The following is a 1153433-nucleotide window of genomic DNA, read 5'->3' as shown; positions in this document are numbered from 1 at the left end:
GATGAGGGGATTCCACGTCCCTCCAGAAGGGAGAATCGGAACATCTTCCGAAACTCCCGGCCCGTGGTCCTCCAGTGCGTCCACTTAGACCGCGTCGGGCACTACCTTAATTCCAGAAATGAGCTCACACAGAAAAGACAGAACAAACAGACACTAACTGTGGCCAGTCAGGCTCTCCGGGTCGGGGGTCCCTCGGGGGTCTTGGGTATCCCGGACGAGCCCCCAAATGTTATGCCCAGAATTTGTGATCCCCAAAGACCACTAGGGAGCCGAGTCCAATGCAAAAGCAAAAGAGCCTTTATTCGAGCTAGCTCGAGCTCAATCCCCTACCTGCACTGACGCAGCGGTGAGATACCAGGGAGAGAGAGCAAGTTTCAAAAGCACAAAGGTTTTATAGGGGTCTAGGGGCAGTTGGTGAGGTAATGGCTGTGGCCTCCGCCGATTGGCTGGGGAAGGGTCATGGCCTCGGCCGACTGGCTGGGGAAGGGTCGGAGTCTTGTTACGCAGGTCACTGGGCGTGTTTTGATCAGGAAGTTTGAACGGGTGAGTGGGAGGTTACTCAAGGGGAGGAGGCGCGGTCTGAGGTTTCTGCGATTTTCCCGGAAAAGGGGTCATGTTGGGGACATAGTCACTCAAGGTGGAGAACACAGAACAAGATGGAGTCGACCGGCGTAGGCCCGCCCTTTCAGTTGCAAATGGCAAGATTTCATTCTTTGTGATCCTTTAGTAATAGTCATGTACATATGAATATATGTATTGTATGTATGTATATATTTATATGTATGTATATTCACCACTTTATCTTTATCCATTCATCAGCCGATGGACATTTGGGCTCTTTCCATAGTTTGGCTATTGTTGATAGCACTGCTATAAACATTGGGGTGCATGTGCCCCTTCAATTCAACATTTTTGTATACTTTGGATAAGTACCTAGTAGTGCAATTGCTGGGTCATAGGGTAGTTCTATTTTATTTTTAACTTTTTTAGGAGCCTCAATACTGTTTTCCAGAGTGGATGCATCAGTTTACATTCCCACCAACAGTGCAAAAGAGTTCCCCTTTCTCCACATCCTTGCCAACATCTGTTGTTTCCTGAGTTGTTAATTTTAGCCATCTGACAAGTGTGAGGTGGTATCTCATTGTAGTTTTGATTTGTAGTTCTCTGATGACAAGTGATGTTGAGCATCTTGAAAAGACTTTTCTTTTGCCATTCAGTTGTCCTGGCACCCTTGCTGAAAATCAATTGACCATACATGTGAATATTTATTTTATCATATCCCATTTATCTGTATGTTTATTCTTGTGCCCATATGATACCGTCTTGATTACTATAGCTTTGTAGTAAGTTTTGAAGTTGGAAAGCATGAATCGTCTAACTTTGTTTCTCTCTTTCAATATTGTTTTGCTTATTCAGGGTCCATAGCATTTCATATAGATTTTAGGATCTGCTTGTCAAATCTGCAAAACAAAGCCAGCTGGGATTTTCATAGGGATTCCACTGAAACTGTACATCAATTTAAGAATTAACTTTACAATATTAAGTTTTCCATTAAGTTATAAACACAGAGTATGACTTTCCACCTATTTAGGTCTTCTTTAATTTCTGACAATAACACTTTGTGGTTTTCAGACTATAAGTCTTTCACTTCTTTTGTTAACTTTACTAGTATTTTATTCTTTTGATGTTATCATAAATGAGATTATTTTTTAAATTTTATTTCAGATTTCTCATTGATGGTATATAGAAATACACATTTTTGTACATCGATCTTGTATCCTGCAACTTTGTTTAATTCATTTGTTACTTTTATAGGGTTTCAGTAGATTTGTTATGCTTTTTTATACATAAGATTATGTACTCTGTAAATAGAGATAAATATTTACTTTTTCTTTTGTTATCTAGATATCTTTTATTTATTTTTCTTTCCATATTTCCTTGGCTAGAGCTTCCAGTAAAATGTTGAAAAGAAGTGGCAAAAGCAGACATCCTTGTCTTTTTTCTGAACTTCGGGAAGAATTCAATCTTTCACCATTAAATAGGATGTTAATTGTGAGTTTTTTTGGTAGATGCCCTTTATCTGGTTGAAAATAGTTCCCTTCTCATCCTAGTTTATTGAGTTCTGTGTATTTTATTTATTATGAAAGGATAATAAATTTTATCAAGCACTTCTTGTGTATCTATGGAAAAGATCATGTAGTTTTTGTCCTTAATGTGGGTGTTAAATAAACCTTTTATTCCAGGAGGAAATTCCACTGGTTTATACTGCTTAATCATTTTTATTTATATGTTACTGGATATGGTTTGGTCCATTGTTTTCTTATGATGTCTTTGTCTAGTTCTAATATCAGTAACATTTATTTCATTGGGTGAGTTGAAAAGTATTCCCTTCTTGGGGCGCCTGGGTGGCGCAGTCGGTTAAGCATCCGACTTCAGCCAGGTCACGATCTCGCGGTCCGTGAGTTCGAGCCCCGCGTCGGGCTCTGAGCTGATGGCTCGGAGCCTGGAGCCTGTTTCTGATTCTGTGTCTCCCTCTCTCTCTGCCCCTCCCCCGTTCATGCTCTGTCTCTCTCTGTCCCAAAAATAAATAAACGTTGAAAAAAAAATTAAAAAAAAAAGAAAAGTATTCCCTTCTTGTATTAGGATTCTACAAAGAAATAGAACCAATATTGTATATTTACTAATTGACTTATTCACTTATGCAGTCATGAAGGCTGGCATGCCCAAAATCTGCAGAGCTGGTGTCCCAATTCAAAAGCCTTCAAGAAGGAAGAGATGATGTTCTAGTTTGAAGGCTGGCAGGTAGGAAAATTCTTTTATTGGGGATAAAATCAAGTAATATTGGGGAGATAAGCCCTTTATTCTATTTAGGCCTTCAAGTGATTAGATGAGGTCCACCCACATTATGGAAGGCAATCTGCTTTACTCAGTCTAATGATTTAAATGTTAATCTCATCCAGAAACACCTTCACAGACATTCCCAGAATAATGTTTGACCAAATATCTAGGCACTCCATGACCCAATAAAGCTGGCACATAAAACTATCTGTCACAAGCCTACCCTTTATCAGTTTGGCACCCATATTCATCTTCTTAAACCATATTTAAACTCCAAATAAAGACAACAATGAGGTTATTGACAATTCCACCAGCACAATAAAATTATTCTGCTACAACCAAAAGCACACTAACACCTTTCCCAGATGAAAGGGTGAAGTCCTTGAGTGATATTTACTCTCACCATGATATCCTCATAACTTAAATAATATGATGTAAATTTATAATACTGATACTAAAATCTTCCTCTACCTTTCTCTTGTCATTGAATTTAGAATGCACCCAGATAATCCAACATGCTCTCTTCATCTCAAGCTCATTAACTTACTCACACTTGCAGAGATAGATTCTTTTTCCAAATAAGGTAACATTTGTAGTTTACATAGTCTTAGGGCATGGACATATATTTTTGGTGGCTACCATTCAGGCCAGTACAGTGGATAAAGGGATGGAGGGAATGGGGTGAAGAGCAAGGTTCAGAGAAGGTATAAGGAGGGACTGTCCTGTTGTGTTTGACTCAGGGACCTTCATCACCATCACAAACATTTATTGTGTGATTACATGTACCAAGCTCCATGCTAAGTCCTTTATGTACATTATATCATTAAAGTGGTCCAACCCTCTGAGTTGTTACTTTTACTATCCCCATTTGCCAAGGAGGAAGCTGTGGTACAAACAAGTTAAGCAACTTGACCATGCTCACATAGCCAGGAAATGGTGAGCCTGCTTACTAGCCGTCTGGCTTCAAATCCAGTATCCCTAATCACAATGCTGAGCTTCCCCCTCAGCCAGGCCTGGTAATTAGGATTCAAGGCACTTGCCATGGTTTTATAAGCATCTTCATATGATTTTTGGGAGCCTGGGCTCTGAGATTGAGTAGGCTTGAGTTTCCATTCTTTCTCTGTCCCTTATTACTTATGTGATCTCCCTGAGCTTCTGTTGGCCCTATGATAAACTGGAGAAATCGTTTACTCATGCCCACAATGTGCCAAGAAAATACACAATTTACACATTGCCCACAATGTGCCAAGGAAATAACACTTACCTATCAGGAAGCTGTGCAGATCGAAGAGTTCATGTGTATAAATATTCTGGCACATACTATAGGTTTAGCAAATAGTGGCTATTATTATTGTTGTATAGTTACAGTTTTTTGAGAAAGAGAGAAAGACATAGGGGGAAATGACCAAGAGGTCTTACATTTGGAGTGAGACCAGATGGAGTTCCCAAGACCTAGGCTGATTCAAATGCCAGGAAGGCAATAGTACAGTCAGGCAGAGAAAAGCTAGGATCCTTGGCTGGGCTCTGGAGACTGACAGGAGGGCTACAGAATGTCATATCAGCTTGAATTTACATTAGGTGAACACATGAGGGCGTGTGCTCCTCACAACAGGCGGGCTCAGAGACTCCCAGAGAAGCCCCAGGCTCTGGCTCCCTTGTTTCCATCTCTAGGGCAACAAGCCCAGGCCCTGTGACTGAGAAGGAGGCTGATGGAGGGAGAGTGGAGGCATAGGAGTTTAACAGGGTCTTCTCTGGTGCACAAAAGACACCTTATATTGACCCACTGAAAGGAATAAAAAGGAAAGTAGAACTGGTTCAGCATGTTTGGGGGTTGAGTGGAGAGGGAAGAGGTCACAATACAGAGGGTTGAAATTACCTCTTGGCCTCCAGGCTAGGCAGGTAAACAACATCAGTCTATTACACACACACACACACACACACACACACACATGCACATACACACACGTATGCACACACACAGAAATTATGAGGGAGTCCCAGATTTAGGGAGGGGAGCATGAGTGAGGCATGAGAATGACCAGCCAGGAGCGTTTTGAGTTACACTAGATCTCAGTCTTCATGTTATAATTTTGAAAAATAAAGACAGTAAAGCTTCATGTCTCTATAAGGTTAGCATGTGGACAAAGCTAAGCTGATAGTTGTAGTGAGAAAGATCTGATGAAATTAAGCCTGTTCTGAGGTTAGGAATCTCAAAGAAGTTCTAGCCTGAATAATATGGTTTAAACTTCAGAATTAGGGAAGCAAGGAATGGTAGCAATATGCACCAGCTTTAGAGTTAGGCACATTCACTGCACACTTGCTAGCACTGTGGCCTTGGGCAAGTTTATAAACTCTTTAATTTGTTCCATCTTTCAAATAGGCATAATAATAATAGTACTACTAGATAAGAGTTAAGTAAGATACTGGGTATAGAAGTATCTGGCACACAGCACATGCCTAGAAAATGCTGGTTCGGCAGCTATCCATAAGGGGTCTTGAAAAATAACTTCAATATGAAGTTTTGGGGACCTTGAGGCAGGTTGTTCTACTTGGGATCAGTAACCTACTGTTGGAAGATAAAACCTATGTAGGATGGACCTTGTCTAGATAACTTTAGGAACCTTCCACCCCTGAGCAAGGCATTGTGGGAGGTACAAAAAGATCTAGATCTCATCAGTCAAGTCCCAGCTCAATTGCCACCTCCTTGGAGAAATTTCTCTAACCATCCAGACTAAATTAGTGCCACTCCCCCAACCCTAGTCATTGCCTAGGCCTCTGTCTTGTTTTATTTTCTTTATAACAGTTATCACAGTATGAAATTACCATTTTCCTTATGTGCTTACTTTCTGGCACGCACACACACAAAAACTCAGTAAAATTTGTTGCTGTGATGTATAAGAAATGGACCCTAGCATCAAAGACCTTATGATACAGCTGTAAGAGTAACTGAGGGCTCATGTGCCAAGGTCAGGAGCTTACTTCCCCCCAAGAGGTATGAGTTCTAGGAATTGTTGGGTCTTGAGTGAGGCTTTGAAGGATGAATAACATTTGAAAAAGTGGAGATAAATAAGGAGAGAGGAGTTAATGAATGACAACAGCAACAGCAGTTCTCATTTTCTGAACACCACCATGTTAACATACCTGGTTCTCAGACCTGCAGCAGAGCAGTGAGTAAGCCAGAAGAGACTCTGGCTCTGAAATGGCACTCACATCACAGTGAGAGGAGACAGGATCCTTTCAGATAGTAATCAATACTATGGAAAGGAAAATGGAGACAGAGGTGGGTGGGTTTCCTTTAGAGGTAGCCATCAGGGGGACTTTGAAAAGGCCATGTCTGAGCTAAGATCAGAATGGCTTAAAAAAATCAGGCACACAAATTCCAGTCCACTGTTCTATGCACAAGGCTCATGTCTCCTGCATTCACCTCTTCTCTTTCTCTGTCATCCTCTGATCTTTCCCCAGAGCTTTTTTTTTTTTTTTTTTTTTTTTTTGCTTCTTCTGGCCATTCTCTACTCCTTTTATTATAAATCAGTCCAGGCTTTCAAAGCCTCTTTCAATTTTCCTTTATTTAGTACCAATTAAACAACACAAAAAGCTCCAAATCAATCCAGAAAACTCAAGCCTCTTAGAAGGAGGAAGAGAATGGGGAAAGACAGTGAATCCTCATGCCTGATTTTTCCCTGTCACACTAGTGATATCAAAATAAAAATAGCAATCTCTCAGGGATGCTGCAGGGATTGTCTTACCTAGTACATAGTAGGTACTTAGAACACGTTAATTCTCTTCTCTTCCATCCTCCTTGATATTTTCAAGCACTAAGTGTCTATTTTTGTTATATGTTCATCATAGGATAAGTGAAAGACCTTGTAAAGTAGAGGAAAAGGAAAGAATAGCAATCACTTTCACAAATTGCCCATAGCTCAAGGTTAACAACTATTTAAATTTTTGGTGTATTTTTTGTAGGATTTTTCCAGGTTTCCTTCTTTAAAAAAACAGATTTACTGAGATATACTTTGGCTACCATGAAGTCCACCTTTTTGAAGTGTGCAATATAATTTCTTAGCATATTCCCAAAGTTGTGTGATAATCATCACTATCTAATTTTAGAACATTTCACCACCCCACAAAGAAACTTTGCACTCATTAACAGTCACTTCCATTTACCCCAACCTCCTGGCCAGTCCTAACTAACCATTAATTTACTTTCTGTCTTTATAGACCTACGTATTCTGAAATTTTTATAAAAATGAAGTCTCTTGTGTCTGGCTTTACTTAGCATGATTTCAAGGTTCATCCATGTTGTAGTATATATTGATAATTCGTTCCTCTGTATGGCCCAATAATATTTTGTTGCATGGATCGCACATTTTGTTTATACATTCTGCAGTTGATAGACACTTGGGTTATTTCCATTTTTGACTGTTATGAATAATGCTACTGTTCAGTTTTTATGCAGGTACATATTTTCATTTTTCTTGAATATTGGATATACCTAGAATTGAACTTTCTGGGTCATGTGGTACCTGTTTAACATTTTGAGGAACTACCAGACTATCAGTGTTTCTTCATAGTTACGGTAATGCTGTAACACAACCACGTGTACTAGCTTTCTGAGACGTTCTTATTCTTTTCCCCTAGTTTCTTAGTAAAATTTATTTTTTCAAGTGTCCTTTAAAAAATGCATTTGAGAACCATATTATCCTCTCAAAAGATGCAGAGAAAGCATTTAACAAAATACAGCATTCTTTTTTTTTTTTTGATAAAAACCCTCAAGAAAGTAGGGATAGAAGGATCATACCTCAAGATCATAAAAGCCATATATGAATGACCCAACGCTACTATCATCCTCAATGGGGAAAAACTGAGACCTTTCTCCCTAAGGTCAGGAACAAAACAGGGATGTCCACTCTCGACACTGTTATTCAACATAGTATTGGAAGTCTTAGCCTCTGCAATCAGACAACACAAAGAAGTAAAAGGCATCCAAATTGGCCAGGAGGAGGTCAAACTTTCACTCTTCACAGATGACATGATACTCTATATGGAAAACCCAAACGATTCCACCAAAAAACTGCTAGAACCGATCCATGAATTCTGCAAAGTTGCAGGATATAAAATCAACGCACAGAAATCGGTTGCATTCCTATACACCAACAGTGAAGCAACAGAAAGAGAAATCAAGGAATCGACCCCATTTACAATTGCACAAAAAAACATAAAATACCTAAGAATAAATCTAACCAAAGACGTGAAAAATCTATACACTTAAAACTATAGAAAGCTTATGAAAGAGATTGAAGAAGATGCCAAAAAATGGAAAAAGATTCCATGCTCCTGGGTAGGAAGAACAAATATTGTTAAAATGTCGATACTACCCAAAGCAATCTACATATTCAATGCAATCCTTATCAAAGTAACACCAGCATTCTTCACAGAGCTAGAACAAATAATCTTAAAATTTGTATGGAACCAGAAAATACCCCGAATAGCCAAAGCAATCTGAAAAAGAAAACCAGGGAGCCTGGGTGGCTCAGTCGGTTGAGCGTCCAACTTCAATTCAGGTCATGATCTCACAGTCTGTGATTTTGAGTCCCTCATCAGGCTCTGTGCTGACAGCTCGGAGCCTGGAGCCTGCTTTGGATTCTGTGTCTCCCTCTCTCTCTGCCCCTCCCCCACTCATGCTCTGTCTCTCTGTCTCTGTCAAAAATAAACATTAAAAATTTTTTTTAAAAAAGAAAAGAAAACCAAAGCAGGAGGCATCACAATCCCAGACTTCAAGCTATACTACAAAGCTGTAATCATCAAGACAGTATGGTACTGGCACAAGAGCAGACACTCAGATCAATGGAACAGAATAGAGAACCCAGAAATGGACCCACAAACGTATGGCCAACTAATCTTTGACAAAGCAGGAAAGAATATCCAATGAAATAAAGACAGTCTCTTTAGCAAGTGGTGCTGGGAAAACTGGACAGTGACATGCAGAAGAATGAACCTGGACCACTTTCTTACACCATACACAAAAATAAATTCAAAATGGATGAAAGACCTCAATGTAAGACAAGAAGCCATCAAAATCTTCGAGGAGAAAGCAGGCAAAAACCTCTTTGATCTTGGCCACAGAAACTTCTTACTCAACACGTCTCTGGAGGCAAGGGAAACAAAAGCAAAAATGAACTACTGGGACCTCATCAAAATAAAAAGCTTCTGCACAGCAAAGGAAACAATCAGCAAAACTAAAAGGCAACCGACAGAATGGGAGAAGATATTTGAAAACGACATATCAGATAAAAGGTTAGTGTCCAAACTCTATACAGAACTTATCAAACTCAACGCCCAAAAAACAAATAATCCAGTGAAGAAATGGGCAAAAGACATGAATAGACACTTCTCCAAGGAAGACATCCAGATGGCCAACTGACACATGAAAAAATGCTCAACATCACTCATCATCAGATACAAATCAAAACCACAATGAGATACCACCTCACACCTGTGAGAATGGCTAACATTAACAACTCAGGCAACAACAGATGTTGGCAAGGATGCGGAGAAAGAGGATCTCTTTTGCATTGTTGGTGGGAGTGCAAGGTGGTGCAGCCACTCTGGAAAACAGTATGGAGGTTCCTCAAAAAACGAAAAATAGAACTACCCTATGACCCAGCAATTGCACTACTAGGTATTTATCCAAGGGATACAGGTGTACTGTTTTGAAGGGACACATGCACCCCCATGTTTATAGCAGCACTATCAACAATAGCCAAAATATGGAAGGACCCCAAATGTCCATCGATGGATGAATGGATAAAGAAAATGTGGTATATATATACAATGGAGTATTACTTAGCAATCAATAAGAATGAAATCTTGTCATTTGCAGCTACGTGGATGGAACTGGAGGGTATTATGTTAAGTGAAATTAGTCAGAGAAAGACAAAAATCATATGACTTCACTCATATGAGGACTTTAAGAGACAAAACAGATGAACATAAGGGAAAGGAAACAAAAATAATATAAAAACAGGGAGGGGGACAAAACAGAAGAGACTCATAAATATGGAGAACAAACTGAAGGTGGCTGGAGGGGTTTAGAGAGGGGGGATGGGCTAAATGGGTAAAGGGCATTAAGGAATCTATTCCAGAAATCATTGTTTCACTATATGCTAACTAATTTGGACGTAAATTTTAAAAAATAAAATAATAAAATTTAAAAAATGCATTTGAGTCAATAAGGCATGGGCTAAGCCCTAGGAATACAAACATAAATAAAAGCTAGTCATTCCTGTCAATTAACCTACATTCCAGTGGGGAAAGCAAACACATCAAGTTCAATCCCATGTGGTCTGTACTATAGTAAAGAAAGATTTACAAACTATTGAAAGAGCTCAGAGTAAAGGGAGAAAAACTTCCTGTGGGGTGGTAGGGAAGTCTTCCTGGGGGAGGTGACATTTGCAGAGTCTGAAAAGATGAATATGGGTTCATCAGGTCGATGAGGCAGAAGGGGAGGAGGAGGAGAAGAATGCCAAGCAGAGGCAACAAAGTGTGAAAAAAGCATAAAAACATGAAAGGAAATGGCACCCAAGATGCTACAAATAGATTGGTGTGATCAGAATCCCAAGGCAGTTATGATGCTGATAATGTAGGTCAGGGCCAGATTTTGAAGGGCTTTGAATGACATGTAAAGAATGCATAATATAACCTGTATCATTGGAGAGACTCAGAAAAATTTAAGGCCAACAGTAGGCATGGTTAAAATTACAGAGTTTAAAAAATATTTTTAAATCAAAATATTACACATGTATATGGTTAAAAATCAAGGAGCAGAAGTGTTTATTATAACGACCAGCATTCCCTTGCTCCCTTTTTCCTATGTCAGACTCTCTCCTCTTTTGTTTCTCCTGGTAATTAGTTCCTTCATTTATTCCTAATGATAATATACATAAACTGCTATTTCTTGATCTATCAATTTTAGATACAACCTCCCTACTTTTGTTTTTGTGGTATACATGTTATTTTTGTATATTGTACTCCTATCTATATACTCCCATCTTTCAATGGACACTATGCCATTTTACATTTCTATCAGCAATGTTTAAGAGTTTCAATCACTCCTTTACTTTTCTGTGTAGCTTTAGACAATATACTTGTACCTGTATTTCTTGTTTATCAAGTCTAGATAGTATCTCTTGACTCTTCATTCTGTGAGATAAGGATATTAGTGGCCCTGCTTTTCCCTACTGCTTTTCTTTCTACAACCCATTTTCTATCACCTGTATTTTTAATTTTGCATTTTCAAGATTGATATTTGCATTCTGCTCTATAAGCATAATTAAATCTTCCATGATTTCTCTATACATTGATTCAAAATGTTGAAAATAAACAATGGTTGCCCTAATTATTGTGACTTCATATATTTTGTTCCTTTTGCAGCCAAGTAGTTTAGTATGCTCCCATTTCCCTTTCTTTTACAGCTTTTTGTATATTCTGCTGTAGTTCGATTGAGGATTCTGTATATGTCTGTTGGGTCTAATTGGTTTATAATATTAAGTTTTCTATCCCCTTATTTATCTTTTATCTGGTGGTTCTATCCATTATTGAAAGTGGGATATTAGAGTTTCCAAAAATTACTGTAGAAACATTTATTCCTCTCTTTAATTCTGTCCATTTTTGTTTCATATATTTGGGGATCTGAGTTCACTCACATATGCCATTCAGATGGTCTCAACACCACATCACTATCTCAAGGCTATGTCCTTGGGACACCTTATAGGGGCACTAAAGGCAAGCAGAATGCACATTCAAGGTCAGAGGAGTGGGTGAGGAGCCCTGGTTCAGCTCATGGTTCAACCGCTGGTCATGTCTTATCCATGACATCCCCTAACAATAACCTTAGATTTGGCAGTGAATCCTTGTGGAAGACACAAAAACACAAGAAAAACAATTAAAATAGATAAATTTGAAGTTATCAAAATGAAAATATTTTATGATATAAAAGACATCAAGAGAGTGAAAAAACAATCCCAGGATGGAGGAAATATTTGCAGATCACAGGGGACTTATATATAGTATATATAAACAACTCTTAAAACCTGATAATAAATAGGCAATTCAATTTTTAAAAATGGGCAAAATATCTGAGTAGACATTTCTCCAAAGAAAATATACAAATATCTAATAATTACATGAAAAGTTTCTCAAAATCATTAGTCAACAGTCCAAACCACAATGAGATACCACTTCACAACTACTAGGATGGCTATAATCAAAAAGTCAGATAATAACAAGTGTTGCTGAAGATGTGGAGAAATCAGAACCCTCATATATTGATTGATGGAATGTAAAATGGTGCAGCCACTTTGGAAAACAGTCTGGCAGTTCCTTGAATGGTTAAACATTGAGCTACCACATGACCCAGCAATTCCAATCCTAGGCATATACTCAAAAGAAATAAAAACACATATTCACACAAAAACTTGTTTATGAATGTTTATAGCAGCATTATTAATAATAGCCAAAACGTAGAAACAACCCAAATATCTATCAACTGATGAATAGGTAAATTAAATATGCTATATCTATACAGTGAAAATTTATTTCACAATAAAAAGAAATAAAATTCAGACACATACTACAACACAGATTCACCTTGAAAACATTACATTAAATGAAAGAAGCCAGTCATACAAGGCCATGTATTATAGGAGTCCAATTATATGCAACGTCTGTAGTAGGCAAAAATACAGATACTCCTGGTTTCCAGGAGTTGGAGAAAAGGAGGAAGGGGGAATGACTGGTAATACACATGCAAGATTTCTTTTTGAGGTTGTGAAAATGTTTTATCACCACAGTCAATAGTTGCACATACACTAAAAACCATTGCATTGTATACTCACTAATGGATGAATTGTACAGTATATGAAGTATATCTCAATAAAGCTATTCATTTAAAAAAGCTCCACTTAGACAATTTTAAAAAGAAGCTGTGATCCACTCAGTCCAACTCAATTAGTGGAAGTTTCATGTATAGAGCAATAAGAAAATAAATATGGGACTTGAAGAGACAGAACCTTTGAATAATCTGGCCTCATGGAGGCTGGAACTGGATTCCAAGCTACTTCAGAGACCTCTGCAGCAGGAGTTTAAATTTTCACTCTTAGCTTCTCTTTTCATTCTTTCTGATCCAATTTTCAGTGTTGGGTGCTTGATGATTTTTCTCCAGTTCTCATATCAGAATTCCTTTTGCATAGAATTTTCTGCCAGACCACCTTTATTTTTTTTTCTGAAATTTATTGACAAATTGGTTTCCATACAACACCCAGTGCTCATCCCAAAAGGTGCCCTCCTCAATACCCATCACCCACCCTCCCCTCCCTCCCACCCCCCATCAACCCTCAGTTTGTTCTCAGTTTTTAACAGTCTCTTATGCTTTGGCTCTCTCCCATTCTAACCTCTTTTTTTTTTTTTTCCTTCCCCTCCCCCATGGGTTCCTGTTAAGTTTCTCAGGATCCACATAAGAGTGAAACCATATGGTATCTGTCTTTCTCTGTATGGCTTATTTCACTTAGCATCACACTCTCCAGTTCCATCCACGTTGCTACAAAAGGCCATATTTCATTTTTTCTCATTGCCACGTAATATTCCATTGTGTATATAAACCACAATTTCTTTATCCATTCATCAGTTGATGGACATTTAGGCTCTTTCCATAATTGGGCTATTGTTGAGAGTGCTGCTATGAACATTGGGGTACAAGTGCCCCTATGCATCAGCACTCCTGCATCCCTTGGATAAATTCCTAGCAGTGCTATTGCTGGGTCATAGGGTAGGTCTATTTTTAATGTTCTGAGGAACCTCCACACTGCTTTCCAGAGCGGCTGCACCAATTTGCATTCCCGCCAACAGTGCAAGAGGGTTCCCGTTTCTCCACATCCTCTCCAGCATCTATAGTCTCCTGATTTGTTCATTTTGGCCACTCTGACTGGCGTGAGGTGATACCTGAGTGTGGTTTTGATTTGTATTTCCCTGATAAGGAGCGACGCTGAACATCTTTTCATGTGCCTGTTGGCCATCCGGATGTCTTCTTTATTTTTTTTTTTATTTTTTTATTTTTTTTTTAAATTTTTTTTTTCAACGTTTATTTATTTTTGGGACAGAGAGAGACAGAGCATGAACGGGGGAGGGGCAGAGAGAGAGGGAGACACAGAATCGGAAACAGGCTCCAGGCTCTGAGCCATCAGCCCAGAGCCTGATGCGGGGCTCGAACTCCCGGACCGCGAGATCGTGACCTGGCTGAAGTCGGACGCTTAACCGACTGTGCCACCCAGGCGCCCCCGGATGTCTTCTTTAGAGAAGTGTCTATTCATGTTTTCTGCCCATTTCTTCACTGGGTTATTTGTTTTTCGGGTGTGGAGTTTGGTGAGCTCTTTATAGATTTTGGATACTAGCCCTTTGTCTGATATGTCATTTGCGAATATCTTTTCCCATTCCGTTGGTTGCCTTTTAGTTTTGTTGGTTGTTTCCTTTGCTGTGCAGAAGCTTTTTATCTTCATAAGGTCCCAGTAATTCACTTTTGCTTTTAATTCCCTTGCCTTTGGGGATGTGTCGAGTAAGAGATTGCTACGGCTGAGGTCAGAGAGGTCTTTTCCTGCTTTCTCCTCTAAGGTTTTGATGGTTTCCTGTCTCACATTTAGGTCCTTTATCCATTTTGAGTTTATTTTTGTGAATGGTGTGAGAAAGTGGTCTAGTTTCAACCTTCTGCATGTTGCTGTCCAGTTCTCCCAGCACCATTTGTTAAAGAGGCTGTCTTTATTCCATTGGATGTTCTTTCCTGCTTTGTCAAAGATGAGTTGGCCATACGTTTGTGGGTCTAGTTCTGGGGTTTCTATTCTATTCCATTGGTCTATGTGTCTGTTTTGGTGCCAATACCATGCTGTCTTGATGATGACAGCTTTGTAGTAGAGGCTAAAGTCTGGGATTGGGATGCCTCCTGCTTTGGTCTTCTTCTTCAAAATTACTTTGGCTATTCGGGGCCTTTTGTGGTTCCATATGAATTTTAGGATTGCTTGTTCTAGTTTCGAGAAGAATGCTGGTGCAATTTTGATTGGGATTGCATTGAATGTGTAGATAGCTTTGGGTAGTATTGACATTTTGACAATATTTATTTTTCCAATCCATGAGCAGGGAATGTCTTTCCATTTCTTTAAATCTTCTTCAATTTCCTTCATAAGCTTTCTATAGTTTTCAGCATACAGATCCTTTACATCTTTGGTTAGATTTATTCCTAGGTATTTTATGCTTCTTGGTGCAATTGTGAATGGGATCAGTTTCTTTATTTGTCTTTCTGTTGATTCATTGTTAGTGTATAAGAATGCAACTGATTTCTGTACATTGATTTTGTATCCTGCAACTTTGCTGAATTCATGTATCAGTTCTAGCAGACTTTTGGTGGAGTCTATCGGATTTTCCATGTATAATATCATGTCATCTGCAAAAAGCGAAAGCTTGACTTCATCTTTGCCAATTTTGATGCCTTTGATTTCCTTTTGTTGTCTGATTGCTGATGCTAGAACTTCCAGCACTATGTTAAACAGCAGCAGTGAGAGTGGGCATCCTTGTCGTGTTCCTGATCTCAGGGAAAAAGCTTTCAGTTTTTCCCCGTTGAGGATGATGTTAGCTGTGGGCTTTTCAGAAATGGCTTTGATGATGTTTAAGTATGTTCCTTCTATCCCGACTTTCTCAAGGGTTTTTATTAAGAAAGGGTGCTGGATTTTGTCGAAGGCCTTTTCTGCATCGATTGACAGGATCATATGGTTCTTCTCTCTTTTTTTGTTAATGTGATGTATCACGTTGATTGATTTGCGAATGTTGAACCAGCCCTGCATCCCAGGAATGAATCCCACTTGATCATGGTGAATAATTCTTTTTATATGCCGTTGAATTCGATTTGCTAGTATCTTATTGAGAATTTTTGCATCCATATTCATCAGGGATATTGGCCTGTAGTTCTCTTTTTTTACTGGGTCTCTGTCTGGTTTAGGAATCAAAGTAATACTGGCTTCATAGAATGAGTCTGGAAGTTTTCCTTCCCTTTCTATTTCTTGGAATAGCTTGAGTAGGATAGGTATTATCTCTGCTTTAAACGTCTGGTAGAACTCCCCTGGGAAGCCATCTGGTCCTGGACTCTTATTTGTTGGGAGATTTTTGATAACCGATTCAATTTCTTCGCTGGTTATGGGTCTGTTCAAGCTTTCTATTTCCTCCTGATTGAGTTTTGGAAGAGTGTGGGTGTTCAGGAATTTGTCCATTTCTTCCAGGTTGTCCAATTTGTTGGCATATAAGTTTTCATAGTATTCCCTGATAATTGTTTGTATCTCTGAGGGATTGGTTGTAATAATTCCATTTTCATTCATGATTTTATCTATTTGGGTCATCTCCCTTTTCTTTTTGAGAAGCCTGGCTAGAGGTTTGTCAATTTTCTTTATTTTTTCAAAAAACCAACTCTTGGTTTCGTTGATCTGCTCTACAGTGTTTTTAGTTTCTATATTGTTTATTTCTGCTCTGATCTTTATTATTTCTCTTCTTCTGCTGGGCTTAGGCTGCCTTTGCTGTTCTGCTTCTAGTTCCTTTAGGTGTGCTGTTAGATTTTGTATTTGGGATTTTTCTTGTTTCTTGAGATAGGCCTGGATGGCAATGTATTTTCCTCTCAGGACTGCCTTTGCTGCGTCCCAAAGCGTTTGGATTGTTGTATTTTCATTTTCGTTTGTTTCCATATATTTTTTAATTTCTTCTCTAATTGCCTGGTTGACCCACTCATTCGTTAGTAGGGTGTTCTTTAACCTCCATGCTTTTGGAGGTTTTCCAGACTTTTTCCTGTGGTTGATTTCAAGCTTCATAGCATTGTGGTCTGAAAGTAAGCATGGTATAATTTCAATTCTTGTCAACTTATGAAGGGCTGTTTTGTGACCCAGTATATGATCTATCTTGGAGAATGTTCCATGTGCACTCGAGAAGAAAGTATATTCTGTTGCTTTGGGATGCAGAGTTCTAAATAGATCTGTCAAGTCCATCTGATCCAATGTGTCATTCAGGGCCCTTGTTTATTTATTGACCGTGTGTCTAGATGATCTATCCATTTCTGTAAGTGGTGTATTAAAGTCCCCTGCAATTACCACATTCTTATCAATAAGGTTGCTTATGTTTATGAGTAATTGTTTTATATATTTGGGGGCTCCGGTATTCGGTGCATAGACATTTATAATTGTTAGCTCTTCCTGATGGATAGACCCTGTAACTATTATATAATGTCCTTCTTCATCTCTTGTTACAGCCTTTAATTTAAAGTCTAGTTTGTCTGATATAAGTATGGCTACTCCAGCTTTCTTTTGGCTTCCAGTCGCATGATAAATAGTTCTCCATCCCCTCACTCTCAATCTAAAGGTGTCCTCAGGTCTAAAATGAGTCTCTTGTAGACAGCAAATAGATGGATCTTGTTTTTTTATCCATTCTGATACCCTATGTCTTTTGGTTGGCGCATTTAATCCATTTACATTCAGTGTTATTATAGAAAGATACGGGTTTAGAGTCATTGTGATGTCTGTATGTTTTATGCTTATAGTGATGTCTCTGGGACTTTGTCTCACAGGGTCCCCCTTAGGATCTCTTGTAGGGCTGGTTTAGTGGTGACAAATTCCTTCAGTTTTTGTTTGTTTGGGAAGACCTTTATCTCTCCTTCTATTCTAAATGACAGACTTGCTGGATAAAGGATTCTCGGCTGCATATTTTTTCTGTCTAGCACCCTGAAAATCTCGTGCCAATTCTTTCTGGCCTGCCAAGTTTCAAAAGAGAGATCAGTCACGAGTCTTATAGGTCTCCCTTTATATGTGAGGGCACGTTTACCCCTTGCTGCTTTCAGAATTTTCTCTTTATCCTTGTATTTTGCCAGTTTCACTATGATATGTCGTGCAGAAGATCGATTCAAGTTACGTCTGAAGGGAGTTCTCTGTGCCTCTTGGATTTCAATGCCTTTTTCCTTCCCCAGTTCAGGGAAGTTCTCAGCTATTATTTCTTCAAGTACCCCTTCAGCACCTTTCCCTCTCTCTTCCTCCTCTGGGATACCAATTATGTGTATATTATTTCTTTTTAGTGTATCACTTAATTCTCTAATTTTCCCCTCATACTCCTGGATTTTTTTATCTCTCTTTTTCTAAGCTTCCTCTTTTTCCATAACTTTATCTTCTAGTTCACCTATTCTCTCCTCTGCCTCTTCAAGCTGAGCTGTGGTGGTTTCCATTTTGTTATGCATTTCGTTTAAAGCGTTTTTCAGCTCCTCATGACTCTTCCTTAGTCCCTTGATCTCTGTAGCAAGAGATTCTCTGCTGTCCTGTATACTCTTTTCAAGCCCAGCCATTAATTTTATGACTATTATTCTAAATTCACTTTCTGTTATATTATTTAAATCCTTTTTGATCAGCTCATTAGCTGTTGTTATTTCCTGGAGATTCTTCTGAGGGTAGTTCTTCCGCTTGGTCATTTTGGATAGTCCCTGGCGTGGTGAGGACCTGCAGGGCACTTCCCCTGTGCTGTGGTGTATAACTGGACTTGGTGGGCGGGGCTCCAGTCAGACCTGATGTCTGCCCCCAGCCCACCGCTGGGGCCACAGTCAGACTGGTGTGTGCCTTCTCTTCCCCTCTCCTAGGGGCGGGATTCACTGTGGGGTGGTGTGGCTCGTCTGGGCTACTTGCACCCTGCCAGGCTTGTGATGCTGGGGATCTGGCGTATTAGCTGGGGTGGGTAGGCAAGGTGCTCGGGGGCAGGAGGGGCAGGCTTAGATCGCTTCTCCTAGGTGATCCACTTCAGGAGGGGCCCTGTGGCAGTGGGAGGGAGTCAGATCCGCTGCTGGAGGTTTGGCTCCGCCGAAGCGCAGAGTTGGGTGTTTGCGCGGAGCGAGCAAGTTCCCTGGCAGGAACCGGTTCCCTTTGGGATTTCGGCTGGGGGATGGGCGGGGGAGATGGCGCTGGCGAGCGCCTTTGTTCCCACCAAACTGAGCTCTGTTGTCAGGGGGCTCAGCAGCTCTCCCTCCCTTTGTCCTCCAGCCTTCCCGCTTTCCAAGCAGAGCTGTTAACTTATGACCTCCCAGATGCTAAGTCGCGCTTGCTGTCGGAACACAGTCCGCCCGGCCCCTCCGCTTTTGCAAGCCAGACTCGGGGGCTCTGCTTGGCCGGCGAGCCGCCCCTCCGCCCCGGCTCCCTCCCGCCAGTCCGTGGAGCGCGCACCGCCTCGCCGCCCTTCCTACCCTCTTCCGTGGGCCTCTCGTCTGCGCTTGGCTCCGGCGACTCTGTTCTGCTAATCCTCTGGCGGTTTTCTGGGTTATTTAGGCAGGTGTAGATGGAATCTAAGTGATCAGCAGGATGTGCGGTGAGCCCAGCGTCCTCCTAAGCCGCCATCTTGCCTGCCAAGAATCAGCCAGACCACCTTTAAAGCAGCACCAAGTGGACTGCCCTCTGGTTAGATAGCTAACTTGATTCAACTAATCATGCTCACCTCTTCTCCACCTCACTAAATTCAATTACTTGCTCTTCTCTCCTTTGCTCTCACAGTACTCTGAGCCTCTCTCTATTATAGTCCTAAGCCTCTTGGATTCTGGCCAGTAAGTATGCATTTCTCTCTCAGGAACCTGGTCCAATTCTTCCCTGCTTCTCCCAGGGCATCTAGCACAATCAGGCACAATATGCACACTAAGTCAAAATGCATTCAACACTAATGATAATAGCATTTATCAAGTGTTTACAATATGGCAGGCATTGAGATATTTTCATACATCAACTCATTTAATTTTCACATCAACTTTATAGGGTAAATACTATTATTATCCCCATAATACTGTTGAGGAAATTGTGACTTTAGAGAAGTTAAGTATCTTACCCAAGATCAGACATCTAGTAAGTGGTAGAGCTAAGAATTCTCAAGCCTAAGTCTTGAGAATTTTCAAATTACATGAAATCCAGAGGACTAATAGTGATGACAGTGAACCAAGCATCAGAGAGTTCTTTGCAGGCTGGAATAATGAGTTGAGATGGACAAGGTAAAAAATTATAGCACCAAATGTAACCTGCAACTAGCTCCACACCTCACCCCCTAATTCAACTACAGAAGTCTAAGAAAGGGAAGATGGATCTTAGCAGCAGTGAATTTGGAAGCTTTTTGAATTTGCCCCCTTCCCTTTATTCCCTTTATTTTTTTATATTTATTTTTATTTTTTTTTATTTTTTTCAATATATGAAATTTATTGTCAAATTGGTTTCCATACAACACCCAGTGCTCATCCCAAAAGGTGCCCTCCTCAATACCCATCACCCACCCTCCCCTCCCTCCTACCCCCCATCAACCCTCAGTTTGTTCTCAGTTTTTAACAATCTCTTATGCTTTGGCTCTCTCCCACTCTAACCTCTTTTTTTTTTTCCTTCCCCTCCCCCATGGGTTTCTGTTAAGTTTCTCAGGATCCACATAAGAGTGAAACCATATGGTATCTGTCTTTCTCTGTATGGCTTATTTCACTTAGCCCTTTATTCCCTTTAATCCACCATTTGCCAGGTAAGGCTGCAGTCACTTCCACATATGCCCTCCTCTCCATTCTCACTGACTGTCTTAGTCTGAGATACTAACATCCCTTCCTTAGCCCACAGCAAAAGTCTCTTAGATGACCTTGCCTCAAGCCACCACTTTCTCCACACCTAGGGTGAATCTAAAACCCTATCTGGAAGACTTCCCCTTCAAGACTCCCTATCTCTCCCTTTACTAAAATGTAAGCCCTTGAGGTAAAGGCCAGATCTTGTTTATCTTTTTGTTTCTCCCCACCATAACCAAAACATACACACAGGCACACACACACACACACACACACACACACACACATGCACTGTGCTCAGTGCCGTGCCTGGTGTGATGAATACTTCTTAAATATCCTGGGTCTACCAAAGAGATATTTAAGTTTCTTCACTAAGGATGGTACACAAATGAGGAGAAAGGGCACCTCTTACTATCTGATGAGGCAATATCCTTTCCCTCCTTGCCATGGGTCATCAGCCGCGTTCTCTGGCACATGTAAACCCATCTGATAACCAATTACTGAAATCATCCAAAGGTTCATCCAAGATCCAGGCATATGTGGATGGCTAGAGAAGTTTGGATGTTTCTACCTCTCAGCAAAAGAGTGAATGAAGATGGCATCCACCAAAAATTTTTATATTCCCCTTTAAGCTTTTCACATTTTCATCCTTAAGTATCCTGCAAAGTAAGTAGGGCAGGAGCTTCATATTTCAAATGGGGAAACTGAGGCACAGAGAAAGAACAGAAACTTCCCAGAGTCAGTGAGGCTGCACATGGAATCCCAACTCCAACACGCACACATAGTACCCAGAGCACATTTTCTATACATTAGTGGTGATGTCTTACATTCATTCATGCCATCCTGATAAATTCAGGGACCTGAGATAGCAGATACAATCTGCACTGGTTAACCAGATTTGTTAGTCACACTCCCAATGATCACCAGTTTCAGCTGAGAGGAAGTAGCCACCAAGAAGCAGTTCTGGACTGTGAGGGTTGATGTGCTATTACTATGTGTATATGTGGTGAGGGCAGGGACCGGAGTGGGAAATGAGAATAGATGAGAATGCAGGCACCGTGAAATTTCAGGCTCACACCAATCTCCAGGGTGCCCACTTAGGTCCCTGGTACCTCACTGTGGCTTCCACTCACAGGCCCAGTGGGGAGCTCACCTCACCCTGGCCTTGCCCCTCCTCTGGGCTTCTTACCTTCTACAGGTCTGAAACATACACCCCCTCTAGCAACTTCTTAGTTCCCTTTGATCCTTACTTTTTATTCATAGATTTATAACCATTTAGCATTCTATAAATTTTATTTATTTTGTTTATTGTCTGTCTCCTGTCACAAATGGGAGCTCCATGAGGGAAGGGGTTTTTATATGTTTTTGCCTCATAGTCACTGCTGTGTTCCTCAGTGTCAAGAACAGTGCCTGGCACATCATGGGTGCTCAGTAAAGATTCATGGTATGGATGGAGTCTCACAGACGAAATCTTCCACTATCAGCTATCCAACCTACAAAACATCACAGTGTGCACAACATCCCACATGCCCATGAAGTATGGAATGGGCACTGTGATTGCAGAGAACTCCTTTTCCCCTTAAAGGGCTAAAGCTGGTATCTTTCCTTCTGGTTTCCATGTTGTGGCATGCACCTCACATTCACCCACCTAGCCCTGCAGCCTGGATAGGCTTCCCCTTCTCTCAACTTACCTAGTCCTTACTAGCAGAAACTTCAGCTTTCAGCTGAAACTCTGCCTACCTCAAACTCTTTCCCAGTCATATTCACTCATTGACATCCACACCTACCACCTCTTCTATGGATAGTAATTCAATCCAATAAAAATTGGCTTACTGTGCACAAGATACCAGACTGTTTCCAGAACGTTCATTCAACACACAATTATTAAGCATCTACAAGATGCTATACAAAGACAAATAAGACATGGTTTATGTCCTCAAGTTGATCCTAGTTGAGTAAAGGAGTCCAAAATATAACTAGATTCATACTAGTTAGTGTGATTAGGTCTGTGACAAAGAGAAGCCAGGGATTGTGGGAACCCAGAAGAGAAACCTCCAACCCAGACTGGCTTTCAAAACAGAAGTTGTGTAAGCTGAGGCTCAAAAGATGAAGAGTTTGCCAAGTGATGAAGTAGAAAGGAAGATGTTTCAGGCAGAGGAAGCAGTGTGTGCCAAAGTCTGAGATACAAAGTTTGTAAGATAAGAGTGTTGCCATCTACCAGGAAGTGGAAGAAGTGAAGCTGGGAAGAAAGTATGTGTCAGACCATGGGAGGGTAGTTGTAGGCCATGATGAGGAGTTTGGATTTTACCTAAAGAACAATGGGGAACCACAGAAAAGTATTTCAGAGATGTGGAGCATGGGCTGGAGATGCAAGAGTGAACTCAGGGAAATCAGTTAGGAGGCACTATGGTGTTCCAGGTGAGTAGTGAAAGATGATGATGACTTTGTGGTACCAGTGCAGACATGGAGGAAGGGACAGATTCAAACTTGCGATGTAGGGAAGAGAAAAAAAAACCCACTGGACTTGGAGACTAGTTTGTTGGAGGATCTGGTTCAGAAGGAGAGAGATGCTGAGTTGGGTTGGAGCCAACCAAAGCCATGGTGGCTTTAAGTTGCTGGTGGCACTTCTGAAGGGAGATGTCCAGTAAGCAAATAGACTTATGAGTGCCAACATTTTTCTCAAGTAGCTCAGTTTCATCCATCTTGGGGTTCTCCATTCTCTTCATTATTCTAATCCCTTTGCCTTGTCATTTCTACTAGATCTCCATGTTTGTACCTCTCATCCTTCTTTCTGAGGCCATCAGCTTGTCTGCCCACCTCCATCCCATTATGTTCTGTTCTGTTCCATCCCAACTAAATATCCCTAAGTACATCTGAGTACAACCACATATTTCCAATTAATACATTATTATCTTTTCCATCAGTCAATTTCTTCTCCATAGTGAATCTTTAATTGCAGATATGTACATTAACTCTTGACATAGCATCATCTGATCAGAGGCTTTTGAACTACTAAATGGAAATACCCTTAGAATGTGAAGCCCAGAGAGAGAAAGTGTGTTGTTAAGAAGCTCACACAGTGAGTTCATAGCTGAAAGGGGACCAGAACCTAGTACTTTTGCACCCAGGCTTGTGCTTGAGTGCACACAGTGGATTATTTCTAGCACAAAAAGGGATAATTTATATATTGACCAATCAGAGAGGGTTCTTACTTGCCATGAAGACATAAAGAGGAGCTAGGAAATTTCCTCTTCCAAATTGTCTCAGCAGAGTTCTATTCAATTGACTCTGGCTTTTCTACTTTAAAATAAGGGTTTCACTAGGCCAACTTGTGCCCCATTTACATTCTCACTGGGTTGAATGTCACCTAGCAGGTAAGCTATTGGGATCAGCCCATGGGGGGATAATGGAGACTTGTATTTCTACTCCAAAAGTACCCCACTGCAGCAGAGATGTACGTGCCTTATTGGCCAGTTCAGAGATCATCCAGGGATGACACACTTGTTCAAACAGTGGCTTCTGAGAGCTGGGAGCCCAATGGAAAACAATTTCAGGCATGTAATTACCCAAGATTAATTACCCACAAGGACTGGGGTCCATCTCTTTCAGACCTTCCCTAAGGAGAAGGAAGACATCACAATGGGCTTAAGGGACACTGTGAGGCCTCCAACCTACTTGATGGCCTCTCTGAGACCTGAAATCTGTGCCAGCATCCATCCAGCTGACACAGAATGACCTATAATCATCACTGAGGGGCAGAAGACCTAAAATTGAATCTCTCCTCTACTACTTAGTAACTATGTGATCTTAAGCAAGTGACTTAATCTCTCTGAGATCCGACTGCCAATTCTGTAAAATAGAAATAATTAGTATCCACATCACAGTGCTATGAGATGCTTAAAGAAGAGTGTGAATATGAAAGAACTCAATAAACTGTAAACCAGTGCACAAATAGGAGGAAGTCTTATTGCCAGGAATTCTTTGTGCTGTCTGACCACAATTCCACCTCGAGCATGGACGCCTCTTGCTGTGTTTCAGCCTATGCTTCTTATTAGTCCTTATTCTCCAAAGTGGCAAGTACTACAACTGCTTTCCTAAATCTTGTGGAGCCCCCACTCTCATTTTACTTAAAAGTAGAGTGGATACTCAAGGGCACAATGGTATCTGACTTCAGACCTCAGAGGTATTGTCACAAGCAGAGGTTGTAGATGGGTTCTGGGTGGGAGCAATAAGGACCGATGCTCAAAATTTGCTCCTTCCCTTCCCCTAGCAGCCCTTCTTCCAATAGCAGACAAAAAGCCCCATGAAACCACTTCAGAAATCTGCATCTATAACATGCACCTCAGATGATTCCAATGAAGAATTCCTCAGACCAGATAACTACCTTAATTAATCTACATGAACAGGACCAGTAGCTCTCCTCGGTTCTTTGCAAGGCAATACCTTATCCTAAATGATGGCAGTGAGACATTGTGAGTGATGGGTAGGAGTGACTTTTGGGGTCCAGCCTCTCCACATCACTCAGATGGTACCTCATGAGTGTGACCACAGGGTCTCATAAGGTGCAAATATATTTTTTTATCTTCCCACACTTGAGCCAAACAAGCTTAGTTCCCAGCCTCTGCTAAAATTCAGCCTGGGGGCGGGGGTGTGAACACCACAGGAAGCATGGATAATGGAGAGGCACAAAGCCAATTTTTGTGAGTCTGGGAAGAATACACCAGTGGTTTGATGGAGGAAGACAGTAGGAAGCCCCTTTCAAAAAGGACATAAGAGGTTAGGAGATAGAGCAACCGAGGAATTTGGTCAGAGCCCAGGACACATGTTTAGGGAGATGTCTTTGAGGGAAGTCCAATGACAGCATGGGGCAGATGACTGTGGGGGGTAGGGTGGGGATTATATGATTTCCAAGCAGCTTGAGAGGAAAGTCCCTTAGCTCCTTTCCCCCATAACTATATCAGTGACAGCAGAAACTAGTGCCCTGCATTTTGTCAGTGTCAAAAAAACACATACCAGACAAGGAGGAAGGAATCCCAGGTCTGAGTGCCACCCCTAATATAGATGCACTAGGGGTGAAGAGAGGGAAGGTATCTGTGAACATGTTGCACCTCTGTCTTTATAACCAGTACTAGGACCTCCAGAAGAGCCAGATAGCACTTGGCAAGGATGCTTCGCAGAAGGATCCAACGCAAAATGATTGTCTGTTTCTTTATCTCTGCTTAATCAGATCAAGATGAAGAAGATTTTCCAGGTAAGAGACAATAGTAATAAATCCAACATTGATGATATGCTTTATCATATATCTCAGACTATTCTAAGCCCATTATGTATGACCCACTTAATCTTTACAGGAGATTGGGACTTTTATGACTCTAATTTTACAGATGAGGAAACTGGGGCATAGAAAGGGTAAGTAACTTGCCCATAATTTCCCATTTGGGGCAGTACAGGCCAGATTATGCTGCAGTAGTAAACATCACCTAAATCTCAGGGATTTAAAAAGAAAGTTTACTGTCACTCGTATTATATGTTCATCATGGGTCAGCAGGAGAATCCAGGCTGAGGGAGAAGCCACCATTTTAAAACAGTAACACCACCATCTAAATCTGGGCTTCCACCATTACCGAAACTATGGAAGACAAATGTAGAGAGTTGAAAACCTGCCATTAAATGTTTAGATCCAGATGTGACCCCTGTCACTTTTGTCCTCACTTCTTTGGCCAGAACTAGTCACATGGTCACATATAACTTCAAGCAAATGGGGACATCTAATACTCTGTGTACCTAGAAATGCAAAGAAAGACTGCTATTGGTGAATGTTGGTGATACCTATCACAACCCCACAGCTTACACAGATTCAACCTCTAGCTGCCTGTTTCTCAAGCCTCCACTATCACTAAGATTGACTGCTCTCCTCTTGTGCCCCCCAGGAAGAATGGCTGACACTCCTATGGTGACACAGCTAGCAATTGACATGGCTTGGGGTAGGAGGGGTAGGAGACTGGGGCCTCTCCTTGTCCAGTGTCTCTATGACTCTTGTCGCCAAATCCCTCAGGATCCCAGGGTGCTTTCTACTCCCGGGGTAAGTCTAGGAGAACTTCTGGAATAAGTTGAAGTCCACTGTCCCCTTCCATTCTCTGATTCTCAGAGAGGTAGGAATTCATAGGCTTCTGATGAAGCTCACCTCACCCCACCCCTACCACTAGCTCAGGCTCACATAAATACTTTTCTGTTGAGTTCTGGGTGTTGGGAGACAGAGCAGTGGAGACATAAAAGCCAGAGGAAAATTGGAAGTCTTCACTCCTGGTGACCAGAGAACAGTAGCAGAAGTTCAGCTTGATGGCTGAAGCTTCTACTGTAGCCTACCAAGGTGATGTCAGGAAACTGAGGGAGGACTTATATAAAAGAATCTGGCATGACATCATCCCAGAATGCAGCAGGAGAGATTAAAGTTAGATACTGAAGACTTCCTGATGATAAATGTAATTGTTTCTTTATGCCTGTCTCCCCATTCATTGAGGGAGAAACTGTCAAATTCATCTTTAGATCCTCAGCACCCAGCATAGGCCTGGCACAGAATAGGCAATCAGAAAATATTTGGGGTGGGGGCACTAGAAGCAGATTTTTTTAATATATTAAATTTATTGTCAAATTGGTTTCCATACAACACCCAGTGCTCATCCCAAAAGGTGCCCCCCTCAATACCCATCACCCGCCCTCCCCTCCCTCCCACCCCCCATCAACCCTCAGTTTGTTCTCAGTTTTCAAGAGTCTCTTATGCTTTGGCTCTCTCCCACTCTAACCTCTTTTTTTTTTCCTTCCCCTCCCCCATGGGTTTCTGTTAAGTTTCTCAGGATCCACATAAGAGTGAAACCATATGGTATCTGTCTTTCTCTGTATGGCTTATTTCACTTAGCATCACACTCTCCAGTTCCATCCACATTGCTACAAAAGGCCATATTTCATTCTTTCTCATTGCCACGTAGTACTCCATTGTGTATATAAACCACAATTTATTTATCCATTCATCAGTTGATGGACATTTAGGCTCTTTCCATAATTTGGCTATTGTTGACAGTGCTAGAAGCAGATTTTTAAGAACAAGGTGAGGATAGCCAGGCTGGCTTACAGTTTCAAGAATGCCCCACTAAGCCTTCCTGTACCATGCTGGGTTGCTTGATGAAAGGCAGAGCTGGGCTCAGGACTAGGGAGGCTTGACAGGTTACTGTTTTCACAGGAACTGAGCAGCTGGTTTCCTTCACAGGCCTCATTCCTCCTTTCAAGTGGAGCCTACAGTCCCTGACACTTGGATACCTGGAAAGGGATTAGGAAGGAACAAATCCCGCAGGGTGGCTCAACCTCTTTGCCCCACTAATAACACTCTCCTTCCAATTCTTCATGCACTCTGATCTCTTCCCCATCTTGAAGCCCTAGCTTAAAGTAGTCCCTCTATGTGAAACATTCTTCCTTTGGCTCTTGATTTAACAATTATTACTCAACCTTTAGGTCTCATTTTAGGGCTTTTCTTCATAGGGGATTTCTTTGACACTCCCCTCCCCACCATCTGAATTGTGCTCCCCTTGCTATATACTCTCAAAGCTTTTCTATTTTTTTTTTCAGAGCATTTATCACACTTTGTAATTTGGAATCAAATTGGGGGAATGATTTGCTTTATGTCTGTTTCTCCCAGCAGACTGTAGTTTCATGAGATCAGAGGTCATGGTTTTTCACTGTATATCCCCAGTATCTAGCACAATGCCTGATGCATAGTGAGTTCAATAAACATTTGTTATATAAATCGATAAAATTGTGAATGAATGAATGAACATCTGACTCTAAAGTCTTTGCTCTTTCCAGTAAACCATGCTTCCTTTGGGGTTTAATATGGGGCATGGCACATAGGTGAAGTTTGATAAAAGTTTCCTCTATCCCTCCTCCCTCCCTTCCTCCTCCTCTCCTTCCTTCCCTTCTTCCTTTCTTTCTTCCTTCCTTCTCTCACTATTCCATTCCCTGGGAAACTCTTGCCCAGTTATGTATCTTATACTGAGGACTTCAGACACTAAGACTCCAGATGGGTCAGCAGGAGCAAGGGGCATGGCTGGGCTACACAATGCTCAGAGTAGACCTGCATTATGAGGCATAAAACATGCTACCTGATCCCCAGCATCTCCTACCTCCTCCAGGCAGATGCCAAACCACAGTGGGTTTGGTGTCCAAGGCTCATCTGTCACCTAGCAACAAAGGATACATTGAGGATGGGGACTAGAGTTCTTGAGGCATAAGGAGAATGGCAGGGATATCAAGAGGTCTCTTGGAGACAACTTACTAGCCAAAGGGGAACTTTGTTGACCTGGCTGGGGGACTGTGTCCCACTATCTGTCTATGGCGGAACTCTCTGGGTTCATCTCTGGAAAACAACTGGGAAGAATCTCTAAATTTCAACTTCCAAACCAGGAAAAGATATGGAAATCCACCTGGTTCCACTCCATGCCCACTGCCACTGGCTCCTGATGCCCCATAACTCTCTATAGCATCCCCAGCAGGTGTTCTCACAGCCTCCACTTGCACATCCCCAGCCACAGGGAGCCTACTACTCCTGAAGGAAGAAAAACCTGAAACCTCTGCTATATCATTTGAATTGTGCACTCATGGCTCAGATCCCTCCTCAAGGGAATGGTATTGGTCCAGGGGAATGATATGCCACTCAGTCCACAAACATAGAGGTATGGAAGGCTACAATCCTCTGTCCAGCCTCCAAAAGTCCTAGGGACCCTGCTTAGCACCCTAGTATACAGTCCATGCCAGAGACTGGACAGAGAAGCCTGTGCAAGTAACCAACCTGATAGTCAAAAGAGCTTCTTCATGGTGGGGACCACATCTCTCTTGTTTGCCATTTCTGTTACTTGGCTATTGCCCAGTAAAGGATAAGGATTGAGCTGTATTCATCTTTGTGACCAGCATAGTGCCTGACTTTGTTCATCTAGTGAATGGATGGATAGGTTTTCCTCCCTGGGTAAGTAACTTCTCTTCTCTGGGCTTCATTTACCTTATGCTTCAAATGAGAACCATAACCCTTGACCCATCTAGTTCCTAAGGATAGAGGGGGAAGGCAATGCCAGCTGGTATACTTCAGAAAGGGTGTGAGAAATCATTGGTATTCTTGTCTTTGTTTCATTTTTTTTCTCCACCAGAAACTCAGGAGTCCCCTGGTCATGAACAGAAGACTCCACAGGTTAGGTCACCCATCTTGCAGGCACCCTTCAGACATTCTTGCCACCATAGTCCCTGGCTTCAGCTGTCCCTACATTCCTCCCATGCCAACTCTAGAAGGATCTTGGCTGCTCTGGTTGGCCACTTGGCTCTGGAAGGTACCCCTAAAGTTAATTTTGTGGGCCATGGCAAAGACTGCTTCTTGGCAGCTACCACAGTGAGTGGGTGGATAAGCCAGGAATGGGGATTTATCACCAAGAAGGCCAAAACTATAAGCAGCTTGGATTTAGTTGAAGAGCCACTTGAGAACTTGGAGGAATAGAGGAATAGTGTGTCAGCTCAGAGAGCAGACAAAAATAATCCCAACCATTACTGAAATAAATTTCCCAGGCAGAACAGAAAAGAAGATATTCCATTGGAGAGGGTATTTAGCACAAGAGGAGATTTAAGAGTACATCTCAGCCATTCCCCTGCCCTGTGCTGAAGCCATTTTGCACTAAGAAGACTCTCTGCGCTGTTTAAAACTTGGCAGCTTAAGATAAATTGGAAACACCCTAAAAACCCAACAATAGGAGATTGTTTTAAATAAATTACAGCTCGCCCACAAGATAGAACACTGGACAGCTATTTCTTTAAATCACAATTTTGGAGGCTCCTTAATAGCATTATATATATGTATATATATACACATATATATACGTATATATATGTATATATGTGTGTATATATATGTATATATCTATATATATGTACATGTATATATATATGTATATATATGTATATATATAATGTTATTAATGCTAAATATATATTTGCTATATAATGCTAAATATATATATATTTAAATGTTATACATTTTTATATATTTATTTTATGTACTCATACAATTTTTGAATACTTTTAAAATATACATATATAATATATACATTCATATTATATATATATTTATATGTACATATAAAAGACTACAAAGAAGTACACCAAAATGTGTACACCGATGACCCTGGGTGGCAAAGTTACATATGATTTTTATTTTCTTCACTTTACTGTCAGTTCTTACCAAATTTTATCCATTAAATGCATGTAATATTAAAGTACTGATCAAGACTAAAACATGAGTTTACCTTGAAAACAACATTTGGAGAAGTAGCTTTCCCCAAGCTACAAAACAAATACTTGGAAAATCTCAATTTGGCACCTAGGACTTAAGTAAATTATTAATTCAGTGCCCCAGTGGAGCTTGGAAGGGGAGATGAAAAGCCTATGAAGTAGAGAAATGGGTCTAGACACAGCTCTGCCTTCAGCTCATTGAGTAGCCTCTGGGGCAAAGCACTTGAGAACCCAAAACCCTCAGAACTGAATGGGCTCTTAAATACCGCCTAATCCAAAGAAGGTAAAAGGGTGGTATGCTATTGCTTCTCTCTCCCTCATCCATGGCAGATATTGCTGATTCATTCACTCCTTCTCCTTTAACCTAGATGTCTTCAGAATCTACCTCCAGGTAGTGATCCAGGTAGCCACTGCCTATTGTGTAAACTTATGTACCTGAACTGATCCAATCCCATTTTATAGTTAGGGGAAAAGTATCTTAAGGTCACAGAATGAGTAAGTAGCCATGGCAGGACTTGCACCTGGGAGTCCTGCATCCCTGTCCAGTGTGCATTCCACTTACCATCTCTCTCTCATGGTACCTCTTTGCACATTTGGTGGGGGGCGGGGGTCAAATAAGATAATGTATGTGCAAGCACTTCCCCAACTGTTAAATGCAGTACATATATGTGGGTGAAGGATGACTGTTATAGGCATTGGGTGATTTATCAGTCCATATATATTTCAAGCACTGAGGCTGTGTGAGGCTCTCTGGAGGACAAGAGAGAAGCACACAGAATAACACATTATTCTAGGAAAGAAGCTAGTGAGAAGAGGTGGCCAGTGAGAACAGATTCCAGACATGCAAATACATACCAGCCCACAGTTCCAGGATCTGAAAGAAATCAGGTAGTAGGTGGGAATTTGCTTTTTCCCTATTTGGTTTCTTCTTTGCATTCTGTCGCAGTTTTTCATAGTCACAGATGCCACAGGCTGGAGTTCTAGAAATATTTGCTACAGGAAGTAAAAATTTATGAATTATATACAAATTAGAAGTTGGAGTACAGGGCCAGAGAGATGAATACATAGCCCGACTCTGCTGCCAGATTTGTAGTGGCTCACACTTTGGGCCCTATACCCAAGGCCAACCCCATTTATCCTGAGCTGGATGTAATATTCTTTTATAAATTGTTTTAAAACATCGTTATGGTTTGTGAATATCTGTCTGCATGGAGAGCTTTGGTGATATCATGGGTGGTTTACTCTAGGGAGTGTTTGATAAGTGGCTCAATCCCAGAGGATGCCTCAAAGGCATGTGCAGTCTATAGAGTAAAGCTCACCAAACACAGTGGGTACCACCATCCATGGCTGGCAGAAGGTGGCTCTTCTATACAAAGACTCTGGAAAGTAGGAAGGACTGGGCCTTTCTTTGGCAATAGAACAGCTTTTCCCACAATGCACTGGGGCCTGCTTTTCAGAGCAGGGGCCTGAGCCTCAGGCTGGCCTGTTTTCTATTCTCACTTCTTTTTATAAGGCCTTGGCATTCTTATCTGTGACATGAGGATAATGACACTGCCTCAAGGGGAGCCATCAAAGTGCAGAAGAGAAGGTAAATAGAGCACAGAACACAGAGCTGAATGTGGAGGGGCCATAGTAATTGACCACTTCATTTCTTTTCTTCAGGGACACAGCCATTCAGGGAAGGGCCTTTGCCTCCCCAACTTGTAGCTTAATTCTCTGAGAGAGAATACCAATGAACATGATAAGGAAACCAGCAAGGCAAGAGATGCTACTTCCACTGTCAGAGACCTCATTTTTATTCACTGCCTCACTTAATGTCTCTGGCCACCTTGGAGGCTCTAAATTATCATTAGCTCCATACTAGGGATGAGGAAACTGAGGCTACTTAGCAAGGTTAAATGACTTGCCTAAGGTCACAACTTTCACACTGAGATCTGTCTGTCTTGGAAGACTAGGCTTGGTTTATAATGCCACATAAGAGTTAAGAGAGTTTCTGCTCACAGAATTGCTATGTTCAAAGCACTATGAATGGGTAGGATCGAGAGAGCCTTCCCAAAAGACACTGGATCCCATAGAATTTCATCTAGGACAAACAAAGGAAAGGAAGCAAAAAAGAATCCAAAGATGCGTGGCATGGTGGGTACAAACTGAGTAAAGCATCAGTTATGGATAGAGGCTACAACTCTGGCTCTTACAGTTGTGTAACCATGGAAATTTTACCTTACTTCTTTGGGCTTCAGTTTCCTCATCTGCAAAGTGAGGATAGTTATAAGACCTTCTGTATAGGGATATTATAAGAATTTGATGAGATAATACATGTAGAGCTCTTAAAATAACATCCAGCACATGGTAGACATCTCAATAAATAGCAATTAGTACTACTATTTAATAGAAGGGGGAGATCAAGTTAGGGAAGTAGATTGGAGCCAGTTCCTAGACAATCACAGATGTCCACAAGCTAAATTTTGACTTTCTCCTACAGGTAATGGGGAGCCATTGATAGTTCTCAAGTCAAGGAGTGTCATGAGCCAAAGCTGTGTTCTAAGAAGATGAGATTAGCAAAGTCATAGGACAGACTCTCTTAGAAAGGACTGAGAATTCTGGAATTTTCCTGATGTCCAGAAGATATGGGAACAATTAGTACTTTGGAGATTTGGTGAGAAGGAAGCAGTGGTAGCCTGAGTACTTGAAACCTCTGCTCAGGGATTTGGCCTCCTAGAAATGTGACAGCCTGTGACTGGAGCCTCCTTTGTGCTCTATGCCTCAACCCTATCACACTTTCCCTGACCATAAGATACTCAAGAAGGCTTATTCTTGGGATGGGCTGCTGGAAATGTCATGATGTTTGGGTGCAGGGAATAGCAAAGCTACTGAATGAGTTAGTCCACCTAGCTCAGGCCACCAGCATTCGTTACCTGGATGGTGACACCAGCCTTTTGTGTTTGTCATTTGTGAGTTTATATTCAGATCTTGTCTCTGGCCCTTCCCTCCCTCTGTTCTATGTTGGGTCTGGCCAATGGGAGGCACTGGTGGAAGATTAGATAGCAAGAGGAAGTAAATCTTTCTCTACCTCTGGTTCTGCTTTGTGCGCTGGCTATGGCAGCCGCTATGTCCCCTCTGTGCTCCATCTGTCACTAGGCAACTCTGTGTGGTTCTAGTTCCCACTTAATTAGCCAGCTTCTGGGATCCAGTAACATGACACCACTTCCCATTGTTCCTCCAGCTTAAGGATGACAGTGGCCTCCTGCTGCTGTTAAACTGTGGGCTGCTTCACCATCTTCTATTTGGCTTCTCAGCTCTTCTGTTCACTGTGTAACCCTGTTCACATGTTAAATTCCTTCTGTTTGAAGGATGAATATCATATGATTTCACTCATACGTAGAAGTTAAGAAATAAAGCAGATGAATATAGGGGAAGGGAGAGAAAAATGAGATAAAAAGAGAGAGGAAGGCAAATGATAAGAGACTCTAAAAGATAGAGAACAAACTGAGGGTTGTGGGAGGGGTGTTGGGTGGGGGAATGGGCTAAATGCATGATGGCCACTAAGGAGGCCACTTGTTGGGATGAACACTGGGTGTTATATATAAGTCATGAGTCACTAAGTTCTATCCCTGACATCATTATTACGCTATATGTTAACTAATTTGGACTTATATTTAAGTAAAATAAATAATATTAAAAATTAAAAATTAAAAATTAAAAAAAGAAAGATACAGCATGGGTTGTTTCCTTAATTGGACTTTCCCTGATATACCTTCATTTTGGTCTCTCTGAGTTGGCTCTTGCCTTCTTCCAATCCATCCTTCCCACCAAAGCCTGAATGACCTTTCTAAAATGCAAATCAAGAGATTTTAAGATGGCGGCGTAGGAAGACGCTGGGCTCACTGCGCATCCTGCTGATCACTTAGATTCCACCTACACCTGCCTAAATAACCCAGAAAACCGCCAGAGGATTAGCAGAACAGAGTCGCTGGAGCCAAGCGCAGACGAGAGGCCCACGGAAGAGGGTAGGAAGGGTGGCGAGGCGGTGCGTGCTCCACGGACTGGCGGGAGAGAGCCGGGGCGGAGGGGCGGCTCGCCAGCCAAGCAGAGCCCCTGAGTCTGGCTTGCAAAAGTGGAGGGGCCTGATGGACTGTGTTCCGACAGCAAGCACGACTTAGCGTCTGGGAGGTCATAAATTAACAGCTCTGCTCAGAAAGCAGGAAGGCTGGAGGACAAAGGGAGGGAGAGCTGCTGAGCCCCCAGACGACAGAGCTCAGTTTGGTGGGGAACAAAGGCGCTCGCAAGCGCCATCTCCCCCACCCATCCCCCAGCGAAAATCCCAAAGGGAACCAGTTCCTGCCAGGGAAATTGCTCGCTCTGCGCAAACACCCAACTCTGTGCTTCTGCGGAGCCAAACCTCCCGCAGCGGATCTGACACCCTCCCGCTGCCACAGGGCCCCTCCTGAAGTGGATCACCTAAGGAGAAGTGAGCTAAGCCAGCCCCTCCTGCCACTGTGCACCTTGCCTACCCACCCCAGCTAATACACCAGATCCTCAGCATCACAAGCCTGGCAGTGTGCAGGTAGCCCAGATGGGCCACGCCACCCCACAGGGAATCCCACCCCTAGGAGAGGGGAAGAGAAGGCACACACCAGTCTGACTGTGGCCCCAGCGGTGGGCTGGGGGCAGACATCAGGTCGGACTGCGGCCCCGCCCACCAACTCCAGTTAAACACCACAGCACAGGGGAAGTGCCCTGCAGGTTCTCACCACTCCAGGGACTATCCAAAATGACCAAGCAGAAGAATTCCCCTCAGAAGAATCTCCAAGAAATAACAACAGCTAATGAGCTGATCAAAAAGGATTTAAATAATATAACAGAAAGTGAATTTAGAATAATAGTCATAAAATTAATCGCTGGGCTTGAAAACGGTATAGAGGACAGCAGAGAGTCTCTTGCTACAGAGATCAAGGGACTAAGGAACAGTCACAAGGAGCTGAAAAACGCTTTAAATGAAATGCAAAACAAAATGGAAATCACCACGGCTCGGATTGAAGAGGCAGAGGAGAGAATAGGTGAACTAGAAGATAAAGTTATGGAAAAAGAGGAAGCTGAGAAAAAGAGAGATAAAAAAAATCCAGGAGTATGAGCGGAAAATTAGAGAATTAAGTGATACACTAAAAAGAAATAATATACGCATAATTGGTATCCCAGAGGAGGAAGAGAGAGGGAAAGGTGCTGAAGGGGTACTTGAAGAAATAATAGCTGAGAACTTCCCTGAACTGGGGAAGGAAAAAGGCATTGAAATCCAAGAGGTACAGAGAACTCCCTTCAGACGTAACTTGAATCGATCTTCTGCACGACATACCATAGTGAAACTGGAAAAATACAAGGATAAAGAGAAAATTCTGAAAGCAGCAAGGGGTAAACTTGCCCTCACATATAAAGGGAGACCTATAAGACTCGTGACTGATCTCTCTTTTGAAACTTGGCAGGCCAGAAAAGATTGGCAAGAGATCTTTAATTTGCTGAACAGGAAAAATATGCAGCCGAGAATCCTTTATCCAGCAAGTCTGTCATTTAGAATAGAAGGAGAGATAAAGGTCTTCCCAAACAAACAAAAACTGAAGGAATTTGTCACCACTAAACCAGCCCTACAAGAGATCCTAAGGGGGACCCTGTGAGACAAAGTCCCAGAGACATCACTACAAGCATAAAACATACAGACATCACAATGACTCTAAACCCTTATCTTTCTATAATAACACTGAATGTAAATGGATTAAATGCGCCAACCAAAAGACAGAGGGTATCAGAATGGATAAAAAAAACAAGACCCATCTATTTGCTGTCTACAAGAGACTCGTTTTAGACTTGAGGACACCTTTAGATTGAGAGTGAGGGGATGGAGAACTATTTATCATGCGACTGGAAGCCAAAAGAAAGCTGGAGTAGCCATACTTATATCAGACAAACTAGACTTTAAATTAAAGGCTGTAACAAGAGATGAAGAAGGACATTATATAATAATTACAGGGTCTATCCATCAGGAAGAGCTAACAATTATAAATGTCTATGCGCTGAATACCAGAGCCCCCAAGTATATAAAACAACTACTCATAAACATAAGCAACCTTATTGATAAGAATGTGGTCATTGCAGGGGACTTTAACACCCCACTTACAGAAATGGATAGATCATCTAGACACACGGTCAATAAAGAAATCGGGGCGCCTGGGTGGCGCAGTCGGTTAAGCGTCCGACTTCAGCCAGGTCACGATCTCGCGGTCCGTGAGTTCGAGCCCCGCGTCAGGCTCTGGGCTGATGGCTCAGAGCCTGGAGCCTGTTTCCGATTCTGTGTCTCCCTCTCTCTCTGCCCCTCCCCCGTTCATGCTCTGTCTCTCTCTGTCCCCAAAATAAATAAAAAATAAACATTAAAAAAAAGAAAAAAAAAAAAGAAAAAAAAAAAAAAAAAAAAAAGAAACAAGGGCCCTGAATGACACATTGGATCAGATGGACTTGACAGATCTATTTAGAACTCTGCATCCCAAAGCAACAGAATATACTTTCTTCTCGAGTGCACATGGAACATTCTCCAAGATAGATCATATACTGGGTCACAAAACAGCCCTTCATAAGTATACAAGAATTGAAATTATACCATGCATACTTTCAGACCACAATGCTATGAATCTTGAAATCAACCACAGGAAAAAGTCTGGAAAACCTCCAAAAGCATGGAGGTTAAAGAACACCCTACTAACGAATGAGTGGGTCAACCAGGCAATTAGAGAAGAAATTCAAAAATATATGGAAACAAACGAAAATGAAAATACAACAATCCAAACACTTTGGGACGCAGCAAAGGCAGTCCTGAGAGGAAAATACATTGCAATCCGGGCCTATCTCAAGAAACAAGAAAAATCCCAAATACAAAATCTAACAGCACACCTAAAGGAAATAGAAGCAGAACAGCAAAGGCAGCCTAAACCCAGCAGAAGAAGAGAAATAATAAAGATCAGAGCAGAAATAAACAATATAGAATCTAAAAAAACTGTAGAGCAGATTGACGAAACCAAGAGTTGGTTTTTTGAAAAAGTAAACAAAATTGACAAACCTCTAGCCAGGCTTCTCAAAAAGAAAAGGGAGATGGCCCAAATACATAAAATCATGAATGAAAATGGAATTATCACAACCAATCTGTCAGAGATACAAATAATTATCAGGGAATACTATGAAAAATTATATGCCAACAAATTGGACAACCTGGAAGAAATGGACAAATTCCTGAACACCCACACTCTTCCAAAACTCAATCAGGAGGAAATAGAAAGCTTGAACAGACCCATAACCAGCGAAGAAATTGAATCAGTTATCAAAAATCTCCCAACAAATAAGAGTCCAGGACCAGATGGCTTCCCAGGGTAGTTCTACCAGACGTTTAAAGCAGAGATAATACCTATCTTTCTCAAACTATTCCAAGAAATAGAAAGGGAAGGAAAACTTCCAGACTCATTCTATGAAGCCAGTATTCCTTTGATTCCTAAACCAGACAGAGACCCAGTAAAAAAAGAGAACTACAGGCCAATATCCCTGATGAATATGGATGCAAAAATTCTCAATAAGATACTAGCAAATTGAATTCAACGGCATATAAAAAGAATGATTCACCATGATCAAGTGGGATTCATTCCTGGGATGCAGGGCTGGTTCAACATTCGCAAATCAATCAACGTGATACATCACATTAACAAAAAAAAAAAAAAGAGAAGAACCATATGATCCTGTCAATCGATGCAGAAAAGGCCTTTGACAAAATCCAGCACCCTTTCTTAATAAAAACCCTTGAGAAAGTCGGGATAGAAGGAACATACTTAAACATCATCAAAGCCATTTCTGAAAAGCCCACAGCTAACATCATCCTCAACGGGGAAAAACTGAGAGCTTTTTCCCTGAGATCAGGAACACGACAGGGATGCCCACTCTCACCGCTGTTGTTTAACATAGTGCTGGAAGTTCTATCATCAGCAATCAGACGACAAAAGGAAATCAAAGGCATCAAAATTGGCAAAGATGAAGTCAAGCTTTCGCTTTTTGCAGATGACATGATATTATACATGGAAAATCCGGTAGACTCCACCAAAAGTCTGCTAGAACTGATACATGAATTCAGCAAAGTTGCAGGATACAAAATCAATGTACAGAAATCAGTTGCATTCTTATACACTAACAATGAAGCAACAGAAAGACAAATAAAGAAACTGATCCTATTCACAATTGCACCAAGAAGCATAAAATACCTAGGAATAAATCTAACCAAAGATGTAAAGGATCTGTATGCTGAAAACTATAGAAAGCTTATGAAGGTAATTGAAGAAGATTTAAAGAAATGGAAAGACATTCCCTGCTCATGGATTGGAAAAATAAATATTGTCAAAATGTCAATACTACCCAAAGCTATCTACACATTCAATGCAATCCCAATCAAAATTGCACCAGCATTCTTCTCGAAACTAGAACAAGCAATCCTAAAATTCATATGGAACCACAAAAGGCCCCGAATAGCCAAAGGAATTTTGAAGAAGAAGACCAAAGCAGGAGGCATCCCAATCCCAGACTTTAGCCTCTACTACAAAGCTGTCATCATCAAGACAGCATGGTATTGGCACCAAAACAGACACATAGACCAATGGAATAGAATAGAAACCCCAGAACTAGTCCCACAAACGTATGGCCAACTCATCTTTGACAAAGCAGGAAAGAACATCCAATGGAATAAAGACAGCCTTTTTAACAAATGGTGCTGGGAGAACTTGACAGCAACATGCAGAAGATTGAAACTAGACCACTTTCTCACACCATTCACAAAAATAAACTCAAAATGGATAAAGGACCTGAATGTGAGACAGGAAACCATCAAAACCCTAGAGGAGAAAGCAGGAAAAGACCTCTCTGACCTCAGCCGTAGCAATCTCTTACTCGACACATCCCCAAAGGCAAGGGAATTAAAAGCAAAAGTGAATTACTGGGACCTTATGAAGATCAAAAGCTTCTGCACAGCAAAGGAAACAACCAACAAAACTAAAAGGCAACCTACGGAATGGGAAAAGATATTTGCAAATGACATATCAGACAAAGGGCTAGTATCCAAAATCTATAAAGAGCTCACCAAACTCCACACCCGAAAAACAAATAACCCAGTGAAGAAATGGGCAGAAGACATGAATAGACACTTCTCTAAAGAAGACATCCGGATGGCCAACAGGCACATGAAAAGATGTTCAGCGTCGCTCCTTATCAGGGAAATACAAATCAAAACCACACTCAGGTATCACCTCACGCCAGTCAGAGTGGCCAAAATGAACAAACCAGGAGACTATGGATGCTGGAGAGGATGTGGAGAAATGGGAACCCTCTTGCACTGTTGGTGGGAATGCAAATTGGTGCAGCCGCTCTGGAAAGCAGTGTGGAGGTTCCTCAGAAAATTAAAAATAGACCTACCCTATGACCCAGCAATAGCACTGCTAGGAATTTATCCAAGGGATACAGGAGTACTGATGCATAGGGCCACTTGTACCCCAATGTTCATAGCAGCACTCTCAACAATAGCCAAATTATGGAAAGAGCCTAAATGTCCATCAACTGATGAATGGATAAAGAAATTGTGGTTTATATACACAATGGAATACTACGTGGTAATGAGAAAAAATGAAATATGGCCTTTTGTAGCAACGTGGATGGAACTGGAGAGTGTGATGCTAAGTGAAATAAGCCATACAGAGAAAGACAGATACCATATGGTTTCACTCTTATGTGGATCCTGAGAAACTTAACAGGAACCCATGGGGGAGGGGAAGGAAAAAAAAAAAAGAGGTTAGAGTGGGAGAGAGCCAAAGCATAAGGGACTTTTAAAAACAGAACAAACTGAGGGTTGATGGGGGGTGGGAGGGAGGGGAGGGTGGGTGATGGGTATTGAGGAGGGCACATTTTGGGATGAACACTGGGTGTTGTATGGAAACCAATTTGACAATAAATTTCATATATTAAAAAAAATAAAAATAAATAAATAAAATGCAAATTATGGTGCCTGGATGACTCAGTCAGTTAAGTGTCCAACTTCAGCTCAGGCCGTGATCTTGTGGTTTGTGTGTTCAAGCTCTGCTTCCGGCTCTGTGCTGACAGCTCAGAGCCTGGGGCCTGCTTTGGATTCTGTGTCTCCCTCTCTCTCTCTGCCCCTCCCCTGCTCATACTCTGTCTCTGTCTCTCTCTCTCTCAAAAAAAACAAACATTAAAAAAATTAAAAAAAAATAAAATGAAAATCAAACCATGCTACTCCCATGCACGGAACCCTCCAATAGTTTCCTATTATCCTTAGAATCAAGTCCAATCTTTAGCATGCCTCTCCTTACCTCTCCCATGTCATTCTCTACCACTCTCTCCTGCTTTCACTACACTCTAACTCCACTGGGCTTCTCAAACACTCCCAAATGTTTCCAGCCTCAAGGCCTTTGTCCATGCTGTTTCCACATCCTGAAATACTCTTCCTCTGCCCGACCACACTATTGCCTAGTTTATTTATTTTTTTTAAATTTTTTTTCAACGTTTATTTATTTTTAGGACAGAGACAGAGCATGAATGGGGGAGGGGCAGAGAGAGAGGGAGACACAGAATCGGAAACAGGCTCCAGGCTCTGAGCCGTTAGCCCAGAGCCTGACGCGGGGCTCGAACTCACGGACTGCGAGATCGTGACCTGGCTGAAGTCGGACGCTTAACCGACTGCGCCACCCAGGCGCCCCTCTATTGCCTAGTTTAAATCCTTTTCATTCTTCAGGGCTCAGTTTGTCAATTCCTCAAGGAAATCTATCTGGCCCTCCAAGATAGATACTTTCCCATCATAGAGCTCACCACAAATCATGGGAATTAATTATTTGACAGATTTACAACCTGTTTCTCCCTCTACTTTCATAAGGAAGAAGGATCAAATATCTTGTTCATCACTGTATCCTCTGTGCGTAGCACATAATAGATGTTCAAAACAATTTGTTGGATGAAAAACTTACCTCTTAACTCCAACTACCCTAGTGAGGTCAGGCTGAGGAGGGAAGGGCCAGGGGATAGCTGGGCCAGCCAGGCCCTTTCCAGCTATTTGACTTTGCCTTGCCTGCTGAGCCCTGGGGAAGACAGGGTGAGTGCCTGGCACCTTAGAGCAGGAAAGGCCTCTGATACCTCCCTTCTCCCTCTCAGGAATAAGTATTTCCTGACTTTCCAGGGAACAAATAAGCTAGTAAGCAGTATTCTGCTGCTCAGATGAGACTATGGGGTCATAGCCAGGCCTGAGTTCCCAAGTTCTTCTCCAAAGCTGGAGAGGTAGATGGGAGTAGCTGTGGAGCCGGGGAGGACAAAGGAAGAAAGCTAGGCTTTTAAAGCAATTCAGACAGGGCCGTTGTGTGTGTGTGTGCGTGTGTGTGTGTGTGTGTGTGAGAGAGAGAGAGAGAGAGAGAGAGAGATTATCATTGTGAGTCTGTGTGTGAGTCCCTGCATGTCTCTGAAGGACATGGATGAGGCTGAAGGGAAAGGGAGTCTGTACCACATGATGCTGACAACTGCATGTAAATGTGTGTACATGAGTTCCAGTGCATGGGGGAGCCAGTTTCTGTGTGTACGTGTGTGTGTGTATTACTATGTCAATGAATACATGTGTGACTATGGTGACAGCAAGGGGGTTGGGAAGGAGGGAGGCAGGTAAGGGGGTAACAGAGAAAGGAAGGAAGGCACGAAGCAAAGAGATAGCAGAGTCTACCCCAGCCAGTCAAGGGCCCTCAGAGATGAGCCAAGTTCTGCCAGAGATTTCCTTCTCCCTGTGCTTGCACTCCTAGTCACAACAACCTAAAGAACACCTCCTGTCTGCTCATAGCCCTCTTTAAAGTACCTGCTGGTTCCCTTCTGTTTTTCTCCCATCCAGGGGAGAAGAAGAAGGGTGGTTTCCCTAGTCCATAACCCCAGAGAGGTGGTCCCCAGTGGGTAGATGGCTGAGTGAGGGGCTGGCCTGTTAGCTGTTCCAGAGAGTTTGAGTCAGAGAATGGTGGCCACCAACAGGAGGGGTAATTCTATCAGAAGAAGGTGCTACCCCAGGTAGATAGGTGAGAAGTAGAAACATCTTGACTTCACTCTACTCCTCTCCTAACCCTTGCAGGTGCTTCCCATTGACTGAACCCAATGGGAAGCCAGAGGGCAAGGGAGACCAAGTGATACTGTCCCTAAGGATCAGCTGCCTCCTGCCCACCTAGGATAAAGAGCAGGGTAGAGAGCAGGAAAGAATGAAGCTGGGGGAGGGGTTGTGGGGAAAAATCAAGTTAATTAAGGAAGGTTCTCTGGAAAAAGTGAACTTCAAGGGAGAGGTTAGGGAATCCAGCCTCTGAGGCCTAGCAGCCAGGTTCAGATTGGGTGGGCTGAAGAGAAACTAAAGGATGTGGGCCTCAGCTTTATCCCTGGGCAAGGTTTCCTAGAGGTCAATAAATGAGACAATGAAGTTATAGTTTTCCTGAAGAAAGTTCTGGTCACTTTGCAGAGTGGGGGACATCCAGCAAGGTAGGTGGCACTGTGAAATTGGGTGGGAAGCTCCTTCCATCAGGGTAGGCTGTGCCTTGACTTTTCCTGAGATACAAACATTCTGGAGTCATTGAATCAGATCATCCAAGTGGGGACTGCTGGGCTCCATAGGGATTGCTCTCTCTCTCTCTCTCTCTCTCTCTGTGAATAAGAACATCTTCTAGAGGTCTTAGCAAAACCCTGCAATGCCAGCCAGAGAGTGGACCACATGGTGGGGATACAGATGCAGCAAGTACATTCAGTTTCTCTTTACTGCCCTGGCACTAAAGTCATTTCTGAGCCACTCCATTCTCCTCCTCACTGACTTCTTCCCTCTATACCTTCAGGGGAAATTCAGGGCCTCTCTTGGCAAAACACTCTGTGAAGTCTCAGATGTTACATAGTGACAGAAGAAGAGGAGCTGGACTGCATATGCCAGCTGCATAGATTGGGGTAGGACATTAAAGAAAAGTGAGGGATATTCAAATACTAAAACAGTTGCCCATGAGAGAGTGTAGGAGCATATGCCTGGAGGACGTGGCCTGGTGCTATGGAGTTAGCACAGAAAAAGGACTCAGGAAACTTGAGTTCTAGTACTGGGTTTGCCACTAACTCTGATCTTCAGAAAGTACATCCTGGTCTTTGAGCCTCAGTTTTCCCATTTATAACGGTGAAATCACCAGGTGGGCCTCAAATGGGTTTTATAAAGAAGAAAGCATAAAGTGAATCAGGAAGTATTTCTAAAATTATAAATCACCAGGTGAACCTGAAGTATGGCTAAAAAAAAAAACAGTTATAATGCTGACAGAAGCTCCCAGTGTCTCTCTTGGTAGGGAAACATGTTTGTTGACTACATGAATGAATGTCTCTATATGGAAACACATTTCCATGTATAACTAAACCTGAAATATGCAGAAACTTGAACATTGCGTAGGGCACCTTTGGATCCAGAACATATACACAGGTCTGAATGCTTGGGTGAAATGGTCTATGAGGGCTGCAGTGTCTGGGCAGAAAACAGCCTGGAGAAGTGGTATGCAGCCTGCTTAGAGCCAGCCCTAAAGATACACACTTGTCTTCACTTCTAGTGAAAACTTAGTTCCTCTAGACGAAGCCAAGCTTTGGCTTCACAACAAATGCCATCTTGCCTAACCCACTCTTCTTTCAGCTTGTCTTTGAGTCTGTCTGAGAAACGCATTACTCACTATGATTTGAGGCTTTGCCTGGGTTTGGGGGAAAGAGTTTAGATGGTAAAAAGAAAGAGATCTCATAATCAAAAGAACATTGGAATAGGAAGTCAAAATTCCCTTCTGTTCCTGGTCCACCATGGGACCCAATGTAAGTTCCTTGCCCTCTTTGGGCACTTGCATCTGAAGCTAGTAGAAGTGTCTAAAGGTTGCATGAGCTGGGACTGCCCTTTCTATCCTGGCATAGAATATTTTGGAGAAAGAGATGCCAGGGGAAAACCAGGAGCTCTAACAAACTGTCTTAAAAACTACAGACAGTCTGCTTGAGATATGTACTTTAGAAGCAGTGGTTGGGGAACAGCACTGTACACAATATGCTCTTCTTTTTCAGAGGGTTGAAAGATATCAGAGACCTCCAAAGAGAAGGTATGAGTAAGAGCAGGGAGCTGATTGCAGGATGAGTCCCAGGCTATATGAGCCCACTGGCCCCCCATGAGAGGAATGGCAAGGTTCAGCTCCTTGCTCTGGCTACCGCTAGGCCAGAACTGGGGTTTTGTCTATTTTAGAGATGGGGATACTGAAGCACAGTAAGGTGAGAAAAATTGCCTGATAGCCTTCAGCTACTAGGCAACAGAATCAGAATACACACTCAGGTAGTGAAATTCCAGAGCCTGTGTGCTTGCTTCCACACCTCTTGCCATCATACTGGACAGTATGCTAAGGGCTCTCAGAAAATAAGTAATCAAGCTTCTACTCTGTGCCAGGCATTGCTTTAAGCACTTAACAAGACAAAATCCCTTCCCTGATGGACTTCAAATCTAGTGCAGGTAGATGGACAGTAAACCAGTGAATGGTTAATGCGGTGCTAAGTTGTGGTAAGTGCTTTCATGAAAGGTGAAGCAGGGTCATGTGCTGGAGAGTGATGCATGTGCTGTTTTAAACAGGATGGTCCCAGGGGCGTCTGGGTGGCTCAGTCAGTTGGGCGTCTGACTCTTGATTTCAGCTCAGGTCATGATCCCAGGGTTGTGGGATCGAGCCCTGGGTTGGGCTCCATGCTGAGCATGGAGCCTGCTTGGGATTCTCTCTCTTTCTCTCTGTCTCTCTCTCTGCCCCTCTTCCCCATTCACCATCTCTCTTCAATAAACAAGCAAACAAACAAGATGGTCCCAGATGGCCTCATGAATAGCTAACACTTTTATCTTTTTTCTATGAAGTATGATTTACATAGAATACAGTACACTAATCCCACATATGGACAGTCAATTGCTCCAACATCATTTACTGAAAAGGCTGCCCTTTCCTCCATTGAATCACAATGAGGGCCTTTTTTTGTAAGTCAGTGACCATATGTGTGAGTCCATTTCTGGCTTGAGGTGATCTTTGAGCTGAAACATGAATGAAATAAGAAAGTCAGCCACAGTGCTAAGGGAGACAGAATATCCCAGGGCCTGAACTAGGGTGAGGCAGTTGCCTTTGGCTAAAATTTACAGGATCACACACACACACACACACACACACACACACACAAACCCTCAGAAATTTTGATGTATTTTAGCCTAACATTTTAAAAATATTTTTAAAAATGTTTTTTTAATTTATTTTGAGGGGGGAGAGAGGGAGAGAGAGAGAGAGAGAGAAAATCCCAAGTAGGCTCTGCATTGTCAGCACAACCCTGCTGCATATAGTGCTGAAGGACCAGAGAGGGAGCAGCCAGGACAAAAGGCCTAAGCAGTTGGGCCTGAATTAAGGGAGGTGCATATCAGAGGTGCATAAGGGAGGTGCATATCAGAGAAAGCATCCCATAAGAGGTGACATTTGACCTAGTCTTGAAGGAAAGCTAGGAGCTTCCTTGCAGTCTGGGGTGGAGTACAGCATGGGCAGAGCACAGTGTGAGCAAAGGAATGCTGGCCTGAAAGAGCCTGGAATTTGAGAGAAATCAAGGGTAATCTGGTGTGGCTGGGTCCTGCCCAAAGTAGGGAAGGAGAGAGGGTGAGAGAGGCAGCTGGAAAGATATTCTGAGACCAGATGGTGAATGGTTTGTAACTCCAGCCTAGTTATGGGTTTGGTTTCGAAGGTAAGCAAAGGACATAGGTGCATTTTCTTAGTGGGGGGTAGTTAGGACATGCAGTGCTTTGGAAGATGTTACAATCTCTATGCCATGGAATTTAGGGCTGGAAGAGAGTTAATGGACCATCTAGGATAGTGGTTCTCAGCTCTGCCTACACATTGGAATCACGTGGGAAACACTTCACAGTTGGACTGCGAGAGTTAGCCAAATAACCCAGGTTGTTTAGAGAGTCTAGGTGTTCCTGGGCTTGAATAACAGATGTGATGCTAAAAACCAGCATTCAAATCAAACATGGGCACACCCAGTTATGCTTCAAGTGCAGGAGTGAGAGGGGTGAAGTGGCATTTGACTTCAAGGAATCCCACAGTAAGCCCTTTCCTGGAACAAAGTTACCTCCTAAGTGTATTTTATAGGTGGCAATGAGGAGAGGGACAAAGGAGGGAGAGAAAGGAAAGAAATGTAAGGACATCTCATCCATCCTCCAAATGGATATTCCTGTGGGTATGAATGGTTGGTTTTTGTGTTGTACTTTGGCACTCCATGTGTGGGTATGCTTTTTCTTAGAGAGAAGACATTTCTGGGGTCATTGACTTGGGGAAGAAGCAGATCCGGATACAGAAACCTGAACTGTGGGGGAACCTGGGTGGCTCTTTCGGTTAAGTGGCCAATTTCTGCTCAGGTTATGATCTCACTGTTCATGAGTTCAAGCCCCACATCGGGCACTGCACTGACAGTGGAAGCCTGTTTGGTATTCCCTCTCTCTCCCTTTCTATCTGCCCCTCCCCCACTTGTGCTCTCCCTCTCTCAAAATAAGTAAATAAACTTAAAAAAAAGGAAACCCAAACTGTGAGAAGTGGCCATTTGGCAGGACAGAACCTCTTCAGCCTGCTGGAGCACTGGACTACATACAGGTTTCTGGGTGGTATCTACACTGTGGTAGCAGATCAGAAGCTGAGGTGGGACTGGCATGGGCCTCATGGATAGGTTCTGTTGTAAGCTTGATAATGTACTTTTATGTCATTTCCCTGCTATTATCCATGCGCCTATAGGAAAGCTTTGGCTGTATAATTCCACACTGAAGGCAAGGAATGAAGGGAAATGACCTAGGTCCTTCCCCAGGCCAGAGCATTAAATGGGTCCTGCCTGTGTTTGTATGGAGTCCCAGAAGAGGGGAGATAGCAGAAATTACTGAGAGACCACCAAGGTGGGTCTCCCTTCACTTTAGTTAACCATGAGCCAGTTAAGCTGTCTTTTGTTAAGAATGCCAAGGATGCAGCAGTGGGGGACAGGTCTCATTTTGCAAACACACCACCACATACTTTGTTAAAATGCACCCCGCCCCCACTGGAGACCAAACACTGCTCACAATAAGCAAGGAAAGCCTCTGCAAACAACTGGGCTGAAGGAAAAAGAGGCCAAGTGTCAACAGCAAAGCATACACAACACACATTACAGACACCCCCAAAAGAGCCAGGCTCTGGAGAACAGAGGATACTGCACTTCGGGACACTACAGAACCTCTTCTTGCTCTTTAAGAACAAGAGAGGTAGCTGACTTTCCTAACACGAAGAAGACACAGAAAGTCAGTCAAAGTGAGGAGACGGAGAAATATTTCCCAAATGAAAGAACAGGACCAAATCACAGCATGAAATCAAAGCAAAATGGATATTAGTAATATTCCTGATAGAGAAATTAAAGTAATGATCAAAAAGGTGCTCACTGGACTTGAGAAGAGTGGAGAACAGCAGTGAGACCCTTAACATGGAGATAAAAAGAAAAAGAACCAACTAGAAATCAAGAACACAGTAAATGAAATACTACTTTTTAAAAAATGCTTATTATTTCTTTTGAGAGAGAGAGAGAGAGAGAGAGAGAGAATCCCAAGCAGGCTTTGCACTGTCTGTGCAGAGCTCAATCCCATGAACCATGAGATCGTGACCTGAGCTGAAATCAAGAGTCAGACGCTTAACTGACTGAGCCACCCAGGTGACCCAAGGCTCCATTTTCACATCAGGCCTTCAAAGCTCTGGAAAAGATCCCTGCCCCTGGAAATAAAATTATATCCAGCTCTGTGAAAGGGCTACTATGAAGCCACAGATAAAGTAAGGCTTCATACAGTAAGAAAAGGGGAGGCAAGAAAGAGATCACTGGTCATTTTTAAATTAATAAACAAGGATACATTTCAAAGTCAAAATCAAAGCTCGTGTAAATTCACTAAGAAAGAACCCAGCACCTCAGAGCAGTTCTGAATCGTGAGCATGTAGTGGTCATTCTCAGATTTCCAGGGCTACCTCTGCACTTTCCTCGGCATTAAAGCCTTGTGGTCGCACAGGGACCAGGTACCTTATGGAATACTACACTTGTACCAGAAAAACACACAAGAGTCTCCCACTCTAGAGTGTTACTCAGCCACTGAACCACAGGACCACTTCTCTCCTCAATATCCACTTTGTTTCTTTGTTTTGCACCTTCTATCCACAAGCACAGCATCATTTCTACTTCTGCCTTCTGGTGGCCTGTCCAATGCTGTGGTGGCAAAGCTTTCCCTAGTGTCTTTTCCTGCCCTCAATGGGTGATCCAGGTAAAATGGTTGGTTTGCACCTCTTCCTTCAGATGATATTCCCAGTCATCTGCTCAAAAGCATAGGCCAAGCTCCACTGAGGCCATACCCAAGCAAAGTGCTGGAGACTCTGAGGAACTGAGTCATAGTTCTTGCCTTCCAATGTTCCACAGTTAATTGAGAACAGAGCACACCAAAAGGTGATGAAAATGCAGTATTGTCAGTGCCATTTAAAGTAAATACAGGGGGGATTCTAGGGAAGATGGCGCCTTAGGAGGACGCTGGGCTCACCGCGCATCCTGCTGATCACTTAGATTCCACCTACACCTGCCTAAATAACCCAGAAAACCGCCAGAATACTAGCAGAATGGAGTCTCCGGAGCCAAGCGCAGACGAAAGGCCCACGGAAGAGGGTAGGAAGCGTGGCAAGGCGGTGCGTGCTCCACAGACTGGTGGGAGGGAGCCCGGGCGGAGGGGCAGCCCACCGGTCAAGCAGAGCCCTGGAGTCTGGCTTGCAAAAGCAGAGGGGCCGGACGGAGTGTGTTCTGACAGCAAGCGGGACTTGACATCTGGAAGGTTATAAGCTAACAGCTCTGCTCAGAGAACGGAGAACGGGAGAGCTGGAGGACAACGGGAGGGAGAGTTGCTGAGCCCCCAGAAGACAGAGCTCAGTTTGGCTTAGATTCCACCTACACCTGCCTAAATAACCTAGAAAACCGCCAGAAAACTAGCAGAATGGAGTCTCCATAGTCCAGAGACTACGACAGGCCTCAGTTTGGGAACAAAGGCACTCGCCAGCACCATCTTCCTTGCCCATCCCCCAGTCAAAATCCCAAAGGGAACCAGTTCCTGCCAGGGAACTTGCTTGCTCCACTCAAACACCCAATGCTGTGCTTCTGCAGAGCCACCCCTCCGGCGGTGGGTCTGACTCCCTCCCGCTGCCACAGGGCCCCTCCTGAAGTGGATCACCAAAGGAGAAGCGAGCTAAGCCAGCCCCTCCTGCCCCTGTGCACCTTGCCTACCCACCCCAGCTAATATGCCAGATCCCCAGCATCACAAGCCTGGCAGTGTGCCATTAGCCCAGACGGGCCACGCCACCCCACAGTGAATCCCGCCCCTAGGAGAGGGGAAGAGAAGGCACACACCAGTCTGACTGTGGCCCCAGCGGTGGGCTGGGGGCAGACATCAGGTCTGACTGCAGCCCTGCCCACCAACTCCAGTTATACACCACAGCACAGGGGAAGTGCCCTGCAGGTCCGCACCACGCCAGGGGCTATCCAAAATGACCAAACAGAAGAATTCCCCTCAAAAGAATCTCCAGGAAATAACAACAGCTAATGAACTGCTCAAAAAGGATTTAAATAATATAACAGAAAGTGAATTTAGAATAATAGTCATAAAATTAATGGCTGGGCTTGAAAACAGTATAGAGGACAGCAGAGAATCTATTGCTACAGAGATCAAGGGACTAACGAATAGTCAGGAGGAGCTGAAAAACGCTATAAACGAGATGCAAAATAAAATGGAAACGACCACGGCTCGGATTGAAGAGGCGGAGGAGAGAATAGGTGAACTAGAAGATAAAATTATGGAAAAAGAGGAAGCTGAGAAAAAAAAGAGATAAAAAAATCCAGGAGTATGAGGGAAAAAATAGAGAACTAAGTGATGCACTAAATAGAAATAATATACGCATAATTGGTATTCCAGAGGAGGAAGAAAGAGGGAAAGGTGCTGAAGGGGTACTTGAAGAAATAATAGCTGAGAACTTCCCTGAATTGGGGAAGGAAAAAGGCATTGAAATCCAAGAGGCACAGAGAACTCCCTTCAGACGTAACTTGAGTCGATCTTCTGCATGACATATCATAGTGAAACTGGCAAAATACAAGGATAAAGAGAAAATTCTGAAAGCAGCAAGGGGTAAACGTGCTCTAACATATAAAGGGAGACCTATAAGACTCGTGACCGATCTCTCTTCTGAAACTTGGCAGGCCAGAAAGGAATGGCAGGAGATCTTCAATGTGATGAACAGAAAAATATGCAGCCGAGAATCCTTTATCCAGCAAGTCTGTCATTTAGAATAGAAGGAGAGATAAAGGTCTTCCCAAACAAACAAAAACTGAAGGAATTCATCACCACCAAACCAGCCCTACAAGAGATCCTAAGGGGGATCCTGTGAGACAAAGTACCAGAGACATCGCTACAAGCATAAAACATACAGACATCACAATGACTCTAAACCCATATCTTTCTATAATAACACTGAATGTAAAGTAAATACAGGGACACTTACTCCACACTGGGATTGAGGAGGAAGACCAAGGAAGATTTGCAGGAAGAAGTGAAATCTGGCTTAAGATCTGAAGAAGAAATTATAGTTAACTAAGGAAAACAAATGGCATTCCAGGCAAAAGGACCTGCATGTTCAAAGTCTAGGAAGAAAATGAAAGCATGACATGTTCCAGGAACTGCAAGAGGATGAATGTGGCCAGAGCAAAGAACGTAAGGGAATGTAGTGATGGGCGATAAGGTACATGGGCAGGGATATGTTGTGGAGAGCCTGGTATATCATGCCAGGAATCTGTGATTTTATTCTGAAGGCCTGAGGGAGATATTGAAGAAATAACCTCATGGACCCTCCTGTGGCAGAGAGGGTCAGTTGTCTAACTAGCCCTGTGCCCTTGAGAGTTGCACACCCAGCTCACTTGGCAGAATGGCCTAGAGATGAAACACCTGGGCTCTGGAGCCAAACTCCCTGGGTTGGAAATCCTGTTCTGCCTTGGACAAGTTCCTAAACCTCTCTAGATCTCAGTTTCTTTATCTGTAAAATGGGGATAATTATAGTACCAATCTTGGAGTGCAGTTATGAGGATTAAATGAAATAATACATATAACGTATCAGGCGCCTAGAAAGTACTTAATACATAGTAGCTATTATGCCTTATTACACACAAAACTCTCACTATATGCTAGGCACTGTTCTAATAAGTAACTAAGTATTAACTCGTTTAACCCTCACAACAACTCTATGATGGCTGGCTAGAAAGAGCTACAAAAACCTCTTAAATAAGACTGACAAGGCCAGTAATCAGCTCAACCTGGACAGAGTTCCCATAAACACAGTGGGACTGGGGCAGTGTGACACTCCACTCAAAACACAAGTTTCTGGCTGGACTGGAGTGATTGATACGTGTGTGTGTGTGTGTGTGTGTGTGTATGTGTGTGTGTTGGGGGGAGTGACAGTGAGAGACTGTGCCCTGTATCAGGCCAATCCCCTCCAGCTGCGGAGCCAGCTTGGCCTGTGGGTAGAAGAGTGGCTGTGGAAGGGTCTTGTATGAAGACTTGCCTCCAGCAAGAGACCCCTCCTCACATGGGCCCGGCCTGAATGAGGGGTAAATGTGTACCCCTAGCCCTGTCCCCTGCCAATGTGGTCTGTTTAGAATGCCTGGCCTGGGAGCTGTCTGGACCAACACCTCATTTCAGCCTGGAGATCACTGCCCTCCCAACTCTTTCCTCTCCACAGCCCCCAGATGGTTAGAGGACCAGGTCCGGTCCCTTCTTTCTCCCAAACGGTCTGTCATCTTTCCTTATAGGGAAAGTACCTGAGGACAGACATTCCCATGACCCTGCAAGGGGCATACAGAGCAGCACCCCACATATGCCCTATCACCACTTGACGGGGCTGACCATGTGTGTGATTCACCCCTGGGGGAGGACTATAGGGTGGTCAATGGGTGAGACCAGTCTTGGGTCTCCAGCATTCCTTCAGCCCCACAAGCTTTGGGACAAGCAGTTCATCTAGTACTCATGTTTTGAAGGGCGGCAAGTGCCTGCATGCCTCTACCCTTGCCCTGTGACTGGTGTGCCCATCACACACCCTGATTCCAGCAGAGGCTGTGTCACTAAGACACACTACAACCCAGAGTTGCATAAACAAGTAAATGATAAGGGGAAATGATGTGTGTTAGAGACTCCTATATGTTTGTGCAGGAGCCTGTGTGTCTTTGTGCCTAGAATTGTTTTTCTGTGCCACTGTGTGGACACATGCCTGTGTGCCCTGCATCTCCATGCACCACCATAACCAGCACATGCTAACACAGAGCAATTTAAAGCCCATTCTACTGGAGCCATTAACACACTATACCCAGATGACTGGGTTACAATATATAATCATCATGATTTTATTACCAGGTAATGGACTTCTCCCTGAGCCTCCCTTCACCTGTGAATGCCTCTACAAGTCCCCACCATAGCCAGTGTCACTAATAGAGTGAGGTGAAGTAGTAAGTTGAAGATGTCCTTTTCTTTTTCTTTTTAAATAAACCATTAATGTGTATTTATTTCTTATTTATTTATTGCAGGGCCAAAAATTTTGCATCATCTGCATAAAATACAGCCATAATGCATCTTTTATGATTTTCAGTTTTGGTTTGTTTTCTTCTTTTCCCAGTTTTAATGAGAAAAAAAAATTGACATATATCACTCTATAAGTTTAAGATGTACAGCATGATGGTTTGATTTACATATATTGTGAAATGATTACCACAATAGGTCAGTTAACATCCATCAAATCATATAGATACAATAAAAAGAATAAAAAACAAAAAAAAGTTTTTCCTTCAATTAGAACTCTTAGGATTGGGGCGCCTGGGTGGCGCAGTCGGTTAAGCGTCCGACTTCAGTCAGGTCACGATCTCGCGGTCCGTGAGTTCGAGCCCCGCGTCAGGCTCTGGGCTGATGGCTCAGAGCCTGGAGCCCGTTTCTGATTCTGTGTCTCTCTCTCTCTCTCTGCCCCTCCCCGTTCATGCTCTGTCTCTCTCTGTCCCAAAAATAAATAAATGTTGAAAAAAAAAATTAAAAAAAAAAAAGAACTCTTAGGATTAACTCTCTTAACAACTTTTCTATGTATCATAGAGCAGTGTTAGCTATAGCCAGTGTGTTGTACATTACAAATTTGTACAATACAAACTTCTTGCAACTGGAAGTTTGTACATTTTGACCACCTTCTTTCATTTCCCCCTCCCCCCCCACCCCCACCTCTGGTAACTGCAAGTCTGATCTCTTTTTCTGAGTTTGTTTTTGTTTTTTGTTTTTGTTTGTTTGTTTGTTTAGATTCCATGTATAAAGGAGATCATACAATATTTGTCTTTCTGGCTGACATGCTTCACTTAGGATAATTTCTTCAAGGTTCATTCATGTTTTCTCAAGTGATAGGATTTCTTCATTTTTTTATGGCTAAATGATGTTCTATTCTGGCTATATATGCCACAACTTCTTTATCCATTCATCCATTGATGGACTCTTAGGTTGTTTCCATGTCCTTGTAAACAAGGCTACTATGAACATGGGGGTGCAGGTACCTTTTTGATTTACTGTTTTTATTTCATTTAGATCTATTCCCAGAAATGGAATTGATGGATGATATGGCAGTTCTATTTTTAATTTTTGAGGCACTTCCATACTATTTTCCATAGTGGTGGCACCAATTTGCATTCCCATGAATAGTGCACAAGTGTTCCCTTTACTCAATATCCATGCCAGTATTTCTTGTCTTGCATTTTTGACAATGGCCATTCTAACAATCATGAGGTGATATGTCACTGTTGTTTTAATTTGCATTTCTCTAATGACTAGTGATGTTGAGCACTGGTTCATGTACCTGCTAGCCTTCCTTATCTCTTTGAAAAAATGTGTTCAGGTCCATTGTTTAATTGGCTTGTTTGTTTTAGCAACTGAGTTCTACGAGTTCTTTATTTTCTTATTTAATTTTAAAATTTTAATTACAGGATAGTTAACATACAGTTTTATATTATTTTCAGGTGTACAATATAGTGATTCAACAAATCTATACTCGTGCTTTGTGTGAGTTTATATACTTTGCATATTAACCCCTTATCAGATATATGGTTTGCAAATATTTTTTTGCCATTCCATACGTTGTCTTCACTTTGTTGATGGTTTCTTTTGCTTGCAGAAGCTTTTTAGTTTGATGTAGTCCCATATGTTTATTTTTTGTTGTTTGTGTTTTAGGTGTAATCACCAAAATATCATCACCAAGACCCATGTCACAGAGTTTTGTTTTCTTCTAGGACTTTCATGGTTTCAGATTTTACATTTACTTTTCTTATTTTTTATTTTTTTGGATTCTTTAATTTATTTTTTTAAATTTACATCCAAGTTAGTTAGCATATAGTGCAACAATGATTTCAGGAGTAGGTTCCTTAATGCCCCTTACCCATTTAGTCCATCCCCCCTCCCACAACCACTCCAATAACCCTCTATTTGTTCTCCATATTTAAGAGTCTCTTATGTTTTGTCCCCCTCCCTGTTTTTACATTATTTTTGCTTCCATTCCTTTATGTTCATCTGTTTTGTCTCTTAAAGTCCTCATATGAGTGAAGTCATATAATATTTGTCTTTCTCTGACTGACTAATTTCACTTAGTGTAATACCCTCTAGTTCCATCCACGTAGTTGCAAATGGCAAGATTTCATTCTTTTTGATTGCCAAGTAGTACTCCATTGTGTGTGTGTTTGTGTGTGTGTGTGTGTGTGTGTGTGTGTGTGTGTGTATATATATATATATATCACATCTTCTTTATCCATTTGTCCAATGATGGACATTTGGGCTGTTTCCATACTTTGTATATTGTTGACAGTGCTGCTATAAAATACAGGAGTGCATGTGTCCCTTTGAAACAGCAAACCTGTATCCCTTGGATAAATACCTAGCAGTGAAATTGCTGGGTTGTAGGGTAGTTCTATTTTAAATTTTTTGAGGAACCTCCATACTGTTTTCCAGAGTGGCTGCATCAGCTTGCATTCCCACAAGCAATGCCAAAGAGATCCTCTTTCTCTGCATCCTCACTGACACTATTCTTGCCTGAGTTGTTAATGTTAGCCATTCTCACAGGTGTAAGGTGATATCTCATTGTGGTTTTGATTTGTATTTTCCTGATGATGGGTGATGTTGAGCATTTTTTCATGTGTCGATTGGCCATCTGGATGTCTTCTTTGGAGAAGTGTCTATTCATGTCTTTTGCCCATTTCTTCACTGGATTATTTGTTTTTTGGGTGTTGAGTTTGATAAGTTCTTTATATATTTTGGATACTAACCCTTTATCTGATATGTCGTTTTCAAATATCTTCTCCCATTCTGTCGGTTGCCTTTTAGTTTTGCTGATTGTTTCCTTTGCTGTGCAGAAGCTTTTTATTTTGATGAGGTTCCAGTAGTTCATTTTTGCTTTTGTTTCCCTTGCCTCCAGAGACGTGTTGAGCAAGAAGTTGCTGTGGCCAAGATCAAAGAGGTTTTTGCCTGCTTTCTCCTCAAGGATTTTGATGGCTTCCTGTATTACATTGAGGTCTTTCAGCCATTTTGAGTTTATTTTTGAGTATGGTGTAAGAAAGCAGTCCAGGTTCGTTTTTCTGCATGTCGCTGTCCAGTTTTCCTAGCACCATTTGCTGAAGAGACTGTCTTTATTTCATTGGATATTCTTTCCTGCTTTGTCAAAGAGTAGTTGGCCATATGTTTGTGGGTCTATTTCTGGGTTCTCTATTCTGTTCCATTGATCTGAGTGTCTGTCTTTGTGCCAGTACCATACTGTCTTGATGATTACAGATTTGTAATCAGCTTGAAGTCTGGGATTGTGATGCCTCCTGCTTTGGTTTTCTTTTTCAAGATTTCTTTGGCTGTTCAGGGTCTTTTCTGGATTCATACAAATTTTAGAATTATTTGTTTTAGCTCTGTGAAGGATGCTGGTATTCTTTCGATAGGTATTGTATTGAGTATGTAGGTGGGTTTGGGTAGTATTGACATTTTAGCAATACTTGTTCTTCCTATCCAGGACCATGGACTATTTTTCCAGTTTTTCATGTCTTCTTCCATTTTTTTTATAAGCTTTCTATAGTTTTCAGTGTATAGATTTTTTTCCTTCTTTGGTTAGATTTATTCCTAGGTATTTTATGGTTTTTGGTGCAATTGTAAATGGGATAGATTCCTGGATTTCTCTTTCTGTTGCTCCATGATTGGTGTATAGGAATGTAACTGATTTCTGTGCGTTGATTTTATATCCTGCCACTTTGCTGAATTCATGGATCAGTTCTAGCAGTTTTTTGGTGGAGTCTTTTGGGTTTTCCATATAGAGTATCTCCTGTGAAGAGTGAAAGTTTGACCTCTTCCTTGCTGATTTGGATGCCTTCTACTTCTTTGTGTTGTCTGATTGCTGAGGCTAAGACTTCCGATACTATGTTGAGTAACAGTGGCTAGAGTGGACTTCCCTGTCTTCTTCCTGACCTTAGGGGGAAAGCTCTCAGTTTTTCCCCATTGAGGATGATATTAGCAGTGGGTCTTTCATATATGGCTTTTATGATCTGGAGGTATGATCCTTCTATCCCTAGTTTCTTGAGGGTTTTTTTTTTATCAAGAAAGGATGCTGTATTCTGTCAAATGCTTTCTCTGCATCTATTGAGAGGATCATGTGGCTCTTGTCCCTTCTTTTATTGATGTGATGGATCATGGTAATTGTTCTGTGGATATTGAACCAGTCCTGCATCCCAGGTATAAATCCCACTTGGTTGTGTTGAATAATTTTCTTAATGCATTGTTATTTCTGACTGGCTAATATCTTATTGAGGATTTGCATCCATGTTCATCAGGGAAATTGGTCTATGGTTCTCCTTTTTAGTGAGGTCTTTGTCTGGTTTTGGAATCAAGAAAATGCTGGCTTCATAGAAAGAGTTTGGAAGTTTTCCTTCCATTTATATGTTTTGGAACAGCTTTAAGAGAATAGGTATCGGGGCGCCTGGGTGGCGCAGTCGGTTAAGCGTCCGACTTCAGCCAGGTCATGATCTTGCGGTCCGGGAGTTCGAGCCCCGCGTCGGGCTCTGGGCTGATGGCTCAGAGCCTGGAGCCTGTTTCCGATACTGTGTCTCCCTCTCTCTTTGCCCCTCCCCCGTTCATGCTCTGTCTCTCTCTGTCCCAAAAATAAATAAACGTTGAAAAAAAAAAAAGAGAATAGGTATCAACTTCCTTAAATGTTTGGTAGAATCTCCCTGGAAAGCCATCTGGCCCTGGACTCTTGTTTCTTGGGAGATTTTTGATTATTATTTTGATTTCTTTACTGGTTATGGGTCTGTTCAAACTTTCTATTTCTTTCTGTTTCAGTTTTGGTAGTTTATATGTTTCTAAGAATTTGTCCATTTCTTCCAGATTGCCCATTTTATTGGCATATAATTGCTCATAATATTCTCTTATTTTTGTTTTTATGTCTGTTGTGTCGGTTGTGATCTCTACTCTTTCATTCTTGACTTTATATATTTGGGCCCTTTCCTTTTTATTTATTTATTTTATTTATTTATTTTTTAAAATTTTTTTTCAATGTTTATTTATTTTTGGGACAGAGAGAGACAGAGCATGAACGGGCGAGGGGCAGAGAGAGAGGGAGACACAGAATCGGAAACAGGCTCCAGGCTCCGGGCCATCATCCCAGAGCCCGATGCGGGGCTCGAACTCACGGACCGCGAGATCGTGACCTGGCTGAAGCCGGACGCTTAACCAACTGCGCCACCCAGGCCCCCCTCCTTTTTATTTTTGATCAAACTGGCTAGTGGTTTATCATTTTTTTTTAATTCTTTCAAAGAACCAGCTTCTGGTTTCATTGATCTGTTCTACTGTTTAGTTTTGTTTTTTCTTTTCTTTCTTTTCTTTTCTTTTCTTTCTTTCTTTCTTTTTTTTTTTTTTTGGTTTTGATAGCATTGATTTCTGCTCTAGTCTTTATTATTTCCTGTCTTCTGTTGGTTTGGAGTTTTATTTGCTGTTCTTTTTCCAGGTCTTTAAGGTGTAAGGTTAGGTTGTGTATCTGAGACCTTTCTTCCTGCTTTCGGAAGGACTGGCTTGCTATATACTTCCCTCTTATGACCACCTTTGCTACGTCCCAGAGGTTTTGGGTTGTGGTGCTATCATTTTCATTGGCTTCCATATACTTTTTAATTTCTTCTTTAACTTCTTGGTTAGCCCATTCATTCTTTAGTAGGATGTTCTTTAGTATCCAAGTATCTGTTATCTTTCCAATTTTGTTCTTGTGGTTGATTTCAAGTTTCATAGCGTTGTGGTCTGAAAATATGCATGGTATGATCTCAATCTTTTTGTACTTGTTGAGGGCTGATTTGTGTCCCAGTATGTGATTTTTCTGGAGAATGTTCCATGTGCACTGGAGAAGAATGTAAATTCTGTTGCTTTAGGATGAAATGTTCTGAATATATCTGTTAAGTCCATCTCGCCCAGTGTGTCATTCAAAGCCATTGTTTCTTTTTGATTTTCTGTTTAGATGATCTGTCCATTGTTGTAAGTGGGGTGTTGAAGTCCTTTACCATTATGGTATTATAATAAATGAGTTTCTTTATTTTTGTGCTATATATATATATATATATATATATATATATATGGGTACTCTCACATTTGGAGCATAAGTGTTTACAGTTGTTAGGTCTTCTTAGTGGATAGACCCCTTAATTATTATATAATGCCCTTCCTCATCTCTTGATAGTCTTTACTTTAAATTCTAGATTGTCTGATATAAGTATGGCTACTCCGGCTTTCTTTTGTTGGCCATTAGCATGGTAGATGGTTCTCCATCCCCTTACTTTCAATTTGAAGGTGTCTTTAGGTCTAAAGTGGGTCTTTTGTAAACAGCATATAGATGGATCTTGTTTTCTTATCCATTCTGTTACCCTATGTCTTTTGATTGGACCATTTAGCCATTGACGTTTAGAGTGAGTACTGAAAGATATGAATTTATTGCCATTATTGTACAGTTTGAGTTTCTGGTGACGTTCTCTGGTCCTTTCTAGTGTTTGTTGCTTTTAGTCTTTTTTTTTTTTATCATCTTTTCTCCCCTCAGAGAGTCCCTGTTAAAATGTCTTGCAGGGCTGGTTTCGTCATCATGAACTCCTTTCATTTTTGTTTGTCTGGGAAACTTTTAATCTCTCATTCTATAATCTATCCAGCCTTGCTGGAGAATTCTTGGCTACATATTTTTTTTCTGATTCAGCACATTGAATATATCCTGCCACTCCTTTCTGGCCTGCCACATTTCTGTGGATAGGTCTGCTGCAAACCTGATCTGTCTTCCCTTGTAGGTTAAGGACTTTTTTTTCCCTTGCTGCTTTCATGATTCTTTCCTTGCCTGAGTATCTTGTGAATTTGACTATGATATGCCTTGTCGATGTTTGGTTTTTGTTTAATCTAATGGGAGTCCTCTGTGCTTCCTGGATTTAGATGTCTGTGTCTTTCCCTTGGTTATGAAAGTTTTCCACTATGATTTGCTCACATAACCCTTCTACCTCTTTTTCTCTCTCTTCATCTTCTAGGACCCCTATGATTCTGATGTTGTTCCTTTTTAATGCGTCACTAATTTCTCTAATTCTTAAATCGTGCTCTTTCGCCTTAGTCTCCCTCTTTTTTCTGCTTCATCTTCTCTTTACATTTGTCTTCTATATCGCTGATTCGATGCTCTGCTTCATCCATTCTTGCCGAAATGGCATCCATTTGAGATTGCAGCTCAGTTATAACATTTTTTATTTCATCCTGACTAGATTTTACTTCTTTTATCTCCACAGAAAGGATTCTAATCTATTTTCGACCCCAGCTAGTATTTGTACTATCGTGATTCTAAATTCTGGTTCAGACATCTTGCTTGTATCTGTGTTGATTATGTCCCTGGCTGTCGTTTCTTCCTGCTCTTTCTTTTGGGGTGAGTTCCTTTGTTTTGTCATTTTGAAGGAAGAAAAGGAATTAACAAGGTAAAAAAGATTTAAATTAAAAAATTAAAAACACCACACACACACACACACACACACACACAGACAAATCAAATAAATGATGTTAGATCTTAGGTGTGTTTTGATCTGGTTGTTGAAAGGAGCTTGATAGATTAGAGAAAAAAGGAGGGGAGAAAGGAAAACGTTTGAAAATTTGAAAAAATGGATACAATGAAATAGGATAAAATGAAATAATGGAAGTAAAATAGAATCTGAGAAAAAATTACAAGAAATTAAAAATATGTAGTAGAAAAACATTAAAGAAAAATATTTTAAAAATTTTTAATGTTTCTTATTTATTTTTGAAAGAGACAGAGTGTGAGTGGGGGAGGGGCAGAGAGAGAGGAGGACACAGAATCTGAATCAGGCTCTAGTCTCTGAGCTGTTAGCACAGAGCCTGATGTGGGGCTTGAACTCACATGCTGTGAGATCATGACCTGAGCTGAAGCTGGGAAGCTCAACCAACTGAGCCACCCAGGCACCCCAGAGAAATATTTTTAACAAAAAAATACATTTTTTTCTCTTTCTGTATTCAAGAAAAAGAAAAGAAATGAAAAAGGAAAAAAGGGGGGAAAAAGAAAATTTAATAGATGGATCAGCAAACATACTGAAATACAATTGAAATTACATCGTTTTCCCATAGAAGTCAAACTATGATGCATTTTATAGCCCGTGAACTAAGCAGAGGGAGAGACTTGTGGTGTTCCTGAAGAGCAAAGTTGGCCCAGTTGGGCAGGGCTTAGTGTAACGGCTCCATTCTCTACTAGATGGTGCTGCTTAGCTTACTGGGGTGGATTGTTGTGGCTCTTGTAGGTGTGTATGGGCATGCGTGGGAGTGGTGAAAATGGTGTCACCCATCTACCCAGTGTCTAGTATTGGAACTCTGTTCTCCCTGATCAGCAATCACACACCTGTCTCTGGCTTCCATCCACTCCCCGTTTTTACACTGTCCATGACCAAGCCATCAGGTTACCAAGTGGCACCTCCCTCCTGAGTTTTATCTCAGATGTAGCTGTGTATGTCCAAGGTTACTTTTCAGCTATACAATCAAATCTTAGAGATGCCTGGGTAGCTCAGTCGGTTAAATGTCTGACTCTTGGTTTCAGCTCAGGTCATGATTTCACAGTTCATGAGATCGAGCCCCATGTCTGCAGCTTTGATCCACTCATTTCTGAGGGACTGCGGCTTTGATCCACTCAGACAATGACCTCACCAAACAATGACTGGGTCCTGGATGCACCCAAGAATGTTCATGGGACCATGCTACTTCCGATGCCCAGAGACTGTGGCTGGGTGCCCGCCAACACCAGAAAAAGTTCACACGATCGTGTAGTGGCAGTGTTTCAGGGATTATGGAAAGTCACAACACCCATCTGGCACCAAGCATCACCCTTAACAATTTTGTTCCAGCACCAGCGAATGTGGTTGTTCTCTGGGGTCTGCTGGGACTGGGTGGCTGCATAGCCTCTACCAAATGTCCTTCCAGTAGGGGAACCACCTCTTCCCAAGTGGTCCTAGGATCCCCAGACCTACTTTGCTGCTGGGTATTCGCCCTTCCCACCAGAGCACCACCAGGTATCGAGCTCTGGGGTTTCAGACCCTGCACTCTCCCTGTTTATAGAGTCTTAATGGAATTTAAACCCTCTCCTTTCTCCCTTTTTAGTTCAGTCCCTGTGGCTGTTTCCACTTTTCCACTTTCTCTCCAGCTGCTTTTGGGGGAGTGCTTTTCCAGAACTCCCCCCATCTCTGTCCTCTCTCTGCAAGCAAAAACATCTCCCTGCTCTCCGCAGCTTCTTTCTCCCCCAGTTCACCTCTCCGATGCCATGTACCTGCTGAGTTCTGTGGTTCAGGTTGTACAGATTATTGTGTTAACCATTGAATACTTTTTCTAGGTGTGCAAGATGGTTTAGTGTTTATCTGGCTGTATTTCATGGGCATGAGACACAAAAAAAATTTCCTTGTTGTTCTGCCATCTTGGCTCCTCCCCTCAGATTTTACATTTAAGTCTTTAATCCATTTCAATTTAATTTTTGTGAGTGGTGTGAGATAAGGATACAGTTTTATTTTTTTACATATGAATAGTCAATTATCCCAGCACCATTTATTGAAAAGACTTGCTTTTCTCCACTGAGTACTCTTGGTTCCCTTGTCAAATATTAGTTGACTGTACATGCTTGGGCTTATTTCTGGGATCTTGATTCTGTTTCATTGGTCCATTTGTATGTTTTTATGCCAGTACCACACTGTTTTGATGACTATAGCTTTAAATCAGGAAATGTGATGCCTATGACTTTTTTCTTCCTTTCAGGATTTGTTTGGTGTGGTTGTCTTTTGTGGTTCCATATAAATTTTAGGAATGTTGTTCTACCTATGTAAAAAAATGCCGTTGAAATCTTGCCAGGAATTACATTGAATGAATAGATGGATTTTGGTAGTATTAATATTTTAACAATATTAATTCTTCCATTCCATAAACACAAGATATATTTTCATTTATTTGTATCTTCTTTGATTTCTTTTATCAGTGTCTTGTAGTTTTCAAGTACAGATCTTTCACCTCCTTGCTTTAATTTATTTCTAAGGATTTTATGGTTTTTATGCTATTATAAATGGGGTCAATTTCTTTCATTTTTAGGAATTTTGTTGTTAGTGTGTAGAAATCTACTGGGGTTTTTTTTGTAGTTAATTTTGTATCCTGTAACTGCACTGTGTTCATTGATTAGATCTAACAGTTTGGTTTTATTTTTGGTTAAGCATTTAAGGATTTTCTATATATAAAAGCATGTCATCTGCAAATAGAGACAATGTTACTTATTCCTTTCCTATTCTGATATTTTTATTTATTTTTCTTGGCTGATTGCTCTAGGTAGAACTTCCAGAACTATATTGAATAAGAGTGGTGAGAGTGAGTTCTTTTGTCTTATACTTGATCTTGGAGGAAAAGCTTTCAAACTTTCACCATGGAGTATGATGTTAGCTATGGGCTTGTCACATATGGCCTTTATTATGTTGAGATATGTTCCTTCCGTGCCAAATTTGTGAAGTTTTTATATGAATTAGTTTATATGAGTTTTTATATGAATATGTTTAATTTTGTCAAATGCTTTATCTGTATCTACTGAGATGATCCTATGATTCATTTATTCTATTTATGTGATTGATTGACTTGCATAGGTTGCATCCCAGGGATAAATCCAAGTTGATCATGGTGAATGATTCTTTTAAGGTGTGTTGAATTCAGTTTGAAAGTATTTTGTTGAGAATTTTTGCATCTATATTCATTAGGGATATTGGCCTATAGTTATTTTCTTTGTTTTGTCTCTTGTTGTTTCTTCTAGTAGTTTTTCTGGGTTTGGAATCAGGGTTATGCTAGCCTTGTAAAATGTTTTGGGGAGAGTTTCCTCCTCTTTGAATTTTTGAAAGAATTTGAGAAGATTTGGCAATTATTCTTTAAATGTTTGTAAAATCCACCATTAAAGCCATCTGGTCCTGGGCTTTTCTTTGTTGGGAAGTTTTTGATTACTGATTCAATATCCTTACTAGTAATTGCCCTATTCAGATTTTCTATTTCTTCCTGATTCAGTGGCAGTAAGTTTTAAGTTTCTAAGAATTTTTTCATTTCTTTCAGGTTTTCCAGTGTGTTGGTATAATATTCTTTTATGACCCATTGTATTTCTGTGGTATCAGTTGTAATATTTTCTTCTTCATTTATAATTTTGCAGATTTGAGGTTATTCTTCCCTTGCTTAGTCTAGCTAAGGGTTTGTCAATTTGTTTATCTTTTGAAAGAACCAACTCTTAGTTTGTTTAATCTTCTCTGTTGTTTTTCTGTTCTTTATTTTATTTATTTCTGCTCTAATATTTATTATTTCCATTCTCCTGTTAACTTTGGGCTCAGTTTATTCTTTTTTGACTTCCTTAACGTATAAATTTCAGTTGTTTTGGGGGATCTTTCTTGCTTTTTCTTAACATAGGCATTTAATGCTCTGAATCTCCCTCTTGGAACTGCTTTTGCTGCATCCCATAAGTTCTGGTATGTTGTATCTCCATTTTCATTTGTCTCAAGAAATTTTATTATTTCCCCTTTAATTTCTGTTTTTGCTCCATTGGTTATTCAGGAGAGTGTTGTTTAATTTTCATGTGTTCATAGATTTTCTAATTTTCCTCTTGTTATTGATTCCTAGTTTCATGCCATTCTGGTCAGAGAAGATACTTGGTATGATTCTAATCTTGAATTTACTAAGGCTTGTTTTATGGCCTAACATATGGTCTCTCCTAGTAATGTTCCATGGCACTTGAGAAGACTGTATATTCTGCTGTTGCTGTATAGAATATTTTGTAGAGATCTGTTAAGCCCATTTGGTCTATGGTGTTATTCAAATCCACTGTTTCCTTATTAATTCTCTGTCTGGATTATCTATCCGTTGTTGGGAGTGTGGTATTAATGTCTCCAACTGTTATTCTTTTAGTGTTTATTTCTGCTTTTATTCCTGTCAGTTTTTGCTTTATATGTTGGGTGCATAAATATTTATAATTGTTTTATGTTCTTGATGTATTGATCCCTCCATTAATATATAATGGCCTTTCCCCCTCTTTTTATCATTTTTAGTTTAACGTTTATTTTTTATATAAGTATATCTACCTCTGTTTTGTTATTGTTGTTGTTGCCACCATTTCCTTGAAATGACTTTTCCTGTCCCCTCACTTTCAGTCTATGTTCATCTTTAAGGCTAAAATGAGTTTCTTGTAGGCAGTATTTCTTTAAATCTTGTTTTTTTTAAATCCATTCAGCCTTTCTATGTCTTTCAACTGGAGAATCTCCAGTCTTTTTTCATGTTTTGATGTATTTTGGTATCAGTATGCTTGAGTTCTTTATCATGCTCTTTTCTGTAATTGCTACAGGTTTTTCCTTTGTGGTTACCATGAAGCTTACATAAAATATCTTAAAATTATAATACCTTATTTTAAGCTGATAACAACTTTTTTTAAATTTAATTTTATTTTTGAGAAAAACAGAAAGCACAAGCAGGGAAGGGGCAGAGAGAGAGGGGAGAGAGAATCCCAAGCAGGCTCTGCACTGCCAGTGCAGAGCCCAACAAAGGGCTCAATCTCATGAATAGTGAGATCATGACCTGAGCCAAAATCAAGATTTGGATGCTCAACCAACCAACTGAGACACCCAGACACCCCAAAGTCATAACAACTTAACTTTAATAGAACTTGTAAACTTTACACTTTTATTTCTCTTCTCCTTACATTTCAGGTTATTGTTATTAAAAGTTACATGTTTTTATATTTTGTAACTAATAACACTTATAGTTATTTTTACTACACTCATTTTTTAACCTTTATACTATAGTTTAAGTGAATTATTCACCACCATTAACAAATTACAGAATATACCTTGAGATGCCTTTTTCAAATAGCACTTGACAATAATAATAATTTTTTAAAGTAAAAGTTTATTGGTATAGGGGTGCCTGGGTAGTTCAGTCAGTTAAGCACCCGACTCTCAGTTTTGGCTCAAGTCATGATCTCATGGTTTGTGAGAATGAGTACCACATCAGGCTCTGTGCTGACAATGCAGAGCCTGCTTGGGATTCTCTCTCTCCCTCTCTACCCCCCCCCCCACTCATGCTTTCTCTATATCTAAATAAATAAATAAATGAAAACTTAAAAAAATTAAAAAAGAAAAAGTTTATTGGTTTAATTTTAGGCCTCGTAAAAAGATATTTATATCAAATTCACCCCATTAAAGCACTCAGAACAAAATATTCCAGGTGTCCAAATGTATGCATCAAAACAACCAGCTCAAAATATCATGTACCTGCGTGTGTGTGAGAGAGAGAGACAGAGACAGAGAGACAGACAGAGACAGAGACAGAGAGAGAAAGAGAGAGAGCCTCATGTGAGTAAAATAAGGGTCAGTGGATAAATGCTCCCTTTATGAACACTTTGGTCATCCCAAGTACCCATAGACCTGAGGGCCTTGTTTGGTGTATGTAGTGTGTGTCCATGAGTGCAAAGGTGCTTATCACCATTGCCCACAGAAATAGTCTGCCAGAGCGTTTTTATCTGTGCCCTTGACTTTACATTTGGCTGGGGTGAGGAAGTAAGGCTGATCCACGGGGAGAAGAGCTGCTATTTGCACCCCCTCCTCACCTTTTCATTGCTAGCCTGTCTAGCTAGCCTTTCTAACACAGTGCCTCCAGTGGAAAGTCATAAAATGCTTCATAAAAGATAAGGGAGCCTGATGCCACATCTGCTCAGGCTGCAAACCCCAATAGGGTGAAATGAAATTGAAGAGTATGGGCCTTGTGAGATGCCAGACTTTTAAAATTTTACTGAAGGAGGAACCTAGCCTCCTTCAGTGCAAGCACACTGGCATTCTTGGCAGTATGGAGGAGTAAGGGCTGGGAGGGTGGAATAGAACTGGGTGGGGAGAGTGCAGACAGGCCTACAGTGGGACTAGGCTGACTGAGTGGGCTTAGTCTTGGTCTGTGGGCAAGCTTCAGGACGCATGGACTGGGTACAATTCAAACATGATATGTGCTCCAATGCCATCCATCATCCCTGCTGCACCCTTGCTATGGGTGGGACTCTGAATTCTCTTGCCTGGGTGATTGCATTGGTCTCTTCTGATCTTCCTGTGGCTCTTCTCTCCCTCTCCAGTCCATGATCCACACAGTGTCCAGAGTGAGCCTTCTAAAACAGGCTCAATCTCATCACTCCCAGACTGAAACCCTTTGCTGGTTCCCTAGTGTCTATGACAGCATTTCTCAAACTCTGTGGCCTGGGATAATAACTGGGATCTGGTGACAAAAGAGGCTTTAAGGATAATACGTTAAAAGAATGCTGGGCTCAACAAAGTAAAGCAGGCATCTTTATTGCAGGATGGATCAGCACTTCTATTATAATAATGTGTACTGAGGCTCAAGGCTCACTAAAACCCTCCTCTACTTCATCTTTCTCATAGGACACTGTGTTCAACAGAACCCATTTCAGGAAACACTGGCTCAGCAGGTCTCTGGGACCTGGTCCCTGCTTGCACCTCCAGCCCCTGTGTCCACTAATGCTTTCCCCTCAACTGAAATGCCTTCCTCGACCCTTCATTTTCCTAATTCCTACTTATCTGTGAGGACTTTTAGACTGTACCTCCCCCAGGAAAGCTATCATGGCTATGCCCACCCACTACACATCACTCAGTCTCCAGGATGTGCTTATCTCCGACTTCTCAGTAATGGCCATGTATTAAAATGATTTCTATATTTGTCTCCTGAATGAGATTTTTAGCTCCTTGTAGGTGGGGTCTCAGCTTTATTTAACTCTGGGCCCAGAGCCCAGCACAGGGCCTGCAAGTTCTCAGTAAATGCTGGATGGAGAGATGGGACAAAAAGAGCAGCAGGGAAAAAAGAAGAGAAAGAAAGCTTAAGAAAGAGAAGGATAAATGAGGCGCCTAGGTTGCTCAGTCAGTGAGCGTCCAACTCTTGATTTCAGCTCAGGTCATGATCTCAGGGTTATGGAATTGAGCCCAACATCAGGCTCCATGCTGAACGTGGAGCCTGCTTAAGATTCTCTCTCTCCCTCCCTCTTCCCTTCTCCCCACCCCTCTCTGTCTTTCTAAAATAAAATAAATAAATAAATAAATAACAAAGCGAAGGATAGAAAGAGAAAATGAGGGAGCAAAAGCAAGTACATTTGACCCTTGAACAATGTGGGTTTGAAATGCATGGGCCCACTAATATGTGGATTTTTTATAGTACAGGATGGTGAATGTATTTTCTTTTCCTTGTGATTTTCTTAATAACATTTTATTTTTACTAGCTTACTTTATTGTAAGAATACAGTTATAGTATATAATAAATATAACATTCAAAATATGTGTTATGTTATCAGTAAGGCTTCCACTCAACAGTAGGCTATTAGTAAAGTTTTGAGGAGTCAAAAGTTATACATGATTTTTTTTTACTATATGGGGTGTCAACATGTTCAATTCCTACATGTTCAAATGTCAACTATATGGAAGCTTTTGTTAGGAAGCCCTCAGAATGCTCCAGGTTCTATGTGTCAAGTTAATAGACTTGAAATTGAACAGTAGTACATTATATAAGATACTCTATTCAGCTTTAGTAAGAATCACCGATTATTCTTAGCTTATTGACATCCAGTGATGCTTTAGCCCACAAACAACAACAGGGAGGCCAGTACATTGGGCCAGTCCAGCCTACTAGTTCAGCAGTGTTCACTAATTTGAAAAAACAATGTCTGCTAAAAAGCTTAGGTGGGCCATCCCCCTGGTCAGGTGACCCTCATTTGGCCCTCATGCAGCACGTCAGTGTCAGGTTCCACTCCACTGGGGCCTTTCCCATAAACTGCTGTAGTGCTTCTATGGGAGGATTAGACCTGAGGACACACCCATATCTATAGAAGGACACTAGGGCATCCTAGCATCCATGCAGGTGATACACCTTTTTTTTCTGAGGCTCAGAGTTTGGAAGTGGGGAAAAGAGATACTAGAAAGCAAGGCCAAGGTTAGAGTTTGGATGGGCTTCCTTGTTGACAAAGGACTAGCCTTCCTAGAACCTGGCATAAAATAAGTACTCAAGGAATATTTGTTAAATAAGTGAGCCTGGGTAAGGGGATATGAGTTTGGGGCTAGAGTGAAATTCAAGGAGTACCTCAAGGAGTACTCACTTTTCCCGAGTGGCTGATGTGGCTACAGGGCCTGAGTTTCTACCACTGCTGGTCATCCTTGGGGTTGAAGCATTGTGTTTTGAGAGGACTCCTTTGAAATGCAAACATTTTACCAAAGAGGAGAAACCAGTACTTAGTCAATTCACATTTGTCTATCAACTTGCCCTAATATCTGTTGATTGAACAAACACTGGGTACCTATAAAGTGCCAGATCCTGCATCAGGTGGACATAGTACTTGCTCTGTTGAACTCGTAATCCTATGTTCAAGATGCTTCCATGTGGGCACTAGCCCATTTGAAGAAGGGTAGGGTTTCCCAGCTTGATCTGAAAGGTTTCACTGCTAACTCATTTAATGCTTATTCATTGAGTGTGTACTACCTATTGTCCTTATTCTGGTGATAAAGCAGAGACCAAACCTATTGAACATCTCTGCCCTTAGTGGGACTTCTGCTGAGTGCAAAGGACAGACAATATATGAAATACATAAGTGACGCAGTATTTCACATGGTGATAAAACAGGAAAATGACATAGGGTGAATTGGGCCCAGGATGGGGGTATGCATTGCCATCTCAAATAAGTGATCACAGAAAGCCTCACTGACTTTTGAGTAAGAAGTCCAAGGAGATAAGAGACAAAGCTTTCCTGATATCTGGAGAAACAGGCAATATAAGGACACCAAGGCAGGAGTATGCCTGATAAGGTAGAGCAAGGAGGTCATTGTGGCCAATGCAAATAAAATGAGGGGCAAGTAGTAGAAGATGTGGTTAGAGAGGTGACAAGGGGCAAAGTTGGTTAGGGTCTTGTAGACCAACACAAAGAGTAGAGCAAAGTCAGAAACCACTGGAGCGCTTTGAGCAAAAGGTCTTTCTGGTTTCTGTATTGAGAGTGGATTGTAGGAGTCTAGGGTGGAAATAGGAAGGCCAATTTAGAGGTTCCTGCAATCACCCATGTGAAAGATGATGTTAGCAAGGACTAGGGTGGTATCAGTGGATTTGGTAGGGAATGGGGAGTTTCTGGATGGATTTTGAAAGGAGAACTAACAGAACTTGGATTAAATTTGGGGTATACAAGAAAGATAGGAGTCAAGGATGATTCCAAGGATTTTGGCCTGAGCAACTGAAAAGATGGAGTTGCCATTTATTGCTAGTTGCTTCAGATAATCAAACCAATTTGCAGGGCATGGTGAAGGTAACCCAAGTTCCTGCAAAGCCCATTTATCCCCCTCAGTGACTGCCCCCAGTACAGGTCCTGCTTGACTTGACGAAGCCCCATGTGTTTTGCTGGAAGGAGGAGAATGAGATCTTTGGCAGGCCCAGGTAGAAACACTGGAATCTGGGAAAGTCAATGAAGCCAGAGAGAACACATGAGGATCTGTTTCTTCCCTTGAGTCCTGGACTTCTCTAGGGCATGAGAGCATTGGTTACTATAAAGAACCCCAGCACCTTTCTTTCCTTAACAGCTTCCTTTTTTCAACTCAATCCACTCTATCACTTCCAAGGTTTTCAAAGGTTTGTCAGAACTAAGAAAGCTCTGAGTGCCAGGTTTCTTTGTTGGATCCCGGGGCTGGTGGTTAGAGAGCAGAGACTGAGGCTTTGGGAGCTAAAGATGGAAAGGTTTAGCTGTTGGGCTGGGGAAGAGGTAAGATTGGACCACTTACCAAAGACCCATTAGCTATTGGTAGAATGGGTACCCAGCCCAGAAAGAAACGAGATTGAGGTGACCTTGGTATTGTTTGGAACCCATTTCTATGGGCCACTAGTAATCAGTCTTTAGCAGAGGCCATAGGAAAAGGAAGCGTGTTCAGCCCCCAGTTGTAAGTGACTATGTACCCAGGAGTTACACTTGTCTCTGATCCTAGGGATCACTGGTCAGGCTTTGGAGGGACATCTGTCACCTCTTTCTGTCCCAGATCTTAAAGATGACTAAGGCTTTTGTCCTCACTCTTGCCTAAAGACCAGGACCATGAATTATGTGTCCAGCAAGTGGATGTGCTACACAGAACCATCCCTGCTCTCACTTCCTCCCTTGGCAACCCTGGGCACTTGGTGAGTTTGGCCCCTTTGGATAAACTATTGTTCTAAGGAAGCAATAGTACACTTCTTAGTAACCTTAGTAACATTTAGAAAAATTAATCTTCCATAGGAAGACTCAGCTGAGAAAAGGTCTGTGCCTTTCATGGCCAACTAGGAATTTACTACATATTTCTCTCTTAAAGCAGATTCACTCTTCAGTGCTTGCTTTTTTCACTCAAACCAGTCCTCCTGGGCCCTTCGGCACACCTACTGCTCAGGTAAGCCCCATGTCCAGCCCTGCCCTTGTTCCTGACTCTTCTCTGTCCTTTAGGGTCCTTGTGGTGCCCCCTCCTTGACACTTTCAGGACCTTTACCTGGAGTGTAGATTCTTTCCAAGGAAGAAGATGGAAAGGAGTCCAGAAAAGGCTCAGTGAGAGTTGGGAAGGGCAGTCTCATGCAGTCTTCCACCCATACCCTCCATTTCCCTCCCCTCCCCATTGGGCTTTGGACCTAGAACCTTGACTTGTGAAGGACTATCTCTCCCTCTTCTGGGATTGATCCATACTCATGTGTTCTGCTTCAGTTCCCATGTCAGTGGCCATGAGGCATGCCCCAGATTTCTATATTTCAGACCCTGCATGGGGGAAAGATCAAGTCCTTCCACTGAAGCATGAAATTGGGTGCCTGCAGTCACACTGCCAGTTGTAATACAGATCCTCTGGCATGGGAGAACCTCTTCAAGGGGCTGGATCTTGTGCACTGTCTCATCCCTTGCTTGTAAGTAAGAGCTATGCCACTTGAGCCCGGTATGTGTGCTGTTTATTCTCAGTGACCTTGAATCATGTATTTGTCTCTTCCCTGGGTGGCACTTTTCACCTTGACTGCACAGCCTCAGCACCCTATGAATAGTAAAACAGTGAGACCAGTTTGTGCCTTGGCTACTGGCAGCCACCCCTTGTGTTTGGATAACAAGGAAAAAGCAAGACTGAGGGCCTGGTAAGGCCCACCCTCAGAAGGAGACTTCACCTCATATGTTCAAAAACTTCTTGCCCCCACTGTCAGGGCAAATCTGTGATGTTTTCTTGTACACTATCCAGAATAAGGACAGCAAATCAGGGAAAAGCTGACTGGGGACCACACCTCTGGTTGTACCCCACCTTGGAGCTAGGCCCCCTGCCTGGGCAATGCCCACCTGCTGTACCCCCTTGCTGAGGCTTGCCTGCTGCAGGATTTTGGACAGCAATAACCTCATCCAGGTGCTCCTGGATAATTTTCTGGGCTGAGTTCCTTGTGAATAACTGAACTTTCTGTAAATTCTTGATCCTGTCATCCATTTTCCCCACATTTACTCCAGCCAGGGATCAAAGAATCTGGTGACTGTGTGTATATTTTTGTGACTTTGTGCACATAAGCATGTGTGTATAGTACACGTCTGTGAGCGTGTGTGTGTATGCATAGAACTATATGCAACCAGGAGAGGCACAAGGGCTTCTTCCTAGAGAACAGGGACCCACAGGTCCCCAAGTCTATCCCCTGGAAGTGGTGGGGGTGTGGAAGGCAGACCCTGGCTTAACTCCCTAGACCATGTCCCCAGTTACACTGGGTGGGTTTGGAGGAAATGCTAAGTGGGGTGTCTTGCTCAAGGTAACATAGTTCAGAAGTAACAGAGCTGTGACAGACTCCATGGCTCTTGATTCTCAGAGCAGTGTTTTTCCTACCACCCCAGAGCAGAGAGAAGAATCTTCATCCTGCCAATCCCATGGAGCACGTGTGAAGCCTGCAGGAGCCAGTGGACAGAGCAATGCTTGGTTAGGTGTAAAGGGCCATATGGCTGTAAGAGGTGACTCTTAGGCATTGTGTCTCCCTAGGTGTCTGGGAGACTACTGAATCCCTGGAGGGTACTCAGTCATGCTTACTTGCTTGTCACCTTTTAGGATCCTGCTGAACAATTCTCTCAGCTACATGCCCACTTCATGTATCTGCACCCAGAGACCCAAGCTGAAATGGCTGGGAAGGCTCCTCCTTCAGAACTCTGGAAATAAGACTGGGGGATTCACAGTCGGCTCCCTGCAGCCCTTCTTTTCTTCTCCCTTTATCTTCTCAACTTTTATTTTCTGGATTTATGGACTTCAGTCCCAATGGCCTTGGCCAGTTAATCCCAATTGCAGCTGGAAGGATTTGGGTTAGACCAGAATTTCTCAATAGTTAGCACTATTGACATTTTGGGTAGGGGAGTTCTTTGTTGTGGAGCCTGTCCTATATCCTGAGCAGCAGCATCCTTAGCCTCTACGTGGCATTTGGTGTGCCACTGCCACATTTCTCCTCACTGTCCCCAAGTTGTGACACAAAAAGCATTTCCAGAAATTTTGCCCCTGGGAGGCAAAATTGCTTTCCATTGAGAACCACTGGGTTAGGCTGAAGGCAACTACTCTGGTTCTGCCTCCTTTTTCCTGGGAACACTGTGGTGTTGGTGGCGAGCTAGACCAGCTCCAAAGCTCCCAGTACCTCTCTGAGGCCTTTTCCCTGCCAGACCCCTTGCCTGCTTGGCAGTAAAATCCAGAATTCCGGGAGCCAACATTTGGCAGCTAGGCCTGAGCACTCCCATCCAAACAAATTGTGAGGACTTGGAAGTGGATTGGGATGAGATCTAATAGTGTGGGAAGGGGAAAGGGCTGGGGGAGGACAGTGGGACTTGCCAGTGTATTAGTAGCAAATGGCCCTTATTTGCAAGGCCAAGTCCTAGGACAAAGTGCCACTTTCATTTCAGAGCCCAGCTGGGTCTTTTAAAGACCTTACCTGTCCTGCTAGGTGCTCATCATGGCTGAGGCTTATAATCTGAGCCTCATAACTCCTTGTTTTTCTCCTCTCTAGGCAATCTGCCATCACCATGGGGTGCCTGGGAAAAGTGCCTCCAGAGTGTCCCTGGGCTCAACCCTCTAACTGCTCTACCCTGAGGGACCTGGAGTGTGACAATATCAGTGGTCTGAGCACCTCCATGTTTCAGGGCTATAGGGCCTTCATTGTGTTGTAAGCAAGTCTTTTCTCAGCACACTTGCCCATACTGCCAACCCCACTTTACCACCTTTCAGGCACCTTCACCTTTTCAATCCTCTGGCCCATGTGGCAGGAGTAGCCAAGGTTTTGAGTTGGTTTCTCCAGGAACTCTTGGAGGGACCTTGGCAAATTAGAGCTACAGGATGTGTTGGCTGTAGGACCCTTGGAGAACCAAAGCCCAAATCACTGTGAAGATCAGAAAACTGAGGCCATGAGAAGAAGACAAACAATGACTCAGTGGCTGTATGGGGTCTAGAACTGACCCCTCTTGGTTCCAAGTCCATGATCTTTACCTACTCTTTATAGGAGTCTTGGAAACAGCTTTCTCATTGGGGTTCCTACTCCCAGAACTTCCTCCCTTCTAACCTTGCTGTACTATGCTGCCAGATTTATCTTCCTTAAGCATGGTTTTCATCATACTCCTCTCCTGCTCAAAAACCTTCAATGGCTCCCTGTGGCCTAGGCCATAGGGAATTCAATTCAAAGTCTCCCTGTGAGGAGCCTCTTCTCCAGACTCATCCTCCTTCTCTCCCTGCCTCTACTGTGGTCACCTGCCAACCCAGTTCCTCAAGTTCACTAGGTGGGACCTGTGCTCTCCAAGCTGCCAATCCTAGCTCACACTTATCTCTTCCACAGTATCTCCTCCCATCCTCCCCAAATTGTCTCACTCAAATGTTTCTCTCAAATGAATCTTTAAATTGATGCTCCCCCTACATTACCCAATTAGGATGAAACCTTTGCCATGTGACACATCTCCCAAGTTTCCTGTCACATTCTAGTCCTCTCTGAATCTGTTTCCCTGTCCTGTAAAATGGGTCTAATAAGCTTTCAGCACATGGGCCTGCTGTGGAATTCAGATGAAAATAGCCTATGTAGCATGAAGGTGTTTGACAGTGCTCTCCTGTTGCCCTTCTTCATCATGCTATCCCCAGTGAACCGAGGCCTCAGCTAGTGGTGCACCTAGTTCAGTAGTAATGTGGTAGCACTCTGCACTGTCCTTTTGCTCCTCATCTTGTGGGAGGACAGGGGGTGCAAAGCATTCTGAGAGGCTGGGTCTCTAAACCTCAGGGTAGGAAGTAAGTTTGCCACTCAGGTGTAAATAATCAAATACACAGCCAGAATAGACCTGGCCTAGGAAGGGGCAGGTGGTGGGAAATCTCGTTCTTGAGGGCTCAGGCCCTCTGAGGCTGAGGCCTCAGACCTGAGGGCTCAGGTCCCTGTGAGCTGGTCTCCAAAAAGGAACTCAGTCCTGCTCTTTTCCAGACAATCTGAGTCCTTACATGTCCTCCCTGAATTCTGGCTCAACCTCCAGACCCCATGGGAGTCATTTTAGACAGCCCCTGTCTCCAAGTAAGGTGCTGCCAGGTAAGGGGTGTTTTAGTGATACATAGAATGAGGAAGTGTTCCCAACCTCTCAAGCTGTTCCCTAGACCTACTTCCTCTCTTTCCTCCATAGACAAGGAAACCACTTCTTACCATATCTGGATAAAGAATGTCTCAGTCATGTGTTGCTTCTTCTCTGGCTGGGCTCCATTTTCTGCCCCCTCACTCTGCCAAGCTTATCCCACTGGATCTAATGCCCACCACGCTGCCGAAGCACAGCCTTCCTTTGGTCTTTAGAGTCTGACAGCCCAAGCTTCAAATTCAGGATCCCTCACTTGCTAGCTCTGTGACCTCAGGTAGGCCCCTTTACCTCTCTGGGTTGCAGTTGTTCTCATCCATAAAATGGTTCTACTAATCATAAGATTGTTGTGAAAAGTGAATGAGCGAATGCATATAAAGTGTGCAGCACTGCCTGGCATGATAAATGCACACTAAACATTAAAGGAGGAAAGGCATGCAAACTGTGTAAAGCAGTGCTTGGCATATGGGAGGCACTGAATAAATGTTAGCTACTATTATGCTGATACCCAAGGGAAGATCTTTTGGAAACAAATCAAGTGTACTTTATGGGAGGCAGTAGAGAGACTGACTTGGCTTTCCAGACAAGTGAAACCACCAGAAAAGGCACTCCTGCCTCACTCGTTCTCCCCACCCACCTCAACCAATACTGAGTCGCACAGGCCAAATTTGTTTAAATCTAGCTCCAGTAGTACTGGAGTACTGTTAACTAGCTTAGTATAACACTGGGCAAGTACCTTCTCTCACCTCTCTGAGCCTTAGTTTCTGCACCTTTAAAATGGGGACCAAAAGTATACCTATCTTCAGGGTTTTGTGAGTATCTAATGAGAAAACAGGTATGTGAGCTGTGTCAACCACACTGGAGAGAGGCTGGATTTTATTTCTGTGGTTCCTCCTCCTTTCCCTAGGCCCTGGGCCCTGCCTCCATTCTCAGCACTCTGCCCCTTTACCCCCCATCTCACTCTGTCCCCCACCTCCTCTTCTTCTCCTCATAAAGCTGTCATAAGCCAGGGCATGGCCATTTACTCCATACAAGCAGCACTTGTTTATGCTGGCATTATTTTGTGACCTGCACAATGTGTCCCACTACATGGACAAGCTGGAGTCACCGATTTAGCTGCTGACTCAGAGGAGAGAAGGCTGGGAACCCCGAGGGCTCTGCCTCCCAGTCATGAGCCCTGGGCTATATTGCTTTCACTTGGCAGCAAGGAACTTGTCCAGGGACATAGAAGTCAGTTTGAGGCCCTGACGGAAACCTGCTTGCCTCTCTAGACTAAGAAGCATAGCTAGGGTGGAGTTAGTAAATGAGAAGAGGTGTCTACAGTCCAACAAGGGAGGCAAGAAGTGTCCCTACGGTTGCACACGCTAGATCACCTGAAGTATAGAGTCAGGCATCCAGCTGCCCATGCCTAAGTACCTTTCTCCCTAAGCTGTAATGTTTTTACTTTAACACAGGTTCTGTGCTTCCTTCTGACAGGCCCAACTTATCATTAGGCATTATCAGTAGGCACAGCTTCTAGGGCACAGGAAATTGTTTTAATCTTAATTTATTTTAACCTCAGAGGAAAAAATGAGTATAATAACACCAAATATATAACGAATAGTGCAACCCAAATAATATTTACCTTTATACCAATGCAGTTGTAAAATATATTTTTAAATGTTGCTTATAGAGGAATGGCCCATGAAAGTCCAGATGCAGCCTTCGTCTCTGCTCAGTCCTCAGCCGTCCCCATTGATTGAAACACCATCTGCTTGTGTTAGAGGTGTGGCGGCAGGCCAAGGCCACTCTATGTGCCTTTGGATCACTGCTGGAATCCAGGAGGCAAGGCAGGGCAGAGAAGGCTGACTCCCAGCAGGCTGTGAGGATGGGCTGGGGCCAGAGAAGAGCAGCCTCTATTTCACTGTTCATCCTAGCATCCCTGGCCCTCTTCCCTCTCTCCTGGCCAGACTGCTCTTCAGCCAGCATTCCTCAAACACATTTCCTACTTTGTTCAACAGCTGTCATACCTAGCACTCCCAGTTCACTCCCCACTGCCCCTCACACACACACACACACACACACACACACTGAAGCCAGCAGCAGGAAGTAAGAGTGTCCTATCCCTTTGCACTGGGCTCCAGTGGAATGAAGGCTGGCTTAGGATGAGGTGCCTGGGTGGCTCAGTTGGTTAAGCTTCAGACTTCAGCTCAAGTCATAATCTCACAGCTCGTGGGTTCGAGCCCTACGCTGGGCTCTGTACTGATAGCTAAGAGCCTGGAACCTGCTTTATATTCTGTGTCTCCATCACTCTCTGCCCCTCCCTCACTCAAGCTCTGTCTCTCTCTCCCTCAAAAATAAACATTAAAAAAAAATTTTTTTTAAAAGACAGGCTTAGGAGTCTGGGCAGAAGTCCCCATTCAGCCCCTTACTTGCTGTGTACTCCAGGGAAAGTCACCTTATTTCTCAGACTCCAAGATCCCCAACCAGAAAAAGGGGGTCCTAACACCTCACAGGAGACTTTTGAGGTTGAAAGGACATCTTGTATTGGAAAATGCATGGCATGGTGCCTGCTATACAGTAGGCGCTCAGTATTCATGTGTTCCCTCTTAGGCAGTAGAAGGGTTTGATGCTGTTCTCACCCACTCTACCAGGTTCCTCAGGTTCCAGTGCACCCACCCTCACACTCCCCACCTCGTGCTCTCTCATGTCTCCCTGATCCTACACACAAACATGAAACCACATTCAGCATACATTCCCCGACACTGGCTCTTCTAGACCAGACATTGTACTGGACACTGGGGCCACAGAGATGACTCTCACTTGGTCCCTGTCCTTGATGTCATAGTGTAGGCAAAGAGACAGGTTTGTCCATTTGAAGTTACTTTTGTGTGATAAAAAGTGCTTTTTGAGTGTCCATTCAAAAAGTGCTTAAGGAGCTCAGGGGTAGGTTGGTTAGAAAAGGCTGGTTGAGTCTTGAAGGGTGTGAATAGCTAGAGGAGATACAGGAGGGCAAGCCAAGCAGAGGGAAGCTTGTAGAGCAAGGGCTTGAGGTGAACAAGCTAACATAATCAATGGTGATGAAACACTCCCTTTATGTCCATTAATGTACTGGGCACTGTTCTAGGTGCACGGGCTCCTGTCAACACCCATTTTACACATGAGAAAACTGAGGCTCAGAGAGCAAAGTAGCTTGCTCACAATCACACTGCTAACAAGTGGCAGAGCCAGGACTTAAACCCACCTCTGTGTGTCTCCAGATGCTTTCCACCAGGCCTTCCTGCCTCTCTGAGGTGGGAATTATAAAGGACTCAGAGTTGAGCCTCTCTATGATCCTGATCCCAGGTGCTCCCATGCCAATGGGGGTCATGTGACTGGTACCCAAAGAACCCAAAGAGGAGACATAAGCAAGATGGAAGCCTTGAAACAGATGCAAAAGACAATGATGTCTCAGAAGACGGGAGTCAACAAATCTTGCCAGAAGCTTCAGGGACAGCTTCATAGTGGGGATATATTGGAATTGGGCTTTGCCAGACTGATAAGGTTTGAGGGTAATAGCACTTTGTCATAAGTAATCCGCACATCTTTCCAAGCCTCATTTTACATATGGGGAAACTGGGCTTCCAAAAGCTTAAATAACTTGCGCACAGGCTCACAGATAAGAACTGACAGAACTGAGACTTGAGCCTGGGTCCTCTAAATCCAAGACAGTCCTATGTCTGCTTATGGCAAAGGTAACTAAAGGAGCATGTCAGGCACATGGCTGAAGAAGGTAAGTGAAAAGAAAGTTGGTGGACAGGTTAAGGCCACATTGTGGGGTCCTGAATGCCACAGTCTGAAAAACATAGGAAGACATTGGATTTTTGAAAGACTCACCTAGTAGTAAGTATAGGTGGAAATGGGTGGGAGAAGAGAGAAAGGAGGTGAAAGCTTCTAATACCTGGGTGGAAAGGCATGCAATATGAATTGAGTGCTTCAGACACTGGGTAGAAGCTAGATACAGGAGACATGGTGGAGGTAGATCAGATAGCATGTAGCTAGCTCCCCTTTAGGCCCACACGATCTAGGCTTCTATTTACCTCTGCAACACCATCTCCTTCTCCTCTCTCCTTGCTCCCTGCATTCCAGCATGCTACCCAGCTACTCAGCCCCAGAAATGCCAACTTTGTCTTCACCCCAGGTCCATTGTACTTGCTATTTTCTCTGCTTAGAACTCCTCCCCATAGATCTTTGCATTGCTGATTTCTTCTCCTCTCTTAAGGTCTGACTTACATGTCACTTCCTCAGGCCTTCCCTGATCAGTCACCACTGCCTTACCCTGCTTGATTGCCTTCATAACCCTTATCATAGCTGAAGTTAGCTTGTGTATGTGTTTATTGTCGACCTCCTTCTACTCATGCATCCACTAGGATGTGTGCTAAAGGCAGGTGGGAACTTTTTCAGTCTTTGTCATTGCTCTATTCTCTGTGCCTCAAGTCTGGCATATGGCAGACATTCTGCAACTACTTGTTGAATGGCAGAATGGATGAGTGTTTGGATTGATGGATGGATACCTGTATGCATTGGTTATGGGGGGAAGTGAGAGAGAGGGAGGAGTTCTCACTGATTTGGGGATCTGAGTTTAGCAGCCAGGAAGATAACAGTGCTAACAGAGATAGAGCGGGCAGCGGGGAGCTATGTGTGAGAAGATGTTGAATTTGGCTTGTGCCTGGTGAGTCTGATATGCAGATAGGGCCTCCAGGTAGAGAGGTCCACTTATACAGCAGGAAATACTGGCCTGAGCTCAAAGAAGTGATGGGGTTCTGGGAGTGATGGGGGTCATCTGCACAAAAGTATAAAATGAAACCATGGATGCCAGTGAGGTCCTTTATGAGCAAGGTGATGCAGGAAGAGGAAAAGGAAAAACTTGAGAGGAATGATTGAAGTTGAGGTGGGACTGAGGGAGAAGAGAAGTGGAAGGGGCAAGGAAAGAGGACCAAGAGCTGCAAAGAATTGAGAAGAGCTCTCCTTGTGTGGAGGAAGGAGAGCTTTGAGAGGGAAGATAAAGTCACAGAGCCAAATTCTCAAAGAGGACATGGAGTGGAAACCAAAAGATGCAAAAAGGCCACTGGGATTTTTTGAGCCTAATGAGGAGGTAGGTGTGTCCAGAATGGTAGCTGAGGCTATGGGGGTTTGAGAGCCAAGGAGGTAGGTAGGGCCCTGATGCCAAGCAGAACATAATGTGCATATCCACTCATCCACCCAAGCCTAAGCCCTCTTCCAGAACCTGACTGGCAAGGAGGAGGCAGGTAGGAGGAAGGACAGGGGAGACTACCATTTATTCATGTCCACCATGTGCTAGGCACTGTGCAGCCATGTTCACAGCTATTGGCTCATTTAACCCTAATGACAACATTGCAGTATATAAACAATTATTAGCCCTATCTTCTGTGAGGAAAAAGAAATTAAAAAGGTTAAGTGTCATTTAAGATCACAGCCAGGAAATGATACAGCTAGATTTGAACTTGAGTCTATCTACCATCTACCCTCAGCCACTCTAGCTAGGAACAGGGCACTGGAGACTAAAAGCTCCAGGTAGATTAATTCCTATGTGAGATTCTCTCACTGCCTGGTTTCTTTGAGGTGCTGGGTCAGGGGAAATATAGGAAGAGAAAATATAGGCAACAGGATTGGGAATTTGAAGATGAGAGTTGTCTAGCATAAGGGAAAGGAAGAGATCAAGTCAGGGTAGGCCAAGGTAATGACTGAGGGTTAAAAATGGTCATAGGCAGTGCTTGCCATGTGTGTGGAATTGAGAGGCCCCATAATCATGACACCCAGTCCCACATCTATAGGCCATGGTGGTCAATTCATTGACTTCACAGTGGGCCACGCAGAGAGGCAGAAATGGGAGCCTCTGCTTTATGCAGGGGAACTACACTAAGGCCCAGAGAAGCTCCCTAACTTGGCACTAGATCTCCCAGAATGCCAGAGATGTAGAACTACACTGGGCAGCTGGTTCTGGGCAAAAGTCCAGAGCTGAAAGTTTGGAGGAATTCTCTGGCTCTTCCAAGAATCTCCACCATACACAGTTCTTTATCTGTCTCCTAGAGACCATCACCTGGGTGGTCATTTTCATATTACTCATTAACAGCATTCTCAACCTCATCCTCTGTATTATCACTACAGCCTCCTTCCATGACCAGGTCAGGCAGTGTTTGTGCCATAAGGTGTCCCTGGCTGCTGGCCTCAAGCTATTGGTTGGAGCTTCACACTAGTGTCCCTTAACACCAACACTGCTTGAGCCATCTCCCATCACCCATACCCACATGTGGGGTGCCTTCATTGTTTTCCCAAAGGCAAGAGGCTGACAAGACCTCTGTTTCATCTTGCTCCCAAGGCTATCTGAGATCCCCAGGCAGCAGCAGTGAAGAAAGGCCAAAGGGATGTAGGGACAGCTGAGCCCAAAAGAAGAGAATGAAAGGTGAGAGAGAAGTGTGACTTGACAGGGACCCCAACCTGTTCAGGCTGAGTGGGGCAGAGCAAAGTGAACACTTACTGAGCCAGGCTTGTGCCCAGGTTTCACTAGCCTGTTTGGCTTACGAGGAGGCTGAGGTTCCGGTAGAGGGAGAGCAGCAGGATGTTTACCCCAGGCTAGTCAATACCACTCTATGGGTGGAAATAGAGATTGAATTGCAAAGCCTATACTCCCTCTCTAGCTGCCATTAGGAGCTTAGAAACTTTATGGCTACAGAAGTGTGTCAAAGAAAGCCTTTTCCTATGAAGAAGACAAGGGGGGGGGGAGAGAGAGAGAGAGAGAGAGAGAGAGAGACTTTCTAGCCCCCTGGGATTTGCAGGCTACTAGAGCCAGACCAGAGGTTGCCTTCAGGCACTCTAACCTCTCTTAGGCTGGCTTATGGAGAAAACGGTCTTGTAGCCATCCAGGGCTGGGTTTCCACTCTTCATCCTTAAGCTTAGACTGTGTGTACCAGGTGAAGGAAGGACAACATAGCCAGGGACATCTCTCACCAGGGCCACTGTCAGCATGCCTGAGATCATGCTTCTGGGCCACTCAGACTGGGAACCCTGGCCAGATCAGGGGATGGGATCTGCAGCTTCTGCCCAGGCCCTTGGTTCTTGGAGTCCCACCTCCCCCACCCCCAAATTGCCTCCCAAAGAGAAGCGCTGAGGCCTTCCCCATTCCTCCTATGGCCTTCCCTTGAGTCCTAGAGTGTTTCTGATCCTAACATTAAGCCCACATTGTAACCCGCCCTCAGTTCCTAACCCATCATCTCAGTGAAGACAGCCACACAGCCAGAGTGGATCTCTAGTAATGCTTTATTGTTCTGCTGAGGGGTCACATGGTTCCTGGTCTCCACCTCCCTCATCTTAAATGCCTTGCCCCCTTAGGCTTTCAAGACCCCTGCTCATACCCACAGATTATAATATAGTCTGAACAGAATATGTGTGCATATATAGATGTGCATGTATATATGTATACATGTATACATGTATGTGCATGTATACATGTATACATATATACATATATTATTCTGACTGTACAGTATTTATAGGTAGAAATAAAAATGGCTTAAAAAGTTACAATATTGCCTGGGATCCATCTCACTCCAGTTTATTTTGCTGAAAGAAAAATAAAGCACTAGTTGGCATTTGAATGTCATTGGAAATTCCACATAAGCCAAGATAGCTGCTGGGTAGGATGAATCAGGTTTGGATCAAGCCCCAGCTGGCTGAGATGAAACTAGGCCCTTCCATCTGGCTGGCTGGCTGCCTCAGGCAGGGGCCTGGTCCCTGCTTGAGGAAGGGGCTGTTATGTCAGCCAGCTACCACAGGCAGGAAGATCAGGAGAAGAGACACAGATACAGATGTGTGTTTCTTTTTACCACCATCTGTTTTTGCTTGGCCTGTGTGGTGGGAGTGAGCTTGTTTGCTCTCCAGACAAAAGAGTGTGTGACCACAGGCCGCACAGGACACCAGAGAGTGGCAAAGTATGGGGCCCAAACTGGGGAGACTGGTTCATTGATCTCCTGAGACCTGAGAAAGGAAGCCACCTCCCCCCACTACCATATCCCAAGCTAGCCGAAATTGTCATGTCACCTACTAGGAACCTGTCAGTGCTCACTATTTAAATCAGCCTCATAAAAATCAGCATTGTATTTACACAAATAAAACAGCTCATAGTGCTTGTAGCTGCCCTGTGCTCATCTTGTCTAATTTCTGTGGAAAAACCAGTTCAGGGCCAATATTAGGCCCCAAGGCAGGACCAGAGCCTCCTGCCAACCTCAAGGGGATGCTAGCACCAGACAGGATGGCTTGCCCTCTCAGAGAGGCAAGGAGTTGGAAGCAAATATTGCTCTCTACCTCCTTCCCCTGAAGGTGGGGGAGCTGGTAAGGCTTCAGATTGATGGTGGCTCTGTGGGCCTGGAGAGCAGCAGCAGTCTTCTTGTTCCTAAAACGACTCCTCTCTCTTGGGACGACAGACCACAGGCTTGGGGGTGGAGGTGGACTGGAGATGGGGCACTGAAAATCTCTTTTCCTCCCCTGAATGTGTGGAGGAGCTTCAGGAAGTAAAGGGGACAGTCAGTGGGAGCTTCAAGAGCCTGGCTCCGCCCCTGGAAGCAACATCTGGGGGCTGCTCTGCTCTCTTTATCCCCTTACTCCCTTGGTGCCAGGGGGCCTGGATGGCGCCACCTTTGGACCAAGCTGAGGCTCACAGTTTTGTCTCAGGGCCAGCTGCCTGCAGGGTGGGGAAGGAGTCCCGGATCTTTGCCACTTCCATGGCACACAGGTGCCCAAAGACTTTGTTGTACCAGTCAGGAGAACGGCCCCTGGGGAGGTAGAAGCAGGCAGGCATGAGCTATGGGTTCTTCCCTGGAGCCCTTCCCAGGAGGAAGAAAGGGCTTTCCCCCAGCCTCCCGGGATCAATGGCATGGGGCAGAGGTGGGGAAAGGGCCAGGGCTAAAGGGGCCTGGTACCTGAGATCAGCACGGCAGATGTGAGTGAGCCGGGAGCGGCCCAAGCCATAAGGCTCCATGAGGTACTGGGAAGTGAGCATCATGGCCCTCACCCCTGACTCTGGCACAGGTTGCTCGGGATCCAGGGACTGGGAGACAAGCAGACAGCCACCACGGGGCAAGTCGGAGCGCCACATCCTGTGGGGAAGAGACACGTTCACATTCCTGGTGTCTGCTCCCACTCCACCTCCCTGGTTCCCCAAGCGCATCAGGATGACAACCAGAAGCCCTCACCGGAGCACCACAAAGTCGCGGCAAGGATGGGGTGCCATGCTGTCAGTGACATAGTGGTACAGCTCCACACCCGGCATCAGGGCTTCCAACACCTGGGCCCGCAGCAGGTCCTCATCCCAGAGGGCCCGTTCCCGCAGAACACGGTGCAGCACTACAGCCGGAGGGGCTGCTACCTCTGTGGACACCTTCCACACACGCAGGGGATGCCCATCGGACGCCTGGGAGCCACAGGAGTGGGGACAGGGGACAACTGTCAGAGCTGGAGAACAGCCACTCCACCCCCCAGTTTCAGCCTGCCCTCACTTTAGCCCCTGAAAAAGGAAGGTTGCAGAGCTACTGTGCTAACCCCAGCCAGATCCAGACAGGCCTTCCCTGTGTTCCCTGTCCTCTCTCTCCTCTTTGGACATCTGCTTCTCCACCTAGTCAAAAGCACAAAGAGATGACAAGACACAAGTTCTCTGGGGCCTAGGAGGCTCTACCATGAAATGGACTCAGAGCTTGGAATTTCTAGAAGTGAACAGGAAGAGAAGATGGTGATCATCCTCAAGGAACTCACCATCTAGTGCAGGAAGTAGAACATGGGCACAGCAATCAAAGCTGCCACTTAGTGAGTCTTTTGTATGTGTCAGGCACTGCACGAGCTTCTCATCCTGATCCCGTAAGGGAGATTTTAGACGGGTTTATACATGGCAAACCTCAGGCTTGCAGTCTTACTTGTAATCAGAATCCAAGAAAGAAGATGGCTAGTGCCAAGAGGAGGACAGAGAGAAGTCATCTCCAGTTTGGGACATGACAGGAGGCTCTGAATGAAGGAGAGTGCATATCAAGTCAAGGCTAAAAGTGGCTTGGGAAATTTAATGCTTGGGGAAGGTTAGTCCAGACAGCAGGAAAGCAGGGGCAGAAGCACAAAGGTGGAAGTGTAAGGAGCTCAGCATGACCATGGCGCAGAAAGATACTGGAGGTGAGGCTCTGCAAATAGTGACCTGTCTGGAATGGAGATTTGGTATAGGAATTCTGTCAGGCAATGCTCAAATGAGGGCCCCTGGTCTCATTTGGTTCTTGACTCCTTAAGGAACTTGCTTTGCTGGCTTACACCTTCCAGGATCAAGCTGAGGCACAGTGACACTGGCTGTGGAGCTCCTTCTTTTGGGATTCTTGGCCTCCCCTGCATGCACCACGCCCTCTCCCAGCCCCATGACAGCCATTGGCAGCGTGCTACTCACTTTCCGGCAAGCCAGCTCCGTGTGCTGGGGCCCTGGCATACTCATCCAGCCCTTGAAGCGCTCAGCAGCATCACGCAGCAGCTCTTGGACACTTTCTTCCATGTAGAGGCTCAGGCTCATGCCTGCAGCTTGGGCCTGCCGCAGTTCAGCCAGAGCTGGGCCAGGAGAGCTGAGCTCAGCTGCACTGTAGGAACCACACAGTTGCAGCACCATGTCCTGGGGAACCTGGGAGAACACACATACACTAGGGCCATGGGGAGAAACAGGGGGTGAGAGACCATCATTCCCAGAGCCCATGGGATCTTTCAGGTCCATGTTATGGGGGTAGAGAAGCCTGACTACTGCAGTGAGATAGATGAGAAACCTTGTAGGAAAAGAGTTGGAAGTTGAGGGGCATGCATCAAGTTGGGCCCTTACCCCTGACTTGGGGTAAAAATCTCTGGCCTGATAGTTCCTCCAGGTGTGAGCCTAGAGTTACTCACTTGGAAAAGTTTCTTGCAGTCATTGATCATGTGTGATAGGCCCTGAGTAGCAGCCATGTTCTCACTCAGGTCCTTAGGGCCTGGCCGGCCAACGATGCTGCGTTTGTTCCTGATCCTAGAGGGAAGGGCAGGGAGGAGAGGATGGCACATGGGCACAAGACAAGATGGGTGACTGGTTGGCTTCTAGCTCCCCTAAACACAAAACAACCTGCTGCTCTTTAGAAGGCTCTGCTTCAAAACATCCAACCAGTTTCAGGCCCCTGAACTGTCAGGCTGACCCCTTGTGGTGATGCTGGGGAACTGTAGGACCAGCCATCAAGGACCAACAGTCCAAGGAGGCCCAAACCCTCCCTGCCTGGCCCTGCCACACACTGCCATGTTTCACCTGGGTGAGGTGCCATCCTTCTTGGAGACATTGAGATGGAAGATGGAAGGTGCCAGGCACACTGCTAGGTTGCCAGCTGTCATCTGGTTTTCTTCAGCAGAGGCAATGTCACTTAGGAAATAGAGCAGGGTCTGTAGGACCTCTCGGTTCTCATCAGGGAGCAACAAGGTGGCGGCTTGTGCTGCTGCCAACCATTGATCCTTGGGGAGGACTGTGAGGAAGGAATGGTAGAACAGCTTTCTTATTCCCCTAGAGCTTCTGGCAGCAAGTCTCCTGCTTCTAGGAATTCAGAGAGCACAGCAGTCCCAAGGGAAGTCAGTCAGTGAGAGGAAAGGGTAAAGATGGGCTCTGGGTAAAAGAGGGGATAAAGCCCCACTCTAATATACAATGTCACCTTAGGTAAGCCCCTGCCTTTCCTCAAGGCCTCAGTCTATCTTTCGAACATGATCTTCCAAGGGCCTTTCCAACTCTGGATAGCAAATCTTCCAATGAGCTCATGGATGTGGCTAGATTTTCTCACACTAGGTTTAGCTTTCACAAGCCCCAGGATTCGGAGAGATTGAGAATGGGGCAGGTTTCTGGGGACAGGTGCAGGTGACTCACGCTGGTAGATCTGCAGGAAAGTGGTGGTGAGCTTGCTGGTGAAGATAGGCTCTGGTAGGTCCCGGAAATACTGCTTCAGCAGGTCAGCCACATCATAGGCCGACTGGCCCTCATAGCAAACATTGTCAGGGGAGGTCTCATTCATTTGGCGCAGGTTCTGGATCCTGGACTTCACCCCAGACTTGCGGAAGATGCCCACCTGGCCCATGCAGGGAAGGGAGGGAGGGAGAAATGCAGGACAAGGGTGAGGTGGGGAGGAAGATTATGAGGCCAGCCCTGGATCAGGTGTCAGGAGAGTAGGCCACCCTAGAGACTTCCAAGCCTGGAAGGTTTCCTGCTGGGCAGGGTAGGAGAAAAATGGCAAAACCAAAGAGAAGCATTTTTATAGCCTTAGGGTCAAGAAGAAATATGGTTTTAGTGGGAATGAGCAGGAAGAGAGGGACCTAAAGCAGGCTCCTAAAGATGGGCCCTACGGTGCCCGGGCTGGAAATAAGCTGGCAGAGAGCTTGGCTGAGAGGAGCTTCAGCTCCATCCTTGCTGGGCCTTCCTAAGGCTCAGAAAGGTCTCTAGTGGGCCAGAAAGGCCATAGCAGCTCCCCACCAAATTCCTCAGTCTTGGATTTCTTCCCCAGTGTCATTTCTCTGTAGGTTCCCTGGCAGGGCTCACCTGGTCCAGGCACTGGCTGCGCAAGTAGCGCATGGCTTGCTGAATGCTCTGTGGCAGTGGCTGGCCTGTGCGCTGCACGTGGATGAGGGGTGGCACCCCAAACACCTGCTGGCCCCGGTAGTCTGGGGTCTTATTCCTTTTCATGAACTTGGGCACTGACCTGTTTGGGGGAATGACAAGAGATCTGTGAGGGGTGTGGGGTAGGCCCAGACACAGCTTGGAGACTCTGTAGTCTCAGGGGGCTCAGGCAGGGGTGAGGGGAGTAAAAAACACACCACATCCCCAGAGTCAACATTCACTGAGCACCTGCTGTGGGCCTGGCGCAAGGGAGTCACAGAGGAATACAAGGAGCTCTCTGTCTGGTTAAGGAGATAACTGTGTCGACAGGCAATGACAATATATGTGGCCAGGAGTGGACCAAGAACTTAGGGGAAGACCCATGAGGAAGGGGAACTATACCTACTGGATCAGAGAAGGCTTCAGGGAGGATGTGGAAATTCAGCAGGCTCATGAGGGATAGGTAGGTGTTGTCCCAGAGGAGAAATGGGGAAAAGGCATCCCAGGCAGAGAGAACAGCATGGACAAAGGCAAAGAGGTAGGAAAAAAGAGTATAGCACATTCAGGGAAGGGCAACAACTTTAGTGGCCTATATGGTGGTAGTGCTTGAGAGTGGCAGGCTAGAGAACCCAACAGCAAGGGCAGGGCTGGAACATGAAAGGATCATCATGGGAAGGAAGCTAGGCCCTATTCTTTGGCAGTTGAGGGGCAGTGGGGTGGGGGGACAGAAGGGTGTTTATCAGGAGAGCAGCAACCAAAGATGTATTTTAGAACAATCTCACTGGTAACAGCCTGGAAGTTGGGATGGAGGAGGTTACAGCTCAAGGACCTAAGGTCCACTACCCCCACTCCTCCTCACACATGGCACACACTCATGCATGTCCCATGAGCATCCCCCACAGACATATGCAAGCCATGCTGACCTCTCAGGCCATGGCCCCTCCAGCTTCCCAACACTATTGGCTTCTGGGCTCCACCTTCTCACACCCACCTTCAGGGGATGACCCTTCCAGGGTCCTGGAGTGGGGACAGGGAGGGGGCCAGCACCTGGATAAGAAGCTCCCCACACACCATGGCCCAGGAGCACTCACCAGACCCAACCTGGTTTGTGGGGCACAGTGTACTTCTCCATGAAGGCAGTGAGCCACAGCAGTGAGCCCTTGTGCAGGAGGTGGATCTGGCCAGCAAACTGCCGGTTGATCTCCAGTGACTCTGAGTTGAGGCTAGGCCGGTGGGAGTTCTGGAAGCTGTGCCAACGGAGCTTCCTGGTGAAAGATGAGGAAGTGCAGAAGGGCCAGAGGAGCAGGTTTGGATAAGCCTTAGGAAATGGTGACTTCTTCTGATCCCTTTATTCTCCCCAAAGAAAACAAATGCAGGGAGGGAGATGTGACTACTGTCAGCATTGCTACTGGGTCCCAGGGTGGTAAACCTTAATTTTAGTTTCCAGGGCTGCCAAGTGGCCAAGAAGCTATCAGGGAGGGTGGCACAGAGCTGAGGCCCATCTAGTGCCAGCAAGCAGTACCAGCCCCTTATCCCTCCAAGACTGCAGTGTAGGGGCTGTTCTGAGAGCCCAGAATGGTAAAGCTGGGGACCAGAGACCATGTCCTCTAACACCTATGATTTACTCATGGGGAAAAAAATGCCCAAAGTGGAGCTAGAATTTGTTCAAGGCCATGGCAGAGGTAAGCCCTGAACTTAACCTGGAGGCAATCAAGAACCTGTCCCTGGGCCTGGGCACTTCTTAGTGCCTTGAAAAAGAGTTGTGCAGAGGAGAGAGGGAGGTATGGGAGAGAGGGGAAAGAAGAAAGGGAGGATGAAGGATGGGGAGCAGGACAAAGAGACACAACAGAGTCCTCTGTCCCCACCCTTACTCAAAACTCCCACCTGCACGGTCTAGTCAGTGAGGCCCCAACGCCTGAATCTCGTCGTTCACGTGGTGCTGATGCCTGAAGTCCAGCTGGTGAGCCTGCAGCCTCAGCCTCATTCACAGAGTTTCCGCTACTGTCCAGTTCACTGGAGGAGGCCACAGTGTCATAAATGGAGTGTCCTTCTTCCACAGACAGGCTGGAGGCAGAGGTTGGTTCCCCACCTGAATTTGCCTCCTGCTCATTATCCTGGGCTGGGTGTGGGGCCTCGGCCTGTGCCTGTTCCAGGGGCTCAACCTGAGCCTGAGCCTGAACCTGAGCTGGGACTACTGGATGAACATCATCCTGGCCCAGAGCTGAGGACTCTCTATGGGTCAGAGCCTCTAATTGGGCCAGAGACTCAGCCTGCCTTTCAACGTCAACTGTGGCTACTTTTACTGAAGTGACATCCTCCTCTTCTTCCTCTTCCTTATCTCTAGTCCCCAGGTCTGGGCAGATGGCCTGAGACCAGAGCTCTACCCGTTGCTGCAGCCCCCACACATGCTGGAGAATGTCATCTAGGTGGGCATAGTTGCCCCCACCCTCCTCATCTTCAGCTTTAGCCCCAGCCAGTACAGGCTCAGCTGGGTATAGCTCAGGCATGTTGTCATAGGTGCTGGCATGGCTGCCTGTGGAGCCACAGGAGCCCCGGCGCCCTTCATAGCCCCAGGGCCTACCTGGCTGCCAATCTGCCAGGCGGTGTCCATCCTCAGGAAATAGGCTCTCAATGGACAGGGAGCGAGGGAATGTGCCTGGTTTGTGGTCCCTGGGCACATGCACGAGGCAGTCACCCCGGTGCACCTGCTGAGGATGCCGAAACATGGCCACAGGCCAGGCTTCCCAAGCCCTCTGAGCCTTAGTGCCACTGTCACCAGCTGAGGTGGCTGTCCTATTCTTGGCCCTATAGAATCCAGCTGAGAGGAAGCCACGGCGACTGCAGAAAGAGGAGGCTTTGGTGGTCTTTGAGGTGGCTGGGCTACGCTCAGGCTCTGTTTGCTGGCTGCCACCCTTTTCCTTCCGCCTCAGAGAATCAAGGTGCTTAAGGAAGCTATGAGAACGGCGCTTCTTGGTTTTGTCCTGGAGACCCTCTTGGCCCTGGGTGGGGCTGAGGAATGGCTGGTCATTTGGTCTGGGGGCACAGCTTAGCAAGGGCAGGTCTGCTGGCTCGGGCAATAGGCTCACGGTGATGGCTGGCAGGGAAGTGGCACTAAGCTCAGTGAGGACGCTCTCACAGCTGGAGGTCACTGGCAGGCCAGGGCTTGGTGGGGCCAGTAGGTCAGAGGAGCCTACACGAGACCAACATTTACTTTCACGCTTGAAAGCCCAGTGGTTGCTGATGGTACACTGCTCTTCCTCTTCTGAGTCTTCATTCTGGGGAGGGAGCCACAGGGTCAGGTCAGAATAGTCCTCAAGTGCTTGTTTGTACTCCACTCCCTGCCTCCAAACTCTTAGAGGACCTTGAGATAAAGGGCGCCACTTTCTGACTCAAGACATGTCGTAGATGTGGAGCTGGCTCTGGAGTACCAGAGTAAGCCAGGAGTCAGAGACAGAGCCCAGATGGATGGTAATGGTCATCGAATTAATCTAATCCCTCCTCATTTTACAGATAGGGAAACTAAGACCCACAAATGAGAAGTCATTTGCCTAAGGTCATCCAATGTCATGTAGTAAGTCAGTGACAGAGCCAGGGTTAGAATCCAGGTGTCTTGACCTGTCCTCAGCAGCCTCCCAAGTCTCTAGGCTATAGTCTTAGATTGGAATCACAGAATTCCAGAACTAAAAGGAGATTTTAGATTTTCTAATTTTCTATTTTGCAATATGGGGAAATCAAGGCCCAGAGAGGGGAAGAGGCTTGCTCAAGGCCACTGAGTAGTCAGTGGCAGAGGTGGGATCAGGCCCCAGGGGTTTCCTGCTTCCCAGGCCAGGGCTCTGGCTGCTTAGCTGACCCTCCTGGCTCCAGACCTCTGGTGGAGAAAGCTCCAGAGGAAACTAACAAAGCCTGACCCCATGGAAAGATGAGGTCATCAGGCCAGCATTCCAGGGCTACATGTGGACTAAGAGTCCTCTCGGTTTTTGCAATCCCACATTGGCAGAGTCAGAAAGGCCTCTTGAGTTTAGAGATGGGAAAAACGAGGCTCAGGGGTGTAAGACCTCCTGTGGACACAGTTGGGGATCTTGACTTCTAAGATCATATAGGCCATGATTTTTCCACCACATTATTCTGTCTCTGCTGTCTAGTGAAGGAATTCTCACCATCACAAAGCAAGTAGTGGAGGCAGATAGATTTCCCTGAGGAAGGGCAATCACTAGGTCAAGTTATTAGCAAACTCAGTGTGGAGAGGTGTGCTGAGGGGGGTGGGTGTGGCCATGGTACTTATTTTCACACTCTAAACTCTAGACCAGGCTTGCCAAAACCCATCAGGCTCACTCTCAGGTTGGGGCAAGGCACTGCTCTTTACATCCCAGACACCCAGGACACTGGATCTAGTTTTGCAAGTGGTCTATGTATATCCTGGGTTCCCCACGGTGCCACAAGACCCCAGACCCCACCCTTGCCATGACTCACCTGCTTGCATTGAAAATTAACTTCCAGTTTCATCGAGGCACAATTGTTCAAGGTCATCAGCTTTCTATAAGGAAATGAAGCAGTGTTCACCCAAGGGTCCCAACCCAAGTTTTCAGGGCATAACCTATTGAAACAGTCCCATGATGCCATCCACTACTTTACATGCTCAAGATATCAAAACCTCTCCCAAGATCCAGTGCTCATGAAGGTTTCAGTGCCAGACACAATGCTAGGAAAATTATGGCTTCTGTCCTCTGGAAGCTTACATATGTGGAATAAACCACTAGAGAGACAGCACAGGTTCAGGAACTTAGACAGAAGACACAGCAGGCACACAGAGAGTAGGGCAAGGAACTTCCATGAAGATGGGGTGGGCAGTCAGAGAAGGTTTCCTGGTGGTCAGAAATGGGTTTCTGGAGGGAAAAAAAAACAGGGACTCTTATCCTGGGCTTCCACAAGAGGCTGTGACAAGGTAGAGAGGGAAAGAGTAAACTGACCAGTACTGGTGTGACAGAGGAGACTGAGGCTGATAAGGTCGGTCAAAGCCATACTGCAAAGGTGCCTCATGCTAAAAAAGTTTCACTTTTCTCTGCAGGCAGTTACACACTCTAAGCAGAGGAGTTTCTGCTTGGAAACTGAATCTAGTGGCTGTAAAGAGGCTGGATCAAGGCGCGGAGGGACATGGCAGGAAGGCCAGTGAGTTGGATACTGTAATGGATCCAAAAAGCCATGGTTTGGCCTCAAACAAGGCCCAAACCAGTGTAAGCAGAGAAGGGGAAAATCAGAAGAATGTCTCAGGAATCTAACTGAAGGGAGAAAAGAGTCAACACCAGATTTTGACTTTCCAGCTAGAGTGCCTGGGTGGTGAGGTGTCACAGACACAGAAGACAGAGTGAGCAGTGTGACTGTACCAGATGAGCTTTGTTACAGGTTGGGCTCCTCCTCTGTTAGAGGGGACAGGGATTGTTTCTTTCCATGAAGAAGCTCCAAGCAAGGCCCTGACCTCCCAGGCCTGGCTCTTGGTGCTCCCTACCTGCACAGGGCCCCCAAAGAGTCCTCGTCCAGAAAACCGTGGTCCTTCTTCACAGAGCCAATATCCAGGGGAAACAGACCTTCTGTACAGCAGAGAAAAGCCAAGATGAGTTGAGAGTGGTATGGTCAGAAACTCAGTGCCAATAGCCCTTGAGTTGCAAAGGGGGGGGCAGGGAAGGGAGGAGGCAGGAAAGCAAAAGCTGAGCAAAAGGAGCAAGCCTGGAGTAAAGAAGGGGCCCAGGGAACTCAGGCTGACCATTGGGGACAAGTTCAGGGTTGAAGGAAAGGAGGGTTGAGCTGGATAAGAGGACCCAGCAATAATACAAGTCCATGGGAGATGGCAAGCCTGAGGCCTTGGGTGGCTGCCAGGAGCCAAGCTGGGCTCGCCCAGTCCTCTTTGAATCCTGGGTACTAAGACAAGGAAACTCCTCCCTGCCCCAAGATGAACTGGGGGGATCAGGAAGAGAGTGAGGACAGAAAGGACAGTGTGCAGCTAAACCCCACCTCATTTCCTCCTACTGCTCAAAGCAGGGGAGCCCACTCCTTGGGATTTAAGAAGGAGAGGAGAGAGAGGATGGTGCAGTAAGAGGACAGAGCATCCAGGAAATCCCATACCTCTCTCTGTCTTACTGGTAAAGCAAGCCCATTTATTCATTTAACTAATATTAATCATGCATCTACTTGGTGACAGATGCTAGGGCTACAACAGCGAACGAGATAAAAATGATCCTTGCCTTCACAGAGTTTACACTCTAATGGGGACAACAGACAATAAGCAATGTGTGAAACAAGATAATACAGTTCTGAATGCCATGAAAGACATTAGACAGGGTGATGGGGTAAAGAGAGGCTGGAGAGGTGGGGGCTACTCATAGAGAGGTGGTCAAAAGAGGCCTTTCTGAGGTGGTGACCTCTGAACTGAATCCTGAAGAACAAGAGGAGGCTGGCTATGCCAAGAGCCTGGGAAGACGGCTCCAGGCAGGACCAACATTAAGGTGTTGAGTGAGGAAAAAACATGGTGAGCAAGTGAGCAAGAAAGGAGCCTGGAATGTAGTGAGCAAAGGGAAGAGGAGTAAACAGCAGTTGAGTGATGTAGTCTTGTCAGTCATAATAAAACATGTAAGCTTGCCTCATTCTGAGTGTGCTGGGAAACCATCAGAGGAGTGACAGAGCACAGAAGTGACAAAGTGAGTCCCAAGGCTCACAAGGTCCTTCTGGCTGGTGTGCATTGCAGAGAAGAGAAAGGGGACGCCTGAGTGGCTCAGTAGGTTAAGCTGCCAACTCTTGGTTTCGTCTCAGGTCATGATTTCACAGTTCATGTGTTAAAGCCCCATGTTGGGCTCTGTGCCGACAGTGCAGAGCCTGCTTAGGATTCTCTCTCTTCCCCTCCCTTGCTCTTGCTCTCTCTGTCTCTAAACAAACAAACAAAATTTTTTCTCAAAAGGAATAGAGGAGGTAGCAAAGGAAGGAGGCTGGTGCACTTTGGCAGGTGAGCAGTGGTGGCAGGTCACACAGGATGCCGCAGTAAAGATGGCAGGATCTAGACTGATCCGAGACATACCGTGGAGGGAGGAGGGACTTGCTGAAGGATTAGATATAGAAGATGAAAGAAAAGAGGAATCAAGGGTGATTCCTGGATGCAGGGCTTGAGTGGACAGCGGTGCTCTCAGGAGTTGGAATTTAGACCTGCTACATTTGAGATGTCTGTCAGACATCCAAGGAGATACTTAACTGCTGGCTGAAAAGATGAATCTTGAGCTTGGGAATGAGGTCTGACAGAAATATTTGAGAGTCACCAGAATATAGATGGTACTTGGAGAAAGATCTCCTGGGAAAGAAATGTTGAGAGGGAAGAGGGACCAAGACTGAGCTTTGGGACACTCCAACATTTAGATATCAGTTACAGAAAGCAGAGTCCTCTATAAGAAGACTAAGAGCAGCATCTAGAGAGACAGCAAAGACAGGTGAGTGTTCTAGAAGCCGAAGTGAGTGGCCAGCGGCACTGAATGCTATTGAGAGATTAAGGACTGGGAAGTGACTAGTGAACTTGATCACATGGAGGTCAATGGTGACCTGGACAAGGATTGTTTTATTGGCAAGGTGGGGTTGAAGGCAGAGTACAGTGGGGAATGTGAGAAGAAGAAGGAAAGCAGAAATAGAAAGTATAGACAACACTAAAGAAAAACAGAAAAATGAAGGAAACAGAGAAATGAGGCCATGGGGAAGTGGAGATGAGGTCGGGGACACCAGGATGCACCCTCCACATTGCATCTATGCCAGTGGCATCCTCAGAACTGGTACAGTGCAGGGGCCCTGGTCAAGACATGGGTGACACCAGAGCTTATGAGAGCCAATCAAAGTGACCCAGTAGACATGACGATGTAACTATAGGAGGAGGGCCAAGGTCCACAACTACCTGTGTGGTTGGCGAAAGGATCTGATTGGCACCATTTTACAGATGAAAAACAGAGGGATATGGCAAGTTTTGGGGTAGAGGAGGGGGAGCAGCTGAGTATCCTTACCTTCAAAAAGCTGAGCATATTGAGGGAATCCTGTTGCTCGGAGCCACTTGCATGCTCTTTTGGCCTCAACTTCTAAAACGGAACAGAAGGAGAGAAATGGGTCTAGGTGGGTGTTGGCACTGAGCCATCCTGGGTGTATGCTGCCTCATTTCCAGCAGACAAGCACCTCTAGTTCCCATGATCTGGAAATGGCAAGAAAAGCATGGAGGGAGCTGGATTATTTGTTTCATATCACAGCCAGCAAGAGTTTACCCTGTTCTCCATACCCTACCCTCTGTATGTCCTGCGAGGCCATTCTTGAGCCTCATTCCCCTGCTTGTCTCAATACCCCTCTCGCTCTCCTGCCCCTGCCCAAGAACAGAACCCACCAGCAGGAGCAACTCTCAGGAAAGTCTGAAGTCAAGGAGTACTGCTGGGGGAGGAAGCCATAGCTGTGTCTTCACCTTCCCCGTCTTCAGGGAGACATCCCCTTCCATGACCCTGGGTAGACCATCCTAGTCCAGCTAGGGATACAAAATGTTCAACGATTATCATTCTTTTTCCCACCATCATACCTCACATTCCCTAGCACTTTGATAACAAAATCTCACTTAACACACACAATAAGCTGTGAAAGAGGTTTTACTATCTACATTTTATAGATCTCCAGACAGGCTCAGAAAGGAAGAAGTCATCCACAGTCTCACCGCTGACCAAGGTAGCAGTGCTGGGGCCAGAGTTAAAGCTCAGTCTCCCTCCCACTCAGGGCCCCTACCTTTCTGACATGGCAGCTTCCCCAGTGCTTACTCTTCCCCATCACTCATGGATTTACAGCCCTCCCTTCCCAGGGAACCTCCCAAGACTGCTCCAGCTCTCCCTTGTGGCTAGATCTATGTGGCATAATCCAGTGCTGACTGTCATGATGACACAGTGGTACCTGTGGGAATCTTGGAGGGCATTGGCTGGGTTAGCCTCCCACCTCTGCTCTGGGAGTGCCCAGCACCTCTGCCAGCCTCAGTGAAGACATGCAGCTGGAGTAAAGGAGGCCCTCCTGGCAAGGATAGGCTGAGTGCCAGCAGCATTGCCCTGGGACTACCCAGGCAGCCATCTGTTTCCTACCCCAAGCACTTCCAGGGAGCAGTGGGGCTGGGACTATAGGACAAGGCACTGTGGGGTTGGAGGGTGGGGTAGGCTGGTGGCTCAGCAGAGCTACTCTGGCCACAGAGTCATACTCCCAACATCTCCTTGATTTCCTTAGCGCCTGTGACCAGGCAACTCCAAGGAGACTGGTGGGATTTTTCCGAGACAGGAAGAGCTCTTTATTTCCAGTGCTCTTCTACAGGAAAATCCAGGATGAGATCCTGGCAGCTGAGACTGAGAAGTTAAAAGACAAAACAACATTTCAGAGGATGCGGGTAGGTAGATAACAGAGGGAAGAATACAGGAAGATCGAAGTTGATGAGAAAAAACAATAGGCTTCTCAAGGGCCACAAACTGATGAGGATTTGAGGGGGGAGAAGAGAAGGTTCTGGAGCCCCTGGAGCTCCTGAAGGCTTTTGGGGCAAACAGGAGTGGGGCGGAGATGAACATCTGGGCATTTCCCAGAGTGAGTGCATCAGGTCAGTGCCACCCTAGCATCTGCCTCAGCACATAGCAGTAGCCAAGTTTGCTCATGTCCGTGATCCGTGAAGATTGGTATGAGATGGTGCACCTGTACACACACCCCCTATAGGCCCCCTTAGTCTGTGCAGCACTTGAATGGTGTGTGTATGTGCCCATGTTTCTTGTTACTGCAACTTTCTAACCTATGATAAAGATCTAGGAATCATCCGGACTTCAGAGAGGTTCTGGAAAGTGTTTGTTCCCACAGAGCTTAGCTAACAGTACCTCAGACCCTCTGACAGGGGGCAATGCAGGCCTAGCAGAGGATACAGGTCTCTAGGCAATTGGTGGTGTGGGGGAACTGTGGTAAGAGCTGTTGGAAGGGACCTCACACCAGCCCAGGAAGCATCTGAGGTACCTGGTTTTGCTGCTAAAACAGCTTAGCTAGCTGCCACTACCACCTCCCTGTCTCCTGATCCTACCACACCCCCAGGAGAAGGCCCTTCTCCATCCTCAGAGCCCCTCCTAGCAGCCAGCTCTGCTTTCCCATTATTAGGATGAAGAGAAGGTACCAAAGAAAGGACCTGATAGTTCCTAGAAAGGCAGGAACAGGCACAGAAAGAAATAGTGACCCTTAAAGGGCCATGAGTCTGCTATGGCCACCCCAGGTAGGAAAGCTAATCCCCAGGGTTAGGCCTGCATGCCAAGAACACACCCTTGAAGTCCACTGCAGCCCTTAGCCATTTATGGCTACAGGCAGAACAAAGAGGAAAGGGAAGGAGAGAGGCACCTGCCTGCCCATTAGTCCTGAGGTCCTTCTTAAGCCTGAAGAAGTTGAGAGAGTGTAGTAAGAAAGTCCCGCATCTTACACATCTGCACCATCTACCAGAGCCACAGAGGCAGAGCTCACAGGAGAGTGGTGAGCCGCCTGCTCCTCTAACGCTAGGCATTGGCCCTAGCCAGGGTTGGTGGGAAGGAAACCAGTGCACCTGAGTGGGCACCAAGTTCTTTTGCTTTTACCTAGAGCTCTCTAGCCCGCTACTACTTTAACTGTGATCTCTGGACCAGCAGCATCAGCATCACCAGGGAGCTTGTTAGAAATGCAGAATTCCAGACCTACTGAATCAGAATCTATATTTAACTACATCCTGAGTTTATTTGCATGCACATTAAAGTTTGAGAAGCACTGGCCTATATCCCTAGCTGAAGGATTTTCACCCTGGGATGCACGTTAAAATCAGCTAGGAAGCTTTAAAAAGACCAATTCCCTGGGATCCCATCCTCAGAGGCTGATTTAATTGGTCTCTGGTGGGGCTTTCCATGTCAGCACTTTTAAAAAGCTATAGTATGGGGCATATTGAGTCCCAAGGAACTTTCCCAATTCCCACAGAGTTACATGTCACAGCTGAGACTATGATCCTAATCTTTAATTTTTTTTAAGTTTTTGTTTTAATTCCAGTTACTTAACATACAGTGTTATTTTATGTTCAGGTGGACAATATGATGAGTCAACAATTCCATACATCACCTGGTGCTCATCACAAGTACACTCCTTAATCCCCACCACTTATTTCACCCATCCCCTGACCAACTCCCCTCTGGTAACCATCAGTTTGTTCTCTGTATTTTAAGAGTCTATTTCTTGTGTGCATGCTCTCTTGCACTTTCTCTCTCTTTCTCTTTGCTCCTTTGTTGTTTCCTAACTTCCACATATGAGTGAAATCATATGGTATTTGTTGTTATCTGACTTATTTTGTTTAGCATAATGCTCTCCAGCTCCATCCATGTCATTGCAAATGGTAAGATTTCATTCTTTTTGATCACTAATATTCCATTGTGTGTGTGTGTGTACACTATACACACACACACACACACACACACACACACACCACATCTTTACCCATTCATCAATTGATGGACATGGGCTACTTCCATAACTTGGCTATTATAAACAATGCTGCCATAAACAGAGGGGTGCACATATTCCTTTGAATTAGTGTTTTTGTATTCTTTGGGTAAATAGTAGTGCATTTGCTGGATCATGGGGTAGTTCTATTTTTAACTTTTTGAGGAAACTTCATACTGTTTTCCAGAGTGGCTGCACCAGTGGCTGCATTCCAACACTGCACGAGGGTCCTTCTTTCTCCACATCCTCACCAACACCTGTTGTTTCTGATATTGTTGATTTTAGCCATTCTGACCAGTGTGAGGTGATGTCTCATTATAGTTTTGATTTGTATTTCCCTGATAGTAAGTGATGATGAGCATATTTTCATGCATCTGTTGGCCATCTGTATGTCTTCTTTGGAGAAATGTCTTTTCATGTGAGACCCTGACCTTTTAATTTCCTTTACAGCTCTCTCTTTCCCATTTCATTATGCCACTTGCCCTCAGAGGCCAGGTAAACAAAGGGCTTAGACTCAAAGGAACAAACTCCAGGTCCCCAAACTTTTTTTTGACCTCCTGATGTAGTGGAGTAACAAGCTTGAGTTGAAATCCTAGTGCTGTCAGTCACTAGCTCTCAGACCTTGGCAAGTTGTTTAACCTCTGTAAGACTCAGTTTCACCCACTGTAAAATGGATGGAATTGTGTCTACCTGTAATAGCTACTGAGAGCATTAAATAAAATACTGGAGAGTGGAAAAATACCCTGACACATAGTACAAGTACTCCCAACTAACTGAAGGGTTCCAAGAAAGAACGACAAACAGGAGAAGGAGGCCCAGCTAGCATTCCCTTCTGGGTCTAGAAAGTGGCTGCATCCCAGCGAAGGCAGTCCTGAGAGGAAAATACATTGCCATCCAGGCCTATCTCAAGAAACAAGAAAAATCCCAAATATAAAATCTAACAGCACACCTAAAGGAAATAGAAGCAGAACAGCAAAGGCACCCCAAACCCAGCAGTAGAAGAGAAATAATACAGATCAGAGCAGAAATAAAACATATAGAATCTAAAAAAACTGTAGAGCAGATCAACGAAACCAAGAGTGGGTTTTTTGAAAAAATATACAAAATTGATAAACCTCTAGCCAGGCTTCTCAAGAAGAAAAGAGAGATGGCCCAAATACATAAGATCATGAATGAAAATGGAATTATTACAACCAATCCCTCAGAAATACAAGCAATTATCAGGGAATACTATGAAAAATTATATGCCAACAATCTGGACAACCTGGAAGAAATGGACAAATTCCTAAACACCCACACACTCCCAAAACTCAAACAGGAAGAAATAGAAAGCTTGAACAGACCCATAACCAGCAAAGAAATTGAATGAGTTATCAAAAATCTCCCAACAAATAAGAGTCCAGGACCAGATGGCTTCCCAGGGAAATTCTACCAGACATTTAAAGCAGAAATAATACCTATCCTTCTCAAGCTATTCCAAAAAATAGAAAGGGAGGGAAAACTTCCAGACTCATTCTATGAAGCCAGCATTACTTTGATTCCTAAACCAGACAGAGACCCAGTAAAAAAAGAGAACTACAGGCCAATATCCCTGATGAATATGGATGCAAAAATTCTCAATAAGATACTAGCAAATTGAATTCAACAGCATATAAAAAGAATTATTCACCATGATCAAGTGGGATTCATTCGTGGGCTGCAGGGTTGGTTCGACATTCGCAAATCAATCAATGTGATACATCACATTAATAAAAGAAAAGAACCATATGATCCTGTCAATCGATGCAGAGAAAGCATTTGACAAAATCAGTATCCTTTCTTAACAAAAACCCTCAAGAAAGTTGGGATAGAAGGAACTTACTTAAACATCATAAAAGCCATTTATGAAAAGCCCACAGCTAATATCATCCTCAATGGGGAAAAACTGAGAGCTTTTTCCCTGAGATCAGGAACATGACAGGGATGTCCACTCTCACCGCTGTTGTTTCACATAGTGTTGGAAGTTCTAGCATCAGCAATCACACAACAAAAGGAAATCAAAGGCATCAAAATTGGCAAAGATGATTTCAAGCTTTCACTCTTTGCAGATGACATGATATTATACATGGAAAATCCAATAGACTCCACCAAAAGTCTGCTAGAACTGATACATGAATTTAGCAAAGTCGCAGGGTACAAAATCAATGTACAGAAATCAGTTGCCTTCTTATACACTAATAATGAAGCAACAGAAAGACAAAGAAACTGATCCCATTCACAATTGCACCAAGAATCATAAAATACCTACGATAAACCTAACCAAAGATGTAAAAGATCTGTATACTGAAAACTATAGAAAGCTTAGGAAGGAAATTGAAGAAGATATAAAGAAATGGAAAAACATTCCATGCTCATGGATTGGAAGAATAAATATTGTTAAAATGTCAATACTACCCAAAGTTATCTACAAATTCAATGCAATCCCAATCAAGATTGCAATAGCATTCTTCTCAAAGCTAGAACAAGCAATCCTAAAATTTTTATGGAACCACAAAAGGCCCCGAATAGCCAAAGTAATTTTGAAGAAGACCAAAGCAGGAGGCATCACAATCCCAGACTTTAGCCTCTACTACAAAGCTGTAATCATCAAGACAGCATGGAATTGGCACAAAAACAGACACATAGACCAATGGAATAGAATAGAAACCCCAGAACTAGACTCACAAAAGTATGGCCAACTAATCTTTGACAAAGCAGGAAAGAATATCCAATGGAAAAAAGACAGTCTCTTTAACAAATGGTGCTGGGAGAACTGGACAGCAACATGCAGAAGGATGAAACTAGACCACTTTCTTACACCATTCACAAAAACAAACTCAAAATGGATAAAGGACCTGAATGTGAGACAGGAAACCATCAAAACCCTAGAGGAGAAAGCAGGCAAAAACCTCTCTGACCTCAGCTGTATCAATCTCTTACTTGACACATCTCCAAAGGCAAGGGAATTAAAAGCAAAAATGAACAATTGGGACCTCATGGAGATAAAAAGCTTCTGCACAGCAAAGGAAACAATCAACAAAACTAGAAGGCAACCAACGGAATGGGAAAAGATATTTGCAAATGACATATTGGACAAAGGGCTAGTATCCAAAATCTATAAAGAGCTCACCAAACTCCACACCCGGAAAACAAATAATCCGGTGAAGAAATGGGCAGAAAACATGAATAGACACTTCTCTAAAGATGACATCCACATGGCCAACAGACACATGAAAAGATGCTCAACGTCGCTCCTCATCAGGGAAATACAAATCAAAACCACACTCAGATATCACCTCACGCCAGAGTGGCTAAAATGAACAAATCAGGAGCCTATAGATGCTGGTGAGGATGTGGATAAACAGGAACCCTCTTGCACTGTTGGTGGGAATGCAAACTGGTGCAGCCACTCTGGAAAACAGTGTGGAGGTTCCTCAAAAAATTAAAAATAGATCTACCCTATGACCCAGCAATAGCACTGCTAGGAATTTACCCAAGGGATACAGGAGTACTGATGCATAGGGACACTTGTACCCCAATGTTTATAGCAGCACTCTCAGCAATAGCCAAGTTATGGAAAGAGCCTAAATGTCCATCAACTTATGAATGGATAAAGAAATTGTGGTTTGTATATGCAATGGAATACTACATGGCAATGAGAAAGAATGAAATCTGGCCTTTTGTAGCAACATGGATGGAACTGGAGAGTGTGATGCTAAGTGAATAAGTCATACAGAGAAAGACAGATACCATATGTTTTCACTCTTATGTGGATCCTGAGAAACTTAACAGAAGTCCAGGGGGGAGGGGAAGGAAAGAAAAAAAAAGGTTAGAGAGGGAGAGAGCCAAAGCATAAGAGACTCTTAAAAACTGAGAACAAACTGAGGGTAGATGGGGAGGTGGGAGGGAGGGGAGGGTGGGTGATGGGTACTGAGGAGGGCACCTTTTGGGGATGAGCACTGAGTGTTGTATGGAAACCAATTTAACAATAAATTTGATATTAAAAAAATAAAAACAAAACAAAACAAAACAAAAAGAAAGTGGCTGCATCCACATCACTGTCAAAATTGCAGCCAAATGGCTCCAGGAAGTGACGTTAGTTAGGAGACAGAAGTTTCAAAGAGGCCACAATAGCTCCAAAAGACAGAGGATCCAAGTAGTTTGAAGCAGGGTTATGGGATGAATCCCCAGAAAGTACTCCCTGGCAGGAATCTGGAGAATGTAATGGGTTATTACCCAACAGGATGTCAGGGACACTGGCTCCTAACAATATACCACCTCATGGAGGGCTGGGAGGCCCTGAGGCTCCCTCCCAAATGGAGCAAAGATATATGTCTTGGTGATTAAGGGCTGAGCTAAAGTGCTTTGCTTTCATCCCTCCCACACATCCCAGCCTGTAGAGGCTGGGGCCAGGAGTGACCACTTACCCCCAGTAGAGTCCACTCACCTGAGGTTGGGGCCCAGGTGTCCTGGACTGAGGACTGCCTTACATGCCTCGTGGGGAGAGTTACACCAGGCAGGCTGAGGCGAGTGATGTGGGAATGTCTGTGACCCCTAGTCCTGTTTCTATGTCCAGATGTGCAGATTTCAGCAGTTTCACTATATTCTGCAGGCCATGCTCTGGTCAAGGCTAGGTTGATATGCTGGGACAGGTCAGGGATGTCACTCATCTGGCACAAGCTCGATTTCACTGAGATTAAAAAAAATTTTTTTTAATGTTTCTTTATTTTTGAGAGACAGAGACAGAGACAGAGCATGATCAGGCGAGGGGCAGAGAGAGAAGGAGACACAAAATCCGAAGCAGCCTGAGATGTCAGCACAGAGCCCGATCCAGGGCTCAAGCTCAGGAACTGTGAGATAATGACCTGAGCCGAAATTGGACGCTTAACCAACTGAGCCACCCAGGCACCCCAGGTTTCCACTGAGATTTAAGCCCAGACTCTTTCCCTGGGGAGGGTCCCAGCTGATCTGAGCCATAAAAGTTTGGGAAAAGGGCATACTCGAAAGCTCCAACATCAAATCGGGCCTCAAGGCCATACCCACGAGTCTCCTGGAGGGAGTGTCAAAGAAACATTGCTGAGCAGCAATGGATGACTTCAGACGCCAATGACAGGATGTGCACCTACTAATATAGGCCATGCACCAGGGATCCTCTTAGCACAGCGTTTTTTTTTTTTCTATTCAGAGAAGGATGGAATGAGGAGAAAAGCAGGGCTTTTCTTCTTGAGAAATGCTATATGAACAAGAGTAGAGTTTATGCGCTCAGGAAAGGGGCAGCAACATCCCCACTGAGGAAATGCAATAATGTTCAAAGATGATAACTGAGTTGAAGAAAGAGCTTTTTACAATCAAGCTGGCTCCCCTACCTGCTGCCTAAGTCATTTTAGGCAACTTGCTTCATTCCATAAGCTTTGGATTTTGATCTATACAGCAAGGACTAACAACTTTCCTGCTTACTTCCACAGCTATTGTGTGGATTTGGTCAGCTTTTTCCTGGTTTTGAAAGTGACTATATGAAAGCTATCATTAGTGCTACTTTTGTTAAGGCTACTTGAACTTGGCCTCTCTCTCCTGAAACTAATATTACACTATATGTTAACTAACTGGAATTTAAATAAAAACTTAAAATAAGACTACTTGAACTTAGTATTCACAAATTCAGTCTCTAAGGCTCAGTTCAGATTGTGTCCTAGTTTTAAAACAGTAAGAATGAGCTAGGAGAAAAAGAAAAGGCAACTGGCAACTAAGCTGAGGGAGGTCAGGCTGCACCCAGCCGATATCACCAACCTGACCCTCTTCATGCCACACTTGGGGGACTTTCGCATTGTGGTCACTCTGGGCCGTGAGAGAGCCACTTGAACCCCACTTCTGCCTGTGCTTCCCCAACCCAAAAGCCAGCTCAGACATAGGTACCAGGTAAGACTCAGGGCCCAGGATAAGCAATGGGTGGATGTCACAGAGGCCCCACATCAAAGGATCCTTGTCCTGCTGAAGCAGTACTCTCTCAACTCGGACTGCACATTATAATCTGGGATCTTTTAAAAATTCCAGTGCCTGGGCCCCCATCATGACCAAATTAAATTAGAATCTCTGGGAACAGGGGTGGTTAGTTTTCATTTGTTTTTGAGAGCTTTCCAGATGATTCTAAAGTGTAGGCAATATAAAGTGTAGGCCTTAAACAAACATGGCCAGCTAAAAAGCCACAGCATAGGTCTCTGGAAAGATTCTAGCCAGAGGCCAGACTCAGGCCCATTCTAATCACTGGTCCATGTTCTCTCAGCCAGAGTGAAGGAGCAAGAAAGCAATGAGCTTATGGTAAGACAGGGGAGGGCATACCTATGGGTATATGTGAAGGTAATTTATTCAAACAGAGGACCAGCAATTGTGTTGATTTCCTTTACCTTACTTTGTTTCCTATTTGGAAAGGCATCTCCTTCACGGCCCTCACCGTAGGAGGAGTGTCTCCAAAATAAGGTCTGGCATCATCATGGTCTTTCTCACCTTTAGTGAGCACAGGAGGAAAAGCCACCATTGTGAAGGAGTGGAGAAAGATCTGGGATGCCACTGTGTGGACTTTGTGAGATCAAGCTGGTATTCAAGGTAGGCAGAGGGGCCCCCTACCACTCCAGGCCCTGCTGCTAGGTCCTGGCAAAAGGCTTCTCAGATTGTTTCTCTTGGTTGATGCAAGGCCCTTTTTCTTTGCCCATCTCCATTACTAGAGAGGGATCCTCCTTAAGGAAGAGATGTTGGCTTTGTGGCAGATGGCTCGGATCTCACTTGGCCCCAGGCAGCTATTACCAGCTCTTTTCACCCTCTCATAAGGATACATCTAAGGAGCCCAGGCCACAAGAAGTATGCCCACCCAGTCTTGATCCTTGGATCCCTCAGAAGTGGATCTTCATTCAAATTTTCACAAATGCTGCAACAGGTGACTGTCTGGCTATGCCCCCTCTCTCCCTGAGGGACAGTGGGAAGGGAGCCTTCACAAGGGCTCATAATAACAGCTATCATGAATTTGAAGACTGCCAAGATTTCCCCCTTCCTGACCTTGGAAGGGAGATTCAGGGGAGTCTGAAATACTCTGTCCACTAGGAGACTGGGTACACTCGTTGTCTCCCTGCTACTACTGCTCTTAGCTGTAATTACAATTCTTACTAGATTCTTACAGGGGAGGGACACAAATGGAGGAAAAGAGACAAGACCAAAATAGCTCTCATCCCACATTCTAAACCTCACAGGAGGGGTGCCATGGTAAGGGCTGTTGGATTTCAAGCAACTAGTTTGGCTGTGCTAGTCACTGGCTGGCCTCTGGCTTGTTAGGTCACAGGCAGAACTCGGGGCCCCTACTACACCTGTTTGGATGCCAGCCTCAATCTCAGCCAGATCTACAGCTGGATGCCAAGCTCCTGCGCCCACACATGCAACACTTTTGGAGTCTCCCTGTCAGAACTGAGGCACCACCAAGGCACACAGCCCAGGAAGGGACAATACCATGGGACTGGGTGGCAACATTAGTGAAGCCACTGAATCTTGCTGGCTAGTGGCAAGCTCACATGTGTGGCTCTCCATTCTAATACCCCTTTCTCCTTAACACTCCATGTCCACACCAAAGCCATTAGGCCTCAGGGATTCTCAACCAGAGACAATGTTATGCCCCAGGGGACCTATGGAAATATCTAGAAACATTTTTGGCCATCACAACTGGGGAGGGATGTTATTAGCATCTACTGAGTAGAGGCCAGGAATGCCGCTAAACATGCTACACCACACAGGACAGTCCCCACAACAAAAGAACGGTTGACCCCAGACCTGAAATGTGAAACTATGAGGGTCAGCTCCACCTTACCTGGGATCCTCTAGCACTTCCAGGTATTCCCATCCTTCCTTGGGGATATCCTGAGGGATGAGGCAAATAATGGATACATGATTCAGTGGCGTCCCTGGTCTGTGGACCCTGTTAATCCTTCATAGGCAGAGCTGGGTCAGCCACAGACAGGTGGCAGTTCTAGTTTGAAGTTTTTATAAATATGGAAGTCATGCATGAAACCCCCAACCATACACCTCTTCCCATAGAAGCTGTAGCCAGAGATCTGGTATGCAGCTTTAAGCAAGGGAGGCTCACGAGGGCCTTGTGGCTAAATCAGACCTCTGGCCTGCTGGGGCTGCTTGAAAATTTGGGTCCAGTCTGTGGTCTCCTGAACTGGCACTTGATACAGCAGGGTTAAAGCAGGCAGCTGACATTCTTGCTTAGCCCAGGGCTTCTCTGTGACAGTGAAGGTCAAAGCTGTCACCTGCTTTGTTGCAGTCACTCCATTAGCTTTCTTGCCTCCAGGGGATCCTGCCCCCAACCCAGTCCCCAAGTGCTCTGACAAGGTCATGGTGACAAGGAAAGACATGTGTTTTAATAAGTCATGTACTACTCCATCACCTCCAGTTCCCAGCCTGGAGGCAAGAGATGCCAGCCTAACTGGTCTGGGGCAGATGTTAGACCAGTGGAAACTGCTCTCCATTATGGTATGGGTGGAAAGATTATTGGATTTAAGGCCAGAAGATCTACATTCTAGCCCCAACTGTACTAGGAACTTGTTGGGTGACCTTGGGCAAGCCACCAACACTCTCTGGGCTACAGTTTCCTCATCTTCTAATAGCCACTCACCAAATCTAGACCCAGAGCAAGGGTGTGTGTGATTAGCAGTGTCTGGTTCAGTATAGGGAGCTTTCCTCCTCCTGCACATTCTCTTCTGGGAGACTCCAGTGAGGGTCTTCGGTGAAGACCAAGACCAAACTCATCTTCCCCTCCCAACCTGGCTTTCTCTCCAGATTTTCTACCTCCAAAGGCACCAAACACCCAGGTTTGAAACACTAGTCATCCTATTCTGTCCTTTCTTGGCTCATGTATTTAGTCACCAAGTTCTATAAACTTTTCCATCAGGTGGTCACGGTTTCCCACGCCCAACCGTGCTCTAGGTTCTCATGTCTAGATTACTTAAGCCCTCCAAGTTCCCAGGCTCTAGTCCCTCCTTTCAACAGGTTGTCCTGCCAGCTTCTTCTTACAAGAGCCAAGCTTTGACCTGGCCACTCTCCTACTCTGCAACCTAGCAGGCTTCCCACTGCCCACAGCCCAGGGTAGACACCAGACTGTCTTCCACCTAGCACTTGAGGCCTTCTACACTCTAGACCCAGCCTGACTTGAAGCTGAAAATTCCTATTATGCATCAGGATGGATGCATCCTATGAAATCTTCCTTCCCTGACCTCTCACTAACCCCCTACCACCCAATGGCTCATTTAAATTAAATGACTTTCTACACATTTCCATTACCTTCTCAGCAGTACATGAGACTATCTCCCCCATTCAACTGGAGTTCAACTGGGTCTTATTGGTCTCAGTATCTCCACTGCAGTGTAATCAGAGCTACAGAATGTTCAGGCAACATCCAGACAGGAAGTCCTGCTTTCCAACTAAACAGTGTGCGAACCTATGACTCCACCCATTCCTCTGGCATCACTATAGCAGAGACACAGAACTGAGGACACACCTGCAACTCAGCCAAATAGATGACTAGCAGAACACCTTGCTCCAGTGCAGAAGCCACAGGAACAGGAACCAAGGCCCAGAGGTATAAAAATGGAAAATAACCTCTATGTGAGGGTGAAGGCATTCTGACCTCAAGGAATACTCAGCTCTTCCATCCCAAGCTCCTATGAAGGCATCCAAGCCCACTTAAGAAGGGACATGCGCCATCTCCTGCTTCCTCTCTTGGCCTGCAAAGTCTTGGCATGCACCCATTTTGACCTTGTGCCACCACTTCTACATCCCAACCCCACCCCCCTTGCCTACTTCCTTTTCCTTTTGCTGGGGCCAAATATAAACTCCTGGGCAGGAAATGCCTTGAAGGAGCCTGGCCCCACCCTAAGATCCAGAGAAAATTGTCTCTTATAGGAAGAAAAAATGGGCCTAAGAGAAGTAGCCTCTTCAAGAGGGGTTTGTTCTCCCTCTGGAAGCCAGGGGACACAGGCCTTCCTGGAGACCTGAAGCCAAAGGGAGAGCTGTGATTCTGAACATAAAGGAGAAGGCAGGGGCCTTGGCTTTGTGGGCAGGGGGTGACAACACGCATATTTAGGTCATATGGGGTGAAGGGAAGGAGAATCCACAATGGTGGCCTAACAGCTTTGTAAAGTCTAGAAACATAGAGGTTTTGGGTTACAGAGGGAAGACTAACAGGCTAGCAATCTGAGAATGTGGCTTTTAGTCTTGACTCTGATACTTCTTAATTGTGGTTGTGTTCATTATTGATAACAATATTTACAATAGTGAATGTAATTATTAATAATAATTAATATGAAACACTAATATTTACTGAGCACCTACTATGTGCCAGGTCCTGAGCTAAGGACTTTACACAGATCACATTGGGCAAGACTTAACTTCCTTGTGCTTCAGTGTTCTCATCTGTAAAATAGGGATATGATTATAGCACTGACAACATGAGGTTTCTGCAAGTATAAAATGAGATAATAATAACAACAGCCAAATGGTACAGAGTCATCATTATGTTCCAGGCCTAGGTACTTTTTATATGGTTTATATCAATGAATCTTCACAACACCCCTGTGGGGTAAGTGCTATATTTCTACTTGACAGATTGAGAAAACTGAGGCCCAGAGATAGCTAGTGACTTGCCCAAAGTCAGCAGCTAGGAAGTGGTGTGTCAAGATGCAAATCCAGGCAGTCTAGTTACAGAGTCCTCCAAGTCCACCAAGTGGACTTGTTTATTCTTCATTAAACAGGAGAAATCATGTTGGTCATAGATACAAAAAACATATACTAGGATTTTTGTAGTATGAACCCTTGGCCTGAAGTAACTTCCCATCAGCAGAGAAGACATTTGACCATCCCACATCTCATTTGGTCCCCATGACAGCCCTGTCCAAAGCAGGCTTACTGCACAAATGGGGGATCTGAGGCTACAATAGGTCAACTGGCTTCTATTGTACTACAGATGGGGGCCAGGAGCCTGCCTAGATGACCATAGCCATCCTATTAATCTGTTCCCATGTCAGTCTCCCTAGGCTCTCCCCTCCAAATTCACTCCTACTTGGCTGTGCACTTATTCAATCAGTATTACCTGAATAGTTAGTTGGTGCTAACCACTATGCTAGGCACCAAGGTCTAAAACCGAACAAAAGCCAAACTCTCCTGGAGTACCTGGCCAGAGCTGCTACCAGGCCCATACTTCCCAAGGAGGCAGAAACTAAGATGGGCTGTCCTTTGAAGCATTCCCTGGAGCTGGTTGGGTGGTAAGATAGCATAGAATAAGCTCAAAAGCAATGGAGCTGACAGCAACAGTTACAGCCTGGGGGATGGAAGTCTGTAGCACCCAAGGGCCCTGAGGTAGGAACACTGTGGGGGGCGGCTAGAACTTCTGGGCAAAAGCTTACCCCTCCACATTCCCAATACCAGCATGGGCCACACCAGCTGGAGGGGGTCAAAAAGTTAATCCAGCCAGGCTCCTGCTTGCCTCTAACTACCCACACCTTCTAAAAATATTTTTTCTAATGTTTATTTTTGAGAGAGAGAGGTAGAGCATGAACAGGGGAGGGGCACAGAGAGAGGGAGACACAGAATCAGAAGCAGGCCCCAGGCTCCCAACTGCCAGCACAGAGCCTGATGCATGGCTGAAACCCATGAACCATGAGATCATGACCTGAGCCAGAGTCAGACACCCAACCAACTGAGCCACCCAGGTGCCCCAACCACCCACACCTTCTAAATAATGAAATCTGGTTGTCAAGAGGGCTCATTATAATGTCTCTTTTGTCCTGGGGCGCCTGGGTGGCTCAGTCGGTTGAGCATCTGACTTCAGCTCAGGTCATGATCTCGCGGTCTGTAAGTTCATGCCCTACGTCGGGTGCTGAGCTGACAGCTCAGAGCCTGGAGCCTGCTTCGGATTGTGTCTCCCTCTCTCTCTGCTTTTCCCTTGCTCACACTCTATCTCTCTCCCTCTCTCAAAAATAAATAAACATTAAAAAAATTTAATGTTCCCCCAGTGCTGGAAGGTGCTAATCAGGCAGACCTACTGCTCTCAGAACCACCTCCCCAACCTTCTCCTGCACACCCTCCCCCAACTGTGCAGCTCTGCTATAGAGCATCAATACCCAGCCCTTTGATTTTCTCTCCTCTCCATCTGTCCACCTTGGTGGGGAGGGGGCAGGCAAGGACCTAGGGACTGTCTGCCCAGGAGTGACTGATCACTGGTGGGTACAATAAGCTGTCAGGGGCAGAAGGAAGGCCCAAGTCTCAGCTCTCACCTCCTGGCCAGGCACCTGGGAAACGGAGAAGAAGCATGGCACTGTCGCTAAGGGTGTGAGTGGTAGAGTCAGCCTGCTTGGATCCTGATCTCAGCTCCATCATTCCCTAGCTACGGGACCTTGAGTAACTTCTTCATTTAACCTCTTCTTGCCTCTGTTTCTTCATACGTAAAGTGGGGATGATGATAGCAGGACCTACCTTACAGAATTATCCTGAGAGCTAAATAAGGTCAAATGTGCCAAGACCTCAGAAGAATTTACTATTATTATTGGTTGTATCAGGGTTACTAAAACCTGTTGCAGTGCCACAAATGCCACTAAAGGAGGCCAGAGGGAGGGATCCCTAAGCGTGCGCTCTACCACTGAGCTACACCCCCTTCTAAGGGAGGGATCCCTATAGGTGGGTATGGCCAAGGAATGCTTTTCTGGGGAAGGTGGAATCTGAAGTGACAGAAAAATCCAGACGTAATGCCTAGGGGGCAGCATGTTTGAGCACCGCACTTCCCCAGGTCATTGAAAAACAGCAAAGTTGGGGCGCCTGGGTGGCTTAGTCGGTTAAGCATCTGACTTCGGCTCAGGTCATGATCTCACTGTCTGTGAGTTCAAGCCTCGCGTCGGGCTCTGTGCTGACCGCTCAGACCCTGCAGCCTGTTTCAGATTCTGTGTCTCCCTCTCTCTCTGCCCCTCCCCTGTTCATGCTCTGTCTCTCCCTGTCTCAAAAATAAATAAACGATAAAAAAAAAACAGCAAAGTGACGAGGTGGCACAAAGTACTACTAAACAATAATAGTGAGATTTCTTTTTGTATTATGGGATTTAATACTCAGCAACCCCATGAGGTAGGTACATATCTCCATTTCATAGCTGACAAAATGGAGGCTCACAGAGGTTAAGTAATTTGCCCAAAGTCACCCAGTGCTGTTTATACCAGAGCCCCTGCTCCCCACCATGACACTTTCCTTCCTCAAGCTCCATGTATACAAATCAGCATGAGTTTTGCTTCATCTCCAGTCTGGCCCCTTTCCCACAAGCCCCTCTACAAATGTTGTTCCGATTTAGAAAGCCCTGCTCAGGTAGGGGCTGCTCAGGCCAGATGTCTGGGGCCAAGCTCTTCCCAAGCTCCATGCTCCTAGCCCCAGCCTGACTTGACCTCAGCCTGGAGCAGAAAAGCTGGCTGCAAGTGCATGTCTCACACCTCAGACAGGCCAGCCTTTGGCCAGCCCAGATAAAGGACAGGAAATCCTTGGCCACCTCCCCTGGAGATTGTTCCCTCTACCATGGGAACAGAGTTGCAGCCTGGGCAGAGGTTCCTCTGTGGTGAGGAAGCTGTTGAGTCAGCCCCAGATGCCTTGGCTGCCGGGTGTGGTTTAGGGGAAACAGGGACGGCTGAATATGAGGAGACCTGGGTTCTAAATCCTCTCTCCTTGGAGACCATGCCCTTCCCCTTTCTGGGCCACAGGCACATATCAACAAGGATCACACTGCTTATCTTACTGGGCTGCTCTAAGAACAGAATGGAATCACAGAAGTGAAAGTGCCTTGGAAATGGAAAGAAATGGGAAGAATTGTTGTTGTCATAATCATCAATTGCAGAAGAGGAATGGCTGAGTTGGTATTTCTCCCTGTCCGATTCACCTTTCTAGGCCCTACTGTGGGCATGGCTCATACTCATTTCCGGGTTCAGTGCTCCTTAAAATATCCCCTTCCCCCCACCTCCACCAGCTCAAGGGAAGAAAGCAAGTGGCAGGAAAACAGGATACACTGGCAGCCCCCACAGAGTACACTGCAGTCAACTGGTCAGAGGTAAGTACCTCCTCTCACTAGGCTTTCCCTCTGCTACGAGGACAACAAGAAGAAAGCTCTAGCCTCCAATGGCTCCCCAGTCATGAGAACTGGCTGGACCTGACCAACAAACAAATCAGAGAGCTGTATGAAGTGCTCAGACCCAGGACTCTGGGGATTCACCTGTTAGTCACCAGAAAAAGATGATAGAGAAATCTTATAGAAAAGTTCAGGCTAGAAATAGAAAGAGGAGAGTGGCCATTTTCCATTCCCAGGGCCACAAATAGTAGCATGTGCAGAAGGCAGTAACGAGGCTGGGAAGGGGACTTGCCCCAAGTACCTGGAGGAGTACTTGGAGGAACTGAGGCTGTTTGTCCTAGAGAAGATGCAGGAGGACTTGGATTCCAACCTCAGACCCCTGAAAGTCAGAGAGGACAGTGGCTAGGTGGTCCCAGGGGGCAGAGCTGGGATCCAGCATTATAGAAGCCACAGAGATACAGAGTTCAATCCAACATAAGCAAACACTTTTGGATAGTCCATGAATGAAAGCAACTGCTTTAAACATTGTGCTCCCATGTACTGAAAATGGGGGAACAAGAGCTGCACAAATACTTGGCGGGAAGATCTAGGTTCATAAGGAGAGGTGGACCTCTAAAGGCCCTTGTCCCCTGAGCTCTGTCTGCTTCCTACCTCTGGGGTATTATGGGAGAAAGCATAAAAGTGACTGGGGCCGGCTAAGCCCTTGGCCACTTGCCATAGAGACCCGGGATCCCAGGAACACCTTAGGTTGGCACTACCCAGGGAGAGCAGGTCATTCATTAACTTGTGGCAGAATGGGTCAGAGGGTAACCACTTGGAACAGACACAAACATGGGGAGGGGGCTCGAGAGCAAACTGTACAAAAGCCCATGCTCAAGGAAAACCCAAGCTCTGGCAGTTCAAGGCCTGGTCAGCCCAAAGTGACCAGCCAACTGGGAATATTTAGTGACCAGGCCTGGAAGAATTTAAAGCCAACTGACTTTTGCCTTGTGGATAAGCAAAAGGTTTTGACTGGGCATGCATAATTTTACAGGTGGAATGGACCCTGAGAGACCATTGAGTCCACGCCACTTGCCCTGATGATTCTAAAGATGTGGAAACTGAGGCACAGAGAAAGCAATGTCTTCTCTAAAGTCACTCATGTAGAGGTAGCTACAGAGAGGCACAACCAGAAGCCAGGTTTCCTGACTCTATAGTAGGCTTACATGGTTCACTAAATGTCGGTTCCTTTTCTTCTCACTGAAACTGCAGAAAACTGCTTGTGGTCCAGAGCTTTCCAAACTGGACCTGGCCTGAGCCTTCCCAATTCCCATTGCTTGTCAAGATACAGGCTCTTGAAGGAAGGTCTCCTCCTCCACTATGGAGGCCTCAGCCTTACAGCAGCAGCGTGGCTGACAGTTCATGTCCTTGCCTTGTGCGCGGGGACCCACAGCTATACTCAAAAGAAACACATGCACATAGCCCCACTAACGGGGAAGATCCTTTGGGTGGACATTTCTCGCTCTTTCAAATTGACATTAGGGGCTCAGGTGCTCCTGGAAACATCCCCAGCCCCTTCTGACTCTGATGCCTAAAAATCCCCCTTACCCCAACTGCCCATCTGAATCCCTATCAACTCAACTCCCTGACTCTCTCAGTACCACCCAAATGAATGTGTGTCCTTCAGCAATGTGAATAACAGCTTCTGTTTGCCCAAACGAAAACAGAGGGGCAGATGTTTAATTGGCCCTGGAAGTTCCTGTGAAGGAATGTTTGTTAATGTCCTCTTGGGGGAAGTGAGGGTTAAGATGGGATCCCCTCAAGGCCTGGGGTGGACAGGGAGTTAGTTAATGGCCATCCCCAGAGGTGACTTTTCAAGGTGGTTATTATGTGGCTCAATCATTAACCAAGCAGTGGCAGGACCCCAGGCTTGTTGGAAAGGAGCCACTCCTTTCCCAAGGACAGCCCAAGAGCAGGAGGCTGCAGCCAGGGAGAGCACTCATAGGGTCTTTCTGTCCCTTTCACAGCCTGCTCTGGGGCATTAGGAAGAGAGACCTGGATGAGGGAAGCTGTCCCTCAGCTCCACATGGGGTGGAGGAGGGCTGGTCCGGATGTGGAGGAAGTCAGCACACCCTTACTGGGGTGGAGGGAAAAAGGAGACAGTGAGGGTTTTTATCATGAATGAGAGAGGAAGCTCCAAGCTGGGCCTTGGTGATTAGATGACAAGCTGGGAAAGACGCTCATCCTGAATGTATCCTGTTTTGCTCCAAAGTGGCCTCAGGGGAGAGGGGAGGGGCCAGGAGGAAAGAAGCCTCCCAGGAATTCTCCCAGGCCTGCTGACCTCAAGTTCCTGGGTGGCCCTGGAACTGGGGAAGCAAGTGGGAGAGTTTATCCCATTTACTGCTAGAGAAGCAAGGCACAAAGTTTCCACAAGAAGATTCCACAAGTCAGCCTCTGTAGCTGCAGCCCCAGAGACTGTGGCCAAGTGCTATAAAATGAGGAGCTAGGGCTCCCTAATTGACTTTCCCTGGGCCTCTCTTCAAAGGTTCAGCTCAAATGTCACTGCCTTGCCTCGTCAGCCACCTTCCCCTCAGTCAAAACCAATGGCTCCCTAGTCAGGCCCGCCAGGGCAAAACAGTCCCCTCAACAATTGGAAATATGAACACTGTCAGGATATTTGACGATATTAAGGGGCTGTTTTAGATGTGCTAATGGTACAGTGGCTATTTTTTATGAATCCTTATCTTTTAGAGATATATACTAGACTACTTACATATAAATTGATAAGATGCTTTGGATTTGTTTCAAAATAACAAGAAAGAAGGTAAGGAGGTGGAAGTGTTAATAGGCAAGATTGGTGATGGGCTAATGGCTGTTGCAGTTGAGTGATGAGTACATGGGGCCTCATTACACTAATCATCTCTACTTTTATATATGTTTGAAAGTCTTTGTAATAGTCTTTTAAAAAGTTCTCACTGAAGTAAAGACTTAGTATGACATACTCATTATTTATGCCAGTAACCCCCAAACTAGATGGTAATTCCCTGAAGGTGAAGGTTACATTCTTTGTCCTCTACAAGACCAAGCCAAGACTGAACTTAATGACTAATAATTTGTATAGCACTTGGTAGTTTACAAAGCACTTAGCCATGGATCCCCTCACTTAATCCAGTGAAGTGCAAAGAGTGGGGAGAACCCAAGAGTCTGACAGGCCACGAATGGAACAGCAGAGCTTGTTTAAACCTCATTTAAACCTCATATATTCAGGAGCACCTGGGTGGCTCAGTCAGTTGAGCGTCTGACTTCAGCTCAGGTCATGATTTCATGGTTGGTGAGTTTGAGCCCCGCATCTAGCTCTGTGCTGACAGCTCAGAGCCTGGAGCCTGGTTTGGATTCTGTGTCTCCCTCTCTCTCTGCCCTCCCCCACTTACACTCTGTCTCTCTCTCAAAAAAATAAATACATAAACACTAAAAAAAATGTAAACTTCACACATCCAGCTCTCAGTCCCCTGTGTTTTGCCCCATACCTGCCTGGACCCCTGAGGGTCTGAGGAACTTAACATCCAGTTCTACAGTCCCTGAGAGTTGGGGTAAACAGGGACAGCAATTGTCCACAGGGACAATTGTGTACATGTGAGTTCCCAAGGTGGAAGGCTGGAAAAGAGGAGACTCAACACACAAACACAGCATTTCAGACTTGTGACAGACTGATTCAAGGACTGGTCCTCACTCCTCATATACACACAAACCAAAATTTCAAGTCACAGGTGAGAAAAGCCTTAATAAACACTTGACACCAGCAACTGTGTGCCCAGCCCTGTGCCCAACTACTTTGTTTAGGGTTGCAGGATAGGGGAGTTCACACTTCTTATCCTAGAGCCCTTGCATTTTTGAGATCTCTTATCTCTATTTTATCTGAAAACAGATTTGAGATCTCTTATCTCTATTTTATCTGATAACAGCCCCCCAGGAGCCCAGGGCCCTGACACTTGATCTTACCCAAACTTGAGGCCCAAAGAATAAGTTCTACTTTATTCAAGACAGAGGCAATTCCTTCTTCCAGCCAGAGACCCCTTGCCCCACCTTCTTGAGAAAAGTGGGGGCACAGTCTGCTTTTGTTAGGACTGCCATCCATTGAACCTGAACTTTTTCCATGGCTAGAACAGGAAGCTCCAAGAGAGTCCTAGCAAAAAAGCACAGGCAGCTGCAACAGCACCCAGATTAGAGACTCCATCCTCTCCTCCCTTTGGAATCTTCTTGCTTTTGTATTGTTGCTGGTATTCCTATACCAGGCTCCAGGGGCCCTCTGCTCCCTCTCCAATCCCTATCCCTAAGAATAGAATTTTAAAACTTCAAGAAGGCAGAGTGGGTCAAAGTTCGGGCCTCTTTGTGCCACTTTCTTTGCTCCTATGCTCAAACTCTGGAGGTGTGCTTTAATAAGGAAGGCCCTTCCATTGGCCCTGCCCAACTCATGCTCCACTCTGCAGCAGTCACTCAAGATACACAGCTTCTTTGTGCACCTTCTGCCCCTCTTCATGCTCTAAACACCTCCAGATATCTCTCAACAATGTCTCCCCCCACCAGATGGGGGAGGGGAGCTGCAGATGCACAGGGAGGTTTAGCATACTTCCTGAAGAGTTGCTTAAGAGGTGAACAGAAGGCAAGCGAAGAGGGGAAACAGGACTCTATCTATGTGGTGTTTTCTAGACCTGGTTACAGGGGTCCAGGGAGCAAAAATTCTAAACCCTAACCCTGGAACAAAACTGGACAAAGACTAAACCCTGAAAATGAGGATCAAGCCCAGAATGTCCACTGATATGGTAGCTGTAGTTTTAGGGTAAAAGGACCACCAACACCCAACACCATCATAACCATCACACTCTTACCCACTTGCTCTGTCAACCATTCATAAACCACCTGCAGCCATGACTCCTTCCTTATGCCCTTGGACACTCTGCCTTCCCATACCCAGATAGAAACTGTCTCTTCTTTATTCCAGACAGATGGAAGTGTGGAGAAAATTCAGAGAGCAATAAGACAAGATGGTGGGTGGTGACAGCAACCCCTAGAATGGAGACGGGAACAGGTCTCACAGTAGGAGTCAGGGTTTGAAAATAGCCCTGGTGTGATTCATCACCCTCTCCTCCTGGGTGGGCAGACCTGGGTGCTCCAAGTGGGATAGAAACAAGCCAGGCTTCTCCAGCCCAACTTCTGTAGTTCTGGCTCTGAGTTGGCCCTACATTCAGTCTGGCTGTTGTCCTGCTCACCCTTCCCACCACTACTAGTTACAGGGTGCTTGGCTGCATATCACCACAAAGATTTCCATCTGAATAGTTCCCGTCACCCCAAGCATCTCAAAGACAACCTTTCACCATGTGACAAGTCACCAAATGTCATGGAAGAGACTGGCCCTTGCAATACTAAAATGCAGCCCACCACCTGAAGTGCAGTTGAAAACACTGTGGCCCCCAGAAGTAGCATGACTCACCTAAGGTCACATGAATTAGTGGATGAACCCCAGTTTCCTGAGTTCTAATTCAGTGCTTAAGTTTACAGAGTCTTGGTGGAAGAGAAATGGAGAACACCCCAGCCTAACTAATTTGAAAATCCCAAAAACTTCCATTAAAAGACCTTTCGTGAGAGCATCTGCAATCCAAACCCATTTTGGATTTCATGGGGAAACTCGGCCCTGAAAGATGCGACTTCTCCAAAGGTTTTCACTTGATCCCCACAGCTACCTTAACTACCAGGAAAGTCTGGAGCATTTCTCAGAAGGGAGGACAGTGGCCAAGGGGAAAGCCCATAGGGCCGGACTGGGGCTTTCTGGAAATGCCCTCAAAAGCAGAGGAAGGAAAAGGGTAGGCGAAGTGGCGCAGAGCCCAAAGGCCTGCCACCCCTGATTGGTTCCAGTTCCCCTCCAAAGCCCCACAGCTACGCCTTCGGACTCTGGCTAGGCCCTGGATAACAGGCAGAAAACCTCCTTCTACTACCAGACTTCCCTGGGGAGAAGCGCTGCCAGCCGGCTCAGCGGGTCCCGCAGTTTCGGCGACTCCAACCCCAAATCCCAGGGCGGAAGGTGGCTGGGCTTGCTTCCTCCGCCCCTCCTGTGTGTGCCGCCCAGCCGAACCGCTAGGAGCGGGGGCCGGGCCAGAGCGCTCCCGAGACTAGGCCGGGCAAGGGGTCCCAGGAGGCCCTGCTGGTCCAGATTTCTCCCTGCCGTCGCCCCAGCTCCTACCTGGAGGCCGCGTCCACCGCTTTGGTTCAAGACCCTGCCAGTGCGCAGGACGTGAGTGCAGGAGGGACTGCTCTGTCCGGGGCACGCGCGGAGCCTCGGGTCGGGCGTGGGTAATGGTGCCAGCCAGAAAGAGCGGCTGCCGCAGCTGCTTAGCTGTTGTCAATCCGAGGCCACTTTCAGCGCAGGTGGGGAGGGAACGGCAGCGAGTGGGGCAGCAGGGACGCCCCGCCCACCTACACGACCTTCGACCAATGAGGCCGCAGTCCGGCCCACCGGACTCCCCCGAAAGTCGCCCAAATTGTGGTGGGCGGGGCTCTGCCTTCTAGCTCCTCCAATATCCTCGCCGCTGCCTCTTCCTCAGGTCACACCGCTAGTGAGGAGAGGGTAGGCGGGGAGCAGTCAAGCCAGAGCTAGCGACTGAAGGTGAAAGACAGAGTTGGCTAGGCGCACAGATTATTTATTGGGCTCTGAATGTGCCTGGTACCATATGGGGGATTTAAATACATGTGCCATGTAGACGTGAAGATTCAGTGGCTTGCTGAGGATAATTTATGGGGATTTCAGAAGACAACTTCAATGAGATGTCTGATTAGTACGGACAATCAAGAGAGAATCTTGGACATTAAATATGTGAGCAGGAAGTTGCCATTCCCACCTTGCTCAGGCCCCAGCATTCTGCAACTTTCCCACTACCCCAGCTCTCTGCCTTAAGTCCAAACACTACCCCCGTGGGGAAATGCATGGAAAACTTGGAGCATATGCATTAATCATGGCAGACGAGGGCTCCCAAGAGTGTATCAGCAAGTACCATCAGAGTTGGTTTAAATTCAGTAAGAAACAGAGTGTTAAGATTTGATCTCTCTCTTTCCTTTCCTCACAAAGGTCCAATACATGTTCACAACCATGATTTCACTGTTGAATTGAGGACTCCTATTAGCTGGGATCTGGAGTACTCAAGGTGCCATGCCATCCAACTACCATCCTCCACATTTACAAATACAGAAACTGGGAAGAGAATACTCGCTCATCTTGACCAACTAAATCCATAGCAGGGATAATACCTGCACATGGGTTATTTTCTCCATACCTAACAGGTAGAAAGCAGGCTCCACATCCATCTAATTTGTTTGCCAAAGTACCCAACACAGATGAAAGCAAAAATTCATGTTTCTTGGGACAGCAACTTTCTTAAGGTCACCCAGGCAATGGCAAAGACAGACATAGCCCCAGGTGTCCCCCTCCTGTCTGGTCTTCAGACTCATTAGAATTCTCCCACCTTACTTACCTACTGGCCTTGATGAGAATCAGAGGAGAAATAATGAAGCAAGGCTACCTCCAGTGTGCACCTCTCCTTTCCTCTCAATGGCAAGACTGGAGCTGGCACTTTGTTTAAGATGAGTCATGTACCTGTGGGTCTTGGAGTTCTGTACAACAGAACTCACTTCTTGAAACAAAATCCCATCCAGAGTCAGGAACCACTATGATGGGTGGGAAGGTAGAAGACCTCCTTTCTGAGGCTGTGCTGTTAAAGCTCTGAGTTGGAGCCAAACTTATCTTGCCTCTGGAAAATGCTAAAAGGATATCCTATAGCTTCCCTAAGGGCAGGAAACCACGTCAGAGCCAATTCCATCCACCTCATGGCACCAAGCACAGTGTCTACAGTAGTTTCTCAGTAATGTTTGCTAATGGATGAATGAATGTTGAAAGATATTCAAGGGACAACCATGAAGAAATTACATTCATATAGATAATGACCAAACCCCACTTACCTTTTAGTAGATTCATTTAACTAAATCAGATATGATGGGTCCTGAGACATCCAGTTCTTTTTTTTTTTTTAAGGTAATCAAACCAGAAAACTAAAAAAGGGAAAACTACAGAAAGTACAAAAACTACAAAAAGAGCAAGTGCTACAAATAAGTAGAACAAGAGCTTCACATGCCTGGCATAGAGCATGTGTGTACTCAATAAAAATATCTGTCAAATGACTTAGTGAACACAATAGCCAGAGAAAGCTATAATCCTAATATTTGCCATGTACCTTGTGACATTGTAGAATGGCCCAAGCAATAAATAAATAGAAATGCATTTTTTAATGTTTATTTATTTTTGAAAGACAGAGACAGAGCACAAGCAGGGGAGGGGCAGATAGAGGCACACACACACAGAATCTGAAGCAGGCTCCACACTCTGAACTGTCAGCACAGAGCCTGACATGGGGCTCAAACTCATTAACTGTGAGATCATGAACTGAGCAGAAGTCAGATGCTCAACCGACTGAGCCACCCAGGTGCCCCCCCCCCCGCAATCAATCAATCAATCAATAGTCCAAACAATGTCTAGACTGTTTCTTTGGGTCTTTCTTGATCTCCTTCTCTTAACCCATGAGCTTCAGAAAGACAAGAACTCAACCTCTTTAGAAGGAGATAGCTCACTCTCTTCAATTTTTGCTCCCTGATCTACTCCCATGCTCTGACCTAAACCAGAGTCTTACATGGAACAAATATACAATAATGGTGCCTGGAACAGATGAAGAAATAGTAACTTTCGATAATCTCCTTTCTGGGTTGCATCTGGAGTGGCTCTGGTGATAACTGGAGCCTTTAGGTCCTGGGTGTCCCTTTCCCACACACCCCCACTATTTACTGACTGTGTGTCATATAGTGCTGCTGCTGCTGCTGCTGCTGCTGCTGCTACCTTGGATGCCAGCTCAGGCATTAAGCAGGGAAATGTAGAGTGCATGAGGGCAGGCTGAGAGCAGGTGGAAAAGCCGTGGGTACATGTATGCATATCCATGCCCTATACGTGGGGTTTCCATATTTCTACCACTACGAAAGCCAAGCTATGCCATACAAAGAGCAGTATGATGGATTCTGGAGCCATACAGCCTAAGAACAAAGCCCGGTTCTGGTAGGTATTTTCCAACTTTCTGTGCTTCAGTTTCCTCACCTGTAAAGTGTGGATGATAATCATAGTCCTGACCTTATGTGGCTGTTGAGTGGATCCACTGGGCTAAAGCACACTTAGAATGGTGGCTAGTACATAATAAGTGATCCTAAGTGTTAGATTAGTGGTGACAGAGGCACTGAGAAATGGAAAAAGCCCTGGATCAGAAAGTAGGAGAGTTGGGTCTACTCCCAGTTCTACCATTTTCTTGCTGTCACTGAGGGGGAAGCCATTGCACCACTAACCATCAGTTTCTTGGCCTGTAAAATGAGAGTAGAGCATAATCCCTAGCAGGCAAAATTAAGACAATGGATGTGAGGATGTACTGTAAAGGGCAGGTGACAGGATATCACTGAAGGTGTTAGACAGCTCAGCTTTTTTCCAAGGCCAATCATTCCTTTTCTTCCAGGAGATGGCAGAGATAAACTCCATATGCTGTTACTGTGGGCCTCACTCCAAGATACTTAGGTCCCAATAAGTGCCTATCTGGACTTATAACAGCCCCCATACTCCTCCCTGCCTAGAAATGGGGATTTCTCAAGCTGTTGCAGCCACTCTGGAATGGCTGAGGGCAATGAAACAGGCCCTTCCACTACTCTCTTCCATGGAGCTAAAGGAGCAGCAGCAAATCCAGGGACCTGAGCTGAGAAGAAAAAAGGGGAGTAGGAACCATGGGGGGAAAATGAATTACACTTGGACCAGCCCCGCACAGCACATGACCATGGATGTCCTCACACTTGCACACACATTCCTGCATGCCTCATCAAAAGCCCACCAGTCAATCCTGGGAGGGTCAAGGCCTGCTTTCCAAAGATTTGGGGGTCCCCACCCAATTTCATGAAAGGGGGATACTGATCAGACTCCCACAACATGAGATAGTTACAGCTCATTAAAAAAAATCCTCAGGAGCCATGCCATGGCAGAGGGGTTTGTACTAAGAGGGGCAGCCAGAGCAGAGCCAATGTGGGGAGAAGGGGATTTGGTAGTGGGAGGGGATTGAAAAGGTGAGGAGCACACAGGCACCTCACTGTGCATTGCCAAGTGGGAGTGAAGGCACAGAGCTATGTCCAGAAGAGCACAAAGACTCCCTCTCAGCCCACAGCCCAGGAGACCACTCTGGCTGTGCCCACCCCACAGATGGAGCAGATGGAGCGCACCCACCATTCCCTCAGGGAATGCCTCAGTTCAAAAGAATAGACGGGGGTCACCCTGGGCTGAGCAGTTGGTGAATCTGGCACAGACACCCAGAGCAGGATGTCCACTCCCACCCTCCCACTTCATTCCTGCCCTTCAGAGAACAGTCATAGTGTGGTGAGGAGAGATGAGCAAAAGCAAGTCAACTTCTAACACAAATCCCCTCGCCTTGCCTCAATCCCATGCACCTACAAACACCTGAGGCCAGAGGAACCTTCCTTGTACCCCTCAATAGTCCCCCCTACCTGACTTTGTTTCAGCCCTTGAGCTTTCTCCTTCCTGGCTAGGCTCAGTTTCCTCATCTGGAAAACAGGACTGGTTTCTTGAGTACCCTCTTTCCGTAGCATTATCTTCTTCTGTAAGCTTTTCTGTGTGTTCCTATAGGGGTGAGGTTCATGCAGCTTCTGAAGAAGAAGGGAGTGTTGGGGGTGTGACAGCCCTCTGAGGATGAGGAGAAAGAGCAGAGGAAAGTGAGAAAAAGGAAGGAGGAACGCTGATGTGAAAGGCAGAGAAAGAAGGGAGCAGGTGCTGAGACCAAACAAGCCCAGAAGTCTAGAAACCTGGCCCCCACCTCCAGCACTGCCTCCAGCTCACCTAGTGGCAGTGGACACACAGAGCCTCTGAAAAGAATTCAGGATCCTGCCTCCTTTCCTGGGACTTTTCCACATGTCCCTCAGGGGAAGCAGCTCTCAAGACAAAACTGAAAGGGTAAAGAGGAGATGGAGTAGGATGAAAGGCAAGGGCTCTTCCTTCCTACCCACAGGCTACCCCATCAGTCCACCATGGCCTGACCTCATGCTGCCACCAGATATAGTGTCCACAAAGTGGGACAGCTGCTGGTGGGAGGTGGGGGATGGGGATTAGCTTTCACAGGCCTGCCCAGAGCCTGGCCCAGTCCAACCCTGTGATTATGAGTCTCTAGGACTTGGTAATTTCAATTCAAGCAGACAGAGCCATCCTCTGGCCACCCACCCTATTTTCCGTGAAGAATACCCTCAGAGGCTCCTGGATGGCATCAGAGAGGATACAGGATATATGGTGAGGCTCGAGGGCCACTCAGCTAAGGGTCTGGGCTCTTGTAACCCCTCTCAGTGTGCTCTTCTCCAAACACAGCTTCCCCCTTCTGCAATCCTACACACACACACACACACACACACACACACATACACACACACATGCACACACGCACACACATTCTAACTAAATAAAAACTCTGAGCTGATCTTCAACCAGGGCCAGGGCTTCCCTACACATACACAGCAACCCATCAGTCAACATGGGCACCCAGGCACTGATGGGGGGGCTGGAGCAGAGAACAGAGAAAGTAGGCCCAACAGCCAGGGTGCCTGTCTTCTGCTCCCATGCCAATGGAAGAGGCAACAGCAGCCCCCAGATAGAGAATACCCAACTCAGGCAGGTGGGCAGCCAGGTCACATCCCAGAGATCAAGGAGAGAGGGGACAACCAGGCTCCCAGGTTGGACACCTGATATCTCTGGATCAACAGACCTCCAGGAAACACCAGGGAAGTAGCTTCTGGGCCCCACCCCCACCGAGGTTCCTGCATCAGGGTCCAGGACACTGCAACTCTGGCTTCTACCCTGCTTTTACCACTGAGGAGCTGTGTAACTTGGCTGAGAGCTTTGACCTCTCTGGGCCTCAGAGTCCACATATGTACAATCAGAGAGTTTGCTCTGAGGATTTATGTGGGCCCTGTCCTGTAAATGTGTTCATGTTCCATGACAAACCCATTTCAAGAAACTCGACCCAGTTTGCTATTTCCACCCTACCATTTGGGCAGGAGCAAGGGAGGACTTATTGGAGAAAAGGAAGGAGCACAGCCTGTAAAGTGTTTTAAGAGAAATATATACTTTTTCAATTTTTAAAAAGACAAAGTGCCAGGTAGTCTGGAAGACCCGCTGGAGTGGAAACAGGCCTTAGGGTGGAGCTTTAAGCAATTCAAGATGACTAACAAGGTGCTTCCAGGGTGGCTGGGCTGTGTCATGCAACAAGGGGACAGAGTGAGGCAATAAGGGTACCTTGGAGTGATGGAGGGGGGTATGGAGCTACCAGCTAGGTAAGTAAGACCCAAGGGTAGGAGACAAAAAGAGGGACAGAAGGACAGACAGTGGGATAAAGTAAAAATATAAGCAGAGTGTCAGACATATAGTGGGACAGGAAGACAGACAGGAGGGTGGAAGGCAGAAGCAGAGGCAAAGAAAGTACTGGGGGAATAGGGGGTAAGGGACCTGCCGTTTATTAAATGCCTACTGAGTGTTAACAACCAAAATGTTGCTCTTCTTTGAGTGGAGGATGAAGACAGAGGGAGAGAGGTGGGTGGGGACAAAGCCAGATGGACAGTTGGGATAAAAGGATGGGGCACCTTGAGAAAGAACAGCTGGCTAAGAATTAGAGGAAAGCCAGCGGGCGGAGATGGAAGGTCTGAAAAACGGAGTCTGCCAGCCAGAGGTGAGGTTCAGACAGACTGACATAGGGCTAGTAGATCAAAACGGGACTGGAATCAAAGATGAGGAGGCGAGGGCGACTCAAGTTTTACCTAGCAGAGGGCAGCGCAGCGCCCAGGTTCTCAGCGAAGTGCAAGCCTAGCCCTGACCTCCCACCCGGGTCCGCCCGGGTCCGCCCAGCTCTCTTCTTCACCTGGTTTCCAGCGCGGCGGGTCCCACCGGGTGCTCTTCACACCCCACGGCTTCCAGGACATCCGCGCCCGGGGCTTTGGGAGCCGCAAGGCTGGCCCCCAGTCCCTCGCCTCAGCCTTGTATCCACAGGCCGGCCACTCCCAAGCGGAGCGCTGCGCCTCTGGTGGTCACACCCGGACTGAGCCTACAGCCAGGGCTGCATCGGAGGGAGGGAGGGAGGGAGGGCTGAGGGAATGAAGGCCCGGATTGCCCCACCCCCTCAGTAACGACTAGAAAGTTCCATGCCCACACTTTAAGCAGGACACTACCCTTCTCTATCTTACACTGGCCTCAAGTCATTTAGCTTAGCTACGCTGCCTCTTCCATTGCCATCCAGCCTCCTTTCCTGGGTTGGAGTCACCCTTTGGCTTTTTCTACACTAGCCCCCGATTTGAGGGGTGTCTCACCACTGATCTCACTCCTTTTTGCTGTACTATGCCAGTGCGAGATAATGGGGGTCTTAGCCACTAAGTCAGCCCCTCTACCTCCTGTCTCCCCCAAATTTTACCAACCACGTTACAGGGCAGAAGACCTTATGCAACAGCCAGATGGAGAGGGGAACAATGGCTCCAGCCAGCTTGGCAGACTGACTCACTGACTCCTCAGCCTCCTACAGACCTTGCTTTTCACCACCCTTCCAGCCCCGTTTAATGTGTCTCTGACCAGAACAAGAAGACCCTGAGTTCCAATGACACCTTGAAATCCTTCTAGTACCAAGAGTATTCTAGACCTTATGAGCAGAAGCATTCTTTTCTTATAGACTCTCTCTAGAGAAGCAAAAATGAGGCCCAAGGATGCAAATTACTTGGTCACCATGTCAGCAGGATAATGATCTCTGTTGCAGAGCTGTTTTGAAGATCTAAAGTTACTGAACATGGTGCCTAGCACAGAGTAGTCTCCATGAAGAAAGATTAACTTTTATTCTCAAAGAAGAGGATCTATCATGAAAAAAGCCTGGAACAGGACCCTAAATTACATGACCCTTTCCCTTACCCCTAACTTCCATCCACAACAAGGGAACTTGTATTCCCTATTCAGCGATGGTGGGGAGTCTCTATCTGCCTTTGTTTACAATGGAGGGAAGGCAGAAAGTTGCCATCTCTCAGACCTGGTCATTTCCACTCCACTTGTGGCAGTGGCCAGTAAGGAGGGAAGATTCTAATAGTGGTTCTGCACTAACTGGGAAAAGCCCAGGCCATTTTCCTTCTCTGAGCCTCCATTTCTTCATCTGTAACATGAGCATAATCCCATGACTCAATCAGAATAATGATAAGGGGATACACAGGTAAAGGTCACAGCTCCTTCTTCTACTATCTCCCTACCTTGTGCCACTAGACAAGGGCAGAATAGCACCATTTGTGAGGGACAGGCTAAGAAAAGGAAGAGGAGTTTGTGAATTGATATGTGCTTTTTGAATGAGATTTGCACTCGCTTTTCATAGACTCAGTGTCAGAACTGGAAAGGAATGAGAGATTAACATGTTGATCTCCATGTCATTCACCCTTTTCCCCAGGGTAGTGTTGGCACACAGTAGGTGTTCACAAAATATGGAATGAGTATATTCTTCACATGGGGAAGAGAACTTGCCCAAAGCCACACAGTGAGTCTGTTTCACAATCAAGTCAGATCTCCTGTCCATTCCTCCTTCTATCAGGCCATGCTACTTAATGGAATCCCCCCCCCCATATGATCATAAATCATTGGGGAGCTCATTCCTCTCCCCCAGCACCCTCTGGTCTATCAGCAATCCTCATTCTGGATGAGCTAAGCCAGGGTAAACAGCCACTGGGAGTCTGCTGTCTGTGTCCAGCTTGGTACTGCCAAACCTTTGACTTCTGAGTTTCCAGCAGCCTCTGCCTCAGGGGCAGGTTCCTCTCTGAGGAAAAGGAGGCCCCAGTCAGCTTCCTCCAAGCACAGGAGTTTCCCTTTTGCTCTCTGGTGGGGTGGGAGTGCAGGACACAGGCTCTCAGACCAGCAGCCTAGAAGGAAGGGTGGCAGCAGCCATTTCCTACCCTCCTAAGGCATCTCCCTTAAGTCCCTCCCATTTCCTGAGCTCTGCTGCTTCAGCCCCAGCCAGAACAGTGATATGAAAGGGCTCCTGAGTTTAACTTGAATCACAGAAGCTTGGAACTGGAAAGGACCTCAGAGCTTATTTATTCCCACCTCCTCCCCACTGCAGGAATGCCCTCTGTTAGCAAAGAGGAAGGGGGCATGTGATCTAACCTCATACAGCTTCAGTTTCCTCCTTCATACAATGGACATGATGACACCTACCTGACAATGTTGTTGTGGGAGGAAATGTGAGAATGGATTTGATAAAAGCTAATATGCATTGAGCACTAACTCTATGCCCAGCATTGTTCCGAGTGCTTTTTGGGGATTCATCTATGTAATTTTTACCACAGCCCTCTAAAGTAGGTACTGTTATTATTGTCATCATCATCCTTATCACCCCCCTTTTACAGATGGAGAAACTGAGCAATGACAAAGATAATGTGACTTGCTAAGTTCACACAGCTAATGAGTGACAATGGCAGAATTTGACCGCTGAACCTCAGGTTTCACACATATAACGGCAGTGATCACCCTTACCCCAGAGAACAATCCATCGATGAAGTTTCATGAGCTCACATGTGTCCCTGTGGCTGGAACTTTTGAACCCAAAAGTACCCCACCCCAACCTAAGGGCTGAGGGGAAGAATGTGTAGGAACCTTGGGGGAGCTGAAGATATAACCAGAAGACTTCACTCCCTGCAGAGAATGCCTTTGAAGTCCCCACTCTTATCTTAAACACCTACTTGAATTTCCTGGTTAACTCTGGTATACATCCATGTTGTCTTATAAAAATGGGTGTTTTTCTCCTTTAAGCCTTTGAGGAAAGTTGACACTCCAGGAAATGGGCTACATTAGTCCTGTGCCTGTGTATGTTCCAGGCCACTGCCTTTTACCCCAGAAGTACCACATACCTGGCACACGGTAGACCATTACTCACTGGGAAGAGCTAATGTTAATGAAGTGCTTATTATATGAACCAACATTCTAAACACTTTCCACATATGATTTAATCAACGTGACAATTCTATGACGAGGTATAATTATTATCATTGCCCGTATTTTCTAGTGGGAAAACTGTAGCACAGAGAGGTTAAGCAATTTGTCCAAGGCCGCATAGTTTGCAAGTGACCACTAGGCTTTGAATCCCTACAGCCTTTGGGATGCCTGGGTGGTTCAGTCAGTTAAGCATCCAACTTCAGCTTAGGTCATGATCTCATGGTTTGTGAGTTCGAGCCCTGCATTAGGCTCTGTGCTGAAGGCTCAAAGCGTGGAGCCTACTTTGGATTCTGTGTCTTTCTCTCTTTCTGCCCCTACCCTGCTCATGCTCTGTCTCTCAAAAGTAAATAAAAACATTTAAAAAAATTAAACCCTGTTAGCCTTGGCTGGTAACCACTATACGTACTGCCTCTCAGGCCACAACAGAGTCTTTCTTACCCACCCATCTCCACTACTTACCACCAGGATGGTTGAGTTCATTCTTGGCAAAAGCAGGACATATTCCAATTAGATGAGCAGCTCCTTGAGGGCAAATACGTAGTGTCTCTCCCACCAACCCAGCATTTCCCAAATGATGTTAAGCCAGGCTATGCACAGAGAAGGTCCTCCATTCATATTTGCCAACTGACGGCTCCCTGGCTTGTGGCAGTCTCTTGGACCTAGCACCTACTGGGCACTATCATTTCACACAGGAGTCCTCTGCTACTCCCTGTGGCAAAGATCCAGCTTCAGAAATGGCTGCACATCATCTACAGGGACAAGTCCATGCCTCTAGCCCTGACATTCAAAGTGCTGCACAAGCTTACCCAGCCAAATCAGCTGGCAATCCCAGAACACCCTATACTTCATTAACCCTTCAAATGTGCTACGTTTAATCTTCTATCTCACAAAAATGCTCGTTCTTACTTCTCTTGACTTATTTTACAAACACTTATATGGTGCTTTCTGTGTGCCTGGCACTGTTCTAAGCTGTTACCACATTTTAACTCATGGACTCCTTATGGAAACACTGCAGGTATCATTACCATCCCATTTTACAATGAGACAACTGACATACAGAGAGGCTAAGCTATTTGCCCTATCTCCTGGATCTGGCAAAGCCCCACATATTCCTTTAGTCCTCCCTATGAATACCATAAGCCATTCCAGTTCTGTGTGTTCCCACAGCTCAGTTATACCAGCAATCCTTCTACATTGAGTTTAGTTATCTACATGTCTTCCTGCCCAATAAAAGTGTGAGTTCCCTGAGGGCAAGGACTGTGTTTTATTATTTACAACATGCCCATTGCTCAGGAAGGAGTTTGGCATTGAGTTGGCACTGAGGGGATATTTAGTAAAGGACTGATGACAATTGAGAGAATGAATGAGTGTGTGACCCAAAAGTAGCCTTGACCCAACCAAACTGTGGCTCAGAAATTTTAGGTTTTCTTTCCCCAATGGCATTGGGATAGAGAAACATAAAGATGGCCGAATGACCTAGTATGAAATGCATCCACAGGTAGTGAGAGCAGCAGAGAGACAACCCCCTCCTCCACCATCCTGCTACTTGTGTAGCTGGACCAAACCTGGCACCCTGATCACAGAGTTGGTGGGGCATCTAGCAAACCACAGAAGCTGCCAGCTCTGGGGTCTGTGTGAAACTGAGCTCACTGGATTCTGTATTTCTTCCTCAAAGGCCTCAGGACTGCCCTTGCAATTCAGAGGTTCATATGGAAAAGAGCAAAGGGCTTAAATGTCATTCCAGGGGGTCAGAGTTTGCCTCTTTTGGTCTCAAACAGTATGCTTCAATGAACTTTCTCTGTCCATCTCTGACCAGCCAAATGCACTTTGTGGGAAAGTAGAAGGGAATTTGGGCACAACTCTGGTCTCAAGTCCTGCTTCTATTATTCAGTATCTGCGCAACCTTTGGCAAGGTAACTGAACCTAGAAAATGGAAATAATTTTAAAAAATAAAATAAAATGGAAATAATTTTTCCTGCCCTGCAAACAAACACTGAGATAATGGATCTGAGAGAGAGCCTTTGTAAGTGGAAAATGACCAGATGCAGAGAAAATGGCAGTGGGAGTGCTACTTTAGCAGTGTTTTGCAGCTTTCCAATTGAAGGCAGACAGGTGAGAAACCTGAGCCTCAGCCTCTCCCCTCTCTCACTCTGCCTGAGTATAATTCTGAAACAATCATCAGCCTTTCCTGTGCCTTTGTAAAATTGGAAGGATAATTCTTATGCCCTTGCAGCCAAGTCTTAGAAGGGTTGCTGGATGAAAAGCAACAGTGTATACGTGTATGGATTGGATCAGCTCCAGAGAAAGGGATCCCTGAGCACTGTAACTCTCAAAGCAGCCTTGGGTTTGAACACCGGCTTTAACTTGATGGCATGTCACGTCACCTCTCTGGGCCTCAGTTTCCTCATTTACTAATGGAGACAATAACACCTACCTCCCTAAAATATTACGTGGATCAAAAGTGCAGGTGTCAATGAGATGCCTTTATCAGTGGCAAGATTGCCCCTTAGCCCTTTATCCTGCTTCATTGCTTTCTTCTTACCCTTGAATCATGTAGGTGGCATAGTTCAAACCTTCACTGATTCTTTCTGCCTTTATCTGGGTCTCTCTCCAGCCACCCTCTACCCCCAACTCCTCAGCATTAGTGCATACACCTTTAACCTGGTGAAAACTTGCAGAAGCTCCTCCCATCATCTGGTGGGGTATAGCACCAACCCTACAGTAACACATATCTCACACTATGGCTCAGGGGTTTAGGGCTCTGTGCATTTGAGCAAGTGGCCCTGCCATGAGGAAAAGCTGCTTTTATGTCAGAGGAGTAGTTTGCAAGTTAAGGGTCATTAATCTGCCTCCTGCATCCCTTCCTTCTTGTGACTAGTCCAAAGGTCCAGCAAACCATGGAAGTGGGCAAGCTTTGTTTGCATCCACCACTTGGTGTGTTCCCCTGGGATTCTAGGCCAGCACATGAGAGAGTACCCAAGTGGTGGGAGCCTCCACAGAAGCCCAGCCTGGAGCTGGTGGGCCCTCAGAGAGAATCTACTCCACTCCTTCATGGTCCAGATGAAGATCTTGAGGCTTACCAAAGGAGGGTCAAGCAACTCAGGGCCTGCACCCAGGCTTTGCCCTCCAGTATTTGCCTCAGGATGATATAGTCTTCTAGAGCTCTCATGTGGCCTGAGTGCTCAAATGATTAGGTCAGAAGAAGGGATTCCAGAGAAATCCCAAAGTTCTCTGGGAAGAAGTTCTCCTATAATTTCTCCTCCATGTGGTGTTCTCAGGTAACCCACGTTGAAGTCTGGAAATAAAAGTTGGCAACACACACGTTCTTAGATAGAAAGTAGCACACCTTGAACATATAGGGGCACCCACATGTGTAAATGTACAAGGGGCAGAACTTCAGGTCATTCCCCTGCACTTCCCTGACAACCATAAGTTGGAAGCCCAACTGCCATCCCAGAACCTGGGGGAAAAGAAGCCTTATAAAAATGCCCAGTTAGGGCCAAGAGTCCAGTAAGTCCAGTAAGAAGGCCAGAATGGTAAGATTTAGCCCCAGGTCTGCTGAGTCCCACAGACTGAAAACCTCAGAGACAGGTGGCAACATCCCTTGTCAAAACAGAACCCCAAACCCTGTACAGTGAGAGGTCCCATGATGGTAAGGCTTGTCTTATTCTCTTGAAGTCTAGGGTGGCTCTAGTAGGCTATAAGTGTTCACAGGGGTCTGCTCATATCCAGGGCTCAGGGGCAGGGCGTCTGGCTCAGCTTCCTTTTCCCTCTTGCTCTCTTTCCTTACCTAGCTGTTCTCTGCCCAAGCCTGGCATATTTTGTGTTCTAGTTTAACCAAGGAGGCTTTTCTCTTCGACTAAGTATTACTGTCCATAACTAGTCGTACCACCTGTGCCCTCCTCTGCCTTTGACTAGCTATGCAACCTTGGGGATGTTACTTGCCCTTTCAGGGTTAATACTTTCATCTGAGCATAACAAGGTTGGATAGACTACATCAGCAGGCTTGCAAATTATTTCTCCTAGTGAGCAGCAAAGACCCTCAAGGCCTACCTTGGGGATCTTGGAAGCGGGGAGATCAGGGGAAGTCTGAGCCTGGAGGCTCTAGGCCCCACCCTTACCCAATTTTGCTTCCATAAAAGCCATGCTGCTTTTTATCTGTTCTATAGATTGGAGTTCTACATAGAATTCAGTTTGGGGGTGGGGAGAAAAGAGTTATGCATCTAAGAAACATTTTCTTTTTAATTTTTATTTATTTTTGAGAGAGACAGAGTGCAAGCAGGGGAGGGGCAGACAGAGAGTGAGACACAGAGTCTAAAGCAGGCTCCAGGCTCTGAGCTGTCAGGACAGAGCCCAGTGAGGGTTTTGAACCCACGAACCGTGAGATGATGACCGGAGCTGAAGTTGGACGCTTAACCAACTGAGCCACCCAGGCTTCTCTGCACTTAGGAAAACTTTAAAGGCTAATGGACTTGATATGTTCTTGCACCTGGGCTTCAGTTACCTTCTGAGTGATAATTGTATACCACAATACAAATAAAACATTTAGAGTTGTGCCCAGCACATAATGATGGTATCAATAGTAGCTACTATTTATTGAGCACTATGTGCCAGGAATTGTTCAAAGGCCATCAACTCATTTGATCCTTACAAATATTCTCAAGAAGGTATTATTATCTTCACTTTACAGATAAGGACACTGAGGCACAGAGAGGTTAATCAACTTGTCCAAGATCACACCACTGATGAGAGGAACAACTGGGGTTTGAGTCCAGGCAGTTTGGCTCTGGGGCCTCATTCTTCATCAGTACAACAATTGTTTTTCAATACATATGTAGCTATTTCTATTATTCTTGTGTTGTTATTATTTTCATTGGCAAATTATATTACCCCTCCTCTGTAAAATGGGCTAAGTTTACCTCGGAATGTGACTGTGTGCCTAAAATCAGATCGTGGCTGTACAGCGAGTGCATTTCCACTCTGACAACCAGCCCAGGCTGTATGGTGCCCTCGTGTGCCAAATCGGAGACAAAACCTACAGTCTGGGGCCACTTTTCCAAACAACACAGTGGAAAAATTTTGCATCTGCTAAAAAAAATAAGGACTGGCTTGCATGTTCAGAGTCTGAAAGGAACCAGGCAGCAGACCTGGTGGGAACTTAGAAAGTTCTAGATGTCTTGCATGCAACAAGACCCTACTGACTTGCTATGCTCAGTCCTTACTGAGCCCACCACTTTAAATATTCTCCATCTGCCTGGTTTAGATTTCATTCTCTCCTGTTTTCTCCTTTTCTGGCCCCCTCTATTTTTCTCTTCCTCTCTCCTCCCTCTCCTTGCTCATCAAGACTCATAATAACTTGCTAAACCACAGCCCTCATGTTTCTTATATTTTTACTTTCCAGGGGAATTTTGCAGTTGGTCCCAACTTCTTCTCCTGATAGATCCCCCCTCTCTGCTCATATTCATCTCTTTTTGGGCCCCACACACTTTCCCCAGGTTAGTTACCTCAACTTGAGTTCCCTCAGCCCAGAGGCTTGCCTTTTCCCTCCCTTAATTTGGCTGTCAGAGCCACTAGTTCCCTGGGAAAATCCCTTCCCTTTTCTGGGTCTCAGGTTCCCTAGCTCTTAAAGGTTGGATAGTGATTGGACTAAATGATACCTGAGGTGCTTTCCAGCTCTCATTTTCTACCATTCTACAGCTTGTCCATTTAAAAAATGGAGTCTTCTCGAGCATCTGGGTGACTCAGTTGATTGAGTGTCTCTTGATTTCTGCTCAGGTCATGATCCCAGGGTCAGGTTCCAAGCTGAGTGAGGAGTCTGCTTAAGATTCTCTCTCTCTCTCTCTCTCTCTCTCCCACTGCTCCTGTCCTCTGCTCACACTCTCCCTCCAAAATTTAAAAAAAATGAAATCTCTCTCTTTCTGTCTCTTTCACCTACATTTGTATCTATACCTACATCCACTGTCTCTTTCACCTGTATTTGTATCTATATCTACATCCACACACTCACACATGAGGAACTCCAAAAACATTAGCTGGGCCAGAATCTGAGGAACTGGAAGCTGAGAGAGGTAGAGACTGGAAATAGCACTTGTAGGATTTTCAAAGTAAAGCATGGTTTTGAAAGGCAAGTAACTTTATAAAAATGGTCCCTCCACAAAAGTATGGCCAACTAATCTTTGACAAAGCATGAAAGAATATCCAATGGAAAAAAGACAATCTCTTTAACAAACGGTGCTGGGAGAACTGGACAGCAACATGCAGAAGAATGAAACTAGACCACTTTTTTACACCATTCACAAAAATAAACTCAAAATGGATGAAGGACCTGAATGTGAGACAGGAAACCATCAAAACCCTAGAGGAGAAAGCAGGCAAAAACCTCTTTGACCTCAGCCACAGCAATTCTTACTTGACACATCTCCAAAGGCAAGGGAATTAAAAGCAAAAATGAACAATTGGGACCTCATGAAGATAAAAAGCTTCTGCACAGCAAAGGAAACAATCAACAAAACTAAAAGGCAATCAACGGAATGGGAAAAGATATTTGCAAATGACATATTGGACAAAGGGCTAGTATCCAAAATCTATAAAGAGCTCACCAAACTCCACACCTGGAAAACAAATAATCCGGTGAAGAAATGGGCAGAAAACATGAATAGACACTTCTCTAAAGATGACATCCACATGGCCAACAGACACATGAAAAGATGCTCAATGTCGCTCCTCATCAGGGAAATACAAATCAAAACCACACTCAGATATCACCTCACGCCAGTCAGAGTGTTTAAAATGAACAAATCAGGAAACTATAGATGCTGGTGAGGATGTGGAGAAATGGGAACCCTCTTGCACTGTTGGTGGGAATGCAAATTGGTGCAGCCGCTCTGGAAAGCAGTGTGGAGGTTCCTCAAAAAATTAAAAATAGATCTACCCTATGATCCAGCAATAGCACTGCTAGGAATTTATCCAAGGGATACAGGAGTGCTGATGCATAGGGGCACTTTTACCCCAATGTTTATAGCAGCACTCTCAACAATAGCTAAATTATTGAAAGACCCTAAATGTCCATCAACTGACAAATGGATAAAGAAATTGTGGTTTATATACACAATGGAATACTACGTGGCAATGAGAAAGAATGAAATATGGCCTTTTGTAGCAACATGGATGGAACTGGAGTGTTATGCTGAGTGAAATAAGTCATACAGAGAAGGACAGATTCCATATGTTTTCACTCCTATGTGGATTCTGAGAAACTTAACAGAGGACCATGGGGGAGGGGAAGGAAAAAAAAAAAGTTAGAGAGGGAGGGAACCAAAAGATAAGAGACTCTTAAAACACTGAGAATAAACTGAGGGCTGATGGGGGGTGGGAGGGAGGGGAGGGTGGGTGATGGGTATTGAGGAGGGTACTGGGTGTTGTATGGAAACCAATTTGACAATAAATTTCATATTAAAAAGAAAAGAGAAAAATGGTCTTCTCAGCTGGGCTTGTCTCCAAAGGAAAGTCAAGGAACTATGTTCCCAGAAGCAGGAAAGGAGCAAAGCACCAACCTCTGGGATTCAGTTCCATATCTCCCATTATTCACCACCTTCTTGTTCTAGACATGTTATTGGAGCTAAGGGTAATGGGAACTTCAGCCCCAGTGGACCAAGGTTTCTGTTGTCAAGGTGCTTGCATTCAAGTTGTAGACACAGGCATGGAGATAAATAGAGTACCATTTACAGTTGCAAAAAGGCTTTTATTTCTTTTGTCTCACTTGGTCTTTACAATAATCCAGTGAGATAGCAGGAGAGGGATTGTTATCCCATTTTACAGAGCAGAGGACCAAGAATCAAAGAGGACACATAATTCACACAAGATGATCTGACCAGCAAATGGAGAGCTGAGCCACAAACCCAACTGTTTGGTCTGCAGAGCCATCACTCTATCCAAATAACATGCTCCTGCATTTTCAATAGCTTTGACAATAGAAGCTTTCTGGGAAGCTGCAAAGAAATCTCCAAACAGTGGTTAATTATGGAAAGTGGGAATGAGCGACTATAGGACTTTGACTCTCTATTTTATATTCAGATATACAGGTTTAAATTTTTCCTTGGAGAATGTATTTTATTTCTAATCCATATGTGAAAGGAAATAGTTCCAACATGAGACAGAATTAGATCCATACTATTAGACAGATACACAGTATGCTGGGGACTTGAAGGGGGAGGCAATAGTATTTGAAATAAGCTCTGAAAAATGGCAAAGGTCTAAAGATGTTGAGATGGGGGCAGGGAGCCCTAGAATCCCAGAGACTGCAGCAGTCAGCTTTCCATCTCAGCAGCTGTTGCTGACCTCTGAGACAGAGAGCTGGCCTAGAAGGAATTCTTCCTGAAAAATTAGGTGTATATTGTGGACAGCATTTCCTGTTTTCTTCCCTTTCCTCATTTTATATTGTGAAGTACCTGGGCCAGAGCCCAGGGCTCGGGAAACACCTGCTTTATCCATACATCCCTTATCTGGACTGTGATCCCATATTGCCAGTCCAGCAAGACACAGCAGACTTACAAAGAGAAGAGGATTCCAGTCAGTCATCCCCACAACGCCTGGGGTCCAGTATCAAACTATCAGATGATCAGATTGATCACTTATTTTTTTGGGGGGGGAGGAATCAAGGTCAAATGCCTTTTCAGTTAAGGGTCACATAACCATAGTGTGTAGGAGATCAATGGCCTTAGAGTCTACCCTTTACAATCTCATCATTTTAATGATGAGGAAGTCAGGGCCCAGAAGGAGAAGATACTTGCCCAAGGTGACATAGCTTGTTAGCAGCCAAGTCATCATTCCTGGTTGTACTTGAGCCCCTACTGATGAATGATCCTTGCTATGAGCCAGGCCACCAAGGAGCTCATTGGCAGACATGAGAAAGCAAGCATGTCTGGTCTTTGGAGACCTGAGGTATATCAGGCTCATCTGATACTTCCATCATTCCACCAGAAGAAGTTGCCCTCTGGCCTGGGAAGTGCTTCTCTGAAGTGGGGGTGGGGCTCTAGAGTCATGATTCAACATTGACCCTCCACATCCCAGAGGCCCAGTGGCTCATTGCTGAGGCCTCAGCTCCTGCCTTCTTAATCCGAAATCAGACTTCCGGGTTGCAGAAAATCTCTCTCCCTTCCCTCACCCTACTGCCAGGGCTAGTCATGGCAGTCATTTTATAATCTTAATAACTATTATTTGCATATTGCCTAAGAGATTATAAAGCACTCTTTTTTAACATTTAAGAAAATTATTCTTTTTCAAATTTTTATTTAAGTTGTAGTTAGTTAACATATAGTGTAATACTGGTTTCAGGAGTAGAATTTAGTGATTCATCACTTAACATATAACACCAGTGCTCATTGTAGCAAATGCCCTCCTTAATGCCCATCATCCATTTAGCCCATCCCCCACTACCACACTTAGTTCCTGCAACAACCCAGGAGATGAGTATTGCATCCACATTTTTAAACTGAGAAAACTGAGGCTCAGAGAGATAGTCACACAACTAATAAGTGACACAGTTATACTTCAGACCCAGAGATGTCTGAAATCTCCAGAAACTGAGTTCTTTCCACCACTCACTTCAAGGCTGCCTTTTTTGCTTGTTCCTTGACAAGGACAAATGGGCAGATAGGTGGATGGAAAGGTGCAACAAATAGTTCTTGAGCACAATCTCTCTGTGGCTTGCTCTGTATTGGGCATGAAGATACAGAAAGGAGTGAGACAAAGTTTCTACCCTCAGGGTGCCCACCATTTCAGTGAGTGCTTCTCAAACTTTTGCACCAAAGTACCAAATGGCTGAACGGAATGAACTCATTCCCCACACAGCCCCCCAAAAGCTGGAGAAGCCCAGGTAGTCAGCTACAAGTGTGAAATTTCTTTGAAGTCTCCACTTTTATCTCACAAATTCATGTGAATTTTGCATGCTATTCCATAACATATATCTGTGCTTGTTTTAATATAAAAATAATGCTCCCTCCACCCAGATCTTTTAAGAAGAATGAGCCATTCCAAGCAGATGCTCTTGAAAGCATGTTCCAGGAAGAGGTTCTGCATACCTCTGGCCAAAGGGGACACATAATCCCCTTTGAGAAGCAAGAGACAGTGGTTCATTTTTGTGTTTTGAAGGAGCTGTTACTCTGCAGAACTAGTACTTTGGTAAAGATATTATGTGTGTGTATGTGTGTATGCGTGCATACATGCATGTAACACGTGTTTGTGTGTGCCTGTAGAAGCTCCAGAGATGGCCAGAACTGTTTCTTTGCAGGACTATGTTTCTTTGGCACACAAATGATCCACATTTTTACCCTGCCAATTACCTGTCAACTGGCCATGTTCCTCAATGCAAAAACCAGAATTGGAAAGGACCCAAGGGGTTCTGGGGTTTTTTTTCTTTCTTTCTTTTTTTAAGATGGCTTTAGTTTTATTATTTATTTATTTATTTATTTATTTATTTATTTATTTTGTGTGAGAGAGAGAGAAAGCGTGAGAGCAGGGGAGGGTAGGGGCAGAGAGACGGCAAGAGAGAATCCCAAGGGGTTCTGGGTTTTTTTTTCTTTCTTTCTCTTTTTTAAAAAGATGGCTTTAGTTTTTTATGTTTATTTATTTATTTATTTTGTGTGTGAGAGAGAGAAAGTGTGAAAGCAGGGGAGGGTAGGGGCAGAGAGATGGCAAGAGAGAATCCCAAGGAAGTTCTGTGTTGTCAGCACAGAGCCCTATGTGGTTCTCGATCTCACCAACTGTGAGATCATGACCTGAGCCAATAATAAGAGTTGGATGCTTAACTGACTGATCCACCCAGGTACCCCTGGAATATTTTTATTTTTCTAAAAGACCTTTTGCATTGGCTCTTTTGGTAACTGTGGTTGGGAAATAAGATGACACTAGCCTCCCAGCAACAGAGAGCTAAGTGGGGAGAAAGCCAGGCAAACTTACAGCAGCTCATGTGCAGCAATAAAGTAGCTATCCTGAGGGATGTTTGGGGACTGGCAAAGTGCGTTCTACCTTTTGCTGGCTTTAAGATAAGAGGCATTTACTTTGTAAAGCCTGAATGTTGTTCTGCTGTTTGTAGGTTCTGTAATTAATCTATGTCTGTTTTTTTCTTGGTTTTAAAGTAAGGTTCTGAGTGACAGCCTGTTTTGATGAGCTTCAGAGAAACAAGAAAAGAGGCTTGGACCTTCTTCTGGGCCATAGGTTGAAGGGAGCAGGGCATCTCTGGGGGCCAGATGTGGTGATAACAGCAGTGAGATCAAAGTACAACAGCTCAAAGTGGTGGATGGGGGAGAAGAGTTGGAGACTCTGAAAGAGCTGCCCTTCCCCTCCTTAAGAGTCTCCTTTTGGCCTTTTTCTCTTTCCAAACCTTGACAGGCTTTGTGTTTTGTTTTTAATAAGGAGGCTGTTCCCTTCTCTTGTGGAATGTATTCTCTGAAATATCCTGTTCCAGGGGCACATGCACACAGAGTTGGAATCCTCTGTTCTCAGGCGCCCCACTTCCTATGTTTTCATTTTTCTTTTCAAAATGTAAACCAAACCAACTCTTCCTGTTTCTGGGTTTGGGATGTGGAAGGTCACACAGCAGGACCCTCCAGCAGACAGGTCAGAAGAGACCTCTGAAAGCTGCCCTTTGGCTGCCCTGCCATGGGAGGAGCACTGTTTGAATGGAATTTAGTCCTATGGAGAGCAGCATCCAGGCTGTGGTGAGGGAACAGCTCTGTTTCTGATGCCAGTTTGCTTTCCTTTTCCTTTGCCCTTACCCTAGGCCAACCAAAGCCTAGGTGCCATAGAATATCCACCAGCTGAGCTGCGGATCTTCAGCCATTGGTTACTGTTAATTGGGAGTAAGTTTAGGGAATAGTCATCAGGACTGTGAGAAATAATTTTAGGAGTTGGAGCTATTTACTCAGGGGAAAGACAGATTCAGGGGAGGACATTATAGATGAGTGGGAATTTGGCTTCTAGTCTCAGTTTTACCACCAATGAGTTGTCTGCTGTTGTGCAGATCACTCAGCTTTGAGCTCCCCAAATACAATGAAGACATTGGACTGTATGAACTACAAAGTCACTTCCATCTAAGACTTTGGGAAATTCTAAACACCAGTAGATTGGTCTTATTGAAGAAGGAACAACTTCCATGAGACTCCAAGGAGTGAAAATGGGAAAGCTGGGTGGAAGTTATAAGGCAGATTCTGGTTGTATATAAAGAAGAACTTTCAACTGAGTACAGAATGAAAAGGGATACTTGACCATATCTGGAGAATTTGGTCCAAGCCTGAGTGAACACATTAGCAGGAATGGTATAAAATGGAGGCTGTTAGCAATTGAGCACTGGGCTAGAGCAGTGGTCTGCAACGTCTACTTTTATGTGCCCAACTCCAGTCTCCAAATGAAATCTTCATGAAATCTCCAAAATGTTTACATTTGGTTGAACCAAATGAGATTTGGTTGAATGAAGCACCCCTCAACTCTTTGACATTCCCCAATGAATTTCTGGGGACTCTAGGGTTCCTCAGTGTTTGGTTTGAAAACCACTGGTTAATAAGGTCCTTTAAGTGCCCTTCCTGCCTTGAGATTAAGGCAATCTTGAAGTTTCAAGAGTTTGGTGGAAATGTGCTTTACATGGATCTGCACCATTAACTGGAACTACAGGACCTTAAAGACCCTGTCTTAAGAATTTGTCATCTGGAGACAGTGGGGGCTGTGTGTCAATTTGTAATAGCTAGTTCAGAGATGAAACGATAGGGAAGAAAGTCTGCTGAGATGAAGAAGGCACTAGCCTGATTACCAGCAGTTCTTTTGTTATGTTATCAAAAATAAAAAGACAATCTTTGGTAGATTCATTGTTTATGTGAGATCCTGTGCTTAGTTCTGGGAATATAGAAGTCAGTGAGACGTCACCCTCATACACTAATTGTCTGTAAGAGATACAGGAAAGAAAAGAAGAAAATGAAGATCAGTATGATGTGTTATAATAGAGATATAGACACAATGGAAAGGGAGTCCAGAGGATGGCTTAACAAACCAAATGTTTGTGGCGGTGGGAGCTGGCAAAGACATACCCAGTAGAGAGCCCAATATAAGGGTTCATTGTATGTATAGGAAATAAGGAGTTGTCCCATGGAGCTCAGAAATGTAAGGAGGTGGTGGGAGATGAAAGAAAGATAGTTGTTTAAGTTGTGAAGGACCTTGAATGCCAATGCAAAGAATTTGGACTTTGGCCAAAGGTAGGGAACAATCAAAATTTTTGAGCAACCAAATTATTTTCTTAAAGACAGAACTATGGCAGTGTATGGGAAATGGAATAGAAGGAAAAGCATGGTGACAGGGATACCAGTTAAGAAGCCAAGCAACCATCCATGCCAGAGATGCTAAGGACTGAGATGGAGGGCTATCCTAGTGTGAATGGAAAAGAAGGGGCAGAAGTAGGAAACATTACAGATAAGTTTCATGGCCATGGTTTGGTGACTGGATGACAACAAATGAGAGAGATGGAGGCGTCCAAATGGTTCTCATGATTTTTACTTGACTGACTGGTGGATGATGGTGCATTAACCAAGAAAGAGAGTCTTACAGAAGGAGGGGTTTCCAGGAGAATGATGATGAATAATTATTTTTAATGCTGAGTTTCAATAATTTATGGGATCTTGTGGTAGAAGTGTCCAAAATAATACTTCCAAGGTCTTTTCCATACCTGCCCCTCCTCCTACAATTCTTGCTCCCTTTCTAGCCCCTGGGTAGCTACACCAGGTCATCCAGCCCTGGCTCTGATATTCTGGATTGATCCAGGCTATAAAAAATGTTTCATTATCCTGTGCCTCAGGACATTTGCCTGGCCTGTATCTGTAAGCCTGGGCCTGGCTTTCTGTCTTACACTCCTGAAAACAGGCATTGGGAACCTGAGCTTCCCAGCCCCTTTCCACACAAAAGGAAGCTGTTATACTCCTCTCACAGGTCTGGAAATCCTTCTCCCATTGCAAAGAACATCTTGAAATTGCCCTTTCCACTGACCCTATCTCCATCTTTCCCTCCTTTCAGACTGACTCTGGTAGGGATGGAGGGCAGAGGATGACAGAGTGCAAAGAACTTTGGGACCTTCAATTTCAACTTCCAGGCAGGAAAATTAGGGTCCAGGGAAAGGAAACAACTAAGTCAAGGTCACAGAAGTTTAAGTCAGATCTGGGACTAGATCTTAGAAATCTCAACTCATAGGACAGTGTTTTTGACTTGGCTGAATTCATTGTAGATCACAGTCGAAAGATTTCCTGTCTCAAATGATAATCACTTCCAGATACCCCCTAACTAAGTAAATTTTTATACTATTCCAAGTTGCTGAATAAACTATTTGTCAAATGCTAGATAAGCTATACCCTGCAAATATTCTTCATGAAATAGCAAATGTTAAGTGACCAAATCTATCAAGAAATAGTTACAGGAATGATTTGTTATTTTAAAAGTAAACGAAGTTAATTATTATCATTATTATTACTATTATTATGCTGATTTTCTTAGGCTCAGTATTTTAGTCTTCTGCCCCCTTGAGCCTTGGAAGTAATATCCAATAGCAGCTTAAATAAATGCACTTATATTATGTATTTGTTTCTATTTTTTCCCTTTAAAACTGGTCTCCCTGCCCACTTCAGAGCTGGAGGAGGGGGTCTGGGGCAGCTGATAGACAGAATCCGGTGCTAAGGCCAAGCTTGCAGCCAGGCCAAAGCAAGTTGGATTAGGGAACCAGGCTCTTGTTACAGGCCAACTATTACCCCACAGGTTGCCTTAGCCACGTCAGCAGGAGCCTGAAGAGAAGCTCTGAATGGCTTCAGGCAACAAAAGGAGCTTTGTGCACTGGGAGCAAGGGGACTTAGGGAGGATTTGGTACAACGTTGGTGGGAGGTCAGGTAAGCAGCCTCCTTACCTCTGCAAGCTACTGGGAGCCAATGGGTTAAGCAGAAGTGTGAGGTCTACAAGTGAAGGAGTCATTGATTTTCAGAGCAATCATTGAATTTCGAGGTCATTAGACCAAATTATTCATTTTTAAAAGTTTATTTATTTTTGAGAGAGAGAGAGAGAGAGCAAGTGGGGGAGGGGCAGAGAGAGAGGGAGAGAGAGAATCTTAAGCAGACTTTACACCATCAGTGTGGAGCCTGATGCGGGGCTTGAGCCCACGAACTGCAAGATCATGACTTGAGTCAAAGTCGGACACCTAACACACTGAGCCACCCAGGCACCCTCCAAATTACTTTATTGTTGGGGACACTAAGGCCCAGAGAGAGAATGGGACAAGCCTAAGGTCTTAAAGTTGGCAAATGGCAGAGCCAAAACTGGAGCCTAGAACTTCTGGTTTCCTAGTCAAGTGTTCTCGCTTTAGTTCTTGTGATGCCATTCAGAATTGTCGATTTTGTTTGGAGGGAAGTATTTCCTTTTAGGCTCCAGAAACTACTTCCATTTCAGGCTCAATTTGTGCTGCATAACAGGATATAAGGACTTGGAAGGAGTGTGAAGTGTTGCAGGGAGCCCAAGAGCACCTAGTAAGTCTTGGAGTGAGCCCTGAAGGCCTGAGCCTCCTTCTGACCTGCTGGTTTGTGTTACTGCTACCTCTGTGTTTTCCAATGCTTGTTTATACACATGGGATGATTTGGAGTGATACATTGACATTTTGAATCATGATAGATATATACTGAATTCAATATGTATTAGGAAACATGTAACTAGTACTTCAAACACTAATTTCATAGATATTATGGTAAGGCTATTGTTTAAAATCAGATTTATATAAATAAAAAAATAAGTATAAACTTTTGGCACAGGATGAAGTGATGGTTAAAATTGTGAAGTTGATTCACAAATATGTAAATTTGGGAAACATTATGCTAGTGGATTCTTGGACCATTATAGCAGGACTGCCAAAGTCCCATCAGGCCATCCTCTTGGGCCTGGGCAGAACTACATATATTGAATCAAGTTAGACATTCCTAACATTCTCCAGTGAAAACTGTACCAAAGGTTTGCTCTGTCAGTGAGACCACTGACAAAGGACAAAAGCAGTAGCATGTCAGAAAAGCCTTTGATTGATCTTAACATGAAAAAGATTACATATGCAAATCACATTCGATTGTCAGCTTTGAATCAGTGTCTTGGCTTTTTCTTCTCTAATATGTCCCTGGTTGGTCCTCTCCTCTACCACATCTGTTCAACTCTGGAGGAACTTGTAAGAATGGCATGTGAAAACATAATAGTTTTAATGTGCAGATGCAACATTGAGGATCAGAGAGGCAAAAGTTCTTAAGATCATTCAACCATGAGTGGAGCTGTCAATACTGGATCCTAGGCCTCTTGTCACCCAGACTAGTGCTTATTCCACCACTGCCCACATTTCCCTCCCCACAATTCCTTCTCCATTGCCTTTTCCGCACATTCTGGTCAGCCATTCCCCCACACCAAATCAGGCAGCCACAGCCTCCACTGATGTCCTGTCTAGCAAACTCACTTTAGACCTTCTAAACTCATCAAGGGCCGAAGAAGGTGGTAACATTGGTCACCTCCAAGGGGATTTCTGGGTGGTTGAGAGACAAGGGTGGGAAAACTTTTTATTTTCATATCTCTTTATGTTTGAGACATGTGAGGGTATTCCATATTCCAAAAATAAATGAATAAAAAAAAACCCAAAGATTTCTGCTCCTTACATTAGCTAGATCTCAGAAATAATCACATTTGTTAAGTACTTTAACATTTTAATGCACTATCTTGTATGACTCATGCAAGAGCCCCATGCAATAAGCTCCATTTTGTAGATGTGAACTATGGTCTAGAGATAGAAGTTCCTTAGCTGGGCTGACAGAGTGAATTGGTAATGAAATTTGGGAAAAAATCTAGGTCCCCTGGTTCCCAGTGCCTTGCTGCTTCCATTGCCAAATCCACATAAAATCATAATTTGTGCCAGATAGTCCTCGGATTGGCCTGAGACAATGTATTCACATTTGCTCTTAAATAGACATTTTCAAACTTTAACCTAAAGAAGTAGCACAAAAATTAGTCCCGGCTCAGCTTTGTAGGTGGCAATCTCTTCTGCCTGGCCACATCCCCTAAAAGACATTCCTCTTTCCTCTGGAAGTCACAGACCTCTCAGGCACGTAGTGCCCACCCTTCCAGGATTCAGCACTGTTTCTGGGCTTGGCACAGACATTCTAATGAGGTAACTTGGAAGCTGCAAGTGCATTCATATGAGGGAGTCACTATTTCAGGGTATGAGGGGTTTCCTTTTAGCCTCTGCAGCTGGTGTCTCTGAAATGTAGAAGTTTGTCCTTCTCCCAGAACTGGGCAGACCACAGGTCTTGTGCCCCCAGAAGTCTCTTTTGCAAAGCAGGAACTGTGCTTAGCCAGAAGTCCTGGAATGGTGATGGGGGAAGAGGTGGGCAGTGGAGGAGCAGATGTATGCTGTATGCTGATCACTGCAGTGTTCCCACCTCAAAATAAGTCCCTCTTGTCTGCTGTCACGGCAATGCAAATAAACACCTCACCCGGCCAACTCTTCTTTTCTAGCAGCTGCCACCCAAGAACTCAAAATCCGAAGGTGGAAAAGTACTTAGGAAGTCACCAGATCCCCTCTCTGCTTCCAGGTAAAACTGTGCCCAAACTGGCTCCAACTACTTGGAGTAGTCTTCAGGAGCAAGAGCTCAGGACATCTCTTCCAACATCTCCCCAAGATGCCTCACATAGGCCTTTAGCATGCCACGTGTTCATTGGTGCCTTTCAGTTTCTGTTACCTTCCTAGAAAGTCATGCTCATTCCAGCTAGTGGATGATCTCATGCTCATTCCATTCAAGTGATGACCTCATCTTAATGAAAAACTGTAGCCAATGGGAATAGCTGAGGCCAAGCTAGAGCCAAGGATGGCCTAAATGACCTCAGCAAAGCCCAGCCAATGCTAGGAGTTCAGACTGTGAAATCCTGGCTAGTATCCTTCTTTCTTTTCTTCCCCAAACCAGGCATCCCCTTCTAGACAACTGTTTACTCCTCAATGAAAGGGAGCTGTTCCCAGAATGCCACTAACTTGCCCACCCAAGTAGGACACCAGAGACTGAAGGCAAATATGCAGCAAGGTGCAAAGAAACTTGTTAGAGAGAAAAAGGAGGGAGTTTTCTCCCTCAAAGCTATATATATTCCCTCAGTCCTAACTAACTCTCTTAGAAGCCTTCTAGATAAAGAAAGTGTTGGTTATATCACATTGAATTCTAAATGTCATGTTTATTTTTTTTAATTTTTTAAATGCTTATTTTTTGAGAAAAAGACAGAGTGTGAGCTGGAGAAGGGCAGAGAGAAAGAGAGAGGGAGACACCGAATCTGAAGCAGGGTCCAGGCTCCGAGCTGTCAGCACAGAGCCTGATGTGGGGCTCGAACTCACAAGCTATGAAATCATGACCTGAGCCAAAGTCAGACGCTGAACCAACTGAGCCACCCAGGGGCCTGAACTTCAAGTCTATTTATAGGATAAATTCTAAGCAGCAAGTGACTTCTAGTCACCATCTGTGACAAGGCTGGATGTGGTAAGGATTGGTATTTACCTGATAGTATTTTAAAGGAGTTATAGGAGCATGGTCCACAGGAATTATTTCTTCATTGGGACCTAAGTGGTTCTGACAGGTGGCCACTACAGGCTGAACGTTAGTTACCATCTCTCTTCTCTCATTTTTCCTTCCCTGTAGACAAACCTACCTATCTTCAAGTTGAAGGAGTCCTGTGTACGGCAGTGCTATAGTGACTTTGAGTGGCTAAAAAAGGAATTGGAATGAGATAGTAAGGTATGACCCCATTCCCTGTGAGGGATCTTTGGAGGAGGAGATCTACATAGGCTCAGAAGGAATAAGAACCTAGTGTATAAAATCTTTAAAAAAATTTTTTTTAATATGAAATTTATTGTCAAATTGGTTTCCTAAAAAAATTAACATTTATTTATTTGTGAGAGACAGAGAGAGAGCAAGAGCAGGGGAGGGGCAGAGAGAGAGGGAGACACAGAATCCAAAGCAGGCTCCAGGCTCTGAGCTGTCAACACAGAGCCTGATGCAGGGCTCGAACTCACAAGCTGTGAGATCATGACCTGAGCCGAAGTCAGACGCTTAACTGACTGAGCCACCTAGGTGCCCCCTCATGTTTCTTTTTTTTAATGTTTATTTATTTTGAGGGAGGAGGGGCAGAGAGAGAGAATCCCAAGCGGGCTCTGCTCTGTCAGCACAGAGCCAGATGCAGATGCAGGACTCAATCTCAGGAACCATGAGATCATGGCCTGAGACAAAATCAAGAGTCTGATACTTAACCAACTGAGCCACCCAGACACCCCCTAAATGTCATGTTTCCTTCCTTTACCTTCCACTTATTTATTCCTTTTCTCAACAAACCTCCCACCCCTAATATATTTTCTGGTGGAAAGAAAGCATCTGAGAACAAGGGAAGCATATGGGTGGCTGCCACTTCCTGATAGTTCTTCAGGGAAATTCTCCCTGGCTCCCTGACCAGAGAAAACCTATCTGAGAAATAAAGAAGTTCTGCATACTCACTCTCTTTCAAAAAGAAAGGCTGGAAGAGCTCAGGAAATGCCCACTGGAGGGTGACAGAGAGGATGTTGCCAGATTTTACATCTAGGCCACTGGTCAGGAACCAGATCAGCCAGCCCATGAGAACCATTGAGAAGCTCAGCCATATTGCATGCCACTTGTGATCCTCACTTCACACACTTACCTTTAGTCTTCCTCCTCTGCAGCAATGGGAAGCACTGCAAAGGAAACAAAAAAATCAACACGTTGAAATCAACCCACACAATGTCAGAACTGGAAGGGAACTTTGAAGTCAGCAAGTTCAATCTACTCATTTCACGGAAATACACACTGAAGCTTACAGAAAAGGAAAGTGGAATACAATAGGGAGCAAAGTAGAGTCTAGAAGTCCAGACTCCTGACTACTTGATGCACAATACTTTCTCCCACTCCACTGGCTGATTCCTCTGTTTCACTTCACTCTCATCAACTGGGGAAGTCAGGAGACTGGAGACCAAGTCAGGAGACTGGAGACAGTCTGCACAGCTCACAGTGCTGTTCCAAGAACTGACAATAAGGATTACCAAAGAATCAGTCAACATTTTCTTGGCACATGCCATCCTTGGTTAGAAGTAAGGCATATTGGTGGGAAGAGCAGTATTTAGAATTGGAAAACTCAAGTTCAGGGCTACCTTATGTAACATTGGACTTCCTTCTCGAGCCTCATTTTTTGCATCTATAAGTCTAGGATGGTAATGATCCCCACCTCACAGGCTTTGTGAGAAATTAAATTACATGAAATCACTTTTAAAAATTATAAAACACATTATAAATTCATTCATTCAATAAATATTTATAGAGCACCAGTGCCCTATGGAGCACTATGCAGTATGCTAAAGCTGTAGCAGTCATCTAGACAGATAAGGTCTCTTCTCACAGAACAGGGACAATCAATAGGTAAACAGATAAACAAAAGGAAATTTCAGACATAATTAAGAACCAAGAAGCAGAAACTAAAAAACAGGATGAGGTAGGGAGTGATAGGGTAGGATAAATAAGGATAATTGCTTTAGAAAATATGGTCAGAGATGGTGTCTCAGAGGAGCTGAGCTTTGTGGGTTTTTTTAAGCTTTTATTTTCATCTAAATTAGTTAACATATTAGTTTCAGGTGTACAATATAGTGATTCAACAATGCCATACATCACCCTGTGCTCATCAACACAAGTGCACTCTTTAATCCCCATCACCTATTTAACCCATCCTCCCATCCCCTCTCTTCTGGTAACCATCAGTTTGTTCTCTATAATTAAGAGTCTATTGGTCTCTCTTTCTCTCTTTCCCCCCCTTTGTTCATTTGTTTTGTTTCTTAAATTCCACATATGAGTGAAATCATATGGTATTTGTCTTTCTCTGACTGACTTATTTCATTTAACATAATAGTCTCTGGCTCCGCCCATGTCATTTCAAATAGCAAGATTTCATTCTTATTTATGACTAAGTAATATTCCAGTGTGTGTGTGTGTGTGTGTGTGTGTGTGTGTGTGTGTGTATGGTATATTCTTTATCCATTCATCAGTCATTGGACATTTGGGCTATTTCCATAATTTAGCTATTGTTGATAGTGCTGCTATAAACATTGGGGTTATGTATCCCTTTGAATTAGTATTTTTGTTTTCCTTGGGTAAATACCTAGTACTGCAATTGTTAGATCATAGGGTAGTTCTGTTTTTCAATTTTTGAGTAATCTTCACACTGTTTTCCACAGTGGACGCACCAGTTTACATTCCCACCAATAGTGCATGATGGTTCCTCTTTCTTCATATCCTCATCAACAACTGTTGTTTCTTATGTTGTTGATTTTAGCCATTCTGACAGGTGTGAGGTGATATCTCATTGTAGTTTTGATTTGCATTTTGCATTTCCCTGATGATAAGTTATGATGAACATGTTTTGATATGTCTGGTGGCCATTTGGATGTCTTTTTTAGAGAAATGTCTGTTCATGTCTTCTGCCCATTTTTAATTGGATTGATTTTTTGGGTGTTGAGTTTTATAAGTTCTTTATATATTTTAGATACTAACCCTTTGTTGGATATGTCATTTGCAAATATCTTTTCCAATTCTGTAAGTTGCCTTTTAGTTTTGTTGATTGTTTGCTTTTCTGTGCAGAAACGTTTTATTTTGATTTAGTCTCAATAGTTTATTTTTGCTTTTGTTTCCCTTATCTCAGGAGACATATCTGGAAAAAATTTGCTACAGCCCGTGTCAAAGAGGTTACTTCCTGTGTTCTTTTCTAGGATTTTTATGGTTTCAGGACTCACATTAGGTCTTTAATCCATTTAGAGTTTATTTTTATTTATGGTGTAAGAAAGTGGTCAAGTTTCATTCTTTTGCAAGTTGATATCCAGTTTTCCCAACACTGTTTGGTTTTGGGGGGGAGTTCTTTGTTTTTTGTTTTTTTGCACTTCTTTCTAAGATTTTATTTAAATTCCAGTTAATTAACATATGGTGTACTATTGGTTTCAGGAGTAGAATTTAGTGATTCATCATTTCCATATAACACCTGGAACTCATCCCAACAAGTGCCCTCTACATCTATTTAACTCATCGCTCCACCCACCTCCCCTCCAAAACCCCTCCGTTTGTTCTCTATAGTTAAGAGTCTTTTATGGTTTGCCTCTCTGTTTTTGTTTTATTTTTCCTTCCCTTCTCCTATATTCATCTGTTTTGTTTCTTAAATTCCACATATGACTGAAATCACGTGATATTTGTCTTCTCTGACTGACTTATCTCACTTAGCATAGTACACTCTAGTTCCATCACTACAGCTTTGTAATATAACTTGAAGTCCAGAATTGTGATACCTTCAGCTTTGCTTTGCTTTTTCATGATTGCTTTGGCTAGTTGGGGTCTTTGTGGTTCCATACAAATTTTAGGGTTGTTTATTCTAGTTCTGTGAAAAATGCTGTGGGTATTTTTGTAGGGATTACATGAAATGTGTAGCTTGTTTTGGGCAGTATAAACATTTCAACAAATATTTATTCTTCCAATCTATGAGCATGGAATTTATATCCATTTCTTTGTTTCATCTTCAATTTCTTTCATCAGTGTTTTATAGTTTTCAGAGTACAGCTCTTTTATCTCTTCAGTTAGGTTTATTCCTAGATATCTTACTATGTTGGGTGCCACTGCAATTCAGATTGTTTTATTAATTTCCTCCTCTGCTGCTTCATTTTTTGTGTATAGATATGCAACAAATTTCTGTACATTGACTTTGTATCCTGAAACTTTACTGAATTCGTGTATCAGTTCTAGCAGTTTTAGGGTGGAGTCTTTTGGGTTTTCTATATAGAGTATCATGTCATGTGCAAATAGTGAAAGTTTTATTTCCTCATTACCTATTTATAAGACTTTATTTCTTTTTGTTGTCTGATTGCTGTGCTTAGGGCTTCCAGTACTATGTTGAATAAGTATGGTGAGAAGGGACATTCTTGTCTTGTTCATGACCTTAGGGGTAAAGTTCAGTTTTTCCCCATTTAAGGATGATGCTAGCTGTGGCTTTTTCATATATGGGCTTTATTAGGTTGAGATATGCTTCCTGTTACCCTACTTTCTTGAGGGTTTTTATCATAAATGGTTGTTGTACTTTGTCAAATGCTTTTTCTGCATCTATTGGAATGATTGTACGGTACTTATCCTTTCCCTTATCTATGTAATGTATCACATTGATTGATTTGCAAATATTGAACCACTCTTACAACCCAGGAATAAATCCCACTTGATCATGGTGAACTATTTTTTTTTTTTAATTTTTTTTTTCAACGTTTTATGTATTTTTGGGACAGAGAGAGACAGAGCATGAACGGGGGAGGGGCAGAGAGAGAGGGAGACACAGAATCGGAAACAGGCTCCAGGCTCTGAGCCATCAGCCCAGAGCCCCACGCGGGGCTCGAACTCACGGACCGCGAGATCGTGACCTGGCTGAAGTCGGACGCTTAACCGACTGCGCCACCCAGGCGCCCCTGAACTATTTTTTTTAATGTATTGTTGGATTAAATTTGCTAGCATTTTATTGAGAATTTTTGCATGCATGTTCATCAGGGATATTGGCCTGTATTTCTCTCTTTTAGTGGGGTCTTTATCTGGTTTTGGTGTCAGGATAATGCCTCATAGATGAGGTCTCATAGAATGAATTTGGAAATTACCCTTCTTTTTCTATTTTTTGGAATCGTTTTAGAAGAATAGGTATAGCTCTTCTTTAAACGTTTGGTAGAATTGGGCTGTGAAGCCATCTGGCCCTGGACTGTGGTTTGTTGGGAGTTTTTTGATTACTGATTCAATTTCTTTACTGATTATTGGTCTGTTCAAGTTTTCTATTTTTTCCTGTTTAAGTCTTAGTAGTTTATATCCTTCCAGGAAGTCTTGGTAGTTTATATGCTTCCAGGAATTTGTCAATTTCTTCTTGATTGACCAACTTGTTGGCATATAGTTTTTCATGATATTCTCTTATAATTGTTTGTATTTCCATGGTGTTAGTTGTTATTTCTCCTCTCTTATTTGTGATTTTGTTTATTTGAATATTTTACCTTTTTTTCTTTATATGTCTGGGGAGAGATTTATTAATTTTACTGATATTTTCAATGAGCCAGTTCCTGGTTTCATTGATATGTTCTACTATTTTTTTAGTTTCTCTAGCATTTATTTCTGCTCTAGTCTTTATTGTTTCCTTCCTTCTACTGGTTTTATATTTTGTTTGTTGTTCTTTCTCCATCTCTTGTAGGTGTATGGTTAGATTGTTTGAGGTTTTTCTTGCTTCTTGTTGTAGTCCTTTATTGCTATATCCTTCCCTCTTAGAACCACTTTTTCTACATCCCAAAATTTTGGACCTTTGTGTTTTCATTTTCATTTCCTTCCATGTACTTTTATTTCTTCTTTTATTTCCTGGTTGACCCATTCATTGTTTAGTAGCATGCTATTTAACCTGCATGTATTTGTGCTCTTTCCAGATTTTTTTCTTGTGGTTGACTTCTACTTTCATAGCATTCTGGTCAGAAAAGATGCATGGTATGAATTCAATCATCTTGAATTTGTTGAGGCTTGTTTTGTAGGCTAATATGTGGTCTATATTGGAGAATTATCCATGTGCACTTGAAAAGAATGTGTATTCTTCTGTTTTAGGATGGAATGTTCTGAATACATCTGTTAAATCCATATGTTCCAGTGTGTCATTCAAAGCCACTGTTTCCTTGTTGATTTTCTGTTTAGATTATCTGTCCATTGATGTAAGTGGGGTGTTCAAGTCCTCTACTATTATTGTATTATTATTGATTAGTTCATTTATGTTTGTTTTTAACTGTTTTATGTATTTTGGTGACCCTATGTATAAATATTCACAATTGTTATATCTTCTTGTTGGATTGTCCCCATTATTATTATGTAGTGGAGCAGAACTTTGAATAGAGGCATGTATGAAAAGAAGGAACCAGTAATGTGACAATCTTGGTGCAGAATATTCAAGCAGAGATGGAAGAGAGAGGTAAGGTGCTTTAAGGGCCAGGGGGAGAATTTGGACTTTTATTTAAATTACATTAGGAAACCATTGGAGTGTGTAGAGGAGAATGACTATCTGATTTTCACCTTAAAAAGATCATTTTATGGCTGCTGTGTGAGGAATGCATTGTGGAGCTAGAGTGGAAGCAGGCAGACCTTTTAGGAGGCTTTTACAGGATATCAATATCAAGATTGTAATTTGAAAGTTAGGAAGAAAAGAAAGAAGGGTTTCTCTTATGCAGTCAACCAAAAGCTTATCAGTAACGGAGTTGCCATAGTATTTGTCATCTCTCTTATCCCTTGAATAATGATTGCCTCACTAGGTGCAGACACTTGACTACAATGATATCTAGTCCTAGGAGATTACTCTCAGCCCTAGATCATTTTAAATGGCTAAAGTTCAGCTCCACCCTTGTAGACCACAAGACAACCTGGTGAATCTTCAACCCACAATTGGCCACAGGAGAGAGGAGGGATAATAAGTGTCCCCGGGGTTGTTCACTGACAAGGTCCTTGAGGGTTGTTAGTATGAGAGAGGTGGCAAAGTATAGAATGAGATAGGTGTAAAAAGAGGAGAAGATCAATCAAGAGGGACAGATATGAAATTACCCTACAAGCTACAAAAGAACCTATGATTAACCTAGTCAATATAATTATTAGTGGTGGACAAAAGGAGAGTAAAAGAAAAAGATAAGGGAGTGGGAGGGAAAGAGGAAACAGCCTCCTGTGAGGTCCTAAATGTGACCATTTTGGGAAATTAGGAGATGAACTGATGGGTAGGACAGTCTGTTACTCTGAAGCCCTGTTCTATTCACATTAAATTTCCTCTTCTCCCACCCTATCCCCCAACCCATCATGGGTATAACAGAAGTAAAGAATTAAAGAATTAAACATCAAGAGCTAACTAAGCTTTAATTTTACACAGGGATTTACAGGTCACAAGTAAGTGATCTTGTTTGTCACAAACATTCCACATGGTAAGTTTTATTATCTTCATGTAACACATGAGGAAAACGAAGCCCAGAGAAGTAACATGACTTACCCAAGGTAACATAGCTAGCAAATGTCAGAGCCAAATTTACACTTTAGGCCTATGGAGCTCCCAATTTTATTGCATCTTTTTCTTTTTTCCCTGGGGTTCAGGATAACCGTGACTAGGCCAAGACTATGAGTCCCACTCTGCTTTGGATCCTGATCATAGTAGCTGAGAAACTTACAGGGAAAGGTGAGGCATAAACTTCTACATCAGAGAGTTCTGCTGCAGAGTGGAGGCTCTTTTTTCCCTGTTGTAGAGCATATTCCTTACACTTGGGGGTGTTTTGAACCCAGGAATCCAGCAGTTACAGAGACAGCCACTCTTGGAGAGCACCAGGATTAGTGGTTACAGTCTTCCCATCATTAATTTATTCATTAATTCACTCACTGCAAGCCTCTTCAGGGCCAGGCCCTGTGGTAGGTATTCATGGATTCAGACAAATTGGTCATGTCCCCTGCCCTTGAGTAATTCACAGCCAAGCAGGTGACTGGGGAAACTGCATGTGCAAATCATCACAATTCCATGTAAGTGCTACTGGGAAGTATAAAACTTTGTGGAACTTAGCAAATGGAGTAATTGTTTGCTGGGAATGTAGGTGCATTGTCATGATGATCTTCATGAAGTAAGCAGCATTTTGAACAGGTCTTAAAGGCTGAATCGTTAGTTGTTCATGAGGCAGACAAGATGGCAGGCAAAAGGAAGAACATAGAAAAGGGCAAGGAGGTATAGAAGCACATGGTTTGTGGAAGTGTGTAGTCTGGCTGAAGAGTAGAGTGATGGAATAGTGGATAGGGGCCAGATTATGAAGTACATTGTAGGTCACGTGAAGGAATTTGAACTTTATCCAGAACCCAGGGGGAAGCCATTGAAAGGACAGAAGAGTACCATTGTCAGATTTATATTTCAAAATGTTATTTTATCTGTTGAGTGAAGAATAGATTGGGAAAAGGACTGGGAGAGGTTAAGCAAAACTAGAGACAGAGAGGCCAGAGCAGATCTGAGCAGTGGCCTTTGGGACCTAAAAGAGGACCAATATATGAACTGTCTATATGGTGGAACCAAAAGTCAATGACAGGATGTGGGAGCATAAAAATGGAGTCAAAGATGAATCCAAACTTTCTGGCCTGTGGAACTGGGTAGATAATGGGGCTATTAACTGAGGGCAGGAACAGAGGAAAATACATGGTTGGGGGTAGGGAGAACAGGGATCTTCTTTTTGTAATGAATCACAGTTTTGAAACTGTTGAATTTGAGGAGTCTGTGGAGAATCCATTCAGAGCTATCCAGAAGGCACTGTGGTAGACCTACAAATGCAAAATTGCACAGAAGCAGATGTGGTCCTTGCCCTTGAGGAGGTTGTAGTCCAGTGGGTGATAGAGTGGCCGGCATAAAAAGAAAAAATCAGGAGTTTTTGAGAAAAACAGGGAATCATGTTGAAAGAGTGAAAAAGAAAGAACCCAAAAAGGGAATGGGAGCAGAAGGGAGATGGGATGGGAGAAGAAAGCTGGTTGCTATGTGAGAAAGTGAGAGGTCTGAGAAGGTTAGTTTGGAGACAAGCTGCAAAAGCCACTGACAAGCCTTGTCAAAACCCAAAGAATCTTCAGCCATAAGTGGCCAGGATGGACCTCACTCTCTCCAGCAACCTCTCTGCTGGGTCTGCAAGCTGTATGACCAGTCCTTGCCTTGAGACTTGAAAAAGGCCTGGTTTTCTTTGCCTTGTTTTCAAGCTTTCTTTGCCTGGTTTCTCTGCTCCCCCTCATCCCCTGGCCAGCCCTGTGCCACAGGCTCAAGCCTGGGGCCAGTCATGGGAGCACATTCTTCACATTCCAGCCTCCTCCAGCCCTATCCTCTAGGCCACACAGAGTCCTATTCACAGCCTGACCCTCCTGCTCTCCAGAGTGGGCCTTCACCACCTCCAGGCCCAGCCCCAGCCAGTGTTCTGCCAACACAGACTATGGCCACTGTGGGAAACAGGGTCCCCTGATTCCTCAAGAGCTGACTTCTCTATATCTTAGGGTTTCTCAGCTGGGACGAGGTACAGTGGGTTTGGCTACTAGTATGAGCATGAGTATGTGTATATGTCTTATACACTCAGTCAACTTCCTCTAGACTAGACCTAGAATAGGAGCTGTGTTGGGCTGGACACAAGGGTGGATAAAACACAGTCTGGGTCCTTAGAAGAGCTCACAGTCCAGTATGGAGATATCCGGGTTCATGGAGGGCATTATGCAAGCTGAGTCTGGAATCATCCTTCCACCAGGTCCTAAATTGGAGTATTGGTGTCACGGTGCTACTTTTAAACCCCATCCTGGAGGCCTGAGAACATGTGCTCATGTTTGGGGCATGACATCTGCTGGGATGGGGTGCTGCAGCCTTGAGGGATGCCAATATCTTCCCTGGAAGGGGCAAGGAGACCTAATTTAGAGTAAGACTGATCAAAACAGGCATTCTGGGCCTGACCATGTGCCTTTGATCAATTCTTTTCTGGGCTTCAGATTATTTGTTGCCTATAATGATATGCAAGTCCTTGACAATTCTCATCCTTTCAACACAGGGAAGAGGGTAAGGGGCAATCCCAACTGGGAAAAGACAATGGAAGACATGCATTCTAGAAGGTCTTTGCAGAATTCAGAGTCTGGAACAGCCTTCTGAGGAATCCCTAGAGGGTCTACTTCCCCTTGTCCCCTCTTTGAGGATACAAGCTGTCCCATGCAAGCTTGGAGTGTGGGGCCTCCCAGAAAACCTAAATGTCCTTTCTGACCCATCAGGACCATGGTGGTCTCATATCTACTCACACATACACCTCAAAAGAGTACCTGACCTGTAGCCTCAAGAAGGCTGATCTGCATATCATTTTGTAATTCCTCCCATGACAGAAACTCCTGCTGCCTTGGACTCTTTTTACTTTGATTTCTTCCTGCCAGTTGCAGAAGGGCCTCCTTTCCTCCTTTCCCAGTCCCCACTCGTCACCTGGCCAGAAGGGCTGTTCCAGGCCTAGCTTTTGCCTTTGGTCCTGTTTTCTTTGGCTTTCTGTCCTTCCTTACTGTCCTTCCACCTCCACAGCAGGCGAGAGTGGGCCAAAGAGTGAGCTTGCAGCTGCAATGCCCAAGGGTTCTCTGGATAATCTCAGGAATGTCATATCCTAAAGACTTGGCTTTCCCACCAGCCAACAGTGACCCTCCTTCCTGCCCAGAGCTTGGGAGTCCTTCTGGGAGAGGGATCTTGGGTGGGGTGAGTGCAGGAAGGGACTGGAGGAAAGAGACACAGTGGTTCCAGGGTGGAGCCACGCCTCTTTTTCAGACTCTGAACTAGTTCAACAATGGATGGGAGTAAGGGTGGAGAGAGGAGAAAAGGGGGAAATCACCTAAACAACCCACTTCCTGAGCCTCAGTGTTTCCTACTGTCTTTTTACTTCCAAGATCTTCCGAATTCTAGGCTCTCCTCAAGCAGGTAAATCTTATTTTATAGATGAGGAAACTGAAAGTACAAGCCATGAGCCCAGGATCACTTAGAGCAACCAATCAACTATCTTCAAATTTAACTCAGATTTACTGAGCATCTACAATGTAGTAGGCCCTTTCACATATGTCATCATTCACATACTTCAATTATGAAGTAGGGCATATTCTCCCCATGTTGTATATGTGGAAACTGGGGATCAGAGAGGAGAAGTAGAGGCTGACCTTGGGCTAGCAGATTGGTGTCCTGTTTATGGTAGCTATGGGATTATATCATCATACCATTTTTTCCTCTCAAGCTCTCAGCATGACCCAGCCCAGGGTAGAGGAGAGTCCAGGGAAAGTCAATTCACACCCATTTCCAGGGCCTCAGGCCCCATTCCCCAAGTGCAGGACTTCCTTTATTCTGCCCCTTGGCAGCCTCAGCCTTGGAACTGCCAGTTGAACTGGACTTCAAGGTCTCTAGTTTCAGCAGCAGCAGTTTGAGGGGTGGGCCAGAGAAGTGGGGTCAAGGTGCTCCACTCCTCTTCCCCACTGTGAAATCTCTGGCCCCCCATCCCAGCATAGGCTACTTGAGCTGCTGCTCCTTGTTATTGTTACTAGTAACTTGGAAGCCAGGCCCTGGCTTACAGAGCTTTTGCCAAGACTGCAGCTGTTCTCAGGCCTTGCTGGCTGCTGGGAAGATGAAACTCCAGGGCAGGCTCATTTTCCTGAGCCTGGGCTCCCTTCCCCTTCCCCTTCCCCAGGGACCTTGAGTAGAAATCACTGACCTTTGGAGAGCACTTTTTTTTCACTTTGCTTGGAAGTTCAAAGAAGCATATATGAAATATGATGAGAGTGCCAGAGCTGGAAGGACTCTCAGAGATAAACCAGTCTAACATTGTCATTTTATAGGTGGAGAAACAGAGCAGAGATCACATAAACACAGTGGATAGAACATGAACTTTGGACCTGGCTTACCTGGGTTGAAACTCCCAATAATAGCTGTGTGACTTTGGGTAAGTCTCCTAGCTTTTCCATGTTTCAATAAAATGAGGATGATGATAATAATAGCACTTGCCTTGTAGTTATTGTGATGATAAAATGAGTTAGTATATGTGTAGGGCCTAGAACAGTGTCTACCACAAATACGTGCTCTATAAATGTTAGATAATATTACTTTTAACTTTTTATAGTGCTTTGGAGGGAAAAGCAAACCTGGCATCACCAATCCGCAAACGTTCCCAGTTACTTCTGTCTTCACCAGCCATATTGTCAGATATGTCCTTCACCCTCCAGCAGTCCCCACTCATATTCCTTTTGGCACCAATGAAACTAAAGGTAAAGTAAGAATTCATGTCCAAGATAGAGGTCAGAGTCAAAGAAAGCTTTGCTTTCCACTCCTCATCTTACTTCTTCAGTGCCCATCTCCATCTCTCCCACTTCCCAGAACAAATATTGTCCCATCTCTTGATCAATCTTGTTCAAACAGTATCAATTGTGTTGAAATGGGGCAACTGGGAAAGAGGGGCAAGGTAACTCCTAATGGAGTTCAGATCAGGCAAATTCTGGAGGTCCCCATCTCCATCTGCAGGCTGGGCCTATGATTAAAATTGTTCTGGCTCTGCTGTTGTAAGAAGTACCTGGGACTCCAGTTTAGCCATCCCTTTGCCTTGAACACTAGGTGGGATTGCCATGCACTGGTGTTAGATAGACTAAAATTGTTAAGTGAACACTTTATACCCTGGAATTTTCTGGACTCAACCAGTTATACCCACCAACAGGCCACTTTGTGGTGTGAGTATGAAAAAAATCTCATTTTATATCCACTGGAGAGTAAGTTCCATGAGGTTAGGGACCCACAGCTATTTTGTTAACCATTATCTATCTCCTTATGGCCTGACACAGTGTCTGGCACATAGTAGGCCTTGAATAAATATTGCTTGGTAATGAGTGAAAGAATGATTCCCTCAAGGCTATTCCCAGCATAAGGAAGCCTCCCATTTTCTTCAAGATAACAAATAATTATGTCAACGGGCCTTGCCATCATTATTTCGTGTGATCCTCACTACAACCTTATGAGGTAGGAATTATAATTTTCCCCAGTGTACAAATAATAAAAAAAGTTAATGCTCACTAACCATGTGCCAAGTGCTTTTCTAAGTGCTTTGTACGTATTCACTCAGTTAAACCTCATAACAATTATATGAAGTGGGTACTGTTATTAGTTCCATTTTATAGAGCAAGAAACTAAAGCTCAAAGAGGTGAAGTAATTTTCTCAAGGTCACACAGCTAGCAGTTTGTGGCTCAGAGAATGAATGGCTTGACTCCATGTTTTCTTACTCTAGAGACCTTGGATTTTTCACTGCATCAAGAACACCCTCTCAAAATCTAACTCCCACATACAAATTTGCAAGTCTCTCCTTTTGGCCCCTTCTCCCATAACCATTTAAACCTAATTTCTACATCCGGGGCAAGTCCCCTGCCTTTCTGTGTCTCTTCCTTCTCCTGTCTTCAGTCTTACTTCTCCTTGAAGAAGCCTCCCTACTCTTTCTCTCCATAGATAATCCCTTCAGATTTTGATCCAATTGTGCATCTATCATGTGTTGGGCTTGTATATACACCATTTCATTGGCAATTCCATTAAGTCATATCCACTGAGGAGAGACGGCTTGACCAAGACCACTCAGCTTAGATGTGGCAGAGGTGGGCATTACCTCCAAGCCAGTCTGACTCCATGTCCAGTGCTCTTTCTGCCACACCAAGCTGCCTTCTGTTCTGAGCCAGGAAACTTCTCCAAGAAAGTTTCTTAAATGACTCAAAAACCAACTCCCAAATCTCTTTAAATCCATGTGTGCCAATAACCTTAGCACAATCTATTCTTTTACTTCAGCTTATTGACATAGGCCCCACAGATTTATAACATATATCAGCATCTAGGTAATTAATAATTTAGCCACACAGGGACAATCCATAGTGTGGGTTTTTCACCCATGTCAGGAACTAGTACCCACCATTCAAGCTGAGCTGTAAAACTGCAAAGAGAGGTCCTGAGAGTGAAGACTCCTTCTATCAGGCATAAGGCCTTGCCCTGCCCTTACTAAGTGGTTTTCCCATGACATGACAGTCTATGTAATAATTCCTTTCTTTGGATCCAGTAACTGAGAGGTGACCATATGTACAAGTCTCAGATGTACATGTTTACATTTAACCACTTACACACAAGAACACACACACACACACAATCAAGTTGATGAAGGGACCTGTGGCAGTGTCCTCAGATGAAGCAGGCTATTTGAGGAGGTGGTGAGCTCTACATCAGTGGGGGTATGCAACAATGTCTGGCCATCCTTTTGACAAAATGTGATAGGACTCCTACATGGAATGTGCAAATGGCATCCAGAACCATTTGAAATTTTCTATGCATTCATACGCTCTCCTGAATTCTCTACACTCCTTCTGGCCCCTCCCACAGCAAACACACAGTGCATGTGGCAAATTGGTCTTGCTTGGGACAATAAGAGCAAAGGTCTAGAAAAGTAGAGACATCCTGGAGACTGAGAGTAAAACTGCTGAATCATGCAGCTACTGTCACACTTTCACCCCATATCCTGCCAGCCAAAGACTGGGAATTTATGAGCTGGCCTGGGGACAGAAAGAGCCCCAGGTGTGAAGAAGCACACGTGAGTATGTGTGCTTACATGAGTGTATATATGTATATAAATTTAAGCAGGCAAAGGGAGTGTGAAAGCATACACCCATATGAGCAGGTACCTAGGAGCCAGGTATAAGAAGCTAGAGTGAGAGACTCATATGCATGCTTGGTTGTGCTGAGAGGCCATTTATACCTTTCTGGCCCCTGCTGGCCTCCAGGGAAGACACATCAGACACATATGGAACTATTTATATTGGGTTCGTCTCACATCCAAACATCTTGTCCCTTGGCTGCCTCTAACCCCAGTGCAGCTCAAAGCAGTCCTGGGCCCTGCCCTGGCCTCTTGCTACCTTTCCAGTATCCCTGGCTTCTGAGGTGTCATTCTTCAGCTCCCAAATGGGTTGTTTCTGGTCCTAGATTCAGGCAGGGCCAGAGTGCTGTAGGGAAGTTCTTCCTAAGGAGCAAGTAAGACCTGAGATCTTAACCTTGGAGTTTCCAAATACAGAATAACCCTTGTTCTTTGCTCTGGTGCTCCTGGTGTGCAGTTTGGAATTCTGCTTCTAACAGGTCATGTGTTGACCACCTTGTCTATGCCAAGCACATTAAAGGTGCAACCTCCCCCAAATCTTCATGGCATCTCTGTGAGGCAAGCGCTTATTAGTATCATTTTTCAGATAAGAAAACTGAGGTTAAGAGAGGACTTGCTCAAAGGCACACATCCAGTGTGTGTGTGCGTGCGTGTGTGTGTGTGTGTGTGTGTGTGTCAGAGGGGTGGAATTCAGGCTTAAGTTTCTCTGCATCCCTCTTCTCATACTTCTTCAGTTGATGGAGAGCTCCATATGGTGTGGGATGGTAGGCAGCTTCATTTCTCCATTAGGACTACAAGAAGGTTGAATGAGATGATCTGAAAGACCCTTTTCAGCTATGACAGACTCTGCCACAGCCATGCCCTTCTCTGCCATCAGCTTTCCCACAGCCATGCAATTGCTTACAAGGGGGCCTGGCTCAGAAAGGGAGGGTGGCTCATAGCAGCGCGTACCCTTGCCTGGGTTTATAAGCTCAGAAGCCCTGCTTATCTGACTGGGGCCTCAAAGCAGCAGCATTGGAAAAGTAGCATGTATGTGAGTTTGGCAAGCTGCCTTTTAGCCCTTAGATATAGCCACATGTTGATTCACATCTGCGACAGCCCTGTGTGTGTGCATGCATGCACATGTGCCTTTGTGCCATGTGCATACTTTTGTATGTCTACACAATTTTGTGTATATGCCTAGGTTTGTGTGTGCCTGCCTGCTTGTGCATGGGAGGGTATTTATTTGTGTACACGTGTGCCTATCTCTGTATGTGCATGCAGGCATGTGTGTGTGAGTTTACATGATTGTGGATATGCACTATCTGTGTGTGTGTGTGTGTGCATTTGAATGTGTTTGTCTTGATATTTGTGTGTGTGCACTTGAATGGTGTGTCTATGCATATGTGCATGTAACTATAAACACATACAAGTGTACATCCTGTGTTTGTGGACATGCATGAGTGAATGTGTCTGTGTGTGCTAGTGTCAGGGACCTGGGATAGAGGTGTCCAAGCCTTTTAGGGGGGTGTCCTACTCACAAAATGTCTAAAAGGCTGACATGGGTAGGGAGTGTTTGCTGGGAGTCTGAAAGACTGAGGTAATAAGTGCAAAGTGATTTAAATCCTTGCCAAGTACCCAGAGTGGTTAGCCAGAGTAGTAAACAGTGGTGCCAATCGGGTGTCAAATTTCACAGGTGCTTTTGCTTCCACCCTGCTTTGTCTTTATCATTAGACCCATCTCTCATCATCTCTTCCCTATCCACCCTCACTTCCATCTCGGCCACCTTCATGATGCTGTGTCACCACTTGGGCTCTTCCACACTGGAATTGAAGGCTGCTGGAGTAGGTTTCTTAAAATTGCCCACTTAAATGTATCCCTACTTTACTGAAATCCTCCTTATCCCTTAAAACAACTGTCTCTAGACTTTGGAATTTCATAGATGAGAAAGACAATGTTTTAAATAAATAAATAAATAAATAAATAAATAAATAAATAAAGGAACAGAGTGCTACAAACTTTTTATGTTGCTAAGGGCAGATATTTTAAAAATCTCTCACTCCTGGACACCACCCCATTAGAAGGACATAATAATCTCCAAATAAAGAATAGTCTTTTGAGGTGAATTAATTTAGCTTTCTGAAAACTGCATTACATTATCCATACTTTTATCCCATTTCACCACATATGGGTGAAAATCTCATTTAGGTACCCCTGTAGGTAAAGACCATGGACCCATGGATCTATTCCAAACCCTATGGGAGGCAGCCTAATTTCCCCTCTCCAGTTCCTCTCCACTCAAACCCTGTACATGAGACACATCACAAAACCAGCCCTCCCCCCAATTCACCACCACTTGACTGCCTCCAGACTCTTGCTCACAAAGTTCCCTCTGCCAGGCATGCCTGGAATGCCCTTCCCCCCTTTTTGGACTGACAAAATCTTCTCTTCCTTCAAGCCTCAGGCTCAGCCCAAATGTAACCTCCTGTGAAACCTTTCCAAGTTGCTCCTGGTGGAAGTGATCTTTCCTTCCAAGGGTCCCAGGCCTCCCTTCACCATATTTAATAGTCAGGCTAGTTATTTAAAAGTTTCCCTACTGAATTAAACTGTGGAATGCCACATAGTATCAAGAGAAGTATGGACTTAGGAGTTCAGATCCCAGCTCTACCAGTCATATCTGAGTGACCTTCCTTAATTGTTTATAGTGTCCCTTCCTCATCTATAAAAACAGGAAACAATGGGTTTTGGTAAAGATTACCACCACAGTTAATGTATTGAAAGTGCCTATGTCTGGTGCATAACAGATAGTAAATAAGTATCAGTCCCTAGGATGTTGAGAGCAGAAATCATGCCCTGCACATCCTTGTGGGTCCTGTTGTGCTCATGTATCCCCCATGTCCAGGATATAGTAGGCACTTAACAAATATTTATTGACCGACTATCTAGCATAGTGTCTAGCATATAGTAGGTGCTTGATAAAGATCAGTCACTTTTCTTACCTCCTCTTTGAGAACAGAATCCATGTCCTTTTTGTATTTGTGTAACTCCTACAGTGCCTAGTACAGAGTAGGTGCTTGATATATGTGATGGCAATTAGTAATAATAATCATAATAATAGTACCACTAATAATCATAATAAATACCATTACTAATAGTAATAGTATGGATGTTATATATGAGGCATCACGCTAGGATCTTCACACACATATCTCTTTTATTCACATACATTTAGTATATAAACAATAACACCAACCTCATCACCCTATAAGGTTATTGCCACTATTATCTTCATTTTAAATCTGAGGAAACTGAGGCTAATAGAGGTTAAGAATATTTCCTTTGTGGCAAGGTCTGGGATGCAACACAGGCAAGTTTTATGATAAAGAGCCAGCTAGCCTACTTATTTTTATGGGAAAACAGCAGATATTTATAGAGCTGGTTAAGTGACAAAAGTAAGACTTGAATCCAATTCTTTCTAGCTCCAAGGTAGTCTCAGAAGTCCATCTGCCTTCCAGTGGCACACAGTGGTCCCCAGCTCCCTCCTTCCCCTCTAAGCAGTGGAGCAGGCTGGGTCTGGGCAGCCACTTACCTTCACTTTCCTGAAGCAAGCCCAGAAAACGTCCAGTAGAGTCATGGTGGGGTGTGGGGAGCTGGCAGGGTCCAGCAGAGCTCTGCTGGGCACGGGCCTCTTTCTCTCTAGGGACTAGACGAGAAGGCATTTCGGCCTCTGTGAGAATCAGCCCTGGCCCTGTACTCCATCAGCCATACCAGCGAAGGGAGAGACAGAAAGCAGTGGCTGGCCTGAGCTCAGCTTGCCTCCTCTTCAGGAGCCTCCTGCCTCCCGAGGGCCCCAGGGAGGGAAGTAGAGAGGGAGGGAGAGAGAGGCTAGCTAAGGAGGAGGGACCAGGAGGCGGGTCACTGATTCAAACTCGGCACCGTTAACCAGTTGGCTGGGAGACCAATGCCAGTTGAAATTCCTTGAACATTACAGTTCCCAAGCCGGGCATGTCCAGCCTGCCTGCCAGCTCACCCGTCACTCCTGCCACCTGCACGCTGGTGTGCATGCCTACTTGTCTTCTGCTGAATGACACACAACCTCTCCCTGGGGGTCTCTAGGTGCAACCAAGACCACATAGGAGTTGTGGAAAGAGTTCCGGGCAAAGAGCCCAGGAAGGGGAGCCTTCAACCTGGGCAAGACCCAGGCAAGTATGAAGGCATTTGATGGAAGGGGAAAAGGTGTGAGCCTAGGAAACTCTCAGACAGGAGACTCTGGGCCCTTGATCAATAGGTCATTCTCCATCCCCACTTTAAAGTTAAGGATCATGAATCACTCTGGCACTTTGAGGTGGCACCTTCCTTTCTGGACTTCAGTTTTCCTGGCTGTGCAATGAAAGGCAGAGTCACAGTTATCTAAGCCTCAAGTCTTTTGTGTGACTTCTGTTTGGGGTTAGGTACAGGGTGACTCAAGAAGAAATTGCATTCTGAACAACAATTACAAGCTCCCCTCAGAACTCCCATGTTGCCCATAAGAAATCAGGTAACGTTCCAAAGAGAATCTGAGCCCAAAAGGGCCATTTCTTGATCTGCTTGCCTCAGGGCATCATAGTTCTCTCTCTCCCAGCTCGATAACCTAGGTGTAAGCCCTTTTCTGAACATCTGAGGAGATGGTGGCTTTCCTCCTTTATCTACTCCCACGCTCAGAAACCTCCAGATTCATATGTTTAGCCTGGAATCTGAACTTGAACCTCCTGAATACACTGAAGTCAGTTCTTTCAGTAAAAATAAAGTTAGCACTAGGCAGTTCTAGAGGCTTTATGGGCAGGAAGCCATTAAGAAGTGGTTATTCTCCCCTCCCCCAAACCTCAGCAGGCAGGGTGCTATGGCTGGCAGCCAGAAGGCTCCTAGGAACTCGATGGCAAAGGGCCAGGCGTGGGTCTCTGGAGGCATGTGTCATCACAAGGCCCAGAATAACTTATTCCCCTTGGCTTCACTTCCCTTTCAGAGACCCCAGCTGGTTAGGCAAAGGACCAAATCCTGGGACCCTTTGAGGATGCCTCTGCCTATCTTTGAGGACTTTCCTCATTAATGGTTTGGTTCAGAGGTTCGTCCCAAGAGTCTATGAGAATCTCTCCAGCTCTTGATACAATTTACTCTGTGGCTCTCAGTTTCCCCATTTGTCCCCTAGGGAGGTTGCGATAACTGATCTCTCATCTTCTCTTATCATTTACAGTATCCCTTCCCCACCTATAAAAATGAGTTAAAGCATTTAGTATATATTTAGTATAGTGCCTGGCATAAAGTAAATTCTCAATAAATGTTATTTGTTATTATTAAAGAAGTCCAGGCTTTGGGACCAGACAGACTTAGATTTGAATACTGGTTTGTTACCTTCTAGCAGTGCTCCCTTACGAAAACTTCACTTCTCAAAACATGTTGCTTCATGTGTAAACTCCGGATTCACTGTTTATGTAAGGCGACTACTGCTGGGAGTCAGTGAGATAACATTCACTTATACTTAGCATGCTCAGCACATCATAAGTGTTTAATAGATATTAGTTCCCTTGCTCTCTCTGCCTGTCCTGGATGTTCCTGACTCTCCCTCCTTCTGGTAAAACAGGAGGTACATTGATTTGGCATCATCCAGACCTGAATTCAAATCCAAGCCCAGCTACTTTTCTGTTGTGTGACTACCCGAGGCAAGTTACTTCTCTCTAGGACCCTGTTTCCCTGGCTGTAATATGAGGATGAGGATAAAGATCCCTACTCACCTCTCAGCCTTGTCATTAAGGAAGAAGGGACATGAAGAACCTGACACGTAGTGGGTTCTCTCAGTTAACATGAATCCTCCCTCCTCTCTTTCCTCCCTCTGCCTCCCACATCCCATAGAGGCTCTGAATCAGGCAGAGCCTCCCTTACCTCACATCCAATACTTCCCAGGAACAGCATACCAGGCACAAAGCCTGCTTTTTTTGGTGGTGGGGGAGGCGGGGAGAATTGGGAGAAAGTAGGGGAAGGTGGTGGTGGGGGAGTATAGAAAGTGCAACAATCAGGGCAGGCAGACAAGCAGGGAGGCTATCTATCACATTAACACTCACTGGGCCAGCTGCTTTATTTTCTTACCCAGGAGCTGGCACTGCCTATTATGGGGTGCTTTGTTTAAGGCCTAAGTCACCAGTCCATGCCAAGGAACCAAGATGAAGGAGAAGAGAAGCTTTGTATGGTTGAGACCTGTAAGTTAGGAAGAATGGCATACCTCTCGAGGTAATTGTGTCCATCTTTCTGCTGGATATTGAGCAGATCACAGTTGGAACCATTGGAGGGAGAAGGCTATACCAAATGAAGACAGGAAGTCAGAAACATACTAGAACAGTGACTTTCAAACTTGCTGCTCTCCAGACCCCTCTCCACTATTAAGTTACTAAAGACCAGAAATTTTATTTGTGTGGGTTATATCTATGGATATCTACCACATTAGAAACCAAAACTGAGATATTTAATGTTCATTGATTTACTCATTCATTTCAAAAAACATGCTTAAGGGTGCCGGGGTAGCTCAGTAGGTTGAACATCTGGCTCTTGATTTTGGCTCAGGGCATGATCTCACAGTCCTGGGATGGAGCTCCGCCTCAGGCTCCATACTGAGTGTGGAGCCTCCATGGGATTCTCTCTGTCCTTCTTTCGCAGCCCCTCCCCTGCCCATGTTCTCTCTCTCTCTCAAAGTAAAAATTTTTTAAAGTTTTTTTAAAAACATGCTTAAAATCAGACACATTAACATAAATGACATATTTTAGAGCATATTTTTATTTTATTTTAATTCTGACATAATTAACATACAGTGTTATATTAGTTTCAAGTGTATGAATTATTCAATACTTCCATATATCACTTAGTGCTCATCACAGCAAGTGCACTCCTTAATCACCATCATCTATTTAACCCACCCCCCCCAACAATCCCCCTTGAATAACCATCAGTTTATTCCTTATAGTTTTGAGTTTTCTCGGTTTCTCTCTTGTGCATGCACGTGCTTTCTCTCTTGCTTTCTTTTCTTTCTCTTTGCTTATTTGTTTCATTTCTTAAATTCCACATATAAGTGAATTCATATGGTATTTTTCTTACTCTGACTTATTTTTCTTAGCATTATACTCTAACTCTATCCACGTCCTTGCAAATGGCAAGATTTCATTTTTTTAATGGCTGAATAATATTCCATTGTATATATATATACCACTTTTTCTTTATCCATTCATTTATCAATAGGCACTTGAGCTGCTTCCACATTTTGCCTCTTGCAAACAATGCTGCTACAAACATAAGGGTTCAGGTATCTCTTTGAATTAGTATTTTTGTATTCTTTGGGTAAATATCCAGTAGTGTGATTGCTGGGGCATAGGGTAGTTCTATTTCTCACTTTTTGAGGGACCTCCATACTGTTTTCCACAGTGGCTGCACCACTTTGCATTCTCACCAACAGTACAAGAGGATCCCCCTTTCTCCACATCCTCACCAACACGTGTTGTTTCTTGTGTTGTTGATATTGGCCATTCTGACAGGTGTGAGGTGATATTGCATTGTAGTTTTGATTTACATTTGCCTGATAATGAGTGATGTTGAGAATCCTTTCATGTGGCTGTTGGCCATCTGGATGTCTTCTTTGAGGAATGTCTGTTCATTTCTTCTGCCCATTTTTCATGGGATTATTTGTTTTTTGGATATTGATTTGTATACATTCCTTATACATTTTGGATGCTAACCCTTTGTTGGATATATCATTTACAAATATCGTCTCTCAATCCATAGATTGCCTTTTAGTTTTGTTGATTGTTTTCTTCACTGTGCAGTTTATTTTTGCTTTTATTTCCCTGGCTCAGGAGACATATCTTTAAAAAAATGTTGATACGGCTGATGTCAGGAATCTTACTGCCCATGCTCTCTCTAGGATTTTTATGGTTTCAGGTTTCACATTTAGATCTTTAGTCCACTTTGAATTTATTTTTTATGGTGTAAGAAAGTCATCCAGTTTCATTCTTTTGCATGAACATGTCCAGTTTCCCAACACCATTTGTTGAAGAGAATGTCTTTTCCTGTTGGATATTCTTTCTTGCTTTGTCGAAGATTAGTTAACCATATAAAAGAAAACCACTTCTGGGTTTTCTATCCTGTTCTGTTGATCCGCGTGTCTATTTTTGTGCCAGTACCATACTGTTTTGATTATTATAGCTTTGTAATATAACTTGAAATCCAGAATTGTCATACTTCAAGCTTTTCTTTTATCTTTGAAGATTGCTTTGGCTATTCAGGGTCTTTTGTGGTCCCACAAAAATTTTAGGATTGTTTGTTCTAGCTCTCTGAAAAACGCTGCTGGTGTTTTGATAAGGACTGAATTAAACATGTAGATTGCTTTAGGTGGGAGACATTTTAACCATATTTGCTCTTCCAAATCATAAGCATGGAATGTCATTCCATTTCTTTGTGTCATCTTCAATTTCTTTCAGCAGTGTTTTATAATTCCCAGAATACAGGTCTTTCAATTCTTTGGTTAGGTTTATTCCTAGGTATCTTATTGCTTTTGGTGTAATTGTAGATGGGATTGATTCTTTAATGGCGCTTTCTGCTGCTTTATTATAGGTGTATGGAAATGCAACAGATTTCTATCCGTTGATATTGTATCCTGGGACATTACTGAATTTGTATATTAGTTCTAGCAATTTTTTGATGGAGTCTTTTGGGTTTTATATATGTACTATCATGTCATCTGCAGATAGTGAGAGTTTTACTTCTTTGCCAATTTGGATGCCTTTTATTTCTTTTTGTTGTCTGATTGCTGTGGCTAGAATTTGCAATACTATGTTGAATAAATGTGGTGAGTGGACATCCTTGTCTTATTCATAACTTTAAGGGAAAAGCTCTCAGTTTTTCCCCATTAAGGATGATGTTAGCTGTGGTTTTTTCATATATGACCTTTATTATGTTGTGATATGTTCCCTCTAAACCTACTTTGTTGAGGGTTATTTTTTTTATCATGAATGCATGTCATACTTTATCAAGTGCTTTTTATGCAAATATTGAAATGATCATATAGTTCTTACCCTTTCTCTTATTAATGTGATGTATCACACTGATTGATTTGTGAACATTAAAGGAACTTTGCAACCCAGGAATAAATCCCACTTGATTCTGATGAATTATTTTTTTAATGTATTGTTGGATTTGGTTTGTTAGTATTCTGTTGAGGATTTTTTGCATCTATGTTCACAGAGATACTGGCCTGTAGACTCTTTTTTTTTTTTCTGGTGTCTTTATCTGATTTTGGTATCAAGGTAATGGTGGCCTTATAGAATGATGTTGGAAGTTTTCTTTACTTTTTAAATTTTTGGAATAGTTTTAGAAGAATAAGTATTAAATCTTCTTTAAATGTTTGGTAGAATTGGCCTATGAAGCCATCTGGCCCTGGACTTTGGTTTGTCGGGAGTTTTTTGATTACTGATTCAATTTCTTTGCAGGTCTGCTCAAATGTTCTGCTTCTTCCTGTTTCAGTTTTGGTAGTTTATATGTTTCTAGGAATTTATCCCATTCTTCTAGATTGTCCATTTTGTTGGCATATAGTTTTTCATAATTTTCTCTTAGAATTGTGTGTATTTCTGTGCCATTCGTTGTTATTTCTCCTCTCTTGTTTGTGATAAACTTCTGGCTAGAAGTTTATCAATTTTATTAATTTTTTCAAAGAACCAGCTCTTGGTTTCATTGATCTGTTCCACTGTTTTTTTAGTTTCAATATCATTTATTTCTGCTCTAATCTTTAATATTTCCTTCTTTCTGCTGGTTTTAGGCTTCATTTCTTGTTCTTTTTCTCCTTTAGGTATAAGGTTAGGTTGTTTGGGATTTGTCTTGCTTTGTGTGGTAGGCCTATATTGCTATATCCTTCCCTATTAGGACTGTTTTTGTTGTATCTCAAAAGTTTTGGACCATTGTGTTATCATTTTCATTTATTTCAATGTATTTTTTTATTTATTCCTTTGTTTCCTGGTTAACCCATTCAGTGTTTAGTAGCATGTTATTTAACCTTCATGTATTTGTGGCCTTTCCAGATTTTTCCTCGTGATTGACTTCTAGTTTTATACCGTTGAGGTCAGAAAGGATGCATGGTATGACTTCAATATTTTTCTGTTTGTTGAGGCCTATTTCCTGGCCTAATGTGATCTATTCTGGAGAAAGTTCCTTGTGCTCTTGAAAAGAATGTGTATTCTGTTGTTTTAGGATGGAATCTTCTGAATATATTTGTTAAGTCCATCTGTTCCAGTGTGTCATTCAAAGACTGTTTCCTTTCTGATTTTCTATTTGAATGATCTGTCCATTGATTTGAGTGGGGTGTTAAAGTCTCCTACTATTATTGTATTGTTATCTATTAGTTACTTTATGTTTCTTATTAATGGTGTTTTATATTTAAGTGTTCCCATATTGCATGCATAAATATTTACAATTGTTGTATCTTCTTCTTGGATTGTCCCCTTTATTATTATATATTGCTCTTCTTTGTCTTTTCTTACAGTCTTTGTTTTAATGTCTAGTTTATCCAATATAAGTATTGCTACTCTGGCTTTCTTTTAACATCCATTTGCATGGTAAATATTTCTCCATGTCTCACTTTCAATCTGCAGGTGTCTTTTTGTCTAAAATGAGTTTCCTTTAAGCTTGTTTATTTTATGATTCTGCTGCCCTATGTCTTTTTAAAAATAATTTTTATTATTTTTTAAAATGTTTTTTAACATTTATGTATTTTTGAGACAGAGAGAGACAGAGCATGAACGGGGGACGGGCAGAGAGAGAGAGAGACACAGAATTGGAAGCAGGTGCCAGGCTCTGAGCCATCAGCCCAGAGCCCGACGTGGGGCTCGAACTCACGGACCGTGAGATTGTGACCTGAGCTGAAGTCGGACGTGCAACTGACTGAGCCACCCAGGTGCCCCTTAAAAATAATTTTTAGAGAGAGAGAGCACCAACAAGCAGGGAAGAGGGGGAGAGAAAGAGACAGAGGAAGAGACAGAGGGAGAGAATCTTAAGCAGGCTCCATGCTCAATGTGGAGCCTGATGCAGGGCTTGATCCCATGACCCTGGGATCATGACTTGACTAAAATGAAGAGTTGGATGATCAACCAACTGAGCCACCCAGGAACCCCTCATCCTATGTCTTTTGATTGGAGTATTTAGTCCATTTACATTCAAAGTAACTATTGACAGATATGTATTTATTGCCATTTTATTACTTGTTTTGTGGTTGTTTCTGTAGATTTTCTCTGGTCTTTGCTTGTCTCTCTCTTTCATGTTTTGCTGACTTTCTTTAGTGATATATTTGGATTTCTTTCTCTTTATTCATTTCATGCTTATTAGTGATTTTTGATATGTGGTTACCATTAGGTTTGTATTTAACCTCTTCTGCAAATAGTAGTCTATATTAAGTTGATGATCATTTAAGTTTGGACCCATTCTTTACTCCTGTCCTCCCCATGTTTTAGGTATCTGTTATTAAAGTTTATATTCTTTTTTGCGAGTTCCTTGACTGATTTTTTTATAGAAATATTCACTTTTGCTGCTTTTGTGTTTTCTGCCTTTGTATTCTCACTTTTCATTTCTCCTTTCCACTTAAAGTGTCCCCTTGAATATTTATTACAGGTCTGATTTTGTGGTCATGAACTCTTTTAGTTTGTCTAGGAAACTCTTCATCTCTATTCATCTCTATTGTGAATGCTAGCCTAGCAGATAGAATATTCTTGGTTGCAGATTTTTTCCATTCAGTACTTAGAATATATCATGCCACTCCTTTCCGACTTGGAAAGTTTTGGCTAGAAAATCCCCTGCTAGTCTTCTGGGGCTTCCCTTGTAAGTTAATCACTTTTTTGGTCTTGTTGCTTTTAAGATTTTTTTCTGTATCACTATATTTTTCCAATTTAATTAAAATATGTCTTGGTGTGGGTCTGCCTTTGTTGATTTTGAACAGAATTTTCTGTGCCCTCTGTATCTGAATGTCTATTCACTCCCCCCAAATTAGGGAAGTTTTCAGCTATTTTTTCCCAAATAATTTTTCTGTCCCCTTTTCTTTCTGTTCTTCTGGGACTCCTATAATACAAATGTTACTACATTTGATGGAGTCACCAAATTCCCTAAGTCTATTCTAATGTTTCATATTTCTTCTCTTTCATTCAGCTTCATTGCTTTTCATTAGTTTGTCTTCTAGGTCATTAATTTGTTTCTCTACTTCTTCCCACCTGCTGTTGAGTCCATAAAGCATGTTTCTAATCTTGTTAACTGAATTCATCTCTGATTCTTTTTTAACTCTTTTATTTCTGTGGTGTCTCACTGATGTTTTCAATGTTTTTGTCAAGCACAATGAGTATCCTTTTGATTGTTGCTTTAAATAGTTCATCAGGCATGTTACTTATATTTATTTTGTTTCTATATCTGGCTGTTGCCTTATCTTTTTCTTTCATTTGGAATAAATCCTTCCATCTTCACATTTTGTATAAGTCTCTGCCTTCTCTGTGCTACAAAAATCAGTTATATCTCCTTCTCCTGAACATAATGGGCTAAGAAGAAAGGTCATGTAGTGCCCAAGACTTGGTGATTCAGTGAGTGCCTCCAATGTGGCTCTGCTCTTGTGTTTTGGCTGTTCTGTCTTTCAGGCCAGTCATCTGCAGAGTGTCTCCTTGCCTGCAGTGCACAGTGTTTGGTACCTGGCCTAAATATGGCTTATTTTTAACTAGGTGTGCTCAGGTTTGCTTTTGAAATAAGACTGGTCACCACCTCCACTGGAACTAGTCCCTGCAAACCCCTATGTTCAGGAGGCATGGTATGGGCAGAGCTTTGTGCTGGTCTTTATGGGTGGAGCATCACTGAGACTGAGGCAAGCTTGACTGAGAGGGGCAGACCTTTCAGAGATCAGGGGGGTGGGGCTTGGTGCAAGCAAGTTAGGCAGCCATTGTCCACACTGAGCTGCTCCCTGCAGGTGGCTCTGTGTTTATGCTGAAGGTTGGAAAAGGGAAATGTTGCCAGCTAGCTACTTTGTTCCCAGGGAGGTGTATCCAAAAATGCTGACTCTCATGGACACACTCTGAGAGGAGTGAATAATCCCCCTGTGTACCCCAGGCACTCTTCAGATTGCTGTTTCCACACTGTCCCTGGTTTGTTTGCCTGCCTTCTCTCCAAGAACAGTGCTGTGACCTCTGGGATCTATCCCAGCCAAGCCTGCTGACTTTTAAAACTCCAGGATTTAAGCCCTACCGACTGCAAGAACTTATGAAATTCAGCCACTTTCATTTTCCAAGTTGGTGGCTATGGGAAAACATTCTCTTTGTAGGATCCCCTGTGTGCTCCTCTCTTTCACTTGCCCTTCTCCACCATCATGGGTCCTTCTCCTCTGAAAGAACCAGGTTCCATTTCTCCCTTTAAACCATGTCTCCACACTTCCTACTTTCTTAGAAGTGGCTTGTTCTCCCTCTTTAGTTGTGGAATTTGTTCTGTCTGTCTTCAGGTTGATTTCTGGGGTATTTAGGATGACTTATAGTTACCTAGTTGCATCTGTGGGACAAGGTGAGCCTAGGTTCCTCCTACTCTGCCACCATCCTACTCCTTCTCTCTAGAACATGTTTTTAATATAGTTTATAAATAATAACAATATTTTCTGGAGCAAAAATGAATTTACTGAGAAAAGGAGCATGGTTTTACCTTTTTTGCCATTCTCTTTACTGTCTGTCTTAATAGAAGAGAACTGAGTTGTTATAGATATTTTCACATTCAGTCTGCTGTGATATGCTGTTTTTTGTTGAAGTATATGAAGAGAATCCTGCCTCCCACAGATATAGAGTTTGAAAGTGAAGACCTCATTGATGCTTGGAAAGGGTCTCAGTTATCCCTGGGGATTCTTGGGCCACACTTTGAGAATGACTGTATTATGAGATCTTGATTAGACTGCATTAGAGGATGCTAGAACATACGAACTGAGTCTTGCAGACCATCCAGTTTGAAAACCCTTATTGTGCAAAAAGAGAATCTGAGGGCCAAGTAAGAAAAGGGATTACTGAATTTTACACAGCAAGTCAATGCAAGAGCACCTTGCAGAGTTGGAACTAGGTCACCTGCTCCATAAGAAAGTTATTTTCCCAACACCTTTGAGTAAATATAGCTTTATAATTCCAAGGATAGTACAGTGGAGAATACCATAGTCTTGGTTATAGTGAGGTTTAGGTTCTAGTACCAGATCTGTCATTGATACAACAGTCAGAGCTTTTCAGAGCATTCAAAGATTATAGCATAGATTAAAAGTATAGCAAATATTATAAAGTAGTGAGCTCCCTGTCACTAGATGTATACAAGGGAAAAGTTGGCCCAACTAACCTCTCAGGTTCCTATCAGCCTCAAGAGCCTAACAAAGGTGACTACAAATGACACTTGCACCAAAGTTCAGGCAGGGTTCCTGAGGCCTAATCAGTCACTTTTTTGGTTCAGCTAAGAACATGGTATGCAGAAAGAAGCAGTAGAAGAATTATTCCACATTTACTTTATTTAACACACTATGTATTTATTTATTTCTACTATATCTTTAATTCAACAATATTCAGTCATTTGTTCAACAAATATTTATTTGGCACCTATTATATATCAGGCAATATGCTGAGTTCTTGTTCCAACAAAAGCCATAAGTGATTTCAGATAATAATCCCACTGCACTAGAAAACCACCTGTTTCATCTCCTTTTATTTCAATCTCTACCTGTTCATTTTATGCTCATTTTAATAAATGCCAAGGACTCAATGAACCCTCAAATACTGCATTTGTTGGGAACAGTAATGGTGAGGAATCAGAAAAGTAATGAACAGAACACGGCATTTTTTTCTAAATGTTTGTTTGTCTGTTTACATATTTATGTATGTTTGAATTTATGTTGAGAGAGAGAGAGAGAGAGAGAGAGAGAGAATGCAAGTGGAAGAGAGGCAGAGAGAGAGAGAGGGAGAGACAGAATCTTAAGCAGGCTCCATGCTCATCTCAGGGCCCAACGTGGGGCTTGATCCCACAACTGTGAGATTATGACCTAAACTGAAATCAAGAGTCAGATGCTTAACTGATGAGCCACCCAAGCACCCAAGAACATGACATTTCTATCTCATCCTTTTCTCCCTTGATTTCCAAGTATTTGTCAATCTTTCAATCAATGAATTTCACTGTAACAGAGGGAAAGAACAAAGCCCAATGGAAATGAAGTTTCTTGTCAGTCCATTGGAAGGTAGGGTCAGAGTGAAAGGCACAGTCTAGATTTTCATTTCCAATAATTACTGTAGAGAATAGAAGCATAGAAGAGACAAACATTTGTGTAACAATCTCCAAACAACAATTTATTCTCCCAGATAGGAATATGGTATTATATGCAGCTCCTTGAGGGCAGAAACTTTCTCCTGAGGAAACATAGTTTTCTAATGCACATGTATTTTCAGTGCAAAACTGCCCACATTGGCATTTACCACTGTCAGTAGGGTACAGGACCTTATATCCAGGCTTTTTACTTTTAATCATATATTCATGTATTCATTCATTTATTTAGTAGACTACTGATCACTACTCTGCACTTGATCCTGAGGTTACAGAGACAGTGATTTATAATAATAGCTAACATAGATTCAGCGCTTTCTGTATACTAGCTCTGTTCTAAGTACTTACATAGTTTCATCTTATTTAGATTTCACAGCAACCCTATGTAAAAATTACTCTTAAAATTCCCATTTTACTGATGGGGAAACGGGGTCCCAAAAATATGAACAATCTTGCCCAAGGTCACACAGGTGGTAAGTGGCAGAGCTGAAATTCAAGAAAAACCCTTCTGACTCCAGAGCTTATGTGTTTATACATTGCTCTCTACTCAAATATGGTTCCTGCTATGGCAGAGGGCTGGTTCATGATCCACAGGAGTGCTAAACCAAGTAGATAAAGAACTCTCATTCATGATAGAACATGATGAGGTGGAAGTAGAGAAAGAAGGAGGCTAGATGAACACCAGCTCAAAAACTAAGGAAATCTGAGAGATGTGGCATTAGGTTGAAAAATGGGTGGTATTTGAGGAAATAATGGAGTGAGTATTCCAGACATAGAGAACAGCATAAGAAAAGGCTTAGAAGTAGGAATTCAGAAATTACATCTGACACATATGACAAAGTTCATTCAGGTGGTCTGTGGTGTAGGGTGCTTAGAGTTGCCAGATTGAACTAATATGAGTACAGGATACTCAGTTAAATTTAAATTTCAGATAAACAGTGAATAATTACTTTAGTATAAGTATGTCTGAAATTAAAATGTAACTAGCATTCTGTATTTTATATAGCAACCATAAGGGTGAAAAAATATAGATTAAAACTGATCATAGAGGGCCTTCAATATCAAGTTAAGTAGTTGCCATATGACCTTGAAAATATGCCGATCTAAGCCTCAATTCCCTCATCTGTAATGTGAGCACACTGGACTATATCAGTACTTCCTAAATCTGGCTGCACATCTATATTTAAAAATATAGATTGGGGCACCTGGGTGCTCAGTCGGTTAAGCCCCTTGGTCTCAGCTCAGGTCTTGATCTCAGGGTTGTGATTTCAAGCCCACGTTGGGCTCTGCATTGGGCTCTGTGCTGGGCTCCGTGCTGGGCATGAGGCCTACATAAAAAATAGAAAGAGAGATTGTCAAGCCCTTCCCCAGATATTCTGAATCAGAAATTTAAGGGATAGAGTCTTCACTTCTGGTGATTCTGATGAATAGCTTGGTTTGAATACCAATGGGTCAGGTGGTTCTAAGGGTCCTTCTAGCTCCCACATTCTTTGTGACCAACCCAAGATTTGATTATGTTGGAGAAGCAGGATATACCTTAATGATTTTAAAATCCCTGAGCCCCTTCTGTCCCCAGGTTTTCTCACCAGGGAGGCCCAACACAAAAGTCTTCAGAATTCTCCTATTCCTCTCCCAGTGGCAGAAGACTACCATTTTATCTATCATTATTTTTTTTAAGTTTACTTATTTTGAGAGAGACAGAGAGAGGGAGAGAGCATGAGCAGGGGAGGGGCAGAGAAAGAGAGAGAGAGAGAGAGAGAGAGAGAGAGAGAATCCCAGTGTGGAGACTGATGTGGTGCTTGAACACATGAACTTCGAGATCATGACCTGAGCCGAAACCAAGAGTCAGTTGGCTAAGCCACCCAGGAGCTCCTGAAGACTATTTTAAAATGTCCACAGTATGGGGAATTCTAGCAGATGGGAGGCAGCTAAACATTTCTTTGCTGAAAAATGACCCTTCTCTTGAACAGGAATTTCTTCTTCCTGTGCAAGGCAGCAGACCAGAGGTGGCTGGAAGATGGGATGCAGACTGGAATTCTGTATGTCACAGGACCATCAAGGTAAGCATCCAGAGACTGAAGCAGGCCTAAATGAGATGTCCAGAAAAATCATTAGATGCCTCTTGGAGAAGTGAAACCCTGGGGTGGGAAATACAGATTTTCCATCTCAGGAAAACAGTGTCCCTGCATACCGCCACAGTGGGTCTGCCCATAAGTAGTTCAGCTCAGCACCTTCTAGCTCCTGTTGCCCCTACTTCAACCAGCTTGGTATGCTGAGAGTTGAAAGAAAGGTAGAAGACATGATCCCTAAGGACCAAGCTCTGCTATGTTTCCTAGTCAGACCCAGCAGCCCACACCTTGGGCTACTCCACCTCTCTGGGGAGGCCTTGGGTTCCTTCTTTTTCAAGTATAATTAACATACAGTGTTACATTAGTTTCAGGCATACAATATGATTCAAAAATTCTATGCATTTCTCAGTGCTCATCAAGATAAATGTACTCTTAATTTCCTTTATCTATTTCATCCATCCCCCCACCCATCTCCCCTCTGGCAACTACCAGCTTGTTTTCTGTATTTAAGAGTTTTCTTTTCTGTCTCGTTTTTTTTTCTTTGTGTATTCATTTATTTTACTTCTTAAATTCCACATGAATGAAATCATATGGTATTTGTCTTTCTCTTACTGACTTATTTCACTTAACATTATACCCTCTAAGTCCATCCATGTTGTTGCAAATGGCAAGATCTCATTCTTTTTCATATATATATATATATATATATCACATCTTTCTCATCCATTCATCAATTGATGGACACTTGGATTGCTTCCATATATTGGCTATTGTAAATAATGCTGCAGTAAACATAGGAGTGTATGCATATTTTTGAATTGCTGTTTCTGTTTTCTCTGGGTAAACACCCAGTAGTGGAATTACTAGATGATATGGTAATTTTATTTTCAATTTTCTGAGGAACCGCCATCCTGCTTTCCATGGTGACTACACCAACAATTTGCACTCCCATCAACAGTACACAAGGATTCCTTTTTCTCCACATTATTGCCAACACTTAATTTGTGTTTTTTATTTTAGCCATTCTAATAAGTATAAAGTGATATCTCATTACGGTTTTAATTTGCATTTCCCTGATGATTAGTGATGTTGAGCATATTTTCATGTTCCTGTTGGTCACCTGTATGCCTTCTTTGGAAAAATGTTCTTTCATGTCTTCCACCCATTTTTAATCAGATTATTTGTTTTTTTGGTGCTGAGTCGCATAAGTTTTTTTTATATATTTTGGATACTAACCCTTTATCAGATATATCATTTGAAAATATCTTCTCCCATTCATTAGGTTGTTTTATTAATGGTTTCCTTCACTGTGCAGGAGCTTTTTATTTTGGTGTAGTACCAATAGGTTTGCTTTTGTTTCCCTTGTCTCAGGAGACATATCTAGAAAAATGTTACTACAGCTTATGTCAAAGAATTATTGGCTATATTTTTTCTATAAATTTTATGATTTCAGATCTCACATTTAGGTCTTTTGTCCACTTAATCTATTTTGTGTATGGTGTAATAACATGGTCTAGTTTCATGCTTTTGCATGTAGCTGTCCAGTTTTCCCAGCACCTTTTGTTGAAGAGACTATCTTTTCCCCATTCTATATTCTTGCCTCCTTTGTCATAGACTAATTGACCATATAAGCATGGGTTTATTTCTGGGCTTTCTATTCTGTTCCATTGATCTGTATGTTTATTTTTTGCCAGCACCATCCTGTTTTGATTACTACAATTTTGTGGTATATTTTCAAATCTGAGGTTGTGATACTTCCAGCTTTCTTCTTCTTTCTCAAGATTGTTTTTACTATTTGGAGTTTTTTGTGGTTTCATACAAATTTTAGTATTATTTGTTCTAGTTCTGTGAAATATGTTGTTGGTATTTTGATAGGGATTGCATTGCAAGTTTCTTTGTGTAGTATGTACATTTTAACAATATTCATTCTTCTAATCCATGAGCATGGAGTATCTTTCCATTTGTTTGTGTCATTTTCAAATTATTTCATCAGAGTTTTATAGTTTTCAGAGTGTAGGTTTTTCACCTCCTTGCTTAAGTTTATTCCTAGGCTTTTTCTTATTTTTGGTCTTAGACGCCATTCTTAAGGGTGAGGGCCTTTCCAGGCCACAGCTGGCTTGGCAGCGCCTCACAAGAAGTGATGACAACTGAGGGCTGAATCCCATGAGCATCAATTATCAGGATTGTCAATCATTAACAGTCCAGCACATGAACAATTTTCTGCATGAAGTTCTGGCAAAAGGGCTGCTGCCTTTGTTCTCACAGAGTCAGATAAAGACTGGCAGAGCTAAGTGCAAGATGGGAACACTGGCCAGCAAGGGAAGAGAACAAGGTGTAGTCCAATGATACAGCAGAGGATTTATCCTTAGAACAAAGTTGGCTTAGAGCTCTATTGGCATGTCTCAGGGGCTCAGGGAGACCCTGGGTTAGTAGCATCTAATGCTTGAGAACTTCTTTGTCAAACTTAGTGGGTGGAGTCAAATTCCTTGGCATGGAACCATGGCCTCAGCTTTCTGAAGGAAACATGGATGCCCCAAGATATGACAAGACCTGGGCAGGCAGTATGGAACAGGCCTTGATACTCCTATAGTAAGGCAGGCAGAAAAGGCTCTCTGGAGAGCTGAGATGACAGCCATAAATGGGACTCCTAGAGGGACAGTGGAGGTCTTCAGTCTCACATAATCTCAGCAGAGAACATGGTAACTGACAAGGAGTCTGGGGGCAGGTGATGCCACTCTAGGGGCAGCTGGGATGTCACAGCTGGAGGGTGTATACAGACAGCAGGATTCAAGCAGAAATAAAGGATAGGACCCCAGTCTTCGACAGGACCATCAAAGGCAAGGCAGCGTTCAGCTTTCAAGTCACCAAGGATGGAACCAGGGATCAGAGCTGGGGTGGGAAAAGTTGAGACTTGGTCACAGTTACCAGTCAGAGCCTAGTGACTCAAACCAGGGTACAGGTCCAGTACCAAGCCTCATAGCAAGACTCTGATGCTGAGGCCAGTAGGTGGGCCTGGGGTTGCCCATTGTCAGGATGGGTGCCAAGGACTGGGTTGGGTCTGCAGTGGGATCAAAAGGTCTCAGCTATGGGAGCTGGCTCTCAGGCAACATTAGATAATAGACAACCCACGGTGCAAGTCCAGCCCAGAAGTGTCCACCTCCCTATGCTTAATACCATTCAGCTTGCACAGTGTGACTCAGACCCTATTATAGTGGGAAGGAAACTTCCCAAGAGGCCCAAGCTCAGCAAAATCAAGCCCTCAGCTGGAGATGCTTTGGCCTTATTGGTGACTTGGTAAACTATGAAACCTGGGACAAGCCACTGCTGGGATTCTGTGCTTCCATTTTCCCATCTATGATCAATCATTAGGGCTGGGAAAGAAAAGTGCATAGAATGTATGGAACAAAAAAAGCAAAATAATAGAAATAATAACAATGATAAGGATGGTGAAATAAAATAAATAACAATAGAACAATAACAAGAATAAAGTATAATAATAGGTTCTAGCAAAATAACCACAATCATGGGGCACCTGGGTGGCTCAGTCAAGCATCTGACTTCGTTTCAGGTCATGATTTCGAAGTTCATGAATTAAAGCCCTGTGTTGGACTCTCTGCTGTCAGCACAGAGCCCACTTCAAATCCTCTGTCTCCCTCTCTCTCTGCCCCTCCTCCATTCTCTGTCTCTAAAATAAAAATAAACCATAAAAATCTTTTAAAAATAACCACAATCATGACCAACATGCATCAAGCACTTATTTTGTGCCAGACACCCTCCAAACACTTTTCATGGATTGCCTCATTTAACCCCCACAGTAACTCCATGTGGTAGGCAGAGATGAGGAAATGGAGGTGGTTAGGAGTTTGCCTGAAGTCATACAGTTGGTAATTGATAGAGACAGCTTCCTAATCCTGGCAGGCTGGCTAGTAACTATCATGTACAACTAACTTTCATGCTCAACAGCCTTCCACAACAAATAATAATAATAATAATAATAATAAACCCAGCTGCCCCTGCTAGATCATCTACAGTTAGTAAGAGTCCCTACACCAGTGAGCATTGGGCATGGTCATTCACACTCTCACCCAGTCCCCTGGACCACTGGGGGATGCTGTCTGGCCAGGCCTAGGGGCTCAGCTTATGGCCAATGCCAGAGCTTTCCTCTGTATAAGGCAAATAGCCCTTCTCAAGACTGCAGTGATTATCATCGGCCCTAACCACCAAGTCCAATGTCCCTTTTCTAGTGTCCTAGCCACCAAATCAACAGAGTGGTTTTAGAACTAAGCACTGTGCAGCAGTTATGACTCCATGGGAGTGGAGAGAGCACTGTCTTGAGAGTCAGGAAAAAGAGGGACATAGGGTCTTGTCCTGTCTGAAACAGTGATGAACTGTATGATTTGGGACAAAGCTGTTCTTCTTTGTGGAACTTGATTTCCCCGTTTATTGATTAAACAAATATTTACTTAGTTCTCATCATAGGCCAGACACTCTTCTGATCACTGGAACTTCAATAATGAATGAGATGGCCATAGTCCCTGCCCTTCTGAAGCTTACATTCCAGTGGGGAAGAAAACAATAAATAAATTAACAAGTAAATATACAATAAAAGTAAAATAAAATGTCAGGTAGTGATAAGGGCTATAAAATATAGCAGAGGAAGAATATGAAAAATGATGAAGTTAGAGAGTGCTATTTTAGCTAGGATGGTCAGGAAAGTAGGGCCTTAAGACCTGGGGATAATGGCTCTTACCTCCAAGGGCTATTATTGAGGCTGAAAATAGATGGGTGATGGATATTAAGGAGGGCACTTGTGTTGAGCACTAGGTGTACGTAACTGATGAATCACTGAATTCTACTCTTGAAATCAATATTGCACTCTATTTTAACTAAAATTTAAATTTAAAAATATATGAAGTGGTCATTGACTCTGAAAGTATTTTGGAAATTGTAAAAATGCCCAAATGGGAGAAATTATTCCTACTCATATCCTTAGTGACAGGAAGGTCTATTTATTGCCTTTCACTTTTTTTTTCAAAAGATATCCCTTTCTCCAAGCTCCTGTTTCATGGATGTTTCCCTTCCCCCTGCTAGTCCTGTGACTGTTCCTTCCAAAATGCTTCTAAGGGTCTCCATTGTACAAAGTACATTTCCCAAGGAAGAAGGTAGAGTAGATACCAGGGGACTGGAGTGTGCTGCCCATGTGTAAGGGAAGTGGCACTTCTGGAGCCCTGTGGCTTCCACCCATCAAGGTTTAGAGAGCCAGGGAGTGAGAAGGGAGGGCAGTGGGGGACGAACCTTCTCCAGATAGCCATTGTGACTCCTGGGAGCAAAAAAGGAGAACAACTTAGAAGTATGGATGTTCAGGAGGTGTCCTGTGAGCCCCCTTGCCTAGGACTGCTTGTGAAGAGGTAGGGGCCACATATTGGTAGAGCTCTTAGTAACAATGCAGCCCAGAAATTCTAAAACTGGGGGTAAGTAGAATCATCTGAGAAGCTATTTTCAAAAACACATAGATCCTACCTCCTGGAGATTCTGCTTCAGTAGATTTGGAGTGAGGTCTTGGGACTTGAGCATTTTGAAAAAAAAAGCTCTTCAGATTATGCTGATAAGCAGATCTGGTTATGAAATAACACTCTGGTTTAACCTCCCATGTCACAGGGAAACTGAAGATCAGAGGGTAAAATGTGTATGCTTGAAGTCACACAGAAGTGAAAGCATCTGGACTAGAAATGGAGCCTCAGTGTCTCTATGCCCACCCAGGCTTCCTTCCACTGCTCGACTTTGTCTCTTTATCCTCCAACCCACATCTCACCAACCCCCACCAAAAGCCCTGGATTCTGTCACATCCTACCAAGGCCAGGGATCAATGCATGTGGTAGTCTTGTTCTTCCCATGGTCAATGGGAATCCCTTCACTAGCCATTAGGAACAGAAGCTCAAGGTTGCCTCTATCTTTCCTCTTTCTTGGCTTCCTGCTGCCCTGGACTCAGGGCCCATGAGCACTAGTGCTGACCCCTGGTGGCAAGACCAAACAATAGATGGAGAAGTTAGTTTTCTCATTAATTCTGGAACTCAATAGCAGTGAGCACCTCAGCTTTCACATGGGGGTTAATCTGGGACTCATTTGATACGTCAGGCGGTCACCAATTTTTTTGAACATCAAACATTGTGGGTTTATCCAAAATAAACAAGACACAATCCTGCCCTCAAAGAGCTTGCAATCTAACCTCAGGCACAGAACAGACATTTGTATTGGAAGGTAAGGGGCCCCAGGCTGAGAAGCAGTAGATATACCTTGTAGTCCCAGCTCAGTATTTTATAGCTGACTGAACTTGGAAAAACCTCTGCATGACTCCATACTTTGGTTTCCCCTTATGGAAAATCTGGATAATAATCTGTCTTATCAACCTGCTAGAAATATTTTAAAAATCAAATGATATATGTATGTGAAAGTATTGGAGATCTATAAAGTGTCATGTAAACGGAGGAAGATATTTATCCTGGCCTAAACAGCTAAGCTGGCTATGGCATAGGTTAACTGAGACAAGGACAGGGTTGTGCTTTTCAAAGCGTTTATACTTTTTTCCATAAAAATGAAACTCTTTATGAAAACAGCTTGGCTTCAACATCAACCTCTACTAAGTTTAAACATTTAAATCAAATGCAAAACTCACATATGATTTTAATAGATACAGTTAGATACAATTCTGTTACGCATGAGCAATGTTTATTTTTATTTTTATTTTTTTGAGCAATGTGTTTTTTAAATAAATTGGAAAATATTATGGAAATATGTCATTACTATAAAATGTAGACGCCATCACATTTCCTTCTAGAATCCTCCAATTTGGAATTAGGCATTCCAGTAAGGCCTAATTGTTTGGCAGTTCAGATCACTTTGGCATCAAAGGTAAGTGCACCTTGTCACAGTGTTAGAATGAGATGGGTTCCGTGGACCCAGCTGAGGTCCACAGAGAAGGAGACCAAGCTGCAGTAGGTTGGACCACAGTGGGGAGGGGGACTGATTGCTTCCCTACAGAGAGTGAAGCCCTCGGGAGGAGAGAGACTTTATCTGGCAGCATATAAAAATACAAGCCATTTAGTCCCTTTCCTTGGAATTTGGAGTATAGAGACCAAGGGATACAGGGATTAGGACAGGACTATCAGGATTTATAGATAATACATGGCCTTGAGTGTCCATGTCTGTGTGCATACTTGGTTCCACTGGAAAAAAGAAAAGATGGAGGTAAACATGTGAAATCTCAGGAACTGAAAGATTTCAGGGACCCCTGATTAATCTCTCATGCTCAGTTGCTTTGTATGCTCAGCAATTTCCCCTCTTCTTCTGAGAAATATTCCACCCTCCATTTTTTAATGAAACCTGTCATAGTCTTAGATACCCAGCACTACCATTACCTTCCAAAACATACTTCCTGAAAATAATTTATTGATCCAGAGATAAGTCTAAGGATGGCTGGCTGACCTAAGTATGGACCATTGAATTCCACCCTTTGGTTTTTCTAACTGGAGCATGGGAAAGGGATTCAGTCATTCTCTGGTTACAAAGCACAAAGGCCATGCTATCATGTGAAGAGAGTCAGTCTGCATTCAAAGATAGTAATGGTGGGGCGCCTGGGTGGCGCAGTCGGTTAAGAGTCCGACTTCAGCCAGGTCACGATCTCGCGGTCCGTGAGTTTGAGCCCCGCGTCAGGCTCTGGGCTGATGGCTCAGAGCCTGGAGCCTGTTTCCGATTCTGGGTCTCCCTCTCTCTCTGCCCCTCCCCCGTTCATGCTCTGTCTCTCTCTGTCCCAAAAATAAATAAACGTTGAAAAAAAAATTAAAAAAAAAAAAGATAGTAATGGTGACATGTAGAAATAAACTTACTAGTGAGAAACAGCTAGATTTAAGGACTTGGTTCCAATTGTTCCTGAGGCCCAGCTGTATCCCTGCCTCTCCTGAGTTTGGTTGTTCAACCCTACATTACACTTTGGGTTTTTTTGGCCTACACTACTTTTAACTGAAATTTTTGGGTCAATTTCTAACAAAATGAGTGCTGAAAATTCTCTATCCTTGGTTTTTCATCTTCAAATCATTCACAACCAGCATTGTCAAAAGGCCCTAAGAGAGAAACCAAGGAAACTGGCTTTTATTCATTTTCTTTTTTAAAAAATTTTTAAAAATGTTTATTTATTTATTTTGAGAAAGAAAGAGCAAGAGAGCATGCATGATTAGGTGAGGGGCAGAGAGAGAGGGAGAGAGAGAGAACCCTAAGCAGGTTCTACACTCAGCACAGAGCCGAATGCAGGGCTTGATCCCATTATGACCACGAGATCATGATCTGAGCTGAAATCAAAAGTTGAACGCTTAACCAACTGAGCCACCCAGGCGTCCCTATTCATTTTATGTGACATCTCTATTGAATTTGACTATTAATTACTTTCATTTTCTTGAAACACTTCTCTTCCATTAAAGACTCTGCATTTTCCTTCTTCTCCTCATATGCTTCTGGTTCATCTTTTCCCTATCTCCTTCACGGAGACATTATTTTCTGAATATTCCTTAACTATTGTTTTTCTCTAAAGTTCTATCATAGGCTCATTCTATTCTCCCTGGATAATCTCACTTATTTTCAAGGTTTTAATCACCATTTATATCCTGATGATGCCCAATCCTTGTTTTCAGATCAGACCTCTCTCTGTATTGAGATCAGATCTATGTATTAAGTTGCCTACTCAATATGTGTGCCTGAATTTGTCACAAGCACCTCCAATGCAACACATACAATGTTTAACTCATCATTTTTACTTTTCTGTAGTCCTCACCTTAATGAGTATCACCCCCAAAAACTCAGTAACATAAACTGGAAACCTGGGAATCCTCCAAGCTTCCTCTTTCTCTTATTCTAATATTTAATCACCATGTTTCATCAGTTCTACCTGCTAAATATCTCCCTTGGTTTGTCATTTATTTCTCCTTTACTTGATGTTAAATGGTAAGAGAGTTATTTGTAGCAAATTAGAAATTATAAATGGTCCAAAATATGCCACTTTATATTGACAAAATGATAATAAACAGTTTGTAATTAGCTATCTGAGTTATTACCGTGACTGGTATGACAAACATACCACACACACCTAATTATTTAGTCTTCTCAGTCTCCTTATCCCTACCATCCTTGGCCTAGGTCAGGTCTCAGCTTCTACTTGGGGGCATTCAAAGTATTCCCTGGAAGTATATCAAGCCACCATAAAAAGAGACGGAGGGCACAAGAAACTAGGGCTCTAGACCCCACTCCTGCTTCAAACAGAGAAGTGATGATTGATTTATTGATTGATTCCTAGATTCCTTGAAAATTTCATTGAAATTTTCATTGAAATAAAGGGTTACTACTGCCAAAATAAAGAAAACAAGAGAAAGAGGAAAGGAAGGAAGGCGGTGAGAGTGAGAAAGGAAGGGAAAAGAAAGAAAATGCAAACCATTGAATTAAATATTGCAATAGCTTCCTAATTGGTCTCCTTGCCTCTAGTCTCCACCCTTCCAATTTGCTTTCCAACAAATGCTTATGAATTCTGATTTATGGAATAAAGTTTTAAACATTTTTAAAACATAAATACTACATGAATATAAGTTTGCAGTAAAAATCCCAACAAAAGAGGTCTAAAGAAGTCTATGACCATAGTCTTTCAGCTTTGGCACTTTCAGCTTTTGGACTGGATTCTTCTTTGTTGTGGGAGCTGTCCCATGCCCTGTAGAATGTTTAGCTATATCCCTGGCCTCTGTCCACTAATTTCCCTTAGCACTTTCCCACTTGTGACTACAAAAAAATGTGGAGACATTGGTATATATCACTTGAGGAAAAAAATCTTCCCCTGTTGAGAACCACTGCTAAAGAGTAAAATGTGCATGACCCCCTTCACATCTGCCGATCCCACTCCCCTCTTCAGAGATAGCCATTTGTATCAGATGACATTTATCATTCCAGGCCTTTTCTATGTCCTTACATAGCAATATGATCTTTCAAAATGCAGATTTTATTATATTACTTTTCTGATCCAATTTATCCCAAATAGTCTGTGGGAGAAAATGCAAAATCCTTAGACATATGAGGCCTTCAAGACCTGGCTTCTTCAGGCTCTTTTCCTGCCATCCTTTCCTTGTTGTAGAGCTTCTCATTATAAAAAATGCCATATACTCATTTTCCCAGCCTCCTTTGCATTGAGGTCAAGGGCAGGGGACTGGAAGAGATGTCTAATGGGGAAATTCTGTGAAAGGTTTTCCTGCCTAATAAAAGGGCACATGTGGCATGAAGTGGTCTTCTTGTTCTTCACTGGATGTGGTTGTGCCTCCATGTGACACAATAACCATCTTGCAATCCAGAAGACATCGAAAACACAAAGATAGAGCAGAAGGATAAGAAAGGCTCTGGGACATTTATGACAACATTGAATCACTGAACCTGCCTGGGAACCACCTTCCTTTGGACTTCTTGTCATGTGAGATAACTAACTACTGTTCATGTGTTCATGATACTTTTAGTTGGATATCCACTTAGCTGCAACTGAAAACATCCTAACTAATACATACCATATTCAGCAATTTATAACTGCTTGAATACACCAGTGTATGGCGTTGTGCATGTTGGTTCTTCTGCCTGGAGTTCATTCACCACCATATCTGCATGACAAATACTCATACATCAAGTCCTGTTTTTAAGTGCCACCATCTTCTCTATTAAGACTTTCTAACCATCATCCTACACCCAGAACATCCTTTCTTCATGAATCTATTTCATCTTTCTCACATTTTATTATAAAATGTATCACACTAAATTGCAATCTTTTTATGTGTCTATCTTTCCTGTTAGACTGTGAGCCCTTTTTGGGATGAGGCTGTATCTGATTCACTTCTGAATGATTATGCTCATCACAAGGCTTGGCACAGAGCAGGGAGTTAGTAAATATTTGAGTGAATTGATCATTAGATGGATTAGTGAATTAATGAGGACATGAATGAACTAACTGAGCTAGCTGGATAGATGAAATTGTAATTAGTCTATTTCTCTGAATGCCCTGCTTCAGTCCATGCTGTTTGGGACCCTCAAAATGTGGAATGGGGAGGGTTATATGGATAGGAAATGTTCTTATATGACCTCAGTCCATTTATACTTCAGCTCTGCCACCACTTCCTGGCCAGGGTAGGGCCCTGTGCCCTTTCTTTTTACTACCAGGCTCTGACTTTGAATTGAAGTAAAGAAACAAAGTATACAGTCAACCCCTTGTTCCAGAAAAGAGTAATCATCTTAGAGAATGTGATCCCAAAGAGGTTATATAGCCACTTGTTCTTTGAAGTGTCTAGGGACTTAGAGTCTTAGGCCCCAACTCAGACCTTTGAATCCGAATCTGCATTTTAACAACATCCAAGGTAATTCCTATGCTTGAGTTTGGGAAGCATGGAAGTCCAGCTCTCCATGGAAGTAATATGGCATTTGCTCAAGACTAGGCCAGCCTAATGTGGAGATCTTTAGTGGGGGACAGATGGCCCAGGGGTGTCTCCTCATCTCAGATACCAAATGGAAGAACTGGAAGAAACATTCAAGGTAAGGTGGCCCTATGCTCCCATTTTGTAGCAAGGAAACTATACTCTTAAAAGAAGAGAGACAGACTAAGCATGGTCCACAGAACCAGAAACTACTTTAAAAAAATCATTTAGTTTAACATCTTCCTTTGTCACTTGCATTTTATAAATTAAGAAACAATGGCCTAGAGAGAATTGACCTGGATGACAAAGCAGGTTAATAGCAGAGCTGAGGAGCATCCAGGTCTCTTTATGGATTTGAGACATTTACAATTCCATTCTGGTTTCTTAGACATTCCTTTCACATAATAAAACAGGCAATTCCATCTATATTATAAGAAATACCTTTAACAATATTCTTTCTAAGAGGAGGAATTAAGACGGTGAAGAACTAGGAGGACCCTGAGCTTTCCTTGTCCCTCAAACACAGCTGTGTTGAGGTCAGATCACTTGGAACACCCAGGAAATAGACCTGTGGACTGGCATAAGGATCTCCACAGTTGGGGGGAGACAGCTTGGCAGGTGCAAGGTGCATGGAAGTGAATTGGAGGAGAGAAAAAATGACGTAATCTCAGAGGAGAGGGAACCCTTTCCATGGAGAGACAAAAGGGAGAGAAAAAGAGGGGGGTTGAGAAAGTGCAGCATTCAGTTTCACAAGAGGAAAACCTCTCTGGACCACAGACTGGGGAGGGAGAAGTATTGAGTGTCCCATTCCTTTATTGAAAACAGTGTTTGGAGCTGAAACTCTGAGGTTTTGGAAGTGCATGACTTTCTCCAGAGCCTTGGTGAGCACTCCTGGGAAGGAGGGAGCTGGCCCTGGAGTGCATAGCATATGTAGAGATCTCTGGGGTGCACTGGGAGAGAACATTCTCCTTCCTGCAATAATTTTGGAAGAAGGTTTATTGCCTTCCCAAGGACAAAAGACCTTGTAGGTGCCAGCCAAAAGCCTTTCATCAGCAGGGTGGACAGACTCTACTCTGGAAGAGGGGTGGGATCCATGTAGTGCTGGGCCTTTTAAGACTTTGGATTTTGATCATCATCAGGGAAATACAAATCAAAACCACAATGAGATACCACCTCACACCAGTCAGAATGGCTAAAATTAACAACTCAGGAAACAACAGATGTTGGCAAGGATGTGGGGAAAGGGGAACCCTTTTGCCCTGTTGGTGGGAATGTGAACTAGTGCATCCATTCTGCAGAGCAGTATGGAGGTTCCTCAAAAAATTAAAAATAGAACTACCTACAATGTAGCAATTGCACTACTAGGTATTTATTCAAGGGATATATGTGTGCTGTTTCAAAGGGATACATGAACACCAATGTTTATAGCAGCACTATCAACAATAGCCAAAGTATGGAAAGAGCCCAAATGTCCATCAACTGATGAATGGAAAAAGAAGATGTGAAATATATATACAATGGAATACTACTTGGTGATCAAAAAAAAATCTTGCCATTTACAACAACATGGATGGAACTGGAGGTATTATGCCAAGCAAAATAAGTCAGTCAGAGAAAAAAATATATCATATTATTTCACTAATACGTGGAATTTGAGAAACTCAACATATGTAAGAGATGAATCGTTGGGTTCTACTTCTGAAGCCAAGACTACACTGTATGTTAACTAACTTGATTAAAAAAAAAAAGACTTTGGATTTTGAATCCCATCCATGCACCAAGAAGAAAAAGATACAGGAGAGTGTGGCACAGGGAGAGCTGACTGTCCTCTCTATTCTGTGACAGCTTCCTGAACATCAGGAATTGTGAGACCCCTGGTCTGCAGACAAGAGATTGGGGTGGTGCCATTTCCCCCCCAACACCAACAAGGTGGGACTTCAGAGAGCAACACAGTGGCCACCAGTGGAGGCAGAACCCACGTACACCAAACCCCATGTCCCCCCTGCCTAGCAATTGCTTATTAACTAGGGAAAGACTGAATCTGAGTCAATTCAAGGGGGCTGTCCTGCAGAAAACCAGCACAGCCAGCAAACCCATGCACCAAGTGCACTGAAAATTGTGCCTCAAAACAACACTGAAAGGTTTTTTTTTCACTTTTTTCTTCTATCTTTTTTTTCTTTTGGAATCAGGCTCATTGTTTCTTGTTTGTTTTCTTTATTTCATTTCTCTCCTTTTTTTTGGATCAAGCTTTTTAATTCTTTTTCTTTCTTTTTTCCTTTTCTTATTTTCCTTTCTTTTTCTTTGGAGTCAGCCTTATAGATTTTGATTATGTTTCCTTTGTTCTCTTTCCTTTTCTCTTTTTTTTGGGGGGGGCATTAGGCTTCCTTTCTTTTTTTTCCAGGGTTATTTCAACAAACAAATCAATTAATTAAAAAAATCATCTAATTAAAGTCCAAACACTCCACCACAACAACCAAGGAGGAACTCTGCAGAGGACTGACCAGTGGGAAAGAGCAGCCAAAATGCAACAGCAGAGTGAACACAGCATACACCAGAAACACTTCCTGAAGTTCCAGGCCCTGGACACTGTATGACCCCTTTTTAATATAGCAGTACTCTCAGGAGCAGGAAACATACAAGCTTTTAAAACATTCAAAAGATAGAAACATAACAAAAATGACAAGACAGAGGAATTCCCCCCAAAAGAAAGGTCAAGAAGGAATCACAGCCACGGACTTGCTCAAAAGAGATATAAGCAATATATCTGAACAAGAATTTAGAATAACAGTCATGAGACTGGTAGCTGAGCTTCAAAAGGCATAGAAGACATGAGAGAAAACCTTGCTGCAGAGAATAAAGACCTAAGAATTAGTCAGGATGAAATAAAAAATGCTATAAATTAGATGCAAAAATGAGATACAGTGACAATGAAAATTAAAGAAGCAGAGGAGAGAAAAGGTGGAATAGAAGATAAAAATACAGAAAATAATGAATATGAAAAGAAGAGGGAAAGGAAATTAGTAGGTCATGAGGGGACACTTAGAGAACTAAGTGATTCCATGAAACAAAATAATGTCCATATCATAGGAGTCCCAGGAGAACAGCGGGAAACGGGGACAGGAGGTTTATTTGAACAAATTATAGCTGAGGACTTCCCTAATCTGGGGAAGGAAACAGTCATTCAAGTCCAAGCAGCAGAGGGAACTCCCCTCAAAATCAACAAAAACACATCAATACCATGACACATCATAGTGAAATGCAAAGAATTCTGAAAGTAGCTATAGACAAAATGTCCTTAACCTACAAAGGTAGACCATAAGGTTTCTAGCAGAACTGTCCACTGAAACTTGGTAGACCAGAACGGAGTAGCAGGAAATATTCAATGTGGTAAATGGGGAAAAATATACGGCCAAGAATTTTTATCCAGCAAGACTGGCATTCAGAATAGGAGAGATAAAGAGTTTCCAAGACAAACTAAAGGAGTTCGTGACAACTAAACCACTCTTGTAAGAAATTTTAAGGGAGACTCTCTGAGAGGAGGAAAAAAAAAAGACCAAAGCAATAAAGACTACAAAGGACCAGAGAACCTCACCAGAAACACCAGTTCTACAGATAACACAATGGCACTAAATTCATATCTTTTGATAATCACTCTGAATGTAAACAGATTAAATGCTCCTATAAAAAGACATAGGGTATCAGAATGAATAAAAAATAAGATCCATCTATATGCTATCTACAAGAGACTCATTTCAGACCTAAAGACACCTCCAGATTTAAAGTGAGGGAATGGAGAATCATCTATAATTCTAGTAGACGTCAAAAGCAAGCCAAAGTAGCCACACTTATATCAGACAAACTGGATTTTAAAACAAATGTTGTAATAAGAGATGAAGAAGGGAATTATTATATCATAATTAAGGGGTCTATCCATCAAGAAGATCTAACAGTTGTAAATATTTGTACCCCCAACTTTAAAGAACACAAGTATATAAATCACTCAATCACAAACATAAAGAAACTCTTTGATAATAATACCATAATAGTAGGAGATTTTAATAACCCACTTATAACAATGAACAGATCATATAAGCAGAAAATCAACAAGGAAACAATGGCTTTGACTGACACACTGGACCTGATTGACCTAACAATTATATTCAGACAATTTCATCCTAAAGCAGAAGAGAATACACATTCTTTTCGAGTGTACATGGAACATTCTCCAGAATAAATTACATACTGGGTCACAAATCATACATCCACAGGTACGAAAAGATTGAGATCATACCATGCATATTTTCAGATTGCAACACTGTGACACTTGAAATCAACCACAAGAAAAAATTTGGAAAGCCCCCAAATACATGGAGGTTAATGAACATCCTACTAAAGAATGAATGGGTTAACCAGGAGATTAAAGAAAAGATTAAAAAATACATGGAAGCAAATGAAAATGAAAAAAAAAAACAGTCCAATCCCTTTGGGATGTAGCAAAGACAGTCTTAAGAGGAAAGTAAGTTGCAATGTAAGACTATCTCAAGAAGCATAATGGTCCCAAATAAACAACCTAACCTTACATCTACAGGAGCAAAAAGTAAGGCTGCTCTTAGAAAAGGAACAGCAAATAAAGCCCAAAGCCAGCAGAAGAAGAGAAATAATAAAGATTAGAGCAGAAATAAACTATAAAGAAACCAACAACCAAACAACCAAAAAAAAAAAACCAGGAGAACAGATGAATGAAACTAAAATCTGGTTTATTGAATGAATAAACAAAACTGATAAACCCCTAGCCAGACTTCTTAAAAAGAAAATAGAGGACCTAAATAGATAAAATCACAATGAAAGAGGAGAGATCACAACCAGCACAATAAAAATACAAACAATTATAAGAGAATATAATGAAAAATTACATGCCAAAAAACTAGACAATCTGGAAGAAATGGACAAATTCCTATACACCCACCCACTAACAAAACTCAAACAGGAAGAAATAGAAAATTTGAACAGGCACATAACTAGCAAATATTTTGAATCAGTTATCAAAAATCTCCCAACAAGTAAGAATCCTGGGACAGATGGCTTCCCAGGGGAATTCTACCAAACATTTCAATAAGAGTTAATGCCTATTCTCCTCAAACTGTTCCAAAAACATTAGAAATATAAGGAAAGATTCCAAACTCATTCTATGAAGCCAGTATTACTTTGATTCCAAAACCAAAAACTCCAATGAAATGGAGAATTACAAGCCAATATGCTTGATGAAACTGGATGCAAAAATTCTCAACAAGATACTAGCAAATCAAATTCAACAGTACATTAAAATAATTGTTGACCACAATCAAGTGAAATTTATTCCTCGGCTGCAGTGCTGGTTCAATGTTCACAGACCAATCAGTGTGATATATCACATTAATAAAGGAAAGGATAAGAAGCATGATCCTTTCAACAGATGCAGAAAAAGTATTTGACAAAATACAGCACCATATCTTGATGAAAAACCCTCAAGAAAGTATAGATAGAAGAAACATACCTCAACATCATAAAAACCATATAAGGAAGGCCCACAGCTAATATCATCCTCAATGGGGAAAAACTGAGAACATTCCCCCTAAGTCAGGAACATGATAGGGATGTCCATTCTCACCACTGTTGTTCAACTTAGTACTGGAAGTCCTAGCCTCAGCAATAAGACAATGAAAAGAAATAAAAGGCATACAAATTGGCAAGAAATAAGTCAAACTTTCACTTTGCAGATGACATGATACTCTACTTGGAAAACCCAAAAGACTCCACCAAAAAAAAAACTGTTGGAAGAGATACATGAATTCATCAAAGCCGCAGGATATAAAATCAACATACAGAAATTGGTTGTGTTTCTATACACAAATAATGAAACAGCAGAAAGAGAAAACCAAAGCTGAAAACATCACAATTCTGGACTTCAAACCATATTGCAAAGCTCTAATCACCAAGAAAGTATGGTACACATAGACCAATGGAACGGAATAGAGAACCCAGAAAATAAATCAAGGAATTAATCCCATTTACAATTGCACCAAAAGCCATAAGATAGGAATAACCCTACCCAAAGAGGTAAATGATGTGCATGCTGAAAACTATAGAAAGCTTATGAAAGAAATTGAAGAAGACACAAAGAATATGATCATTTGATATTTGTAAATACTGTGAAATGATCACCACAATATCAATCACCATACAAATTTATAGAATGTTTTTTATGTGATGGGAACATTTGAATTTACTCTCTTAGCAACTTTCACATATGCCATGCTGAATTATTAACTATAGTTAATAGGCTGTACACTTCCTATCCAAGACTTACGTACTTAATAACTGGATTTTTGTACCTTTTGACACCTTTCACACATGTGGACCTTCCCCAACTCCCCAACTCTGGCAACCACCAACTTCTTCTGTGTATCTGTGAGTTTTTATTTTTTATTTTTCATTCTTATTGAGTTTTATTAAATTACAGTATAGTTAACATACAATGTTATATTAGTTTCAGGTATACAATATAGTGATTCAACAATTCTCTCAGTGCTCATCATGATAAGTGAACTCTTTAATCCACATCACCTATTTCACCCATACCCCTACCCACCTCACTTCTGGTAGACATCAGTTTGTTCTCTATAGTTGAGTCTGTTTTTTTGGTTTCTCTCTCTCTCTCTTTCTTTTCCTATTGCCAATTTGTTTCATAAATTCCAAATATGAATGAAATCATGGTATTTGTCTATCTTTGACTTATTTGCTTAGAATTATGCTCTCTAGCTCTATCCATGTTGTAGCAAATAGCAAGATTTCAACTCTGTATACTCCATTATGTATATATGAAATGTATACATATATAATATCTTCTTTATTCATTCATCTATTGATGGATACTTGAGCTGCTTCCATAATTTGGCTATTGTAAATAATGCTGCTATAAGCATAGGGGTGCAGCATATATCCCTTTGATTTAGTATTTTTGTATTTTGGGGGGAAATACCCAGTAGGGCAATTACTGGAATGTAGGGTAGTTCTATATTTAACTTTCTGAGGAAATTCCATACTGTTTTCCAGAGGGGCTGCACAACTTTGCGTTCCCACAAACAGTGAAGGAGGGTTCCATTTTGTCCACATCCTTGCCAATACCAACTGTTCCTTGTGGTTTTAATTTTAGCCATTCTGACAGGTGTGAATTGATATCAAATAGTGGTTTTGATTTGTATTTCCATGAAAATGAGTGGTGTTAAGCATCTTTTCATGTGTCTGTCGGTCAGCCATATATCTTCTTTAGAAAAATGTCTATGTCTTCTGCCCATTTTGTAATTAGATTATTTGTTTTTTTGGGTGTTGAGTTTTATAATTTCTTTATAGATTTTGGATACTAACCCTTTATCCAATATGTCATTTGCAAATTTCTTTTCCATTCTGTAGATTGCCTTTTAGCTTTGTTGATTGTTTCCTTTGCTGTGCCGAGGTTTTTATTTTGATGTATTCCCAATAATTTATTGTTTTTGTTTCCCTGGCCTCAGGAGACATATCTAGAAAAATGTTGCTAGGGTTGATTTCAGAGAAATTGCTGCCTATGCTCTCTTTTAGGATTTTTATGGTTTCAGGCCTCACATTTAGGTCTTTAATTTATTTTGAGTTCTTTTTTGTGTGTGGTGGAAGTGGTCCAGTTTCATTCTTTTGCATGTTGCCGTCCAGTTTTCCCAATACCATTTGTTAAAGAGACTGTATTTCTTCCATTGCATATTCTTTCCTCCTTTGTTGTAGATTAATTGACCATATAATTGTGGGTTAATTTCTTCGTTTTCTATTCTTCTTACTGCTGTATGTGTCTATTTTCATGCCACTGTTTTGATTACTATAGTTTTGTAATATAACAAAGTCTGGAATTGTGATCCTTCCAGTTTCGTTCTTCTTTTCAAGATTGCTTTGGTTATTCAGAGTATTTTTTGTAGTTTCTTACAAATTTTAAGATTATTTGTTCAGGTTCTGTGAAAAATGCTGATAGCATCTTGATGAGAATTGCATTAAATGTATAGATTTCATTGGGTAATACAGACATTTTTAACAATATTTTCTTTTCCAATCCATGAGCATGGAATGTCTTACCATTTCTTTGTGTCATCTTCAATTTCTTTTATCCCTGTTTTGTAGTTTTCAGAATACAGGTCTTTCACCTGTTTGGTTAGGTTCATTCCTAGATATCTTATTGTTTTTTTGTGCAATTATAAATGTAACTGATTACTTAATTTCTCTTTCTGCTGCTTCATTATTGGTGTATAGAAATGCAACAGATTTCTGTACATTGATTTTGTATTCCGCAACTTTACTGAATTTGTCTATCAGTTCTAGCAATTTTTTGGAGTCTTTCAGGTATTCTATATATAGTATTATACCATATGAAAATAGTGAAAGTGTTACTTCTTCCTTACCTATTTGGATGTCTTCTATTTTTGATTGCTGTGAGTAGGACTTCCAGTACTCTGTTGAATAAAAGTAGTGAGAGTGGACATCCTTGTCTTGTTCCTGACCTTAAGGGAAAAGTTCTCAGTTTTTCTCCATTAAGGATGGTGTTACCTGTGGGTTTTTCACATACAGGCTTGATTATGTTGAGGTATGTTCCCTCTAAACCTACATTGGTAAGGGTTTTTATCATTAATGGATGCTGTGCTTTGTCGAATGCTTTTTCTGGGTCTATTGAAATGATCACAAGGTTCTTATCCTTTCTCTTATTGATGTGATGTATCATGAGGATTGTTTTGCCAATATTGCAACACACTTGCAAACAAGGAATAAACCCACTTGATTATGGTGAATGATCTTTTCAAAGTATTGTTGGAACAGTTTGCTAGTATTTTATTGAGAAATTTTGCATACGTGTTCATCGGGGATATTGGCCTGAAGTTCTCTTTTTTAGTGGAGTCTTTATCAGTTTCGTATAAGGGTAATGCTGGCTTCATAGGATGAATTTGGAAGTATTCCTTCCACTTCTATTTTTTAGAGTAGTTTGAAATAAATAGGTATTAACCCTTCTTTAAATGTTTGGTAGATTTCACCTGTAAAGCCATCTGGTCCTGGACTTTAATTCGTTGGAAGTTTTTTGATTACTGATTAAATTTCTTTGCTGATTATTGGTCTGTTAAAGTTTTCTATATCTTTCTGTTTCAGTTGTGGTAGTTTATATATTTCTAGGAATTTATCCAGTTCTTCTAGGTTGTCTAGTATGCCAATATTGGTTGGCATATAGTTTTTTTGTAATATTCTCTTAGAATTGTTTATATTTCTGTGGTGTTGGTTGATATTTCTCCTCTCTCATTTGTAATTTTATTTATTTGAGTCATTTCATTTTTTTTCTTGATAAGTTTGGTTACAGGTTTATCAATTTTATTGATTTTTGCAAAGAACAAGCTCCTGGTTTCATTGATCTGTTCTATTGTTTTTTAGTTTCTGTATCACTAATTTCTGCACTAATCTTTATTATTTTCTTTCTTCTGCTACTTTTAGGTTTTTCTTCTTATTATCTTTGTAGATCCTTTAGGTGTAAAGTTAGGTTGTATATTTGAGATATTTCTTCCTTCTTGAGGTGAGCTTTTCCACTTAAGACTGCTTTTGCTGCATCCTCAAAATTTTGGACCATTGTGTTTTCATTTTCATTTGTTTCCATGTACTTTTTAATTTCTTCTTTTGTTTCCTGGTTAACCCATTCATTGCTTAGTATCATGTTATTTAACCTCCATATATTTGTGTTCTTAGATTTCTTCTTATGGTTGACTTCTAGCTTCATAGCGTTATGGTCTGAAAAGATGCATGGTATCACTTTGATCTTCTTCCCTTTTATTATTATATAGTGTCCATTTTTGTTTCTTGTTACAGACTTTGTTTTGAAGTCTATTTTGTCCAATATATTTAATGCTACTCCAGGCTTCTTTGACATTCATTTGCATGATAAATGTTTCTCCACCCCCCTACTTTCAGTCTACAGGTATTTAGGTCTGAAATGAGTCTCTTGTAGGCAGCATATACTTGGAACTAGTTTTTTTTTAATCCATTCTGTCACCTTATGTCTTTTGATTGGAGTATTTAGTCCATTTACATTCAAAGTAATTATTGATAGATATGTATTTGTTGTAATTTATTATTTGCTTTATGATTATTTCTAAAGATTTTCTCTGGTCTTTCTTGCTTTTCTCTCTTTCATGGCTTGCTGATTTTCCTTAGTGATATATATGGATTTCTTTCTCTTTATTCTTTGCATTAGGGGTTTTTCACATATGGTTACTATCAGGTTTGTATATAACCTCTTCTGCATATAGCAGTGTATATTAAGTTGATGGTCATTTAAGTTTGAACCCATTCTTTATTACTCTTCTCCCCCACATTTTAGGTATATGTTGTCATTTTTTACATACTTTTATTTTGTGAGTTCCTTGAATGATTTTTTACATAAATATTTATTTGTACTGCTTTTTTGTTTCCTACTTTCATACTGTCACTTTTTATCTCTTCTTTCTACTCAGAGTTGCTTTTAATATTTTTGCAGGGTTGGTTTAGTGGTCACAAACTCCTTTAGTTCTTCTTTGTCTGAGAAACTCTTTATCTCTCCTATTTTGAATGATAGCCATGCTGGATAAAGCATTCTTGGCTGCAGATTTTTCCCATTCAGCACTTTGAATATATCACTCCACTCCTTTCTTGCTTGGAAAGTTTGTGCTGAAAAATCCCCTGCTAGTCTTATGGTGCTCTCCTTGTATATTATTGTCTTATTTTTCTTGCTGCTTAAAAACTTTTTCTTTATCATTATATTTTTCCAATTTAATTATGTCTTCGTGTCGGCCTGCTTTTGTTCATTTTGTTGGGGGTTCTCTGTGGCTTCTGAATCTGGATATCTGTTTCCTTCCCCAGATTAGGGAAATTTTCATCTAGTATTTTTTCAAATAAATTTTCTGCCCTCTTTTCTCTCTCTTCTTTTGGGACTCCTACAATACAAATGTTATTGCACTTTATGGAGTCACTGAGTTCCCTAAGTCTATTCTCATTTTGCCCAATTCTTTTTTGCTTTTTTTATTCAACTTAATTACTTTCCATTACTGTGTCTTCTAGGTCATTAAATCATTCCTCTGCTTCTTCCATCCTGCTATTTTTTCCATCAAGCATTCCATTCCATTCATTCATTCCGGTTCATTTAATGAACCTTTATTTCTGCTGTTATTCCTTATCTCTGTGTTAAGGGTCTTACTCATGTCTTCCACTGTTTCAAGTCCAGTGAGTATCATTATGAACATTGCTTTAAATAGCCTACCAGGCACATTACTTATATCTGTTTTGATTAGATCTCTGGCCATGGCCTTGCCCTGTTCTTTCTTTTGGGATATTTTTCTCTTTCATTTTGTCTAAGTCTCTGTGCTTTGTCTCTGTGTTAGAAAAGTCACCTACATCTCCTGTTCTTGAGGTTAATGGCCTAATGAAGAAGAGGTCCTGATGTGCCCTGCTGTGTGCTGTACACTGTTCCCCAGGGCCTGGCTCTTCTAATAGTTTCCAATGTGTGCTTTATATGCTCTGTTCTTTTGTCCTGGATGCTTTATCCTTCAGACCAGTCATCTGCAGAGGATCTTTTTGCCTGTTGTGGGCAGTGTTTGGTTCCTGACCTGAATGTGTATGCTCTGGTTTGCTTGTGAAATGGGACCTGTTGCCACTGCCACTGCAGTTTTGTGGAGGCTCCACAAAACTGCCATGTTGGGAGACATGGTGTGATCAAGGGTTTGGGCCAGCCTTCTGTACGAGAGGCCCCACAGCACTGGGACTGAGGCAACTGAGACTAGAAAGGGTGGTTCCACCAGAGTGCAGTGCGGGGTGGGGGGAGTGGAGATTGTTGTAAGCAAGTTAGGTAGCAAGTGTTGGTGCTGTACTGGTTCCAGCAGGTGGCCCTGTGCTTTTGCTGAGTGACAGGGATGGAAATGGCAGTAGCCAGTTCCTTTGCTCCAAGAAGGGTCTCTCTGTGAATGAATGGTGCCTATATGAGATGCACTCCAAAATGAGCATATAACCTCCCCACTGTGTGCCCCAGGCACTCACAGATCACTGTTTCCATGCTTTATGTCTGCAGGTTGTTTGCCTGCCTTCTTTCCAAGAGCAGCACAATGCTCTCCTAGCTCTATCCCAGACAAGCCCACTGACCTTTAAAACTCCAGGCTCTAAACTTTGCTGGTTGCCAGAAGTCATGAAATTGGGTCTCTCTCGCTTTGCAAGCCATTTGCTATGGGGATTCATTTTCCCTGAGTGCTCCCTTGGATTAGTCAATCTCTTGCTCTTCTCTGCAACCACAGCTCCTCCACCGCTACAGTGACCACATTCCATTTTTCTCAGAGTATTTCTCTGTATTTCCTACCTTCTTTGATGTGGACTCTTCTCTACCTGTAGTTGTGGAGTTTGTTCTGTCAGTCTTCAGGTCAATTTCTGTGGGTATTTAGGTTGATTTAATAGTTATCTTGTTCTATTGGTGGGACAAGGTGAGCCTAGGGTTCTCCTACCCCACTGCCATTTTCAATGGTCCATACCTTCACTTTCAATCTTCAGATGTCTTTAGGTCTGAGATGAGTCTCTTCTAAGCAGCATATAGATGCGTTTTATTTATTAATCCACTCTGTCACTCTATGTCCTTTGATTGGAGTGTTTAGTCCATTTGCGTTCAAGGTAATCACTGATAGATAAGTATTTATTGCCATTTTGTTACTTGTTTTGTAGTTTTTATCTGATCCCTTCTTCTCTTGCTCTCTTTCATGCTTTGTTTGCTCTATTTAACTATATACTTGGGTTTCTTTCTGTTTATTCTTTGCAAATCTACTACTGGTTTTTGATTTGTGGCTATCTGTAGGTTTGTATATCATCTCTTCTGCTTATAGCAGTCCATATTAAGTTTATGGTCACGTAAGTTTTAACCCATCCTTTACTCCTGTACCCTGCCCCTGTATGTTTTTAGATATATGGTGTTGTATTTTACATTCTTTTATTTTATAAATCTCTTGATTGATTTTTAAAGATTTAGTTATTTTTACTGCTTTTGTGTTTTTTGCTTTTCATACTCTCACTTATGTTTCTTCCTTTCCACTCAAAGATTCCCCTTTAATATTTCTTGGTGTAGTGACCATGAAATCTTTTAGTTTTGGTTTATCTGAGAACACTATCTCTCTTTCTATTCTGAATGATAGCCTTGCTGGATAGAGTATTCTTGCCTGTATAATTTTCATTTTCAGCACTTTGATCTATCATGCCATTTCTTTCTGGCCTGCAAAGTTTGTGCTAGAAAATCTGCTGATAGCTTAAAGGAGTTTTGGTTGTATGTAACTCTCTTCTCTTACTGTCTTAATTTCTTTTTTATCATTACTTTTCCCATTTTAATTACTATGTGTCTTGGTGTGGACCTCCTTGGATTGATTTTGGGGGGTAATTTCTGTTTCCTGGACCTCAAAATTTGTTTCCTTCCTCATCCATGTATTTGGGAAGTTTTCAGCTAGTATTTTTTCAAATAAATTTTCTGCTCTCTTTTCTCTTCTTCTTCTGAGATCCCTGTAATGTGAATGTTATTACACTTGATGGAGTCACTGAGTTCCCTAAGACTATTCTCATTTTGCATATTTGTTTTTCTTTAATTTGCTCAGCTTGGTTACTTTCCATTACCTGTCATCCAGGTCCCTCTGATTCATCTAGCCTGCTATTTATTCTATCAAATGTATTTTTAATTTCATTTACTGTGTTTCTCATCTCTTATTCATTCTTTATCTCTTTGTTAAGGGTCTCACTGATATTCTTCACTCTTTTATCAAGTCCAGTGAGTATCTCTACTATCATTTCTTTAAATTCTCTATCAGGCATATTACTTATATCCCTTTCACTTAGATCTTTTGCGGTGGTTTGGTCCTGTTCTTTCATTTAGGACATATTTCTCTGTCTCCTCATTTTGTCTATTTCTCTGTGTTAGGAAAGTCAGCTTTATCTATTGCTCTTGAACATAATGTTCTTATGAAGAAGAGGTCCTGTAATGCTCTTAAGTGCAGGGTCCCCTGCTCCCTAGGGCCTGGCCCTTCAGACAATGACCCCATGTGTGTTGTGTGTGCTCTCCTATTGAGTCCTGGTCTTTTTTCCCTTCAGTCCAATTGCCTACAGAGGCTCTCTTTGCCTGTTATGGACAGGGTTTGGCCCTTCAGCAGGGGTGGGTCTCATTTCAACAAAGTGTGCACAGGTCTGCTTGTGAAATAAGACCTGTTGCTACTGCTGCTGGAATTTAGGTCCTGCAAAATGCAGGAGTCAGGAGATGTGTTGGTGGGATTTGTACTGGTCTTCTGGAGGAGGGAGCTTGCAGTAACCAGAATGAGAATAGCGTGACTTGGAAGGGCTGATCAGCCAAAGAGTTGGGGGGGGGGTGGGGGTTTGAGCTTGGTGTAACCAAGTTAGATAGCAAGTGTTGGTGCTGCATTGGTACCTTCAGGTGACCCTGTGTTTCTGTTAGGGGGCAGAAGAGGGAAATGGTGCCTGCCAGCACCTTTGTTCCTGGAGAGGTCTCACCATGATCTCCACCTCTCTGGGCCTTATTCTGAGATAAGTAAATCACTCTTCCTCCTTTCTGCCCTCTAGCATTTTTCAAACTTCTGCTTTCAAACTCTATCTCTGCTGGCTGTTTGTGGTGCTGTCTCTGTAAGGGTGGGGACTCTGCTTCCTAAGACCCTCTGAGTTCTCCCAGAGCTGAACCCATCAATTTTTTTTTAATTTCAAGTTTAAGTCCTACGGGCTATAAGAACTTATGAAATTCAGCCTCTCTCACTTTCAAAGCTACATGTTATGGGGATTCATCTTCCTCATGTGGGCTTCCTGCTGGGAAAGTCTGTTTTTTGCCCTTCTCTATGCCACCAGCTCCCTCCCCATGGTCTTTTTTGCTCCCAAACCTCATCTTTGCCCTTCCAACATTCTTTGCTGTGGATTCTTCTCTATTATTCCTTGTGGAGTTTGTTCTACCAGTCTTCAGATCATTTTCTATGTCATTTATGCTGATATGTCATCTAGTTGTATCTGTTATGCCCAGAATTCATGATCCCCAAAGACCACCAGGGAGCCGAGTCCGATGCAAAAGCAAAGAGCCTTTATTCGAACTAGCTTGAGCTCAATCCCCTACCTGCACCAACGCAGCAGTGAGATACCAGAGAGAGAGAGAGAGAGAGAGTTTCAAAGCACAAAGGTTTTATAGGGGTCTAGGGGTAGTTGGTGAAGAAATGGTCCTGGCCTTAGCCGATTGGCTGGGGAAGGGTCAGAGTCCCATTATGCAGGTTGCTGGGCATGGTTTGATCGGGAAGTTACTGAAGAGGAGGAGGCGTGGTCTGAGGTTTGAGCAGGAATTTCTTTCTGCAGCCATGTCGGGGACATAGTCACTCAAGATGGAGGATACAGAACAAGATGGAGGACACAGAACAAGATGGAGGGCACAGAACAAAATGGAGTCGGTCGGCCTAGGTCTGCTTTTTCAGTATCCATGGGAAGAGGCAAGCTTAGAGTCCTTCTACTTTGCCATCTTCCCCAGTTTGTTTTTCTTTTTCTAGTTCCTTAAGGTGTAGAGCTAGATTGTTCATTGGGGATCTTTCTCACTTCTTAATGTAGGACTTTGTTGCTCTTAGAGCTCTTTTTGCTGCATTCTACAAGTTCTTGTATATTGTGTTTCCATTTTTGTTTCTCTCAACATACATCATTATTCCCACTTTAATTTCTCCTTTGTCTGTTGATAAACTTCAGAAGAGTGTTGTTTAATTTCCATGTATTTGTAAATATTCCTTTTTTCATCTTGCTGTTGATTTCTAGTATCAAGACTTTGTGGTCAGAGAAGATACTTGGTATCTTTAAGATACTTATTGAATTAAGAGTTATTTTGAGACCTAACGAAGGTCTATCATAAAAATATTCCATGTGTGCTTGAGAAGAATGTGCATTCTGCTGTTGACAGAATATTCAGTATATGTCTGTATAGGTCTATAGTGTTCTTCAAATCCATTGTTTCCTTATTGATTCTCTGTTTGGATGATCTATCTTTTATTGAGAGGGGGGTATTAAATTCCCCAACTACTATTGCATTACTGTTTATATCACCTTTTAACTCTGTCAGTATTTTGATTTATAAATTAGGTGCTCCAATGATATATATATTATATATATATAATTGTTACATACTGATGTATTTTAATATTTTTAGTTTAAATTCCATTTTGTCTGTGTAAGTATAGCTACCACTGCTTTTTTGTTATTTTTGCCATTTGCTTGAAATATCCCTTTTTATCCTTTCACTCTCAGTCTAATTGTGTCTTTAAGACTAAAGTGAATCTCTGTGGGCAGCATATTGTTGGATCTTCTTTTTAATCCATTCAGCCATTCTATGTCTGTTAATGGGAGAATTTAAGCCATTTATATTTAAAGTAATTATTGATAGGTGAGTACATACTATTGCCATTATGTCAATTGTTTTCTGGTTGCTTTGAAGATCTTTGTTTCTTATCCTTATCTCTTATTTTGTTTTGTTTTGTTTTGACATCTTTTGGCACCACTATGCACTAACCTCTTTATTGTGTTCCTTTGTATCATTAATACAGGATTTTCCCTTGTCATTACTATGATTCATACATAAAATATCTTGAACTTATACCATCCTGTTTTAATCTCATAACATCAATAGAAGTAGTTCTTTTCCCCTTCATATTTTAGATTGTTATTCTTACAATTTCCATGTTTTTGTTGTTTGTTTAAGTTAATATATAGTGCAGTATTGGTTTCAGGAGTAGAATTTAGTGATTTGTCGCTTAGATAGAACACCCACTGCTCATCCCAACAAGTGCTTTCCTTAATGCCCATAACCCATTTAGCCCATCCCCCCACCCAGTGCCCCTTCCAGCAACCCTCAGTTTGTTCTCCATATTTAAGAGTCTCCTATGGTTTGCCTCCTTCTCTGTTTTTATCTTATCTTATTTTTCCTTCCCTTTCCCTATGTCCATCTGTTGTGTTTCTTAAATCCCACATATGAGTGAAATCATATATTTGACTATCTCTGACTAACTTATTTCACTTAGCATAATATACTCTAGTTCCATCCACTTCATTGCAAATGGCAATATTTCATTATTTTTGACCACCATTGTATATACCACATCTTCTTTATCCATTCATCAGCTGATGGACATTTGGGCTCTTTCCATAATTTACCTATTGTTGATATGCTGCTATAAACACTGGGTGTATTGCTACTTCAAATCAGCATTTTTGTGTCTTTGCAAAAATAACTAGTAGTCCAATTGCTGGTTTGTAGGATAGTTCTATTTTTAAATTTTTGAGGAACCTCCATACTGTTTTATGGTGTGGCTACACCAATTTGCATCCCCACCAACAGGGCAAAAAGGATTCCCCTTCCACCACATCCTCACTAACATCTGCCGTTTCCCGAGGTGTTCATTTTAGCCTTCTGACCTATGTGAAGTGGTATCTCATTGTGATTTTGATTTGTATTTCCCTGATGATGAGTGATGTTGAGAATCATTTCATGTGCTTCTTAGCCATCTGATGTCTTCTTGGGAAAAGTGTTTATTCGGGTCTTCTGCCCATTTCTTCACTGGATTATGTACTTTCTGGGTGTTGAATTTGTTAAGTTCTTTATAGATCTCAGATACTAAACCTTTATCCAATATGTCATTTGCAAATATCTTCTCCAATTTTGTAGGCTGCCTTTTAGTTGTGTTAATTGTCTCCTTCACTGTGCATAAGGGTTTTATCTTGATGAGGTCACAATAGTTCATTTTTGCTTTTGTTTCCCTTACCTCTGGAGACATGTCTAATAAGAAGTTGCTGTGGCCAAGGTCAAACACATTGCTGCCTGTTTTCTCCTGTAGGATTTTGATGTTTCCTGTCTCACATTTAGGTCTTTCATCCATTTTGAATTTATTTTTATGTATGGTGTCAGAAAGCGGTCCAATTTCATTCTTCTGCATGTTGCTGTCCAGTTTTCCCAACACTATTTGCTACAGAGAATTTTTTTCTATTGGATACTCCTTCCTGCTTTGTCAAAGATTAGTTGGCTATACATTTGTGGCTCCATTTCTGGATTCTCTATTCCATTCCATTGGTCTATGTATACCATACTGTCTTGGTGATTAGAGCTTTGCAATATGGTTTGAAGTCCAGAATTGTGATGTTTCCAGGTTTAGTTTTCTCTTTAAACATAACTTTGGGTCTTTTCTGGTACCATACAAATTTTAGGATTGTTTGCTCTAGCTCTGTGAAGAATTCTGGTGTTGCTTTGATAGGGATTGCATTGAATGCGTAGATTGCTATGGGTGGTAGCAACATTTTAACAATATTTGTTCTTCCAATCCATGACCATGGAATGTTTTTCCATTTCTTTGTGTCTTCTTCAAGTTCTTTCATAAGCTTTCTATAGTTTTCAGCATGCACATGATTTACCTCTTTGGTTAGGGTTGTTCCTAGGCATCTTTTGGTTTTTGGTGCAATTTTAAATGGGATCAATTCCTTGACTTCTCTTTCTGCTGCTTCGTTATTGGTGTATAGAAATGCAACCAATTTCTGTATGTTGATTTTATATCCAGTGGTTTTGTTGAATTCATGTATCAGTTCCAACAGTTTTTTGGTGGAGTCTTTTGGGTTTTCCAAGTAAAGTATCATGTCATCTGTGAAGAGTGAAAATTTGACTTCTTCCTTGCCAATTTGTATGCCTTTTATCTCTTTTTGTCATATTATTGTTGAGGCTAAGACTTCTAGTGCTAACCTGAACAACAGGCGTGAGAGTGGACATCCCTCTCATGTTCCTGACCTTAGGGGGAACGCTCTCAGTTTTTCCCCATTGAGGATGATATTAGCTGTGGGTCTTTTGTATATGACCTTCATGATGTTTAGGTAAATTCTTTTAATCTATACTTTCTTGAGGGTTTTTCATCAAGATAAGATGCTGCATTTTGTCATATTCTTTTTCTGTATCTACTGAGAGGATCATGTGGTTTCATCAGGATCATTATCCTTTCTTTTATTAATAATGTTGTGTATCACATTGATTGATCTGTGGATATCAAACCACCCCTGCAGCTGAGGAATAAATTCCACTTGATCATGATCAATACTTCTTTTAATGTATTGTTGGATTTGACTTGCTAGTAATTTGTTGAGATTTTGCATCCATGTTCATCAGGGAAATTGGTCTATAATTCTTTTTTTTTTTGTGGGGTCTCTGTCTGGATTTGGAATCAAGGTACTGTTGGTCTCATAGGTTGAGTTAGCAAATTCTCCTTCCATTTCTATTTTTTGTAACAGCTTCCAAAGAATAGGTATTAACTCTTCTTTAAATGTTTTCTAGAATTCCCCTAGGAATCCATCTGGTCCTGGACTCTTGTCTGTTGGAGATTTTTGATAACTGATTCAATTTCTTTACTGGTTATGGGTCTGTTCAAATTTTATATTTCTTCCTGTTTCAGTTTTGGTAGTTTACATGTTCTAGAAATTTATCCATTTCTTCCAGCTTGCCCAATTTGCTGGCATGTAATAGCTCATAATATTCTCTTATTATTGTTTGCATTTCTGTGGTGTTGGTTGTGTTCTCTCATTTCTCATTCATGATTTTTTATTTGGGTCATCTTTCTTACTTACTTACTTACTTTCTTTTTTCTTTTATTTATTTTTTTTGTTGTTGTTAAATCTGGAAAGGGGTTTATCAATTTTGTTAATTCTTTCAAAAAACCAGATCCTAGTTTCATCTATCTGTTCTAATGTTTTTTTTTTTTTAATATCAATGATTTCTGCTCTGTTTATTGTTTCCCTTCTGCTGGTTTGAGCTTTATCTGCTGTTCTTTTTCTAGCACCTTTAGGTTTAAGGTTAGGTTGTGTATTTGAGACATTTCTTCCTTCTTTAGGAAGGCATGGATTGCTATCCCTCTTATGACACCTTGACTGCATCCCAAAGGTTTTGGACTGTCGTGTATTCATTTTAATTGGTTTCCATGTACTTTTTAATGTGTTCTTTAATTTCCTGGTTAGCCCATTCATTCTTTAGTAGAATGTTATTTATCCTCCAAGTATTTGTGATCTTTCCAAGTTTTTGCTTGTGGTTGACTTCAAGTTTTAGGCATTGTGGTCTGCAAATACACATGGTAGAATCTCGAAGGCTGATTTGTGACCCAGTATGTGATCTATTATGGAAAATGTTGCACATGCCCTTGAGAATGTTTATTCTGCTGCTTTAGAATAAAATGTTCTGAATAGATCTGTTAAGTCCATCTGGTCCACTGTGTCATTCAAAGCCATTATTTCCTTACTGATTTTCTTCTTAGATGATGTGTCCACTGTTGTAAATGGGATGGTAAATCCACCTACTATTATTGTATTATTACCAATGAGTTTGTTTATATTTGATATTAACTGATTTACATATTTGTTTTCCTTCAAGTTGGGGGCATAAATATTTACAGTTGTTAGATCTTGATGTATAGACCCCTTGATTATGACATGATGCCCTTCTTAATCTCTTATTACAATATTTGTTTTAAACATTTTTATGTTTATTTATTTTTTTATTATTTTTTTATATGAAATTTATTGACAAATTGGTTTCCATACAACACCCAGTGCTCATCTCAAAAGGTGCCCTCCTCAATACCCATCACCCACCCTCTCCTCCCTCCCACCCCCATCAACCCCCAGTTTGTTCTCAGTTTTCAACAGTCTCTTATGCTTTGGCTCTCTCGCACTCTAACCTCTTTTTTTTTTCCTTCCCCTCCCCCATGGGTTCCTGTTTAAGTTTCTCAGGATCCACAGAAGAGTGAAACCATATGGTATCTGTCTTTCTCTGTATGGCTTATTTCACTTAGCATCACACTCTCCAGTTCCATCCACGTTGCTACAAAAGGCCATATTTCATTTTTTCTCATTGCCACATAATATTCCATTGTGTATATAAACCACAAGTTCTTTATCCATTCATCAGTTGATGGACATTTAGGCTCTTTCCATAATTTAGCTATTGTTGAGAGTGCTGCTATGAACATTGGGGTACAAGTGGCCCTATGCATCAGTACTCCTGTATCCCTTGGATAAATTCCTAGCAGTGCTATTGCTGGGTCATAGGGTAGGTCTATTTTTAATTTTCTGAGGAACCTCCACACTGCTTTCCAGAGTGGCTGCACCAATTTGCATTCCCACCAACAGTGCAAGAGGGTTCCCGTTTCTCCACATCCTCTCCAGCATCTATAGTCTCCTGATTTGTTCATTTTGGCCACTCTGACTGGCGTGAGGTGATACCTGAGTGTGGTTTTGATTTGTATTTCCCTGATAAGGAGCGACGCTGAACATCTTTTCATGTGCCTGTTGGCCATCTGGATGTCTTCTTTAGAGAAGTGTCTATTCATGTTTTCTGCCCATTTCTTCACTGGGTTCTTTGTTTTTCGGGTGTGGAGTTTGGTGAGCTCTTTATAGATTTTGGATACTAGCCCTTTGTCTGATATGTCATTTGCAAATATCTTTTCCCATTCCGTTGGTTGCCTTTTAGTTTTGTTGGTTGTTTCCTTTGCTGTGCAGAAGCTTTTTATCTTCATAAGGTCCCAGTAATTCACTTTTGCTTTTAATTCACTTGCCTTTGGGGATTTGTCGAGTAAGAGATTGCTACGGCTGAGGTCAGAGAGGTCTTTTCCTGCTTTCTCCTCTAAGGTTTTGATGGTTTCCTGTCTCAAATTTAGGTCCTTTATCCATTTTGAGTTTATTTTGGTGAATGGCGTGAGAAAGTGGTCTAGTTTCAACCTTCTGCATGTTGCTGTCCAGTTCTCCCAGCACCATTTGTTAAAGAGGCTGTCTTTTTTCCATTGGATGTTCTTTCCTGCTTTGTCAAAGATGAGTTGGCCATACGTTTGTGAGTCTAGTTCTGGAGTTTCTATTCTATTCCATTGGTCTATGTGTCTGTTTTTGTGCCAATACCATGCTGTCTTGATGATGACAGCTTTGTAGTAGAGGCTAAAGTCTGGGATGGTGATGCCTCCTGCTTTGGTCTTCTTCTTCAAAATTACTTTGGCTATTCGGGGTCTTTTGTGGTTCCATATGAATTTTAGGATTGCTTGTTCTAGTTTCGAGAAGAATGCTGGTGCAATTTTGATTGGGATTGCATTGAATGTGTAGATAGCTTTGGGTAGTATTGACATTTTGACAATATTTATTCTTCCAATCCATGAGCAGGGAATGTCTTTCCATTTCTTTCTATCTTCTTCAATTTCCTTCATAAGCTTTCTATAGTTTTCAGCATACAGATCCTTTACATCTTTGGTTAGATTTATTCCTAGGTATTTTATGCTTCTTGGTGCAATTGTGAATGGGATCAGTTTCTTTATTTGTCTTTCTGTTGTTTCATTGTTAGTGTATAAGAATGCAACTGATTTCTGTACATTGATTTTGTATCCTGCAACTTTGCTGAATTCCTGTATCAGTTCTAGCAGACTTTTGGTGGAGTCTATCGGATTTTCCATGTATAATATCATGTCATCTGCAAAAAGCGAAAGCTTGACTTCATCTTTGCCAATTTTGATGCCTTTGATTTCCTTTTGTTGTCTGATTGCTGATGCTAGCACTTCCAGCACTATGTTAAACAACAGCGGTGAGAGTGGGCATCCCTGTCGTGTTCCTGATCTCAGGGAAAAAGCTCTCAGTTTTTCCCCATTGAGGATGATGTTAGCTGTGGGCTTTTCATAAATGGCTTTTATGATCTTTAAGTATGTTCCTTCTATCCCGACTTTCTCAAGGGTTTTTAAGAAAGGGTGCTGGATTTTGTCAAAGGCCTTTTCTGCATCGATTGACAGGATCTTATGGTTCTTATCTTTTTTTTTGTTAATGTGATGTATCACGTTGATTGATTTGCGAATGTTGAACCAGCCCTGCATCCCAGGAATGAATCCCACTTGATCATGGTGAATAATTCTTTTTATATGCCGTTGAATTCGATTTGCTAGTATCTTATTGAGAATTTTTGCATCCATATTCATCAGGGATATTGGCCTGTAGTTCTCTTTTTTTACTGGGTCTCTGTCTGGTTTAGGAATCAAAGTAATACTGGCTTCATAGAATGAGTCTGGAAGTTTTCCTTCCCTTGTTTATTTTTGATAGGGAGAGAGACAGAGCATGAGTGGAAAGGGGCAGAGATAGAGTGAGACACAGAATCTGAAGCAGGCTTCAGTCTGAGCTGTAGGCAGAGCCCAACACAGGGTTCAAACTCATGAACTGTAAGATCATGACCTGAGCCAAAGTTGGACACTTTGGTGGACTGAGCCACCCAGGCACCCCTATAATATTTGTTTTAAAATCTAGTTTTTCTGATATTAGTATGGCTACTCTGGCTTTATTTTCACATCCACTAGCATGATGATACTTCTCCATCCCCTGACTTTCAATCTGGAAGTGTCTTTGGGTCTAAAATGAGTCTCTTGTAGGCAAAATATAGATGGATCTTGTTTTTTATTAATTGTGTTACCCTATGTCTTTTTATAGGAGCATTTAGTCTATTTGCTTTCAGAGTGATTATTGAAAGTTATGAATTTAGTGTCATTGTGTTGCCTGTAGAGCTGATGCTTTTGGTAATATTCTCTGGCCGTTTCTAGTCTTTGTTGTTTTGGTCTTTTTTTTTTTTTCTCCACTCAGTGTCCCCTTACCATTTCTTGCGGGGTTGATTTAGTGGTCATTAACTCCTTTATTTTTTGTTTGTCTTGGAAACTCTTTATCTCTCCTTCCATTCTGAATGACAGCTTTGTGGGATAAGAATTCTTGGCTACATATTTTTCCCATTCAACATGTTGAATACATCCTGCCACTTCTTTCTGGCCTGACAATTTTCTGTGGACAGATCTACTGCAAAGCTGATCTGTCTTTCTTGTCAGTTAAGGACTTTTTATCCTTGCTGATTTCATGATTCTTTCCTTGTCTGTGTATTTTGTGAAATTAATTATAGTATGCCTTGGTAATAGACAGTTTTTTATTGAATTTAATGGGAATTTCTTGTGTTTCTTGGATTTTGATGTCTGTGTCCTTCCTCAGATTAGGGAAGTTTTCAGCTATAATTTGCTCGTATAAGCATTGTCTCCCTTTTTCTCACTCTAATCTTCTGGGACTCTTATGATACAAATATTATTTACCTTTGATAAATCGCTGAGGTCTCTATGTCTTGTATTGTAATCATTTGCCTTTGTTTCTTGTTTTGTTTTTAAGCTTCATTATTTTCCATAATTGTATCTTCTTCTTTTTTTAATGTTTCTTTATTTTTGAGAGAGAGAGAGCACAAGCAGGGAAAGGGTGGGAGGAGGGCAGAGGATCCAAAGTAGGCTCTGTGCTGACAGCAGAGAGCCTGATGCCAGGCTCGAACTCATTAACCATGAAATCATGACCTGAGCCGAAATTCACCCACTTAACCAACTGAGCCACCTAGATGGCCCTTATAAATTTATCTTCTATATCACTGATTTGCTGCTCTCCTTTGTTCGATCCTCACCACCATGGCATCCACTTGAGATTGCATCTTGGTTATAGCATTTTTAATTTCAGCCTGAGTAGATTTTAGTTCTTTTTAAAATGTTTATTTCTTTATTTTGAGACAGAGAGAGAGCGCAGAGGACAGGCAGAGAGAGATGAAGAGTGGGAGAAAGAATACCAAGCAGACTCTGTGCTGCCACCACAGAGCTCAATGCAGGGCTCAAACTCCTGAACCCCAAGATCATGACCTGTGCCAAAATCAAGTGTCAGATGCTTAACTGATTGAGCCTCCCAGGCATCCTTTTAGGTCTTTTATTTCTGCAGAAAGGGATTCTCTGGTGTCTTCCATGTTTTTTTTCAACCCATTTAGTATTCTTACAACTGTGGTTTTAAATTCTATTCAGACATCTTATTTATATCTGTGTTGATTAAATCCCTGGCTGTCATTTCTTTCTGTTCTTTCTTCTTAGCTAAATTCCCCTGTCTCGTCATTTTGGAGTAAGACAAAATAATAACAAAATGAAATAAAAAAGAAAAATTAAAAAATTAATACCAAAAGAAAAAAATCAAATAAAGGAAGCTAGATCCTAGACGTTTTGGTCTGCTTGTTGAGAGAATCTTGATAGAAAGGAGGAAACATTTTTTCCTTTAATTTTTTATTTTTTAAAATTTACATCCAAATTAGTTAGCATATAGTGAAACAATGATTTCAGGAGTAGATTCCTTAATGCCCTTTGCCCATTTAGCCCATTTCCCCTCCCACACCCCCTCCAGCAACCCTCAGTTTGTTCTCCATATTTATGAGTCTCTTCTGTTTTGTCCCCCTCTCTGTTTTTATATTATTTTTGTTTCCCTTCCCTTATGTTCATGTTTTGTCTCTTAAAGTCCTCATATGAGTGAAGTCATATGATTTTTGTCTTTCTCTGACTGACTAATTTCACTTAACATAATACCCTCCAGTTCCATCCATGTAGTTGCAAATGGCAAGATTTCATTCTTTTTGATTGTCGAGTAATACTCCATTGTATATATATATATATACCACATCTTCTTTATCCATTCAAAAATCAATGGACATTTGGGCTCTTTCCATACTTTGGCTATTGTTGATAGTGCTGCTATAATCATTGGGGTGCATGTGTCCCTTCAAAACAGCATACCTGTATCCCTCAGATAAATAGTAGTGCAATTGCTGGGTCAGAGTGTAGTTCTAGTTTTAATTTTTTGAGGAACCTCCATACTGTTTTCCAGAGTTGGCTGTACCAGTTTGCATTCCCACCAGCAGTGCAAAAGAGATCCTCTTTCTCCAAATCCTCACCAACATCTGTTGTTGCCTGAGTTGTTAATGTTAGCCATTCTGACAGATGTGAGATGGTATCTCAATGTGGTTTCCTGGATGATGAGTGATGCTGAGCATTTTTTCATGTGTCGGTTGGCCATCTGGATGTCTTCCTTGGAGAAGTGTCTATTCATGTCTTTGGCCCATTTCTTCACTGGATTATTTGTTGAAAGGAGAAAAAATTTTAAACTAAGAATTTTTAAACTAAAAAATATTTTTTAAGTAATAAAATAGAATAAAAGAGGGGCACCTGGGTGGCTCAGTCGGTTGAGCATCCAACTTGGGCTTAGGTCATAATCTCACACTCTTGGGTTAGAGCCTTGCATCGGGCTCTGTGCTGATAGTTCAGAGCCTGGAGCCTGCTTTGGATTCTGTCTCCCTCTCTCTCTGCCCCTCCCCCACTCGCACTCTCTCTCAAAATAAATAAACATAATACTAAAAAATAAAAAAAGAAAAGAAAGAAAAGAAAATAGAATAAAAATTGCTATTTCTGTATCTAGAAAGAAAAAGAAAATAAAGGGAAAGCAACATAAAAACAGAAGCAAAGAAAATGAACAAACGAAGAAGCAAATAAAATGAAACCCAAATAAAGCTAGATCCAGTTTCTCCCAGACCTGAAAGTTTGCAGCACACTACACTCCATAGACTACGTGGGTGAAAGAGATTGGTCTTGGTGGGGGGGCAGTGCCTAAGGGCATAGTTAAGCAGGGCATGTTGTAATGGCTCTTTTCTCCACTTGGTGGCACTACTTAGTTCTCTGGGGATGATCTGTGTGGGTGGGGTAGAAGTGAAAATGGCTTCACCCTAACACCCTCACAGTCATATGATCAATCACCCCTCCTTTGTCTCAAGCTTCTGTCCACTCTCCACCTTTACCCTCCCAGTGTCCAAGCTGCCTTGGTGGAAGGTCTCCCCGAGCAATGACCAGGTACCAATTTGTCCCACAAGACATTTCTGCATTCCCACTGTGACAAAGGCTCAGAGTTTAATCGTAGCACACAGCTGACACCAGGTTTTGTTGCACTCAGCTGGTGTCTTTGTTCCAGTATCAATAAATGTGGCAGCTCTCTGGTGTCTGTCAAGACTTTTGCGGGCAGAGAGGCTATACTGCCTCTTACCAAATGCAACTCCAATCAGGGGAACTGCTTCTCCCCATGTGGCTGCCTGCTCCCAGGGATTAGCCTCACCAGAGCACTGCCAGACACTAAGGTCCAAAACTTCAGACTCTGAGCTCCACTGTTATAGAAAACTGGTGGTATTGAAACCCTCTCATTTTTCCCTGTCCCATGGTTTGGGGAACAAATTTCTGGTCCAGTTCCCTGTGAGTGTTTCACCCTTTCTATCTCTCTTTCTCTCCAACTACTTTCAGGGGGAGTGCTTTTCTTGTGCAATCCCGATGTGCTACACTCTCTCCCCCTTTCTCTTCCTCTCTCTGTCCTCTCTGAAAATGACTTCCTACCTTCTGTGGCACTGCCACTTTCTTTTCCCCAAGCCACCTCTCTGCACTGTGTACCTGCCAAGATCTGTGGCTTAAATTATGCAAGTTGTTGCGTTAATCTTCAGATCAATTTCCTAGATGTTCAAAATGGTTTAATGCTGATCTAATTGTGTTTCAGGGACAGGTCCCCATACTATCCCTCCATCTTAACTCCTCTTTACATGTTTTTTATACTGTGTAACTAATAATTATTGTAGTTATGATTATTTTTATACATTCATTTTTAATTTTCAAACTAGAATTGTAAGTGAATTATGCAATACTATTGCCATATTGCAGAATTTAACTATGACTATATATTTACTATTACCAGTAAGATTTACACTAATTTTTAATTTAAAAAAAATTTTAATGTTTATTTATTTTTGAGAGAAAACAGAGCGTGAGTGAAGAAGGGGCAGAGAGAGAAGGGAGACACAGAATATGAAGCAGGTTCCAGGCTCTGAGCTGTCAGCACAGAACACGATGCAGGATTTGAACCCACAAACCTCAATCATGACCTGAGCTGAAGTTGGACACTTAACCAACTGAGCCACCCAGGCACCTCTGTTTTTCATAATGTTAATTAGCATGCTTTAATTCCATTCTGATAACAACCTTTAGCATTTCTTTAAAGGTAGGAGTGGTGGTAATGAGCTCCCTCAGCTTTTGTTTGTTTGAAAAAGTCATTATCCTTCCTTTGTTTCTGAAGAACAGCTTTGTCAGGTATAGAATTATTGGTTGTCAGGCATTTTCTTTAAATACTTTAAATATGTTATACCATTCTGTCCCGGCCTGTAAAGTTTGAAAAATCCAATGGTTACCTCATCTAATTTTCTTTGTATACAATCTCTCTTTTCTTTGCTGTTCTTAAAATTCCTTCTTTGTATTTGACTTTTTAAGTTAGTGCTTCTTGGTGTCATCCTATTCAGATTCAATCTATTTGGGGTCTTCTGGGCCTCATGTTTTTGGATTTTTATTTCTCACTCCAGGTTCAGGAAACTTTCAGCCATTATTACTTTAAATATACTTTGTCTCTTTCTCTTCTCCTTCTGGAAATTTCATAATGAGAACATTGTTTCTATTCATTGTGTCCCATAACCGAGACTTTCTTTTTTTTAATGTTTATTTATTTTTAGAAACAGAGAGCATGAATCGGGGGAGGGGAAGAGGGAGAGGGAGAGAGGAAATCCCAAGCAGGCTCTGCACTGACAGCCTGATGCTGGACTAGATCTCACAAACCTTGAGATCATGACCTGAGCTGAAATCAAGAGTCAGACGCTAAACTGAGCCACCCAGGCACCCAACACATAGACTTTCCTTTTGTCATTCTTTTTTCCTTTTGCTCCTCAGATTCAGAAATTTCCAATATCTTCTTGTCTAGGTAATTGACTTTTTCTTCTGCATGTTTGAGTCTTCTTATGAAACTATTGAATTCTTCAGTTTATTTATTATAGTTTTCAACTTTGGGATTTCTGGGGTTTCTTTTTCTGAAGGTTAGTATTTTCTTGTCAAACTTGTTTTATTTATGCATTGTTTTCCTAATTTTATTTACTTATCTGTGTTTTCTTGTTGTTTACTAAAATTTCTTAGGAGGTTTACTCTGAATTTTTTGCCTGACAGTTCATTGATCTCCATTTCGTTAGGGCCAGTTATTAGATCTTCATTAGTTTCCTTTGGTGGTGTCACATTTACCTGATTTTTTTGTGATCCTTAATTTATTTCATTAGTATCTGCATTTCAGTAATCAGGTTCCTCTTCCAGATTTTATAGGTTTATATTGGCAGAGACAGTACTTTATCAGGCAGCTCAGATTTGACTTCTGGGTATGTCTGCTGGTAATGTCCTTGGGCAGGTAGAAGCTGCTATTATGATGTGGTTTTTGTTGTTTTTTAAGCGAGGCAACAGTTTGATCTCTGAGGAGGGGAGTGGGAGGGGAGCCATGGCCTAAGAACAGTTTGATAGGACTTGTGACTTGGCTACCTGTGTAAGTGATTCTGCAGGATGGGCCCGGATTCTCTGCTTAGGCTTACTAGATAGTCAGGACTTGGTAATATATTCAGTGGTTAGTGGGGCTATGAATTAGCTTGCCTGACCTGGAAGGACAGTAGGACAGGTACCAGAGACTGTGCAGCATGATGTCTGGGGATCAGAATCAGGCCAGACTGTGCACTGAATTTCCTGGTTAGCTGAACCCACTAGTTTTTTCTTTTTTCTTTAAATTCCAGACAGTTAACAGTGTAATATTAGTTTTATTTGCACAATATAGTGACTCAGCACTTCCACACAACACCAGGTGCTCATCATGACAAATGCACTCCTTAATCCCAATCACCCACTTAACCCATTTCCCTACCCACCTGTCCTCTGGTAACCGTCAGTTTGTTGTCTATAGTTAAGAGTCTGTTTCATGGTTCCCATCTCTCCCTCTTTATTTTCCCTTTGCTCATTTCTTTTGTTTCTTAAATTCAAAATTAGTGAAATCATGTGGTATTTGTATTTCTCTGACTGATGTATTTTGTCTAACAAAATACTTTCTAGCTCCATCCATATCGTTGCAAGTGGCAAGATTTCATTCCTTTTTATGTCTGAGTAATATTCCATTACATATATATATATATGACATATTTTTTATCCATTCATCAGTCAATGGACATTTGGGCTTTTTCTGTAATTTGGTTGTTGCTGAAGGTACTGCTATAAATATCAGAGCTCATGTATCATTTTTAATTAGCATTTTTGTATTCTGTGGGTAACCACCTAGTACTGCAATTGCTGGATTGTAGGGTAGTTCTATTTTTAACTTTTTGAGTAGCTTCCATATTGTTTTACAGAGTGACTACACGGCTTTCATTCTCACCAACAGTGTAAGAGGGTTCCCCTTTCTTCACATCCTCACCAGCACCTGTTGTTTCTTGTGTTGATTTTAACCATTCAGACTGGTGTGACGTGATATCTCATTGTACTTTTGATTTGTATTTCCCTGATGTTGAGCATCTTTTCATTTGTCTATTGGCCATCTAGATATCTTCTTTGGGGAATGTCCATTCATTTCTTCTGCCTATTTTTAATTGGATTATTTGCTTTTAGGGTATTGAGTTTTATAAGTTCTTTATATATTTTGGGTACTATTCCTTTATCAGATATGTCATTTGCAAATATCTCCTCCCATTTTGTAGGTTGCCTTTTAGTTTTGTTGATTATTTCCTTTGCTGTGCAGAAATGTTTTATTTTGATGTGGTCCCCATAGTTTATTTTTATTTTTGTTTTCCTTGCCTCAGGAGACATATCTAGAATGAAGTTGCTATAGTCAATGTCAAGAAGGTTACTGACTGTGCTGTCCTCTAAGATTATTATGGTTCATGTCTCCAATATAGGTCTTTAATTCATTTTGAATTTATTTTTGTGTATGGTGTAAGAAAGTGGTCCAGTTTTATTCTTTTGCAAGTTGCTGTCCAGTTTTTCCCACACTATTTGTTGAAGAGACTGTCTTTTTTTGCATTGGATATTCTTTCCCTGTTTGTTGAAGATTAATTGACCATATATTTGTGGGTTCATTTCTGATTTTTTTACTCTGTTCTATTGATCTATGTGTGTATTTTTGTGTCAGTACCTTACTGATTTGATCACTACATCTTTGTAATATAACTTAAAGTTCAGAATTATGATACCTTCAGCTTTGCTTTTCTTTTCACAATTCCTTTGGCTATTTGGGGTCTTTTGTGGTTCCATACAAATTTTGGGATTGTTTGTTCTAGCTCCGTGAAAAATGCTATTGGTATTTCGATATTAAATGTGTAGATTGCTTTTGGTAATGTAGATATTTTAATGATATTTGTTCTTCCAATCTGTGAGTATGAAATGTCTTTCCATTTCTTTCTGTCATCTTGAATTTTTTCCTCAATGTTTTGTAGTTTTCAGAGTATAGTTCTTTCACCTCTTTGGTTAGGTTTATTCCTATATATCTTATTGTTTCTAGTGTAATTGTAATGGGATTGATTCCTTAAATTCTCATTCTACTGCTTCATTATTGGTGTATAGAAATGCAACCGATTTCTGTATGTTGATTTTGTATTCTGGGACATTACTGAATTCGTGTTTCATTTCTAGCAATTTTTTGGTAGTCTTCGGGTTTTCTATATAGAATATCATGTCATGCGCAAATTGTGAAAACTTTACTTCCTCCTTGTCTATTTGGATGCTTTTTATTTATTTTTGTTTTCTGATTGGTATGGCTAGGACTTCCAATACTATGTTAAATAACAGTGGTGACATTGGACATCCATGCCTTGTTCCTGACTGTAGAGGAAGAGCTCTCCATTTTTCCCCACTGATGATATTAGCTGTGGGTTTTTTTGTATATGGGCTTTATTATGTTGAGGTATGCTCCCTCTAAACATACTTTGTTGAGGGTTTTTTTTTTTATCATGGATGGATGTTGTATTTTGTCAAATGCTTTTTCTGCATCAATTGAAATGATCATATGGTTCTTATCCTTTCTTTTTTATGTGGTATATCACATTGATTCATTTGCAAATATCGAACCACCCTTGCAACTCAGGAATAAATCTCATTTGATCATGGTGCATAAATTTTTGATGTATTGTTGGATTCGTTTTGCTAGCATTTTCTTGAGATTTTTTGCATCCATGTTCATTAGGGCTATTTGGCCCATAGTACTCTTTTTCAGTGGACTTTTTATCTGGTTTTGGCATCAGGGTAATGCTGACCTCATAAAATGAACTTGGAAGTATTACTTCCTTTTCTATTTTTTGGAGTACTTTGAGAATAGGTATTAACTCTTTTTTAAATATTTGGTGGAATTGGCCTTATGAAGCCATCTGGCCTGGGACTTTGGTTTGTTGGAAGTTTTTGATTATTGTTTCAATTTTTTTGTTTTTTTGCTGGTGATTAGTCTGTTCAAGTTTTGTATTTCTTCCTGTTTTAGCAGTTTATGTGTTTCTAGGAATTTATCCATTTGTTTTAGGTTGTCCAGTTTGTTGTTATATAGTTTTTCATAATATTCTTTTAGAATTATTTGCATTTCTGTACTGTTTGTTGTTTCTTGTCACTCATTTGTGATTTTACCTATTTGGGTCCTTTCTCTTTTCTTTTCGATAAGTCTGGCTAGAGGATTACCAATTTTATCATTTTTTTTTCCAAAAAACTAGCTCCTGATTTTATTAATTTGTTTCTTTTAGTTTCTATTCTTTTATTTCTTCTCTAATCTCTATTATTTCTTTATTTCTGTTATATTTTGGCCTCATTTATTGTTCTTTTTCTAGCTCCTTTAGGTGTAAGGTTAGGTTATTTATTTGAGATTTTTCTTGCTTCTTAAGGTAGGCCTATAGTGCTGTATACTTCCATCTTATTGCTTTTGCTGCATACAAAATTTTTGAACCATTTTGTTTTTATTTTCATTTGTTTCCATGTATTTTCTTATTTTTTTATTTCAGATTTTTATTTCTGTTCCAGTTAGTTAACACATAATTAGTTTCAGGAGTAGAATTTAGCGATTTGTCACTGATATATAACACCCAGTGTTCATCACAAGTGCTCTCCTAAATGACTATTACCCATTTAACCCATCCTCCCACCCACCTCCCCTCCAGCAGCCCTAAATTTGCTCTTTAAGAGTCTGTTATTTTCTTATTTCTTATTTTTCAGCTTCATTGTTTTTCATTATTTTGTCTTCTAGGTCACTGTTTTTCCTTTGCTTCTTCCAGCCTGCTTTTCATTGCATCAAGCATGTTTCCAATCTCCTTTATTGCATTCTTCATCTCTGACTCTTTTTCAACTCTTTTATCTCTGTGGTAAGGATCTCACTGATGTCTTTTATTCATTTCTCAAGCCTAGGGAGCACCCTTATGATTGTTGCTTTAAATTACCCATTACCTGGGTGGCGCAGTCGGTTGAGCGTCTGACTTCAGCCAGGTCATGATCTCGTGGTCTGTGAGTTCGAGCCCCGCGTCAGGCTCTGGGCTGATGGCTCAGAGCCTGGAGCCTGTTTCCAATTCTGTGTCTCCCTCTCTCTCTGCCCCTCGCCCGCTCATGCTCTGTCTCTCTCTGTCCCAAAAATAAATAAATAAACGTTGAAAAAAAATTAAAAAAATAAATTACCCATTAGACATGTTACTTATATTGGTTTTGCTTAGATCTCTGTCCAAGGCCTTATCTTGTTCTTTCATTTAGGCTAAATTCCTCTATCTTTGCATTTTGTCTAAGTATCTGCCAGTTAGAAAAGCCAGTTATGTTTCCTGCTTCTGAAAGTAGTGGCTTTATGAAGAAGAGGTCATGTAGTGCCCAGGGCTGGTGCTTCATGGAGTGTCTGTTGTGTGTGTTGCATGCTCTCTATTGTTGTGTTTTAGCTGCTCTATCCTTCAGGTGTCTTTCCTTGCCTATAGTAGACAGTGTTTAGTCCTTGGTGTGAATGTGGTTTTAACTATGTGTGCTCTGCTCTGCTTGTGAAATGAGACCCCAAACTTCTTCCAGTAGAACTGAGACCCTGAAGAAATCTCTGGTTGGAAAATGTGTGAACAGGGGTTTGTGCTGGTGTTCTGGGCAAGGGCCCCACTTAGGCTAGCATGACTAAAAAGGGCAGTTCCACCAGAGTGAAGGGATTTGGGGCCTGTGTCTGCAGTGTCCTGCATCGAGCAGGTGGCTCTGTGTTTATGCTGAGGGATGAAGGAGGGAAATGGCGCCCGCCAACTCCTTTTTTTTCCTAGAGGTATCTTGGTGAAAACTGCCTCTCAGTGACAGGTCCCAGAGCAAATAATCTCTCCCTGTGTGCCCCAGGCATTGTTCAGATTTCTGTTTCCATGCTGTCTGCCCCTGGGTTGTTTGCCCATCTTCTCTCTAGGAGCAGGGCAGTGTCCAGTGGGCACTATCTTAGTCAAGCCTATTGACCTTTAAAACTCTTGGCTTGAAGCCCTGCTTGTTGCAAGAACTCAAGAAATTCACCCCTCTTGTTTTCCCAGCCAGTGGCTTTGGGGAAACTTTCTTCTTGTGTGTGTTTCCCTGTGTGCCCTTCTGTTTCTGTTCCTTCTCTGTGACCATGGCTCTCTCCTCTCTCAGCACTCATAATCAGTTTCTCCCCTAACCATGTCTTCACACATCCTACCTTCTCCAATGTGGCCTCTTTCCCCCTTAGTTGTGTATTTTTCTCTGTCAGTCTTCAAGTAAATTTGTGGTGTATTTAGGATGATTTAATAATTATATAGTTGTGTTTGTGGGACCTTCATCAGGTAGAGTCCTCCTACTCTGCCACGGTCTTCCAAGGCCACTACTTTGCTTTGCAGATGGGGTGAGCCATCAGCTGTGGTCTCTTTTCAAGTGCTACTATATATAGGGTTGTTGAATGGGCTATGCAACTGTGTGCTCTGGTTAGGTCCTCTGGTTGGATGGACTGAGGGCTGTATTAAGTGATAAGCAGGGCTATGAATTAGAGTCCTTGCCTTGGCACAGCAGAAGCACCTCTAAAGGCAATAAAGCTCTTTGTTGCCTTAAACCAACTTATACCCCAATTCTCCGATAGAACATGGCCACTGTCTTTCCTCTGAAAACTATTGGCTTTGCCGACCTTTTGGCTCAAGTACTGCTGAGCAACACAGCTTCCAGGAGTTGTCCCAGCTTTTCTGGTCAGATGAGACCAGAAGACACTCTTCACAGCAAGTGGGGCGCTAGGTCTCAGCTCTCTTACCTGGCTGGGAGTAGGGGAACTCCAGTCTACTCTCAATTTCCCAGTCTCTTTGGTTGGAAGGAGCTAGGAGCTACCCTGAGCTTTGGCTATGAATTAATCCATGAATGCTCCATGCCCAGTACTGGATTTGCTCTGGGGGTGATCAGTTCTACTTGACTCTCAGCTCAATCACCACTGAGCCAGCACAGCTTCCAGGGATTGTTGCCAGCCCTTTTGGTTGGATGGGGCTGAGAGACCTTCCATAGTAGGTGGACCTGTGATTCAGTTACTTGCCTCGGTATAGGCAACATGGGTTCTATGTCCAGTATATCTCATTTGAGGATCTGAATCAGGAACATCTGCACCCCATCAAGTTCCCTAGTCAGAGTCTATCCCCAACTTGGTTTTGCAGATGAGCAAATCTGCTAGTTGGGACTACATGGGCATTGTAGGTATGAATTTGGTCTGCCAAGATCCATGTGCTGGTTGTTGCAAGCTTCTCCCTTCTCCATCAGATTCGCAGTGGTTGAGCCCCATAAATTTCCTTACAATCCCCTTGGTGTGAGAACAGAGCAGGGGCTCCTGCAGAGCAACCTACCATGCTGGATGGGATGATTGCCTCCCCTGGGTTATCTTGTCCCACTGGAGTAACTAGAAGCTTAGGAGAGATGTCTCCACATGGTATTGTGCTGGAATGGAGGAGGAGAGATGTCGTCAACATGTAGCTACTTCTCTTGCCCTTCTAATTCCATCTGTCTTGGTCTTTGTGGTACAGTGGGGTGCTTCAGCCTCACCCCTATGTTTTAGGATTCTCTCAGTGGTGTCTTGTTCTTGAATAGTTGTTAGTTGTTCTTCTTGTGAAGGGCAGCGAAGTTAGGAGTAACCTCTGCCACCATCTTGGTGCTATCACTCCCCTGAGGCAGTTTTGAATCTTCAATATCTAGCATAATGTAACAGTCAACAAACTTGTTGAGGTGTAACATTTAATCATTAATGTATCTATCTAACCACTCAGTCTTCATTTTCACCTCACAAGAGGTTTCTCTACTTTCTTCAAAGCTAATCTACCAACTATGTTCAGAATCACAGTCCTTTTCATCTTCTTTGGGTAGTTACTCCCTTAATAAACCCTATTCCTTGCAGCCTATCACTCTTATAAGCATCTCCTTTTTACACTGTTACATATGTGCAGTGACAAAGTGATTTTTTTTTTTTTGCATTAGGTTATGACCCTTTCAGCTACTCTACTGTGTTATGTCATATAAAGAGCAGTGGACTTGAAGTGAAGAAAACTAAGTTTTATTCTGGTTCCTTCCATTAGCATTGGATAAGTAATCTTCCCTCTCTGACCCTCAGCTTTTCACTGGTAAAATGAGTAAATGGGATCAACTATCTCTAAGATTCCTTTCATCTCTTATATTCTGTGCTTGATATGACTCTACAAATAAGAAACAAATACTCAGTGCCTCAAGCTTCTAATAACTTTGGAAACCTAAAAAGAAAATTAAGAATGGCTTTTGTATCCAGTTATCTACCACCACTATAATGCTGCATATCTAACCACTAGAAATTTAGGAGATTAAAACAATAAGTATTTATTTAGTTCTTGAATCTGCAGATTGACAACTTATGTTGGCTACAGCTGGGCAGTTCTTCTACTCTTAGAAGGCTCACTTATTTGTCTGACAGTCAGTTGGTGTTGGGCTAATCTGGAATAGCTAAGGCTGGGATGACTGGGCTATGTTCTGTATGTCCAGCAGGATAATTCAGGCATGTTCTCACAGATATGGCAGAGAAATGAGAGATAAATAAAAATACACAAAGCCTCAGGTTGCAGGGTCACACCATTACTTTTGCCAGATTTTATTAGGCAAAGCAAGCTATAAGGACCACCGAGAAAGAAGAGGTGGGGAATAGGTTCTGCCTTTTACTGAGAAGAACTTCAAAGTCACATGGCAAAGGGCAGGGCTTCAGAGAGGGGTAAAATATTGAGACACTAATGCAATCGAATTACCACAGCCTTCTAGCCAAATATATTCTTTCAATTCTTATTTCTCATCATGCCCCCACACTCAGCATGTAATACCTATTTACTTTTTTCTTTTAACTAATTCAACACATTTCCTGAACACCTACTTTGTGCAAGACACTCATTCTTAGGCTTTCAGAGTATAAAACTTTCTGTAAGGGTAGCAGAGCATAGCAGGAAGTGCATACACTTTTGAGTTAAGATGGAGCTGTGTTCACATTCCAACTTTGCCACTTACTGAATCCAAACTGCTTCTTCCTCTGTAAAAATGAAATTCTCTCAAAAGGCTAGTGTAATACGAAGGTAGCATGTAGAAATCTGTGGCACATAAGTAATAGTTCCATTTCTTCCTTCTCATCTTTCTGATTCTTAATCAGGCCTTCCCTTCAGCAACTACACTTGTCAACAAGACTGAAACAATACATTCTCTCAACATGCATCACATCTACAAGATCAAATTTACATTCCTAGCTATGATTTTTACAATTCACTTGTATTTCCAGTTGTCTTTAGGATATGATCGCTTTGATGGTCAAACTCAGTACCTATTCTCAAACACATACCACTCTTCAAGGCCCGTGGTTAGAAATATATTGGCATTCCTTTCTTCTCTGCCCTACTCACAATCCAAGTTTTCAAGGTCCTCATTTATTCCATTAAAGTAACTTTCTTCAAAAAACTCCCCTGCTCCAGAACTTTTGAAAACATCCTATTTCCTACCACAGTATGACCTACTCATGACTTTTCAGTATCTACTCTCAATAATTTGGTCTCATCTTATCCAACCAACTTTATTTTCCAAAGTCAGTTGAATTCACTTCAGTATGTGAGTTATCATTAGAAAAGGATCAATATTAACATGAAGAACAACTTTCCAATTGTGTTCTTGAGACTGGCTTTATCATTCAAGGCCTATCACTTCACTTATCTGAGCCTATTTCCTTAGGTATAAGCTTAGAAGCTTTATCTACCTTGCAAAGTGAAATAAAGGCAGCTAGAAAAATTTCACAAAGCATGGTGATTATGTACAGGACAATGTGACACACTTGCACATGTGCACACAGATGGCTTTAGACTTGCCTGCTCTCTCACCTTTGTTCATAAGTATTCTCTATCATCTGCAATGCCACACCCCACCCCCATCTTGGATGATACAAATTCTCCCAATATGTCACAGATGTATTCCTGTTCTTACTGCTCATTCTGAGATCTTATGTGGCACCAAAATTAAGAACCACAATGCATTTCAACTATTAGTGTGTAGGGATGGTGAGTTCAGTTTATCCAAGTAGATTGCAAACTGAAAGCAGAAACAGGTATAGTTCCCAGAAGATGTGTGAAAACCCAGTTTCTCACCATGTTATTAAGGTACCTGATTGATGCGGCTTAAGTGGGTAGGTATGATGGCAAAGAACCAATATAGAAGACTATGGAGTCATAAAACCAGAGTTTGAACCCTGGTTGTGCTGTGACTTTAGGCAATTTATTTAACCTTCCCAAGTTCCCAGGTTCCAAAATGTTGAGATAAGGATAATACCACCAACCTCAAAAGGCTGTTGTAATTAGAGACACTGTTTATAAAGTAGCTAATATTAACACTTGGTATATATTATTTGCTCAATAATTGTGATTTCTCTTACTAACTTGCTGCCTGTGCAATCCTACACAGCATTCAATATTGTCTGATGACAATATATTACACCTGAAAATAGTATGCAGCAAATATCTCTGCATCTTTCAGTACAAGAAGAGGCACATACAAAATCTCCTTTTCCAATGTTTTTATTTGCACATTTAACATTCACAAATCATTTTACAGATTTATTATTTCCACAGGTTCATTATTTATAGGAAAGATCAGGATTGAAATGGAGTACTAAAGAGGACCAAGAAATTACCAGCAGTGATGGCATAGTTTAAAAAGTTCTGAAATAAAGAGAACAGAGTGAGCAATAGCAGCATGTGGCCACGTCCTACCAGGCAGAACCACTGACTTCATTAAGGCAATGCCCTTACTATTATTTTCCCCACCTAGTTTAACCAAAATAAAAAAGGATTTTATTCTCACAGTACTGCTTTCTGAAGTCTTAGAAATATAAATGGTACTATAGGTGACTAGATGCATCTGAGGACTATAAACACCTGAATAAACAGGTTAAATTTTGATGCATTAAACATCCCTATGGAAGATTTAAAATGAAAGAGGCAGAAGTCCGTTTGACTCTTAAGACTTTGGGAATTTGGGGGAGGGGTGTGTGTGCTGGTGGGGAGAAGGGAGAGAAAAGGGATTCAAGGTGCAGGGGGCAGCAAACCTAACTCCAATGTACACCTCCTCTTGTGTTTTTCTCAGATGCTAACATAGTGTTCTATTACTCAGGGGAAAAAAAGAATGAGTTATCTATCTCTAGTCAGTTGTATGGTATAATGGTTAATGACAGGGAGCATACCCTGGGAAAGGGGTACATTCATTTCATGTACATAACAATGCAATTCAAAACTGTGTCCTACTATGCTCCCATCTATGGTGTTTTCCTACTTTATTTTTTAAAATTTTATAATGTTGATTTAGTTTTTGAGAGACAGAGAGACAGAGCGTGAAGAGGGGAGGGGCAGAGAGAGAGAAGGACACAGAATCCATAGCCGGCTCCAGACTCTGAGCTGTCAGCACTGAGCCTAAGATAGAGCTCGAACTCATGAGCTATGAGATCATGACCTGAGCAGTAGTCAGACGCTTAACCGACTGAGCCACCCAGGCACGCCACGTTTTCCTATTTTAAATCAATTTATTGCGTGCCCTTGGGAAATTTACTTAACTTTTCTGTGACTCAATTTTCTATTTGTAAAATAAGAACTGTAGCATTTTATGTTAAGGATTAAAGGAGATATATAAAATGCACTTAACGATAGTGCCTGGCCAAATCCACAGAGACAGAACGCATACTGGTGATTGCCAGAGGCTGGGGAGAAGTGGGAGAGGAAGTGACTGCTACTGGATATGGGATTTTACTGTGAAGTGATGAAAATGTTCTAAGATGAGAGTGGTGATAATTACACAATTATGTGAAAATACTGAAAAATCACTGAATTGTATAACACTTTAAAAGGGTGAATTTTATGGTAAAGTATATCTCAATAAAGCTGTTATAAAAAAATTCTTAAAAAAATAGAATATTGCCTGGCACAATGTAAGTGCCCAATAAATGTTAACCATTATTAGTAGTAATATTACTGTTATTATTATTATTTGGCCATCCTATGGCCTGAGTAAATCACTAGAAATTCTTTATTTTCAATAAAAGCCCACAGAATCTAGAAAAGTATTTCTAATTTACATATATTAACATTCACACATTTATTTCTATCCAAATTGTCTCAGAAATTAACAGTCTAATAAAGAATAACAATGTCAGTATTTTACCTGGAATAAAACAGCTGCATGCAATGGATGTCTGATCATATCATGATAGCATTCAGATAAATTTCAATGATTTGATGTTACCCAAAGATTTCAAATGACAGGAGATTTTCATTTTCATCTCCAGGAATAAACAGGAAGTCCAGGTACAGTAAGTAGTTAGCTTATAAGAAGTATACAATTAAATCTTCAAATACAGGCTTGCTAACCTTCTCACCACATCTGGGGAATACTTTATAAAAAGACAAATATAGTAAACAGTTAAATGCTTACCAGTCCCATGCTCTGTGACAAGCCCACCTTGCCCAACAAAACAAAACCCCCATCACAATAAAAAGATCCAATTGAATTCATGTAATAAGCCTTTTAAGATGCAAAAGACTTGAAAATTAATGGTAATGCTGACATTTACGACTACATGGCACAAATACATTTGCATCAGTTGAGTTTTTATAATCTGAACAGCGATTAAATCCAGTCTTTACCCTTCCTATTGCTAAAGAATATGACAGTGGAGGCTCAATCTCAGAAGCAAGAGCAGCAAATGATAAGCCACGACAGTAGTGATGCACCACACTTGGCAATGATCCACCACATTTGGTAATGATGCTCACACACTTGAGTTTCATCTAAAGCATGAAGCTTCCCAATTCTTGGAACAGGGTTTCCTTTGTTAAAATCCCCTTCTATTCTAGTCTTTCTTTCTATAATTAGCCATGTGCCTTTGCAGCAAATCAGGGAAAGCTGTGTTGAGGGTTACAACTTCCAGATAATCAGGTCTTCTGCCACAGAAAGCAATGCACTTTTTTTTCATATATTAAGAAAATATTATTTATGCCACAAAACTGATCATTCATCTTAAGATAATCTCCATTTTACCCACTTTCATTTAAATCAAATAAAACCATTCTTCAAGTCACCAAAGAGCAACAGGTTACTAGACAGAACAAGCAGCCTTAACACCCAATATGTATAACCCCCCCCCACACACACACACAACCCCTACTCCAGTTGTGGCCCTAAAAATTTCTGACCAAAATATTTAGCCTGAATAAAATCCAGCAGATAATTCCTTTTTGAGAAACAGGATTATTTTTTTAATTTTACATTATAACCATTGGGACAGAGTATGAAATAACTTTGGAAGAGATGTTTTTGGTAAGAAGTTAGAAAATTTCAGACAATGGAAATGGATGATATTTTTGGACCAGTCAGAACCAGTTTCAAAATATTTTCTTTACCACTTCAAGCCTGAAACATTGGCTTTGTGCTCACAAGATTTATTTTAAAATTTAGAAGGGAAGCTGAAATAAAGATATAAACAAAAACTCTGGACAAGGCTGGGACAGAGGGAACCAACTTTGTAATGCTCTGTAATTTAATATCACTCCAAGAACACATTTGTCCTAGTATTGTTCTTAGTTAAGCTGAGAATGGAGAAAATACGTTTTAAAATTATATATCTATGTGTAGATAGTCTTTAGATACAAAATGAATAAATATTTAAATTCCATGCTAAAGAAAAAATGTGGAATAAATTCCTATCTTTAAAAGTAACTGTATATACAGTGGATGGTGTCTGCCTGACTCCTAATCTTTTGTCTATTAAGAGTTCTTCAATGTGCAATTTATAGAAGGCAGTAGCTCATATTACCTGAAAGGAGCCCAGTTTAGCTTAGAAATCAGCCTTTCCAGACACTCTGCTTCCTGAAAAGCCCTCACACTTGTGTGTATAAATAGTTGAGAATACAAGCAGGTGCACACATGCAAAAAAAGTACTTGTCTAAAGAAGAATTAATTAGCTTTACAAATAAAGTCTAAAACCAAGAAAATAAATTGCTATTCCCCAATCCGAGAAGCACATCTAATGAAAAAACTGCTAAGCCCGCTATGAAAAGGTGGCAGCTGTAAACCCAACTCATCCTATGTCATGCTCTAAGCATCTAGCTGTTTTGTGAATCAGCCATCAGAACACCAAATCCCTCCATGTTCACATGGTTAACTGCAGGCTTCTGATTTAGCTTTACTTTCTAGTTAGAGGTCAGACTCTGCAGAATAATTGTTTAGAGCTATGCTGTATCCAAACTACCTCCTACTATTAAGAAGAAAGTGCCCACGTGATAATATGCATGAAGGACCTATCAATCTAAATTTCTGAGGTCTTCCACCTGGATAAGTTCGAGCACTGGTCCACAGAGAGCTTTAATCAAAGGAAAATTATATGGTAACTGTGAACAGTTTGCATATTCAGAGCTAGGGGGGTAAGATTAAAAATTAGAGTAATTATATGGTAACTGTGAACAGTTTGCATATTCAGAGCTAGGGGGGTAAGATTAAAAATTAGAGTGTCACTGAGGTGCTGTTAAGCATGGGAGAAAGGTGACTATATGGAAAGACTAAAGAAGCCAATTCTTTAGCTGTCCTTTGCTTTTTAAAAAAGCAACAAGTGTAGAATTTTCCCCTGTCAAAATCTGAACACTGGTTAATGCATGATGCATATTTTCTCCTACCCAGTTATGAACCCCCTTCCCAACCTCTGTCATTGCCTTTTTAAGCCTAAGAGAGAAATAAAAGGAAATGGATACAGACTATCGATTCTTATTTATGAAGAGAGAGGCATATTCTAATAGTCATAAGGCAATGTATTTAAGAGCTGCACCTGAACTGGTATTCTCCAAACTGAAAATACAGTTACTAATTCTACTCAACTTGCAGGATGTATACATGTGCTTTCCAAATCATTGGTTGTCACTCAAATGGACCACAGTGACCCTATCATGCCTTAAGGCAGCACTATACTGTGTATACTATGTATTTTCAAGAAATGACATTAAGAGGAAAAGGACAATCTTTCAAACATCAGTTCCTTACATAAATGGTGATGGTGCTTTATGGCTCCCCTTTCATCTCAAAATATCTCCAAAATTAGACAAAAGAGGGCCAGAGGCAAAGCTCAATGGTAAATTGCATCTTTCAGACGAGCTTTCAATTCACTGGTTTTTAATTTCCATTTCCTGATTTACTGAGGAGTGAAGGTGAGAATCATCCAACTGATGACAAAATAGAACAAGAAAACAGGATAAATGGCGAGGGCTTTGCGGTTTGGAGGCTGGCTATCGGCAAGAAAAGCTGTAGAGGCTAAACAAAACAAACAAAACAAAATGGAACCTTTAATATAAAAAGATTGTCACAACCACTAACATCTACTAAACTTGAATGTGCTTGGCATAGTCTGGAACATAGAATTATACTAAAAGTTCAGTTATATTTGATATCCTCAGAGAAAAAGGCATTCTGCAGCATAGTTTCCCAGACAGTTGAGAGCTACTAGTTTCTAGTATTAAGATTTCAACCATTTTACATGAAAATCTTTCTAAAGGGGTTTCCTACTCTTTTCTCAGAAGTTACTGAACTGTGATGAGTAGGCTTATTACAAAGATGCCTAAGGTTAGTTGCTCCTGTGGCAAATGACTTCATACTGCTGTGCTGGGTTATCAGCTCTTTATGATGCTGTCCCTCTTGTCCACCCAGGAAAGGAGACTCATCTTTTTACTTATTAATGACCACCTTTCATGGAAATCTTTCCTGAACAACCATCTGTTATCCTGCCACCCCAGGCAGATCTGCCCACATACCTCCTCTGTGTCATCCCATCCCCTGCACAGACTTCCATCTTGCACCTTGGATGCCTATTGCCCTTAAGTGTTTACATGTCTGGCTGCTCCACTAAGTTATGAACTCTGAGGATGGAGACCATGGTTAGCACAATGCCTGACACAGAGTTTGTGCTTAAGAAATACTTGCTGAATTAAAAAATGGAATGTTTACAGGAGCCTCTCTCCCTTCTAAGATTCTACTTTCTGAACTGCTATGAGCCTGGATACTGGGTATTTAGAACTACATATAGGGTAAATTATCAGACTCTATGTGAGGGAATGAGGAGTTCTCCCATGGGTAAAGCACTCGACTTAATATACAGTCTGCAGTATCAATTCTATCACTCTTGGACCTTACTTTTGGATTACTTCTTGGATTTTAATCATGGTCCAGAACAAAGACATGATAATGCACTTAAAAATATTAAGCAGTCTGTCTATCCCATGAAACAAGAAGCTACCTTGTAGCTGAAGGTAGAATTTTAAGAGAATTTTAGGAAGGCAAAACTAATGAGCACTTGGCATTCACTGCCACTGCTACAGGCTCTTCCTAATCTTTAGCAGAATGTTCTACTGAAGCATAAAAGTACTATATAATGATACCTAACAACCTATACTGGGAGATCGTATAGTACACTTCTAAAGAGGTGTGAGATCTGCTTGGGTTTTAAACTTAATTCCCTTATTCACTAGTTATGTGTTCTAGGGCATGTTGTTTAACCTCGCTGTGTCCGTTCCTCATCTGTAAAAATAGGACTAATATATATAGTTTTTATTTATTAGGGCTGTTGTGAGGGTTAAGTGAGATAATACATACATAGCACTCACAACAGTGCTTGGTCTGTAATAAGCAATCTGTATATGCAAGCTACTATTTTTATTATGACGAATTTCACAGGAAAAGTCCCAAGTCATTTCTCAAGTCACCTATGCCTCCTACATGCCAGGAACTGAGCTAGGTCTAGTGTAATCTCCATTCCCAATCCTATATATTATTTAATAATTTTAAAAAAAGGATGTGACTATCCACATCTCAAAACTCTAGATACCCAATCTGCATAAGGTGGACATCACCCCTATCAAATGCCTACTCAGGGAAGAGGGTTCCATGGATGACACTGGCAAGAATCATATCACCCATGTATGACTTAGGAGTTACATTGCTCCTCATCTGGTCTTCATCTCTTAACTCCTGTCCTTGTATGTTTTGCCATTGTAGAGATAAATACATTCTTACCTACTATAGACCATGTAAACATCACGATCACCACAAAAAGCCGGACCATGAAGTTTATTGGTCCTTGCTCAGCCAAAAGCACCAACCGACAAACCAGCATTGCCACTGTCAAGGGAAGTATACAGTAACCCAGCACACAGAGGCTCTGGAAAAAAGATCTAAAAAAATAATATACAACCATAAAGATCATAAATATAGTTGATCTGTATCATGAGATAGTTTATTACACAGATTTCTATGTAGCCTGGATTGCTACAGTCCTCAAAATACATAATACCTATACTTTAACATTGATTTTAGGAAGATAGGTTTCTGTATTAATCATATGCTTTAATTTTTCTCTCCCCATACTCTTCCTCCTTTCTTCTCACACTCCTTAAGAGTCAATCATCTAGGATACCAGATGATCTACTCTAATTCGTAAAGACTTCCTTTTCCCACTGAACCTCTAAGACAGTGATTCTTAATCTTTTCTAGTTTAAAAACCTATTTAAGAATTTGTTGAAAGCTAAGGACCATTTCTTCCACAAAATGGACATAATATCCTTTTTTTTAAATATTAAATTTATTGTCAAATTGGTTTCCATACAACACCCAGTGCTCATCCCAACAGGTGCCCTCCTCAATACCCATCCCCCACCCTACCCTCCCTCCCAGGCCCCATCAAACCTCAGTTTGTTCTCAGTTCTTAAGAGTCTCCTATGTTTTGGCTCCCTCCCTCTCTAACCTCTTTTTATTTTCCTTCCCTTCCTCCATGGTCTTCTATTAAGTTTCTCAGGATCCACATAAGAGTGAAAACATATGGTATCTTTCCCTGTATGACTTATTTCACTTAGCGTAACACTCTCCAGTTCCATCCACGTTGCTACAGAAGGCCATATTTCATTCTTTCTCATTGCCAGGTAGTATTCCATTGTGTATATAAACCACAATTTCTTTATCCATTCATCAGTTGATACACATTTAGGCTCCTTCCATAATTTGGCTCTTGTTGAAATTGCTACTATAAACATTGGGGTACAAGTGTCCCTATGCAGCAGTACTCCTGTATCCCTTGGGTAAATTCCTAGCAGTGCTATTGCTGGGTCATAGAGTACATCTATTTTTAATTTTTTGAGGAACCTCCGCACTGTTTTCCAGAGCGGCTGCACCAGTTTGCATTCCCACCAACAGTGCAAGAGGGTTCCTGTTTCTCCACATCTTCTCCAGCATCTATAGTCTCCTGATTTGTTCATTTTAGCCACTCTGACTTGGGTGAGGTGGTATCTGAGTGTGGTTTGGATTTGTATTTCCCTGATGAGGAGCGACGTTGAGCATCTTTTCATGTGCCTCTTGGCCATCTGGATGTCTTCTGTAGAGAAGTGTCTATTCATGTTTTCTGCCCATTTCTTCACTGGATTATTTGTTTTTCGGGTGTGGAGTATGGTGAGCTCTTTATAGATTTTGGATACTAGCCCTTTGTCCAATATGTCATTTGCAAATATCTTTTCCCATTCCGTTGGTTGCCATTTACTTTTGTTGATTGTTTCCTTTGTAATGCAGAAGCTTTTTATCTTCATGAGGTCCCAATAGTTCATTTTTGCTTTTAATTCCCTTGCCTTTGGGGATGTGTCAAGTAAGAAATTGCTATGGCTGAGGTAAGAGAGGTTTTTCCCTGCTTTCTCCCCTAGGGTTTTGATGGTTTCCTGTCTCACATTCAGGTCGTTTATCCATTTTGAGCTTGTTTTTGTGAATGGTGTAAGAAAGTGGTTTAGTTTCATCCTTCTGCATGTTGCTGTCTAGTTCTCCCAGCACCATTTGTTAAAGACACTGTCTTTTTTCCATTGGATGTTCTTTCCTGCTTTGTCAAAGATGAGTTGGCCATACTTTTGTGGGTCTAATTTTGGGGTTTCTATTCTCTTCCATTGGACTATGTGTCTGTTTTTGTGCCAATACCATGCTGTCTTGATGATGACAGCTTTGTAGTAGAGGCTAAAGTCTGGGATTGTGATGCCTCCTGCTTTGGTCTTCTTCTTCAAAATTACTTTGGCTATTCGGGGTCTTTTGTGGTTCCACACCAATTTTAGGATTGGTTCTTCTAGCTTCGAGAAGAATGCTATTGCAATTTTGATTGGGATTGCATTGAATGTGTAGATAGCTTTGGGTCGTATTGACATTTTAACAATATTTATTCTTCCAATCCACAAGCACGGTATGTTTTTCCATTTCTTTCTATCTTCTTCAATTTCCTTCATAAGCTTTCTATAGTTTTCAGCATACAGATCTTTTACATCTTTGGTCAGGTTTATTCCTAGGTATTTTATGCTTCTTGGTGCAATTGTGAATGGGATCAGTTTCTTTATTTGTCTTTCTGTTGCTTCATTATTAGTGTATAAGAATGCGACTGATTTCTGTACACTGATTTTGTATCCTGTGACTTTGCTGAATTCATGTATCAGTTCTAGCAGACTTTTGGTGGAGTCTATTGGATTTTCCATGTATAATATCATGTCATGTGCAAAAGTGAAAGCTTAACTTCATCTTTGCCAATTTTGATGCCTTTGATTTCCTTTTGTTGTCTGATTGCTGATGCTAGAACTTCCAACACTATGTTACAGAACAGCGGTGAGAGTGGATATCCCTGTCGTGTTCCTGATCTCAGGGAGAACGCTCTCAATTTTTCCCCATTGAGGATGATATTAGCTGTGGGCTTTTCATAAATGGCTTTTATGATGTTTAAGTACGTTCCTTCTATCCCGACTTTCTCGAGGGTTTTTATTAAGAAAGGATGCTGACTTTTGTCAAATGCTTTTTCTGCACCGATTGACAGGATCATATGGTTCTTTTCTTTCCTTTTATTAATGTGATATATCACCTTGATTGATCTGCAAATGTTGAACCAGCCCTGCATCCCAGGAATGAATCCCACTTGATCATGGTGAATAATTCTTTTTATATGCTGTTGAATTCGATTTGCTAGTATCTTATTGAGAATTTTTGCATCCATATTCATCAGGGATATTGGCCTGTCGTTCTTTTTTTACTGAGTCTCTGTCTGGTTTAGGAATCAAAGTAACACTGGCTTCATAGAATGAGTCTGGAAGTTTTCCTTCCCTTTCTATTTTTTGGAATAGCTTGAGAAGGATAGGTATTATTTCTGCTTTAAATGTCTGGTAGAATTCTCCTCGGAAGCCATCTGGTCCTGAACTCTTATTTGTTGGGAGATTTTTGATAACTCATTCAATTTCTTCGCTGGTTATGGGTCTGCTCAAGCTTTCTATTTCTTCCTGTTTGCGTTTTGGGAGTGTGTGGGTGTTTAGGAATTTGTCCATTGCTTCCAGCTTGTCCAGTTTGATGGCATATAATTTTTCATAGTATTCCCTGATAATTGCTTATATTTCTGAGGGCTTGGTTGTTATAATTCCATTTTCATTCATGATTTTATCTCCCTTTTCTTCTTGAGAAGCCTGGCTAGAGGTTTATCAATTTTGTTTATTTTTTCAAAAAACCAACTCTTGGTTTCATTGATCTGCTCTACAGTTTTTTTAGATTCTATATTGTTTATTTCTGCTCTGATTTTTATTATTTCTCTTCTTCTGCTGGGTTTCGGGTGTCTTTGCTGTTCTGCTTCTATTTCCTTTAGGTTTGCTGTTAGATTTTGTATTTGGGATTTTTCTTGTTTCTTGAGATAGCCCTGGATTGCAATGTATTTTCCTCTCAGGACTGCCTTCGCTGCATCCCAAAGCGTTTGGATTGTTGTCTTTTCAATTTCATTTGTTTCCATATATTTCTTAATTTCTTCTCTAATTGCCTGGTTGACCCACTCATTCTCTGGTAGGGTGTTCTTTAACCTCCATGCTTATGGAGGTTTTCCAGACTTTTTCCTGTGGTTGATTTCAAGCTTCATAGCATTGTGGTCTGAAAGTGTGCATGGTATGATTTCAATTCTTGTATACTTATGAAGGGCTGTTTTGTGACCCAGTATGTGATCTATCTTGGAGAAGGTTCCATGTACACTTGAGAAGAAAGTATATTCTGTTGCTTTGGGATGCAGAGTTCTAAATATATCTGTCAAGTCCATCTGATCCAATGTATCATTCAGGGCCCTTGTTTCTTTACTGATCCTATTTCTAGATGATCTATCCATTGTTGTAAGTGGAGTATTAAAGTCCCTGCAGTTACCACATTCTAATCAATAAGGTTGCTTATGTTTGTGATTGTTTTATATATTTGGGGGCTTCCATATTCAGCGCATAGACATTTATAATTGTTAGTTCTTCCTGAAGGATAGACCCTGTAATTATTATATAATGCCCTTCTTCATCTTTTGTTACAGCCTTTAATTTAAAGTCTACTTTTTCTGATAGAAGTATGGCTATTCCAGCTTTGAGTTCCAGTAGCATGATAGATAGTTCTCCATCCCCTCACTTTCAATCTGAAGGTGTCCTCAGGTCTACAATGAGTCTCTTATAGACAGCAAATAGATGGGTCTTGTTTTTTTATCCATTCTGATACCCTATGTCTTTTGGTTGGAACATTTAGTCCATTTACATTCAGTGTTATTATTGAGAGATATGGGTTTAGAGTCATTGTGATATCTGTAAGGTTTCATGCTTGTAGTGATGTCTCTGGTACTTTGTGGTCCTTGCAACATTTCACTCACAGAATCCCCCTTAGGATCGCTCGTAGGGATGGTTTAGTGGTGATGAATTCCTTCAGTTTTTGTTTGTTTGGGAAGACCTTTATCTCTCCTTCTATTCTAAATGACAGACTTGCTGGATAAAGGATTCTCGGCTGCATTTTTTTTTCTGCTCGTCACATTGAAGATCTCCTGACATTCCTCTGGCCTGCCAAGTTTCAGTAGATAGATCCGTCACTAGTCTTATCAGTCTCCCTTTATATGTTAGAGCACATTTATCCTTAGCTGTTTTCAGAATTTTCTCTTTATCCTTGTATTTTGCCAGTTTCACTATGATATGTCATGTAGAAGATCGATTCAGGTTACATCTGAAGGGAGTTCTCTGTGCCTCTTGGATTTCAATGCCTTTTTCCTTCCCCAGATCAGGGAAGTTCTCAGCTATGATATGTTCATGTACACCTTCAGCCCCTTTCTCTCTCTCTCTTCCTCCTCTGGATACCGTATTATACAGATATTTTTCTGTTTGACTGCATCACTTAGTTATCTAATTCTCCCCTCATACTCCTGGATTTTTTTACCTCTCTTTTTCTCAGGTTCCTTTTTTTCCCTAATTTTAGTTTCCAATTCACCTATTCTCTCCTCTGCCTCTTCAATACGAGCTGTGGTCGCCTCTATTTTATTTTGCAATTCATTTATAGCATTTTTTAGCTCCACCTGTTTCTGAGTCCCTTGATCTCTGTAGCAATAGATTCTCTGCTGTCTTCTACACTTTTTTCAAGCCAAGCAATGAATTTTATGACTATTATTTTAAATAAGAGTCTGTTACATTGCTTAAATCATTTTTGATCAATTCGTTAGCTGTCGCTACTTCCTGGAGTTTCTTTTGAGGAGAATTCTTCCATTTCATCATTTTGGATAGTCAGTCCCTGGAGTGGAGCCGAACTGCAGGGCACCTCCTCTGTGCTGTCTCGGGTAACTTGTGTTAGTGGGCAGAGCCACAGTCAGACTGGTGTGTACTTTATTTTCCCCTCTCCCGGGGCAGGACTCACTGTGGAGTGGTGTGGCCCCGGTCTGGGCTACTTGCACACTGCCAGGCTTGTGGTGCTGCTTCTATGGGATCTGGTGTATTAGCCGGGTGGATCCACAAGGTGCACAGGGGTGGGAGGGGCAGGCTTAGCTCACCTTGCCGTCACTGGTCCCCTGTGGGAGGGGACCTGCAGCACCGGGAGGGAGGCAGCCATACCAATGGGAGGGATGGATCCACAGAAGCACAGCATTGGGCGTTTGCGCAGTACAAGCAACTTTGGTGACAGAAACTGGTTCCCTTTGGGGTTTTCGTTGGGGGGTGGGCGAAGGAGATGGCACTGGCCAGCACCTTTGTTCCCTGCTGAGTTGAGCTGTCTTCCAGGGCTCAATACTTCTCCCTCCCGGTGTCCTCTCTGCTCTCCGAAAAGAGCTGCTGACTTTTAACATTCCAGATGTTAAGTCCCACTGGCTGTCATAACTCATGCAGTCCAGCCCCTCTGCTTTTGCAAATCAGACTCAGGGGCTCTGCCTTGCTGGGCAGGCTGCTCCTACGCCACCCTGGCTCCCTCCCACCAGTCCATGTAGCGTGCACCGCCTCTCTGCCCTTCCTACCCTCTTCCGTGGGCCTCTTGTCTATGCTTGGCTCTGGAGAGTCTGTTCTGCTAGTCTTCTGTTAGTTTTCTGGGTTATTTAGTCAGGTGTGGGTGGAATCTAAGTGATCAGCATGATGCGGTGCGCCCAGCATCCTCCTACACTGCCATCTTCCCCCCCCCCCCAAAAACTGGACATAATATTCTAACACAAAATATTCTCCATATGATTTCATGAGCTGGGCATAGGATCTGAAGCTTATCAAAGGACTGTAGATAATTTAAGGTAAGGTAACTAAACTAAGTTATCTCTGTTCAATTTTTTAAAAATTTATTTTTATTTTTTCTATTATTTATTTCTTATAACTTACATCCAAGTTAGTTAGCACATGGGGTAATGATGATTTCAGGAGTAGATTCCTTAAGCCCCTTACCCATTTAGCCCATCCCCCCTCCCGCAACCTCTCCAGCAACCGTCTGTTTGTTCTCTATATTTAAGAGTCTCTTATGTTTTGTACCCCTCCCTGTTTTTATATTATGTTTGCTTCCCTTCCCTTATGGTCACCTGTTTTCTATCTTACAGAGCTCATATGAATGAAGTTATATGATATTTGTTTTTCTCTAATTTCACTTACCATAATACACTCGAATTCTATCCACATAGTTGCAAATGGTAAGATTTCATTCTTTTTGATTGCCGAGTAATACTCCATTGTTTATGTATGTGTATGTATATATGTATATATATATGTGTGTATGTGTATGTATGTGTGTGTATATATATACATATATATATATATATATATATGTATATATATATATACACACACACACACACATACATACCACATCTTCTTTATCCATTCATTCATTGATGGACATTTGGGATCTTTCTATACTTTGGCTATTGTCCATAGTGCTGCTATAAACATTGGGGTGCTTGTGTTCCTTTGAAATAGCACACCTGTATCCCTTGGATAAATTCCTAGTAGTGCAATTGCTGGGTCGGAGGGTAGTTCTAGCTTTAATTTTTTGAGGAACCTCCATACTGTTTCCCAGAGTGGCTGCACCAGTTTGCATTCCCACCAGTAGTGCAAAAGAGATCCTCTTTCTCCAAATCCTCGCCAACATCTGTTGTTGTCTGAGTTGTTCATGTTAGCCATTCTGACAGGTGTGAGGTGGTATCTCAATGTGGTTTCCTGGATGATGAGTGATACTGAGCAATTTTTCATGTGTCGGTTGGTCATCTGGATGTCTTCTTTGGAGAAGTGTCTATTCATGTCTTTTGCCCATTTCTTCATGGGATTATTTGGTTTTGGGGTGTTGACTTTGAAAAGTTCTCTATAGATTTTGGATACTAAACCTTTATTCTGATATGTCTTTTGCAAATATCTACTCCCATTCCATAGGTTGCCTTTTAGTTTTGCTAATTGTTTCCTTTGCTGTGCAGAAGCTTTTTATTTTGATGAGGTCCCAATAGTTCATTTTTGCTTTTGTTTCCCTTGGCTCCGGAGACCTGTCGAGTAAAAACTTTCCATTGGTAAGGTCAAAGAGGCTTTTGTTTGCTTTCTCCTTTAGGATTTTGATGGCTTCCTGTATTACGTTTCAGTCTTTCATCCATTGTGAGTTTATTTTTTTGTACAGTGTAAGAGCGGTCCAGATTCATTTTTCTGCATGTTGGTGTCCAGTTTTCCCAGCACCATTTGCTGAAGAGACTGTCTTCATTCCATTAGATATTCTTTCCTGCTTTGTCAACAATTAGTCGGCCATATGTTTCTTGGTCCATTTCTGGGTTCTCTATTCTGTTTCGTTGATCTGAGTGTCTGTTTTTGTGCCAGTACCATACTGTCTTGATGATTACAACCTTGTAATACATCTTGAAGTCTGGGATTGTGATGCCTCCTGCTTTGGTTTTCTTTTTCCAGATTGCTTTGGCTATTCAGGGTCTTTTCTGGTTCCATACAAATTTTAGGATTGTTTGTTCTAGCTCTGTTAAGAATGCTGATGTTGCTTTGATATGGATTGCATTCAATATGTAGATTGCTTTGGCTAGTATTGACATTTCAACAGTATTTTTTTCCTATCCAGGAGCATGGAACATTTTTCCATTTTTTTGTGTGTCTTCTTCAATTTCTTTCATAAGCTTTCTATAGTTTTCATCACATAGATTTTCATCTCTGGTTAGATTTATTCCTAGGTATTTTATGGGTTTTGGTGCAATTGTAAATGGGATAGATTCCTTGATTTCTCCTTCTGTTTCTTCATTATTTGTGTATAGGAATGCAACCGATTTCTATGCATTGATTTTATATCCTGCCACTTTGTTGAATTCATGGATCAACCCTAGAAGTTTTTTGGTGGAATCTTTTGGGTTTTACACATAGAATATCATGTCACCTGTTAAGAGTGAAAGTTTGACCTCCTCATGGCTGATATGGATGCCTTTTATTTCTTTCTGTTGTCTGATTGCTGAAGCTAAGGCTTCCAATACTATGTTGAGTAACAGTGGTGAGAGTAGACATCCCTTTCTTGTTCCTGCCCTTAGGGGGAAAGCTCTCAGTTTTTCCCCATTGAGGATGACATTGGCAGTGGGTCTTTCATATATGGCTTGTATGATCTTGAGGTAAAAGCCCTTCTATCCCTACTTTCTTGAGGGTTTTTATCAAGAAATGATGCTGTATTTTGTCAAATGCTTTGTCTGCATCTATTGAGAGGATCATGTGGTTCTTGTCCTTTATTTTATTTATGTGATGTATCACATTGATTGTTTTGCAGATAGTGAACCAGCCCTGCAACCCAGGTATAAATCCCACTTGGTCCTGGTGAATAATTTTAATGTATTGTTGGATATGGTTGGCTAATATCTTGTTGAGGATTTTTGCATCCATGTTCATCAGGGAAATTGGTCTATAGTTCTCCTGTTTATTGGGGTCTCTGGTTTTGGAATCAAGGTAATGCTGGCTTCATAGGAAGAGTTTGGAAGTTTTCCTCCCATTTCTATTTTTTGGAACAGCTTCAAGAGAATAGGTGTCAACTCTTCCTTAAATGTTTGGTAGAATTTCCCTGGAAAGCCATCTGGCCCTGGTCTCTTGTTTTTTGGCAGATTTTTGATTACTAATTTGATTTCTTTACTGGTTATGGGTCTGTTCAAATTTTCTATTTTTTCCTGTTTCAGTTTTGATAGTGTATATGTTTCTAGAAATTTGTCCATTTCTTCCAGCTTTCCCATTTCATTGGTGTATAATTGCTCATAATATTCTCTTATTTATTTATTTCTGCTATCTTGGTTGTTATCTCTCCTCCCTCATTCTTGATTTTATTTATTTGGGTCCTTTCCTTTTCTTTTTGATCAAACTTGATAGGGGTTTATCAATTTTGTTAATTCTTTCAAGGTACCAACTTCTGGTTTCATTGATCTGTTCTACTGGTTTTTTTGGTTTTGATAACATTGATTTCTGCTCTCATCTTTATTATTTCCTCTCTTCTGCTGTTTTTGGGTTTTACTTGCCGTTCTTTTTCCAGCTCTTCAAGGTGTAAGGTTAGGTTGTGTCTCTGTGACCTTTCTTCATTCTTTAGGAAGGCCTGAACTACTATATACTTCCCTCTTATGACCGCCTTTGCTGTGTCCCAGAAGGTTTGGGCTGTGTTGTTTTCATTTTCACTGGCTTCCATTTTAACTTCCTCTTAACTTCTTGGTTAGCCCATTCATTCTTTAGTAGGATGGTCTTTAGTCTCCAATTATTTATCTTTCCACATTTTTTCTTGTGGTTGATTTCGAGTTTCATAGCTTTGTGGTCTGAAAATATGCACGGAATAATCTCAATTTTTTTTTTACTTGTTGAGGGCTGATCTGTGTCCAGTATGTGGTCTATTCTGGAGAACGTTCCACATGTACTGGAGAGGAATGTGTATTCCAATGATTTAGGATGAAATCTTCTGTATATATCTGTTAAGTCCATCTCGTCCAGTGTGTCATTCAAAGCCATTGTTTCCTTGTTGATTTTCTGTTTAGATGGTCTGTCCATTGCTGTAAGTGGGGTGTTGAAGTCCCTGACTATTATGGTATTATAATCAATGAGTTTCTTTATGTTTGTGATTAAGTGATTTATATATTTGGGTTCTTCCACATTTGGAACATAAATGTTTCCAACTGTTAGGTCTTCTTGGTGGATAGACCCCTTAATTATCACATAATGCCCTTCTTCATCTCTTGTTACAGTCTTTACTTTAAACTCTAGATTGTCTGATATAAGTTTGGCTACTCCAGCTTTCTTTTGGAGACCATTAGCATGATAGATAGTTCTCCATTCCCTTACTTTTAATCTGAAAGTGTGTTTAGGTCTTAAGTGGGTCTCTTGTAAACAGCATCTAGATGGATCTTGTTTTCTTATCCATTCTGTTGCCTTATGTCATTTGATTGGGGCATTTAGTCCACTGACATTTAGAGTGAGTACTGAAAGATATGAATTCATTGACATTATGTTGCCTGTACAGTTTGAGTTTCTGGTGGTGTTCTCTGGTCCTTTCTAATCTTTGTTGCTTTTGGTCGTTTTTCTTCCATCTTTTCTCTTCTCAGAGTCCCCCATAAAAGTTCTTGCAGGGCTGGTTTAGTGGTCACAAACTCCTTTAATTTTGTTTCTCAGGGAAACTTTAATCTCTCCTTCTGTTTTGAATGAAAGCCTTGTTGAATAAAGAATTAGTGGCTGCATATTTTTCCAATTCAACACATTGAATATATCCTGCCACTCTTTTCTGGTCTGCCAAGTTTCTGTGGCTAGGTCGGCTGCAAACCTGATGTGTCTTCCCTTGTAGGTTAAGGACTTTTTTCCTCTTGCTGCTTTCAGATTCTTTACTTGCCTGAGTATTTTGTGAATTTGACTATGATATGCCTTGATGAAGGTCGGTTTTGTTGAATCTAACGACAGTCCTCTGTGCTTCCTGGATTTTGATGTCTGTGTCTTTCCCCAGGCTAGGAAAGTTTTCCACTATGATTTGTTCACATAACCCTTCTACCCCTTTTTCTCTGTCTTCATCTTCTGAGATTCCTGTGATTCTGACGTTGTTCCTTTTTAATGAGTCACTGATTTCTCTAATTCTTAAATCATGCTCTTTGCCTTAGTCTCCTGTAGGGAATAAGCTTACAAATCCCCTGGGCTTACATCAATGGGTTAACAAGGCATAAAGAAGTGCAAAACCATTGGATGCTCACATCTGAGTTTGGGTAAAAAAGACAAGGCAACCAAGAATGGGGAGGTACAAAGGAACCCAATACATAGGTATATGAAATAAACAAGATTAAATATTCAGGGTGGAAGCACCCCACAATTTAGTACTATAACAGAATGCTGCTTTCACAGGAAGGAAGGACCAAGTTAGGTAAACAGGTAAATTGGGCTATAGACCGCTGCGCTACAGGTGAAGTAGACCAGAGCAGAGATGATTAACAGAAGAAAAGGTGCCTTGTTAACTCTGAGGTCACGTGTCCTACCTGTCTCATTCCCCTAGGCTAGCTAAGATAAACAGAGGTGGTGCCTCATGTTCGCTATAAACAACCTTCCACCTGACTCCCTGGCATCAGCATTTTGCTTTGTATTAGCCCAAACCCCAACCCCAAATGTCTTCAGGACCCCCTTTCCCTCACAACCACAAGTTAAAGTTCACAGATTTATTGTCTCTTTGCGCATGTCCATCACCATGTTTGTAAGCCTTCTTATCCTAATAAAAACAGGGCAGAGACTCTTATTTGGGGCTCTTGTCTTTTCCCAGACATTAGCAATCTTGTTTTTTCATCCTGTGTCCTGCTCTCTTGCTAGACAAGAGAGAACATTAGACACAGAGTCTACGACAGTCTCCCTCTTTTTTTCTGCTCCATTGTTCTCCATAAGTTTGTCTTCTATATTGCTTATTTGCTGCTCTGCCTCATCTGTCCTTGACACTGTGCCATCCATTCAAGACTAAGGCTCAGTTACAACATTTTTATTTTCATCCTGACTACCTTTAATCTCCGTGGAAAGGGATTCTAATCTGTTTTCAACCTCAGCTAGTATTATTATTGTGATTCTAAATTCTGGTTCAGACATCTTTCTTGTATCTGTGTTGATTAAGTCCCTGGCTGTCATTTCTCCCTGTTCTTTCTTTTGGGGTGAAGTCCTTCGTTTCATCATTTTGAAGGAAGAAAAGGAATTAAAAAGGTAAAAAAAGTTAAAATTAAAAAATTAAAAACACACAAAAAATCAAATAAAGGATGCTAGATCCTAGGTGTGTTCTGGTCTGGTTGTTGAAAGGAGCTTGATAGGTTAGAGAATAAAGGAAAGAAAAGGAAAATGCTTGAAAATTTGAAAAAAAATGAATACAATGAAATAGAATAAAATGAAATGATGAAATTAAAAAAGAACTTGAAAAATTTACAAAAAGGTAAAAAAAAGTAGAAAAAATTAAATAATGTTTTTAATAGAAATGGAAAATAAAAATAAACTTTTTCTCTTTCTGTATTCAAGGATAAAAAAAGAAAGAAAAGAAATTGGATAGATGGACCAGTAGACTTAAGTACGATTGAAATTATATCAGGTTCCCCTAGAAATCAAACTATGAAGCACTTTATAGTCTGTAAACTAAGCAGCCAAAGGGACTTGTGTTGTTCCTGAAGAGTGAGGTTGGCCCAGTTGGGCAGGGCTTAGTGCAATGGCTCTGTTCTCCACTAGATGGTGCTGCTTAGCTTACTGGGGTTGATTGTTGTGTCCTGTAGGTGTGTATGCAAAGATGCATTAGGAGTGAAAATCGTGTCACCCAGCTACCCAGTCTGTAGTATCAGAACTCTGTGCTCTCCAAGACCAGAAATCAGGCACCCCTCCTTTGTCTCCGGCTTCCATCCACTCCCCACTTTTACACTGTCTGTGACCAAGCCATCAGGTTGCCAGGTGGCACCTCCCTTCTGAGTTTTATCTCAGATGTAGCTGTGTTTCCCAACCCCTCACTTCTGAGGGACTGTGGCTTTGACTTGCTCAGACCCTCTGGGGGAGAGTCTCACTGAGCAATGGCTGGGTGCTGGCCCACCCCCAGGAACATTCAGGAGACCGTGCTGCTGCTGATGCCCAGAGACTGTGGCCACGTGCCAGCCTGCCCCGGAAAAAGTTTGCACTATCTTGTAGCAGCAGCATTTCAGGAAATATGGAAAATTGCAACACACATCTGCACCAGTCTACCCCCTTAACATCCTTGTTCCAGCACCAGTGAATGTGGTTGCTCTCCAGGGTCCACTGGGGCCTTTGCCTGTGGGGAGGCTGCACAGCCTCTACCAAATGTCCTCCCAGCAGGGGAACCGCCTCTCCCCACATGGCCTGAGGACCCTAAGGACCTCGCTCTCTGTTCCTGGGGATTTGCCCTTCCCACCAGAGCACCACCAGGTATCAAGGTGCAGAGTTTCAGACCCTGAACTCTCCCTGTTTATAAAGTCTTAATGGAATTTAAACCCTCTCCTTTCTCCTTTCTCCCTGTTTTGTTCAGTCCCTTGAGTAATCTTTCTTTTCTCTCCAGCTGCTTTTGGGCGGGGGGGGGGATGTTTTCTGTACTCTCCCCCCATCTCTGTCTTCTCTCTCCAAAGAAAAACAGCTCCCTGCCCTCCGTGGGCTTCTCCCCCAGTTCACCTCTTTGTGCTGCATATCTGCTGAGTTCTCTGGTTTAGGTTGTACAGATTGTTGTGTTAATCCTCAAATCAGTTTTCTAGGTGTGCAAGATGGTTTAGTGTTGATCTGGCTGTATTTCAGGGATGAGAGATGCAAAAAAAACTTCCATGCTGTTCTGTCATCTTGGCCCCCTCCTAGAAATCCTCTGTTCAGCAGTTTTAAGAGACTTTTCTCTTTAGCCCTCATATATATATATATATATATATATATATATACACACACACACACACACACACATATATATATATATTTTTTTAAATACCTAACAGTCAGACTTCCTAAGAAATCTAAGAGACGCTACTTGCCAAGGGAAAAAAAATGCATTTTAATAATACTCACATGTTTCCTCCAAGAAGTTTTGAGTTGAGGGTGATGGTAACTGCACCAAACCAAACAATGACAAAGACTTCTGCAAACTGGGGCCCTCCATCCTTTTCACTATCTACAGAGCTTCTTTGAAGCATTCTGTGACAAGGAAATGGCATGAGAAATGCTTCATCTTTTATTTAGAGCAATGAAGTTAAGGCATGGGTTGTCCAACATTAAATCAGAGAGCTGTCTGAAACCTCACCTAGAGATCTGTAATATGTAGGCTGTATAAAAGGAAGATGTCAGAAATATTTAGCAAGGCTCCTTTATTTCAAATTCCAAATGCCTCAGGACTACAAGGGTTGCCTCATATGGCCTTGTTAAGATGTTTACATGCATTACTGAAGACCGTTTTGGTTAAGCACAGGTTATAAACTGAAGGGCCAAATGTGGCTCACCGACATGAGGTTGTTGGTCTGTACATGGCTTAACATGGGTTTAAATCCAAGATGACATTATTTTAAAGTTGGGAGGTTTCACATAAAAACATGTATTTCTGGGGGCATCTGGGTGACTTGGTTGAGCATCCAATTTTGGCTCAGGTCATGATCTCGTGGTTCATGGGTTCGAGCCCTGCATTGGGCTCTGTGCTGACAGCACAGAGCCTGGAGCCTGTTTTAGATTCTGTGTCTCCCTCTCTCTCTGCCTCTCTCCTGCTCACACTCTGTCTCTCTCTCAAAAAATAAACATTAAAGAAATATGTATTTCTGGATTTTCTTAAAAAACCAGAAGAATTTCTAACACATTGCTACACAGCAACAATTGGGAGCAGGTGACACAGCAGCAGCTCCCTTCACAAGGGGCTTCAGGTCACCAATTCCCAACGAATACATTTAGGTTACTTTTCTAGCCCTTAGACACATTTGGATTTATAATCCTGGGGTTAAGTCTTTAGTTCTTACATTCAAAAATGGAAACGTTCTATAAACCTATTTAGCTGTGGATTTTTAAAAATAAAAACATACAGATTATTACTAAGAGACTTTGCTTTAAAATAGAGTAGTTGAACTGTCACTTAAATATCCTCTCTTTGTCTAAGAATTTTACAGACATAAACTGTTTTGAACTTTGGACAAGAACACTTGGATTCAGTGTCATTTTTTTCAGAAAAATAATAAATAACACCAAGCTCACAACCTCTTTTCATTACATAGTATAGACAAGTCACATAGTAAGTCTCGCCCTGCTATGCTGTTTGCCAGTACAGGCTTTTGTATTCTACAGTTGTACATAGTCCATCCTGAGTCCTGACAATCCAATGCAAGGAATGCTGGCATTCATCACTTGTCTGGAATCTCTATTGCTTCAGCATGGTATGATAGAAGAACATTAACTGGCCTCAAAGGAAGGAGATCCAGAAAGTGATCCTAGTTCTGTCACTAGATACATACACTAGAGTAATCATTTCATGTCTTGGGACTCCAGTTTTCCTCTCTGCAAATAAATTGAGTTAAACTACATAATCTCTAATGTTAACCTTTTAAAACTAAAAAAGTACATGCTCAGAGATTCTAATATAAACCTGTGCATCAAGGCACCAGGTTATTGTCCTTGATGTGGTTATTAAAGGGCTAAGAAAAAGCACTCTATGTTATTACCTAAATCACCACATGATCAATTTACATTAAAAAAATGGGTATGGGAGCCTGGGTGGTTCAGTCAGTTAAGCATCCAACTTGATTTCAGTTCAGGTCATGATTTCATAGTTGGTGAGATCAAGCCCCATGGAGCCTGCTTGAGATTCTCTCTCTCTCTCTCTCTCTCTCTCTCTCTCTCTCTGCCCCTTCCTCTCTCATGCTCTCTTTCCCTTCCTCCCTCTCTCTCAAAATAAACTTTAAAGTAAAAAAGTGGGTAGAAAAGCCAGTAAGAAACTTGCTGAATTTAGAATCATAAAACATCAAGCCTGGAAAGGATCCTCAGCCATCTCCTTTTACAGATATGGAAGAGGAGACCCAGAGGGGTTAGGTGGGAAGAGAGGTATAATAATCATAGAGATAGAGAACGGGCAGTGAAGGAAACCTGAGGTTGAATCCCAGGTCTACCACTGACTGTGTGATCTTGGTTCAGTCCTCAATCTCTCTGAACCTTAGCTTGTTTGTCAAAAAAAGAAAATAATATTCTTGTTATGATGTTAAAATAAGAGAAGGTATTTAAAAGTTTTCTGTAGGGGCGCCTGGGTGGCTCAGTCGGTTAAGCGTCCGACTTCAGCTCAGGTCGTGATCTCGCGGTCTGTGAGTTCGAGCCCTGCGTCGGGCTCTGTGCTGACAGCTCAGAGCCTGGAGCCTGCTTCTGATTCTGTGTCTCCCTCTCTCTCTGACCCTCCCCCCATTCATGTTCTGTCTCTCTCTATCTCAAAAATAAATAAACGTTAAAAAAAATTAAAAAAAAAGTTTTCTGTAAACTGGGAAAAATTATTATATACATTTTGGTTCTAAGTAGCCCAAAATCGCTTTGCTGATAGCACAGTCAGGATGAGAACCCAGAACTGAATCCTAATGCAGTACTTTTTTTCCTCGCTACCAATGGTTATATTCCCCTCTCCAATGGAACTTCGCTCTTCCTGTCCTCTCCCTTTATGTACTATGTGTATAGAAAGCCTAACACTTTGAAACATGATCTTGCTTTGAACTGTACCACTTCTACTCTAATTTATTCTCATTTGTATTATTGTTAAGATTTAAAAACAATATGTTTGCAAATAAACATTGCTTAAACCTACAGATATTTAATTCACTTAGTTTAATGATAGGGAGGTGCATGAGAGTAAACAAATATCTATTCAACAAAAATGGCTAAAGCAGGCTAAGAAATTGGTAAACAGGTGAGCATAATTTTCCCATCTCTAATTCCATCATTTTTTGAATTGATCTGGAAACCTACTTGACTTTTTAGATTTAAATCATAAGGAGCATAATGTGTCAAAGAAGTCCTAACTGAAATATTCAATATTCCCCTCAATTTTGAAACTCCACACAAAAAAGTACAGTCTATCTCAAATGACAAAGGATGGAAATGTAAGTACTTACAATGCAAGTGTCACACAAAGGATCAAAGGGCCCCATAAATCCCCTACAAGGCAAGCAAAAAACAGAAGATTGTTAGGAAACAACTATGTAGAATTTCCTATCTTTATTCCAATATCTGCCTCTCCCACTCTTGGAATTCAGACATCAAGGCTCTCCCTGCCCAACCCTTCCAACCTCTTACCCCTCTAGCTGCCCTCCCTGCTCCCCGATTCTGAATGCCCTTCTTCATATATCCTTTAAATTCTGTTTACTCCATATCCCACAAATCACCCTTCTTCCACCTACTAAGCCACATTCCAGCATGCTATAAAGACCAATGGGCCGGGAGTCAAGAGACTTAGGTGCTCCACCCTCAGAAACACTAGAGTTAACTCATTCCACCAAACTGACACTATAGGAGACAGGGCAAATATAATCAGGATCACCTCAAGAATATGAAAATTGAAGCTGAGAAGTGACTTACCCAAGTTTATATAAATATTTATTAGGTATGGAGGTGGGACCACAACCTAGATCTTCTGATTCCTACTCCAAAGTTCTTTCCACTCTGCCACACTGCTTCCCTTTTATAATCATTAAATTGAACTAGTATGGAATCGCTGTTCTTATAAGTGAAAAAACAGCCCAATATTGGTAATTTTATAAAGTTAAACCTTAGCAAATAACATGAAAGCTTTTTGAAAGGTATAAATCGCTCTACCAACATCAGGTGTAAGCACAGTGGTTCTCAATTAATAGCTGTTAGGTAATTAATATGCCAACAGATGAGTAACATACAGCTTAGAGCAAAATTACCTTCCTCAACAAATATGAAAAAAGATACATATACCATTTCTAACTTTACCCTCATATGTACATAACTTTAAATAAGTATGCATATGTACATACTTACGTTGTTTTTTTTTCATATTATATAAGTAATTTTGATATCACTGTGGCAAGTTAGGAAGATGTAAAAACAAATCATAATCCTACCACTCTGATTAAATATTGTTCTTGTTAAATTTTTGAACTTATCAATTGAAAAGTGAATTCAAGTACAACTGACATTAATATACTGGCTTTTAAAAAATACACTGAGGTTTTTTAATAAAATTCTGTAACTGTATTTAAAAATCTTTATTTTAGGGGCGCCTGGGTGGCACAGTCGGTTAAGCGTCCGACTTCAGCCAGGTCACGATCTCGCGGTCTGCGAGTTCGAGCCCCATGTCGGGCTCTGGGCTGATGGCTCAGAGCCTGGAGCCTGTTTCTGATTCTGTGTCTCCCTCTCTCTCTGCCCCTCCCCCGTTCATGCTCTGTCTCTCTCTGTCCCAAAAATAAATAAATGTTGAAAAAAAAATTTTTTTTAAATAAAAATCTTTATTTTAGTAGAATATATATATAGAATATATTATAAACACACATATATAGAATATATTATATATATATACATACATGTATATATATGTATATATATAAACACAAAATTTACCATTTGAGTCACTTCTAAGTGTACAGGCTTTGAGTACAGTCATCATTGTACAACCTTCATATCACCCATCTCCAGAACTTTTTCATCTTCCCAAACTAAAACTCCAACCCATGAAATAATAACTCTCCACTTAGCCTCCAGCAATCATCATTTTACTTTATTTCTAGAAATTCAACTATTCTAGGTATCTAATATAAGTGAAAAAATATAATATACGTCCTCTTGCGACTGGCTTATTTTACTCAGCAAAATGTCTTCATGGTTCATCCACGTCATAGCCTGTGTCAGAATTTCACTCCTTTTTAAAACTAAGTAATATTCCATTAATACATAGTATATGACATGGTGTATACACCACAATTTGTTTATCTATCCATCCATTGATGCCATTGAAATTGTTTTCACCTTTTGGCTATTGTGAATAATGCTGCTATGAACATGGGTGTACAAATATCTGTTTGAGTTCCTGCTTTCAATTTTTGGGTATATACTCAGAAGTGGAATTGCTGGATCATATAGTCATTCTATGCTTAGTTTTCTAAGGAGTCACCATGTCGTTTTGCACAGCAGCTGCACCATTTTACATTTCCACTAGCAATGCACGAGGGTTACAATTTCTCCATATTCTCACCAGTAGTTGTTATTTTCTGTTTCTTTGATAATGACCATCCTAATGGGTGCAAAGTCCTATTGCATTGTGGTTTTTTTTTTTTTAAGATTTTTAAGTCGTGAATTTTTTCCTTGCCACTTTGCCCAGGACTGTGCTAACACAGCAGGGCAGAAGTGCAAATCTGGGCCATGACTTACTCACCCTTTGTGCCAGCCCATCTGTGTATCCCAAGGTCTGAGAATGGACCTTAACATATGACACGGCTAATCATCATCACTAATCTGCAAAGTTAACACACTGGTTCTGCATTGTCACTGAAGCAACCTTGCCCTGAACTGAGCCACAGCAGCAGTTGAAAGGATATCTTCACATCTGGGATAACAGTGGTAGAATGGAAAGGGCACTGAACTTGAAAACTGGGTTCTAATTTTGCCTGTGTCATCCTGACACTCACCTTCGTGGAAACTCGTTTTCTTCACCTGTAAAACAGGAGCCATAACTTTTCATAAGGTTGTTGTAAGGATTAAAAAAGAGGTATGTGTGTGTAGGCAGAGGCAAGGCACTAGAATGATAGCTATCATTTACGGAGTGCCTAATAAATGTCAGATGCTGTGCAAGGTGGCTGGTATGCATGATCTCTAATCCTCACCAGCAGGTATGTTATTATCTCCACTTTAACAGGGGAAGAAAGTTGAGCCTCAGAAAAGTTAACTGTCTTATCCAAGATAACACAGGTAGGGATGGAACTGCTATTCAAACCCAGATCTGTCCATGCTCTTTCCATCACATACCAGCGGTAGCAAATCATGTCAGCTCCAACCCATAGTGTACTATGTTGAAAAAGATTCTGACGCTGCATCCTGTCTCCACAGAGTGACGGCATATATGCCACATATTTGACATCCCTACATTATAGCTGAAATGCCGCCAAAATAGAAGGTACACTCATGTATAACATCATTGTTACTATTCTCACACAACTGATTCAATTTTTCTAATAAAGGGTACTATGAAAATAACACTAAAAGGTCTAAAAATTTTAATAATAAATTCTAAATAAGAGCATAATGTACTGCAAGCACTGTTTTGATAGAACTCTTGAACAAAAAAAAATGCAGTCATCAGACTAATAGTTCTGAAAATAGAAATGTCAATAAAGGTATTAATAATTTTGTTAATCCTTAATGGGTATTAGCTGTTATTCTAATTTAATATTTAAACATTTTGCCTTTCCTTTGGAGACTGTCAGCTCTTTGATTGAACAAAAGTCCTTATGTGTTTACAATTTCCAGAGATATTTTTTGCAGTGTCCACTATAGCAGTTGAGGATATACAAACTATATTTGTTGATGAAGATAATATATTAAGCAAAATCTTCCAGTCTCTGAAATTCCATTCTAATTTTTTTATTTCTTCCCAAATTTTCATTTGTATATTCATTTATATATTTTTTCATCCAGTTTTCTTACCACAGAAATTTAGCCATATAGGGGCGCTTGGGTGGCTCAGTCGGTTGAGCATCCAACTTCAACTCAGGTCATGATCTCACACTCATGGGTTTGAGCCCCGTATTGGGCTCTGTGCTGACAGCTCAGAGCCTGGAACCTGCTTTGGATTCTGTAGCTCCCTCTCACTCTGCCCCTCCCCCACTTGCGCTCGCGCTCTCTCTCTCTCTCTCAAAATAAATAAACATAATAATAAAATTTTTTTAATTACAAAAAAGAAATTTAGCCATATAAAGTACTTATGATAAGATAAAGCGAAAAACAGAAAATTCTCAAAAGCCTCATATACTTACAATCTCTCAAAAGAGTATTACTTTTTCTTGGATACAAAACATGCATGAATTTTTTCCCAACAGCTTTTAGATCACGCATCTGAAAGACATAAACAACTTGCTGCATTGTCATGACCAAAGTTGCCAAGTAGTTCCCTTACTTAATTTGCTAAGATTTATTTTAATTTCCTGGGAATCCTTCATGTGGAATTTTAGAACTACAATTCCAGTTTAACTCCTTCACAATACAAACAAACCAGAGAGGTAGGGCTTTTCTATTAACTTTTTTATTAACTCCTTAGGCCAATGTTTAACTCTTTACCATACCCACCAGTTCTATTTTGATTTTTAAAGCTCTGTAAAAGAGAACTATAGCCGTTCTGATACCTTAAAGAAATTAAAGTAATAATAGCACTACTAAAGTCTGCTCTGCAAAACATGGCATCTGACATTCAGTTCACAAGTGATGAAGTCCCAAGGGCCAATCAGCCTGCTCCCCAGCTACCACATTATTCACAATATAAAACAAATTAGTTTCCAACATTCCCAATTTAAATGGTAAATGAAGCCTAGAAGCCATATTTTTAAGAATCAAGACATTTGAGGAAGAATATAGTAATACAAACATAACCACTCAAAATATAGTTGAGATAATTCTGTCCTAATTTTTTCACCTAGAAATTTCTTCATGTCGGGGCGCCTGGGTGGCTCAGTTGGTTAAGCGTCTGACTTCAGCTCAGGTCATGATCTCACAGTTCGTGAGTTCAAGCCCCGCATCAGGCTCTGTGCTGACAGCACAAAACCTGGAGCCCACTGCGAGTTCCATGTCTCTCCCTCTCTCTCTGTTTCTCCCCTGCCCCTGCTCTCTCACTCACTCTCTCTATTTCTCTCTCTCTCTCTCAAAAATAAATGAACATTAAAAAAAATTTCTTCGTGTTATTAACAGTGCTTTGTAAATACATTTTTAATGGCTGTTCGGTATTCCACCACATAGATGTAACATTATTTAATTGATATCCCCTCTGGTGTTCAATTTTTCCCTATTATAACGAATGCTGGGATGAACATTTTTGTACATTAATATTTTTCTGTATTTTAAAAACATATTTTTAAAAAAATTTCCGTATACTCTAGGTGGAGCAGAATTATCAGCTTAAAAATATTTTAACATCTGAAGATTCTTAATACTCATTATAGCCAAACTGCTTTCCAAAAAGGCTATACCAAATTATTCTCTAGAGTAAAATCTTAAAATTTCAATAAATTATATTGAAAGTCAGTGAACCAAACAAAAGAAATATTACAAAGTGCTATTAGTTATTTAGTCCCATGATACTGAACAGAAGTTCTTTCAACTAGTCTCACTTACAATAGTATTCTGAACAGATTCATTTAACGTGGAGCTGTCAAATTCCCGAATGTGAGATCTCATAGGAATGGTGATTTCTCCTTCCACAGGGATGTCTTGTGAGATGGATATATCAGAAAGGCCTGCAAACTGAGAAGAGTTGGGAAAAAAAATTAAAGCCTGTAATCAACTACAGCATTCCTCAAAGACATCATTTCCTAGTGAGTATGTCTTTTTTTTTAAATTTTTTTATTCTTTCTTTAGTTTTGAGAGAGAGACAGCGAGACAGAGTGTGAGTGGGGGAGGAGCAGAGAGAGAGTGAGACATAGAATCCGAAGCGGGATCCAAGCTCTGAACTGTCAGCACAGAGCCCGACGCAGGGCTTGAATTCACAAACCACGATATCATGACCTGAGCTGAAGCTGGATGCTTAACCAAGGGAGTCACCCAGGTGCCCCGGGACTATGTCTTTAGCAAGGCATTAATTTATCAGACATTAAACAATGTGGTTAACTAAAATTCTCAAATGCTTATTTCTTTTAAAGGAGATAGCATTTGATGGAAAAAATATGAAGTAAATTTCACAGACACTTTATTGCCCTTAAATATTTGGTTTCTTTCAAGCATGAAATCTTCACAGGACATACACAAGCTAGCAAGAGTGCAAAGCTATTTAAAAAGACCTTTCAGCAATGACATCTTCACATAGTCACAATTCTGTAGCTCTTCTGTTCTTTGATAGGCTCTGGTGGCCTCTGCTGGCTAGAAAAAAGCATTATGTGAAGCCTAAAGCGAAACTGGGAAGAACAGGGAAATAGCAAAATAAATCTTAATCTATACTCTTTTTACCAGGTTATCTGGCAAACCAGATCAAATAACATTTCCAAAATGAATTATGAGACTAAAAGCTTTTAAACTCTTATGTTCATCTGCCAAATTTGATTACTGTAACTAAAACTCAGGAGTCTTCTAGTTCCTAAGAAAACAAATACGACGATCACTTCTCCCATGACTTTTGGCCCAATGGGCACAATATTTAGAGGGTAGCAGCTGCAGGTAAATGAAGTGTAAGACAGTATACTGAAATTCTAGGAAGAATAAAGTTGTTCAAAGAACTTCTGAAAAATAAATTCTCAAACACACTTTTTAATAAGAAACGAAAATTAGGGGTGCCTGGGTGGCTCAGTCGGTTGAGTGTCCGACTTCGGCTCCCGTCATGATTTCACAGTCTGCGAGTTTGAGCCTTGCGTTGGGCTCTGTGCTGACAGCTCAGAGCCTGGAGCCTGCTTTGGATTCTGTGTCTCCCTCTCTCTCTGCCCCTCCCCCACTTGCTCTCTCTCTTTCAAAAATAAATACCTAATTAAAAAATAAAAAAAAGAAATGCAAATTAAAACTGCTTGTAATAAAAATGTTTACGTGTTGGGGCGCCTGGGTGGCGCAGTCGGTTAAGAGTCCGACTTCAGCCAGGTCGCGATCTCTCGGTCCGTGAGTTCGAGCCCTGCGTCAGGCTCTGGGCTGTTGGCTCAGAGCCTGGAGCCTGTTTCCGATTCTGTGTCTCCCTCTCTCTCTGCCCCTCCCCCGTTCATTCTCTGTCTCTCTCTGTCCCAAAAATAAATAAAAACGTTAAAAAAAATGTTTACGTGTTAAGACTGGCAAAAATCCAACAGTTTGACAACATACTCTGCAGGTGAAACTGTGGGGAAAGAGTATTTACACGCTTCTGGTGGAAATGCAAAGTAGCACTACATTCCACTGAGGATGAATCTGGCCATACCTAGCAAATTTATATATGGATCATCCACTGAAAGCAATGCCACTTTTAGGAGTCTAAAGATAGAGTAGCAAAAATACTACTCCATTGTTCCAAAAGGAACATATACACAAAGCTGTTTATTATAACGTTACTTGTAAAAGCAAAAACCTGAGAATAACCTAAACATCCATCAACACAGAACTAGCTGAACAAAGTATGATGTATTCACATAATGGAGCACTGTGCATCTATAAGAAGGAATGGGAGTATCTCTAAAGAACTATTTATGGAGTATTGAATAAAAAAACAATGTGGAGAAAAGTTTTTATAATATGCTGCCATTCATTTAAGAAAGTAGAGGCTATAAAGGCGCTCAATGCACACACACGCACACACACTCACATGTGAATGTTACTTTTAAATGTAAGAAATGTATAAGAAATAAATCATGCAGTATAATTTAAGTCATAATGTAAGAAATAAGTCATATGATTTTTTTTAAAAGAGGCTTCCATTAAGGAAAGGAGAGAATAAGGTAGAGGAGATAGAGAAGCTAGGCTTCTGCAAATACAAGTAGTTCTATATATAGGACTTGAAGTCATATAAATAGTTCACACAATCATGAAACAAAATTAAAATTTAGAAGTCCGGGGCACCTGGGTAGCTCAGTCTGTTAAGCGTCTGACTTTGGCTCACAGCTCGTGAGTTCGAACCCTGTGTTGGGCTCTGTGCTGACAGCTCAGAACCTGGAGCCTGCTTCGGATTCTGTGTCTCCCTCTCTCTCTGCCCCTCCCCTGCTTGCACTTTGTCTCTCTGTCTCCGTCTCTCTCAAAAATAAATAAACGTTTAAAATTTTTTAAAAAAATTTAAAAGAAGTCCTTAAAACTGAAAGAAAAATGAAACAAATGAATCTACTGTACGTTGAATTAAATGCACAACTACACAGAGAGCCAACTATTTCAAGTGACTTTAGAACACTGAATTTGACTTGTGAGTAGGATACAGAGAGCTAGAAAGAATACGCCTACCACTAGAACAATGAGGAAAAGTTAAACTACAAAATCATAACTTTTCTTAAACCCATCAGATAGTTGAGGTTGTAGGGCAACCAAGTAGCCTGAATAAAATCTAAGGAAGGAGAGATGCTTCTAGGAAAAGATGGGACATGAGCACTACATTGCACAGTGCAGCAAAATATAAGACAATGACACTAGATATCACACAGATGCTTAAGAATTCAGCGAAAACTTAAAAGGAATTGCCAAAGGCCAAGCATGGACTAGTATGTGAGTACAGGGCCCCTGGATGCATCAGACACGAGGGGAGTTCACACCCACTTGTGGGCTCTACACCAGAGATTTCCACTGGGTCTTGGTGCTGGGGAAGGGAGCAGCTGCCAATTCTGAGAAAAGCAAAGAGCCCCTGCTCAGGCCCTTCTCCCCTACAGAACAGGAGCCTTAGAGCTACTAAGAGAACCCTGCTGTCTCCAGGGCACAGGTGAAGGCCTACTGTGTATGGTGAAAGGGAAAGACAAATGTCTCTACTTCTGGGAGAGGGATAGGAAAACATCCTGAAGCCAGACCACTACAGTGTCCTTCAGCTGGGGGAGAAACAGGGACATATGAACTACCTAAGGCTGAGGCTGGACCAAGACAGCAAATAATCCCTTCTCCCAGGCTAGCAAGTGTGGAGTCAAAACCAATAGCAGTCTACTGCTAGGGGAGGGGCTAGAGGTTAGAGAAAGACCCACTATTTTATGCAAGGGCAAAGGGAAAATGCACAGATCTGAGCATAGAACAGGGACATTAAGAAAAACACCAGGACGATCTAGCACCCACCCTAAGCACAATGTAGTGGAAGAGGAATTTGAAGCTGGTGACAGATTGAAGGTTCCCATTGCAAGGATAAAATCCAAACACCATTCAACTCCTGACTAGACTGACTTAATCCCCACAGTAAAAACTTGGAAGAAAAGATGCACTACTTCCAGGCCATCTCTACTGTTCTATACACAATGGCCAGCATTCAATAAAAAATATTACACCCCCACAATGAAAAAACAACCCACTATGACAAGACAGACTCTGAGATGACCTAGATGTTATAATTATCAGAAAAAAATTAAGAGGACTATGATTAATATGTTAAATGCTCTAGTAGAAAAGGTATATGCACAAATAAATGATGGTGAACTTCTGCAAAGAGATGGAAACTGTTAGATTCAAATGGTAATGCCAGAAATAAATGAACACAGTAATAGATGAAGAATGCCTTTGACAACTTTATCCATAGACTCGACACAGCCAAAGAAAATCAGTAATAGGTCAGTGAAAATTATCCAGACTAAAACAAAAACAGAAGATTAAAAAAAAACATATGAATCATTGTTGTACACCTTGAACTTATACAATGTTACTATGTCAATTATATCTCAATAAGAATGGAAAAAGCAAACAAAACCCAAAACAGAATAAGCATCCAAGAGCTGTGGGTCAATAGTAACGGTCTAATATGTATATAATTGGAATCCTAGAACAAGAGAGAGAAAATGTGCCTGAAGAAATATTTGAAAAGATAATGGGTGAACATTTTCCAAAAATAATAAAAGACATCAACTGATAGATCCAAGCCCAGAGAACCCCACTCAAGATAAATACTTAAAGACAAAACAAAACCCAAAATCTACAAACCTAAACACATCCAAACTACTAAAAACAAAACAAAACAAAAAATCCTGAAGCCAGCCAGAGACAAAAAGACATTGCATTCAGAGGAAAAATTTCAGTAACAGACATCTCACCCAAAACTACACAAGCCAGAAAAAAAATGGAGACACCCTTAAAATGCTGAAAAAACTGTCAACCCAGAAAACCCAGCAAAAACAGCTATCAAAAATGAAGGAAAATAAAGACTTTTTTCAGATAAGCAAAAGTTGCACAAGAAATGTTAAAAAAAAGATCTTCAGGAATATGGTATATATGTACAATGGAATACTATTCAGCCATCAAAATGAATGAAATCTTGCCACTTGCAATGATGTGGATGGAGCTACAGTGTATTATGCTAAGCAAAATAAGTCAGTCAGAGAAAGACAAATACCATATTATTTCACTCATATGTGGAACTTAAGAAACAACACAAATGAGCAAAGGGAAAAAGAGAGAGAGAGAGGCAAACCATGAGAGACTCTTAAAAGTAGAGAACAAACTGAGGGTTAATGGAGGGAGGTGGGTGGGAGATGGGCTAGGTGGGTGATGGGTATTAAGGAGGGTACTTGTTGGGGTGCCTGGGTGGCTCAGTTGGTTGGGCGCCCGACTTCAACTCAGGTCATGATCTCACAGCTCGTGAGTTCAAGCCCTGCATCAGGCTCTGTGCTGACAGCTCAGGGCCTGGAGCCTGCTTCGGATTCCATGTCTCCCTCTCTCTATGCCCCTCCCTTGCTTGTGCGGTCTGTCTCTCTCAAAAGTAAATAAACATTAATTTTTTTTTCTTTCTAAAAAGGAGGGCACTTGTTGTGATGAGCACTGGGTATTATGTAAGCAATGAATCACTGAATTCTACTCCTGAAAAAAAAAGATCTTCAGGAATATATCAGAAGGAAACTTGGATTTACACAGGAAATGAAGATCTGCAGAAGTGGTTAAAATGAAGATAAATATAAAAAATATTTTTTTTATTTTTAATTATTCTAAAAGATGATTGCTTAAAGCAGGGGTCCCCAAACTTTTTCTATAAAGGGCCCCAAAAGTAAATATTTTAGACTTTGAGAGTCATGTAGATTCTGTCACAACTACTCAACTCTGCTGTTACAGCATGAAAGCAGTCCGAGATGATACATAAACAATTAAGTGTGGCTATATTCCAATAAAACCTTATTAATAAAATAGGTATTGGGCCAGATTAAAATTTTTAATGTTTATTTATTTTTGGGGAGAGAGAGAGAGAGAGAGAGAGAGAGAGAGAGAGAGAGAGACATTGTGAGTGGGGGAGGAGCAGAGAGAGAGAGGGAGACAGAATCTGAAGCAGACTCTAGGCTCTGAGCTGTCAGCACAGAGCCCGATGCAGGGCTCGAACTCACGGACCATGAGATCATGACCTGAGCTGAAGCTGGACACTCAACCGACTCAGCCACCCAGGCGCCCCTAGGCCAGATTTTAAATTCTAAAAATACGACATTTAGGAGATAATTGGAAATTTGAATACTGACAGGATATTTGATATTAGAAGTTTACTAATTTTTTAGATGTACCAATGATATTATAGTTATGTTCTTTAAAAACAGAATCCTTTTCTTTTAGAGACATGTATTAAATATTTACTAATGTAATGATGCCTGAGATTTGCTTCCAAATAGTATAGATAGGAAATGGATAGATAGGCCATAAATTGATAAGTATTGAAGGTTGGGTACATGAAGGTATATTTTACTATTGTACTCTGGTATATTTTGAAACTTAATGAATAGTTAAAAAACAAACATTCCTAATTTTAGGGGCCACCTAAGTTTTTTTATTCTTGCCCCATCTCCAGCCAAAATGAACCTGAATATAATCTTAGAGTTTACAGAAAATCTGTGGCTAGAGGAACATACTAAAAACACTATGAGGATATAATCAGCCAAATACAGAAAGTGGAGAATTCCAGAAGTCAAATGACTAAATTTAAACAAATAAATTGCATTAAAAACAGGAGAACATTTACATATTAAGAAAGACTTAAGAGACTTATTAACTGAATGCAATTTGCTGACCTTTGGGTCCTGATTCGGACAAACTGTAAAAACACATTTTTTTTTTTGGAAAACTGTGAGATGATGAGTACAGATTAGATGATATTGAGGAATTATTAGTTTTGTTACTGTGATAACAAAGAAAACGTCCTTACCTGTTAGAGAAACATACTTAAGTATTTACAGGTAAAGTCATATGTCTATAATTTGCTTTAAAACACTCAGAAAAGATCATGAAAGACAACAAAAGACCATTAAAGATCTAAGGGAACCAGGGAAAAATAGTAACTCAATGAAATGCGAGATTCTGGATAAGATCCTGGAACAAAAAAGGACATTAGTAGAAAACTGATAAAATTCAAATAAGATCTGTAACTTAGTTTATAGCATTATGCCAATGTTAATTTACTGGTTGTCATCACTTTACTATGGTTATATACAATGTTAACACTAGAGAAGGCATATAGGAAACTCTCTGTGTTTTCTATAGGTATAAAATTAGTTAAAAATAACAAGGTTAAAAATCATACTCCAACAAAAAAGGAACCCTCATGCACTGTTGGTGGGAATGCAAGCTGGTGCAGACACTGTGGACAACAATACACAGGTTCCTCAAAAAAATAAAAATAGTGATCCAGTAATTGCCATATGATCCAGTAATTCCACTACTGGGTATTTACCCAATGAAAACAAAACACTAATTTGAAAAGATATTTGTACCCCTGTGTTTATTGCAGCACTGTTTATAAGAGCCAAGACATGGAAGCAACCCAAATGTCCATCAACTGATGAATGGATAAAGAAGATGTGGTATATATGTACAATGGAATATTATTCAGCTATAAAAAAAGAATGAGACCTTGCCATCTGCAACAACATGGGTTGATCTAGAGGGTAAGTAATGCTACTAAGTAAAATAAGTCAAAGAAAGACAAGTACCATATGATTTCACTCATATGTGGAATTTAGGAAACAAAAACAAATGAACAAAGAAAAAAAGAGCCAAAAAAAAAAACCCAGACTCTTAAATATAGAGAACAAATCTGTGGTGGCCAGAGAGGAGGTTGGTTGAGGGGATGGGTGAAAAAGACAAAAGGGATTAAGAGTACACTTACAGTGATGAGCACTGAGATGTATATACAATGGTTGAATCATTATACTGTACACCTGAAACTATTATAACACTGTATGTTAATTATACTTGAACTTAAAAAATAAATTTAAAAAAGATTAAATTGAAAAAATCATACTCCAGTAAAAAATGTGGTGGGGAATATGAAATAAGAATAGCAGAATTTGGTTAAGTACATGGGGTTCATTATACCACTCTTTATTTTGTTTATATACTGAAAGCTCCTGTAATAGAATTTTTAAATACATCACTTCTTTGTTTTTGCCATTCCCTCAAACTGTTCTTCCTCTCCTCTTTCCTGATTAAATGGCTCTACACTCGCCCACTCCCTTAATCCTTTGTAATTTGGTACTGGCCTCCCCATAACTTTACTGACTCGGCTCATCATCAAGAAGTACAGGGATCCTTTTACCCTCTGAATACTCTTCAGCATTTAACATGTAAACCACCCCTTTCAAAGCTGTATTCTCTCACTACTATGACATTGACATTTCAAGGTCCAGGACAACTGTTTGAGCTTTCTCACTGCCTGCAAGTGCTAGGGTAAGGCAAGGCAGTACAGAAGGAATGAGCTTCGAAGCCAAATTGGGCTCTGCTCTCACTTGAAGACAAAGTGCCGTAAGAATTAGGTAACACCAGCATTGCACCTAACACATAGTTGGTCAATGCTCAACATACAGATTTGGAGAGTATGGGTTAAGAGTGCAGAGTGAAGACTGCTGAAGCCAGACAGCCTGGGTTCAAATCCCAGCTCTATCATTTACTACCTACGTGACACTGAGCAGGTTCCTTACTCTGCGCACCTCAGTAAAATTGAGATAACAGTATCATCACTCAGGGTTGTTGTGAGGAAGAAACGTATTACTATGTGTATAGCACTTAGTAGTAGGCTCACAGCAGGAGCTAGATAAATGTTAGCTCTATTTCAAGATTCCCAGGGAGTCTATTGTAGTTCTGTCACTATTGGATAATAAAGAATTTGGCTGGGTTTTGTCTCCCATTCCTCTAAACCCTGGGAATTTCCCAAATGAGAGTGGTATTTTTGTTATTCATGGTGTGCCATAACAGTTTAGCTAACAAATAAGTCATGGTAGGCCCCTAGACAGTTTTTGCTAATGAGATGGCTCAGCATGGAGGTTAACCATTCCAGAAAGACCAAACACAAGATTAGAGGGCTGAAGCTTTGAGTCGTGTGATATAAACCTGGCTTCTGAGGAGGAGAGGAGTCAATGACCCAGTCAATCATGCCTACATAAAGAAACACCAATAAAGACTCTGGATACATGAGTGCACTTCCCTGATTGGCAATATTCTGCATATTGTCACACACTGATATCTCAGGGGGTTAACAGGGTCCTGATTCCACAGGGAGAAGACAAGGAAGCTTTGTGTTAGGGACCCTCCCAGACTTCACCCTACACATCTCTCCCTTTCACTGGTTTGGATTGCATCCTTTTGCTATAATGAAACTGTAATTTTAAGTATAGTGCTGTCCTGAATTTTGTGAATCATTCTAGTTAAGTATGGAGTTTGAGGGGGAACACAGGAACCCCTCTGTAGCCAGTAGGTCAGAATTAAGAGTGGTCCTGGGAACAGCAAAACCTGTGGCTGGTGTCTGAAATAAGGGCAGCCTTGTAGAAGACTGTGTCCTTAACCTGTGGCCTAACTCCAGGTAATTGATTTTGGAAGTCACTACAGTCATTAAAGGCCATGTGATTCCCACCCTATTCCCCATCCCAACATTTCCTCAATATCTCTTCTCAGGAGAATGAGTGACATTGTTCAGTGAGCTGAGCCAGGATCTGTGGCCTTCCAGCCTCACATAAGACAGACAGGACTTCCAGGCCCTCAGCTAGTGGACCTTGCTCTCTGACTAGCCTCTCAGTGGGGATAGAAGGTGAGTTTGGATCCCATGTCCCTTCTTCTTGTGCAGGTGGGTTCATGCACATATGTGCACATGTGTGCACAGAAACCCACATGCACTTCACTGCCTGGCTTGGGCCAACGAGGGGAGTGGGTAGAGGCAAGGCCAAAAACAAACAGTAAAACCAGGGACTGCAGCCTTAAGAAAGCAGCTGGGACCAGACGAATTATACTATTGACCAAAACCCTGGAGCAAAGAGTCAACGAGTAGAGGAGCATCAAGCAGAAACCAGCTCAGTCAAACAGGCTTGGCTTCAAGAAGTAGGGAGGGTGGCTAGTGGCATGGCCTCCAACCGGCCCCTTTACCTGGGACCAACATGCTTCCAGACCTCAGGCTAAAGCCATTATTATAACTCTTTTTCCTGTTCCCCAAACAGACAAGCAATAGATAGGCATTACCAAAGACTGTCTTTCCAACTCTATGCAAATGACTCCGAAATAAACATCTCTAGGGGCTCCTGGGTGGCTCAATCTGTTAAGCCAGTCTGTTAAGTCTGACTTCGGTTCAGGTGATGATCTCATTGTTCCTGAGTTCGAGCCCCACGTTGGGCTCTGTGCTGACAGCTCAGAGCCTGGAGCCTGCTACGCTTCAGATTGTGTCTCCCTCTCTCTCTCTCTGCCCCTCTCCGGCTCGCTCGCTCTCTCTCTCTCTCTCTCTCTCTCTCTCTCTCTCTCAAAAATAAATAAACATTAAAAAAATTTAATAATAAACAAACAAACAAACATCTCTAATCCTGACATCTTCTGAGCCCTGAAATTCAGGGTTTAGACAAACTGCCTGCTGGGTATCTATTGCATGGCTTGCCAATATCTCAAACTGAACCTGTCCGAAAGTGAATTAATCAACTTTTAGGGTCTTCATCCTCCTCTTACATATATCTGTTCAGGGTATCACTATCCCACCATTTGTCTACAGCCTTGTTTTTCAACATGTGGTACTGGGACTCACAGCAGCATCAACACCTGGAAGCATGTTAGAAATGCAGAATCTCAGGTCTCATCTCAGACCTACCAAATCAAAATCTGCAATCTAAAAAAATTCCCCAGATGGTTGCTATGCACATTAAAGTTTGAAAAACACTGATGTAAGACACATTCTCCCTAGCACTACAAACCCTTAAGGATCCTGCCTCTCTAAACTTCATGACCCCACCACTGCTATAGTCCAGGTAGCAATCACCTGTTCTTAGAACTACTGGTTTCACTGGTCTAGATTCCAGACATGGTAACCCTTCTATTATTTTGTCAAAGTCATGATTTTAAGCCCTTCCCTTCTTAAAACTTTCCACTGGCACCTCATTGCCTATTACACCTCCAAGCTCAGTAGTCAATAAGAATAAATAATACTTATTGCATGATTATTACGTGCCAGGCACACTACCAAGTGTTTTACATGCGTTAACTCATTGAATCCACCTAACAACCCTATGAGCGTATTATTGCTGTATCTTCATTCTACAGATGGGGAAACTGAGGCATGGGGAGATTAAATGACAGAGCTTAAAATCAAATCTAGGCAATTTGACCCCAGCACACAAATTCCTAACCACTGTTCCATACTGCCTCCCTAATTCAGTAGCCTTATTTTTTAAGGCTTACCTTCTAATACTTCCCTGTGCTTTAGCCAAAATGATCTGTTATCCTATAAACACATTAACAATTCCCAACTTCTGTACATTTGCCTATGAGAGGTTGTGCAGTATTAATGGAAATAATCTGGGCTTTAGACGCAGACCCAGCTTCAAATTTCAGGCCTGGCCACTAACTGGTTCTAAGACCCTAGGGAAATCGTCAAACTTCTCTGAGTCTCATCTCCTCATCTGCAAGTAAAACAGTTTAAAAACCAACTAACTGAAATGGTTGCTGTGAAGTTTAGAAAGTGTGTGGAGGATGTCTAATACAATCCTGGCATATAGCAGGTTCTCAATCACTGATAGCTCTTATGGTAACCTGAAATTTCAAATCCTACCCATCCTTTGAGGCCCTCTCGAATATAACTTCTACTATGTAGCTTGCTTTGTCATCCCAACTAGACATGATAGCATCTTCCTTTAAATTTTGTTAATATTTTATATGTAACTCTCTCTGATTTACTATCTTATCTTAGCATCGTACATTTGTCTTACTAGGCTGTAAGTACCAAAAAGGGCAGGCCATCTGTATTTCCTAAAGCAGATAGCACAGTGCACTGCACATTGTGGGACTTAAATAAGCATTACTGAATAGAAGTCGATCAGACATTGAGCAATGAATGACCAGAACCACTAAATTTAATTGTGGAGAACTTCATAAGAGAGGTGGAACAGCAACTACAAAAACAGCTAAACACCTGTAAACTATGTCTTATCCAGGCACTGTGTGTATATTAGCTCATTAGTACTCTCATTAGTTCTGTGATGAGTTACTATCCTCATTTTCCAAATGAGGAAACTGGTGTTGAGAGTGATTTCCTCAAGGTCACAATTGTTCCATGAGAACTTGGACCTACCCAACTCTCCTTCATTGCTGTATCCCCAGTGCCTAAAGGAGTGCCTGGGACACAGATGTTCAAGAAATATTTGTTGAATGAATGAAGAGATGAACAAATAGTGCTAGTAAGTAGTAGTAAGTAACTTATCAGTAAGTAATAAGTAAGTACTCAGTAAGTAAGTAAGCAGGACTAGAAGCAATTTCACCTGACTCCCAGTTCAGTACTCTGCTATGTTAAGTTGCCAATTTAAAACAGAGGAAAGGGATGTACCATTAAACAACTGCTATAGAACTAAACACTGTTTGGAAGAGGGATCTTGGGGCAGAATGCTGAATTAATTACAATCCTTAGTTCATGACGCTGATTGTGTTCTGCACTTCACATAAATCATATCATTTCATCTTCCTAAAAGCTCTCTGAGGCACGTATTTATATATCCATTTTACAGATGAAGAAAACATTCTCCATGAAATAATTTGCCCAAACTCTCATAGGAGGCAGAGTGGGGTGATTCCAGTCCAGGTAAGTTTAACTCCAAAACCTCTGCTCTTAAATACCTGTCCAGGCTTTGGGCTTGTACTTGCAATAGAAATCATATCCCCTGTAACAACAGGAGCAAGACAGCATCATGAAGAGAATTACAAGGAGCTGCAACAGTGAGGGCAGGGATGAAACCAAAACTACTGGGGTCACTGAACAAATCAATAATCAAGTTATAACGTTCTATGGGAAGTAATATCATTAATCCAAGAATGCTACTCCAACAAGAACAGGTTCTTGATAACATGAAGGACAGCAGAAACATCTAAATTCTTAAGATACTTAAGAAATCACCTAAAGCTTGGCATTTAACACAATGTACGGGATGAGGACTTTCCCTCAGAGTATGGGAAAGCAAAGTGAATCGGAGTTTCCCAAGAAGGCGTTGAAGGAACGAGGAGAGCAGGGGGAAAGCGGTGAGCCCAAAGAGCAGGTGCAGTGTTGGGGCTGGTTCTGGCATAGGATACAGGACAGGCCTACCGGGAGAAAGGAGTTCCGGCCTTCTCAGGCCAGGAGCCCGTCACCCGACTTCCATAAGGGCGCTCTGCCTCACCCTCAGTCCCTTTCGTCGCAGAACCCAAGCTCACCAGGGGCCTGGGCGACGTTGTCCCCGGCTCTCCCGAAGACTCTGCCGCTTTCGCCATCTTGGCCCTCCTTCTCCCGGGTCGCTCCCACAGGCCTTTGCGGAACCTAAGACGTGGAGGCCGCGGCTCATCAGCGCGTCAACGCACTGCTGTCGCGTCACTGTAAAGCGTCTGGCAACTGCAGGCGGCGCCTGCCCTTTGCTCTCCCTGTCCTCCAGCTTTTGGCGAGAGGTCTGAGTTGCCGCGCCTCGCCTCGCTTCTTTGAGGCCACTCCCTCTTTAATACTCAACGCCGATCTTCAGATCGCTTCACTGCTGCCTGTGTGTGTGTGTGTGTGTGTGTGTGTGTGTGTGTGTGTGTGTGTGTTTTAATCCACCGCACCCACGCACCCGTTTCTTGCTCTTGTTGCCGGTTTCCGGAGCCAGCACTTCACGGAAAAAGCCTGCGCCTCCCCGGGGCCGCAGAGAAATTTCAAGATTCCGTGTTGCCGAATAAAGCAGTCAAGCCCTCCAGACCAACTGCTCCCTCTGCCCTGGTCCCTGCCTGAATGATTCCTTGCGATCCCCCGTCCTGCCCCGCCCCGCTACCAGCCAGTTACCACTTCTCAACTTTATTATAAACTATACAAGATGACTTTTCTCCCTTTCCCCCTTGGAGGAGGGGCGAAGCCAGCTTCTCTATATACATTGGCCAAAATGCTAATACCAGTACAACTTCCAAAATTGCTAAGCGATTTGGAGCAAATACTAAAAAAGTTTAAGGTCTTAAAGAGAGTGATGATTGTAAGAATAACTTTAAAAAAAAAAAAGAAAAAGAAAGAAAGAAAAAAACCCTACATGTGCCAACCTCTTTTTCCCTATTTAATTCCGGGTGTTTCTCAGTGTTTCTCACTCCACTTTACCACGGCCCCAGGTTATAATGAGATCAGGTAATACATTTTTGATGCACGCTGTAGACCTAAGTGTTTTGGGGGATGGGAATACCAGGTTTCCGCTTTTAACAAACAGGGTAGGGATGGGTGTGAAATGAAGTGCTTTATATTTTTGGGTAAGCAATCCAGAAAGGCATCAAATCTTAAATTTAAGGAGAAAGAATGTGGAATGTGGTGGGACGAAATTCCCAAATGAATGGTGGTGGTGATGGTGGTGGTGGTGTGTGTACAGTGCTAGTTGTATGGTTTTGTTTTGTTTAAATACTGTCATAGCTCTTCATATCAAGCATATTTTCAATATTTGCTCAGGTACTGATGGTAATGATATTAAAACTGAGGCTAGTGAATATGAAACATTTTTATTACAAGAGAATACGTACAATTTCCCAGCCCCAACTTCGTCACCCATTGTACCCCTCCCACTTCGACCCCAGTCCAGATTTCCGGCCAGTTTCTTGTGGCCATTGATAATCTCTTCAATTTCCTGCAAAACCTCCAAAATTAGTTATCTTTCCCTAACCCCACGCTCCAACTTCTGCCATCTAACCTCATCCCTTTGCCTCTTTGCTAGTGGTTTCAAGATGGCCTTGGCACTGGGTTAAGAAGAGGACAGACCATAAAATAATTGTTGAGGTAGTCCGTGTTCAGGTTACCCAGGCATTATTTCAGAATAAAATGTCAGTTTTCCTCATTTAATAGGGTACAGGTTGAATAGGAGGTAATATGCTGTGAAGAAAAAAGTCAGAGGGAAAAGTTGTAGAGAAAGGGGGTGGAATAGGGACAATCTCTTAAAATGGGAAATATTTTGTGTTTTTAGTTGCAAATATATCTTGCAAAATTGCAAAACTCAGTATTCTTTAATACACTTAGAGTCATTACCCTCCGTTAGATTATGAAAATTTACAGTGCTGCAAGACTCACATGACATGCCCAAAGTTGCTTAGAAACTTTGTAAGTGGTGGAAGTGAGATCAACATTTAGGCCAATAGGTATGGAGAACTTTTTTAGTTGTTCTAAATTACAGGACAATATAATGCACAACTCTAAGAAAACAACTAGAAAATATTGGGAAAACAGTTTCCTAGAAAAATGGTCAAAATTAATTCAGAAAGGAAGTAAGGAATTTCATTAGGACAAAATTTGGGAAATAAAAAACATCAGGGCGCCTGGGTGGCTTAATCAATTGAGCATTCGACTCTTGATTCATGAAATTGAACCCCTCGTTGGGCTACACGCTGTTAGCTCAAAGCCTGCTTGGGATGCTCTCTCTCTCTCTCTCTCTCTCTCTCTCTCTGCCCCTCCCCTGCTCTTTCTCTCTCTCTGTCTCAAAATAAATAAAATAAACTTAAAACAATCAAATATATAAAAAGGAAGGTACAGAACAATTTGTATGGTATGCTATCATCTGGGTAAAAATACAAGGGGAAGGGAATGTATATTCATATGCTTGAATATTCACAGACTATGTCCTAATGGCTACACAAGAACTTGGTAACAGTGGTTGCCTCAGGAGAAAAACTGAAGAACTGGCAATAAGAGGTGGGAGAACTACTTCTTGTTTTAAGAGAGGGCTATTTGTTACATGACCTTTCGTGCAATTTGAAATTTTTGCCATATACATATATTACCTCAAAAAAAAACTTGCAAAGATCTATCCTTCCATCCCACCCCCAACGTGCTAGATGATTTCACAGGCTATTCATTCAAGCCTTCAAGGAGCAGACCATTTCTACATTATATAAATTTTTCCAGAGAGAGGAAAAAGGAAAATTTACCAATTTATTCTAGTGATTCAGTGTAAACTTGGTATCAAAGCTGACAAAGATAGCAGTAAAAACAAAAATTTTGTACCAGTCTCACTTATTAATATAGGTAATATAGGTAAACATCTTAAACTATTAGCAAATAAAACCTGGCAAATAATACAATAATAATATTGCATGATCAATTAAAGTTTTTTCTCAGAAATATAAAGTTCATGGAGATGCAGGAAATGCAGGGGCACCTGGGTGGCTCTGTCTGTTGAGCGACCTGACTTCAGCTCAGGTCATGATCTCCCAGTTTGTGGGAGCGTTGAGCTCTGTGCTGACAGCTCAGAGCCTGGGGTCTGCTTCAGATTCTGTGTCTCCCTCTCTCTCTGCCCCTACCTCACTCATACTCTGTCTCTCTCTGTCTCTCAAAAATGAATAAACGTTTAAAAAAAAAGAAGCAGGAAATGCAATGATGATAAAGAGAAATCCATCATCTTAATGCTGAAAATTCAACTTCATTCCTGAAAGTAAATACATTAATAATAATATCTACCTAATAACTACATAATAAAGTAGTAGGATACCTAACATTATACTGAAATTTGTCTCAGGACACCAGGGTGGCTCAGTTGGTTAAGCGTCCAACTCTTGTTTTCAGCTCAGGTCATGATCTCATTGTCCTGAGATCAAGCCCCAAGTGGGGCTCCTCTGCACTGGGTGTGAAGCCTGCTTAGGATTCTCTCCTTTTTCCTCTCTTCCCCTCACCTCCCCACTCTCTCCAGTGATTGTGCTCTCTCACTCTGTCTCTCACTCTCTCTCTCTCTCTCTCTCTCTCTCTCTCAACAAGAAAAGAAAAGAAAAGAAAAGAAAAGAAAAGAAAAGAAAAGATATCTGTCTCAAACCAAAAGTCAATATCTTGCTATACCTGGCATTCCCATTTAAACCAAGAACAGTAGAAAAATGCTTATTATCACCACCATCATTTGACACTGTTCTGGAAGTACTAGACAGTGCAATTAGACTCTTCCTTCTCTGGGGCCAGGGGTAGCCTGCTCATTCTCTCTGAGTCCATTGTTTCCCCTGAATACTCTCAGCCATAAACCCCACGTTAACCCTTTCTAACACACAAGCAACCTTTCAGCCCTATAAACTCCAGGCATGTTTTCTACTTTTAGTATTTTCTTTTCTTGTCACTTGCCTCTCCCAAAGTATAGTACTTCTCTTCATAAACACTCCACCCTTCCCAGTGTAAACATAGTTTTTCCTCTCTCCTGTTGTGAAGAATTACTAATAAACCCCTCTCTAATCTCTCTGTTTGCCTCAATCTCTTTCCCGGTTGCTGCCCTGGCCCAGCTCTTCCTTACCCCATTGTCTGTTCTTTTCCCACTTTCCTGAAGCTTTTTTTTAACTTTTATTTCCACACCTAACTCCAAACTAAGTTATCTAACTCCAAACTAAGTTATCTAACTCCTCTAACCTATACCTCATTCCTGTGCTTTCTCAGCACTTCTGACTCAGGATTGCCTTGCTCCTGGGCTAGGAGGAGGTCAGATTATAAAGAAGTTACAGATTCAGTCAGTATTAAGGTTACCTGGGTGCCCTTTCAGACTACACATACCTATTCCCTGTTTAACAAACAAGGTAGGAAATTCATATGAGATGAAGTAGAGTGCTCTGTATTTTTGGTTAAGCACTCCACAAAATTCCAGAGTACCTCTTAAGGTAAAACGATGTAAAGGGCATAAATAACTCACAGAATAAGAATCGCCATGATATATATATTTTTTTCAGTTATAATCATAATCCAGCAACATTTATAATTGTGTATACCAACATGAATTATTCTCTTTCAAACCATGGATCCTTTGACATTTGATTGTTTTAATAATAAAACTACATTCACACACTTAGCATGTGTCCTAACTGTAATTTTATGAAAAAAGAAATAATTTTACAATTTATTTTTATTTTTTTCTTTTCTTTTTTTAAAATGTTTATTTTTTGAAGAGAGCAAGAGTGGGGGAGGGACAGAGAGAGAGGGAGACAGAGGATCTGAAGCAGGCTCTGTACTGACAGTAGAGAGGAATTCAGGGCTCAAACTCACAAACCATGAGATCTTGACCTGAGCTGAAGTCAGAGATTAACCAGCTGAGCCACCCAGGTGCCCCTACGATTTATTTTGTAATACCTGTACATTTGTACTATTCAATTAGGTTAATATTTTCCCCAAAATTTTGCTATGAAAATGTTCAAATATATTTTTAAAAGTTGAAATAATAGTACAGTGACCACCCATATACACACCACCTAGATTTCTACAATTCACATTTTGCTATTTCTGCCTTATTACATCTCTGTCCATCTGTCCATCCAACAAACCTCTTCATGCATCATTTACTTCATTCTTTATACATTTCAAAGTAAAGACATTAGTATACTTCATGCCTAAACATTTCAGCAGGTATTGTTTAGAAAAGAAAAGATAGATCTTTGTGTATTGACATATAAAGATGTTCATGATATATTAAATGAAAAAAAAAGTAGCCACTACTTGTGTTAAATATAAATATTAATGAAGGCAAGATTCAATTGCCTCAACAATATCCATTTTTCCCTTATTCCTTCTTTTTTTTAAAAAAAATTTAACGTTTATTTATTTTTCAGAGAGAAAGAGACAGAGGGAGAGCACGAGTAGGGGAGGGGAAGAGAGAGTGGGAGACACAGAATCCAAAGCAGGCTCCAGGCCCCGAGCAGTCAGCACAGAGCCCGGCACAGGGCTCAAACCCATGAACCGTGAGATCATGACCTGAGCTGAAGTCAGATGCCCAACCTACTGAGCCACCAAGGAGCCCCCCCCCCTTATTCCTTCTTGATAGACTCCACTTATATTCAGTTTGGCAATGTGTCCAGACCCAAGTATTGAAGCATGATCATTTCAAGTCAATCATGGCAATCTTGTTCTCCAATTTTCCAACTTCCTTTGTAGACAGGGATGGCCATATCCAGTTTGGGCTGAGAAAAAAACAAAAGTCATTTAGGGAGGCTTCTGGAAAAACATTTGCTTTATTAGATAGAAAAGACAGATTCAGCTTGCATGGCTTGCCACCCCCCCAACCCCTGCCAATTTTCTTTCCTTGAATGCAGATGTGATGTCTGGAGGTGCAGCAATCATCTTGCAATGAAGAAAACACAAAGACAAAGACCAAAGCTCATGTGTTAAAGATGGTCTTTTCATTTTTTGTGTAATTTTTAAAAAAGAACCATCATATATATTATTGTAATATATGAATAATATTATTGTAAAATATGAATAAGTATATCTCTATTAAAATGGAGACATACTATCAACACTAAATTCAAAGTAGATTTTGGAGGCTTAAATGAGAAAGTGTATGAGAAACTAGCAGTGTGGGAAAAAAAGGTTAAATATTTCTTATCGGAAGAGTGGTCTCTCTTTCTCTGCATTTCCTTCAGAAAGCAGAGTCTGAGACAAGGACTTTTATATATATGTTGATGTTGGAAGTGATCCCCAACATTAGTAGGGAGCTGGGAAGAGTGAAGCAGAAATGGAAGGAAAGTCTAATGACTTAGATATGTTTTCAAGCTGCAAAACTGGGGGGAGATCCTACTGGGGAGCCATGTAGAATGGGCTTCAGAATTGTCTGCTGGAGAGATAGAAGAGGCAAACATGTCTCTAGCGCTCCCAAATCCCATTGTCAAGGGTCACTATGTAGAGTGTTAACTCTTTTGCATCTCCAAACTTGTGCACATTCAGAATGACAGAAGAGATTCCCCCAGGCCTATGACAGATCATGAGATACAGCACAGCATAGACAAGTGCTTCCAGGTTCAACCTGGCAGAATGGATGGCTAAGAGGATGTGAGGCAGGCAGGGCAAGAGAGGGGTTGATGCCTAGTCTAAACACAAGATAATAGACATCTGAAAAGCAGTGGTGGCAGTAGGAGTGCCAAGGAAACAATTTTGCTTTCATTTTTTCTTTATTTTTTATATTTACATTTATAAAAAGAGAGGCAATTTAGTGAATTGAATAAGAATACAAACTGTGGAACCAGAACACTTGGGTATGAAGCTAAACTCCACCATGTACTTTTTACTTGACTTTTGACAAGTTACTAAACGTCTCTGTGCCTCAATCTCACCATCTGTAAAATAGAAATAATAACAATAACTACCTTATAGAATTGTAAGGACTATGAGTCAAAAATTAGCTGTCAACACTTACAATAGAAATGTTTGTTGTAAAGAATCAAAATACATAAGTATATAAAACACAAAGTGTCCTGTATCTGTTAGAATGCTTTTGTTTTCAAATGAAAGAAAATCGAACCACACTGCCAGTGAGGGATTGGAGAGAACAAGGGCCATGGATGGGATATTGAGATGGGAAGTTTTGGGATTAGGCCATTGTAAGGTGACATAAAACTACTCTGTCAGCAAATGTCAGGTCAAGGAGTTGGGGGAAACTGAGAAGTGGAATGTAAAGCAGATAAATTAAGTGATGAGTGTTAGTATCTCATTAGCCAAGGAGAGGTGTTTCTTCCATTACCTCCTTTGGTTATTCCTTCTTTCTCTTTTTCTTGTCCTTCACTGTCTTCTTAGCAGCAATGTGCTCCTCTTTTGTTGCTAGGAAGAAAGAGGACATGGGGCTACTGTGGGAGAATTTCTAGGCTCAGTGGACAAAAAGAACTAAAAATGTAGAATGTCTAGTCAGTGTTTTTTCTGAGTAAGTTCATCTGAAAAGTGTAATTCTCTCTTTTATTAAGATTTTATTTTCAAGTAATTTCTACGCCCAACGTGGGACTTGAACTCACAACCCTAAGATCAAGAACCACATGCTCCAGCCAGGCACCCCATGAAAACTGTATTTTTCAAAAACGAACAAAACCTTTGCAACTAGACTTTCCTTAAAATTACACACAGAGCAAAGAGAAGTGTGTCTGCTGGACTAAATATTTCTTTTTCCACCCTTCCCCAACGTCTCTTTTTCAAAAAGAAAGATTGCAAAGAAGGAAAGGAGGAGGAAGCATAGGAAAGGAAAGAACGCTCTGAGGAGTATGGAGCAGCATCACTTCCGTTCTTTACATAAACTGCCACATGAGAAACACCACTTGGAATAATTTTAAAGTAGGCTTCCTCTATAATAAGGTTGGGAAAGGAAAATGGTGGGAGTGGGCATGACAAAGTGGGGCAGAGGTCACTGATTTTCCTAGATCTTACAGTCCATAAGGATGCATACGTAATCCACTAATATTTGAGCTACTTGTATGAGAACTTAAAATATAGTAAATTCTTCAGTTCAGCTTTCCAAATTATTTCCTACCTCTGTTTATGTGTGAATTCTTAGAAAAACCCGCTGCTTTAATGTATATGAGACGAGCAAGAAACAAGCTCAGGGAAAAACAAAACCACTTCACACTTGCTACTCTTTGCTTTGTTGGGACTTAGAATTCATTAATCTACAAATATTTCACTGTCTCACATCCCACTGATGTTCTCTCTTCCCTACTTATTCAGTTTAAACTCCATTGATGATCGCTACACTCACGTCTTTGGAAACTCTAAACTCCCTTGCCCCTGTTTTGCTTCATCATACTTATGTGGCAAAAGTCTAGCCCTATCTACTTGGTGTCTGCCACAGTTGGCTAAGTGTGCTTGGAGTAAAGAATGCAACTATGCTGACTGGTCTCACTTAAAATGACCACAAAGCTTTTATAGACTGGTTAATGCTGCTGGGTGATCACACACATTTTGTAAGTCCATTCACTCACCCCACTGCCTAGAAGAAGATTATATTATACGTTCTGTCTCCTCAACATTTTCTCTCTAGTCCTGAATTTCACATGACAACTTTGCGATTAAAAGAGAACATCTACAGACTTTCACCACCACATCTACCCACTTATAAACATCTGTAACCACATTCTATGCCCTTGCTCCTGATAAATGTCATTACTATATAAGGCTAACCCCTTCACTTGTGTACTAGATCCAATCCCCTATCTTCCCACTCAAAGATAACATGTAAACATTAAAAGGAAAAGTCCACATAAATGAAATGAGTTTATTAAAATAGTCTAGCAGGTTAAAAAAGCAACTAGCCTCTGCTTGGGCTCTACTATTTTAGAAATCAATTTCACATACATTATTGCATCTGATCCTCATAAAAAGTCTGTGAAGTAGTTGTATTATTCTTCCCATTTATGAGAAGAAGACTAAAACAAGAGACTAAACAAGTGATTTGTTCCAAACTACTCTGAAATTTTGTTAGTGATGAAAGTGGGATTAAAATTAAGGTCAAGAGTAATAATGAAGAAGTTTTTTTTTAATTTGTATAAGGGTATTATGTACTTTCCATGCAAACAAGTTTAAAAATATCAGAGATGGCTGGAAAACAGCCATCTGTTTTTCAAAAAACTAAAAATAGAACTACCCTACGACCCAGCAATTCCACTACTAGGCATTTATCCATGGGATACAGGTGTGCTGTTTTGAAGAGACACATGCACCCCCATGTTTATAGCAGCACTATCAACAATAGCCAAAGTATGGAAAGAGCCCAAATGTCCATCGATGGATGAATGGATAAAGAAGATGTGGTATATATATACAATGGAGTATTACTCAGCAATCAAAAAGAATGACATCTTGCCATTTGTAACTACGTGGATGGAACTGGAGGGTATTATGCTAAGTGAAATTAGTCGGTCAGAGAAAGACAAAAATCATATGACTTCACTCATATATGAGGACTTTAAGAGACAAAACAAATGAACATAAGGGAAGGGCAATATAAAAACAGGGAGGGGGACAAAACAGAAGAGACTCATAAATATGGAGAACAACCTGAGGGTTACAGGAGGGGTTGTGGAAGGGGGGAATGGGCTAAATGGGTAAGGGGCACTAAGGAATCTACTCCTGAAATCATTGTTTCACTATATGCTAACTAATTTGGATGTAAACTTAAAAAAATAAAAAATAAAACAAGTTTAAAAAAAGTATCAGAGATGGATAGATTCTTAGGAAAATATGAATCAAAACTGCCCCAGAAGGATTCAGAAAACCTTATCAGAACAATAGCTATGTAATGACATATTTTATTTTATTTAAAAAAAAATATTTTACTTGAGTATAGTTGACACACAGTGTTACATTTGTTTCAGGTATACAATATAGTGATTCAACAAATCTATACACTAGGCTATACTCACAACAAGTGCAGCTACTGTCACTGTACAATGGTGTTGCAATGTCATTGATTATATATCTTATGGTGTGCCTTTTATTCCCGTGACTTATTCATTCCATAACATGAAACCTATATCTGCCACTCTCCTTCACCTATTTTGTACACCTCCCCCTCCCCCTTCCCTCTGGCAACCACCAATACTCTGTATTTGTAGGTCTGATTCTACTTTCTTGACTCCTTTGTCATAGATTGAAAATATAAGCCTGATTTTATTTCTGGACTCTCTATTCTGTTTATTGATATATGTATCTATTTTTGTACCAGTACCATACTGTTTTGATTACTATAGCTTTTCTGTGTATCTTGAATCTAGGATTATGATACCTTCATCTTTATTCTTCTTTTTCAAGATTGCTTTGTGATTCCACACAAATATTAGGATTATTTGTTGTACTTCTGTGAAAGCTATTGTTGGTATTTTGATAGGAATTACATTAAATCTGTAGATTGTTTAGGGTAGTATGAACATATTAACAATATTAATTCTTCTAATCCATAAGCATGGACTATCTTTCCATTTGTTTGTGTCATCTCAGTTTCTTTCATTAGTACTTTATACTTTTCATAGTGTAAGGCTTTCGCCTCCTGGGTTAAGTTTTATTCCTAGCTATTTTGTCCTGTTTGGTGCAATTGCAAATGGAATTGTTTTCTTAATTTCCCTTCCTGCTACCTCATTATTAGTGCATAGAAATTTCTGGGTATCAATTTTGTATCCTGCAACTTTACTGTATTTATTCATTACTTCTAATTTGTGTGTGTGTGTGTGTGTGTGTGTGTGTGTGTGTGTGATTTAGGGTTTTCTATGTATAGTGTCATGTCATCTGCAAATAGTAACAATTTAACTTCTTCCTTACCAATATGGATGCTTCATTTATTTTTCTTGTTTGATTACTGAGTCTGTGATTTCTAGTAATGTGTTGAATAAAAGTGGTGAGAGTGAACATCCTTGTCTTGTTCCTGATTTTAGAGAAAAAGCTCTCAGTTTTTCACCATTGAATATGATGTTAACTGTGGGTTTTTCACATATGGTCTTTATGATGCTGATGTTGACGTATCTTTCCTCTAAACCCTTTTTTGTTGAGAGTTTTTTATCATGAACATCTCTTTATTACTGAGATGACCTTATGATGTTTATCCTTTGCTTTGTTGATGTGGTGTATCACATTGACTGATATGCAGGTTTTGAACCATCCTTGCATCCTTAGGATAAAACCCATTTGTGATGTTTTTTGTTTGGGTATCTGAGTACTGCTGCCCTTGTAGAATGCGTTTGGAGATTTCCTTCCCTTTCTCTTTTTTTTGGAATAATTTGAGGAAAATAAGTATTAATTGTTCTTTAAATGTGTGGTAGAATTCATCTGTGAATCCATCTAGTCCTGGACTTTTAAGTTTTTGGTAGTGTTTTATTACTGATTCAATTTTGTCATTACTAATTGGTCTGTTCAGAAATTATATTTCTTCCTGATTCCATTTTGGAAGATTATATGTTTCTAGCAATTTATTCATTTCTTCTAGGTTGTCCAATATACTGGCATATAATTTTTTGTAGTATTCTTTTATAATCCTTTGCATTTCTGTGGTATCAGTTGTTAGTTATTCTCTTCCTTTTTTGATTTTATTTATTTGGGTCCTTTCTTTTTTTTTCTTGATCATTTTGGCTAAGGTTTTATCCATTTTATTTACCTTTTCAAGGAGCCAGCTCGTGGGACACCTGGGTAGCTCAGTCAGTTAAGCATCCAACTCTTGATTTGGGCTCAGGTCATGATCTCATGGTTCATGAGGCTAAGCACTGCCAGACTCCATGCTGACAGCTCAGAACCTGCTTTGGATTCTCTCTCTGCCTCTCTCTCTCTGCTTCTCTCCCATTCATGCTCTCTCTCTCTCTCATACACACACACTCAAAATGAATAAATAAACATTTTTTTAAAAAAGAATCAGCTCTTGGTTTCATTGTTTTTTTCCCTATTTTTTTGGGGGGGGGATCTATTTGATTTATTTCTGCTCTGATCTTTATTATTTCTTTCCTTTTACTCACCTTGGGCTTTATTTGTTCTTCTTTTTCTATTTCCTTAAGGTGGAAAATTAGATGATTGATTTTAGATTTTTCTTGTTTCTTGAGGTAGACCTGTATTGCTATTTATTTTCTTCTTAGAACTGCTTTCATCCACCCCAAAGACTTAAAATATTTGTGTTCTTTCATTTGTCTCTATGTATTTTTATTTCTTCTTTGATTTCTTCATTGACCCATTGGGTTTTTTTTTTTTTTAGTAATATGTTGCTTCCTGTCCATGTGTTTGTGTTTTTTCCAGTTTTTTTTCCTTGTGATTGATTTATACTTTCATATCATTGTGGTCAAAAAAGATACATGGTATAATTTCAGTCTCAAATTTAATGAAAATTGTTTTGTTGCTTAACATATGATATATTCTGGAGAATGTTCCATGTGTACTTAAAAAGAATGTGTGTTCTGGGGCACCTGGGTGGCTCAGTCGGTTAAGTGTCCAACTTCGGCTCAGGTCATGATCTTGCGTTTTGTGAGTTTGAACCCCGTGTCTGTCTCTATGCTGACAGCTCAGAGCCTGGAGTCTGCTTCAAATTCTGTGTCTCCCTCTCTCTCTGCCCCTCCCCTGCACTCTCTCTGTCAAAAATAAATACGCATTAAAAATATTTTTATAAAAAGAATGTGCATTCTGTTGTTTTGGGATGGAATGTTTTATATAAATCTGTTATGTCCATCTGGTTTAATGTGTCATTTATTTTTTTTTTTTAATTTTTTTTTCCTTTTTTTTTCTGAAATTTATTGACAAATTGGTTTCCATACAACACCCAGTGCTCATCCCAAAAGGTGCCCTCCTCAATACCCATCACCCACCCTCTCCTCCCTCCCACCCCCCATCAACCCTCAGTTTGTTCTCAGTTTTTAACAGTCTCTTATGCTTTGGCTCTCTCCCATTCTAACCTCTTTTTTTTTTTTCCTTCCCCTCCCCCATGGGTTCCTGTTAAGTTTCTCAGGATCCACATAAGAGTGAAACCATATGGTATCTGTCTTTCTCTGTATGGCTTATTTCACTTAGCATCACACTCTCCAGTTCCATCCACGTTGCTACAAAAGGCCATATTTCATTTTTTCTCATTGCCACGTAATATTCTATTGTGTATATAAACCACAATTTCTTTATCCATTCATCAGTTGATGGACATTTAGGCTCTTTCCATAATTTGGCTATTGTTGAGAGTGCTGCTATGAACATTGGGGTACAAGTGGCCCTATGCATCAGTGCTCCTGTATCCCTTGGATAAATTCCTAGCAGTGCTATTGCTGGGTCATAGGGTAGGTCTATTTTTAATTTTCTGAGGAACCTCCACACTGCTTTCCAGAGCGGCTGCACCAATTTGCATTCCCACCAAGAGTGCAAGAGGGTTCCCGTTTCTCCACATCCTCTCCAGCATCTATAGTCTCCTGATTTGTTCATTTTGGCCACTCTGACTGGCGTGAGGTGATACCTGAGTGTGGTTTGGATTTGTATTTCCCTGATAAGGAGCGACGCTGAACATCTTTTCATGTGCCTGTTGGCCATCCGGATGTCTTCTTTAGAGAAGTGTCTATTCATGTTTTCTGCCCATTTCTTCACTGGGTTATTTGTTTTTTGGGTGTGGAGTTTGGTGAGCTCTTTATAGATTTTGGATACTAGCCCTTTGTCCGATATGTCATTTGCGAATATCTTTTCCCATTCCGTTGGTTGCCTTTTAGTTTTGTTGGTTGTTTCCTTTGCTGTGCAGAAGCTTTTTATCTTCATAAGGTCCCAGTAATTCACTTTTGCTTTTAATTCCCTTGCCTTTGGGGATGTGTCGAGTAAGAGATTGCTACGGCTGAGGTCAGAGAGGTCTTTTCCTGCTTTCTCCTCTAAGGTTTTGATGGTTTCCTGTCTCACATTTAGGTCCTTTATCCATTTTGAGTTTATTTTTGTGAATGGTGTGAGAAAGTGGTCTAGTTTCAACCTTCTGCATGTTGCTGTCCAGTTCTCCCAGCACCATTTGTGAAAGAGGCTGTCTTTTTTCCATTGGATGTTCTTTCCTGCTTTGTCAAAGATGAGTTGGCCATACGTTTGTGGGTCTAGTTCTGGGGTTTCTATTCTATTCCATTGGTCTATGTGTCTGTTTTTGTGCCAATACCATGCTGTCTTGATGATGACAGCTTTGTAGTAGAGGCTAAAGTCTGGGATGGTGATGCCTCCTGCTTTGGTCTTCTTCTTCAAAATTCCTTTGGCTATTCGGGGCCTTTTGTGGTTCCATATGAATTTTAGGATTGCTTGTTCTAGTTTCGAGAAGAATGCTGGTGCCATTTTGATTGGGATTGCATTGAATGTGTAGATAGCTTTGGGTAGTATTGACATTTTGACAATATTTATTTTTCCAATCCATGAGCAGGGAATGTCTTTCCATTTCTTTAAATCTTCTTCAATTTCCTTCATAAGCTTTCTATAGTTTTCAGCATACAGATCCTTTACATCTTTGGTTAGATTTATTCCTAGGTATTTTATGCTTCTTGGTGCAATTGTGAATGGGATCAGTTTCTTTATTTGTCTTTCTGTTGCTTCATTGTTAGTGTATAAGAATGCAACTGATTTCTGTACATTGATTTTGTATCCTGCAACTTTGCTGAATTCCTGTATCAGTTCTAGCAGACTTTTGGTGGAGTCTATCGGATTTTCCATGTATAATATCATGTCATCTGCAAAAAGCGAAAGCTTGACTTGATCTTTGCCAATTTTGATGCCTTTGATTTCCTTTTGTTGTCTGATTGCTGATGCTAGAACTTCCAGCACTATGTTAAACAGCAGCGGTGAGAGTGGGCATCCTTGTCGTGTTCCTGACCTCAGGGAAAAAGCTCTCAGTTTTTCCCCGTTGAGGATGATGTTAGCTGTGGGCTTTTCATAAATGGCTTTTATGATCTTTAAGTATGTTCCTTCTATCCCGACTTTCTCAAGGGTTTTTATTAAGAAAGGGTGCTGGATTTTGTCGAAGGCCTTTTCTGCATCGATTGACAGGATCATACGGTTCTTCTCTTTTTTTTTTGTTAATGTGATGTATCACGTTGATTGATTTGCGAATGTTGAAACAGCCCTGCATCCCAGGAATGAATCCCACTTGATCATGGTGAATCATTCTTTTTATATGCCGTTGAATTCGATTTGCTAGTATCTTATTGAGAATTTTTGCATCCATATTCATCAGGGATATTGGCCTGTAGTTCTCTTTTTTTACTGGGTCTCTGTCTGGTTTAGGAATCAAAGGAATACTGGCTTCATAGAATGAGTCTGGAAGTTTTCCTTCCCTTTCTATTTCTTGGAATAGCTTGAGAAGGATAGGTATTATCTCTGCTTTAAATGTCTGGTAGAACTCCCCTGGGAAGCCATCTGGTCCTGGACTCTTATTTGTTGGGAGATTTTTGATAACCGATTCAATTTCTTCACTGGTTATGGGTCTGTTCAAGCTTTCTATTTCCTCCTGATTGAGTTTTGGAAGAGTGTGGGTGTTCAGGAATTTGTCCATTTCTTCCAGGTTGTCCAATTTGTTGGCATATAATTTTTCATAGTATTCCCTGATAATTGTTTGTATCTCTGAGGGATTGGTTGTAATCATTCCATTTTCATTTGTGATTTTATCTATTTGGGTCATCTCCCTTATCTTTTTGAGAATCCTGGCTAGAGGTTTGTCAATTTTGTTTATTTTTTCAAAAAACCAACTCTTGGTTTCGTTGATCTGCTCTACAGTTTTTTTAGTTTCTATATTGTTTATTTCTGCTCTGATATTTATTATTTCTCTTCTTCTGCTGGGCTTAGGCTGCCTTTGCTGTTCTGCTTCTAGTTCCTTTAGGTGTGCTGTTAGATTTTGTATTTGGGATTTTTCTTGTTTCTTGAGATAGGCCTGGATTGCAATGTATTTTCCTCTCAGGACTGCCTTCGCTGCATTCCAAAGCGTTTGGATTGTTGTATTTTCATTTTCGTTTGTTTCCATATATTTTTTAATTTCTTCTCTAATTGTCTGGTTGACCCACTCATTCGTTAGTATGGTGGTCTTTAACCTCCATGCTTTTGGAGGTTTTCCAGACTTTTTTCTGTGGTTGATTTCAAGCTTCATAGCATTGTGGTCTGAAAGTAAGCATGGTATAATTTCAATTCTTGTAAACTTATGAAGGGCTGTTTTGTGACCCAGTATATGATCTATCTTGGAGAATGTTCCATGTGCATTCGAGAAGAAAGTATATTCTGTTGCTTTGGGATGCAGAGTTCTAAATATATCTGTCAAGTCCATCTGATCCAATGTCTCATTCAGGGCCCTTGTTTCTTTATTGACCGTGTGTCTAGATGATCTATCCATTTCTGTAAGTGGTGTATTAAAGTCCCCTGCAATTACCACATTCTTATCAATAAGGTTGCTTATGTTTATGAGTAATTGTTTTATATATTTGGGGGCTCCGGTATTCGGTGCATAGACATTTATAATTGTTAGCTCTTCCTGATGGATAGACCCTGTAACTATTATATAATGTCCTTCTTCATCTCTTGTTACAGCCTTTAATTTAAAGTCTAGTTTGTCTGATATAAGTATGGCTACTCCAGCTTTCTTTTGGCTTCCAGTCACATGATAAATAGTTCTCCATCCCCTCACTCTCAATCTAAAGGTGTCCTCAGGTCTAAAATGAGTCTCTTGTAGACAGCAAATAGATGGGTCTTGTTTTTTTATCCATTCTGATACCCTATGTCTTTTGGTTGGCGCATTTAATCCATTTACATTCAGTGTTATTATAGAAAGATACGGGTTTAGAGTCATTGTGATGTCTGTATGTTTTATGCTTGTAGTGATGTCTCTGGGACTTTGTCTCACAGGGTCCCCCTTAGGATCTCTTGTAGGGCTGGTTTAGTGGTGACAAATTCCTTCAGTTTTTGTTTATTTGGGAAGACCTTTATCTCTCCTTCTATTCTAAATGACAGACTTGCTGGATAAAGGATTCTTGGCTGCATATTTTTTTCTGTCTAGCACCCTGAAAATCTCGTGCCAATTCTTTCTGGCCTGCCAAGTTTCAAAAGAGAGATCAGTCATGAGCCTTATAGGTCTCCCTTTATATGTGAGGGCACGTTTACCCCTTGCTGCTTTCAGAATTTTCTCTTTATCCTTGTATTTTGCCAGTTTCACTATGATATGTCGTGCAGAAGATCGATTCAAGTTACGTCTGAAGGGAGTTCTCTGTGCCTCTTGGATTTCAATGCCTTTTTCCTTCCCCAGTTCAGGGAAGTTCTCAGCTATTATTTCTTCAAGTACCCCTTCAGCACCTTTCCCTCTCTCTTCCTCCTCTGGGATACCAATGATGCGTATATTATTTCTTTTTAGTGTATCACTTAATTCTCTAATTTTCCCCTCATACTCCTGGATTTTTTTCTCTCTCTTTTTCTCAGCTTCCTCTTTTTCCATAACTTTATCTTCTAGTTCACCTATTCTCTCCTCTGCCTCTTCAATCCTATCCGTCGTGGTTCCATTTTGTTATGCATTTCGTTTAAAGCGTTTTTCAGCTCCTCGTGACTGTTCCTTAGTCCCTTGATCTCTGTAGCAAGAGATTCTCTGCTGTCCTGTATACTGTTTTCAAGCCCAGCGATTGATTTTATGACTATTATTCTAAATTCACTTTCTGTTATATTATTTAAATCCTTTTTGATCAGCTCATTAGCTGTTGTTATTTCCTGGAGATTCTTCTGAGGGGAGTTCTTCCACTTGGTCATTTTGGATAGTCCCTGGCGTGGTGAGGACCTGCAGGGCACTTCCCCTGTGCTGTGGTGTATAACTGGAGTTGGTGGGCGGGGCCGCAGTCAGACCTGATGTCTGCCCCCAGCCCACCGCTGGGGCCACAGTCAGACTGGTGTGTGCCTTCTCTTCCCCTCTCCTAGGGGTGTGATTCACTGTGGGGTGGTGTGGCTCGTCTGGGCTACTTGCACCCTGCCAGGCTTGTGATGCTGGGGATCTGGCGTATTAGCTGGGGTGGGTAGGCAAGGTGCTCGGGGGCAGGAGGGGCAGGCTTAGATAGCTTCTCCTTAGGTGATCCACTTCAGGAGGGGCCCTGTGGCAGCGGGAGGGAGTCAGATCCGCTGCCGGAGGTTTGGCTCCGCAGAAGCGCAGAGTTGGGTGTTTGCGTGGAGCGTGCAAGTTCCCTGGCAGGAACCGGTTCCCTTTGGGATTTCGGCTGGGGGATGGGCGGGGGAGATGGCGCTGGCGAGCGCCTTTGTTCCCCACCAAACTGAGCTCTGTTGTCAGGGGGCTCAGCAGCTCTCCCTCCCTTTGTCTTCCAGCCTTCCCGCTTTCCGAGCAGAGCTGTTAACTTATGACCTCCCAGACGCTAAGTCGCACTTGTTGTGGGAACACAGTCCGCCCGGCCCCTCCGCTTTTGCAAGCCAGACTCGGGGGCTCTGCTTGGCCGGCGAGCTGCCCCTCTGCCCCGGCTCCCTCCCGCCAGTCCATGGAGCGCGCACCGCCTCGCGCCCTTCCTACCCTCTTCCGTGGGCCTCTTGTCTGCGTTTGGCTCCGGCGACTCTGTTCTGCTAATCCTCTGGCGGTTTTCTGGGTTATTTAGGCAGGTGTAGATGGAATCTAAGTGATCAGCAGGACGTGCGGTGAGCCCAGCGTCCTCCTAAGCCGCCATCTTGCCGCAACTCCCCCTAATGTGTCATTTAAAGGCACGTTACTTACTGAAAAATCTGTCTGAATGATCTATCCATTGACTTAGGTAGAGTACTAAAGTGCTCTACTATTATTTTATTACCATTCATTTCTCTTTATGTCCTTTAGTATTTGCTTTATGTATTCACACTTTCCAATGTTGGGTGCATAGATATTTACAGTTATTATATCCTGTTGTTGGATTGTTGGATTAATCCCTTTATCTTTATGTAATGCTCTTCTTTATATCTTGTTATAGTATTTTTAACTGCTCACTTTATGTATTTTGTGCACACATGTATGTAACATGCTCTTTTGAGTGATGGGATGACAGACCATTTTTTACTCTGAATCCAACCAAACCCTATTTTAAGTAGGCGCCATACCCAGCACAGAGCCCAGTGCAGGGCTTGATCTCATGACACTGAGGTGGAGATCTGAGCTGAGATCAGGAGTCAGAAGCTTAGCCAACTGAGCCACCGAGGTGCTCCCCAGCCAAATCCTATTTTAATCCCATGAATATTGTGAACTTAAACTGATGACACTTTATCAAATTTAAATATTTGGAAATTTTAAAATATTCTTTTTGTTTAGTTTTTGACTTTATTTTCTAACAGGCATCTTTAAAATTGATTTTTTAAGAAATAAATTTGGGGGTTTTTTTTGTTTTTATTTTTAAATGATTGTAGACTTGAAGAAAGCTGCAAAGTATGAAGAGTCCCAGGTAATTTTGATCCTAGAGTGAATTCTTACTTTGAATTTGACATTACTTGTAATATGTCAAAACCAGATAATTCTCAGTGAAGAACTAGACTACTAAGAACTAGAGAACCAGACTACATATCTTAGTAAATTTTCACCTTTCTAAAACCTACGTGTGCGTGTGTGTGTGTGTGTGTGTGTGTGTGTAGTTCACTATAGTCTTTGTTTTAAAGTCTATTTTGTCTGATAAAAGTATTGGTCCCCAACTTTTCAAAAAAATGTATTTTAAATAGTCAGAGAATCAGTTCTCTAAATCAGAGATTGAAAAACATTATTTGTAAAAAGACAGTAAATATTTTAGGCTTTGAAGACCTATTGGTTCTGTTGCGTATTCTTTTTGTTTTGTTTTGAATTTTACAGCTCCTTTTTTTTTTAAGTAGGCTTCATGACCAGCATAGAGCCCAGCCTGGGGTTTGAACTTACAACCCTGAGATCAAGACCTGTGCTGAGATCAAGAGTTGTATGCTTAGCTAACTGAACCACCCAGGTGCCCCAGATTTCTACAGATCTTTAAAAATGTGTCTTAGCCTGTTTGGACTGCTATAACAAAATACCAGAGAGTGGGGTACTTACAAACAATAGAAATTTGTTTTTTCACAGTTCTGGAAACTAGAAGTCCAAGCTCTAGGCACCAGCACCAAGGCCCTCTTTCTGGTTCAAAGCTGGCACCTTTTCACTATGTCCTCATATAGTGGAATGGGCTAGAAGGCTCTGTGGGCTCTCTTTTATAAAAGTGAATCCCATTCATGAGGGCTCTACCTTCATGACATAATAACCTCCCCAAAGAGCCACCTATTAACACCATCACCTTCGGGGTCAGAATTTCAACATATGAATTGGGAGGAGGGAACACAAACTTACAGACCATAGCACACAAAAACCATTTTTAACTTATGGGGCAGCACAAAAACAGGCTGCAGCCAGGATTTTGCTTGTAGGCTGTAGTTTTCCAATTCTAGCTACCTCTTTACAAGGTATACACAGGGTAGAGTAGATCTAGCTACCTCTTTACAAGATATACACAAGGTAGAGGAACATATTCAGTGATACCACAGGGATGCAATCAGCAAAATCCAAACTGAGGGAAACTAATCTACAAACAACTTGTTTCGTATCCTCAACAGTTCAGCATCTCTTCAGTCTTGACTTTGAATATAAATTGCAAGAGCAAAAGTCAATTGCTATGTATGAATTTTATTTGAATCATAATTCAAAAAAGCAAACAGTTTAAAAAACACTTTTGAGACAATCTGGATAATTTAAATACTGATGATAATTTTGATGACATTAAGGATTGGTTTTGTTTTATTTGATTTTGTTTAGTTTTGGTATAATAACAGCTTGTCTATGTCTACCAAAAATTCTGTTGGAATTTTGATTGGAATTGCAATTAATCCATACATAAACTTGGGAGGACTGACATTTTAACAACATTGAGTCTTCAAACACATGAATATAGAATATATCTCTCTATTTATATCTTAGATTTCTTTCATCAGTATTTTGTTGTCTTCAGCAAAATGTATACATGTTTTTGTTAGATTTATACTTAAGCATTTCGCTTTATTTACAGCATTATTGTAAATGATATTTTTAAAATATCAAATTCTACCTGTTCATTGCCAGTGTGTATATTGACTTTTTAACCTGCGATCTTGCTAAACACATTATTAGTTTTAGGAGATTTTTCATGGATTTATTGGGATTTGGGGGTGAACAATCATGTTATCTGAGAATAAGGGCAATTTTATTTCTTTCTTTCCAATCTGGATGCTTCATATCATTTTCTTGTCTTCTTACACAGTAGGATTTCCAGTATGATACTGAACAGGAATGGTGAGAGAGGACATCCTTGCTTGGTTCTTAATATAATTAAATATTACATTGTAGTAGATGTTTCACTGACTTTTTTTTATTATATTAAGGAAGTTTCTGTCTATTTCTAGTTTGCTGAGAGTTTTTATCAGTAATGGGCATTGAATTTTGTTGAATATTTTTTCTGCATCAATCCCAGAAAATACATACTATATGACATGATCATATGGTTTTTCTCAGTCTGTTAAAATGGTGAATTAAATTGATTTATTTCCAAATGTTGAACCAGTCTTGCTATCCTAGGATGAAACCTACTGGTGGTATTGTATTTTCCACTCTATATATGGCTGGATTTAATGTTAATGTTTTATTGAAGATTTTGTTAAAGAAAGGATTTTGAAGGGGAAAATTAGTTACAAACAGAGAGGGAGGGAGGCAAACTATAAGAGATTCCTAAATACAGAAAACAAACTAAGAGTTGATGGGGGGATGGGGGAGAGGGGAAAATGGGTGATGGTCATTGAGGAGGGCACTTGTTGGGATGAGCACTGGGTGTTGTATATAAGTGGTGAATCACGGGAATCTACGCCCAAAACCAAGAGACACTGTATACACTGTATGTATACAGTATTGTATATATAAATATATATATATATATATATATACACACACAAGTATGTATACAACTTGACAATAAATTATATTAAAAAAAGAATGGTAAATTTTACTATGTAATTTTGCAAGAAAAGAAAAGAAAGGATTTGGATCTGTAGTTTTAATATCTTTGTTTTTTGTATTAGAGGAATGATGGCCTCATGAAATGAGATAGGGAGTGTGCAATCTTCTATTTTCTGTAGGTAAGTGTTGAGAATTGGTATAATTTCTATGTCAATATTTGGTGGAATTCATCAGTGAAACTATTTAGGCCTGATTTTTCTTTTATGGAAGTTTTTTTTAACTGTAAATTCAATTTCTTTAATAGACACAGGACTATTCGGGTTATCTATTTCTTCTTCAGTGATTTTTGATAGCTTGTATCTTCTAAGGAATCGGTCCATTTTATCTAAGTTTTTAAATTATGGGCATAGAGTTGTTTGTTAGCAATCCTTTTTTTTTGTTTTTTTTTTAAATTTTTTTAATGTTTTTATTTATTTTTGAGAGAAAGAGACAGTGCATGAGCATGGGAGGGGCAGAGAGAGAGGGAGACACAGAATCTAAAGCAGGCTCCAGGCTCTGAGCTGTCAGCACAGAGCCTGATGCAGCTGGAACTCATGAGCCTTGAGATCATGACCTGAGCCGAAGTCAGACTCCTAACCCACTGAGCGACCCAGGCGCCCCCTGTAGCAATTCTTTATTATCCTTTTAATGTCTGGGCTAGTAGTAGAGATCTCTTTCCTTTCTGATGTTGGTAATTTGTGTATTTTATCATTTTTTCTTCTTCAGACTTGCTTCAGGTCTGTAAGTTCAATTTTGAACTTTTGAAAAATCCACCTATTGGTTTCATTTATTTCTACTACCATTTTTCCACTTTTGATTTTATTCATTTCTCCTCCAAATATTCTTCCTTTTGCTTGCTTTAGGTTCAATTCTTTTTTGCTCTTTTTTCTCTAATTTCTTTTTTTTAATTTTTTAATGTTTATTTATTTTTGAGAGAGAGAGACAGAAAGAGAGAGAGTAAGTGAGGGAGGGGCAGAAAGAGAGAGGGAGGCACAGAATCCAAAGCAGGCTCCAGGCTGTCAGCACAGAGCCTGATGTGGGGCTGGAACTCATGGACCACGAGATCATGACCTGAGCTGAAGTCAGATGCTCAACCGACTGAGCCACCCAGGTCCTCCTCTAATTTCTTAATTTGGAGGCTTAAGTTACCAACTTGCGATCTTTTTTCTTTTCTAATGTAAGAATTTAATGCTATAATTTTCTTTCCAAGCAGTTTGTAACTGCATCTTACAACATTTGATATGTTTTATTTTCATTTTCATTTAGTTCAAAATATTTTCAATTTCCCTGCCTCTTCCTTTTGATGCACAGGATATTTAGAAGTGTGTTGTTTAATTTACAAATACTTAGGAATTTCTCAAGCTATTTTGTTATCAATCTCTAATTTAATTCCATTATAGTTTAAGAACATTTTTTGTATGATTTGTATCCTTTTAAATTTGCTAAGGTTTGTTTTATGGCTTAGATTATGGTGTATGTTGGGTGATCATTTCAAGTGTACTGGGAAAGAATGTCTATTCTGCTGTTTTTGAATGGGGTGCTCTATAGATATCAGTTAGGTCAAGTTGATTGATTGTGGTTTTTAGGTTATCTGTATTCTTTACACATTTTCTGCCTACTTTTTCTATAAATTACTAAGAAAGGAGTGCTGAAGTCTTCAACCATACTTGTGAATTGCTTCTTTCAGATTTATCAGTTTTTGCATCATATAATTGCAAGGTGCATACACATTTAGGATTTTTATGTCTTCCTGAAGAACTGACACTTTTATCATTATGTAATATCTCTCTTTATTCCTGATAATATTCCTGGTTCTGAAGTCTAGTTTTTCTGAAGTTAATAAAGATACTCCAGCTCTCTTTTGGTTACAGTTTTCATGGTATTTGTTGCTATCTTTTTACTTTTAACATAATAGCTTTTTATATGTAAAGTATGTTTCTTATAAACAGCATACAGTTGGATCTTACTTTTTTACCCAATCTTTGTATTGTAATGGATATATTTAGATCACTTACATTTAAAGTGATTATTGATATAGTTGGCTTTATATATACCATCTTAAAATTTGTTTTTTGTTTGTTCCATCTGATTTTTGTTTCTTTTCTTTTTCTGATTTCTTTCTGATTGTTTTTTACCATTCTATTTTTTTAAATTTTTATTAACATTTATTCATTTTTGAGAGTGAAAGAGACAGAGGGTGAGCAGGGGAGGGGCAGAGAGAGAGGGAGGCACAGAACACGAAGCAGGCTCGATGCTCTGAGCTGTCAGCACAGAGCCCGACGCAGGGCATGAACTCACAGACCATGAGATCATGACCTAAGCTGACGTCGGACGCTTAACTGACTGAGCCACCCAAGCGCCCCTATCATTCCATTTTTTAATCCTTTTTTTGGATTATTAGCTATAATTCTTTGCTGTGTTAGTTTAATGGTTGCTTTAGGGTTTATATTAAATATCTTTAATATATCACAGTCAAGTGACATATTCAAGTAATTTACGCTGTTTCTTTTATAGTATGGGAAACTTATTAACAGCATACTTCCACTTCTCTCTTCCTGGCCTTTGTGCCCTTGCTTTCATATATTTTACTGCTATAATACTATAAGCTCTGTAATACATGGTTGTTTTTCTTTAAACAACCAATAATCTTTTAAACATTTAAATGATAAGAAAGGAAAGTCTTTATATTCGTACATATGGTTACTCTTTCTGCTTTTCTGATGCTTTTCATTTATTTGTATAGCCCAAGGTTTCCCACTGGTATCATTTACCTACCATTTGAAACAATTACTTTAATATTTCTTGTAGTGTAGGTCTATTTTATGTTTGAAATCATCTTTATTAAAACTTCAAGTCTTTTTGTAACAACTTATTGAGATATAATTCACATATCATATAATTCACCCATTTAAGGTACATAATTCAATGACTTTTAGTATATTCAGAGTTATGCATCCATCATCACAATCAATTTTACAAATTTTCATCACCCCAAACAGTAACCCTGTATCCTGTAGCCATTACCTATCAATCTTCCATTCCCCATTCTCAGCCCTAAGCAACCACAAATCTAATTTCTCTACATATAGATTCTCCTATTCTGGGCATTTCATATAAATGGGATCACACAACATGTGGGCTTCTTTCACTTAACATATGCTTTCAAGGTTTATTCGTTTTGTGGTATGAATCAATATTTTATTCTTTTTTACAGATGAATAATATTACATTGTACAGACAAGCCACATTTGGTTTATCCATTCATCAGTTAATGGACATTGGGATTATTTCCATTTCTTTTGGCTATTATGAATAATGCTGCTTGAAATTTTGTATGAAAGCGTGTATGTGGACATAAGTTTTTCTTTCTTTAATGTTTATTTATTATTTTTGAGACAGAGAGAGAGAGAGAGAGAGAGAGAATGAGTGGAGGAGGGGTAGAGAGACAGGGAGACACAATTTGAAGCAGGCTCCAGGCTCTTGGCTGTCAACACGGAACCCAATACAGGGCTTCATCTCATGAACCAGGAGATCATGACCTGAGCCAAAGTAGGACACTTAACCGACTGAGCCACCCAGGTACCCTCTAAGTTTTCATTTCTTTTGGATATATATTTAAGAGTAGAATTTCTGGGTCATATGGTAACTTTATGTTTAACCTGTTAAGGAACTACCACCCTGTTTGCCAAAATGGATGCACGATTTTACCTTTCCACAAGCAAATTATGAGGGTTTAAATTTTATCACATTTTTGCAGACCCTTGTTATTTCATATACTTTTTATATTTGGATTATAGCCATCACAGCAGGTGTGAAGTGATATTTAATTGTGGATTTTATTTGCATTTTCATAATGACTACTGGTGTTGAACATCTTTCATATCCTTACTGTCATTTTACCTGTCTTCTTTGAAGTAGTATCTATTCAAACTTTTTGCCGATTTAAAAATTATTGTCTTTTTTACTGTTGATTCATTAAGAGTAATTTACATATTACATACACATGTTTATTGTCAGATATATAATTTGAAAATATTTTCTCCCATTCTACAGGTTTTCTTTTTTAATTTGATAGGTGTTTTTTGATGAAAGGTAGTTTTAAATTTTGATAAAATCCAATCTTTTTGCTGTGCTTTTGGTGTCATAGCTAACTCAAAGTCACAAAGATTTGCTTCTATATTTTCTTCTAACAATTTTATAGTTTTCAGCTCTTTTATATCTATAATCTATTTTCAGTTAATTGTGCATGGTATAGATACTCATTTTTCCCACATTTAATTCTCATTTGTCAAAAACCATTTGTTAAGTTATGCATTTACCCACTGAATCACCTTGCACTTTGTAAAAATTCATTGATAAAAAGATGTTTAGATCTATTTCTGTGCTGTCTGTGCTTCATTTTATTTATCTGTGTACCCACTTTTTGTCACCAATAACAACTGTCTTTATTACTGTAGCTTTACATTCAATCTTGAAATCAGATAAGGGTAAGTCCTTCAATTTGTCTCTTTTAAAAATGTTTTCTGGGGCGCCTGGGTGGCGCAGTCGGCTAAGCGTCTGACTTCAGCCAGGTCACGATCTCGCGGTCCGGGAGTTCGAGCCCCGTGTCAGGCTCTGGGCTGATGGCTCAGAGCCTGGAGCCTGTTTCCGATTCTGTGTCTCCCTCTCTCTCTGCCCCTCCCCCGTTCATGCGCTGTCTCTCTCTGTCCCAAATAAATAAAAAATAAACGTTGAAAAAAAATTAAAAAAAATGTTTTCAGTTATTGTAGGTTCTAGAATTCTCATAAAAATTTTATTTCTATGTTTTTATCATTTTATTTTATTTGTTTCATCATAATAAGTGTACTCTTTAATCCTTGTCACCTATTTCACCCATTCTCAATATAAATTTTAGAATTGGTCTTTTAACTTATTTTTTTAAAGCCAGTGGAAAATTTTAATGGGTTTGTATTAAATCTATAGATCAATTTGGGGAGAATACCATCTTAACCATATTAAATCTTCCAATCCATTAATATGGCATAGCTTTTAAATTAGACTTTCTTTATCTTTGCAATATTTTGAAGATTCTTTTTTTAAGATTATTTATTTATTTTGAGAGAGAGCACAAGCAGGAGACAGGCAGAGAGAGAGGAGAGAGAGAGAGAATCCCAAGTAGGCTCTTCACTGTCAGCACAGAGCCCGATGCAGGGCTCTAACCCACAAGCCCATGAGATCATGACTTGTGCCAAAACCAAGAGTTGGACGTTTAACTGACTGAGCCACCCAGGCACCCCTTGAAGATTCTAATGTATAGATATTGGATATCTTTTTAATGTTTTGTTTTGTTTATTTTTGAGAGAGAGAGACAGACAGAGTGTGAGCAGGGGAGGGGCAGAGAGAGAGGAAGACACAGAATCCGAAGCAGGTTCCAGGATCTGAGCTGCCAGCACAGACCCCAATGCGGGGCTTGAACCCACAAACAGTGAGATCATGATCTGAGCCAAAGTTGGAAACCCAACCAACTGAGTCACCAAGGCGCCCCTCGGATATCTTTTTAAACATTTATTCCTTGCCACTTAATATTCAGTGTTTTTGGATGTGCAAAATAATTTTACATTTCATTTGTTAGTATGTAAGCATACAATCAATTTTCTTGGTGTTCTATGTGTTGTGTTCTATGACCTTGTTAAACTCATTGACTGTAAATTATTATTCTAATCATTGTTTTGTTTTTGCTATACCTTTTCATTTTAACCCTTCTTGTGAGTGTGTATCAGTATGTCACTGAAATTTTAATGTGCATTTTTTGATAATTAATGGCATTCTACATTATTTTGAGGTTGATTTGCCTTTCCAAAAATTGAAATTTTCTTGGTATACAATATTATATTACTTTCAGGTGTATAACATAGTGATTCATCAACTGTATATGCTATGCTATGCTCACCACAAGTGGACATACCATCTGTCACCATACAACACTATTATACCATTGACAATATGCTGTACCATCCATTCTTGGGATTTTTTGTTCCATTACTAGAAGCCTGTACTTCCCACTTCCTTTCACCCATTTTGCCCTGCCACTGGAAAGCACCAGTTTCTTCGCTGTGTTTATGGGTGTGCTTCTGCTTTGTTTGCTTAATCATATGTTTTGTTTCTTAACTTCCACAAGTGAGTGAAATTATATTGTATTTGTCTTTCTCTGACTGGTTTATTTCACTTAGCATTATACCATCTAGATCAATCCATGTTGTTGTGAATGGCAAGATCTCATTCTTTTTATGGCTGAGTAATATTCCATGGTGTGTGTGTGTGTGTGTGTGTGTGTGTGTGTGTGTTCTACATCTTCTTATCCATCCATCTGTTAATGGGCACTTGGGTTGCTTCCATAATTTGGTTATTGTAAATAAATACTGCAATATACGTAGGGGTGCATATATCTTTTCAAATTAGCATTTCCATTTTCTGTGGGTAAATACCCAGTAGTGGAATTACTGGATCATATGGTAATTCTATTTTTAATTTTCTGTGTAAAGTTCATACAGTTTTCCACAGTGGCTGCATGAGTGTGCATACCCACTAACAGTGCATGAAAATTTATTTTCCTCCACATCCTCACCCAACACTTGTTATTTCTTGTGGTTTTGATTTAGCCATTCTGACAGGTGTTAGGTGATATCTCACTGTAGTTTTGATTTGCATTTCCCTGATAATCAGTGATGTTAAGCATGATCTTGTCCATCTGTATGTCTTTGGAAAAATGTTCATGTCTTCTGCCAATTTTTTAATTGTATTATTTGGGAATTTTGGTGTTGAGTTGCATAAGTTCTTTATATATTGTGCATACTAAATCCTTAGATATGTCATTTGCAGATATCTTCTCCCATTCAGTAGGTTGTCCTTTAGATTTGTTAATTGTCCCCTTTGTTGTGCAGAAGTTTTTTATTTTGAGTGAGTCCCATTAGTTTCTTCACGCTTTTGTTTCCCTTGCCTTAGTAGACATAACTAGAAAAATTTTGCCATAGCCAATGTCAAGGAGATTACTGCCTGTGTTCTCTTCTAGGATTTTTATAGTTTCAAGTCTCACACTTAGGAATTTAATCTCTTTTTTGACTTCAAGTTTTTGTTTAAATTCTAGTTAGTTAACAAATACAGTAAAGTTGGTTTCAGGTGTAGAATTTAGTGATTCATCACTTACATATAACACCCAGTGCTCATCACAATAATTACCCTCCTTAATACCATCACCCATTTAGCCCATCACCTGCCCACCTGCCTCCATCAACCACCAGTTGTTTCTATAGTCTTTTATGGTTTGCTTCCTTCTCAGTTTTTTCCCTTCCCCTATGTTCATATGTTTTGTTTCTTAAATTCCACATATGAATGAAATCATATGGCATTTGTCTTACTCTGAATGACTTATTGTACTTAGCATAATACACTCTAGCTCCATCTACATCATTGCCAAAGGCAAGGTTTCATTCTTTTTGATGGCTGAGTAATATTCTGTTGTATATGTATATATATGCCCCATATTCTTTGTCCATTCATCAATCAGTGGACACTTGGGCTGCTTCCATATCTTGGCTATTGTAACTAATCCTGCTATAAACATAGGGATGCATATATCCTTTTGAATTCATGGTTTTGAATTTTTTGGGTAAATACTCAGTAGTGCAATTGCTAGATCATAGGGTAGCTCTATTTTTACCTTTCTGAAGAACCTCCGTACTGTCTTCTGGAGTGCACCAGCTTGCATTCTCACCAACAGTGCATAAATGGTCCTTTTTCTCCATATTATCACCAACATTTGTTTCTTGCATTTTTATTTTAGCCATTCTGACAGGCGTGAGGTAGTATCTCATTGTAGTTTTGATTTACATTTCCCTGATGATGAGTGATATCAAGAATCTTTTCATGTGCCTGTTTGCCATCTGGATGTCTTCTTTGGAGAAAGGTCTTTAAACAAACAGTTTTGCCAAAGCTCTATGTTACTCATCTCTTTAAGGAAACAATTTGTTTTGTAAATCTTCTATGTTGTTTTTTCTCTTCTCTATTTCATTATTTATTTTATGCTTATTATTCCCTATTTATATTTTCTCTATGCATTTTTTCCAAACTTATGACTTGAATGTTCAACTTTCGTTTTGTTTTTTGATATTTCTTTTTTACTGTTAAACTTATCTAGTGTCATAAATTTTGGCCTATATACCTATATAACTTTTTCAGGTATGGTCACCAAATTTTGACATGTATAGTTTTATTATTCTATTCAGGCATTTCTTAATTTTTATACTTCCTTTTTTTAACTAAAATGTTATTTATTAATATGTAATTTTTCCCAAACATATGTGATCTGTTAGTTGTCCTTTGTTATCAATGTCTCTTGTTATTGTATGAACGTTTATACTAACATTATTTATAATAGTTCCAAAGTGGAAACAATCAAAATGACAATCAACTGATGAAGGTCTAAACAAAATGTGATATATTTCTTTTTTTTTCAATATATGAAATTTATTGTCAAAATGGTTTCCATACAACACCCAGTGCTCATCCAAAAAGGTGCCCTCCTCAATACTCATCACCCACCCTCCCCTCCCTCCCACCCCCCATCAACCCTCAGTTTTTTCTCAGTTTTTAAGAGTCTCTTATGCATTGGCTCTCTCCCACTCTAACCTCTTTCTTTTTTCCTTCCCCTCCCCCATTGGTTTCTGTTAAGTTTCTCAGGATCCACATAAGAGTGAAACCATATGGTATCTGTCTTTCTCTGTATAGCTTATTTCACTTAGCATCACACTCTCCAGTTCCATCCACGTTGCTACAAAGGACCATATTTCGTTCTTTCTCATTGCCATGTAGTACTCCATTGTGTATATAAACCACAATTTCTTTATCCATTCATCACTTGATGGACATTTAGGCTCTTTCCATAATTTGACTATTGTTGAGAGTGCTGCTATAAACATTGGGGTACAAGTGTCCCTATGCATCAGCACTCCTGTATCCCTTGGGTAAATTCCTAGCAGTGCTATTGCTGGGTCATAGGGTAGGTCTATTTTTAATTTTCTGAGGAACCTCCACACTGCTTTCCAGAGTGGCTGCACCAATTTGCATTCCCACCAACAGTGCAAGAGGGTTCCCGTTTCTCCACATCCTCTCCAGCATCTATAGTCTCCTGATTTGTTCATTTTGGCCACTCTGACTGGCGTGAGGTGATACCTGAGTGTGGTTTTGATTTGTATTTCCCTGATGAGGAGCGACGTTGAGCATCTTTTCATGTGCCTGTTGGCCATCAGAATGTCTTCTGTAGAGAAGTGTCTATTCATGTTTTCTGCCCATTTCTTCACTGGGTTATTTGTTTTTCGGGTGTGGAGTTTGGTGAGCTCTTTATAGATTTTAGATACTAGCCCTTTGTCCGATATGTCATTTGCAAATATCTTTTCCCATTCCGTTGGTTGCCTTCTGGTTTTGTTGGTTGTTTCCTTTGCTGTGCAGAAGCTTTTTATCTTCATAAGGTCCCAGTAATTCATTTTTGCTTTTAATTCCCTTGCCTTTGGGGATGTGTCGAGTAAGAGATTGCTACGGCTGAGGTCAGAGAGGTCTTTTCCTGCTTTCTCCTCCAGGGTTTTGATGGTTTCCTGTCTCATATTCGGGTCCTTTATCCACTATGAGTTTGTTTTTGTGAATGGTGTGAGAAAGTGATCTAGTTTCAGTCTTTTTCATGTTGCTGTCTAGTTCTCCCAGCACCATTTGTTGAAGAGACTGTCTTTTTTCCATTGGATGTTCTTTCCTGCTTTGTCAAAGATGAGTTGGCCATATGTTTGTGGGTCAAGTTCTGGGGTTTCTATTCTATTCCATTGATCTATGTGTCTGTTTTTGTGCCAATACCATGCTGTCTTGATGATGACAGCTTTGTAGTAGAGGCTAAAGTCTGGGATGGTGATGCCTCCTGCTTTGGTCTTCTTCTTCAAAATTACTTTGGCTATTCGGGGCCTTTTGTGGTTCCATATGAATTTTAGAATTGCTTGTTCTAGTTTCGAGAAGAATGCTGGTGCAATTTTGATTGGGATTGCATTGAATGTGTAGATAGCTTTGGGCAGTATTGACATTTTGACAATATTTATTCTTCCAATCCATGAGCAGGGAATGTCTTTCCATTTCTTTCTATCTTCTTCAATTTCCTTCATAAGCTTTCTATAGTTTTCAGCATATAGATCTTTCACATCTTTGGTTAGATTTATTCCTAGGTATTTTATGCTTCTTGGTGCAATTGTGAATGGGATCAGTTTCTTTATTTGTCTTTCTGTTGCTTCATTGTTAGTGTATAAGAATGCAACTGATTTCTGTACATTGATTTTGTATCCTGCAACTTTGCTGAATTCATGTATCAGTTCTAGCAGACTTTTGGTGAGGTCTATCGGATTTTCCATGTATAGTATCATGTCATCTGCAAAAAGTGAAAGCCTGACTTCATCTTTGCCAACTTTGATGCCTTTGATTTCCTTTTGTTGTCTGATTGCTGATGCTAGCACTTCCAACACTATGTTAAACAGCAGCGGCGAGAGTGGGCATCCCTGTCGTGTTCCTGATCTCAGGGAAAAAGCTCTCAGTTTTTCCCCATTGAGGATGATGTTAGCTGTGGGCTTTTCATAAATGGCTTTTATGATCTTTAAGTATGTTCTTTCTATCCCGACTTTCTCAAGGGTTTTTATTAAGAAAGGGTGCTGGATTTTGTCGAAGGCCTTTTCTGCATCGATTGACAGGATCATATGGTTCTTATCTTTTCTTTTATTAATGTGATGTATCACATTGATTGATTTGTGAATGTTGAACCAGCCCTGCATCACAGGAATGAATCCCACTAGATCATGCTGAATCATTCTTTTTATATGCTGTTGAATTCGATTTGCTAGTATCTTATTGAGAATTTTTGCATCCATATTCATCAGGGATATTGGCCTGTAGTTCTCTTTTTTTACTGGGTCTCTGTCTGGTTTAGGAATCAAAGGAATACTGGCTTCATAGAATGAGTCTGGCAGTTTTCCTTCCCTTTCTATTTCTTGGAATAGCTTGAGAAGGATAGGTATTATCTCTGCTTTAAACGTCTGGTAGAACTCCCCTGGGAAGCCATCTGGTCCTGGACTCTTATTTGTTGGGAGATTTTTGATAACTGATTCAATTTCTTCGCTGGTTATGGGTCTGTTCAAGCTTTCTATTTCCTCCTGATTGAGTTTTGGAAGAGTGTGGGTGTTTAGGAATTTGTCCATTTCTTCCAGGTTGTCCAATTGGTTGGCATATAATTTTTCATAGTATTCCCTGATAATTGTTTGTATCTCTGAGGGATTGGTTGTAATCATTCCATTTTCATTCAGGATTTTATCTATTTGGGTCATCTCCCTTTTCTTTTTGAGAAGCCTGGCTAGAGGTTTGTCAATTTTGTTTATTTTTTCAAAAAACCAACTCTTGGTTTTGTTGATCTGCTCTACAGTTTATTTTAGGTTCTATATCGTTTATTTCTGCTCTGATCTTTATTATTTCTCTTCTTCTGCTGGGTTTAGGCTGCCTTTGCTGTTCTGCTTCTATTTCCTTTAGGTGTGCTGTTCGATTTTGTATTTGGGATTTTTCTTGTTTCTTGAGATAGGCCTGGATTCCGATCTATTTTCCTCTCAGGACTGCCTTCGCTGCATTCCAAAGCGTTTGGATTGTTGTATTTTCATTTTCGTTTGTTTCCATATATTTTTTAATTTCTTCTCTAATTGCCTGGTTGACCCACTCATTCTTCAGTAAGGTGTTCTTTAACCTCCATGCTTTTGGAGGTTTTCCAGACTTTTTCCTGTGGTTAATTTCAAGCTTCATAGCATTGTAGTCTGAAAGTATGCATGGTATAATTTCAATTCTTGTATACTTATGAAGGGCTTTTTTGTGACCCAGTATATGATCTATCTTGGAGAATGTTCCATGTGCACTCGAGAAGAAAGTATATTCTGTTGCTTTGGGATGCAGAGTTCTAAATATATCTGTCAAGTCCATCTGATCCAATGTATCATTCAAGGCCCTTGTTTCTTTATTGACCGTGTGTCTAGATGATCTATCCATTTCTGTGGGAGTGTTAAAGTCCCCTGCAATTACCACATTCTTTTCAATAAGGTTGCTTATGTTTATGAGTAATTGTTTTATATATTTGGGGGCTCCCGTATTCAGGCATAGGCATTTATAACTGTTTGCTCTTCCTGATGGAGAGACCCTGTAATTATTATATAATGCCCTTCTTCATCTCTTGTTACAGCCTTTAATTTAACGTGTATTTTGTCTGATATAAGTATGGCTACTCCAGCTTTCTTTTGGCTTCCAGTAACATGATAAATAGTTCTCCATCCCCTCACTCTCAATCTAAAGGTGTCCTCAGGTCTAAAATGAGTCTCTTGTAGACAGCAAATAGATGGGTCTTGTTTTTTTATCCATTCTGGTACCCTATGTCTTTTGGTTGGCACATTTAGTCCATTTACATTCAGTGTTATTATAGAAAGATACGGGTTTAGAGTCATTGTGATGTCTGTATGTTTTATGCTTGTAGCGATGTCTCTGGTACTTTGTCTCACAGGATTCCTCTTAGGATCTCTTGTAGGGCTGGTTTAGTGGTGACGAATTCCTTCAGTTTTGTTTGTTTGGGAAGACCTTTATCTCTCCTTCTGTTATAAATGACAGACTTCCTGCATAAAGGATTCTCGGCTGCATATTTTTTCTGTTCACCACATTGAAGATCTCCTGCCATGACTTTCTGGCCTGCCAAGTTTCAAAAGAGAGATCAGTCACGAGTCTTATAGGTCTCCCTTTATATGTGAGGGCACGTTTACCCCTTGCTGCTTTCAGAATTTTCTCTTTATCCTTGTATTTTGCCAGTTTCACTATGATATGTCATGCAGAAGATCGATTCAAATTACGTCTGAAGGGAGTTCTCTGTGCCTCTTGGATTTCAATGCCTTTTTCCTTCCCCAGTTCAGGGAAGTTCTCAGCTATTATATCTTCAAGTACACCTTCAGCACCTTTCCCTCTCTCTTCCTCCTCTGGGATACCAATTATGCGTATTCTTTTTAGTGTATCACTTAGTTCTCTAATTTTCCCCTCATACTCCTGGATTTTTTTTTATCCCTCTTTTTCTCAGTTTCCTCTTTTTCCATAATTTTATCTTCTAGTTCACCTATTCTCTCCTCTGCCTCTTCAATCCGAGCCGTGGACATTTCCATTTCATTTTGCATCTCGTTTAATGTGGTTTTCAGCTCCTCCTGACTGTTCCTCAGTCCCTTGATCTCTGTAGCAAGAGATTCTCTGCTGTCCTTTGTACTGTTCAAGCCCAGTGATTAATTTTATGACCATTGTTCTAAATTCACTTTCTGTTATTTCATTTAAATCCTTTTTGATCAGTTCATTAGCTGTTGTTATTTCCTGGAGATTCTTTTGAGGGCAATTCTTCCGTTTGGTCATTTTGGATAGTCCCTGTAGTGGTGTGGACCTGCAGAGCACTTCCCCTGTGCTGTGGTGTATAACTGGAGTTGGTGGGCAGGGCCGCAGTCAGACCTGATGTCTGCCCCCAGCCCACCGCTGGGGCCACAGTCAGACTGGTGTGTGCTTTCTCTTCCCCTCTCCTAGGAGAGGATTCACTGTGGGGTGGCGTGGCCCGTCTGGGCTACTTGCACACTGCCAGGCTTGTGGTGCTGGGGATCTGGCGTATTAGCTGGGGTGGGTAGGCAAGGTGCATGGGGGCAGGAGGGGCAGGCTTAGCTTGTTTCTCCTTAGGTGATCCACTTCAGGAGGGGCCCTGTGGCAGCGGGAGGGAGTCAGACCCACCGCCGGAGGGGTGGCTCCGCAGAAGCGCAGAGTTGTGTGTTTGCGCGGAGCGGGCAAGTTTCCTGGCAGGAACTGGTTCCCTTTGGGAATTTGGCTGGGGGATGGGTGAGGGAGATGGCACTGGCTAGCGCCTTTGTTCCCCGCCAAACTGAGCTCTGACGTCCCGGGGCTCAGCAACTCTCCCTTCCTTTGTCTTCCAGCCTTCCCGGTTTCCGAGCAGAGCTGTTAACTTGTGACCTCCCAGATGCTAAGTCCCGCTAGCTGTCGGAACATACTCTGTCTGGCCTCTCCACTTTTGCAAGCCTGACTCGGGGGCTCTGCTTGACTGGCAGGCCGACCCTCTGCCCTGGCTCCCTCTCGCCAGTCCGTGGATCGTGCACCGCCTTGCCGCCCTTCCTACCCTCTTCCGTGGGCCTCTCGTCTGCGCTTGGCTCTGGAGACTCCGTTCTGCTAATCCTCTGGCGGTTTTCTGGGTTATTTAGGCAGGTGTAGGTGGAATCTAAGTGTTCAGCAGGACGCGCGCTGAGCCCAGCATCCTCCTATGCTGCCATCTTCCTAGTCTCAAATGTGATATATTTCTAAAATGGATTTTTATTCATCAATTAAAAAGAATGAAGCACTAATTTACTCTATAAAATTAACAAGTGAAAGAAGCCAGACAGTAGAAGTCACATATTATATAATTCTTTTCATATGCAATGTACAGAATAGGCAAATCTATAGAGACAGAAGGTAGAATAATGGTACAGCCTGGTTGCTAGAGACAGGTTTCTGGGGAAATGGGGAGTGACTGCTAATGAGCATAGGCTTATTTTTTTGAGGTGATGAAAATATTCTAAAATTTATTGTGGTGATCATTGCTCAATTTTGTGAATATGCAAAAAAGCATTAAAAGTGTACATTTTAAATGTGTGGATTATATAGTATATGAACTATGTATCAATAAAATTGTTAAAAAAAAAGGATAGGTCTGTTGCAGTAAGTGTTGGTTAGATACAAGAGTGACTGTAGTTTTCAGTTCTTCCAAAATAGTTATTTAAAGAACTGAAGAGTGTACTGTTTAATATTTGTTTAAAGTTTAAGTGGTTCCAATTTACTGTTTACTGATAAAGGCAGGATAAAAATGTAAAATAGTTCATATTTTCTCCTTTATTTTTGATTCACTTATTTAGTTTAACAAGGTAGTTTTACATAAGCTCACATCAACCACAGAAAGTAAGCATTTTTTAAACCACATGATGTACAATTTTAAATTGGGTTCCACATTAAATAGTCTAATGCCTCTCTTAAATTTTTTGGTCAACCAAACTCTCCCCATATCTTTGGGCTCCGTGTTTTTTTTTTAATGTGTTAGTTCTGGCTACATGTAAGCTTGGCTTTGCTTTGCACAATCTCAGAATAAGTAAATCAGGAATATGTAAAACGTTATATGAATAGGGCAAATAAAAATTTGAGTATATGAACTGGTAGTACAATGTGAAGAAAACAGAAGAATAGAGTTAAAACAAATGAGCAGCAGAACCAACTTTTTTTTGTTCCTTGGTGAATTAGATAAAATCAAATTACAGGTTACTGAGTTAAAAATGTTACTACTAAACAAGGATTACTGCTAAACCCAATTCAGTAGAGTCTAAGTAGGTTTTGGAATATGAGACTGGGAATAGGAGGAATGGGATAAATTCTTTAAAGTGAAAAGATTTGAGACCACATCTGTCCTATTTTAAGAAAGCATTCTCTTGTGTTAATTGTGTTGGGAATATCTGAGTTTGTGGGTTAGGTAAACACTGGGATGGCTAGAGATGGTCCATTGTAAATTAGGGCTACCTCCACATATTTATTGGTTATATCAGCAGGACAAGTCAAGATTTACTTTGGGATATGAAATCATTTTAGTGGGTAGTAACGAAAGTTTAAAACAAATGGATAGAATTAAGTTAAGATGGTAGAGTAATAAGAGGACCTTATGCTTGCCTTGTCCCTCAAACACAGATAGTTAAATATCAAATTATTCAGAACACCCTGGAAATCGATCTGAGGAATGAGAGAACAAACTGCACAACTAGAAGGAGAGAAGAAGCCATATTGTGGAAGGTAGGAGGTACAGAGATGTGATTTGGGGAGAAAGAATCATGAATGCTGGAGAGGACAGGGAGCCCTGATCATGGGGAGAGAGAGAGGGAGAGAGAGAGAGACAGAGACAGAGACAGAGAGACAGAGAGAGACAGAGAGAGAAGTACACAAAGGATTGCATAAGAAAAACACATCCCCCAAACCATTGACTGGGAAACAAGAGGGGCTTATTATCACAAGTTTTTCACAAAGTCAGAAGTTTTAGAAGTCTGCACCATCACCAGGGTTGAGCCTGGTGGACATAGCAGTGTTCCTGTGGAGGAGGCAGAGGCCTGGAAGCAGACTGCATGCTTTGAAGATCCAATGGGAGAGATAGTTCCCCTTCTGGTATTGCATTAAGGAGAGGCAATATTGCATCTCAGGGGTCAAAAGAGCCAGCAGGGTCCAGTGAGCTGCCCTGTTCATTAGCACAGGAACAAAAGCAGCTGCTCAGGGCAGCTAACAGGGATGCTGGATGCTGGATTTTTGTTACACTTTACAATAAATTCCAAGGCTTTCTGTGGTCCTTTGACTATTTTTGGGGGGGGACAACTAGCACCACCCACAGCATGGTGAGACCCTCCTCGAGAGGACCAACACAGGTCCTTAACACACCAAGTCCCTAAAATTTGGGGTTTTGAAACCCAGCTCCATGCCTGAGATAAAATACAAGAGCACTACCCTGCAGGGCAGGTAGATGGCTCAGACACAGATAAGGTGAAGGCAAGGATCTGGCAGAAGCCTAAGACACAAGAAAGGAGATTGCTCTTTTGTGAGGGCTCCCTGCACAGCAGCTAGCATGAACTCTCCACTCCATGGAAGAGAGTGGGCTGTCACCATTTTTCACCCTTCCCATCAGCATTGAAAGACTTCAGCAAGCTCACAATGCATACATGGAGGCTTGAACTGCTTAAACCAAGCTCCCAGCCCCTGCAATCTGCAAGTGCCTTTTTAAGTAGGGCAAATGTGATTGAGAACCAGAGCAGCAGGACCCTGCTCCAGAAAACCAGCACAAACCCCCTGCACACACCAGGTCTACTGAACATAGAGTCCTGAACATATTTCAGCTCTAGTGGAAATAGACCCAAGCACAGGTGTTCCTAACACAAAAAGACTGAGGCCTAGAAAAAATGCATGGATGGAAGAATTCATCCCAAAAGAAAGAACAAGAACAGGCTACAAAAAGGGAGGCAATCAAAACAGATATAAGTAATATACCTGAACCAGAATTTAAAACAGCAAGCATAAGGATACTAGCTGGGTTTGAGAAAAGCATAGAAGACACCAGGGAGTCCCTCACTACGGAGATAAAAGACCTAAAAACTAGACCGGTTGAAATAGAAAATGTAATAACAGATGCAAAACCGACTGTGTGTAATGACCACAAGGATGGAAGAAACATATGAATGAATAAGTGATATAGAAGGTAAAATTATGAAAAATAATGAAGTTGAAATGAGGAAGGGAAGAAAAAATACTGGATCACAAATGTAGACTTAGGGAACTCAGTGACTCCATAAAGCGTAATACCATTCTTATCATAGGAGTCCCAGAAAAAGAGAGGGAAAAAAAGGAAGAAGGCTTATTGAAGTAAATTATACTGAAAACTTCCCTAATATTGAGAAGGAACTAGACATCCAAATTCAGGAGGCCCAGAGAACTCCCATCAAAATAAACAAAAGCTGGTCAATATCAAGACATATAGTAATAAAATTTGCAAAATACAGAGGTATGGAAAGAATCCTGAAAGCAACAAGGGAACAGAAATCCATAAGCTACAAGGGAAGAAAATTAGGTTAGAAGCAGATCTTTCCACAGGAACCTGGCAGGTCAGAAGGGAGTGGCATGATGTATTCAACATGCTGAATGGGAAAACTATGCAGCCAAGAATACTTTATCCAGCAAGGCTATCAATCAGAATAGAAGGAGAGATAGCTTCCCAGACAAACAAAAACTAAAGGAGCACGTGACCACTATATCACCCCTACAAGAAATATTAAAGGAGACTCTTTGGTTGAGAGCAAAAGACTGTAAGCAACAAAGACTAGAAAGGAATAGAGAAAATCTCCAGAAACAATAACTTTACAGGTAATAGAATGGCAGAAATTCATCTCTATCAATAATCACTTTGAAAAAATTTTGTAACGTTTATTTATTTTTGAGAGAGACAGAGACAGACTGAAAGCTGGGGAGGGGCAGAGAGAGAGGGAGACACACAGTCCAAAGCGGGATCCAGGATCTGAGCTAGCAGTTCAGAGCCCGACATAGGCCTTGAACTCATGGACTGCAAGATCATGACCTGAGCTGAAGTCAGCTGCTTAACTGACTGAGCCACCAGGCGCCCTATCAATAGTCACTTTGAATATAAATGGACTAAGTGCTTCAATTGAAAGACATCAGGTACGAGAATGGATTAAAAAAAAAAAAGATTCATGTATATGCTGCCTACAAGACAGTCATTTTATTTTATTTTACTTTATTTTATTTAATTTAATTTATTTTTTTGCTATTTTATTCACCTCCACATTCAGTTCTATCTCATTTTATTTATTTATTATTTTTTTTATTATTGTATGCATTTTTTTCCAATATATGAAATTTATTGTCAAATTGGTTTCCATACAACACCTAGTGCTCATCCCAAAATGTGCCCTCCTCAATACCCATCACCCACCCTCCACTCCCTCCCACCCCCCATTAACCCTCAGTTTGTTCTCAGTTTTTAAGAGTCTCTTATGCTTTGGCTCCCTCCCACTCTAACCTCTTTTGTTTTCCTTCCCCTCCCCCATGGGTTTTTGTTAAGTTTCTCAGGATCCACATAAGAGTGAAAACATATGGTATCTGCAAGACAGTCATTTTAGACCTAAAGACACTTCCAGATTGAAAGTGAGGGTATAGAGAACCGTCTGTCATGCTAATGGACATCAAAAGAAAGCCAGAGTAGCCATACTTACATCAGGCAAGCTAGGTTTTAAGCCAAAGACTGTACAGATATTAAGAAGGACATTATATAAAATTAGAGACCTATCCATCAAGAAGATCTAACAATTGTAACTATTTATGCTCCTAACTGGAAAGCACCCAAATGCATAAATCAATTAATAACAAACATAAAGAAACTCCTTGATAATAACTCAATAATGGTAGGAGACTTTAACAACTTTTTTAAATGTTTATTTATTTTCGGGAGAGAGAGAGAGAGAGAGAGAGAGAGAGCACAAGTGGGGAAGGGGCAGAGAGAGAGGGAGACAGAATCTGAAGCAGACTCCAGGCTCCGAGCTGTCAGCACAGAGCCCAATGCTGGACTCGAATTTATGAACTGTGAGATCATGTCCTGAGCCAAAGTTGGACAATCAACCAACTGAGCCACCCAGGTGCCCCCAATAATGGTAGGAGACTTTAACACCCCACTTACAACAATGGGCAGACCATCTAAGGAGAAAATCAACAGGGAAACAATGGCTTTGAATGACACGCTGACCTGATAGATTTAATAGATATATTCAGAACATTTCATCCTAAAGCAGCGGAGTACACATTCTTTCTCGAGTGCACATGAAACATTCTCCAGAATAGATCACTTACTGGGTCAAAATTCGGGCTTCAACAAGTAGAAAAATGTTGAGATGATATCATGCATGTTTTCTGACCACATCACTATGAAACTTGAAGTTAACCACAAGAAACAATTTGGAAGACCACAAAAGTCAATTGAGCTTGATTTCAAGAGTCAATTGACTCTTGATTTCAGCTCTGGTCATGATCTCATGGTCGTGAGATTGAGGCCTGCCTTTGGTTCTGTGCTGTGGACGCTGCTTAAGATTATCTCTCTCCCTTTTCCTTCGGCCCTCTTCTACTTGTACTCTTAATCACTCTCTCAAAAAAAAAATACATAGAAGCCAATGAAAATGAAAACACAACAGGTCAATACCATTGGGATGAAGCAAAGGCAGTTATAAGAGGGAGATATAAAGTAATACAGGCCTACCTAAGGAAACAAAACGTCTCAAATACACAACCTAACCTTACACCTAATGGAGCTAGGAAAGGAGGAGCAAATAAAGTCTAAAGCCATCAGAAGAAGGGATGGAATAAAGGCTAGAACAGAAATAAATGAGATAGAAACAAAAAAAGCATTCCAACATATCAATGAAACTAAGACCTGATTCCTTGAAAGAATTTACAAAATTTATAAACCCTTAGCCAGACTTATCAAAAAGAAAAGAGAAAGGACCCAAATAAATATAATCATAGACTAAATAGGAGAGATCACAACCAACACCACAGAAATACAAACAATTATAAGAGAGTATTATAAAAAATATATGCCAACAAACTGGGAAAACTGGAAGAAATGGATAAATTCCTAGAAACATATAAACTGAAAAATGGAGGCAGGAAGAAATAGAAAATTTGAACAGACCCATAACCAGCAAAGAAAAAAAACCCCTCAATAGAATAGGGGTAGGGGGAACATACCTCAAATCATTAAGGCCATATACGAAAGACCCACAGCTAATATCATCCTCAATGGGGAAAAACTGAGAGGTTTTCCTCTACAGTCAGGAACAAGACAGGGATGTCCAGTCTCACCATTGTTATTTAATATAGTACTGTAAGTCCTAGCCTCAGCAATCAGACAACAAAAATAAATAAAAGGCATCCAAATCAGCAAAGAACTCAAACTGTTATTTGCAGACAACATGATACTCTATGTAGAATATCTGAAAGACTCTACCTAAAAAATTGCTAGGACTAATATATGTATTCAGCAAAATAGCAGGAAATAAAATCAACATACAGAAATCGGTTGCATTTCTATATACCAATAATGAAGCAGCAAAAGGGGAAATCAAGGAATAGATCCCATTTACAATTGCACCAAGACCCATAAGATACCTAGGGATAAATCTAACTAAAGAGGTAAAAGATCTGTACTCTGAAAACTATGGAGCACTTATGAAAGAAGTTGAAGATTACATGAAGAAAGGGAAAGGCATTCCTTGCTCGTGGATTGGAAGAACAAATATTGTTAAAATGCCTATACTATCAAAAGCAATCTACACATTTAATGAAATCCCTATCAAAATACCACCAGCAGTTTTCACAAAGCTAGAACAAATAATCCTAAAATTTGTATGGAATCACAAAAGACCCTGAGTAGCAAAAGCAATCTTGAAATAAAACAAAACAAAACAGCAGGGCTGGAGGTATCACAATTTTGGACCTTAAGCTGTATTACAAAGCTGTTGTCATCAAGACAGTACGGCACTGGCACAAAAACAGACACATAGATCAATGGAACAGAATAGAAAATCCAGGATTGGACCCACAACTCTATGGTCAACTCTTCTTCAATGAAGCAGGAAAGAATATCGAAAGGAAAGAAGATAGTCTCTTCAACAAACGATGTTGTGAAAACTGTACAGGAACATGTAGGATAATGAATCTGGACCACTTTCTACACCATACACAAAAATAAATTCAAAATGGATAAAAGACCTAAATGTGAGACAGAAAACCATCAAAATCATGGAAGAAAACACAGGCAGTAAACTGTTTGACCTCAGCCAAAGCAACTTCTTATGAGACATGTTGTTCGAGGCAAGGGAAACACAAGTCAGCTTGAAGTATTGGGACTTCATCAAGTTAAAAAGATTCTGCACAGTGAAGGAAATAATCAACAAAACTAACAGGCATCCTTAGGAATGGGAGAAAATATTTGCAAATGACCTATTTGATAAAGAGGGGGCACGTGGGTGGCTCATTTGGTTGATCATCTGACTCTTGATTTCAGCTCAGCTCATGATCCCAGGGTTGTGGGGTCAACCCCCAAGTCAGGCTCTGTGCTGAGTGTGGGGCCTGTTGAAGATTCTCTTTTTCTCTCCCTCTGCCCCTCTCCCCCACTTTTGTGTACTCTCTCGCTCTCTAAAATAAACAAAAAAGTGTTTGTATCCAAATCTCTAAAGAACTTACAAAATTCAACACCCACCAAAAACAAATAATACAGTAAAAAAAATTGGCAGAAGAAATGAATAGACATTTTTACAAAGAAGACATCCAGATTGTCAACAGATACATGAAAACATGGTCAACATTCCTCATCACCAGGGAAATACAAATCAAAACCACAATGGGATACCTCTTCACACCTGTCAGAAAGACTAAAATTAACAATATAGGAAACAAAAGATGCTGTTGAGGATGTGGAGAAAGTGGAACCCTCTTACTCTGTTTATGAGCATGCAAAGTGGTGCAGTGGCTCTGGAAAATAGTACAGAGGTTTCTCAAAAAGTTAAAAATAGAACTACCCTATTATATAGCCATTGTACTGCTAGGTATCTACCCAAAGGATACAAAAAATACTGATTTGAAGGGGCACATGAACTGCAATATTTATAACAGCATTATCAACAATAACCACATTATGGAAAGAGCCCAAATATCCATTGATTGATGAGTGGATAAAGAATATGGGGTATACATATTCAATGGAATATTACTCAGCCATTAAAAAGAATGAAATCTTGCCACTTGCAACAGTATGAATGGAGCTAGTGTGTATTATGCTAAGCAAAATAAGTCAATTAGAGAAAAACAAATACCATATGATCTCACTCATGTGTGGAATATAAGAAACAAAACATATGAACATAGGGGAAGGGGAAAAATTGAGAGGGAAGCAAACCATAAGAGACTCTTAATTATAGAGAACAAACTGAGGGTTGATGGAAGGAATGTGGGTAGGGGATGGGATAAATGGGCGATGGGCATTAAGGAAGGCACTTGTTATGATTAGCACTGGATGTTGTATGTAAGTGATGAATCACTAAATTCCACTCCTGAACCCAATATTACAGTATATGTAAACTAACTAGAATTTAATTGAAACTTTGAAAGAAAAAAGTTTTTAAAAAGTGAAATAGACCACAATTTCTTTATCCATTCATTAGTTGATGGACATTTAGGCTCCTTCCATAATTTGGCTATTGTTGAAAGTATATACAATGGAATACTACTTGGCAATGAGAAAGAATGAAATATGGCCTTTTGTAGCAATGTGGATGGAACTGGAGAGTGTTATGCTAAGTGAAATAAGTCATACAGAGTAATACAGATACCATATGTTTTCACTCTTATGTGGATCTTGAGAAACTTAACAGAAGACCATGGGGGAGGGGAAGGGAAAAAAAAAGTTAGAGAGGGAGGGAGCCAAACCATAAGAGACCCTTAAAAACTGAGAATAAACTGAGGGTCAATGGGGGTGGGAGGGAGGGGAAAGTGGGTGATGGGCATTGAGGAGGGCACCTGTTGGGATGAGCACTGGGTGTTTTATGGTAACGAATTTGACAACAAATTTCATATTAAAAAAAAAAAGAGTTGGATGCTTAGCTGACTGAGCCAACCAGGCACCCGTAGCCTGGAAGGCATTGTAATGCAATGGCAAAAAGTGGCTTCAGATTCATACATGGATTTAAATCTCTAGTACATCATTTAATTTCTGGGTGATCTTGGCCAAGTAGCTTAAATTCTCTGAGTTTCGGTTTCTTCATCTGTAAAATGAAGGTGACAATAGAACGTTTCTCACAGAGTTGTCATGCAAAGTAAAGGAGACCATTTATGTAAAGTACCTGGCATAAGAGAAGTCATCAACCTATGCTATCCCCTAGTCCTCTACTTCTTTTTTTTTTTATCTAAAAATTTTTAAATGTTTATTTATTTTTGAGAAAGGGAGAGACAGACAGAGTGTGAGCAGGGGAGGGGCAGAGAGAGAGGGAGACACATAATCCGAAGCAGGCTTCAGGCTCTGAGCTGTCAGCCCAGAGTCTGATGTGGGGCTTGAACTCATGAACCTTGAGATCATGACCTGAGCCGAAGTTGGGTGGGACGCTCAACCGACTGAGCTGCCCAGGTGCCCCTATAGCCTTCTATTTCTTAATCTTACTTCCCATCTGGTTTCTCTTCTTGTTACTGATATATCCCAGTTAACTTATGCATCTTTTCTCCCATTTTGTGAAAGAAGAACTGTAACATTTTAGGACAAACACACTTAAGATTTTTTACAAGAAACACAAGGGTTATAAAATATTACTTTATATCATCAATATAAAACTCTCTTAAAACCTATCTCACAAATTACAGAAGCTTAAGAAACACCTTTTGGAAAATTACCTTTCTTTCCAGGCTCCCAGAGCATTTAAAAAAACCCTCCTGGGGCGCCTGAGTGGCAAAGCCTGCTTCAGATCCTCTGTCTCCTTCTCTCTCTCTGCCTCTCTGTCTCTCAAAAATAAATAAATATTTAAAAAAACCCTCTCCACACATTCCACATGTGTATAAGAGCAAATTACAAACAAGTACTGTAATGAAATATTTTAATGAAGCCAGCTGTGGTCCCAGATGGGAGAGATGAAGCAGAAGCTGGCATATTAAATTAATATTGGATATTTATTTTATTTTCTTGGGGACGTATATTGCCTTTCCTAAAAATCTATCACATATGGTTTCTTTACTTTCCTTCTATTTATACCTTGCAAATTGTGAAAACAATTTGAAATTTATAAGAGGCTGATCTGCTTATTTGGGTTAACGGTTATGGTTCTGATTCCAGCATGAAGGACAGAGAGACACATCAAGCTGATAAGCTCCTATCCTGGATGAACCTAAGCTGATGAGACTTATAGCTGTCCTGCAACTCCACATTAGAGTAATCCACTAAAATGATTAACTCCAGGATTTCAGGTTTTGGTTCTTAAAACCTGAAAGGGAGTCTTGGCTGTGTTGTTATGCTGCGGACTCTTTGAATGTCCTAAAAGTTGAGAAAGCATATTTAACCAGACCACAAATCAGGATAGAGTTTCTGTGTTAGGTGAAGTGTAAATTTCCTCTGAGAATGTTTTTGTTTTTGTTTTCCTATAATGATGATGAACAGGGATCAAGTTGTGGTTTTATATAAATAGTAATGTTTCTCTAGGAATATCATTGTGAGCAATCTCACTCCTTTCTGCCTCTGATGCTGTTCATTGGAACAAGAGCAATGAAAAAGCTTTGAACTCAACCAACATTTATTGAGGGGTTATTATATTCCAGGCACTTTCACATACATTACTATAGTTAATTCTTAGAAAAATTTTTTACGAATATATTATTTCAAGGAGAGTATACATGACTTACTCAGGTCACAGAGATTCTAAGGGGTGGAGCTAGACCATATTTCATCTCTGTATTACCTATATTGTTCGAAGCTCTGTGTTCTTCCCACAGCATCACAGCTAAAATAGAGTGATTCCTCATCTCTGCCCTGTATTAAGACTCTGTCCTGTATTAGAGGTGGTGTTATCTTTACATACAAGAAATAGGGAAAATGGGATTTGTATTCCCCAATATTTTTTTTCAACGTTTATTTATTTTTGGGACAGAGAGAGACAGAGCATGAACGGGGGAGGGGCAGAGAGAGAGGGCGACACAGAATCGGAAACAGGCTCCAGGCTCTGAGCCATCAGCCCAGAGCCCGACGCGGGGCTCGAACTCGTGGACCGCGAGATCGTGACCTGGCTGAAGTCGGACGCTTAACCGACTGCGCCACCCAGGCGCCCCCCCAATATTTTTTACAAAGTTTATTTTTAGATCAGTTTTAAGGTCATAGCAAAATTGAGAGAGAGGTACAGAGATTTCCCATAAAGCCCTCCACCAACACATGTACAGCCTCCCTCATAATCAACATCTCCCACCAGAGTGGCACATTTGTTACAGTTAATGAACCTACATTAACACATCATAATCACCCAAAGTCCACAGTTTACATTAGGGTTCACTCTTGGTGTTGTACATTCTATGAGTTTGGACAAATGTATAATGGCATTATACATTATATGTATGCCATTATAGCAGCATACATAGTATTTTCACTGCCCTAAAAATCCTCTTTTACTCCATCTATTCATCTCTCTTCTCCCTTTCCACACCCTCTGGCCCAAACCATCTTTTTACTGTCTTCATAGTTGTGTCTTTTCCAGAATGTCATAATGTTGGCTTCATACAGTAGGTAGCCTTTTCAGATTGGTTTCTTTAACTAATATGCATTTAAGTTTCCTTCATATTTTTTTTGTCTTGATAGCTCCTTTCTTATTAGCAATGAATGAAATTCCATTGTACAGATATAACACAGCTTATTTGTACATTTACCTACAGAAGGACCTCTTGGGTCCTCCCAAGTTTTGGTAATCCTGAATTACCAAAGCTGAGACAGCCGAAAGAGGACCAATTTCTAAATACTCAACATCCTTTAGTACTGTTTCCTAAAAAAAACTATTTGCCTGAGAACTCATCTTCTCTTTGTCTTTCCCACTTGCTTTTCCAAGTTTCTCAAAATGAAAGCATACTTTTCAAAGGTCAAGAATTTTACTATGGTATATTGACCCAGGGTGTAAATAACTCTTGGTGCTAAGCAAAGCAACAATTTCACAAATTGATGTCCAGGAATCTTCTTTAAGTTGAGGCCCTATAATTACCCCTTCCCCATCCACCTCACTAAGACCTGCATTTCCAATAAAGTTTATGTTTTATGTTTAATAATGACAAATACCATAGGGTTTCACTCATGTGGAATTTAAGAAACAAAATAAATAAGCAAATGGAAAAAAAGAGAGAGAGATGCAAACCAAGAAATAGACTCTTAATTACAGAGAAAAAAAAAATGATGGTTATCAGAGGGGAGGTGGGTTGGATGATGGGTTAAATAGGTGATAGGCATTAAGGAGGGCACTTGTTATGAGGAGCACCGGGTGTTGTATGGAAGTGTTCAATCACCATATTGTATACCCGAAACCAAATATTACACTGTATGGTAACTAACTGAAATTTAAATAAAAAACTTAAAAAAAAAAACTGAATGACCAAACTTACCCAGTCAAATAATGTAAGGTAATTAATTGACTCAAATCTTTGATCCATGAAACAAGATATCCTAAGGATAGCAGCACAATCCTATTCTATGGTTCATATTGACAGAAGGGTTTATGACCTTGATGTTGGTTTTCAGGATACCCTAATTGTATAATGGCTATTTGAGGTTTGTTGCTACAAATAAAATTTATGAGATCTGAAAAAAATTTCATGCTATTTTTATGTATTGTGTATGAATAACAATAGCAATTGTAACTCAGTCTAGAAAATTTTTTATACTTGGAGCCTATGATCACAAGGAAATAAAAATAATTCAATATCTATTTATGGACATGTCTGTTTTGCAGAGAAATTCAATATGGTGATCAATAGGAGACTTTCAAGTATAAAAATATATTGTAATACAATTCTGTGCGGAGAATGCAATGGACATTTGATTTCAAGAAGAAAAAGAAACAATGTAAGTTTTCTGAAGGTTAAAGGAAAGTTTACACTTTCCTGTTTAATGTTTGATAGTAGGCATCAAATTGCTCTGGTATTTAGAAACCAATGAAAACCTTTAATTTTTTTTAATGTTTATTTATTTCTGAGACACAGAGAGACAGAGCATGAGTCGGGGAGGGGCAGAGAGAGAGGGAGACACAGAATCAGAAGCAGGTTCCAGGCTCTGAGCTGTCACCACAGAGCCCGACGCGGGGCTCAAACTCACAAACCATGAGATCATGACCTGAGTCGACGTTGGCCGCTCAACCGACTGAGCCACCCAGATGCCCCCCAATGAAAGTGTAATATAACAGTTTTATTTTAAGTTGTCCATATGTATAGTATGCTAGATATTATACCTTTTGCAACTATTTAAACATGATGAAAAAATTTAGATGTCAACCTAAAAATATGTGAGGTAGTACATAGCTTCTCAACATTCTTCTAAGGGTTATGTGGATAAAAGTTTGAAGATCCCAATTCTTTAGGGTTGTTGTGAGGGTGAGTTATAATCTGTGAAAAGCTTCTAGGATAATGCTCAATTAATGCACCTAATATTTGAAGGACTGAATTCTAATTTTAACCCTCTTTCTTATCTGGTATTTGATACAGGGCATTTGTTTTCCTCTGCACTTTAGCCTCATTGTCTGGATAAAGGATAAAACAGAAGACTATACCAACACTTTGAATATAGGAAGTTAGACAAGCATGAGTGTACCTAACATCAGTAATATCAATGGTATTGATTATAGTGATGAAACCAGGTACAGACTTTGTTATAGCAGATATGCAATAAATGCTTGTCAAATTAGTGAATGAATGCTATAAGGAACCTTGGTAGAATGAGAGATCATATACTCTTTAGTGGGCACCTTCTTTAGTATGTGCATTGGTGTTTTTAAAGCCCATTTCTGGCATTTTCTCATGAAGGTAAAAGGAGTAGGAAATAAAATCCTTCGCTGGGATGTGGCTACTCCTTAATTTTCTGAAGGTGTTTCTTCATTGGACTCTATTATACTGTGGTATAGTACAGTGGTTAAAAGTAGTGCCTCTAGAACCAGCCAGGTTAAGCTCAAGTTCAAAAACTGTCACTTAACTAGCTGTGTGTCTTTGGGCAAGTCAGTTAACTTCTCTTCAACTCAGGTATCTTTAAATGGGTATAATAATAATAATACTAACCTCATAGGATTGTTTTGAGGATTAATGAAGTGGGTTTAAAGGATTATAGGTTTGCTGACAGAAGAATGTTCCTGCCAAATATGCCCGTGTCCTAATCTTTGGAACTTGTGAATATGTTACCTTACAGGGTAAGGACAACAACAACAACAACTTTATGGATGTGATTAAGTTAAGGATCTTGAGATGGGGAGATAATCCTGTGTTATTTGGTTGGTTCTTATAAGTGAAAGAGGGAGGCAGGAGAGTCAGTTTCAGAGCAATGCAGTGGGAGAAAGGCTTGATCAGCCATTACTGCCTTTGAAGATGGAGGAAGGAGGCTATGAGCCCAGGAATGTGGACAGCTTCTAGAAGCTGGAAAAGGCAAGGAAGTGAATTCTTTCCTAGAGCCTCCAGAAGGGAAAACAGCCCTCTGACATCTTGGTTTTGACCCAGTGAGGTCCATTTCTGATTTCTGGCTTCCGGAACCATAAGATAAGATAGAACTATAAGAAATAGAACAGCAATACAGGTGGCTTGGTCATTATTACTCTATTTACAGCTCTCTTCAGTTCTGGCTTTTCCTGGCTTTCATCACAGGGCAATGTAATCTAAACACTTCTTCAAAATAAAAATGGATCCTTTTGCCCATGTACACATGATTTTCCAACCCGTAACTACTTTTGATCTCAAGGCATTGGCCTGTAACAGTGGCCTCAGTTCTACCTTGGACAATGAACAAGAGATCTCTTGGGTAAGCTGTAAGACAATTTATAACAACCTCTTCTTAGATTTTCCACTTACACATTGAAAATCATGTGCTTTAATGAAAAACCTATACAGTGAGTTGAGTCACAAAACCATATTCTGAGGTCCTATTCAGAAAACAGTGAACTCCTAAGTATGGTCTTTCCTTTGGCAGGGGATTTCTGAGCGTAACAATGAGATGCTAGAGTAACACTCAACCCTTCAGGTTGTTCAGGTCTAAGGCTCATGGGGATTAGAACACTAGAACCAGGAAAAATGGGCAAGGGAAGAGGAAAAGAACTTGCTTCCTCAGAGGGAGGGTGTAAAGAGCAAGGGAAAAAAAATACAGCCAAGTAATGGGAAGTGAGAGATGGCCTCCCACCATTGATGCCTCCCTGTTCTCTCGCTCTTTTTGGAAACTTTCCACTTAGAAGCTCCAGAGCAGCGCACTTGCCCCTCGAGGCTGGGCTTGAAGAATGAACCTGGGGCAGGCTGGGAAAGTCTTGCTTTGAGAGCCGCCGCCCTGGCTGAGTGGTGCGGAGATCGCAGGGAGGAGTCATGGGACGAGAAACGGAAAGACTACATCTCCCAGGCCGCCACGCTTTCCAGCTGGAGTCCCAGGGCGCCGGCGGCTCCCCAGTTTCCGTAGGGAAGCTCCGGGCTACTGCAGCTATTGTGCGTAGTGATATCGCCCTCCTCTTCCCTCTCGGGTGTCTAGGGTGGAAGGCTACGTTTTATTGCCTCCTAGGCTTAACCGGTCCGGAGACTAACAGGACAGCAGGCCGGCTCCCTTGGACCAGGAAGAACTCTTGGGAGCAAGAACACTTTGGTAACGCAATCCCAGGGTGCGTGGAGAACAGTTGGAGAAGGAGCCGGAGTGCTGAGGCTCGGCACAAGGGTTCGCTGGGGTTGGGCGGCAGCTCTGGCTTTAAGAAGGGGGAGGGGACAGTACAATCAGGGCTGCCCGCGGAGTTCGGCAAAGGAAATCTTCAGCTAGCTCGGGAACAAGGAGCGAGGAGAGGAGAGTTCCAGCCCCAGCGCTCACCACAGCCTACACCCTGGGCGGGCAGAAGTGTCACGTTTGCAGTTGCTCTGGAAGGATCCCGCTGCTCTCCGGGGGCAAGCTGGGCCGCCTGTCTGGGGAGGCAATGCCTTGGGGGCATGCTGCTTGCTAGGCAGAAGAACCCAGCCCGGGTCGGACCTCATTAGTTTGCTTTGCGTGTCACCTGAAGCAATTGCTGGCCTCCCGCTTCCGGTACAGGCCAGCCGACTCTACCCGGGAATCTCAACCGAACAGGTACCTGTCGTCCAAAGGGAGGGAGGCTAAGAATTTCCCAGGCGGGACCCACACTCAATCCTTCCCATCTACTCCCCTCTACTGTGTCGCTGATGCTCTTGGTCTTTGTGTCTTTCTTCTCTTTCAACCCTCGCCATCAGAACCATGGGGCATCCCCCGCTGGAGTTCAGCGACTGCTACTTGGACAGCCCTGATTTCCGCGAGAGGCTCAAGTGTTATGAGCTGGAGCTGGAGAGGACCAATAAATTCATTAAGGACGTGATCAAAGATGGCAACGCGCTTATCAGCGCAATGAGAAGTAAGTGGAAGGCTTCGATGGATGAGCCGTTTCCTTGAGCCAGTGACTCTGGCCTTTAAGCTCTTCGACACTGCAGGGAAAGGGAAGATTCAGGGTGATTCCCAATCCTGTTCTCTTAGGCGAATGGGTTTCTGAACACTTCGGCAGTGGGGTCAGTAGAAGTGGAAGGTGGTGGCTGTAACTAGAACTTTGGGCCTTTCCCTTTAGTGGCCTTGACCTTATAAGACAGGATCTGTACCTGTGCCAAGGCATCTCTTACTCTGCACCTATTCTTACTTGGCAGGTTGTTCCGAGGGGGCAATTTGCCTGTACTGTCAGACATGTTTAGTGCTCATGTTTGGGTAAGGAGACATCCAAGCTGACCAAGGAACTGCCCCTAGCACCTCCTAGAGAGGAGGGGATTGAGGCCGGCAGCTTGAGTAATGATTTGTCCCAGCCCGTAGTCGCTACAGATACAGATGGGGGCAGAAAAAAATTCCCTATCTCAACTTGTTTTCTAAGGAAAGCACCTTTGCCCCAGTGATTTTTTTTTTTTAAGTTACTGAGCTAAGGTTTTGGTCAAAGTCAGTCTAAGGTCAGAATTATTGGATGGCCTCACATTCCACTGCATTTTGCTTGGGGGTGAAATAAAGACCTGCCTAGCACCTGACACAAGGATCCCAGCCCCCCCCCAGGGAGCATATTATAGGGCCAGAGTTAAGAGCCACTGGTCTGCAGGAATCTCACCTAACTTAGCTTTCCCAGTGGTCACAGCTGACAGCTGTGGGACCCTACCCCCTTTCCCTACTTGTGGAGTTTTTATTTCTGCTAGTTGGCAGAAGACTTAGAGTAAGAGAAAGAATAATAAACATTCCTGACAGGAGTGCAAGCAAGCTAGCCTTTTGTGCCAGAGTGTACCCAGAAGAATGGGGGGCAGTGATTGGGTGGAGTGATCATTTTTTTCCCTTCTTGGCTGAAAAATGACTGCGAAAAATAAAGTCACTGGTCAGAGTTACTTGTAAATATGTCCTATATATTTATAACTTTTTTCTGAATGGATTTATCCCCAAAAGACTGTGTCTAAGTCCAGTGTGGTGACCTCCTTTGAGGCAAATACAGCCAATGAAGAACAGGGAGAAAGGCAGTGGTAACTGCTTTTTTATGCAGCTCTTACTGATTTGCTCCTGGGAGTCCACTTTCACTGCTAGTGTTGTCTGCACATTTGGTCAGAATATATGAATTGTCCAAGTTCCTGCCAGTCACTTGATTGAGCTTGATTATTTAACGCTTTGTACTATTGTGGTCTAAATAAGAGCACACTCTTGGCAGCACCTTAAAGGTGGGGTATTTTGAAATACTGATCCTTAGAGACTTCTAGCCCAGCTTTTGGAGTATGTTGCCACTTAATCAAATTTATTGAGAGGTTAAAGGTATGCAGGTTATACCACAAAAGTAGTTAGAAAGGTTGAGGGCTCATTAAAAAGGAAAGAGGAGAATATGTGGATTAAAAACAATTACTTACTGTGATAAACTGGTGTAGCCTCTGCAGTCAAATATAGCTTGTCATAAGCCCCAGGAAGGGGATGGTTTTGAGAAGTGTATGCTAAGCAGAAAGTGTTTGTGCTAAAAAGTGACCTGCTAAGGCACAGCAGAGAGATTCAGATTTTTAAGAAAAAATAAACAGTGCAGTAAAACATTTGAGGAAGGGCAAATTTTTGTAAGCTACGGGCAAGTCATGGTTTTTATTCCTTCCTTCTTTTCTGAGACTAAGAGTGGTAAGAGTCAATAATTATGCAGGCCTAAACTTTTGCAGATGGGTAGAAGATCCAAGAAATCATTTTGGCCCATGGGGCTTCTGGATATTCAGGGTGGTTTTCTGTTTGTGAATATACATAGAAAGCCAAAATAGGACAGGTAGGAAATAAAACAAAGCAGCTAACCCACACTCCATTTCTTTCCTTTAAGTTGCACGATTCTAAAAACATGATTAGGTAGAGGCACAAGCGGGATGTTTCCTGCTGTCTTGACCACAGTAATGTTGATACTCCCACTCTACTTCCTCACACTGTGCTAGCTTTCTGAGAAGAAGTGGGGAAGCAAAACAAAGGTATGCTTTTGCTTTGTGTGGAGGAAATAGGAAAAGAGAACACCGGAGCTGGAGTTAGAAGACCTGGCTTCACCATCTTGGGATAAGATGGTACAAATTGCTGAGTTTATCTGTTAAATGGGGGGAATTATACCCACCTCACAGGGTTGTGGTGAGACTCAAGGGAGTAAATAGATTATGAAAGTGTTTTGTAAATGGAAACAGCTAAGCATTGGAAGTTGTTGATAACATGTCTTTAGGCCAATAATGTATCTGCTGGTGAATGTGTATTTTTAATGAGGTTTCTGAAGGGAAATGCATAAGCAGAAGTAGTTGGAAGCATATTTTTTGCTGTCATCTTATTGGAAAATGTCACTCCCTTCATTGATTGGCATATGTCAGCAGTTAATTTTGTTTTCATATGTGGGGATTTGTTTTGGCAGTTGGAGTCTGGCATTAAAGTCATGAAGAATTATAGACACCTTTATATTTAACTTACTAAACTGACTATCAAATCAAATGGCTAGTGTTCCTAGGAACCAATGAAACTTGGTGCATTGTGCTGCAAAAACTAGTTGCAGTTTTTGTTAGAGTTGTTAACCTGGGTGGAACTTGATTTCTATGTTTATTCTGCTTGTGTCTGATTTTGTACAGAGCTCCAGATGAGGTTTTAGTCACAACTGTTTGTGATGATTTATTCATTAAATGTAGGTCCCTTTTGAATATTTACATTTACTTTTGTACTCATAGGTCATTGATGTTATGAATAATACCGTTTCTCCCTTGGGGAAGTGGTTTATTTCCCCCCCTTAAATGTGATCCATTTATAATTGTTGGAGTACAAGATGATGATTATAACATAAACTAATGGAAAATAAAAACATCATCACTGAAAGGTGAATGTATTTCCTGCTTTTCTGTTTGTCCTTTGTTTTTCTGTTGGGAGTTTGGTCCCTGATGTTTGAATATTTTCTAAGCACTCACACTAGGTATTATTCAGAACAAGTGATGTGGCTCCTTCTTATATCACAGTGCAATATAATACACTTAATAAATGCTATATATAGTTCACTGAACACATACCATTCATTCAGTAAATACTTGTGCCCATACTGTATTCAAGCCAGTGTTCTCAGGGCTATCACAGGTGTGGCAGAGTAAGTCATAGATGGATCCTGCCATGAGAGAGTTCCTAGACTAGTAGGAGAGACAAGACATGGGTAGAGTTCACTATCATGTATATCATAGATATGGATCAGAGTCATAAGAGTGGAACAGGTGGCTACTGTGGCACATGACACTAGCAGGAGAGCTTATTTCTTGGTGGGAGGACAAGGAAAAGTAAAGGAGGAAGTAGCATTGGAATTGGGCAGAATTAATAACACTTATTGCTTGTTTAACTGTTCCCATGTTCCAGGCATTAAAATATCATAACAGCTTATGAGGTAAGGATTATATTCCCATTTTATAGATGAGAAAACTGAAGTTCTGAGGTATTAAGTAACTTTCTCAACTAAAAGGGGCAAAAGTCTGAATTAGAATCCAGACCTGACTCTAAAGGCCCTGCTTATTTTGCTGTGTTGGACTGTATTCAGGGCAAGGATTTCTTGTAGTAGGAATGATATAAAGAATGTAAAGGGCCAGCAGATAATTCAAGTCATCTGCAATATGTAGGGTGCAGGAAGGAGTTTTGGGAGATGAGGTTGGAATAGAAGGTTGAGGACTTGACTGTGCAGGAACCTATTAAGTACTTCAGATTTTCCTTTGTAGATAGCATAAAGATGTTTTTGGTAGGAGAGAGGCATGGTTTGAGCTGTGCTTTAGGAAGATTCATCTGAGCGTGACATGTAGGGTGCGAGCAACTCCACACAAATATTTGTGACTTTTAGAAGTTAATTGGCAGCTTTAAATTCTCTTTGATATAGCTCAGGGGTCAGAAGACCTCTTCTGTAAAGGGCCATATTTGAAAAAAAATTATTTAAAATTTTTTTTAATGTTCATTATTTTTGAGAGAGAGACAGAGTGAGAGTGGGGGAGGGGCTGAGAGAGAGGGAGACACAGATTCTGAAGCAGACTCCAGGCTCTGAGTTGTCAGCACAAAGCCTGGTGTGGGGCTCGAACTCAGGAACTGTGAGATCATGACTTGAGCTGAAGTCGGACGCCCAACCAACTGAGGCACCCAGCGCCCCTAAAAATTTTTTTAATGCTTATTTATTTTTGAGAGAGAGACGGAGAGAGAAGAGAGAGAGAGAAAGAGAGAGAGAGAGATCATGAGTGGGGTAGGACAGAGAGAGGGAGAGACACGGAATCCAAAGCAGGCTCCAGGCTCCGAGCAGTCAGCACAGAGCCCAATGCGGGGCTCAAACCCCCAACCCTCGAGATGATGACCTGAGGACACTCAGCTGACTGAGCCACCCACGCACCCCATGTAAAGGGTCATATTTTAGGCTTTGCAGGCCATACAGTTTCTGTGGAAATTACTTAACTGCCATTGTCATGAAAAAGCAACCATAGATAATATGTACATGAAATGAAAGTGGTTGTGGTCTAATACAACTTTATTTATTGACATTGATACATGAGTTTCAGTTAATTTTCATATGTCATGAAATATTCTTCTTTTGAATTTTTCAACTATTTAAAAATAGAAAAAATCATTCTCAGCTCAGCTGGGGTGGGGGCAAACAAAAATAGGCAGCAGGTTGGGTTTGTCTCACTGATGGTAGTTGGCAGACCTTTGATATAACTAGTTAACCTAAAAACCCCAAATGGATTTTTATTGGTAAGGCACTGAAAATAGCTAATGGTAGAACATAATGCCCTATTTCACATTTCCATCAACTAGGTTTACCTTGGTGTGCTGTTAATTATGCCCGATCTGGATTCAGGGATCATAGGCTCAAATGTGGTCAGAGGCCAAGGAGAAAACAGAACGGTATAAAGCTGTTGGACATGGGTTAATAGGACTGGAGTGATTGGGGTAAAATATCACCCCTTTTAAATGGACTTTACCTTCTTTTAAAAAAAATGTGATAAAATACATCCACAGCCTATATTTAATCAGGTTGCAACTCCAGAGCTAGATGATCTAACTCTATTAGTCTATGAGTCTTGGACACTAATGGGCTAGGGAAATGAAAGACAATAGTCTCCAGATAGAGACTTCTCTGGGGAAGTACTACTGGCCACTGTTTGCAAATGAGCAGAGGCAGAATGATAGTATAATGGGAAAAAACTCTAGACATGATGACTAGATAGTTGGGTATGGTTCTCTTACCAATGGGGTCTGTGACCTTGGGAAGTCATTTTGCTGGGGCCCCAGGTCTTCAGCTTTACAAAGGTAGGGGTAGGCAGGAGATCTATAAGCTCACTTTCAGCTCTAACATTCCATGACTTTTTTTTTTTTATATCGCATATTATAGTTTAATCATTTGGGAAAGGAATGACTAACCCAATTATAGGAAGTTATTTTATCCCTATGTAAATTTTCACATTATTTTAATGTACATGTCAGTATTTAAATAGAAAAAAATTAAACAATATTAGTCTTTCAAAAACCAAGGATAACATACTTTATGTATGTTTGTATATATAAAACAGATGTCAGAAAAAAAAATAATTTCCCTAAGCCCACCCATATACATGTACAACCACACATACATAGGCTGTCTAGGACTAATGAAAACTTATGTTTTAAAAGAATGCAAAAGATGCATTCTGTACTAAAAATGTACATTAGGTTGATAAATATAAATAATATAATTTGTATAGGTTTTATAACCTAGTCTTAAATTAAAAAAAATATTACTTTCTTATATCCTATACTTTTAAAGACAGGAGTTTTAGATGTTTATAGTAAGGTAAACCTTTTGGGGGTGCTTGTTCAGCTCTTGCTTTGACAACTGGGGCACCTATGTGATAAGTGCTTTCCTGGAAGGATGGGTTGATTCCATCTTTGAGGCAAATTTGATCTTGAATATCCTTAGTGGAGCCATCTCTACCTTGACACAGAAATAACCTGGTTGCTAGTTCCAACTCTGTCACTAGTTTGCTGTATGGCATTGAATACATCTTTAGCTTTGTGAGCCAGAGTTTTCCCATTTTTAAAATTGGAGTTTGGGTCAGTAAGCTTTAGAGTTCCTCTTGGTTTTATCGTTCTCTATTTTCTGGGCTGTACCTATCTTGCTCAAATAGTCAAGCAACCTAAATTGGTTCTGTTATAAACTTTAGAGCCAAATAATCTTTATTCTGGATGAGCAGGCAAGGGGAAAATCAAACTGGTATGTCCAGTATGCATAGATGACTTGAATCATGTTAACTTATCTGATTATCTTCTTTTTTTAAATATTTATTTTTGAAGTAGAGACTGTGTGAGTGGGGGAGGGGCAGAGAGAGAGGGAGACACAGAATTCAAAGCAGGCTCCAGCCTCTGAGCTTTCAGCACAGAGCACGATGCGGGGCTCAAACTCATGAACCATGAGATCATGACCTGAGCTAAGTCAGATGTTTAACCTATTGAGCCACCCAGGTGCCCTCTGATTATCTTCTTGATGAATGCTTCTTGAAAGATGTCAACCTGATGCTCTTTAGTTCTGTCCCGAATAGCTCTGTAGTGATAGTGACCAAAGCTTTTAATCCCTTTGGGGTGGGTGTAGTGTAATGGTGTGCAGGGAGGAGTTGGTGATGTAATATACATTCTCAGCAGATATCTTGTCATTATGCTGGTGGTATTTGTACTTTGGAACACATGGGGTTATGTTAGATATTCTCCGAAGTCAGATCAATGTAATGGGTATGTCATATGATATTACTGTTAGTAGATATTAACCAGTGTCAAAGGGAATTTGGTGGAGGCATTATTGTCATGTTCACTGAGGGTCCTCAGAAGACTAGATTCCAATGTCTAAAATAGTTGGACTAGTAGTGCTATAGGGAGTAGGGTGGAAAAATTAACCAAACCAGCCTTGCAGGTTGACCATTTATAAGATTTTTTGTGCTGGGGAGGGGGAATGGTACTGTCATGGGGTAGGGAACATTATGGCTTGACTTGCTTGTTAAGGAAGGGTTTTCAATCAAAGTTAATAGTGATGAAGGGAAGTTACTTTTCAGCTTCATTTTTATAGCCTCACTTTTTATTTTTATTTTTAAAAAATTTTAAATGTTTATTTGAGAGAGAGAGAAAGAGCACACAAGTAGGGGAGGGGCAGAGAGAGAGAGGGAGACAGACGATCCAATAGCAGAGAGCTCGAACTCATGACCCATGATATCATGACCTGAGCTGAAGTCGGATGCTTAACCAACTGAGCCACCCAGGCGCCCCCAATGTAGCCTTACTTTTTAAAGCATAGCCTCAAACTCGTTTAATATAGCATCTGTTTCTCTAATAAGTTACTACAAAAGTTTCTAGAGTTTTTTTTTAAGTTTATTTTCAGAGATAGAGTGAGCTGGAGAGGGGTTGGGGCAGAGAGGGAGAGAGAATTCCAAGCAGGCTGTGTGTTGTAAGTGCAGAGCCTGGCGTGGGGCACAAACCCAAAACTGCGAGATCATGACTGAATTGAGATCAAGAATTGGACACTTAACTGACTGAACCACCCAGGCTCCCCACTACAGAAAATTTCTAAAGCCTACGAAGACCTAGAAAGAAATATGGTTTATCAGGAAAGCACCCTGGAAATCTTGAGTCAATTTTTTTTTTTCCTAGTGGGGTAGAGTATCCTCATGATGCTTTGTTGGGCTTGCATCAAGTGCTAAAGCCTTGCACAATATAAAGCCAATTCAATTTAATTCAACATGGATTTACTAAGCACCTATATGTGTCAGGTACTATCTTGGGAATTGGGAATATAATGGTCGATAAGGCTGCTATGGGCTCTCCCTCTTGGAGCATACATTAAACATCTGATTACTCACTTAAATAATTTAATTACAATTGTGAGAAGAGCTATGAAGAAGTTCAGGGTATGAAGAATATTCTTTCACGTTAAAAAGAGGGGCTTTGTGGGGGGAAAAAAGGGAGCTAGATCATAGGGATGTAACTGTCCATAGGAAAAAGAATAAACTGAAAAGGAAGAGCTCCGAAGTCAAAGCTACCTGTTTTACTCTCTTGGTAGTTAATAGTTCTGATAATGAGCTAGATCTTCAAGTTAATGGAGATTTTCTCAGAAACAGACAGGGTATGTATATCTCATGTGGACTTTAGGGAAAATTTAAAGTACCTACTATTTCCTTTTTCTTTTATAAGTATATATTTTTTTGATAGATAACACATGAACATGGTACAAAATTCAAAAGGTATAAAAGGCTAAACGTTCTCCCTCCTCTTATGTCTCAATTCCCCCATTCTCCACCCTAGAGGCAACAACAGGTAGCTGTTTATCCTTTAAAAAGACTTTACCCCATTGCTTCTTTTAACTTCTGCTTCCTCAGGAGTGTGTTTCATTGTAGGCACATTTCTAGCCACACTGGGGTAAGATTTCATAAAGATTGTGTTTGGAGGGAATGGTAGATTAAAGACATCAGAGGGGAACCTAGGTGGCTCAGTCAGTTAAGTGTCTGACTTTAGCTCAGATCATGATCTCAGTTTGTGGGTTCAGGCCCTGCGTTGGGCTCTGTGCTGTCAGAAAAGACTGGGTTTGTAGCTCCTCAAAAACTGACACACCCAGAGTCTTGTCACTATTTAACCTGTCTCAAAGCTACCTAGAAAAAACACATTTGCAGGGCTTCTCCTTACTTTACCTGACTTATAGCTAGCTCGGTGTGCAAAGTTCTATCCCCAGAGTGTTTTATGTTACAGCTGCCTGAGACTGCAATACCAGTAGGGTAAGCAAGAGTCTGGCCAGAAACATGAAAAGAAGAAATGGGGAATGAGATACCCATCGGGGACTTTGGAAAACTCTGACATATTCCTGGAAATCTAGAATGCCACATGCATGCTCAGGGCTGTGCATGTGCCTAGAAAAGACCTGAGAAGGCTCCAATTTCTTCCCAATGGCTGAACTTGAAGCAGAGATGTAAACTGCCTGGCTGAGTATTGAAGGAATGCCCCAAAATATACATAGAGCCCCTTGGCAAAAGGTGGAAGACATAATGGTTCAAGACATTTAAGATCTCTGAAAAATCACTAGCTGGCCACTAAGCTAACTAAGCAGAGATGTCAGTGGCAAGGAATACAAACATTACATAATCAGTCCAAGAAAGACACCAAACAAAGCAGCAGCAACAACAAGGATAACAAAACAACAATAGCAACTTTTGCTATCCTAGGGGTCAGGATCTGATTTCTAGAGGTACCATAGTAGATTGTGTTAAATGCCCAATTTTCAACAAAAAAATTATTAGGCATGCAAAACAAAAATGTATGGCTTATATGCAGGAAAGAAGCAATCAGTATAGACTGTCCCTAATATGGCCTAAATGTTAAAATTTAGACAAAAATATTAAATCAGCTAATATAAACATAGTCAAAGAACTAAAGGGAACCATGTCTAAGGATTAAAGAAATGCATGAGAACAATGTATCACCAAAGAGTTATTTTAAAGAGATAAAAATTATTAAAAAAAACAAGTGAGATTCTGGAATTGAAAAGTAAAATAGATGAAAAATTCACTAGAGAGGCTTTATAGCAGATTTGAGCTATAATAATCATAATCATAATAATAAAAAATAGGATAGTAGAACTTGAATATATGTCAATTGAGATTCTCCAGTTTGAGCAAAAGATGGGAACAAATGAAGAAAAATGACCAGAACCCCAGAAACTGTGGGACACGATCAGGTGTACAACATATGCATAATGGAAGTCCCAGGAAAAGATAGATTGAAAGGAGCAGAAAGAATACTTGAAAAAATAATCGCCCAAACCTTCATAAATTTGATGAACAACGCTAATCTCCAGATTCAGGAAGCTCAAAAAACTCCAAGTAGGATAAACTCAAAGAGAGCCATACCTAGATGCATTATATTCAAACAGATGAAAACCAGAGACCAAATCTTGAAAGAAGCAAGGGAAAAATAACTCATCAGATAAATGGGATCCTTAATAATATTAAAAGTTAACTTATAAATAATCATGGGGACCAGAAGGCAGTGGGCTGACATATTCAACGTGCTGAAAGAAAAATAATGGCAACCAGGCATTCTGTATTCATGAAAACTATCCTTTGTCCTTCAAAACACAAGGGAGAAATTAAGACATTCTGGGATAAACAAAAACAAAAACTGAGAATTTGTCACTAGCACCTGCCCTATAAGATATACTAATGGGAGTCTTTTGGGATGAAATGAAATAATGATGAATGATAACTCAAATCTGTAATAAATATGAAGAGTACCAGTAAATTAATGATATATGTAGATATAAAAGACAGTATCACTGTCTGTTAGTAACTCTTTTTCTTCCCTACCTGATTTAAATGGCAACTGCATAATGCAATAGTTATAAAACTATGTCAATGAGCTAATGATATATAAAGATGTAACACATATGACAATACAGCAGAGAGGAAACATTTATACTGGCAGCATGTTTCTGCATACTTTCTAATTAAGTTAAAACTAATCTGAACTAGATTGTTTTAAATTAAGATGGTAATTGTAATCCTGAGGTCAGCCACTAACAAAATAACTAAAAGAATATAGTGAAAGAAACAACAAGAGAATTAAAGTAGTACAATAGACAATATCTATTTAACACAGAAGAAGGTAGTAATGGAAGAATAGAGGAATCAAGATAAGACATACAGAAAATAAAATAAATGGTAGACATAAATCCTGCCTATCAGCAATTATATTGTGAATGGAATGCACTGCAATAGAAAGGCAGGGATTAGCAAAATGGATAAATTGATTAAAATATATACTGTCTTGGGTGTCTGGGTGACTCGGTTGAAAATCCAACTCTTGATTTTGGCTTAGGTCAAGATCCCTGAGTTGTGGGATTGCACCCCGCTTTGGGCTCCACACTGAGCATGGAGCCCACTTCAGATTCTATCTCTCCTTCTGTGCCTCTCCCCCACTAGTGCATGTACTCTCTCTCATATGTATGTATATTTATGTGTATATATATGTACGTATATATATGTGTGTATATGTGTGTATATATGTGCATATATATGTACATATATATTTATATATACATATACATACATATACATACATACATACAGTCTTTAAGAGACACATTTTGGATTGAAAGACACAAATGGTGAGAATAAAAAGATGCAAAAATGTGCCAAGCAAACAGTAACCAAAGAGAGTTGTGGTGGCTATACTAATATCAGACAACATAGATTTTAAGACAAAATATTTTTGATATACAAAGAAAAAAATTATGGTAAACACAGCCAATATATCAGGAAGATATAAAATTGTAAACATATGCATCTAACAACAGAGCTCCAAAATACATGAAGCAAAAGTGGACAGAATTGAAGGGAGAAATAGATACTCGAGCAATAGTAGCAGGAGACCTCAATATACCACTTACAATAAGGGATAGATTATTTATTTATTTATTTATTTATTTATTTATTTATTTATTTAAATATATGAAATTTATTGTCAAATTGGTTTCCATACAACACCCAGTGCTCATCCAAAAAGGTGCCCTCCTCAATACCCATCACCCACCCTCCCCTCCCTCCCACCCCCCATCAACCCTCAGTTTGTTCTCAGTTTTTAAGAGTCTCTTATGCTTTGGCTCTCTCCCACTCTAACCTCTTTTTTTTTTTTCTTCCCCTCCCCCATGGGTTTCTGTTAAGTTTCTCAGGATCCATATAAGAGTGAAACCATATGGTATCTGTCTTTCTCTGTATGGCTTATTTCACTTAGCATCACACTCTCCAGTTCCATCCACGTTGCTACAAAGGGCCATATTTCGTTCTTTCTCATTGCCATGTAGTACTCCATTGTGTATATAAACCACAATTTCTTTATCCATTCATCACTTGATGGACATTTAGGCTCTTTCCATAATTTGACTATTGTTGAGAGTGCTGATATAAACATTGGGGTACAAGTGCCCCTATGCATCAGTACTCCTGTATCCCTTGGGTAAATTCCTAGCAGTGCTATTGCTGGGTCATAGGGTAGGTCTATTTTTAATTTTCTGAGGAACCTCCACACTGCTTTCCAGAGTGGCTGCACCAATTTGCATTCCCACCAACAGTGCAAGAGGGTTCCCATTTCTCCACATCCTCTCCAGCATCTATAGTCTCCTGATTTGTTCATTTTGGCCACTCTGACTGGCGTGAGGTGATATCTCAGTGTGGTTTTGATTTGTATTTCCCTGATAAGGAGCGACGTTGAGCATCTTTTCATGTGCCTGTTGGCCATACGGATGTCTTCTTTAGAGAAGTGTCTATTCATGTTTTCTGCCCATTTCTTCACTGGGTTATTTGTTTTTCGGGTGTGGAGTTTAGTGAGCTCTTTATAGATTTTGGATACTAGCCCTTTGTCCGATATGTCATTTGCAAATATCTTTTCCCATTCCGTTGGTTGCCTTTTAGTTTTGTTGGTTGTTTCCTTTGCTGTACAGAAGCTTTTTATCTTCATAAGTCCCAGTAATTCATTTTTGCTTTTAATTCCCTTGCCTTTGGGGATGTGTCGAGTAAGAGATTGCTACGGCTGAGGTCAGAGAGGTCTTTTCCTGCTTTCTTCTCTAGGGTTTTGATGGTTTCCTGTCTCACATTCAGGTCCTTTATCCATTTTCAGTTTATTTATGTGAATGGTGTGAGAAAGTGGTCTAGTTTCAACCTTCTGCATGTTGCTGTCCAGTTCTCCCAGCACCATTTGTTGAAGAGACTTTTTTCCATTGGATGTTCTTTCCTGCTTTGTCAAAGATTAGTTGGCCATATGTTTGTGGGTCAAGTTCTGGGGTTTCTATTCTATTCCATTGGTCTATGTGTCTGTTTTTGTGCCAATACCATGCTGTCTTGATGATGACAGCTTTGTAGTAGAGGCTAAAGTCTGGGATGGTGATGCCTCCTGCTTTGGTCTTCTTCTTCAAAATTCCTTTGGCTATTCGGGGCCTTTTGTGGTTCCATATGAATTTTAGGATTGCTTGTTCTAGTTTCGAGAAGAATGCTGGTGCAATTTTGATTGGGATTGCATTGAATGTGTAGATAGCTTTGGGTAGTATTGACATTTTGACAATATTTATTTTTCCAATCCATGAGCAGGGAATGTCTTTCCATTTCTTTAAATCTTCTTCAATTTCCTTCATAAGCTTTCTATAGTTTTCAGCATACAGATCCTTTACATCTTTGGTTAGATTTATTCCTAGGTATTTTATGCTTCTTGGTGCAATTGTGAATGGGATCAGTTTCTTTATTTGTCTTTCTGTTGCTTCATTGTTAGTGTATAAGAATGCAACTGATTTCTGTACATTGATTTTGTATCCTGCAACTTTGCTGAATTCATGTATCAGTTCTAGCAGACTTTTGGTGGAGTCTATCGGATTTTCCATGTATAATATCATGTCATCTGCAAAAAGCGAAAGCTTGACTTCATCTTTGCCAATTTTGATGCCTTTGATTTCCTTTTGTTGTCTGATTGCTGATGCTAGCACTTCCAACACTATGTTAAACAACAGCGGTGAGAGTGGGCATCCCTGTCGTGTTCCTGATCTCAGGGAAAAAGCTCTCAGTTTTTCCCCATTGAGGATGATGTTAGCTGTGGGCTTTTCATAAATGGCTTTTATGATCTTTAAGTATGTTCTTTCTATCCCGACTTTCTCAAGGATTTTTATTAAGAAAGGGTGCTGGATTTTGTCAAAGGCCTTTTCTGCATCAATTGACAGGATCATATGGTTCTTATCTTTTCTGTTATTAATGTTATGTATCACGTTGATTGATTTGCGAATGTTGAAGCAGCCTTGCATCCCAGGAATGAATCCCACTTGATCATGCTGAATCATTCTTTTTATATGCTGTTGAATTCGATTTGCTAGTATCTTATTGATAATTTTTGCATCCATATTCATCAGGGATATTGGCCTGTAGTTCTCTTTTTTTACTGGGTCTCTGTCTGGTTTAGGAATCAAAGGAATACTGGCTTCATAGAATGAGTCTGGAAGTTTTCCTTCCCTTTCAATTTCTTGGAATAGCTTGAGAAGGATAGGTATTATCTCTGCTTTAAACATCTGGTAGAACTCCCCTGGGAAGCCATCTGGTCCTGGACTCTTATTTGTTGGGAGATTTTTGATAACCGATTCAATTTCTTCGCTGGTTGTGGGTCTGTTCAAGCTTTCTATTTCCTCCTGATTGAGTTTTGGACGAGTATGGGTGTTTAGGAATTTGTCCATTTCTTCCAGGTTGTCCAATTTGTTGGCATATAATTTTTCATAGTATTCCCTGATACTTGCTTGTATCTCTGAGGGATTGGTTGTAATAATTCCATTTTCATTCATGATTTTATCTATTTGGGTCATCTCCTTTTTCTTTTTGAGAAGCCCGGCTAGAGGTTTGTCAATTTTGTTTATTTTTTCAAAAAACCAACTCTTGGTTTTGTTGATCTGCTCTACAGTTTTTTTAGATCCTATATTGTTTATTTCTGCTCTCATCTTTATTATTTCTCTTCTGCTGGGTTTAGGCTGCCTTTGCTGTTCTGCTTCTATTTCCTTTAGGTGTGCTGTTAGATTTTGTATTTGGGATTTTTCTTGTTTCTTGAGATAGGCCTGGATTCCGATGTATTTTCTTCTCAGGACTGCCTTCGCTGCATCCCAAAGCGTTTGGATTGTTGTATTTTCATTTTCGTTTGTTTCCATATATTTTTTAATTTCTTCTCTAATTGCCTGGTTGACCCACTCATTCGTTAGTAGGGTGTTCTTTAACCTCCATGCTTTTGGAGGTTTTCCAGACTTTTTCCTGTGGTTGATTTCCAGCTTCATAGCATTGTGGTCTGAAAGTATGCATGGTATAATTTCAATTCTTGTATACTTATGAAGGGCTGTTTTGTGACCCAGTATATGATCTATCTTGGAGAATGTTCCATGTGCACTCGGGAAGAAAGTATATTCTGTTGCTTTGGGATGCAGAGTTCTAAATATATCTGTCAAGTCCATCTGATCCAATGTCTCATTCAGGGCCCTTGTTTCTTTATTGACCGTGTGTCTAGATGATCTATCCATTTCTGTAAGTGGGGTGTTAAAGTCCCCTGCAATGACCACATTCTTATCAATAAGGTTGCTTATGTTTATGAGTAATTGTTTTATATATTTGGGGGCTCCGGTATTTGGCGCATAGACATTTATAATTGTTAGCTCTTCCTGGTGGATAGACCCTGTAATTATTATATAATGCCCTTCTTCATCTCTTGTTACAGCCTTTAATTTAACGTGTATTTTGTCTGATATAAGTATGGCTACTCCAGCTTTCTTTTGGCTTCCAGTAACATGATAAATAGTTCTCCATCCCCTCACTCTCAATCTAAAGGTGTCCTCAGATCTAAAATGAGTCTCTTGTAGACAGCAAATAGATGGGTCTTGTTTTTTTATCCATTCTGATACCCTATGTCTTTTGGTTGGCGCATTTAATCCATTTACATTCAGTGTTATTATAGAAAGATATGGGTTTAGAGTCATTGTGATGTCTGTATGTTTTATGCTTGTAGTGATGTCTCTGGTACTTTGTCTCACAGGGTCCCCCTTAGGATCTCTTGTAGGGCTGGTTTAGTGGTGACAAATTCCTTCAGTTTTTGTTTATTTGGGAAGACCTTTATCTCTCCTTCTATTCTAAGTGACAGGCTTGCTGGATAAAGGATTCTCGGCTGCATATTTTTCCTGTTCAGCAAATTAAAGATCTCTTGCCAGTCCTTTCTGGCCTGCCAAGTTTCAAAAGAGAGATCAGTCAGGAGTCTTACAGGTCTCCCTTTATATGTGAGGGCACGTTTACCCCTTGCTGCTTTCAGAATTTTCTCTTTATCCTTGTATTTTGCCAGTTTCACTATGGTATGTCATGCAGAAGATCGATTCAAGTTACGTCTGAAGGGAGTTCTCTGAGCCTCTTGGATTTCAATGCTTTTTTCCTTCCCCAGTTCAGGGAGGTTCTCAGCTATAATTTCTTCAAGTACCCCTTCAGCACCTTTCCCTCTCTCTTCCTCCTCTGGGACACCAATTATGCGTATATTATTTCTTTTTAGTGTATCACTTAGTTCTCTAATTTTCCCCTCATACTCCTGGATTTTTTTATCTCTCTTTTTCTCAGCTTCCTCTTTTTCCATAACTTTATCTTCTAGTTCACCTATTCTCTCCTCTGCCTCTTCAATCCTATCCGTCGTGGTTCCATTTTGTTTTGCATTTCATTTAAAGCGTTTTTCAGCTCCTTGTGACTGCTCCTTAGTCCCTTGATCTCTGTAGCAAGAGATTCTCTGCTGTCCTCTATACTGTTTTCAAGCCCAGCGATTAATTTTATGACTATTATTCTAAATTCACTTTCTGTTATATTATTTAAATCCTTTTTGATCAGTTCATTAGCTCTTGTTATTTCCTGGAGATTCTTCTGAGGGGAATTCTTCCGTTTGGTCATTTTGGATAGTCCCTGGAGTGGTGCGGACCTGCAGGGCACTTCCCCTGTGCTGTGGTGTATAACTGGAGTTGGTGGGCGGGGCCGCAGTCCGACCTGATGTCTGCCCCCAGCCCACTGCTGGGGCCACAGTCAGACTGGTTTGTGCCTTCTCTTCCCCTTTCCTAGGGGTGGGATTCACTGTGGGGTGGCGTGGCCCATCTGGGTTACTTGCACACTGCCAGGCTTGTGGTGCTGGGGACCTGGCGTATTAGCTGGGGTGGGTAGGCCAGGTGCATGGGGGCAGGAGGGGCAGGCTTAGCTCGCTTGTCCTTAGGTGATCCACTTCAGGAGGGGCCCTATGGCAGCGGGAGGGAGTCAGACCCGCCGCCGCCAGAGGGGTGGCTCCGCAGAAGCACAGAATTGGGTGTTTGCGTGGAGTGAGCAAGTTCCCTGGCAGGAACTGGTTCCCTTTGGGATTTTGGCTGGGGGATGGGCGAGGGAGATGGCGCTGGCGAGGGCCTTTGTTTTCTGCCAAACTGAGCTCTGTTGTCGTGGGGCTCAGCAACTCTCCCTCCCTTTGTCCTCCAGCCTCCCCGATTTCTGAGCAGAGCTGTTCACTTATGACCTCCCAGACGCTAAGTCGCGCTTGCTGTCGGAACACACTCAGTCCATCCCCTCTGCTTTTGCAAGCCAGACTAGGGGGCTCTGCTTGGCCGGCAGGCTGCCCCTCTGCCCCGGCTCCCTCCCGCCAGTCCGTGCAGCGCGCACTGCCTCTGCCAATAAGGGATAGATTAACTAGACAGAGATCAACAAGGAAATAGAAGATTTTTACTATAATGTAAACCAACTAGACCTTTTACAGACATTTGTAGAACACTCTACATGACAACAGCAGGTGCACATTCTTCTCAAGTGCAACATGGAACACTTTTCAGGATAGCTCTCTGGTAAGTCACAAAACATGACTGAATATATTTATTCATATGAAGTATATTCTCTAGCTACAGTGTAATGAAATTATAAATCAGTAACAAAAGGATATTTAGGTAATTCACAAATATATGGAAATTAAATATCACACTCCTAAGTGTCTTGTGAGCCAAAGAAATCATAAGGGAAATTAGAAAATACTTTGGAATGAATAAAAATGAAAAAAAAGTGCCAGAAATTGTGGGATGCAGGAAAAGCAGTGCCCCTCCTTTGCTCATGCTCTCTCTCAAAAATAAATAAACTTTAAAAAAATTAAAGAAAAATTAATACTCATGTTTTGGAAACTCTTCCAAAATTCAGAAGGGGAGAAAACACTTCTTACCACATTGTCTGAGGCCAGTAGTATCCTGATAGCAAAACCAGACATCACAAGAAAATAAAACTATAGACCAAATTCCTTTAATAATACAGATGCAAATATCCTCAACAAAATGCTAGGAAATCAAATCCAGCAACATGTAAAAACGATTATATACCATAATCAAATGGAATTTATTTCAAGAATATAAAATTAGTTTAACATATGAAAATTAATTAAGTAATACACCAAATAAGTAGGATAAAGAAGAAATTGCATATTATTATCTTAATAGATACAGATATTTTAAAAAGCTTATTACTTTATTATGTTAAAAGAACACTAGACAAACTAGGTATATCAGGTTAGTAGTTGTTTAAGGCTGGAGGAGAGGGTTAGGACATATTATGACTGCTGATAAGTAAAATATTTCTTTTTGGGATTGTGAAAATTTTCTAAAACTAGATTGTGATGATAGTTGCATAACTCTGACTATACTAAAACCTATTTAATTGTACACTTTAATGAGTGATATGTGAGTTATATGTTAAAGTCAATTTTTTTTTAACATTGTGCATGGAAACAGGTGCTTGGGTTATATACCTACATTTTCCTTTGGTTCTTATGGAATAACAGACCTGGAAGGTTGTTTAGGAAACTTTACATCCACTCTGTGGGGTTTATATCCAGGGAAAAGGAAGCCAAGAGAGAAATGGCTTCTCCAGGGACCTAGAGCTGGAGTTCAGGTTGGGATCAGAATCAGATTTCCTGGTTTTCCATTCTAAGGTTCTTTCTGTGCCGTACTTTAAGAAGGTATCTTTCATCAAAACTGCCTGGATATTCTTTATTGGGGCTGACAGTGCTTTTATTTGAAATGACCCCATTAGCAGTAAAGAACTGTACTTGTAGTTTCCTTTCATTCCCTCCCCCACCCCACCTTTGTGGCTGGAATTTTCCCTGTTGACAAGGGGTTTTCCCTGTTGAGAAGTCTAGCCTCAATTTAATTAGGATCTGGTTGTGTTTTCTTTCCTTTGTCCTAGAAGAATGGCTATACCTTTTGATGGTGTGACACCCGTCCTCTTTGTTTCCTTCACTGAGAGTCTATACCAGCTGGTTGGGCAGTTCTAGACGGCTTCCCTCTTCTCTGCTCATTTGTTGATGTCTTTTAGCAAATGTAGCTGCTTTTCATCTAGTGTAGTGTATAATTGGGAAATGTGTGGCATTACAAAAGGGTGACAAAGTCCTCCCCCCATATTATTTTTATCATAAAGCAGTGTGAAATTTCCCATAAGTGGCAAGCATTAGGCCCTGCACTTTAGTACCATATTAGGAATTTCAAGGGAGTTATTTGCAAAAGGTTTTCATTAATGACTTCCCAGAAATAGGAGGGCCACATTTCAGCTTCCAGTTCTCTTTCCAGAGCCAGGCTATTATGGAAGAGCCTTTCCATGTGATTGGAAAAATATGTATTATGCATGTGGCAGTTGACAGCTGGAGCCTAATCCTGAATTCATCCATCCTGAATTGATTAGGTGGGGGAAGGTTGATGGGTAACAAGCCATCAAGGTGTTTTTATAGCTGCCCCTTACAACTCTTGATTAGAGCATAAAAAAAAATGGAAAGGGAGTTTTATTTTTTTTTATACTTCTGTCTGATCTTTTTTTTTTATGAAATTTATTGACAAATTGGTTTCCATACAACACCCAGTGCTCATCCCAAAAGGTGCCCTCCTCAATACCCATCACCCACCCTCTCCTCCCTCCCACCCCCCATCAACCCTCAGTTTGTTCTCAGTTTTTAACAGTCTCTTATGCTTTGGCTCTCTCCCATTCTAACCTCTTTTTTTTTTTTCCTTCCCCTCCCCCATGGGTTCCTGTTCAGTTTCTCAGGATCCACATAAGAGTGAAACCATATGGTATCTGTCTTTCTCTGTATGGCTTATTTCACTTAGCATCACACTCTCCAGTTCCATCCACGTTGCTACAAAAGGCCATATTTCATTTTTTCTCATTGCCACGTAATATTCCATTGTGTATATAAACCACAATTTCTTTATCCATTCATCAGTTGATGGACATTTAGGCTCTTGGAAAGGGAATTTTAAAGAGAATGTCCCTGCTACCATTGTCACCATGCTGAATTTCTCTTGCTCTTAATATGGGAAATATTGATATATCTTCAAATTTGGTTTGTCTGGAGAGATTTGTCTTCTACAATCCATGCCCATGCTCAATATTTCATGGCTTATGGGAATGATTATTCTGTTATAGTACCAAATGGGAAAGCAAAAGGTTATCAGTGTGCTAATTTAGTAACAGCTCAGCCAGGGATTGTATGGCTGCACTAGCAGAAAGGGGAAGGAAAGCTGGGGCTTCTTGGCATTTTGTTTGATTTTCCTTTGTGAAAAGCAGATGCTGTTTAACTGTTTCCTTTCCTTTTTGACTAATGGCACTGTCTTGCTGGAAATGAACTTATAGAGTTCTAAGGGCCTTTAAGAGAACATTTAACTCTTTCATATTTCAGATGAGGAAACAAACTTAAAAGGGAATGTTCTTGTCCAAGATCATGGAGCCAGTTAATCACAGTCAGTACTAGAACCCAATAACTAGTTCCAGTCCTGGGCTCTGTGCAGTATCACTGTGCCTCACAAAGCAGTCTCTACTCTTTACAACCTCCTTTTGCTAAGCCTGTGATTTTTTTTTCAGAATCACTTTCAGATTGTGAAAGAAAAGAATTGTTTTTTCTTTACAGCCTCTTGCCAAGAATGCACCTCCAGTGTTGGCCTGAAGACAGACATGCATTTCACAGACCTGCAGGAATGGAGTAGGGGAAAGAAAGTTCAGGGAGTCTGAAGTTACTGCTGTACTTTTTCTAGTTGGCTCTTGCCCAGTAGGAGCTTGGTGAAATAGAAGATCAAGAGCTTTCTCTTTTGTAATAGAATTCCCCTTCAGAAATGTGGAGTTTAGAGAATCCAATTATGAATGAGGAAGAAGTAATTCTAATACAAATTGGGTTGTTTTAGGTATGGTAATGCTTGTACTGGACAACAGCAAGGCTAGGTTCTATGAATGTGATCTTAGGCTGATCAAGTACTTGGATGTGGATATAGATATGGATAGAAGTTAACATTTGTGAAGCACTTTATAGTATACAAGACATTTCCACATATCTTATATAACTTAATCTGAGAAGGAAAATGTTATTATCTCCATTTTGTAGATGAGGAAACCAAGGCTTAAAGAGCTTAAGTCCTTTCCCACTGCTAAGTCAGTAGTAGAGCTAAGACTTAGATTTTCTGAATATTCTTTCCACTGTTCCACATTGCTTTTATTCTTTTTAGTGATGAAAGAGGGTATAAGTGTTATTCAGATGAACAGATAGTTTAGAAAGAATAGATGTGAAAAAGAGATATGGAGCCTTTTGTAGAGAAACAGGAGCAACCACCTGTATGCATGTACAGGGAAAGTGGCCATTAACAAAGGTTTGAAAGCTGGAGAACAGCAGTAAAGAAATGGGTAGCTGGCAGGGCTGATAGCCCAGAGCTTGTGGTAGAGTTTTTGGCATCATCAACTAACTGTGTGCTATTCTGGGAAGGCTGCCGTGAAGACAGTTCAGACCAAGGTAGAGAGGTCTTTAAGGGAGAATTCTCTGAAGCCAATGGAGGTGGTTAAAAAGAATTGAAGAAGCGTCATATTGATGATAGGGGAGGGGGTGATCCTGGGCAATATTCATTACATCTTTGGGATATAAAATAAAGCTTAAAATTATAAATTAGTTAATAAGGAAGAAAAATAGGGGCATATTTTAATAGGCCACTTAGTTTTCTGTTCTAGAGGTTGCATAGGTGGTGCAGGCATTATTTCATCCCAAGTTATGTGAATGTTGACTTTTAGGGCTAATACCCATCTTGTTTGAAACCATTGTGATCCTTAGATGGAGTTGTGTGTTTGCACTGATATCGTACATAATAATGCTTCATAAAAATAATGGGAGTATAACATCTTCATTTTTTTTTTAATTTATTTTTGGGACAGAGAGAGACAGAGCATGAATGGGGGAGGGGCAGAGAGAGAGGGAGACACAGAATCGGAAACAGGCTCCAGGCTCTGAGCCATCAGCCCAGAGCCCGACGCGGGGCTCGAACTCACGGACCGCGAGATCGTGACCTGGCTGAAGTCGGACGCTTAACCGACTGCGCCACCCAGGCGCCCCACATCTTCATATTTTTTAGTTCACCTGTTTTACCTTTGATTTCAACTTGATCTTTACAACTCGATGAGCTAATCAGGCAGGGTATTATTAGTGTTCCTCTTATTCAGGTGAAGTAACCAAGGGCAGATAATGGTCTCCCAGTTTTACAGATGAGGAAATTGAAATTCAGGGAAGTTAGGTGATTTGCTCAGTTATTTGGCTGAATGTGTGGCAAATTGAGGTCCAAACCCAGATTTTCTGGTTTCCAAGGGCTGCAAATTTTCTTCTGTATTCTAATGTATTCTCTGTAGAATGAGGTCAGTGGTTATACCTTTCAGGATGGGTTTGAGAAATCTGTGTCTCTGGGCTTTCTTACAGAGTTTCTCGCCATGGTAGTTACCCGATTCTCCTTGATGTATGTCCCAGCTCTGGCCTGGCTTTGTACTCAACCCTTTCTGCTCCTTGAGCCTGTCCTTCTAACACCATTTCCTTATGTATCTCACTATCTGTAAAACTCTTACTATTCACTCTCCTCAGCATTGCCCATTGCTACCTGCCAGACCCTAGGAAGCCTTCTCAGAAACCTTGCCTTACTGTGCCTTGTTTTTATGCCTAGCCATCTGTCCCTGCCCTGATGACTCACCTGCCACCCTCCAAATTTTCTTTTGGGCCCTTCACTCATGCCTCATGTTAGGCAGCCCCCATTCAATAATAAATATAGGTGTGCCATAGTGAAATTTTGGACCAATCCTTTTGCCTCTCTCTTACCCCTGTGCCTTTAATCAGTTTCTGCTTTCCTGGTAATATGGGAAGAATTGGCATGTTTCCTAGGCAAAGCCCATTAGATAGATTTCCTTTACAGGAGGCAATTTTGTCCTTGCCCATGTCTGGAATTAATTACCAAAGCTACTGCTGTTGTTTTGTTATGTCTAACAAGTCCTGCATGATCTGGATGAGTAAAGCATTGAACCAGTCACTGGGCAAGGAGGCACTTGTTTGACAAGTCTTTCTAGGGAGAATTCTTCTCAGTAGCACTCTCACTCTCAAGGAGTTAGTAGTCCCTTTTGGGACTGGTTTTCCCAAAATTTGGCCCTCCAGGAGCTTCTGTGTGTTCTGAAGGCTGCTGGGCAATTGTGCCTTTGATGTTTCTTATGAGATACTGTCTGAGTTTCTGCATCAGGCAAGAGTTAATAACATACATGTATGTATGACACTGGCCAGACAGAGAAGGTCACTCTGGTCCCTTCATTGGACCAGCAAAGACTTTTCTTTTAAATGTTTATTTATTTTGAGAGAGAGAGAGAGAGAGAGAGAGAGAGAGAGAGAGAGAGAAAGAGTAGGGGAGGGTCAGGGAGGGGGTAGAGAGAGAGAGGCGGGGGGTGAGGTGGGGAGAATCCCAAGCAGACACTGCACTGTCAGTGTAGATCTTGATGTTGGGCTTGAACCCATGAACTGCGGGATCTGACCTGAGCCGAAACCAAGAGTCAGATGCTTAACTGACTGAGCCACCCAGGTGCCCCAAAGAGTTTTATTTTCTAATGGAGACAAGTAGAAGTAGGTATAATGGATACTCACAGGCATTGTTTACTTTGAAGTGATTTCTAGGCTTTAACCTTAAGAATAAGTGGTTGAGGGAAACTTTCTAGCCTTGTACCTTTGCTCTTTGCTCCTTCCTGGGAAGAAGGGAGAGGGGATATGGAATTACAGCAAAACCTTGGTTTGTGAGCATAATTTGTCCTGGAAACATGCTTGTAATCAAAAGCACTTGTGTATTGAAGCACATTTCCCCGTAAGAGATAATGGAAATTCATTCAGGTGATTCATTCCACAACCCAGAAATGTTCACCTAAAAATGATTACAATACTGTAATATAATATAAGGTAATAAAATATAAAATATAAAGAAAAATAAATTAACATGCACATACCTTTGAAAACCTTCATAGCTGGTGTGAGGGAGACAAGAAAGAGCAGGGTTATTGTGTAGGACGACTTTCACTATCACTAACAGAATTACTGCTATCTATTGGCTCAATGGAATCTTTTTATTTTCATGCAACTTTAACAAGGAACCTATCCAATGACCTAGAATGAAGCAAAGCATTCCTAAGCTTACTCTTGTCTGGAAAATCAAAGGACTGTCAATAGGTGCTTTGAAGTGACAAAAAATACACAAGTGCCAGTTGTGGGCATCTTCCAATGTTCTGAAAAATCACTGATTTCTGCCAAACACTGTGGCCTGAGACCAAGCATCTGAGCATGAGAGGATTACCCACAATTCTTCAGAAAGAGAGAGAGAGAAGAACCATTGGTTCAGTTGTGATTATGTGATATTCGGTGCCACATACTACTAGTATTCCAAGACATTGCTTGTTTATCAAGTTAAAATTTATTAGAAATGTTTGCTAATCTTGTGGAACACTTGCAGAACAAGTTACTTGAAACCCAAGGTTTTACTGTACTTGATCTCTCAAAGAGGTCTCAGTGCTTTGTTTGCAACAAAGCAAGGGTCAGCCTACTATGGCTCATGGACCAAATCTTGCCTACCACCTGCTTTTGTAAACAATATCTAGTTTTGTGAATAACATTTTATTGGCACAGAAGCACACCTACTTGTTTACATATTGCCTAAGGCTGCTTTTGTGCTAAAATGGCAGAATCGAGTAGTTTCAGCAGAGACAATATAGCCTTGAGGACTAAAATAGCCTGTGTAACTTTAATTGGCTATTCTTGGATAGGGCAAGATAGTTCCTCCAGTATTCTTGGACCTTTTTGTTTAGCTTCAGCTCAGTTTGTGTAGAGAGGTATGCAAGGAAGTGGTTTTAGAAATAGCCTCCTTCCTAACACACAATGAAGATTTAGAATCCATATGGTGCCACTACGTGTTTGTTTGAATGGGTAAAAATCTCCATCATCAGTGATGCATCCCTAGTGCCTAGCCCAGGGCCTGAGGCAATCTCAGCTCTGGTCTCAAGAAGCTATCATCCATGGGTGTTGCTTTCTCCAGTGACCAATCAGAAACACTTTGCATCTCCAGTATAGAAATTGATTTCCTTTCAGTATTTGGCCATGAACCCCTGTTTCCTCCTTCCCATTATAGACCATCATTGGGTTCTTTTACAAAGAATAGTTTAATGGTTTGTATGTATTTGAATAGTTTGTATGTATTTGTTGATTTTGAATTTTGAACTGGCATATGAAGCCCTATGGTGTAATCTATGGCTTTGCTGGAAGGGAAACCCATGATTTCTGATGTATTATTTGTCATAAGATAACAGGAATCTTTTCTTCTCTATGACAGATTTTGGAACTTCTGGTTCATTAAAAGGTCCAGACAGCAGTTCCCTTGATAGTTAGTAATGAAGGTGACAGGACAGGAACCACAAAAGTCACAACTGGGCGTGCCGCCCAGTCAGGCTTTGTCCAACTGGTAAGATATTATTTCATGGAGGTCCAAAGAAATGAAACGAACAGGCATACCTCTCAGCTTTCCTGGTTCTTATTTATTCCTTGTGACTAATTGGTATGATTTTGGCATTTTGGTATGATTTTATGTGAGTTTTAAAAAGCATGGCAATTACTAGATGCAATTTCATGTTATTTGTGGTACCTTTACTAAAATTGAACAGTCTGGCCTCTAAAATGTAGTTTTAGAGAATAGCCACAAATTCCCCCTATGTAAGTAGGGCAAAGAGAATCAGAATTCTAGTGTTAGAAGGGGTCTGGGAGGTCATGGAGTCAACAACTCCTCTGTTTTCCAGGCACCTAAACCAGCCAAGAGAGATGAGAGCTAGAGAAAGACTGGAATTAGACTGTTGCCTTGGGGATGTTTTCCATCATTTATTTATGTCCTTTTGGGAATAATGGATACTAGTTTGTTAGGGAAAATATAACTTTTGGATCCCAGGGCTTTAATTAAGTCTTCTATGTTTTTTTTCATTCTTCCCTAAAGGACACTTGGGACTAAAGTTGTTAAAGATATGCTCTTGGTTGAAGTTAGGTTATTAAGCTTAGGTTTCAGCATATCCTCTATCTAGGAAATAGAGTTCATCAGCAAAGAATGACATGGCAATGCTTAGCACAGTGGTGTGATGTTTTGGGAATGGGCATTGGAATTCCAGGCACATAGACCTGGGTTCAAATTCCATATATGCCTTTGTCTAGTTGGGTGGCATTTGGCAAGCTACCAGCCTCTCAAGTCTGTTTCCTCAACTATAAATGGAGATAGTAATGCCAACCTTAGTCACTGAGTGTGTTAATGAAGTAAGTTATTTAAAAGTAACATGTTCTTAATAAATGTTAGGATCTGCTATCCAAGTATATTTTTTAAAAACATATTTGTGGCAATGCTTGTGCCATAAATTTCAATTGTAGTAATCAAAGGTTTGGTTGGAGTTTGGATATGGGCCACTAATTGAGAATTCAAGAATATATTTTACAAAGAGAAGACAGACAGCCTTGAAGATGCCCCAATGTGAGTAAAGCCCCTGATCAGACTGATCAGAAAGCCCCCTGAGATAGGATATAAAAGTAATTCCACTAACAAAGTATCAATGTGACCTATCATGGTCTCCTTTTCTATAATAATCATTTGAAAAATATTAGCATTGTTTGCAGTGCCATTGAATGTCATATTTTTGCTGTAGTTCTACTGGCTCTGAGAAAGGGGACACTCTTTACGTCTGGTCAAAATGCTTAATAAAGTGCCTGGCCCTCTGTATTCTCTAAGTATTTTATTTGAATGAATGATGAGAGCCATTTTAACATCAGGTAAATTGAGACAAGGAACAGTTAAGTGGCTTCTCCAAGAATCAACGCAGAGGTTGTGGCCTTGTCCCTAAGGGAACCTGGTCTCCTGTCTTGGTATATTAACACAAATTCTTCCCTTTCCAGTGTGTCTTTCCTCTTGCTCCGTGTATATCATGCAGTGTAATGTAAAGGGACTTCCTTCCTCCTCACCAGCGGGTGATTAGCTTCTACCTAAATTAGGAGAGTGGGTTAAAAATTCAATGAGAGTGTTATATGGCAACTCAAAGTACAGTTTTTTTATCCAGGATTTCATACTTGTTGAAATTGCAAAAAATTAGGGAGAACCTTTTTTTTTTTGTCTACTTAATTGGAGAAGAGGTTGAACAAAAGGGCTGAGGTGGGAGATTGGAGAAGGATAGGTGTCATGACATGGATTTTATAGGGAGATGGTGTTGGCTTTCAAGAAAAGCACAGTAACAGTGATGTGTGGATATAGGTATAGGGGGTATGTCTCATTCTACAGCTTCGAATCCTTGAATCTGACTATATTCTTCAGGGATGTGGCATTGATTAAAATCAGTTACTTTGATAGAGCCACATGGTAGGGCTAATGTACATTAATAAAACTATGTATAGAAATCCTCTCCCTGAATGTATAGAGATTCTCTGTTGTGGGAAATAAGCTTAGGAATTCCCTGAGCTTGCACTGATGGGTTAACAAGGCATAGAGGAGGAAGCCACAGGATGAAAGCATCCAAGATTAGGTAATCAAGGCTAGGCAATCATGGCAGAAGCGCCTGAGCTTAGTACAATAGCAGAAAGCTGCTTTCACGGGAGGGAAGGACCAAAATAGGTGTACTGATAAATAGGGCTATAGACCACAGCAAAGTTGCCCAGAGCAGAGCTAATTAGCAAAAGAAAGGTGCCTTGTTGACCCTGAGATAGCATGCTCTGTCTTACCTCCTAGGCAAGCTAGGAAAAACAGACACCATGCTTTGTGCCTTGTGTCTTGTGCCTGCTGTAAACAACCATCTGCCCAGTGCAGGAATTTTGTTTTGTATTTATCCAAACCCCTAACACTGCATATGTTCGAAACCCTCTTTCTCGCGCGCACACACACAGGTTAATGTTCATGGTTTCATTGTTCCTTTGCGCATGTCCATCACACTTGTAAGCCTTCTGATCTTAATAAAAACAGAGCAAGGACCCTTACTTGGGGCTCTTGTCTCCTCCCAGACATTAGCCTCTCTTGCATTTAAATTCTGCATCCATTCACTTGCTGGACAAGAGACAATTCCAGACCAAGAGTTTATGACACTCTAGAAAGCTGGCCCCTTTTTGAACTCCTCACTGTGCCCCAGTTGTTGTTGAAGTAATTTGGAAACCCCACTGGAAATACATAAACAGGTTCTGTTACACTGGGCCTAGACAAGTTGGAGAGAAATAATTTCATATTTGATAGCGGGTTATTTGACCAGTTTGCCTTTCCTCTTTGCTTCCTGTCTGCTTTTGAGTCACTGCAGCAGCTCATTTCTTCCTTGTTTTTTTCCTTTAAAACATTTTTAAAGTATAGTTGACACACAATGTTACATGAGTTTTAGCTGTATGACATAGTGATTCAATTTCTGTTTGTTATGCTATGCTCATCACAAGTGTAGCTACCGTCTGTTACCATACAGTGCTATTACAATATCATTGACTGTATTCTCTAATGCTGTACTATCCATCCCCATGACTTATTCATTTTATAACTAGAAGTCTATACCTCCCACTAGCCCTCACCCATTTTGACCATGCACACATGCACACACACACCATATCTTTATCCATCATTGGACCCTTAGGTTATTTCCATTTCTTGACTGTTGTAAATAATGCTGCAGAGAACATGGGGGTACATATATCGTTTTGAATTAGTGTTTTAATTTTCTTCTGGTAAATATGCAGAAATGGAATTGCTGGATAATATGGTACTTCTATTTTTAGTTTCTTGAGGTACCTCCATTTGTTTTACATAGTAGCTGCACAAAATTACATTTCTACCAACAGTATATGTGGATTCCTTTTTTCCTTGCCAACACTTGTTATTTCTGATATTTTTGATAGTAGCCACTCTGCCAGGTGTGAGGTGATATCTCACTGTGGCTTTTATTTGCATTTCCCTGATGATTAGTGTGATGTTGAGCATCTTTTAATATGCCTGTTGGCTATCTATATGTCTTCTTTGGAAAAATGTCTGTTCTGGTCTTCTGCCTATTATTTAATCAGATTATTTGTTTTTTGGTGTTGGCTTATAGAAGTTCTTTATATATTTTGGGGGCACCTGGGTGGCTCAGTCAGTTAAGCCTCCAACTTTGGCTCAGGTCACAATCTCACGGTTTGTGACTTTGAGCCCCACATCGGCCTCTCTGCTGTCAGCATGGAGCCCATTTGTGATCTTCTGTTTCCCTCTCTCTCTTCCCCTCCCCTGCTTTCTCTCTATCACTCTCAAAAACGAATAAACATTAAATTTGTTTTAAAAAGTTCTTTATATATTTTGGATATTAATCCCTTATCAAATATATCATTTGCAATTATCTTCTCCCATTCAGTAGGTTGCTTTTTTTTGTTTTGTTGATGATTTTATTTGCTGTGCAAAAGCTTTTTATTTTCATGTAGTCCTAGTAATTTCTTTTTGCTTTTGTTTCCCTTGCCTTAGGAGACACATCTAGAAAAATGTTGCCAAAGCTGATGTCAGAGAAATTACTGTCTGTGTTCTCTTTTAGGATTTTTATGGTTTTGGGTTTCACATTTAGGTCTTTAACCCATTGTGAGTTTATTTTAACCCATTGTGAGTTTATTATGTAAAAGACGGTCTAGTTTCATTCTTTTACATGTAGCTATTCAGTTTTCACAGCACCATTTATTGAAGAGACTGTCTTTTCTCATTGTTTATTTTTGCCTTCTTTGTCATAGATTAATTGGCCATATAATCATGACTTATTTCTGGGCTTGCTGTTTTGTTCTGTTGATCTATGTGTCAGTTTTTTATGCCTTTACCATACTGTTTTGATTACTATAGCTTTGTGATGTATCTTGAAGTCTGGGATTGTGATAGCTGCAGTTTATTTTTCTTTTTCAAGATTGTTTTGGCTATTGGGGTCTTTTGTGGTTCCATACAAATTTTAGTATTATTTGTTCTAGTTCTGTGAAAAATGTTAGTATTTTGATAGTGATTGCCTTAAATCTGTAGATTGCTTTCAGTAGTATGGAAATTTTAACACTATTGATTCTTCTAATCCATTAGCATGGAATATCTTTCCATTTGTTTGTGTCATGTTCAATTTCTTTCATCAGTGTTGTATAGTTTTTAGTGTAGGTCTTTCACCTCTTTGGTTAAGATTTTTTGTAGGTATTTTACTCCTTTTGGCATAATTGTAAATTGTACTGTCTTCTTAATTTATCTTTCTGCTACTTTGTTATTAGTGTATAGAAATGCTATAGATTTCTGGGTATTAATTTTTTATCCTGCAACTTTACTGTATTAATTCATTGCATCTAGTAGTTTTAGGTGGAGTCTTCAGGATTTTCTATGTATAGTAAGTCATCTGCAAGTAGTTAAAGTTTTATTTCTTCTTTACCAAGTTGGATGCCTCTTATGTCTTTTTCTTATGTGATTGCTGTGGCTAGAACTTCCAGTGCTATGTTGAATATAAGTGGTAAGAGTAGGCATCCTTGTCTTATTCTTTTTTTTTTAATGTTTATTATTTATTTTTGAGAGAGAGAGAGAGAGAGGGAGAGAGAGACCGAGTGCGAGTGGGGATGGGGCAGAGAGAGAGGGAGACACAGAATCCAAAACAGGCTCCAGGCTCTGAGCTGTCAGCACAGAGCCCGATGTGGGGCTCGAACTCATGGACCACGAGATCATGACCTGAGCCGAAGTTGGACGCTCAACTGACTGAGCTACCCAGGTGCCCCTATCTTGTTCTTGAACTTAGGAGAAAAGCTCTCAGTTTTTCACCATCGTGTATGATGTTAGCTGTGGGCTTTTCTCACGTGGCCTTTACTATGTTGAGGTATTTTCACTCTACACATACTTTGTTGAGAGATTTTATTATGAATGGATGTTTTACTTTCTCAGATGCTTTTTCTGCATTTATTGGGATGATCATATGATTTTTATCCTTTGTCTTTTTAGTATGGTGTATCACGTGTGTTGATTTGTGAATATGGAACATATTGTTGGGTTAAGTTTGCAAATACTGTGTTGAGGATTCTTACACCAATGTTTATCAGAGGTATTAGCTTGTAGTTTTCTCTTTTTGTAGTGTGTTTATCTGGTTGTTATGAGGGTAATGCTGGCCTTGTACAATGTATTCGGAAGCTTTTCTTCCTCTTCTGTTTTTTGGAATAGTTTGAGAAAAATTGGAATTAACTATTTAAATGTTTGGTAGAATTCACCTGTGAAGCCATGTGGTCCTAGACTTTTGTTTGTTGGGAATTTTTTGTTTATTGATTCAATTTCATTGCTAGTAATTGGTCTGTTCATTTTTTAAAAATTTCTTCCTGATTCAGTTTTGGAAGGTTAGATGTGTTTAGGAATTTACCCATTTCTTCTAGGTCTTCTAATTTGTTTGCATATAATTTTTCATTGTATTCTTTTATAATCCTTTGTATTTCTGTAGTATTGGTTATTATTTTTCCTCTTGAATTTCTGATTTTATTTACTTGAGTCATTTTTTTTTTCCTTGATGAGTCTGGATAAAGGTTAATCAATTCTGTTGATCTTTTCAAAGAACCAGCCCCTGGTTTCATTGATCTGGTGTATTGTTATTTTTAGTCTCTATTTCATTTATTTCTGCTCTAATCTTTAAAAAAAATTTTTAATGTTTGTTTTTGAGAGAGAGAGAGACAGAGTACGAGTTGGGGAGGGGCAGAGAGAGAGGGATACACAGAATCCAAAGCAGGCTCCAGGCTCTGAGCTGTTAGCAGAGAGCCCGATGGAGGGCTCAAACTCATGGAGTGCAAGATCATGACCTGAGCCAAAGTTGGGACGAAAAACAAAACAAAACAAGTATTAACATCTCCTTACCTTGTATGTCTATGCTGGTTTCTATTTTCAGTTATCAGTCTTCATCTTTTCAGATAAAATAATTTTAATTTTTCTATTAGCATTTCAGTTTAAAACACATCATTTGCTTGGAAATACTTTGTCCTCTGTTTCTGGATCATCTCCAGGTTTCATATGATATTCTGAACATTATGCTCAGCATTCCAGGGCAATACTGAAGCCTAGGGAGGAGATTTTAGTATGCAAGATGTGTAATTACCTGCCTAGTGATACACCATTTTTGGGGGCTCATATATTTTGGAAATAGTCCACACCTCCTCCCTTTTAGGATAGTAGCTGATAAAATGTTCTTCAGAGTTTCTATACTTACAGAGATGCTTCAGTGTGTTCATGAGTGTCACTGTGGTCTAGCACAATGAACACTGGCCTAGCATTCCTAGAACCAGGAGTCAAGTCCTAAATCTTTGCTAACCAGATATTAAGTATAGTTTATCTTTTAGACCTTAGTTTCTGTTTATGTGAGATGGAATCAACAACATCTGCCCTGTCCACCCCACAAGATTATTCTGACAATCAAGTGAAATAATAGAAGTTAGAGTACTTTTTCATTAAGTGGTATGCACTGGTGGGAAATGTTGATTAATTGAAACTTAACCATAGGGTTTATCAAATAGTTTTGCTTCCCTGACTTAATTTCCTCTTATTTATAAGCCATTGGATCAGTTGCTAATTAGAGTAATATGTATAAAACTGCTCTCATTTCCTAATTGCAATAATAGCACTACATATTTGAAGATCAGTTGTCTAATCTCAATATCCAGAATAAAACTGGGAGTCTAGAGGTTGGCAAAAAATGGTTTTAAATAGCTAATGTGGTTTTCACTGGGCGTTCTACTCCATGAGAGAGCATGTGGTTTCCTACTCCTCAGGAATTTCGAGGCAGAAACTAGGGATGTGATGGTGAAGTACGAAGGTGTCTAGAAACAGAACTTTGATATGAAGAATAAGTGATAATCAAATTTCATTGAGTTGAGGTTAGGGAGGAAACTGAAAATATCTGAAAAACAGATACAAAGTCTATAAAACATTGTGTTTGGGCTGATTTTGTGTAGGGGTAAACAGTTCTACATACCTGAGCATTCTTTGAGTATATGACAATCTCAGATTAATTGGTGGTATTAAGGAAGTAGTACTCAATTTTTTGAGTATATGACAATCTCAGATTAATTGGTGGTAATGATGAAGTTGAGTCATCCAGAATCTCCTTAGAAGGAAGTAAAGTGTTAAATGTTAGCTTTCCATAAAAGTGGTTAAAATAAAAAAAAATAATTAGTGCTTAAAGAGTTAAGCCATTTTCAAATTGAAAATTAACTTTATTTAATGATGCATTATCTAATAATGTTGAACAAATAGGGCATTATTAATATTTTGTGGATCATTATATTATAAAATTATTTTTATTTTTCCAAGTTGGATACTTCAGTATTGTTATACCTAATTTATAGATAGAGGACCTTGACAGGGTACTGGTATGCCAAATTTGTGGCATCATCTGGAGAGGAACACATGGTTATTATCTCTTCTGATATGTTACCAACCGCTATAAATAAAGGGTTTTCCTATAGGCATTGCCTCATTTTACAAACTCCACAGTGATTCATTGAGGTACATATTGTTACTCCCATTTTATAGCCTCAGGAATACTGAGGCTTAAGATTCATGAAATCTGCTCATATAAGTGTTAGAGCACTGGATTTACATCTTGTCTTTAGAGTATAAAGCTTTTGTTTTTTTCAAGTCTTCCTCATGGAAGCATCATTATGCTCTGCATTTTAGAACAATCATTGCCCCCATTTTATCATCTGAAGAAATTGAACTGAAAGGTACCAAGTAACTTTCCTAAGGGTCACATGATGACTAGAACCCAGGCTTATTAAATTTTGGACCATTAACTATTTTTAAAAATATTTCCAAATCTACAGGGAAGTTTCAAAAATAGTACAAAGAACTTTAGTGTATCTTTTAGTCAGATTCACTGATTATTAACAGTTTGCTGCATTTGCCTTATTCTGCCTCTGAATATTTACATGGTATTCTTTTTTTTTGGAATCATTTGAGAGCAGGTTGCATACATCAGGACCCTTTTCCTTGAATCCTTCAGTGTGTATTTCCCAATAACAAGGATATTTATTACATACCTCTAGTACACCTATTACAATCAAGACATTTTAACATTGATTGATACTGTTATCTAAAGTCCAGATCAAAGTTTGTCAGGTTGTCCTAATAATGCCCTTTATAGCTATTTGTTTTCTGGTTCAGGAACCAGTCCAAGATTATGAATTGCATTTAGTTATCATTGGATCGTTACTCTTTATATAATATCTTATTGCTTCCCTTAGCCCACTATGTCATAAAATTAGGAAACATCTCTTGGATGAAATGTACATACAATGAATTAAAGGACAAAAATGGGAACATGGGCACCCTCTTTCCTTGGCACTCACCTCAGGTTGCTTGCACACTTTGTGAAACCTCACCTACCACCTGGACCTGATGAAGATAGAGATCATTTATTCTGCAGCAGCTTCTGCTTTCAACAAGGCAAGGATTTGGGCATCTTCCAGCTCTCCTGTTGACACCTAGGAAATCCCAGTCATGTACGGGTCTGATGTCAGTTGTATTACAGGAATGTGGCTATTTAAAGATAGAAGAAAAAGGGGTGCCTGGGTGTCTCAGTCCATTGAGCGTCTGACTTCAGCTCAGTTCATGACCTGCATCAGACTCTGTGCTCACAGCTCAGAGCCTGGAGCCTGTTTCAGATTCTGTGTCTCCCTCTCTGTCTCTGCCCCTCCCCCACTCGTGCTCAAAAATAAACAAACATTTAAAAAAAAAACAAAGAAAAAGAAAATAATTTAAGGGACTATAATGAGTGGAATAGGGGAATGCATGATGGACAAGAACTGTTGTACGTTTATATAGGACTTTATTATTTCAAAGTAAATAATGTGCATTACTTTTATGATCCTGTTTGCATCTTGTATGAATTATTTGAAATAAGGTTGTTGTCATTAACCCTGTAATACAGAGAAAGAAGCAAAATAATTTAAATATACAAAGTTACACAGTGGTAAAGCTGAGACTTGCATCCACATCATCTTACTCTGCATTCAGTATCTTATTTCCTCCTTTATTACTTTCCTGTGCCTTCCTTCCCTTCCTCGTGTCATTCCTCCAGAGCTCTTCAGACGTGATTGTGGCACTTCTGTTTTAGAATTTTCTGTGTGGTGCAGCTGTCCCCTTTGCTCAAGAAATGTCCCACCATCAAACAGTGTGTCTGGTGCAGTATCTAACTTCTTGGAGTTCAGAATGCTGCCTCAGTTAGGCTTCATCACTGCTCCTTTGCCTTGTACTCTTGAGCTTGGGATCACACACAAGAAAGCAGCCAACTGGCACAGCTCTGAAAGTCTCTATGGCACTAGCTCAGTGATAGGGAATTTTCCTTTATAAAGTTGAAAGGCACAATTACTCTTTGATTTAGTTGCTGAGCACTGACCCCGCCCCTTTAGGTTTCTGCTGATTTAAAATAGGTATTATTTCAATAGCAACACCTTCAAAAATAACATGGCTGCACACATGCAAAAAGGTTGCTCATCTGTAGGGAAGACAGGCAGTTGTATAAAAAAGGCATATGATTTTTATATTTCAGTTGTAGCAAACATTACCCCTCTCTCTATGAATGCTTCCTACCACAGTTGAGTCTCCCTGATTTGAGCTTTTTAGATTTTGTTTTCAATTTATTTGATGACTTTTTCTTCTTCCATAAGGATCATCTTAGTATTCTCTTTTGCTAAAGTGAAAGGCATTTGATATTGGTTCTGTATCTGGTCTCTGAGGTTAGTGGTGTGAAAGCTTCTAAGACAAGCTCCCTAAGCCATAGATTCCTAAATAAACAGTGTTCTTCTGGAGTCTGCAGACTGAACAGACATTTTGTGTCTGTGCTCCTATTTCTTTTTTTTTCAACGTTTATTTGTTTTTTGGGGGACAGAGAGAGACAGAGCATGAACGGGGAAGGGGCAGAGAGAGAGGGAGACACAGAATCGGAAACAGGCTCCAGGCTCTGAGCCATCAGCCCAGAGCCCGACGCGGGGCTTGAACTCACGGACCGCAAGATCGTGACCTGGCTGAAGTCGGACGCTTAACCGACTGCGCCACCCAGGCGCCCCTGTGCTCCTATTTCTATAGCACATAGGGACAGTTGGCACCTGGGACCATATCATAATTCTCTGTTCTTGGCTTTGTTTTTTCCTCATCTTTCCACCTTACCTGGTTGTGATTTGGTGCTGGCTTGTTGAAGTTCCAGTCTTCAAGGACACCATCATTCTTTCTATGTGGCTATCAAAATGTTGAATATTTACTTCAACTACTCCTATATAATCATAGCTCTCTATTAGGAGTTTTGTGGAAACACCCCCTACTTTTATTTATTTTTCCTTTTCATTGAAGTATAGTTGACATACAGTGTTATATCTGTTTTAGTTATACAATATAATGATTCAACAGTTCTATACATTACTCAGTGCTCATCACAATAAGTGTATTTTTAATCCCCTTTATTTATGTCACCCATCCTCGTATCCACCGCCTCTCTGGCAACAGCCACTTTGTTCTCTGTATTTAAGAGTCTGTTTTTTTTTGTCTCTTTTTTCTTTGTTCATTTGTTTTGTTTCTTAAATTGCATGTGTGACTGACATCATAAGGTATGGTCTTTCTCTGAGTTATTTCACTTAGGATAATAACCTGCAGATCCATCCAATGTCTCCATCCCTTCAATTTTATATTTTAATGTGTGAGTATGTTCTAATGCATGTTTTTCTCAGGGAGCAAACCCAGAGTGTTCAGTTTCCAAAGATTAAAAACTACTGGCCATATGTGGGACCTATCTTAACCCTTCTCATTATGGAAATTTTGCAAATCTGATCTTATAAGCACTCCTCTGAATATCTTACCAGGTCTTATGTCTGGTTTCTAGTTCTTGGTATAGCACTACCTATAACTCTTACTGAACTGTTTGAAGAGAACATATGCCTGTCAACATAAGGTATGCAACAGGGTTTATTTATACCTGGGGCTTAATGATTTGATTTATTTTGTCTTTGTTTTGAGTCAAAACCCAGCTAAGCATTTTCCCCAAGTCCTGCTGACTTCCTTATTTTGGTTCATGGTATCCCCAGCTTGCCAGTTGGCCAGACTTGGAACCTCAAAGACAGCTTTTCTTTCTATTTTTATCCCATCGCCCTCACATCCAATAAATGGCCAAGTCTGGTAGGTTTATCTCTGGCAGTGTCTTTTGCATTTAACTCTGTCTTTCTCTTACTCTTCTTCTGGCTGCATTTCAAACCGTTCTTACTTTTTGCCTGAGCAAAAACTGGTCCTAAAATGTTTATCTTTTCTTCCCTTTAGTTCATCCTATACAGATTCCAGTTGAACTGTTCCAAACCAAAGCATCCATCATGCCACTTCCTGTTTAGAAATATTAAATAGCTTCTCATACTGTGAACTTCTTTTAAAAAATGTTCAGTCTGACCTTCAAGTTTTTCCAGATTAGGTACCCAACTATCTTCTCCAGCCTCATTTCCTGTTATGTCACTTTTTACCCTTTGTTTTCAAGCTAAGTTGGATTTCATACTGTTCTCCAAACCTATGCTCAGCTCTGATCCACCTTAGTCCTTTTTGCTCCAGGCATTCTTTTGATTTTGCCTCCATCATCTCTCTTTGTGATCCTTCTATCTTGCAAGGCTCATGTCAAATCTCACCTTCTTCCTCCTTCCGAGATCCTTCCAATTGAATGTGATTTCTTCCTCATTTGAACTCTCATGGGACTATCTATGTCCCATGATGCTTGTATGATTCTTGATATTATACATATTTATGTACTCATCTTCACTGCTTCATTGTATGCTGTCATTGGAAGACAAAAGTTGTTTCTTAATAATCTTTATATTACTGAATAATATGAGGCCTAGGGCCTTGTGTATATCTGGCTTTCTAAAATTATTTGTGATATTGAATAGAGTTCTCTTTGGTTGTCTTTATTGTTCCAGTAGTCTATCTGAAATCTTTCTAGGCCAGGCCCAAATGCTACCTTCTCAATTAGAACTAGCACTACTTGCACTGGTGATCATTTATATGTTTTTTTTTTTTAAATTTTTTTTTTCGACATTTATTTATTTTTGGGACAGAGAGAGACAGAGCATGAACGGGGGAGGGGCAGAGAGAGAGGGAGACACAGAATCGGAAACAGGCTCCAGGCTCTGAGCCGTCAGCCCAGAGCCTGACGCGGGGCTCGAACTCACGGACCGCGAGATCGTGACCTGGCTGAAGTCGGACGCTTAACCGACTGCGCCACCCAGGTGCCCCTTTATGTTTTTTAAAAAATTTAATGTGTATTTATTTTTGAAGGAGAGATACAGAGTATGAGCAGGGAGGGGGGACAAACAGAGAGAGGGAGACACATGATGCAAAGCAGGCTCCAGGCTCTGAGTTGTCAGCACAGAGCCTGACACAGGGCTCAAACCCACAAACCATGAGATCATGACCTGAGCTAAAGTCAGACACTTAACTGACTAAGCCATCAGGTGCTCCTATATGTTGTTTATATTTTATTTAAAGCCATCTATCTTGTTGTTAAGTTAGCCATATTTGTGAATATCTTCCCTCCCTTTCTGGGAGAGGGATTGGTTCTGATTCACCTGTGTAAATCTCATGACATTAAGTACAGTGCTTGGCTCATAGAAAGATATTCAGTGACTATTAGTTGAATTGAGTAACTATGTATTCTAAAGTTTACATTTATTTCACCTTCTTTTCGAGAAAGTTATTCTTAGGATCAATCTACCACATTCATAGGGAGATTAGTATATAGAACAACTTTTCTCCCAATTATTTGAGACCCATTGTAAGAACCTTTTCTTGTCATGGTCAGGAATGATGATGTTCTAATATCCACTGTAAAGTAGAAGCTGTATAAACATATCTGGGGTTGATGTTGTGTGCAAGAGTGAAAGGTTATGACATTAAAAAATCTGTGAGTATCATATTAACAATCAGTGAAATATATATCAGTGAGGATGGTCTGCTTCATGCTGCAGTACCAAACAATCTACAAAAAACACAATGGCTTATAATAACAAAGGTTTATTTCTTTATTCTGATCCATATCCATGGAAGCTTGTCTGGGTGCCCTGTTTATCATAGATATTCATGGACTGAGGCTGAAGGACTTCCATTTTCATATATGCTTTTCATAATCACTGGGGCAGGGGAAAAATGAGGGTTTGCTTCATCTCTTACAGCTTCTGCGTGAAATGGTATGCGTCACTTCTGCTTATATTACATTGGCCAAAGTAAGTCATGTGGTCAAAGCTGCCTTTAGAAAAGGTGGGAAAGTGCAACGCTACCAGCTACTTTGAAGGAGGAACCAGCAATATTTGGTGAGCATCACTAATATCTACCATACATAATAAAGACTTCATGAAAAAATAATATTATAAAAACTTAATCCAGGATACTTAGGGAGGGCAGAGAAAAAGGATAAAGAAGTATTTAGCTCAGTTAGAATGTCAGTCCTTCAGAGGTACATACTGAGTACCTTTTATGTACTGGGCACTGGGATAGAGTGCAAGACTAATATGTCTCTAAACAAAGGATGAGAGAATAATGGAGGGAAACTTTATTTTGGCAGCATGGTCAGGGAAGTCTTCTTAGACGAGGTGGCATTTAATTTGGAACTGAAAGATAAGAAGGTACCAACCACACAAAGATCTGGGAAAGGGGTTAGGAGAACATTACAGGCAGAGGGAACGGTGCATGCAAAGACTCTGAGGTTGCAAAGAGCTTCCTTTTTTCACCTTCAAGATACTAAAAGAAGCACAATGTGGTTAGAAGGTATTGAGTAGTTGCCTGTTCACTGAGGGCCTGTAGAAAAGGTAGGGTTATAAAGTGTAAACCCATTAGAGAGTTTAAAACAGGAAGATTCAAGTGATGTGATTTTTATTTTCAGCTTACTCTGGTTGCATTGTGGATAATGAATTCAAGATGGGCAAGAGTGGACAAAGGGAGACTGGTTAGGTGGTAGGTGCAGTAATTAGTACACATGAGATGACGATGGCTTAGATTACGGTTAGAGATAGAGAAAAGTATATTAGAGAGATATTTAGAACTTTAAATCAATGGGTTTGGTGATGGATTAGATATGGAAAGTGAGGAAGAGGGAAATTTCACAGATATCTGCTTTCTAAATGGATGTTGTGGCCATTCTCTGACATGGGGAATCCTACAGAGGACCAGTTTTGTGGAAAATACTGGGCATTAGACTAATATATTGAGGAGCCTTCCTGACACATAGTATAGGCATACTGCCTCTAGGTTAGGGCTTCAGCTCTCTGGTACTGTGTAAATGTGATCTTCATTCAAGGCAGGGCGACCAGGGCAACTGACTTCTTTATAAGCCTGACAGCCATATGTGGTTTCCTTTTCACCATTAAATGCATCATTACTGCAGGAATGGAACACGTAGAAGGGGCTGGAGAACATTTTTGTGGGCTTGAAAATTTCAAGTGAAAAATATGTTGGCTTGAAATTTTGGCAACTGTTCCATCGGGTTATTATAGCTGCAGCTGAAATCAATTAATGGAGCAGCAGATGAAAATCCAAAACATCCATAGATCATTCAAGTATTTGGGCACTATAGAAGATGGTGGACCTTTCTCTTGTTGGATAGAAAATAAGTTGAAGAAAATGCACACAGATGCACCCAGGCGCAACTATATAAGTGTCTCCTAAAAATACTGGCAAGTCAAAGTTAGTAAATGAAGGCAGAGAAAAGGCAGGAGGCAACATAAGATTGAAGTCAGCTCCAGTTTCTTTTCAGTCCTTTGTGCTCCAATCTGTTAGTTTTCCTGGAGATATTTTGGTCTGGAATATCCTCTTTGTCTTTCTTTGATTCAATTCCCAACCCCAAGCAAGATGATTAAATTATCTTTTTATAAATGTTAGAGGACAGAAGTAGCCTCATTCGAGAAGAAAAAGTAGCAAGCAAGAGCAGTGTGAGATATGCCAGTGCCAAAAGGAAGATGGTGGTGATAAAAACAAAAGACAAAAACAAAACCCAAGCATCTCAGGGAATTAAGAAGAGGTTAACTGGTTAATCTAACAGAGAAAAAAAAAGCCAAAGGAAATACACTCTCAGGCTATGTTGAGGCCACAGTGTGGAAGTGAATTCAGCTACCTGAGAAGCTGCAGGCTTGTACTGAAAGGCACTGGGGGAGGCCTGTTTTGTAAATTTGAGGGGATTCCTGTAGCAAATGCATGTGGTCCCTGGTTCACAGCAAATTATATATTAGAAATAAAAAAAAGAGGAAAAGGTTGTTAACCTTGTTATGATTTTATCTAAATGGAACTTCCATTATAGGCTTAGAGAAGATGAAAAGAAATCTGAGTGAACTGTGCTGGAGGCTGTTTCAACATAGCTCTTGTAAAACAGCCCTGGGATTGCTCCCAAGACAAGATTTGCTCACAGTTGGGACATAATTTTCACTAGCCACCCAGAAAGATTAACAACAGGATCCAGTTATTTGCAGTTTCTTCGAGCTCCCATAGTTCAGACAGAGTCACATGCCTCTGAGAGCAAGTTCTCCTAGGAAGGCAGGGAGTGTTGGGTAAACTTATAGCTAGTTACTATTGTCCAGGGGCTCAACCTCCAAGACAAGTATTCAGAGTCAGTAACTCCCAGGTAGTCCTTCATATAAGTCCTTAAACCATAGACATAGGGTGAGGCATGGATATTCACCTAGCCTTCACATCCTTGATTCTTACTGCCTGTACAGGGAAGTCCTGCCTTGTTCTGTCTCAGGGAGGAATGGTTGAAGGTCCTACCAGCCAGCCTCCACCCTCAGTAATAATCTGTTGATCTGAATCTTTGATACAAATTCAAAGAAAGGATCCTAGACACCTTTCCTGCAGTCATCCTGAAATTACCTTCATGTAAAGTAGTAACCATCAGAATATATAAGGGAAGGAAAAACCCTATCTATCTACCTACCTACCTACCTATCTACCTACCTACCTACCTACCTACGTACCTATGTTTTATTTTAAATTCCAGTATAGTTAACATACAGTGTTATATTAGTTTCAGGTATGCTGTATAGTGATTAAACAATTCTATACATTACTCAGTGCTCATCAGGATAAGGGTACTCTTAGTCCCCTTTGTCTTTTTCATCCATTCGCCCCCACCTCTCCTCTGGCAACCCTCAGTTTCCTATATTTAAGTATCTGTTAAAGGGGATCACTTATCATGATGATCACTGAATAATGTACAAAACTGTTGAATTGCTATATTGTACACCTGAAACTAATATGACACAGTATGTTAACTATTCTTGAATTAAAAGAAAAGAGTTTTTTTTGTCTCTTTTTGTTCTTTGTTCACTTGTTTTGTTTTCTAAATTCTACATATGGGTGAAATCATATGGTATTTGTCCTTCTCTGAATGACTTATTTTCACTTAGCATAATATCCCCTAGGTCCATCCATGTTGTTACAAGATTTCATTCTATTTTAAGGCTGGATAATATTCCATTGTGTGTATATATAGATGTATATGTATAAACAATGTTTCTTTATTCATTTAACTATGGATAGCCACATGGGTTGATTCTATATCTTGGCTGTTATAAATAATGCTTCAAGAAACATAAGGTTGCACATATCTTTTTGGGTAAATATGCAGCAATGGAATTATTGGATCATATAGTAATTCTATTTTAAATATTTGAGGAAAATCCATATTGTTTCCTACAGTGGCTCTACCAATTTGCATTCCTGCCAGCAGTGCATAAGGTTTCATTTTTAATGACATCCTTGTCAACACTTGATGTTTCTTGTGTTTTTGATTTTAGTCATTCTGACAGGTGTAAAATGGTATATCATTTTGCCTTTAATTTACATTTCCCTGATGATTAGTGTGATGTTGAGCATCTTTTAATGTGCCTGTTGGCCTCTGTATGTCTTCCTTGAAAAAATGTCTGTTGTGGTTTTTGCCTATTATTTAATCACATTATTTGTTTTTTTTGTGTGTGTGTTGGCTTATAGAAGTTCTTTATATATTTTGAATATTAATCTCTTATTGGATATATCATTTGCAAATATCTTCTCCCATTCAGTAGGTTGCTTTTTTTGTTTTGTTGATGGTTTTATTTGCTGTGCAAAAGCTTTTTATTTTCATGTAGTCCTAATAGTTTCTTTTTGCTTTTGTTTCCTTTATCTTAGACATATACAAAAAATGTTGCCAGGGCTGATGTCAGAGAAATTATTTCCTATGTTCTTCTCTAGTATTTTTATGGTTTTTGGTTTCACATTTAAGTTTTTAATGCATTGTGGTTTTTTTTTTTTCATTTATGGTGTTAAAAGATGGTCCAGTTTCATTCTTTTTACATGTAGCTGCCCAGTTTTCCCAGCACCATTTATTGAGGAGAATGTCTTTTCCCCTTTGTTTATTCTTGCCTCCTGCTTTATTTCTTGCCTCCTTGCCTCATAGTTTATTTCTGGGCTCTCTATTCTGTTGTGTTGATCTATGTGTCTGTTTTTGTGCCTGTACCATACTGTTTGGATTACTACAGCTTTGTAATATAACTTGAAGTCTGGAATTGTGATACCTACAGCTTTGTTTTCCTTTTTCAAGATTGCTTTGGCTATTTGGGGTCTTTTGTGGTTCCATACAAATTTTAGTATTATTTGTTCTAATTCTGTTAAAAATGTTGTTATTTTGATAGGGATTGTATTAAAAGTGTAGCAGGTTTTGGTCTTTGTTGTTTTACTAGCTTCTTTATAGGTAAGGTAAGGTGAGGTTGCTTATTTGAGGTTTTTCTTGCCTCTTAAGGCAGGCTTGTATCGGTATAATCCCTCTTACAGCTTTTGCTGTACCCCAGAGATTTTGGAATGTTGTGTTTTCATTTTCAATTGTCTTCATGTATTTTTTGATTTTCTCTTTGATTTTTTTTGGTTGACCCATTCATTGTTCATTAGCATGCTATTTAGCCTCCATGTATTTGTCTTCTTTCCATATTTTTTCTACTAATTGATTTTTTAGTTACCTATCATTATGGTCAGAAAGGATGCATAATATGATTTTAATTTATTTGCATTTTTTGAGGCTTGTTTTGTGTCCTAACATGTAACGTACTCTGGAGAACGTTTCATGTACACTTGAAAAGAATGTGTATTCTGCTGTTTTTATTTTTACTTTTTAATTTTTTAATGTTTATTTTTGAGAGACAGAGATAAAAAGAGAGACAGAGCACAAGTGGGAGAGGGGCAGAGAGAGGGAGACACAGAATCCGAAACAGGCTCCAGGCTCTGAGCTGTCCGCACAGAGCTCGATGCGGGGCTTGAACTCAGACCACAAGATCATGACCTGAACCGCAGTTGGACGCTCAACTGACTGAGCCACCCAGGTGCTTTTGTTCTGCTGTTTTTAGATGAAATGTTCTGAATATATTTGTTAGGCCCATCTGTTCCAATATGTCATTTGAAGCCTCTGTTTCCTTGTTGATTTTCTGTCTGGATGATCTGTCCATTGATGTAAGTGGTGTGTTGAAGTCTGCTACTATTATTATATTACTGCCAATTTCTTCCTTTATGTCTGTAATAGTTGCTTTATGTGTTTAGGTGCTTCTATGTTGGGTGCATAAATATTTATAATTGTTATATTCATTTTTCGGATTATTCCCTTGATGATTATGTAGTGACCTTCTTTTTCACTGTTACAGTCTCTGTTGTGAGGTCTAGTTTGTCTGATACAAGTATTGGTACCTGAGCTTTCTTCTTGCTTCCATTTGAATGGTAAATATTTTTTCCATCCCTTTATATTTTCAATTTGCATGTGTGTTTAGGGCTGAAGTGAATCTCTTTTAGGCAGCACATACATGGGTCCTCCTTTTTTATCCATTCCATCACCCTATTTCTTTTGATTGGGGCATTTAGTCCATTTAAATTAAAAGTAGTTATTGATAGGGTGCCTGGCTCAGTTGGTTAAGCATCCAACTCTTGGTTTTGACTCAGGTTATGATCTTGCAGTTTGTAAGTTCGAGCCCCACAATAGGCTTCATGCTGACAGTGTGGAGCCTGCTTGGGATTCTCTCTCCTCTCTGTCCCTCCACTGCTAGTGTGCTTGCTCTCTCTCTCTCTCTCTTTCAAAATAAAGAAATGAACTTTAAAATGTAGTTATTGATAGGTAAGTACTTATTGCCATTTTGTTGCTTCTTTTATGATTGTTTTTGAAGTTCTTCTCTGTTCCTTTCTTCTTTTGCTCTCTTCCCTGTGGTTTAATGGCTTTTTTCAGCAGTCCAACCAGATGCTTGTCCCCAGTCTGTTTGTTGGGGCTGCATAGCACTGGCTTGCAGAGTGCTCTCCCTACCTTCTCCTCTGAGAGGATTTTGTAGGTGGGTGGGGGTGGCAGTCAGAGCAGGTGCTGGTCCCCAGTCTGTCTGCTGTTGCCACAGTGACCTCAAACTTCTTGGCTCTTTCCCTGTGCTGCCCCCTGAGAGGTTTTTGTTGGTGGGCAGAACCAGCAGTCAGATTAGATATCTGCCCTTAATCTGTCTGCTGGGGCTGCAGTCGAACTGGTGTATGTGGTTATTTTTCCCTCTCTCCAAAGTAGGAGTCACTTTGGAGTGGCTTCAGTCCCTGTTGGTACTGCTTATAGTATGAGACATGGAACCACTTTAGAGGGACTCTTGCTGAGTGTAGTGGGTTTGATGAGGTGGACCTTTAGGAAAACCTGGAGGTGGTGGAGTAGAGGGTGTGAGTAAGTTAGGTGATGGGTATTAGTGCTGGTTCCTGCAAGTGTCCAGCCATCTAGGCTGGTAGAGAGGGTGGTGACAAATGGTGCTGCTAGATCTTTTGTTCTTGAAGTCTCCTAAAGATCCCTGCCCTTCCAGGACATGTTCTGAGATTAGTAAATAAATTTATTTCATGTATACCCCAGGAACTATTCCAACTGTTGCTTCTATGCTGTATCTCAGCTGGGTTGTTTGTTATGCTGTCTCCTTTAGGGCTCCGACTGTTTCCTTCACCCTCTAGCTTTGCCAGAGTTTAAAGTACTGGGAGTTAAGCACCACTGATTGTAAAAACTCCCAAAGTTAAGCCCCACTGGTTTTCAAAGCCAAATGTTATTGGGACTAGTCTTTCCACTGCAGGTCCCCCATGTCTAGAGTAACTGGTATGGGGTCTGTTCCTCTCCCTTTGCTGTGTTTCTGGTGTCCCTCTCATTTGTTAGTCTTGCTGGGAGTTTAGTTCTTGACTGCATGTCCACCCCTATTATCCTTTTTGATGTGGCCTCCTCTCTATGATTAACTTTGGAAAGTTAGTTCTGCCAGTCTTTGGGTCATTTTCTGGATTTGTTGCCATGATGTGGCTGCTGACTAGGTGTGTTCATGGGATGAGTTGAGTACAGGATTCTTTTAGTCACCATCTTCCCAGAAATCTTCAAAGAAAAGAGGAAATATCGAAAAATAAACTTTTTTTGTTAACTTTATTTTTTATTTTTAAAAATTTACATCCAAATTAGTTAGCATATAGTGCAACAATCATTTCAGGAGTAGATTCCTTAGTGCCCCTTATCCATTTAGCCCACGCCCCCATACCACACCCCCTCCAGTAATCCTCTGTTTGTTCTCCATATTTATGAGTCTCTTATGTTTTGTCCCCCTCGTTTTTTAATTTTTTTTTAACGTTTATTCATTTTTTAAGAGACAGAGACAGAGCGCGCAATAGAGGGGGGAGACAGATCCGAAGCAGGCTCCAGGCTCTGAGCTGTCAGCACAGAGCCTTACACGGGGCTCGGACTCACAAACCATGAGATCATGACCTGAGCTGAAGTCGGATGCTTAACTGACTAAGCCACCCAGGTGCCCCTGTCCCCCTCCCTGTTTTTATATTATTTTTGTTTCCATTCCCTTATGTTCATCTATTTTGTCTCTTAAAGTCCTCATATGAGTGAAGTCATATGATTTTTCTCTTTCTCTGATTGACTAATTTCACTTAGCATAATACCCTCCAGTTCCATCCACATAGTTGCAAATGGCAAGATTTCATTCTTTTCGACTGCCGAGTGATACTCCATTGTATATATATACCACATCTTCTTTATCCATTCATCAATCGATGGACATTTGGGTTTTTCCATACTTTGGCTATTGTTGAAAGTGCTGCTATAAATATTGGGGTGCATGTGTTCCTTTGAAACAGCACACCTGTATCCCTTGGATAAATACCTAGTAGTGCAGTTGCTGGGTCGTAGGGTAGTTCTATTTTTAGTTTTTTTGAGGAACATCCATACTGTTTTCCAGAGTGGCTGCACCCACTTGCATTCCCACCAACAATGCAAAAGAGATGCTCTTTATCCACATCCTCGCCAACATCTGTTGTTGCCTGAGTTGTTCATGTTCACTATTCTGACAGGTGTAAGGTGGTATCTCATTGTGATTTTGATTTGTCTTTCCCTGATGATGAGTGATGTTGATCATTTTTTCATGTGTCAGTTGGCCATCTGGGTGTCTTCTTTGGAGAAGTGTCTATTCATGTCTTTTGCCCTTGTCTTCACTGGATTATTTGTTTTTTGAGTGTTGAGTTTGATAAGTTCTTTATAGATTTTGGAAACTAACCCTTTATCTGATATGTCATTTCCAGATATCTTATCCCACCCTGTTGGTTGCCTTTTAGTTTTGCTGATTGTTTCCTTTGCTGTGCAGAAGCTTTTTATTTTGATGAGGTCCCAGTAGTTCATTTTTGCTTTTGTTTCCCTTGCCTCCAGAGACGTGTTGAGTAAGAAGTTGCTGTGGCCAAGATCAAAGAGGTTTTTGCCACTTTCTCCTCGAGGATTTTGATGGCTTCCTGTCTTACATTTAGGTCTTTCATCCATTTTGAGTTTATTTTTGTGTATGATGTAAGAAAGTGGTCCAGGTTCATTCTTCTGCATGTCGCCGTCCAGTTTTCCCAGCACCACTTGTTGAAGAGACTGTCTTTATTCCATTGGATATTCTTTCCTGCTTTGTCAAAGATTAGTTGGCCATATGTTTGTAGGTCCATTTCTGGGTTCTCTATTCTGTTCCATTGATCTGAGTGTCTGTTCTTGTGCCAGTACCATACTGTCTTGATGATTACAGCTTTGTAGGATAGCTTGAAGTCTGGGACCGTGATGCCTCCTGCTTTGGTTTTCTTTTCAAGATTGCTTTGGCTATTCGGGGTCTTTCTGGTTCCATACAATTTTAGGATTATTTGTTTTAGCTCTGTGAAGAATGCTGGTGTTATTTTGATAGGGATTGCATTGAATATGTAGATTTCTCTGGGTAGTATTGATATTTTAACTATATTTGTTCTTCCCATCCAGGAGCATGGAATCTTTCTCCATTTTTTTTTCTGTCTTCTTCAATTTTTTTCATAGGCTTTCTATAGTTTTCATTGTATAGATTTTTCATCTCTTTGATTAGATTTATTACTAGGTATTTTATGGTTTTTGGTGCAACTGTAAATGGGATAGATTATTTGATTTCTCTATAGCTTCATTGTTGGTGTATAGGAATGCAACCAATTTCTGTGCGTTGATTTTATATCCTGCAACTTTGCTGAATTCATGAATCAATTCTTGCAGTCTTTTGGTGGAATCTTTTGGGTTTTCCATATAAAGTATCATGTCATCTGCGAAGAGTGAAAGTTTGACCTCCTCCTGGCCGATTTGGATGCCTTTTATTCCTTTGTGTTGTCTGATTGCAGAGGCTAAGACTTCCAATACTATGTTGAATAACAGTGGTGAGAGTGGACATCCCTGTTTTGTTCCTGACTTTTGGGGGAAAGCTCTCAGTTTTTCCCCATTGAGGATGATACTAGCATTGGGTCGTTCATATATGGCTTTTATGATCTCAAGGTATGCTCCTTCTATCCCTACTTTCCTGAGGGGTTTTATCAAGAAAGGATGCTGTATTTTGTCAAATGCTTTCTCTGCATCTATTGAGATGATCATATGGTTCTTGTCCTTTCTTTTATTGATGTGATTAATCAAGTTAATTGTTTTGTGGATATTGAACCAGGTATAAATCCCAGGTATAAATCCCACTTGGTCATGGTGAATAATTTTTTTAATGTATTGTTGGATCTGGTTGGATAATGTCTTGTTGAGGATTTTTGAATCCATGTTCAACAGGGAAATTGGTTTATAGTTCTCCTTTTTAGTGGGGTCTCTGTCTGGTTTTGGAATCAAGGTAATGCTGGCTTCATAGAAAGAGTTTGGAAGTTTTCCTTCCATTTCTATTTTTTGGAACAGCGTCAAGAGAATAGGTGTCAGCTCTTCCTTAAATGTTTGGTAGAATTCCCCTGGAAAGCCATCTGGCCCTGGACTCTGGTTTTTTTTTTTTTTTTTTTGGCAGATTTTTGATTACTAATTCGATTTCCTTACTGGTTATGGGTCTGATCAAATTTTCTATTTCTTCCTGTTTCAGTTTTGGTAGTGTATATGTTTCTAGGAATTTGTCCATTTCTTCCAGATTGCCCATATTATTGGCATATAATTGCTTATAATTTTCTCTTATTATTGTTTTAATTTCTACTGTGTTGGTTGTGATCTCTTCTCTATCATTCTTGATTTTATTTATTTGGGTCCCTTCCTTTTTCTTTTTGATCAAACTGGCTAGTGCTTTATCAATGTTGTTAACTCTTTTTTTTTTTAATTTTTTTTTCAACTTTTATTTATTTTTGGGACAGAGAGAGACAGAGCATGAACGGGGGAGGGGCAGAGAGAGAGGGAGACACAGAATCGGAAACAGGCTCCAGGCTCTGAGCCATCAGCCCAGAGCCTGACGCGGGGCTCAAACCCACGGACCGCGAGATCGTGACCTGGCTGAAGTCGGACGCTTAACCGACTGTGCCACCCAGGCGCCCCATCAATGTTGTTAATTCTTTCAATGAACCAGCTTCTCATTTCATTGATCCGTTCTACTGTTTTTGTTTTTTTGTTTTTTTTTGTTTTTGGTTTCAATAGCATTGATTTCTGCTCTAATCTTTATTATTTCCTGTCTTCTGCTGGTTTTGGGTTTTATTTGCTGTTCTTTTTCCAGCTCCTTAAGGCATACGGTTAGGTTGTGTATCTGAGACCTTTCTGCCTTCTTTAGGAAGGCCTGGATTTGCTATATACTTTCCTCTTATGACCGCCTTTTCTGTTTCCCAGAGGTTTTGGGTTGTGGTGTTATCATTTTCATTGACTTCCATATACTTTTTAATTTCCTCTTGGGGTGCCTGGGTGGCTCAGCTGGTTGGGCGTCCAACTTCAGCTCAGGTCATGATCTCACAGTCCGTGAGTTCGAGCCCCACATCGGGCTCTGTGCAGACAGCTCAGAGCCTGGAGCCTGCTTCGGATTCTGTGTCTCCCTCTCTCTCTGCCCCTCCCCTGCTCATGCTCTGTCTCCCTCTGCCTCAAAAATAAATAAAAACATTTAAAAAAATTAAAAAAAAATTTCCTCTTTAACTTCTTGGTTAGCCCATTCATTCTTTAGTAGGATATTCTTCAGTCTCCAAGTAGTTGTTACCTTTCCAAATTGTTTTCTTGTGGTTGATTTCAAGTTTCATAGTGTTGTGGTCTGAAAATATGCACGGAATAATCTTGATCTTTTTGTACTTGTTGAGGGCTGATCTGTGTCCCAGTATGTGGTCTATTCTGGAGAATATCCATGTGCACTGGTGAAGAATGTATATTGCGCTGCTTTAGGATGAAATGTTCTCAATATATCTGTTAAGTCCATCTGGTCCAGTGTGTAATTCAAAGCCATTGTTTCCTTGTTGATTTTTTGATTAGATGATCTGTCCATTGCTGTGAGTGGGGTGTTGAAGTCTCACTATTATGGTATTACTATCAATGAGTTTCTTTATGTTTGTGATTAATTGGTTTATATATTTGGGTGTGCTCACATTTGATGTATAAATGTTTACAATTGTTAGGTCTTCTTCGTGGATAGACCCCTTGATTATGATATAATGCCCTTCTGCATCTCTTGATACAGCCTTTATTTTAAAGTCTGGATTGTCTGATATAAGTATGGCTACTCTGACTTTCTTTTGTTGACCATTAGCATGGTAGATTGTTCTCAGTCCCCTTATTTTCAATCTGAAAGTTTCTTTAGGTCTAAAGTGGGTCTCTTGTAAATAGCATATAGATGGATCTTGTTTTCTTATCCATTCTGTTACCCTATGTCTTTTGATTGGACCATTGAGTCCATTGACACTTAGAGTGAGTACTGAAAGACATGAATTTATCGCCATTATGATGCTTGTAGAGTTGGAGTTTCTGGTGGTGTTCTCTGGTCCTTTTTTTTTTCTTAAGGAAATATTTATTTATTTATTTTTAATTTTTGATTGAACTTTAATGCATGCAGGTTATACATAAATATGTGTAACAAGGCTTTTATATTTTTCTTTTTTTAATTTAATTTTTTATTTTTTAAAATTTATATCCAAATTAGTTAGCATATAGTGAAACAATGGTTTCAGGAGTAGATTCCTTAATGCCCCTTACCCATTTAGCCCATCCCCTCTCCCACAACCCCTCCAGCAACCCTAACTTTGTTCTCCATATTGATGAGTCTCTTATGTTTTGTTCCCCTCCCTGTTTTTATATTATTTTTGTTTCCCTTCCCTTATGTTCAGGTTCCTCAAAAAACTAAAAATAGAACTACCTATGACACAGCAATTACACTACTAGGCATTTATCCATGGGATACAGATGTGCTGTTTCGAAGGGACACATGCACCCCCATGTTTATAGCAGCACTATCAATAATAGCCAAAGTATGGAAAGAGCCCAAATGTCCACTGATGGATGAATGGATAAAGAAGATGTGGTATATATATACAATGGAGTATTACTCGGCAATCAAAAAAGAATGAAATCTTGCCATTTGCAACTATGTGGTTGGAGCTGGAGGGTATTAAGCTAAGTGAAATTAGTCAGTCAGAGAAAGAGAAAAATCATATGACTTCACTCATATGAGGTCTCTGGTCCTTTCTAATCTTTGTATTTATTTGGTATGTATGTATGTATTTATTTATATTTTCATCTTTTCTCCCCTCAGAGAGTCCCCCTTAAAATTTCTTGCAGGGCTGGTTTAGTGGTCACACCAAAAAATAAACTCAATAAACAATATGCAAGTTCTACCTGAATGAAAAAATAAATATTATTGAGGAACATAAAAGAAGACTTAGAGTAATAGAAAGGCATAGCATATTCTTAAATGGAAAAATAATATGAAATATATTCATTCACTTAAGTAAATAGTAGGGTAAATTAAAGTCAGTTCAAGTAAAGGTACATTTTTTGTGTGTGAAGCTGGATGTAAAATTCATATGTGAAAACAAGCAAGCATGAAAACCCAGATAGTTTTGGAAAAGGGGAGTAGTTAGTGGAGATTAGTTTTATCAGTTTAGAAAAGGGAAGTGGTTAGGGTAGATTAGTTTTATCAGAGATTAAAAATGACATCTTAAGTTACAGTAGTTAAAACAGTGTGGTACTGCTACAGGATTTTATAGACAAATCAATGAAACAGACCAGAAAGTCTAGGAATAGATTGAAGTCATATAGAAATTTCACATCTGATAAAGATGCCACTTAAGAACAGTGAGAAAAAGATGCATTACTTAACAAATATTGTTGGATCACCTTGGTAGCCACTTGGGAAAATGAGTAGCATCCATACTTCATAGTTAACCACTGAATAAATTGCAGTTAGTAAAATATTGGGCCATAAAACCAATAGGAGAAAATGGGAGTGCTTAAAAATTAAGTTTAGAGTGGCTATTTCTAAAATATACAAAATTAGGAATCAGTAAGAGGAAAAAATGGTATCTTTAAGAGCATGAAACGCAAACCTCTGTGTGGAAAAAGAGCATCATGATAAAGTCAAAAGTCACATGAATTACACTCCTACATCATTGCAGTAGAATTGGTGCAACCTGCATGTAGGAAGTTTGGCAGTTTAAATCAAAATGAAAAATTACATACTTTAACCCAGGAATTCTCATTCTTTGAGTTTATTGTATAGATATATCCAGTATATGCATACATGTACAAAAAGATATATGTATAAAGATGATCTACATTGCTACTGTAACACATGACCACAAATTTAGTGGCTTAAAACAACAGAAATTTATTCTCTTACAGTTCTGGGTGTCCTAGGTTTAAAATAAGTTTCGCTGGGCTAAAGTCAAGGCATAAGTAGGGCTGGTTCCTTCTGGAGGCTCTAAGGGGAAATTTTGTCTTCTTGCCTTTTTCAGCTTCTCGTGACCTCTTTTTTTTGGCTTGTGGCCTCCCTCCATTTTGAAAGTGTATCACTCCAGTCTCTACTTCTGTTAATCTTTTGCTCTTGCCTTTTCTTATAAGGATCTCTGTCATTATATGGGGCCTATCCAGACAAATGGTGATAATCAACCCATCTCAAAATCCTTAACTTAATCATATCTGTGAAGTCCCTTTTTTCCAGTAAGGTAATACATTAACAGGTTCTGGGGATTAGGACATGAACATCTTTGAGGGACCATTAATTAGCGTACCATGGACATGTTCTTGCATATCCTATCTCTGGAAGAGTAAGAAACTGTTAATGATAATTGCCTTTGGAGAGAGGAACCTGGGGCCTGAGGGACAAGGGTGAGACAAAGACAGTTTACTGTATGCCCCTTTGTACTTTTTGTGTTTGTTTGTCTGTATTCACTCTTTTTTAAAAAAGTGAAATATGCTCATTGTTAGAGCTTTTATAAGTTGTAAAAGAGAAAAACATAAAAATATAAATCATAATCCAACCATCCAGATCAGTACTGTTAATATTTTTTCTATATTTCCTTCTATTTTTTTAGATTCAAAGTTATGTCTGTAGTAGACAGAGTAAATAACTCCCAAGATGTCCAAGCCCTAATCCACAGAACCTGTGGATATGCTACCACATATGGCCAAAGAAATTTTATAGATGTGATTAAACATTTTGAGATAAGGAGATCATCCTGGATTATCTGGGGGGCACTCAATGTAGTCACAAATACCCTTATATGAGGGAGACAACAAGGTCAGAGAGAGAGAGAGAGAGAGAGAGAGAGAAGGTGATATAAAAATGGAAACAGTGGTTGAGTAATGCATTCAGGAGCCAAGGAATGTGCACAGCTGGAAAAGGGAAGGACCGAATTCCTGGACTTCTGACCTCTAGAACTATAAGAGGATAAATTTATGTCGTTTAACAATACTGACTGTGTTGTTTTTTGTGACATTGGCATTAGGAAACTAGTGCAGGGTCTTTAAATGATAAGCATTTCCCCATGCGCTTTTAACTTTTTTTGTGTGAACACTGTATGGCCCTTTACTTTAATATTATCACTTGTTTGTCTTATTTTCTATACTGTAAGTTGTACAAGGGCAGGAACATTGATGTATTTTTAACACAGTTTTATTGAGATGTTGACATATATGCACATTTAAGGTGTACAATGTGATGATTTTGATACACATATATATTGTGCAATAATTGCCACAATAAAGTTAGTTAGCACCTCTATCTCCTTACATATTTGCCTTCTTTTTGGTGTGTGGTGATAACATTTTAGGTCTATTCTCTAAACAACTTTCAAGTATATAATACAGTACTGTCTTATAGTTACCATGCAGTATAGTATATCTTCAGAACTTACTCAACCTTTATTTTTTGAGAGCGAGAGCATGATCAAGGGAGGGGCAGAGGGAAAGGGAGAGAGAGGATCCCAAGCAGGCTCTATGCCCAGTTCAGAGCCTGATACAGGGCTTGATGTCATGACCACGAGATCATGACCTGAGCCCAAATCGAGTTGGATGCTTAACTGACTGAGCCACCCAGGCACCCCCAGAACTTATTCACCTTAAAGCTGGAAGTTTATAGCCTTCAGCCAACATCTCCTTATTTCCTACAATTCCTACCCGCTGGCGACCACCAGTCGCTCTCTGAGTTCATCTTTTTTAGATAGTGAAATCATACAGTTTTTGTCTTTCTGTGCCTGACTTACTTTACTTAACACAGTGCCCTCAAGATCCATCCATGTTGTTGCAAAAGGCTGGATTTCCTTCTTTTTTATGGCTGAATAATATTTCATATTAATATTCTCTCTCTCTCTTTACACACACACACGTGCGCACACACACACACACACATACCGTACTTATATTTATACCACATTTTCTTTATCCATGCAACACTTAGGTTTTTTCCATGTCTTAGCTATTTTGAATGCAACAAACTTGGGGATACAGATATCCCTTTGAGATAGTGATTTCATTTGTTTTGGATATATACCAAGAAGTGGGCTGCTAGATCATATGGTAGTTCTACTTTTAATTTTTTGAGGAACCTCCATCCTGTTTTCCATAGTGGCTATACCAATTTATGTTCCCGCCAACTGTGCACAAGGGTTCCCTTTTCTCCACATCCTTGTCAACACTTGTCCTTTTTCTTTTTGATAATAACCATCTTAACAGGTGTGAGGTGATATCCTATTGTGGTTTTCATTTGCATTTCCATGATGGTTACTGATATTGACAACATTTTTCATAAACATGTTAGGCATTTGTTTATCTTTGGTAAAATATCTGTTTGGGTTCTTTGCCTATGTTTCAATCAGGTTTTTGTTTGTTTGTTTGTTTGTTTTTTGCTATTGAGTTGTTTGAATCCCTTATATATTTTGGATATTAACTTATCAGATATATGGATTGCAAACATTTTCTCACATTCTGTAGTTGTCTCTTCACTCTTTTGATTATTGTCCTTGCTGTGCAGAAGCTTTTTAGTTTGATGCAATTACATTTGTCTATTTTTCTTTTGTTGCTTGTACTTTTGGTGTCATATCCAAAATTGTTGCCAAGACAAATGTCAAAGAGCTTTTCTCCTATGTTTTCTTCTGGTGATTTTAGTTTTGCATCTTACATTTAAGTGTTTAATCCATTTTGAGTTAATTTCTGTGAATGGTATCAGGTAGGGGTGCAGTTTCATTCCTTTGGATGTATATATCCAGTTTCTCCAAAACCATTTATTGAGGAGACTATTGTTTTCCTATTGAGTATTCTAGGCTCCCTTGTTCAAATATTAGTTGACCATAAATATGTGTGGGTTTATTTATGGGCTTTCACTTATGTTCCATTGGTCTATGTGTTTGTTTTTATGCCCATACCATATTATTTTGATTACTATAGCTTTGTAATAAAGTTTGAAATTAGTATTGTGATGCCTCCAGCTTTGTTCTTCTATCTCGGGATTGCTTTGGCTATTGGTCTTTTGTTGTTTCATATGAATTTTATAATTGCTTTTTCTATATCTATAAAATGCCATTAAAATTTTGATAGAGATTTCATTGATTCTATAAATGGCTTTGGGTAGTATGGGTATTTTAGCACTATTAATTCTTCCAATCCATGAACACAAGATATCTTTCTATTTATTTATATGTTCCTCAATTTTTAATCAATGCATATGATTTTCAGTGTGCAGATCTTTTATCTTTTTAGTTAAATTTATTCCTAAGTATTTTATTATTTTTGATGCTATTGTAAATGGGATTGTTTTCTTTATTTCTTTTTCAGATAGTTTATTGGCAATTTTATAGGAACAGCTGATTTTTGTATAGTGGTGAGCATTGCTGTCTTCTATATATGTCTTGAACACCATTATATTTCTAAAGTCTTTTTCACAGTGGCCCCTTAATAACTATTTATTTAGTAAATCAATGAATATGCTATAATTTATGTTACCTTTATTTCATTTTATATATTAAGTTTTTCCCAATGTTATGCTTTTTTAAAAGTAGCTCTTGCCATAGATAGCTGATAATAATAATAATAATAACTATATGGTAAATTGATCTTTGACAAAGCCAGGAATAATATCCAATGGGGAAAAACAGTCTTCAACAAATGGGGTTGGGAAAAGTGGACAGCAGCATGCAAAAGAATGAAACTGGGTCACTTTCTTACACCATACACAAAAAATAAATTCCAAATGGATCAGAGGCCTAAATGTCAGACCTGAAACCATAAAAATCATGGAGTAGAACACAGGCAGTAACGTCTTTTGTATTGTCTGCCACAACTTCTTTCTAGAAAGGTCTCTTGAGGCAAGGAAATAAAAGCAAAAAGAAACTGTTGGGACTACATGAAAATAAAACACTTCTGTACACTTAGGAAACAACGAAACTTAGAGGCAGTTTACTGAATGGCAGAAGGTATCTCAAATGACATATCCCATAAAGGGTTAGTATCCAAAATATATATAGAGCTTATAAAAAAAAACTTAACACCCAGAAAATGAGTAATCCGATTAAAAAGGGGCAGAAAACATAAATAGACATTTTTCCAAAGAAGACGTCCAGGTGGCCAACAGACACATGACAAGATGCTCAACATCACTGATTATCAGGGAAACAACAAATCAAAACTACAATGATATATCACCTCCCACCTTTAAGATGGCTAAAATTAACAAGAAACAACAGGTGTTGGTGAGGATGTGGAGAGAGGGGGACCCTCTTTATTTATTTATTTACTTATTTACTTATTTACTTATTTAATATAATTTATTGTCAAATTGGCTAACATACAGTGTGTAAAGTGTGCTCTCGGTTTTGGGGGTAGATTCCCATGGTTCATCACTTACATACAACAAAGATGTGGTTTATATATACAATGGAATACTACTTGGCAATGAGAAAGAATGAAATCATGCCATTTGCAGCAACGTGGATGGAACTGGAGGGTATTATGCCGAGTGAAATAAGTCAGAGAAAGACAGATATCATATGTTTTCACTCATAAATGGATCTTGAGAAACTTAGCAGAAGACCATGGGGAAAGGAAAGGAGAGAAAAATAGTTACAAACAGAGAGGGAAGGAGGCAAACCATAAGGGGAACCCTCTTGAACTGTTTGTGGGAATATCAACTGGTGCACCATTGTGGAAAACAGCATGGAATTTCCTTAAAAAGTTAAAATAGAACTAACTACCCTGGGATCCAGTGATTGCAGTACTATGTATTTACCCTACAAGAATACAAAACTACTAATTCAAAGGGATACATGCACTCTGATGTTTACAGAAGCATTATCCACAAGAGCCAAATTATAAAAAGAGCCCAAATGTCCATCAACTGATGAATGGATGAGGAGGATGTAGTGTGTATGTGTGTACACACACACACACACATACACACACACGCACGCACGCACACACACACACACACACACACACACACACACACTCAATGGAATATTACTCAGCTATAAAAAGGGGGAAATCTTGCCATTTGCAACATCATAGATATAGCTAGAGTATATAATGATAAGTAAAAAAAAGTCATAGAAAGACAAATACCATATGATCTCACTCATATGTGAAGTTTAAGAAACAAAACAAGTGAACAAAGGGAGAAAAAAGAAAGATTCTTAACTATAGAGTACAAACTGATGGTTACCAGAGAGAAGGTGGTGGGTGGTAGGTTAAATAGGTGATGAGTATTAAGGAGTACACTTGTGATGGGCATTGGGTGTTGTATGGAACTGTTGAATCACTATATTGTACATCTGAAACTAATATTACTCTCTATGTTAACTAACTGGAATTTGAAGACAACATTTTTAAAAAATAAAGAGAGAAGATATACTGCAAAGCTGTAGTAATCAAAACAGTATGGTATTGGTAGCACCTCTCTAAATTTTTTGCCTCCCTTTAGTTTATTCTCAACTTTGGTGCACTTTTGCCCTTATTACCTGGGTTATCTTCTTTAAAAACAAATTTGTTCAGACCGTCAATAAATATATGTTGAATGGATGAATTCCTTTCACTCTTTACTTGCATTTGATTCCTCCCTGTGTACAAGAATGAATACCACACTTTTTAAATTTTTTTAATTTTTTAAATTTTATTTTGAGGGAGGGAGGGAGAGAGAGGGGGAGAGGGAGAGAGGGACAGGGAGAGAGAGAGAGAGAGAGAGAGAGAGAGAGAGAGAGAGAAAGCAGGGGAGAGGGGCAGAGTGGGGGGGGGGGGAGAGAGAGAATCCCAAGCTGAGCATGGAGCCTGACAAGGGCCTTGATCTCATGACCCTGGGATCATGACCTGAGATGAGATCAAGAGTTGGACGTTCAACTGACTGAGCCACCCAGGTACCCCTAATACCACCGTTCTTAAAGTATGGAAGATCGTTCATATTCTGACAGCTGCCCATCTTTTCAAGATTCCATTCCTAGATTTTCCTCCCATATATATCCTCCACTCCAGTCACCAAACTACTTCATTTTTTCTGAATGTAGCTGTCATTTTTATGCCCCATATCCTTGCCTACAACTGCATTCTCAGCCTGTGTTGTTCCCTTTACCTGTCATACACATTGCACGTTTTCTAAGTCTGGGGAATGTATGCATCCTTCAAGTTACAGCTCAAATTTATTCTCTTCTGTGACACTTTCTGAGTCTCACCCAAACATAGTCAGATGGCCCCCAGTTCTATTTTTTCCAGTGCCTCTGGTTTATATTTTAAGTATTATATTCGTGACATTGTTTTGTAATTATTTAATGTCTGTGTCCCTCATGTGAGCTCTTTTAGGTCAGGGACCATGTCTTCTTTCTCTCCATCACCCATAGCACCTAGAATCATTTTTTGAGGTAAGTGCTCACTAAAAGTTAATTGGATAATTATTTATTCATTAATTCTGCAAGTATTTAGTGAACATTTCCTGTATGCCATGAAATGTTCTAGGTATTGTAGATACAGGGGTGAAAGAGACAGACCAAACCCTTTCTCTTATGGAGCTTGTATTTTAATGAGGAGAAACATAAAATATAGTAGTAAATAATTAAGTAAGATATTTTTTTAAGTTTTTAAGTTTTTAATTCCAGTTAGGTAACATATCACATTTTATTAGTTTCAGGTGTACAGTACAGTTCCATACATCACCTGGTGGTCATCAGGACAAGTGCACTCCTTAATCTGAATCACTCATTTCATCCATCCCCCCACCCCTCCCCTCTGGTAACCATAGATTTGTTCTCCATAATAAGATATTTATTGATAGTTATTAGTTGTATAAAGAATACAAGAGGATAATGGGATAGAAAATATAGTTTTAAAAGTTACTTATAGCTTCTGTAAGTTTAATGAATTATAGGAGTAAGAGTGGAAGAAGGAAAATCAGTTGAAGGTCTATTGCAATAATATGACTAAGAGATGAAGGTGGCCTGGACTTAAGTCATGTTGGAGGCAGTGAGACATGCACAGGAATTCATGATATGCTTAGAAACTGGAGCCATCATTATTTATTACTTGCCAGTGAATTGGATGAGAGAGAGGGGAAGGGAGAGGGAGAGAGAGGGAAGGAAAGGGAGGAATAGAGAGATCAAGGATGAGTCACAAAGTGTTTTTGCCTTGAGCATCTGGATGGTGTGTGTGTGTGTGTGTGTGTGTGTGTGTGTCAGAGAGAGAGAGAGAGAGAGAGAGAGAGAGAGAGAGAGAGAGAAAGGAGAGGAAAGAAAGTGAGAGCAAGAGCGAGTGAGTGAGAGAAGATACTGAGAGTTTTGTTTGGACATAATAAAACTTGAGATGCCTATTTGAAATGGATAAAACAAGGGTAGCTTTTGTCAGTCTAGAATTTTTATCAGCTGTGTAGCAGAAGCAAAACTTCATTCCCCTATGCATATTTCTCTGATGTGTGAGAGCAGAAGTGAGGTAAGGGAAGCATTTTGACAATTAAAATTTAGTTTCCTTATGCATTAAAATTGCTGGAGTTTACCTAGGTTTTTCTTCTGTTTTACCTTTTGCAAATGTTAGATGGAGACAAGATGTTTGCCCCTCCCGTTCCTCATTCAGTTTTAAAAATAAACTGACCCACACAACTGGCCCTTAACAAGAGCCATGATGGTCTTTGAACGTTAATAACAGCTGTGGATAGATTGGCTAGAAGTCAATGGTGGGTGGCAGGGGAAAGGACTGATTAGTCAGAACCAAATACAGATATTAGTTTCCCAGTATAGATGAGAAGTTGTTGGTATCAAAATATTCTTAGAAGACACTGCTAAACAGTAAGGATGATGGTTCAGTATTGTGTTTGGCTTTTTTTGAAACATTAGACCCTAGAGTTTGGATATCAGCCCAGGAAGGCCACTGGCAAAAACTGCTAGTGCAGATTCAGGATTTTTAAATTTCTGGAACTCTCAGCTATATTCTAGGAGACTGCTGCCAAGGTGGGGCTTGCCACAGAGATCTGCTTTTTCTGCCCCAGGAAATAACTACTTTTTGAAATATATCCTTAAAAGGAAAGGGTTTGCTTGCTATAATCTCTTGGCTGGTATCAGGAAGGGTTAAATTTGGCTTTGATGGGTAATGGGTATGGATGGAGTTGTTATAGTTTGTGTACAGAAAAATCGGAAAAGCTATTTTTTCTCAAAGCTATTTTCTCAAAAGATCATATTTATCTGTTGGCCCTTCTTCTGTTGGCATTCTGGAGGCTTTGATATTCTCACCCTTGCTGCTGGTATTGTTATCAGTTTGTTAATTATCATCTTATAACAGTTTGTGGTTAAGACTCTGGAATTAGAATTTTTATCCCAACCCATTTACCTTCAGATTGATAAGTAAAAGATATGAAATAGCTCATTGTTTCTGATGCATAAGGCAGAGTACATCATGAAGATTTGTGGGAAGAATTTCAGAGCAGGCATTAAAAATAGTGAATTATATTAATAAGTAAAGCCTCTTCAACTCCACCCTCTTGACTCTTGGGATACAGCCGATAAACAGCCACCCATGTTTTTTTTATTGGCCTGAAACACAAGGATCCAGCAGAGTAAACATTTTGCTGTTCTGTGAACACTTTTCCAACCCCTTTTCTTACTTGCTCCTAACTGAGTTTCACTTGGATTTCAAATGTGAACAACAAAGTCTAATGGAATTTATTGTTTGTGTTTTTTTAAACAAATGGTTGTTAAGGAACATCTGGTTGTAGTTAATGGTTATGTGTGTGTGTGTGTGTCTAATATGTCTTCACTTACAAAGTTCATTTCCAGATTCAGATCTTTCCTAGAAGAGATTTTGTTAATTACACATTTTAGAGTGTGAAGTGCAAAGTAACTTATTTAGTTTTCATTTCTCCTCATTTACCAAGCAAAAGATGACTGAAATTTCTCCACTGTTCATTTTCAATAGCATAAACACAGTGTTGCAGTATTCTTTGTTACATTTGTATATAGCAAAGGATTTTAGGGGTTGACAAGATCTTAATTATTTTGCCCCGTTATTTCTGGGAAGGGGAAATTAATATGCTCTTGACATTTTGGACATTTGGATAGTTCTTCATTGTGTTTGTCCTGGGCATTGCTAGTTGTCCAATATCTTAGCTGTCCCTCCCAGCATGTAATAAATGACAGCAGTTATCCCCGAGTCATTATTCCAAACAAAATCACCTCCACACATTTCCAAGTCTACCCTGCATACAGTACTGCCTTGAGATTGAGAACTACTGATGTATTTTAAACTCCCCATATTTTAGAGCAGGAGACTGGACTAGAGAGATTTGCTGAAAATTATACAACTGGTGGCAAAACTAGACTAAAATTCAGCTCTCCTGAATTTTGCCTAGTGTCCTTTCTTGCCATATATTTCGAAGGCTCATTTAAATACTTTAGGCTGATGTCTTTGGTACTTTTAGGGGTTTTGACTGGTGGGAAGGTATTCCATGGCATACATATGGTCCAAAGGTAGTAGAATCTGGAATTTAATTAAAGAATAATATATTCTAATTTTTATTCATCTATGAAATTTTGTTCATGTTTGCTGTATGGAGCTTGGAAAATTGGTAACTCTCATGGGCCTCTACGTTGGAAATAATATAAATGGGAAGGGTGGTGATACGAAGAAAATTATCTGAAGATCTTAAAAGGGGGCTTTTTAAAAGTTGAATGCAATGAAATATTTGCAATCCATTCTCTCTTTTTCTCTCCATAGCTTCTTCCCGGTATTCACTAGGAATCAGGTATAATCACCAGCTTCTGTATTTTTTCTTCAGTCACCTCTTCCCCCATAAGTTGTAGATGATATATAAACCTCTCATTTTCTAGTTATTTAGCCCAGGTCAGAGTGTGGACTCATAAGGTGCCTGGCAAATGTTCCTGCTTGGGGAAATGATTCTGAACTTACTACCAGGTCAAGTGGTGGCATCTAGGTCTTGCCTTTGTCACTGGTGACATTGAGGCAAACAAACAAACAAACAAACAAACAAACACACACAGAACAGCCTTCTCTGCCATGAGGTTTCTGCTTGAGATTACCAAATGTGATTAGATCTCTGATGGATAAGAGAAAGAATTGAAAGAATAAGTTGGAGCTTTCTGAGGATCCCTGAGGACTTGTCCTCTTCTGGACAGACTGTTGTTTTCCCTATATTTTCCTGTTGTTTTCCATGTTGAGCTTTGTTTTGGAGGATTTTCCTTCATCTGCCTGTTTAATTCCGTTTTAATGATGCCAAAATGTTTCCTGAGTACATTTAGGCAGTCTGCATTTGGTCTGAGATGAGAAGTGATGTTTTTCTATCCCTTTATCTCTGATTCCATTCAGTAGCATTTTTAATGTAATCTTTAAGTTTAACATGGTGACCCTCATCCCTCCTCCTAGGTGGGCCACAACTACAAAGATCAGAAAAGAAAGTGAACCTCCTAGATTCTACATGGTTTGGGCAAATAGAGTTAATAATTTGCTTTTGGGCAGAGACCTTTTTAGGTTCTACCATCTGTTCCAATTCATGAATAGATCCAAGGCCTATTTTGTTTTGGGGGTTATTTTAAAAATATTTTTATTGAGGTATAATTAACATACCATACAATTCACCCATTCATACCATTCAGTGATTTTTAGTATATTCATAGAGTTGTGCAACCATTACCACAGTCAATTTCAAAATGTTTTCAATATTCCAAAAAGAAACCTTGTACCCTTACAAAGGCCTACTCTTAAGCCTGGTTTGTTGCCAATAATTATAGCTAATGTTTGTTGAGAGCTTATTCTGTGCACTGGACTGAATATTTGCATGTATTATCTCAATTAAAATTTGTCACAATCCTATAAGGTATGGGCTAATACTATCCCCATTTTGTAAATGAGGAAACTGAGGCATGGAGACATTTAAAACTTGTTCAGAATCAAACAGGATTTATTTTTATTTTTTTAAATTTATTTATTTATTTTGAGAAAGAGAGAGAGAGAGAGGGAGAGAAAGAGAGAGAGAGAATCCCAAGTTGGCTCCGCACTGTCAGTGCAGAACCCAATGCAGGGCTCGAACTCACAAACTGTGAGATCATACCCTGAGCTGAGATCAGGAGTCAGATGCGTAACCCACTGAACCACCCAGGTGCCCAGAATCAAACAGGTTTTAAGTAGTAAAGCCTGGATTCAAATGCAGGCTATCTGACTTCATAGCATTTTTTAAAGTTTTTATTTAAATTCCAGTTAGTTAACATATGGTGTAATATTAGTTTCAGGTGTACAATATAGTGATTCAACACTTCCTGGTGCTCATCACTACAAGCACACTCCTTAATCCCAATCACTTATTTAACCCATTCCCCACCTTGCTCTCTGGTAACCATCAGTTTGTTCTCTATAGTTAAGAGTCTCTTTCTTGCTTTATCTTTCTCTCTCTGTCCCTCCCTTCCTCTTTTTCCCTGTGCTCATTTGTTTTGTATCTTAAATTGCACATATGAGTGAAATCATATGGTATTTGTTTTTCTCTGACAGACTTCACTTAGCATTACGCCCTCTAGCTCCATCCATGTCGTTGTAAATGTCAAGATTTCATTCCTTTTTATGGCCGAATATGATTGCATTGTATGTGTGTGTGTATATATGTGTGTGTGTGTGTGTGTGTGTGTATATACATACATATATATGTGTGTATATATATATACATACATATACATTTGTGTATGTATTATATACACATACATCATACACACACACACACACACACACACACACACCACATCTTTGTCATTTCATCAATAGGTGGACACTTGGGCTGCTTCCATATCTTGGCTATTGTAAATAATGCCACTGTAAATATAGGGGTGCATGTATCCCTAGTATTTTTGTATTCTTTGGGTAAAGTGCCAGTAGTGAAATTGCTGGATTGTAGGGTAATTCTATTTTTAACTTTTTGAGGAACCTCCATATTGTTTCCACAGTGGCCACAAAAGTTTGCATTACCATTCTGCATGAGTGTTCCTTTCTTTCCACATGGCTTGCCAACAGCTGTTGTTCCTGGTGTTGTGAATTTCAGCTATTCTGACAGATGTAAGGTGATATTTCACTGTAGTTTTGATTTACATTTCCCTGATGGTAAGTGATGCCAGGTATCTTTTCATGTTGGCCATCTGTATGTCTTCTCTGGAAAAATGTCTACTCTTGTCTTCTGCCCATTTTAAAGTGGATTATCTGTTTTTTGGGTGTTGAGTTTTATGTTTCTGAAATATATTTTGGATATAAACCATTTATTGGATATATAATTCACAAATGTCTTCTCCCATTCCTTAAGTTGCCTTTCAGTTTTGTTGATTGTTTCCATCACTCTGCAGAAGCATTTTATCTGGATGTAGGCCCAATAGTTTATTTTTGCTTTCATTTCCATTGCCTCAGGAGACCTATCTAGAAAAAAGTTGTTATGGCCAATGTCAGAAAGGTTACTGCCTGTTTTCTTCTGGATTTTTATGGGTTTTGGGTCTCACATTTAGGACAGCTGATCCATTTTGAATTTATTTTGTGTGTGGTGTAAGAAAGTGGTCCGGTTTCATTCTTTTTTATGTTGCTGCCCAGTTTTCCCAACACCATTTGTTGAAGAGACTTTTTTCCCATTGGATATTCTTTCCTGCTTTGTCAAAGATTAATCGACCATATAATTGTGGATTTGTTTCTGGGTTTTCTATTCTGTTCTAATGGTCTATGTTTTTATTTTTTTTCACATACCATACTGTTTTAATTACTAAAATTAAATTATATTGCTTTGCAATATAACTTGAAGTCTGGAGTTGTGATGGTTCCGGTTTTGCTTTTTTTTTTTCCAAGGTTACCTTGACTATTCAGGGTCCTTTGTGGTTCCATACACATTTTAGGATTGTTTGTTCTTGTTCTGTGAAAAATGCTGGTGGTATTTTGACAGAGATTGCATTAAATGTGTAGATTGCTTTGCATAATATAGACATTTTAACAATATTCATTCTTCCTGTTCATGAGTATGACATACCTTTCCATTTCTTTGTGTCATCCTGAATTTCTTTCATCAGTATTTTATAGTTTTTAGAGTACAGGTTTTTCACCTCTTTGGCTAGGTTTATTCCTAGGTATCTTACTTCTGTTGCAGTTGTAAATGAGATTGTTTTCCTAATTTCTCTTTCTGCTGCTTCATTATTGTTATATAGAAATGCAATAGGTTTATGTATGTTGGTTTTGTATCCTGCACGTTGAGTGAATTCGTTGATCAGTTGTAGCAGTTTTTTTTGGTAAAATCTTTAGGGTTTTCTGTATACAGTGTCATATCCTATGCAAATTGAGAAAGATTTACTCCTTCCTTCCCACGTTGGATTCCTTTTATTTATTTTTGTTGTCTGATTACTGTGGCTAGGACCTCCAGTACTATTTTTTTTTTTTTAATTTTTTTTTCAACGTTTATTTATTTTTAGGACAGAGAGAGACAGAGCATGAACGGGGGAGGGGCAGAGAGAGAGGGAGACACAGAATCGGAAACAGGCTCCAGGCTCTGAGCCATCAGCCCAGAGCCCGACGCGGGGCTCGAACTCACGGACCGCAAGATCGTGACCTGACTGAAGTCGGACGCTTAACCGACTGCACCACCCAGGCGCCCCCCTCCAGTACTATTTTGAATAGAAGTGTTGAGTAGAAGTGAGTAGAGAGTGGACATCCTTGTCTTGTTCCTGACCTTAGAGAAACAACTGTTAGTTTTTCCCCATTAAGGATGATATTAACTATGGGTTTTTCATAAATGGCCTTTATTAGGCTTAGATATATATCCTCTAAACTTAATATTTTTTTGTCTTTATCACTGTATTTGGCGATTTCATTACAATATGTCTTGGTATGGATATCCTTTTGTTGATTTTGTTGGAGGTTCTCCATGCCTCCTGGATCTGGCTATCTGTATCTTTTTTCAGATTAGGGAAAATTTTCAGCTCTTTCTTAAAATAACTTTTCTTCCCCCCTTTCTCTGTTCTCTGTTTGATGGAGTCACTGAGTTCCCTAAATCTATTTTTGTTTTATGTAATTCTGTTTTCTCTCTTCTTTGTTCAATTTGGTTACTTTTCGTTACTCTATCTTCTAGATCATTAATTCAGTTTTCTGCTTGTTTCATCCTGCTGTTCTTTGCACCAAGCATGTTTCTAATCTCATTTATTCCACTCTTCATCTCTGATTGGTTCTTTTTTATTTCTGTGTTAAGGGTCTTTCTGATGTCTTCCACTCTTTTTTCAAGTCTAAGGAGTATCCTCATGATCATTGCTTTAAATACCCCATCAAGCAAGTTACTTATATTTGTTGTGCTTAGATCTCTAGCCATGGCCTTGTCCTATTCTTTGATCTGAGACAAATTTCTCTGTCTTCTCATTTTGTCTAAGTCTCTGTGCCTGTTTCTCTGTGTTAGGAAAGTCAGCTATATTTCCTGTTCTTGAAGGTAAGAACAGTCAGCTATATTTCCTGTTCTTTCTTGTTATGAAGAAGAGGTCTTTGCTGTCTGTTCCTTGTAGTGTCCTCTGTTCTACAGGGCTTGGTGCTTCTAGAAGTGTCTCCAATGTGTGCTCTATGTGCCCTGCAGTTGTGTCCTGGCTGCTTTATCCTTCAGGCAAGTTGTCTGCAGAGGCTCTCTTTGTCTGTTGTGGGCAGTGTTTGGTCCCTGGCCTGAATATAGCAAGTGTTTACTAGGTATGCCCTGGTCTGCTTGTTAAATGAGATCTGTTGTCACCACCACCAGAACGGAGGCTCTGCAAAACTCCCTGGTCAGCAGACATGGTGTGAGCTGGGGTTTGGGCCGGTCTTCTAGGGGAGGGGGCTTGCCACTCTGGGACTGAGAAGAGTATGACTGGGAATGGTGGTTTCACCACAGCATGGGTAGGCAGGGTTTGATATAAGCAAGTTAGGTAGCAAGTGTCAATGTTGCATTAGTTCCCAAAGGTGGCTCTGTGTTTATGCTGAGAGACAGCAGAGGGACATAGTGACTGCCAGTTTCTTTGTTCCCAGAGAGGTCTTTCCATGAATGCTGCCTCTCTGGGACATACTCCAAAATGAGCAAATACCCCCTCCACTGTGTGTACATGTGCTCTTCAGATTACTGTTTCAATGCTGAATGTCCAGGCATTGTTTGCCTTTCTTCTTAACAAGAGCAGCACAATACGTTTCAGGCTCTATCCAAGCCCATTGACCTTTAAAACTCTAGGTTTTAAACTCTTCTGGTTGCAAGAACTCACAAAAAATTGGCCCCTCTGACTTTACAAATCAATTGCTATAGAGATTTATTTTTCCCGTGTTGAGCTCCCCTGTGTGCTGGTCTATCACCTTTCTCCATGCTGCAGCTACCTCCCCACTGCAGTGGCCCTGGTCTTTTTTTCTCCCAAGACAAAAGGTACTTTCTACCTTCTTTGATTTGGCCTCTTGTCTTTCTTTAGTTGTGGAGTGTGTTCTGCCAGTCTTAAGGTTGATGTAGGGCTATTTAGGATGATTTGATAGTAATTTGTGTTCATGGGATGAGGAGTATCTAGGGTGCTCCTACACTGCCACCATCTTCTCCTTCTCTTCCCTGACTCCATAGCTTTTAACACTTTAGTCATGTGATAGGATCAAGTATAGTCTTCCCTCCTTTTTGTCGATGTGACCCATGATTTGAGATGTTCTATCATAAACTGGTAAGTGAACCACTGAGTTGCCAGAGGGAAGGGGGTTGGGAGGATAGGCAAAATGGGTGAAGAGCAGTGGGAGATACAGGATTCCAGTTATGGAATGAATAAGTCATGGGATAAAAGGCACACCGTAAGGAACATAGTCAATAATCATGTAATAGCATTGTATGGTAAGAAGTGGTAGCAACAATTGTGGTGAGCATAGCATAATGTTTAAACTTATCAAATCACTATGTTATACATGTGAAACTAATTTAACATTGTGTCTCAACTATACTCAAAGTTGTGAGTAAATTAGTATTTATTGATTACTTACTATATATCAGGTACTGGTACAGAAGCAAAGTGGCATGCAGAGAAGACTGAAACAGAAATCATATCCTCAAGAAGTTCCCAATCTAGTTGATTGCTGGTTTATAATATAGCACCACACTTTAGAGAATGCCATACACATGTCACAGATGGTTGATACTGTTAAGCTTAGTAGAAAGTGAGATTAATGTGGGCTGGTGTGATTAAAGGAGGCTTATAGAAAGAAGTAGGTTCTACCTAAATGTAGATGAGAACAACAAACAAGCATAGGGGTAGGAAGGCCTGGAAGCATGTCAGGAGAATCTTTAGATAGGTTGGAGATTGGAAAATGGTGAGGGAGACCGTTGTGCAAGTCAAACTGTGAAAGGCCTTGAATATTAGCCAAAGAGTAAATTCATTCATTTAACGCATCTTTTTAAAAATATTTATTTTTGAGAGAGAAGGTGAGAGAGAAATAGAATGAGTGGGGGAGGGGCAGAGAGAGAGGGAGACACAGAATCCAAAGCAGACTCCAGGCTCTGAGCTGTCAGCACAAGCCCGATGTGGGGCTTGAACTCGGGACCGGTGAGATCATGACCTGAGCCTAAGTCGGATGCTTAACCGACTAAGCCACCCAGGCACTCCCATTTAATGGATCTTTATTGAAAAATTACTATGCACCAAGCACTTACGTAGACACTGGGGTAGAGCTGAAGGCAGAAGACAAAAATCCTAGTCTTCAAAGAACTTAAATTCTGTTTGAGAAAGTAGATGACAAGTAAGTCAGTTATATAATCCGATGGTATGATCAGTCAAGGGGTTGGGACAGGGTTTGTCAGATGTAAGAGGTAGTGGCTGCAAATTTATAGTTTTAACTTTTCATTTAGATAAGTTAACAAACTTTCATATTATGTTTTGGCAAAGCATTTATCCTAGGGATTGCAAGGGAAGAAATGATTTAGAAGTGAGAAGTTAGGTGTGGAGAGGCATAGAGGCAGGCAGGAAGGGCAAGGGCAAGTTGGAGCTGGGTCTGGCTTGTTACTCTGAGTCTAGTTGTGGTATTGTGGAAAAAACCACTGGATTTGAATCCATATGGTTTGGACTCTGCCAGTAACCTAATGTCACTTCAATTCTCTAAGCTTTGTTTCTTCTTCTGTATAGTAGCGTTAGAAATACCAAACTAATGAGTGTTTGATGGATTACTTGGCATAATATGAATAAAAATTTTATTAGTTGTGTAACACTGTACAATGTGAAAAGTTACAGACAGTGCCTGTGAAAATTGAATTTTCATTCTTTTCAGTCCATCTACAGTTCTGATAGTAGCATTTAATTTTTTGTGACAACAAAGTCCTAAGTTAAATTCTAAATCACAAAGTATAATTAATATAAGATACCCTGTAAGATGTACTATCCTAGGCACTGGGAGTGCAGTGGTGACCAATACTATTCTTACCCCAGGAAGTTTTCTTTCTTCCTTGTTGAAGGCTGCCAGCATGAAAGATGGGAAACTCGGTTGTGGAGTAGGTAGTATAAATATACAGTGCTGGCCATACTCCTGCAACCTTGCCCTGTCTAGCAACCAGCCCTTCACTGAACCATGTTATCACTGAACCCTGATATTTCTCTTTGTCTTTCTCTTTGTCTGTCTCTATCATTTATTCCTTTGCAGCTGTATTACCTTCTGCCGAAGCACCCTTCCCTGCCATTTTTTTTAACAACCTCTAATTTCACATCCTCAACTAACATTTCCCCTCCTCCAGGAAGCCTTCCCTGATATTTTTCCCACTGTCAGAGTTACTGGACTGAATTGCATTTGATCCTTGTGAATCACCTTCACCAGAATGAGATCCTTGAAGATAGGATTATATTTTGTGTCTCTTTGGGTCCTGGTGCTTAGCGCTGAAATAAGTATTAAATAAATGCTTGCTGACTGAAGAAATCATAACTATATGATTTATCTAAGAAAATATGTCTTATTTGTCTTGTCTAAGAAAGTTTTCAACAGTGCTATATTTATGCATCTTTAATGAACTTAAACATAATCAAAGGCCTAGTGACTGAAGGGTGTATCAGAGACAGACTGTAGAAGATAGTAATAAGGTTATATAATAATTATGAGAATATAATTCTAGATCCAGATTACATTGTAGCTCCTTCTATTCTTAGTGATTGGACATGGAAGCAAGTACTTTAATTTCTTTGTGACTCATTTTTCTCATCTGTAAAATGAGGATCATAATCATCCCTACACCTCATTGGGTTATTTTGAGAATTACATGAAATAATATATACAAAATATTTGACATTTCTTAGTACATAATAAATGCTCTTTAAATGTTAGCTTTTCTTCCTGAAATCAAATAGACTAGCCCAGCATATCTATGGACAAGGCAGTTTGGGAGAAGTCTAGTGATCTCTTTAACTTCAACACTACTGAAAACAGACATTTCCTAAGTGCCTGCTATGAGCAAGGTACTGAGACAGTTGGATAAAACTTGGTGTCTGCTGTCTTTAGGAGTCTTTCCTTCTTGTTTTGAAAGTTTTTTCCTGCTGAAAGTCCTTGATATTCTAAGATTTTGGTCACACATCATATTAGCATCTCTCATAAGAGTTTCTTGTAAAAGTTTCAGTAGTTCACTATGTGATTACTCAACAAAGAGTTTTTTCTTCTGCATACAGCTATAGCTACTGATGTATTTCTCGAAGATGTCTGCAGGCTTTCCTAAGATCTCAATTTCAAGTTCTTTTACCTCAGGAAACCACTGATCTGTTTCTATAATTTCGTCATTTTGAGAATATTCATTAAATGGAATCATATAGTATGTGAACTTTTAAGATTGGCTTTTTTCACTCAGCATGATGCCCTTATGATCCCTCCAAGTGTATCAATAGTTTATTCCTTTTTTTTTTTTTTCTGAGTAGTGTTACACTGTATGGATGTACCAGTTTGTTTATCCACTCTCCAGTTGAGAGACATTTGGATTGTTTGTACAGTTCGGTGATTACAAATATAGCTGCTTTAATCATTGTCATATAGGTTTTCATGTGAATGCAAGTTTTCATTTCTATAGTGTAAATGCCCAGGGATGGGATTGTGGGCTCATATATGTACATGTTTAATTTTATAAGGAAATTACTAGCCATTTTCCAGAGTGGCTATACCAATTTATATTCTCTTGAGCAATGTATGATAATTCCGTTTTCTCTGTATCTTTGCCAGCACTTGGTATTGTCACTATATTTGAGTGTAGCCATGCTAATAGGTGGGTAGTATATCTTATCTGGGCCTTAATTTGCTTTTCCTTAGTGGCTAATGATGTTAATATCTTTTTATTTTGAGAGAGAGAGAGAGAGACAGAGAGACAGAGAGACAGAGAGAGAGAGGGTCTCAAGCAGGCCCCACACTCAGTGTGGAGCCTGATGTTGGGCTCAATCCCCCAACCCTGGGATCATGACCTGAGCCAAGATCAAGAGTTGGATGCTCAACTGACTGAGCCACTCAGGTGCCCCTGATTATCTTTTCATGTACTTGTTTGCCATCTGTATATTTTCTTTCATCAGGTGTCTGTTCAACTGTTTTGCCAATATCTAATTGGGTTGTTTGTTTTCTTACTTTTTTATTATTATTTTTTTTAATGTTTATTTATTTTTGAGAGAGACAGAGAGAGCACAAGTTGGGGAGGAGCAGAGAGTGATGGAGACACAGAATCTGAAGCAGGCTCCAGGCTCTGAGCTGTCAGCACAGAGCTCAACATGGGACTTGAACTCCTGAACTGTGAGATCATGACCTGAGCTGAAGTCAGACGCTTAACCTACCGAGCCACCCAGGTGGCCCTGTTTTCTAACTTTTGGTTTAGTAAATTCTTCATGTATTCTGGATATGAGTCCTTTATCAGATACGTAATTTGAAAATACTTTCTTCTACTCTGTGGCTTAATATTGAAAATTTTCTCATTAGAGTCTTCAACAGAGCAATAGTTTTTAGTTTTGGTGAAGCCCAATGTATTTACTTCCCTATGTATTGTGCTTATGGTGTCCAAGAACATGTCACATAACCCTGGATTACTAAAATTTTTATCTTATGTTTTCTTGTAGAAGTGTCATAGTTTTAGGGTATTTATTTATTTAGTAGACATCACACCCAGCATGAGCCCAGTGTAGGGCTTGAACCCACAACCCTGAGATCAAGACTTGAGTTGAGATCGAGAGTCAGACACCCGACTGAGCTACCCAGGCACCCCCAGGTTTTACATTTAGATCTATGGTCTACTTTGAGTTCATTTTTGTATAAGGTGCAAGGTTTAGGTTAAAGTGGTTTGTTTGTTTTTGTCTATGGTATCTAATTGCTCCACAACATTTGTTGAAAAATCCCTGCTACTTATTAATTGTGACACCTTGGGAAATCATCTAACCTCTCATGGCCTCACTTTTCTTTCCTCAAAAATGGAGATGATAATAGGACCTAACCTCTAAGGATGAAGTGAGGATTCCAGACTCTATGTATAAACACCTAGCACACAGTAGATAGTAGTAGCCATTATTATTACTTGCAGAGTTTCAAATTTTGGTATCTTACATTATGATTTACAAAATTTGATAACATATAATACACTGTCTCTTTTTAATCCCTTCCATGGATGTTGGAGAACATGGATCAGTGCTAAGGTAGATTCTGGCAGATGGGTTCTACTGAGATGATGGCTGAAAGTACTTGTAGTGAGGAAATGACAGCAATTCCCAGTTGGGAGGGGCGCTGAGGCCAAGGCCAGTTCAGTACAAGTCAAAAGTGTGTAGCCAAAAACAGGAAATAAGAAATGAAGTTAGATATTATGGAAATCAGAAAGAATTCAAGAATTTTCTTCTGAATAGGTAAGGGCAAATGGGGTTCTGGACTTTGAGTGTGTATAAAGCAGAATACTGAGATACACTGTTACTGAGTTGTGGCCTCACAGCCTTGTTAAAGGTCTTGGCCTTGGCTTTTCACTTCAGGATGCTCTTTACTAGCTGTGTGGGGAGTCTTTTGCCTTCTCTTCTCTAAGCGAATTTAGTCCAAGACCGTGTTTTTCTGTGAACTCTCTTACTTTGGTGCCAACAGTGGGGTGATGTGCCAGGTACCCTCTGGGAAGTCTTTCTAAAACATTCTGCTTAGCAGATCTGAAAAGGCTGAAGAACCTTCTCAGTAAGCTGATTGTGCCTGTGGTAGGTCTTGGTCTGGAAGCTGTTTCGAAAGCTCGATACCACTGCCACTTTGTTGATTCCCACTATGCTCTCTGGCACTGCATACCTTGTTGGCTCCCCAGGAACTCTCCTTAGTATCCCTGAGAAAGAGCTGGAAGCTTCAATGTTTTTGTTTGTTTGTTTGTTTGCTTTTTACTTCCTCTTTGATCTGTGTTCTGAGATCCTACATGAATTAATCTTTTGTGATAGGCATGTGTAAGATACCTTGAAAGAAGTATACTGTTATTAGAAAAGTTATAATCACAATCAGTCAGACCAGAGATTCCTATCAGTCTGGTCAAGTGTGAAGGTTTATGGGCTAGGGGTGGTGTCATTGGAAACTGATAGTGTAATTGAAATTGCTTCTGAGTTGCAAGATATAGCAAAACAAATATGTTTTATAGCACAGTACTGAGTATCAACTTATTGTGGTGGTTTATGTGTAAGCCTCCAAGATAATAATGGCACCTGACTTCAGTCAGTCCTTTGCAAGTTTAGAAATCCTTGTGTTGTTTCCTATTTAAATTGATTCTTACAACAAGGATGAGAGAGGCAGTGCAGGGATTATTATTCATATTTTACAGATATGGAAGCTGTCAGGGACTTGGAGCTGCAGGGGGCTGGGATATCATCCATAGTGATCAAAAGCAGAGGCTCTGTGGCAGATTGCCTACTTCTTTTTAAGTTTTTGTATTTTGGTAAAATATATATAACATAAAATTTGTGACTTTGAACATTTATAAGTGTACAATTCAGTGGCATTACATGCATAATGTTGTATAAACATCACCACTGTTTCTAAAATATTTTTATCATCCCAAACAAAAACTCTATAGCTATTAAACAACTCCCCATTAGCCCTACCCTCAGTCTCAGTCCCTAGTAACCTCTAATACCTCTAATCTACTGTCTGTATGAATTTGTCTATTCTAGATATTTCATATAAGTGGTATAATGTAGTATTTGTCCTTTTATAGATAACATTTCATTCAGCATAATGTTTTCAAGGTTCATTCATTTTGTAGCATGTATCAATCACTATGTCATTTCTTCCTATTGCCAAGTAATGAATATTCCATGTGGGGTGTGTGTGTATGTGTATATGTGTATATATATATATATATATATATATATATATATATACACACAGATTATATATATATATACAGATTATATATATATATATATAATCTGTATATATATATATCACATATTGTTTATCCATTCATCTGTTGATAGGCATTTAGGTTGCTTCCACATGTTGACTACTGTGGAACATTTGTGAACAAGTTTTTGTTTGAATACCTGTTTTCATTCTTTTGGTTATATACCTAGGAATAGATTTGCTGGATCATATGGTAATTCTATGTTTAGCTTTTTGAGGAGTTTCAAACTTTTCTACATCAGCGGTACCATTTTACATTCCCACTGGCAATATACAAGGGTTCCAACTTCTCCATATCTTCACCAACACTTGCTAGTTATTCTTTTGTTAAAACCACATCCTAGTAGGTGTGAATAAAATATATTATTACAGATTTTATTTTCATTTCTCTAATGACTAAGACTGAGCATCTTTTCATATGCTTATTAGCCATTTGTAGATCTTCTTTGGAGAAATGTCTATTCAAGTCCTTTGCCCATTTTTAAATTGGGTTATTTATCTTTCTGTTATTGAGCTATAGGAGTTTTCTATGTTCTGGCTATTAACCTTTATCAGCTATATGATTTCCAAATATGTTCTCCCATTCTGTAGGCCGTCTTTCACTTTCTTGATGATGTTCTTTGGTACACAAAAGTTTTAAATTTTAATGAAATCCAATTTATCTTTTTTTCTTTGTTGCTCATGATTTTGTTGTTATATCTAAGAATTCATTGTCAAGTCCAAGATCATGAAGATTTACCCCCATATTTTCTTCTAAGAGTTTTATTATTTTAGCTCTTATTTCAGGTTTTATTCATTTGGAGTAAATTTTGGATGTGACACGATATAAAGGTCCAAATGCATTATTTTGCCTGTGGAAATAAACTTGTTGCAGCCCCATTTGTTGAACAGACTGTTCTTTTTCCACTGAATGGATTTGGCATCTTTGTCAGTTCCTGAATTAAAGTTAATTTTGTGTGTTAGTATATCTACCTCACCTCCCTTTTGGTTACTGTGTATATACATACATATATATATACACACACCATCTTTATTCATCCATCAATGGACACTTAGGTTGTTTCCATATCTTAGCTCTTTTAAGTAATGCTGCAATGAACATAAGGGTGCAGATTTCTTTTTGAGTTATATTTTTCATTTTTTTTCAGATAAATACCCAGAATGGGAATTGCTAGAGTATATGGTAGTTCTATTTTTAATCTTTTGAGAAACCTCCATGTTGTTTTCCATAGTGGCTGTACCATTTTATGGCCCCACAAACACTGCATAAGACTTTCCATTTTCTTCACATCCTTGCCATCATTTATTTCTTGTCTTTTTGATACTAGCATTCTAACAGTTATGAGGTGATATCTCATTGTAGTTTTGATTTGCATTTCCCTAATGACTAGTGATGTTGAACATGTTTTCATGTGTCTGTTGGCCATCTGTAGGTCTTCTTTGGAAAAGAGTCTATTCAGATTCTCTGCCCATTTTTTAATCAGATGTTTGGCTTTTTGTTTGTTAGTTTGCTATTTAGTTGTATGAGTTCTTAATTTTTTTGGATATTAAACTCTTATCAGATATATGATTGGCAATTATTTCCTCCCATTCAGTAGGTTGCCTTTTCATTTTGTTGATTTCTTTTGCTGTTCAGAAGCTTTTTGTCTGATGTAGTTGCATTTGTTTATTTTTCTTTTGTTGCCTTTGTTTTTGGAGTTAGATCCCCAAAAAAAGTCATTGCCAAGACTGATGTCAAGGAGCTTATAAGTCTATATTTTCTTCAAGGGGTTTAATGGTTTTAGGTCTTACATTCAAGTCTTTCATCCATTTTGAGTTAATTTTTGCGTATGATGTTAAGATAGTAGTAGTCTTGTTCCATTCTTTTGCATGTGGCTGTCCAGTTTTCCCAGTACCATTTATTGAAGAGATTTTCCTTTCCCTATTATATATTATTGCCTCCTTTGTTGTAAATTAATTTGACCGTATATATGGGTTTATTTCTGGGCTCTCTATTCAGTACCATTGATTTGTGTGTCTTTTTTTATTCCAATACCATACTGTTTTGATTACTATTTGCATGGAATAGCTTTTTCTATCTTTTATTTCTTTGGATGTGTTGGAGAAGTGAATAAAGTATGCCAAATATGGCCGACAGGTCTAAAACAGACTCTGGTCTCTAGCTTAGAGACCCCTCCTCTGGGTTCTTCTTCCTTTGTTTGCTGTATGTGCGAAAACCTCCACAGATATGGAAGCTGATGACTATAAATTACCCTCCTCACTTGCATTCCGCACTCAGACCTTTGGAGAAACAGTCTTCTCTGAGCTCGCCATTGTTAAATGAATCTCCCATCCACCAAGATCTCCGAGTGCTGCTTGGTTTTTCCGCCGGTGTTCCAGCCTGGTTCCGTAACATACTTGGTTCCCTGACCGGGAAACCCAACCGCACTGGCCCATTGTTGCCACCAGTTTGGGAGAACGGTGAGGTGGTGACGGAGCAAGGGATCGCAAGGGAGAAGGCACGCCCTGCCTGAATTTCTGCAGTCTTCTCGGTTGCCTCGGGCCGGCCTGCTCCGTGGTTTCCGCAGGACTCAAAGAGACCTGGTAGGTGAGGACCTGGACCCGACGTCGGAACCGGTAAGGCCAGGACCCCAAAGAAGTCAGGCCCACCCAAAAGGGTGGAAGGGAGACCTGATCAATCCCCAGAGGCCTTAATAGGTCTCACAGGTAGAAAATTTTGTGGGAGGGAATGTAATAGACTCTGGTGTGTGTGTGTGTGTGTGTGTGTGTGTGTGTGTGTGTGTGAGAGAGAGAGAGAGAGAGAGAGAGAGAGAGAGAGAGAGAATGTGCGGCTTGGCCAGGCTTGCCAGTCAAGTTCGAGTTTGTGGCTCCATAGACAGGCACCCTTAAGGTCCCCAAAAGTCGTGTGTTGTGGTGAGAGTATAAGGTCTAGGGTGGTATCGGATCAGATTCTGATTGCAAGTCACAAAGCTGAGTCCACTATGGCCAAACCTCACCTAAAGTTTCCCTCGAGAATGCGACCAGAGGAGTATCTGATTGGTCCTCTCATCCAAGGGGATACCCTCCCTTTGTCTGTCTTTGTGACACTGAACACAAGAAAGAAATTAATAATGGGATCAAAACAGAGTAAGCCTATGATTTTACAAGTCATGCTCAGAAATTTTAAAAAGGGATTTTCAGGCAATTACAGGGTGAAAATGATACCCAGGAAGTTAAGGACCTTTTGTGAACTAAAATGGCCCATATTTAATGTAGGATGGCCCCCAGAAGGGATATTAGATCCTCAAATAGTGCAGCGGGTTTGGCTAATAGTCACTAGGAACCCAGGCCACCCTGATCAATTTCCATACATTGACTCCTGGCTTGAAATTGCCCAAAATTCCCCTCTTTGGGTGCAATTCATTGTTAGCAAACTGAGCCAGGTTTTAGCCACTTTATCTGGAGGCTTACCCAAGGAGCCAAAGAAGCGACCCACTGCTCCTCTAATATTTAAAGGAGACACAGAGGAAGATATTGTCTTTCCACCTCATTATGACTCGCCAAGCTCCCTCCCAGCTCCCCCTGAGCTTGAAACTCCTGCCCCATCTGTCTCTCTGCTGCCGCCACCTCAGTTGCTGAGGTGGCCACTGCAGTCGGCGCCACCCATCTTCCAGCCCCTCTCTCACCCGGAGACCCTCCCCAACAGGAGCCAGCCACCAGACTGTGCCCCAGACCCAGACCTAACGCTCTACAAATGCCTGTAAGGGAGACGAGGGAGCCTGAAAGGTAGAATGAGGACAGAATAGTCCAGCCCACCTGTTCCATGATGTATTATCAACCTTTCTCTACAACTGACCTCAACTGGAAACAGAACACTTCAGAATACTCTGAAAAGCCATAAGCAATGGTCGACTGGATGGAGTCCCTCTTCCAGACCCACTGACTGACTTGGGAAGATTGTCAACAGTTACTCCATACTCTGTTTAATACAGAAGAAAGAAGAGGAATGAGAGAAATACAACAGTATCTAGAAGATCATGCACCTCCAGGGATCAATGACCCTGCTGTCTGGGCTCAAGCTGCCGCGCCTGTAGAATGCCCAACATAGGATTTCACCACAGAAGGACAGGCCCACATCCAATGATACCAGGAAGCCCTCCTTCGGGGAGTCTGAACTGGAGCCAAAAAGCCCATGGACATGACTAAAATACTGTCAGTCACACAGCACCCTGGGGAGTCTCCCGGAGACTATTATGAAAGGTTATGTGAAGCATACCATGTATACACCCGGTTAGACCCCGAGGTACCAGAAAGTCAATAGATGGTAAATACCTCTTTTGTGGCACAGGCTGCCCCAGATATCAGAAGAAAACTCCAGCAGTTGGAGGCTTTGCCGGGATGAATATCACTCAGCTGATAGAGGTCGCCAATAAAGTTTTCATGAACAGAGAAGTCGCAGCCAAAAGAGAAGTGGAGAGAAGACTAAAAAAGAAGGCCACCCTTCTCACAGCAGCACTATAAGAAACAGTTGCTGCGAAGATGGGAAGAACCCAACCACCAAAAGGGGGGAAGCCCAGAGCCCCCTTAGCAAGGGACCAATGTCTGTACTGCAAAGAGAAGGGACACTGGAAGAATGAATGTCCAAATCGGAAGGGGCCCTCAAAACCCAGCTGATACCGGGAGGAACCTCAAGGTGAGAACCTCGTTGGTCTGGCTGGGGTAGAATCGGACTGAGGGGGACCAGGCTCTTTCTCTCTTGGCCCCCATGAGCCCACGTTCGAAATGAAGGTAGGGGGCTGAACAATAACTTTCATGATTGACACTGGGGCTGAATACTCCGTTGTTACTTCCCCGGTGGCTCCCTTAAGCCAAAAGACAGCAACCATACTTGAGGCTACTGGGACACAGATGATTGCAGCACCCCTTCTGTCAAGCTCGACAATGTGAACTTGGGGGTCACAAGGTCTGGCATGAGTTCCTCTAGTTACCTGACTGCCCGATTCCTCTCCCGGGATGGGTTCTGCTCTCCAAACTTGGGGCCCAGATAGCTTTTGAACCCACTGGACACACTAGTCTCCAATTAAACCCAAGGCAGAAGGAAACCGTGGTCTTGGTGATTACCCTGCCAAGGGAAGAAGAATGGGGACTATTCTGTGCCCAGGTCTTACCCTGTAGCCCCTCAGAATTCAGGCTTACATTCCCCTCCGTATGGGCTGAAGATAACCCACCTGGACTAGCTTGGAATCGGGCCCCCATCATTGTTGACCTGCTCCCTGGAGCCCAACCTCAGAGAGAAAGGCAGTACCCCCTTCCACTTGAGGCTAGAATGGCCTTGAGGCTAGAATACAAGAGCACCTGACGAAGCTCAGAGAAGCAGGTATTCTAATTGAGTGCCAATCGGCTTGGAATACCTCGCTCTTGCCAGTCAAGAAGCCAGGAGGAGGAGGGGTGCCTGGGTGGCTCAGTCGGTTAAGTATCCTACTTGGACTCAAGTCATGATCTCATGGTCCATGAGTTCGAGCCCTGCATTGGGCTCTGTGCTGACAGCTCAGAGCCTGGAGCCTGCTTCAGATTCTGTGTCTCTCTCTGTCTCAAAAAAAAGTAAAACATTAAAAAAAAAAAAGAAGCCAGGAGGAGGATACCAACCAGTACACGATTTGAGGGCCATTAACAAAGTGACTGTTTCCTTACACCCAGTGGTTCCGAACTCGTATACTCTCCTCAGCCAAATTCCGGGGTCAACCAGATGGTTTACATGCCTCGACCCAAAGGATGCTTTCTTCTGCCTCTGCCTGGCTCCTCTAAATCAACCATTGTTTGACTTTGAATGGACTGAGCTCATTACAGGGCGCCAGATGCAGATGACCTGGACACGACTTCCCCAAGGTTTCAAGAACTTGCCCACTCTTTTTGGGGAAGCACTAGCTGCAGACCTCACCGATATTCCGAGGGAAACCACAGGGTGTGTGTGCCCTCCAATATGTAGATGACCTCCTCCTTGCCAGTGACACCCAAGAAGACTATATGAAAGGTACCAAGGCCCTCCTGCAGTTCCTATCCTACTCGGGGTACTGGGCCTCTTGGAAAAAGGCACAGATTTGTCAGCAGCAGGGCTGATATTTAGGCTTCCTCCTCACAAAAGGAAAAAGAACTAGGACTGGAAAGGAAGAAAGTTATCACCACACTGCTACAGCCCCAAACAAAACAAGGCTTGCGTGAATTTTAGGGGCTGCAGGGTTCTGTCACATTTGGATTCCCAGATTCTCAGCCATAGCGAGGCCCCTCTATGAGCTGTTGGGAGGGCCAGACCGGGAGCCCCTCGCATAAACTGAGGAAGCAAGGGCCGCTTTCATAGAAATAAAGTTGGATCTGGGACGAGCCCCAGCCCTGGGTTTGCCTGACATAGAAAGGCCCTTTAACTTCTTCGTACATGAAAAGGGAAAAATAGCCCTTGGAGTGCTCCTTCAGAGTATGGGGCCTTGGCAATGGCCAGTGGCCTACCTATCAAAAAAACCTTGATCCTGTGGCTGCAGGATGGCCACCGTGCCTCAGAGCGCTGGCAGCCACAGTCCTGCTCATCAAGGAGGCAGACAAATTCACTCTGGGACAAACACTTAATGTTAAGGTCCCACATATGGTCATGTCCCTCATGAGCACCCAAGGATATCGTTTCCTCTCCAATTCTCTGCTGACACAATACCAAGGCCTTCTCTGTGAAAATCCAGTGGTCATTCTCGAAACAGTAAGAACACTAAACCTGGCCACCTTCCTTCCCACGGAGGAGGGAGAACCTGACCATGACGGTTCCGAAGTAGTGGATGAAGTCTACGCCAGCCGCCCAGACCTCTAAGACCAGGCTATAACAAGCCTGGAGATCACCCTGTTCAGCAGTGGGAGCAACTATTTACAAGAGGGCAGCTGAAGAGCAGGATATGTGGTAACCACAACCACCGAAGTTCTGGAAGCCAAGGCCTTGCCAGGAGGATGGTGGGCACAACAAGCTAAACTGTAAGCCTTAACCTGAGCCCTCATCCTTAGCAAGGGTAAATGAGTTAACTTTACACTGATTCCCAGTATGCCTTTGCTACTGTGCATGTACACAGGGCCATCTATAAGGAAAGAGGCCTCCTTACTGCTGCAGGTAAAACTATCAAAAACAAGGAAAGAATACTAAAGCTTCTTGAGGCCATATGGCTGCCAGACAAGGTCGCTATTCTACACTGTAAAGGACATCAGAAAGGAGACGACCCCATAACTCAAGGAAATCGCCTGGCCAACAGAACACCCAGAGCGGCAGCCTGTGGTGACCCAGGTGAAGCTCCTACCTACACTGTGACTCTTGCGTCCCAGAGGGAAGCCTCCCCGCCCCTGTACACAAAGGAAGAAAGAAGTTGGGCCTCGACAGAAGGGGGCAGACTAAGCAAAGAGGGTTGATGGGTCATGCCAAATGGACACATCTTTGTCCCCTTGTCTATGGGAAAGCAGCCAGTGAAGGAATATCAACTCACACACTTAGGGAAAACTGCACTAGAGGCCCTCCTCAAAAAGAACTACTGTATCAGCCAGCTGCTGGCATTATGCTGAGCTGTCAGTGAACAATGTGTAACGTGTGCCAAAAATAATGCTTGGTCTGCCTCACGGCCCCCGCCTGGCACACAAAGGATGGGGGCCGCCCCTTTCGAAGACAGAGGTGGACTTTACCAACATACAACCAAATAAAGGATTCAGGTACCTTCTTGTAATAATCTGCACATATTCAGGATGGGTAGAAGCATTCCCGACCAGAACGGAATGAAGTTGCGAGGTGGCCAAAGCCCTTCTATGGGAGATTGTGCCTCGGTTTGGTCTATCCTTAACCATACACAGTGATAACGGACCTGCATTTGTGGCAGACATTGTACAAACCCTGACCAGGTCCCTCAACATTACCTGGAAACTACACACTGCTTACCTACCCCAGAGCTCAGGGAAAGTAGAGCAGATAAATCGCACCCTCAGGGAAACCCTGGCTAAGTTCCACCAAGAGACTAACCTCCATGGCCAGATTTACTACCACTGGCCCTCCTGCGTACCTGATGCATGTGTGGGGCATTGGGATTCTCCCCTTTTGAGGTATTATATGGGCGACCCCCTCATGTTTAGGAAAACTCCCAGGAGACATACACCAGATTGGAGACAAGGGAATAAGAGAACAGCTCCAGACCTTGGGGGTAGTCCTAAATAAGTTACAGAGATATACCATAGAGAGGGCCCCAATTTCCTTAGGGACCCCCGTTCACCCCTTTCAACCAGGAGACTCTGTGTGGGTCAAAGTTTGGAAGAGGGAACCTCTTAAACCACGGTGGACTGGGCCTCATACTGTTATTCTAACAATTCCTATAGCTCTTAAAGTTTCAGGTATTACCCCATGGGTCCATCACTCCAGAGTTAAGAAGGCCAGCTCAGAAGAACCCACAACCTGGCAAAGTGATCCAGATCCAGTCAACCTGCTTAAACTGACCCTCAAAAGGGAAACTGGTCCCTGAGACCTCCAGCCCTGCTCCAGACCCACCCCAGAAACTGGCTGGCTTGCACACGGCAGAAGCTCAAGGAATCAACGCATGAACCTAGCCCAGGGGTTTGGATGCAACTCTGCCAGCCCTTGCTCCTTACTGGTGTCATAGCCCTGATCTTATTTCTTACTGTTGGGCTGATAGAGACTGCACCAACAAGCTGGACATGGGACAAAAAATGCATGCTGGGTTTCACATACCGCCTATGGATGGGAGGATTGTTAAGTATTGCCTATATAGTATGATAACCTCTCTTACCCTCACAACTGCCGCTTACCCACCTTGCCCCTAGGATTGTTATATGACAATAAGAGGGTCAAGGGCGTTCAGCGCCTTCACCTCCCTCCACAAAGATTGCTACAAGGGAAAAACACCCACTCTCTGTGAGTCACCCAGTGCCCCAAGGACTAAGTATTGGACCATAGAGATAACCCAAAATGTCAGGAACCCATGTCACAACGAGAGCCTCCAGAGAGGGAAACGAGCTTGTTACACTTACCTTCCTCAATGGGAGATCTCAGATGGGGGAGTGGTGCAAGACAGGGTCCTTCAAAAAGTTATAAAGGATACCCAGGATAGGGTAATACAAGTCATAAAGGCGACCACTCCCCCTGCAGCCTGCCAAGGTTTGAACCTTTCAGCCCTCAATCGGATGCTTACCAATTCCCCACTCCAGCATTGGGCCAACACTACTCTACGAGTCCTCCATAAAATAGACAATCACACCCAAACCTGCTGGATGTGCTTGCCCCTCAGATGTAGGGCTTACTTAGCCACTCCCATCCCTTTGACCTGGGAGGCTCCTGAAAATCTCAAAACTAACACCTCTGTCTTAATTGGACCCCTGGCCACTGGGGTCCGTCTCACAAATGCCGACAATTTAATCTGTACAGTCCCTGAAGGTATGAACAGCACCTCTTTATGCGGAAGAAATATAACCTTAAAGAGGAATGCAACCCTGTGTTCAACCCCTGGGTTGTTCTATCTGTGTTCTAATTTGGCCTACTGATGCTTAGAGGCCAACTGGACTCAGATATGTTATTCTGTCTTCCTAATCCCTGAGATATCTGTATACACTGAAAATCAGCTCCTAACAGCTTTAGCCCCAAGTCCTGGGCTAAACAGGCAGTCCTGCTACCCGTTCTGATAGGAGCAGGAATTGCGACAGGAATAGGAACTGCAATAGGGGGCATAGGTTCATCCATAGGACTATACCATAGACTATCTCAAGAGATAAATGAAGACATGGAACAGGTGGCAGATTCTCTGGTAATCTTACAAAGCCAAATAAACTCTCTGGTGGCAGTGACCCTCCAAAATAGGCGAGCCCTTGACCTCCTCACTTCAGAAAAAGGAGGGACTTGCATCTTTCTGGGGAAACCGGAACCAGTCAGGAATAGTTACAACTAAGGTTAAGGAACTCAAGGAAAGAATTCAACGTAGACAACAGGAAAGTATCAATCAATGGAAAGGATGGGATCACACAGATTGGGCATCCTGGCTTCCTGCCCTGGCAGGGCTCCTCCTCTTCATAATTTTACTTTTATCCATCGGCTTCTTTATACTGAATGCCGTGGTATGTTTTATTGAAAACACTGTTGCTCCCCAAACTACTGCATGTACCTTAGCCTTCCTAGAATACCAACCTATCAAACTGAAAGGTGATGCCTACTAAAAGTTTTTTTAAAAGGCATCAAAGGGGGCAATGTCGGAGAAGTGATTACGCCAAAGATGGCCGATAGGGCTAAAACTGACTCTGGTCTCTAGCTTAGAGACCCCTCCTCTAGGTTCTTCTTCCTTTGTTTGCTGTGCGCGCAAAAACCCCCACAGATACGGAAATTGATGACTATAAATTACCCTCCCCACTTGCATTGGGCACTCAAACCTTTGGAGAAAGTCTCCTCTGAGCCCACCGGTGTTAAATAAATCTCCGAGAGGCACCTGGGTGGCTCAGTCAGTTAGGTGTCCAACTTCAGCTCAGGTCATGATCTTGTGGTTTGTGAGTTTGAGCCCCTCGTCGGGCTCTGTGCAGACAGCTCAGAGCCTGGAGCCTCTTTCAGATTCTGTGTCCCTCTCTCTCTGATCCTCCCCCGTTCATGCTGTCTCTCTCTGTCTCAAAGATTAATAAACATTAAACAAAAATTTTTTTAATAAAAAATAAATAAAAGTTTAAAAAATTTAAAAAAATCTCCAATCCACCAAGATCTCCGAGTGCTGCTTGGTTTTTCTGCCAGCGTTCCAGCCTGGTTCCGTGACAGATGTATTTCTGTTTTTGGATCTAAAGTGAGTCTATTGTAGATAGCATTTAGTTGGATCCTGTTTTTTAATCCATTCTATGGATAAAAATCTATGGGTTAAAAATCTATGGGATTATTTAATTATATGGATCCATTCTATGGATTCTGCCTTTTTATTGGAGTGTTTAATCTATTTACGTTTAAAGTAATTATTGATAGGTAAGGACTTACTTCTGCCATTTTTCTGTTTTCTGTTTGTCCTGTACTTTTTTCTCTTTCATTTCCTATTACTGCTTTCTTTTGTGTTTAGTTGAGTTTTTTGTAGTGACCATTTTTATTCCCATCTCATTTCCTTCTACGTATATTTTAGAAATATTTTATTTGTGGATATCTTGGGGATTATGTTTAACATCCTTAATTTATAGCAAACAAGTTTGAATTGATACAAACTTAGTTCCAATAGCATACAAACCTCGGCTTCTTTATAGCTCTGTCTCTCACCTGTGGATTGTCACAATTACATCTGTATACACCATGTGTCTAAGAACATAGATATGTAATTCTTTGTATGCATTTGTCTTTTAAATCATGTAGGAAATTAAAAAGTTGGGTTACAAGCCAAAAATAAAATAATGTTAGCTTTTATATTTGCATATATAGTTACCTTTACAGGAGATCTTTGTATCTTCATATGATTTTGAGTTACTTTCTAGTGTCCTTTTATTTCAACCTAAGGAGTCCACTTAGCATGCCTTGTAGGGGAAGTGTACTGGTAATGAACTCCCTCAGTTTTTCTTTACCGAGGAATGTCTTATTTTCTCCTTCATTTTGAAGGATAGTTTTGCCAAATGTAGAATTCTTGGTTTTGGTTTTCTTTTTGTTTTAACACTTTGTGTCCTCTCACTGTCTTCTGGCCTCAATGTTTTCTGAAGGTAAATTGGCTATTAATTATAAATGAGGATCCCTTTTACATGACAAGTCACTTCTCTCTTGCTGCTTTCAAGGTCTTCCCTTTATCTTTGGCTTTTGGAAGTTTAATTACAAGGTGTCTCAGTGTGAGCCCCTGAGTTTGTCCTCCTTGAAGTTTGTTCAGCTTCTTGGATGTATAGATTTTTATCTTTCATCAAATTTGGCATGTTTTTTGGTACTATTTCTTTAAATATTCTTTCTGCCCCTTATTCTCTGTTCACTTTCTAGAAGTCCTATAGTGTATATTCTTGTCCACTTGATAGTGTCCCCTAGGTCTCTTAGACTCTATTCAGTCTTTAATTTTGATATCTTTAATGATATTCTCATTTTGTTTGTATATCATATTCCTGATGTTTTTAGTTCTCTGTGTTTTCCTTTAGCTCTTTCAGCATATTTAATAAAGTTATTGTTTTTAGGTCTTTGTTAAATCTAATATGTAGACACCCTTAGGGACAGTTTCTGACAATTTATTTTGTTCCTTTGGACAATAGTTTCCTGTTTCTCATATACATTGTGATTTTGTTGTTGAAAAGTGAACATTTGAATATTATAAGGTGGTAACTCTGGAAATTAGATCTTCTACCACAGGATTTTCTTCTCTCGTTTTTTTTTAAAGCTATTTTGGGGGTGCCTGGGTGGCACAGTTGGTTAAGCGTCCGACTTCAGCCAGGTCACGATCTCGCGGTCCGTGAGTTCGAGCCCCGCGTCAGGCTCTGGGCTGATGGCTCAGAGCCTGGAGCCTGTTTCCGATTCTGTGTCTTCCTCTCTCTCTGCCCCTCCCCCGTTCATGCTCTGTCTCTCTCTGTCCCAAAAATAAATAAACGTTGAAAAAAAATTAAAAAAAAAAAAGCTATTTTGGCAAAGACTAAATCCTTTGTCCTTTTACTGTGGGGTCACTGATGTCTCTGTCCCTTAGCTTGTGTACAACTAGGATTTTGACACAGATCTTGAATGCCAAAGCTAAAAACAAATAAACAAACACCTCTCCCAATCTTTCTTGATTGGACTTGTGCTTAGGCCATCCTTGAACAATTAGCCAGGCTTGGGCTTACTAGCAATTGGCCCAAGGTGAAAGACTAGAGTCTTCTCAGATTTTTTCTGAATATGCATATTGCCCTGGGCATGAATGTGGTTTAATTTAATGTCCCATATACACATTTGCTTTTGAATATTCTAATTTTGCAAGGAACCCCCCTCAGGTTACTCTCATGCCTTAGGCAGTGTATTATGTTTCAACATACAATCCTGCCTTAGGCATCAGAACATTGTTAGTTCAGCTTGCAGTATTTTCAGGAATTGCTCACCACTTTCTTGAGTTTTGAGTTTTGAGTTAAGTGAAACAAATACAAGCAGCTGACTTCAGTCTTTCAAGTATCCCCCAGACATGTTCAAACAGGTATACATGGTGATTTGTGAATAAAATCTGATCTGCACCTTCTAGAATCAGGGGCTAGGATTACACACTAGGAGCACAGGCTGCCACCGGTTTAAGACTGCAAATGCTACTGCATCAAAGATGGGGTGGGGAAGAGGGCAGTTAAAAATCCCACAAAACTTTCCTACTGTTGTGAGGTTGCCTTATTTTTGATTTAGCATTTGTTTGGTTGGTGTAAACTTTTGACTATTTTCCAGAGTTTGGATGAAATTGGTTCTGACATTTTCTGCTTGCTTTGTGATGTTCCTGGATGAGGGAGTGGGGCAAGAGCTTAGATCTGCCTACTCTGCCATTTTGCTAATGTTAGTTTCTGACTATGCTTTGTAAAAATATTATTTTAATTTCAGTTAATATATGTGTTATATTAGTTACAGCTGTACAATATAGTGATTCAGCAATTCCATACATCACCCAGTGCTCATCACAAGTGTCCTCCTTAATCCCAATCACGTATTTCACCCATCTCCCCTCCATTCTCCCCTTGGATAACCATCAATTTTCTCTCTATAGTTAAAAGTCTGTTTGTTGGTTTCTCTCTCTCTCTTTTTATTCCCCTTTGCTCATTTGTTTTGTTTCTTAAATTCCACATGAGTATTTGTCTTTCTCTGACTTATTTTGCATAGCATATTACTCTCTAGCTCCATCAATATCTTTTCAAATGGCAAAACTTCATTCTTTTTTAAGGTTGAATAATATTCCATTGTGTGTGTGTGTGTGTGTGTGTGTGTGTGTGTTTGTGTTTGTGTGTGTGTATGTATCACACCTTCTTTTTTTTAAAACTAACTCAACTTTTTATTTTGCTTCTTAATATGCACATATATTCCATCAACGCTCTCCAGTTTTCTAATGATTAAGGAAAGACTGAAAGAAAGGGAACTCTGGGTTGCCCTATTTTTTCCTTTACTTTTTTTTTCTTTTCTTTTTTAAATTTACATCCAAGTTAGTTAGCATATAGTGCAATGATGATTTCAGGGGTAGATTCCTTAATGCCCCTTATGATAACATTTAGCCCATTCCCCCTTCCACAACCCCTCTTGTAACCCTCTGTTTGTTCTCCATATTTAAGAGTCTCTTATGTTTTTTCCCCTCCCATTTTTATATTATTTTTGCTTCTCTTCCCTTATGTTCATATTTTCTGTGTCTTAAAGTCCTCAAATGAATGAAGTCACATGATATTTGTCTTTCTCTGACTAATTTCGCTTAGCATAATACCCGCTAGTTCCATCCATGTAGTTGCAGATGGCAAGATTTCATTCTTCTTGATTGCCAACTAATACTCCATTGCGTGTGTATGTGTGTGTGTGTGTGTGTGTGTGTGTGTGTGTGTATATATATATATACAAATACATATATATATATATATATATATATATGCCACATCTTTTGTATCCATTCATCCATCGATGGACATTTGGACTCTTTCCATACTTTGGCTATTGTCGATAGTGCTGCTATAAACATTGGGGTGCATGTGTCCCTTCAAAACAGCACACCTGTATCCCTTGGATAAATACCTAGTAGTGCAATTGCTGGGTCGTAGGGTAGTTCTATTTTCACTTTTTTGAGGAAATTCCATACTGTTTTCCTGAGTGGCTGCACCAGTTTGCATTCCCAACAGCAGTGCAAAAGAGATTCTTTTTCTTCGCATCCTCGTTAACATCTGTTGTTGTGTGAGTTGTTAATTTTAGCCATTCTGACAGGTGTGAGGTGGTATCTCATTGTGGTTTTGATTTGTATTTCCCTGATGATGAGTGATGTTGAGCATTTTTTCATGTGTCGGTTGGCCATCTGGATGTCTTCTTTGGAGAAGTGTCTATTCATGTCTTTTGCCCATTCACTGGATTATTTATTTTTTGGGTGTTGATTTTGATAAGTTGTTTATAGATTTTGGATACTAACCCTTTATCTGACATGTCACTTGCAAGTATCTTCTCCCATTTCGTCAGTTGCCTTTTAGTTTTGCTGATTGTTTCCTTTGCCGTGCAGAAGCATTTTATTTTGATGAGGGCCCGATTGTTCATTTTTGCTTTTGTTTCCCTTGCCTCTGGAGATGTGTTGAGTAAGAAGTTGTTGTGGCCAAAATCAAAGAGGTTTTTCCTGCTTTCTCCTCGAGGATCTTGATGGCTTCCTGTCTTACGGTTAGGTCTTTCATCCATTTTGAGTTTATTTTTGTGTATGGTGTAAGAGTGGTCCAGGTTCATTTTTCTGCATGTCGTTGTCCAGTTTTCCTAGCACCACTTGCTGAAGAGACTGTCTTTATTCCATTGGATATTCTTTCCTGCTTTGTCAAAGATTAATTGGCCATATGTTTGTGGGTCCATTTCCTGTTTTTGTGCCGGCACCATACTGTTTTGATGATTACAGCTTTGTAATACAGCTTGAAGTCCATGTATCGCATCTTCTTTATCCATTCATCAATAGATGGACATTTGGGCTGGTTCCATTGTTGGGAAAATAAGTAAATTTATGTACCATAACATGGCCACCTGGATTAACATAAGCTCTAGTTCCTAGCTTAGAGACCCCTCTTCCGGGTTCTTCTTTCTGTCCCGCTTGCCATGCATGCCAAATTACTACTAATGTGGAATGTGGAAGTAACAGATGATAAATTGTCCACCATGCTTGTGCTCAGGACTCAGATCTCTGGAGAAGGATCTCCTCTGAGCCCACCAATGTAAAATAAAACTCCAATTCACCAAGATCTCCGAGTGCTGCTTGGTTTTTCCGCCAGTGATCCAGCCTGGTTCTGTAACATATTTGGTTCCCTGACTGGGAAACCCAAATCTGCTGGCCCATTGTTGCCACTGGTTGGCAGAATGGTGAGGCAGTGTCGGGACAAGGAATCGCTATGGAGAAGGCATGCTCTGCCTGATTTTTGGCAGTCTCCCACTTGGTTGTCTCAGGCCAGCCCCGCTCTGCCATTCCTGACAGACTCAAGGGGACTTGGCAGATGAGGACCTGGACCCAACGTCAGATCTGATAAGGCCAGGGCCCCAATCTAGTCAGGCCCACTTGCAAGAGTGGAAGGGGGACCTGATTACTCCCTGGAGACTTCAGAGGTCTCACAGGTATGGGGCCCCAATTCAGTTCAGCCAACCCATAACTGTGGAAGGGGGACCTGATAACTCCCCAGAGACCTCAGAGGTCTCACAGGTAGAAATTCTGTGGAGGGAATGTAATAACCTCTTGTGTGTATGAGTTGGAATGTGCGACTTAGTCTGGTGCATCTGCCAAGTTCCATTCTGTGGCTCCACGGGCAGGCACCCTTAAGTTTCCCAAAAGCCCACGGAGTCTGAATGGGCCCATCTGTGATTCTGTGTTGAATGGCCTATGGTCTGTGGCGGCATCAGAATAGTTTCCAATTGTAAGTCATAAAGCTGAGACTGCTATGGCTAAGCATCACCTGAGTTCCTTCAGGACATGGCCAGACGGGCATCTGACTGGTCTCATCATTAGAGTTGGCGCCCCTACCCCTCTGTCTTTGTGACTCTGTCTCACGGGAACATTATGGAGTCGGGACAGAGCAAAGAAGGGGTTTTTGGGAGACTATGGAATTAAGATATCCCCTGGCAAGTTAAGGACCCTATGTGAGTTAGAATGGACCACTTTTGGTGTAGGATGGCCCTCGGAGGGAACCTTAGATGTCCCAGTGGTCTGCTGTGTCTGGCGTGTTGTCACCAGAGACCCAGGTCACCCCTATAAGTTCCCATATATTGACTCCTGGTTAGAGATTGCCCAAACCCTTCCCCCTTGGGCATGATTTACCTGCAACAAACAGGGACAGGCTAGGGTCTTAGTCGCCTCAACAAAGCAGCCCAAGAAAGGCCAACAGAAGTCCTGACCTCCACAAATTCTCGCCGTTGACCTGGAGGAAGAACCAATCTTGCCCCCACCATATGAACCCCCCAGTTCCTGATACTCTGCCACCTTCGGTCTCCTCACCACCTCCAGACTCGGCAGATCCTCTGTCCCCTGGACCAGTGGCCAGGTTGTGCCTTCGGTCAGGTGCAGGCACTCTCCAGATGCAGGTCCACACCTGCTGGTACCAAGAGGCTCTCCTTTGGGGGGTCCAAGCAGGGGCTAAGAAGCCCATGAATATGCCCAACAGCAAGAGGAATCCCTGGGGGATTATTATGAGAGGCTATGCAAGGCTTACACCTCCTTTGATCCCAAGGCACAAGAGAGCCATGACAAAAGGATGGGGGAGGTGCAGCTGCCAAAAGGGGGGAGGCCCAGAACCTCCTTAGCAAGGGGTCATTGAGCCTACTGCAAAAAGAAAGGACATTAAGGGGATAAATGTCACAACCAGGGAAAGTCCCAGAAACCCAGCCAATATTGGGAGGAACCTTGAGAAGGGGACCTTAATAGTCTGGCTGAGATAGAATCAGACTGAGGGGGATGCTGTTTCTCTCTCTGTTCCTCTGCCTAATAGATGTGAGGGCTTCTCCCTCATTCATTTCCTGGGTTAACAGCTATAATTGGAGCCAACTGTGTTTAGTCTACCGCAGGACAGGGACTTTAAGGAATATTCCCAAGCAGTTGCTGAAACTCCATTTGTTTTGAGGAAATCCCCTTCTTCTCTGTCCTGATATGGACTCCATATTTCCACTTTGGTGGTAAAAACATGGCACCTGCTCCTCTGTCTGAGCTGGTTTTGAATCCAGTTTTCCTTCTCTGCCTTCTGCTGGCACCTTGCCTCTTCTGTCTTCCTTTCCCCCTCCTGTTTCTGCACCAACTTGGGTATGGTCTATATAACTGGTTCCTATACCATCCTCAGTGCCTCAGGCACCATTGGCTCCTTCCCCCCCACCCTCAAGGTCAAGGGGTGAAGAGCACCCCCTTGGGCCACCCACTTCAGATACCCCCACTGGTGTCCTAGGTGAAAACTGACAATGGAGAAAAATTGATTTTAAGCGGATACAGATGAAACATATTCAGTGTTTAAACTATTTATGTTTGTTGGACCTGTCTCTAAAGTTATCAGCACTCTACCAAAGTTGACCAAAGGTCAAATAAGCTCATGTTATCTCTGTTGCAGTTTGTTAGCAAAAAGATGACTTAAAATGGTAGTTAATTTTATCTGTCTCAGAGTTTTCATGGGTAATTCTTAAGATAGCTTTCAAGATCTTTGGTAACCTGAAACTTTAAAGTTTTGATTGCATGATAAATAAGATTAAATTCATTGGACATCTAGGTCTTTTCCAAATGGGATGGAGTGCTAAAGCTTTGATTACTGAACATAGGTTTGTGTTTTTAACTTCTTATTGCAGAGAAAGTAAGGCTATTTGGACCTATTGGAAAACATGCTTTGTGCTTAATTGGTTCATGAATTTACCATCTAAAAAAATTCTGGTGTAAACACCTCTCAGTTGGTTACTAAGTCCTCAATAGGAGACTAAGGTTTCCTAAGAGTTAAAATTCTGCTAAGTGTACTTAAGACTGGAAATAAGGAAAGCAACCCTGTATGTAGGAAAGTAGGAGGTATGTAAGAAAGATATAAGTAAAAAAAAAAGAAAAAAAATATATGTAATTGAAATACATATTTGTTGAGGGTAAAAGAAAGTAATTTTGTCCTAAATGAGACTGGTTGTTTGGAGAGAAATGGCTTTGGGACAAAGCTTAAAGGCAAAGGAAAGTTGTAGAAGGTTCATTAAGGGAAATCTTTGGAAAGGAATTTTATGTGTGCTAAGGATAGACTAAGGTTGAGATGAATGGAAATTTAAAATACACTGGTATAAGATTGAAATTCTGCTTTTCTCTCTGTTCAAAAGAACATTTTATTGGACTGTTGATCGCTTTTGATAAGACAGTGTAAACAAAGGTTTTTTTTCTCTTTTGTCTGCCAGCAAAACCAAAGCTTTAAGTTTCATCTTTATCAGGTCTTTGATTGCTTAGTTAAAACTTCTCAATGTTAAAGGAGCTAGGTTTTGCTAACAACTATGTAATGCTATACATTCACCTTTAGGATCTTTTATTGCCACCTTGGTTGAATAAGATTTTAACATTTGTAATGATCTGTAATCCTATTTAGGATGTACTTATAACTTCCTAAAGTTTTAACAAACTTCCCAGGATTTGAATGGTAAGTGAAGTCTTTTTGACCAATTAGGCCCTTTTATTTGGGATGCTAAGTTACTTGGAAGAGCACAGTCGTACCATGGTAAACCTTAGGTTGCATTGCACAGGTAAATGTTGTAACTGCCAAAATAGATATGCAATTCCTAAAGTTTTAGTGTTTTGGTATAAGGTCATCACTTAATATTCTGATTACTTGACGTGTTATGTGTCAGAAATAACTGAATTTCTTTGTCAATTGCATCATAATGAACTGTCATCAGATCTTTAACAATGTCCATTTCTGAGATTTTGTCATTTATAATTGTTCTTTTTCTCTTACAAAATGTGTTTCTTCTTCAAGGAGATTTATAAAAAGGACTTTTGGGACAAATACAGGTGTTTGACATCGTTAAGATTAATGCTAAAATGGGTAAGAATTACCAGGACTGAAAAGTTGCATTCAAACTGAACAAGAATTAGGAACATGGGACTAAATGAACTGAGGAAGATTATACTTTTGTGAGTCTTGTAAATATTGCTGGTTCTTTAATGTTTGCTCTTTCAGATTAAGGAAGATTTCTCTTAAGATATCTATGATATACAGAAATGTCATGAAGTATTCATTTGTAAACTGAAGCATTTATCTTTTCTCCCTACCTAAACCATCTGAAATTCAAAACCTCTTAGTGAGTATTCTTTCTTTCATGGCAATTACAATTGTTTGCATAAGTTTGATAAGCATCTGTTCATCTTGTAACAGGTCATCATTGGAAATACTGGTTATTTTACCAAGGCTTTGACTAGAATGTCATATTTGAGAGTGGCATGCATAAACTCACATATAACCAGACAGCTTTAAGGAACTAAGGTTGACTTTATGAAACATGGAGCCATAAAGCCCCTTGGAAATGTTGGTCTGATACCTTGCTTACAGAGTTCCCAGCAGCCTCACCAGGTGAGTAAAGAAGGTCACTTCCTGGCAAGTGCAGGAACTCAGGATATCTTGAGGACCTCATGAAGAGGAATTTGCCCAATTCTATAGGTATTGCAGGCCTTTCTGATGGCAAGTATTTAGCTTGGCTTCTGGCCTGGAGAGGCTACTGAAAGTTCAACCTGGATATTCCTTATAAAAGGTTCCAACAAAGCAAACTTTAAAAGATCCTCATGATCAATCGCTATTCTTGCTGAGCTTATGTAAACCATTAGGCCAGGTTTGTTAAGATTGGTCTTAATTTAGCTATCTCTGGAAATGGGGGTTTTTAGAGAGAAAAACTGTTTCAACAACGCACCATTATGGATGTTAAATTCTAGTTTGTATTGTCTTTAAATGTTTGTTGTTTGCCTAAACTAGACAACTTGAGGTAAACTTCAGAAAAAATGTCACAGTATTTCATGTATAGACAATCTGCTGTGCTTGTTATTCTGTGGGGATAACAATAAGACCCATGGGCATATGATTATTTAAACAACTGGGAAATGGGATGGATTCCCCCACCAATAGTATGCAAAGACTTTTCTCACTGTAGACCTATCAATAGATAAATATTTTCATGCTTTATTATTCACTTGAGGCCTGGTTAATTCATAAATCTCTAAATATGCAAACCATATCCTCCCTAAACCTGATCTGACAGTTACTAGAGACCCATCCCATATAAACCCAGGAGATCTGGCTTATTCAAAGGATGGGGGCCACCCCTTTAGAAGACTTGGAGGTGGACTTCACAGATACACAACCAAGCAAAGGATTCAGGTACCTCCTTGTAATAATCGGAACATATTCAGGATGGGTTGAAGCCTTCCTGACCAGGATGGAACGAAGTTATGAGGTGGCCAAAGCTCTTCTACGGGAAATCGTGCATTCATTTTGGTCTGCCCTTAACCATACACAGTGACAACAGACCTGCATTTGTGGTGGACATTATACAAACCCTGACCAGGTCCCTCAACATTACCTGGAAACTGCAACATGCATCTTAGCCCTCCGAGGGTACCAACCCCTAGAGCTAAAGGGTGATGCCTACTAAAAAAGATTTTTAGAAAAGGCATCAGAGGGGGGAATGTTGGGAAAATGAGTAAATTTATGCACCATAAGATGGCCTATGGTACTAACATAAGCTCTAGTTCCTAGCTTAGAGACTCCTCTTCCAGGTTCTTCTTCCTGCCCTGCTTGCCATGTGTGCCAAATTACTGCTAATGCGGAATGCGGAAGTAACAGACGATAAATTGTCCACCATGCCTGTGCTTGGGTCTCAGATCTCTGGAGAAGGATCTCCTCTGAGCCCTCCGATGTAAAGTAAAACTGATCCACCAAGATCTCCAAGTGCCGCTTGGTTTTTCCGCCAGCGATCCAGCCTGGTTCTGTAACACCATAACTTGGCTATTGTAAATAATGCTGCTTTAAACATTGGGGTGCATGCATCTCTTTGGATTACTATTTTTGTTTTCTTAGGGTAAATGCCTAGTAGTGCAATTGCTGGATCATAAGGTATTTCTAGTTTTAATTTTTTGAGGAACGTCCATACTGTTTTCCAGACTAGCTGCTCCAGTTTGCATTCCCACAAACGGTGCATAAGGGTTCATTTTTCTCCACATATTCGCCAATGCCTCTTGTTTCTCGTGGTTTTTATTTTTGCCATTCTGACAGGAGCGAGGTATTATCTCATTGTGGTTTTGATTTGCATTTCCCTGATGGTAAGTGATAAAGAGCATCTTTTTGTGTTTCTGTTGCCATCTCTGTGTCTTCTTTGGAAAAATATGTTTATGTATTCTCATTTTTTTAACTGGATTATTTGTGTTTTTGGGGTGTTGAGATTTATAAGCTTTTTATAGATTTTGGATACTAATCCTTTATCAGATATGTCATTTACAGATATTTTCTCCCATTCTGTAGGTTGCCTTTCAGTTTTCATTGTTTCCTTTGCTGTGCAGAAGCTATTTATCTTGATGGAGTCCCAATGGTTTATTTTTACTTTTGTTTGCCTTGCCCCAGGGGAACTATGTAGAAAAAAGTTGCAACAGCCAATATCAAAGAAATTTGAAATGTGATTGTTTCCTTAATTTCTCTTTCTGCTGCTTCATTATTGGTATATAGGAATGCAATAGATTTCTGTACATTGATTTTTGTATCCTGTGAATTTACTGAATTCATTTATTAGTTCTGGTAGTTTTTTGGTGGAGTCTTTAGGTTTTTGTGAATATAGTATTCTGTTATCTGTAATTATTGAAAGTTTTACTGCTTCCTATTGATTTGGAAGCCCTTTATTCCTTTTTGTTGTCTCCTGTGGCTAGGATTTCCAGTACTATGTTGAATAACAGTGGTGAGTGTGGACATCCTTGTCTTGTTCCTGACCTTAGTGGAACAGCTCTCAGTTTTCCCCCATTGAGGATGGAATTAGCTGTGGGTGTTTCATAAATGGCCTTTATTATGTTAAGATATGTACTCCCTAAACCTACTTTGTTGAAGGATTTTATAATGAATAGATGTTGTACTTTGTCAAATGAATTTTCTGCATGTATTGAAATGATCATTTGGTTCTTATCTTTTCTCTTATTGATGTGATGTTGCTGCAGGATTTTTTACCTCAATACCAGGGATTTGTTGTCTTGCCACTTCAACGAATGAAGAGGTGGACACAAAATTAGCAGCAGGCATAGTTTTTTAAAAAAAATACTAGATCAGAAAGGAAGAATAGTAGAAAACTCTCTTTACAGAGGGGACATTCAAAAGTGAATGTCTGAGGACTACAGGCAAGGGTCCTTGTTTTGTAAGGTTCTGTTCAGCCCTCCCCTTACCTTTCCCCCTTGTTCCTTCTCAGATTCTACCCTTATTGGCTTGATAGCTCTAGGTACTGGGTTATCCATTCCTGATTGGCTTGTTTTCATAGTATGATGGGTGGTCTATGGCCATACTTAGAGGTCTTTTGTCAAATTCCTGGGGGAAATCTGAGGGGGAGTAGATGGGGTCTGTTACATTCTTAAGAGGAACTTTAAGCCTGAGGGGTTTGCTGTGGTCAGACATTCCCAGCATTGTTTGAAAATGTGTTTTTTTCCACCCAGGGACTTCAGGTCCTAATCCTTTCCCTCTCTATTTTTTCCTATCATAATGTACCCTGTTGGTTGATTTACAAATAGTGAGCCATTCTTGCAAACCAGAAATAAATCCCACTTGATCTTTGTGAATGATTTTTTAATGTATTGTTGGATTCGTTTTCTAGTATTTTTTCTGGATTTTTGCATTTATGTTCATCAAAGATAATGGTCTGTAGTTCTCTCTCTGTTTTATTTTTTTTTTGTGGTATTTTTATCTTGTTTTGGTATTAGGGTATTTATTGCTGGCTTTATAGAATTAATTTGGAAATTTTCTTCTTATTTTTTAGAGTAGCTTTGGAAGTGTAGGCATTAACTTCTAAAACTAGTGTAGATATTAAGTGTTCTATAAATATTTGGTAGAGTTTGCCTGTGAAGCCATTTGGTTCTGGACTTGTGTTTGCTGGGAGTTTTTGATTACTGATTCAATTTTTTGCTGGTAATTGGTCTGTTCAAATTTTCTATTTCTTCCTGGTTCATTTTTGGTAGTTTACATATTTCTAGGAATTTATCCATTTTTCCTAGGCTGTCCAGTTTGTTGCCATGTAGTTTTTAATGATATTTTTGTAGAGTTGTTTGTAATTCTGTGCTTTTGATTGCTATTTATCCTTTCTCATTTGTGATTTTATTTATTTGAGTCCTTTCTCTTTTTTCTTGAGAAGTCTGGCTTGAGGTTTATCAAATTTACTGATTTTTTTTTTCAAAGAACCAGCTCCTGGTTTCATTGAAATTTTCTATTTTTTTTAGTTTCTCTACCATTTCTTTCTGCTCTAATCATGATTATTTCCTTCTGCTGGTTTTAGGTTTTGTTTGTTTTTCTTTTTCTAGCTCCTTTAAGTGTAAAGGTAGGTTGAGATTTTTCTTGCTTCTTGAGTTAGGCTTGTATTGCTATAAATTTCCTTCTTAGAACTGCTTTTGCTGCATCCCAAAAGTTTTGGACCATTGTGTTTTCATCTTCATTTGTTTCCATGTACGTTTTAATTTCTTCTTTATTTACTGGTTGACCCATTCATTTTTAGTAGCATGTTATTTAACATCCATGTATTTGTGGTCTTTCCAGATTTTTTTCTTGTGGTTAACTTCTAGTTTTATGGCTTGTGATCAGAAAATGTTCATGGTATGACTTCCATCTTCTTGAATTTGTTGAGGCTTGTTTTATGGGCTAATATGTGATTTTTTTCTGGAGAATGTTCCATGTGCAGTTGAAAAGAATGTGTATTGTGCTGCTTTAGGATGGAGTGTTCTGAATATATCTGTTAAATCCTTCTGGTGCAGTGTGTCATTCAAAGCCGTTGTTCCATTTTGATTTCATGTTTATATGATCTTTCCATTGATATAAGTGTGGTGTTAATGACCCCTACAATTATTATATTACTATTAATTAGTTCCTTTATGTTTGTAATTAACTGTTTTATGTATTTAGGTGCTTCTATTTTGGGTGCCTAAGTATCTACAATTGTTATGTCTTCTTGTTGGATTGTCCCTATTCTTATTGTATAGTGTCCTTCTTTGTCTCATTTTACAGTCTTTTTTAAAAGTCTGTTTTGTCTGATGTAAGTATTGCTAGTCTGGCTTTTTTTTAACATCTTGTTTGCAAGATAGATGTTTTTCCATTCCCTCACTTTCAATCCTCAGGTGTCTTTAGGTCTAAAATGAATCCCTTATAGTCAGTGTGTGTATATATATATATATATATATATATATATATATATATCTTGGTTTTTTATCCATTCTGTTACCCTGTGTATTTTATTTGGGGTATTTTGCCGTTTACATTCAAAGTAATTATTGATACATATGTATGTAGTGTTATTTTATTACTTGTTTTGTGTTTCTGAATATTTTCTCTGATCCTTGTTTCTCTTTCTCTCTTTCATTATTTGGTGCTTTTTTTGTGATATAGTTGGATTTCTTTCTCTTTATTCTTAGTCTGTATTTTAGAGGTTCTTGATTTGTGGTTACCATTCAGTCTGTATATAACATTTTATGCATATAGCAGTCTATATTGAGTCATTGGTTTTTTAGGTTTGAACCTATTCTTTACCACTCTCCTTATGTGTTTGGCATATGGTGTCATATTTTACATTCTTTAATTTTGTGAGTTCCTTGACTTAGAGTTTACTGCTTTTGTTTTTCCTACTTTGATACTTTCATTTTTGGTATTTTCATTTCCACTCAGAGAGTCCCCTTTAATATTTCTTTCAGGTCTGGTTTTAGTGGTTATGAACTCCTTTATTTTTTGCTTGTCTGGGAAACTTTATCTCTTTTTGTATTCTGAATTATAGATTTACTGAATAGAGTATTCTTGGTTGCAGATTTTTCCTTTTGAGGGCTTTGAATATATCACGCCACTCTTTTCTGGCCTGGAAAGTTTCTGCTGAAAAATTGGCTGGTCACCTTATGTTTCCATTTAATGTAACTGTCTTCTTTTGTCTTGATGCCTTTAATTTTTTTCTTTATTTCTGTATTTTGCCTTTTTAATTACCACCTATCTTTGTGTAGATATTCTTTTGTTCATTTTGTTTCTCTTTCCCACCTGGTTCTGGATATTGGTTTTCTTCCCCAGATTAAGGATGTGTTCAGCTATTATTTCTTCAAATAATTTTTTGCCCCCTTTTCTCTGTCTTCTTTTGGTACTCCTGTAATCGGATGTTATTACATGTGCTGGAGTCACTGAATTCCCTAAGTCTATTCTTATTTTGTCTAATTCTGTTTTCTCTCTTTTGTTCAGCTTGATTACTTTCCATTACTCTGTCTTCTCGATCATAATTCATTCCTCTGCTTCTTCCAGCAGCTGTTCATTCCATCAAGCATGTTTCTCTTTTCTTTTTTGAGCACTTTATATGTGCTATGTTATTCCTTATTTTTGTATTAACAGTCTCAATCATATCTTTTCTCAAGTCCAGTGAATATCTTTATGATCATTACCTTTATTCTCTGTCAGGCATATCATATCTGTTTCCCTTATATCTGTGGCCATGGTCTTACGTGTTCTTTCATTTAGGACAAATTCCCCTGGGGTTTGGTCTGGTATTCTGAGGGAGGAGGCTCACTGTGCTGGAACTGAGGCAAGCATGACTGGGAAGAGTGGTTTCACCAGAGCATAGTGGTGCAGGGTGTGATGTAAAACATTAGGTAGTGTCAGTACTGTGCTGGTGACTGCAGGTGGCCTTGTGCTTATGCTGAGTGGTGGGGGAGGAATATGGTACCTGCCAGTTCCTTTGTGCCTGTTGGAATCTGTGAAAGCTGCCAATAACCTCCCCACTCTGTGCCACTTTAGCTCTTCAGATTGCTGTTTCTTTGTTGTGTGTTGAGGGGCTGTTTGCCCTGCCTTCTCTCCAAGAGCAGTGTTCCACATCTTTGCCAGAATTTGGAGTTGTCAGTGTTTTGAACTTTATTTTAGCTATTTTGATAGGTGTGTAGCGGTCTCACATTGTTGTTTTAACTTGTAATTCCTTAATGATATATGATGTTGAATTTTTTTTCAAATGCTTATTTGCCATTTGTAGATCTTCTTTGGTGATCTGTCTGTTCAGATCTTTCACCCATTTTAAAATTGGTTTGTTTCTTATTGTTGAGCTTATGGGTTCTTTGTATATTTTGGATGTCTGTGTTTTATACAAATGTTCTCCTAGTCTGTGGGTTTTTTTTTTCATTTTCCTAACAGTGTCTTCCACAGGGAAGGAGTTTTTAATTTTAATGAAGTCCAGCTTAACAGTTTTTTTCTTTCACGAATTGTGTTTTTGCTGTTATATCTGAAAAGTCATTGCCAAATCCAAGGCAACCTTGATTTTTTTTCTATCTCATCTAATACAAGTATTATAGTTTTGTGTTTTATATTCATGTCTGCAATCCATTTTGAGTTATTTTTTGCGAATGGTGTAAGGTCTTGGTCTAAATCCCCTCTTCCCCCCACCTTTTTTTTTGCATATGGATATCCAATTGTTACAGCCCCATTTTTTCTAAAAGACTGTTATCTGTCTATTAAATTTCCCTTTATTCTGTGTCAAAGATCAGTTGACTATGTTTATGTGGATATATTTCTGGGTTCTCTGGTCTGTTTTATTGATATATTTATCCTTTTGCCATGGTGACAGTCTTGATAATTTAGTTCTGCAGTCAGTCTTAAGTTGGGTAGTCAATCCTCTGACCTTATTGTTATGTTTAAATATTATGTTGGCTATCTGGGCCTTTGCTTTTTCATCTAACTGTTAGAATCACTTTGCATCGAATCTGTAGGTCAAGTGGGAAGAATTGGCATATTGACAATGTTGAGTCTTTCCATGCATGTACATATAATATCTCATTTATTTAGATTATTTATTTATTTTATTAGAATTTCATAATTTTGCTCATACAGATGTTGTACATATTTTGTTATATTTGTTCTTAAATATATTTGTTCTTAAATATTTTTTAGTGCTAATGTAAATATTTTAACTTTCAAATTCCAAATGTTTATTGATATATGAAAAGTGGTTGACTTTTGTAGATTAGCCTTTATCCTTCAGTCTTGCCATAATTGCTTATTAGTCTCAGGAGATTTTTGTTGATTATTTGGGATTTTCTACATAAATAGATAGATAGTATCTACATAGATAATGTAAGCTGTGTACAAAGATAATTTTATTTTTTCCTTCTCAATTTGTATAGCTTTTATTTCCTTTGTCTTGTCTCATTGCATCATCCAGGACTTCCAGTTGAAAAGGAGTGGTGAGAGGAAACATCCTTGTCTTGTTCCTGATTCAGTGGGAAAGGTTCTACTTTCTTATCATTAAGTGTAATGTTAGCTGTAGGCTTTTTGTAGATGTTCTTTATCAAGCTGAAGATGTTCCCCTCTGTTTCTAGTTTGTTGAGTTTTTATCAAAAAGTGATGGATTTTGTCAAATGTTTTTTCTGCACCTATTGGTATGATGATATATTTTTTCTTTAGTCTATGGATGTTATGGATTACATTAATTGATTTTCAAATGTTGAACCAGCCTTGCATACCTAGAATAAATCTCACTTGATTGTAGTCTATCATTATTTTTTATACATTGTTGGTTTCAACTTGTTAATATTGTGTTGAGGATTTTTACATCTATGTTCATGAGAGATATTGGTCTGTAATTTTCCTTTTTTCTAATGCCAGTGTCTGATTTTGGTATTAAGGTTTGCTGGTCTCATAGAATGTGTTAGATAGTATTTTCCTTGCCTTTAAGTTTTAGAAGAGATCACAGAAAATTTGTGTAATTTATGTTTTTTAAAGTTTATTTATTTTGAGAGAGAGAGTACACGTGCGAGTGGGAGAGGGGCAGAGAGAGAGAGAGAGAGTGGAAGAGAGAGAATCCCAATCATGCTCTGCGCTGTCATTGCAGGGCTTGAACCCACAAACTGGTTAGATCATGACCTGAACTGAAATCAAGAGTTGGATGCCTGGGGGCGCCTGGGTGGCGCAGTCGGTTGGGCGTCCGACTTCAGCCAGGTCATGATTTCGCGGTCCGTGAGTTCGAGCCCCGCGTCAGGCTCTGGGCTGATGGCTCAGAGCCTGGAGCCTGTTTCCAATTCTGTGTCTCCCTCTCTCTCTGCCCCTCCCTCGTTCATGCTCTGTCTCTCTCTGTCCCAAAAATAAATAAACGTTGAAAAAAAAAATTTAAAAAAAAAAAAAAAGAGTTGGATGCCTGATGGACTGGGCCACCCAGGCACCCCCACATAATTTCTTTATTAAATGTCTGTTAGAATTCACCAATATATCCATCTCAGTCTTGTACTTTTACCTTTGGAAGTTTATTATTTTTATTATTGTTATTATTTTTAGTGTTTATTGTTTTTAGTAATCTCTACACCCAACATGGGTCTCAAACCCATGACTACAAGATCAAGAGTTCCTCACACTTCGACTGAGCCAGCCAGGCACCCTGGAAGTTTATTATTTATTAATTCAATTTCTTTAATAGACATAGGCCTATTTACATTATCTGTTTCTCTCTGCGTGAGTTTTGGCAAATTGTGTATTTCAAGGAATTGGTCCATTTCATTTAGGTCATCAAATTTGTGGGCATAGCATTGTTCGTAATAATTCTTTATTATCTTTCTAACATGCATGGGATTATTATGGTGGTTCTTTCATTTCTGACATTACTAATTTGTGTCTTCTCTCCTTTTTTCCTCATTAAGTTGGCCAGAAATTAATACATTTTCTTAATCTTTTCAATGAATATGATTTTGGCTTTTTTGATTTATCTGTTGAGTTCTTTTTTGAATTTCATTGATTTTCTTTTTTAACTCTAGTGAATCTTGTTCTTTTCCTTGTTTTCTAAAGGAAAGCTTAGATGATTGAATTTCAATCTTTCTTTTTTTTAAATATATACATTTAGGGTTATAAATTTCTTTCTGAGCACTACTTTGCTATATCCTACAATGTTTTGGTAAATTGTATTTTCATTTTAATTTAGTTCAAAATATTTTATTTTATTTTTAATTTTATTTACTTATTTTGAGAGAGAGAGAGAGAGAGAGAGAGAGAGAGAGAGGAGTAGAGGCAGAGAGAGGGGGAGAGAGAATACCAAGCAGGCTCCACACTGTCAGCACGGAGCCCAACATGAGGCTGTATCTTATGAACTGTCAGATCATGACCTGAGCCAAAATCAAGAGTCAGATGCTTAACCAACTGAGCCACCCAGGTGCCCCTAGTTCAAAATATTTTAAAATTTTTCATGAGACTTTTTCTTGCCTTATGTGTTACTTAGAGGTTTTCGTTTAATCTCCACATATTTTTTTTTATTTTTCAGCTATCATTTATTTACAGTTTAATTCCATTGCAGCTTGAGAGCATAGTTTGTATAATTTCCATTTTTTTTATTTGTTAACGTGTATTATATGGCTCAAAATGTAGTATATTATGGTGAATATTCCTTGTGAGTTTGAGAATAATGTGTATCATGCTATTGTTGGATGAAATATTATGTAAATCTCAATTGTTTGGTAGTGCTGTTCAGTTCAACTATGTTCTTACTGATTATTTGTTTGTTGGCTCTGTCAATTACTGATAAAGTAGTGTTGAAGTCTCCAATAGTAATTAATGGATTTGTCTATGCTTGCATTTCTTAATTTTTTTTAATGTTTATTTATTTTTGAGAGAGAGCTAGAGCACAAGCAGGAGAGGGGCAAAGAGAGAGGGACACACAGAAGCAGAAGCAGGCTCTGGGATCCAAGTTATCAGCACAGAGCCCAATGTGGGGCTTGAACTCATAAACCATGAGATCATGATCTGAGCCAAAGTCAGATGCTCAATCAACTGAGCCAACCAGGCGCCCCTGCTTGCAGTTCTTTTAGTTTTTGCCTCTCATATTTTCATGCCCTGTTGTTAGATGCATATACATTAAGGATTGTTATGTCTTCTTGGAGAGTTGACCTCTTTATCGTTACATAGTGCCCCTCTTTATCCCAAATAATTTCCCTTGCTTGGAAGTCAGCTTTGTCTAAAATTAACATAGTTAATCCAGCTTTCTATTGATTAGTGTTAGCATGGTATACTTTCCTCCACACTTTTAATTTTAATCTGTTGGTGTCTTTATATTTAAATTGGGTTTCTTGTAAACAATATGTATTTGGGTCTTTTTTTATTATTATTATACTCTGACAGACTCCATCTTTCAATTGCTCTATTTAGATCACTGATATTCAGTGTGATTGTTGATATAGTTGAACTACTGTGTAATCATTGCCTTTGTTTTTTAGTTTTATTTTTTGTATTGTACTTTTTCTGCCTTCTGTGGTATTAATTGAGCATTTTATATGATTCCATTTTCTCTCCTGACTTAGCCTCTCAATTATACTTATATTGAAACTTTATTTTTATGGTTTCCATAGAGATTATATATAGATACACACACACACACTTATGTACACACACACACACACACACACACACTTATATTTATAGTTTTTGAGAGAGTGCACTCACGCAAGCAGGGGACGGCAGAGAGAGAGGGAGGGTGAGAATGTTAATCAGGCTCCATGCTCAGAGTGGAATCTGACATGGGGCTTGATCTCACAACTGTGAGATCATGACCAGAGCCAAAATCAAGAGTTGAACACTTAATCGACTTTGCCTTCCAGGCACCCCTACAATATATATTTATAAATAATTGAAGTCCACTTTCAAACACTATTATTACATATACAATGCAAGCACTTATATAGTATAGTATTCCTAATTCCTTCCCTAGTCCCTTATAACATTGCTGTCATTCATTTCACTTAACTATACATATACAGTATAACCACATAATACATAGTCTTGATTGTTATTTTGAGCAAACTCTTATGTTATATCAACTAAGAATAAGAAAGATCAAAGGTTTTATTTTAACATCATTTACTCCTTCTTTAATGCTTTTCCTTTCTTTTTGTAGGTCCATGTTTCTGACCAATATTTTCTTTTTCTGAACAACTTCCAACATTTATTCAAAAACAGGTCTACTCTGAAAATAATTCCCTCAATTTTTGTTTTTCTGAGAAAACCTATTCATCCTTTACTTTTGAAGTATAATTTTGCATTGCACATAATTCTAAGTTGATTTTTTTTTCCCTCAGCATGATAAATACTTTACTCCACTTGTTTTCTGCCTGCATGGTTTCTAAAGAGAATTTGGGTATAATTCTTATCTTTACTCCTCCATAAGTAAGGTGTTTTTTTTCCCCCTTCTGGCTTTGTTCTTTCTTTTCCCCCCTTTATTTTGATTTTCTGCAGTTAGAACATGATATTCTTAGGGGTAGGAATTTTTGGTATTTACCATGCTTGGTGTTCATTGCTTCCCCTTGACCTGTGGTTTTGGGTCTGATAATAATTTGGGGGAAATTCTTAAGTCATTTTTTCTTCTTCTGTTCCTTTATGTCATTATTTGTGGTAATTCCATTATCCATATGTCACACCATTTTTAATTGCCCTACAGTCTTTGGATATTCTGTTCCATCTTGCAAATTATTTTTTTGTCTTTGCATTTCAATTTTGTAAGTTTCTGTTGACTTATCTTCAAGTTCAGTGATCCTTCCTTGGCCTATTCCAGTCATTTTTATTCTTTATTTCTAGCATTTTTAAAATTCTTTTCTGTAGTTTACATCTTTTTGTTTACATTATTCACCTGTTCTTGCATGTTGCTCACATTTTTCTTTAGAGCCCTTAGCACATTACTAATATTTTAATAAAATTCCTGATCTAAGAATTACAACATTTGTGCAATATCTGAGTCTAGTTATGAAGCTTACTGTGCCTATTGAAGCTGCATTTTTTGACTTTTAGTACATCTTGTAATTTTTTTTGTTTGTTTAGAGTAAGGCATGATGTACTAGATAAAAGGAGCTGTGGTAAATATACCTTTAGTGTGAGACCTTATGTTCATCTGACTAAGAGTTGGGTTATATTACTATTTGCTATTGCAGTAGGTGTCAGAAGGTAAAACCTCCTTTGGTTTCCTTGTTTTTGTCTACTTTTTTGTCTTTGGGTTTCCCTAGTGATACCTTCTTAAATAAGGTTTGTACTTATTTAAGTACTTTCAGTTACATTTTCCTGGTATAATATATAAGCCCTATTGGTGTTGTGCTAAGTTTTGGGGGGAGGGGAAGATGAGAAGCATTTAGTAGTCATATGTTTAGAATTTAGTGTTTTAGTGATCCTGTGCCCCTGGCCTGTGATCTTTGCAGGTGCTTCTCACTTCTCTTACCTTAAGTTAGAGAGGGATGCTAGTGGGTCCTGGAGTTGGTAATTTTCTTTCCCCATATGGAAAAGTAGATGTCACTGGAGTTGAATAATTTCATTCCTTTATGTGAATGGCTAAAGTTTGTTGGAGTTGGGAATTTTCCTTTCTTTGGATTGGTTAGGCTTTGGTAAAACCCTAGTTGTTACGCTCTGATAAAATACTTTCCTTTGACTTTAGGTCTTGTTAAGAACACAGTGCTCTGGTTGTATCTGAAAATGGTTATTTTCTCCCTCCTCCTGATGGAAACATAAGGGAGCTTTCCTCTTATCTTCATTGTGAGAACCTGGTAAGGCTCCTGGTACTAAGACTCACAGAATTGTTGGGGGACTCCCTAAAACTGCCCCCCCAGAGCTTTTAAATCTCAAACTTGTCCAAACTGATTCCGCAGAAATTTATCAATTATAATTTTGTTTTCCTACTCTGGTACTGGCTCCAATGAGGGTTCGTACTCTTGAGCTTCTGCTATACCAAGGTGTGAATCTTTGTATTCATCTATCTCTCCAAATTTGGGGCCCCAGTTTGTCCTGTGACCTCAATTATCTGATGAATCTAAGAAGAAATATTGATTTTCAGTTTGTTCACCTTTTTTGTTGCGAAAATTGTAGTGATGTCTTCCACGCTCCTTACATACCTGACTGGAAACCAGGAAGTTCTTTCAAACTTTTTATAACGTGAACCACTCATTTTAATAGAGTTAAGATGATTTACCTTATGTAACCCAAGTAGTTTGTAAATTATAAACACTTATTATATGCCAGTCACTGTTACAAGTACTTTAGAAAACCTGTAAGGTTACTGTGACAATATGATGCTCATTTTACAGAAGAGGAAGGTGAAGAACAGAGAAGTTAAGTAAGTCGCCTAAGGCCAGAAAGATATTACTTTTCAGAGTAGAGATTTGAACTTAGACAATAAGGGTCTTCTCTTCTAGCTGATTCCTAGAAAGTGATGTGTATTAATACTGAATGTAGAATAGGTGTTGAATATTCCATTTTGGGGGACTGTCTGTACTATGCCCCAGGAAGGTCATGTTTCAGAGGAATTTCCTTTTTAATCATCTCTATTATTTTCCTTCTGTGATTTCCTGTGCTTCCTCACAAAAATAGAAACTATTTATTTCCCCTTCCAGTCACTGTTCTATAAAAGCCATAGGTCCTATGAGTATGAGATGCCTGGAAGCTTGTATTTATTGTAAAGCATCTACAATTCCATATGTACCCCAAACATTATCTGTAGAATAATAGCGTGAACACTATTTTTAAAGTTTGAATAAATAATAAATAACAGTGTACTTGCATTTTCTTACTTGGTGGATATTATAAATTACAACTACAATCACATGAGAGGGTCCAAATTTTTTGGGGGGGTGCATCAAAAAATTTTTATAGTTGAAGGGGGTAACCATTGCTAAGGAGAGACAATGAGTATGAATGAAATAATAGAACAGAGATAAGTAGAAAACAAACCTTTGGTTAGAAAGGGAAACCCTAGCCTCATTGGCTCTTCTTCTGTAAAATGAGAAAATGTTTTCCAAACTGTCAAGGCTGCCATTTTTGGAGAATAGAAAAAGAAGACATGTGAAGTGGTACCAAGAGTATTAACCTAGGGGTTTTTGGCATTTGTATTCTTGAATTGGAATCACATTCCCACTGTTTAATAGTTGTATGATTTTGGACAAGTTAATCTCTCTGGCTCTAAATTTCTTTATCTGAAAATGTATTTGTTAATATACAAAGTAAATCACAAAATACATAAGACAACAAATAAGGTGGCTAGGAACTCAGGTTTTGCTAGCATGAAGTCAGATGGACTGGAATTCAAATCTTGGCTCTGTCACTTACTATTTGTTTGACCTTGAGGAAGTTACTTAATCTTTCTGAGCTTCATTTTCTTAACTGGAACTAATAGTGGTTCCTATTACAATGCGGTTAGGAAGAGTAGACTAGAGAATGCTTTTAAGCCATTTATCTTAGTGATTGATACATTCTAGTGTATTTAGTCTTGATATTTCTTATATTAACATGGATAGAACTTGCCTAACATGTACTTGTAATTCAGTAAATATTTAAAGTTGAGAAGAGATGGTTATTTGTTTTATTTGTAGACAGATGATTTATTTCTAAACTTATATATCTTAATTATGACCTCCTTTGACTCTGGACTACCTCTAGCATGGGTTTTAGACTCCTTTTTTCTTTTAACTGTAGATTAAGATTTTTCTGGTGGAAAGCACCACTTGTTTTCACCAGACTTTCCCTAAAGCAGATCCTTTGTTTGGACCCTAGAAGAGATATTTTCTCCCTTCAACTGGTATCCTTGCCAAGAAAGATGGCTGTTTGAGTAAGCCTCCTGAGAGAAGTAGTTCTTAACCTTCATTGTACATTGAAATCAGGAAGGGAATTTAAATAAAAGCCTGGGATATGGAACTAGAAATACTGATTTAATTGATCAGGGATGCAGCCTGGGCACTGGAAAATTTAAAACTCCCAAGTTATTCTAATGTGTATCCAGGGTTGAGAAAACTGCTCTAATGCATCCCTTGTCAGAACCTTCATTGACTCCATTATGCACTCAATAAATATAGACATCTGAGCCTGGTGTTCAAACACCTTCATGAACAGGCCTGTCCTAGTCAGCTTTTCTGAGTGTTATGTTTCCATTACTTTCCAATGTGAAGCTGCTCTTGTTAATCTAGATCTATTACTCTTTGAAAGTGCACTTTCTTACATCAATTCTTTGGCCAATATGTATTTTTGCTGGGTATACCCTCCCCATTTTTTAGCTGCTGAAATTATACAGATCTTTAAAGCCCCAATGAAAAGCCACCTCAAAGAAGCCTCGTGTGATCTACCCGGTGGAAACAATTCCTGTTTGCACTTCTCTGCTTGCACTTTTGCAGCCTGCATTTGTACTTCCATATACTGCCTTGTATTTGGACTAAGTTTAATAAAACTTTACTATAATAATATACAATAGAATAAAATGCAGTTTATGATAGTTTATTTTATAAGGCTTAGAGAGAAAAGAATAATTCATATTTTAGTTATAACAGGTCCATATGAGTGGGTACTATTATATTCTAGGTACTGTATGAAGTATTTTTTATAATATTAATTTAATCCTCAAAATGATTTTATGAGGTAGATAAAAATTATCCTCATTCTGTAGATGAGTAAACTGAGGCAAAGAAAAATTAAAGAGTTTGCTTTGAAGTAAAAAGCCTGTAATGGGTAGAGCTGGAACCCAGGCAGGCTATTTCTAGAGTGTGTGCTCTTTTCTTCTTTTTTAATTTTTTATACATGTATTCATTTTTGAAAGACCGCACAAGCAGGGGAGGGGAAGAGACAGAGGGAGACAGAATCTGAAGCAGGCTCCAGGCTCCGAGCTATTAGCTCAGAGCCGGACTCGGCCTGAAGTCACAAACTGCAAGGTCATGACCTGAGCCAAAGTCGGAAGCACAACCTACTGAGCCACCCAGGCGCCCCCAGAGTCTGTGCTCTTAAGCACTACGTTTTACTACCTTTCTAAAGAGAGCCTAAAGATGGTGTAAGGGAAGTCCACTAAGTGACAACTGAGTGGTGGAGTGGGATTTGTTCCCAGGCAGTCCTGCATATTGTTATGTCTAGAACTACCCTGTGTACTATGGTAGGCACTGACTGCATGTGGCTATTGAGCAGTTGAAATGTGGCTAGTCTGAATTGAGGTGTACTATAAGTGTAAAAGATATACTGGATTTCAAAGACTTAATATGACAAAATAGAATATCTCATTTTTACATCTGTAGGTACAGAATATCATGTTTTATATTGATTGCATGTTGAAATTATAACATTTTGTGTAAATTGAGTGAAATAAAATCACTAAAATTAATTAATTTCTTTTTACCTTTTTAATGTGATTACTAGAAAATTTACAATTACATACATGGCTTGCATTTGTGGCATATATCATTTGTTATTGGTCAGCACTGATATAGAAAGTATTTTCGGGGCACCTGGGTGGCTCAGTCGGTTGGGCATCCGACTTCGGCTCAGGTCATGATCTCGCGGTTCGTGAGTTCGAGCCCCGCGTCGGGCTCTGTGCTGACAGCTCAGGGCCTAGAGCCTGCTTCAGATTCTGTGTCTCCCTCTCTCTGACCCTCCCCCGTTCATGCTCTGTCTCTCTCTGTCTCAAAAATAAATAAATGTTAAAAAAATATTTTAAAAAAGAAAGTATTTTCATGGAAGAGTTCATTTTAATCCTTATGACAGAATCATAAAGCAACAAAAGAGATATTTTTATCCTCTTTTTAAATTTTTTAAAGGTGAGGAAATTGAGGCTTATAAAGATTTATTAATTGACTAAGGTTACACATTTGGAAGATGCTGGTGATGGAACTTAAATGAAGTCATATTTCCAGTCCTGTATACTAAATGCTGTTTGAATTCTATTTTATGTCATATTTTTTCATTATGCAACTCTTTTTTGCTTTGTTTTTTCAAGTTTATTATTATTATTATTATTATTATTAAGAGAGAGAACATGAGCAGGGGAGAGGCAGAGAGAGAGAGAGAGAGAGAGAGAAAATCCCAAGCAGGCTCTGCACTATAAGCATGGAGACTGACAAGGGGCTCGAACCCACAAAATGTGAGATCATGACTTGAGCCAAAATCAAGAGTCGGTCTCTTTGGGTGCCTGCGTGGCTCAGTCGGTTAAGCGTCCGACTTCGGCTGAGGTCATGATCTCACACTCCATGAGTTCAAGCCCCATGTCAGGCTGTACTGACAGCTCAGAGCCTGGAGCGTGCTTCAGATTCTGTGTCTCCCTGTCTCTCTGACCCTCCCCCATTCATGCTCTGCCTCTCTCTTTCTAAAAAATAAATAAACAATAAAAATAATTTTATTTTTAAAAAAATTTTTTAAAAATGTTTTTATTTATTTTTGTGACAGAGAGAGACAGAACATGAGCAGGGGAGGGCCAGAGAGAGAGGGAGACACAGAATCGGAAGCAGGCTCCAGGCTCTGAGCTGTCAGCACAGAGCCTGACACGGGGCTCGAACCCACAGACTGTGAGATCATGACCTGAGCCGAAGTCGGACGCTTAACCGACGAGCCACCCAGGCACCCCACAATAAAAATAATTTTAAAGAGTCTGAACAAGTTGCTGTTGTATTTGGTAGGCAAAGATGTTTTAACCTGCAGTATTAGGCTTTCTTGTATCTCCACTATCTTATCAAATCAGATTTTAATTGAGAATGAGTTTTTCATGTACATTTTTTTACTTGTGTCCAACAATGCAACATGCTCTGTTATAAAGTTGCATCCAGATCTCTGCTGTATGAACTTTATTTATTCCAGTGATGAGAACTCATGTCTGAGCCTTAGATTGCTCATTTGTAATATAGGATATCAACTTCCACATAGTATTGTTAGGATGATATGAGATGAAATAAAGTACCCAGGGAAGTACCTAATACATAATAGGAAATCAGTTTACAGTTGTTTCTTTATTCCCTTCAGATGGGTCACCAATGGGAAACCTTTCACAAGCACCCTAGGCCAAGTTCATTATTCTTTCTTAGGTTACTACCACAAAACAACTCTATTATAGTCTTGATTTCATTCAGGATTGTGATGGTTTCTGTTCTGCTTTTCTCCTTTATATATTGTAAACTTCCCCATGGCCAGAATCACATTTTATTTGTCTTGTATCACTATAGCTTCTGACACTGTGCTAGGCCCAGAGTAGGTGCTTTTGACTAGCCATGAAGTTGTAAATGGAGCTTATGACCTGGTGGTAAGAATGGAAATCTAGCATGACTCTTTGTGTTGATTATTATAATAGATACCTCTTTGAAAATTAAAATGTGAAAGTATTTATCATATATAGAATTTAGAGAAGATTGTACAACACGCACACCACACACACACACACACACACACACACACACACACACACACTGGACTTCCCCTTCTGGAAAAATGGAGGAGATGCATTTTTTCCTATTACTCCTGCTATGTACAAATAAGAATCTTGGACATTATATATAAAACCAGTACAAGAAGACTATGAAATGTGGAGATAAGTAGACAAGCTGACCAATAACCTTGACGAGAAAGTTCATGGTGGCAAGTTCCTGAGTGTCCTTTTGGTCTTATATATCCCAGTCTGGTAGCTGTACAAGCTGGCAACCAGATAATGCCAATAGGTAGAAGCAAAAACAAAAACAGAAACTTAAGAAAAGTGTGCTCTCTCTAGGGGAAGCCCAGCCAGTCAGAAAACTTTTAGACAACAACTATTCTCCTTAAGTCCAACACCAGAGAAAAATCTATGGCTCTACCTCCATCACTGCCAGGAAAGAACAACTAGGGAATCTAGACCACCCTTGCCTGCATGAAATGAATGAAACACTCTAACTACTTCTTCCAGCTAGAGTAGTGCCAATGGAAGCTTAGTGAGGTACTAAGGAACCTGAACTCTTACATCTATGTAGCCAAAAGGAAGAACACTTCCTCTTCTAGGTATCATTGAAGGCCAAGTAGTGATCCTCGATTTTCCCCATTACCTGGCAGTAATGGTGCTTCCCTTCACACATCAGAGAGGTGTCAGAGTAGGACAGCAAAAACACAAGGTTTAGTGAGATCAGGGAATCTCATAACAGAATACCTTAAATGTCCATGATATAATAGAATTTTTTTTGTTATATCAATAATCATTAAACATTAAACATCGATAATAAAAATGCTTTAATAAGCAATTGTTAATATGCATGAAACACATGAATAAAAATCCTCAGCAAAATATAGATAATACAAAGAAAAACAGAATGAAAATTTAAAGTTGAAAAATAACTGAAATTAAAAACTCAATGCATAAAGCCAACAACAGAATGGAGAGAACAGAGGAAAGAATCAGTGAATTTAAAGATAGAACAATAGAAACACCAATCTGAACATAAGAGAGAAAAAATAGACGGAAAAAAAATGCCCTGGGCCTGAGGGACCTTTGTGATTATAATAAAATGTATAGTATTTGTGTCACTAGGTAGAGGGAAAAAAAAGGGAAAAAAGGGTGGGGCTGAAAAGTGGAATGTACACCAGTAAAACCTGAATATTGCCTTGGCATTTGAATATTTGAGTTTCTGGCTGATAAATATGACTTAATTCCTTCCTCCCACCCATCCTCCCTCCCTCCCTTCTCCCCTTCCTTCCTTCCTTCTTTCCTTCCTTCCTTCCTTCCTTCCTTCCTTTCACTTAGCATATTTTCAAGGTTTAGTCACATTCTGGAGGCTATTCTTAAAAGCTCTGTATTTGAAGGTGAGACTTTCCTGTATTAGTCAGGGTTTTCTGGAGAAACAAGTGATAGGCTGTATATATGTATAGAAAGATATTTATTTTAAGTAATTGGCACACACAATTGTGGAGGCTTGCCAAATTCAAAATCTGATGGGGGAGCCCAGAAGGTTGGAGACTTAGGAAAGGGTTGCAGTTCTAGTGCAAAGGCAGTCTGCAGTAGAACCAGTGTCTTAGTCCATTTGGACTTCTGTACAACAAAAATAAACCATAAACTGGGTAGCTTATAAACAACAGAAATTTGTTTCTCCTGGTTTTGGAGGCTGGAAGGAGCAAGATCATGGTGCCAGTAGATTCAGTGTCTGGTGAGGGCCTGATTTCTAGTTCACAGGTGGTGTCTTTTTGTTGTAACCTCAAGTGGCAGAAGGAAGCAAGTGAGCTCTCTAGTACTTCTTTTATAAGAGTTCAATTACATTCATGAAGGCTTTGCCCTCATGACCTAAACACCTCTCAAAGGCCCTACCTCTTAACACCATTACACTGGGCATTAGGTTTCAAAATATGAATTTTGGAGGAACACAAACATTAAATGTATAGCAATCAGAAAGGGCCAATGTTGAAAATAAAGTCCAAAGGCAGTCTGCTGGAAAATTCTCTCTTGCTAGGAGTGGGGGAAGTCAGCATTTTGGTCTATCCAGGCCTTCAACTGATTGGATGAGGCCCACTCACAATATGGAGGGCAGTCTGCCTTACTCAGAGTCTACTGATTAAAATGTAAATTTTATCCAAAAATACCCTCACAAAAACATCAAGAAAAATGTTTGACCAAATATCTGGGCACTGTGGCCTGGCCAAGATGACATATATAATTAACTATTACACTTGATCAGTCTATTTTTATCTGGTAAATAGGTAAATAAACTTAACATTGGGGGTTGCCTTCATTTGAAACACACAATTTAAAATGAGCACCAGAAATTGCTGTATTTTGAGACTCTTTCTGTAACCAACTCTCTGAGATAAAACATGACTTTTTGAAATGACCCAGAAAGAAGAGTACTGATCTTGTACAGCAGTCTCAAAGCTTAGCTAAGAAAGGACTTTTTTTCTTAAATTTTTTTTTATGTTTATTCATTTTTGAAAGACAGAGAGAGACAGAGCACAATCAGGGATGGGGCAGAGAGAGAGGGGGACACAGAATCTGAAGCAGGGTCCAGGCTCTGAGCTGTCAGCACAGAGCCTGATGGGGGGCTCAAACTCACGAACCATGAGATCATGATCTGAGCCGAAGTCGGACACTCAACCGATTCAGCCACCCAGGCGCCCCAAAAGGACTTTTTTTCTTCCATCTTCTTGAAATAGGAAAATATTTCATCTTGAAAGCATCTGGGCCTTTGTTCCTGCCATGGATAGCCTATATCCAAATAAACCCGAAAGGGAGAGATTAAGCCACATTTATCAGCCAGAAACTCATATTATCAAATGTCAGGACCATTTTCAGGTTTCATTGGTCTACTTTCAATAGCAGACAATAATCTTCCCCATTGAACAGATATCATTTTTAGGTACTTCTCTATTTTATCCCTGTCCCAGTCCTATCAGTTTCCACTATTGGTTTCTTAAGATGAATCCATTTTCTTGCAGATTCTAGATTGCAATTACCAGATTTACTGGTGGAGATAGAAAGATTTCCCTTTGTTTCTGCATTTCAAGAGGAAGCTTTTCTAGTCACAGACATGTAAAATGTAAAACACTTCAGGATCTGTAAGTAAAGGAGTTCTGTGGAGCTTGAACAGATGTAGGCTGAATAATATGCAGGGAAACTATTCTACTCCTCAAATTCTCCAGCCTCATGCTACAGACTTAAGAGCACTCTCCTGGGCCCAACAGTTCTGTGTGGAGAAAGAACCTGGTTGTTTATAACAGTACCTCCCCCCTGAAATGTACTTAGGATATGTGTGCCTATGTCATTTGAAGGAGTGTTTAGCCTAGAGGTACGGAATATGAGGGATAAGGACAGCTGTAAGGTCACACGGACAGTAAAAACTGTGGCCAGAAGATGGACTACAAAGCCAGTGTTCTTTTTATCTCATCATGGCTTTTCAGATACTGTCCAACAGTGCCTTGTCCAGAGGCATTATTAATGGCTGAAATCATTGTAATGCTGTTTTGTCAGAGGAGATACTGAGTTTGTATAAATAGTTGTGAATTCAGAAAGTATATCTGTGAGGGATGCCTGGGTGGTTCAGTCAGTTAAGCGTCTGACTTTGGCTCACGTCATGATCTCACAGCCAATGAGTTCGAGCCCTGTGTCGGGCTCTGTGCAGACAGCTCAGAGCCTGAAGCCTGCTTCAGATTCTGTCCCGTCTTTCTCTCTTCCCCTCTCCCACTCGCTGTCTCTCTCTCAAAAATAAATAAAAACATTAAAAAATTAGAAAAGAAAGATTGGAAGTTTGCCTTTAAAAAAAGTATATTTGTGAATCAGAAGTCTGATTCTGTGAAATAGTGTACTTTTTGTAACTTTTTGGAGTTGAGCATCCATTTTGCTGAATCTTCATCACTATGATTTGGAGTGTTGAACTGATAGCATTGAAAGATCTGGCTGCCTAATTTGCTTCCCTGCTAACTTTTTACAAGATTGTATCTCAGCCAGAAAAAAAGACTTGCTGCATTCTTTGTTGTATAGCTCAAGTGAGCGTATGTTAAAACAATTATGGACATTGCATTGAAGAAGTTATACAGTGAAAATTATTAGGGTAAAATGGAATCATAGAAAAATTTCATCTAAGGGGAATGATAAGGAATGATCATTTTTGGCATTATTTGAAGATGCCATGCTTTAATGTTCTAAAAAGAGTATAATTTATTTTTAAGTAGGAAATAAAAAACAACATAAATTTACCTTTTACATTTTATTTATTTATTTTTTAATTATTTTTTCAACGTTTATTTATTTTTGGGACAGAGAGAGACAGAGCATGAACGGGGGAGGGGCAGAGAGAGAGGGAGACACAGAATCTGAAACAGGCTCCAGGCTCCGAGCCATCAGCCCAGAGCCTGACGCAGGGCTCGAACTCACGGACCGAGAGATCGTGACCTGGCCGAAGTCGGACGCTCAACCAACTGCGCCACCCAGGCGCCCCTACCTTTTACATTTCAAATGGGTGAATTTTATGGTATGTGAAATATATCTCCACAAAGGTGTTTTTAAAAAACTCCACTTAATCTCCCTGTTACTCTGATTTGTTTATGACTTTCTAATGCGGAAACTTTCCTTATCCCAAAGCATTGAGAAGGTCCTCTGCACTTGGAGGCTGCTCTTTCCTAGAACTAGCTTGAAAACATACTCTCTCTCTCTCTCTCTCTCTCTCTCTCTCTCCTATTTTCATTAAAGCCCTAATTCTGACATTGAAAAGACTTTATGAAAGATTTTGTGTTTTAGTTTCATCAGAATTCCCCATGAAACCTAAGTTGCTTTCCATTCTAGGTCTTGTGTTTATTTTAATAAGGGACTGTTTTCCCATAGATGAGGTTAAGTGTCTAGGCTTTGTCCCATCTTTCTGCCTGTGAATTCTCACATTGTAATTGTAGCTGTGGTGATACTATTCCTTCATGTAGAGGTTAAAGCTTAGGAGAAATGTGTGCACAGTAAGTCAGTGGGCTCTGCTGATAATTTAGTTCTTACCAACAGTAATGTGCTTTGGAGAGGGCTTGTATTTTTTGCCCATTTCTTTTGTTAATTCATATGAAATAAAAAACTTCTATGGGCCACTGGGTGGCTCAGTTGGTTAAGTGTCTGACTCTTGGTTTTGGCTCAGGTCATGATCACATGGTTCATGAGATGAAGCCTCGTGTTAGGGCTCTGTGCTGACAGTGAGGGAGCCTGCTTGGGATTCTCTCTCTCCCTCACTTGCACATGTGCATGCTCTCTCTCTGTCTCTCTATCTCTCTCACAATAAAAAAAATAAACCTTCTAAAGTCTTTTTACAAGAACAAATTTTCTCAACTAAACTAAATCTTCTTAACAGGGAAACCTTTTAAGCATGAAATGAATATTCTGTGGGAAGATTTACCAAGTTTAAAACTGCCAAGCAGATTTTACCTTGGGGCATCTGGGTGGCTTAGTTGGTTAAGTGTTGGACTCTTGATTTCGGCTCAGGTCATGATCTCACAGTTTGTAAGTTCAAGTCCTAAGTCGGGCTCCTAGCTGACAGCGTGGAGCCTGCTTGGGATTTTATCTCTCCCTCTCTCTGCCCCTCCCCTGCTCTCTCTCTCTCAAAATAAATAAATAAATTTAAAAAAAGAGAGGGTTTTACCCAGTGGATACCACGAAGCTAATGTGAAGTCCTATGCTAGGCCTAGGGGATAGAGAGATGAAGTAAATACAGTGCAAGCCTACAGGTAGCACATTGCCTAATGGGAGAGAAAGATAGGCATATTTACAACCAGCCATGCTATGGTGACCATGCTTAGTGAACTGGAATTTAGAATATATACTCTGTATTTTTTTTAATGTTTATTTTTGGGAGATAGAGAGACAGAGTGCAAACGGGGGAAGGGCAGAGAGAGATTGAGAGAGAGAGAGAGAGAGAGAGAGAATCTGAAGCTGGCTCCAGGCTCTGAGCTGTCAGCACAGAGCCTGATGCAGGGCTTGAACCCATGAAGCGTGGGATCATGACCTGCGCCGAAGTCGGTCACTTAACCGACTGAGCCACCCAGGCACCCCTATATGCTCCATATTAATAGGAATTTACTTATGTGTTTAAGGTAACAACAGGATGTGATGTTTTAAATTAGTACTGTTCCTTACTTTCTGGGACATTTAGTACTAATAACAGATAAATTGGAATTTTGTAATTCTTTTTTGAGAGTACCACTGAACAGTGGTGAGAAGAGAGGAAATAATGCTGCTGAATTTCTTGCCTCTTTTTTGCCCTCCCCTAACATTTTCATGTTGTTGAAATCTGGTTGAGGGAATGCCATAAGGATATCTGATAAATAAAGAAGCCACTAAAAGATAATATGTAAAAGATATGAAAATAGGGCAGAGGCAGTCTTACTGTGGAAACACTTGGCATGTTAAAACCTCTTTATACCATGAGTATGTGGTTTGGTTATTCTTTGGTTCATAAAAGCTTTTGTAGGTTGAAATGTAAACTTCTTTGTGTAACATACAAGATTCTTCACAGTTTGTCTTCTACTTAGAAGACTTTTTCAGTTTTATTTCTTCCCCACACCATCTACTTGCCAACTGCTTGCAGTTCTCAGAATATTTCTAATTTTTTTTTCTATATCCATTGTCTCTCTATCTGCTATTTCTTTTGCTTGGAATTTCCTCATCCCTTCTTACTTGGGTAAATGTCTCTTTATTTTCGTAGTCACAGCCAAATATATATTACTTTTTTATGAAGTCTTTCCTACATCAAAACAATTGCTCTCTTGTTTGTCTTTGTAGTTTGTCTTTGTAGCCTGTCATAGTTCTGACACAAAATAGATGCTGAGTAAACATTTTGCATGTTTAAACATCAAAATTCCTTGCAAAATAAATGTTCTTCACATGTTAGCTTGCCTGACCAAATGACCCACAGTAGAATGGTTCCTGGCTTTGGGACTTCTCCCAGGCTCTCCTAGAGAATTTCTTGTCTGACCTAGGAATCTAATGCATATCTTCAGCTCCTAGATTTTGGATTTAGGCTATTAGGGTCCACTGGCTTCTCGGAGGAGGGCTCCTAATTTTCTCATAAGGAAATACACATTTGGATATGGAGTTTTTGAAATTTTGATTATAGCAGTGTTAATTTAGCGTTCACAGAATCATAGAATGTTAAAACTTCAAGAGACCTTTTTTTTTTTTAAATAAAATTTCTTGTCAAATTGGTTTCCATACAACATCCAGTGCTCATCCCAACAGGTGCCCTCCTCAATACCCCTCACCCACCCTCCCCTCCCTCCCACCACCCATCAACCCTCAGTTTATTCTCAGGTTTTAAGAGTCTCTTATGGTTTGCCTCCCTCCCTCTCTAACCTTTTTTTCCCCTTCCCCTCCCCCATGGTCTTCTGTTAAGTTTCTCAGGATCCACATAAGAGTGAAAACATATGGTATCTGTCTTTCTCTGTATGACTTATTTCACTTAGCATAACACTCTCCAGTTCCATCCACATTGCTACAAAAGGCCATAGTTCATTCTTTCTCATTGCCAGGTAGTATTCCATTGTGTATATAAAGCACAATTTCTTTATCCATTCATCAGTTGATAGACATTTAGGCTCCTTCCCTAATTTGGCTCTTGTTGAAAGTGCTGCTATAAACATTGGGGTACAAGTGCCCCTATGCACCAGCACTCCTGTATCCCTTGGATAAATTCCTAGCAGTGCTATTGCTGGGTCATAGGGTAGGTCTATTTTTAATTTTCTGAGGAACCTCCACACTGTTTTCCAGAGCAGCTGCACTAGTTTGCATTCCCACCAACAGTGCAAGAGGGTTCCCATTTCTCCACATCCTCTCCAGCATCTATAGTCTCCCGAGTTGTTCATTTTAGCCACTCTGGCGTGAGATGATATCTTAGTGTGCTTTTGATTTGTATTTTCCTGATGAGGAGCGATGTTGAGCATCTTTTCATGTGCCTGTTGGCCATCTGGATGTCTTCTGTAGAGAAATGTCTATTCATGTTTTCTGCCCATTTCTTCACTGGGTTATTTGTTTTTCGGGTGTGAGTTTGGTGAGCTCTTTATAGATTTTGGATACTAGCCCTTTGTCTGATATGTCATTTGCAAATATCTTTTCCCATTCTGTTGGTTGCCTTTTACTTTTGGTGACTGTTTGCTTTGCTGTGCAAAAGGTTTTTATCTTCATGAGGTCCCAATAGTTCATTTTTGCTTTTAATTTTCTTGCCTTTGGGGATGTGTCAAGTAAGAAATTGCTGTGGCTGAGGTCAGAGAGGTTTTCCTTGCTTTCTCCTCTAGGGTTTTGATGGTTTCCTGTCTCACATTCAGGTCCTTTATCCATTTTGAGTTTATTTTTGTGAACAGTGTAAGAAAGTGGTCTAGTTTCATTTTTCTGCATGTTGCTGTCCAGCTCTAACTTGGAGAGACCTTTGAAGTCATGTAGTACAACTCCCTTTTTTATTGATGAAGGAAATAGAATGAAAGTTCACTTAGCTGTAAAATGGCAGAGAAGCTACCAGGAGCTCAGGCCTCCTGCTGTTTGTACTAAAAGACACTAGAGAATATGTCTAGGCAAAGCCAATGGGTAGGTGAAGGAGATGGACTTTGGATATGTGTCTTTCCTGTGACACATAGCAACTATCAACTATCATATTTACAAACATGAAGTGGTCCACAGAAATGAATTTGCTTCTTACACCTTAGTCCTGTGTTGTACATACACACGAGAAATTATCTCAAGTTAAAGGAATTGTATTGTTTTTTCTTAAAAATTCTCTGGAGAGAAATTGAGATTACATTGCCAGCTTTTTACAATGAACCCAATATGGAGTGCATTTTACTCTTGAACAATATGGGGATTAGGAGCACCCATCCCTCTCCCCTGTGCAGTGAAATATTCACATATAACTTTTGATTTCCCCCAAACTTAACTACTAATAGCCTACTGTTCACTGGAAGCTTTACTGATAACAAAAAACGGTCGATTAACACATATTTTATAACATTTTATGTATTATATATTGTATTCTTACAATAAAGTAAGCTAAAGAAAAGAAAATGTTATTAAGAAAATCATGAGACAATACATTTAGAGTACTATACCATATTTATGAAAAAACAAAACAAAACAAACAGCTGTGTATAAATGGACCCATGTGGTTCAAACCTGTGTTGTTCAAGGGTCAACTGTATGCTTGTTTGGGGGCTTTAGATTCCCTTCATAAAAATAGTAACATTCTCAGCATACACATTTGGAGAAAGCAGCTGGTGTTGATGGAAAGAGTTCTGGCCTGGGATTAAGTCCTAGCACTGCCAGATCTCACTGTGGACTTTTCATAAGGCCCTTACGCTGTTCTCTGGGCTTTGTTTTCCCCTTACATAACCCTTACATGGGTTCCTCTCATGAATATTCTTGTGTTGATATGCTAGGTTCTGAAGGCATTTTTAACATTCTGCTGAAGTAGCCCCTCCTTCTAGCCATCTGCTGCATTCCAGGAGAGGCCCTTATTCTCTCCCTATTGCCTAATTAGATTGTTTCATGCTACAGACTAATGGGCATGCTGCACTTGTCATTTCTGTAGATCCCTTTGTTTTCTCTTGAATTTCACAGTTTCTTTGTTCATTTCTCATCAGACTCTATTGTTTTCTTATTAATAGAGGTTTGTCTTCTTAGTCATTTCTCAACTCCTCAGTTCTGAAAACCATTCAGTGCTGGAGGACTCTACTCCTCTATTTTATTTTAGCTGGAACACTACCAAATATAACAGTATGTGTATTTCAAGGTCATGCAGCTTGTACCTCTGCTAATAGTCTCTGTGCTTTCTTTAAAAAGGGTATTCATTTGTCATTAAAATGTTTTTTTAATTTTTTTTTAACGTTTATTTATTTTTGGGACAGAGAGAGACAGAGCATGAACGGGGGAGGGGCAGAGAGAGAGGGAGACACAGAATTGGAAACAGGCTCCAGGCTCTGAGCCATCAGCCCAGAGCCTGACGCGGGGCTTGAACTCACGGACCGCGAGATCGTGACCTGGCTCAAGTCGGACGCTTAACCGACTGCGCCACCCAGGCGCCCCTAAAATGTTATTGTAATAATGAAAATTTTTTATTTATAAGCTTAGCTTTTAATTTTTCTATGTTCTTGTCCAGTTTTATCCGTATGTAATTTTTCTTTTTCTTTTAAATATTTTTATTTTTTTGAGAGTGAGAGAGAAAGAGAGAGGGAGGGAGGGAGGGAGGGGGGAGAGAGAGAGAGAGAGAGAGAGAGAGAGAGAGAGAGAGAGAGAGATTAGTGGGGGAGGGGTAGAGAGAGAAGGGGACAGAGGATCTGAAGCAAGCTCTGTGCTGTGAGCAGAGAGCCTGATGCATGGCTCAAACTCATGAACCATTAGATCAGATGACCTGAGCAGAAGTTGGAGGCTTAACTGACTGAGCCACCCAGGTGTCCCTGTCCATATGTATTTTAATCATGTTTTTGAATCATTTTTCCAATACAAGGGTAATGTAACTGCATAGAAAATATTTTGAAAATAAGAAGAGGAAAGCAAATCTCTTCAAAATGCCATCACTCTTGTTCAACCACTATTAATCCATCACTAATTACCAGGGAAATGAAAATCAAAACCGTGGTGAGATATCACCTTACACCTGTTAGAATCAGTTTCATCAAAAAAGACAAAAGATATGGAGAAAAGGGAAGGGTATGAAGAAAAGGGAACCCTCTTGCACTATTGATGGGAATGTAAATTGCTGCAACAACTATGGAAAACAGTATGGAGGTTCCTTAAAAAATTAAAAATTACAACTACCATATGTTCAGTAGTCCCATGCCAAGAGATGGAAATAACCTAAATGTCCAGTGGTGGATGAATTGATAAAGTAGTGGTGGTATATAAACACACACACACACACACACACACACACACACACACACACACACATATACATGCACACACATACACAGTGGAATATTCAGTCATAAAAGGAAGGATGTCCGTTATTTGTGATAGCATTACTATAACTTGAGGGAATTATGCTACGTGAAATAAGACAGATAGAGAAAAACAAATACTGTATGATTTCATTTGTGGAATCTAAGGATCTGAACTAATAACAACAGAAAACATATTGGGTGGTTGCCAGAGGCAGGGGTGAGGGCTGTGAGAATCAGGTAAAGGTGATCAAAAGGTACAAACTGAAAAAGAAATGATACATTTCATTCCAGTTTTTTAAATTTATAGAATAGTTGCAAAAATAGTACACGGGATTTCTATATAAACTTGATACTCTTCACCTAGGTTCTTCACATGTTAACATTACTCACTTTTTTAAAAACTTCAATTCCTGTGTAGTTAATATACAGTGCTATATTAGTTTCAGGTGTATGACATAGTAATTAAACACTTCCATACATCATCCTGTGCTCATCAAGACAAGTGCACTCCTTAATTCCCATCATATAGTTAACCCTTTCTCCCACCTACCTTCCCGTTGGTAACCGTCAGCTTGTTCTCTATAGTTAAGAGTCTTGTTTCCTGCTGTCTCTGTCTCTCTCTCTTGTTTTTTTTCCCTTTGCTTCATTTGTTTTATTTCTTACATTCTACATATGAGTGAAATCATATGGTATTTGTCTTTCTCTGACTCACTTATTTCACTTAGCATAATACTCTGTAGCTCCATCCATGTCATTGCAAATTGCAAGATTTCCTTTCTTTTTATGGCTGAACAATATTACATTATATATATATATATATATATAATATATAAATATATTATATATATATATATATATATATATATATATATACACACTACATTTTTTTTATCCATTCATCAATCGATGGACACTTGGGCTGTTTCCATATCTTGGCTATTGTAAATAATGCTGCTGTAAACTTGGGGGTGCATATATCCCTTTGAATTAGGATTTTTGTATTAGTTGGGTAAATACCCAGCAGTGCAATTGGATTGTACAGTGGTTCTATTTTTAACTTCTTGAGGAAGTTCCATACTGTTTTCCACAGTGAGTGCATCAGCTTGCAGTCCAACCAACAGTGCATAGGTGTTCGTTGTTCTCCACCTCCAACACCTGTTGTTTCTTGTGTTGTTGATTTTAGCCATTTTGACAGGTAGGAGGTGATATCTCATTATAGACTTGATTTACATTTCCTTGATGATAAGTGATGATGAGCATTTTTTAATGTGTCTGTTGGTTGTAGCACTGCTTTTGATGGTCTCCAGCCAAAAGTGTATTAGTGGGGGCAGTTCTGCAGGAGAACATGGGGCTGGATGCGTGGTGTTAGCAAGGGTTGCTCACATGTGCTGTGGAGGGTACTTGAAGCTGAGGCTTGCCTGGAGAGGGTGTGTCAACAAGATAATACGGGTCAGGGCATGTTAGCAAGTAGGTAGTGACTTTTGTGCTTTGCTGTAGGCTGGGTGTGGGAGAGGGAAATGGTGCCTGTCACTTCTTTTGTTCTTAGAGAAATATCCCAAAGATCCTTTCCACTCCAGCACAGCTTTGAGATTCGTTAACAAATCTCCAGTCTGTATATCCCAGGTGTTTTTCAAACTACTGGTTCTATTGTTGTGTTTCCCCAGGGCTGTTTGCTGTGCTCTTTAAGGGTAGGGACTCAGTTTCCTTTTCCAATCCTGTCCTTCCCACAGCCTGCCTGCTGAATTTTAACATTCTAATCAACTCTGCTGATTCTAAGAAATTGTGAAATTGGGCCCTTCTGGCTTTCTAAGCCAAATGTCATGGAGGTTCATCTTCCCTGTGCAGGTTCCCTGTGCCTGGGGTGCTTGATGTGAGGGTCCATTTCTTTCCCCTCTGCCTGTCTGTGGAATCCCTCCCTCCCCCTGACAGTCCCTTGGGACATTTAACTCCTGACAGTGTCTCAGCCTTTCCTATCCTCTTCCATATGGCCTCTTCTCTACATTTAGCTGTGGAGTCCGTTCTGCCAGTCTTTGAGGTGTTTTCTGGGTTATTTGTACTGATATGGGTGTTATCTAGCTCTGTCCATTGGATGATGTGAGTTTAGGATCTTCCTATTTCACCATCTTCCCCAGAAATAAGATTTGTATTTTTTTATATCTTTTGTAATAAATTGATAATCTGTTGAGTAAATGAGTTTCCTGAGTTTTGTGAGCAGCTCTATCAAGTTAAACCCTAGAAGGGGGTCATGGGAACTTCTTGACTTGCAGTGGGCCTCTGAGGTGGAGGGCAGTCTTGTGGGACTGATTGCTTAACCTGTGGAATCTGATTCTATCTTTAGGTACATAGTGTCATAGAAAATTCTTCTTTTTGTGGGAACCTGCCTCCTGCAACACACGTACACATTGAAATTGGGTCCAGAATCTGTTACTATTGTAATGGAATGGTTATCCTAATTTTATTTTTCAATTGTTCATTGCTAGTATATATAGTATATAGAATATGATTTGTTTTTATATATTTTGTGATATACGACCTCGATGAAATTGTTTATTAGTTGTAAATGATTTTTAACTGGATTCCATTTGAATATTCTTTATATAAGATCATGTCATCTGCAAATATAGTTTTGCCACTTCCTTTCCAATCTGGATAGCTTGTTCTTCCTTCCTTCCTTTCTTTCTTTCTTTCTTTCTTTCTTTCTTTCTTTCTTTCCTCCATCCCCTCCCCTCTCCTCCCCTCCCCTCCCCTCCACTCTTCTTCTCCTCTCCTTTCTCCTACATGCCCTGGCTAGAATCTCCAGAATAATGTTGAATAGAACTGGTGAGAGTGGACATCTTTTTCTCATCATTGAATGAGGGGGAAATTATTCACTCTTTCACTTTTAAGTATGAAGTGAACTGTATGTTTTTTTTTTATAGAGGCTTTATATCAGGTTGAGGAAATTTCCTCTATTCCTAGTTTGTTGAGTGTTTTAATAATGAAAATTGTTAGATTTTATCAAATACTTTGTCAAATGAGATTATTATGTTATTTTTCTTATTTATTCTAATGATGTGATTATGACATTAATTTTCATGTTGAACCAACCATGCATTTGTGAAGTAAATCCCACTTGGCCATAGTGCATAATCCATTTTATATGTTACTAGAACCAGTTTGCTGCTTTTGTTTTTATTGTAATTGAGGGTTTTGCTTTTATAAGAGTTTCTTTTATAGTGTTTTTATATTTGTAAGGGGTTTTTTGGTGATGACTTTTCTTTTATATCAGGGTAATATTGGCCTTATAGAGTGAGTTGGGAAGTGTTTTCTTTTTTTTCAACCTTTTTTCAACCTTTCTTTTTTTCAACCTAGAAAGTTTAAGTTAAGACTTTGTATTCTTATTTCTTTATGTAGTTTTGCCTGTTGAGTTCATTATCTGTCACTCTGCTTTTTATAAAGTATTTTATTAGATTTTGAAAATGAAAAAAAATATTTTTTTTAAATTGAAGTATGGTTGACACATGTTATATTAGTTTTAGGTGTACAACATAGTGATTCAACTTTTTTTTTAATTTTAAATGTTTATTTATTTTTGAGAGAGACAGAGACAGAATGCGAGTGGGTTAGGGGCAGAGAGAGAGAGGGAGACACAGAATCTGAAGCAGGGTCCAGGCTCCAAGCTGTCAGCACAGAGCCCGATGCGGGGCTCGAACTAATAAACTGCAAGATCATGACCTGAGCTGAAGTCAGACACTTAACCAACTGAGCCACCCAGGAGTCCCGTGATTCAACAGTTTTATACATGATGCAGTGCTTACTACAATAGGAGTAATTACTATCTGCCACTTTACAAAGTTACTACAATTTTATTAAGTATATTCCCTTTGCTGTACTTTTCATCGCCATAACTCATTTATTTTATAACTGGAGGTTTCTATGTCTTAATCTCCATTACGTATTTTACCCATACTCCCATCCTATATCCCCTGGCAAAACCAGTTTGTTCTTTGTATTTATAAATTGGTTTCTGTGTGTGTGTGTGTGTGTGTGTGTGTGTGTCTATTAGTGTGCACATGTGTGTGTTCTTTAAATGTTGGTAGAATTCACCAGTAAGGCTTCTGGGCTTGGGCTTTTCTTCATGGAAAATTCTAAAATTACAAACTTAATCTTTTAAAAATACAAATTTAATCCCTGAACATAGTGGTTGTAGGTATTTTCAGATTTCTATTTATTCTTGAGTTAGTTTTAGCAATCTGTGTCTTTCAAAGAATTTTTAGTTTCATGTGATCTAACTTTTGGCATATGGTTGTTCATAAAACTCCCTAATAATAATTTTTATTTCTTTTTAAAAAATGTTTATTTATTTTCAGAGACAGAGTGAGTGAGCATGTGAGTTGGGGAGAAAGGCAGAGGGGAGCAGAGAGAGAATCTTAAGCAGGATCCACTCTCAGCACAGAGCCCAATGTGGGGCTCCATCTCATGACTGAGATCATGATCAAGAGTCAGTCATTTAACTGACTGAGACACCCAGGTGCTCCTAATTGTTTTTATTCCTATAAAATTATAGTAATGTTCCTTCTTTCAGTCATGATGATGGTTATTTGAGCTTTCTTTGTTTTTTCTGGGTTAGTCTAGGTAAAAGTTGGTTAATTTTGTTGATTTCTTTAAAAAACGAACCTTTCCTTTTGTTGTTTTTCTGCAGTTTTTATTTTTCTTTTTTTATGATTAAATTACTTTATTTTATTTTTTTCAATATATGAAATTTATTGTCAAATTGGTTACCATACAACACCCAGTGCCTATCCCAAAAGGTGCCCTCCTCAATACCCATCACCCACCCTCCCTTCCATCCCACCCCCATCAACCCTCAGTTTGTTTTCAGTTTTTAAGAGTGTATTATGCTTTGGCTCTCTCCCACTCTAACCTCTTTTTTTTTTCCTTCCCCTCCCCCATGGGTTTCTGTTAAGTTTCTCAGGATCCTCATAAGAGTGAAACCATATGGTCTCTCTCTTTCTCTGTATGGCTTATTTCACTTAGCATCACACTCTCCAGTTCCATCCATGTTGCTACAAAGGCCATATTTCATTCTTTCTCAATGCCACGTAGTACTCCATTGTGTATATAAACCACAATTTCTTTATCCATTCATCCGTTGATGGACATTTAGGCTCTGTCCATATTTGGCTATTGTTGAGAGTGCTGCTATAAACATTGGGGTACAAGTGCCCCTATGCATCAGTACTCCTGTATCCCTTGGGTAAATTCCTAGCAGTGCTATTGCTGGGTCATAGGGTAGGTCTATTTTTAATTTTTTGAGGAACCTCCACACTGTTTTCCAGAGTGGCTGCACCAATTTGCATTCCCACCAACAGTGCAAGAGGGTTCCCGTTTCTCCACATCCTCTCCAGCATCTATAGTCTCCTGATTTGTTCATTTTGGCCACTCTGACTGGCGTGAGGTGATATCTGAGTGTGGTTTTGATTTGTATTTCCCTGATGAGGAGCGACGTTGAGCACATTTTCATGTGCCTGTTGGCCATCCAGATGTCTTCTTTTTTTTTTTTTTTTAAATTTTTTTTTTTCAACGTTTATTTATTTTTGGGACAGAGAGAGACAGAGCATGAACAGGGGAGGGGCAGAGAGAGAGAGGGAGACACAGAATCGGAAGCAGGCTCCAGGCTCTGAGCCATCAGCCCAGAGCCTGATGCGGGGCTCGAACTCCCGGACCGTGAGATCGTGACCTGGCTGAAGTCGGACGCTTAACCGACTGCGCCACCCAGGCGCCCCCCAGATGTCTTCTTTAGAGAAGTGTCTATTCGTGTTTTCTGCCCATTTCGTCTCTGGCTTATTTGTTTTTCGGGTGTGGAGTTTGGTGAGCTCTTTATAGATTTTGGATACTAGCCCTTTGTCCGATATGTCATTTGCAAATACCTTTTCCCTTTCCGTTGGTTGCCTTTTGGTTTTGTTGGTTGTTTCCTTTGCTGTGCAGAAGTTTTTATCTTCATAAGTCTGAGTAGTTCATTTTTGCTTTTAATTCTCTTGCCTTTGGGGATGTGTCAAGTAAGAAATTGCTACGGCTGAGGTCAGAGAGGTCTTTTCCTGCTTTCTCCTCTAGGGTTTTGATGGTTTCCTGTCTCACATTCAGGTCCTTTATCCACTATGAGTTTGTTTTTGTGAATGGTGTGAGAAAGTGATCTAGTTTCAGTCTTTTTCATGTTGCTGTCCAGTTCTCCCAGCACCATTTGTTAAAGAGACTGTCTTTTTTCCATTGGATGTTCTTTCCTGCTTTGTCAAAGATTAGTTGGCCATACGTTTGTGGGTCTAATTCTGGGGTTTCTATTCTATTCCATTGGTCTATGTGTCTGTTTTTGTGTCAATACCATGCTGTCTTGATGATCACAGCTTTGTAGTAGAGGGTAAAGTCTGGGATTGTGATGCCTCCTGCTTTGGTCTTCTTCAAAATTACTTTGGCTATTCGAGGCCTTTTGTGGATCCATTTGAAATTTAGGATTGCTTGTTCTAGCTTAGAGAAGAATACTGGTGCAATTTTGATTGGGATTGCATTGAATGTGTAGATAGCTTTGGGTAGTATTGACATTTTGACAATATTTATTCTTCCAATCCATGAGCACGGAATCTTTTTCCATTTCTTTATATCTTCGTCAATTTCCTTCATTAGCTTTTTATAGTTTTCAGCATACAGATCTTTTACATCTTTGGTTAGATTTATCCCTAGGTATTTTATGCTTCTTGGTGCAATTGTGAATTGGATCCGTTTCTTTCTTTGTCTTTCTGTTGCTTCATTATTAGTGTATAAGCATGCAACTGATTTCTGTACATCGATTTTGTATCCTGCAACTTTGCTGAATTCATGTATCAGTTCTAGCAGACTTTTGGTGGAGTCTATCGGATTTTCCATGTATAATATCATGTCATGTGCAAAAAGTGAAAGCTTAACTTCATCTTTGCCAATTTTGATGCCTTTGATTTCCTTTTGTTGTCTGATTGCTGATGCTAGAACTTCCAACACTATGTTAAACAGCAGCGGTGAGAGTGGGCATCCCTGTCGTGTTCCTGATCTCAGGGAAAAAGCTCTCAGTTTTTCCCCATTGAGGATGATATTAGCTGTGGGCTTTTCATAAGTGGCTTTTATGATGTTTAAGTATATTCCTTCTATCCTGACTTTGTCGAGGGTTTTTATTAAGAAACGTTGCTGAATTTTGTCAAATTCCTTTTCTGCATCGAGTGACAGGATCCTATAATTCTTATCCTCTCTTTTATTAATGTGATGTATCACATTGATTGATTTGCGAATGTTGAAGCAGCCCTGCATCCCAGGAATGAATCCCACTTGATCATGGTGAATCATTCTTTTTATATGCTGTTGAATTCTATTTGCTAGTATCTTATTGAGAATTTTTGCATCCACATTCATCAGGGATGTTGGCCTGTAGTTCTCTTTTTTTACTGGGTGTCTGTCTGGTTTAGGAATCAAAGTAATACTGGCTTCATAGAATGAGTCTGGAAGTTTTCCTTCACTTTCTATTTTTGGAATTGCTTGAGAAGGATAGGTATTATCTCTGCTTTAAACGTCTGGTAGATCTCCCCAGGGAAGCCATCTGGTCCTGGAATCTCATTTGTTGGGAGATTTTGATGCCTGATTCAATTTCTTCGCTGGTTATGGGTCTGTTCAAGCTTTCTATTTTCTCCTGATTGAGTTTTAGAAGGGTGTGGGTGTTTAGGAATTTGTCCATTTCTTCCAGGTTGTCCAGTTTGTTGGCATATAATTTTTCATAGTATTCCCTGATAATTGTTTGTATCTCTGAGGGATTGGTTGTAATAATTCCATTTTCATTCATGATTTTATCTATTTGGGTCATCTCCCTTTTCTTTTTGAGAAGCCTGGCTAGAGGTTTATCAATTTTGTTTATTTTTTCAAAAAACCGACTCTTGGTTTCGTTGATCTGCTCTACAGTTTTTTTAGATTCTATATTGTTTATTTCTGCTCTGATCTTTATTATTTCTCTTCTTCTGCTGGGTTTAGGCTGTCTTTGCTGTTCTGCTTCTATTTCCTTTAGGTGTGCTGTTAGATTTTGTATTTGGGATTTTTCTTGTTTCTTGAGATAGACCTGGATTGCAATGTATTTTCCTCTCAAGACTGCCTTCGCTGCATCCCAAATCGTTTGGATTGTTGTATTTTCATTTTCATTTGTTTCCATAAATTTTAAATTTCTTCTCTAATTGCCTGGTTGACCCACTCATTCGTTAGTAGGGTGTTCTTTAACCTCCATGCTTTTGGAGGTTTTCCAGACTTTTTTCCTGTGGTTGATTTCAAGCTTCATAGCATTGTGGTCTGAAAGTATGCATGGTATGGTCTCAATTCTTGTATACTTATGAAGGGCTGTTTTGTGACCCAGTATATGATCTATCTTGGAGAATGTTCCATGTGCACTAGAGAAGAAAGTATATTCTGTTGCTTTGGGATGCAGAGTTCTAAATATATCTGTCAAGTCCATCTGATCCAATGTCTCATTCAGGGCCCTTGTTTCTTTATTGACCATGTGTCTAGATGATCTATCCATTTCTGTAAGTGGAGTGTTAACGTCCCCTGCAATTACCACATTGTCATCAATAAGGTTGCTTATGTTTGTGAGTAATTATTTTATGTATATATGGGGGCTCCTGTATTCAGCGCATAGACATCTATAATTGGTAGCTCTTCCTGATGGATAGACCCTGTAATTATTATATAATGTCCTTCTTCATCTCTTGTTACAGCCTTTAATTTAAAGTCTAGTTTGTCTAAGTATGGCTACTCCAGCCTTCTTTTGACTTCCAGTAGCATGACAAATAGTTCTCCATCCCTTCACTTTCTTTCTGAAGGTGTCCTCAGGTCTACAATGAGTCTCTTGTAGACAGCAAATAGATGGGTCTTGTTTTTTTATCCATTCTGATACCCTATGTCTTTTGGTTGGCGCATTTAGTCCTTTTACATTAGTGTTATTATAGAAAGATATGGGCTTAGAGTCATTGTGATGTCTGTAGGTTTCATGCTTGTAGCGATGTCTCTGGTATTTTGTCTCACAGGATCCCCCTTAGGATGTCTTGTAGGGCTGGTTTAGTGGTGACGAATTCCTTCAGTTTTTGTTTGTTTGGGAAGACCTTTATCTCTCCTTCTATTCTAAATGACAGACTTGCTGGATAAAGGATTCTCGGCTGCATATTTTTCTTTTCATCACATTGAAAATCTCCTGCCATTCCTTTCTGGCCTGCCAAGTTTCAGTAGAGACATTGGTCACGAGTCTTATAGGTCTCCCTTTATATGTTAGAGCACGTTTATCCCTAGCTACTTTGAGAATTTTCTCTTCATCCTTGTATTTTGCCAGTTTAACTATGATATGTCATGCATAAGATCGATTCAAGTTATGTCTGAAGGGAGTTCTCTGTGTCTCCTGCATTTCAATGCCTTTTTCCTTCCCAAGATCAGGGAATTTCTCAGCTATTATTTCTTCAAGTACATCTTCAGCACCTTTCCCTCTCCATCCTCTGGAATACCAATTATTCATAGCTTATTTCTCTGTAGTGCATTACTCTGTTCTCTAATTTTCCCCTCATACTCCTGGATTTTTTTTTCTCTCTTTTTCTCAGCTTACTCTTTTTCCATAATGTTATCTTCTAGTTCACCTATTCTCTCCTCTGCCTCTTCTATCTGGGCCGTGGTTGTTTCCATTTTGTTTTGCAGCTCGTTTATAGCATTTTTTAGCTCCTCCTGACCGTTCCTTAGTCCCTTGATCTCTGTAGCAATAGATTCTCTGGTGTCCTCTATACTGGTTTTAAGCCCAGTGATTAATTTTATGACTATTTTTCTAAATTCACTTTATGTTATATTGTTTAAATCCTTTTTGATCATTTCGTTAGCTGTTATTATCTGGAGATTCTTTTGTGGGGAATTCTTCCGTTTTGTCATTTTGGATAGTCCCTGGAGTGGTGCGGAATTGTGGGGCACTTCCCCTGTGCTGTCTTGAATAACTGGCGTTGGTGGGCGGAGCCGCAGTCATACCTGATGTCTGCCCCCAGCCCACCGCTGGGGCCACAGTCAGACTGGTGTGTACCTTCCCTTCCCCTCTCCTAGGGGCAGGATTCACTGTGGGATGACACGGCCCATCTGGGCTACTTGCACACTGTCAGGCTTGTGGTTCTGGGGATCTGGCATATAAGCTGGGGTTGATTGGCAAGGTGCACAGGGGCAGGAGTGGCAGGCTCAGCTCCTTATCCTTTGATTATCCGCTTCGGGGGAGGGGGGGCTGAGGCACCAGGAGCTGGTCAGTCCAGCCGCCAGAGGGATGGATCCACAGAAGCACAGCGTTGGGTGTTTGCGGGATGCAAGTAAGTTCCCTGGCAAGAACTGGTTCCCTTTGGGATTTTGGCTGGGGGATGGCCAAGGGAGATGGCGATGGCGAGTGCCTTTGTTCCCCACCAAGCTGAGTTCTGTCCTCCAGGGCTCAACAACTCTCCCTCCCGTTGTCCTCCAGCCTTCCCGCTCTCTGAGCAGAGCTGTTAACTTACAGCCTCCAAGATGTTAAGTCCCGCTTGCTGTCAGAACACACTCTCTCCAGCCCCTCCACTTTTGCAAGCCAGACTCTGGGTCTCTGCTTGGCCGGCTGGCCGCCCCCTCCCCCCCGGTCCCTCCCACCAGTCCGTGTAGTGTGCACCGCCTCTCCGCCCTTCCTACCCTCTTCCATGGGTCTCTCGTCTGTGCTTGGCTCCAGAGAATCCATTCTGCTAGTCTTCTGGCAGCTTTCTGGGTTATTTAGGCAGGTGTAGGTGGAATCTAAGTGATCAGCAGGACACGGTGAGCCCAGCGTCCTCCTAAGCTGCCATCTTCCCTCAATCCTGTTTTTATTTTTCTATTTTATTGTTTTCTGCTCTAATCTTTAATATTTTCTTGCTAATACTGGCTTTATTTTGTTCTCTTTCCATTATCTAAAGAGGAAAGTTTAATTATTTAACATTTCTTCTTTTTTAATATAAGTATTTGTAGCTATAAATTTGATTGTAAGCACTGCTTTAGTTACATGCCCTATGTTTTTGCATGTTGTGCCTTCATTTTCATTCATCTTTAAATATTTTCTAATTTCCCTTGTGATTTGTCATTTTACCCATTTACTACTTGGTAGTGTGTTGTTTATTTTCCACATACTTGCAAGTTTCTCAACTTTATTTCAATTAGTAATTTCTAATATTCCATGTGGTCATAATTCTATGATTTCATACTTCTATGATTTCAGTTCTTTCAAGTTTACTGAGGAATTTTTATGGACTAGTATATAGTCTATGTGGGAGGAATTTTTATGGACTTGTATAGAGTCTGTGGGAGGATATTGTTTATTTTTGTTTTTTTAACTTTTATTTATTTTTGAGAGACAGAGAGAGACAGAGCATGAGCAGGAGAGGGGAGGAGAGAGAGAGGAAGACACAAAATCTGAAGCAGTCTATAGGCTCCAAGCTGTCAGCACGTAGCCCGATGTGGGGCTTGAACTCATAAACAGATCATGACCTGAGCTGAAGTCAGACATTCAACCGACTGAGCCACCCAGGTGCCCCAATGTGGGAGAATATTCTATGTCCACTTGAGAAGAATGTATATTCTGCTGTTGTTGGGTGGAGTGTGCTATAGAGGTATGTTAGGTCTAATTAGCTTATGATATTGTCCAAACCTTATATTTCTTTATTGATTATCTGTCTAGTTCTAACCTTTAATGAAAATAGATTATTGGATTCTCCAACTATTATTGTTGAATTGTTTGTTTCTCCTTTCAGTTTTGTCATTGTTATATGTACTTTGGGGGCTCTATTGTGAGGTACATATGTGTTTATAATGGTTATACCTTCCTCGTGAATTGGCCTTTTTATCATTATAAAATGTCCTTTATTATTTCCAGTGTAATTTATGCTCTGAAATGTATTTTATCTGATGATTGTATAGCCACTAAAGCATCCCCATTATCTGTTTCATTTTTTTTTTACTTTTGACTTATTTGTGTCTTGAATGTAATATGTGTCTCTTATAGACAGTATACTGTTCAATTTTTTAAAAAATCCACTTTTCACTCACTTTCTTTCGATTAGGTTATCTGATCAATTCGCATGTCATGTATTCATTGATGTAGTTGGATTTATGTCTGGTATTTTACTTTTTTAATGTGTCGTGCCTTTTTTGTTCATATATTCCTTTACTGCTTTCTTTTGTATTAAATGCTATCATTGTTATTATTATTGTACACATTACATATTGTATTAAAAAACAATATTACATTGTTATGATAATTAGCTTATAAAACTTTATTACATTGTTATAATAATTAACTTATAAAACTTTATCTTTTTTAAAATGTTTATTTTGAGACAGAGAGAGAGAGAGAGAGTGAGCACAAGCAGGAGAGAGGCAGAGAGAGGAAGAGGCAATCCCATGCAGACTCTGCACTGTCAGTGCAGAGCCCATTGAGGGGCTTGATCTCACAAACCATGAGATCATAACCTGAGCTGAAATCAAGAGTTGGATGCTTAACAGACTGAGCCACCCAGGTACCCCAACTGTATGTCTTTTAAAGAAGTTGAGGGAATGAGAATAGGCTTACATTTATAGAGTTTGTTATATTAGCCTTCTTGGGTGCAAGTTCTGGTTCACTTTATTTGCTTTTGTAGATTTAAGTTACCATTTTTTATCATTTCGTACTCTATTATAGCTTTGCTTTTACTTTCCTTCTTTGTGATTTTATTATAAAATATGTTTCCTTTGTGCAGGCCCCCAAATGCAGTCATGTACATATTGTTTTGTGCTTTCTTTTTTTTTTAATGTTTATTTCTGAGGCAGAGAGACACAGAGCATGAGTCAGTGAGGGGCAGAGAGAGAGGGAGACACAGAATCAGAAGCAGGCTCCAGGCTCTGAGCTGTCAGCACAGAGCCCGATGCAGGGCTCAAACTCACAAACCGTGAGATCATGACCTAAGCTGGTCAGTCGCTCAACCAACTGAGCCACCCAGGCGCCCCTATACAGTTGCTTTCTTTTTTTTAAATTTTTTTTAACGTTTATTTATTTTTGAGACAGAGAGAGACAGAGCATGAATGGGGGAGGGGCGGAGAGAGAGGGAGACACAGAATCGGAAGCAGGCTCCAGGCTCTGAGCCATCAGCCCAGAGCCAGACGTGGGGCTCAAACTCCCGGACCATGAGATCGTGACCTGAGCTGAAGTCAGAGGCTTTACCGACTGAGGCACCCAGGCGCCCCTACAGTTGCTTTGTATATTAGTTAAGAGAACAAAGAAGAAAGATGTATATATTGTCTTTTATAATTACAGAATTTGCAAGAGATGTGAATTTTTCATGTGAATTTTAATTACTGTGTATGTTCAATTGCTTTCAGCCTGAAGAAGTCCTTTAAAATTTTTTTTGTAAGGTGAATCTGCTAGCAAGGATTCTCTCTGTAGAATACGGATCTTATCCTGTATAATTTAAATCATCTTTGAGAGTGGAGCCAGGAAAAGTTGATTAAAAAATTGTACCATGTTATTTTAATAATAAACCAGCGGCTATAACCACTGGACTAGGGTTTTCTGAGGTCTCTTGTGGCTCTGACATTCTGCGATACTGTAAGCAAGATAAATGTTCTCCCTGAGATTCTTAACCCATGTTAAGACATATTCTTGACTTGCCGGTATAGTATAGGCTTGTAGTTCTCAAAGTATGTTCCCTAGACCAGCAGCATTAGCATCACTGGGCAAAATGTCAGAAATGCAAATTCTCAGCTACTACTCCACACCTATTAAATCAGAAGCTGTAGGGGTGGAACACAGTAGACTGTGTTTTAGCAAGCTCTATCTCTCCTATTGATTTTGAATCACTTTGAAGTTTGAGAACCACTGGCATAGGAAAAGAACACTGTGGGCTTTGTGGTATGGTGACTCTAGTGAGTTTTGGAGATCTCACTGACCAATTTTGGGTTGTTGCTGGGCAACTTCTCCTTTGAGCCACTTTTACTTTTTTCCTAAGGATAATAATATTTGCTCTATATAACTCACATAGTCGTTGTGATACTACTCAGAGAGTTTATGTCCAAGCTCCTTTATAAACTATTAAGCCTATATGCAGTATAAGCCATCATTATAATCAAAGGAAACTAAAATTTACTGAGCATCTAATCTATGCCAGGCACTCTGTATATGTTGTCTCATTTAGTCCTTAGCCACTCTACAAGTAGTGTTAGAATTATTTAGCAATTCAGTTTAGTTTTCCAAATGTATTGGAATCCACACATTGAAATCCAGATTCAAAATACAATTATATCAAAATCCAAATAAATCAAATTGTATCTTATATCAAAGTCTAACTGTGTAAAAATCCAGTTCATCAAAATTCGATATTGAAAGCTAAAGAATGAATGCTGTTTCTTAAAATACTTGAGTATTTTGTTGTATTCACTCACCTCCTCACTGAGAAGAGCACATGAGATCTTGTCCTATTAGTAGTTAGAACATGTTAATACTTAGCTTTGACATAGGGAACATCAGATAAATTGTGTTTCCTCTCTTGACTTCAGTCTTCATTTTAAAGTAAGCAGTTTTACCAAAAAAAACCCCACCCTTTAAAATATCTTTTACACTTTAGTCTGTTAACTTAAGATATATGGTTACGTGTGAAATTTAGTCATTGTTAAAAGCTATAAAAACTGCTTTCCTTTTGAACCTTTAAGGTATCTTTTTAGATTGGTTTAACTAGCAAAATCAATATCAGATTAGAAATGATTGGATTGTATTGGACCTGATTAGAAAATACCAGTTGATGTAGCTAAAATTTGTCTATCAATATTGATCCTTAGCAATGTGATTACAGACTGTTGAAAGTCAGATGAAGGGGTTTTCAAAATAAGGACATATTTCTTTTCTTTTTTTTTTAATTATTTTATTTTATTTTATTTTATTATTATTATTTTTAATTTACATCCAGGTTAGTTAGCATATAGTGCAACAATGATTTCAGGGATAGATTCCTTAATGGCCCTTACCCATTTAGCACATCCTCCCTCCGACATCCCCTCAAGTAACCCTCCGTTTGTTCTCCATATTTAAGAGTCTCTTATGTTTTGTCCCCTCCCTGTTTTTATATTATTTTTTCTTCCCTTCCCTTATGTTCATATGTTCTATGTCTTAAAATCCTCATATGAGTGAAGTCATATGATATGTGTCTTTCTCTGACTGAGTGAAGTCATATGATATTTGTCTTTCTCTGACTGACTAATTTCACTTAGCATAATACTCTCTAGTTCCATCCATGTAGCTGCAAATCGCAAGATTTCATTCTTTTTGATTGCCGAGTAATACTCCATTATATATATATATATATATATATATATATTTGTATATATATATACATACATATATATACATATATATACATACATATATATATATACATACATATATATATATACACACACACACAACGGAGTATTACATATATATATATATATACACAATGGAGTATATATATATGTGTGTATATATATATATATATACACAATGGAGTATATATATATATGTGTGTATATATATATATATATATATAAAATGGAGTATATATATATATATATATATATATATATATATACCACATCTTCTTTATCCATTCATCCATTGATGGACATTTGGGCTCTTTCCATGATTTGGCTATTGTTGATAGTGCTGCTATAAACATTGGGATGCATTTGCCCCTTCAAAACAGTACACTTGTATCCCCTGGATAAATACTTAGTAGTGCAATTGCTGTGTCTTAGGGAAGTTCTATTTTTAATTTTTTGAGGAATCTCCATACTGTTTTCCTGAGTGCCGCACCAGTTTGCATTCCTACCAGCAGTGCAAAAGAAATCCTTTCTCTGCATCCTCGCCAACATCTGTTGTTGCCTGAGTTGTTACTGTTAGCCTTTCTGACAAGGGTGAGGTGGTATCTCATTGTGGTTTTGGATTTGTATTTCCCTGATGAATGATGTTGAGCATTTTTTCATGATAATGACACACTTATTTTCTGATAGAGGTACTTAAACAATATAAAATTCAGTTGAACTGTTTTGTTACAGCCCTTTCATATGTGGGGTACGAGTGTGTATGTGTTCACAAGTATATTTACTTTGAAGTACCAATCTTATTGGTTGCATATTATTACATTGTATCACATTTACGTTCATTATACGAACTGTAATTTAACAGAGGCTAAAATGTCAGCTTAAAGTTGCAGTATTTTGGTTCCTTTCTCTGTAAGTTTGACTGGACCTAGAAGCTAGGCAGTGATAGAGTAGTCAGTCTCTGAAGAATATTGTTTATCTGTGCTAAAGAAACAAATTTGCCCCAAGAGGCCATTGGCTATTGTTCCTACATCCAGGCAGCAGATTCTGTTTTGCTTCACATCCTGTAGGTCTCTGCACAGGCATAGCAGCAGCCTATATTCTTATGATTTGAAAGCTTTAAGCTCTCTGCTTTTTAAAAAGTTTCCACAAATGACCAATTAGAAGAGAAAAAATAGTGGGGACCTTACATTTTTCGTCAGTCGTTTTTGGCCTAGAAGTCTCCTCCTTTGTTCTCTCAAAGGCTGAGTCTTTTGCAGAGGCTTTGCCAAGGGAAATTGGAGTTTTCCCTTGGGACTCAGAGAACAGCAGTACTCAGTAAATCTGAAAAAGACAATCTTTTCAAATGTTAATAAGACTAAGCAGGACCCTGCAGTACAAAGGACAGATTAAATACCCAAGCAGTATAACCTTTCCCTCCCTGATGGCCAGATTCTTAATATTGGTGATAACTATACGAAGGTAGAATTCCACCAGAAGACATTTCTCTGAACTTGGAATTCCATACAACTTCCAAAAGTCACAAGCAGCAAAAAGTACTGGTGCCTATTTGGGTGCCAGATTTTCACATTTTCTCTGGGTTTCTCTCTGTGTCTCTAACTGCAGCTGCTAGTGAGTGCTGAACTGGTAGTTGCTGCCACAAACGTGTGGGGAAATTGGAAAAAAAATTATGTGCTTTGGAAATTGAACAGCAGACACAGGGAAAAAAACAACTACTTATTTATTATTATTATTAAGAGTACTATTATTAATGTGAATTAAAAAGTATAGAGTCATATAATAAACATTTTTGTACCCACTTCCTGAAGATGAAAATTTGTGATGTTAGTTTCATTGCTCTCTTTTTCTAAATAAAGCATTGCAGAGTTAGTGAAGTCTGCTTTTACCCCTCTCTCTAGTCCTCAACACAGGCAACCACAATCCTGAATTGGGTGTGTATCCTTCTTGGCCATACTCTCTTTCTTTATATATTCAGGATAGATAGATAGATAGATAGATATCTATCTCAGAGTAGTTTTATATATATTTATAAACCGTATTTATTTATAAATATAAATATTGTTTATAATATATTTATATATTTATTTAAATTTTTTCACAAATGAAATCATACCATATGTACCATTGAAGTTACATTTTTCACTCAGATGTTTAGATATTTCCATGTTGACATACATATATATATGTATATATATATAGTTTATTCACTTTTAATAATGGATAGTATACTTCTGCTATGAATATTGTTGGAAAAACTAAAAATAAAATCTGCTAACCCACAAAATCCTTTTTGTAAATATAGAAAAGAAAGAAAATTATTTTATTATTGAATAAGCTTTAAACCAAACTGGGCTGTAACTGATAGGCAATCCACTACTAACATTGCAAGGAAAGAAAGAAATTTCATCCTTTTATATAGCCAAGCAGATAAAATCCATTATGTACATGTTGTAAGATAAACCATAACTTGTCCTCAAGTAAAGTGACTTGACAGCACTATTATATTTACATAATTCATCCAGAATTCACCTAGTATTTGAAGTGGCCATGCATTTAAATTGCCTTTATCAAAAGGAAAAAAATAAAACTTTTCTTCTATGACAAACAGGCAATTAAAATTGGAAGCAAGGTACCTAGCATAAACTTCCAAGGTAACAGAGAGGTAAGGACTTATCTTCCTTGATGTTAATATTTCAAAGAGATGGCTGTTAGGCTTCTAAGAAAATATATTACTGGGTTACAGTGCTTATTTAGCTTTCACAAAGATTTGCATACATATCAAAGGGACAGAAGGCAGCTTTACAATTAAATTTTCATAAGGAAATTAAGAAAAGGGACAGGGGAAAAGGTCTTTCCTTTGTGGCAACCAGGAACATTCAATTGTACAATATACTACATATTTACCTATTAATTTTTCTATTTATGGGATTGTAGGCTGTTTATAATGTTTCATTATTGCCAAAACATGCCAACGAACATCCTCCTATATGCCTTCCTGGGAAATATGCAAGAATTTCTCAGGTAATGAAAATTTTTAACATTGCCAGATATTTCCAAATTATACTCCTACCTGGTTATATCCATTTATATATTTTATCAACAAATATAAGATTCTCCATTTGTCCACATCATTAACACTCAATATTGTTGTACCTGAAAAATATTGCCAATCTATGAGTATGAAATGGAATCTCACTATTGCTTAATTTTTATTTTCCTATTTTTAAAAATTTGAGTATAGGGGCGCCTAGGTGGCTCAGTCAGTTGAGTGTCTGACTGTTGGTGTCAGCTCAGATCATGATCTCACGGTTCGTGGGTTTGAGCCCTGCATCTGGCTCCATGGTGACAGCATGGAGCCTGCTTGGGATTCTCTTTCCCTCTCTCTCTGCCCCTCCCAGATCTCTATGTCTGTCTGTCTCTGTCTCTGTCTCTCTCCACAAATAATAAACTTAAAAAATAAAAATTTGATTATATTTGACACACAAAGTTACATTAGTTTCAGGTGTACAACACAGTGATTCAACTTTATTATATGTTATTCTGTGCTCACCACAAATGTAGCTACCATCTGTCACCATATAACACTATTACAATATCATTGACTATATTTCTTATGCTGTGCCTTTTATTCCCATGACTTGTTCATTCCATAACTAGAAGCCTGTATCTCCTATTCCCCTTCACCCATTTGTTCTCATGCCCCGAACCCCTCTCCTCTCTGGTTACCATCAGTTTGTTATCTGTATTTGTAGATGTGGTTCTCCTTTTCCTTTATATATTCATTTGTTTTTTTAGATTCCACATATGATTGTGAAATCATATGGTGTTTGTCTTTCTCTGACTTATTTCACTTAGCATAATACTCTGTAGGCGCATCCATGTTGTTGCAAATGGCATGATATCAACCTTTTTTATGGCTGAGTAATGTTCCTGTGTGTGTGCTTGCGCATGTGCTTGGGTATATATACACCACATCTTCCTTGTCCATTCACATATTGATGGACACTTAGTTTGCTTACATATTTTGACTGTTGTCATATATCTTCTCAAGTTACTGTTTTTCTTTTTTTTTTTAATTTTTAATGGTTATTTCTTTTTGAGAGAGAGACAGAGCGTGAGCAGGGGACGGGCAGAGAGAGGGGGAGACACAGAATCCGAAGCAGGGTCCAGGCTCTGAGCTGTCAGCACAGAGCCCAATTCAGGGCTCTAACTCACAAACTCTGAGATTATGACCTGAGCTGAATTTAGATGCTTAACCAACTGAGCCACCCAGGCACCCCTGTTTTTTTTTTTTCTTTGGGTAAATACCAATAGTGGAATTATTAAATCATATATTTCTATCTTAAATTTTTTGAGAAGCCTCATTCTGTTTTCAACAGTTCCTGTACCAATTTACATTTTCACCAACAGTGTATGGGGCGCTCCTTTTTCTTCTAGGCTTGCCAACATTGTTATTTCTTGTCTTTTTTTTTTTTTCCAGCCATTCTAACAGGTGTAGGGTGGTGTCTCATTGTGGTTTTAATTTTAATTTTTCTGATTATTGGTGTTGTTGAGAATCTTCTCACGTGTCTGTTGGGCATTTGGATGTGTTCTATTCAGGTCCTCTTCCCATTTTTAAATTGTATTTTTTGTTTGTTTGTTTGCTTATTTGTTTTGTTGTGGAGTTGTATAAGTTCTTTATATATTTAACCTCTTATTGGATATATCATTTGCAAATATCTTCTCCCATCCAGTAGATTTCTTTTTCCTTTTGATGATGGTTGTCTTTCCTGTGAAAAACCTTTTTATTTTGATGATGACCCAATATTTTTTTGTTGTTCGTTTCCCTTGTGTTAGGAGATCTATCTAGAAAGATGTTTCCAGGGCTGATATCAGAGAAATTACCACCTGTGTTCTCTTGTAATATTTTTATGGTTTTGGGTATCACATTTAGGTCTACTAAAGACCTAAATTAACCATTTGAGTTTATTTTTTTTTTTGTATGTTAAAAAGCAGTCCAGTTTTCCCAGCCCCATTTATTGAAGGGATTGTCTTTTCCCCAGTGTATTTTCTTGCCTGCTTTGTCATAGATTAAGTGACAAATATAATCATGGACTTGTTTCTGGGCTTTCTATCCTGTTGCATTGATTTCTCTGTTTTTATGGGAGTATCATACTGTTTTGACTATTACAGCTTTGTAGTATATTATGCAATGTGGAATTGTGATACCTCCAGCTTTGTTCTTCTTTCTGAAGATTTCTTTGGCTATTCAGGTCTTTTGTTCCATACAAATTTTGGGATTATTTTTTTTCCAGTTTTTTGAACAATGCTTTTAGTGATTTGACATGGATTGCATTAAATCTGTAGATTGCTTTGTGTAGCATGGACATTTTAATAACGTTGGTTTTTCTAACCATGAGCATGAAGTATCTTTCCATTTGTTTGTGTCATTTTCTATTTCTTTCATCAGTGTTTTCTAGTTTTCAGAGTACCGGTCTTTCACATCTTTGGTTAAATTTATTCCTAGGTATTTTATTAATTTTTTGGTGAAATTGTAAATGGTGTTGTTTTCTTAATTTCTCTTTCTGCTCTTTTGTTATTAGTATCATGTCTTCTGCCGATTGTGACAGTTTAACTTCTTCTTTAGGAATTTAGGTGCCACTTATTTTTCTTATCTGATTACTGTGTCTAGGACTTTCAGTACTATGTTGAATAAAAGTGGTAAGAGTGGACATCCTTGCCTTTTTCCTGTTGTTAGAGGAAAAACTCTTAGTTTTTCACCATTGACTATGATGTTAGCTGTGGGTTTTTCATTTATGGCCTTTATTAACATGAGGTATGTTCCCTATAAACCTACTTTGTTGAGAGTTTTTATCATGAATGTATATTATACTTTGTCAAATTCTTTTTCTGCATTTATTGAGATGATCATATTTTTTTTATCCTTTCTTTTGTTGATGTGATGTATCACATTGATTGTGAATATTGAACCATTCTTGCATTCCTGGCATAAATCCTATTTGATCGTGGTGAATGATATTTGAATTATTTTGTGTTGTGGTGTGGACTTCCTTGGCTTCATTGTGTTTGGAACTCCCTTGTCTTCTTGGACTTGGATGTTTACTTTTTTCTCTATGTCAGGGTGACCCTTATATTGCAATTTTTCTTTGGTGATTCTTATATTGCAAATGTTTGTTCATTTGATGTTGTCAAAGTGATCCATTAAGCTGTTCCCCTTTTATTTTATTCTTGTCTCTTTTTGCTGTTTAACTTGGGTGCTTTGCATTACCCTGTCTTCTAGATTGCTGACACATTCTGCATCTGCTAATCTATTGTTGATTCCCTCTAGTGTGTTTTTTATTTCAGTTATTATATTCAACTCTGATTGGTTCTTTTTTATATTTTTATCTCTTTATTAAAGGTCTCGCTGAGTTCTTCCACTCTTCTTTCCAGCCTAGTGAGCATCTTTTAAGACAATTACTTTAAATTCTTTATCAAGCGTATGATGTATCTCCATTTAATGTAGTTATTTTTCTGAAGTTTTCTCTTGTTCCTTCTTTTGGAATATATTCTCCATCTCCTCATTTTGCTTGACTTTCTGTATTTCTTTCTATGGACTAGGTGGACCAGCTACCTTTCCTAAACTTGAACAAATGGTCTTGTGTATGATTGTCCTGTATGTAGATTGTGTGTGCTTGGTGACTTTTCCTGGCTGGCTGTAGGGATCTGGAGGTCACTGGGCTTTCCACATAGTGGATGCCCTGTCCGGAAGCTGAGACTGAAATGGGTGCAATGCATGGTGTCCCAGTGTGCTCTCTGCAGGGGATGCACTTGTCTGGAAGCTGGAGCCAAGGCAGTGTGTGTGCTGGGAATTCCCTGGGCTCTCTGTGCAGTGGATGCCCTGGTAGGATAGGTGAAACTAAACTTGGTGTGAACATGGGTACCCTAGGACTCTACAGCCAAAGGGTACCTAAGTAGGATAATCAAAACTGAATTATATGTAAACTGGGGTCTTCCTGGACTCTCCACAAAGAGGGTGCCCTAAAGAGATGGATAAAGCTTAGGCAGGGTACAGGCTGGAAGGTCTTAGGGTGCTCTGCAGAGATGACATCTTGACAGGACAACTAAAGCTAAAATGTGTGTGAGCCAGTATGGTCCCTGAGCTCTCCATGAATGTCTCCCTATGGGACCGCTGAAACTGAAATAGTTGCAAGTTGGGTTGTCATCATGTTCCCATGCTGAAGGTAACCTGGTGAGACAGCTGAAGCTGAATTGGGTGCAAGATGTAGTGTCCCAAGGTGTTTATCACAGGGGACTCCCTGGCTGACTGATTACAGCTGAGGCCGGTACAGGCAGGTATGTTCCAAGACACTCATAGAGCCCAGAGGAGTTGCCCTGGTGAAGTGGCTGAAATCAATGCAGACATGAGCTTGGGATTTCCAGAGCCTTCCATATTGGGGGCACACTTGCTGGGTGACTGAATCTGAGGCTGATGTCATTCAAGAGGCTCTGGAGCACTCTGCACCAAGGGTGCCCTCGTAAGCTGTCTGAAACCAAAGTAGTGTGGACCTGGAGTGTTTTGTGGTACTTTGCATCCATGTTAACTAGGCATGAAGTTGGGACTATAGTGAGTACTAACCAGTGGCGTCCCAATGTGCACCAACCCATGACCACCTTGGTTGGGTGGCTGTGGTTAGAGGCCTTGGGATTCACTGAGGCAGCCAGCCAGTTAGGGTGCCCAGACTATGCACTGGTCTGTGCTTTCAAGGTTGAGGGGTAGGGTAGACCATGTCTTTTGGCCCCTCCCAAAGTGTTCCAGCAGCTACCTCACTGTTGTTTGGTGGAGTTCAAGGGCTGAGGCTTTTATATGACAATTATTTTTACAAAGTAAGTCTTTTTAAAGAATAATAAGAGCAAAGAAAAAAAAAGGAATAAGAGGAAAAAAAGAAAAAATGAAAAAAAAAGGTAAAAGAGAAAAAGTGAGAGCAAGGCAGGGAAAATGGGGGAGTAGGAGGACCCTAAGCTTTCCTCATCCCACACATAGAACTACATCAGAGTAAATAACTTAGAGAATGACCTGAAGACTGTCAGAACAAACTCCACAACTAAAGGTAGAGAAGAGTCCTCATCGAACAAGGCAGAAAGGGCAGACATGCAGTTTGGGACTGAAACAGACTATGGCTCTCCATGGTCAGGAGGGATGCAGTGGTGCAGAAAAGGGTGAGAAAAAGACTGTCACACTGGGGAACTGGCATATGGAAGACAAATCCCCATATTTGCCCTTGAAAGGGAGAGAGGCTGAGTTTTGTGAGTTATTAAAACCAGTGAGACTTAAAGCTTGGAATTCTAAAAATCAGCAGGCTTGGCTCAGGGAAAGCCTGGAGGGCACTAAGAATCTGAGTCCCAGGTTTTAAAAAGATAGTGTGACAAACATTCCTTGGAGATATAGCATAGAACCACAAGTTTGAAAAACACGTGAAGCATATGGGAGATAGAGTTATTTACTCATTTCAGAGGAAGGAATTGCAAGGAGACACCTCCAGGAACAAAGGAGCTAACAGAAGCCATTTACCTCTGTGCCCACCACACCAATAGGTGCAGGAACCAGCAAGCACTGACACTTGCTACCTAACTGGCTTGCACCAGGACCTGCCACCATATGCTTTGGCAGATCTGGCCTTCAAAGTCACGCTTGTCTCAGTCCAGAATACTGTGGGTCCACCCCCCCCACAAGCCGCACAAATGCCCCCAACACCACCTCTGACCCTCCCTTACAGTTTGCATGGCCTCAGATCTGGTGTCTGTGGCAGCAGGTCTCACTTGTCAAGTACACCAGTGTGCATCTTGTTAAAACATTCCACACCCTGGCTGGAATGAAACATTGCATATAACAGGCAAAGAGTGCCTCTGTAGATGACTGGACTGAAGGAAAAAGCATCTAGGACACAATAGCAGGGCATAAGCAACACACATAGTTGACAGTTTCTGACGTGACAGGTCCTGGGGAGCAGGTGATACTGCATTGCAGGGAATTGCAGGACCTCTTCTTCATTAGACCATTACCTTCAAGAGCAGAAAACATAGCAGACTTTCATACTCTGAAACAGACACAGAGAGTTGGACAATATGAGGTGAGAGAGGGATATGTTCCAAATCAAAGAATGAGACAGAACCACAGCAAGAGACCTAAGTGAAATGGACATAAGTAATATTTCTGATAGAGAATTTACTTTTTTTAAATTTTAAATATTTTTGAGAGAGAGAGAATGAATAGGGAAGGGCCGGGGTGGGGGCAGAGATTCCAAAGTAGGTTCCACCCTGACAGTAAAGAGCCTGATGTGGGGCTCGAACACACAAATTGTGAGATCATGACCTGAGCCGAAGTTGGATGCTTAACCGACTGAGCCACACAGCTGCCCCAGGAATGTACTTTTTTAAAAAGTTTATTTATTTTTGAGAGGGGGGGGAGTGCGACTGGGGAAGGGCAGAGAGAGAAGGAGAGAGAGAATATCAAGTAGGCCTCATGCTGTCAGCGTGGAGCCTGATGAAACGCTCAAACCTATGAACCATGAGATCATGACCTGTGCTAAAATCGAGTTAAACAGTGGACTGGCTGAGCCACCCAGGTTCCCCACCTGATAGAGAATTTAAAGTAATGATCAAAAGGATTTTCAATGGACATAAGAGTGGAGGACATGAGACAAACCCTTAAAGAATAAATTGAAAATAACCAATCAGAGATGAAGAACACAATAAATGAAATTGCAAATACACTTGATGGAATACATAGGCTAGAGGAAGCAGAGGAATGAGTTAATGACCTTAAGACACAGTAATGGAAAGCAGTCAAACTGAGAAAGTAAGAGAAAAAATATGCAAATTGAGAATAGACTTAGGGAACTCAGGGACTCCATAAAGCATAATAAGGGACACCAAAAGAAGAAGAGAGGGAAAAGGGGACAAAAAATTTATTAGAGGAAATAGTACCAAAAAACATCTCTACTCTGGGAAAGGAAACAGATATCTATATACAGGAGGCACAGATATCACCCAACAAAATAAACCCAAAGAGGTCCACAGCAAGATATGTAGTAATTAAAATGGCAAAAACAATGATGAAAAAATTTTTAAAAGCTTCAAGAGAAAAGAAGACAGTTACATACAAGGGAAACCCCTATCAGCTGACTTTTCAGCAGAAAATTTGTAGGCCAGATGAGAGTTGCATGATATATTCAAAGTGCTAAAAGACAAAAATCTGCAACCTAGATTATAATACCCAGCAAGGCTGTCATTCAGAATAGAAGGGATATGAAGGGTGGCTCAGACAAACATAAACTAAAGGAGTTCATGACCACTAAAAAAGCCCTACAAAAAGTGTTAAAGAGAACACTTTGACTGAAAACAGAAGACCATAAATGGGAGTATAAAAAGTAGGAAATACAAAAGCAATAAAAGTAACTCTGTAAAAATTAGTCAAGGGATTCACAAAATAAAAGGGTGCAAAATATGACTCTATATATCTAAAACATACAGGGGACAGGAGTAAAGAATGAGTTAAAACTTAAAATGCATCCAAATTGTTAAGGAAGAATTCAATTTTCACTATTTGCAGATGATATGATTCTATATGTAGAAAACTCTAAAGTCTCCACCAAAAAACTGCTAGAACTGATAAAAAAAATTCAGTAAATTTGCAGGATACAAAATCAACGTACAGAAATCTCTTGCATTTTTAAACACTAATAGTGAAGCAGCAGAAAGTGAAATTAAAAAACAATCACATTTAATTGCACTATAAAAATAAATTAGCTAGAAATAAACAACCAAAGAGGTGAAAGACCTGTACTCTGAATACAACAAAACAGTGATAAAATAAGTTAAAGATGACATAAAAAACGTTAAGATATATTTTGTGCTCATGGATTTGAATAACAAATATTGTTAAAATGTCCACACTATTATAAGCTTAATGCAATCCCTACCAAACTACTAACAGCATTTCTTACAGAACTGGAACGAACTCTCCTAAAATTTGTATACAACCACAAAAGACCCTAAATAGCCAAAGCAATCGACAGAGAAAAGCAAAACTGGAAATCTCACAATTCCATGCTTTAGGTTGTATTACAAAGCTGCGGTAATCAAAAGAGTATAGTACTGGTGCAAAAGCAGACACAAAGAACAATGGAGCAGATAGAGAATCCATAAATGAATGCACAATAATATGGTCAATTAAACTTTGACAAAGGGGTAAAGAAAATGCATTGGAAAAAAAAAAGACATTCTCTTGAACAAATGGTGTTGGGAAAACTGGACAGCTACATGCAAAAGAATGAAACTGGACCACTTTCTCACACTGTACACAAAAAGACTCTGTAAATGGATTTAAAACTGAAGTGTGAGAACTGAAACCATAAAAATCCTACAGGAGTGCATAGGCATTACTTTCTCTAACATCAGCTGTAGCAACATTTTTTTCTAAACAGTCTTCTGAGGGAAGGGAAATAAAAGCAAAAGTAAACTTTTGGGACAACATTAAAATATAAATCTTCTGCACAGCAAAGGAATTAACAAAACTAAAAGGCATCCTACAGAATGGGAGAAGATATTTCCATGTGACATATCCAATAAAGGGTTAGTATCCAAAACATATAAAGAACTGATACAAATCAACACCCAAAAAGCAAATAATCCAGTTTCAAAATGGGCAGAAGACACGAACAGACATGTCTCCAAAGAAGATACATAGACGACCAACAGGCTCATGAAAAGATGCTCAGCATTACTCACGATCAGGGAAATACAAATCAAAACTATAATGAAATATCACCTCACACCTGTCAGAATGGCTAAAATCAAAAACACAAGAAACAACTATGTGGAGAAAAAGGAACACCCACACTGTTGGTGGGAATGGAAACAGGTGCAGCCCTTGTGGAAACAGTATGGAGGCCGTCATAAACTTAAGAAATAGAACTACCTTTGGGGCACCTGGGTGACTCAGTTGCTTGAGCATGGTACAGTTGATTTTGGCTCAGATAATAATCTCACGGTTCATGAGATTGAGCCCCACGTTGGGCTCTGTGCTGGAATTCTCTCTCAACCTCTCTCTCTCTGGCCCTCCTCCGTCTCTCAAAACAAATAAATAAAAAGTTAAAAACAATAGAACTAACCTCGGATCCAGTAATCACACTACTGGTTATTCAAAAACAATAATTCAAAGGGATACATGCACTCCTATGTTTATTGCAGCATTATTTATAATAGCCAAATTATGGAAGCAGTGGAAATGTTCATTGATAGGTGAATGGATAAAGAAGAGCTGATATATATGTGTGTGTATTATTCAGCTATACAAAAAGAATGAAACCTTGCTATTTTTAAGTACATGGATGGAGCTAGAGTGTATAATGCTAAGGGAAATAAATCAGTCAGAGAGAGAAAAATACTAGATGATTTCATTCATATGTAGGATTTAAGTAATAAACCAAATGACCAGAGAAAAATAAAAGAGAAGGAGACAAAACAAGAAAGACTCTTTGCTATAGAGAACCAAATGATAGGAGAGCGGAGGTAGGGAAGAGAGATGGTTTAAATCTGTGGTGTGGATTAAAGAGGACACTTATGATGAGCACTGGGTGATGTATATAGAATTCCTGAATCACTATATTGTACACCTGACACTAATATGACACTGTATGTTAACAATACTGGAATTAAAATAAAAGACTATAAAAAAGGAAAAAAAAAAGAAAGGAAGGAAAGAAAAGTTCCTGGATTATTTTCTGTACCCCAGAGTGACCAGGGTTGTTGTGGGCTTATGGATTCTGAGCTCACTGAGTCAGCAAGCTCAGTGTGTCCACTGGAGTCTGTTCTCACCTGGGCTTTTAATGTGAAAGTGGAGACAGCATTCCTGCAGCTCTTAGGTCCTTTTAAATTGTTGCTTTTTTTTTCCTCCTGTGCCTCAGCATGACCTGTGCTGGTGTGGGTTTGCAGACCTGGAATGCATTGAGGTATCAAGCTCACTGTGTGGACTGGACCCTCCTGTTATGGAGATCAGACTCAGTCTGGCCTGGGCATTTAAGGTGGAGGGGGAATGTAAGCTATGTAGATCTCCAGTCCGTCTGACCAGAAGAGCATTCCTAAAGTTCATGCCCTTTGTTGAAGTTCTAGTGTTGTCTCTTTGATAAACCAGCTACTCTTTTAAACCATGCCTTTTCTCTGTGGCCCAGCACAGAGGAAGCTGTTCCTGGTTCTGTAGTATTATCCCTCCCCACTACCATTCTCAGCATCAGGCTAGGGTTTCTCTTTGTTACATGTTTCCACCTCTCTTGGTGTTCTATTTTGCTGTTCTCTGTGTTTTCTATTGTGAAGATGCTATTCAGTTGGCCCTCAGTTCTTAAGGAGGATTTTTTCTATATAAGGAAGAATTTTTCCATATATAGGTATAATTTAGAGTGTTCCCTGGAGCAGGAGATTTCAGGGTCTTTTTAGTTCACCATCTCGGACCAGTTTCTATAATTTTAAAACTATTAATTTATTTTATTTTTTGATTTTTTTAATTATATGTATTTATTTTTATTTTTATTTTTTTCAATATATGAAATTTATTGTCAAATTGGTTTCCCTACAACACCCAGTGCTCATCCCAAAAGGTGCCCTCCTCAATACCCATCACCCACCTTCCCCTCCCTCCCACCCCCCATCAACCCTCAGGTTGTTTTCAGTTTTTAAGAGTCTCTTATGCTTTGGCTCTCTCCCACTCTAACCTCTTTTTTTTTTCCTTCCCCTCCCCCATGGGTTTCTGTTAAGTTTCTCAGGATCCACATAAGAGTGAAACCATATGGTATCTGTCTTTCTCTGTATGGCTTATTTCACTTAGCATCACACTCTCCAGTTCCATCCACGTTGCTACAAAGGGCCATATTTCATTCTTTCTCATTGCCATGTAATACTCCATTGTGTATATAAACCACAATTCCTTTATCCATTCATCAGTTTATGGACATTTAGGCACTTTCCATAATTTGGCTATTGTTGAGAGTGCTGCTATAAACATTGGGGCACAAGTGCCCCTATGCATGAGTACTCCTGTATCCCTTGGGTAAATTCCTAGCAGTGCTATTGCTGGGTCATAGGGTAGGTCTATTTTTAATTTTCTGAGGAACCTCCACACTGTTTTCCAGAGTGGCTGCACCAATTTTCATTCCCACCAACAGTGCAAGAGGGTTCCCATTTCTCCACATCCTCTCCAGCATCTATAGTCTCCTGATTTGTTCATTTTGGCCACTCTGACTGGCGTGAGGTGATATCTGAGTGTGGTTTTGGTTTGTATTTCCCTGATGAGGAGCGACGTTGAGCATCTTTTCATGTGCCTGTTGGCCATCTGGATGTCTTCTGTAGAGAAGTGTCTATTCATGTTTTCTGCCCATTTCTTCACTGGGTTATTTGTTTTTCGAGTGTGGAGTTTGGTGAGCTCTTTATAGATTTTGGATACTAGCCCTTTGTCTGGTATGTCATTTGCAAATATCTTTTCCCATTCCGTTGGTTGCCTTGTGCAGTCTTAGATAAGGATTTATAAGGAAGGCTCTCTGGTAAAGTGATATTTTAGTAAAGACATCTGCAGGAAGATAACTTTTAATGGCCTTGAAGTTTGCATGTTTCTGGTGAGTTCACAGACCAGAAAGGAAGCTACTGTGGCTAACACTGGTTTTTCTATTAGGCCAGTAAATGATTGAATAGCTTTCTCATTTGTTTTTTAAATGTATTTTTTTGAAATAATCATAGAATCACAGGAAATTGCAAAGATAGTACAAAAATGTTCCTTGTACCTTTCATCTGAGTTTATCACAAGGCTACTTCTTTTTTTTAATGTTTATTTATTTATTTATGAGAGAGAAAGAGAGAGAGAGAGAGAAGGGGAGGGGCAGAGAGAGAGAGAGGGAGAAAGAGAATCCCAGGCAGGCTCTGCGCTGTCAGTGCAGAACACAATGTGGGGCTGAATCCCACGACTGTGAGATCATGACCTGGGCCAAAATCAAGAGTCAGACGCTTAACCAACTGAGCTCATTAAACGTGTCCACAGTGGTTAGTTCTTAAATAATTATTATATGGTATCAAAACGAGGAAGGTGACATTGGTACAATGTGTACATAAAGTTCTATGCATTTCATCATACTTGGAGATTTGTGTGACTATAACTTTAATCAAGATATATAGCTAGCACATTACCATGAATATCTCCTTCATGCCACCCCTTTGAATTGACACTTACCCATCTTCCTGTCACCATCTTTATCCCCTGACAACCAAGGATGTGTTCCCTATCTCTGTATTTTTGTCATTTTGAGAATGCTATAAAAATGGAATCATATAGGGGCGCCTGGGTGGCACAGTCGGTTAAGCGTCCGACTTCAGCCAGGTCACGATCTCACGGTCCGTGAGTTCGAGCCCCGCGTCAGGCTCTGGGCTGATGGCTCGGAGCCTGGAGCCTGTTTCCGATTCTGTGTCTCCCTCTCTCTCTGCCCCTCCCCCGTTCATGCTCTGTCTCTCTCTGTCCCAAAAATAAATAAACGTTGAAAAAAAAATTAAAAAAAAAATGGAATCATATAGTATATGATCTGTTGGGACTGGCTGTCCCCCTCCCGTCCCCCACTCAGCATGATTTTCTGGAATTTTTTTCAAGTTGTGTGTATCAATAGTTTACCCCTTTTTATTGCTGAGTTGCATTACTTGTATGGATATATCATAGTTTTTCTAACCATTCATCTGATGAAAGATATCTGGGTTGTTTCCAGGTTTTGACTAATAATGCTGCTAAAAGTATTCATGTAGAGGATTTGGGGAAGACATGTTTTCAGTTCTCTGGGGTAACTGCCCAGGAATACAATTGCTGGGTTTTATGGTGTTTTAAATAAAATTTGTAAATATTTTTCCCCATTCTATAACTTGTCTTTTCATCCCTTTAATAGGGTCTTTTGAAGAGTGAATTTTTTTAAGTTTAAAAGTTTGGTGAAATTCCATTTATAGATAATTCTTTTATAGATCATGCTTTGAGTGCCAAGTCAAAGAACTTTTCAGCAAGGGCTAGGACCTAAAGATGTTTTCCAAGTTTTCTTCTAAAAATTATTGTTTTAGGTTTAAGTTAATGGTCCATATTGAGTTAATTTTTATATAAGTTTGAGGTTTATGTTCAGGTTTATTTTTATGCTTCATATTCAGTGGTTCCAGCACTTGAAAAAGCTATCCTTCTTTCCATTCAATAATTTTTACACTTTCGATAAAAATAAGTTCAGCAATAATTTATGTAGATACTCTACCCTGAAGGAGGTGGAGTATAACTCCCTTCTCTTTAATTGTGGGCTGTATACAGTGATTTCCTTCCAAATACACAGTATGGAATAAAGGAAAGAAACAGTAATGTTAGTGTGTAGAATTCTGACAAGTACTGCCTCATCCAGGTAAACAATGTGAATATTAGCAATAGTAAGTCAAGTTGATAGTGTGTGCCCATGATATGATGTGATAAGAATGGCACTTTTGTGTTTTTTTCCCCAAGACATATAACTCTAGTTTATGGGAGAAATATTAGAACATTCTGATTTTACAAAATACCTAAGTGCTCTTTAGAATCATCAAGATCATTTAATACAAGGAAAGACTGAGTAACTGTCACAGCTAAAAGGTACCTAGTGAGACATGACTACTAAATGTAATGTATAATCTTCCAGTTATAAAATAAATAATACGAGATTATATAATGTACAGAATAGGGAGTTTAGTAAATACTACTGTAGCTACATTGTATTGTGATATATAGTAATGGCTTATTGCGGTGACCATTCCATAATATTTATAAATATCAAATCACTATGTTGTACAGCAGAAACTAATAAAATGTGGCATGTCTATTAGTCTGTTGTCAGCCAAGAAAAGAAGTACTGAAATTAAAGCATTTATTTGGAGTCTTAGAATTACAATTCAGGGAGCACCCGTTTGCACACAACACAAATGTGTCCTGTCAAATAAAACTCAGGGGTCTTCATTAGTAAATTGTGGAATTATTAGGAAATGCATGGAAGTTGTTTTCCAAAAATTATGGTTAGAAGATATAATTACATTTTATAATTCATTGGTTTTCTGAGTACACTATGTCTGTTACCAGGAAAATATATTTGTGGAGTGCCCAATTTTTGTCAAAAATGTGGGTGCAGCAGCCTTGTGTTCAGTCATATACTTCTGCCCAGTTTGAAAGTTCAATGTAGTCCCTTTTTCAAAAAAGAAAAATGAAGTTTTTAGTCCTAAAATAGAGTCTCTCATGTTCAGAGGTTTTATACGAGTTTACATTTCCCCCCTTTTGACTGAGATATTTCCTCTGTAAAATATCACAGTCAACATTTGACTCCTCATTGCCATTGTGGTCATCTATACCTGCTCTGATTCCATCACGTACCTCAGAGTAGGACATTAGTGATCCTGTTCTGGTATCCTAAGTGAGGAAGGTATGTTCATATGGGTTGTCAGCTTTGTGAATTTTAGTAATGCCAAGCATGGTCATGTGGGAAAACAAGGCATGTGACTGAGCTGGGTATAGCAGAAAGAATAAGTTTAGATATGCTTTTAAGAATCATTAAATTATGGAGTAGTATAAGAAGCATAATGAAACAAATTTAGTACCTAATGATTGGAAACCACTGAGGTCACATTTAAGTAACAAGGAAGGGTAGTAGGGAGAACTTTCAGGTACTTCCCATGTAAAGTGTATATCTTATCAAGGTCATAAGCATTGTAGATCATCTCAAAGCACTGAGCTACCATTGCCCTATTGCTGCTTTGCTTTTGCAAAAATTTGACAGTCAATAGGTACAAAATTTTAAAATAATTCTGTAAAGAAGAATTAGAAGTAATGACAGGTACAATTGGTATGATAATTCTAAAAGAAATTCCCTTAACCTGAAGGTTACCAGTTAAATAGATGAAAAGACCTGGGGTCTTTAGGTGAAAGTCATTGAGGCCAAATGTTCTTGTCTTCTGATTTTATGCAATTGCATTTCTTCTTTCCCAGAGGAATTTATCCATGTGCAACAGGTGGTATTGCTATTAAAAAAAATGCCTCCTTGTTCAGCAAGTAATCAATGGCTACATGCATGGGGCATCCTGTTACAAAGAGAACAGAGTCTTATTGAACTTATGCAAATCATACATTGTCATAGAAAATAAGAATATCTCTTTCTTTTCTTTTTTTTTTTTGAGAGAAAGAGAGACAGAGAGAGAGAGAGAGAGAGCAAGTGGGAAGAGGGGCAGAGGAAGAGAGAATCTTAAACAGGCTCCATGCTCAGTGCAGAGCCTGATGCAGAGCTCAATCCCATGACCCTGGGATCATGATCTGAGCTGAAACTAAGAGTTGGATGCTCAACCAACTAAACCATCCAGGTGCCTTGACAATAAGAATATTTAAAAGAGTTTCAGAATTCTGGAGGGATAAGGTTGGGAGAAAAAAAAATGCTTCATTCAACCTTTGTTGTAAAGATATGCTTTACCAAATTGTAAGTTATACATAGCTTAAAGGAGAGGAGAAAAAGGGGTCCTTTAAATCTGGAAAACAAAACATTCAAGAAATCAGTTTTCTATTAGAGTTTTAGAAATTCTTATCTACTTCAATGATCTTAAATTTATCAAAACCTGTGTTTTAGAGTATTTGTCAGAGTCTTTTTTATAAATCTCTTTGAAAACGAAGCACTTAAAAAAATAACTGTCCAGAAATGACAGAAGACTTAAAAAATAGCAATCGTTAGAGATCTGAAGAAAGTTCATTTTGATGTAATTGGCAAGGAGATTTGCTTATTTCTGTGACACACTATTTCATGATAATAACTAGAATTATGTTTACCCCAGGGCATATTAGGATTTTAGGAATTTTATATAATTTCTACAACACTTGTAAAATTATAACATAAAGAAGTATTACTTTTTGACAACGCTTCCTATGTAAATTAGCATATTAGGTAATCATAATTATTGTAACATCTCATTTTTTATAAGAAGACAGAACAAATATTTTGAAAAGTTCCAGGGACCATCTAAATCTCTCCAAGTTATTGGGCTGAGAGTTATTATTTGGGGGGGTGGGAAAAATGGGTAAAAAAACTGGGAGATACAAGCTTCCATTTATAGAATGAATAAGTCATGGGAATAAAAGACACAACATAAGGAACATAGTCAATGATATTGTAATAGCCATGTATGGGGATAGATGGTAGCTACATTTGTGGTAAACATGGCATAATATATAAACGTGTTGAATCACTATATTGTAAACCTGAAACTAATGTAACATTGTGTGTCAAGTATACACATATTTTAAAAATGTTACAAAAAAAGATTATTATAATTTGATTTTGGGAAGACTGTGAAAAATATCAAAAATTGTTAGATACTTGACCAAATAGGATCACAGATCATTGTGAAACAATATCTAATTATTATTTAACACTGTGACAATAAAAGATTTCAAAGGCAAATGTAAGGTCACATAGTTGAATTATTATTTTTTTGTATTTTATTTTATTTTATTATTTATTTATTTATTTATTTATTTTCAATATATGAAATTTATTGTCAAATTGGTTTCCATACAACACCCAGTGCTCATCCCAAAAGGTGCCCTCTTCAATGCCCATCACCTACCCTCCCTTCCCTCCCACCACACATCAGCCCTCAGTTCTCAGTTTTTAAGAGTCTCTTACGCTTTGGCTCTCTCCCACTCTAACCTCTGTTTTTTTTTTCTTTTTCCTTCCCCTCCCCCATGGGTTTCTGTTAAGTTTCTCAGGATCCACATAAGAGTGAAACATATGGTATCTGTCTTTCTCTGTATGACTTACTTGACTTAGCAGAACACTCTCCAGTTCCATCCACGTTGCTACAAAAGGTCATAGTTCATTCTTTCTCATTGCCAAGTAGTATTCCATTGTGTATATAAACCACAATTTCTGTATCCATTCATCTGTTGATAGACGTTTAGGCTCCTTCCATAATTTGGCTCTTGTTGAAATTGCTCCTATAAACATTGGGGTACAAGTGCCCCTATGCATCAGTACTCCTGTATCCCTTGGGTAAATTCCTAGCAGTGCTATTGCTGGGTCATAGGGTAGATCTATTTTTAATTTTTTGAGGAACCTCCACACTGTTGTCCAGAGTGGCTGCACTAGTTTGCATTCCCACCAACAGTGCAAGAGGGTTCCCATTTCTCCACATCCTCGCCAGCATCTATAGTCTCCTGAGTAGTTCATTTTAGCCACTCTGACAGGTATGAGGTGGTATCTCAGTGTGGTTTGGATTTGTATTTCCCTGATGAGGAGCGACGTTGAGCATCTTTTCATGTGTCTGTTGGCCATCTGGATGTCTTCTGTAGAGAAGTGTCTATTCATGTTTTCTGCCCATTTCTTCACTGGATTGTTTGTTTTCCAGGTGTGGAGTTTGGTGAGTTCTTTATAGATTTTGGATACTAGCCCTTTGTCCACTATGTCATTTGCAAATATCTTTTCCCATTCCGTTGGTTGCCTTTTAATTTTGTTGATTGTTTCCTTTTCAGTGCAGAAGCTTTTTATCTTCATGAGGTCCCAATAATTCATTTTGCTTTTAATTCCCTTACCTTTGGGGATGTGTCAAGAAATTGCTGTGGCTGAGATTAGAGAGGATTTTTCCTGCTTTTTCCTCTAGGGTTTTAGATGGTTTCCTGTCTCACATTCAGGTCCTTTATCCATTTTGAGTTTATTTTTGTGAACAGTGTAAGAAAGTGGTCTAGTTTCATTCTTCTGCATGTTGCTGTCCAGTTCTCCCAGCACCATTTGTTAAAGAGACTATCTTTATTCCATTGGACATTCTTTCTTGCTTTGTCAAAGATTAGTTGGCAATATTTTGTGGGTCTAATTCTGGGGTTTCTATTCTATTCCATTGGCATATGTGTCTGATTTTGTGCCAATATCATGCTGTCTTGATGATTACAGCTTTGTAGTAGAGGCTAAAGTCTGAGATTGTGATGCCTCCTGCTTTGGTCTTCTTCTTCAAAATTCCCTTGGCTATTTGGGGTCTTTTGTAGTTCCACACAAATTTTAGGATTGCTTGTTCTAGCTTTGAGAAGAATGCTGTTGCAATTTTGGTTGGGATTGCATTGAATGTGTAGATAGCTTTGGGTAGTATTGACATTTTAACAATATTTATTTTTCCAATCCATGAGCAGGGAATGTTTTTCCATTTATTTCTATCTTCTTCAATTTCCTTCATAAGCTTTCTATAGTTTTCAGTATACAGATCTTTTACATCTTTGGTTAGATTTATCCCTAGGTATTTTATGCTTCTTGGTGCAATTGTGAATGGGATCCGTTTCTTTATTTGTCTTTCTGTTGCTTCATTATTAGTGTATAAGAATGCAACTGATTTCTGTACATTGATTTTGTATCCTGCGACTTTGCTGAATTCATGTATCATTTCTAGCACACTTTTGGTAGAGTCTATTGGGTTTTCCATGTATAATCTCATGTCATCTGCAAAAAGTAAAAGCTTAACTTCATCTTTGTCAATTTTGATGTCTTTGATTTCCTTTTGTTGTCTGATTGCTGATGCTAGAACTTCTAACACTATGTTAAACAAAGCGGTGAGAGTGGACATCAGTGTCGTGTTCCTGATCTCAGGAGGAAAGCTCTCAGTTTTTCCCCAGTGGGGATGATATCAGCTGTGGGCTTTTCATAAATGGTTTTAATGATGTTTAAGTATGTTCCTTCTATCCCAACTTTCTCAAGGGTTTTTATTAAGAAAGGATGTTGAATTTTGTTAAATGCTTTTTCTGCATCCATTGACAGGATCATATGGTTGTAATCTTTTCTTTTATTAATGTGATGTGTCACATTGATTGATTTGCGAATGTTGAACCAGCCCTGCATTTCAGGAATGACTCCCACTTGATCATGTGAATAATTCTTTTATATGCTGTTGAATTCGATTTGCTAGTATCTTATTGAGAATTTTTGCATCCATATTCATCAGGGATATTGGTCTGTATTTCTCATTTTTTTACTGGGTCTCTGTCTGGTTTAGGAACCAAAGTAATGCTGGCTTCATAGAATGAGTCTGGAAGTTTTTCTTCCCTTTCTATTTGTTGGAAAAGCTTGAGAAGGATAGGTATTATCTCTGCTGTAAATGTCTGGTAGAACTCCCCTGGGAAGCCATCTGGTCCTGGACTCTTATTTGTTGGGAGATTTTTGATAACTGATTCAATTTCTTAGCTGGTTATGGGTCTGTTCAAGCTTTCTATTTCTTCCTGTTTGAGTTTTGGAGGTGTGTGGGTGCTTAGGAATTTGTCCATTTCTTCCAGGTTGTCCAGTTTGTTGGCATATAATTTTTCATAGTATTCCCTGGTAATTCCTTGTATTTCTGAGGGATTGGTTGTAATAATTCCATTTTCATTCATGATTTTATTTATTTGGGTCATCTCCCTTTTCTTTTTGAGAAGCCTGGCTAGAGGTTTATCAATTTTGTTTATGTTTTCAAAAAACTAACTCTTGGTTTCATTGATCTGCTCTACAGTTTTTTTAGATTCCATATTGTTTATTTCTGCTCTGATCTTTATTATTCCTCTTCTTCTGCTGGGTTTGGGGTCTCTTTGCTGTTCTGCTTCTATTTCCTTTAGGTGTGCTGTTAGAATTTGTATTTGGGGTTTTTCTTATTTCTTGAGGTAGGCCTGGATCACAATGTATTTTTCTCTCAGGACTGCCTTCGCTGCATCCCAAAGCTTTTGGATTGTTGTATTTTCATTTTCATTTGTTTCCATATATTTTTTTAAATTTCTTGTCTAATTCCCTGATTTACCAATTCATTCTTAATAGGGTGTTCTTTAACCTCCATGCTTTTGGAGGTTTTCCAGACTTTTTCCTGTGGTTGATTTCAAATTTCATAGCATTGTGGTCTGAAAGTGTGCATGGTGTGATCTCAATTTTTTTTATACTTATGAAAGGCTGTTTTGTGACCCAGTACGTGATCTATCTTGGAGAATGTTCCATGTGCATTCGAGAAGAAAGTATATTCTGTTGCTTTGGGATGCAGTGTTGTAAATATATCTGTCAAGTCCATCTGATCCAATGTATCATTCAGGGCCCTTGTTTCTTTATTGATCCTGTGTCTAGATGATCTATCCATTGTTGTAAGTAGAGTATTAAAGTCCCCTCCAATTACCAGATTCTTATCAATAAGGTTGCTAATGTTTGTAGTTAATTGTTTTATATATTTGGGGGCTTCCATATTTGGTGCATGGACATTTAAAATTGTTACCTCTTCCTGATGGCTAGACCCTGTAATTATTATATAATGCCCTTCTTCATCTCTTGTTATAGCCTTTAACTTAAAGTCTAGTTTGTGTGTTATAAGTATGGCTATTCCAGCTTTCTTTTGACTTCCAGTAGCATGATAGATAGTTCTCTATCCCCTCACTTTCAATCTGAAGGTGTCCTCAGGTCTAAAATGAATCTCAGGTAGACAGCAAATAGATGGGTCTTGTTTTTTTTTTTATCCATTCTGATACCCTATGTCTTTTCGTTGGAGCATTTATTACATTTACATTCAGTGTTATTACAGAAAGATATGGGTTTAGAGTCATTGTGATGTTTGTAGGTTTCATGCTTGTGGTGATGTCTCTGGTTCTTTGTGGTCCTTGCCACATTTCACTCACAGAATCCCCCTTAGGATCCCTTGTAGGGCTGGTTTAGTGGTGACGAATTCCTTCAGTTTTTGTTTGGGAAGACCTTTATCTCTGCTTCTATTCTGAATGACACACTTGCTCAATAAGGGATTCTCAGCTGCATATTTTTTCCTTTCATCACATTGAAGATTTCCTGCCATTCCTTTCTGGACTGCCAAGTTTCAGTAGATAAATCTGCCGGGTCTCCCTTTATGAGTTAGAGCCTGTGTATCCCTAGCTGCTTTCAGAATTTTCTCTTTATCCTTGCATTTTATCAATTTCACTATGATGTGTTGTGAAGATCGATTCATGTGATGTCTGAAGGGACTTCTCTGTGACTCTTGGATTTCAATGTCTGTTTCCTTTCCCAGATCAGGGAAGTTCTCAGCTATGATTTGTTCAAGTACACCTTCAGCCCCTTTCTCTCTCTCTTCCTCTTCTGGAATTCTGTTATACAGATATTGTTTCGTTTTATTGCATCACTTAGTTCTCTAATTCTCCCCTCATTTTCCTGAATTTTGTTTCTCTCTTTTTCTCAGCTTCCTCTTTTTCCATAATTTTGTCTTCTAATTCACCTATTCTCTCCTCTGCCTCTTCAATCCATGCTATGACCACCTCCATTTTATTTTGCACCTTATGTATAGCATTTTTTAGCTCCTCACGACTATTTTTTAGTCCCTTGATCTCTGTAGCAACAGAGTCTCTGCTGTCCTCTATACTTTTTTCAAGCCCAGTGATTAACTTAATGATTATTATTCTAAATTCTTATTCTGTTATATTGCTTAAATCGGTTTTGATCAATTCGTTAGCTCTTGCTTATTCCTGGAGTTTTTTTAAGGAGAGTTCTTCTGTTTTGTCATTTTCGGTAGTCCCTGGGGTGGCTTCAAACTGCAGGGCACTTCCCCCATGCTGTCCAGAGTAACTTGTGTTGGTGGTCATGGCTGCAGTCAGACCCAATGTCTCCCCCCAGCCCACTGTTGGGGCCACAATCAGACTGGTGTGGACCTTATCTTCCCCTTTCCCAGAGGCAGGACTCACTGTGGAGTGGTGTGACCCCTGTCTGGGCTACTTGCATACTGCCAGACTTGTGGTGCTGCTTTGTTTGGATCTGGCATATTAGCCAGGGTGGATCTTCAAGGTGCACAGGGGCAGGAGAGGTAGGTTTAGTTTGCTTTGTTGTCAGTAGTCCCCTTTGAGAGGGGCCCTGCAGCACTGGGAGGGAGGCAGACCTGTAGGAGGGATGGATCCACAGAGGCACAATGTTGGGTGTTTGTGGGGTGCAAGCAAGTTTGGTGAAGGGAACTGGTTCCCTTTGGAATTTCAGCTGGGGGATGGGAGAGGGAGATGGCAGTTGCCATGCCTTTATTCCCTGCTGAGCTGAGCTCTGTCTTCCAGGGTTCAACAACTCTCCCTCCCTGTGTCCTCTAGCTCTCCCACTCTCTGAGCAGAGCTGTTGACTTTTAACATTCCAGATGTTAAGTCCCACTGGCTGTCAGAACTCATAGAGTCTGGCCCCTCCATTCTTGCAATCCAGACTTCAGGGGCTCTGTGTTGTTGGGCAGGCTGCCCCTCCACCGCTCTGCCTCCCTCCCGCCATTCCATTTAGCGTGCACCGCCTCTCAGCCCTTCCTACCCTCTTCCATGGGCCTCTTGTCTACACCTGGCTCCAGAGAGTCCATTGTGCTAGTCTTCTGGTGGTTTTCTGGGTCATTTAGGCAGATGTGGGTGGAATCTAAGTGATCAGTAGGATGAGGTGAGCCCAGTCCTCCCACACTGCCATCTTCCATGTTGAATATCATGTTCTATGGTTTTTAATGCCCAGCTAGTATCCTTATACTCACTGTTTTAAATTCTAATTTCAGGTATCTTATATCTGCATTGATTAAATCCCTGGCTTTCTTTCACCCTGTTCTTTGTTTTTTTTTTTTAAAGCACAAAATTTTAATGTTTATTTTTGAGAAAGAGACAGAGCATGAGTGGGGGAGGGTCAAAGAGAGACACAGAATCCGAAGCAGGCTCCAGGCTCTGAGCTGTCAGCACAGAGTCCCACATGAGGCTCGAAACCACAGATTATGACCTGAGCCAAAGTTGGACACCCAACTAACTGACTGAGCCACCCAGGCGCCCCTCCCTGTTCTTTCTTTAGAGGTAAATTCTTCCATCTTGTCATTTTGGAGGAAACAACATCAACAATAATAATAGAATGAAATAAAAATTAAAAAGTTTAAAAAAAGGGGTGCCTGGGTGGCTCAGTTGGTTAAGCATCCGACTTCGGCTCAGATCATGATCTCACGGTTCATGGGTTCATGCCCCACGACGGGCTCTGTGCTGACAGCTCAGAGTCTGGAGCCTGGAGCCTTCAGATTCTGTGTCTCCCTCTCTCTCTGCTCCTCACCCAGTCAGGTTCTGTTTCTCTCTCAAAACTAAATAAACATTAAAAAAATTTAAAAAAAAAGTTAAAAAAAATCAAATAAAGGAAGCTAGATCCTTGGTGTGGTTTGGTGTTCTTTTGGAGTATCTTGATAGAAAAAAAGGAGAAAAGAGAAAAGAGAGAAAAATAAATAAAAATTAAAAAAATAACATGTAAGAAAAAAATAAATAAAATAAAATATTTTGCTCTTTCAGTGTCCATGAAACAAAAGATAAACAACAGTAACAACAACTAAAAAGAAAAGAAAAGCAATAACAACAACAAAAGAACAAACAAAAAAACTGAAATGAAGCTAGATCCACGTTCCCGTAGAGCTGAAACTTTGCAACCGTCTATGGGTAGTTTTCTAAGCTCTTTGAAGGGGTTTGTGCTGGTCTTGGAGGGGCTTGCTGCTCTGTTTCTCTGGCCAACTTGCCCTAGTGGAGATGTGCCTGGAGGGCACAGGGGGCCAGGATTCGTGTAACATCTCCATTCTCCATTTGGTGGCGCTCTTTAGCTGACTGGGGTTGATCAGTGTTTGTGGGTTAATGGCGAAAATGTGTTTACTGTGCTCCCTAGTCTCCAGAGCAGGAATTCATGCTCTCACAGATGGGGGATCAATCATCCCTCTTGTGTCCCCCTCTTCATCAGCTCCCCACTTTCCCTTTGTCTGTGACCCAGCTGTCTGCCTACCAGGTATAACCTTCCTCTAGAGTTTTATCTCATGTGAGTCTGTGTTTCAAAACACCACACTTCAGACACCCCCAAGGTTCTGACCTATAGTTATCTTCTGGGAGAGTGTTTCACTGCACTGTGGCCAAGACAGACTTGTTCCAGAAAACGCTGGTACCAGTGAGCACAGGCTTAGAATTTATAGTAATTCACAACATACAGCCAGTGCCAGGGTTTGCTGCCTTCAGCCACTGTGTTTGTTTTTTGTATGGGTGAATGTGGCAGTTTGATGGTGCCTGCCAGGTCTTTTGCCCATGGAGCCACTGTATCACCTCTACCAAATGCACTCCAAGCAGGGGAAACTGCTTCTCCCAGTGCAACCCAGGGTATCCTCAGACCATGCTGCCTCTTTACTGGGCTCTGCTCTGTTTCTTCCCTGGAGCACCACCAGGGGCTGACCTCTGAAAATTCCGACTCTGTGCTCTGCTGTTTATTAAAAAAAAAAAAAAAAAAAAAAGCAGTATTGAAACCCTCTCCTTTTCCCCCTGTCAGTGGTATTGGGAACAGTTTTCTTGTGCAGGCACCAGTGCATGTTTTCACTCTTTATATCTAGCTGCCCTTTGGGGCAGTGCTATCTTGTGCAAATTGCATGTGCTGTTCTCTCTCCAGCTCTGTGTTTCTTCTCTCAGTGACAATGGCTCCTTCCTCTCTGTGGTACCACAGATCTCCCCAGCAATTCACCAATCCTACTACATACCTGCATACCTGCATTCCCTCCCTCAAATTATGCAGATTGTTCTAATCCTCAGATCAATTTCCTAGGTTTTCATAATGGTTCGATGTTGATCTAGCTGTGTTCAAGGGATGAAACAAGCCCAGAGTCCCCTTAATATTCCACCATCTTAACTCCTCCTCTGTAATCACTTTTAAATCCATTCTATCACTCCCTGGTTTTGATTGGGGTTTTTACTATATTCATGTTTAAATTAATACAGACAAGTTAGGATTTACATTTGGCAATTTGCTATTTATTTTCTGTATGCCTCATATATATTTTGTTCCTCTGTTCTAATACTATTGTTTTCCTTTGTGTAAAGTTGATTTTCTAGTAGACTCCTTAGGTTAGTTCGATTTATTATATATTTTTAGCTATTTTCTTAGTGGTTGTCATCAGAATTACAATTAGTATCTTAATGATACAATGTGTAGCAGATTAATATCAGTTCCAATTGTGTATAAAAATCTTTTCTCCAATACAGGCAACTTACCTCCCCTTTCCTTTGTATCTGTATATTCATACAAATTATAATTTATACATTATAATTCCATAAATATAATTTTATAATTATTCATATACAGTTTTCTTTTGAACATATATAAGAGGAAATGAATTACAAATCAAATGTATTTATTCTGTCTTCTATATTTGCTTGTGTATTTCCTTTCCTGGTACCATTTATTTCTTTGTGTGGATCGAGTTATGATTTAGTGTTTTTTGTTTTTTCTTTAAGTTTTTATTTAAACTTCAGCTAGTTAACATACAGTAAAATGTTAGTTTCATGTGTACAATTTAGTGATTCAATAAACCTGGTGCTCATCACAATAAGTGCACTCATTAATCCCCATCACTCTTTAACCCATTCCCTCACCCACCTCCCCTCTGATAACGATCAATTTGTTCTCTATAGTTAGGTTTCTGTTTCTTGGTTTGACTCTCTCCCTCTTTTATTTCCCCTATGGTTGTTGTGTTTCTTAGATTACACATATGTGCGAAATCATATGGTATTTGTCTTTCTCTGACGTATTTTGCTTTGCATAATATACTCTAGCTCCATCCACATCATTGCAAATGGCAAGATTTTATTCTTTTAGGTGGCTAAGTAATATCATTGTATATATATACCACCTCTTCTCTTTATCCATTCATCAGTCAATAGACATTTGGACTATTTTTATAATTGGCTGTGTAGATTATGCTGCCATAAAGATTGAGGTACATGTATCCCTTTGAGTTAGTATTTGTGTATTCTTTGGTAGTACCTAGTAGTGCAGTTGTTGGATCTTTGGGGAGTTTTATTTTTAACCTCTTAAAGAACCTCCATACTGTTTTCTAGAGTGGCTGCAGCAGTTTGCATTGGCACCTAGAGTGCAAGAGGGTTCCCCTTTCTCCACATTCTCATCAACACGTGTGGTTTCTTGTGTTGTTGATTTTAGTCATTCCAGCAGGTATAAGGTGATATCTCATTGTAGTTTTGATATGCTCTTCCTGATGATGAATGATGTTGAGCATCTTTTCACGTGTCTCTTGGCTATCTGTGTCTTCTTTGGAAAAATGTCTGTTCATGTCTTCTTCAGATTTTTAATTGGATTATTAGTTTTTTGTATGTTGAGTTTTATAAGTTCCTTATATATTTCGGTTACTTACCTTTTATCAGATGTTATTTGCAGGTATCTTCTCTCATTCTGTAGGTTGCTTTTTGGTTTTGTTGATTGTTTCCTTCACTGTGCAGAAGTTTTTTTTTTTTTTTTTTTATGAAGTTCTAATAATTTATTCTTGCTTTTGTTTCCCTTGCCTCAGGAGATGTATCTAGAAAGAACTTTCTAGGGTTGATGTCAAATAGTTTACTGCTTGTGTTTTCCTCTAGGATTTTGATTGTTTCCTGTCTCACATTTAGGCCTTTCATCCATTGTCAATTTATTTTTGTAGATGGTGTAAGATAGTGGTCCAGCTTCATTCTTTTGCAAGTCTCTATCCAGTTTTCCCAGAATTAATTTTTGAAGAGACTCTCTTTTTCACATTGGATATTCATTCCTGCCTTGTTGGAGATTAATTGACCATAGAGTTTGGAGTTTATTTCTGAGATATCTATTATGTTCCATTGTGTCGTTTATTGTGCTAGTACCACAGTGTCTTGATCTCTACAGCTTTGTAATATAATTTGAAGTCTAGATTTGTGATGGCTCCAGCATTGCTTTTCCTTTTCAAGGTAACTTTGGGTATTTGGAGTCTTTTGTAGTTCTATATAAATTTTAAGATTGTTTGTTCTAGCTTTGTGAAAAATACTGGTGGTATTTTGATACGGATTGCATTAAACGTGTAGATTCCTTTGGGCAGTATAGAAAATTTAATAATATTTGTACTTCCAGTCCATAATCATGGAATGATTTTTCCATTTATTGGTATCTTCTTCAATTTCTTTCATCAGTGTTTGACAGTTTTCAGATTATACTTCCTTCACCTCTTTGGTTAGGTTTATTCCTAGGTATCCTATGGTTTTTGGTGCAGTTGTAAATGTGATTGATTCCTGAATTTCTCTTTTTGCTTCTTCATTATTGATAAATAGAAATGCAACAGGTTTTTTTAAATTTTGTATCTTGTGACCTTATTGAATTTGTGTATCAGATCTTGCAAGTTTTTGATTGAGTCTACATATACTACATATGTATCTACATATCTACATATACTGAAAGTTGTATTTTTTCCTTGCCTGTTTTGATGCCCTTTCTTTCTTTTTATTGCCTGCTTTCTAGGAATTCCAGTACTATTTTAAGTGACAGTGGTGATAGTGGACGTCCCTGTCTAGTTCTTGACTGCAGAAGAAAAGCTCTCAGTTTTTCCCCATTGATGATATTAACTGTGGTTTTCTTATATGGTCTTTATTATTTTGAGGTATGTGTCTTGTAAACCTACATTGTTGAGGGTCTTTTTCATGAGTGAATGTTGTACTTTTTCAAATGCTATTTGTCCTTCTATTGAAGCAATCATATGGTTCTTGTCCTTTCTTTTATTAATGTCATGTATCACAGTGATTTATTTGTGAATATTGAACCACCCTTGAAACCCACATTATCATGGTTAATGATTATTTTTAATATATTGTTGGATTTGGTTTGCTAGTATTTTATAGAGAATTTTTGCATCCATGTTCATCAGAAGTATTGGCTTGGAGTTCCTTTTTTGTGTAATCTTTATGTGATTTTTGTATGAGGATTATGCCTGCTTTTTACTATGAATTTGGAAGATTTACTTTTCTATTTTTTGGAATAGTTTGAAAAGGAAAGTATTAAGTCTTCCTTATTTATTTAATTTATTTTTTTAAAAATACAAATTAATTAACATAGTGTTGGTTTCAGGAGTAGAACTCAGTGATTCATCACTTACATATAATACCCAGTGCTCATCCCAACAAACGCCCACTTTAATGTCCATTACCTATTTAGTCTATCCCCCCACCTACCTCTCTTCCAGCAACCCTCAGTTTTCTCTCTCTCTCTCTCTCTTTTTTTTAAGGGTCTCTTATGGTTTACTTCCCTCTCTGTTTTTTTTTTTAAGTTGAATGTTTTATTATTAAACTATTTATCTTCCTGCAAGGCTGTTGCTTCACCATATAAAAATAGCACCAACAAGCACAGTATATTACAAAATTAAGATAATATTGTTCTTTATCTGACACTGTACAACTAACAACCTTTCTCCACTGCCATTTATTTCCAATGGACAGATCATTTAAGTATTTTGATCCCAACCCAGGGATACATGTAAGCAAGTGAAAATTCCCAAAAGTTTAAGATGACAGTGTTATCCTTAAATTACATAGTTTTTATAACTAATTTTTAACCACAGATAATTTCAGGATTCTGAATATTATAACTGGAGCCTAGCCTAAAAATCGTAGGGCGTTGCAAAAAAGATACATATTGTGTTTATCTGCAATCATTAGAAAGTTAAGGGGTGTTTTCTTTCATTAACATTGTTGCTCTCTCCCCGGTATCTCACCGCTGCGTCAGTGCAGTTAGGCATCAGCAAATTAATGAGAGGAGAGAGGAGGCCCCTGCTCTTGGTAACCCCCAGGAACTTACTCCAGCTCCAGATACACCGTAAACACTTTCATCTAATGGAAGATAAACTGTGAAATCGGATTTCTGAACCACAAGACAAGAAATCACAGAATTTTCCAGCTGAAAGGGAATAACACACTTGTTAATTGAAGAGTGGTCAGGAAAGAAAGCACATGGAGAGCAGTGCCCTGTGGCAGCTTGTGTAAAAACTGCATTCCATGCCAGGCCTGAAATGTTCCAAAGCTCAGTTCGCTATCAGCATCCCAGGTGGTGCAATTAATAAAGAGCTAGCGTGGGTCCACTGGCACAAACAAGGCAGCTCCTTAGAACCTGAACTTCCTATTTGTTCCATTCCTTGGGTAGATAACACCTGTTAATTACTCTGGAGAAATTATTTTGGTGAGAGAGGGAAGATGGCGGCGTAGGAGGATGCTGGGCTCACTGCGTGTTCTGCTGATCACTTAGATTCCACCTACACCTGCCTAAATAACCCAGAAAACCGCCAGAGGATTACCAGAATGGAGTCTCCGGAGCCAAGCGCGGACGAGAGGCCCACGGAAGAGGGTAGGAAGGACGGTGAGGCGGTGCGCACTCCACGGACTGGCGGGAGGGAGCCGGGGCAGAGGGGTGGCTCCCCGGCCAAGCAGAGCCCCCGAGTCTGGCTGGCAAAAGCGGAGGGGCCTGATGGACTGTGCTCCGACAGCAAGCACGACTTAGCGTCTGGGAGGTCATAAGTGAACAGCTCTGCTCGGAAAGCGGAAAGGCTGGAGGACAAAGGGAGGGAGAGCTGCTGAGCCTCCGGACGACAGAGCTCAGTTTGGTGGGGAACAAAGGCGGTTGCCAGCGCCATATCCCCCGCCCATCCCCCAGCCAAAATCCCAAAGAGAACCAGTTCCTGCCAGGGAACTTGCTCACTCCACGCAAACACCCAGCTCTGTGCTTCTGTGGAGCCAAACCTCCGGCAGCGGATCTGACTCCCTCCCGCTGCCACAGGGCCCCTCCTGAAGTGGATCACCTAAGGAGAAGCAAGCTAAGCCTGCCCCTCCTGCCCCCTTGCACCTTGCCTACCCACCCCAGCTAATAGGCCACATCCCCAGCATCACAAGCCTGGCAGTGTGCAAGTAGCCCAGACAGGCCACGCCACCCCACAGTGAATCCCGCCCCTAGGAGAGGGGAAGAGAAGGCACACACCAGTCTGACTGTAGCCCTAGCGGTGGGCTGGGGGCAGATATCAGGTCGGACTGCGGCCCCGCCCACCAACTCCAGTTATACACCACACACACGGGAAGTGCCCTGCAGGTCCTCACCACTCCAGGGACTATCCAAAACGACCAAACGGAAGAATTCCCCTCAGAAGAATCTCCAGGAAATAACAGCAGCTAATGAACTGATCAAAAGGATTTAAATAATATAACAGAAAGTGAACTTAGAATAATAGTCATAAAATTAATCGCTGGGCTTGAAAACAGTATAGAGGACAGCAGAGAATCTCTTGCTACAGAGATCAAGGGACTAAGGAACAGTCACGAGGAGCTGAAAAGCGCTTTAAACGAAATGCAAAACAAAATGGAAACGACGACAGCTCAGATTGAAGAGGCAGAGGAGAGAATAGGTGAACTAGAAGATAAAGTTATGGAAAAAGAGGAAGCTGAGAGAGAGATAAAAAAATCCAGGAGTATGAGGGGAAAATTAGAGAACAAAGTGATTCACTAAAAAGAAATAATATACGCATAATTGGTATCCCAGAGGAGGAAGAGAGAGGGAAAGGTGCTGAAGGGGTACTTGAAGAAATAATAGCTGAGAACTTCCCTGAACTGGGGAAGGAAAAAGGCATTGAAATCCAAGAGGCACAGAGAACTCCCTTCAGAAGTAACTTGAATCGATCTTCTGCACGACATATCATAGTGAAACTGGCAAAATACAAGGATAAAGAGAAAATTCTGAAAGCAGCAAGGGGTAAACGTGCCCTCACATATAAAGGGAGACCTGTAAGACTCCTGACTGATCTCTCTTTTGAAACTTGGCAGGCCAGAAAGGATTGGCAAGAGATCTTTAATTTGCTGAACAGGAAAAATATGCAGCCGAGAATCCTTTATCCAGCAAGCCTGTCACTTAGAATAGAAGGAGAGAAAAAGGTCTTCCCAAATAAACAAAAACTGAAGGAATTTGTCACCACTAAACCAGCCCTACAAGAGATCCTAAGGGGGACCCTGTGAGACAAAGTCCCAGAGACATCACTACAAGCATAAAACATACAGACATCACAATGACTCTAAACCCGTATCTTTCTATAATAACACTGAATGTAAATGGATTAAATGCACCAACCAAAAGACATAGGGTATCAGAATGGATAAAAAAACAAGACCCATCTATTTGCTGTCTACAAGAGACTCATTTTAGACCTGAGGACACCTTTAGATTGAGAGTGAGGGGATGGAGAACTATTTATCATGCCACTGGAAGCCAAAAGAAAGCTGGAGTAGCCATACTTATATCAGACAAACTAGACTTTAAATTAAAGGCTGTAACAAGAGATGAAGAAGGACATTATATAATAATTACAGGGTCTATCCATCAGGAAGAGGTAACAATTATAATTGTCTATGTGCCAAATACCAGAGCCCCAAAATATATAAAATAATTACTCATAAACATAAGCAACCTTATTGATAAGAATGTGGTCATTGCAGGGGACTTTAACACCCCACTTACAGAAATGGATAGATCATCTAGACACACGGTCAATAAAGAAACAAGGGCCCTGAATGAGACATTGGATCAGATGGACTTGACAGATCTATTTAGAACTCTGCATCCCAAAGCAACAGAATATACTTTCTTCTCGAGTGCACATGGAACATTCTCCAAGATAGATCATATACTGGGTCACAAAACAGCCCTTCATAAGTTTACAAGAATTGAAATTATACCATGCATACTTTCAGACCACAATGCGATGACGCTTGAAATCAACCACAGGAAAAAGTCTGGAAAACCTCCAAAAGCATGGAGGTTAAAGAACACCCTACTAACGAATGAGTGGGTCAACCAGGCAATTAGAGAAGAAATTAAAAAATATATGGAAACAAACGAAAATGAAAATACAACAATCCAAACGCTTTGGGACTCAGTGAAGGCAGTCCTGAGAGGAAAATACATTGCCATCCAGGCCTATCTCAAGAAACAAGAAAAATCCCAAATACAAAATCTTAACAGTACACCTAAAGGAACTAGAAGCAGAACAGCAAAGGCAGCCTAAACCCAGCAGAAGAAGAGAAATAATAAAGATCAGAGTAGAAATAAACAATATAGGATCTAAAAAAACTGTAGAGCAGATCAACGAAACCAAGAGTTGGTTTTTTGAAAAAATAAACAAAATTGACAAACCTCTAGCCGGGCTTCTCAAAAAGAAAAAGGAGATGACCCAAATAGATAAAATCATGAATGAAAATGGAATTATTACAACCAAACCCTCAGAGATACAAACAATTATCAGGGAATACTATGAAAACTTATATGCCAACAAATTGGACAACCTGGAAGAAATGGACAAATTCCTAAACACCCATACTCGTCCAAAACTCAATCAGGAGGAAATAGAAAGCTTGAACAGACCCACAACCAGCGAAGAAATTGAATCGGTTATCAAAAATCTCCCAACAAATAAGAGTCCAGGACCAGATGGCTTCCCAGGGGAGTTCTACCAGATGTTTAAAGCAGAGATAATACCTATCCTTCTCAAGCTATTCCAAGAAGTTGAAAGGGAAGGAAAACTTCCAGACTCATTCTATGAAGCCAGTATTCCTTTGATTCCTAAACCAGACAGAGACCCTGTAAAAAAAGAGAATTACAGACCAATATCCCTGATGAATATGGATGCAAAAATTCTCAATAAGATACTAGAAAATCGAATTCAACGGCATATAAAAAGAATTATTCACCATGACCAAGTGGGATTCATTCCTGGGATGCAGGGGTGGTTCAACATTCGCAAATCAATCAATCTGATACATCACATTAACAAAAAAAAAGAGAAGAACCATATGATCCTGTCAATCGATGCAGAAAAGGCCTTTGACAAAATCCAGCACCCTTTCTTAATAAAAACCCTCAAGAAAGTCGGGATAGAAGGAACATACTTAAGATCATAAAAGCCATTTATGAAAAGCCCACAGCTAACATCATCCTCAACGGGGAAAAACTGAGACCTTTCCCATGAGATCAGGAACACAACAGGGATGCCCACTCTCACTGCTGTTGTTTAACATAGTGCTGGAAGTTCTAGCATCAGCAATCAGACAACAAAAGGAAATCAAAGGCATCAAAATTGGCAAAGATGAAGTCAAGCTTTCGCTTTTTGCAGATGACATGATATTATACATGGAAAATCTGATAGACTCCACCAAAAGTCTGCTAGAACTGATACATGAATTCAGCAAAGTTGCAGGATACAAAATCAATGTACAGATATCAGTTGCATTCTTATACACTAACAATGAAGCAACAGAAAGACAAATAAAGACAATGATCCCATTCACAATTGCACCAAGAAGCATAAAATACCTAGGAATAAATCTAACCAAAGATGTAAAAGATCTGTATGCTGAAAACTATAGAAAACTTATGAAGGTAATTGAAGAAGATTTAAAGAAATGGAAAGACATTCCCTGCTCATGGATTGGAAAAATAAATATTGTCAAAATGTCAATACTGCCCAAAGCTATCTACACATTCAATGCAATCCCAATCAAAATTGCACCAGCATTCTTCTCGAAAGTAGAACAAGCAATCCTAAAATTTTTATGGAACCACAAAAGGCCCCGAATAGCCAAAGTAATTTTGAATAAGACCAAAGCAGGAAATATCACAATCCCAGACTGTAGCCTCTACTACAAAGCTGTAATCATGAAGACAGCATGGTATTGGCACAAAAACAGACACATAGACCAATGGAATAGAATAGAAACCCCAGAACTAGACCCACAATCGTATGGCCAACTAATCTTTGACAAAGCAGGAAAGAACTTCCAATGGAAATAAGACAGTCTCTTCAACAAATGGTGCTGGGAGAACTGGACAGCAACATGCAGAAGGTTGAAACTAGACCACTTTCTCACACCATTCACAAAAATAAACTCAAAATGGATAAAGGACCCGAATGTGAGACAGGAAACCATCAAAACCTTAGAGGAGAAAGCAGGAAAAGACCTCTCTGACCTCAGCCGTAGCAATCTCTTACTCGACACATCCCCAAAGGCAAGGGAATTAAAAGCAAAAGTGAATTACTGGGACCTTATGAAGATAAAAAGCTTCTTCACAGCAAAGGAAACAACCAACAAAACCAGAAGGCAACCAACGGAATGGGAAAAGATATTTGCAAATGACATATCAGACAAAGGGCTAGTATCCAAAATCTATAAAGAGCTCACCAAACTCCACACCCAAAAAACAAATAACCCAGTGAAGAAATGGGCAGAAAACATGAATAGACACTTCTCTAAAGAAGACATCCGGATGGCCAACAGGCACATGAAAAGATGTTCAACGTCACTCCTTATCAGGGAAATACAAATCAAAACCACACTGAGCTATTACCTCACGCCAGTCAGAGTGGCCAAAATGAACAAATCAGGAGACTATAGATGCTGGAGAGGATGTGGAGAAACAGGAACCCTCTTGCACTGTTGGTGGGAATGCAAATTGGTGCAGCCACTCTGGAAAGCAGTGTGGAGGTTCCTCAGAAAATTAAAAATAGACCTACCCTATGACCCAGCAATAGCACTGCTAGGAATTTACCCAAGGGATACAGGAGTACTGATGCATAGGGGCACTTTTGTACCCCAATATTTATAGCAGCACTCTCAACAATAGCCAAATTATGGAAAGTGCCTAAATGTCCATCAACTGATGAATGGATAAGGAAATTGTGGTTTATACACACAATGGAATATTACATGGCAATGAGAAAAAATGAAATATGGCCTTTTGTAGCAACGTGGATGCAACTGGAGAGTGTGATGCTAAGTGAAAGAAGCCATACAGAGAAAGACAGATACCATATGGTTTCACTCTTATGTGGATCCTGAGAAACTTAACAGAAACCCATGGGGGAGGGGTAGGAAAAAAAAAAAAAGAGGTTAGAGTGGGAGAGAGCCAAAGCATAAGAGACTGTTAAAAACTGAGAACAAACTGAGGGTTGATGGGGGGTGGGAGGGAGGGGAGGGTGGGTGATGGGTATTGAGGGGGGCACCTTTTGGGATGAGCACTGGGTGTTGTATGGAAACCAATTTGACAATAAATTTCATATATTAAAAAAAACAAAAAAAAACATTGTTGCAAGTAGTTTCTTTTTGCACTGGTATTGCTAAAAGTTGCCATTTTAAATCTTCTCTGCACCCCTATTTAAAACAACTATGCTAGATTAAGTTGTTTCATAATAGTTTATTTAGGTGTTCCATTTTTACTCCTCAATAGATTTTATGTATTTCTCATATGCTTCTTCACTCATCAATTCATCCAGTTCTGAAGGATTACTGACTGTTTTCTTGATGAGCTAACCATCTTCATAACAAGATTTGTTGACAAGTCCTGGATTTTCTGCAAGAGCTTCATTAATTTTAGTTACTTCTCCTGATAGAGGAGAATAGAGTTCACTAGCAGCTTTCACAGTTTCAAAAGCGCCAAACTCCTCTTGCTTGTTCAATTTTGTCCCAACTTCAGGCAGACTACAGTAAAAAACATCTCCCAAAGCTTCCTATGCAAAATTGCTTATTCCCACTGTTCCAATACCATTTTATGTTATTATCCACTCATGTTTGTCTGTGAATTTATGCACAGACAGCAGAGCGGAGCCCGTGCAAAACATCCGAAGGGCACCCGCCCTCAGCCCCTAGGGCCGCGGCAGGCTGCAGGCCACAGACTGTATGCTCTACACCGCTCATAGTGCCATGTTGCCAGAGGTGCGGGGTCGCAGTCTCTGTTTTTATTAAGTCTTCTTTAAATGTTTGGTAGAATTTGCCCGTTAAGCCAGCTGCCCTTGCACTTTCGTTTGTTGGGAAATTTTTCATTACTGATTCAATTTCTTCACGTTTTCTATTTTTTCTTGTTTCAGTTTTGCTACTTTATATATTTCTTTAAAAAGTTTTTTTAGGGGCAGGCGGGTGGCTCAGTGGGTTAGGCATCCAACTTCAGCTCAGGTCATGATCTCACAGTTGGTGAGTTTGAGCTCTGCATAGGGTTCTGTGCTGATAGCTCAGAGCCTGGAGCCTGCTTCGGATTCTGTGTCTCCCTCTCTCACTGCCCCTCCCCCACTTGTTCCCTCTCTCTCTCTCTCTCTCTCTCTCTCTCTCTCTCAATAATAACGTTAAATTTTTTTTTAAGTTTTTTAATGCTTTATTTATTTTTGAGAGAGAAAGAGACAGAGCGCAAGTGTGGGAGGGGCAGCGAGAGAGGGAGACACAGAATCTGAAGCAGGCTCCAGGCTCTGAGATGTCAGCACAGAGCCTGAAGTGGGGCTCGAACTCACAAACCGTGAGATCCTAACCTGAGCCAAAGTTGGATGCTTAACCGACTGAGCCACCCAAGCGCCCCTATATATTTCTACGAAGTTATCCATTTCTTCCACGTAGTCTAATTATTTACTATATAGTGTTTTTTTAATATTCTATTACAATTGTTTGTATTTCTGTGATGTTGGTTGTTATTTTCCTTTCCCATTTGTGATTTTATTTGGGTCCTTTCTTTTTGCTTTTTGGTAAGTCTGGCTAGCAGTTTATCAATTTTATTAGTTTTTTTCAAAGAACCTACTCTTGGTTTTATTGATTTTTTCCTATTGTTTTTTTAGTTTCTATATCATTTGTTTCTGCTCTAATCTTCATTACTTCTTTCCTTCTGCTAGCTTTAGGCTTCATTTATTGTTGTTTTTCTAGTTTCTTTAGGTTTATCTTAGGTTGTTTATTTGAAATTTTTGTTGCCCCTTGAGATAGCCATGTATTGCTATATGCTTCCCTCTTAGGACCACTTTTGCTGCATACCAAAGGTTTTGGACCATTGTGTTTTCACACATTTCTTTCCATGTTTTTTGTTTGTTTGTTTGTTTATTCTTTGATTTTCTGGTTGACCCATCCTCTATTTAGTATCTTTTAATTTCCATGTATTTGTGGTCTTTCCAAATTTTTTCTTGTGGTTGACTTCAAGTTTTATGGCATTGTCATCAAAAAAATTGCATGGTGTGATCTCAGTCTTTTTGTATTTGTTGTGTATTGATTTGTGACTTAGTATGTAATCTCTTTTGGAGCATGTCCCATGTGCACTTGAAAAGAATGTGTATTTTGTTGTTTTAGGTTGGAATATTCTTAATGTATCTGTTAAGTCCATCTGGACCAGTCTGTTATTGAAAGCCAGTTTCCTTGTTGATTTTGTTTAGATGATTTTCCTCTTGATGTAAAGAGGTGTGTAAACATTCCCTACTGTTATGTATTATTATCAATTGGTTCCTTTATGTTTGTTAGTAATTGTTTTATATATTTGGGCACTCCCATTTTGAGTGTATGAACATCTATAGTTGTTAGATTTTGTTGTTGCATTGTTCCTTTTATGACTATATCATGCCCTTTTTTCTCTTGTTGCATTCTTTGTTTTAAAGTCTAGCTGGTCCGATATATATATTGCTACACTGGCTTTATTTTGATGTCCATTTGAATGATGAATGTTTCTCCATCTCCTTACTTTCAATCTGCTGGTGTCATTAGATCTCTAGTGAGTGTCCTGTATGCCTCATATAAATGGATCTAGTTTTTTTTTTTTTTTCCTTTCTGACACCCTGTGTGTTTTGATTGGAGCATTTAGTCTATTTACATTCAGAGTAATTGTTGATAGATTTGTATTTAGTGCTACTTTATTACTTGTTTTTCATTGTTTCTAGAGATTTTCTCTGATCCTTTTTTGTCTTTGTCACTATTCTATTCATTCCTCTCAAAGAATTTCCTGTAATATTGCTTGCAGTTTGGGTTTAGTGGTCATGGACTCCTTTAGTTTTTGGTTTTCTGGGAAACTCTTTATCTCTCTTTCTATTCTGAATGATAGCCTTGCTGGATAGAGTATTCTTGGCTGCAGATTTTTTGCACTCAGCACATTGAATATATCATGCCACTGCCTTCCGGCTTGCCAAGTTTCTGTTGAGAGAGCTGCAGCTAACCTCATGTGTCCTCCCTTGTAAATTAGGGACTTTGTCTTTCTGCCTTTTAAGACTTTTTCCCCATCACTATATTTTGTCAATTTAATTACATTATGTGTTGGTGTTGGCCTGCCTTTGTTGATTTTGATGGGAGTTCTTTATGCCTCCAGGATCCAGATGTCTGTTTCCTTCCCCAGATTAGTGACATTTTCACTTATTACTTTCTCTAGTAAATTTTCTGCCCCTTTTCTCTCTCTTCTTCTTCAGGGGCTCCTGTAATATGAATATTATTACATTTGATGGAGTCACTGAGTTCTCTAAGTCTATTTTTGTGTTCTATAATTCTTCTTTAAGCCTTCTGTTCATTGTTTCAAGCCTGTTTCCAATCTCAGTTACTGCATTGTTCATTTCTGATTGATTCTTTTTTAACCTTTTTTCTCTGAGGTAAAATTCTCCTTGATGGCTTCCATTCATTTCTCAAGACCAGTGAGTATCCTTATGATTATTGCTTTAAATTCTCAGTCATGTTACTTATATCTGTTTTGCTTAGATCTCTGGCCAGGGCCTTATCTTGTTTTTCATTTGCAGTAAATTCCTTAATTTTGGCATTTTGTCTAAGTCTCTGTCTTTTTCTGTGTTACAAAAGTCTGTTCTGTTTCCTGTTTCTGAGAATAATGGCTTTATGAAGTAGAGATGATGTAGTGTGCAGAGCCTGGAGCTTCAGGGAGTGTTTCTGCCATGTGCTCATGCACTCTGTTCTGTGTTTTGACTGCTCTATCCTTCAGGCCAATTGTCTTCAGAGGCTCTCCTTGCCTACAGTGGGCATTGTTTGGTCCTTGACCATAATGTGGCAAGGTTTAACTAGGTATGGTCCGGTCTGCTTGTGAAAAGAGACTGGATCCTTCTTCCACTAGAACTGAGGCTTTGCAGAACTCTCTGGTCGGGAGACATGGTGTGGGCAGGGGTTTCTTCTGGTCTTTTGGGGAAGGGGCCCATCATGCTGAGACTAAGTCTAGCTTGACTGAGAAGGGTAGTCCTGCTAGAGTGCAGCGGTCTGAGATTTTGTGTAAGCAAGTTAGGTAGACTGTGTTGGCCCTGAGCTGCCTCCTGTATGTGTCTCTGTGTTTATCATTAGGTGCAGGGGAGGGAAATGGCTCCAGCCAGCATCTTTGTTCCTGGAGAAGTGTCACCATCAATGCTGCCTCTTAGGGAAGCACTCAGAGAACAGCACATAATCTTCCCACTCTGTGACTCAGGTGTTTTTCAGATTGTTGTTTCCATGCTGTCTGTCTCTGTGTTTTTTTTGCCTGACTTCTCACCAGGAGCAGCCCAGTTCCCTTTGGGCTCTATTTCTGCCAAGCCTGCTGATGTTTAAAACTGCATGCTTTAGGGATTTGGTGTGGGCAGGGGTTTGTGTGGGACTTCTAGGGGACACATGCTGGGACTGCCATGCTGGGACTGAAGCAAGCTTGACTGAGCTGGGTAGTCCTTACAGCATTCAGGGGTGTGGGAATTGTAATCAAATTAGGCAGCCTGTTTTGGCCCTGTGCAGCTTTCTGCAGGTGACTCTGTGTTTATCTTGAGGGGAGGAAGGGAAATGGGACCAGCTAGCTCCTTTGTCACCAGAGAGGCATCTGTGTGAGTGCTGCCTCTCAGGGAAGCTTTCAGAGAAGAATGAGTAATCTCCCCACTGTGTATCCCAAGAGTTTATTCATATTGACCTTTCCATGCTGTCTACCTCCCCCCTTTTTGCCTACCTTCTCTCTAGGAGCAGTGCAGTTCCCTCTCAGCTCTATCTCAACCAAAACTGCTGACATTTAAAACTCCAGACTTTGAGGTTTGCTGGTTGCAGGATTTCAGGAAAGTCAACCCCTCTCATTTTCCCAGTCAAGGGCTTTGGAGAAATGTTCTTCTTCTGTGTCCCCCTGTGTGCTTCTGTGTCTCTTGCCCTTCTCTGTGACCATGGCTCACTCCCCTCTATAGCACCCATAATCCTTTTCTCCCTGAAGCCATGTCTTTACACTTCCTACCTTCTTCCATGTGGTTTATTCTCTCCCTTTAGTTTTGGAGTCTGTTCTGTCAGTCTTCAGGTTGATCCCTTGGGTGTTTGGGATAATTTGATAGTTGTATCATTGTGTTCATGGGTTGAGACTAGCCCAGGGTCCTCCTACTCTGACACCATCTTTCAACCTCCTGATTTAGTTTTCTTTGATTTTAGCCTGGTAGACTCCCTTTATTGATTGATTGTTTGACTGACTGATTGATTGATTGATTGATTGTAGGACAAATTTGCCAGCAACAAATTCAGTTTTTGTTTATCTTAATTTCCTCTTTATTTTTTAGGAGGTTAATATTGGTAGATGTAGAATATTTTATAATCTGCCCCAAGGATTTTTTTAAAAAGTTTATTTTGAGAGAGAGTGCACATGTGCAAGTGGGGGAGGGGCAGAGAGAGAGAATCCCAAGTAGGCTCTGCACTGTCAGCACAGAGTCCAATGCAGGACTCAATCCCTCAAAGTGCAAGATCATGACATGACCCGAAATCAAGATTCAATCACTTAACCAACTGAGTCCCCTAAACATTCCCTCCTCCCAAGCATTCCCTTTACTGTCTGATCCTTCATGATTCCTAATGAAAAATTCAGCAGTTAATCTTACTGAGAATTCCTTGTTCATGGTGAGTCTTTTTTTTCTTTTTAAAAGATTCTCTCCCTTTATCTTTCAATAGTTGACTATGATGCTTTTAGGTGTATATATGTGATTTTATCTTCTTTTAACTATATTGAGCTTGTTGGGAGTGAAGATGAGTTTTATTTTTATCAACTGTGACAATATTCTTTCTTCTTCTTCCTCTCCTATTGTAGGATTCCCATTGTCTGTATTTGTTATGTTTATGGTGCCTCTTAGGTCTCTGAAGTTCTGATAATTTCTTCATTCTTTTTTCTTTCTGTTACATAAACTTGGTAATCTCAATTGACCTGTCTTTAACTTCACTGATTCTGCCTAAATCAAATATTGAGCTTCTGTAGTAAATTTCTCATGTTTATTATTGTATTTTTTAATTATAGAATTTTTAGTTGGTTCTTTTAAAATATTTTCCAACTCTGTTGATATCTGCATTTGATGAGACATTGTTCTTATTCTCTCATTCAGTTTTCTTAGACATGGTTCCCTTTAATTCTTTGAAATATTTAGAATAACTAACTTAAGGGGCATCTGGGTGGCTTAGTCAGTTAAGTGTCTGACTTCGGCTCAGGTCATGATCTCATGGTTCGTGGATTTGAACACTGCATCGGGCTCTGTGCTGACACCTCAGAGTCTGGAGCCTGCTTTGAATTCTGTGTCTCCTTCTGTCTGTGCCCCTCCCTGACTCACACTCTGTCTCTGAAAAATAAATAATAAAAACATTTAGAAAAAAGAATAACGAACTTAAAACCTTTGTCTAGTAAGTCCAATATCTTCATCATGGACAGTTCAGGTGATTACATTTTTAATTTTTTTAAATATTTATTAATTTTTGAGAGAGAGAGACAGAGCATGTGCCACGGAGGGGCAGGGAAAGAGGGAGACACAGAATCTGAAGCAGGCTCTAAATATCTGAACTGTCAGCACAGAACCCCATGCAGGACTCGAACCCATGAACTGTGAGATCATGACCTGAGCTAAAGTTGGAGGCTTATCCAACTGAGTCACCCAGGTGCCCGTACATTTTTTTAGTATAAGCTAATGTTTCCTGTTTCTGTGTGTTTCCTCATTTCTTGTTGAGAAGTGTACATTAATATTATATAATGTGACAACTCTGGAAATAAGATCATCTCTCTTTGCCCATGGTTTGCTCTGTCTGTTGTTGTTTGCTTATTTATTGGTTTCCTGAGCTAATTCTGTATTAAAGTCTGTATTTTTTGGTGTGTGAAGCTGCTGAGGTCTTTTGTAGGTTACCTCTGTGATCAGCTAATGAGTGGACAAGGATTCCATAAAATATCTTGAGCCAACAAGTTTCTCAGCCTTTGGTGAAGGGCTTTGTTGGTGTGTGTTATGGTATGACCTCAACATTCAGCCAGTCAGTTTACAACTCTGCCTGCCATTCTCTCCCTGCTTGTTCAGGGCCTCAAATTCAGATAGAACTGAAAGATTAGGGCCTTCTTAAATCTTTAATGGACATAGATACAGCCTGGGGTGTTCACACATTCCTTTGCATGCACATGTCTTTCTAGATTCTTAGGAATAGTTTGTACTTTTGCAAAGGCCCTGTGCATGTCATTCTCCAAATTGTCATTCTCTAATTTTTTTATGAAGGGTTTTGGGTTCCTGGACCCAATTCCAATTTATTTTTGGGAGTGGTTTCCCCACAGTAACAAGCAGTTCTCTGGACATCAGATAGATGTCCTACCATTCAACTCAATTACAACACTATATACCTGGAAACCAGATTCTACAGGTTAAGGGTTCAGTCGTACAAGACTACACTACTACTTGCAGGTATCAGTCACAAGTCCAATGCTTCTGACCAACTGATTATAAACCAGTGTTTCCACAATGCCTTTCTTAGGTTTGATTAATTTACTAGAGTGGCTCACAGAGCTAAAATATTTTACTTTCTAGATTATTGGTTTATTATAAAAGGATATAACATAGGAACAGCCATATGGAAGTTATGTATAGAGCATATTATGCAAAAGGGTGTGGGGCTTCCATGCCCTGTCTGAGTGTACCATTCTCCCCACTTCTCCTTCACATATTTACTAACCTAGAAGTTTCCAGAACCCCATCCTTTTCGGTTTTTATGGATACCTAGGGATGATTGATTAAATCATTGGCCATTGGTGATTGATTCAGCCTCCATCCCCTCTCTCCTCCCAGAGGTCAGAGGGACCCAGAGGTCAGGGGAGTGAGAATGAAAGTTCCAATGCTCTAATCACATAGTTAGTTATCCTGGAAATCAGTCTCCATTTTTCGGTGTGGTCCAAAAGTCATTCTAATAACCTAACAAAAGACAATTTTATGGCTGTCATCACTTCAGTATTCCAAGTGTTTTGGGAGTTGTCAGCCAGGAACTGTGGATAAAGACAAAATATATATGAGAAATGTATTTTTGTCATCTGAATGATCAAATACACACACATACACACACATATATAATATATGTGTGTATATATATATATATATTAATTTATTTTTGAGAGAGAGAGAGAGAGAAAATGTGAGCAGGGGAGTGGCAGAGAGAGAGGGAGACACAGAATCTGAAGCAGGCTTGAGTCTCTGAGCTGTCAGCACAGAGCTCGATGTGGGGCTCAAACTCACAAACCACAAGATCATGACCTGAGCTGAAGTCAGATGCTTAACCGACTGAGCCACCCAGGTGCCCCTCAAAATATATTTCTTATAAATCACAATATCACACCAAATACTTTGATCAACCTCTTGATAACTCCAACTTTTACATTGCTTAAGGACACCACAATTTTTAAAAATTTCAGGTAATTGTTTTTGACAAATGCCCCAATAGCAGCACTGTTTACACAGAATGAGCTTTGGGTAAGGAGAGAGACTATTCTTAATAATGGAATTTTCAGGACCTCTCAAAATGGGCAAATAGTGATAATTGTCTAAGAACACAGCCTTGTAAAACTCCACCCCATTCTGCCCTCTCTGGTGGCTGCTAACCTATTGTTTTTCACAGCTACTGTAGTTGTGAAGCTGTTGTTTTTCAATGCTACAGTAGAGACGGGGAGAGAGTGGTTTGATTAGGTTTACTTAATGTATCACAAAGTACACTGGTATTATCAAGATTCAGTATTTTATTTTGAAGAGAGAACCTTAGATTGTTACAACTTTAGTTTATTTAGAGAATATTTGGTATCTATTTCTCTCTCTCTCTCTCTCTCTCTCTCTCTATATATATATATATATATATAACAAAAACTTGTGTCCAGAATATATAAGGAAATCTTATAACTCAATAATAAGAAGACAAAAACCCAGTTATAAAACAGGCAAGAATTTGAACAGACACTTCATGAAAAAAAGATACTATAAATGTCTAATAAGTACATGATAAACTACTTAATGCCATTAGTCATCAGGAAAATGCAAATTAAAACTACAAGGAGATACTAGTACTCATCCATTTGAATAGTTAAAATAAAAAAGTAACTTACCAGGTTTTCTTGTATGTTTATTCACAATAGCCGAGATATGGAAGAAACTTAAGTGTCCATCAGTAGATGAATGGATAAAGAAGATGTGGTATATATATACAGTGCATTATAGTCATAAAAGAGAACGAAATCTTGCCATTTGTAACAATATGGATGGACCTAGGGAGGATTTTGCTAAATGAAATAGGTGAGAGAAAGACAAATACCATGTGATATCACTTAATGTGGATACAAAAATAGCAGAAACAGAACCACAAATACAGAGAACAAACTGATGGTTACCAGAGGGTAAGTGAATGAGAGGATGAAAAAAAATGACTGAAGGGAAGTAGGGGTACAGGCTTTCAGGTACGGAATGAGTAAGTCATGGAGATGAAAGGTACAGCATAAAGAATATAGTCAGTGGCACTGTAATAGCATCGTATGGTGACGGAGGGTAGCTGTACTTGTAGTGAGCATATCATCATGTACATAGTTGTTGGATCACTATGTTGTACACTTGAAAGTAATATAATATTGTATGTCAGCTATACTGCAATAAAAAGATTTTAAAATAAATTACCAGATGTTGGAAGATATGTGGATCAACTGAAATTCTCATATATTGTTGATAGGTGTACAAAATAGTACAATGAATTTGGAAAGCAGTTAGACCTCTTCTTGTATATTTTAATATACACTTTCCAACTAAACATATAACCAATTTATTGGGCTCTTATGTATTTACCAAAGAGAAATGAAAATATATGTTCTAGGCAGGCTCATACATGAATGTTTAAAGTAACCGTCTTCACAATAGTGAAAAACTATAAACAGCACAATATCCATAAATAGGTGAATGAATGAATTATGGTATATTTATACAATTCAATCTACTCAGCAACAAAAATAATTACAGATAGATGAATTTCTAAGACATTGTGCAGACCAAAGTAATGTAGACATCAGGGTATATTCTATATGATTCCATGTCAGATAATAGTGATAAAAGTAAAGTGGTGTGTATACAACATTAATTAACTACCTGACTAATTAATTCTGTTTACATTCTACCTTATTCCCAGAAAGCTTCAATTGCCTAAAAACACTATCTAGCTACGTTTAAGGGGAAGGTGAGGGAAAAACATTATAGAAGGTAAATAAGAAGGTGGTATAGAGAGAACCTTCAAAGATAGCTTGAAAAATTATGAGATAATGGCTTGTTGGACAGGGATGCAGAAGTATTAGGAAGGATAAAATAATGACTTTACATGGTTTAGAGTGATGCAGTAAATTTTAGTGTAATAAAGAAATAAGTGCCCCATATACTGCAAGCATTTCTAGGTTATCTATTGATTCTTTGGAGTCCAAAAGTTACCCAACTCATTTATCTGAAATAGATGACTCATTCCTGGTACATCTCTTAGTACAGAGTCTAAATATTGAGACTTTGTTTCAATGAAGAGCTGTTAATTTGTGCTTGTTCATATTTGCAAATGTGATTTGTCTGCATTGTCTCATTTTTTATTTGCTTGTTTATAAGGTGGACATAGTAATACCTACATTGGGGTATTGGAGAGGAGTCAGTGACAGTGTGGAAAGTTCTTCATATACTTTTTGAAGCTCTATGCAAATGTAAAGTAGCGTTTTGAAAACCAGAAGTCTGGGGTGCGTGGGTGGCTCAGTTGGTTAAGTGTCGACTTGATTTTGGCTCAGGTCATGATCTCACGGTTCATGAATTCGAGCCCCATGTCGGGCTCTGTGCTGACAGCTCAGAGCCTGGAGCCTGCTTCAGATTCTGTGTCTCCCTTTGTCTCCGTTCCTCCCCTACTCATGCTCTGTCTCTATATGTCTCTCAAAACTAAGTAAATGTTTAAAAAAAAAAAGGAAAATCAGAAGTCTGGAGAAGAGACGTTGGTGCAAATAGTGAAAAAGGGAATAAATGCCACTCCTTTCTTATTCTATGCTTTTACTTACAAAATAATATAAATGTCAAAAATTATAGTATTTGTTGTTTTGGAAAAGTTCAGATTATTCTAAAAGAGGAATTATTAATAACTGTACCTTGCTTGTCTCAAGAAAATAATGAAGAAATCCAGGTATGTGTGAAAAGGCAATATAATAAATATTTTCATTTAATCTTTCTGACTGAAACAGAAAGTGCATGGCAGAATTCTGGGCTTGCCCTTTTCTGCTACTAGCTAAGGAGGGCAGAGGAAAGTGATTGTTTTCCAGCCATGGAGCTGGTTTTGTATTCTCTTTGCTGATGGAATATGGAAAGCAGGGTGGGCATGCTCCTCTCACATTTATGTAGACCAGATTTGAAATAGAAAATGCTATCCAAAATGTGGAGATTTGAGAAGGCATGGTAACCTGGTCTGCAGCCTCCAATTTTTGTAAGACTTTTCTCCTCCTCCACTTCCTCCTCCCCCTCCCTCTCCTTCCCCCGTCCTACTCACTAATCATGTATTCAAAGGGTCAGGGCTCTAAATACTGAAAATAAGTTCTTCTGGAAATGGGACACAGATAAGATGGCAATAAAATTCTAGGCAGTTTAATCTGTTTCCACCAAATATCTGAACATGTTTTATTGTGTTTGTGCTTAACCATGATAGTTTTTCATTGAAAGGGATAGGTGCTGTTTGCATTGTCTCCCTTTCTGTTAGTCTGAGAGCAAAAACTCCCATAACCCTGTGTTTCTGATAGATGTGAAGGTGGGGGATGATGACACTATGGAGTTAGAGAAGAAATAGGAAAAGGGAGCCAAAGATAACCCAAAGCTTGAGCTTTCCTAGAAGATTGTCCAGTGGGTTACTTGAGTTGTTGAGAGAAGTGCCCCTCAAACTTTCAAAGGCATATGAATCCCCTAGGGATTATATTAAAATGCAGTTTCTTATTCAGTAAGTCTAGGTTGTGACCTGGAAATGTGTATTTCCATCGAGCTCCTAGATGATGATGATTCTGCTGACCTGAGAACCACTCAGAGTAGCGAGGCTGGAGAGTTTGGCCAGACCACTTGATGAAGTCCATATTTAAAATAAATCCATAAAGAGAATTTGTCAAAAGGTTAGCTAAATGTGATTTAGTTTTATACCTGCATTAATCTTTTATATAATAAAATTCAAAACTGTTCACCCAAAGTAAAAGCATTTGTCTGGCCATACCATCCTGAAGTTTGTTATTAAGTGCCTTCCTAGTTCAGGTCTCTCGGTGAATACTATGTGAGCAACTTAAATTTGTTCTCCTGCCAGATAGTATTCTAACCCAGGATTCCATATGGTTAATGTGTAACATTTCCATGTTGTGCCTGTGTTGCCATGGAAAAGGCCCTGAAGAGACAGGCCATCTGGCTTCTACTTTTGGCTCTGCCAGCTAGCTTGGGGACTTTGATTACCACAGTTATAAAATTCAGCTACATCTTTCTTTGTAGAATGATTGTGGATATTTCTTTGGTGAGAGGTGAGAAAGCATTTAGTCCATTGCCCATAATTGGTGCTCAAAAGAGCCTCTTTTAGAAGTAAAACTAAGTAGTTTTAGGTCTTTACAGGCTTTGGGTAGAACGAGTCAGAAAGGATAGGGAGTGAGATTAAAACATGTCCCATAACTTAAAAGGATTCACTAAGATGCCTTCCTTCCTCCTTAATGTATGATTTTCATTGCTCAAATCTTCTACTGAGGGTGAGATCTTTTGTTTAACTTGATTAAATGCAAGTTGCTAACTCCCAGGAGCACTTTGCTTTTTCTCCTATTCGCCCTAACAGAGATGAGTAAATCAGTTAAAGGACAGAAATTTTGACCATTTCTTCTGTTTCTCTTACTTTGCAGATTATTCTTCAGCTGTTCAGAAATTTTCTCAGACACTTCAGTCCTTTCAGTTCGATTTCATTGGAGATACTCTGACTGATGATGAAATTAACATTGGTAAGTCTTCACCTACATGTGGTCATGTGCCTCTTGAGGCGATTCGGAGACCATTCAGTCTCCTAGGTTTCTAGATACAGAGAACTTGGGCACCTTTATCCTCTGTGGTCTTGTGCCAAGCTCATGGGAAGCTGCTTATGAAGGATAAAGAAACACTGCTTGTCAGTCCTGTTCCCCACTCACACAAAAGCAATAAAAATATATCCCTGAAGCCTCCACTGAAGCCTTTGTATCAGTCTGCAGGAGAATTTTTCTTTAAAGAATATAATACATGAAAATAGATATTTGTGTAAGGGATAAATTAAAGAGTGATTTAAAAAAAATTTCCAAAATGATTTAGAGTAAGAGTCCTCTAAGCAATAAACTCCCCTAGAGAGTTTAAAATTAGCATTTATATATGTACAGCTTTTCAGACGACAGGACATTTGGCATCTCTCTTGGAACTGAATTTAACAACTCACTCTATCAGCTGTGTCATCTTGGACAGATATTTCTTTTCTCTGAGCCTTAGTCTTGTCCTCTGTAAAATGTGGTTATTATTAATAGCAAGACTGTTACCATGAGGAGATTGAACAGTGGAGGGTAAAGAACTTTGTGTTTGTGTTAGTTGTAATGAAGTTAAAGTAGTATCAGCAAACCATGGCCCTTGCGCCAAACTTGCCTGCCACCTTTTTTTTTCTTTTTGTAAATAAAATTTTGTTGGAACACAGCCACATTTATTTGTTTAAATATTTTCTAAAGGTACTTTTGTGGTAGGAAAACAACATTGAGTAGTAGTAGTGACTGGATAGCTTTCAAAGCCTAAAATATTTGCTCTCTGGCCATTTAAGAAAAAGTTTGGTAACCACTGAATTGAAGAGTTAGTGTAAAGCATTTGCTAGACAAGAACATTGAACCACAGAAATGTTGCAAATGATTTAATGTCACTGAAACAAGTTAGTTACACAGTTCTATTTATGAACCCCAGCATTAAAATATAAAATGTATTATTATTATTAAATGACATTTGTAGTAAGTATAATATATAAAAGTATAAAATTACCTATGATAATAGGATATTCTAGCACAGAAACTTTGTATTAGATGGTATTGGCATGTTATCTTTTAGTTCTTTTTTCTACATGTACCTCTTTTATATGTATGCAATTTAGTTCATAGTATATACATGATTTTAACTTTTTAACCTACCTTTTATCATAATTATCTTCTTATATCAATTCAAATTCTTTTTAAGTTTCATGGGGGGCAAGGACATTGTTTTTATTCACTGCTATTTCCCCAGCAGGTAGAGGAGTGCCTAGCATGTAGTAGATACTCGATTCATGTTTACTGACTAAATAATGGGTGCATTCAGATCTCATTATTATTGGAGCCATACTGTACATAATATTCAACTATTTAGCTTATTTTCAATTTTTCACTATTATAAACAATACTGCAATGAGTGCTTTTATGAGATTATGATTGGTGACTATTTGTTTTGGTAAATGTAGTGGTGTAACTAGTGAGGCACACATTTGCATTTAGATTATTTACTTATTCATTCCACTTCACTTTACTTTTGCAAATCTATTTTTGTCAAAGGGCATGACTTATTTAAAAGTTAATTTCATGGGCTGTAGAATCAGATAGGCCAAATTTGAACTCTAGCTTTGGACCTTATTATCGGTGTAAACTTGGCAAGTGACTTTCCCTGAGTGTTAATTTTTCTCATCTTTGAAATGGGGATGAGGTGATCAATTCCAAGTGTACACAGTGTCTAAATACATTTTATCTATGTAATTGTTGTTAACATAAAATTTGATGTATTTGTACTCTGCAATGGATTGGATATTTTTGTGTCCTTCCCAAAATCCATATGTTAAAATCCTAACCCCTGATATGATGGTATTAAGAGCTGGAGCCTTTGGGAAATAATTAGGTCATGAAGGTGGAGCCCTTCATGAATGGGATTAGTGCCCTCATAAAAGAGACTTCAAAGGGCTCTTTTACCTTCCTCCCACCACGTGAGAATACAAGTTGTCAGTCTGCAACCTGGAAGAGGGCTCTCACCAGAACCTAACTATGTTGACACCCTGATCTCAAACTTCCAGCCTCCAGAATTGTGAGAAATATATTTCTGTTGTTTATAAGCCACACAGTCTATGGTATTTTGTTACAGAATCCTAAACTTCGTAAGACGGAAATCAGTACTGAGAAGTGGGGGGAACTGCTGTACCAAATACCTAAAAATGTAGAGGTAGCTTTGGAATTGAGTAATGGGAAGAAAGTACAAGAATTTGGAGGTGCATGCTAGGAAAAGCCTGGATTGTCATGAAAATAATTTTAAAGGCAATTGTGGTGACAGCTCAGAAAGAAAAAAAGAGAGCCACAGAGAAAGCTTCCATGAAGAACATGTTATTGGACAATGGAGAAAAGCCATCCTTGTTACAAAGTAGGCAAAGAACTTGGCTGAATTGTATTTGTGTTTTGTGGGAAGTAGTATTTTGTGAGTGATAAAATGGAATATTTGGATGAGGAAATTTCTAAGCAAAGTGTTGGAAGAATGGCTTTGTTCTCTCTGTTTATAGTAAAAGCTGAGAGGAGAGAATGAATTGGAGATGGAATTATTAAACAAAATGGAAACAGAACTTCAAGATTTGGACATTTCTATGCTTGCCCATATTACAAAAAATGGCAAAGTGTATTTGGAAGAGAACACCAAGGGTGTGGTGGACTGACCATTGCATAAAGAGCTCAATATGGATGTAACCATGGATATAATCAACTATCACAGCAGAAGCCAGGAATAGAGATGGGATTATATGAGCAGAAATACCACCAGCTGGGAATATAGGAAACAAAAAATGTGACAAAATGAAGAAAAACTGGTTGACTTCTTAGACCCTATTAGACCAGACCATAGAGCTATTTGGCTATGAACATGCACTATTCTTCAAGATAAGAGAAGAAGGCCTCTGAAACCGCTTCTGAGATCATCAGGGCTGCCACTCCTATCATATACATAGTGTACATAGGCTTTGGGGGCCTACTCTTAGATTTGAAAGGGCAAGACCAATACCCAGGGAGCTGTAGGAGTGGGCCTACTGAGGGTATAACACCTACTCTACCATAAATGTCAACCAGTGCCATTAAGGAAAAATAAAGTGGGTGAGGTTGAGCATGATGGCTTATAAACAAAAATAAAAATGACCCCCTGATATGTCAGGTTCTTGTGGCTGTCTGTGAGCTCCATGTAAGGTGTTAGCTGGACACATTTGCTTCTTAATGTATGCTTTACAACAACCTCTTAACTCAGTTACTGTTTGCCTGCCAACTCCAGATATTCTTGGTTATCAGCTGATCATTGCTTTTAGGGCTGATGACTCATGAACTGACCTTTATTGATGGGGACTGAAAAAAGATTTTGAGATTTTAATTGGCCTGTCATATTCACTGTCCTTGTTGAATTTGTCATTTTGAGAACTGGGATGTGTGGTGGTAGTGACAGTAACACCCAATGCTCCAACAGTTTAAGGTGAGGCTTTTTGGAGGCTTTAAGAAGAAATATTAGAGAGCATACTGGGAGAGTATTGTTGGGAAAGAACAGTTGCTTTGGAAGTTGAGACAGCAGAGTGTGCCATCCCCTCCAGTTGCCAATACTACTGGCCCTGAGTCAGTAGATCTTCCATTTAACTGAAAATATTGGTAGAAGGACAGTTGCAATACAATTTTGGGATGAGATTTAGATTTCACATTGCATGTGAAGAGGGCCTTGCAGTTCTTTCCATAATGCATTTTTCATGATGGCTGCAAAAGGTGACTCAGTACCATTAAGCCCCTTGTAGATACTATTTGTCTAACAGAAATGATAGTGATTCCTAGAGGATGTGAGGCAAAGCCTGAGGCTTCTGTGAAGAGTCCCGTCCGTTGATGATCAGCTCTAGTACCTAACTTGAGCAGTCTGTGTACAACAGAAACAAGTGGGAGGAAGTGTCTCACTGCCCTGAAGATGACATTTGTTCCTGCTCTTAGAGTAAGACATCTGTGCCTTCAACTGGCATTGTATGACTTTTTCTCTACCTCTAGAGCTCAATAACTAAAGGAAATCTCAGGTATTTAGGTAGTTTTGTATATACTTCAGATTTATCAGCTATAGGATATTAGCAATATTACCTAAACTTGTTGGGCCTGTTTTCCTCATCTGTAAAGTAGGAAGTATAATCTATTTCACAAGACTGTAAAGAGTAAATCAGATAAATACATATAACAGAGAGTATATGTAAATCATTTGGCTCAGTGTCTGGCATATGATTGGTGCTCAATATCTCATGGTCGTTATTAATCTTAGCAGGAAGGTAGTAGAACCCAATTTTTTGAAAATGTCAGTTTGCAATTTGATTTCCTGAATAACTACAAGAAATATAAAATAAAATGTTAGTATTCCAGGGACCTTAGAGGATATCTAGTTCAGTTATTTCTAATATATGTCAGAGGCACCTGAAGCTCTTACTGATCCTGTCTCAGGACCTCTCTTAGATCAAATGAATCAGAATCTCTGTAGTGGATCCCAGGTCTCTGATTTCTGTACAGTCATCATAACATCAGTGAGCATTTTGGAACTCATTAGTTGTCAGGGATTTTCAAACTGTTCCTTGGATCTTCAATGTCTCCTATCCACCCAAGCTCAAATGAAGCATGTAAGAATTTACTTGAAAATTCGAATTTCAGATTAAAAAATAAGCTGATATTTTCAGAGTGCTTACTGAGTAAGAGGTCTTGTTCTAAGAACTTTACATAAACTAATGAGAGAAAGTCAGAAAGACAGTGACTGAAAGGTGTGTGTGTGCACACACGCACACACACACACACACACACACACACAAGGAAAGAGAGAGGGAGAGAGGAGAATATACTAGACTAGTTTACCAACCTCCCCACCACCACTCCTGCCAATTCTAAAGATAGGGAAATTGATGTCCAGAGGTGGGCCAGTGATTGTTGAAGGTCTCACACAGTTAAGTAGTGCCAAGTTTATTACTGGAACCAAGGTCTCCTAAAGCCCAATTGATTTATTCAACCAATTTTTACTGAGCATCTGCTGTGAACTCTACCTTCATGGAGCTTCAGTTAAATTTTAGGAAGAAGTACAGGTGCCTAGGTGGCTCAGTCAGTTAAGTTCGAGCCCCGTGTCAGGCTCTGTGCTGACAGCTCAGAGTCTGGAGCCTGCTTCAGATTATGTGTCTCCTTCTCTCTCTGCTCCTTCCCTGCTCTCTCTCTCTCTCTCTCTCTCTCTCTCTCTCTCTCTCTCTCAAAACTAAATAAACATTAAAAAAATTAAAAGAAAAGTTTTAGGAAGAAGTATAAGCAAATAACTTCCTATATCATTGCAGTACTAGGAGCAAGAAAGAAGAATGCTTCCCACATAGGTTTAAGAGAACTTTCCTGCTCTTTTCTGAGGAACACTGCCATGTGTTTGTTCATTAGTAAATAGGTAGAAAGTGTCCACTAAATGCCATAGACTGGGGTTTCAGGTACACAATGTATCTCTCTGCCCTCCAAGATATCATAGTCTATTAAAGGAGGCAGATATGTTTTCACTCATATGTGGATCTTGAGAAACTTAACAGAAGACCAGGGGGGAAGGGAAGGGGGAAAAATAGTTACAAACAGAGAGGGAGGAAGGCAAACCATAAGAGACTCTTAAATACAGAGAAGGATCTGAAGGTTGATGGGGGGGTAGGGGAGAGGGGAAAATGGGTGATGGCATTGAGGAGGGCACTTGTTGGGATGAGCACTGGATATTGTATGTACGCGATGAACCACGGGAATCTACCCCAAAAACTGAGAGCACACTTTACACACTGTATGTTAGCCAATTTGACAATAAATTATATTTAAAAAAAATGAGGCAGATGAATAAACAGACAATTGCAATACAATGTAAGTATTGTGGTAGAGGTAGGCACACAGTAGCCCCTATTCCACACTGTGTGTGTGTGTGTGTGTGTGTGTGTGTGTGTGTGCGTGTGTGTGTGTGCGTGTGTGTATGTGCGTGTGTCTGTCTGTCTGTCTTGTATTAGTGGTGGGGAGAATAAACAAGGAAGGCTTCTGAGAAAGATTATATCTAAGATCCAGGGCTAGGGTGAGGCAAGTGAGGCTTCTAAGGCAAACATTTAATAAAGCACTTATTCTCAGATTCATGGAAAGTACAGGTGGGCACCAGAGTGTGAATGCCTCCTTAAATTTTGTACCCTAAGTGCCTCACCTGCCTCTTTTCTGTTTTGGTCCTGATCTGAGTTGAATTTCTAAAGGATGAATGAGAATTAAAGAGGGGAGAGAAAACACATAAAAAAAATCACAGTTGAGGGGAGTGAGATTATCTCTCTTGATACTGGAGGACATTGAATGTGACTGGAAAGAGTAGGGAGGAGTCAGAGATAAAGACCTAGAGATTGAATAAAGGCTAAATTAGAGTCTTGGCAGGTAATAAAAGTGAGCAAAGCAGGCTGGATATAGGATGGCAATTGATATTCTGTCTCTGTGACTTGGTAATGAGAGGTAGGGCTGTGGCGAACAAAAAAAGACATGCTCCATCTAAGAGCAGCATCTTTGACTGGGCTCCAGTGATTGTTTCCACCTAAAATATGTGGGTCTACATTGCCATAATCTCTTATTTTTTTCCAGAAAGTGACACCCATATATTTTATGCCTAGTATTAAGTGCCACCAGTAAATTAAAATTGAAAACACAGCAAACCAAACAAAACATACCTGTTGGCTGAACACACTGCATGGGTTTGTGATGCTGTTGCCTGGGTTAGACAATAAGGGACCTGGAATACCTCATGAAATATTTTGGATTGTATCCTGAAGCTTATGGGGAGTAATACCCAAATGGCAAATGATCAAGCAGGAGACCTAGGCAGATACCCAAAAGATTTGCTTTAACCTTAAAAACTCTGAGTATTATCTGGTAGACCTCACCAGATAATATGTGTTTCTTGTGTTGTTAATTTTAACCATTCTAACAGGTATGCAGTAGTATGACACAGTGGTTTTGATTTGTATGTCTCTGATGATGAGTGAGCATCTTGTCATGCATCTGTTAGCCATCTGGATGTCTTTCTTGGAAAAGTTCCTATTCATATTGTCTGCCCATTTCTTAACTGGATTATTTGTTTTCTGGGTGTTGAATTTGCTAAAATCTATAAAGATTTTGGATATTAACCCTTTATCAGATGTCATTTGCAAAAATTTTCTTCCATTACTTACCCTGCCTTTTAGTTTTGTTGATCATTTTGTTCCCTGTGCAGAAAGAAGCTTTTTATCTTGTTGAAATCCCACTAGTTCATGTTTGCTTTTGTTTCCCTTGCCTCTGGTGATGTGTCTAGTAAGAAGTTGCTATGACTGAGGTCAAAGAGGTTGCTGCTTGTATTCTTCTCTGGGGTTTTGATGGTTTTCTGTCTCACATAGGTCTTTCATCAATTTTGAATTTATTTTTGTTTATGGTGTAAGAAAGTGGTTCAGTTTCATTCTTCTGAATGTTGCTGTCTAGTTGTCCCAACGCCATTTGTTGAAGAGACTGTCTTTTTACAATTGGATTCTTTTTCCTGCTTTGTCAAAAATTACTTGATGATACAGTTTTGGGTCTATTGCTGGGTTCTCTATTCTGTTCCATTTGTCTATGCGTCTGTTTTGGTGCCAGTACCATACTGTCTTGAAGATTATAGCTTAATAATATAACTTGAAATATGGAATCATGATGTCTCCAGTTTTATTTTTCTTTTACAATATTGCTTTGACTATCCAGGGTCTTTTGGGCTTCCATACAAATTTTAGGATTGTTTGTTCTAGCTCTGTGAAAAATGTTGGTGGTATGCTGATGGAGATTGCATTAAATGTGGATTGCTTTGGGTAGTATAAACATTTTAACAATGTTTGTTCTTCCAAACCATGAGAATGGAATACTTTTCCATTTATTTGTATTATCTTCAATTTGTTTTATAAGTGTTCTATAGTTTTCACTGTAAAGATCGTTTACCTGTTTGGTTAGGTTTATTCCTAGGTTTCTAATTGTTTTTGGTACAATTGCAAATGGGATCAATTCCTTGATTTCTTTTTCTACTGCTTTGTTATTGGTGCATAGAAATGCAACTCATTTCTGTATGTTGATTTTATATCCTGTAACTTTGCTGAATTCTTGTATTCATTCTAGAAATTTTTTGATGGAGTCTTTTAGGTTTTCTACATAGAGTATCATGTTGTATGTAAATAGTGAAAGTTTGTCTTTTTTCTTTGATTTGGATGCCTTTAATTTCTTTGTTGTCTGATTGCTGAGGCTAAGACTTCCTTGTTAAATAATACTGGTGAGAGTGGACATCCTTGTCTTGTTCCTGAGTATAGGGGAAATGAAAGGCTCTTAATTTCTCCCCACTGAGGATGATATTAGCCTTGGATCTTTCATATATGGCCTTTATGATGTGGAGGGTTTTTAATCAAGAATGGATGCTGTACTTTGCCAAATGCTTTTTCTGCATCTATTGAGAGGATCATATAATTATAATCCTTTCTATTATTAATATGATGTATCACATTGGTTGATTTGTGAATATTGAACCAGAACTGCAGCCCAGGGATAAATCCCACTTGATCATGGTGAATAATTCTTTTAACGTACTGTTGAATTTGATTTGCTAGTATCTTGTTGAGAATTTGTACATCCATGTTCACCAGGGATATTAGCCTGTAATTCTCCTTTTTGTGGGGTCTTTGTCTGGTTTTGGAATGAAGGTAATGCTGGCTTATAGAATGAGTTTGTAAGTTTTCCTTCCTTTTATATTTTTTGGAACAGTTTGAGAAGAATAGGTATTAACTCTTCTTTCAGTGTCTGGTAGAATTCCTCTGAGAAGCCATCTGGGCCTGGAATTTTGTTTTTTGGGAGATACTTTATTACTGATTCAGTTTCTTTGCTGGTAATGGGTCTGTTCAAATTCTCTATTTCTTCCTGTTTCAGTTTTTGGTAGTTTCTAGGTTTCCAGGAATTTACCCATTCCTTCCAGGGTGCCCTGTTTATTGGCATATGATGTTTTATCATATTATCTTGTAATTGTTTGTATTTCTGTGGTGTTGTTTATGATCTCTCACCTTTCATTCATGATTTTATTTCTTTGAGTTCTTTCTCTTATTTTTTTATAAGTCTGTCTAGGGGTTTGTGAATTTTATTAATTCTTTAGTAGAACCAGCTCTTAGTTTCATTGATCTTTTCTACTGGTTTTGTTTGTTTGTTTCTATATTGTTTATTTCTGCTCTAGTCTTTATTATTTCACTTTAGGCTAGCTTTAGGCTTTATTGACTGTTCCCTTTCTAGTTCCTTCAGGGGTAAGGTTAGGTTGTGTATTTGAGACAATTCTTGCTTCTTGAAGTAGATTTGTATTGCAATATACTTCCCTCTTAGGATTGCCTCTGCTGCATAATAAAGGTTTTGGACTGTAGTGTTTTCATTTTATTTTGCTTCTATGCATTTTTAATTTCCTCTTTAATTTCATGGTTAACTCATTCATTCTTTTTTTTTAATTTTTTTAAACGTTTATTTATTTTTGAGACAGAGAGAGACACAGCATGAACAGGGGAGGGTCAGAGAGAGAGCGAGACACAGAATCTGAAACAGGCTCCAGGCTCTGAGCCATCAGCACAGAGCCTGATGCAGGGCTTGAACTCATGAACCGCGAGATCATGACCTGAGCCGAAGTCGGATGCTTAACCGACTGAGCCACCCAGGCGCCCCAACTCATTAATTCTTTAGTAGGATGTTCTTTTACCTGTAAGTATTTATGTTCTTTCCATTTTTTTTCTTGTGGTTGACTTCAAGTTTCATAGTGTCGTGGTGTGAAAATATGCATGGTATGAATTTGATCTTTTTGTACTTGTTGAGTGCTGATTTGTGACCCAGTATGTGATCTATTCTGGAGAATGTTCCATATGCACTCAAAAAAATAATGTGTATTCTGCTGATTTAGGATGGAATGTTCTGTATAAATCTGTTAAGTCCATTTGGTCCAGTGTGTCAGTCAAAGCCATTATTTCCTTTTTGATTTTCTGCTTAGATGATCTGTCCATTGCTGTAAGTGAGGTGCTAAAGTCCCCTACTGTTATTGTATTATTGTCAATGAGTTTCTTTATGTTTGTTATTGGTTGGTTCATATATATGGGTGTTCCAAGTGGGGGGGCATAAATATTTATAATTGTTAGATCTTCTTAATGGGTAGACCACTTAATTATGGTATAATGTCCTTCATTATCTCTTATTTCAGTCTTTCATTTAAAATCTTTAAAAAAAGATAAATATCACTAGTAATAAGAATATTGATACCAAGAATCCCTTACTGTGATACACTGGGAAGGTTATGGTACCACTTTTGTGTTATTTTGCCAAAAATGTATAGCCTCAGGGCACCTGGGTGGCTCAGTTGGTTAAGCTTCTGACTTCAGCTCAGGTCATGAGCTCACAGTTCACAGGTTTGAGCCCTGTGTCATGCTCTGTGCTGACAGCTCAGATACTGGAGCCTGCTTTGGATTCTGTGTCTCCCTCTCTATTTTCCCCTACCCAGCTCACACTCTGTCTCTGTCTCTCTCTCAAAAATAAATGAACATTAAAAATTTTTTAATTGCAAAAATAAAATAAAAAAAATAAAAATAAAATAAAATAAAATCTAATTTGTGTGCTATAAATATGGCTACTCCAGCTTCCTTTTGGCATCCATTAGCATGATAGATGGTTCTCCATCCTTTTACTTTCAATCTGTCAATGTCTTTAGGTCTAAAATGAGTCTTTTGTAGGCAGCATATAGACATATAAATGAGTTTCTTTATCCATTCTGATATCCAATGTCTTTTGATTGGAGCATTTAGTCCAATTACATTCAGTGAGATTATTGAAAGATATGAGTTTAGTGCTATTCTGTTACCAGTAATGTTGGTGTTTCTGGTGATGTTGTCTGGTCCTTTCTAGTCTTTGTTGCTTTTTTTCAAGTCCCACACCAAGGAACCCTCCTCCCTCGCTTAATATTTCTTGCAGGGCTGGTGTAGTAGTAATAAACCTCCTTTAGTTTTTGTTTGTCTGGGAAAGTATTTATTTTTCCTTTTTTTCTGAGTTACATCCTTACTGGAGATAGTATTCTTGGCTGCTTATTATTCCCATGTAGCATGTTGAATTTATCCTGCCACTCCCTTCTGGCCTAGCAAGTTTCTTTAGACAGATTGGCTGTGAACCTGATCTGTTTTCCCTTGTAGGTTAAGGACTTCATTCCCTTTGCTGCTTTCTGGATTCTTTCCTTATTTTTGTATTTTGTAAAGGTTTCTATGATATGTCTTGGCAATGGTCAGCCTTGGTTGAATTTATTGGGAGTTCTCTACGCTTCATTTCCTTTTTTGAATAGTTTGAAAAGCATGAACATTATCTCTCATTTGAATGTTTGGTAGAATTGCCCCATGAAAACCCCTGGTCTTAGACTTTTCTTTATTGGGAGTTTTTTGATTAGTAGTTAAATTTTCTTCCTAGTAATTGGTCTGTTCAAATTTTCTCTGTCTTAATTGAGTTTTGGAAGATGATATGTTTTTAGGAATTTATCCATTTCTTCTTGACTGTCCAGTTTGTTGGCATATAATTTTTCATAATATTGTCTTATAATCCATTTTGTTTTTGATGTCAGTTGTCATTTTTTCCTCTTTCATTTCTGATTTTATTAATTTGAGTCCTTTCATTTTTTCTTGATTGTGCATTAAAGGTTTGTCAGTTTTGTTTAGCTTTTCAAAGAACTAGTTTTGGTTTCATTGCTCTTTTAAATTGTTTTAGCCTTATTTCACTTATTTCCATTTTACTTTATTATTATTTCCTTTCTTCTAATAAATTTGTGTTTTGCTTATTCTTTTTCCTGTTCCTTTAGATATAAGGTTAGATTGTTTATTTGAAGTTTGTTTTGCTTTTTGAGGTAGACTTTTATTACTGTAAACACCTAAAGTAATTTTTTATAGGTATGTACTTCCTGTTATTTTGTTAATTTTTTCTGTTTGATTTTGTAGTCTTCCTCTGTTCTTCTTTTGCTGCATCCCCTTGTTGTTTGATGGCTTTCTTTCATGTTCCTTTGTCTTTGTTTTTTGTGTGTATGTAGTTTTTTTTTTTTGTGCTGTTTCTGCTGAAAAAATCATTTGATAACCTTTTGGGTGTTTCTCTTGTGTGAAACTGTTAGCTTTTCTTTTGTTGAAGATTCTGTTTTTATCTTTAATCTTGGACATTTTAAGTATTGTGGATAATCTCACCTTACTGTGTCTTTTGCTTTTATAAAAATTAACCCTAAACAAGCATTTGCAGGGTTAGCTATTAGAAGGTACTGTAATGATCCATAATATTTGGTTAAAATGTAGGAGTAAGAAGCCTTATAGGACTTCGTATCTCAGAGCCAGAAATAACCATTGCCCAAACCTCTTGTTTTAACCTTTCATATGTATTTTCCAACTTACCATAGACATGAGCAAAGAATGGTGAATATGAGACCGTTTGAAAACTGAAAACACCATTCTGAGGAGGGGGAGACAATTAGAGAAACATGTGTGACATAGATACTGTGGCTGTGACAGGAGTCACATTATTATCTTACAGTGGTTAGACAGAGCTTTAAATTCATGTCCTCTTTGTGTAGCTAGCTTTGTGACCTTGGCAGTTCCCTTCTATGGACTCTATTCTTCTTATGATTTAATGAAAGTAGTTGGACTATGATAGATAATATGGAGAAGTTTGAGGCTTTTGATGGTGGGTAACCAGATACAAAAAAAAATCTTTACTTCTTGCCTGTTGACATATACTTTGGTGTGTTTTTAAAGTATCTTGATCACCTAATAAATAAACTTATAAGGTCTTTTAGAGGCCAGTAATGGAATATAATGGTTTTCCTTGATTCAGTTACTTAATTTTAGGTTGATTCAGAACATTTACAAGCTCATTCTATGAGGCCAGCCTTAGCTTGATTCTGAAACCAGACAAAGACCCTACTAAAAACGAGAATTACAGACCAATTTCCTTGATGAACATGGATGCAAAAATTCTCAGCAAGATACTAGCAAGTTGAATACAACAATAGATTAAAACAATTTTTCACCATGATCAAGTGGGATTTATTCCTCAGGTGCAAGAGTGGTTCATTATCCCCAAATCAATCAATGTGATACATCACATTAATAAAAGAAAGGCTAAGAACCTCATGATACTCTCAATAGATGCAGAAAAAGCTTTTGACAAAACACAACATCATTTCTTGATAAAAACCTTTAAGAAAGTAGGGATAGAAGGAACATACCTCAACATCATAAAGGCCATATATGAAGGACCAACAGCTAAAATCATCCTCAATGGGGAAAAACGGAGAGCTTTACTGCTAAGGTCAGGAACATGACACGAACTTCCACTCTCACCACTGTTGTTCAACATTCTACTGGAAGTCCTGGCCTCAGCATTCAGACAAGAAAAAGAAATGAAATGCATATAAATTGGCAAGGAAGAAGTCAAACTTTTGCTCTTCACATACAACATGATACTGTACGCAGAAAACCCAAAAGGCACCACCAAAACGCTGCTAGAAACGCTGCTACATTAATTCAGCAGTGTCGCAGGATATAAAATCAATGTAGAAATCAGTTGCATTTCTATACAGCATTAATGAAGTAGCAGAAAAAGAAGTCAAGGAATCGATCCCATTTATATTTGCAACAAACCCCATGAAATATCTAGGAATAAACCTAACCACAGAGGTAAAAGATGTGTAGGCTGAAAACAATAGAAAGCTTATGAAAGAAATTGAGGAAGACACAAAGACATGGAAAACACTCTATTCTCATGGATTGGGAGAACGAATATTGTTAAAATGTCTATACTATGCAAAGCTATCTACACATTCAAAGCAATCCCAATTAAAATAACACCAGAATTCTTCACAGACCTAGAACAAATAATTGTAAAATTTTTAAGGAACCAGAAAAAAATCTAAATAGCCAAAGTAATGTTAAAAGAAAACCAAAGCTGGAAGCATCACAATTCTGGAATCCAAGCTGTATTTCAAGCTATAATCATTAAGACAGTATGGTACTAGCAAAAAAAAAAACAGACACATAGATCTATGCACCAGATTGAGAACCCAGAAATGGACCCAGAAATGTATGGCCAACTATCTTCAACAAAGCAGGAAAAAGTATCCAATGGAAAAAAGACAGTTTCTTCAGCAAATGGTATTGGGAAAACTGGGCAGTAACATCTAGAAACATTAGCATGGACACTTTTTCTTTGCAAATTCATTTTTTTTATTTTTTATTTTTTTAAATATGAAATTTATTGTTAAATTGGTTTCCATACAACACCCAGTGTTCATCCCAACAGGTGCCCTCCTCAATACCCATCACCCACCCTCTCCTCCCTCCCACCACCCATCAACTCTCAGTTTATTCTCAGTTTTTAAGAGTCTCTTATGCTTTGGCTCTCTCCCTCTCTAACCTCTTTTTTTTTCTTCCCCTCCCCATGGACTTCTGTTCAGTTTCTCAGGATCCACATAAGAGTGAAAACTTATGGTATCTGTCTTTCTCTGGATGACTTATTTCACTTAGCATAACACTCTCCAGTTCCATCCGCGTTGCTACAAAAGGCCAGATTTCATTCTTTCTCATTGCCACGTAGTATTACATTGTGCATATAAACCACAATTTCTTTATCCATTCATCCGTTGATAGACATTTAGGCTCTTTCCATAATTTGGCTATTGTTGAGAGTGCTGCTATAAACATTGGGGTACAAGTGCCCCTATGCACCAGCACTCCTGTATCCCTTGGATAAATTCTTAGCAGTGCTATTGCTGGGTCATAGGGTAGATCTATTTTTAATTTTTTGAGGAACTTCCACACTGTTTTCCAGAGTGGCTGCACCAATTTGCATTCCCACCAACAGTGCAAGAGGGTTCCCGTTTCTCCACATCCTCGCCAGCATTTATAGTTTACTATTTTGTTCATTTTAGCCACTCTGACTGGCGTGAGATGATATCTGAGTGTGGTTTTGATTTGTATTTCCGTGATTAGGAGCGACATTGAGCATCTTTTCATGTGCCTGTTGGCCATCTGGATGTCTTCTGTAGAGAAGTGTCGATTCATGTTTTCTGCCCATTTCTTCACTGGATTATTTGTTTTTCGGGTGTGGAGTTTGGTGAGCTCTTTATAGATTTTGGATACTTGCCCTTTGTCCGATATGTTATTTGCAAATGTCTTTTCCCATTCCGTTGGTTATCTTTTAGTTTTGTTGATTGTTTCCTTTGCTGTGCAGAAGCTTTTTATCTTCATGGGTCCCAATAGTTCATTTTGGCTTTTAATTCCCTTGCCTTTGGGGATGTGTCAAGTAAGAAATTGATGTGGCTGAGGTCAGAGGTTTTTTCCTGCTTTCTCCTCTAGGGTTTTGATGGATTCCTGTCTCACATTCATGTCCTTTGTCCATTTTGAGTTTGCTTTTGTGAACAGTGTAAGAAAGTGGTCTTGTTTCATTCTTCTGCATGTTGCTGTCCAGTTCTCCCAGCACTATTTGTTAAACAGACTGTCTTTTTCCATTGGATATTCTTTCCTGCTTTGTCAAAGATTAGTTGGCCATACTTCTGTGGGTCTAGTTCTGGGGTTTCTATTGAGTTCCATTGGTCTATGTGTCTGTTTTTGTGCTTGTACCATGCTGTCTTGATGATTACAGCTTTGTAGTAGAGGCTAAAGGCTGGGATTCTGATGCCTCCTGCTTTGGTCTTCTTCTTCAAAATTACTTTGGCTATTCGGGGTCTTTTGTGGTTCCATACAAATTTTAGGATTGCTTGTTCTAGCTTAGAGAAGAATGCTGGTGCAATTTTGATTGGGATTGCATTGAACGTGTAGATAGCTTTGGGTAGTATTGACATTTTCACCATATTTGTTCTTCCAATCCATGACCATGGAATATTTCTCCCTTTCTTTATATCTTCTTCAATTTCCTTCATAAGCTTTCTATACTTTTCAGAATACAGATCTTTTACATGTTTGGTTAGGTTTATTCCTAGGTATTTTATGCTTCTTGGTGCAATGGTGAATGGGATCCGTTTCTTTATTTGTCTTTCTGTTGCTTCATTATTAGTGTATAAGAATGCAACTGATTTCTGTACATTGATTTTGTATCCTGCGACTTTGCTGAATTCATGTATCAGTTCTAGCAGACTTTTGGTGGAGTCTATCAGATTTTCCATGTATAATATGTCATGTGCAAAAAGTGAAAGCTTAACTTCATCTTTGCCAATTTTGATGCCTTTGATTTCCTTTTGTTGTGTGATTGCTGATGCTAGAACTTCCAGCACTATGTTAAACAACAGCAGTGAGAGTGAACATCCCTGTCGTGTTCCTGATCTCAGGGAGAAAGCTCTCAGTTTTTTCCCATTGAGTATGATATTAGCTGTGGGCTTTTCATAAATGGCTTTTATGATGTTTAAGTATGTTCCTTCTATCTCGACTTTCTTGAGGGTTTTTATTAAGAAAGACGCTGATTTTTGTCAAATGCTTTTTCTGCATCCATTGACAGGATCTTATAGGTCTGTTCTTTTCTTTTATTAATGTGATGTATTACATTGATTGATTTGCAAATGTTGAACCAGCCTGCAGCTCAGAAATGAATCCCACTTGATCATGGTGTATAATTCTTTTTATATGCTGTTGAATTCGATTTGCTAGTATCTTATTGAGAATGTTTGCCTCCATATTCATCAGGGATATTGGCCTGTAGTTCTCATTTTTACTGGGTCTCTGTCTGGTTTAGCAACCAAAATAATGCTCGCTTCATAGAATGAATCTGTAAGTTTTCCCACCCTTTCTATTTTTTGGAATAGCTTGAGAAGGATAGGTATTATCTCTACTTTAAATATCTGGTAGAATTCTCCTGGGAAGCCATCTGGTCCTGGACTCTTATTTGTTGGGAGATTTTTGATAACTGATTCAATTTCTTTGCTGGTTATGCGTCTGTTCAAGCTTTCTATTTCTTCCCGTTTGAGTTTTGGAGGTGTGTGGGTGCTTAGGAATTTGTGCAATTCTTCCAGGTTGTCCAGTTTGTTGGCATATAATTTTTCATAGTATTCCCTGATAATTGCTTGTATTTCTGAGTGGTTGGTTGTAATAATTCCGTTTTTATTCATGACTTTATCTATTTGGGTCATCTCCCTTTTCTTTCTGAGAAGCCTGGCTAGAGGTTTATCAATTTTGTTTATTTTTTCAAAAAACCAACTCTTTAGTTTCATTGATCTGTTCTAGTTTTTTTTTTATATTCCATATTGTTTATTTCTGCACTGATATTTATCATTTCTCTTCTTCTGCTTGGTTTAAGGTTTTATTTGCTATTTTGCTTCTATTTCCTTTAGGTGTTCTGTTAGATTTTGTAATGGGATTTTTCTTGTTTCTTGAGCTAGGCCTGGATTGCAATGTATTTTCCTCCTCTCAGGACTGCCTTTGCTGCATCCCAAAGCGTTTGGATTTTTGTCTTTTAATTTTCGTTTGTTTCCATATATTTTTAAATTTCTTCTCTAATTGCCTGGTTGACCCATTCATTCTTTAGTAGGGTGTTCTTTAACCTCCATGCTCTTGGAGGATTTCCAGACTTTTTCCTCTGGTTTATTTCAAACTTCATAGCATTGTGGTCGGAAGTGTGCATGGTGTGATCTCAATTTTTTTTATACTTATGAAGGGCTGTTTTTTGACCCAGTATGTGATCTATTTTGGAGAATGTTCCATGTGTACTTGAGAAGAAAGTATATTCTGTTGCTTTGGGATGCAGAGTTCTAAAAAGATCTGTCAAGTCTATCTGATCCAATGTTTCATTCTGGGCCCTTGTTTCTTTATTGATTCTGTGTCTAGATGATGTAGTCATTGTTGTAAGTGGAGTATTAAAGTCCCCTTCAGTTACCACATTCTTATCAATAATGTTGCTTTTGTTTGTGGTTGTTTTATATATTTGGGGGCTCCGTATTCGGTGCATAGACCTTTAATTGTTAGCTCTTCCTGATGGATAGACCCTGTAATTATTATGTAATATCCTTCTTCATCTCTTGTTACATCCTTTAATTAAAGTCTAGTTTGTCTGATATAAGTGTGGCTCCTCCAGCTTTCTTTTGACTTCCAGTAGCATGATAGATAGTTCTCCATCCCCTCACTTTCAATCTGAAGGTGTCCTCAGGTCTAAAATGAGTCTCTTGTAGAAAGCAAATAGATGGGTCTTGTTTTTTTTTATCCATTCTGATACCCTATGTCTTTTGGTTGTAGCATTTAATCCATTTACATTCAGTGTTATTACAGAATGATATGGGTTTAGAGTCATTGTGATGTCTGTAGGTTTCATGCTTGTAGTGATGTCTGTGGTACTTTGTCCCACAGGATCCCCCTTAGGATCTCTTGTTGGGCGGGTTTAGTGGTGATGAATTTCTTCAGTTTTTGTTTGTTTGGGAAGACCTTTATCTCTCCTATTCTAAATGACAGAGTTGCTGGATAAAGGATTCTCAGCTGCATATTTTTTTCTGTTCATCACATTGAAGATTTCCTGCCATTCCTTTCTGGCCTGCCAAGTTTCAGTAGAGAGATCCATCACGAGTCTTATCGGTCTCCCTTTATATGTTACAGCACGTTTATCCCTCGCTGCTTTCAGAATTTTCTCTTTATCCTTGTATTTTTCCAGTTTCACTATGATATGTCATGCAGAAGATCTATTCAAGTCACGTCTGAAGGAAGTTCTCTGTGCCTCTTGGATTTCAATGCCTTTTTCCTTCCCCAGTTCAGGGACGTTCTTAGCTATGATTTCTTCAAGTACCCCTTCAGCACCTTTCCCTCTCTCTTCCTCCTCTGGAATCCCAATTATGCATATATTATTGGGTTTCATCGCATCACTTCGTTCTCTAATTCTCTTCTCATACTCCTGGATTTTTTTTATCTCTCTTTTTCTCAGCTTCCTCTTTTTCCATAATTTTATCTTCCAATTCACCTATTCTCTCCTCTGCCTCTTCAATCTGAGATGTGGTCGCCTCCATTTTATTTTGCACCTCATTTATAGCATTTTTCAGCTCCTCACAACTATTTTTTTGTCCCTTGATCTCTGTAGCAATAGATTCTGTGCTGTCCTCTATGCTTTTTTCAAGCCCAGCGATTAATTTTATGACTATTATTATTTTTTTTCAACGTTTATTTATTTATTTTGGGACAGAGAGAGACAGAGCATGAACGGGGGAGGGCCAGAGAGAGGGAGACACAGAATCGGAAACAGGCTCCAGGCTCTGAGCCATCAGCCCACAGCCTGATGCGGGGCTTGAACTCATGGACCGTGAGATCGTGACCTGGCTGAAGTCAGACGCTTAACCGACTGCGCCACCCAGGCTCCCCTATGACTATTATTTTAAATTCATGTTCTGTTACTTTGCTTAAATCATTTTTGATCAGTTCGTTAGCTGTCACTACTTCCTGGAGTTTCTTTTGAGGAGAATTCTTCTGTTTTGTCATTTTGGATAGTCCCTGAGTGGCGCAGAACCGCAGGGCTCTTCCCCTGTGCTGTCTGGAGTAACTTGTGTTGGTGGGTGGGGCCGCACTTCGACCTGATATCTGCCCCCAGTCCACGCTGGGGTCATAGTCTGACTGGTGTGTACCTTACCTTCCCCTCTCCCAGGGGCTGGACTCACTGCTGAATGGTGCAGTCCCTGTCTGGGCTACTTGCACACTGCTAGGCTTGTGGTGCTGATTAGATGGGATCTGGCATGTTAGCCTTGGTGGATCTGCAAGGTGCACAGGGGCCAGAGGGGAAGGCTCAGCTCACTTTGCCTTCAATGGTCCACTGTGGGAGGGCCCCTGAGGCACCGGGAGGGAGGCAGACCCGTCAGAGGGATGGATCCACAAAAGCACAAAAGCACAGCGTTGGGTGTTTGCGCAGTGCAAAGCATGAGAGGAACTGGTTCCCTTTGGGATTTTGGCTGGGGAATTGGCGAGGGAGATGGCACTGTCCAGCGCCTTTGTTCCCCACGGAGCTGAGCTCTGTCCTCTGGGTTTCAACAACTCTCCCTCACATTGTCCTCTAGCCCTCCTGCTCTCTGAGCAGAGCTTTTGACCTATAACATTCCAGAAGTGAATTCATGCTGGTTGTCAGAACTCACGGAGTCCGGCCCTTCTGCTTTTGGAAGCCAGACTCGGGGGCTCTGCCCTGCCAGGTGGGCTGCCCCTCCACTGCCTCGGGCCTTCCCACCAGTCCGTGTGGTGCGCTCCACCTCTCAGCCCTTCCTACCCTCTTCCGTGGGCCTCTTGTCTATGCTTGGCTCGGGAGAGTCCATTCTGCTATTCTTCTGGCAGTTTTCTGGGTTATTTAGGCAGATGTGGGTGGAATCTAAGTGATCAGCAGAACGTGGTGAGCCCAGCATCCTCCTACACTGCTACCTTCCAAGAATCCATCATACAGAAAAACCATGGACACTTTCTTACACTATACAGAAAAATAGACTAAAAATGGATGAAAGACCTAAACGTAAGATAGGAAGCCATCAAAATCCTAGAGGAGAAAACAGGCAACAACCTCTTTGACCTCAGCCGAAGCAACTTCTTACTAGACGTGTTTCTGGAGGCAAGGGAAATAAAAGCAAAAATGAACTATTGGAATCTAGATAAAAACTTCTGCACAGTGAGGGAAACAATCAACAAAACTACAGAATGGGAGAAGATATTTGCAAGTGACATATTGGATAAAGGGTTAGTATCCAAAATCTCTAAAGCATTTATCAAACTCAGCATCCAAAATCAAATAATCCAGTGAATAAATGGGCAAAAAACATGAACATATACTTTTCCAAAGAAGACATCCAGATAGGTAACTGGCACATGAATACCTGCTCAATATCACTCATCATCAGGGAAATACAATGGGATACAATCAAAACCACAATGGGATACCACCTCACACCTATCAGAATAGGTAAAATTAACAACTCAAGAAACAACAGATGTTGGTGAGGATGTGGAGAAAGTGGTGCCCTCTTACACTGTTCATGGGAATCAAAACTGGCGCAGCCACTCTGGAAAGCAGCATGGAGGTTCCTCAAAAAATGAAAAATGGGACTACCTTATCCCAGCAATTGCACTACTATGTTTTTACCCAAAGGATACAAAAATAAAGATTTGAAATGGTACATGCACAAAATTTATAGCAGCACTCCCAACAATAACCAAATTATGGAAAAATGCCCAAATGTCCATTGACTGATGAGTGGATAAAGAAGGAGTGGTATATATATATACAATGGAATATAACTCAGAGATTATAAAGACTTAAATCTTGGCATTTTGAATAACATGGATAGAACTAGAATGTATTATGCTAAGCAAAATAAGTCGGTCAGAGAAAGACAAATATCATATGATTTCACTCCTGGAATATAGGAAGCAAAACAGCTGAACGTAGGGAAAGAGAAGGAAAAATAAGATAAAAACTGACTGGGAGGCAAACCTTAAGAGACTCTTAAAGACAGAGAACAAACTGAGGATTGCTGTAGAGTGTTGGTGTAGGGGATGGGCTGAATGGGTGATGGTCATTAAGGAGGTCACTTTTTGGGATGAACACTGGGTGTTACATGTAAGTCATGAATCACTACATTCTACTCTGGAAACCATTAGTACACTATATGTTAATTAACTTGGATTTAAATGAAATAAAATAAAAATAAAATAATATATTGAACAATCACAGAATTTTTATTGAGAGTAACTCATTTTTTATTTTATTTTTATTTATATAATTTATTTTTAAATAATTTATTTTTATTAATTATTTTATTAATATTTATTAATTGAGGTGACCAGGTTACTTCAGTGGAATGGTTGAGAAATGACCTCTGAAATGCTGCTCTTTAATAAAAGCAATAGAAACACCAATAGACATTTTCAAAATCAACTTTTTAAGATCTCTGGACATTAACCAAAATTTGAAATAATAGAAGGTGTGCTTGTTCAAGAAAAATAGCTAATTAATAGAACAATGAGCTTTGTGGTTTTTGCCCTGTATTCTATACTCCTTTCTCCAGCTCCATAGTAGCCTTGAAAACTATGAGCTGGATAGTTTTGGAAGCTGTGAATATCATGATTTTAGTAGCCACTGCAGAGGGCAGAAGGGGATTGTAGCTCCCCTAGAGCTGAAATATATTACTCATATGGGTTGCCTTATTTGAATTGACTCATAGCTGGCTTACTGCAAATGGATTTTTCCTTAGAGTTTCCTTTTCAAAACAATCAATTAGTAGTGATTGTTCAGTACTGCAGTTCTCTTAGGCAGCATAAATTGTGATAGCAACCAAGAAGCTGAACAATAAACTTAAAAAGAAAAACTGGAGAATGAAATGTCCATAGAGAGCTTCGAAAAGTTGCTACATATTCCTATAAGTATGGAAGATCACATGCACATTTAGGGCTTTGCTTATATGTATTGTTTTGTGCCTGTCTAGAAAAGATTTTAGAAGGCTATATTGTCTTACTTCTGGCTGACCTTGAAGCTCTGGGCGGGAAGATTAAGGCAGAATTATAAACTAATTGGCTGAGTGTTGAAGGCACTCACCAACACACACAAGAGCCCTTAAACAAAGCCTGAGATACTTAATGGTTCAATGCATTTAAATACATCTCTGTCTAATCACTAGCTGACCACTAAGCTAACTGACCAGAGATGTCAGTGGCTTCATATGATAAAGAATACAGACTTTATAGCATTAGCCACAAACTCACTAAACAAACAGCAACAACAAGAATAAATTTGGGAAAAAGACAGGTTTTGATTTCTGATTTGTCACATCACATCATTTAAAATGTTCTCTTTTCAACAAAATTATGAGAAGTGTCACGAAATAAGAAAATTGGGGCACATGGCTCAATCAGATAAGCGTCCGAGTTTTTATCTTTTCTCGGGGCATGATCTCATGGTATTTTAGATTGAGCCCTGTGTTGAGCTCTGTGCTGACAGCACAGAGCCTTCTCAGGGTTCTATCTCTGCCTCTCTCTCTCTCTCTGCCCCTCCTCTGCTCTCTCTCTCTCTCTTTCTCTCTCTCTCAAATTAAATAAATATTTTTTAAGAAAAGCAATATGAAAATGGGCCATGAATAAGGGAAAAAAGTCCACAATCAATAGAAACTGTCCCTGAGGAAAACAAATCATTGCACTTCTTGGGAAAAGAGTTTCGATGATGTATTTCTAATATTAGAAACATATTTATTTAATAAAAAAGAGCCATTTAAAACTGTGCATTTGAAAAGTACAATAACTGAAATGAAAATTCACAACAGGGGCTTAACCTCAAATGTTTACTGGTAGAAGATAGAATCAATAAATATTAAGATAGATGAATTGAGATCATACAATCTGTGGAAAAAAGTAAATTAAAAAATGAACAGAACTTCAGAGACCCATAACAGAATATACATAATGGCAGTCTCAGAAGAAGAGGATAGAGAGAAAAGGTAGAAAAGATATTTGAGTTAACAAAGGTAAAAACCTTGCTAAATTTGATGAAAAACTTTAGTCTGCTCATATAACAAATTCAACAAACCAAGGAAAGGAAAACTCAAATACATGCTTAAACATACTACAGCCAAATTTGGAAGAAAAAGAATAGGAGACGTGAACAATACCATAAATCAACTATACCTAACACGTTTCCCTACCCAAGAGCAGTAGAATATATATTTTTTCATGTGTGCAAGGAATATTGTCCAGGAGAGACCATACGTTAGGCCATAAAACAAGCCTCAATAAACTTAAATGAATGAAAATCATACAAAATAAATTTGCTGAATACAATGAAATGAATTTAGAAATTAATAACAGAAATTTGGAAAAGTCACAAATATGTGGAAATTAAACAGCATACTCCAAATTAATCAATTGATTAAATTTAGAGGTAATCACAAAGGAAATGATAAAATACTTTGCAAATAGAAAAAACCAAAAACATAGTATATCTAACCTTATGGAATTCAGCTAAACAATGAATGGAAGGAACTTTGTAGCTTCAAATTTCCTACTTTAAGAAAGAACAAAGGTACCAAATCAATAACAGAACATTTTATCTTAAGTCACTGAAAAAAATGAGGAGCAAAGTCCAACACAAACAGAATGAATGAAATAAGAATAGAGAAGACATTAATGAAGTAGACAATAAGAAAACAATAGATAACAACAAAACCAAACATTTGCTTATTGAAAAGTTAAACAACATTGACAAACCCTTAGCTAGACTAACCAGGAGCAATACTAAATTACTAAAATTGGGAATGAAGTACAGGCCATTACCATTGACCTTACAGAAGTAAAACTGATTATAAGGAAATAGTATAAACATGTCTATACCTACAAATAAGATAACCTTAGTGAAATCAAATTCCTAGGAATATACAAACTACTAAAACTGGTGAAACAGAAAATGTTACTGGACCTATAACAAATAAAGCGATTTAATTTTTAATTGAAAAATATCCCATCAACTCATTCTGTAGGTCCAGCATTACCCTGATACAAAACCCAAAAGCATCCCGTGTTCATGTGTCAGATGACTTAATATTGTTAAATTGGCAACAATCCCCATATCCATCTACACATTCAGTGTAGTACCTATCAAAATCTCAGCAGCTATTTTTTCAGAAATTGTCAAGGTGGTACTAAAATTCATATGGAAATTCAAGGGGCCTAGAATAGCCAAATAATCTTGAAAAAGAACAATATTGGATAACTCATACTTCCCCATTTCAAAACTCATTACTCCTTTGTATGTTCTTTACTATTACCACAATTGTTTGGTATTGGCATAAGAACAGATACAGAGATCAATAGAATAAAAATAAGAGTCCAAATACAATCCCTTATTATATGGCCAATTGGTTTTTGACAAGAGTGTCAAGATAATTAATTAGGGGAAAGAATAGTCTTTTTGATAAATGGTGCTGAGATAATAGGATAAATACAAGTGAAAAAACGAAGTTGGACCTTTATACCATGCAAAAGTTAACTCAAAATGGATCAAACAGTTAAATGTAAAAGCTAAAATTATAAATCTCTTAGTAGGAAAAAAAAGATATAAGTTTTCACAACCTTGAATAAGCAGTGGTTTCTTACATAAGACCAACAAAGTACAAGCAATAAAAGAAAAGGTAGATAAATTGGATTTCAACAAAATTTTAAGCTTTTGTTCTTCAAAGGGCACCATAATGAAAGTGAAAGTCACACACACAGTGCCCCAAAATTTTGCAAATTATCTATCTGATAAGGGGGACATTTTGTCCAGAGTAGATAAAGTACTCTTACAACTCAATAATAAAGACAATTAGCCCAGTTACAAAATGGGCAAAGTGATTGGATAAATGTTTTTTCTTGCAATATTTTATTTAAATTCAAGTTAGTTAACATATAGTGTAGTAGTATTGGTTTCAGGAGTAGAATTTAGTGATTTATCACTTAGATGTAGCGCCCAGTGCTTATCCCAACAAGTGCCCTCCTTAATGCCCATCATCTACTTAACACCCCCCCCCCCCACCTCCCTCCATCAATCCTGTTAGTTCTCTATCTTTAAGAGTCTCTTATGGCTTGTTCCCCTCTCTCTATTTTTCTCCCCTTTCCCATATGTTCATCTGTTTTGTTTCTTAAATTCCATATATCAATGAAATCATATGGTATTTGTCTTTCTCTCACTGACTTATTTCACTTAGCATAATACACTCTAGTTCCATACAAAGGAGATAATTAAATGACCAATAAGCACAGACAAAGATTCTCAGTAACATTAGGAATTAGGGTAAAACAAAACCACAATGAGATACCACTTCAAACCCACTAGGATTGTGGGCAACAAAAAGACAGGTAATAACAAATCTTGGTTAGGACATTGAGAAATTTGAAACTTCATATGTTGCATTGTTCATAGAAAATTGTGTAGATGATTTTGAAAACAATTTTGTCAGTTCTTCAAAAAGTTCAACATAGAGTTACCATAAGATTCAGCAATTCCATGCCTAGCTATGCACGCCCCTAAAACGAAAAAAATCCACACTAAATTTGTACGTACATATTCATGGGTACATTATTCATAATAGCCAATAAATGGTAACACCGTGTCTTTCAGTTGATAAATGGTTGAATAAATCTGATATAGCCATACAATGGAATGTTATGTGGCAATAAAAAATGAAGTATTGAGAGTACAACATGGAATAGCCCTGAAAATATTATGCTAAGTGAAAGAAAGTCACAAAAGACCACATAGTGTATGATTTCATATTTATGTAAAATGTCTAGAGTAGGCAAATCCATGGAGATAGGAAGTAGGTGAGTGGTTGACTGAATACAGGAGGAAGATGGGAATGGGGAGTGATGCTAATGAGTTAATGCTTCTTTTAGGGGTGATAAAACGATCTGGAATAGCAATGGTGGTTGCACAACTTTGAGAATATACTAAAAAGCAATGAGTTGTGTACTTTAAAATGGTAAATTTTATGGTATATAAATAATATTTCAATTTTAAAAAGTTATGTAACTATTTAGCCAAATATAAATATTGTCAAATATTTTTTTCCTCATGAATGATGAAGCCTGACTTTTATTTTATTTTTTTTCAATATATGAAGTTTATTGTCAAATTGGTTTCCATACAACACCCAGTGCTCATCCCAAAAGGTGCCCTCCTCAATACCCATCATCAACCCTCCCCTCCCTCCCACCCCCCCCATCAACCCTCAGTTTGTTATCAGTTTCTATGAGTCTCTTATGCTTTGGCTCTCTTCCACTCTAACCTCTTTTTTTTTTCCTTCCCCTCGCCCATGGGTTTCTGTTAAGGTCTCAGGATCCACATAAGAGTGAAACCATATGGTATCTGTCTTTCTCTGGATGGCTTATTTCACTTAGCATCACATTCTCCAGTTCCATCCATGTTGCTACAAAGGGCCATATTTCATTTTTTCTCATTGCCACGTAGTATTCCATTGTGCATATAAACAACAATTTCTTTATCCATTCATCCGTTGATAGACATTTAGGCTCTTTCCATAATTTGGCTATTGTTGAGAGTGCTGCTATAAACATTGGGGTACAAGTGTCCCTATGCATCAGTACTCCTGTATCCCTTGGGTAAATTCTTAGCAGTGCTATTGCTGGGTCATAGGGTAGGTCTATTTTTAATTTTTTGAGGAACCTCCACACTGTTTTCCAGAGTGGCTGCACCAATTTGCATTCCCACCAACAGTGCAAGAGGGTTCCCATTTCTCCACATCCTCTCCAGCATCTATAGTCTCTTGATTTGTTCATTTTGGCCACTCTGGTGTGAGGTGATATCTCAGTGTGGTTTGATTTGTATTTCCCTGATGAGGAGCGACGTTGAGCATCTTTTCATGTGCCTGTTAAGCCTGACTAATTTTAAACACATACCTGCTGGTAGTAGTAGCTTCCCCCCATCTCTGATGATCTATTCAGATGATATTTAGTAACCTAATCTTTGGTTACCTCTACCTGGAGAGTTGTGGGCAGTGTGACAATGGCAAGACTCTAGCAGCAAGACAGGTCTGAATTTGTAATGTAGCATTGTCATTTACTTCTTGTATGGTTTTGAACAAGTTGCTTAGCTTCTGTGAGCCTTAGCATTCTCATGTTCAATTTAGGAATAATTACATGTCCCTCATAAAGTTATTATGAGTATTAAGCTGTCAACCAAAGGGCTTTTATCCATTTATGTTTCATGTAATTAACCTTTTCCTTTAAATGTTCCAATATTATATGCATCACATTTCTTTTAGAGTCAAACTGATCTTGCCTGGAAAAATGCTCAAATAAACAATCTGACTCCTTTTGTAGTGTTAACCTTAACAATAAAACAGCCATTTTTTTTTAACCAGCAAAAATGGATTTATTCAGGAATAAGAGAGAATTGCAATTCAGGAAAAGGAGGTTATGGAAAAACCATAAGCAAATTCAACAAGCAAAGGAAAGAAACATTTTATAGATAAGAAGGAAGTTGGGAGGGGCTGTTAAAGTCCACTGGAGAAAAGCAAGTGGGTGATAGCTGTTTCCCCTTGGCCGATTTGCGTGTGTAGTTGATTTCTTGTAGTAGATGCAATATACATCTTTCCCTGCTGAAGCCTGTAATTGATGATTCTTTCCCACTGAGGATTCTTCTGTTATGGGGTCTGTAACTGATGATATTTCCTGTAATTGACATTGAATATGCCTCCCCCCACCTTTCCAGCCTCCCCTTCTAGAATCCTGAGTCCACTTTAATGAGGTTTGCCTTTATTAATTTTTTCAGTAGCATACAGTATTTGGGGACAGGAGTTCTGCAAACATTTCTGTGTTTTCCTATTTACTCTTCCTGATTAAATTATTTTTTTTTCTTTATGTTGAGCTTGAGCTTTTAATTTGCAGTGTTTCCAAAGGTGACCTCCTTGAGTATGAGCAATTTGATCCTCAGAAAGAAAGAGTGCCATTATCTGGTGTCCTGTATTGACCCAGCACTTAGTTTCTTTGGTGCTAGGAATTCTTGATTAGTTATCCACTTCTCTTGGGAAGGGAAATCTATTTTTTATTTAAAATATCAATATGACTATATTTGTTTTCTAGGCTTTCAAGAAGTTTTCTTTAAATCAGATACCATTTGATAATATTCTTCCTGTTTTTGGTGAGAAGTTTTGAACTTTAAACTAGTAGTTACCAGAATTTGAAGGGACGCTAAATACTATTTAACTTCTCTTTTTTTAATATCTGGAGACCATGAAGTCTAGGAAGGAGAAGTTACTTGCCCCATCACCTCACCAGTAGATCACAGAACTGGCACTAAAAGTGTAGAAAGTTGGGATGGGGGGGAGAAGTGGTAAGGTTTATTTTCTACTATGTGTTGGCACTTTACATTTATCTTCTGATTTAGTTTTTTTTTTTTAATGTTTTTATTTATTTTTGAGACAGAGAGAGCGTGAGAAGAAGAGGGGCAGAGAGAGAGGGAGACACAGAATCTGAAGCAGGCTCCAGGCTCTGGGCTGTCAGCACAGAGCCTGATGTGGGGCTCGAACTCACAGACTGTGAGATCATGACCTGAGCCGAAGTCGGACGCTCAACCAACTGAGCCACCCAGGCGCCCCTTCTGATTTAGTTTTTACAACACTCTCAGGTAGATATATTATCATGTCTCTTTGACAAGTGAGGCAACTGAAACTCATAGGGGGTAAGTCATTTATCAAGAGTTTCACAGCAAGAAGATGACAAAATATGGATGCAAATCTAGCCCTCTCTCAAAGTCATGCTCTTTTTTATTTCATCCCCTAAAGTAGAATCCTCATTTTCTGTCACCCTAATGTTCTTTCTAACATGTCACATCGCTTTCTTACCTACATTCCCACACTCATTAGGAACCTGAGGAGAAACAAAAGTAGAATGCAGGGAAATGGAATTTATCTATCTATTAAGGAAAAAGGTTTATTTTTAAATATAATTTATTGTCAAGTTGGCTTATATAGAGCACCCACTGCTTATCCCAACTAAGGAAGGAGACTTTAATAGAGACACTGCAAGCAGGTGACTAACAGTCCTGGGAAAACCAGGACTTGGGGTTTTCCTTGAACAAGGGGCTTCCAATTTTATAACTGTGACAGTTCCAGGGACACCAAGACAAGTTGGTCATCACTCCTTTCACTGGAGGTGTATGAGCAGAGATTTGATGGTTCCTCAGGCTTGAAGAGTTGCATAAGACCATCTGAGATTCTTCTGTTACTGTTAAATAAGACGTTTACCTTGTTGTTTTTGTTTTTGGAGCTCAGGTCCAAATTCTGATAAAATTAGGTCAGAGGGCTGAAAGTTAAATATAATAACACAAAATAGAAACAAGGGAATACTTGAGTCTTACTGTTCTCTGTACTACTAGAACATAGTTTCATTGTTGTTGTTTTGTTCATTCCTTTTTGTTTTATTTCAATATAAGAATACATTCTCAGGTAGTTATGATTCATTTTCTGACAGCCTCTGAGTGTTCATCCCTGCAATTATATTGTTGTGCCAATCAAGCTGTCTGATACTTAGCAGGTGAATTTGGGCTTTAACTAGTCTGGGAAGGGGGCTGGCATTGGTATGTAAGCTTGCCAGATACTTTTTTTTTTTAAAGGAAATACCAGAATTTTATTTAAAAATATTGAAATATTTGAGATTTTGTGCTATTACAGAGATCATATATGAAACCAATAGTGGGAATTAAAAGATACTGTTTAGGGGTGCCTGGGTGGCTTAGTCGGTTAAGCATTTGACGTCAGCTAAGGTCATGATCTTGTGGTTCGTGAGTTCAAGCCCTGAGTTGGGCTCTGTGCTGACAGCTCTGAGCCTGGAGCCTGATGCTGATTCTGTGTCGCCCTCCCCAACTCATGCTCTATCTCTCTCTGTCTCTCTCTCTGTCTCAAAAATAAATAAATATTAAAATTTTAAAAAAGATACAGTTTAGGCTCTTCTAATAAACATTATAGTAAGGAATATATGTGAAAAAAATTACAATCAGTGTATGTTTCAAAAAATACTTTCTATGTGCTTTATGTATCAATTAATTTAATTCTCACAAGTCTAGAAGTTTAGTACCCTTTTAATCTCTGATTTTTATTTAAAATTTTTTTAATGTTTATTTATTTTACAGACAGACAGAGCACAAGCAGGGGAGGGGCAGAGAGATAGGGAGACACAGAATCGGAAGCAGACTCCAGGCTCTGAGCTGTCAGGACAGAGGTCGACACAGGGCTCAAACCCACAAACCGTGAGATCATGACCTGAACTGAAGTCGGACACTTAACTGACTGAGTCATCCAGGCGCCCCTTTAATCTCTGATTTTTATTTTTATTTATTTATTTATTTATTTATTTATTTATTTGTTTGTTTATTTTTAAATTTTTTTAACGTTTATTTATTTTTGAGACAGAGAGAGACAGAGCATGAATGGGGGAGGATCAGAGAGAGAGGGAGACACAGAATCCGAAACAGGCTCCAGGCTCTGAGCGGTCAGCACAGAGCCCGACGCGGGGCTCGAACTCACCGACCGCGAGATCATGACCTGAGCCGAAGTCGGCTGCTTAACCGACTGAGCCACCCAGGCGGCCCTAATCTCTGATTTTTAAATGAGGACATTGAGATACAAAAGAATTACTAATTTCCCCAGATCAAATAGCTATGAAAATGGTGTTGCCAGACTTCAAGATCAGGCAATCTGATCTCAGAGTCTTTAAGCTTAACTAACTTCATGCTATTTTTTTAAGGAAAAATTACCTGGAAATGGGAATGAAACATTAAGGTAATACTAACAAAATTATCTCTTTGTGCAGAGGTGCATAAAGTATGGGAAAATGAACATCCTCCTTCCCTTAAGACAGCTTCAGGGAGAAAAGAAAAAGTCAGGTCTTGGCTTCAGGAAAGGACAGGAAAGGAGAATTCTGTGAAGAGTATCAGGTTAAGGGAAGATCTCTGTGTAATGAATAGGGGTTTTAAGGATCACTGTGGAGGTGGTTGAGAGGAAGCACAGGCCCCCATAGGTATAAGAATATGTTATATAAGATTTACAAGGATGTGAAGCATGGTACTATTGACTGGCCTTGTATTATCAGGTTGAGTGGAGATCTGCTGACACCTAGCAGTGTATACCACTTGCTTAGGATTCTAAGTAGACTAATGAAGACCTGAGTTGTTGACACTGAAAGATCCCTCCTCTGATGACTGGAAGATACCCCTCTTGGATAAATCAACAATGGCTAGTACACAGTTGTATATTCTATTTCAAGTGTTTTGTTTTTCTGCTTATTTGATTTTATTATGTTTATCTTTTAAAGTCCTGCTTTGCTGTATTTCTTTTGTAATTATATGGAAACAAAATGAAAGATAATATATAAAGAAAATATAATTACAAAGATACAATTAATACACATATGCCTACTATTCAAAAATTAAAGTTTTGCATTTACTTCAGATTATTTGCTCTTTTTGTTCTTTAAAAACATTTTATGTATTTATTTTTGTTCCAAAATTTTATTTAATTCTAGTTAGTTAACATACGGTGTAATGTTGGTTTCAAGAGTAGAATTCAGTGATTCATCCCTTACATTTAATACCCAATGCTCATCATAAGAAGTGCCCTTCTTAATACCCATTACCCATCTAGCCCATCCCTTACACATGTCCATCCATCAACCCTCCGTTTGTTTTCTATCCTTGAGAGTCTCATATGGTTTGCTTCCCTTTCTGTCTTTTTTTCCCTTTGCATATATTCTTCTGTTTTGTTTCATAAATTCCACATACGAGTGAAATCATATGGTATTTGTATTCCTCTGAGTGACTTATTTCACTTAGTATAATATACTCCAGGTCCATCCACGTTGTTGCAAATGGTATGCTTCCATTATTTTTGATAGCTGAGTAATATTCCATTATATATATGTATAATATTCCATATATTATATTACATATATAATACATATACAATATGGAACATTTCTCAGCTTTCAATGGAATATTACTCAGCCTTCAAAAGTAATGAAAGCTTAACACACACACACACACACACACACACACACACACACACAAGCACATACACAGCATATCTTTATCCATTCATCAGTGGATGGACACTTGGGCTGTTTCCATAGTTTGGCTATTGTTGATAATGCTGTTATACACAGTATAAACATTGTGGTGCATGTACCCCTTTGAATCTGTATTTTTGTATTCTTTGGGTAAATACCTAGTAGTGCAATTGCTGAATCATATGGTAGTTGTATTTTTACTGTTTGAGGAACGTCCATACTGTTCTCCAGAGTGGCTACACCAGTTTGCATTCTCACCAACATTGTAAGAGTGTTCCGTTTTCTCCACATCCTTGCCAAATCTGTTGTTTCCTGTGTTGTTAGTTTTAGCCATTCTGACCGGTGTGAAATGGTATCTCATGGTTTTGCTGTGTTTTTCCCGATGATGAGTGATGTTAAGCATCTTTTCATGTGCCTGTTAGCCATCTGTTTGTCCTCTTTGGAAAAGTGTCTATTTGTGTCTTCTGTAAATTTCTTAACTAGATTATTTGTTCTTTGGGTATTGAATTTGATAAGTCTTCTATATATTTCAGATACTAACCCTTTATCACATATGTCTTTGGCAAATATCCTCTCCCATCCCATAGGCTGCCTTTTATTTTTGTTGATTATTTCCTTCACTGTGCAGAAGCTTTTTATATTAATGAAGTCCTAATAGTTCATATTTGCTTGTGTTTCCTTTGCCTCCAAGAACGTGTCTAGTAAGAATTTTCTCTGGCTGAGGTAAAAAAGTTTACTACCTGTGCTTTCCTCTAGGATTTTGATGGTTTCATGTTTTACATTTAGGTCTTTCATCCATTTTAAATTTCTTTTTGTGTATGGTGTAAGAAAGTGGTTAAGTTTCATTCTTCTGCATATTACTGTCCAGTTGGCCTAACATCATTTGTTGAAGAAACTGCCTTTTTCCATTGGATACTCTTTCCTGCTTTGTTGAAGGTGAGTTGACCATATTATTGTGGGTCCATATCTGGGTTTTCTATTCTGTTCCATTGACATATATGTCTGTTTTTGTGCCTGTATCAAGCTGTCTTGATGACTTCAGCTTTACAATATAGCTTGAAGTCAGGAATTGTGATGCCTCCAGCTTCACTTTTCTTTTTCAGGATTTCTTTGGCTATTTAAAGACTTTTATGGTTCCATAGAAATTTTAGGATTGTTTGTTACAGCTCTGTAAAAAATGCTGGCGGTATTTTGATAAGGATTGCATTAAATGTGTAAATTGCTTTGGGTAGTATAGACATTTTAATAATGTTTGTTCTTCCAATCCATGAGCATGGGATTTTTTCCAATATCTTTGTGTCCTCTTCAATTTCTCTCATAAGTGTTGTATAGTTTTCAGAGTACATATCTTTTACTTCTGTGGTTTGGTTTATTGCTAAATATCTTATTGGTTTTGGTACAATTGTAACTGGGGGTGATTCCTTGATTTCTTTTTCTGATGCTTCATTATTGGCGTATAAAAATGCAACTGATTTCTGTACATTAATTTTATGTCCTGCAGCTTTGTTCAATTCATGTATTAGTTCCAGCAAATTTTTGGTGGGGTCTGTCAGATTATCTACATAGAGTAACTTGTCATCTGGAAATAGTGAAAGTTTGACATCTTCCTTGCCAATGTGAATGCCTTTTATTTCTTTTAGTTGTCTGATTGCTGAGGCCAGGACTTTCAGTAGTATGTGGAATAACAGTGGTGAGAGTGGACATCCCTGTCATGTTCCTGACCTTAGTGGTAAAGATGTCAGTTTTTTCCCATTGAGGATGATATTAGCTGTAAGCCTTTTGTATATGGCCTTTATGATGTTGAGTTATGTTTCCTCTATCCCTACTTTCTTGAAGGTTTTTATCAAGAAAGTGTTTTGTCAAATGCTTTTTTTTCATCTATTGAGAGGATATAAAGAGGTTCTTATCCATTCTTTTATTATGTGGTGTATCATGTTGATTGATTTGTAGATATTGAACCACCCCTGCAGCCAGGTAGTAAATCCCACTTGATTGTGGTCAATTCTATTACATTAATTCTATTAATGTACTGTTGGATTCGATTTTCTATTATCATGTTGAGAATTTTCACATCCAGGTTCATCAGGGATATTGGCCTGTTATTCTCTATTTTAGTGGGGTCTTTGTCTGGTTATGGAATCAAAGTAATATTGGCCTAGAATAAGTTTGGAAACTTCCCATTTACATTTTTTGGAACAGTTTGAGAATAATAAGTATTAAGCCTTCTTTAACTGTTTGGTAGAATTCCCCTTGGATGCCATCTGTCCCTGGACTTTGTTGGGAGATTTTTGATTAATGATTAAATTTCTGTGCCGGTTATGGATCTGTTCAAATTTTCTATTTATTCCTGTTTCACTTTTAGTAGTTTGTATGTTTTTAGGAATTTGTCCATTTCTCTCAGATTGCCCAGTTTGTTGGCATATAATATTTCATAATATTCTCTTATAATTGTTTGTATTTCTGTGGTGTTGGTATTCTCTCCCCTTTCATCTGTGGTTTTATTTGGGTCCTTTCTCTTTTTCTTTTGATAAGTCTGGCTTAGAGTTTATCAATTTTATTAATTCTTTGAGAGAACCAGCTTTTAGTTACATTGATCTGTTCTCCTATTTTTTTATATATCATTTATTTATGCTCTTGTCTTTAGTTTTTCCCTTCTTCTCCTGGCTTTAGTCGTTATTTGCTGTTGTTTTTCTAGCTCCTTAAAGTGTAAGGTTAGGTTGTGTGTTAGAGACATTTCTTGCTCCTTGAGTTAAGTCTGTATTGCTATATACTTCCTCCTTCTGACTGCCTTTGCTATCAAAGAGTTTGGACTGTCATGTTTTCTTTTTCATTTGATTCCACACATATTTTTTATTTCCTCTTTAATTTCCTGGTTAACTCATTCATTCTTTAGTAGGAGGTTCTTTAATCTCCGTATATGTGTGGTCTTTCCAAATTTTTTCTTGTGGTTGACTTCAAGTTTCATATTGTTGTGGCTTGAAAATATACATGGTATGATCTCAGTATTTTTGTACGTGTTGAGCACTGATTTGTGATCCAGTATGTGATCTATTCATGAGAATGTTCCATGTGCACTTGCAAAGAATGTGTATTCCACTGCTTTAGAATGAAATGTTCTGAATATATCTGTTAAGTCCATCTGCTCTAGTGTGTCATTTAAAGCCATTGTTTCCTTGTTGATCTTCTGCATGTATGATCTGTACATTGCTTTAAGTGGGGTGTTAAAGTCTCCTATTATTTTATTATTTTCAATGATTTCCTTTATGTTTGTGATTGATTTATATATTTGGCTGCTTCCAATTGGGGGCAGAGATATTTACAATCACTAGATCTTCTTCATCAATATAGACCTTAATTATGATAGAGTGCCCTTCTTCATCTCTTGTTACAGTCTTTGGTTTAAAATCTAGCTTGTCTGATATAAGTATGGCTACTTCGGCTTTTGGTGTCTGTTAGCATGTTAGATGGTTCTCCCTCTCCTCACTTTCAGCCTCAGGATGTCTTTAGGTCTAAAATGAATCTTTTGTAGGCAGCATATAGTTGAGTCTTGTTTTTTTTTTATATTGATACCCTATTGTTTTTTTTTATTGGATTCCCAGATAATTCTAATGTGTTGCCAGGGTGAAGTATAACTGCCTTATACCAAGGAAGAAACACAACTAACATTTATTGATTGGCTATCATGTGTTCTGGGAGCTATATTTGATGTTATCTTGTTTACTCATCAAAGAACCCTGTGAGATAGGAATTATTATTTCTAGGTAAGGAAAGTGAGTCTCAGAGAATTTGAGTAACTTATCAAAGGTCACAGTTAGTACATCAAATGTGCTTTTTACTCAACCATAGTGCTTCTAAAAACAAGAAAAAAACACAACTCATTCGTCAATTATATCTCCATAACTACTCTGATGTAATAATTCCTAATATGCTCATTTTACAGATGTCGAAATTGAGGCATAGAAAGACTAAATTGAGAAATTTGTCTAGGTTGGTAAGTAGTGGAGCAGGGACTCAAACTCAAATCTCAAGATTTTAGTTCCACTTTTTTTTTTTTACACGGAAAACCCATTTACATGGAAAACTCACTTTGCTAATCATTTTGCTTGTCTATGAAATGAGAGAAGTCCTGGCTACTCCTAAGGGTGCCTGTGAGGATTAATAAAATATTAACTATGAAAGAATTCATAGAAAACCATAGGCCAATATTACTGATGCATGATGATGCAAAAATTCTCAACAAAATATTAGAAAACAAAATTCAGACTCACATTAAAAGGAGAATAATCAGGATCAAGTAGGATTCATCCCTGGGAAGCAAAGATGGTTGAATAAGTGCAAATCAATAAATTTGATATATTAAATTCATAAAATGAAAGGTAAAAGTCAATGATCATCTCAATCAATGCAGAAAAGCCATTTGACAACTCCCAAAAGCTAAAGTCCAGGACCAGAATTCATATATGAAGTGAATTCTACCTAACATTTAAAGAAGAGCTAATACCTATTCTTGTACTCCTGAAACTAAGACTATAGTATGTTAACTAACTTGAATTTAAATTTAAAAAATAGTAATAAATGATCAGAAGACTTGAATAGACATTTTTCCAAATAAGACATACAAATGCCAAAAGACTTATGAAAAGATGCTCAACATCACTCATCATCAGGAAAATGCAAATCAAAACTACAATGAGATATCACCTCACACCTGTTAAAATGGCTACAATAGAAAAATACAAGACATAAGTCTTGGTGAAGATGTGGAGAAAGGAATCCTCTTGCTCTGTTGGTGGGAATGCAGACTGGTTCAGTCAGTGTAGAAAATAGTATTCAGTTTCCTCAAAAAATTAAAACTGGAACTATCCAATTATCCAGTAATTGCACTACTGGTACTTACCCCCCAAAATACAAAAAAATAGTCATTCAAAGGTATATATGCACCCCTATATTTATTGGAGCATTATTTACAATAGATAAATTATGAAAGCAGTCCAAGTGTCCATTGATAGATAAGTGGATAAAGAAGATGTGGGGTGTGTGTGTATGTAATGAAGTATTATTCAGTCATAAAAAGAAGAAAATCTTGCCATGAAATGAGTAGATCTAGAAAGTATATTGGTAATTGAAACAAGTCAGTCAGAGAAAGACAAATACCATATGATCTCACTTGTATGTGGAATTTAAGAAACAAAAAAAAAAATGAACAAAGGAAAAAAGAGACAAACCAAGAAACAGTCTCTTAATTATAGAGAACAAACTGAGGGTTACCAGAGGGGAGGATTATGGGGGGAAATTGGTGAAATAGGATATGGGGATTAAATAATACACATCATCATGAAAAAAAAGTAAAATAAAATAAAATGCTAAAAAGGTGGGGTAAAGAGATTAATTTTATAGTAATTGCACTATAGGACCTAAATGCTGGACTAAAGTCATCAGGACTAAATAAATGCCTGTCATCATCTCATTGTTATTGTTTAGTCATAAGTCAGGGCTTTGGAAGTACCTTACTCAACAAAGTTGATGTTTTTTGGAAAGTTGGAAAGTTTGGAAATTTGTACAAATCAAATAACACTTCAAATTTGTTAGGAAAGTTCAGTAATTAAAGATATCCTGAAATGAATATTTCATAATGGTAAAGTAAACATAACAAATAAAAACTATTTGCATTATGATTAACCATCAATAAAAATAATAGATAAAAATATTTGACAAAATTTAATATGTGTTCATGGTAAAAACTCTCAACAAATTAGATATAGAAGGAGTGTACCTCAGTATAATAAGGGCAGTATGTGACAGCCCACATCTAACATCATATTCAGTTGTGAAAGTTCCAAAGCTTTCTTTCTAACATCAAGAATAAGACAAGTGTTCAACATTGTATTGGAAGTCCTAGCCATATTAATTAGGAAGAAAAAGAAAGAAAAGACATCAGAATTGGAAAGAAAGAAGTAACATTATCTCTATTTGATTTTAAATAGACAAAATCCTAAAGACTTCACCAAAAAAAAATGTGGGGTACGAGGTGAAAGAAATGAGTGAAGAGGATAATAAGTTTAAAAAAAAAACAAAAAATAAATTATGTGAGAAAGAAATAAAGAAAATGATTTCATTTGCAAGGGCATAATAACCAAAGTATTTAGGAATAAATTTAACCAAGGTGCTAAAAGACTTATAGTGTGAAAACTATAAGACATTGATGAAAGAAGTTGAAGATGAAACAAATAAATGGAAAGATATAGTTCTCATGGATTGGAAGAATTAATATTATTAAAATATCCACACTACCCAAGGCAATCTATAGATTGAATTTAATCCCTAACAAAATATCATAGCATTTTCAAAGACTACAACAAATAATCCTAAAATTTGTCTTGAGAAAGAAGAACAAAGCTAGAGGCATTAATGCTCCCTGATTTCAAATTATATTACAAAGTTGTAATCAAAACAGTATGGTACTGGCACAGAAACAGACATATAGATCAGTGGAACAGAATAGAGAGCCCAGAAATAAACCCGCATTTATATGGTCCATTAATCTAAGACAAAGGAGGCAAAAATATACAATAGGGAAAAGACTGTCTCTTCAATAAATGGTGCTGGGAAAACTGGATATTCACATGGAAAAGTATGATTCTGATCTTACACTATTCATAAAAGTTAACTTGAAATGGATTAAAGACTTAAATGTAAGACCTGAAACCATAAAATTCCTAGAAGAAAACATATAGGAAAAGCTTCTTGATATGGGTCTTGGCAAATATTTTTTTTGATATGACACCTAAAGCACAACAACATAAAAAATCAAGTGGGACTATGTCAAACCAAAATTCTTTTGCACAGCCAAAGAAACAGTCAAAAAAATGTAAAGGCAACCTATGGAATGGGAGAAAATATTTGCAAATCATATATCTGATAAAGGGCTAATAGCCAAAACGTATAAACAACTCATATAACTCAATAGCAAAACAAACAACCTCCAAAAAATTCAATTAAATATGAACAAACGATTTGAATCAACAGTTTTCCAAATAATATATTAAAATACCCAAGAGGTACATGGAACTTGCTTAACTTCACTAATCATAAGGGAAATGCAATTCAAAACCACAATGAGATATCACTGTGGTTAGAATAACTGTCATCAAAAAGACAAGAGATAACAAATACTGGTGAGGATGTGGAGAAAAGGGAACCCTTGCACACTGTTGATAGGAATGTAAATTGGTACAACCACTCAGGAAAATAGAGTGGAGGTCCCTCAAAATATTAAAAATAGAATTACCTTATGATGCAGCAATTCCACATCTGAGTATATATCCAAAGGAAATGAAATCACTATGTTGAAGAGATATCTGCACTCCTGTGTTCATTGCAGTATTATTTGTAATAGCCAAGACATGGGAAACAAATGACCATTTATAGATGAATGGATTAAAAAGTTATGATATACATATATATGTTTATTGACATATATATATATTAGAATATTATTCAGGCATAAAATAGTTGGATATTTTGCCACTTGTCACAACATGAATGGATCTTTATGGTATTATGCTAAGTGAAATAAATCAGACAAAATCATACTGTATGATCTCACTTATATGTGGAACCTGAAAAACAAACTCATAGAAAAAGAAATCAGGCTTGTGGTTGCCAGAAGTGGGGGTTGTTTTAATTGTATGAAGGCAATCAAAGGGTACAAACTTACAGTTATAAAATAAATAAGAACTGAGTATGTAGTGTACAACATGATAATTATAATTAGTATGGCTATGTGGTATTTTGAAAGTTGCTAAGAGAATAGATCCTATCCTTAAACTTGTGTGGTATGTATATCAATTATATTTCAGTAAAACTGAAGGAAAAAAATCTCTTTGGTAGGGATTGGCAAGGAAAAAACAAGAAGAAGAAAGAAAATGAAAACAAAAAGATATTCAACAGGCACTGAACACATTCTTCTGTTAGCCTTTGGTTGGTACCTTCCTCTAGTGTCCAGGCAGGCTCAGAGCACTGGCCCCTACCTCATATCACACAGGTCTATGCCCACCTCCCTATCAAGTACTGTGATTAATTTGTCTTATCTTTTATTCTATCCTTCTAGCTGAATCCTTCAAGGAATTTGCTGAATTGCTCAATGAAGTAGAAAATGAAAGGATGATGATGGTAGGTCTCTAACACTGGGCCATGACCTTATTCATTGGATCGGTACTCTGTTGTTTCCATTTTGTCTCATGGCTGTTTAGTACAGTAAAGATATTTAGGCAATAGATCTGGTTATTCTGTCTCAAGCTTTTACCCTGGGAATTTAACATTAGCTAGAGATAGATTATTGTAGAAACTCCATTCCTCTTCATATCAGTGAGAAAGGGTTTCAAAGGACATTAAACTAGGCTATTGAACATGTGCAAAGAAATTGTGGCCTTTAGTGTTCTTAAACATATTATCCATTTATTTATCTGTTTCTCTGTTTGTAAAAATAATAATATGGGTTTTATTTATATTTGACATATAATTGTTTCATTTAAATCTGTGTGAAAACTTTCCTTACATTTAAAGTCTATTTTTTAAAATAATATACTTATTTTTAGAGCAGTTTTAGTTTTATAGAAACAGAGATTTCATATAATCCCTTTCTTCTATTTTGATTCCTGTAGCTTTGTAGTAAGACTTAATGTTAGGTGTGAACTTTACAACCATTTTGTCAGCATCCACCAAATGAATTGCTGGGATTTGATCAAGATTACATTGAATCTATAGAACAGGTTGGGATAAACTGACATCTTAAAAGTATTTTCTTATTTATGAACATGGATTATCTTTCCATTTATTAAGCCCTTCTTTGATTTCTGTTATCAGAGTTTCTTACATAGCTCTTGTATGCATTTTATTAGATATGTTCCTAAGTATTTTCTTTTTTTGTGAGCTCTATTTTAGCAGCTTAAAAAGTAATCATTTTGTGTGGACCCTAGACCTGCAGCACTAATGTCACCTGGCAAATTGTTAGAAATGGAAGTCCTTGGCCCCAACCCAGACCTATTTGTACCTAATGTGAACGTACCTAAGTTGGTCAATATTTATTTTGATTAGGGGTGTGAGGGTAAAGTTGGAACTTTGTAGAGAGCAAAGAGAGGTGTATCTTGCCTTTCTTGATAAGTTGTCTTCCTGTGGGCAGTTCAGTTTTGTGAAGTCCATTTATCCAATAGCCAGAGTTCTTCAATCTGTCATTACTCATCCTTCCCAGCAGTGTGGTACTGGCTTTTCAGAATAGTGCTATCATTTTATCTAGGCTCCTAGAGAAGTGGGGTTGCAGGGCTTGTAATGGCAGTGCCACTAATTGTTGATTTCAGACTAATCATGGTATTTTGCTGTCTCTCTTTTTTCATATGTAAAATGAGGAAAATAATCCCTACCTCCCACAGTTGTTGTAAGAGCTCCAAATGATATAATGAAGTGTTCTATATGTAGCAAAAAAAAACTTATTAAGTAAGTCTTGTTTGTAGTTATCTTTTGTTACCCCCAAGATTCTGCTTGTGGAAATTTGACTTGGGAATTTTCTTAGTTTAAGAGAATTGCTTCTAGGGATACTAAGGAGGGACCAATATGGGTAGCTTCTCTGGAGTCTGGTAGATATCCACCCACTAGCTAATCTACACTCTACTAACTGTTTTCTTCTGCCTGAAGAGTTTGTGGACTATTGCCAATGTTGATCTCAAAGGCATTCAACTCCTTTTCATTCAGATACCACTAGAAAGCTCAACTGTACTTCCTTCAGCCCTAGTTGTTTATCTCTTTTATTTACCCAATTATAAAGCTCTAAAATATTAAAGTAGGACTCATCTTTTGAGATATTGTTTTTCTCACCCTTCTTGCTGGATCTTTTCCACAGGAATGACTCATTTTCTTCTGTCTTTCATTGTTGTGCCCTTTTGTGCCCACAACTTTTCAATCATGTATTGACTTTTAGCTCCCCACTTCCCGTTGAATTCTAGGAATGCTGTGAAGGTTAAGCTCAATGAGGGCCTTTCACAACGTGCCAGGAATTCATTGTTTGACTGCACCTCTCCCTTTTCCTAGAACTGTGGTAAAAGGACTCCTTACCCCAGTATGGATAATCTGGGTTATCTGAGGTATTAAACAGCTTTTTATCCTTTCTATAAGAAGAGACCAAACGAAGCTTTAGAAGAACAGGAAGGAAGTTCACAGCCCTAGCATCTGATAATTGCAAATGTCTAGTCATTCTTGTAATGAACTTAAACTGTTGAAGGAATTATGGAGGAAAGAATTGAGGGGAAGCATTTCCCAACTGTGGTGTTCTTAAATAGTACCCTGTGGGATGTTGTATTAACCTCAGAAGTTGGCCTTGAAAAGTCTCGATAAAAGACTTCCTGTATGATTAAGGATAGGAGTCTTGCCTATGTGCCTTTCTGACTCTGAAGGGAACCATATTAGCAATATGCAAGGTCTGTCTTTGAGGACTGCCAAGAATGACCTAAAGAGACCCATGCTATTTTAAACAGTGTATCTTCAAATCCTTTTTTTGGTAGTTAACAATAAAAGATTCACAAACAATCCTACACTGCTGGATTGTGTACCATCTCTAATCTGCTAAATGTTTTATCTAGTGTTAATTTGGGATTCATGCAATAAGAATCCGATTAAACTCCCTAAGATGTTTAGAATATCAGTTATCATGCTGGGTATTCTACCCTGAGTTAGAAGGTAGGAGCTTTTCTCCTAGAGAATTTATGAAATGGATGCAGTGATCGGAAAGGGGAATAAAGGTCATATTTAATTAAAAGGGCTTTTTTTGAGTAGATGCTGGACTTCTAAGGGATTTAAGGATAAAACAAAATGAAAAAAAAAAAAAGAGCCAAGCTTCAGTGTGACCATTTCCTGTATCTCTAGCTCTGTTTTCTGGCAGAAAGTAGTATAATTACCAATGAGTGTCAAAAAAAGGAAGTGGCTCAGAGTATCTATTTGTGTTGTAGGAGACTGGGAGCAATATTGCCAATGTGATTAAGGGAAATCTATGGTCTCCAATTTCAGTGAATCATATGCTAGTTTCCTAGGGCCAAACATACAAAAAGCAGTGGTCTTATGGACCCTGTGTGAGAAGTTGCTGGTACACCTGCTTATGCAAGAAAATCCCCTTTGAATCACGAAAACTGGTACTGTGCCATCCTTGTGTTGCCTGTGTATGCAAGGGCTCAGCTGAATATCCATATAGAGGTTTGACACATATTACTCTCCTTAGAAATGGCATGTTCACTTCTTATTCAACAGCAAACTTCTTCAGTGTGTCCCAGGTAACCACTTTTTTTGTGTTACCTTGGTGAAAGTGGAAATAATTTTTCTAATTATCTATTGCTGCATAAAAACCTATTTCAAAACATAGTGGCTTAACCTAAAACCATTTAATTTTATCTCATTATGTTGTGGTTCAGGAATTCAGGCAGGGGTCAGCTGGGTGATTCTTCTGCTTCATATGGAGGTGTTCACCTGGGAGGTGGGTTGATGTGGAGAGTCCAAAGCAGCTTTGCTTACCCATCTTGCACCTCAGTGGGATGGCTGGAAGGTTGGGCTGAACATAACTTTTACCAGAATGTGTATATTTGGCCTCACTAGTTTGGTAGTCTCAGGGCAGTCTAACTTCTTAGAGAGTGGCTCAGGGCTCCCCAGTGGGAGTGTTCCAAGAGAACCAGGTGGAAGTTGCTGGCCTTTTATGACTTAGTCTGAGAAGTCACATTGTGTCACTTCTGCTGTATTCTATTGGTTCAAAGAAGTAATGAACTCACTCTCATTAAAGATAGAGGGGGCAGAGGCCTCACCTCAATAGGAGAAGTGTCACAAAATTTGTAGCCATGTTTTAAAAGTTCCACAAAAGGAAAGAAGAAAAATGACTCTCTGTATTGGATCTATGATACCAATGACATAATTTGTTTCCAGGTAGGTACACAAAGTTGATGTCACACAATTCACAATTCATAACTGTAGAGTGTGTTGGGCAAAAGAGATGTGCTAGTACTTTTAATAGAATAATTCTTGTTTTCGATCAAGCAGAATCACTGGTGTCTTTATTTTTGGTGCTAGGGCTTCTGGTAGAGCTTTGATTGGGTGAGAGTTTGCCCATTTAGTTGAACTTTGAATCATACCTAGACACAAAACAGGAGACCCAAAGTGCCTGCAGGACATAGCTAAAAAATATGTACTAATGCCCCAACTTGCCGTGCATTTTGGTGGGTAGTTTAAAAACTGCTTCTTAATATGGAGAATACAGGACTGGTCAAAACTGGCTCTTTACTCTGTTTTCTATTTTTGGTATGAATATATATCTTGTCTTACTGACACTTTATGTCTCATTTGACAAGGAAGGCAGTCCCTCATTTTCTTGTCTTATAACATATCAAAATTAATGCAATAGATCCTAAAATCCAGCCCTTCAGATGTATTCTTTTAGGTCCTCCATTAAAATACAGCTGATTCACACAAGTGAAGAAAACAAACTCCACTTGCTGCCTTGGACAGGTGTAATTATTCAAGAGGTTAATATTGAAGACAAAACTTTGTGTATCTCTGCCTGACCACTAAGCAAGGGGTCCAATTTGTAAATGGGGTTTTTATATCTCTAGAACCATATTAATGTCAATGTTTTAGTATTTGGGCAGGCTGTTTTTATCAGCTTTGGAGCATCTATAGTTAGGTAATTTGAAGGCCTAGTCCAGTGTTCTCTGTGATGCTGTAATACACTCCAAGTTCTGAAGGAAATGTTCTGGTTTTATGACACACACTGGCAGGACTGGAAACAATTGATCTTGATGCTATTATTGCTAACTCATTTCCCTCTCATGAAGTTATTTGCACTTGATGCAATTGGTATTTTCGTGCATTTTCCATTCCCTTTATCTTCTCTTTACCACATATACTTCAGGCCCCCATATCTGTTTCTGGACATGACTATAGATATTTATTGATTAAAAACTCAGATCAGACTGCCAGTAAAAATACAGAGAAATGCCCCTAGTGTTCCTTCTCTCATTTCCCCTCAAATCATTTGATTTTAAGAGACCAATATGGGGGGGAAAGTAACAACAATGGGAAAAAAAACCCAGCAAATCAATTTACATTTTGCAGGCTGATGCATTACAGTGAAATGCCTTAGTAACAAGGAAACTTGAATCTGATATTTTCTAATCTGAAAGTTGTTTTATATGTTTTCTTTTTTTTTTTCTAGGTACACAATGCTAGTGATTTGCTGATTAAACCCCTGGAAAATTTTCGGAAGGAGCAAATAGGCTTCACCAAGGTACATTTTCTCCACATAAGATATTTTTTACGGCAGTTGAGTAGTTGTTTGGGCTACCACCCTTCATTCTTTAGGGGCGAGGAGGGTTCATATATATAAGAATCATTCAAAAAAGTGAGAAAATCTGGAATTGGTGCCTGGTCATGTTTCCAACTAGCTGTGCAACTGTTGGTTGACAAGTCAGTTCTCGTTTTGGAGCTTCCATTTCTCCATCTGGAAAATGAGGAGCTCAATAATAACAAGTATTATTTAAAGGGTAATTACTATTATGTTTGCTAAGCATTGGACTTCATGCTTTACATTAATTCTGTAATTACAACAATTGTGTGAGTTTCTGGTAGTATCTCATTTTACAAATGAGGCAACTGAGGTTTGGGCATGATAAAGAACTTGATCAAAGTTATATAGTTAGTGACAGTAACCAGGATTTAGACTTTAGGGTTTTTTAGCTTCAAATCCCACATTCTTTCCATTAAGCCATACTATGTAGATCTTTGCTGTCCAATATTATAGCTATAGCTATATAAATAAATTAAAATTAACAACTCAGTTTCTCAGTCATGCTAGTCACATTTCAAGTAGTCAGTACCCACATGTGGCTAGTAGCTACTATATTGGATTGCACAGATATAGAACATTCCATCATTGTAGAAATTTCTGCTGGAAGCACCTTGCCAGATAATCTGAGATTATTTCCACCTTGACTACTCATGGATCTGATTCCCCAGTGTTTCATAAAGGGATATGAAAAATTGTCAAATTTATTCTTTTTCAGCTAGGTGTAGACCTATTTTCTGAACTCCAATATGTATGCCATGTAACCTAAATAGTCTTCCAGAACTAAATGTAGCATCTTGACCAAGCATGTAGTCCTAAAAAGGACTAAGAACACACCATCTGGTTATTATCTAGAATATTGTGACAAGCAGTTTGGATTGAAGATATGGAAGTAGGAAAACAGAGGAGACTAAGTGGCTGTGATACCATAGCTGGATATCATCAGTCAGATTGACATGGGCATTATTTGAGTGACTGACATCAAGGCTAAATGAGTTATTTGGATAGCCCAGTAATTCTGGATTCCACTCAGTTTACCTGGAATCTCATTAACATAAATACTTAATTGGGAAAGTATATAATTGAAGTAGAGAAGAACCTTTAAAATCACAAGTGTGGTATGGAAGTAATTAACCACTAAGTGATGTGACAGTTGTTACATAACAATGAATAAAGAGTATGAAGAAGCATAAACAATGTGAGAATCTTCACAGTTAGTCTACTTTCACTCCTGAATGATATTAGGAAAAAGCACAGTAAAAATATGCTGCATTTGTTGACCCCATATCATCTGAGGGAAACAAATTTCTAATATATATTTCCTATGTCCCAGGCCTGTGCTGAGGATTTTACATATGCTGTCTTCCTTAATTATTACAGCAAATCTATGAGGTGGGAATGTATAATATTCATTATCCCAATGAAGAAACAGAGACTCAGAAAGCTTAAATTCCTATATTCCTATCAGTCTTTTTCTCCTACTTCTTTACTGGTAGGGTCAACTTGCACACCTAAAAGGAAAGTGACCAACTCTCAGTATGAGTGTTGTTTTTCAGTCTGTCTAGAATTATCCTAGTAGTAAAATTTGGGGTAATAGAGCACTGAACTAAAGACTAGAAAATACAGCTTTCAGTCTACCTCTGTGTGTTTTCCAATTATTGCCTCTCAGTTCCAGTACTTCTTAATACCTGTTCTATGAAATTGGACAGAATTCCTTTAAGCATCACTCCTTTATACATGCTGTTAAGCTTTCTCAGTAGAGGGTGCTGGAGGGATATTGCAGGGAGAAGGGACTCTCCTGAAGTTTTCAGCTGCTGCAAGTGGGCGTCAGTAGAGAGGGAGTGAGCCATCTGGTGGGGCTCTGAACCATTCACACATCCAAAACACATAGTCCCTCAGTGACCTTGAAGCCTCTCTACCTGGCCTGGTGATAACTTTCCTGCTGGTCTCTCAGTTTAGGTCTCTCCCTGAAAGCTTCCCCACTCATGTTGTCTCCTAGCTTCCCTCTGTAGGGTCCCCACCTATCCCACCAGCTGACTGAAGGTCCATAACAGAGTTGCTGCTCCATGATTTCTCTGCCAGCTCCCACACAGCCTATTTGAATTCTAGGAGGTTCCTCCTGAGGCAGGCTGGTCCTGCAATGCTTATCTGCAACCTAGAAGGTTCCCATTCTCTCTATAGTACTACCTGCGCTCTGGAGAGTTGCCTCCTGCTTACCTAGTAAGTGTGGACCACCAGGCCAAACCAATTTAAACTAATTTCTCTGCTTAAATTATACCTTTTCCAATGAGTTTGGAACCCCAGATTTCCCCTTCCTTGTGTGCCTTCTCTCAGCCTCAGGGTACTGTAAAGAGTTTCCTTATATATTATAGTTACTTTCTTTTTAGTTTAACAAGTTTGTAGTTTAATAATTCTATGTAGTGGTTTTTGTCTTTTGTCTGGGCCCAGACTGATACACCCAGCACTTCTGCTAGTTGGCTCTGTGACTTAATTGGTAGTGGTATGTGCTTTGCCAGGCATTACAAAGAGGGGTGTGTGTTCTCATTTGAACCTCAGAACCTTGTAAAGTAGAAGTTACTATCCACTTTTTACAGATGAAGATACTAAGGCTCAGTGAGGTGTAGTGTCTAAAGCCATTCAGCCAGGAAGTGGCAGAGCTTGGGTTTGAGTGCAGTTTCTTGATTGTACGTCTGGGGCTCATTTCACTTTATGAGAGATCTCACTTCTCTCTGGACCTCAGTTTTGTCATATGTACAAAAAATGATGGGCAAATAATTCCTAATCTAATATTCTGTGTGAAATTCTAAGGGTGATTAAATGTGCATCTATACAGTAGTAGAAATTGACTAGTCAGAATTTAGTGTGCTATAAATGTAAAATATGTGCTAGATTTTGAAGGTAGTGTGAAAATTTTAAATATCACTAATATTTTATATTGATCACATGTTGAAGTGGTACTCTTTTGGATATAGTGTGTTAAATATATTGTTGAGATAAATTTCACCTGTTTCTTTTTCCTTTTTTTTTAAATTTTTTCAATATATGAAGTTTATTGTCAAATTGGTTTCCATACAACACCCAGTGCTCATCCCAAAAGGTGCCCTCCTCAATACCATCACCCACCCCCCATCAACCCTCAGTTTGTTCTCAGTTTTTAAGAGTCTCTTATGCTTTGGCTCTCTCCCACTCTAACCTCTTTTTTTTTTTCCTTCCCCTCCCCCATGGGTTTCTGTTATGGATCCTGAGAATCTTTTTCCTTTTCTTAATATGCTTATAGAAAGTTAAAAATTATAAATGTGGCTTGCATTACATTTCTATTTGGTAGCACTGAACAAGAGAAAGTAATTACAGTTGAATTATTTATTTTATAACTGGAAGTTTGTACCTCTTGTTCCCCTTTATCCATTTTACCCATGCCCCCACCCCACCCCCCTCTGGCAACCACCAGTTTGGTCTCTGTATTTAAGATTTTGTGTTTTGGTTTGTTTGTTCATTTGTTTTATTTTTTAGATTGCACATGTAAGTGAAATTATATGGTATTTGTCTTTCTCTGTCAGACTTATTTCACTTAGCATAATAACCCTCCAGGTCCATCTGTGTTGTTACAGATGGCAAGATCTTTCTTTTTTAATGCTGATAATATATATCACATCTTATTTACCCATTCATCTGTCAATGAATGGTTGGTTGCTTCCATATCTTGGTTATTGTAAATAATGTTGCTATAAAGATAGAGGTGCATATCTTCTTGAAATACTGTTTTTCCCCCCTTTGGGTAAACACCGAGCAGTGGGATTCCTGGATCATATAGCATTTCTATTTTTGATTTTTTGAGGAACCTCCATACTGTTTTCTACAGTGGCTGTACCAACTTGCATTCTCACCAACAGTGCAACAGCATTTGCTTTTTCTTTCTCTGCATCCTCACCAGCACCTATTGTTTCTTGTGTTGTTGATTTTAGCCATTCTTACAGGTGGGAAGTGATATCTCATTGTGGTTTTGATTTGTATTTCCCTGATGATGAGTGATGTTGAGTATCTTTTCATGTGACTATTGACCATCTAGATGTCTTATTTGGAAAAATGTCTCTTCACTGTCCATTTTTAAATTGGATTATTTAATTGTTGGTACGAACTTTTACAAGTTCTGTATATATTTTGGATATTAACCCCTTATCAGATATGTCATTTACAAATATCTTCTCTTGTTCAGTGACAGTTTTGTTGACAGTTTCCTTTATTATGCAAAATTTGTTTATCTTAATCAAGTCCCAATAGTTTAATATTTCTTTTGTTTCCCTTTCCCAAGGTGACATATCTAGAAAAATGTTGCTATGGCCGATGTCAAAGAGGTTACTGCCTATGATTTCTTCTAGGAGGTTTTTGGTTTCAGGTCTTACATTTAGGTCCAAGTAATTGCTTTTGATAGAAAGGTCCTGACATTTCGTGGATTCTCTGGATTCAGAATTAACAGAAAGGTAGCATTTGAAGAAAATTCATATACACATAGATATATAATTAATTAAATTAGTTAACACACACACACACACACATATAAAGTTATTCAAATAGCACCTGGCAAATAATATATGTTAGTGTTTTGTTATCATCATCATCATTGTTATTCGCAGCAAAACTGGGAGAATAGAACACTCTGCATGAAATTGTCCAATTGGTGATGGTCTTACTCTGATTAAAATAATCACAAGAAGTGGCACCTGGGTGGCTTGGTTGATTAAGCGGCAGACTTTGGCTCAGGTCATGATCTTGCGGTTCATGGGTTCAAGCCCTGCGTCCGGGCTCTGTGCTGACAGCTTGGAGCCTGCTTCGAATTCTGTGTCTCCCTCTCTCTCTGCCCCTTCCCTGCTCGCACTCTGTCTCTCTACATCTCTCAAAAGGGAATAAACATTTAAAAAGAATTTTTTTTTAAATTTTTTTTCAACGTTTATTTATTTTTGGGACAGAGAGAGACAGAGCATGAACGGCGAGGGGCAGAGAGAGAGGGAGACACAGAATCGGAAACAGACTCCAGGCTCCGAGCCATCGGCCCAGAGCCCCACGCAGGGCTCGAACTCACGGACTGTGAGATCGTGACCTGGCTAAAGTCGGACGCTTAACCGACTGCGCCACCCAGGCGCCCCTAAAAAGAATTTTAAAAAATCACAAGAAGAGACGTTAGTGAGTGAGGCAGGAAGAGAAGGATAGGGTCAATGAATGTTTCCCAAGTGACTACTGGTATATGGAGAAGTTTCATTTCACTAGATCTGTGTCTCTGGCTCTGCAGGATGTGGGAGATGTCTTCTTATCATAGAAAGTAAAACAAACAAACAAACAGGGGGTAAATAAAAGAGAGTGCTGGGAACTGAGAGGGGACATATTCGGAATAAACTCATCTTGTTCAAAGAGGATTAGCCTCTTCAAATGATGCTGATGATACTACCTCTTGAAATAATAAATGTCTTGTGTGAAATCTGTGGAAAGGTGAATGGTCATGCATGGAGGGGAATGATGTGTGATAATCAAATGGTACTCTTCTCTTGTGGTTCCTGTGATAGATTTTGAGCTATTGGTCTGGGTTGGCTTTCCTGGGTAATGGAAGTTACTCTGTTTGCAGAGTCCATTTGCAGGCCAATGAACTCTGTTGTAAGTTCAGCTTGGCTAGCCAAGACCTAGTGGAAAGGCTCTTTCAATAATCAGAATCTCAAAAGGCCATTTTGTAACAGAGTCATTTCACAAAGACAACAGATCCTCTATCTGATTAGCCACTCTGATGTGATGCCTTGGATACTATCTTTTGTTATACAATAGATTCTAAATGTCTCAGATGGTTGGCTTCCCAAGCATGGAATCATGGGTCAGATGATTTCCCAGGTATCGTCTCCATCAGAGGATTTTTTTCCCTAGGAGAAACTGTCTTGGTAGGGCTCCTAACTCCCTACTTAAGCCAGAACAGTTTCTCTTGCACTTATAATAGGATTCTATTGGCTAAAAAGTTTGAACACCAACTCTTTATGCTAAAACTCTATTGGTCTCCCTTTTCTAATTAAATAGGATATGTCTTTTAATCTCTGTATGGCAGTTAGGACATATGCAATTAGATGAAAATTTGTTTTCTTCAAATTTTAGTGTGTAATCTGCAATGTAATCAGACTAATCCCATTTTACAACCCTTAAGTTTTGACAAAAATAGCTTTTATTTTTTCTACTGTAAAATTGAACTTATATACAATTGAAAAAATAATGCAATCAAATCTATTTAAAAACTTAATAGTCTTCATTCTTTCCCTACTCCTCAGAAGACATTCATTTTTAACCATTTATATTCCACCATTTGGTGGTTACTTTCATATTTTTAAAAAAATATGCTTGTATTGCTATTGCATTATTTATCTACTTGGGAAATTATTTAATTTGTCTTGCTATAAACAGAGGGGATCATGGCTCATACCTCTTTCTTCCCCTCCCCTCCTGTTGTTGGGTGGACTGGGGAGACCCCCAGATCCTGAGGCCTCCACCTAGCCTGTCTCTGGGAATGGTTGTCGCCAGAGGCTCTTATTCTCATCACCAGAAAGAATTCAAGGATGGACCAGACACAGTGGTTGAGCAGTGCTGGTGGAAAAATTTAGTAAAATGAGAGTACACTCTTAAGATCTGAGAGCAGGCAAGCTCAAGTGAACGCTGTGCCCCAGGTTTGGGTCTTTATCTTTTATAGATAGTTATTAACTAAGGGATGGAATATTTATTATTTGTGGAGGGGATTTCTTTGGGAGCAGGGTTTCATGCCTTTTCTCCCTCACTTGGTGAGGGTCTCAGGCCTTCTTTGCCTTGGGCCTGTGTAGTTTTGATATGGCTTCTTGTGGCTTTGTTTTTGGAGTGCTGTCAGGACAGGTCTCTAACTTTCCTGATAATGGAGCATGATATGCCCTTTGCTGGCCTCCAGGCATCCTGTTAAAGCCTAACTGCCTATTCTAACACTTATAATTTTTAATAACTATAACATACTTTTACCTTCTGTTGTTCACCACTGTTTAAATAATATACTTAACCCATATTTCTTACTCCATCACCTTTTGACCGACTTTGTAAGATGAAAGTATTAACACTTCTGTCTTGCTTTACTAAAAGCCTCGACTCCTGTCAGACACACCTTTACTTTTCACTGGTAGGTTGATAACGGTACTATTCTAGTCTGGAACCTTAATTTAATCTTGTTTTTGGTTATTATTAGGCTCATTTTATAGTGGCAAATGCAAGTGAAATTTCCAGAATTTTAACACAAGTTTCTTGGCTCTGAGTCCATGAATTTTCACATTTCTTATATTGGATTAATATAAGTATTAATTTCTGGTGGATGGGATAGATCAAGGATGACCCCTTCTTTACCCTTTTCTCTTAATTTCTTGTCTACTAGGCTTAGAGTTTTTTGGCCACCCTACTCTAGACTCCTGTTTAGTTAACTCCTTCTATTCCTCTTACCTCTTAAAAGTAACTGTACATGCAAATTTTGTGAGTCATTTTCCATGTGTATATTTTAGCTATCACTTGATTAACAGAAGCCTTCCCACCACTATTCCCCTTCTAACCACCATGCAACAACCCCCCCCCCCAACATCCTGCACCAAGGTCAAGGAAGGACAAACAAAACTCAGTCCAGTTCTGTTCATAATGGGTCTTTCATGTAGCAGTGTAGAATGCTGGACTGTCCATTGGAGATGGCAGAATAAAGACTTAGTCATCTCCCGTAGACCCATGACAGAGAAAGTATTTGTACCCTTTGATTCATATTTTTTGGACTTGTCAGAATTGTCCACAGTATTATGTTTTCAGTTCTTTTTCAAGGATTCCCTTGCCAAAGAACTGTCGCTGAATTGAGACTTTGTGTGTTCTCTGGAAATAATAGGGCCAAATTGCCTAAGACATCTGAATCTGCATTTAACTCACTTTTTGGAGAGTTAGAGCTTCTGTGGAAGCTATGATATTAGTGTTTTCTCAACCAACAGATGTCAGGCAAGAGACATTGACAGTAATGTATGAAGTTGCCAGTCTTATTGCTGTTTCTTCTCCATGAACAGAGATCATAGGAAGAACTTTAGGAAAAGATCCTGTTCTGGAAGCAGATGAGGTTGAAAAAATTAAGAGGATGGAACAAAATGCAACCTAATAGGATAGGTGAAACCAAGGGTATATCAGTCTGCCCTGCATTCCAAATATGAGAGTATACCCTGGGACAGAAAGGAAGGGAACAGGAGCAAAGAACTTTCAACAGCTACAAAGAGTTTGAATTATCACATCCACTCATCCCTTTTTGAATCTCAATGGCCCCATAATGTATTAACCAGAAGAGTGAAATACTCAAGGTGCTCAAGAGCTAAGCTGTGTGACAGTAATCCATAAGTGGTTTCCAAGCCAATATTAAATATTTTACATGATTTATAATAATTACCAGATACTAGGTAATTGCTGTATATTAACTCAGTTAAGCATTATTATCTATATCCCACAGATGAGGAATTCAAGACCCATAATGGCCAAATAACTTGTCCAAGGACACAAAGTTATTAACAGAAGTAAGCTTCAACCAGATTTTCGTAATTCCAGAAATTGTACTCTTTCCATTTTATGCACTCTGAACCCAGATTTTGTGGGGTTGTTATGAAAAAAATTAAAAAGATAGATTAATAATGCCTATTGACAATTTAATGGGTAAACAAATTCACAATAAATTCACAGTACTTTTACAGCAGTGAGAATGAATGAACTAGACCTGTTGTATACAACAACATGAATGAATCTGACAAATATAAGGTCAAGGGGGGAGAAGCTTGTCACAAAAGATTACCTGCTATGTGTACATATTTTTATAAAATTCAAAAACAAGCAAAAATAAGTGATGGTGTTAGAAGCCAGTATACTGGTTACCCCACAATGAGGTATTAGTGACAAAGTCAGGCACAAGTGTCACTTTAAGGGAGTTGGTAATATTTTGGCTTTTTATATGAGTGCTGATTGCACACGCATGTTCAGTTTGTGAATATTGAAACTTGTGCAGAGTATTTTTCAGGTTACATGTTACAATTTTTTATTAAGTTTTTTTTTTATTTAAACTCCAGTATAGTTAACAATAGTGTTAAATTAGTTTTAGTTGTATAATATAGTGATTCAACAATTTCATACATTACCCAGTGCTTATCACAAGTGCACTCCTTAATCCCCATCACCTATTTGACCAATCCCCCACTCACCTCCCCTCTGGCAATCATCATTTTGTTCTCTATAGTTAAGAGTCTCTTTCTTGCTTTCTCTCTCTTTCCCTCTCTTTTTTGATGTGTGTATTTGTTTTTTTCCTAAATTCCACATTTGAGTGAAATTATATGGTATTTGTCTTTCTCCGACTGACTTATTTCACTTAGCATTATACTTTCCAGCTCAATCCATGTTGTTGCAAATGGCAAGATTTCATTACTTTTTATGGCTGAATAATATTCCTGTGTGTGTGTGTGTGTGTGTGTGTGTGTGTGTGTACACCACATCTTCTTTATCCATTCATCAATTGATGGACACTTGGGCTCTTTCCATAATTTGGCTATTATAGATAATGCTGCTATAAACATTGGGGTGTATGTATCCCTTTGAATTAGCATTTTTGTATTCTTTGGGTAAATACCCAGTAGTGCAATACCTGGGTCATAGGGTCATTCTATTTTTCACTTTTTGAAGAATCTCCATACTGTTTTCCAGAGTGGCTGCATCAGTTTGCATTCCCACTAACAGTGCTGGAGTGTTCCTTTTTCTCCACATACTTGCCAACACCTGTTGTTTCTTGTGTTGTTGATTTTAGACATTTTTCCAGGTGTGAGGTGATATCTAATTATAGTTTTGACTTGTATTTCCCTGATGATCAGTGATGTTGAGCATCTTTTCATGTGTCGCTAGCCATCTGTATGTCTTCTTTTGAAAATGTCTATACATGTCTTCTGCCCATTTTATAATGGGATTATTTATTTTTGGTGTTGAGTTTTATAAGTTCTTTATACATTTTGGATACTAACCCTTTATCAGATATGCCATTTTCAAATATCTTCTCCCATTTTATAGATTGCCCTTCCGTTTTGTTGATTGTTTCCTTTGCTGGGCAGAAGCTTTTTATTTTGATGAAGTCCCAATAGTTTATTTTTGCTTTTGTTTCCCTTGCCTCAGGATACATAACTAGGAAAATATTGATATGTCCAATATCACAGAAATTACTGCCTGTGGTCTCTTCTTTATTTTATTTTATTTTTTAAAAATATTCATTTATTTATTTTGAGAGAGAGAGAGAGAGAGAGAGAGAGCAAGAGAGCAAGAGAGCAAGAGAATGGGGGAGGGGCAGAGAGAGAGAGGGAGAGAGACAGAGAGAGAGAGAGAGACAGAGAGAGAGAGAGAGACCCAAACAGGCTCTGCACTGTTAGCACAGAACCTATCCTGGGGCTTGAACTCACAAATGTTGACATCATGACCTGAGCAGAAACCAAGAGTCGGACACTTAATTGACTGAGCCACCCAGGCTCCCCTCTCTTCTATGATTTTTATGGTTTTAGGTCTCAAATTTAGGTCTTTAATGCATTTTGAATTTATTTTTTTATATGGTGAAAGAAAGTGGTCCAGTTTCTTTCATTCTTTTACATGTTGCTGTCCAGTATTCCCACCTCCATTTGTTGAAGAGATTATCTTTTTCCCATTGGATATTCATTCCTCTTTTGTCAAAGATAAATTAACCATATATTTGTGGGTATATTTCTGGGTTTTCTATTCTGTTTCACTTAACTATGAGTCTATTTTTATGCCAGTACCATACTGTTTTGATTGCTACAGCTGTGTAATATAAATTAAAGTCTGGAATTGTAATACCTCCAGTTGTGTTTTCCTTTTTCAAGATTGCTTTGGGTATTCAGGGTCTTTTGTGGCTCCATAGAAATTTTGGGTTTTCTCTAGTTCTGTGAAAAATGCTATTGGTATTTTGATAGGGATTACATTATATCTGTAGATTGTTTTTGGTAGTATAGATATTTTAACAATATTTATTCTTTCAACCCATGAGTATGGAATGTCTTTCCATTTCTTTGTGTTGTCTTCACTTTCTTTCATCAGTGTTTTAGAGTTTGTAGAGTATAAGTATTTTCTCCTCTTTTGTGAAGTTTATTTCTACATATTTTATTGATATTGTTGAATTGTAAATGGCATAGTTTTCTTAATTTTACTTTCTGTTGCTTTATTTTTAGTGTATAGGAATGCAACAGATTTCTGTACATTGATTTTGTATCCTGTGACTTTACTGAATTCATTTATCAGTTCTAGTAGTTTTTTTGGTGGTGTCTTCAGGGTTTTCTACACATAGTATCATATCTGCAAATTGTGAAAGTTTTACTTCTTTCTTATCAATTTGAATGCCTTTTATTTCTTTTTCTTGTCTAATTGATGTGGCTAGGACTTCCAGTATTATGTTGAATAAAAGTGGTGAGAGTGGATATCCTTGTCTTGTTCTCGACCTTAGAGGAAAAGCTTTTACATTTTCCAAGTTGAGTATGATGTTTGCTGTGGGTTTTCCCTATAAGGCCTTTATTATGTTGAGATATGTTCTCTATAGACCTGCTTTGCTGAGGTGTGGTTTTTTGTTTTTTTGTTTTTTTTTGTCATTAATGGATGTTGTACTTTGTCAAATGATTTTTCTGTATCTATTGATCTATTTTTCATCCTTTGTCTTAATGATGTGATGTATCACGTTGATTGATTTGCAAATATTGAACCACCCTTGCATCTCAGGATTAAATTACATTGATTGTGGTGTATGATTTTAAAAATGTTTTGTGGGATTCTTTATGTTAGTGTTTTGTTTGGGATTTTTGCATGTATATTCAACTGAAATACTGGATTTCAGTTTTCTTTCTTTTTGTGGTGACTTTGGTTTTGGTGTCAATGTAAAGCTGGCCTCATAAATAAACTTGGGAGTTTTCCTTCCTCTTCTATTTTGTGGAAATGTCTGAGAATAATAGGTATTAACTCTTCCTTAAATATTTTCAAGAATTGACCTATGAAGCCATCTCGTCCTTGATTTTTGTTTGGTGAGAGTTTTTATTGATTAGGTTACATTGATGGTAATCAGTCTGTTCACAATTTCTATTTCTCTCTGCTTCAGTTTTTGTAGAATTTATTCATTTTTTCTAGGTTGCTCAGTTCTTTGGCTTATAATTTTTCATAATATTCTCTTAGAATTGTTTTATTTATCTGGTGTTGGTTATTTCTATTCTTTAATTTGTGATTTTGTTTATTTGTGTTTCTCTCTCTCTCTCTCTCTCTCTCTCTCTCTCTCTTTCCTTTCATGAGTCTGGGTAGGGGTTTATCAATTTCATTGATCTTTTCAAAGCACTGGTTCTTGCTTTAATTCACTTATTCTATTTTTTTTTTTTAGTTTCTATATCATTTATTTCTGTTCTTATCTTCATTATTTCCTTCATTCTCTGGTTTGGAGTTTTGTTTTGTTTTTTCTTTTTGTAGCTCCTTTAGGTGTAATTTCACTTTTATTTGGGATTTTTCTTCTGAGATAAGCCAGTATTGCTATAAATTTCCCTGTTAACTGAGATTGCTCACATTGCGCTGGAGACAAAGGACTATTACGGCATACATGACTATGGAGGAAATCTGTTGGGACAGGCAGAAATTCTTAAATGCAATGCCTTTTTTAAAATATTTTTTAGGGGCGCCTGGGTGGCGCAGTCGGTTAAGCGTCCGACTTCAACCAGGTCACGATCTCGCGGCCTGTTTTGGATTCTGTGTCTCCCTCTCTCTCTGCCCCTCCCCCGTTCATGCTCTGTCTCTTTCTGTCCCAAAAATAAATAAACGTTGAAAAAAATATATATTTTTTAACGTTTATTTTTAAGACAGAGAGACAGAGCATTAGCGGGGAAGGTCAGAGAGAGAGGGAGACACAGAATCCAAAACAGGCTCCAGGCTCTGAGCCGTCAGCACAGAGCCCGATGCAGGGCTCAAACCCATGGACCGCAAGATCATGATCTGAGCCAAAGTGGGACATTTAACAGACTGAGCCACCCAGGCGCCCCTAGGACAGGCAGAAATTCTTGGAGCAAGTTTTTAAAGTGAACTCCTCGGATTTAGTAAACATGTGAATCAGTGTGGTTACCTATAGTCTGAAGGATATTCACAATGATCAGGACTATTTGCACTCCTTAGGAAATGGTCAAATAGCTCAAATGCAAAACGGTGCTCGGACTGGGCAAGTAGATGCCAAAAGAAGGGCTGGGATCCAGGATGCCAATGCCAAGCAGTAAAAGGTGTCTGCTCAGTACCTGTGTGGGATCAAGATGGTCAAATTGCAGAGAAACTATGAGCTAAAGAAGGCTGTATATGACATAGAGGTCAACACTTGTCTAGCACAGGCTGATCTGGCCTATCAGCTTCAGACCCTCATCTTCCAAAGAAGTCATCAAGAAGACTATGCTAGGGAACATGACCAATCCAAAAGGAAAGACTTAAAGATCCTGAATCAGGTTTTTCACCAGATGGCCTACCTAGATCACCCTCGAGTGAAGCTTAAAGTCAGCAAGACTCATCCACACACCCGATTTCCTTTCATTGTTTTAGACCTTCTTCCCTGTGAGCAGACAGCCAAGGATTACCTGATATATGAGGGAATCCTGCAACATGGAAGGCTGAGACTAAAAAACACAGCAAAATGATTTGAAGGGTACATACTATGCAGGAAGAAGAAAGTTTAAAAACTTTAATATCTTCAGTGAGATAAGGGAATTCACATCCAGAAAACCAGGACATAGAACAGAAAACAAGAAAAGAGCTCTTAGAAATTAATAAGATGGCAGAAATGAGGAAAAAATTCACATTGAAGGAAATTCAAATGTATTAATCTAATTCTAATAAATTATTCTAATTTTTTTTACAGCATAGTCACTATATATGGTTTTATTTTATTTTTTTTATGAAATTTATTGACAAATTGGTTTCCATACAACACCCAGTGCTCATCCCAAAAGGTGCCCTCCTCAATACCCATCACCCACCCTCTCCTCCCTCCCACCCCCCATCAACCCTCAGTTTGTTCTCAGTTTTTAACAGTCTCTTATGCTTTGGCTCTCTCCATTTCTAACCTCTTTTTTTTTTCCTTCCCCTCCCCCATGGGTTCCTGTTAAGTTTCTCAGGATCCACATAAGAGTGAAACCATATGGTATCTGTCTTTCTCTGTATGGCTTATTTCACTTAGCATCACACTCTCCAGTTCCATCCACGTTGCTACAAAAGGCCATATTTCATTTTTTCTCATTGTCACATAGTATTCCATTGTGTATATAAACCACAATTTCTTTATCCATTCATCAGTTGATGGACATTTAGGCTCTTTCCATAATTTGGCTATTGTTGAGAGTGCTGCTATGGACATTGGGGTACAAGTGGCCCTACGCATCAGTACTCCTGTATCCCTTGGATAAATTCCTAGCAGTGCTATTGCTGGGTCATAGGGTAGGTCTATTTTTAATTTTCTGAGGAACCTCCACACTGCTTTCCAGAGCGGCTGCACCAATTTGCATTCCCACCAACAGTGCAAGAGGGTTCCCATTTCTCCACATCCTCTCCAGCATCTATAGTCTCCTGATTTGTTCATTTTGGCCACTCTGACTGGCGTGAGGTGATACCTGAGTGTGGTTTTGATTTGTATTTCCCTGATAAGGAGCGACGCTGAACATCTTTTCATGTGCCTGTTGGCCATCCGGATGTCTTCTTTAGAGAAGTGTCTATTCATGTTTTCTGCCCATTTCTTCACTGGGTTATTTGTTTTTCGGGTGTGGAGTTTGGTGAGCTCTTTATAGATTTTGGATACTAGCCCTTTGTCCGATATGTCATTTGCGAATATCTTTTCCCATTCCGTTGGTTGCCTTTTAGTTTTGTTGGTTGTTTCCTTTGCTGTGCAGAAGCTTTTTATCTTCATAAGGTCCCAGTAATTCACTTTTGCTTTTAATTCCCTTGCCTTTGGGGATGTGTCGAGTAAGAGATTGCTACGGCTGAGGTCAGAGAGGTCTTTTCCTGCTATCTCCTCTAAGGTTTTGATGGTTTCCTGTCTCACATTTAGGTCCTTTATCCATTTTGAGTTTATTTTTGTGAATGGTGTGAGAAAGTGGTCTAGTTTCAACCTTCTGCATGTTGCTGTCCAGTTCTCCCAGCACCATTTGTTAAAGAGGCTGTCTTTTTTCCATTGGATGTTCTTTCCTGCTTTGTCAAAGATGAGTTGGCCATACGTTTGTGGGTCTAGTTCTGGGGTTTCTATTCTATTCCATTGGTCTATGTGTCTGTTTTGGTGCCAACACCATGCTGTCTTGATGATGACAGCTTTGTAGTAGAGGCTAAAGTCTGGGATTGTGATGCCTCCTGCTTTGGTCTTCTTCTTCAAAATTCCTTTGGCTATTCGGGGCCTTTTGTGGTTCCATATGAATTTTAGGATTGCTTGTTCTAGTTTTGAGAAGAATGCTGGTGCAATTTTGATTGGGATTGCATTGAATGTGTAGATAGCTTTGGGTAGTATTGACATTTTGACAATATTTATTTTTCCAATCCATGAGCAGGGAATGTCTTTCCATTTCTTTAAATCTTCTTCAATTTCCTTCTTAAGCTTTCTATAGTTTTCAGCATACAGATCCTTTACATCTTTGGTTAGATTTATTCCTAGGTATTTCATGCTTCTTGGTGCAATTGTGAATGGGATCAGTTTCTTTATTTGTCTTTCTGTTGCTTCATTGTTAGTGTATAAGAATGCAACTGATTTCTGTACATTGATTTTGTATCCTGCAACTTTGCTGAATTCCTGTATCAGTTCTAGCAGACTTTTGGTGGAGTCTATCGGATTTTCCATGTATAATATCATGTCATCTGCAAAAAGCGAAAGCTTGACTTCATCTTTGCCAATTTTGATGCCTTTGATTTCCTTTTGTTGTCTGATTGCTGATGCTAGAACTTCCAGCACTATGTTAAACAGCAGCAGTGAGAGTGGGCATCCTTGTTGTGTTCCTGATCTCAGGGAAAAAGGTCTCAGTTTTTCCCCGTTGAGGATGATGTTAGCTGTGGGCTTTTCATAAATGGCTTTTATTATCTTTAAGTATGTTCCTTCTATCCCGACTTTCTAAAGGGTTTTTATTAAGAAAGGGTGCTGGATTTTGTCGAAGGCCTTTTCTGCATCGATTGACAGGATCATATGGTTCTTCTTCTTTTTTTTTTTTTTAATGTGATGTATCACATTGATTGATTTGCAAATGTTGAACCAGCCCTGCATCCCAGGAATGAATCCCACTTGATCATGGTGAATAATTCTTTTTATATGCCGTTGAATTCGATTTGCTAGTATCTTATTGAGAATTTTTGCATCCATATTCATCAGGGATATTGGCCTGTAGTTCTCTTTTTTTAGTGGGTCTCTGTCTGGTTTAGGAATCAAAGTAATACTGGCTTCATGGAATGAGTCTGGAAGTTTTCCTTCCCTTTCAATTTCTTGGAATAGCTTGAGAAGGATAGGTATTATCTCTGCTTTAAACGTCTGGTAGAACTCCCCTGGGAAGCCATCTGGTCCTGGACTCTTATTTGTTGGGAGATTCTTGATAACCGATTCAATTTCTTCGCTGGTTATGGGTCTGTTCAAGCTTTCTATTTCCTCCTGATTGAGTTTTGGAAGAGTGTGGGTGTTCAGGAATTTGTCCATTTCTTCCAGGTTGTCCAATTTGTTGGCATATAATTTTTCATAGTATTCCCTGATAATTGTTTGTATCTCTGAGGGATTGGTTGTAATAATTCCATTTTCATTCATGATTTTATCTATTTGGGTCATCTCCCTTTTCTTTTTGAGAAGCCTGGCTAGAGGTTTGTCAATTTTGTTTATTTTTTCAAAAAACCAACTCTTGGTTTCATTGATCTGCTCTACAGTTTTTTTAGATCCCATAGTGTTTATTTCTGCTCTGATCTTTATTATTTCTCTTCTTCTGCTGGGTTTAGGCTGCCTTTGCTGTTCTGCTTCTAGTTCCTTTAGGTGTGCTGTTAGATTTTGTATTTGGGATTTTTCTTGTTTCTTGAGATAGGCCTGGATGGCAATGTATTTTCCTCTCAGGACTGCCTTTGCTGCGTCCCAAAGCGTTTGGATTGTTGTATTTTCATTTTCGTTTGTTTCCATATATTTTTTAATTTCTTCTCTAATTGCCTGGTTGACCCACTCATTCGTTAGTAGGGTGTTCTTTAACCTCCATGCTTTTGGAGGTTTTCCAGTCTTTTTTCTGTGGTTGATTTCAAGCTTCATAGCATTGTGGTCTGAAAGTAAGCATGGTATAATTTCAATTCTGGTAAACTCATGAAGGGCTGTTTTGTGACCCAGTATATGATCTATCTTGGAGAATGTTCCATGTGCACTCGAGAAGAAAGTATATTCTGTTGCTTTGGGATGCAGAGTTCTAAATAGATCTGTCAAGTCCATCTGATCCAATGTGTCATTCAGGGCCCTTGTTTCTTTATTGACCGTGTGTCTAGATGATCTATCCATTTCTGTAAGTGGGGTGTTAAAGTCCCCTGCAATGACCACATTCTTATCAATAAGGTTGCTTATGTTTATGAGTAATTGTTTTATATATTTGGGGGCTCCGGTATTCGGCGCATAGACATTTATAATTGTTAGCTCTTCCTGATGGATAGACCCTGTAACTATTATATAATGTCCTTCTTCATCTCTTGTTACAGCCTTTAATTTAAAGTCTAGTTTGTCTGATATAAGTATGGCTACTCCAGCTTTCTTTTGGCTTCCAGTGGCATGATAAATAGTTCTCCATCCCCTCACTCTCAATCTAAAGGTGTCCTCGGGTCTAAAATGAGTCTCTTGTAGACAGCAAATAGATGGGTCTTGTTTTTTTTTTTTTTTTTTCAACGTTTATTTATTTTTGGGACAGAGAGAGACAGAGCATGAATGGGGGAGGGGCAGAGAGAGAGGGAGACACAGAATCGGAAACAGGCTCCAGGCTCAGAGCCATCAGCCCAGAGCCTGACGTGGGGCTCGAACTCACGGACCGCAAGATCGTGACCTGGCTAAAGTCGGACACTTAACCGACTGTGCCACCCAGGCGCCCCAGGGTCTTGTTTTTTTATCCATTCTGAAACCCTATGTCTTTTGGTTGGCGCATTTAATCCATTTACATTCAGTGTTATTATAGAAAGATATGGGTTTAGAGTCATTGTGATGTCTGTATGTTTTATGCTTGTAGTGATGTCTCTGGGACTTTGTCTCACAGGGTCCCCCTTAGGATCTCTTGTAGGGCTGGTTTAGTGGTGACAAATTCCTTCAGTTTTTGTTTGTTTGGGAAGACCTTTATCTCTCCTTCTATTCTAAATGACAGACTTGCTGGATAAAGGATTCTTGGCTGCATATTTTTTCTGTCTAGCACCCTGAAAATCTCGTGCCAATTCTTTCTGGCCTGCCAAGTTTCAAAAGAGAGATCAGTCACGAGTCTTATAGGTCTCCCTTTATATGTGAGGGCACGTTTACCCCTTGATGCTTTCAGAATCTTCTCTTTATCCTTGTATTTTGCCAGTTTCACTATGATATGTCGTGCAGAAGATCGATTCAAGTTACGTCTGAAGGGAGTTCTCTATGCTTCTTGGATTTCAATGCCTTTTTCCTTCCCCAGTTCAGGGAAGTTCTCAGCTATTATTTCTTCAAGAACCCCTTCAGCACCTTTCCCTCTCTCTTCCTCCTCTGGGATACCAATTATGCATATATTGTTTCTGTTTAGTGTATCACTTAGTTCTCTAATTTTCCCCTCATACTCCTGGATTTTTTTTTCTCTCTTTTTCTCAGCTTCCTCTTTGTCCATAACTTTATCTTCTAGTTCACCTATTCTCTCCTCTGCCTCTTCAATCTGAGCTGTCGTCGTTTCCATTTTGTTTTGCATTTCGTTTAAAGCGCTTTTCAGCTCCTCGTGACTGTTCCTTCGTCCCTTGATCTCTGTAGCAAGAGATTCTCTGCTGTCCTCTATACTGTTTTCAAGCCCAGCGATTAATTTTATGACTATTATTCTAAATTCACTTTCTGTTATATTATTTAAATCCTTTTTGATCAGCTCATTAGCTGTTGTTATTTCCTGGAGATTCTTCTGAGGGGAATTCTTCTGGTTGGTCATTTTGGATAGTCTCTGGCGTGGTGAGGACCTGCAGGGCACTTCCCCTGTGCTGTGGTGTATAACTGGAGTTGGTGGGTGGGGCCGCAGTCAGACCTGATGTCTGCCCCCAGCCCACCGCTGGGGCCACCGTCAGACTGGTGTGTGCCTTCTCTTCCCCTCTCCTAGGGGCGGGATTTACTGTGGGGTGGTGTGGGTCGTCTGGGCTACTTGCCCCCTGCCAGGCTTGTGATGCTGGGGATCTGGCGTATTAGCTGGGGTGCGTAGGCAAGGTGCACGGGGGCAGGAGGGGCAGGCTTAGATCGCTTCTCTTTAGGTGATCCACTTCAGGAGGGGCCCTGTGGCAGCGGGAGGGAGTCAGATCTGCTGCTGGAGGTTTGGCTCTGCAGAAGCGCAGAGTTGGGTGTTTGCGTGGAGCTAGCAAGTTCCCTGACAGGAACTGGTTCTCTTTGGGATTTTGGCTGGGGGATGGGTGGGGGAGATGGCGCTGGCGAGCGCCTTTGTTCCCCACCAAACTGAGCTCTGTTGTCAGGGGGCTCAGTAGCTCTCCCTCCCTTTGTCCTCCAGCCTTCCCGCTTTCTGAGCAGAGCTGTTAACTTATGACCTCCCAGATGCTAAGTCGCGCTTGTTGTGGGAACACAGTCCGTCAGGCCCCTCCGCTTTTGCAAGCCAGACTAGGGGGCTCTGCTTGGCAGGCGAGCCGCCCCTCCGCCCCAGCTCCCTCCCGCCAGTCCGTGGAGCCCGCACCGCCTCGCCGCCCTTCCTACCCTCTTCCGTGGGCCTCTCGTCTGCGTTTGGCTCCAGCAACTCCGTTCTGCTAATCCTCTGGCATTTTTCTGGGTTATTTAGGCAGGTGTAGATGGAATCTAAGTGATCAGCAGGACGTGCGGTGAGCCCAGCGTCCACCTAAGCCGCCATCTTGCAGAACCCCCAAATTATTCTAATTTTAAAAAAATTATTAATCCTAACAAATCTACAGTTTTATTAATCTAATAAATCCACAGAACAAATAAAATGGGAGGAAAATCTCCAATAGAAACAATTCAAAAATGTTTACCTGTTCTGAAAGTTATCACTTTCTAGATTGAAATGGCCCACCAAATGCACAATACAATGAATTAAAAACAACTGCAATGTGAAATTTTACAACATGGAGAACAAGGGAAGGATCTAAAAGATTTCAGAGAGAAAGAACAGATCTCAAACAAAGGGTTAGACATCAAAATGACTACATTTCAATAAGCTATGAGACCATGGAACAATGCCTTCAAAATTCTGATGGAAATGAATTCTAACATAGTAACCTGTTTTCAACCTAATTGTCATTCAAATAGAAAGGTAGAGTCTGGGAGATTGTAGCTAATATGGCTTTAGAGTAGGGGGACTCTAGTTTCCTGTCTTCTCTTGAGCACAGCTAGATAACTATCAAATTATTCTAAGCATCCCAGAAATAAACCAAAAGACTGACAACACACTCCGCAATGCATGGGAGACAAGAAGCCACATGAAAGAAGGTAGAAAGTGCAGAGGCTTAGTTTGGGGAAGAAAAGAATCATGGGTGCTGCAGAGGGGAGGGAGCCCTGGTTGCAGAGAAAGGTAAGAGCTAGAGAGGGAGAGGGAGATGGGGAGGGAGAGGAGAGGGAGAGGGAAGAGGACACAGGGGTATGTACAAGGAGAACAATTCCACAAAGCCACTGGCTGGAGTTTTAAAGGTCTGCAGGTTTGGCTGGAATAGAGCCCTAAGGGCACTGCCAAGCTGGTAGACCTTTAAAACTCCAGTCTTTAAGCCCTGCTGATTGCAAGAACTCATGAAAATCAGCCCCTCTCTTTTTACCAGTCAATGACTTTGGGGAATTGTTCTCCTTGTGCATTCCCCTGTGTTCATATTCTCTCTCTCTCTCTCTCTCTCTCTCTCTCTCTCTCTCGATTCCATTTTCTGTGTGTGTGTGTGTGTGTGTGTGTGTGTGTGTGTGTACCACATCTTTATCAGTCAGTGGACACTTGGCTTTTTCAATAATTTGATTATTATAGATAATGCTGCTAAAATTATCTGGGTGTATGTATCCATTTGATTTAGTATTTTTGTATTATTTGGGTAAATACCTAGTAGGGCAATTGCTGAGTAGGGTAGTTTTATTTTTCACTTTTTGATGCATCCATACTGTTTTCCAGAGTGGCTGCACCAGTTTGCATTCCCACCAACAGTGCAGGTTTCCCCTTATTCAACATCCTCACAAACACCTGTTATTTCTTGTGTTGTGGAATTTAGCCATTCTGCCAGGTGTGAGGTGATATGTCATTGTAGTTTTGATTTGTATTTCCCTGATGATTAGTGATGTTGAGCATCTTTTCATGTGTCGTTAGCCATCTGTATGTCTTCCTTTGAAAATGTTTATTCATGTCTTCTGCCCATTTTATAATTGGATTATTCATTTTTGTAGTTTTGACTTTTATAAGTTTTATATATATTTTGGATACTAACCCTTTATCAGATATACCATTTTCTTTCTTTTGTTTTCAGATATACCATTTTCAAATATCTTCTCCCATTTCATAGACTGCCCTTCAATTTTGTTCATTGTTTCCTTTGCTGTGCAGCAACTTTTTATTTTGATGAATTCCCAATCATTTATTTTTGCTTTTGTTTCCCTTGCCTCAGGAGACATATTTAATGACAAGTTGCTATGACCCATGTCAAAGAGTTTACAGCCTGTGTTCTCCTCTAGGATTTTTTATGGTTTCAGGTCTCTGAATTTTGAATTTATTTTTGAGTTTTGAATTCATTTTTGAATTTATTTTTATGTTTGTTGTAAGAAAGTTTTTCAGTTTCATTATTTTGCATGCTGCTCTTTAGTTTTTCTAACACCATTTATTGAAGAGACTGTCTTTTTCCCATTAGATATTATTTTCTACTTCATCAAATATTAACTGACCATAGAGTTGTGGGTTCATTTCTGAGTTTTCTATTCCATTCTATTGGTCTATGTGTCTCTTTTTGTGCCAGTATCATACTGTTTTGATTACCACAGCTTTGTAATATAAAGTAAAGTGAGAAATCGTGATGCTTCCCACTTTGCCTTTCTTTTTCAAGGTTGCTTCAGCTGTTTAGGGTCTTTTGTGGTCCCACACAAATTTTGGGGTTGTTGGTTTCAACTCTGAGAAAAATGCTGGTGGTATTTTGTTAGGAATTGCATTAGAGGTGTAGAATAGGTAGCATAAACATTTTAACAATATTTATTTCTCCAGTCCATGAGCATGGAATGTTTTTCCATTTCTTTTTGTCATCTTTAATTTCTTTCATCAGTGTTTTATAGTTTTCACAGTACAGCTCTTTCACCTCTTTGGTGACATTTATTCCTAGGTATTTTATTGTTTTTGGTGCAATTGTAAATGGTGTTGATTCCTTAATTTCTCTTTCTGCTGTTTCATTATTGGTGTATACAAATGGCAACAAATTTCTGCTGTTGATTTTGTATCCTGTGACTTTACTGAATTCATCTATCAGTTCTAGCAGGTTTTGGATGGATTTTTTTTGAGTTTTCTACATAGAATATCATGCCATCTGCAAATAATGACATTTTTACATCTTCCTTGCTGATATAGAAGACTTTTTCTTTTTTGTTGCCTGATTTTCATGGCTAGGGCTTTTAGTATTATATTAAATAACAGTGGTGAGAATGGAAATTCCTATCTTATTCCTGACCAAAGAGGAAAAGCCGTTGTTGTTCCCCATTGAGGGTGATATTAGCTGTTTTTTCATTTATGGCCTTTATTATGTTGAGCTATGATCTCTCTAACCCTACTTTGTTGAAGGTTTTTATGATGAATGGATGTTGTACTTTCTCAAATTCTTTTTATGTATCTATTGAAATGATGACATGGCTCTTATCTCTTCTTTTAGTAATGTAATGTAATGTATCACATTGATTCATTTGCAAATATTATATGACCCTTGAACCCCAGGAAGAAATTTCGCTTAATCATAGTGAATGGTTCATTTAATTTATTGTTGGATTTGTTTTTGGTGTATTCAGAATTTTTGCATCTATGATCATCAGAGATATTGGCATGTAGTTCTCTTTTTTAGTGGAGTCTTTATCTGGTTTTGTTATCAGGGTAATGCTGGCTTCAAAGACTGAATTTGTGAATTTTCCTTCCTTTTTTATTGTTTCAAAATGTTTGAGAGTAACAGGTATTAATTCTTTTCTTAATGTTTGGTAGAATTCACCTGTGAAGCCATCTGGCCTGGGACTTTTGTTAGTTTTTTGATTACTGATTTAATTTCATTGCTGATTATTGGTCCACTCAAGTTTTCTGTTTTAGTTTTGGTGCTTTATATATTTCTAGGAATTTAACCTTTCCTTCCTGCTTGACCAATTTGTTGGCATGTAATTTTTCATTATATTCTCTCTTTTTTTAAGTTTATTTATTTTGAGAGAAGGGGAGGGGCAGAGAGAGAGATAGAGAGAGAGAATCACAAGCAGGCTCCATGCTGACAGCACAGGGCTCAATCTCATGAACTGTGAGATCATTACCTGAGCTGAAATCAAGAGTGGGATGCTTAACCAACTGAGCCACCCAGGTGCCCCTCATTATATTCTTTTACAGTTGTTTGCATATTTTTGATGTTTATTTATTTTTGAGAGAGACAGAGACAGAGAGATAGAGCACGAGTGGGAGAGGGGCAGAAAGAGAGAGGGAGACACAGAATTCAAACCAGGTTCCATGGTCTGAGGTATCAGCACACAGCCTGACATAGGTCCTGAACCTATGAGCAGTGAGATCATGACCTGAGCTGGTTGGTGGCTCAACCAACTGAGCCACCCAGGCACCCCTAATTGTTTATATTTTTAAATGTTTGTTTATTTATTTTGAGAGAGAGAGAGCAAGGAAGGTGCAGAGAGAAGGGGAGAGGAAGAATCCCAAACAGGGTCCACACTGAGAGCATGGGATTCTATCTCAAAAACTATGAGATCATGACCTGAGCGGAAATCAAGAGTCAGAAGCCTAACCTACTGAGCCACCCAGGCACCCCACAATTGTTTGCATTTTTATGGTGTTGTTCCTTATTTCTCTTCTCTCCTTTGTGGTTGTGTTCATTTGAGTCCTTTTTTTTTTAATGAAACTGGTTAGACATTTATAAATTCTGTTGCTCTTTCATGGAACCAGCTCTTGATTTCATTGATTTCTTCTACTGCTTTTTTAGTTTCTATACCATTTATTCCTGCCCTAACCTTTATTATTTCCCTCTTTGTGCTGGTTTTAGGTTCTTTCTTTTCTTTTTCTAGCTCTAGGTTGTTTGAGATTTTTCTTGCTTCTTTAGTTAGGCCTGTGTTGCTGTAAACTTCCCTCTTAGAACTGTATTCTACGGGATTTGGACTGTTGTATTTTCATCTCTGTTTCCATATAAATTTTAATTGCAAAGGTTTTGTACATTGTGTTTTCATCTCCATTTGTTTCCATGTAGTTTTTTATTTCTTCCTTTGTTTCTTCTTGGCCCATTCATTGTTTATTTGGCCTGCATATATTTGTGCTTTTTCCATATTTTCTCTTGTGGTTACTCACAAATTTTATACCATTGTGGTCATAAAGGATGCATGGTATGACTTTAATTTTTTTTTGCATTTCTTGATGTTTGTTTTGTGGCCTAATATGTGATCTGTGCTGGAGAGTGTTCCATGTGTACTTTGAGCAAAATGTATACTGTGCTGTTTTAGGATAGAATGTTCTGAATATATTTGTTAGATCTTTCTGTTCTGGTGTGTTATTCAATGCCACTCTTGTTGATTTTCTGTTTCGATGACCTATCAATATGTGTGGGGTTTTAAAGTTCTATACTGTTTTTGTATTACTATTGATTATTTCTTTACCTGGTATTAACAGTTTTATGTTATTTTGGCACTTTCTGTTGGGTACATAAATATTTATAATTGTTATGTCTTCTTGTTGGTTTGTCCCCTTATTATATAGTCTGTGTCTCTAGTTATAGACTTTGTTGTAAAGTGTATTTTGTGTAATATAAATATTGCTACTCCAGCTTTCTTTTATCAACCATTTGCATGACAAATATTTTTTCTGCCCTCTCATTTTTAATCTGCAGATGTCTTTAAGTTTGAAATGAGTCTTTTGTAGGCTGCTGGTCTTGTGTGTTTTTTTTTTTAATCTACTGTGTTACCCTATGTCTTTTTATTGGAGAGTTTAGTCCATTTACAGTCAAAGTAATCATTGATAAATATGTATTTATTGCTATTCTGTTGTTTGTTATGTGGTTGTTTTTGTAGTTTTTCTCTGATCCTTTCATATCTTTTTCTCTTTCATGGTTTGCTGGTTTTATTTTGTTATAACCTTGTATTCCTTTCTCTTGATTATTTCCATATCTATAAGTGGTTTTTGATTTGAAGTTTCCATTAGGTTTGTATATAACATCTGCATATAGCAGTCTATATTAAGTTGATGGTCGCATAAATTCAATACCTTCTTTATTTCTATTCCCCCCACCCTGCCATGTTTTATATGTATGTTTGTCATAGTTTGAGTCCTTTTATTTTGTTAATGCTTTGACTAATTTTCTGAAGATATACTTTTTTTTTTAACTTTTTTTTTTTTTTTAGACAGAGAGAGACAGAGCATGAACGGGGTGGGTCAGAGAGAGAGGGAGACACAGAATCCGAAACAAGCTCCAGGATCTGAGCTGTCAGCCCAGAGCCCGACACGGGGCTCGAACTCACTGGCTGTGAGATCGTGACCTGAGCTGAAGTGGGACGCCCAGCCCACTGAGCCACCCAGGCGCCCCAAGATATACTTATTTTTATTGCCACCATGATTCCTTCTCTTCATAGTCTCAATTATAATCTTTCCACTGAAAAGTCCCTTCATCATTTCTTGTAAGCCTTGTTTAGTGGTAATGGTCTCCTTTAGTTTTTGTCTGTGAAAGTCTTAACTTTCCTCTATTTTGAATGATACCCTTGCATGGTAGAGTATTCTTGGGTTTAGATTTTTCCCTTTCAACACTTTGAATATATTATGTTCCCTTCTGGCTTGCAAAGTTTCTGTTGAAAAATCCATTGACTGCCTAATGGTTTTTCCCTTTTATGTATCTCTCTTCTTTTCTTTTGCTTATTTGAACATTTTTCCTTTATCATTACTTTTTCCATTTTGAATTCTATTTGTCTTCTAGATCTCTTTTGGTGTCATAGACTCTGGGTCTAAAGTACTCTCTTGTTCAGCAAGAGAGAGAATGCAGAATTAAAATGCAAGAGATGGCTAATGTCCAGGAAAAGACAAGAGCTCCAAATAAGGGTCCTTGCTCAGTGTTTATTAAGATCAGAAGGTTTACAATTGTGATGGGTATGTACAAAGAGACAATGAGTCTGTGAATATTAATTCATGGGCATGAGGGAAAGGGGGTTTTGAAGATATATGGTGTTAGTGGTTTGTATCAATATAAACCAAAATCCTGGATCTGGGCAGATGGATGTTATCAGCAGACAGTAGGCACCTTGTATGTTTATTTTAGCCAGTCTAGGGGATAGGACAGATAAAGCATGCTGCCTCAGGGTTAACAAGGCACCTTTCTTTTGCTGATTAGCTCCACTCTGGGAAGCTTCATCTGTAGAGGTCTATTTACCTGTTTATCTAATTTGGTCCTTCCTTCCTGTGAAAGCAGCTTTCTGCTATAGTACTAAATTGTGTGTCATTTTCACCCTAAATACCTAATCTTGTTACCTCATGTACATTTGTTTTGAGGTCTTTGCTCCACCCTCAATATTCTGGGGGCCTTCCCCCCCCCCCCGCTTCTATCCTGGGGGTTTTTGCCCCCCCCAACTCTCTATCCTTATTTGCCTAATCTTGTTCACCCAAGCTTGGGTGTGAGCATCCTATGGCTTTGTAATTCTTTATGCCTTATTAACCCATCAGTGCAGGCTCAGGGAATTCCTAAGCTTATTCCCCACACTTTGGTTGATTTTGTTGGAGTATCTCTGTGCCTCTGAAATTTGGATATCTGTTTCCTTCTCCAGAATAGGGAGATTTTCAGCTACTATTTCTTCAAGTAAATATCCTGCCACTTTTCCTTGTCTTTTTCTGGAATCCCTATAATGCAAATGTTATTTCCCTTGATGGAGTCTCTGAGTTCCCTAAGTGTATTCTAGTTTTTCATAATTTTTTTCTCTCATTTGTTCATCTTGATTACTTCCCATTACTCTGTCTTTTAGGCTATTAATTTGTTCCTGTATTTCTTCCAACCAATTTATTCCACCAGTTGTATTCTTAATTTGATTTATTGTGTTCTCCATCTTTAATTGGTTCTTTCTTATCTCTATTTTAAAGGTCTCACTTATGTCCTTAACTCTTTTCTCAAGTCCATTGAGTGTCTTCAAGATCATTAGTTTAAATTCTCTGTCAGGGATTTTACTTATATCTGTTTTGCTTAGATCTCTTGCTGTGGTTTTGTCCTGTTCTTTCATTCAGTGCATATGTCTCTGTGCCTTATTTTGTGTAACTCTGTGTGTGTTTCTCTATTTGGAAAGGCTATGTCTCCTGATCTTCATGTTAATGGCCTTATGAAGAATAGTTCCTGTCTTGCCCTGCAGTGCAGTGTCCCTTGTTCCCCAAGGCCTTGTGCTTCATGGATTGTCTCCTATGTGTCTTTTGGTTGTGCTCTACTGTTGAGGGCTGGTGTTGTTTTTTCCTTCTGTCTAATTGACTGCTGAGGCTGTCTTTATATGTTGTGGGCTATTTTTGGTCCCCAGAAGGGGTGGCACTCATTTTAGAAACTTGGAGCTGGTCTGCTTGGGAAATGAGAACTTTCACCACAACATTCTTGTTGGTAGATGGCTGTTGGTGGGGTTTGCACCAGTATTCTGGGGGTGAGGGCCCAAAGTGCCAGGTCTGAGGCAAGTGTGACTGGAAGGGCAGATCTTGCTGAAATGTGATAGGATGGGATTTGGGGTAAGTTAAGTAGTAAGTATGAGTGTCATGCTAGTCCCCACTAGTGGCCCTATATTTATGCTGCAGGGCAGGGGAGGGAGATATCACTTATAGGTCCATTGTGTTTGGACTGGTTTCTCTGTGATCCCTGCCTCTCCAGGCTCTGCTCTGAAATGAGTAAATCACTCTCACTCCCGTCTGCCCCCAGCATTTTTCAAATTACTGGTTCAATGCAGCATCTGTACATGCTGATTTTGGTGCTATCCTTCTGTGGCTATCCTCATGCCCTCAGAGTGCTACCAGAGCTGAGCCCACTGATTTTTAAAATTCCAGGCTTTACATTTTGCTCGTGTAGGAATTCATGAAATTCAGCTACTCTCACTTTCAAAGCCAAATATGGGGATTCTTCTTTCCCAAGTGTGCCCACTGGTATGAAAATCTGTTTTTTCCCATCTGTGTAGCACCAGCACCCTCCCCAATGCAGATTACCAAGGCCCATTTTGCTCCCAGACTGCATCTTCACCTTTTCTACTTTCTTCTATGTGGCCTCCTATTTGCTTTTAGTTATGGAGTTTGTTCTGCCTGCTTTTAGGTTGTTTCCTGGGTTATTTCTGCTCATGTGTATGTTATCTAATTGTATATGTGGGACAAGAGATGCTTAGGGCTCTCTTACTACACCATCTTCCCAAGCCTCTTTATATGTTACAATTTTGGAAAGATTCGTAAAACAATGTTAAAATACTAAAATTTCCTTTCATCATATCTTTCACTGAAAGTCTTGTGTGTACATACATATAAGGATACAGTGGTTGAGGGAAGATCTGTGGGTTTATTTTTCTGATTATATTTATGTAAGGAGTTTCATCCCTTTCTAGGACTTTCCCTTCCTTCCCCTCCATATGTGACTTTCCCTAAGCAATATATAGTATTATATTGCATAATATAGTGGTTGAACTGGACTGTGGAGCCAGACCACCTGGGTTTGCATCCTGGCTCTTCGACATACTATCTGTTGCATTTAAGAAAGTCACTTATATTGGGCTTTAATTTACTTATCTGTATGACATGAATAATGGTATCAAACTTTAAAAAGTTATTGTGAATAAGTTTTAATTTGTATATAATGCTTAGAACAGTATCTTATACACAGTAAGCATTATGTGTGTTTGCTATTATTGCTTTCCATGTTTATAAAAAAGAAATAATTCATTTATTCTTTTTGTACTCTGTTTTTCCACTCAATATTATGTATGTGAAATTCATCTGTGTTTATATATTTAACATAAGTTCCTTCATTTTTATTGCTATATGGTATTCCACTGTGAGAATATACTGTGATTTCTTTAAGCATTCTTTTGTTGATTGATAAAAAAGTTACTTCTCTTTTTTATGCTAGTACAAACAATACTCCCACAAAAAGTGTTGTACATGTCTTTTGCACGTTCATTTTTTTTCCACAGTAGAAGCTTAGAAATAGAAATTTTGGGTTGTAGGACATGTACATCTTTCCTAGATATATTGCCGAATTGATCTCCAAAGTGGTTATACCAACTTAGGTATGACCAGCAGTGTTAATGAATTTTCAGTGCTCCCCATCCAAGGAAAACAAAAGGTAGGCTGAATCAGAAAGATGTAAGAAAGTTTGTTTCAGCAAACTTGTCTCTATCCCATGTATGGAAAAAAACAGTTATCCTAGAAACAAATCTGTCTTAAAAACAGAAAACAACTCTACTTAATACCAAATGAGATCCTGTATGTAAAGTATTTGGCATACAGTAGGCCCTTTTCCTCAATCAATTTAGGAATGTACCTACACAGGCTCATATGGTAATGTTAGTTTTCAAAAATTTAATTAATTAATTTATTTATTTATTCATTTATTTTTAATATGAAATTTATTGTCAAATTGGTTTCCATACAACACCCAGTGCTCATCCCAACAGGTGCACTCCTCAATACCCATCACCCACCCTCCCCTCCTTCCCACCCCCCATCCACACTCAGTTTGTTCTCAGATTTTAAGAGTCTTTTATGGTTTGGCTCCCTCCCTCTCTAGCCTTTTTTTTTCCTTCCCCTCCCCCATGGCCTTCTGTTAAGTTTCTCAGGATCCACATAAGAGTGAAAACATATGGTATCTCTCTTTCTCTGTATGACTTATTTCACTTAGCATAACACTCTCCAGTTCCATCCACATTGCTACAACAGGCCAGATTTCATTCTTTCTCATTGCCACATAGTATTCCATTGTGTATATAAACAACAATTTTTTTATCCATTCATCCGTTGATGGACATTTAGGCTCTTTCCATAATTTGGCTATTGTTGAAAGTGCTGCTATAAACATTGGGGTACAAGTGCCCCTATGCATCAGCACTCCTGCATCCCTTGGGTAAATTCCTAGCAGTGCTATTGCTGGGTCATAGGGTAGGTCTATTTTTAATTTTCTGAGGAACCTCCACACTGCTTTCCAGAGCGGCTGCACCAATTTGCATTCCCACCACCAGTGCAAGAGGGTTGCTGTTTCTCCACATCCTCTCCATCATCTACAGTGTCCTGATTTGTTAATTTTAGCCACTCTGACTGGCGTGGGGTGGTATCTCAGTGTGGTTTTGATTTGTATTTCCCTGATGAACGATGTTGAGCATCTGTTCATGTGCCTCTTGGCCATCTAGATGTCTTCTGTAGAGAAGTGTCTATTCATGTTTTCTGCCCATTTCTTCACTGGGTTATTTGTTTTCCAGGTGTGGAGTTTGGTGAGCTCTTTATAGATTTTTGGATACTAGCCCTTTGTCCGATATGTCATTTGCAAATATCTTTTCTCATTCCATTGGTTGCCTTTTAGTTTTGGTGATTGTTTCCTTTGCAGTGCAGAAGCTTCTTATCTTCATGAGGTCCCAATAGTTCATTTTTGCTTTTAATTCCCTTGCCTTTGGGGATGTGTCAAGTAACAAATTGCTGCAGCTGAGGTCAGAGAGGTTTTTTCCTGCTTTCTCCTCTAGGGTTTTGATGGTTTCCTGTCTCACATTCATGTACTTTGTCCATTTTGAGTTTGTTTTTGTGAATGGTGTAAGAAAGTGGTCTAGTTTCATCCTTCTGCATGTTGCTGTCCAGTTCTCCCAGCACCATTTGTTAAAGAGACTGTCTTTTTTTCCATTGGATATTCTTTCCTGCTTTGTCGAAGATTAGTTGGCCATACTTTTGTGGGTCTAGTTCTGGGGTTTCTATTCCATTCCATTGGTCTATGTGTCTGTTTTTGTGCCAATACCATGCTGTCTTGATGATGACAGCCTTGTAGTAGAGGCTAATGTTTGGGATTGTGATGCCTCCTGCTTTGGTCTTCTTCTTCAATATTACTTTGGCTATTCGGGGTCTTTGAACCCAGATTATTGAAAACTGATTCAATTTTTTCGCTATTTATGGGTCTGTTCAAATTTTCCATTGCTTCCCGTTTGAGTTTTGGACGTGTGTTTGTTTTTCAGAATTTGTCCATTTCTTCCAGGTTGTCCAGTTTTTTGGCATATAATTTTTCATAGTTTCCTCTGGTAATTGCTTGTATTTCTGAGGGATTCGTTATAATAATTCCATTTTTATTCGTGATTTTTTCTATCTGGTTCCTCTCTCTTTTCTTTTTTTTTTTTTTTTAATTTTTTTTCAACGTTTTTATTTATTTTTGGGACAGAGAGAGACAGAGCATGAACGGGGGAGGGGCAGAGAGAGAGGGAGACACAGAATGGGAAACAGGCTCCAGGCTCTGAGCCATCAGCCCAGAGCCTGACGCGGGGCTCGAACTCACGGACCGCGAGATCGTGACCTGGCTGAAGTCGGACGCTTAACCGACTGCGCCACCCAGGCGCCCCTCTCTCTTTTCTTTTTGAGAAGCCTGGCTACAGGTTTTGTAGCCAATTTTGTTTATTTTTTCAAAAATCAACACTTGGTTTCATTGATCTGCTGTACTGTTTTTTTTAATTCTATATTTTTTATTTCTATTCTGATCTTTATTATTTCTCTTGTTACAGTGGGTTTGGGGTGTCTTTGCTGTTCTGCTTCTAGTTCCTTTAGGTGTGCTGTTAGATTTTGTATGTAGGATTTTTCTTGTTTCTTGAGATAGGCCTGGATTGCAATGTATTTTCCTCTTAAGACTGCCTTTGCTGCATCCCAAAGCGTTTGGATTGTTGTATTTCCATTTTCATTTGTTTCCATATATTTTTAAATTTCTTTTCTAATTGCCTTGTTGACCCATTCATTCTTTCACAGGGTATTCTTTAACCTCCATGCTTTTGGAGGTTTTCCAGACATTTTCCTGTGGTTGATTTCAAGCTTCATAGCATTGTGATCTGAAAGTGTGCATGGTATGATCTCAGTTCTTTTATATTTACAAAGGGCTGTTTTGTGACCCAGTATGTGATCTATCTTGGAGCATGTTCTATGTGCACTCGAGAAGAAGGTATATTCTGTTGCTTTGGGATGCAGAGTTCTAAATATATCTATAAAGTCCATCTGGTACAATGTATCATTCAGGGCCATTGTTTCTTTATTGATTCTCTGTCTAGATGATCTATCCATTGTTATAAGTGGAGTATTAAAGTCCTCTGCAATTACCACATTCTTATCAATAAGGTTGCATATGTTTGTGATTAATTGCTTCATATATTTGGGTGCTACTAATTTTTGTGCATACACATTTATAATTGTTAACTCTTCCTGATGATAGACCCTGTAATTATCATATAATGCCCTCCTTCATCTCTTATTACAGCCTTTAATTTAAAGTCTAGTTTGTCTGATATAAGTATAGCTACTTCAGCTTTCTTTTGAGTTCCAGTAGCATGATAGATAGTTCTTCATCCCCTCACTTTCAATCTGAAGGTGTCCTCAGGTCTAAAATGAGTCTCTTGTAGACAGCAAATAGATGGGTCATTTTTTTTTATTGATTCTGATAACCTATGACTTTTGATTGGAGCATTTAGTCCATTTACATTCAGTGTTTATTGAAATATATGGTTTAGAGTCGTGATATCCGTGGGTTTCATGCTTGTAGTGATGTCTCTGGTACTGTGGTCCTTGCAACATTTCACTCATAGAGTCCCCCTTAGGATCTCTCTTGGTTTCGTGGTGAATTCCTTCAGTTTTTGTTTTTTGGGAAAACCTTTATCTCTCCTTCTATTCTGAATGACATATGCTAGATAAAGGATTCTTGGCTGCACATTTTTTCCTGTTCATCACATTTAACATTTCCTGCCATGCCTTTCAAGCCTGCCAAGTTTCATTAGATAGGTCTGCTACTACCCTTATGTGTCTCCCTTTGTATGTTAAGGTCCATTTATCCCTAGTTGTTTTCAGTCTACTTATGTATGTTTCTACCCTTATGTGTCTCCCTTTGTATGTTGAGGCCCACTTATCTCTAGTTGTTTTCAGTCTGGTTTTGTATGTTAAGCTCCGTTTATCCTTAGCTACTTTCAGAATTCTCTCTTTATCCTTGTATTTTGCTATATCACCAGCACCACTTCTACCCTGTTCTTTACTTGTAATCAGTGTTTTGGGGTTTTTTGTTTTTAGTTTTTTGACTATGTTATTTGTTTGTTTGTGTTATTTGTATGTGTGTATGCATGTTTTTGTCTTCTGTTTGTCTATCTGTTTTCCTTTACAGGGCTACTCCAAGCAACAAATCAAAGCACACCTGGTGGAGGGTCCAAAATATCACTACGAGTAGGGTAATAAAATAACGAAAGTCATGACAATAGAGAGCAAGTAACAATCTCTTAAAAAATACCTCCTGAAGGGCCAGGCCCTGGACAGTATATGACCCCCCCCCCTTTAATATAGCAGACTGTGCAGCAGAACTAGCCACTGAGCCCTGGGGGTGGCAGACCCAGGCAGACACAGGCTGGCTTTGTCTTCTCCAACAGCACTCCAGGGAGGGGGCAGCTTTCTCCTACTGTGGACTGTGCCTTTTGCCCAGCCACTGACCCCGGGGGTGGTGGACACAAGCTTTGTACTATTGTGCAGCCCTCCAGGGAGGGGACTACTTTCTCCAACTGCAGACTGAGCCCCTGAGCTACCACTGCACCCAGGCCTGGCTCACCTCCTCCCCAGGTGCAGGAACAGGGAGCCAGTCCCAGACTTAAGAAAACTCCGAAGTTAGAGATAGGATCCCTCTCAGTCCCAGTTCAGGGTCTTTCTTCTGTCCAGATACAGTCCTACACTTTCCTAGCTTCCATTTGTCTTTCCTTAGAAGAGGGTCCCTCCCCTCTGTGCTCACACGACCTTTTTTGTCTACCCCAGTTCGCAGTCACCCACCTATCTTTCCTCCAGTTTTCCTATTTTCTTCCTGGTAGATTCAGTCTCTTTTCCTCCCAGAGTCTGGTGTTCAAAGTCCTTTTGCTTCAGTACATCTTTGTTTGAGAGACGTGGGAAGTATGGATCCCCCTACTTCTCTTAGGATAATGTTACTGATAAAAAATTTTTATAAGGTAACCTATCCCCCAAAATAGAAAAATGTCTGCATTTAGGTTGAAGAAGAGAGAATTAAAGGGGGAATATCATCTTAGCTGTCTGTGATGTTGAAAAGACTATATCTCAGAAGGCAATCACATCTGTTTTTCATCTCCCTTGCCATCATTCATTAGAGCTGAAGAAAGTTGCATCATAGAAGAGAGTGACATCAAAAGATTTTTCCTTCATTTTGTAATCAAAATGAGAGGAATATTCCCATCCTTTTCACCTTAGTTACCTTTCTACTTGAACTATTTAAAGGCATGTGTGTAATTACAAGCAGGACTGTGTTCAAATGAACTGGACCTAAGTGAGCTTGCAACTCTGTCCCTGATAGCAGCTGGTTCCAAACTTACCCCTGGAGAGGAAAATAAATGAGGAAAATCAAGAGCCCATAACCCCTTGAATTAGATTGTAGATTTAAGATTAAATGAATTAAAGAAAAAAACAAAAGTAGATGGAAGCAAATGAAAATAAAAACAAAATAGTCCAATACCTTCGGGATGCAGGAAAAACATTTCTAAGAGGGAAGTTCATAGCAATACAGGCATATGTCAAGAAACAAGAATCCTCAAAAAGAGATCTAACTTTAACCCTAAAGGAGCTAGAAAAGAAAAATGCTAAAGCAGCAGAAGGAAGGAAATAGTAAAGATTACACCATAAATAAATGATATAGAAACTGCAAAACCAACGTATATATATAGTAAAAACAAAAAAAACAGGAGCTGGTTCTTTAAAAATATCAACAAAATTGATAAACGTCTTAACAGACTCATCGAGAGAGAGAGAGAGAGAGAGAGAGAGAGAGAGAAAACCAAATAACTTAAAAAATGAAAGAGCAGAAATTGCATCAGCAATACAGAAATGCAAACAACTGTAAGAGGGTATTACAAAAAATATGCCAACATATTAGACAACATAGAAAAAATGGATGAACTCCTAGAAACATATTACCTACCAAAACTGATACAGGGAGAAATAGAAAATTCAAATCGATCAATTAGCAACAAGGATATTGAATCAGTAATCACAAAACTCCCAAGAAACCAACATCCAGGACCAGATGGCTTCACTAGCGGTTTATGTGAAGTATTTGAGGAAGAGTTAACACCTATTCTTCTCTAACCATTCCAAAAAATAGAACAAGGGAGACTTTCAAATTCATTCTATGATACCAAACCAAAACCAGATAAAGACACCACAAAATGAAAATAACTAGCCAATTTCTCTGATGAATATAGATGCAAAATTCCTCAACAAAACACTAGCAAACCGAATCCAACAATACATTGAAAAAATTTATTCACCCTGATCAAGTGAGATTTATTCCCAGATTGCAAGAGTGGTTCTATATTTTCAAATCAATCAATGTGATACATAACATCAATGCAAGAAAGCATAAAACCCATATGGTCATCTTAATAGATGCAGAAAAAGTATTTGACAAATTATAACATCCATTCATGGTAAAAGCTTTCAAGATCTCTCAACTTAGTAAAGTCTATATATGAAAAACTCACAGATAATATCATCATGAATGGGTAAAACAGAGCTTTTCTCCTAATATCGAGAGTGAGACAAGAATGTTCACTCTAACAAATTCTATTCAACATAGTACTGCATGTCCTATAGGCATCTAAATGGGTAAGGAAGAAGTAAAACTTTCACTATTTGCAGATGACATGATGCTATATGTAGAAAACCTGAAAGATCCACCAAAAAGCTACTAGAACTGATAAATGAATGCAGTAAAGTTGAAGGATACAAAATCAATGTGCAGAAATGTGCTGTAGCTCTATGCACTAATAATGAAACAGTAGAAATAGAAATTAAGGAATCAATCCCATTTACAATTGTACCAAATACCATAAGATACTTAGGAATAAACCTAACCAAAGAGTTGTAGGACCTGTACTCTGAAAACTATAAACTATTGTTGAATAGTGGAATACTACTCAGCCATGATAAGAATGAGCTTTTATATTGGTGACAATATAGATGGACCTAGAGTTTATTGTGATAAGTGAAATCAGAGAAAGGCAAAAACCATATGATTTCACTTATATCTGGAATCTTAAAAATAATATAAACAACAAATACATAATACAGAGAACAAACTGGTGATTGCTAGAGGGGAAGGGGTAGGAAAAAGGGTAAAGTGAATGATGGGGAATGGCAGAAAACTGCTTCCAGTTATGGAATTAATAAGTCATAGGGATGAAATGTACAGCATAGGAAATATAGTCAATGGTATTTTAATAGCATTGTATGGTGTCAGATGCTAGCTGCACTTGTGGTGAGCATAGCATAATGTATAGATTTGATAAGTAAGTTGTACACCTGAAGCTAATGTAATGTTGTGTTTCAAATAAACTTCAATATAAAAAAGAATTTTGTGTGTAGGGGAAAGTAGGGGAGGTAACGTTTGTTCAGTAGTACTATGCATTGCAGTCTGTACTGGCATTTAGTTCTCATAATACCCTGTGAAAACTATATTATGCCTATTTTACAGATGAAGAATCCAAGGACCAGAGAGGGTAAGGATTTGTCCAAGGTCACACAGGTACAAAATAGTACAGCCAAGACTAATACTCAGCCAAGACTAATACTCAGACAAAGGGTATCCAAAGTCATTTTATTCATCTTGTATTGTGTGGGTACAGTTCTGTTCTTGCTGTTTGGCTCTAGCTATTAACCAGAAAAGCTTAAAATTGAATGCCTTGCAGCACAGGTAGCAGGTAAATTCTTAACTGCTAATTTGCATGAATAAATTGATTTGTTGATACTTTAAATTCCATGGGCATTGAAGATGTTTTTCCTTAGTAAGATGTTCAAGAGTAATAATAACTAGCCAAGAACAAAGTGACTGAATGAATCAATTAGGCTTCTTGTTAACTTGAAGCAAAAAATCATTCCTGGTGACCTAAGATGGCAGAGTATTAGGAGGACCCTAGGCTTGCTTCATCCCTTGAACAGATAAATAACATCCCTTGAATAGATAAATAACAAATCATTCTGATTACCCATGAGATTGATCTGAGGACTGACAGAAAAAACTACACAATTAGAGTGAGAAAGGAGGCCACATCATGAAAGGTAGAAGGTGTGTATAGGAAACTTGGTTTGGAAGAGAAATGTATCTCAGGGTGTCCCAGAGGGGAGGGGGAGGTGGTCCTGGAAAGAGGTGAGGGAGAGGAGCACATAAGGAATCACTCAAGGAAAACATTTCCCTAAAGCGATTGAGTGGGAAATGAGAGGGTCTGAGATTTTTGCAACCTTGGGGCTCAAAAACTGGAGTTTCAGAGGTCCGCGGCGTAGCTGGTATAGAGCCCTCACAGCAGTGCTGTGATCCTGTAGAGAAGTCAGGCAGGTAACCTGGGGTCAGAGGGTACGATCTGTGGATCACCTGAAACACACTGGAAGAGATGGTTCCCCTGTTTTGGAGAGCATCTGAGAGAGGTGGCATTGCCTTTCCAGGTATAAAGTAGCTACTGGGCACCATTTCCCTCCCCTGCCCCACAGCATGGGTGCAGAGATGACTGCTTAGGGTGCCTAACCTGGACACTGTCTCTTTAGTGGGCTTTGCTCCAAACTTAATTCCTGTGCTCTGATGTAACTGCCTTTCTGGGTCAAACCTGCATCAATCCCAGTGCAGCAAGACCCTCCCCCCAAAGACCAGTAGAGGTCCCTGCCACACTGGGTACCTAAAGTTTGGAATTTTAAAAGTTAGCCAGCCTGGCTGGGGTAGAGCCCAAAGTTCACTACACTTCTCATGGTAGGCAAGCAACCCAGACACAGATAGTATGAGAACAGTGATTAAAAAAAAAAAAAAAAACAAACCTAGGCCATATGCAAAACACCCATAGCTAATATCCTCATTGGGGAAAAACTGAGAACTTTCCCACTAAGGTCAGGAACATGACGGTGATGTCCACTCTCACCACTGTTGTTCAACATAGTATTGTAAGACCTAGCTTCAGCAATCAGACAACAGAAAGAAATAAAAGGCATCCAAATCAGCAAGGAAGAAGTCAAATGTTCAATCTTGGCAGATTATGTGATACTCTACATGGAAAACCCAAAAGATTCCATCAAAGAAATGCTAGAACTGATATATAAATTCATCAAAGTCACAGGATATGAAATCAATGTACAGAAAGTCAGTTGCATTTCTTTTTAAAAATTTTTAAAATGTTTATTAATTTTTGAGAGAGAGAAAGAGAGAGAGAGAGAGAGAGGGAGAGAGAGAGAGAGAGAGAGAGAGAGAATGAGTTGGGGAGAGGCAGAGAGGGGGGGAGACACAGAATCCCAGGCAGGCTCTAGGCAGAGCCTGACACAGGGCTCAAACTCATGAACCACAAGATCATGACCTGAGCCAAAGTTGGACGCTTAACCAACTGAACCATCCAGACGGTGCTCCTTGGTTGCATTTCTATACATCAATAATGAAGCAGCAGAAAAAGAAGTTAAGGAATCAATCCTGTTTATAATTTCACCAAAACCCATAAAATATCTAGGAATAAACCTAACCAAAGAAGTAAAAGATCTGTATGCTGAAAACTGTAGAAAACTTATGAAAGAATTTGAAGAAGACACAAAGGAATAGAAAAACATTCCATGCTTATGGATTGGAAGAACAAATATTGTTAAAATGTATATTATACCCAAAGCAATCTACACATTCAATGAAATCCATGTTCAAATGACACCAGCATTCTTCACAGAGCTAGAACAAACAATTCTAAAACTGGTATGGAACCAGAAAAGATCCCTAATAGCCAAAATGATGTTGAAAAAGAAAACCAAAGCTGAAGGTATCACAGTTCTGGACTTTAAGCTGTATTACAAAGCTCTAATCCTTCAGACAGTATGGTGCTAGCACAAAAACAGACACATAGACCAATGGAACAGAATCCAGAACACATAAATGAGCCAATTAATCTTGGGCAAAGCAGGAAATGATATCTAATGGGAAAAAAGACAGTCTCTTTAGCAAATGATGCTGAGAAAACTGAACAGCGACGTGTAGAAGAATGAACCTGGACCACTTTCTTACACCATACACACAGACACCAAAATTCTAAATGGATGAAAGACTAAATGTAGGACAGGAAACCATCAAAATCTTACAGTAGAAACAGGCAAAACTCTCTTTCACATTAGCCATAGCAACATCTTACTAGACATGTCTCTGGAGGCAAGGGAAACAAAAGCAAAAATAAATTATTGGGACCTCATAAATATAAAAAGCTTCTGAACAGTTTTGGAAACAATCAACAAAACTAAAAGGCAATATACAAAATGGGAGAAGATATTTGCAAATGACATATCCATTAAATGGTTAGTATCCAAAATCTATAAAGAACTTTTCAAACTCAACACCCAAAAAACAATTCAGTAAGGAAATGGGCAAAAGACATGAACAGACACTTTTCCAAAGAGGACATCCAGATGGCTAACAGACACATGAAAAGATGCTCAATGTCACTCATCATCAGAGAAATAAATATCAAAACCACAATGAGATTCCTCCACACGCCTGTCACAATGGTGAAAATTAACAACTCTGGAAAAAACAGATGTTGGTGAGGATGTGGAGAAAGGGGAACCCTTTTGCACTGTTGGTGGGAATGCAAACTGCTGCAGCCACCCTAGTAAAGAGTATAGAGGTTCCTTAAGAAAAGGCACATGCTCCCCAATGTTTATACCATTGCTATCAACAATAGCCAATTTATGGAAAGAGCCCAAGTGTCCAACAATAGCCAAATTATGGAAAGAGCCCAAATGTTCATCAACTGATGAATGTATTAAGAAGATGTGGTGGGGCACCTGGGTGGCGCAGTTGGTTAAGTGTCCGACTTCAGCCAGGTCACGATCTCGCGGTCCGTGAGTTCGAGCCCCGCGTCAGGCTCTGGGCTGATGGCTTGGAGCCTGGAGCCTGTTTCTGATTCTGTGTCTCCCTCTCTCTCTGCCCCTCCCCCGTTCATGCTCTGTCTCTCTCTGTCCCAAAAATAAATAAACGTTGAAAAAAAATTTAAAAAAAATAATAAAAAAGAAGATGTGGTGTATGTATGTGAGTACACACACACACACACACACACACACACACAGTGGAATACTACTTGTTGATGAAAAAGAATGAAATATTGTCATTTGCAACATCGTGGATGGAACTGGAATGTATTATGCTAAGTGAAATTAGTCAGAGAAAGGCAGATATATGATTTCACTCCTGTCTAAAATTTGAGAAACTTAACAGATGAACATAGGGGAAAGAAAGGAAAAATAAGATAAAAAACAGAGAGTGAGGCAAACCTTAAAAGACTCTTAAATACAGAGAACAAACTGAGGGTTGATGGGGGTGGGTGGGTTAAATGGGTGACAGGTATTAAAGAGGGCAACTTTCAGGATGTGTAATGGATGTCATATGTAAAAGATGAATTGCTGGGTTCTACTCCTGAAGCCAAAACTATACTGTATCTGAACTAACTTGAGTATAAAAAAAAATAATAACAATAGAGCTACCCTACAGCTCAGCAATTATGCCAAGTATTTATGCAAAGGATATAAAAATGCTGATTCAGGGGCACATGAACCCCAATGTTTATAGCAGCACTATCAGCAATAGCCAAATTATGGAAAGAGCCCCAATGTCTGTCAACTGATGAATGGAAAGAGATGTAGTTTTGTGTGTGTGTGTGTGTGTGTGTGTGTGTGTGTGTATATATATATATATATATATATATAATGGAATATTACTTGGCAATCAAAAGGAATGAAATCTTGCCATTTCCAACAATGTGGATGGAATTAGAATTTATTCTAAGTGAAAAAGTCAGATAAAGATAAATATCATATAACTTCATTTATATGTGGAATTTAAGAAACAACAGATGAGCATAGGGGAAGGGAAGGAATAATAAGATAAAAACAGGGAGGCAAAGCATAAGAGACTCTTAAATATAGAGAACAAATTAAGGGTTGCTTTAGTGGTGTTTGGGTGGGGTGTTGGGCTAAATAGGTGATGGGCATTAAGAAGGGTACTTGTTGGGATGAGCCCTGGGTGTTATATGTAAGAGATGAACCGTTAAATTCTACTCCTGAAACCATTATTATACTATATGTTAATTAACCTGTATTTAAATAAAATTTAGAAAACCAAATGTATAAAATAAGCACTGTGTAAAATAAATGTACACAAATAAAAAGCTGTATAAGAAAAAAAAATAAAATAAAATAAAGCTAAGATGCACAGATTTAATTGTTCAGTCTTTTGGGAGGGCTTCCCTGACAGCAAGAAGCATACGCTCTCATCTCCAGGACGAAGGAGCTGGCTGTTACCCTTTCCATTCCCAGCCCCTCAGCATAAGCTATCTTCAATAAACAGCACAGTGCCAACACTGGCTGCCTGACTTTCTTCCACCAACTCCTAGGTGGTCCTGAGAACCAGCACAGCAGGGTCCTTCTTCAGCACAGCTTCAGAAGACCAGCACATATCCCCCCCACACACACACACTATATCTATTGACCATAGGGTTCTGTAAAGCTTCAACTCTAGTGGAAATACCATCAGGTGTCTTTTAACAGGCAGACCAGAGCAACCTAGTTGAAACTCACCACACTCTGGTCAAGGACCAAACACTACTCACTGCAAGCAGGAATAAAGTTTTCAGAGGACTGACTTAAGGGATGGAGCAGCCATAACACAGCACCCGAGTACACACAGCAGCATACCCAGGATACACTTCTTGAAGCACCAGACCCTGGAGATTATATGACCTCTCCTTCATAAAGCCATTACTCTCAGGATCAGGAAACATAACAGGCTTTCCAAACACACATAAGAAGGCAGAGACTTACACAAAATGCCAAGATGGAGGAATTCATCCCAAAAGAAAGAACAAGAAAAGGTCATGGCCAGGGATCTAATGGAAACAGATGTACATAATATATCTGCTATAGAAATTAAAGGAACAATCATAAGTTTACTATCTGGGCTTGAGAAAATCATAGAAGACACCAGGGAGTTCCTTATCTCAGAGATAAAAGAGTTTAAAACCAATCAGGTAAAAATGGAAAACTGAATAATCATAATTTAAAACTAACTGAATGCAATGCCCACAAGGATGGAAGAAACAGAGGAATGAATTAATGATACAGAAAATAGAATTTTGTAAAATTATGTAAAATAATGAACACAAGATGGAAAGAAAATTCTTGGATCATGAAACCAGACTTATGGAAATGTAATAGCATTTATATCATAGGACTCCTTGAAGGGGAAGGGGAAGGCAAAGTGAGAAAAGGGGCAGAATTTTTTTTAGAGGAAATTAAAGCTGAAAACTTATGTAATTTTGGGAAGGACACAGACATACAAATCTATTAGGTACAGAGAACTCCCATCAAAATCAAGTAAAGCAGACCAACAACAAGATGTGCTGCAAATAAATTGGCAAGACATAATAATAGAGATAAGGAAAAAAAAATCTTAAAACCAGAAAGACAAAAGAAGTCCCTAACTTACAAGGGAAGACAAATAAGGTTAGCAACAGAACTTCTACCAAAACTTGGAAGGCCAGAAAGGAGTGGCGTCAATGTGCTGAATGGGAAAATTATACAGCCAAGAATACTTTGTCCAGCAAGGCTGTCATTCAGAATAGGAGAGATAAAGAGTTTCCCAGATAAACTAAAACTAAAGGAGTTTACATCCACTAAAAGGACTCTTTGATTGTGAAGAAGAGTAGAAAGGAACAAAGAAAATCTCCAGAAACAGTGACAAAAGAACTAATAAAATGACACTAAATTTTTATCTATCAATAATTACTCTGAATGTGAATGGACTAAATGCTCCAATCAAAAGACATATGGTGTCAGATGGATAACAAAACAGGACTCGTCTATATGATGCCTATAAGATACTCATTTATTTTTTAAGTATTTATTTATTGTTGAGAGAGAAAGAGAGAGAGCACATGTGCGTGTGAGTGGGGAGGGGCAGAGAGAGAGGGAGACAGAAGATCTGAAGCAGGCTGCTTGCTGACAGCAGAGAGCCTGATGCAGGTCTTGAACTCACAAACCATGAGATCATTACCTTAGCTGAAGTTGGACACTTAACCAACTGAGGCACCTACGCGCCCCTACAAGAGACTCATTTTAAACCTAAACACACCTGAAGGTGAAAGTGAAGAGACGGAGAAATATTTTTCATGCATATGGACATCAAAAGAATCCTGGAGTATCCATAATTATATCAGGCAAACTAGATTTTAAACTATAGATCATGCACTAGTTTACAAATTAGGCCTCAACAAGTACAAAAAGATTGAGATAATACCATGTGTATTTTCAGACCACAATGCTATGAAAGTTGAATTCAGCCACAAGAAAGTATTCGGAAAAACTGCAAATACATGGGGGTTGAAGAATATGCTACTAAAGAATGAATGGGTTAACCAAGAAGTTAAAGAAGAAATAACAAGTGCATGGAAACTAATGAAAAACATCTGGGATGCAGCAAAAGTGGTCATAAGAGGGAAGTATGTAGTATATCAGGCCTACCTCAAGAAAAATCTGAAAATACACAACCTACCCTTACACCTAAAGGAGATAGAAAAAGAACAACAAATGAGATTTAAATCCAGCAGAAGATGGCAAATAATAAAGATTAAAGTAGAAATAAGTGATATAGTTGGGGCGCCTGGGTGGCTCAGTTGGTTGAGCGTCCAGCTTCGGCTCGGGTCATGATCTCACAGTTCATGGGTTTGAGCCCCGCGTTGGGCCCTGTGCTGACAGCTCAGAACCTGGAGCCTGCTTTGGATTCTGTGTCTTTCTCACTCTCTGCTGCTCCCCTGCTCCTGCTCTGTCTCTTTCTGTCCCTCAAAAATGGATAAATGTTTAAAAAAATAAATAAATGATACAGAACAAAAAAGAACAATAGAACCTATCAATGAAACCAGGAGTTGGTTCTTTGGAAAAATTAATAAAATTGAAAAATTCCTAGCAGAGTTATCAAAAACAAAAGAGAAAAGACTCAAATCAATAAAATCACAAATGAGATAGGAGAGATCACAACCAACACCACAGAAATACAAACAGTTATAAGAGAGTATTATGAAAAATTGTATGCCAACAAATTGGGCCACCTGGAAAAAATGGATAAATAGCCAGAAACCTGTAAACCATGAAAACTGAAACAGGAAGAAATAGAAAACTTGAACAGACAGATAACCACCAAAATAAGTGAACCAGTAATCAAATATCTCCCAATAAAGGAAATTCCAAGACCAGATGGCTTCCCAGGGGAACTCTACCAAACATTTAAAGAAGAGTTAATACGTATTCTTCTCAAATTGTTTCAAAAAAATAGAAATGGAAGGAAAACTTCCAAACTCATTCTCTGAGGCCAGTATTACCTTGATTCCAAAACGGGACTAAGACCCCACTGAAAAAGAGAATTATATGCCAATATCCCTTATGAACATGGATGCAAAAATTCCCAATAAAATATTGACAAGTTGAATCTAACAGTACTTTCAAAGACTCAGTCACCATGATCAAGTGGAATTCATTCCTGGGTTGCAAAAGTGGTTAAATATTCCCAAATCAATTAATGTGATTCACCACATTAGAAAGGAAAAGAACCATGTGATCCTCTTAATAGATGCAGAAAAAGTATTTAAAAAACTACATCATATATTCTTGATAATAAATCTCAAGAAAGTGGGGCTAGAAGGAACATACCTGAACATCATCAAGGCCGTATATTAAAGAGTTATAGCTAATATAATCCTTAATGGGGAAAAACTTAGATTCTTTCTCCTACAGTAAGGAACAAGACAAGGATGTTATCTCTCACCACTACTAGAACTGATATGCAAATTCATTAATGTTGCAGGATTCAAAATCAATGTACAGAAATCCATTACATTTTATACACCAATAATGAAGCAGCAGAAAGAGAAATCAAGGAATTGATCCCATTTGCAATTGCACCAAAAACCATAAGATACTGAGGAATAACCCTAACCAAAGAGGTAACAGATCTCTACTCCAAATATAAAACACTTATGAGAGAAATTGAAGATTATACAAAGAAATGGAAAAACATTCTATACTCATGAAGAATAAATATTGTTAAAATGTCTGTATTACCCAAAGTAATACACACATCTATTATAAATCTATTATAACACCATCAGTGTTTTTCACAGAGCTAGAACAAAAAATCCAAAAAGTTGTCTGGAACCACAAAAGACCCCGAATACCCAAAGCAGTCTTGAAAAGAAAAGCTGTAGGCATCACAATTCCAGACTTCAAGTTATATTGCAAAGCTTTAGTGATCAAGACAGCATACCACTGACATAAAAACAGACACATAGATTAATAGAACAGAATAGAAAACAGAAATAGATGCACAACTATATGGATAACTGATCTTTGCCAAAGCAAGGAAGAACATCCAATGGAAATAGACAGTCTCTTCAAAAAATGGTGTTGGAAAAACTGGATAGCAACATGAAAAAGAATGAAACTGGACCACGTTCTTAAACCATACACAAGAATAAACTGAAAGTGGATTAAAGACTTAAATGTGAGACGAGAAACCATAAGAATTCTAGAAAACAGGCAGTAACCTCTTTGACATTGCCTGTAGCACCTTCTTACTAGATGTGTCTCCTGAGGTAAGGAAACAAAAGCAAAAATAAACCATTTGGACTTCATTAAGATAAAAAAGTCTTGGGGCGTCTGGGTGGCTCAGTTGGTTGAGTGTCCAACTTTGGCTCAGGTCATGATCTCACAGTTCGTGGGTTTGAGCCCTGCGTCAGGCTCTGTGCTAATAGCTCAGGGCCTGGAGCCTGCTTCGGATTCTGCGTCTCCCTCTCTCTCTGTCCCTCCCCTGCTCATGCTCTGTCTTTCTCTGTCTCTCAAAAATAAATAAATGTAAAAATTAAAAAAAAATTTAAAAAGATAAAAAAAATCTCCTTCACAGCAAAGGAAACAATCAACAAAACTAAAAGGCAACGTATGGAATGGAAGAAGGCATTTGCAAATGACCTTTCTGGTAAAGGGTTACTATCCAAAGTCTATAAAGAATTATAAAACAACACCCTGAAAACAAGAATCCAGTTAAAAAATGTGCAGAAGATATGAATAGACATATATCCAAAGAAGACATATAGATGGCTAACAGACACATGAAAAGATACTCAACATCACTGATCATCAGGCAAATATAAATCAAAACTACAATGAGATATTACATCACACCTGTCAGAATGGCTAAAATTAACAACAAAGGAAACAGCAGATATTGGGGAGGATGCAGAAAAAGGGGTACCCTCTTATACTAGTGGTTGGAATGCAAACTGGTGCAGTCACTCTGGAAATTAGTATGGAGGTTCCTCAAAAATTAAAAAAATATAACTCCCCTATGATCTAGAAATTGCACTACTGGATATTTTCCCAAAGGATACAAAAATACTGATTTGAAGGGCTACATGCACCCTGATGTTTATAGCAATATTATCAACAATAGCCAAATAATTGAAAGAGCCCAAATGGATAAAGAAGATGTGGTGTGTGTACACACACACACACACACGCGCGCGCGCGCACACACACACACACACACACACACACACACACACACTGGAATATTACTAAGCCATAAAAAATGAAACTTGCCATTTGCAAGGATGTGGATGGAGCTAGAGAGTATTATGCTAATTGAAATAAGGCATTCAGAGAGATACAAATACCATAGGATTTTACTTATATGTGGAATTTAAGAAACCAAATAGATGAACATACAAGGAAGATAAAAGAGAGAGGCAAACCATAAAGCAGACTCTTAACTATTGAAAACAAATTGTGGGTTGCCAGAGGGGAGGTGGGTAGGTGAATGGGTTAAATGTGTGATGGGTCTTAATGAAGGTACTTGTTGTGATGAGCACTGGATGTTGTATGTAAATGATGAATCACTAAATCCTACATGAGTATCTAATATTATACCCTGTGTTAATTAACGAATGTATATAAAATTTGAATAAAAAAGTATACAAGTGTTTCTAATCATAAAAAAAATCATTCCTCAAATTAGATTATGTATCAGTCAGAATTTTCATGAGAAACAGAGAAATAGATACAATAGGATGTGTGTATCTATGTATGTATACGTATTTGTATGCATGTCTATGTGGAGAGAGACTTATATTAATAATTGTTTAATGTGATTGTGCAGGCAGTTACATCCAAAATATGTAGGACAGGGCAGCAACCCAGAAAATAAGTGAAAAGTTGATTTGCTGCTCGAGTCTGAAGGCATTCCTTCTTCCTTGGGGAACCTCAGACTTTTTTCTCCTGAAACCTTGGATGAAATCCATCCACATTATAAGGTGTAGTCTGCTTTACTCAAAGTCTGATTTAGATGTCAGTTGCATCTAAAAATTACCTTCACAGCAATGTCTAGACCAGTGCTTGACCAAATGTCTAGGTACCATGGCCTTGCCAAATTGACACATAAAACTAACCATCATACCTCATAACATTATTTGTTGTTGATTTAAGAACTCTGGATCTAGGCAGTTCCATGTTGCAATCAGTGACCTCTAGATATTCTTGCTGTGATTCTCTTGGACTTTGTCTTAAGGTCATAATATGGCTGACACAGCTCAACACATCATGCCCTTAAATATTAACATTTCAAGCAGGAACTAAGAGGAAGGATTTTCTCATATGACATATTTTGTATTTTATCCAGACAGAAAAATTTCTTCCTAAAGTCACCCTCAGATTTCCCCTTATTTCTTATTGGCAAGTAGTGAGTCATAAGCCAAATTCTAGGCAATAATTGAAGAAGAGAGAGTCACCCTTGGCCTTACTTTCCCTGAGGACACTGCTACCTGCCTGATATCTGAAAAACTACTAAGGAAGAAGAAGAATGGCTGTTAGGTTACAGTTAACTTCCAAAATGGACTTTTAGGGATAGAGATTTTGGGTCCTAACCAGAAACCTCTGGAATATGCTCAAAGGTCAGGAAATAGAAATTCTGGTTGTGTGCCTACAGTACTTTGATGTAATAATCAAAGTAGATTATTACAGTAGAACTTTTATCATATCTTGTCTTCCAAAGCAAGACTACATGAAAGAACAAGAGAGGCAATGGTACTCCTCTAAGGTCTCACAGTAAGCTAATGGTAGAGCTAGAAAAAGAACCCATATCCTTGTGACTCTTTCATGCTTTTTGTATTACATTTGGTCCTGATGCAAAATCTCTTAATCACTTTAAGAAACTATATGGAGTTTTTCCTGCCTATACATAATAGCCATGTTGTCGTTTTCAATTAAAATAAATAACCTGATTTGACTTGCTTTTCTTCATTCACATTGTAGTTTATATTTGGTAGCAGAAGGGACCTTCAATGGTATTAGTCTCATGTCACTTTACAAATGAGGAAACAGAGGCTTAAATGACCATCCCCAGGAACAGAGCTTGTTAATGGGCAAAATGGGACCAGAACCCAAGTCACCCTACTCTTATTCAGATGTAAACACCTTTCTTTCAAAGATACTCTATAATTGGGGCGCCTGGGTGGCTCAGTCAGTTGAGCGTCCGACTTCAGCTCAGGTCATGATCTCGTGGTTTGTGGGTTCGAGCCCTGCATCGGGCTCTGAGCTGACAGCTCAGAGCCTGGAGCCTGCTTCAGATTCTGTGTCTCCTTTTGTCTCTGCCCCTCCCCCACTTGTGCTCTGTCTCTCTCTGTCTCTCAAAAATAAATAAATGTAAAAATATATATATATTCAATAATTATGATACTTTAGACAGAGCTCAGCTCTACTATGTGTACCCAAATCACTCATAATCTTAACAACATCTTTGAAAATTCATGTAGGGGGATACTGCTGTGATAACCTTCTAAGTCCAAAGTCATGGCCTATGTTTAACACTTTCCTACTTCAGTCATTTCCTTTTATACAGAACCAAGTGCACCTCTGTACATTATAGATTCCTTACGTGGAAAAAAAATTAGGGGAATGAGCGACATAGTTTATTTCACTTCTGAAGTTTTATGAATAATACAAACCAAGGTTGGAAACAGTGGCTAGGTCTGTAGATTACTTGTCTTAAAATCAAGAAGTCTCTTTTTAATTTAAGCCAGTATCTTTCCAGACAACTTAATTAGTAATACTTTTCATTTCTTCTCCTATGGTTTTCTTTTTAACATGGTACCAATTTTATTATTATTTTTTTTTTAATTTTTTTTCAACGTTTATTTATTTTTGGGACAGAGAGAGACAGAGCATGAACGGGGGAGGGGCAGTTAGAGAGGGAGACACAGAATCGGAAACAGGCTCCAGGCTCTGAGCCATCAGCCCAGAGCCCGACGCGGGGCTCGAACTCACCAATCGCGAGATCGTGACCTGGCTGAAGTCGGACGCTTAACCGACTGCGCCACCCAGGCGCCCCCAATTTTATTATTTTTAAAGATAATCTCTAAACCCAACATTGGGATTGAACTCACAGCCCTGAGATCAAGAGCTACATGTTCTACTGACTGAGCCAGCCAGGCACCCCCTGTTTTCCTATGTTGTAACTAAAGCAGATATCTAAGGATTCTTTTAACAGGCATTATGTCATCAGTCCTAACAGGTACAATGGTTCTTGAGGAGTCGATATTCCAAAGACAGATTTTCCTCCAAGAAGACTCCCTGGCAAACAAATCTCCACATAGTAAAGTGTACTCTCCCAGGATGGCATGTCCACAGATTTTTTCTTTAACATAGTTATTTGTGTAGCTTCTGTGCATGAGAGAGAAAGTGTACTGAGTTGCTTCTTTTTTTAAAGTTTATTTATTTTGAGAGAGAGAGAGAGGGAGCATGAGCAGGGAAAGGGCAGAGAGAGTGAGAGAGGGGGAATCTCAAGCAGGCTCTACACTGTTAGAGCTGTCAACATGGAGCCCAATGTGGAGCTTGAACCCACGAACTGCAAGATCATGACCTGAGCCGAAATCAAGAGTCAGATGCTTAATGGACTGAGCCACCCAGGTGCCCTCTGAGTTGCTTCTTAAACACTTCTCTCTTATATACAAGGGGTTGACATTATGAGGCAGTAAAAGAAAAGAAAAATCTTTAAGCCCAAACTAGGACTTTATACATTGTCTCTTTTGAGCTTTGCAATAACTCTGATATAGGTGGTATTATTATCTTCATTTTGCATATGAGGAAATTGAGAGGCAGGGAAATAAGAACTTTAAGCTGGTGTTTCTTTTTTTCCCACACTTGTAATGTCATTCTCCATTGAATATTTAATCCATATGAAAGAATATTTATAGTATAGTTTATGTACAGTTTTTTTTAACGTTTATTTATTTTTGAGACAGGGAGAGACAGAGCATGAACAGGGGAGGAGCAGAGAGAGGGAGACACAGAATCTGAAGCAGGCTCCAGGCTCTGAGCTGTCAGCATAGAGCCCGACGCGGGGCTAGAACTCATGGACTGCGAGATCATGACCTGAGCCGAAGTCAGCCGCTTAACTGACTGAGCCACCCAGGCGCCCCTAGTTTATGTACAGTTTAAAGAATAACAGTGCAAGGATACCCATTTAAGGAAAAGAAAATTTTTTTTCAATTTATTGTCAAATTAGCTAACATGCAGTGTAGTCTTGGCTTCAGGAGTAGATTCCTGTGATTCATCACTTACATACAATACCCAGTGCTCATCCCAACAAATGCCCTCCTAAATGCCCATCACCCCCTCCCCCATCCCAAACCCCCTACCCCCATCAGTCCTCAGTTTATCTATATTTAAGAGATTCTTATGGTTTGTCTCCCTCTCTGTTTGTAACTTATTTTTTCTTCCCTTCCCCTATGGTCTTCTGTTGAGTTTCTCAGATCCCACATATGAGTAAAATCATATGATTATCTGTCTTTCTCTGACTGACTTATTTCACTTAGCATAATACCCTCCAGTTCCATCTAAGTTGTTGCAGATGGCGAGATTGCATTCTTTTTAATCACTGAGTAGTATTCCAGTGTGTGTGTGTGTGTGTGTGTGTGTGTGTGTGTGTACCACATCTTCTTTATCTATTCATAAGTTGATGGACATTTGGGATCTTTCCATAATTTGGCTATTGTTGATAGCACTGCTATAAACATTGGTGTACATGTGCTCCTATGAATTAGCACTCCTGTATCCTTTGGATAAATTCCCAGTAATGCTATTGCTGGGTCATAGGGTAATTCTATTTTTAATTTTTTGAGGAACCTCCACAGTTTTCCAGAGTGGCTGCCTCAGTTTGCAGTAAGCTGGTGTTTGAGTTCAAGGATAAATTCTCATACTAGGAAATAATGGGATATTTTTGCCAGATAAAGTTGCCTGCTGATATGAATGACAATTTAATTTGGCCTCTGATTGTTATCCCCTGAAGAAATTTATAATAGTCACCAAATTCTTTTCTGGGAGCTGTTGGAACTTTGCATTTTGGTTAGCTATTGCATTAATAATTCTGCATAACAAAATATCCCCAAACTCAGTGGAACACAGCATTAAGCATTTATTTCTAGCTCACATGTCTATGTGTTGATTGTGGTAGTTCTGTTGACCTCATATGGGTTTAAATGGCTTGGCTCAGGCCACAAATGCTATTTAGGTCTGCTCTATGTGTCTCTATTTTTCAAAGATCAGGGGGTTACTGCGGCATATTCTTCTCATGATGAGGACAGAAGTCCTTGGTTGGTAAGCAAGAGACATGTGAGGTCTTTTATGGTTTGAAACTCTTCACAGTGTTACTTTCTCACAAATTACATTGGCCAAAACAAAGTATATGGCTAAGACTAACATCAGTTAAGCAGTACAATAATTTCTGTCTCTAGTGGGAGGACTGCAAAGTCACATGATTAAGTAGAATGACACAGGGAAGGGGGAAGATTTGGGAACAATAATTCAACCTACTGTGACCTGGCTGAGTGTTAGTGGTGATAGAAGGTGAGAGTTAGAAAAGATCTTTTGATGGAAATGAAGATGTGTGGTAAGAAGAGCCTTGGGATCAAGACATTTGGGTTTGAGTACTAACCTCTACACTACCTGGTAGGACTTTAATGAAGTCATATTCTCTCAAGATATTTTAACATTAAGTATTGATGAGGTCTCTTTATCAATTATTTTCATTTTCTAGATAACAATGCTGAAGCAAGAGGGGTGAAGTAATTAGCCTTATTTCAAATAACTAGGTGGAAGCAGAACCAGGACTAAAACCTAAGATTTTATTTCTATTCCTGTCTTCATCATTACAGAAGAGGTAATTGGGAGTGGTGTGGAGAGAGGTTTCAGCCCTCCTCCTTTCCTCATAAAATTGAAGTTGTTTTGCTGTGATTCCATTTCCCACATTACAATTCTCATCTGTTTTCCATTTTTTCCAAGGGATGAACAAGAGGAAGTAGTCCAAAATCCTAATAGGAGGGATTGAAATTCAAGCTGAGATAGTTACTTCCTGAACGGAATAGTATTTAAATGCTCTATGTTGTTAGGGAAAATGTCAACGCCGCTTTCCTCAAAGATCTTTCAGAAAGACATCTGTTGCTATGTTGTATGTTAAGTGGAGTTATTGATAGGATTCATGACCTCTTCTAACTTTATGGTACTTCAACTCTGTATGTATAGTTGTTTATTTGTTAAACATTTACATGGTGCTTATTTTGTGCCAGATACTCTTCTAAGTACTTCACAGATATTATTTCATTTAATTCTTAAAACTATGAGGTAGAGACTCTTATTTATTCCTTTTTAAAAAATTAATATAAACATTTGTAAGAACATAGTTGGGCCTAGAGGGTATAATGCTAAGTGAAATATGTCAGAGAAAGACAAATAACATATTATTTCACTCATATGTGGAATTTAAGAGAGAAAATAAATGAACAAACAAGCAAAAAATACAAACCAAAAACTAGACTCTTAAATACAGAAAACAAACTGGTGGTTGCCAGAGCGAGGGTGGGAGGAGGAATGGGTAAAGTAGATAAAGGGAATTAAGAGTACATTTATCCTGATGAGCACTGAGAAATGTATAGAATTGTTGAATTATATTAAACACCCAAAACTAACATAACACTGTATGTTAATTATTATTTAATAAAAAAGAAAAAAACAAGTAAAATAAATTAAAAAACAAGCAATAACAAATAAGAAAAAACCAAAGCCTCAGGCACAGGGAGGTTACATAATGCCACAGTCACGTGGTAGAAAGGGACAGAACTGGTAGGTAAATACAGGTAGTCTGGTTTCATAGTCCATGTCTGTAACTATTGTGATATGCAGTACCAAGTATCAAGGCACACAGAACTCAGAACTAAACAGATCAGCTCTGCTACATTCACTGGTTCTGTGAGATGGGACAAATTATTTCACCTCTCTGAGCCTCAGTTTCATCTGTAAAACCTAGATTATCATTATACTTATCTAACAGGGTTGTTATGAACATTAAATGAGATAGTGTATAAAACATGCTTGGGACTGAAACATTAGTTCCATTTTATTGAGGTACACTTTTATCACTTTTTAAAATGTCTATATAAGTATTTCTTTTAACCCTTCATAACCTTAGTCTTATTTATATGAGTGACTTCAACTCTGCAAGATCATGTGGTATTGCCATCTCTGTTTGACAAAAGGCAAAAAACAGTAAGGCAATTTCCCTCAGGGAAGAGATTGAAAACCATTGACCCCATATGTTACGGCTGTCTGGAAAGTTGCTGAGCTCTGCCATCTCCTTTTTCCTAATTTATCTTTACCTTAAAAATGGTACTGAATCTGAATTTTGTATGTAGTGTTGAGAGTAAATCTTATACTATGGCTTTGAGTTTGCTAATTTATTATGTTTTTTATTTGTTCTCTGTACCACCAACAAGAAATTATTAAATCATTGCTGCTGCCTTTATTAAGAAGAGTCTGAATATGTTGCTAAATTCCAGAGTTCCATGTCCTGCAGACAGAAGCATCATCCTCCTATACAAATAATAATACACTATCTATAAAAAGCTCACACCCCTGTATGTGCTGCATGCTGGGATCCCCAGGGAATGGTACAAGTGGTGGAAGAGTTATATAAGCTCATATTCCCATCCAAGTGGAAGGAAGAGAAGGACAACAGCTGTCAATTACACAGCTGGTCTTGCCAGCCCAAATGATCCCAGATAAAAAGCCTCCTCATCACATAGCAGGGAGATTTGCTGAACCAGATCCAATGTCTTAAACCTTTGGAAATTTATGTTAATTTCCTCTAGCTAAGACAGATGTTTGTTGGCTCTGGTTGTCTGGACATGGTGTTCTCTAGGCATTTTGTATGGTCTTCATCTAGTTGCTTGTCTATAGGAAGCTGCCATGGTGGAAGAGTACAAAGCCCACATTACACTCAGACTTTTGGTTGGACAGTTACTCTTGCCTCAGTGTCCCCTTCAATCCACTAAACTAAATTATATATATATATACACACACACATATATATACACACATATATACATATACACGTATATATGTGTGTATATATACATATATATATGTCTGAAAAAATCCTCAAAGAAAGATAAGAAATAGCAATCTCCATAAATGATTTATTCTTTATTTACTCCAACTCTGTTTATTTATGAAAGATATTGCCACCACATTAGTTAACCTCAGCGTTTCTTTTACAACTGAAAGAAATATTGGACTTTTGGGGTAACTCTCTTGTCCTTGCTGGAAATATGAGTATTGAAGGCTGGTTTCCTCTTCAAAGTTTATGCCTGGAATAGATAAAATAATTTTATGACTGGAATGCTGAAATTATACTTAAGAAATGAAACTAGAGAAGAAAAAGAAAGCTGTTGTTTGCCTATGGACTTAATTCCTATGATGATTTATTCTCCTTCTATAACAGTTATACTGTGTGTAAATGGTATTATAGCATCCTCTTATTAAAAATGGTACAGTGACAATATTTATAGTAATTGGATGTCCTAGAATGACTAAAATACTAATATAATACATATAATTCTGTTCATAACAAGTCTTCCTTTTATGTGTCCATCTCCTTTTATTTTTCCCATTCTTTTTTTATTCTCACACTCTTTCTCTTTCTCACTGAACATTTACTGAGCGCCTGCTCTTTAGAACAACCTCTGCTACTTACGTATCTCTGGGAGTACAGAGATAAATGAAATATAGTTCCTGCTCTCAAAGAACTCACAATCTAGACCAGCAAATAGACAATTACAGCACACTGTATTCAATTCTGTCATTATGTACACAGTGCTGAGGGAGCACAGGAGGAATCCCAAACCAAGAGTAGGCTATGAGGCATGGAAGAAAACTTAGAAAAGAAACCTTGGAGAATGTGACACAGGAATAGAATCTTGAAGGATGAAGTACATTTAGCTAGTGAATGGAGTGTGAGGAAAGGGCATAACCTGTGCAAAGATAGAAGGCTGTCAAGGTGCACACTGATCATCTCACAAAGGATCTTGTATGTCCTGTCAAGGTGTATAAACTTGCAGCCAATACTGAAAGCTTTTAGGTAGGGGAATTGGTTAGATTTTAGATAGTTCATTCCATTTCCTACTGTCTGTGTGGCCTTGGGCAAGCCATTTAACTTCTCTAACATTTGGTTTCTTCATTTGTAAAACAACAATCATCATGTATATTATAAGGTAACTCTGATGATTACATGGAGTCACATGCCCAGACTATGCGTGATGTATTAGAGCTACTCACAAATTATTTTATTCTCTTTCCTTTGTACTCATCTGTGACTTCTGACATTATATGGTAGTTTAACAAGTGTATCTTGAGCCAGTTCCAGTTCTAGGTCCTAGGGATATAGTCAAATAAGACAATCCTTGGCTTAAAGGAGCTCAGAGGTATGTACCTTACTCTAATAATCAAAAGACCATGGTTTCTTGTCTCCTCTATGCCATTATGAAACCAACTCATTCTCTGGCCATCTTCAAAATTCTCTCTATCCCCATCCATCTTTACCTTCTTCCTTCTTCTGTCAGACAACATCTGAGCCCTTCTCCTACCCATTATCTTTCCATACAAGCTTGGTATCTATCATCTTCACTTGTCTTTTCTCACTTTCCCCCTCCATGTAGAAACATACTTAAATCTTTCCTGTATTAAAAATATAGCCCAATTCTTATTCCTAGGGTCTGGAGAGACCACAGCATAACAGCGTTGGTCCATCTAGTGTTAGTCAAAGCCTTGTAGCAACAAGGACTCAGGAATCAGCATTATTTAGAAATGGAGGTAGATGATTTCAGGATTATCTGTTAGCAGGGTGAAAGGTGCCTAGTTTAGTGGTGGTAGGAGTGTGAGAGTGATAGTAGTGGTCAATATTGTCAAGAACCAAATAGGATCTAGTTCTAGAAAACCTGATTATCAATGTAGGGACTAAGGCATAGTAAATTAGTATGGGACTCAACTGAGATTCAAGGTGGAAACTGGGTATTATGAACCAGGTGGAAATCATGATATCTCAAATGAGACACAAAGTCAAAGTCAGGCTAGTAGCCACATTGACACAGTGGTGAGTTCAGTGTTTGGGGCCATAATTCTCAATCTGTCTTACCCATGGCAGATCTATTCTTATCAATGAGAGGCAACTAGATCTATATGAGCATGTCAAGTAGCCCCCACTCTTAGAAGGAGAAGGAACCAACTGGCTAAGGTCTTGCAATTTCAATAAGGAGATGTTGGAGAAAGAATGTTAAAAGTAGAGCAAATAACATGAGGAAAAAGCACAGTATGAAAAGTGTGGGATATTCAAAGAACATAGAATACTCTGGTATGGCTAGAGCATGAGTGGTTCATACAAGGAGTGCAGGATATGAGACTAGAAAGTAGATTGGGATGAGACTGAGGGCCTTGAATGCCAGGCTAAAGAGTTTGTAACTTGGTACTGAATTAAATCTACTATTGCTACCCCATAATTGGGGTCTTGGGATGTGAGTCAGTGGTGTGCTGTTGTTTTTTCTTATAAAATATATGATAGATGCTTCACAAGATTGTCTATTTTCACATTAGAAAATTGGCAGCCAGGAAGTGAAGTTTTTTGTTTAAGGTAGAATAAGTAGTAAATTGAAAAGGCAGAATTTCAATCTGGTTCAGTTTCTTTAACATAATCTAGTATAGTATTCAGTTAGAAGCAAGGACATATAGCAACATTATCAACAATAGCCAAATTTTGGAAAGATTCTAAATGTCCATTGACTGACGAATAGATAAAGAAGATGTGGATGTGTGTGTGTGTGTGTGTGTGTGTGTGTGTGTGTACAGTATGAAATCTTGCCATTTGCAATGATGGAGATGGAGCTAGACAATATTATGCTAAGAAAAAGAAGTCAAAGAAAGACAACTACCATATGATTTCATTTATATGTGGAATTTAAGAAACAAAACAAATGAGTAAAGGGGAAAAAAGAGAGACAAACCAAAAAAGAGACTCTTAACTATAGAGAACAAATTGATGCTTACCATAGGGGAGGTGGATGGGGGATGGATTAAATAGATGACGGGGATTAAGGAGTGCACTTACTGTGATTAGCAGCAGGTGTTTTATGGAAGTGTTGAATCAGTAAATTGTACACCTGAAACTAATATTATCTTTTATGTGAACTAATTGGAATTTAAATAAAAACTTAAAAAAAGAAGCAAGGACTTTTGAGTCACATCTGGGTTTGAATCTTGTCTCCCTCATCTCTAGCTGTGCAACCTGGGGAAAGTTAGTTCTCTCAGCCTCAGGCTCATTCCTCATCTATAAAATGCAGATAACAGTAGTAACAGAGGCTTCTGTGAGGAATTAAAGAAGTAATGCATGTAAAATGCATAATATAACAACTGGCAAATGGTCCTCAGTAAATGGTAACTTTATAGTATTATATATAATTTAGATAAAAATGTTATTTTACTTGCAAAAGTGGCCCAGAATAGTTGACTAAAAGGAGTTGATGTAATGATATACTTATGGGGAGGTAGTTAACATTAGTTATTTCTAATCATGTCCAGAAGTTTGATGCTGTGGTCATATTTGGATCCAAAGTAATGCTTGTTCTGCAGGTGCAATTGCAAGAAGCTCCATTGATTCATTAAACAGATATTTATTTGGTCCCACAATATACCAGAGACTGTTTCATGTACAGTGAACAGGACAGATGAAGTCTCTGCCCATGTATAGCTTACATTATAGTGGTGTGGCAGGGGGCGGGAGGCAGATAATTAGATAAAATAAATTATTTACTTTTAGGTAAAAAATAGATAAATAACTTTAGAAAATGATAAATGCTATGAAGACAATAAAATGTGCAATTTGTTAATAGTTGACTGCTGGGGTTGGAGATAGTACTGGGCAACTTTAAAGGGGTTTATGCTAGAAACCCTCTAAAAAGGTAACATTGTAGGTATGACCTAAATGTTGAAAAAGAGCCAGCTTTGGGTAGAGCTGGAGAAAGAATGTTGTAGTCATGAAGAACAATAAGTTCCAGTCTCTGAGATAAGAGCAAGTTGGATGGTATGTTTAAGAAACTGAAAGAAGTTCATTGTGGCTGGGGTGGACACTGGGGACAGTGGTAGAAGACGTAGTTTGATAAGCAGACAGGGATCAGATCATGTAGGGTTTTATAGGTCATAGTAAGAAATGTTAATTTAATTCTAAGGACAACAGAGAATGGTGGAAGGTTTTAAGCTGAAGGAAGTAATGTGATTGATTTCTATTTTAAAATATTTATTTATTTAGAGAGAGATAGTGAGTGGGGTCAGGGCAGAGAGAGAGGGAGACAGGGAACCCAAAGCAGGTTTCGCACTGTCAGCGCAGAGCCTGATGTGGAGCTCGAATTCATGAACTGTGAGATCATGCCCTGAGCTGAAATCAAGAGTCAGTTGCTTAGCCACCTAAGCCAACCAGGCACCCTGGATTTCTATTTTTTGATAATAATAGCTTTTGCTTATTGGATACAGTGATAAGCACATTACATGTATTTGCCTTATTTTAATCCTCAAATAATCCAAATCCAATAGGGTATTATGGTTTTTTAAAATTATTTTGATGATTAAGAAATCTGAAGTTTAGGGAGGTTAACTTTTCAAAAGTCATGAAATTAGTAATTGATATAACCAGAATTTGAGTTCGGGTCTGTCTGATCCGTGCACCTACTATTTTTTTATTGTGATTTAAAAGGAAATATGTATCTATAAAAAAATTTGCTATTTTAATCATTTTTAACTATACAGTTGAGTGCTATTGATTACATTGAAAGTTATGTGCAACCACCACCACTACATTGTTCTAAAGCCCTTTCATCATCCCACATACTAACTGTAGACATTAAGCAATAGTTCACCTTTCTATCCTCTCCTCAGCTCCTAATAAACTCTAAACTACTTTCTGTCTCTATGAATTTTTCTATTCTACATACTTCATATAAGTGGAGTCATACAATACTTGTCTTTTTGTGTCTGATTGACTTCACTTAGTGTGATGTTTTCAGGGTTCGTCCATGTTGTAGCATGTATCAGAATTTCATTTTTATAGTTGAATATTACATTCTATTTATATACCACATTTTGTTCATTCATTCATCCATTGTTGAATGCTTGGATGGTTTCCAGCTTTTGGCTATTGTGAATGATTCTTTAATAAACAATGGCAACCAAGTATCTGTGTGAGTCCCTGTTTTCAATTCTTTTGGATATATACTTAGGAGGGGAATTGCTGGGTCACATAGGAATTGTATGTTTAAATTTTTAAGGAAACGGCAAAATGTTTTCAAAGGTGAATGTAACACTTTATATTCCTGTCAGCAGTGCACAGTGTTTTCAATTTCTCCACATCCTTGCTGACACTTGTTATTTTCCATATTTTTTATTATAGCCATCCAAGTAGGTATGCAGTAGTACCTTGTGGTTTTGATTTGCATTTTTAATGACTAATGATGTTGAGTATCTTTTCTTGGCTTTATTGTCATTTGTATATCTGAAGACATGGAGAAAAGTTTATTCAAATTTTTCCTATATATTTTTGCCCATATTTTCTAAAAATTGAGTGATTTGTGTGAGTGTTCAGTTGTGAGAGTTCTTTATATATTCTAGACACTATATCCTTATCAGATGTATAATTTGCAAATATAGTTTTTCATTCTGTAGATTGTTTTTTTACTTTCATGACAATATCCTTTGATGCACAGAAGTTTTTAAGTTTTGTGAAATCTAGTTTGTATTTTTCTTTTGTTGCTCATGACTTTGGAGTTACATCTGATAATCCATTGCCATATCCAAGGTTATGAAAATTTACCTTTATGTTTTTTCCCAAGAGTTTTATGATGTTAGGTATAATATTTAGGCGATTGATACATTTTGAGTTAATATTTGTATATGACATGAGGGATCCAATTTTATTCTTTGGCATATGGAAATCCAGTTGTCCCACTACCATTTATTGAAGACATAATTTACTTCCCCTATTGAATGATATTGATACCCTTGGTCAAAAATCATTTGGCCACCGATGTCTGAGTTTATTTCTAGATTGTTACTTCTCATTTGTTCCATATGATAATCCTATGCCAGTACCACACTGTTTGTATTACTGCATAGTCCAATTATGTTCTTTTTCAAAAATATTTCGGCTATTCAGGGCTACTTACAATTTCCTATGAATGTGAGGATCAGTTTTTACATTTCTTCAAAAAAGTTTTGATTTTGATAGAGATTACTGTAATCTGTGGATCAGTTTTGGTAGTACTGTCATGTTAACAATAATTAGTCTGTAATCTATTTAGGTCTTCTTCAATTTATTTCACAACATTTTACAACTTTAAGTGGAAAAGTCTTTCAACTCCTTTGTTAAATTTATTTCTAGGTAATTCTTTTGGATACTATTGGAAATGGAATTGTCTCATTAGTTTTCTTTTTCACGTTGTGCGTTGGTGGGTATAGAAACACAACTGGTTTTCTTGTGTTTATTATGTCTCCTATAACATTGCTGAATTCATTTATTAGCTCATGTAGCTTTCCTGTGGATTTTTTTAAAAAATTGTATATATACAATCATGTCATTTTTGAAGAGACACAGTTTCACTTCTTCCCTTCCAATATAGGTGTATTTTATTTATTTTTCCTGCCTCATTGCCCTGTTTAGTTCTTCCAGTACAATGTTGAATAGCAGTTGTGAAACTAAGCATCCTTATCTTGTTTCTTGACCTTAAAGGGATAGCTTTCAGCCTTTTGACATTTAGTATGATGCTACCTGTGCATTTTTAATGAATGCCCTTCATTATGTTGAGGAAATTCCCTTCTGTTCCTAAATGCTGAATGTTTTTTATTATCAGAGGGTTTTGAATTTTGTCAGATGACTTTTCTGCATCAATTAAAATGTTTTTTCTTTATTTTACTAATGTGGTATATTACATTGATTTTATAATTTTACTGAAGTATAATTGGCATACAATATTATATTAATTTCAATGTACAATATAGTGAGTTGGCATTTATATACATTATGAAATTATCACCACAATAAGTCTAGTTACCATCTATCACCATAAAGTATTATTACCATATCACTGTCTTTATTGTCTATACTGTACTGTACTTTACATGCATGTGATTTATTTATTTTGTAAGTGAAGTTTTGTACTTCTTAATACCCTTCACCTATTTCACCCATTCCCCTAACACCTCCTCTCTGGCAATCACCAGTTCTTTGTGTTTATGAGTCTGTTTCTGGTTTGTTTGTTTTGTTTATATTTGTTTTATTTTTCAGATTCCACATATAAGTGAATTCATACAGTGTTTGTCTTTCTGTATCTGGCTTACTTTACTTAGCATAATACCATCCAGGCACATTATGATGTCACAAATGCTAATATTTTGTTCTTCTTATGGCTGAGTAATATTCCTGTGTGTGTGTGTGTGTGTGTGTGTGTGTGTGTGTGTGTAAAACTTCTTTGTTATCCACTCATTTGTCAATAGACACGGGTTGCTTCCATATCTTGGCTATTGTACATAATGCTGTAATGTAGAAAGGGCTACATGTATGTTTTTGAATTAATGTTTTTATTTTCTTTGGATAAATACTAAGAGTTGCTGGATCATACTGCAGTTCTATTTTTGATTTTTTGAGGAAAATCCATAATGTTTTCCACAATGGCTGCACCCGTCAACTGTGCACAAGCATTCCTCTTCCTCTACATCCTTGCCAACACTTGTTATTTCTATTCTTTTTGATTAAAGGCCATTTTGACTGGTGTGAAGTGATATCTCATTGTGGTTTTGGCTTGCATTTCCCTGATGATTAGTGATGTTGAGCATCTTTTTATGTGTCTTTTGACCATCTGTATTTCTTATTTGGAAAAATGTCTATGCCCACTTCCCACTTTTAAATCAGATTATTTTTTAGGTAGAGTTTTATGAATTATTTATTTTGAATATTAGCCCTTTATATCAGATATGTGATTTACAAATACCCTCTTCTATTCAGTAGGTTGCTTTTTGTTTGTAGACAGTTCCTTCACTATGTGAAAGTTTTTTAGTTTGTTGTAGTCACAATAGTTTATTTCTGCTTTTATTACCCTGACCTGAGGAGACAGATCCAAAAACACATATTGCTAAGACTGATACCTAAGAATATACTATCTATGTTTTCCTTATAATTTTATGGTTTGGGGTCTCATATTTATTTAATCCATTTTGAGTTTATTTTTGTATATGGTGTAAGAAAGTAGTCCAGTTTCTTTTTTGTTTGTTTTTGCATGTAGTCCTCCACACCGTTTTATGACGAGACAGTCTTTTACTCATTGTAAATTTTTGTCTCCTTTGCCATAGATTAATTGACCATATAAGTGCAGATTTATTTTTGGGGTCTCTATTGTGTTCCATGATCTGTATCCCTGGTTTTGTGCGAGTACTGTAGTGTTTTGATTACTATAGCTTTGTAGTATATCTTGAAATGTAGGATTGTGATACCTCCAGTTTTGCCTTTCTTTTTTAAGATTTTTGGATATTTGGGATCTTGTGTGATTTTATACAAGTTTTAGGTTTATTCTAGTTCTGTGAAAAATGCTTTGTGTATTTTAATAGGGATTGCATTAAATGTGTAGATTGCCTTAGGTGGTATGGACATTTTAACAATATTAATCCCTCCAATCCATGACCACAGTATATCTTTCTTTTATCAGTGCCTTATACTTTTAAGGGTATAGGTCTTTTACCTCCTTGGTTAAATTTATTCCTGGGTTTTTTTAGGCAATTGTAAATGGGATTGTTTTCTGTTAACTCATTTTTGGTATATAGAAATGCAACAGGTTTCTGTATATTAATTTTGTATCTTTCAACTTTACTCCATTTATTCTAATAATTTTTTTTGTAGAGTCTTTAGGGTTTTCTATATATAATATCATATCATCTGCAAATAGTGAGTTTTTCTTCTTTTCAGTCTTGATGCCTTTTATTTATTTTTCTTGTCTAATTGCTGTGGCTATAACTTACAATACTATATTTAATAAAACTGGTGAGAACATCACCCTTGTTTTGGTCCTGATCATAGAGGAAAATTTTGCAACTTTCTAAAATTGCATACAGTGTTAGCTATGGCTTTGTAATATATGACCTTTACTGTGTTGAGATGTGTTCCCTCTAGAGCCACTTTGTTAAAAGTTTTTAATTATAAATAGATGTTGAATTTTGTCAATTGCTTTTTCTGCATCTATTAAGATGACAACATGATGTTTAACCTTCATTTTTTTAATGTTTTGCATCACCTTGATTAGTTTGCAGATATTGAACCACCCTTGCATCCTGGAAATAAATCCCACTTGGTCATAGTATATGATCATTGTAATGTGTTGTTGAATTCAGTTTTCTAATATTTTATTCAATATTATTTGCATCTATGTTTACCAGGGAATTGGTTTCTAAATTTTTTTTATCATCTCTATCTGGTTTTGTTGTAAAGGTAATGTTGGCACCATAGAATAAGCTTGAAAGCATTCTTGACTTTTCAATTTTATTATTTTTAGTCTGAGAAGAATATTTACTCTTAATTAAATGTTTGGTAAAATTCACCTGTGAAGACATCTGGTTCTTGACTTTTGTTTTTTGGGAGTTTTTTTTTTATGACTAATTCAATTTCACTGATAGTAATAAGTCTGTTCAGATTTTCTATGTCTTCTTGAGTCCATCTTAGAAGATGTATATTTCTAGGAATGTATTCATTTTTTTCTAGGATGTCCAATTTGTTGGTGTATAATTTTTCCTACTAGTCTCTTTAATTTTTTGCATTTCTGTGGTGTCAGTTGTAACTTCTTTCATTTCTAGTTTTATTTATTTGAGTCCTCTTTCTTTTTTTCTTGATTATTCCAGCTATAAGTTTCATTTATCTTTTTAATGAACCAGTTTTTAGCTCCATGGGTCTTCTATATTGTGTTTTTAGATTCTATTTGGTTTATTTTCACTCTGTGCTTTATTATTTCCTTCCTTCTGCTAACTTTGGGCTTCGTTTATTTTTCCTTTTTTAGTTCTTTTAGGTGTAAGGTTAGATTATTTGAGATTTTTCTTGTTCCTTAAAAGAGACTTGTATCACTATAAACTTCCCTCTTGGCATGCTTTTGTTGTATCCCTTAGATTTTGTAATTTTGTGATTTCATTTTCATTTGCCTCAAGGCATTTTTAAAATTTCTTCATTGGTCAATTGTTTAGTATCATGTTGTCTATCCTTCACGTGTTTTTTCTTTCAGTTTTTTCCTTGTAATTAATTTCTGGTATCATGCCATTATGGTTATAAAAGTTGCTTGATATGATTACAATATTCTTAAATTAATTGAAACTTGTTTTGTGCCTGACATGTGATCTATCCTGGAGAATGTTCTATGTGCACTTCAAAAGAATGTGTATACTGTTGTTTTTGGATGGAATTCTTTGTATACATCTGCTAGTCCATCTGGTCTAATGTGTTATGTAACACTGATGTTTCCTTATTGAGTTTCTATCTGGATAACATATGCATTGATTTAAGTGAGATGTTAAAATCCCTCATTATTATTGTATTGCTCTCAACCTCTCCCTTTAGTTATGTTAATATTCTCTCTATATATTTACTGCCCATTTGGGGGTGCATATGTATTTATAAATGTTAGATCTTGCTGAATTGACCCATTTATCACTATGTAGTGCTCTTCATTTTTATTCAAATTTCAGTATGTTTTAAAGTGTATTTTTCTCTTATATGAGTATAACTACACCAGCTTTCATTTTGTATGCATTTGCATGGAAGACCTTTTTTCATTCCTTCAGTTTCAGTCTGTGTGTCTTTAGGTCTGAAGTGAGTCTCTTATAGGCAGCCTATAAATGGGTCTTGTTTTTTTATCCATTCAGCCACCCTGTGTCTTTTGGTTGGAATATTTAGTCCATTTGTATTTAAAATAATTATTAATCAGTATGTACTTATTGCCATTTTGTTAAGTGTTTTCTGGATGTTTTTGTAGTTCTATGTTCCTTTCTTCTCTTATTCTCTTCCTTTGTTATTAAAATTTTTAATGTTGTGTTTGTATCCCTTTCTGTGTGTGTGTGTGTGTGTGTGTGTGTGTGTGTGTGTGTGTATTATAGATTTTTGGGTTTTTGCTACCATGACGTTTATATATAACAATCTATGTATACAATAGTCTATTTTATGTTGATGGTTGCTTAAGTTTAAATGCATTCTAAAAGCACCCAAGTTTTACTGCCTTCTCCCCATCCCAGACTTTGTTTTTGAAACCATATTTTAAATCTTTATTTTGTGGGCAGAAAACATGAATAGACACTTCTCTAAAGAAGACATCCGGATGGCCAACAGACACATGAAAAGATGTTCAGCGTCGCTCCTTATCAGGGAAATACAAATCAAAACCACACTCAGGTATCACCTCACGCCAGTCAGAGTGGCCAAAATGAACAAATCAGGAGACTATAGATGCTGGAGAGGATGTGGAGAAACGGGAACCCTCTTGCACTGTTGGTGGGAATGCAAATTGGTGCAGCCGCTCTGGAAAGCAGTGTGGAGGTTCCTCAGAAAATTAAAAATAGACCTACCCTATGACCCAGCAATAGCACTGCTAGGAATTTATCCAAGGGATACAGGAGCACTGATGCATAGGGCCACTTGTACCCCAATGTTCATAGCAGCACTCTCAACAATAGCCAAATTATGGAAAGAGCCTAAATGTCCATCAACTGATGAATGGATAAAGAAATTGTGGTTTATATACACAATGGAATATTACATGGCAATGAGAAAAAATGAAATATGGCCTTTTGTAGCAACGTGGATGGAACTGGAGAGTGTGATGCTAAGTGAAATAAGCCATACAGAGAAAGACAGATACCATATGGTCTCACTCTTATGTGGATCCTGAGAAACTTAACAGGAACCCATGGGGGAGGGGAAGGAAAAAAAAAAAAAAAAGAGGTTAGAAAGGGAGAGAGCCAAAGCATAAGAGACTGTTAAAAACTGAGAACAAACTGAGGGTTGATGGGGGGTGGGAGGGAGGAGAGGGTGGGTGATGGGTATTGAGGAGGGCACCTTTTGGGATGAGCACTGGGTGTTGTATGGAAACCAATTTGTCAATAAATTTCAGAAAAAAAAAAAATCTTTATTTTGAATATCTGGGAACTAATTATTGTAGATACAGTTAATTTTTCTACTTCTGTATTTTGACCTTCATAGTAGCTTATAAGTAAGTGGTTGTCATTTCCGGCATGTTTGCTTTTACAAGTGAGATTTTTTTTCCATAATTTTATTACTTCCAGTAATAGCCTTTCTTTTCCACTCAAAGAAGTCTTTTTTTTTAACATTTCTTGTAAGGCTGGTTTAAAGTTGTTGAAGTCCTTTAACAACTTTTGTTTGTCTAGGAAACTAGTTTTCCTTGAATTTAAACTGACAACCTTTCTGGGTAGAATATTCTTGGTTGTAGGGCTTTTTTTTCCTTTCTCCACTTTTTTTGTTGTTGTTTATTTATTTTGAGAGAGCAAGAGTGAGCATGAGAGAGGGAGGGGCAGAGAGAGAAAGAGAGAAAATACCAGGCAGTCTCCATGCTGTCAGCACAGAGCCTGACACAGTGCACATGAGACTGATCTACCCAGGTGCCCCGCTTTCTCCACTTCAAATCTATCACTGCCGTTCACTTCTGTCCTGCAAAATTTCTGCTGGAAGTTTAGCTGATGGTCTTATGAGGGTTCTCTTATACATAACTAGTTAATTTTTTGCTGCTTTTGAGATTCTCTTTTTAAATTTTGACATTGGAGTTATAATGTGTCTTAATGTGGACCTCTTTGGCTTCATCTTGTTTGGGGCTCTTTGTATTCCTGGACCTGGACGTCAGTTTCCTTCTACAGATTAGGTAAATTTTCAGCAGCCATTTCTTCTAATATGCTTTCTTCCCCCACTTTTTTCTCTCTTCTGCTTTTTAGACCCCTGAAAGCAAATGTCATTATACTTAGAGTTGTCTCAGAAATCCCTTAAACTATTCTCATTATTTTAATTTTTTTTTTTTGCTATTCTATTTGGGTGACTTCTACTAACCTGTCTTCCAGATTACTGATGTATTGTTTTGCATCATCTAATCTGCTATAGATTCCGTTAACTATATATATTTTTTCATTTCAATTATTGTACTCTTCAGCTCTGATTTGCTTTTTTTATTATATAATTTCTTCCTCTTTGTTGAAGTTCTCACTGTTTTATTCTTTCTTCTCTAGAGTTCCCTTCACATCTTTATGACCATTATTTTGACCTCTTTATTAGGTTCATTGCTAATCCCTGTTTCGTTTAGTTCTTTTTCTGAGGTTTTGTATTGTTTTTTTTGGAACATATTATTCTGTCTCCCCATTTTTCCTGACTCTGTGTTTATTTCTATGAATTAAGTAGTTCAACTATATCTCCCAGTCTTTAAGGAGTGAACATATTTACAACATGTCCTGAGGAGTACAGAAATATAATTTCCCCCAGTCACAAGAACCAGGAATTCCAGAGGTGCTCCCTTTCTTGGCTTCATGCACTTTTCTCTTGTGGTTGGATTATGTTTAGTGTAGATGTGCTTATGTGTAGGACTGGCCCCCAAACTGGCTGGCTGCAATTCCTACTATGCCTATGGTTGCATTGGTGGGTGGGGTTGGCTTCCAATGAGGCTAGCTGAGAGCCTTAGCTGTAGATGCTGATGTCATATTTTGGGTGGGGTTAGCCCTCTGGTGCAGCTAGCTGCATGGCCTGGCCAGGACTGTTGCAGGCATGCTGGTGGGTGGGGTTTCCCCACCCCAAATGATCGGAATGTTTTGGGTTGGCATGGTTCCAAGTGGAGGCCACTCATGTGGTATGATAAAACAGGAGCTTCTTTGCAGGAGTGTTTTTTGTGGCCAAGTCCACCTGCTGGGTGTGGCAGCATGAGAGGCACTTTGAGGGGACCCCAGGTTTGGTTGTGGCGACCTGCCTGATTTGGTGAGTCAGGAGCAACTTTTCAGGGATTGCCAGTTCCAGGCAAACTTGCCCACAGGATGTGTTACAGAGGTCCAGCTTTGGAGGTGCATCTGCCAGAGAAGGCAGGTTGAGTGTGTTGGGTTTCCAGGAGAATTCTGGGGCAGGGTAAGTGATGCCAGCAAAATAGATGGAAATTTTCAGAAATTGTGCTTTCTAATGCTGGGCCAGCTAGGTAGAAGTAAAGTAAAAAAAAAAAAAAAAGAAAGAACGAAAAGAAAAAAGTCACCCACCCCCACTTTTGTTCCTGGAAAAAACTGCCCCTACAGCACATATCCTAAAGTTACTATTGTATAGACATGCAGTTGATTTATATACATTGATTTTGTATCTTGTGACTTTGATGAATTTATCAATTCTAGCAGTTTTTTGGTGGAGTCTTGGGTTTTCCATGTAGAGTTTCATGTCATCTTCAAAGAGTGTAAGTTTTAGGTTTTCCTCACAAATTTCGATGCCTTTTTAATTGCTTTCTGTCTAATTGCTAAGGCTAAGACTTCCAGTACTATGTTGAACAACAGTGGTGAGAGTGGACAACCCTATTGTATTTCTGATCTTAAGAGGAACCCCCCACCCAGTTTTTCCTCATTGATGATGATATTAGCTATGGGTCTTTCATATAGAGCCTTTATGGTATTGGGGTATGTTCCTTCTATCCCTACTTTTTTGAGGGATTTTATCAAGAAAGGATGCTGTATTTTGTCAAATGCTTTTTCTATATCTATTGAGAGGATCATATGGTTCTTATTTTTTTATTAATGTGGTGACTCACATTGATTCATTTGCAAATAATGAACTAGCCCTGTAGTCCAGGAAATCTCACTTGATCATCATGAATAATTTGTTTAGTGTACTGTTGACTTCGATTTGCTAGTATTTTGTTGAAAATTTTTGCATCCATGTCCATCAGGGATATTGACCTGTAATTCTCCTCTTTAGTGGGGTCTTTCTTGGGTTTTAGAATCAAGGTAATGCTGCCTTCACAGAATGCATTTGGAAGCTTTCCTTCCATTTCTATTTTTTGAAACCGTTTAAGAAGAATAGATATTAACTGTATTTTAAATGTTTGGTAGAATTCCCCTGGAAAGCCATCTGGTCCAAGACTCTTGTTGGTTGGGAGATTTTTGATAAATGGTTCAGTTTCTTTGCTGGTTATGGGTCTGTTCAAATTTTCTATTTCTTCATGATTCAGGTTTGGTAGTGCATGAATTTCTAGAAATTTGTCCATTTCCTCCAGGTTGTATAGTTTGTTGGCCCATAATCTTTCATAGTGTTCTCTTATAATTATTTGTATTTCTGTGGTGTTGGTTGTGATCTTTCCTTTTTCATTTGTGATTTTATTATTTGGGTCCCTTCTCTTTTATTTTTGATAAGTCTGGCAAGGGTATTATCAATTTTGTTATTCTTTCAAAGAACAAGCATTTAGTTTCATTGATCCATTCTACTGTGGGGTTTTTTTTATATATATTATTTATTTCTGTTCTAATCTTATTATTTATCTTCTTCAGGCTTTAGTTGTTATTTGCTGTTCCTTTTCTAGTTCCTTTAGGTGCAAGGTTACATTGTGTATTTGAGACCATTCTTCCTTTTTGAGACACACCTGAATTGCAATGTACTCACATTAGAAGTCCAATGTGCTACCCATTGCACCACAGAGCCTGCACTTGAATTGCAATGTACTTTCCTCTTAGGACTGTCTTTGCTGCATCCCAAAAAGTTTGGACTGTCATGTTTTCACTTTGCTTCCTTGTTTTTTTGTTTTGTTTTGTTTTGTTTTGTTTTTGTTTTTTTACCTTCCACAATTTCCTGGTTAACCCATTCTTTTTTTAGTTGGATGTTTTTTAACCTCCATGTATTTGAGGGCTTTCCAATTTTTTTTCTTCCTGTTGATTTCAAGTTTCATAATGTTGTGTTTTGAAAATATGCATCATATGATCTTTCTTTTTGTATCTGTTGAGAGCTGATTTGTGACCCAATATGTGATCTGTTCTGGAGAATGTTACATGTACACTCGAGAAGGATGTGTATTCTGCTGCTTGAGGATAAAATGGAATATATCTGTTAAGAACGTCAGGTCCAGCGTGTCATTCAAAGCCATTGTTTCCTTGTTGATTTTCTGCTTAGATGATCTGTCTATTGAAGTAAGTGAGGTGTTAAAGTCTCCTACTGTTATGGTTTTATTGTCAATTAATTTCTTTATATTTGTTATTAATTGATTTATATACTTGGGGTGTCACATTGGGGGCATAAATATTTACAATTGTTATGTCTTTTTGATGGATAGACCCCTTAGTTATTATACCATGCCCTTCTTCATTTCTTGTTGCAGTCTTTTTTCTAAATCTAGTTTGTCTGATGTAAGTATGGCTACGCTGGCTTTCTTTTGATGTCCATTAGCACGATAGATGGTTCTCTGCCCCCTCACTTTCAATCTGCACGTGTCTTTTGGTCTAAAATGAGTCTCTTGTAGGCAGTATATAGAAGGATCTTATTTTGTTTTATCCATTCTGATACCCTATGTGTTTCGATTGGAGAATTTAGTCTATTTACATTCAGAGTAATTATTGAAAGGTATGAATTTAGTGCCATTGCATTACCTGCAAAGTCGGTGTTTATCATGATGTTCTCTGGTCCTTTGCTGTCTTTGTTACTTTGGTCTTTTTTTTTCTCTCCACTCAAAGCTTCCCCCTTAAAATTTCTTGCAGGGCCAGTTTAGTGGTCACAAACTCCTTTAGGTTTTGTTTTTATGGGAAAGTATCTCTTCTATTCTGAATGACAGCCTTGCTGGATAAGGGATTCCTGGCTGCATATTTTTCCACTTCAGTATTTTGAATATTTCCTGCCACTTGCTTCTGGCCTGCCAAGTTTCAGTGGACAGGTCTGTTGCCAACCCTATGTGTCTAGTTTTCTAGATTGAGGACCTTTTGTCCCTAGCTGCTTTCAGAATTCTCTCTTATTCTCTACTTTGCTTCTTCAATCCTTGTTGTCACTGTATCCAGTCAGTTTTGCATCTCAGTATACCATTTTTTTATTTTAGCCTGAATAGTTTTTAAGCCTTTGATCTCTGCAGCAAGGGCTTCTCTGGTGTCTTCCATGCTTATTTCAAGTAGAGGTAATAGTATTATGATTGTTGTTCCAAATTTTTGTTCAGATATATTGCTTGCCTGTTTTGAGCAAGTCCCTAGTGGTGATTTCTTCTTGATCTTTCTTTTTGGGGAGAATTCCTCCATCTTGTCATTTTGAATAAGTTTCTGTATTTTGTGTATTTTAAAAGCTTGTATTGTTTCCTACACCTGATTGTACTTCTACATTATAAAGGGGTTATACACTGTCTAGGGCCTGTCATTTGAGGAGCTGTTTCTAGTGTATGCTGTGTGTACTGTGCTGTTGCGTTTTGGCTGCTCTTTCTCACTGGTCAGTATCTGCTGAGCTCCTCCTTGCTTGCAGTGGTTAGTGTTGGGACCTTTAATTAGGTGTGCTTTGATTTGTTTGTCAAAAAAGGGGGGAGAAGCCTGATACCCAAAAAGAGAAAAGAAAATGGAACAATAAAAACCAAACAGAGACTCAAAAAAAGTACAAGGCTGATTCCAAAGAAAAAGGTAGGGAGAAAAAGGAAGAAAAGACAAAAGAAAAAATAAAAAAGTCTGCTCCAAACACAGCGAAAAGAAAATGGAAAACAAACAAACAAGGGAATATGAGCTTGATTCCGAAAGAAAAAAATTTTAAAAAAAAGAAAGAAAAAAAGCCTAGTCCTATTTCCACCAGAACTGCAGGTGTCATTTTGAAGCACTAGATTTTCAGTACATTTGGTGTGTGCTTGGTGCTGCCTGTGCTGGCCTTCTGAAGAAGGGGTTTGCTGCATTGGCTTAAAATCAGTCCTGCTCCACTAAATAAATAGTTGCCAGGCACAGATGGTGGGGTTTGGTGTCAGTGCCTCCAGCCTCCCCTGGGGGGCTTCTATGTTGCTCTCCAAAGTCCTACAGTGTTGTTGGATGGAAAATGGCACCACTCCAATCTCTCTTCCCCAGATGGGGGAACTCACTGACCCCCCTCCTCTGTTCAGATGGCTTCACAGAATATTGAGGGCAGTCACTTCTTTGTGTGCCACAACTCTCCTGCATTTTTTCTTTGGCATGCAGCTTGGATTCCAAACCCAAAGTCTTAAAGGACCTGGCGCTACTGGGATCCACGCCCACCCCTACTCTGGAGTAGAGCCTCTCCATGTTGTGTCTGTAATCCTTTGCCCTGAAAAACAGTCCCATACCTGTGCAGTCTGTGGAATTTAAGGAATCTAAAGCGTAATGCCACTGATAGCAGCAAAGGTTATATTCCCTTTGGGTGCACCTATGTCCTCTACTGATGAAAGTCCTTTTTTCTGTTGCCTGTAGGGTGTTTTGTCCTTGGGGAGGTAATATACCCTCTTTGAAAAGCACTCCAGGAAGGGGAATATTCTCTCTCTATGCGCCATGGAGATCCCTACACCCTGTTATGCAATTTGGGGTCATCTCCCTCCTCCCCAGCTTGTGCTACAGCTCCACTTTAGAGAAAGTTGCATACTTCCATAGCCTCAGAGTTTGAGCTCCAAATGCTATTTTCAAACAAACAAACATACAAACAAAGAAAAGCCACAACACTCAATACTTCTCATGCCGCTGTCCATGGTCTCAAGAGGTTTTCCTCTTACTACTTCTCACGCCCCTGTCCCTGGTCTCAAGAGGTTTTCCTCTTGTGTGAACTTGATGCTCCACTTTATCAACCCCTCTCTCTCTGTCCCTTTTGTCTCTCCAGAGAAAACATTGCCTCCCCTCCATGGCACTGCCATTTTTTTCTCCCCTGATTCACTTCATGCACCTTGCACCTGCAACACTGTCTCCCTCCAACTGTGGAGATCCTTCTGCCACTCTGCAGATAGATATCCTGGGTGTTCCAAGTGATCTGACCTCAATACAGCTGTGTTTGAGGGATGAGCAAAGCCTAGGATCCCCCTACTTCTCAACTATCTTAAATCCTCCTTTATAGTCTTTGTTTTAGAGTCTATTTTGTCTGGTACAATTCTTGCCACCCTGGCTTTCTTTTGACTTCCATTTGCATGATGGATGTTTCTCCATCCCCTCACTTTCACTCTGATGGCATCTTTAGGTCTAAAGTGAGTCTCTTGAGGGCAGCATATGGATGGGTCTCTCTTTTTTTAATCCATGCTGTCACCTGTGTCTTTTGTTCGAGCATTTAAGTCCATTTACATTCAAAGTAATTATTGATCAATGTGCATTTATTGTCATTTTATTATTTTGTGCTTGTTTCTAAAGCTTTCCTCTAATCCTTTATTATCTTTCATTTATGATTTGCTGATTTTCCTTAGTTTTATATTTAGACTTATTTCTCCTTATTCTTTGCACATGTATCAGTCGATTTTGATATATGGTTACCATTAGGTTTGTTTATAAGCTCTTCTTCATATAGCAATTATATTATGTGATGGTCAGTTAAGTTTAAACCTATTCTTTACTCCTCCCCTCTCCACATTTTAGGTATATGTTGTCATATTACATCCTTTTGTTTTGTGATTTCCTTGAACTTTTTAAAAATAGAAAGTCATTTTTTACTGCTTTTATGTTTCCTATCTTTATACTGTCAGTTTTGGCCTCTCTTCCATTCAAGGAGTTACCTTTAATATTTCTTGCAGAATTGGTGTAGTGACCATGAACTCCTTTAGTTTTTGTTTGTCTGGGAGACTTTATCTTTCCTTATCTTCTGGATGATAGCTTTACTGGACAGAGTATTCTTGGCTGCAGATTTTTCCCATTTATCACTTTGAATATATCATGCCATTCCCTTCTGACTTAGAAAGTTTCTGCTGAAAAATAAGCTGATGATAGCCTTATGGGGTTTTCGTTGTAAGTTACTGTCTTCTTTTGTCTTGCTGCTTTCAAAAATTTGTTCTTTATCACTATTATAATTTAATTAGAATATTTCTTGATGTGGATCTGCTTTTGTTGATTTTTGATGGCAGTTCTCTGTGCCTCCGAAATCTGGATGTCTGTTTCTTTCCCCAGATTAGGAAGGTTTTCAGCTATTATTTCTTCAAATAAATATTCTTCCCCCTTTTGTATCTCATTTTCTTCTGGTACCCCCGTAACATAAATGTTTTTACATTTCCTGGAGTCACTGAGTTCCTTAAGTCTCTTCTCATTTTGCATAATTCTGTTTTCTCTCTTTTGTTAGGCTTAATTGCCTTCCATTATTCTGTCTTCTAGGTCATTATGTCATTGCTCTGCTTCTTTCAGCCTGGTGTTGATTCTATCAATCATGTGTCTCATTTTGTTTAGTAAGCCTTTTATCTCTGCTATGTTATTTCTTATTAAGAGTATCAGTCATGTTTTCCACTCTTTCCTGAAGTGCAGTGATTATTCTTATGATCTCTACTTTAAATTATCTATAATATATATTATTTATATAATATTTATATATTATATAGTTATAAAGTTATTTTTATATAGTTATAAAGTTATTTATAACTTTTTTTTTTACATTTCTAGTAATGGCCTTTTCCTCTTTCATTTGGGATAAATTTCTCTGTCTTCTCTTTTTTCTATGTCTCTGTGCCTGTTTCTTTGTGTTAGGAAAGTGAGCTACATCTTTTATTCTTGAGGTTAGTGGCCTAATGAAGAAGAAGTCCTGTAGTGCCCTACTGTGTAGTGTCCCCCGTTCCCTAGGGCCTGGCACTTCTAGGAGTGTCTTTAATATTTTCTCCGTGTGTTCTGCTGTTTTGTTCTGTCTGCTTTATTCTTCAGGCCAGTTGTATGTAGGGACTTTCTTTGCCTGATGCATGCAGTATGTAGTCCCTGGCCTGAATGTAGTACATTTTAACTAGGTGTGCTCTGGTCTGATTGTGAAATGAGACCTGTCACCCCCACTCATGGAACTGAAGCTCTGCTAAACTCCTGTGTTGGAAGACATGGTTTGAGCAGGAATTTGGGCCACCCTCCAGGGGGCAGGTCCCAAAACATTGGGACTGAGGTAAGCATCACTGGGAACAGTGGTTCTACCAGAGTTTGGGAGCTTGGTGTAAGCATGTGAGGTAGGGAGTATTGGTGCTGCACTGGTTCCTGCATATGGCCCTGTGCCTATGCTGAGGTGCAAGGCATCGAAATGGTACTGGCCAGTTCCTTTGTTCCCAGAGTGTTCTCTCCTGGGATGCTGTCTCTCTGTGGTGTGCTCCAAGATGAACAAATAACCTCCCCCACCGTGTGCCCCAAAGTCTTCAGATTGCTGTTTTCATGCTGTTTATTCTTATGTTGTTTTCTTGTCTTCTCTCCATGAGCAGAACAATGCCTTCTGGGCTCTATCCCAGACAAGCCTGCCGACTTTTAAAACTCCAGGCTTCAAGGTTCGCTGGTTGTAAGAATGCAAGAAATTTGGCCCCTCTTGTTTTCTAAGCCTATTGCTATAGGGATACATTTTTCCTGTGAGCTTCCTTATTTGCTAGTCTGTCTCTCACCCTTCTCTTGGACTGCAGCAGCTGTGATCTGTTTCTGTCCCAAACCACATCTCCATTCTTTCTACCTTCTTTCATGTGGCCTCTTCTCTGTTTTTAATTGTGGAGTTTGTTCTGTCCATCTTTATATCAATTTCTAGGGTATTTAAGATGATTTGATAGTTATCTAGTTGTACAGGAAAATAACATTAATAATATTGTATTACATGTTTAATCTATAATTAATATTTAGATGGTCATAATAATTTAATTATTGAATATGAATCAAAGCAAAATTGCGATATAAGTTTAATAGGAGTATCAGGACATGAGTTTGGGTTGGGGGACAAAAGAGATGGTGGTGATAATGAGACAGGGAGAGGAAAAGGCTAAATCCTCATCTTTTTTTGGAAGTTAATAGATAATGCACAAAACTTAAGAATTAGTGATAGCGGGGCGCCTGGGTGGCGCAGTCGGTTAAGCGTCCGACTTCAGCCAGGTCACGATCTTGTGGTCCGTGAGTTCGAGCCCCGCGTCAGGCTCTGGGCTGATGGCTCGGAGCCTGGAGCCTGTTTCCAATTCTGTGTCTCCCTCTCTCTCTGCCCCTCCCCCGTTCATGCTCTGTCTCTCTCTGTCCCAAAAATAAAATAAAAACGTTGAAAAAAAAAAGAATTAGTGATAGCAATGTAAACCTTTGTTTTGAGATATTAGAAATGTTAAAGCAAATACTAGAATAATTGGCTTAGAGATGAAAAAGTTTATTTCTGGAGAAGGGGAAATAGAAGAAAGGTGACTGGGGATAGCTGCATTTCTTAATTTACTGCATGGAACTAAATGATCATGTGAATAAATGAAGTTTTAAAAGTCTTACACATGAATGCTTTTTAAGTGATCACTTGAGCATTATGAGTGTAATGTAAAGTCAAATGTAAAGTTTCCTGGGTCTATTTTCTCTATTCAGTGTCTGATTCTGTGTGGGTTCAGCTTATCATGTTGGGGTCATTAGTTGTGGGTTTGGCTTTCAGCTTTGTCCAGCAAAGCTAAGGATGGCAAAGAGGATTACTCAAGACTCCACAAGTCAAGAGAGGTGAGAGGAAGGCTAATATGTGGGAAATCAAATAGCTATTTTCTGGTTGAGGAGATTATAGGGAACACATTATACTGCTTTCTGGCTATGCTGAAAACAGCTAACCCATATCTAGTTAATGCATATTTAAGGGTTGGATCCTACCTATGCTCATGAATTACTTAGTTCATGTTATCTATGGAATAACCTATGGTAGGCATGGGCTTGGACTTGAGCCATGGTATAATGGCTGATGATAAATTGTATTTCCTTTTTTGATATTTAATTATTTATTTTGAGAGAGAGAGAGAAGAAGAGAGAAAGGAAAAGAGGGGCAGAGAGAGAGAGGGAGAGGTAGAATCCCAATCAGGCTCCACATTTTTAGCACAAAACGTGACATGGGGCTCAATCTCATGAACCGTGAGGTCGTGACCTGAGCCAAAATCAAGAGTCAGATGCTGAACCAACTCAGCCACCCAGGTGTCCCAAGATTAAATTAAGAAATTCCCATTTATAATAGTATCAAAAGATTAAAGCACTTAGGTTTAAATTTTAAAAGCATTTTATTTATTTAAGTAATCTCTATCCCCAACATGGGGCCCGAACTCATGACCCTGAGATCAAGAGTCACTTGCTCCTCTGACTGAGCCATCCAGGAACTCCTTAGTTGTAAATTAGAAGAAAAAAAAAGTCCAACACTTGTACATTGAAAAGTACAAAACATTAATGGAATAAGTTAAAGAAGATCTAAATAAATAGAAGGATAAATGGGAACACATCTTATGTACATGAATTATAAGACTTCATATTATTGATGATAATAGTCACAGAACTGATCTACAGATTTAGTGCCATCTGTACCAAAATTTCAGCTGGCCATTTTCAACAGATTGATGAGGTGATCCTAAAGTCCACATAGAAGACCAAGATAGAAAAAGAAATATTGAAAAAAAGACTCATAATCTTTAATTTCATAATGTACTTCAAAGCTATAATAATCAAGAGAGTGTGGTAATGACATGAAGAAGACAGACATATAGATTAATATAATAGAATTGAGAGTCCAGAAATAAATTTATACATTTATAGCTAATCGATATTTTGTGAGAATGCCAAAACAATTCAATAGGGAAAGAAGAAATGTTTCTGGGACTACTGGACATCCATATGAAGAAGAATGAAGTTGGAGCCCTATATTACACCATATTCAAAAATAAAAACCAAAAAATATAAAGCTCTTGGAAGAAAACATAGGTATAAATCTTCATGACTTTAGATCAGGCAACAGTTTCTGAGATATGACAGCAAAAACACAAAAAATCAAAGGAAATAGACTGATTAGACTTAACAAAATTAAAAATGTTCATGCTTCAAAGGACACTATCAACAAAGTGCCAAAACAATCCAAGGAATGGGAGAAAATACAGCATAGCTAGTATTCAGAATTATACAATAAATTTTTAACTCAAAAATATATATACATATATACACAAAGGGCCGACAGATACATGAAAAAACATCATTAATCATTTGAGAAGTGCAAGTCAAATCACAGTGAATGCAAATTAACACCCACAAGGTTGTTTATAATCAAAAATATAAGTAAGTGTTGGTGAGGATGTGTAGAAATTGTAACTCTCACTCATTGCTGTTGACAATGTAAAATGATACAACTCCTTTGGAAAACAGTTTGGCAGTTTCTGAGCAAGTTAAACATAGAGTTGCCATATGACTCAGCAAGTCCACTGCATATGTGTGTGTGTGTGTGTGTGTGTGTGTGTGTGTGTATTCCTAAAAGAGTTGAAAACATGACTGCAGAAAATTTTGTACATAAATGTTCAGAGCAGCACTATTCATAACAGCCAAGGAAATGGAAGTCACTCAAATGTCCATCAACTGATGAATTTATAGAGAAAATGTGGTGTATCCATACAGTCAAACATTATACAGCCATGAAAAAAGAATGAAGTACTGATGCATGTTACAACATGGATAAACCTTGAAAACATTATGCTAAGTGTAAGAAGACAGTCACAAATGGTCACATATTGCATGCTTCCAGTTATATGAAATCTATAGAATATACAAACCCATAGAGAGAAAAAAAAATTGTGGCTTCTTGGGGGGCAGATTTGGGAGAAGGGGGAAATGACTGCTAACAGTTATAGGATTTTTCTTAGGTGACGGAAATAATCTGGAATAAAACAGCAATGATGGATATACATCTTTGTAGATATATTAAAAACCACTGAATTGTCTACTTTAAAAGGGTAAATTTTATGATATATGAATTATATTTCATAGTTTTTATTTTAAAAATGGAATTGGAGGGGTAAATGACCAACAGAACTTTATCTTTTCCTGGAGAAGTCACTGAAATTTTCTGGATCTAATGCTCTCTTCAAACAATTGCTACTTAAAAAAATTTTTTTTTCAACATTTATTTATTTTTGGGACAGAGAGAGACAGAGCATGAACGGGGGAGGGGCAGAGAGAGAGGGAGACACAGAATCGGAAACAGGCTCCAGGCTCCGAGCCATCAGCCCAGAGCCTGACGCGGGGCTCGAACTCACGGAGCGCGAGATCGTGACCTGGCTGAAGTCGGATGCTTAACCGACTGCACCACCCAGGCGCCCCAACAATTGCTACTTTAAATAGACTTACCAGCTGGAGGTACAGTTTGTCCTACCTATATGTTTTGTGTGAATATTTCTATTGTGATTTGGTATCTGAGTTTGGGCTAGGGCTGTAGACCTACTTGTTTCCTGGTTATTTACAGGCCTCCTGAGTGCAATTCCTCTCATGATCATCTGGGCTTTATTAGACTGTATGTAATAAATCAAGTAGATCTGTATATTATATGACTTTGGATAAGTTAATTCTTCTTTTTGATCCTTAAGTTCCTTTACAATATCTACTACTCAGGGTTGTGAAGACTAAATGAAATAACGGATTATAAGTATATAGCATACTTCCTGGCCTATTGTAAGCCTCAGTTGATGTTAGCTTCCTCTCTGCTTCTTTACCTTTGGAAAAAAGCACGTTTCTTACAGGTCAGAGGTCACAAACGGTCTAAGCTTCTTGACCAGGAACAGATTGCCTCTAGAAATCAATCATGGATGAGGTTTTTTTTTTTTTTTTCTATTTTTCCTGTGTGTCCCTTGCTGTGCCTCTTCTAGTAACTGGCACACTGTAGATGCTCAGTGAATTTGGATTTACCATGACACAGTACAAGCTGTTTCCATGAATTTCCCAGCATGATGTTCAGAGGATTGCAGAGTGTCAGCATTAGTATGTGACAAATGGACATTGTTAGTGCCCCTTTGGGGCTGTGTGACTTCCAGTTGTGCTGAGGCAGAGAGCTTAATTAAGTTGTATTGAGGCAGAGAGCTTAATTAAATTTCATACTTTTATTCTGAGAGAGAGAGATAGAGAGGACTAGAATGCAAGCAGAGGAGAGGCAGAGAGAGAGGGAGAGAGAATCTTAATCAGGCTCCATGTCCAGCACTGAAGAGTCTGTCACAGGGCTTGACCTCATGACACCATGAGATCACGACCTGAGCTGAAATCAAGAGTTAGGCACTTAACTTACTGAGCCACCTGTCGCGACCGGCACGACAATCACCGAGGTCAGGGTCCTGAGGGTAGGGGAATGCAAGAAAAAAGAGAGAAGAGAAAGTTTGGGAACAGGAGGGTCCCCTGGGCTGATGGCCCAAGTGACGGCTTTATTGTTGCTGTACACAATCTTTTATAATATAAGACTCTTATGGATCAGGTCATTCTAAGAATAAACAGGTTTCACATGATCACTGCCAGCCAAAACATTTAGTTCTGTATACCTTGTGAACCTTGTGAACGGGTCACAAGACCTTGTTGATAGATTGCTAGCAAAACACAGTTCCCATGTTTGTTTCTATCTGACTTGGGGTAGAAAAATGGAGGTAGCATTACTGCCAACACCTGCAGACCACAGGCTTCAGGAATTAACTTTCTCAGCCTTGACAAGGCTTTCGTATGCCCTTGAAAGTGGGGGAATGGGAGGGGGAACCACCGGGTTGGCTTGAGTCAACGGGGAACATTGCTCAACCCGGTCTCAGCCTGGCGCCGGGGCTCGGCCCCCCACAGCCACCCAGGTGCATCCTCCTGTAAAGTTTTTGACTCTTGCTTTCCAAGCCACACTTTCCAGGATTGTTTCCTCATTTAAAAAAAAAAATTTTTTTTTCAACGTTTATTTATTTATTTGGGACAGAGAGAGACAGAGTATGAACGGGGGAGGGGCAGAGAGAGAGGGAGACACAGAATCGGAAACAGGCTCCAGGCTCCGAGCCATCAGCCCAGAGCCTGACGCGGGGCTCGAACTCACGGACCGCGAGATCGTGACCTGGCTGAAGTCGGACGCCTAACCGACTGCGCCACCCAGGCGCCCCAATGTTTCCTCATTTTAAGCATCATCTTTTAACATGCAGTAGTAAAATATTTAAACAATACCAAAGAATTCATAATTTATAGAAGCAGTCCAAGGTTCCTATTGCCTTGGAAATGTTTTGCTTATTAGGCTATCTAAATGCATTGTATATGACTTTTAAAGGCATATATTTAGTTCACCATTGTTCCTTATTTCTATTTTTAAAAAAATGAATGAGTAGTTAGTGCACATAAAAAAAGAAAGATATTGGAAGGAAGAAAAAGTAACAACTGTACAGAGCCATTTTAAGTGCCATTTTCTGAGCAGCAGCTCCCAGGGCCATCCAATGTACCAATAGGAACTGCCCTGTGTTTAGGTGGAATGGTTTAGGGTTATATTTGAGGTAATCGAAACTGCTGAGACCAATGCAAAAGTAAATTTTCTGTTTATTTGTTCTTTCCAGAGACTAGAAATATGGAGAATGTGACACTGCATCCTTCATTCTCAGTTCTGAGCAGAGTGAATTAAAAACTATAGACATCTTAATCTGTGCTTTCTCTCCCACATCTAGGAACGGAAAAAGAAATTTGAAAAGGATGGTGAAAGATTTTATTCCTTGCTGGATCGGCACTTACATCTGTCTTCCAAAAAGAAAGAATCTCAGTTACAAGAGGTATGTTCAAAAAGCCTGTTCCTACCTTCTGCTGCCAGATATGCCTTGTTAACATTGGTATCTTCCTATTACAAGGTTTTCCTTAATATCCTGCCTCAGCAGGGAACCACTATAATAGTAGTCTTACAGTTAAAACCTTTTGCCTGGGACTGAGGAGTCTTGAGTTCCCAAACTAGCTCCTCCACTCACTAACTGTGTGACTTTTTTGTTGTTGTTCATTTGCTTTTTGGACTTTAGAATAAATAATTTAATATATAAATAATTTTTATATAAACAATAACATGTAAGTTTGAGAAAATAAAATGTAACCATACAACACTGTTATAGTATCACTGACTATATTCCTTATGCTCTGCCTTTTATTCCTGTGACTTATTCATTCCATAAGTAGAATTCTATCTCTTCAACTCCCCTTCACCCAATTTGTCCATCCTTCTCACCCTCCTTTACTTTGAAAACCATCAGTTTGTTCTCTTTATTTATAGGTCTTATTTTTTTTGTTTACTCATGTTTTGTTTCTTAGATTACACATGACTAAAATTATATGGTATTAATTTCTCTCAGTTTGACTTATTTCACTTAGCACAATACCTTCCAGAGCTATCCATATTGTCACAAAGGGCAAGATGTAATCCTTTTTCATGGCTGCATATTATACCAAAATCCACGTCTTCCTTATCCATTCATCTATCAATGAATACTTAGGTTTCTTCCTTATCTTAGCTATTGAAAATAATACTGCAACTATGATAGGGGTGCATGTATCTTTTTGAATTAGTGTTATCATTTTCTTTGCCTAAATACCCAGTAGTAGAATTACTGGGTCATGTGGTAATTCTATTTTTAATTGTTTTAAGAATATTCATGCTGCTTTTCACAGTGGCTGCACCAGTTTGCATCCCACCAATAATACATGAGGGTTTCTTTTTCTTCACATCATCGCCAACACTTGTTATTTCTTGTCTTTCATGTTGTGACTTTGGATAACATATTTTTTTTTCTTTCAAAGGAGGAGTGATATGCAATGATCTCCAGAGTCCCTTTCAGTTCTGTTTTTGATTCCAAAATCCACCTGAGGATAAAGTTAGACTAGTACTGTATTTGGTAGATCAGGAGCAGATCTTCTCCTTTTTCCCCCAAGATATTCTAACATTAACTTTTTTTGTATGGGCTTTCAGGGACTTTAGTTCAAATAAATCACTATTCCATGAATGCATACCACATGCCAGGCATTAAGCTGGGTTCAATAGGACTAGAGAGACGAGACATACTTCCTGTCCTTCTGTAGCTTATAATTGGAATGCTAAAATAAGAATACACATGACACTTAAACAGGTAGCATTTTTTACATACTGTAAAATGTATCTGTATGTGGTATCCTTATAGGGGTGGGGAGGTGTTTGGAGAATAAAAAACTTACATTTGGATGTGGAGATTTGCCTTTGTAAAATAATGGGGCCCATTCAATTTGAGGTGGTCATTCAACAAAAAGTGAAGTCTTTGACAGATAGAAATGGAGAAATGGACCTTTCACATGGAGGGCAATGGCCCCAAGAATGGAAAACATGGAGTACGTTTGGGAAATAGTATGACCAGAATTTTCATTACTATTGCAGAGTAGTGAAAGACAAAATATGATCAGGAAAGTTCAGGCTATATTATGGAGTGATAGGCTCAGGAGTTTGTATTGAATTCTATTGGCTCTGGGGAGATTAACAAGACCTTTTGGTTGTATAAGCAATATGGGTGGAATTCTGATTTAGAAATCTTAAACTGTATGAGGTTATAAGATGAATTAGACCTGGGAGAGACCGGGAAACAAACAAACAAAAACCAGTTTAGGAAAGTATTACAATGATCTAGAGGAAAAGGTCTAAGTCACAAGGGTGGCCCTGGAGAAGGGAGGAAAGGAATTAACTGATTAAAACTGCTTTTAATGGAAGAATGGATCTGTGTGTTGGATAATAGATCAAGTAAAAGATAGATATATTGTAGATTCAAGTATAAAAAGAGATATTCAATTGAATAAGGTCATAGACATGAGCTGTGAAATTTCTTAGAAATGATCTTGTCCAAGGTTATATAGATTGTGGCAAAGCTGATATGTGATTTGGTGAGTGTCCATTACATCATGTAAGGTGCTTCAAGGTGATAAATCAGAGCCTCAGTGGTGGATAGAGTTAGTATTGAAAAAGTGAAGGACTACTTTTCTTCCATAAACTGGAATGAAGTACTAGTCTGGGGTCTTCTGTCATTTTTTCTTCTGCATACCTTTGTTTTCTTCCTTTTCCATCTATTCTGTTTTGGGTTCCTAGGTAGAAGAGAGTTAACATAAAAGGCCTGAGTCTACTTTGATTAGGAAAATCTGACTATAAGATTAACTCTTGGCTGGTATCTGGGAACTAGGCTAGTGGGCAGTTTCTTACACAGATATAAAATTTTTCCTAAATGGTAAGAATGACTCACTGTGCCTAGACTGCCTGTACAAACAATATGGTTTATGTTAAATGTCTCATTTTCTTCTGGGAGTCTGGAGTCTTGGTATATGCTCAGCAGCCAGTACCTGTGTACAGGCACTAATAAAAACCTAGGGCACTGAGTCTAAATAGCTTCCCTGGTAGACCATATTGCACATGTGTTGTTATAACTTGTTGCTGAAGGAATTAACTGTGTCTTTTGTGACTGTACTAAAGGAACACTCTTGGAAGCTTTCACCTAGTTTCTTCTACACTTCATCCCATGTATTTTTCCCTATGCTGATTTTGCTTTATATCCTTCCACTAAAATAAATCTTAGCCATCAGTATGACTTTATGCTGGAGTCCTTTGAGTCCTTCTAGTGAATTACCAATTCTCTAGGGGGTTGGGACCCTTGGCACAGTCCAAACTTTGTTCTTTTGGAAACTTTTTACAATGAAAGCTTCTGGAATGTCCTAGTAGTTTGGTTGCTGTATGTAGAGGTCCCTGGTGACTTTACTAAAGAGCAAGGATACAGCCTTTGAACTTCTTCAATTAAAAATAATCTGAGGTTGTATGGAAACCAATTTGACAATAAATTTCATATTAAAAAAATAAATAAACATTAAAAAAATAAAAAAAATAATAATCTGGGGGACCTTGGGTCACTTTTTTAATATTAAGAGACTTTATTTTTAGAGCAGTTATAGGTTTACAGAAAAGATGAATTATAAGTACGGAGTTCTCATATATCCCTAATTTGCAGCATACAGTTCCCCCTACTATTAACATTTGCATGAATGATGAGCCAACGCATTATACATCTGGGGGTTTTGACAAATGTATAATGACATAAATGCACCATTACACTATCATGCAGAAAATATGTCACTGCCCAAAATATGTGTGGGCACCACCTGTTCATCCCTCTCTCCAGCCACACCCCCCAAACTACTAGTAACTGTTGATCTTCTTATGGTTTCCATATTTTGCCTATTCCAGAATGTTTTATTGTTGGAATTATACAGCATGTAGCAGTTTCATTTTGGCTTATTTAATTTAGCAGTATTCATTTAAGGTTCTTCTGTGTCTTTTCATGACTTTATAACTCGCTTATTTTTAGTGCTGAATAATACTCCATTGTGTGTATTTACCACAGTTTATCTTTTCACCTATTGAAGGATATCTTGGCTTCCTCTCAACTTTGTGAATTATTAATAAAGCTTATGTAAATATTTGAATGCAGGTTTTTGTGTACATAACTTTGCAAATAATGTTGGTAAATACCAAAAAGCACAATTTCTGGATTGTATGGTAAAAGTATATTTAGTTTTTTACAGTTTTTTATAGAAACTTCCATATTGTCTTTCAAAGTGACTACATTTTTTTATTTCTATCATCAATGAATGAAAGTTCTTATTGCTCTTGTTGCTCTCTTTGTCAGCATTTGGTGTTGTCTGTGTTTTGGATTTTAGCCATTCTAATAGGTATGTAGTGATCTCTCATTGTAATCCTCGTTTCTGTAATGACATATTATGTTGAACATCTTTTCATATGCATTTTTGCCATCTGTATATCTCTTTTGGTAAGGTATCTGTTCATATATTTTGCCATTTTTAATTGGATTATTATCGTTTCATTTTAAGAGCTGTATGTCTATTTTATTTTTATTTTTTTAAAAGATACCCGGGGCACCTGGGTGGCGCAGTCGGTTAAGCGTCCGACTTCAGTCAGGTCACGATCTCGCGGTCCGGGAGTTCGATCCCCGCGTCAGGCTCTGGGCTGATGGCTCGGAGCCTGGAGCCTGTTTCCGATTCTGTGTCTCCCTCTCTCTCTGCCCCTCCCCCGTTCATGCTCTGTCTCTCTCTGTCCCAAAAATAAATAAACGTTGAAAAAAAAAATTTAAAAGATACCCTACTAGGGGCACCTGGGTGGCTCAGTCAGTTAAGCATCCGACTTCGTCTCAGGTCATGATCTTGCGGTTTGTGAGTTGGAGCCCCGTGTCAGGCTCTGTGCTGACAGCTCAGAGCCTGGAGCCTGCTTTGGATTCTGTGTCTCCTTCTGTCTCTGCCGCCCCAACCCCCAACTTTTGCTCTCTCTCTGTCAATCAAAAATGAATAAATGTAAAAAAAATATATACCCTACTACTTCTTTGTTTGTTTTATCCCCCCCCCCCTCCATACCTCCTTTATGCCCCTTGGGGTAAAAGATATTTATTTCAACTTTCTAGGAGTAAAAAATAAAATTTTAACTTGGAATTTGTATTGTTTTAAGTTTTTATTCAAGTTCTAGTTAGCTAACATACAGTATAATATTAGTTTCAGGAGTAGAATTTAGTGATTCATCAGTTACATATAACACCCAGTGCTCTTCACAACAAATGCCCTCCTTAATGCTCATCAACTATTTAGCCCATCCCCCCACCCACCTCCTCTCCAACAACCCTCAGTTTCTTCTCTATAGTTAAGAGTCTGTTTTATGGTTTGCCTCACTGTCTTTTTCCCCCTATATTCATCTGTTTTTGTTTCTTAAATTCCACGTATGCGTGAAATCACATGGTATTTGTCTTTCTCTGACTATTTCACTTAGCATAATGCCTTCTAGCACCATCCATGACGTTGCAAATGGCAAGAGATTATTCTTTTTGATAGCTGAGTAATATTCCATTGTATATATACATATACACCACATCTTTATCCATTCATCAGTTGAGGGACACTTGGGCTCTTTTCATAATTTGGCTATTGTTGATAATGCTGCTTGTTTGTCTATTTTAGATACCAGCCTTTTCTCAGATATGTTTTGCAAAGATTTTCTCCCAGTCTATGGATTGTTTTTTTCATTCTCTTAACCAAGATTTTCACAGAGAAGAAATTTTTAATTCTTATGAAATCCAATTTATCAGTTTTTTCTTTTGTGGATTATGCTTTTATGTTATATCCAAAAAGTTATCACCAAGTCAAAGGTCACCTGAATTTTCTCTTATATTATCTTCTAAGAGTTTTAGGGCCTTGATTTTTACATTTAGCTCTATGACATATTTGGGATTAATTGTTGGGAAAAGTTTAAGGTCTGTCTCTAGATTAATTTTTTGCATGATGATGTGCAGTTGCTTAAGCACCATTTGTTTAAAAGACTATCTTTGCTATATTATTTAAATTTATCTATTTTTAATTGAAAGTATAAAGTATGTATATACACAAAATAAAAACTTCAAACACTATAAAAAGGTATAGAAAATATTAAATCCTTATCATTCAAGATTCCCGTTCCTTTCCTTCTCTTCCTTAGAGGCAGTTCCCATTACTAATAGCTTGTGAAACTTTCCAGAAGTCTAGAAGGCTACTATACACAGTGTGCTTATCTTACTCTTTTTAACCTAAGAATATACCTTGAATATTGGTTCATAGCACACATACTGAAATTTTCCCCCCACAGTTGTGTTGTATTTCATTTTATTAACTTCCATAGATATTTAAACAGTCCCTTTTTTTCATTACTTCATAAGCCGTTTCTGGTCCAATGAGAGTCTCTGCAGGTAAACAACCTGAGTCATAGCCCAGGCTAGATAAATTCCCAACCAGTTTTTGTTTTAATTTTTAAATGTTTATTTGTTTTTGAGAAAGAGACAGAGTGCAAGCAGCAGAGGGGCAGAGAGAGAGAGGGAGACACAGAATCCGAAACAGGCTCCAGGCTCTGAGCTGTTAGCACAGCGCCTGCTGTGGGTCTCGAACTTGTGAACCACGAGATCATGACGTGAGTTCTGAGTTGTAGTCGGACACTCAACCAACTGAGCCACCCAGGCACCCCCAACCAGTTTTTATAAAGACTTTACCTTAGGAAGTATTTGGGGGGATGAAGTAGATGCTCAGAATCTAGGGCTGGTGTCAGAAACAATGAAGGAAGATTATGATCCTGATTTTCTTATATAATATCTACATTGACCTCTGGATCTTGGAGGCAAAAATAAAGGTGACACTTTAAAAAGATGTCTCAAGAGTAGGTCCTTCGAATACAAGAAATATGATACTAGAAAACAATATCTGTTTTGTGTTATTTTCTGGGATAAGATTGGGGAGCTATCTGCTAATACTGTTCATGGGAGCAGTAATTTTTAAATTGCAGGTTGCCACTCATTTAGTAGGTCATGATATCAACTTAGTGATTCATGCCCTAAATTTTGTAAAATGAAAGAATAAAAAGGAAAAATCTTAGTGCATCATCTGTAGTGTTTTATTAAACTTGACAATACTCTTTTTTTTTTATTATAGTGAGTCAGAACAGTATCTTAAATCATGTCCTAGTATATGCATACTTATCTTTGCTTTATTGTATTGTCTTTGCTCCTGTGTCAGAGATTAATTGACTATATTTATGTGTAAATATAATTTTCACGTTTTCTATTCTGTTCCATTGATCTATTTGTCTGTTCTTTCACCAGTACCACATTGTTTTGATTATGATAACTTTGTGGGAATTTTGAAATCAGATAGTGTAAATACTTCAATTGGTTCTTCTCTCCCAATATTGTGTTGGCTTTTCTTGCCTTTTTCCCTGTCTATAGAAACTTTAGAGTCACTTTGTTGATATCCAGAAAATAGCTTGCATTAATTTTGAATTGGATAACACTGAATCTATGGATCAAGTTGTGAAGAACTGACATCTTGATAATATTTTATATCCATCTACATGTAATATTTCTCCATAAATTTAGATCTTTGATTTACTGGTTTTATAATTTTCATCATATAGATCTTATAAAATTTTTATTTATGACTAAGCATTTCAAATTTTCTTCTAATTCAAATATTTGAGTGTTTTTTTATGTTTATTTAATTTTGAGAGAGAGACAGGCAGAGTTCAAGCAGGGGAGGGGCAGACAGAGAGTGAAACAGAATCTGAAGCAAGCTCCAGTCTCTGAGCTGTCAGCACAGAGCCCGTCGTGGGGATTGAACCCACAAACTATGAGATCATAATCTGAACTGAAGGCAGACACTTAACCGACTGAGCCACCCAGGCACCCGTATATTTTGGTGTTTTTAATTTACAATTTCAATGTCCACTGTTAGCATGTAAGAAAACAATTGATTTTTTATATCAACTTTGTATCCTGCAGTTGTGCTATCTAGTTACTTATTACTTCCAACAGATTTTTGTTGACTTTTGGGGGGAATTCCTGTACACACAATTGTGTCATGTGTGGAAAAAAAAGATAGTTTTATTTCTTCCTTTCCAATCTATATACTTTTTATCTCCTTTTCTTATCTTATTGCATTTGCTTAGAATTCCACTATGATTTGAATATGAATTGTTCCTGGTGTTGGAGAGAATATATCTAGTTTGTCAAAATTAAATATGGTGTTAGCTGTAGGTTTTTTACAGATATTCTTTATCAAGTTGATGAAGTGTCCTTATAATTGTAGCTTGTTGAAAGTTTTTCTCAAAGGATGGGTGTTGGATTTTGTCAAATATTTTTTTCTATATCTGTTGGTATTGTCATTTAATATTTATTCTTTAGGTGTTGATGTGATGAATTATATCAACTGATTTTTGAATGTTGCACCAGCCTTGCATACATGAAATAAATCACACGCAGTCCTGGTGTATATTTTTTATACCCTGGTGGATTTGATTTGCTAATATTTTATTGAGAATTTTTATATCTATGTTTATGAGAGATACTAGTATGTACTTTTCCTTTATTGTAATGTCTTTGTCTGGTTTTAGTATCAGGGTAATGCTGGCTTAGAGAATGAGTTAGGAAATATTCCCTCTGCCTCTGTTTTCTGGATGAGAGTGTAAAAATTTGGTATCATTTCTTCCTTAAAATATCTAGTAAAATTCACCAGTGAACCCATCTAGTGCATTCTTTTTTGGAAGGATTTTAATTATTGATTCAATTCCTTTAATAAATATAAATCTATTCAGATTGTGTATTTCATCTTGTGTGAGTATTGGAAGCTTGTGTCTTTCAAGGAATTAGTTCATTTAGGTTATCAAAATTTAAGGCATGGAGTTGTTATTAATACTCCTTTGTTATCCTTTTAATATCCATGAGATCAATAGTGATGACTCTGCTTTCATTTCTGACATTTTTTTTATTCTTTAAGGCTATTTACTATTTATTTTTAACAGAGAAGGAGACAGAAAGAGCGTGAGTGGGGGCGAGGCAGAGAGAGAACGAGAGAGGGTCAAAGCAGGATCCGTGCTGTCAGCACTGAGTCTGACATGGGGCTCAATCTGACAAACCATGAGATCATGACCTGTGAGAAAATCAAGAGTTGGATCCTTAACTGATTGAGACACATGGGCGCTCCTCATTTCTGACATTTTAAATGTATGTGTTTTCTTTTTTCTTTCTTAATCTGGCTATAGTCTTATCTATTTTCTTGATGTTTTAAATTAACCAGATTTTGATTTTGTTGATTTTCTTTATTTCCTATTGTTAATATTATTGGTTTCCTTAAAAATTGTTATTATTTCTTTTCTTCTGCTTATTCTGGTTTTAATTTGTTCTTATTTTTCTAAGGTGGGAGCTTATTGATTTTAGATTTATTTTATTCTAATATATGGTTTAATGCTATAAACATTCCTGTAAGCATTGCCTTCACAGCATCCACAAATACTAAGTTATATTTTCATTTTTGTTTAGTCTAAAATACTTTTTAATTTCTCATAAGAATTCTTCTTTGACCCATGTGTTATTTAGAAATGTGCTGTTTAATCTCTAAGTATTTTGGCAGGTTCTAGCTATTTTTTGTTATTGATTTCTAGTGTAATTTATTTGTGGTCTGAGAGCATACTTTTCATGATTCCTGTTCTTGTAAATTTATTCCAGTATATTGTATGTCCCAGAACGTGGTTGATCATGGTGATCTGTGTGAGCTTGAATATAAGGTGTATCCTGCTGTTGTTGGATGAAATGTTCTACAGATGTTAATTAGATCCAGTTGGTTGATGGTGCTGTTCAATTCGATTATGTCTTTACTGATTTTCTGCCTCAATTACTGACAGGAAGGTTGAAATTTCCAACTCTAATTGTGGATTCACCTATTTCTCCTTGGTGTTCTATCAGTTTTTGGCCTCCCATGTTTTGATGTCCTATTACACAATAAGGGTGGTTATATCTTCTTAGAGAATTTACCATTATCATTATGTTATGCCTCTTTTTCCCTGACAGGTTTTGTTGCTCTAAAGTCTCCTTTTTATGAAATTAATATAGCTATTCCAGCTTTCTTTTGATTCTTGTTGGCATGGAATTTTTTTCTCCATACCTTTGCTTTTAGTCTATGTCTTTTATATTTCAAGTGATATGTTATACATAGCATATAGTTGGCTCTTATTTTTCATGCACTCTCACAGTCTCTACATTTTAATTGGTGTGCTTAGGCAATTGACCTTTGAAGTGATTGATATAGTTGGATAAATATCTACCATGTTTGTTACTGTTGACTACCCTTTGCTTATTTTTGTCTTAATTTTTTATCTGCCTTCTCTTTTTTTAACTTAAAATTGTATGATTCCCTTTTATGTCCTCTTCTAGCATATATGATTTATACTTTTTAAAACTTTTTTAGTGGTTACTCTGGTTTCCCATACACATTTACAATTAATCCATTTATGCTTTCATATAACATTATGCTTCTTCATGGGTGGTACAGGAACCTTATAACAGAATATTTCCTATTGCTCCCTTCAGTCACTTATAATATTATTGTCATTCATTTCACTATTTGATAATCTATATTCACCAAATACGTTGTTACAATTATTATCTTGGACAAACTCTTATCTGTAAGATTAGTTAAAAATAAGAAAAATGTGATTTTATTTTACCTTCATTTATTCCTTCTCTAGTACTCTTCTTTTCTTTCTTTTGGTACACATTTCTCATTTATATAGTTTTCCTTCTGTCTGAAGAACTCCTTGTAATATTTCTTCAGTCACAAGTTTACTTCAAACATTCCTTAAATTTTTATTTGAGAAAATCTTTACTTTTTCTTCACCTTTGAAAAATAACTACTGGATGCAGAAGTATAAATTTGTGATTTTATTTCAGTACCTTAAACATCTCACTCCACTCTCTTCTTTTTGCATTGTTTCTTAAGAGAAATCTTATTCTTGCTCCTCTTTAGATAAGGTAGATTTTCTCCTGCTTCTCTCAAGATTTTCTCTGTGCCTTTGACTTTGTGCAATTTGAATATGATATGCCTACATGTAATTTTTTTGTATTTATACTATTGTTCTCTAAGCTTTCTCAATCTTTTGTTTCTTATCTGTCTAATTTTGGAAAAATTTTAGTCATCACTTTAAGTATTTATGTTCCTCTTTTTCTTCTCCTTTTAGAAAGCCTAGTATTCGTATCTTCCACTTTTTATAATTGTCCAACACCTTTTAAATGCACTACTCCATCTTTTTCATTCTTTTTTTTTCTTTTTGCATTTCAGTTTTTGAAGTTTCTATTAACATATCTTCAAGTTCATTGATCCTTTCCTTAGCCTTGTTCAGTCTGTCTGTTGATAAGCCCATTAAAGGCATTCTTCATTTCTGCTAATGTTTTTTTATTTCTTTTGATTATTTCCCCTACCTTTCATATCTCCACTTGTATTACCCATCTGTTCTTGTGTATTGTCCTCCTTTTCCATTAGAGCCCTCACTATAATTTCTTGTCTAATAATTCCACCATCCAGTATCTCTGCCTTATCTGTTTGGTTTTTATGTTTGTTTTTTATCTTCAAACTGGTTTTTGTTGTCTTTTCCCCTTTTGAATGACTTATAATATTTTGTTGAAAGCCAGGTGTAATGTTCTGGGTAAAAGGAACTGAGGTAAATAGGTCTTTAGCATGAGGCTTTATATTTATATAGATAGGAGTTAGGCTGTACTTAGTTTGCTGTTAGGCTATGTTTGGTTTATTCTAGATATTGTTCTCAGAGGCCAAAATTTCCTGTGGTATTTTTGTTTCTGTCTTCCCTGTTGTCTTTGGATTTCCTTATAGAGTTGTTCTTAAATAACTGATAGTCTGATACTGGCTATAGCAACGGGTTTCTGCTTCGGGGCTTTTGCTCTCGTAAGCTCTGATTCTCCATTTTGACCTGTCTATCCAATATTTGAGGCAGCTCTTTTCCCTCTGATTTCAGTTCTCTGTTGTTTCTAAGAGAAGTTGTTGATTTTCAACTTGTTCAGCATTGTTTTTTTTGTGAGGATGGTTATGATAACTTGCAAGCTTTTTAATTGTTCAACCAGAAACCAGAAGTTTCCCATTGATCACTTTTTATTTCTTGACTTATAATTCCTATCTGTAAAATTAAGGAGTAAGATCACTACTTGGTGGCTAAATTATTTCCTAGCTCTAGCATTCTGTTGAGTGCATAAGCAGTGACTTGTGTGAATGATTATGCTGTTATGTGACTTTTGCTGCTCTTCTTCTACAGGCAGACCTCCAGGTGGACAAAGAGAGGCATAATTTCTTTGAGTCCTCCCTTGATTATGTTTATCAAATCCAGGAAGTTCAGGAGTCCAAGAAGTTCAATATTGTGGAGCCAGTAAGTTCTATCTGTTGATGAATAGTCTAAAAATATTTACCAAATTCCTGGTAAATGCAGAGAACTTTGATCATAAAATTGAAATCTCAAAGATGGTGAAGGATATTTAATGCTTAATAATGAATGTCAAGAAAATAGACACACCAGCTTGTGTTGTTCTTGCTTTCTTACTAACATTTTCTCTTCCTTACCACCCCTTCTGCCTTTCTTTTCTTTCCATTTTCTTTTTTTTAATGTTCATGTATTTATTTTGAGAGAGAGACAGAGAAAGAGAGGGAGAAGGAGAGAGAATCCTGAGCAGGCTCCATGCTGTCAGCATAGACCCAATGTGGGGCTTGATCCCACAAACCAGGAGATCATGACTGGAGCTGAAATCAAGAGTCGGACACCCAACCGACTGAGCCACCCAAGTGTCCCTTCTTTCCCATTCTGTCTCCCTAGCTATGATTTTCCTTTCTTTCTCTTTCTTTGCTTCCTCTTTCCTTCTCTCCCTCCTTTGATTTCTCGGTCACCCTTCATTTTATCTTGCTCTCCTCCCTTCCTTGCTCTCATGCTTTCATAAAGCTTCTAAAGGGCCTATCAGATACCAGTCAATGTGCTACAAGCTCATGTCCCTTGCACTCAATGACTTCCTATTGTACTGTTTTTACTTCTGTACTGTTTTTACTTCTATCTTCTTTATTTTTTTCTACTTACATCTCTTTGAGCATAAAAGTGATGTGCTTTGATTTGACAACTATGTGGAATTTTAACAACTTTTATTTTCTAGCATAAAAAATGTACTTTTATTGCAGAAAAGCTAAAAATAACTATAGTCAAAATAAAACAAAAAGAATAAATTTCCAAAACAGAGGTAATCACTGTTAACATTGTGGCATTTTCCTTCTAAGTTTTCTGTGTATCTACAGTGTTTCTTTCTCTATTTGTGTATGCCTTTTTACTTATGTGGGTGTGTGTGTACACATGTGTGAACATGTGTGTACATGTATATGTTTTGCACATGAACATGTATATCTATGTACATGTGTATCTGTGCTCACATTTGTATGTATCTGTATATATATGTATGCAATCAAGTGTGTATTCATTTATACAAAAAAATTAATTGAACTTCTATGACTGGCACTGTGCTAAACACTGGGTATTCTATAATTAATAAGATGGACTCTGTTTCTGTCTTTATGAGGACTACATTCGTATTGGGTAGACAGAAGGGAAACAAGGATACAGATAAATAAAATTAATTGTAAGTTGTGATAACGGCTAAAACAATAACAAGAATGGGCAGCTACTTTAGAGTAGATGGTCAAGGAAGACCTCTGAATGTATCATTTATGGTAAGATCTAAAGAAAGAGAGGATGAGGCCACATGAATAATGGAGAAATAATACTCCAGACACAGAAAAACACATGTGCACAGTCCTTAAGTTAGGAAAGAATGGTGTGCTTGAAGAATGAAAAGATTAGTGCCTCTAGATACTGGCAATAGAAAAGGAGAGGGGCAGGAAGTAATTAATGTATGATAGGAAGGCACATGACCTGTAAGCATGGTAAAAAGTTTGGATATTAGTCTAAGTGTAGTGGAAAACCACTGATAAGTGTTAAACAGAATATGACATGAGCTGATTTTGTTGTGTGGAGAATGGCTTAAAAGAGACCAACAGTGAAAGTGAGGAAACCAGTTAGGAGGCTACGACAGTGGTCTAGGCAAGAAAAGATGTTGGTTTCGGTTAGGGTGGTGGAAGTTCAAACAGAAAAGAATGGCTGGATTAGAGCTATGTTTTGGAGATAAAACTGACACAATTTGGATTCAGATGTGAGTGGAAGAGAAATCAGGGATGATTCTTTACTTTCTGGCTTGACTGAGTGGGTAGTAATGTCATTTCCTGAGATGAGAAAGCTTGGGAGAGAAACAGAAAGATTGTGTATATGACAATGTATGTGGTATACACACCCATATACGTTTATACACACACACATGCACATATATATGCAGCACATACGTGTGTATATGTACATAGTTTTTATATGTATTTATGTATATATACATATATATAGTTTGTTTTTGTATTTATACATATATGCATGTCTATATGCATATGGTGTTATCTGTGTGCATATTTATATGCACCTACCTGTTTATTTTCTAAAAAGAATAGAACAATTATTACTACTTCTTATTACACTTTACTATTGGCAGAATTGAGTATTATTTCTTAAAGGTTTGTTTGTGATAGCTGAAATCATATTTTCTTTGTTTTTATTTATGTGTATTTGATTATTGAGGTTGAATATTTTTAACATTAAAAATGTTTGATTGATCATTTGTATGTCTTATTCTGAAACCCCCCTGAAACATTTCTAACTCAAAAATGGGTTCACACTCCGTGAATATTTTAGCATTATGACAGTCTTCATTAAGGTACAGAATCTTACTTTATTCATTTATTCACTTATCTGTTTATTCAACAAATATTAATTGAGCACCTACTCTGTGACAATTCTGAAGATATAAAGAGAAAAGACACAGTCTATTCCCATACTATCCAAATTATGAATGGTTTTATATGCTATCTGAAAATGATCTGAATGAACAAATTTGTTATTAGTTCTTATTTTCTGGAACTAATTCCAGTGTAAATGTTTAACCTAATAAGAGACTGGCTTTATGTACACCTGTTTTTGTTTTCATGATTACTTTTAACACTATACTGTGTAACGCTATGGAATTTATTTTCCGTGTTTCTTTTTCCTTTATTTGATAATGAGAAGATGCTGGTGATAAATTTGTTTTTACATGTTTTCCCTAGGTCTTGGCCTTTCTTCATAGCCTCTTCATTTCCAACAGCTTGACTGTAGAGCTCACACAGGATTTTCTCCCATACAAACAGCAGCTCCAGCTCAGTTTGCAGAATGTGAGTTTGCATGTGGGTTTCTTCACCTGTCCCCACATTCCAGTTGGATTTTAGCCCCAATAACTTTAACCTAGAAATCCCAGTTTACTGCAGTCTAGCCAATTTGTCAGGACATATTGGTATGGATCACAAATATTTTTGTGTGCTAGACTGTTCTTGCTCTTTCAGTTTCAACTCTCCCCAGTCTTTGAGGCTTATTGTTGCTCAAACCTACCCCTCCACCCACTAATACTTCTATCTATCCGATATTTATTAAATGTTGCTAATTTACCACATCTCTTCCAGATCATAAACCAGCTATGGGCTTGTTTAAGCACAGGTCTTATGCTACTTCCATGTTGGTCAGTCTAGACACTTAAGAGTTTTATGACCACAAATGTCCATTTTCCCCTCTCTTCCTTTTCTTATTAAATACTAGAGTTAAATAAATTATATCTAAAGGTTTTATTCACCTTCTTTCAAATTCTAGTTCTTATAGATGGCATAGGCACAGTCTTCCAATCTTTGTAACATATATATTTTTTTCTCATTCATTTATTTAACTACATTTAATGAATACTTATGGATATAATATATACTTTGTGCCAGACATTTTACAAGACACTGGACATACCATAATGATGCATGTTAGTTTTTCTTTCCTCAGGGTACATACAGTTTCTTGCATGAAGGAGACATAAACACTGGAACACATCATAATTCCTTGTGATAAGTGTTTCAATAGTGTTACGACCAAAATTTTTAAAGCAGCACAGAAAGTAGAACATTGACTGCCTCGTGCAGTTAGAGAAGGCATCACTGAGATAGTGATTTTGGACTAGTTGTTACATTGCATAAAATTTACAGAGTATTTTTATATTAAATAGGTTGGTAAGTTGTAGTGGACATAAACTTCACTTGGTTTGTTTAGGAGGATCTTGACTTAGAGTAGTTTTTTAAATTTCTTGCTGAGTACTCACCTTCACCAGAATGTGAGAGCCCGTGTCTTTGGATTTATAAAATATCCCTATAACCAGGTTAATCATTTGAATCTTCCTCAAAAAAGAAATTGAGAAGTATGAGTTTAATAAAACCCCTTGTATCTATGTACATGATGAATTCATTCACAGGATGATCAATAGAGTAGGCCCAAAAAGATAGGGCAGCCCAGATCACCATTTTGACTGACATAACAATCTTGAGGCTAGATGCTAAGGACCTATCTCTAGTGATTTTCTTACCCATATTTCAAACAGTGTTTTGCTATTGTGTTTAGTTGTGTAGTTGTACATATATTATTTCTTACCATTAGCTTTTGTTTTTCATGAATATGAAAACATAACTTTTCAGTTGATTTATCTTCAAAGAGCACATTGTCATGTATTCTATCCTAATGGCTAGAATTTGATTCAGAGTCAAATAGGCAGTAACTTTACTTGAGGCAAAACGTAAAAGTTGCCATGATAATATTATCTTTGGGAACCTTCTTTATAGTCTCCCTTCTTGTAAAGTGGAAGTCAGTCTGGTGCTCAGAATTCTAAGAGCCCTTGTTTATTGGAGCCTTATGTCATTCCCATTAGAAAATAAAAGTCTCCCACATGTGTTTTATTGTTATATTATTTATGTTTCTGTTTCCCTTTTAGTCTTTAGTACTGTTACACTCCATAAAATTGTTTTCTCATCACTATTCCGTTCAACATTTGTTTTCTGCTGTGTTGTAGCATATAATGAAAACCAAGAAAACTCTGCACTGGATCTCTGACCAATAAATGCTTTTTAATAAGGTGATAATGGTGATAATGATAATGGTGATAATGGTGATATCATAATATCATATCATAATGGTGATAATGATAATAATTATGATGATAATGTCTTAACAGACAAGAAATCATTTCTCCAGTACTCGGGAAGAGATGGAAGAACTTAAGAAAAGGATGAAAGAAGCTCCCCAGACATGCAAACTTCCAGGACAGCCAACCATCGAAGGCTATCTCTATACACAAGAGAAATGTGGGTGGGAATATAGGGATCCCCATTGGGTTTCAGTAGACTGTCACCTACTTGCCACTCTCCAAACTCCAGGCACCTATATTGTTCACAGACCCTTGACAGCTACACCTCTTTGGAGAACAGTCTGGAAATAGTGGATTAAAAAAAATGAAGGGGAAGTTGGAGGGGGAGGTTAGGAATTTGTCTTACAAAGTGTCTGGGATGATAAGATTTAAGGTTTTTCTCTGTGATTCAAAATGGGGATTGTTAATTGTTTAATCCTTCTGATGGCTCTGATGGGGGGAAAAAGTGGTAAGGGAAAAGAGGCAGAAAAATAATATTTATTACACCTGCTATGTGCCAGGCAGGCATGGTGCTAAGTACTTTAAATACACTATTTCATTTGATCATTAAAACCACTTATAATACCCATTTTACTTGAGGCCACTGAGGTTTAGAGAGATCACTAGTTGAAAGTCACCCAACTATCAAGTAACAGCCCTAAGAGTAAACTCCATTCTGTGAAATGCCAAAACCTATGCTCGTATCACTATACTCTATACTTCTCACTGCCTTAGGAGCACATGGTTGCTCTTAAAGCACTAAACAACAACCATTGTGATTTCAATGGGATGACAGTTGTTCATTGCTGACCAAGGAAAATGAGTTAACTTATCCACTCACTGAATATTGCAGAAGATTCAAGCCTTCCTACCTCCTAAATAACATCATGAAAACCTGCATGTGCTGTTTGCTTTTCCTTATGAACTATGACCCAGTGCTCCCAAAACCTGTGATTTCAGCCCTGCCCATAATTATTGTACCTGAGAAGTAGGAAGAAGAAGCTACTCAGATGTTACCAGTGGCAAAAAACTACTGCAATTCACAAAACATGGCATTTAAGCATTGATATTATCATGCTTTTCCTCTCTTTGAGAAATTAACTTTTGATATTTTTCAAAGATGTGTTCTTCCACTTTTCAGATGTATCCCTTCAACTCTATATTGCAGTATTTCTCAATCTCAGTGCTATTGACATTTTGGGCTGGGTAATTCTTTGTTTCGTTGGGGGGGTGGATCATATACATTTTAGGGTGTTTAGCAGCATCTATGCCCTGTCCTCACTTTATTCTAATAGCACTCCCTAGGTACTACAACCTAAAATGTCTCCAGATGTTGCCAAATGTCCCTTGGGAGGCAAAATTTCCCTTGGTTGAGAACTACTGCTATATTATAAAAGAGGTGGAAATAATGAGTTTGCAATCTTGGCTATAATATCAACTAGCTCCAGCTTTCTAATTTGTCAAATGGATATGACATTGCTACTCAGTTGAATATTTATTGAGCATCCTTTTTTTTCCAGACAATATGCAGTGCACTGGGGGATTTTAAAAACTGAATCAATCTTGATTTTTGCCTTCAAGTTCACAGTCTGAGGAGGAAGATAGACAACTATGTCAAGAATTATAAGGAAATGTGCTGAGCATTGCATTTGGGGCATATATCTAAGGGCTTCACTGAGGAAGTAATGTTTGAATTAGAACTCAAATTATGAGTGGGAGTTTGATAGGCAAAAAAAAAGGGGGGAAGAAATTTCCGTGTATATACCATTGCATGTTACTCAGGCACAGAGGTATGTGAGGATGTAATCTATTTTAAGGTTCTTGGTTTGCCAAGAATAACCCTGGTTTATACCTGTAATCCTTTTGTAATTATTAATGGTGACCCATTAAGTCTTAAATATGTCTTGAAAATTTGGGCTAAAAATATATGACCAACTCTTTGTTTGATAACTGAAAGTAATTCAATGAGACAGGACCATAGAGGGTGGCAAAAGACAAAGTAGGAAAGGTAAATATCACATTATGAAGGATTTTGTGGGCCAACCAGAGTTTAAAGATGGTGGAAAAGCCATGCATGATTTATAAGAGAAATGATATAGAGATATGTGTTTTAAGAATACTCCTTTAGCTAAAGAGTGGAGAATGCACTAGAAAAGAGTGATCAGAGATAGGGGAAATCAGAGAGAAGACCACTGACATGGTTAATTGTGGAGAAACAGTGAATTTTTGTTTTGTCTGAAATACTTCATAAAACATTAAAAGTAATTCAGCAATAGGGTCCTGAACTAATTCAGGTCTAAAAGGGATGGAGAGGATGAAGCAGCTGGAAGAGAGGCATGTAAGGAATGAATGGACAGAACCCAACCACCAGTCAAATGGCAGGTTACAGGGAAAGACGAGCAGAAGATTACAGTTGTATCCAACTCATACAGTAATAAGTAGTAGAAGCATTCATAGGGGACATGGCAAGGAGAGTGATTTGGAGCAAGCTAGAGCCAATGTGGAAAGTAGTTGATGAGTTTTAGGATCTCCATATGTTCTGTGTGTTGATGGCACTTCAGGGCTGCTGGAGTTCAGGGGAGGGTTAGGGCTGGATCTGAAGCACTATGACTATGAAGAGCAGACTGTACAGCGTTTCCATCTTAGGAGTGTATTGACCATACTGCCTAAAAATATATTCTGCCAGCTCACTTTTGCCTATCATTGTAGGGGCTTTGGGAATATCCTGGGTCAAATATTACTGCCAGTATGAGAAAGAGACCAAAACGCTCACCATGACACCTACGGAGCAGAAGCCAGGTGCTAAGCAGGTCAGTTCTTTTGTGTGCCATATTTTTTGAAATGCATCTGTGCCTGCATCTCAGAAAACAGTATACCTTGACTTAGTGCCAAAGAATCAAGTTCATCACTGTCACGTGAATCATGACGTGTTCTTCTTGGCCTAAGTTTGCATTGGACCAGATACTACTCAGTTGAGTAAAATGATATCTATTATATCAAGCCTTCTGAAAGTGCCTATACTCTTTAAGATCATTTATTAAATTATTAAAAGTGCCTGTCACATTGTACAAGAAAATTTGCAAGAATATGGATGAATTGGAGGAGGATAGTATTTACTACTTGCTTTTAATAAGTTTCTACTGTAGTATTCCTTTAAATAGCAAGTGTTTAAACTATCATTTTCCAAAATTGCTTTTTTAGATAAATATGTCTGTTTCCTAAAGTTGGAATAATGGAATAACCTATACCCCATATTATATGTAATGTTCAGATATATTTAAGCAGTCGATGCCTCTTCTTCTGTCCTCCAAACCTTCCCCTATTCCCTAAAATGTCAAGATGAGTTTAACATACTGAGAAGATATTTACTTACCGGAAGAACTTAATCTTATATATTACATACTATACTGTATAATATAATATAATATAATATAATATAATATAATATAATGACCACACAGCCAAAAATTTTTATTCTGTCATCTCACTTTTGCCTGTATTTGTAGAGGCTTTGGAAATATACACACACACACATACACACACACACACACACTCACTCAAGGGTTTATTAAGATAAAAGCTGATAGACAAACGTTTCATACTCTAAAAGTAGTTTAATGTGTCCTTTAAACTGCCTCTCAAACCGGGTGTTAATGCATGGGTTTTTAAGGATTTATGTTCTTTACAAATTGTTTAAAAAATGAAACAAGGTTCATTTACTAATGCTGGACCTTGGTGGTATAAGTAGACCCAATTGAGGTAGGCAGAAATTTGGAGAAAAAATGCGCCAATTTTTCTCCACTGCTGCTGGTTTCCATGGAAGATCTCTCTTGTGTTACTTGTCCACAGAAAATTAGAGAGGTCTGAGATTTGGTGGCAGGCTCTTGAAAACTGCTTTTTTGTGTCTTTAACCAAAAATTTTGTTACTCTGCTTTGGATGTGTATTGGAGATGAAAATCACCTCTAATGAAGTGTACTAAATGGGATTTCCAGAACCCTCATCCAATGCTTCTATGTAGGCCAGTTACTCATTCATGATTCCAAAACTCTCCTTAGTTTCCAGTCTGCCAAGGCACCTTTCAGTATGGTTTCAATAAATTTATCTGGTGCACTATCATAGAATTTGTTCCATTTCTGTCAGAATGCAGCTGATGTATCTGACTGGCTAGTACTAATAAGAAGCATTGTCCTGTGGTCTCTTCCTTTTCTTTTTCTACACACATCACTTTCCAGATCCCAGCCTTTAACGTTACTCTCTTAGACAGTAAGCTCATTTAGGCCTTTTCTCTCTTGCTCAGGCACATACTGGAAAGCTCAAGACAGAAGCAGTAGATGCCACTTTCATATCCTCCTAGCAGATGAGTGCAAGCTCTCATTTTAGTTCTTTTTTCCTCGTCCCGTTTCATTAAGAGGCTGCTTGCAAAACTTGCAGTAGTGTTAGCCTAAGCAGTTTTAATGTGGGATTCCTTACGGAGTGGGAAGAGGAACTGGGTTCTCTATTTAGAAGGAAAGGGAGGTAAAGTAGTAACTTGAATTTCCATAAAATGAAGTTGAAAATGGTTTCTTCTTGTCAGTTCTGTCAGTTCCTATTACTGGTTTGTGTTTTAGAAAGGTAAATCATACGAGTGAGACTATAATAACACCATATAATCCACTATTTATTGAATGTCTACTGTGTACCAGGCACTGAGCTAGACACTTTTTGCCATGTACCTCATTTATCTTCTCAGCAGCCCTGTGAAATTTTATTAGCTCAATTTGAAGATAGAGGAATTAACCCTCTTTCTGACTGTGGTACTTACCAGTGTTCCCTGCTAGTTCAGCCTATCACCTTCCACCTGTGTTGTTCTGTTCACTTTATGAATTATCTTCCTAAATGCTATTTTAGAATATCCCCATAATTTCCCTGTCAGGAAGTTATGGTAAGAGGAAAGAGTGCTGTATTTTGAGTTTCAAAAACTGGGTTTAAATCTGAGCTCTGTGGCTTTTTGACCCCAAGTAAATTGTATAATGTTGCTTAATATAATTTTACTCATCAGAAAAATGACAAGAATATTACTGTAGTTCATAAAAATTTCTGGAGCACTAATTCTTCACTAGGTGCTAGAGAGATAAAGATAAATAAAATGTCCATCCCCTTGAGTTCTCAGTCAATTGGGGAAAGAAATAATGCAGAAAACACATAGTGAACAGTGTGCGGGATTGGGAAGAATTTTGGAGGAAATGAAAGCTGAACTGCAGTTTGTAGAACAATTAAGAGTTTTTACAGGCAAAGAATATAGATAAAGTCATTTCAGGTGGAGGAAGCATTATTTGCAGTTATGGAGCCATGAAAGACTATGACATATGTGTGAAATGAGAGTACTTATGCATGGATGGGGCATAAAACAGATTGGGGTGGCTAGAAGTAAACCTGAAGTAGTAAGCAGGGTGTAGGCCAAGGAGCCATGATGCCTCTGAACCTGAGGGAGATGAGTTTAAATAGGGAGGGTCAGTATATGATACTGTTAATCACTGTCCTCTTGAAAGGCTAGTAATGTTTGATACCCTCAGTACTGGGGCAAGGAAGGCAGATTGAAGGATGAATTCAGGGTTGAGTTTTTATAGTGTGGGAGCAGCAAAAAGGCCTGAAAGGGGGTTGAGTGTGCCAGTGAGAAAGAATTCTTTTTTGATCAGCTGGATCAACTCTATGGTCCAGTTTGGAGGGCAGAGTACCTAAACACAGACCTGGCATTTGGGAAGTGTTTCTGACTTGGTGGGAACAAGGTGGTTAGTTAGCATTATCCCTATTTATAGATTGTGAAGTTAAGATTCAGTGACAGAAATGATTTGCCCTGGGTTGCAAGCTACTAAATGGTATAACTGGGATGGACTTCCTAGTTTATTGCTATTTCCACTATCACTATACCGACTCGAGTGACTTTAGGTAAGTCATTTTATCTCTCTGAGCTTCAGTTCTTTCTAAGGATTGTTGTGAGGAAAGTTGGTTTGAAGACACCTAGCATAATATGTGGCACATAGTAGGTAATGGATAAATGTTACTTCTCTTTCCTATACTACGTTGTCTCTATTGAGATAATAGAGGGAAACCGAACAATATGGGACTGGGGGATTTTAATCTGTGAACAGAGTGGATTTCAATGGCCTTATTAAGTGTCCATAAAACTAAGGGGGCTACACTATTCTTCATGTATGAAATAACAAATGCACTTTGAGAAATAACTCAAATTTGCTTACTCCCTGATCTATCTTTGGAGAGATTGCTTTCATGATTCCTGTCTTCCTGAAGAGTCTGGAGGTGGGGAATGAAAATGTTTGCCTTCTCTCCTCTATCTGCCAATTTAATGGAAGGAGGGTTTCATAAAGCCACTTCCTACCTTATTTGGTATACTTAATGTCTTTTGGTCAGCCGATTTCTCCAATACTCCCCTTATGTTAATGTGTAATGAGCTTTCTATTTAATCTACCATGCTTGGAAAAGAATAGTCATCTACCCTGAGCATTTTCTCCTGGTCTCAGCCATTAATTATTGGAGCAGGAAGAAACCATCTGCCACCTTTCTGCAACTACTGTTCTCAGTGAGACTACACATTGCTCCTGCTGCCCTGACAGATGCCTTCCAAGTGACCCTGAGGATAATTAAGGAGGCAGAAGAAACCTCTGTGCATTTTTTTTCAAATTGGCTATTAATCCTTCTCTTATAGCAGGGGCCCTTGGACTTAACGCTGAAGTACTGCGTGAGGAGGAAGACAGAGTCTATCGACAAAAGGTTCTGTTTTGATATAGAAACTAATGAAAGGTAAGCTGTGATCGTATGAATTGGCAATGTCCCCATGTGACAGATACTGAGACTGAGTAGATCTTTTATTTTCCTTTGTCATCTCTTATTGATGAAAGTGAGAAAATCTGTTCATGACATCATCGTCTTGGCTCTTCTGGCTGCCATTCGGAGGAATCCCTGTTAGACCTGGCCCAGAGCTGTTTCCCTCTGGGGAAACTTCAATCAGCTTCACCTCACCTACTCTAGGAAGAATAAATCACTCCTAGGATTTAATTTGCTATCAGATATGCAGAGGTCAACATTTGGTGATGCTGCAAGAACAGCATACAAAAATTCATTTTTTAAAAATTTTTTTGTAGTTTGAAGTTTTTATTTAAATTCCAGTTAGTTAACATATAGTATAATATTAGTTTCAGGAGTAGAATTTAGTGATTCATCATCACTTATATACAACACCCAGTGCTTAACATAACAAGTACCCTCCTTAATACCATCACCCAATTAACCCATTCCCTGTGCCCACCTCCCCTCCAGCAACCCTCAGTTTGTTGTCTATAGTTAAGATTCTTGTTTTATGGTTTGCCTCTCTCTTTTCCCCCATCCCATATGTTCATTTGTTTTGTTTCTTATATTCCACATATGAGTGAAATCATGTGGTATTTGTCTTTCAATGACTTATCTTGCTTAGCATAATACAATCTAGCTCCATTCATATTATTGCAGTTAGCAAGATTTCATTCTTTTTGGTGGCTGAGTAATATTTCATTGTGTGTGTGTGTGTGTGTATACCACATTATACACACACACACACACACACACACACACACACACACACACACCACAACCTCTTTATTCATTTGGGCTCTTTCCATACTTTGGCTATTGTAGATAATGCCGCTATGAACATTGGGATGCATGTATCCCTTCAAATCTGTATTTTTGTATCCTTTGGGTAAATACCTAGTAGTGCAATTTCTGAGTGATAGGGTAGCTCTATTTTTAACTTTTTGAGGAACTTCCATACTGTTTTCCAGAGTGGCTGCACCAGTTTGCATTCCCACCAACAGGGCAACAGGGTTCCCATTTCTCCACATCCTTGACAACACTTGTTGTTTCCCATGTTGTTAATTTTAGCCATTCTAATAGGTGTCAGGTGATATCTCATTGTGCTTTTGATTAGTATTTCCCTGATGATGAGTGATGTTGAGCATCTTTTCATGTGTCTGTTAGCCATATGGATGTCTTCTTTAGAAAAATGTCTATTCATGACTTCTGCCCATTTTTTAACTGGAGCATTTGTTTTTTGGGTTTTGAGTTTGATAAGCTCTTTATAGATTTGGATACCAATCCTTTATCAGATATCTCATTTGCAAATGTCTTAGCCCATTTAGCAAAACTCATTCTTTTATCTCCTAATATAACATACAGGAACAAGTGAATTGGAACACATTTTTAATGAGAGATAGAAGGAATGGAGGATGGTAGTGGTATTGAAGAGTCTCTTCTCCATACTTGGTGCAAACATAATACAGACTTTCCCTACTTTGCAGATATTTTTGTAAACTGGAGATAGTTTGATTATCAACCTTCTGATTTCAGTAAGGCTTTCAAACTTTGTTCATTTGTTTTTCTCCATTACCCTCTTTTCATTTTCTGGATCTTGGTAGTTTTATCAGAGGGAAATTTAATATTGAAATTTTAGAATGAGAGCATTTGGAGTCATTTTGGCGAAAAACATGTTATATAGTTGGGAAGTTGATCTAAAATTCAGTGAATAAATATTTCTATGTGTTATTTCGGTCTATTATTTCTATGTTTTTGTTACTGCTTAATAGAATAGAATTTAACAAAATGGTCAGATTCTTTTAAGGGGGCTTGAAGTTTGAATTACAGTGTCATATGAACAAAATTATCAGTGACTGGAATCATAAAGATTAGACTAAGAGATGAGGGCTCTTTTTTTCAGTCTGGAAAAAAGTAGGAAGTCCTTTTCCTCATTTGAAATTTCTGTTTTTTAATCTATGTGATTTCTTTCTTAAAAATGGATGGTCCTGACCAAAGATGGTTGTGATAGTAAACATTGTTACTGGTAACCATAAGGCTGTCACTCATTTTTCCAATAGCTTCAGGCCTAGTTGGAAGGGGGAACTATACTATTTATTGGGGAAAATGACTATTGGCTGTGGCTTCTCTTTCATGAACTTTTAGTGTCTCTGGCTCTGCAACATCAAGGTGCTTAAAAGAAATTAAATTTTTTATGTGTGTCTAGTTTCATTCTGATTCCCCTTTCAGCTTAAATTTGCAAGCTGCTTGCAAATAATATTCCCATATACCCAAAGCAGTTGCAGACAGTTTGGCCCTGAGGTTAGGGGCTGGGACCAGTTTATCTTCATATATCTTGTACCTAGTACTATGCATGGCTCATGGTAGGTACAACATTTGGTGTTTATTTTTAAATGTATTTTCCCCCTCCTAACACTAAGGAATTCTTAGACTAGAACCCAGGAATTAAAGTTTTGATGTGTCTGTGATTTAAGTTACCACATATTAGGCACATAAAAAACATTGTCATTGAATCCCTCCCCTATTTTACAGGTGGAGGAAACTGAGACTTGACTACATTAAGTGACTTGCTCAAAGTCACATAGTGGCAAGGCTGAGCTCAAACACTTCTTTAGAGGTTTACAAAGTCCATGTTCTTTTTAATTTTGCTACATCGTCTTAGAATGAGAATAAATATGCTGTGAAATAAAGGATCAAATAAAATAATGAACAGGTGATGAGGTACATGTGTGTACATGGAGTTATCTGAGGGATGTGACATCTGCTTTACTGGCTAGTAAATCTGATATAAAAAACAAAGTCAGACTTCCCAGCAGGCATTGGGTACCTGTACTCATGTCCCTGAAGCACAGAGAGCAAAGAGCTCTTTGAGTCCCTTTTTCTATCTAAGGAATAGAGGATAACTTTTTTCTTTAATTAGCTTTGCTGCCAGTATTTGAAACCACAGACTTATAGCTCATAGAGCTTGAAGTGCAATAATAATAATAACAATAATAAACAACAACTGCTAACATTTGCAGAGTAACTTCTATGTGCCAGGTACCATTCTCAGCCCTTGAAATTGTATAATTTCCTTTATTCCTCACTACAGTCATATGAGGTGACTGTATTTTGCAATTTCACAAAGAAAGACAAGGAGACAGAGAGAAATTAAGCAACTTAGGTAACACTGCTAGCAAACAGTAGAGCCAGGAGTGGAATCCAGGAATTTTAGTCTCCAAGCCCACACTCAACCATTACACTGTACTGCACATATGCTGTATATGCCTTTTTGTTCCAGATTGAGTGACTGGGACCTTGGTGAGGGAAAGGGATTTGTCTTAGATAATGGAAGAGCCTGGACTAGAAGTCAATGTTCTTTCTACTTTGTCATCCTGTTCTTATGAGTATTCTTTGAATTTGACTTTCTGTAGCACCTAAGAATCTTCAAATGCTTCTTAAATAGTTACTTATTTATTATTTCAGCTTCTCTTTACAGTTAAGGGAAGACACATACTGCCTTTTTGATTTCCCAGATAGGGAAGCTGAGTTCCAGAATGGGATTAGTATCATACCTGATCTACACTGTCTGCTTTTAAGTCTGTTCCCAATTTGCTTGTTCTCCTTCTTTTTGCCTTCAGGATTCAGCTGCGCTCCTGTCTTTCCAAAACTATTTCTAAACTTTCTATCCCCATGTAATATATCCAGAAGGTTGGTTATTTGTTAGAGAAAGGTAAACTTGAAAGAATCGAGTTCCCAACGCCAAGTCCTGGTTTTCAGTTGATTTGACTTAAAGAAGATTTGGAGACTTTCCTTTTTAAAATGTACTTTAATGGAATAAAAGAATGGAAGATAGAATAGGAATCCTATGATATCAAAACTGGAAAGGACCTTCCAGTTCATCTTGTTCGACACCCTTATGGATACAGAAACTGAAGCCCATAGAGCCCCAGTTACTTTTCTAGGCTCTCTGAGCTCTCTTGACATTATTCTTATCATTTTGTGACTCTGAGAGTCTTAACATAGAAGGAACAAGAGGAACCAGTTTGTCATAATGGTGCAGATACACAGATAATGTGAAGAAGATTTATGTTTGCAATGATATGGCCAATCTGCAATTCCCAGTTTAGTCATGAAGGTCTAAAAAGGCCATACAGAGTATATCAACTTGGAGTATCTCTGGTTAAAGGTAGCCTACAAGTAAATACAAAAAAATGGTTTTGAGGCCATCTTCGAAGGAGAAGCCTTGTAGCATAGTGGTTAAGAAAGAAGATGGCAGAAAGAAAGGAAAGGAAATGGAAGGAAAGGAAAAGAAGGGGAGGAGAAAGGGAAGGGAAGAAAAGAAAAAGAAAGAGAAAAAGAAAAGGAAAGAAAAGAAAGACTGCTGGACCGGAGTTCCTAAAATCAAATTCTGGCTCTATACTTACCCACTGTGTGAACGTAGGGAAGAGCTCTGTGCTTCAGCTTCCCCTTCTGTAAAATAGGGATTACTATATAGTACCTGTTTTATAAGGTTCCCGGTAGATTTCATGAATTAATACCTATAAAGTACTTAGAACAGAATGTGGTACATAGTGAGCACTCAATAACTGTTAGTTATTATTAGTCATAAAATTGCTTAAGTCAGCAAAAAGGCCTCCTCCCTGTACTGAGCCAATGTGCATGTTGTTGAATTATTTCCCACTAGAAATACTCCTTGGACATCATAGGTGGTGGAAGTAGCACAGACATCTTTTTTGTGGCTGAACATGCTTATTCCTAGTGCCCAGAACAAACTTCCAGCTTCCAAGAGAGAAAGGCAGAGAGAGCCACAGTTAGGCTCAAGTGCAATCGAGCCAATTTAAGTATGTATAATGGTGAGGTGTCTTGACATCTGACTCAATTTCCTTGTCTGACCCTGGCATGAGGCTGCCAAGATACCACCTTCTCCAGGGTTCCAAAAGATACTGTTTTGTAAATGTTCCATTGTTTTTTTGAGTAAAGGAGATTTTGAAAAATTGGAATTCTGTATGTGTCTGCTCGGTGTGACACCTTCCAGGGCTGATAGGGACCCTAGATCAGACTCTCTAGGCTGCTTTATAAGGTTCCTGGTAGAACCAGGTTCCATTCTTTAGGTGACTTTTCTGCTTTAAACTTGTCATTTTTTTCTATAGGCCAGGAACCATAACTTTGCAAGCTCTTTCGGAAGCTAACAGAAGGCTATGGATGGAAGCCATGGATGGAAAAGAGCCTGTAAGTTACGTGAGGACACTGTAGAAACTTAGCAATATAGTCCAATGTATGAGTATCCTTAGTGGTACTAGTGGGTCTAGGACATTTAAAGAGTCAGATCTTCAGACTCAAAATTTTAGAGTTAGAAGGAATTGTTTACTCAACATTTTTTGTTTAAAAAGTAAGGCAATTTGAGTTCCATAGAGGATGAGGGACTTCTCTAGGATTACTATCTGAAAAGACATAAAAATTGGGCCTAGATAGAATCCAGGTTTCTTAGCTGCTTGCTTCAGTGTTAGATTATGCAGCTGTGCCTACAAGATCTTCTTAAAGAAAATTAAGCCCTTTTGTCAGTTTATAAAATTAATGTGTTCATATAGAAAGGTGGAAAATAATTTTCATAACTGTGAATAAGGATTTATTAACATTTTATTCAAAACAGTTTTGCTGCCCCTATTTTACATTCCCATGTCAGCTTACTCTCTTTAAGGGTACAGCTGTTGGAGAAGATGGTGCTACCATCCTATATCCCAAGATGTACCACTCCATTTAGAACATTGTTACACAGGAGGACAAGCAATACCTTAAAGAGTTTAGTGATTGTCATAGAAAGACCAATCTGAAGAGTCAGAAATTCCTGAAGAGAGTTTTTTTTCTTCAGTATCTTCCAAGTAAATTTCTTCTAGTGGTGTATGAAATAATATTAGCTTCCTACTGTTAGATTTACAAAAGACTGAATTTGGATCCCAGTTGTGCCATCAGTGGTGGTGTGACTTTGGGCAAGGTATTCTATCTCTCTGAGACTCAGTTTTCTTCTCTTCAGTAAAAAGGGTTGAATCATCTCCATTCTATCTACCTCACAGAGTTGCTTTGAAAAATTGAATGAATGGAAGTGGGATAAAGAATGAGTGTGAAGCTACTGAGATTCCATAGTATTTGTGTACAGTCTAATATCTTTGTTTTGTTCAAGGCAAAAATGTGCTAAGAGGGAAAATACTCCAAGGTTTTCTTTCTGTGTCTCCTTGGTGCCCTGGAAACTAAAGAGAAGTGCACAGATTTCAGAATGTACTTATAGCAACCAAGAAGGTAGCAAAGAGAGAAGGGGTGTTATGAGGATTGTCATACAGGAAGTAGCCCATGACCTGTGGCTCCTCCCTCCTTCCCAGAAGATTGGAGCTTAACTATTGCATGCCTATGATGTTTCTCGAGGAAGATGGTAGCAGGCTCAGTGAAACATTTTATTCTTGATTCCGTCATTGGAACTTGTTCTCCCTTTAAGTTTTAAAAATCGAAGGATGCAGATGGCTTTTTGTGGAGAATGATATTAGAACATGGGTCCACTGAATGTGGATCCTTAACAACTCGATTATGCTAGACTTTTCACAAATAACTTGTTTATAAAAGTGGCAGCAAGGGCTTCCCAGAACAGAAATCTCTCTCATTGAAATATCCATGGGTATACACACATATGCAGAAAGTTTTCTCTTAAAAGAAGAGATTGTTAAAGTGGACTCTAACAGATACCGTACAGAAGGTTTATTTCCTGAAGTTTGACATTGTTATTGTTGCTGCCTTGCTAAACACCCCATTTCACTAATTTTATACATGATATGCATGCCTTTGCTTAAAGTATCACAGAAGATTAGGACTTTAAGGAACATCTACTCCAACTCAAATCATTTTAGAGATATGAAGTTTGAAGAATAGAAAATGAAAAGGACATGCCCAAGATTTTATAATGAATTAGAGGTAGAGCCAGGCTAGACTTCAAGAGTCAAGGATCTCCTTTTTGGCCTCTCACATAGCTATCATGATGTGTATTTCACGATAACTCAAAGAAATCTTGGTCAGTGTGTGGATCTCTTTCAGACAGACACTTGCTTTTCTACAGAGAAATACCCATTAATTAGCCTTTGGGGTAGGAGGTTGGTATTGGGCACATTTAAATTTTACCATCAATGCCCACTACCCAGGTCCCATAAGAAGACTGTTTCTCTTGCTCTATCAGAAAAATTCTCCAAGTTTTACATAAGTAAATCTCTAAAATAGGTAGGCAACAATTTCAGCTACAGTGAACTACTTGGAATCTAGTTTAGTCTTCAGATTTGTTAAATCAGTTGTTTTCTAGGGACCTAGTCAAAGATGATTCTGTTTAGCCCACTTTTCCATTAAAGCCTTAGAGTCACTAATGGTTATGATGGACTTTCTGGGGAAAGAGAGTTAGTATTATTTGCTGTACTTACCTATAGTGATTCACAATAGACATGGCTCTTTCTTTCTCTTCTTTTGTAGATATACCACAGCCCCATAACAAAACAGGAAGAAAGTGAGTCAAATTTACAATCTATTGACATTACAAACTGCCAGTTTTCCTATCATCTGTGATATGTAATATTGATTCAAGTGTGTTTATGGATGCAACTGTGTGGAGTAGAATTCAGATCTATTTTTTTAAATATGTCTACTTATTGAAATAAGGAAGTCACTTTATCTTGGCTTATGTTGTGGGCAGTAATATTAATATAGAGAAGAACATTATCTCTTTCTTGTTCTAAACACATGATAGAAATTATGTGCATTTCTAGCCTACCATTTCACGTTTGATGTTGCTACTACCTAAAACAAACATAATGCAAAGGGATAATTAAAGCATTTTGTGTAATAAGAGTAAAAACTCTAAGTTCCCCCTGAATACAAAGACCTTTCCATTTAAGAGTATTGGAGATGAAAAACCATACCCCTTATTCTCTCACTGCAGTCTCCTAACATGATCAATAAATACTTGGTAGGTAAAGCTTGTTATAGTGGATCTAACTTTGTTTTCCTTTATTTGAAACAGTGGAGCTGAATGACATAGGGTTCAAGTTTGTTAGAAAGTGCATCAATGTCATTGAGACAAAAGGTAAGATTTGAACCGGAGTATTGGCAGTGTTTGAATCTGGTCACTCTGAATTTATCCTGGGTCAATTTCTTGAAGGTAGCAATGATGTCATTTATTGTTCAGGACTCATTTTAGGAATGAAGACTATATACCTTGAACACTAGACACAAATTTGTAAAATTCCAGCAAGTTCCAAACCAGTGGTATCCAAGCATATTGGAATAATTTGTGGTTTCCTCCTTTTAAAGAGAAATAGCTTAATTAATCAAATGGTACACAGTTCTAAGTTATACAAGAGATCTGCTGTACAGCATAAAGCTATAGTTAATAATACTGTATTGCAGGGGCGCCTGGGTGGCTCAGTTAGTTAAGCGTCCGACTTCGGCTCAGGTCATGATTTCACGGTCCGTGAGTTCGAGCCCCGCGTGGGGCTCTGTACTGACAGCTCAGAGCCTGGAGCCTGCTTCAGATTCTGTGTCTCCCTCTCTCTCTGACCCTCCCCCATTCATGCTCTGTCTTTCTCTGTCTCAAAAATAAATAAACATTAAAAAAAATAATACTGGGGGCGCCTGGGTGGCGCAGTCGGTTAAGCGTCCGACTTCAGCCAGGTCACGATCTAGCGGTCCGTGAGTTCGAGCCCTGCGTCAGGCTCTGGGCTGATGGCTCAGAGCCTGGAGCCTGTTTCCGATTCTGTGTCTCTCTCTCTCTCTGCCCCTCCCCTGTTCATGCTCTGTCTCTCTCTGTCCCAAAAATAAATTAAAAAAACGTTGAAAAAAAAATTAAAAAAAAAATAATACTGTATTGCAGACTTAAATGTGCTAAGATGGTAGATTTTGTATTGAGTTCTTATTGGAAAAAATACTAAAGAAAAAAGAGGACAGCAGAAAACTTTTAGAGGTGATAGATATGTTTATGCATAGATTATGGTGATGGTTTCATTTATCTCCAAACTCACCAAGTTATATCTATTAAATATGTACAGTTTCTTGTATTTCGAAAACAAGGCAAAGAGCTTCAAATGGCTTTTAAAGTATTCTGAACTACTAATGGGCACTCCTCAAGTAGTGTTATGATGGTTCCATCACAAATAAATAAGAGTTCAATTTCTGCCATAATACATATTGATTTAAAATTTTCTGGCTAAATGGGTGATGGGCATTAAGGAGGGCATTTGTTGGGATGAGCACTGAGTGTTATATGTTAAGTGGTGAATCGCTAGGTTCTATTCCTGAAACCAACACTATACTCTATGTTAACTAACTTGAATTTCAATAAATAAATTTTAAAAAATTGATGGGGTGCAAAGCTTAACTCAAATGGGGAATCAGTGTTTTCCCATGTTCATGATACTCTCTAGATTCTCTCTGAGAATATTTAGAATGTGGGCATGTAGTATATGAGCCAAGCCTCTTTTTTTCCTTGAAATGTTGCTTTAATCTTTCCCCATACACAAAATAGCCTTTTGTTTCACATTTGCCATAGTTCAGGCCTTTCTTCCTTTATATTGCTGCTCATGGGCAGCTTGATGATTGATATTTCCTCCTTTTTCAGTTAAACTCTAGCTCCTTTCCAAGATGGCAGCACTATTCTCAGCCATCTGCTGCTATCAAACTAAGCATATTTTTCTATTTACTAGAGTGTATATTCTCTTCTGTTCAAACTAATGAAACCTCCGTATAATCCAAATGAAAGTATGGAGAGAATAATTTGGAGAGCTGCTTCAAAACTGGCCCCCTATTGCAGGGGAGGGCTAGAAAGCTAGGAGAGAGTAGGGAGACCCTTTCTTGTTTGAACTGATGCTAGGGTGAAAGTACCTACTTTTTCTACCTAGAGGGAAATGAAAGCTCTAGCTGTATAAACAAAACTGACCTGATTTTCTTTTCCCTAGGGATCAAGACAGAAGGATTGTACCGTACTGTGGGCAGCAATATCCAGGTTCAGAAGCTGCTGAATGCCTTTTTTGGTAACAAATTAATTTCATTATTCTCATTGGAAATTGTGTATTGAAAGAAATGTGACTATAAAAGAAATGAGACATTGCTTTAGCAATGGTTGTAGAATGTTTTAAAAATATTTTCAAAGGAGAAATGTACACATATTTGCCAATCCTGTGTCAGAGACAATCTTGCCTTGAAGAAACAACTAGCATCTCTTCTCCACATCATACTCACTCATCAAAGCCTTTGCAATCTGGCTTCTACCCCAGCCTCTCCACTGAAAATATTTTCACCAGGCTTAGAAGGTATCATCTGTGAAATCTAGGGGACAATTTTCAGTTTCTATCTTGCTTGATCTCCTTGTTGAACACTCCCTCCTTTTTGTAGCTTTCTCCCTGTGTGACTTCTGTGACTCAACATATTTTGATTTTTCTCAAATCTTCTATGAAACCTTTCAAGTGACTCTTGTCAGCTCCTTTTTATTCTTCCCATCTTCTCAATCTTGTCTGGGTATTTTCAAGCATTCCATCTCTGTCCCCCTTTACTTCTTCTACATGTTTTCCTAATGAGTAAATATTAACCTGGTTATCTGTCACATTTTTTTCAATTTTGTATGTCTAGTAATTTTTTTAACTTTCAAAATTCCAGTTAACATACAGTGTAATATTAGTTTCACGTGCATAATATAGTGATTCAACACTTCCATACACAGGTATACTCATTAATCACAAGTGTACTCATTAATCCCATCACCTATTTCACCCATCCCCCACGCACCTCCCTTCTAAAAACTATTACTTTGTTTTCTATAGTTAAGAATCTGTTTCTTGGTTTGCCTCTCTGGTTTTCCCGCTATGCTCTTTTGTTTGGTTTCTTAAATTGCACATATGAGTGACAACATATGGTATTTGTCTTTCTCTGACTGACTTACTTTGCTTAGCATAATACTCCCTAGCTCCATCCACATAGTTGCAAATGGAAAGTTTTCATTCCTTTTTAAGGCTGAGTAATATTCCTGTGTGTGTGTGTGTGTGTATGTGTGTGCGCGCACACGCGTGCGTGCGTGTCACCTTTTCTTTATCCATTCATCAGTCAGTGGACATTTGGGCTGTTTCCATAATTTGGCCATTGTTCATAATAGTGGTATAAGCATCAGGGTGCATGTATCCCTTTGTGTTAGTATCTTCATATTTTTTGGATAAGCATCTAATAGTGCAATTGCTGGATCATAGTATATTTCTACCTGTACCTCTTTGAGGAACCTCCATACTGTTTTCCATGGTGGCTGCACCAGTTTGCATCACCACCAACAGAGCAAGAGAGTTTCCCTTTCTCCACATCCTTGCCAACACTTGTTGTTTCTTGTGTTGTTAATTTTAGCCATTCTGACTAATGTGATATGATATCTCATTGTAGTTTTGATTTGTATTTCCCTGATGATGAGTGACGTTGAACATATTTTCAAGTTTCTGTTAGCTATCTGGATGTCTTCTTTAGAAAAATGTCTGTTCTGGGTGCCTGGGTGGCTCAGTCAGTTGAGCGACTGACTTCTGCTCAAGTCATGATCTCCTGGTTCATGGGTTCGAGCCCCACGTTAGGCTCTGTTGCTAACAGCTGAGAGCCTGGAGACTGCTTCAGATTTTGCGTCTCCCTCTTTCTCTGCCCCTTCCCCTCTTGCATTCTTTCTCTCTCAAAAATAAATAAACATCTTAAAATTAAAGAAATAAGAAAAATGTTCCTATCTTCTGCCCATTTTTAACTGGATTATTTGGTTTTTGGGTGTTGAGTTTTATAAGTTCTTTAACCCTTTATCCAATATGTCATTTGCAAATATTTTCTCTGATTCCCTAGGTTACCTTTTAGTTTGCTTGATTATTTCCTTCACGGTGCAGAAGCTTTTCATTTTCATGAAGTCCCTGTAGTTTATTTTTGCATTTGTTTCCCTTGCTTCAAGAGACATTCTAGTAAGAAGTTGCTACAGCTGATGTCAAAGTGGTTCTCTAGGTGTGTTCTCTAGGATTTTTATGTTTTTTTTTTTTTTTAAGCCTTTCATCCATTTTGAACTTATTTTTATGTATGGTGTAAGAAAGTGGTCTAGTCTTATTCTTTTGAATGTAGATTGCCAGTTTTTGTAATACCATTTGTGAAGAGATTGTCCTTTTTCCATTTGATAGTCTTTCCTGCTTTGTCAAAGATTAATTTACCATATAGTTGTGGATTTATTTCTGGGGTTTTTATTCTGTTCTGTTGATTGATGTGTCTATTTTTTTGTGCCAGTACCATACTGTCTTGATCACAACAGCTTTGCAATATAACTTGAAGTCCAGAATTCTGATGCCTCTAGCTTTGGTTTTCTTTTTCAAGGTTGCTATGGCTATTCCAGGTCTTTGTGGTTCCATAGAAGTTTTAGGATTGTTTGTTCTAGCTTTGTGAGAAGTGCTAGTGGTATTTTGATAGGGATTGCATTAAATGTGTAGATTGCTTTGGGGAGTATAGACATTTTCAAAATATTTATTATTCCAATCCATGAGCACAAAATGTTTCTCTGTGTAATCTTTAATTTTTGTCATCAGTATTTTATAGTTTTCAGAGTACAGATCTTTTACCTCTTTGGTTGGGTTTATTCCTAGGTATCTTGTGGTTTTGGATGCAGTTGTAAATAAGATTGATTCCTTGATTTCTCTTTCTTCTGCTTCACTGTTGGTGTATAGAAATGGAACAGATTTCTGAATGTTGATTTTATATCCTGTGATTTTACTGAATTTGTGTATCAGTTCTAGCAAGTTTTTGGTACAGTCTTTCAGGTTTTCTACATAGAATGTCATGTGATCTGCGAATAGTGAAAGTTTGACTTCTTCCTTGCCAATCTGGGTCTTTTATTTCTTTTTGTTGTCTGACTGGTATGGCTGAGACTTCCAGTACTATGTTAAATAACAGTGGTGAGAGTGGACATCCTTTTCTTGTTCCTGACTGTAGAGGAAAAGCTCTCAGTTTTGCCCCATTCAGGATGATATTAGCTGTGGGTTTTTCCTACATGGCTGGCCTTTCTTATGTTGAGTAGTGTTTCCTCTAATCCTACTTATTTGAGAGTTTTTATCATGAATGAATATTGTACTTTGTCAAATGCGTTTTCTGCATCTTTTCAAAGGATCATATGTTTCTTATTCTTTATTTTATTAATGTGGTATAAATAAATCGCACTTGGTCATGGTGAATGATTCTTTTAATATACTGTTGAATTCGGCTTGATGGTATTTTATTGAGAATTTTTGCATCCATGTTCATCACGATATTGGCCTGTAGTTCTCTTTTTTTAGTGGAGTCTTTATCTTGTTTTGGTATCAAGGTAATGCTGGCCTCAAGAATGAATTTGGAAGTTTCCCTTCCACTTCTGTTTTTTGGAAGAGTTTGAGAAGAATAGTTATTAATTCTTCTTTACATGTTTGGAGAATTCACCTGTGAAGCCATTTGGCCCTGGACTTTTGTTTGTTGGGAGATATTTGATTACTGATTCTATTTTTTTTGGTGTTTATTGGTCTGTTCAAGTTTTCTCTTTCTTCCTGTTTCAGTTTTGGTAGTTTGTATGTTTCTAGAAATTTATCCATTTCTTCCAGGTTGTCCAATTTGTTAGCATATAGTTTTTCACAGTATTCTCATATAATTGTTTGTTCTTCTTTGGTGTTGGTTGTTATTTCTCCTTTCTCTTTTGTGATTTTATTTATTTGGGTCTTTTGTCTTTTCTTTTTAATAAGTCTGGTTGGGGTTTCTCAATTTCATTAATTTTTTAAAAGATCTATTTCATTGATCTGTTCTATTGTTTGTTGTTGTTGTTGTTGTTTCTCTATAATTTATTTCTTCTCTTTATTATTTCCCTTCTTCTGCTGGGTTGAGGTTTCATTTGTTCTTTTTCTAGCTCCTTTAGGTGTAAATTTAGGCTGTTTATTTGACATTTAATTTGCTTCTTCAGGTAGACCTCTATTGCTATGTACTTTCCTCTTATGACTATATCTAGTAATTTTTATTAAATTATAAAATTATGGGTTTTGCATGTCCTGATTTTGTTGACTTCTTTTAAAGACTACTGAATTTTCTTTTATAGGTAGCTATTTGTAGATCAGCTTGGTTCATTAGGGGCTTCTTTTTAAGCTTGTGAGTACAAATATAAAGTATCTTTTACTGGCTAGGTTAGGTGTACTACTAAGGCCTGACTTCTTTTGTCTCTTCATTCTTATTGATTGTAACTTAAACATCTCCCAACTCTGTGTCGCTTCTTGGAATTGTTCAGTTTAAATTCCCTGATAAAATCTATGAAGATTTGTATCTTGGCCATTCATGGCTTGGTATTCAATGATAGTATCCATAGGGCCTATAGAATAAGGTGTTTTTCTTTTTCTTTCTTTTTTTTTTAATATTCTTCCTCTATATAGCTCCCTCTTTTCTGGTACACTGCCATGCAAATTCTTTCTGCCCAAGTCTCTCTGAACTCTAAACTTTGTCTCTTCTACTTAATAAGACTTCTATGTCAGCTTGAGTTCTCATTTGCTGTGCTATCCTTCAGAAAGTGCTTTCAGGTAGCAACCTGTGGTAATGGTAGGACTTTGTTTCCCCTTTTTTTGAGAGTCATACTCCTATGCTTCATAGCTAAATGACTACAAACAACTCTTTCTAATATTATGTCCAGGGTTCTAATTGTTAAAGTAGAAAAGCAAGTCTAGTACCAGTTACTCCATCATGGCCTGGAGTTGAAATCCTTCTGTGTGGGTTTGCTAGCACCTCTGTGCTGGAAGCACCCAAAAATCTCTAGTCTAGACATCATCTCATGAGTTCTAAAGTCATTTATTCAGTTTCTCACTGAACCTGTGCTTCCCAAACATATTTATGTCATGACACATTGGAATGATCGTATCTGTATAGCACACTTTGATAAATGAACAAAACTCATCATGCCTGAGGTAATAAGGCTCCAAGGGCTGAAGGAATCAGAACTGGAATTGTTGCAGACTCTCTCTGTACATAGATGCTCCAAAGATATGTGTATTTTACATGTCCAAAATTAAACTTAATTGTTTTTGTCTGTCTGCAAACTTGCTATTCTTTCTTTTGTGAATTATAGTGAACTATCTGGTAAGCAAAATTTTCACAGAGTCAGAAAACAAATTGAGTGTGGAAAGCTGCAGTTTGGATAAAGCATGTATTTTTTGTCTTTGATGCATAGCTTACCTTCCATAACCATGTAGCCATGACAAACCAACCCTGTTAGTATTTTAGAGTGCTACAACATCTAGTAATGTCAAGTATGGAGTTTTTGCATTACGTATTACATCATTAGTGCCTGAATATTTGCTTGTGTTTATGTCTTTATATTCTTGACTTTTAAAAATTCACATTGTCTTATTCCTAGCCATTTACATCCTATTTTGTAAGCCAAAGGACACTTTTTTTTATAAAAGGGTTTATAGCATGGCCCAGAATATTTAGTCTCTGAAAAATTATTGAACTCAGATTAACTGTTTAGAATTCTGTGTGCAATATAACTATTTACTTTTTAATATTCTGTGTATAGTATCAATATGTTCTTTTACCTAATATATAATAAGCTAAAAAATATGCCATTCTCACTATCCTACTGATTTTGTTACAGGCTTCAAGAGGCCTGAAATGGTTCTCTCAAATCATACATAGCAATACAATTTGGTTCATATATCATGAAAAGTGGTAGGGTTGGCATATTGCATCTATTTAATATCAAGCTCCAAATATATTTGTTTTGGCATCACTAGCACATAAAGCATTACAGGCAATTGGAAAAGAGAAATCACAGTATTCCCTTTTGAATATTTTGAATTCCCTTTTGAAAAAACAGACTGCTTCTTGAACCAACGTCTTTTGTACTATTTATATGAAGCACATAAGAAGAATATATTAACTTTGAGGTAATGTAAAAGTATTCTTTTTTCTGATGTGGAGTATATACTTCATTTCCTCTATCTGAACTCCACTGCTTCTCATTTTCTTCCCACTCTTTTTGCTTGTCTTCTGCCTCCCCCTGTCTTGATTTATGAACCCCTTTCTCATTTTAGACCAGTATTACAGTTCACCCCATTTCTTTCAATGTTTCATCCAATGTTTATTGAATGTCTACTGTATGATAGACATTAGTGTTTATGGCTGCTGTTTACCTCGCTTTATCTTTGTTTATTTGTGTGTGTCTCATTCTTCACATATTCCTTGCCTTCCATTCTGATATACTTTGACTGTCAATTTACTTTCATAAAATTTCTCCCATTACCTCACATTGGAGACCCTTTTAGTTACAAGTAACAAGTCAATCAGAAGTAAGAGACTAGTTTTCTCTGGATCAAACCTAGCTGTCATCTGGGAAAACTGAATTTACAGAATTCTCAGGTAGCTAGTACATGCTCTAGTATTTTTCTATCTGTATTTTTTTAACCAAATGCTTGGATCTCTAGGAATCTAGTATCCTGCACAATGGCTGATAGAGAAAATATTTGTGTAATGAATGAATGCTATAATGATAACCTTAAAAGACACAAAGCTTATGACACAGTACTGGCCACAGCAAAATCCAACTATAGTTCCATATTCATATATTTTCATGTACCTTTAATAGTGGTACAAGTAATTAATTGTCAGTTACATTTAGCAGAGTTCCACATACTTTTTCAAATAAATTAAAAATTAGAAATCAGCAAAATTTGTAGAATAAAAATACTCAGTGTGTCCCATTGTTGTGTGAGTATACATTCTAAATTGATTTTACAGATTAATCAGCCTGTACTTGCACTTACAATATTACATTCCATGGTCAGTACACCTACTGCTAAAATATAAACTGAGGCATACTAAAAATTTTAAGAGCTAATTTGAGCAAAAATCAATTTGAATTGGGCATCATTCGGTCTAGCAGATTGAAAAGAGCTGCAAGGCTCTGTACAAAATCAAACACTTTTATAGGCAGATGAGAGCAGCAACAGGAAGTTATATTGGGTAAAAGTAGGTTGCTTATTGCAAGGTTACTTTCCTTTAGGGGATGACAGGGGTCTGTCAGGCATATAACCTAACTAGTGATAATCAGGTGATTCCTGATGGACTTGTTTAAGATTCCATTACTGGGAAAGCCAAAATAATAATTAAGTTTCAGTTTTGAGAATGTGGTGATTAACACAAGTCACTTCATTTTTGGCCTGTTGTCTTATTTTCTTAAACAAGTCCCCCCTTTTTGAATAGACTCTCAGCCTAACTGAGGGATGTGATCAAAATTAAAGGCATTAGTGCTATTCCCAGCTACTGCATTGGAGTGCTCACAGTTTTGTTTTGTTTTGTTTTATTTTGGGTTTTTTGCTGAATCTATCTGGTATTCACAGGTCACATCAGGTTCACATGCTTTAAGTTGGTCATTCTCTTCACTCCTTTTATGACATTCTGATCTTAGGTAGGTAATTTTCCTGGTGATTAGCAGATGTGAGCATGCACTTAAAGCTTTTGAGAGAATACACATGTACAGGGAAACTACTATGATTATTAGAAGCAAGATAATTCACAAGGTCTGGAGTGTACATCAGAGCCGTGGCTCCCAAGACTCAAACCCATCAGAATCAAATAAGTCAAAGAAAGACCCCATTGAAGAAGTTGATCTCTTAATCCAACTAACTTGTTCAGTAATCTTTTGTAGCTGAATCTCAACTTCCCCAGAAGTGTCAGTCCAGTTGCAGCATTTGGTATTGGCCATAGCACAAACACCTCTTTGCACAGCTAAAAGATAATCAAGGGATATTAAAAGCAATTTTGGCCATAGAGTCTAGGGATTTTTGTTTGGCAGCTATTGTTTGAGCAGTAGATTCAGGTATAGTCACCAGAGTTAAGGAACATTACCTTCCTGTGCATTAACAGAGAAGAAAAGTAAGAAGTGAAAAGCAAAAGGAATAAAAGCTTACTGTTGGAGATGAAGATCTCGATCTGCAATCTTGGGGCAGCTGTTTACCTCAGGATGAAATCTGATTCTGTGGGGGAACCTCCCTAGTCAGTATTAATTTTATATCTGCAGCTGGTATGCAGCTCCAAGAGTTTGGGGATTTTTTTTTAATTGGGAGTTTTGGACCTAAAGTTCAGGTTCCTGAAGTTTTATTTCTATCTGGGTAGTGAGGAGGACCTGGTATAGTCCCTTTCAAGGAGGTTCAGGAGCACTCTTTATTCTAAATGATTCCAAATTAGAAAAGTTAGAGAAAATTATAAATGTTTGGAAAATTGTAGCTTGTAGCCTGGATAATTGAGGAAACTAGCAGAATTTAGAATCCAGTCCAGTGTAGAATTATATAACAAAATATCAATGGCAATGAGCAGGGCTATAAGTTGACATTTACAGACTTTTGTCATAATTTTCTACAGAAACATTATTTTTCTCTACAATCACCCTCATTTCTATCAAAGATAATCCTAGTAACACTAATTTGTTTGCAAAATAAATTTAGTCTCATTCCACTGGACTGGTTATTTACATAAGTACAGCAAAAATAGTGATTGACTGTATAGGCTCTTTTAAAATCTGCTATGCTGGAACTTTTCATAAATAATCTTAGATTGGACTTTTAAAACCCTCTCCAGGCTAAGAAACCAAGCCAAACACTCACCATCAGACTTCTGGAATACCTTTAGATTTGGATGGATTCCTTTCTTCATGAAATCCCCAGGAGATCCTGAGGTCCCTGGGCCTGTGAGGAAGTGACCTTCTTTATTCACCTTGTTAGACTGGCAAGAATCCTGTAAATAGGTCCCAGGCTGGTTTTTCCCAAGGGCTTTATTGATTGCATAAAGTCAACCTTAGTTTCTTAAAGCTGTCTGTTCATATTTGGTTCTATGCATATTCTTAAATATAACATTCTAGTCAAAGCACTGGTAACATAACCAATGTCTTCCAGTTGTGTCTGAAGAGAACAGATTCTTGTTTCTAAGTTTATTTATATTGAGAGAGAGAGAGAGAGAGAGAGAGAGAGAGAGCACGGGAGGGGCAGAGAAAGAGGGGGATAGAGAATCCCAAGCAGTCTCTGCATTGTCAGCTGTCAGCACAGAGCCTGATGCAGGCCTCAAAGTCATGAACGCTGAGACCATGATCTGAGCTAAAACCAAGAATAGGATGCTTAACCAACTGAACCACCCAGGAGTCCCAGGAGGAGAACAGATTCTTATTGAAATTACTTAAATAACTATATTGCCTTGAAAATAAGAAAATTCATTAAGTTTCCAAATTCTGGAGAAATCAGGTAGAGAGAAAAAGTAAATGTTTAAATTCTGCTTAAAAAGTGATACTCTACAAAATGACTTACTCTACTGTAAGTCATAGGTAGCTTAAGAGAAAAGAGAAAACGTTTTCCTTAAATCTGGATAAAACAACATTAAGGAACAATCAGCAATGTTTTAAAGAAAAAGTTTCTAAAAATTATAATCATCCTCATCAGTTCAACCATCCTCATGTTATTGTTCTTCTGCTTGTATCCTGCTTTTACATTTGTTCTGGACATTCTTGCACAGTTCAGTTTTATTCTGTTAAAGTTATCAGAAGCCTGTATTCTAGAGTAATTGTCAGAGTTCTTTCCATGAATCTTTCTCAAGATGAAGTGCTTTTTATTTTTTTTTATTTTTTTTTAACTCAGTGCCATCTTTTTCTTTTTTTTTCTTTTTTTTTCTTTTTTTTATTATTTTTTTATATGAAATTTATTGACAAATTGGTTTCCATTTAACACCCAGTGCTCATCCCAAAAGGTGCCCTCCTCAATACCCATCACCCACCCTCCCCTCCCTACCACCCCCCATCAAGCCTCAGTTCTCAGTTTTTAACAGTCTCTTATGCTTTGGCTGTCTCCCACTCTAACCTCTTTTTTCTTTTTTTCCTTCCCCTCCTCCATGGGTTTCGGTTGAGTTTCTCAGGATCCACATAAGAGTGAAACCATATGGTATCTGTCTTTCTCTGTACGGCTTATTTCACTTAGCATCACACTCTTCAGTTCCATCCACGTTGCTACAAAAGGCCATATTTCATTTTTTCTCATTGCCACGTAGTACTCCATTGTGTATATAAACCACAATTTCTTTATCCATTCATCAGTTGATGGACATTTAGGCTCTTTCCATAATTTGGCTATTGTTGAGAGTGCTGCTATGAACATTGGGGTACAAGTGGCCCTATGCATCAGTACTCCTGTATCCCTTGGATAAATTCCTAGCAGTGCTATTGCTGGGTCATAGGGTAGGTCAATTTTTAATTTTCTGAGGAACCTCCACACTGTTTTCCAGAGCGGCTGCACCAGTTTGCATTCCCACCAACAATGCAAGAGGGTTCCCATTTCTCCACATCCTCTCCAGCATCTATAGTCTCCTGATTTGTTCATTTTGCCCACTCTGACTGGCGTGAGGTGATACCTGAGTGTGGTTTTGATTTGTATTTCCCTGATAAGGAGCGACGCTGAACATCTTTTCATGTGCCTGTTGGCCATCCGGATGTCTTCTTTAGAGAAGTGTCTATTCATGTTTTCTGCCCATTTCTTCACTGGGTTATTTGTTTTTTGGGTGTGGAGTTTGGTGAGCTCTTTATAGATTTTGGATACTAGCCCTTTGTCCGATATGTCATTTGCGAATATCTTTTCCCATTCCGTTGGTTGCCTTTTCGTTTTGTTGGTTGTTTCCTTTGCTGTGCAGAAGCTTTTTATCTTCATAAGGTCCCAGTAATTCACTTTTGCTTTTAATTCCCTTGCCTTTGGGGATGTGTCGAATAAGAGATTGCTGCGGCTGAGGTCAGAGAGGTCTTTTCCTGCTTTCTCCTCTAAGGTTTTGATGGTTTCCTGTCTCACATTCAGGTCCTTTATCCATTTTGAGTTTATTTTTGTGAATGGTGTGAGAAAGTGGTCTAGTTTCAACCTTCTGCATGTTGCTGTCCAGTTCTCCCAGCACCATTTGTTAAAGAGACTGTCTTTTTTCCATTTGATGTTCTTTCCTGCTTTGTCAAAGATGAGTTGGCCATACGTTTGTGGGTCTAGTTCTGGGGTTTCTATTCTATTCCATTGGTCTATGTGTCTGTTTTTGTGCCAATACCATGCTGTCTTGATGATGACAGCTTTGTAGTAGAGGCTAAAGTCTGGGATTGTGATGCCTCCTGCTTTGGTCTTCTTCAAAATTCCTTTGGCTATTCGGGGCCTTTTGTGGTTCCATATGAATTTTAGGATTGCTTGTTCTAGTTTCGAGAAGAATGCTGGTGCCATTTTGATTGGGATTGCATTGAATGTGTAGATAGCTTTGGGTAGTATTGACATTTTGACAATATTTATTTTTCCAATCCATGAGCAGGGAATGTCTTTCCGTTTCTTTAAATCTTCTTCAATTACCTTTATAAGCTTTCTATAGTTTTCAGCATACAGATCCTTTACATCTTTGGTTAGATTTATTCCTAGGTATTTTATGCTTCTTGGTGCAATTGTGAATGGGATCAGTTTCTTTATTTGTCTTTCTCTTGCTTCATTGTTAGTGTATAAGAATGCAACTGATTTCTGTACATTGATTTTGTATCCTGCACCTTTGCTGAATTCCTGTATCAGTTCTAGCAGACTTTTGGTGGAGTCTATCGGATTTTCCATGTATAATATCATGTCATCTGCAAAAAGTGAAAGCTTGACTTCATCTTTGCCAATTTTGATGCCTTTGATTTCCTTTTGTTGTCTGATTGCTGATGCTAGAACTTCCAGCACTATGTTAAACAACAGCAGCGAGAGTGGGCATCCCTGTCATGTTCCTGATCTCAGGGAAAAATCTCTCAGTTTTTCCCCATTGAGGATGATGTTAGCTGTGGACTTTTCATAAATGGCGTTTATGATGTTTAAGTATGTTCCTTCTATCCCGACTTTCTCAAGGGTTTTTATTAAGAAAGGGTGCTGGATTTTGTCAAAGGCCTTTTCTGCATCGATTGACAGGATCATATGGTTCTTCTCTTTTTTTTTTTGTTAATGTGATGTATCACGTTGATTGATTTGTGAATGTTGAACCAGCCCTGGATCCCAGGAATGAATCCCACTTGATCATGGTGAATAATTCTTTGTATATGCCGTTGAATTCGATTTGCTAGTATCTTATTGAGAATTTTTGCATCCATATTCATCAGGGATATTGGCCTGTAGTTCTCTTTTTTTACTGGGTCTCTGTCTGGTTTAGGAATCAAAGGAATACTGGCTTCATAGAATGAGTCTGGAAGTTTTCCTTCCCTTTCTATATTTTGGAACAGGTTGAGAAGGATAGGTATTATCTCTGCTTTAAACGTTTGGTAGAACTCCCCTGGGAAGCCATCTGGTCCTGGACTCTTATTTGTTGGGAGATTTTTGATAACCGATTCAATTTCTTCGCTGGTTATGGGTCTGTTCAAGCTTTCTATTTCCTCCTGATTGAGTTTTGGAAGAGTGTGGTGTTCAGGAATTTGTCCATTTCTTCCACGTTGTCCAATTTGTTGGCATATAATTTTTCATAGTATTCCCTGATAATTGTTTGTATCTCTGAGGGATTGGTTGTAATAATTCCATTTTCATTCATGATTTTATCTATTTGGGTCATCTGCCTTTTCTTTTTGAGAAGCCTGGCTAGAGGTTTGTCAATTTTGTTTATTTTTTCAAAAAACCAACTCTTGGTTTCGTTGATCTGCTCTACAGTTTTTTTAGATTCTATATTGTTTATTTCTGCTCTGATCTTTATTATTTCTCTTCTTCTGCTGGGTTTCGGGTGTCTTTGCTGTTCTGCTTCTAGTTCCTTTAGGTGTGTGTTAGATTTTGTATTTGGGATTTTTCTTGTTTCTTGAGGTAGGCCTGGATTGCAATGTATTTTCCTCTCAGGACTGCCTTCGCTGCGTCCCAAAGCGTTTGGATTGTTGTATTTTCATTTTCGTTTGTTTCCATATATTTTTTAATTTCTTCTCTAATTGCCTGGTTGACCCACTCATTCGTTAGTAGGGTGTTCTTTAACCTCCATGCTTTTGGAGGTTTTCCAGACTTTTTTCTGTGGTTGATTTCAAGCTTCATAGCATTGTGGTCTGAAAGTAAGCATGGTATAATTTCAATTCTTGTAAACTTATGAAGGGCTGTTTAGTGACCCAGTATATGATCTATCTTGGAGAATGTTCCATGTGCACTCGAGAAGAAAGTATATTCTGTTGCTTTGGGATGCAGAGTTCTAAATAGATCTGTCAAGTCCATCTGATCCAATGTCTCATTCAGGGCCCTTGTTTCTTTATTGACCGTGTGTCTAGATGATCTATCCATTTCTGTAAGTGGGGTGTTAAAGTCCCCTGCAATTACCACATTCTTATCGATAAGGTTGCTTATGTTTATGAGTAATTGTTTTATATATTTGGGGGCTCCGGTGTTCGGCGCATAGACATTTATTATTGTTAGCTCTTCCTGATGGATAGACCCTGTAATTATTATATAATGTCCTTCTTCATCTCTTGTTACAGCCTTTAATTTAAAGTCTAGTTTGTCTGATATAAGTATGGCTACTCCAGCTTTCTTTTGGCTTCCAGTCGCATGATAAATAGTTCTCCATCCCCTCACTCTCAATCTAAAGGTGTCCTCAGGTCTAAAATGAGTCTCTTGTAGACAGCAAATAGATGGGTCCTGTTTTCTTATCCATTCTGATACCCTATGTCTTTTGGTTGGCGCATTTAATCCATTTACATTCAATGTTATTATAAAAAGATACGGGTTTAGAGTCATTGTGATGTCTGTATGTTTTATGCTTGTAGTGCTGCCTCTGGTACTTTGTCTCACAGGGTCCCCCTTAGGATCTCTTGTAGGGCTGGTTTAGTGGTGACAAATTCCTTCAGTTTTTGTTTGTTTGGGAAGACCTTTATCTCTCCTTCTATTCTAAATGACAGGCTTGCTGGATAAAGGATTCTCGGCTGCATTTTTTTTCTGTCTAGCACCCTGAAAATCTCGTGCCAATTCTTTCTGGCCTGCCAGGTTTCAAAAGAGAGATCAGTCACGAGTCTTATAGGTCTCCCTTTATATGTGAGGGCACGTTTACCCCTTGCTGCTTTCAGAATTTTCTCTTTATCCTTGTATTTTGCCAGTTTCACTATGATATGTTGTGCAGAAGATCGATTCAAGTTACGTCTGAAGGGAGTTCTCTGTGCCTCTTGGATTTCAATGCCTTTTTCCTTCCCCAGTTCAGGGAAATTTTCAGCTATTATTTCTTCAAGTACCCCTTCAGCACCTTTCCCTCTCTCTTCCTCCTCTGGGATACCAATTATGCGTATATTATTTCTTTTTAGTGTATCACTTAATTCTCTAATTTTCCCCTCATACTCCTGGATTTTTTTATCTCTCTTTTTCTCAGCTTCCTCTTTTTCCATAACTTTATCTTCTAGTTCACCTATTCTCTCCTCTGCCTCTTCAATCCGAGCCGTGGTGGTTTCCATTTTGTTTTGCATTTCATTTAAAGCGTTTTTCAGCTCCTGGTGACTGCTCCTTAGGCCCTTGATCTCTGTAGCAAGAGATTCTCTGCTGTCCTCTATACTGTTTTCAAGCCCAGTGATTAATTTTATGACTATTATTCTAAATTCACTTTCTGTTATATTATTTAAATCCTTTTTGATTAGCTCATTAGCTGTTGTTATTTCCTGGAGATTCTTCTGAGGGGAATTCTTCCGCTTGGTCATTTTGGATAGTCCCTGGCATGGTGAGGACCTGCAGGGCACTTCCCCTGTGCTGTGGTGTATAACTGGAGTTGGTGGGCGGGGCCGCAGTCAGACCTGATGTCTGCCCCCAGCCCACCGCTGGGGCCACAGTCAGACTGGTGTGTGCCTTCTCTTCCCCTCTCCTAGGGGCGGGATTCACTGTGGGGTGGCATGGCCTGTCTGGGCTACTTGCACACTGCCAGGCTTGTGATACTGGGGATCTGGCGTATTAGCTGGGGTGGGTAGGCCAGGTGCACAGGGGCAGGAGGGGCAGGCTTAGCTCGCTTCTCCTTAGGTGATCCACTTCAGGAGGGGCCCTGTGGCAGCAGGAGGGAGTCAGATCCACTGCCGGAGGTTTGGCTCCGCAGAAGTGCAGAGTTGGGTGTTTGCGTGGAGCGAGCAAGTTCCCTGGCAGGAACTGGTTCTCTTTGGGATTTTGGCTGGGGGATGGGCGGGGGAGATGGCGCTGGCGAGCGCCTTTGTTCCCCACCAAACTGAGCTCTGTCGTCTGGGGGCTCAGCAGCTCTCCCTCCCTTTGTCCTCCAGCCTTCCCGCTTTCTGAGCAGAGCTGTTAACTTATGACCTCCCAGACGCTAAGTCGCGCTTGCTGTCGGAACACAGTCCGTCAGGCCCCTCCACTTTTGCAAGCCAGACTCAGGGGCTCTGCTTGGCTGGCGAGCCGCCCCTCCACCCCAGCTCCCTCCCGCCAGTCCGTGGAGCGCGCACCGCCTCGCCGCCCTTCCTACCCTCTTCTGTGGGCCTCTCGTCTGCGCTTGGCTCCGGTACTCCGTTCTGCTAATCCTCTGGCATTTTTCTGGGTTATTTAGGCAGGTGTAGGTGGAATCTAAGTGATCAGCAGGACGCGCGGTGAGCCCAGTGTCCTCCTACCCCGCCATCTTGCCAAACCATCCAGATGAAGTTCTTTTGCAAAAGCATCAGAATAAATGTCTGTAAATGGCAAAAGACTTACAAATGCCCATGGTTAACAATCTGATGATAGTTCATTATAATAGAATTGTCAAGGAAATTTGGTTATTTCTGTAACATATAACATTATATGATAATTACTACAATGAGGACTGATGACATTATACCAAGATGTATCAGATTTTTAAGAATTTCACATGATTTCTTGATCAGTTATATCAATAACATGCATCCATACAATATACCCTAAGAAGGTTTATCATCATTTAACAATATTCCACATATAATTTAACTTACCAAATCAGCCTAATTAGTTTAAGATTTCTCTTATACAAGGTGAGAGACAAATCCTTTGAGATTTTCCAAGACCTTTTGAGAAATATCAAAGTTAGTTTGAGGTCAAAAAGACTCCATTTAGAATTTGATTTTGAGAAGATGTCAAAGGTTTAGACTTTTTATTAAAAAGGATCAAAGATCATTATGAAATAATACTTTATATATTTAGCCAAAGTGATATAGAAGATGAATAAAGCAAACACAGAAGGCTACATAATTGTGAATAAAACTTAACTTTCTTAATATTGAGAAGACTGGGTTTTCTTGATTAAAGCCCTGATAAAGACAATTTGAAGTATAGTAAATTATTTTGATTAGAAACAAAATCTTTGCTTTCCATGTGAAGTACTTTATTAAAAGGTAAAGAAAGTCTTTTCATAAGTTATTATCAAGAACAGACCAATAATCTAAGAAAATTTTGTCCTTTTAGCATATGAAGGAAAATTTTTAGCTTTAGTTTTACATAAGTACACTATTGATATAATAGCTTCTTTTATTTATTTAATGGTTATTGTTGAGAGAGAGACAGAGAGCAAGCATGAGTATGGGAGTAGCAGAGAAAGAGGGAGACAAAGAATCTGAAGCAGGCTCCAGGCTCTGAGCTGTCAGCAAAGAGCTCGATGCGGGGCTCAAACCCATGAACCATGAGATCATGACCTGAGCCAAAGTCAGACGCTTAAGTGACTGAGCCACCCAGGTGCCCTAATAGCTTGTTTTTAAAACCCTTAGTATTTCTAGTAGTTTTAATTACATATATTAATTAGAATTCTTAATCTTGAGAATTCTTAATTTCTAGTAAAAAACAAGAAGTAAACAGTAATAAACTGGAAAATTTATAAATACATTTCATGATTTCTAGAAGTATCTTCTTCCTCAAAGTGAATTTTCCAGACTGGCATAAAACATGTTTAATTATAGACTCATGTATGTGCTCCTCTATAGAAGCAAGCCAAAGGTAGATAAACCTATGTTTAGTAATTGAGTTTCACTGTTTTATCTTATTTGGAAATGATCTGGATATTCAATGAATATCCATTACTTAACTTATCTCAGTATAACTTCAATGTTTTATCTTACCAAAAAGATTTAGGAAACTGTTTTTAAATAGACATACCATAAAGTATAATTATTGTTAAATTTCTTATTTTATTATTTATTTATTTATTTATTTATTTATTTATTTTTGAGTATAGTTGATACACAATGTTATCTTAGTTTCAGATGTATAACATAGTGATTTCTCATATCTATACATTATGCTATTCTCACAATTATAGCTACCATATTTTACCATATAATACTCTATTTATAATATCATTGACTATATTTCCTATGCTGCACCTTTTATTCCTATGACTTATTCATTCCATAACTAGAAACCTGTTTATAAACTTTTTCCTTACATCTATTTAATTTACTTGTTCTTAACAATTATGTTTAAATCAGTCATGGAAAATTTTGTGAGTTATTACATAGCTAACAATCATATTAAGTTCTCTTTCTTGCTGATAGATTCTGTAACAGAAATAACATGAGTTTATTTGACTTTTAGTAAACCTAAGTACAATAAAATATTATATTTAATGCTGATAATATTAAAGACATTCCTATTTTAATTAAACCAAACTTGTGTATATAAACCACAATTTCTTTATCCATTCATCAGTTGATGGACATTTAGGCTCTTTCCATAATTTGGCTATTGTTGAGAGTGCTGCTATGAACATCGGGGTACAAGTGGCCCTATGCATCAGTACTCCTGTATCCCTTGGATAAATTCCTAGCAGTGATATTGCTGGGTCATAGGGTAGGTCTATTTTTAATTTTCTGAGGAACCTCCACACTGCTTTCCAGAGTGGCTGCACCAGTTTGCATTCCCACCAACAGTGCAAGAGGGTTCCTACGTGGCAATGAGAAAAAATGAAATATGGCCTTTTGCAGCAACGTGGATGGAACTGAAGAGTGTGATGCTAAGTGAAATAAGCCATACAGAGAAAGACAGATACCATATGGTTTCACTCTTATGTGGATCCTGAGAAACTTAACAGGAACCCATGGGGGAGGGGAAGGAAAAAAAAAAGAGGTTAGAGTGGGAGACAGCCAAAGCATAAGAGACTGTTAAAAACTGAGAACAAACTGAGGGTTGATGGGGGGTGGGAGGGAGGAGAGGGTGGGTGATGGGTATTGAGGAGGGCACCTTTTGGGATGAGCACTGGGTGTTGTATGGAAACCAATTTGACAATAAATTTCATATAAAAAAACAAACTTAAGAGCTTTATTTACTGAATATTATCCTAGATCATATGAACTTGAAAAACATTTGGGTTACTTCTGTACTTCTGATAGTATACTTGATTTATATAAATTCTTGTTTGTCTTTAAGCCAGTTAAATAGAGCTCTTTATAAATTAATTTTGGCAATATCACCTAGAGGTCAAAAAATATCACACATCTATAACATATATACACAGACATTCATAACTGTGAAGACAGACACAAAAGGAGGTCTTACATCTTTCATTTTAGCTTAGGAGAGAAGGCCTAAAAAAAAATAAAACCTTTCTATTAGGCTCTGAATATAAACTTCCAATTTGGCCACCTTCTGACCATAGAGTTAAAAAAATTCTTTCAAATATCTTGCCAGGCTTCAACTGGGGCAAATAGCAAATATTCCTGGAAGTCTTGAATAACCCTTTAGGCATAAGAGGTGTCTTAAAAGAGGGTGCAAAGGATACTATCCTCCCACAATCCAGAGCTACTCTCAAAATAGCCAAAAGAAAGAAACAGGCAATTCCCCTGAGAGTAGGTAATAGTTGGTAGGACACTAGCTGCAAATGGAATGTGACCTGAATTTCTCTTCAGCCATAGTTAGCCATAAATGGAGTACGGCCCACATTTCTGTCTGGCCAAATTTGGGAGATCCCCAACCTGACTATTGCCAAGCCAAGATCTCAGGTCACAAAACAAGACAAAAGAAGAAGGCAATGGCTGTCCATGCTAAAGATCAACAACCAATGGCAAAAGTATCTGAAAGCAAAGTCATGAATCACAATTCACAATTTTAATTCTTAAAATGTTTAATACTACCAATCTAAATTTAATAATGAAGGGACACTGTAAATGTTTACCTTTCTTTCTCAACCAGACACTACAGATAGAGTTCTGTGAGAGCTGAATTTGGTAAGAATTCTCACCCTTTTCTGGCTTCTGCCCATTTTTCTAGGATCCCATCTGTAGGCTCTGGAGTGAGTGGGGTGTCCCAGTGGGTGTTATCATGGCCACAAACTGTAGAGGGGGAAAAATAATTCTCCTTCCACTGTTTATGATGTGTGCTTGGCTAGATCCCATTTTTCTCTAGAACACCACCTACCTACATGGATAAGCTTAGTTAGGTTAAAAGTTCTCCATTGTGACCATTGAAATTAAAGGATATTTTACTACGTTTAACATACTTGTTCATCCTTTGAATACAATTTCATTCATCTGAGTCCTAATACTGGACCCAGTCCAGCTTAAGTCAGCCTCAGTCTGACCCCATCTAGTCTGGTTTCCAAGTCAGTCTCAGTATGATGCTGGACCCAGGCTGGTTTCTACATTAGACTCAGTCCAGAAAAATAAATGTTCAAAGTCTGAAATCCCTCAATGCAAAGGCTGCAGAGCTAGGATCCAAGAAGAACTTACCCACAACCTCCAGAGGCAGCAAGAAAGCAGCAAGCTCAGGGGACTCAGTGGGTACCTTTGTGTGGTTGCTTGTTCCTGGAGGTCTTTGGGGGTGGGTTTCCTCTTCAAATCCCATTTCTGACACAAGAACTGTTAAAAGATAAACTGAGGCATATTAATAACTTTATGTGTATTTGAGTAAAAGTCAATTCAAATCAGACATCATCCAATCTAGAAGATAGAAAGGAGCTCAGGGCAGCTGTACAAAATAACAGACATTCATGGGCAGAAGGAAGTGGGAACAAGGAAGTTATATTGGCAAAAAAAGCATGTTGGTTATGACAAGGTTACTTCCCTTTAAAGGATGGCGGAGGTTTATTAGGCAGATTTCCTATTACAAGGTTACTTCACTTTAAAGGATGACAGAGGTTTATTAGGCAAATTTCCTAACTAGTGCTGTTAAGGTAATTCCTGATTGTTTAAAAATTCCATTTCTTTGAGAGCCAAAACTGTAATTAAGTCTCACTTTGTTAACATGGACTTACTAACTTAAAATTCTTAATAACTCAAAATTATATAGAATACAGACAAGAGAACTAATAAATCATGACTAAAAGCATGAAACCCAAAAATAATAGAAAAATTTAACAATAAGCATTTGTATTGCTCAGAATTAAAGTAAGGCAATAAATGTTTCACTCTTCTGGCTATTCTTCAGGCTATTCTTACCTGGTTAGGTAGTTCAATTTTTATTATTCTTCCCACCCCATTTATTTTTTGATTCATTCCTTTTTTTTAAATTAGAAATTTATTGTCAAATTGGTTTCCATAAAACACCCAGTGCTCATCCCAACAGGAGCCCTCCTCAATGCCCATCACCCACTTGATTCATTCCTTTTTTAGAGCATATTGTGGTCTCCCTCTACTGGGGAAACTGTCATCTCAGAAAAAAAAATATGTGCATTCTAAGTTCAGGCAGTTTAGCCATACTTCCATATTTGTCCACCTTTTGAATTCTTGTTCATCTATTAGATTTATGTTCTGTGTCCACTGAAGCCAAATCTCATCTACCCAAAACAGGTAATCACTTCCTCTTCTCTACTAGTTCTATACTTCACACAATTTCTATTATTGGGCATTTCCTATTGTGATGTAATTACTTCTGGGATTATATGACATGATTGTTTTCTTTTTTTTTTTTCAACGTTTATTTATTTTTGGGACAGAGAGAGACAGAGCATGAACGGGGGAGGGGCAGAGAGAGAGGGAGACACAGAATCGGAAACAGGCTCCAGGCTCTGAGCCATCAGCCCAGAGCCCGATGCGGGGCTCGAACTCACGGACCGCGAGATCGTGACCTGGCCGAAGTCGGACGCTTAACCGACTGCGCCACCCAGGCGCCCCAGACATGATTGTTTTCTAATGTCTCTGCTGTTTCATTATTGGTACACAGAAATACAGTAGGTTTCTGTACATTGATTTTGTATCCTGTGACTTTACAGAATTTATCAGTTCTAGCAGTTTTCTGTGAGAGTGTTTTGGGTTTTCTACCTGGAGTATCATGTCATCTGCAAATACTGAGAATTTGACTTCTTCCTGGCCCATTTGGATGCCATTTATTTCTGTTTGTTGTTGCTGAGACTTCCAGGATTATGTTAAATAACAGTAATGAGAGTGGACATCCCTGTCTTGTTCCTGACTGTAGAGGAATAGCTCTCAGGTTTTCCACATTGAGGATGATACTAGATGTGGGTTTTTCATATATGGCATTATGTTGAAGTATGTCCCATCTGAACTTACTTTGTTGAGGGTTTTTATCATGAATGAATGTTGTACTATGTAAAACACTTTTTCTGCATTTATTGAAAGGATCATATGGTTCTTATCCTTTCTTTTATTAACGTGATGTATCACATTGATTGATTTGCAAATATAGACCTACCCTTGCAACCTAGGAATAAATCCCACTTGATGGTATTGAATGAGTTTTTTAAATATATTGTTGGACTTGATTTGCTAGTATTTTATTGACAATTATTGCATCTATGTTCATCAGAGATATTGGCCTGTTGTTCTCTTTTTTAATGGAGTCATTATCTGGTTTTAGTATCACCCTAATGCTGGCCTCATAGAATTTGGAAGTTTTTCTTCCATTTCTGTACTTTCTCTTTGGGATAATTTGAGAAGAATCAGTGTAACTCTTCTTTAAATGTTTAGGAGAATTTTCCTCTGAAGCCATCTGGCCATGAAGTTTTTTGGCAGCTTTTTCATTATTGATTCAATTTCTGGTTATTGGTTTATTCAAGTTTTCTATGTCTGTTTCCATTTGAATATATATATATATATATATATATATATATATATATATATATTAGGAATTTATTTCTTCCAAGATGTCCAATTTGTTAGCATATAGTTTTTAATAATTTTCTTTCATAATTGTTTGTATTTCCATGGTGCTAGTTTGTATTTCTTCTCTCTCATTTGTGATATTATTTATTTGGACCCTTCTCTGGTCTTTTGTGTAAGTCTGGTTTGAGGTTTATCATTTTGTTTATTCAGAGAACTATCTCATAATACATTTATTTGTTCTATTGTTTTTTAGTTTCTATATCATTTATTTCTGTTGTAATTTTTATTATTTCTTTCATTCCACTGGATTTAGGCTTTATTTGTTTTTCTTTTTCTAGCTCATTTAGGTGTAATGGTGGGTTGTGTATTTTAGATTTTTCTTACTTCTTGAGGTGGGCCTGTATTGCTTTATCCTTTCATCTTAGGACCACTTTTGCTCCATCCCAAATGTTTTAGAATGTTGTGTTTTCATTTTCATTTGTTTCCATGTATTCTCTTATTTCTTATTTGATTTCTTTGTTGACCAATTCATTGTTTAGTAGCAGGTTGTTTAACCTCCACATATTTGTGGTATTTCCAAAACTTTCTTGTTCTTGACTTCTAGTTTCATACTGTTGTAGTCAGAAAACATGATGGTATGATTTCAATCATTTTGTATTTGTTGAGACCTGTTTTGTGAACTAATATGTGCTCTATTCTGGAGAATGTTCCATATGCACTTGAAAAGAATGTGTATTCTTCTGGTTTAGGATGGAATGTACTGTATATATCTGTTAAATCAATCTGGTGCAGTGTGTCATTCAAAGCCATTGTTTCCTTGTTGATTTTCCATGTAGATGATCTATTGTTTTGAAGTGGGGTGTTAACTGCTAGGAATTTACCCAAGGGATACAGGAGTGCTGATGCATAGGGGAACTTGTACCCCAATGTTTATGGCAGCACTTTCAACAATAGCCAAATTATGGAAAGAGCCTAAATGTCCATCAACTGATAAATGGATAAAGAAATTGTGGTTTATATCCACAATGGAATACTATGTGGCAATGAGAACGAATGAAGTATGGCCTTTTGTAGCAACGTGGATGGAACTGGAGAGTGTTCTGCTAAGTGAAATAAGTCATACAGAGAGGGAGAGATACCATATGTTTTCACTCTTATGTGGATGCTGAGAAACTTAACAGAAGTCCATGGGGGAGAGGAAAAAAAAAAAAGAGGTTAGAGAGGGAGGGAGCCAAAGCATAAGAGACTCTTAAAAACTGAGAACAATCTGAAGATTGATGGGGAGTGGGAGGGAGGGGAGGGTGGGTGCTGGGTATCGAGGAGGGCACCTGTTGGGATGAGCACTGGGTTGTTGTATGGAAACAAATTTGACGATAAATTTCATATTTAAAAAAGAAGAATGAAGTGGGGTGTTAAAATCCCCTACAATTATTGTATTATTATCAGTGAGTTTATGTTTGTTATTGTTACACAAATTTGTGAACTTCCTTGTTGGGTGCATAAATATTTACAGTCATTATATCTTGGTGGATTTTCCCCTTTATTACTGTATAGTGCCCTTCTTTGTCTCTTGTTACAGTCTTTGTTTTAAAGTCTATTTTGTTTGATTTAAGTATTGCTACTCTGGCTTACTTTGACATCCATTTGCATAATAAATATTGCTCCATCACTCACTTTCAACGTTTATTTATTTTTGGGACAGAGAGAGACAGAGCATGAACGGGGGAGGGGCAGAGAGAGAGGGAGACACAGAATCGGAAGCAGGCTCCAGGCTCTGAGCCATCAGCCCAGAGCCTGACGCAGGGCTCGAACTCACGGACCGCAAGATCGTGACCTGGCTGAAGTCGGACGCTTAACCGACTGCGCCACCCAGGCGCCCTGCACTCACTTTCAATTTGCAGGTGTCTTTAGACATAAATTGAATATCTTGTAGGCAGCATATAGATGGTCTTTTTTTAATCAATTCTGACACTATGTCTTTTGATTGTAGAGTTTAGTCTATTAATATTCAAAGTGATTATTGATAGATATGTATTTTTTTTGTATTTTATTACTTGTTTGTCACTAGGTCTGGAGATTTCTCTGATATTTTCTTTGTCACTTTTTGTCTCTCCTTTGCACTTGCAGAGTCCCCTTTAATACATTTTACAGAGCTGGTTTAGTGATCACAAACATTTCTGCTTGTCTGGGGAACTCATTATCTCTCCTATTCTGAATGATAGCCTTGATCCTTGATGTGTATAGTGTTCTTCGCTGCAGATTTTTCCCACTCTGTACTTTGAATATATCATGCCCCTCCCTTCCGGCTTGCCAAGTTTCCTTTGAGTAATCTGCAGCTAGCCTTATGGGTCTTCCTTTGTAAATTAAGAACTTCTTTTGTCTTATTGTTTTTTAAGGTTTTTTTCGTCACTATATTTTGCCACTGTAATTACAATATATCTTTGTGTTGGTCTGATTTTCTTGATTTTTATGGGAATTCTCTGTGCCTCCTGGATCTGGATGTTCCCAAGATTATGGCAGTTTTTGGCTATGGTTTCCTCAAATAAATTTTCTGCCCCTTTTTTCTCCTTCTTTTGGGACTGCTAAAATACAAATGTTATTACATTTGATGGAGTCACTGAGTTTCCTATGTCTATTCTTGATTTCATAATTCTCTCTCTTTTGTTCAGCTTCATTATTTTCCATTATTTTGTCCTGTATATAACTTATTTGTTCTTGTTCTTCCAACTTTGTGTTCATTGCATCAAGTCTGTTTCCAATTTTAGTTAGTGCATTTTTCTCTTCTGACTCTTTTTTAATGCTTTCATCTCTGCAATAAAGGCCTCCCTGAAGACTTCCATTGTTTTTTCAAGGCCAGTGAATATCGTTATGATTAAATCTCCACTAGGCAAGTTACTTATCTTTTTTTGCTTAGATCTCTTGACATGGCCTTATCTGTTTCATTTGTGATAAATCCCTCTGTCTTCACATTTTTTCTAAGTCTCTGTCTTCTTCTCTGTGTTAGATGAGCCAGTCATGTTTCCTGCTCCTGGGAGTAATGACTTTGGGAAGCAGAGGTCATATACTATCCATGGCCTGGAGGTTCAGGGAGTGTCTCTGTTGTGTGCTGCATGTGTTCTATTGTGGTTTATCTGCTCCATCCTTCATTAAAGTCATTTGCAGAGGCTCTTTTTGCCTGCACTGGACAGTTTTTTATTTGAATGTGGCAAGTTTTAACTAGGTGTGCTCTGGTCTCCTTGTGACATGAGACCTGACACCACTTGGACTAGAACTTAAAACCTGGAGAACTCTCAGGTCCAGAGTCATGCTGTGGTCAGGGTTTTGTGCTGCTCTTCTTGAGGAGGGGCCCACCACACTGGAACTGAGGCAAACATGACTGAGAAATGCAGTCCCACTGGAGTGCAGGGGGGTGGCACTCAAGGTAAGCTAGTTAGGGAGCTAGTGTTGGTGCTGCACTATTTCTTACAGATGGCTCTATGTTTATGCTGAGGGGGCAGGGGAGAAAAATGGTGCTGGTCAGCTCCCCTGTTCCAGTATAGGCATCTCTGTGAATGCTGCCTATGAGAGATGCACTCTGAATAATCTCCTTCATGTGTGCCACTGGTGTTTTTCATATCATTCTTTCCAAGCTTTCTGCCCTCAGCCAGCTGTCTTCCTTCACTACAGGAGCAGTGCAATGTCCTCCAGGCTCATACTAGCCAAGCCCACTGTCATTTAAAACTCTAGGCTTTAGGCCACACTGGTTGCAAGAACTCACAAAATTCAGCCCCTCTCATTTACCAAGCCAGTCGCTTTGGATTATGTTCTCATGTATTCCCATGTGTGCTCCTCTCTCACATGCCCATCTCTGTGACCATGGCTCCCTCTCCATAGTACCCATGATCCCCTTGTCCCTTAAACCATGACTCCGCACTTCCTACCTACTTTGAGGTGGCCTCTTTCTTCCCTTTACTTGTGGAGTTTTTTCTATCAGTCTTTAGGTCAATTTCTGGGTTATTTAAGATGACTTGATAATTATCTAGTTGTATTCGTGGGCCTAGGGTCTTCCTACTTACCACCATCTTCCTCTGTTTCCAAGTGCTTTTTAAATTGATGTTTCTTTGTTGTGTCACAGGCAAAATTATTAGTGTGCTGTCTTTTTAAGAGTGTGGTCTGGTTTCCTGTAGCCCTCTGGCTGTCTGAGTAAAGGCCCACTTATTTTTTTTCTTATTTATTTATTATTTTAATATGAAATTTATTGTCAAGTTGGTTTCCATACAACACCCATTGCTCATGCCAATAGGTGCACTCCTCAATACCCATCACCCACCCCTCCCTCCCTCCCACCCCCATAAACCCTCTGTTCTCAGTTTTTAAGAGTCTCTTATGCTTTGGCTCTCTCCCTCCCTAACATTTTTTTTTCCTTCCCCTCCCCCATTGTCTTCTGTTAAGTTTCTCAGAATCCACATAAGAGTGAAAACATATGGTATCGGTCTTTCTCTGTATGGCTTATTTCACTTAGCATCACCCCCTCCAGTTCCATCCACGTTGCTACAAAAGGCCATATTTCATTCTTTCTCATTGCCACGTAGTATTCCATTGTGTATATAAACCACAATTTCTGTATCCATTCGTCCATTGATGGACATTTAGGCTCTTTCCATAACTTGGCTATTGTTGAAAGTGTTACTATAAACATTGGGGTACAAGTTCCCCTATGCATCAGCACTCCTGTATCCCTTGGGTAAATTCCTATCAGTGCTATTGCTGGGTCATAGGGTAGATCTATTGTTTTTATGAAATTTATTGTCAAATTGGTTTCCATACCATACCCAGTGCTCATCCCAAAAGGTGCCCTCCTCAATACCCATTGCCCACCCCCCCTCCCAAACCCCATAGACCCTCAGTTTGTTCTCAGTTTGTAGGGGTCTCTTATGTTTTGGCTCCCTCCCTCTCTAACCATTTTTTCCTTCCCTTCCCCCATGGTCCTCTCTTAAGTTTCTCAGGATCCACACAGGAGTGAAAACATATGGAATCTGTCCTTCTCTGTCTAACTTATTTCACTCAGCATAATACTCTCCAGTTCCATCCACGTTGCTACAAATGGGCAGATTTCATTCTTTCTCATTGCCAAGTAGTATTCCATTGTATGTATAAACCACATCTTCTTTATCCATTCTTCAGTTGATGGACATTTAGGCTCTTTCCATAATTTGGCTATTGTTGAAAGTGCTGCTATAAACATTGGGGTACAAGTGCCCCTGTGCATCAGCACTCCTGTGTCCCTTGGGTAAATTCCTAGCAGTGCTATTGCTGGGTCATAGGGTAGGTCTATTTTTAATTTTCTGAGGAACCTCCACACTGTTTTCCAGAGTGGCTGAACAAGTTTGAATTCCCACCAACAGTGCAAGAGGGTTCCCATTTCTCCACATCCTCTCCAGCATCTATAGTCTCCTGTTTTGTTCATTTTAGCCACTCTGACTGGCATGAGGTGGTATTTCAGTGTGGTTTTGATTTGTATTTCCCTGATGAGGAGCGACGTTGAGCATCTTTTCATGTGCCTGTTGGCCATCTGGATGTCTTCTGTAGAGAAGTGTCTATTCATGTTTTCTGCCCATTTCTTCACTGGATTATTTGTTTTCCAGGTGTGGAGTTTGGTGAGTTCTTTATAGATTTTGGATACTAGCCCTTTGTCCGATATGTCATTTGCAAATATCTTTTCCCATTCCATTGGTTGTCTTTTAGTTTTGGTGATTGTTTCCTTTCCAGTGCAGAAGCTTTTTATCTTCATGAGGTCTCAATAGTTCATTTTTGCTTTTAATTTTCTTGCCTTTGGGGATGTGTCAAGTAAGAAATTGCTGAAGCTGAGATCAGAGAGGTTTTTCCCTGCTTTCTCCTCTAGGGTTTTGATGGTTTCCTGTCTGACATTCAGGTCCTTTATCCATTTTGACTTTGTTTTTGTGAATGGTGTAAGAAAGTGGTCTAGTTTCATTCTTCTGCAAGTTGCTGTCCAGTTCTCCCAGCACCATTTCTTAAAAAGACTCTTTTTTTTCCATTGGATGTTCTTTCCTGCTTTGTCAAAGATTAGTTGGCTATACACTTGTGGGTCCAATTCTGGAGTCCCTATTCTATTCCATTGGTCTATGTGTCTGTTTTTGTGCCCATACCGTGTTGTGTTGATGACTATAGCTTTGTAGTAGAGGCTAATGTCTGGGATTGTGATGACTCCCGCTTTGGTCTTCTTCTTCAATATTACTTTGGCTATCCAGGGGCTTTTGTGGTTCCATACACATTTTAGGATTGCTTGTTCTAGCTTTGAGAAGAATGCTGGTGCAATTTTGGTTGGGATTGCATTGAATGTGTAGATAGCTTTGGGTAGTATTGGCATTTTAACAACGTTTATTCTTCCAATCCATGAGCACGGAATGTTTTTCCATTTATTTCTATCTTCTTCAATTTCCTTCATTAGCTTTCTATAGTTTTCAGCATACAGATCTTTTACATCTTTGGTTAGGTTTATCCCTAGGTATTTTATGCTTCTTGGTGCAATTGTGAGTGGGATCAGTTTCTTTATTTGTCTTTTTGTTGCTTCATTATTAGTGTATAATAATGCAACTGATTTCTGTACATTAATTTTGTATCCTGCGACTTCCTTGAATTTTTGTATCATTTCGAGCATGTCCACTCTCACCGCTGTTGGTTAACATAGTGTTGGAAGTTCTAGAATCAGCAATCAGGCAACAGAAGAAATCAATGCATCAAAATTGGCAATGATGAAGTCAAACTTTCACTTTTTGCAGATGACATGATTTTATACATGGAAAACTTAAAGTTTTCTGTGGATGTGTGTTCCTCACTCTTCCCCCTTCCTCCTGGGGGAAATGCCTCAGGGTTGTGTACCTTCTCCCAGTCTTGCAAATGCAAGTCAGCTGTAGTAGGCAACCCATCCTTTATCTTTGTTCTTAGCTATCCCCAGATGTCCAATTACACAGTTTCCTTCATGGATAAAAGTGAAGCAGTGCACCTGCTCCTGTGCAGGACTACGTAGTGCTGGGTTTACCTCAGTCGGGAAATCCTAATACTATTAGGCTTTCCCCATTGTGGTGTCCTAAAAACTGTGTAGTGTAATAATAGGTGTGAATTGTTACTGCCTATGAATTTTAGGGTCTCTTTTCACTCAGAATCATTTTATTTTCATCATAGTTTGGTGGAGAATGTGTTTCAACATAAATCTTTCAACCTCAGTAGATTCATGCCTACTAAGAGACAAGAAAGTTATTTTATAGATAGCTGACCTTTTGGGCACTTTGACAAACTATGGTCTACTGCTTGTTATTGAAAATAAAATTTTATTGAAGTAAAGCTTCACCAATTATTTTCCTTATATGGCTTTTTTTAAAAATAATTCTTTTTGAAATTTATTTTGAGAGAGAGAGTGAAAAGGTGAATGAGTGGGGGAGGGCAGAGAGAGATGGGTAGAATCTTAAGCAGGCTCCTCACTGTCAGTGTGCAGCCTGATGCAGGGCTCAATCCCACAAGCCATGAGATAATGACCTGAGCTGAAATCAAGAGTCAGATGCTTAACAAACTGAGTCACCCAGGCACCCCTGTCTCTGGCTGTTTTTGCCATACAGTGGCAGAATTGAATTGCTGCAATAGAAACTTTGTAGCTGGAAAAATCTAATGTAATTGTTCTCTGGTCCTTTATACAAAAACTTTGCTGAACCCTTTCCTGATACCAGGTGTTTGAATCAAGTGGCCACGGCTATGCTGTAGGTTACTTGCTGCCATTCTTTCACTCAGGTGGTATAATGGTCCTCCATTTATGGTTTATAATCCATTTTCTTATTTAGATATAATTCATATATTTTCAATTCCTCTGTTACATATATATATATATATATATATATATATATATATATATATAAATTTTTACCTTCTAAATCATACCAATGTGAAGTCTTAAATAGGATGTGTTAGAATAATAATAGAACTCCAATTTTGAAGTGATTTCTTATCATAGAATTTTATTCACAAATATATAACCATTCTTCTATCCAGACTTTTCTTAGTTACTTCATTTTCCTCAGAGTGTCAACTTGTAGTATCACCTTCAAGGGGTGGTTTAGATTTAAAATTAAAGCCTTAAAAAACTGTTTTTGCAGCCATTCATTCATGGTTCTAGAATCATTTTACTTAGCTGTCTCTACTGACTGACTTACCATTACTAATTGATTTTATCAATCAATCTCTGGTAAGTCCAAGGGCAGTCATCAATCTATTGAGTTTTCATCTTCTTTAGTCTTAACTAAAGAAATGACAATTCAAGTTCTCAGATAGTCTTTTGTAAATTCTTTCTCCTTTTCTATAAACCTCCCTGCTATAGATTCAGCTATTATTGGTTATTGTCCTCTTCGTCACTACTGAACATGTCTTTGTTGTTGTACTTTACTACTAAAATAGGAATGTGTTAGATTTATGCTATAATTTTCTGTTATTTTGTTCCATTTTAGCCCACTCTACCCCCACATTGTGTGCTCTCTTCAAGATGAATGTAGAGAATGACTTAAACATTTCAAAGTGACTTAATGCCTTCTTTTTTTTATTATTGAGGCAAAATTCACCTAATGTAAAATTTACCATTTAAAAGTAAGCAGTTTAGTTGCATTTAGTAACTTTTCAATGTTGTTTTTCTGGTTCTAAAACATTTCAGTACCCTAAAAGGAAACCCAATACCCATTAAGCACTTATTCCCCATTTCTCCCTTCTCTCTGCTCCTGGTACCCTCATATATGTTTTCTGTCTGTATGGATTTGCTTATTCTTCATATTATATATTTAGGAATTCTATATTTATGGAATTTTATAATATATAATCTTTTGTCTGGATTCTTAGCATGGTTTTGAGTTTCATCTATGTTGTAGCATATATACATTTTTCATGTTTTTTGTGACTGATTAATATTCTCTTGATGGATATTTGGGATGATTTTATCGTTTAGCTGTTGTCAATAGTGTGGCTATAAACATGCATGTGCATGTACTTGTTTGAATACCTGTTTCCAATTCTTTGGTTATATGACTAGGAGTAGAATTTCTGGGTCACGTGGTACTTCTGTAACTTTTTGAGGAAAGTTAAACTGTTTTCTTCAGCAGCTGAGCCATTCCCACTAGCAACATGCAAGTGTTCTGACTTTTTTGCATCCTTGCCAACACTTGAAATTTTCTGTCTTTTTAAAATTATTATAGTCATCACTTTATGTCTGAAATAACATCTCATTTTGGTTTTAATTTGCATTTCTCTAATGATTAATAATTTGTGTATTTTTTCCATGTGCTTGTTCGCCATTTGTATGTGGTCTTTACTGATGTATTCTTGTACAGATTTCTTCTTTTCTGTCACAAATGAAGGGAATGGGGTGCATATAAATACAGTAATTATAAGAAAAATCATACTGGTAGTAAATTCTGAGCTTTCATGTCAGTGGCTTTACAACTTGCCATGAACAATGTACTTAGAGGTTATTTTAATGCACGTTGGCTAAAACTTTGGTATAACTTTTTAAAATTGCTTTCTCCCATATTCATTAGAGCCTGCCACTCAGGCATATAATAATAATTATTTTGATTCTTTCCAAGGAATTTGCAATAGTCAGCGTATGTGGTGATTCTTTGCTTGGTTCAATTAGTTGTTTCTGTGGTATGGATTTCAAGGCTGAAGCCTCAGGGGCAAGGAATTTTTTTAGTCGAGTGAGTCTGGCAGAATATTAATCATCTAAATGTCAGCTGTGGCTTTGTTATTCTTCATAATAATATTCATGAATTTGGGAATTCTTAAAAGCTATCTGCAGAGCCACATTACAGTTTTCATGGGTTCTAGGCACTTTTTTTTCATTGGACACCTTTTCCATTAAAATTTTAAAAGTTCTATTTTATGACTGTTTTGGCATAAAGGCAAATATTATAGAGACTGAATTATATTAATATTTTCTTTTGATTTAAAAAATAAATTATTTCTTGAGCCTCTGAAAGTATAATGGGCCCTAGGCATTGTGCTTACCGTGTGCACTGGATGTCAGCCCTGGATATTTGGATACATCCCTACTGATATCATATAGTCCTTTGTGATTTTCACTGTCATTGGCATATGATTTCTTAACAGTTGTAGTGGTTACTTCCTGATAAAAATGACCTCTCTACAACTACTTTGAAATATCTGTCTTATATAACTCAGGTTATATTAAACTTGTGTTTTTGCCTCAATTTAATCATGGACTTTACAATTTCTCCTTGTTCCTTTTTATTTTTATCTTCCACTTCATACTGTGCTTGGTACCATTTAAGCTCTCAACTATTGGAAAGCCTTTCTCAAATAAGGCCTTTGGCTTGGCATAGCAGTTTTTGGCTCAGTATGTTCCAGAAGGTTAAAGTCAGTGTCCATTTGATCTCCACTTATAGCATTGAGGAGACAGGAACACGGGCTGATAAAGAAAACTTCACACAAGTGACATTTTAAATAGTGAAAAAATTGAAGAAATAAAAATGTCTATCAGTGTGTTATAAATTCACACAATGAAATGCTACACAAAACAATTACAATGAATTAACTATTACGAGAGTTGGTAAACTTTTCCTGTAAGGAACCAGATGGTAAATAGTTGAAGTGTTGAGAGCCATATCATCTGTCTCAGCTCCACTGCTATTGTGAGAAAGCAGCCATAAACAATATGTCATCTAATGAGAGTGTTCCAATGGCTATGTTCTAATAAAACTGTGTTTATAAAAACAGGCAGCAGATTGATTTGGGACCAAGCATGATAATTTTCTGACTCTTGAACTAAAGTAGGATATATCAACATGTATAAATATCAGAAAAATAATTTGAATAAACAAATTAAGTTGTAGAAAGATTCATACGTCTTATTAACGTTTGGATAAAGATTAAAGATGCAAAAAACAACATAATATTTATAGATATGTATGTGTGCACATGTGTACACATGGGAATGATAAGCATTGCATCATGATAGTGATTATCTCTGAAGAGGGAGGGATGGGTACACAGTGAGTCAATGTAATTACAGTGTTTAATTTCTTTATAAAAGTGATTTGATAGACATATGGCATAATATGATATGATTAGTACATTGGTTTTTGCTATATTTTTTTCTCTTTGTGTCTTTATGTGTGAAGAATTTTACAATTTAAAAAACACTGTGGGGGGTGCCTGAATGACTCAGTTGGCTAAGCATCTGACTCTTGATTTCGGCTCAGGTCATGATCTCATGGTTCATGAGATCGAGCCCCACGTCAGGCTCTGCGCGGACAGCGTGGTCAGCACAGAGCCTGCTTGGGATTCTCTATATATCTCTCTGCCTCTCCCCTACTTGCTCTCTCTCTCTCTCTTTCTCTTGAAATAAATAAGCAAACATTAAAAAAAACACTGTATAAGCCAATCAATACATGTTTGCAAGGTGAATTTGACTCAGATACTGTCACTTTGCCACCTCTGCTGTTGATGCATGCAAGAATTGTTAAGGAATATCAGCATGGTGGAAAATGATAAATCTTTATGTCAATAAATTAGAATCTACTGCATTTATGTCTGGAGACTTTTAATGTAATAGCAGTTTATGATAGATCATCTGGATATTAATCAAGATGGTTTTTGTCAATGTATAATATTTCATTCTTTACAAAATTGTATAACTCCTTGACAACATATATATATTACAATTATAACTTTGTTTTCTAGCCTATTTCATTTTATTTTTATTTCCTCTGTGGTTTTGTGGACTCTTAAAAAGGTACAGTTTGTTCCAGTTAGATCTAGTTATTTAATAAACTAATTAACCGCCTCTCCTCATCATGGAAGCCTTTACTTAGACTTGCCTCTGGCCACATCAGAACTATCCTATTAAACCTGGCGTATATTGTGACTTTTTAAATAATATGATGCTTCATAACCATTGTTTTTCTTGTTGCAAGATCAAGGCTGGCATGCTTTTCTGTTGACCTTGAACTTGCTTGGTGAGTTATGAAACAAACCCTATATTGAGCTCCATGAAGACAGAAATTTTGTTTTATTTACTGCTATATTCTTAGAACCTTGATATAGTGTTTTGCACGGAAAAATTACTTCAGAAACAGGTATTGAATAAATAAATGAATTATGCTATTCTTCTCAGAGGGAATAGTTCTGTATGGTTTCTGGGGAGATGTGGGATTATTCCAAAGGCAGCTTTAGATACCACAGTGACAGAGAGGAAACTCAAAGCTCTGAGTTTGTGATTAGCTTGGAGTTTCACCCTGGTTCCCTTTTTATTTCTTACTTTAGTATAATTTTACTTATCATATCCTGTTTCCTGTTTATTTTTTTTCATATGCAACATGCATGTATCAGATTCTATGTAATATGCTATTTTATTACCTTACCTAATTTCATGTGTAAATATGTTTTATAAACCTTTATATTTACATGCCACCTTTTTGGTTTCTTTACTTAATTGAAACTTGTTTGTGGGACTTTGCAAACTTTGTTTTTAATTTATATGCATATATCTATGCTGTTATTATTTCAATGTTGTGTTAGTACATTACTCTCTATAATTGTCACTCTTTATGGTACAGTGCCATAGTCATTGTCAGTTGAGTTATTGAAAGATTAAAAAAAGAAATTGTTTCTCTTCCTGAAAGTTCTGAAAATGTATTACCCATGTGTGTTGGAGATCTTCAAGACTACCTCTAGGTTTGGTCATTTGTTAGAATAACTCATAGGACTGAGCATATAGTCATTTTCATGGCTATGATTTATTATAGTCAAAGGATACAAAGCAAAATTAGCAAAGGGTAAAGGTACATTGAGTGAAGTCTGGAGTAAAACAGGCATAAGTTTCTAAGAGTCCTCTCCCAGTGGAGTCACACAGGATACACCTAATTCTTCCCTTATGGAATTTTGACCACGTGTGTGAAGTGTTGTCTACCATAGGAGCTCATTACAGACTAAGTGACTAAGGTTTTTACTGATGTCAGATCATGCAGGCATCCTCTGCCCAGGATGTACCAAAATTCTAGACTACAAGAGGAAAGCAATGTTCAGCAAAAGCCACAGTGTTTGCATAGGTAGTCTAGGTTCTATTGAGATGTTCTCAATATGGTCCCAGCAATAGTCCATAGTACCATTTCTAGTATTCACTGTCTTCTCTTTTAGTCACTGTATCAGATGTGAATGGGCCCCTGCCATCACCAAGCACCAATTTCCCAAAGTTGAAGAAATCCAAATTTATTTTGTTGTCACTTGGTGTCTTTTTCCCCTCCCAGATATCTTCAGTTAAAAGCCTTTACCACTAAGCATAGCATCATACTTCTTGTAATGAGCTTCACTCTTTAACTAATGTGAAGGTTCCTTTTATTACCTCCTATCCCACAATGCAGCTTATTGATTTTATATTTAGTAAAGTTTACACATACAATATGTTTTCTTTTCTTTTTTAAGTTTCTACTGAGGCCTAGCATTGGGCAATTTCTCCTTGCAGTCTGGTTATATGCTAGAGATAGGGTATGATTCCAAAAGGTATTAATGTATCTTCTTGTTTACTCTAAGCACCATGGGGTCTTGGAGAATCTTCATGGAGAGCCCAGATTTCCATAGCAAAAGAGGTTTTCAAGTCTTAATCCAGGATAAAAGAACTCACAGAGAATGCTTGCTCTGTAAAGGTTAACATAGAAGGTAAGAGGCCACAAACCATGCCCAACTATTAATACGGAGAAACTAATCAATTGAAATCAAACATAACTTTACAACTACATAATTGTTCTCCAGTTTTTTATTTTTTCACCACAAATTATCAAGTAGAGAATGGATAATTTATCCTAAGATTTTATATCATAAATTTCTAAAATAATTATTCTGTTTACCAATAAAATATCCATCTATCCCCAAATTAAACCATCTGGGGAAAATATTTTATTCCTTTTAACTAATAATTGCATACTTGTCCCTAGCCCACTGTATAGTAATACTTTATCTTCATGTTTGACTCCTACACTACACTACATGTTCTTAAGAATTTGAATAATCCTTTATCATCTACATTTGTATAACACCTATGTCATCATGCTCTTACAAGAATTCCTCGGGGTATCATGGCCTGGAATATTGTTGTTTGTGTCCTAGGTCCTGTGTCAGCACCATCTAAAACATGGAATAGGCACTCTTTTTTTAATGTTTTATTTATTTTTGAGACAGAGAGAGACAGAGCATGAGCAGGGGAGGGGTAGAGAGAGCAAGACACAGAATCCGAAGCAGGCTCCAGGCTCTGAGATATCAGCACAGAGCCTGATGCGGGGCTTGAACTCACAAACCACGAGATCATGACCTGAGCCGAAGTCGGACACTTAACTGACTGAGCCACCCAGGTGCCCCTGGAATAGGCACTCTTATACTTCAGTCAGCTGAATAAATGTCATCAACATTTGGGAAACCATGTAGGAACATTAGGGGAAAGGGACAATGTCAGGATTGAGGGGCTCTTTGCCCAGGGCCCAGTTGTGGTCATCGTCTCAAGGACTGTCCAGATCCATAGGCACTTGTCTTCATTTGTAAGTCTTCCAAGCTGGGCCCTTACCTCTCTAATTGCTTTTCTCTTAGCAACACCATGTTGTCACTATCTTCATTTTCTTTCCCTCTTTTGGCTTTTCTTTTCCTGGCCAGAATGCACCTCTGGTTTCTTTTAGGACCTCCGTTGACGTCAACATAAGTCTCAGCCATTGACCCTCTTTATGAGCTGTTGTATCCCCATTGGTAAAGAGCCAGTCCCAGCAACCATAAATATCATATTTCATTGATTCAGAGAATCACACATTTTTCACATTTCACATTTATTAAATTGAGATTTTTCTCGTACTTGATGGTATGTCACTGTATAACTGGCAGGTGTATTTTTCTTTGTTAATAATACAACAATAATGGAAGAAATTATATTTAAATGTATCTTAGATTTGAAGTAGCAGTAATTTTACAAAGTATATGAAGGCATAATGGTAACCTTCACATACAGAAATTTTGTTTACATGTAGTCCCTTGTTTCTGCCCTGACCTTACCACATTGCTTTATGCTGTAGATATTCTTCATGCTGGCCTATGAGTGTTTCCTGTTCTATAGCCCTTTCTTGAGTCCTTCCATTAAATGTGTTTTGAATATCTTTTATGTGCCAAACATAGTGATAAGTGCTAAGGATAGAAATATGAGCAAACCAGACATACTTCTTGCTTATTTTCATTATATACTCTTTTAAGGTAGTGTGATTCATTAGTATTATAAATTGTACTGATCATAGGTCAGATCATGCAGTTGTTCCTCTGGAATCTAGGTTCCTCAATCTTTTTTCCTCAGTCCTTTTCTCTTCCATATGGAAGGAAATATTCCGGGCGATTACTTTTTTTTTAAAGAACTCTTCCATGTTGCTACAAAGGGCCATATTTCATTCTTTCTCATTGCCACGTAGGGAGAGTGTTATGCTAAGTGAAATAAGCCATACAGAGAAAGACAGATACCATGTGGTTTCACTCTTATGTGGATCCTGAGAAACTTAACAGAAACCCATGGGGGAGGGGAAGGAAAAAAAAGTGGTTAGAGTGGAAGAGAGCCAAAGCATAAGAGACTCTTAAAAACTGACAACAAACTGAGGGTTGATAGGGGGTGGGAGGGAAGTGAGGGTGGGTGATGGGTATTGAGGAGGGCACCTTTTGGGATGAGCACTGGGTGTTGTATGGAAACCAATTTGACAATAAACTTCATATATTGAAAAAAAACTCTTATTTTTTTGTTTGTTTTGTTTGTTTGAAGTTTCTTTTTATGTATTTATTTTGAGAGAGAGACAGTGTGAGTGGGGGAGGGTCAGAAAAAGGGGGAGAGAGAGAGAATCCCAAGTAGGCTTCACGCTGCCAGCACAGAGCCCAATGCAGGGCTCGAACACACAAACTACAAAATCATGACCTGAGACTAAACCAAAGAGTCAGATGCTTAACCAACTGAGCTATTCAGGTGCCCCTCTGGATGATCATTTTGTACTATGCCCAATGAACCTGTTTGGGATGGCTGCTTCAAGTTGATTCATCTCTTTAATGGCCTCGTCAGTGGCCTCTAAGGTTTTCTTTGTAGTGTGTGGATCTAATATGTTGCATCTGTCTTTGTCAGGTTTCTAAAGGAACTATATGTAGCAAGTCCAGTGGATTTGCCTCAGGGTTTATCTTTCTCTTTACACATAGCAATTATATAGCTCAAGGAAAGTTCCAACTGAAAATGTGTCAGCTGACACTTGCTAGGTCTAAACAGAACATGTTATTTCTTCCCTTGTAGTTAAGTTATCCTCAAAAGGTTGGTGTCTGGATAGAGATTTCTGTAACCATCTCCTCTTGGGAGAGCAAGTAGCCAACATGTACTTTCTTGGTAGGGCCTTACCCAAGATGAGGTTTTGTCTCCCCCCCCCCCTTTTTTTTAAATTGAGATATAATTTACATATAATAGTGTATAAGTTTAAGGTATACAACAGTTGGTTTCATACATGTATATATTGTGATATTATTACTAAAGTAACATTGGCTAACACCTTTATCATGTCACACATTTATCATTGCTTTTTTTGCATTGGGAAGTTAAGATTTAGCCTCTTAGCAACCATAAAGTTTATGGCACAGTATTGTTGAATACAATCATTATGGTGTACATAAAAGCTCCAAAACTTATTTATCTAGTAGTTGTAAGATTTTCCCTTAAACAGCATTTTCCTAATTCCCCCAACCTCAGCCCCTGGTAAACCACCATTCTACTCTCTATGTTTATGAGTTAAGTTTTTTAAGATCCCTTTTAAGATGGCTTTTATCAAAAATATGAGATAACAAATTTTGGTGAGGATGTGGAGGAAAAGGTATCCCTTGTATACTGTTGGCGGGAATGTAAATCAGTGCAACTACTGTGGTAAACACTATGAGTATTTCTCAAAAAAATAAAAATAGAAATACATATGATCCAGTAATTCACCTACTGGGTATTTACCCAAAGAAAATGAAAACCTCAACTGGAAAATGTATATGCATCCCTATATTTATTACAAAATTATTTCCAATAGCCACGATATAGAAGTAGCACAACTGTCATTGATAAATAGGTAAAGTAGATGTGGCATATACATACAATGGAATATTACTCAGCCATAAGAAATGAGATCTTAACATTTACATTTGGAATCTAAAAAGCAAACTAAATAAAACAAAAGAACAAACAAATCAATCGAAAGGAAGAAACAGACCTATAAATACAGAGGCCAAACTGGTGGTTTCCAGGAATGAGAGGGGTGGGGAGATTGGCAAAAAGGGGTGAAGAGGAGTGGAAGATACAAGCTTCCAGTTATGGAATGAATAGGTCATGAAGATGAAAAGTACAGCATAGGGAATATGGTCAGTAGTATTATAATAGAATTCTGTAGTAACAGATGTTAGCTATACTTGTAAAAAAGGCAAAATGCAAAATGTATAAACTTGTTGAATCACTGTGTTGTACACCTGAAACTAATGTAACATTATGTGTCAACTATACTTCAATTAAAAAAAAAAAAAGAACTAGATGGTAAAGAAAATGGTATCTGTGGTTGCTTCTTGAGGTGGAAACTGGATGATTGAGAACCAGGGGTGGAAGGAGACTTCCTTTACCCAGTTTACCTTTATGTATGAGTGTGTGTGTGTGTGTGTGTGTGTGTGTGTGTGTTTGCATATATATAATATCTTATTTACATATTCATCTGTTTAAGGACACTTAAGACACAAGACTGTTCCTAAGTCTTGGCTATTGTACATAGTGTTCAAATGAACATGGGGGTGCAGATATCTCTTCAAGATACTGATTTCAATTTTTTTGGATATATACTAGGAAGTGACATTACTATATTTATCTTTTTGATACTAGCCATTCTGGCAGACATAAGATGATACCTCATTGGTATTTTGGCTTACATTTCCATGGTTATTAGGGATGTTGACCATCTTTTCCTGTGTCTGTTGGCCATTGGTATGTCTTTTTTTAGGAAAAATGTCTATTCAGGCCCTCTGCCCATTTTTTATTGTGATTATTTGTGTTTTTTTTGTATTGACTTGTATGTATGTTTATATATATTTACAAATACTATTTATATATATAAATTTATTTTTAAAATATATAAATTTATATATTCTGTATTTATATATTTTGAATATTAAACCCTTATCAGATATATCATTTGCATATATCCTCTCCCATTCAGTACTTGGCTGTTTTGTTTTCTTTATTTTTCTAAGATGAAATTTATTGTCAAATTGGTTTCCATACAACACCCAGAGCTCATCACAACAGGTTCCCTCCTCAATGCCCATCACCCACTTTCCCCTCCCTCCCACCCACCATCAACCTTCAGTTTATTCTCAGGTTTTAAGAGTCTCTTATGGTTTGGCTCTCTCCCTAACTTTTTTTTCCTTCCCCTCCCACATGGTCTTCTGTTAAGTTTCTTAGGATCCACATAAGGGCAAAACCATATGGTATCTGTCCCTCTCTGTATGACTTATTTCACATAGCAGGACACTCTCCAATTCCATCCATGTTGCTACAAAAGGGCATATTTCATTTTTTCTCATTGCCACGTAGTACTCCATTGTGTATATAAACCACAATTTCTTTATCCATTCATCAGTTGATGGACATTTAGGCTCTTTCCATAAGTTGCTGTTGTTGAAAGTGCTGCTGTAAACATTGGGGTACAAGTGCCCCTGTGCATCAGCACTCCTGTATCCCTTGGGTAAATTCCTATCAGTGCTATTGCTGGGTCATAGTGTAGGTCTATTTTTAATTTTTTGAGGAATCTCCGCACTGTTTTCCAGAGTGGCTGAACAAGTTTGAATTCCCACCAACAGTCCAAGAGCGTTCCCATTTCTCCACATCCTCTCCAGCATCTGATTTGTTCATTTTAGCCACTCTGACTGGCGTGAGGTGGTATTTCAGTGTGGTTTTGATTTGTATTTCCCTGATGAGGAGCGACGTTGAGCATCTTTTCATGTGCCTGTTGGCCATCTGGATGTCTTCTGTAGAGAAGTGTCTATTCATGTTTTCTGCCCATTTCTTCACTGGATTATTTGTTTTCCAGGTGTGGAGTTTGGTGAGTTCTTTATAGATTTTGGATACTAGCCCTTTGTCCGATATGTCATTTGCAAATATCTTTTCCCATTCCATTGGTTGTCTTTTAGTTTTGGTGATTGTTTCCTTTCCAGTGCAGAAGGTTTTTATCTTCATGACGTCTCAATAGTTCATTTTTGCTTTTAATTTTCTTGCCTTTGGGGATGTGTCAAGTAAGAAATTGCTGAAGCTGAGATCAGAGAGGTTTTTTCCCTGCTTTCTCCTCCAGGGTTTTGATGGTTTCCTGTCTCACATTCAGGTCCATTATCCATTTTGAGTTTATTTTTGTGAGTCGTGTAAAAAAGTGTTCTAGTTTCAATCTTCTGCATGTTGCTGTCTAGTTCTCCCAGCACCATTTCTTAAAAAGACTGTCTTTTTTTCCATTGGACATTCTTCTCTGCTTTGTCAAAGATTAGTTGGCCATACTTTTGTGGGTCCAATTCTGGAGTCCCTATTCTATTCCATTCGTCTGGGTGTCTGTTTTTGTGCCAATACCATGCTGTCTTGATGATTACAGCTTTGTAGTAGAGGCTAAAGGCTGGGATTGTGATGCCTCCCACTTCGGTCTTCTTCTTCAAAATTACTTTGGCTATCCAGGGTCTTTTGTGGTTCCATACAAATTTTAGGATTACTTGTTCTAGTTTCGAGAAGAATGCTGGTGCAATTTTGGTTGGGATTGCATTGAATATGTAGATAGCTTTGGGTAGTATTGACATTTTGACAATATTTATTCTTCCAATCCATGAGCATGGAATGTTTTTCCATTTCTTTCTATCTTCTTCAATTTCCTTCATTAGCTTTCTATAGTTTTCAGCATACAGATCTTTTACATCTTTGGTTAGATTTATTCCTAGGTATTTTATGCTTCTTGGTGCAATTGTGAATGGGATCAGTTTCTTTATTTGTCTTTCTGTTGCGTCATTGTTAGTGTATAAGAATGCAACTGATTTCTGTACATTGATTTTGTATCCTTTGACTTTACTGAAAGCATTTATCAGTTCTAGCAGACGTTTGGTGGAGTCTATCGGGTTTTCCATGTATAATATCATGTCATCTGCAAAAATTGAAAGCTAGACATCATCTTTGCCAATTTTGATGCATTTGATTTCCTTTTGTTGTCTGATTGCTGATGCTAGAACTTCCAACACTATGTTAAACACCAGCGGTGAAAGTGGACATCTCTGTCATGTTCCTGATCTCAGAGGAAAAGCTCTCAGTTTTTCCCCATTGAGTATAATATTAGCTGTGGGCTTTTTATAAATGGCTTTTATGATGTTTAAGTACGTTCCTTCTATCCCAACTTTTTCGAGGGTTCTTATTAAGAAAGGATGCTGAATTTTGTCAAATGATTTTTCTGCATCGATTGACAGGATCATATGGTTCTTATCTTTTCTTTTATTAATGTGATGTAGCACACTGATTGATTTGTGAATGTTGAACCAGCCCTGCATCCCAGGAATGAATCCCACTTGATCATGGTGAATAATTCTTTTTATATGCTGTTGAATTCGATTTGCTAGTATCTCGTTGAAAATTTTTGCATCCATATTCATCAGGGATATTGGCCTGTAGTTCTCTTTTTTTACTGGGTATCTGTCGGGTTTCAGAATCAAAGTAATGCTGGCTTCATAGAATGAGTCTGGAAGTTTTCCTTCCCTTTCTATATTTTGGAACAGGTTGAGAAGGATAGGTATGATCTCTGCTTTAAATGCCTGGTAGAAATCCCCAGGGAAGCTGTCTGGTCCTGGACTCTTTTTTGTTGGGAGATTTTTGTAACTGATTCAATTTCTTCGCTGGTTATGGGTCTGTTCAAGTTTTTTATTTCTTCCTGTTTGAGTTTTGGAGGTGTGTGGGTGCTTAGGAATTTGTCCATTTCTTCCAGGTTGTCCAGTTTGTTGGCATATAATTTTTCATAGTATTCCCTGATAATTGCTTGTATCTCTGAGGGATTGGTTGTAATAATTCCATTTTTATTCATGATTTTATCTATTTGGGTCATCTGCCTTTTCTTTTTGAGAAGCCTGGCTAGAGGTTTATCAGTTTTGTTTATTTTTTTCAAAAAAACAACTCTTTGTTTTCATTGATCTGTTCTACTGGTTTTTTTTATATTCCATATTGTTTATTTCTGCACTGATATTTATCATTTATCTTCTTCTGCTGGTTTAAGGGTTTCTTTGCTGTTCTGCTTCTATTTCCTTTAGGTGTGCTGTTCCATTTTGTATTTGGAATTTTTGTTGTTTCTTGAGATAGGCCTGGATTGCAATGTATTTTCCTCTCAGTACTGCCTTTGCTGCATCTTAAAGCATTTGGATTGTTGTATTTTCATTTCCATTTGTTTCCATATATTTTTAAATTTCTTCTCTAATTGCCTGGTTGACCCATTCATTCTTTAGTATGGTGTTCTTTAACCTCCATGCTTTTGGAGGTTTTCCAGACTTTTTCCTGTGGTTGATTTCAAGTTTCATAGCATTGTGGTCTGATATTGTGTGTGGTATGATCCCAATTATTTTATACTTATGAAGGGCTGTTTTATGACCCAGTATGTGATCTATCTTGGAGAATATTGCATGTGCACTTGAGAAGAAATTATACTCTGTCACTTTGGGATGCAGAGTTCTAAATATATCTGTCAAGTCCATCTGATCCAATGTATCATTCAGGGCCCCTGTTTCTTTATTGATCCTATGTCTAGATGGTCTATCCATTGTTGTAAGTGGGGTATTAAAGTCCCCTGCAATTACCACATTCCTATCAAAAATGTTGCTTAGATTGTGATTAATTGTTTTATATATTTGGGGGCACCCGTATTCAGCACATAGACATTTTTAATTGTTACCTCTTCTGATGGATAGACCCTGTAATTATTATGTAATGCTTTTCTTCATCTCTTGTTTCAGCCTTTAATTTATAGTCTAGTTTGTCTGATATAAGTATGGCTCCTCCAGCTTTCTTTTGAATTCCAGTAGCATGATAGAGAGTTCTCCATCTCCTCACTTTCAATCTGAAGATGTTCTCAGGTCTAACTCTTATAGACAGCAAATAGATGGGTCTTGTTTTTTATCCATTATGATACCCTATGTCTTTTGGTTGGAGCATTTAGTCCATTTACATTCAGTGTTATTATAGAAAGATATGGATTTAGGGTCTTAGTGATGTCTGTAGGTTTCATGCTTGTAGTGATGTCTCTGGTACTGTGGTCCTTGCAACATTTCACTCACAGAATCCCCCTTGGGATCTCTTGTAGGGCTGGTTTAATGGTGATGAAAACCTTCAGTTTTTGTTTGTATGGGGAAACCTTTATCTCTCCTTCTATTCTGAATGACAGACTTACTGGATAAAGGATTCTCGGCTGCATGTTTTTTTCTGTTCACCACATTGAAGATTTCCTGCCATTCCTTTCTGGCCTGCCTAGTTTCAGTTCATAGGTCTGCTACTATTCTTTTGTGTCTACCTTTGTAAGTTAGAGCCTGTTTATCTCTAGCTGTTTTCAGAATTTTCTCTTTATCCTTGTATTTTGCCAGTTTCACTATGCTATGTCATGCAGAAGTTTGATTCCAGTTATGTCTGAAGGGAGTTCTCTGTGCCTCTTGGATTCCATGCCTTTTTCCTTCCTCAGATCAGGGTAGTTCTCAGCTATGACTTATTCAAGTACACCTTCAGCCCCTTTCTCTCTCTCATTTTCTCCTGGAATTCCTATGATATGGATATTGTTCTGTTTGATTGCATCACTTAGTTCTCTAATTCTCCTCTCAAACTCCTGGATTTTTTTATCTCTCTTCTCAGCTTCCTTTTTCCATAATTTTATCTTCTAACTCACCTATTCTTTCCTCTGCCTCTTCAATCCAAGCCGTGGACGTTTCCATTTTATTTTGCACCTCATTTATAGCATTTTTTAGCTCCTCGTGACTATTTCTTCATCCCTTGACCTCTGTAGCAATAGATTCTCTGCTATCCTCTATGCTTTTTTCAAGTGCACTGATTAATTTTATGACTATTATTCTAAATTCTTGTTCCATTATATTGCTTAAATCGATTTTGATCCATTTGTTAGGTGTCACTACATCCTGGAGTTTCTTTTTAGGAGAATTATTCAGTTTCATCATTTTTGATAGGGGTGTGTGTTGTGTGTTTGTCATATATAGACTTTATTATGGTGAGTTATATTACCTCTCAACTTAGTTTGTTGAGAATTATTATCATGAACTGATAATACATTTTGTCAAGGGTTTTATTTGCATTTATTTAGATATTAATATGATTTTTATCTGTCATTTTGTTAATGTGGTGTGCCTAGTGGATTGATTATAGATATTGAACAATCCTTGCATCCCTAAGTTAAAGCACACTTGATTTTGGTGAATGATCCTTTTAAAATATTGCCAAATTTGGATTGCTTATATTTTCTTAAGAATTTTTTTCATCTATGTTCATCAGGGTTATTGGCCTTTAGTTTTCTTTTTTTGTAGTATCTTTGGATTTGGTGACAGGGTGATTCTGGTTTCATAGATTGTAGTTGGAAGCTTTCCTTTCTATTCTATTTTTTTTTTTTTTTGGTGTAATTTGAGGAGAAAAGGTATTAACTCTTCTTTTTTAGGATTTCATTTTTAAGCAATTTGTACACACAGTGTGGAGCTTGAACCCACAACCCTGAGATCAAGAGTCATGAGCAACACTGACTGAGCCAGCCAGGCTCCCCTAGCTCTTCTTTAAATACTTGGTGAAATTCACTTGTGCAACCATCTTCTCCTGGACTTTTTTTGTTGTTTGTTTAGAATTTTATATTACTGATTCAATTTTGTTTCTAGTAATTGGTAACAAAATTTCTATTTCCACTTAATTCAATTTTGTTAGATTGCATGTTTCTAGAAATATATCCATTTCCAGTAGGCTGTTCACTTAGTTGACATATAATTTCTTATAGTAATCTGTATAGTCCTTTGTATTTCTATAGTATTGTTTGTTATTTCTATTTCCCTTTTTATTTTATTTACTTGGTCTTTCTCCATTTTTCTTGATGAGTGTGGCTAAATGTTTATCATTGTTTCCCTTTTCAAGGAATGAGCTTTTGGTTTCATTGATCTTTTCTAATGTTTCTTTAGTCTCTATTTCATTTATTTCCAATCTGATCTTTTATTTACAATGTTTTCTTTATTTTTTGAGAGGGAGAGTGTGAGAAATGGAGGGGCAGAGAGAGGGGGACCGAGGATCTGAAGCAGTCTTTGCACTGACATGGTGACAGCAGTGAGCCTGATGTGGGGGTTGAACTCACAAACCACTAGATCAAGACCCTAGCTGAAGTCAGACACTTAAGCGACTGAGCCACCCAGGCACCCTTGTACTCTGATCTTTATTATTTCCTATCTTGTACTATCATTGGGCTTTGTTTTTTGTTCCTTTTTCTAGTTCCTTTAGAGGTAATGTTAGAATGTTGTTGAGTTTTGTTTCTTGAAATAATTCTGTACTGATATAAATTATCCTCTCACAACTGCTTTTGCTGTGTCCAAAAGATTTCGAACCATTGTGTTTTTATTTTCATTTGTGTATGTATGTTCATATTATATAATATGTAATATGTAATGTATATATATAATATATATTAAGAATTCCTCTTTGATTTTTTTCATTGAAGTATTGGTTGTTTAGTAGCATATAGTTTACCTTCCACATGTTTTTGTTTTCTCCAGGTATTTTCTTACAATTGCTTTTTTTAAAGTTTTTATTTTAATCTCAGTTAGTTATCATTTTAGTTTCAGGTGTACATTGTAGTAATTGAACACATGTACATCACCTGGCGCTTATCACAAGTGTACTCCTTAATCCTTATCACCTATTTAACCCATCCTTCCACTCCTCACCCCTCTGGTAACCATCAATTTGTTCTCTGTAGTTAAGAGTCTGTTTCTTGGGGCGCCTGGGTGGCTCAGTCGGTTAAGCGGCCAACTTCAGCTCAGGTCATGATCTTGCAGTCCGTGAGTTCGAGCCCCACGTCAGGCTCTGTGCTGACAGCTCAGAGCCTGGAGCCTGTTTCAGATTCTGTGTCTCCCTCTCTCTGGTCCTCCCCCATTCATGCTCTGTCTCTCTCTGTCTCAAAAATAAATAAACGTTAAAAAAAAGGAGTCTGTTTCTTGGTTTGTCCCTATCTCCCTTTTTTCCCTTTGCTTATTTGTTTTGTTTCTTAAATTCCACATATGAGTGAAATCATATGATATTTGTCTTTTTCTCGCTGACTTATGTCAGTTAGCATTATACTCTCTAGCTCCATCCATGTCATTGCAAATGGCAGTATTTCATTCTTTTTCTTGGCAGAATGATATTCCATTATATATATATATACCAAATCTTCTTTAACCATTTATCCATTGATACTTGAACGTATTCCATAATTTGGCTATTGTAATTATTTATGTTATAAACATAGGAATACGTGTATCCCTTTGAAATACTGTTTTAATATTATTTGGATGAATATCTAGTACTGCAGTTACTGGATCATAGGGTAGTTTTGTTTTTAATTTTTTGAGGAACTTCCATAGTGCTTTCAAGAGTAGCTGCACCAGTTTGCATTCCCACCAAAAGTGTAAGAAGGTTCCTTTTTCACCACATCCTTGCTAACACTTGTCATTTCTTGGGTTTTTTTGTTTGCTTGTTTTTTGTTTGTTTGTTTTGTTTTTATTTTAGTCATTCTGAAAGTGTAAGGTGATACCTCATTGTAGGTTTTTTTAATTTTTAAAAAATTTTTAAATTTTATATTTAAGAGAGAGAGAGCAGGGGAGGAGCAGAGAGAGACAGAATCTGAAGCAGTCTCCAGGCTCTGAGCTGTGATGCCGGGCTTGAACTCATGAGCAGTGAGATCATGACTTCAGCCAAAGTTGGATGCTTAACCAACTGAGCCATCCAGTCACCCCCCTCATTGTAGTTTTGATTTGAATTTCCCTGATGATGAATGATTTTGAGCATCTTTTCATGCGTCTCTTAGACATCTGTATGTGTTCATTGGCGAAATGTCTTCATGTCTTTTGCCCATTTTTAATTGCATTATTTTTTTTTCATGTTGGGTTCTATAAGTTATTTTTTGTATATTTTGGATACTAACCCTTTATCAGACATGTCATTTGCAAATATCTTCTCCCATTCCCAAGGTTGCTTTTAGTTTTATTTTTTCCTTTGGTATGCAGAAGCTTTTTATTTTGTTGCAATCCCAATAGTTTATTTTTGCTTTTATTTCCCTTTCCTAGACACATCTAGGAAAAATGTTAATAAAGCCAGTGTCAGAGAGATTATTGCCTGTGCTCCCTTCTAGAATTTTTATTGTTTCAGGTCTCACATTTGTGTGTTCAATGTTTCTTTGAATTTATTTTTGTGTATGTTGAAAGTGCCCAGTTTCATTCTTTGCCTGTAGCTGTCCAGTTCTCCTAACACAATTTGTGAAACAGACTGTCTTTTTTCAATTAGATATCTTTTCCTCCTTTGTTGAAGATTAATTAACCATACAATTGTGGGGTTATTTCCCACTTTTCTATTCCATTCCATTGAAGTAAGCATCTATTTTTGTGCCAGTACCCTACTGTTTTTATTACTATAGCTTTCTAATATAACTTGAAGTCTGAAATTGTGATGCCTCCAGCTTTGCTATTCTTCTTCAAGTTTGTTTTGGCTATTTGGGGTCTTTTCTTCTTCCGTATAAATTTTAGGATTTTTGTACTAGTTCTGTGAGTAATGCTGTTGGTATTTTGATAGAGATTGCTTTGAATGTGTAGATTGTATGGGGTAGTATAGAAATTTTAACAATATTTGTTCTTCCAATTCATGAACATGGAATATCTTTCCATTTATTTGTGTCATCTTCAGTTTCTTTCCTCGGTGCTTTGTAGTTTTCAGAGTACAGGTCTTTCACCTCTTTGGTAGGTTTATTGCTAGGCATATTACTGTTTTTCTTGCAATTGTAAATGAAATTATTCTCTTAATTTCCATTTCTGCTGCTTCATTATTAACGTATGCCAATGTAACATATTTTTTCACATTGATTTTGTATTTTGTGACTATACTGAATTTATCAATCAGTCTAGTAGTTTTTTGTTGGGTCTTTAGTGTTTTCTATATAGAGTATCCTGTATTATGCAAATAGTGAAAGTTTAACATTTTCCTTGCCAATTCAGATATATTTTGTTTCTTTTTGTTTTGTGATTACTGTGCCTAGGACTTCAAGTATTATGTTGAATAAAAGTGGTGAGAGTGGACATCCTTGTCTTTCTGACTTTTTAGGTGTAAGAGCTCTCAGTTTTTTTCCATTTAGTATGATGTTTGCTGTGGGTTTTTCATATATGGTTTTTTTTATGTTGAGGTATGTTCCCTCTAAACCTATTTCATTGAGGTTTTTTTTTTATCATGAATGCATGCTGTACTTTGTCAAATGTTTTTTCTGCATCTATTAAAATGATTATATGTTTTTTATCCTTTCTCTTATTGATGTGATTGATGCATCACATGGATTGATTTGCAAATCAATTTATGCTCTAATATTCATAGTTTCTTTCCTTCTGCTGGTTTGGGGTTTGTGTTTTTTTTTCTTGCTCCTTTGGGTGTAATGTGGTTGTTTATTTGCAATTTTTCTTCCCTCTTGATACAGACCTGTATTGCTATAGCCTTCCCTTTTAGGACCACTTTCAATACTTTCAATGCATTCCAAAGGTTTTGAACTGTATGTTCTCATTTTCATTTGTTTTCACCTATTTTTTTAAATTTCTTCTTTGATTTCCTGTTTTACCATTCACTGTTTCATAGCAGATTGTTTAACCTCCATGTTATTTGTGGTGTTTTCAAAATTTTCCTGTGGTTGACTTCTAGCCATTGTGGTCAGAAAAGGCGCATGGTATGATTTCAATCATTTTATATTTCTTGAGTCCTGTTTTGTGACTTAATATGTGATCTATTCTGGAGAATGTTCCTTGTGCTCTTGAAAAGATTGTGTATTCTTCTGCTTTACAATGGAATGTTCTGAATATATCTGTTAAATCCATCTGGTCCAGTGTGTCATTCAAAGCCACTGTGTCCTTCTTGATTTTCTGTTTGGCTAATCTGTCCATTGTTGTACTTGGGTGTTAAATTCCCCTACAATTATTGTATTACTGTTGTGTAGTTCCTTTTGGTTTGTCATTAACTGTTTTATTTATTTATTTGGGTGGTCCTATGTTGGGTACATAATTATTTAAAATGGTTATATCTTCTTCTTGGATTGTACCCTTTATTATTATATAGTATTCTTCTTTGTCTATTTATTTATTTATTTATTTATTTCTCTTTACAGACTTTGTTTTAAAGTCTATTTTGTCAAAGTACTGCTACTCTGGCTTTTGACATCCATTTGCCTGGTAAATGTTTCTCCAACCCCTCACTGTCAATTTGCAAATGTCTTTGGTCTGAAATGAATGTTTTGTGGGCAGCATATAAGTCCATCTTGTTTTCCTTATCCATTTTGTCACCCTGTGTCTTTTGAATGGGGAGTATAATGCATTTACATTCAAAATAACTTTTGATAAATATGTACTTATTGCCATTTTATTACTTGTCTTTTTTTTGTAGTTTTTCTGATCCTTTCTTCTCTTTCTGTCTTTCATGGTTTCTTGGTTTTCTATGGTGGTAAACCTCGATTTCTTTATTCTTTGCATAACGATTAATTGGTTTTGATTTGTGGTTACCATTATGATTGTATATAACATATGTCTAGAGCAGTGTATATTTAGTTGATGGTCACTTTCATTTGAAAACTTTCTTAACTCCTCTGGCTCTCCACCCCCCACCATTTTAGGTATATGTCATTATATTTTACATGCTTTTATTTTTTGAATCCCTTTACAGAATTACTTATTGTTACTGCATCTATGTTTCCTTCTTTTCATACTCTCACTTGTGGTCTTTCCTTTCCACTCAAAGAATCCCTTTTAATATTTCTTGTAGGGGCAGTTTAGTGGTCATTAACTCCTTTAGTGTTTGTTTGAGAAATTCTTTTTCTCTCCTTCTACTCAATGATAGCCTTGTTGGATAGCTATTCTTGGCTGTATATTTTTCCCTTTCAACACTTTAAATATATCATGCCACTCCCTTCTGACTTGTAAAGTTTCTGTTGAAAAATTGCTGGTTGCCTTATGCAGTTTCTTTAGTATGTAACTGTCTTCTTCTGCTAATTTCAAAACTTTTTCTTTATCATTACTTTTTCCATTTTAGTTACTGTGTGTCTTGGTAGATACCTGTTTCCCTTGAATTTGAATACCCTTTTACTTCCTTAGATTAGGGACATTTTCAGTGATTATTTCTTGAAATAAATGCCCTGCCCCCTTTTCTCTTTCCTTTCCTTCTGGGAATGGTATAATGTGAATGTTATGTTTGATACAGTCAGTGACTTCCCTAAGACTGTTCTAATTTTGCATAATTATTTTTCTATTTGTTTATCTTTATTTACTTTCCATTACTCTGTCTTCTAGGTCATTTACTCATTCCTCTGTTTCTTCCAGCTGCTATTTATTCCATCAGTTGTATTCTTAATTTCATTTATTGTCTTCTTCATCTCTAATTGGTTCTTTTTTATCTCTGTGTTAAAAGTCTCACTGATGTCCTCCACTCTTTTCTCAAGTTCAGTGAGTATCTTTATGATCATTATTTCAAATTCTTTATCAGGCATGTTACTTATATCCTTTTTGCTTAGGTTTCTTGCAGTGGTTTTGCCCTATTTTTTCATTTGTGACATAGTCTTCTGTCTCCTCATTTTGCCTATCTCTTTGTGTCTGTTTCTGTGTTTTAGGAAAGTCAGTTTTACCTCTTGCTCTTGAAAGTAGTGGTCGGGATGTGCACTTTTAACTAGGTGGCACTTGTCCTCCTCCATAGGGATGCACAGCCACTGTGGAGACTGGGAATGGCCAGGGCCATTGCACAAAACTCAAGCAGATTGAACGGGCCACAGTGCCATAGTGCTGGTCCTCTTCCACTGGGGATTCACATCTGCCACAGAGACCTGGGCCAGTTGCTCAACACAACATGGTGGTCAGGGGGTGTAATTTTAACAAGGTGTGCTCATTCTCTGTGGGATATCAATAGACCCAATGTTGGCAAAGTTTGCATGAGTCCTCTGCAGTGAGCATCTATATCACCAGGATTGAGGCAGGTCTGGCTGGTGATTTGTGCTGTTGGTGTAGGTCAGTTAGGTAGTGAGTGTTGGTGCTGCTCTGGTTCCCACAGGTGACTGTACATTTATGATGTTGGGCCAGGGAGGGAAACATTGCCTGCCAGCTCCTTTGTTCCTGGTGAAGTCCCTCAGTGAACTCTGAGATTAGTAACTAGCTCTCCCTCTTGTAACCCAAGTGCTTTTCAAACTGCTGCTTCCAAAATGTATCTCCACAGGCTGTTTTTTGTGCTGTTTCTTTAAGGATAGGCGCTTAGCTTCCTATTGCCATCTCAGAGCCAAGCCTGCTATTTTTTATAGTTCTAGGATTTAATTCCTGCTGGTTGTAAGCACTCACCAAATTTGGCCCCTCTGATTTTCAAAGCTAAATTCTGTGGTGATTTGTCTTCCCTTTCTAGGTGCCCCAGTGTTCTAGTCTGTTTATTGCTCCTTTCTGTGCATGCAGCTCCTCCCACCCCCCCGCCCATCCAGCATTCAGACCTGCAGGGTTTAGGTTCTCACCAAATCTTTGCCTTTCCTATCCTCTTCAATGTGGCCTCTTCTCTACATTTAGTTGTGGAGTTATTTTGCTAGTCTTTGGATCCTTTTCTGGGTTTTTTGCTCTGGTGTAAGTGTTATCTAATTGTATCCTTGGGAAGACGTGAGTTTAGAGTCTTCCTTCTCCACCATATCTCCTTGAAGTCCCTATTGATGGCTTCTTTTATACCCTTTTTTGCTTTAGAATGTTGGTTGCTATGTTATTTTATGTGCAGATGCTCATAGCTATTTTATTTTCATTCTGAGCATGGCTTTTAGCACTAAAAAATGTTCTTACTCTCATGTAGTGCTTTTGGGCCTGAAATTTTCTTTGTCTGATATTGATTCCATTTGCCTAGTAGATCTTTGCCCATTCCTAAATGTTCCTCTTTTTCATTACTTCCCTTTGGCTGATGTCTCTCCCTTATGTTTTGAGCTTTCCTTTCCTAGGAGCAATATATTTCCATGGCTTCCTTTTGAAGATCACTTAGAACACTCTTCCAAAAGTGCTCTGATTTACAGTGTTTTTCAGTATTTTTATACTTTGTGTAGACTTTGTCTTTCTGGTGCTAGTTTTAGATTAATTTTATGCCTCTAGACCCCTTATTTTCTTTTCTTTTTTTTTGAATTTTTTTTTAAACGTTTATTTATTTTTGGGACAGAGAGAGACAGAGCATGAACGGGGGAGGGGCAGAGAGAGTGGTAGACACAGAATCGGAAACAGGCTCCAGGCTCTGAGCCATCAGCCCAGAGCCCGATGCAGGGCTCAAACTCAGGGACCGCAAGATCGTGACCTGGCTGAAGTCGGACGCTTAACTGACTGCGCCACCCAGGTGCCCCAAGACCCCTTATTTTCTTATGAACATACTTTTTCCAGCATTGCACTTTCTCCCTGCAATGGTTTGTGGAGAAGGAATATTAGCGATAGCTCCCTGGGATTTGGTGTCCATTTTTCTACTTTCAGGTGATTTGGAATTTGGCTATTCTCTATATATTTGTTATGTGGGGTACATGGATTTGTGTAGCCCTGTTTTTTTCTGGTGGTTGCATGTTGTTTTATGGAGTATGTGTAGGGAGATGTAGATTTACATGTCCAGCATTACCTTGACATAAGCATTTTCTCATATAGTTAAAAATACTTTGTAAATATTTGAATGGCTACATAATATTGTGGTAAATAAAAGAACCAATGTTTATCAAGTCATTTCCTTCCTTTTGAGCATTTAACTTGCTTCCTTTTTTGTGATGACATATTTGTAGAATAAATTGTAATGTATACTTTGGGTAGATTTGCTGAAGTAGAATTATTGCTCTAGGGTTATAAATGTTATTAATAATCTTTCTATAATTTGAATCTAAGAGAACCAGTAGGCCACAGATGGATTTACTTTAAGTTGATAAGGTAGTTTCCACCTTTTTATGAGGTCACACACCTCTTTCCTACATATACAACAGGATCCAGGTCTGAAATAGTTGGGAGGCACCAGTGTGGCTATTTTTGGAGTTTATAACCAGTATCTCTGCCAATTAATGGAAATTGTGCCATTACTAATTATTAAGTATTTGAACATCTTCCCCTGCCATAGTTTATATAACATTTGTTCTTCTACAGGTGGATTTTCTTTTTATCACTGCACTGGTGACACACGCATCTTATATACAGCAACAATAAAAGAACAAGTGACCTTTGTTTTAGCTATTCTTTAGTCTGGCATTTCTGGGTTTTATATGAGGATGAGTAAGATCCTGAAATACAGCTATCAAAACTGTAACTTCATGAAACTGATCAATTCTCACATTAGTAATTGCTGCTTTCCAGCTAGCATCAGAGCCTGATGGGCTTATTTCTGACTATACTTTCTATTAATCACGTCTGTTGCATCTTCTCACTTGATCAGTTTTATCAACTATAAACCATCAAAACTGATCTTACTATTTATGCAACCAGGATTTTCACAGTAATATATTATTAACTTTTATTTTTAATTAATTGGGACACTCTGGCATAACTCATGTGTTTCAGAAGAACGATTGTAACTTTCTTGCTGTTATGGGTTGTTGAGTTTTTTGTTTTTATTTTGGATTTGGTTTTGTTTTTTGGTTGTTGTTTTTTGGTTGTTGTGGTTTTTTTTTTTTTTTTTTTGCCTCTACATGTAACAAAAGATCATGGTACTCATTTGAAGTGTTGGTTAGAACTTTGTTCAAGATATTTCTATGATTATTCTTACTCCCAATCTGATTATCTATCACATTACATGACAGAAAACCAGCCTCAGCCTACAATCATCTTTGAGAAATTGTTATTAAGCAAACAAATGAACAAACAAATTCATAGGTCTAATTCTAGACTCAATGATTCGGTCTCTTGAGATCCAGGGATCAACATTTTTGCAAGGCTCCCCAATAAAATTTGTTGCAGTTTGGCACCTTACTATAGGCTCATTTTGAGAATGCATACTTTCATTTTAGTGCATGCTCCACATCAAGTCATGACCCCAGTACAGGTCTCAAGTGGTCATCTCTAGTCCAGTTTCTAGAACTTGACACCTTTGCAATATACCCATAGTATGCTCCAGGGTGCATTCAAAACTTTATTTTCTAGCATGTTCAAAAATTCATTCCCTAACTAAGTATATTGTTCCATTATGAAATAGGGATCTAACTTTTCCCCTAAAGAGTTAATTTTTTTTAATTCCATGTGTTGAACACATCTTATTACCTAATTTATAATTCTGTTTTTATTGTGTGTTAGGTTGTTATATTCACATGATGTTTTTTTCCTGGACTTTTCATTTTTTTCTACTTGTATGACTGTTCTTATACTAGTATGATTTTGCTACAATTGTAGCATCACTAATCATTTTCTTATCAAGTAACACAAATTCTCATTTATTCTTTTTTGAAGGAATTATTTTAGTCATTTGTCTTAGTTCATTGTCTTGTGTAAACTTTAGCATGTTCCAGGAAACTTTAGCATCTTCCTTATCCATAGAGCACTTATACAACTCAACACCAAAAGAACAAACTATGGAATTAAAAATGGGCAGAGGAACTAACTAGACATTTTTTTTCTAAAGAAGATATACAGATGGCCAACAGACATGAAAAGATGCTCCACACCACTAATCATCAGGGAAATGCCAATAAATACCACAATAAGATATAACCTTATACCTGTTAGAATGGCTAAAATAAAAAAGACCAGAAATAACAAATGTTGGTGAGGATGTGGAGACAAAGGAACCCTCCTCATACACTGTTGGTGGGAATGCAAATTGGTACAGCCACTGTGGAAAATATTATGGAGATTTCTCAAACAAATTAAAAATGGGCTTAGACTTTTAAGTTGATTCTGGAAAGAGTTAATTTTGGGGGCTCTAGTGATGGAATGAATGTGTTTTACATGTAACAAGGACACAAATTCTGAGGAACCAGAGGTGGAATGCTATGGTTTGAATATGTCTTCCTAAAATTCATGTTGAATCTTAACCCCCCAAAGTGATAGTGTTTGGAGGTGAGCGTTTGAGAGGTGATTAGTACTCTTATAAGAGACTCCAGAGAGATCCTTGTCCCTTCCACCATGTGAGGGCACATTGGATAGTTTGTGGGCTGCAGCTTAGAAGAGAGTCTTATTGACCTGACCAGACCATATATCCTGATTTTGGACTTCCAGCCTCCAGAACAGTGAAAATAGCTTTATGTCATTTATCAGCTACCCAGTCTATGGTAATTTGTTATAGTAGCCTGAACTAAGACACTCATTTTCTTCCTTGATTACTATAGAATTATAATAAGTTTGAAGTTGGATAGTGTCACTCTTCAGACTTTATTTTTCTCCCCCATTATTACATTGCCTATTCTGTATCTATTGTGTTTTCATATAAACTTTCATGTCACTTCTTGATGTCCATAAATTAACTTGCTTGGATTTTATTTATATTTCATTTAATAAATAAAATCATTGGAAAGCTGGGAAGAAAGACATATTGAGTCTTCCTATCCATGTATATGGACTATCTGCCCATTTATTTAGATCTGTATTTTATCAAGATTTTGCAGTCTTCATATAGATCTTGCACATCTCTTATTGTATTTATACCTAAGTTTTTCATTTTATGGTGCTAATATAAATGGTATTATGTATTTAATTTCATATTCAAATTGTTTATTGTTGGTATATGAGAAGGCAGTTGACTTTTGTTTATTAACCTTGTATCCTGCAGTTTTGCTATAATTTTTCATTACTTCCAGGATTTTTGTTGTTCCTTTTTTTTCAGATTCATTTCATTTTATTTTTTTTTAATTTAAATCCAGGTTAGTTAACATATAGTATAATAATAATTTTAGGAATAGAATTTACTGATCCATTGCATATATAACACCCAGTGCTCAATCCAACAAGTGTCCTCCTTAATGCCCCTTGTCCATTTAGCCCATCCCCCTATCTGTAACCCCTTTAGCAGCCTCAGTTTGTTCTCTGTTTTTAGCAGTCTTTTATGGTTTGCCTCCTTCTCTGTTTTTTTTATTCCATTCCCTAATGTTCATCTGTTGTGTATTTTAAATTCCACATATGAGTGAAATTATGTATTTCACTCTTTCTCTGAGTTATTTTGCTTAGCATAATGCACTACTTCCATCCATATTGTTGCTAAAGGCAAAATTTTATTCTTTGTCATCGCCAAGTCAAATTCCATTGTGTATATATATACCACATCTACTTTATCCATTCATCAGTCGATGGAAATTTGGGCCCTTTCCATACTTTGATTCTTGTTGATAGTGCTGCTATAAACGCTGCGGTGCATGTGCCCTTCAAAATAGCAGTCCTATAACCTTTGGATAAATACCTAGTAGTGTAATTGCTAGGTCATAGGGTAGTTCTATTTTTAATTTTTTGAGGAATCTCTATACTGTTTTCCAGGGTGGCTGCACCAGTTTGCATTCCCACCAGCAGTTTGAAATGTTTACTCTTTCTCCACATCCTCACCAACATCTGTTGTTGTCTGAGTTGTTAATGTTAGCCATTCTGACAGGCGTGAGGTGGTATCTCATTGTGGTTTTGATTTCCCTGCTGATGAGTGATGTTGAGCATCTTTTCATGTGTCTGTTAGGCATCTGGATGTCTTCTTTGGAAAAGTGTCTATTTTAGTTTTTTGCCCCTTCTTCACTGGATTATTTGCTTTTTTTGGGTGTTGAGTTGGATAAGTTCATTATAGATTTGGGTACTAACACTTTTTCTGATATGTCATTTGTCATATGTCATTTGTCTTCTCCCATTCCATTGGTTGCCTTTTAGTTTTGCTGATTGTTTGCTTTGCTCTGCAGAAGTTTTTATCTTGAAGAGGTCCCAATAGTTCATTTTTTGCTTTTATTGACCTTGTCTTGGAGACATGTCAAGTAAGAAATTGCTGTGGCTGATGTCAAAGATGTTGTTGCCTGTTTTCTCCTCTTGGATTTTGATGGCTTCTTGTCTTCCACTTTGGTCTTTCATCCATTTTGAGTTTATTTTTGTGTATGGTTTAAGAAAGTGGTCCAGATTCATTCTTCTGCATGTCATTATCCAAGTTTTCCAGCACCATTTGCTGAAGACACTTGCCTTTTTTCCATTGAATATTCTTTCCTGCTTTATCAAAATGAGTTGGCTATACATTTGTGGGTCTATTTCTGGGTCCTCTATTCTGTTTCATTGATCTGTGTGTCTGTTTTTGTGCCAGTACCATAGTGTCTTGATGATTACAGCTTTGTAATAGAGCTTGAGGTCCATAAATGTGATACCCAGCTTTGGTTTTTTTTTTTTTTTTCCAGGATTGCTTTGGCTATTCGGGGTCTTTTCTGGTTCCATACAAATTTTAGCATTATTTGTTCTAGCTCTGTGAAGAATGCTGGTATTATTTTGATAGGATTGCATTGAGTGTGTAGATTGCTTTGGGTAATACCAACATTTTAACAATATTCTTCCAATTCATGAGCATGGTATGTTTTTACATTTTTTTGTGTGTCTTCTTTAATTTCTTTCATAAACCTTCTATAGTTTTCAGTGTATAGATTTTTCACCTCTTTGGTTAAGTTTATTCCTAGGCATTTTATGTTTTTCGGTGCAATTGTAAATGGGATCACTTCCTTGATTTCTCTTTCTGTCGCTTCACTGTTGGTGTATAGGAATTCAACCGATTTCTGTACATTGATTTTATATCCCGTGGCTTTGCTGAATCCATGTATCAGTTATAGCAGTTTTTGGTGGAGTCTTTTGGGTTTTCCACATAAGAGTATCTTGTCATCTATGAAGAGTGAAAGTTTGACTTCCTCCTTGCCAATTTTGATGCATTTTATTTCTTTGTATTGTCTAATTCCTGAGGCTGAGACTTCCAACATTATGCTGAATAAGAGTGGTCAGAGTGGACATCCTAGTCGTGTTCCTGACATTGAGAGGAAACCTCTCCATTTTTTTTCGCATTGGCAATGATATTAGCAGTAGGTCTTTCGTATATGACCTTTAGGATGTTGAGTATGATCCTTCTATCCCTACTTTCTTGAGGGTTTTTATCAAGAAAGGATGCTGTATTTTGTCAGATCCTTTCTCTGCATCTATTGAGAGGATCATATGGTTGTTATCCTATCTTTTGTTAAGGTGATGTATCACATTGATTGATTTTCAGATATTGAACCAGCCCTGTGTCCAAAGAATAAATCCCACTTGATCCTGGTGAATAATTATTTTAATGTATTGTTGGATCCAGTTTGCTCATATCTTGTTGAGAATTTTTGCATGTTCAACAGGAAATTGGTCTCTAGTTCTCCTTTTTAGTGATATCTTTGTTATTGGAATCAAGGTAATGCTGGTCGCATAGAATCAGTTTGGAAGTTTTACTTCCATTTTTATTTTTTTGGAACATATTCAAAAGAATAGGTGTTAACTCTTCTTCAAATGTTTTGTAGAATTCCTCTGGAAAGCCATCTGGACGTGAACTCTTGTTTGTTGGGATATTTTTGATTACTAATTCAATTTATTTACTGGTTATGAGTCTGTTCAAAATTTCAATTTCTAGTTTCAGTTTTGGTAGTTTATATGTTTCTAGTAATTTGTCCATTTCTTCCAGATTGCCCAATTTGTTGGCATATAATTGCTCATAATATTCTCTTATTATTGTTTGTGTTTCTGTGGTGTTCATTGTGATGTCTCCTCTTTCATTCATGGTTATATTTATTTGAGTTCTTATTTTTTTTCCTTACAGAAAGGGCTTTTTTTCAACCCCAGCTAGTATTCTTATTATCATGGTTGTAAATTGTAGTTCAAACATCTTGCCTATATCTGTGTTGATTAAGACCCTGGCTGTCATTTCTTCCTGTTCTTTTTTGGGGTAAATTCCATCATTTTGTCACTTTGGAGGAAGAAAAAAATTAATAAAATTAAAATTAAAAAATTAAAAACCAACCAAAAAATCAAATAAAAGAAGCTAGATCATTGGTGTATTTTGTTCTGCTTGTTGTAATAAGCTTGATAGAATAGAGAAAAAATGGAAAGAAAGGAAAAAAAGGTAAGAAATATTTAAAAATTTTAAAAAATATATGATAAAAGAGAATAAAATGAAATAAAATGAATAGAATAAAAATATAATAAAGTAAAAGATAATTTTAAAAATTAAGAAAAAGAAAATAAAAAATAATTTTTTCTCTTTCTGTATCCAAGATAAAGGAAGAAAAAAAACACAACTTAAACAAAAACAGAAGCAAAATACTAAAAAATGAGCCAGTAAACAGAATGAAACTTGAATGAAGTTACATCCACTTTCCCCTAGAACTGACACTATCAAGCACTCTATAGTCCATGTTCATACCCTAAGCAGATGGAGGGACTTAATGTTGGTCTTCTAGGGTATTGTGCTTGGAGGGTGCAGTTGGGTGGAGGTTGGTGTAATGGCTCTGTTCTCCACTAGGTGGCACTGCATATCTTACTGGGGTGGATCAGTGTGGTGCACGTATGAGTGAGCATGCATGCGCATGCTCATGCTCGAGAAAGGTGGAAACGTCTTCACCCAATTCCCTAGTCTCTGGCCCAGGGACTTTACGCTCTCACTGACCCATGATTTACCATCCCTCCTTTGTATCAGGTCTCTGTCCACTCCCTGTCTCTACCCTGTCCATGTCCAAGCCACCCACCTGCAAGGTGGCACCTCCCTCCAGAGTTTTATCTTAGATGGGGCTGTGTTTCAAACCCCACACTTCAGAGACCCCTGCGGCTTGAACCCACACTGACTCTCTGGCAGAGAGTCTCACTGAGCAATGGCCAGTGATGCTGGCTTACCCCAGAGAATGTTCATGCAATCACGCAGTGGCAGGGATTCAGAGACTGTGGTGAATAACAACACACAGGTTGTGCCAGGTTTCACAGTATCCTGGCATCTATGTCCCAGTACCAGCAAACATGGATGCTCTCGGGGTCTCCTGGGACCTTTACATGTGGCAAAGCTGTATGGTTTCTACCAAAGGGTTCTCTAAGCAGGGGAAACAGTTCTCCCCATGTGGCACACGGACCTCTCAGACCCCTCTGCCTGTTCCTGGAGATTTGCCCTATTTCCTCACTAGGGTACTGCCAGGCACTGAGCTCCAGAACTTCAGACTCTGACCTCCACTGTTTATAGAATCCTGGTGGTATTGAAACCTTCTCCTTTCTTCCTGTCAGTGGTTTTGGGGAACAGATTTCTTGTTTTCATCCCCTGTGTTTTCACTCTTTCTCTCTCTTTCTCTTCAGCTGCTTTCAGGGGCGTGTTTTTCCTGCATTCTCCTTATGTGCTTCACTCTCCCCCTTTCTCTGTTGTCTGTCTGCAAAAACAGTTCCCTACACTCCAAGGCTTTTCTCTCCCCTAGTTCAACTCTCCTCTCCGCACTCTGTACCTGCCAAGTTCTGTGGTTCAAGTTTTGCAGATTTTTGTGTTTAATATTCAGATCAGTTTCCAAGGTGTGCAAAAATGGTTTGGTGCTAATCTAGCTGTGTTTCAGGTATGAGACAAGGTAAGGGTTTCCATGCTTCTTCGCCATCTTCTCTTCTCCCTGGATTTTTGTTGTTCTTGTTGACTGTTTGGGATGTTCTGCATAGACAGTCATTATATCTGTAACAAAGGCAATTTTCATTTTTCCTTCCCAAACTGTATACCTTATACTCCCTTTTATTATTTTATTAACTAAGATTTCCAGTTTGATGTTTAATAGGAGTGGTGAGAGAGGACATCTTTGCTTTGTTCCTGATCTTTGGAGAAAAGCATTCTATCTTTCACTGTTACTTAACAGTGTTAAGCTTCCTGTTATGTTAGCTTCCTGTTTTTTGTAGATGCCCTTTATCAAATTGAGTTCATTTCTATCACTAGTTTCCTGATGGTTTTTTATTGTGAATGAGTATTGCATTTTTCAAATGCTTTTTCTGCATCTATTAATACAATCACATGCTTACTCTAAAGAAGAACTAACCTATGGATGTGATGAATTACAGTAATTGATTTTTGAAAATTGAATCAGCGTTACATGCCTGCAATTAATCCCACTTGTTCATGGGTTTTATACTATGTTGTATTCTATTTGTTAATATTTAATTCAGGATTTTGCATTTTCATGAGAGATATTTCATTTGTTGTTTTCCTTCATCACAATGACTTTTGTGTCATTCAAGTAATGCTGGTCTCAAAGAATGATTTAGGAAATATTCCCTTTGCTTCTATTTTCTGGAAAACATTATATAGGAATGATATGGTGGTTTTTTTTCATTAAATGTTTTGTCAGATTTACCAGGGAATCCCTCTGGACCCGGTGGTTTCTGTTTTAGCATGTAATTCATTTCTGACTCAGTTGTTTTTTTTTTTTTTTAATAGCTACCAATCTATTCAGATTGTCTATATCCTTATGTTTGTATTTTGGTAAATTTCATCTTTGTAGGATCTGGTCCATTTCATCAAGATTATCAAATTTATAGGCATAGAACTATTCATAATATTTCTCTATTTTTTCTTTCAATGTCCACAGGATCAGTAGTTGATTATCTCTCTTCTGATATTAGTTATTTATGTCTTCTCTTTTTTTCTTAATTAAACTGGATAGACGTTTATCTTTATTTTGGATTTTTTCAAAGAGCCATCTTTTGGTTTTATTGATTTTCTCTATTGATTTCCTATTTCAATTTCATGGATTTTTACTCTAACTTTTATTATTTCTTTCCTTCTGCTTCCTTTGGGGTTGCTTTTCTTTTTGTAGTTTCATAAGGTGGAAGTTGAGATGATTCATTTTATTTTAGCTCATCCCTCTTTTTTAAATATATGCATTCAGTGCTATGTATTTCCTTTAAAGCATTGCTTTTGCTACACCCCACAAATTTTTATAACTTGTATTTTTATTTTCCTTTCACTTGAAATATTTTAAAATGTCTCTTGAGATTTATTTTTTGACTCACCTAAATAACTTGAAGTGTGTTGTTTAATCTCCATGTATTTGGGGATTTTTCAGGTAGCTTACTGTTATTGATTTCTAGTTTAATTTCATTTTCTGAGAGCATATTTTATGTGATTTCTGTTCTAAATATGTTCAGGTATGTTTTTTTTGCCCTGACTGTGGTCTGTCTTGGTGAATGTTCTATATGGACTTGAGAAGAATGTTTATCCTCCTATTGTTAGATGAAGTAGTCTACAAATGTCTATTAGGTCCAAATGATCAGTGGTCTTATTTAGTTCAATTGTATACTTTCCAACTTTCTGCCTATTGCGTCTGTCTGAAGGAAGTGTGTTGAAGTCTTTAGCGATAATAGTAGATTCATTTTCTTGCAGTTTTATCAGTTTTTGCCTCACATATTTGGATACTTTGTTGTTGGATGCATACCTGTTAAGAAATGTTCAGTCTTCCTTGAGAATCACTCCTTTTTATGCTATGCCCCTCTTTATACCTTATAATTTTTCTTGATCTAAAGTCTGCATTGTTTGAAATGAATACAGCTACTCCAGCTTTCTTTTGATTATTGTTAGTATGACATACCTGTTTCTATCCATTAATTTTTAATCTATATGTGTCTTTATATTTAAAGTTGGTTTCTTGTAGGCAATATACAATTGAGTCTTGTTTTTTAGTACACTCTTGACAGTCTATATCTTGTAATTAACATATTTGTACCACTTATATTTAAAGTTATTATTGATATAGCTGGATTAGTATCTACCATATTTGTTATGGTTTTCTATTCATTGTCTTTCTTATTTGCTTCTTTTTTGTCTCCCACTCTTTTTCTTCCTTCTCTGGGTTTAACTGAGTACTTTGTATGATTTCTCTTCTGTTAGTATATCAATTATATTCTTTTAAAAACTTTTTTTAGTGGTTGCCCTTATATTTTTAATATACATTCATGTTATTCAGATCCTCTCTCAAATAACAATATGCTACTACACAAGTAGTGCCAGTACCTTATGACAAAGTATTATTCTTAATTACTGTCTCTAATCCTCATTAATATTATTATCATTCATTTCACTTTTTCATAAGCTATAATTACTGGATACATTGTTTATATTATTTTGAACTTTACCTGTTAGGCCAAGAAAGATTAAGTCAAATACAAAGTTTTATTTACCATCATTAATTCCTCCTCTAATGCTCTTTCTTTCTTCATATAGATCTGAGTTTTTGACCTCAACTTTCTTGTGAAGAACTTCTTTTAATATCTTTTGCAAGGCAGGTCTACCGTTGACAGAGTTCCTCCATATTTCTGTATCTGAAAGAGTCTTTATTTCTCCTTCACTTTTAAAAGATAATTTTACTGCGTACAGCATTCAGGCTGGTCTTCTTTACTTTGAATACTTTAAATATTTCACTCCATTCTCTTCTTGTTTGCGTGGTTTCTGAAAGATGAGTATGATGTAATTCTTATCCTTCTCCAATTTGGCAAGATCTTTTTTGTTTTTGGTTTTGTTTTCCTTCTGACTTCTATCAAGATGTTTTGTCTTTGATTTTGTTTAGTTGAATATGTTATACCTAAGTGTGGATTGTTTTGGTGTGTAACCTGCTTGGTGTTTTCTGAGCTTACTGGATCTGTGCTGTCATATTTATCATTGGTTTGGGGAAATTCTCAATCATTATTATTTCAGATATTTCTGCTATTCCTTTTTTTTCTTCTTCTTCTGATATTCCCCTTACATGTATGTTACACCTTTTGTTATTATGTTACAGTTCTTGGATATTCTGTCTTTTTCTTTCTTTTTCCTCTTTTCTTTTCAAAATTTCTATTGACATTTATTCAGACTCACTGATTATTTCCTCAACTGTGTCCAGTTCATAGATGAGCTCATTAAGGGAATTCTTCATTTATGTTATGGTGTTTTTGATTTCTAGAATTTCCTTTTGGTTCTTAAAGCTTCTATCTCTCTGCTTACCTAATTTATCTCCTTTTTTATTTTGTCCATTTATCCATTACAGTCCATATCATATTAATCATACTTGTTTAATATTCCCAGTCTGATAATTCCAACATCTCTGCCATATCTGAGCCTGGTTCTGATACTTGGTATGCTATGTCTCTTCAAACTGTGTTTTTGTTTTTTTTTTTTTTTGGTCTTTTGTCTTTAGTATGTCTTACAATTTTTGTTGTAAGCTTTACACGATGTAATGATAAAAAGAACTGAAGTGAATAAGCCTATCCTGTGAGGTTTTGTTTAGCTGCTAGAATTTAGCCTGTGTTTATGTTTGCTGTAACCATATGTGTCAGAGGCTACAGTTATCTCTGATTACCTTGTTTTTATTTCCTCTGTTGTCTTCGGTTTTCCCTAGAGACTTCTTAAATATTATCTAAGAAGCACCGTTCTTTTAGTTGCATTCCCCTGTTACTATTCAGGAGGACTATTGATGTTGTGGTAATTTGTGGGGGGAAGGGTAACATTCTATAATCCTATCATTATGTCTTTTAGTGAGTCTCTGCCGCTCGCCAGTGACCTTCACAAGTACTTCTCAGTATGATTTCGGTTTTTCCCCTTAGACAGGAAGGCAGTCCAGGTATGGAGTTGGGTATTTTCATTTTCCTAGTTCAGTTAAGTTCTAGTAAAACCCCATCACATTAGGATCTGGTAAAATAGTTTCTCTTAATGGTAGGCTTCACTAAGAAGAATGAAATGTGTTGTGCATATTTTTTAAAGAGCTACTTTTCCTCTTTTGCCCTCTCAGAAGCACAGAAACATGAGTAAATTTTTCTCACATCTTCACCATGAGAACTTGATAGGGCTCCTGGAAGTAAAATTCACAAAAGTGTGGGAGTCCCCATAGGACCAGGCCCCCTGAGAATTTTTAACTCTCAAACCTGTCCACACTGAACCTCTAGCAATTCATCAATTGCAGATTAGGTTTTCCTAAACTTGTACTGGTTCCCAAGGAATTTTCTGCTCCTGGGCTCCTGCTCTAATAAGTTTTGATTTTCTGTATATGCCTGTCTATTTCTTCAGTTTGGGGACAGTAGTTCAATGACCTCAGTTCTCTGATAGATCTAAGAGGAGTTTATTTTTGGTTTATTACACCTTTTTTCTTGTTGTGTGGGTAGAAGAGATGACTTCCAAGCTTCTTACCTGACTGACTGGAATGCAAGGAAATTTTTGAGGCATCAAAGACATTTGTTGTACAAAGTTTTCATCTCTTGAAAACTGGGTAACATAATCATGTTTTAATTAATGAACTTTATTTTTCTTTTAAAGGGGTAAAAAGTAAGAACTTTTGGAACATTATCTTTTTTCATATTTTTTTTCTCAAATAGATCCTAAATGTCCAGGAGATGTTGATTTTCATTATAGTGACTGGGACATTAAGACAATTACCAGCTCCTTGAAATTCTACCTCAGGTATGCCTGATATGATTTGGAACTTTGTTTTTCACACTTGATGAAATTTTTCTGGGTGGATATTGGAGCTTATGTGGTCATAGTTTCTGGAGGTTGGATAGGAATGCTAAAGAAAAAAAGAGTGAAAAGGATTTCTGTCAAAACAAAGAATGTGCATTAGAAGACATTTAATCTGGGAATTTACGCAAGTGAAGGATCAAAATAATAGGATTGTTATTGAAACATTGCTTTTTCTTAGGGAAATGATTATTTTAAAACTCATACCCTTAAAATAATGGAAGTTTGCCCATTGCGCATAGATGTAATGCTGTCACAATGTGCTCACTAGTAATATCAGGATTTATGACAATTCAAGGTTGTTAACATGTTTTGGTGAATAATAACTATTTTGAAACGTTAAATTGCATTTACACAAACAATACATGTGTTTGTATGTTTATATGCCATATTCCATGCTTTAATCCATGTAATAGAAATAAAAAAACAAGAAAGTACAACCATAAAAATGTTAAAACTGAATGAATTGACAGAAGTAGGAAAACAAAATTTACCTTATCAGCAAAATATGGGGATGTGCGATGGTAATGAATATATCATTTAGTTAATTGGCATAAATTTATATTATGTAAAAGTATTTGGGACATATACATTTAAACTCATTCATTTCTTACTATTCTTTATGTGCAATATTATTTACCATACTTTATTAAATAAATGTCTTTTTTTTCAATTATTGTACTCTTCAGATATTAAGATAGATACTTGAATATCATTAATCTAAAATAAATTGGGTCTCAGATATTGCTGTTAAATGACTTCCTGCTGTAGTATAATCTTAGAACTTTATATAAACATGGATGCTTTTTCCAGGAGTATTTCTCCTGCATCTGCAAAGAAGAAAGGTACTGTTGTCCAAGGGTTTATTCAGTGCTAAGCAGTGTTCTAGTTGCTTACATGGGCAATGTCATTTTTTTACAATAATCTTATAAGGTAGGTAGTACCATACTATTTTATAGATGAGAAAATTGAAAGGCATCCCCTTCCCCATTTAGTACTATTCATGCTCACAGCTCATATATATCTATGACTTGTAGACCACTTATATTGGAGCATCTTTTTCCTCTATTTCCTACCCCCAGGAGTTATGGCCTCCTTGGAGTTACTTGGGTAATTTTAGTGACGATAGAGAGCAATCTACTATGTATGTTTTTAGAATACTGATGATGATAATAGTGAGAGTAAATGATTCTGTCTTTAGCCTTCTTCAAAGGAGTCAAGTTTTTTCAAAGATTTATATAGGTTAAATACATCCACACATTATATGTTTCCCAGCTCATCCCATAATAACCAGTGTGGCCCTTTTGAAAGATCGGAGGGTCAGGCCTTAAAGCCTGAATGAGCAATACCCCTAGTAAGAGATTTTTCCTTAAGACTTATGTATGGGCCTTTAATATGCACGAGCCAATCAACACCCATTAAGTTTCTCAAATACATTAATATTTTCAAAGAGGGCCTCTTCCCTCTGTGTTATAGGTACCTAACTCAACCCTTATCTCTAACATTTTCAGAAAAGTACTCCAAAAACTATCCTCTCTCTCTTATATTTTTAATGTCTCTTTTTTGAGACATTAAACATGCTGTTTCTTCTCAGCATATAAATATGGTACCATAAAGCACATCTCTTTGACTTTGTGCCTTTTTTCATTTATTCATTTTACCATTTACTGGATCAGTAAACATTTCCTGTATAGCTAGTCTATGTCTAGCATAGTGCTAAGAAGGAGGCATACAATTGTGAATGGATGTGATCTCTGAATTTAAAAAGGTTATAATCCAGTGAGGGGCAGAAAAAAAAACAGGCAATCATACAAATATAACAAACTATAATAAGTACTCTGAAGGGAATGCACAAAGTGGTATGAAGGCTTACAACAGGAAGACCTGTTGTATTCTGGTTGTCCGTTTGAACTGAGGTTTAAATTATAATTTGGAGTCAACTTGGAGGAGGCAGTTGCAGACAAAGAGAACTGCATGTGCAAAGGCCTTGAAGCAAAAGAGGGGATGACCCCTTCAAGAAACTACATGTACTAGTATAGGTGGAGTACTGAGTGTAGAGAGGGAGGGAGAGATGTGTAGGAGCCAGACATTGCAAGGCTGTATGGGACATTTTAAGAATTGGAGTATGGATTTATTTTGAAAAGAATGGGAATAAATTGAGAGATTTTAAACAAGTTACATCATGAGGTTTGAATTTTGAAAAAAAAATATAGAGAGATCAGATTATAGGGAATCAAAATATGTTGAGGTAGAAACCAATTAGCAGGCTATTGCTGTGGTCCATGAAAAAGATGATGCTTCTTCTTGAAGTAGGGAATAGGAATATCGATTTGTAGAAATAAGCATAATAAAGAAATTTGGGGAGTAAATTTAGATATGAGAATGGGGGAGAGGGAGATAAAATAATTATTTCCATGTTTCTGACCCATACAACCAAATGGTGGTCATACATTCAGTGATTTGAGAAACACAAGAAAAAGACTAAATGTAAGGGAGATGGCAAGTTGGGTTTTAGATATTTCAAATTTGGGTATCTTTGAAGAAATCAGAACAAGGTATTAAGCAAGGCATTGCATATATGGGAATAAACTCAGAGAAGAGTTCTGAGCTTGAGCTAAAAATTGTGAATCATTGACAATATAGATGACAATTGGAGGCAGGATCTTGGATGAGATTGCCTAATAAGAGAGATACTTCATGTCTTCCTATTCAAGCTTCAGTATATGATGTAATATACACTCAGTGTCTCTACTTCTTAACCTCCTAGTTTACCCTTTAACCCATTGCAGTCTCCCTCCCACCAATTCTGCTCCACTGAAGCTGCTCTTGCCAAGGTCACTAGTGACTCCTTCAATGCTAAACACAATGGACAATTGTCAGTCTTTACCTTACTTGATTTCTTTGTAGCATTTGAAGGTGTTACCAAGCCCTCCTTGAAACATTATCTTCTTTTGGATTCTACTGTATCCCTTGCTTTTGGCTTTCCTCACACCTTTTCAACCATTTTAGCAGTTTCCTTTATGGACTTTCTACCTGATATATTCCAGGACTCTCCCCTCTTTTTGCTATACTGGAGGGAGGGAAAATTCAAATATCCACAGGGGCCAGGATGTGAAGATGAATGAAGCAGACTCCTTTCATATTAAACACATTACATATTGAACCTGTATTTGCATAGTGATATCTTTGTTTATGTATAATAAGCAATATTATTTACTTCCACAAATAACCATATAGGCCCAATATAGCCAACTCGTTCAGTTTTTCAGTAGTGTTAGAAAATAACGGATTTTATGTGAAATATCTCAAATTTTTTATATTCTGATGACTGGTTCAATTACATTTCTTTTTTATACACTATTCTGGACAAATAATAAATTAAAGTCCTCATGTAGCTATTGGCTGTGACTTGGTCATCTCTCCTTGAACGGTGGTATCTGTTCTCATGGTTTTGGTCACTCACCTAGGTTTGTGATTTCCACTTCTCAAATTTAGAAGGAACTCCTTCCATCTGCCTAATAGACATCTCCCTTTGGCTATCCTAAAATCCCTCTAGCTTAGATCTCCACTTCCTTCTGAATAAATTTCTATTCTATCCAGTCTTCCAAACCAGATGACTTTCTCCCTCACCCAATGATTGAAGAAGTTCTGTCTTTAATGTCTTTTAAATAATTCTCATCATTTCTTTCTATCCCTGATGCCACTAATTTTGTTTAGGCCTTTATTAACTCTCAACTGGATTACTACAATAATCACAGTGGGAGGAAGTATAACAGTGATTAAGAGCATAGACTCAGGACAGACTGACTAGTTCTGCCATTTACTAGGCATGTGTAGTCTTGGATAAATTAAACTTCTCTGAACCTCAGTTTCCTCATGTATGAAATGGAGATAATAACAATATGCACCTTACAGAGTTGGTATGAGGATTAAATTAGTAAATATATGCACATCGCTTAGAACAATGAAGACTTTACTATTATTATTATAAGTGAATTACTTCTTCTGAGCCACCCACCACTTTTATTTTATCATCACACTGGTCATTTTACATTGAAAGTTTTGTATATGACACTCTTCTCAACTAGACTATTAGCTCCTTGGAGGTTTGGGGTCTCTCTTACTCATCGCTGGATCCCCAACATCTGGCACAATGCTAGGTACCCATAGGTGCTCAGTCATTTTTTTTTTTTTACCAAATAAAGAAACCTATTGGGCCTCAATTTTCTCCTCCATTAAACTGGGACTGGAATAACTGCTCCATCTCACAGGATCATTGGAAGGATCAGATGGTAGGACAGATATGAAGCCTTTGAAAATTAAAGAACTATCCAACTGCAATAACTTTATAGCAGAATTCAGAGTGGGTCTACTTTGGAATTTTTCAGAACTGGTTTGAAACTCCTTTCACTTTTGAGAACTAATTGGAGACCTTACTAGACTAATTTGCCTATACTTTTGCAGGTTTTTCATTGAATTACTAGTAACTAGGATTCCTCTGACAAAGTTTCAGGTGAAGAGAGAAATGTATATGGTCACACTAAGCTATAGGGCTCAGAAACTTAAGCCTTGCTGCCCACAAAACTGAGAATCCAAGGCCTGGCTATTCCCTCCCCAAAGGAACTTACAGCGTTCCTTTATTTCAGGAATCTTTCTGAACCTGTCATGACCTACAGACTTCACAAAGAGCTGGTCTCTGCTGCCAGTAAGTATTTATGTTACTAGTTAATTGTGTTGTCTTGCCTTCTTAATAATGTTCATAGCAATAAACCTAGAAGACTGCTTGAGGGAAAGTGAGGGGAGAAAACAAAAATACATCCACAGATTGTGTCCACTGCTAAATGAGAGTCTTCCTACTTGTTGTCTAACTCAAATGTTCTATTATTTTTCATAAATCAATGTAAGTTGAGTAGTTTGGACAAAACTGGCTAATATGAGGAATGTAACAGGTATGAGGGCTTTATTGACTATGCCTCTTCTATCAGAACAAGAGCATTAGCTTATGTTACTAGGAGACAACAAAATTGTTCCCTTACAGTTGCTGTTTTAGCTTTTTTTCATCACTTTGCCTTTTCAAATGCTTTTCAATTGTGCTGTGAATTAATACTCCTAATCTGTTACTGCTAGCATCACATTTTGTAGATGATAAACCTGAGGGTTAAGGTGAAACATTGCATGGGAAATGAGACATAAAGAATCACCCTAAAATGTTTGGCAGCTGAATAAGTATTAAAAATTTTGGCTGAGGCCACTGTATGTATGATCATCTGTCCCTACCTCTATATGACCTTTCTCTTGCTTGGTACCCTCTGTGGTGTGCAGGAAAAAGATTCATAGGACTCGTCCTAATAATTAATTTTTGTGGAGGCAAGGGACCTTTGATCTTTACTCTGAGATGTCTCAGTGATTTTCACATGAACCCGGAGAAAGAACTTATCCCCATCACCATAAGAAGATGTGTGGGCAAGGGTTTCCAGTGGGAATTTACATGCAGAACTTTGGGAACAACCTGCTGTACCTAGAACTCACACTTCCTCAGAGATAGTCTTATGTTCTCATCTTTCTGTTCTGTCGTCTACTTCAACTTTATAGGCCTATTTCTTTGTTTTTATCTCTCTTTTTGCCTTTTGGTCTCTTTGTCTTTTAGTCTTTTGCTCTCCATCTCAGTCTTTTTTCTTGGTCTCTCTTTACCATTATTTCATAGTGCCTATTTATCTCTGTGTCTCTTTTTGTCTCTTTGTGTCTCTAATTGTCTTTGTGTGCATGTGTGTGTGTGTGTGTGTGTGTGAGAGAGAGAGAGAGAGAGAGAGAGAGAGAGATTGAGAGAGAGAGAGAGTTCACTTGATACAGTTGCCCAAAAGGCAAAACTGTCTTTCTCTGTTCTATCTCAGAGTCTGACAACCTGGATTACCGGCTGGGAGCTATTCATTCCTTGGTATATAAGCTACCTGAAAAGAACCGAGAGATGCTGGAACTTATTATAAGACACTTGGTCAAGTAAGTAACTTCTGGATTTTCAGGAGGAGTTGCTATTAAAGGACTGGTCCATAGGGTAGTACCTCAGAGGAACTGTTTATCAACTCATTAAGTCCCAGCCACCAGCTGTTTCATCCTGGAAGGCTGAGTGCTCTATGAAGATGATTTTATCTTGAACCTTGTATATATCCTCTCAGGCTCATCATGCATCTCAGCTAAGAGGTAACATGAGGTAAATTGGACTGAACACAGACTTTGAAGTCAGATAAACTTGGTTTCAAATACCAGCTATACCACTTACTTAGTTGTACGATCTTAGATAAACCTCTTAACCTCTGTTTAGTCATCTCTAAAAAGAGAATAGTATTGCCCACCATGCAGGACTGTTCTGTGGATTTGAATGAACACAGGTAAAGTGCATGGCACATAGAAGATTCTCAAGAAATGGGAGTTATTATTAGGATTGTGGTCAACTCGTTGCTTGAGTATGGCAAGCAGGAAAGACAAGTATTTGAAAGAGTAGGCCCGGTGATGAGCTCCAAGATAGTGGGTTTAAGTGGCATGGGGTGGTGGTGCCTTTTGGCCAGAGAGCTTAATGATTGGAATAAAAGTAAGTTGACGTGCCTTGTAAAAGTACAGCAAGTAGGTCTTGTGAAGCAGTATGGTGCAGCAGAAAGCACTCTGTCTAGGGGTCAACAAACCTGTGTTCTGGTGTCAGTTCTGCTCCTAGATTCCTTTTTTAAAGTTTATTTATTTATTTTGAGAGAGACAGAGAGTGTAAGCATGAGTTGGAGAGAGTCAGAGAGAGAGAGGGAGAGAGACAATCCCAAGCAGGCTCCACACTGTCAGCTCAGAGCCCAACACAGGGCTTAATCTCATGAACTAACCCATGAGATCTTGACCTGAGCCGGCTCAAGAGTCTGTTGCCTAACTGACTGAACCACACAGGTGCTCCGTTTTGCTACTGGCTTTCTTGATGATCATGAGCAGGTCACTCTCAAGGCTCCTCCTGATATTTTTAAAAGTACAGAAATGAGACAACAAGCTTAGAAAAATCACGATGCATTTTAAGAGTGTCTATTAAAAAATAAAGCTATCATCAAAGTTACAAAAGTACAGTAATTATACATTTTAACCTCATTTGAAGAGGATCTCAAATACCTAAACTTGAAGCCCTTAGTAAAGTTGAGGCTCCCGGCTAAATGATCCTCTTGGTCTCCCCCTATGATAAATTCTGCATCACTGGATCTCAGGTTTCCCTAATGACATAATGAGATCCCACCAAGATTCAATGGAGCTCTGACAGTCTATGTATTTTTATACTTCTGTAACAAATGAGCATTAAATACACTAAGGAAGATAAATAGGCAGAATTAACAAGAGGATTCCTTTTACATTTATTGCCAATGTTTCCAATTTGGGCTAATACAGAACATTAAGAGCAGTTTCTTCCCAAATAGTTGTTTGTGATAATCTCAGTAAAAGTACAACAATCAATACATAAATAATTTGCATATTAATTTGAAGCTGCCCTGGGGGAAAGAGAAATTGAGTTCAAGTTCCACACTGACACTAATTTTGTTTGAACTAAAGAAAGTCCCTCCCACTCTCTGGACATCAGTTTATTCATCTCTAATATGAGGGGACTGAACTAGCTAATCTTAAGGGATTATTACTGCTCTGACGTTCTAAGAGTCTTGTATGTTTTGGGAGGCAGGGACTCAGTTGAAAATTATCCTACCAGCAGTTAGTGAGAAACACCTGCTACCATGCACTCAAAGGCTGACTGCTGCCTTATTTCAAGAATTTTGGTCCTTCAAAACTCTAGAACAAAAGGAACAAGAGACACAAACACACAAGGAAGAGAAATAGAAAGACAAATACACTTAGATATATGAAAAACTGCTCAAGTTCACTCATATAAGAAAAATATGAATTAAACCTACACTGAGATGCCATTTATTGGGAAAAACCTAAGGCATGACTGTATTCTCTGTTGATGAGACATTGGGGCAAATGGATACTGTGCTACATTGCTGGTGTTAATGCAATATGTACGACAGGAGGAGAATTTGACAATATCTAACAAATGTGTATATTCACTTACCCAGTGCCAAGCAATTCTACTTTTAGACATTTACTCTGAGGACACACCTCCCCAAGTACCAAATAGCATATGTAGAAGGTTCATCATCGCAGCATAATTTTTTAATAACAAAAGGTTAGAAACACAAAAGTGTCCAACAATAGGGGACTAGTTGAGTAGATAATGGTCTATTCAAATAATGTAGCATTCGACAACCTAAAAATAATTAGGAAAATATCTGTGAACTTCTTTTGTAGTGATTTCCAAGATGCATTACAAATTTGAGGTTATATGTCAGACAACAACAGCAACAAAACCCAAAGTTTAAAACATTATATTAGTATGATAACTTTTTTGTAAAAAGAAAATGAGGGAAATAAGAATATATAAGAATATTGGGGCACCTGGCTGGCTCAGTGAGTTAAGTGCCTGACTCTTGATTTTGGCTCAGGTAATGATATCATGGTTCCCGAGATTAAGCAACCCAATTGAGCTCTGAGCTGATAGTGTGGCACCTGCTTGAGATTCTCTCTCTCTCTCTCTCTCTCTCTCTCTCTCTTTCTCTCTGCCTCTCCCCGTCTCATGCACTCACATACTCTCTATCTCAAAATAAATAAATAAACATTAAAAAAAGAATATGTAAAAATATTAGACACATATTTTCTTCTGTCAAATTAAACACACAGTAAGATAAATAAAAAACTAATGATTCAAGGAGTGACCAAGATGGTGGAACAGCATGAAAGATTTTTTTGTGTCTCTCATCAATGAAATGCAACCATATCAACATTAAACCATCTTGTACACCTGGAAAACTGATTTGAGGATTAGCACAATAATCTGCACAACCTGAACCATAGAACTCAGCAGGTACAGGGTATTGAGAGGTGAACTGAGAGAGAGAGAAGCCATGGAAGGCAGGGAGCTGTTTTGCTTATGGAGAGAGGATGGAGACAGGGGGAGAGTATCGGAAAAGCAACCCACCCCCCAAAAGCAGCTGGAGAGAAAGGAAGAGTGGAAACAGCCACAAGGGATGGAAATCAAAAAAGGGAGAAAGGAGAAAGGAGAGGGTTTAAATTCCATTAAGACTATAAACAGGGGGAGTGCAGAGTCTGAAACTCTCTAGCTCAATACCTGGTGGTGCACTGGTAGGAAGCACAAGTCCCCAGCAGCAGAGATCAAGGTCCAAGGGGTCCTTGGGCCACATGGGGAGAGGTGGTTCCCCTGCTAGGATAACATTTGGTAGAGGCTGTGCCACCTCCCAACAGGCAAAAGTCCCAAAAGACCCTGAAGAACAACCATAGTCACTGGTGTTGGAACAAGGATGCTAAGGGTGAAGACTGGTGCCAGATGTGTGTTGTGATTTGCCATAATCCCTGAAATGCTGCTTCTACATGATCAGTTAAGTCCTTAACCTTCAAGGGAAGACAGATCAGGTTTGCAACAGACCTATCCACAGGAACTTGGCAGGCCAGAAAGGAGTGGCAGGATATATTCAATGTGCTGGATCAGAAAAATATGCAGCCAAGAATTCCTTATGCTGCAAGGCTGTCATTCAAAATAGAATGAGAGAAAAAACTTTTCCCAGACAAAAAATAAAGGGGTTTGTGACCACTAAACCATCCCTGCAAGAAATTTTAAGGGGGACTCTGTGAGGCGAGAAAAGATGAAAAAACAAAACGAAAAAGACCAAAAGTAACAAAGACTGGAAAGAACCAGAGAACACCACCAGAAACTCCCAACTCTACAGGCAACATAATGGCAATAAATTCATATCTTTTGATACTAACTCTAAACCTCAGTGGACTAAATGTTCCAATCAATACACATCGGGTAACCGAATGCATAAGAAAACAAGATGCATCTATATGCTGTTTACAAGAGACCCATTTTAGGTGTAAAGACACCTTCAGATCGAAAATAAGGGGATGGAGAACTATCTGTCATGCTAACGGTCACCAAAAGAAAGCCAAAGTAGTGATACTTATATCAGACATCTAGATTTTAAAATAAAGACTAGAACAAGAGATGAAGAAGGGCATTATATAATAATTAAGGGGTCTATTTACCAAGAAGGTCTAACAATTGTAAACATTTATGCTCCAAACATGGAGCTCCCAAATATGTAAATCAGTTAATCACAAACATACAGAAACTCATTGATAATAATGCCATAATAGTAGGGGACTTAAACATCCCACTAACAACAATGGACAGATCATCTAAACAGAAAATCAACAAGGAAACCGTGGCTTTGAATGACACACTGGACCATATGGACTTACCAGATATATACAGAACATTTCATCCTACAGCAGTGGAATACACATTCTTCTCCAGTGCACATGGAACACTCTCCAAATAGAACAATTAATGTGACAAAAATCAGCCCTCAACAAGTACAAAAAGGTCAAGATTGTACCATGTATATTTTGAGACCACAACGCTGTGAAACTCAAAGTTAGCCACAAGAAAAATTTTGGAAAGATAACAAATACTTGGAGACAAAAGAACATCCTACTAAAGAATGAATGAGCTAACCACGAAGTTAAAGAGTAAATGAAAAAGTACATGGAAACCAATGAAAATGATAACACCACAGCCCAAAACCTCTGGGATGCAGCACAGGCGGCCATAAGAGGGAAGTATATAGCAATCCAGGCCTTCCTGAAAAAGGAAGAAATGTCTCAGATACATAACCTAACCTTACACCTTAAAGAGCTGAAAAAGAACAGCAGATAAAACCCAAAACCAGCAGAAGACAGAAAATATAAAGATTAGAGAATAAATCCAAGCTACTGAAACAAACAAACAAGCAAACAAAAACAAAAAACAATAGAACAGATCAATGAAACTAGGAGCTGGTTCTTTGAAAGAATTAACAAAGTTGATAAACCCCTAGCCAGTTTGATCCAAAAGGAAAAGGAAAAGATCCAAATCAATAAACTCAAGAATGAAGGAGAAGAGATCACAACCAACACAAGAGAAATACAAACAATAATAAGATAATATTATGAGCAATTATACACCAATGAAATGGGCAAGCTGGAAGAAATGGACAAATTCCTAGAAACATATAAACTACCAAAACTGAAACAGGAAGAAATACAAAATTTCATCAGACCCATTACCAGTAAAGAAGTCGAATTAGTAATCAAAAATCTCCCAAAAAACAAGAGTTCAGGGCCAGATGGCTTTCCAGGGGAATTCTACCAAACATATAAAGAAGAATTAACATCTATCCTTTTGAAGCCATTCCAAAAATAGAACTGGAAGGAAAACTTCCAAACCCTTTCTATGCAGCCAGCATTATCTTGATTCCAAAATCAGACAGAGACCCCACTAAAAAGGAGAACTATAGACCAATTTCCCTGATAAACATGGATGCAAAAATTCTCAACAAAATAGCAGCCAACCAGATCCAACAATACATTTAAAAAAATTATTCACCACAAGCTACTGGGATTTATACCTGGGATCCAGAGCTGGTTCAACATCCATGAAACAATCAATGAGTTAAATCACATCTATTAAAGAAACAAGAAGAACCACATGATCCTCTCAATAGATGTAGAGAAAGCATTTGACAAAATACATCATCCCTTCTTGATAAAAGCCCTCAAGAAACTAGGGATAGAAGGAGCATACCCTGAGATCATAAAAGCCATATATGAATGACCCAACGCTAATATCATCCTCAGTGGGGAAAAACTGAGAGCTTTCCCCCTAAGGTCAGGAACAAGACAGGGATTTCCACTCTCGCCACTGTTATTCAACCATAGCATTGGAAGTCTTAGCCTCTGCAATCAGACAACACAGAGAAATAAAAGGCATCCACATCGTTCAGAAGGAGGTCAAACGTTCACTCTTTGCAGATGACATGATACTCTACATGGAAAACCCAACAGATTCCACCAAAAAACAGCTAGAACTGATTCATGAATTCAGCAAAGCCACAAGATATAAAATCAATGTACAGAAATCCGTTGCATTCCTATACACCAATAATGAAGCAACAGAAAGAGAAATCAAGGAATAGGTTCCATTTACAATTGCACTAAAAAACATAAAATACCTAGGAATAAACCTAACCAAATAGGTGAAAGACCAATACACTGAAAACTATAGAAAGCTTATGAAAGAAATTGAAGAAGACACAAAAAATATGGAAAAATATTCCATGCTCCTGGATTGAAAGAACAAATATTGTTAAAATGTCTATGCTACCCAAACCACTCTGTATATTCAATTCAATCCCTAACAAAATAACACCAGCATTCTTTACAGAACTAAAACAAACAATCCTAAAATTTGTACAGAACCAGAAAAGACCCTGAATAGACAAAGCAATCTTGCAAAAGAAAACCAAAGCTGGAGGCATCACAATCCTGGACTTCAAGATGTATTACAAACCTGTAATCATCAAGATACTTTGGTACTGGTGCAAAAATAGACACTCAGATCATTGGAACAGAATAGAGAACCCAGAAATGGACCCACAGTCATATGGCTGACTGATCTTTGCAAAACAGGAAAGAATATCAATGGAATGGAAATAAACAATAATGGAGTAAAAACAGTCTCTTCACAAATGGTGCTGGGAAAACTGGAGAAGGACATGCAGAAAAATGAACTTAGACCACTTTATTACACCATACACAAAAATAAACTCAAAATGGATGAAAGACCTAAATATAAGACAGGAAGCCATCAAAATCCTACAGGAGAAAGCAGGCAAAAACTCTTTGACCTTGGCTGCAGCAACTTCTTCCTCAACACATCTCTGGAGGCACGGGAATCCAAAGCAAAAATGAGCTAGTGGGACCTCATCAAAATAAAAAGCTTTTGCACAGTGAAGGAAACAATCAGCAAAACTAAAAGTCACCTGATGGAATGGGAGAAGATATCTGCAAATGACATATCAGATAAAGGTCTAGTATCCAAAATCTTTAAAGAACTTACAAAACTCAACACCCCAAAAAACAATTAATCCAGTGAAGAAATGGGTAGAAGACATGAATAGATACTTCTCCAAAGAAGATATCCAGATGGCTAACAGACACATTAAAAAATGCTTAACATCACTCATTAGCAGGAAAATAGAAATCAAACCACAATGAGATACCACCTCACACCTGTCAGAATGGCTAACATTAACAACTCAGGCAACAACAAATGTTGGCAAGGATGTGGAGAAAGAGGACCTCTTTTGCACTGTTGGTGGGAATGCAAACTGGTGTGGTCACTCTGGAAAACAGTATGGAGGTTCCTCAAAAAATTGAAAATAGAACTACCCTACGACCCAGCAATTGCACTACTAGGTATTTATCCAAGGGATACAGGTGTGCTCTTTCGAAGGGGCACATATACCCCAATGTTTATAGCAGCACTATTGACAATAACCAAAGTATGGAAAGGGCCCTAATGTCCATCAGTGGAATAATGGATAAAGATATGGTATATGTATACACACACACACACACACACACACACACACACACACTGGAGTGTTACTTGGCAATCAAAAATAATGAAATCTGGTAATTTGCAACTACATGGATAGGAACTAGAAGCTATTATGGTAAGCAAAGTTAGTGAGTCAGAGAAAGACAAATATCATACGACTTCACTCATATGAGGACTTTAAGACACAGAACAGATGAGCACAAGGGAAGGGAAGCAAAAATAATATAAAAACAGGGAGGGGGACAAATCATAAGAGATTCAAATATGGAGAACAAACAGAGGGTTTCTGGAGGGGTTGTGGGAGGGGGGATGGGCTAAATGGGTAAGGGGCATTAAGGAATCTACTCCTAATATCATTGTTGCACTATATGCTAACTTGGATGAAAATTTAAAAATTAATTAATTAAGTAATTAATTAATTAGAAAAAAAACGAATGACTCAGAAAGTTAAACATAGAGTTACCATATGACCCAGAAATTCCACTCTTATATATATACTTACCATATGACCCAGAAATTCCACTCTTATATATATACTTACCATATGACCCAGAAATTCCACTCATATATATACTGAAGAGAAAGGAAAACATATACACAAATATCCAAAGTACTATTATTCATAGTTGCCCAAAGGTGGAAACAACCCAGAGACCATCGACTGATAAATGAAAAAAATTAAATGTAGCATAAACATACAATGGGGTATTATTCAGGGATAAAATGAAATGAAGCACTGATACATGCTACAACAAATATGAACTTTGAAAATATTATGCTAAGTGAAAGAAGCCAGATACAAAAAGCCACATATTATATGATTCCATTTATATAAAATGTGAACAGACAAGTCTATAAAGATGGAAAGTAGATTAGTGGTTGCCTAGGGCTGGCATGTGGAGACATGGGAGGAAATGGGGAGTGACTACTATGGGGTTTCTTTTTGGAGTAGTGAAAATGATCTGAAATTAGAGTGTGATTATGGTTACACAACTCTGTGAATATACTAAGATAAAACAACAATAAAGGGTTCATTGTATGGAATGTGAAATATATTTTAATAAAGGTATTATTAAAACAAGCACAGTAAAGAAACTATCAACAAAACAAAAAGGCAACCTAGTGAATGGGAGAACATATTAATCTGATATGGATTTAATATCCGAAATTTATAAAGAAGTCATACAGCTCAACACTAACAATCCTCAATCTGATTGAAAAATGGGCAGTAGGCCTGAATAGACATTTTTCCAAAGAACACATACATATGGCCAACAGACACATGAGAAGATGCTGAATATCACTTTTACCATCAGGGAGATACAAGTCAAAACCCTAATGAAATACCATCTCACACTTCTCAGAATGTTTAGTATCAAAAAGAAATAACAAATGTTGGTGAAGATGTGGAAAGAAAATAACTTTCATGCATTATTGGTGGATATGTAAATTGGTGCATCCACTGTGGAAAACCTTATGGAGGTTCCTTGAAAAAGTAAAAATACAATTATCATATGATTCAGTAACTCCACTACTGTGGATTTAACCAAGCAATATGAAAATACTGATTCAAAAAGATACATGCAGCCCCATGTATATTGCAGCATTATTTACAATAGTCAAGGTATAGGAGCAACCCAAAGGGCTATCCATAGATGAATAGATAAAAAAAGATATGAGATATATAAATATGTGGAATATAAATACATGTATATGTGGAATACATGTATATATGGAATACATGTATGTATAGATAGATAGATATAGATATAGCTATATAGATATAGATATTTATATATGATGAATATGTGTGTGTGTAATGGAATATTACTCAGCCCTAAAAATGAAATCCTGCCATTTGAAACAACGTGGATGAACCTACAGGGTATTATGCTAAGTGAAATAAATCAATCAGAGAAAGCCAGATTCTACATGATTTCACTCATGTGGAATCTAAGAAACAAAAAAAACCCTCTTAAATATAGAGAACAAACTGGTGTTTGTCAGAGGGAAGGTGGGAGGGAGATGAATGAAGGGCATTAAGAGGTACAACTGTCCAAAAGAAAAAAAAGAATGAAAATGATTACTACAGGGTGGTGAATACAGTAGAAGGGATATAGATGAAAGCTACATTCCTCTAAGTCCATCTCCTTGAATGCTTTTTACTTTTGAGCCATATTAATGTTTTACATACCTAAAAAGTAAAATTGAGTCAAGAATTACAAACCCTAAAGTTGATGATAAAAAGGCAAATGAATCTAAGTCTATCAAATTGATAAAACAAAGACAAGTTATTTCACCTAACTTATAAACATGATCCTCTGACTTATCCTTAATGAGATATATTCTGAAAACAGGACAAGCTACAAAAAAAGTAGTAAACATCACTCAGGTTTACTAACACTATTAATAATATAAATAAATTTGAAACCATTTTGTGTTTATGTATTGTCATAGACTCTGGATCTAAAGTTCTCTCTTGTCCAGCAAGAGAGTGGACACAGGATTAAAATGCAAGAGATGGCTAATGTCTGGCAAAAGACAGTAGCCCTGAATAAGGGTCCTTGCTCCGTATTTATTAAGATCAGAAGGCTTACAGACGTGATTGGGCATGCACAAAGAGACAATGAATCTGTGAACATTAACTCATGGGCATGAGGGAAGGGGTTTTGATGATATATGGTGTTAGGGGTTTGTGTCAATATAAACCAAAATCCTGGCACCAGCCAGATGGATGTTAACAGCAGACAGGAGGCCCCATGTCTGTTTATCTTAGCCAGCCTAGGGGATATGACAGAGCCTTCAACCTCAGGGTTAACAAGGCACCTTTCTTTTGCTAATTAGCTCCACTCTGGGCATCTTCACCTGCAGAGGTCTATAGCCCTATTTACCTATTTACCTAATTTGGTCCTTCCTTCCTGTGAAAGCAGCTTTCTGCTATAGTACTAAATTGGGGGGCATTTTCACCCTGAATACCTATTCTTGTTTACCTCATGTACCTTTGTAATGGGGCCTTTGCCCCACCCTCTCTATCCTGGTGGCCCTGGCCCTACCCTCCTTATACTTATTTACTTAATCTTGTTTACTCAAACTTGGATATGAGCATCCTATGGCTTTGTAAATCTTTTTGCCTTAACCCATCAGTAGAGGCTAAGGGTATTTCTAAAGTTATTCCCCGCAATGTATATCACAAGGATAAAGCAAAAATTAAATAATATTATCAGAAGACAAAATTTATGGTGTAAGAAAAAGAGATGATATAAAATTTAAGATAAAAAGCCTACAATAGTTAAGTTGAATTAATGCCATATGAGCTAATGATTTAAAAAACAAAACAACAAAAGCTTCTATTCACTGAACCAGTCTTGAAGTGCTTCTACTCTAAAAAAGCAGTGAACACACATAATGCCCAGATCCTTGTTTCTACAGTATCTTCACTTTTCAAAATACCAAGGCTTCTTAGAGAAATGGTTGATTCCAGGTCTTAAGCAAGGGAAATACAAGGTAAGCCTTGGAAAATTTTACCTTTGTAAGCAAAGAAGACCTCAAGTACTAATATGGTCATGTCACAAGGGCACAGGAACCTGCTTGAAAAGGCTGACACTGATTAAATCTAGAGTCAAAATAAAAATCAAAAACAATAAATACTGTATTGAATATAACACTTTGAATAAATAAAAATTTATGGGAGATAACTAGACTAAGGAAAGCCCTTCATTGCAGAAGAATGCCAGCTAATAAATGTTAGGAGGAATAATAGAATTAGATAAACCAGTAGTTTGTAATCTCAATGTCCTGTTTCAGGCATACATCAATACTATTGAATAAAAGATTGTTCACAAAAAATATTCAAATAATTTCATGTTTCATCCACAGATTGCTTACTAATTATAAGTGAAAAAATATATCTTACAATGAAGCTATCTGACAAACACCACCTTAATTAACTGATCAAAGTTAGCATCACTAAGAATGGTACAAACTGACTTTATGTGCCTCCTGATAGGATACAAAAAGAAGTGCACAATGTAACCTAAGTAATTTTGCCACAAATATTTAACCTCAATCAAATTAGACCTTTGCAGTTTATAGAAAATATAGGGTATAGAAAAATACAGACTTCTGGACATTCTATAAGAAACTAGTTTGGAGTTTTTAAAAAGTCAAAATCCTGGGAAACAGAGATAGGGGTACTGTTTTACATTAAGAAACAAAAGAATAATAAATGCAGTGTGTGAACTATGGACCTAGATTTGTAAAAGCCTGACTATAAAATGATTTTTTGGGGGCACCTGGGTGGCGCAGTCGGTTAAGCATCCGACTTCAGCCAGGTCACGATCTCGCGGTCCGTGAGTTCGAGCCCCGCGTCGGGCTCTGGGCTGATGGCTCAGAGCCTGGAGCCTGTTTCTTATTCTGTGTCTCCCTCTCTCTCTGCCCCTCCCCCATTCATGCTCTGTCTCTCTCTGTCCCAAAAATAAATAAACGTTGAAAAAAAAAATAAAAAAAATGATTTTTTGCAATACATTTCAGAAAATTTGAATATGAACTAATTATTGTATGATATTGTAAATTTTCTTAGGTATGAAAATATTTTGTGATTTCACAGAACAACGTGCTTTTTCTGTTTGCTTTTTAACTTTTTATTTAAATTCCAGTTAGTTAACATATAGTGTAACTATTTCTACTAACTAGTAGAATTTTGTAATTCATCACTTAGATACAACACCAGATGCGCATCACAAGTGCCTTCCTTAATCTTCTTCACCCATTTAACTCATCCCTCCACCCGCCTCCCCTACACCGACCCTCTGTAGTCACAGGCTGTTCTTTTGGTTTGCCTCTTTTTTTCCAGCCATGTTTATCTGTTTCATTTCTTAAATTCCACATATGAATGAAATCATATGGTGTTTTTTTCTCTGACTGACTTATTTCACTTAGCATAAAATACTCTAGCTCCAACCACTTCATTGCAAACGGCAAGGTTTCATTCTTTTTGATGGCTGAGTAATATTCCATTGTGTGTGTGTGTGTGTGTATGTGTGTGTGTGTATCACACACTACATTTTATTTATCCACTCATCAGTCGAAGGACATTTGGGCTCTTTCTATACTTTGGCTATTGTTGATAATGCCGCTATAAACAATGAGGTGCATGTGTCCCTTGGAATCAGTATTTTTGTATCTTTGTGTAAATACATCGTAGTGCAATTGCTGGATCATAGGGTAGTCCTATTTTTAACTGTACGCGGAACCTCCATACTGTTTTCTAGAGTGGCTGCACCAGTTTGCATTCCCACCAATAGTATAAGAAAGTTACCTTTTCTCTGCCTCCTTGCCAATATTTGTTGTTTCCCATGTTGTTAATTTTACCTGTGCTGAACAAGTATGAAGTGATATATTTCATTGTAGTTTTGATTTGTGTTTCCCTCATGATGAGTGGTGTTGAACATCTTTTCATGTGTCTGTTACCCTCTGAATGTCTTTGAAAAAGTGTCTATTAATGTCTTCTGCCAAATTTTTAAATGGATTGTTTGTTTTTTGAGTGTTGAGTTTGATGTGTTCCTTATAGATTTTGGTACTAACCCTTTATGAGATATGTCATCTGCAAGTACCTTTTATCATTCTGCAGATTGCTGTTTAGTTTTGTTGATTTCCTTCACTGTGAAGAAGCTTTTTATCTTGATGAAATCCCAATAGTTGAATTTTGCTTTTGTTTCTCCTGCCTCTGGAGACACATCTAATAAGAAATTGCTTCGGCCAATGTCAAAGACGTTGCTGCCTGTGTTCTCCTTGAGGATTTTGATGGTTTTCTATCTCACATTTAGGTCTTTAATCCATTTAAAATTTATTTTTTGTGTGGTGTAAATGGTCTAGGTTCATTCTTTTGCATATTTCTGTCCACTTTTCCCAAAACCATTTGTAAAAGAGACTATGTTTTTTTCATTGCATATTCTTTCCTGCCTTGTCGAAGAAGATTAGTTGGCCATGTAGTTTTTTGGTTAATTTTTGAGTTTTCTATTCTGTTCCATTAATCTATGTGTCTGTTTCTGTGCCAGTACCATACTGTTTTACTCACTACAGCTTTGTAATATAACTTGACGTCCAGAACTGTGATGCCGCCAGCTATGCTTTTATTTTTCAAGATTGCTTTGTCTATTTGGGGTCTTTTGTGGTCCCATACAAATTTTAGGATTGGTTGTTCTAGCCCGTGAAAAATTCTGGTGGTATTTTGATACGGATTGCATTAAATGCATGGTTTGCTTTGGGTAATATAGGCATTTTAACAATATCTATTCTTCCATTCCATGAGCGTGGACTGTTTTTCCATTCCTTTGTGTAGTCTTCAATTTCTTTCATATGTGTTCTGTAGTTTTCAGAGTACAAATCTTTAATCTCTTTGGTTAGGTTCATTCCTAGGTATCTTATGGTTTTTGGTGCAACTGTAAATTAGGCCAATTCCGTGATTTCTCTTTCAGCTGCTTCATTATTGGTGTATAGAAATACCAGAGATTCTGTACGTTGATTTTATATCCTGTGACTTTACTGAATTTGTTTACCAGTTCTAGTAATTTTTTGGTGAAATCTTGTTAGTATTCTATGTAGAATACCATGTCATCTGCAAATACTGAAAGTTTGAATTCTTCCGTGCTGATTTGAATGACTTGTATTTATTTTAGTTGTCTGATTACTGAGGCTAGGACTTCCATTACTATGTTAAATATCAATGGTGAGAGGTGACATCCCTGTCTTGTTACTGACCTTAGAGCAAAAGTTTTCAGTTCTTCCTCATTGAAGACTATATTAGTTGTGGTTTTTTCATATATGGCCTTGTGATGTTGATATATGTAACCTTTGTCCCTAGTTTGTTGAGGGTTTTTATCAAGAATGGATGTTGTGCTTTGCCAAATGCTTTTTCTGCATCTATTGACAGGATCATATGGTTTTTATCCATTTTTATCCTTTTTTTTAATTAATTTAATTTTTTAGTGTTTATCTTTTGAGAGGCAGAGAGAGAGAGAGAGAGAAAGAGAGAGAGAGAGAAATATGAGTGGGGGAGGAGCATAGAGAGAGGGAGACATAGAATCTGAAATAGGCTCCAGGCTCTGAGCTGTCAGCACAGAGCCTACATGGGACTCGAACTCAGGAACTGTGAGATCATGACCTGAGTCAAAGTTGGAGGCTTAATCAACTGAGACACCAAGGTGCCCCTATCCTTTCTTTTCTGAATGTGGTATATCACATTGATGTCAATCAATGACATATTGAACCACCTTTGCAGCCTAGGAATTAATTTCACTTGATTGTGGTGAATGATTCCTGTAATTTACTGTTGGATTAGATTTGCTACTACTTTGTTGAGAATTTTTGCATCCATGTTTATCAGAGATATTGGCCTGTGATTCTCTTTTTTAGTGGGATCTTTGTATGGTTTTGGAATCGAGGTTATGCTGGCCTTATAGAATGAGATTGGAAGTTTATTTCCATTTCTAGTTTGTAGAATGGTTTCAGAAGAAAGGTAATAACTTTTCTTTAAATATTTGGTAGAGGGGCGCCTGGGTGGCCAGTCGGTTAAGCGTCCGACTTCAGCCAGGTCACGATCTCGCGGTCCGGGAGTTCGAGCCCCGCGTCGGGCTCTGGGCTGATGGCTCAGAGCCTGGAGCCTGTTTCCGATTCTGTGTCTCCCTCTCTCTCTGCCCCTCCCCCGTTCATGCTCTGTCTCTTTCTGTCCCAAAAATAAATAAACGTTGAAAAAAAAATTAAAAAAAAAATAAATAAATATTTGGTAGAATTCTCCTGGGAAGTCATATGGCCCTGGACTTTTGCTTTTTGGAAATTTTTTGATTACTGATTCCATTTCTTTGCTGGTTATCGGTCTGTTCAAGTTTTCTATTTCTTCCTGTTTCGTTTTCATAGTTTGTGAGTTTCTAGGAATTTGTGCATTTCTTCCAGATTGCCCAATTTGTCAGTATATAATTTTTCATACTATTCTCATAATTGTTTTTATTTCTGTGGTGTTAGCTGTGATTTGTCATATCACATTCCTGATTTCACTTATTTGGGTCATTTCTCTCTCTCTCTCTCTCTCTCTCTCTCTCTCTCTGTTAAGTCTGTCTCAGGGGTTATAAATTTTATTAATTCTTTTAAGGAACCAGCTCCTGGCTTCATTGTTCTGTTTCTTTAGTTTCTATATCATTTGTTCCTTCTCTAATCTTTATTATTTCCCTTTTTCTGCTGGCCTTAGACTTTATTTGCTGTTGTTTTTCTATCTCCTTTAGATATAATATTAGGTTGTGTATTTGAGATTTTTCTTGCTTCTTGATATAGCCTGTATTGCTATATACTACCCTCTTATGACCACTTTTACTGCATTTCAAAGATTTTGACCACCATGTTTTCATTATCATTTATTTCCATGTATTTCTTTAATTTCTTCATTGATTTCCTGTTTGACCCATTTATTCTTTAGTATGATGTTCTTGTTTCTTGAGATAGGCCTGGATTGCGATGTATTTTCCTCTCAGGACTGCCTTCGCTGCATTCCAAAGCATTTGGATTGTTGTATTTTCATTTTCGTTTGTTTCCATATATTTTTTAATTTCTTCTCTAATTGCCTGGTTGACCCACTCATTCTTTAGTAAGGTGTTCTGTAACCTCCATGCTTTTGGAGGTTTTCCAGACTTTTTCCTGTGGTTGATTTCAAGCTTCATAGCATTGTGGTCTGAAAGTATGCATGGTATAATTTCAATTCTTGTATACTTATGAAGGCCTGTTTTGTGACCCAGTATGTAATCTATCTTGAAGAATGTTCCATGTGCACTCGAGAAGAAAGTATATTCTGTTGCTTTGGGATGCAGAGTTCTAAATAGATCTGTCAAGTCCATCTGATCCAATGTCTCATTCAGGGCCCTTGGTTCTTTATTGACCATGTGTCTAGATGATCTATCCATTTCTGTAAGTGGAGTGTTAAAGTCCCCTGCAATGACCACATTGTTATCAATAAGGTTGCTTATGTTTATGAGTAATTGTTTTATATATTTGGGGGCTCCGGTAATCGGCGCATAGACATTTATAATTGTTAGCTCTTCCTGATGGATAGACCCTGTAATTATTATATAATGCCCTTCTTCATCTCTTGTTACAGCCTTTAATTTAAAGTCTAGTTTGTCTGATATAAGTATGGCTACTCCAGCTTTCTTTTGGCTTCCAGTAGCATGATAAATAGTTCTCCATCCCCTCACTCTCAATCTAAAGGTGTCCTCGGGTCTAAAATGAGACTCTTGTAGACAGCAAATAGATGGGTCTTGTTTTTTTATCCATTCTGATACCCTCTGTCTTTTGGTTGGCACATTTAATCCATTTACATTCAGTGTTATTATAGAAAGATACGGGTTTAGAGTCATTGTGATGTCTGTATGTTTTATGCTTGTAGTGATGTCTCTGGGACTTTGTCTCACAGGATCCCTCTTAGGATCTCTTGTAGGGTTGGTTTAGTGGTGACAAATTCCTTCAGTTTTTGTTTGTTTGGGAAGACCTTTATCTCTCCTTCTATTCTAAATGACAGGCTTGCTGGATAAAGGATTCTCGGCTGCATATTTTTTCTGTTTAGCACACTGAAGATATCATGCCAATTCTTTCTGGCCTGCCAAGTTTCAAAAGAGAGATCAGTCACGAGTCTTATAGGTCTCCCTTTATATGTGAGGGCACGTTTATCCCTTGCTGCTTTCAGAATTTTCTCTTTATCCTTGTATTTTGCCAGTTTCACTATGATATGTCGTGCAGAAGATCGATTCAAGTTACGTCTGAAGGGAGTTCTCTGTGCCTCTTGGATTTCAATGCCTTTTTCCTTCCCCAGTTCAGGGAAGTTCTCAGCTATAATTTCTTCAAGTACCCCTTCAGCACCTTTCCCTCTCTCTTCCTCCTCTGGGATACCAATTATGCGTATATTATTTCTTTTTAGTGTATCACTTAGTTCTCTAATTTTCCCCTCATACTCCTGGATTTTTTTATCTCTCTTTTTCTCAGCTTCCTCTTTTTCCATAACTTTATCTTCTAGTTCACCTATTCTCTCCTCTGCCTCTTCAATCCGAGCCGTCGTCGTTTCCATTTTGTTTTGCATTTCGTTTGAAGCATTTTTCAGCTCCTCGTGACTGTTCCTTAGTCCCTTGATCTCTGTAGCAAGAGATTCTCTGCTGTCCTCTATACTGTTTTCAAGCCCAGCGATTAATATTATGACTATTTTTCTAAATTCACTTTCTGTTATATTATTTAAATCCTTTTTGATCAGTTCATTAGCTGTTGTTATTTCCTGGAGATTCTTCTGAGGGGAATTCTTCCGTTTGGTCATTTTGGATAGTCCCTGGAGTGGTGCAGACCTGCAGGGCACTTCCCCTGTGCTGTGGTGTATAACTGGATTTGGTGGGTGGGGCCTCAGTCAGACCTGATGTCTGCCCCCAGCCCACCGCCGGGGCCACAGTCAGACTGGTGTGTGCCTTGTCTTCCCCTCTCCTAGGGGTGGGAATCACTGTGGGGTGGCGTGGCCCGTCTGGGCTACTTGCACACTGCCAGGCTTGTGGTGCTGGGGATCTGGCGTGTTAGCTGGGGTGGGTAGGCAAGGTGCATGGGGGCAGGAGGGACAGGCTTAGCTCGCTTGTCCTTAGGTGATCCACTTCAGGAGGGACCCTGTGGCAGCGGGAGGGAGTCAGACCCGCTGCCGGAGGTTTGGCTCCACAGAAGCACAGCATTGGGTGTTTGGGCAGAGCGAGCAAGTTCCCTGGCAGGAACTGGTTCCCTTTGGGATTTTGGCTGGGGGATGGGCGAGGGAGATGGCCTGGCGAGCGCCTTTGTTCCCCGCCAAACTGAGCTCTGTCATCCCGGGGCTCAGCAACTCTCCCTCCCTTTGTCCTCCAGCCTTCCCGCTTTCCGAGCAGAGCTGTTAACTTATGACCTCCCAGATGCTAAGTCGCGCTTGCTGTTGGAACACACTCCATCCGGCCCCTTTGCTTTTGCCTGCCAGACTCAGGGGCTATGCTTGGCTGGTGGGCCGCCCCTCCACCCCGGCTCCCTCCCGCCAGTCGTGCAGCGCACACCCCCCCTCCGCCCTTCCTACCCTCTTCCGTGGGCCTCTTGTCTGTGCTTGGCTCCGGAGACTCCACTCTGCTAGTCTTCTGGTGGTTTTCTGGGTTATTTAGGCAGGTTTAGGTGGAATCTAAGTGATCAGCAGGACGCGCGGTGAGCCCAGCGTCCTCCTACGCCGCCATCTTCCATCAATCCTAGCCAGGTAGCTTTAGACCAGTATGATGTTCTTTAAACTCCGTGGATTTGGGGTCTTTCCAATCTTTTTGCTCATGGTTGACTTTGAGTTTCATAGTGTTGTGGTCTGAAAATATGCGCGGTATGATCTCATTCTTTTTTTATTTGTTGAGGCCTGATTTGTGATCTAGTATGTGATCTCTTCTGGAAAAATCCTATGTGCATTTGAAAAGAAGGTGTATTCTGTTGCTCTAGGATGGAATGTTGTGAATATATGTTAAGTCCATCTGCTCCAGTGTGTCACTCAAAGCCATTGTTCTTGTTGATTTTCTACTTAAACGGTCTTTCCATTGATGTAAGTGGGTTGTTCATGTCCCCTATTATTATTGTATTATTATCAATGAGTTCCTTTTGTTTGTTAATAATTCTTTTATATATTTGGGTGTTCCAAATTTGGGGCACAAATATTTACATTTGTTAGATCTTCTTGTTGGATATACCCCTTTTTATGATATAGTGCCCTTAATCTCTTGTTAGACTTTGGGTTGAAATCTAGTCTGTCTGATATAAGTATGGCTACTCTGGCTTTCTTTTGATGTCCACTAGCATGATAAATGTTTCTCCATCCCCTCACTTTCAATCTGCAGGTGTATTTGTGTTGCAGATGAATCTCTTGTAGGCAGCATGAAGATGGGTCTTGCTTTTTTATCCATTCTGACAGCTTATGTCTTTTTGTTGGAGCATTTGGTTCATTTGCATTCAGAGTGACTATTGATAGATATTAATTTTGTGCCATTTTACTACTTCTTTTCTGGTTGTTTCTGGATATTTTCTCTGTTTCTTTATAGTCTTTGTCCCTTTTGGTCTTTCTCTCACAATCAAAGAGCCCCCTTTAACATTTCTTGCAGGGTTGGCTTAGTGGTCACAAACTACTTTAGTTATTGTTTGGGAAACTCTTTATCTCTTCTTCCATTTTGAGTGACAGCCTTGCTGGATAGAGTATTTTTGGGTGCATATTTTTCCATTCAGCACATTGAATATATCAAGCCACTCTCTTCTGGCCTGCCAAATTTTAGCAGAGATTTCTGCTGCTAATCTTATTGGTCTTCTTTTGTAAGTTAGGGACTTCTTTGGTCTTACTGCTTTTAGGACTTTTTCTTTATCTCTGTATTTTGCAAATATAGTTATGATATGTCTTCGTGTTGGCCAGCTTTTGTTGGTTTTGATGGGAGTTCTCTGTGAGGCCTGGATTTGGATATCTATTTCTTTCCCAAGATTAGGTATGTTTTCAGCTATAAATTGCTCCAAAAATCTGCCCTTTTTCCCTCTTTTTTTTCCCTTGGACTCCTATGATATGAGTGGTATTCCACTTTGTGGGGGTCCTGAGTTCATGATCCAATATTTTTCTTTCTCTTTTTTCAGTTTCATTATTTTCCATAATTTTATCTTCTATATCACTTATTCATTCTTCTGCTTCTTCCATCCTTGTGGTCATTACAATCAGTCTGTTTTGCATCTCGATTATAGCATTTTTTTTTTAATTTTGGCCTGATTAGTTTGTAGGTCTTTGTCTCTGAAATCAGGGACTCCCTGGTGTCTTCTATGTTTATCTCAAGCCCAGATAGTATCCTTATTATTGTTCCTTTAAATTCTATAGCAGGCATATTACTTATATCTGTTTGCATTAAATCACTGGCCATGATCTTTTCTGGTCTTTCTTTGGGATGAATTCTTCCATCTTGGCAATTTGTCTAAGTCTCTATCTTCTTCTGTATGTTCAGAAAGCCTGTTATGTTTCCTGATCCTTAGAGTAATGGCTTTATGAAGTAGAGGTCATATAATGTCCATGGTCTGGCACTTCACAAAGTGTCTCTGGAGTATGCTTTGCACTCTGCTGCTGTGTTATAGCTGCTCTACCCCTCAAGTCAGTCCTATGCAGAGTTTCCTCTTGCCTGCAGTGGGGAGTGTTTGGTCCATGGCCATAATGTGGTGAGTTTTAACTAGGTTGCTCTGGTCTGCCTGCTAAAAGAGACCTGATGCTATTTCCACTAGAGCTAAATCTTTGCAGAACTCTATGGTCTGTACACATGGTATGTGTGTGTGTGGGTGGGGGGGTTGTGCTGATCTTCTGGGGGAGGGGCCAGCTGTGCTGCTTCAGCAGCACACTTACCCGAGAAAAGCAGCACCTGTTGAGCATAAGAAGGTGGGGCTTGGTGTAAGGGGTTTATGCTGCTAGTGTTGGCACTGTGCTGCTTACTGAAGTCAGTTTATGCTGAGGAGAATGAGAGAGATGGTTCCTTCAGGCTCCTTTATCCCTGCAGAGGCAATGCCACCTCTTTCAAATGCACTCCCAAAACAAGGAACCATCTCTAGCAGTGCATCCCAGGTGATGTTCAGATCATGCCATCTGCCCGTCTGGCTGTCTTCCTTCTAGGCTATTTGCTCTCCTTCTCTACAGTAGCACTGCAGAGCCTTCTAGCCTCTACACTTGCCATGCCACACAGTTCTAAAACTTTAGCCTTTGAGCCCCATGATTGTAAAACCTCACAAAAATCAGCCCCTCTTATTTTCCCAGTGAGTAGCTTTGGGGAAATGTTTTCCTTGTGCGATCCCCTATGCATTCCTCTCTCTCTCCTCTCTCCATGACCAGGGCTGCCTCCCTTCTGGGGCACCCACGATCCTCTTCTCCCCCAAATCATGTCTGTGCACTTCCTACCTTTCATGTTGTGTCCTCTTCTCTCCCTCTAATTGTGCAGTTTGTTCTTTTAGTACTCAGATTTATTTTTGGATATTAAGAATGATTTGATATTTATCTAGCTGAGTTCAGGGGACCAGGCAAGCCTAAGGCCCTCCTACTACCCTGCCATCTTAGCTCTTTGTGTAGCCCTTTGTGTACTTTTTCTTTGGAGATGAATACTGAGGTATTTGGAGTTGATCAATTTACTTTTAAAGGATTTAGAAAAATATGTAGAGAGACGGAAAGCACGTGTAGTAAAATGCTAATTCTTGAATGTAGGTATGACAGTATGAATGTTCATAATACAAATTTTTTCAGTATTTTGTATGTTTGTAAACATTATAAACCAAAAGTTGTAGGGAAAATTCAAATAAAAAATAGGCTTCATTCTAATAGGGAAATACACACATGAGAGGAAAATCCATGTACTTTTAAAATTCACATAATTATTCTGCCTGCCAACCGCTGCTTTGCTAATCTATATATAATTATATCTTTGCCTTTGTAAAGTATTCCCACTGCCAACCCATTTTCTAAGGTAATAACAGACAGACACAAACTCTCATCAGCCAATATGAGGTTCCCAAATATCCAGTTCTTTTTGAATAGTACTTACAGTTACTATTAATCAGAGGTAGGAGAATGCTACAGGTTACCTTCCCCACAACCTCACTACCAGAGGAATATTACAATGGAAGTGATACTCAGGCCTTTTTCTGCTACTCATGCATAAAAACAACCTCTTCTATAAACTCCATGAAGTCCCAGTTCTCTTTCCTTTCAGATGCTCTGACTGCATTTGCATCAAATGTTCACTGGATGGAGATTAAATAATATAGCAACACAACTGGAGTCAGGCAATAAAATCCTGTGATCTATGCTCAAATGAAAGACTACTTTGTAATCATAGGCCTGGGCTATGATTCTAAAAGGTGTGGCTCTTTGGCTTACTAGATTCTTATTTTTGTAATAACACGTCTGTTACTTCTGAAGCAATACTGTACATTATAGAGATTAGAAAATACATAAAAAAATTAAAAGTAAAATCTCTTTATCCCCAGTATCCAAAACCACTGCTATTAATAATTAGTGCATTTTTTCAGATCATTCTGTGAATGTGTATTGATACACACACACACACACACACACACACACACACAATATTTGCATTTTTTTTACCAAAATTAGATTATGGTATTCTGCAACTTATTTTTTTCAGTTCAGCTATTTCTACTTTTCAGAAATATTAGCATTTTCCCATTGAACCAAAAATTCCCTGTGTAGATGGTGTGTTCAATCTAGTACTCCATAGAGTGCCACACATTATATCTACCTCATATATTATTTTCATATTCAAAAATTCTAGCACAGTCCCTTTTTTATTGACTTTGGCTTATTGATAAGACTAGATCCACCATTTTTTCCTGCAGAGCCTTACTACTTGTGTCTACTTTCTTTAGTATCATATTGTTCAGCTTATTCCCATATCTCCTTTATTTCTGCTAAAGTAGAGATTATATTTAAAGACTAGTTGAATTCAAATTAACTATTTTTTGACTAGAACATATAATAGGCAGTGTTGTGTCCCATATGGTATATCACATTTGAAGATGCATATTTGTTGGTCCACCCTACTGATGTTATGATTGACCATTGCTCTATTCTTCTAACCTATCTATGCAAGTTTGGTAGTGTCCATACAATATTTGTAGTCACTCCATATATAGTATCTTGACACATCTAAGCAATGAGAAATCACTTTACCATCAATCATGCTAATTTAAAAAGCCTCTGGTGTTGATTGGAGGTGCAGTTGTCTGAAGCTTATAGTAATCCCTCTGCCTTCTGATTAGAGTTTTTAAAATAGTAATCAATCACTCCTACTGTATGTAAGCATGTATTTACAATTATAATACTACAGTTATAACTAACCTATCCTAGAGTATGCATGAAAACTTACAAACATATATCAAATTTTATCAATTCTAAGGGGCACTTTTTTTCTAGTTGTAACCTGAATTCCAAATGCATCTTAGAATCAATAGTTTATTGGGTCACTTGGGTGACTCAGTCAGTTAAGCATCTGACTTTGGCTCAAGTCATGATCTTGCACTTCGTGAGTTCAAGCCCCGCATTGGGCTCTGTGATGACAGCTCAAAGCCTGCCTCGGATTCTGTGTCGCCGTCTCTCTCTGCCCCACCCCACTTTCATTCTGTCTGTCTGTCTCTCTTTCTCTCTCTCTCTCACAAAAAATAAACATTAAAAATATTTTTAAAACATTTTAAAAAAAGAATCAATAGTTTCTTAAAATTACTGTTGTCAGGCAGCAGAGCAGTTTTGATATAATGTCATAACCTTTACATGCATGAACTTGGTCATAGCCACTCATTTTGTAGTCTTTTGGTTAAATGATGTTCATTGTTGAGTTTAGGTTCTATTAAAATGTTTTACGATATTATATAATTTGACAATAAACTGATTGTTTTTCATACTTAGTGATCCATAAAATGATGATGTGGTTGCAATTGATGACATTGATGAAATTCAGGACATTGCACTGACTGTGTTGAAGTATTTTTAAAGTAAATTACAGTTGAAAAATGAAAAGAAATGAAATGAAAATAAAAAGTAAAGTAAAGCAAAAAATTTACAGGTAATATAACATCAGTAGAGGAAACCAAACCTATCTAACCTTAAGGGCACCCATGGAAACTGCTCACTTTGTGACAGACACTGACTCACTCTCTCCCTCTGTTAGTATCTTGTCCCTTAAAAATTCCTTTTTATTATGCAAAATTTCAAGTGTATACAGAAATAGAATAAATAGTGTAAGGAACCCTCATGTGTCTATCACCCAGCTTCAAAAGTTATCAACTTTTGTGGCCAACTGATGTAGCCAATCTTGTTTCATCTATATCTCTACCCACCTTCCCCTGTATTATTTTGAAGTAAATCCAAGACATCATATTATTCCATCCATAACTATTTTAGTATGTATATTGAAATAATGAAAACTATTTTTACATATAAATACAATTATCATGCCTAAACATAAGTTAGTAATAATTACTTAATATTATTATTTATTCTGTGTTCAAATTTCCAGTAGTCTCAAATATGTCATGTGGTTTTTCCTTGAATCAGGATGCAAATACTATACATACATAGTATCTATTGAAATGTTTTTTAAACCTATTTTAATCTTTAACAGAGGTCAGAAAATGTTTTCCACAAAGGATTAGATTGTACATATTTTAGGCTTTGTGAATTATATACATGCTGTCACAACTACTCAGTTCTACCTTTGCAGTACTAAAGTATCCATTGATAATATGTGAACAAATGGGCACAGCTATGCTCCAATAAAACTTTATTTACCAAAACAGATGGTAGGTTACATTTGGCTCAACAGCCGTAGTTTGATGACCCCCAATCTATAGCAGTAGTTCTGAAGCTTTTGTGTGTATCATAAGCACTTAGAGGGCTAATGAACACAGAGGCCAAATCTTAATACAATATAGGATAGGGCTTCTATGTTTTTACCATGTTCCCAATATAAAAGTTTCTTCATCTTTTTTTTCTTGTAATTTCTTGATTAATGGAAACAGATCATTTGTTTTTTCAAAGTTTGCTATGGTTGGATCAAGAGGCTTGCTCTTATTCCAGTTCTTTTTTTGATTTTTTTTTTTTGAGATATTTGGTTTTGGGGTTTTCTTTTGTGTGTGCTTTTTTTGTTTTGGGTTTTTGGTGATGGTGGTGGTGGTGGTGTTTAGAGTGGGGGAGAAAAGCACACTTTATACATTGTCCTGTGTTCTTCCAACAGTAGATACAAAATGTGTGGCTTTCTTTTTTCCCCATTACTTTCAAGAGACAGCTTTCTTAGATTCATTAGATGGCAGATCTTGAAGCCTCTTTAGTTCACCTAATAACTTGCTCATTTTACAGACGAGAAAATATATATCTAAGGATAGAAAAAGATATGCCAAAATTCACACAGCACATAAGTGATGAAACCAGATTTAATGAACTTCTTCAGTTTTTATGTTTTCCATATTTACTGACATATAATTGACAAATAAAATTTATATATATGAAATTATAAATAAAATTATATATATTTAAGATACATATACAACTTGATGGTTGGTGTGTGTGTGTGTGTGTGTATATATATATATATATATATATGTTATGAAATGGTTGCCACAACAACATCTATCAACTCACATAATTTCACTTTCTTCTTGTTGTGTTGATAACACATAAGACTTACCCTCTTAGCAAATTTCAAGTGTACAATACAGTATTGTTAATTCTATTTGCATTGCTATACGTTAGATCTCCAGAACTTAATCATCTTATATAACTGAAACATTGCACCTCTTGACCACCATGTCCCCATTTCCCCCTCCTGCAGCTCCTGGAAACCACCATTCTACTCTCTGTTTCTATGTTTGACTATTTTGGGATTCCGCATATAAGCAAGATAATTTTGTCTTTCTGTGGCTGGATTATTTCACTTAACATGTTTTCTAGGTGCATCCATGTTGTAGCAAATGGCAGAATTTGCTTCCTTTTTAAGGCTGATAAACATTCCATTGTATGTATATATTTAACTATTTGTCTATTGTTGGACACTTAGGTTGCTCCCAAATATTGGCTATTGTGAATAATGCTGCAGTGGGAGTGCAGATATCTTTTTGAGATAGTGATTTAATTTCATTTGGATTGTCTATGCAAAATGAACAAACATTTTAGAATCTCTAAATGTAGGGGCGCCTGGGTGGCTCAGTCAGTGTAAGCGTCTGACTCTTGGTTTCAGCTCAGGTTATGATCTCAGGGTCGTAGATTGAGACCTGCATTGGGCTCAGCGCAAGCATGCAAACTGCTTGGGATTCTCTCCCTCTCTCTCTCTCTGTCTCTCCCCACTATGTGTGTAACCCCCCCCCCTCAAAATAAATAAGTAAACTTTAAAAAAGGAATCTCCAGAAGTAGAAATAGAGTTTTATTTGAGCCCAAGATAAGGACAGTTGCTCAGGAAACATAGTCTTCACAAGGAAGAAAATGCTCCAGAAAATTAACAGTTTTTACAAGGCTATATAGTTTTTTACATCTTACAAAAGCTCAAAATATTATATATTTTGAAGATAGGCAAGAATCATGAGTTTTATCATAAATACAGGTGATGTAGGGCCACTGAGCAAATGGTCAAGAAAGAATTCTTGAGACACTTTCAGTGCAAAAAGGTGTTTTCATTAAAGCATGGGACAAGACCCCCAGGCAGGAAGAGATGCACTGTGACTGTGAGGATTGATTGACTATATACTTTCAAGTTGGGGGGTAGGAATAAGGGAAGTCTCTAAAATGATTTCCATATGTTAAAGAAGACTTAACAGGATCCTGGAGGTCTGACTATTGTCAAGCTAAGGTTGCTTTTAGTCTCTAGCAGAACATCAAGATTAAGTCAGCCCCGAGTTTCTTGAGGAATTTCACACTCTGCATGTCTCAGGCATTTATCAATGGGCTGCAAGTTGTAAGAAAATTTAATTTTATCTATGTTTTTCTTGCCTTTGTTCTCCTCATCATAGGGAGTAGGAACATTGACCAATATCTCAAGGACAAGATGGTTTTCCTTTATGCTACTCATTCAGAAAGCAAGTGTACATTGTATGTGTGGTAAGCCATAAATCAGGCTTCTGATTTTAACAAAGTTTATGTACATTCATGCTAAATAAGAAATCTAAAATGGCTTCCCTTGTATATAGGCCTTTAGAGAGTTTTTCTCTCATCAGCATATATTTCCAGAAATGGGATTGCTGGATCATAAGGTTGTTCTATTTTATAGACTCTCAAATCAAAATTATTTTTCCCTCAACTGGAAGCTTTTTACAACTTCCCTCTGATATCCACTTTTTAAAAAAATATTGATGTTCAAGAATTTGTACCCATTGTTTTTAGTCCATGTGGACTAGAGAATTTAAGGTTTATTTGCTGTCAAATCATATCACAAACTAATTCACTACTCACAGTGCCCTTTTGGTTTTATTCATCTTATGGTTTGGGGTGTGACTTATGCCCCTTAATGGTTCTCAAAATGTATAATCAAAGGAAATATGTCAAATGCAAAGAAATCTACCCAGAAATAGGTTATCTTCCAAATCTTATAGTGTTGTGAGATTTTTTATGTCAATACCCAGGGTTCATTGTCTTGCCACTTCGAAGAATGAAGAGGTGAACACAAAATGAGCAGCAGGCCAAAGTTTATTAAGGTATAACATTAAGAAAGAAGAATATTCTTAAAACTGTCTTTACAGAGAGGGGATGCCCTTGTTTTATAGGGTTCTGGTCACCTCCCTTCCCTTCCCCCTTTCTTCTCAGGTCTCATTGTTATTGGCTTGACAACTCTAGGTGCTGGGTTGTCCATTCCTGATTGGTTCAGTTCTATTGTGTAAGGAGTCAGACTGGTCAGACTGTCCCTCATATAACATAAGTTTTATGGTTTACTTTTTTTAGTTAGGTATGTTGATTGTCAAATTCCTGGGGGGAACATGAGAGGGAGTAGGTGGTATCTGTTACATTCTTAAGGGGGACCTTATATCCGAGGGGTTTTGCTGCAGTTAGACATTCCTAGAATTGTTCCAAAATTTGTTTTTCCCCACCCAGGGACCTGAGGTCCTAATCTTTCCCTCTCTGCCTATTTTATCCTATCTTTTCCTATCATAAGAAGGCCAAGAAGTAAAAGAATGTCCTAAATGGGATACCAGTGATGGGGTTTTGGAGTGGTGGGAGTCTGGATCTGATGACTAAAAAGAATTCTTGAGACGTCTTTGGTGCAAAAAAGAATTCTTAAGATGTCTTTGGTGGAAAAAGGTGATTTTATTAAAGCACAGGGACAGGACCTGTGGACAGAAATAGCTGCACTGGGGTTGTGAAGAGTGAGTGATTATGTACCTTCAGGTTGGGAGGGGGGTCAGGGATAGCATAAGTCTCTAAGGTATTTTGGAAACAAGGTTTCCAGGACCTTGAGGGGCTAGCTGCTGTTAGGAAAAGGTCATTCATTATTGTTTAGTAAAAATTCAGTCAGGAGACCCTTAAGATGTATATCAGTGGGCCATATGCTTGGAGGATGGTTACTAACATATATCTTGGGGGGTAGAGATAAAGGAAGATTCCAAAGGAATTTTTATATGTTAAAGTAGATTTACAGTGTCCTTGGGGGGTCAGGATAATGTTAAGCTAAGATTGCCTTTTTCCCTGAGCAACATATCATCATTGAAGCCGCTCAGTTCCTAGAGGAATATCACTCTGCATGTTTCAAGGACTTGTCAATAGGCAGTAAGGAAATTTAATTTTTCATTTCCCTTTGTTTCCCACATCACCAGTAACATCCCTTAGAGACATAGAAGGTGGTTTTAGCTTAAAGGGGCCCCCACACGGGTTTTGATTTCTTGAGAGGAATTAAGCAGGCAGTGGGAGGATATGTCATCTGAAGTGTATCTCAAAGGATAGACATTCTTTAGATCCAGGAAGAAGGAGACATTCTAACAATAGAATGACTGTAAGACTTGTGGCCAAACAAATATAGGTTTGAATCCTTGTATTTTCATGTATTCACAAACTCTGTGATCTTGATTAAGTGCTTTACCCTCTATGAACCTAGGCTTCAGAGATAAAACACTCTGCCTTTTTTGGAGTTGGGAGGATTAAGCAAGCTTTGGCACCTTCAACCAAAGTCATTTCCTTTCAAAGCTCACATAAGGAGATAAGCATTCACACATGTTGGAGGCTATCTTCTCAGGAGTGTCCTTGCCTTGCTACTAGTGGTTTAGCCATTCCGTATCTCTTGGTGGCTGTATAGAGTTGTTTTTCCATTTTAACATTTCAAAAAATTCTGTCATTAAATAAGGGTTAATTGAGGCACCTGGGTGGCTCAGTCAGTTAAGCGTTCGACTTTGGCTCAGGTCATGATCTCACAGTTTGTGGTTTTGAGCCCTGCGTTGGGCTCTTTGCTGACAGCTCAGAGCCTGGAGCCTGCTTCTGATTCTGTGTCTCCCTCTCTCTCTGCCCCTGCCCTGCTTACACTCTGTCTCTCTCTGTCTCTCAAAAATAAACAAATGTAAAAAAAAAATTTAAAAAATAAGGGTTAATTGTAGAAATATTTAAACTGTTAAAAGGGACCCATAGCCAGCCCAGCAATAACAAATGCCTATGCATTGTTGCTGTTCATCATCATGTGAATTTCACCAGCCTTTGTCATTGGCTTAACATTAGGATTTGTCTAAGGATTCTGTCCCTCCCAATTACCCAGTTAGTAACAAGAACCTGTTGATGGGGTCAACGTCTCAGGGGTCTTTACCTGAGCAGGGAGTTTTGAAAATTAGTGTTTGTGGTGGGTTGTCTCATAGCCTTACCTCCCCACCCCACAGCCAAACTGACCAAACAGCTGTTCACCTTTCATTTGGTTCCTCCAGTAGTATTTGAAAAAGCACTAGAAGCATTCATTTCCATGAAAAATAATTGGCACCTGATGTGTATGAGTCACACACACTTGGAAGTTGTTTACCACCTAGTAAAGGAGGCAGATAAAAAAACAGAAAATCGTAACATACTTGCTTGCCAATGGTATAAATCAAGAAGAAAATGGGCTGTGATAGCTCTGAAGGATATGTCATCTGAAGTGTATCTCAAAGGATAGACATTCTTTAGATCCAGGAAGAAGGAGACATTCTAAGCAGAAGGAGTGGCATGTAATAACATGGTACAGCCATGTTGTTAATCTAAGCAGTGTAATATATCAAGAGTGTCAAAGGTCAGCAGAGCCTGAATGGAGCCTCCTGTAGAGGTAACAATAACATCAGATCTTTCTGATGCAGTATTTCCAGGATACCATGCTAAAGCAATTTAGCTCTATGCAACTTCCCTCTAAGGTGGATACTATTTTTGCATGGGGAAAAATTGAATCCCAGAGAGGTTAGGTTACTAACACTGTTGCACAGCTATGTGGTAGTGTTAGGATTCAAACCCAGATCAGCTTCAGAGTCCAAGCTGTGCATTGGGATTAGAAACAGGCATCAAGTTGCAACTTTGAAGAGTTGGTCCTATCCTATAAATGATAGGAAACCCCTAAAGAGAATTTAAGCAAGGAGAGTGACTAGGGATTAGAACATTAGTGATTACAGGCTCTACTCTGATGAGACTGATGGTGATTTCAGGGAAATACCTTTCCTTCTTTGGAGCTCTTTGTTTTGTTTTCTTTTTGTTTTTGTTTTTGTTTTTGTTTGTTTTGGTGTGTGTGTGTGTGTGTGTGTGTGTGTGTGTGTGATTTCATTTGTAAAATGAGGACAGTGATAAAGGCTAGTTTAAAGTATCCCTTCCAATAAAAAGCTTCTGCACAGCAAAGGAAACAACCAACAAAACTAAAAGGCAACCAACGGAATGGGAAAAGATATTTGCAAATGACATATCAGACAAAGGGCTAGTATCCAAAATCTATAAAGAGCTCACCAAACTCCACACCCAAAAAACAAATAACCCATTGAAGAAATGGGCAGAAAATATGAATAGACACTTCTCTAAAGAAGACATCCGGATGGCCAACAGGCACATGAAAAGATGTTCAACGTCGCTCCTTATCAGGGAAATACAAATCAAAACCACTCTCAGATATCATCTCACACCAGTCAGAGTGGCCAAAATGAACAAATCAGGAGACTATAGATGCTGGAGAGGATGTGGAGAAACGGGAACCCTCTTGCACTGTTGGTGGGAATGCAGACTGGTGCAGCCACTCTGGAAAATAGTGTGGAGGTTCCTCAAAAAATTAAAAATAGACCTACCCTATGACCCAGCAATAGCACTGCTAGGAATTTACCCAAGGGATACAAGAGTGCTGATGCATAGGGGCACTTGCACCCCAGTGTTTATAGCAGCACTCTCAACCATAGCCAAATTATGGAAAGAGCCTAAATGTCCATCAACTGATGAATGGATAAAAAAATTGTGGTTTATATACACAATGGAGTACTACGTGGCAATGAGAAAGAATGAAATATGGCCCTTTGTAGCAACATGGATGGAACTGGAGAGTGTGATGCTAAGTGAAATAAGCCATACAGAGAAAGACAGATACCATATGGTTTCACTCTTATGTGGATCCTGAGAAACTTAACAAAAACCCTTGGGGGAAGGGAAGAAAAAAAAAAAGAGGTCAGAGTGGAAGAGAGCCAAAGCATAAGTGACTCTTAAAAACTGAAAACAAACTGAGGGTTGATGGGGGATGGGAGGGAGGGGAGGGTGGGTGATGGGTATTGAGGAGGGCACCTTTTGGGATGAGCACTGGGTGTTGTATGGAAACCAATTTGACAATAAACTTCATATATTGGGAAAAAAAAGTATCCCTTCCAGCCCTTAGAGTTTTTTGCTTTCAAACTAGGGGTGGAGAAAATGCTAGATTCCTGGCTGGCGAAGGTGGTATACATTTATCTATGTGCTTTATTGTTTTTTATATGTGCTTTATACATGATGTACTTCTTGCCTGGAATGCTGTCTTGCTTTTCTCCTGTCTTTCCAAATACTTTCTAACTATAGCTGCCCACCCTCCTTCTCTTAACTCCTACAGTGCTACTAAGTTAGATGTGTCTCACTTTGGCCCCTAATTATATACTAACTTTTATTCTTTGCTACTTGCTTCTTTTGTAGTATTTTATTCTCATATATATTTTGGACTCTCCTTTTTTTCCATACTATTTAGTTTCTCTTACCCCCTATATCACCTAACACAGTCTTGGTTGGTTACAAGGGGTCTTGGAGAAAGTCTTATTAATCATTTTCTTTCTCTTTTGGCAGTGTATGTGAGCACAGCAAAGATAATCTTATGACCCCCTCTAACATGGGGGTGATCTTTGGGCCCACTCTGATGAGAGCTCAGGAGGACACTGTTGCTGCCATGATGAACATCAAATTCCAGAACATCGTGGTGGAAATCCTAATTGAGCACTTTGTCAAGGTATGCATTCCCTGTTCTCACCATCACTTCTCCAAGCATGTGACATTTTCCTCTAGGCACCTTTTAGAGTTGTGTCTCCCTCCCTGGCTCAAATTGATAATGGAAGGAAATTCCATTTTGACACAATGGCATTTAATAACATTTCTCACACTGTGAAATTCATTCATTTAGAAAATATTGCTCAATTCTATAATTATTATTAGGCACCAGACTAGACGATATAGAAGAAGAAAAAACAAAAACTATTCATGCCTGTATGGAGCTAACAGTGTAATATGGTGATAGCCATATAAACAAATGAAAATGATAGATATAAAAGTGGTGCATGTACAATGAAACCATAAATAAAGCAATACTAATACTTATTTAAACCCTTTTTCATTTCAAAAAAATTTAGGGTTGTATATTTTATATGGCATGTAAAATATGAAGTATTGTACATAATAATTAGGTCAAATGGAAAAGGAGAAATAAGGATAGACAGAAAATGTACCCAGGAATGAGGCTAGACAAGAAATATTTTTTGACAAGTTCTGTACACTTGTTACAGATGGCCCATCATCAACCTCTAAGCTTTCTAGCAGCCAGTACCATCCTAGAAAAACATAATTCGATAAAAACTTTTTGCAGGGGAGGGGGCTAATAATATAACCCAGACAGCATCCACAGTTCAAATCCAAGCTCTGCCACTTACTAGCTGTATTTGGTGGGATACAGGTAGGCCTCTAAGACTCCACATACAAACACAATGGCTCCAACAAAAGAGACACTTATTATTTGATTGTGGAATAGTCCAGTGAAGTGTTTCAGGGCTGGTATGGTGATTTGACATGAGCAGGAACTCAGGTTCCTTCCTTCTTTCTTATTGTTCTGCCATCTCTAAGGTGCTGCTTCATCTGCATGGCCAAATACCTTCTGTGTTATATCATTTGAAAAGGTTGAAAGAAAGTCAAGTGAAGGATTCAAACCTTTCCATTAAGCCCATGACCTGGAAGCCCCATATACCACTTTTGTTTACCATTTCAGAATTTAATTCCCTTGTCACATCTGGCTATAAGTGAATTAGAGAAGTGTAGTTTTTATTTGGGACACTCATATGCCAAGATAAGACTTTAGTTCTTGTGCTAAAAGAAAAATGAGAGAATGTATATTGGATAACAGCTGGCATTTTCTGCTATATTATCTGTGTTACATCAAACAACTTCTATGATAGTCATTTTTTCAGCTAAAATGTGAAGATGATAATAAACCTGTACTATGTGACAGACACATGTCCAAGGTCATTTAGCTAATAACAGAGCTGGGGTTTAAATCCAAGTAGCATAGAAATCCTTAATCACTTAATCCTTAATCAGTGCTGCCTCACCAATAATTTTTGAACAGTGATATTGTTGGGCATAGAAGGCACTTTGGGATTGTCAAGGATGGGTACTTTCAGAGAAGTACAGCTTATGTTAATACTGAAGGTGGAAATAAAGGAAAATAGGAAAATGAATTTTCGAGGAGATGACCCAGTGTGAACAAAGGCCCAAGGGCCTAAAACCTCAAGTAATTTGGTATTGTTGTAACATGAAATGAAAATAGCAGTGGCCAGAGATGTGATTGGAGGCAGACAGGGGCCAGGTCCTAAGAGGACTAAACTCTGCCTAGTTGAGGAGTTTGGAATGTTTGGGATTGTTCCTGCAAGCTTGGGAAAGCATTTCATAAAAGTAGAATAGTATGATGGACAGACTTACATTTCAAAGGCATTATCTTGACTGTGGTGTGAAAGAGAGATCACAGAGAGGGAGGGTAGTGTCATAGTGAGAGCAATAAACAACTGCAGTCTGAGTCAGGGTGGTGGGAAAAAGAATAGAGACGGAAAAGTATAAGACTTAGTTATTGGAAATGGAAATTGTGGGAGAGGAAGATATCTGAATTCTGGATTTCTGATGTGGCTGACTGGATGGATGGGACTGTCCTTCATACATGTAAAAATACAGAATGTTAAAGTTTTGGGAAAGTTGGGGAAAAAAACTTAATTAGGGGCAGGTTGGACTTTAGATTCCTGAAGGATATCCAGAAGGCATTATCTAGGAAGTAGTTGACTATATAAAGTAAAGAGTAACAAACTTTGTTTATTTTTTTCAAAAAACCAACTCTTGGTTTCGTTGATCTGCTCTACAGTTTTTTTAGATTCTATATTGTTTATTTCTGCTCGGATCTTTATTATTTCTCTTCTTCTGCTGGGTTTAGGCTGCCTTTGCTGTTCTGCTTCTATTTCCTTTAGGTGTGCTGTTAGATTTTGTATGTGGGATTTTTCTTGTTTCTTGAGATGGGCCTGGATTGTAATGTATTTTCCTCCTTAGGACTGCCTTCGCTGCGTCCCAAAGCGTTTGGATTGTTGTATTTTCATTTTCGTTTGTTTCCATATATTTTTTAATTTCTTCTCTAATTGCCTGGTTGACCCACTCATTCTTTAGTAAGGTGTTCTTTAACTTCCATGCTTTTGGAGGTTTTCCAGACTTTTTCCTGTGGTTGATTTCAAGCTTCATAGCATTGTGGTCTGAAAGTATGCATGGTATAATTTCAATTCTTGTGAACTTATGAAGGGCTGTTCTGTGACCCAGTATATGATCTATCTTGGAGAATGTTCCATGTGCACTCGAGAAGAAAGTATATTCTGTTGCTTTGGGATTCAGAGTTCTAAATAGATCTGTCAAATCCACCTGATCCAATGTATCATTCAGGGCCCTTGTTTCTTTATTGACCGTGTGTCTAGATGATCTATCCATTTCTGTAAGTGGAGTGTTAAAGTCCCCTGCAATTACCACATTCTTATCAATAAGGTTGCTTATGTTTATGAGTAATTGTTTTATATATTTGGGGGCTCCGGTGTTCGGCGCATAGACATTTATAATTGTTAGCTCTTCCTGATGGACAGACCCTGTAATTATTATATAATGCCCTTCTTCATCTCTTGTTACAGCCTTTAATTTAAAGTCTAGTTTGTCTGATATAAGTATGGCTACTCCAGCTTTCTTCTGGCTTCCAGTCGCATGATAAATAGTTCTCCATCCCCTCACTCTCAATCTAAAGGTGTCTCAGGTCTAAAATGAGTCCCTTGTAGACAGCACACAGATGGTCTTGTTTTTTTATCCATTCTGATACCCTATGTCTTTTGGTTGGCGCATTTAATCCATTTACATTCAGTGTTATTATAAAAAGATACGGGTTTAGAGTCATTGTGATGTCTGTATGTTTTATGCTTGTAGTGCTGCCTCTGGTACTTTGTCTCACAGGGTCCCCCTTAGGATCTCTTGTAGGGCTGGTTTAGTGGTGACAAATTCCTTCAGTTTTTGTTTGTTTGGGAAGACCTTTATCTCTCCTTCTATTCTAAATGACAGACTTGCTGGATAAAGGATTCTCGGCTGCATATTTTTTCTGTTTAGCACACTGAAGATATCATGCCAATTCTTTCTGGCCTGCCAAGTTTCAAAAGAGAGATCAGTCACGAGTCTTATAGGTCTCCCTTTATATGTGAGGGCACGTTTATCCCTTGCTGCTTACAGAATTTTCTCTTTATCCTTGTATTTTGCCAGTTTCACTATGATATGTCGTGCAGAAGATCAATTCAAGTTACGTCTGAAGGGAGTTCTCTGTGCCTCTTGGATTTCAATGCCTTTTTCCTTCCCCAGTTCAGGGAAGTTCTCAGCTATAATTTCTTCAAGTACCCCTTCAGCACCTTTCCCTCTCTCTTCCTCCTCTGGGATACCAATTATGCGTATATTATTTCTTTTTAGTGTATCACTTAGTTCTCTAATTTTCCCCTCATACTCCTGGATTTTTTTATCTCTCTTTTTCTCAGCTTCCTCTTTTTCCATAACTTTATCTTCTAGTTCACCTATTCTCTCCTCTGCATCTTCAATCCGAGCCGTCCTCGTTTCCATTTTTTTTTGCATTTCGTTTAAAGCGTTTTTAAGTTCCTCATGACTGTTCCTTCGTCCCTTGATCTCTGTAGCAAAAGATTCTCTGCTGTCCTCTATACTGTTTTCAAGCCCAGTGATTAATTTTATGACTATTATTCTAAATTCACTTTCTGTTATATTATTTAAATCCTTTTTGATCAGCTCATTGGCTGTTATTTCCTGGAGATTCTTTTGAGGGGAATTCTTCCGTTTGGTCATTTTGGATAGTCCCTGGAGTGGTGAGGACCTGCAGGGCACTTCCCCTGTGCTGTGGTGTATAACTGGAGTTGGTGGGCGGGGCCGCAGTCAGACCTGATGTCTGCCCCCAGCCCACTGCTGGGGCCACAGTCAGACTGGTGTGTGCCTTCTCTTCCCCTCTCCTAGGGGCGGGATTCACTGTGGGGTGGCTTGGCCCGTCTGGACTACTTGCACACTGCCAGGCTTGTGGTGCTGGGGATCTGGCGTATTAGCTGGGGTGGGTAGGCAAGGTGCACGGGGCAGGAGGGGCAGGCTTAGCTCACTTCTCCTTAGGTGATCCACTTCAGGAGGGGCCCTGTGGCAACGGGAGGGAGTCAGATCCGCTGCCAGAGGTTTGGCTCCGCAAAAGCACAGAGTTGGGTGTTTGGGCAGAGCGAGCAAGTTCCCTGGCAGGAACTGGTTCCCTTGGGGATTTTGGCTGGGGGATGTGCGAGGGAGATGGCGCTGGCGAGTGCCTTTGTTCCCCACCAAGCTGAGCTCTGTCGTTGGGGGCTCAGCAACTCTCCCTCCCTTTGTCCTCCAGCCTTCCCGGTTTCCGAGCAGAGCTGTTCACTTATGACCTCCCAGAGGCTAAGTTGTGCTTGCTGTCGGAACACACTCCGTCTGGCCCCTCCGCTTTTGCAAGCCAGACTCAGGGGCTCTGCTTGGCAGGCAGCCTTTCCCTCTGCCCCGGCTCCCTCCCGCCAGTCCGTGGAGCGCGCACCGCCTCTCAGCCCTTCCTACCCTCTTCCATGGGCCTCTCATCTGCGCTTGGCTTGGGAGACTCCATTCTGCTAATCCTATGGCAGTTTTCTGGGTTAGTTAGGCAGGTGTATGTGGAATCTAAGTGATCAGCAGGACGTGCGGTGAGCCGCGCGTCCTCCTATGCCACCATCTTCCCTGTAGGCAAGAGTAACAAACTTTTCTTAAAGAACAATATGGTAAATGTTTCAGGCTTCACAGATCATAGAAATCTTTCACAACTGTTCAACTCTACCTTTGTATTGGAAAAGCATGTAAACAAATGAGTATTCCAATAAAACTCTATTTACAAAACAGGGAGCAGGCCTATGGGCTGTAATTTCCTGACTCTTGATCTAAAGTCCAAATTTCATTAATTAATTAATTAATTGACTAATTGATATTCATTCAACCGATATGTATTGAGTAACTACTATTTGCCAGGTACTATTTTATTTTGTATTTTTTAAGTTTATTTTATTTAGTTATTTAGAGAGAGAGAGAGAAAGAGAGAACAAGTGCAAGTGGAGGAGGGGCAGAGAGAGAAGGAGAGTGAGAATCCCAAGCAGGCCCTATGCTATCAGTGTAGAGCCCAACGTGGGGCTTGAATTCATGAACCATGAGATCATGACCTGAGCCGAAATCAAGAGTCAGATGCTTAACAGACTGAGCCACCCAAGTGCCCCTGCCAGTTATTATTTTTGGGCCTAGAGATACAACCCTCATGGAATTTACCTTCTAAAAGAAGTAGAAAAACAGTATTTAAAATGAGTAAAATACATAGTATGTTAGATGGTAATGGGCATTAAGAAGAAAAATAAAGCAGAGAAGGGGAATAGGAAGGGTTGGAAAGTGGTTTTCCAATTTTAAATACCTGAAGACATCACTGAGAAGACAACTTTTGAGCAGAGATCCATAGGAAATAAAGGAGCAATTTCATTCAGATATCTGAGGGAAAAGCATTTTACGCTGAGGAAATGGTAAGTATATTATCCCTGAAGCAGAAGTGTGCCTATCATGGTCAAAGTACAAAAAGGAGGCCTGATTAGCTAGAAAGGATTAAACAAACAAACAAACAAACAAAAAAAAAACAAAGAAAAACCCAAGAAGATGGAGTCAGAAAGAAAATAGAGAAGGGAAGCTGAGTAGATTCCAATATGTCCTTAGAATCCATTGGAAGTACTTTGCGACTTTGCTGTATCTGAGTAAGATATAAGGAGGTTTTTGACCAGAGAAATAACACAATTTGACTTATGTTTAACAGGACTATTCTGGATGCTGTGTGGATATAAGGGTAGAAGGAAGGAGACTGATTAGGAAGCTGTTTCAGTAATGCAATAAAAAATGGTTGTATCTTGCACGAGGGTAGTAATAGTGGAGATGGTAAGAAGTGGTCACATTCTAAATACATTTTGAGGTCAGAGCCAACAGGATTTGCTGACAAATCACATGTGAAATGTTGTAGAGAGAGAGGAGTCATGGGTAACTTCAAGATTTTTTTTTTTAATTTGAGCAATTGGAAGGATGAAATTGCCATTTACTGAGATACATAAGGGTGAGGGAGAGGAGAAACTCAGTTTACAAGTTAAGATAGATATGCCTGTGAAACATCTGAGGTCAGAGAAGAAGGATTAGAGAAATAGAGTTGACGTCAACAGCATAGAGATGGTGTTTAAGACAATGTGAATAAATATTCTTGCCTATGGAATACGTGTAGTGAGAGAATAAATATTAGACAAAGAATTGAAATGTAAGGAGTGCCAATGTTTGAAGGTCCAATAGAAGAGATTATAAAACACATTGAGAAGGAATGGTCAGTGAAAGAACTAGGAGATAGGGGAGCCACAGACCCCTGGAAAGGAGAGAGTCTTAGGAAGGAAAGAGTGAACAGTAGTCTCAATTTATCAAGACATGTTATGTAGGACAAGCACTGAAAAGAATCTACTGCTTTAAAAGTTGTTAATTTTTTAAAAATATAAGCAATAGATGTACATGCCAAAAAATACCATAAAGAAGGAATAACACACACACGCGTGCGCGCACACACACACACACACATAATCAATCACAAGAATACTCTAAATATGGAGGGAGGAAGGCAGACCAGATTGGCTAGGAACCTTAGGACCTGAGGAATGACATGGCCTTGAATCATCTGGATTTTGTTTTTGCCTCATGTCTTCCAGATTGGGTAGTGTAGAAGCTGACAGCCTAAGAACACCAACAGGTGCAGTCAAAAAAAGGTATCAACAAAAGCCTACTCTCTCTAGCCAAAGGACCAGGAAAGCGAGAGCCCCACAACACAGAAAATGTTTAGATAATAACATCTCTACTCCAGCAAAAGAGCACAGAAAAATTGTGGCCCCACCCCCCCCCTTCCAGCAAAGACTGTGCAGGGAAGGTAGACTTCTACCTTTGCAAGTCTGTAAGAAGGCATCTGAGCCTCCCTCCCCCGACTCCATGTGGTAGTGTCAAGAAGACCAAGTGAGGAGCCAGAATTTCATCCTCACCTGGTGGTAATGAGACACCTTCCCACACTCCTAATCGTGTCAGTGGAGACCACATGAAGCACCTGGACAACCATACCTATTTGGCACTGTAGTAGCATCAGAGGAGGCCTGGTAGAAATACAGAATTTTAAACACCATTCAGTGGTAATATGGCTACCACACTGTAGTGTCAGTGTAGAGAATACCATTTTGGGAAGAATAATGAGATATCCCTCTCCCTCCAGCCAGAGAGGTATCAGCAGAGGCCTACGTGGGAAGTCTGAACTCCTACCTATCAGTAACAAGAAGTTCTTCCCTTCCATTGGGATGTCGATAGAGGCCTGGACTTTCACTCAGTCCTGGCAGTAATGAGGCAGTGCTCCTCCTTCCCTATAGTGCCAGTGTCAGAAGAAGCTGGCTATAACAGAAGATACAAGTAAGAACAAGAGTCACATAATACCCCAAATCTGCAGGCTTCAGTTGAAAATCATTTGTCAAAATAATACCAAGAACCAGGAAGATTACAACATGAATGAGAAAAGACCATCAATGGATATCAGCACCAAGATGACACAGATGCTAATTATCTGACAAGAATTTTAAGGTAGCCATTATAAAAATGCTTTAATGAACCATTAGGAATACATTTGAAAGAAAAAAAAAAGAGAATCTCAGCAAAGTAATAAAAAGTTTCTTTAAAGAAATACAGATTCAGCAACTAAATAGAGGGTATAAAAATGATATAAAAGATATAAAAAATAACCAAGTGAAAATTATAGAACTGAAAAATACAATAAACTATATTTTTAAAATCCAGTGGATGGGCTTAACAATAGAATGGGGGAGGACAGGGGAAAGAAACTAAGGGGTGTCTGAGTGGCTCAGTTGGTTAAGTGTCTGGTTCTTGATTTTAACTCAGGTCATGATCTCATGGTCGTGAGATTGAGCTCCACATCAGGCTCCGCGCCCAGTGTGAAGATTATCTCCCTCTCTTTGGCCCTCCCTGGCTTTCTCTCTCTCTCTCTCTCTCTCTCTTCTCTGAAAGAAAGAGAAAGAAAGAAACTGAACTGTTACAATAACAGAATCCAAACAACAGAAGACTAAGGCTAGAACAATAGAAGACTAAGAGAAAATGTAGCCAGCAGTCCTATCATAAAAAATGGCTAAGGGGAGTTCTCTAAACATAAAAGATACAATAAAAGAAGGAATCTTGGAATATCAGGAAGGAAAAATAAACAATAGAAAAAACAAAAATATGGGTAAATTTAATAGACTTTCCTTTTCCTCTTGAGTGTTCTCAATTATGTTTGATGGTTAAAGCAATTTTTCCAGCTTTATTGGAATAAAATTTACAGTATGATCTGATGTGTAATGTATGTGAAAGAAGTGTTTAAGACAATTGTTTTATAAAAGAGGGAGCATAAACAATATCAAAGGAGGTAAGGTTTGTACATTTAACCAAACAGGTAAAATATTGACACCAGTAACCTGTGATGAGTATATATGTATACCTAATGCAACCACTAAAAATCTATACAAAGAGGTACACTCAGAAACACTGTAGATAAACTGGAATTCTAAAAGTGTTCAAGAAGACTTAGCAATCCTAAATGTTTATGTAGTAACAATAAACCTTCAAATTACATGAAACAAAAATTTGTAGAGCTGAAAGGAAAAATAGAAAAATCCACAATTATACTTAAAGACTTTAATAACCCTCTCAACAATTGAAAGAGCAACTAGATAGAAAATCATAAAATATTTAGAAGAATTCAAAAACACTATCAACCAACAGGATTTATACAATGCTCCAGCCACCAACAGCAGAATATACATTATATTCAAGTAGCCATGGGACACATACCAAGATAGACCATATCCTGGGCCATAAAAAAAACCAAAAACCTTAAAAAATAAAAGTATGCATGGTGTTTTACTGACCCCAATGGAATAAAACTAAAAATCATTAACAAAAAAGCAACATAAGGCTTGGAGGGAATAATGGCAAGATTGAAGAACCCAGCTACCCCATCCTCCAATGTTATCAATGACTGTATAGATGTCTGTGAGCAAAAATAGCTCTTGGAGACCTCTAGAATTCACATAGGTAGTTTTAGCAACACAATGGAACTAAAAAATCGGAGAATAACTGCATAAGAAGAGAAAGAAAACTAACTTCATTTTGCTTACATCATCCCATTCTACAAGATAGTGTTGTTCAGTGCCAAGAAGGAATTTCCCAGCTAGAAAACCTTCCCCTCACCAGGAAAGGAAGAATGAAGTGAGCAACCAGCTTCTCCATCCTCTCAGAGCACTATGAAGATCTAACTACAATCTCACCCCACTCAGATGAGCAAAAGTGAGATGTATACAGCTGTATAAGAACAAGAAAGAAAAGCAGAGGGTATTCACAATTGCACCAAAACCCATAATATATCTGGGAATAAATGGAACCAAAGAAGTAGAGATTGGTATGCTGAAAACTATAGAAAGATTATTGAAAGAAATTGAAGAGGACACAAAGAAAAGGGAGAACATTCCATGCTCATGGATTGAAAAAACAAATATTGTTAAAATATCTATATTGCCCAAAGCAATCTATTCAATGCAATCCCTATCAAAAAACACCAGTATTCTTCACAGAGCTAGAAAAAACAATTCTAAAATTTCTGTGGAACCATAAAAGACCCTGAATAGCCAAAGTAATGTTCAAAAAGTAAACAAAAGCAGAAGGCATCACAATCCCAGACTTCCAGCTGTATTACAAAGCTATAATGTTCAAGACAGTATGGTGCTGGCACAAAAACAGACATATAGACCAATGGAACAGGATATAGAACTCAGAAATGGACCCACAAATTTATGGCCAACTAATCTTCAACAAAGCAGGAAAGAGTATCCAATGGAAAAAAATACAGTCTCTTTAGCAAATGGTGTGGGGCAAACTGGACAGCGACATGCAGAATAATGAAACTGGACCACTTTCTTATGCCATACACAAAAATAAATTCAAAATTGATGAGGACCACTTTCTTATGCCATACACAAAAATAAATTCAAAATGGATGAAAGACCTAAATGTAAGACAGCAAACCATCAAGATCCTAGAGGAGTAGACAGAGAACAACCTCTTTGACCTCGGCTACAGCAACTTCTTGCTAAATATGTTTCTGGAGGCAAGGGAAACAAAAGCTAAAAGTCAACTATTGGGACCTCATCAAGATAAAAATCTTCATCAAGATAAAAACAGTGAAGGAATCAACAGAACTAAAAGGCAACTGACAGAATGGGAGAAGATATTTGCAAATGACATTGGATAAAGGGTTAGTATCCAAAATCTATAAAGAACTTATCAAACTTAACACCCCAAAAATAAATAATCTAGTGAAGAAATGGGCAGAAGACATGAATAGACACTTTTCCAAAGAAGACATCCAGATGGCTAACAGACACATAAAAAGATGCTCAACAGCACAGGAAATCTAAATCGAAACCACAATGATATACCACCTCACACCTGTCAGAATGGCTAAAATTATCAACTTAGGAAACAGCAGATGTTGGTAAGGATGCAGAGAGGGGCTTTGCACTGTTGGTGGTAATGCTAATTCGTGCAGCCACTTTGGAAAACTGGTGGAGCCACTCTGGAAAACAGTATGGAGATTCCTCAAAAATTAAAAATTGAACTTACCCTATGTCCCAGCAATTGCACCACTGGGTATTTATCCAAAGGATGCAAAAATGCTGATTCGAAGGGCAATGCACCCCAGTGTTTATAGCAGCACGTTCATCAACAATAGCCAAATCATGGAAAGAACCCAAATGTCCATCAGCTGATTAATGGATAAAGAAGATGTGGCATACACACACACACACACACACACACACACACACACTGGAATACTACACAGCAATCAAATAGAATTTAATCTTGACATTTTTAACAACGTGGATTGAACTAGATTGTATTATGCTAAGCGAAATATGTCTATCAGAGAAAGACAAGTATCATATGGTTTCACTCATAATTGCAATTTAAGAAACAAAACATATGAACATAGGGGGAGGAATGTAAATATAAGATAAACACAGAGATGGAAGCAAACCATAAGAGAAAGTTAAATAGAACAAACAGGGTTGCTGGAGGGGAGGTGGGTGGGGGATGAGCTAAATGGCTGATGGGCATTAAGGAGGGCACTTGTTGGGGTGAGCACTGGTTATTATATGTAAGTGATTAATCACTGGGTTCTACTCCTGAAACCAATGCTACACTGTATATTAACTAGAATTTAAATAAATATGTTTTTAGAAATTCATACAATATGTTAGCACATATGTGTGTGTGTGTGTGTGTGTGTGTGTACACATAATGGCCAAGGAAGCGGAATTGATTTGAAAATCAATCAATATAATCTACCAAATTAACAGGTTAAAGAAGGAAAATCACATGAACATACCTATTTATGCAGACTATTTGAAGAAATCAACATACATTCCACACACAAACACACAAGCAAAAACTCAGTAAATTAGTAATAGAGATAACGTCCTCAACTTGGTAAAGAACATCTACAAAAATAAATAGATAAATAAATAGATAATAAACAAACAAACCCTATAGCTAATATCAGACTTTATGTTGAAATATTAATGCTTTCCTTTTAAGAGTGAGAATACATATGAACAATTTCTCTCACCACTGCTATTCAACATAGTAATAGAATTTTTACCCAGTGCAATTTGGCAGGAAAATAAGATAAAACACATATATATCAGAACAGAAGAAATATAACTTTCTCTATTTGCTGCTGGGATGATTGTCTACATAGAAAATCACAAGGAATCTATTAAGAAAACCTCCTACAAACTAATAAAGGAATTTATCAAGGTTACAGGGTACAAGGCCAACATGGAAAAATCAGTTGTATTTTTTATATACTAGCAATAAATGTGTGGGAAATCAATTAAAAATACAGTCCATTTTACAAACTCTCAAAACAAGTGAAATACTTAGGCGTAAGTCTAATAAAATCTGTATAGGATTTATATGCTGAAAAATTACAGAATGCTGATAACAAAGTCAACAGGTATGGGTTAGCAATTCCGAAACTAATGTTTTTATATTCTAGGATTAAATAAATATTATTAATATTAAAAACTGGATTTATTGCTACTGGAGACAGACATTAAAAATAAACAAAGGGTGAAGGTTACAATTATATCTGTGGTATTTGATTGGAATGGAAAGAATGGGAACTCATTTTTTAGAAATATACAGATAAACATAGGAGTAAATATAGATAATTATGTATCTGTGCTAAGAGGGCCTAGAAGCAGTGCCATTCCAGTAATAATGAGCACATTTAGTAGCCAGATCTTGGTTTCTAAATACCATTCTCCAATAAAATAACCAGAACTGTTTGGAGAAATAGCTGATGCCAGGTCTGGAGCATGGGAAATAAATGATATTAGAATGTCTTTTGGTGCCAGAAAGTAAGGAAATACTAACAAATTGCAGGGACACAATGAAAGGACACAGGAGCCAACATGAAATTGATCCCAATGGTCAAAATGAGAATATTTGAGCAAAAAAATGATGATAGTATTGAATTATAATCCAGAGAAAAAAAGTAAACATGTATGATTTCATACTGATATAAAACAAACAAACACAGGGGAGGAAGAATTAACAGCTCTTTCTTATCATAGAATTTTATTTAACAAAATAGGATGAATAAGAAAAATAGCAAATCACTACAGTAAATAACACAGTATTTGCAGGCAAGAATCATGAAAGAATACTGAAATTAGTTGATCAAAATATGGCAAGAATCAGAATATCTACATCGTCTCGAAATATCTCTCTGCAAGATACTTATTAATGAAACAGGGAAAAATAGTGTTTTTATGGTGGAAAAGTCTGACATCACCAGTGATAAGATGTATTAATATTTTGTACCATTAATATGATGCACTGAGGGGGTACAGCATCACTTCTTCCTAAAAGTGCATAGCCTAAATCTAACCATGAGAAGACATTTAAAACCCCAAGTTGACTGAATCACACAAAATAACTGACCAGTTGTGTGCCCTTTTTCCATGTAAAGTGACCTATTTACAGGTTCTGGGGATTAGGATAGGAACATTTTGGGGGATGATTATTCTGTCCACTGCAATTCACCCTCTGGCTCCAAAATATTTACATCCATCCCACATATAAAATGCATCCAGACTATTCCATGTTCCCCCACAGTCTCAACTGATAATAGCATAAACTCAAGTCCAAAATGTCATCTAATTATTATCTGCTCAGAAGTCACAAATCTCATCATCTAAATGATCTAAACTAGATATGGGTGAATCTCTTGTTATAATTCATCGTAGGTTGAAATTTCTTACCATCTGTTCACCTATGAACCTAGAAAACAAGTAATTTGCTCCCAAAATACAGTGGTAGGACAGATATAAGATAGTAGTTATAGATATTCCCATTAGAAAGGGGAGAAAATAGAAGGAAAAATGAGCCACCAATACCAAGCAATTTTGAAATTCAAATGGGCACATTTTTTTTTTTTAGGTTTCAAGGCCTGGAATAATTCTCTGTGAATTGTGGCTCAATCCTTTGGGCTTGTATCTCCACCCTCTGAGTCATCCTTCCTTTTTCATGAAAAGTAGCATGTGTTTGAAGCTGAGTAGCTATATCAGCCTGTTTCCTGCTTGTAGAATTTTGAAGGTCTGACCACCTTCTTTCATTTCATCTACTATCTGTCCCTTTGAAGCCAACATAAATGTTGGTATAACATCCTCAAAATTCTGTGGGTACCCCAGGTATGTCATTGAGATTCATTCCATTAGGCAAGAAGGTTCTCCAAAAGTCTTTCCTAAATAATCCCCTTAGCCATCCCATCTATAATTTTGGCTTTTATTGAACTAGATAAAGGGATTGAGGAGCCACATGTATAATCTCTTTTAAGAGCCTGATTTGTAACTACTGTGATCTTTTGATCCTTCTGAGTCACTAGCAAAAGGCTATCTAGCCATATCCTTGGCTTTCTCTTCAGAACATGTTTTACTTACAATGAATCTCCTAATTTTAGAATTTTTTTGAAATCTGTATAGGCTTTCCTAAATTATCTACTTCTAGAAGACATACTCCCCTTTTGCTTAACAGTTCTTTACTAAATTTGTGTCTTTGTTCTCATGTTTTAGTATAAACAGCAAGAGGAAACCAGGCTATACCTTTGATACTTTGCTTGCAAATCTCTTCAACTAAATAACTAAGTTCACTGCTTATTAGTTCTGCTTCCCACATAATTGTAGGACACAACTCAGTTATGCTTTCTGCCATTGTTATAGCAAGATCCTTTTTCCTTCAGCTTCTAATAAAATGTTCATTTTTTTTTCTGAACCCTCATCAGCAGTATCTTTAAAATCTGTAATTCTACCAATAGTCTGTTTATAAGAATTTCAGTGTGCCCTAAGACAATATACATTTTCTATATTGTGGTCTTCACTTCCTTCTGAGCCTTCAATAGCAGAATTGTTAATATGAACATTCTCACAATTTGTTCAAGGCAGTCTAGACTATTTCTATCATGCTCTCCACCAAATTCTGATCACTGCCTAATTACAAAGCCACCTCGACAATTTTATTACAATTTTGACTTCCACAATTTTAACGTATTTTGTGTGACATCACATCGTTTACAGGTACCAAAATTTATATTAATTTCTTATTACTGCTGTAAAAAATTAACCACAAACTTTGTGGCTTAAAAGAAATCAAATGTATTGTCTTAACAGGTCTGGAGGTCACAAATATAAAATTAGTTGGCAATGCTGCATCTCTCTTAGCCCTTTCCAGCTTTTAGAAGTCTGCATTCCATGGTTTGTGGCTCCTTCCTTTATTTTCAAAGCACAGCATCTTCAGATTAATTTCTCTCTCTCTCCCTCTCTCTCTCTCTCTCCTTCACTAACTCACCTCTGCTCTGTCATCACATCACATCACCTTATCTCTCTGACACTCCTGCCAGACCCTTGTGATTATATTGGGCCTATGGAGATAATCCTACATAATCTTCCCATCTCAAAATCCTGACCTTAATCATATCTGCAAAGTCTTTTTTGCCACATAAGGTAACATAATAGCAGTTTCTGGGGATTAACACATGAACATCTTGGGTATCATTAATATGTCTACCACATCACTGCTCTTCAAAAGTGTTATGGTCAAGAAAGACAAAGATTAACTAAGTATCACAGGAAGAGACTAAAGTGACATGATAGCTTAATGCTTCATGGGATCCTGGATTGCATTCTAAATCATGAAAAAAATGTATTAATGTGAAAACTGACAAAATTCAAATAAAAACTGTAGGTTAATATTTTTATGTCAGTGTTAATCTCCTTTTTGATAATTATATTATGATTATGAAATATGTTAACATTAGGGGAATCTGGATGAAAGTTATACATAAACTCTGTTCTATCTTTGCATATTTCCTGTAAGTCTAAAATCATTCGAAAATAAAAAGTTAAAAAACACATTTACTGATACATATTGGCACCATCAGTATTTGTCCTATTTCTTCACATTCTCAATAAACTTACCAAATTACCAAATATGTTAATGTTATCTGAATTATAAATGAATAATTACACTTCATTGTTTTCAATTTTTGAAATTATGAATGAGATTGGTTATCTTTTCATGGTTATGTTAGTTTGCTAGGGCTATAATAACAAAATGCCACACACTGAGTGGCTTAAACAACAGAAATTTATTTTCTCACAGTTATTAAGGCTGAAAATCTGAAATCAAGGTGCTGAGGTGATAGGAAGTTGTCTTCTTCTGAGGCCTTTCTCCTTGGTTTTCAGATGGTAGCCTTATCACTGTGCCCTTATGTAGACACCAGTCATATTGGGTTAGGGCTCCACCTTTATGACCTCATTTAACCCTAATTACTGTTTAAAGGCTCTGTCTCCAAATACAGTCACCTTAGGGGTAAAGGCTTCAAAATATGAATGGGAGCACATTTTAGTCCATAATCGGTGTCTGTTTGATTTGAGAGATGGGTGGCAGATTGTTTTTACTAGGTTAAAATTTGAATGTACGTATATTATCCGTGTGCACTTATTTAATCTTTAGTCACCAAAAACTTCATTACATTATAGTGGTTTCTGCTGTGAGGAAAAAGGGAGTGCAATTGGTGAGGGTTATTGATCTTAAAATGAGTGGTAGTTACACAGGTTTTGTTATGATATTTTTAATCCCTTATCTATCTTAAATATTTAATAATAAATTATTTTTAAATATTTAGTGGTAGGTGAGGAAATGAGCATCAAGTAGCTTAGTTGTAAAAGGAGAGAAAAATTGGAAACAATGGCTAAAAGATATTTGTTCAGGAGATAATCTTTTTAGGGCTGGTAAATTTGTACATGTTTATAAACCAGGGGGAGTAGAATTAGTATGATGGAAGTGTTTGAAGATCCAAGTGAGAAGATAATTGATGGAGGGAGGTCCTTAAGGAGCTTTGAGCACATGGCTTCCAGATTACTTGAAGAAGGATTGCTTTGGATGACCTTTTACAAAATAAAGGAAATAAGAATAGATGCATATGAGTTTGCAAGCTGGGGGCATGAGGAAGCAGTGTCTGTGAAAACTGAGAAACATAATGATTACTGTACTCTATTTTCTGAAGTAAAATGTAAGTTTATCTTATCTTCTGACAGCAAAGGTAAATGGGTGTGAGGTGGAGGCTTGAAAAGAGTAAGAGAAAGTTTAGAACAGTCTATTAGGGAATGGAAAGAGCTGACCAAGGACATGTTATAGGGCTGTTACTAAAAAAAAAAAAAAACTATATATACTATAAATCTAGAGTGGTACCATCCATGGTGGGTCTTCACTTACCCACGCAGGACTGCTCAAAAGCAAGTGTGTAGATCTGGAAAAGAATAATTATGTGCTGCCTTCAGCACTGGTGTATTGCAGAAAATTCAATACACAGGAAATGCAGAAAATGAACAAGACCCAAAAATGTTGAGTTAGTTGTTTATGATCCACCATTTAGACCAATCTGACAATGAGGGGAAGGAAGTGAGGTAATTAGTAGACTCAGAGAAAGTGGAATTATCAAGGAAGTAGAGATATCAGTATTAAAGACCAGGAATAGAGAGAGTGAAAGCATGAGTTTGCTAGAATAACTTGTTATCAAAGTTGAATACTAGTATTTAAATGTCAAAGATAAAGCAAATTTCCAGGTGATGACAAGAAAGTATTAGCTAATACTTAGAAGGCCCTTACTATTTTTGTCAAGTGCTGTTTGCAGCACTAGAAACATATTAGGAAATTTACACCTAATATCACATAGGAAAAATCCCAGACACAGAGAAGTTGTGACTTGTCCATGGTCACAGAATGAGTATTGGAATTCAGATTTAGAACCTGAAATCAGGATCAGGCAGTTACCACCTCAAGATCTTCATTACATTCATGAAAATATGTACCTGAATTGGAAGTGAAGGTCATTGGTGATCAAAACACCAAGGAACTTTGAGTCAAGAGTTGCTTAAGGGTCACCTACACAGACCATGACAAGTTTTATTAGAAGATATTCTTCTAATTTTAGCATTTGGTAGTCAGATCATGCATCTTGTATGTTTGACTAAGTGGTCAGTCTTTATTTTGAAGGTATTAGGGAGATATGGAAGCTCATTGCATGATTCATTGCATTTTAAGTGTTCTTTTTTTTTTAGCAGCAAAAAAGGGTTTATTTGGAAAAAGCAGAGAATTACAATCCCAGACAAGTAGGTTATGGCAAAACCATAAACAAATGCCCAGAAGGAAGGAGAGGAACCCTTGGTTTTTTATTTTATTTTTTATTTTTTTTAATTCACGTCCAAAGTAATCAAAGTAATGCTGGCTTCATAGAATGAGTCTGGAAGTTTTCCTTCCCTTTCTATTTTTTGGAACAGCTTGAGAAGAATAGGTATGATCTCTGCTGTAAATGTCTGGTAGAATTCCCCTGGAAAGCCTTCTGTTCCTGGACTTTTATTTGTTGGGAGATTTTTGATAAGTGATTCAATTTCTTTCTTGTTATGGGTATGTTCAAATTTTCTATTTCTTCCTGTTTGAGTTTTTGAAGTGTGTGTGTGCTGAGGAATTTGTCCATTTCTTCCAGGTTGTCCAGTTTGTTGGCATATAATTTTTTATAGTATTCCCTGATAATTGCTTGTATTTCTGAGGGATTCGTTGTAATAATTCCACTTTCATTCATGATTTTATGTATTTGGGTCATCTCCCTTTTCTTTTTGAGAAGCCAAAAAGCTTCTTTTTTAAAGAAGCCAACTCTTGGTTTCGTTGATCTGCTCTACAGTTTTTTAGATTCTATATTGTTTATTTCTGCTCTGATCTGTACTATTTGTCTTCTTCAACTGGGCTTGGGTGTCTTTGCTGTTCTGCTTCTAGTTCCTGTAGGTGTGCTGTTAGATTTTATATTTGGGATTTTTCTTGTTTCTTGAGATACGCCTGGATTGCAATGTATTTTCCCCTCAGGACTGCCTTCGCTGCATCCCAAAGCATTTGGATTGTTGTCTTTTCATTTTCATTTGTTTTCATATATTTTTAAGTTTCTTCTCTAATTGCCTGGTTGACCCATTCATTCTTCCGTAGGGTGTTCTTTAACCTCCATGCTTTTGGAGGTTTTCCAGACTTTTTCCTGTGGTTGATTTCAAGCTTCATAGCATTGTGGTCTGAAAGTATGCATGATATGATCTCAATTCTTTTATACTTTTGAAGGGCTGTTTTGTGACCCAGTATGTGATCTATCTTGAAGAATGTTCCATGTGCAGTCTAGAAAAAAGTATATTCTGTTGCTTTGGGATGCAGAGTTCTAAATATATATGTCAAGTCCATCTGATCCAATGTCTCATTCAGGGCCCTTGTTTCTTTATTGATCCTGTGTCTAGATGATCTATCCATTGTTGTAAGTAGGGTATTAAATTCCCCTGCAGTTACCACATTCTTATCAATAAGATTGCTTATGTTTGTGATTGTTTTATATATTTAGGGGTGTCCATATTTGGTGCATAGATATTTAAAATTGTTAGCTCTTTCTGATGGATAGACCCTGTAATTATTATATAATGCCCTTCTTCATCTCTTGTTACAGCCTTTAATTTAAAGTCTAGTTTGTCTGATATAAGTATGGCTCCTCCAGCTTTCTTTTGATTTCCAGTAGCATGATAGATAGTTATCCATCCCCTCACTTTCAATCTGAAGGTTTCATCAGGTCTAAAATGAGTCTCTTGTAGACAGCAAATAGATGGGTCTTGTTTGTTTGTTTTTTTTATCCATTCTGATACCCTAGGTTTTTGGTTGGAGCATTTAGTGCATTTACATTCAGTGTTATTATTGAAAGATATGGGTTTAGAGTCATTGTGATGTCTGTAGGTTTCATGCTTATAGTGATGTCTGTGGTACTTTTTGGTCCTTGCAACATTTCACTGCAGAATCCCCCTTAGGATCTCTCGTAGGGCTGGTTTAGTGGTGATGAATTCCTTCAGTTTTTGTTTGTTTGGGAAGACCTTTATCTCTCCTTCTATTCTGAACGACAGACTTGCTGGATAAAGGATTCTCAGCTACATATTTGTTCTGTTCATCACATTGAGGATTTCCTGCCATTCCTTTCTGTACTGCCAAATTTCAGCAGATAGATCTGCAGGGTCTCCCTTTATGAGTTAGAGCCTGTTTATCCCTAACTACTTTCCGAATTCTCTCTTTATCCTTGTATTTTGCCAGTTTCACTATGATATGTCACGAAGAAGATCTATTCCAGTTACGTCTCAAGGGAGTTCTCTCTGCCTCTTGGATTTCAATGCCTTTTTCCTTCCCCAGATCCGGGAAGTTCTCAGCTATGATTTGTTCAAGTACACCTTCAGCCACTTCCTCTCTTCCTCTTCTGGAATTCCTATAATATGGATATTGTTCTGTTTGACTGTATCACTTAGTTCTCTAATTCTCCCCTCATACTCATGGATTTTTTTTGTCTCTCTTTTTCCATAATTTTATCTTCTAATTCACCTATTCTCTCCTCTGCCTCTTCAATCTGAGCTGTGGTTTCCTCCATTTTATTTTGCGCCTCCCTTGAGGCATTTTTTACCTCCTCATGACTATTTCTTAGTCCCTTGATCTCTGTAGCAATAGATTTTCTGCTGTCCTCTATACTTTTTTCAAGCCCAGCGATTAATTCAATGACTATTGTTCTAAATTCTTGTTCCATTATACTGCTTAAATCGTTTTTGATCAATTCGTTAGCTGTCGCTACTTCCTGGAGTTTCTTTTGAGGACAGTTCTTCTGTTTTGTCATTTTGGGTAGTCCCTGATGTGGCTCCCAACTGCAGGGCACTTTCCCTGTGCTGTCCAGAGTAACTTGTGTTGGTGGGTGGGGCCACCATCAGACCTGATATCTGTCCCCAGTCTACCACTGGGGCCGCAGTCAGACTGGGGTGTACATTATCTTCCCCTCTTCCAGGGGTAGGACTCATTGCGGAGTTGTGTGGCCCCTGTCTGGGCTACTTGCACACTTCCAGGCTTGTGGTGCTGCTTTGATGGGATCTGGCATATAGCCAGGGTGGATCTCCAACGTGCAGAGGGGCAGGAGGTGCAGGCTTAGCTTGCTTTGCTTTCAGTGGTCCCCTGCGAAAGGGGCCCTGCAGCACCAGGAGGGAGGCAGGCAGACCCCTAGGAGGGATGGATCCACAGAAGCACAGCATTGGGTGCTTGCGAGGTGCAAGCATGTTCAGTGATGGGCACTGTTTCCCTTTGGGATTTTGGCTGGGGGATGGGAGAGGGAGATGGTGCTGGCCAGCGCCTTTGTTCCCTGCTGACCTGATCTCTGTCTTCCAGGGCTCAACACTTCTCCCTCCCGGTGTCTTCTTGCCCTCCCATTCTCTGAGCAGAGCTGTTGACTTATAACATTCCAGATGTTAATTCCCGCTGGCTGTCAGAAATCACGAACTCAGGCCACTCCGCTTTTGCAAGCCAGACTTTGGGATTCCACCTTGCTGTTGGGCTGCCCCTCCACTGCCCCAGCACCCTCCCACCAGTCTGTGTAGTGTGCACCGCCTCTCTGCCCTTCCTACCCTCTTCCATGGGCCTCTTGTCTATGCTTGGCTCTGGAGAGTGCTCTGCTAGTCTTCTGGTGGTTTTCTGGGTTATTTAGGCAGGTGTGGGTGGAATCTAAGTGGTCAGCAGGACGAGGTGAGTCCAGCATCCTCCTACACTGCAATATTCCCTCCAAAGTAACTACCACATCTTCTTTATCCATTAATCTATCGATGGACATTTGGGCTCTTTCCATACTTTGGGTATTGTTGATAGTACTGCTATAAACATTGGGGTCCATGTGTCTCTTCGAAACAGCACACCTGTATCCCTTGTATAAATGCCTAGTAGTGCAATTGCTGGGTCGTAGGGTAGTTTTAATTCTAGTTTTTTTGAGAAACCTCCATACTGTTTTCCAGAGTTGCTGCACCAGGTTGCATTCCCACCAAAAATTCAAAAAAGAACCTCTTTCTCTGCATCCTCGCCAACATCTGCTGTTGCCTGAGTTGTTCATTTTAGCCATTCTGGCATGTGTAAGGTGGTATCTCATTGTGGTTTTGATTTGTATTTCCCTGATGATGAGTGATGTTGAGCATTTTTTCATGTGTCTGTCAGCCATCTGGATGTCTTCTTTGGAGAAGTGTCGATTCATGTCTTTTGCCCATTTCTTCACTGGATTATTTGTTTTTTGGGTGTTGATTTTGATAAGTTCTTTATAGAGTTTGGATACTAACCTTTTATCTGATATGTCATTTCCAACTATCTTCTCCCATTCCATCAGTTGCCTTTTAGTTTTGCTGATTGTTTACTTTGCTGTGCAGTAGCTTTTTATTTTGAGGTCCCAATAGTTCAGTTTTACTTTTGTTTCCCTTGCCTCTGGAGACATGTTGAATAAGAAGTTGCTGCAGCCAAGATCAAAGAGGTTTTTGCCTGCTTTCTCCTGGAGGGTTTTGATGGCTCCCTAGCTATAATATCCATTTTGAGTTTATCTTTGTGTATGGTGTAAGAAAGTGGTCCAGATTCATTCTTCTGCATGTTGCTGTCCAGTTTTCCCAGCACCACTTGCTGAAGAGACTGTCTTTGTTCCATTCGATATTCTTTCCTGCTTTTTCAAAGATTAGTTAGCCATAGGTTTGTGGGTCCATTTCTGGGTTCTCTGTTCTCTTCCATTGATCTGAGTGTCTGTTCTTGTGCCAGTACCATACTGTCTTGATGATTACAGCTTTGTAGTATAGCTTGCAGTGTGGGATTGTGATGCCTCCTGCTTTGGTTTTCTTTTTCAAGATTGCTTTGGCTATCCAGGGTCTTTCTGGTTCCATACAAAATTTGGGATTATTTGTTCTAGCTCTGTGAAGAGTGCTGGTGTTTTTTTGATAGGGATTGCATTGACTGTAGATTGCTTTAGGTAGTATCGACATTGTAACAATATTTGTTCTTCCTATCCAGGAACATGGAATCTTTTTCCATTTTTTTCTGTCGTCTTCAATTTATTTCATACAATTTCTATAGTTTTCAGTGTACAGATTTTTCACCTCTTTGGTTAGATTTATTCCTAGGTATTTTAAGGATTTTGATGCAACTGTAAATGGAATTAATTCCTTGATTTCACATTCTGTTGCTTCATTGTTGGTGTATAGGAATGAAACAGATTTCTGTGTGTTGATTTTATATCCTGCAACTTTGCTGAATTCATGAATCAGTTCTAGCAGTTTTTTGGTGGAATCTGTTCGGTTTTTCATATGGAGTATCATGTCATCTGCAAAGAGTGAAAGTTTGACCTCCTCCTGGCCTATTTGGATGCCTTTTATTTCTTTGTGTTATCTGATTACAGAGGCTAAGACTTCCAATACTATGTTGAATAACAGTGACGAGAGTGGACTTCCCTGTCTTGTTCCTGACCTTTGGGGGAAAATTCTCAGTTTTTCCCAATTGAGGATGGTATTAGTATTGTGTAGTTCATATACGGCATTTATGATCTCGAGGTATGCTTCTTCTATCCCTACTTTCTTGAGGGTTTTTATCAAGAAAGGATGCTGTATTTTGTCAAATGCTTTCTCTGCGTCTATTGAGAGGATCATATGGTTCTTGTCCTTTCTTTTATTGATGTGATGAATCACGTTAATTGTTTTGCAGATATTGAACCAGCCCTGCATCCCAGGTATAAATCCCACTTGGTCGTGGTGAATAATTTTTTTAATGTATTGTTGGATCTGGTTGGCTAATATCTTGTTGAGGATTTTTACATCCATGTTCATCAGGGAAATTTGTTTATAATTCTCCTTTTTAGTGGTTCTCTGTCTGGTTTTGGAATCAAGGTAATGCTGGCTTCATAGAAAGAGTTTGGAAGTTTTCCTTCCGTTTCTATTTTTTGGAACAGCTTCAAGAGAATAGGTGTTAACTCTTCCTTAAATGTTTGGTAGAATCCCCCTGGAAAGCCATCTGGTCCTGGACTCTTGTTTTTTGAGAGATTTTTCATTATTAATTTGATTTCCTTACTAGTTATGTGTGTGTTTTTAAATTTTCTATTTCTTCCTGTTTCACTTTTGGTAGTGTATATATTTCTAGGAATTTGTCCATTTCTTCCAGATTGCCCATATAATTGCTCATAATATTCTCTTATTATTGTTTTTATTTCTGCTGTATTGATTGTGGTCTATACTGTTTCATTCTTGATTTTCTTTATTTTGGTCCTTTCCTTTTTCTTTTTGATGAAACTGGCTAGTGGTTTATCAAGTTTGTTAATTCTTTCAAAGAACCAGCTTCTTGTTTCATTGATCTGTTCTACTGTTTTTGTTTTTGTTTTTGGCTTCCATAGCATTAATATCTTCTCTAATCTTTATTATTTCCTGTCTTATTCTGGTTTTGGGTTTTATTTGCTGTTTTTTTTCCAGGTCTTTAAGGTGTAAGTTTAGGTTGTGTATCTGAGATCTTTCTTCCTTCTTTAGGAAGGCCTGGATTGCTATATACTTTCCTCTTATGACCGCCTTTGCCGTGTCCCAAAAGGTTTGGGTTGTAGTGTTATCATTTTCCTTGACTTCTATGTACTTTTTAATTTCCTCTTCAAGTGCTTGGTTACCCATTCATTCTTTAGTAGGATGTTCTTCAGTCTCCAAGTTTGTTACCTTTCAAAATTTTTTCTTATGGTTGATTTCGAGTTTCATAATGTTGTGGTCTGAAAATATGCACGGTATGATCTCAATCTTCTTGTACTTACTTGGTGATGATTTGTGAGCCAGTATATGGTCTATTCTGGAGAACATTCCATGTGCACTGGAGAAGAATGTATATTCTGCTGCTTTACGATGAAATGTCCTAAATATATCTGTTAAGTCCATCTGGTCCAGTGTGTCATTCAAAGCCATTGTTTCCTTGTTGATTTTTTGATTTGATGATCTATCCATTGCTGTGAGTGGGGTGTTGAAGTCTCCTACTATAATGGTATTAACTATTGATTAGTTTCTTTATGTTTGTGATTAATTGATTTATATATTTGGGTGCTCTCACATTTGATGCATAAATGTTTACTATTGTTAGGTCTTCTTGGTGGATAGACTCCTTGATTATGATATAATGCCCTTCTGCATCTCTTGATACAGTCTTTATTTTAAAGTCTAGATAGTCTGATATAAGTATGGCTACTCCGGCTTTCTTTTGTTGACCATTATCATGATAGATGGTTCTCCATCCCCTTATTTTCAATCTGAAGGTGTCTTTAGGTCTAAAGTGGGTCTCTCGTAAACAGCATATAGATGGATCTTGTTTTCTTATCCATTCTGTTACCCTATGTCTTTTTATTGCAGTATTGAGTCCATTGACATTTAGAGTGAGTACTGAAAGATATGAATTTTTGCCATTATGATGCTTGTAGAGTTGGAGTTTCTGGTGGTGTTCTCTGGTCCTTTCTAGTCTTTGTTGCTTTTGGTATGTGTGTGTATATCTATCTATCTATCTATCTATCTATCTATCTAGATATCTATATAGATAGATAGATAGATAGATAGATAGATAGATATAGATATAGATATAGATATTTCATATTTTCTCCCTTCAGAGTCCCCCTTAAAACTTATTGCAGGGCTGGTTTAGTGGTCACAAACTCTAATTTTTGTTTGTCTGGGAAACTTTATCTTTCCTGCTATTGAATGGCAGCCTTGCTGGATAAAGAATTCTTGGGTGCATATTTTCTGATTCAGCACAATGAATATATCCTGCCACTCCTTTCTGGCCTGCCAAGTTTCTGTGGATAGGTCTGCTGCAAACTTGATCTGTCTTCCCTTGTAGGTTAGGGACTTTTTTTCCCTTGTTGCTTTCATGATTCTCTCCTTGCCTGAGTATTTTGTGAATTTGACTATGATATGCCTTGTTGATGGTCGGTTTTTGTTGAATCTAATGGGGGTCCTCTGTGATTCCTGGATTTTGATATCTGTGTCTTTCCCCAAATTAGTAAAGTTTTCTGCTATGATTTGCTCACATAACCCTTCTACCCCTATTTCTCGCTCTTCCCTTCTGGGACTCCTATGATTCTGATATTGTTCCTTTTTAATGAGTCTCTGACTTCTCTAATTCTTAAATCATGTTCTTTTGCCTTAATCTTCCTCTTTTTTTCTGCTTCATTATTCTATATTAGTTTGTCCTCTATATCACTGATTCTCTGTTCTGCCTCATCCATCCTTGCCACTGAGGCATCCATCCATGATTGCAGCTCAGTTATAGCATTTTTAATTTCATTCTGACTAGTGTTTGCATCTTTTATCTCTGCATAAAGAGATTCTAATCTATTTTCGACTCCAACTAGTATTTTTATTATCATGATTCTAAATTCTGGTTCAGACATCTTGCTTGTATCTGTGTTGGTTAAATCCCTGGCTGTCATTTATTTTTGCTCTTTTTTTGGGGTGAATTCCTTCGTTTTGTCATTTTGAAGGGAGAAAAGGAATTAATGAGGTAGAAAAATTAAAATTAAAAAGATAAAATTTAAAAAATATTAAAAATTAAAAATTAAAATCACATACACACAAAAAATCGAATAAATGATGCTAGATTCTAGGTGGGTTTTGGTCTGTGAATTGAAAGTGGTTTGACAGATTAGAGAAAAAAAGGGGGGGACTGTAAATCGTTTGAGAATTTTAAAAAATAAATACACTGGCATAGACTAAAATGAGATGATGGGAGTGAAATAGAATTTGAAAAAAATTACAGAAAAGTAAAGAATATAGTAGAAAAAATTAAAGAACAATATTTTTAATAATAATTAAAAATAAAAATGAATTTTTTCTTTTTCTGTACTCAAGAAAAAGAAAAATGAAAAAAAGAAAAAGGGAGAAAAATGGAAATCGTTTGAAAATTTGAAAAAGTGAATACACTGTAGATTAAAATAAAATGATGGAAGTAAAATAGAATTTGAAAAAATTTACATAAAAGCAAAAAATATAGAAAAAATTAAATAAAAATATTTTAATAGAAATTGAAAGTAGAAGTGAAGGTTTTCTTTTTCTGCATTCAAGAAAAAGAAAATTAACGACAAAGAAAAAGGAAATCATTTGAAAAAATTGAAAATGTGAATATACTGAAGTAGACTAAAATATAATGGTGGAAGTAAAATAGAATTTGAAAAAAATTACACAAAAGCAAAAAATATACTAAAAAAATAAAAAATATTTTTAATAAAAATTGAAAATAAAAATGGATTTTTCTTTTTCTTTATTTAAGAAAAAGAAAAGTGAAAAAGAAAAAAAAAGAAAATTGAATAGATAGACCTGCTAACATATTGAAATAGGACTGAAATTACTTCATTTTCCCTTAGAAGTCAGACTATGAAGTGTTTTATAGTCCATAAACTAAGTAGGCAGTGAGACTTGTGTTCTTGAAGAGGGAGGTTGGCCCAGTTGGGCGGGGCTCAGTTTAATGGCTCCGTTCTTCACTAGATGGCGCTGCTAGCCTACTAGGGTGGAGTGTTTGGCCTTGGTATGTGCGTATGCGCATGCGCGGGAGTGGTGAAAATGGCATCACCCAGCTACCCAGTCTCTAGTATGGGAACTCTGTTCTCCCAGATCAGCAATTGCACACCCGTCCTCTGTCTTCAGCTTTTGTCCACTCCCCGCTTTTTCACTGTCCGTGACCAGGCCCCAGGCAGTACCTCTCTCCTGAGTTTTGTCTCAGATGCAGCTGTTTTCCCTGGCCCCTTCTGAAGGATTGCAGCTTTGACCCATTCCGCCCCTCTGTGGGAAGGTCTCACCAAGCAATGGCCGAATGAGCAATGGCTGAATGTTGGCTGCACCTTGGAATGCCGGCTGGACCCTGCTGTTGCTGGTGCCCCGAGACTGTGGCCAGGTGCCAGCCCGTCCCAGAAAATGCTTGCTAGACAGTGTAGCAGCAGCATTTCAGTGATTATGGAAAATCACAACACACATCTGGCACCAGGCTTCACCCTTAATGAACTTACCCCAGCACCAGCTAATGTGGCCACTTTCTGGGGTTTGCTGGGACCAGATGGCTTCAACAGTCTCTACCAAATGTCCTTCCATCAGTGGAACCGCTTTTCCCTGTGTGGCCTGAGAACCTCCCCGAACCTACTCTGTTCCTGGGGATTTACCCTTCCCACCAGAGTACTGCCAGGTATCAATCTGCGAAGTTGCAGACTTTGCACTCCCCTTGTTTACAGTCTTAATGGAATTTAAACCCTTTCCTTTATCCCTATTTAGTTTAGTCCCTGCCGCTGTTTCCAACTTTCCACTTTCCAGCTGCTTTTGGGGAGGGGTGCTTTTCCCGTATTCTCTCTCCCCCACCCCGTCTCCATCCTCTCTCCATCCGCAAAAGCACCTCCCTTCCCGCGGCTTCTTGCTCCCAAAATTCACCTCTCTGCACCACATACCTGCTGAACTCTGTGGTTCAGGTTGTGCAGATTGTTATGTTAATCCCCCAATCAGTTTTCTAGGTGTGTAGAATGGTTTTGTGTTGGTCTGGTTGTATTTTATGGATGTGAGACACACAAAAAACTTCCATGCTGTCCCGCCCTTAAGTGTTCTAATAAATTAACAAATGGATACAAGATTGACACAGTGTGCTTAGTCTCTCATCATTAATCTAACAAGATAGGGCCTCTTGTGTTGTTATTCTATAAAATTTTTAGGGAAAATGCCAACTTCAGTTTACCATAAAGTCCATTTTTTAAATGAATGACCTCAAGCCCTGCTGAGTGTATTAAAGTGTGATTTTGGTATGCTTTTGGTCAGACATAAGGCATATCCTGTGGAGTGATTTAAAGAGCAATGAAAGTACTGATAATCTGTTATCTCCAGGATCCAATCAGAGATTATTTCTACTAACCAATGGTCAGCTTTTGAGTGAAGTTGTTATACCCTTGTAGCCTATAAATATGTGTTAAATGATTTAAGTTCTGACCTTTATGTCATACCAGAGATGTAGTCTCACCATGTTTTCCAAACAAAGACATGGTAACCAAGGATCTTTCCAGATTTATAAATTTATTTCATATGAAATATCTTTTTAGAGATATGAAATGAAGTCCTAGTTTTTTATACATTTATATTGGATTGCCTTTTTAGAAAAAAAGAGCAAAATGATGTGTGGGTGTGATTGTTTCAGAAATTCTGAACATTCTGTAGGTGTACCCTCATAGGATAGTTCTAAGAATTAAAAGAGATAATATATATGAGAACTGATACTGCTCTACAAATATCAGAGATTATATGTTCCTGCCAAGTTGTTCAGTTAATAGGATATGATTTTTCAGGTGACATATATTATAGTTTCAGTAATATGTTTTTTTTTCCATTTATACTTGCTCTTTAATAGAAAAGGGCTTATACATGTTGGTTTTAAGTTTCTCTGTCATTCCCTTCCTTCAGCCTCTCTTTTAAGAACAACCAGTGTTTGTAAATAAAATTTAAATTCATCAAAAAATTGATACTTAAGGAATCCATTCTGAAGTCTTTTTTAAAGAATTTTTAAAGCAATTGAATCATCTTGTCTAAATTATTTATTTTCTAAGTTGGTAGGTAGGTAAATGATGGGGAGATATCTGCCTCTGCGCTGATCCCTAGAACAGCATCAATCATTCTTAAGTTCTCTCTCTTCCCACTTCATTGAGCAGTATGTGTCAGGGTGCCCAAACCTGATGCTGCTGACTTGAGACACAGACAATTTGGACTGATAGAAGAAGGTTGACTTCAGTTTTCTGAACATTTTGTGTTGGGAAACTTCCAGGAAATACAGGGAAAGGCAGATCAGCTCTTACCGATTTAGTTTTGAGGACAGCAAGTTATTTCACTTAAGGTGACAAAATATAGGATAGGTCTATTTGAATGTTAGTACTTTGAAAGGGATCTTGAATACCTTCTGCTCCACGTGCTTCATTTAAATTAAGTCCCTTTTGCAGGCTGCAGTAGTGGTAACAAATTTGCATTTGTCCAGCTCTATTCCCACTCATTTACTCTTTAGAATTGAAGCCCACCCCCACTCACCTACCCTCACAGTTCTTCCCAACTAGTTTATAAAAGAAATCAAGTGCCAGCCCGAAAGTCTTACAAGTTTTCCCATTTATGCTTTGCAAACTCATCTCAGTTACACAAGCTAGAATTTTCCTTTTACTACTACTGAGATCATTATATTTAATCTAGGAACCAGCAATTTGGCCTTTGTAGATTTTGATTTGTATTCAAGGAACATGGAATCAGACTATGTGACCAGTGTAGGGCAATGTACTTTTTATCTCATTTATTCTTTATTATCTGTGAATAATGGATATTACTATTTTTTGGATTAGGCATTGATTATGGTCAGTGACAAAGCTGAGACCAAAATCTACGTTTGTCAGAGTAAGCCTGTACCTCAGGGAATGTGGATCTGTTTTATGTGAGATGTTAAAAACAACAGTGAGTTGTTGTACTTGTCTTTGTATCACTGATGTTGACTTAGCTTTTCTAACCTCCCTTGAGCTCGTTCCGCATCGCCAATCTTTTCTTTTACTTGGTGGGAAGCGGATTTTGTGTGTGTGTGTATATATATATATTTTTTTTTCTGAAATTTATTGACAAATTGGTTTCCATACAACACCCAGTGCTCATCCCAAAAGGTGCCCTCCTCAATACCCATCACCCACCCTCTCCTCCCTCCCCCCCCCATCAACCCTCAGTTTGTTCTCAGTTTTTAACAGTCTCTTATGCTTTGGCTCTCTCCCATTCTAACCTCTTTTTTTTTTTTCCTTCCCCTCCCCCATGGGTTCCCGTTAAGATTCTCAGGATCCACATAAGAGTGAAACCATATGGTATCTGTCTTTCTCTGTATGGCTTATTTCACTTAGCATCACACTCTCCAGTTCCATCCACGTTGCTACAAAAGGCCATATTTCATTTTTTCTCATTGCCACGTAATATTCCATTGTGTATATAAACCACAATTTCTTTATCCATTCATCAGTTGATGGACATTTAGGCTCTTTCCATAATTTGGCTATTGTTGAGAGTGCTGCTATGAACATTGGGGTACAAGTGGCCCTAGCATCAGTGCTCCTGTATCCCTTGGATAAATTCCTAGCAGTGCTATTGCTGGGTCATAGGGTAGGTCTATTTTTAATTTTCTGAGGAACCTCCACACTGCTTTCCAGAGCGGCTGCACCAATTTGCATTCCCACCAACAGTGCAAGAGGGGTCCCATTTCTCCACATCCTCTCCAGCATCTATAGTCTCCTGATTTGTTCATTTTGGCCACTCTGACTGGCGTGAGGTGATACCTGAGTGTGGTTTTGATTTGTATTTCCCTGATAAGGAGCGACGCTGAACATCTTTTCATGTGCCTGTTGGCCATCCAGATGTCTTCTTTAGAGAAGTGTCTATTCATGGTTTCTGCCCATTTCTTCACTGGGTTATTTGTTTTTTGGGTGTGGAGTTTGGTGAGCTCTTTATAGATTTTGGATACTAGCCCTTTGTCCGATATGTCATTTGCGAATATCTTTTCCCATTCCGTTGGTTGCCTTTTAGTTTTGTTGGTTGTTTCCTTTGCTGTGCAGAAGCTTTTTATCTTCATAAGGTCCCAGTAATTCACTTTTGCTTTTAATTCCCTTGCCTTTGGGGATGTGTCGAGTAAGAGATTGCTACGGCTGAGGTCAGAGAGGTCTTTTCCTGCTTTCTCCTCTAAGGTTTTGATGGTTTCCTGTCTCACATTTAGGTCCTTTATCCATTTTGAGTTTATTTTTGTGAATGGTGTGAGAAAGTGGTCTAGTTTCAACCTTCTGCATGTTGCTGTCCAGTTCTCCCAGCACCATTTGTTAAAGAGGCTGTCTTTTTTCCATTGGATGTTCTTTCCTGCTTTGTCAAAGATGAGTTGGCCATACGTTTGTGGGTCTAGTTCTGGGGTTTCTATTCTATTCCATTGGTCTATGTGTCTGTTTTGGTGCCAATACCATGCTGTCTTGATGATGACAGCTTTGTAGTAGAGGCTAAAGTCTGGGATTGTGATGCCTCCTGCTTTGGTCTTCTACTTCAAAATTCCTTTGGCTATTCGGGGCCTTTTGTGGTTCCATATGAATTTTAGGATTGCTTGTTCTAGTTTCGAGAAGAATGCTGGTGCCATTTTGATTGGGAATGCATTGAATGTGTAGATAGCTTTGGGTAGTATTGACATTTTGACAATATTTATTTTTCCAATCCATGAGCAGGGAATGTCTTTCCATTTCTTTAAATCTTCTTCAATTTCCTTCATAAGCTTTCTATAGTTTTCAGCATACAGATCCTTTACATCTTTGGTTAGATTTATTCCTAGGTATTTTATGCTTCTTGGTGCAATTGTGAATGGGATCAGTTTCTTTATTTGTCTTTCTGTTGCTTCATTGTTAGTGTATATGAATGCAACTGATTTCTGTACATTGATTTTGTATCGTGCAACTTTGCTGAATTCCTGTATCAGTTCTAGCAGACTTTTGGTGGAGTCTATCGGATTTTCCATGTATAATATCATGTCATCTGCAAAAAGCGAAAGCTTGACTTCATCTTTGCCAATTTTGATGCCTTTGATTTCCTTTTGTTGTCTGATTGCTGATGATAGAACTTCCAGCACTATGTTAAACAGCAGCAGTGAGAGTGGGCATCCTTGTCGTGTTCCTGATCTCAGGGAAAAAGCTCTCAGTTTTTCCCCGTTGAGGATGATGTTAGCTGTGGGCTTTTCATAAATGGCTTTTATGATCTTTAAGTATGTTCCTTCTATCCCGACTTTCTCAAGGGTTTTTATTAAGAAAGGGTGCTGGATTTTGTCGAAGGCCTTTTCTGCATCGATTGACAGGATCATATGGTTCTTCTCTCTTTTTTTGTTAATGTGATGTATCACGTTGATCAATTTGCGAATGTTGAACCAGCCCTGCATCCCAGGAATGAATCCCACTTGATCATGGTGAATAATTCTTTTTATATGCCATTGAATTCGATTTGCTAGTATCTTATTGAGAATTTTTGCATCCATATTCATCAGGGATATTGGCCTGTAGTTCTCTTTTTTTAGTGGGTCTCTGTCTGGTTTAGGAATCAAAGTAATACTGGCTTCATAGAATGAGTCTGGAAGTTTTCCTTCCCTTTCCATTTCTTGGAATAGCTTGAGAAGGATAGGTATTATCTCTGCTTTAAACATCTGGTAGAACTCCCCTGGGAAGCCATCTGGTCCTGGACTCTTATTTGTTGGGAGATTTTTGATAACCGATTCAATTTCTTCGCTGGTTATGGGTCTGTTCAAGCTTTCTATTTCCTCCTGATTGAGTTTTGGAAGAGTGTGGGTGTTCAGGAATTTGTCCATTTCTTCCAGGTTGTCCAATTCTTTGGCATATAAGTTTTCATAGTATTCCCTGATAATTGTTTGTATCTCTGAGGGATTGGTTGTAATCATTCCATTTTCATTCATGATTTTATCTATTTGGGTCATCTCCCTTTTCTTTTTGAGAAGCCTGGCTAGAGGTTTGTCAATTTTGTTTATTTTTTCAAAAAACCAACTCTTGGTTTCGTTGATCTGGTCTACAGTTTTTTTAGTATCTATATTGTTTATTTCTGCTCTGATCTTTATTATTTCTCTTCTTCTGCTGGGCTTAGGCTGCCTTTGCTGTTCTGCTTCTAGTTCCTTTAGGTGTGCTGTTAGATTTTGTATTTGGGATTTTTCTTGTTTCTTGAGATAGGCCTGGATTGCAATGTATTTTCCTCTCAGGACTGCCTTTGATGTGTCCCAAATCGTTTGGATTGTTCTATTTTCATTTTCGTTTGTTTCCATATATTTTTTAATTTCTTCTCTAATTGTCTGGTTGACCCACTCATTCGTTAGTAGGGTGTTCTTTAACCTCCATGCTTTTGGAGGTTTCCAGACTATTTTCTGTGGTTGATTTCAAGCTTCATAGCATTGTGGTCTGAAAGTAAGCATGGTATAATTTCAATTCTTGTAAACTTATGAAGGGCTGTTTTGTGACCCAGTATATGATCTATCTTGGAGAATGTTCCATGTGCACTCAAGAAGAAAGTATATTCTGTTGCTTTGGGATGCAGAGTTCTAAATATATCTGTCAAGTGCATCTGATCCAATGTCTCATTCAGGGCCCTTGTTTCTTTATTGACCGTGTGTCTAGATGATCTATGCATTTCTGTAAGTGGTGTATTAAAGTCCCCTGCAATGACCACATTCTTATCAATAAGGTTGCTTATGTTTATGAGTAATTGTTTTATATATTTGGGGGCTCCGGTATTTGGTGCATAGACATTTATAATTGTTAGCTCTTCCTGATGGATAGACCCTGTAACTATTATATAATGTCCTTCTTCATCTCTTGTTACAGCCTTTAATTTATAGTCTAGTTTGTCTGATATAAGTATGGCTACTCCAGCTTTCTTTTGGCTTCCAGTCGCATGATAAATAGTTCTCCATCCCCTCACTCTCAATCTAAAGGTGTCCTCAGGTCTAAAATGAGTCTCTTGTAGACAGCAAATAGATGGGTCTTGTTTTTTTATCCATTCTGATACCCTATGTCTTTTGGTTGGCGCATTTAATCCATTTACATTCAGTGTTATTATAGAAAGATATGGGTTTAGAGTCATTGTGATGTCTGTATGTTTTATGCTTATAGTGATGTCTCTGGGACTTTGTCTCACAGGGTCCCCCTTAGGATCTCTTGTAGGGCTGGTTTAGTGGTGACAAATTCCTTCAGTTTTTGTTTGTTTGGGAAGACCTTTATCTCTCCCTCTATTCTAAATGACAGACTTGCTGGATAAAGGATTCTCGGCTGCATATTTTTTCTGTTCAATACATTGAAGATCTCGTGCCAATCCTTTCTGGCCTGCCAAGTTTCAAAAGAGAGATCAGTCACGAGTCTTATAGGTCTCCCTTTATATGTTAGGGCACGTTTATCCCTTGCTGCTTACAGAATTTTCTCTTTATCCTTGTATTTTTCCAGTTTGACTATGATATGTCGTGCAGAGGATCGATTCAAGTTACATCTGAAGGGAGTTCTCTGTGCCTCTTGGATTTCAATGCCTTTTTCCTTCCCCAGTTCAGGGAAGTTCTCAGCTATTATTTCTTCAAGTACCCCTTCAGCACCTTTCCCTCTCTCTTCCTCCTCTGGGATACCAATTATGCGTATATTATTTGTGTTTAGTGTATCACTTAGTTCTCTAATTTTCCCCTCATACTCCTGGATTTTTTTATCTCGCTTTTTCTCAGCTTCCTCTTTTTCCATAACTTTATCTTCTAGTTCACCTATTCTCTCCTCTGCATCTTCAATCCGAGCCATCGTCATTTCCATTTTGTTTTGCATTTCATTTAAAGCGTTTTTCAGCTCCTCCTGATTGTTCCTTAGTCCCTTGAGTCTGTAGCAAGAGATTCTCTGTTGTCCTCTCTACTGTTTTCAAGCCCAGCGATTAATATTATGACTATTATTCTAAATTCACTTTCTGTTATATCAGTTAAATCCTTTTTGATCAGTTCATTAGCTGTTGTTATTTCCTGGAGATTCTTCTGAGGGGAATTCTTCCGTTTGGTCATTTTGGATAGTCCCTGGAATGGTGCGGACCTGCAGGGCACTTCCCCTGTGCTGTGGTGTATAACTGGAGTTGATGGGTGGAGCCGCAGTCCGACCTGATGTCTGCCCCCAGCCCACCGCTGGGGCCACAGTCAGTCTGGTCTGTGCCTTCTCTTTCCCTCTCCTAGGGGCAGGATTCACTGTGGGGTGGCATGGCCTGTCTTGGCTACTTGCACACTGCCAGGCTTGTGGTGCTGGGGATCTGGTGTATTAGCTGGGGTGGGTAGGCAAGGTGCACGGCGGCAAGAGGGACAGGCTTAGCTCACTTCTCCTTAGGTGATCCACTTCAGGAGTGGCCCTGTGGCAGCGCGAGGGAGTCAGACCCGCTGCTGTAGGGGTGACTCTGTAGAAGCACAGCGTTGGGTGTTTGGGCAGAGCGAGCAAGTTCCCTGGTAGGAACTGGTTCCCTTTGGGATTTTGGCTGGGGGATGCGCGAGGGAGATGGCGCTGGCGAGCGCCTTTGTTCCCCGCCAAACTGAGCTCTGTCATCCCGGGGCTCAGCAACTCTGCCTCCCTTTGTCCTCCAGCCTTCCCGCTTTCCAAGCAGAGCTGTTAACTTATGACCCCCCAGACGCTAAGTCGCGCTTGCTGTCGGAACACACTCTGTCTGCCCCCTCTGCTTTTGCAAGCCAGACTCGGGGGCTCTGCTTGGCAGGCAGGCTGCCCCTCCACCCCAGCTCCCTCCCGCCAGTCCGTGGAGCCTGCATCGCCTCGCTGCCCTTCCTACCCTCTTCCGTGGGCCTCTCATCTGCGCTTGGCTCTGGAGTCTCCCGGAAGCTGATTTTTAATCCCCCATAATCTTGCTTTACTGTGTTAAGTATAATTTTCTAGGAAAATAATTAGTTATTTTCAAGATAATTAGAAAATCTATTATCAATGTATGTAAAAATGGATTTTATTCTTATCTCTAAATATGTATGGTCAGACGCCATACTATTTAGAGGAAACCAAACAGTACAGTCTTTGCTACAGATGTATATGGCTGAGGGCAGTTCTTTCTGTAAATTGGCCAGAGAAAGCTAGGTTGTTCTCAGTGAAATTTGAGGGAACTCAAATGTTGTCTATGTCCCTCTATGGCCAAACAGGACCTTGTCCAGGAAAAACTCAAAATTGTAGCAATGTAATGGATTCGGGAGAGCAAGAAAGATACCCTTTTAAGGAACAGCTCTGATTTATGTATTTTTAAGACACCCAGTCTAGCAACTCTGCGGAAACAAACTCTTCTAGTTTGTTCCTCCTTTCTCTCTGAAATGTGACTCTGTGAATTTTGGTCTGCCACCAGAGGGCATCAAGAGAATAGATGAATGTTTCTCTACACTTCTCCTTTCTGGAATAAGTAGATAGATAAATATTTTAAAATATAAGTAAATATACATATCAATTTATACTTTACATATTTTTTATATATTTTAAAAATATACTCTATGTATCTAAGTACATATATACATATATGTGTACACACACACATACATACTTATGGAGACAAGAGAATCTAATTAAGCCAAGTCTCTACTTCATTACCATTAATCTCTGAAATGATAAAGTTAACCTAAAAGTCATCAAAAATAACATTTTTGTTAGCCTGTACGTGTGAAGACATTTTCAGTTTAATATGTAGTCATCTGGGGATTTGGCAAACATTTTCAAATGAATCTTCAGAATAAATATCTTTAAGTAGTGAATATTAAGAGCAAAGTTTAACCTGAAGGAAAACATCTTTGAACAGAGAATTATTAAAACTGAGAAATTCAGATGTGTTTATTAGTCATAGTGAGTCTTTGAAAATACAGCTTCAAGTTTTCAATTCTGGCTAAATCAAGAAGATCTTCACACAATTTCCAAAAGCCTACTTGTTTTAGCTTTGAAGTGAAGTGAATAAACATGTCCAAGCCTGATGAGATAGTGTGATAAGTGTAGGATGCAGCTGTAAACTGGGGTTTACCCTTCAACCTTCAGAGAGCTGAAACATCCCCCATGAGTCACCCTTTTCATTCTGATCACACTGAGAATTATCTTCAAGATTCAGCAGAAGATGGAAATACTTTCCCCTTCCTTTTTCTTTCTTCAGCTGGCATTGAAATAATAATTACAACATTAAAAATGATAGCATTTATTGAGAGCTTCCTATATTCCATGTGCTATGCTAAACAGTTGACATTCAACATCTCATTGAATCTTTACAACTTTTATGTGGTATTCCCTTATTTTACTTCAGGAAAACTGAGGCCTACAAGGGCTAAATTTGTTATGGACTATCAAAATCAAATATCTGTTTTTATTGTATTTTTGTAGGCTTCTTGTTTGCTTGTCTGTGTTTGTGCATGTGTGTGCTTGTTGAAAGTATGAGAAAGAGAAATATAGAATTAGAGAATGTTGAGAGTTTAAAAAGATCTCTAAGATGATATAGTTCATTACCATTTGAGTGGTCTGAGTCTCAGGTTTGAATATCAGAGTCTAAATGATACAGTAAAACTGGGACCAGTGTGCTAAATGGCAAGCTAGACTTGAAGTAGACTGAATTTCCTCAGTCTGGTGGTGCTGCCTATGGAAATTTCAAAAACCAGGAATCAGGGGAGGAGCATTGAGATTGGGTGGACTTTTCTTTGTTCTGATAATTTGGAACTGATGGCTGGGTCACTGCTAATTTCTTGGATTAAAACTTCTTAAAATAACCCTGAAAATGCCAATACCAACTCTGTAGGCTTGCCAAATATCCCTAGAGGTAAGTATATTATGGAAAGAATGGAAAGAATGCTTTGGAACAAGACAGCCCCAAGGTTGAATCCCAGCTCCATCCTTTGCTAGCTGGGTGGTCTTCAACAAGCTAGTCTACCTCCCTGATCCTGGTTACCCTTATTTTTAAAACTAGGCTAAGAATTAGACCTTCCTCACTCTGTTGTTTTCAGGATTCGGTCAGATAAATATGTCAAGTTCTTTGTATGTAGTATTGCCCACCAAATTTTAATACCTCCCTTTGCCATATACTATTACCTCTTTACTATAGTGACAAGAAATTAACTTTATCTTCATGATGACCTTCTTCCATAATCCTTTTACCTTGGTATCTAGTAAGTCTTTAATAAGGAAAGGGACTTTCCTTAGATGTCTTTAGACTATTGTTAATTATTGGTTGTTAAATGATACAAAAACTTAAAATCATTCTAAATACATCTAAAATCTAGCTTAAAATCATTCTAAATAGATCTAAAAGGAAAACTCCATTTGAAATATGCTATCTCATTCCTAGTAGAAAGCATAACCTATGCTAAGTAGATGGAGGTGTCCTTAGCAGAATCTGACTTTATTGTTTCTCTCCCTCAGTATTGTCTTCCCAATCAACTGGACAGGGGAGTGGACTGACAGAACATTGATTATAGACCTATTAGATATAATCAGTGGGAGAATACAATTGGTTTATATATGAAGTACCATGTTTTAAGGGGATAGCTTGAGGATAGTATTCTTGGGTTCTTCTCTCAGTTCTACCAGCTACTAGCTTTGGAGCCTTGGGCAAATCACTTCCCCTATTTGGATATTAGTTTTCACATAAGTATAATGTATGGGTAAGACTAGATAGGATTCTAGAATATTCCATATAGAAGGGCCTTAAAACTATGTGTTGAAGAGACCAAAGATAGCTGATGAGAGCCCTCTTTAAAAATGGTTGGCTCTTGATAACAGCAGACATGATATTTTCAAATTTTTGTGCATACTCTAAGAATACTTGGTGACACAGTTGATGTTTAAAGTGGTGTCTGCCAAATGCTAAGAGCTCATTATTTTTAACCTCATCACCATCTTTTTTTTCTAACGAAGTTCAGAGTGCAGATTTTGCTAATATATCCACACCCGAGAAAGCCCAACACAGGCTGAGCCAGAGTGTAAAGGGAGATTCAGTGGAAATCTGGATTTCATCAAGTCCAAGTCTTGTAGCTTTGATTTATAGAAAGGCGAGATACTTTTTGTACAATCTGATATTTGTAGCCCTGAGGCAGCATCTGGGAAGAATCTGGATTGGTGTTCAGTTTGCCAAAATTTTGAACAGTTTGAATGAGTCTGGACCTCATGGCTTTTAGCAATTGAAAAATAATTGCCTTATGTTACATTTATTCTTTATTTAACACCTAAAAACATGAAAAAGAAGAAACCAGAAGACAGTTAATATGTGACCAGTTAGGCAAGTAGTTCATGAACTCCCTTCCCAGTTGTAGGAGATTCCTTTCTGGCCGTGCCTCAAAGCTCAACAAATGTTATCATCAAGTGTTAGCCTTTAGGAGACTTCAGAAGAAGGATTCTCAGTTGGACTCTCGACTTGTACAACCCCAGACAATGGCCAAGGCCCAATTGTGTGAAATAGCATCCCTTGAATATTGAGTTTTATTAGACCAGGCCTTTAGAATTCAACTCAGCAAACATTCATTCAGTGCTAACCATGTGCCCAGCAAACAAATAAGCACAGGTTTAGCCCAAGACTCTGCTCTGGCTACCCTCTAGGATTTTTCCTGAAGTCACTATCAAAGATCACAAAACCCAAAGTTCTTAACAAATCCACAGAAAGCCAGATCAGTCTGTTCTCTATCTTGAGTTTTGGCTAATACTCTTTCCACCCAAGGATTTTTTTTTTTTAATTTTTAAGCCCATTTATTTATTTTGAGAGAGAGAGCACATGTAAGTGGGGGGAGGGGCAGAGAGAGAGAGAGTGGGAGAGAGAGAATCCCAAGCAGGCTCCAGGCTATCAGCACAGATCCCAAGTGGGGCTAGATCTTACGAACTGTCAGATCATGACCTGAGTTGAAATCAAGAGTCAGATGATTAACCAAGGAGCCCCCCAGGCGCCCCCCCCAAGGAATTATATTTCAAACTTAAAATGTTTTCTTCTATATTATATAGTAGAAAGAATGTTAACACAGCTGAGTTCATATCATAGTGCTTTCATTTACAATCCGGGTACCTTAGAAAATGTACACTCTTTATTCCTATCCAACTCTTTGGCCTCAGATCCTCTCTTTAGTCTTCTCCCTAATTAATTGATCTAGTCTATCTACGAGTTAAGAATTCCAGCTTGATTTTTCACCTATAGAAGACTCTTATCCAGTGTCCAAAGAGGGGAAAATAAGGGCTTATTTCCTGTCAAGTTTTAGTAATAGTTCTTCAACTTTCCATTTATATTGCCAATTATTCTCCCCTTTTTTGTCCTATGAAAGGGGTGTGTAGGAGGATTTATTCTGTGATTACCTTAATGTGCTAGTTGATCGGCAATGTCTTTTCACCCTAAATTCCCTTTGGAAGTTCAGAGAAAGAATTTGTAAACAATCAGTAAATAAGTTAATATATGTAAAACATTTAAAACTGTGCTTGATACATAGTAAACACTGTATAGGAGTTGATCATTAAAAACAGCTCTGACCTATGGCTTGAACTTGGAAAATGTTCCACCAAAGCCATTTTTTTGTCAGTCTTCTAGGTTAGCAGCTGGTCCCATCTTTTAGGCTTTTTCCTCCCATTGTTATCACTTCCCTTTTGCATGATTACATGAGATATAGAGGAGGTATTTTTGTATCCTATGCCACCTGGTATTTGGCCCCATCCACCCCTAGGAGACCCCCATGGACTACGTGTTTCCTATTGCTTTAGGATTTATTTCTTCTTCCTTCAAAGGGTATATTGTTATTCCTTTCTCAGAACATGGTTAGAATATATTTTCATGGATACTCAAGAAGTTGATAGGGAATTGAATAGGCAGACTGGGTTTCTTTTCTTGTTCCTTTCTTAACTCTCTTTATCTTTAAAAGTTTTTCCCTCATTAAAATTGGGCTGCCAAAAGTAAGTCCAGAGATCATGGTCCTATCATCTTTCCTTTCTTCTCTCTTAAGAGGAACTATGGAGATTTTTCCACAATTTCCTTCCCAAGGTCACTAGTTAGTCTGTAGGTTAGAGCTCTATTTTCAAAGAGCTGATGATATTCATTAACTAAATAAATACTTACTAAATTTTTATTGTATATACGTGTAAACAAAATAAAGGTCCTTATTTCATGGATCTTATATTCTATTTGGAAAGATAAATGATAATTTGATATATTTGCCAGGTGATGATAAGTGCTCTGAAGAAAAATAAACACAAGATAAGGGATTTTCATCTTATAGAAGGTGATGTTAACATAATACTTAGGTAAAAAGGTGATTAAATTAAGGGTACAAGCCATGGTGGATATGTTAGGGAAGAGCTGCTCCAAGAATATTGAATAGCCAAGTGCAAAGACCCTGAGGCAGAAGTTTTTGGCATGTGGAACAGCAAAGAGGCCAAAGTGGCTAGAATTGAATGAGCAAGCAGGACCATTTACTCCATTTCTTTTTTTTAAATGTATAACAGTAACACATAGGTTAAAGCTCATCTATTTATTTTTTTAATGTTTTTTTTCTTATTTTTGAGAGAAAGAGAGAGGGGTGAGGGGCAGAGAGAGAGGGAAATAGAGAATCCCAAGCAGGCTCTGCACTGACAGAATCAGATGCATAACCGACTGAGTCAGCCAGGGACCCTGGTTAAACTCATTTAAAAAGAGATATGAGGGGCACCTGGGTGGCTTGGTCAGTTACACATCCAACTTGGTTTCAGCTAAGGTCATGATCTCATGGTTCATGAGTTTGAGCCCCACATCGGGCTCTGTGCTGGCAGCACGGAGCCTGCTTAGGAGTCTCTCTCTCGCTCTCTCACTCTCTCGCTCTCTCGCCCTCTCCCTCTCCCCCTCTCTCTGTCCCTCTGCTGTCTCTGTCTTTCTCAAAATAAATTAATAAACTTTTAAATAAAAGATGTGAAATGAGACCTTTGGAACGCCCACAGTCCAGAAAGAGGTAAGTAGATTCTTCCTACCACAGTAATTCCCAGTATTTCCACATTAAAACCTCACTCTAAGGTTTACAAGTGTCAGCCAGCTTTAGGGAGAATGTTGCAATCCACATTGACTGTGGGGTTGTAAAGGCCATGTTTTAATTTTAGACATGATACACAACAGGAAGTGTCCTTTCTGTTTTTTCTAGACTTTTCTCATTTAGAGAGAAAATGTTGAATTTAAGCCTAACAAGCATCTTCCCTGAGTTCTACCTACTGGCACATTGGCAGAAGCGATCTCAAAAGGCTCCAAACCAATGCCTCAGTCTATTTGGAGGAGACGGGGACTGTAGACAACCTCTGTTCAAGTAAATTTGGAATCTCTCCTTATAAACCCTAGAGGTTGGTGAGCCCATATCTATCTTGGGGCCTGGATAACTCCTTAAAGAGCAGGCTGTGAGGAAGGACCTTTGTAAGTGAGAAGTGAGTAATTTGTGAAACTGGAAGAGGGAAATAAGATTATTTAATCTGGCAGAGACCTTAAAGAGCCAATAAGTTCACATCCCCTGATTTGCATATCACATAACTGCTTTACTCCATTATTGCTCCAATCTCAACTTCCCTCCTGCCCCAGCTCCTTATTACCCATATCCAAGAAAACATGGGTTTAAGACCTTCTTAGGATTGCTAACAGAGTCGCTATCAGTTTTTGAGTGTTTAATAGGTAGGTGGTACTTTTATCCTCATTTTGCAACTGTTTGCAAAATTCAAATTGAGCCTCAAGTGTCAGGCTCATATACTTTAAGTACTGTGCCTGAAGTCACTCAGCTAGCAAGTGGCAAATCCTCAACACAACTGATTCTGATTCAAAGCTTACTTTAGTTTCTATGCTGTGCTCTCTTTTCCTGATTGCAATTAGAGAAGGAATAAGTGACAATAGGCTCTATGATTTAATAGACCTTGAGGGTCCTGGTGGCCAAGATTCATTTATTAATTCCGAAAACTGCCACTAAGCTGCTACCTTTTATATGGTGCCCTAGTAGCACCCTTGCTTCTAAAGATGAATGAGACAAAAATCTATATTGTCAGGAGATTCATTATCCTGGCAGAGATTTTGGACCAACTAACACTCAGGATACAGTATAACTACTGTGATGAAGATATATATCAGACACTATGGGAACACATGGAAGACGAATATATCTCTGGGAGTTAGAAAAGGCTTCATACACTGGGTAATGCAAGAGATGAGTCCTGAAAGTTAAAGAGGAGTGGATTAATTAAGGTACAGGCTAACTTTCTGTAACAAATAAGACCACAAATTCAGTGACATAAATAAGATAGAGAAAAATTCATTTCTGTCATGGAGGAGTCTATAGATATACAGTACAAAATTTGTGGGGCAGCCCTCCCAACCTCACCACTTGGCCTCAATCTCTGGGTCCTAGACATTTGTCTCCATTACCACCCAAAGAGAGGGCGAAAAGAGACAGAATGGAATACAGACAAGTTCTTTATAAAAACATGAGACAGAATGGAATACAGACAAGTTCTTTATGAAAACATGACACAGAAGTTTAGCTACATCGTTTTCCCTTGTATTCTATTATCTATTATCTAAAAGTACGCTTAACTACATGGTCTTACCTAGTTTCAAAGGAGGCTAGAAAATGTAGGCGTGGGTACCCAGCTAAAACTCAGTCACACAGAAAACAGAAGACCATTGTAGCAATATTTGAGAGACATGATGAGACTTGGAACCAAGGCAGTGGCTGTAAACAGAGAGGATATATTAGAGAAATCAAGGAAGTATAATTGATAGAACTTGGTGACTAAATGGATGTGGGGTGTAAGAGAGAGGGAGGATACCAGGATAATAATGTCAATCCCTCTGGCTTGGACATTAGCATCATTTTGAGTAATAAAATTATAAGTATAGAACTAAATATGTTTAATTTTCATAATACTGAGATTAAGATATCCAAGTGGCATGTATTCAGCAGGCAGTTAGATATACTGGTATAGAAATCATTACAGAAAACTAATAGTAAAAGCCATGAGAGATGAAACTGTTGAGAGAGAGTATCGATTAGTGAGATCGTTAGAGGACTGAGAACACAATTTGGGGGAAGATCAACATTTGGGAAGAGCCAGTGAGAGAGTCTTGGCAGTGTTTAGAGATACAGGAATATGCTCATTCAGAAATGTAAAAGGTAAGGCATTTTTAGAACAGGAATGTCAGCTGTGTCAAATGCTTTAGCAAAGTCAAAATAAAGATTGAGAATGGCCCATTGGATTTGTCAATTAGGAAGTTAGTGGTGATCGTTATTAAAACAGGTACAGAAGATTGGTATGAGCAGAGATCAGATTGAGAAGGAAATGGGATATGAAGTGGAGGCCAGAAGATTGTGGAGTGACATCAGCCAGATGTCAGCATAGGAATTTCTAGCACAAGTCTTTTTCCAGCAACATAAATTTGAGCAACTGTGTGCACCTGATGAGGGATTGCAACACCTGGATGAAGCACAGAAATAAGAAAAGAAACACCAAGGAGGAAAGATAATCACGTTATCCCTATTAACCATCCCCCAATACTTCACAGCCCAGTGCAGAAAAGGACACCCTCCCCATGGGAGGAGAGTAAAATGAGCACCTGACTTCACCATAGATCCAATTTCTGGCTTCCCCAGGACCAGGCCAATTCCTGCAAGCCTGGGTGTTTCCCATAGCCCTAGTCTCCAGGTGGGCTCCTGAAAACCCAGTCCTTTGACACACTTCCAGCTTCCATGGCCCCAGGCATGTCTTGCAGCCCCAGAAATTTCCCACAGAATCAGGTTCAGCAGGTTCTTGTGAACCCAAGCCCCCAAGCCACACTAGCATTACGCAGACCCCATGTCCCCAGGAAGCTCCCAAGGAATTGGTCTACTGGTGGGCTCCAGTATACAGAGACTCCTGTTTAATTCCATAACTGGCCAGCATCCACAGAACTAGCTGCCTAGACCAGTTCCCACAGACCCAGACCCCTGGCCTGCTTCAACACTCAGATTGCCCCTGTGGCTCAGGCTCCTTGTGGGCTCCTGTGGACCCAGCCTCCTGGTCTGCCTCAGTGCTGGGCCAGCACCTGCAGCTTCAGCCTATAGGCTCTCATGGACCCAGGCTCCTTGTCTGCCCTAGTACCAGTCGAGGCCTCATAGACTCAATCTCCAAGATGGACCCCAAGGCCCCAAGTAACAGGTCAAATTTCATGCCCTTAGGTTGCAGGTGTACTTTAGTGGCAGGCCAGCCCCTGTGGTTTTAACCTTTGAGCTAGTTCCTATTAAACCAGGCTCCTGGCCCACCCAGCATCATGCCAGTTCCTGTTGACCCAGATGCCAGGCCCACTCCAGTAATCCCCTGAGCCTAGTGAACCCCGATAGACCCAGGTCCAGGCTCAGGTCCACACACACAAACTGAGATTAGAGGTCCATCACCACAGACTGAAGCACCATACCCACCCCAGTGAATCCAGACTACAGGCCCACCCTCTTGAACCCATCATCAGGCCTGCCCATCTGCTGACCCAGGAACCAGACATCCTTTCCAAGAACTTTGCAGCACACCTCCCCATAGATGCCACACAGAATCTCAGACTGAGCTGTCTGCTGAAAGGTTCTGCCTGCTGAAGCCAGTTTGTAAAGATTGGAGAAGATGCCTGCTTGAACAAATGCACAGACACAAATGCAAGGACAGAAAGAATCATGAATAATGAAAGAAACATGACACCACCAAAGGAAGCTCTAATAAAGCTCCATTAACTGACCCTGAAGAAATGAAGATCTAGGAATTGTCTGACATGGAATTCAGAAACATCATCTTAAAGATATTAGGTGAAGTGTAAGAAAACACAGATAGGCAACTAAATGAAGTTTGGGGAACAAAACATGAACAAAATGAGAAGTTCAACAAAGAAATAAAAATCATTAAAAAAAAAACCAAACCCAGAAATCCTGGAGTTCAAGAAATAGTGACTGAACTGAAGAAGTCAACAGAGAGCTTCAACATCACACTTGACAAAACAGAAGAAAGATTTAGTGAATTTGAAGACAGGTCATTTAAAATCATATAGTCAGAAGAGCAAAAAGAAAATAAAAGAAAAAGAATAAAGATAGCCTATGTGAATTATGTGATCCATTAAAAGAAACAATATGTGTATTATTGGAGTCCCAGAAGTCCCAGAAAGAGAAGAATAGGAGAAAGCTTATTTAAAGAAATCATGGCTGGGGCACCTGGGTGACCCAGTTGGTTAAGCGTCCAACTTCAGTTCAGGTCATGATCTCGCAATTCGTGGGTTTGAGCCCCGCATTGGGCTCTGTACTGATAGCCCAGAGCCTGGACCCTACTTTGTATTCTGTGTCTCCAGCTTCCCCAGCTCATTGTCTGTCTCTTCCTTTCAGAAATAAACATTATTATTTTTTTTTTTTAAAGAAAGAATGGCTCAATATCCAAAGGGAAAAAGATGGTCTCTTCAACACATGGTATTGGGGAAACTGGTCAGCTACATTCAAAAGAATGAAACTGGACCACTTTCTCACACATTACACAAAAATAAACTCAAAATGGATTAAAGACCTAAATGTGAAATCAGAAACCCTAAAAATTCTAGAAGAGACAACAGGCAGTAATGTTTCTGACATTAGGCATAGCAACATTTTTCTAGATATGTCTCCTAATACAAGGCTAAATAAAAGAAAATATAAATTATTGGGGCTACATCAAAGTAAAAAGATTCAGCACAGCCATGGAAACAACCAGTAAAACTAAAAGGCAACCTGCTGAATGGGAGAAGATATTTGCAAATGAATCATCCACTTGAGGGTTAGTATCCAAAATATACAAGTAACTGATACAACTCACCCCAAAAATCAAATAAGCCAATTAAAGGTGGGCAGAAGACATTAACAGACATTTCTCCAAAGAAGACCTCCAGATGGCCAACAGACACATGAAAATAGTCTCAACATCATTCATCATAGGAGAAATGTAAATCAAATATACAATGAGGTAGCACATAACTTCTAAATAGCTTTCTAGTCAAAATAGCTAAAATCAACAACACAAGAAACAAGTGTTGGTGAGGATATGGAGAAAAAAAGAACATTCATGCACTATTGGTGGGAATACAAACTTGTGCAGCCACTGTGGAAAACAGTATGGAGTTTCCCCTAAAAGTTAAAAATGGAACTACCCTATCATCCAATAATCACACTACTAGGTATTTTCCCAAAATATACAAAAACAATAATTCAGAGGGTTACATGCACCCCTATGTTTATAGCAGCATTATTTACCATAACCAAATTATGGAAGCAGCCCAAGTGTTCATTGGTAGATGAATAGATAAAGAAGATATATATATATATATATATATATATATATATATAGTTTTTTTTAATGTGGAGATACAGACACACACACACACCTAATGAAATAGTATTCAGCCATAAATCCTACCTTTTGCAATAACAAGGATGGAGCTAGATAGTATAATGCTAAGTGAAATAAGTCAGTCATTGAGGAGTTAATGGCAGAGTAGGGTAACCTTAAGCTTGCCCATCCCTTGAACATAGGTAGATAAATATTGAATCATTATGAACACCCAAGAAATCAATATGAGGACTAAGAGAACAAAACTATAAGACTACATGTAGAATTATGGAAGGTAGGAGCTATGGAGAGTTGATTTGGAGGAGAAAAAACTGTGGATGCTGTGGAGGGGAGAGAGTTTATGGAGCTTATGGAACTGTACCACATATAGAGCTTATGGAGAATACCACAAGGTATTATAGCCAGTGGATGTAAAATCTGATGTTTTAGAAGTCTGCCACTGCCAGGTTCATGCCTGGATTAGTAGTACTTCTGTGCAGAAGGAGGGTAGAGACCTGGGAGCAGACAGCATGGTGTCAGGATCCCCAGGGTTGCATGGGGAGAAACAGTACCATGCTTGAAGTGCTTTTAGAAGTGGCAGTGGCAACTCCAAACTTCTGGGCAGTTGTGCAACTGCTTTCCTGGGATGGGCCAGCAAACAGCAAAAGCAGAGCAAGACCCTCCCCCAGAGGATCAGCACAGTCTGAGCTGCATGATTCCTTAAAATTTGGAATTTAGAAACCTAGCTATGAGTCTGAGATAAAACAGCTTGGACACAGGGTAAAGGAAGGGATCTGATGGAAGCTGGGGACACAAGAAGGGTGATTATTTGCTCTTCTGTGAGGGCTTCCTGAATAGAATTAGCTCTTCACTCTGGGGAGGAGAAAGCTGGGCAAAGCCATTTTTTCCCCTCTCTGCCATCAGCACTGACCAACCTCGGTGAGCTAAAGAGAGCCACCAAGTGGAGACCAGAGCCACTTACACTAAACCCCGCCCCACTGCGTGCAGCAGGTGCATCTCTATGAAGGCAAGTTTGTCTGAGAATCAGTGTAACAGGCCCTTCCCCCAGACGACTAGCACAAACCACTCCCACACACCAAGTCTACTGATCACAGAGTGCTGAAAAGCTTTAGCCCTAGGGGAAATAGGATCTAACTTCATTTATATTTTTAGTTTTATTTTTTTTTACTATTTTATTTTTTTCTGTTTCTTTTTTCAATTTTTAATTTTTTTTTTATTTTATTTACATATAATTGTTACTTAAACTTTTTTTAGATCTAGCGTCTTTTCATAAGCAGACTAAACACACCTAGGATATAGCATTTTTTTTTCTGGACAAAATGACAAGAGAGAGAAATTCACCTCAAAGGGAAAAACAGGAAATAGAAGTAATGGCCAGGGATTTAATCAATACGGATATAAGTAAGATGTCTGAACTAGAATTTAAAACAATTATAAGGATACTAGCTAGGCTTGAAAAAAAGCATAGAAGACACTAGAGAACCCAATACTTCAGAGAGAAAATAACTAAGATCTAGTCAGGCCAAAATTAAAAATGTGGTACCCAAGATGTAAACCTGAATGGATGTCATAATGAGGATGAATGAAGCAGAGGAACAAATCACTGATATAGAAGATAAGATTATGTAAAATAATGATGCTGAAAAGAAGAGGGGAAAAAATGGTATTGAATTATGAAGGTAGACTCAGGGAACTCAGTGACTTCTTAAAACATAATAATCTTTATATCATAGGAGTCCCAGAAGATTAAGAGAGAGAAAAGAGGGCAGAAAGTTTATTTGAGAAAATTTTAGCTAAAAACTTCCCCAAGCTGGGTAAGGACACAAACATAGAAGTACAAGAACCAAAGAGAACTCACATTAAATTCAACAAAAGCCGCCCATCACCTGGACATAACATAGTCAAATTAACAAAATACACAGATAAAGAAAGAATCCTGAAAGCAACAAAGGAAAAAAAGTCCTTAACCTGCAAGGGAAGACAGAACAGGCTCACAGTCCAGTCCACAGAAACTTGGCAGGCTAGAAGGAAATGGAAGGGTACATTCAACATGCTGAAATGGAAAAATATGTGGCCAAGAATATTTTATCCAGCAAGGCTGTCATTCAGAATGGAAGGAGAGAGAGAAAGAGTTTCCAAGACAAACAAAAACTAAAGGAGTTTGTGACCACTAAACCAGCTCTGCAAGAACTTTTAAAGGACACTCTTTGGGGGAAGAAAGACCAAAAGCAACAAAGACTAGAAAGTAACAGAGAACATCACCAGAAACACCAGCTTTACAGGTAACACAATGGCACTAAATTTATAACTTTCAATACTCACTTTGAATATAAATGGGCTAAATGCTCCTATAAAAAGACATAGAGTATCAGAATGGATTAAAAAAAAAAAACAAGTCCCATCTATATGCTTCCTACAAGAGACTCATTTTAGACCTAAAGATACCTTCAGATTGAAAGTGAGGGGATGGAGAACTATCTATCATGCTAATGGTCAAAAGAAAGCTGGAGTAGCCATACTTATATCAGACAAGCTAGATTTTAAAACAAAGACTAACAATAGATGGAGAAGGGCATTATATCATAATTAAGGCATCTATCCAACCAGAAGATCTAACAGTTGTAATATTTATGCCCCCAACTTGAAAGCACCCAAATTTATAAATCAATTAATCACAAACATAAAGAAACTCGTTGATAATAATACAAAAATAGTAAGGGACTTTAACACCCCATTTACAACAATGGACAGATCATCTAAATAGAAAATCAACAAGGAAACAATGGCTTTGAATGGCACACTGGACTGGATGCCTTAACATATATTCAGAACATTCCATCCTAAAGAAGAAAAATGCACATTCATTTCACGTGCACATGGAACATTCTCCAGAATAGATCCCATATTGGATCACAAATCAGCTTTCAACAAGTACAAAAAGACTAAAATCATACCATGCAAATTTCCAGACCACAACCCTATGAAATTTGAAGTCAATCATGAGGAAAAAATTTGAAAAGACCACACATATGTGGAAGTTACAGAACATCCTACTAAAAAGTGAATGGGTGAACCAGGAAATTAAAGAAGAAATTTTAACAGTACATGGAAGGAATTAAAAGTGAAAATATAACAGTCCAAAACCTTTGGGATGCAGCAAAGGCGGTCCTAAAAGGGAAGTATATAGCAATGCAGGCCTACCTCAAAAGCATGAAAAGTATCAAATACACAACCTCAGATTACACCTAAAGGAGCTAGAAAAGGAACAGCAAATAAAGCCTAAATCCAGCATAAGAAAGGAAATAATAAAGATTAGAGCAAAAATAAATTATATAGAAACAAAAAAAAAATACCCAATATAACAGATCAACAAAACTAAGGGCTGGTTCTTTGAAAGAATTACTAAAATTGATAAACCCCTAGCCATATTTATCGAAAAGAAAAGATAAAGGCCCAAAAAAATAAAATAACATATGAAATAAGAAAGATAACAGCCACACCACAGAAATACAAATAATCATAAGAGAATATTATGAAAAATTATATGCTGACAAAGTGGGCAATCTGGAAGAAATGGATAAATTCCTAGAAACATACAAATTAACAAAACGGAAGCCTTCTGGGGATCTTCTCTCTCCCTCTGCCTCTCCCCCTGCTTGTGTGTGCTTGCTTGCTCGTTCTCTCTCTCTCTCTCTCAGAAAAATCTTAGAGGAGAGCACAGGCAGCAACCTCTGTGACCTTGGCCATAGCAAATTCTTAATAGACACATCTCTAGAGGCCAGGGAAACAAAAGCAAAAATGGACTTTTGGGACTTCATCAAGATAAAAACTTTTGCACAGTGAAGGAAACAAACAACAAAACTAAAAGGCAGTGTATGGAATGGGAGAAGATATTTGCAAATGACCTGTCTGATAAAGGGTTAGTATTCAAAATCTGTAAAGAACTTATCAAATCCAAATCTCCAAATACAAATAAACTGTTAAGAAATGGTCAGAAGGCGTGAACAGATATTTTTCCAAAGAAGACATCCAGATGTCTAACAGACACATGAAAAGATGGTCAACATCAGATCATCACTCCTCACCAGATAAATACAAAACAAAACCACAATGAGCTATCACCTCATACTTTTCAGAATAGCTAAAATTAATAACACAAGAAACAGCAGTGTTGGCGGGGATGCGGAGAAAGGGGAACCCTCTTTCACTGTTGCTAAGAATACAAATTGATACAGCCACTCTGGAGAACAGTATGGAGTTTCCTCAAAAGGTTAAAAATAGAACTACCCTACAATCCAGCCATTGCACTACTAGGCATTTATTCAAAGATACAAAAATACAGATTCGAAGATGTGCACACACCCCAATGTTTATAGCAGCATTATCAATAATAACCAAACTATAGAAAAAGCTCAAATATCCATCGACTGATGAATGGATAAAGAAGATGTGGTGCATACACACACACACACACACACACACACACACACACACAGAAATATTACTCAGCCATCAAAAAGAATAAAATCTTGCCATTTGCAACAATGTGGATGGAGCTAGAATGTATTATGCTAAGTGAAATAAATCAGAGGAAGACAAATGCCATATGATTTCACTCATATGTGGAATTTAAGAAAACAGATAAACATAAGGGAGTGAGAAAGAAAGAAAAAGAGAGAGGGCAACAAACCATAAGAGACTTTTAATGATGGAGAACAAAGTGAGGGTTGCTGGAGGGAGGTGGGTGTGAGATTTGCTAGATAGGTGATAGGTTTTAGGAGGACACGTGTTATGATGAGCATTGGTGTTGTATGTAAGTGATGAATCACAAAATTCTCCTGAAACCAATATTGCATTGTTAACTAACTAGAATTTGAATAAAAATTTGAAAAGACAAAAAAATAAGTTAGTTAGAAAAATACATGATTTCATTCGTATGTGGAATTTAAGAAACAAATGAGCAAAGGAAAAGAGAGAAATCAAGCAGCAAACTCTTTTTTTAAAAAAAAGTGTGTTATGTATTTTTGAAAGAGACAGAGCATGAGTGGAGGAGGGGCAGAGAGAGAGCAATACACAGAATCTGAAACAGGCTACAGGCTCCAATCTGTCAGCACAGAGCCCGATGCGGGGCTTACACCCACGAACCGTGTGATCATGACTCGAGCCGAAGTTGGAGGCTTAACCGACTGAGCCACCCAGGCACCTCCAGACTCTTAACAATAGAGAACAAACTGATGATTAGTAGAGGGGGGTAGGTGGGGGATGGGTGAGATATGTGATGGCAATTAAGGAGGGCACTTGTCATGATGAACACTGGGTGATGTATGGAATTGTTGAATCACTATATTTTATACCTGAAACTAATATAACACTGTATGCTAACTATACTGGAATTAAAATTAAAAAAAAAGAAATAATAGCTGAGAACTTCTCAAATCTGGGGAGAGATTTAATGAAGCTAATAAGCACTTCAAAATTTCAACCCGATGCAATCTTCTCCAAGACACTGTCTAAAATTAAAGACAAAAAAGGATTTTCAAAGCAGTAAGAAAAAGAGAAGAAAGGGGCACCTGGGTGGCTCAGTTGGTTGAACGTCCGACTTCGGCTCAGGTCGTGGTCTCACAGTTCGTGGGTTCGTGCCCCGCGTTGGGCTCTGTGCTAACAAACAGCCCAGAGCCTGGAGCCTGCTTCAGATTTTGTGTCTCTCTCTCCCTGTCCCCTGCTCATGCTCTGCCTCTCTCTGTCTCTCAGAAACAAATAAATGTTAAAAAAATTAAAAAAGGAAAAAGAAGAAAATATTCACATATAAAGGGAACCTATAAGGCTATGGACAGATTTCCCACAGATACCTTTCAGGCGAAGAGAGAGTTGGTTGATGTTGCAAAATGCTGAAGGAATAAAATACCAACTAAGAATATGTTACCTAAAAAGTCATCTTTCAGAAATGAAGGATAAAGACATTACAAAAAAAAACCAAAAGCTAAGGGAGTTTATCAACTCTAGATCTACTTTACAGTAAATACTGAAAGGAATTACTCAAGCTGAAATGAAAGAACACTAGTAATATAAAAATATATTAAAATATAAAATCTACTGGTAATGGTAAGTATATACTCAAATTAGGTATGTTAGGATTCTGTAACATGGTGGTGTGTTAACCATGTAACTCTAATACAAAAGTTAAAGGACACAAGTGTTAAAATAATTTCAGCTACAATAATTTATTAATAGGTACACAATATAAAGAGAGGTAAATTGTGACATCAAAAACAAAATATAGGGAGATGTAAAATTGTAGAGGTTTTGTAAGTGATCAAAGTTGTTATCAGCTTAAAAGAGATTGTTACATTGAAATTTTTGTTTATGGAAGCTTCGTGGTAACCACAAAACAAAAACCTAAAGTAGATACACAAAGGATAAAGTGCAAGGTATCAAAACACACCCATACAGAAAATGATCAGTTCACTCAACGATAGCAAGAGAAGAAGAAAGGAACAGCAGAATTACAAATGAGCCAGAAAACAATTATAAAGAGATAATTAGTAAATCTTTACCTATCAACAAGTATGTAAATGGATTAAAATTTTCAATCAAAAAGCATAGAGTGCTGAATGGATTAAAAGTAAGACCCAGCAATACGCTGCCTAAAAGGGACTCCCTTCAGCTTTAAGGGAACACATAAGCTCAAAGTGAAGGGATAGAAAAAGATGATACCATGCAAATGGAAACTAAAAGCGAGCAAGGATATCTATACTTATATGAGACAAGGTCAACTCTAAGCCAAAGACTGTAACAAGAGACAGAGAAGATCATTATATAATAATAGGGTGGTCTGGTATCCAAGAGGATATAACCATTATCAGTATTATGCACCCAACATTAGAGCTAAGTAAATACTAAGAGATCTGAAGGGAGAAATAGAAAAAATAAATAAATAGTAGGGGACTTTTAATATGCCACATTTAACAATGCATATAGATCATCCAGACAGAAAATTAATAAAGAAATATTGGACTTGAGCTATACCTTAGACCAAATGAACCTAACAGACGTTTATAGAACATTGCATCCAACAGCAACAGAACACACCTTCTCAAGTACACATGGAGCTTTCTCAAAGCATAGATGATATACTAGGTCACAAAACAATCCTTAACAAATGTATGAAAACTGAAATTATATCAAGTATCCTTTCTGACTAGAATTATATGAAACTAGGAATCAATAACTCAAGGAAAACTGGAAATTTACAAATATGTGGTAATTAAACAAACACATTCCTGAACAACCAAGGGGTCAAAGGAAGACATCAAAAGGGAAATGAAAACATATCTTGAAACAAATTACAGTGAAAAAACTGTATCAAAACTTATGGGATGCAGCAAAAGCAGTTCTAAGAGGGAATTTTATGTTAACACCTACATTAAGACAAAAGAAAAATGGCACCCAAGCTGCCACCCAGCCTTTGTGCTGCTGGAGTTGGTCAGCTGCCTGCATGCTCCACATCTTCAGTGCCCACCAACCACAGCACTTAATTATTTGATTTTCCAGTGTGAGTGGTGAGAAAAGGAACTCTTGAAGGCACTGTGTGATTTTAGGTAACTAGTCCTTTTTTTTTTTTTCAACGTTTATTTATTTTTGGGACAGAGAGAGACAGAGCATGAACGGGGGAGGGTCAGAGAGAGAGGGAGACACAGAATCGGAAACAGGCTCCAGGCTCTGAGCCATCAGCCCAGAGCCCGACGCGGGGCTCGAACTCGCGGACCGGGAGATCGTGACCTGGCCGAAGTCGGACGCTTAACCGACTGCGCCACCCAGGCGCCCCTCGGTAACTAGTCCTTCTAATTCAATTCTGTGGTTCTTGCCTCACACATAAGTATTGACTAGTACTCAGCTAAAGTCTTAAAGAAGATCCCTGCAGCTCTCTAGAGCTCTTTGTGCAGCTACCTCCTCTCTGATATTTTGCCTGGAAAATTCACTTTCTTCTCTCCATACTTGCAACCCAGTGTCCTCAACTTAAGCAGACTGATGCCCACCCCCCGAGTTTCCCTCCACATATTATGACTTTCAGACTTTCTACAGGCTGTAAGCTGGAAATATGGGGATCATTTTTTTTTTTTACTCTCTCTCTCATGGATCACTGTCTTTTCTTTTTACTGTCTCTCATGGATCACTGACTTTCATTGCCAGATTTCTAATGCCTTGAAAAAGGCACATAACATTGTTACATGTATTTTTTCTAGTTTTTAAATTATTCCTGGCTGAAGATGTAAACCTAATACCTCTTGTCCTATTTTGGCTGGAAATGGAAGTATCTGTTATGTCTTTTCAGAGGACAGTCTGGCCTTTTATATCACTGTTTTAAATGGGTTTTTCTTTTGAATTTCAGTCAGTGTTTGAATTTCAGTCAGTCAGCAATTTCACTCAGTGTTCTAGTTGCTGGAGATATAGCAGTGAACATTATAATGTACTTCCAAATAGCTTACAATAGATTACAGCAGCAGACAAAAAATAAATAACTACAATTTATCTTGATAGAAAGTAATAAGAAATGCTAGGGAGAAAAAAACTTAAACAAGGAAGGGGGATAGGAGGCACTGCATACAGGGAGGTGTGTCAAAATTTTAGATACATTCACATAGAGGGACTCACTGAGAGGAATATATTTTAGCATAACCTACTGAATTCAAGAGAGCAAGCTATACAGATATCTGGAGGAAGAACACTCCAGGTAGATGAAACACTCAGTGCAAAGACCCTGGTGTGTAATAAATAGCAAGGAATATTCTTTTTTTATTTTTAATTTTTATTTATTTTTAATTTGCATGCAAAATAGTTAGCAACAGTGATTTCAGGAGCAGATTCCTTTATGCCCCTTACCCATTCAACCCATACCCCTTCCCACAACCCCTCCAGGAACCCTCTGTTTGTTCTCTATATATTTAAGAGTCTCTTATGTTTTGTCCCCCTCCCTGTTTTTATATTATTTTTGCTTCCGTTCCCTTGTGTTCATCTGTTCTGTATATTAAAGTCCTCATATGACTACTGTCATATGATATTTGTCTTTCCCTGATTGACTAATTTTGCTTAGCATAATACCATCCAATTCCATCCATGTAGTTGCAAATGGAAAGATTTCATTCTTTTTAAATGCCAAGTAACACTGTGTTGTATGTATGTATGTGTGTGTGTGTGTACACATACAAACATACCACATCTTTATCCACTCGTCCATCGATGGACATTTGGGCTCTTTCCATACTTTGGCTATTGTTGATAGTGCTGCTATAAACATTGGGGTGCAAGTGTCCCTTCGAAACAGCACACCTGTATCACTTGGATAAATCCCTAGTAGTGCAATTGCTAGGTCGTAAGGTAGTTCTATTTTCAATTTTTTGAGGAACCTACACACTGTTTTCCAGAGTGGCTGCACCAGTTTGCATTCCCACCATCAGTGCAAAAGAGATCCTCTTTCTCTGTATCCATCACCAACATTAACATTGTTGTCTGCGTTGTTAACGTTAGCCATTCTGACAGATGTGAAGTGGTATCTCATTGTGGTTTTGATTTGTATTTCCCTGATGATGAGTGATGTTGAGCATTTTTTTCATGTGTCTGTCAGCCATCTGGATGTCTTCTTTGGAGAAGTGTCTATTCATGTCTTTTGCCCATTTCTTTTTTTAACGTTTTTTTTTAATTTATTTTTGAGACAGAGAGAGACAGAGCATGAACGGGGGAGGGGCAGAGAGAGAGGGAGACACAGAATCGGAAGCAGGCTCCAGGCTCTGAGCCATCCGCCCAGAGCCTGACACGGGGCTCGAACTCACGGACCGCGAAATCGTGACCTGAGCTGAAGTCGGTCGCTTAACCGACTGAGCCACCCAGGCGCCCCTCTTTTGCCCATTTCTTCACTGGATTATTTGTTTTTTGGGTGTTGAGTTTGATAAGTTCTTTACAGATTTTGGATACTAACAATTTATCTGATGTGTCATGTGCAAATATCTTCTCCCATTCTGTCAGTTGCCTTTTAGTTTTGCTGATTGTTTCCTTCACTGTGCAGAAGCTTGTTATTTTGATGAGGTCCCAATAGTTCATTTTTGCTTTTGTTTCCCTTGCCTCTGGAGACGTGTTGAGTAAGAAGTTGCTGCGGCCAAGATCAAAGAGGTTTTTGCATGCTTTCTGCTCAAGAATTTTCATGGCTTCCTGTCTTACATTTAGGTCTTTTATTCCATTTTGAGTTTATTTTTGTGTATGGTGGTCCAGGTTCATTTTTCTGCATGTCACCGTCCAGTTTTCCCAGCACCATTTGCTGAAGAGACTGTCTTTATTCCATTGGATATTTTTTTCTGCTTTGTCAAAGATTAGTTGGCCATATGCTTGTGGGTCCATTTCTGGGTTCTCTATACTGTTCCATTGATCTGAGTGTCTGCTTTTGTACCAGTGCCATACTGTCTTAATGATTATAGCTTTGTAATATAGCTTGAAGTCTGATATTGTGATGCCTCCTGCTTTGTTTTTTTTCAAGATTGATTTGGCTATCCTGGGTCTTTTCCGGTTCCATACAAATTTTAGGATTGTTTTTTGTAGCTCTGTGAAGAATGCTGGTGTTATTTTGATAGGGATTGCATTGAATATGTAGAATGCTTTGGGTAGTATTGACATTTTAACATTATTTGTTCTTCCAATCTTGAGCATGGAATACTTTTTCATTTTTTTGTGTCTTCTTCAATTTCTTTCATAAACTTTCTATAGTTTTCAGCACATTGGTTTTTCACCTCTTTGGTTAGATTTATTCCTAGGTATTTTATGGTTTTCAGTGCAATTGTAAGTGGGATCGATTCCTTGATTTCACATTCTGTTGCTTCATTGTTGGTGTATAGGAATGCACCTGATCACTGTGCATTCATTTTATATCCTGTAACTTTTCCGATTCATGAATCAGTTCTAGCAGTTTTTTGGTGGAATCTTTTGGGTTTTCCATGTAGGGTATCATGTCATCTGCAAAGAGTGTAAGTTTGACCTCCTCCTGGCCAATTTGGATGCCTTTTATTCCTTTGTGTTATCTGATGGCTGAGGCTAAGACTTCCACAATACTATGTTGAATAACAGTGGTGAGAGTGGATATCCTTGTCTTGTTCCTGACCTTTGGGTGATAACTCTCACTTTTTCTCCATTGAGGATGATAGTAGCGGTGGGTCTTTCATATATGGCTTTTATGATCTTGAAGTATGATCCTTATATTCCTACATTCTTGAGGGCTTTTATCAAGAAATGATGCTGTATTTTGTCAAATGCTTTCTCTGCATCTATTGAGAGGATCATATGGTTATTGTCCTTTCTTTTAATGATGTGATGAATCACATTGATTGTTTTGCAGGTATTGAACCAGCACTGCATCCCAGGTATAAATCCCACTTGGTCATGGTGAATACTTTTTTTAATGTATTGTTGTTTCCAGTTGGCTATTATCTTGTTGAGGAATTTTGGATCCATGTTCATCAGGGAAATTGATCTATAGTTCTCCTTTTTAGTGGGGTCTTTGTCTGGTTTGGGAATCAAGGTAATGCTGGCTTCATAGAAAGAGTTTAGCAGTTTTCCTTCCATTTCTACTTTCTGTAACAGCTTCAAGAGAATAGGTGTTCACTCTTCCTTAAATGTTTGGTACAATTCCCCTGGAAAGCCATATGGCCCTGGATTCATGTTTTTTGGGAGGTTTTTATTACTAACTCTATTTTTTTACAGTTTTGGGGTCTATTCAAATCTTCTATTTCTTCCTGTTTCAGTTTTTGTAGTTTATATGTTTCTAGGAATTTGCCCATTTCTTCCAGTTTGACCATTTTATTGGTGTATCAATGCTCATAATATTCTCATTATCATTTTTATTTCTGCTGTGTTGGTTGTTATCTCTCCTCTTTCCTTCCTCATTTTATTCATTTGGGTCCTTTCCTTTTTCTTTTTGATAAAACTGGCTAGTGGTTTATCAATTTTGTTAATTCTTTCAAAGAACCAGCTTCTCATTTCATTGATATGTTCTACTGGTTTTTTGTTTGTTTGTTTGTTTGTTTGTTTCAATAGCATTAATTTCTGCTCTAATCTTTATTATTTCCTGTCTTCTGCTGGTTTTGGGTGTTATTTGATCTTCTTTTTCCAGCTCTTTAAGGTGTAAGGTTAGGTTGTGTACCTGAGATCTTTCTACCTTCTTTAGGAAGGCCTGGAGTGCTGTATACTTCCCTCTTATGACTGCCTTTGCTGTGTCCTAGAGGTTTTGGGCTCTGGTGTTATTTTCACTGGCTTCCATGTACTTTTCCTTTCCCCTTTAACTCCTTTGTTAGCCCATTCATTCTTTAGTAGGATGTTCTTTAGTCTTCAAATATTTGTCACCTTTCTAAATTTTTTCTTGTGGTTGATTTTGAGTTTCATAGCATTGTGGTCTGAAAACATGCACAGTATGATCTCGATCTTTTTGTACTTGTTGAGGGCTGCTTTGTGTCCCAGTATTTGGTCTATTCTGGAAAACGTTCCATGTGCACTCTAGAAGAATGTATATTCCACTGCTTTAGGATAAAATGTTCTGAGAATAAGAATAATATATTCTTAACAGAATATATCTGTTAAGTCCATCTGGTTCAGTATGTCATTCAAAGCCATTTTTTCCTTGTTGATTTTCTGATTAGATGATCCATCTATTGCTGTAAGTGGGATGTTGATGTCCCCCTACTATTATGGCATTATTATCAATGAGTTTCTTTATGTTTGTGATTAAGTGATTTATATATTTGGGTTATACCACATTTGGAGCATAAATGTTAACAATTGCTAGGTCTTCTTGGTGGATAAAGCCCTTGATTATGACATAATGCCCTTCTGCATCTCTTGATGCAGTCTTTATTTTAAAGTCTGTATTGTTATAAGTATGGCTACTCCTTCCACAATTTGGCTATTGTTGAGAGTGCTGCTATAAACATTGGGGTACAAATGTCCATCAACTGATGAATGGATAAAGAAATTGTGGTTTATATACACAATGAAATACTACGTGGCAATGAGAAAGAATGAAATATGGCCTTTTGTAGCAACGTGGATGGAACTGGAGAGTGTGATGCTAAGTGAAATAAGCCACACAGAGAAAGACAGATGGTTTCACTCTTATGTGAATATTGAGAAACTTAACAGAAACCCATGGGGGAGGGGAAGGAAAAAAAAAAGAGGTTAGAGTGGGAGAGAGCCAAAGCATAAGAGACTGTTAAAAACTGAGAACAAACTGAGGGTTGATGGGGGGTGGGAGGGAGGAGAGGGTGGGTGATGGGTATTGAGGAGGGCACCTTTTGGGATGAGCACTGGGTGTTGTATGGAAACCAATTTGACAATAAATTTCATATATTGAAAAAAAAAAGAAATATGGCTACTCCGGCTTTCTTTTGTTGATCATTAGCATGATAGATGGTTCTCCATCCCCGTATTTTCAATCTGAAGGTGTCTTTAGGTCTAAAGTGGGTCTCTTGTAAACAACATACAGATGGATCTTGTTTTCTTATCCATTCTGTTACCCTATGTCTTTTTATTGGACCATTGATATTTAGAGTGAGTACTGAAAGATATGGATTCATTTCCATTATATTGCTTGCAGAGTTGGAATTTCTGGTGTTGTTCTCTGGTCCTTTCTAGTTTTTGTTGCTTTTGGTATTTATTTATTTATTTTCATCTTTTTCCCCTCAGAGAGTCCCCCTGAAAATTTCTTCCAGGGCTTGTTTAATGGTCGTGAACTCCTTTAATTTTTGTTCGTCTGGGAAACTTTTAATCTCTCCTATTTTGAATGACAGCCTTGCTGGATGAAGAATTCTTGGCTGCATATTTTTCTGATTCAGCACATTTAGTATATCCTGCCACTCCTTTCTGGCCTGCCAAGTTTCTGTGGATAGGTCTAGCAAAGAATATTCTTAAGAAACTCTACAGTACCTAAGCCTATGCTCACAAAATTGTAGCTATTTAAAATATTATTACTAATCATTGTGAAACTGTATGGCCTCAAAACTCCTCTGCTTGCTACTATGCCATATTGTCTCTTTCCTATGTCATGAAATGTTGAGACATGTAGTGCCTTTGATTGTGCTTGCACTGCTTTCTATCATTGTCCAGCTTTTACACAGCGTTTGTGTTCCCAATCATTTAATTTCTGTGACTATGCAGCCTGATGAAATGTTGGGCTCTGACATTTCTCTTTGCACTAATCATTGGGGTTGATTTCATTATTGCATTATTCAATGGTCCCCTTCTTCCCTCACCACACGTGTGTCCTCCCAAAGTGGGTCCACTCTGGCCAAAAGCTCAGTCTCCCCAGAGACAAGAAAGATTCTCAAATACATATGAGATACTATATAAAAATGTAATCATGGCTTCTCTTCTTTTGTTCAGCACTTTTTATATCATATAAGACATTTTGGTTTTCTCCTTTCCTTTTTGAATAAGTAGTGCATACATGGTATGAAATTTTAAAAGATCAAAATGATATAGGAGTGAGAAATAGGTTTCCTCCATCCTTTCCTCAGCCATTCATTATTCCTGTCTTGAAGCAAACACTTTAACCAGTTTATTTGGTATTCTTTCCGAAATATTTGGTGCATTTAGTAACCCTCCACAACCCACCCCTACCCGTACAATGTACTTTGACTGCCCTTTTCACCTATTTTTGTCACACTGTGAGATAGGTGGTCTTCCCATGTTACAGATAAGGAATCTAAAGCTTAGAGATAGGAGGTAATTTGCCTACGGTTTTTCAGGAAGTAAGTGAAAAATCCAGGACTGATATTGCAGTTCTTGTCTGCATTGTTTCCTCCACATTGTAAAGTGTCAGGTCCTATGTGGTAAACAGGAATGAAGACCTCTAAACACTTGCTGGTAGCTAGAGTGATTCTTAAAAATCCCCCCCCCAATTCCTTTAGTCATATTAGAATTGCTATGCCAGACTCTAGATGTAATGCTAGTGAGCATCAATTGCTAGTTAGCATTAGGGAGACAAAAATTCAGTCTTTCTAATTGTTTCCTGAAAATGTCCTCCTTTTACAGATCTATTCAGGTCCACCTGAAGAAAGTGCTACACCTCCAGTGCCTCCACCTCGAGTGACAGCAAGAAGGCACAAACCAATCACAATTTCAAAGCGCTTGTTGCGAGAAAGAACAGTTTTTTATACTTCTTCTGTGGATGAAAGTGAAGGTCGGTACTGAGGTACACTCTTAGCTTCTTAATAGTGATTAGACACAAAAAGTATATCGAAGAGCAGAAGTGGAGCCATATTTCTCAATATAAATATAGACTTTTTCTAGTACCTGAGCCAGGAAAAGCAAGGTTTGCAAAATTTGTGCCACTGAGAAATCGTTAGTGGATAGGACAGAGATGAACATGTAAAGCCAGATACCATGATCCCTAAGGAGGACAGTGGAAGATCCAAAATGTTCTAAGATATGTACCTCAGTGCATTGAAATGGGTGAACAATGTGCGTTCTGAATGTTCTGACATTTTTTTTAATGTTTTATTTTATTTTTGAGAGAGAGAGAGTGGGCAAGGGGCAGTGAAAAAGGAAGATAGAACTGAAGCAGGCTCTGCGCTGACAGTAGAGAACCTGATGCGGGGCTTGAACTCATAAATGTTGAGATCAGGACCTAAAATAAAGTCAGACGCTTAACCGACTAAACTAGCCAAGCACCATGAATACTCTCAGATTTTAAATTCAAGTTTAGTTTCCATGGAGGAGTGATCTCAGCAAGTTGACTGAATAGGAGTTTTCTTTGCTGTTTCCCCATGGTGAAATTAATTTGAGCAAACTTTCATGCATGAAAATCCCTTCATAAGAACTATACAATCCAGCTGAGAGATTACAGCACCAGAGGGGAGCACAGAAATAAGAAATAGTGCATTGCAGAGGGTAGGGAGGACATTTTAATATTAAACATATCACCCCTCGCCCAAGCTCACAAAGCACAGTACAGAGAGAGATAGCCAACCTCTGCATGGGTGAAGGAGAGTAAAGTGAACACCTGACTTCACAACCCCAGCAGCAGACCCACCCCAGTGAACCCAATTACCCATCTTCCATTGATCCATCTCCAGGGTGGCACCCACAGACCTAGGCTCTAGGCCTGCCCCAGCTATTACTTGGAACCCCAAGCTTCAGGACTAACACAGCACCAGGATGTCCCTGTGGCCCCAACCTGGCCCCTGCAGCCCTACCCTATAGAATGCAACCACAGACCCAGCCTCCAGGCAGGCCTCCTGTAGATCCACACTACAGGTCTTCCCCAGTGCCAGACCAGCCCCCTGGTCCCAGACTGCAAGCTTGCCCCTGAAGATCCAGGCGGAAAGTTTGGCCAACTGACCTAGGCACCAGACCAGCCTACCCAAGGACTCCAACACTGATCACACCTGTGTAGCCCATCAGCTGGGCCACCCAAAATCTCTGTTTGCTCTGACTCTAAAGGGCTTTCCTTTCCAATCATCTGTAATGACAGGGAGATGTGCCTACATCTTCAAATAGACAACCACCGACACAAGACCACAAGACACAAGAATCAGGAATATCCAGGGGAAATGACACCAATAAAGGAGCAAAATAAAGCATCAGAAACTCACCCAAAAGAAGTAGAGATCTATTAACTGTCAGACAAAGAATTCCAAATAATTGTCTGTAAGATGCCTAGTGAACTAAAAGACAATGCAGATTGACCACTAAATAAAATCAAGAAAACAATACACAAGAAGTTCAAGAAAGTGATAGAAACCATAGGGAAAAAACCAAACAGAAAACCTGGAGCTGAAAAATGAGTGCACTGAAAAATTCAATAGAGTGCTTTATCACTAAGAAGAAGAAAGGATCATCGAGCTCAAAGATGGGTCACTTGAAATTACCCAGTCAAGGAACAAAAAAAAAAAATAATTGAAAAAAAGTGAAAAAAACTTGAGACTTATAGAACATTGTCTAACAAACGAATATACGTATCATGGGAGTCCTGGAAGGAGGAAAGAAAGAAGGGTAGAGAAAGCTTATTTAAAGAAATAATGAGAAACTTCATAAATAAGAGAGGGACATGAACATCCAGATCATCAAAGCCCAAATAAACCCAAATAGATTAAGCATATTTTTCACCAAGACAGATTATAATAAAATTCTCAAAATTCCAAGACAGAGAACTTTGAACACTACAAGAGAAAAATGAGTCATCACATACAAAGAAACTCCCATGGACGCCTGGGTGGCTTAGTCAGTTAAGTGTCTGATTCTTCATTTTAGCTAAGGTCATGATCTCACAGTCGTGAGATTCAGCCTAATGTTGGGCTCTGCACTGAGTGTTGAATCCGCTTGAGATTCTCTCTCCCATTCCCTCTACCCCTCCCTTGCTCTCTCTTTCTGTCTCTCTTCCTCTCTCTCTCAAAAAAAACAGAAATAAAAACAAGTAAATGAAAAACAAACTCCCATAATACTATGAGCAATTGTTCAGCACAAACTTTGCAGGCCAGGGGACAGTGGGATGATATATTTAAAATACTGAAAGGAAGTTTTAAAAACCTTCCAACCAAGAATAATATACCAGACAAAACAATCCTTCAGAAATGAAGAAGAGAGAAAACTTTTCCATAAAAATACAAAAGTTAAGGGAGTTCATCACCACTAGACCTAATTTATAAGAAATGCTAAAAAAAAGATTATTCAAGTTGAGACAAATGAACACTAGCAAGAAAAAAACATGAAAGTATAAAACTCATTAGTGAAGATATAGTCAAATTGAGAATACTCTAATAGTATAATACTGATGGGTAAATAACTTTTTAAAAGTTTTTATTTTATTTCCAGTTAGCTAACATACAGCGTTATGATAGTTTCTGATATACAGTATAGTAATTCCATACTTCCATACATCACTCCATGCTCATCGTGACAAATGCACTCCCTAAACCCCATCACCTATTTAACCCATCCCCCACTCCCTTCTGGTAAACATCAGTTTGTTCTCTATAATTAAGAGTATGTTTCTTGATTTGTCTGTCTCTAAATTTTTTCCCTTTGCTTGTTTTGTTTCTTAAATTCCACATCAGTGAAATCATAAGGAATTTGTCTTTCTGTGACATTTTCCTTAATGTGTATATCACTTTTAACTCTAGTACAAAAGTTAAAATACAGAAGTATTAAAAATGAATAGAGCTCTAGTAATTTTTAGTAAATACAAAATTTAAAAAGATATAAAGTATGACATCAATAACATAAAATGTAGAGGGAGAAGAAGTTGAACTGTAGTCAAGTGCAGATATTTTGTTTTGTTGTTGTTGTTTTTTAATATGAAATTTATTGCCAAATTGGTTTCCATACCACGCCCAGTGCTCATTCCAACAGGTGCCCTACTCCATGCCCATCACCCACTTTCCCCTACCTCCTACCCCCCATCAACACTCTGTTCTCAGTTTTTAAGAGTCTCTTATGTTCTGGCTCCCTCCCTCTCTAAACTTTTTTTTCCCTTCCCCTCCCCTATGGTCTTCTGTTAAGTTTCTCGGGATCCACATAAGAGTGAAAATATATGGTATCTCTTTTGCTCTGTATGACTTATTTCACTTAGCATAACTGTTCCATCCACGTTGCTACAAAAGGCCATATTTCATTCTTTCTCATTGCCACATAGTATTCCATTGTGTATATAAACCACAATTTCTGTATCCATTCATCCGTTGATGGACATTAAGGCTCTTTCCATAATTTGGCTATTGTTGAAAGTTCTGCTATAAACACTGGGATACAAGTGCCCTATGCATCAGTACTCCTGTATCCCTTGGGTAAATTCCTAGCAGTGCTATTGCTGGGTCATAGGGTAGATCTATTTTTAATTTCTTTAGGAACCTCTGCACTGTTTTCCAGAGAGGCTGCACCAGTTTGCATTCCCACCAACAGTGCAAGAGGGGTCCCATTTCTCCACATCCTCTCCAGAATCTATAGTTTCCTGATTTGTTCATTTGAGCCACTCTGACTGGCATGAGGTGGTATCTCAGGGTGGTTTTGATTTGTATTTCCCTGATGAGGAGCGACCTTGAGCATCTTTTTATGTGCCTGTAGGCCATATGGATGTCTTCTTTAGAGAAGTGTCTATTCATGTCTTCTGCCCATTTCTTCACTGGATTATTTGTTTATCGGGTGTAGAGTTTGACGAGTTCTTGATAGATTTTGTATACTAGCCCTTTGTCCAATATATCAATTGCAAATATCTTTTCCCATTCCGTTGGTTGCCTTTTAGTTTTGTTGGTTGTTTCCTTTGCTGTGCAGAAGCTTTTTATCTTCATAAGGTCCCAGTAATTCATTTTTGCTTTTAATTCCCTTGCCTTTGGGGATGTGTCAAATAAGAGATTGCTGCGGCTGAGGTCAGAGAGGTCTTTTCCTGCTTTCTCCTCTAGGGTTTTGATGGTTTCCTGTCTGACATTCAGGTCCTTTATCCATTTTCAGTTTATTTATGTGAATGGTGTGAGAAAGTGGTCTAGTTTCAACCTTCTGCATGTTGCTGTCCAGTTCTCCCAGCACCATTTGTTAAAGAGACTGTCTCTTTTCCATTGGATATTGCTCCTGCTTTGTCAAAGATTAGTTGGCCATACTTTTGTGCGTCCAATTCTACAGTCCCTATTCTATTCCATTGGTTTATGTGTCTGTTTTTGTGCCAATACCATGTTGTCTTGATAATTACAGCTTTGCAGTAGAGGCTAAAGTCTGGGATTGTGATTCTTCCTGCTTTGGTCTTCTTCTACAAAATTACTTTGGCTATTCAGGGTCTTTTGTGGTTCCATGCAAATATTAGGATTGCTTGTTCTACCTTTGAGAAGAATGCTGGTGCAATTTGGTTGGGATTGCATTGAATGTGTAGATAGCTTTGGGTAGTGTTGACATTTTAACAATATTTACTCTTCCAATCCATGAGCATGGAATATGTTTTTCTATTTTTTATATCTTCTTCAGTTTCCTTCATAAGCTTTCTATAGTTTTCAGCATACAGATCTTTTACATCATGGTTAGGTTTATTCCAAGATATTGTATGATTCTTGGTGCAATTGTGAATGGGTAAGTTTCTTTATTTGTCTTTCTGTTGCTTCATTATTAGTGTATAAGAATGCAACTGATTTCTGTACATTGATTTTGTATCCTGCGACTTTGCTGAATTCATGTATCAGTTCTATCAGATTTTTGGTGGAGTTTATCGGGTTCCATGTGTAATATCATGTGATCTGCAAAAAGTGAAAGCTTGACTTCATTTTGCCAATGTTGATGACTTTGATTTCCTTTTTTTGTCTGATTCCTGATGCTAGAACTTCCAACACTATGTTAAACAACAGCAGTGAGAGTGGACATCCATATCGTGTTCCTGATCTCAGGGGGAAAGCTCTCAGTTTTTCCCCATTGTGGATCATATTAGCTGTGGGCTTTTCATAAATGGCTTTGATGATGTTTAAATATGTTCCTTCTCTCCTGACTTTCTCGAGGGTTTTTATTAAGAAAGGATGCTGAATTTTGTCCAATGATTTTTCTGCATCAATTGACAGGATCATATGGTTCCTTTTTTTTCTTTTATTAATGTGATGTATCACATTGATTTCTTTGTGAATGTTGAACCAGCCCTGCATCCCAGGACTGAATCCCACTTGATTGTGGTGAATAATTCTTTTTATATGCTGTTGAATTCGATTTGCTAGTGTGTTGTTGAGAATTTTTGCATCCATATTCATCAGGGATATTGGCCTGTAGTTGTGTTTTTTTGTTGTTGTTGCTGGGTCTCTGTCTGGTTTCAGAATGAAAGTAATGCTGGCTTCATAGAATGAGTCTGGAAGTTTTCCTTCCTTTTCTATTTTGTGGAACGGCTTGAGAAGGACAGGGATTATCTCTGCTTTAAATGTCTGGTAGAATTCCCCTGGGAAGCCATCTGGTCCTGGACTTTTATTTGATAGGAGATTTTTGATAACTAATTCAATTTCTTTGCTGGTTATGGGTCTGTTCAAGTTTTCTATTTCTTCCTGTTTGAGTTTTGGAAATGTGTGGGTGCTTAGGAATTTGTCCACTTCTTCCAGGTTGTCCAATTTGTTGGCATATAATTTTTCATAGTATTCCCTGATAATTGCTTGCATTTCTGAGGGATTGGTTGTAATAATTCCACTTTCATTCATGATTTTACCTATTTGGGTCATCTCCCTTTTCTTTTTGAGAAGCCTGGCTAGAGGTTTATCAATTTTGTTTATTTTAAAAAAACTCTTGGTTTCTTTGATCTGCTGTACTGTTTTTTTTTTTTTTTTTGAATTCTATATTTTTAATTTCTACTCTGCTCTTTATTATTTCTATTCTTCTGCTGGGTTTTGGGTGTCTTTGCCCTTCTGATTCTAGTTCCTTTAGGTGTGCTGTTAGATTTGTATGCAGGATTTTTCCTGTTTGTTGAGATAGGCCTGGATTGCAATGTATTTTCCTTTTAAGACTCCCTTTGCTACATCGAAAATGTTTGCATTGTTGTATTTTCATTTTCGTTTGTTTCTGTATATTTTTAAATTTCTTCTCTAATTGCCTTGTTGACCCATTCATTCTTCCGCAGTGTATTCTTTAACCTCCATGCTTTTGGAGGTTTTCCAAAATTTTTCCTGTGGTTGATTTCAAGCTTCATAGCATTGTGGTCTGAAAGTGTGCATGGTATGATCCCAATTCTTTTATACCTATGAAGGGCTGTTTTGTGACCCAGTATGTGATCTATCTTGGAGAATATTGCATGTGCACTGAAGAAGAAAGTATATTCTGTTGCTTTGGGATGCAGAGTTCTAAATAGATCTGTCAAGTCCATCTGATCCAATGTATCATTCAGGGCCCTGGTTTCTTTATTGATCCTGTGTCTAGATGATCTATCCATTGTTGTAAGTAGGGTATTAAATTCCCCTTCAATTACCACATTCTTATCAATAAGGTTGCTTGTGTTTGTGATTGTTTTATATATTTGGGGGCTCCCATATTCAGCGAATAGACATTTATGATTTTTAGCTCTTCCTGATGGATTGACCCTGTAATTATTATATAATGCCCTTCTTCATTTCTTGCTACAGCTTTTAATTTAAAGTCTTCTTTGTCTATTATAAGTATGGCTACTACAGCTTTCTTTTGACTTCTAGTAGCATGATAGATAGTTTTACATCCCCTCACTTTCAATCCGAAGGTGTCCTCAGGTCTAAAATGAGTCACTTGTGGAAAGCAAATAGATGGGTCTTTTTTTTTATCCATTCTGATACCCTATGTCTCTTGGTTGGAGCATTTAGTCCATTTACATTCAGTGTTACTATAGAAAGATATGGGTTTGGAGTCACTGTGATGTCTGTAGGTTTCATGCTTGCAGTGATGTCCCTGGTACTTTGTGGTCCTTGCAACATTTCACTCATAGAATCCCCCTTAGGATCTCTTGTAGGGATGGTTTAGTGGTGATGAATTCCTTCAGTTTTTGTTTGTTTGGGAAGACCTTTATCTCTCCTTCTAGTCTAAATGCCAGACTTGCTGAATAAAGGATTCTCGGCTGCATATTTTTTCTGTTCATCACATCGAAGATTTCCTGCCATTCCTTTCTGGCCTGCCAAGTTTCAGTAGATAGGTCTGCCACCAGTATTATAGGTGTCCCTTTATATGTTAGAGCCTGTTTAACCCCTAGCTGCTTCCAGAATTTTCTCTGTATCCTTGTATTTTGCCAGTTTCACTATATGTCATGCAGAAGTTCGATTCAAGTTATGTCTGAAGGGACTTCTCTGTGCCTCTTGGAATTCAATGCTTTTTTCCTTCCCCAGATCAGGGAAGTTCTAAGCTATGATTTGTTCAGGTACACCTTCAACCCCTTTCTCTGTCTCTTCTTCTGTGATTCCTATTATACGAATATTGTTCCTTTTGATGCATCACTTAGTTCTCTAATTCTCGCCTCATACTCCTGGATATTTTTTATCTCTCTTTTTCTCAGCTTCCTCTTTTTCCATAATTTTATCTTCTAATTCACCTATTCTCTCCCCTGCCTCTTCAATCCAGGCTGTGGTTGCCTCCATTTTATTTTGCACCTTATTTATAGCATTTTTTAGCTCCTCATGACTATTTCTGAGTCCATTGATCTCTGTAGCAATAGATTCTCTGCTGTCCTCTATACTTTTTTCAAGCCCAGCGATTAATTTTATGACTATTTTTCTAAATTTTGTTCCATTATATTGCTAACTTCGGTTTTGATCAATTCGTTAGCTGTCGCTACTTCCTGGAGTTTCTTTTGAGGAGAATTCTTCCATTTTGTCATTTTGGACAATCCCTGGGGTGGCGGGGAACTGCAGGGCACTTGCCCTGTGCTGTCTGGTGTAACTTGTGTTGGTGGGCGGGGCCACAGTCAGACCTGATGTCTTCCCCCTGCCCACTGCTGGGGCCACAATCAGACTGGTGTGTACCTTATCTTCCCCTCTCCCAGAGATAGTGCTCACTGTGGAGTGGTGTGGCCCCTGTCTGGGCTACTTGCACACTGCCAGGCTTGTGGTGCTGCTCTGATGGGATCTGGTGTGGATCTACAAGGTGCTCAGGGGTGGGAGGCTCAGGCTTAGCTTGCTTTGTGTTCAGTGGTCCCCTGAGGGAGGTGCCCTGCAGCACCGTGAGGGAGGCAGGTAGACTCGTCAGAGGGATGGATCCACAGAAGCACAGCATTGGGTGTTTGTGAGGTGCAAGCACATTTGGTGATGGGAACTGGTTCCCTTTGGGATTTAGTTTCGGGGATGGGAGAGGGAGATGGTGCTGGCCAGCGCCTTTGTTCCCCAGTGAGCTGATCTCTGTCTTCCAGGGCTCAACACCTCTCTTTCCCGGTGTCCTCTTGCCCACCCGCTATCTGAGCAGAGCTGTTGACTTATAACATTCCAGGTGTTAAGTCCCGCTGGCTGTCAGAACTCATGGAGTCTGGCCCCTCCACTTTTGCAAGCTAGTCTCAGGGATTCCACCTTGCTGGGCAGGCTGCCCCTCCACCACCCTGGCTGTCCTCCCACCAGTCCGTGTAGCACGCACGCCTCTCTGCCCTTCCCACCCTCTTCTGTGGGCCTCTTGTCTATGCTTGGCTCCGGAGAGTCTGTTCTGCTAGTCTTCTGACTGTTTTCTGGGTTATTTCTAGGCAGCTATGGGTGGAATATAAGTGGTCAGCAGAATGAGGTGAGCCCACTGTCCTCCTACACTTCCATCTTCTCTATATCCAAGTGCAGAGATTTTGTAAACAAATTTACTTTGTTATTAGATTAAATCATGGCTATAACTGTACAAAGTTTTAAACTTTATGATACTCACAAATACAAAATCTGTAGTAGATACGCAAAAGATAAGGAGAAAGGAGTCAAAGTATACACTATAAAAAAATCACCAGGAAAGATAGCAATACAGGAGAAATGGAATACAAAGGAATGAGAAACAATTAACATAATGCCAATGTAAGTTCTTAACTACCAATATAGGCACACTTCATTTTACTGTCCTTCACTTTATTTGCATTTCACAAGCACTGTGTTGTTTTTGTTGTTGTTGTTGTTGTTGTTGTTGTTTATGAATAGAATGTTTGTGGCAGCCCTGTATTTAGCAGCTCTATTGGCATCATTTTTTTCCCCAATGGCATTTGCTCACTTCATGTCTCTGTATCACATTTTGGTAATTTTTGCGATATTTTGAACTATTTAATTATTGTCATATTTGTTACAGTGATATATGATCAGTGATCTTTGATGTTACTATTGTATTTGTTTTGAGGCACCATTAATAGTTTTCATATAAGATGGCAAACTTAATTGATAAATGTTGTGTTCTGACTGCTTTATCAGCTGGCCATTCCCCCATATGTATTCCTCTCATCATTCTTCTCTGAGACACAGCAATACTGAAATGAGTCCAATTAAATAGCCCTACAATAACCTGAAAGTGTTTAAGTGAAAGAAAGAGTTGAAGATTTCTCATTTAAAATCAAAGCTAGAAATAATTAAGCTTAGTGAGGAAAGCATGTTGAAAGCTAAGATAGGCTGAAAGCTAGGCTTCTTATGCCAAACAGCCATGTTCTGAATGCAAAAACAAAACAAAACAAAACGTAGGAAATAGAAAATGCTACTCCAGTGAATAAATGAATGATAAGAAAGCAAAACAGCCTTCTTGCTGATATGGAGACAGTTTCATTCATTTGGATAGAAGATCAGAATAGCCATAACATTCCCTTAAGCCAAAGCCTAATCAAGAGCAATGCCCTAACTCTCTCTTCAATTCTATAAAGGCTAAGAGAAGCGAGGAAGGTGAAAAGAAAAGTTTGAAACTATCAGAGGTTCATTCATGAGGATTTTTTTGGTTTGTTTTTAATTTTATTTATTTATTTATTTATTTATTTATTTATTTTAAAATTTACATCCAAATTAGTTACCATAAAGTGTAACAATGATTTCAGGAGTAGATTCCTTAATGCCCCTTACCCATTTAGCCCATCCCCCCTCCCACAACCACTCCAGTAACCCTCTATTTTGTTCTCCATATTTAAGAGTCTCTTATGTTTTGTCCCTTTCCCTGTTTTTACATTATTTTTACTTCTCTTCCCTTATGTTCATCTGTTTCATCTCTTAAAGTCATCATATGAGTGAAGTCATATGATTTTTGTCTTTCTCTTACTGACTAATTTCATTTATCATAATACCCTCCAGTTCCATCCAAGTAGTTGCAAATGGCAAGATTTCATTCTTTTTGATTGCCGAGTAATACTCCATTGTATATATATACCACATCTTCTTTATCCATTCAAAAATCGATGGACATTTGGGCTCTTTCCATACTTTGGCTATTGTTGCTAGTGCTGCCATAAACATTGGGGGTGCAAGTGTCCCTTCAAAACAGCACACCTGTATCCCTTGGATAAATACCTAGTAGTGCAATTGCTGAGTCATAGGGTAGTTCTATTTTTAGTTTTTTGAGGAACCTCCATACTGTTTTCCAGAGTGGCTGCACCAGCTTGCATTCCCACCAAAAATGCAAATGAGATCCTCTTTCTCTGCATCCTTGCCAACATCTGTTGTCTGAGTTGTTCATGTTAGCTATTCTGACACGTGTAAGGTGCTATCTCATTGTGGTTTTCATTTGTATTTCCCTGATAATGAGTGATGTTGAGCATTTTTTCATGTGTTGGTTGACCATCTGGATGTCTTCTATGGAGAAGTGTCTATTCATGTCTTTTGCCCATTTCTTCACTGGATTATTTGTTTTTTGGGTGTTGAGTTTGATAAGTTCTTTATAGATTTTGTATACTAACCCTTTATCTGATGTATCATGTGCAAATATCTTCTCCCATTCTGTCACTTGCCTTTTAGTTTTGCTGATTGTTTCCTTCGCTGTGCAGAAGCTTTTTATTTTGATGAGGTCCCAGTAGTTCATTTTTGCTTTTGTTTTCCCTGCCTCTGGAGACGTGTTGAATAAGAAGTTGCTACAGTCAAGGTCAAAGAGGTTTTTGCCTGTTTTCTCCTCAAGAATTTTCATGGCATCCTGTCTTACATTTAGGTCTTTTATCCATTTTGAATTTATTTTTGTGTATGGTGTAAGAAAGTGTTCCAGATTCATTCTTCTGCATGTCACTGTCCAGTTTTCCCATTTGCTGAAGAGACTGTCTTTATTCCATTGGATATTCTTTGGTTCATGAGGTTTAAAGAGAAAAGCCATTGCCATAACATAAAAGAGGAAGGTGAAGAAGCAAGCACTGATGTAGAAGTTGCATCAAGTCATCCAGATCTAGATAAGATAATTAGTGAAGGTGGCAACACTAAACAACAGATTTTCAGTGTAGATGAAACAACCTTATATTGGAAGGAGATGCCATGTAGCATAGCTAGATGAGAAGAAATCAATGCTTGGCTTCAAAAGATAGGCTAACTCTTGTTATGGGCTAATGTAGCTGGTTCCATTAGGTTGAGACCAATGCTCATTTACAATTCCAAAAATCCTAAGGCAGTCTTCAGTATTACACTAAATCTACTCTGCCTGTGCACTATAAATGGAACAAGAAAGTCTGGATGACACCACATCTGTTTTTATAAACAGATGGTTTACTGATTATTTTAAGCCGACTATTGAGACATACAGTGAGAAAAAGAATACTATCAAAATACTACTGCTCATTGTCAGTATCCAGTGGTCACCCAAAAGCTGTGTATGTTAGAGATGTACAATAAGATTTATGTTGTTTTCATGCCTGCTAACATGACATCCATTCTGTAGCCCTTGGATCAAGGAGTAATACTAACTTTCAAGTCTTATTCTTTAAGATATACATTTGTAATGCTATAGCTGTCATACAGAGTGATTCTTCTGACGGACCCGGGCAAAGTAAGTTGAAAACTTTCTGGAAAGAAAACACCGTTCTAGATGCCATTAAGAACATTTTTGGTCATAGGAAGAGGCCAAAAAGTCAACATTAACAGGAGTTTTAAAGAAGTTGATTCCAACCCTCATGGATGACATTGAAGGTTCAAAATTTCAGTGGAGGAAGTAACTGCAGATGTGGTGGAGATAGTAAGAGAACTATAATTGGAAGTGACTGAATTGCTGCAATCTCACGATAAAACTTCAACAGATGAGGGGCACCTGGATGGCTCAGTCAGTTAAACACCTGACTTTGGCTCAGGTCATGATCTCTTGGTTCACAAGTTTGAGCCCTGCATCGGGCTCTGTGCTGACAGCTCAGAGCCTGGAGCCTGCTTCAGATTCTGTGTCTCCCTCTGTTTCAGCCCCTCCCTTGCTCATACTCTGTCTTTCTCTCTCAAAAATAAATAAAACATTATAACTTTTTTTTTAAAGAAAAACTTCAATAGATGAGGATTTGCTTCTTATGTATAAGCAAAGAAAGTGGTTTCTTGATAATCTATTCCTGGTGAAGATGCTGTAAATATTTTGAAATGACAACAAAGGATTTTGAATATCAATAAACTTAGTTGATAAAGCAGTGACAATGTTTGAGAGGATTGAGTCCAATTTTGAAGGAACTTCTGTGGGAGGTGCAGCAAGTGCAGGAGGAGCTGGGTGCCTGACTGTTGCACAGGCGGGCACAGGGACCTGAAGTCACAGCCACTGCTACATGATTGGGGGCCTGGGATGCACCACAGGGGCTAAGCACCTTTGGAGCCTTGAGCTCTCCAGTCACAGGGCACACTGGCAGCATGGGAGCATAAGCTGTGGTAGGAGTTGGGTCAATGCCAGCAAGTCCTGTTACTACAAGAGCTGGACCAGGGAGTCTGAGTCCACCTGACTTATCTACACCAAATTGGGTGTGCCACCTGATGTCTCTGCCACTGACAATGGCTATGAAGTGCAGGTGTGTTGGAAGATGGACTGTCTTTCAATGGTATGCCCTGATCTATGGCCCCAGAGAAGAAGATGAGCTGTGGAACCCAGTGCTTGAAACCCCAGAGCCTCAACTCAGGCTCTCTGACCCAGAAACATAATAGCCTTCAGATCACAGAGACTAAAAGAGATGCTTAGTGAATGTCTGCAAAAGAAGTCACCATTAATGTCAAAGAAAGTATCTGACAGGGGGACACAGGTTGAAAAATCATGAAGAACTGTATTAACTAGAAGAGTGTCAACTAGAAGGATAGATTGGCTTCTTTGGTGCCCTCCACATCAAGGAGTCTTGAATAAGTGAGTGGCCCTTACTGAGCATGACTGCTGCTGAGTTCCTTGAGAGATTGTCTTACCTGGCAGCCAGTGGCTGCCTGGGCTTTGGGGATATTCTCAGCCTCCTACTTACCACAAAAATGTATTGGCACAGTACTTGCATATGGTAATAAACTGAACGTGCAATTTGTTTGCCCGTGCAACTCTTGCAATATGGTCTTATGTAAAAGTGGTGAGCCAAAGCCACAGGAAAGTTTATGAAACAGAGAAAAGTAGCAGGAATACATTCATTCCCTGGGTAAAAAAGGCTCACACGGGTTCTAAGTTCTCCTGACCATGTTAGTGTGCACTGTTTCAGGCCAGCTTATTCTTTCATTCTTCCTTTCTGACTACCACCACCATAAGGAAGCTTACCATGTTCACTTTAAAGTTGTCTTCCACCTAACTGTAAACCCAGATATAGGAGAAATCAAGAAACAGGAAAACTCCCTGTTATACTTATTTCCTTAGCTCAGTGTGAGACAGATTGAGATCAAGTTTCACACAAAATAACCCCACCAACACCCAAAGTGTGTTTTGGGAGGTTTCTAGGATGCAGTCACATCCATTTCTCATCTGCCTTCAATGTCCCCTCTTCCTGGTGTCCATGTCAGCCTCTGTACAACAATATCATGGTCATTGTGATCAACACATCCAACCTAGGATGCCCCTCAGGGCTCAGCCAGGCATTGCATTTTCATAGCTTTCCAGTTCTCTTTGCTTATTATCTTGAGTGTTCTCTCCAGTTGGGTCATTTGCAATTGTTAATCAAAGAGTGGACACTGCTTGGGGTGCCTGGGTGGCTCAGTTGGTTGGGCATCTGACTTCGGCTCAGGTCATGATCTCACGGTCTGTGAGTTCAAGCCCCACGTCGGGCTCTGTGCTAACAGCTCAGAGCCTGTAACCTGCTTCGGATTCTGTGTCTCCCTCTCTCTCTACCCCTCCCACGCTCATGCTCTGTCTCCCTCTCTGTCAAAAATAAATACACATTAAAAAATTTTAATAAAAAAAGAGTGGACACTACTTACAAGAGGGAGGTAATCCATAAAATATTGGCAGCACACACAGCTTCCCTTTTGCCTCTCATACACAGTTCCAGGATTATGCCATTTGCTATCTGTGAAGGAATCACTTTAGAAAGCCATTACCTGGTTAATGTGCATTCACATTGACATTAGACTGATGCTCACTGTGTTAAAAATCAGAGGCAGTGAAAAATGTTTTAAAAGATTACAATTATCTGACATTAAACACGTTAAGCTGGAGGTATCTTCCTCCAAAGTAATGTAGCATGATTTTTAAAGGATTGTTAACACGCCCGGATTGGGATAAAGTTATACCAAACAATACCAATAAACTCCATATTTATCAGGAAAAAAATAAGCTCTACTGTGGGTAAAATGCCATCAAAGAGCATTGCATGTTAAAGAGAAATGGTTTGTGAAAGGAAATGTCAATCAATGCAGCAGACTTCATGATTGTCTTATTTTGAGAAATTCCCACAGCCAGTCTACAAAAGACTCATTATAGACTTGAGGACACCTGCAGATTGAAGGTGAGGGGATGTAAAACAATCTGTCATGCTAATGGATGTCAAAAGAAAGCCAGGATGGCCATACTTATATCAGACAAACTAGACTTTAAATTAAAGACTGTTACAAGAGATGAATAAGGGCCTTATATCATAATTAAGGGGTCTATCCATCAATAAGAGCTAATAACTGTAAATGTTTATGCCCCCAACTTTTAAGCCCAAATATATGTCAATCACAAACCTAAGCAAACTTATTGATAATAATACTGTAATTGTAGGTGACTTTAATACTCCACTTACAACAATGGACAGATCATATGGCAGGAAATCAATAAAGAAACAATGGCCTTGAATGATACACTGGATCACATGGACTTGACAGATATATTCAGAACTTTTCATCCCAAAGCAGCAGAATATATATTCTTCTTGAGTGCACATTGAACAGTCTCCAAAATAGATCACATACTGGGTCACAAAATATAAGAGGATTGAGATCATACCATGCATATTTTAACATCACAACACTATGAAACATGAAATCAACAACAAGAAAAAATTTGGGAAGCCTCCAAATTCATGGAAGTTAATGACCACCCTATTAAAGAATGAATGGGTGAACCAGGAAATTAAAGAAGAAATTAAAAACATATACCGAAGCAAATAAAAATGAAAATATGACAATCCAAACACTTTGAGATGCAGCAAAGGCCATTCTATGAATAAAATATGTTACAATTCAGATCTATCTCAAGAAACAATAAAAATCTGTATTTGGATACAGAACCTAACCTTACACCTAAAGAACTAGAAGCAGAGCAGCAAGGAAACCCCAAAGCCAGCAGAAGAAGAGAAATAATAAAGATTAGAGCACAAACAATATAGAATTCAGAAAAACAGTAGAACATATCAATGAATCTAATAAGTGTTTTTTTGAAAGAATAAACAAAATTGATAAACCCCTAGCCTGATTTCTCAAAAATAAAAGAGAGAGAACCCAAATAGGTAAAATCACTAATGAAAGGGGAGAGATCACAACCAACACCACAAAAATACAAACAAATATTAGAGAATACTATGAAAAATTACATTCCAATAAACTGGACAATCTGGAAGAAACGGACAAATTCGTTGACACCCACACACTAACAAAATTCAAACGGGAAGAAATAGAAAATTTGAATAAAGCCATAACCAGCAAAAAAAATTGAATCAGTTATCAAGTCTCCCAACAAATAAGAGTTCTGGGCCAGATGGCTTCCTAGGGGAATTCTACCAGACATTTAAAGCAGAGTTAATACCTGTTCTTCTCATGCTGTTCCAAAAACTTGGAAGGAAAGCTTCCAGACTCATTCTATGAAGCCAGCATTACCTTGATTCCCAAAAGCATACAAAGACCCCACTAAAAAGGAGAATTACAGGCCAATATCCCTGATGAACATGGATGCAGAAATTCAGAAGAAGATAGTAGCAAATCGAATTCAACAGTATATTAAAAGAATTATTCACCATGGTCATGTGGGATTCATTCCTGGGCTGCAGGGATGGTTCAATATCTGCAAATCAATCAATGTGATGCATCACATTAGTAGAAGAAAAGATAAGAAACATCCTGTCAATAGATGCAATAAAAATCATTTGACAAAATACAGCATCCTTTCTTGATAAAAAAAAAAACCTTGAGAAAGTCGGGATAGAAGGAACATACCTTAATATCATAAAAGCCATATGTGACAGTCCCACCACTAATATCATCCTCAATGGGGAAAAACTGAGAGCTTTCCCCCTGAGATCAGGAACATGACAGAGATGTCCACTCTCACTATTGTTGTTTAACATAGTGTTGGAAGTCTTACCCTCAGCAATCAGACAACAAAATGAAATAAAAAGCATCAAAATTGTCAAAGAAGAAGTCAAACTTTCACTTTTTGCAGATGGCATGATACTCTTCATTGAAAACTCAAAAGACTCCACCAAAAAACTACTACAACTGATACATGGATTCAGCAAAGTTGCAGGATATAAAATCAATGTACAGAAATTTGTTGCATTTCTATACACCAATAATGAAGCAACAGAAAGAGATATCAAGGAATTGATTCCATTTACGACTGCACTAAGGACCATAAAATACGTAGGAATAAACCTATCTAAAAAGGTAAAAGATATGTATCCTGGAAATTATAGAAAAACTTATGAAAGAAATTGAAAAAGACACAAAGAAATGGAAAAACATTCCACATTCATGGATTGGAAGAATAAGTATTGTTAAAATATCAATACTACCCAAAGCAATATACACATTCAATGCAATCACAATCAAAATAACACCAGCATTCTTCTCATAACTAGAACAAACAATCTTAAAATTTGTATGGAACCACCAAAAAAACCCCGCAAATAGCCAAAGTAATGTTGAAAAAGAAACCAAAGCTAGAAGCATCAAAATCCTGGACTTTAGCCTGTACTACAAGGACGTAATCATCGAGGCAGCATGGTATGGGCACAAAAACATACTCATAGACCAATATAACAGAATAGATAACCCAAAACTGGACCCACAAATGTATGGCCAACTAATCTTTGACAAAGCAGGAAAGAATATCCAATGGAAAAGAGTCTCCTTAGCAAGTGGTGCTGGGAGAATGGGACAGCAGATGCAGAAGAATGAAGTTGGACCACCTTCTTACACCATAAACAAGAATAAACTCAAAACGGATGAAAGACCTAAATGTGAGACAGGAAAACACAAAATCCTGGAGGAGAAAGGAGGCAACAACCTCTTTATCCAAGCCACAGTAGCTTCTTATTTGACATGTCTCCAAAGACAAGGGAATTAAAAGCAAAAATGACTATTGGGACCTCATCAAGATACAAAGCTGTACAGCAGAGGAAACAACAAAACTAAAAGGCAACCAACGGAATGGGATAAGATATTTGCAAATAACATATTGTATACAGGGTTAGTATCCAAAATCTATAACAAACTTACCAAACTCAACACCCACAAAACAAATAATCCAGTGAAGAAATGGCCAGAAGACATGAACAGATACTTTTCCGAAGAAGACATACAGATGGCTAACAGACACATGAAAAGATGTTCAATGTCACTCATCATCAGGGAAATATAAATCAAAACTACAATGAAATATATCACCTCTCACTTCTTCAGAATGACTAAAATTAAGAACACATGAAACAAAAAATGTTGGCAAGGAGGTGGAGAAAGGGGAACTCTCTTACACTATTGGTGGGAATGCAAACTGGTGTAACTACTCTGGAAAACAGTATGGAGGTTCCTCAAAGTATTAAAAATAAATAATAAAAAATAAATAGTAAAATTTAAATATAGAATTACTGTATGACCCAGAACTACTAGGAATTTATCTAAAGGATACAGGAGTGCTGATTCATAGGGGCACAGGTGCCCCAATGTGCTATCAACAATAGCCAAATTATGGAAAGGGCCCAAATGTCCATCAACTGATGAATGGATAAAATTAGTATGGTACACACACACACACACACACACACAATGGAATACTGCTTGGAAATGAAAAAGAATGAAATCTTGCCACTTGCAACAACGTGGATGGAACTGGAGGGTATTATGCTACGTGAAATAAGTCGATCAGAGAAAGATATCATATGTTCTCACTCATATGTGGAATTTGAGGAATTTTAACAGAAGACCATGGGGGAAGGGAAGGAAAAAACAGTTACAAACTGAGAGTGAGTCAAAACATAAGAGACTCTTAAATATAGAGAACAAACTGATGGCTGATGGAGGGGGTGCGGGGGGGGGAGGGGAATGGGCAGTGGACTTTGAGGAGGGTACTTGTTGGTATGAGTACTTGGTGTTGTATGTAAGTGATGAATCATGGGAACCTACTCCTGAAGCCAATAACATACTGTATAGTCTTTATGTTAGCTAACTTGACAATAAATTATATTAAAAAAAGTAACAAATTGCCACAGCCAGCCCAACCTTCAGCAACCACCAGCCTGATCAGTCAGCAGCCATCAACAATAAACCCAGACTCTCCTCCAGCATAAGGATTATGACTTGCTGAAATCTCATGTGATGGTTGACATTTGTTAAGCAATAAAGCATTTTTTATTAAGTTTTTATTTAAATTCAAAAATAGTTAACATAAAGTGTTATATTAGTTTCAGGTGTACAATATAGTGATTCAACACTTATATACAACACCTGGTGCTCATCACAAGTGCACTCCTTAATCCTAATCACCTTTTCCACCCATCCCCCCATCTACCTCTCCTCTGGTAACAGTTTATTCTCTACAGTTAAGAGTCTGTTGCTTGGTTTGCCTGCACCTCTCTCTCTCTCTTTCTCTCTCTCCCCCCTCCCTTTGCTGGATTGTTTTGTTTCTTAAATTACACAAATGAGTGAAATCATATAGTATTTTTCTTTCTCCGACTGACTCCGACTTCCCTTAGCAAAATACTCTCTAGCTCTATCCATATCATTGCAGATGGCAAAATTTCACTCTCTTTTATGGCTGAGTAATATTCCATTATGTATATATACCACATCTTCCTTATCCATGCATCTATCAAGGGACACTTACGCTGCTTCCACAATTTTGCTCTTGTAATAATGCTGCTACAAACTTAAGGGTGCATGTATCTTTGAATTAGTGTTTTTGTATTCTTTGGACAAATACCCAGTAGTGTGATTACTGGACCATAGGATAGTTCTATTTTTAGCTTTTTGAGGATCCTCCATACTGTTTTCCACAGTGGCTGTACAAGTCTGCATTCCCACCTGCAGTGAATGAGGTTTCCTTTTTCTGAACATCCTTGCCAATCCTTTCTTTTATTTTTAATTTTAGCCATTCTGACAGGTTTGAGATGATATCTCATTGTAATTTTGATTTGCATTTTCCTGATGAGTGATGTTGAGCATCTTTTCATGTGTCTGTTGGCCATCTGGGTGTCTTCTTTGAAGAAATGTCTATTCATTTATTCTGCCCATTTTTAATTGGATTATTTGTTTTCTAGGTGTTGGATTGTATTAGTTCTTTATATATTTTGGATACTAACCCTTATTTGAATATGTCATTTGCAAATATCTTCTCCCATTCAGCAGGTTGCCTTTTAATTTTGCTGATTGTTTCCTTCACTGTGCAGCACCTTTTATTTTTATGTAGTCCCAATACTTTAATTTGCTTTTATTTTCCTTGTTTCAGGAGACATATCTACAAAAATGATGCTGTGACCAATGTCAGAGAAATTACTACCTGTGCTCTCTTCTAGGATTTTTAGGATTTCAGGTCTCACATTAAGTGTTTAATATATGCTGAGTTTATTTTTGTGTATGGTGTAAGAAATTGGTCCAGTTTCATTCTTTTGGATGTAGCTGCTATTCAGGGTCTTTTGTGATTCCATATAAATTTTAGGGTTGTTCCAGTTCTTTGAGAAATACCACTGATGTTTTGTTAGGGATTGCATTAAATGTCTAGATTGTTTTGGGTGGTATAGACATTTTAACAATATTTATTCTTCCAGTCCTTAAGCATGGAATGTCTTTCCATTTCTTTGTGTCATCTAAATAACAGTGCTTTAATCAGTGTTTTACAGTTTTCAGAGTACAGGGCTTTCATCTCTTTTGCTAAGTTTATTCCTACCTACTTTATTATTTTTGGTGCAATTTTAAATGGGATTGTTTTCTTAATTTTTCCTTCTGCTGCTTCATTATTATTATGTGGAAATGTATCAACTTTTCTGAACATTGATTTTGTATCCTGCAACTTTACTAAATTTATTTATCAGTTCTAGCAGTTTTTTGGTGGAGTCTTCAGATTTTTCTCTATATAATATCATGTCATCTTGAAATAGTGCAAATTTTACTTCTTACCAATTTGAATGCCTTTTATTTATTTTTCTCATCTGACTGCTATGGCTAGGACTTCTAGTACTATGTTAAATAAAATTTGTGAGAATGGAGATCCTTGTCTTGTTCATGATCTTAGGAGAAAAGTTCTCTCAGTCCCCCCCTCCACTGAGTGTGATATTCACTGTGAGTTTTTCATATGAGACATTTATGTTGAGGTATGTTCCCTTTAGACCTACTTTGTTGAGGTTTGTTGTTGTTGTTGTTGTTTTCACAAATGGGTGTGTAGTTTGTCAGATGTTTTTTTTTTCTGCATCTATTGAAATGATCATGTGATTTTTGTTCTTTCCTCTATTGATGTGATGTATCACATTGATTAATTTGCTAATATTGAACCATTGAACCGTCCTTGGAATAAATCCCCCTTGATAGTGGTCAATGATTATTTAAATGTATTGTTGGATTCAGTTAGCTAGTATTTTGTTGAGAATGTTTGCATTTATGTTCAACAGAGATATCAGTTTGTAGTTCCCTTTTTTGTGCTGTCTTTATCTGGTTTTGGTACCATGGTAATGCTGGCTTCATAGAATGAATTTGGAAGTTTACCTTCCTTTTCTATTTTTTGGAGTATTTGGAGAATAGGTATTAACTCTTCTTTAAATGTTGTCTTGTCCTGGACTTCTGTTTTTTGGGATGTTATTATTATTATTATTATTATTATTACTGATTCAATTTCTTTGCTTGTTATAGGTCTCTTCCAGTTTTCTGTTTCTTCCTGATCCAGCTTTGATAGGTTATATGTTTCTAGGAATTTATCCATTTCCTCTAGGTTGTTCAATTTGTTGGCATATAGTTTCTCATAATATTCTCTGACATTTGTTGGTATTTCTGTGGTGTTGGTTGCTCTTTCTCCTCCATCATTTATTGTTTTATTTATTTGAGTCCTTTCTCTCTCTCTCTCTCTCTCTCTTTTTCTGATGAGTATGGCAAAAGGTTCACCAATTTTTGTTTTTCTTTTCAAAGAACCATTTATCTGTTCTATAGGGGTTTTTTTAGTTTTTTTTTTATATCATTTGTATCTGCTTTAATCTTTGTTTCCTTCTTTCTGCTAGGGTTTTGGTTTTATTTCCTCTTTTTCTAGCCCCTTTATATGTAGAGTTAGGTTGTTTATTTGAGTATTTTTCTTTTAGAGACAGGCCTGTATTGCACTAAACTTCCCTCTGAGAACTGCTTTTGCTACATCCCAATGATTTTTGGACTGTTGTGTTTCATTTTCATTTGTTTCCATGTAATTTTTTATTTCTTTTTTGATCTATTGGTTGACCCATTTATTAGTTAGTAGTATATTATTTAACCTCCATGTATTTGTGCTCTTTCCAGATTTTCTCTTTTGATTGATTTTTAATTTCATAGCATTGTCAGAAAAGATACATCATATGACTTAAATCGTTTTTAATTTGTTGAGACTTGTTTTGTGGCATAATATGTGATCTATTCTGGAGAATATTCTATATGCACTTGGCAAAATATGTGATTTATTCTGGAGAATGCCCCATGTTCACTTGAAAAGAATGTGTATTCTGGTATTTTATTTTTGTGGAGTGTTCTGAATATATCTGTTATGTCCATCTCATTCAGTGTGTCATTCAAAGCCACGATTTCTTTGTTGATTTTCTAATTGGATAATCTGTCCAGTGATATAAGTGTGGTTTTAAAGTACCCTACTATTATTGTAATACTATTGATTTGTTCCTTTGTTGTTAACTGTTTCATGTATTTGGTCCCTCTCATGTTGGGTGCATATTTATAATTGTTATATCCTCTTGTTGGATGGTCCCCTTTATTATTATTTAGTGTCCTTGTTTGTCTCTTGTTACAGTCTTTTTTAAAGTCTATTTTGTCTGATATAAGTACTGCTACTATGGCTTCCTTTTGACATCTATTTTAATGATAAATATTTCTCTATCCCCTCATTTTCAATTTACAGATGTCTTTAGGTATGAAATGAATTTCTTGTAGGCAGCATATAGATGGGTCTTGGTTTTTTAAATCCATTTTTCTACCCTATTTCTTTTGATTGGAGCATTTAGTCTATTTACATTCAAAGTAATTATTGATAGATATGTATTTAGTGCCATTTTGTAACTTGTTTTGGAGTTATTTCTCTGATCCATTCTTCTTTTGCTCTTTCATGGTTTCCTTTAGTGATATACTTGGATTCACTTCTCTTTATTGTGTGCATAGTTATTAGTGGTTTTTGATATATGTTTACCTTACCTTTGTATATATAACCTCTTCTGCATATAGCAGTCTATATTAACTTGATCATCACTTAAGTGTGAACCCATTCTTTACTCCTCTCCTCCCAACATTTTAGGTATCTGGTATCATATTTTACATCCTATTATTTTGTGAATCCCTTGACTGATTTTTACCGATATACTTATTTTTCATACTTTTATTTATGGTCTTTCCCTTCTACTCAGTGAGTCACTTCAATAAAATATTTTTAAATTAAGGTATGCACATTGTCTTTTTAGACATAATGCCATTGCACATAATGTAGTGCATATGTATATGTATATTTCATATAATGTAGTGTAGTATGAACATAGCTTCTCTATGTACTGAGAAACAAAATATTTATTTGACTTGCTTTACTTGTAATATTCACTTTATTTCAGTGGTCTGGAACCAAACCTGCAATATATCTGCTATGCCTGTAGTTACTTTAAATGGAAATGGATTACATTCTCCAATTAAAGACACAGTGTCCGAGTAGATTAAAAAATAAGATTCAACTCTATTTTGGCCACAAGAGGCTCACTTTAGCATTAGGAACACAAATAAGCTAAAAATGAAGGACTAGAAATGGTATTCTATGTAAGTGTTAATCACAAAAGAGTAAGAATGACAATACCTATATATAAGGAAAAATGAACTATATGTCAAAAACTGTCAAAAGAGAAAAAAATGGTCATTATATAGTAATTATTATGTCATTTATCAAAGGATATAGCTATTGTAAATACACATGTACAAAATATCCAATGCAAAGCAAATATTAACAGAAATAAAGAGGGAAATAGAACAATAAAATAATAGTAGGGGATTTTAATAACTTACTTTTAAAAATGCTCATTCATATGGCAAATAAGGAAATAGTTGACTTGAACAACAATATAGACCACATGGACCTAAAAGACCTATGCCTAACATTCCACTCAACAGCAGAAGAATACACATTTTTAAAGCACACACAGAACATTCTCCAGGATAGATTATATATTGGGCCACAAAACAAAGCCTAACAAATTTAAGAAGGTTGAAGTTGTACCACGTATCTTTTCTGACCAAAATGGTATGAAACTAGAAATAAATAACTGGGGAAAAATAGAATAAAATTACAAATATTTGGAAACCAATTAAAGAATAAATCAAATTGGAATACAAAAATTATCATGAGACAAATAAAAATAGAAATACATATACAAAAGCTTATGGGATAAAGTAAAAGCTGTTCTAAGAAGGAAGTTTATAGTGTCAAATGCCTACATTAAGAAAAAAGAAAGATCACAAATAGACAACCTAGCTTTAAATTTCAAGGAACTAGAAAAAAGAACAAAATAAGGCCAAAGGTGGCAGAAGAAAGGGAAAAGTAAATATCACAGTGAAAATAAAGGGAATAAAGACCAGAAAAAAATAGAAAAATAATTCAAAGAAATTAAGTGTTTTTTTACAAGATAAACAAAATTGACATTTATTTAGACTAAGAAAAAAGAGTAGGCTCAAATAAAATTATAAATAAAAGAGGAGTCATTATAACTGATACCACAGAAATCTAAAGAATCTTAAAGAGATACCTGTGAATAATTAAATGCCAGCAAATTGGATAACCTAGAAGAAATGGCTAAATTTCTAGAAATATACAAGCTACCAAGACTGAAGTATGAAGAAATAAGAAATCTGACCGGACCAATAATGAGTAAGAAAATTAAATCAGCAATCAAAAACCTCCCAACCAAGAAAAGTTTCACAGTCAAATGTCTTCACTGGAAAATTCTACCAAACATTAATGAAGAATTAATACCAATCCTTCTTAAACCATTACAAAAACTTTAAGAAGAGGGAATAATCATATCTCTTTTTATGAGGTCAGCATTACCTTGATACCAAAGCCAAATGAGGACAATATGAAACAGGAAAACTGTAGGTCAGTAACCCTGATGAACATAGATTCAAAAATCCTCAACATTAATACTAGAAAACTGAATTCAGCAACAGATTAAAAGGATCTTACACCATGGTCAATGGATATTTATCCCTAGGATGGATACAAGGACAGTTCTATATAACAAACAATAAATGTGACACATCACATTGATAGAACGAAGGATAAAAATTATATGATAATTTCAATATATCCAGAAAAAGCATATTCATCAATATTATTTCATGATAACAATTGTCAAAAAATTAGGCGTAGAAAGAATGTACTTCAATATCAAAAAGGCCATATATGACAAACCCACAGCTAACATTATATTCAAAGTTGAAAAGCTGGAAGCTTTTCTTCTAAGATCAGGAACAAGGATGTCTACTGTGTCCACTTTTATTCAGCATAATACTTGTAGTTCTAGCCAGAGAAGTTAGTCAAGAAAAGAAAAAAAATATAAATGTCCGAATAAGAAAGGAAGAAGTAAAATTATCTGTAGATTATATGATTTTAAATTTTATTTTAATGTTTATTTATTTTTGAGAGAGAGAGAGACAGAGAGGGAGAGAGAGAGACAGAGCACAAGTTGGGGAGGGGCAGAGAGAGGGAGACACAGAATCCGAAGCAGGCTCCAGGATCTGAGCTGTCAGCACAGAGCCTGATGCAGGGCTCAAACCCACAAACTGTGAGATCATGACTTGAGCTGAAGTCAGTCGCTTAACTGACTGAGCCACCCAAGCGCCCCTGGATGATATGATTTTATATAGAAAAAAAGTCTAAACACTCCACCAAAAGATGGTTAGAACTAATAAGAAAATTCAGTAAAGTGCAGCGTACAAAATCAGTATACAAAATTCACTTGTGTTACATACTAACAATCCAAAAAGAAAAAAGTAAAAAAGAATTAAGAAAACCATCCCATTTACAATAGCATCAAAAATATTTAGGAAAAAGTTTAACCAAGGAGTTGAAGACCTGTGTAAGCTTATGCACAGCAAAGAAAACAACAGAGTGAAGAGAACATACATAATAAATGATATTTGCAAGCCATATATCTGTTAAGGGGTTAATATCCAAAATATATAAGGAAGTCCTAAAACTCAGTAACAAGAAATTTTAAAAACCTTCCCATTTACAGTAGCCTCAAAAAATACTTAATAAAAAAATTAAACCAAGGAGTTGAAGACCTATGCACTGAAAATTAGAAGACATTGATAAATAAATTGAAGAAGACACAAATAAGTGGAAAGATATTTTGTGTTTATGTATTAAAAACATTAATATTGTTAAAATATCCATACTACCCATAGATATGCACTTCTATATGTTTGACTTTTTAGATTCTACATATAAATGAGATCATGCAGTTTTTTTCTTTGTGTCTGCCTTATTCCCTTTAGCATAATATCTTCCAGGTTTATCCATATCATTGCAAATGGCAGGATATCTTTCTTTTTTTATTTTATTTTTTTGATAGACAGAGAACAAGTGGGGGAGGGGCAGAGAGAGAAGGAGACACAGAATCCAAAGTAGGCTACAGGCTCTCAGCGGTCAGCACAGAGCCAGATGCGGGGCTCAAACTCACAAATTGCGAGATCATGACCTGAGCTGAAGTCGGATGCTCAACCGACTGAGCCATCCAGGAGCCCCAGGATATCTTTCTTTTTTAAGGCTGAATAGTATTCACATATATATATATATGTGTATATATATACACATATATATATATATATCACATTTTCTGTATTCATTCATCCTTTAATAGACACTTAGCTTACATATCTTGTTATCTTTTTAATTCTTTCCATCATAAGTAGACATGAATTTATACTCCTTTAATTCTTATCACCTCCCATTTGAGGCTGGTAAATTGAGATCCATTTTATAGTGAGGTCCTTGGATGCTCAGAGGGAAAGTATTTTGCCCAATCCACATTACTTCTAAACAACAGTGCATCAATTTGCATCCATCTCATTCCAGAGCTCATTTGTCTACTGTATAATGTCTAAACACTCTTCTGAGAAGGCACCAAATCCTTTTATTCACCACTGTGCTTTACCCCTATTATCTTACCCCCAAACTTGTTATTCCTCTTGTATCAAGTATTTCAATGAGTCTGCTCACTAACATCATGGACTCCTTCGCACCTCCATATCTAAGCACTGTCCATTCTCCCTCTTTAATATCTCTTGAATCTATCTCTCTTTGCTGCTGGTATTCTAATTTAGATCCTTCTCATCAGCAGTATCCTATCTGGTCTCCCTACCTCAGTCTCTCTAGTCTAGTCAACTTTTAATAATAAACCTAAAGGGATATTCTAAAAATGCATTTGATAATACCACTTCCCTGTGGTCATACTCACTTCAGCCCAGTGATAAAGTTCATACTCATGGCTTTCATTCATTGCCTTCATGATACAGCCCCAACCCACCTTAACAACCTCATCTCCAACTACCCACACTTATCATCTAAAATTGGTTCCTATGCTCAAACCACACTAAACTTTACTCTTAGTTTACATTTTCTTAGGCAAACTATGATCTTTCACTCCTCTAAGGTGTTCTGTCTGAAGTTCCCTTTCCCTCGTTTTCTATCTATTGTAATCCTTCAAGGCCCAACTCAAATGTTACTCCTTTTGAAAGATCTTCAGCCCCTCCAAGTAGAATTAGCACTGTCCTCCTCATAGCACTTATTTGCATGATTCTACTTGTATTATAATAATTGATATATTTCTCCTGCTATACTAGTATGATACATCTCAAAGCTTCTCCCTACCACTTACCCACACGTAGAAGAGAGGGCCCCCGTTGGCTACTTGCCTATTTGTGAGGCCTCCCTGTCTTTCCTGATTCACTCTCAGTTTTCTGCAGTTTATGAAGTGGGCTATGTGTTTTCTTGTGGAAATGGATGACTAGCTAAAGAAAGGGAATGATACTGAACACTTTTTACCTGACAAGAGCAATAAACTCTCTCTTCAGAAAGAGTGTGAACTCTAGAAACAAACTTCTAGCTTTGAAAATTGGCTCTGCCACATTAACTTTGTGACACTGATCTTCCCAGTGCCTTAGATTCCTTATCTGTAAAGTAGGACTAATAAAGAGTTCGCTACTTTATAGAGCAGTTTTGAAAATAATGGTGAGATAATCCATATAAAGCACTTAGAACAGGGTCTGGCACAGAGAAAGTGCCCAAATAATGGTATCTGTTACCATTACCATCACAGTCATTATTATCATCACTACCATTTTGTCATTATTATTCAGCATATCCCAGAACCTGGAAATATTTTCCCTTGGCGGAGGGTCTAGTTCCAAAGTCCCCATTGCTACTATCATTCTATCCCCTATTTCCTTGAATCAGAAAAATATCCTTTCCTATGTAGAAGGTAGTGGCCTCTGTGAGACTGTATATGTGGCTCATCTTTATGACATTGGACCTCTTGTACTGTGTTAAGATGGCAATAATGCTGTTATATCCTGTAGGGTACAGTCCATCCCTGTTGTCTCTTCTAAAGTAGAGCAGGGGTGAAATTTCCTAGGGTCTTTATACTAGAAGAAAGTATTCAAATAGAAACATGTAAATGAGATGTTGGGCCTAAAGCACATGAGAGAAGAAATTCATGTCACTGTTCACTTCATTGTTTTGGGAGGGTAAATGTGCTTAAGATTACTCCTAAGTGCTGGAGGTTTACAGGTAGCTTCTGCCACAAGGCATGTCCTGGAAGCATATGATCTAGTTACATGGCTCTCTTGTGCTTATGCTCCTATTAGTTGTAAGCCTTCAGTAAATTTTTGTTTGAATGCTCTAATCTGATTTTTTTGAGTGTCCTAGTGCTAGGCTTATGAAAGCAGGACTATTTATCTACCTTGGGACAAAGTAGGGAAACTATAAAGGGAATCCTTTTGGCCCTGATCCCTATAATGGTAACAGGAGTGATTGGTAACAGGTTCTCAAATAGAAGAAAGCTCTCTAGGGGGAAAAGTCTTTGCAGCAAAACTTAGCCCTTCTTTCTCACATAAAAACTTTTGCCTCACTGCCTAATTGGAGCATAATAGCATAAGTAATGACTAGCAGTTATAGAGTATTTATTATGTACCACACACTGAAATAAGTATACCATCTCGTGTAACCCTGACTACTACCTCACGAGGTAGGTACTATTATTATTCCCATTATACTGAGGAGAAAACTTGAGGTATAGAGAGATCATGGACTTGCCAAATGTCCTACAGTTGATAGGAAGCATAACTGAGATTCAGACTTGGCCACTTGATTCCAAAGCCTGCATTTCTTTTAACATTTTACTATGGAGAGTTTAAAACATAAACTGAACTTAAAAAAAAAAGTATAACATACTTCCCGGTGCCTATCACACAGCTTTAACATTTACCACCATATGCCCATTCTTGTTTCATCTATACCCCACCCACATCCCCAAACAAGGCCTCATGTCACTTCATCCATAAATGTTTCAGTATATATCTCTAACAGATAAAGACCTTTTTAAACCAAAATTACAATACCATCATTGTACCTGAAAGAAAAGCAAACAGTAATTCCTTAAGATCACTGTCCAGTCAGTGTTCAAATTTTCCTGTAATTTTTTCAAATCAGGATATAAATAAGATGCATGTATTACAACTGCTTGACATATTTCTCAAGTCTCATTTAGCCATCTAGAACCTGTTATTAACCACTACACTCTGATCTAGGGTTTCTACTATGAAGAAAGGTGCCACTTTCCTTAAAGCAGGAGTTCTAAATTAGGGAGTAACAGCCTTAAGGGAAGCTATGAATCTCTTAAAATTAGTTGTTAAAATTTTGCATGTATTTGTGTTGGTTAATTTGTCTTAGGAGAATATCCTTGGCTTTCATTAGAGTTGGGAGTTTATGAGGATGGAGAATGAAGTTAAATTCTGTTAAGTTTATTAACTTGAAATTTAAGAGAATTTAACAAATTACTTTTGAGAGGAATAGAAATAGTTAAGGATTAATTGGTGTCACTTTAAAGAGAATAGAATTATAGGGGTGCCTGGGTGGCCCAGTCGGTTAAGCATCCTCCTTCAGCTCGGGTTATGATTTCACAGTCCATGAGTTCGAACCCCGCGCCAGCTCTGTGCTGACAGCTCAGAGCCTGGAGCCTGCTTTGGATTCTGTGTCTCCCTCTCTCTCTGCCCCTCCCCTGCTCATTCTCTCTCTCTGTTTCAAAAAGAAATAAAAACATTTAAATTTTTTTAAAAAAAGAATAGAATTATAATTGATCGGAAGCTCTTAAGTCCTTTTTAAATTACATATCCCTTTGAATAAAGCATCTTGGTGTACTGTGGTGTTACTGAATTGTGGTGGTGAAAATCATACTCAGATCTTGAACTGAATTCCCTATTTGTTGGAATCTGTGACTCGACATGAATTGGGGTAGGAAGAGACTGATTTTGTGAGATATCAGTGACTTGTTCCACAATAATAACCCCATTGAAAATGTGCACAATATTTCAATATTATGTGTGTATAAAAATGAAATGGTAATAAAGTTATCATTAATTTTCCCTCTTTGCACCAACTTTTCCTAGATGAAATCCAACATCAAACACCCAATGGTGTTATCACCAGCAGTATAGAACCCCCCAAGCTACCACAATACCCCAAACTGCCTATTCAGAGGAGTGGGGAAGCTGATACTGAGAGGCAGTCCCCAAGCAGGCTTGTTTCAGATGGCAAGTTGGAGTCCTGTCCTGAAGTGGATGTGGGGAAGCTGGTGTCTAGAATGCAAGATGGAGGAACCAAGGCCATATCAAAGGCCACCAATGGACCTGTGCCAGGCTCTGGGCCCACCAAAGCACCCTCTTTCCAAATAAAGAGACCAGCTCCTCGTCCCCTGACTCACCACAAGGAGGGTAAGTGCTTGGGAATCCCATTGAAACCAGAATTGAAATCAACTCTTTTGTACATTGAGATCTTTCTGAGGTTGGAGATATTTAAATAGGAATCTGTTCCAGTTTACTACCACTAATATTGGAATGATGGTTAAGAACATAAAACCCATTCACAATAATCACTAGAATGTATAAACTTAATGAGGGTGGTGATTTGGGGCCTGTTTTATTTACTTCTATATCCAAGTGTTTAGAACATTGCCTGACTATCACAAGGTAGGCACTTATTACTTGTATAATAAATTAATAATAATATTTTTATAAATATTATTACTGCAACTGTTGCCATTAAGTATCTGGTATGTCCTTGGCACTGTACTAGGTATTGACAAACTATTTCTGATCTTCACAGCCTTACTGTGGAGAATGTATTACTATTTTTTTTTCCTACTAGAACTGAGGATCCTAGAGCTAAGTGACTTGACAAACGTTCATAGCTAGTAACTGGCTGAGCTGTGATCTCAATCTTACCAAGTCTGACAGGCGCAAAAGCCTGTTTTATTTCCAATAAGGCAGAACTATCACTTTACGTTTCTATAAGAAACTTTGAAATTGGTGAACTGCTGGTTTCTCATTCTCACTTGCCAGATTAATCAAAATAAGGACAAAAGGGCACAACTTCTGCAAAACTATAGGATTTTTTTAAATTTTTTTTTCAACGTTTATTTATTTTTGGGACAGAGAGAGACAGAGCATGAACGGGGGAGGGTCAGAGAGAGAGGGAGACACAGAATCAGAAACAGGCTCCAGACTCTGAGCCATCAGCCCAGAGCCTGACGCGGGGCTCGAACTCACGGACCGGGAGATCGTGACCTGGCTGAAGTCGGACGCTTAACCGACTGCGCCACCCAGGCGCCCCAAAACTATAGGATTTTTAAATTACAAATTCAAGATGTGGCTGACTTCTGTAAATTTAATTGGTTACTACATGTGGAGACTCATGTTTGGAGGTTGGAGCTAATCCAGAGGGTATCTGGAGAAGGGTACATAATTCTATGAAGATAGTATGGTATACTGGACAGAATATAGACTTTGATATCACAAAGGCTTGGATCCAAATTGTGGATATTTTATTTTCTTGATAGATGACCTTCTAAAAATATGCCTTGTTTTTTTATCTTGTCCTATTCCAAAAAGGATTTAAGGCATTTCACAATATAGAAAATACAAGAACTCAAAATAGTAAGAATAATTTATTCAACAAGTATTTATGTAATACTTACTGTATGCCTGGTCTCATTCTAAGTGTTGAGGACATAAGAATGAATAAGACACAAGGTCCCTACTCTCTTGAGCCTTATATCAGGGCTTAGCAAACTATGGCCTTAACTGGTTGAAAAAAATTAAAAGAAAAATAATATGTCATGACACATGAAAATTATATGAAATTCAAATTTCTGTGTTCATAATATACCACTTAACTTACATAGTGTCTAAAGCTGCTTTTATAGTACAACAGCAGAATCTAGTAGTAGCAACAGAGACCTTCCAATGGCCTACAAGACCTAAAATATTAGCTATCTGATACTTTACAGAAGAAGTTTGCTGACTTCTGCCTTAGATTCTAGAGAATACAGGTGAGAAAAAATGAGGTCAAGAGAGAAAAAAAGGTAGTATAGTAAGGATATGGAAATAATGGAGTTCATACACAAAATGTTTGCTGTGAAGCCTTACATACTTGCTGGAGCAGTGTCACATATTTGTCTCCAAACTTTCTAGAGAAAATGAAAAGAGGAGGAACTTAATGGTAATATAAGTCTATGCTCTTAAGGTAACAACAAGCCACTTGTTCAAGTAAAAGTACAACTCATCCATTTTTGAGGCAAGAGAATACTTCTAAGAAGCATTTTCTCTCAAGAATTGTTGCATATAACAACCTTAACATGGGCTGATGGCATTGTCTCAGAGCACAATTCCGTAAAAGCTATTCTTTGGGAATCTGATAAGATTTCCACTAAGTAACTGACTCTGTGAATTATTTGTCTTGGCCCACTGATCCATCTGTCTGTATGATTAATAGTTATTTAACCTCTGTGCACCTAGGTTTCTAAATCTATAAATAGGAGAAACAGCTCATCTAACAGAATTATTGGTAGGGTTAGAAGAAATATAGGGGCGCCTGGGTGGCTCAGTCGGTTAAGCATCCGACTTCGGCTCAGGTCATGATCTCACAGTCCGTGAGTTCGAGCCCCGCATCGGGCTCTGTGCTGACGGCTCAGAGCCTGGAACCTGTTTCAGATTCTGTGTCTCCCTCTCTCTCTGACCCTCCCCCATTCATGCTCTGTCTCTATCTCAAAAATAAATAAACGTTAAAAAAATTAAAAAAAAAGAAATACCAAAATTTCTGCCATATAATCAATATTCAAAATAGGTTATTAATTCCCTACCCTGCTCTTCCCCTTTCTAAGATTTGCCTATTTAGGGAAATAACCAATTAACACCAGACTTCTATGTAGACACTGTTTCAATTTATAAGTCCTGTATTGACCTTCACATCAATCTGGTAGAGTTGGGTAATTCAAGATATATTTTTCACGGAGAAGTTTGTTTTGCCTGCTACTAAGCCTTGAGGTCAGCCAGATCCTCTAAGGTCAGCACACCACAACTTAGCCCTCCCTAACTATTGCCTACTGTAGAGTTAAATTCTAGAGGCATTTCCCCTTCCCATTCCTCCACAGTCCTGCTCCAGGCTGTTGGCAACAGCTGCTCTGATCTAATAGTTTCAGTTAATATAATGATCTTACTGTCCATTATCAGTAAGACTGTCTAAATCTGGGCCACATCATTGCTTGGTTTTTGCTTTTTACCTTAAATTAGTCAGCAACAGGCTAGTGTTATGTAGCTTTTTTCAAAGATCCATGCCTCCAGCCTTAGCTACAGAAAACAGAACTGTGGTTGTAATCCTGGCCTTGGTGAAAAATAAGCCAAATTTATGATGTAGTTGCCTCTTTTTTTTGGGGGGGGAGTTTTTAATTAAATTCCAGTTACTTAACATACAGTGTAACATTAGTTTCTGGAATAGAATTTAGTAATTCATCACTAACATATAACACCCAGTTCTCATCACAAGTGCCTTCCTTAATAACCTATCACCCATTTAACCCATCTCCCTACCTACATTCCTTCCAACAACGCTCAGTTTCTCCTATAGTTAAGAGTCTGTTCTATGGTTTGCCTCTCTCTTTCTTCCCCCTATGCTTGTTTTGTTTCTTAAATTCCACATATGAGTGAAATCATATGATATTTGCCTTTCTCTGACAGATTGATTTCTCTTAGTATAATACCCTTTAGTTCCACCCATGTTGTTTCAAATGGCAAGATTTCATTCTTTTTATGGCTGAGTAATATTCCATTGTGTGTGTGTATATTTCAAAACTTTTTTTTATCCTTTATTTTTTTTTAATTTTTAAATGTTTTATTTTTGAGAGGGACAGAGCACAAGTGGGGGATGGGCACAGAGAAAGAGGGAGACACAGAATCAAAAACAGTCTCTAGGCTCTGAGCTGTCAGCATAGAGGCTGATGCAGGGCTTGAACTCATGAACTGCAAGATCATGACCTGAGCTGAAGTCAGCACTTAACCAACTGGGGCACCCAGGTGCCCCAAAACTGTTTTATTCTTTTATGAGTCAGTGGGCACATTTGGCCTCTTTCCATAATTTGGCTATTGTTGATAGTGCTGCTATAACCATCAAAATCTTAGAGGAGAACACAGGCAGCAACCTCTTTGACATCAGCCCATAGCAACTTCTTACTAACTACATCTCTATAGTTGCCTGTTTGTACTTCACTCACTCCCACCTCCTCACCTCTTATTCCCCCCCGCTTCCTCCCTATTTTGACCACCACTCCAGTGGTAGATTCCAGGCATCAGAACAGATATCAATTAAGCAAAAGCTACAAACACCTCTGACCCTGAGCTATAATTAAGAGTTGTTGGCCCCAGGTACTGGCCAGCAGCCTTAATGACAGTCACCTCAGCTGACCCACTCTGCACTTTGCAGTTGTCACTCCATTTCAGCTTTTTGTTCAGAGTTTTGCCTACCATGTCAAAGGTCAATGCACAGTCCTCATTTCTTTAGTGATCCAACTATGCCATTTCCTTGTCCCCGATGTCCTCCCCTTGCATCAATCCAACATTTGGATTTGATATTGAGTGTGCTTAATATTCTTTTCATTTTTCCTTAGCAATTAAAGATAGCAAACACAAAGTTCATGTTAAATTGCTTTGTTCCATGGCAGTCAACTTACAATAAAATCAATATTGTTTTCTGAGATAATTTTGGCAAGGGCTCTTTTCTGTTCCAGACATAGAACTGGATATTTTCTCTTTTTCTGTTGTATCTAATAATTATGATAGGCCTATGAGGTAGGTTTCCTCCCTCATTTCACATTTGTTTCCCCATTAAGGAAAAATTGAGGCTCAGAGAAGTGAAACAACTTCCCAGAGCCACCCACATTGTAAGATGTGGAGACAGAGATTGAACCTAGGCTTCTTGGGTACCAAATTTTAATTTCTTAAATGGTTTTAGCTACCTTCTTATTTCTATTTTCTAAGAAGCATTAACTTGTAGGAGAGAAAAATATACAAGCCAATATACTGTCCTTTAATCTCACTGCCTCTAATCAGGCCTGGCTTTGAAAAGGACTTGGGACTTTCCTCTGTATAGTTTCTACAAAAGGACTTGGGACTTTCCTTTGGAGAGTGGGGTGGATAAAACATCTACTTACATGCATTTGTTCATTTATTTAGGTATAGTGCTATGCAACGGGGAGGGCAATGATGAAAGGTCATGGTCCCTGCCCTCCAAGTGTTCATGGTGAGGCTGGCATGTAAGAAAACAGTCCCAGTCCAGTGTGATCCATGTTCTAAAGCTGGTGTGAATAAATTCCTGTAGGAGCATGGGGCAAAGAGACCTTCACTCTGCCTCAGGTTCTTCGATAAAAGTAAAGAATACATCCATACTGTAAAATACAATACATGTGTTTAGGAGCCCTTCTTAGCTCTTTTTCTCTGTCTTGACAAGAAATAAAAGACTTCATTCTGGTGATGTGTTCTATAGTTTGGAGAAGAGAGCTTATAAAGTCTTGCTCAGCCACAGGTCCACCAATTTTCCACTGGGCTAAGACATGCAGTCAGTGACATTTGTATCTGCTCTAGAAGTATTAGAAACAGACTTGCTCTTTCAGTAATTGGCTGTGCTGGCCATTATCCACATTTGTTTGTTTAGATTAATTATGCTTTAGTAATCTACTGTGTTTTATCTTCTTTCTCTGCCTTTCCTGGAGCCTAACTCCCAATTGATCCAAAAGAGTAATTGGTGGCTACAGGGGAAGAGAGGCTTTCAGGTGAGCATGGCAGAATTTCATAGAAAGTAAGAGATGATTCTAGAAAACTTGGGGAATCTACAAAGAGAAAGAATCTATCCTTATTTACCCTTTGGTTGGGTATATATAGATATAAGGAAAGCTGAAAGAAAGTTGCTAAATGTTGAGGACTGATGGTCATGAGGTACTGAGAAATCAACAAGTGCTAAGATTGGTTATGGTCATTTGACAGAGAATGGGGAGGGAAAGAAGAGGTTGGGCTGGAGAGGGAGGTCAAATTTGTAGTAAAAGTCAGGTTGTGGAGAAAGTTAAAAAAATAAGAGAAGTACAGTTTGGTATAAAGATCATAACCTCAAAAGGCTTAGTGAAGTCTCAGATGTGACAGGCGCCAAAGTCTCCCAGGTGTGATTTTGAAACTTAGCTCTGCCTCAGAGCTGTGGGACCTTCATCAAGTCACAACCTCTCTGAGCCTTAGTTTTCTCATTTGTAAAATGAAGATAATAATTGTACCCATAGGATTGCTGTAACAATGAATTGAGATATCTATGTGCTTGACACATAATGAATACTCAGTAAGTGGTAGCAGTTGTTTTGATTTTCCAGGAAGATAATTATTAGCTACATAATCTTAGGTAAATTTAACTTATTTAAGCCAGTTTTCTTACCTATAAATGGAGACAATGCCTACATTATAGGAAATGTTTTGTGGTTGTAAACTAAGATTAGGTATACCAAACATTTTATAATACAATAGAAGTTCAAAATGGATAACAACCTCTCAGAAAATGGCATCCATAGAAGATAGTAGGTGTTTACTCTTCTCTATTTTGGAGCCTATGAGAAGCCTCAAGCCTCAAATGTAGGTGTCATAATCGAGCTCAAAGCTACTATTTCCACCCTCAGACTTTCTATGACCCTGCCAAACACTGAGAAAAAGGAGGACTATTGTTGAGGAGAAGGGGGCAAGGAAGGATTTTTAACCATCTTGAGGTCCAGCTCAAATACTATTCCTTCCTTGAAACCTTCTGACAATTCTGCCTCAGGGAAATCTCCAATACTTCACTTTTTTTGACATTCAAGTTTGACCCTTTAATGTGGGTCCTGAGGTACAGTATTCACACTTATTTCCCATATGTATGACTTCATTGTCCACCTCTGTTCTAAGTTCCTGGAGGGCAAGGTCTTTGTCAGATCACTTGTAAGAACATAAGGGTGGGCACAAAAGCCCTCAAGAAACACTCAGTATATTTAAAACCTTTCCATTTAGCTTTAAGAATAGCCCTGAAATTTGGACATAAAATTTGGACATATCATGTTTGTTTGTGTGTGTCTCAAAGAGGTCACAACTGGGAACTTAAAAAAGAAAATCTCTTTACATTGTCTTTCTAATGGACTGAACTATGTGTTTCTTTACTCAATAAATATTTATTGAATATCAGTTATGTGCAAAGCAATTTACTTGGGCTTTTGGGGAATACAGAGATGAATCCCACCTGTATGTTGCTATCGAGTTGCTTGCATTCTAATAGGAGACATAGAGCCACCAAAACAAGGAACGTGGTTTAATAGTACAAGATGATTAGTGCGTTAGGAGTCAGAGAAAAGAATTTAGAGCATCTTAGGCTTGGAGCACTTAAGCTGAGTCTTGATGGATGATGTAAATTTGGGCATATGGGAATAGGGTAAAGGGAATGTGGGGAAAATATGATTAATTATAAGACATGTATATGGAACAACAAATAGTACTGTTTGTGTGGACTGCAGGGTATGTGAAGATAAATAGTGGAAAGGTATGTCGGAAATATCAGTTGAAGCCAAATGGAAGTGGATACTAACTTCTAGGTTAAAAAAAAAACTTCGGTTTCTTTTTCAAGCAACAGGAAACTATGGAATCTAAATCTATATCTATAGAGAGATTTTTTTCAAGTTTGTTAAGTACATGAGCAGAACAGATTTCTAGAGTACTCCAAAAGCATCATTTAAAAGCCAGCAAGGGGAAACACAGGATATGGGTGGAAGATGGTGGAGTAGGAGGAGGTTGGGTGCACCTTCTCCTGCTGATCACTTAGTTTCCACCCACATCTGCCTAAATAACCCAGAAAAATGCCAGGAGACTAGCAGAACAGACACTCTGGAGCCAAGCATAGACAAGAGGCCCACGGAAGGGGGTAGGAAGGGCAGAGAGGGGTTGCGTGCTACATGGACTGGCAGGAGGGAACCTGGGCAGTGCAGGGGCAGCCCGCCAGGCAAGACAGAGCCCCCAAAGTCTGGCTTGCATAAGCGGAGGGGCCAGACTCCGTGAGTTCTGACAGCCAGTGGGACTTAATATCTGGAATGTTAAAAGTCAACAGCTCTACTGTCGGAAAGCGGGGAGGGTGAGAGGACGCCAGAAGAGAGAGTTGTTGAGCCCCAGAAGACAGAGCTCAGCTAGGCAGGGGAACAAAGGCACTGACAAGTGCCATTTCTCTCTCCCATCCCCAAGCTGAAATTCCAAAGGGAACCAGTTCCCATCACGGAACTTGCTTGCACCATGTAAATGCCCAAAGCTGTGCATCGGTGGATCCATCCCTGAAGCAGGCCTGCCTCCATCCTGGTGCTGGAGGGCCCCTCCCACAGGGGACCACCAAGGGCAAAGCGAGCTAAGATTGCCCCTCCCACCCTTGTGCACCTTGCGGACCCATCCCTCTGATATGCCCTTGGCAATATCCCATCAAAGCAGCACCACAAGCCTGGTAGTGTGCAAGTAGCCCAGACAGGGCCACACCACTCCACAGTGAGTCCTACCCCTGGAAGAGGGGAAGATAAGGTACACACCAGTCTGACTGTGGCCCCAGTGGTGGGCTGGGGGCAGATATTGGGTCTGACTGCAGCCCTGTCCACCAACACAAGTTACTCTGGACAGCACAGGGGAAGTGCTCTGCAGTTTGGAGCTACCACAAGGACTAGCCAAAATGACGAAATGGAAGAATTCTCCTCAAAAGAAGCTCCAGGTAGTAGCGACAGCTAACGAATTGATCAAAACCGATTTAAGCAATATAACAGAACAATAATTTAGAATAATAGTCATAAAATTAATCGCTGGGCTTGCAAAAAGCATAGAGGACTGCAGACAATCTATTACTACAGAGATCAAGGGACTAAAAAATAGTCATGAGGAGCTAAAAAATAATGCTATCAATGAGGTGCAAAATAAAATGGAGGCGGCCATAGAACGGATTGAAGGTCCAGAGGAGAGAATAGGTGAATTAGAAGCTAAAATTATGGAAAATAGGAAGCTGAGAAAAAGAGAGATAAAAATATCCAGGAGTATGAGGGGGAGAATTAGAGAACTAAGTGATGCATCAAATGGAACAATATCTGTATCATAGGAATGCTGAAGGAAGAAGAGAGAAGGGCTGAAGGTGTACTTGAACAAATCATACCTGAGAACTTCCCTGATCTGGGGAAGGAAAAATGCACTGAAATCCAAGAGGCACAGAGAACTCCCTTCAGACATAACTTGAATCAATCTTCTGCATGACATATCATAGTCAAACTGGAAAAATACAAGGATAAAAAAAAATTCTGAAAGCAGATAGGGATAAACATGCCCGAAATCACAAAGGTAAACACATAAGAGTAGTGGCAGACATATCTACTGAAAGTTGGCAGGCCAGAAAGGAATGGCAGGAAATCTTCAATGTGATGAACAGAAAAAAAATGCAGCCGAGAATCCTTTACCCAGCAAGTCTGTCATTCAGAATAAGAGGTGATATAAAGGTTTTCCCAAACAAAAACTGAAGGAATTCATCACCACTCAACCAGCCCTACAAGAGATTCTAAGGGGCATTCTGTGAGTGAAATGTTTCAAGGACCACAAAGAACCAGAGACATCACTACAAGCATGAAACCTACAGATATCACAATGACTTTAAATGTATCTTTCTATAACACTGAATGTAAATGGACTAAATGCTCCAACCAAAAGACATAGGGCATCAGAATGGATAAGAAAACAATAACTATCTATTTTCTGTCTACAAGAGACTCATTTTAGACCTGAGGACACCTTCAGATTGAAAGTGAGGGGATGGATAACTATCTATCATGCTACTGGAAGTCAAAAAATGCTGGAGTACCCAGACTTATATCAGACAAACTAGACTTTAAATTAAAGGCTGTAACAAGAGATGAAGAAGGGCATTATATAATGATTACAGGGTCTATCCATCAGGAAGAGCTAACAATTATAAATATCTATGCACCCAATACAGATGCCCCCAAATATATAAAACAATTAATCAGAAACATTAAGCACCATTATTGATAAGAATGTGGTAATTGCAGGAGACTGTAATACTCCACTTACAACAATGGATAGATCATCTAGACATAGGATCAATAAAGAAACAAGGGCCCTGAATGATACATTGGATCAGATGAATGTGACAGATATATTTAGAACTCTGCATCCCAAAGCAACAGAATATACTTTTTTCTCGAGTGCACATGGAACATTCTCCAAGATCAATCACATACTGGGTCACAAAACAGCCCTTCATAAGTATACAAGAATTGAGATCATACCATGCACACTTTCAGACCACAATGTTATGAAGCTTGAGATCAACCACAGGAAAAAGTCTGGAAAATCTCCAAAAGCATAGAGGTTAAAGAACACCCTACGAAAGAATGAATGGGTCAACCAGGCAATTAGATAAAAAATTTAAAAATATATGGAAACAAATGAAAATGAAAATACAACATTCCAAATGATTTTGGATGCAGCAAAGGCATCCCAAGGATGAGGAAAATACATTGCAATCCAGGCCTATCTCAAGAAACAAGAAAAATCCCAAATACAAAATCTAACAGCACACCTAAAGGAAATAGAAGCAGAACAGCAAAGACACCCCAAACGCAGCAGAAGAAGAGAAATTATAAAGATCAGAGCAGAAATAATACAGAATTTAAAAAATCTGTAGAACAGATCAATGAAACCAAGAGTTGTTTTTTTGAAAAAAAAATCTAGCCAGGCTTCTCAAAAAGAAAAGGGAGAGGACTCAAATAGATAAAGTCATGAATGAAAATGGAATTATTACGCCCAGTCCCTCAGAAATACAAGCAATTACCAGGGAATACTATGAAAAATTATATGCCAACAAACTGGACAACCTGGAAGAAATGAACAATTCCTAAACACCCACCCATTCCAAAATTCAAACAGGAAGAAATAGAAAACTTGAACAGACCCATAACCAGCAAAGAAATTCAATGAGTTACAAAAATATCCCAACAAATAAGAGTCCAGGACCAGATGGCTTCCCTGGGGAATTCTACCAGACATTTAAAGCATAGATCATACTTATCCTTCTCAACCTGTTCCAAAAAATAGAAAGGGAAGGAAAACTTCCAGACTCATTCTATGAAGCCAGCATTACTTTCATTCTGAAACCAGAGACCCAGCAAAAAAAGAGAACTACAGGCCAATATCCCTGATGAATATGGATGCAAAAATTCTCAACAAGACACTGGCAAATCGAATTTAACAGCATATAAAAAGAATTATTCACCATGATCAAGTGGGATTCTTTCCTGGCTGCAGGGCTGTTTCAACATTTGCAAATCAATCAATGTGATACATCACATTAATAAAAGAAAAGATAAGAAACATAAGATTCTGTCAATTGATTCCGAGAAAGTATTTGACAAAATTTAGCATCTTTTCTTAATAAACCCCTCGAGAAAGTCGGGATAGAAGGAACATACTTAAACATCCTCAAAGCCATTTATGAAAAGCCGATAGCTAATATCCTCAATGGGGAAAAACTGAGAGCTCTCTCCCTGAGATCAGGAACACGACAGCGATGTCCACTCTCACCGCTGTTGTTTAAGATAGTGTTGGAATTTCTAGCTTCAGCAATCAGACAATACAAGGGAACCAGAGGCATCAAAATTGGCAAATATGATGCCAAACTCACTTTTTTCAGATGACATATTATACATGGAAAACCCTATAGACTCCACCAAAGGTCTGCTAGAACTGATACATGAATTCAGAAAAGTCACAGAATACAAAGTTAATCTACAAAAAACAGTTGCATTCTTATACACTAATAATAAAGCAACAGAAAGAAACTGATCCCATTCACAATTGCACCAACAATCATACAATACCTAGGAATAAACCTAACCAAAGATGTAAAAAGTCTGTATGCTGAAAACTATAGAAAGCTGATGAAGGAAATTGAAGAAGATAGAAAGAAATGGAAAAACATTCCGTGCTCATGGATTGGAAGAATAAATATTGTTAAAATGTCAATACTACCCAAAGAAATCTACACATTCAATGCAATATCAATCTAAAAGCTAGAACAAGCAATCTTAAAATTTGTTTGGAACCACAAAAGACCCTGAATAGTCAAAGTAATTTTGAAGAAGAAGACCAAAGCTGGAGGCATCACAATCCCAGCCTTTAGCCTCTACTACAAAGCTGTAATCATCAAGACAACATGGTATTGGCACAAAAACAGACATATAGACCAGTGGAATAGAATAGAATTGGACCCACCAAAGTATGGCCAACTAATCTTTGACAAAGCAGGAAAGAATATCTTATGGAAAAGAGTCTCTTTAATAAATGGTGCTGGGAGAACTGGACAGCAACATGCAGAAGAATGAAAGTAGACCAGTTTCTTACACCACTCACAAAAATAAACCCAAAATGGATAAAGGACCTGAATGTGAGACAGGAAACTATCAAAACCCTAGAGGAGAAAGCAGGGAAAAATCTTTCTGACCTCAGCCACAGCAATTTCTTACTTGACACATCTCCAAAGACAAGGGAATTAAAAGCAAAAATGAACTATTGGGACATCATGAAGATAAAAAGCTTCTGCACTGCAAAGGAAACAATCAACAAAACTAAAAGGCAACCAACGGAATGGGAAACCGTATTTGCAAATGACATATCAGACAAAGGGCTAGTATCCAAATCTATAAAGAAATCACTAAACTCCACTCTGGAAAAGCAAATAATCCAGTGAATAAATCGGCAGAAGACGTGAATAGACACTTCTCTAAAGAAGACATCCAGATGGCCAACAGGCATATGAGAAGATGCTCAACGTCACTCCTCATCAGGGAAATACAAATCAAAACCACACTCAGATACCACCTCACACCAGTCAAAGTGGCTCAAATGAACAAATCAGGAAACTATAGATGCTGGAGAGGATGTAGATAAATGGGAACCCTCTTGCACTGTTGGTGGGAATGCAAACTGGTGTAGCCACGGTGAAAAACAGTGTGGAAGTTCCTCAAAAATTTTTTTTTAAAAAGTACCCTATGACTCATCAATAGCACTGCTAGGAATTTATCCTAGGGATAGAGGAGTGCTGATGCATAGGGGCACTTGTACCCCAATGTTTATAGCAGCACTTTCAACAATAGCCAAACTATGGAAACAGCCTAAATGTCCATCAACAGATGAATGGATACAGAAATTGTGGTTTATATACACAATGGAATACTACTTGGCAATGAGAATGAATGAAATATGGCTTTTTGTAGCAATGTGGATGGAACTGGAGAGTGTTATGCTAAGTGAAATAAGTCATACAGAGAAAGACAGATACCATATGTTTTCACTCTTATGTGGATCCTGAGAAACTTAACAGAAGACCATGGGGGAGAGGAAGGAAAAAAAAGTTAGAGAGGGAGGGAGCCAAACCATAGGTGACTCTTACACACTGAGAATAAACTGAGGGTTGATGGGGTGTGGGAGGGAGGGGAAAGTGGGTGATGGGCATTGAGGAGGGTACCTGTTGGGTGGAATGAGCCCTGATGTTGTATGAAAACCAATTTGACAATAATTTTCATATTAAAAAAAATAATAAATAAAAGGCAGTAAGGAGAGATCTAGGCCTGTAGACTTATATCACAGACACATTGATCTATAAAAGAATCCACGTCCACATTGTACAGGTACTGAAGTGATCTTGTCAAGGTCACACAGCAAGGTAGTTTTAGTACTAAGACTGGAATCTAGATCTAATGACTCCATTTTATTACTCTTCCATCTCTTCCTTCTCAGTTTGACATTGTAGTTTTACTGTGGCAAATTAGAGATAAGAGAGAACGTTGGAATCTTTCACTCAAGAAATCCCTTTGCTGTGACTTCAAAGTTTTATTTGTAATGAATCATCAAGAAAGAGACTAAGAATGCAAGGCTAATGATGTTTCCTTTCTAAGGCCTTGGGCTGATGTCCATTTGGATGTGGCTGTTAGTTGGAAAGGAATGGGATTCATATTTTAGTGGGCATTATCTGGTTCTCTCATCAAGAAAAGCGATAGCTCTAAAATGGACACAGTTTTGGGTAGAAGTGTTTTTTGGCACAGACTGCAACATACACTTCTTTTCCAACACCACCTCTACTATACAGTAGAAATGGTATGGTATTGTCAACTCTGGTAATCTTTGATCTACAGTAACCAAGTAGCACAATGTGACCTATTGATTCCTAACTCTGACTACACATAGCATCACTTGAGGAGCTTTTAAAAACACCCATACCTGGGACTCCTGAGTGGCTCAGTTGGTTAAGCGACCAACTCTAGATTTTGGCTCAGGTCATGATCTTGCAGTCGTGAGATTGGGCTTGCATCAGGCTCTGAGCTGAAAATGGAACCTGCTTAAGGCTCTCATCCTTTCTCTCCCTCTCTCTCTCTCTCTCTCCCTCCTTCCCTCCCCCTCTGTCCCTCTACCCTGCTCATTTTTTCTCTCAAAAAAAAAATAAAGCAAAATTAAAACAAAAAAAACCTATACCCTAGTCCTACCCCAATCAATTAAACCAGAAGCTTGGGGGATGGACCCCAGGTACTGTATGATTTTAATGTTCCCAGTGTGTAGCCAGGGTTGAAAACCACTGGTACTGATACTACATTGACTTAAGAAATCACATGTACCTGATTCTATTGCCAATTACCCATGAAGTTATGTCTCATCTGTGTGTCTCTGTTTTCTCAACTGTAGAATAGGGATAATACTTTCTACCTTGGAAGGTTATGACCAGTGTTAAATGAGAATGTATGCATAAAGTACTAAGTACAGGACCTCAGTATCTAGAATGGAGCAGGTGTTCAATAAATGATGGCTAAATTTTTAACAGTTATTACCATTACTTTATTTTTGCCATTTATAATTTTATATGCCTTAAATTACAAACAGCGGACACTAAGAAGAACAGTGGGTACAGCAAAAGGAGATGGGGATTTCAATTCTCACTCTATTACTTACCTAACTATGTAACTTGGGGTGAATTAGTTCACCTTTCTGAACCTCAGTTTTATTCTCTATGAAATGGAGAAGATAAGACCCATAACATCTTCCCTCCCAAGCTTATTGTGAACATCAAATAATTATCTGGAAGAATGCTTTGAATGCTATAAACTGTGTTAGAAAAATCAATTATTATAATTTTGGTCATTTTTTAGCTGAAATTCTCTGTGCCCAGCCTGCTGTTAAGGGTAATGGCATGTTCAGAAATGTAAGATGTAGTCTATATGGGGAGACAGAATTTGTATGTGTATACACAAATAATTCCTCCATTAGAACACCAATCACACTGTATTGTCATTAGCTATTTTCATCCATGTCTCCCTCACCAGAATGGCTACCTGGGTAAATTTAAAAAGAATCACAAGGCAATATATAAGCACTTAATGAGTGTTTACATGAATGTAAATCTGCTATGCCACCTGAAGTGTTCAGAGGGATGAGATTTGACCTGAGTTTTAAGGGATGGTTACAATACAGATAAGACATGAGAACTGGGGCATGTATCAGGTAGGAAGCAAAACAGAGTCTAACATTAACTTATCCATACTATATGCTAGGCATTCTAAACAGACTATCTAGTTTAGTCCTTACAATCATCTGCTGAGGAGAGGTTATTGGACTCACTTCCCAGGTGAACACATTGATGGTCAAAGGGGTGAAATAACTCTTCAGAGTCCCATAGCTTGGAAGTAGCAGAACAAGGTCTCAAAATCAGGCTTACCCAACTCCAGATTTTTGTACTTTCCACTATACCATACTGTCTCACACAGAAAGAAGACTCAAGTGCTTGATTTGATAGGGCAGTGAGTAGTCCAGTTTGACTAGAGTAGAGCTTGAAGATAAGGTCCAGAGTTGCTGCCTGGGTTCATAATTTGGGACGAGCTCATAGAGGGCCTTGAATTTATATTAAGGAATTTGAACTTTGTCCTGTGCATTTTATAGCCATGTAAAAGAACTATAAGAAGAAAAAACTGTTAAAATACTTAAGGTAAAATATATAACAGTATTAAAAATTATAACAGTAAGTAATAAAGTAATAATTAAAGTAATTAAGTTAATAATTTTTTATATTTGCCTTAATTTTTTTAATTGATTAATTTATTGTTGAATTTATATCCTAGTTAGCATATAGTGCAACGATTTCAGGAGTAGATTTCTTAATGCTTCTTACCCATTTAGCCCATCACCCTTCCCACAATCCTTCTGGCAACCCTCTGTTCTCCATATTTAAGAGTCTTTTATGTTTTGTCCCCCTCCCTATTTTCATATTATTTTTGCTTCCCATCCCTTATATTCATCTGTTTTGTATCTTAAATTCCTCATATGAGTGAAGTCATATTTTGTCTTTCTCTGACTAATTTCGCTTAGCATAATACCCTCTAGTTCCATCCACATAGTTGCAAATGGCAAGATTTCATTCTTTTTGATTGCTGAGTAATATGCCATTACATATATATATATATATATATATACACACACACATATACATAGACATATGTATATATATATACATATACATATGTATACATATACATATGTGTATATATAATGGCATATTACAAGAAGATGTGATATATATATATATATATATATATTCTTTATCCCGTCATCCATCAATAGACACTTGAGCTCTTTCCATACTTTGGCTATTGTCGATAGCACTGCTCTAAACATTGGGGTACATGTGCCCCTTTGAAACAGAGCACCTGTATCACTTGGATAAATACCTAGTACTGAAATTGCTGGGTCATAGGGTAGTTCAATTTTTAATTTTTTGAGGAACCTCCATACTGGTTTCCAGAGTAGCTGCACCAGTTTGAATTCCCACCAGCAGTGCAAAAGAGATCCTCTTTCTCTGCATCCATCACCAACATCAACATTGTTGCCTGAGTTGTTAATGTTAGCCATTCTGACATGTGTGAGGTGGTATCTCATTGTGGTTTTGATTTGCATTTCCCTGATGTTGAGTGACGTTGAGCATTTTTTCATGTGTCTGTCAGCCATCTGGATGTCTTTGGAGAAGTGTCTATTCATGTCTCTTGCCCATTTCTTCACTGGATTATTTGTTTTTTGGGTGTTGAGTTTGATGAGTTCTTTATAGATTTTGGATACTAACCCTTTATCTGATGTGTCATGTGCAAATATCTTCTCCCATTCCATCAGTTGCCTTTTAGGTTTGCTGATTGCTTACTTCGCTGTGCAGAAGCTTTTTTATTTTAAAGGGGTCCCAATAGTTCATTTTTGCTTTTGTTTTCCTTGCCTCTGGAGACGTGCTGAGTAAGAATTTGCTGCGGCCAAGGTGAAAGCTTTTGCCTGCTTTCTCCTGGAGGATTTTGATGGCTTCCTTTCTTACGTTTAGGTCTTTCATGCATTTTGAGTTATTTTTGTGTATGGTGTAAGAAAGCAGTCCAGGTTCATTTTTCTGCATGTCGCTGTCCAGTTTTCCCAGGAGCATTTGCTGAAGAGACTGTCTTTATTCCATTGGATAGTCTTTCCTGCTTTGTTGAAGATTAGTTGGCCATAAATTTGTGGGTCCATTTCTGGGTTCTATATCCTGTTCCATTGATCTATATGTCTGTTTTTGTTCCAGTACCATGCTGTCTTGATGATTACAGCTTTGTAATACATCTTGAAGTCTGGGATTGTGATGCCTCCAGCTTTGGTTTCCTTTTTCAAGATTCCTTTGAACATTTGGGGTCTTTTCTGGTTCCATACAACTTTTAGGATTGTTTGTTCTAGCTCTGTGAAGAATTCTGTGGTTGTTTTGATAGGGATTGCATTGAATACGTAGATTGCTTTGGGTAGTATTGACATTTTAACAATATTTGTTATTCCTATCCAGGAGCATGGAACACTTTTTTAAAATTTTTTTGTGTCTTCTTCAATTTCCTTCATCAGCTTTCTATAGTTTTCAGCATACAGATCTTTTACATCTTTGGTTAGGTTTATTCCTAGGTATTTTATGACTTTTTGTGCAATTGTAAATGGGATCGATTCCTTGAGTTCTTTGTTACTTCATTATTGGTGTTTAGAAATGCAACCGATTTCTGTGCATTGATTTTGTATCCTATGACTTTGCTGAGTTCATGAATCAGTTCTAGCAGTTTTTTGGTGAATTCTTTCCGGTTTTCCGTATACTGTATCATGTTTGTTTTGAAGAGTGAAAGTTTGACTTCCTCCTGGCTGACTTGGATATTTTTATTCAGTTGTTTTGCCTGCTTTCTGAGGCTAAGACTTCCAATACTATGTTGAATAACAGTGGGGAGAGTGGACATCCCTCTTGTGTTCCTGACCTTAGGGGGAAAGCTCTCAGTTTTTCCCCATTGAGGACGATATTAGCGGTGGGTCTTTCCTATATGGCTTTTATGACTTGAGGTATCATCCTTCTATCCCTACTTTCTTGAAGGTTTTTATCAAGAAAGAATGCTATATTTTATCAAATGCTTTTTCTGCATCTATTGAGAGGATGCAGTTCTTGTTCTTGTTCTTGATCTTGTTCTAGTTCTTCTCTTTTCTTTTATTGATGTGATGTATCTATAACATTGCTTGTTTTGTGGATATTGAACCAGCCCTGCATCCCAGACATAAATCCCACTTGGTCGTGGTGAATAATTTTTTTTTATTGTATTGTGGGATACGATTGGCTACTATCTTGTTGAGGATTTTTGCATCCATGTTTATCAGGGAAGTTGGTCTATAGTTCTTTTTAGTGGGGTCTTTGTCTGGCTTGGGAATCAAGGTAATGCTGGCTTCATAGAATGAGTTTGGAAGTTTTCCTTCCATTTCTATTTTTGGAAGAGCTTCAAAAGGATAGGTGTTAACTCTTCTTTAAATGTTTGGTAGAATTCTCCTGGAAAGCCATCTGGACCTGGACTCTTGTTTTTTGGGAGATTTTTGATTACTAATTCGATTTCTTTCCTGGTTATAGGTCTGTTCAAATTTTATATTTCTTCCCTGTTTCATTTTGGTAGTTTATATGTTTCTAAGAATTTGTCCATTTCTTCCAGATTGCCCATTTTATTAGCCTATAATTGCTCGTAATATTCTTCTATTATTGCTTATATTTCTGCTGTATTGGTTGTGATCTCTCCTCTTTCATTCTTGATTTTATTTATTTGGGTCCTTTTTCTTTTTGATCAAACTGGCTAGTGGTTTATCAATTTTGCTAATTCTTTCAAAGAGCCAGCTTCTGGTTTTATTCATCTGTTCTACTGGTTTCAATAGCATTAATTACTGCTCTAATCTTTATTATTATCTTGTCTTCTGCTGATTTTGGTTTTATTTGCTGTTCTTTTAACAGCTCTTTAAGGTGTGTAAGGTTAGGTTGTGTATCTGAGACATTTCTCCTTCTTTAGGAAGGCCTGGAGTGCTATGTATTTGGTCTATGCTGGAGAATGTTTCATGTGCACTGGAGAAGATTGTGTATTCTGCTGCTTTAGGATGATATATTATATATATATATATATATATATATATATCTGATCCAGTGTTTCATTCAAAGCCAGTGTTTCCTTGTTGATTTTCTGTTTAGATGATCTATCCATTGCTGCAAGTGAGGTGTTGAAGTCCCCTACTATTATGGTATTTTATCAATGAATTTCTTTATGTTTGTGATTAATTGACTTATATATTTGGGCTCTGTCACGTTTGGAGCATAAATGTTTACAATTGTTACATCTTCTTGGTGGATAGACCCCTTAATTTTGATATAATGTCCTTCTTTATCCCTTGTTAAAGTCTTTATTTTCAAATCTAGATAGTATGATATAATTATGGCCACTCCAGCTTTATTTTGGGGACCATTAGCATGGTAGATGGTTCTCCATCCCCTTACTTTCAATCTGAATGTGTCTTTATGTGTAAAGTGGGTCTCTTATAAACAGCATATAGATGGATCTTGTTTTCTTATTCATTCTGTTACTCTATGTCTTTTGATTGGAACGTTTAGTCCATGGATGATTACAGTGAGTACTGAAAGATAGATTAGAGTGAGTACTGAAAGATGAATTTACTGCCATTATGTCGTCTGTAGAGTTGGAGTTTCTGATGGTGTTCTATGTTCCCTTCTAGTCTTTGTTGCTTTTGGTCTTTTGGGGTTGTTTTTCATCTTTTCTCCCATTCATAGAGTCCCCCTTAAAATTTCTTGCAGGGTTGGTTTGGTGGTCATAAACTCCTTTAATTTTTGTTTCTCTGGGAAACTTTTTATTTCTCTTTCTATTCTGAATGACAGCCTTGCTGGATAAAGAATTCTTGGCTGCATATTTTTCCAATTCAGCACATTGAATATATGCTGCCACTCCTTTCTGGCCTGCCAGCTTTCTGTGGATAGGTCTGTTGCAGACCTTATCTGTCTTCCCTTGTAGGTTAAGGACTTTTTTTTCCCCTTGCTGCTTTCATGATTCTTTCTTTGCCTGAGTATTTTGTGAATTTGACTATGATATGCCTTGCTGATAGTCGGTTTTTGTTGACTCCAATGGGAGTTCTTTGTGGTCCCTGGATTTTGATGTCTGTCTTTCCCCAAGTTAGGAAAGTTTTCCACTATGATTTGCTCACATAAACCTTCTACCCCTTTTCCTCTCTTTTCATCTTCTGGGACCTATATGATTCTGATATTCCTTTTCAATGTGTCACTGAGTTCTCTAATTTTTATATCATGCTCCTTTGCCTTAGTCTCCCTCTTTTTCTTCCTGTTTCATTATTCTCCAAAAGTTTGTAATCTATATCAGTGATTTTCTGCTCTGATTCATCCACCCTTGCCACCATGGCATCCATTCGAGATTGCAGTTTAGTTATAGCATTATTTATTTCATCCAGTCTGACTAGCTTTTACTTCTTTTATCTCTGCAGAAAGGGATTCTAATCTATTTTCATCCACAGCTAGTATTCTTATTATCATGATTCTAAATTCTTGGTCAGTCATCTTGCTTGCACCTCTGTGTATTAAGTCCCTGGCTGTCATTTCTTCCTGTTCTTTCTTTTGGGGTGAATTTCCTTCGTTTAGTCATTTTGAAGGTAGAGAAGTAATTAATAAAGTAAAAAAATAAAGGGGCGCCTGGGTAGCTCAGTCTGTTGAGCATCCAACTTCAGCTCAGGTCATGATCTCATGGTTTGTGAGTTCAAGCCCCATGTCAGGCTCTGTGCTGACAGCTCAGATCCTGGAGCCTGCTTCAGGTTCTGTGTCCCCTCCTCTCTCTGTCCCTCCCATGCTCATGCTCTGTCTCTCTCTGTCTCTCAATAATAAATAAGCATTAAGAAAAAAATTTTTAAGTAAAAAAAACCAACTAAAAATTAAACAAAACAATACAAAAAATCAAATAAATGAGGCTGGATTCTGGATGTGTTTGGGTCTGGTTGTTGAAAAAATTGATAGATTAGAGAAAAAAGGAAAAGATAAAAAAAGGGTGGAGGAAGGGAAATGTTTGAAAGTTTGGAAAAATGAATGCAATAAATAGAATAAAATGAAATGATGGGAGTAAAATAGAACATAAAAAATTTCAAAAAAGTAAAAAAAATAAAAAAAATTTAAAGAAAATTTTTTAGTAAAAATGGAAAATAAAAATAAATTTTTTTCTTTCTGCATTCAAGAATAAAAAAGAAAAAAGAAAAAGAAAATCGAATAGATGTCCCAGCAAACAGAAACAAATATGATTTAATTACATCCGGTTTCCCCTAGAAGTCAAAAGTATGAAGCACTTTATAGTCCATAATCTAAGCAGGCGAAGACATTTGTGGTGTTTCTCAAGATAGTGGTGGACCAGTTGGGTGGGGTTTAGTGTAACAGCTCTGTTCTCCACTAGGTGGTGCTGCTTAGCTTAATGTGGTGGATTGTTGTGGCATGTGTAGGCGTGGCCACCCAGCTACCCAGTCTCTAGTATCGGAACTCTGTGCTCTCCCCACCCGGCAATCAAGAAGCTCTCTTTTGTCTCCAGCTTCCGTCCATTCCTCACTTCTACACTGTCCATGACCAAACTGTCAGGCTACCAGGCTGCACCTCCCTCCTGAGTTTTATTTCAGATGGGGCTGTGTTTCTCAACCCCTCACTTCTGAGGGACTGCAGCTTTGACCCTTTATGACTCTCTGGGAGAGGGTCTCGCTAAGCAGTGGCCGTGTCCCAGCCTGCCCTCAGGAATATTCACAAGACTGTGCCACTGCCTATGACCAGAGACTACAGCCAGGTGCCAGCCTTCCCCAGAAAAAGTACTTGTGATCATGTACCAGCAGCGTTTTAGGGATTATGGCAAATCACAACACACATCTGGTTCCAGGCTTCACCCTTAACCTCCTCTCTAACACCAATCAATGTGGCCATTCTCTGGGTTCTAGGACCTTTGACAGTGGGGAGGCCACACTGCCTCTACTAAATGTCCTCCCAACAGGGAAACATCCTCTCTGCGTGTGGCCTGAGGACCCTTTAGACCTTGCTCTCTGCTTCCAGGGATTTGCCCTTCCCACCAGAGCACCTCCAGGTATTGAGCTGCAGAGTTTCAGACTCTGTGCTCCCCCTGGTTATGGAATCTTCATAGAATTTAAACCCTCTCCTTTCTCTTTTCTCCCTTTTTTGCTCAGCCCCTGAAGCTGTTTTGACTCTTACTTTTCTCTGAAGCTGCTTTCGGGAGGAGGGAGTGCTTTTCTAATATTCTCCCCCTGTCTCCATCCTCTCTGCACAAGCAAAAACAACTCCCTGACCTCTGAGACTTCTCTGTCCCCCAGTTCACCTCTCTGCACCACATACCTGCTGAATTCTGTGGTTCAGGTTGTGCAGATTTTTGTGTTAATCCTAAAATCAGTTTTCTAGGTGTACAAGGTGGTTTAGCATTGATCTAGCTGCATTTCAGGGATGAGAGACTAAAAAAAAAAAAAAAAGCTTCCATGCTGTTCTGCCATCTTGTCCCCTCCTCTACCTTAACGTTTTATAGAAGAAAACTTGAAAGTATCAAGATGTCCTTTTAAAAAATTAATAAATATCAAGGTCTACTGACACAATTTTTATTACTCTTTTTTAAGCTTTTATTTAGCTTCCATTTATATAACATACAGTGTAATATTAGTTTCAAGTGTACAACTTAGTGATTCAACACTTATATATGATGCCCTGTGCTCATCAAAACAAGTACACTCCTTAATCTTCATCACCCATTTCACCCATCCCCCTACCTACCTCACATCCAGTAAAACCTCAAATTTGTTCTCAGGGTTAAGAGTCTGTATCTTTGTGTACCTCTCAATTTTCTTGCCACGATCACTTGTTTTGTTTCTTAAATTCCACGTATGAGTGATATCATATGGTATTTGTCTTTCTCTGACAGACTTATTTCACTTGGCAAAATAATCTGTAGCTCCATCCACATCATTGCAAATGGCAAGATTTCATTCTTTTTTATGACTAAGTAATATTTCATTATATATATATATATATATATATATATAAAACCTCTTTTTTTCCCAAATTTTTCTTTAAATTCCAATTAGTTAACATACAGTATGATATTAGTTTCAGGTGTACAATTTAGTGAATCAAAACTTAGATATGACACCCTGTGCTCATCATAACATATGCACTCATTAATCTCCATCACCTATCAAACACATTGCCACTCAATAACCGTCAGTTTGTTCTGTATAAATTAAGAGTCTGTTTCTTGCTTTTCCTCTCCTCCCCCCCACCATGTTCATTTGTTTTGTTTCTTAAATTCCATTTATGAGTGAAATAATATGGTTTTTGTCTCTGATTTATTTTACTTATCATAATACTCTCTACCTCCATCCACACTATTGCAAATTGCAAGATTTCATTCTTTCTTATTGATGAGTATTATGCCATTGTAATATATATATCCATTCCACATCTTCTTTATCCATTCATCAGGGTATGGACATTTGGGCTTTTTCCATAATTTGGCCATTTTCTTATGCTGCTATAAATATCAGGGTGAATGTATCCTTTCAAATTAGCATTTTTGTATAATTTGGGTAAATAACTAAGGGTGCAATTGCTACATAATCAGGCAGTTCTATTTATAATTTTTTTTAATTTAGTTTTAATTTTTTTAATGTTTATTTATTTTTGAGACAGAGAGAGACAGAGCATGAATGGGGGAGGGTCAGAGAGAGAGGGAGACACAGAATCTAAAGCAGGCTCCAGGCTCTGAGCTGCCAGCACAGAGCCCGATGCGGGGCTCGAACTCACAGACCATGAGATCATGACCTGAGCCAAAGTTGGAAGCTCAACCGACTGAGCCACCCAGGCTCAGCCCCTATTTATGAATTTTTAGGGAACCTCCATACCGTTCTCCAACATGGCTGCACCAGTTCTCATTTCCACCACAGGGCAAAAGTGTTCCCCTTTCCACATCCTCACCAACATATGTTGTTTCATGTGTCGTTAATTTTAGCCATTCTCACAGGTGTAAGGTGGTATCTCATCATGGTTTTGATTAGTCTTTCCATGATGATATGTGATATTGAACATCTTTTCATGCATATGTTGACCATATGGATGTCTTCTTTAGAAAAAAAAGTGTATTCATGTTTCTGTCCATTTATAACTGGATTCTTTGGTTTTTGGAGTGTTGAGTTTTATAAGTTCTTTATATATTTTGGATACTGACCTTTAATGAGATACATCATTTGCAAATATCTACTCCCATTCTGTAGATTGCCTTTTAGTTTTGATTGATTCTTTTGCTGTGCAGAAGCTTTTTATTTTGATGAAATCCCAATATATCATTTTTGCTTTTGTCTCCCTTGCCTCAGGAGACATATCTAGTAAGAAGTTGCTGTGGATGATGTCATAGGAGTCACTGCCTGTGTTCTTCTCTAGGATTTTGATGGTTTCCTGTCTCACATTTAGGTCTTTCATCCATTTTGAATTTATTTTTGTGTATGGTGTAATAAAGAGGACCAATTTCACTCTTTTTCATGTTGCTGTTCACTTTTCCCATTATCATTAAGAGACTGTCTTTTTTCCATTGGATATTATCTCCTGCTGTATCAAAGTTTAATCTACCATATAGTTGTGAGTTGATTTCTGGGTTTTCTATTCTGTTCTGTTGATCTATATGTCTATTTTTGTGCCAGTACCATAATGTCTTCATAACTACAGCTTTGTAATATAACTTGAAGTCTGGAATTGTCATGCCTCCAGTCTGCTTTTCTTTTTCAAGGTTTGCTTAGCTATTTGGGGTCTTTTGTGGTTCCATACAAATTTTAGGATTGTTTATTCTAGCTCTGTGAAAAATGCTGGTGGTATTTTGATAGGGATTGCATTAAATGTCTAGATTGCTTTGGGCAAAATAGACATTTTAACAATATTTGTTCTTCCAATCCATGAACATGGAATATTTTTTCATTTCTTTATATCATCTTCAATTTCTTTCATAAGTGTTTTATAGTTTTTGGATTACAGATATTTTACCTCTTTGGTTAGGTTTGTTCCTAGGTATCTTATGGTTTTGCAATTACAATTTGGATTATTCTTTTAATTTCTCTTTTCAGCTGTTTCATTATTGGTGTATAGAAATGTAACAGATTTCTGTACATTGATTTTGTATCCTGCATCTTTCCTGAATTTGTGTATAACATCTTGCAATATTTTGGTGGAATCTTTCAAGTTTTCTATATAGAGTTACATGTTATCTGCAAATAATGAACATTTTACTTTTTTTCTTGTCAATTTGGATGCTTTTGATTTCTTTTTATTGTCTGATTGCTGTGGCTAGGACTTGCCATACTGTGTTAAATAACAATGGTGAAATTGGGCATCCCTGTCTTCTTCCTGACCTTAGAGGGAAAGCTCTCAGTTCTTCCCCATTGAGGATGATATTAGCTTAGGTTTTTCATATATGGACTTTATTATGTTGAAGTATGATTCCTCTAACCCTACTTTGTTACAGGTTACTATCATGAATGAATGTTGTACTTGGTCAAATGCATTTTCTCCACCAATGAAAGGATCATATGATTCTTATACTATCTTTTATTAATATGGTATATCACATAGATTGATTGGCAAATATTGAAACACCCTTGAAGCCCAGAAATAAATCCCACTTGATTATGGTGAATGTACTGTTTGATTCAGTTTGCTAGTATTTTATTGAGACTTTCTGCCTACATGTTCATCAGGGATATTGGCCTATACTCTTTTTTGGTGCAGTCTTTATCTGGTTTTGGTATCAGGGTGATGCTAGCCTCATACAATGAATTTGGAAGTTTACCTTCCTTTTCTATTTTTTGGAATAGTTTGAGAAGAATGGGTATTAACTCCTCATTAAATATTTGGTAGAATTTACCATCTGGCTCTGGGCTTTTGTTTTTTGGGAGATTCTTTGATTACTGATTCAGTTTCTTTGCTGGTTTATCACTCTATTCAAGTTTTCTGTTTTCTTCCTGTTTCAGTTTTCATAGTTTATGTTTCTAGGAATTCATCCATTTTTCTAGGTTGTCCAATTTGTTGACATATATTTTTTTCATGATATTCCAATTGTATTTCTGTGGTGTTGGTTGTTGTTTTTCCTCTCCAATTTGTGACTTTATTTATTTGGGTTCTTTCTTTTTTGGTAAGTCTGGCTCTAGGTTTTTCATTTTATTATATTTTTTTAAACAACCAGTTCCTGCTTTCATTGATCTGTTCTATTAGGTTTCTTTGATTCTATATCATTTATTTCTGCTTTAGCCTTTATTATTTACTCCCTTCTGTTTGCTATAGGTTTTGTTTCTTGTTCTTTTTCTAATTCCTCTAGGTGTAAAGTTAAGCTGTTTATTTGAGATTTTTCTTGCCTCTTGAAGTGGACCTGTATTGCTATCTCTTTCCTTCTTAGGACTGCTTTTGCTGCATCAGAAAGGTTTTGGGCCATTGTGTTTTTATTTTCATTTGTTTCCATGTATTTTTTATATCTTCTTTGATTTCCTGGTTGATCCATTCATTGTTTAGTTTAACACTCATGTATATGCTGAAGTTTAAACAGCATGCTGTTTAACACTCATGTATATGTGGTCTTTCCAATATTTTTCTTATAGTTGACTTAAAGTTTCCTAGCGTTGTGTTCAGAAAATATGCATGATATGATCTCAATCTTTTGATACTTGGTGAGGCCTGAACTATGACCTGCAGAATGTCCCATATGCACTTCCAAAGAATGTGCATTCTGCTGTTTTAGAATGGCATGTTTTGAATATATCTGTTAAATCCATCTGATCCAGGGTGTCATTCAAAGCCATTATTTCCTTGTTGATTATCAGCTCAGATGATGTGTCCATTGATGTAAGTATGGGTGTTAAAGTCCTCTACTATTATTGTAGTAGTATCAACGAGTTCCTTTTTTGTTGTTGTTTTATATATCTGACTGTTCCATGTTGGGAGCATAAATATTTACAATCGTTAGATCTTCTTGTTGGATTATCCCCTTTATTATAATATAGTGCCTTTCTTCAGTCTTTGGTTTAACATCTACCTTGTCCAACATAAGTATTGCTACTCCAGCTTTCTTTTAACATGCATTTGCATGATAAAATTTTCTCCATCCCCTCACTTTCAATCTTAGGTGTCTTTTGGTCTAAAATGAGGCTCTTGTAGGAAGCATTTGCATGGGTCTTGGGGTTTTTTTTTAATTCATTCTTACACTCTGTTTTTTTTCTTGGCATGTTTGGTCCATTTACATTCAGAGTAATTATTGATAGATATGTATTTAGTGTGATTTCATTATTTGTTTTATTGTTGTTTCTGGAGATACTCTCTGTTCCTTTCTTGTCTTTGTCACTTTGGGTCTTTACTTTCCACCTGAAGAGTCCTCTTTAATACTAGCAATGCTGATTTGGTGGTCACAAACTCCTTTAGTTTTTGTTTGTCTGGGGAACTATTTAATTCTCCTTCAATTGTGTGTGATAGCCTTGCTGGATAGAGTATTCATGGCTACATGTTGTTCCCATTCAGCATTTTGAGTGAATCATGCCACTCCCTTCCGGCTTGCCAAGTTTCTGTTAGAAATCTTCACCTAGTCTTATGGGTCTTCCCTTGAAAGTTAGGAACTTCTTTTCTCTTGATGCTTTTAAGATTTTTTTAATTACTCTATTTTTCAAATTTAATTATAATATATCTTGGTGTTATCCAGCTTTTGTTGATTTTGATGAGACATCTCTGTGCCTCCTGGATCTGGATTTCTGTTTCGTTTCCTAGATTAGGGGAGTTTTTTTTTTTAATTTTTTTTTTCAACGTTTATTTATTTTTGGGACAGAGAGAGACAGAGCATGAACGGGGGAGGGGCAGAGAGAGAGGGAGACACAGAATCGGAAACAGGCTCCAGGCTCCGAGCCATCAGCCCAGAGCCCGACGCGGGGCTCGAACTCACAGACCGCGAGATCGTGACCTGGTTGAAGTCGGACGCTTAACTGACTGCGCCACCCAGGCGCCCCTTAGGGGAGTTTTAAGCTATGATTTCCTCAAATACATTTTCTGCCTGCTTCTCTCTCTTCTTCTTCTGTGACTCTTATAATGTAAATGTTATTACATTTGATGGAGTCACTGAGTTCCTTAATCTATTCTTGTGTTCCATAAATCTTCTTTCTCTCTTTTGTTCAGCTTCATTATCTTCCATTATTTTGTTCTTTATATTACTTATTCTTTACTCTACTTCTTCCAGCTTGTGTTTATTGCACAAGCATGTTTCCAATGTCAGTGTTGCATTTTTCGTTTCTGACTGATTATTTTTTAACTCTTTTATCTCTGTGGTAAGGGTCTCCCTGAAGTCTCCTATTCTTTCCTCCAGCTCAGCAAGTATCCTTATGATTGTTGCTTTAAATTTTCCATCAGGCATGTTACTTATATCTGTTTCATTTGGATCTGTGGCTTTGACCTTATCTTGTGGTTTAATTTGGGATAAATCCCTCCATCTTCACAGTTTTTTATAAGTCTCTGTCTTCTTTGCTGTGTTAGACAATCCAGTCATGTTTTCTGTTCCTGAGAGTAATGGCTTTGGGAAGAAGAGGTCATATACTATCCATGGCCTGAAGCATCAGGGAATGACTCTGGTATATGCTGAATGTTTTCTGTTGTGTTTTAAGTGCTCCATCATTCAGGCCAGTCCTCTGCAGACATTCTCCTTGCCTACATTGGTCAGTGTTTGGTCCCTGATCTTAATGTAGTGAGGTTTAACTAGGTGTGCTCTGGTCTCTTTGTGAAATGAGACATGATGCTACTTTCAATAGAAATGAAACCCTGCAGAATGCTCTGGCCAGGAGATGCAATGTGGACAGGGGTTTCTGCTGGTCCTCTAGGGAAGGGGCCCACTATGCTGTCAGTGATACAAGCTAGACCTAGAAGGACAGTACCTCCAGAGCACAGGGGTGAGGGACCTGGTGTAAGCAGCCTAGGAAGCTAGTGTTGGTGCTATGGTGCTTATTGCAGGTGGTTCTGTGTTTATGTTGAGGAGTGTGAGTAGGGAGAAATGGCACCAGCTATCTCCCTTGTCCTTGGAGAGGTACCTCCATGCATAATGTCTGTGAGGGAAGCACTCTGAGAAGATCAAATAATCTTCCCCTATATGTCCCAGGTGCTTTTCAGATAGCTGTTTCCACACTATCAGACTCTGGGATGTATACTGCCTTCTTTCCAGGAGCAGCGCAGTGCCTTCTGGGCTCTATCCCATCCAAGCTTGCTGACTTTTATAACTCCAGGCTTTAGGAATATGGTGTGGGCAGGGGTCTGCACTGGTCTTCTTGGTGAAGGGCCTACCAAGCTGGAATTGAGGCAGGTTTGATTGAGAATGTCAGTTGTTCCAGAGCACAAGAGTGTGGGACCTGGTTTAAGCAAGTTAGGCAGCTAGTGTAGGGCCAAGGTGCCCTCTGTAGTTGGCCCTGTGTTTGTACTGAGTGGCAGATGAGGGAAATGTTGATAGCCAGCTCCTCTGTCCTCAGAGAGGCATCTTGCTGAACTCTGACTCTCATGGAGGTACTCCAGGAAGAAGGAGTAATCTCCCCCTGTGTGCCCCAAGCATTCTTCAGATCACTTTTCCCATGCCATCTGCCCCTTGGTTGTTTGCCTGCCATCTCTCCAGAATTAGGGCAGTACACTCATGTCTGTATCATAGCCAAGCACACCAACATTTAACCCTCCCCCCCCCCAGTTGCAAGAACTCATAAAAATCAGCTCCTCTAATTTTCCCAGTCAATGGCTTTGGGGAAATGTTCTCCTTGTGCATTCCCCTGTGCTCTCCTCTCTCTCTCTTGCCTTTCTTCATGACCATGCCCCTTCCCCTCTGCAGCACCTGCCATCTATTTTTTTCTCACAAACCATGCCTCTGCACCTCTACCTTCCTCAATGTGGCTTCTTCTCTGCCTTTAGTTGTGGAGTTTGCTCTGTCAGTCTTCAGGTTGATTTCTGGGGTATTTAGAATGATTTGATAGTTATCTAGCTGTGTTTGAGGGATGAGATGAGCCTAGAGTCCTCCTATTCTAACGCCATCTTAGCTCCTCCATGATAACACCCTTAGTTGCACATGTGTCTATTTCCCTATAATGTTCTGCAGGCCATAAGTACTTTTAGTGTTTTTTTTTTACTTAATATTTTAATTTTAATTTTTAAAATTATTTTTTAAAGTTTATTTATTTTTGGTAGAGAGAGAGATAGGGAAGGAAAAACAGAGAGAGAAGGAGAAAGAGAATCCCAAACAGGTTCTGCACTGTCAACTCAGAGCCTGACGTGGGTCTCTAACTCACAAACCATGAGATCATGATCTGAGCTGAAATCAAGAGTCAGATGCTTAACCAACTGAGCCACCCAGGTGCCCCATTACTTAATATTATTTTAAATGCATGTATATTTTTTAACCTGCCCCAAATCTTTGTCAGTTCATGTGTAATATTTACTGGTTAAGTGCTTATAAAAATTGGTTTGCTTATTCTTTGTGCTGGGTCCGAGTATTTGCTATTAAGAAGCATGTTTTTGTTCTGATTGTTTTTCCTATTTTGGGGAGGGGTTAATTCCCTTGGGCTTATTCCCCAACGTGGATCAACTGGATCAATAAGTATAAACTATGCCTTATGTATGATTTTGCATCCACGTTTTCCAGAATTCTTTATGGCTATATAGACAGAATTAGCCTGGTGTACAGTGCTACCAGCAATGTGTAAGTGCATCCATGTCATAAACTCCTGCCAGAACCATTTCATAAATAATTATGTATATTTATTTTGTACTGACTGACCTGGAAACCAGAGACATAGAGGCAGGGAGGCAAGTTGGAATACTGCTACCATAGTCAAGGTCTAAGTAAAAAAGACCTGAGTTTTGGTAATTACAAAACTAACAGATTCAAATTCATTATAAAACATTGACTAAGTGCCTATTATGTACCAGGCCTGTACTAAATATATTAGTGCTTATTTTTTTAAGTTTATTTACTTTGAGACAGAAAGAGAGAGGAGCAATAACACATGCATATGAGTGGGGGACAGGCAGAGAGAGAATCCCAAGCAGGCTCCGCACTGTCAGTGCATAGCTGAACTGTGAGGTCATAACCTGAGCCGAAATCGAGAGTCAGATGCTTAACTGACTGAGCCACCCGGCACCCTAGTACCTAATTAATTTTTTTTTTTATCTCTGTAAGTTAAAGTATTATTGGTCTTCATTATATAGATTAGGAAACTAAGAATTATCAAATTGATGTAACATACCCTAGGTCACACAAATAGAAGTTCTAGAGCTGGGTTTCAAACATAGACTTTCTGAAGAATTAAGCTGCTGGAAGAATAAAAAGCAAAACAAAACAAAAACAAACAAAACAAAACCAAAATCAACCAACTAAAAAAAAAAAAGATAGAAAGAAAAGAAAACAAATGCATAGCTGTTAGTGACCAAAAGTAAGTGGGGGCCAAGGGAGGTAGCCAAGATAACTCCAATATTGGGTGCCTGTTCATGAATAGTGTTCCAGTTGGCTAACCACTCAAGTTCTTGGTGGTGTTCTCTTTCAGGAGACTCTGACAGTTTCAGCAAAGTGCGGCCTCTAGGAGAAAAGCCAACCATTGTCCGTCCTCCAGTGAGGCCTCCAGATCCTCCGTGCCGGGCAGCTACTCCCCAAAAGCCAGAACCAAAGCCAGATATTGTGGTTAGCAATGCAGGGGGAATCTCATCGTCTGTGTAAGTAGAGTTGTTCCTCATCCTTGACCTAAAGGTCATGTTAGGCCATCAGGAGTTCTTTCAGGATCACCATTATGATTATGAAGAGTATACAGTCTACAACCCCAGGGCTTAGGTCACTTAATAGTCTAGGGAAATGTCACAGACAAGCCCTGTTTGGCGTGTTGCACTCATCACTCAAGGCTGACAGATTTCACTAAAACTGCCCTGATCTCTGTAGGGTGATAAGATTACCTTCTGTTTTCATGTTCCCTTTGGAAATTTTTTTGTATTTTCTTGTTATTGCTACTGGTTTTTAAAGTAATTTAATGAACAGATTTATTTATTGTACTTGTGCCTTTAGGCTTTTTTTTTATATCAAGGGTATGATTTTTAAAAATCTTCCAAAATGGGGGCGCCTGGGTGGCTCAGTTGGCTGGGCGTCCGACTTCGGCTCAGGTCGTGATCTCGCAGTTTGTGAGTTCAAGCCCCATGTCAGGCTCTGTGCTGACAGCTCAGAGCCTGGAGCCTGCTTCGGATTCTGTGTCTTCCTGTCTCTATGCCCCTCCCCTGCTCATGCTCTGTCTCTCTCTATCTCAAAAATAAATAAAACATTTTTAAAAATCTTCCAAAATGTCTCAGATTCTCCAGAGAACCTCTTGCAAAGTAGGAACTGAGCTGATTTCTAGCAGTTTTTCCTGAGGTGGGACTGGAAGCCAAGGAACCAGGCATAGAGTGGCTAAGGTAGGAGCATAGCAGCTCTCACAGATCAGCCTTTCATGGCCACAGTTAGCCTGACTGGTCTCTCTTCAGCCAGTGCTTGGGATCCCTCTCATATACTGCCTCCTGTATTCCTTTTTCTCATGTCTCTTGTTTTCTATAATTGTAAAATGGGGGAAATAGGAAAAAGAAAGACTCTACCATGTTAATTAAGTAGCTAAGTGTATTTACAAAAATGGCAAAAATTTATACTTTGAAACCAAAGACTTGTTTCACTTATTTCTCACAAGAATAGCCTGAACCAACAACATACTCAGACCATTCTGAACCAAGGGAAAGCAAAGGGCATTAGGCATAGCCTTGCAGTAGCTTATGGTCTCTGAGTCATTTCACATTCTGATGCTTGGGTTTCTTCTCAGACCCAGGTCCTTTGCAAGCTAAGGCAGACCCTTCAATTGGTGCCCATCTGGTTTATAGTTTTTGTGTTGCTCATTGTCTATTGGTTCTCATATGTATTCCAGAGAAACTCATGGGACTTGATTGGCTTCTGTTTGCAGGGTGGCTTCCAGGACCAGGTTCTTTGAAACAGCTTCCCGAAAAACAGGAAGGTAAGACATATAAGTGACAGAAGAAGAACCAAGTTACTTTTTATTTAATGGATCGTGAGCATTTCATTTCCTCTCTTACATTCTGTTTTTCTGTTTCTCTGTAGCTGTCTCTGTCTCTCTGTCCCTTTCTCTCTCCTAGTTCTCTCTGTCTTCTCATCTCTCACCCTGTATATTTGTCTTTGTCTATATATATGTGTGTTTCTCTTTGTTACTCTATTTGTCTCTCTCACACTTTCTTTCTCTCTGTTTTTGTCATTCTCAGTCTCTTTCTCTCTTTGTGTTTTTCTACTTATATCTCTGTTTCTGTCTTTGTCTCTCTGTCTCCTATCTGTATATTTCACTCTTTTTCTGTCTTTCTCCATGTCTCTCTTTCTTTGCCTATCTCTGTATCTGTTGTGCCATTGAGTCTTTGGCACTGTTTTCTATTTCTTCTTCCTCCTCCTCCTCCTCCACCTCCTCCTCTTCTTTTCTTCTCTTTTCTTTTCTCTCTCTCTCTCTCTCTCTCTCTCTCTCTCAGACGCAGATATACAAACAGTACTCACATACTAAGTAACACTACAAAAAATATTACACTCAACGTAAGTCTTTTTTTTTGTTAGTTATTTAGACTCTATTATATTCTAAAAGAGCAGCTGATAGGAATACACATAATGTAACACTCTAACATAAGCAGCCTTAGAATAAGCAAACATTAGGTGGTATGATATAAATCACCTGGAAAAAATTGAGGGAACAAAAAACAAATAGATTTGCCTTCGACTCCAGACCCACTGAAACAGAATCTCCAGGAGTGGGGCCTGAGTATGTTTCTTTTTTCTCTTATCTTATCTTATCTTATCTTTCCTCTTTCTTCTCTTTTCTTCCTTTCCTTTCCTTTTACTTCCTTTCTTTCCTCTTTCTTTCTTTCTTTCTTTCTTTCTTTCTTTTCCTTCCTTCCTTCCTTCCTTCCTTCCTTCCAGTTTGTTTTTAAAACTTCTAAGATATTGATACAGATTGTCCAGAGTCTGGCATCTGAGACCCTTTAGGCTATAACATCTAGAGAAATGGCTGCATAGCCTTTAGGGACTCTTTTGTGAGCTTGCTCCATGTTGCTTATCAGAGAGTTTGAAATTGTGCTTCCTGATGGGTGATAAGAGTATAGCTTTTCTAGGTGGTCAGTTAAAAGAAAAATGTGCCAGCACTGGAGCTGGGGTATGCTTAACACTATCTAGTCAATGCTGTGAGACCTAACTCACCAGTACATGACCCTGCACAGCAAGTCACCCTAGTTCTGCTTGGCAGTCAGCCATTAGACCAGACCAAATTCTCCTTTGACAATAATTTACCATTTATTCTACCATAACAGATAAAAATGATGTTACAGTCCCAGATTTCTCTTCCAATACAATAAAATTTTTACCTAGGATGTTTTTAAAACAGGCTTAGTCAAATGTCCCTCTTGAAAAAAAAAATAAGAGAGAGAGACAGAGACAGAGAGACTCTTAATATAGCACCTGCCTGTGAGCAGGATCACATCCTATTTCCTTGGTGATTCTTCCTCCCTCCCTAGAATAAGCCATATGAGAAATAACTACCAAGGAAATGTAATGAAGTAAACTAGAATTAACAGAATGAAATGGGTACATCTAAATGAAAGCTTTTTTTACAGGGTACTTGAATGATTCAGTGGGTTAGGCATCCAACTTTGGCTCAGGTTGAGCATCCAACTTTGGCTCAGGTCATTATCTCAAGGTTCTTGGGTTCAAGTGCCACGTTGGGCTCTGTGCTGACAGCTCAGAGCCTGGAGTCTGCTTTGGATTCTGTGTCTCCCTCTCTCTCTGCCCCTTTTCTACTCACACTCTGCCTCTCTCACTCTCAAAAATAACATTAAAACATTTTTTTAAAGGAAAACTTTTTTAGAGGAAGTGATACCTAAGTTCGAGCTTAAAAGATGAGTAAAAATACACCAAAACATATAAAGAATTCATTGGTAGCCTTGGACAGGGAACCGAGACAATGAGAGAGAATTTGTAAGAGGCATGAACAAAGTCCAGTAGAATCTTGAAGGCAGGCCAGCTTCTAAAAGGAAATTATAGCCAAACTGATGTTGAAAGTATGGAAACATTGTCTGAGGTACTGTCACTACTGGCTGAGCTATGTCAGCTATGTCAGCTACTGCCCAGGGAATTCCTGGACCAACTTACAACATGAGAGGGCTGTAGCCAAACCAGGCATTTCAGGCTAGAGAACAACTCTACTTATCCTATGTTTAGGCTTCTGGAACCTAGATTTAATTCTGTACTTTACCTCCAGATACCATCTTGGCAGAGGTGTGGGCAACACCAAAATGGATACACCTATCCTCCAGTGTGTCATGAGCCATAGACACATACTCTGTATCCACAGGTTCCTCCCATTTAGTATCCACATAGAAAAAACAACACTTCTGTCTAGGCTCCCACCTTGTAACCCCCATTTGTATTAGTACATCTACATCAGTACCATCTATAGACATTGTTGAAAAGCTCTTCTCTCATCTCTGATGAAAATAATCATCTGTTTATCCTTTGTTTATCCTCCTTTTTGCTTCCCATTTGTACCCCTGACTGTAGCCTGACATTTGAATCACCTCACTTCCTCATTCATCTCCTTTCCATAACCAATAAAAAAATTAAATCTCAAATGACAGAAGTGGTTCATCAAGAAGAGAAGGGAGGGGAAGATAGTTCAGCAAGTCAGACAGCTTATGCAAGACAAGTTCAGTAAGTCATTAGTGTTACACTTTGGCTACAATGTGGGGGTGAGAAGAGGGAAACTTACTTGGAGGTGAGGCCAGAAAGATACTTTGGGGCCAGATTTTAAAGACCTTATGTGACATACAAAGGGTTTTTGTCTTTATACTATACTCTATGATGAGTCATGGAACTTTTAAACATGACAATGCATAGTCTGAGATGACTGAATTGTAAAAAAATCATTCTAGTAGTACTGAGAAAGATAGATGGGAGAGTAAAGACTGGAGATAGAGAGACTAATTAGGAAGATAATCATCATGGCAACAGTTAATGAGGCCTTAACCTATGACATTGCCAATACAATGGAATAAAATGGACAGTTTTGAGATAGACACAATGAGACCTTGCTGATTTTTCAAACATGGAGCATTGGAGAAGGATTAAAAGGGGGTAAAAGTCTATTCTAGAAAATTAAGTGTATGATAACAATAATGAGTCATGGAGGAACAACTTTTGTGGGAAAGTGTTGCTCCCCTCAATTTTGGACACAGTGATTTTAAGACCCTGTGGAATATCAAGAAAGAAATATCCAGTGGGGGTTGAGAGGAAGATAGGAGTGGAGTAGGAGGACCTGCGGCTCACCCATCCCACAAACACAACTAGATAACTAAAAATCATCCTAAATGCCCCCAGAAATAGACAGGAAGACTGACAAAACAAACTCTACAAATAAAGGTAGGAAATAGTCCACACTGAAGAAGGTAGGAAGTGTGGAGAGGGCGTTTAGGGGAGAAATGGATTGCTGGTATGTGCAGGGGAGGGATCAGTGCTCACAGAGAAGGGCAAGAGATAGAGGATCACAGAAGAATGCACAAGGAGAACATTTCCCCAGGGTTGTTGGCTTGGAAAATGAAAATGGCTGAATTTTTTGAGTTCTTGCAACAAGTGGGGCTTAAAGCATGTAGTTTTAAGGGGGAGTGGACTTTGCTGTGATAGAGGCTGGGGGGCACTGCGCTGCTCCTATAAAGAAGGTAGTATACACCCCCAAGTCTGATAGTGTGGAAACAACTATCTGAAAAACACCTGGGACATATGGGGGAAGATTATTTGCTCCTCTCAGAGTGCTTCCCTCAGAGTCAGTGTGCATGGAGGCACCTCTCCAAGGACAAGGGAGATAGCTGGTGCCATTTCTCCCATTCACACCCCTCAGCATAAACACAGAGCCACCTGCAATAAGCACCACAGCACCAACACTAGCTTCCTAGGCTGCTTACACCAGGTCCCTCACCCCTGTGCTCTGGAGGTACTGCCCTTCTAGGTCAAGCTTGTATCAGGCACAGCATGGTGAGGCCCTTCCCTAGAAGACCACCAGAAACCCCTGTCCAGTTTGCATTTCCTGACCAGAGCATTCTGCAGGGCTTCATTTCTATTGGAAGTAGCATCATGTCTCATTTCACAAACACACCAGAGCACACCTAGTTAAACCTCACCACATTAAGACCAGGGACCAAACACTGTCCAATGTAGGCAAGGAAAATGTCTGCAGGGGACTGGCCTGAAGGATGGAGCACCTAAAACACAACAGAAAACATGCAGCACACACAAGAGACACTCTGTAAAGCTCCAGGCCATGGACAGTGTGGGGCAAAGGGAGGGGGGGTTCGTGTTCACTTCTGGAGCAAGAGCTCACTGCTGCCCTGGCTTTCAGTCATACTTTCCCTAGTAAAAAAAGACACCTGCAGATCTCAGGGAGGCGGGACTTGGTATAAGCAGCTCAAGCCTCTGCTGTGTGGGCTATGCCACTAGCTGATGTCCCTCATTGCTCATATGATGGATGTAAAATGGTGTTAGCCCACTCTCTTTCCCAGCGAGGTGACTTTGCTTCCACTTCTTTTCAGGAAGCCCTCACAGAAGAGTGAACAATCTCCCCTCTTGTGTCCCAGGCTTCCATCAGATCCCTACCTTCATCCTATTTACTGGCCTTCTGTCCACCCAGCAGTGCAGTGCTGCTGTGTTTTATCTCAGGCGCACAGCTGGGTTTCAAAACTGCAAATTTTAGGGACTTGGTGTGGCAGGGACCCACACTGATTCTCTAGGAGGGACTCACTGCTTTCTGCTGGTACCAGTTTGTCCCAGAAAAATAGTCACATGATCACACAGGGGCTTGGATTTTATGGTAAAGTTCAACAAAAAGCCCTCATCCAGGTTAGCTGCCTTCAGTAGCCTTTATGTTAATGAATGGGACAGCTCAATGGTGCCCACTGGCTCTTTTGTCCCTTGAGAGGCAGTGCCACCTCTTCCAAATGCAGTCCAAGAAGAAGAACTTTCTCTCTCAGTTTAACCCAGGAGATCCTCAGAGAACACTGACTACTTTCTGGCTTTTGGTCTCCTTCTCCACAGGAGCAACACTATACCCACCAGGCTTGACCCTGATGATAGTTCAGACTTCTAAAACTTCAGACTATCAGCTTGGCTGCTTGTAAAAACTGGCTATAATCAGCTCCTCTTGTATTCTCAAGTCACTGGTTTTGGGGAAGTGTTTTTCTTCTGCAACCCCCTTGCATACTGCTTTCATTTGTCCTCTCTCTCTCTTTCCCTTTGTCTATTTCTCCTCTCTCTGTGATCAGGGCTCCCTCCTCTCTGCAGCACCCACGATTCTTTTCTAGCCCCCAAATCACATCTCCAAACCTCCTACCTTCCATAATATTGCCTCTTTTCTCCCTCTAGTTGTGTAGTTTGTTCTCTCAGTCCTCAGATGGATTTCCTGGGTGTTCAGAATGATTTGATAATTACCTATCTATGTTCAAGGGATGAGGCAAGCATAAGATCCTCATACTACTCTGCCATCTTAACTCCTCTTATTAATTAATAAAATTGGTAAGCCTCTAGCCAGGCTTACCAAAAAGAAAAGAGAAAAGACACAAACAAATAAAATCACAAATGATAGAGGAGAAATAACAACCAACACCACAGAAATACAAACACTTAGAATATTATGAAAAACCTTATGCCAACAAATTGGACAAACTGGAAAAAATGGATAAATTCCTAGACACATATAAACTACCAAAAATGAAACAGGAAGAAATAGAAAACTTGAACATAATGATAATCAGCAAAGACATTGAATCAGTAATCAAAAATCTCCCAGCAAACAAAAGTCCAGGGCCAGATGGCTTCATGGAGAAATTCTACCAAACATTAAAGAAAGAATTAATACCTATTTTTCCGCATACTGTTCCAAAAAATAGAAAAAGAAGGAAAACCTAGGAAGTCATTCTATAGGACCACAACATTACCTGAATACCAAAACCAGAATAAGACTCCACCAAAAGAGAAGTACAGGCCACTATCCTTGATGAAGATGGATGCAGAAATTCTCAATAAAATACTAGCAAACCAAATCTAACAGTACATTAAAAGAATCATTCACCACAATCAAGTAGGATTCATTCCTGGGCTTCAAAGGTAGTTCAATATTCACAATTCAATCAATACTGTATACCACATTATTAAAAGAAATAATAAGAACTATATGATTTTTTTCAATAGATGCAAGGAAAGCATTTCACAATGTACAACATCATTCATTAAAAACCCTCAAGAAAAGTTGGGTTACAGGGAACATATCTCAACATAATAAAGGCCATACAAGAAACCCACAGCTAATATCATCCTCTATGGGGAAAAACTGAGAGCTTTTCCTCTGTGGTCAAGAATTAGGGATTCCACTCTCACAGTTATTTAACATAGTACTGGAAGTTCTACCCACAGCAAGCACACAGCAAAAAGAAATAAAAGGCAACAAAATCATCATCAAAGAAGAAGCCAAACTTCCACTCTTTGCAGATGACATGATACTCTGTATAGAAAACTCAAAAGACTGCTACACAAATTCAATATAGATGCAGGATACAAATTCAACATAAAGAAATCTGTTGAATTTATATGCACCAATAATGAAGCAGCTGAGAGAGAAATCAAGGAATCAATCCCATTTACAATTTCACCAAAAACCATAAGATACATAGGAATAAACTTAACCAAAGAGGTAAACAGTCTGTACTCTGAAACTATAAAACACTGATGAAAGAAATTGAGGACACAAAGAAATGGAAAACCATTCCATGTCCATGGATTGGAGGAACAAGTATTGTGAAAATGTCTATATTACCCAAAGCAATGTACACATTTAATGCAATTCCTATCTAAATACCACCAGCATTTTTCAGAGAGCCAGAACAAACAATCCTAAAATTTGCATGGAACCACAAAAGACCCTGAATGGCCAAAGCAACCTTGAAAAAGAAAAGAAAATCTGCTAGTATCACAATTCTGGAGCTTAAGTTATATTACAAATCTGTAGTGATTAAGATAGTATGGTATTGGCACAAAAATAGACACATAGATCAATGGATCAGGGATCAGAATAGAAACCTCAGAAATGAACCCACAGCTATATGGTCAATAAAACAGGAAAGAATTTCCAATGTGAAAAAGACAGTCTCTTCAACAATCAGTATTGGGGAAACTGGACAGCAACATGTAAAATAGTGAAACTAGACCACTTTCTTACACCATACACAAAAATAAATTCAAAGTGGATCAAAGACCTAAATGTGAGAGAGGAAACCATTAAAATCCTAGAGGGGTTGAGGCAAGATGGCGGCTTAGGAGGACGCTGGGCTCACCGCACGTCCTGCTGATCACTTAGATTCCATCTACACCTGCCTAAATAACCCAGAAAACCGCCAGAGGATTAGCAGAACGGAGTCGCCGGAGCCAAACGCAGACGAGAGGCCCACGGAAGAGGGTAGGAAGGGCGGCGAGGCGGTGCACGCTCCACGGACTGGCGGGAGGGAGCCAGGGCAGAGGGGCGGCTCGCCGGCCAAGCAGAGGCCCCGAGTCTGGCTGGCAAAAGCGGAGGGGCCTGACGGACTGTGTTCCCACAACAAGTGCGACTTAGCGTCTGGGAGGTCATAAGTTAACAGCTCTGCTCGGAAAGCGGGAAGGCTGGAGGACAAAGGGAGGGAGTGCTGCTGAGCTCCCTGACAACAGAGCTCAGTTTGGTGGGAAACAAAGGCGCTCGCCAGCGCCATCTCCCCCGCCCATCCCCCAGCCAAAATCCCAAAGAGAACCAGTTACTACCAGGGAACTTGCTCACTCAGTGCAAACACCCAACTCTGCGCTTCTGCGGAGCCAAACCTCCGGCAGCGGATCTGACTCCCTCCCGCTGCCACAGGGACCCTCCTGAAGTGGATCACCTAAGGAGAAGCGATCTAAGCCTGCCCCGCCTGCCCCCGTGCACCTTGCCTACCCACCCCAGCTAATATGCCAGATCCCCAGCATCACAAGCCTGGCAGGGTGCGAGTAGCCCAGACGAGCCACACCACCCCACAGTGAATCCCGCCCCTAGGAGAGGGGAAGAGAAGGCACACACCAGTCTGACTGTGGCCCCAGCGGTGGGCTGGGGGCAGACAACAGGTCTGACTGCAGCCCCACCCACCAACTCCAGTTATACACCACAGCACAGGGGAAGTGCCCTGCAGGTCCTCACCACGCCAGGGACTATCCAAAATGACCAAGCGGAAGAATTCCTCTCAGAAGAATCTCCAGGAAATAACAACAGCTAATGAGCTGATCAAAAAGGATTTAAACAATATAAAAGAAAGTGAATTTAGAATAATAGTCATAAAATTAATCGCTGGGCTTGAAAACAGTATACAGGACAGCAGAGAATCTCTTGCTACAGAGATCAAGGGACTAAGGAACAGTCACGAGGAGCTGAAAAACGCTTTAAACGAAATGCATAACAAAATGGAAACCACCACAGCTCGGCTTGAAGAGGCAGAGGAGAGAATAGGTGAACTAGAAGATAAAGTTATGGAAAAAGAGGAAGCTGAGAAAAAGCGAGATAAAAAAAATCCAGGAGTATGAGGGGAAAATTAGAGAACTAAGTGATACACTAAAAAGAAATAATATACGCATAATTGGTATCCCAGAGGAGGAAGAGAGAGGGAAAGGTGCTGAAGGGGTACTTGAAGAAATTATAGCTGAGAACTTCCCTGAACTGGGGAAGGAAAAAGGCATTGAAATCCAAGAGGCACAGAGAACTCCCTTCAGACGTAACTTGAATCGATCTGCACGACATATCATAGTGAAACTGGCAAAATACAAGGATAAAGAGAAAATTCTGAAAGCAGCAAGGGGTAAACGTGCCCTCACATATAAAGGGAGACCTATAAGACTCGTGACTGATCTCTCTTTTGAAACTTGGCAGGCCAGAAAGAATTGGCACGAGATTTTCAGGGTGCTAGACAGAAAAAATATGCAGCCAAGAATCCTTTATCCAGCAAGTCTGTCATTTAGAATAGAAGGAGAGATAAAGGTCTTCCCAAACAAACAAAAACTGAAGGAATTTGTCACCACTAAACCAGCCCTACAAGAGATCCTAAGGGGGACCCTGTGAGACAAAGTCCCAGAGACATCACTACAAGCATAAAACATACAGACATCACAATGACTCTAAACCCGTATCTTTCTATAATAACACTGAATGTAAATGGATTAAATGCGCCAACCAAAAGACATAGGGTATCAGAATGGATAAAAAAACAAGACCCATCTATTTGCTGTCTACAAGAGACTCATTTTAGACCTGAGGACACCTTTAGATTGAGAGTGAGGGGATGGAGAACTATTTATCATGCGACTGGAAGCCAAAAGAAAGCTGGAGTAGCCATACTTATATCAGACAAACTAGACTTTAAATTAAAGGCTGTAACAAGAGATGAAGAAGGACATTATATAATAGTTACAGGGTCTATCCATCAGGAAGAGCTAACAATTATAAATGTCTATGCGCCGAATACCGGAGCCCCCAAATATATAAAACAATTACTCATAAACATAAGCAACCTTATTGATAAGAATGTGGTCATTGCAGGGGACTTTAACACCCCACTTACAGAAATGGATAGATCATCTAGACACACGGTCAATAAAGAAACAAGGGCCCTGAATGAGACATTGGATCAGATGGACTTGACAGATCTATTTAGTACTCTGCATCCCAAAGCAACAGAATATACTTTCTTCTCGAATGCACATGGAACATTCTCCAAGATAGATCATATACTGGGTCACAAAACAGCCCTTCATAAGTTTACAAGAATTGAAATTATGCCATGCTTACTTTCAGACCACAATGCTATGAAGCTTGAAATCAACCACAGAGAAAAGTCTGGAAAACCTCCAAAAGCATGGAGGTTAAAGAACACCCTACTAACGAATGAGTGGGTCAACCAGGCAATTAGAGAAGAAATTAAAAAATATATGGAAACAAACGAAAATGAAAATACAACAATCCAAACGCTTTGGGACGCAGCAAAGGCAGTCCTGAGAGGAAAATACATTGCCATCCAGGCCTATCTCAAGAAACAAGAAAAATCCCAAATACAAAATCTAACAGCACACCTAAAGGAACTAGAAGCAGAACAGCAAAGGCAGCCTAAACCCAGCAGAAGAAGAGAAATAATAAAGATCAGAGCAGAAACAAACAATATAGAATCTAAAAAAACTGTAGAGCAGATCAACGAAACCAAGAGTTGTTTTTTTGAAAAAATAAACAAAATTGACAAACCTCTAGCCAGGCTTCTCAAAAAGAAAAGGGAGATGACCCAAATAGATAAAATCATGAATGAAAATGGAATTATTACAACCAATCCCTCAGAGATACAAGCAAGTATCAGGGAATACTATGAAAAATTATATGCCAACAAATTGGACAACCTGGAAGAAATGGACAAATTCCTGAACACCCACACTCTTCCAAAACTCAATCAGGAGGAAATAGAAAGCTTGAACAGACCCATAACCAGCGAAGAAATTGAATCGGTTATCAAAAATCTCCCAACAAATAAGAGTCCAGGACCAGATGGCTTCCCAGGGGAGTTCTACCAGACGTTTAAAGCAGAGATAATACCTATCCTTCTCAAGCTATTCCAAAAAATAGAAAGGGAAGGAAAACTTCCAGACTCATTCTATGAAGCCAGTATTCCTTTGATTCCTAAACCAGACAGAGACCCAGTAAAAAAAGAGAACTATAGGCCAATATCCCTGATGAATATGGATGCAAAAATTCTCAATAAGATACTAGCAAATCGAATTCAACGGCATATAAAAAGAATTATTCACCATGATCAAGTGGGCTTCATTCCTGGGATCCAGGGCTGGTTCAACATTCGCAAATCAATCAACGTGATACATCACATTAACAAAAAAAAAAGAGAAGAACCATATGATCCTGTCAATCGATGCAGAAAAGGCCTTCGACAAAATGCAGCACCCTTTCTTAATAAAAACCCTTGAGAAAGTCGGGATAGAAGGAACATACTTAAAGATCATAAAAGCCATTTATGAAAAGCCCACAGCTAACATCATCCTCAACGGGGAAAAACTGAGAGCTTTTTCCCTGAGATCAGGAACACGACAGGGATGCCCACTCTCACCGCTGCTGTTTAACATAGTGCTGGAAGTTCTAGCATCAGCAATCAGACAACAAAAGGAAATCAAAGGCATCAAAATTGGCAAAGATGAAGTCAAGCTTTCCCTTTTTGCAGATGACATGATATTATACATGGAAAATCCGATAGACTCCACCAAAAGTCTGCTAGAACTGATACAGGAATTCAGCAAAGGTGCAGGATACAAAATCAATGTACAGAAATCAGTTGCATTCTTATACACTAACAATGAAGTAACAGAAAGACAAATAAAGAAACTGATCCCATTCACAATTGCACCAAGAAGCATAAAATACCTAGGAATAAATCTAACCAAAGATGTAAAGGATCTGTATGCTGAAAACTATAGAAAGCTTATGAAGGAAATTGAAGAAGATTTAAAGAAATGGAAAGACATTCCCTGCTCATGGATTGGAAAAATAAATATTGTCAAAATGTCAATACTACCCAAAGCTATCTACACATTCAATGCAATCCCAATCAAAATGGCACCAGCATTCTTCTCGAAACTAGAACAAGCAATCCTAAAATTCATATGGAACCACAAAAGGCCCCGAATAGCCAAAGGAATTTTGAAGAAGAAGACCAAAGCAGGAGGCATCACAATCCCAGACTTTAGCCTCTACTACAAAGCTGTCATCATCAAGACAGCATGGTATTGGCACAAAAACAGACACACAGACCAATGGAATAGAATAGAAACCCCAGAACTAGACCCACAAACGTATGGCCAACTCATCTTTGACAAAGCAGGAAAGAACATCCAATGGAAAAAAGACAGCCTCTTTAACAAATGGTGCTGGGAGAACTGGACAGCAACATGCAGAAGGTTGAAACTAGACCACTTTCTCACACCATTCACAAAAATAAACTCAAAATGGATAAAGGACCTAAATGTGAGACAGGAAACCATCAAAACCTTAGAGGAGAAAGCAGGAAAAGACCTCTCTGACCTCAGCCATAGCAATCTCTTACTCGACACATCCCCAAAGGCAAGGGAATTAAAAGCAAAAGTGAATTACTGGGACCTTATGAAGATAAAAAGCCTCTGCACAGGAAAGGAAACAACCAACAAAACTAAAAGGCAACCAACGGAATGGGAAAAGATATTCACAAATGACATATCGGACAAAGGGCTAGTATCCAAAATCTATAAAGAGCTCACCAAACTCCACACCCGAAAAACAAATAACCCAGTAAAGAAATGGGCAGAAAACATGAACAGACACTTCTTTAAAGAAGACATCTGGGGGGCGCCTGGGTGGCGCAGTCGGTTAAGCGTCCTACTTCAGCCAGGTCATGATCTCGCGGCCCGTGAGTTGGAGCCCCGTGTCGGGCTCTGGGGTGATGGCTCAGAGCCTGGAGCCTGTTTCCGATTTTGTGTCTCCCTCTCTCTCTGCCCCTCCCCGTTCATGCTCTGTCTCTCTCTGTCCAAAAAATAAATAAATGTTGAAAAAAAAATTTAAAAAAAAAAAAAAAGAAGAAGACATCTGGATGGCCAACAGGCACATGAAAAGGTGTTCAGCGTCGCTCCTTATCAGGGAAATACAAATCAAAACCACACTCAGGTATCACCTCACGCCAGTCAGAGTGGCCAAAATGAACAAATCAGGAGACTATAGATGCTGGCGAGGATGTGGAGAAACGGGAACACTCTTGCACTGTTGGTGGGAATGCAAATTGGTGCAGCCACTCTGGAAAGCAGTATGGAGGTTCCTCAGAAAATTAAAAATAGACCTACCGTATGACCCAGCAATAGCACTGCTAGGAATTTATCCAAGGGATACAGGAGTACTGATGCATAGGGCCACTTGTACCCCAATGTTCATAGCAGCACTCTCAACAATAGCCCAATTATGGAAAGAGCCTAAATGTCCATCAACTGATGAATGGATAAAGAACTTGTGGTTTGTATACACAATGGGATATTATGTGGCAATGAGAAAAAATGAAATATGGCCTTTTTTAGCAACGTGGATGGAACTGGAGAGTGTGATGCTAAGTGAAATAAGCCATACAGAGAAAGACAGATACCATATGGTTTCACTCTTATGTGGATCCTGAGAAACTGAACAGGAACCCATGGGGGAGGGGAAGGAAAAAAAAAAAAAGAGGTTAGAATGGGAGAGAGCCAAAGCATAAGAGACTGTTAAAAACTGAGAACAAACTGAGGGTTGATGGGGGGTGGGAGGGAGGAGAGGGTGGGTGATGGGTATTGAGGAGGGCACCTTTTGGGATGAGCACTGGGTGTTGTATGGAAACCAATTTGTCAGTAAATTTCATAAAAAAAATTTGAAAAAAAATTAAAAAATTAAAATTAAAATAAAATCCTAGAGGAGAACACAGGCAGTAACCCCTTTGGCATCAGCCATAGCAACTTCTTACTAGATATGTCTCCTGAGGCAAGGGAAATAAAAAATAAACTTTTGGGACTTCATCAAAATAAAAACCTACACGGTGAAGGAAACAATAAACAAAGCTAAAAGACTGAAAAAGAGCCTACTGAATGGGAGAAGATATTCGCACATATCATATCTGATAAAAATTAGTATCCAAAATATATTTTAAAAAACTTATGAAACTCAACACCCAAAAAATGAATAATACATTTAAAAAAGTGGGCAGAAGATAGGAATAGACACTTTTCCAAAGAAGACATACATATGGTCAACATATGCATAAAAATATGCTCAATATCACTCAACATCAAATGGAAATCAAAACTACAGTGAGATATCACCTCACACATGTCTGAATCAACAACACCAGAAACAACAGGTGTTGATGAAGATGTGGACAAAGGGGAACCCTCATGCAATTTTGGTGGGAATGCAAACTGGTACAGCCACTCTGGAAAACAGTATGTAGGTTCATCAAATGGTAAGAATAGAACTACCCTATGATCCAGCAAATGCACTACTAGGTATTTGTCCAAAGGATACAAAAATACTGATTCGAAGCGGCACATGCACTCCAATGTTTATGGCCGCATTATCAATAGCCAAATTATGGAAAGAGCCCGAATGCCCTTCAACTGATGAATAAATAGATAATGAAGAGATGGTATATATAGAATGGCATATTACTCACCTATATAAAGGAATTAAATCTTGGCATTTGCAACAACATAGTTGGAGCTGGAGAGTATTACGATAAGAGAAATAAGTCAGAGAAACACAACTACCATATGATTTCACTAATATGTGGAATTTAAGAAAACAAGCAAAGGGGGGAGATTGGAGATAGAGAGACAAATGAAGAAACAGACTTAATTATAGAGAACAAACTGGTGGTTACCAGAAGAGAAGGGGGTAGGGGATGTTGTAAATACATTGTGGGGATTAAGGAAACACTTGTGATGAGCACCAGGTGTTTTATGGAAATGTTTAATTACTGTATTGTACACCTGAAATTATTATTATACTGTGTGTTAGCTAACTGGAATTTAAATAAAAAATAAAAAAAAGAAATGTCCAGTAGGTAACTGCAACTTAGACTAGTAGTTGAGGTTGAATCCACAGAGGTTTAGGGGTAGAACTGTTGAATACAGCCACTGTGCAACTTCACGGGACATTTACATATACTATGATGTGAATAGTGGCCCCTTGGTGGGTTCTCAGTATTTGGTGGTGATTTAAACCATGAATGGGAGTAAGATCACTCAGGAAGTAGGTATAAATAGACCTAGGAAAGGACAGAAAAACAATGCTATGGAAATAGCCCTATTGTCATTCTATCTATTGTCTGGGATGTTCTGGCAAAACTATATAGGCCTTCATTCTTTAGGATTGTCTCTTCCCTCCAGCTCTTCCCAGACAAGGCTAACTTAGTATGGATCTAAGCATATTAAGGGGCTGGGGAAAGTTGGTTGGGTCTTTAAGGCAAAGGGTGATTAATGTTTTGAATGGCATTTGCCATTCTACCTTGTCCTTATCCCTATGAAAGATAATCACAGAATACAGGTTTTGGTCTTGGGCCAGTTTCTCTGGGCTCCCCTAGCTTCCCATTGCCTAAACACTAAAAGGATTATTCTGACACCTGAGAGATGTCTTTGTATTTAGGTTACTGGGCTTTCTAAAACTGCCGAGAAGCATCCCAACTTATAAGCATAGATCTAGATGCTTTGAAACATTTGGATGGATTACTTCCCATTTTTCAAATGGACTCTTTGACACTGGCCTGGAAGGGTCATCCATCCCCTTGCTTTGCCTTTCCGGTTCTGATTTCTAGAGACTTAGTGACATATTTTTCCTCCTTTACCCACAGTTCTCAAGGAAGACTTCCTGGAGATGAGAGTTGAGGCCTCAGGTATGTATTCTTCACCCCTGATTACAAAACCTTATTAAATATAAGCCTTCTTTATGGAATTTGAACTTTTGAGGACTTTAGTCTTGAGGGTCCAGAGGGTAGGAGCTCCCTCCCTGTCTCAGTTCATGACCCTTATATTTACTGCCTTCTAATTCTGAGGTTCCCTGTGTTTTTAAGTCTCCTTCCTCTTTCCTTCCTTTCTCCTCCAACCAAACTACAGCATGGTTTTACAAGTTGCCTTTGGATAAAGTTCATTAGAAATCCTAGACTGTGACATTCGGGGCAAGTACATTTCATTCTCTTAGCCTCAATTTCCCAATCTGTACAATGAAAAGTTTGGAACTGTCTAACTCTGACATTCTTTCGGTCTATAAGAAAATCAGTAAGCTCTCTTTTGGTATTATAGCAAGTACCATGAGTCCACTTCACTATCATGTAGAGACTTGGCAGCTTTAGAAGAAATCACTATTTAAGTCCTACCCCCAAAACCTTTATCCTTAGTCCTGTATATTTGTTTAATGCAAAATACTTCCACTTCCATTATGCAAAATACTTTCACTTCCATTATTTTATTTGATCCATATCAAATGCCAAAATAAGGAGAATAATATGTATTTTAACTCAGCCAATAAAGGAACTGAGGTTCAGGGGCGCCTGGGTGGCTCAGTCAGTTAAGCATCTGACTGTTAATTTCAGCCCAGGTCATGATCTCATGATTTATGAGTTTGAGCCCCACATCAGTCTCCTTATTGACAGTGCAGAACCTACTTGAGAGTCTCTCTCTTAGCCCTTCCCCTGCTCTCTCTTTCTCTCTCAAAATAAATAAATAAACTTTAAAAAAGGAACTGAGATTCAGAGGGGATAAGTAATTTGGTAAGGTCACAAGAGTCACAGAGATCATGGAATTTTTTTTTTCTCTACCAAGGAGTTCTAATTGGCTATCAGGTTTCTGGCATGACATTAACCAATATAAACATAAATGAGATATGGGTATCTGAAGAAGAACTTTCCATTTGTCTCCTAGCCTTCTTTTTCTTCTTATCACTGCCAGTCCTATGTGGTCCATGGGTTGATAAGCTTTTCCTTAGCAGCCCTCATGGAGGTGAAGTCCCAGAAAATCAGTTCAGTTATTGTAGTACCATAAATGCAATGGCTACTCTAGGTGGGTAACCTCAGAGGTATCAGGCTTCATCTCCTGTGGACTTTTAGGGAATAAGGGTTGAGGTCAAATGGACACAGTTTCCAGTCCTGATTATAGCACCATCTTAGGCCTGTCTCAAGGGATCTGAGTTGTAAGGGCCTTTTCCTAGCCAGCCTCTGTTGCTCAGAAGATTAGCTACCAATTATATGTTTAGCTACCCAACAAGAGAGGTGTCACTCCTCAGTGGCTGGTAAGTACTTGACCAGTTCTAGCTAATTACCTACTCTCTTCTTTCCTTTTTAGGTTTTGAAATCCTTGGTCTCAGAGGATCCTCCACAGGTTCTGGAAGGGTCTTCTTCAAACCCTTGTGTGTTGAGTCATTTTGTGTTGAGGAGAGCAGCTTCTTCCTGGCCTTGCACCTTCAGGTTCTAGGATGCTATAAAATAAGGGGCACATGTCTTAGGCACAGGTTTATTTCTCCTATGTATTCTGTCTTCATTCCCTATGAAGATCTATGTTGAGCTACTATATGACTGTGAATGGCTGAACACCCTCAAGCCAGACTGCAGAAACCAAGCTATCTACTGACCTGAGTTGAAGAAAGGAGCTTAGTTTTCAGCTCTTCTCCGAATTTCCTGCCTCCTCAGAAGACCATGGAACTCTGAAAGATTTTGGACTAAAGACTGATCTCAGAGGTCTTACCCTAAAGTAGAAGCTACTTGAGTTGGGGGCCATTGCCCATTGTAGAAGAGTAGGAATTTTTGCTGAACATTGGAGAATATTAACATGTCTCTTACTAAGGATAAGGAGGCTGGTACTAGGTTGGAGTTCTGGCACTGCAGTATATTACCAAGAACCTGTCTGCTCCTATTGGGCCAGACAGCATGAGTGATGCCAAACACAACCTCTTCATGTGGACTCAAAAAGTGGCCTTCCTGTTTTTACATATAGCCACATAGGACAAATCTACAAAGAATATTTTGCATGTTGAAGCCTAGGTTTGTTTGAGTTATTTTTCCTGTTTTTTTTTCCTGACAGCTTCATTTACAAACAATTAAGAAAGATACAAAAGCTGAAAAACAGTTCTTTTAAAAATGCAGGCTGTATTTGTCCTGCACGAGTTCCATTCCTGGGTCAAATACTGGGAAAAATTGTTAAGATGGATTGAGTCCAGGCAGCTGGCACTATTGCTTCATGTTTGCCTTATGCAGATAAGCAAGCTCTTTTATCTCCTCCAAGAAACAACTCCTATCCCAGTGTCCGTGGATTCAGAAACTCCACGAAGCTTCTGAAATGGTATGCAGAACTCCATGACAATGTGCCTTTTCTGGGGAGATGGTCCATAGCATTCTACTGAATTTCAGATGGACCTGTGACCCAATAAAGGTTAAGAACCACAGCACTTGAGATAAAAGATTCTATTTACAACCCATAAAGTATATGATTGGAAGAGCCTTCCAAAATTATTTATTCTAACTGCCTAATTTACCTTTGGAGAAACTGAAACAATGCAAGTTATTAGCCAGGCCTAAACAAGATCCTAGGTCCCTGGGTTCCCGTGCAAGTTTCTTTCCATTTTACAACACTTGTCTAATAAGAGGATTTATGATTGGTGGCTTTAGTGGTCATCATTTTGAGTGTTTGGTTTTTACCCTCTTTACTGAATCCCACATATTTTTCATCAAGTGGAAAACTTTAAGACGTAAGCTCCTGGTGTTCCATTTGCCATCTCAGTCATTGGAAAAGTACTAAAACACAACTGGTTTATTGAGTAGTCAAAAATCTGAGTAAACATCTCTGAGTCTTGTTTGTTGATGGGAGGCTGCTGGAGAAAGTGTCATTGCTTGTGTTCCCATGCACGTGTCTAGACCATAGCCTGTTTTTAGAGTCTGTATATTTATAATGTGACCAAGTGTGACAGAAAGGATTTTCCTACTTGGACCCTTCTAGCAAGACCCTGACTATGGAACTGATAGAGAAGCATAGACATGGGTGGGAAGAGGGGAAGGAGAGAAGGAAGGAGAGGGAGATGGATGAAGGGGAAGAGAGAGAAACACACATTCTCAAACCGACTCTGAGATGCCTTTGAAACAGTGTTACTGAAAGGTGATAGTCACTTTCAAGACTGAACTCAACATGGTTTATTGGTGAATTAGTAACATGTAGGCTAAACACACTGAGAGCCCTTGTGGAAGTTATTGAGTGGAAACTTGATGCCATTCCCAATAGACATGCCCAAGTAGCCACATAAAACTCTCTCAGCTCTACCCAGTCTCAAAGACCAAGTTAATAAGAACCAGTAGCAAGAAAGCCAAGTAGCCATCACTCTACCTGCTACTCACCCCCAAAGGAATTTTCTGTGAGACTACGGCCTCACCCAGGAAGTTCTTGTTGAGCCCTGGTCTCAGAGCTGTGGCGTCTTTGCTCTGCCCCCATTAGATGAATGATTAAAGCAAGCGGGTGTGTAGATTTTGGCCACATATTGAAAGATTATTGAGAACCAGAGAAAGCCACTGCAGTCCCAGTTGAATAGGTGTCCTAGAAATGTGACCATGAGATTGCTGTGTGTTTTCTGGGACATATATAGATCAAGACCCTGAGCTAGAAAGTTGGGACCACCAGTATGGCTGGATGTCAGGAAGCAGTAACTGGATAGCTCTGCCCCTGCCCTAGTCTATACCCAAAGAATGCCCCCAAATGAACCTCAGAGCCTCCTCTTTTGCACTCTGATTTAAAGAGTACAAACTTTTGTGGTGAGGCACACCATCATGGAATGAGACTGTCTTGGCTCAGGCTTAATGGATGAACAGTCATTCAGAAGAGGCTATTGGAATGGGATGATAATTGAGTGACAACTATAGGAAATTACCTACATACCTTGGCCAGAAGGTTAGATAAACTGTCAGTGGATGAACTGTAAATCTTGAACTGACAGTAATAACATTTATTAAGCACCTACTAAGTTCTAAGTGCTTTATATACATAATCTCCTTTGTCCTTACAACAATCATGCAGAGATGCTATTCTCCTCATTTTACAGATAAAAGATTTATGGCCCAGGAGGCTAAAGTAACTGGCTCAAATTCACACAGAAAGTAAATGACAGGACCGTGGCTTGAAATCCAGGCCTCTCTGACTCCATGCTGGTTTCCCTTTGTCACACAGAAGCTACATTACTGGAATTGGCATGACTCTATGACTTTTTATCCCTAATAAAATATTAGAAGGCCAGAATTTGAGGGGAATTTGGGGATGCAGGTCTAGTTTACAGGGGAACAAACACTGGGCCGAAAGAGATTTCTGAGTTGGGCTTTCTCCTCACCTTCCATTTATGCATTCTGTAATGTTTTTAAAAGGATCATTCAATTTAACCTTGTGAAATGAATGGTTTACTTTTTAGTTGGTAGTTGTTGAGTCCTTGGCTTAGCTGTTTTTCAAAGGAAAAAGGATCCTTGTATGTGTCTATGTACTTTGCCAAGGCTGTAGCATGTGTATTTTCAGTCCAAGAGATTGGAGATACCCACACAGACAGTTTAAGAATCAAAAAAGGTATTTGTGGCTCTCTGGTACTTATTACCTTGGGGTAAAATCGTTACAACGTTTTCTGTGGTGATCGCAAAATTAAGAGGTAGTGTAGAATAAAAAATGTTATTGAAGTTTTTGCTTAAAAAATGTGGGGAGGTTGTCCAGCTACAGGGTGTGGATGTAAAATTCAGCATCTGATTTCAGTAATGAAACAGTGTCATATAGAGTATAAAATAACTGGTTTTGTGGGAAAGGATTCTTCCCTTTTCTAGAACTTCCTTGATTATGTAATAACTAGAATAGAGTAGAAGAAGATGTATCTCTGTGGCCAGAAAACACATTGCTTTCAAAAGAATGTAGATCAATGATATTAGTTTTAACGTAGCTGCAAGCAAATGGCCTTGACACATTACAATCCCCAAAAGCTTCAGAAGCATTTAAAAATTTCAGACGGAAGCAAGATACCTTGAAAAGATGTTTCTGATGAAGAAGAAACCTTCATTTTCATGAAGCACTTGATGCCAAGGACATTAATAGATGCTAGAAAGACTGCCTATGTGAAATACATATGTGACAGACAAAAGAAGGAGGTCCTTGGGCCCATTCATGTGACTTTCAATAAAATATGCAGACTCTCTAGTATTGATGTCCTCTATCTGCATTTTTTTCATGGAAACAATCTTTGAGCATATTAGACATGATGCTGTAGCTGCCATGCACTGCTCGTGTTGTCTTTTGCAATTCTAAGGACATACAGGCACAGAATCTTTTATTACCAAGATTCTCAAGCTATAGTCTACTTTGCACCAAGCCCTTGTCATTTCCTCAGGCCTTACAACATCACTGCAGGATGGGTAATAACCCCATTTTATGGATAAGGAAACTTGAGGTTAAAGGAAATGAGAAATGACTTTGTCCAAGATCACACAGCTAAGGATTGATAAAAATACAGGACTGGAAACTACAGAGGTCTTACAGTTTCTACTACATCACACTACCCCTTAGGAGTAAAGAAATCCTGATGGTAAATGGAGAACATGCTTTAGAAATGAGACTGATGGAAACAACATCTATAAGTATTTCTACTACAAATGTGGTTCATCATCAGCCTCAGCATCATCATTACCTGGGAGCTTGTTAGAAATGCAGATTCTTGAGTACTACCACAGACAACTGTAATCATAACTTTTATTTTAATAAGATCTTGATATTTCAGTGTACATTAAAGTTTGATAAACACTGATATAAGGCATTTGAGACCAAAAAAGGGTTGAGGAAGGATATTTTTTAGTGAGGCAAAGACCAAAAATGGTGGATAAGAGCATTCTGGTATGTTGAGAGTGTTTACAAAAGATTGTGTCCGTAGCTGCCTGCTTCTTGCACTACTTTGTACGTGGCCTTGTACTTTGATGACATGTGAATGAAATTTCTCCACTTCAAAGAACAGTGAAACCAGCCTGGGGGAAAAGACTGAAAAATCACTTGATTTTCAAATTTCTGACCATTAAAGGCAGTAGAAAGGCAACATGTGGCCGTAGGAAGACCTACTTTCAGAAGCCCTGGTAGGGGGATCCAGATTTGCCTCTGTCACTGACTCTCTGTAATGCTCAGCAAGTACCTTGCTCTCTCTAGGTCTCAAATTGTCTTTAAACAAGGTAGTCTCAAAGGTACTTTTAAGTTTTGATGTTCTGTTATTCTAAGCTATGGGTTTTGCTACAGCTTACATTTAATTAAAACATGGATAACTCTATAGGGTTTTGTCAGGCCCTAGTTTAACATCTTCAGTTAACATAATAAGGGTTAGTCTGAGAGAAAATCTCACAGTCATGACAAAGCAACATTAATGGGCACTGCAAGGAACTGGGAGCGCCACGACTCTAGCTAACCAGCTTGAAATTGGCTAGACAATTTTTAAATTTTAAAAATATGAAATTTTAGAATCAATTGTTTCAAACCACATACTTGGGAATCAATTCCTATATCCTAAATGGGGCTTACTTTGCATGATTTAATACAGTAAATTCCTCTGAGTTGGGCTTTTAGGGGATAGTTTCTTGAGAGTAGAAGGGGAATATTAAAAGGGAAAAAGTTCTACTTATCCTCTATCTGCCACTCTACAGATTCTGATACGTATTAGCTGAAGACAATTAACTGGCTTAAAATCAAAATCAGACCCATAGAGAAGGGACTTGTCTAAGGCCATGTACCAGAAACAATAACAGAAAATAGGTGCTCAGAGTTCAATTCTACTTTCTTTGGGTGACTAGTTTGCCCAAATCAAGAAATCTGCTTCCAGCAGCAGGGCACACATTGGGGATGACTAATAATAGGCCTTCCATCTGGGTATTTTGTTTCCAACACGTGTTTTCAGTCATTGCTTCAGTTAAGCCTCAGACAACCATATGATCTAGGCAGAGATGATTACCCTCATTTTATTGAGGCTCAGAGAGGTGACAAAACATGACCAAGGACATGCAAGTAGAAAATAAACTTGGACCTAAGTTTTCTGATTTCATCCATATTGTAGTGCTTCTCTAGGAGAGGAGAAGCAACCCTCCAAACCCTCAGAACTTCTAAGAAATGTCAGCTCTAAACTCTCAATTGGTTTAATCCAATTACTTCAAAACAGATGAACTTTTTTTTCTGTTGGAGAATAGCCTAACAGTTTTATAACTTGAAACTGCAGAGTCCTCTAGGATCCATCATTTTGTTCTCATAACAGCCTCAAAAAGTAGGCAAGAGAAGGCATTTTGCCCACATTTTACAGATGTACAAATCGAGGCCCAAAGCACTGTATTAGTTTTCTGTTGGTGCTGTAACAGATGACTACAAATTTAGCAGCTTAAAACCAACATCCATTTATTCTCTCACAGTTTCTGTAGGTCAGAAATTCAGCATAGTGTGGCTGGATCCTCTTCCTAGGGGCTCACTGAACTAAAATCAACATATAAGCTAGACATGTGGTTGTCATTTGGGGCACAGAATCCTATTCCAAGCTCAATGGTTTTTGGCAGAATTTAGTCCCTCATTGCAGGAGTGAGGTCATCATTTCTTTGACATGTGCCCCTCTCCGTATTCAAGCTAACAATGGCATGTAAAATCCTTTTGCTTCCCCTTTTGCATCTCTCTGACTTCCTCTTTTGCCTCTGTTTTTACAGCCTTATTTTTTTGTTGCAGTGATTTCATTGGGCCCACACAGATAATCCAGGATAGCCTCCCTGTTTTAAAGTCAGTAGTAACCTTACATCTTCAACATCTCTTTTGCCATATAATCACAATTCTAATGGTTATGACATAAAATATTCTTGGAGGTCATAATATTGCTTACAATGGGCATGGAGCAGCTACCTACAGAAGTCCCACCTTTTGGCATCAAGACACATGGTTGTCAAGATCTTCATTCTGGGGAAGAAAAAATTTACCATTTGCATCCCACTTACATGGCAGCTAGAAACTCTGGTGCCATTCAATTTCTCCCATCTTTCAATTACACTCAGACACAATTGGGTGGCACAACAAAGAAAGTGGTGGCTAGAAGGCAAAGGGGGCTCTTTGGAAGCTGATGGTACTCCTAGATGGCATCTTGATGCTGGTGACCAATTCCTTAACTAGTCTCATTCTATCTAGGAATGGGGAGAGGAAGTTTCCCCAAAGATCCAAGATGAGATATGTACTCCCCATATAACTTGACCAGAAGAGGTAACACTTATATAGTATATATTTTATGCCAAATGTGTCTCTGTATGCTTTTGAATGGCTTTATTGAATTTATCCTGATAATATTTCTTTGAGGTAAGTAGTGGTATTAGCTCCATTTCATAGCTGAGAAAACTGAGGCACAGAATGCTTATGCCATTTGCCCTGGAAATGGTGAATTCGGGATTTATTATCTTAACTAATCCCCAGTGGCTTCCACTAGACAGAGAAAAATCTCCTAGAACAGACATTGAGGCCAAGTTGATTTAAAACTCCCTTGCACCTTTGATTCTCTAAGCTTGCTCTCAGGGTCCCAGAATTCTCGAAACCCAAATCAGCACAGGTGAACTTTCTGAAAGAGTAGGTTAAATTTAGACTTAATGGATTTTTAATTTTTTTTCAACGTTTATTTATTTTTGGGACAGAGAGAGACAGAGCATGAATGGGGGAGGGGCAGAGAGAGAGGGAGACACAGAATCGGAAACAGGCTCCAGGCTCCGAGCCATCAACCCAGAGCCTGACGCGGGGCTCGAACTCACGGACCACGAGATCGTGACCTGGCTGAAGTCGGACGCTTAACCGACTGCGCCACCCAGGCGCCCCTAGACTTAATGGATTTTATGTGGCCAGTGGACTGCACAGTGAATGTCCCAATCTTTTTTCATAGGCTGGAAGAAAAGGAGACTGTCAGTCCATGTGAATGGGACAAAGATAGGTTGGCCCCAGGAATGCTTCTCCAGAGCAGAATTTCCACTTGGTAGCCTCTGCATGAGGTAGATCTCCCTGTTTTGGTGTGAATGGAAGTTGTATTACTTTCTCTGACTCTCTGTGAAGCCCATTTCCTGAAGACCAAGCCCTCAAAATGCCCAAAAAAAAGGTGCCTAAAATTAAGACTACAAAAGAGGGCTTTCCTGGTCCTGGAAAACAAAGCTAAGCAGTAGTGTTCTCTATGCTGGCCCTTTCCTAGCAGTTGGCAAGCCCGTGAGAACTAGATTTTGCTTCCTCAGCTACTCCCACCTGGGTCTTATGATGCTACCAACCTATTGTAGTTCCCAGAGCTATTAAGATATGAGGTGGGTAGGGTAGGAACAACCTCAGTCCTAACTGTTCCTCAACTTTTCTCCACCCCTACTATCATCCTGCAGGACTCAGAATTCTATATCCGTTATTTGGCTAAGATCTAGAAGGATTAAATAAAGACTGATTTCTTCTTTTGTTCTCTGTGTCTTTTTTTGCTAGCCATTGCAGATAAGACCCTGGCCTGTAATTCTTGTGGAAGGAACTCAAACACTATTATCCATATTCATGTCTCAGTCACCATTGGAAACTTATTTCACCCAAATAACTGTGGTTAGCCCTTACTAAATGCTCAATTAATATTAACCAGTCTTAGTAGTAGAAATACTGATGGTGGTGGTGGTGGCAGCAGCTGCCTCAGTTGCTATTCAGGAATAGAATCTTCTCTACACCCATTCAGATCTGATGGATCATGCTCTGTCATTTAAAATCTTCTCAAATTTTATCTGCAACTTGATTTTTAGATTCTTCAATGCAGTGTAACCTGTTTGTTTGGAAACTGTTATGTCCTTTGGCCTTGTGACCAGCCATCCTGACTCCTACAACCCTATGTACATTGTTCCCATAATAGGCTCAGTTCCACTCATACTTTTTATCTCATAAAAGAGCTTCAGGCCAAACACTGAGTCTGAGCTACTTTGCTCTGTGAAGTTGCCAGGGCAGGAGGAATCTGGAGGATTAATATGTCTTGAGGTCTGACAGATGCTTTTTCTTCTCATGACAAGCCCCTGGTGATGTGTCTTGGGTACCTTCACCTTTTTGAGCACACCTTATGCTATTCTGGGAAGCAGCCATCTTTCTCACACTCCCTTACTCTCCCTACCTCTTACATTTTTTACTCCTACTATAATTACAATGGTGCTTATGGTACTTCCTCAAAGACACTCCGTGAAAGTGTGGGCAAGTCCTACAGGGGAAATAGAAAGAAACCCTATCCTACTACTGGCTGACTTCACACTTAATTGGAAATTAATCCTGGGGTCTTTTCTGTCCAGAGTGTATTTATGTCCAGAAAAATATCACATTATCTTCCCTGTAGCGAAGAAGGCATCACAAAATGCCTTAGGAATGGGCCTAAAGAGTCTTTAAATAAATTTGAAGAGCTCTGGGAAAGAAGCATTGTCAGCCAAATAGGCCAATCCCACTGTGACAAAGGGGGAAAAGGACTCGGCCCTGACCACAAATCAGATAGGTTATGAGAATCATATCCAGAGCTTTTGCATAATTTGTGCTTCTAGAATTCAGGTCCTTGGGAGTTGACACAAAGCCCACAATGGAGTTGGGGGTTCCCTGAAACTAAGGAAGGAAACAAACACTGTGGAGTATCTATCATGTGCCAAGCATGAAATGGGAAAGACTTGAATTCTAGGGCCTTTTCAGGAGATCTGAGATAAGAATTAGGGTGGTAACTCTGTGAAAACGAACAAACAAACAAACAGTACTACCACCTGGCAGGCACATTACATGCACATACGAATAACTCATTTTAGTTATTTTATAAATAAAGAGATCCAGAAAAATTGCTGCTTGCTCAAAGTCACACAGAGATTAAATATTAGAAGCCAAGATAGGAATGGAGACATGTAGGACTCATTAGCCTGTATACAGATGGTATATTTTCATTACTGAAAAATTTTTTTGACACTGAGGGCCTCCAAACTCAGATGAGCTCCAACCTGGAAAAGAAACTTATTATTTATGGTGCTGCAAAAGGTGGGGCAAGAGGGGAATAGTAAGTGTAAAGCCAGTACCTGAAAGAAGTTGGGGATAAGAAAGTACAAAACTATCTGTAGTTTATATGGAGGCTTTGTGTGAATCAAAAACAAACAAACAAACAAAACACCTATTGCTCAAAACACTTTATGGTCATCTGCCAGAAAATATTAATAAATAGGCAAATCGCCAATTGAAATGTGAAAGGCACCTCTAGATGTGGCCATCACAACTGCATTATTTGGCCTTAGGAAGAAGGTAACCCAAAGTACAAAGAAGGTGAAATAAACATGGAACTAACAGAGGCATTAATGAGCATGCCTCAGATCCATCTAAGGCCTAGAAGGCTATTATATATATCAAAGCCTATATGATTCCAAGGAGAAACGGATTATGGAAGCTTAGAGGGAAAGTAGGGATTTAAGTTTATATTACTAACTCACATTGTTGAAATTCTGAAAGCTTTAGAAGGCTTACTTGTAGCTAAGAGAAAGAATTAAGCAATGGAGGAGGTAAAAACCCTCTACTAGGCACTTTTACACTAAATTCCTCATTTATTACTATAAAAGCTCTGGGAGAGAGAGTGCTATCCTAATGTGAGATATGTGGAAATGAAGCTCTACAAGTATTTTTTCCACGCCTTTTTTTAATATGAAATTTTTGTCAAATTGGTTTCCATACAACACCCAGTGCACATCCCACCCAACAGGTGCCCTCCTCAAAGCCCATCACCCACTTTCCCCTCCCTCCCACACCCCATCAACCCTCAGTTTATTCTCAGGAGGTAAGAATCTCTTATGGTTTGGCTCCCTCCCTCTCTAACTTTTTTTTTCCTTCCCTTCCCCCATGGTCTTCTGTTAAGTTTCTCAGGATCCACATTAAGAGTGAAAACATATAGTATCTGTCTTTCTCTGTATGACTTATTTCAATTAACACTCTCCAGTTCCATCCACATTGCTACAAAAGGCTAGATTTCATTCTTTCTCATTGCCACGTAGTATTCCATTGTGTATATAAACCACACTCTCTTTATCCATTCATCTGTTGATGGATATTTAGGCTCTTTCCATAATTTGGCTATTGTTGAAAGTACTGCTGTAAACATTGGGACACAAGACCCCTATGCATCAGCACTCCTGTATCCCTTGGGTAAATTCCTAGCAGTGCTATTGCTGGGTCATAGGGTAGATTTTTTGAAAAATTTTTTGAAGAACTTGCACACTGTTTTCTGGAGAGGCTGCACCAGTTTGCATTCCCACCAAAAATGCAAGAGGGTTCTCGTTCTCCACATCCTCTCCAGCATCTATAGTATCCTGATTTGATCATTTTAGCCACTCCGCCATGAGGTGGTATCTGAGTGTGGTTTTGAATTATATTTCCCTGATGAGGAGCGATGTTGAGCATCTTTACATGTGCCCGTTGGCCATCTGGATGTCTTTAGGGAAGTGTCTATTCACGTCTTCTGCCCATTTATTCACTGGATTATTTGTTTTTCCCGAGTGGAGTTTAATGAGTTCTTTATAGATTTTGGATACTAGCCCTTTGTCTGATATGTCATTTGTAAATATCTTTTCCCATTCTGTTGGTTGCCTTTTAGTTTTGTTGATTGTTTCCTTTCCAGTGCGGAAGCTTTTTATCTTCATTAGGTCCCAATAGTTCATTTTTGCTTTTAATTCCCTTGCCTTTGGAGATGTGTCAAGTAAGAAATTGCTGTGGCCGAGGTCAGAAAGATTATTTCCTGCTTTCTTCTCTAGAGTTTTGATGGTTTTCTGTCTCACTTTCAGGTCCTTTATCCATTTTGAGTTTATTTTTGTGAGTGGTGTGTGAAAGGGGTCTAGTTTCATTCTTCTGCATGTTGCTGTCCAGTTCTCCCAGCACCATTTGTTAAAGAGACTGTCTCTTTTTCCATGGGATATTCTTTGATGCTTTGTCAAAGATTAGTTGGCCATACTTTTGTGGGTCCAATTCTGTAGTCTCTAATCTATTCCATTGGTCTATGTGTCTGTTTTTGTGCCAATATCATGCTGTCTTGATGATTACAGCTTTCTGGTAGAGGCTAAAGTCTGGGATTGTGATGCTTCCCGCTTTGGTCTTCTTCTTCAAAATTACTTTGGCTATTCGGGGCCTTTTGTGGTTCCATACACATTTTACGATTGCTTGTTCTAGCTTTGAGAAGAATGTTGGTGCAATTTTGGTTGGGATTGTATTGAATGTGTAGATTGCTTTGGGTAGTATTGACATTTTAACAATCTTTATTCTTCCAATCCATGAGCATGGCATGTTTTTCCATGTCTTGGTATCTTCTTCAATTTCCTTCATCAGCTTTCTATAGTTTTCAGCATACAGATCTTTTACATCTTTGCATTGATTAGGTTTATTCCTACGTATTTTATGATTCTTGGTGCAATTGTGAATGGGATCAGTTTCTTTCTGTTGCTTCATTATTAGTGTATAAGAATGCAACTAATTTCTGTACATTAATTTTGTGTCCTGAAAATTTTCTGAATTCATGTATGACATCTAGCAGAATTTTGGTGGAGTCTATCAGGTTTTCCGGGTATAATATCATGTCATCTGCTAAAAGTGAAAGCTTGACATCATATTTGCCAATTTTGATGCCTTTGATTTCCTTTTTTTGTCTGATTGATGATGCTAGAACTTCCAACACTATGTTAAACAACAGCAGTGAGAGTGGACATCCCTGTCATGTTCCTGATCTCAGGGGGAAAGCTCTCAGTTGTTCTCATTGAGGATGATATTAGCTGTGGGCTTGTCACAAACTGCTTTTATGATGTTTAAGTATGTTCCTTCTACCCGAGATTCTTGAAGGTTTTTATTAAGAAAGGATGCTGAATTTTGCAAAATGCTTTTTCTGCATCAATTGACAGTATCATATGGTTCCTTTCTTTTTTTTTTATTAATGTGATGTATCACATTGATCGATCTGCAAATGTTGAACCAGCCCTGCAGCCCAGGAATGAATCCCACTTGATCATGAATAATTCTTTTTATATGCTGTTGAATTCAATTTGCTAGTATCTCGTTGAGAATTTTTGCATCTATATTCATCAGGGATATTGGGCTGTAGTTCTCTTTTTTTACTGGGTCTCTGTCTGGTTTCGGAATCAACGTAATGCTGGCTTCATAGAATGAGTCTGGAAGTTTTCCTTCCCTTTCTATTTTTTGGAATAGCTTGAGAAGGGTAGCTATGATCTCTGCTTTAAATGTCTGGTAGAATTCCCCAGGGAAGCCATGTGGTCCTGGACTCTTATTCGTTGGGAGATTTTTGATAACTGATTCAATTTGTTCGCTGGTTATGGGTCTGTTCAAGCTTTCTATTTATTCCTGTTTGGGTTTTGGAAGTGTGTGGGTGTTTACGAATTTGTCCATTTCTTCCTGGTTGTCCAGTTTGTTGGCATATGATTTTTCATAGTATTCCCTGATAATTGCTTGTATCTCTGAGGGATTGGTTGTAATCATTCTATTTTCATTCATGATTTTATCTATTTGGGCCATGTTACTTTTCTTTTTGAGAAGCCTGGCTAGAGGTTTATCAATTTTGTTTATTTTTTCAAAAAAACAACTCTTGGTTTCATTGACCTGCTTTACAATTTTTTTTAGATTCTATATTCTTTATTTCTGCTCTGATTTTTATTATTTCTCTTCTTCTACTGGGTTTGGGGTATTTTTGCTGTTCTGCTTCTATTTCCTTTAGGTGTGCTGTTAGATTTTGTATTTGGGATTTTTCTTGTTTCTGGAGATAGGCCTGGATGGCAATGTATTTTCCTCTCAGGACTGCCTTCCCTGAATCCCAAAGCATTTGGATTGTTGTATTTTCATTTTCCTTTGTTTGAATATATTTCTTACTTTCTTTTCTAATTGCCTGGTTGACCCATTCATTCTTTTGTAGGGTGTTCCTTAACCTCCATGCTTTTGGAGGTTTTCCAGACTTTTTCCTGTGGTTGATTTCAAGCTTAATAACATTGTGGTCTGAAAGTGTGCATGGTATGATTTTAATTCTTGTATACTTATGAAGGGCTGTTTGGTGACCCAATATGTGACCTATCTTGGAGAATGTTCCATGTGCACTCAAGAAGAAAGTATATTCTGTTGCTTTGGGATGCAGAGTTCTAAATAGATCTGTCAAGTCCATCTGATCCAATGTATCATTCAGGGCCCTTGTTTCTTTATTGATCCTGTGTCTAGATGATCCATCCATTGTTGTAAGTAGGGTATTAAAGTCCCCTGCAATTACCACATTCTTAACAATAAATTTTCTTTTGTTTGTGATTAATTGTTTGATATTTTTGGGTGCTGACATATTCAGTGCATAGACATTAATAATTGTTAGCTCTTCCTGATGGATAGACCCTGTAATTATTATATAATGCCCTTCTTCATCTCTTGTTACAGACTTTAACTTAAAGTCTAGTTTGTCTGGTATGTGTATGGCTACTCCAGCTTTCTTTTGAGTTCCAGTAGTATGATAGTTCTTCATCCCCTCACTTTCAATCTGAAGGTTTCATCAGGTCTAAAATGAGTCTCTTGTAGACAGAAAATAGATGGGTCTTTTTTTTTATACATTCTGATACCCTAGGTTTTTGGTTGGAGCATTTAGTGAATTTACATTCAGTGTTATTATTGAAAGATACAGGTTTAGAGTCATTATGATATCTGTAGGTTTCATGCTTGTAGTGGTGTCTCTGGTTCTTTGTGGTCCTTGCAACATTTCACTCACAGAATCCCCCTTAGGATCTCTTGTAGGGCTGGTTTAGTGGTGATGAATTCCTTCAGTTTTTGTTTGTTTGGGAAGACCTTTATCTCACCTCCTATTCTGAATGACAGACTTGCTGGGTAAAGGATTCTCGGCTGCATTTTTTTTTCTGCTCATTACATTGAAGATTTCCCGCCATTCCTTTCTGGCGTGCCAAGTTTCAGTAGATAGGTCTGCCACTACTCTTATGTGTCTACCTTTGTAAGATAGGGCCTATTTATCCCTATCTGCTTTCAGAATTTTCTCTTTATCCTTGTATTTTGCCAGTTTCACTATGATATGCAGAAGATTGATTCAAGTTAAGTCTGAAGGGAGTTCTCTGTGTCTCTTGGATTTCCATGCCTTTTTCCTTCCCCGATCAGGGAAGTTCTCAGCTATGATTTGTTCAAGTACACCTTCAGCCCCTTTCTCTCTCTATTCCTCTTCTGGAATTCCTGTGATACGGATATTTTTCCGTTTGTTTGCATCACTTAGTTCTCTAATTCTCCCCTCATAATGCTGGATTTTTTTATCTTTCTTTTTCTCAACTTCATCTTTTTTCCATAATTTTATCTTCTAATTCACCTATTTTCTCCTATGCCTCTTCATTCCATGCTATGGCCGCCTCCATTTTATTTTGCACCTCATTTATAGCATTTTTTAGCTCCTCATGACTATATCTTAGTTCCTTGATATCTGTAGCAATAGATTCTCTCCAGTTCTCTACGCTTTTTTCAAGCCAGTGATTAATTTTATGGCTATTATTCTAAATTCTTGTTCCATTTTATTGCTTAAATCAGTTTTTGTCAGTTTGTTAGCTGTCGCTTCTTCCTGGAGTTTCTTTTGAGAATTCTTCCATTTCGTCATTTTGGCCAGTCCCTGCAGTAGCTCCAAACTGCAGAGCACTTCCCCTGTGCTGTCTAGAGTAACTTGTATTGGTGGGCAGGGCCACAGTCAGACCCGATGTCTGCCCCCAGCCCACCGCTAGGGCCACAGTCAGACTGGTGTGTATCTTATCTTCCCCTCTCCAAGGGAAGAACTCATTGTGGAGTAGTGTGGCCCCTGTCTGGGCTACTTGCACACTGCCAGGTTTGTGGTTCTGCTTCAATGGGATCTGGTCAATGACGTATCACAGGGGTGGATCCTCAAGGTGCATAGGGGCGGGAGGGGCAGGCTTAGCTGGCTTTGCCTTTGGTGGACCCGTATGGGAGGGGCCCTGCAGCACCAGGAGGGAGGAAGGCCTGTCAGAGGGATGGATCCACAGCAGCACAACGTTGGTCATTTGTATGGTGGAAGCAAGTTCCGTGACAAGAACTGGTTCCCTTTGGAATTTCAGCTGAGGCATGGAAGAGGGAAATGGCACTTGCCAGCACCTTTGTTCCCATTCTGAGCTGAGCTCTGTCTTCTGGGCTCAACAACTCTCCCTCCAGATGTCCTCTCACCCTCCCAGCTGCTCTCTGAGAGCAGAGCTGTTGACTTTTAACATTTCAGACGTTAAGTTCCACTGGCTGTCAGAACTCACAGAGTATGGCCCCTCTGCTTTTGCAAGTCAGACTTCGGGGGCTCTGCCTTGCCTGGCGGTCTGCCCTCCACCACCCTGGTTCCCTCCCACCAGTCTGTGTAGCACGCACTGCCTCCCTGCCCTTCCTACTCCCTTCTGTGGGCCTCTTGTCTACTCTTGGCTCCTGAGAGTCCATCATGCTAGTTTTCTGGTGGTTTTCTAGGTTATTTAGGCAGATGTGGGTGCAATCTAAGTGATCAGCAGGACAAGGTGAGCCCAGCATCCTCCTATGCCACCATCTTCCCTGCTGGTTTTCTTTAGTAATGTCTTTGCATTTCTCTCTCTCTCTCTCTCTCTCTGTCTCTTTATTTTTTTCATATTATTTGTTGTTTTTGATTTGTGGCTACCATTAGATTTGTATATACCATTCACTGCATATAACAATCTATATTAAGTTGATGGTGATTTCACTCTGAATGCATTCTTTACTCCTCTACTCCTCCTCTGGTGGTTTTCTGGATTGCTTAGGCAGATGTGGGTGGAACCTAAGTGATCAGCAGGACGAGGTGAGCCCAGCGTCCTCCTACACTGACATCTTCCATGAATTTCTTTAAATTTTTAAATGCTTATTTATTTTTGAAAGAGAGAGAGAGAGAGAGAGAGAGAGAATATGAATGATCTGTGGAAGGGCAGAGAGTGAGGGAGACACAGAATCCGAAGCAGGCTCCAGGCTCTGAGCTGTCAGCACAGAGCTTGATGCAGGGCTCAGACTCATGACTGCAACATCATGACCTGAGCTGAAGTGAAATGCTTAACCGACTCAGCCACCCATGACCTCCTCATTTATCATAATTTCTAATAAAACTTTTTGTTGTTTAATCCCTAAGTCTGATAGTAGCATATCCACTCCAGTTTTCATGTGGCTGTTATTTGCATGATATATTTTTCAATCATTTTACTTTCAAAAGATGTGTCTCTTTTTTTATTTAAACAAATTTTTAATGTTTTTATTCATTTTTGAGACAGAGAGAGACAGAGCATGAGCAGGGGAGTGGAAGAGAGAGAAGGAGACACAGAATCTGAAGCAGGCTCCAGGCTCTGAGCTGTCAGCACAGAGCCGGACACGGGTCTGAAACTCATGGAGTGTGAGATCATGACCTGATCTGTAGTCAGACGCTCAACTGAGTGAGCCACCTAGGCACCCCTAAAAAGTATCTGTGTCTTTAAATCAAAAGTGTGACTCCTATAGACAATAAAAAATTGGATCATATTTTTTAATCCAGTGTGACAACCTCTATCTTTCTTTGGATGTTTTCTTACATTTAAATTTAATTTTCATTATTAATATTGTTGTATTTATCTCTGCCATCTTTCTGTTTTCTACATGTCTCATATCTTCCCATTTACATTATTCATCCTTTGCTGACTTACTTTATAATTAGTGAACATTTTCTAATGTAGAATTTTAATTTTATTAATACATTTTTATGTTTTAAAATTACTCTTAATTTACCATTTTTTCTCATTTTTAGCCCATTATATCTTTGCTCCAACCTCTTTTTTTATCCTGTTAATGGAAAACACATCACCGATATATGAATTTCTGTATATTACAGTCCTAGAAATACATTACATAATTATATTTATAAATATTTATATTAATATAAATTCTATATGCATATATGCCTATATTTACTCCTTTTTCCTTTCCTTTTTAAAATGAAGTTTATCTATTTTGAGAGAGATAGAGAAAGTGCTTGCACCATGTGAGTGGGGGAAGGTGTAGAGAAAGAGGGAGAGAGAATCGTAAGCAGGCCCCTCACTGTCAGCACAGAGTCTGATTCAGGGCTTGATCTCACAAATCATGAAATCATGACCTGAACTGAAATCTACAGCACGAAGCTTAACTAACTGAGTCACCCAGGTACCCCTACCCCTTTTTTTCTGAACTCAGTAATACATCAATTATCTAAAAGAATACATATAAATTATATATTTTTACAATGTATACAGTTTGTATTATAATATATATATAAATGCATTCAATATCTATAATATATAGTTTTAGACAATAACATATTATATGTAACTTTAGACTATTGATATATAACATAAGAAAAAAGGAGTAAACTATGTGTTAGTACTGTCTACTATAATTTCAAAAGTACATTCGTAGGGATCTTCTCTTTTTTATGTGAATTCAAATTATAATATTACCATCTAGAGTCACATCCATTTCATCTTAAAAAATGGTTTCTTATATTTCTTGTAAGGCAGGTCTGGTAGCAATTAATCCTTTTAATTTTTTTGTTTTCATATTCTTTGTCACATAATTTATTTCATTGATTCCTCATAACACCCTCTTCTGTTGTTTTTCCCATTTTTCAAATGAGATAATTGTTCCAAAAGATAAAATAATTTTCTGAGCATAACATCAGTAAAGGAAGTAACAGAATGTGGTGACAGTTTTCCTTGAGAAAAAGTCTCAATATTTCTCTACTATGTAGACATCCTTCTCAAGCTACATAATTTTCTTTTAAAAAATGAAGTATGATTAGTATATAGTGCTATATTAATTCTAGGTACACAATAAAATAATTCAAACAATTTATGTATTACTCAGTGCTCATCATATTAGGTGTTTAAAGGAACCCCTTTATGTATTTCACCCATTCCCACCCATATCCCTTCTGGAAACCACCAGGTTGTCCTCTGAATTTAAGAGTCCATTTTCTTTATTTGCCTCTTTTTGTTTTTTTGCTTCTTTGTTTTGATCCAAAATTCCACATAGGAATGAAATCACATAGCATTTGTATTTCTTTGTCTCACTTCATTTATTTATCATTATACTATCTAGGTCCATCCAAGTGGTTGCAAATGGCAGGTTCTCATTCTTTTTTATGGCTAATATATATATATATATAGCCTTTTTATTAACCATTTTTATGGCATATATATATATACACATATATATCACATAATATTCTTTGTCTCCTCATTTTTAGATGGATACTTGGGCTACTTTCATATCTTGGATACTGTAAACAATGCTGCTATACAAATAAGGTTCATGTGGGGAGTTGCGGCAAGATGGCGGCTTAGGAGGACGCTGGGCTCACCGCACGTCCTGCTGATCACTTAGATTCCATCTACACCTGCCTAAATAACCCAGAAAACCGCCAGACGATTAGCAGAACAGAGTCGCCGGAGCCAAACGCAGACGAGAGGCCCACGGAATAGGGTAGGAAGGGCGGCGAGGCGGTGCCCGCTCCACGGACTGGCGGGAGGGAGCCGGGGCAGAGGGGCGGCTCGCTGGCCAAGCAGAGCCCCCGAGTCTGGCTTGCAAAAGCGGAGGGGCCGGGCGGACTGTGTTCTGACAGCAAGTGCAACTTAGCGTCTGGGAGGTCATAAATTAACAGCTCTGCTAGGAAAGCGGGAAGGCTGGAGGACAAAGGGAGGGAGAGCTGCTGAGCCCCCTGACAACAGAGCTCAGTTTGGTGGGGAACAAAGGCGCTCGCCAGCGCCATCTCCCCCGCCCATCCCCCAGCCAAAATCCCAAAGGGAACCGGTTCCTGCCAGGGAACTTGCTCGCTCCGAGCAAACACCCAACTCTGCGCTTCTGCGGAGCCAAACCTCCGGCAGCGGATCTGACTCCCTCCCGCTGCCACAGGGCCCCTCCTGAAGTGGATCACCTAGGAGAAGCGATCTAAGCCTGCCCCTCCTGCCCCCGAGCACCTTGCCTACCCACCCCAGCTAATACGCCAGATCCCCAGCATCACAAGCCTGGCAGGGTGCAAGTAGCCCAGACGAGCCACACCACCCCACAGTGAATACCACCCCTAGGAGAGGGGAAGAGAAGGCACACACCAGTCTGACTGTGGCCCCAGCGGTGGGCTGGGGGCAGACATCAGGTCTGACTGCGGCCCCGCCCACCAACTCCAGTTATGCACCACAGCACAGGGGAAGTGCCCTGCAGGTCCTCACCATGCCAGGGACTATCCAAAATGACCAAGCGGAAGAATTCCCCTCAGAAGAATCTCCAGGAAATAACAACAGCTAATGAGCTGATCAAAAAGGATTTAAATAATATAACAGAAAGTGAATTTAGAATAATAGTCATAAAATTAATCGCTGGGCTTGAAAACAGTATACAGGACAGCAGAGAATCTCTTGCTACAGAGATCAAGGGACTAAGGAACAGTCACGAGGAGCTGAAAAACGCTTTAAACGAAATGCATAACAAAATGGAAACCACCACAGCTCGGCTTGAAGAGGCAGAGGAGAGAATAGGTGAACTAGAAGATAAAGTTATGGAAAAAGAGGAAGCTGAGAAAAAGAGAGATAAAAAAATCCAGGAGTATGAGGGGAAAATTAGAGAATTAAGTGATACACTAAAAAGAAATAATATACGCATCATTGGTATCCCAGAGGAGGAAGAGAGAGGGAAAGGTGCTGAAGGGGTACTTGAAGAAATTATAGCTGAGAACTTCCCTGAACTGGGGAAGGAAAAAGGCATTGAAATCCAAGAGGCACAGAGAACTCCCTTCAGACGTAACTTGAATCGATCTTCTGCACGACATATCATAGTGAAACTGGCAAAATACAAGGATAAAGAGAAAATTCTGAAAGCAGCAAGGGGTAAACGTGCCCTCACATATAAAGGGAGACCTATAAGACTCGTGACTGATCTCTCTTTTGAAACTTGGCAGGCCAGAAAGAATTGGCACGAGATTTTCAGGGTGCTAGAGAGAAAAAATATGCAGCCAAGAATCCTTTATCCAGCAAGTCTGTCATTTAGAATAGAAGGAGAGATAAAGGTCTTCCCAAACAAACAAAAACTGAAGGAATTTGTCACCACTAAACCAGCCCTACAAGAGATCCTAAGGGGGACCCTGTGAGACAAAGTCCCAGAGACATCACTACAAGCATAAAACATACAGACATCACAATGACTCTAAACCCGTATCTTTCTATAATAACACTGAATGTAAATGGATTAAATGCGCCAACCAAAAGACATAGGGTATCAGAATGGATAAACAAACAAGACCCATCTATTTGCTGTCTACAAGAGACTCATTTTAGACCTGAGGACACCTTTAGATTGAGAGTGAGGGGATGGAGAACTATTTATCATGCGACTGGAAGCCAAAAGAAAGCTGGAGTAGCCATACTTATATCAGACAAACTAGACTATAAATTAAAGGCTGTAACAAGAGATGAAGAAGGACATTATATAATAGTTACAGGGTCTATCCATCAGGAAGAGCTAACAATTATAAATGTCTATGCACCAAATACCGGAGCCCCCAAATATATAAAACAATTACTCATAAACATAAGCAACCTTATTGATAAGAATGTGGTCATTGCAGGGGACTTTAATACACCACTTACAGAAATGGATAGATCATCTAGACACACGGTCAATAAAGAAACAAGGGCCCTGAATGACACATTGGATCAGATGGACTTGACAGATATATTTAGAACTCTGCATCCCAAAGCAACAGAATATACTTTCTTCTCGAGTGCACATGGAACATTCTCCAAGATAGATCATATACTGGGTCACAAAACAGCCCTTCATAAGTTTACAAGAATTGAAATTATACCATGCTTACTTTCAGACCACAATGCTATGAAGCTTGAAATCAACCACAGAAAAAAGTCTGGAAAACCTCCAAAAGCATGGAGGTTAAAGAACACCCTACTAACGAATGAGTGGGTCAACCAGGCAATTAGAGAAGAAATTAAAAAATATATGGAAACAAACGAAAATGAAAATACAACAATCCAAACGCTTTGGGACGCAGCAAAGGCAGTCCTGAGAGGAAAATACACTGCCATCCAGGCCTATCTCAAGAAACAAGAAAAATCCCAAATACAAAATCTAACAGCACACCTAAAGGAACTAGAAGCAGAACAGCAAAGGCAGCCTAAACCCAGCAGAAGAAGAGAAATAATAAAGATCAGAGCAGAAATAAACAATATAGAAACTAAAAAAACTGTAGAGCAGATCAACGAAACCAAGAGTTGGTTTTTTGAAAAAATAAACAAAATTGACAAACCTCTAGCCAGGCTTCTCAAAAAGAAAAGGGAGATGACCCAAATAGATAAAATCATGAATGAAAATGGAATTATTACAACCAATCCCTCAGAGATACAAACAATTATCAGGGAATACTATGAAAACTTATACGCCAACAAATTGGACAACCTGGAAGAAATGGACAGATTCCTGAACACCCACACTCTTCCAAAACTGAATCGGGAGGAAATAGAAAGCTTGAACAGACCCATAACCAGTGAAGAAATTGAATCGGTTATCAAAAATCTCCCAACAAATAAGAGTCCAGGACCAGATGGCTTCCCAGGGGGTTCTACCAGACGTTTAAAGCAGAGATAATACCTATCCTTCTCAAGCTATTCCAAGAAATAGAAAGGGAAGGAAAACTGCCAGACTCATTCTATGAAGCCAGTATTCCTTTGATTCCTAAAGCAGAGAGAGACCCAGTAAAAAAAAAGAACTACAGGCCAATATCCCTGATGAATATGGATGCAAAAATTCTCAATAAGATACTAGCAAATCGAATTCAACGGCATATAAAAAGAATTATTCACCATGATCAAGTGGGATTCATTCCTGGGATGCAGGGCTGTTTCAACATTCGCAAATCAATCAACGTGATACATCACACTAACAAAAAAAGAGAGAAGAACCATATGATCCTGTCAATCGATGCAGAAAAGGCCTTCGACAAAATCCAGCACCCTTTCTTAATAAAAACCCTTGAGAAAGTCGGGATAGAAGGAACATACTTAAAGATCATAAAAGCCATTTATGAAAAGCCCACAGCTAACATCATCCTCAATGGGGAAAAACTGAAAGCTTTTTCCCTGAGATCAGGAACACGACAAGGATGCCCACTCTCACCGCTGCTGTTTAACATAGTGCTTGAAGTTCTAGCATCAGCAATCAGACAACAAAAGGAAATCAAAGGCATCAAAATTGGCAAAGATGAAGTCAAGCTTTCGCTTTTTGCAGATGACATGATATTATACATGGAAAATCCGATAGACTCCACCAAAAGTCTGCTAGAACTGATACAGGAATTCAGCAAAGTTGCAGGATACAAAAATCAATGTACAGAAATCAGTTGCATTCTTATACACTAACAATGAAGCAACAGAAAGACAAATAAAGAAACTGATCCCATTCACAATTGCACCAAGAAGCATAAAATACCTAGGAATAAATCTAACCAAAGATGTAAAGGATCTGTATGCTGAAAACTATAGGAAGCTTATGAAGGAAATTGAAGAAGATTTAAAGAAAGGGAGAGACATTCCCTGCTCATGGATTGGAAAAATAAATATTGTCAAAATGTCAATACTACCCAAAGCTATCTACACATTCAATGCAATCCCAATCAAAATGGCACCAGCATTCTTCTCAAAACTAGAACAAGCAATCCTAAAATTCATATGGAACCACAAAAGGCCCCGAATAGCCAAAGGAATTTTGAAGTAGAAGACCAAAGCAGGAGGCATCACAATCCCAGACTTTAGCCTCTACTATAAAGCTGTCATCATCAAGACAGCATGGTATTGGCACCAAAACAGACACATAGACCAATGGAATAGAATAGAAACCCCAGAACTAGACCCACAAACGTATGGCCAACTCATCTTTGACAAAGCAGGAAAAAACATCCAATGGAAAAAAGACAGCCTCTTTAACAAATGGTGCTGGGAGAACTGGACAGCAACATGCAGAAGGTTGAAACTAGACCACTTTCTCACACCATTCACAAAAATAAACTCAAAATGGATAAAGGACCCGAATGTGAGACAGGAAACCATCAAAACCTTAGAGGAGAAAGCAGGAAAAGACCTCTCTGACCTCAGCCGTAGCAATCTCTTACTCGACACATCCCCAAAGGCAAGGGAATTAAAAGCAAAAGTGAATTACTGGGACCTTATGAAGATAAAAAGCTTCTGCACAGCAAAGGAAACAACCAACAAAACGAAAAGGCAACCAACGGAATGGGAAAAGATATTCGCAAATGACATATCGGACAAAGGGCTAGTATCCAAAATCTATAAAGAGCTCACCAAACTCCACACCCAAAAAACAAATAACCCAGTGAAGAAATGGGCAGAAAACATGAATAGACACTTCTCTAAAGAAGACATCCGGATGGCCAACAGGCACATGAAAAGATGTTCAGCGTCGCTCCTTATCAGGGAAATACAAATCAAAACCACACTCAGGTATCACCTCACGCCAGTCAGAGTGGCCAAAACGAACAAATCAGGAGACTATAGATGCTGGAGAGGATGTGGAGAAACGGGAACCCTCTTGCACTGTTGGTGGGAATGCAAATTGGTGCAGCCGCTCTGGAAAGCAGTGTGGAGGTTCCTCAGAAAATTAAAAATAGACCTACCCTATGACCCAGCAATAGCACTGCTAGGAATTTATCCAAGGGATACAGGAGCACTGATGCATAGGGCCACTTGTACGCCAATGTTCATAGCAGCACTCTCAACAATAGCCAAATGATGGAAAGAGCCTAAATGTCCATCAACTGACGAATGGATAAAGAAATTGTGGTTTGTATACACAATGGAATATTACGTGGCAATGAGAAAAAATGAAATATGGCCTTTTGTAGCAACGTGGATGGAACTGGAGAGTGTGATGCTAAGTGAAATAAGCCATACAGAGAAAGACAGATACCATATGGTTTCACTCTTATGTGGATCCTGAGAAACTTAACAGGAACCCATGGGGGAGGGGAAGGAAAAAAAAAAAGAGGTTAGAATGGGAGAGAGCCAAAGCATAAGAGACTGTTAAAAACTGAGAACAAACTGAGGGTTGATGGGGGGTGGGAGGGAGGAGAGGGTGGGTGATGGGTATTGAGGAGGGCACCTTTTGGGATGAGCACTGGGTGTTGTATGGAAACCAATTTGTCAATAAATTTCAGAAAAAAAAAAGAGGCTGTCTTTATTCCATTGGATATTCTGTCCTGCTTTGTCAAAGATTAGTTGGCCATACGTTTGTGCACCCATTTCTGGGTTCTCTATTCTGTTCCATTGATCTGAGTGTCTGTTCTTGTGCCAGTACCATACTGTCTTGATAATTACAGCTTTGTAGTATAGCTTGAAGTCCAGGATTCTGATGCCTCCTGCTTTGGTTTTCTTTTTCAAGATTGCTTTGGCTATTCAGGGTCTTTTCTGGTTCCATAGAAATTTTAGGATCCTTTGTTCTAGCTCTGTGAAGAATGCTGGCATTATTTTGATAGGGATTGCATTGAGTATGTAGATTGCTTTGGGTAGTATTGACATTTTGACAATATTTGTTCTTCCTATCCAGGAGCATGGGATCTTTTTCCATTTTTTTTTTTGTGTCTTCAATTTCTTTCGTAAGTTTTCTGTATTTTTCAATGTATAGATTTTTCACCTCTTTGGTTAGATTTATTCCTAGGTATCTTATGGTTTTTGTGCAATTGTAAATGGGATCGATTCCTTGATTTCTCTTTCTGTTGCTTCATTGTTGGTGTATAGGAATGCAACTGATTCCTGTGCGTTGATTATATATCCTGCAACTTTGCTGAATTCATGAATCGGTTCTAGCAGTTTTTTGGTGGAATCTTTTGGGTTTTCCACAGAGTATCATGTCATCTGTGAAGAGTGAAAGTTTGACCTCTTCATGGCTGGTTTGGATGCCTTTTATTTCTTTGTGTTGTCTGATTGCAGAGACTAAGACTTCCAATACTATGTTGAATAACAGTGTCAAGAGTGGACATCCCTGTCTTGTTCTGACCCTAGGGGGAAAGCTCTCAGTTTTTCCCCATTGAGGATCATATTAGAGTTGGGTCACATATGGGTCATTAACATATGGCTTTTACCATTTTGACTTATGATCCTTCTATGCCTACTTTTTTGAGGGTTTTTATCAAGAAAAGATGCTGTATTTTGTCAATGCTTTCTCTGCATCTAGTGGGAGGACCATGTGGTTCTTGTCCTTTCTTTATTGATGTGATGAATCACATTAATTGTTTTGCAGAGAGTGAACCAGCCCTGCCTCCCAGGTATAAATCCCACTTGGTCATGGTGAATAATTTTCTTAATGCATTGTTAGATCTGATTGGTTAATATCTTGTTGAGGATTTTTGCATCCATGTTCATCAGAATAATTGGTCTATGGTTCTCCTTTTTAGTGGGGTCTTTGGTTTTGGAATCAAATTAATGCTGGCTGTATACAAAGAGTTTGGGAGTTTCCCTTCCATTTCTATTTTTTTTTTTTTTTTTTTTTTGGAACAGCTTCAAGACAATAGGCGTTAACTCTTCTTTAAATGTTTGGTAGAATCCCCTGGAAAGGCATCTGGCCCTGGATTCTTGTTCTTAGGAGATTTTTGATTACTAATTTGATTTTTTTACTGGCTATGGGTCTGTTCAAATTTTCTATTTCTTCCTGTTTCAGTTTGGCAGTTTATATGTCTCTAGGAATTTGTTCATTTATTCCAGATTGCCCATTTTTTGGGCGTATAATTGCTCATAATATTCTCTTATTTTTGTTTGTATCTGTTGTGTTGTTTGAAATCTTTCCTCTTTTCTTCTTGATTTTATTTATTTGGGTCTTTTTCTTTTTCTTTTTTTTTTTTTTATCAAACTGGCTGGGGTTTATCAATTTTGTTAATTCTTTCAAAGAACCAGCTTCTGGCTTCACTGATCTGTTGTACTTTTTTGTTTGTTTGTTTCAATAGCATTGATTTCTGCTCTAATCTTTATTATTTCCTGTCTTCTGCTCGTTTTGGGGTTATTTGCTGTTCTTTTTACTAGCTCTTTAAGGTGTAAGGTCAGGTTGTGTATCTGGGACCTTTCTTCCTTCTTTTAGAAGGCCTGGGTTGCTATATACTTCCCTTTTATGACTGCTTTTGCTTCCTCCCAGAGGTTTTAGGCTGTGATGTTATCATTTTCATTGGCTTCCATCTACTTTTTAATTTCCTCTTTAACTTCTTTGTTAGCTCATTCATTCTTTTGTAGGATTTTCTTTAGTCTCCAAGTATTTGGTACCTTTCCAAAGTTTTTCTTGTCGTTGATTTTTAGTTTCATAGTGTTGCGGTCTGAAAATATGCATGGTATTATCTCGATCTTTTTGTACGTGTTGAGGGCTGATTTGTGTCTCAGTATGTGATCTATTCTGGAGAACGTTCCATGTGCCCTGGAGAAGAATGTGTATTCCGCTGTTTTAGGATGAAATGTTTGAATATATCTGTTAAGTCCATCTGGTCCAGTGTGTCATTCACACTGTTTCCATTGTTTCCTTGTTGATTTTCTGTTTAGATGATCTGTCCATTGTTGTAAGTGGAGTGTTGAGGTCCCCTACTATGGTATTATTATCAATGAGTTTCTTTATGTTTGTGATTAATTGATTTGTATATTTGGGTGCTCTCACATTTGGAGCATAAATGTTTACAATTTTTAGGTCTTCTGGGTGGATGGACCCCTTAATTATTACATAATGCCCTTCTTCATCTCTTGTTACAGTCTTTGTTTTGAAGCCTAGATTGTCTGATATAAATATGGGTACTCTGGCTTTCTTTTGTTGGCCATTAGAATGGTAGATGTTTCTTCATCCCCTTACTTTCAATCTGAGGTGCCTTAGGTCTAAAGTGGGTCTCTTGTAAACAGTATATAGATGGATCTTGTTTTCTTATCCATTCTGTTACCCTATGTTTTTTTGATTGGAGCATTGTCCATTGACATTAGAGTGAGTACTGAAAGATATGAGTTTATTACCATTATGTTTCTTGTAGAGTTGGAGTTTCTGGTAGTGTTCTCTGGTCCTTTCTAGGTTTTGTTCCTTTTGGTACTTTTTTTTCGTTGTTTCTCCCCTCAGAGAGTCCCTCTTAAAATTTCTTGCAGGGCTTGTTTAGTGGTCACACACTCTTAATTTTTGTTTGTCTGGGAAACTTTTAATCTCTCCATTTTGAATGACAACCTTACTGGATAAGGAATTCTTCGCTGCATATTTTTCCCATTTACCACATTGAATATATCCTACCATTCCTTTCTGGCTTGCCACGTTTCTGTGTCTTCCCTTGTAGGTTAACGACTTTTTTCTCTTGCTGCTTTCATAATTCTTTCCTTGCCTGAATCTTTTGTGAATTTGACTATGATATGCCTTGTTCATCAGTTTTTGTTCAATCTTATAGGTGTCCTTTGTGCTTCCTGGATTTTGATGTCTGTGTCTTTCCCCAGGTTAGGAAAGTTTTCCACTATGATTTGCTCACATAACCCTACTACCCCTTTTTCTCTCTCTTCATCTTCTGGGACCCCTATGATTTTGATATTGTTCCTTTTTAATGAGTCACTGATTTCTCTAATTCTTATATTGCACTTTTTTGCCTTAGTCTCCCTCTTTTTTTCCTGCTTCATTATTCTTCATAAGTTTGTCCTCTATATTGCTGATTAGTTGTTCTGCCTTATCTATCTTTGTTGCCATGGCATCCATTAGAGATTGCAGCTCAGTTACAGCATTTTTTATTTCATCCTGTCTAGTTTTTACTGTTTTATCTTTGCAGAGGATTCTAGTCTATTTTCGACCCCAGCTACTATTCTTATCATTGTGATTCTAAATTCTGGTACCGACATCTTGCTTGTATCTGTGTTAAGTCCCTGGTTGTCATTTATTCCTGTTCTTTCTTTTGGTGTGAATTCCTTTGTTTCACCATTTTGAAGGGAGAAAAGGAATTGAGAAGGCTAAAAAAATGAAAAATTAAAAACAACACACACACAAATCAAATAAATAATGCTAGATTCTACATGTGTTTTTGCCTGGTTATGAAAAGAACTTGATAGAGTAGAGAAAAAAGGAAAAAAAGAAAAAAGAGAAATGTTTGAAAATTTGAGAAAATGAATACAACGAAATGGAATAAAATGAAATGATGGAAGTAAAATATAATTTTAAAAATTTACCAAAAGGGAAAATATAGTATAAAACAAAAGAAAATATTTTTCACAAAAATTGAACATAAAAATAAATTGTTTCTCTTTCTGTATTAAAGAAAATGAAAAGAAATGATAAAGATAAGAAAAAAATAAAATTGAATAGATGGACCAATGAATTAACTGAAATAGGATTGAAATTATAGGGGGTGGGTGATGGGTATTGAGGAGGGCACCTGTTGGGATGAGCACTGGGTGTTGTATGGAAACCAATTTGACAATAAATTTCATATTAAAAAAAAAGAAATTATGTAGGTTTCCCCTAGAGGTCAAACTGTGGAGCACTTTATAGTGTTTAAACTAAGCAGGTGGAGAGATTTTTGGTGTTCTTTTAGAGCCTGCTTGGCCTAGTTGGGCGGGGGTTAGTGTAACAGCTCCGTTTTCCACTAGATCGTGCTGCTTCACCTACTGGGGTGGATTATTGTGGCACTTGCAGGTGTGTATGTGCATGCGAGCAAGGAGTGAAAATGGCATCACCCAGCTACCCAGTCTTTAGTATAGAAACTCTGTGCTCTCCCTAAACTAGCAATCATGCACCTGTCCTTTGTCTCTGGCTTCTATCCACTCCAGTCTTTTACGATGTCTGTGACCAAGTTGTCAGGTTGTCAGGCGACACCTCCCTCCTGAGTTTTATCTCAAATGTTGTGTTTCCCAACCCCTCTCTTCTGAGGGACTGTGGCTTGACCTGCTCAGATCCTCTTGAGGAGGGTCTCATGGAGCAATGGCTGGGCCTGGAAGCACCCAGGAATGTTCAAGGGAGCATGCTCTGCCAATTCCCAGAGACTGTGGCTGGTTCCCAGATCACCCCATTAAAAGTTCACACAATCACATAGCAGCATCATTTCAGGGATTATGGAAAATCACAATACACATCTGTCACCAGGCTTCAACCTTAATGATCTTCCAGCACCAGTGAATGTGGATGTTCTCTGGGATCTGCTGGGACTGGGTGGCCTCACAGCCTCTAACAAATGTCCTTCCAGCAGTGGACTGCTTCTCCCCGTGTGGCCTGAGAACCTCCCAGACCCCACTCTGCTCATTGGGATTCGCCCTTCCCACTAGAGCACCACCAGGTACTGACTTGTGGAGTTTCAGACTCTGCACTCCCCCTGTTTATAGAGTCTTAATGGAATTTAAACCCTCTCCTTTCTCCGTTCTCCATTTTTAGTTCAGTCCCTGTGTCTGTTTCCACTTTTCCACTTTCTCTCCAGCTGCTTTTGGAAGGGGGTGCTTTTCCAGAACTCTCTCCCTGTCTCCATCCTCTCTCCACAAGCAAAAATGGCTCCCTGCCCTCAACGTCTTCTCTCTCCTCCAGTTCACCTCTCCACACCAGGTATCTGCTGAATTCTGTGTTTCAGGTTGTGCAGATTGTTGTGTTAATCTTCAAATACTTTTTCTAGGTGTGCAGAATGGTTTAGTGTTCATCTGGCTGTATTTCATGGATATGAGATGCAAAAATATATCCATGATGTTCTGCCATCTTGGCTTCACCCTCCAATACCACACAGCCTTGATTACTGTAGCTATATATGAAGAGTTCATATCTGATAAAGTTATTACTTCCACTTTATGTTTATCTTTCAAAATTGTAGGTATTATATTTTCTTTGCCTTTTCATACACAATTTAGAATATTCTGTATACACAAAAAATATTGCTCGGATTTTTACAGGAATTATGTTAAGCCTGTATATAAATTGGGGAGAATTGGCATATTTATTGTGCTAATTCTTCCAACCCATTACCATGATACTTCTTTCCATTTATTATGTTTTCTTTGCTTTCTTTTATCAGAATTTTATAATTTTCAGCATACAGATTCTATAGCCTGGGAAAAAAGAAACAGTTTATAGGGAATTGTTTATGTAAATATGAAACATCTTTACAATGAGACATCCTGTGGCTGGTTAAATGACAATATAGAAATGTAGTTATTGAAAGATCATCACTTTTAGATATCAGAATACCATTCACCTTTTTTGTTCTCCAGATTTCTGGCAAATGGAACACACATGAATATCACTACCCAAATGAGAAACACATGCTAATTGTATTCCCTTAGGCAAAATTGTTATACCCCCGGTGTAAAGCTATGGTTTAGAGAAAGTAGTGTAGGTTTGAGGCTTAATTGCTGCATTTTACACTCTATTGCATCTGAAACTGCTCTGGGTACCTTTACCCAACAAGTTCTATGTATGAAAATTAAAGTCTGCCATATAAATCAATTACAGGCAGAAAAAAGAGAGTGGGAAAGATAAAGAGCAAGTTTAGATTTTCTGCCTAATGTTCTTATCTTACAGTGTTCTGACTGTGGAGGAAGGCCATAAGTGCATAGACCAATGTGCATAGGCATTGGAAATGAAAGGAAATAAGGATACTACTTTTTAAGCAATGTAACCTTGCCCACCAGTATATATGTCACCCCCAATTTTTTTCTATGTTATTAACTATTCTAAAAGCTTGGGAAGATTGCAGTGTTAAGAGGACCCTGAGTTCAACCCATCTCGTGTTTACAGTGAGGTATCATCCACATCCAAGTCAATAATCCAGATAGTGATCCAAAGACTGACAGAACAAACTAAATATAGAGAAGAAATTGCATCTGAAAGGTTAGAAGTGTCAGAAAGCCTGAGGGAGGCTGCTCACAGGAGAAAGAGAGCTGCAAGCATGGAGAGGACACAGAAACAGACCCTTCCACCAGGGAGCTCACACGGGGAAGCCTAATCCCTATAAAATTTGTTTTTACAAACTGGAGGGGCTGAATTCCATGAGTTTGTATAACAACTGTGTATTGGAGACTGAAGATTTAAAAGTCAGCTAACTCAGCACTAGGCAAGCAGGAAAGGTGAGTGATAGCTGGTTCACTTCCCTTAGACAACAGCCTGTGAGGAGACGCAACATTAAAAGGATAGTTTACATAATATAGGGGGCAAACGGGAGACAGATTTGTTCGTACTGATTTAAGAGCATATTGGGGGATGTCTCTGAAAATGAGGGAGCTGGCAGGGTCCACGTTCCTACCCCCAACCGCCAGCATAAACACAGAGCCATCTGCATGAGTTGGTGCTACACAGACACTTGTTACCTAACCTGCTAGCAGTAAACCATGGATATGAGTTTTCCTGCAAAATTGCCCACTGAAATCCTGCTAGCCTCAGTCCTGGGTTCAAGGAAAATTCTGTTAAAGCCCCACATGCACCATGCCTATCCACTACACCCAGCCATATACCTCAGCCCCCATCCTGCACTGGACCAAACTATGTCGAGGCATGACCACACATTGCACCTAGCCTCATGCACAGCCATAACCAGTGCACAGCTTCTAGCCACAACAGGACTTTGATGTACTTGGCTTAGGACTAGTGGCCTGGATAACTTTTGCTAACACCTCTTCTCTGCTCCCAAGTTCTTCAGTAGGCATGCACCCCCAGAGCTGCCCCTCCTGAGTCCCACTAACATAACAGAAAACAAGCACAGTCCCTAAAAAAGCAGAGAGTTGGTGCAAATGACTGCACTGAAAGGAAAAGTGACTCAGACAAAAGAAAGAGCAAGGCATAAGCACACACAGGATACTATCCTGAAGTGCCAGGTTCTGGTGAATAGGGGGCACTGTATGCAGGGGACTCCTGGACTTCTGTCCTCATAAAGTCACTACTTTCAAGAGCAGAAGGTACAGCTGACTTTCTTAACATACAGAAACAGATACAGCAAGGCAAACAAAATGAGAAGAAAGAAAGTTTTATCTCAAATGAAAGAACAGCACAAGGCCATGGTCAGCTATCTAAGTGAAACAGATGTAAGTAACATTCCTGAAAGAAGATATAAAGCAATGATCATAAGGATACTCACTGGACTTGAGAAAAGAGTGGAAGACATGAGTGAAGCCCTGCACACAGAGATAAGAATAACATAGCAAAGATAAAGTGTTCAATAAATTAAATGAGAAACATGCTTGATGTAATGAACTTCAAGATGGAAGAAACAGAAGAATGCATTAATGACCCAGAAAACAGAGTAATGGAAAGTAATTAAGCTGAACAAGATAGAGAAAAAAGAAAAATGAAAAATAAGAATACACTTAGGAACCCAGTGACTCTATCAAACATAATAGCATTCATTTTACAAGAGTGCCAGAAGACTATGGGAGAGAAAAGGGGACAGAAAATTTATTTGATTAAATAATAGCTGAAAACTTCCCTAATCTAGGGAAGGAAACAGATATCCAGATTTAAGACGCACAGAGAATCCCCATCAAAATCAATAAAAGCAAACCCAGACCAAGACATATTGTAATTTAATTGGAAAAAATATAGTGATAAAGAAAAAACATTAAAGCAGCAAGGAAAAAAAAAAGGTCATTAACTTACAAAGGGAAACTCATAAGGCTAGCAGGAGATTTTTCAACAGAAACTTTGCAAGGCAGAAAGGAATGACATGATATATTCAAAGTGGTGAATGTGAAAAATCTGGAGTCAAGAATACTCTATCCAGCGAGACTATTATTCAGAAAGGAAAGAGAGATAGTTTCCAGACGAACAAAATGTAAAGGACTTCATAAACACTAAAACAGCCCTGCGAGAAATATTAACGGGGACTCTGTGAGTGTAAAGGAGATGCCAAAAGTGACTGTATGAAGATAAGAAACAGAAAAGCAGTAAAGACAAATATTTTTATAAAGAATCTGTCAAGAAATTCACAAAAATGATTAAAATATAATAATATATGCCTAAAATGTGAGGAGAGGAAAAAAGAATGGATTCAAACTTAAACAACCATCACCTTAATATTAACTGCTATATGCAGAAGAGGTTATATACAAAACTACTGGTAAGCATATATGAATAACCACTAATAAATATGCAAAAAATAAAGAGAAATAAATCCAAATATGTAACTGAGGAAAATCAGCAAAATATGAATGAAAGAAAGAAAGAAAGAAAGAAAGAAAGAAATTGTCAGAGAAAATCTTCAGAACCAACCACAAAAAAGTAATAAATTGACTATATATATATATATATATATATAATAACTTTCAACGTAAATGAACTAAATGCTCCAATCAAAAGACATAAGGTGACAGAATGGATAAAAAAGCAAGATCTGTCTTTATGCTGCCTTTAAGAGACTCATAAACCTAAAGACAACTGTAGATTGAGAGTGAGGGGATGAAGAAATGTCTATCATGGAAATAGATGTCAAAAGAAAGCTGGAGTAGCAATACTTATATTGCACAAACTAGACTTTAAAACAGTAACTGTAACAGTAAGCAACAAAGAACACTATATAATAATAAAGGGGACAGTCAAACAAGAAGATATAAAATATTCATGCACCTGCCATAGGAGCACACAAATACACAAAACAGTTAATAACAAATATAGAGAAATTAATCAATAATAATTTTAAACAGTTAATAACAAATATAGAGAAATTAATCAATAATAACTTTAAAATAGTAGGGAACTTTCACATCCCACTTACATAAATAGACAGATCTTCTAAATATAATATCAACAGGGGAACAAGAGCTTTGAATGACACCCTGGACCAGATGGATTTAACATATATATTGAGAACATTCATTCCTAAAACAGCAGAATCCATATCCTGTCTAAGCGCACATGGAACTTTCTACAGAAAAGATCACATATTAGACCACAAAACAAACCACAACAATGCATCTTTTTGATGACAGTGTTATGAAACTAAAAGTCAAGGAGAAGAAAATTAAAGTAAGGATCACAAATGCATGGTGGTTAAATAACAGGCTACTAAACAATGAATGGGTCAAATGAGAAATGAAAGAGGAAATAAAAAGTACAGGGTAACAAATGAAAATGAAAACAAAATGATCCAAAACCTTTGGTATACAGCAAAAGTTGTAAGAGAGAAGATTATAGCAAAGAGGCTTCCGTCTTGAGAAGCAAGAAAAATCTCAAATAAACAACCTAATCTTGCACCTAAAGAATCTAGGAAAAGAAAACCAATTGAAGCCTAAAGGCAGCAGAAGGAAGAAAATAATAAATATTAAAACAGATATAAATTATATAGAAACTAAAAAAATAAAACAGATCAATGAAACCTCAGGAGCTTTTTCTTTAAGAAATTAATGAAATTGATAAACCTCCAGGCAGACTTATCAACAATAAAATAGAAAGGAGTCAAATAAATAAAATCACAAAGGGGAGAGGAGAAATAAAAACTAACACTACAGAAATACTAACAATTAAATGATAATATTATGAAAAACTATATGCCAACAAAATAGACAGCCTATAAACTACCAAAACTGAAACAGGAAGAAATAGAAAAATTGATCACACTGGCAAGCAATAAATAAATAAATTGAATGAGTGATCAAAAACCCTCCAACAAACAAAAGTCCAGGGCCAGATGGCTTCAGAGGTGAATTCTACCAAACATTTAAGGAGTTAATAGTTAATTATCTCAAACTATTCCAAAAAAAAAAAAAAGACAAAGGCATCACTAAAAAAAAAAAATTATAGGCCAATATCCCTGATGTACATAGATGCAAAAATCCTCAATAAAATACTAGGAAACCCATTTTAACAATATGTTAAAAAAAATCATTCACCACAATCAAGTGGGATTTATTTCTGGGTTGTAAGTGTGGTTCAATATTCACAAATAAATCAATGTTATAAGTCAGATCAAAAAGAAAAATATAAGAACTATACAATTATTTCAATAGACATACAGAAAGCTTTGACAAAGTACAACATCCACTCATGATAAAATTCAACAAAGTAGGTTTACAGGGAACATACTTCAACATAATAAAGGCCATATATGAAAAAACCACAGCCAGTATCTTCCCCAATGGTGAAAAACTGAGAGCTTTTTCCCTAAGGAGAGGCACAAGACAAGGATGTCCACTCTCACTACTTTTATTGAACATAGTACTGGAAGTCCTAGCCACAGCTTTCAGACAACAAAAAGATATCAGAGGCATCCAAATTGGTAATGAAGAAGTAAAACTTTCACTCTTTGCAAATTACATGGGACTTTATATCGAAAACCTGAAAGACTCCATATAAAAGCTGCTATAACTGATACATAAATTCAGTAAAGTCACAAGATACAAAATAAATGTACAGAAATATGTTGCATTTCTATACACAATGATGAAGCAGCTGTAAGAGAATTAAGGAATATATCCTATTTACATACAATTGTACCCAAACAATAACATACTTAGCAACAAATATAACCAAACGGGTGAAAGACCCGTACTCTGAAAACTATGAAATACTAATGAAATACATTGAAAATAACACAAAGAAATGTAAAGACATTCCATACTCATGGATTGAAAGAACAAATATTCTTTAAATATTCTTTAAATATACTACCCAAAGTAATCTATACATTTAATGCAAACCCTATCAAAATACCAAGAGCATTTTTCACAGAGCTGGAATAAACAATCCTGAAATATCTATGGAACCACAAAAGACCCCAGATAGCTGAGAAATCTTGAAAAAGCAAGGCAAAGCTGGGGCATCACAATTCTGGACTTCACACTATACTGCAAAGCTGTAGTAATCAAAAAAGTATGGTACTGGCATGAAAATAGACACATAGATCAATCGAGCAGAATAGGAAACACAGAAATGAACCCATAACTGAATGGCCAATTGACCTTCAACAAAGCAGGAAATAATATCCAATGGAAAAAAGACAGTCTATTCAACAAATGGTGTTGGAAAAACTGGACAGCAACATGCAAAAGAATTAATCTAGGGCCACTTTCTTACACCATACACAAAAATAAATTCAAAATGTATTAGAGACCTATGTGTGAGTCTCTATGTATTAGAGAATTTCTTACACCATACACAAAAATAAATTCAAAATGTATTAGAGACCTATGTTTGAGACCTGAAACCACTAAAATCCTGGAGGAGAACACAGGCAGTAATCTCTGGCATTGGCTGTGACAATTTTTTTCTATAAAAGTATCTTGAGGCAAGGGAAACAAAAGCAAAAAAAAGTATTCAGACTTCATAAAAATAAAAAGTTTCTGCACAGTGAAGGAAACAATCAACACTAAAAGGCAACCTGATGAATTGGAGAAGATATCTGCAAATGATATTTCCAATAGTAGGTTAATATCCAAAATAAATAAAGAACATATAAAACTCAATATCCAGAAAACAAATAATCCCATTAAAAAATGGGTAGAAGCTTGAACATACATTTCTCCAAAGAAGATGTATAGATGGTTTACAGACACATGAAAATATGTTTATCACATACCATCATAAAAATGCAAATCAAAGCTCCAATGAGATATATCACCTCACACCTGTCAGAATGTCTAAAATCAATAACATAAGAAACAACAGGGGTTGGTGAGAATGTGGAGAAAGGGTGACCCTCTTACACTGTTTTTGGGAATAAAATATTGCAGGCATTATGGGTATTCTTCAAAATTTAAAAATAGAAAATTTTGCGGCTCCTGGATGGCTCAATCGGTTAAGCCTCTGTCTTAGGCTTAGGTCATGATCCCACAGTTCATGGGTTTGAGCCCCGCATCAGGCTCTGTGCTGACAGCTCAGAACTCAGAGCCTGGAGCCTGCTTCAGATTCTGTGTCTCCCTCTCTCTGACCCTCCCCTGCTTTCACTCTGCCTCTCTGTCTCCCAAAAATAAATAAATATTAAAAAAAATTAAATAGAAATTCTCTATGAGCAGCAACTGTACTACTGGGTATTTACCCAAAGAATGCAAAACTACCAATTTAAAGGGATATATGCACCCATATGTTTATAGCAGCACTGTTTACAATAGACAAACAATGGAAATAGTCCATGTGTCCATGGATTGATAAATGGATAAAGAAGGCATAGTGTGTGTGTGTGTGTGTGTGTGTGTGTGTGTGTGATGGAATATTTTTCAGCCATAAAAATGGTGAAATCTTACCATTTGTAACAGGATGGATGAAACTTGGGTATTATGCTGAGTGCAATAAGTCAGTCAGAGAAAGACAAATACCAGAGAGTGAGGCAAACCAAGAAACAGATTCTTAACAATCTAGAACAAAATGATTTTACCAGAAGGCAAGTAGTTTGATCGGTTAAATGGGTGACACAGATTAAGGAATGCACTTGTGATGAGTACTGGGTGTTGTATGGAATTGTTGAATCATTGTGCTGTACATCTGCAAGTGGTTTAACACCATATGTCAATTGATAGAATTAAAATACTTAGGGGTGCCTTGGTGGCTTGGTTGGTTAAGGGCCCAACAACTCTTGATTTTGGCTCAGGTCATGATCTCACAATTCCCAAGATCAAGCCCTATGTCAGGCTCCACACTAATTGTCTATACTCACCAATTCCAAAGAGTGAGGTAGAGATTTATGTTATATCTCAAAATCAAATGTAACCTAATCCTGATCCTTTATAACTCTGTACTGGAAGAATGGAGAGCATCTTCTCCTCCTCTGAGGTAACAGATTTCAATAATTGTTCAGAATTCACAAAGCAAGTGGAAAGCCCATTCAGGATCTGAACCCAGCTAGAACACCCTCTTCCAGACATTTAGCTGCAAGCAGTCACATAGCTCTCTAGCTTAGGCCTCAGGTAATAAACTTACTGAGACTCGGTTGTTTTTTTATTTCATTTACAAATTGAATTTATTGGAAATCTCTCCTTATTCATCTCTCCCTCTGAGTCAGGCACATGATCAATCACCTCTAATGAATTATTAAATGCTTTAAAAGTGATAAAAACTAAGCCATCCTGAAAGCCGGCAGTAACTGTGTCTCTTATGAGCATGCTGGAAATAAGAGCCCTCATTTTTTCTCATCATACATGCAGGGTAAGGCAGAGTCATTTTACCACTGCTCCCTTGTTCCTCGTCACCAAGTTCTCTTGTGAACTTGAAAGTAGAGCACCCCAGGCCTTGACTCAAGGAGAAGAAGGAAGAGAACCAGAATAAAAAATAATAATAAAAAAAATCCTTTTCTTTGAGAGCACCTAGCATGGCAGTGCAGTACAGTGGAGAGATTACCAGCTTTGGAGACACACAGAGTGAGTTCACATCCCACCAGTGTCAAGTATTGATACTAAAACCTCAACTAGGTCCTTTCATCTTTCTGAGACTCAGTGTTCCCTCGTCTAGAAAAAGATATAAATTGGGTTTCAATGAACTTCTTTCCCACTTCCATCTCTTTAGTTTCTGTTTTAAATACATCTTCCTTGTCTTCTTCCAGGAATCTGGCACTATAAATGTTGCCCTTTATTAAAGTGTGGACACATTCAAACATTCTCATGTTTTTGAGCCCCATGCCAATGTTCTGGGGTTTGCAGTCTGTAGATGCAAAGCATGTTTCCACTGCACATTCACATGCCACAGAACTTTGCATGTCTCCAGCAGTTCAGACAGAACATTCCCTAATGGAGTGGACTGGAGGGTGGGGCTTGTCACCAATCATTGAAAGTTTCATCCACTGGAGACCAGATGGGCTTTAAGGCTGCCAGCTCCTTCGCTGTGGTAAAAGGCTTGTTAAGAGAAGGCTGATTCCACTGTGGGTGAAAGCTACCCTGATTCAGAGGCCCATGGTAAAGCAGAAAGAATACTAGAGTGAGTGGGAGGGAATTACATAGTCATACAATGTGTCCTTGCACAAGTCAAAACCCCTTCTGGAACAGTTTTCTTTTCTTTTCTTTTCTTTTCTTTATTTTCTTTCTTTTCTTTTCTTTTTTCTTTTTTCTTTTCTTTTTTTTTTTTGAAAATGAAGAAAATAACCTCTGATCTTCTTATTTCAGAAGGAAGTATTAAAATAAATCATGGGCATGTGTGCCTTAAAAGCTTTACTATTTATACATGTGTTATTATTATTTCAGAGGGCTTAATCTACATATACACCACTGGAATTTGAACTAGTAGAAAGGGTTTTATGGCTCTACCTGGGCTTGGTTGGAGAAAGTACCATGACTGTATACCATGAGACTGTGGGTTGTTGAAGGATTGTGAGTGGCAGTATGTGGTCTGTAGGTCTGTATAGATTTGTTGACAAGGAGAAGCTGCTTTGAATAAATGGTTTCAGAGTGTACTTGACTTTGATTGGATTATTTAAAATACTGACTTTTGGATCAAGCCCCATCACTCTTACTTGTCCCACTCACTTTGGAACAGCCTGTGTTCTTTTTTAAAAACTTTTTAGATGTTTGTTTACTTTTGAAAGAGAGTAAGAGAGACAGAGCATGAGACAGAGCATGAGGGACAGAGAGGGAGGTACAGAATCTGAAGCAGGCTCCAGGCTCCGAGCTGTCAGCACAGAGCCTGACAGGGGGCTTGAACCCACCAAACTCAAGATCATGACCTGAGCTGAAGTCAGATGCTTAACCAACTGAGCCACCCAGGTGCCCCAGGAAAGCCTGTGTTCTTGAATACTGAATAATTTCTGAGGACTTCATGATCCAGTCACTACTAGTACTTAGGGCTTTGTTTAGGAGGCATATGTTGGGGGGAAAGGGAGTAACTACAGGGTGCAGAGGATAGGAAAGCTACAACCGTTATGCATTTAATGGCTTGTGTGTATCCAGTCCTGTGGCATAACAGACTTGATAGGATAAATGGAACACAAACTTGCTGTTTTATGTAAACTCTGTTTACATGCCCGGCTTAAATACCTCTTGGGTCATTATCAGAGCTCCTAATTCCAGCAATACCTATTTCCTTGTTAGGCATTTTATAAGGAAGTAAACTTCTTGGAAATAATTTATTTTAGTTTTTTTCCCAACTAGACCTGATAACTCATCCCTGCAACTTTATTTTTTTAAATTTTTTTTTAATTTTTTTTTCAACGTTTATTTATTTTTGGGACAGAGAGAGACAGAGCATGAACGGGGGAGGGGCAGAGAGAGAGGGAGACACAGAATCGGAAACAGGCTCCAGGCTCTGAGCCATCAGCCCAGAGCCCGACGCGGGGCTCGAACTCACGGACCGCGAGATCGTGACCTGGCTGAAGTCGGACGCTTAACCGACTGCGCCACCCAGGCGCCCCTTTAAATTTTTTAATGTTTATTTTATTTTTGAGAGAGAGAGAGTGTGAGAAGGTAGGAGCAGAGAGAGAGGGGGAAACACAGAATCTGAAGTAGGCTCCAGACTCTGAGCTGTCAGCACAGAGCCCGATGTGGGGCTCGAACTCATGAACCATGAGATCATGACCTGAGATGAAGTTGGACACTTAACCGACTGAGCCACCCAGGCGTCCCTCTTTTCTGCAATTTTCAAACAGGGGTTTCAAAAGGCTTTAGGGAAATCTATATTTACCAAGTGCCCCCCGAAAGATATGGATTGTATGCCCTGGCAATGATGGTCCTCTCCAAAGAGACCTGTCCATAGTTTTATAAATTAAGCATTGTCTTTACCTGTGAATAACAGAAATCTCCAAATGGTTGTTTTTATTAGAGACTTTACTTTTCTCACATGAGAAATCCAGAGGTATGTGACTCTATGATGCCCTGAGAAATCTAAGCCTTTTCTGGTCTTCTGTTCAGTCTAGACTGCAACATACGGTTCTAACAATTTTCACTGTCCAATGGTACCCAATAAGAAGTTAAGTGAAAGATGAAATTGACCCTATGTTTAGAGGTAACATCTTCTCTTTGTCACAAAAAAAGCTATAAGGTTTGGCTATGGTTAATCATGTCTCAACAATAAGACACTCTACTTCCTGTATCATGTACATATACTAGATAAGAAGAAAGGGAAGGGCAGAGAACAAAAGACATACACAAAAGTCATCCTGACTTAAAGAACTTTTCTAGAAGCTCAATCTGGAGACTTTCATTACATTTCAAGGACCTGAACTGTGTCACATGCCCACTCCTAGTTGCATAGAAGGCTGAGAAATGTATATCTTTTTCTCTTTATTCTTTTTTAAAAATTTATTTATTTAACTTCAAGTTAGTTAATACACAGTGTAGCATTGGTTTCATAAGGAGAACCCAGTGATTCATCATTTACATGTAATACCCAGTACTCATCTCAACAAGTGCCCTCCTTATGCCCATCACCCATTTAACCCATCCCCCACCCACCTCCCCTACAGCAACCCTCAATTTGTTTTCTGTATTTAAGATTCTCTTATGGTTTGCCCCCTCTCTGTTTTTATCTTATTTTTCCTTCCCTTCTCATATATTCATCTGTTGTTTTTAATTCCACATGAGTGAAAAAATATATTTGCCTTCCTCTGACTAACTTATCTTGCTCAGCAAAATACACTATAGTTCCATCCACATTGTTGAAAATGGCAAAATTTCATTTTTTTATTGCCAAATAGTATTTCATTTTATACATATACCACATCTTCTTTATCCATTAATCGGTTGATATACATTTGGGATCTTTTCATAATTTGGCTATTATTGATAGAGCTGCTATAAACACTGGGGTACATGTTTATAATCACATTTTTTTCTATCCTTTGGATAAATATCTAGTAGAGCATTTTCTGGGTTGTAAGGTAGTTCTGTTTTTAATTTTCTGAAGAATCCCCACACTATATTCCAGAGTAGATGCACCAGTTTGCCTTCCCACCAACAGGGCAAGAAGGTTCCCCTTTCTCTGCATATTTGCCAACCCCTGTTGTTGCCTGAGTTCTTAATTTTAACAATTCTGACAGGTGTGAGGTGGTATCTCATTGTGGTTTTGATTTGTATTTCTCTGATGATGAATGATGTTGAGCATCTTTTTATGAGTCTGTTAGCCATCTGGATGTCTTCTTTGGAAAAGTGTCTATTCATGTCTTCTACACATTCCTTCACTGAATTATTTCTCTTTTTGGGTGTTGAGCTTGGTAAGATCTTTATATCTTTTGGATACTAACCCTTGGTCCCATATGTCATTTGCACATATCTTCTCCCATTCCATCGGTTGCCTTTTAGCCTTGTTGATTGTTTCCTTCACTGTGCAGAAGCTTTTTATCTTCATGAGGTTCCAATAGTTCATTTTTGCTCTTGTTTTCCTTGCCTCTGGAGACATGTTTAGTAAGAAGTTGCTGAAGCTGAGGTCAAAAAGGTTGTTGCCTGTTTTCTCCTGCAGTGTTTTGATGGTTTCCTAACTCACATTTAGGTCTTTCATCCATTTTGAGTTTATTTTTGTGTATGGTGTAAGAAAGGGGTCCAGGTTCATTCTTCTCCATATTGCTGTCCAGTTTCCCAGCAACATTTGCTGAAGAGACTTTTCCATTAGATATTCTTTGCTGCTTTGGCAAAAATTAGTTGGCCATACATTTGTGAGTCCATTTCTGGGTTCTCTATGCTGTTCTATAGATCTAAGTGTATGTTTTTGTGCCAGTACCATACTGTATTAATGATTACAACTTTGTAACACAGCTTTAAGGCGGGAATTGTGATGCCTTCAACTTTGGGTACTTTTTCAACATTACTTCACTATTCAGGGTCTTTTTTGGTTCCTTACAAATTTTAGGCTATTTGTTCTAACTCTGTGAAGAATGCTGGTATTATTTTGATAAGGACTTCACTGAATGTATAGATTTCTTTGAGTACTATAAACATTTGAACAATATTTATTCTTCCAATCCATGGGCATGGAATGTTTATCCATTTCTTTATGTCTTAAATTTCTTTTATAAGCTTTCTATAACTTTTAGTGTACATATATTTTACTTCTTTGGTTAGTTTTACTCCTAGGTATCTCATGGTCTTCTATGCAATTGTACATCTTTTTAAAATTGACAGAATTGTTACACACAAAAATCATAATTCTCTTACTATATAAAAAAGCTGATTATTGTATAGATGGAATATGATTTTCACAACAATTATAAGCCTCAATCATTCAAAAATACTTTGGGGGAGCTACTATGTGCCAGGTATTATTTTAGGTAATGAATACACAGTAGTTAACAGGATAGGCATGCTCTCTGCATTAGGGCAACTCACCTTAAGTCTACGAACCTAACTTTTTTTAACTTAACAGTGATTATAATGCCTATCTTGCATGATTATTATAAAATATAGCTATTTTTTACAAACATAGATATACAAATAATCATAATAAAATATAGTTAATAATAAATTTTATTAGTACCATTTTTCAGTAATCTATACTTTTCCTATTGATTTGATTCTACACTGAATTACAAATATTCTTGTTCCTTTTCCCCAGTTTTGCTAAAATATAATTGGTATATAGCATTATATACATTTAAGGTATACATCATAATGATTTAATATATGAATATATTGCAAAATGATTACCACAATAACTGTGGTTAACATCCATCATGTCACACAGTTACATTATTTTTCTTGTGACAAGAACTTTTAGGTCTACTCTCTTAGAAACTTTCAAATATACAACGTAGTATTGTTAGCTATAGTCATCATGCTGTATAATACATTTTCATAACTTATCTTATACTTGGAAGTTCATAAATTTTCACCACCTTCACCCATTTCTCTCCTCCCATCCACCCATGCTGGCAACTACCAACCTGTTCTCTATTTCTATAAGTTCAGTATTTCTGACTCTTCATATAAGTGAGATTATGCAGAATTGGTATTTCTCTTTCAGATTTCACTTAGTATCACACCCTCAAGATTCATTCCTGTTGTCACAAATGGCAAGATTTCCTACTTTCTGGCTGATAATATTCTATATATATATAACTATATCTATACCACATTTTCTTTATCCATATATCTGCTGATGAACACTTAGGTTTTCATGAAATGGTGATTGTAAATAATACTGCAGTGTCAATGAGGATGCAGATATCTTTTAGAGATAGTGGTTTAATTTCCTTTGTATATATACTCAGAAGTAGAATTGTTGGATCATAAGATAGCATGATTTTTAATTTTTTCAAGCCTTTATATACTGTTTTCCATATTAGCTGTACAAATTAACATTTCCAATAACAGTATACAAAAGTATCCTTTTCCTCATTTCTTTGCCAGTGTTTAATAATCTTTTCATGTGTCTGTTGGCTATCTGGATGTCTTAATTAAAAAAAAAATGTCCTTTTGGAGGAAGATGAAAACAGTCTTCTGGCAGTTTTCTGGGTTATTTAGGCAGATCTGGGTGGAATCTAAGTGGTCAGCAGGATGTGGTGAGCCCAACGTCCTCCATGAGTTTGAGTCCTGCGTTGGGCTCTGTGCTGACAGCTCAGAGCCTGGAGCCTGCTTAAGATTCTGTGTCTCTTTCTCTCTCTTCCACTCCCCTGCTCATGCTCTGTCTCTCTCTGTCTCAAAAATGAATAAAAACATTAAAAATTTGTTTAAATAAAAAAAGAGACACATCTTTTGAAAGTAAAATGATTGAAAAATATATCATGCAAATAACAGCCACATGAAAACTGGAGTGGATATGCTACTATCAGACTTAGGGATTAAACAACAAAAAGTTTTATTAGAAATTATGATAAATGAGGAGGTCATGGGTGGCTGAGTCGGTTAAGCATTTCACTTCAGCTCAGGTCATGATGTTGCAGTCATGAGTCTGAGCCCTGCATCAAGCTCTGTGCTGACAGCTCAGAGCCTGGAGCCTGCTTCGGATTCTGTGTCTCCCTCACTCTCTGCCCTTCCACAGATCATTCATATTCTCTCTCTCTCTCTCTCTCTCTCTCTTTCAAAAATAAATAAGCATTTAAAAATTTAAAGATATTCATGGAAGATGTCAGTGTAGGAGGACGCTGGGCTCACCTCGTCCTGCTGATCACTTAGGTTCCACCCACATCTGCCTAAGCAATCCAGAAAACCACCAGAAGACTACAGGACAGACTCTGTAGAGCCAAGCATAGACAAGAGGCCCACAGAAGAGGGTAGGAAGGGTGGAGAAATTGTGGGCACTACACAGACTGGCAGGAGGGAGCCCGGGTGGTGAAGGGGCAGCCCACTGGGCAAGGCAGAGCCCCTGAAGACTGGCTTGCAAAAGTAGAGGGGACAGACTCCATGAGTTCTGACAGCCAGTGGGACTTAATATCTGGAATGTTAAAAGTCAACAGCTCTGCTCTCAGAGAGCAGAGACAGCGAGAGGACACCAGGAGGGAGAGTTGCTGAGCCCCAGAAGACAGAGCTCAAATCAGCAGGGACTAAGGCTCTGGCAAGTGCCATCTCCCTCTCCCATCCCCCAGGCTAAATCCCAAAGGGAACCAGTTCCCATCACCGAACACAACTTTGTGCTTCTGTGGATCCATCCCCCTGACAGGCCTGCCCCCTATCCAGTGCTGCAGTGACCCTCCCGCATGGGACCACTTAGGGCAAAGTGAGATAAGCCTGCCCCTCCCACCCCTGTGCACCCTGCGGATCAACCCCAGCTAATACGCCAGATCCCATCGAAGCAGCACCACAAGCCTGGCACTCTGCAAGCAGTGCAGACAGGGACCACACCACTCCACAGTGAGTCCTGCCCCTGGGAGAGGGGAATATAAGGTACACACCAGTCTGACTGTGGCCCCAGCAGTGGGCTGGGGGCAGACATCGGGTCCGACTGTGGCCCCACCCACCAATACAAGTTATTCTGGACAGTATAGGGGAAGTGCCCTGCAGTTTGGAGCCACCCCAGGGACTATCCAAAATGATGAAACGGAAGAACTCTCCTCAAAAGAAACTCCAGGAAGTAGCGACAGGTAACGCATTGATCAAAAACGATTTAAGCAATATAAGAGAACGAGAATTTAGAAAAAGGAGTCATAAAATTAATCGCTGGGCTTGAAAAAAGCATACAAGACTGCGGACAATCTATTAGTACAGAGATCAAGGGACTAAAAAATACTCGTGAGGAGCTAAAAAATGCTATAAATGAGGTGCAAAATAAAATGGAGCCAGCCATAGCACAGATTTAAGAGGCAGAGGAGAGAATAGGTGAATTAAAAGATAAAACTATGGAAAAAGAGGAAGCCGAGAAAAAGAGAGATAAAAAAAAAAATCCAAGAGCATGAGGGAAGAATTAGAGAACTAAGTGATGCAATCAAATGGAACAATATCCGTATCATAGGAATTCCAGAAGAGGAAGAGAGAGAGAAAGGGGCTGAAGGTGTACTTGAACAAATCATAGTTGAGATCTTCCCTGATCTGGGGAAGGAAAAAGGCATGGAAATCCAAGCGGCACAGAGAACTTCCTTCAGATGTAACTTGATCTTCTGCATGACATATCATAGTCGAACTGGCAAAATACAAGGATAAAGAGAAAATTCTGAAAGCAGCTAGGGATAAACACGCTCGAACATGTAAAGGGAGACCGATAAGACTCGTAACTGATCTCTCTTCTGAAACTTGGCAGGCCAGAAAGGAATGGCAGGAAATCTTCAACGTGGTGAACAGAAAAAATAAGCAGCCGACAATCCTTTATCCAGCAAGTCTGTCATTTAGAATAGAAGGAGAGATAAAGGTCTTCCCAAACAAACAAAAACTGAAGGAATTCATCACCACTAAACCAACCCTACAAGAGATCCTAAGGGGGATCCTGTGAGACAAAGTACCAGAGACATCACTACAACCATGAAACCTACAGACATCACAATAACTCTAAACCCATATCTTTCTATAATAACACTGAATGTAAATGGACTAAATGCTACAACCAAAAGACATAGAGTATCAGAATGGATAAAAAAAAACCAAGACCCATCTATTTGCTGTCCACAAGACACTCATGATAGACCTGAGGACACCTTCAGATTGAAAGTGAGGGGATGGAGAACTATCTATCATGCCACTGGAAGTCAAAAGAAAGCTGGAGTAGCCATACTTATATCAGACAAACTAGATTTTAAATTAAAGGCTGTAACAAGAAATGAAGAAGGGCATTATATAATAATTACAGGGTCTGTCCATCAGGAAGAGCTAACAATTATTAATGTCTATGCACTGAATATGTAAGCACCCAAAAATATCAAACAATTAATCACAAACAAAAGAAAATTTATTGTTAAGAATGTGGTAATTGCAGGGGACTTTAATACCCTACTTACAACAATGGATGGATCATCTAGACACAGGATCAATAAAGAAACAAGGGCCCTGAATTATACATTGGATCAGATGGACTTGACAGATATATTTAGAACTCTGCACCCGAAAGCAACTCTTCTTGAGTGCACATGGAACATTCTCCAAGATAGGTCACATATTGGGTCACAAATCAGCCCTTCATAAGTATAGAAGAATTGAGATCATACCATGCACACTTTCAGACCACAATGCTATGAGGCTTGAAATCAACCACAGAAAAAATTCTGGAAAACCTCCAAAAGCATGGAGGTTATAGAACACCCTACTAGGGAATGAGTGGTTCAACCAGGCAATTAGAGAAGAAATTAAGAAATATATACAAACAAATGAAAATGAAAATACAATAATCCAAAAGCTTTGGTATGCAGGGAAGGCAGTCCTGAGAGGAAAATACATTGCAATGCAGGCCTATCTCCAGAAACAAGAAAAATCCCAAATACAAAGTCTAACAGCAGATCTAAAGTAAATAGAAGCAGAACAGCAAACACACCGCAAACCCAGCAGAAGAAGAGAAATGATAAAGGTAAGACCAGAACTAAACAATCTAGAATCTAAAAAAACTGTAAAACAGATCAATGAAACCAAGAGTTGGTTTTTTGAAAAAATAAACAAAATTGATAAACCAGGGTTCTCAAAAAGAAAAGGGAGATGACCCAAATAGATAAAATCATGAATGAAAATGGAATTATTACAACCAATCCCTCAGAGATACAAGCAAGTATCAGGGAATACTATGAAAAATTATATGCCAACAAACTGGACAACCTGAAAGAAATGGACAAATTCCTAAACACCCACACACTCCCAAAACATAAACAGGAAGAAATAGAAAGCTTGAACGGACCCATAACCAGCGAAGAAATTGAATCAGTCATCAAAAATCTCCCAACAAATAAGAGTCCAGGACCAGATGGCTTCCCAGTGGAATTCTACCAGACATTTATAGCAGAAAAAATACCTATCCTTCTCAAGCTATTCCAAAAAATAGAAAGGGAAGGAAAACTTCCAGACTCATTCTATGAAGCCAGCATTACTTTGATTCCTAAACTAGACAGAGACCCAATAAAAAAAGAGAACTCCAGGCCAATATTTCTTGATGAATATGGATGCAAAAATTCTCAATAAGATACTAGCAAATCGAATTCAACAGCATATAAAAAGAATTATTCACCATGATCAAGTGGGATTCATTCCTGGGATGCCTGGCTAGTTCACCATTCGCAAATCAATCAAGGGGATACATCACATTAATAAAAGAAAAGATAAGAACCATATGATCCTGTCAATCGATGCAGAAAAAGCATTTGACAAAATTCAGCATCTTTTCTTAAAGAAAATCCTCAAGAAACTCGGGTAGAAGGAACATACTTAAACCTCATAAAAGCCATTTATGAAAAGTCCAGAAGTAATGTCATCCTCAATGGGGAAAAACTGAGAGCTTTCCCCCTGAGATCAGGAACACGACAGGGATGACCACTCTCACCGCTGTTGTTTCACATAGTGTTGAAAGTGCTAGCATCAGCAATCAGACAACAAAAGGAAATCAAAGGCATCAAAATTGGCAAAGATGAAGTCAAGCTTTCACTTTTTGCAGATGACATGATATTATACATGGGAAACCTGATAGACTCCAACAAAGGTCTGCTAGAACAGATACATGAATTCAGCAAAGTCGCAGGATACAAAATCAATGTACAGAAATCAGTTGCATTCTTATACACTAACAATGAAGCAACAGAAAGACAAATAAAGAATCTGATGCCATTCACAATTGCACCAAGAAGCACAAAATACCTAGGAATAAACCTAACCAAGGATGTAAAAGATCTGTATGCTGAAGACTATAGAAAGCTTATGAAATAAATTGAAGAAGATATAAAGAAATGGAAAAACATTCCGTGCTCATGGATTGGAAGAATAAATATTGTTAAAATGGCAATACTCCCCAAAGCTATCTACACATTCAATGCAATCCCAATCAAAATGGCACCAGCATTCTTCTCAAAACTAGAACAAGTAATCCTAAAATTTGTATGGAACCACAAAAGGCCCCGAATAGCCAAAGGAATTTTGAAGAAGACATCACAATCCCAGACTTTAGCCTCTACTACAAAGCTATAATCATCAAGGCAGCATGGTATTGGCACAAAAACTGACACATAGACCAATGGGATAGAATAGAAACCCCAGAACTAGACCCACAAACGTATGGCCAACTAATCTTTGACAAAGCAGGAAAGAACATCCAATGGAAAAAAGACAGTCTCTTTAACAAATGGTGCTGGGAGAACTGGACAGCAACATGCAGAAGGATGAAATTAGACCACTTTCTTACACCATTCACAAAAACAAACTCAAAATGGATAAAGGACCTGAATGTGAGACAGGAAACTATCAAAACCCTAGAGGAGAAAGCAGGAAAAAACCTCTCTGACCTCAGCCGCAGAAATTTCTTACTTGACACATCTTCAAGGGCAAGGGAATTAAAAGCAAAAATGAACTATTGGAACCTCATGAAAATAAAAAGCTTCTGCACAGCAAAGGAAACAACCAACAAAACTAAAAGGCAACAACGGAATGGAAAAAGATATTTGCAAATGACATATCAGACAAAGGGCTAGTATCCAAAATCTGTAAAGAGCTCACCAAACTCCACACCCAAAAAACAAATACTCCAGTGAGGAAATGAGCTGAAAACATGAATACACACTTCTCTACAGAAGACATCCAGATGGCCAACAGGCACATGAAAAGATGTTCAAAGTCGCTCCTCATCAGGGAAATACAAATCAATACCACACTCAGATATCACCTCACGCCAGTCAGAGTGTCTAAAATGAACAAATCAGGAGACTATGGATGCTGGAGAGGATGTGGAGAAATGGGAACCCTCTTGCATTGTTGGTGGGAATGCAAACTGGTGCAGCCGCTCTGGAAAACAGTGTGGAGGTTCCTCAGAAAATTAAAAAATAGACCTACCCTAAGACACAGCAATAGCACTGCTAGGAATTTACCAAGGGATACAGGAGTGCTGATGCATAGGGGAACTTGTATCCCAGTGTTTATGGCAGCACTCTCAACAATAGCAAAATTATAGAAAGAACCTAAATGTCCATCATCTGACGAACAGATAAAGAAATTGTGGTTTATATACACAATGGAATACTACGTGGCAATGAGAAAGAATGAAATATGGCCCTTTGTAGCAACGTGGATGGAACTGGAGAGTGTTATGTTAAGTGAAATAAGTCATACAGGGAAAGACAGATACCATATGTTTTCAGTCTTATGTGGATCCTCAGAAACTTAACAGAATTCTATGGGGGAGGGGAAGAAAAAAAACAGGTTAAATAGGGAGAGAGCCAAAGCATAAGAGACCCCTAAAAACTGAGAACAAAGTGAGGGTGACCGGTGGTGGGAGGGAGAGGTGGGTGGGTGATGGGTATTGAGGAGGGCACCTTTTGGGATGAGCACTGGGTTTTGTATGGAAAACAATTTGACAATAAATTTCATATGAAAAAAATATAAATAAATAAATAAATAAATAAAAATTTAAAAAATGTCTATTCATGTCTTCTGACCATTTTTTAATTGCATTATTTGTTTTTTGGTTATTGAGTTTTATAAGTTCTTTGTAATTTTTGGATACTAACCCTTTATCCCATATGTCACTTGCAAATATCTTCTCCCATTCCATCGGTTGCCTTTTTGTTTTGTGGATGTTTCTTTCACTGTGCAGAAACTTTTTACTTTGATGAAGTACCAATTATTTAGTTTTGCTTTTTGTTCCATTTCCTCAAAAGAATTTGCTATGGACAATGTCAAAGAGGTTACTTCCTATGTTCTCCTCTAAGATTTTGATTGTTTCCTATCTCACATTTAGATCTTTCATCCATTTTGAATTTATTTTTGTGTATGGTATAAGAAAGTGGTCCAGTTTCATTATTTTGCATGTTGCTGTTCAGTTTTCCCAGCACCAATTTTCGAAAAGACTGAAATTTTCCCGGTGTATATTCGTTTCTGCTTTGTTGAAGATTAATTGGTCATATAGTGGTGCACACATTTCTGTGTTTTCTATTCTGTTCAATTGATCTATGTGTCTATTTTTGTGTCTGTAACATACTGTTTGATCACTTCAGCTTTACAATATAACTTGAAGTCTGGACTTGTGATGCCTCTAGCTTTTCTTTTTCAAGATTTCTGTGGTTGTTTGGGGTCTTTTGTGGTTCCATACAAATTTCATCATTGTCTGTTTAGCTCTGTGAAAAATGCTCTTGCTATTCTGATAGGGATTACGTTAAATGTGTAGAATGATTTCCGTAGTGTAGACATTTAAAAATATTTGTCCTTATAATCCATGAACATGAGATGTCTTTCCACTTCTTAGTGTCCTCTTCAATTTCTTTCATCAATGTCTTATAATTTTCAAAATATAAGTCTTTACCTCTTTGGTTAGGTTTATTCCCAGGTGAGCTATTGGTTTTGGTGCCATTGTAAATGGAATTGATTCCTCAATTTCTGTTTCTGCTGCTTCATTACTAATGTATAGAAATACAACAGATTTCTATATGTTGATTTTTCTTTTCTGCGACTTTACTGAATTCTTGTATCAGTTCTAGCAAATTTTTTGCGGAGTCTTTTGGTTTTTCAATACAGAGTATTATATCATCTACAGATAGTGAAAGTTTTATTTCTTCCTTGCCAATTTGCATGTCTTCCATTCTTTTTGTTGCCTAATTGCTTAGACTAGGACTTTCCTTACTATGTTAAGTAACAGTTGTGAGAGTGGACATCCCTGCCTTTTTGTGACTGTAGAGGAAAAGCTCTCAGTTTTTCCCCATTACAGATGATATTTCCTCTGTGTTTTCCATATGTGGTCTTTATTATGTTAAGGTATGTTCCCTGTAAACCTACTTTGTTGAGAGTTTTTATCATAAATGGATGTTGTACTTTTTCAAATGCTTTTTATGCATCTATTGAAATCACATATGGTTCTTAGTTTTATTAACGTGCTGTATCATGTTGATTGATTCGAAAATACTGAATAAATCCCACTTGATTATGGTGAATGATTTTTTAATGTAGTATTGTGTTTAACAGGGATATTGACTTCTTTTTTAGTGGAGTGTTTCTCTGGTTTTCCTAGAAGGGTAATACTGACCTCATAGAATGAGTTTGGAATTTTTCCTTCCTTTTTTATTTTTGGAATAGTTTGAGAAGTATAGGTATTAACTCTTCCTTAAATGTTTGGTAGAATTTGTGTGTAAGGCATTCTGGCCCTGGACTTTTGTTTGTTGGGAGATTTTGATAACTAATTCCATTTCTTTGCTGGTTATTGGTCTGTTCATGTTTTCTATTTTTCCTGTTTTGGTTTTGCTAATTTATATGTTTCTAAGAATATATCCATTTATTTCAGGTTTTCTATTTGTTGGCATATATTCTTTCATAATACTGTCTGATAACTGTGTATCTATGGTGTCGGTTGTTATTTCTTCTCTCTCATTTGTGATTTTTATTTATTTGGGTCCTTTCTCTTTTCTCTTTGATGAGTCTGGCAAGAGTTTTATAAAATTTTATTATTTTTTTCAAAGAACCAGCTCCTGGTTGCATTGATCTTTTCAAGTGTTTTTTAGTGTCTATAATATTTATTTCTGCTCTAATCTTTATTATTTACTTCCTTCTTGTTTTTGGCTTCTGGCTTCATTTGTTCTTTTTTCTAGCTCCTTAGATGTAAGTTTAGGTTGGTAATTTGAGATTTTTCTCGCATCTTGAAGTAGGACTGTATTGCCCTCTCTTTCCCTCCTAGGATGGCTTTTCCCAAAGATTTTGGACCAATGTGTTTCCATTTTTATTTTTTCCGAGAAATTTTAATTTCTCCTTTGATTTCCTGGTTAACCCATTCATTCTTTAGTAGCATGCTGTTTATCCTCCATGAACTCATGGTGTTGTCATATTTTTTCTTATGATTGATTTCAAGTTTCATAGTATTGTTGTTAGAAATGCCACATTGTATGATTTCAATAGTTTTGTATTTTTTAAGGCCTGATTTGTGACCTCCAGCAGTATCCCAATACCCCTCTGGCTCTATCCCAGCCAAGCTTGCAGACCTTTAAAACTCCAGGGTTTGGGGACATGGTGTGGGGACAGGCTTACACTGGTCTTCTGAGGGAGTGGCTCATGGCACTGGGACTGAGGTGAGATTGACAGAAAAGTACAATCACACCAGAGTGCAGGGGTGTGGGACTTGATATAACCAAATTAGACAGTCTGTGTCAGCCCTGAGCTGCTTCCCACAGGTAGCTCTGTATTTTTGCTGAGGAGCAGGGGAAGGAAATGGCACCAGCCAGCTCCTTTGTCCCTGGAGAGGAGTCCCCATGAATGCTGCCTCTCAGGTAAGCACTCCCAGAAGAGTGAATAATCTCCTAGCTGTGTGCCTCAAGCATTCTACAGATTGTGGTTATCACTCCCTGCCCCCAGGTTGTTTGCCTGCCTTCTCTCCTGAAGCAGTGCAATTCCCTCTAGGCTCATACTAGCCAAGTCCACTGTTCTTTAATAATCCAGGTTTTAAGCCCTGCTGGTTTTAAGTATTCACAAAATTCAGACCCTCTCTATTTTCCAAGCCAACTGCTTTGGAAAAACATTCTTCTTGGGCATTCTCTTGTGTGCTCATGTCTCTCTCCTTCTTGTCCCTGTCCCCTCTGCAGTACAGCAACTGCAATCCATGCCCGCATGTTCTACTTTCTTCAATGTAGCCTCCTCTCTCCCTTTAGTTGTGGAATTTGTTCTGTCAGTGTCAGATTGATTTCTGGGGTATTTAGGAAGATTTTATAGTTATCTAGTTAAGTTCATGGGAAGAGACAGGCCTACAGTCCTCCTACTCCACCACCATCTTCCTGAATCTGATTCTTTTGATGTGCAAAGAAACTTTCCATTTTGACATAGTCTTACTTAATTATTTTTGATTTTATTGCTTATCCTTTAAGTGTCATATCTAAAAAATAATTTCCATTACCAATGTCAACGAGCTGTTCCCCTGTTTTTTTTATTTTCCTTAGAACTTTTACGATTTCAGGTCATGTTATGCCCAGAATTCGTGATCCCCAAAGACCACCAGGGAGCCGAGTCCGATGCAAAAGCAAAGAGCCTTTATTCGAGCTAGCTCGAGCTCAATCCCCTACCTGCACCAACGCAGCGGTGAGATGCCGGAGAGAGAGAGTTTCAAAAGCACAAAGGTTTTACAGGGGTCTAGGGGTAGTTGGTGAGGTAATGGTCATGGCCTTAGCCAATTGGCTGGGGAAGGGTCAGAGTCCCATTACACAGGTTGCCAGGCATGGTTTGATCGGGGAATTAGTCAAGGGGAGGAGGCGAGGTCTGAGGTTTGAGCGGGAATTTCTTTCTGCGGCCATGTTGAGGACAAAGTCACTCAAAATGGAGGATAAGGAACAAGATGGAGGACACAGAACAAAATGGAGTCAGCCGCTTAGGTCTGCTCTTTTTTTTTTTTATGATCTCTTAGTTTATGTCCACATATTTGTAAAAAGTTTTTTAAATGATTTATTTATTTATTTATTTATTTATTTATTTATTTTTTCCATATATGAAGTCTATTGTCAAATTGGTTTCCATACAAAACCCAGTGCTCATCCCAAAAGGTGGCTTCCTCAATACCCATCACCCACGCGCCCCTCCCTCCCACCCTGATCAACCCTCAGTTTGTTCTCAGTTTTTAAGAGTCTCTTATGCTTTGGCTCTCTCCCACTCTAACCTCCTTTTTTTTCCCGTCCCCTCCCCCATGGGTTTCTGTTAAGTTTCTCAGGATCCACACAACAGTGAAACCATATGGAATCTGTCTTTCTCTGTATGGTTTATTTCACTTAGCATAACACTCTCCAGTTCCATCCATGTTGCTACAAAGGGCCATATTTCATTCTTCCTTATTGCCACGTAGTACTCCATTGTGTATATAAACCACAATTTCTTTATCCATTTGTCCGTCGTTGGACATTTAGGCTCTTTCCATAATTTGGCTATTGTTGAGAGTGCTGCTATAAACATTGGGGTACAAGTGACCCTATGCATCAGTACTCCTGTATCCCTTGGGTAAATTCCTAGCAGTGCTATTGCTGGGTCATAGGGTAGGTCTATTTTTAATTTTTTGAGGAACCTCCACACTGTTTTCCAGAGCAGCTGCACCAATTTGCATTCCCACCAACAGTGCAAGAGGGTTCCCGTTTCTCCACATCCTCTCCAGCATCTATAGTCTCCTGATTTGTTCACTGTGGCCATTCTGACTGGCGTGAGGTGACATCTGAGTGTGGTATTGATTTGTATTTCCCTGATAAGGAGCGACATTGAACATCTTTTCATGTGCCTGTTGGCCATCCGGATGTCTTCTTTAGAGAAGTGTCGATTCATGTTTTCTGCCCATTTCTTCACTGGGTTATTTGTTTTTCGGGTGTGGAGTTTGGTGAGTTTTTTATAGATTTTTGGATTCTAGCCCTTTGTCTGATATGTCATTTGCAAATATCTTTCCCCATTCCGTGGGTTGCCTTTTAGTTTTGTTGGTTGTTTCCTTTGCTGTGCAGAAGATTTTTATCTTCATAAGGTCCCAGTAGTTCATTTTTGCTTTTAATTCCCTTGCCTTTGGGGATGTGTAGAGTAAAAGAATGCTACAGCTGAGGTCAGAAAGGTCTTTTCCTGCTTTCTCCTCTAGGGTTGTGATGGTTTCCTGTCTCACATTCAGGTCCTTTATCCATTTTGAGTTTATTTTTGTGAATGGTGTAAGAAAGTGGTCTAATTTCATCCTTCTGCATGTTGCTGTCCAGTTCTCCCAGCACCATTTGTTAAAGAGGCTGTCTTTTTTCCATTGGATGTTCTTTCCTGCTTTGTCAAAGATGAGTTGGCCATACGTTTGTGGGTCTAGTTCTGGGGTTTCTATTCTATTCCATTGGTCTATGTGTCTGTTTTGGTGCCAATACCATGCTGTCTTGATGATGACAGCTTTGTAGTAGAGGCTAAAGTCTGGGATTGTGATGTCTCCTGCTTTGGTCTTCTTCTTCAAAATTCCTTTGGCTATTCGGGGCCTTTTGTGGTTCCATATGAATTTTAGGATTGCTTGTTCTAGTTTTGAGAAGAATGCTGGTGCCATTTTGATTGGGATTGCATTGAATGTGTAGATAGCTTTGGGTAGTATTGACATTTTGACAATATTTATTCTTCCAATCCATGAGCAGGGAATGTCTTTCCATTTCTTTATATCTTCTTCAATTACCTTCATAAGCTTTCTATACTTTTCAGCATACAGATCTTTTACATCTTTGGTTAGATTTATTCTTAGGTATTTTATGCTTCTTGGTGCAATTGTGAATGGGATCAGTTTCTTTATTTGTCTTTCTGTTGATTCATTATTAGTGTATAAGAATGCGACTGATTTCTGTGCATTGATTTTGTATCCTGCAACTTTGCTGAATTCCTGTATCAGTTCTAGCAGACTTTTGCTGGAGTCTATCGGATTTTCCATGTATAATATGCCATCTGCAAAAAGTGAAGACTTAACTTCATCTTTGCCAATTTTGATGCCTTTGATTTCCTTTTGATGTCTGATTGCTGATGATAGAACTTCCAACACTATGTTAACACCAGCAGTGAGAGTGGACATCTGTGTCGTGTTCCTGATCTCAGGGAAAAAGCTCTCAGTTTTTCCCTGTTGAGCATGATGTTAGCTGTGGGCTTTTCATAAATGGCTTTTATGATCATTAAGTATGTTTTTTCTATCCCGACTTTCTCGAGGGTTTTTATTAAGAAAGCTTGCTGAATTTTATCAAAGACCTTTTCTGCATCGATTGACAGGATCATATGGTTCCTATCTTTTCTTTATTAATGTGATGTATCACCTTGATTGATTTGCGAATGTTGAACCAGCCCTGCATCCCAGGAATGAATCCCACTTGATCATGGTGAATAATTCTTTTTATATGCTGTTGAATTCGATTTGCTAGTATCTTATTGAGAATTTTTGCATCCATATTCATCAGGGATATTGGCCTGTAGTTCCCTTTTTTTACTGGGTCTCTGTCTGGTTTCGGAATCAACGTAATGCTGGCTTCATAGAATGAGTCTGGAAGTTTTCCTTCACTTTCTATTTTTTGGAATAGCTTGAGAAGGATAGGTATAATCTCTGCTTTAAACGTCTGGTAGAACTCCCCTGGGAAGCCATCTGGTCCTGGACTCTTATTTGTTGGGAGATTTTTGATAACCGATTCAATTTCTTCGCTGGTTATGGGTCTGTTCAAGCTTTCTATTTCCTCCTGATTGAGTTTTGGAAGAGTGTGGGTGTTCAGGAATTTGTCCATTTCTTCCAGGTTGTCCAGTTTGTTGGCATATAATTTTTCATAGTATTCCCTGATACTTGCTTGTATCTCTGAGGGATTGGTTGTAATAATTCCATTTTCATTTATGATTTTATCTATTTGGGTCATCTCCCTTTTCTTTTTGCAAAGCCTGGCTAGAGGTTGGTCAATTGTGTTAATTTTTTCAAAAAACCAACTCTTGGTTTCTTTGATCTGCTCTATAGTTCTTTTAGATTCTATATTGTTTATTTCTGCTCTGATCTTTATGATTTCTCTTCTTCTGCTGGGTTTAGGCTGTCTTTTCTGTTCTGCTTCTAGTTCCTGTAGGTGTGCTGTTAGATTTTGTATTTGGTATTTTTCCTGTATCTTGAGATAGGCCTGGATGGCAGTGTATTTTCCTCTCAGGACTGCCTTTGCTGCATCCCAAAGCGTTTGGATTGTTGTATTTTCATTTTCGTTTGTTTCCATATATTTTTTAATTACTTCTCTAATTGCCTAGTTGACTCACTCATTCTTTAGTAGGGTGTTCTTTAACTTCCACGTTTTTGGAGGTTTTCCAGACTTTTTCCTGTGGTTGATTTCAAGCTTCATAGCATTGTGGTCTGAAAGCATGCATGGTATGATTTTAATTCTTGTATACTTATGAAGGGCTGTTTTGTGACCCAATATGTGACCTATCTTGGAGAATGTTCCGTGTGCACTCGAGAAGAAAGTATGTTCTGTTGCTTTGGGATGCAGAGTTCTAAATAGATCTGTGACGTCCATCTGATCCAATGTATCATTCAGGGCCCTTGTTTCTTTATTCACCATGTGTCTAGATGATCTATCCATTTCTGTAAGTGGAGTGTTAAAGTTCCCTGCATTTACCACATTCTTAACAATAGGGTTGCTTATGTTTGTGAGTAATTGTTTTATAAATTTGGGGGCTCCGGTATTCGGCGCATAGACATTTATAATTGTTAGCTCTTCCTGATGGATAAACCCTGTGATTATTATATAATGCCCTTCTTCATCTCTTGTTACAGCCTTTAATTTAAAGTCTAGTTTGTCTGATATAAGTATGGTACTCCAGATTTCTTTTGGCTTCCAGTAGCATGATAAGTAGTTCTCCATCCCCTCACTCTCAATCTAAAGGTGTCCTCAGGTCTAAAATGAGTCTCTTGTAGACAGCAAATAGATGGGTCTTGTTTTTTATCCATTCTGATACCCTATGTCTTTTGGTTGGCGCATTTAGTCCATTTACATTCAGTGTTATTATGGAAAGATATGGGTTTCGAGTCATTGTGATTTCCATAGGTTTCATGATTGTAGCGATGTCTCTGGTACTTTGTCTCACAGGATCCGCCTTAGCACCTCTTGTAGGGCTGGTTTAGTGGTGACAAATTCCTTCAGTTTTTGTTTGTTTGGGAAGACCTTTATCCCTCCTTCTATTCTAAATGACAGACTTGCTGGATAACTGATTCTCGGCTGCATATTTTTTCTGTTCATCACATTGAAGATCTCCTGCCATTCCTTTCTGGCCTGTCAAGTTTCAGTAGAGAAATCGGTCGAGTCTTATAGGTCTCCCTTTATATGTTAGGGCACGTTTATCCCTCGCTGCTTTCAGAATTTTCTCTTTATCCTTGTATTTTGCCAGTTTCACTATGATATGTCGTGCAGAAGATTGATTCAAGTACGTCTGTAGGGAGTTCTCTGTGCCTCTTGGATTTCAATGCCTTTTTCCTTCCCCAGTTCAGGGAAGTTCTCACCTATTATTTCTTCAAGTACCCCTTCAGCACCTTTCCCTCTCTCTTCCTTCTCTGGAATGCCAATTATGTGTATATTATTTCTCTTTAGTGCATCACTTGTTTCTCTAATTTTCCCCTTATACTCCTGGAGTTTTTTATCTCTCTTTTTCTCAGCTTCTTCTTTTTCCATAATTTACCTTCTAGTTCACCTATTCTCTCCTCTGTCTCTTCAATCCGAGCCGTGGTTGTCTCCATTTTATTTTGCAGCTCATTGTTGGCATTTTTTAGCTCCTCCTGGCTGTTCCTTAGTTCCTTGATGTCTGTAGCAATAGATTATCTGCTGTTCTCTATACTGTTTTCAAGCCCAGAGATTAATTTTATGACTATTATTCTAAATTCACTTTCTGTTATATTGTTTAGATCGTTTTTGATCAGTTCGTTAGCTATTGTTATCCTGGATGTTTTTCTGAGGGGAATTCGTCCGTTTGGTCATTTTGAATAGTCCTTGGAGTGGTGAGGAACTGCGGAGCACTTCCCCTGTGCTTTCTTGAATAACTTGCGTTGGTGGGCAAGGCCGCAGTCAGACCTGATGTCTTCCCCCAGCCCACCGCTGGGGCCACAGTCAGTCTGGTGTGTGCCTTCTCTTCCCCTCTCCTAGGGGTGGGGTGGCGTGGCCCATCTGGGCTACTTGCATACTGCCAGGCTTGTGGTGCTGGGGATCTGGCATTTTAGATGGGTTGGATCGGCAAGGTACACAGGGGCAGGAGGGGCAGGCTCAGCCCGCTTTTCCTTTGGAAATCTGCTTTGGGAGGGGCCTGTGGCACCGGGAGGGAGTCAGACTCGTGGAGGGATGGATCTGCAGAAGTACAGCACTGGGTGTTTGTATGGTTCAAGCAAGTTCCCTGGCAGGAACTGGTTCCCTTTGGGCTTTTGGCTGGGGGATGGGCGAGAGAGATGGCGCTGGCGAGCGCCTTTGTTCCCTGCCAAACCGAGCTCTGTCATCCGGGGCTCAACAATTCTCCCTCCCGTTGTCCTCCAGCCCTCCCGTTCTCCGAAGAGAGCTGTTAGCTTATAACCTTCCAGATGTCAAGTCCCGCTTGCTGTCCAAACACACTCCGTCCGGCCCCTCTGCTTTTGCAAGCCAGACTTGGGGGCTCCTCTTGGCCATTGGGCTGCCCCTCCACCCTGGCTCCTTCCTGCCAGTCCGGTTAGCGTGCACCGCCTTGCAGCCCTTCTTACCCTCTTCTGTGGGCCTCTCGTCTGTGCTTATCTCCAGAGACTCCTTTCTGCTAGTCTTCTGGCAGTTTTCTGGATTATTTAGGCAGGTGTAGGTGGAATATAAGTAATCAGCAGGATGCGTGGTGAATCCAGCAACCTCCTATGCCACCATCTTCCTATTTCTCTGCTGTTTCATTCATACGTAAAAATATTTAATATAGTTCAAGTTAATTTTTGAGTGGTGTAAATACTGGTCCAGTTTCTTTTTTCATATAAATATCCAATTTTCCCAGTACCATTTATTGAAGGAGTAGTCTTTTGCCAGTAAATATTCATGAGTCCCCTGTCAAGTATTAGTTGAACAGATGGGCATGGGTTTATTTGTAGGGTCTTGATTCTCTTCTGTACATATATCTTTTTAAGTGTTTATTTGTTTTGAGAGAGAGAGAAAGAGAGAGAGAGACAGAGAGACAGAGAGAGAGAGCAGGGGATGGACAGAGAGAGATGGGAGAGAATCTCAATCAAGCTGTGCACTGTCAATGCAGAACCCGACATGTGACTCAATCTCATGAACTGTGGGATCATGAACTGAGCCAAAATTAAGAGTCAGGCGCTCAACAAACTGAGACACCCAGGCACCCCCCCATAGGTCTATTTTTATGAAAATAGTATACTTTTTTGATTACTATAGATTTGTAGTATAATTTAAAATCAGGAAGTATGATGTCTCCTGCTTTGTTCTTTCTCAATCTTCTGTTCACAATCCTCTGCCATTCCATTCAAATTTTAGGATTTTTTTTTCTATTTGTATAAAAATTCCACTTCAATCTCATAAGGATTGCATTCAATGTACTTTGAGTAGTATGGATATTTTAACAAGATTAATTCTACAAGCCATGGACATGATACATCCTTTATGTCTTATTCAATTTCTTTCATTAACTTCATAGTTTTCAGTGTAAAGATATTTCACCTCCTTGGTTAAATTTATTCCTAAAGTATTTTATTTTCTTTTTGAAAGTATTATAAATGGTATTGTTTCCTTTATTTCTTTTTAATATACTTTGTTGTTAGTGTATAGAAGCATTGATTTCTGTATTTTTTATTTTATATCCTGCAACTTTATGGCATTTATGATTAGATAAAAGTTTTTTGGTGGCATCTTTAGGATTATGTATATATATATATATGTATATATAAATAATGTCATCTGCATACAAAGACAGTTTTACTTCCTCCTTTCTAATTTAGATACTTTTTATTTCTTGTTTTCTCCTGATTGCTCTGGCCAGGACATCCAGTATTACGATAAATAAGAGTGGTGCAAGTGACCACCCACATCTTGCTTCTGATCTTTTAAGAGAAAAACTTTTCAACTTTTCACCATTTAAGTATTATGTTAACTGTGGGTTTGTCATATTTAGCTTTAATCTATACCAACCTATTGAGAGTTTATTAGGAATGGATGATGAATTTTCTCAAATGCTCTTTCTTTATCCATTTAGGTGACAATGAATTTTTTTTTTGCTGTGACCTGAAGGTCTTTTTAAAATTGAGGTATAATTGACATACAACATTATATTAGTTTCAGGTGTACAACATAGTAATTCAATAACTGCCTACACTGTTAAATGACCACAATAAGTCTAGTTATCATTTTTCACCATACAAAGCTACATTTTTTTGTGATGAGAAATTTTAAGATTTACTCTCTTGGCAACTTTCAAATACAATGTTATTGACTATAGTCACTGTGCTGTACATTACATCTCCATAACATTTATTTTATATTTGAAAGTTTCTGCCTCTTGACCCTCTTTACCCATGTCTTTTTTTTCTCCCTTTACGCATTTAAACCAACGCAAAGTCATCTCCACTTCAGCATGTACAGTTCTGTTCTCTATATCTATGGGTTTTGTTTTGTTATGATTTAAATTTCACATATAATTGAAATATATTTGTTTTTCTCTGTCTGACTTATTTCACTTAGAATAATTCCATCAAGGTCCATCAATGTTGTCACAAATGGCAAAATTTCATTCTTTTTTAATGGCTGAGTACCATTACGTTGCATTTATATAGCACATATTTATCCATTCATACATCAATGGACAGTTATATTATTTCCATATCTTGGATATTATAAAGAATACTTCAATGGACATAGAGATGGATGTATCTTTTATAAGTGGTGTTTTTTTCAGATAAATATACACAATAGTGGAGTTGTTGGATAAGATGGTAGTTAGATATTTAATTTTGGGGAGAAACTGCATATTGTTTTAAATAGTGGATGCACCAATTTAAATTCCCACCAACAGTACATGAAATTCTCCTTTTATGAACATTTAGCCAACACTTGTTATTTCTTGTCTTTATGATACTAGCCATTCTAACAGATGTGAGGTGATATCCTGTGATTTTGATATGCATTTCTGTCATAATTAATGACACTGAGCATCTTTTTATGGTCCTGTTGCCCATCTATATGTCTTATTTGCAAAAAAAGTAGTATATTCAGGTCCTCTGACCATTTTTCAAATAGATATTTCTTTTGCTATCGAGTTATATGAATTCTTTATATATTATGAATATTAATCTCTTACCAAATATAACTTGCAAATTTTTCTTTCATTCAGTAGATTTCTTTATCATTTTCTTAATGGTTTCCTTTCCTGAGAAGAAGCTTTTCAGTTTGAAATAATTGCCAGGACCAATGATAAGAAGCTTATTGTGTGTGTTTTATTCTAGGAGTTTTGGGGTTTTAGGTCTTCCTTTTAAGTCTAACACCTGTTGAGTTCATTTTTGCGTATGGTGAAAGATAATTATCTAGTTCCATTCTTTTGCAGGAATCTGTTTAGTTTACCTAACAAAATTTATTGAAGAGACTATACTCCCCCCACTGTATATGTGTGGATTCTTTGTCATAAATTAATTGACCACATGAGTGGGTTTATTTATGAGCTTTATATTCTGTTCCATTGATTTCTGCATGTGTTTCTTTGACAATACCATGCTGTTTTAATTATTATACCTTGTAATGCATTTATGAATAAAGGAGTATGATGCCACCAGGTTTGTTCATTTTTCTTGATATTATTTTGGGTATTCATGATCTTTAACAGCTACATACAGACCTTAAGATAGTCTATGCTACTTCTGTGAAAAATGCCATTGAGATTTTGATAAGGATAGCATTGAGTCTGTTCATTGCTTTTGGTAGTGTAGAAATTTTAACATTTTTCCAATCCATGAACATGCAATACCTTTCCATTCATTTGTGTCTTTTATTTCTTTTATTAATGTCTTGTTTTCAATATAGAGGTCCTTCACCTCTTTCACTGAGTTTATTTTCAGGTATTTCATTCCTTTTTTAAGTTTATTTATTAAATTTGAGAGAGAGAGCATGACTGGGGGAGGGGCAGAGACATAAGGAGAGAGAGAATTCCAAGCAGGCTCCATGCTGTCAGCACAGAGCCCAATGTGGGGTTCAATTTCACAAATCATGTGATCATGACCTGAGACAAAATCAAGAGTCAGACACTTAACTGACTGAGCAACCCAGGCACCTCGGTATTTCATTCTTTTTGATGCAATTATAAATTAGATTGTTTTATTAATTTCTTTTTGTGATAGTTCATTATTAAATGTTTGTATATTTATTTATTTTTATTTTTTTAGAGTCAGATGCTCTACCAACTGAGCCAGCAAGGTGCCCCTTTAGAGATTTATATATATGTATATAATCATATCAACTAGAAATACTGAGAGTTATACTTCTTTCTTTCCAATTTGGATGACTTTTTTTTTTCCTTACTAAATTGCCCTGGCTAGGATTCCCAATACTATGTTGAATTAAAGTGGAAATAGTGAACATCCAAAGAAAAGTTTGTATTTATTGATATTAGCTGTGGTCTTGTCATATATGGCCTTTATTATGTTGAGGTATCTTCTCTCTATACCCACTTTTTGGAGAGTTTTTATCATAAATACATGCTAAATTTTGTCAAATGCTTTTATGCATCTACTGACATGATTATGTGTTTTTTTCTTATTTGGAAATTTCTGGGATTCCTGGCACTGGATGTCTATTTCCTTTCCCAGGATAGAGAAGTGTTCAGCCATTATTTCTTCAAATATTTTTTCCCTTTTTCTCTTTGGGACTGCTGAAATGCAAATGTTGATCTACTTGATGTTGGCCCATAGGTCCCTTAAGGTAGCCTCACTGTTTTTGCATTATTTTCTTGTTTAAGCTTCTCTGCTTGGTTGAGTCCCACTTCCTTGTCTTCTAGCTTACTGATCTTTTATTTTGCTTTATTTGGTCTGCTGTTGAACCCCTCCAGGGTATATTTCAGTTTAGTTCTTGTAGTATTTAGCTCTATTTTGTATTTTTACAAATATTTTCTGTCTCTTTGTTAAAGTTTTCACTGAATTTACTCATTTTCTCCTATTTTGGTAAGCTTTTTTATGACTATTAATTTGAATTATTTTTTTTTTGCATTTTTATTTATTTTTGAGAGACAGAGAGACAGAGCACAAGTGGGGAGGGGCAGAAAGAGGAGACAGAATCCAAAGCAGGCTTCAGGTTCTGAGCTGTCAGCACAGAGCCTGACATGGGGCTTGAACTCACAAACCGTGAGATCATGACCTGAGTTGAAGTTGGATACTTAACTGACTGAGACACTTAGGTGCCTCTGAACTGTTTTTAAGATGAAGTAGTTATCTCTGTTTAATTTTTTTTCTGGTTTCTTTTTCTTCATGCTTTTTCATCTGGAGCACATTCTTCTGTTTCTTTATTTTTCTTTCTGTATTTTTTCCTACTTGTTAGGTAAAACAGTTACCTCTCCAAGTCTTGAATCTTATACGCAAGTGTTGAAGCTTGTCACTTAACTCTGTTCTAGCTGTCAGTTGTCTATCAAATCTTTGTGTTTGTTTAAGTATCCTGATTTATTTTTCATAAGTTCCAGGTATTAAGGGTGGGCCAAGATCTCTCAGTGATCCAAAGTGAGTGATCTCAGTCAGCATCTAGTTTTGGGATGATTGGGAACTATCATTATACAGCTTATAAAGTATGTAAATATATATTGTCCTATGGGTTAGACTATTACCATAGACCCTACTGGCCTCCAGACCAGGTAAGCTACAGTTCTGTCTCTGGAAACAGCTGCAAAAGTTGTGGATGCAATTGAGTACATATGCTCCTTTTTGGAAAGTACTGGTGAGCTGTAGTGAGGCCTAGGTAGAGCACAAAGAAGTTGTCCCACAGGCCACATTGTTTGAGAACACATACCCTAGCCTCTGTACATGTGGCAAACCTGAAGCCTACTCTTCAAACTGAAGCTACAGGATAGTTTTTTTTTTTCACCACAGGAAGACGGGAAATATATTTTCGTTTGCTTTCTTTGCCATTCTCTGGGAGTGATAGACTGTTAAGAATTATCTCCATGATTGTTACGTTCCCAAGAGACACAGATGTGCAAGCTACCTTGGCCACCAGAGCTGGGTGAATAAACAGAGTCGCTCTGTGTTCTGAATTTTCCTACTGGCTTTAGTAAGTCAACTAGAGGGTTCAGTAGTAAGTCACACTTACTGATTTTAGCAAGGTCTCAAGAGAGTGCATGAAGCACATGCATCCACTCATTTTGGGAGGTCAGAGGGAGAGCATAGAAACCATATGCACCCTCCAGCTTTTGACGGGCACCTGGAGCATCTAAGAAATGTGAGGATCTGCTGGCTTTGAAAGGGCATCTGGAGAGCACAGGGGTGAGTCATGCTCACTAGCTTTAGCAGGACAGAGGGAAAGTGCAAGAACTCAGATAATTTGATTTTTATCTTTAATTTTATTAATATGAAGTATCAAATTTATTAATTTGTGTATATTGAACCATCCTTTCATCCCATGTATACATCCTATTTGATCAAGATACTAGTAATGTGCTATTGAATTCAGTTTGCTAGTATTTTGTGAGCAATTATTCAATCTATATCACCAGGTATATTATATAGATTTTTTTTTCCCTGGATTGTCTTATCTGGCTTTGGTATCAGGGTAATATTTGCCTCAAAAAATAAGTGTAGGGGTTTCCTCTTCTCTTCATTATTTTGAAACCATTTAAAAATTAGCACTTCATAGTATTATTATGTTATGTATTATATTATGTAATATATTATGCATATTTTTCTTTGTAAAATAAACATGTAATTAGGAATTTATTTCTGGGCTATTTATTCTGTTATATTAATCTATGTGTCTATATTTGTGTCAGTGCCATACTGCTTTTTAATTTTTTTAAATTTTGGCTCCAGTATATTTAACATACAGTGTTATATTAGTTTCAGGAGTACAATATAGTGATTCAACAATTTTATAAATTAATCAGTGCTCATCATGACAAATGTACTCTTAATTTCCTTCACTTATTTCACCTCTCCTCACACCCACCCTTACACTGATAACCATCATTTTGGTATCAATAATTAAGAGTCTGTTTTTGGTTTGTCTCTTTTTTACTTTGTTCATTTGTTTTGTGTTGAAATTCCACATATGAGTAAAATCATATGATACTGGTCTTTCTGTGACTAACTTGTTTCATTTAGCATTATAGTCTCTATATCCACCCATTTTGTTGCAAATGGCAAGATTTAATTCTTTTATATGGCTGATTAATATTCCTCTGTGTGTGTGTGTGTGTGTGTGTGTGTGTGTGTGTGTGCATGTGTGTGACTCCTTATCCATTCATCAATAAGTGGACAATTGGCATGCTTCCATAATTTGGCTACAGTAAATAATGCTGCAATAAACATAGGGGTGCATGTAGCTCTTTGAATTAGTGTTTTTGTATTTTTTAGTAAATACCTACTAGTGAGATTACTGGGTCTTTGGGTAGTTCTATTTTTAACTTTTGAGGATTTTCAACAATGTTTGCCATAGTGGCTGTATCTGTTTGCATTCCCACCAACAGTGCAAGATGATTCCTTTTTCTCCACTTCCTCGCCAAAACTTGCTGATTTTTCTGTTTTTTTTTCTTTTTTTATCTTAGCCATGCGCACATTTTTATGAATGTGAGGTGATATCTATTGTGGTTTTGATTTTGATTAGTATTTCCCTGATGATGAGTGATGTTGAGCATCTTTTTGTGTGTCAGTTGGCTTTCTGCATGTCTTCTTCAGAGAAATTACTGCTCATGTTTTCTACCCATTTTTATTGGATTATTTGGGATTTTTTTGGCATGTTGAGTTTTGTAACTTCTTTATATTTTTTTGGATGATAACCTATTATTAAAGGTGTCACTTACAAAAATTTTCTTCTATTCAGTAGGTTGTCTTTTAGTTTGTTGATTGTTTACTTTGTTTGCAGAGGATAACATGTTCATTTTCATGTAGTCCCAATTGTTGATTTTTGCTTTTACTTCCTTTGCCTCAAAAGACATATCTAGAAAAATCTAGAAAACTAACCTCAGAAAATTACTGCCTATGCTTTGTTCTAGGATTTTTTTGGTTTCAACTCTCACACTTAGGTCTTTAATCCTTTTTTAGTTTGGTTTTGTTTGGTGTAAGTAGTCTAGTTTCATTCTTTTGCATGTAGATATCCAATTTTCCCAACACCCTTTCTTTAAAATACTTTTTTCCATTGGATATTCTTCCTTCCTTAGTAAAGATTAATTTAGTATAATTGTGGGTTTATTTCGGTTCTATTTATATTCTGTTCCATTTTATCTATGTGTCTATTTTTATGTCAGTACCATAGTGTTGATTACTACAGCTTTGTAGTATAACTTGAAATTTGGAATTTTAATGTCTCCAGTTTTGCTTTTTTTTCTTCAAGATTGCTTTGGCTATTTGGGGTCTGTTGTGGTTCTATAAAAATTTTAGGATTGTTTGTTTCTAGCTCTGTGAAATATACTATTGGTGTTTTGACAGGGATTGCATTAAATGTGTAGACTGTTTTGGGTAATGTAGACAGTTTAACAATATTTGTTCTTTCAATCCATGAATGTTTTTCCATTTGTGTCATCTTCAATTTGTTTCATCAATGTTTTATAATTTTCAGAGTACAAGACATTCACCTCCTTGGTTAAGTTTATTCCTAAGTATTTATTTTTTTGGTACAATTGTAAATGAGATTATTTTATTTCTTTTTATGCCCCTTTATTATTACTATATAGATATGCAACAGTGTTTCCTCTTTTAGGATGATATGACCTGTGGGTTTTTAATATATGACTTTTATCATGTTGAGGGATAATCCCTACAAGCCTACTTTGTTGAGAGATGTTATCATGAATGGATATTGTCCTTTGTCACATGATTTTTTGCTTCTACTGAAATAATCATTTAGTTATTATCTTTTATTTTATTAATGTGATATATCATATCAATTAATTTACAAATACTGAACCATCTTTGCGACTCAGGAATAAATCTCATTTGATTGTGGTGAATGATTTTTTTAATGTATTGTTGGATTCGGTTGGCTAGTATTGTATTCAGAATATCTGTATCTATGTTCATTAGGGATATTGGCTTGTAGTTTTCTTTTGTAGGGGGGGTCTTTATTTGGTTTTGGTATCAGTGTAATTATGGATTCATAGAATGAATTTGGAAGTTTTCCTTCTTTTTCTACTTTTGGATTAGTTTGAGAAGAAAAGGTATTAACTTTTCTTTAAATATTTGGTAGAATTCACATGTAAAGCATTCTGGCTGACTTTTTTTTCTTGTGAGATTTTTCATTACTGGTTTAATTTTGCTAATTATCAATACATTCAAGTTTTCTATTTCTTCTTGTTTTGTTTTTGGTAGTTTGTATATTTATAAGAAGTTACCCTTTTCTTTGAGGTTGTCCAATTTGTTAGTATATATTTTTTGATAATATTCTCTTATAATTGTATTTCTGTGGTGTTGGTTGTATTTCTCCCTCTCATTTGTGATTTTATTTATATGAGTCCTTTCTCTTTCTTTTTGATGAGTCTGGTGAATTAATTTATTTTTTCAAAGAGCTATGTCCTGTTTTCATTGATCTTTTCTGTTGCTTTCTTAGTTTCTCTATCATTTATTCTGGTCTTATCTTTATTATTTATTTACTACTGCTGGCTTTATGTTTTGTTTATTGCTCTATTTCTATATAACTCCTTTATTTATTTTATTTAATATATGAAATTTATTGACAAATTGGTTTCCATACAACACCCAGTGCTCATCCCAAAAGGTGCCCTCCTCAATACCCATCACCCACCCTCTCCTCCCTCCCACCCCCCATCAACCCTCAGTTTGTTCTCAGTTTTTAACAGTCTCTTATGCTTTGGCTCTCTCCCACTCTAACCTCTTTTTTTTTCCTTCCCCTCCCCCATGGGTTCCTGTTAAGTTTCTCAGGATCCACATAAGAGTGAAACCATATGGTATCTGTCTTTCTCTGTATGGCTTATTTCACTTAGCATCACACTCTCCTTTAAATGTAAGGTTAGGTTGCTTGAGATTTTTCTTGCTTCTAGGTAGGCCTGTATTGCTATATAATTACCAGTTAGGACCACATTTGCTGCATCTAAGTGGTTTGAATCACATATGAAAAAAAAAACACAGATAATATCAACCTGAATAGGAAAAACCTGAGAGCATTTACTCAACATTCAGGAATAAGACAGGGATTCCACTCTCACCACTGTTATTTAACATAGTACTGGAAGACATAGCCCCAGCAATCACAACAAAAATAAATAAATAAATAGCCTCAAAATCAACAAGGAAGAAGTAAAACTTTCACTATTTGCAATGATATAGTACTTTACATAGAAAACCTGAAAGACTCCTTCAAACACTGATGCACAAATTCAGTAAAGTCACAGGAAACAAAATCAATGTACAGAAATCTGTTGAATTTCATTACACTGATAATGAAGCAGCATAAAGAAAAATTTAGAAATCTATCTGATTTACAATTGCACCAAAAACCGTAAGATGCTTAGGAATAAACTTAACCAAAGCGGTGAAATACCTGGACTTGAAAACTTAAAATACTGATGAAAGAAATTGAAGATTACAGAAAGAAATGGAAAAGCATCCTATGCTCATGGATTGGAAGAATAAATGTTGTTAAATTGTGTATATTACCCAAAGCAATCTACACATTTAAAGCGATCCCTATAAAAAGTAACGAACATTTTTCACAGAACTATGACAAACAATCCTTAAATTTGTATGGCACCATAAAAGGCATTGGAGAACAAAGTAAGCTTGGAAAAGCAAAGCAAAGCTGAAGCATTACAATTCCAGGCTCCAAGTTATATTTCAAAGATACAGTCAAAAGAATATGTTACTGGTACAAAAATAGACATAAAGATCAATGCAAAAGAATAGAAAATCCAGAAATGAACTCACAACTATATGGTCAATAAATCTTTGACAAAACAGGAAGGAGTATCCAAATGGATACAGACAGTCTCTTCAACAATCATTAATGATAAAACTGGACAGTATCATGAAAAAGAATGAAACTCAGCTACTACTTTCTTACACCATACATAAAATAAATTCAAGATGGATGAAATACCTAAATGTGAGAGCTGAAACTATAAAAATTCTAGAGGAGAATAGAGGGAGTAACCTCTTTGGCATCTGTAGTAACAACTTCTTTCCAGATATATCTCCTGAGGCAAGGGTAGCAAAAACAAAAATAAACACTGGGACTTCATTAAAATAAAAAGCTTCTGCACAACAAAGGAAACAATCAACAAAACTTAAAGGCAACGTATTTAATGAAAAAAGGTATTTGCAAATGACATATGTAATAAAGGGTTAGTATCAATGATATATAAAGAACTTCTATAATTCAACACCCCCAAAATGAATACTCCAATTAAACGATGGGCAAAAGACATGAATAGACATTTTTCCATAGAAGACAGGCAAATGACCAAGAGACACATGAAAAGATGCTTAATATCACTGATCATCAGGGAAATACAAATCCAAAGTACAATATGATATCACTTCACACTTGGCAGAATAGCTAAAATCAACAACACAAGCAACAATACGATCAAAAACACAAGTTTTGGCAAGATGTGGAGAAAGGGGAAAATTTCTGCACTATTGGTAGGAAAGCAAACCAAAGCAGTTACTGTGGAAAGCAGTGCGGAGTTTCCACAAAAAGGTTAAGAATAAAACTACCCTATGATCCAGGAATTGCAGTACTAGGTATTTACCCGAAGAGTAAAAAATACTAATTCAAAAGGATACATGAACCTTAATGTTTATAGAAGAATTTTCTACAATAGTGAAATTATGGAAACAGCCCAAGTAGCCATTGATTGATGAATATATATATATATATATATATATATATATATAGAAAGAGAGGTATCATATATATATGATATATACTATATATATATATGTTATATTATATATATGATATATATAATATATAGCCAGACTATATATATATATATATATAATGAAATATTGGCTGGCTATAAACAAGTATGAAGTCTTGGCATTTTGAACAACATGGATAAACTAGAGAGTATCATGCTAAGCAAAATAAGTCAGTCAGAGAAAGGCAAAAACACAATTACACTCATATGTGGAATTTAAGAAACAAAGGAAAGGAGCAAATGGGGAAAAAAGAGAGAGAGGTAAACTATGAAACAGAATGTTTTTTTCTTTTCAAAAAACAGACTCTTAACTATAAAGAACAAACTAATGGTTACCTGAGTGTAGATGGGTCAGGAGATGAGTTAAATAGATGAGAGGGAGTAAATGGAGGAGTCAATGTGGTAGAGAAATAGTGGGCCGAAAGCTGCCTCATCTCTCAAACACAGCAGTATTGAGGCCAAAAGACTTGGAATTCCAGGAATCTGGGCTACATGGTGACAGAAACATCTCCAGGGGCCCACAGGGAAAGCTTAATGGGACAGAGGTGCATGCTTGCAAATTGGAAGATATAAAACAGGCAGCATAGGCACAGACAGAAGGGGGAACCCCTTTGGTGGAGAGACAAAAGGAAGAGGAAGAGAGGCTGTGGAAGTGTGGGATTGTATTTGGACAAGAGTAAAACATCTCTGGACCACTGACAGGGGGATGGAAAAAATCAGAGAGACCCATAATCTAACTTGCAAACAGCCTTAAGAGTGATGATGCAGGGTTGCATGACTTTGTTTGGACCAGGACAAGAGCTGGCTGCCAGTCTTTTTGCCAGGTCCAGTGGGGAAGGGGAGCCATCCCCAGACTCAGTAGCAAGCTCAGAGGTACATTGGGAGAGCAGTCCTCTTCCTCCAATGCTGTGGGAAGAAGGTATATTGCTGTTCCAAGGACAAAAGACCTTTCAGGTGCCAGCCAGAGGCGCTTTGTCAGGCTGGCGGAGTGGCACTACCCCAGAAGGAGCCCCACAGAGCAGGATATTTTAAGACATTGGGGTTTGAATCCCAGCCTAGCAACTGGGAGGCACAGGAGACTGTGGAGGGGGACAAACCAGCCCACTCATGCCCACGCGGTGTTGTGAGGACTGCTTGAAAAGTGTGGATTGGGACACCTGGTCAGGGGCCAAAAGATTGGGGTGTCACCATTTTTCTCCCTATCACCAATGGGGGGGGGGGCTTCAGGGAACAGGACAATGGCTCTGAGTGGAGGCAGAACTTGCTTACACCAAACCCCTCCCCTTTGTGCCTGGCAACTGCATATCTACCAGAGCGAGATTGACACTGACCAAACCAGAGGGCCCCTCCTCCAAATCAGCACTGCTACTGATTCCAAAGCACCATCAGACAACAGTCCAGCTGTTTTTCATTTTCTGATTTAATTCTTGGTCAAGTCTTATTTATATATTTTTGCTTCTTTTCATCTTCTTCTTCTTTCCTCCCTTCTGTATTCTGGTTGTTGGTTTATTTAAGCAGATATTTTTAATCTATTCTTACAGCTCTTCTGTATCTCCTTCTTCTTTATTTTACTCTCTCACTCTGGATTAAGCCGTATAGTTTCTCCCAAACGCTACCTGCTCATTTTTCCCCACCCCTGTCATTTCTCATTTCTATCTTTGTATTGGAAAAGGTTTCTTCCACCATCCCCCAAGTTTTAATTTTTTTTTCCAGAGTTATTTCAATGAAAAAAATCAAAGCACAGCTGGTGAAAGGTCCAAACCACCACCATGAGTAGGGAGATAAAGCAACCAGACTCCCAACAACAGAGAGCATACAACACACTCCAAAGACACCTCCTTAAGGGCCAACCCCGGACAATGTATGACCCCTTTTTAATATATTAGTATTCACAGGTGCAGGACAAATAACAAGCTATTAAAACATATAAAAGACAGAAAACTAGCCAAAATGAGGAAACAAAGAATTCTGCTCAAAAAAAATTCCAGGAATAAATGACATCCAGAGAATTGCTCAAAACAGATAATTTATATATATATATATATATATATATACATATATATATATATATATGAATAAGAATTTATAATAATAGTCATAATAATCATAGCTGGGCTAGAAAAAAGCACAGATGACAGCAGACAACCTATTGCTGCAGAGATCAAGGACCTAAAAAATAGTCACAATGAATTAAGAAATGCTATAAAAGCAGGGTTCCTGGGTGAATCTGATGGTTAAGTGTCTGACTTTGGCTCAGGTCATGATCTTATGGTTCATGGCTTTGAGTTCCATGCCAGGCTCTGTGCTGACAGCTCAGAGCCTGAAGTCTACCTCAGATTCTGTGTCTCCCTCTGTCTCTCTGCCCCTACTTTGCTTGTGCTCTGTCTCTATATCTCTCAATAATAAATAAAAACATTGAAAAATAAAAAGAAATTCTGTAAAAGAGATACAAATAATAAAATACAATGATGGAGGGATGCAAAGATGGAGGAAGCAGAGGGGAGAATAAATGAAATAGAAGATAAAATTATGGAAAATGATAAAGCTGAAAAATAGAGATAGGAAAATACAAGACCACTAGGGGAGAATTAGAGACTTAAATGATTCAATGAAAAGTAATAAAATCCATATCATAGGAGTTCCAGAAGAAGAAGTTGGGGAGAATGGGATAGAAGGTTTATTTGAACAAATTATAGCTGAGAACTTCCCTAACCTGGAAAGGAAGCAAACATCCAAGTCCAGGAGGCATAGAGAACTTTCTTCAGAATCGACAAGAACAGGTCATCACCATGGCATACAACAGTGAAACTGGCAAAATACAAAGGTAAAGAGAATTATTAATGCAGGTAGAGACAAATGGGCCTTAACATACAAGCATGGACACATAAGGTAGTAGCATACCTGTCGCTGAAACTTGGCAGCCCGGAAGGGAGTGGCAGGAAATTTTTAATGTGCTGAATAGACAAAATATGCAGCTAAGAATCTATTATCTGGCAAAGATGTCCTTCAGAATAGAGGGAGAGATAAAGGCTTTCCCAGACCCCTCCCCCAAAAAAACCCCCAAAACTAAAGGATTCATGACCACTAAACCAGTCCTGCAGTATATCCTAAGGGGGACTCTGTGAGTGGAAAGCATCAAAGAGTAAAAAACCAGACATCACCATAAGCATGAAACCTACAGATAACACAATGACACTAAATCCATATCTTTCAATAATTACTCTGAATGCAAATGTACTAAATGCCCAAATCAGGATACATATGGTATCAGAATGGATAAAAAACCATGATCCATGTATATGCTGTCTACAAGAGACTCATTTTAGACCTGAGGACACCTGCAAATTGAAATTGAGGGGATGGAGAACCATCTATCATGCTACTGGAAGTCAGAAAAAGCTGGAGTGGTCATACTTATATAAAAAAAAAAAACCCTAGATTTTAAACTAAAGAATGTAACAAGAAATGAAGAAGGGCATTATATCATAATTAAGGGGTCTATCCATCAAGAAGAGCTAACAATTGTGAATGTTTTGCTCCCAACTTAAACACCCAAATATATAAATCAATTAATCACAAACATAAGCAGTCTTATTGATAATAATGTAGTAATTTAGATGACTGTAACAGTCCAATGACAGCACTGTACAGATCATCTAGGCAGAAACTCAATAAAGAAACAATGACCTTGCATGATACCCTGGACCAGATGGACTTAACAGATGAATTCAGAACTTTTTATCTTAGAACAGCAGAATACACATGTTTCTCTGGTGCATATGGAACATTCTCCAAAACAGATCAAATACTGGGTCACAAAACAGCCCTCAATAAATATAAAAGGATTGAGGTCATACCATGCATATTTTCAGATCACAATATTATGAAACTTGAAATCAACCACAAGAAAAAATTTGGGAAGCCTCCAAAAGCATGGAAGTTAGAAAAAAAATTCGACTAAAGAATGAATGTGTCAACCAAGGAATTAAAGAAGTAATTTAAAAATATATGGAAGCAAATGAAAATGAAAACATGATAGCCCAAAACTTTTTGGATGCAGCAAAGGCAGTCGTAAGAAGAAAGTACATTGAAACACAGACCTATATCAAGAAAGAAGAAAACTCCCAAATACAGAACCTAACCTCACACCTAAAGGAACTAGAAATAGAACAGCAAAGAAACCCCAAAGCCAGCATCAGAACAAAATAATAAAGATTAGAACAGAAAGAGACAGTATAGAATTCAGAAAAACAGCATAACCAATCAATGAATATAAGGGCTGGTTTTTTTTTAAATTTTTTTTTCAACGTTTATTTATTTTTCAGACAGAGAGAGACAGAGCATGAACGGGGGAGGGGCAGAGAGAGAGGGAGAAACAGAATCGGAAACAGGCTCCAGGCTCCGAGCCATCAGCCCAGAGCCTGATGCGGGGCTCGAACTCACGGACCGTGAGATCGTGACCTGGCTGAAGTCGGACGCTTAACCGACTGCGCCACCCAGGCGCCCCATAAGGGCTGGTTTTTTAAAAGAATAAACAAATTGGTAAAACCCTAGCCAGATTTCCCAAAAAGAAAAGAGATAGGGCCCAAATAGATAAAATCACAAATAAAAGAGGATAGATCACAGCCAACACCACAGAAATACACACAAATATTAGGGAATACTATGAAAAATTTTATGCCAACAAATTGGACAATCTGGAAGAAATGGACACATTCTTAGACACCCACACACTACCAAAACTCAAACAGAAATAGAGAATTTGAACAGACTCATAACCAGTGAAGAAATTGAATCAGTTATCAAAAACCTCCTGACTCTTTTTTAGAATCCTGGGCCAGAAGTCTTCCCAGGGGAATTCTACCAGACATTTAAAGCAGAGTTAATACCTATTCTTCTCAAGCTGTTCCAAAAAAAATAGAAATGGAAGGAAAATTTCCAGACTCATTCTGTGACGCCAGCATTACCTTGATTCCCAAACCACACAGATTTCTCTAAAAGAGATAATAACAAGCCAATATCCTTGATGAACGTCAATGCAAAAATTCTCAACAAGATACTAGCAAATCAAATCAAAACAATATTAAAAGAATTATTCACCGGGGCTCCTGGGTGGCTCAGTCGGTTAAGTGTATGACTTCAGCTCAGGTCATGATATCACAGTTGGTGAGCTCAAGCCTCACATCAGGCTCTGTGTTGACAGCTCAGAGCCTGGAGCCTGCTTCGGATCCTGTGTTTCCCTCTCTATCTTCCCCTCCCCTTCTCATGCTCTGTCTCTCTCTCAAAAATAAATAAACATTAAAAAAATGAAAAAGAATTATTCACCATGATCAAGTGGGATTCATTCCTGGGCTGGTTCAATATTCACAAATAAATCAATGTGATATGTCACATTGATAGAAGAAAGAATAAGATATATATGACCCTGTCAATAGATTCAGAAAAAGCATTTGACAAATTACAGGACCCTTTCTTGATAACCCTCAAGTAGTCAGGATAGAAGGAACATACCTTAACATCATAAAAGCCATATGTGATAGGCCCACAGCTAGTATCATCATCAATGGGGAAAATTTGGGAGCTTTCCCCTGAGATAAGGAACACAACAGGTATGTCCACTCTCACCACTGTTGTTTAACATAGTGTTGGAAGTCTTAGCCTCAGCAATCAGACAACAAAATGAAATGAAAGGCATCCAAATTGGCAAAGAAGAAGTCAAACTTTCACTTTTCACAGATGACATAATACATGGAAAACCTGAAAGACTCCACCAAAAAACTGCTAGAACTGATACATGAATTCAGCAAAGTTGTAGGATATAAAGTCAATGTACAGAAATAGGTTGCATTTATATACACCAATTATGAAGCAACAGAAAGAGATATCAAGGAATCAATCCCATTTATAAGTTCACCAAGAACCATAAGTTACCTAGGAATAAACCTATCCAAAGATGTAAAACATCTTTATGCTGAAAACTATAGGAAACTTATGAAAGAAATTGAAGAAGACACAAATAAATAGAAAAATATTCCATGCCCATGGATTGGATGAACAAATATTGTTAAATTGTTGATATTACCCAAAGTAATTTACACATTCAATGCTATCCTGGTCAAAATTGCACTGGCATTCTTCTCAGAGCTAGAAAAAATAATCCTAAAATTTGTATGAAACAAGAAAAGCCCCCGAATAGCTAGAGTAATGTTGAAAAAGAAAACCAAAGCTGGAGGCATCACAATCCAGGACTTTAGCCTGTACTACAAAGCTGTATTAATCAAGAGAGTATGGTATTGGTGCGGAAACAGACACATAGAACAATGGAAGAGAGTTGAGAACCCAGAATTGGACCCACAAATGTTCGACAAAGCTGGAAAGAGTATTCAATGTAACAACATGCATTCGAATGAAACTGGACCACTTTCTTACACTATATACACACACAAAAAAAACTCAAAATGGATGAAAGACCTAAATGTGAGACAGGAAACCATCAAAACCCTAGAGGAGAAAACAGGCAAAAACCTCTTTGACCTCAGCTGTAGAAAATTCTTACTCAACACGTCTCTCAAAGCAAGGGAAATAAAACCAAAAATGAACTATTGGGACCACATAAAGATAAAAACCTTCTGCACGGCAAAGGAAACAATCAACAAAGCTGAAAGGCGACTGATGGAATAGAAGATATTTGCTAATGACACATCGGAGAAAGGATTAATATCTAAAATCTATAAAGAACTTACCAAAACCAACACCCAAAAACAAATAATCCAGTGAAGAAATGGGCAGAAGACATGAATAGACACTTTTCCAAAGAAGACATCCATATGGCCAAGAGACACATGAAAAGATGCTCAACATCACTCATCATCAGGGAAATACATTTCCAAACCACCTTAAGATACCACCTCACACTGGTCAGAGTGGCTAAAATGAAAAACTCAGGAAACAACCAGTGTTGGCGAGGATGTGGAGAAACAGGAACCCTCTTGCACTGCTGGTGGGAATGCAGACTGGTTCAGCCATTCTGGAAAACAGTGTAGAAGTTCCTCAAAAAATTAAAAATAGAATTACCCTACAACCTAGCAATAGCACTGCTAGGAATTTATCCAAAGGATACAGCAGTGCTGACTCATAGGGACGCACGTACCCCAATGTTTATAGCAGCTATATCAATAATGGCCAAATTATGGAAAGAGCCCAAATGTCCAACAACTGATGAATGGATAAAGAAGATATAAAATGTAATACAACTCAGCAATAAGAAAGAATGAAATCTTGCCATTTTCAACAACATGGATGGAATTGGAGGACATTATGCTAAGTGAAATAAGTCAGTCAGAGAAAGATAGATACCATATGTTTTCACTCATATGTGGATCTTGAGAAACTTAACAGAAGACCATGAGAAGGGGAAGGGGAAAAATAGTTTCAAACATAGTGGGAGGCAAACCATAAAAGGCTCTTAAATAGAGAACAAACTGAGGGTTGATAGGGGGTGGGAAAATGGGAGATGGGTATTGAGGAGGGCACTTGCTGGGATGAGTACTGGGTATTGTATGTAAGTGATGAATCATAGGAATCTACTCCTGAATCCAAGAGCACACTGTATACACTGTATGTTAGCTAACTTGACAATAATTTGTATTAAAAAAATAAAAATAAAAAAGTAGATGAGGTGATTAAGTAATGCATTTATTGTAATGAACACTGCATGTTGTATGGAAGTTTTGATTCACTATTTATATACCTGAAACTAATACAACACTGTATGCTAATTGAAACTTAAATAAAAACTTTTAAAAAATGCAACAGATTTCTGTATATTGTTTTTATATCCTGAGAGCATATAAATTTATTTATTGTGCTAGAAATTTTTTGGTTGAGTCCCTAAGATATTCTATATAGAGTATCATGTCATCTGAAAATAGTAAACGTTTGACTTCTTTCTTGTTTATTTGGATACCTTTTATTTCTTCATGTTTGTGATTGCTGAGACTAGGACTCTAAGTACTATTTTAAATAACTTTGGTTAGAGTGGACTTCCTTGTCTTGTTCCTGAACGTAGAGGGAAAGCTGTCAGATTTTCCCCACTGAGGGTGATATTAGCTGTGGATTGTTTATATATTATCTTTATTATGTTGAAATATGTTCCCTCTATCCATATTTATTGAAGGTTTTTATCATTAATGATGTTGTACTTCAATTGCTTTTTCTGCATGTATTTAAAGGACCATATTGTTCATATACTTTATTTATTTTAATTAATTAATTAATTATTTTTAAATTTACATCCAAGTTAGTTTGCATATAGTGCAACAATGATTTCAGGAGTAGATTCCTTAATGCCCCTTACCCATTTAGTCCATCCCAATTACCACAACCCCTCCAACAACCCTCTGTTTGTTCTCTATATTTAAGAGTATTTTATGTTTTGTCCCCCTCCCTGTTTTTATATTATTATTATTTCCTTTCTCTTATGTTAATCTGTTTTGTATCTTAAATTCTTCATATGAGTGAGGTCATATGCTATTTGTCTTTCTCTGACTGAGTGAAGTCATATGCTATTTGTCTTTCTCTGACTAATTTCACTTCACATAATACCCTCTAGTTCCATCTACGTAGTTGCAAATGGCAGGATTTCATTCTTTTTGATTGCCGAGTAATACTCCATTGTATATATGTATTCATTTGTCAGTGGACACTTGGGCTCTTTCCATATTTTGGCTATTATTGATAACGCTCCTATAAACATTGAGGTGTATGTGCCCCTTCAAAACAGCACACCTGTATCCCTTGAAATAAATACCTAGTAGGGCAATTGCTGGGTCGCAGAGTACTTCTATTTTTAGTTTTTTCCGGAAATCCGTACTGTTTTCCAGAGTGGCTGCACCAGTTTGCATTACCACAAGCAAGGCAAAGCACATCCTATTTCTCTGCACCCTCACCAATATCTGTTGTTGCCTGCGTTGTTATGTTAGTCATTTTGACAGGTGTAAGGTGTTATGTCATTGTGGTTTTGATTTGTATTTCTCTGATGATGAGTGATATTGAGCTTTTTTCATGTGTCTTTTAGCCATCTAGATGTCTTCTTTGGAGAAGTGTTTATTCATGTCTTTTGCTGATTTCTTCACCCGGTTATTAGTTTTTTGGGTGTTGGGCTTGGTAAATTATTTATAGATTTTGTATACTAACTCTTTAACTAATATGTCATTTGCAAATATCTTTTACCATTTTGCTGGTTGCCTTTTAGTTTTACTGATTGTTTCTTTAACTGTGCAGAAGATTTTTATCTTGATGAGGTCCCAATAGGTCAATTTGGCTTTTATTTCCTTTGCCTTTGGAGACGTGTCAAGAAAGAAGTTTCTGTGGTGGAGGTCAAAAAGATTTTTGCCTGATTCCCCTCTAGGATTTTGATGGCTTCCTGTCCTATGTTTAGGTCCTTCATCCATTTTGAGTTTTTTTTTTTTTTTGTATGTGTGTGTGGTGTAAGAAAGTGGTCCAGGTTCATTATTTCCGCATGTCACTGTCCAGTTTTCCCAGCACCATTTGCTGAAGAAACTGTCTTTATTCCATTGGATATTCTTTCCTGCTTGTTAAAGATGGGTTGGGCATATGTTGGTGGATCCATTTGTTGGTTCTCTATTTTGTTCCATTGATCTGAGCATCTGTTTTTGTGCCAGAACCATACAGTCTTGATGATCACAGCCTTGTAATACATCCTGAAGTCCAGGATTGTGATGTCTCCTGCTTTGGTTTTCTTTTTCATGATTGCTTTGGCTATTTGGGGTCTTTTCTGGTCCATAAAAATTTTAGGATTGTTTGTTCTAGCTCTGTGAAGAATGCTGGTGTTATTTTGATAGGGATTACATTGAATACATAGATTGCTTTGGGTAGTATTGACATTTTAACAATATTTGTTCTTCCTATCCAGGAGCATGGAATATTTTTCCATTTTTTTGTGTCTTTTTCAATTTCTTTCATAAGCTTTCTATAGTTTTCAGTGTATAGATTTCCCACCTCTTTGGTTAGATTTATTCCTAGATATTTTATGGTTTTTGGTACAATTGTAAATGGGATTGATTCCTTGATTTCTCTTTATGTTGCTTCATTGTTGGTGTATAGGAATGCAACTGATTTCTGTGCATTTATTATATATCTTGTGACTTTGCTGAATTCATGGGTCAGTTCTAGAAGTTTTTTGGTGAAATGTTTTGAGTTTTCCATATAGGGTATCATGTCATCTGTGAAGAGTGAAAGTTTGACTTCCTCCTGGCCGATCTGGATAGATTTTATTCCTTTGTATTGTCAAATTGCTGAGGCTGAGACTTTCAATACTATGTTGAATAACAGTGGCAAGAGTGGGCATCCTTGTCTTCTTCCTGACCTTAGGTGGAAAGCTCTCAGTTTTCCCCCACTGAGGATGATATTAACGTTGGGTCTTTCATATATGACTTATGATCTTGAGGTATGATCCTTGTATCCCTGCTTTCTTAAGGATTTTTAGCAAGAAATGATGCTGTATTTTGTCAAATACTTTCTCTGCATCTATTGAGGGGATCATGTGGTTCTTGTCTTTTTTTATCGATCTGATGTATCACATTGATTGTTTCGCAGTTACTTAACAGCCCTGCATCCCAGGTATAAATCCCACTTGGTCATGGTGAATAAATCTTTATTTTATTGTTAGATCCATTTGGCTACTATCTTGTTAAAGATTTATGCATCTGTGTTTATCAGGGAAATTGGTCTGCAGTTTTACTTTTTTTGTGGGGTCCTTGTCTGGTTTTGGAATGAAGGTAATGTTGGCTTCATAGAATGAGTTTGGAAGTTTTCCTTCCATTTCTATTTTTTGGAACAGCTTTGAAAGAATAGGTATTAACTCTTCTTAAATGTTTGGTAGAATTCCCCTTGAAAGTGATCCAGCCCTGGACTCTTGTTTTTTAGATTTTTGGTTACTAATTCAATTTCTTTACTGGTTATGTGTCTGATCAAATTTTCTACTTCCTGTTTAAGTTTTGGTAGTTGATATGTTTCTAGGAATTTGTCCATTTCTTCCAGATTGCCCATTTAAATGGAGTATAATTGTTAATAATATTCTCATGTTTGTTTTTATTTCTGCTGTGTTGGTGGTGTTTTCTCCTCTTTTATTCTTGATTTTATTTATTTGGGTCCTTTCCTTTTTCTTTTTTATTTAACTGGCTATGGGTTTATCAATTTTGTTGATTCTTTCAAGGAACCATCTTCTGGTTTCATTGATCTGTTCTACTTTTTTTTTTTTTTTTTTTTGGTTTTCATACCATTGATTTCCATTCTTATCTTTATTATTTGCTACCTTCCGCTGGTTTTAGGTTTTAGTTGCTGTTCTTTTTCCAGCTCTTTACGGTGTAAGGTTAAGTTGTGTATCTGAGACCTTTCTTCATTCTTTAGTGAGGCCTGGATTGCTATATATTTCCCTCTTATGGCCGTCTGTGCTGCATCTCAGGGGTTTGGGGCTGTGGTGTTATCATTTTCATTGGCTTCCATGTACTTTTTAATTTCCTCTTTATCCTCTTGGGTAGTGCATTCATTCTTTAGTAGGGTGTTATTTAGTCTCCAAGTATTTGTTTCCTTTCCAAATTTTTTCTTGTGGTTGATTTCAAGTTTCATAGAATTGTGGTCTGAAAATATTCACAGTATGATTTCAATGTTTTTATGCTTGTTGAGGGCTGATTTGTGTCCCAGAATTTGATTTATTCTGGAGAATGTTCCCTGTGCACTGGAGAAGATTATTTATTCTGCTGCTTTAGGATGACATATTCTGTATATATCTGTTAAGTCCATCTGGTCCAGGGTGTCATTCAAAGCCATTGTTTCCTTTTTGATTTTCTGTTTAGATGATCCACCCACCCATTGCTGTAAGTGAGGTATTGAAGTCCCTTACCATTATGATATTTTTATCAATGAGTTTCTTTATGTTTGTGTTTGAGTTATATATTTGGGTGCTTCCATGTTTGTAGCATACATATTTACAATTGTTAGGTCTTCTTGGTGGATAGATCCCTTAATTATGATATAATGCCCTTCTTTATTTCTTGTTATGGTCTTTATTTTAAAATATAATTTGTCTGATATATGTATGGACACTCCGACTTTCTTTTGGCTACTATTAACATGGGATGATTCTCCATCTCCATATTTTCAATCTAAATGTGTTGTTAGATCTAAAATGGGTCTCTTCTAAGACTCTTAAAAACTGAGAACAAACTGAGGGTTGATGGGGGGGTGGGTGGGTGATGGGTATTGAGGAGGGCACCTTTTGGGATGAGCACTGGGTGTTGTATGGAAACCAATTTGACAATAAATTTTATATATTGAAAAAAAATAAATAAAATGGGTCTCTTCTAAACAGCATATAGATGGATCGTGTTTTCTTATCTTCCCTTATCCTATGCTTTTTGATTTGAGCACTTATTCCATTGATATTAAGAGTGAGTACTGAAAGATATGAATTTATTGTCATTATGTTGCTTGTAGAGTTGGAATTTCGGGTGGTGTTTTCTGGTTATTTCTGGTCTTTGTTCCTTTTGGTATTTTTTGTTTGTTTTCTGTTTTTTGTTTTTGTCCTTTCTCCCCTCATAGAGTCCCCCTGAAAATTTCTTGCAGGGCTAGTTTGGTGGTGATGGACTCCTTTAATTTTTGTTTGGGAAACTTTTTATCTCTCCTATTTTGAGTGACAGCCTTGCTGGATAAAGAATTCTTGGCTGCATATTTTTCTTATTCAGCACATTGAATATATACTGCCACTACTTTCTGGCCTGACAAGTTTCTGTGGATAGGTCTGCTGCAAACCTGATATATCTTTCCCTGTAGGTTAAGGACGTTTTTTCCCCTTGCTTCTTTCATGATTCTTTCCTTGCCTGAGTATTTTGTGAATTTTACTATTATATGCCTTCTTGATGGTCAGTTTTTAAAAATCTAATGAGAGTTCTCTATGCCTCCTGGATTTTTATGTCTGTGTCTTTCCTCAGGTTAGGAAAGTTTTCCACTATGATTTGGAGACATAAACCTTCTACCCCTTTTTCTCTCTCTTCATCTTCTGGGACCTCTATGATTTCTGATACTATTGCTTTTCAATGAGTCACTGAGTTCTCTAATTCTTATATCATGCTCCTTTGCTTTAGTCTCCCTCTTTTTTTTCTGCTTCATTATTCTCTGTAAGTTTGTCATCTATATTGCTGGTTTGATGCTCTGCTTCCTCCATCCGTGCCACCGTGACATCCAGTCAAGATTGCAGCTCAGTTATAGCATTTTTTTTAATTTCATACTGACCACCTTTTATTTCTTTTATCTCTGCGGAAAGGGTTTATAATTTATTTTCAACCCCAGGTAGTATTCTTATCATCATGATTCCAAATTCTGGTTCAGACATCTTGCTTGTATGTGCGAATTAAGTCCCTGGCTGTCATTTCTTCCTGTTTTTCTGTTGAGGTGAATTCCTTCATTTCATCATTTTGAAGGTAGAAAAGGAGGTAATAAAGTTAAAACAAATGAAAATGAAACAATTAAAAACAACACACACAAAAAACAAATAAAGGATGCTAGGTCCTAGGTATGTTTTGGTCTGTTTGTTGAAAGAAACATGATAGATTAGAGTAAAAAGGGAAAGGTAAGGAAAAAAGGGGGGGGGAGGAAAACGTTTGAAAGTTTGAAAAAAAAGAGTACAATAGAATAAAATGAAATGACAGCAGTAAAATAGAATATAAAAAAATTACAAAAAAGTAAAAAAAGTAGAAAAATTAAAGAAAAATATTTTTAATAAAAATGAAAGATAAAAATAGTTTGTCTCTTTCTGTATTCAAGAATATGAAAAGAAAAGAAAAAGAAAAAAATTGAATAGATGCCCCAGTGAACAGAAACAAATATGATTGAAATTACATCGTTTCCCCTAGAAGTCAAAGTATGAAGCCCTTTATAGTCTGTAAACTAAGCAGGCAGAGACACTTGTGGTACTCTTCAAGAGTTTGGTGGCCCAGTTGGGCCAGGCTTAGTGTAACGGCTCCATTCTCCACTAGGTGGCACTGCTTAGCTTCCTAGGGTGGATTGTTGTGGCATTTGTAGGCTTGTACACAAATGCACAGGAGGGGTGAAAATGGTGTCACCCAGTTACCCAGTCTCTAGTAGCAGAACTCTTTGCTCTCCCCAATCAGCAATCAAGCAGCCCTCCTTGTCTCCAGCTTCCATCCACTCTTTGCTTCTACACTGTGACCAAGCCATCAATCTGCCAAGTGGCACCTCCCTCCTGGGTTTTATCTCAGATGGGGCTGTGTTTCTAACCCTTCATTTCTGAGGAACTGTGGCTTTATCCCATTCTCACTCTCTGGGAGAGTTTCTTGCTGAACAATGGCAGGCTGCCGACTTATCCCCAGGAGAGTTTGCAAGACCATGCCACTGCCTATGCCCAGAGACTGCAGCTTGGTGCTAGCCTGCCCTAGAAAAAGTTTGTTCAATCGTGTAGCAGCAGTGTTTCAGGTATTATGGCAAATCACAACACACATCTGGGCTTCACCCCTAAAGTCTTTTCTCCAACACTAGTAATGTGGCTGTTTTCCAGGTTCTGCTGGACCTTTTCCTGTGGGGAGGCCACACCACCTCTACCAAATGTCCTCCCATCAGGGGAACTATCTCTCCCTGTGTGGCCTGAGGACCCCTGGGATCTTGCTCTCTGCTCCTGGGGATTTGCCCTTCCCACTAGAGCACTGCAAGGTATCAAGATGCAGAATTTTGGACTCTGTGCTCCCACTGTTTAAGGAATCTTAATGGAATTTACACTCTCTCCTTTCTCCTTTCTCCCTTTTTTGTTCAGTCCCTGCAGCTGTTTCCATTCTTTCTTTTTCTCTCCAGCTGCTTTCACAGGGGGAGGGTGCCTTTCCCATACTCTCCTTCTGTCTCTATCCTCTCTCCACAAGCAAAAACAACTCCCTGCCCTCCGCGGCTTCTCTCTCCCCTAGTTCACCTTTCCAAGCTATGTACCTGCCAAGTTTTGTGGTTCAGGTTGTGCAAATTGTTGTGTTGATCCTCAAATCAGTTTTCTAGGTGTAAAAGATGGTTTAGTGTTGATCTGGCTGTATATCAGGGACAAGAGATGGAAAAAAACTTCCAAGCTGTTCCGTACAGATCTTTTGCTTCTTTTGTTACGTTTATTCTTAGGTATTTTATCGTTTTTGGTACAACTTATAAATGGAATTGATTCCTTGACTTCTTTTTGTGATGCTTCATTATTTGTGTATAAAATGAAACATATTCCTGTATGTTGACTTTGTAAGCTGGTTGCAGGTTTTTTTTTTCTTTTCTCTTTTAGTGCATTGAATATATCATGACACTACTTTCTAGCCTGCAAAGTTTCTACTGAAAAGTCACCTTATATACTTACGGGGCTCTTTTGTATGTAAATGATTTCTTTCTTTTCACGTGTTGCTCTTAAAATTCCTTTTTTTATCACGTTTTTCACATTTTTATTACATGTATTTTGCCCCCCCTTTGGTTGATTTTGTTGGACATTCTCTTTGCCTCTTGGATCTGGATTTCTGTTTCCTTCCTAGATTTTAGTCGTTTTCAGCTATTATTTCTTCAACTATATATTCTTCCCCCTTTCCTGTGTCTTCTTCTTTTGGGAACAGTATTGTGCAAATGTTATGCTCAATGGTGACACTGAATTTCCTAAGTCTATTTTCACTTTTTTTCTCTCTCCTTATAAGCTTCATTATTTTCCATTAGTCTGTTCTCCATGATGCTGATCCGTTTTTCTGCTTCTCTAGGTTGCTATTTATTCCATCTAGTCTACTGAAATTAAATTTCCATTATTGAGTTATTCATCTCTGATTGGTTCTTTTTTATGTTTTGTATCTCTTAATTTAGGGTCTCACTGATGTCCTCCACTGTTTTCCTCAAGTCCAGTAAGTATCTTTATGACCATTGTTTTAAATTCTCTATTAGGCATATTACTTATTTCCCTTTTACTCTTGCTGTGATTTTTATCTTATTCTTTCATTTGGTATGTATTCTTCTGTCTCCTCTTTTTGTGTAACTCTCTGTGTCTATTTCTAAATGTTAGGAAAGTCAGGTATGTCTCCTGCTCTTGAAAGTAGTGGTCATGGGGCACCTGGGTAGCTCAGTCCATGGAGTGTCTGACTCTTGATTTTGGTTCAGGTCATAGTCTCATTGTTTGTGAGTTCAAGCCCCATATCAGGCTCTGTGCTGACAGGGCAGAGCCTGCTTGAAATTCTCTCTGTCCCTACCCTACTTGCATGTGCACTCTCTCTCTCAAAGATAAATAAACATTAAAAAAGAAAGTAGTGGTCTCATGAAAAAGAGGTCCCATAATGCCTTACAGTGCAATGTCCCCTGTTCACCAGACCCTGCCCCTTCAGCAGCGTCTCCCATGTGTGTTGCATGCACCCTGCTGTTGTGGCTGAACAGCTTTTGCCTTTAGTCAAGTTCTCTGCAATGTCTGCCCTGTGAGCAGGGTTTGGTCCCTCTGTTCTTATTGACCCAGTCTGGGGTCACCTTGTGCTTGAGTGGAGTTATACTAGGCATTTTCCAGAAATGCAGTAGCACTGAAGTACCAGGCACTTTTCCTGTGTTGTCCTCTGAGAAGATTTTGTTGGTAGGTTGTGCCTTCTGTTAGACCATCTTTGTTCCCCCAGCCGACTCCTGGGGCCAGAGTTGGACTTTGGTGTGTGGTTATCTTCCCCTCTTCTTGGGGCAAAAGTCAATTTAGAGTGGTGCTGTCCCCTGTTGGGGCTGCTTGCACAGTGACAGTCTTGTGGCATCTCTTTGTATGGGCTCTGGCCAAGGGTATATTGCAGCATGCAGATACACAGGAGTACAAATATGGAGGGCAGGCACATAGTGTTAGCAAGGTTTGTATTTGTGTACTATGGTAGTAGACCTCAAACAGAGGTCTGGCTGGAGGTGGTATCTCTGAAGGACAATGCAAGGGTGGGGTGAATTTTTAGCAAGTTAGGTAATGAGTATTGGGGCATAGCTGCTTTCTGCAGTGTCTGTGTGTCTAGGCTGGAGAGGCAGGGGAGGGAAATGGTGCCCACCATATCCTTTGTTGATGGAGAAGTTTCCCAATGATCCTTGCCCCTCCCGCCCATGATCTTAGATTAGTAAGCAAATCTTTCTCTTGTATACCCCAGGTGTTTTTCAAACTACTGCTTTTATGTTGTATCTCTGTGGGGCTGTTTCCTGTGTTCTCTTTAAGGGTGAGGACTCAGTTTCCTCTCACCCTCCTGGCTTTCCCTGAGTGGAGCCTGTTAATTTTTGAGTTTCCAGGTGTTAAGTCCATCTGGTTATAGGAACTCACAAAATTTAGCCCCTCTGGTATTCAAATCCAGATGTTATGTGGATTTGTCTTCCCCATGTGAGTTCCCTGTGCCTGAAGTTCTGGTGTTATCATATATTTTCCCCCCTTTCAGTGCCTGAGGAGTCCTTCTTTCCCACAGACAGTTCCATTTGTCCATTTATCTTCTGTGTCTCCAACTTTGCTACCCTCTTTATTGTAGCCTCTTCTCTACATTTAGCTGTGGAAAACTGTTTTTCCAGTCTTTGGGTAATTTTCTGGGTTATTTACATTGATATTGGTGTTATCTAGTTGTATTCATTTGAAAAGGAGAACTTAGGATCTTCCTATGCTGCCATCTTCCTTGGAATTTTGCCATAATGTTTTGATTACTACAGATTTATAGTATATTTTGAAATCTTGCATTGTGGTATCTCCAGTTTTGTTTTTCTTTCTCAAGGTTGCTTTGGCTATATTGGGTCATTTGTGGTTCCATACAAATTTAGTATTAGTTCTAGTTTTGTGAAAAATGCTGTTGGTGTTTTGACACAGATTTTATTGAATCTGTAGACTGCTTTGTCTAATATGGACAATTTAACAATATTAATTTTTTCAATCCGTGGGCATGGTGTATATTTTTATTGTTTCATCTTCAATTTTGTTAATGACTATTTTATAGCTTTCAGAGTACAGGTCTTTTACTTCTTTGCTTAAGTTTAAACCTGGCTATTTTATTATTTTTTTGGTGCATTTGTAACCACTGAAACCACCTAGCCTTCATGTTTTCTGTAATGGGAAGTTTTTGGTTACATATTTAATATCCTTACACGTTATTAGTCTGTTCAGAATTTAAATTTCATGGTTCCAGGAATTTATCTATTTCTTCTTGGCTTTCTATTTTGTAAATATATAATTATTCAAAGCAAACTTCCATGAGTCTTTGTATTTCTGTGGTATCAGTTGTAATTACTCATCTTTCTTTTCTGTGTTTTTTTATTTACATGTTATCTTTTTCTCTGCTCAGCTAAAGGTTTTTAAACTTTGCTTATCTTTTTAAAAAACAGAACTCAAATTTTTATGGAACTTTGTATTTTTCTGTTTCTACTTCATCTACTTCTGCTCTTATATTTGCTATTTTCTTGTTTCTGCTAACTCTATGCTAAATTTCTTATTTTTCTATAGCTCCTGAGGAATACATTCAAATATCTTATTTGGGATCTTTCTTTTTTTCTTGATGCATGCATTTATTGCTATAAAATTCCTTTATTATCACCTCAAGGGGAACTTGCACACACATCTTGTGCCCTTGTTTTTATGTCTGATACTTTGTTTTTTGTGTCTGTCACACAGTGGATGTCCCTTTATCTCATTCTTGGTGACAAATAAGACTTGTGTTCATGTATTCCATGGGAGTTGAACACATGGAGAGAAATTTCCCATAGGCACAGCACAAATAGCAGACTGAAACACACACCTGCTTTTTCTGCGAAAAATGCTTATTTTTTTGTGGGGAGGTGGGATTTGGATCTTTGGCCTAAAGGGCACAATACTGGATTGACACACATCTAGGACCCTCCTGAGATGTTCTCTTGGGAAAGTGGCTGGTAGATCTCATCTTTTTCTATCCTTCTGCCTCACTTAAGATCACTGATATCTTTGAAAAGGAACTTATAACCTCATCTTGCACACTGATTTTTGTGGCTTATGCCCAGGGAACAACTCTACATCTCCAGGATATGGTGGCCAGCAGGGCTTATGTTCAAGTCCCACAAGACTACATATATTTGCATACTTTAAAAACTGCCTGTCTGAGGATCTGGCTTTCAATTAACCTGAATCTAGGTGCTGACTAAGATTCTCCCCATTGGGACAGTCACAGATGTAGCACATTTTCAGTTACAGGGAGCCACTAAAAATTAAAGTAGTCTGCTTGTAGAATCACAAAGATTTGAGAGACCAAGGCCTGGATTGAACAGTATGATTCAGCTTCTACAGAAGGCCACTCCTTCAAGACTGGAAAAGAGGTGGTTGCTTTATATAATGCATCAAGGGACAGTGAGTCAAGGGATATGAAGAAACAGAGAAATGTGTTCCAAATTAATCATAAATACAAACCCACAGAAAGACATCAATGGAACAGAAATAAGTGGTTTACCTTCAAAGAGTACAAATAACAATCATAAAGATGCTTACTGAGTTTGGAACAAGAATGGATGAAGAAGTGAAAATTCCAACAAAGTGAAAGTATAAGAAAATATAAATTAGCAGTCATAGACCTGAAGAATTCAATAACTGAACTGGAATATACAGTAAAAAGTTAAAGCAGGATATTAGGTGAAGCAGAGGAAAAAATTAGTGAACTCCAAGAGAAGGTAGTGGAACTCAAGACAGCAAAAAGAAAAAAAAGAATGAAAAGAGTGAATAGATCTTAGGAAACTTCTGAGACAACATCTAGCAGACCAACATTCTCATTATAAAAGTACCAGAAGGAGAAGAGAAAGATAAAGGAGGGGGAATTTATCTGAAGAAATATGGTTGAAACTTTCCCTTACCTGGGGTTGGAAACAGACATCCATGTCCAGAAGACCTATAGAGTTCCAAATTGGAAGAACCCAAAAATACACACACCATGATACAGTGTAATCAAAGTATTACAGTTAAAAACAGGGCAAGAATATCAAAAGCAGCAAGAGAAAAACAACTTGTAACATTCAAATAAACTCCAATAAGACTCTCAACAGCTTTTTTTTTTTTTTACAAAAATTGAAGTATAATTGACATACACTGTTACATGAATTTCAGGTATATATATATTTTTTATCTCCTAATTTATTTTAATATTTTTTCATGCATTTTTGAAATTTCTAAAATAGTTGCTTCAACAAAATGATTTTTATTTAAATTGGAGAGAACATTTAGTTTTTACATGATTTGATTTTCCATACTTCACCCCTTCTTATCAATTAATTCTATTCTCTATATGCCGAGAAAGAAATAGAACCTTCCTACCAGACTTTGGCCTCCATCGTGATTTCCACTGAACCCACCCATGATCAGAGACTGAGAGCCTCCCTTTTGCAGCAGCCACTCTTCGAGAAGTATTTAGGGTGGTTAGCACACTGGTCCCGCTATACCTTGAGCAGAAGCCAAGAGCAAAGGACGCTTAATCACTTTCCTAGTGTGATGCCATTTTCTCATTCTGCATCCCAACAATTATCCAGGCACCAACAGAAATTCTAGTTATCTCTTTCTCTTTTTATTTTTATTTTTTTTAATATATGAAAATTATTGACAAATTGGTTTCCATACAACACCCAGTGCTCATCTCAAAAGGTGCCCTCCTCAATACCCATCACCCACCCTCCCCTCCCTCCCACCCCCCATCAACCCTCAGTTTGTTCTCAGTTTTTAACAGTCTCTTATGCTTTGGCTCTCTCCCATTCTAACCTCTTTTTTTTCTTTTTTTCTTCCCCTCCCCCATGGGTTCCTGTTAAGTTTCTCAGGATCCACATAAGAGTGATACCATATGGTATCTGTCTTTCTCTGTATGGCTTATTTCACTTAGCATCACACTCTCCAGTTCCATCCACGTTGCTACAAAAGGCCATATTTCATTTTTTCTCATTGCCACGTAGTATTCCATTGTGTATATAAACCACAATTTCTTTATCCATTCATCAGTTGATGGACATTTAGGCTCTTTCCATAATTTGGCTATTGTTGAGAGTGAAGCTATGAACATTGGGGTACAAGTGCCCCTATGAATCAGTACTCCTGTATACCTTGGACAAATTCCTAGCAGTGCTATTGCTGGGTCATAGGGTAGGTCTATTTTTAATTTTCTGAGGAACCTCCACACTGCTTTCCAGAGCGGCTGCAACAATTTGCATTCCCACCAACAGTGCAAGAGGGTTCCCATTTCTCCACATCCTCTCCAGCATCTATAGTCTCCTGATTTGTTCATTTTGGCCACTCTGACTGGCGTGAGGTGATACCTGAGTGCGGTTTTGATTTGTATTTCCCTGATAAGGAGCGACGCTGAACATCTTTTCATGTGCCTGTTGGCCATCTGGATGTCTTATTTAGAGAAGTGTCTATTCATGTTTTCTGCCCATTTCTTCACTGGGTTATTTGTTTTTCGGGTGTGGAGTTTGGTGAGCTCTTTATAGATTTTAGATACTAGTCCTTTGTCCGATATGTCATTTGCAAATATCTTTTCCCATTCCGTTGGTTGCCTTTTAGTTTTGTTGGTTGTTTCCTTTGCCGTTCAGAAGCTTTTTATCTTCATAAGGTCCCAGTAATTCACTTTTTCTTTTAATTCCCTTCCTTTTGGGGATGTGTCGAGTAAGAGATTGCTACGGCTGAGGTCAGAGAGGTCTTTTCCTGCTTTCTCCTCTACGGTTGTGATGGTTTCCTGTCTCACATTCAGGTCCTTTATCCATTTTGAGTTTATTTTTGTGAATGGTGTGAGAAAGTGGTCTAGTTTCAACCTTCTGCATGTTGCTGGCCAGTTCTCCCAGCACCATTTGTTAACGAGACTGTCTTTTTTCCATTGGATGTTCTTTCCTGCTTTGTCAAAGATGAGTTGGCCATACGTTTGTGGGTCTAGTTCTGGGGTTTCTATTCTATTCCATTGGTCTGTGTGTCTGTTTTTGTGCCAATACCATGCTGTCTTGATGACAGCTTTGTAGCAGAGGCTAAAGTATGGGATTGTGATGCCTCCTGCTTTGGTCTTCTTCTTCAAAATTCCTTTGGCTATTCGGGGCCTTTTGTGGTTCCATATGAATTTTAGGATTGCTTGTTCTAGTTTTGAGAAGAATGCTGGTGCAATTTTGATTGGGATTGCACTGAATGTGTAGATAGCTTTGGGTAGTGTTGACATTTTGACAACATTTATTTTTCCAATCCATGAGCAGGGAATGTCTTTCCATTTATTTAAATCTTCTTCAATTACCTTCATAAGCTTTCTATAGTTTTCAGCATACAGATCCTTTACATCTTTGGTTAGATTTATTCCTAGGTATTTTATGCTTCTTGGTGCAATTGTGAATGGGATCAGTTTCTTTATTTGTCTTTCTGTTGCTTCATTGTTAGTGTATAAGAATGCAACTGATTTCTGTACATTGATTTTGTATCCTGCGACTTTGCTAAATTCATGTATCAGTCCTAGCAGACTTTTGGTGGAGTCTATCGGATTTTCCATGTATAATATCATGTCATCTGCAAAAAGCGAAAGCTTGACTTCATCTTTGCCAATTTTGATGCCTTTGATTTCCTTTTGTTGTCTGATTGCTGGTGCTTGCACTTCCAACACTATGTTAAACAACAGCAGTGGGAGTGGGCATCCCTGTCGTTTTCCTGATCTCAGGGAAAAAGCTCTCAGTTTTTCCCCATTGAGGATGATGTTAGCTGTGGGCTTTTCATAAATGGCTTTTATGATCTTTAAGTATGTTCCTTCTATCCCCACTTTCTCAAGGGTTTTTATTAAGAAAGGGCGCTGCATTTTGTCCAAGGCTTTTTCTGCATCGATTGACAGGATCATATGGTTCTTCTCTTCTTTTTTGTTAATGTGATGTATCACGTTGATTGATTTGCGAATGTTGAACCAGCCCTGCATCCCAGGAATGAATCCCACTTGATCATGGTGAATAATTCTTTTTATATGCTGTTGAATTGGTTTTGCTAGTATCTTATTGAGAATTTTTGCATCCATATTCATCAGGGATATTGGCCTGTAGTTCTCTTTTTTTACTGGGTCTCTGTCTGGTTTAGGAATCAAAGTAATGCTGGCTTCATAGAATGAGTCTGGCAGTTTTCCTTCCCTTTCTATTTCTTGGAATAGCTTGAGAAGGATTGGTATTATCTCTGCTTTACACGTCTGGTAGAACTCCCCTGGGAAGCCATCTGGTCCTGGACTCTTATTTGTTGGGAGGTTTTTGGTAACCGATTCAATTTCTTCGCTGGTTATGGGTCTGTTCAAGCTTTCTATTTCCTCCTGATTGAGTTTTGGAAGCGTGTGGGTGTTCAGGAATTTGTCCATTTCTTCCAGGTTGTCCAATTTGTTGGCATATAATTTTTCATAGTATTCCCTGATAATTGTTTGTATCTCTGAGGGATTGGTTGTAATAATTCCATTTTCATTCATGATTTTATCTGTTTGGGTCATCTCCCTTTTCTTTTTGAGAAGCCTGGCTAGAGGTTTGTCAATTTTGTTTATTTTTTCAAAAAACCAACTCTTGGTTTCGTTGATCTGCTCTACAGTTTTTTTAGTTTCTATATTGTTTATTTCTGCTCGGATCTTTATTATTTCTCTTCTTCTGCTGGGTTTAGGCTGCCTTTGATGTTCTGCTACTATTTCCTTTAGGTGTGCTGTTAGATTTTGTATTTGGGATTTTTCTTGTTTCTTGAGATAGGCCTGGATTGCAATGCATTTTCCTCTCAGGACTGCCTTTGCTGCATCCCAAAGCGTTTGGATTGTTGTATTTTCATTTTCGTTTGTTTCCATATATTTTTGAATTTCTTCTCTAATTGCCTGGTTGACCCACTCATTCGTTAGTAGGGTGTTCTTTAACCTCCATGCTTTTGGAGGTTTTCCAGACTTTTTCCTGTGGTTGATTTCAAGCTTCATAGCATTGTGGTCTGAAAGTATGCATGGTATAATTTCAATTCTGGTAAACTTATGAAGCGCTGTTTTGTGACCCAGTATATGATCTATCTTGGAGAATGTTCCATGTGCACTCGAGAAGAAAGTATATTCTGTTGCTTTGGGATGCAGAGTTCTAAATAGATCTGTCAAGTCCATCTGATCCAATGTATCATTCAGGGCCCTTGTGTCTTTATTGACCGTGTGTCTAGATGATCTATCCATTTCTGTAAGTGGGGTGTTAAAGTCCCCTGCAATGACCACATTCTTATCAATAAGGTTGCTTATGTTTATGAGTAATTGTTTTATATATTTGGGGGCTCCGGTATTCGGCGCATAGACATTTATAATTGTTAGCTCTTCCTGATGGATAGACCCTGTAATGATTATATAATGCCCTTCTTCATCTCTTGTTACAGCCTTTAATTTAAAGTCTAGTTTGTCTGATATAAGTATGGCTACTCCAGCTTTCTTTTGGCTTCCAGTCGCATGATAAATAGTTCTCCATCCCCTCACTCTCAATCTAAAGGTGTCCTCAGGTCTAAAATGAGACTCTTGTAGACAGCAAATAGATGGGTCTTGTTTTTTTATCCATTCTGATACCCTATGTCTTTTGGTTGGCGCATTTAATCCATTTACATTCAGTGTTATTATAGAAAGATACGGGTTTAGAGTCATTGTGATGTCTGTATGTTTTATGCTTGTAGTGATGTCTCTGGGACTTTGTCTCACAGGGTCCCCCTTAGGATCTCTTGTAGGGCTGGTTTAGTGGTGGCAAATTCCTTCAGTTTTTGTTTGTTTGGGAAGACCTTTATCTCTCCTTCTATTCTAAATGACAGACTTGCTGGATAAAGGATTCTCGGCTGCATATTTTTTCTGTCTAGCACCCTGAAAATCTCGTGCCAATTCTTTGGCCTGCCAAGTTTCAAAAGAGAGATCAGTCACGAGTCTTATAGGTCTCCCTTTATATGTGAGGGCACGTTTATCCCTTGCTGCTTTCAGAATTTTCTCTTTATCCTTTTATTTTACCAGTTTCACTATGATAGGTCATGCAGAAGATCGATTCAAGTTACGTCTGAAGGGAGTTCTCTGTGCCTCTTGGATTTCAATGCCTTTTTCCTTCCCCAGTTGAGGGAAGTTCTCAGCTATTATTTCTTCAAGTACCCCTTCAGCACCTTTCCCTCTCTCTTCCTCCTCTGGGATACCAATTATGCGTATATTATTTCTTTTTAGTGTATCACTTAGTTCTCTAATTTTCCCCTCATACTCCTGGATTTTTTTTATCTCTCTTTTTCTCAGCTTCCTCTTTTTCCAGAACTTTATCTTCTAGTTCACCTATTCTCTCCTCTGCATCTTCAATCCGAGCTGTCGTCGTTTCCATTTTGTTTTGCATTTCGTTTAAAGTGCTTTTCAGCCCTTCTTGATTGTTCCTTAGTCCCTTGATCTCTTTTTTTTTTTAACAAATTTTCTGAGTTGTAACCAGGCTCTTTTTCTAGTTGTTTTTTTTTTTCAACGTTTATTTATTTTTGGGACAGAGAGAGACAGAGCATGAACAGGGGAGGGGCAGAGAGAGAGGGAGACACAGAATCGGAAACAGGCTCCAGGCTCTGAGCCATCAGCCCAGAGTCTGACGTGGGGCTCGAACTCACGGACTGCAAGATCGTGACCTGGCTGAAGTCGGACGCTTAGCCGACTGTGCCACCCAGGCGCCCCAGTCCCTTGATCTCTGTAGCAAGAGATTCTCTGCTGTCCTCTATACTGTTTTCAAGCCCAGTGATTAATTTTATGACTATTATTCTAAATTCACTTTCTGTTATATTATTTAAATCCTTTTTGATCAGTTCATTAGCTATTGTTATTTCCTGGAGATTTTTCTGAGGTGAATTCTTCCGGTTTGTCATTTTGGATAGTCCCTGGAGTGGTGAAGACCTGCAGGGCATTTCCCCTGTGCTGTGGTGTATAACTGGAGTTGGTGGGCGGGGCCACAGTCAGACCTGATGTCTGCTCCCAGCCCAGTGCTGGGGCCACAGTCAGACTGGTGTGTGCCTTCTCTTCCCCTCTCCTAGGGGCGGGATTCACTGTGGGGTGGCGTGGCCCGTCTGGGCTACTTGCACACTGCCAGGCTTGTGATGCTGGGGATCTGGCATATTAGCTGGGGTGGGTAGGCAAGTTGCACGGGGGCAGGAGAGGCATTAAATCTAGAGTTTTAAGTGAACTATGCCCTACCATTGAAATATTAGAGAATCTGTTTTTAACTTTATATTTACCATCATCAGCAAGTTTTACACATATGTTGATACACTTTTATGATATTAAGTAGCATTCTTCTATTTATGCTTAGATAATGCTCTTTTTTATTGTTTTAAAATTTATTTAATGTTTACTTATTTTTGAGAGAGAGAGATAGAACGTGAGTGGGTGAGGGGCAGAGAGAGGAAGACACAGAATCTGAATCAGGCTCCAGGCTCCAAGCCATCAACACAGAGCCAGACGTGGGGCCCAAACCCATGAACCATGAGATCATGACCTGAGTGAAGTGGAGTGCTTGACCGACTGAGGCACCAAGGCGCCTCCTTAAAGAATGCCCTTTAGCATTTTCTTTTATGTAAGTGATAAACTCCTTCAGCTTTTGTTTGTTTGGAGAAGTCTTTCTCCTACATTTCTTTTATTCTTTTCCTTTTTCTTTTCCTGAGAGAGAGCGAGCGAGCACGGAGGAGGGGCAGAGGGAGAAGGAGGGAGAGAATCTTAAGCAGGCTCCGCATTAGGTGAGTAGGGGCTCAATCTCATAATCATGAGATCATGACTTGAGCCAAAATCAAGACTCAGACGTTTAACTGACTGAACCAGCAAGGCGTCCCTATCTCTTCTACATTTCTGAAGAACAGTTTTGCCAAATATACTAAAATTGATTCAGTTTTTTATTTCAATATTTTGAATATATCATACATTACTCTCTTAGCCTACAAAGTTTATATTGGAAAATTTCCTTATAATTTTACAGAAGTTTCCTTATATGTGTTGTCGCTTTTTCCCTGCTAGTTTCAAAATTCTCTGTTTTTGACTTTTTGCTAATGACAATATTTATTGGAATATCCCTTTTTGACTCTCAACCTGTTTGAGATCTTTTGGGTCTCATGAATTTGAATTTCCACTTTTCTGCTCATGTTTGGGAAGTCTTCTGCCATTATTACTTTAATGTATTTTCTGTCCCCTTCTCTTTTTCTTTGCCTTCTGGGATTCTATAATTCTTATGTTTTTTCTTTTAATCATATTTCATAAGTACATGCTTCCTTTACTCTTTCATTTTTTGTTTTACTCCTCTCACTAGATAATTTCAAATTACCTATCTTCTAGCTCATGGACTATTTCCTCTGCTTGATAGAATCTGATGTTGAAGTTATCTATTGAACTCTTCAGTTTAGTTATTGTATACTTCAGCTGTATGATTTCTATTTTTTACAGTTTCTATTTCTTCATTGAGCTTCTTGTTTTGTTCATGCATTGTTTTCCTAGTTTCTTTTTTTAAATATGAAATTTATTGTCAAATTGGTTTCCATACAACGCCCAGTGCTCATCCCAATAGGTGCCCTCCCCAATACCCATCACCCACCCTCCCCTTCCTCCCACCCCCATCAACCCGCAGTTTGTTCTCAGTTTTTAAGAGTCTCTTATGCTTTGGCTCTCTCCCTCTCAAACTTCTTTCTTTTTCTTTCCCTCTCCCATGGACTTCTGTTAAGTTTCTCAGGATCCACATAAGGGTGAAAACATATGGTATCTGTCTTTCTCTGTATGGCTTATTTCACTTAGCATCACACTCTCCAGTTCCATCCATGTTGCTACAAAAGGCCATATTTCATTCTTTCTCATTGCCACGTAGTATTCCATTGTGTATATAAACCACAATTTCTTTATCCATTCATCAGTTGATGGACATTTAGGCTCCTTCCATAATTTGGCTCTTGTTGAAATTGCTGCTATAAACATTGAGGTACAAGCGCCCCTATGCATCAGCACTCTTGTGTCCCTTGGGTAAATTCCTAGCAGTGCTATTGCTGGGTCATAAAGTAGGTCTATTTTTAATTTTTTGAGGAACCTTCACACTGTTTTCCAGAGAGGCTGCACCAGTTTGCATTCCCACCAACAGTGCAAAAGGGTTCCCATTTCTCCACATCTTCTCCAGCATCTATCATCTCCTGATTTGTTTATTTTAGCCACTCTGACTGGCGTGAGGTGATATCTAAGTGTGGTATTGATTTCTATTTCCCTGATGAGGAGCGACATTGAACATCTTTTCATGTGCCTGTTGGCCATCTGGATGTCTTCTTTAGAGAAGTGTCAATTCATGTTTTCTGCCCATTTCTTCACTGGATTATTTGCTTTTTGGGTGTGGAGTTTGGTGAGCTCTTTATACATTTGGATACTAGCCCTTTGTCTAATATGTCATTTGCAAATATCTTTTCCCATTCCTTTGGTTTACTTTTAGTTTTGTTGATTGTGTCCTTTGCAGTGCAGAAGCTTTGTATCTTCATGAAGTTCCAGACATTTAAAGCAGAAATAATACCTATCCTTCTCAAGCTATTCCAAAAAATAAAAAGGGAAGGAAAACTTCCAGACTCATTGTATGAAGCAAGCATTACTTTGATTCGTAAACCAGACAGAGACCCAGTAAAAAAAGAGAACTACAGGCCAATATCCCTTGATGAATATGGATGCAAAAATTCTCAATAAGATACTAGCAAATCGAATTCAACAGCATATAAAAAGATTATTCACCATGATCAAGTGGGATTCATTCCTGGGCTGCAGGGCTGGTTCAACATTCGCAAATCAATCAATGTGATACATCACAATAAAAGAAAAGATAAGAACCATATGATCTTGTCAATTGATGCAGAAAAAGCATTTGACAAAATTTGGCATGCTCCTTAGCAAAAGCCCTCGAGAAAGTTGGGATCGAAGGAACACACTTAAACATCATAAAGCCACTTATGAAAAGCCCATAGCTAATATCATACTCAATAGGGAAAAACTGAGAGGTTTCTCCCTGAGGTCAGGGACATGACAAGGATGTCCACTCTCACCCCTGTTGTTTCACATAGTGTTGGAAGTGCTAGCATCAGCAATCAGACATCAAAAGGAAATCAAAGGCATCAAAATTGGCAAAGATGAAGTTAAGCTTTCACTTTTTGCATATGACATGATATTATACATGGAAACCCGATAGACTCCACCAAAAGTCTGCTAGAACAGATACATGAATTCAACAAAGTTGCAGGATACAAAATCAGTGTACAGAAATCAGCTGCCTTTTTGTACACTACTAATGAAGCAACAGAAATACAAATAAAGAAACTGATCCCATTCACAATTGCACCAAGAAGCATAAAATACCTAGGAATAAATCTAACCCAAGATGTAAAAGATCTGTATGCTGAAAACCATAGAAAGCTTATGAAGGAAATTGAAGAAGATAGAAGGAAATGGAAAAACATTCCATGCTCATGGATCGGAAGAATAAATATTGTCAAAATGTCAACACTACCCAAAGCTATCTACACATTCAATACAATCCCAATCAAAATTGTACCAGCATTCTTCTCGAAGCTAGAACAAGCAATCCTAAAATTTGAATGGAACCACAAAAGACCCTGAATAGCCAAAGTAATTTTGAAGAAGACCAAAGCAGGAGGCATCACAATCCCAGACTTTAGCCTCTACTACAAAGCTGTAATCATCAAGACAGCATGGTATTGGCACAAAAACAGACACATAGACCAATGGAATAGAATAGAAACCCCAGAACTAGACCAAAAAACGTATGGCCAACTCATCTTTGACAAAGCAGGAAAGAATATCCAATGGAAAAAAGACAGTCTCTTTAACAAATGGTGCTGGGAAAACTGGACAGCAATATGCAGAAGGATGAAACTAGACCACTTTCTTACACCATTCACAAAAGCATACTCAAAATGGACAAAGGACCTGAATGTGAGACAGGAAACCACCAAAACCCTAGAGGAGAAAGCAGGAAAAAAACCTCTGTGACCTCAGCTTCAGCAATTTCTTACTTCACACATCCCCAAAGGCAAGGGAATTAAAAGCAAAAATGTTTTCCTAATTTCATTTAGTTGTTTATTTTCTTGTAGCTTACTAAACTCCTTTAGGAGGATTTTTATGAATTATTTTTCAGATATTTCATGGATCTCCATTTCTTTCGGTGTTAGTGGAGCTTTATCAGCTTCTTTTAATGGTGTCATGTTTACCTGATATTTTTTTTTATGTTACTTGATTCCTTTCATGGTGTCTCTGCATTTGAGTAAGCAGTCTTCTCTTCCAGACTTTACAGGTTTACTCGGGCAGAGCACTCCTTCATTTGTCAGCTCAGACTAGGGTTCTCAGTGTGTAGCCTTTTTGCATCTTTGGGAAGGTGGTGTATTTATTTTGGCAAGGCCACTGACCAAGTTTTGAAGTTAAGGGGTGCTGCTTGCTGAAAAAAGTTGGATAAGACTGCTGATTTGGATCCTCATCCATAGTTGCTTGGATTCACTGGTCAAAATTGTTACTTGAAAGGGACTGGATGCTATACTCAGTATTTGACAGGGGTCTAAATTTGCTTCCTTCCTTGGCAGTGTAATAAAATTAACTCAATGGCTAATATGACTCAATGATTGGGTTCCTGAATGAGACATAATTGTCCACAATGCTCTTTGGCCAGACAGAACCACCAGTTCAGCTCTGGAGATGGGTGGTGGCACTAAATGGACTCTCTTCTTGGATTCCATGTAAGTGTAAGAGGACTGCACAGTTTCCCACATGTTCTGGTTTGACTTCTTGGTCAAGTGGGGCTTAAGGTTATATTTAGCCATAGATGAGCATTTGAATTTGCTTCCCAGCCTGGGTGCAGCCATATAACAGACTTCACAGCTGGTATGGCTATTTGGCTGGGCACCAAAATCATAAAGAGCTTCCCACTGAATTCCCTGGACAGGCAATGTTTAGTTATTTGGTCCTGTTTTTAGACAGTACTGCTGAATGGCTTCTTTTCTTGGGCACCTCTGTAAGCAGGGCTGGAATGTGGGTCACACAGCCTACCTGGTGCTCCAGTCAGGCCACATAGACAGACTGGATTATAGGCTACATTCAGCTTTATATGGGGCTTTTAATCCACTTTCCTCTTCAGGAAAGGCCACAGAACAGGTTCTACATTGATATGGATCCTTGGTTGGGGACCCAAATCAGGCAGAACTTCACACAAAACTCTCTGGAAAAAAAAGAGACACTGGCTTGGCTCTGTAGGTGGACAGAGACACTGTCTTGGCTACTTTCTAGAATGGTGTGGTTTAAGTAGGAATGTAAGATAGGTTATGCAACTTCTTAGGTGCTCTCTGTATGCTTTTTGGTTGGGCAAGACTTAAGGTGGTATTCAGCAATAGGTGGAGCTACAAATTTTCTTTCTTGCTTGGCAGGGAAATAGACCAAGCTCCAAGGCCTATACAGCTTATAGGATGGAAACTTGAATCGGGCAGTATTATGCATCAAGTCCCCAGCCAGATGGAATTACTTGTGCAGCTCTGCAGGTGGATACACAGCTGCTGCCCAGGATATATACTCTGGTCCTTCTGTGAGGAGGAATGTGGTCTGCCAAAATCCAAGTACTGGTTGCTGTAAGTCCTGTCCCACTTCTCCATGCCAGTGTGATGTCCACTAGTCAAGTTCCAGATTTCCTTCCATGATCCCTGTGATGTGAGACTCAGGTTGGCCTCCTGAGAAGAACCCCACAATGCCATGGGAGCTAGATGTCAAATTTGGGCTCTTTTTTCCACAGAAAAAAACTGCAGGGGTCCTGTTGGTGTGGTGCTATGCTGGCCTAGGAGGTCAGAGTATAGCTATTTTTTTTTACCCTTCTAATGTGATCTTTATCAGTCTTTGTGGTTCTTGGAAGTTTTGTTTTCATCCTCAAACTTGTGTTCTGAGATTTTCACAATGGTGTCTTATTTATGCTAGTTGGTCTTCTTGTGGGGAAGGCTGAAGTTGGAAATGACCTATGTTGCCATGTTGATAATATCACTCCTCTACCATATATTCTTCTTCATCTTTTTTGTTTTTTTACAATATATATTTTTAATCTCACTTTGAGTTTATACTCCATCCTATTGAGAGTGCACTAGTACCACATGGTCTTGATACTGTCACATTACAATATATTTTTCATTTCTGATAAGAAATATCTTCATTCTATTTTCATCCAGAAACATTATGTGCATTTTTATTCAATTTTGCCTTTATCCCTTTACAAAGTTTTGTAGCTTTTTCATGTAGTTCTTACATATGTCAGATTAAGTTTATACCCTCATGTTTTCTTTTTTAAAAAAAATTAATGTTTTTATTTATTTTTGAGACAGAGAGAGACAGATCATGAGCAGGGGAGGAGCAGAGAGAGAAGGAGACACAGAATCCAAAGGGCTCTAGGCTCCGAACAGTCAGCACAGAGCCTGACGCGGGGCTCAAACTCACAGACCGTGAAATCATGACCTGAGCTGAAGTCGGACGTTTGACTGAGCCACCCAGGCGCCCCTACCCTCATGTTTTCTATTGTTCATTGATATTATTAATAGGTCATTTTTGTTACTTTTCTAGTTGGTAATTGCTAGTGTGGAAAAAATCTGTTGATTTGTTAAAATACTTATTTTGTTAAACACCACACTATTAGACTCCTAGATATCATAAGATTTCTGTTGTTTTCTTTTTCTGGTTACAGAATTATGTTATTTTTTTTCTGTTGTTAATTGTTTTAAAATTAAAATAGTCTTGTATTCACCTTGTTAATATTTATTGTTAATAAATTTTGTTTTATTGTTAACAAATCTATATTTTTAATAAATTAAACAATGTAGAAGTATGAAGAAAGTAGTTCTTACAGGCTACAAACTCTGGTTGCAAATGATGACATTATTTTCTAAAACTGAGATTAATGTCTAGATCAAAATCCTATCAAATTAAGGTTGCTTTTTTTTTTTTTCAGTTAAGTCCAAGGTAATTTAAGGCTATTTTTCTCCCATCTTTCTTGGGTTGGTTTTAAATTCCAGGAAATTAACAAGGGGATAAATTTCATGTGGGAGGAGCTATCTGTCCTCAGTAGTTGACATCTATGCCAATTGACTTCTACTGAAAAGTGTGGAACCTCAACCAACCTCTTTTCATTATTTTTAACAAATCTATGGAATTCTCATCCTGACCTTAATGCCTCTGAGCCTTGCCTCAATTTATTTGTATCCAATACAAACTTTTTAGTCCTTGAACACAGAAAGTAGGACTCCACGAGCCTATTTTAGGCCCATTTGTACTAAGCACACCATGCCACCAATTCTACTCTCTCATGCACCTCCTAACAAAACAGTGAGAAGCAAAATATAAATATAATTTTCTCAGCTGCACAAACCCATCTGGAAGTTTCTGATGCTCCATTTCTTAGAGAGACCAGGTTGACCTTAGTGTCCATTTTTTTAGTGACCCTCACCAGTCTGTTTCTCTTACTACCTTCTCTTGATCTCTATCTCTAGATAGAAAACTCCCACCACTAGAGTGGGATAACCAGCTCTTATATCTTCATTAATTCTTCTTAATCTATAAACCTATTGAATATACTTTGTTGGCATTCAAAAACCAATTGTTAAAATCAGAATCTAAAAATTAACTCTTGTCATTTGTTATTCTTCTGTGGCCTCTTTTTAAGATAGTAAGCTAATATTTCCCAAACATTATCTAACAAGAAGAGTGTAGGACAACAGGAATTAAAAGGACTAAAACTGAGTTGTCTAATATTAAAATATTGCCATAATATGAATACTTAAAAAATGGAATATTCCCCCTTTACTACCCTCACTTCCACCTTATTACTACCCTGACTTCCACCTTATTCTTTCCTCCTCACCAGAGGTAACCACTGTTAACTATTCTGGTATATTTCTTATACTTTCTTATGCCTTTTCAGATATGTATGGGAACACAGTTTTCTTAATATAAATGAAAAAATACAGTGCATATGCTTCTGAAACTTATGATTTTTACTTAATAGTATATGAGTCATTTTTTCATGCTAGCCCATATAGGTTGATATTCTATTTAATGGCTGCTTATGCATAAAGTGGATATACTGCAATTTAACCATTTCCATATTGCGGAGCATTTCATTAATTCAAGGTTTTTACAATACAAACAATAGTGCTAATAAGGATTCTGGAAAGTTGTGGCCCCTGGGCACATTTCCCCTGTAATTTGTTGGCAGAAGCACAACTATCAATTGGCATGTTGGCTGGTCTTGTAGTATACATTTGAGGCTGCAAGTTCTTCTGATATTTATGGAAGAAAGAGCTGGTGTGGGATTTACTCTTCCATGCTACCAGTAGAGAGACAATATTCTAGAAGTGGAAAAGAAAACATCCTTAACAATGCCCATGAGAAGATAACTGATGTGAGAACCTTCCAAAAATAAAAGCCAGGCAGAAAGCAAGGTGATGGACAAGGGAATGAATGCCTCTAAGATTGAAGAAACATGGGTTCACCAAGATTATTTAACAATTAGAAAAGAGAATTTTTACAATTTCTACTCAGTAGGATCTTATAAAGTTTTTATGGACCAGTGACTTCTGCGTATTTCCTGTTTACTTTTTCTCTTCCACATTGGTGTTTTATTGCAGGCATATTGTATCTTATTCTCCATTTTATATTGTGTAGGTACAGTTAACTTGTCTAGTTTTTTTAGAGAGGAGAGAGAGAGAGAATGAGCATGAACAGGAAAGGGGCAGAAGAGAGAGAGAGAGAGAGAGAGAGAGAGAATCTCAAGCAAGCTCCATGCTCAGTGTGGAACCTGATGTGGAACAGGATCCCACCAATGTGAGATCATGACCTGAGCTCAAATCAAGAATCAGACACTTAACTGACTGAGCCACCCAGGTACCCCAATAGCTTGTCTGTTAATATATTAGTCACTGCTACAGGAAGCCACATCCAGATAAGATGGAGATAACTTCTTATTATTCAGATACTCTGAGCTTGATGCAAGTGTGTCTCTTGAGGACAGGGTTGAACATATTGATGTGTGGTAGGAGTACACATTTACATGGTCAATAGGGTGAAATGTTGAAAAAACTGCAAGTTCACCAATATCCATTTTAACCCTTCTTAGTAGTTAAACAGTAATAAAACTAAATTGTGACTAATTTGGAGAGAATGGAGATAACTTGTGAAAAGTCTGGGTCATACCTATAGAGGGAATAAACAAGCTCTCCCCTTTTCTATTCTTCCTTTCTGTTGCCTAGAATTTAATATGATAGTGAAAGCTGGTGATTCCGACTTGTACCATGAGATTTAAGCCTTGCTTTGAGAATAACAGAGCAGTAAAATGCAAGAAGGATGGATCCCTTGCACTGTTGAACTGCCATACCTACATTAGATCACCTACCTTGACTTTTACATGAAAGAAAAATAAACTTATATCTTGTCTAGATAACTGTATGTTCCCTTTATTACAACAATCTAATCTGTTTCCTACCTATTATACACAGAAATCCAGAAGACAGTGAAACAACCAATATATTTAGATATTTAGATGATTAAAAGAAAAAGAACAATGAATCCTGAAATAAGCTAAAATGTCATTAATCTGATGGAGAAAATGAAAAAAAAGTGTATATATATACTATGACACAGAGTGCCACTTACATATCTGTTTGAGGAAAATATTGGAGGAAGTACCCTCAACAAATGCCAATGGAATTGTAACAGTGTTCTTAAGCTAGTCTATGATGAAAAATATAAGAAAAAGGTAGTTAGCAATTAATCTTGTAACGTGTGTGTATACAATTAATGTTATGTGAGTAATGATACTATACTGCCAAAAATATTTAAATGTTAACTAAAGATTGTTCAAACAGAAGAGTAATGAAAATAATATAAGGGAAACGTAATGATTACCTGGAATAAAAATGTCTAAGTGTCTTTGCAAATACTGTAATAGTTACTTTTGTTGTTCTCATTGGTATTGGTGGTGAATGTAGCTGATGGAAGTTTGTGTCAGAGTGCAGAGAAAGATGAATCTTGGGTAGTATGGAAGTTTAAGTGAGCAAAGGTCTCAACTTAATCTGTGGGTGAGAGAAGAGTTATGGGCAAGAAAAGCATCTTGGCAAAAATATAGTTATTTAGTATCAATTAACAGTAATCAAGAAACTTAAGGTTTGAGACATGAAAATGAATCCTTTATCAACACTGTATTAAAAAATAATACACTGTATTTCAAAATAACAATGGGGAAAATGGGAATAAATGAAAGTTGTCAACACCAGAAAAAATAAGGAATGGTAAAAAGTGAGTTAGCCAGAGACAGTTAGAAAGTCAGAAAAGAGGAAATGACAATAAAATATGACAAATATTAAATAAGGTAGAAGTATTAGCCAAGTCTCAGTTATCAAAATAAATCTAAGCACTCTGAATTCTCCAAGCAAAAGAGAATCTGTAATATTGGCTTAAGACACAAACTATGCTGTTTATGGGAAATACATCTAAAAAAATATGAAAAAGAGAATTTGAGGATAAATAAGGTTTAAGCCACCTGGGTGGCTCAGTCAGTTAAGTGTCCAACTTTGGCTCAGGTCATGATCTTCTCTGTGAATTCAAGCCCGGCATCCGGCTCTGTGCTGACAGCTCAGAGCCTGGATCCTGCTGCGGATTATGTCTATCAGTGTGACTGTCTGTCTCTCTCTCTCAAAAATAACATTAAAAAATAATAAAAATAAAGTGAGTTTGACATACTAAAGGATAAATAATGTTATTGTTGGAATAAGTGGACAATTATTGTATCTTAAGTCACCCCAAAATTTAATGACTTTAAATAATCTTTTTTAAAATTTATTTTTGTAAGAGAGAGTGCAAGCAGGGGAGGGGCAGAGAGAGTGAGACAGAGGATCCCAAGTGGGCTCTGCATTGACAGCAACAAGCCCGATGTGAGGCTTGAACTCATGAACTGTGAAATCATGACCTGAGTTGAAGTCAGATGCTCAACTGACTGAGCCACTCAGGTGCCCCTTTAAACAACCATTTTTTATTATATTTCATGATTTTCTAGGTCAGAATTTTGGAAGAACTTGGGTTGGGTAATTTCTGATCTACCCAATGTCTGCTATGATACCTGAGACTGGAGGACTCCTTCCAAGATGACTTCTTCACCTATGTGTGGCACCTCAGTACTCCTTTTCCTATTTTTCATATCCTCATGTTTCTCAGTTGCTTGATTTATTCTTGATAGGTTTCACTTGTTGAGGTTGTGCTCAAACAAGTCAGTGTTCCAAATGGAGGGATAACAGCACGTAATTTCAGGCTGATTTGAAGCAGGCTCACCAGCAGCAGCTTTTAAAGTTATCTTCAGACCAGATAATTTAAAGGTGGCCCTTTGGCAACAGTTGCAGAAACTGGGGCTCCAGATGAGTGTATAAACTCTTTTCTGAAAGGTACCAGCAAGCTGTAGTAAGGCCTAGGGAGAGTGCAAAACATGTGTCCCTTGGCCCACATTCTCTAAAAGCTCCTCTGTAGCATCTAGACACGGTTAATTTGAAACCTGTTTCTTGGGCTGAGCTCCAGGACAAGTAAATAGACCTTTTTCACAGGAAGACTTTGTTGTGCCCTGGTAGATAGCCTGCCAAGAACTGCTTCACCAATTGTTTCCCCTGGGGCTCAGCAAGCTAAGTGCCCCTGGCCACTGGAGCGAGGTGTTTCAGTGGTGACCCCTTTGTGGAATTCAGCCTGTCCAGAGCCCAGGGCTGGAGCAGGCCTACCAGCTTCAGCAGGGACACCAGGGAGCCTGGGTCCAGGGCAGGCCTACAAGCTTCAGCAGGGCCATGGGAGAGCCTGGGCCCAGGCAGGCCTCCTGACTTCAGTGGAACTACAGGGGAGCTGAGGGCAAGAGAGTCCTGCTGGCTGCAGCAAGGCTGTGGGAGTATGTGGGGGCAGACCAACCCAACCAGCTTCAACAGCGATTTGGGGAAACCTGGGTCAGTTGCAAGCCCACCAGCTGCAGCAGGTCCACAGGAGAGCCTGAGCCAGAATGAGCATGCCAGTGGCAGCAGGGCTAAAGCTGTGCTTGGGGGTAGGACACTGGGGGTAGAACAAGGTCCACTGGCTTCATGGGGGTTGTGGGAGATCACAGGGGCTTGGTTGACCCCAACCAAGGTAGATTGGAGAATAAAAACTGCATCCACCAAAGCATCCTTCCCAGGATGCACTATACTCTTGTATCTTTGCCAGAATCTTGAAGACTAACTAATGAATCTTCTTTGTGTATGGTCTAAGTGCTTTTCAAACTATTGCTTTTGTTGTTGAATCCTTGGGTAAGTGAGTCTGTAGTGGGGCCTTTAATAGCTGACTTTCCATTACCAACATTCTTTTAGGTCTCCAGAAAGTAAGCCTCATTGGTTTTCAGAGCCAGAAATTTTTTTTTGGGGGGGGGAAAGAGCTCATTTCTCCAGTGTAGGACCCAAAGGTTGGAGTGCCTTATATGGAGTAATAATTTCTCACTCTTCAGGGAGAAACTCTGTGAGATTCTACCTTATTGTGGGTTGCATTGCTGGGGTGGGGTTTTGGGTAAGATACATCTCTTCCTCTCCTACCTGTATCAATGTGGCCTTTTTATTCTCTGTTGTGGAGTTTTTCAACTAGTTTTCAGGTCTTTTCATAAGGAATTTATTTATGTGTGGCTGTAGATTTAGTGTGTTTATGGGAGGAGGTAAGTTCAGGATCTTCCTATGCCACAATCTTGAACTACTCTAGAGTGTAGTCATGTTTAAGAAACACTTCTTTACCCACGAGTCATAAATTTATTCTGCTATAGAGCCTTCAAAAGTTGTATACTTTGCAATTCTCATTTATATTTTTAATCTACTTAGAATTTGTTTTTATGAGGTCAAATTTCATAATTTATATATGAATAATTTCCCCAGCACAATTTATTGAAAAGTCCATCCTTTTCTCTATGATATGCAATGTATTCTCTGTCATGAATCAGTTACCTATGAGATATATATGTGGGATGCATCTAATGAAAGTTGTGCAGGAAAGGTATTCTCTTCTATTGAATAGTTTGTTATTCCTATGTTAATACAACATTGTAATTCCTATAGATTTATTATAGTATCTAGTTTATAATGCTTGCTTTGATGATCTTGAAAATGGTACATTTTAAAATTAAAATTTCAAACTGCTTGTCATTGGAGAATAGAGATACAGTTGACTTGCACATATTCATTTTGTATCCAGCAAACTTGGTACGCTATTTTACTAATTCCAATGATTTGTCTTAGATACTTTTATTTTATTTTATTTTATTTTATATAATCAATCATGTTTAAATAACTGCAGTTTTCTTTACTTTTAATCCTTTGGCTTTTCACTTCTTATTACTTTACTGCTTTTAGTAGGATATATTCTATTAACTGTAATTAAATAGGCAGGATTTGGAACACTTTTTTCTTACCTTAAAAGGAATAATTACACATAATTTGTCATTACATATAGTCTTACCATAGTTATTTTGTTCTAGGGTTTTGTTTTAGGTTTTGGCCTTTGCAGGTTTTTACACCTGTTTATTAGTTTTGAAAGTTTGTTCCTATTCCTAGTCTGTAAATAGGTTTTCTTTTGCTTAATGCTTATAAGTGAAGGTTGAACTTTATCAAAAGCATTTCTTTTTTTTTTTTTAATTAACGTTTAGGGGTCTATCTACCAAGAAGACCTAACAATTGTAAAAATTTATGCTCCAAATGTGAGAGCACCCAAATATATAAATAAATTAATCAAAAACATAAAGAAACTCATTGATAATAATACCATAATAGTAGGGGACTTCGACACCCCACTTACAACAATGGACAGATCATCTAAACAGAAAACCAACAAGGAAACAATAGCTTTGAATGACACACTGGGAGACAGACTTAACATATATTCAGAACACTTCACTCTAAAGCAGTGGAATACACATTCTTCTCCAGTGCACATGAAATGTTCTCCAGAATATATCACATACTGGGAAACAAATCAGCCCTAAAAAAGTACAAAAAGATCGAAATCATACCATGCGTATTTTCAGACCACAAGCTATGAAACTCGAAATCAACCACAAGAAAAAATTTGGAAAGGTAGCAAATACTTTGAGGCTAAAGAACATCCTACTAAAGAATGAATGAGCTAAACCAGAAGTTAAATAGGATATTACAAAGTACATAGAAGCCAATGAAAATGATAACACCACAGCCCAAAGCCATTGGGACACAGCAAAGGCAGTCACAAGAGGAAAAGTATATAGCAATCTAGGCCATCTTAAAGAAGAAATGTCTCAGATACACAACCTAACCTTATGCCTTAAAGAGCTGGAAAAAGAACAGCAAATAAAACCCAAAACCAGCAGAAGCCAGGAAATAATAAAGATTAGAGAAGAAATCGATGTTATAGAAACCAAAAAACAACAACAACAAAACAAAAACAAAACAAAACAAAAAACTGTAGAACATATCAATGAAACCAGAAGCTGGTTCTTTGAAAGAATTAACAAAATTGATAAACCACTAGTCAGATTGATCAAAAAGAAAAAAGGAAGAACCTAAATAAGTAAAATTAAGAATGAAAAAGGAGAGATCACAACCAACACAGAAGAAATAAAACAAAAATAAGACAATATTATGAGCAATTATATGCCATAAAATAGGCAATCTGGAAGAAATGGACAAATTCCTAGAAATATATACACTACCAAAACTGAAACAGGAAGAAATATAAAATTTGAACAGACCCATAACCTGTAAAAAATCAAATTAGTAATCAAAAATCTCCCAGAACACAAGAGTTCAGGGCCAGATGGCTTTCCAGGGGAATTCTACTAAACATTTAAGGAAGAGTTAACACCTATTCTCTTGAAGCTGTTCCAAAAAATAGAAATGGAAGGAAAACTTCCAAACTCTTTGTATGCAGCCAGCGTTAACTTGATTCCAAAACCAGAAAAAGACCCCACTAAAAAGGAGAACTATAGACCAATTTCCCTGATGAACATTGATGCAAAAATCCTCAACAAGATATTAGCCAACCAGATCCAACAATACATTAAAAAAATTATTCACCACGGCCAAGTAGGATTTATACCTGGGATTGCAGGGCTGGTTCAATATCTGGAAAACAATCAATGTGATTCATCACATCAATAAAAGAAAGGACAAGAACCACATGATCCTCTCAATAGATGCAGAGAAAGCATTTGACAAAATATAGCATACTTTCTTGATAAAAACCCTCAAGAAAGTAGGCATAGAAGGATCATACCTCAAGATCATAAAAGTCATATATGAAAGACCCAACACTAATATGATCCTCAATGGGGAAAAACTGAGAGCTTTCCCTCTAAGGTCAAGAACAAGACATGGATGCCCACTCTTCCCACTGTTATTCAACATAGTTTTGGAAGTCTTAGGCTCTGCAATCAGACAACACAAAGAAATAAAAGGCATCCATATCAGCCAGGAGGAGATGAAATGTTCACTCTTTGCAGATGACATGATACTCTATATGGAAAACCCAAAAGATTCCACCAAAAAACTGCTAGAACTGATTCATGAATTCAGCGAAGTGGCAAAATATGAAATCAATGCACAGAAATCGGTTGCATTCCTATATACCAACAATGAAGCGACAGAAAGAGAAATCAAGGAATCGATCCCATTTACAATTGCACCAAAACCCATAAAATACCTAGGAATAAATCTAACCAAAGTGGTGAAAAATCTATATAATGAAAACTATAGAAAGCTTATGAAAGAAATTGAAGAAGACAAAAAAATGGAAAAATATTTCATGCTCCTGGATAGGAAGAACAAATATTGTTAAAATGTCAATACTGCCCAAAGTAATCTACGTATTCAATGCAATCCCTATCAAAATAACATCAGCATTCTTCACAGAGCTAGAACAAATAATCCTAAAATTTGTGTGGAACCAGAAAAGACCCTGAGTAGCCAAAGCAGTCATGAAAAACATAACCAAAGCAGAAGGCATCACAATCCCAGAGTTCAAGCTGTATTACAAAGCTGTAATCATCAAGACAGTATGGTACTGGCACAAGAACAGATTCTCAGATCAATGGAACAGAATAGAGAACCCAGAAATGGACCCACAAGCATATGGCCAACTAATCTTTGACAAAGCAGGACAGAATATCCAATGGAATAAAGACAGTCTCTTTAGGAAGTGGTGCTGGGAAAAGTGGACAGCGTCATGCAGAAAAATGAACCTGGACCACTTTCTTACACCATACACAAAAATAAACTCAAAATGGATGAAAGACTTCAATGTAAGACAGGGAGCCATCAAAATCCTCGAGGAGAAAGCGGGCAAAAACCTCTTTGACCTTAGCCACAGCAACTTATTAACTTGACATGTCTCCAAAGGCAAGGAAAGCAAAAACAAAAATGAACTATTGGGCCCTCATCAAAATAAAATCTTCTGCACAGTGAAGGAAATGATCATCAAAACTAAAAGGCAACCGATGGAATGGGAGAAGATATTTGCAAATGACATAGCAGATAAAGGGCTAGTATCCAAAATCTATAAAGAACTTATCAAAGTCAACACCCAAAAAACAAATAATCTAGTGAAGAAATGGGAAAAAGACAGGGATATACACTTCTCCAAAGAAGACATCCAGATGGCCAACCGACACATGAGAAAATGCTCAACATCACTCATCATCAAGAAAATACAAATCAAAACCACAATGAGATACCACATCACACCTGTCAGAATGGCTAACATTAACAACTAAGGAACAACAGATGTTGATGAAGATACAGAGAAAAAAGGATCTCTTTTGCACTGCTGGTGGGAATGCAAAGTTGTACAGCCACTATGGAAAACAGTATGGAGGTTCCTCAACAAATTGAAAATAGAGCTACCCTACATTCCAGCAATTGTACTACTGGGTGTTTATCCAAGGGATTCAGGTATGCTGTCTTGAAGGGGCACATGCCCCCCAGTGTTTATAACAGCACTATCAATAATAGCTCAAGTATGGAAAGAGCCCAAATGTCCATTGATGGATGAAGGGATAAAGAAGATGTGGTATATATATACAATAGAGTATTACTTGGCAATCAAAAAGAATTAAATCTTGCCATTTTCAGCTACCTGGATGGAACTGGAGGGTGTTATGTTGCGCAAAACTATAGAAACACAAATATCATATAACGTTTCTCACATGAGGACTTTAAGATACAAAACAGATGAACATAAGGGAAGGGAAGCAAAAATATTATAAAAACAATAAGGTAGACAAAAACATAAGAGTCTCTTAAATATGGAGAACAAACGAAGGGTTGCTGGAGAGGTTGTGGGGTGGGATGGGCTAAATGGGTAAGGGGCATTTAGAAATCTACTCCAGTAATTATTGTTACACTATATCCTAACTTGGATGTAAATTATAAAGTAATTTAAATAAAAAATTTTTAACGTTTATTCATTTTTGAAACAGGGGAGCAGAGAGAGAGGGAGACACAGAATCAGAAACAGGCTCCAGGTTCTGAGCTGTCAGAACGGAGACTGAAATCATGGGCTCAAACTCATGAACCACCAAATCATGACCTGAGTCGAAGTCAGTCACTTAACCGACTGAGACACCCAGGCGTCTGTCAAAAGCTTTTCCTTCAACTAAACTGTTTCTAGATTTATTGAGATGCTGTTATGACTATTCTTCTCTAATCTGTTACTGTAGGTAATAATAATAATTTATATCTAACATTAAACCAACTGTATTTTCCTGAATAAACTAAATTGATGATGATGATGATCTTTTCTTACACATTGCCGAATTTTATTTGCAAATACTTCGTTTAGAAGTTTTCATCTATACTCAGTAGTATTACCAGAAATTTTGTTTTTCATCCTTTCTTCGTCATGTTTTTGAAAAATTTTTAAATGCTTATTTTTGAGAAAGAGAGAGACATAGTGCAAGAAGGGGGGGAAGAGAGAGGGGGAGACCCAGAATCTGAAGCAGGCTCCAGGCTCTGAGCTGTCAGCAGAGAGCCTGAAATGGGGCTTGAACCCACGAACTGTGATATCATTACCTGAGCCAAAGTCAGACTCTTAACCAACTGAGACACCCACGTGTCTCTTTGTTTTGGAATTGAGGCTATCCTACCCTTAATAGAATTGGAGAAATATAAAGTGTTGTTTCTACTCATACCAACACTTCAGACACCAAATGTGTGGGTTTTCTATATCAAGCAATTCTCAAATTATCACCAGACACTGAGTGTCCTACAAGTCAACTATATTCTGATACTATCTACTTGGAGATAGTGCAGATCCCACAGTTTGAGCACTCAGTCTCAAGGGTGACCCTCCCCACTTCAGATGCCAGTTACAAGTAGTGGGTCTCCAGATTACTTGCATTTCTGTTAAACTTAGTTACAAATTGGGGTTCCCACACCCACTTTCTCAGGTTTGATAATTTGGTAAAGTCTCATGGAACTCAGGGAAAACAGTTTGCTATTACTAGTTTATGATGAAGGGTGCAATTTATGAAGAGCTAAATGGAAGAGGTGATTAGAGCAATGTATAGGAGAAGGGGCCAAGAGCATCCATGCCCTTTCTGACATGTTATCTTTCCATAACCTCAGTGTGCTCACTAATGCAAAACTCATCATCAAATCTTCTTCAAAAGTTTCTACAGAGCTCCTTTTTTCTCCTGCCTCTCCAGCCTCTCCGTCTTTTCCCTGAAGGTTGGTGGGTTGGGACAAAATTTCCAAGCCTCTAATTATAACAGCACTCTAGCTGGACCTAAGGGTTAACTTTCTTCAAGTTAACACACTCCTTGCTTGCTGACTTAAAGCCTTTGAACTGTAACAGAACTAATTTACTTTTTTGAGATTTGCAAACCACTGGCCTTGGGGAATGAAGGTCCAGAATGTCCCCAGGCCACAGAGACCAGCAAGTCTGTATGAAGCCCCTTTAGCTTTCTGATTAGCCAAGAAAATTTTTAGCAAAATATTTTTCTTTTTTAAGGTCACACAAGTGACTTTACTGACCTCCCTTTGCGTATCTGTAGACCTTGTCCTCCTCAGAACAGAGTACTCTTGCACAACCACCCCTCCCCTTGCTCCAGGCACCAAGGAGCTAGAACTTCTTGCACAACCTCCCAGCACCAAGATAACTCTTTAGCTGACATCATTGAGTCTACATGTAATCAAGAAATGTCACAGACAACTGCACTCCCTTAACCGATTAAACCCTTTTAAAAATTAGAAACCTGGGAGTTGGCTTTTAGGCAAGAGTCTACTTCTCCCCTTTTGGCCAGACTCCTGAATGAAGCTCATATTCTTTTCCAATCACAACTCATCTCTTGAATACTGGCCTTTTGAAACACAGGCAGCCAAACTTGGGTTTTGGTAACATAATCACTTGGTCTTTCTGGTGACCAGCCCCATCTTGAGGCTAAGGGTCCCACTCTAAGTCACCTTATTGGCATATACTCAAATGTGTTTTTAAAAGGCTCATTATGAATAACAAAAGATATTCCTGTCACTCAGGAAATTCCAAAAGTTTTAGAAGCTCTGTGTCAGGATTAGAAGATAAAGACTAAATATATTTCTTATCATACTACAAGAATATAGTTGTCTCAATTATATACATTTTTTTTCCTCAAATGTTTATTAGAACTTCCCAGTAAAATTGTCTGGATCTAGGGTATTTGTGTGTGGTGGGGAAGGACAATTTAAACAATAGATTCAATATCTATAATTGTTATAAAACTGTTTAGATATTATGTTTCTAGTTTATTCCATTTCAATAAGTTATATATTTTTTTAAGAATTTGTTCATGTAATCTAAATTTTCAAATTTTAGCATAAACTCAATATCCTGTTATTTTTTAATGTTGTGAATCTGTAACTAGTACACTTTTTCATTCTTACAATTGTTTCTTTATGTTATTCTTTTTATGTATCTTGCCAGAGATTTGTTAAGATTATTAGTCTTTTCAATAATCTTTGAGTTTGTTGACACTCTTTATGTATTTAGTTTATTTTATTAATGTAATTATCTTTATTTTTTCTTTCTTCTACTTTGACTTTATTCTGTTGCTCTTTTCTAACTTCTTAAATTTAAGGGTTAGTTAATTAAATTTTAACCTTCCTTTTTTTTAATATAAGCATTTTTTAATGTTTATTTTTGAGACAGAGAGAGAGAGAGAGAGAGAGAGACAGAACATGAGCGGGGGAGGAGTAGAGAAAGAAGGGAACACAGAATCCAAAGCAGGCTCCAGGCTATGAGCTGTCAGCACAGAGCCCAATTCATGAACTCAGAGATTCATGAACTCAGGTTCAAACTCACGAACTACAAGATTATGACCCGAGCCAAAGTCAGGCAATTAACCCTCGAGCCCCCAGGCATCCCTGTAATAAAAGCATTTAAGGCTATAAAATTTACTCTATTTCTTTAAATACATCTCACAATTTTTATGTGTAACATTGTTATCATTGTCAAGATCTAAATACCTTATATTATCCATTATATTATGTTCTTTTACCAAAGATTTATTTAATAAGTTTTTAATGTTTATTTATTTTTGAGAGAGACAGAGCATGAGTGGGGGAGGGGCAGAGAGAGAGAGAGAGAGGGAGACACAGAATTGGAAAAAGGCTCTAGTCTCTGAGCTGTCAGCACAAAGCCTGATGGGGGGCTCAAACCCACGAACCACGGTGAGATCATGACCAGAGCTGAAGTTGGATGCTTAACCTACTGAGCCACCCAGGCATTCCTTTTTTTTAATAAATAATTTTTAAAATTTAAAACATGTTTTAAATTTATTTGGTTAGAGAGATTGAGAGAGAAAAAACCAGAAGGGGAAGGGTAGAGAGAGAGGAGGACAGAGGATCTGAAGTGCTAACAGCACAGAGCCTGGCGTGGGGCTTAAATCCATGAACCACTGTGAGATCGTGACCTGAGCCAAAGTTGGACGCTTAAGTGACCGAACAACCCAGGTGTGCCACCAATGACTTACTTAGAATTATGATTCTTAATTTCTAGATTCATGAGGAATTTTCTAGCATATATGTAATTATGATTTTTAAAGATATATTATAAACATTAAATTTTGTTGGGGTTAAAAGTGTGGCCTGTAATGGTATCAATGCTTTAAAATTTACCAATGTGTAATCATTTTTAAGAAATATTCTATGTGGTCTTTGGACACCTGGGTGGCTTAGTTGAGCATCCAACTCTTAATTTCAGCTCAGATCATGATCTCTTGGTTCGTGGGATCAAGCACCTCATCAGGGCTTGGGGTTCTCTCTCTCCCTCTGCCCCTTCCCACCTGCACATGCATGTGTATGCACTCTCTTTCAAAAATAAATAAACTTAAAAAAAAGAAAGAAATATTCTGTGCGGTCTCGGAAAGAATGTATACTCTGCAATTACATATATATATATATATATATATACACACACACACACATATATATAATTACAGATATGTGTATAAATATGTACACATATACATTAGATATATATAAACATACATACACACATATAAGTGGACATATATTTGCATTGTTTTATATATCGGTGCAGATATAGATGTAGGTATAAATAAATTGACATATACATCTTTTTGCACATGCTTGTCAATTGTAGTGATCAGTCCTTACGTATAATTACTGATATTTTGCCCGCTTTTCTATGTTATTGTGAGATAAGTTGAAATCACTCACAATGATGATGGGTTTATTATTCTTTATATTTTTCAATGTTTATTGTACATGTTTGGATATGATTTAAAAGTTTTCGTTGACTGGGGAGAGACAAGATGGCAGAGAAGTAGGAGAGCAGGAATTTCCCTCATCCCTGAAACACAGCAGTATTGAGGTCAGAACACTTGGAATTCTAGGAATCCAGGCTACAGAGTGAGAGAAACATCTCCACAGGTGTATGGACACAGCTTGGTGGGACAGAGGCATGTGTTTGCGAATTGAGAGATATAAAATGGGCAGCACAGGCACAGAGGGACAGAAACCCTTCAGTGGAGACACAAAAGGAAGAGAAAAAGAAGCTGTGGAAGTGTGGGTTTGAATTTAGACAAGAGAAAAACCTCTCTGGACCACGGACTAGGAAGCAAAAAATACAGAGAGCCAGTTTCCACTTTGCAAACAGCCTTAGGAGTGAAGATCTGAGTTCTCAGGCTTGTGCAACTTGCTCTGGACTAAAGTAGCTGCTGGTGCTTGTGTCTTGGGGGGAGAGGAGCCAGCCCAAGGGCTGGGTAGCAATCACTGGGGTGCACTGGGAGAGAGCAGTCCCCTCTCTTGAGTACTTTGGAAAGAGGGTTTATTCCCCCCTGCTCAAGGGCAAAAGATTCTGCAGGTGCCAGCCAGAGGCCCTTTGTCAGCTGGTCAGAGAGGCACTATCCCAGAACCAGGCCCATGTGGAGCAGGATCTTTTAAGTCATCGGGTTTTGAATCCCAGCCGAGTGCATAGGAAGTGTGGAAGACTGTGGATCAGGACAAGCTGGCCCGTCTGTCATACTCTGTGAGGGCTGCCTGAACAATGTGGTTTTAGAAACCTGGTGTGGGGAGAAGATATTGGGGTGATGCCATTTTCATCAACATGATGGGGCTTCAGGGATCAGGACATTGTCCCCAGTGGAGGTAGGACTCGTTTACACCAAACTCCGCCCCTCCATACCTGGTAATTGGTTCTGAATGAGATTGACACTGACAGAACCAGAGGTCCTCTCCTCCAATATATATATATATATATATATATATATATATACACACACACACACACACACACACATATATGTATATATCTTTTCTTTTCTTCTTTCTTTCTGTGTTCTGGTTGTTTGTTTAATCAGACATTTTTACTCTATTCTTTTTACACCTTTTCTGTATCTCCTTCTTTATTTTCCTCTCTCTCTCTCTCTTTCTGGATTAAGCCTTATAGTTTTTTGATTCTCAGCATGATATTTTTTTTCCACTCATGTCATTTCTCTCTTTGTATGGATTAAGGCTTCTTCCACCACCCCCTTTCCCTTTTTTCCAAGGTTACTTCAATGAAGAAATTCAAGCTCAACTGGTGGAAGGTCCAAACCACCACTGCAAGCAGTGACATAAAGCAACCATAGACACAACCACAGAGTGCATGCAACACACTCTAAAAACATTTTCTGAAGTGCCAAGACCTGGACAGTGTATGAACCCTCTTTAATATAGTAGTACTTGCAGGTGCAGGACATAACAAGCTATTAAAACATGTAAAAGACAAAAAAAAAAAAAAACTGGCCAAAATGATGAAACGAAAGAATTCTCAAAAAAAATTCCAGGAGGAAATAACAGCCAGAGAATTGCTTAAAACAGATGTGAGCAATATATCTGAACATGAATTTAGAATAATAGTCATAAGACTTACTGCTGGGCTTGAAAAATCATAGAAGACAGCAGAGAATCTATTGTTGCAGAGATCAAAGACCTAAGAAATAGTCATGATGAATTAAGTAATATTGTAAATGTGATGCAAAATAGACTAGATACAGTGACAGCAAGGATGGAAGAAACAGAGAGGAGAATAGTTCAAATAGGAGATAAAATTATGGAAAATGATGAAGCTGGGAAAAAGAGGGATAGGAAATTACTACACCACAAGGGGAGAATTAGAGACATAAGTGATTCAATAAAATGTAGTAATATCCATATCGTAAGAATTCCAGAAGAAGAGAGAGAAGGGGCAGAAAGTTTAGTTGTTGTTGTTGTTTAATTTTATTTTATTTTTAAAATTTACATCCAAATTAGTTAGCATATAGTGCAATAATGATTTCAGGAGTAGATTCCTTGATGACCTTTACCCATTTAGCCCATCCCCCCTCCCACACCCCTTCCAGTTACCCTCTGTTTGTCTCCATATTTATGAGTCTCTTATGTTTTGTCCCCCTCCCTGTTTTTATATTAGTTTTGTTTCCCTTCCCTGTGTTCATCTGTTTTGTCTCTTAAAGTCCTTATATGAGTGAAGTCATATGACATTTGTCTTTCTCTGACTGACTAATTTCACTTAGCATAATACCATCCAGTTCCATCCATGTAGTTGCAAATGGCAAGATTTCATTCTTTTTGATTGCTGAGTAATACTCCATTGTATATATATACCACATCTTCTTTATCCATTCATTCATTGATGGACATTTGGGCTTTTTCCATACTTTGACTATTGTTGATAGTGTTGTTATAACCATTGTGATGCATGTGTCCACAGAAGGTTTATTTGAACAAAATGTAGCTGAAAACTTCTCTAATCTGGGAAAGGAAGCAGATATCCAAGTCTAGAAAGCACAGAGAACTCCCTTCAAAATCAACAAAAACAGGTCAACACCACAACATATCATAATGAAACTGGCAAAATACTAAGATAAGGAGAGAATTCTGAAAGCAGCTAGGAACAAACCGGCCTTACCTATAAGCATAGACACATAAGGGTAGTAGCAGACCTGTCCACTGAAACTTAGCAGGCCAGAAGGGAGTGGCAGGAAATTTTCAATGTCCTTAATAGGAAAAATATGCAGCCAAGAATCTTTTACCTGACAAGACTGTGATTCAGAATAGAAGGAGAGATAAAGGCTTTCCCAGACAAACAAAAATTAAAGGAGTTCATGACCACTAAACCAACCCTGCAGGATATCCTAAGGGGGACTCTGTGAGTGGAAAGCAGCAACGACTACAAAGGACCAGAGATATCAACACAACCATGAAATCTACAGATAACACAATGACACTAAATTCATACATTTCAATAATTACTCTGAATGTAAATGTACTAAATGTCCAAACCAGGAGACATATAGTATCATAGTGGATAAAAAACCATGACCCATCTATATACTATCTACAAGAGACTCATTTTAGACCTGAGGACACCTGCAGGGTATGGGTAACAATCATGCTACTGGAAGTCAAAAGAAAGCTGGAGCAGTCATACGTATATCAGACAAACTAGATTTTAAAGACTGTAACAAAAGATGAAGAAGTGCATTATATCACAATTAAGGGGTCTACCCATCAAAAAGAGCTAACAATTGTAAATGTTTATGCCCCCAATTTAAACCCCCAAATATATAAATCAATTAATCACAAACATAAGCAATCTTATTGACAATAATGTGGTAATTGTAGGCGACTTCAATAGTCCACTGATAACAATGGGCAGATAATCTAGGCAGAAAATCAATAAAGAAACAATGGCTTTGAATGATACATTAGACCAGATAGACTTAACAGATAAATTTATAAATTTTCATCAAAAAAAATAAATAAATAAAAGCATCAGCATACACATTCTTCTCTAGTGTACTTGGAACATTCTCCAAAATAGATCACATACTGGATAACAAAAGAGTCCTCAACAAATGTAAAAGGATTGAGACCATACCATGCATATATTCAGATCACAACATTATGAAACTTGAAATCAACCACAAGAAAAAAGTCTGGAAAGCCTCCAAATACATGGAGGTTAAAGAACATCCTACTAAAGAATGAATGGGTCAATCAAGAAACTAAAGAAGAAATTATAAAATATATGGAAGCAAAGGAAAATGAAAACACAACAGACTGCACCCTTTGGGATACAGCAAAGGCAGTCCTAAGAGGAAAATACATTGCAACCCAGGCCTTTCTCAAGAAACAAGAAATCCGAAATACAGAACCTAACTTCACACCTAAAGGAACTAGAAGTAGAATAGCAAAGAAACCCCAAATCCAGCAGCAGAAGAAAAATAATAAAGATTAAAGTAGAAAGAAACAATATAGAATTAAAAAAAAACCCAGTAGAACAGACCAATGAATATAGGAGCTGGGTTTTTGAAAGAATAAACAAATTGATAAAAACCTAGTCAGACTTCTCAAAAAGAAAAGAAAGAGGACCAAATAGATAAAATCATGAACCAAAGAAAAGAGATCACAACCAACACCACAGAAATACACAAAAATATTATAGAATACTATGAAAAATAATATGCCAACAAACTGAACAATCTGGAAGAAATGGAAAAATTCCTAGACACCCACACACCACCAAAACTCAAACAGGAAGAAATAGAAAATTTGAACAGACCCCTAACCAGTGAAGAAATTGAATCAGTTATCAAAAATCTCCCAACAAATAATAATCCTTGACCAAATGGCTTCCCAGGGAAATTCTACCAGACATTTAAATCAGAGTTAATACCTAGTCTTCACAAACTTTTCCAAAAAATAGAAATGGAAGGAAAGCTTTCAGACTCATTCTGTGGAGCCAGTATTACCTAGATTCCAAAACTAGACAAAGACCCCACTAAAAAGGAGAATTACAGGACAATATCTCTGATGAACATGGATGCAAAGCAAGATACTATCAAATTTAATTCAATAGTATATAAAAATAATTAATGACTATGATCAAGTGGGATTAATTCTTGGGCTGCAGGGCTGGTTCAATATTCACAAATCAATAAATGTGATATGTCACATTAATAGGTGAAAAGATAAGAACCATATGATCCTATGAATAGATGCAGAGAAAACATTTGACAAAATACAGCCTCCTTTCTTAATAAAAACTCTCAAGAATGTCAGGATAGAAGGAATATACCTTAACATCATAAATCCATACATTAAAGGCCCACAGCTAATATCATCTTCAATGGGGAAAAACTGAGAGCTTTACCCCTGAGATCAAGAACATGACAGGGATGTCCACTCTCACCACTGTTGTTGAACATAGGGTTGGAAGTCCTAATCTCAGCAATCAGACAACAAAATGAAATAAAACTCATCCAAATTGACAAAGAAAAAGCCAAACTTTCACTTTTCATAGATACCATGATACTCTACATTGAAAATCTGAAAGATTCCACCAAAAACCTGCTAGAACTGATACATGAATTCAGGAAAATCACAGGATATTAAATCAATATACAGTAATTGGTTGCATTTCTATACACCAATAATGAAGCAAAACAAAAAGATATCAAGGAATCTATCCCATTTACAATTGCACAAAGGACCATAAAATACCTAGGGATAAACCTAACCAAATAGGTAAAAAATATGTATGCTGAAAATTATAGAAAACTTATGAAAGAAATTGAAGAAGACACAAAGAAATGGAAAAACATTCCATGCTCATGGATTGGAAGAACAAATATAGCTAAATGTCTATACTACTCAAAGAAATATACACATTCAATGTAATCCCAATCAAAATAGCACCAGAATTCATCACAGACCTAAAACAAACAGTCTTAAAATTTTTATGTAACCACAAAAGACCCTGAATAGTCTTTTTCAATGCTGAAAAAGAAAACCAAAGTGGGAGGCCATCACAATCCTGGACTTCAGCCTGTACTACAAAGTTGTAATCATCAAGACAGTATGGTATTGGCAAAAAAGAAAAAAAAACAGACACATAGACCAATGGAACAGAATAGTGAACCCAGAAATGGACCGACAAATGTATGGCCAACTAATCTTTGACAAAGCAGGAAAGAGTATCAAACGGAAAAAAGACAGTCCCTTTAGCAAATTGTTTCTGGGAGAACTGCAACAAGCAGAAGATTAATTGGACCACTTTCTTATGCCATACACAAAAATAAACTCAAAATAGATGAAAGACTTAAGTTTGAGACAGGAAACTATCAAAATCCTAGAAGAAAAAAAACAAAACAAGCAACAACCTCTTTGATGTTGGTCACAGCAACTTCTTACTAGACACATCTCCAAAGGCAAGGAAAACAAAAGCAAAAATGACCTATTGGGACCTCATCAAGATAAAAGTCTTCAGCACAGCAAAGGAAACAATCAGCAAAACTAAAAGGCAACTGATGGAATAGGAGAAGATATTTGCAAATGACATATCAGATAAAGGGTTAGTATAAAACATCTATAAAGAACTTACCAAAATCAACATCCTAAAAACAAATAATCCAGTGAAAAAAAGGGCAGAAGACATTTGTAGACACATTTCCAAAAAAAGATATACATATGGCCAAGAGACACATGAAAAGATGCTCAACATCACTCATCATCAGGGAAATACATTTCCAAACCACTTTAAGATACCACCTCACACTGGTCAGAGTGGCTAAAATGAAAAACTCAGGAAACAACCAGTATTGGCGAGGATGTGGAGAAACAGGAACCCTCTTGCACTGCTGGTGGGAATGCAGGCTGGTTCAGCCATTCTGGAAAACAGTGTGGAAGTTTCTTAAAAAATTAAAAATAGAATTACCCTACAACCGAGCAATAGCACTACTAGGAATTTATCCAAAAGATACAGCAGTGCTGATTCACAGGGACACATGTAGCCTAATGTTTATAGCAGCACTTTCAACAATAGCCAAATTATCTGAAGAGCTAAATGTCCATCGATGGATGAATGGATAAAGATGTGGCATATATATATATATATATATATATATATATATATGGAATACTATTTGGTAATGACAAAGAATGAAATGTTGCCATTTGCCATAACATGGATGGAACTGGAGGGTATTATGCTAAGTGAAATAAGTCAGTAAGAGAAAGATATCGTATGTTTTCACTTATATGTAGAATGTGAGAAACTTAACAGAAGACCATGGGGGAAGGGAAGGAGAAAAAATAGTTTCAAACTGGGAAGGAGGCAAACCATAAGAGACTCTTAAATACAGAGAACAAACTGAGGGTTGATGGGGGTGGTGGAAGGGAGGGTAAATGTCTGATGGGCAATGAGGGAACTTGTTGAGATGAGCACTGTGAGTTGTATGTAAGCGATGAATGATGGGAATCTACTCCCAAAGCCAAGAGAACATTGTATACACTGTATGTTGGATTACTTGACAACAAATTATTTAAAAACTAAATAAAAAATTAAAAGGTTTTACCTTATTTCACCATTCTAAGATTCACAATCCTTCCTTATTTTCACATTTTTGAAATCAATGTGTCTGATAATTGATGGCATCTTACAATAATTATTAGCTTCATTCTTTTAATTTGGCACATTTCTATGTATCCTACAACTTGTGTAATTCTTGATTTGATGGAAATATAGTGTATCATTATTGTGAACTGAAACTTCTTTCAATATAGAGTGATCTTTATGTTCAGCAATGCTTTTATTTTTTGTTTGGTATGATTATAGCTGTACGGTATTCTTGTTGGTTAACATTTGTCTGGAATGTATTTTTTCCTTATGCTGTTTATATGTATCTTATAAACAGCCTATAATTAGTATTAAAATTTAACCTTAGATTGTTTTTCAAATTACATGGACTATTATGTCAAGTTATTTTTATTGTAATTACTGATATTTTTGGAGTTTACACATCTTATGCTTTCTAATTGTTTTACTTTTTCAGTTTCTTTTCATTTCCTTTCCTTTGTTTCTTTTAGATTATTATAATTTTCCCCGTGCATTTTGTCACTCCGCTAGGAAGTTAAATTATCTCTTATTTCATTCATTGCTAAACCAGAGAATTTTAAAGTTAGTCTTGACTTTAGAAAGATTAATCATTATCTTTACCATCCACCTGAAAGATATGAGGACCCTAGAACACCAAAGTTTTATTCCCCTCTACTGACATATTTGAATTTTCTCATTAGATTTATCTCTCTTTTAAATACACAAAATGTTCTTTTGTTATCATTGTTATGGTTGTTGTTTTATACCATTATTGTTCATTGTGATTTATCAATATATTTGTAACTTCTTTCATTCTCATTTCTTATTGTTTCTCACACATTCTATATGGGATTATTTTACTTATGCTTAAAGAATTTTCTTTACATATTCCTTTAGTATAGGTCTATTGGTGACAAACTCATTTTTTGTTTGCTAAAAATATCTTTATTCTGATTTTCAAATATTCATTTGCTAGATATAAAATACTAAGTTGATGGATTTTATTTGTTTTCTGTGTTGTTGCTCTCTCAGTACAACAAAGATATTAATCCATTCTCACCTGACAATTGAAAAGTTGGCTTTCACTGAAATTATAGTTTTCCTAAGAATAATTGATATATACTGTTTCTGGCTGCTTTTACGGTTTTTTATTTATTTTATTTGCTAGAAGTGGTATGCCTTGGTGAAGATTTTATTGTATTTATCCTACTTTATATTCCTTGGTCTTTTAATGTACAAATTTGTCTTTAATCATTTTTGAAACTTTGTAACCATCATCTCTATATATTATCCTGTCCATTTTTTCCTCCTCCTTTATGGGACTCTAATTGGATCTATGTTGGTCCTTCTTAATTTGCTTCCTTTTTAAATATATATTTTTAATTTTTATGTATTTATTTTGAGAGAGGGAGAGAGAGAAAGAGAGTGTGTGAGCATGTGCCTGAGCAGGTGAGGGGCAGAGAGAGAAGGACAGAGAGAATCCCAAGCAGGCTCTGTGCTCAGTGTGGAGCTTAATGTGGGGCTTTATCACACAACTGTGAGATCATGACCTCAGCTGAAATCAGGAGTCAGACACTTAACCAACTGACCCACTCAGGGTCTCCTTAATTTACTTCTTAATCTTTAAAAGAAATTCCATCTTTTTTCTCTCTGTGCTGTCTGGATAATTTCTTCTATTTTATCATCTATGACACTAATCCTCATTTGCTGCTAAACCTACCAAAGATTTTTAATTTAATTATTATTTTTTATTTCCAGAAGTTTTAATTAAATTTTTAAAAATTTGTTCATTAAAAAATTCTTACAATTTTTGTACTGCTTTCAGTCTTTTAAATTATTATAGGAGCGCCTGGGTGGCTCAGTAAGTTAAGTGTCCGACTTCAGCTCAGGTCATGATATTGCGGTTAGTGGGTTCAAGCCCCGCCTCGGGATCCAGCTCGGAGCCTGGAGCCTGCTGCAGATTCTGTCTCCCTCCCTCTCTGCCCCTCCCCCACTTGTTCTCTGTCTCTCCCACTCTCTCAAAAATAAATTAACATTAAAAAATTATTTTAAAACACTAATTTTTATTTTGTATTATGCATCTAATCATTCCACTATTTAAAACCTTAACCCTAAGTTTGTTGTTTCTGATGGTTGTATATATGGTGTCTTATTTCCTTCTATGTTTTAGGATTTTTAAGTATAGAATCTTACTTCCTAGAACCTCATCTTTGAGAGTTTTTTTTTTTCAACGTTTATTTATTTTTGGGACAGAGAGAGACAGAGCATGAACGGGGGAGGGGCAGAGAGAGAGGGAGACACAGAATCGGAAACAGGCTCCAGGCTCTGAGCCATCAGCCCAGAGCCTGACGCGGGGCTCGAACTCACGGAGCTCGAGATCGTGACCTGGCTGAAGTCAGACGCTTAACCGACTGCGCCACCCAAGCGCCCCGAGAGTTTTTTGAACTTGTGATTACATTTCTACTTTCATTTCATTATTATGAGAAGAGATATTGTGTATATTAAACTTTTAAAATTTACTAAAACTTATTTTGTGGCTAACATATGGTTGATCCTGGAGAATGCTCTATGTGTACTTGAGAAACATGTGAATTCTGCTTTTCTCGGATGAAATGTTCTATATATGTATTTTATATCCAATTGATCTATAGCGTTTTTGAAGTCCTCTGTTCCTTTAGTAGTCTTCTGTCTGCTTCTATCCATTATTCATGAGGTATTGAACACTCCTTTTACTATTGTAGTGTTTATTTCTCCCATGATTTCTTTCAATATTTGCTTCATACATTTAGAACCTCTGATGTTTATGCAAATACACTTACAATTATTGCATTTTCTTGATGATGTGATCCATGTAACATTATATAAAGTCCATATTTATCTATTGAAATAGAGCACAAGCAGAGGATGGACAGAGAGACAGGGAGACACAGAATCTGAAGCAGGCTCCAAGCTCTGAGCTGTCAGCACAGAGCCTGACACAGGGCTCAAACACATGAACCGTGAGATCATGACCTGAGCCGAAGTTGCATCCTTAACCGACTGAACCACCCAGGCGACTCACTCTTGAAATAGTTTTTTACTTCAAGTCTATTCTGTCTGATAATAGTGTAGCTATTTCTGCTCTTTCAGTTATAATTTTCATAAAATATATTGGTCCATCTTTTCATTTTCAACTTACATGTGCCCTTAGATCAAAAGTAGTTCTCTTGTAAGCAGTATATAATTTGATCCTGTTTTTTAAATTAATTCTGCCAATTTATATCTTTTGATTGGAGAGTCCAATCCATTTCAGTTTTTTTTAATTTTTAAAGTGAATATTTTATTAATTTTATTTTTAAAATATAATTTATTCTCAAATTTGTTTTCGTACAACACCCGGTGCTCATCCCAAGTGCCCTCCTCCATGCCCATTACCCACTTTGCCCTCTCCTCCACTCCCCATCAACCCTCAGTTTGTTCTCAGTCCTTTTTTTTCTTAAATTTTTTTATGCTTTATTCTTTTTTGCTTTATTTTTTTATTTTTTATTTTTTCAATATATGAAGTTCATTGTCAAATTGGTTTCCATACAACACCCAGTGTTCATCCCAAAAGGTGGCCTCCTCAATACCCATCACCCACCCTCTCCTCCCTCCCACCCCCCATCAACCCTCAGTTTGTTCTCAGTTTTTAAGAGTCTCTTATGCTTTGGCTCTCTCCCACTCTAACCCCCTTTTTTTTTTCTTCCCCTCCCCCATGGGTTTCTGTTAAGTTTCTCAGGATCCACATAAGAGTGAAACCATATGGTATCTGTCTTTCTCTGTATGGCTTATTTCACTTAGCATCACACTCTCCACTTCCATCCACGTGGCTACAAAGGGCCATATTTCATTCTTTCTCATTGCCACGTAGTACTCCATTGTGTATATAAACCACAATTTCTTTATCCATTCATCAGTTGATGGACATTTAGGTTCTTTCCATAATTTGGCTATTGAGAGTGTTGCTATAAACATTGGGTACAAGTGCCCCTATGCATCAATACTCCTGTATCCCTTGGGCAAATTCCTAGCAGTACTATTGCTGGGTCATAGGGTAGGTCTATTTTTAATTTTCTGAGGAACCTCCACACTGTTTTCCAGAGTGACTGCACCAATTTGCATTCCCACCAACAGTGCAAGAGGGCTCCTGTTTCTCCACATCCTCGACAGCATCTATAGTCTCCTGATTTGTTCATTTTGGCCACTCTGACTGGCATGAGGTGATATCTGAGTGTGGTTTTGATTTGTATTTCCCTGATGAGGAGCGACATTGAGCATCTTTTCATGTGCCTGTTGGCCATCCAGATATCTTCTTTAGAGAAGTGTCTATTCATGTTTTCTGCCCATTTCTTCACTGGGTTGTTTTTCGGGTGTGGAGTTTGGTGAGCTCTTTATAGATTTTGGATACTAGCCCTTTGTCCAATATGTCATTTGCAAATATTTTTTCCCATTCCGTTGGTTGCCTTTTAGTTTTGTTGGTTGTTTCCTTTACTGTGCAGAAGCTTTTGATCTTCATAAGGTCCCAGTAGTTCATTTTTGCTTTTAATTCCCTTGCTTTTGGGGATGTGTCAAGTAAGAGATTGCTACGGCTGAGGTCAGAGAGGTCTTTTCCTGCTTTCTCCTCTAGGGTTTTTGATGGTTTCCTGTCTCACATTCAGGTCCTTTATCCATTTTGAGTTTATTTTTGTGAATGGTGTGAGAAAGTGGTCTAGTTTTAATCTTCTGCATGTTGCTGTCCAGTTCTCCCAGCACCATTTGTTAAAGAGACTGTCTTTTTTTCCATTGGATATTCTTTCCTGTTTTGTCAAAGATGAGTTGGCCACACATTTGTGGGTCTAATTCTGGGGTTTCTATTCTATTCCATTGGTCTATGTCAATCCATTTCAGTTTAAAATAATTACTGATTAGGGAGTACCTGGGTGGCTCAGTTGATTAAGCCTTTGACTCTTGGCTTTGGCTTAAGTCTCAATCCTGTGGTGCATGAGTTCGAGCCCTTCATTGAGCTCTGTACTGACAGCATGGAGCCTGCTTGGGATTCTCCCTTTCTCTCTCTCTGCTCCTCTCCTTCTCGCTGGCTCTCTATCTCAAAATAAATAAATAAACTTAAAAATAAAGTAATTACTAATAAGGATGGACTTATTTTCACTATTTAATTTTTTGTTTTATCTAAGTCTTATAGCTTCTTTGTGTCTCATTTTCTCCATTACTGATTTCCTTTGTGGTTAGTTGTTTTCTTATAGTGGCAGTTTTGATTCCTTTTGTATTTACTTTTATGTATATTCTAAAGATATTTACCTTCTGATTTCCAGGTAATTACATATCATGTCCTAAAGTGATAATAATCTACTTTAAGCTGATATCAACTTAATCTCAGTCACATACAAAAATACTACTGTATTAATTCTCTACCCTTTCCCATATTGCTGTTAATGTCACAAGTTACTCCTGTATATGTTGTGTATCTCTACATAAATTTATAATTATTTGTCTTTCAAAATCTGAAGAAAAATTTAAAAGTACAGTTAAAAACCAAAGTTATAATCATACTTATATTATTTTTTTGTTTGTTTAAATCCAAGGGATTTAGCATATAGGGTAGTATTGGTTTCAGGAGTAGAATTTAGTGATGCATCACTTACATATAACACCCAGTGTTCATCCCATCAAGGGCTCTTTCTTTTTTTTTATTTTTAAAAAAAATTTTTTTTTCAACGTTTTTTATTTATTTTTGGGACAGAGAGAAAGAGCATGAACGGGGGAGGGGCAGAGAGAGAGGGAGACACAGAATCGGAAACAGGCTCCAGGCTCTGAGCCATCAGCCCAGAGCCCGACGCGGGGCTCGAACTCACGGACCGTGAGATCGTGACCTGGCTGAAGTCGGACGCTTAACCGACTGCGCCACCCAGGCGCCCCTATCAAGGGCTCTTTCTAACGGCCATCACCCATTTTGCCCATCACCTATTTAGTCCATGCCTCCACCCACCTACCCTCCAGCCATACTTAATTTGTTCTCTGTATTTAACAGTCTCTTATGGTTTGCTTCCCTCTGTTTTTAATCTTATTTTATTTTTTCATCCTTTCCTCTATGTTCATCTGTTTTGTTTCTTAAATTCCACATATGACTAAACATTTGATATTTATCTTTCTCTGACTGCCTTATTTCACCTAGCATAATATACTCTCGTTTCATCCACATTGTTGCAAAGGGAATATTTTATTCTTTTTGATTGCCGAGTAATATTCTATTGTAATACATACCAAATCTTCTTTATCCATTTCTCAGTCAATGGACATTTGAACTCTTTCCATAATTTGGTTATTGTTGATAGCACTACTACAAACATTGGGGTGCATGTGACCCTTTGTATCCTTTGGATAAATACCTAGGAGTGCAATAGTTGGCTCATAGGGTAGTTCTATTTTTAATTTTTTGAGGAATCTTCATACTGTTTTCTGGAGTTACTGCACCAGTTTGCATTACCACCAACGGTGAAAAAGGGTTCCCCTTTCTCTGCATCCTAGCCAACATATTTTGTTGCTTTAGTTGTTAATTTTAGTCATTCTGACAGGTGTGAGGTGGTATCTCATCATGTTTTTGATTTGTATTTTCCTGATGCTGAGTGATGTTGAGCATCTTTCCATGTGTCTGTTAGCCATCTGGGTGTCTTCTTTGGAAAAGTGTCTACAAATGTCTTCGGCCCATTTCTTCACTGGATTATTTGTTTTTTGGGTGTTGAGTTTGGTGAGTTATTTATAGATTTTGGATACCGAGGATTTATCTGATATGTCATTTGCAAATATCTGCTCCCATTCTGTTGGTTGCCTTTTAGTTTTGTTGATTGTTTCCTTCACTGTGCAGAAGCTTTTTATATTGATGATGTCACATTAGTCCATTTTTTATTTTCTTTCCCTTGCCTCCAGAGAGATATCTAGTAAGAAGTTTCTGTGGCCAAGGTTAAAGAGGTGTTGCTGCCTTTGTTTTCTCCTCTAGGATTTTGTTGGTTTCTTGTATCACATTAGGTCCTTCATTCATTTTGAGTTTATTTTTGTGTGTCGTGTAAGAAAATGGTCCAGTTTCATTCTTTTGCATGTTGTTGTTCAGTTTTCCCAGCACCATTTGCTGAAGAGACTTTTTTCCATGTGATATTCTTTCCTGCTTTTTCAAATATTAGTTGGCCATACATTTGTGGGTCCATTTGTGCATTCTCTATTCTGTTCCATTGGTCTATGTGTCTGTTTTTGTGACAGTATCATACTGTCTTGGTGATTAAAGCTTTGTAATACAGCTTGAAGTCTGGAATTGTGGTGCCTTCAGCTTCGGTTTTCCTTTTCAACATTGCTTTGGTTCTTCAGTGTCTTTTCATACTTACTTTTATATTTGTCCACATATTCACATTACCGATGGGCTTTATATATTTGTATGGCTCAAGTTATTATCCCTTTTCGTTTTATTTAAATTCTACTTAACATACAGTGTAATATTAGTTTCAGGTGTACAAGTCAGTGATTCAACACTTCCACACAACACCTGGTGCTCATCACAAGTGCACTCTTTAATCCCCATCACCTATTTTACCCATCCCCCTGTCCACTTCCCCTCTGACAGCCATCAGTTTGTTCTCTAAAGTTAAGAGTCTATTTCTTGGTTTCTCTCTCTCTCTCTCTCTCTCTCTCTCTCTCTCTCATATGGGTTCCCCAGTAGGGCTGGGAATAATTGTGAGCTCTTTCCATAGCCTTTTTTTTTTCTCTGAGTGCCACACCAAGGTGAGGTCCTTGCCTTGAAGACTCTGGAAGAAGCCCTGGTTAATGAAGGGGTATCTTCTCTGGAGAGATTGGAGTAGTTTTTCCAGCCTGAGAAGGCAATAATTTTCTCACTTAAATCACATTTATTATAAACCTAACAAGAGCATATTTGGAGAATAATTTCATTTCTCAAGGAAACTGAAAAAAAATTTAGTAGTGGGAGACAGTTTTAAGCAGCTGGAATTTTTTATAGTTCTTTGAAGTTAAGAGGAGTGTGGCCAGAAGGGAACTTGACTCCCAAGCTCTGGGGCAAGTCCTGGAAGACTTTGTATTTCATTCTGGGAGCAGCAGGATGTAGAGTGTTCTTAGACTATGAACAAATGTATAGGAGTATGATAAAGATATCCCCAAAAATGATATGAGGAGGAACCCTAGGATCTGACTTAGGGAAAGGGCTTGGACTTCAGAATTGTGAGATTATGACATTTAAAAACTAGAAGGACCTTAAAGAGATTATCTGGATCAAAATCCTCATTTTATAAGTTAACTGAAGCCCAAGGGACAAAGCCATGTCCAAATTCATACACATATATACACACTCACAAACACACCTTGTAGTTATGGAATTATAGATACACCATATCCTGGAGCTAAACCTTTGTAAAATATCTTATTAAATCCCCCTTATGCTATAAATGCGGATGCAGAGGCCTGTAGAGGAGAAAGGGTCAACCCAAGGTCACAAACTGATGGTTTCCAGAGGGAAAGGGTGTAGGAGATTGGGCAAAATGGGAGAAAGGGAGTGGGATAAATAGGTTTTCAGTTATAGAATGAATAAGTCATGGAAACAAAAGGTACAACATAGGGAATATAGTCAATGATACTGTAATCACACTGCATAGTAGGCAGATGGCAGCTACACTTGTGAGTTTAGAATAATGTATAGAGATATTGAATCACTATGTTGCACACCTGAAACTAATGTAACATTTTGTGTTAACTATACACATTTTTTAAAAAAAGAGAGAGAAAAGAAAAAGAAAAGAATAGAAGCCTGCAATGCCAAACTAAGGGGTTTGGATATTATTCTGGATGCAATGGAGAGCCATCAAAGAATTTTAAGCAGGGGAGTAACAGGAATGTAGTGGGGTTTTTTTTTGTTGTTGTTTTGATACATTTTAGATGACAGTTATGGAAGCAGTGTGAAGAATTGGCTGGAAAATGGAGGGATAGAAACAGGGATACCAGTTAGAACATTATGAAGGTCAGAACTGAGTCAGTGGAAAAGATAGGAAAGATATTTAGGCAGTAAAATGAACAGAATCTAGGTAATGTTGGGTTGAGGTGTCTAGCAGTCAGCTTCTGCCCACACTAATGCTGCCTAATAATCACAGAATCTTTTTTTCTTACTATATTTAATTTAATAACAAATTTAAACATTATTTTAAAAATATTAAAAGAAAAATGTATTTAATGTAAATTATTCTTCACTAAATTGTATGTTTGATTAACATTTTTATTTTTTAATTTTCAACAAATTTCATTATCCAGATGCAAAAGTAACAGTAACACTTAGTATTTGAAGCATATTTCATAATACATGGTTCTAAAATATATATATAAAACATTCCAACCAAGAAAAATAGAATACACATTTTCCTCAAGAGCACACAGAAGAGGGTTGCCTGGGTGGCTCAGTTGGTTAAGCGTCCAACTCTTGATTTCAGCTCAGGTCATGATTTCATAGTTTGTGAGTTTGAGCCCTGTGTCGCCTGCTTGGGATTCTCTCTCACACTTTCTCTCTGACCCTCCCCTGATTCCAGCCCACCAGCAAAGCAGAGCCCCTGAGTCTGGCTGGCAAAACGGAGGGGCCTGACGGAGTGTGTTCGGACAGCAAGCGGGACTTAACATCTGGAAGGTTATAAATTACCAGCTCTGCTCCCAGAGCGGGAGGGCTGGAGGACAATGGGAGGGAGAGTTGTTGAGCCCCGACGGACAGAGCGCAGCTTGGTGGGGAACAAAGGCGCTCGCCAGCGCCATCTCCCTCGCCCATCCCCCAGCCAAAATCCCAAAGGGAACCAGTTCCTGCTAGGGAACTGGCTTGCACCACGCAAACAACCAACGCTGTGCTTCTGCAGATCCATTCCTCTGGCGGGTCTGACTCCCGGTGCCACAGGGCTCCTCCCAAAGCGGATCTCCAAAGGAAAAGCGAGCTGAGCCTACCCCTCCCGCCCCCGTGCACCTTGCCAATCCACCACAGCTAATATGCCAGATCCCCAGTACCACAAGCCTGGCAGTGTGCAAGTAGCCCAGATGGGCCACGCCACCCCACAGTGAATCCTGCCCCTAGGAGAGGGAAAGAGAAGGCACACACCAGTCTGACTGTGGCCCCAGCGGTGGGCTGGGGGCAGACATCAGGTCCGACTGCGGCCCCACCCACCAAGTTATTCAAGACAGCACAGGGGAAGTGCCCCGCAGTTCCACACCACTCCAAGGACTATCCAAAATGACTAAACGGAAGAATTCCCCTCAAAAAGCCTCCAGGAAATAACGACAGGTAACGAACTGATCAAAAAGGATTCAAACAATATAACAGAAAGTAAATTTAGAATAATAGTCATAAAACTAATTGCTGGGCTTGACCCTCCCCTGATTCCTCTCTCAATCTCTCTAAATAAATAAATAAATAAATAAATATAAAAAAAAACACAGAAAAATCCCCTGGTTAAATCACATAAAAATAGACATAAAAATATTATAAATTTAAAAAGAATGAAATCACCCCAATTATATTTTTGGGTTTTTTTCATCTTTCAATTTTTTTAAATTCCAGTTAGTTAACATACAGTGTAACATTAGTTACCCGTGTACAATCTAGTGATTCATCACTTCCATGCAACACCCAGTGTTCATCACAAGTGCCCTCCTTAATACGCATCACACATTTAACCTGTCCCTCTGCCCACCTCTGCTCCAGTAACCCTCATTTTGTTCTTTATAGTTAAGTCTATTTTATTGTTTTCCTCTTCTTTTTCACCCTTAAGTTTTTCGTTTTGCTTCTTAAACTTCACATGCGAGTAAAATCATATGGTATTTGTTTTTCTCTGACTTATTTCTCTTATCAGAATTCTCTCCAGCTCCATCCACATCATTGCAAATGGCAAGATTTCATTATTTTTTTATGGCTAAGCAATATTCCACACACACACCTTATCTTCTTTGTCCATTTATTGGCCAATGGATATTTGGGCTCCTTCAATAATTTGGCTATTGTTGATAATGCTGCTATAAGCATTGGGGTGCATATACCCCTTCAATTAGTACTTTTGTATCATTTTGGGTAAATACATAGTAGTGCAGTTGCTGGGTCATAGGGTAGTTCTATTTTTAATGTTTTGGGGAAACTCTATACTGTTTTCCGGAGTGGCTGCACCAGTTGCAATACCAGTAGTGCAAGAGGGTTCTCTCTTCACCACATCCTTGACAAGACCTGTTATTTCCTGTGTTGTTGATTTTAGCCATTATGACAGGGTATTTCATCATGGTTTTGATTTGTATTTCCTTGATGATCAGTGATGTTGAGCATCTTTTCATGTGTCTGTTCACCATCTGTATGTCTTCTTTGGAAAAATATCTACTCATGTCTTCTGCTCAGTTTTTAACTGGATTATTTGTTTTATGGGTTTGAGTTGTATATGTTCTTTATATAACCCTTTATCAGATCTGTCATTTGCAAGTATCTTCTCCTATTCCATAGGATGCTCTTTAGTTTTGTTGATTGTTTCCCTCACTGTGCAGAAGCTTTTTATAATGATGAAATCCCAATAGTTTATTTTTGCTTTTGCTACCCTTGCCTGAGGAGATATATTAAGAATTTGCTAGGTCAGAGTGGTTACTGCCTGTGTTCTTCTCTAGCATTTTGATGGTTTTCTGTGTCAAATTTAGGTCTTTTATCAATTTTGAATATATTTTTGTGTATGATGTAAGAAAGTAGCCCAGTTTCATGATTTTGCATATTGCTGTCCAGTTTTCCCAGCACCATTTGTTGAAGAGACTGTCCTTTTCCATTGGGTGTTCTTTCCTGCTTTATTGAAGATAATTGACCATACAGTTCTGCTTTCATTTCTGGATTTTATATTCTGTTCCATTGTTCTGTGTGTGTGTGTGTGTGTGTGTGTGTGTGTGTGCCAGTGCCATACAGTCTTCATCACTACAGCTTTGTAATATAACTTGAAGTCTGGAATTGTGATGACTCCACCTTTGCTTTGCTTTTCCAAGATTGTTTTGGTTATTCCTTTTTTTTGTAGTTCCATAAAAATTTTAGGATTGCTTGGTCTAGCTCTGTGAAAAATCCTGTTGGCATTTTGATAGGGATTGTATTAAATGTATAGATTGCATTAGGTAGTATAAACATTTTGACAATATTTATTCTTCCAACCTATGAGCATGGAGTAGTTTTCCATTTCTTTGTGTCATCTTCAATTTCTGTCAACAATATTTTATAGTCTTCAGAGTACAGAACTTTCTCCTCTTTTGTTAGGCTTATTGCCAGATATCTTATGGTTTGTGGTGCAATTGTAAGTGGGATTGAGTTTTTGATCTCTTTTTCTTCTGCCTCCTTATGGTATATAGAAATGTAGCAGATTTATGTACATTGATTTTGTATCCTGTGACATTGCTGAATTCATGCATAAGTACTAGCAGTTTTTTGCCGTAGTCTTTTGGATTTTTTTTTTAATTTTTTTTTCAACGTTTTTATTTATTTTTTTGGGACAGAGAGAGACAGAGCATGAACGGGGGAGGGGCAGAGAGAGAGGGAGACACAGAATCGGAAACAGGCTCCAGGCTCCGAGCCATCAGCCCAGAGCCTGATGTGGGGCTCGAACTCACGGACCGCGAGATCGTGACCTGGCTGAAGTCGGACGCTTAACCGACTGCGCCACCCAGGCGCCCCTCTTTTGGATTTTTGATAATGAGTAAGTATCATGTCATCTGCAAATAGTGAGTTTCACTTCTTTCTTGTTGATTTGGATACTTTTTACTTATTTTGTTGTCTTCTTGCTGTGGCTAGGACTTCCATTATTGTTAAATAATAGCGTGAGGGTGGATATCCCTGTCTTGTTCCTAACCATACAGGAAAAACTCTCAGATATTCTCTACTGAGGATGATATTAGCTGTGGGGTTTTCATATATGGCCTTTATGATATTGAGGTATGTTCCCTCTCTCTCTACTTTGTTGAGTATCTTTACCATTAATGGATGCTGTATTTTGTCAAATGTTTCTGCATCTATTGATAGGATTATATCATTCTTATCCTTTGTTTTATTAATGTGGTGTATCACATTCATTGATTTTCAAAAAGTGAACCACCCTTGCAGCACAGCAATAAATCCCACTTGAACGTGCTGTATAATTCTTCCAATGTGCTGTTGTAATTGATTTGCTAATATTTTGTTGGGAATTTTTGCATCCATGTTCATCAGGGATATTGGCCTATAGTTCTCTTTTTTTAGTTTAGTTTTTGTCTGGTTTTGGAATCAGAGCAATGATGGTCTCATTGACTGGATTTGGAAGTTTTCCTTCCATTTCTATTTTTTGGAATACATTGAGAAGAGTAGGTATTAATTCTTCTTTAAATGTTTGGTATAATTCAGGGGCGCCTGGGTGCTCAGTCAGTTGAGCGTCCGACTTAGGCTCAAGTCATGATCTCACGGTCTGTGAGTTCAAGCCCCGTGTTGGGCTCTGGGCTGACAGCTCAGAGCCTGGAGCCTGCTTTAGATTCTGTGTCTCCCTCTCTCTCTGCCCCTCCCCCACTCAGGCTCTGTCTCTCTGTCAAAAATAAATAAACATTAAAAAAATTAAAAAATGTTTGGTATAATTCAATTGTGAAGCCATTTGGCCCTGGACTTTTGTTTGTTGGGAGATTTTTTTTATTACTGACTCAATGTCTTTGATAGTTACAGGCCTACTCAAGTTTTCTATTTCTTACTGTTTCAGTTGTGGTAGTTTATAGGTTTCAAGGAATTTTTCCAACTTCCAGATTATCTGATTTTTAGGCATATACCTTTTCTTATTATTTTATAATTGTTTGGATTTCTGTGTTGTTGGTTGCTATTTCTCCTCTGTCATTTGTGATTTTTTATTGTGCCCATTCTCTTTTTTGTTGGTAAGTCTGGCTAGGGGATAATCAATTTTATTTGTTTTCAAAGAACAAGCTCCTGATTTCATTGATATATTCTACTTTTTTAGAGTCTATATTATATATTTATGTTCTAATCTTTATTATTTCCCTTCCTCTGCTGGCTTTAGGCTTAATTTGTTGTTTTTTCTAACTCCTTCAAATGTAAGATTAAGTTGTTTATTTGAGATTTTTCTTGCTTCTTGAGGCAGACCTATATTGGTATACATTTCCTTCTCAGAACTGTTTTCTGCTGCATACCAAAAGTTTTGGAATGTCATGTTTTAATTTTCATTTGTTTTCATGTATATTTTTTATTTTTTCTTTGATTTCATGGCTGACCCATTCATTGTTTAGTGTCATGTTCCTTAACCTCCATATGTGTGTGGTCTTTCCCTATTTTTCCTTATGGTTCATTTCAAGTTTCACAGCATTGTCGACAGATAATGTGCGTGGTATGATATCAATATTTTTGTACTTGTTGAGGCCTAATTTGTGACCCAGTATGTTATCTATTCTGGAGAATGTACCATGTGCACTTGAAAAGAATGTGTATTATGCTTCTTTAGGATGGAATGTTCTGAATATATTTGTTAAGTCCACATGGTCTGATGTGTTATTCAAAGCCATTGTTTCCTTGTTGAGTTTTTTAGTTTAGATGATGTGTCCATTAATACAAATGGGGTGTTTAATTCCCCTCTGATTATTGTATTATTATCAATGAGTTCCTTTAAGTTTGTTATTAATTGATTTATATATTTGGGTGCTCTCAAATCTGGGGCATAGATATTTACAATTGTGAGATCTTGTTGCACCCTTTATTATGATATAGCTCCATTCTTCATCTCTTATTACAGACTTTGGTTTAAAATCTAGTTTTTTTGATATAAGTTGGATACTCTGGCTTTCTTTTGACATCATTTTCATGGTAAATGTATCTCCATCCCCTCACCTTCAATTTAAAGGTGCCCTTAGGTCTAAAATGTGTCTCTCATAGGCAGCATATAGATGTATCTTTTTTTTTATTCTGATACCTTGTGTCTTTTGTTTGGAGAATTTAATTTATTTACAATCAGAGTAATTATTGATAGATATGTATTGATTGACACTTTATTACTTGTTTTCTTGTTGTTTCTGGAGATTTTCTCTTTTCTTTTTTTGATTTCTCACTTTTAGCCTTTTCTTCCCACTCAAGGAGTCCCCTTAAATATTTCTTGCAGGGATGCTTTAGTGGTCGTTAACTCCTTTAGTTTTTGTTTGTCTGGGAAACTCTATCTCTCCTATTTTGAATGATAGCCTTGCTAGATAGAGTATTCTTGGCTGTAGGTTTTTCCCATTCAGCACTTTGAATATATCATGCCACTCCCCTATGGCTTTCCCAGTTTCTGCAGAGATATCTGCTACTAACCTTATTGGTGTTAGGGACTTCCTTTGTCTTGCTGCTTTTTATTAAATGTTTATTTATTTTTGACAGACAGAGAGAGACAGAGCATGAGCAGGGGAGGGGCAGAGAGAGAGGGATACACAGAATCCGAAGCAGGTTCCAGGCTCTGAGCTGTCAGCACAGAGCCCAATGCAGGGCTCAAACTCACAGACCACAAGATCATGACCTGAGCTGAAGTCAGACACTCAACCAACTGAGCCACCCAGGCGCCCCTGTCTTGCAGCTTTTAGGATTTTTTCTTCATCAGTATATTTTGCAAATTTAACTACAATATGTCTTGATATTGGTCTGCTTTTGTGGATTTTGATGGGAGTTCTTTGTGCCTCCTGGATCTGGATATCTGTTTCTTTCCCCAGATTAAGGAAGTTTTCAGCTATAATTTCCTCAAATAAATTTTCTACCTTCTTTTCTCTCTCTTCTTCTTCTTCTGGGACTATGATATCCATGTTATTACATTTGATGGGGTCACTGTATTCACAAAGTCTACTTTTGTGATCCAAACTTTTTCTTTCTCTCTTTTGTTCAGCTTCATTATTTTCCATAATTCTATCTTGTATATCACTTATACATTCAACTGCTTCTTCTATCCTTGTGGTCCTTATATCCAATTAGTTTCTAATCTCAGTTATTGCATTTTTCATTTTGGCCTGATTCTTTTTTAGCTCTTTTATCTCTGTGGTAAGGATATCCCTGATGTCTTCCATGCTTTTCTCAAGCTCAGATAGTTTCCTTATGATTGTTGCTTTAAATTCTGGATCAAGTGTATTACTTATATTTGTTTTGATTTTTTCCCTTGACTCTGACCATTTCTTGTTCTTTCTTTTGGGATGAATTTCTTTCCCTTTGCATTCTGTCTATGTTTCTGTGTTAGGAAATCTTGTTATGTTTCCTACTCCTGAGAGTAATGGCTTTATGAAAAAGAGGTCATATAGTGTCCAGGGCCTGGAGATTCAGGATGTGTCTCTGGTGTGTGCTGCATGCAATCTGATGCTGTGTTTTTGCTGCTTTATCTGTCAGGTCAGTGGTCTGCAGAGTTTCTCCTTGCCTGCAGTGGGGGGTGTTTGAACTTTGGCTGGAGTGTGGTGATTTTAAGCAGGTGTTCTGTGGTTTGTTTGCGGTAAGAGACATGATACTATTTTCACTAGAACTAAAGCTTTTCTGAACTCCATGATCAGCAAACATGGCACGTGTGAGGGTTTGTGCTGATCTTCTGGGGGGGAACTTCACTGGTCTTTAGGCACACTTGCCTGAGAAAATTGGTACCAGTGGGGAGCAGGGGAGTGGGGCTTGATGTAAACAGGTTAGTCAGCCAATGTTGGCACTGTGTTATTTACTGAAGTTGGTTTATGTTGATGATGAGAGGAGGGAAATGCTCCAGTCTGCTCCTTTGTCCCCAGAGAGGTGAGTCCATGCTTGCTGCTCTTAGGGATGCTTTTTCAGAAGAGGGAATGATTCCCCTTGCGTGTCACAGTTGTTATTTAGATTGATGATTTCACACTGTCTATCTCTGGGCCACTTGCTTGCCTGGAGCAATGCAGGGTACCTTGGGCTCTACTTTTGCCAGGCCTGCTGATTTTTAAACTTTCAAACTTCAGGGACCTGGTGTGGCAGGGACCTGTGCTGATACTCTGGGAAGGGGTCTTGAAGCACTGGGACTGATGCAAGTTTGACCCAAAAGGGCAGTCATGCCAGAACACAGGGTCCTGGGATTTAGAGCAAACATGCTCAACAGCCAGTGCCCTAGTTAACCACCCTAAGCAGGCATCTCTGCACCTCTGCTGAGAGCCAGGGGAGGGAAATGGTGCCTGAGGTTCTTTTGTACCCAGAAAGGCAATGCTACATCTTACAGATGCACTCCAAAAAGTACAAGCAGTCTCTCCCCATCCCCCGTAGGCAATCCTCAGATCATGCAGTTGGCCCTAGAGGGGTCCTCTACAGGAGTAGGGAAGTGTCCTTAGGTCTCTATTCCAGCCAGATTGTGGACCTCTAAAACTCCAGTCTTTGAATCCCGCTGGTTGCAAAAACTCACAAAATTCAGTATCTCTCATTTCCCCAGCCAATAGATTTGGAGAAGTGTTCTCTTTGTACATATCCCTGTGTGCTCAACTCTCTCTCACTTTTCTCCATGACCAAGGCTCCTTCTTCTCTCCAGCATCTCCCCTAAACCACCTGTGCATACTTCCTACCTTCCTTGAAGTGGCCTCCTCTCTCCCTCTAGTTGTGCAGTTTGTTCTATCAGTCCCTAGGTTTATTTCTTTAGTATTCAGAATGATTTAATAGTTAATTATCTGTGTTTGAGGGACAAGGCAAGCCTAGGGTCTTCCTACTACACTGCCATCTTAGATCTTCCATGCCAAGTATGTTCCAACCACAATGGTACAAAGCTACAGGTAAACAATAAAACAAAGCTAGAAAATCTACAATGTAAATGTTAAATATTTAATATGTAAATACTGAGTTGCTGCAAGATGGTGGCTTAGGAGGACGCTGGGCTCACCACACGTCCTACTGATCACTTAGATTCCATCTACACCTGCCTAAATAACCCAGAAAACCGCCAGAGGATTAGCAGAACGGAGTCGCCAGAGCCAAACGCAGACGAGAGGCCCACGGAAGAGGGTAGGAAGGGCGGCGAGGCGGTGCGCGCTCCACGGACTGGCGGGAGGGAGCCGGGGCGGAGGGGCGGCTCGCCGGCCAAGCAGAGCCCCCAAGTCAGGCTTGCAAAAGTGGAGGGGCCTGACGGAGTGTGTTCCCACAACAAGCGCAACTTAGCCTCAGGGAGGTCATAAGTTAACAGCTCTGCTCGGAAAGCGGGAAGGCTGGAGGACAAAGGGAGGGAGAGCTGCTGAGCCCCCTGACGACAGAGCTCAGTTTGGTGGGGAACAAAGGCGCTCGCCAGCGCCATCTCCCCCGCCCATCCCCCAGCCAAAATCCCAAAGGGAACCGGTTCCTGCCAGGGAACTTGCTCGCTCCGCGCAAACACCCAACTCTGCGCTTCTGCGGAGCCAAACCTCCGGCAGCAGATCTGACTCCCTCCCGCTGCCACAGGGCCCCTCCTGAAGTGGATCACCTAAGGAGAAGCGATCTAAGCCTGCCCCTCCTGCCCCCGAGCACCTTGCCTACCCACCCCAGCTAATACGCCAGATCCCCAGCATCACAAGCCTGGCAGGGTGCAAGTAGCCCAGACGAGCCACACCACCCCACAGTGAATCCCACCCCTAGGAGAGGGGAAGAGAAGGCACACACCAGTCTGACTGTGGCCCCAGCGGTGGGCTGGGGGCAGACATGAGGTCCGATTGCGGCCCCGCCCACCAACTCCAGTTATACACCACAGCACAGGGGAAGTGCCCTGCAGGTCCTCACCACGCCAGGGACTATCCAAAATGACCAAGCGGAAGAATTCCCCTCAGAAGAATCTCCAGGAAATAACAACAGCTAATGAGCTGATCAAAAAGGACTTAAATAACATAACAGAAAGTGAATTTAGAATAATAGTCATAAAATTAATCACTGGGCTTGAAAACAGTATACAGGACAGCAGAGAATCTCTTGCTACAGAGATCAAGGGACTAAGGAACAGTCACGAGGAGCTGAAAAACGCTTTAAACGAAATGCATAACAAAATGGAAACCACCACAGCTCGGCTTGAAGAGGCAGAGGAGAGAATAGGTGAACTAGAAGATAAAGTTATGGAAAAAGAGGAAGCTGAGAAAAAGAGAGATAAAAAAATCCAGGAGTATGAGGGGAAAATTAGAGAACTAAGTGATACACTAAAAAGAAATAATATACGCATAATTGGTATCCCAGAGGAGGAAGAGAGAGGGAAAGGTGCTGAAGGGGTACTTGAAGAAATTATAGCTGAGAACTTCCCTGAACTGGGGAAGGAAAAAGGCATTGAAATCCAAGAGGCACAGAGAACTCCCTTCAGACGTAACTTGAATCGATCTTCTGCACGACATATCATAGTGAAACTGGCAAAATACAAGGATAAAGAAAAAATTCTGAAAGCAGCAAGGGGTAAACGTGCCCTCACATATAAATGGAGACCTATAAGACTCGTGACTGATCTCTCTTTTGAAACCTGGCAGGCCAGAAAGAATTGGCACGAGATTTTCAGGGTGCTAGACAGAAAAAATATGCCGCCAAGAATCCTCTATCCAGCAAGTCTGTCATTTAGAATCGAAGGAGAGATAAAGGTCTTCCCAAACAAACAAAAACTGAAGGAATTTGTCACCACTAAACCAGCCCTACAAGAGATCCTAAGGGGGACCCTGTGAGACAAAGTCCCAGAGACATCACTACAAGCATAAAACATACACACATCACAATGACTCTAAACCCGGATCTTTCTATAATAACACTGAATGTAAATGGATTAAATGCGCCAACCAAAAGACATAGGGTATCAGAATGGATAAAAAAACAAGACCCATCTATTTGCTGTCTACAAGAGACTCATTTTAGACCTGAGGCACCTTTAGATTGAGAGTGAGGGGATGGAAAACTATTTATCATGTGACTGGAAGCCAAAAGAAAGCTGGAGTAGCCATACTTATATCAGACAAACTAGACTTTAAATTAAAGGCTGTAACAAGAGATGAAGAAGGACATTATATAATAGTTACAGGGTCTATCCATCAGGAAGAGCTAACAATTATAAATGTCTATGCACCGAATACCGGAGCCCCCAAATATATAAAACAATTACTCATAAACATAAGCAACCTTATTGATAAGAATGTGGTAATTGCAGGGGACTTTAATACACCACTTACAGAAATGGATAGATCATCTAGACACACGGTCAATAAAGAAACAAGGGCCCTGAATGAGACATTGGATCAGATGGACTTGACAGATCTATTTAGAACTCTGCATCCCAAAGCAACAGAATATACTTTCTTCTCGAGTGCACATGGAACATTCTCCAAGATAGATCATATACTGGGTCACAAAACAGCCCTTCATAAGTTTACAAGAATTGAAATTATACCATGCTTACTTTCAGACCACAATGCTATGAAGCTTGAAATCAACCACAGAAAAAAGTCTGGAAAACCTCCAAAAGCATGGAGGTTAAAGAACACCCTACTAACAACTGAGTGGGTCAACCAGACAATTAGAGAAGAAATTAAAAAATATATGGAAACACACGAAAATGAAAATACAACAATCCAAATGCTTTGGGACGCAGCAAAGGCAGTCCTGAGAGGAAAATACATTGCAATCCAGGCGTATCTCAAGAAACAAGAAAAATCCCAAATACAAAATCTAACAGCACACCTAAAGGAACTAGAAGCAGAACAGCAAAGGCAGCCTAAGCCCAGCAGAAGAAGAGAAATAATAAAGATCAGAGCAGAAATAAACAATATAGAAACTAAAAAAACTGTAGAGCAGATCAACGAAACCAAGAGTTGGTTTTTTGAAAAAATAAACAAAATTGACAAACCTCTAGCCAGGCTTCTCAAAAAGAAAAGGGAGATGACCCAAATAGTTAAAATCATGAATGAAAATGGAATTATTACAACCAATCCCTCAGAGATACAAACAATTATCAGGGAATACTATGAAAACTTATATGCCAACAAATTGGACAACCTGGAAGAAATGGACAAATTCCTGAACACCCACACTGTTCCAAAACTCAATCAGGAGGAAATAGAAAGCTTGAACAGACCCATAACCAGCGAAGAAATTGAATCGGTTATCAAAAATCTCCCAACAAATAAGAGTCCAGGACCAGATGGCTTCCCAGGGGGTTCTACCAGACGTTTAAAGCAGAGATAATACCTATCCTTCTCAAGCTATTCCAAGAAATAGAAAGGGAAGGAAAACTGCCAGACTCATTCTATGAAGCCAGTATTCCTTTGATTCCTAAACCAGACAGAGACCCAGTAAAAAAAGAGAACTACAGGCCAATATCCCTGATGAATATGGATGCAAAAATTCTCAATAAGATACTAGCAAATTGATTTCAACGGCATATAAAAAGAATGATTCACCATGATCAAGTGGGATTCATTCCTGGGATGCAGGGCTGGTTCAACATTCGCAAATCAATCAACGTGATACATCACATTAACAAAAAAAAAGAGAAGAACCATATGATCCTGTCAATCGATGCAGAAAAGGCCTTCCACAAAATCCAGCACCCTTTCTTAATAAAAACCCTTGAGAAAGTTGGGATAGAAGGAACATACTTAAGGATCATAAAAGCCATTTATGAAAAGCCCACAGCTAACATCATCCTCAACGGGGAAAAACTGAGAGCTTTTTCCCTGAGATCAGGAACACGACAAGGATGCCCACTCTCACCGCTGCTGTTTAACATAGTGCTGGAAGTTCTAGCATCAGCAATCAGACAACAAAAGGAAATCAAAGGCATCAAAATTGGCAAAGATGAAGTCAAGCTTGCGCTTTTTGCAGATGACATGATATTATACATGGAAAATCCGATAGACTCCACCAAAAGTCTGCTAGAACTGATACAGGAATTCAACAAAGTTGCAGGATACAAAATCAATGTACAGAAATCAGTTGCATTCTTATACACTAACAATGAAGCAACAGAAAGACAAATAAAGAAACTGATCCCATTCACAATTGCACCAAGAAGCATAAAATACCTAGGAATAAATCTAACCAAAGATGTATAAGATCTGTATACTGAAAACTATAGAAAGCTTATGAAGGAAATTGAAGAAGATTTAAAGAAATGGAAAGACATTCCCTGCTCATGGATTGGAAAAATAAATATTGTCAAAATGTCAATACTACCCAAAGCTATCTACACATTCAATGCAATCCCAATCAAAATGGCACCAGCATTCTTCTCCAAACTAGAACAAGCAATCCTAAAATTCATATGGAACCACAAAAGGCCCCGAATAGCCAAAGGAATTTTGAAGAAGAAGACCAAAGCAGGAGGCATCACAATCCCAGACTTTAGCCTCTACTACAAAGCTGTCATCATCAAGACAGCATGGTATTGGCACCAAAACAGACACATAGACCAATGGAATAGAATAGAAACCCCAGAACTAGACCCACAAACGTATGGCCAACTCATCTTTGACAAAGCAGGAAAGAACATCCAATGGAAAAAAGACAGCCTCTTTAACAAATGGTGCTGGGAGAACTGGACAGCAACATGCAGAAGGTTGAAACTAGACCACTTTCTCACACCATTCACAAAAATAAACTCAAAATGGATAAAGGACCTAAATGTGAGACAGGAAACCATCAAAACCTTAGAGGAGAAAGCAGGAAAAGACCTCTCTGACCTCAGCCGTAGCAATCTCTTACTCGACACATCCCCAAAGGCAAGGGAATTAAAAGCAAAAGTGAATTCCTGGGACCTTATGAAGATAAAAAGCTTCTGCACAGCAAAGGAAACAACCAACAAAACTAAAAGGCAACCAACGGAATGGGAAAAGATATTCGCAAATGACATATCGGACAAAGGGCTAGTATCCAAAATCTATAAAGAACTCACCAAACTCCACACCCGAAAAACAAATAACCCAGTGAAGAAATGGGCAGAAAACATGAATAGACACTTCTCTAAAGAAGACATCCGGATGGCCAACAGGCACATGAAAAGATGTTCAACGTCGCTCCTTATCAGGGAAATACAAATCAAAACCACACTCAGGTATCACCTCACGCCAGTCGGAGTGGCCAAAATGAACAAATCAGGAGACTATAGATGCTGGAGAGGATGTGGAGAAACGGGAACCCTCTTGCACTGTTGGTGGGAATGCAAATTGGTGCAGCCGCTCTGGAAAGCAGTGTGGAGGTTCCTCAGAAAATTAAAAATAGACCTACCCTATGACCCAGCAATAGCACTGCTAGGAATTTACCCAAGGGATACAGGAGTACTGATGCGTAGGGCCACTTGTACCCCAATGTCCATAGCAGCACTCTCAACAATAGCCAAATTATGGAAAGAGCCTAAATGTCCATCAACTGATGAATGGATAAAGAAATTGTGGTTTATATACACAATGGAATATTACGTGGCAATGAGAAAAAATGAAATATGGCCTTTTGTAGCAACGTGGATGGAACTGGAGAGTGTGATGCTAAGTGAAATAAGCCATACAGAGAAAGACATATACCATATGGTTTCACTCTTATGTGGATCCTGAGAAACTGAACAGAAACTCATGGGGGAGGGGAAGGAAAAAAAAAAAAAGAGGTTAGAATGGGAGAGAGCCAAAGCATAAGAGACTCTTAAAAACTGAGAACAAACTGAGGGTTGATGGGGGGTGGGAGGGAGGAGAGGGTGGGTGATGAGTATTGAGGAGGGCACCTTTTGGGATGAGCACTGGGTGTTGTATGGAAACCAATTTGTCAATAAATTTCATTAAAAAAATATGTAAATACTAAACAACATACTGCTGCACAAACAACGGGCCAAATAAAAAATCACACAGCCAATCAAAGTATGCCTCAAACAAAAGAAAAAGAAAGCACAGTATTCCAAAACCTATGAGATGCAGCAAAAGCAGATGCTAAAGTGAAAATTAACCTATAAATGCTTGTATTAAGAAAAAAATCAAATAAACAACTTAACATTACACTACAAAGGATTAGAAAAAAAAGAAACTTAGGTCAGATTTAGAAGAGGAAGGAAATAACAAAGAAAAAGTGGAAATAAATAAAATAGAGCCAGAATGAACAATAACATTGAAAATAATGACCAATTTTTCCAAAAAAATATACAAAATTGGCAATGCTTGAACTACATCAACTAAGAAAAAATGAAAAAAAAAATGAGAAATGGAGGAATAAACAATAGACAATACAACAGATAACCACATAAATCCATAACGTAATAAGATATTATTATAAACAATTATATACTAAAAAGTCTGATAACTTAGAAAAATAAAAACATGTAATTCCTAACAATGTGCAAATTACCAAGTGATCCTGAATTGTGAATACAAGAAATAGGACACTTTTTGGACCAATAACAAGAATGAAAGTTAAATTAGGAATCAAAAGGGGTGCCTGGGTGGCTCAGTCAGTTAGGCCTCTGACTTGATGCCTCATCTCAGGTCATAATCTCATGATTCATGGGTTTGAGCCCCTTGTCAGGCTCTGTGCTGACAGCTTGGAGCCTGCAGCCTGCTTCAGATTCTGTGTCTCCCTCTCTCTTTCTGCTGTTCCCCTGCTCATTCTTTCTTTCTCTCTCAAAAATAAATAAGCATTAAAAATATTAAAAAATTAGGAATTGAAAGTCTCCCAGCACAGAAAAGCCCAAGACTACATGGCTTCATTGGTGAATTCTACCAAACTACCAAATTATTTAAAAAAGTAATTAATGACATTCTTTATCAAAATCATCCAAATAATAAAATAATGGGAACACATTCTAAATCATTCTATGTGGCCACTAATACTCTTGTACCAAAGCATGATAAAAACAATACAAGTTTTACTGTATAAGTATTGCTAACTCTGGCTTTCTTTTGACATCCGTTTGTGTCATAAATGTTTCTCCATCCCCTCACTTTCAATCTACAGGTGGCTTTAGGTTTAAAATGAGTGTCTTATAGGCAGCATTTAGATGGGTCTTGCTTTTTAATACATTCTGACACTCTATGCCTTTAAAATTTTTTTAAATGTTTATTTTTTAGAGAGAGAGAGAGAGAGACTGAGCATGAAAGGGGGAGGGGCAGAGACAGGGGGAGACACAGAATCAGAAGCAGGCTCCAGGCTCTGAGCTATCAGCACAGAACCTGATGTGGGGCTCAAACTCATGAACTGTGAGATCATGACCTGAGCCAAAGTTGGACGCTTAACTAACTGAGCCACCTAGGTGCCCTGACTCTATGCCTTTTGATTGGAGCATTAAGTCCATTGTACATTCATAGTAATTATTGATAGATGTGTATTTATTGCCCTTTAATTATTTGTTTTGTCATTGTTTCTGGAGATTTTCTCTGATCCTTTATTGTCTTTGTCACTTTTGGTCTCTTTTATGCACTCAAAGATACCTTTTAATATTTCTTGCAAGGCTGGTTTAGTGGTCACAAACTCCTTTAGGTTTTGTTTGGGAAACTCTTTATCTCTCCTATTATGAATTACAGCTTTCCTGGATAGCATATGCCTGCCTGAAGATTGTTTCCATTCAGCACTTTGAGTATATCATGCCACTCCCTTGTGGCTTGCCATGTTTCTGTTGAGAAATCTCCAGCTTGCCATGTGGGTCTTCCCTTGTAAGTAAGGATTTCTTTTGTCTTGATGCTTTAAAGACTTTTTCTCTATCTCCTTATTTTGTAAATTTAATTACAATATGTATTAGTGTTGCTCTGCTTTTATTAATTTTGATGGGAGATCTCTTTGCCTCCAGGATCTGGATGTATGTTTCCTTTCCCAGATTAGGGTCGATTTCAGCTTTTATATATAAAAATCAATTTTCTGCCCCCTTTTCTCTCTTCTTCTTCTGTGATTCCTATAATAAGAATGTTATTAAATTTAATGGAGTCACTGAGTTCCCTAAGTCTATTCTCATGTTCCATGATTCTTCTTTTTCTTTTTTGTTCAGCTTCATTATTTTCCATTATTTTGTCTTCTAGGTTACTAACGCATTCTTTTGCTTCTTCCAGTCTCCTGTTCATTGCATCAAGTCTGATTCCAATCTCAGTTATTGTATTCTTCATTTCTGATTCAATCTTTTTAAACTATTTTATCTTTGTGGTAAGGGTTTCCCTGATGTCTTCTGTTGTTTTCTCAAGCCCAGTATGTATCCTTATGGTTGTTGATTTAAATTCTCCATTAGGCATGTTAATTATATCTATTTTGATTAGATTTTTGGCCATGGCCTCATCTTGTTCTTTCATTTGGGATAATTTCCTCCATCTTGGCATTTTGTCTGACTCTGCCTCCTCTGTGTGTTAGAAAATCCAGTTGTGTTTCCTGCTCCAGAAGGTAACGGCCTTATGAAGAGGTCATGTAGTGCCCAGGGCCTGGCACTTCAGGGACTGCCTCTAGTATATGCTGCATGAATTCTGTTGTTGCGTTTGTGTTTTGGCTGCTCTATCCTTCAGGCCAGTTATATGCAGAGGCTCTCCTTGCTTGCTGTGTGAAGTGTTTGGTCCCTGGCCTGACTGTGGCAAGTTTTAACTAGGTGTGCTGTGGTCTATATTTGAAATGAGACCTGACAAGTCCACCAAAACTGAGGTCTTGCAGAATTCGCTGGTCAGGAGATGTGGTATGGGCAAAGGTCTGTGCTTGTCTTATGAAGTGGGACTGAAGAAAGCTTGACTGAAAAGGTCAAAGAAAGCCCCACAGGGGTGGGGCTTAGTGTAAGCAAGTAACAGATCCAGTATCCAAACTGAGCTTCCCTCAGGTGTCTCTGTGTTTATGCTCAGGGGCAAGGGACCAAAATGGCACCAGACAGCTCCTTTTTTGAGAGAGGAATCTCTGTAAATGCTGCTTGTCAGGGAAGTGCTCTTAGAATAGTGAATAATCTCCCTTGGTGTGCCCCAGGTGTTTTTTAGATTGGTTTCCACGTGTCTGCCTCAGGGTTGTTTCCCTTCCTTCTCTCCAAGAGCAGCACTTGGCCCCCATGACTCTATTTAAGCAAAGCCTTCTGAGCTTTTTTTTTAATGTTTATTTAGTTTTGACAGAGAGAGACAGAGAATGAGCAGGGGAGGGGCAGAGAGAGAGAGAGAGACAGAATCCAAAGCAGGCTCCAGGCTCTGAGCTGTCAGCACAGAGCCCAATGTGGGGCTCGAACTCACAGACCTCGAGATCATGACCTGAGCCGACGTCGGAAAAGCCTTCTGAGATTTAAAAGTACATGGTGCCTGGGTGGCTCAGTCAGCTCAAGGTCATGATCTCACTGTGGGTTCAAACCCCGCATCAGAGCCTGCTTTGGATCCTGTGTCTCCCTCTCTCTCTGCCCCTCTCCCACTCACACTTTGTCTCTGTCTCTCAAAAATAAATAAAACAGGCAGGCCACCATGGCAGAGAAGTAGGGGGATCTGTACTTCCTCATTTCTCAAATAAAGAAGTGCTGAAGCCAAAGGACCATTAACCCAAGAATCTGGGAGGAAGAAAGACTGAGTCTAAAAGGGAGACACCAGGACATCCTTGATGGGCTATAGGTGGGTGACTGCGAACTGGGGGAGAAAAAATGAGCCACAAAGTCATGGAGGGGAGGGATCCCCTTTTGGAGAGAGACAAAGGGAAGAGAAAGAGCAGCTGGGGAAGCATAGGACTGTATCTGGACAAAAGATAAACCTTGGACTGGGACTGAGAGGGATCTGATATCTAATTGTGGGGTTTTCTTCTGACTGGGGCCACTGCCCCATTTGTGCACCTGGGGTGGAGGGGAGCCAGCCCCCGGTTCTGTGGTAGGTCAGGGGTGCAGTCCACAGTAGAAGAAAGCGGTCTCCTTCCAGGAATGCTGAGCAATAGGACAAAGCCTGCCTGCGTCCACCATCCCTGGGGCTCAGTGTTTGGGTCGAGGGTGCAGTTCACAGTAGGAGAAAGTGGCCTCCTTCCTGGAGTGCTGTGGTACAGGACAAAGCCTTCCTGCATCCACCACCCCTCTGTTGGGAAGCGAGGTCAGTGGAGCAGTCCACAGCAGGAAAAGGTGGTCCTCCCTGAAGTGCTGCAGCACAAGGCCAGGTGGAACCACATATTGGAACGCACAGAGAGGCGCTTCTCCCGTACCAGAGCGCACAGAGATGGACATTGAATCCTAGCCAAGCACCGGGTCAGAGGAGTCGGTGGCATGAGGACAACCCTGTCTGTGCCTGCAGCACAGTGAGGAAGACTCAAATGGAGTCCACTGGGCCCATGGAGAAGAGACTGGGGGATCACCATTTCCCCCCATCACCACCATCACCAAGGCAGGGACTCCGGAATTGGTCCCCAGGTCCCATAGTGGAGGTGGGACCAGACTACACCAAACCATGACCTTCCACACCAGGTAACTACGTATCTGCTGGAGCAGGATAGATGCTGTGGAACCAGACGGCTCCATCATCCAGACCAGTGCAGCTGCATAGCCTGGATTAATTCCAGGACAATTCTTGTTATTTAGATATATTCTCCCTTCTTATCTCTTCCCTCCTCTAGGCTGGTTACTCTGCTTGTTGGCTTGTTTAAGCAGGCATATTTAATCCATTCTCTTGATACATGTTCTACACCTCCTTCTGATTTTCCTTTCTCTCTCTCTGGAATAATCAAGCCATATAGTTTCTCTGTCTGCCTAACTTCATCTTCATTTTTTTTCGCTGCCTCCTTCTTTATTTTCCTTTCTCTCTCTCTGAATTAAGCCATTTAGTCTCTCTGCCCAGTCAATGTTTACTTTCTCTTTGTCCCCACCCCTGTCACTTCTCTCTTTGTAAGCGGTCTTCCATCAGCACTGCCTCCACCCTGTTCTTTATTTGTAGCTGGTGTTTCTGTTTTTTTTGTTTTGTTTTTGTTTTTTGTTTTTTGTTTTTTGTTTTTTTTTTTTTTGCTTTGGGATTGCTTTTGCTGCTGTGTGTGTATTGGGGGGGTGTCTGTTTGTTTTATTTGTCTTTGTGTTTGTGTGTCTTTGTTTCCTGTTTGTTTCTATGTTTTCTTTTCCAAGACTACTTCAAGGAACAAATCAAAGTACACCTCATGGAAGGTCCAAACATCACTACGAGTAGAGAAATAAATTAACCAAAGTCACAATAACAGACAGCAAGTAACACTATCCACAAAACATCTCCTGAAAGGCCAGGCCCTGGACAGTGTATGACCCCCTTTTAATATACCAGTGCTTGCAGGTGCAGAGCACACAACAAGTTTTAAAACAAATTAAGGAACAGAAAACTAGCCAAAATGACGAGAGGGAAGAATTATTCTCAAAAGAAATTCCAGGAAGAAGTAACAGCTAAAGAATTAATCAAAACAGATATAAGAATTATAACTGAACAATAATTTAGAATAATAGGCATAAGAGTAATCGCTGGGCTTGAAAAAGGCATACAAGACAGCAGAGAATCTACTACTGCAGAGATCAAGGAACTAAAAAATAGTCACGATGAAATTAAAAATGCTATAAATGAGGTGCAAAATAAAATGGAGGCAGCCACAGCATGAATTGAAGAGATGGAGGGGAGAATAGGTGAATTAGAAGATAAAATTATTGAAAAAGAGGAAGCTGAGTAAAAGAGAGATTTAAAAAATTCCAAGATCAAGAGGGAAGAATTACAGAACTAACTGATGCAATCAAATGAAACAATATCCACATCACAGGAATTTCAGAAGAAGAGAGACAGAAAGGGGCTAAAGGTGTACTTGAACAAATCATAGGTGAGAACTTTCCCAATCTTGGGAAGGAAACAGACACTGAAATCCAAGAGACACAGAGAACTCCCTTCAGACATAATGAATTGATCATCTGCATGACGTATCACAGTGAAACTGGCAAAATACAAGGATAAAGAGAAAATTCTGAAAGCAGCTAGGGATAAACACGTTCTAACATAAAAAGGAAGACCAATGAGACTAGTGACAGACCTATCTACTGAAACTTGGCAGGCCAGAAACGAATGGCAGGAAATCTTCAATGTGATGAACAGAAAAAATATGCAGCCGAGAATCCTTTATCCAGCAAGTCTGTCATTCAAAATAGAAGGAGAGATAAAGGTCTTCCCAAACAAACAAAAACTGATGTAATTCATCACCACTAAACCAGCCCTACAAGAGATCCTAAGGGGGACTCTGTGAGTGAAATGTGGCAAGGACCACAAAGTACCAGAGATATCACTACAAGCATGAAACCTACAGATAACATAATGACTCTAAACCCATATCTTTCAAAAATAACACTGAATGTAAATGGACTAAATGCAGCAATCCAAAGACAAAGAGAATCAGAATGGATAAGAAAAGAAGACCCGTCTATTTGCTCTCTACAAGAGACTCATTTTAGACCTGAGGACACCTTCAGATTGAAAGTGAGGGGATGAAGAACTATCATGCTACTGGAAGTCAAAAAAAGCTGGAGTAGCCATACTTATATCAGACAAACTAGACTTTAAATTAAAGCCTGTAACAAGAGATGAAGAAGGGCATTATATAAAAATTACAGGGTCTATCCATCAGGAAGAGCTAACAATTATAAATGTCTATGCATCTAATTTGGTGGCACCCAAATATTTAAAACAATAGATCACAAACATAAGCAATCTTATTGATAAGAATGTGGTCATTGCAGGGGACTTTAAAAATTCACTTACAGCAATGGACAGATCATCTAGACACAGGATCACTAAAGAAACAATGGCCCTGAATGATACATTGGACCAGATGGACTTGACAGATATATTTAGAACTCTACATCCCAAAGCAGCAGAATGTACATTCTTCTCAAGTACACATGGAACCTTCTCCAAGATAGATCACATACTGGGTCACAAAACAGCCCTTCATAAGTATACAAGAATTGAGATCATACCATGCACACTTTCAGACCACAATGCTATGAAGCTTGAAATCAACCACAGGAAAAAGTCTGGAAAACCTCCAAAAACATGGAGGTTAAAGAACACCCTACTAAAGAATGAATGGGTCAACCAGGCAATTAGAGAAGGAATTAAAAAATATATGGAAACAAATGAAAATGAAAATACAACAATCCAAACGCTTTGGGATGCAGCGAAGGTAGTCCTGAGAGTAAAATACATTGTAATCCAGGTCTATCTCTAGAAATAAGAAAAATCCCAAGTACAAAATCTAACAGCACACCTAAAGGAAGTAGAAGCAGAACAGCAAAGACACCCCAAACCCAGCAGAAGAAGAGAAATAATAAAGATCAGAGCAGAAATAAACAGTATAGAATCTAAAAAAAAACTGTAGAGTAGATCAATGAAACAAATAGTTGTTTTTTTTAAAAAATAAACAAAATTGATAAACCTCTAGCCAGGCTTCTTATAAAGAAAAGGGAGATGATGCAAATAGATAAAATCACAAATGAAAATGGAATTATTACAACCAATCCCTCAGAAATACAAGCAATTATCAGGGAATACTATAAAAACTTATATGCCAACAAACTGGACAACCTGGAAGAAATGGACAAATTCCCCAGCACCCACACACTTACAAAACTCAAACAGGAAGAAATAGAAACCTTAAACAGACCCATAACCAGCGAAGAAATTGAATCAGTTATCAAAATCTCCCAACAAATAAGAGTCCAGGACCAGATGGATTTCCAGGGGAATTCTCCCAGACATTTAAAGCAGAGATCATACCTATCCCCTTCAATCTGTTCCAAAATATAGAAAGGGAAGTTAAACCTCCAGACTCATTCCTTGAAACCAGCATTACTTTGATTCCCAAACCAGACAGAGAGCAAGTAAAAAAAGAGAGCTACAAGCCAATATCCCTGATGAATATGGATGCAAAAATTCTCAACAAGATACTAGCAAATTGAATTCGACAGCTAATATAAGAAGAATTATTCACCATGATCAAGTGTGATTCATTCCTGGGATGCAGGGCTGTTTCAACATTTGCAAATCAATCAGTGTGATACATCACATTAATAAAAGATAAGAACCATATGATCCTGGCAATCAATGCAGAAAAAGCATTTGAAAAAATTCAGCATGGTTTCTTAACAAAACCTTTGAGAAAGTCGTGATCGAAGGAACATAATTAAACATCATAAAAGCCATTTATGAAAATCCCACAGCTAATATCATCCTCAACAGGGAAAAACTGAGAGCTTTCTCCCTGAGATCAGGAACATGACAATGATGTCCACTCTCACCACTCTTGTTTAACACAGTGTTGGAAGTGCTAGCATCAGCAATCAGACAACAAAAGTAAATCAAAGGCATCAAATTTGGCAAAGAGGAAGTCAAGGTTTCGCTTTTTGCAGGTGACATGTTATTATACACGGAAAACCCGATAGACGCCACCAAAATCTGCTATAACTAATACATGAATTCAGCAAAGTCGCAGGATACAAAATTAATGTACAGGAATCAGTTGCATTCTTATACACTAATATGAAGCAACAGAAAGACAAATAAAGAAACTGATCCCATTCACAATGGCACCAAGAATCATAAAATGCCTAGGAATAAACTTAACCAATGATGTAAAAGATATGTATGCTGAAAACTATAGAAAGCTTATGAAGGAAATTGAAGAAGATAGAAAGAAATGGAAAAACATTCTGTACTCATGTATTGGAAGAATAAGTATTGTTAAAATGTCAATACTCCCCAAAGCAATCTACACATTCAATGCAATCCCAACCAAAATTCCACCAGCATTCTTCTCTAAGTCAGAACAAGCAATCCTAACATTTGTATGGAACTACAAAAGACCCCAAATAGCCAAAGTAATATTGAAGAAGAAGACCAAAGCGGGAGGCATCACAATCCCAGACTTTAGCCTCTACTATAAAGCTATAATCATCAAGACAGCATGGTATTGGCACAAAAACAGACACATACACCAGTGGAATAGAATAGAGACTCCAGAAGTGGACCCACAAAAGTATGACCAACTAATCTTTTACAAAGCAGGAAAGAGTATCCAATGGAAAAAAGACAGTCTCTTTAACAAATGGTGCTGGGAGAACTGGACAGCAACATGCAGAAGAGTGAAACTAGACTACTTTCTTACACCATACACAATAATAAACTCAAAATGGATGAAGGAGGCCAATGTGAGAAAAGGAACCATAAAAACCCTAGAGGAGAGAGCAGGAAAAAAAAAACCTCTTTTACCTCAGTTGCAGCAATTTCTTACTCGACACATCTCCAAAGGCAAGGGAATTAAAAGCAAAAATGAACTATTGGGACCTCATGAAGATAAAAAGCTTCTGCACTGCGCAGGAAACAATAAACAAAACTAAAAGGTAACCGACAGAATGGGAAAAGATATTTGTACATGACATATTGGATAAAGGGCTGGTATCCAAAATCTATAGAGAACTCACCAAAATCCACACCTGGAAAACAAATAATCCACTAAAGAAATGGGCAGAAGACATGAATAGACACTTCTCTAAAGAAGACATACAGATGGCCAACAGGCACATGAAAAGATGCTCAACGTCACTCCTCATCAGGGAAATACAAATGAAAACCACACAGGGATATCACCACACACCAGTCAGAGTGGCTAAAATGAACAAAACAGGAGACTATAGATTCTGGAGAGGATGTGGAGAAATGGGAACCCTCTTGCACTGCTGTTGGGAATGAAAACTCGTACCGCCGCTCTGGAAAACAGTGTGGGTATTCCTCAAAAATTAAAAATAGAACCACCCTATTACCCAGCAATTGCTAGCATTGCTAGGAATTCACCCAAGGGATACAGGAATGCTGATGCATAGGGGCACATGCACCCCAATGTTTATAGCAGCACTTTCATCAATAGCCAAATTATGGAAGGAGCCTACATGTCCATCAACTGATGAATGGATAAAGAAATTGTAGTTTATATACACAATGGAACACTACTTGGCAATGAGAAAAATGAAATCTGGCCATTTGCAGCAATGTGGATGGAACTGGAGTGTATTATGCTGGAACTGGAGTGTAAGTGAAATAAGTCAGGCAGGGAAAGACAGATACTATATTTTTTCACTCATATGTGGGTCTTGGGAAACCTAACAGAAGACCCTGGGGGAGGGGGAGGGGAAAAAAGTTACAGAGGGGGAGGGAGACAAACGATAAGAGACTCTTAAGAACTGAGAACAAATTGAGGGTTAATGGAGATGGGGGAGAGGGGAAAGTGGGTGATGGGCATGGAGGAGGGCACTTGTTGGGATGAGCACTGGGTGTTGTATGGAAATCAATTTGTCAATAAATTATGTTAAAAAAACAAAAAAAATTAAAAATAAATAAATTTTGTTAGATATACATAAATAAATTAATTACTTACTTAATTAAAGCCCCACTGGTTGAAAGAACTCATGAAAACCAGCCCTTCTCATTTTCCCATCCAATGGTTTTGGGAAAATCTTCTCCTTGTGGGTTCCCCTGTGTGCTCCTCTGACTCATCCTTTTCTGTCACATGGCTCCCTTAGCAGCCACAATCCTTTTCTCCCCTAAAATATGTCCCTGACCTTCCTACCTTCTATTATGTTGCCTCTTCTCTCCCTTTAGTTGGGCTGTTTGTTCTGTTGGTCTTCAGGTTGATTTCTGGGGTATTTAGGATGATTAGGTAGTTATCTATTTGTTTTTGTGGGACAGGAAGAGGATAGGGTCTTCTACTCTTCCCTTTCCCCCCATCATAGAATTTTAATATCATATAACAATAAGCATTTATTAGTCACAAATTACTTTAATAATAATCACATAGAGATATATATATGAAATTGCATTAAATTCAAGGCATTTTAAATTCTCCTTTCTCACTTTTTCTGCAGCTTCACTGTTGGTGTATAGAAATGCAACAGATTTCTGTACATTGATTTTATATCCTGCATCATTGCCAAATTCATGTATTAGTTCTAGCAATTATTTGGTGGAGTGTTTTGGGTTTACTACCTAGATTATCATTTCATCTACAAAAAATGAAAATTTGACTCCTTCCTTGCCACTTTGAATTCTATACATTTCTTTTTGTTGTTCGATTGCTGAGGCTAAGACGTCCAGTGCTGTGTTAAATAGTAATGGTGAGAGTGGACATCCATATCTTTTTCCTGACCTTAGAGGAAAACTCTCAGTTTTTCCACACAAGAATGATATTAGCTGTGGGTCTTTTGTATATGGCCTTAATGATATTGAGATATGTTCCCTCTATCCCTACTTTGTTGAGAGTTTTGATCAAGAATGGATGCTGTATTTTGTCAAATGCCTTTCCCGCAACAATTGAGAAGATCATATGATTGTTATCCTTTCTTTATTAATGTAGTGTATCACATTGATTGATTTCTGAATATTGAACCAACCCTGAAGCCCAGGAATAAATCACACTTGATCATAGTGAATAATTCTTTTAATGTACCGTTGGATTTGATTTGCTGGTATCTTGTTGGGAATTTTTATATCCAGGTTCATCAGGGACGTTGGCCTGTAATTCTCCTTTTTAGTGGGGTCATTGTCTGGTTTTGGAATCAAGGTAATACTTGTCTCATAGAATGAGTTTGAATGCTTTCCTTCCATTTCAATTTTTTAGGACAGTTTGAAAAGAATAGCTATTAAATCTTCTTTAAATGGCTAGTAGAATTCCCCTGGGAAGCCATCTGGCCCAGGACTTTTGTTTTTTGGGAGAGTTTTGGTTACTGATTCAATTTTTTTGCTGTTTTTGAGTCCATTCAAAGTTTCTATTTCCTCCTCTTTCAGTTTTGGTAGTTCTTATGTTTCTATGAATTTGTCCATTAACTCCAGATTACCCAGTTTCTTAGCATATAATTTTTCATAATATTTTTTTATATTTTTTTGTATTTCTGTGCCATTGATTGTGATCTCTCCTATTTCGTTTGTGATTTTATTAATTTGGGTCCTTTCCCATTTCTTTTTGATAAGTATAGCTAGGGGATTATCAATTGATTAATTCTTAAAAAAAACAGATCTTCATTTTGTTGAAGATTTTGTTTTCTTTTTTTCTGTATCATTTATTTATGCTCTAAACTTTATTATTTCCCTTCTGCTAGCTTTAGGCTTTATTTGCTGTTCGTTTTCTATCTCCTGTAGGTGTGAAGTTAAGTTGTGTATTTGAGACTGTATTGTTTCTTCATGTATGCCTTTATTGCAAAATAGTTCCCTCTTAGAACTGCCTTTGCTGAATCCCAAGGGTTTTGAACTGTCGTGTTTTCATTTTCATTTGCTTCCGTGTACTTTTTAACGTCTTATTTAATTTCCTGGTTTATCCATTCATTCTTTAGTAAGATGTTCTTTAACCTCCATGTATTTGGGGTCTTCCTATATTTTTTCTTGTGGTGGACTTCATGTTTCATAGCGTTGTAGTCTAAAAATATTCATGGTATGATATCAATTTTTTGTACTTGTGGAAGACTGATTTGTGACTCAGTATATGATCTCTTTGGAGAATTTTCCATATGCACTTGAAAAGAATGTATATTCAACTGATTTAGGAGGAAATGTTCTGAATATATCTGTTAAGTCTATCTGGCCCATTGTGTCATTTAAAGCCATTGTTTCCTTGTTGATTTTCTGCTTAGTTGATCTGTTAGTGGGGTGTTTAAATCTACTCTTATTGTAAGAGATTATCAATGTTATTATTATTACCAATGTTATTGTTAATTGATTTATATATTTGCGTTCTTCCAAGTTGGCAGCATAAATATTTAGAATTGTCAGATCTTCTTGATGGATCGACCCTTAATTATGATATAACGCTCTTCTTCATCTGTTGTTACAATATTTGGTTTAAAACCTAGTTAGTCAGACATAAGTGTGGCTACTCTGGCTTTCCTTTTGCATCAATTAACATGACATATTGTCCTCCATCCATCACTTTCAATCTGCAGGTGTCTTTAGTTATAAAATAAGTCTCTTGTAGACACCATATAGATTTGTCTTATTTTTCCATCCATTCTCATACCCTATATCTTTTGATTAGAGCATTTAATCCATATACTTCAGAGTAATTATTGATATATATGAATTTAGTGCCTTCGTGTTACCTGTAAAGTTGTTGTTTCTCTTGAGGTTCTCTGTTCCTTTCTAGACTTTGTTGCTTTTAGTCTACTTTCCCCCAAAGAGTCCCCTTTAATATTTCTTGCACAGCTGGTGTATTGATCACAGACTCTTTCAGTTTTTGTTTGTCTGGAAAACTCTTTACCTCTCCTTCTATTCTGAATGACAGCCTTGCTAGATAAAGTATTTTTTGTTGCATATTTTTCACACTCAGCATGTTGAATATATCATGCCACTTTCTTCTAGCCTGACAACTTTCTGTGAACAGATCTGTTGCAAACTTGATTTGTCTTCCCTTGTAGGTTAAGGACTTTTTTTGCCTTGATACCTTCAGGATTCTTTCCTTCTCTGAATTTTGTGAATTTCACTAATATTTGTCTTGGTGATTGCCAACTTTTGTTGAATTTAATGAGATTTATCTGTGCTTCTGGGTTTTGATATATATTTCCTTCCCCAGGTTAGGGAAGTTTTCAGGTATAGTTTTCTCAAATAAACCTTCTGTCCCTTTTTCCTCCCTCTTCATCTTCTGGGTCTACTATGATACAAATGTTATTATACCTTAAGGGTTGCTGAGTTTCCTAAGTCTATATTTGTGATCCAATACATTTCTTTTCAGCTTCATTATTTTCCATAATTTTATCTTTTATATCACTAATTCTCTTTGTCCATCCTCATTTTCACAGCATCCATTCAGGTTTTCATCTGGGTTATAGTATTTTTAAATTTATTCTGACTACTTTTTATTTCTTTTATCTCTGCAATAAGGAATTCTCTGCTGTCTTGTATGCTTTTGTACAGCTCATGTAGTATTCTTACAATTATTGTTTTAAATTCTAGTTCAGACATATTGCTTATATCTGTATTGATTAAATCCCTGGTTGTGACTTCTTCCTGTTTTTATTTTGGGATGAATTCTTCCATCTTATCATATTGTAAAACTCAAAAAAAGGTAGATCCTAGGTGTGTTTTGGTCTTCTGGTTAAAATATGCTAGACCCCCAAAAAATAAAAATAAAAAAATAAATTAAAATTAAAAATAATAAAATTAAAAAAAATTATTTTTCTGTATCACAAGAAAGAAAAACAACAACAACAACAACAAAAAGAAAGCTAAATCATATTTTCCCAAGAGCTGAAGCTTTGTACACTCTATGATCAGTAGACTTGATTCATGTAAGCAGTTTATATTGGTCATCTGGAAGTGGGCCTGCTGCACTGATTCTCAGGGGGACTTGCCCCAGTGGATATGCACCTACAGGCTGCAGGTTGCCGGGGTTTTGTCTGTGCACCTCTGCCCACCACTTGGTGACACTGTTTTGCTCACTAAAGTCAGTCAGTGCTAATGGGCAGGGTGCTAATGGTGTGGCCCTGCTCTCCTTCCCTGGAGCAAGAAGCCCATGCCCATACACAAAAATTAATCCAAACTGGATTAAAGACCTAAATGTAAGACAAGAAACCATTATGATACTAGAGGACAACATAGGTAGTAATCACTTTGACATCAGCTATAGCCTGTTTTTTCTAGATATGTCTCCTGAGGCAAGGGGAAAAAAAACAAAAACATACCATTGGGACTTCCTCAAAATGAAAAGTTTCTGCGTAGCAAAGGAAACAATCAACAAAACTAAAAGGTAACCAATGGAAAGGTAGAAAATATTTGCAAATGACAGATCTGATAAAGGGTTAGTATCCAAATTATATAAAGAACTTATAAAATGCAACATGCAAAAAATGAATAATCCAATTGAAAATGGTAGAAGACATGAATAGACATTTTCCCAAAGAAGACATGTAGAAGGTCAACAGACACATAAAAAGATGCTCACCATCACTGATGACCAGGGAAATGCAAATAAAAACTGCAATGAGATATCACCTACCCCTGTCAGAATGCCTAAAATTAACAACACAGGAAACAACAGATGTTGTTGAGAATGTGGAGCAAAAGGAACCCTCTTACACTGTTGGTGGGAATGCAAATTGGTGAAGCCCCTCTGGAAAACAGTATGGAAGTTCCTCAAAAGGTGAAAAATAGAACTACCCTACAATTCAGCAATTGCACTACTAAGTATTTACCCAAAGAATACAAAAATACGAATTCAAAGGGATACATGTACCCTGATGTTTATAGCAGCATTATCTGCAATAGCTGAACTATGGAAACAGCCCAGGTATCTATTTACTGATTAATGGATATATAGCTATATCTATCTATCTATCTATCTATCTATAAATTACTCAGCTACAAAAAAGAATTAAATCTTCCCATTTACAATGACATGGAAGGAGCTAGAGAGTATTATGCTAAGCAAAATAAGTCAGTCAGAGAAAGATAAATACCATATGATTTCACTACATGTGGAAATTAAGAACCAAAACAAATGAACAAAAGGAAAAGAGAGAGAGAGAGAGTCAAACAAGAAACAGAACTCTTAACTATAGAGAACAAAATGATCATTATGAGAGGGGATATGGGTTGGGGGATGGGTGAAATAGGGGATGGGGATTAAGGAGTGCACTTGTGATGAGCATCGAGTCACTGTATTGTGATGAGCATCGAATCACTGTATTGTAAACCTGAAACTAATATTACACACCATGTTAAGTAACTGAAATTTAAATAAAAGCTTTAAAAATTTAAAAATGAGATAAAAAATAAAAAGTAGAAAATATCAATGAAATCAAGAGCTGATTCTTAGGAAAGATAAACAAAATTCTTAAACATTTAGACAGACTCATGAAGTAAAAAGGAGAAAGGATCCAAATAAATAAAATCATAAATTAAAAAGAAGTAAACATACTACCACAAAAAATGGGAACAATCATAATAGAGTACTAAATATTTTATATGCAACAAATTGAACAGCATAGAGGAAATGGATAAATTCCTAGAAACATACAATCTTCCAAAACTGAAGCAGGAATAAGTGGAAAATCTTAACAGACTGATTACAGGTAACAATATTGAAATGGTAATCAAAAAAACTATTAAAAAATAAATGTCCAGAACCAGATGGATTCACAGGTGAATTCTACCAAAAATTTTGAAGAAGAGTTAATACCTATTCTACTCAAACTTTTCCAAAAAAAGATAAAAGAAAGGAAGACTTCCAAATACATTATCTTAGACCAGAATTTACCCTGATTCTGACTTCTAAAGAATAAAGTCATATGATCCAATTCTTACGGATGACATGTGAGGAGAAGTCGGCTGTGGAGTTCCTAGGAAATATTTTGCTTCTAAAAAAGATCAAGGGGAAGGATTATCCTGTCTTTAAGTCTATGGACATCATTATACAAACACTTGATGTGTGGCACAGCTGTAGCCATCTTTTGACCATAAAATGGTCAGCTGACACGCTGAGGACAATAGAGTAGACAGATGGAAAGGACCTGAATCCTTGATATTATTGAACCACTGAATCAACGAACATCATAACTGACTATCTTCAGAGTATTTGTTAAAGACAATAAATTTTCATACATTATACCATAATTTAATCTATTTTTCTTAAGTTTCCATAACTTGCACTTCAAAGCCTCCTAAGTGATACAAATAGTTTAGGAAAAGAAAGTGATGAGGTAAGTTAGGATATAGTGATTTGGGGAAAATATCTGTGGCACATGTAGGTTTGTGATACCCAACAGGCAGTTGACTATATAGGTTTGAGCCCATAAGAAGATATGAGATTATTCTTGATACTTGGGAAGGAGACCTGATCTTCATTTGTAGTTAGAGCCTTGGCTATTTGTTGACCACTCCCTCCTTTCTCATGCCTAATATATTGGCAGAGTCATAAGAGGGGAACTCTCTTTCAGGGTCCCAAGGAAAGAATAGCAAGGATCTGTAAAAGAAGGGACTCATTAGAGTCAGTAATGATGTTTCCAAGTTCAAAAGTCGTTACTTGTTCAGGCTAAACTCAGAATATGCTGGTAGTACCGCCCCCACCTCTCCCTGCCCACAGACCACATTCTGAGATTGACTTATAGCAGTAACTCTGGAAAACAAATACAGGCATCTTGTGGGAGTCCCCTTGGGTTTGCTATCAGCTGGTCATTGTTCTTTTACTGCCATTAAAGCTTATGGCCTCCAGCAAAGGTTATATACATGTTCACAGCCACCAGAGGACAGCAGATTCTGGACAAGCCTTCCAAGGCAGCAATGCAAGCCAGTGTTCCTGGAGTCAATTACTGCCTGGACTAGAGGCTCACCTCTTACTGCCTTTAATTTTATGCTGGGACCCTAGTGGCCTAGGAAGGGATCTCAAAGGCACTGTTTTGTGTGTGTGTGTGTGTGTGTGTGTCTTTTTAAAAATATTTATTTATTTATTTTTGGAAAGAGAGTGAGCACATAAGCAGGGTAGAGGGGCAGAGAGAGAGAGAGAGAGGGAGAGAGAAAATCCAAAGCAGGATACATGCTGTCAGCACAGAACCTGATGCAGGGTTCAAACTCACAAACCCTGAGATCATGACCTGAGCCAAAGTAAAAATCAAGAGCTGGATGCTTAACTTATTGAGCCACCCAGGCCCCCTAGGGAAACTGGGTTTTAAACAGAGTTCTAACACCTTGCCTTTGTCTTTGTGACTCAGTTTCAGGCCTTGTGGGGAAGCAAGAACTCCCCATAGCCACAGAAAGTGTCATGGTTTAATGCCAAAAGCAACTGGAAGTTTAGGCCAAGGGATATATTTGGAAGGTGGGATTCTTCCTCTGCTTTCTCTGGAAGGGGCAGGCAGACCTTGGCCTTTATGTTCAGATCACAGAAGCACAGACTGAGAGCTGAAAGAGCCCTTAGGTATCAGGCAAGAATTCTTAGCCTAAGGGTATAAGTCATCTGAAATTATATGCAAAATTATGTCATTTGCATTAGAGATTTCATCAGATTCTTTGAAGTCTGTGATCCCACAGAAAGTTAAGAAGCATTACCAAACCTTTAAGTTACAGATGAGTTCCTGAGAAGAAGGTGGGGTGACTTGGCCAAAGCCACAGAGTAAGTCAGGAGCAAAGCTGGAACTAGATTTCAGGGCTTCTACACAAAAGCAGACACTCCTTGTACTATGCAATAATTAAAACTTTCTTTTCAAACTTTGGTTTCCTGGGCACATCAAGGAAGAGGGACAGAAGATGATGAGAGTGGTAAACTAGAGCTGGGCAGCTAGTGCAGCCCATACTATATTTGTAGGTAGTATGATGAGCTGGAGAGGAGAATGTGAGGAGAATATTATCAGGGAATCTAAGAACCTGCTGGGGAAGTTTCCATAGTACCCATGTCTGGCTGAGGACTCCTCTTCCTCTTCTTCTGGCTCCAGGATTGTATCTGCTTACTTCTCTTTTCATTCACTGACTCAATTTCCTTTGGCTTTACCCCCATGTAACCAGTTGGAATTTAACTGTGGATTTAAACACAGTCTCCTTAACTTCTTCCTTGTTTGCCTTCTTCAAAAGTGATCATCAAGGAACTTGAGTTATTGGTGCTACTCACTTCTAAGACATTGGAGAGCCACAATAAGTAAGTAGGTAAGTTTATAGAATTTTCTGAGTAACTGGCTGCATATTGTTACTAAGCTAAATGACCCACAGAACATCAAAGGAGGAAGGGTATTTAAAATCTTCCTTAACTCCAACTCTTTGATTACACAAATAGGATTCTGTGGCTCAGAGAGAAAAAGTATGTACTGTCATCATAAAAACTTAGGGAGCTAGAACTGTATAGCATGTGTATATGAATCCTATCTCTTTAGCAAGCTACATTTCTCCTGATTGTCTTTTTGGCATCTCTGGTGTGCTGATAGAATTTTCATTTTGAAGGTCTGGTCAGCAAGCAAAACTGTTAGCCTGGTGTTTCTTAGGCCCCACCAGAGTCTTCTTCCCAATCTTGTGCTTAGAGTACAGGACACCTCCCACCCTGGCCACCAGGTCAACCTTCTGGGTATTAACTCCTTATTTAGGTGTCTTTGGATGCAGTATGGCAAAATAGAAAAATTCCTACACACTGGGTTTCAATACCAGATGCAACACTTACCAGCTTGGTGACCTTAGACAAATCACCTCTCTTCTCAAAGTTCAGACATTTTGTCTGTGAAATGGGGACAGTACCTCAACTCTTAATTCCCTTTATTCCCCAGCTTTACATTTTAATATCTTTTATCACTTTTTTACATACTTTATAATTCCTTTGCTTATTGTTTTCCCAACTTCCCTTTGGAATGTCAGCTCCATCAAAAGCAGGGGTGATCTTTGGCTGCTTCATTAACTTCTTTATGCCACCACCTAAAACAGTGTTTGACCAATAGTGTGTTTTCAATGAAAATATGTCAAATGAGTAAATGAGAATTATACAAGAGAATAAGTGGGAGTTCTCAGTTTACAGAAAATTCTTATCTTTAGAATTCTCTTGATCTTTTTATGGGCTGAGCTTGAAAATGTTTTGGGTAGCTGAGTACCTGTTCCTCTCACTGACTTGCCTTCAAAACCGCTGACTTTCCCCCGCCCCGACCCCATGCCAAAGAGAGGTAGTGGTATTTCCAGTTGCAAGGTTGGTAGCCATGTCCAAAGGGCAGGCTGGGAGCTGGTGCAGGAGGTCAGGAGGCTAGACAGGTATCTGCCTCCCCTGTATAATGAGATCCCTGCATGGGTGGAGGTGGTGTAGCTGTGTTCTTTTCCTTGTTAAAAAAAATTAATCACCAAGAAGAATTATGGCAGATTTGTTGGCAATTGAGCCCCCTTTGGTGGAATGAATTTAGAGGTAATCGGTATGAAGCTCTTAGAAAATAAGAGGTTGGAAACCAATTTGACAACAAATTTCATATTTAAAAAAAGAAATTAAGACATTAACTATTAAGTACACAATGGTGACAGCTTTGTCATTGTAATGAAAATCAATTAATGCACAATTTCAGCAGGCTGGCCTCTTCAGTTCACTCTCCACCTCTCTTCTCATCTGCCTCACCCGCTTCATGTTGTATGTGTCTTGTCTGTCTGTCTGTCTTCCAGCTCACCACATGTGTTTCCTCTCAACCTGCCCTTTCTGGGTGACCTGATCATAACATTTGTCTAATTCTTTTTTTCCTCTGGTTTTCAGTCCCCATCCTCAGAAACAGTTTGTAGATTTTATTTTGGTAATGAGGAATGGAAAAGCGGGTTCAACAGTAGATATGTCAGTACATAAGCTTCTTAACTCCCAGAGAAAAGGCTGTGGAGTATGCCACAGAATTTCCTCAGGGAGAAGTTGGTATCCAAATCTCTATCAGCTACTAGACACCACCACAGAGGCTATGGCTGGGCCTGTTCAGAGAGAATTCCCAGCATAACAGAGCCCAGAAAACTAGACATACATGGCCAGGAGAAGGCTAAGAGGCCACTTAGACTACTTCCATGCCTGCTAGCTGACACATACTTCTCTGCAACATCTTGGAAAAGCACTTGTCTAGGCCTTTCCTGAAAATCTCCCAGATAAGGAGCTCATTCCATATGATGACAATTATATCCCTTCAGTTAGAAAGTTCTTCCTCCTGTTGAGCTAAAATCTATCTCCTAGTGGCTTGTACCTATATGGGTATGAGCTCTGCTCTCTGAAGTTTCCTGACCCCATCTGCTCCCTCTGACCATGACAGCTCCTTAGAGGTATGAATGCAGAGACCACTTCCCTTAAGTATTATCTTCTCCAGTATGAACAACCACAGTCCTGTTTCAGCTCTCTCTCCTGACCACTCACTTGCTTCTGGACTCATTTCACATATGACCTATTAATGTATGATACTCAGAGCTTGATACAGCCATTCAATAGGAGTCAGTCTAACCAGGGCAGAGTGAAAAGGGATTGTTACTTCTCAAGATCCAGACACTATACTTGTATTAATGCAGCGTAAGTCCTGATTAAATTTTTTGGCTGTAGCATCCTAAAAGTGATGCCTGTTAGGCAAAGTCTCAAATCCCTTTCCTGTTAACTAGGTACACGGCAGTCTCTTCCATACTGTGTATAGCCAGTTGGTTTTCTGCATCAAGTGCATGACTTTCCACTTGTAACTGTCAATAATATAGTCAGGTTCAACCACTTGTTTCAGGCTGTTGATATCTTTTTGAAGCCACTGTGGCTTGAAATATACTGCCTCTTCCTTTCAGCTTTCAAATTTCAGCAGTAATCTCTCCCCTCTCTATGTAAGCCCATTTAGATATTTTGTTGGAACATACAGTCCCTCATTAATTCCTTTAGGACGGTGATGCCGCTTTCTCCAGGTGTTCTAGGGGACAGTTCTCAAGGACTATAGTATGGGAATGGCCTTGATCAGTGAGTACCAGTACAGCATTAGCTGAAAAAGCAACTGTAATGACGACTTTTCCCCTGTATAACTGGGTCTCTGTCAGGGAGAACCCCATGCATTAGCTGGTTCATTCAGCAATGGACAGAATAATATTTCCAGTTGGCTGCCAGGGAGTAGGTTCTGGAATTTCAGGCCAAGCAAGGGCTGACCAACACATCAACAGGACTCTTGATGGCTCAAAAGCTGTCAGGTCTAATGGGCTTCCAGTCAGCTAAGTTTACAACCCCTTCTCTCTCCCAGAAGGCTTGGCCTAACTCTAGTCTTGGCACTGAGCACACAGCTTAGTTTTATCCCCTCTTTAAAAATGGGCCTATTTATGACCTCTTGGACAAAAACTGACTACAGCAAGGGATGTGGTATCCTACACCACTCTCTTATTAGCCCCTTAAATAGTTTATTTCCTTTCATGTTAATATATTAATTAATTTTAACTTTTGTGAGACATTTGAAATGTAACATTGTATAGATTTAAGGTATACAGCATGTTAATTAAATACATTTATTTATTGTAATATAATTATATTTCCATAAGTTACATAATTATCATTTCTTTTTAGTGGTTGGAGTGGTTAAGTACTAGTTTCTACCATGTTTGATGATTATAATACAATATTATTGTCTGTATTAAATATACTATGCACTAGATCTCTGGGACTTATTTATTATTTTTTGTAAGTTTGTACACTTAAACAACATTTGTTATATCCTCCCACCCCACTCCCATCCTCTGATAAGCACCATTTTACTCCCTATTTTCATGAGTTTGGATTTATTATTATTATTGTTTTATTATGTTTAAGTAGGCTCCATGACCAATGTAGGGCTTGAGCTAACAACCCCAAGACCCCAAGGGCAAGAGTCACATGTTCAACTGACTGAGCCAGCCAGGTGCCCCTGAGTTTGGGTTTTTTAGATTTTACATGTAAATGATATACAGGATGTGTCTTCTTCTGTCTGACTTATCTCACTTAGCATAATGTGTTCAAGGTCCATCCATGTTGTTGCAAATAACAGGATGTGCTTTTTTCTCACGGCTGAATAACATTCTAGTGTGTGTGTGTGTGTGTGTGTGTGTGTGTGTGTGTGTATCATGTTTTCTTTATTGATTTATCCACTTATGGGCACTTAGGCTGTTTCCCTATCTTGGCTATAGTGAATAATGCTGTAAAAAATTTGAGAGTGCTAATATCTCTTCAATATACTGTTTTCATTTAATTTGGGTATATACTCAGAAGTGGGATTGCTGGATCATAGGGTAGAACATTTTTTTGGTAGAATAATTTTGTTTGAAAGAGAGAGAGAGATGGGGCCCAGGAAGAGAGAAAGAGAGAATCCCAAGAATGCTCTGCAAAGTGAGTTTAGAACCCCACGTGGGGCTCAATCCCACCAACCGTGAGATCATGACTGGAGCCAAAATCAACAGACTGAGCCACCCAGACACCCCAAGGTAGAATAATTGTTAATGTTTTGAAGAATATCCATAATGTTTTCCATAGTGGCTGCACCAATATACATTCTCACTAGCAGTATATGAGGGTTCTTTTTTTCTCTACATCCTCACCCACACCTGCTATCTCGTGTCTTCTTGATGAAAGCACTATAACAGGTGTGAAGTCATATAATATTGTGGTTTTGCTTTGAATTTTCTTGATGATTAGTGATATTAAGGACCTTTTAATATACTTGTTGGCACGTTGGGTGTCTTATTTTAAAAACCGTCTATTTAGGGGCGCCTGGGTGACTCAGTCAGTTAAGCGTCCAACTCTGGCTCAGGTTATGATCTCGTGTTTCATGAGTTCGAGCCCTGTGTGACAGCTCAGAGTCTGGAGTCTACTTCAGATTCTGTCTCCCTCTGTCTCTGTCCCTCCCCCACTTGTGCTCAGTCTCTCTCTCTCTCTCAAAAATAAAAACAGTATAAATAGAAAAATAAATAAATAAAAATGTGTATTTGGTTCCTCTGTCCATTTTTTTTATGAAATTTATTGACAAATTGGTTTCCATACAACACCCAGTGCTCATCCCAAAAGGTGCCCTCCTCAATACCCATCACCCACCCTCTCCTCCCTCCCACCCCCCATCAACCCTCAGTTTGTTCTCAGTTTTTAACAGTCTCTTATGCTTTGGCTCTCTCCCATTCTAACCTCTTTTTTTTTTCCTTCCCCTCCCCCATGGGTTCCTGTTCAGTTTCTCAGGATCCACATAAGAGTGAAACCATATGGTATCTGTCTTTCTCTGTATGGCTTATTTCACTTAGCATCACACTCTCCAGTTCCATCCACGTTGCTACAAAAGGCCATATTTCATTTTTTCTCATTGCCACGTAATATTCCATTGTGTATATAAACCACAATTTCTTTATCCATTCATCAGTTGATGGACATTTAGGCTCTTTCCATAATTGGGCTATTGTTGAGAGTGCTGCTATGAACATTGGGGAACAAGTGGCCCTATGCATCAGTACTCCTGTATCCCTTGGATAAATTCCTAGCAGTGCTATTGCTGGGTCATAGGGTAGGTCTATTTTTAATTTTCTGAGGAACCTCCACACTGCTTTCCAGAGCGGCTGCACCAATTTGCATTCCCACCAACAGTGCAAGAGGGTTCCCGTTTCTCCACATCCTCTCCAGCATCTATAGTCTCCTGATTTGTTCATTTTGGCCACTCTGACTGGCGTGAGGTGATACCTGAGTGTGGTTTTGATTTGTATTTCCCTGATAAGGAGCGACGTTGAACATCTTTTCATGTGCCTGTTGCCAATCTGGATGTCTTCTTTAGAGAAGTGTCTATTCATGTTTTCTGTCCATTTCTTCACTGGGTTATTTGTTTTTCGGGTGTGGAGTTTGCTGAGCTCTTTATAGATTTTGGATACTAGCCCTTTGTCCGATATGTCATTTGCAAATATCTTTTCCCATTCCGTTGGTTGCCTTTTAGTTTTGTTGGTTGTTTCCTTTGCTGTGCAGAAACTTTTTAGCTCCATAAGGTCCCAGTAATTCACTTTTGCTTTTAATTCCCTTGCCTTTGGGGATGTGTCGAGTAAGAGATTGCTACGGCTGAGGTCAGAGAGTTCTTTTCCTGCTTTCTCCTCTAAGGTTTTGATGGTTTCCTGTCTCACATTTAGGTCCTTTATCCATTTTGAGTTTATTTTTGTGAATGGTGTGAGAAAGTGGTCTAGTTTCAACCTTCTGCATGTTGCTGTCCAGTTCTCCCAGCACCATTTGTTAAAGAGGCTGTCTTTTTTCCATTGGATGTTCTTTCCTGCTTTGTCAAAGATGAGTTGGCCATACATTTGTGGCTCTAGTTCTGGGGTTTCTATTCTATTCCATTGGTCTATGTGTCTGTTTTGGTGCCAATACCATGCTGTCTTGATGATGACAGCTTTGTAGTAGAGGCTAAAGTCTGGGATTGTGATGTCTCCTGCTTTGGTCTTCTTCTTCAAAATTCCTTTGGCTATTCGGGGCCTTTTGTGGTTCCATATGAATTTTAGGATTGCTTGTTCTAGTTTCGAGAAGAATGCTGGTGCCATTTTGATTGGGATTGCATTGAATGTGTAGGTAGCTTTGGGTAGTATTGACATTTTGACAATATTTATTTTTCCAATCCATGAGCAGGGAATGTCTTTCCATTTCTTTAAATCTTCTTCAATTACCTTCATAAGCTTTCTATAGTTTTCAGCATACAGATCCTTTACATCTTTGGTTAGATTTATTCCTAGGTATTTTATGCTTCTTGGTGCAATTGTGAATGGGCTCAGTTTCTTTATTTGTCTTTCTGTTGCTTCATTGTTAGTGTATAAGAATGCAACTGATTTCTGTACATTGATTTTGTATCCTGCAACTTTGCTGAATTCATGTATCAGTTCTAGCAGACTTTTGGTGGAGTCTATCGGATTTTCCATGTATAATATCATGTCATCTGCAAAAAGCGCAAGCTTGACTTCATCTTTGCCAATTTTGATGCCTTTGATTTCCTTTTGTTGTCTGATTGCTGATGCTAGAACTTCCAGCACTATGTTAAACAGCAGCGGTGAGAGTGGGCATCCTTGTCGTGTTCCTGATCTCAGGGAAAAAGCTCTCAGTTTTTCCCCGTTGAGGATGATGTTAGCTGTGGGCTTTTCATAAATGGCTTTTATGATCTTTAAGTATGTTCCTTCTATCCCGACTTTCTCAAGGGTTTTTATTAAGAAAGGGTGCTGCATTTTGTCGAAGGCCTTTTCTGCATCCATTGACAGGATCATATGGTTCTTCTCTTTTTTTTTGTTAATGTGATGTATCACGTTGATTGATTTGCGAATGTTGAACCAGCCCTGCATCCCAGGAATGAATCCCACTTGATCATGGTGAATAATTCTTTTTATATGCCGTTGAATTCGATTTGCTAGTACCTTATTGAGAATTTTTGCATCCATATTCATCAGGGATATTGGCCTGTAGTTCTCTTTTTTTACTGGGTCTCTGTCTGGTTTAGGAATCAAAGTAATCCTGGCTTCATAGAATGAGTCTGGCAGTTTTCCTTCCCTTTCTATTTCTTGGAATAGCTTGAGAAGGATAGGTATTATCTCTGCTTTACACGTCTGGTAGAACTCTCCTGGGAAGCCATCTGGTCCTGGACTCTTATTTGTTGGGAGATTTTTGATAACCGATTCAATTTCTTCACTGGTTATGGGTCTGTTCAAGCTTTCTATTTCCTCCCGATTGAGTTTTGGAAGAGTGTGGGTGTTCAGGAATTTGTCCATTTCTTCCAGGTTGTCCAATTTGTTGGCATATAATTTTTCATAGTATTCCCTGATAATTGTTTGTATTTCTGAGGGATTGGTTGTAATAATTCCATTTTCATTCATGATTTTATCTATTTGGGTCATCTCCCTTTTCTTTTTGAGAAGCCTGGCTAGAGGTTTGTCAATTTTGTTTATTTTTTCAAAAAACCAACTCTTGGTTTCGTTGATCTGCTCTACAGTTTTTTTAGTTTCTATATTGTTTATTTCTGCTCTGATCTTTATTATTTCTCTTCTTCTGCTGGGCTTAGGCTGCCTTTGCTGTTCTGCTTTTAGTTCCTTTAGGTGTGCTGTTAGATTTTGTATTTGGGATTTTTCTTGTTTCTTGAGATAGGCCTGGATGGCAATGTATTTTTCTCTCAGGACTGCCTTTGCTGCATCCCAAAGCGTTTGGAATGTTGTATTTTCATTTTTGTTTGTTTCCATATATTTTTTAATTTCTTCTCTAATTGTCTGGTTGAACCACTCATTCGTTAGTAGGGTGTTCTTTAACCTCCATGCTTTTGGAGGTTTTCCAGACATTTTTCTGTGGTTGATTTCAAGCTTCATAGCATTGTGGTATGAAAGTAAGCATGGTATAATTTCAATTCTTGTAAACTTATGAAGGGCTGTTTTGTGACCCAGTATATGATCTATCTTGGAGAATGTTCCATGTGCACTCGAGAAGAAAGTGTATTCTGTTGCTTTGGGATGCAGAGTTCTAAATATATCTGTCAAGTCCATCTGATCCAATGTGTCATTCAGGGCCCTTGTTTCTTTATTGACCGTGTGTCTAGATGATCTATCCATTTCTGTAAGTGGTGTATTAAAGTCCCCTGCAATTACCACATTCTTATCAATAAGGTTGCTTATGTTTATGAGTAATTGTTTTATATATTTGGGGGCTCCGGTATTCGGTGCATAGACATTTATAATTGTTAGCTCTTCCTGATGGATAGACCCTGTAACTATTATATAATGTCCTTCTTCATCTCTTGTTACAGCCTTTAATTTAAAGTCTAGTTTGTCTGATATAAGTATGGCTACTCCAGCTTTCTTTTGGCTTCCAGTCGCATGATAAATAGTTCTCCATCCCCTCACTCTCAATCTAAAGGTGTCCTCAGGTCTAAAATGAGTCTCTTGTAGACAGCAAATAGATGGGTCTTGTTTTTTTATCCATTCTGATACCCTATGTCTTTTGGTTGGCGCATTTAATCCATTTACATTCAGTGTTATTATAGAAAGATACGGGTTTAGAGTCATTGTGATGTCTGTATGTTTTATGCTTATAGTGATGTCTCTGGGACTTTGTCTCACAGGGTCCCCTTTAGGATCTCTTGTAGGGCTGGTTTAGTGGTGACAAATTCCTTCAGTTTTTGTTTGTTTGGGAAGACCTTTATCTCTACTTCTATTCTAAATGACAGACTTGCTGGATAAAGGATTCTTGGCTGCATATTTTTTCTGTCTAGCAACCTGAAAATCTCGTGCCAATTCTTTCTGGCCTGCCAAGTTTCAAAAGAGAGATCAGTCACGAGTCTTATAGGTCTCCCTTTATATGTGAGGGCACGTTTACCCCTTGCTGCTTTCAGAATTTTCTCTTTATCCTTGTATTTTGCCAGTTTCACTATGATATGTCGTGCAGAAGATCGATTCAAGTTACGTCTGAAGGGAGTTCTCTGTGCCTCTTGGATTTCAATGCCTTTTTCCTTCCCCAGTTCAGGGAAGTTCTCAGCTATTATTTCTTCAAGTACCCCTTCAGCACCTTTCCCTCTCTCTTCCTCCTCTGGGATACCAATTATGCGTATATTATTTCTTTTTAGTGTATCACTTAGTTCTCTAATTTTCCCCTCATACTCCTGGATTTTTTTATCTCTCTTTTTCTCAGCTTCCTCTTTTTCCATAACTTTATCTTCTAGTTCACCTATTCTCTCCTCTGCCTCTTCAAGCCGAGCTGTGGTGGTTTCCATTTTGTTATGCATTTCGTTTAAAGCGTTTTTCAGCTCCTCGTGACTGTTCCTTAGTCCCTTGATCTCTGTAGCAAGAGATTCTCTGCTGTCCTGTATACTGTTTTCAAGCCCAGCGATTAATTTTATGACTATTATTCTAAATTCACTTTCTGTTATGTTATTTAAGTCCTTTTTGATCAGCTCATTAGCTGTTGTTATTTCCTGGAGATTCTTCTGAGGGGAATTCTTCCGCTTGGTCATTTTGGACAGTCCCTGGCATGGTGAGGACCTGCAGGGCACTTCCCCTGTGCTGTGGTGTATAACTGGAGTTGGTGGGCGGGGCCGCAGTCAGACCTGATGTCTGCCCCCAGCCCACCGCTGGGGCCACAGTCAGACTGGTGTGTGCCTTCTCTTCCCCTCTCCTAGGGGCGGGATTCACTGTGGGGTGGTGTGGCTCGTCTGGGCTACTTGCACCCTGCCAGGCTTGTGATGCTGGGGATCTGGCGTATTAGCTGGGGTGGGTAGGCAAGGTGCACGGGGGCAGGAGGGGCAGGCTTAGATCGCTTCTCCTTAGGTGATCCACTTCAGGAGGGGCCCTGTGGCAGCGGGAGGGAGTCAGATCCGCTGCCGGAGGTTTGGCTCCACCGAAGCGCAGAGTTGGGTGTTTGCGCGGAGCGAGCAAGTTCCCTGGCAGGAACCAGTTCCCTTTGGGATTTTGGCTGGGGGATGGGCGGGGGAGATGGCGCTGGCGAGCGCCTTTGTTCCCCACCAAACTGAGCTCTGTTGTCAGGGGGCTCAGCAGCTCTCCCTCCCTTTGTCCTCCAGCCTTCCCGCTTTCCCAGCAGAGCTGTTAACTTATGACCTCCCAGACGCTAAGTTCCGCTTGTTGTGGGAACACAGTCCGTCAGGCCCCTCCACTTTTGCAAGCCCGACTCGGGGGCTCTGCTTGGCTGGTGAGCCGACCCTCCGCCCCGGCTCCCTCCCGCCAGTCCGTGGAGCGTGCACCGCCTCGCCGCCCTTCCTACCCTCTTCCGTGGGCCTCTCGTCTGCGTTTGGCTCCGGCGACTCCGTTCTGCTAATCCTCTGGCGGTTTTCTGGGTTATTTAGGCAGGTGTAGATGGAATCTAAGTGATCAGCAGGACGTGCAGTGAGCCCAGCGTCCTCCTAAGCCGCCATCTTGCCGCCAGATACCATATGTTTTCATTCTTATGTGGATCCTGAGAAACTTAACAGAAACCCATGGGGGAGGGGACGGGAAAAAAAAATAGGTTAGAGTGGGGGAGAGCCAAAACATAAGAGACTCTTAAAAACTGAGAACAAACTGAGGGTTGATGGGGGGTGGGAGGGAGGGGAGGGTGGGTGATGGGTATTGAGGAGGGCACCTTTTGGGATGAGCACTGGGTGTTGTATGGAAACCAATTTGACAATAAATTTCATATTAAAAAATAAAATAAACAAACAAACATTAAAAAAAAACAGAAAGTCAATCTAATTAAAAATGAGCAGACTATCTGGACAGACATTTTTCCAAAGAAGACATATGGATGTCAAGAGGTACATGATAAGATGCTCAACATCAGTAACCAGCAGGCAGATGCAAATCAAAACCACAATGAGCTATCACTTCATACCTATTAAAATGACAATTATAAAAAAGACAGAGAGTGAAGGAAAGAAGGAAGGTAGGAAGGAAAGAATGAGGAATGGAGGGAGGGAGGAAGGAAAGAAAAGATAAAGGAAAGAAAAAAAAGAAAAGAGAAGACAAAGAAAAAAAGAAAAAATGTTGAGGATATGGAGAAAGGAAACCCCTATGAACGTAAAAATTCCCTTGTGTTGGTGCTGATGTAAACTGGTGAAGCCACTATGTAAAACAGTATGAAGATTCCTTGAAAAATTAAAAATAGAACTACCATATGATCAGAAATTCATCTTCTGGGTATTTATCCAAAGAAAAATGAAATATCTAACTCAAAAATATATGTTCAGCCCATGTTTGTTACAGCATTATTTAAAATAGCCAAGATATGGAAACAACCTACATGTTCATCAACTGATGAATGGATAAAGAATACAATGGAATACCATTCAGTCATATAAAGAATGAAATTTTGTTCTTTGCAATAACATGGATGGACTTTGAGAGCATTAGGCTAAGTAAAATAAGTCAGACAAAGAAAGATAAACACGGTGTGATCTCACTTATATATTCAATCTGAAAAATAAAAACAAACTCATAGATACAGAGAACAGGTTGGTAATTGACAGAGGTCATGGGGGGTTGTCATGAAATGCTTGAAGGTAGTCAAAAGTTACAAACTCCCAGTTGTGAAATAAGTAAGTCATAGGGATCTAACAGAAAGCATGATGAATATAATTAATATATTGTATATTTAAAAGTTGCTAAGAGAGTAGATCTTAAAAGTCCTCATAATAAGAGAAAATTTTTGTAATCTATGTTTGGTGAGGAATGTTAACTAGATTTATTGTGATTATTTCACAATACATACAATTATTGAATCATTATGAGGTACACCTGAAACTAATATAATGTCACATATCAATTATACCTCATTAAAAAAAAAGAATTTATGCTCTGGGAACTAGGCAGACACAGGAAGTGTTAGAAGGCCCTGTCTGGTTTATTCAAACTTGTTGGCACACCAGGGTGAGTGGATCCTGGAAGCAACCACTGAGGACCAAAGATGAAAGCCCCTGTTTACCAATCCCAGACGGCCTAGTTGCTCTTTTCTCCTCCTAGGTATGTTTCTGCAGAAAAAGACTCTCTGAAGACACTCATTGTCTTGGTGGGGAGGCTAGGACTACCTAAAATGCACCAGAAATAACGTAAAAATAAAATCAGAAGATTCTACAGTAAACAAAGAAGGTTGCTACCTTTATTTGAGAAGTGCTGAATCCCAAAAGACCTCTGCCCAAAGTTATTTCCCCCAGAGATCTGCCTATATCTTATCTCTGGCCATCTCCTCTGTTTAAGGCCATGGCTTTAAACATTTTTTACCCATTGGTGCATAGTAAGGAAGACATTTTAATATATGAACCAGCAAATGCTTTCACTTATGTGTGGATTTGTGTGTATATTCACATATATTTTCATGTATATATGAATTGTAGTTCTTATATGTCAAAAATTGGTAAACATTGGCAATTTCATATTGTTCAAAAATAAAAACAAGTTTCACTAGACAATGAGGATCTTAGGTGTATGTAATCACTGTGATATTTTCTATTTTGTTCTATTTAATTTTCAAGACATATCAGTTGTTACCCACTAAATCGATTTCATAATTTACTAGTTTGTTGTGAATCATAGTTTGAAAAACACTGGTTTAATATGTTATCTCTTGAAGGCTTTTCTTAAAATACACAGGAATTTTCCTTGGGATAGATAATGCCACAAGTTAAGGCCAGAGGTTCCTCCAGAGGATGTGCAGATCAGAGACGAGAGAGAGGGAGAAAAGAGCGGGAAAGGCAGAGCTAGGGGTAGAATCTGAGGCTTTTGACCTAAAGCCTGGGGCTTCTTCCTGCCAAGAGGAATCATGGCAATACAGGGCTTATTCCCACAGGCATAGCTATCTCCATAGGCCAGAGCTGGCACTAAGTATTCACAAGCATTTGTGTCCTAGCACATGAGCCAATGGTCAAGATTTAATCATTCTCCTGTTGGATTCTGTACGTGAGGATCAGCCCTAGCCTGTTTGGCATGCCTTGTCATCAGCAACCTATTCTGCTGCTGACAGCTCCTGTCAGCAGAGCCAGTGTCCGGTTACATGCTCATTCTAGCTAAGGTAAGGACAGGGAAGATGAAGGCAGCCCACATGCATAATTGTCCCTCAATCCAGCTCTCTGGTTTGGGCAAGGAAGAGGTGGCTCATGGACTAATGGGAGTAGCTATAGAAAACTGGCTGTCAGGAGTTTTCTTATTAAACCCTACTTGGATTCCAGCCCCTGCCTCCATTCTCCAAGAGTAGTTAGGACTCTTTGACCCGACCTGTAAGCTCAGACTGTTTTGAACTGAAACTTTAGTACCAGCCCCAAATAAGTGCTACTCGCCTTCCTTTTTCTACTGCTATCTTACTATCTTGGGATTCCTAATCTGGCATTTAATTTCCTGCCTGGGTCACCTATCTTGTGACTCCAGCCTAGGAGTGGCATCATTCTGTGATTATAAGCCTGATTAGGCAGCATGTTTATGACTGGATCCAGGGGGTCTGAATTTGTCTCTGAGTATTTGGGCTCCTGGGCTGCTATAAAGTTCCTTCACCCAGCCACAAATGGTTCAGTGAAACACATAAGTATCTGCTGGAGGCTTAGTATTTGGACCTTCAAAGAAGAGCAACATATCAAGCAGGGCTCTTCTGATGGGTAGTTCTTAGATCAATACCCAAAACCCAACCATTTTTGTTTAATTATTCTACAGTTGCCTCCAGAAAGCTTCCCCCTGATGAAATACCTCAAATGCTAAAGGCTGTGGCCTTTAGAGAAGAACCATGAGATTCTGAGGAAATCTTCCATTTTTCTTCCAGCCAAAGCAAAGGACTTGAACCTGTTCCTTCTATGAGAATCTAGGTAGCTCTCTTCCAGGAAAGGCTAGACTGGTACCCAATGAATTTCATTTATAACCATCCTTCTGGTGGTGGTACTCAGTGCCACATTGTATGGTTGTACTATTTATGCCTTACACTTGTCCTGTTTATCAAACTCTGCTCATAATGCTACACGCACCCAGAAGGAACACCATTGTGTACTGGGTCTGCCCAAAGAAGATTTTTCTTTCTAATTCATACTGTATAGTCCAGGGCAACACTGATGAGACCCTAGATATCCTCTTGAAAGAAATATTTAAAACATTCCTCTGGGATGATCAGAGTTCCAAAAAGAGAGGCCTCTGTGAAATAGGCCTTCCCTTCCAACTCACTGTAACCATCTGGCATCCTCTACTTCAAGGCACAAAGTCTTACCTATATGTCGATCTGTCCTTAATTTAGTTCATCAGCCATAACTTCACTCCTGAGCTTCAGACAGGTATGATCCAACTGTCTACCTACCATCTCCACCTAGAGAATACACAGACATCTCAGAGTACTTTTCAAACCACCTACCTGTCAATATTCCTTAATTTTACTGGTCATTTTCTACTTACTCAGGTGTAATCTCCAATCTTCTCTCACACTGCACTGTTTCCTGCAACTCTGACATATACCTCCTTATTGCCTTCCCTGATTCTCCTTTATTCCAACATGCAGGTCAGAATCCATGATCCTTTTTTCTCAGCTTCCATAAAATTCTGGATGTGAGATAAAAAGGTTGTGTACATGAATGTCTCCTCTGCTAGTAAGTGATCCTTTTGACATAGAGACCATGACATGTTCATCCAGTACCTATCAGAAGGTCTCCCACATAGTAAGTACCCAAATAATTGATTAAAGTTTTTTCCCTATTATTTTTATTTCTTTTTTGATATGTATATATGAATGCACATGTGCTAATAAAGGTGGAGGAGTGGGGAATCAGTGTACTGAAGATCACAACAAGTGAGGAGAAAGAGTTTAAAGCTAAGGGTACAGAATGGAAGAGAGTGCTAAAGAAAGAATGAAAGGGCAGGAAGGAATCGAGATTTAAGGAGTACCTATTGTATGACAGGCTTCTTAGTCTCTGAAACATTGAGTTAACTTTCTCAAAATCACAGGATGAATAAGCCCCTGAGAGAAAATTAAAGGGAAGAGTAAAGGACATCAACAGGTTAGGGACAATTATGAAAATACAGAAAGGAAGGAGTCAGTGATTGGAATGGAAAGTGGTATAGATTTGGGGTTACAAATAAGCCCAACAAGTAGGTAGGAGCAAGCTGGAGTAGCCAGGTAACTTATTAAACATTCAAATTCCTGGTGACTATTTTCTAACAATCATGATTCAGTAGAATAGGGTGGAGCTTGGAACATAATGTTTAACAGGTGTCTCACATTATGTAATGGAGAGGATTCATAAACCACACTTTGAGAGACACTGAGTTAGGCAGCAGTGTCCACTGAAGATTGAGTTAAAATTTTTTAATGTTTATTTTTTAGAGAGAGAGACACAGAATGTGAGTGGAGGAGGGCCAGAAAGAGTGGGAGACAAAAAATATGAAGCAGGCTCCAGGCTCTGAGCTGTCAGCACAGAGCCTGACATGGGGCTTAAACCCAGGAGCCATGAGATCCTGGAGACCTGAACCAAAGTTGGATACCCAACCGGCCGAGCCATCCAGCCACCCCAAGTTTTTTAAACTTACCAAATAAATCTCAGAGATGAAAGGAGCAAGAATCACTTTTCCAATATCTCTGCCAAAGGGCCTTCCTGTCCCTGTTCCTACACCATAATGTGAGACCATCGCCACATTACAAGGCAGTCTACCCCATAAGTCTATTGCTAGACTGACAACCCCAAAATTCTGTGTATAAGTTTCCATCCCAAAAGCGGAACTGTCTCAAGAGAGCCCGACCATTCTGCAGATTTCATGTGGTAGAAAGAGTTCAGCAGATTTCACATGGTGGAAAAAGTTCAGAGGTCATGGATATATATGTCTGATCCAGTACTATATGGAAGATAGTCTTCTAGGACAAGGGTGTGGTTTTCTGCCCCCACCTCTAATACCCTGCGTACACCTGAAGGATCTGGTTTACAGGGTTTCCTGGGGATTTGGATGGGCAGAGGTGCTTGAAAAGGAATATGGGAAGTAGTTTCTCAGAAGGAACTCTTTTCTTTTTAAGTTGTTATTTAAATTCCAGTTACTTAACGTAGTGCAATATTAGTTTCAGGTGTAGATTTAGTGATTCATCACTTGCATACAACACTTGGTGTTTGTCACAAGTGCCCTACTTAATTCCCATCATCTATTTAACCAACCCCCTGCCCCATCCCCATCCACCTCCCCTTTGGTAACTATCAGTTTAACTATCAGTTAAAAATAAGTAAGTTTCTTGGTTTGCCTCCCCCCTGCCACTGCTATGTTCATTTGTTTTGCTTCTTAAATTACACATAGGAGTCTCAGAAGGAACTCTTGAGCAGAGCTCCGTCCTGACTTTTGACCTTTCAATGTCTCCCAATTTCCCCAAAGAGATGCTTTCATCAGCTGTGACCACAGCATATTGAATTAAGGCAGTTCTAGTAAGATGAATTTTAGCAATATAATAATATGTGTTATATACAATGAAAGCAATTTAATAATAGCCAACATTTATTAAGAATTTATCTGTTAGCCAAGAGTATTCTACATGCTAAACATGTATGAGCTTATTTAATTTTCACATTTGTACAGTGAGTTAAGTACTATTGTAGCCTTCATTTACATATGAAGAAACAGGGATAGAGAAAGGCCCAAATTACCACAGTTAGGAAGCAGTAGAACCAAGGGTTAAATTCATGATGTCTGTTTCTCTTTTGCAGAACGAGGTCTCGTCTGAGAATTTAAAGAATTAGAATTAAGCCCTAGTTCTTCTGTTAAGTCACTGAGTAATCTTCCCTTTTCTTACTTTCAGGTTCCATATTCGTAATACAATGTGTAATGAGATATGGACCAGGGGTTTCAACTATATTGACTCCAAGTTTCTTCCACTTTATTCATTCAGTGAATCCAAATATGGTCACTCAATGCCAGGCCCCACATAATCAAGACACCATCTCTCCTTCACAGAGCTCCCACTTTATCAAGGTCAGGAATACCACACTAACCTTCCCTGGGTCTCAAACAGTTGGAGAACAATCACTTGGCATCTGCAAACCATAAGAGCTACTGAATCAAGGCTTTTAAAAGGACCCAGGGTGGGGAGGGTGGACTGGAGACATAACCTGATGCCACAAAAGAGATATAGCTGGGAGTTTTGGTAGGAAACAGCATAAAAGAGGTCAGAGACACAACTGGATACAGGAGGGAAGAGATGAGAAAGGTGGATAGTAGGAAAGAAAGGAAGGAGGGAAAGGAAGAATAGGGGAGAGAGGGAGGGAAGTCTTCTTAGCTAGTATGTAGAAACTGAGTTGTCTATATATTCTCCACAGTCATTTTGTTTTTGATACTCATAGGCATCAGGTGACTTACCTGAGAACATAAGATGATTTAAAGGACCAAGGTGAGAGTTAACTCCAAATATACCACCTCTCTGTAAGTGACTTATAAAGAGTATGGGGACCCAAGAAGGCCCGGAGGAGCAATGAACATGGCCTGCAGAATGGAAGCCTCACTTCTCTTCTATTCCCTGGACTTTCAGCAACCAGTGTTATCCTATGTGCCACTACCATAGAGTTCCAGCTGTCTGTCAATCATTTACTGCTATCAGTCTAGGCCTGCTAACAAGCCTCAGGTTGTTCCCTTGGCTCCTCCCAGAGGTATAAAACAACAATACTGGAGTTCTGGGCTTTGGGTCAGGTGGTGGGAAGATATATTACAAGATATGGAATAATAATCATGGAGTAAAAATACCACCATTCTTCCATTCTGTGCTTGAGCACAAATCAGTAATTTATCATACCATTTTCTTCTGCATAAATTAGATACTGCTTCAGGACCATCTTCTGTCAATGGATAAGCATTGGAAGAAAAAGTTATATCTATTTGCAACCCTGCTTAGCCTTATCAGATCATAATAGGCAACCGTTTCATGCATGCAAAAGCCTTTAATTGAAAGCTGCAAGCAGTCTATAGGTGTTCATTCAGTGTATGCTCTTCTATCTATACCAAACACTATCATGGAAAGAACCAGAAAAGACAACCCTGAAAGAGTCCTTAAATATCATCTAGTGTAACTGAGGCATGTATACTGCTTGCACTGAGAAGTGTAGTGCTTGAGTTTCCTCCAGGCTAGAGGGACAAAAAGGGAAATATTATGGGCTATATAATTTCTATATTTGAGAAAATAAAGTGAGTTGTTTTGGAGAAACAAAGGTTCTCCTGGATTAAATAGGAAAAGAATTTATGCAGGAAAAGTTTTGCTGCATGCTTCATCTGTTTTTACATTATGGTACAAATCTTGATATTAATTATTTCCTTTTGACTTTGTGACAATCCTATAGTAATTATTAGTTCTATATTCAAGATGGTAAAAATAAATATTAGGTAAAAATTCTGCCTGAGGTCAATAGCTAGTAAGTGATAGAGTTAAGATTTGATGAGGATTTGGTCAATTTGATTCTAAGGAACGTTTCCAACATACTCTGTTGCCTCCAAAAATAACATAGAATGACACAATGGAATTTTATTCCATTTATTCAACAAATATGTTGTGTTCTATGTGCCAGGCCCTGTTCTGGCACTGAAAGAAGTAAGGTAGATGGGGTTCTTGTACTCATGGAATTTATGGTCTGGAGGCCAAGCAGTTAAGGAGGACACTGGCAGTACTCAAATTATTACTTAAAATATGTTATTGTAAATTATGGAAGTATTGATAAAGGAAAATACAGAGAGCTTGGAAAGCATATCAGTGGGGGCTTTGATGTAGTCTGATAGGTTTGAGTTGAATCTGTACTTGAAGAATGGTAGGGAGAGTGCTAAATCATCCCAAGCCAAGGGAAGAGTTTGTGCAAAAATCCTATGATGGTAAGACCTCATAAAAATCCATTATGTCAGGAGCACAGAACAGGATGAAGGGAACAATTCATGAAGACCCTGTAGTCCTCAATGAGGAGTTTAGATTTTATCTTATGAACAAAGGAAGCCAGAGATTGGAGAATTTAAGCAAGGAAGTAAAATGATCTAATGTATATTTTGAAAATATATTTTTCCATTATGATATATGGAATATATGCAGAAAACTTCATAAAACTAACTTATACAATTCAATGAATATTTATGAAGTGAAATGCATATAACCATCACACAAATCAATAAATTACACATTGCCAAAACCACAAAAATATTTCCATGTAACCTTCCTTGTTTATAATCCTCTCCCTTCCCCCAGAGGTAATTTACTATCCTGACTTTTGTGATACCCATGTCTTTTTTTTGTAAAATTAAACTTTCTATTTTATGGTAATTGTAGATTCAGAAGCAGTTATAAGAAATGATATAGCGATAAACCTGTACCAAATTTCCCTCAAAAATAGCAATTTATAAAACACAGTGTCACACCCAGATATTCATATATATACAGTCAAGATACAGAATAGTTCTGTGACTACAAGGATCCCCTTTTATAACCACACTTACCACCTTGCCCTCTGATCTACCCATTCCTGTACCCTGGCAACCACTAATCTGTTCTCTATGTTCTCAATTTTTATATATTTTTTCCATTTAAAGAATGTTATATAAATGGAATCATACAGTATGTGACCTTTTGCAGTAGCTATTTTCACTCAGCATAATTCCCTGGAGACGTTCAAATTGTTGAGTGTATCAATAGCTTGTTCCTTTTTATTAGATTCCATGGTATGGATATAGCACAGTTTGCTTAACCATTCACTCGTTGAAACACATGTAAGTTGTTTCTAGTTTGGGGTTATTAAGAATATACACAGTAGTATACAGGTTTTTGTGTAAATATAGTTTTCTTTGTTTATTACTTAATGTTTATTTTTTAATTTTATATTTAATTTTTTAAAAAATTTACATCCAAATTAGCATAGTTTTAATTTCTTGGGATAAATGCCCACAATTTCTAGGATGTATGGTAAGTACATGTTTATTTATTTATTTATTTATTTATTTATTTATTTATTTTCAATATATTAAATTTATTGTCAAATTGGTTTCCATACAACACCCAGTGCTCATCCCAAAAGTGCCCTCCTCAATAGCCATCACCCATCCTCCCCACCCTCCCACCCCCCATAAAACCTCAGTTTGTTATCAGTTTTTAAGAGTCTCTCATGCTTTGGCTCTCTCCCAATCTAACCTCCTCTTTTTTTCCTTCCCCTCCCCCATGGGTTTCTGTTAAGTTTCTCAGGATCTACATAAGAGTGAAAACATATGGTATCTGTCTTTCTCTGTATGGCTTATTTCACTTAGCATCACACTCTCCAGTTCCATCCACATTGCTACAAAAAGCCATATTTCATTCTTTCTCATTGCCACGTAGTACTCCATTGTGTATATAAACCACAATTTCTTTATCCATTCATCAGTTGATGGACATTTAGGCTCTTTCCATAATTTGGCTATTGTTGAGAGTGCTGCCATAAACACTGGGATACAAGTTCCCCTATGCATCAGCACTCCTGTATCCCTTGGGTAAATTCCTAGCAGTGCTATTGCTGTGTCTTAGGGTAGGTCTATTTTTTAATATTTTGAGGAACCTCCACACTGTTTTCCAGAGCGGCTGCACCAGTTTGCATTCCCACCAACAATGCAAAAGGGTTCCCGTTTCTCCACATCCTCGCCAGCATCTATAGTCTCCTGATTTGTTCATTTTGGCCACTCTGACTGGCGTGAGTTGATATCTGAGTGTGGTTTTGATTTATATTTCCCTGATGAGGAGCGACGTTGAGCATCTTTTCATGTGCCTGTTGGCCATCCAGATGTCTTCTTTAGAGAAGTGTCTATTCATGTTTTCTGCCCATTTCTTCACTGGGTTATTTGTTTTTCGGGTGTGGAGTTTGCTGAGCTCTTTATAGATTTTGGATACTAGCCCTTTGTCCGATATGTCATTTGCAAATATCTTTTCCCATTCCGTTGGTTGCCTTTTAGTTTTGTTGGTTGTTTCCTTTGCTGTGCAGAAGCTTTTTATCTTCATAAGGTCCCAGTAGTTCATTTTTGCTTTTAATTCCCTTGCCTTTGGGGATGTGTAGAGTAAGAGATTGCTACGGCTGAGGTCAGAAAGGTCTTTTCCTGCTTTCTCCTCTAGGGTTTTGATGGTTTCCTGTCTCACATTCAGGTCCTTTATCCATTTTGAGGTTACTTTTGTGAATGGTGTGAGAAAGTGGTCTAGTTTCAGTCTTCTGCATGTTGCTGTCCAGTTCTCCCAGCACTATTTGTTAAAGAGACTGTCTTTTTTCCATTGGATGTTCTTTCCTGCTTTGTCAAAGATGAATTGGCCATACGTTTGTGGGTCTAGATCTGGGGTTTCCATTCTATTCCATTGGTCTATGTGTCTGTTTTTGTGCCAAAACCATGTTGTCTTGATGGTTACAGCTTTGTAGTAGAGGCTAAAGTCTGGGATTGTGATCCCTCCTGCTTTGGTCCTCTTCTCCAAAATTCCTTTGGCTATTCGGGGTCTTTTGTGGTTCCACACTAATTTTAGGATTGCTTGTTCTAGTTTCAAGAAGAATGCTGGTGCAATTTTAATTGGGATTGTATTGAATGTGTAGATAGCTTTGGTTAGTATTGACATTTTGACAATAGTTATTCTTCCAATCCATGAGCATGGAATATTTTTTCCATTTCTTTATATCTTCCTCAATTACCTTCATAAGCTTTCTATAGTTTTCAGCATACAGATCTTTTATATCTTTGGTTAGATTTATCCCTAGGTATTTTATGCTTCTTGGTGCAATTGTGAATGGGATCAGTTTCTTTATTTGTCTTTCTGTTGCTTCATTATTAGCATATAAGAATGCAACTGATTTCTGTACATTGATTTTGTACCCTTCGACTTTGCTGAATTCATGTATCAGTTCTTGCAGACTTTTGGTGGAGTCTATCGCATTTTCCATGTATAATATCATGTCATCTGCAGAAAGTGAAAGCTTAACTTCATCTTTGCCAATTTTGATGCCTTTGATTTCCTTTTGTTGTCTGATTGCTGATGCTAGAACTTCCAACACCATGTGAAACAACAGTGGTGAGAGTGGACATCCCTGTCGTGTTCCTGATCTCAGGGAAAAAGCTCTCAGTTTTTCCACATTGAGGATGATGTTAGCTGTGGGCTTTTCATAATTGGCTTTTATGATCTTTAAGTATGTTCCTTGTATCCCGACTTTCTCAAGGGTTTTTATTAAGAAAGGGTGCTGAATTTTGTCAAAGGCCTTTTCTGCATGATTGACAGGATCATATGGTTCTTATCTTTTCTTTTATTAATGTGATGTATCACTTGATTGATTTGCGATGTTGAACCAGCCTTGCAGCCAGGAATGAATCCCACTTGATCATGGTGAATAATTCTTTTTATATGCTGTTGAATTTGATTTGCTAGTATCTTGTTGAGAATTTTTGCATCCATATTCATCAGGGATATTGGCCTATAGTTCTCTTTTTTTACTGGGTCTCTGCTTTAGGAATCAAAGTAATACTGGCTTCATAGAATGAGTCTGGAAGTTTTCCTTCCCTTTCTATTTTTTGGAATAGCTTGAGAAGGATAGGTATTATCTCTTCTTTAAACGTCTGGTAGAACTCCCCTGGGAAGCCATCTGGTCCTGGACTCTTATTTTTTGGGAGATTTTTGATGGCTGATTCAATTTCTTCGGTGGTTATGGGTCTGTTCAAGCTTTCTATTAACTCCTGTTTGAGGTATGGAAGCGTGCAGGTGTTTGGAATTTGTCCATTTTTCCCAGGTTGTCCAGTTTGTTGGCATATAATTTTTCATTGTATTCCCTGATAATTGCTTGTATCCCTGAGGGACTGGTTGTAATAATTCCATTTTCATTCATGATTTTATCTATTTGGGTTATCTCCCTTTTCTTTTTGAGAAGCCTGGCTAGAGGTTTATCAATTTTGTTTATTTTTTCAAAAAAACAACTCTTGGTTTCATTGATCTGCTCTACCTTTTTTTAAGATTCTATATTGTTTATTTCTTCTCTGATCTTTATTATTTCTCTTCTTCTTCTAATTTTAGGTTGTCTTTTCTGTTCTGTTTCTATTTCCTTTGGGTGTGCTGTTAGATTTTGTATTTGGGATTTTTCTTGTTTCTTGAGATAGGCCTGGATTGCAATGTATTTTCCTCTCAGGACTGCCTTTGCTGCATCCCAAAGCGTTTGGATTGTTGTATTTTCATATTCGTTTGTTTCCATATATCTTTTAATTTCTTCTCTAATTGCCTCCTTGACCCATTCACTCTTTAGTAGGGTGTTCTTTTACCTCCATGCTTTTGGAGGTTTTCCAGACTTTTTCCTGTGGTTGATTTCAAGCTTCATAGTATTGCGGTATGAAAGTATGTATGGTATGATTTTAATTCTTGTATACTTATGAAGGGCTGTTTTGTGACCCAGTATGTGACCTATCTTGGAGAATGTTCCATGTGCACTCGAGAAGAAAGTATATTCTGTTGCTTTGGGATGCAGAGTTCTATATAGATCTGTCAAGTTCATCTGATCCATTGTATCATTCAGGGCCCTTGTGTCTTTATTGACCGTGTGTCTAGATGATCTATCCATTTCTGTAAGTGGAGTGTTAAAGTCCCCTGCAATTACCACATTCTTATCAATAAGGTTGCTTATGTTTGTGAGTAATTGTTTTAAATATTTAGGTGCTCCAGTATTCGGCGTACAGACATTTATAGTTGTTAGCTCTTCCTGGTGGATAGGCCCTGTAATTATTATATAATGTCCTTCTTCATCTCTTGTTACAGCCTTTAATTTAAAGTCTAGTTTGTCTGATATAAGTATGGCTACTCCAGCTTTCTTTTGGCTTCCAGTGGCATGATAAATAGTTCTCCATCCCCTCACTCTCAATCTGAAGGTGTCCTCAGTTCTAAAATGAGTCTCTTGTAGACAGCAAATAGATGGGTCTTGTTTTTTTATCCATTCTGATACCCTATGTCTTTTGGTTGGTGCATTTAGTCCATTTACATTCATTGTTATTATGGAAAGATATGGGTTTAGAGTCATTGTGATGTCTGTATGTTTTATGCTTGTAGCGATGTCTCTGGTACTTTGTCTCACAGGATCCCCTTTAGGATCTCTTGTAGGGCTGGTTGGGTGGTGACGAATTCCTTCAGTTTTTTTTGTTTGGGAAGACCTTTATCTCTCCTTCTATTCTAAATGATAGACTTGCTGGATAAAGGATTCTCGGCTGCATATTTTTTCTGTCTAGCACCCTGAAAATCTTGTGCCAATTCTTTCTGGCCTGCCAAGTTTCAAAAGAGAGATCAGTCACAAGTCTTATAGGTCTCCCTTTATATGTGAGGGCACGTTTACCCCTTGCTGCTTTCAGAATTTTCTCTTTATCCTTGTATTTTGCCAGTTTCACTATGATATGTCGTGCAGAAGATCGATTCAAGTTACGTCTGAAGGGAGTTCTCTGTGCCTCTTGGATTTCAATGCCTTTTTCCTTCCCCAGTTCAGGGAAGTTCTCAGCTATTATTTCTTCAAGTACCCCTTCAGCCCCTTTCCCTCTCTCTCCCTCCTCTGGAATACCAATTATGCGTAGATTATTTGTCTAGTGCATCACTTAATTCTCTAAATTCCCCTCATACTCCTGGAATTTTTTATCTCTCTTTTTCTCACCTTCTTCTTTTTCCATAATTTTATCTCTAGTTCACCTATTCTCTCCTCTGCCTCTTCCGTCGAGCCATGGTTGTCTCCATTTTATTTTGCCGCTCATTGATGGCATTTTTTAGCTCCTCCTGGCTGTTCCTTAGTCCCTTGATGTCTGTAACAATAGATTTTCTGCTGTCCTCTATACTGTTTTCAAGCCCAGAGATTAATTTTATGACCATTATTCTAAATTCACTTTCTGTTACATTGTTTAGATCATTTTTGATCAGTTCGTTAGCTGTTGTTATTTCCTGGATGTTTTTCTGAGGGTAATTTTTTCGTTTGGTCATTTTCGATAGTCCCTAGAGTGGTGAGGAACTGCAAGGCAATTCCCCTGTGCTGTCTTGAATAACTTGCATTGGTGGGCAGGGCCACAGTCAGACCTGATGTCTGCCCCCAGCCCACTGCTGGGGCCACAGTCAGACTGGTGTGTGCCTTCTCTTCCCCTCTCCTAGGGGTGGGATTCACTGTGGGGTGGCGTGGCCCTTCTGGGCTACTTGCACACTGCCAAGCTTGTCGTGCTGTGGATCTGGCATATTAGCCTGGGTGGATCGGCAAGGTGCACAGGGGTGGGAGGGGCAAGCTCAGCTCACTTTTCCTTTGGAGATCCGCTTTGGGAGGGGCCCTGTGGCACCGGGAGGGAGTCAGACCCACCGCCCGAAGGATGGATCCGCAGAAGCACAGCATTTGGTGTTTGCGTGGTGCAAGCAAGTTCCCTGGCAGGAACTGGTTCCCTTTGGGATTTTGGCTGGGGGATGGGCGAGGAAGATGGCACTGGCAAGCGCCTTTGTTCCCTGCCAAACTGAGCTCTGTTGTCCGGGGCTCAACAAGTCTCCCTCCCGTTGTCCTCCAGCCCTCCTGTTCTCCTAGCAGAGCTGTTAGCTTATAACCTTCTAGATGTCAAGTCCTTCTTGCTGTCCAAACACACTCTGTCCACCCCCTCCGCTTATACAAGCCAGACTTGTGGGCTCTGCTTGGCCGGTGGGCTGCCCCTCCGCCCCGGCTCCCTCCCGCCATTCCGTTTATTGCGCACCGCCTTGCCGCCCTTCTTACCCTCTTCTGTGGGCCTCTTGTCTGTGCTTGGCTCTGGAGACTCCGTTCTGCTAGTCTTCTGGCGGTTTTCTGGGTTATTTAGGCAGGTGTAGGTGGAATCTAAGTGACCAGCAGGACGCTGTGAGCCCAGCGTCCTCCTAAGCCACCATCTTCCCTCATCAGTATATGTTTAAGTTTTTAAGATATTGCCAAACTTTTTCTCAAAGTAGTTGTATCATTTTCATTATCACCATAAATGCATGAATTATCCAGTTTGTTCATATCCTCATTAACCTTTGATGCCATTTTTTAGTATAACCATTCTGATACATTTGCAGTGGTTTCATTGTGGTTTTAGTTTGCATTTTCCAAATGTCTAATTATATTGAACATCCTTTCATGTGCTTATTTGCCATCTGTATATGCTCTTCAGTGAAATGCCACCTCATGTATTTTCCCCATTTTCTAGTTGGATTGTTTACTGTCCAGCTTTGAGAGTTCTTTAGAGATATTATTCTCTGTAATATGTATATATATAGTCATTTGGGTTGATTGTATTGTTCATTTTCTTTTCTCTTTGGTGGTTCTATAAAGCTCTGAGAGTAGGGTGTTGAAGTTATCTACTACAGTAGTAATTTTGTGCATTCTTTTAGCTCTTTCATTTTTTTGCAAATTATGCTCTGATGCACAGTTGTTTGATACATACACATTTAGGAGTATGTCTTTCTAGTGGACTGAACCTTTTATCATTATGTAATGAAATTTTTTGTCTCTAGTCATTTTTTTTACTCTGCAGTATATTTTGTACTAATATAAATATTCCTGCTCTCTAAACTAATGTTTGCATGACATATCCTACTCTCCTTTGTCTTTCACCTTAGCAATGTCATTGTATTAAAATGAATGTCTTATAGAAAGCATTTTGTTGGATCAGTCATTTTTTTCCTACTCTGTGAATCTCTGTCTTTTAAATATATTGGGGACATTTATATTTAAAAGGTAATTATTGATATGATAGTTTGCCATTTTTTCCTGTTTGATTTTTCTGTTTCCTATTCTTCTATTCTTTTATTAAATTCTTCTGGGTGATTTGAACATTTTTAAGGATTCTATTTTGATCTATTTGTAGTGTTTTCTTTAGTATGTTGCTTTGTATCATTTTTCTTAGGGTTTTGCTCTAGATATTACAGTATACCTAAATAAATTATCACAATTTTCTGGTATTGCCATTTAACTATTTTGGTTTAAGTAAAGAAACCTTACTTTCTTTATGTCCCCTCACCCTCCTCACTTTTAAAATATAATTTGTTAAGTATTTCTTCTACATACATTGGGCACGATCAGATTTTATAGGTTTTAGTTCACTTATAAAATATTGATTTAAGAAACTAATTACAGGTAAGATAGTCTATTATGCTCATCCATATTTCCCCCCATTCTGATGTTCTTCTTTCTTTCTATGGTTTCAACCTTTCTTCCATTAGCATTTACTCTCTATTAAGAGAACTTCTTTTAGCTCTTCTTTTAGGGTAGGTGTGCCGATGACAAATTCTCTCAATTTTCTTTATTTGAGAATATCTTTATTTTTCTTGCATTATAAAGTATAATTTAGGTGGATACAGAAATCTACATTGATAGTTCTTTTCTTTCAGTATGAAAAAAATACCAGTTTCTTTTATTCTTTATTTCATAGACTCCAGTGATAGAAATGTTGGATCTTTTATTATTGTTCCACAGGTTCCCAATGCTCTGTTAATTTTTATTTTGGTCTATTTTCTCTCTGTTATTTATGTGGTGTGAATTGTATTGTTTTGTTCTCACTTTTACTGATTCCATTCTCTATAACTTTAATATTTTTATAGCTTATTTTTCTTTGTTGAGATTTTCTGTGTGTTTTTTTAATTTGATCCATGGGAAACTTTGATTGATTATTGAAATATTTTTGATGGCCACTTTAAAATCCTTGTTAGATAATTCCAACATCTGAGTCATCTCCATGTAGGTGTCATCTGCTTGTTTTTCTCATTCAATTGTGATTGTTCTTGGTTGATATGATATGTGACTTTTTATTGGATTCTGGATGTTTTGGGCATTATATGATGATATTCTGAGTCTTTTTAAAATATTTTATTTCATTTCATCTGTTTTTTCAAGTGGACAACTCCTCTCCCCTTTCAGGTATAGTGCAAGGGCCAGGAGGGTGTGTATGTTCAGCATCTTCCTGGGCCCTGCTGACACTACCTCTGCAAAAGTAGTGCACTGACTCATACTGCTTCATTGCTTATGGGTGGAGGAGAGACTTACCTCTCTGATATCTTCCTGGTGAAAGCAGGGCACACATTTGTTGCTTCTAAATGAGGTGTAAGATCAACTCCTGATTCACTAACCTCATGGAGGGCTGATCAAAATTTCTCTATTGCTGCAGGATGGAGGTGGAAGCTCAGTTCCCAGTAGAACCTATTGACACAAAAGGAAGTGCAGGAATGGGGCAGAAGTGCAACCTAACTGCTTTGCATTGCTTCTTTAAGAGTCATTATTGGGGCACCTGAGTGGCTCACTTGGTTGAGTGTCCAACTCTTGATTTTGTCTCAGGTCATGATCTCACGATTCATGAGTTCAAGGATTCTCTCTCTCTCCCTTTCTGTCCCTCCCCCACTCACACACTTTCTCTCAAAATAAATAAACGTTTTTTTTAAAGAGTCATTATTGCTAGGTGTGTGTGGAGGCTCAGTCTCAGCCCGAGTGAGTCTACTCTATTTTGGAAGAACCATAATTATGTCTTTTTAAATATAGTTTTACCACCTGAATATACATCCATTAAAATATCTCTATATTTGCCTTTTGACAAACTATATTAATGGAATCATATGGTGTATATTCATTCTTCTTTGGTTTCTTTTTTTTTCCATTTTTAAAAATTATTTTTTATTTAAATTCAAGTTAGTTAACATATAATGTAGTATTGGTTTCAGGAGTAAAATTTAATGACTCATAACTTACAGGTAACACCATGTTCTCATCCTAACAAGTACCTTCCTTAATGCCTATCACTCATTTAGTCCATCTCCCACCCACCTCCCCTTAAGCAACCCTCAGTTTGTTCTCTGTTTTTAAGTCTCTTATGGGGGCACCTGGTTGGCTCAGTCAATTAAGCGTCCAACTTCAGCTCAGGTAATGATCTCATAGTTCATGAGTTCGAGCCCTACATTGGGTTCTCTGCAGTCAGTGCAGAGCCTTCTTTGGATCCTCTGTCCTCTTCTATCTCTTCCCCTCCCCAACTCATGCTCTCTTTCTCAAAAATAAATAAACATTAAAATATTTTTTAAAAAGAGTCACTTATAGTTTTCCTCTTCTCTCTTTTATCTTATTTTATTTTTACTTCCCTTCCCCTATGTTCATCTGTTTTCTCAAATTCCACATATGAGTGAAATAATATATTTGTCTTTCTCTGAATGACTTATTTTGCTTAGGGTAATATCCTCTAATTTCATCCATGCTGTTGCAAATGGCAATATTTCATTATTTTTGATCCCTGAGTAATATTCTTTGGTTTCTTTCATTCAATGTTATGCTTGTGAGATCAATACATGTTGTTGCATATAACAATAGTTTCTTTGTTTCCATTACCATATAATATTCCATCATACAAACACAGTACAATCTATCCATTCTACTCTACATTAATGTTTAGATTGATTCAAGATTGGTTATTGGTTATTATGAACAATATTATCATGACCATTCTGGTATATGTATCGTGTTGCACAGAAACATTAGTTTTCAAGTCATACCAGTTGTGGAATATCCGGGACATGGGAGTATGCATATATCTGTCCTTAGTAAATAAAAAAGCATGTTCACGAAGTGATTGTACCGATTCACACTACCACCAGCAATGTAAGAGAGCTCCCATCACTACCATTTGCTATTGTGAGGCTTCTAAATGTTTTCCAACCTGATGGGAATATTACATATACACTTCTTTAAAAAGATTTCCCCATATTGTTTTGATTACTACTATTACCAAGAATGAGATGGAAAAGGAAAAAAAGCCTTGGTTCTTTTCATTACCTCAGTAAAGAATTACAGGACAGTGAAATTAAATTAAAGCAGAGCAAAGTGGGGCGCCTGGGTAGCTCAGTTGGTTGAGTGTCTGACTCTTGATTTTGGCTCAGGTCGTGTTCCCAGGGTCTTGAGATCAAGCCCTGCATGGGGCTCTGTGCTGAGCATGGAACTTGCTTAAGTATCTCTCTCTCTCTCTCTCTCTCTCTCTCTCTCTCTCCTTTTCTCTAAAATTAAATAAAGGCAGAGGAAAGTTTTATTGAAATACATTCCAAGGGAAGATATGGCCAATCAAGAGAGACAAAGGTCCCAGAAATTACAGGGTGTGGGATTATATCAATTTTTCCTTTTGGGTGAGTCCTAGGGTTGCAACATTTCAGTGACAGGTCTGTGTTTTAAAATAATTAGCCAACTACCCATGTCCTTTCCCAAAATGTACTCAAAATACCTGCAAAGGGTAGGAAACCAACATTATTTCTAGTCTAGAGATACAAGTCAAGTAAGGAAAAGTGGCTGCTTTCTACATGACTGCAAGCACAGCAAACTTAACTCTTCCTCTGTCAGGATGTTGTCACCACAGACCAACTGCTAGGTGGATGGAATGGGGTGATTCCTGGGTGGTCCTCGGTTGGGGTTCTCCATCAGGACACCTAAGGACACCTCATATTTCTCATGCCTAGTTTCCTGCCTAGCACTACTACTTTGTAGTATACCTTGAAATCTGGGATTGTGATACTTCTAGGTTTGTTCTTCTTTCTCAAGATTACTTTGGCTATTTGAGATCTTTTGTTGTTCTATACAAATTTTAATATTGTTTGTTCTGTCTCTGTGAAAAAGATGTTGTTGGTATTTTTGTAAACATTGCACTAATTCTGTAGGTTGCTTTGGGTGCTATGTACATTTTTATCAATATTGGTTCTTCCAATCAAGAGTATGGAGTATCTTTCCATTTGTTTATTTCATATTCAATTTCATCTTCATCTTTCATCAATGTCTCAGTTTTCAGAGTACAGTTTTTTCACCTCCTTGTTTATTTCTAGGTATTTTATTATTTTGGTACAATTGTAAATGAGATTTTTTTCTTATTTTCTCTTTCTGCTACTTCATTATTAGTGTAAAGAAATGCAGCCAATTTTTGTATATTAATTTTGTATCCTGTGACTTTAATGAATTTATTTATCAAAGAACCCTCATGCACTGTTAGTGGGAATGCAAATTGGAGCAGCCACTGTGGAAAACAGGATGGAGTTTTCTCAAAAAATTAAAAATAGAATTACCATATGATCCAGTAATTCCATTGCTGGATATTTACCCAAAGAAAGCAAAAACACTAATGCAAAAAAAATTATGTACACCTTTATGTTTATTGCAGCATTATTTATAATAGCCAAAATACGGAAGCAATGAAATAATGAAATATTGAAATAATGAAAGCAACTAATGAAATATTAGCATTAAAAACAATGAGTTCTTTTTTGGCAACAACATGGATGGACCTAGAGGGTATAAGTTAGTCAGAGAAAGACAAATAACATATGATTTTACTCATATTTAATTTAAAAAAAAACAAAGCAAATGAAGAAACAAAGAAAAAAGAGACAGACAAAAAAAATCCAGACCCTTAAAATCCAGACTCTTATGACTAAGAATGTCCATGAATTTGTGACCTAAATAATGAGCTGAGGTTCTTTAGCATGCCACGGGGGCTTTATGGCATATTTTAATTTTTTTTGTGTGAAACACTGTAGTACTTAATATCTGTCAGACATCCTGCAAGCTACTGGCTTCATGTAGTTTACAGTTTCAGCATTAGATTGGGCCATATTTGTTTTGATGGTTGCCACGATAAAAAGCAAGTACTGTGTGAAAATCCATATGGAACAGGAAATGAGGATAGTGATGTTTAATCTGATTCAGAGATATGAGAAATTGGCACTGCCTGAAATGTGACTAAGATAAATTAAAATAATATTCTACTGTATATTGATATGTTTATTAATATTTTCTTTCTATTTATATGTATTATTTTGTAAGCAGCTACTAAATCAAGGTATAAATATTTATTGAGTTGTCTGAACTTAAAAATTTAGTAAATGGAACTGTTAGATACTGATTTTGCCTCAGAGATGCTGTGACAACTCTAACAACTTTTTTTTCACCAAGCTAAGGGCATTGGTAACCAAGAACATTTGACAACTTTTGATATAACCTTATAAAACAAAATAAATAGATGGGAAGATGACCTAAATGCTTACTCTCTTGCCCTTCTCTGTGTTCTATGATATAGGCTCCAAGACAGCCTAGAGCTTAGTTCCACTTTTCCTTCCCTGTATTAAACTCTTTACTGCCTGGGGGTCCAGGAGGGAGCTTTAACAAGCATTATTTATTTTGAGAGAGAGAGAGAATGAGAGAGCGGAAGAGGGCAGAGAGAGAGAGAGAGAGAGAGAGAGACAGTCCTAAGCAGGCTCCACCCTTTCAGCACACAGCCTGATGTGGGGTTCAAACTCATGAACTGTGAGATCATGAGCTGAGCTGAAATCAAGAATTGGCCGGTTAACTGAGCCACCCAGGTGCCTCTTGAGCAAGCATTTCTATACCTGGCCTATCTGTGGAAGAAATATTGCTTTTGATTGGATCTCCAAGAACTATTATAGTTTCTCAACTGGGGGTGAATTTTTCATGGACCATAGTAAATTAGCTTTATCTACTCTATATTCATCATAGTTTCTCATTTGAAGGAAATGCTATTTATGTGTTCCTATTACCAATGGACAAAATGAACTCATTAACTTACATTTTCAGCTCATTTCATAAAAAAAAGGCCCATAAAAAAGATTACAATCAGAAGAGGAATTGCCATGTAGTTAATTGATCTTATTCTTCACTGGCATAAAGAACTTATATTCTAAATACTATGCTTAGGGGCGCCTGGGTGGCTCAATCAGTTCAATGTCTGACTTTTGATTTTGGCTCAGGTCATGATTTCATGGTTCATCAGTTCGAGCCCCACATTGAGCTCTGCGCTGACAACACCGAGCCTACTCAGGATTCTCTCCCTTTCTCTTTGCCTCTGCCCCTCTTGTGCATTCTCTCTTTTCTCTCTCTCCTTCAATAAACAAACTTAAAAAAATAAATGCTATGCTTAACACAGATAGGTAGGTAGGTAGATAGATACATAGGCAGGTACACAGAGATAGAGATAAAGATAGAGGTTTTATAAACACATATTCATAATTTTCCACATATGAAAATATTAAACTTTTAAATATTCTCATTATGAAGGGCAGAGAAAAAACTCAGAAGCTAGTTAATAGAATGTTAGGGTGGTAGGGCACCTAGTGTCCCTCTAGCCACATTATGGATGAGAATACCAAAAAGTCAGATTCTATCAGAGTGGGAAACAGCATCAGGGCCCAACTCCTTGTTTGCTAAGGGAGAAAGTATATAACAAAAATTTTAGAATTACCTTTCCTTTGTCACATGGTCTTGCTTTACATTGCTATCTTTAAGATCTCTTTATCAAAGTCTTAGAAAACAAAATGTTAGCATATTATCTATTTAAAAAAATTAGAAAGCTTCCACTTAAGGAGAATATGTTCAGGAGGGGGTTGCTATACTTCTGGGAGATTCTGAGACCAAGAGAGGAAAAAGACTGTTCAAGGACACACACTTCTGACTGAAAGGACAAGGCTCTGTCTAGTCAATCCTAGAGTCCTGTCCTTATTCCCAGCACTATGGGTCAGGAAAGCTATGATTGAACTTGTTTTCTGAATTTCTGTGGGCTGGGGAACTCCTTCTGTTCAGGCAGTTTGACTCCTGCATCTGGTTTCAGGCTCAATGCCAAGCTTGCTGTGCTGGGAAACTTCCCAGATCTGTCTGAAGCCCTTGGCTTCCCTACCTAAGAGCTCAAGGGAAGGGATGGGTGAAACCCTTGGGGTGGCTCAGGTTTGCAGCCCATCTGGGAGGCCTATTGGAATGCTTGCTCCTAGCTGGTCCTGGAAGGAAATAAGAAAGGAAAGAGGAAGGAGGTAAGGAGGCAGAGAGACAGGGAGGTGGTTTATCCAACTGTCCCTCCCAGCAGGTACTGGCCAGAACCATTAGGCCCAGCAGTTGTGACCTCAAAGATGTAGGGGTTTGAAGATTGTTTGTTGGCTGGGTTTTCTTCCTCCCTCCCCCCCCCACTTCTCCTCCTTGGGTTATGGTGACCTGAAATGTGTCTCACAGTGAATTTTGAGGCGGCAGTGTCTGAGAATAGCTTACAGAGCAGCAGCAGTCTTTCCCCACCTTCTGGAAAGACAAACAGGAGGAAAACTGTAGCACATTCTGCCTGTCCCGCCCCTAAGTGATTTGGGGGGCTGGACACTGGAGGTTTGGGCAATCATGACCTTGTGTTCCGTGATGTTATTTGATGTTGGTTTTGGCTTCATTCAGAGAGTTAAAAAGCACATAAAATGAAGCTAATAAAACTGCAGGGCTAGGGAAAGGGCCAAGCACAGGTTGTGGGTTCCTAGAGCAGCTGTGGCCAAGCTTTCAGGCCTGGCTGGCTCATCATCCTTTCAAGGTGCATATTTGGGCCAAGCCATAGCCAGATAGCAAAAATTAGTCGACTTTGGTGGCCTGACTAGCTTTGTACAAGGAAAATAATGAGGGGCATGAGATGTGCATCTTTAGGCTCTATTTCTGGAATCCATGGGTACAGGACTGAGGTTGCTTTCCTTCCAAGAATCATTTACTCTATCCAGGCTGGAACAATCAGGGTGCTTCTGCAAGTCTGCCTACCAGAATGCTCTCAGCTAAGAATAAGGGTGCAAGCTGATTCTACCAGGGAGTAGTGGCATCAGGATGGGAAAAGGGAAGAGGGGGTGCTGGTCTAGGCCAAGAAGGTACCACATTCATGAAGATGCTGAGAGGCTGAGCAATCCATAGTGTGGCAATGAAAACAGGAGTCATCAATACCTACTCCCTGATTACCTGGGATGAGGAATGATAACTAAAAGAATACCTAGTATGAGCATGAGTGGAAGTCACTTATAGATGTCTCCTCATCTCTACCACACATGGCGGCCTACATATACAAGAAGGGGAGACCTGATTGAGATAGAGCCAGCGGGTTAGGCTTTCCTAAGAGGTGCTTATGGTGGGAAGGGCATTGGATTGGATTTGGAGACATAAAGTCAAAGTCCTAACTCTGTTACTTCTTAACTGTGATTTTGCATCAGTATATAACTTTCCTCTCAGCCTTAAGTTTCTTATCTATAAAGTGATTATAAGACCTTTGCACTGATTACATGAGATAACAAATGTAATGTATTTGGTAGTGTATCTAGCATATGCTTAGCACTCAACAAATCTGTCCCTGATGACCCCCTTCATTTACTAAAGTCTAGGATAAAAAGACAAGTGCAGAGGTTTGAAACCATGTATCCACCCTAACATAGCCATAAATGTTGGTACAGAGAATGGAAATCTGGAGGCCTGGCAGAGCCCCACAGGGGATTGTTCCCATAGCTATTCTAGTGAGTGGGAGTAAAAGAGGAAAGGAAGGGAGGGAGAAAAGAACAGTGGAGAGATTTGAGCCAAGTGTTAGACCTAGACAATTCAGAGAGGGACAGCTCCCACCTAATAATAGAGATCAAGGACACTTTCTACTTCAGTGTAGGAAGTTGTAAATATGGGGAGCTGATAATAGGTAATCTCTCAGCTGCATTGGGCATTCTTTTAGCTGCCATCTTCTCTCCACTTCCACTTGAGAATAGTCTAACTCTGGTAATTTTCCATTACCCTCTCATCCATCCTATCCTCAACCTGGCAGGGGTCACCAGACCCTTGTTCCACTTATCTAATGGAAGAGCCAGCTGGCCCATGGCCCAGACCACCCAGTAGCAAAGGGTAATTGGTACTATAATCTTGAGATTTACTGTGTCTGCCCTTTCATGGCCAGAAGGAGAGAGTCAGAACTTCATTAATTCACTTAACACTTAAATTGAGAAACCTCAATGGCAATATTGTGAAATTATGCTCAGTTGCAGAAGGGGAAACTGAGGGTCATAGAGATAAAGTGACTCATCAATAGTCATCTGGTGATAACTAAGGTATGTCTGATTATGATGAAAACTTATAGGGGAGTCTTAAAACAGAAGGCTCCATATAGAAATAAAAGGTGAGAAAATCTTCCCCATCATTTTTATCTTCAACACCTGAATCCTTGAGCCCAACTCCCCTTTGACTAGAGTCCTGGTAGGCAAAGCCAGGGTCTCTTGTGCCAAGAAAGACAAATTCTCTCCTTGTGGTGACCCACATGTATTCACTCTGGAAGAGAATTCAAACCAAATTTGTGGCTATAAAAACACTAAAGTCTTCTTTCTCGTTTCCTCTATATTGAGTTCATAGTTGAGGTTCGTTCACTCTCCCCCTTTTATCTTCAAAGAAACATGGCTCCTTCTGGTATGTTTGGATGCCAGAGCCAAAGTTCTGGCTACAACTGTCCTCCACCCCCAGGCAGCTCTTCCACCTCTGATTTGTACACTATTCTCTCTTTTCTCTCTATTCTCCATGTCCAGTGTTTCTCCCAACTCATGTGTTTCCCAGACATCTGCCCCATTCTATTCACATTCTGTTCTAATCTCACTCCTGCTTTAACCAACATAGTCTTTTCCCTTAAGTTTCAGCCTTTCTGACTAGAGCTGTCTGTTTAGTTTCCCTCTTGGGATCCCCAGTTGTCTACCCTTAGCTCTATTGACACCAAAATGTTTGTGTTCCTCTGCTTGTTGGTTTCTTTTCCTTCTAGGCAGCATTTACTCCTTATAGGCTGGTATGATCACGGTGCTTCTGCCCGCCAGCCAGAGGGGTACTCTTGGCTAGAAATAAGGCTCAGTGGTGACATTATATTTGTAAGACACTTTTGTCTTTACACTGAATATACTGAAATACTAAACTTGCATTGAAAGGGGCTCATTATGTAAACCATCATGGGGGAAGAGGAAATCTACTTCTGCTGTCCTGGGACACTGAAAACAGACATAGCAGGGAGCTGGGTCCTCCTGTGACTGACTCTCAGATCATGGTGCAAGTGGGTGGGTGGCAATTATTGCAGTAAGAGGTGTGTGTTGGAATCATTATGCTTCAAAATGAAATATTTGTATGACATTTTCCTCTCATTTCCAATAAAATTAAGAGCTTTGGGATCTAAATGCTATAACCTTCAAAAGATACAGTCTGAGTACTGCAGTGTTTGTCTATGCACCAGAATAAAGCTTATAAATTAGAATCTGTCAGTCAGAGTTCCTCATGGAAAGGTTATGCTGTACCTGAAAAATGTGTACTACCTAATTAATTCCAGTCTGGATTATGGCTGTGGAAGCAAGATAATGTGATGGGGGAGGAGACCAGGCTCAGGCCTTTATTTTAAGGCTAAACTCAAATTTCTTCATGACTCAGTTACAAGAATTATAGGTTCCCTAAACTTTGTAACATGGGCCTGGTGGGGAGAAAGCCTGGGGAAGACTATCCTGACTGTAGTGTTAAGGTCCAGTAAATGTAGTTAGTCCAGGCAGTGCAAAGCAGGGAATAACTGCAGGCTACTTTACCACTCAGTTGGTTGGTGATGTGAGATCTGGTTATGGGTAACGGGAGGAGTGGGAAGCACAGGAGTGGACCCTGTTCCTAGAGGAGGAAGGCTGAAATAGGAGGTGGCTATGAGCCCCAGGACTAGAGCTACATGAAAAAGGATAACCAGGCAGGAAACCAAGCTTATGCACTGGACAAACATAAGGTGAGGGAACAGAATACAGAAACTTAAAGGTACATAAATGCTTATGTCTCACTCCTAACTCACCAAGTGTCATCCAATTAGAAGCAAAGAAGACAGGGGAAAACAGTAGACACAATATAGTAACCAAATGTCAGGTTCCAGGTCTGAGGAGTATAACTTCTTTCCAGACTGCATTGACTAAAATGTACAAAAATTTTAAGATTCTTTCCACCTTGAACAAGACAGGCTTAGCATCTATGGCAAGAAAAGGTCTGAGAAAGAGGTCAAATTTGGGTTGGAAAATTGAGCCAGGGGAAAGCTAAGACTTACAACTACCAGGATATTTTTCTTCTTTCCAACCTATTCTCACACCTACTCTCCACTTCTACACTGATTTCAAGATCTAGGGGTAGATGTTAATCATTCCCAGCCTGATATGGTTCCAAAGCATGGATTTTGGAACCAGAAACAAATATTAATTCTACATCTCCCTTGTAAGCCATTTTAGTCATGCCTCCTTTTTTTCCCTGAACCTCAATTTTCCGTTCAATTTCCTCATCTGTAAAATGGGAATACTAGCCCCTTTTTTCTTTGCAAAGCTGTTGTGAAGAGTCAAAAAAATAATGCATAATGAAATCAAGCATAATGTGTATACATGTTCTTGCTCTATAAATATTTTTTGAATTGGAATATTTGAGGCAAATTCTGAGATTTATTTGATGTAAAGATTGGCCTTAATATAATTCAAAACTGACTGCATTCTTTGACTGACTTCTTTTACTTAGCATTATTATCCCTAGCCCCATCAGTGTTGGTGTAAATGACAAAATTTCATTCTTATGGCTGAATAATATTCCATAGTGTATATGGACCCCATCTTTATTCATGCATCAGTCGATGGACACGGGCAGCTTCCATATTTTGGCTATTGTAAATAATACTTCTATATTATGAAAGTATGGAATGACTAAATTGTACACCTGAAAATAATATTACACTATATGTTTACTAACTGGAATTTAAATAATGTTGTTATAACCATATGGGTGCATGTATCCCTTTAAATTAGTGTTTTTGTAGTTTTGGGGTAAATACCCAGTAGTGGGATTACTGTATTGTAATCCAGGGTAATTCTATTTTTCACCTTTTTTCCATAGTTCACTCACATGTGGAATTTGAGAGACAACAAACAAAAAGAAAATGAGCAAAGGGGAAAAAAGGAGAGAGAGAGAGAAAAACAAAACCAACAAAAAGACTCTTAGCCATAAAGAGCAAACTGATGCTTACCAGAAGGGAGGTGGGGGGATGGGTAAACTAGGCAATGGGGATTAAGGAGTGCACTTGTCATGATGAGTACTTGGTGTTGTAAGTGTTGAATCACTAATTTCTACACCTGAAACTAGTATCATATTGTATGTTAACTATACTGGAATTTAAAATAGAAAATATAAAGTAAAATAATTTTAAAAAACTAACTGCATCTTTTGGATTGTTTTGCACTGGCACTGAGCAGCAATTGGTCAGAGCTTAAAAGACAAGACCTAGGAGAGCTCAGAGCTGAAGAGTAGGGGAAGGGAAAGAGAGAGAGTCTGAGATTGGAGAGAGTGAAAGAGACTAAAAATGGAGAAAAGAATGGGGAAGTAGAAACGAGAAATAACAAAAGCATCAAGAGAAGAGGGAAGGGAAAGCAGTAGAGAGAGAAAGAAAAGATGGATAGAAAGATTAAAAAAAGAAACAGGAGTGAAAGAGGCCAAAAGATCAAGAGACAGGACAGAGATAAGGAGAGACAAAAAAAGAGAGAAAAAGAATGAGAGAGAAAGATAAAGAAAATGAACAAGGGCTTGGAATAAACCGAATTAAGTTACCATTTGGGTACAGTTGCCACGTGATTCAGAAATTTCACTCTTGGGTATTCACCTAAGAGAAATGAAAACAGATGTCCAGGCAAAATCTAGTGCATGGATATTGATAGCAATTCTATTCATAATAGGTAAAATGTATAAACAACCCAATTTTTCATTAAATGATGAATGGATAAACAAAATGCAGTGTGTTCATGCAATGGAATATTATTTAGCAATAAAAATGACTAGTGGGGGCACCTGAGTGGCTCAGTCGGTTAAGCATCCGACTTCAGCTCAGGTCATGATTTTCCTATCTGTGAGTTCCAGCCCCACGTCAGGCTCTGTACTGACAGCTGAGAGACTGGAGCCTGCTTCAGATTCTGTGTCTCCCTCTCCTTCTGCCCCTCCCCCACTCACACTCTGTTTATCCCTCTAAAAAATAAACATTAAAAAAAATAATGACTTGCTGACACAGGCTACAACGTGGATGAACCTTGAAGACATTTGGCTAAGTGAAAGAGCCAGTCACATGGGAAAAATACTTTATAATTCCATTTATATGGAATGTCCAGAATAGGCAAATCTGTGGAAACAAGTAGATTAACGGTTGCTTAGGGCTGGAAGAAGTGGATATGGAGAGATCGGGAGGGTGATAGCTAAGAGGTGCGGGCTTTCCTTTTGGAGTAATTAAAGTGTTTTATAATTGGCTATTAATGGATGTGCAACTCAGTAAATATACTAAAAGCTACTGAATTATACTCTTTAAATGGGTGAAATGTGTGGTATGTGAATTATATCTCAATAAAATTATTTAAAATGGAGAACCAAACTCAGGCAACAGGCTGGATTTTGCCCAAGGGCTATAATTTTTCTGGCTCCTGGCCTAGCACATGGAACATTTTCAAAAATGTTAAATATGTGCTTGAAAAAAATATGCACTCTCCAATGTTGGGTCTAAAGTTCCACACATGAAGAAGAAAAAAAAAAACTTGCTTAAGTTTTCTGTTCAAATCTAGACCCTTACTATTATTTTGGTCTCAATAAATTCCTGAGTGAAATATGTTAAAATTTCCTTCTATAATGTTAAGTCTGTTAACTCTTTCCTTAAACAACATGGGTTCGAACAGCACAGCTCCATTTATATGTGGATTATCGTTGTGTAACTATATTTTCCTTTCCTTATGATTTTCTTAGCATTTTCTTTTCTCTATCTTACTTTACTATAAGAATGCAGTATATAATACATATAATATAAAATATATGTGTTAATCAACTGTTTATTTTTATCAGTAAGTCTTCTGGCCAATAATAGGCTATTAATAGCTAATTTTGGGGGAGTCAAAAGTTATATGTGGATTTTCAATAGTATGGAGGGTAGGTACCCCTAACCTCTGCATTGTTCAGGAGTCAGCTGTAGTTTCATATTTTGCATTATATATTTTGATACTTTGTTATGAGAGGCATACAAATTTGAAATAATGTTATCTTCCCAGTAAACTGGATATTTTATCATCACAAATGTATTATCTATTTACAGTAATGCTTCTATCATAAGTTTATTTTGTCTGTTATTAATATAAACAAACAAGCTTTCTTTAGTTGGTATTTTCCTAGTATATATTTTTCCATTGTTTGACCTTCTGGTTATTTTAAAAATATTATGTAGATACTTAGTTAATGAGAAAAATTCAACATTCATTCATGACAAAAACTTTTAACAAATTATATAAAAGTATATGGAAGGTATAGAAGGAATGAAGCTGAACATAGTAAAAGGACTGTATGATAAGTCCACAGCTAACATCATAATGCTGAAAGGTTAAAAGTCTTTCCTATAAGATCAGAAACAAGACAAGGGTACTCACTGCCACCACTCTTATTCAACATAGTACTAGAAGTCCTAGCCAGAGCAATCAGGCAAGAAAAAGAAATAAAAGCATCTGAATTAGAAACAAAGAAGTAAAATTATCCCTATTTGCAGGTGATACAATTTTATATAAAGAAATTCTTAAAGATTCCACCAAAAAACTGTTACATCTAATCAATGAATTTATTAAAGTTGCAGGGTATAAAATTAACATACAAAAATGTGTGTGTCTAAATGCTAACAATGAATTATGTGGAAAATAAATAAAGAAAATTATCCCATTTATAATAGTATCAAAACAATAAAATACTTAGCAATAAATATAACCAAGGAGGTGAAATATTTGTACATTAAAAAGTATAAGACATTAGTGAAAGAAATTTAAGAAGACACAAATAAATTGAAAGCCATCTCATGTTCATTGGGTTGGAAGAATTAATATTGTTTACATGTCCATACCCAAAGCCTTCTATAGATTCAATTCAGTGCAATCCCTATCAAGATTTCAAGATTTTTTAAAACATAAGTAGAAAAACAATCCTCAAACTTAAATGAAATCACAAAAGACCAAAAAATAGCCAAAGAAATCCTGAGAAGGAAGAACAATGAAGGAGGCATCACACTTCTTGATTTCAAGCTATATTATAAAGCTACCCTAATCAAAACTGGAACTATTGTATTGGCATAAAAACAGACACATAGACCAATGGACAGGAATTGAGAGTGCAGAAATAAACCTGCATATATAGTCAACTGACATTTGATGAAGACTGTCTCTTCAATAAATGGTTCTGTAATAATTGGATAGTCACATGTTAAAGAATGAAATTAGATCACTGTGTTAAACCATTCACAAAAATTAACTAGAAATGGATTAAAAACTTAAACATAAGATTAAAAACCATAAAAATCCTAGAGGAAAACATAAAAGAAAAACTCCTTGATGTTGGCTTTGGTCAATGATATTTTAGATATGACACCGCAAGCAACAAAATAAAAAATAAAGAAGTGGGCCTACATCAAATTAAAACACTTTCTGCACAGCAGAAGAAATGAGGAACAAAATGAAAAGGCAACCTGTGGAATGAAAAAAATATTTTCAAACCATATATCTGATATCTGATACCCAAATGCGTATTCATACAACTCCATATCAACAAATAAACAAACAAAAAACAACAACCCCACCCCTAAACAATCCATTACAAAATGGTAAAATGACCTGAATAAACATTTTTTTTTCCAAAGAAAATACACAAAGGTCCAACAGGTACATGAAAAGGTGTTGAACTACATTAATCCTTAGGGAAATGCAAGTCAAAACCACAATGAGGTATCATCTCATACCTATTAGAATATCTGTCATCAAAGACAAGAGAAAACAAATGCTGACAAGGATGCAGAGATAAGGGAACCCTTATGTATTGTTGGTGGGGTTGTACGTTGGTGCAGTCATTACAGAAAGCAGTATGGGGGTTCTTCAAAAAATTCAAAATAGAACTGGGCTGTGTGGGTGGCTCAGTCGGTTGAGCATCTGACTTCAGCTCAGGGTATGATTTTGCAGTTTGTGAGTTCGAGCCCCACATCGGTCTCACTGCTGTCAGTGCAGAGCCCAATTCAGATCCCCTGTCCCCTCTCTCTGCCCCTCCCCAACATGCTCTCTCTCTCTCTCCCAAAAATAAATAAACATTTAAAAAAAATCAAAATGGAACTACAACATGATCCAGCAATTGCACTTCTGGAACTACATCTGAAGAAACAAAAACTCCATGTTGGAGAGATATTATCACCCCCACATTCATAGCAACATTATTTATAATAGTCAAGACATGGAAACAAGTGTCCACTGATAGATTAATGGATAAAATGATGTTATAGACTATGTGTGTGTTAGAATATTACTCAAACATAAAAAAAAGAAAGAGATCCTGCCATTTGTGACAAATGAATGGACCTCGGGGGCATTATGCTAAGTGAAAAATGTCAGACAGAGAAAGACAAATATTGTATGACCTCACTTATATGTGGAAACTCAAAACAAAACAAAACCCAAATAATAGAAAATGAGATCAGATTTGTATTTACCAGAAGTGGTGGGCAAGAGATGGGGGAATAGGATGGAGGCATTCAAATAGTACAAAATTCCAATTATAAGATAAATAAGTACTGGAAATGTAATGTAAAACATAATAATTCTAGTTAACATTGTGGTATGGTATATTTGAAAGTAGTTAAGAGAGTAGAACTTAAGAGTTATCATCACAAAGAAGAAACCATTTTTTCCTTTCTTTTTGTGATCTATATGAGATGATGAGTGCTAACTAAACTTACTGCAGTAATTATTTCACATTATTTGAAAGTTGAGTCATTATGCTGCACATTGTAAACTTACAGTGCTGTATGTTGATTGCATCTCAATAAAACTGGGGAAAATAAAACAACTGGGTAAAAAATAAAGTTAATGAGTACCTTCATCTTCTTCCTCAACAGCTGAAGGACTTTTGTAACTCCAATGACACTTTCTCAATATAAAAGCTGTTGTCAAATTCTTTAATACTTTCTTATATTCTTACATATTAAATATTACTTTTTTAGTCAACATAGTCAATGCATTTTTACATTTATTCGCATGTTTATCAATATCTTTGCTTATTACTACCTCTTGCATCTCAGACCTTCCATCCAAGATCCATTACAATCTATCTGAATTATATTACTTAGAATTTCTTTCATTGAGAATATGGTTAAAAATATCTTTATTTTGTTGATAGTGTTGCTATAAACATTGGGGTGCATATGTCCCTTTGAAACAGCACACCTGTATCCCTTGGATAAATACCTAGTAGTGCAATTGCTGGGTCATAGGGTAGTTCTATTTTTAATTTTTTGAGGAACCTCCATACCGTTTTCCAGAGTGGCTGTCAGAAGGAAGACAAATATCATATGACTTCACTTATATGAGGACTTTAAGAGACAAAACAGATGAACATAAGGGAAAGGAAACAAAAATAATATAAAAACAGGGAGGGGGACAAAACAGAAGAGACTTTTAAATATGGAGAACAGAGGGTTCCTGGAGGGATTGTGGGAGGGGGGATGGGCTAAATGGGTAAGGGACATTAAAGAATCTACTCCTGAAATCATTGTTGCACTATATGCTAACTAATTTGGATGCAAATTTAAAAAAATAAAATTAAAAAAAATATATATATATATATTTTAACTTGAAATATAGTTCTGCCAAGTAGGAAATTCTCTTAATACATCAGTTTTTTGCTGTCTTCTATTGCCATTATTATTATCGACAAGTTAATCTTTTTTATTATTTTTTTTAAATGTTTATTTAAAAATTTAAGAGAGAGAGAGCGAGACAGAGCATGAGGAAAGGCAGAGAGGGAGAGAGACACAAAATGTGAAGCAGGCTCCAGGCTCTGAGCTGTCAGCACGGAGTCTAACACAGGGGTTCAAACTCACGAATCATGACATCATGACCTGAGCTGAATTCAGAAGCTTAACTGAGCCACCCAGGTTCCCTCAACAAGTTAATCTTAAGTGTAACTGGATATTTTCATAGATGATCTGTTTTGTTCCTGTTTTCCCCTCCTCACTGACTGCTTTTATTGTATATTCTTTTCTTTAGTGTTCTGTAAAATCACTATGATGTGTCTAGTGTGGGTTTATTTGACTACCTTTGGACTTGTCAGGATTCTAGGTCTTAAAAACGTTTTTCAACAATGTTGAAAAAATTCTCAGCTATTGTGTTTTTGAGTAATGCCTCTTTCCTGCTCCATGACTGTGCTCTGGAAGTTAGGTATATATTAGATCTGTTCTAACTTCATATCTCTTAATCTCTCATAATTTCCATTTTATTGTCTTTCTGTTTTACATTATGGATAATTTGTTTACATATATCTTATTTTCCTAATTCTCTTTTCATTTATATTTAATCCTATCATCTATGTTTTAGTTTTATTTTATTCCTTTTCTTTTTCTCATTTTGAAAATTTTGGTTTGGTTGTCCAGTATAGTCTCTTGTTCTTTGCTTATATTTCAAACATTTTATAGATATCTTTAATCATTTTAAAGTTAACTTTAGGGGCGCCTGGGTGGCTTAGTCAGTTAAGTGTCTTGACTTAGGCCTCAGGTCATGATGTCATGGCTCTGGTCATGATCTCTGGGTTTGTGGGTTCAAGCCCACCATCAGGCTCTGTGATGACAGCTTGGAACTTGGAACCTGCTTCAGATTCTGTGTCTCCCTCTCTCTCTGCCCCTCCCCTGCTCATTCTCTATCTCTCTCAAAAATAAATAAACATTAAAAAAATAATAAAGTTAATTTTATATTCTATGTGTGATAGTTCTACATTCTTTAGTTTGTGGGTCTGATTCTGATGTTTGTTGTTTCTGTGGGCTGAGTATCTTATTTTGTGTGTATTTTGCAACTTTTGACTGAGAGATGCTCATTTTCTTTGGACCTCTCTATATAGGAATTTTTGAGGCCTGCATGCATTCGTACCTGAAGCATTTGCCTTTGTCATCACATGTGGGGACTGCTGATCTGAGATCTCATATTTTATTTTTTCAGACCTCATAAGTATGTTGAATTAGGACTACAAAATTCTATGAAGACCATCTATGATTATAAATTTCATGAGATATTTGTTTTTCTTCTCCACCCAGTGCCAAGTTTGAGGCAGATGTCCTTGCTATCTCCTGTGTGACAAATTAATTCTTCCTTACTCTTACATTAAAGGGTATAGAACTTTACCAGCCTTATGTGGAAGTTTCCCATAAGATTTCTCATCTTGTGCAAGCCCTAGTATTTATCTTCTTTTTTCTCTCACCTCTTACAGTCATCAATGTAGAAATTCAGTCTCTCAGGGCATTTGGCTTTGACAATCATTTACCTCCAGAGTTTCTGCTTTCATTTACTTTCTGGTTGTGGATTATTTCCTATCATACTAGTTCAGCAAAAAATTTTAAAATATTATTATTTCTTAAAGTTTTTAATTCAAATTTGATAATTCAAATATATATATATATATAGTGTGTGTATATATATATATATATAGCACTATATAGAGTGTTAACATATAGTTTAGTATTAGTTTCAGGTGTACAATGTAGTGATTCAACACTGTATTTCACCTTATATCTTGTTTTCATTAGATGAGTCATACAGGGTAGCTAGTAGACATACTGCTAGAAATAGAAATCTCCAGCTAACTTTTATTTATTTAATTAATTAGTGTATATATATATATATATACTGTGTATATACTATATATACTATATAGTATACATATATACATATATATACATATATACTAGTATATATACTATATATATACATATGTGTGTGTATATATATATACATAGAGAGAGAGAGACAGGAAGAGAGGCAGAGGGAGAGGGAGAAAGAGAATCCCAATCAGGCTCCATGCTCAGTGTGGAGCCCTATGCGGAGCTCAAGCCCCCTGGAACCATGACCTGAACTGGGATATTAATAATTCCTGCCCTGCTTTACTTATAGGTTTCCTGTGGGTTCCCAATGAGATAGTGGATATCAAAGTGCTGTAAGGTATAAAGCACAACTTAAGTGGCAGTGGGTTGTGATTATAACTAACTGCAAGCCAAACTAGTGGTTTGGGCTTAGGAGAGGGGATTCAAAGTTAAATAGAGTTCATTTCTAGTTGAGGAAATCAGAGAGAAAATTCTGGAGTTGTCTTCTAAGTTGAACCTTAATTGTTAAAAAAGATTTGATTAGGCTTAAATGGAGGAGAGCATTTTATATGAAGGACACCACATGAACAAAAGCTAGTAGAATGTGCCCTATTCTCAAAGGGAGACTTTATGTCTGGTCTCTTGTCTATTAGTGCTTATGTAAGGGTACTGCCTATATAGTGGTCCCTGATTTAGACCATTAATGGAATCCATATGCCCTGACTTCAGAGACTCCCCAAGCAGCCACAGTTGCCCACATTCATTCTGGATAGAAGATATGTCTTTGGCCTATATCAAAATTGTCTAGGTACAGAATAACTCAAGAAGCATTAAAAGTATACTCCCACCAAGACTGACAGGTGTGTGTGAATGATAGGCAAGACGGCATGCTGTAGGAGTGGAGGCTGTTGTGGAATGACAAGGCAATACTGGGTGTGTTGTCAAGGAGGCTGGTGAGTAGAAATATGCAGATATAGCAAACTCTATCATTGGATTTTTGTATGATACAGATCTTAAAATGTACAAGTAAGATTATAGGCATTGGAGTGAGATAAAGGTGGAATTTCTGAGATTGACAAAATTCTGGTTTCAGCCAAAAGTTTCACAGAATCTACGAAAGCATATTAGAACAGAAGAAAACTAGACCAGTCCTTATTTCCCTTCCTCTATAGGTAGGGATACTGAGGCTGCTAGAGTTTACCTGCCGATTAGTGGCAAAGGTTGGTATTCTGCTTCCTTATCCCATGATCTTTTCCTTTACTGGACAAATATGTTCATAAATTCTCTGAACACTCAGTAAACTGCTGTAGCCCAGGTACGTCTAAGTAGAGATAGGAAAGGAAAGCAAGAGACTTGGCAAGACACTTGGGAGATAGTGGGGCTGGAGAAGACCATTTTTTTCTCCAAAAGGACTCATCTAAAGTTTCGGGAAGAGGTAGTTGCTTTGTGGAAATCATGAGTTTGTGTACACCAGACATCACTGTCACTCGGAGTGGGTGGTTGTAAACACAATTTCATTGTGATATAGTACCTTCTTTATTCCTATGTATAATGCTGCATGGTTTTGAGTTCCCTGACTCTTTGTAAAGATGTAAAAAATAAATCAACCTTTCAAAAAAGAAAATATAGTACAGTGGTCAAAATTTTAGGCTTTGGCAACAAACACTCTAGCTTGAGTTCAAGTTTTACTACTTAGAAATAACCTTGGGTCTGACCCAGAAATAATGGGTCAGAGCCTCAGGTTCTTTTTATAATGAGAGTAACTATGCTCAACTCATAGGTTTGATGTAAGGATTATCTAAGACACAGCATAAGAGGTTTAGCCTTAGCATTTCTTGGCACATGGTAAGTACATTCTATTATTAGTGTTATTCCCTTGAATCAATATCTCTTTTACCATTTATTATATTCTTATACAATATGTTTTAGCATGGCTTTCATCTCCCAAAACTAATTATGTTACATTTTTGTTAAAAAATCCTTATCTCAAGTGATGTTCTGTAATCAGTTGTGAGATGTGGCAGAAAAAAAAATTGATAAGACCTTAAACATTGAAGTTGGTGGATAATTTTCCTAAAAATATACTATAGGATGTTCACATTTTTCCTTTTAATACTGTCAGTCTTAACTGTATTTGCCTTCTAAACTGGGAGGGAGGGGCTAAGCAATAGCTGTGTGTGAGGAGTGACATAGAACACTGGAGGCTTCCTTGAGAGTATGCCACATGTGGCCATTATCTTTCACCCATGGCAACTGAGAATGACTGACCTACGGAAGAAGTTCCACTTCTTGACAGGACACATAGGCTTTACACAATGGCATCTAGCCCAGACTCATCTCCAGCACTTATTCCCCACTAGTTCTTTTTTTAATGTTTATTTATTTCTTTTTAGAGAGAGAGTGTGTGCCAGTGTGGGGGAGGGGCAGAAAAAGGGGAAGAGAGTCTCTCCCTCCAGGGATGCTCCAGGCTGTCAGTGAAGAGGGAGACACTGGGCTCAATCTCGTGAACGGTGAGATCATGACCTGAGCCAAAATTGAGTCAGGACTCAACAGACTAACCCACACAGGTGCCCCTCCCTGCAATTTCTTATTTGCTTTGTCTCAAAGCAGAAGCCATACTCTTCCCTGCCTCTTTGATATTTACCTATGCGGTTCCCTCTGCTTGTCTGCTCAGCTACCTTTCCCTCCTGTAAAATTTCCTTTCATTGTTCAAGTCGTGAGTGTGGACATGCTATCTCCTCTAGGAAGGTGGAATGTTGTATCTTCTTCAGAATTTTTTTCTGAAATCCTTTTTGGATGAATTAATGACACCCCATGCCCATAGAGCACCAATTTGGCTGGCTTCCCACAGCCTGCATTACCCTTTACAATGCTGCTACCAATCCTCTCAGGGATGCCCTGTCTGCTATCTAGGAATCCTGTGCCAATGAGTGTCACCTGAGGACAATGGTAGGTACAGGTGAGATAGTATCACATACTGTCACCACAGAGACCATTAAACACATTAAGGATTGTATCAGTTCCTGAAGATTGGTCTAATGTGAAAAGCCTGAGACTGGAAATCAGAAGATTCAGTTCTTTCAGTTCATACTTAGGGCCCTTAATTATTTAGGAGCAGCCTTGCCAACTATTTACCATGTAGAGGCTCTGTTTCCTTATCTGCAAAATGAGTTTGATCTCTGACATGCCTGCCTCTACAGAACGTTGTGAGGTTCAGATGAGATCATATGTTCTGGGAATTGAAATGCTGGCAAGAATTTCTATGGCTCCCTTTTAACCTTGGGATAAAGGCAAAAACTCTTTTGTGATACAAAGACCCTCATTGGCTTTGCTTGTGCCTCCTCTATACCCTCTTCTCCCACAGCCACACCCTTCTTCCAACTTTTCCCTCAGGCTAAACTGTTGTATCTTCCTGGAGGAAGAATTCCTTTTCCTCTGCCCTCACTCCCATCTTCTTTAAACTTAGGTCATAGCCTAGACTGTTCTAAGAAGGTTTCCCACTAGTCTATGTGAGGCATTATTCTTCTGTACTCCAACAGAACCTTGAACTTTCCTCACCATAGTACCTGTTGCATTATATTACAATTGTCTGTGTCTTAGTTTGTCTCTCTTACTATACTGAAAGCTCCATGTGGACAGAGACCATGTCTGTCTTTGGGGTACATAATGGTTACACAGTTTGTGAATAAATAAAAGAACAAATGAATGAGGGAATAATTGGATACTGTGCTCCTGTGAAGAGTCTTTTGAGATGGTGGGATTCTTTCCCAAATTTCATCCTGACATTATCCACTCTTAGAACTATATAGGGGCGCCTGGGTGGTGCAGTCGGTTAAGCGTCCGACTTCAGCCAGGTCACGATCTCGCGGTCCGGAGTTCGAGCCCCGCGTCGGGCTCTGGGCTGATGGCTCAGAGCCTGGAGCCTGTTTCCGATTCTGTGTCTCCCTCTCTCTCTGCCCCTCCCCCGTTCATGCTCTGTCTCTCTCTGTCCCAAGGATAAATAAACGTTGAAAAAAAAATTAAAAAAAAAAAAGAACTATATATAAGCATCAAAAGGGCTTATTTCCTTTGGGGACAAGTGTCCCAGGTGGCAGGTGATGTGCTTTTCACAGTATCTGCTGCTCTGTTGGCCTATTTTCTGATCTGAGATTTGAAGTGACCAATGGGCCTGGGGGTGGTGCTATTTGCATAGAGTCTGGCTTAAGTCTGCTTTTTTGGTAGTCTTCCTGGTTGGCAGCCAGTCCAAGTTCTCCAAGTGGCCTTCTCCTTGTTTGAAGTACCCTGGAAAGTAGTTGAGAGAAGCAGGGAAGTTGTGGCCTGAAAAAAAAAATGGTGACAGGAGAATCTGAGAATTTGAATCATCTGCATCTGTCTGTTAACTCAGAAACCTATGTTCTCATATTTCAGTGTGTTTAAATGTTTCTCATTGCTTCTGCAGTTACTGCTCCAATAATTCTCTTTTTCTCTCATATCACCTCCTGCAGTGGCATGAAGAAAACCTCTTGGAGTGGATGGTAGGTGAAGTATGTGCTGTGGTTGGAATAGAGATCCTTGAACTGTATACATGAGAAACACAAATGAGAAGTGGAAGCTCTCACCACGGGTCTGAACCAGTGTGCAAAGGGATGGTGAAAGTTTTCAGGTGCCACACTGGTATGCTGCCTGCAGGCATATGAAGGGACCATAAACTGGGTGATCTAGGGCCAGTCCTTTGCCCATAAGTCCTAACTTACAATAACATCTATAAAGTTTTTTGCCTGGCTTCCTCATGTGAAGAATGTTTGGGTTAGATTCTAAGATCCCTTGTAGCTCAAAAATTATCAAAGATTAACCTAATCTTGTCTGAAAGATGGTTGTGACAAGGTTGGGGGTGGATATGATAAGTTAAAGTCCCAGACTGTCCTGGCCGAAGGCATTTAATAGGCTGTAAATTCGCTGAAAACATGCACCATGGCTTACTTAACTCCTAATTATCTCTGCTATTTATGAGATCATCTAAATGGTAAACAAATTATTTCACTTTTGAGCCCTTTCCCCACCAATCAAGGGGTCAATAGCATCCACAACACAGGACTCAATTGTTGCTTTGATCCCCTGGTCTCCCAAGTGTTCAGTAAATTTTTGTTGAGTACAAATAGGATTTTAGTTCCAAAACTATGTGTTCTAGGGATAATAAAAAGCCCATTCCTTTCCCCTTTATGTCATGATTAAGAAAGGTGTAACAGTAATTTGCAATAACCATAGTTTCCATATTGGAAGGTGCTTCCCATTTCATCTAGGCTTACTGCACATCTTCACATATAATCATGTCATAGATGAGAAAACTAGATCCAGAAAAGGGCATAGGGTTACCCAGTACCATATAGTGAATCAGCAGGTCAGAATTCTAGCTATACCGTGGCTATATGACTATGAGCAAGTCACATATTGGGATCTGGCCTCCAGGTTCCTTTTAATCCACTAGATGTCCTTGTCCCTCTGACCTCTGTGCTTTGCTACTCCTTGGAAAATTTATGATGGATGCTAACTACCTTGTCACTTTAGGCAAGGGCTGAGTAGTAAATAAAATCAAGTAGGGTGGATGTTAGACCAGTCTCTGTAGGTACCAGAGAACCAAGCAATGGTGACCAGAAGGGTCTTCTGGAGGCAGGTTCTGACACACATAACCCACAAACATACATATTCTCTATTACTTAGACACACAGATCTCCAAAATGTCTTGTTTTCTTTTCTCCAAAAAGTACTGTGTTCAAGAAAAATTTGAGAAATCTGTCCACTCTGAGGTGGTCAATGACAAATACAGCTCAATGTGGGATCCTTCTCAGGGTTTCTTGCATTTTAACAGGGAACAAAGCAAGAGCAATAGCCTCATTGGCTGGGTCACATACATTGTTATTGAGTCCTCAGCCTGGCCCAGTAGAGAGACATTGTGCAACCCCTATTACAGGTGAGGACACTGAGGCAAAGAAAGCTTCTGCATACTTCATCTGTCACCTCACCTGCATTTGTCACACCTCATTGATGGTCTGTATCTTAGGCTTATATATTCAACTTTGGATCTCATTTAAATATCCAAACTAGGAGGAAACAGGAGGCTACTCTGTCTAAACCTTTAAAAATCCCAAAGAAGGTGGTTTCAGATTTTACCTGGGTGGTCAAGGGTGATAAGGCTTTTGAAAAACAGTGAGAATGTGAACATGCCCATTCCTTATGTGAAGCTTGGCAAGAACTGGGCAGTGAAGCTCCTAATAATTTTATGCTCCCATAAGGATGAGGATGAGGTGAACAGCTGGGTTTTGTGTGACTTTCTCCTGGTTGACAAGCTCAGGGTTTTTGATGGGAGGTTGTAATGGGTCATCAAGGTCCATCTGTATTTTCTAGCCCAGGCTCTTTGATATTTTGGTGGTCCCAGCTCAACCTATGCTAGGGCCAACACAAGGTAAATTTATAGCCCCTGTGCAAAGATTTTTTTTAAATATGTGAAAATCAACATAGCATAAAAGGTCACTGGGCATGATACCAACTCTTGACTTCAATAAAGAAAGCCAATAAAAAAGA

At 39.0% G+C, this 1153433-nt stretch overlaps 4 protein-coding genes across 20 annotated transcripts in view; 1 reads left to right on the top strand and 3 right to left on the bottom strand.

Moving 5' to 3' along the window:
• The window catches only part of LOC125156976 (uncharacterized), a 6084-nt gene extending 5730 nt beyond the window's left edge, over window positions 1-354 (bottom strand). Inside the window, 1 exon segment of the mRNA XM_047843255.1 lies at window positions 331-354. The gene's annotated coding sequence lies outside the window, so the exon portion shown is untranslated.
• Window positions 355-83431: 83077 nt separating this feature from the next.
• Window positions 83432-127580, bottom strand: STARD8 (StAR related lipid transfer domain containing 8). Of its 9 annotated transcripts, XM_047844733.1 has the most exons (16): window positions 120661-120794; window positions 108162-108211; window positions 104763-105005; window positions 96811-96882; window positions 94290-94371; window positions 93257-93320; window positions 90671-92061; window positions 89878-90051; window positions 88730-88889; window positions 88064-88262; window positions 87461-87671; window positions 87076-87190; window positions 86594-86818; window positions 85371-85588; window positions 85098-85274; window positions 83432-84950 (listed from the first exon to the last, which is right to left on the bottom strand). In XM_047844733.1, the coding sequence occupies exons 3-16, from the start codon at window positions 104983-104985 to the stop codon at window positions 84833-84835; spliced, it is 3429 nt and encodes a 1142-aa protein (XP_047700689.1). In that variant the 5' UTR covers window positions 104986-105005; window positions 108162-108211; window positions 120661-120794; the 3' UTR covers window positions 83432-84832. The 9 variants fall into 9 exon arrangements, with proteins under 9 accessions (XP_047700689.1, XP_047700688.1, XP_047700696.1 ...); XM_047844732.1 differs by lacking the exons at window positions 108162-108211; window positions 120661-120794 and adding an exon at window positions 127457-127580; XM_047844740.1 differs by lacking the exon at window positions 108162-108211 and having other exon boundaries at window positions 120661-120823.
• Window positions 127581-217543: 89963 nt separating this feature from the next.
• On the bottom strand, window positions 217544-273954 carry YIPF6 (Yip1 domain family member 6). Of its 3 annotated transcripts, XR_007149005.1 has the most exons (8): window positions 273764-273954; window positions 260651-260779; window positions 259303-259381; window positions 255424-255466; window positions 252368-252493; window positions 238113-238270; window positions 234778-236357; window positions 217544-217554 (listed from the first exon to the last, which is right to left on the bottom strand). XR_007149005.1 is itself a non-coding variant. In XM_047844352.1 (7 exons), exons 1-7 carry the CDS (start codon window positions 273818-273820, stop codon window positions 236239-236241), a joined length of 711 nt encoding a protein of 236 aa, XP_047700308.1. In that variant the 5' UTR covers window positions 273821-273954; the 3' UTR covers window positions 233123-236238. The 3 variants fall into 3 exon arrangements, 2 of the variants coding, with proteins under 2 accessions (XP_047700308.1, XP_047700309.1); XM_047844352.1 differs by lacking the exon at window positions 217544-217554 and having other exon boundaries at window positions 233123-236357; XM_047844353.1 differs by lacking the exon at window positions 217544-217554 and having other exon boundaries at window positions 233123-236357; window positions 273730-273846.
• Window positions 273955-325648: 51694 nt separating this feature from the next.
• OPHN1 (oligophrenin 1) lies at window positions 325649-933919 on the top strand. 7 transcript variants are annotated; one of them, XM_047844283.1, is made up of 25 exons: window positions 326099-326239; window positions 326380-326537; window positions 518172-518267; window positions 559017-559078; window positions 564147-564218; window positions 646939-647040; window positions 658929-659039; window positions 661850-661954; window positions 663817-663946; window positions 666478-666578; window positions 670476-670567; window positions 675745-675823; window positions 678095-678128; window positions 678642-678704; window positions 680572-680646; window positions 747246-747330; window positions 752034-752092; window positions 753279-753384; window positions 785748-785907; window positions 848800-848947; window positions 879621-879944; window positions 911595-911760; window positions 913017-913067; window positions 928573-928614; window positions 930059-930195. In XM_047844283.1, exons 2-24 carry the CDS (start codon window positions 326384-326386, stop codon window positions 928604-928606), a joined length of 2409 nt encoding a protein of 802 aa, XP_047700239.1. In that variant the 5' UTR covers window positions 326099-326239; window positions 326380-326383; the 3' UTR covers window positions 928607-928614; window positions 930059-930195. The 7 variants fall into 7 exon arrangements, with proteins under 7 accessions (XP_047700234.1, XP_047700235.1, XP_047700239.1 ...); XM_047844282.1 differs by having other exon boundaries at window positions 670473-670567; XM_047844278.1 differs by lacking the exons at window positions 326099-326239; window positions 911595-911760 and adding an exon at window positions 325649-325771 and having other exon boundaries at window positions 670473-670567; window positions 930059-933919.
• The last annotated feature ends 219514 nt before the right edge of the window (window positions 933920-1153433 follow it).

This window comes from Prionailurus viverrinus, chromosome X, assembly GCF_022837055.1.
Source record: "Prionailurus viverrinus isolate Anna chromosome X, UM_Priviv_1.0, whole genome shotgun sequence".
NCBI classification, from domain to species: Eukaryota; Metazoa; Chordata; class Mammalia; order Carnivora; family Felidae; genus Prionailurus; species Prionailurus viverrinus.
Note: the sequence above shows the minus strand (reverse complement) of the source record. Positions and strands in the feature narration are given on the sequence as shown.

Excerpts from the sequence above, each read along its gene's own strand:
- YIPF6 (XM_047844352.1), bottom strand. The coding sequence starts at position 273,820 with ATGGCGAAAGCGGCAGAGTCTTCGGGAGAGCCGGGGACAACGTCGCCC. Across the intron at positions 260,780-273,763 it reads CAACGTCGCCCAGGCCCCTG|TTTGCAGGCCTTTCTGATAT; the intron begins GTGAGCTTGGGT and ends AACTCTTCTCAG. Across the intron at positions 259,382-260,650 it reads AATCTGTTCAGAATACTATT|ATGCGTGATCTAAAAGCTGT; the intron begins GTAAGTGAGACT and ends TATGTCTTTCAG.
- STARD8 (XM_047844732.1), bottom strand. The coding sequence starts at position 127,517 with ATGTCCTGGAAGCCGTGGGGTGTGAAGAGCACCCGGTGGGACCCGCCG. Across the intron at positions 87,672-88,063 it reads TTTCCTGCAGATCTACCAGC|TCCTCCCCAAGGATCAATGG; the intron begins GTGAGTCACCTG and ends CCTTCCTCACAG. Across the intron at positions 84,951-85,097 it reads ATCTGCCGTGCTGATCTCAG|GGGCCGTTCTCCTGACTGGT; the intron begins GTACCAGGCCCC and ends CTACCTCCCCAG.
- OPHN1 (XM_047844278.1), top strand. The coding sequence starts at position 326,384 with ATGGGGCATCCCCCGCTGGAGTTCAGCGACTGCTACTTGGACAGCCCT. Across the intron at positions 680,647-747,245 it reads GCTGCTGAATGCCTTTTTTG|ATCCTAAATGTCCAGGAGAT; the intron begins GTAACAAATTAA and ends TTTCTCAAATAG. Across the intron at positions 913,068-928,572 it reads GCTTCCCGAAAAACAGGAAG|TTCTCAAGGAAGACTTCCTG; the intron begins GTAAGACATATA and ends CTTTACCCACAG.